The sequence below is a fragment of the Molothrus ater genome, chromosome 15, assembly GCF_012460135.2.
Source record: "Molothrus ater isolate BHLD 08-10-18 breed brown headed cowbird chromosome 15, BPBGC_Mater_1.1, whole genome shotgun sequence".
NCBI lineage: Eukaryota > Metazoa > Chordata > Aves > Passeriformes > Icteridae > Molothrus > Molothrus ater.
The window spans coordinates 3,468,926-4,487,060 of record NC_050492.2 but is presented as its reverse complement, the minus strand read 5'-3'; the positions used below and the strand labels follow the sequence as shown (position 1 = coordinate 4,487,060).

The 1,018,135-nt window shown below is 42.5% G+C and overlaps 17 protein-coding genes across 23 annotated transcripts; 7 read left to right on the top strand and 10 right to left on the bottom strand.

Annotated features, from left to right (window-relative positions):
• Positions 1-44,091: 44,091 nt before the first annotated feature.
• On the bottom strand, positions 44,092-66,994 carry PANK3 (pantothenate kinase 3). Of its 2 annotated transcripts, none has more exons than XM_036391418.2 (7): positions 66,571-66,994; positions 57,503-57,855; positions 56,441-56,694; positions 56,158-56,334; positions 54,100-54,223; positions 51,727-51,852; positions 44,092-50,416 (listed from the first exon to the last, which is right to left on the bottom strand). In XM_036391418.2, exons 1-7 carry the CDS (start codon positions 66,596-66,598, stop codon positions 50,366-50,368), a joined length of 1,113 nt encoding a protein of 370 aa, XP_036247311.1. In that variant the 5' UTR covers positions 66,599-66,994; the 3' UTR covers positions 44,092-50,365. The 2 variants fall into 2 exon arrangements, with proteins under 2 accessions (XP_036247311.1, XP_054372370.1); XM_054516395.1 differs by lacking the exon at positions 66,571-66,994 and adding an exon at positions 66,476-66,515.
• Positions 66,995-74,275: 7,281 nt separating this feature from the next.
• Positions 74,276-564,871, bottom strand: SLIT3 (slit guidance ligand 3). The gene is made up of 36 exons (XM_036391775.2): positions 564,181-564,871; positions 542,642-542,713; positions 540,035-540,106; positions 519,469-519,540; positions 319,614-319,685; positions 294,068-294,139; positions 272,773-272,844; positions 268,070-268,233; positions 253,007-253,148; positions 237,826-237,900; positions 232,603-232,674; positions 223,313-223,384; positions 211,341-211,484; positions 208,385-208,548; positions 194,587-194,737; positions 193,433-193,507; positions 185,658-185,801; positions 183,086-183,229; positions 177,898-178,061; positions 175,287-175,419; positions 166,445-166,513; positions 165,317-165,388; positions 165,064-165,135; positions 159,639-159,710; positions 155,011-155,174; positions 149,915-150,039; positions 133,876-133,973; positions 127,293-127,432; positions 113,703-113,796; positions 108,149-108,286; positions 101,771-102,011; positions 99,638-99,768; positions 84,934-85,088; positions 82,305-82,590; positions 79,997-80,205; positions 74,276-77,571 (listed from the first exon to the last, which is right to left on the bottom strand). Exons 1-36 carry the CDS (start codon positions 564,363-564,365, stop codon positions 77,330-77,332), a joined length of 4,569 nt encoding a protein of 1,522 aa, XP_036247668.1. The 5' UTR covers positions 564,366-564,871; the 3' UTR covers positions 74,276-77,329.
• A 57,578-nt stretch (positions 564,872-622,449) lies between these two features.
• On the top strand, positions 622,450-642,560 carry SPDL1 (spindle apparatus coiled-coil protein 1). Its single transcript, XM_036391950.1, is given in 14 exon segments — positions 622,450-622,752; positions 623,820-623,867; positions 625,559-625,737; positions 627,743-627,919; positions 628,219-628,326; positions 628,329-628,412; positions 628,706-628,855; positions 629,455-629,553; positions 630,361-630,471; positions 632,898-633,038; positions 634,533-634,642; positions 635,179-635,366; positions 636,572-636,917; positions 641,736-642,560. Coding segments are annotated over 12 exon segments (1,821 nt in total). The 5' UTR covers positions 622,450-622,752; positions 623,820-623,867; positions 625,559-625,578; the 3' UTR covers positions 641,884-642,560.
• A 5,425-nt stretch (positions 642,561-647,985) lies between these two features.
• DOCK2 (dedicator of cytokinesis 2) lies at positions 647,986-808,482 on the top strand. The gene is given in 53 exon segments (XM_036391885.1): positions 647,986-648,013; positions 654,069-654,152; positions 656,891-656,931; positions 658,556-658,611; positions 658,757-658,853; positions 659,898-660,046; positions 661,695-661,830; positions 663,165-663,319; positions 663,937-664,018; positions 664,523-664,658; positions 665,169-665,244; positions 666,181-666,257; positions 666,577-666,702; positions 667,848-667,972; positions 670,410-670,508; positions 671,922-671,994; positions 672,074-672,177; positions 674,308-674,491; positions 674,593-674,690; positions 675,668-675,757; positions 675,990-676,090; positions 678,522-678,656; positions 680,869-680,977; positions 687,297-687,367; positions 687,650-687,756; positions 702,514-702,662; positions 709,157-709,249; positions 746,762-746,860; positions 747,955-748,049; positions 762,194-762,272; positions 770,728-770,828; positions 770,927-770,985; positions 772,252-772,400; positions 777,609-777,694; positions 781,723-781,879; positions 783,022-783,062; positions 785,022-785,112; positions 786,157-786,276; positions 787,889-787,978; positions 789,197-789,301; positions 790,125-790,266; positions 792,544-792,625; positions 794,810-794,894; positions 796,393-796,479; positions 796,830-797,006; positions 797,531-797,614; positions 799,624-799,761; positions 801,162-801,289; positions 802,836-803,016; positions 804,306-804,426; positions 805,417-805,515; positions 805,518-805,558; positions 807,714-808,482. Coding segments are annotated over 53 exon segments (5,493 nt in total). The 3' UTR covers positions 807,789-808,482.
• INSYN2B (inhibitory synaptic factor family member 2B) lies at positions 715,113-745,262 on the bottom strand. 3 transcript variants are annotated; one of them, XM_036391599.2, is made up of 4 exons: positions 745,025-745,261; positions 723,128-725,251; positions 720,386-720,460; positions 715,113-716,966 (listed from the first exon to the last, which is right to left on the bottom strand). In XM_036391599.2, the coding sequence occupies exons 2-4, from the start codon at positions 724,486-724,488 to the stop codon at positions 716,780-716,782; spliced, it is 1,623 nt and encodes a 540-aa protein (XP_036247492.1). In that variant the 5' UTR covers positions 724,489-725,251; positions 745,025-745,261; the 3' UTR covers positions 715,113-716,779. The 3 variants fall into 3 exon arrangements, with proteins under 3 accessions (XP_036247492.1, XP_036247493.1, XP_036247494.1); XM_036391600.2 differs by having other exon boundaries at positions 745,044-745,261; XM_036391601.2 differs by having other exon boundaries at positions 716,875-716,961; positions 745,025-745,262.
• Positions 808,483-818,650: 10,168 nt separating the features above from the next.
• FOXI1 (forkhead box I1) lies at positions 818,651-820,818 on the top strand. 2 transcript variants are annotated; one of them, XM_036391826.1, is made up of 2 exons: positions 818,651-819,224; positions 820,234-820,818. In XM_036391826.1, the coding sequence occupies exons 1-2, from the start codon at positions 818,651-818,653 to the stop codon at positions 820,785-820,787; spliced, it is 1,128 nt and encodes a 375-aa protein (XP_036247719.1). In that variant the 3' UTR covers positions 820,788-820,818. The 2 variants fall into 2 exon arrangements, with proteins under 2 accessions (XP_036247719.1, XP_036247721.1); XM_036391828.1 differs by having other exon boundaries at positions 818,651-819,259; positions 820,554-820,818.
• A 70,844-nt stretch (positions 820,819-891,662) lies between these two features.
• LCP2 (lymphocyte cytosolic protein 2) lies at positions 891,663-918,739 on the bottom strand. Its single transcript, XM_036391715.1, is given in 22 exon segments — positions 891,663-892,087; positions 892,755-892,910; positions 893,908-893,991; positions 894,800-894,903; positions 895,981-896,030; positions 898,395-898,515; positions 899,521-899,533; positions 900,178-900,208; positions 901,204-901,308; positions 901,413-901,432; positions 901,517-901,542; positions 902,312-902,395; positions 902,736-902,805; positions 903,671-903,771; positions 904,489-904,641; positions 904,644-904,692; positions 905,906-905,940; positions 906,977-907,008; positions 907,862-907,927; positions 913,285-913,331; positions 915,857-915,919; positions 918,421-918,739. Coding segments are annotated over 22 exon segments (1,611 nt in total). The 5' UTR covers positions 918,499-918,739; the 3' UTR covers positions 891,663-891,964.
• Positions 918,740-926,036: 7,297 nt separating this feature from the next.
• On the top strand, positions 926,037-932,388 carry DND1 (DND microRNA-mediated repression inhibitor 1). The gene is made up of 5 exons (XM_054516482.1): positions 926,037-926,048; positions 929,769-929,886; positions 930,741-931,202; positions 931,772-932,169; positions 932,377-932,388. Exons 1-5 carry the CDS (start codon positions 926,037-926,039, stop codon positions 932,386-932,388), a joined length of 1,002 nt encoding a protein of 333 aa, XP_054372457.1.
• Positions 932,389-934,473: 2,085 nt separating this feature from the next.
• On the bottom strand, positions 934,474-936,859 carry WDR55 (WD repeat domain 55). The gene is made up of 8 exons (XM_036391658.1): positions 936,832-936,859; positions 936,612-936,763; positions 936,423-936,523; positions 936,258-936,345; positions 935,924-936,103; positions 935,720-935,819; positions 935,451-935,620; positions 934,474-935,076 (listed from the first exon to the last, which is right to left on the bottom strand). Exons 1-8 carry the CDS (start codon positions 936,850-936,852, stop codon positions 934,752-934,754), a joined length of 1,137 nt encoding a protein of 378 aa, XP_036247551.1. The 5' UTR covers positions 936,853-936,859; the 3' UTR covers positions 934,474-934,751.
• Positions 936,860-937,660: 801 nt separating this feature from the next.
• IK (IK cytokine) lies at positions 937,661-946,159 on the bottom strand. The gene is made up of 20 exons (XM_054516463.1): positions 946,080-946,159; positions 945,399-945,465; positions 945,118-945,210; positions 944,657-944,716; positions 943,975-944,142; positions 943,778-943,892; positions 943,513-943,583; positions 943,357-943,403; positions 942,969-943,132; positions 942,742-942,850; positions 942,290-942,329; positions 941,683-941,908; positions 941,350-941,368; positions 940,801-940,878; positions 940,482-940,563; positions 939,896-939,953; positions 939,441-939,529; positions 938,639-938,747; positions 938,014-938,048; positions 937,661-937,890 (listed from the first exon to the last, which is right to left on the bottom strand). Exons 1-20 carry the CDS (start codon positions 946,093-946,095, stop codon positions 937,863-937,865), a joined length of 1,674 nt encoding a protein of 557 aa, XP_054372438.1. The 5' UTR covers positions 946,096-946,159; the 3' UTR covers positions 937,661-937,862.
• Positions 946,160-946,282: 123 nt separating this feature from the next.
• On the top strand, positions 946,283-947,337 carry NDUFA2 (NADH:ubiquinone oxidoreductase subunit A2). Of its 2 annotated transcripts, none has more exons than XM_036391989.2 (3): positions 946,283-946,418; positions 946,525-946,626; positions 947,141-947,337. In XM_036391989.2, exons 1-3 carry the CDS (start codon positions 946,315-946,317, stop codon positions 947,187-947,189), a joined length of 255 nt encoding a protein of 84 aa, XP_036247882.1. In that variant the 5' UTR covers positions 946,283-946,314; the 3' UTR covers positions 947,190-947,337. The 2 variants fall into 2 exon arrangements, with proteins under 2 accessions (XP_036247882.1, XP_036247881.1); XM_036391988.1 differs by having other exon boundaries at positions 946,525-946,631.
• TMCO6 (transmembrane and coiled-coil domains 6) lies at positions 947,258-954,658 on the bottom strand. 2 transcript variants are annotated; one of them, XM_036391987.1, is made up of 12 exons: positions 954,580-954,658; positions 953,602-953,726; positions 953,271-953,380; positions 952,992-953,175; positions 951,909-952,013; positions 951,190-951,275; positions 950,542-950,658; positions 949,778-949,889; positions 949,525-949,690; positions 949,345-949,439; positions 948,405-948,572; positions 947,258-947,773 (listed from the first exon to the last, which is right to left on the bottom strand). In XM_036391987.1, exons 1-12 carry the CDS (start codon positions 954,656-954,658, stop codon positions 947,615-947,617), a joined length of 1,506 nt encoding a protein of 501 aa, XP_036247880.1. In that variant the 3' UTR covers positions 947,258-947,614. The 2 variants fall into 2 exon arrangements, with proteins under 2 accessions (XP_036247880.1, XP_054372469.1); XM_054516494.1 differs by lacking the exon at positions 953,271-953,380 and having other exon boundaries at positions 954,580-954,653.
• A 2,821-nt stretch (positions 954,659-957,479) lies between these two features.
• CD14 (CD14 molecule) lies at positions 957,480-961,497 on the top strand. The gene is given in 4 exon segments (XM_036391799.2): positions 957,480-957,522; positions 958,980-959,219; positions 959,222-959,460; positions 959,462-961,497. Coding segments are annotated over 4 exon segments (1,386 nt in total). The 5' UTR covers positions 957,480-957,509; the 3' UTR covers positions 960,356-961,497.
• A 6,406-nt stretch (positions 961,498-967,903) lies between these two features.
• Positions 967,904-969,695, bottom strand: LOC118692271 (probable UDP-sugar transporter protein SLC35A4). Its single transcript, XM_036391981.2, has one exon. The coding sequence runs from the start codon at positions 969,691-969,693 to the stop codon at positions 968,746-968,748; it is 948 nt and encodes a 315-aa protein (XP_036247874.1). The 5' UTR covers positions 969,694-969,695; the 3' UTR covers positions 967,904-968,745.
• A 70-nt stretch (positions 969,696-969,765) lies between these two features.
• On the bottom strand, positions 969,766-970,849 carry SLC35A4 (solute carrier family 35 member A4). The gene is made up of 3 exons (XM_036391983.2): positions 970,821-970,849; positions 970,576-970,674; positions 969,766-970,412 (listed from the first exon to the last, which is right to left on the bottom strand). Exons 1-3 carry the CDS (start codon positions 970,833-970,835, stop codon positions 970,215-970,217), a joined length of 312 nt encoding a protein of 103 aa, XP_036247876.1. The 5' UTR covers positions 970,836-970,849; the 3' UTR covers positions 969,766-970,214.
• A 5,012-nt stretch (positions 970,850-975,861) lies between these two features.
• Positions 975,862-982,407, bottom strand: STING1 (stimulator of interferon response cGAMP interactor 1). The gene is made up of 7 exons (XM_036391754.2): positions 982,255-982,407; positions 981,718-982,035; positions 980,951-981,128; positions 980,019-980,127; positions 979,623-979,861; positions 977,690-977,876; positions 975,862-976,316 (listed from the first exon to the last, which is right to left on the bottom strand). Exons 2-7 carry the CDS (start codon positions 981,954-981,956, stop codon positions 976,123-976,125), a joined length of 1,146 nt encoding a protein of 381 aa, XP_036247647.1. The 5' UTR covers positions 981,957-982,035; positions 982,255-982,407; the 3' UTR covers positions 975,862-976,122.
• Positions 982,408-990,149: 7,742 nt separating this feature from the next.
• On the top strand, positions 990,150-1,015,909 carry UBE2D2 (ubiquitin conjugating enzyme E2 D2). Its single transcript, XM_036391495.2, has 7 exons — positions 990,150-990,497; positions 999,164-999,227; positions 1,002,752-1,002,783; positions 1,002,874-1,002,951; positions 1,003,040-1,003,145; positions 1,012,619-1,012,712; positions 1,014,252-1,015,909. The coding sequence occupies exons 1-7, from the start codon at positions 990,474-990,476 to the stop codon at positions 1,014,295-1,014,297; spliced, it is 444 nt and encodes a 147-aa protein (XP_036247388.1). The 5' UTR covers positions 990,150-990,473; the 3' UTR covers positions 1,014,298-1,015,909.
• Positions 1,015,910-1,018,135: the final 2,226 nt, after the last annotated feature.

Genomic DNA, 1,018,135 nt, shown 5'->3' with positions numbered 1-1,018,135 from the left:
ACTGAACAACCATCAACAGGTACAGAGTGGCATGTAGGCTGGTCTCAGAAGAACATATCAAAAGTTTAAATTTATTTCACTAGAGGTTAACTTTAAATCCCTAGTAATTTTATATCTGCTGGATTGTCAGGCATTACAGTTCAATAGGGCAGATGGAAGGGTGGGATGCTGTTAATTTACAGAGGTTGAAAGATAATTCAGACTCTGTGAACAACTCCAGGAAGCCAGACCAGGCTCTAAATTTCTGTAGAACAACTTTGTGCAGGGTTTAGGTTCTTAAGAGTTTGGAGCCTAAAACACAGCAGGGAAAATAAGAACTTGAATGAAATGGATAGGCAAAAAATTTTAATTAAAATAAGAATTCTTATAGATGAAGAAATCTTCTTTTTCCCAATCTCATTTAGGAATATTATACCCTAATGAAGTTATAATTTATGGGTGTGTTTCATTATCACTAGCTTTCTGTATAATAACCAAATGCAAAATTTGCACAGACCTATGATTTATTTTTGTGCAATTGCTTCCTAAATGGGCAATTTGTATGGCACAATGAAAAAGATGTTTGATATTGGCACTGGGTGACACAATACTAAAGAAATTAGGGTAGTGTGATATATGGCATTAGCCTTGATTACCTAAGAAAATGCTTTTTGCCAGACCCACCCAAAGCCATATAAAAAGTACACACCCTGCTCTGATTCAATTTGCAGCTATGTGCTTGGATTAGGAAGACAGAATGTATCATTTAAATCTGGGGATAACATCAGCAGACTGCTCCCATCCCATAGAAATGAAGTGCTCCAACCAGAGCCTGCAGTTTCTCTTTCCCATCCATTTTCCTTTGGGCATTTCCCATGAGATGACAGTGCATAACACCAGCTAAAATGCTCATTTTCTCCCTTTTTAACAACAAACTACCATCAATCTCCCTAGTTTTGTGTGGGTTACCAGCCATGGAAAGACCCTCATAAAATCTTAGGGGTGAACCCCTTCAGTCCAACACAGCATTGAGTGAGGAATTTCTGAAGGCTCTCCAGGAAGGAATCACATTCCTCCTTTTTGATCATTTTATATATCCTATAGGAAAACAAAGACAGGGAATCCAGGCATCTGCCTCTCACTAGAGGAGGTCCAGCCCACACACGAGGCTTCCATGCTGGAGTAAAAGGTGTTTGCAATAAGGATGTCTCATTTTCAGAAGCTGACATTTGGGTTTTTCACAGCCTGTCAAACCCTCCACATCCAGCTGCCTGGCTGATGATTTGTGGGGCTGCTGCTGGAGGTTCCCAAGCTGGAGGGAGAGACAAGAAAAGGTTTCCTGCTCACCTGGGTTCCCAGGTTTCTGCTCACCTTTTCAGTTCCCAGCTCTGCAGCTCTCCAAGGAGCACAATAACATCACCAGAGCCTCAAAGCTTCTGCCATTGTTTGGGACTGACACCTGGAAAATGGGATCATTCTACCCAAATGATCCTTGTTGCTTGAGTTCCTGTTTTCTGGACCTACCTAACCTCACTGATGGCTCTCCAGAACTTTTCTGAGGGGTTTCCTTCCAAGCCTTGGCCAAACCCCTGACTGTAGTCAGCTCATGCAGGGATTCTGCCCACAGCAGCTCCAAACCACTCACATTCCACCTCCCTCAAATGTGGTGAAACCATTCCTAGAGAGGGTCCTTTTAAACAACTTCACAAAGTACTGCATGACCAAAGTGAATTGTTTTCAGAAATGAGCCTGCTGTGCTGAATCCCCCACTCATGCTTTACCAAAACTCCGCAGAACCCCAAGTCACCAAAGCTGTTTCAGACACTCACTGTGCCAAGCAATGGGGTCACTTCCCATTACAGCCAAGCTCCCTGCATATTTTAATTCCTGTAAATGTAAGGAAAATACTCACTGGAATATTTCCATTACATTTACAAGAGATCACCTCACTTCTTTCTTCCCCTCTCTCCTTTTACCACCTCCCTCAACACTTTCCATGAATCAAAGCTGAGTGACATTTCACTGCTAACTTTCTCCTGGTAAGATCCCAGAGTAATTGTTTTCTGTTTTCTTCTCTGATCATCTTGAGTTAACACAGGAGATCAAGGAACCTAACTGCAGCTGTGACTATACTAGGAGGCATCAAGAAAGATATTTCTATGGAAACAAGTTGTTCAGAGAGAAGCCAAATGATTAATTAACAAGTTAGACCAATTGGGAGGAAAAATGCAGAATAAAATATAGGCAATACATTGAGACAGTTAAAAGAGGGGGATGTTAAAGGTGGTGGGGAATAACTGTCAGTTAGAAAGAAATTAATGAGCTCACTAGAAAAGGATTTAAAATTGAAAAGAATTAAATTAAATTAAGGGGAAAAAATAGGTTTGCAAAACCAAAAATTCCCAACAAGGAACTCCATTGGTTGAAAAGTATTTTTCCAGGGGCAAAGACTGAAACTTTATAATCTGTGATGCAAGAGACGTTGGACAAACTGCACATACTTGTATTTCAGGGGGAAAGATGTATGAGCAGAAACAGTGTCACTATTTGTCCTCTCTTGTGACAAGAGTAAGCTGAATAAAGTCTTTAACCTTTTTTAAAAAGAGGAAAATAATATTGTTAAATACAGACTCTTGGATATGCTGAAATGCTGTTGAGGTGAAGTCAAAACTTAAACCCACCATATTATAGAAGTGGCATTTGTTACCACTCTGGTCTTCCTGTCAGAAAGCAGCTGTGTGAGAATAGAAGTAGGGGAAAATAAGCACATTCAGTGCCCCCTGAAATTAACAATAGTTGTTTTTTCTTTTCCTGAAAGTCAAGATAAAATGGTTTGGGTCCAAATAATTCAAAAAGCTCTTGGATTACAGGAAGCCCATTCTCTTGGTTTGTCCCTCTGCAGTCATTCAAAACCATTTAGACCTGATTTTCCAGGCTTCACCATCAAAATCTTAAAACATGATAAAAAACTTCCAAATGGTTTTCATGTTATTTTCTCCATCTCCCAATGAACTTTGCTTGGCTGCTTGCACTGGGACATTCCAGTGAAACCTGCAGCAGATAAAGCATTATCCCATTTCCAAGCTTACTTTCACAGAGCTGAACTCTAGAAAATGCTGCTATGTATCCTAAAAGGATCAGGTCATCATTAATTCTAATTTTTATATCTTCCTTTCTAAGCCCAGCCTTCCATTATAAGGTCACAACAACACAAAATGGTTTTAGGAATTACCTGTACCCTACCCTCCCTTACCTCTTCTGGAAATTCCTGCAAAATAAAGCCCAGGGAGAATTCCCCTTCTAATACCAGAAAACAACTGAGATTCAAAGAAAAGCCCTTTTTAAAATGGAAATGTAAAATGTCCTGGTTATTCCTGTATCCCTAAGAAGTCAGTGCCTTTATATGGCTGTTTACCTGCTCCTATGATAATCACAATGCTGTTATGAAAGGAAATATTGTGGAATTGTTGCTCCTGGAAAACAACACAATGTTGCCTCAGCCAGCAGGTGTCAATTGATTTGATCTTTCCTCCTTTAAGTTCTGATGCTTCCATTAAAATTGTGTAATCTGTTTCTCATTAGAGCAGGTCAAATCTCAAGCTTTTGCCTTCTGTTGTTAAAAGTTAAGCATTTTTTAGAGAGGAAAACACTATGCTATCCTGATGAATTCCAGGGATTTTCTCAGGAACTTTTAGGGTTAGACTAAACAAATTGAATTCTTTCAGAACTATTGAAGTTCTTAAATGGGGAATGGGGCACCCAGAGCAGAATCACAGCTCTGAGCCCCTGCCAGCCACAAACACGAGCAGAGTAAGCACTTTGATTTTCTCATCACTGAACTACTTCTATCTCAAGAGCCACTTTAAAGCAAAGGTGACCTTGAAGGCAGAGCCACGGACACTTCTGAAGTCTCTAGATGAAAGTTTGAGCTGCAGAGCCTTGGCCAGGGCTCTGGAGGAGCAGAGCAGAATCTGTGCTCCAACCAGACCTGCCTAAGGAGGGAAAGCCCTGATCAACAGTGCAGCCTTGGAGGCTTCTTTCAGCTCTTTCTTCCAAAATCTAGTCCATGCTTTGGATAAATAGAACTGGATTGAAAGCATTCTGCAAAAAAAGTTCAAGTTAAAGTCAACATCTGACTGCCCAAGCTGAAAAAAACCAGTTCTGCCTAGGTTGCAGAAAAAATAAAATGTTGCTTGTAATCTCTTACATTTCCTACTCCCAGTATTTTCACTAAAGGGTTTTGTCATCTCTGTTATTAAGATGCATTTCTAGAATCATAACAGAACTTGTGCTTGGTTTATTTACACTCCAGCAAGAGCAGGCTCTTCATAGAGGAATGAATAAGCTCCTGAAATGGTCCTGAGGAGGCTTTTAGATTGCACCTGCTTATATTTGGACCAGAGATATTTGGGAATAGATGACTCTTACCTCTGTGCACCACACACAGAAGCACTGTCAGTAATGCTGGTTTTTTTAATCAAAGTAACATCATTTCAGACATGATAAAATGGTTTTTTCAAGCAAAGCAGTCCAGCTGGAATCTGCTACTCTCCAGAGTAAATTTTTGAGACTAATGCTCCTTAGAAGGAAGCTCTTGAGGGTTTCATGTGAGGAACAAATCCAAAAGAGTGAGTCCCCACCTAACCAGCACGTGTCCCAGGCATCAGTGAACACAGTGTCCTGCCTTGGACAGTGGAGGTCATTGCCAAAGACATCACATGATATGGGAGAGCCAGACAAACACAGGGGAGTAGGCAGAAAATCACAAAATGTCTGGAGTTCCTCTACACAATATGTGTGGAACTGTATGGAAAAGAAAAGTATCTTCTTTCAACTGCTCCCACACACAGATTTGGATTCACAGAGCCTTGTTCCACAGCCCTCTGCCTGCTGGTGGTGACCTGGATGGGAGTTCCACCAGCCCTCACTGCTGCTGTCCAACAGGGATATTTTACATGGAGGGAGAAATCTGGGAGAGAAGCAGCTCACCTCTGTCTCAGCCCTGAGACACAACCTGCAGTCACTGATGTCCTCTGTCTCCTGGAGGGGTTCTGCAGGCTGGGCACACCTGGGGAGCTCATTCCTGCTCAGAGGGATTGTCAGTTCAGCAGCTCACAGAGAACAAACTCACCAGGACATTTTCAGCTGTTTAAATAAATAAACCCAGACTGCACTCTATGTCTTAGCAGGCATGAATGGGTGATCCATTCTAAAAACAACACTTGAGAAATAAAACTCTTTCCATACAATAACCAACAGGAACCACTTCTGTGCTGCTGTGTCCCTCTGAGCAGGTGTAAAGTTGTTCACAAACCCACACTGAGCTGTTCCCTTCTCCAGCCTTGGCACAAACAGGAGCCCTCCCCTGGTGCAGCCCCACCATTTCACCAGGGTTTGAGTTTGGTTTGCAGGGAAACGGTGTCACAGAGAGAAATTCCTCAAGAAACTGCAGCGTGTGCCGTCCCTGGCTGAGAGGGTGATGTGACACAGAGAGGGACAGCTCAGCCCTCCCCTGGAGATGAGACACTGCTGTGACACTGCTGTGGACCAAGACTGAGTGAGATGGCATCTGTATCCAAACCTGCATCCTCTTTCAGTCATGGCTCTTGAAAAACAGTGGTTTCTTGCCTGACCAGAAAAGCAGAACACTTCCTTGTGCTTACCTTTCTTCCTATCTTCATTATATCTCAGCAAAGTGGTGGGACAGGGGATTCTTCAAAGGCCCAGAGGATGCTCATTCCAGCAACAAATCAAAGCAGCTGGACAGGTCCATTTTTTGCCTATCAGCCTAATTTTAGCAGATTGATTTTGCACATGAAAACACAGTTTCTGTTTCTAAAAATATGAGTTAACAGCTCAGGAAGCAGCAACAGGCAAGTGGCATCTCAGAGCAAAGACTGTCCTGAGTTTATCTGTGCCTGCAGTCGGATCTGCAAATCCCCTGAGAACAGGTTTGCTTGTGAGTGTTTCCAAGAAATCCTTGCTTTTGAGCTAAATAGGTGCCAGAGCAATAAAGAAATTTGAATATCAGAGCTTGGGTCCTGAGTTATTACCAGTGGTGTGGCATTGCCATCAGTGTGAGCAATGGGAGGCAAGGGAACATGAAGGGTTTTATTATCAAAGAGCAATGCATGGTGACTCGTGTATAAGAAGCACTAGAATGTATAAACTATGGAAATTTTGGCAATTTATTGGTGAAATTGAATTATAGAATAGGAAAAACTGAAAGGTAATCAGGATTTTGATAAAATAATGATTAAAAAGATGTAACAAATACTGGCTTGAGTGCTCCACAGTTTGGCCACGGTCACATCCTTGCTTCATTATTTGCAAAGCCATAATTTTGTCCAGATGAATAATTGGGGACCAAAAAATCTTACCTACAGTTTTGCTCTTTGTTATGAGCTACAAATACCACAGTGACCCTGTCCAGTTTGCATCCCCCATAAGCTGAAGCTATTTGCAAAGATATTTGTCAAGCATTAACCAATCTGTTTCCAGGAATGTGACAATGACAGAGAAAGAAAAAGTAATGGTGGTCAATTTGAGCCAAATAAATGATTTTATGATACACTTGATCTTTTCTGGCTCAAATTTATCATCATCAAATAATTCCTTGAAATCTTTGAGACCCTCCCAGAAAACACCTCTGTTCTATTTCTGTGGGTTTTTTATATGTGCTCATTTCTATGACACGTGCTTAAGTTTTTCATTTGAATCACTAATGTTAGGCCAGTGGTAAACTTCTGAAAATGCAATTGTTGTTTGGGAGAAATAACAGCCAAAAGATTTTGATAAATAGCCTCAACAGATTCCATAAATATATGTATCATTTTCATCTGAAAAGCAGCAGAGCTCATATCTGGATCTCAGAGAAACTGAGACTCATTTTGGCTTTTCACTCTGGCACTTTAAATGAGAAGATGTCAAAGGGAACAAGAATAAAGCAACCAATGAGGAGGGAAAAAAAAAAAAAAAAGGAAACTGCAGATCAGTATCTGTAAGGCAAAGTGTAAAATTGCAGTAGCAACTTTCAAATCCATTTTCTGAGTGTACAAAACCTGCTGTCTAGTCAGGGAGCTACAGAGGAGCTCTCCTTGCAGCCCTTCCATGGTTTGTGACCAGAGCCAAGGAACAGGTCAATATTCTGAGTGCTTTAAAAATAATTTCCTTTGCAGCAGATCTAAAAAGTGGAAATACCTTGGAAAGATGACAGTGTTGCTTTAATCATGTATCTCATTTTTACAATAGCCCTGGAATTGATGTCAAATCAATTTAAAGGCAACATAAAAGCAGATTCATATGCTATAGTAGGCTTAGCCTCCTTAATAGACTACAGTGTATCTCAGCAATGTCTGGGAGCTTTTTTTATTCTCTGCATGATAATTGTTTACTGAAAGATGAGAATAAAGTTGACCTATAAAACCAGCTTTTAAAATATTTTAGGAGGATATTAGAGCTCTGGAGATAAATATTTAACATAATAAATAGACAACGTCCAGCTCACTTGTCTATCACAAGAATTGATTTCCCCTCTTTCCAGCACCCACCTATACTGACCTAAAATGCTCTGCCTACTGAAGTCTTTCAGTATTTTCTTCTTAGTATTATACTGAGGAGAAAATACTGAAAGACTTCAGTCATGGCTGGATGGAAAATTCACTCCCCCTTCCTAAAATTTAGGTCTCTAAATACACAGATGGGCACCAAGCAGGGGAGACAATACCATCTCTACTATCAAGAGAGCCTAACCAGCTCAGAGTGGGATGGGATGCTGGCACAGATTTCCTGTCCTCCAGGTCCCAGAAAGCATTTCTGCTTCCACACCCAGCTGTCCCAGCTGCTGGGAACCAGGGCATGGCCAAGCCCCAGGTGGGGCAGCACCTCCTGTCCCAGGCATGGCCGTGCTGGAGCAGAGCACGGGACTGACTGCAGGCACCGAGCAGCGCTGCCCTCCCTGCTCAGGGCTTCAGGGGGGCTTCCAGCAGGCTCTGTGATGGTAAAAAGGATGAAATGTGTGCCATGGGTGCAGAGTGTCTCTCGTCAGAGCCTGACTTGTGTACATAACTGGTGCTGACCTCCCCTGTCCCCAGCGAGGCACTCCTCGAGCCAGGGATCTGTCGGGCGTCACCAGGCCGCTCATTTGACGCACTATTTTTAAATAACTCACAAATATTTAAACAACATTTCTGTCAGCATTGCATGTTTAGAAGACGTCCAGGAATGTCAAGAGTACCCGAGCTGGCTGGCCCACTTTGAGCAGAGCCCAGCAGCAGTGCTGAGCTGAGGAGTGGCCTGCAGCTCACACCGTGCACAGCCCTGGCAAGCGGCGCAGAGCTTTCAGCACCCCCGAGAGAGGGCTCTGTGAAACAGGCTGGGAATGCACTGTGGGACTGCCTCAGACACCCAGCCCTGGGGCTGGCTTACTTGTGATTTCATTTGGGGGATAACAAAGAGCCCAGAGGCATTGCTGAAGACATCAATACCCAATTTTTGGTCCTTTCATCTCTGTGACGTCTCTCGACTGCTCACAGATCCTCTCCTGGAGGAGATGGGCAGCACCATTCTGCTAACAAAGCTTTGCTGGTTCTGAGAGAGACCAACTTCACTTCAGATTTCAGCAGCACTCGGTCCTTGCCTAGGACTGGAGCAAAGCTTGGTGCCAGTCTACCTGTGAAGGGAGGCTGCATCCATTCTCACGTGTGTCCAGGCACAACACAACCCTTTATGGAGCCAAACAATTTTTCCTTGGAATGCTTGGCTGTGTAGGTTTTTAGAGGACATGGAGCTGACAGTCTGGAGAATAACTGAGCCAGTGCTCCTGTCACCCAGCAGTGTGAAGACAAAAGTCAGTTGGATTTTAGCCCTAATTTAATGCACATTTAGGATACATGGCTTGTATTTTCCATAACATCACCACTATCAGGTGATGGGTATAAAGGCATCCACCATCCAGGCAATACTGCAAACCAATTTAATAATCAATTTCTGCTTGAAAAAGGAGCAAGACCAGTAAAGCTTGGTTTTAAGCCCTGAAAGCCTTTGTGTTGGTTTTACCGCTGTTATATCTGGCTATAACAGACTTTCAGAACTCAACAGAAGAGTATTTCACACATTCTGAATTTGAAGAAGATTGCTGCTAAGATGTTCAAAATAGAAACACGGACACTGAAGCACCCAAACCAATAAAACCTGTTCATAAAAGCACTTCACATCAAAAGACATTGATGTGCTTTGGCTCACTTGAGATTTCAGCAGCACTCAGTCCTTGCCTAAGACTGGAGAAAGCATCATGCCAGTAGGTTATTAGGGGACATGGAGCTGACAAATTTGTTGTCATCTTATTGCAGGGGTTCCATACTGTCGTCTCCCATCACAAAAGTTTCACACCTTCTTGACATTTCTCATGGGCAGCTCCTCAGAGCACTGACTCTTTCCTCTTCACAAAGCAGCCACTGACTCCAGTTCCCTTCTCAAGGCCACTCCACTCTTTTATAGCACTCTTCTGCTCATTGGTTACAGCTGTGGCCTGTTAAAGTCAGGCCTGCTCCTAATCTTTGCTAATTGGCCCAGCTGCAACTCCTTAGGGGTGATTACTTTTTTGCACTAGCTTTAATTTTCTTATAGTCTATCCCCCCACACGAATTTGCATTCCCTGTGTAAAAGGCTTTAGAAGGACCAAGAAAAAAAGCACGTTTTCCTGTCAATATTAGAATGCCAGCACATGTAAACACCTGTGAGTTGTGCCCTGCAGAAAAGCAATTTCTCACTTTCTGAAAAACATCTTCATCTAATATTTTGCATACTACAAGGCCATCTCAGTAAGATCGAAATCTCTTTTGCAGAGAAGACACCATCCCTGTGTCTGTCACCAGCAGAGAAGTGAAAGGACTCCAAACACCCTTCCCAACACATTGCCAATACATACAAAGTAGGAACCCAGACCTCAGCCAGGCCAGAGGCTGGATGTGCCCTTTTCTGTTGGTGTAAACCCTCCAGAAATGCATGGGTAGGTGTGTGCTGCAGTTCATGTGTTGCTAAGTTTAGGGACATTTACCTTTGCCCACAAAGCACTGCCACATATTTCTGTGACAGGAGGCTTTGCCTTGTCTCCCCACATTCAAGAATAACTATTGCTGTCAGGTTCCAGCTGGACACAGGAATGCTGTGCAGTTTCTGCTGTGGCATTCACACAGTCCTTACCTCTGATAATGGAGAGTGAGGGAGTGCCTGGGCTGACAGGACCTGATGGATTGGTTTACATCAGCATCACTCACTCAACTGCACTGTAACTTTTTGCAGTTCTTCTAAAGGAGGCGTATAGAAAAAGAAAATATTCATACACAGCATCTTTGCTCCTCTCCACAGATGCCCCACTTCATCTTTAAGAAATAAAAAGAGCAAAAGGGAAACAAAACAAAAAGGAAAGGACACTGCTCTGTTGCAACATCAGGCCAATGTAAGCAGTGACAGCACCCACATGAAATATTTTACCATTAATGGCTCCAATAGAAATCTTTCTGAATGATCTATGGAAGCTCTGTAATCAGAAATAGTCCAAGCTTTGCTCAGGCCCATTTCAAAATCATGGTTCTCTGATGAGAGGGGAGTTGCCCTCACATGTACCATCAAATTTAGAAATCCATTTAAGTCCTTTTGATGTTATTTGAATGATCACTTCTGAAAGGTTATAAAACAAAATGCAGCTAAGCCATATTTGTTTTTTCTGCAAGGTTTGGAAAGTGTAAACACTTAAATCATCAACAAAGTGCATATCATTCATATTCACCATACCTTTTAAAAGCATACTTAGCATACCGCTGAGAAAGATTACTCTGCTGACAAAAATCAAGTGTCTGGATTAATTTAAAGGAGTGCATTTCACAATCCATTATTCCAGAATAAGAGAACAAGGAACTGCTCAGTTAAATTAAATTGTGAGTTACTCTGGAACAAATTAAAGGAAATTAATCTCTGCACTGTGTCTAGTCCAGACGTGTAATTCGGGGCTGATGCCATTAAAAGCCAAATGGTCTAGCTGAGTTTCATAAAGACTGAATAATTTTACAACTAATATTTGTTTGCACTCTTGCACAACATGAGAAGCAGCAGGATTTGTGGCTTGTAAGATGAGCTGGCAGTTTCAGGCCAGTGCTCTTCAAGGACTTTTTGAAGGACAGCAGGTGTGGGAAAGCAGCCTGGGAATGGTGGGGCAGAATAAAGAGGTCAGCAAAGAGAGAGGATGCTCCTGGCTCCCACCATGGCATGTTTGAACAGCAGGGCCTCCCCAGGACACTTTGGTGGCCACCAGGGCGGGATTTGGTCCATGAGGGTCAGTTCAAGGGCTCTGTGTCAAACCCTGCCAGCCCCAGCTGCTTCAGGGGGCCCTTCTGGGCTGCAAGGGGTTTGCTCTCTGAGAAAAGGATTTTATCTGACAACCTCAGAGCTCACATGCAGACAAAGTCCAGCTCAGCAGAACAGAGGATCTCCTGAGGAGACTCTAAAAACAACAGAGTGAATGAAGAAACTTAATAGAAGAGTGTAATAAAGGGTAACAATCAGTTTTAGCTTTGCACGTGTTACCCAAGCCCACTTCTCTAAGTGTACTTTCACTCTTTTCCTTCTCTCCTTCCCCCCCACACACAATCTTTAAATAACCATTTACTATCAACTGTCTCCTTCATTTTCACTTTACATTTTCAGTTTCTTTTCCTTTTCTTTTCTCCCCTCCCCTCCATCTTTAAATAACCATTTATTATCAACTGCCTCCTTCATTTTCACTTTAAATTTTCAGTTTCTTTTCTCCCTGGCTTTGTATAGATATATTTAATCTGAACTTTTCATAGCAGAAGAAAGAGTAGTTTGAAAAACAATGTTCCAATGGGATGAAAACCCCTTTATAACCAGTTAGCCTTAAAAAGTAAATCAGAATATTATCCTCATATACCTGACAGCATTCCAGGGAAAGCATGAGCATATTTAATTTACATTAATTGCCCCAGCTAGGTCATTTAGGCACTGGTGGCTGTGGCCAGCGGAGGAGCCAGCTGAGCACTGAGAACCTGAAATGTTTAGTGCCCTGGAAGGTTTAATGGCAGAGCAGGACTTCAGTCAGTGTGAAGCATTTCAGAAATCTCATTGTTCCAGGTGGGGCAGACACTGGAGGGAGAGTGAAGCTGTGTCTTAGGGCTGGAGCTGCAAGGAGACCTGCAGAGAGGCAGCAGTGCTGCTCAGGCTTCTCACCTGCAGTCTGAGGTTGTGTAACTCAGAAATGCATTGCCTGCAGGCTGCTGTGCTGGGCCTGGCTCCTCTGAGCACAGGAGTAGCTGTGAGTCAGCCCCGCAGCCCCACAGCCATGCAGGGGCAGCCACAAGCTGGGACCTGAAGCTGGTTCAGCAAACAGGACAAGAGGATTTCATCTCTGGCAGCAACAGCTCGTTCCTGTCTTGTGCCCAGCCTGATGTGGTTATCCCTGGTTGGTAAATCCTCAGCTTGGGAGTTATTATCTCCATAAATTCTGATTTCCAATGTGCTGTACTTCCCCATAGCAGAGGAGGCATTTTGGTGCCCCAGGTTCTACCTGCACACTCCAGAAAGGACCACAATACAAGGGAAAGTGTTCCTCTGAAGAGCTCTGCTGTCCCCAGCTTTACAGGGGAGGAATCTTCACCACCTTCTCAAAGCAGTGAGAAGCACACTGCAAATCTTCACCTCCTTCTCAAAGCAGTGAGAAGCACACTGCAAATCTTCACCTCCTTCTCAAAGCAGTGAGAAGCACACTGCAAATCTTCACCTCCTTCTCAAAGCAGTGAGAAGCACACTGCAAATCTTCACCTCCTTCTCAAAGCAGTGAGAAGCACACTGCAAATCTTCACCTCCTTCTCAGAGCAGTGGTGGCTAAAGGGGGCTAAGTCAGACTGGTGGCAAACACACAGGCATTTCCTTTGCTTGCCAAGTATCCCCAACATTACTTGGGAGGAATGCCATAGGCTGGAGCAGAGTTAGGTTTGGAAGGAACAAGGTACATATCAGCTACATGGGCAAGGTGACAAGTCAAGTTTGCATTCCCTGTGTAAAATGCTTTAGAAGGACCAAGAAAAAAGCACATTTCACTGTCAATATTAGGATGCCAGCACACATAAACACCTGTGAGTTGTGCCCTGCAGAAAAGCAATTTCTCACTTTCTGAAAAACATCCTGACCTGCTATTTTGCATACTACAAGGCCATCTCAGTAAGATCGAAATCTCTTTTGCAGAGAAGACACCATCCCTGTGTCTGTCACCGGCAGAGAAGTGAAAGGACTCCAAACACCCTTCCCAACACGCTGCCACTACAAACAAAGTAGGAGCCAGACCTCAGCCAGGCCAGGGGTTGGATGTGCCCTTTTCTGTGGGTCTAAACCTACAGAAGGTAAAGTGAGAGAGGAGATTTGCACAAGGTCATACAGCAGGGGAATTAATGGGCAAATCCAAATTACAACAGCCCTTCCAGGACCTCACCCTTCAGGCCAGCCACACACTGTCTCTGCTGAAATCAGGAAAAATGAGCATGGGAAAGAATTTCCATCATCTTAGTGTGATTAATCCCACTGTGCTGTAACTGCTGAAATACCAACCATTTGTTTTTATACATTTGGCAAAACACTTTCCCTTTTATTGCCTCGGTCAAATCAGCCCAATTTTTCAGGCTGATTGGGCATTTGGCAGTAATGCACCTCAATGCCTGTGCTGCTGCAGGATGGCCAAAGCCTGGCACGGGGAGATTGATAGCCCTGAGCCCCAGGTAAGGCTGCTCTATTTCCCTGCAGACTGATTAGCACTGTCTATTCCAGCCATTTAAGTGTTTTTTCAAAGAACACATTTGAAGAGCTGAAATGGATACACACTGTCAGCTCCTGGCAGTTTAAGTGCAAACAGCTGCCCTGAAAGCTCTGTGCAGCACCACAAAGAGATGAGCCTCTATGAAAGCTAGTCAATCAAAGGAGATAAATCTTTGTGTCAGTTCCAATTATTGAGATACTCCAGTTAACTCAGAGAATCACAGACATTAGACTGGCTTTAAATGCCCACGTGGTTGAGACTGTACCATTGCTCCTGGGAGGCAATTTCACTGTCTGACAGATCAAGAGGCTTTTCTCAGCTAGTTAATTCCAATTAAGTTTTTTCCTCTCAATTTCATCCTACTATCCATTATCCTCAGTCAGCTACCCTTCACAATTCCTCTCCGCCGTGCTGCTCGTGCCAAGACTTCTGGAAATAGTGACATTATTACAAGTACCTAGTGATGACACCCATGAGGCCTCCCACTGCCTGCCAGGCCTTGGAAAAAAGATGGTTTCTGTCTTAAAGAGCTTTTTCCCAGCTTCTACAGCCTTTAAATAAAGCTCTACACTTTAATTTAGGTATGTCAGTAACTAAAAGTGTGCTTTGCCTCTTGCCCTCTGATAAACTTTGTTTCTCCTGGCTGCCCTGACTTCAGGTAGCAATCAGAGTGTAGAGGAGATGTGTTTCCATGGTGTAACCCTAGGAAAGAGCTGCTGCTGCAGAATTACCTCCTGGTATTTTTCTAGAAGTCCACAAGCACCGGTGTCCTGGAAGATGTTGTGAGAATAGATAACAAAACACAAAATATTACACTGCTGACACATGAGCTTTATATAAAGCAAAATTAAAGTAAATAATTCCTTTCCTTCCTCCTCCAAAAAGTAATGGGAATGGCTGTGCCCTTCAAAGTGGATGGGACTCATCAGTGGCTTGTCTCTGATATCAAAAGAGGCTGCTCACACAGCACAGCTCCCCTTCCTCAGCCACACTCAGGAAGACAAATGGAATTAAAAAATCTGTAAACATATTCTTCCAGCTCAGGAAGGTCAAGGGGTTTGCAAGTTTATTTCAAGAGACAAGAGGAATTTAGCCCTTTATTGAACACAGCATCAAAGGCTGGTGAGCTCCTCTGAGGAGCAGGTCCCTCACCCCAGGGCAGGGCTGCCAGGGGTGAGAAGTGTGCATGGCCAGGGCAGGCTGGAGCTCCAGCCCAGATTTACACCAGTGTAAAGGAAAGCACTCCCCAGCCCAGTATTTACATTATTCAGGCCAAGGAAAAAATGTAGTGGCAGCTGTGAACAGCCCTGGTAGGAGGACCTTCATGCAGGGGTTTCATTTGTTGTTGCAGCTGACTCTCTGCATCTCCTTTATCTTTTTTCTTTCCCCCCCTCCTTTCAGAGATGGTTGACCTTAAATGCAAAAGGATAACGTGGGTCAGGAGGAGTGTTTATTATGTATGAGTTATTTTCTTTCATGTTAGCAAAATCCTTTTGTAGAAGTTGGCAGAAGTCCCTGTTACAGCTAAATTTTGGACCCATGGGTGATCTGGAATTCAAGATTATTTATGTCTCAGTATAAAAAAAGCAGCGGAAAGGAAGCAAATTCAAAGAAAATAATCAGAGCATAGCTGAAGTCTGTAGCTTTACTTGTTTCAAGCATTCAAGTGCTTGAATGCTTGAAACACTGATGTTGGGTGACTGTTTCAGTGGTTTCAGGCTTGTGTGTAGAAGCTGGAGCATGTGTAGGAATTACCCACCACTATTTCAGTGTTGTTTCACAAGGCAAGGAGCACGAAGCACTCACAGATTCCAAGAGCTGACTTGCCCAGCAGAGCTCTGGGTACAGGTGTGCTGACATTACCTGCAGCTCCTTTCAGCTCCTTGCACTGCAGGTACAGAGAGGAAGAGCAGGAGGGGAGCAGGTGCTGCTGCTGCTGGCACTGCTGTCCCCTGTCCCCAGGCATGGCTCTCACTGGGCTGGGTGACAGGAAGCCAGACCCTGCTCTCTGGGTCCTCAGCAAATCTCCCCTGGCTCCAGGGAGCTGTTTGCCCTGTAAAAAGGAACTGCCAAGAGTGAACCAGAGCTGAAGCTCATCCCTGGTCTGCCAGGGCTCTCCAGGCTGGGGTCATTGCAGGGAAGATCATTCCTGAAGGGTGGGGCTGGAAAGAACATTTTTAGGAAAGGGTTATTTTTGTGCGCTCATTCCCAGAATGGTCCCAGGGTAAATCCACACTGGCTGTTTTTCCAAGCCTCATTTACTCCTAATCAACATTCACACAAAACTGAGGCAAAAGTTCTTCAAATACTCAGAAAGCAGCTTTGCTCCTTGACCATGCTGTTTCACAGCCATCTTCCAGCAAAGGCAAAGAGAAAACCACAGCTGCTCCTCATACAAACATGCACAAGAGAAAACTCTCCAAACCTTGAACCATCAGAGTCAGGGGCAGGAAAAGCTCTGCCCACACTTCTCCTTTGCTCTCTGCAGACAGACAGACAGACACCATTCCTTGATCCCACAGCCCACCCCTCCTGTGCTGTTCATTTCCAGGAGTATCCACAGAGCTCAGGGAAGGAGAGAAGCGGTGCCAAAGGCTCTCTCAAGCCCTCTGGCTGTGGGACAGGGAGGGAACCACCCTGCAGCCCCTGCAGAGCTGTCATGGCCAGGCTCCAGATGCAGCTCCTTGCTGGTGCAAATCAAAAGCTGACACACCTAAGGGCGAGGGGACAGCAAAAGAGTGAGAAAACCCCAAAAGTGAAAGGAAACTTGGGCCCCTGCATGTGTCTGTGCCCACAGGTTGCTCCTGCAGGATGAAAGCAGCACCCCCAGCCCCTCCAAACTGTGCCCAGCAGCCAGGGCTGGCTGCTCCTGCTCAGGCCGAGGTGGAACAGACCTGTGTGAGCTTTGGAGAGCACATTGGAATGCACAGTTTGAGGTGTTCTCCCCCCAGAGCACAGCAGCCATTCAATGGGTGCATGTTTAATGCTCTGGAGCAGCAGGGGGAGCTCAGTGAGTGATTCAGGTGTCTGTGGACGCCAGAGCCTGCAGGTACAGCTGGGGTGACATTTTCAGAGCTATCTACACTTCTTAGGCTCTTCAAGCTCCATTGAAACTCGCTTGAGGTGAATTTGAATGGAACATAGGCCCCCAGATCTCTTTTGTATTTTAGGTTAGCTTCTATCCTTAAATTTTGCAATAAATAACAAACAGACACTGCTTGGAAAGTTGGGAGCAGAGCAGGAGTTTGGATAGCATAATCATGGGCATAAATGAGCAAAATTCCTTTGAATATTGAAAGTTTATTTAATGAGGTGCTCAAGGTCACACAGCAAATCAATGGGCAGAACTGAAGCACAGCCCTGAGGGCATAAAACCTGCAATCAGATACAGGAGTAACTGAGTGATTGCACAGACTCAGAAGCAGCATCACATCAACTCAACATCTGGCTAGGAAGGGGCTTGGGGAGCCTCAGTGATTTGCTGAAGGGGAGAGAGAGTCAAGAGCAGGGCTGGCATTAGGTTTGAGCAGCTAACATCACACAGGCAGCCTGGCACAGGGAAGTCTGCTGCCATTTAAACTCCATTAAAATTCTCATTTTAGTGCCTTAGTTTTCAGTATACCCACTGCTGGAAACATGAGGAGTTCTCCACTTTAAGGACACATCTTGCTGGCTGTTGGCACTGTGTTGGGTGAGCCTGAGGTGAGAGACACCCAGTGGCTTGGCTCTGGCACCTGGCATGGCACTGCTGTCCCAGAGAGAACCTGTCCCTGGGCTGCTGAGCCTCCCCCCAGCTGCTGGCCCAGCAGCACCTCCACCAGCCCTCCCAGGCAACCACTTGCTTCTCCTTTCAGCTGTCAAAATTCTATTTATTCTAGTGCAGCATTTCCTGTTTCCTAATTTGGATGGTTCCCTCAGTCATTTTTCCACTCAAATGCTTCAGCATTTTTTTGCAAACATCTAAACAGGAAGAGACCTGACCTCTCCTCCCTGAACATGGTGTGCTCCCTGCTCCTGGCAGCAGCAGATCCCTCCTGTGCCAGCTGCTGTGGACACTCCAGGGCAGGCTGAGGGTGGATCCCATACTTGGGCTGCACTCAGGGCTTGCCTTGAAAGGCTCAGCAGTTCTGGGATCCCAGACTTGGCTCCTGTTCACACCCTGCTGGCCCCCAGTGCAGCTCCCTGCCTGTGCAGGGGGATGCCAGGCTCTGGTCATCCCCAAAAAGGAACAGTGCCCATTGACTCACAGGGTTTGATGGTGAGCCAGACACCTCAGGCAGGCACTGGGCAGCTCCTCCCTGTGCCCTTTCCTTGGGACAGGATGGCTGGAGGGGTTTTCCTCCTTGGGGCACTGCAAGAGCGTCGGGGGTAGCACGGTCGGGACAGCGGGACACGAGAGATCTCTGCAGCCAGGTCAGGAACTTGGGGTTTATTGCAAAGGGCCAAGTGCAGGGCCCTGCTGGGAGCTGCCAGGCACAGCTGGAGCAGGACTGAGAGAAGAGAGGGGGAGAGAGGAGGAGAGGGTGAGAGAGTAAAAGGGTAAGAGAGTAAAAGGCAAGAAGCAAGAGAGTGAAGTTCCCATTACAATACAATAAATCTTCTGTGTTGAATATTCTGATTCTCACTAACCAATCTAGTACAAGATACAAATCCTATAGCATTTGCATACAGCCTAAAAGAATCACCACATTACCATCCTGTGTTACATTTTAAACCCTAAAAACTCCTCTTTGGGCCCCTTCTGCCAAGCTGTAGGGTCTGCTCTGACCCTTGGGCCTGTCTGCAAGCAGAGGGTCTTGTTTCATCAATCTTCAGCTGGCCACACCATTGTTTTCCAGTTGTTCAGTAACTGAGGGATCTCAAAGCTTGCTTGCATTTCAATCTCACTTATAGTTTCCATATTCTCAAAATCTTTTGCCAGGCAATCATATTTGTAAGGCTTTCCTGTTTCATCTTCCCCAACAGGGCATCCCTCATCACTGCCCCTCAAATGGAAAATGCAGCCCCTGGGGCAGAGCCATCCCAATCCCCACCTCCAGCTGCTTCCAGGGAGGAATTTCTCTTTCCCTGAGCTGGACAAGCTCTACACCCCAGGATCTGGGTCTGTGCTTGCCCTCCCTTGCCATTGGGATGCTGGAGGCTGCAGGTGCATCCAGCCCAGCCCCACTGCAGGACCCAGGGACATTTGGGGTGCTGGGATGGGGCCCCAGGGCACTGCCAGGCTCCAGCTCCTCTCCTTGGGAGAGCAGTGCTGCTCTCAGCAGGGCTCTCACCACGGGGTTTGGACAGACAGACTGCCTGATGCTGAGTGGGGCAGGCCCAGAGCAGGGGGGAGCTTCTTTCCTCACTGCTGGCAGGGCAGAGCCCCCTGGCACTGGCACATCCCAGCTCTGGGGCACTGCACCCAGCCCTGGCAGCCTGTGCTGCATTCCCAACCAACAGGGGACTGGGATAAAGGGGGAAAAGTCAGCTCTGCCTTCAGGAGGTGGAGAAGCCAATGCTCTTCATTTCCAGGAGTATCCACAGAGCTCAGGGAAGGAGAGAAGCGGTGCCAAAGGCTCTCTCAAGCCCTCTGGCTGTGGGACAGGGAGGGAACCACCCTGCAGCCCCTGCGGAGCCCCCTGCCCTGGGCTCTGCCTGCAGGGCTGTCATGGCCAGGCTCCAGATGCAGCTCCTTGCTGGTGCAAATCAAAAGCTGACACACCTGAGGGTGAGGGGACAGCAAAAGAGTGAGAAACCCCAACAAGTGAAAGGAAACTTGGGCCCCTGCATGTGTCTGTGCCCACAGACTGCTCCTTGGGCAGCTGCCTGCCTGCACACCCTTATCTGCACCCTCCTCCAGAAGCCCTCAGTGTCTGGAAATCACATTCAGTGCATGCACTGGGACATATTTCACATACTAGTGTGGGGCCTTGCAGCAGTTTGGTCATGCTGCAGAATTAAGCTGAGATTGGTGATAACTGCAGAAAATTAGATTTATGTTAATTTTTTTAACGTTGGAGGTTTTTCTCTCAAAAATTTGCTGTTCCAAATCCCAGCTCTGTCCTCCAGCAGTGAATCTGAAATGCCACCCTCCTGTGCCACAGGAAGGAGCACTCTGGGGTGTCCTTGGGGCTTGGGCAGGCGGCCTCACCTGGCACTGGCTGCTTGGAGCAGGAGTGTCACAGACATCTTTTATGAAAAACCTTTTCTTTAGGATTTTTCCTCCTGAGAAGCTGAGAGGCCTCAGGAACAAAATGTAACCAATGGTTATCTGCTGCTGTGGAATGCAACAGGTAGATCTTTGATTAGCCCATGTTACTTGTTTCTAATTAATGGCCAATCACAGTCAGCTGCTTGGACAGAGAGCTGAGCCACAAGCCTTTGTTATCATTCTTTCTTTTTCTATTCTTAGCCAGCCTTCTGAGGAAATCCTTTCTTCTATTCTTTTAGTATACTTTTAATATAATATATATAATAAAATAATAAATCAGCCTTCTGAAACATGGAGTCAGATCCTCATCTCCTCCCTCATCCTCAGCCCCCTGTGAACACGGTCACACAGGAGCCAGGCTGTGGCTGTGTTTTTATGGAATGCTGTGAGGCTGCACCCCTTCCCCGGAGCTGGAACTGGGCTCCAGCACCCAGCACAGCAAATCCTTCTTCTCCCAGCTCTGCTCAAGCACCTTCTGCAGGGGCATGGGAATGGCTGTGCTCAGCTCTCTAAGGAAAGAGCAGCACATGGAGCATTTCAGGAGGCTCCTGATCCTGAGGCACAGTCACTGTCAGAATTCAGCACATCCCTCTGGCTGTCCTGGATTTCAGGACCCCTGCCAGGGGGCTCAGAGACCCTGGCACAGAGCCTAGGATGCCCCTGTGGTTTTGATTATGACCCATGGAGCAAACTACCAACCTTAGATGAAGATCAGCAAGTCATGACAGTTTAAGTAGAATAATAGTGAATTTATCACAGGGTGAAAAATAGATTTTTGGGGTTTTTTAGAATGGGGGTTCAGGGGGCAAGATGGAGGAATCTGGGTGTGTCCAGCCTTTCTCCTTCTTCTTCTTGGCCTCCATCTTCTGCTGTGATGTTGGCACTTTTAGATTGGTTTAGAGTAGAAGCTCACTGTCTAATATAGGTGATAGGTATTGGAAAGGAATTGTAAATATTGTACAGGTAGTTTTTAGTATAAGAAGATAACACTGCCCCAGGGCAGGCAGAGTGCCTCTGACTGTCTTGCTGAACGGACAGGAGAAAGAATTTTATAGATAAGGAACAGTAAACAACCTTGAGACCGAGAACTGAAGAGTTCTGACTCCTTCTTCAAGCACTGGGCTGGGAAAAGAGACTTTCTGACACATCTGGGGGTCACTGTGAGCAGCAGAGAGCTGAGAAGTCACTCCCTGTGGCTGAGCAGGATTGGGAGATATCCTGGGCTGGTGCCAAGGCAGGGGCAAAGGCAATCCCAGAGAAAGGAAAGCTATGCTGTGTTAGTGGTGAGGAAGATTCATGTGCTGAGCATTAACAGCAGCAGCACTGGCCCATCCATCCTGTCTGTGGCAGGGAGCTCACCCTGCTGGGTGCTGGGCAGCACAGGGGCTGCCCCAGCTCCATTCACAGCTCTCCAGGTGCAGGGTACAGGCACACACAGAGCACAGCCCTGCTCCCCTCACTCTGTGTGCCCAGGGAGCTGCAGGGGAGCACAGCATCCCTGCCCTGCTCTCTCTGATCTCAGCAGCAGAGAGAGCACAAGGAAAGCATCCCTCTGTACATCCCTGGCTGTGTTTGTTAATCTCAGACTGGGAAAGCTGTGCTTGATTTTGGTGGCAAATGAAAGCCACAAGGATGCCATCATTAATTCAACAGCCACACTTCACCCCAGAGCTGCAGTGGGTGGGGTGGCCTCCCCAGTCTGGGTCTGTTCATAAACCACTTCAAACAGGAGGCTTTAAATGCTGGCACTGCTTTAGTACTCAGCAAATGCTTCTCACTCTTATACACCCCCAGTCTTTTAATAATATAGCAAGTTTGTTACAGAGCTGTACCAAGTGCAGAAGGTGACAGAAGGTGACTTGCCTGTCCCATCACCAGCCTGCCCAAAGCTGACCACACACACATTCTACCCCTGCTCAGCACAATGCTCCGTGGAAAAACACCCTCAATTAATGCTGCCTATTAAAGGGAGCCCATTAAGGATTCAGCTTGGATGGGAGAGGAAGTGCAGGGTCCAGCAGGGTTTCCTGTGTGCTATAAACAGCCACTGGATGCTTTAGGCAGAGGTCAGCCCCAGGCAGCTGCACAGGGCTGGCCTCCTTTGCCTTGTGCTGCTGGAGTGACAAAACCTGTCCCCATTAGAGCAAGAAAGAGCTCTGGGACACAGAGAGAGCTCCTGCTGCAGCACCTCATGTTAGTCACAGTCTGACATCTGCTGCAGGGGGAGCAGGGCCACTGATCCCTGCCAGGGCAGGGGTCCCACCAGGGTCACCCCCCTGGGCTGGCACCCTGGGAACCTCTGCAGTCACCTGTTGGTCTCTCAGGCTTTGCTGAGTGGCACATGAAACCTAGAAACGTTTCCAAAAATGCTCTAGAAGACAAAAAGAGACACAAAAAGATGCTGTTTGTGTGCTTTGGTCCAGCAAAGGGACTTTGGGGAGCAGTTTTTGGTGGGGGTCCCCAGCACAAGTGGCACTCCTGGTGCCTGCAAACCCAAGCCCACTGTGACATCTAGTGGCAAGTTACCCCAGAGCCCAGGAAAGCTGTGTGTGACAGGCCCTTCCCAGAGCTCCAGGACAGCCAGCCCAGACAGCTTTGCTTTGTCACAGGCTCCTGAGGTGCCTCTGTAGCCCTAAACCTGTATTTCTGTGTGACACTGAGAGCTGCATGCCTGTGTGAGTAGGTGTGAGAGTGTGACAGCTCCTTGCTCAGGCTGAGTGTGCAGGTGACAGGGATCATGTTTGGTGAGCTTGGGCCATTTGTGACATGAATTTTAACCTGTGTCCCCCAGCAGTGACCAGTGCTGGTGTTTGACCAGCTCAGAGGGCCTTGCCAACACTTTCCAGAAGCCAGGGGCACACAGATCAGAGAGGTGGAGCAGCAGACAGGGCACCCTGCTCCCTTCCTGCACACTCACCTCCACCTCCTCCCCGTCCTTTGGCGAGGTTTATTTAATATTTCACCCTTTTTTGCAGACTCTGCTCAATTTCCTGCACCACCATCAGTGACATATTCCATATGAGCTAAATAATGATACAGAAATTAAATCAATAGGCTTTTCCTAACAAGTAGAAAGGCCCCATCATGCACATCAGGGCAGCATGAGTCAGGGATGTCATCTGATTACTGGGCTGCTTTGTGAAAGAAGGGACAAACAGATACCAAATATGGGGAGTAAAACTGAGAAAAAAGGTCACATTTCAAGAAGATCCTCATTCCTTGAGAGAGCTCAGAGCTGGGCAGCAAAGTGGGAAGCTGCTGTGCAGCACACGAGCAGCAGCCTCTGCACACAAGCCCCCACCACAGACCTGCCCCCACAAACTCCCTGCTCTGGAGGATGATGGAAACAGCAGCAAAATCTGCAGGGTCAGAGCCCTGGGAAGTGAAACCAGGGTGGGCAGCACCAGCCCTGCCTCAGGGGCTTCAGGTGTCTGAGCAGGCTGAGACCCACGAGTGCTGCCAGGCTCCAGAGGATGTCAGGCACCACAGCAAAACCTCCCAGCCACCAGCCCCTCTGCTTTGTATCTGCCTTTCATAAAGCTTTGTTTAATGCACAGAATGGATTCTATATGATTTATTCACCAGAGAAGCCAAGTTCCCTTCCCACACAAGCATTCCTTCCGCCAGCTCCAGCTCCTGCCTTTTCCCAGGAGCACTGAGGGAAGCAGGATGGGGTGGAGGAGGGCTGGGAACAGCAGGCAGTGTGTGTGCTCAGCCCCCTGCTGCACAAGGCTTGCTGGACCAGTTTTTGGCAGGTGTCAGATTTTTTGGAAATCCAGATTTTTGGCAGATGTCAGATAACCCTGGAAGTGTGAACCCTGGAAATGGTGAACTTCAGAAGCAGAAACAGCATATTTATCCCAAAAAGAACAGCAACCCATACAAAAACACTCCCACAAACAGCTGCCCATTTCTTAACAGCTGCTGCTGTTGAGAAATAGGGATCACAGGGCTGGTGCTGGGGACAGGGGGGACCTTGCTGCCAGCCAGAAGTGCTGACCCCAGCAGCTTCCTCAGCACTGCACAGCCCCCCTGGGCACTGCTGGACCTGGCTGCTCCCACCCTGCTGCCCCCCTCGGGCTGGGCTCCATGCCTGGTGCTCCTGCTGGCTCTGTCCCCGGGGAATGAGCCCACAGATGGATGGTGGATGGTGGCTGCTCCCTGCCCAGCACCCCCCTGGCACAGCAGCCATGGGGTCCCTTCCCACAGTGGTGACTGCAGCAGCACTCCAGGGCAGAAAGCTCCTATGGGGAGCACCTGGCCACACAACCCATTCCTGTCTCACGACTCTCAGCTTATGTTAACAATTTATTCATTTCCAAAACACAAGTAATTTTCTACCTTAAAAAAATTACACCTCTACTGCTGCCTGGGACCTGTGTGAAGCAGCAGATGGATGCTCAGGCCTGGCCTGAAATGCAGCAAACTGATTTGTGTTTGTCCCCAGCTCTCGTGCTCGGCACATTGCCAGGGTGACGCAGAGCAACGAGGAATAAATTGACTCAAAACTTGGCCAGAGAGCATCAGCAAACAGAGGGTTGAAAACTCAGCTTGATTTATTTTATAGAGAGGCAAAGGACAAGAAATGCAGCACTATTCCCAGTTGTGGTCCTGGCAGACAGATCCATGTGAGAGCAGAGCTGCTGGTGAGGCTGGGCAGCCCCAGCAGGGTCTGTCTGACAGGGGAGCATTGCTGGGAAGGAGCATGACACTAATTCCCTTTTTGAAAACGTTCACTGCCACCCTTGCCTCCCCTGCCCAGAGAATACAAAGTGTTTTACATGAAGCAATAAAGCAAAGGCCACGTTCTGACACGCAGATGCTCAATACCCTCCTACAGAGCTGTTTGAGTTGCTGTAGGATTTTTTGGGCATTACAAACAAGCCTTTGGCAAAGGCAGGAGCTGGGGCTGGCCCAGTTGATGGCCAGAGAAATGCCAGGACTGCCCAGCTTCTGCTGTCAGGGAGCTCCAGCCCTGGCAAAGGGATGTGGCACAGCAGGAATGGGGCAAGAGAGGATCTGAGGATTGAGGCAGCTGAGACAGAAACACCCTGGGGACACGGGAGGGACGTGGGAGCAGAGCTGAGCACCGAGGCCTGGAGCAGCAGCAGTGTCCCCCTGCAGCCCCAGGGTGACAGCACACACTGCTGCAGGCTCAGGCACCCGCCCCAAAGGTCCCCTCTCGCCTTCCTTCCTCCCAGAAAACAGAACAACAAAAAACCAAACAGATCCTTTCTGCTTTGCAGGAAAAGTGCATGATTGCTCAGGGTGACCTCCTCTGATGCTGGAGGCCTGACATGCTGTCCCCACAGTGAGTGTCCCTGCTGCTGCTGTGTCCCCAGCCCTGCCACCCCACTTGGTCCCTATGGGGAAGCCATTCCCTGCCCTGGCTGTGCTCACAGCACAGGGATGAGCCTCCCTGGGAGCACTGAGGGTCCTGGTGCTCCCTGGGGGTGGCAGCAGGATGGGTGGCTGGTCCCCTCCAGAGGACAAACCTTTGCCAGGCAGGGACCTTGTGCCACTCTGCCTCTCTGCAGGGACATCTGTGCTGTGCCCCCTGCATTCAGGACTTGCAGATGCTGAAGTGTTAGATCTCAAAATTCCTAGGAACTAAATTTTTTTTCTTTTAAATTCTAAACAAAATATATAATGGAAAAAACTGTCTGTTTTCTGTAAAGTGAGCCCAAATAAAAGCAGCACATCCCAGCAGGGAACAGCCAGACCCACACCTTTGCCATTCCCTCCAGAGTTCCTGCCTTGTTTTCTGGTTTGATTGCTGGTTTAAAAACCTTACAGAAATAGAGTAACCGAGGAAAGAAAACAATCCTCTCCTACCTTCCATGGGGAGAGGCAGCTGCAGTGGGTCCCTGCCCTGTGCAGGAGTAAATCCCGTGTCCCTGCTCAGCAAGCCCTGCCTGGGGCAGCTGAGCTGCAAGCCCATCTGCTCGGCTTTAAGCAGGACAGCCGAGATCCCACCCAGGACGGGGTGGAGAATCCTCCCTGGGAAAGAGCAGCTCGGTCACAGCTCCCAGAGCCGCTCCTGCATCCTGCCGGGGCTCTGGCACGGCCCTGCCTCCTCTGCCCCTCGGGATCCTGCAGAGCCTCTCCCCCTGCCAGCCCAGCCTGCCACAGGGACCCTGCTGGCAGTGCCCGGGCTGTGGGGGGCATGGGTGCCACCAAGGAATGCTGGCAGGATGAGTACAGGATGCACAGGGTTGGAATCTGTGCAGGATGGAGGGGATGGAGCACACAGAGGCACTCGATGGAGGGGATGGAGCACACAGAGGCACTGGAGGCAGGGATGGAGCTCACAGAGGCACTCGATGGAGGGGATGGAGCACACAGAGCCACTGGAGGCAGGGATGGAGCACACAGAGGCACTCGGGGCAGGGATGGAGCACACAGAGGCACTCGATGGAGGGGATGGAGCACACAGAGGCAGGGATGGAGCTCACAGAGGCACTCGGGGCAGGGATGGAGCACACAGAGGCACTGAGGCAGGGATGGAGCTCACAGAGGCACTCGGGGCAGGGATGGAGCACACAGAGGCACTGAGGCAGGGATGGAGCTCACAGAGGCACTCGGGGCAGGGATGGAGCACACAGAGGCAGGGATGGAGCTCACAGAGGCACTCGGGGCAGGGATGGAGCACACAGAGGCAGGGATGGAGCACACAGAGGCACTCGGGGCAGGGATGGAGCACACAGAGGCACTCGAGGCACTGCAGTTACATCAGTGAGGAACCCTCGAGGAACTGGAGCAGGGCCCAGCAGGGTGAGCTCAGTGCAAAGCCCACTGCTGAGTGCTCCACTGCAGGCACCCCCCTGACACTGCTCCAGCTCTGCCAGAGGCGATGGGAAAAACATGTTACATCCATCCATGTTACATCCACTGCTTTTGCACCAAAGTCCTTTAGGCTGAATCCCTTTGGCACAGCAAAGGTAATTTTCCTTAAAACAAAGTCTCTGTGGAGTTAATTCTGCCTGGAGCAGAGGCAGATGAGCATGGTTTGAGTTTCCCTTGCAGTGAGCAGTCCCTGGGTGCAGGGAAGGCAGCACCCACCTTCACGCCAGCTCAGAGAGTGCTCTATGCCTTGGAGCTCCTGGGGCTGGGGACAGGCTACTGCTGTGGCTGGGCTTTAAGGTGTTATTGCCCATCACAGGCATTTATTCAGCCCTGCATGAATTCCCTTTTTGTCTGTGGCTGAAGTGCCCAGCAGCAGCAGCTCCCACAGCCCAGCCCTGGCTCCCACTGCCACGGCTCTCACAGGGGCCACAGCTCACACAGGGGACACCTGCATTTACATTGCAGGGCAGAGATGGAGAGAGCAGATAAGGTACAACAGCAGAGACACAGCTGTCATTGCTGCCAGAGCACTGCTGGGCCCTGCTCTGTGTTTTCAGCACTCACAGCACACAAAGGATGCCTGAGAGGTGCTCATTGCTGATTCACCCTGTGAGGCCACACAGCCTCACACCAGCTAACAGGGTTAAGCACTAATGAAGCAAAATATAAGATATTCCAAGTGTTAATGCCTATAACACATATGATTCAAACTGAAATTTGCTACCACTGGTGAGGTTTCTGGTTGGAACTGGCTTCTGTGTCACTGGAGGGGGCACATTCAGGTCCTGGTCACTCTGACCAGGGTGTGGTTAGGATAGTCACATCCCTTAAGGAGGTACATGAGAACAGAAATTAGCTTTTGATGCCTCCTGCAATGGGATTTCTGAAGGAATAGGCTTTCCTGACTTCCTTTCCCAGAGGATTTGGACACACAAGGCTCACACAGGGCACCCTCAGCAAAGGGGCCCAGCTGAGTGGGGTGGCAGTACCTGGAGAAGCCGGCACTCTGCAGGACTCTGCATCACCATACCTAGCACAGAAATTGAGTAGGAAAGACAAAAAAATTCCTCTTCAAAAGAGGAGCACGAAGCCCTGGAGTGTTCCAAGTTCACCATGAACACAAATCTGAGGAGACCTGGCACTGCTGGCTCACTGGGGCAGTGCAGCAGGACAGGGGGACAGCAGGACAGGGGGACAGCAGTGCAGCAGGACAGGGGGACAGCAGGACAGGGGGACAGCAGTGCAGCAGGACAGGGGGACAGCAGGACAGGGGGACAGCAGTGCAGCAGTGTAGCAGGGCAGCAGGACAGCAGGGCAGCAGGGCAGCAGGACAGGGGGACAGCAGTGCAGCAGGACAGGAGGACAGCAGTGCAGCAGGACAGGGGGACAGCAGTGCAGCAGGACAGGGGGACAGCAGTGCAGCAGGGCAGCAGGGCAGCAGCAGTGCTGGGCTGATGAGCTGTCTGTCTGTCTGTCCTTGCAGCCAGCCCCTCTGTGGCTCTGTGCCTCGTGTGACGCCGCTCCCCAGGGCCCGCCTGACCCCGGCTTCCTTCCCAGCCTCTCTGAACTCCAGGCCTCTCCGAGCAGCAGCACCAGGGTATTTTTAGCCTGTTTACAAAGACACAGCAGGACATTTGTGTGCAGCCTGCAGGGAGGGAGCACAAGCCATGCAGGCAGCTGGGCAGCAGTGTGGAGGGGGCAAAGGATGGCTTCAGAGATGGGGAGAGAACCAGAAGGAGCACCAGGAAAACATCACCATTTTGCCTTTCCTTTGATTAGCATTTGATAAATTTCCTTTATAAAAAATTTACTAAATTTTAAAACCCTTCTTCTAGGGCTCCTTCCAGTGCTGAGAGTTTCAGCACCCACCCAAGTGGCAGCCCAGTGCAGAAGCACCACAGGCTCTGCTGCTTCCTGTGTCATTGTTGGTCACCACGTGGCCAGAAGGAATCCCAGGGATCCACCAGCTGATCTGTTATGCAGTCTCCAGTGGAAGCATTATCCACTGCAGCAATTTCTTTCCTGAACTGTGGTGTTTGAGCTGAGGACAGCAGTCCAGGAGCAATGGCATCAGTTGTCAAAAAAGCAGCCAACCTTTGCCAGCTCCTCCAGGAAGCCACCTGGATTTGGTGCACACAGCTCACATCAGCATTTGGGGTGTCCTGGCACCTCACAGAACATGTGGCAAACCAAGAAGCAGCTGTGTTACAGCTCCTGCACCTGGTGCAGGGTGGCAAATGCCACCCACAGCTCTGTCCTTTCTACTTATAAAAATATGTCCACGCTGCTTTCTCACAGCTCAAAGGGCTCCCTGATGCTGCTGAGCCTTCTCCACACCATCTGGAGAGAAGAGCTGCAATCTGAGCTCTGGCTGCTGTTTTGCAGAAGAAAGAGAGCAGAAGTTGAGACTCAGCTCCTCAGTAATGGCCATGCCTGACACTCCTCCTGACCAGCACATCCCCTACCAGCATGTGATGAAACCCCCTCTGCCTGCAGGGGATTCTAGTGCTGCTCTGCTGGAATGGGCTCCACAATGCCAGCAGTGACTGGGTTTGTGCTGCTCTTCAGCCCAGCTCAAAAGCCCAGGGGCATGACCAGCACACTCAAATTAAATCTAGGATTTTCAAAGTGGTTCGAGGACCTTGGAGGCACAAAAATCCTAGCTCTTGTACACAAAAGGAATTCCCAACATCCTGTTCCCCCACGGAAAGTCCCCAGTTAATCTGACAGCCTCTTTGCTCCATCCTGGTTGTGAACTGAGACAACCTCAGCCCAAAGGGTAACTTGGCTCTTGCTTTGACAGAGGAACAGGGATGTTTACAATAACAATCCAGCCCCTTGGCACCTCTGAAAGGTCTGCTTATAACAAGAGAAGAGCTTGTGGGCTCGGGGAAAAGAGAAATACCTTTACTCATTTTGAGCTCTCTCTCAGGGATGAGGACAGGGACACCCACCTGGCCAGAATCAAAATGCTACAAGAAAACCTCCTGTCTCTGTGAGATGAACACAGGCCCCAGGAGGAAAGATTTATACACAGCCCACTGAGCTGCTTGATAGAAAAAGAACCTAGAAAGCCATTTTCAGTGACTGGAGCAGTTATTGCTCCTGCCCTGGTGGGGATGCTGCCAGATCCCTGCTGGGCACCCTGCACCCCAGAGCAGGAGCAGCCCTGTGTGCAGTGCTCACCACGGGGTCCCTGCACAGCCCCTCACCTGCCCCCCAGCCCATCTCCATCCCCACACAGCCCCAGGGTCTGCTCTGCTCTCCTCTGCACCTGCTAATGCACAGCTGGAGAGCTGGGGGTGCAAGGCTTGGGGAAGGGTGGCTGGAAACTGAGGAGGATTATTTCTGACACCCTAGAAAGGCTTCCTGAAAAACCACACAGGTTCAAGCTCACAAGTTTCTGTAAGCACCAAAAATGAAGGTTTAAAAGTGGCTCAGGTCACTTTTGGGCACTGCAGTTGCTGGCACTGGGTGGCTGACTGACACTGTCCTGTTTTAAAGTGTCTACAAAACTCCAGCCAAACAAAAAGGATAAAATGAAATTCTGTAGAAATCTGAGTATTTCCAGCTCTGAGTACAAATCATCAGCTCAAAATACCCACGTGGTCCCAGCAGTGAAAGAGCAGCCTGGGCAAAGGCAGCTCTGTGGTGCGACAGAAAATGCAGCAGCGTTAAAGGAGGGCCAAACAAGTAAAGGTATTTTACCTCCTTGCTCAATGCCTGAATGACACCAGTGTGGGGTTACAGCTGCCCTTGGACTGACCTGCAAGGCGTTTTTCCCTGGCTGTTCTCCAGAAGCCATCCCAGGCCCAGCTGCTGGAGCCCCCGGGGTGGTCGCTGAGGCATCTCCTGAGCTGGGGCCTCGGCCCTGCCATCCTCATCCTCAGCACGGCCCTGGCACTGCAGGCACAGCTCAGGACCAAGGCAAACCCACCCTCTCAGCTCCTGCCTCTCGAGGAGCAGCCTGCAGGTGACTGCTGCCCGTGGCTGTGGCAGGAGCAGGAGGGGCAGCAGCCCCCAGCAGGTCCCAGCACGGAGCACAGCCCTGCCGAGGCTCAGCTCCCACCTCCTGTAAACACAGCTGTTCCTCCCACAGGCAGGATAAATAAGGAGCTGAGGAGAGAGGCCATGCACATCCCGGGAGCTCTGCACTGCTGCATTCCCAAGCCCTGTGTCAGCTGTCTGCACACAGCTCCTCATCACACAGGGGGGCAATGCTTGGGCTTGGGGTTTTTATTTTGGTTCATTTTGAACAGAGCAGCACAGTCTAGAAGCAGAATAGGATGCTTCTCCTGTGTTAGGGGATTTACCTGAGTGATTTTTTGTGCAGACACCATTCTGTTCGAAAAGGACTTGGATTAAACATTCTCCAAAGACAAACTCCACTCCAAAGGCCCTTCTTTCCTGTGCTGTCCACTCTCTAAGCAGCAATGGGGTATAAAAAATCCTCTGCCACTTTTCTGTTCAGCTACATGCCTGGAAATAATGCCCACACAAGTATGTTCTTCCCAGCACATACAACCATTAATTTAGGTTTCCTCCCCATTTGGGATGTGAGAATGAAACATCTTTACAGTGCGAGTGTGTATGTACAAAAAGCAAATACCAGTACATCTTTACAGTGCGAGTGTGTATGTACAAAAAGCAAATACCAGTACATCTTTACAGTGCAAGTGTGTATGTACAAAAAGCAAATCCCTGGCTCCTAGCTCAGCACTGGTGAAGCTGCTTGGCAAAACCAGTGCTGGAAAAGAGCAGGAATCAGTGGGGAGGTGACTGGGATGGCAGGTGGCTGCAGGTGGCAGCTGCTGTTACATGTCACACAGCACCGCTCCTAGTGCTGCAGCAGGTTTGGGTCAGTGTCTCACAGGAATGGTTCCAGTGGGGTTTGCTGAGGGGAGTTCAGCACACAGCAGAGGACACAAGCTGCTGCAGCACACACATCACTGCCACACACATGTCCCTGACACACACATCAGTGACATACATGTCCTGACACAAGCTGCTGCAGCACACACATCACTGCCACCCTGCTGTCACTGCCACACACATGTCCCTGACACACACATCAGTGACATACATGTCCTGACACACACACATCACTGCCACACTGCTGTCACTGCAACACACATCAGTGACACACACATCACATCACTGACATACATGTCCTGACACACACACATCACTGACACATACACATCATTGACACACTGCTGTCACTGCCACACTGCTGTCCCTGACACACACATCCCTGCCACACACACACGTCTCTGACACACACACATATCACTGACACACACACACACACGTCCCTGACACACACACATATCACTGACACACACACACACACACACACACGTCCCTGACACACAGCTGTCCCTGACACACACACACGTCCCTGACACACAGCTGTCCCTGACACACACATATCACTGACACACACACATATCACTGACACACACACACATCCCTGACACACACACATCACTGACACACACACATATCACTGACACACACACACAGCTGTCCCTGACACACACATCCCTGCCACACACACACGTCTCTGACACACACACATATCACTGACACACACACACACACACATCCCTGACACACACATATCACTGACACACACACACATCCCTGACACACACATATCACTGACACACACACACATGTCCCTGACACACACATGTCCCTGACACACACATATCACTGACACACACACATATCACTGACACACACACACATGTCCCTGACACACACATGTCCCTGACACACTGCTGTCCCTGACACACACACACCAATGCCACACTCACCACTGGCCCAGCTGGTTGATCAGCAGCCCCCAGAGCTGCATGGATGCTCCTCACCGAGCACACCCTGCACCCAGGAGAGCTCTGAGAGCACCCTGGGAGTCCCTACAGCTGATTCCTTGTGCTGGGGACTGATGCTGCAAGCCTGCATCCTGATTAAGATAACTTAATTAATGTCTCCCAGAGGAGGGAAACCCAGGGCTGACAGGCACAGTGGCTGCTCTGAGCTGGGAGCTGCAGCACTGAGCATCCCCTGCTCAGAGCCCTGGGGGACAGGAGCCCTCCTCAGAGACCTGCAGAGCACACCTGGTACCTCTCAGCCACACGTGATGCATTTCAGACAACAAACTGGCATGTGGGACTGGTTTTTTTCTGTAACACCTGGAGTTAGTATCAGGATGAGGAGAAAGCATTAAGGATATGTTCCATTACAGAAAGTTCTCTGGGTTTGGAAAATGCCATGCCCAGCTCTCCCTGCAGGAGTGCCCAGGCCATGCAAGCAGCCATTCCCCACCCCTCCTTGGCTGGTCCCTTGGGAATGCTCAGGGCAGGAATTGTCCTGCACAGGGTGACACATCCATGGCCACATCCAGGATGCATCACAGGGAACTACACTTCCACAAGGATGAGACTTAACATGACATTTAGGTTTGAAAAATTATATAAATGTCCTCCTGAGCTCCAATGGCAGACACACAAATGGAAGAGGCTGTTTTCCACCCCAGTGAGCCACATGGGGGGACATGGGAACAAGCTGAACCCCAAAAGGGCAAAGCAGAGCTCCTTGGCAGGGCCATGGCAGCTGGGGACATCTCACAGCCTTTGGACATGGCTGCTGCTCAGGGGAGAGAAAAGCACCAGGAGAAGCTGGGATTGAGACAGCAAAGTAACAATATTATGCTAATTTTTGTTCATTTTGGGACACTAAATGCTTAATCCCTTTAGTGTCACCTCCCACTGTAGTTATGCTGACAGAACCCAGGGCATTTTGGTTCTAAAAGCAGTGAAATGCATTCTGTGCCTCCTGCAGGGCTCTGCTGTGAGCCTGGCCCCAGGGCAGTGCAGGGCCCCTTGTGCTGATGAGAAAAGGGCAGGAAGGAGCCACCAGAGGCTCAGGGGCCAGGGCTGACCTGCCTCCTCCCTGGCAGCTTTTCTCCAGCCTCTGCTCTCCCCTGGGCGCTGGGCACGAGCCCCTGCCTGTCCCAGCTGGCACCTTCCATGTGGGGACAGCAAGGGTGAGCTCCAGGACTGGAGCCTCTCAGAGCACAAATTCTTCATTTCACTTTTTACCTGATGAGCCCAGTGAGTCTGTGGCCATCACCTACAACTTCATGGAGCTATCACAGCTGTAAAGAAGCAAATCTGTTTCATGGAGCCAAAAAAAATCAATGTACAGTCAGGCTGCTCATAGAAAGGAGTTAAAGCACCTCCTGTTGTTTCCCAGCCATGGCCCTTAAACATGAGGAGTGCTAAAAATAAAGCTGTGCTAGCAAAGAGCTCCACATTCCTAGAGGCTTCTCACACTCACATCTCCGCCCTGGGACTCCTGTGAGGCCCAAAACATTTCCCCAAGCATCAGGCCATTTCAAGATGAAGCAAACATCCTCCCTCAGCAGATGTGTTTCAGTAATGTTGGCATTTTTAATTCTCCAGAATGGTAAAACAACATACTCAAAAAAGAAAAAAAGAAAAAAAACCTAGCAACTGGTCATTAGGGTTCCTGCAAAAATCATCTGAATATGTCCATAGCATTAAAGGCCAAAAAACAACTGGGTTTATGCACAATTTAGCATTTCCCTTGTGGAGAACTCAAGTGTTTGGGCATCTGGATTTCATCTGCACCTGAAGAGACCGTGGGTGTGATGCTTTAAGTGCTGGCTGCAGCTGGTGACCATGTGTTTGGACACTGCCACTCTCTCTCAGGAAGATTTAAAGGAGTCTGTGATCATGTGCATACTGTTAAAAAAAGATAAAGAACAACCTTAACAGCTAAGCTTGAACTCGAGTCATTCTTTTGCCCAAAAAGACATCTTTATTAGCTAGCACAGAGGAGTATTTATTCAGAGTAAAATAAAAATGGATGGGTTGAAGATAAGCAGCTTATCAGTGAGCCAAAGCCTCTGGCAGCACTCATGGCACACTGTTAGAGCCAGCCCAGGGGTGCCCTGTGCTTCTGCCATGGCAGAATGTGCTGAAAGGCTGGGGGAAAAGGCATTTCTGATTTTTCTGTACATGCAGAATTTGGCCATTTCAACTGCTAGAAACCAACAAGAGGGATTTCCTTCCCCTCTAGTCATCATTTCCCAGGAGAGGCCATGCCAAGGGAGAGGTTTCCCTGGCAGAGGGAGGCTGTCACTGCTCAGATATCCCCAGTTAATGCCCTCAGAGCAAACCTGCTGACTGCTGTCCAAAACCCCAGCTACAGCCACACAGCAGTAACAGCAGCCCAGGTCTCATCCCCAGCCACATTCCTCTGTTACAAATAACACAGAGATCACTTTTCCCCTGCTCCAAAGGAGTTTTCAACCAAGACTTTAAGGTTATTTATACAAGGCAGGACAAGCAGCACTGTGAGACTGCAGACAGGTACCTTGGTCATCATTCTCTTGGGCAAGTCCTCTGTCCCTTGTGAGGGACCAGCCTCCCACTGTCTCACAGGGACTGGCACTTCCCACCCCCTGGGCAGGCTCTGGGTGGTGGGACAGGGCTGGGGAACTGCTCCATGTGTCACAGAATCCCAGAATCACTGGGCTGGAGGAGACCTCCAAGATCATGGAGTCCAACCCAGCCCAAACACCTCAACTCAACCCTGGCACCCAGTGCCACATCCAGGCTTTGTTAAACACACCCAGGGATGGGGACTCCACCACCTCCCTGGGCAGCCATTTATCAATGACAATCATTTATCAAACCAACTTTATCACTCTTTCTGTAAAAAACTTTTTCCCAATCTCCAACCTGAATTTCCCTTGGTGCAGCTCGAGGCTGTGTGCTCTGGTTGTGTCAGTGCTGCTGCAGAAAGAGCCCAGCCCCAGCTGAGCACAGGCACCTTTCAGGAGCTGTGAGAGTGATGGGGGCAGCCCTGAGTCTCCTTTCCTCCAGGCTAATCCTGTTTTGGATGCATTGCTGCCCAGAACCCCAGAGCAGAGCGTGGCAGCAGCAGCAGAGGGGCTGCAGGAGCTGTGGTACCTCCCAGGGTCCTGGCAGGGCAGGCTGGGGCAGTGTCACACAGGTCCTGGCAGGGCAGTGCTCACACAGGTCCTGGCAGGGCAGTGCTCACACAGGTCCTGGCAGGGCAGTGTCACACAGGGTCCTGGCAGGGCAGGCTGGGGCAGTGTCACACAGGTCCTGGCAGGGCAGTGCTCACACAGGTCCTGGCAGGGCAGTGCTCACACAGGTCCTGGCAGGGCAGGCTGGGGCAGTGTCACACAGGGTCCTGGCAGGGCAGTGCTCACACAGGTCCTGGCAGGGCAGGCTGGGGCAGTGTCACACAGGTCCTGGCAGGGCAGTGTCACACAGGTCCTGGCAGGGCAGTGCTCACACAGGTCCTGGCAGGGCAGGCTGGGGCAGTGCTCACACAGGTCCTGGCAGGGCAGTGCTCACACAGGTCCTGGCAGGGCAGTGTCACACAGGTCCTGGCAGGGCAGTGTCACACAGGTCCTGGCAGGGCAGGCTGGGGCAGTGTCACACAGGTCCTGGCAGGGCAGGCCGGGGCAGTGCTCACATGCAGCCACTGCTCCCCTTGCTCCCAATCAAGCACAGGCTCCTTGCTGACAAGGGTGAGACCTGCAGGGCTCAGGGACTCCCAGGGTACCCAGGGCTCAGGGAGAGAGCCAAGGGGTACCCAGGGCTGCAGCCACTGCCCTCCAGTTTGGTACCTGAGCAGGGAGCAGCTCCCAGCAGGGACCTGCTGTAGCTTTAGCCTAAGGAACACAGCCTGGAGCAGCAGCTGGAAGAATGGAGCCCTGAACAAACCCAAGCCAGGGCTGATAAAATGAGGGGTGGGCTCGGCCTGACTGGGTGAGAAGCCCTTGCCAAGGCTCATCTGCCTGGCCCAGGATGAGCTCCCAGAGCTGAGCTGCAGGCAGCAAACACTCAGCTGCTCCTGAAACCCTGCTTCCCCCTTCCTTCACTCAGGAAAGTTTACATTACATGTTCCAGGAACATGCAGAACCTGGAAATAGTGCAGCTATTTGTAGTTTATACAAAAAGAGTGTCATTTAATACCTTTAAAAATTGTGGAAATCGATGATGATCCTATCATGGAACACTCTGCAGCCAAGGTCCTCATTTATGGACACCTGGTTGCTCATCAATCCTGATTTTTACATTAGCTTGTTATTCTGACACCCTTAAGCTATGGATTTCCTTTTAAATGATAACTGCCACATAGCCTTGCTCATTTAAAATTTTGGTCTTCCATAATTGTTCCCTGGAACATATGAAACTTCCACACCAGGAGAACAGCAGACAGCCTTCCAATAAGGCTGGGAGCCTGTGCCAGCACAGGGATTTTCAGGCTATTTTAAGCATTTACAAGTTGTCTCAAGCCTTAAACGATAAAAACATCGAGTAGTGAGAGTGCACTGAACTCAATATTTTGCTGTTTGAGGCAGCCTAGTGGGAACGTGCTAGAGCAAACATTTGAATGTAAGCACCAGCTGGAGGCTCTTCCTCCAGCCCTGCCACCAGGAGCTGGTGTGAGAACAGAAGCCCTGGCCCTGAGCAGGAGCTGCTGCCCTAGAAGGAAAGGGATCAGCTCTGGGAGGTGCTGGGGGAGCTCAGCCACATCAGTGACAGCAACGGGCTGAAGGTGGCAATAGACGACTTAGAAGGAGCTTGTGGGAGCAGCTTAGAGCCTTAAGGGAGATTCTGTAAGGCTCGGGCATGAATGGAAACTTGTTGGAGCAGGTTGATTCATCACCCTGCCAAGGGCAGGTTTGTGGGGAGGGGAGGTGCCCAGGCTCACAAAGCCCAGCACATCTCTGCTCCCTTCACACACATCCTGCAGGCTCACAGGGCTTTGCTGGGTTACCAAAGCCCAAATCTCCTCTGCTCCCTTCACACACATCCTGCAGGCTCACAGGGCTTTGCTGGGTTACCAAAGCCCAGCACATCTGTGCTCTCCTTACACACATCCAGCAGGCTCACAGGGGCACCTTGGCACAAAGAACTCCCTGTGTGTGACAGAAGCACAGCTGGCCCAGGCACAGGGGGCACCCAGGGGTGTTTGGTGCCAGCAGGACCAGCTGGCCCAGGTGCACAGCACACCTGTGTGTCACAGACATGTTTTATGAAAAATCCTTTCCTTAGGATCTTTTCTCCTGAGAAGCTGAGAGGCCTCAGAAATGAAATCTAAACAAGAATTACCTGCTGCTGTGGAATGCAACAGCTGCTTTGATTGGTCTCGTGGTTGTTTTTAATTAATGGCCAATCACAATCCAGCTGTCTCACACTGTCTGGCCAGTCACAAGATTTTATTATGATTTCTCTTTGTTAGATATTTTATAATATATATTCTCTTTATGATATCTCTTTATTATGATTCCATTCCTTTCTATTGCTTGCTAGCCTTCTGATGAAATCCTTTCTTCTATTCTTTTAGTTTTAATATAGCATAATATATCTATCAATATCTTTCTTTTGATATAATACATATAATAAAATAATAGATCAGCCTTCTGAAACATGGAGTCAAGATTCCCATCTCTCCCCTCCTCCTGGGACCCCTGTGAACAGAACCACACCCGTGTGCCCAGCCTGGCTCTGAGGGCACCATGGGGGCTGCTGAGAGGGGCTCTGGGCTCCAGCAGGGCCAGATCTGAGCTCAGAGCCCTGGTGAGCACTGGCACCTGTGTCCTGCCAAGCCAGAAATGCAGAGCTGCAGGCACTCAGGAGCAGCTGCAGCCAGCAATGGCAAACTGCTGCAGTGCTCACCAGCCCCAGAGCAGCAGCTCTGCCCTTCAGCAAGGGCTGGTGACACACTGGGGAGAGGCTGTGCCCTGCAGAGCTGCTCCACCAAGGCACGAGGGAGGCACCTGACAAACAAACCCCAGCACCTGTTTAATGAAAAGGGATGGTAAAATAATATTTTAAGAACGAAGGCGTGTTTTCCAGTAATCTACACAAATACTATCCATAGCCAAATAGCAGGGAAGAGTCCACAGCTGAAGGAGTGATTTTATTTTTAAAATAAGATGCACTCAGTTTCCCATGAAATCCTCTGAAAGGAAAACATTGTGCAAAAAACCCCAACACACTTCAGTGTTCAGAGTCTCAGAACCGTACAGTTAGAAGCATACACGAGGCTAAAAATTGGCAGCCCAAGAGGATCACGCCTCTGAAGACAGAGAAGCAGGAGCCAAGCAGCACATTGTTAGAGACTGAAAGAGATCCTCCCTCTGAATGAAATTCTGCTCTTGGAGGCGTGGGAGCTGGAGAGGACAGGACAGCAGTCTCCTGTTTCTTCAGGGAACAGAGGCATCTGAATGAAATCATGAATGATACTCTGAATGAGAATCATATTTCAAACAAACATGTAAGTGACAAGTGTTATTTCAACATGTCTAGCTTTGTATCTGCTGAAAGGGCTGTTAGGAAATCTCTCTAAAAATGCTGGAATTTTTTTTTACTCCAGCAGCACTTGCCATCAGCGTGAGCTGCAGCAACTGGGAGGGAGGCTCCAAGTGTGATGTTTATCTCAGTATTTTGTTGACACACTCTGATTCAAAAAAATATGTTCCAATAATTACAGTGACTAGAGATTAGAGATGTGTTAATTAAATATTGTGAGGAGTGACCCAAAGCCTTGCTGTGCCATCAAATTGCATTGTAACACGTTTTTGAGGTTAAACAGCACATCCTAGACACAAGAGCCCACAAAGTGTGAGACCCACCTTTGCCTCTCATGAGCAAATGTGGTGTTGAAGGAAATGCCTGAGCCAGATGCACCTTCCAGCAGCCAGGCTCAGCTTTCCCTGAGCTGTGTGCACTGGGCTGTGCAGGGCTGGCTGCCAGCAGGAGCAGCAGCACAGGTCACCCCTGCTCACACGGCCCAGGGGCTGCCCCAGCCTGCCCCAAAAGAGCCCCAAGGTGTTGCTAGGTCCTTCATGAGCAGGGACGGTGCAGGTGGGAAAGGCTCCCCAGGGCCAGTGCAAGGGGCAGCCCCTCTGTGCCCTCAGCTGCTCTGGGCACACCCCAGGGATGCCCCAATCCCCAGTGTCCTGGGAAATGCTCCCAGATCAAGCCCAGAGTACCCAGAGAACTGTCTAGCTTGGATAAAACTTAGCAAAAAGATTTTAAAATAACCTTAGAATGGTCCTGAGAGAGGTTCAGTTCTTCAGTGGCTTCTGCCTTTCAGCAAAGCCCACCTGGAACAAACCAGAGGTGCAGAATTCAGCATTAACTTACAGGTGATCTCTGAGGTGGGGGTCAAGGCAAATTGGGGTTCCCTTGCTCCAGAAGAGCCACAACAACCCCTGCAAGTGCAGCAAGGGAGGTGCCAGTTTTCAGGCACAACTCTAGACCTGGGGCTGCAGCTGTGACTCCTTTTGCAAACACATTGCTTGGATTAACACAGTCCTGCTTATCAAGAAACGTTGAGTATTTTTCCTGCACAAGATATTTAATAATTCTCCATGAAAGTTACAGGGACATTTGTGGAGGAGCTGGTGACTCAAAGGGACCCCCACAAGCAGGAGCTGCAGGTGACCCAGCCTGGGTTCAGTTTAAGTCAGCATCACACATTTGCAGGCCCATGTCCCCAGTATGGGTCACTACCTGCAAAGGTGATGAAAACTCTCAAAGCAAAAGCGAGAAAACTCTAGGAGAGCTGGGGGGATTATTAGGAGTCATGTATGTTTACTGGGCTGGTTAAACAACCCCCCAGTTTTGATGTGAGAGTTTGCTTTCAAAAATGTGTTTTGGTCAAAGCTTAAATGCCTCTAGTGGCTGGCACATGAAATTAATAATGGAGATGATGGTAAGGAGATGCAGACTTGGAAAAAGGCACCTAAGTGTACCAGGAAGGGGGATTTTGGTCTCACACAAAGCATCCTGGGTTGCAGGGGATCACTGTATATTTTTAACATCTATGGTTAGATTTCTTCTAGCAGATGTGCTAGAGCTGTATTAGAAATACATAGCTGTTGTCATCTTATTGCAAAGTTTCATACCTTCTCAGGGATTTCTCATGGGCAGCTCCTTATAGCACTGACCCCTTCACAGCACAGCCAACAAACTCCATCTCTCTCCTCTCCCAGCTAACCCACTCTTCTTCTTATTGGCCACAGCTGTGGCCTGTTAAGGGCAGGCCTGTTCCTAATCTTTGGTGATCAGTGCAGCTGCAACTCCTCAGGTGTGAGATTACCTTCTGCACTATCTTTATTTTCATACATTCTATCCCTCCACACAGAGCAGATGTGCTAGAGCTAAATTAGAAATACATGTGGATTATCTCTGAATAGAAATACTCTGGATTATCAAGTCCAACCACTGACTCAGCACTGCCAAGCCCATCACTGAACCATGTCCCCAAGTGCCACAAAACCATATGGGGGGAGCTTCCAGTGTCACTGTCCTGGGCTACAGGCAGGAGGGGACTCCCACCTACCCAGACAGGTCCCAGATAAAATATGGGGGAAATCATGGCTCTGGGGCAGAGCCTGTAGTGCCCCAGGGGGAAAATGAGCAGTTATTTTCGTGTCAAGATTAATCTTGGGTTTGTTAGTTGTTGCAGAGGAAATGGACACGGAGCTGAAGTGCAGCCAGAGCCAGTGAACTGTCACCAGTCAGGCTAAAGTAAATACCCCATTAATGTCTGGGGCTGGAACATGCTGTGGGGTGTTCTGTAACCATATCCGTGAGCTCCGGGAGCCTCCTGCATCCTGCAATGTGTGCCTAAAGCTCCTCTCTTGGTCTGGCAGCTGAGCTGTTTGCATTGGCATCTCTGTCCCTCTTCAAGGTCCCAGTGTGAGAAGAAAAGCAGCTGAAAATGGAGAACTTGAAATCACACCCCTCTTATGAGATCCCCAGAGGTCCCATTCTCACCCTTCAGAGCAAAGAGCAGCAGTACTTGGTGTGAAAGATGCTTATACCATCTCTAACACATTCCTGCTGGGAGCTGGAACACATTTATTACAACTGCCCTGTAGCAGGACTGAGGATCTGTTTGTCTGAAGGTTTTTTCTCACTGTCCTTCTCCTATGTTGTCTGTTTTCCTGTGGTAGCAGAATCAAACCCTAATCCTCAAAGGATATGAGAACTTCAGGACCAAAGTGTTCTCCTGTCTCATGCAGGTCTGTTTGAGCTGACAAACACCCTAAAAATACCAGAAACAGCTGGGGTGTTTACCCAGAGATAAACAGATGAATTGGGAAAAGCTGAGAGCAGCCCCAGCTGTCAGCAACACCTCATGCAGAGGCTGCAAAGGATCAGCTGGTCCCTTCTATAAGCAGAAGGTCTCAGGCTCTTGGAATTTCCACCTTTCCTGATGTTGCCTCAGCCTAAAACAGCACCTGTGGCCCTGCCTGTGGGCTTGGGAAAGGCAGTGGTGGAAAGTGCTGGTTTCCAGAGGATGGGCAATGTCTTCATAAGCAGCTGCCATTAAATACCCAGAAATGGCCAGAAAAGAGATCAGTTTGTCAGGTGCTGCACACTTGCAATTCCCTGGTATCAGCTTATAAAACATGTGGAGGTTCCAGTGTTGGTCTGGGTTGTACTTTCCCCCCTTACCTTCTGTGCTCTGCTCCCAGGTGTTTGTGCACCCCAGCAGCTCAGCAATGTGCATTTCTTGGAGGGCAAATCCTTCCCTGAAGTTTCTGCTTGACCAGGGGACAAAGGAGAAACAGCAACTGGGTGGAAAGCAGGGAGGGAGGCATCCAGGGGGAGTCCAGAGCAGCAGCACTGCCCACACCCTGTGCAGCTCTCCAGCAGGGACCTGAGAAGAGATGCCTTTCCCTCAAATTACTGCTCTAAACCCTTGTGCACCCTACAAGGGAATTGTCCCTGGAAGTTTTATTGTCTGCTATCAATGCTATCAGTAACTGTCCACAAACCAGCCCAAAGCCTGGGATATGGAAAGTGCATGAACAGATTTCGTTAGAGGCAGCTCAGTGATTTACATATCTGGACACATCTGGGTTATGAAAGACTCCACCTTTGATCCATTTAACACAGCCCCTGCAGGGAAGTGAGCACACACATCAGTCAGGGATTGCACAGGCTCTCCAGGCACCCACAAATCTGTGGATTTTGGTTAACACATGCCTGCTCCCTCCAGCACAGCAGAGTCAACCCTGGCACTCCTGACACTTCTGTACTGTACCCCAAAATGGCACAAAGAGGATATATTTATAGAACACCTGTAGACACACAGGCCTTTAGAGCAGGGGGTTCCAGTCCAGGATTTAAAGGCCAACTTAATTTTTAATCTGCATTTCTAAAAATAGGGAAGTTACAAGTATTAAATTAGAGGTTTTCATTTTTTGAGTCCAGCAAAAATTCAAATACAGCTGGCTTGAGTAATCTTACAGTAAGAAGAAGTCACTTGTTTCATACAAACTTTAAAAAAAAATCAATCAGATCACCAGCTAAGAAGTAAATGAAGCTTAAAGTTATTCCTGTCCCCTCAGCTTGCACATGGGCTGCACCAGAAGCAGTTAAGGACCCCAGATGAAATGCAGACCAGCTTCCACTGCAATTCCCTCCACAAGGCAAACTGAACAAATCAGAACTCCCTAAACTTGTAAAGAATTTGTGTTCCCCTAAAAAACATCCCTGTGGTGCAGAGCTCATTGGAGACACAACACAGGAAGGACTTTTCATTTCTGGTGGTTTAGAGCAAATCTTTGTGGTTTGGATGGCTAAAACATTTGCAGAGAAGCCTGAAGGACCATGTCTGCCACAGCAAGCTTGTCTCAAGCTGCAGTGCCAGGATGCTGCTCTGGCTCACACTCCCCTCCTCTCAGCTTCCTGCCCACTGGGACCCAGTTAGGACAACTTCAGGATGACAGAATTTGGCATTTCAAAACATAAGCAAAGGGCAATTCCAAGAGAGGGGTGATTTATATATGCAGTCTGCACTTGGCACATGAAGGTTTTATTCAGTAAAACGTGACACTGAGCTCCCCATGCCTGTGCAGGGAGCAGCAGGTGCTCCCAGCTGGATTTGGAAGGGAAAGCTTTGAATGCTTCTAGAGCACACTTCACTCTTCAACACTGCAAACCAGGCACATCCAGTGTTTCTGAAAACTGCACCTGAATCCAAGAGCTGTGAATGATCAGCTTATGAGAGGAAGAAAAGAGCAGGAAACCACAGCAGTCACAGATATTCTGCCACAACCCCCAGTATCAAATGTAGAAATTTACAATGCCAAAAGAAAAGAACACACCCAGAAATCCCTCCCACAAAACCCACAAATGCAGGCCAACAATGAACAATCTCAAATTATTTATTAGGAAAAGACAAAGTACTGTTTCAACATTCGTACAGAACAAATGGCAATAAAACCAGGAAAATAAACTGTAAAAAGTAGGCCCATGACAGAGGAGTTGGTTTATGACAAAGCAAATGAAATCCAAACTTCACTCATGCAAACAAGCAGTAAAGAATTATTTACAGTTTTGATGGGATGAATTACAGCATTGTCCATATTTGGGCCCAAATCAAATTACTCAGTGACATATTAAAGGGATCTAATCTGTACATTCAATAATGAGAATCTATAAAAAGAAAAATAATTTAAACAATTTACAAGAGCTGTATTACAGATGGCATAAAGGCATCATTTACAAGAGCTGTTTAACAGGTGACACAAAGGTATTCATGAGTAATTTATGATGAAAAATTTGTAGCACATATTTTTACATCACATCTTCAGTGTCTGAACAGTAAACAAGAAAGCAGAGACATACCATGAGTGCAATGTAATAGAATAAGGCAACTTAACCAAATGGCTCTTCAGAGAACTTCCATCCTACCAGGGTTTACAAGTTACAAATTTGCCTCTCTGCTTTGCTAACTAAAACAAATACTTGAAGACAGCATCTGGTGATTACAAGGCCTGCATATGATGAGACAATAAATGGAAAATTAAATGTTTGTTTGGTAAAATGCCAAAACTCAAGAATGTAAAAGTGCAGGTTATCTAAAGCCCTCTATACCCTAACACAAACACATTAATTTTCACGTTCTAGGTGCTGTAATTTAATGTCTCAAAATACTAATTCACTAGTCTTTCATAATGCACAATCTGAAACTAATACACCTCCTCCCAAAGCTTGTATTTACAATTTCTTAAACTGATGCCAGAAATTTAAATTGTGAAATGTCAGCAATTTATAGCAAAGGTTAGCAACCAGCACTCTATATTCCAGTTCAGTTTATAGGCAACACTAATTAGCACATTTAGATTTTAAAATTACTTTAAACGGGTATTTCTGACTTTTCAACAGCTTTCCTAAACACTTTCAGTAGTGGCTGACATTCTTGGAAGTTTTAGCAGAGAACAAATGCCAATTGTGTTCTACTTGACACAAATTTGTGCAAAGAGCTACAGTAACAAAACAAGATGAAGATTAACATGGAAATGCAGCTATGAAAACCCATCTGTCTCCTGATGTGCCACGGGCCTCACATAAAGCAGCACAGGAAGCCACACCTGCCAATGACTTGCCACATTAACACACACAGTCCACACAGTCAAAAAAAAAACCAAACCCAAAAGGGAAACTCAAAATAAGGCCAAAGAGTATTGGCAAATGATAAAATTTAAGTCTGTCAAAAAGACCAGGCCATAAATATTTTATTTACAATTTCTATTTAGAATCTTTATTTTCAACAAATGATTTAGCACCAGCAGGAATATGCAAAGTAGCATTACTGTGTTCCCCAGGCAGAAGACCTTGAGGCCAAATCTTGCTCATTAGTTTAAAAGAATGATTTACTGAAGTAACTACACAGTGAGCAGGATTTGACACTCAGTTATGCAAACTGAGATTGCTCAAACATATTCCATTAGCACATTAATAATTACAGACATATTACAGCATCATCTGAGATGTTTTCAAAAGTGTGTTTTTAAGAATACTTAATATGCTTTCCATGTGTGATGCAAATGAAACTAATAAAACAGGCTTCTTTGCAGACTTTTGTTAACTTAGAGAATTACTAATTTTACCACAGTTGACAAAATACTGGTGATGTATTTTGGAATACATCAGTAAAACTTTAAAGAACTTTGAGCAGGAATTATTTTTCTACACTGTATTTTTTTAATCTCCCATGGTCATGTCTGAGGACTGAATTCTCCCATTTTATTCACAGTGATTGTGAAACCCACCAGCTGTGACTGTGCATTAATGGGAAGTGAAAGAATTACCACACCCAAACAGAAACTGTGTGTCCCCAGCTCTGCACTGGGACCTACAGGCCTTGCTCAAACACTTCCAACCTGACCCACAGATGTTTGTTCACTTTTTAACCTCAGCAAAGCTCTGTTACATATTATATGGTTTTTAAGTCTACATAAAAAGATGTAGATAAGAAAAAAAGAAGTGACAAAGGAAAGAATTAGTCTTGCTCTAACTAGAACTGACCAGAACTAGCTCCACAGAACCACACTGACCTCCACCTCTGCTCTGAAGTCACTTCCTCAGGATTACAGTGGTATCCAGAATGTCCACAATGAAAGTGATATTTAAAAACAAGTTGACTGCAAATTTATTCATTAATGAAAATTATTGACTTGATGTGAAAGACACCATCTAATCTTTATCTAGCAGAGATCTACTCTAGATAAAAGACCCTTTAATTAGTTCCAAATGTTAAAACCCCATTGCTATTTTGAAATACTTAGAAATGATAAGTTATTTCAATAGATCTGGAAGCAGGTGTTTCTTGAAAATCTGTATTGGGTCTTGGTCTTTGTCTCTACAAAGAGTATTACAGCCCTCACAGGCACCTTGCATCTACACCAACTCAAGGGCAAGCAGGAATGTCACAGTAGCACTGAAGGAGCAGATGATCCATCAGGAGAAGGCAGAGCTTTTGATTATACAGCTGAGGCTTTTGATTATACAGTGGGGCAAGGTGGGTGGTTTCTCTTCTTTCCATCCTGGAACTCTCAGTTATGAGCACCTGTTGGCAGAACCACACAAGTGCTTGAGGGAGTTAAACATCTTCAAAAGGCAGGGCAGACACCTGAACACACTTTGGAACTCTTGAGCAAACTAAGACACAGAGTGCATCACTGCAGCTTCTCTCTGAACTCCTAAATGTATCAAGACTTTACTAAAAAGAATGAAAAATTGTTTGTATTTAAACCTCTGCTCAGTTCAGTAAAGAACACTGAGGATGTTTTAATTCCAGCCTGTTAAATATTCAAGATGTATTGTAAGAGTTCCCCTTTCATTCAAACTGCAATTACCCAAGTAGACTCAGAAAGGTCAAAGTGGTTATGTTTAATAGCTTGGAATAACTTCACCTAAGATTGAACTTCTCTACCCAGAAATAAACAGCACTTATCTCATTATAAACTTGCATGATTTTTAGGGAGATAATGATACAATGAAACTGTGCATAATACTTGAAAGGACCAAGCTGGAGGGATAAGACCAAGAAATGCAAAATCCTTACCCCAAGACTAAGGGCTACAGGGATAGGAAGCCAGAAACCTGATGATTTTTTCCTGGTATCTCCTGCTACACTGGATTAAAGGGATCATCTCCACGGCCAATAAAATTACCTGCCATTTCTCTGGTAAGTATATTGGTTAGGAAACCTCATGGAAAAAGTCCCAGTACCATAAAATTGGCATTATATGAAGAACTCAAAAGGCACTGACATGGCTGACTGAGCTGCAAATGATTACACATTCAAAATGGGTCTTACAATTTACTTTCAAGAACTATCACAGAACTTTCCTCTAGAAAGTGGTTCCACTTGAGAAGACCACAGTAATCCTGAGAAAACTCCACATTTTCTCTACTGTAGTACATCACACTGAATCAATTCACCCTAAAGCTGCTTCAGCCAATTAGCTCTGAGGAAAAGAAATGGCAAGGGTGAAAGTAAAAACAGACTCTAGCAGGAAAAAGCAACTTACTTCAGTGACTCATATAAAAGAGACAAGCATATTCAACCTGTTTACAAGAGAATTTAGAAGAAAAGACATTAAGGCTTATCTTGCAACTATTTGTGATGCCTATCATTTCTCCTGGTGGTACAGTCAATCTTTGGAGACTCTAGTAACAAGTTCTAAGCTGACAGAAAATGAGATGAAACCCAAAGATGTGGCTTAAACACAGGACCCCTGGGCTTTACAGCAGGGCTTGACAACTGCTGTGGTTGCTCTTGTAATGAAGTAACAATTGTGCTGATAAAATTAGCAACAGAAAGCCAATTTTTTTAGAAGCTCAAGGGAAATAAAACAGAGGTAGGGCATACTTTTTGATTCTCACAGTAGTTTCTATACAGTACAGCTATTCAAGAATTACTCCATTTGCTTATTTTGTAACTCTGTACAGTTTACTTTAAAAAATGTATGTTAGGTGACATCAACTTCAATTGGTTTAATGAACTATGGGTATTAGGTAATCATCTTCTATATGTGCTTTTGGTTAAATATACAAGTAGCTTCTAACTACTGCTTCAAGAGGACTGAGTATCACAAATGAAGGAGCAATAAACATGGACTAAAGGAACTGTTTCTAATGGAGCTGTAGTATGTCTCCTGAAGCACCCTTTGCAAGTAAAATATGCAGTTAGTTTGCAAAATTTTCAGCAGGCTGCCAGAACATTCAGAAAATTAAGTTTATACACAGTTTTATAACCAAATAAAGGTTACTTTTGATAGTCAATCCTAACTCAAAAGAACAGTTTACAGCATGTATAAAGACATTCTAGAAAAACTGTATTCACTTATTTTCTGAAGTGCTCTGATTTAGCATTAGATCAGCTGAACTGTAAGTGTAATTTTTAGTTGTTTATGTCTATAGTGAAACATCAAAGCAAGCACAATGGAAATGTAGTACAGGTACCAGGAAAAGCAACAATAAATGGAACTGCATCTGTGATTAGCATTGCACTTAATGAGTTGCCTACTCTAAGGTACTGTACTCTTAAAGGACCACAGAGAATTTTAAAAGCAAAAACCTGTGATGTTAGTTTGGGGCTGTGAATTTTGAGAAAGAGAAGAGTGAAAATAGCACAGGGGTTTCTAACACAAGGGGGATGTATCTGTAAATACAACACAGCCATGCTGTGGAATACTCGAGCAATCAGTTTTAAAAACCTTAAACCCCAAGATATGAACGTGTTTGGGTCTGGCTGCTCCTCATGCACTTACAGGAAATAAATTTAACAGGAAAATATCACAAAATTGGGTAGCTTTAGTCCACAAAAAGTCATATAGCTACTGACTGTATAATAGTCCTGTAAGTTTAAGATCTCATGCCCTGGCTTCAGGACTGAAGTTACTGTAATAATCACAACTGTAAATTTTAGAAATCTGCAGAAAACCCCAAAAACCAGTTCCAGAGTATGGATTTTATCCCAAGGCCACAATTTGATGAATGGTTCCATATTGCAAGTGCATTAAATATTGGTCCATTTGCTGCTGCAATACAAACTCTGATGTCCTCAACTTCCCAAAACAAACTTCCAAATTCAAAAGTAACCTTTCAACTTCAACATCTGCTTGAATTCTGATCAACTCTTACAAAATTACAGGGAAATCACAACTTCAAATCACTCAGATGGGGCAAAAACTTTTCCAAACCTCTACAGAAATAAGCCAAAGCATCAGAATTATGAGGTCCCATAATTAGTTTATTTTATAAGGATTTAGGGTACCTTTACAAATGATGATTCATGATGGCAGAATTTATGAGGCCAAAAAAACAAACACAAAAAGTAATCCAGAAGGCATTTTGGAAGTCATGTCCTCAAAAAGAAAAAAAAATTTAAAAAATCTTCCTCCCAAAACCTGCCTTTATTAATCACTGAACTCGTTTCTAAATCCAATCAAAGACAGAGGAATCTTCCCAAAATACCAGCTGAAGCTTCCAATAAATTAAGGTATCTTCATGAAACCTTCAAAATATCAACTGCTTAATCTGCTGCTTTGGCTGATTCTCTGTGTTTCTGTTCTTCCCACTGGAAATTAAAGAACTAATATTACACATAAAAATAAAATAATTATTATGTTTACTGTGGGAAGCAATTGTCTACAGTTTCCTCATCTTGTCAATAGTACCTGGCTGTCTTTTGTTTTCTGTAAGTACACATAAAATTGTGCTCATAATAACAGTATAACTAATGAAAATAATTTTTTAGTCATCAATTCTATATATAAACTGATGGGCCTAAACCTGCAATATTTGCATCCTGAGCACTTAAGGGTTTGGCATTCCTTCTTCTGGAATTTCTGGGAAGTTGTTTTCAGAGGATGTATTGCATATTAGAAGTTCACTACTGGCTACACATACCAAAGAACATAAACTATAGCCACAAACAGTTCACTTGCCAATGCCCAGCAGAGTGAAACCCCGTTCCTTACAACAGCAATACTCAGTAGCTTCATCACTTCTTAAAAAGAGTTACAGAAAATCAGCTATTTTCGTCTCCCCTCCCCAGATTTAGTTCCCATCGACATAAACAAGTGTCATTCAGGTGGAAAATAGTTCAGTGTAGTGACATCTGGGATCTCAACTGAAATTTGGCAGCCCAAGCAGAGCACCAACAGCTCCAAAGTATCCCTGTAAAAAAAAGAAAAATCAACTTTAGGTAGGGTATTAAATTCTGCAGTAATCACATTTTAGTGACAACAATTATCTGATGGATCAATGCTACAGAAAGAACATGATACACTTTTAATATATAATGTTTCACAGTAATTAAGGCTTTGTGAAACAAACATTTTATCCTTCTTATCTAGCTTGACTTTAGGAGGTTTCCTGCCTCACCATACACTGCAGGATCACTGGGACAGGTATCAGTGACTCCTAAAGCATGGCAATCAGGTTTGGCTTTTTCTTCCTAGAGAAGCTGCATCTTTTGCTTACTGAAACATCTTCAATTATTCCTAAAGTAAAAGTGAAAAATTCCTCCAATTATATCCTTACATCACACTTTTGGACTGTCTATCTACCTGCATGCAAAGAACAACGTTCTCATGTTGAATTATTTTTCCCCTGTGGACTGAAATCTTCCCCCTCCCTATAACTAAGCAGTATTCAAGTGTTTAGAATATACACTTGACCAAATGTGAGTTTAAAATTTACCCAAGAAAAATCTGAAGAGGGCAGAACTAACAAGGAACCATTCCACTGCTACTGTGGCCATCAGAACAGACTGTCAGTCTTGGGATAAGCAATAAAGGAAAAGAGTTGTGAAAATCAACTGAAGGGAATAGATGGAATGCTGTCATATTTTCAGACCAAGAAACTGAGGACAAAAATTCCCAACCCACTGCCCAGAAGCTGCAAGTCAGCAACTGTTGCACCTGTGACTAATACTGATTGCTCGTATTTTAACCAAACCAGGTCAAAGCTCTCAATACTGCATACTGAGACAGCAGAAGCTGCCCAAAAGCAGGTTATTCTCAAAGCAAAAGATCACTACAACAGCTCTGAGGGGTCTGTTGTGGAATGAAAACAGGCCTTGTCAAAGCAGTCTTGACTTTCAAGACATTGCTCAAGCTCAGCTGAGAACAATGCAAGTGTTTCAGAGGGCCAAGCTTTACATTTCTGCACTCTTTGGAACACAATACTTACTGTTGTTTCCACCCAAACCCAAGGAAGACTGCTGACCCTTAGCACAGAGTTTAACATTTTGCTGTCCCTCTCCAGAGATCCACAGCATGAACTGAGAAACCCCAAAGTGACTGAACTACTTCCCTGGCAGAAAACTGTTCCCAGAGAACCAATTCAGCAAGACAAACCTCCTGTTATTTCTAATATTTACTGAGCACTTGGTGCCTCAGGATATCACACATGAGAGCCACTCAGTAGAGGCCTTTCTGATTTATGGTGAAACAGTACACACAGATAAATGAGCCACAGCATACCTCATGTTCTAGGAACAAGGCCTTCAGCTGACCTTTTGACCAGTAATCCAGTGCATATGCAAGAAGCTTCATTGACAAAGTATTCACACGCAAAAAGTTGCCAACAAACACAACTCTGTTTATTTTCTAAAAAAAAAAAAAGAAAAACAGCAAAGGATTAAGTCTTTTCACTGTTTAACACGGCTTTGAAAATTAAGCTATGAAAGAGAAGACTGTCTTAAGCAAGGAAAAAACCACAGAAAAACCAAACAACCCACAATTAAAGCATGGTTCCAAAATTTAAAACATGGCATACTTGGGGAGAAGGAAAAATGGTGCAACCCTTGAGAATTAAAGGACTTAATTTACAGACAAGTAGCATTTGTGTTTCAAATTAAGTGAGCATTTTCAGCAATTACACCAAAGAAAGAAGCCAGCTAAGAAAGAAATGAAATGAAAGATACTTCTGTTTGGTAGAGAAGACTCAATGCCTTCATAGCCCTGTACAATGCTGCTTGATCCATATGCAACAAGGCAGCACTGTAAAGAAGCCGAAGGCAGTAAGACATGACAGATGTTCCTTTCATCTCCAGCCCTCACTATACCTCAAGCCTGGCATCACACTAAGAGCACTTGAATATTACCAGTGAGCTGTGAATTTTAATCCAGTCAAATGTAAAAAAGTGAAAATCACTTAATATTCCTCATTAACTGCAGTAAATCCAGCAGTAAGTGAAAACATTAAACACTGGTTTAACGACCCGAGAGAAAGAGCCAAAGAAAATGTAATTGTGTTAGTCCTTAGCACAGTGCTTTAAAAAGCACTTAATTGCAGTAAATAAATGGTCATTTCTAAGTTATTACAATAACTAATATGACAATTCAACCTGTAGTCCAATGAACCATATGCAACTGTTTTTTAACCATCTTGATTAGTTCCCACTGAAGACATGTTGACACATAGTTAAGACACAAAAGCGTAATTCTGCTCTGCTGCAAGAAATCAAAATAATTACATTTATTTCATCTTTAGACATCAGTTCAAGGAACTACTTTGTGTATCCCCATTTGCTATTTCTTAAGGTTTGTAATTCTGTGACATAGCTGGAATTAGACCAAAACCCACTCAGAATAAAGGTAGTTTGTGCAGTTTACAAGTTCTGATTTGTCCTCATTTACTCCCACCCTTAAATAGAAATTGCATAATTTGCTTAAGACATGTGGAATGTACTTTCCACTTCATCTTCATTTTAACTCTTTTGTTATTTAGCTTTGCCACAAAGCAAAAAGCCCAAATTAACACTCACAAAATTACCTTCCTTCTCCAAGACAGACACGAGAGAAAGATAATGAAACGGAGGGAGAAGTTACAATATTAAAACCAGAAAATATAATTAATCTGGCTTCGAAGCAAAAGGAGGACTACTGCAGCTAACAGGGCTGTTGATACTTCTGAGACAATCACATGCAAAGATTTGCAGTAGAAGTCTAAATTCAGTTACCCAGGGTCTTCTCCAAGAAAGCTATTACTAAACCTCATTTTATCCCAAGTTTGTTGTTAATGAAGGAAGAAATCCCTGCTGCTCAGACTCTCATGTCTTCTATGCCTAAAGTCAGTATTCTTCCACAGCTTTTTGGCTATCCACACTAATACTGAACCAATTCTGGTTCTTTTTTGAACTTTGAGAAACAGAAGATGGCAGGAAACCTTCTCTGTACCAACCAGCAAGATGAGAGGTGCCAAAGCAATTTTAAAGTCTCAAGAGCTAGAAAAAATTAAAAATAATGTTTATCTAGAAACAAGGCTTTGATCAGAGGATAATTTCAGCTTGGAGAAACTGCTGGAGGCCATCATTATGCACTGCTTAAAGCAGGACTTTCAGCAGCTTACATGCTGCAGTTGCTCAAGCCGTGTATTTTGAAAGCTCCAAGCAGAGTTTGTCTCTGAGTCCATGTCTCAGGGCTGGATGCATTCCCTGGGTGATCCTGCCTTGGCAGGGGAGCTGGACTACATCATCTCCAGGAGTCCTCTGCAACCCCAGCTGCTCTGTGGTTAAAGCACTAGGAATTGCTTCAGAATATTTTGACTGTCTCTGGAGAAGTGGGACAAGGATGTCTTTGCCAAAGGGGAGGGTACCTGACGAGGAGCTTTGTTAAAGAATGCAGCCCAAAACCTGCAGGTAAGCGCAGGATTTTCTGTGTTGTGATGAAGGACCTGAAGTCCCCTTGCTAAAGCAGAGTGATTGTAGGCCCAGCTCGAAGCTACTACATGCATTTCCTCATTTCATTTGAGAATGTATTAAAAGGTTTAAAATTATACACCATTTTAGCAGTCATTTCATGTGAAGACAAATAACAGAGCTGTAGACAGATCATTTCCTGGTCAGGTTTTACCTCATTTACTGCACACATCCGGGCAATAGAGCCAATGTTATTGGTGATGGTGACCAGTATGGCTCTAGCAAGATCTTCTTTACTGACAGACTCCCTCTTCTCTTTGTAGATCATATTCCCAAAACTACAACAGGAGAAATGGCCATGAGTTACAAAGTGATTCATGTGCATTTGAAATAATTTCAAAATGGATGTTTTCATGCTGTAACAAAACCTGTGTCTCATGTTTTCTCTTTGAGGAACTTGCTTTTTAAGTTTGTATTAAATACAGCAATTTCACACTACAGCTCTATTTATTCCTTCACAGGAATCAGTAAATTGTGTTACAATAACAGCCCCCCAGCAAATTATTTTTGTTCAGATTGCTGACTTCCATGAAGAACCACCTACAGTAAAACAATTTTATTCTTCACAGAAGACTACTCTGCAAATCTAGTCACTGTAAATTATGTCACTGCTTGATGGGTAAATCCTCCACTTCTCATGCTTGCTTCCTCACAAACACCTATACAATCTTTTATTCTCAAACTAGAAGAAAACTATGAATTGAACAATTTTATGATGGAACACAACCCTCTGAAACAAAATGAACAGAGACAGAATGCAATTTAGGTTGCAGAAATGAAGTGTTCTGGATCAGAAGGGCACTTCCCTTACCATGCCCAGCACAAAAGAAAAGACAAGAATTCATAGCTACGTGTGATATTTTACCAGCAAAGACTCTGAGCCAGATCTAAGTCAGTTTGGAGAGCAAGAATCCTGATTATTGTAGAGCTCAAAAAGCCATTAAAAGCTCTTAAGGATCTTAAAAAGCAAATGAGAACAGAAAGTACCAACATAAAGCAAGGTAAAACGTTATTGACTGAAGAGTAAAGTTCACACATATTAAAACCTCTCAGCACATGGGCTCTCAAGAGGCCTGGACTCAGGTGGCTGGAGAGGGAGAACAATTAAGTTGCCATGAATTATGATTCCCTATGGAATAACAGCAAAGATTTAATGAACACTCTTATGTACATATTAGTTTCGCTTGCAGAGTTTATTTTTCTTATCTTTTGTAAGGGCAGTGAAGCTGTAATATCATTGATGATATTCCCCAATGGAAATAATGTGTGCAGCTGTGACAAAAGTCCTCTGCTGATGACAATGACATTCTCATGGTGCAAACTGTTTGTGTTCAACAGCCCTCTTCAGTGAGAAAAGTAGTTAAAACATTACATCAGGTGTCTGTTGTGACAACCACATTTCCAAAAAAAATTAGGAATTGCTCCACTGTAAGAGCAACATAAAAGCCATCTCCCACTCACCTTCCCTCTAGACAATGGCTCTACTAAAAGACTCTAGGTAATATAAAAAGAAATTTGCACTTTTTCCCCTCTCTTCTACTGATTTTGACTGGGACAAAATTAATTTTCTTCCTAGTAGCTGTGTGCTGGTTTTAGCTGGGAGAGTTAATTCTCTTCATTGTAGCTACCATGGAGCTGTGTTTTGGACTTGTGCTGGAAACTGTTGATAACACAGGGATGTTTTTGTTATGCTGAGCAGTCAAGGCCTTTTCTGCTCCTCACTGCACCCCACCAGTGAGCACAATGGGGGTGCACAAAGAGTGGGGAGGAGACCATTCTGTTCTGTTCCATTTCTGTCCTGTTCAACACTCCTTATCTAACACACCAGTTTTATTTTTTTCCTCTCAGTTCTCTCCCCCATCTCACTGGAGGGAGTGCCTGAGTGGCTGTGTGGTGTTTAAATACCTGCTGGGTTACAGCACACCACCTCTGCACTCTGTTCCTGCTATCACCTCGTGTTCCCTCTGACTCACACAAAGCTGTGCATGAAATACCTCAGGAGGTTTCTTCAATATTGACCTAGCAGGCACCTGCACTTGCACATGGCTTTAAACCAGCAGGAAAGCTGAGGATACATACTTTTAGGATAAAAATGTAACTTGACCACAATAAAACCATGCAGAAAAGCAGTTCTTTCTGCATGAATAGTTTAAGCCTTGCTTTTGAAGCTCCACAAACCAAGAGAAGAATCCACAAAGAGACTCCTGCTTACCTGGATGCTACAGCCCATCCTGGTAAACCAAATCTTTCATAGTCTCCTCCATAAATGTCCCGAACCAGCTTGTCAGCATGTGTGCTGTCTCCTTTGGATGCCATCTCCAGAGCTTCTTCAAAACTTTCACAGCCTGTCAACAAACTGCATAAGCCAAGGAAGGTCCCTCCACCTAGACTAAGGACAGAGAAAACCATTGCTTTTAAACAGCATTTCCTCTCATTAAAGATCCCTGTGTCATTGCCCCATGAGGTAAGAACCCCAACATAGGTTTTTAAATTACCTTGTTCCAGTTACTCTTTTATAGTTGTCTTTGGAATGGACTGATAAAATACTGACTCCTGAACCAATGTTAACAACCAGCAATGGGTATGGATCATCCAGGTTAAAAGGCATCTTTTGGCATCTCTCGGGATCTGAGGCATTTTCAAAATAATAGCACTCTGCCTGGCCATTGAAGCTGACAGAGTCTATGTACAATAAGCCTTTGACAAGGCAGTCAAGCTCATCCAGTTTGTGCAGCTGGAGGTTTCCAATCTGTGTTAAGAAAGAAAAAAAGACTGTGGCAACATGTTCTAACATTGCACAAATGTGCTACAAATTTAGGACTATATTTGTACTGCCCAACTTTAAGAAGCTATCTCACGTGACTAATTCAGGAATTTCAATGCCAACAAAGAATTCAGACCTAATTCTTAATACAAAAATTTAAACTAGCAAGTTAATCTGAGTGTAAATCCAGATCTCAGACCTGAATCAAGAAGAGAGACGCAGTATAAGTATCTGCTTCAGTAAGCTCAAAGATCACTTTTGAATACTAAGACATGACTCCACTGAAAAATTAACAATATTTTTCATCAATTTAAATCAATAAAAAGGTCATCAAATACCCTAGAGGCCCCACTGAGTGTCATCTTGGTGGAACTCATATCTGAAAATCTGTTCAAGGTTTGTTGGGTTCCTCCCCCACCTCACAAGTCAAAACAGTAATTTCTAAGCTATCAGCATATAAAAAGCTCAATGGCATTGTACTAACTATCCTTGCAACTTCATTAACACTCCAAGGATCACAGGAAAACCACAGGTCAGAAATTCTGCAGGGCTTAAGGCTCTCTACAGTTCTGCATCTGATATTTAAGCTGCTGTTCTCTCATAAAGCACAAAGACAACTAACTGGTGCTGTGGATTCCAGGAAGGCTGGAACTCCTCACCATACTAAAATTAGTATTAAAATATATTAGAGCTCTCCAGTTTTTCAAACTACAGGTTATTTTCACAGGTTATTTTCAAACTACAGGTTATTTTAACCCATCAGCTTCAGGCAGAGGCAGGGCAGGCTACCTACTGTGCGAAAATCTTCCTCGAACTTGTAGGCGCCACCGCCGGTGGCACAGAGCACCGTGTGTAGTGTTGAGAAGTTTTTGTTTCTTCCCATTTGGATAAAGGTAGGCAAATCATGAGTTGGGAACCGAATAAAGTGCAAGTTTCCTCTTCGAGCAAAAATGGTTAAGTCTTTCAGCTCCAGGTGGACGTCCCGAATGCCAGTGGATCCGTAGGCGACGTTGGAGGTCAGGTATTTGCGGATGCTCTTCAGGCTTTCCACCTCCTCCTGCTCCTCCTCTGCAGTGATGTCAATAGGTTCAAAATAGGCCAGTTTGACCAAGGTTCCCCCAATGTCCATGCCAAACCATGGGAAAGCTGTGAAGATACAAGAATGAGCCATTAGGTTTGTGGAAGAGCAAAAGCCACACATGGAGTTTAAGATTAACCCGGGTTGTACTTTTCAACAAGACAGACATTAAGAAGAAAGGAAAAAGGAACAGGAAAAAGACCTTTTTTCCTCACAGGAAAAAAGAACTAGTGCTCATTTCAATTACCTGACCTTAAATATCTCTCTGGCTTCATGTAAAAATAGAAAAACGAACAATGCTACACATTTAAATGCTATAAGGTGCTCAGAAAGCTCAACTAAAAACTCCTCAAACTATACCCTATCTTTCAGACCAATTCATAAACAAAATTCAACCACTTTTTTTTTAATTGAGAATAAAGGATTAAAATAACCTTCACTTCTAAAATAACAGCTCTGACGTAGTTCAGCACAATACTGCAATGCACACTTGAAGAAAGCAGGTTACACATTACAGCTGACAACAGGGGCAGCCCAGGTACTCCTCCTCTACCAGTCCCTCACATAATGTGGTTGTTGAGAGGAAATTTATTTGCATGCACTTTAAAACTTGACACAGTTAAGATGCCTAATTTCTATCTCTTGAAGTCAAAGGGATGACAAAACGTCCTATTAAAAAGTGCAAGCAAAGAGAAAATTAATATTACTGAATTTAGGTTCCATGTTTTGGTTTCTTTCCTTTTTTTTTGGTGCCTTGGCTAGGAAGGGGGAATTTCTGTACTACAAATTAACAGCACTAAACTACAAGTGCTTTGCCTTTATCCCTTATGTGGGATGACTGCAGTTCCTAAAACGGATTTTGTTTATGACATGTATGACCAAAGTTTGAACATGCCTGTATCAATAAATATTCCTAACTAAGTGCAGTGAAACAGATACTTAGAAACCCTACAGCAAAAAGACAACATCTTCAACTGAGAGCTTTCCCACTGTCATTTCCCAGAAACAGTTTAAAAAAGATCCTGGATATCCAGCTGGGAAGATCATATTCTATTTCCTAACTGATACTGTAACTCACTCAGTTTTGCCTCCTCTTTTTATCTCTTCAGATGTAATTTATATCTGACAGAAGCATGAAACTCAGGAACAAAACCAGAAAGATGTTAATATGCTTATCATGAGCAAGATGCAATTACACTGTATTTACATTACCAGTGGGATCTATGCTTGAGAAGAATGACCTACCAAAATATTGTAGTGTATTTAGGCAAGGCTGGCTGTCTGTCCATTTATTTATTGAGTGCTAAACTTAAGAAGGAAATGAGACTTCAACTTTCAGAAATGGGCATCAAGAGAATATTGTCAGATATTAACTAAAAAAAAATCAGTTGGTTATCTTACCTTGATAAACTAAATTTAAATACAAAGGTAAATTCTGTGAGGAAAATGTAGTTTGAAGTAGAAATGAAGAAGTTTTATAAACCTGCTTATCTTTTCTATAAAGCTGAGGACTAAGCATAAGACTGAGCATAGAGACACACATGAATAGAGTCTGTGACTGCATGCCAGCCTTCTTCACCCTGAGACTCTGGACAAAAGAAAATCTGTCATCTTACTGTTTGACCACAATTAGCTGAGGATTTATTAAGGGACCTCACCAAGTTTCAACCCCTTGCAATAAACAGTGCCACAAGAAGAAAACTGAAGAAGGGCACTTGATTCACCCAGCAGACCAGAAAGTGCCTGGAGGAGTCAATCCAACCCATGCAGAATTTAACTAGGACACCCCAAGCCAAGCACTACCTGGATTCCACCTAGTGAATAACTGAGATCTTGTTCTCCAAAACAGGAAAGAGGGGGGAACAGCTGGAAGTTCATGTGATGAGTTTAAGGATGATTTGGTGCAAGTCATGCCTGTTTGTCAGAAGATCCACTCCATCCCATGCTAAATGATCCAAAAAGCTTTTGCAAATACAGCATTAGTCATGCCTCTCTAAGTCCTAAGGTTTAAGGATCTTGTACACCAAGTAAAAACAAGAACAGCTGAACTGTACATTTATTCCATAATTTAAATGAGAATACATTTTATGCTGAAAAATGGGATCATGCTGTACAAGATCAGTTTTCTGGGTTAACTGAGTGATCTTAACAGCCATTTACAGACTTTGAAACTGAAGAAATAGGTCAGCTTCCACCCGTGGCAAACCCCAGGACGTTTTACATTTTTCTATTGAAAATTTGTGAAGATTTGGCTGGCAATACATTGCTCAAGTTTCATTTGCAAGGTGGAGGAGTTCTGACAAGCAACTGGGCCCACGTACTGTTAACTTAGTCCTTATAGCAGCAAGAAGGTGTTACACAAGGATTCCTGTGCATGCAAGCCACTCTTGATTGATTTCTGTGGATTTTATTACAGGTGCAGCCAGGAGAATGAAAGCCATTTTGGTTTCCAAACACAGGAGGGGATCTACATACACACAAATGGCAAGGGCACAATCAGTTGGGACTGCAAGGATACAAGATTTATCTATGCCTGAGCTGTCTTTAAATAATAGAAATACACTGATTCTACTGAATTTGAATGTAACTGTACATGGAAACTGTACATGGACACAACATGGAAACCTCATGAACCTTCCTCTTACTGCTGCAGGTTTGCTTAGGGTAGATCTTGGCTCAGCATCCATCATATCTGGATGCAGGGATACATAAATGACTCTACAAAAGGTATTTTTATACTTATATTTGTGGGTCAGGCTTCTCTGAGAGATTTAAGAACAGAATGGCAGCAGCAAAACTTTTAGAAAAAAATATCCCCAGCCATCAGCTTGATCCTTTCAGCAGTCACAGTTACAGAAGCATGTCAAGATGAGGCCAATGCCAATCACACAACCTTTTTTTTCAAGCTTACAGGTCTGCAGATACTAGGTTTGAAGACTTGCACAACTGTAACCATCATTCCACAGCTTCAATCCATGAGGAGAGTCAATTCCCCTGCACTAAAGCTGGACTTTTTTTCCACAGCTCTGTGGGGATTAGATAATTAAAAGATTTTTTTAGCTCTTCCTCTTGACTGTTACTCCCAGGAATATTCCACAAAAAGTGATGCACAGCTCAGAGATATTCCTTGCTGAGAATTTAACTGCTATTCACAGAACAAATCCAGGGCCCAACTTTTCAAAGTTCACCTCCTCTCTGCAGTGGTCAGTCACAATTTGAAAAAAGGAAAGGTAAGAATCCAGCTTTTTATTTAACAAGCCCAACTGCTTGCATAAACTATATAAAATTCTTTCACCCATTTTGCTTTTAGGAAGTCAGGCCAGGCTCTACTTAAGAATACACAAAATACAGATCCATACTATCCAAGAAGAGACAGATATATGAAGTAGAACACTAACTGGGAAGTCAAAACCCATAAGGTGTTTAATGTGATACTTCACACCAAATTTAACTATCTTCAGGACACCAAGTGGAATACCAAAACATACAACCTCCTTAATTACAAATCCAGATTTGCTTTCACTCCCCAGCTCTGCCAGGAGCCACTCTGGTCCCTACCTAGACACAGCAACCAGAAGCCCTTGCAATAAAGCAACAGATTGCTCAGTACATGCTGTGAAGACAGCTCTGAGGGACAACCTGCTCAGAACTAAAAAAACCCATGATCTTTAAAAGGATTCCCTAGAGCTGCTTCCTGCAATTAGAAAAGTACTTCCCGCAAGGGAAGAGTGCTGTGGTCATGTAATGATGGAGCAGTTGTGCTGAGTAAGAAAACCCATGCTGGTGTGGCTGCTGCTTGTTATTTAAACCTTAATCATCTTTAGAGATAGCACAGGGAAGCCTCATTCTCTTGTGTCTGCACTTCTCAAGTTCGTGCTGTACACAGTCACTGGCAGCAGTCTTAAGGTTACTTATATCTTATCATATAAGGTCTTTATATGCCAAATGAAATAATTACAGTGCATGTCTTCTTTGTGCCAATGCAAGCACAAAGGCTGAAGTGTTTTCCTTCTTCATGGGTTTTTCAAGGGACCTTTGAAGCTTTCCACCCAGACCATACACTTGTATTCTGATTTGTACTCCCATTCTGGATCCAAAGCTGCAGGAAGTACACACTCAAAGACTTGACTACACCCCCCTTATTCAGTCAAGCCTAAGATTCCTCAGTTTAATGTTCTATTTGTATTTTGCTTTTAAACACCTTTAATACTTCACTTTCCCTGTAAGATAAAGTAACACTCTGGGTGAATCCTGTATAAATTTAACAAGAACCAACCTTCAAAGAAGAGTAGCTAACTCCTAATTCAAGCTGGGAGCTTGACACCATGGGGAAAAAAAATTCACAGCTGTCAGTGACAGCAAAGAACAGCCTACCACATCTTGTGTCATCTCTGTAAGAAAGCTTATGCATTATTAAGAAATGAGACTGTTGCACTCCAAGTACAAACACAGCTTGGGGAACAGCTGCCAAAGGGTGCCGAAGTTCATGATAATGTACAGCCTTAAAATACAACAAAGGAAAATGATCATGAAATCCACAAAAACTTAAACTTACTCCTGCCAGCACTGCAATAGTTCTTTATGGAAGTGAAGTAAACAGTATCATCAGTTCTGATGCCCAAAACTTATCTAATTCAGCCTAGTACGTAGCCTTTGGTACCAAAACTAACCTTGATCCCATTCTTATCTGAATACTGACAAGGCAAACAACTTTTTAAAAGTTCTACTGAACTATTACACAGTTAGTGTTTATAAACACAAACTAAATGCATTTTGCAGAGTCTCCAAATACATTTTCTTATGTGTATGTGCATCCATTCTTATACTTCCAGCATTTCCCTACATCAGTAAGCAGCAAAGTACAACCTGATGGCAAATTTTAAATCAGCTGGGTGCCTAAGGCAGCTAATGTGAGCTATGAGACAAGCTAAGAGAAAACACACCAAAGCTTGCTGAACTGTGAAATTAAATTAAATTAACCTGAGGGCTGGGCAGCAAAATGCCTTTGCTGTGCCCATGAACACCAATCTACATGGCCTATGAGCCTCTACAGAGCAAAACTGCACTTAAGTGTCCTTAGTCCTTGAGACACTGGAGACTTTCTCTCCTTAACAAGTTGTGTAACAGGTTTTTGGTTCAAATATCCCAAGTCCAGCTCAAAATACATTTGGGCTGGACAGAATTAACATGCAAATTAAATGTATCTGACACACCCTGGCACATCCTCCCATTTTCCTTGTGGGAAAACTCCATCACGCTCTGCAAACTCCCACTCAGGCAGCTCTGATCACGCTGCAGAACAGCCCCGTTCACAGTGGGAGGACAGGTGCTAATGGGCAATTACTGGAACTGCTCTTCATGGGCTCTATCGCTGCTACAAGTGGGTACCACATAAAGCTTAATACAAGACAAAATATCGCTGCTTTCAGCTTCTCCCTCCTTGCTCATTCTGGTAATTTTGTTGACATTTCAGCAGCCATCTCTTTGGGGATAGGTGTTATTATGGTGAGATACAGAATGCAGAGGCATAATTTAACACTTAAAGATGCACTGTGTATAACACTTTTAGTATACACTGTTCCTGGCAGTATTAACCCATTATTAGAAATACATTTTTCTACTGCATTCAAATGAGAGCCTCTAACATCTGCTATGGGCTAATAATCAGCTTTCAAGGACCAATAAGAAAATGCTAGGATACTAAAAAACTATGCAGCAAATTCCATGGGAAAAGAATCCATCTATTTATACAGGATTCTCCATCAGTCCAAATGGATTTTTCATCAATTTTACTACACTAATCCTCCACGTGTCCATAATTACATGCTTCCATAGAACCACACTGGAGAAAATAAACTTGAAATTTTCATCTTTCCTTTATATTGATGCAGGATTTTGCAAATCTCTGCAATATACATTCATATATTAGCGTGTCTCAACTCGCCTCAAGGGAAATACAGGCATTTGTTGTCAAACTCTTTTCAATAAACAATCCAAAGGAACAAACTGCAAAAAGTAACACACACAGAGTGTATCAAGTACTGGAAGTCTCTGCCTTTCCTCCAGCACTGGGTCACACTCAGGGCCAAGGGGAAGGGCTCCAGCTCCCCTGGAGAGCACAGCACGCTGGCCCAGTGCTCTGCCTGCCCCCGCCAATGTGCACGGCTCTCTGAATGAGCTCCTGCTCCCTTCCCTTTGGGCAGATCCCACACAGCAGCAGCTCTGCAACACTTGCTGCTCTCACATTTGTCATCTCAACCCACAAATAACCTTTGGAAATCTCCTTGAAAATTGCCAGCCCTTCTTCCCCATGGGCATTTCCTCAGAAGAGCTATCACGCAACTGCTGCTTGGAAGGTTCCTCTGGAGGTCATCTGCTCTGACCTCTCTTACACCAGCAGGAAAACTGCCAACAACCAGATGAGGTCAGCTACAGCTTTGTCCCGTCAACACTTTGAGCCTCAGAAGTTTTTCAAGAATCCTCCAAGAATGGAGACTCCATAACCTCTCCGGCTCCCACTGCTACATTGACTTTAGTAAAAGGTTTTCCTGATCTGAGTTTCTCTTATCTTCCTTTAAAATGCTTGACTCCTCTCATCATCGGCACATGAGATTTAAATGGCCCTTTACTAGCCTCTTTCAAAACAGCCCATCTCAGAAGCTGTGTTCCATAAATTCTGCTGTGTTTCTCACAGCTTTTACTCCATCAAATTAGTGACAGCACCGATCAGGTGAAGATCTGGAAGGGAGGGCCACACAAGCATGTGCAGGCAGGGTACCCACATCAGGAACTCTGAACTGGTTTGGTCTTTCCATTTTACCCTCACCTCTCTCATGCCAACCACTGCATTCAGGCCTTCCTTCCTGATGCTAAACATCACAGACAAAGTACAGGTAGACTAAAGCAATCTGCTCAATTCTACCCTGCAGGTTCTTAAGTTAAGTAACAATTATCCATTTTCCCCAGGACCACATCTGGCTCCATCACAGATGATTAGGTACTCACTTGGTCTGAGGAATGAACACCCAACAATTGTGCTCAAAAGTGTCTACAAGTGCCTTAGCCAAATGATTTGTAAACAGCCTATAAGTGGTATTGTGAGCCCAACTCAGCTTTCATGTCCATGTGAGCATTTAAGCCAAACTGAAAGCAGTATTTGGGTACCAGAGACCCTGAACAACAATTTCCACCTTCAGGGCTTCTGTAGACCTGGTCCTCTTCAAACATTCAACTGCTCTCTCAGTGTGACTAACCATGAGCAGAAATCTGCAGACTGAGTCTAAAGTTCACTGCCTAAGAAACTCTGTGCTATTATCTTTTAAAAAGCCACCAGCTCCAAAGCGTGTTCAAGAGTCAAGAAGAAATAAACAACGTAGTTTGACACTGTATCCTGCCCCTCCTACGTATGTAGTTCCAACTGTTTCTAATTCCCATCATGAAAACAACATCAAAGTTCAAATTCAAGACCTGGAAGAGTGTAACTACAACTGCAGCATATTTGAGCAGTTAAAATTTCTTGGTAGCATTTGCACTGTTATTTAACCACGAGGCTTAAATCCACCACTACAGAAAACAAAGGCTTTGAGGTCCAGCAGAGACAGTCCTGAAATTAGCAGGTTTCTACAGCAGGAGCAGCCATAGTCTCCCCATTCTAATTCTCAAACCACTATAACATTTTGCAGCCAGATACTGCTGTCTTGATGAGATTTCTTAATATTATACCGGGGAAAACAATGTTGCCTGAACTTTACTCTTCATAAACATTATTACAGTCAATTCAGCAATTTCCACACACTGGCACTAACAAGAGGGGATGGCTACTTGTGTGCTACAAGATAGATATTTAGGGTTTCCCCACCAGACCACAGGAAACAACCTACTTTCAAAGCCTTTTTAGTTATTTCTACAGCTATGCTAATACTTCCTGTGTTAAATATGTGTTTGGTGATTTTCTTCTTCTTGGGCTGCTCAAAAAATAAATTTAAGACCTCACCTTCCAATATCCTGTCTTGGTTGTATGCTGCTCATTAGCCAGTCACGCTGTATGAACCACACGAGGCCTAGAAATTTGGGACTAGGCACTTTCTCTACAGTAACTCATCCTGAAAGTAAGTCCTTAAGTGTGATGCCAAAGAAAAAGATGCTAAACCCAGTGGAGCAAAACCTGCATCCCTTTCAGCTAAGGCACACCTGTATGAGCTTGACAGGTGTGTTGCCTTGCACAGCTGTGCATCTGTTACACTGAGAGCACATCAATTGCATACAGATCAACCATATTCAACCCAAATCTCTCTTTCCAAGACGTAGCTGTAATCTTAAGACGTTTTGTTTATATTCACCTGAGCCTGAATCATGTTCACACTCTCCAAAACAAACGTGGCACTCCAGAATAACACATAGCAAGAAATATTATTACAGCTGTGATTATTAAAGGGGAGAATTCAGAATTTTAGTAAAAGAGTTATATCCAAATATTAGTAAACAGTCTAAAAAGAATTAAAATTGATTAAAAAATCAAAACTGTAGCAACAGCAGCCACCTGCGCAGATGCTCAGCACAGCGGTTAAGTGGTTCATCAAAAAGAGCACCCATCCCCAAGAAACTGATTATATGACTTTCTATTCTAGTCCTTCCGAAGCCAGCACTGAGGATCACCTGAACCCCGACACCTCGCTCAGAGGGACGCACAGGAGCGAGACGCGTCTCTGCGGGCATCTCCCGGCTCCATGGATGGGCACCGCCCGCCGCGCGGCCCCGCGCCCCCTCCCCCGGCCCGGCCTTACACGGCTTCTTGGCATCCTTGATCTTCATGGCGCTGCGGCGGCGGCCCGGCTCGCTGCCGGCCGGGGCGGGTCTCCTGCCGCTCGCCTGATGGGGCGGGCAGCGGCGGCGGCGGCTCCGCGGGGCCGGGCCTCGCTCTCCTGATGCTCCTCGCCCGCCGGGCGCCCGCCTCCCGGGGAGCGGCGCTGGCCGCGCCCGCCGCTACGCCCGCGGCCCGGGCAGGGGCCGCTCCAGCGGCGGCATCGGCGCTCGGGCTGGGGCGGGGAGACGGGGCGGGGCGGCCGCGCTCCGCTCGCGAGGCGCCGAGTGGAGGGAGCCGAGCGGCAGCCGCGGGACGGGCCCCGGGCGGGGGAGCGCGGCGAGACTCCGCTCGGCCGCTCCGTGCAGGAGCGCGGCCCCGGCGCTGCCCCGCGGAACCCCGGCGGACACGGGCCCGGCCGGCACAAGATGGCGGCGGCGCCGGAGCCGCGGCCGCGCACACAAAGGGGCCGGGGCGGCTCCGCGCCCGCCCCGCCGCTGCCGCAGCGCTGCCCCCGCCCGGCGCGGGGCGCGCCGGGAGCCGCAGTCCGGCCGCGCCTACAGCTCCCGGCGGTCCCCGCGCCCTCACAGCAGGGCCCGGGGCCAATGGCCTCGCCTGGGCCGCGGGCACTGGGACACGGGCTCTGACAGGGCACGGGCAGCGGGCACTGACAGGGCACGGGCAGCGGGACACGGGCACTGACAGGGCACGGGCAGCGGGACACGGGCAGCGGGACACAGGCAGCGGGCACTGACAGGGCACGGGCAGCGGGACACGGGCAGCGGGACACGGGCAGCGGGACACAGGCAGCGGGCACTGACAGGGCACGGGCACTGACAGGGCACGGGCAGCGGGACACGGGCACTGACAGGGCACGGGCACTGACAGGGCACGGGCCCCGCGCCGCTCTGACACCCTCAGTCGCAGCCGGGCCCCGGTGTTCGCGCTCTGCGGGTTGCCAGAGCCACGCGAATGTTGTGAAGTGAACGGGCAGTTGGCGTTCGCTTTCATTTCCCCTCGCTCGGACTGAAGTGCTCTCACAATTAAGCACCGGAGCAGTTTGGGAAGTGGCTTCTTTCCTGTGCCTGGACTCCAATGATGGCACCAGTAACTTTATTTCCCTGGAAACTTTGCCTCACCTGCTGCAGCAGGCTGATGTTTAATCACACTATCAGGTGGAAAGCAGCTCTGAGATCACTGAGTCCAGCCTAGCACCGAACACCGCTGTGTTACCTAGAGCAGAGCACCGAGTGCCGTGTCCAGTCTTCCCTTAAACACCTTCAGGGACAGTGACTCCACCACCTCCTTGGACAGCCCATTATAATATCTAATCACCCTTTCTGTGGAGAAATTCCTCCTGATACCCAACCTTCCCTGGTCGAGGTTGAGGTCGTTCCTCCTCCTGTCCCTGTTCCCTGGAGCGCAGCCCGACCCCCCGGCTGTCCCCTCCTGTCAGGAGCTGGGCAGAGCCACAAGGTTCCCCCAGTCCCCCTTTTCTCCAGGCTGAGCCCCTTCCCAACTCCCTCAGCTGCTCCTGCTGCTCCGGACCCATCCCCAGCTCCATTCCCTTCTCTAAACTCGCTCCAGCCCCTCCATGTCCTTCCTGAACTGAGGTGCCCAGTGCCCAGCACAGGGACAGTCACTGCCCTGGTCCTGTTGGTCACACTGATCCTGGCACAGGCCAGCGTGTCACTGGGCACTGCCGGTGGCACAACACGGTGAGGTCTCCCACCGACTGCTCACAACCCTGGGTTTCCAGCCAGGATCATAATGGGCTTTTTCCACTTTCTCCCCTCTCCTTTGTGAGAGAGTGCTCTGTAATTATAGATCAGTTACCGTGACCCAGGATGAACCTAAAAGCTCTGGTCTGGGAGGAGGATTTGGGCATAATCTCTGTCTTGGAAACTGAAGTTTCTTTGTGTCTGGAGTTTAGCTTTGGCAAAAGTTTCTTTTGAAATAACTGTTCACAAACCAAAGACTGAATGCTCAGCTTCCTGGGCATGAGGTTTACTCAGAAACCTGTTGTGTAAGAACAGGAGCCTTGTCTTTTCACCCTCCATTCCCCCACTGCTCCTAAACATGTAAAACCTGTCATATATTTCTTGTTCATTTTAAAACAGAATCTTTCATTAAAAAGCCAAAATTTTCTTGTGGATACCCTTTCCCATTTATCATGTTTCCTTTCTGAAATATCTGTACTTGGAAAACTTACTCTGAAGTCTTCTAAGTGTTCTTTTTTCATCCTTTAAAGGAAGTTCAGGGTGTATTAGCAAGGCTGCAGAACTTCTCTCTTTCTGTAAGTGACGTGTAATTGTGGAAATTCCTGTGTGTTACTCTTAAAGGGAGGAAATTTTGGTGTGGTTTTGTGGTTTCTCACTGCAATGTAGTTTACTATTGAAACATTAAATCCAACCATTTACATACATGTTAGGGAATACAAGATTTAGCTGCTACCTGGAAGTTAACTTGCTCATAAATATACAGAGTGATTGAAAAAGAGTCTTTAATTTCCTGCCTGTCACCAGACTGTGCAGTGTGGAATGTTTGGTGTAAAATGAGCTATCTGGTGTCTTGCAGACATCTCTGGTGGGGATGTGGAAAACAGATCTGCAGGGAGATTTTTTATTACCTTAATTCTGAGGCATTTTTTTCCCAGCACTGACACTGGCTGTTTCCTACATACCTTCTAACTCTAGAGGAAATGAAATACCATCCCTGGGAAGTGCTGTTAATAAATATATACATGCAGAAAAATAAGAAAAACCAGAGTGTACAGCCTGACAGCTGGCTGATTCCTGCTGTCTTGAAACAGGCAGAGAAGTTCCTGACCCAGCTTTCACTGAGGAAATGATAACTCTCCCTTTCCAGCAATGCAGATTCACTGACTGCTTTCCCAGCCTTGGACTCTATCAGGGACAAAAAAGCATATTTTGTGCATTTAGGAGCAAGTTCTGAATTTTTTATACACTGGATGCCCACTTTACCTATTGTGTCAAGCAAACCCTCTTAACTCATCTCCCCATGTGAAAAATGGGAACAGATAAAGGCTCTGTGATAATGAATGAGCTAAGGGCTGTTCAGTTAAAAACAAGGTCAGCAAATCTGAAGTTTCAGTTTCTTCACAATAAGCTAAAATAAGATAAACTAAGGTGTAACTGTGGTCACAAGGGTTTTCAGCATGAAGAAGAGACGAGAATGTTGACTCTATGATCAGAAGGCTTGATTTATTATTTTATGATATATGTTACATTAAGACTATACTAAAAAGTAATAGAAAGGAAAGGTTTCTTGAGAAGCTAGCTAAGCTAAGAATAGAAAAGAATGAATAACAAAGATCTGTGTCTCAGACAGAGCAAGAGCCAGCTCTGCTATGAGTGGTCAAGAAATCCAAACATCCACAGGAGACCAATTATGGGTCTACCTGTTGCATTCTACAGCAGCAGATAACCATTGTTTACTTTGGTTACTGAAACTGCAGCCTCTCACAAGGAAAAATCCTAAGAAAGGATTTTTCATGAAAGATGTCTGCGACAATAAGGATTTTATCTGAATGTTACAGCTAAGACAGAATATGTGAAATAAAACCCCAAAAAATGAAACTGAGATCAATGCTCAGCTATCTTTAGTCCATCTCAGATCTGAGGTTTAGATCAAACTGGAAATTTAACACAGGTCTGAGAGAGGCTCAGAATGTTCACTAATTTTCAGAGCAATTGATTTATTAGTTATGAGCATTTTTAGATTGGAGTTATTTGTATGTCAGTCAACACATTGCTTGGAAAAGCCCCTAAGTAAGAATAAATAAATCTGAAGGTGAATATATGATCAGCTATATAAATAAAAATGTGTGTATATATATTTAAAAATTATATATGTACATATTATATATGTATGTATATATTTTATATATATATATATATATATACACACACATACTTAACTACTAAAGTACTATGCAGTATCTTTGGGTAATGAAACCAGATGAGAGGATTCTATATGAATGATATACCTGAAGGCAAGGACTTTTTAAAAAATCTGTTATTACTGGGGTGAAATGAAAATTGTTTCATTGCTATATAAGAATTTCATTTATTTATTGGTGTGACCAACTTAGTCTGTGTCTTGGTCCCATAAATTGTACTTTGGTGTTTACCTCAACATAGCAAATATATTTAGAAAATATAAGAAAAATATTAAATCTCCCTCCCCCCCAACAGTTCAATGAGTGCTTTACCAGGAGAAACTAGGGAAGGTTAAGAGATGCAAAATATGCTGGTGTGTAATTAAGGAAGTGTAAGCTGCTTTATAAAAACTGCCTGTTGTGCCTGCTCTTATCACATGCTAGGTGAAAGCCTGATCTTATCTCGTGTGCTGCAAAGTCCCCACCTAAATTACCTTGTGGTATTTGGTTCCTGTAACCTTGCTCTGCAAGAAGTGTCAAAGGCTGAGCTGAGGCTTTTGCCTGTCGAGGTTTAACCCCAGTCAGCAGTCAAACCCCTCCCAGCCACTCCCTCACTGCCCTGTCAGCAGCATTGGGAAGAGAACTGGAAGGGTAAAAGGGAGAGAACTCTTGGAATGTGTTCAGTTGGGAAAGTAAAAGGTGTGCATGCAAGAAAAGCAAAGCAAGGAAGGAATTCACTGCTTCCAATGGGTGGGTGGGTGTTCAGCCATCTCCAGGGGACCAGGGCTCCATCACATGGGAAGGTGAGCACCTCTGAACATCTCCCCTTCCTCCAGCACAGGAGCTGGTTGAATGCTGCTGCTGGAAGATTAGCTGGAGGGCTGGACCACTCAAAATGGCCTGATTCCTGTCAGTTTTGAGCTATCCCCTGAACACTCATTTACCTGCTTTCCTCCCTCCCACACCTCAGAGGCAGGATGTGCACTTTTCCTCCCCAGACAAGACACAGCCTCGTAAAAGGTTACTTTTACAGAAAAGGAGTGATCCCTGTGCCATGGGAACAAACCTCATAGACAATTCAGAGAAGGCACTGTCATCCCCAGAGTGCCTTGAGCATCACTGTACTTTGAAAGCTCAGGAGCCCTGGGAAAGGAGAAGGTCAAGAGATCACACATGAACAAGACACAAAGCTGTGCAAGTCTCACAGCCAGCTCTGTTTGGGACTGCAGGGTGCCCCCTGCACCACGGGCAAGTGAAGGTGCTCACACTGACAGCTACTGCTTGTACTGCCTGCATGCTCTGTTCCATGCCCCAGGAGTTTCTTGCTGCCTGCAGGGCTCTCAGAGTGTGAGGGTGCTTGGAGGAGCAGCTGTGCTTTCTTCAGAGGCCAGAGGTGTCACAGGCTGTGGGGTGTGTGCCTGCCAGCTTGGACACCCTGCAGGGTAACAAACTCTGCAGGCACACAGTGCTTTTACCTCAGTGTGTGTGAGCAAACAGCAGCAGAATTGGGGTAGAAACAGCAAAATCAGTTGTTATTCCATAAGGTGCTAAGATGGAAATAATCAACATCAACAGCAGCTGTGTGACACTGACTTCAGACCTCTGGGCACAGGCTGTCCCATATGCCAGCACATGGAGCCCTTGTCCTGCTGCCAGGGATGGTGCTGAAGAAGTGTTGGAGCCCCCCAGGTCTCACATGCTCTCCTGGGGCTCAGCAGGGCTGTCCTGCTGGCAGTTCATGCACTTTCCTGGGGTATAGCCATGATGATCCATGCCATGGTGAGGGGACAGCAGGGACAGCTGTCATCACAGCTGAACAATGCTAGAGGTTGATGGCTCAGGATCAATAGAAGCCGAGAAGTTCTTATTTAAAACTTCCCAGAAAATCTGTGTATCACATATACATGTCCTCCTGTGATGAGCAGCTGAGAACTCTGGGCTTGTCCGGTTTGGAGGGAGGGAGGCTGAGGGGTGACCTCATTGCACTCTGCACTCTCTTTCCTGTGAGGACACATGGAGAGGGAAGTGCTGAGCTTTTCTCCCCAGGATCCAGACAGCAGGCATGGGAAGGACTCAGTGCTGCACCGGGGAGGTTTATACAGAACATCAGGGAGCATTTTTTGTGGAAAGCCTAGAACAGGCTTCTTGGAGAGGCAGTCATACCCCAGGCCTGGCAGTGCTTAACGCATTTGGACACTGCCTTCAACAACGGGCGGTGACTCCGTCAGCCCTGAGTTGCTCAGATAGCTATTATGGGTCCCTTTCCACTGAAATATTCCGTCCCACCCCATCCCGTCCTGTTCCATTCCATTCCGTCCCATTCCCGTCCCATCCCATTCCCGTCCCGTCCCCCCGGAGCGGCACGGGCCGCCCTATGGCGCCACCTTCTGGCGGACCCCGCTCACCTCCGCTGTCCTGGAAAGCTGCGGGGCCCGTTCTGTGTAATATCTGGAAAACTTCAGGAAACATCCTAAAGCGCACACAGAACGGTACCGGACTGGCACCCAGCGTGACATCTCCGCTGGGCCTTAAACCAAGGCATCGGGAGTGCCTGGGGCTCGGCAGAGCTGAGCCAACTCCGCCTGTCCTGCCCGCTGAACCGCGGGGCTGCCTGCAGTGAGCTGGAGCAGAAACTGGGAGGTAACTCCTAAAAGAGGTCACAGAGACCAGAAGTGACAGAGACCTAAGAGAACCCAAACCCTGCAGCCACCCACCGTGCAAGCAGCAGCTCCATCCAACCATTCCCCACCGAATGGAGAGCACAAAGATAAAGGAAGGTGGGACAGACAGCTTCCAGCACTGTTTGCCTCGTACCACGGCTGGTAAACAGTACCTGGTCAGTGCAAGCAGAAGCACAAACAGGAGCTTTGCATCCTCAGGCTGCAGTTCCTTGAGCTCAGCAACCTCCAAGCTGCATAGCCATGAGCAATGCAAATAAACTGTTGAACAGAGCAGCCTCTACCCAGCCATTTTTGAACACTTCCCTGCTAGCTTTTTTAGTGGGCTCAGCTGGGTTTGCTTTAGGTGAAAATGCTGCCATCTGCTACAATTATGTAATTAACCTTCATAGTTCAGACTTAATGATGCTCATTAAGGTTGAGTGTTTTTATTGGCTAACTGCTGCCACCAGTTTTGCATGGAACTGCAAAGGCAACTCTTAGGAGCCATAGTTTGAAGCATAATTAGCAATATGTGAGTGTTGCACAGGGGCATGGGTGAGGGAAGGCAGAGGACTAGGTGGGAGCTTTATTTTATTCTATGCTAAGGCTGGAATGCAATGAACAGCAGAAGTCTGTTGCTGCTAGGGTCACTAATATTAAATAATCATCTACAGCAGTGTGGCAGCATATATGGAGTGCATGTGTGTCAGGAAATCACAAGATCCCTTCCATCCACAGTTGGCTGTGACTTCCATTTCCTCAGCCCTACCTCCTCCAGCTCCATTCCCAGTATTTCTTCATTTATTCTAACAGTAATTAATGAGTGTGATTTTGCTGCAGGTCTTTATCAAACAGTTAAAAAATGTACCAAATAAAGATTTTAATTAAGGAAAATGCCCAGGATAAAAAACTATGTGACTTAATTTGCCTGTGCATGTAAGACTCCTAAAATACTAGGCTGTGATGCCATAAAAATTGGTAACTAGTGTAAATACCACCTTTAACTACAGCTCTTCTTTGACATTGTCCAAGTGGAAGGTCTGTAGTTCCCCCATCATTTCCTGTGCACACTGAAGGTTGGACTCAATACCTCAAATACACAGAGAAATAATCTGCATCACAAGGTGTTACAATCTTCCATAACCCAACAATTTATTTAAACTTACATCACAATGAGAATCTAATAATAAAATACATCAGTTCACACGAGTCTGCATTGCCATTTTTAAAGGGTAAGCATCTTTCTTCACTTTATATTAAAATTTTCTGGAGGTAAAAACTACTGCATTGTACCCACAGTTCTTGAAATCGATTGTAACATTAGGCAGGTTACAAAGGAACTTTCAGAGCTAATTACACTTCAGTTAACCACACATTTTTGGCACATCTGAATGCTTTTTTAATTTTCTTAAAATAATTCTATAGCAAGTCAGAGAATCATGGACATAAAGCATCACTCTCCAGTGGCAGGTGCTGCCTAAAAGCATACAAAAATTGCATCATTTGGTTACAAAATAGATATTTTCTTAGTTCTTTATCCTGACCCTTAACACCGAAGTGCCGTGACAGAAGAGGGCCAAGAACAGGGCCGGCCTTGCTGAGTTGTTGCTGGTCCCTTTGCTGCAAGGCTTGGCTTAAGTAAATCCCAGAGTGATGTGTTAACAAGATGTTGATGGCTTTTGCCTTGCCAGGCCTTTGCTTTCAGAGCAGGTGTGAGGCCACCCGCGAATGTCACCCTGTTTGTCACCGCGCTGCTGCTCAGGCGACAGAGCGGGCACAGCTTTGGACAGGTTCAAGAGGGGCCGTGTTCCTGCAGGCCTGGGCAGTCCAGAGTGGCTACAACAAATCTGAGCCACTGCCAGGCTGGATTTCTTCTGCCTGACACCACAGCAGCTGCTTCTTCAGGAATTCAAATGTTTTTAAGCAGGAATGAATCATTAATGGTAGTAGTGTGCTGGGCACGTATTTGTACAAGTGTTTGCAGACACTCACATGAATTTTTAAAACATGTGGGTTGTGGTTTAGGTGATTTTTGTCGTACATCACAAACCCCAGCTGCTATGAGCTGCTGATGTTATGTAAAAATAAAAAGCAGTCCACAGTACTTGCAACCAGGGTTAGTTTTTCCCTGGCTTTTGAGCTGTACTGTATCAATCAGAGTCTGGCACATTAAGTAGTGATTGTTTTATGTGTCACTGATTGTCAGCTCCATGTACTGATATTTATTTTGATGATTTTTTTGAGATGCCTGTTAAATTGGTTATGTCCCTTCTGCTCACATTGTTCTGGTCATAAGAGAGAAATATGAATGAACTGCTGCAGTTAAGGAGAGACTGACATAGCAGAAGCACAACAAGCATCTTACAGCTTTCTGGCTGTATTATAGCTAGATGGTCCTCTCTGCTTTAGTGGGAAATAAACCCTGTCATGGCAGGGTTGCATTCTTCCAAAGCCCAAATCAAAGCTGTCCCATTTTCTTGATTCAACTTTCCTACTCATCCTTTGCTGACTCCCCTGATCTGAAAGCCTTTTGGTGAGACCAGTGAGCATTCCCAGAAGGACTTTATGGCTGCTAGGAAGCATCTCTGACTACTTTCCTCAGAGACAGAGAACTTAAAGAAAGGATCATAATACTTACTCCATTAGAGAAAGAAAGAAACTATACAGGTAATAGAACAGTTCTTGATGGGCAGGTTTGAAACTTACAGTAAGAGAAAATTCAAGGTATCCATGGTGCTCTTTGCATGTATGTCCTGACCCTGAAAGGCAGCCCTGACAAAAAACCCTTCAAAAATCAAACTCACTCCCAGAGTCAATTTTTTCCATCCACATCCACACTGAGAATTCATCCCTGCATTGATTTCCAATTCCTACTCAGCAGTTGCTCTGAACACAGCTCAGGTGAGTGGGGGTCCTTGGGGAGGCACGAGTGCAGGTGGAGGAGCTTTGGTGAGCAGGTCAGGCTGCACTGGGCAGAGCTGTGACACCTCTCCCTGCAGGACAGGTGCCAGCTGAACACCTTCACATGGATTTAGTGCAACTTCTGCTCGCCTGGAGAGCCGTGGGGAGGCAGGCAGCTGCTCAGAGCCAGCGTGAGGCTGAGCAGCAGCCACGGCCCAGCTCACACCCTGGCTCAAGTGACAGTGGCAGTAAAAGCTGATAGGTTGCAGGTGCCTTCTGGCACCTGCGGTATTTTCATGCTCTTTACAACCTTTGCAAGTTAAAGTGTCAAGGTGTGATAAACTATGTAGCAGTGCATTCCTTACATTTCATATACAAAAAAGGGCTCAAGACTGGGAGCAAGAAGGCACAAACTTGGGAAATAACATAGCTGAGGAGTTTACACAAAAGTACTATGTCATTTATTAGGCATCACTTAGCACTTATTTCACATTTTTGCCCCCAAATTACCCAAAGCAACATAAATTTCTCCACTTCCTTTCCCTTTGCACCCTTCTTTTGGATAAAGCTGCCTGTGCTCTATAGATACAGTTGCCGCAGAATATAACATGAACACAGATAAATACAACATACACAGCAAAAAATGTATTATTATAGTATTACAATAGTCAAATAATGTAATTAGCCTCAAGCTATGGCAGTGCCTGTGTGCTCCAGGGAACCAGTTCATGGACAGCAAGCGGGGCCACTGTACAGGAGCAATGTTGGCAGTGTTGGGAAGAGAAGGGGCTGAGGAGGCTCTTCAGGTGCCTGGATGCAGTCAGTCACGGGGATCTGCTCACCTGGAACTCCCAGCCAGGGCCTTGGAGCTTTCTTCAGCCCAAATCAGTCTGGCAGTGGGTCCTTGGAACACCTTTACGTCTGTTCATTGTGCATACGCATAAAGTCACCCCACATTTCTCCTGTTAGGCTATGTTTTCTTTATATATATAATTTTTTTTTTTAACCTTTTAGCTTTTGAAATTTTTTTTCTTACAACTGTTAAAAAAGTTTCATGGTAAAAATAGCTCACTATATGATACATATACCCAAAGTGGTGCGATACTTTATATAATAAAAGATGAAAATAGTCACTTTCCATAATAAAAATAAGTTCTATTTTTTGCTTATTTTACAATATACTTAATAATTCTTTTCTTCTTCTTCACTCTGCAAGTAAACAGGTCCCGTTTCCATAACGCTTCTGAGTCGATTAAAGTGGCGAGAGACCCAAGGATGGCTTACGAGCACTTTGAGCAGCCGCACTCCACGTGTCTCTCCAGTTCCTCCGTGAAGGTGGAGCCATCCAGGCACTGGAAGAAGTATTTCCTCCTCTTGCTGCGCAGGGGCACGCAGCAGTGCCCGCTGCCGCCGCAGCCCCCGCGGCACTCCAGCCGCGGCACCTTGGAGGCCGTGGCGCACGAGGTGTAGCCCTGCTGCTTGCGCACCACCTCCCGGATGACGTCTCCTTGGCACAGGCTCTCTGCTGGGACAACAGGGGGGGGCAAGGAGTCAGAAATGGGGTAACTCTTCTGGTTGTGGTAATGTGGTAACTTGTCTGGCCACAGGGAGCAACACACAGCTTTCCCCAGGTATTGTGCTGGGGAAGCCTGTGAGAAGATCAGAGAGAAGAATGATCATTCTTATCCTCACTTGCTGCACCTGGTGTTGTGAACATGTGGAATGTGTTATGGAGATTTGTTTACCAAAGGGTGGTTTCTTAATTGGCCAATGGTGATGCTGATAGATTGAAGGACCAATTGGGTCCACCTGTGTCATGACTGTCTGTAAGGACCACTTGTGCAGCACTTCCCAAATGATGTCTCCTTGGCACAGGTTCTCTGCTGGGACAACAGGGGTGGCAAGGAATCAGAAAGGTGGTGACTTGTGGCAGCAGCTCTCTGGTCACAGGGAGCAACACACAGCTTTCCCCAGGTATTGTCCTGGGGAAGGCTGTGAGAAGATCAGAGAGAAGAATGAAAATTCTTATCTTCATATGCTGCACCTGCTGTTGTGGACATGTGGAATGTGTTATGGAGATCTGTTTACCAAAGGGTGATTTGGTAAACAAATCTTTCTTAATTGGCCAATGGCGATGGTGTTTTAATTAAAGGACCAATTGGGTCCACCTGTGTCGTGACTGTCTGTAAGGGAGATGGGTTTCTCAGCAAGTATAGTATACTAAAGAGATGGATCAGCCTTCTGAGAATCGTGGAGTCAATGCTAATTACTATCCATTGACATGCATAATAACTAGCATTGACTCCATGATTCACTCAATGCTAATTATTATTATGTCATAGCTGGGGACACCCAGCTACGACAGTAACTATTTTGCTAGATGTTATAGATACATATTATAATATTGGCTTTTTGCAAATATTGAAATGGATTTTATATGTGTAGTGTTAAAGTAACTTCGTTAAAGAGTTTTTATTTCTGTTGTTAATTAAGCTTAGTGAAATAGCTGATATAAGTGTGCTTGTGTTAAAATGCCTGCTTGGGTGGGATAACACCCAATGAACACAGGATGAGCACACCTGTACAGATCTGCCAGCTGTCAGCACTCACTGGCTGAAGGCAGTGTAAGCCAGGGCCCAAAAACTGGAGGTGATATGAATGGACTAAAATCACAACCAGGGAGTTTGCTTGCTCTAAAAAGGAGGATCCAAGGAGGAGCCAGGCTAAACAATTCTTGGAACATGTAAACTAGTTGGGAAAAGTTTACTTTGTCTATGAATATGCTGATGTAAGGGAAAAGGTGTTTAAGGGGTATCCCCGCAGATAACAGTGTGCTCTTAGCTGACTGCCAAGCTGCACCTGGCTGTAGCAGCCTTTGCTCTATGGTCCTTGTCTCCTATTGTCCTTTATTAAACTTTTAAGATGTTCACAGGAGAGTGAATGTGTTTTTCACACTGGGTATTCCCCACACATCAGTGAGCAGCCCTGGGTTCATGATGTGATTCAAGACAAACAGATGGAATGAGAAGAACCTTAATCTTTTACTGCTTTGTACCTGCCACCAAAACAGAGCATGTCTACACAAATGTGTAATATCCTGTGCAAGGCCAGGGCCAAGCAGGCCTGCTGGCTTTGATCAGCAGCCTGGAAGTGTTTTAATGAGTGCTGAGTGTTGAGTCCTGCAACACTCCTGCAAAATAAGAATTAGTTTTACCATGTCTGCTTCTCTGGAGCAAAGGTCAGCCTGTGCTTTGTGACGCTAGTGGTCTGGGATACCTGAAAGTGTCTGTGCTGTTCTGCAGTCCCTGTGCAGCAGCCAGATACATTTTGGTGATGGACATGTGTAAAATTTGGAAAGTCTGTGGTTCATGCACAGGAAAGGGACAATGGAAATAAAAATAATATAATCCAGCTCCTTCCTTCTGGACAAGAACAAAAAAAGGCAGAAAGAATGCAGTTAAAACTCAGTGAGTTTCCAGGGAGTCTTTTCAGGTCAGGCAGAAGAGTTGGGCCTCTGCCCTCGTAGGAAAGTCCAGCATGATCTGTGGGATTCCCCTGGAAACCTGCCCAAGCTGAAGGAGGAGAATCTTTCATGCCACTTCAGGTGAGTGGTTCCTCCTTGCAAGACCTCCCTTCCCAGCAGTGCAAATCCCTGCTTGCTGAGGGTAAACCTCACAACAAGCTCTTTAAACATCCACCCAAATCCTGGGAGCAGCAAAGGATTCAGGAGACAGAGAATAAAACATGTTCACTCCATGTACCCATTTCTCTATGTGATAGCAGCTGCCTACTGTTATATGACTCTGTTCTCCTTGTACTGCTCTGCAGAGGCTGGCTTAACTTAATCTTCTATTTGCCATTCCTCCCCACGTCGGAGTGGCAGGGAAGAGAGGAGTAAAGCCGGTGTAAATGAGGTGTAAAGCAGGAATGCAGCAGCACAAGCCTACCTCTGTCACAGAGCTCTCCGCTGTAGCCCGGGTCACATTCACAGTAGGGCTCCCCGTGCTCCGAGACCTTGCACTGCCCGTGGCTGCATTTCAAAGTCCTGCAGGGGTTTGAGGAATTGTTCTTCTTGTCACAGTAGAGGCCCGTGTAGCCCTCCATGCACTTACAGGTGTAAGCAGCACCAGCAGCCGTGCACTTGCCATGCAGACACCTGGAGAAACAGAAGCATTTAGAGCTGGTCTTTGCTGGATGTGAAAGTTCCTTTTCCCAGAAATGTTTGATTTTAGCATTTCTGCCCATTTAATTCCAGGATACTAATCCAAAAACAGCAGCTCAGTGTCAAACACTCTGGAGAAAACCATGTGGGTTTTCAGTGAATACTGGATAACATTCAGAGAATACATTTAGAATTTGTGAACCTAGAGTAGAAAACATTCAGCTCTTCATGAGCACAGACCAAGGCTTGGCACCCACATGAGACAGCTCACATTTACAGCAGCAGCACGTGCAACTAAGTGCCAACAATCAAGCTGCATGCCCAGGCTTCCTGAGCAGAGTTGCTGCACAAATAATATCAGGTGATGAAAACCAGTGTGATAAATGAAGGTGCTGGTGGCAAAGCTATGCACAGACTTATCAGCAGGCAGCTGTACTTGAGGGTTCCCTGGCTCCTGGGGTTTGCAGCGAGCTTTGGCATTTCCAGGGAACACCACAGGGTGGGGTGGTGATCCTGAGCAAGTTCTCTGACACTGTCCCCACTTCTGGCACAGGGGCAGACTTGGCACGGCTGAGAACAGCGAGGAAAGCAACTCTTTCCAGCCAAGGAAAAACTTTGGCATAACCTAACTTGATATAAGCCCATGTCTCTTTTATTTCTATTTTCTTTCTAGTACTTCAAAATTATTCCCTGTTTATGTTGAATTTTTGTACATTTAATTTTTAAGCTTTGAACTAAAAAGGACAGATTACATGTGAGCTCCAGACATGCAAAATACTGTAATGAAGGGAGTCACAGTCTGTAGAGAGCAGTGTTTTCTGCCCTACAAACCTAATCTTTACAGGTGCATTTCCTCAGTGAGGTTAGCCTCTGTGTGTTGGAGCAGACACCTCCCAGCAGGGCTCCACACTCCCCTGGATACACTGGGCAGGGCTTTAGGGAGCCAGCTCCAAAAGGCTGAACTGATTTAGGAAAGGTGAGACAGTGTGTGAGCATTAAAAATACACACAGCTACTTCCCTTAGCAAGGGACTGTGTTCATAATTGCCTCATCCTCCCTAGACTATGAGAGAAACAATCCCTCATCATGTAAACATCTGGAACTCCCTTATTTTCCTCTGTCCAACCACAACAGCTTTGTGTTGACATTAGAAATTCAAGGAAACATTTGGGTCTTCATACCTTTGGTTTGTAAACTGTCAGGTGCTTTTCAACACCTCCAGACTTCAGTACTTTGCAGAATTAGAACCAGAAGCAAGTTTCAAATGGTACCTTTGCCACGTTAAATCTCTGAGAGTGATTATTCACTGCATCAATTTACCTGTCAAAAGTATGTGCTCGTGAAAAGCGCCTTCCAAGACAGCAACTGAAGGAACTTCTAAAACAAAAGTACTTCCATCTGCTTATGAAACAACACTGAAATATGCAGCCTGCTGCTCTGCACGAGACTGTTTCCTGTGTATTGGCCATAAGAAAGCTATTCATCCTGTGTTTCTGATGGAGATGTGGTTATTGAGCCTTTGAACTGCAAATACTTTACACTCATGCTCCCTTCACATGCAACACCACGCTATCCTTTAAACTTGCACTTTAAAGAGCTGTTTCAAAGTGTAATATTTAAGTCAGCTATTTGGGAAATTTAAAACTGCTCACACTGGAGTGCGTAATGGTCTTCAGGGAGTAAGTTTGAAGACTGGGCTCAGTGCTGCAGGGAGAAAACCCCTGAAATGTGTACCTCTCCCTCACAGGCTGCTCTGCTCTGGATCCGTGCAGGCTCTCGCCTCCTGGGGTTAAGCCATGCCCATTAACAGGAGGTTTTGTATTTTAATGTGTCGAGTCACAGCTGAAGGTGTGACCTGCAGCATTAACAGCCTGAGCTCCTGCAGGACCACGAGCTCCTTTGGTGAGTCAGCAACGTCTGAACAAGAAGTGGAAATTGAGAGCTGCCACAAATGCAGACTCACAACTGTCAATAACCTCGTGTGGGGACCCAGCACCTCCAAAACCAGTCAGATGTGGTTTTGCAAGATGAAATGTGAAATATGCCTTAGCTGTAAAACTTTTGCTCTCCAGTCAGCATTGGTTTGAGCTTACTTGTGGTTAAGACATGGATCTCCAATTTCCTGGTCACACAGAGGGCCCGTCCAGCCGGGGTGACATTCACAAATCACACTCGTTTTCTCCAGGGAGCGGCAGATCCCGTGCTTGCAGATGTTACAGGATTTGCAGCCAGGAAGGACTCCCAGGGACTGCTGGGGTAAATCCTTGAAATCCTGCAGCTCGTTGTTGATCCTGACATCGTGAATGCAGCCATGAAAACCATTTGGTGTCTTGTCTGCACCCTGGCGCAGGGATGATAATCCAGTAGAGGTTGGGATCCCTTCAGATAAAAGGAAAAAGGGAAGGTTCAATTACAGTTACAATTATAAATTATGATGGTAATTTATATAATTTTCTATATATAATATAATAGATAAAATAATATATATAATATATAAAATAATATAAATTATATCTATTTATATATAATTATACTTGTAATTTATATATAATGTACATTTTATATATTTATAAATTATATAAATTATAAGTTATAATTGCTAAAGCTTCTTTTGTCACAGCCCCTTAAAATCTTTGAATAACTAATTTGCATAGGACCTTTGTAAGGTAGCACAATCTCACTGTCCTCATTCTGGAAATGGAAAGGAAAAAAAAATAAACTCACTTGCCCATTCTTCTGTAAGAGGTACATGACACAAAAAAAAAAAAAAAGAAGAAGAAGAAAAACCAAACTATTTTTTTTGCCTGGTGGCTATGTGTTCCTATCCTAGATAATGTTCCTTCTCTCTACAGTTTAATAGCAATTATTCTTCTGAAAGGTTTGAGAATGCCTTCATTTGTCAGCAGGTAGCATCCACCTCTGGGATGCAACAAGACAGTTTGGCTTTACTGGGTCACAGTGTTAAGAGAGGGAGTGCTAAGAGTGCATCCCCTGGATATTAGTGCAGGAGAGCTCTAAAGACAGGGAACAGCACTTCAAGGGCCAGGCCAAGGCTTTGTGGTGAGCCCCTCCTATCTTGTTCAAGTGCTTGGAAGAGTTCACATGGTTGGTTCACCAGCAGGTTCCTTGGGATGTTGTTTTGTGCCTTCCCCACTGATGCCAGCTTGGATGTACAGCTGCATTAGCACAGGCAAGTGCTTCCTTTTTCAGCCATGTGAGGCCTCTGAACTCACTGTCTGTAAGCAATGCCACTGTTAAAGGTGCTCCTAAAACAAATCCAGCACCTGTTTCACTGTGTGTTAGGAGGAAAGTTGCTAGAACAGGTGATGTGGTCGTGAGATGGACAAAACTCTGGGCAGCTGAAGGTTCAGGTCTGTGTTAACCTTACTGTAGGTCAGGAACAATTGCTCTGGGGTAATTTAGGCAGCTACTTTAGCTAAACCACCTGCAGAGGAAGGGCAGCTGGCTCCATGGGAGGGCTGCACACAAAGAGGTGGCACATGAAGAACAGGAAGGGTTTAGAAAGAAGCAAAAAGAATTTTAATAGGCAACAGCAAAAGTCTTTACTGAGGCCATGGATCCTGGTATCCAACAGACCTTCATTCCAGACTTCAAGTTTTTCCTGAGAATTTTTAGGTACCTTTGGAGAATTAGTATTGATCCACAATGCTCATCCATTAGCAAAACTTTTTCCACAGGATTAGTTCCCAAGTCCCCTGTGTATAAACTGCTGCAGGATTGTGCTGTGCTAAAGGGAGAAATTGAGATGGCCTCTGCACCAGCAGATTATCTTTGATGCACAATGCTCTTTAATAGCCTGTGACATTCTTAATAGGAGCCAATTATAAAAGTTCAGCTCTGTACAAAGCAAGATCAGCCAGTTTTCTGTTTTACAAGGGCAATATTCAGGGTTCTTTTAAAAAAGTGTTATTAAAGAAAATTATTTAGAAAAGCCTTGACCAGCACCAACTGAATTTGGTAAGAGTTTCTACTATTGGCTTCAATTATCTCATTAGAAAAGGCTCAAAGACTTCCTATTACCATTCTGCTGACTTTTGTATTTGAAATAGGCTGACTAAAAATTCAAGAACTCCGTGTCACTGAGAGAGAGATTTCAACATTCAGTCCAGAATAGAACTATAGGGGGTTCTGGCAAAAACAATCCATTGGGCAGAGACCAGCCTTTGTTCTGTCTCTTGTAACCAGACACCTAATCAGTGGTATAGTCATTATTCTGGGCATTGTTCCCCATCCCATTTGGCCTTTTCCCTCCAGATTCAGTACTTAATGGGAAAAAAATTTCTTAACTGAGGTTTGGGCAATTCTAATATCTGTCTAAATCTGTGGCTTCAGTTTCCAATGAGAAGACTATTAACCAAGGTGTTCTTAGCTTGTGTGTTAATATGCTTTTGAATCACACACCTTTTTCCCCACAATTTTTAGACCTCTCTAATAAAACTTCCAGCAGAAATACTGCTCAGTTATGGTATATTTAAACCTACTGACTATTGATTTGCTTTTTTGCCATGCCAATTTGTGATACTCCTACTGATACTTCCACTTCAGCCACCACAGCTTGGTGCCAGCCAGTTCTGGGAGCTGCTGAAACACCAAGCAGGCTGTTCCTGTGGGGGCTGTGTGAGAGCTCTCTCCACAGGATGGAAGACGATTTACTTCTGAGAAAGCATGTTAAAACTTCAATTCTAGAACAACTCACAGTACCTCCAATGTAGAGGGGTGTGTTGAGGCTGACAGAAGACTGCTTCTGGAGCTTTCCCAGACTCTTGGGAGCCCCCTTGTCCACCACCAGGTTCAGAGTTTGATTCAGCATCACGAGTTCCACACTATGAAACTGCCCATCATTTATTGTTTCCACACTAAAAAGTAAGAGAAAAAGAAAATAATTAGAAGATGAACAAGGAGCAGCCTCTGCCTCAGTGACATCCTGTGTCCCTGTGGTAGCACAGCTCTGGGGTGCTCTGGAGCTTTCAATCAGGGCGTTCTCAGCATTTCCTCCAGCAGGGAGGCACACATGGACCCTCAGCTGATCCTGGGCAGGCAGCACTGACACATGTGCAATGCTTCAGAGGCCAGCTAATCAGGAGAGCAGCCACTCCAGTTGCTTTTTCCAGGCAGAAAAGCAAGAGTGTAGCTACAAGATACACTGGCTTTGGGGACAAAACTACCACAAAATCCCATTCTGAGCTCTCAGCCACAGCTTGCTGCCCTCTGTCACACTGCTTGGTGCTCATGCTGCAGGCTGGATCCTGAAATAATTTCTTCTCCAGTGGGTAGTTTAAACTCAAATGATCTCACAGGGGTCAGGAGAGATTGCAGTTTGGGGTGAGACAGCAGCGGCCTCTGAAACCAGCATCTCCTCACAGCACAAGTGTCTTGGAACTGTGTACCAAGGAATAAGGACAGACTGAGGTTCTCAAAGCCAGAGAAGGAATTCAGGAAGTTTTGGCTTATAAATGACCACTGTGCTTTGTTCAATATCAGACAATCCCACCTGAACACAAGGTGTTCTACTCCTTTAGGGAAACATTAAGGTGTAGATTGAAGCTTGAGGATAAAACAGCAGGAGTTGTTGGGTGGTGGGGCAGGGAGCAGGCAGCCATCTGAGCAGATAAGATGGTAAAGTAGTGTGTATTTATTGCTTTGTTTTTAGCACTGAGTTTTCAGATGCATGAAGCCTGCAGCAAGCTCCTAGTCTGCACCTCACACAATCTTCACCTTCATCTCCTGTTCACTCCCCCAGCCATTAAAAGGTGCAGTGATAGAATTCCATTTGCATCATGCTATCATATTTTTATTTTCAGGGCAGCTTCAGCTCTCTACCCTTAGTGCTGCATGGTGAAATTCCCTAAAACAACCCCAGGGTTTCATGCACTCCTGCAGGCAGGCAGGGGCAAGGGTGGGATTACCTGCTCTTGAGCAAAGAGAGTTTCCAATCAGGGTGGTAGTTAGATCTGATGGGATTTTCCCACTGCTGTAGCTGTAATTAAAAGGCACAGTATCTCATGTGCACTCAGATGCACACAGGAACACAGTAAGAATGTGATAACAGGAGTGGTTGTTCTGGAATCAGCCTGTGGGCTCTGAGAATTGCCCACATGCACAGATGCCCTTTCCCAGATTCCTCCCTTCAGGCTGGGGCTGCTGTTATGTGTGGATAATGACAGAACACACCAGCTTTGGGCATCCTGAGACACTGCTTGGACAACAGCCTGGATTGGGGATTGCTGCACATGTGGTGCACACCACAGCACAGCATCAAAGTTTGGGCTTCTGCTCATTCCAAAGGCCCAGCATCCTTTCACAGGAGGTTAAAAATTCACAGGTCAGGCTCTTTCAGGTGATCTGTAAATTTGCAAGGTCAATGTCTCTGAGCTATTTACCCACACTTTCTTCACAGGCAGTGGAGAGGAAGAGACACACTCATCTCTGAGGGTGAATCACCTTTTAGATGTGACCAGCTCTCAGCCTAGATGACATGCTGCCCATCCTTAGTGCCCAGCCCTGCAGAGCTGATGTGTAAGGCTATTGCAGCAAGGAAATAGGGCCTCAACTTCACAAACAAATTACATGCCTTGGAGATTACTGGAATTCAGCTGTTGCTGGAAGAAGTTTCATTTTTATAGTGTTTTATGGTAGACCTGACACAAGCAATTGTACTTGAGCAATGTCAGGCAGCCAGTCAGCACTGCAGGCATTTCTGGGAATGTGCTGGTGGAGAAGAGCACACTGGAGCTGATGTGCCTCTGCAGTGCTGCTCTGCTCTCCCCACAGGTTTTTGGGATGAATCACCAACACACAGGCCTTCAAAAGTTCATGTAAGGTTACACAGGTCATAAGGTAACAGAGATCAGTGAATGAGCACCTTTACAGTGTAGCTTTACATAAATAAGAGATAGTTCTGCCACAGAAAGGTTCCCAGGAAAGCTCTGCTGGCTCAATCACACATTCCTGACCTGCTTTACATAAATGAGATGGTCCTGCCACAGAAAGGTTCCCAGGAAAGCTCTGCTGGCACAATCACTCATTCCTGACCTGAAGGGAAGCCCTGGGCTGTGGCTGCTGCCCATGGGCAAGATGGTGACAGAGCCCTGGGGAGAACTCAAGAACCTGGATCTGATGCTACAGTTCAAAGTGTTTTAAAGAAAACACATAAAGGCTTGACAGTGAACAAAAATGCAGATCCAGCTGGTCCAGCAGACACTCTGGGTCAGAGCTGTTATAGCAGGGCCCTGGCAGGGGCAGTGGGTTGTGTGGGGCAGGATAAGAGGCAGAGGATGTGCTGGACTCCCTGCCCAAGGGGCTGAGCCTGTGGCTCTGGGAAGGGCAGGACTGTCCCCACTGCACCCCAGGGCACTGCAGCAACTCAAGTGAGTTTGGAAACAGCTGCTCTGAACTTTGTGTTTGGATACTCAGGAATTCTGCTAAGTGTCTGCTGCGTTACAAGGAGCAGCTGTGCTACAGCAAGGCCGACTGGGTGATCCCTCTGTGCTCCCTGCTTATCTCAGTGCTCTCTGCAGTCAGTGCCTGAGTCCCGGGGGGAAGCACTTGGACTTCAGCTGGAAGGTGTGAGATAAATGGAAATGCACATGTGTAATTGTTAGTCTGTGCAGAAGTGCCAGTGAAAGGGAGAAGTGGAGCCAAACCCCACGGGCTGTGAGAGCTGAGCACTGTGGAGGTGGGATGGATGGCTGCAGGATAGGGAGCCCTTCCCCAGCAGGATCAATAGCTGAAGCCAGCACACAAACCCCATGGTTATCTGCAGAAGGCCAAGCTACGGCCATTTGTCAGAGGACAACATTATCACATCTGGCAGGACTGGCTCTTCCCAGAGCCAGGATTTCACAGGCATTCATCACCTACTCTCCACAGGGTGTGCTTTGTCCAGATTATGCCTTGACTAGCAGGCAAACAAAAATCTGTGAGTCCTGGGGATGGAAGCAGCCACCCCACATGGTGCTCATGCCTTTCAGCATACCCAGTGCTGGTACTTTTTGTTGGAAAGGGAGTGAGAGGTCCCAGTCTACAGGAATACGTGGATGAGCATTACTCTGTTCTGATTCCTTCACTTTTTAACCCGGAATTAAAATAATCTTTGCCTGAACTTGGAGAAACAAAGTAACTCACAGCCATCACCCAACACTGCAGTTTTGTAAAGCAGATAAAGTTAGAACAGGCAAAGCACTCATTTGCTGTTTGAGAAGACACAGAGATATGATAGAGAAGCTGAACGTGGACAGGCAGGATGACAGGAAATCCCCAGCCGGCAGATCCTCGTGTGAGAGAGAGCACGCACTCACTGCCGTGCTGACGGAAAGGCATTCAGACGCCTTGGGGTTCTGAGATGGAGACAACCGCGGGGGAGAGACCAGTGGTGAGAGAAAAGCGGCACGAACTCTCCTCAGAGCCTCTTGAGCAGCCCAGCCGGGCCTTTAGGAGCCCCGGCAATCGTCGGAGACAGCTGGAGACAGTGGCTTGGCCGGGGATGAAGGGCGGCGGCCGCAGCGCCGAGCAGCGCACGCTGCGCTCTGCGCCAGCCCCGCCGCTCCCGTTAAAGGGTCCCGTTAAAACCCCCCGTGAATTCCCTATTCCCTGAAATAGGGCATCAGGTGCTCCCACAGGGCTCTTCCTTCTGGAGCTGCCCGCGGGATGGAGGTACCCGCCTCCAGTCAGTCGGGATTGATGGAGCTCTTCGGGCAAACCCCGCTCCGAGCGCGGCGGGGGCAGGCCGGGAATGCCGGGATGGGAGCCGGGACTGCGGGATATGGGCAGGGAAAGCGGGATGGGAGCTGGGACTGCGGGATATGGGCAGGGAAAACGGGATGGGAGCCCCGACTGCGGGATATGGGCAGGGAGTGCGGGGTGAGAGCGGGGAATGCGGGATACAGACCAGGAGTGCGGATACGAGCAAGGAAAGAGGGATGAGAGCGGGGAAGGCGGGCCGGGAATGCGGGGTGATAGGAGAGAAAACGGGATGAGAGCTGGGAATGTGGGATACGGGCCGGGAACAGGACGAGAACCGGGAATGCGGGATGAGAGTCAGGAATGCGGGATTCTGGCCGGGAATTCAGGGTGAGAGCCGAAATGCGGGATGAGAGCCGGGAATAAGGGATGAGAGTCAGGAATGCGGGATACTGGCCGGGAATTCAGGGTGAGAGCCGAAGTGCGGGATAAGAGCCGGGAATGCGGGATACTGGAATTCAGGGTGAGAGCCGGGAATGCGGGTTACTGGCTGGGAATGCAGGAAGAGAGCCGGAATGCGGGACGAGAGCCGGGAGCGCGGTGCAGCGGCGCGGACGGGCAGCAGAGGGCGCCGTGGCACCGTGAGCCGAGCGGGGACAGCGCCGGCCCCGCTCCCCGGCCTGATCCCGGCCCCGCTCCCTGCTCCTGATCCCGCTCCCGGGCCTGGTCCCGGCCCCGCTCCCTGCTCCTGATCCCGGCCCCGGGCCTGATCCCGGCCCCGCTCCCTGCTCCTGATCCCGGCCCCGCTCCCTGCTCCTGATCCCGCTCCCGGGCCTGGTCCCGGCCCCGCTCCCTGCTCCTGATCCCGCTCCCGGGCCTGATCCCACTCCCGGCTCCCGCTCCCTGCTCCCGGGCCTGATCCCAGCCCCGCTCCCTGCTCCTGATCCCGCTCCCGGCTCCCGCTCCAGCTCCCGGCCCCGCTCCGCGTCCCGGTTAAACCAAGGGACGAGCACAACGAGGGACAGCCTTGAAAGGTGCGGCAGGAAGAGCCCCAGGGCCGTGCCGCCGCCCCAGTGCCCTTCCCCCGGTGCTGACAAACCGTGTGCCGCTCCTAAGATCTTTGCAAGCCCTCAATACAGTCAGGGAATTTTAGCTGACTTCCAGCCGCAGCACTTTGTGCCACTGCATTGGATATTGTATAGCTTTGTATAAATTCTTGTTGAAAAAAAGTGAGGAATTATGATTAAAGAGTAAACACTTAAAGTGTAAGCAAGAATTTCCAGGAATTTAATAATTAAACTTACTGAAAAGTAAGCAGCAAAGGGAATAAAAAGTTTGCCAGGACACAAAGTGATTGCTCAGGAGCCAGGCACTGCTGCTCGGGGCTGTGGTTGGCACCTGGTCAGGCATTCATTCCCCCACTCTGCTCAGTCTCTGGAGCATCCCTCCACTCTCTCTTCTCCATCACACTCCTCTTTTCACAGCCCACCTCACATGCCTTGCACAGTCCAGCACATTGCTCTCACTGAGATTACCCTCACAGAGCTGCACATGGGACCTGGTCAAATTTGGCCAAAAAAGAGGAAAATGCTGGGATGTGAGGAGAGCTCAGCTTCCAAAGCCCTGGACCCAGCACCTTCTATTCCCTTGGAGCTTCCCTCACAGGGAAGGGAGGCCACTAGAGAGGGTTCTATGGAAGAGAAATTAAAATTTGCTGTGGGGGGAAGCTGCTCCAGCAAGGTGAGCCAGGGGAGCCACTGCACAGGGCACCGCACACAGTGCACATGGCCTCTCCTAGGAGCTCAGGCTCCAGGACACAAAGAACTGAAGGGAAAGGGATGTGTATTAAACATAAAACCTCAGGGAATATATGAAAGAACTGATTTCTACTCTCATTTTTCAGCTATTTCTCTTCTCCCTCATATATTTTCTTTCCCCTGTACTCCAGCCCCAAGCACACACAGATGTTTCAAGCACTGACTCCCCTTGCTCTAACACCCATGAGAGATTTAGAGCTGAGCCACTATAAATATGCCAGTGAGCAGAAATGCATTAAAGGATTAAAGCATTCAGTTGGAACCTGTAAAATTTGGGCTTTGGGGTCAGATTTTTTTTCACTGTCTAGTAATACACCATCATTGTAGACAGCAGAGAACAGCAGGGCAGAGGAGTCAAAACCAAAAATAGCTTTAAGTATCACAGCAAACCATGTCACTGAGGAGATATATAACCATCAATTATGCAAATGAGAACATTAATTCATTAGCTACAGTCTCCAGATTTTCCTGACCTCTGTCTTAATGGGGACACGCCTCATTTGACACACAAAACAAAGGAAACACAAGGATGGCAAGAGAGGGGATTGAAGGCCATGGGGAACACTGAACATAGATAATCTTTGAGAACATTTTAAGTAGAAGGGAATAAACAACAATACGTGTCCAAAAGAGCTTAAGGAGCTTACAACACCAGAAAAGAGGTACCAAAATCAAAAACTCAAGGTGAGAGCTGCAGGGAACTGCGCTGAGATGTCAGACATTTGGGAGCTGTGAAACTCACACTGTGCTGGGCTGACTGTGGGTATCAGCAGTGATGGGTTTTCACCTTTCCAAGCTACACTTACCTCCTACCCTTAGTTCCAGCTATAATCAGTCCTTGGCCTAAAATAGATTTAAACTTCTCCATGGCAACAAAGGCAAAATCATAATTGGAGTGGTGTTTGTGCTACCTCCACAATAACACATCACTTCAAGCACTATCATCTTCAGGAGCTGAATAAAAACCACATGTTGAGAAAAAAGTATGAAAAATGCTAATGAAACACAGGACTGGGGAAATAAGAGGTGAAAGGAATATTAAAGCACTCAAGTTCACTTTCAGCTTGAAATACACTCTTTTGTTATGTTCAATCCTGTCTTACATGACTTGAGTGTTAGGTCTGTTAGGCTGAGAGTACTCAACATTAAGAGTTTTTTCCTTGATACCTCCATTTGAATTTGCTTGGTTTTATACCTTTTCTCCTACTTACAACTTTGTAGACCACCCAAATAAACCATCTTTCTCTTCCTGGTGTTTACAGCCCTTGAACACTGGCAGCTGATTACCATATCTCCCTTAATGATCGTTTGGCCAGGCTATGCATATCTAATTTCCAGCCATAATTCAATTCCTGCAGCACCCCTGCCAGCAGTGAAAGTCATTGTGTTACAGACCTTCTAAGGGAAAGGCAAGGACCTTTTTTACACCCCTGCAACATGCAATTAACACAATCCTGATACTTTTCCCTAGATGATTCATGAAAGGGTCAGACACCCAGCCAGGGCAAGCATCGCTTGTTTGCAGTGAGTTCTCACAGACCTGGGTGATGTTCCACAGCTCCCTCCAGTCCCACTGCTGGGAGCAGAAATTGGTGGGAGCAGGAGCTGCTGTCTCCTGCACTCACACCAGCAGAGCTGGACACCTCATTCTGCTGAGAATCTGTTAAAGCAAGTGCCATGGCAGTAAAAGCAGCTGGAATGCACTCCTCAAGTCCACGGCCTCTCCTGAGTGACAGATGAGAGCGTTGCTCCCTGCCCACCCTCTCCACCAGGATGCCTTGGCTCCTCACTGTGGTGTCACGAGCTGCCGTGTCCTGCTGTCCTCACAGTGACAAGCATCAGACAAAATAACAAACCCACAAAATACAGAGTGCAAAAAAAGAATCAGAGATTCTGCAGTGCTGTTGGGTCGGTGTGAAATCTGGTGACCTTATGAAAATGACACTGCAAAAAGCAGGGGAGAAGGCAGGCACTGGCACAGCAGCAGAGTGGTAGCAGCCTGAGTGCCACATCCTCCCCTGCACTGTGTGGGTACAGCTGAGTGTCACACACCAGGACAGGCTGTGACACAGCCCCTGGCCCCACCAGGGCTTGGAACAGAGCAGGGTGCATGGGGTCACCTTCTAGGAAAACAGCTCTGCCAGTCAGGTGGTTATCAAATCACAGGTTCTGATGAGAAAATCCACCAGGTGCCTTCTCAGAGTTGTTACACCAGGCAATACTTGGCACCATCTATCCCCTTTTCAGCTCTGGAAAATATGCAGGTATCTGCCTGTTAGCAGCAGGGAGCAGGGCCTCTACAGAATACAATTAACAGGGCATCCAGCCAGATTGACAGAGAATGATGGGCTTTACCTGAAATTGGAGGCTAAACCCCAAGAAAAAAGAAGAGTCATGTCTATTTAGAAATTGTTATAGCAACATACCTATAGCTGGATCCTCTCCTTCACAGAAATGACCAAACCCATCACGTTTGACAGCCACCAGAGCAGCTGCCATGCCCACCTTTCCCCCCAGCACTGGGGCATGTGCTGAGCTGTGGGTGCCATTCCATACTGGGAAGAAGCACTGGAATAACCAGGCACAGACCCCTCCTGCCCCTCTACCAGCTCCCTCAGCTCCAGGTCTGCGTGTGCTGCTTCCAACAGAGGCTGCCTCGACTGCATCAGAGCCAGCTCAGCACTTGGGATGGATGGGACATGAATCTATCACACATGGCACACATCTAAACTTTGTGTTACTCATCATGTTCACAAGAAATTTACAGGCAGGAAAAAATAAACATATTAGCTTGCTACATGTTATTGTAAGGCAAAAACCCTCACAATTCAAGACATGAGCCAGTCATAAGTGCACAGGAAGTTTATAAAGTCATTTTGACTATGATTAGGTTTATTCCATCACTGTCTGTTATGCAAACACTTCATCCTTCCTCTGATGCAATCACAATTAGCCAACTTTGGCAATGTACTACTGGACCAATGACCTATGGTATAGCAGGAAAACGCCTTTAAAACATATTTGCAACCTTTCTCCAGCCTGGCCTCTGCTGACAGGGGATGCCTGGGTGCAGCTCAGACCCACAGCTCCAGATTTTGGCCCCTGAATAATGTGCCCTGGGACTCAGAGAAGGTAACTTTTATTTTTGTCATTACCCAGAACAAGTGGCTTTAGATGACCCATTCCTAACCATACCTGGTACCACAGACAGACCAGCACTGGCTCACTTTGTGAAAGGTTTTGCTTTCTTCTGGTGAAAAGGTCACTCTGAAACACCCTACACATGTGTGAGACATGAACTGAGGGTCTGCAGCTTCTGGGTACTTGGACACTGAACTGAAGGGAATGAGCTGGGTTCTCACAGGGGGAGGAGATGAGAAACTGTCATTCTGCAAGAGATACTGGACAGATTTACAAAGAAAATAATTAATTCAGCTTAACAAGATTTTGCCTGCTAAGTCCTTCAGCAGTCTGAAGGACAAAACTTTACCCTTCCTAAGCTTCAGCTTAGCAGGAAAAAGGAAAAAAGTTTCCATATTTCATGAAAGCAAATATTGGATTCTGAATCTAATGATAAATGTTAAATGATATTTTAAGGTCTTGACCTTACATTTTCACTGTCCTACTGCAAAAAAACCCAGGAAAAACTAGGGAAATGCAATGTTTGTGGCTTGACAAGTACTCACACACTTGCCATTTTTTTCTTATTTAAGTATTCCAGAGCCCTTTATAAAGTAAAAAAATAACTCAGCTGTCCTTTGCCTTGGCTCATGCAAGATGTCCAAGTACATTCAAATTTTACAATTTTTCTTATGCAGGTCAGACACTACTGCCAGTTTCTTTCATTATATTTGATACAGAATCCCTAAGGGGTACCTGAAAAAATAAGAGTGTGTGATAGAATAAAATGAATTGCAAATATTCAGAATTATAAAGAGCTCAGTGATGCCTCACAGAAATGACTGAAAAACAGTCCATTAGAGCCCATCCAGAGTATCAAACAGGCATCCCACCAGGGATGGGCACAGCATGGGCTGCAGACTGTGAAGGTGTTAGGAAGAACAGGAGCAGTCATGCAGTGCACTCTGCAAAGACACTTTTTACCAAAAACTGAGTTTGACAAGCTCTAATAATGATCCTAAGAATAATTAATGGTCTCACTCCTCGAGCACATTCCTCCCCAGAAGGCAGAGAATTAATGGTGAAGCCTCCCAGGCTTTTCTGCAGATAAGCAACTCCAGCTAAAGAGACAAGGGCACAAAATCCCTCTCTGTGGAAAGTGTGGATGTTCCACCACCAAAGCAACTGTTCAACTTCAGCACCAGCAGAAACTTGAGTAGAGGACCACAGTTCTTGGGGAGCAGCACATCCCTCCAGCAGTGGCCTGGCCAGGGACAGTGCTGGACACTGGGTTCCAGCAGCTGCCAGGCTCCAGAGCCACGGGCAGAGCCTGAGGGAGTGGAAGGACACGGGAGTTTGCAGATGCCACCAGCATAAAGAACCCTGTGCTGTTCCACAGCCTGGAGGGACAGGGGAGCAGGAACCTCACCCTGCAGAGACCTGCAGCACATCTCTGAAACACCTTTTCTGTTATTCATTCTCGACTTTTCAGTGTGCACAGGGAACCAGATTTAATTTGTCGTCTTGCAGTCATCACATGTGAAACAGATACTGCAGGAATGTAAGCTCCTTTATTTCAGGCCTTTTGCTTTAATCACAGGAACATCCATCTATGCTGTGTAAGAGTCAGCCAGACCATGAGAACTGCATGATACCATCTACAAGGAATATTTTTAATGATGTAGCATTTTGGAAAGCAGATTATGCAAGGATACTTTTAAAAGGAATTAAAATGTAATTTGGGTGTAGTCTCTACAGAAAGACAATTATAATTCATTCTTATCTTTCCCTAACTGCCTCCTTTTTCACTGCTGTCAGGAATCTTGCATGAAAACATATGACTTTACACCAACAACGCCTGCATCTTGCTCTTCACCAGATATAACAGTCTGTGTGCAACATGGCAATCTGGGAACTCTGGAGGGAATTACATCAGCAGTTTGTGTCAAAGTTCTGTTTTCCATTTGTATTAGGAAGGATTATTTCAGCATCCAAATCAATATGACTGTGTGGCAGCATAAAATCTATTGGAGAAAAGTTTACAAGTAAGGTCTTATCTCTGGCTCAAGGAACAGATGTGGGAAAAAAGACTGAAAATAGGGAGTTCTCCCTATAGAATACAGTTAAATGGATAGCAGTGTCATTGGCTGAATGCTGGAACTATGGAATTAACTGCTCTTTGTTAATTCAAACTTTTAACAATTGGATTGTGGTAGTAAGCAAAAGCAGCATGTTCCTTACCAGTTGGCATCTTTAAATTAAGGTACAGCATCTGTGTAAAAGATATACTTCATTTCTAGAACTCACTGTTGGAGTGGCACCAAGCACTGTCATGGCATGGAAGAGTAACTCTGAGCAGTGCAGAAACCAGGAGGGCAATAAAGCATTCAGAAAAAGATTCCTATTCTCATTTGTCCATTAAATAGAATAAAAGAAACAATAACTTGGAATCCTGTTTCAAAAATGGATCTCTTACTCTGATGTCCAGAAAACCATTTTTCTGCAGCTCACAAGTGACAGGTTCCAGTAAAAGATGAGTCAGATTTTCTTTTAAAGGGTGAGTTCTGTCATTGCATTATATTATATTACTGCATTAACTTGTATTTCTCTCTAACTTGATGAAAAATGACAGGGAATTTTAGGTAGTCATTTCCACTGGACATGTGCTGACCTTTACCTGACTAGAATGAAAGAAGCCCAATGTCAACTTTAACCTTTCTATCCCAACTACCACAGGGACAAACACATGTTAAGCAAACCTGAATGTACAGCCAATTATCTTGGGCTTTTCCAGACTGACTTTGTGAAGCAGTTCTGGTTCAATCTGCTCAGAGGAGTGACTAAAACACAGGAACAGGTTCCCTGTGGTAGCCAGGGGCACCCTGCCTTCCCAAAGGAGTTCAAAATCTCTTTCCTGGCAGTCCCCTCCTGTGGCACATCCCTGCCCTGCAATGCCCTCAGCAGCAGAGCCAGGCTCAGAGCTCACAGCCAGCTGAGAGCACCCCCTGTGCCTGCTGCAAACCTTCCCCCAGCTTTGTGGAATACCATGGAAAAATACCACCAAGTGTGACTGACTCACTGCTGGCTTCCCAAACAACAGCTTTTATCTCATCCCTACAGGATATCACCTGTAGTAGCCAAGTTCTTTGCTAATTTTACTGTTTGTAAGTACTATTAATAAATCTTATCATGGAGACACTGATGAGGAATTACAGATCATGTGGTTGGCCAATGACTTCCCACATCCCATCCTGGGAGTACCTGAAATAGCCAGCAAAGCATCTCAGTTACAGCCCAGGACCAGGTCAGGGACAGATTTCCTGCAGCTGTAGCTGGCACAGCTCCCACCAGGCAGCATTTTAAGGCCTCCTCCTCTTCTGGCAGACTCTTCTGGGGAAAAACCAAGGGCCAAAGCCCTGCTCATCTAGTCCAAAAAGTGGACTGCTTTGGAGGGGAGCAGAACGTGATATTGACTGTGAAAATTAATCTCAGTCTTTCAACAGAGCTTTGCAAAGGCAAACAATCCACTTTTGCTGAGATTGAAACTGAAATGAGGCATCAAAACAAGACAGCAGGGACAAAGCAACAGGGAAGGCAAACTGTTTTAGCAATGGTGAGGTCAGGATATTGCAGGTTCTCCTGGCAACCTTGTTTTTAATGACAAATGAAAATGGTAGAAGTTGAAGAAAGGAATTTCCCAAATTCTTCAGGTTGTGATACAATGCATCACACTGAACCAGCCATTCATTTCATCAAAATGCAGATGAGGAGAAAATGCAAATAAAAGTCGAGATAAACTCATGGGAATCAGGTCCAGGTATAAGTAGATTTTAATTTCCCTTGAGAAAGCCTCTAAACAATCCAGAAGGTATTAGTGACACAACTTAGAAATGATGGCCAACGCCTGGATAATGGAAATAATTGACCATTGTCCAAGCTAAAAGGAAATGGAGGATTTTCTGTTATTTTGTGTTTTCCTGTCAAAACTCTGTGCCAAGCTGGAAGTCATGTGTTAGGCCAAACAGAGCACATGCCTTAGCTAAAAGTCAAACAGAGAGGTCAAACCTGATCCACTTATGCCTTCTACCCTTAAATCCTATGTTTGCAAGGGGACAAGCAGGTTTTCCTGTTCCTCCTTCAGCCTTTAAAGAAAACAAGACTTTTAATCTATTTAGAGGCCCTTTCTGACATTCTTTAGCTGCAGTTTTTCTCAATCAACCTAATCTTTTCCCATCGAGCTCCATGCTAATCCCATTTTGCTCCACTCCTTAAACTAATAAAAGATTAGAGTGACATTTCAGAAAGGGCACCGTATTAAGCAGCTTCTTTCCCATCTCAGCAGACCAGGGTGCACAAAATGCAGTGAACAGGCCATTAATCTCATGGTAATGAGGTGTCAGTGTGAATGGAGCCCTCCTCCCTGATCCCTGGGAAGGGTGGGGACAAGGAGGACACAGCACCCACCCAGAGGGCAGCAGACCTAAGGAGTGTTGTTTGTGTGCTGGTGGCAGCAGATCCTGTCCCCACTGTGCCATGGTGACCATGGCCAGCAAACATCCACATGGACCGTGTCACCCCTGACACAAACCCAGCTTTGCCTCCGTTCTAATTAGCAGCACTAAACTGTTTATCAGCCCCAGCTTTGCTCTCACAGCTGATCAATTAGGATCAGCTGCCACACACAGAGATGTTTTTCACACCTATCCATCCAGCTGGTGAAAACCATGGGCAAACTACTTCCTTCATTCCTACAGGGGACAAGCCAGTGCTCTTCCTGGCAGCATGTCTGCATTGGTATTATCCACTTTGCTTTAATACAGAAAGAATGTTTTCATTTTCTTAAAAATGTCACCATTTCCCTAAAGAAAAGTGCCTGGGAGGCTCAAATGTTAGCAAGTGCCGAGAAAACTTTCTGAGAGAAGTCTGAGGTGGGTGATGCATGGTGACATCCATGCTGTCCCCTGCTCTCCCCACAGCGTGAGCTGGGCTGGGAATTGCAGCTCTGCTGCACACACAGTGCCAGGAGCCTCTGCTCAGCCCAAAATGCACTGTGTGGTCAGCACTGCATCTGTGCTCAGAGCAAACTGGAGCAACAGGGCTTGAAAATAACAACCAGGGGAGAGGGATGCTGAAGGAACCGTGGAGGAAAAGGGCAGCACATCTACAGAAATGTCTCTATGCATGGATTTCACTTGTGCATTTGCTTTTCTTTCTTGTGAATAGTGAATTAAACCTGTGGATTTCATATCCTCAAAAGCCAAGTGTATGAAAGTCCAAACTATTCCACAAATTACTTTTGTAATTTGTTCCTTTTTGTGGTTGTGTAGGTACTACTAATACAGGCAAGAATTGCCTTAAAAATATTCACCCCATAGAAGAGTTCAACCCTCCTCCTTCTACTTGAGGCAGTCTAACCCTGCAGTTGCACACCCACTGTTCTGTCTTGGTACAGTCACTTAATGCTAGACATCAGCAAAGAAACTGATTAATTGGAACTATTTCAAGGACAAAATTCACCAGAAGCTGAAACCTTACAGTAGATTAGAAAATGCATTTTTCTACAATTACAGGAGGACACAGCATCCTGGTATTGCCAATAAATGTCAATTTTTACCCATGCAGCCTCCAGCTAAGTCTTCATTCTGACTTTCTCATCTAATTACATGCATAAAAGAGATACCTTGAAGTAAAATAAAAGGTTTTTCTCCAATGTACACTGCTTAGAAAAATCCTACCTCTCCTCCACCAGTTTTGGAAGTCAACTGTCTTGGCAGAGCTTAGCCTCTTACCTGTATACTGTGGTGGGTGGGGAGCTCAGGGTGTCATAGATGAGCCTCACATGTCCTTGGTACAGCTCCAGAGCCAAAGGATCATTGTCTCCTTTGTACAGTAAGATGCCATTGTCCTTGTCCGTGGCTACCTGTGAAACATTCATAACCACGTGAGGATGCTTGAGAATGATTAATAAAAGGAATAAACCTGTATTTAAAATCAAACCAAAATCATACGTGCAATTCAAATATGCTTTAATACATCATATATGTGAGCAGCAATGCGAGCAAGAGCCAGGAGGCACAGAAAGCTCTTGGTGCCCTTGGGTGGGCTCACACACAAAGGTCAACTTCCCATTTCACATGAGAACCAGTTTCCAGTTGTCTTCTGAACCTTGGACTGGTATCAAAATCCCAGGCCTCCTGTCTGCTGAAAAGAAAAATATTGTCCCGAGAGGCCATTCAGAGCAGCCTGCTTTAAGAAGCACTGAACAGCAAGCTGTACAGGATGAAACACAGTGCTGTAGGAAGAATCACTAGGAAGACACAGAGCACTCCTCAATCATCCCTGGCTGTGTTGCCAGTCTGGGAATTGGAGTCTGGAGGGATTCTGGAGGCAGCATGTGTGCCCACAAAGGGACACTGGTGCCTCAGTCACCACATTTCACTGATTTTACACCACACAAGTGGCTCACAATTTTTTCCAGGACTTCAGCCACCAGGCCTGGTTCCATCAGCATGGGATACAGGCATGTTACAGGCTAAATGTCAAAATGCATGGATTTCACTTGTACATTTGCTTTTCTTTCTTGTGACTAGGGCATTAAACCTGTGGATTTCATATCCTCAAAAGCCAAGTGTCTGAAGGTCAAACTGTTCTACAGCTTACCTTCGTCATTTGTGCTTTTTTGTGGTTGTGTAGTTCCTAATGATACAGACAAGAGATTCCTTAAAAACATTCACCCCACAGAAGAGTTCACCCCTCCTCCTTCTATTTGAGGCAGTCTGACCCTGCAGTTGCATATTTGCCACTGTTAAGTCACAACTGACACAGAGACAGACAGAAGTAGCAGAAGCACTCTGTCCTTACTGAAACTGCTTCTTTTATACACTGCTCTGATACAGGTGGGCCTGATTGGTCATTTAATCAATACATTTCACCTGACTGGTTAATTAACAAGACACCCATTTGTAAACAATCTTATGAGAAAAACAAGAAAACAGATATTAGAAAAACACCACCTGCAGGTTGTTTTAATAATTGGCTATCATTGTTTATCTCCAGCTCCCTAAAGTCTCCTGGGCTGATTCTGGGGAAACTTATCTAGCTTTCTCTCTCTCTGGCCAGGCTGTCATTATCCAACACATTCACTCTTCTGTCTTGGTACAGTCGCTTAATGCTAGATGTCAACAAAGAAACTGATTAATTGGAACAATTACAAGGAGAAAATTCACCAGAAACTGAAACTTTACAGTTGTGGGTTTCTCTGGGTCTGGATTGAAGGCACTTGAGACAGTAGTTCATGTTCAGACCCAGGTGTTTATTATTTCTTATCAGAAAAACAGTCCCACTACTGTGAGTTTGGCAGCTTTTCATTAGAAGGCACAAAATGGCCAACAATCTCTTGTTACAAGGTCTTTTAACACTAAACTATCCAATTAAGAGCTGACACCTGGATTATTTTCCCTTTTAACCCAATAACTGATCCCAAAGAGCCCCCAGTGTGGACTTTTCTGCCCAATTACAAAATGCCACCCAAACCCATGGAGAAGAAGCATGAAGAAGAAACCCAGGATGACACCCTGTGCCCTCCATCTTGCTTCCATCCACAGCATACTAGAAATCCCAAAACCTAAATTTCTCACCAAGTGATCCACCTACACTACTCCCTATAATCTATTTCACACTTTTGTGGATTCCAGTCTATCTTGAAGTCTGGGAAACTTTCTCCATGGATGAGGGTCAAAGTCAGTGCTGCCCTCGGGGTCAGGGCACCCCAGAGCAGGCAGAGAAATATTCCCAGTTCCCTGAGTTTCCACAAGAGCAGATTAGAAAATGCATTTTCCTCCAATTACAGGAGGACACAGCATCACCAACAAACATCACTTTCCCCCCGTGCAGCCTCCAGCTAAGCCTTTACTGCGACAAACCTGCAGGGAGATGTTGGCCTGGGGGCGGATTTTGGCAGGGGGCAGCTCCACGTAGGAGTCCTTGCCCACGAAGTTGACGGTGATGAGCTTCTCGCAGCGCTGCCCCGCGAAGCCGGCCAGGCAGCGGCACACGGGCTCGTGCTGCGCCACCACGCACTGCGCGCCGTGCTGGCACTCGTAATTGTCACACGGACTCGTCTGCAGCAGCACCATGGGCGGCGGCGTCTCGCAGAACAGGCCACTGCAAAGGGAGGGAAAATTCAGCCTCAGTCACCGGCACTTTATTGGTTTTGTGTCAGGTGCTGCTGATGCCTTGGCGTGGTTGCCTAAAACAGAGGCTGGACAGAATTAAGAGAATAAAAGCAGAAGGTTCTTAATAAATACTCGTGTTGCGTTGTGATTTTGGGGTTTAGCTCAGAACCTTGGGTCCCTCCCTCCTGATAATTCCCTGCCAGGTGTGTCAGTCACCTCTCCTTTCCCCTCCCAGCACTGTCTGTCAGTCCTGGCATTCCAGAAGGGCCTCGAGTGATTGGCAGATCCAAAGGATGCCCTCTACCCCTGGGGGGCATTGGGCCATCCAGGTGTCCTTTGTCCATTATGACCTCTTCTGTGTACCTGCTTGGTGCCTCCCTGCCCCTTCCCTGCCCCTCTCCCCGGGGTTCAAAGGAGCAGCAGCCACGGGCTCAGGGAGCTCTGTTGGAGCTGGTGCTGCATTCAGAGGCCTGAGGGCCAGAATAAAGCTCTGGATCCAAAGCCTCCATCAGAACCGACTCCTTTCCTTCACCATCGCCTTAAAGCTTCTCTGCCAGAGGGAAACCCCAGGAGCAGCCCCTGTTATGGGGGGAGCTCCATCCTGCAGCCACCAGAGCTCCTGCAGGCCTGGACTTGTCCCCACGTGCCCAGCTGCAGCACCCAGGCAGCCCAAAGTGTCTGTGGGTGAAACACCACACACCCAGCCAGCCAAAAATGTCTGTGGGTGAAACACCACACACCCAGCCAGCCAAGGGTGTCTGTGGGGTGAAACACCACACACCAAGCCAGGCAAAAGTGTCTGTGGGATGAAACACCACACATCCAGCCAGCCAAAGGTGTCTGTGGGATGAAACACCACACACCCAGCCAGCCAAAAGTGTCTGTGGGGTGAAACACCACACACCCAGCCAGCCAAAGGTGTCTGTGGGTGAAACACCACACACCCAGCCAGCCAAAGGTGTCTGTGGGTGAAACACCACAGTGCTGCTGTTTGGTTCAGCACCAAGGGCCAGACAAGCTCAGGCACGTCCCATCTGCAATATTGGTAACATTCCAATAGACTCACTTTTACTCTCTTAATCTTGTCTAGCCTCTGTTTTATGTGGCCACTCTGAGAGGAATAGAGGGTTTGTCTTTACAAACCAGCTCTGGGTCTGCTGGTGGATGAAACCAGCACTGGGAGATGAAAGAAACAATGGAAGGATTCCACTGATTGATGTATGGAAAAAGATATTTGCTTTTACAAATAAACTTTAGGTTTGCTGATAAATGAAATTAGACATTGAAAGATGAAAGAAACAATGCGGAAGAAAAACCCCTAAATTCTGTAAGAATTAAAAATTAAAAGGGAGGGTTATACATCAGAGGGAAATCTTTGGTATCAGACATTCTGGGAAGTCTGAACTTCTCAAGTACCTCAGCCAATGGGGAAAGAGAGCAGGGAAATGCAGCTGAGAAATTGGGATAAATGGAGGCTGCATCCTCCAAAAATTGGAGAGACCCCAGGGGAATGCCCCCATGGCCTCTCCCTTTATTCAAATAAAGTCAAAGGACTCCTCTGTCTCCTTTTTGGACATAAACCTCTGGTGTTTGTGGATTAATTTTCCTAACAAACTCCAAGGCATCAGTTCTGGTGACCCAGGTGGGATGATGGTCACGAGTTTTTCAGGTAATTGTGAGTTTGGTCCATTTACATCTCCAGGGTTAATTCTCCAATTACATTTTCAGGTAATGAAGTCATTTACTCCAAGTTATTCCCCCCAATTCACTGTTGTTTACATCTCTGGGCCTGAGACAGTGAGGTGTCCTTGAGTTCCAGGCCTAGAGAGGAATTGTTTTATCTCAATGAAACGGGAGAACAGCAGCTGACAGGCCATGGAGTTTCAGAGCTATACACTAAAGCAGTGCAGGATCTGAAAAATAGAAAAGCTGAAATCCTAGGGCATCACTGCCCTTCTGCTTTGGAGCAGTGGCTCTGAGGTCCAGGCACCTGCTGTGTGCCTGCTGTGAAAGGAGCCCAGCTGAGTGCTGGCAGGAATCCTGAGCTGGGTGTGAACAAGGCAGTGCAGACACTGAGAGCAGCCTGAAGTGCCCTTTGCTCTGGTTCTACAGCTCTGCAAGGCACTGCAGCCTGGCTGTGCCCTGCAGAGCTTCCCAGTGAGGCCTGTGAGCCATTCAAACCCAAACCTGAGACCTCCCCATCCTACATCTGTGATTTGAGTCTACTCTGCAAACAAGGGAATCCCTTTCCAGAGGTACCAGCAGAACAGAGCACTGCTAACCCAGCCTGTGAGCTCCATTCTACCTAATGCCCATTGTTTTGTTTTGTCTTTGGCAGCAAGTAGGAAACAGAAGGAAAATCAGTGCATATAATTTTAATGTTTTGGAAGTTAAAAATAATCATAATAAAAAAATCCATATGACCCACAACAGCCTCCACTAACAGAAAGCAAATGTTGGAAGAAGCCAGAGTGTCTGTGCTTAGTGCTGCTCTGAAAGATTCCCAAAGCTCCTGGTATGGCTCCTGCACACCCTTGCTTGTTGTGAACCCCCCCTGGTGTGTGGCTTTACCAGGGCAGCTCTCCTGATACTGGCACCTAGAACTTACATTAGTGACAGCTCTGTCAAGGCCCTTTCCTTTATAATTTTAAACATTTTTTATAAGTATATATTTAGAAATAATTAATAAGATTTATTTCTCAAGCAGTGGAATGTGGAACACAGCCTGACTTCCTTCCATAGCTTGGCCAAGTCCATTCTGCCTGGTACAATCTCATTTATTTAAATAATCACTGTGAGTTCCTTGCAGGAGCCTGTCCCAGTGGAGAGCTCAGAAGCATCTGCAGCACAGAGGAGCAGTGCTTCCATCAGGCTCTGCAGATAATGTGTGCTTCCCCACCAGAGCAGCATTTATCAGGCAGCACTTCTGTGAGGCTGATTGCTGGAGGGAAGCTCAGAGAACTCGGGGTTTATTCAGCAGGGCTCACAAATTCTCTAAAATGTTTTCATCTGCAGGGGGCAAATGAGTGCTATTTTGGGAAGAAAACACTGAAAACTTTTCAGGAGGAAAGCAGATTCTGCAGCTGGGAGAAGTTGGTGAGTGCTAGGGAAAGGTGCTGCAAGGAGCACAGCTACACCTGAGCAGTGAATGGGAAGTGATGAAATAGGAGAGTGAGCGTGTGCATGGTGGCACTATTGATTTTTGGGGCTGTCATGAGAGCCTCACTGTGCATGAGGCCCTACCTACACTGCTCAGAATTACCCAATGCCATTTGTTCAGCTGTGTGAGGATGGAAGTTTTAACATCTTTTTAATGTGTGGCTTTGACACACAGTGTAGTGACAACCATAAAATCATTACAGGTCTGTGCTTTTATTACAACAGCATAAGCTCTGGATAATTGGGAGGGCACTCTGCAAACTCACTGCTGGGAAATGATTCCTGATACTCTGCCAAAAAACTTTATTAATCATCATCTTAGGTCTCCTAGTTACCTTTGTTGGGCCACCCCTCGTGTTTTCTCCGTTTTCATCAACACTTGCAGCCTTCAAACACGTGCACAGTTATCTCCTTGTCACACGTCCCCGTGCCCAAGGCAGCTGTGAGGACAGGGGAGTCTGCAACCCTGAACATCAGAAGGCTGAGCTCTGTCAATCACCATATTTGCATTTGTAATCTTAACAGGAAAAAAGCCCAAACCTCAGAACCCCCTTCAGAGCAGCAGGCCTTTAAACTACAAAAGGCTTGAGTCATGGGAAGAATAATGAGATCATATTTTGTTAGCAGAATTTTAATCCTGCAATCAAACAAGATCAGGGACTGTTCTGCATGGAGAACACATGGGGCTCCATCTTGCTGTCTGCCTTGGCAGAGGGAGTGTAGTAGTGCTCAGTGTCAGGTTTTCCTCCCCAAAGACCCTTGTCTTCCTTGCATCTTGCACGGGAAATTTAAGGAAGTGGCATGGACTAGTGAAAAAAGAAAGCCAACAGGAGAACTGAAGTTAATCCTGGCTGTGCTGTTGACAGGCAGTGGAGTTACTTTGCTTGCCCATGGTTGCCTGGGGCTGTGAAGTGCTGTTTAAGCTGGTAGTTGAGTTTTGGAGCTTAGTGTAGAAAGATTCCTCCTCTACTTGGAGGACTGTTAGTGGAATGAGAGCCCCTCATCTGATCAAGAGAGGAGACTGGACTGCTCCAGGTCCTGCTCTTGATGCCCCTGGTGTGAGACCAGACAACCTGGGGCACTGCCTAAATTGCCAGTAGAGCTCTTTGGTACATGGGAAGGGACCAGACCAACCTCCCACCTACCCCTGCTGCTCCACCCAGCTGTGTCAACTCAGAACATCTCTGACCAACACTGTGACTCTGCTTTCCCAGAAAAAAACCCTCACATTCATCACTGCCTAGTGCTTACAGGCCTTAAAAATCAGAGGACCTGCAGCAAAAGTCTCCCAGTCAGCCCCATGTGATGACAGGCTGGAGTTAGCCTTGACTCCAGATGTGGCTTTGCAATCCCATTTCTCAGCTCTAACAATTGGATAACACTGAGGATTTACATCCCACAGTCACGTTAGCCTCACCAGTCACCAATCTGCAGGATCCCTAAGGCCATCAAATGGACTGGAGCAGAGAGTGAAACATGGAGAGAATTTTGAAATTCAGAGGATATCTGATAGCTTGTAAATAACAAGCCTGATTCTGTGAAACCATGGGCTGACATCATGTTGTATATCAATGCCTGTTCAGGGAAGGCTGTCTGCTTTGCAACAGAAACCTGTGTTGGGAGGGAAGGGAAAAAACCCCAAACCAGCAAGGATGAAAGCAAGAAGAATGAAAACAGTTGCAGATACAAAGCAGAGAAGATGATTTATAAGTGTTCATGCAATTTCTGCTTTGTCAAGACTGATCATTTCAGGTACTTCTTCTTTGTCTCATGTGTGTATTTCAAACACAGAAAAGGTTTAGCTGGAAGGAAGCCAGTATACAGCCCCAGGCAATGATTAGTGAATCCATTTGGAGGAGCACACTTATCTTTGACAGACAGAGATTTCCAGGAGTCAGATATATTGGCAGCTGTCAGAATGAGAGGCTGGAAATTTACAGCCTGAATCATACTGAGCTTGTCCAAGAGACACAGAGACACTGCCACAAAATCTTCAGACTCACGTTTTCCTTGCAGCCAGTTGGGAGGGTTCATAAACACAATTTTATTCTCCTTTGCTCACTCTGCACATGCAGGGTTTATCTCCATATAACTTAGGTGAGTGTGTTAGGTGGTGTGCTTAGTGTGTGAGCAGGGATGGCTGGGGCAGGCACACTCACACAGCACTGCCCCAAAATCGCTGCTTTCCAAGCAAAAATATCCAGTTAACTTGTTAAAGCCTCCTTTTAAGCAGGGACAGGCACCTGTTCACAGGGGGATGCCAGATCAGGGCTGGGAGAGGATGATGAGGATGTCAGATCAGTGGTGGGTTAGAGGATGATGGGGATGTCAGATCAGGGCTGGGTTAGGGGCTGATGGGGATGGGGATGGGACATCAGGGCTGGGTTAGGGGCTGATGGGGATGTCAGGGATGGGTTAGAGGATGATGGGGATGTCAGATCAGGGCTGGGTTAGAGGATGATGGGGATGTCAGATCAGGGCTGGGTTAGACGCTGATGAGGGTATCAGATCAGGCTGGGTTAGGGGCTGATGGGGATGGGAGATCAGTGCAGGGTTAGAGGCTGATGAGGATGTCAGATCAGTGCTTTTAGAGGCTGATGGGGATGTCAGATCAGTGCAGGGTTAGAGGATGATCGGGATGGGAGATCAGGGCTGGGTTAGAGGCTGCTGGGGATGTCAGATCAGTGCTGTTAGAGGCTGCTGGGGATGTCAGATCAGTGCAGGGTTAGAGGATGATGGGGATGGGAGATCAGGGCTGGGTTAGAGGATGGTGGGGATGTCAGATCAGGGCTGGGTTAGGGGCTGATGGGGATGGGAGATCAGTGCAGGGTTAGAGGCTGATGGGGATGTCAGATCAGTGCTGTTAGAGGCTGCTGGGGATGTCAGATCAGTGCTGTTAGAGGCTGCTGGGGATGTCAGATCAGTGCTGTTCGAGGCTGGTGAGGATGGGGGTGAGCCCTGCCGTACCTGAAGCCCTGCGGGCACACGCAGGTGTAGCCATTGACCGCGTCCACGCAGGCGGCTCCGTGCCGGCACTTGTGGCCCACGCAGTCATCATCATCCACTTCACAGTGCTTGCCGCTGTAGCCCGGCAGGCACTCGCATCTGAAAGGCAGAAAATCCCTGTTAATGGCTCCTTTCACACCGGCAGCTCGCTCAGGCAGCCCAGCACCTGGTGGATGTGGGGTGGGGACATGTTTGCAATTATTGCTGGCAGCATCAAGCACAGCTCCTGCCCAGGTCCCTCCTGGCTGGCTGCATTTGAGGTTCTGCAACCTGCTGAAATTCCAGTCTAGCAAAGCACCACCATCCCACAGCTTCTCCTCAGCTGAGTCTGTGAGAGGGGTGTTCACCCTCCAGAGTCCCAGCTGTGCTAAAGGTGACAATCCCCTCCCTGACCCTACAGAGTAAGGGGCAATATTCTGCAAGGGCAGTGCCTCTGATGCCCCACAGTATGATTTTGCCAGTGCTGCACACTGCTGGGTAATTGAGCTTGGTCCTGTACACAGGAAGGGTCCACCTTCCAAAACAGTCTGTAAACAAGCCATAAACCTCAGCAAATTCAGAGAGAAAGACCAAGTTTTGAGACCACCACCTGCTTTCCATTCATTGGCAAAATTCATTTCCATTCAAAACGCTGCTGCAGCAGTGGAAAGTTGTCTGTGCAGCACGTCCTTTGCCATGGTGACACTGCACCTTCTGCTGTGGGGTGACACTGTGGGATGGAGCACAGTGGGATGTACCCAGACCTGCAGACGTTGCCTGTTGCTTTTATTTTATACAATTTTCAAGTCTGCTATACGAAGGCTGCATCAGCATTTCTATTTATAAGTCTTGCAGAAGTGTATAACCTGACAATAGAAAATGCATCCCAAAGTCTCTGACTTGGATCAGATCTTTTGGGATTGCTGAGCAGCCTTTTTTTGAATCTATACTGTAGGCAATGTTTAGTCATGAACACTCTTTAGTCCATAAAACACATTTTAGTCCTCCCAGCTGGATGTTGCACATCTGGAAAACAAAAGGCATACCACTTCAAGCAAATCAGGGGAAAAGCTGCAGAGAATTTCAGCACTAAAAGAGAGGTTTGTGCTCTTGCTAGAGCCTGTGGTTGGACCCAACGTGCTAGTCACTGAGAGCTGGAAGAGGAGAGACATTATAAAGCTGAGGATGTGGCATCAGGAGAGAGGCTACTGCTCCATCAATCTGTTCAGCTGGCCTCCTCCTCCTCCTCCTCCCTGCCAGCAGCCTGGTTGGGTAAATGCAGGGGAACCTTGTGGAAAACCTCTTCAGAGGAACTGGACACGCAGGAGTGATGAGGAAACACCACTTCCACTTCCCAGGCAGCATCCTTGTGCTGGCTGCTGTCCCCAGTGACAGCAGGTGGCTCCTGGCTGCTCCCAGGGCTGAGCTGGGTGACTCTGCAGGATCAACAGTGTCACCTGTGAGTGCCAGTGGCCAGGAGAGGCTGCAGGGTGACAGCAGCCACCCCACTCAGGGGTCACTCACAGAGAATGTGAGCTCCAGGCCCTTGCAGAGCATGGCCTGACTGCCTGAAGGAGGAAATGGGGCACAGCCTGTTCTGTCCCTGGGCAGGGGTAGGGGCATGCAGAACCCTCCCTCCCTGCAGGACAGCCCCACCACCACCTGGCAGCCACAGGAGGGTCCATCTCCCACCTCTGCACGTGTGCATTGCTATTTTACACCTTGCTGCCTCAGGGAATACTGTGGTTAACATAATGGAGATGACAAATCAGAGCAAAGAGCAAAAAACAAGAGGTGTTCCTGCCCCAAACCCTAAGAAATGGGCAGCATTTTCTGGCAGCATTGCAGACACACCTGCAAGGAAATAGTGTCAATCAAAAGACTTTGTGAGGGGAACTGGCAGCATTTAATCCTGTTGTTTTTTATTGATCCCTGCAGTCCTAATATAAAGTGATGTAATAATGAACAATGTGCAGTTCCTTATTCAGGGCTGCCATGCATCACTTTTATGATGTGTATTGGCTATCTCAGTAATGACAGAACCGCCACTTTTCTCTGCAGGGCTGCATTAAATCAGCATTTTAAGCTGTCAGGTAATAATTCCAAGCTTTAGAATAATAAAGTATATTTATATCATGCTCCAACATCAATACAGTGAATGGAAAAACATGCTCCTTTCTTGAAGTTATTTTTTGGAAGTAATTTCATTGTGTTAAAGGCTGGTTTTTTTTGTTGTTGTTGTTTTGCTTTCTGGCATATAGAAAGCTACTCTTCTTCTGTACAGTAACAGCATACTAAAGATGTGGAGGGAGGGAGGGAGGAAAGCCACCTGCATATTTAACTCCAAAAGCAAAGAGCTCTGTGCAGCCAAAGACACACTGAAATATCCAGTTAGCTTCCAAGCTTGGCTTTAGAAGCATGGAATTCCTTTTGGGTCAGTCTCCTCTGAGCTCTTGGTGTGTCACATCTAAGCTGAAGCTACCAAAAAATGCCTGCCTGAAGTCCAGGAGGGGAGAAATTCAGCCCCATGAGTTCCTCATCTGGACTCCTCCTAGAAACCCAGGGTCTGTGCCATCAGGGAATGAGGCTTGGTAATTCCATCCTTATCCCACAATCCCACACATGCCAGCAAGGGACTGAGGGTCAGTCAGTAACATCTGATGTTAAGAAGTAAAGAAGGTGGCAAAGAAACCTTCATGTTCTGATCCTGGCAAGAGAGTATTTTACACAATTAGATATCTCATTTCCCAGTGACCATCTGACACCACTACAGTTGAAATCTTGTTTTCTCCTACAGCCTTGTAGTGATGGCAACATTCCCAGTATCACAGAGAGCCTAAAACATGTCCAGTGGTATTTAAATTGTTGGCCAATCTGAGGGGATTTGCATCTGCATGCGCTCAATGTCTGTTGTATTCAAGCAGTGAATCACAGCTTCTATGGCAGGGCCAGAATGGAATTTCCCTCCCCACCTCAATAAATAACTTGGCTTCCTATTTTTTTTTTCCCCTGTCTTTGTCATCTTTTCTTCCCTCTGCAGGGCTGCAGACCGACCAGAGCTGACAGTCAGGCTCTGTGCCCTGGGCATCTGAGCAGGACAGACAGACTGGTGTGTCCTGCTCACATGCCCAGGGCACTCCTGCCGTTGACACTCTCTGCCTCTGAAGCAGACAGACAGACAGACAGACAGGAGCCAGACTCCTCCTGCAGGAGCCTCATCCTGCACCACAGGAGCTCAGGGGATCAGCTCCAGCACAGGAGCACAGGCTGCTGGTTTCAAAGCCCCAGCAGCATCCAGACATCACTGCACAACTGCTGAGGGCTCATTTCTGAATGGTCTGGTGCCACCAAAGTATGAAAGAAATAGCAATGCTTGGACACCTCTACATTCCAGGCTCCTTCACTTCTCAAGTTTGGCTGCTAGGAAGCAAATGGGACAGAAGGAGTAAAGAATAATGGATTTTTCTGTATTGTTCTGTGACCGTGTTCACAGGGGTCTGAGGAGGAGGGAAGAGATGAGGATCTGACTCCATGTTTCAGAAGGCTTGATTTATTATTTTATGATATATATTATATTAAAACTATACTAAAAGAATAGAAGAAAGGATTTCATCAGAAGGCTGGCTAAGAATAGAAAAAGAAAGAATCAATAACAAAAGCTTATGTCTGGGACAGAGAGTCCGAGCCAGCTGACTGTGGTTGGGCATTAATTAGAAACAACCACATGAGACCAATCCCAGATGCACCTGTTGCATTCCACAGCAGCAGATAACCATTGGTTACATTTTGTTCCTGAGGCCTCTCAGCTTCTCAGGAGGAAAAATCCTAAGGAAAGGATTTTTCATAAAAGATGTCTGTGACAGTGTTCTATGAATAGTGGGAAGAATAACACAACAAAGAGTAGCAAAAAATACTTAAAAGCAGTTATTTAGCTCCCCTCAAGGGCTAGTGGCCCTACTGTGAAGAACACTTTTCTAGCAAGCTTGTGAGAAAATGTATCTTGTTTACTCAAATTGTTTGGGTGCAGGTATGACAATGCTTCCAGAAATGGGAAAACCATTCAGGGCCACAGCTGCCTGCACCCCTTCATGCTCTAAAAGAAAGCAGTTTGAGTCACTAGCCTTCACCTCAAAACATGATGTAGCTACTGAATTAACCAAAGGTGCTGGATTAACCAAATGACGGATTAATTGGGAATGAATCCTGGAAAGAACATCAGGGACTATTTATGCACTGGCACACACCTCCTTGTCTGGTGCCTACCCATCAGTTCAGGAACCATCCTCATCATTTAATAGCTTCATCTTCTTCAAGATTTGGAAACATTTCTGTCTGGAGGCTTTTCACCCAAAAGAAAGGCTGGTGTTGTACTGCCTGTCTAGCAGAGAGTCAGCTGCCCTTGAGATAGCCACCCTCTCTAAGATTTTGGTTCCTTTCCTTCTAACTCTCCTGACATGTCCTGTGTGTCAGTTCACACTGTTCTGACATGCTGGCTGCTTCACAGGACACAATGTGACCCCACAGCTGGAAGTTGCCAGGAGGAACAAAGCCTGTCACCTTCCCTGTCCTGGGAGAGGACAGAGCCCCAGGAGGGGATCAGTGAGCACCCAGGGCTGCACTGTGAGCACACCTCAGGGAAGGTGCAGACAGCAGCTCACTCTGCACTGAACTCTCCTGCATTTGTCTCCAGAGATCTTTTCCTGAGAAGGATTTCACAGAGCTGGACTTTCCAGCTGACTGTCTCTGTTTGCTAAATTGCTCTCCACACAAGCCATGAACACTGTGCACCTCTCCAAGTCCCCAGGCCCAAAGCTCCTGGTGCTTTGCTGCCACCCAGAACACAAGGCTTTCTCTCACCCCTGTGACACAGCCAGTGTCATTCCCAACAGGAAAATGCAAACACAGACATCACCAAAGCCCAGATGAGCCAAGCAAGGCCAATGGGAAAGGCAGCTCCTGAGCTGGAGCCACCCAGCTCTGGATCTGTTCAGGCTCCTGTTACACTGTTTGAATTTATAAGTGCCCTAAGGATCACACAAGGAAGCTGTCTTTGGTTTGTGATGTAGGATAAGGTGCTTTGCAGTGACTGTTCCATAAATTCTCCTATTGCCATGCTCTATTCCAGGATAATTCCTCTGCTCTGGGGGTACATCCATTATTTTCAGTAAACCACAGAAAGCTAGAAAAAGTATGTATGGATGGATTAAAGTTAAAATGTGGCACAGACAAATGAAATGTATATAGTCTTGCATTATTTGTGTTAATTTTGGAGATTTTTGCTCCCCACTCATTGCCAGTACAACCCCAGTCAAGCCAATGGATGAAAGTGCCCTCTGTGCAGAGACCAAGAGAAGTATGTATGTATGGATTAAAGTTAAAATATGGCACAGACAAATGAAATGTATATAGCCTCGCATAATTTGTGTTAATTTTGGAGATTTTTTCTCCCCACTCATTGCCAGTACAACCCCAGTGAAGCCAATGGATGAAAGTGCCCTCTGTGCAGAGACCAGCACACACACACACACTCTCTTACCTGGTTCCTTTGTCCAGGGGAACACATTTGGACTCATGCTGGCAGGGATTTAGATCAGGAACACAGTGGTTAATCACCTCATCACACAGTTCACCTGAGGCAAAGGAAAAGCAAAAAAGCTGTGACACAGCTTGAACAATGTTGAACACCCATGATGTCCAGGGGTGGCCAATCTCCCCAAGTGGAGACAGCTCAGTAGTTCAGCAGGAAGTGACAAAATTGCTTGTTGAGGGCATGTGAGACTTCATTAAATCAGCTCCTTTGACCTACAGTGACCACACCGTTCCTGTCACAGGGGTTTGAAAGCTTGATATAAAAGCACTGAGGTATGAACTCCACTTGGAGACAGACAAGGGATCAAATGGGCAGCTCCTGACCCAGAACCTCTTATTTCAAAGCAAGAAAGTGACACAAAAGTGAAGTTGCTCATTAGACCCCAACATTTTCACACGGGCACATATTTCAGCCATGGTTAATACACTGCCAAAGAAGCTGATTGGACATCATTCTGGGAAAGAACAACAACCCACAAACCCTCCCCCCAAAACCTCTGTGACTCTCCATAATAGGAACCAGCTTTAGGACTGCATGCAATTATAAAACATTCACTATTTATAAGAGAAGTACTAGCTCTATTGTGCTCACAGGAGATGATGTCTTTTCAGAAAAAAATCTACCTCATGTAAGCCCAGCTCAGCTGTTTCTAGGTCTGGTGTATAACATGCCATGAACCTCCCTGGATTTGTATAAGTTTTAATAATTAATAGCTGTAGAACATTCAAGCCGTGATAGTTTATTTAAATACAATCCTTCTCTGAGTTCTAAATTATTAGGTCACACTTCAGTACCCCAGGCTTTGAGATCCAGCCAAAGACCACAGAGATCTTTGCCTTCCCTAGAATCACACAGAAACCTATCCCACACCTCCCAAAGCCTTGCAGGGAAAGCAAAGGTCAGGTAATCTCAGCATGGAACCCCCCAAAATCTACAGTCCCAAAGCCCCCCTGTGCAGCTCCACCAGAGGAGCACATCTGCAGGGTTTCAAGGGTACACATATTTTCTGTCCCTGTAAATGCTACACACCATTACATAAGGAACAGGCCATGGGAATGCTGGAGAAAAAGGATAATGTGGGAGGCACTGGTGGGCTGGCATTGTTCTGGAAGGTTTTCATGGAGCTGCAGCTCCACCTGTCCTGGGAGAAATGCCATTTTCAAAAATCCTTACATTTCTCTACACTCTAGTGGTTACAGAGAAACACTTGAAAACACAAGCCAAGCAAACCACAAAGATCAAAATTCAGATGGAAAATGCAAATCAGAACCATCCATCTTTTATCAGTTCTGTGATCTGGTGAGCTGGCTGAGAGCACAGTTTTGAGGATTATTCTGGTAGGCTGATAGGTGTGGTTTGTTAACTCCCCCAGGTGCTACTGCTCTGTCAGGTTATTCCTCCCACTTGTGGAAGCACAAGTGTCCACACATCTTGTGTCCAGTACAAGACACACAGCTCTTGATATGACTCTTCCTCTTAGAATGGAAGTATAATATGTGTTTGCCAAAACTACTCAATTGTTTTTCTGTGTTTCAAACATGAACGTGTCCTAAATCTGCTTTTGAGAGCTGTCTAATGTAAATGAGAGCAGGAACACAACCCATGGGAGGGGGCACTGCCAGCACAAACCCCATCCTCGTGGGCCATACAAACCCTCCTGGCTTTTTTACAAACCCTCCTGGCTTGGTGCTGGGCTGGCACTGCCAGGGGAGTCTGCCATGGCATCCTGCAGTTTAATGTGCACAGAAGTTACAGGACAGGCAATTCCACCTGGAGCCAAGGGATCCCAGGCAGCCACCACTGTTAAAGGCTACTGCCACAGACACATTTTCTGAAAAATCCTTTCCTTAGGATTTTTCCTCCTGAGAAGCTGAGAGGCCTCAGGAACAAAATGTAACCAATGGTTATCTGCTGCTGTGGAATGCAACAGGGGCACCTGGGATTGGGCTCATGTGGTTGTTTCTAATTAAAGGCCAATCACAGTCAGCTGGCTCAGACTCTCTATCCAAGACACAAGCTCTTGTTATCATTTCATTTCTTTTCTATTCTTAGCCAGCCTTCTGATGAAATCCTTTCTTCTATTCTTTTAGTATAGCTTTTATATAATATATATCATAAAATAATAAATCAAGCCTTCTGAAACATGGAGTCAGATCCTCATCTCTTCCCTCATCCTCAGACCCCTGTGAACATGGTCACAGGCTACCAAATCTTTTTACAGCCCTGGACAAACCCTGTGCAAATATAATGAAAATATCCAGCTGAGGAAAGGGAATGTGCCAAAGAAACTGAATACTGGAGATCCATGGGAACCAGGGAACAGATCTGGGCTTGGGGTTGGCCACTGCACTTTGCTGCTCCTCAAAAGCAATGAGAGATGTTCAGTTCCTGTAGCTGTGAACACTGCTGACACCTTCTGAGGTGGCAGAACTGGGACAGGTCTGTTTACTGCCATCCATCCCCAAGCCCACAGGCCACCAACCCTCCCAAAATCTAACAAAGGCACTCCCTCAGACCTGAACATCAGCAGGTCACACCTTGCTACAAAGCTTGGAGAGCTGCCAGTTTGTCATCTTGGTATTCCCCATGTCCCTCGTGTGCTATGGATCTCATGGGAAAAAAAAACATCAAAAAAATTAACTGGCTGGTGACATGAAAAGAGCTCAAATGAGCTAAAGCTGGAAATAATTTTGGAAGGCCATCTAAGAACTGAAGAGAGTGTGGATAGATGCCTTCAACTGCCCTTTCACTAAAAATGGTCAATACATACTTTTGAAGTTTCTATTTTTTCTTTTGTTTTGTTTTGAAGCAAAGGAAACAGGCCCTAAAAAAATATGAACAGTATAAAAACTCTCAAAGGAAACCATAATTCTTCTTAAAGTATTCTTCTGAACAGTCATGGCAAGTGCTTAGAGATCCAGTAAAAATCTCCCCAAATGTCAAATATTATGACTCACTGTGTCATTCTGAAGACACCACTATCAAAATGTAGGAGAATTCTAGGCTAGGTACCAAACACAGCATCCAAAAAAATGATATTTTTCATGCAAAACTTGGAACATTTAAGGATCCTTCTTGTTATTTTTCCCATCTATCACTCATTAGGGAGCTCACTTGGGAACGCCTTGCAACTAGAGCAGCCTCATCTCAGGAAGAAATACCTCTTGGTCATTATTTCAGGCTCCACCAATGTTCAGTAGATGCTGCAGAAAGCATGCCAGGGAAATAAAACACTTTTTGAAAAGCAAAGCCCAAGGCACCAGCTACACAATGTCTTTCTCATATTTTATTCACTCAGAAAATTATCTGGGCCAAAAAATCTGCCCTCAGACCTGAGAGCTCAATATTCATTGGTTGCTTTAATGTCAGTATCAGAGGAAAAATGTGATCCTCTTTTTTTTTTTTTTTTTTTTGGAGTGTCACAGGGCTGCTTCTCTGTGCAGCAATTAAAGGTCTAGTCCAAATTTCTCACTGGATAGTTATGTGAACCTAAAAACAGACTGGACATTCATCTTAGGCCAACTCCTAGCAGCACTGCTTCTCTTTGTGAAGGATATTTGATCCTGCTAAAACAAGAGAGAACTTCAGTGTAATGCTTTCTCAAGTGTAGAAAACCATCCAACCTCCCCATTTTCCTCTCTCTACATGTTCTCAAATCCCAGCTCCAGTTTGGGTTTCTGAAGTGCTTCTATAAAACCGAGAGGAAAACCACAGCTACATTTATTTTATAATCAGTTGAACATCCTTTTTAATCCCAAATAATGCTTTTGTTCCATCAAGGCACACTTATTCTCTTTAATCAAAGCTGAAGAGAATCGGTAACATTCAGCAGATGCTGGACAGATGAAGAGAGAGGGAGCAGTCTGATATACCACAAATTATTGCAGTTTTCAGATTAGAACCAAGTTATAGTGACAGGTGGAACTTCAACAGGTGGATCTCCTTTGCTGCTAACTCATGAAAAAAAAAAAAAAAAAAAGGGAAAAAATAGAGAGAAAAAAAAATCCCTGAAAAATAGCCAAGGAATTCTGCTCCTTCAAAACCACCTCTCTTGTCACCTTTACTGACATTGTCTTAAAGAAACACTGCTTTTTTTTTTTTTTTTTTTTGCCTCTTGCAACATTTTCCTGGCCTTATTTTTCAACAGAATCATGAATTTCATGGGGCTTTCCACAGGGCTCATTGCTTATGAAGAGCTGCCAAGAAACACGCTCAGGCTTTTCTGAGCCTTCCCCACGTCTCAGAGCGAAGCCAAAACAACAATAGGGCAATAAAGATGACTTTTACACACAGTTTAATAATCATCTATCTTTTTTCCGTTCTGTACTGTCATGAGAGCTATTTATTTCATGCCCCATTAGACTTTTAAAACCAGGATCCAAGCTCCACTATTCCTCCCTAATCAGTAAAAGAGAAGCTGGATGCAGTAAAAGTATTTTACTTATTTATCTTTAAGTGAAACTGCAGTTCTGAAAAGACAATGTACAGCACCAATTTGCAACCAATGAGTTCAACGATTTTTCTTTTGTTCCATGTGTCAGTTGGGTGATACTTTGTTGTAATATACTGACAAAACAACACAGAAAATATCCCCATCCTTAATGCAAGAGAAGCTTTAGTAGGCCTGCAGGACTGGCAGTAAATATGCTGCTGAGAATTTCACAATATGACTTGAGAAAAGAAACGTGCTTATGGTGAGGGAAGGATGGAGAAAGCCTGGCCTGCATCCACAGCAGGGAAACTTTTCCAGGCTGCACAGGGTGAGTGCTTAAATGGTGTGGGGCAACATTCTGAACTCTGCCACGTAAGTCTGAGTGGAACTCGTCTCCTTGCTGCTAATAAAAACCACTGTGCTGTTCTCCTCATAGGAGATTACTCATTTTATATCTAATAAATTGTATTGGAAGAAATGTTTGCTGTTGTTTTGTTTTCCCCTTCTCTCTGTTCAGGCATTAAAAAGAAGTCAGTGCCAATTGGAAGTTTCAGAACGCTGAACCTAAAAATGGTTGGGTGGAACAGACAGGGTGTTCCTCCAAGGAAGTAATTCAGTAAGGAATGTTGTTGATTTTTGATGAAAATGATTTGAGGCACATCTAAGTAAATAATAATAATAAAAAAAATACTTCCAAACTATTTCAACTTGCAATGAAAAAATGAGAAACTCTGTGAAAATCCTTTAGGAGCAAATGCTATTATGTTAGCTACAAAAACATAAAAGAAATCACCTGAAATGCACTGTAGCAGAGTAAATTCTGCATGATCACTGAAGTTTGCTCTTGCTTGACAAGCACTGCCCACAGTATTTAGCAGGCAAAGAGTTACTTTATGCTTTTTATCCTGTCTTAATTGTTAAAAACTCCCAAGTTTTCACTTACCAGGTTTTGACCTGCTAAGTGGGAACCCTTAAGTTTGATTCCACGCTGGGATTCCCATAGTGGTTTTTTTTTTTTCAGATTTCAGGAGCAATTCTCCCTAAGCTTAAGGTTCAACAAAGGGAGCATGGGTAAAACCAGATCTGGGCAGGGAAATAATGATCCTTTCAGTGTTTCAGAATCTCCAAGAAGGAATGTGTTCTATGCACTGCTGAAGTATGAAAAACCATATTCAACATGCCAAGTTGCACACAATGCAGTGTGTGAAACATGAACTGAACTAGACAATTTCCAGTGCCCCTTCAAGGTGGTGACCTGCCTAAAGCACTGTTCCTCAGAACCACAGTGTCTGGGAAAGATCTTCTTTTGCTGGACACCCTAAGTTTTTGAGCTGTATTTATTCATATGGATGGAATCATTTGAGGATCAGTTCAGCCATCCACACAATCTAGTGCAGCAGGTGACACCTGAGATGCCACACATTATCTGAGATGCTCCTCCTGGGCCGGCAGAGAGGACACCCTGTGGATTCCTGCTGGTCTGAGCAGGGAATGGGGCTGGAGCCTGTTAAAAATGCTTTGGCTCCAGCACTCCTTGCTCCTGACTCTGCTCCCTGCTCCAGAACTCCCATGGGATACTGCAGCAGTGTGCCCAGTCCTTCATGGACTCCTCCAAGGTGGCTCCTTCCCTCAGGCTGCAGCTCTCCCAGAACTGCTCCTGCACAGCACACAGTTCTTCAGGAGCTGCCTGATTTCCTTGTTTCCCACTGTGTTTCTTGACAGACTGGATTTAATGACTCTCAGACCCCATTTGAGGATGAATTCACTCTGCTCATCCTACAGGACAGCAGTAGCTGACATTCCACTTTCTTGCAGACATGCTGTGTCCTGCTGAACAAGGAGGAATTCTCTGGTATATTTTATTGCACAAACAAGACATTTTACATTTGGGAGAGGGCAGTTTGACCAGAGAAGATGCTGGAGCACTCCAGCACAGCAGGACACCCACACTGAGGCTGAAGACAGGCTGCAGCCCTGCCAGCTGCTGTGCTATTTCCTCCCAGAGGGTCAGATAAGAGTCCAATCTGATAGCAATGACATGTGGTTCTCTCTTCATAAAACAGGGCTGGGAATGGGCTTAGGGCTCTTGAACAAAGCCCAAACCTTCCAGGTCTTCCAGCACTTGTCATTCCCAGTTACACAACTGGGAAATGTGGGTGCCTTTTTGTGTTTCATGCGGAAAGGGAGTACACTTCACATCTGCCAAGTAACTAAAACTGAGAGACTTCCATGTAAGGCAGAACTCCTTCAAACAAAAAGGAAGAAAACACACTAAACTCTGACCACAATTTTCTCTGTCTTGAGGAAATTATGGCTGAAGTTCCAAAATTTAAAAGGAGTTGATAGCTAAGTACTTGTTTGTTTAAGCCTTCAGCATTTATTAGGCAGCCCAGATCCCTGTGGAGCCACAAGCTGAACCATACCACCTCAAACCTCCTTGCTCCTGGAGCAAAAATTTGGGGGGAAAAAGCAGCTTCAGTGCCATGACCCCCCTCAGCCTGCCCAGGGGTGGCTTGGGGACAGAGCCACACCTGTCACAGCAGCCAGCCATGGAGGGCTCCAGGACACAGGGACAGACACGAGCCCCACTCAGCTGCAGCTGTCTGCCTGCATTGGTGCTGCTCCCTGCAGCTGTCTGCCTGCACTGGAGCAGCTCCCTGCAGCTGTCTGCCTGCACTGGTGCTGCTCTCCCCTGCAGCTGTCTGCCTGCACTGGTGCAGCTCTCTGCAGCTGTCTGCCTGCACTGGTGCTGCTCTCCTGCAGCTGTCTGCCTGCACTGGTAGCAGCTCCCTGCAGCTGTCTGCCTGCATTGGTGTGCTCTCCCTGCAGCTGTCTGCCTGCACATGGTGCTGCTCCCTGCAGCTGTCTGCCTGCACTGGTGCTGCTCTCCCTGCAGCTGTCTGCCTGCACTGGTGCTGCTCTCCCTGCAGCTGTCTGCCTGCAATGGAGCAGCCCTCTGCAGCTGTCTGCCTGCACTGGTGCTGCTCTCCCTGCAGCTGTCTGCTGCACTGGTGCTGCTCTCCCTGCAGCTGTCTGCTGCACTGGTGCAGCTCCCTGCAGCTGTCTGCCTGCACTGGTGCAGCTCCCTGCAGCTGTCTGCCTGCACTGGTGCTGCTCTCCCTGCAGCTGTCTGCCTGCACTGGTGCTGCTCTCCCTGCAGCTGTCTGCCTGCACTGGAGCAGTCCCTGCAGCTGTCTGCTGCACTGGTGCTGCTCTCCCTGCAGCTGTGTGCCTGGCACTGGTGCTGCTCCCAGCAGCTGTCTGCCTGCACTGGTGCTGGGCTTTGGCCAGACAGAGTCACCACAGACAGTGGGACACTCCAGGAAAAGGGCCCCTAATCACTAACAGGGACTGTTAGAGCTCAGAACTCTCAGATACCATCTACAGGACACCACAGGGTCCCCTAAGGTAAAACAGATCTTAGCCTTCTCTTCCAAATACATCAAACCAGAAATAGTTCCTAGCTTTATTTTATTACTATTTATTTTGAGAGTGATTTTTTTTTTCAGTGATACAAACTGCTTGCAGCTTTTTCCCATGGAAGCAAACTATTTTAAAGCACTTGCTCCTGCCCTCTGTCTGCCATGGGTTACTGGGTATTTTAGTAAAGACCTATTTTCAGTAGTGGAAGCCACTAATAATTTTTTTTTTTAGGTTTCAGAACAAAGAAGTGAGGGCATTGTTGAGGCTTTTTAGGATCTTTGGCAAATAGGAATATATTTCCTGGTTTTTTTTTTTGTTTTTTTTTTTTTGGTGTGTAAGTGCTACATATTTCTGCTTCTGCTAAAATCAGACAGGAGGAGGAAAAGTCACAGCAAACAACAAAACCAAATAAAGCAGCAGGCAAAACACCAAAGCATTGGAAGCACTCAGGGCATGTTTGGTGCAGCCCAATTGTTCCTCTGTGCATGTTTGGACCCCTCTTCATGCAGAGGCACAGAGGGCAGAGAGGCTGAGGACAGATCTCTTTGGAGGGATGAGATTCTGTGCTTGAGGACTATGCTAGGAGTATGAGCAAAGCAGTGATGGGCTGAAGGAGATCTGTAACAGAAGTGAACAGGGAAAGGAAGGGAAGGGAAAACTCTCTGAATTTTGCCCCACATTCCTACACCACAAAGCTGAAGGGAAAACACAATATTTGTATCAATGGCTGGAGACAGACCATGCTACAGCCAAAAGGGCAGAGATGAGGAAAACACAAAAAGGGCAAGAACCAGGGTGACTGATCTAATGCACATCCTTCTCTTTTGATGTCCCTATGGATGTTTCTTTTTGAAGGGAAGGAGATCCTGCAGAACTGCAAGGAGGAGCTGTAAACCACCCAAGTCCCAGCAGGTAAAACAGCCCCAGACTCCTCAGAGCTGGCTGGGTTTGGGTACATGATTGTCCTGGAGGAATTACATGTTTATAATTCAGCTTCAGGATTAAAATAACCAGTGGGCCAGAGGAAAAATAAGACATCAGCAGACAATTAAAGCCATCAGGATCTGCTACACAGCACCAGGATTGGTTTGGTTATTTAAATACAGGCAACAAATATTTAAAATATTGATTTTAAGAATGGTGGGGAAACCTGGTGATGATGGGTTCAGGTTTGAAGCTTTTTTAAGGCATTCAGCTGTTTCCCTCCTCTCAGTCTTTTTTAACTTGCATTTACTACTTCATGGAATCCATTTGTAATTCTATATTGTTTTAAAGTTAATAGATGGAAAAGAACTAGGAAGGAGGTTTTTGTGTGAGCGTGGGCTGCTTTTTGGTGTGTTTTTTTTTATTTTTTTAAATGAAAGTGAAATGGGGCTGGAGTGTGGGAAATTCCTTCCTCAGCAGTCACTTAACAAATTGGCCATTTTTCATCTACTCTGAGTCGGGGGAAAGACTGTCAAAGAATGTTAAAAGAAAACACTGCAAAATCTTATTAATTGAAGAAAGATTTTTGGCCTTCATTTTTCCAACCAATGAAAGCAAAATTCATGCATCATAATTTGGGATATTGTTCCCTAAAAAGGCTATAACAAGTAAAACCAGGCAGACAGCAGATAGAGCAGGAACACACTAAGGTATGGAAAAAACCAAAGCCTGGATACTGTGACTCTGTCAATAGTCAAAAATTTCAACACATTCATTTTTAATTTGTATTTCATTTAGGAACATAAGATTTATTATCATGATTTAACCATTACTCAACTAAGCCAAGGGGGACCCCAACTATTTCTTACAGAACAACAGACAGACACACTCTTGGATCTTCTTCCCTGCATTCAGACTGTTTTCTGTATTACAGCATCCATTTGTTCTATAAATGCAGAATTTACTGAAGCATCACTGCACTGTTACCAGCATTGTGGCATCCAAGAGCACAGGGGTGATGAGGGATTCAGGCTCCCTGCTTGGCAGGGGAGAAAAGCAGGAATCTGAGTAACTGAGCTGGGCACCTCTAAGCTCAGGTTACTGCAAACATCCCAGGCTGTCAGGGCAGAAACAGCTCCAGTGCCAGACAGACCACTCCTGACTGAACATGGGGGTTAACTACAGCTGAGAAATCCCATTTGTACATAGAACCACAACTCTTGCATAATCACACTGATAAAAATGGACAGTCTGGATTTGTTCAGCCACAAAACCCAGCCAGTCAACCTTCCAAAGAAATTTCTGTTTTCCATACAAGCGTTGATGAGGAAAAAAAAGCAAATAAAAACTCACTCTGTCTGCCTACTACTTGTTAACAACAGAACTAAGGATAATATTTGGGTACAACATAAAGAGATATCACCTACATTTTCTGTCCTGCTAGATACAGCCTGGCTGTGGATGTTTGTGCCCTTTGAGAGCTCACTGTCCCCCAGACTACTTCAGAGGAAAACTCCTTCCCTGGACTGTACACCCTGCCTTTCTTTGCCCAAAGAAATAGATCCAATCCATACACCTGGCAAAGCTGGAGCACACAGAGTTTGGTAGCTCAACATTTAGCACCAGAGAGAGGCAGGTACCTCAAAACACAGTTCTGAGCACAGGAATAAGCACTCCTGACCCCTGGAGTGAACTGCTTTCTCTGTGAACTCTTGGCCTTCATACTCTCCCATACTGAACTCATCTGCACCTACCTTTTTTTGTTGTCTTTAATAGATACTGCCATAGCAGTGTCAGATATTCCTTCAAAAAGGAATATTCCTGCCATAGCAGTGTCAGATATTCTTTCAGTATAGGACCTTCAAAAAGGTTCATCTCAAGAGAATATACCTAGAGATGCCCTGGGTGTCACAGGAGACTTGAGTCAAACTCTTTGGCCAGCAGCTCCCTCTCTTTCAGGTCAGACACACAAACCATTCCAAAGTGTGCTGTCATGACTTCCCTCTGTGCTTCCATGGCATTTCCTACACTTTTGTTCAGTCAGCTGAGCAATTTCACATGATTCCCCATTTCTTGTTTGGATTCAACTCATAAGGACCCCCAAAACCATTGCTCAGGTTAGCTTGGCTTGTGTGTGCTTTTGTTTGGCTGATGGCTTCAACTCTTCCAGCCATTTTATGCTGCTCCCTGTCCTGCTCTGAGGCCAGGGGCAGCTCTGAGGGACATTTCAGCCCAGCCAGCTGCACTACAGTCAGTCCTGCCAGGTGACTGAGCAGGTTTGATGAAATATCCCTCTCCAAAATGGAGGTAAAGCAGGTTAAGGCAATATTGGTATCACAGTTCACCAAACTCTTCCTATTTTAGGCAACATGAACTATTGTAACCCTTCATATTCTAATTTAAGCAACACCTATTTTTGCAACCTTTTCCACCTATGATTCATATTGTATTTTCTGGAAGTATTTCCTTATTTTCTTCAAGAATTAATTTTTTTTTTCAATTGCAACCAAGCTTATTGCCTGCACTATGATAGCACATTTTCTGTGGCTGTATATTACCCACATGGCAACATTGAGCTCTGGTATTTGACAAACTCCTGCTAATCAGCAGAGGCACAGCACAGACAACATTCAGATTAAAAAAAACCCACAAAAACAAAAAACAAAAAAACCAAAACAAAAAACAAAGCCAAAAATCAACAAAACAAAACCCACTGGAAGTTGAGTAAAAATTTTTCTAAAGTATCACATGAGTTCCCTAGCCATTATCCAGATGGCCATTGGAGAAGAAATCCCAATCTAGCTCTGTCCTACCTTGATTGTCTGGGAAAAAAAAAAAAAAAGATTCTGCAATAATCCTGTGGAGAGGAAAGTGCATTTACATATATGCTGGATTCAGTTCCTTACTGGATATGTCTTTCCTTGGCTGGTCAAATCCATTTCCTGTTGTAAATGTAAAGACTCTGCCTCCTTGCATTGAGTTCTGCTAGAAACCACCCAAGAGTAACTGACATAAATAGTGCACAAGTAAGCACAATGGGCTCAACATCCTACAAGCAAAACTCTTTACTCTGCTAAGCTGAATTTTTTTTTAGGTTTTGGCAGAAATATCATTTTAGAGACCCAATAAATGTACATTTGAGTCATAAGGCTTTTCTCAGCTGAAGATTTACCATGGGCCTCCTTTGTATCAGCCACAAAAGTATTTTAAGAGTTTGGAAATTCTAGAAGCTTTCCTCCTGCCTCACTCAGCCACTCAAGCTTGATCCTCATTAAATCCCCTGACATGTAATATATTCCAGCATACAAGAAGCCCTTCATTGCTTCTCCAAGCTCAGGAGGCAATAACCCCGTTTCAAAGGCTGCAGCAGGAACTCCTGCAGGTGTTTCCTCACCCTCCATGCTGAGCCAGGAGGGCTGGGCTGTGTCAATGAGTCCATGCAATGCTCCAGAAGGCCTTGAGCAAAACCATTTTTAGATTCCACTTAGGAGAGTCTCTGCTCTCTGTCTTAGGTTGGAAATGGGTGGGTGTATTCTATTCCTATTGTGGAGCATTCTCTCCTGTTCATGGGGCAGATTTTTCTTTCTCTCTCCCCCAGCCAATCCTCCCTGCAGGAGATCTCTGCTGTCCATGGCCACTGAGTGTCCCTGCAGGGCTGATCCAATTCCATCATCCCATGGGGAGATGCTCCGCCCAGGGGAGGAGCCAAGCATTCCTACCTGGATCCAATCTGAGCTTTGGGACAGCACAGCAGCCTTTGCCCAGTGCATTGCCAGAGGAGCAGCTTCTGCTGCCCTGCATTGCCAGAGGAAGCCCAGGCCCATCTCCAGCAGCCCTGGAGCTGCAGAGGAAAACTCCCCCCTTGTGCAGGATCCCTGCTCCAGCAGAGCCACAGCTGGCACTGCAGGAGGGCTGAGCCCCCATGGGATGGGGCTGTGCCACCCCCCTGATACACAGGGGACAGGGCCTGCTCTCACTCTGGCAATGTTGTTTTGTATTACTGCATTTTTAAAAAAAATTTCTTCCCTAGTAAAGAACTGTTATTCCTGCTCCTGTATCTTTGCCTGAGAGCCCCTTAATTTCAAAATTATAATAGTTTGGAGGGAGTGGGTTTACATTTTCCATTTCAGGAGAGGCTCCTGCCTTCCTGAGCAGACACCTGGCTTTTCAAACCCAGACACTCTTGCAGAAGGTTTAGGAGGGAATTTATCTGCAATGCAAGACATTTCTGACTCCATTTCATCCCATTTCTGACTCCATCTCCAAGCCCTGTGACCACAGACCCAGCAGCTGCCCCTGCTCCCTGACCAGGCTCACACTGGAGACAACACCTGAGCCTGCAGCCTCTTACAGAGCCTGTGCTCACCCACCTGTAAAATGGAGATCAGGAATTTAGCAGGCTCACAGTATTTAACACATGCAGAGCCCTGAGACCTCAAGCCAAGGTGAGTATCAGGCTCAGCTCAGTACTGAAAATGTGCACGCTGAAGTAGACACTTCTCTGATCCCTTAAATACTGTTTTTTAATGTATTTTACAATGAGGCATCAGTCTTTTGTCTCAGAAAAGTGGCCATGTTTGTGAGCACATATATTGCAATATTAGTAACATTAACATTTTTTCCAGGAAGAGATTCAGATTGTTCAGAAGGGGACTAGATTTTCAATTAATTATATGCTCATGCACTAAATAAACATTATTTAGTTTGGACCCTTCCCTTCAGGCACTCCTCATGGATTCTTGTTCTGTGTTTCTTACCTGTGTAATTAGGAGGGCAGAGACACACATAGTTGTTGATCCCATCCACACATGTAGAGTTATTCTCACAGTCATTATCTTCACAGTCATCTGGGTTTATTTCACACCTCTCCCCCTCATACCCAAGAGGACAAGAGCAGCTTTGGAGAAAGAAAAACAAAAAAAAAATGTTAGCATGGATCTAAAGGGACAGGAGGTTTGAGGTATAAAACTGAAATTAAAACATAAAAGTCAGTTGGAGCCAAATTCACTGCTGCTGTGAGGCATAGAGCAATTTAACCCCAAGTGTTTGGTGAAAGATGCAGTCTGATGGCTCCTGGGGTCATGTAATTATTTACAGGAGACAAAACTCATCCTCAGGAGCCAGCCTCTGCCATGCTCCCTTTGCTGCTTTATTGGGAACTCTGACCCTTAGCTGGAGTAAGCAACTCCAGGGCAGGAGAGTAAACATTCATCACAATACTCAAATCCTTGGCCTCTCTGTTGATGTTTTTGTGAGAATGTGGACATCTGCCTGCTGAGGACTGCACAGTCCCAGGACAGCTTGGCAGCTCTCAGATACCTCAGCCTCTTCAAAGAACAGCAGCTTGAGTTGAGTTTACAGACATGAGCATTTTCTTCTCATTACTGCTTTGTCACTTGTCCAAATAAGAAATGTTTGGGAATGATTGCTTTTACAAGTGCTGTAAGATTTCAGCTCCCTCAATATCTATTTGGAGAAGAGCTGATGATGCCCAGATAATTCAACTAAAACACAGAGCATGGCACAGCCAGTAATGGCTCTGTGAGGATGTGGACACTAGTGAAGAATAATTGCACTAGACATTTTATCTCACAGGAGTGTGATGTATGGTCCCTAGAGGGAAGATAGAAAACTAAATGGCTGAAGAATGGCTTGATTTTTTTTTTTCAATCTCCATTTCCTCTCTACATCTAGAAGCTACAGTTACAAACAGAACCTTTATATTTTAAACTATCTGTAAGTAATGAAGAGGTGGAGGGCAGAGTTTCCAAAAGGAGAGTCTAAAAACAGGAGTTAAGTGCTCCAGTAATATCAGGGGCTTCTGAGAAGCCAGCAATGATATGTGAAATGTCAATTTTGAAGTGCCAGCATTGCTGTTCAGTAGTCACAGAAAGGGCTGTTTGGAGCCCCAGTCCAAACTACACATTCACTCTGCTGTTCATTTCCTTTCTTATGCAGGCTCTGGTGGCAGAAAAGAAACTGAGCAAATAAAAAGCACTGCTGATTGATGAGGATGAAAACCAGAAAGCACTACAGCAGTCACACTAATTGCCATGCACTGCTTTTGGAAACCAGGAGGATTTCCAAGGCAGACGTGGCTGCAGGGTGCTGTTTCCAGCTCTGACAGGCAAAGAGAGCCTGAGGTGGTTATCCTGCTTTATGCAGGAGATGGGGGAAGCCCTGGGGAAAAAGGAGCTCTTCAGGATCCATGAAAAAAGCTGAAGGATTTTCCCTTCCCTTCCTGCTGTGTGCCACAGCCTGAGCAGAGTGCAGAGTCCCAAGGGAGGGATGGCACAAAGCTCTGCATCCACCTCAGGAGTCCCAGGCTGGATCATCAGGGCTGGGTTAGATTCCTCATGATGTGCAATCTCAGAAAGGAGTCATAAAGAGGAGGAAAAATGGGAAGGGAATGTGTCTTGAGCCACCACAACAGGAAGATCTCCCAGATGGGTACAGAAGAGGGACACTGGTCACATTCAGAGTTATCTTCATTCTGCAGGGACCATCCACAGGTTATGAGGGTTAGAAAACCTTCACCATGAATAACCAAAACCAAACTGCTCCAGTAAATTCAATTTAGGGCACAATAAATCAATAAGGAATATTTTCTTTTCCTGTCTCAAGCTCATTATTGCTAATAAAACATGTCCTCTTGCTGACCCAGAGCCAGAGGATCACAGGAGGCAGAAAGAAGAGCTGGCACACCATCTTTTGTGGCAATGCAAGTGTCAGGGAGGGGGTTAAAGATATCTAATTAAATACAGTGATACATTCATCATGTCTTGATTTTTGATTACAAAACCCCATTTTCAGGGGTTTGTAACTCGGTCATACAAATATGCTCCAGGCTGCAACTTGGAAGACAAGGTCTCAGTTTGGGAACAGAAATTTGTCTCCATGTAAAGAAAAGCAACAAGAGTGGCTTTGTGCTGGTGATTTTTTATGTGAATATAACACCATTTTCCTTGCACAAAAGGATTGGGACAGCTTGGGTGTATGCAATTAAAAATGACATTATTAAACACTATCACAGTAATGGTTCACAGTGGAGATACCATTAGTAACAATTCATTTGGGATTGTTCACATAAATTGCTCAGTATTAGGACACATTCCATACTCAGGGAAATGTCAGAATAATTGATGACATTTGGCTACTGGTCCTTATGTAGTATAGGGAGTCTTTACATTATTGCTTACGTACAGTTCTTTATTTTGATTTGCATTCAAATGTCCCAGATATGAGGCCTGAAATGAAAAGATAAAACATACAACTTGGGACCTGGATTGAACCACATGTTGAAAGAATTGCAGTTTGGGACTGTTTGTATGTACTATCCAAAAAAAAGCTAAGAAGAATAATGAAGTCTGCTGAGTGACTGGAAGGTCATCAAACTTGGGTTCCAGCTGACCGAGGGAGAAAATGAATTCCAGAGACAATGATGAAAACTTTGCAGTGACTCAGTAGTGAAGCAGTGTGAGACAGCATTTCATTTGCATGTTGGAAACAATGGAGCCATGCAGGAAACAACTGTGTTTTAATAAAAGTCCAAATTCCCTATTCCTCCTGTTCAGGAATTGATGTTGTGTTTTCCTATAAAGAATTACATAACATCCCATTATCCTCATGAAGTTTCAAAGGAACACAAATGGCAACACTTTGGGGTAAACTTTTGGACCCAAAGCATTTTGTAAGTTTTTTTTCAAGCTGGCAATTTTTAAATTTTGCTGTACTAGATTTTTTTAATAAACTCTAATGAAACAATTTAGCATCTGTTTATTAAAATAGATATCCATACAGTGTGTCAAGTTTCAAAAACGCTTTTAAATAGATATAGTAAATTCTTTCAGGAATATTACATGGTAAAGATGCCTTTTATGTCTAGATCCCAATGGAGTAGCCTGAAAGTCTGGAAGTGCAATGTTTTTCCTTGAACTAGGCAGAATTAACACTAGGCAGTTAATCAGTTCCAGGATTTTACATTTATGAGGGCACTTACAGTTTGTGGAAAATGCTAAAAAAAGCGATCTGGGAACCGGAGGGGGTTTTATATGGAGAAAAGTTAAAATAACCCAGAGCCTTTGTGTCCCAGCACCGCAGGTTAGCAGGGATCAGCTGCTGCCTGTGACAGCTCTGCTCCTGACAAAGCCTCTCCTCCACATGTGCTGAACCACCAGGACATATCTCACTGGCCATCTCTCTCATCAGCCTTAAAAAGTGACTTTTTGGGCAACCTTCTGTCACATCAAGCACAGATTAGATTAGAATCAGCAATTCAAAGGGAGGAAGAATGTCACCATCATATTTTCTGAAAAATCCCCTTGCCCAGGATTCTCCTCCTGGGTAGCTGAGAAGCCTCAGAGAAAAGGGAAAACAATATTATCTCATTTGCTTCTCCTGTGTTTTGCTGCTTTGGAATGTGGTTTGGAGATTGTTTATCCAACAGGTGGCTGTTTGATTGGCTTCTTGTGAATTGTTTTAACTTAATGACCAATCACAGTCAGGCTGTGTTGGGAATCTGGAAGGAGTCACGAGTTTTTCATTATTTTCTTTTAGCCCTCTGTCTGTATCCATTCTCTATTCTTTAGTGTAGTTTTAGTATAGCATTCTTTAATATAATATGATAACATAAAATAATAAATTAGCCTTCTAAGAACATGGAGTCAGATTCATAATTTCCTTCCAACAATGGGGACCCCAGAAAATACCACAAAAGAACTTCACATTTCCACTCCTCTGAGCCACACCATGTCACCTATCTATTCCTCAACACAGAGGTCACCCCTACTTGAAGGAAGAGAATATGAAAATGACTCAGGATTGAAAAAGTGCAAGCGTAAAAGAGGAGGGAGTAACTGCAGCTGAACCTTTGCCCTTGGCTGTCCCACCAGGATCTGCCATTCCAGCGAACCTGAGTACCTCAGCCCCTGCTGCTGACAGCCCTTGTGGGCACCAGGCACAGTGGGGGTGCTGGGCTGGAATCTCAGTCATAACTAAGAGCTTCCTGTCTTTGGGGGGAACATCAGCACCTTAGCATTATTTCAAATGGTAATTTTCTTGTCTAAGGCCACAGAAACTTGAGAGTTAAAACAGCTTGGCATTTCACAGGGAGAGAACTTTGGCTTAAGTTTCCTTTTTACAAGAGTAAAGATTTGACAAGTTTGGCAGCAGGGCTTGTGTATGAATATATTTCCCTAGGGAAGAGAATATACAGAAGATATAATTTCTTTTACAGGCCACACAACAAAAAAAAATCCAAGGAGGCCTCTCATGAAAATGTTTCTGACATCCGCTTCCTCACAGCACATAACACAGGGCAGTGTTTTCCCATCCTGGTGAACACAATTTATATGCACATAACTCTGACTGCTGCCATCCACTGGAGAGATTTCCCACCAAAAAACCCCAACCAACCAAGTTCAATCCTGAAAGGTTTCTGTATCTTCCTTGTCACTGACTGCTCCATCTCCACACCACATTTCCTGAAGCCATGCTAAAGCTCCACAGCCCTGCCGAGCCACAGAGCTTATGGACTGACTGAATTAAAAACAAGGAGAAAATGGAGCAATGCACATGCTGAACATTCAATTTCATGCAGCAGGGTTTTGATGAGATATGGTTTTATGTGTCTTTTATTAGACCAACTGAAACTATATAAATAACTATAAAAAGCAGAATCCTTCCCTATAAAGCCTCGAATGTTGTTCAGCAACAAAACTACCCCTGCAGTTTTATAAAGGATCTCAAAAACAATGCTCATTTGGAACTGAGGCAAAGCCTCAGAAATTGTAAAATTCATTCAATTCAGGAGAGAAATGCAGAAGTAGCTCTCAATTCAGGTCATTCAAAACTCTTTATCTGCTGCCACAGAACGAAACAAAAATGCTAAAGAAAAACCCGATCCAAAATATATGAGGAAGGCTCTCATTCTAGTATTATGGATATTATAAAATGTTTTACTACTGCATTTTTAGTATCAGCTATATTTTTGAAAAATGGGTACTGAGTGACAAACTCCAGATATTCTAATGTGGTGCAGTTTTACATTGGCATAAGCTGGAAAAAGCTATTTACATGAGTGACCAGAAAGGAAAATGGACTGAAGTCCACCAGACCATTAAGCAGAAACTGAACGTGAACTTTTACTCCAAAATTTGCTGGACCTGTTAAAATCTGAATCAAGAGGAGGTAGATCAGACCAGAGGAGTGGTTTCACCAGAATCTATGGAGTCTGCTGAGCAGCAGGACCACCTGGACACACTGTGACCTGCTGAGCCTCCCCCTCCTCTCCCAACACCATCACCCTGCTGACACATCTTGGCTCAGGAGACTCCTCTGCCCTGCTCAGGGGCTGCCACAGGTGCTCCAGGCGAGCCTTGAGCTGCCCCTGATGGAGATGGGGCCATGCCTGCTCCTGTTCTCCATGCTGGAAACTCCTGCTGCTGTTCATTACAGAGCCTACAGTGTCTCTTCACCCCCATCCACCTGTGCTTTTCCACTGTAACATCAGCAGTGTCCTCTCTCCTGTCATGTGCTGCATCTGCTTCTGGAAGCAAGGAATTCATGAGGGTGGGCACAGAGAGAAGCACTGGGGCATTTCTTCTGTTTACTGCTTCTTCTTTTGCAAGAAACAGCACAAACATGGAGGAGCAAATCTATGAGAATTCTAGAAGCTCTTTTTAAAAAAAGAAACTTTCTATCAATTTGAATGACAACGAATGACCAAAGCCTCAAACTTGTATTTTCTTAGCTGTGAAGTAGTGCCTGCAGCAGTGCAGATCTCCCATCTCCTATCTCATTAAAATTTCTGGACTTCTCTCAGAGCATCCCCACCTATGCTACATTTTTGTAATATGGGCAAACTGAAATCCACAACATCCAGCTGCAGAGGTTATTCTCTTGCAGGCACAATGCTTAAGATGTGGCAATCTCCCCGTGCTTTTTAATTGTTTCTTTAAAGCCTGTTTGTCTGCAAGATTCTTCAGTATGAAAACATTTTGGATCTGGCTGTCAAGCAACAGATGCTCCCTTTACAAATACAAAAACAGCTTAGATGTGAGCCTGAAATGCCCCAAGGAAAATTAGGATACAGATAACACAATGCAGAACATAGAGACTGCTCAAAAGCTCTTAAATGTATATTGCATTATGAGGAAATAAGGAGGCCTGTTTCACAGGAAATGATGTGTCACACCAAGGAAACCAAAGCAATAGTTTAGTATGGCAAATGGAAATGCCACATGCAGCAGTTTCTATAAAGGAGCCATTACAGTTCATTAATGCAAAGCAGAAACACATTAAATTTTATCATCTCATTTTAAATGAACTTTGTGCTACTACCTGAATCCATCTTTATTTGCTTCTGTGAGGTGGCAGGTCCCTCCATTCTGACATGGATTCTGAATGCAGGAATTAATGGGCACACTGCAGTCTCGACCCTATTTGGGAAAATTCAAAAGAAACAATGTTAGTAAGGCTCATGTTATCAGTGTCTCTTGTTCCTTCACTCTGCTTGTGGCACCATGTACAAGAGGTCTGTGGTCTTCAGACCCACAACATCCCTTAATGTTCTTTATTGATGATCAGATTTATTCATGACTTCAGTGAGAATTTGCCAGGGCTGGTGGGCATCTCAGTATTACTCAGGTTCAAGACTGTAATGAACTCTTTCACTGGAGTGTTTTAAGGAAACAGCTGGTTTCACCATCATTCCAACACACTTTAATGTTAGTTACAATGAAGAGAATGACTCAGGACCAAAGGTAAGCAGAAGGCCACACACAGTGAGCACAAGCCCACATGGAGTCAGCACTCACCAAGTGCACTCACCAGGCTCTCAGTTAAACCCTGCAGCAGCACAGGCTGCTCGTTACCAGAGTCAGAACCACAGGGGAGAGGCCCTTTGTGTGCTCAGAGCTGAGCTTGAATTTCTGCACACAACACACCAAGAGTTCATCATTGACTCTGTTCCCTTCTTTAAGATTTCCCTAGAATACACCTCAGTTCTGACTGAACCTCACCAGCCTGAGACACCTCCACTGCTACTGACTTTTTACTGACCCTTCAAGGCATAAACATATTTCTCTGTTCATTATATTCTGCTGATAAGGACAAGCTATTTGTAAAACTGGCAAATACATTCAAGAGCTTGGTTTTGCTTTTCAGTTGCTGACACAGTGGGGTGGAGTAAAGCCACCCAAAAGCCTCAATACTCAAAGGATCTGAGCAATCACAAGAAGTTCAAGAGATCACTCTGCTCTTCCTGCTGAAGGTCCTGCTAGCAGTGGACCTCTGCCAGCTCATCTGCTGGAAAGCTGGTAGATTACTTCAGACAAGAGGAGAAAAATATCTTTGGAGATACAAGAATTCAGTTCAAGTAGCTGATTTTTTGTCTTAATTTGTCTCTAGAATGCTTATCTTGAAATTGGTGCATTTTTAAGCCTAACCAAGGCATACAAAACCCAAAACAGCTTAGCATAAAAACCCCAAAACAGCTTATGAGTGTGAACTTTAGTAAAGGGTTCAATTGATCTGGTCTGTCCACTGCTGGTGCTTGGCTCTTGCTCACACATCCTATGGGTCAGTCCTCCAAATACCACTGAAATCTTCAGTACTTTGCAGCAGGCAGGACATGTGGCCATCATGTGAAGAGCAGAGAAGTCATTGTGAAGTAGTGAGGCACACTGATTATCACAGAATCACTAGGCTGGAAAAGAGCTACAGGATGGAACCCAGCCTTTGGCTGATCCCACCGTGACAAGAAGACCAGAGCACCAAGTGCCACACCCAGCTGTTTTTGGAGCACCTCCAGAGATCATCACTCCATCCCCTGCCTAGGCAGCTCATTCCAGTGCTAGCAACCATCTTAGTGAAGAAGTTTTTTCCCGATAATCCAACCTGAACCTTCCCTGGCACAGCTTGAGGCCATTTCCTCTTGTCCCATTGCCAGCTGCCAGGGAGCAGAGCCTGACCCCCATCCGGCTGCACCCTCCTGTCAGGGACTTGTGGAGAGTGAACAGGTCTCCCCTGAGCCTCCTTTTCTCCAGATTGAGCTCTCTCAGCCACTCCTTGGGACTGTCCAGACCCTTCCCCAGCTCTGTTCCCTTCTCTGGACAAGCTCCAGCCCCTCAATGTCTTGCAGTGATGGTGGCCAGAGCTAGACACAGCACTTGAGGTGTGGCCTCACCAGTGCTGAGTACAGGGGGACAATCTATTTCTGGTACAAGCCACTTGCCCACCTGGGCACACGGGGTCATGTTCAGCCTCTGGAGACCAGCAGCTCCTGGTTCTTTCTTGCCTGGCAGCTTTCCAGGCCCTCTGCCCTCAGCCTGGAGCTGCAGGGCTTGTTGCGCCCCAAGGACAGGCCCCAGCACTTGACCTTATTGAGCCTCATAATGTTGGCCTCCAGCAATATGTAGATACATACATATATTATACATTTTATATTATAATTTCATCCAACACCACAGAGGAGTTTTGTTAACAAAGCTGTATTTCCTGAGGCTCTGTCTCCAGTATTCCCCAGAGTGAGGAGACGCAGCTTTGCATTTTCAAATTCCTGCAAATACAAGAGGGACAGACTTCTCCACGGCTGTATCAGGAGAGAAACACTTCCAAAGGCCACCAGAGAGCCTGGCCAGGGTGGCTGGCAGTGAGTTCATCCCCCAAAGGCCTGGCCAGGGTGGCTGGCAGTGAGTTCATCCTCCAAAGGCCTGGCCAGGGTGGCTGGCAGTGAGCTCATCCCCGCACAGCAGTGCCGGCAGCACGCACGGCGCTCGCCCAAGGCCTGGCACAGAGGCTCTCTGCTCCATCCGTGCCCCGTGTGCCAAGCAGCCTGTCCTCCTCCATCTGAGATCCCAAATGTCTCAGGCAGGGATTGGGACAGAGCTGAGGGAAGCTCCTGCAGGTTTTATTTTGGCACCATGTGGCCCGCGGCGCTTTGCGGATGCGACCGTGGAACGGTGACACTGATCACCCTGCTCCAGCACTGCCATCCCTCCTCCATCTGTGCCCTGAGCCCTGGCTGTTCACTGGGGTGTTGTGAGATCCCCAGGACGAGGTGAGAGATGAGAATCTGACTCCAAGTTGTCAGAAGGCTGATTTATTATCCTATCCTATGAAATTATATACTAAAACAATACTAAAGAAAGAGAAAGGATACTTCAGAAAGCTAAACAAGAATGATACTGAAAGCTCCTGACTGACTCCTCAGAGTCTGACACAGCTGATGGTGATTGGTCATTAATTAAAAACAATTTGCATGGAACCAATCAAAGATGCACCTGTTGGTAAACGATTTCCAGACCACATTCCAAGCAATCAGATAATTATTGTTTTCATTCTTTTCTGAGGCTTCTCAGCTTCCCAGGAGAAGAAATCCTGGCAAAGGGATTTTTCAGAAAATATCATAGTGACAGTTCACCACCTTCTTGTAGTGAAGCTGGAAGCTTCACTTTTATACTTTTCCTGTGTCCCTGGAGCTACTTCTATTTCATGCAAACTCTTCACCCCTGTATCATTAAAATATTAAACCCTTGGCAGCCAAGTGGAGCAAGCAGCAAAGCATCTGTTTTTCTGAAGGTTTTTGTCACAGCTGAAACCATGTAAAACAGGCCCATCACTTCCACTATAATTACTCAGATTAATTTGAATGTTCTTGTAAAAATTTAATAAAGATAAATGTTAAAATGAGAGCAAGGCCCCTTCAGTCTCTTGCACTGGCACATGAAGTTTTGCATGACAAATTCTGCTCTCATTTCTGTACTGAACATGGCTGAATGATTGGCTTTTTGGGCCTCAGGCAGCATGGAAACCCATTAGAATGTGCTGCTAAACCAGACAATTGCAACAATGGGTTGCTGTGTGACTTTAAGAAAATTAGAGTCTTTCTGACTCAGTTTACTCATTGTAATAAATGGGCAAACAACATTTAATCCTTCTCTGAGGATTATTTTCTCAGAGCTGACTTTATCAATGGCAAGCCCACAAAAGAAGCACAACTTCTCTAACAAGGAAGACTTTGGAAAACAAGGAACTCTGAGAGGAGAGAAGCTACAGAAAATAGTGGTACTAATAAATCTACAGCAAAGCAAGGCCATTTCATTTCTGTATGAGACTGTCACTACCCAGAAGAGCCTAAAGACATTCTAGAAACATCTTTCAAATGAATAACGCAATTCTCCAGTCTCAATTTACTGTAAGACTTCTTACTGGAAAAATGGAATTGCTGTCAAGCATCACTAAAATTAATTTATCTGCGAGTTGGGAAATACTCCTTGAGTTATATTGCCTGGAAATAACTATTGTTACAAAGGAGAATATTGTCTATTTGCTTCAAGACTAAAGAGCCTTTTAATGAGGTCTGAAGCAGAAATAGAGGTGCAGACTTGTTTCAAGGACAGGCAAGAAGATAGAACTGTCTCAGCAATTCACAGAAAGAGGATGAAGGTCCCTCTGTGTGCAATATTTTACTTCTAGAGCTTTTTTAGGATACAATAAATTTTTGTCTAGTCTGATAGGAAGGCATCAGCTCCAAAACACTTTTATATATTTTCTCTAATTTTCTGTAGGAGTGGAAAGGTTTAGGCATTGAAACAGGAAATTTCTGCAACTTATTAGAAGATGTATCTCAGATTCCAGCTGTCTTTTTGAACCTCAAGTACCTCAGCTGGTCCAGACTTAATCTGGGCTGCTCCAGCTCCACGTTTCAGAGAATGAGAACAGAACTAGTCACCATACCTAGAAAGAATCATTTTTTTGTTTGAAATTACCCATACTGGGCATTGCTGTATCTACAAGCTGTTCCTCAGCACTGCTGTGCCAAATTCCAGTTTTTACAAGGATCCAATACTGGGAACATTATATCATGATCAATAAAACACCCAATAACAAGTAGCAAAACCTAATAAGAACCCTCAGCAGGAAGAACAAGGGATAATAGAGTAAAAAAAGCACTCATTTGCCTTGACACTGTTTCAACCACTGCAATATTTTTTTCAATTAATTTCAATTTTTCAATTTTTCCAATTTTTTCAATTATCAGCATTGTCTGCGTAGACCAAGAGTTTCATTCACACCCACGTGGCAGAGGTTTGAACTCTCTCCATCCCAATGTGATCCTTCTCCTGTTTTATCAACAGCAGGGCACAGATAAGGGGTGGAAACACCACCACAGCACAGGCAGAAGGTGGAAAGCTCCTGGTGTATAAAAGTATCACTGCTGACTGCAGGAGAAACACGACCCAGGCAGCCAGGGAGACACCTGCAGACAGGCAGGAATCTGCCCAGCCTCACTGGTTTGTGAACAGGGAGACCTCATTGCAGCTAATTACAGCCCTGTTCAATGACTACAGTGTTTCACAGCATGCTGGAAAAATGAGCTCTACAACAGAAATACCAAAGTTTATTCGACTTGTTAACAACATACAATGTGCTCATAATAAATTTTAGTTAGATGGTATATGTGGAGAACAGATGGTAGCATTCATGTGTTTAGCAAAAATACTAAATGAAGACAAATATAGTTGATAGAGACTTTAAATTAAGAACCAGGAAATTTTCATAAACAACTTAATTATCAAGGTCTAAATACAGCTAAAGCTTTTAGGGAAAACAGACAAAATTACATCTACAAAGACACTGAATTGCACACTCTGTCCTTTACATTCCTAATTGTGGGAGTGATGCATCCACATCCAAGTCTCAGTCTCACAAACATTTAAACACTTGTCTTATGGGTTTCCTGGTCAGAAGTTAATAAGAAACCATTACATTAAAGGAAAAGGCTTAGTAAATCTTCCACTTCATGACAGGCTGGAAGGAAAATGCACAGGAAGATAACAGAGAAGAACACTGTGTTTGTTCCATGAGCATCCCCAGGAATGTTATTCCAGCCTACGAGTATCTGCCAGCTTTAACATTTCAACCTCCTAATCCTGGGAAATGGAGAATAAATGGACACTTGCAGCCACTTTGCTGAGCTGTGCTCTGCTCCCACAGTGTGGCAAGGATTTTATCATTTTCTGTATTATTCTGATCGAGGTTGATGCACACACCTGAGTGTTGCTATACCTGGATATGCCAGTGGGACTTCTCCTTAAATTCAGACCTGCAAGGTCCCACAGCAGAGGGAAGGGACAAATGTGGTGTGCAACAGTGATTTCCTGAGGCTTTGTATGAAAAAAATGATGGGCAACAGGTAAGGAGAGGGGGAAAAATCCAGAAGCAGTAGAAGATACAGGCACTCAGCACAGAGAGAGAATTCAGTCTGAACTTCTGAATGCAGCTTTTTCCTTTGAGTTTTACTTCTTTCATGCTTAGTAAAGTAAGAACTGTGATCAAAGGTTTTCCTGAAGGTGTGCCATGCAGCTATCCAATAAGGTATAAACTGATGCTAATTTTGACCTAATAGCATGTTTTACCAGTGACTTCTTTCACCACTTTTCCCTCTGCCAAAAATAGTCAAAATTGGAGGATAAATTGAAATTTTCCAGGGCATGAAGGCAATGTGATGTCTCATGAAGAAAGTTTTATCACATAAACTTCAGTTCCACTAGAAAATTAAGCTGGGAAAAAAGAATGAGGCATTCAGCAGTTTTCCCTGTAATAAACACATTCAGCAGCAATAAATACAAAGAAGAAACAAGAAGAATTTTGCATAATTGACCAAGGGAACACGATACCATAAATTCAGCCTCACAGCCAACATGCTAAGTTACAAGTTTGGTAGGAAAACTTCTCTCAAGTTCTATTCATGGTTGTATATTTCAGAGACTTTCAAGGCAGGGAAACCCAGTATTTGCTATAATGGGATCATAAAAAGAAGTTTTACATGAACTGCAAGGCTGACAGCAGTTATGGAAGCAAGCAGGGCATGTGGTGCTAACTGCAGCATGAGGGACTTGATGGATCCCTGCAAACACAGCCTGGGGAAGGGAATGCTACCAAATAATTAGAAATGTTGTAAACTGTGTGAAGAATGGGACTAACTTCCAAATATAAAATTGACTTAAATTCTATTAAAAGAAGGGCTAAACAGCACAGCATTGGGAAGGAGTGTTACTTTAGCAGTGAGTTTCAAATATCATTTGAAACTGATACTCAGATGCAGATATCTGATATTCAGATCCATGCAGACAGCTGACACCCTGCTATCCACACCCAGCAGTGGGAAGCTCTTCAGCAGATCCAGGTGAAACTCTTTTCCTTGTTTATGCTCTTTCTGGCCATGGACACAGTGGCTAAGCCTCAGTCTGGAAAAGATGCATCTGATGCTCACTGGCAAGGTCAAACAAGCAGAGGAGCTGGCAGGGCCTGCGTTAGATCCATCTGCTCAGGCATATATACAAATTATTTGGCAAGGCATGGGAAATATCACAGCAATTTTGGATCAGACTGCTTTCAGATTGCCAGGTGGAAGTTGAGAGATTTTGATCATCTGTTGTTCACAAAAATCTTGGGACTCCTCCTTCTGAGCACAGCCCTTGCTACAGAGACCCACACCTCGGGGATGCATCCCCACTCACACTGGGGATGGATTAATTCTTTCTCTTCAGTCTCCCATCCCAATGGGGTAATAAAAATGTGCCTTCTGAGGACTGCTGTTCAGAAGCCAATTGATTTAACATGAAATAACAATTTATTTCATCCACCTCTAGTTTGGAATAAAAGTTTTTTAATAGAAATCTGAGTTTACCTAGAACAATCTGAATTATTTTTTCACTTCAGCATCTCTGTTTATTCAGGTGTACTTACACTGACACATCCATACTACAACAGAGTTGCCTGCTGCTCATAAACATGAAAAATACTATTTGCTAAATGGCACAGAAGGCAGGCTATGAAAAGAGACCCTGATATTTTTCTTGTGCTGCCCCTCCCATCTTTCAGCTGATTTAGCTCCCCCTGCAAACTTTCTCAGTGTTACTATCAGAAGTAAAAATACACACAATATTTAAAACCCATTATAAAGTTACATCCTATGCCAGTCTAGCTTCATCTGGCATCTGATTAAACAATAATTGGCCATGGCAGCAGCACTTCTTAGTGACTTCCTTGTCCTTGTTAATAAATCACAATTGTCAATTTATAGCAAATTAGGCAAACTCTGCTCTCTTAAGCCTCATTTTATTTCAATCAGAAAGATTTATGACCCTCCAGGGTATAACACACCTTCCATTACCTCTCCAGCTAGTAATCAAGAATATGCCTGTCAAAGTCAAAGTGCAAGGATTCATCATATTATTTTTTAAAAACTCTGGTTCTTTTCCTATGAGCATGGCATTTAATTCTCTGTGGACATTTGAGGTTTATTTTGTAATTATATTAATTACCATGCAAATCCTGATTGCCCTTCCAAACCTCTCCTTACATGAGCACTTTGGGTTTCAATGGTCTTTTAGGCTTTTAATCAATGACAGGAGATATGTCATTAATCCATCAGCAGTCAATTCACACAGCACATGTCTGAAATGAGTCCAGAGGTGCCAAACTGGATGGGACAGGTGCTCTAGAGCTTCCAAGGTTACAACTGACTGATCCATACCATTGTGTGAACATTCTGGGAGATGCAGAAGGAAATTAGGGACACTGAAAACAGTTAATTTTGCTGAGGGTTGATTCTATACATAAAATACAACCCAATATATTTGATGTAACTCCAACACTGAATACTTCCTATGTAGTCTCTAATTAAACCAGTTCATGAATGAGAACAGTGTTTTTAGTACCTTCAAAATATTTAAGTGCCTATTTATTTTCAAGTACATTTTGCAGTGACAATAAAACTTTTCCTTTCAGGCTATCCAAAGTCAGTGCCTCTTTTTCAATGTGAACTCTGTAGAGTAAGTTATAAAGACTGGACATTTGTATAGATAGCAAAAATACTATCAATGATATGATTTAAGAAATAGAAATAACATAATTGTTGTATTTTAGATTAACTATGCCTAATACTTAAGCTACTGAACAGCCTGCCTGGAGAGGAGCACACATTACAAACAGAACCCCAATGAAGCCTAACATGAGGCAGAGATTATGTGATTAAAAAATCTCTCCAAAAAGCTCACTGGGTGTCTGAAATAAATAGAGCTGAGGATGCTGGAAGAGCCCCAGTCCCTTGGAAGAACCTTCTGCTGGCACATCCCTGTTTGTTAAGGATGCAGGCATTTGGTTTGCAACTGATGAAAGGTCTCCCACTGAAATACACACAATTTCAGCAGAAATGTCAGTGTAATCTGTTTTGCTTGTGGAAGATCTGCAAAGCTTCCCCTGCAAGGTTTCCCATCTCAGAGACACCAGCAATCCTTTGTGAAATCCATCTGATAGTGGGCTGGACTGGCAGGTTCAGTGATTTCAGAATCAAATGTGCACATGAATTTTGCAGACTTCTAAACAAGTGAAGCATGCCCCCCGTGTGAGGCAAGAGCACAATAGTTATTTCAGAGGTTCTCAGCAGGATGAGGAGGGGACCCCAGGGACCAGGGGGGTCAGAGAGCTTTGGTCCAACCTTACCTGCAATGTTTATGCATTTACCCCAAACACTAATCTAATCCCAATCTAATTCCCAAATGAGTCTGGCATTAGATCATTTCTATTAACAGGAGGGGCTTTAGTCTTCTTTTCATCTTAGCCTGCTTATAGCAACTTCATCAATTCCATCATCTCCAAAGGAAAGGAGAAAATAAGGCAATCAACCTCCCAGGACAATCTCTGCTCATGTTCTTGGACAACAAAAGAAACCCAAAAGCCATTTCATGGAGTGCACTCAGAGCCAAGAAAGCCTCAAGGATAACAGATGACAGAAAATCACAAGGGAATTTACAATAAGGATTTTCAGCTGTGGCCAACTATTTCAACTGGTTCAATCATGCAGAAATGGTGGGATGCAGAAAATTAAGATCTGGTTAAACAGAACTTGATTAAGCAGAGTTATAGGAACCAGCAATCACCTGAAAGGCAGAAAAACCACAGAGGAAGAAAGAATTTTATTTCGTGTAACAGGACCAGGCAAACATAAGAACAAGAGCCTGAAATTCAGACTAAATGCCAATAAAAACTTTTCCTTTACCCTGGGAAAAGAAAGATTGGACGTCTGGTCACTCATTTAGAACTAGACCAGGAAAACAGTAGTAAAACCACAGTGAGGGAGAATAATCCCCACTGACAAGAGAATGAATGTGTCAGTGCCCACCTGTGGGTGCAGCTCCCATCCCTGCACTGCTCAAACACAGGGAATGCCTGAAGCTGCTCAACATCTGCTTTCTTGCTGGCCCAACAAAAATCAAAATACTTCTTCAGAGCTGGCTTTATTGTTAGGAGCCCTCATTAGGGCCTGCCACACTACATGAGCGGGTTTTTACAGGGCCTGTGGTGGGTGTGCTCCTGCCTCGATGCCTTCAGCCAGCAACTGGGGCAGTAATCCCTCACTAAGCCTCTCATTTTATGCTCTTCTACATGTAAATCTCTGTTTTCTTTACACCTACTACAACAGAAAGGGCAAAAAGCAGGTAACACAAGTCTGACTGCTGCGTGGTAAATTTTACAGAAAAAGCATGTGGAAGAAAATATTGTGATTTCTGCATTTTTTCTGCCCTAGGAGCTCTATATGAAATTATAATCACTTGCTGCTTACGCTGGTGTTTGCCCTAAAAATCCACACATAAATACAGATCTACTCATTTTATGTGGCCACCCATTACCTCTCATCCCTGAAGGCCTTCTCTTTTATGTAACTACGAGTGGAAAATACTTCTTTGACACTCATTAATAGGCATTTTCAGTATGGCTATCAAACAATCAAACAAAAATAAAACACCGCAGATCACATAAACACACACTCCAGGAGAATTTATTAAAATGAAAGCTCAAGGCAGAACCACCTCACACAAACAGCATTTTGCTGCACTGATTTCTTCTACACCAAATCTTGGCATGGAGCTGACACTGCAGTGCCTGTGCCCTGACCCTGGGAGAGAAGGGTGGAGCAACACGTGGAGGCAGAGAGAGGAGTTTGCTCTCCTGGATCCTGTGGGTGAGGCCAGGCTGCTTAGAGTCCCTTCCAATTCCTTCTCCCTTTGCAGCTCCAGCTTGGGGATTTATTTATTGCTGAGGGATGCACATGGGGTGTTGCAATGTGCACACAAGGGTCAGGCCATAGTGTGCACCAGCCAGCCTGCTTCTAAGTTTGTTAGCAAAGCCTCAAGAATTCATCAAGACTACTGAAACAGAAATTGTGCTAAATTAAGAAAGAAGAGGGTGACAAACCAAATGCCAAGACCACAAGAACTGGATAACAGAGGACTGTGAAACACCTGGACTGTAACCAGTCATTACTCTGAGAAATGCAGGCAGAAAACGAGTGAACAAGACAAAGGCACCAATCAACAAGTGTGCACTTAGCAGTTTGTAGAATCTATAAATATGTGTGTAATGTAAACAATGAATAGCTTCTGCTTAATCATATTAGTCAGTTCCTCAGGAGTCCTAAATTTCCCACAATAATGGGGACCCAAGTGTGTGTTAATAGAGCCAAGGAAACAAAAGCACAGAGCTACATCTGCCCACAGGATCAGCCTGACCAACCAGGCACAGCAAAAGCCAAACTCTGCACTGGGTTACAGCCACTCAACCCCACCCAAGCCAGCATCACTGAGAACTTGCCCTGTTGGAACAGATGAGCAAACACCCCCACAGCCACGCTGAGCTCTGGGCTGAATCCTCTCCCCAGGCTGTCCCTGCTGCAGGGCTCTCACAGATTATTGGTGTAAGGCTGCAAAAGCTCTCTGCAGTGAAGTGCAAATTTATCTAAAATAATAAAAGTGCAAATTTATCTAAATAAATTTATTATTATATATTATTAATATATATTATATAATATTAACATATAATATAATTATATAATACTATACATTTATAATATATAACATATTACATACTTAATATAATATATTAATATATAATATAATATGATAATTATAATATATTAATATTATATATTATATATTATTTATTTATTTATATAAATAAATAAATAAATAAATAAATAACCCCTGCTCCAAGCACAGCAGGGCCAGTGCACCCCAGGAGCCAGGGGCACAGCCAGGGCAGCACCTGTGGCATGGGGACAGTGCTGAGAAAATCTCCTGTCAGCCTCATGCTCAGCAGCCAAAGCTCCTGCTCAGCTGCACTGACCCCCTCAAGGGCTGGCACTGAATTTTTATCAATGCACAACATGGGATTTGTGTGAATGCCCCATTTCCCAGAGACATCCTGCTCTGGGACCCTCCACTTCTAAACTTGTTTCCAGGGACAAAAACCAGGCGTGGGGGGTGTGGGGAGGGGGAAGAGCCAGATTCCTAGCAGAAATTTGGAGCCAGCTTCCTCACTAAATATCATTCTGGCTTCACTGTAATGCCTCCCACCACAAGAGTCTGGCTGCAAAGAATGCTGTCTCTCCAAAGCCCAAGAGCTTTACCCAGGATTTTTCCAATTGTATCTGTCATTCTGGATGATTGGTGAAATTGCCTCAAGACACCACAGGTCTGCAGGAAAAGTCAGGACACTGGCTGAACTCAACAGGGAGGTGAAGAGATTTGGATAAAATTTAGAGCAACTCTAGCACAGACATGCATCAGCATCTGGTGCCTGGAGTGAGGGATGTGCGCTGTGCCAATTTTACCCATCTTCACTTTCCATTTCAGACAGCTTTCAGTGACAGCAGGACCCAGAGGTGACAAACATCTGCATTCCAGCAGCTCTGGCTCCTTTACCTGAGCAATCAGAGGACATTCCTAGGCAGGCACTGCACTTCCTATTCTGGCTTGGCAATGTTCTTTCATTTCAGGCAAAACAAAAATGTATGTTAGACTATTTCCCCAGTTCTACAAGTAATTCTATTTGAAAGTAAGCAAATTATTCTTTATTTGTTGCTACTGCAATTTTAAGAAAAAGAAAGTATAAAAGACAAAAATCAGCCAAAAAACCCCAAAAGGGCATATTCAGAGTAAAGCAATGACAAAATACATGGAGTGTTGGTTTCAGTCACTTTAGTTTTTGCTACAGTTATTCAAGTGAAGTTTTTTCCAATAGCTTATTGATTGCAAGCTTGATTAATCTCTTGAATTCCAACACCCATGGACTCAGTTTTGCAGTATCAGTGGGAATACTTACAAGCCACAGACTCTACAGAATCAATGAACTGGTGGGTTCCTGTTATCTGTTTCCCAGCCCCAGCTGCACTCACACTCACTGCCTTTTGCAGGTGGCCAGCAGCATTTCCAGCAGGAGAAATCTCCATCTCTCCACTTACAATCAGACTTTACAATCTAAACCACACATATTATTTAAATCATCATTCAAAGAATGCTATGGAGAAGAGAAAAAACCCCAACCCACTGGAAAATGACCCCTATGCCTGTGTTTAATATGAAAACATGAGTTTAATAACATGGAGAACCAGCTCCTGCCAGCACTGCTGGCACCCTGGAGCTCCTGCCAGATGCTGGAGGTGCCAAGAAAGCCTCCCTGGGGCTTTCTCCCAAAGTACAGCCACAACAGCACTGTGTCAGCCATGGTTTATCTCCAACAAGCACTTTGATCACCCATTTTAAGGCAAGAGCAGCAGCAGAGATCATTATCAGCTCAGCCTTGCCCCTCGCAGCTCAGGTGGTCCATGACTTATCTCACTTTGAGTTTACCCAAACCATCAAGGGCAGCACTGAAATTGCTAAAAGCCCCACAAAGTATACATTCAATAGCCAAAACCCCTCTGTGAGCATGAAAAGTAAGAGATGGAACTGCCATCAGTGTGACAGCAAAAACCAGACCACAAGCTTGGAGAATGCAGATAACTGGGGGAGTGTCCTGATCCATCAGGCCCCACTCTGGCAGCTGGTAACTGAGGGGACTTTCTGTGTTTTTCTGAAGGCTGGCATGAGCACAGGAACCCCAGAAAGCCTCTTGTAATGCCTGCCCCTTCGCAGGGAACATTACGAAGCCGTCAGCTTAAATTTGGGAAAAGGGTGGGTTTTTCACTTTATTGATGCACTCTTCCACAGAGGATTTTTTTAAAATCTACATCAAACAAGGAAAAACAAATGCTGAGAGGGCAGATTTAGGGCAATTTATCAAGGTCTGGGAAATAGCTTCCAGATGGATGGAGCTGTTTGGTGCTGGCTGGTGAGAAGGAAGCAAGGTATTGTTATTGAATTAGCATGAATCTCTGGTGGAGAACTGCGTGGTAGATAGAGTGCTCCTTTCATATGGTTTGCATTTGGACCTGTCATATTTCATTTTTATTCAAAAACCTGTGGTAAAGACACACAGTTCATTTTTTGCTTATTCAATTTCCACCAATTCTCCCTGAACTGTTAGCCAGTATTTTTAAACCCTGCTCCCAGTGCCATGCCCAGTCTGTTTGCTCTTTGCCACACTTGGCTGGCAGCTTGGAGCTTACAAGCTCACAGTGGTTTTGGGTTTTGCATTCACACACTGATGTCACCTAAGAGTGTGTGAGAGAGGAGAAAAGCTGGATGCTCTGTGAGATGTTTAAACTGAGCCACATCAAGTGTTTACCAAAACCCCTCCAAGGAAAACGACGCATCCTGGGTTTCATGCACACTACAATGTGCTGATAAACTGGAGGCTTAATCTGGATTTTTCTTTTTAATTAATCTTCCCTTCATAAACATGTCTTTTAGCAATATAAATGCATCTATACCAGTAACTTGTTATCTAATCTATCCCAGTGAATAAGGGATACTGCAAAAAAACCAAAAACAACCAGCAAACAAAAGTCTGAGGGCCAAAAAGAGAAGGCAAACTCATAACACATTTTTACTTAGAATAACCTGGATGGCTGCTCCATGATACATGTCTTAAAGAGTAAGGTACATGCAAAGACTTATGTGTTCACCTGCTAGTTCTGAAATAATTTGCTTTTCAAGTTCCCATCTGAAGAATTCAACGTAATTTATGGTAAAAATGAAATTAAAATGACTATTTTCTTATTGACCTGAGGAGATAAATAAATTGTTATCAAGTAGTTTCAGGTAAACAGATTTTGGACAATATGGTCCTTTAAATCCTAGAAAAGTTTCTGGTATGCCACTGGGTAGAAAGATTTCTAATGACAGAAAATCTCCAATGCTTTTTCAATTATTTAGGAGAACTGTTATTTTTCTTGAGTAGGGCACTGGGGTGAAATAGAAGAAATAAGCTTTATATTTTCTCTTTCCCAATATTTCAGGGATCTGTCAATTACCCTGGGATGCATCCCAGGAAAACAGAGAAGGGAAAAGGTGATATCATCAGAACCAATTAATTCCTAAATCCTACCTGAAATGTAACACACAGATACTTGTGCTGACTTCCCACATGAATGTCTGGTTTTGCCCTCCTTTTTCCCCTATAATTCTTATTACTTTGTGTTTTAGGAGCATCTGTTTCAACTGACCAGGACTGTAAGAAGTATCCAAAGAGGACAATAATAAAATCCCAATCTGCAGGATGCAGCCTATGCTGGCCATAGCACCTGAAACCCCCCAGGCTGTGAATAGATCATATTTCTTACTCATTTATTACTTAGTCCTTCAGCTACTGACTCCTGAGCTGGATTTCCAGCTACATCAGCTCTGGGACAGTGCCCTGGTGTCCTGAAGCTCTCACAGTGAACAAGGGGAGTTATCCATCACTGCTGAAGAAACTGCTTTACTCAGTGACCCTTTCCCCATTTCCCATTGTGTTATCAGGAAGCCCAGAATGGGAATCCACAGGATTCATATATGCAGATCCCTCTGTGGACTTTAGTGCTCTGAATTCAGAGACAGCAGATTTAGGGGTTGTGTCTGGTCAGGGGTCACCCTTCTGCTCATCAGTCTGTGGAAGGTGGGTGTAAATTACCAGGTGTCAACATTCTGTCACCATGGACCAACCTGGCCCTGAATTGTCACCTGAACTGCCTTTCCTTTGTCTGGCAGCCTGTGAAATGGTGATCTGGTTGCTGGCAGAAAACAAGAAACTAAAAGGAGGATAAAACCAACTTGGCATTTTATATGGATATCTACATCCCAGAATCAGAGAATGCCCATGGCTAGAAGGGACCTCTGGAGGTTCTACAGCCCAACCACCCTGCTCAAAACAGGAGCACCCACAGCAAACTTCTCAGGATGGTCTGTGCAGTCACAGCACAAAGCAAAGCCCTTCCAATTGCACAGGATGAAATTTGTGGCAGGGCACAGCTGAAAAGTCACACACAACCTGCTTGAGCAAGGAACCTTGGGCCCAGTGCTTGTAAAATCAGCTCCTCACAGGACAACCACTAAAGAACCACAAGTGATGGGGAGCAGCTCCTTGCTCCTCATGTAGTTCACTGGAGCCATACCTTGAACCCAAAAGGGCAGGTGCACTGGTAGAGCTCCACGGGGTCACTGCTGCACGTCCCATTGTTCTTGCAGGGGCTGGAGAGGCAGGGGTTGCACTTGGACACCACACTGAGATCCACGGGCTCTGCAGAGGCAAACACAGAGTTAGGGACGGGGTCTCTGGTGTGGAGATGACCCCAAGGTGGGAAAGTCCCTTTCTCCCAGCCCTGAGACCAAAGAAGAAGGCAGAATTCCTTGGCTCTGGTTCTCAAGGTTGTTTATTTGCTCTTATCTAATACATTGTCTGTCTGACCTACTGAGGTCCTGTCCAGCAGGTCAGTTTGAGGCACTCTGACCTGCCCTCAGGGTGGTATTGTCTTTTTATGCTAAAAACCACGTGTATTTTATCTACAATAATTTTCCAATACCTATCACCTATGTTAGACAGTCTGTCTCTACTCTAAACCAATCCAAAAGTGCCAACATCACAGCAGAAGATGGAGGACAAGAAGGAGAAAGACAGAACATGCCCAGATTCCTCCATCTTGCCTCTTGAATCATTCTAAATCCCCAAAATTCTACTTTTTCACCCTGTGGTAAATTCACTATCATTCTACTCAAACCCTTGTGGCTTGTAACTCCTCACACAAAGTTGGTAATTGTTTCCAAGGGCTAAATCAAAGGTACAGGTGTTTCTGACTCTGTGCCAAGGTCTCTGAGGCCCCTGCCAGGGTCTCGAGTCCTCCAGGGCAGCCAGAGGAACGTCCTGGGTCCCAACATGTTAGCAGAGAGCTGGATTGCAGAATTAACACCCCTCATGCACACACAAACACTTTCCCCCAAGCACTGGCACAAATGCACATGCTGCAGGTGCACTGCACAACACCAGGGGATTCCCAGGGATCAGAGAGGCTTTAAGTGCTTAAATCAAGTGCTAGGCAAGTCTCAATGATGCTCATATTCTCCTGAAGATGCAAACATATGCTCTGAAAAAAGCATGTTGGGATCCTCCAGGGAGTGGGTTATATATATATATGGCTTTCAGCAATTTTTCCTCTTCTCAGTTCTGGAAATCCTGCAACAGCAGCCCCAGGGAACTGTAACCTGACATTTCTATGGCTGATAACAAGAATGAAAGTGCAGATGCAACAACATAAATAAAAACCATGTACAAGACAGATTTAGTTAGAGGCTTATGGGAATATTTAGGTGCAAAGTGCTCTACCATCCTTAATTTAACATTAGAGTTTGAAACTTATTTTCTTCCCTTTCTGCCCAGAAGAAGGATCAACACTGACCTATCTCATCAAAGTGCAATACAGGCAAATATGCAAATATGTAAATGTATGCAAGTAAATAACAAGGCCATATTTAAACCATGTAAAAAACCTCCTATTTGTAGCAGAAATCTTCCAGAGAAGTAGTGAAGTTTGTAGGTGAGCAGGAAGATAAACACAGACTAAAACAACACTAATTACATTTGGGGTCCCAAGTCAATCAATACTTTATGGTTGAGACTTTGCAGAAAGCTAATTTAGGCAGTTATATTCACAGTTAAAACATGGTGATTTTTTAAATGGCTACATTTCAAATAATAATAAGTATTAACTCATTGGCTTTTATATGTAAAAAAATGAAACCTAGCACTTTAAAGTGGCTTAAATTATATCAGGCAGTAAAGACCCTAAAGTAATTTTATTTCATTTTCAAGGAAATACCTTTAAAAGTAATTTAAAATTGGTCTTGTACTAATCAAAAGTGGGCATAGAGCTTTTGTTACTGCATGATAAATGGTAGGAGTAAATTGTGAAACATCCTGAAAGTGAAGAAAAGAAGCTTAAATTTGATGTTCAAGAGAAGATGGAGCTCCAGAGTCACCAGAACTAGGGATGAAAAAATCCCTTCTAGCCAGGGATTTGCTTTGAATTGTCCTGCATGAGTTATGAATGTTCACTTTGAATGCTTGCAGAGCACCAGCAGGGGTAAGAACATGGCAGAAGTGGGGGCTGAAGGGTCTCAGGTGGCAGCACTGGGCTGTGTCCGGGTCCTGTAGTGATGGTGGTGCCACCAGGGACTGACTGGGAGTGCACAGGCAGCACTGAGGGAAAAATACACAGGAAGAAAAAAATCTAAAAATAAATGAAGGACTGTTGTCATCCTATTTTATGTCCAAACACAAAGCCATACGTGTTTTTACCTTGGAAGAGGAAATCACACCTAAATTCCTGGCACTGACAGGGGCTGGAACGTGACATACCTGAGTTACACTTATCTTCATGGTAACATAAACAAAGAATAAACAAAGGTGGCTCCTCTGAGAGCTCATGAGACAGGCAGCAGTGTTGCTCTTTTAGATTTAGAGGTCAGTAAGCCAGAATTTGTTCTACTATTTATTTCATAATACGTGTACATTTTCCATTTATTTCTACGGCATAGATCAAAGCTAATCAATGTAGGAGCTAATAAGAACAGTGTTAGTTCCTAGCAGTTAAGTAGTTCATTACTTTGCCCTTGTGGATTTGATTTATAAATCCATACAGCAAAATGCCCTCAGCCCAGCACATTCCTTTCCTCCACTGCATAGCTGGGAGGGCAAGTTAATAAAAAGCAGAGCTGAGTTTGCATGACTTGCACATAACACACTTTTATTTCCTTGGCTCTGCTGATACATAACCTCCTGCTCAGGCACGGGCTAAAAACATATTTTTAACAAGAAAAAGTTCAACTACTTTTTACATTATTTACTAATGTAAAAGTTCCCGGAGGTCACAGAGGACATCTGAGCACGACCTTGCTGCAGCAGCTCAAGGTGCCCAGCCCAGCATGGGCCAACCCTTGGTGGGCACCCAGGGTTTTGGGGGTCAGGGCTCAGCACACCCTGAAATGGGAACAGGGGGCAGTGAGACTGCCAGACCATGCCCTGGCTTTCAAAATATTTGTATTTTCATGAGCAAAGGTGAGTTTGTCAAGAGGCTTAGATCTTCTTGAACTTTCCTGCCACTTGTCCAGACCATCAACTGTTTCTGCTTGTGCAAACACCAACTCCAAATCAACACATTATTTTCTCCTTTTCTGTTCAGATAAAGCAAGCTAGGGGGACTTTTGGGATATTAGAAAGAACATGAGCTTTCTAGTGGACCAATCTAATATTTACATAGAAAGCATACAACTACATCTAATATCCTGGATCACAGATGTACTGATCTCTTGCCTAAGAGTTGCTTGTTTACTTCAGAGAGAAAATGAGCATAACTCTTGATATATCACAGGTTCAGAATGAAGAAGACAGCCAGTCTCTTTCTGGTTTAATTTTCAGATCCTGTGTAGTATACAAAATCAATTATTTTCTTTGGTTCACTTCATGGGAGCAAGTGCATTATTTGCTATTTTTAGTACTTATATTTCTACTTCACATTTGAGACACTATTGTAAAGTCTCTGGTTTGATACTTATGGTCAGAGTTCTGATAGTTTTGAGACTGACATTTCAAAGTAATTAAATTATAAGGTTACAGTTATTAAAGATACATTTGAAAGGACATAAAATTCCACTCAGCCTTGGGAACCTGTGTTTTAAACTCACCCCAACACCACCATTTGTTTGTTCAGCAGTTTAATTCCAGCACCTATAAAATCACCCTGCCAAGCAGTGCTGTAAATGGGCATGGTACTCTGAGAGACATAAAAACAGGCTTTATGCCCTCATTTCCATTTCTAAGAGAGGCTACTGATACATCTTTTCCGCTATAAATATAGATCCATCTTCAAGTTCCTGCTGGTAAGCAAAGCAAAACTCTGAAACTCTTTTTTTAAGAGAACATGCAGATATGTCTTAATCTCCACCACTCACTAATGAGCTACTTATTTAATCCACAGAAAAGTGGATAATCTGAGTGCCCTCTAAAGCAGTACACTCCTGCCACTGAGCACCCCGAATTGTTCAGAGCTGCCCCCCAACCCTCTCCTGAACAAATGCACACTGAATTCAAACATGACACATTTTCTGTAATCTACAGCTTCTGAATCACCACTGATTGGAACGGTTTGCAGATCTGCAGATGAAAATGTACTTTTGGGTAAATATTTGCTTTAAGAATTCTCTGTACATTTTCAAGTAAATGTACATAATAACTACAGTGCTCTATGTTTTTATATTACCTCTTATTTTCCCAATTTTTTGGGGGGTAAGTCACAGGCCAAAAAAATTATTTGTTCCAACAAGTTCTAACAACACCCTATATGCTAATGTGCCATTACATAACCTGGGGTGAGCATCAGGAACACTCACTGCTCTCAGGCTCCTTGCTTCTCCTGCCTTAGTGGAGAGTGGAGTGCTTCTCCTCTCCTTGGTGGAGCAGCTAACTGCACTTTGGGGAAGAACACAAGAAAACACAACTGTCAGAACCCAGGACATTCCTCTGACTGCCCTGGAAGACTTGAGAGCCTGGCATGGAGTCAAAAACACCTGTGCCTTTGATTTTAGCCCATGGAAACAATTAGCCACTTTGTGTGAAGATTTACAAGCCACAAGGGTTTGAGTAGAATGATAGTTAATTTGTCACAGGGTGAAAAAGTAGAATTTTGGAGTTTTAGAATGGGGGCTCAAGAGGCAAGATGGAGGGGTCTGGACATGTCCTGTCCTTCTTCTCCTTCTTATTGTCCTCCATCTTCTGCTCTGATGGTGACACTTCTGGATTGGTTTAGAGTAGAGACAGACTGTCTAACATAGGTGATAGGTACTTGGAAATTATTGTAGATAAAGTACACGTGGTTCTTAGTATAAAAAGTTAACACCACCCCAAGGATGGTCAGTGTGCTCCAACCCGAGCTGCTGGACAGACCTCAGCAGGTCAGAGGAAGAATGTGATGGATAAGAGCAAATAAACAACCTTGAAAAGCAGAACTGATGAATCTCAACTTCTTCTTTGGTTGTGGGGCTGGGAGAAAAACACTTTCTAACACCTCAGGAGCCATTTCAGCGACAGAAACCCCAGACACAACTTGGAAGGAGCACGACATTCCGGAAAACAAACCCCAACCCCAACTCCCCCGCAAAACCAAGGGTGCAAGAGCACAGCCCAGTGGGCAGAGCCTTGGGCAGAGGTGCCAGCTCCTACCTTTGCACTGGAAGTGGTGCGTGGGCGTGGTGAGCAGCAGCCTGTCCACCATGGCCTCGGGGCCGCGGCAGCGCGCGATGCCCGGCTCCTTGTAGCCCGCCTTGACCCACTCGGAGAGCCAGCGCAGGTGGCAGTCGCAGTGCAGGGGGTTGGTGCCCAGAGCCCTCGAGGTGCACAACAATTAGCACAGGTTATTTGGCAGGGAAAGACAGCAAACAGCTCTGATCTCAGCGAGGCACGGTTTATTCTACATTTCTATGTTATTGTTTCCCAACGAGGAAAAGATCTGTTGAGTATTCAGGAAGGATTTTAGATTTCATCTCCTGCTCTTCCCCTTTCTTCCCATCATTAGTTAGGGAAATTATATAAACACCTAAGAAGAAATCCCTTTTTCAAACAATTGTGCTTGAGCAATGTCACCAGACATATTGCTTTCATCAAATTCATCACATTGATTCCCTTTAATTCTCTGTCCTTCCTGAGCGTATTCTAACCCTGAATTGGGTAATTTAGTTTGGGTCTGATGACTCACATTAATGACTCCTCACCAGATGAAACACATATGCAGAAGATACCTCCATTTTCCAAACTACAACCCAGTGCCTGCTAAGTTTATTTATGACTTTGAAAACACATTTGCTGCTTGACCCATCATTTGAGTTAGGTCAAACAGTTGTAGAAGATGCATTTATATAGCAAAATTATAATTCTCAGAATTTTTTCCTTTATTAGTGGATATCTATCCAAAAGAAAATCAACCTTTTTACCTTAAATTTAGGTGCTACCTTGACTAATTTGTACTTCTCTTTCTCTTAAAGAAAGTGTCTTTTTAGGCAATCGGTCAATTACAAATAAAGTTTACACTTCAGAAAAATCAATTTGAAGCCAACTAATTGTTTAAAATGTGAAGAGATGCATGTTGAAAGTCTGTATTTATTTTGCTTAAAGTCAATGTAAGACTTCAGCTGTACAACACCTGAATTGACATGAAAGGAAAATAAGCAAAATAAAGAATAGCACAAGGAAGAGATACTAAAGAAACAAATTATTCAAATAGGTTTTTAGACTTTAAAATTTCTGCATATGCTATAAACTATTTTTAAGATGGCACTGTAAACTCAAGCTTCTTTCAAATAAAAACATATCAGGCAGGATATTAAGATAGAAACCTCAGTAAATTTGTTGATACATTTCTATTGGAGTGACTAATGAACCCACTGTGCCCTAGACAGATTCATAATGAGAGTTCATGGGTTCAAACCCTGTCTGGGGCTCATTCATCAAAATTAAATGTGTACTGCAGCTCAGCATTAAAAAATACCCATCCACTCCTCCTGTAAATCCATTGCTTACAATGGAAAAAAAACTACTGGGTTGACTTTTTGACCCTGGAACTGTGATCAACTGGCTCAGTTGTCCAAGGTCAAACAAAATGCAGCAGTGAAAGCTGAGAAATTTTTAGTGTTGAGAAACTTCCATATATAAAATGTGAGTAGGAGGACAAAGGAAAGCTTGTTACCGTGTTAATTAATATTTATAAACTATGTTAGAAATAAAGCTGCTCTACAGTCACAAAAAATGATTACTAATAACATTGTTGATAACTTCAGAAATGTATCCTTCCACACTTCTTTTTGTGGTTTGTGCTTTGTTTGGGGGTTTTTGCCTTTTATTTTTTTGTTTGGTTTGGTTTGGCTTGGGTTATTTTTTTGATTTTTAAAAAAAAATTATTTCTAGGAACCAGAGATAATTCTTGTATTTTCATTCATGAGTTCTAACATACTTTCTCAATTTCTCTGCCTATTATAGCAAAATATTTCCAGAAGGTAAAAATATCTTCTGCTGTAAGGAAATACCACCAGAAGCATTTTCAAAATGTTGGGCAGATATTTCTGTTCAGACACTTATTTTGTTTAGAGGCAACTCTGAATAAAGTCAATTAAAATAACTCTATCCATGACAATGCTGAAAAAAAGAGGAGGGGACAATTTATTTTTATAGGCAGTTAATAAAAATTTGAGTAAAGAGAAGATAATTCAGCAGGATTAGAAATCTGAGCTGTTTATGGGAAATATTTTGGAAATACCTGCTGTACTCAACATCATCCATTGCTGAGGGTTTGTGCAATCCCTGGGGTGCCACAGGGTCAGTTTGTGTGAGCAGTGCTTGGGACACTCACCAGTGAAGGGTGAGGACAGCAACTGCAGGACCTGACCTAACTGGGAAGGTCCCAGCTCCATCCCAGCAGATTTTGGGCTCTCTTAAAGTAATATTATACCCAATCCTACAGCAGTGCTGTAGCATTCTTATCATTGCCCTGGATTAAAAATGTCAGTAGAGTCATGGCTTAAATAGACAATTATGTGATTCAACTAAATAAAGTAATAAAGAGTAAACAAAAGCAGTGTACAGCACATACAAACCTACCTCAAAATTCAGTGAGCTAAAGCTGCATAGTTTGTTATGATATTTCCATTACAGCGAGATGATGTTCATGACATAAAGGAAATGTGGTGAAAATGTTCCTGTAGGCTTTAAACAGCTATGGAGAAAGTGATTGGACCATCTGGATTTCACTTTTGTTCTTCCAATTACAGACCAACTCAAAACTGTTGCAAAAGACTGACTAAAATCCATAGTTTTGTCTATGCTATACAAAAATCTCTCTGCAATTCTAAAAGCCAGTTTGATGTCCCCCTTGTCCTGCCACAGGAGGCTTGGGCTGAGCATCCTTTCCACACCCTGGCACTCAGCTCTGCCCTGCCACAACACCAATCCACCCTCAGCCACATACCATGCACAATTAGGACAAATTTTTGTTCTCCCATGCTTTAAGAATTTGAGGATAGCAAGTCCTTGTATGATTTTCAAACTGACCCCAAGTGCCTGCTTTCTCCTTGAAGATCAGTGTATCAGGAGGGGCTCAAAATGCATTTATTTTCAATTATTATGACTCTGTGGTTTTGAGTAAGCACAGCTTTTTCAGGCATGTGAGGAAAAAATTAATTGTGGTTCCTAAAAGTTTCAGGATCCTCTTTAAGAAACTGGAGAGCACAATTGCACTGTAAAATTCAACTGCTCAACTGTGCAAATTACACCCCAGACAGGTCTTATTTATTTTATGGATCCTATTTATTACTGTTCATTTGGGCTTTGTGTATTTTACATTTCTGGCAGCACATACATCTAAACAGAAAAGAGTGCAGAGATTGTATTGGGCCAAAGGGGATTTTATCACTCCCTAAGGTGAACAGTTTACCCAGGAAAATTGGATCTCCACTTCATTTAATGTAAACCCTGAGGGAAATTCAAACAAATGGAACATGCTATGTTTATTCCTGGAGTTCTGAAAGTACCCCCAGCAGCCAGATTCCCAGTATGGAAGGTGTCACTGCACTCCCAAAAGCAGGAACAGGGCTTCAGCTCAGCCAGAATTTCAATCCCAAACACACAAAAAGACTGGACTAAACTGGGAACAGGAAAAACAAATGTGCAAAACCAATGATACTGAGGTGTAAGCTGGAAACAGAGAAGATTATTTCATTATTTCTCTGCTCAAGTTGCCCAAGCTGCTATCATGATTTCTGTGCCTATCTGAGATATTTTTATTTTTTACTGTCCATAGAGGAACAGAGACAGAAAGCTGCCAGGGATGTATCTGCTACCCAGGAAATACTTCAATACAATCTGAATCTGGTGTTCAGGGAAGTGTTCTGGAGGGCATGGTAAAGGTTAAAAAGAAACAATAAATAGATATAAACCTATGTTAAATGCACACATATCTGCTTGTGTTTACATCAGCATCAGGGCAGAAAACATCTGTATCAGCCTGTGCAACCACTCACTTCACAGAGGGACCAACACATGCTCAGCCCTCTGATTAACTGAGGGCAGTCATCAAGAAACTTGCTGCACAAAATTGCTTTTCCTACATCAATTATCTAATAGTGTGAAGTATCACATGCTATCTCAGTGAAAAAGCATTTTCTGGTCACTCAAGTTTAGTTTGGAGCCATTGCAGCTCTTTGTCTGCTCTTTCATCAACTAAACTGCATTTGAAAGTCTCCTGGCCCTCTACCAGTGTAATAGTAATTTCCTCAACAAGCTGAAATGCCTAATAATTTTGCAAACTATGGAATGAAGCATTAATGCTGTGAAATGACCAATTTCCATGTGATTAAATATATAAGTCTGTAGTAGTGATTCATCAACAAGGCCATATACTGACAACATTCCAGCATGCAAAACATATGACACTTATTAAGCAAAGAATTCACATTTGCTTAATATTTGCTCTTTGTGGGAGGTTTCCTGCCTCACTCTTAAACCATAATATGCTCTGCATTTCACATTGACAATGCTGAAAGAAAACCTTAAACACAAAGTCCACAGCAGAGAAAACTGTCACACTTGCTCATTTGGTTTTCCTTAAGAAAATATTTTCATAACTAATAACAACAGGTCCTAGAAATTTTTATTTCCTTTGAACAGATGCACTATGAATATCCAGAGCACATTACGAAAAGTGAGCAGGAAAACCAAAAAAGCTATACAATCCTAGCAATATGTGCTGTTTTACAAATCTGAAACCATCAATCCCAGAGATTCAGCCAGGCAGAAGTACTTACAGATGGGACAGGGACACCAGGTCATTGAAAGATCCCTCAGGAACACTGGAAATGTCATTTCCATGGAGTGTCCTAGAAGGGGGAGAAGCAGGAAGGTATCAAGCCACAGTATTTTGTCTGGCCCCTGCAACTGAAGTAATGGATGCTTCAAAAGAGTATTTAATTTTGATTCTTTGAGAGTTTCTGTGAGTTTCACAACTCGTGAACTTCCATGGTTTATCACTCCTGCCTCGAGGTGTTGGCATTTAAAACAATGATGCAATCAGAAGAGTTGGTGAGTGCTGCTGTAAATTAAAAAGGTGACATACCATTTATGCCATTAAAAGTGTATTGATGACAAGTGGACCCTCACATCCAGACCTGAGTTCTCTTACAGAATCCCATTAGCCAGAAGCACAGCAAAAACAGAGCAGGGGAAATAAGAATTGTGAAAGTTAAATTAACTATTGACTTCAGAGAGATCCTAGGAGAGAGAGCAAGAGTCCCTGAGGGTAAATACAGCCACACTTTCCTATTCTTACAGTAAAAACCACCTCTCTGTGCTACCAAGGAAAGCACCTGAAATCAGTTGTTTTAGGACATTATTCACCCTGTGCAAAGAAATTATAATTTTAAGCAGCATTTTCAGGACCCTTGAAAGGAGTGAAAGGGTTTCTCCACTGTTTCCAGGACAATTTAAGCACCCACTTTATTTCTTCTATGAGAAAAGACCCACATTTGTGCATGGGTTACATAGAGAAGCATAGATGGGAATTCCTGTCAGTGCTCCAGACATGGCAGAGGAGGGTGGAAAACAGAATGCTGCCGTGTGGTTTGGAGCAGCTCTTGCCCTTGAGTCATTTGTTTTCTAACTTACCTGGTGATTTGCTGACACAGCAATCACAGTTTTTACTTCTGTGAGTGTACCTATTGTTGAAACATTGGGTTTAAAACAATCCAAATCTCAACCCATGGAAACAGACAACTGCCCTAAGTGAAAAAAAAGCATCTGTTTTTTGCAACCTTTCTTCCCTAACACCACTTTCAGCTGCACCAGGATGTACACAATGCCCCTCCAACATCCTGATTCTGAAATTTTCCTTTAAGCCTTCCTTGGTTTTGACTATTAATAATAACTTGCCATATATAAGGGTGTATCTCCAAGAAATGAATCTGCACAGGAACAGGAAGGATATGAGCTCCCACACAGTAACTCCAGATAAAACACACTCACTAATTCTGTACAGAATGACCAACTGAGTGAGACAAACCCACAGCTATTCAACAAGGAGTATTTTGGTGGTGTGAGGAGACCTAGTCAACCACTTGTCATCAAAATGGTCAATGAAATGAACACATTTAAATAAGCAGCTGCTCATAATGAGCTTATTGCTGATCTTTTAAACTGCAAGACAATTCTCTGTAAACAGACATACTAATCTTCAGATTGTATCAGGCCCATTTATCCTGTGAAGGAGTACATTTTCTCTTCTAGGTGTATTGGAAACATCCAAGAGAAGCTGAAGAATGACATAGCCATTTATCTGTAAGAAGTTAAACCCATCAAATAAAACCCTTAGAAGGATTTGCTTTATTACACGTCCCAAACACTGAGGTGTTTCATGGATGCAAGTGCCTGCATTTTAATAAAAAAATCATGTCAGCAACATCATCACTCCTACAACTAAAATGAAATGACAAATGCTAAACCCCCCCTTAAAACTCACAATAATAAATAGTGGCAAGAGAATTCAACAGTGCAACAAAATCTTTCCTCTTGGATCAACATCAGGAACACATTTTTGTACCAAATCTCCTTACAATCAAATGGTCAAATAAATCCTTTCACATCAGGACATTTAAAGCACACACTGATGTCTGTATTCTCCCTCAAAAGCACAACTTCTAGGGATCCTCTTGTCTGAGCTCCAGTAAACAGCAAGGGTTTGGATTTAAGGTGATGTGGATCTCCTCTGGAGGACACAGTAACAGAACACTTGAGAATTCTTGAAACCAAAACTTCCTTCAACACAGAATCTCACTAACTTATTCCTTTGTCTTCAGGGAAGGAAATTAATTCAACAAATCCTTTTGGGCTGGGGTTTCCTGGTTGTTTTTCTTTCATGGACCCTTCCCACGTCCTGCCTGCCAGCCCATTGTCCCCAGCCCTGGGCTCCTGCAGACACAAGGGGGATGTGTTTTTGGGAAGACAGAAATGTGAGCTCTCAGAGCCACATCCCATCAGGGGCAAACACCCACAGGGAGCCCCCAGGGTGCCAAAGCCTGCAGGAGCCAGCACAGCTCGGATGGCAGGGAAAGCCACAGTGCCACTGCTCCACGCTCACATCAGCAGAGCTTCTACAAACTGACTGCATAAATACAAGGAATCATTCTCTGATAAAAGAAAAAAAAAAAAAAAACACCCACAAAAAACAAAACACCAAAAAACCCTCCATAAAAACCAGCCAGATGCTTCTGTTGGGTCAAATCAGTGCAGCACCCAACAGTGAAAGTGTATTGCAAAAACTTTGTGCCCAAAGATTACTGGTGACAGCTTTATCATCACACATACTAGTGTTTGTCTGAGCTTTGAACTGCAGGAAATATCCATCAGCTTTCAGTAAAACTGGAGTATCTCTTAATAGAATATTCAATAGGTCATTTTACCCCTTTTGCCCCTAACTATAACATGGACAATTATTTAGTGACCTTAGGAATTATTTTGATTTTTGGACTTTGCCTCTAACTAAGTAACATATGTGATTACCCAATGATCTTTAAAATAATCTGTTCAGGTCATTCAGAGAGCTCTAATACTTCTAATTTGTCTCAATCTCAGCTTCCTTAATCTGTTTATATTTGGTTTCTAAGAAGACAAGCTTTGGACAAATTAACTGAAAAACCAATCCACAACTTTTCACTGTAACAGCTTTGGCTCAAAAACCTACTTCTGCTTATTAAAAAAAATTCTCCAGACTTTATGTCCTGTGCTCCCCTGCCCCTTTGGCTGCTGTTATGGATAAACCATGGGAAGGCTGAGATTAAAGACCTGATTTTGTAAACACTGATAGATATTAAGGCTTAAACATAAACATGTTGACTCTGCAGTTTTCTCACTTGGGCTTGTGCTGAAAAATCTAAGAAAGGGAGTTCAGAATGAAATATCTGTCAAAGACCAAGTGCATCATACAGCTATGATTATTCTGATTTTCAAAACACTTTTTTACTGTATTTACTATAGAGGCAAAAATACAGAAAACAAAGGAATTTGGAAAACTTTCATGAGAAGGGTCTGCTACCTCCAAAGGCATGCACAGCCAAAAGTAATAAGATCCCTATATTGTTTTTATTAAAAAAAAAAAAAAGTGAAAATTGTTTTGCTGATGTTTTCTCTTTTAAGTTCCCCTGAGAGTATGGATAATAAAAAACTGACAGTAACAGATTTCCTATTGTCTCTTGGAAACCATTTTCTCTTTGGAGAATTGATTTTTAGTAGCAACAGTGATGACACGTGGCAAAAGTTGTAGCTGATACCAGAGTTTTGTGGGCCATAATAAATCAAATCAATCTGGAGGCTTCCAAATGCAGGGAGCAGAGGCAGAGATTCCCATTTCACTGCTCTGTGCAAGGCAGTGGGGGGTTTCTCCCTTGAAGGAGGAAGATACTTTTTGATTAGCAGATCATTTAAAAATGCCAAAAAACAACAGTTGTCATTAAAATACTGCCCTCTGTTCCTGCCCATATGTGGCCTGCAAGAACAGAAGTGAAAAGACAAATTGTGGCTATTGGAAAGAGGGAGGCATGGTTTATCCCCACTGTAATTCAGGGTAGAGAGCCCCTCAGCAGCTTTAATCAAGCTAGCTTGCATCTCAGGAGCAGGCCAGAAGACAGCTCCATATGGAATAATTTATTTGGCCATGAAACAGAATATATTAATCTGTGGCTGAATTTCAGGATTCATGTAACAGCTCAAATGTGACCATCCCAGTGTGCTAGAAATCAGGATCCCAAGCCAAACTTAAAGCAACAAATCCAAATCACGAATCTTTCTTGGTTTTGCTAATGAAAAGTGGGAATCCAAAGCTGTCTTGTAATTTGGGAGGCTGAAACTGAGATATCTGTTTTACCATTGAAACCACAGTTTATTGCTTATTGCTTCCACAGTCCCAGTACTGCCCATGTTGACACTTTGATTCCACATTTATAGAAACAGTACACAACAACCACTGCTCTTTAAATTAACACAAACTTCTGCATCTGAACATCACCTATTTTTTTTTTTAATGGAAAATATCAATGTGAAGTTTCAAAGCACTCAGAACGATCTTCAGCTCGTCTGTCCTGAGCTTTGAGTGTTCAGAACTCTTTCTCCTTTGGCACACTGAACCAATTCACACAGACAAGCTATTTAATGTATCCCCTTGGGCTACTGTGCAAGTCTTGGTGACCCACTCGTGTCTCTGGGCCACGGGAAGGTTCCTTCTCCACCTTCCTGACAGCTGCACGTGGGGCCAGGTGTCCACAGAACCAACCCAGGTTTGTTTCTGATCAGGCAGTGGATATGAGACAGAGGCAGGAGCCAGTCCTGCAGATGCCTGAGGAAAGCTGGGAGAGGCTCTTGCAGTGAGGAACAGGCCCACAGCCCACACTCTGAGACAATGAGGGGATGAATTTCACAAGAGATTGTAAACAAATGGTTTAATCCACAAAGCTGCTGAAAGCAGCTACACTGGAAAGAAAGGAGGAGTGCAGAAAAGGACCTCCCAAGAAATAAACCACACATGGATATCTCTGAGCAGGCCCCCAGTCAATATGAGGTGTAATTTTATTCACAACTTAAGGACATTTGAGACAGGCATCTCAGCAATACTGGTGCCCAGCCACTGGCCTGATTTATTCACTGATTTAGTGTGGGAGCTTCTAACTTCCCTTCAGATCACATTCTAGCTTGCCTGTATCAATCTGAATAAATGGAAAATATTCTGAAAATGCACAGAAGTTTTCCATAAAGACACTTTTGCTGAAGCATCCAATGGAAACTCACACTCTATAACCAAATGCATACAGACTAAGGAAAAGTCTTCTCCTGTGGAGCACCCAGACATTGCTCAGGCAGCAGAAACAGATTCTGTGAAGTTTTTTGCAGATTGTTCCTCTGATGCAGGAACTATCACCTGTATTTGTGACAGTCCTGCACCAGAGCTTTCAGAGAAAAGCTCCATCATGTAAATAAACCCTGAAGGAAATTCAGACAAATGAATTTGCACTCCTCCTGCAAATACGTAATCGCGTCTTTAGCGCTCACCTGCTCTGGCCTCTATGGGACAAATTCCACCAGAGCAGAAATACACTGACACCAATGATGTGAAAATTCATTCCCCCCTGCCCATTGCAGCCTCCCTGCCCCGGCTGCAGCCTGCAGAGCTGCACTGGAGGATTCACTTACAGCACTCGCAGCGAGCGGAGCCCGGTGAAGGCGTGGACAGGGATGCACCGGAGCCTGTTGTAACTCAGGATGCTGCAGAGGGGAGAGCAGAGTCACAACTCTGGCCTGGCTTTGGTTATTTCACTGCTAATTCAACCACAGATAGGCATGGAGAGACACATGCTTAAGCAACAAGGGATGCACTAATTGCTCAACAGCTTAGATGGTGTTGGAAAAGCAATTAAAGCTGTTAGCAAAACTTTGGGCTACTTACAGCGTCGATAACTGAGTCATGTTGCTGAAGGTGTGATTGGCCAAGACACTGATGCTGTTGTTGCTCAAATCACTGAAGAAACACACAGAGAAAATATCATTTACATGTATGAATTAATCTTTAAAAAGATTACATAATATCTGCACAGCAAAATGCTTGGAAGCAATTGAAAAGTCGCATATTATCAACCAGTGTATTTTCTGACCAACTTTGAATAAACTCTTAAGGAAAAGCATATCAGACTCTCTTAAAAAGCCTCAGACTGAGAAACATGAAAGCATCTTTCCAGCATACAGCATTCAATGAAAAGAACAAATGAATAAATGATACAAGCACTACTGAATGTTTACTGTTCCAACTTGCTTTGCAATGCATTCAAGGCACCCCACTTCCAAATACTTATCATATTGACAGCTACTAGAACAAAATTTCATTTTTCATTTAAAAAAGTCTTTTAGACTCAACCAGAACATTTTGTTTTTCTATTGATCTCCCTTGAAAAGCAAAATTAGAGATGTTTCTAAATAAAAAATACCCTTAAAGCAAAGCATTCCAGTTTTTCATCCATGTTGTTTTTGTCTGAGGTTGCCCAGCCCATTGGACTGGAGTATCTGCACAGCTGATTCCAACAGCATTTGAAAATTCCTGATAAATAGTTCAGGCAGGGAATGTCACTCCTGTGTATTTCAGGGAGCAATTTACAGAATGAAGCCTAGCTGTGTCTCTATCTGCATGACTGTTCACAGAAGAAACAGCTATGCAAATTGTCATTGCCTTAGCATTGTAAATACTGCCTCATCTAGCACAAATGAATGTGCCTCCTCTGCTAATGACCTTTACAGATAAATCTGCCAAGTGAAACTGCAGCAGTCTGTGTGAGAGTTTTGTCCTCTTGGGGTCCTGCAGAGCAAGGGGCTTCTCAGGCACCTCACTCTTTATGAACATTTACTGGCAGCAGTGTCCACCGTGAAATTCTTTCCAAATTCAAATTACAGAAGGTTTTGGGGTTTGGTGTTGGTTTTTTTTCCCCACACCCCACTCCAAATACCAATTATTTATGTTCCACCAACAGCACAGTGCAGAAAGAGTCATGCAATTTCCCTGACATTGAAAGCACGTGTTTCTTACATCAGTGTCAGGTGTCTGAAGGCAGAGAGCCCCTTCGGCACAGCAGGCAGATGGTTTCCTTCCAAGTATCTGAAAAAAGTCACATTTGACAATTACACAAACACATTAAGGAGAACTCACGTTACTCAATCTGCACCACGAATGAGGACAATATAAAGTCAGTCACTAATGAAATTATCTTTGATTCATTGCTTTGAAACTCCAACAGCTTTTACTTTATAAATGAATTACCCCACATACAAAGCACAACAGCAGCTTATTGACTTACTTTATTTGTTTTAAAACTTGGAAGTGCATAAAGGATCTCTGGCCTACAGCAAATAGAAATGACCACTTAGTTCTTCTGTGACAGCAGCTGAAGAAGGGGAGAAAAACTGCATGGCCTGTGCCCTGAACTTGGAGTTACCTTTCCCAAGTGTCTCCAACAGTGCTGACTGCTCCCTGACCCTGCCATTTGTCCTGAGCATCAAAGGTCCCTGTGCAGCCAGAATGGGAAGAGGAGCTGCACTCCCAGAGCTCTGTGCTGCAAAAGGTCCCACTAATTCCAGCATCAACACAAACATCCACAAGTTTGATGGCACATCCACAACATGGCACATCCACCACAGCAATACACCCTCCTCACCTCTCCTTTTCACAGCAGGGACAGGAGGAAAATCTGGTATAAATTAAAGACCAAAGACCAAGCTCTCTTGGAACAGAGGTTCCTCCTATGTGCACTAAATATATTTAACAACATATCTTGTGTTTCCAGTGTGGACATTGTTTGAGACACCACTGAACCTATTTCTATGCAGATACAGGCATGGTAGGGCCTTTGGGGATAATCCTAAATCCTCATACAGGCAAATAGAGCCTCCATTTTGCCCTTTTTCTCCACTTGAGAACCATGATCAGTGAGTTACTCATTAAAAACTCTTGAAAAAACACAAACATTTTAAAAGGCTTGCCTAGAAGAGAGCGTGGGTACTCCAGTCTGCACAGCTGACTGTGGCAGCAATGGGATGTGGGCATTTCTCTGTTTATCACAATAAAACAGAGACAGAGCTGGAGGTTTTGTTCCTTAACCTTGGCTTTTAGGTACCCATGGAAGATACCAAAGTAATAAAGCTCCAATGCAAAGTGACTACTGTGGTGCCATGGCAGTGCCAAGATGTTTCTCCAAACATCTTCCAGAATCAACATCTGCCTGGGAAACCAACCCATCCTTCTCAGAGAGCTCCGTGGAGGAGGAATGCATTCCTCCCTCCACAGGTGGGATGAAAGAGAAAATGATATTTCCCTTCCTTACATGATGCTGCAGGGATATTTCCTGAGGCAGACAATGCAATTGATATGGAATGTTTTGAAACATAATCAAGTGTAGCCAGGAAATGCAGCCCACAGACACCAGAACACTTCATGTGCTGCCTCTGCTGCTGAAAACAGAATCTGATAATCATGTTAAGAATTTTTATTCCACACATACAATTTCCTTGTCTTTGGCAACAGGCCTCCTTATTCTGCACTTACTATAGCAAACAGCAATAATAATAGATTAGCCTGGTGCTCTATGTTCCCTTGCAACATTAACTTAACAGCATAGAGATACTTGTGTAAACTAAATCCAAGAATATTTTCCCACAAACTTTATTTTTACATAATTCAAAAAATAAAATCCATAAAATAACCCAGAATTTCTTACATAATATATTTTATAGCTGGTATTATTCCCTCCCCATCTTTTTTTTTCAGCTTAATGACCTCTCAACATTTTCTGCTGCTTCAAATCTCTTTTTGTACTGAACTCCAGCTGAACTGCTCCAGCCAGGCTCACAGTTATCCCTTCTGCCTGTGCACAGGATCCCATCCTGGCAGAGTTCCCCTGGAGCATGCACTGCAGCTCACCTCACTCCTCTCCAGGGTTAGGCTGGACACTGTGGGAATACCAGCTTCTGACTTTTTAACCAAAGGAAATTACTTTCTCAATTAAAAAACTCTGCTGAACTAATTAATCTCTCCCTGCCAGTGATCATGAGCACTGAGAGAGTTGCACAGCCAGCAGAGCAGGGAAAGTGTCTCAGCAGCCAGAGGACAGGATGGCTGTGCCACACTTACACCTCCCATGGAAATCCACATTTTCCACAACTGGAAAGCCACTTGCTTTATTTTGGCTGAATCTGTCATAAATTATTGTGAAAATGGAGTTCCTGGGTAATTTCCCACTATAAACTGGAGATTCTCAGTATTTAGACATGCATGGCACACTTCTTACAGGGCAAACCACATCTCTTTCCCCCAGCCATGGTCTGCTGTGGATGCAGAAGGATGCTGGGAGTCTGTGCCTTCCCCTTCATCCCAGAAAATCACAACTCTCAAACCCATGCAAGAGGGCAGGTTAGGGCTCTAGTCTTTATTCCAAATGTAAAATTCTAAGGATTTCTAAAGGAAATCAAAAGCAGGTCATGTATTATGTATTTGGAAGTTATATATGATTTTCCTTTAGGAAAGGAGACTCTTGCAATATGTTGAATTCTTCAAGAATATATTTTCAGGATATTCTCTAGTTGATCTCAATATGAAACAGCCTGCAATTTAAACAAACTCATGGTAGTGAGCCAAAGTTTTTTCCTCCTCATCTGCTTGCTGGGGCAATCAAAAGTCAAGGGTGCACATTTTAATTCAGTGCTTCATGACTCAGACTAACCCAGACATGCAGACCCCTGGAGTTAAACTCCTACAGAAGATCTGCTTTGAATAGCTCTGGATTTGCTCTGCAGCAATTTGATGGTTATATAAATGTGCTAGCAAAAAACTGCAATACTCATACCAGTGGTACATTTTCTGAACAAACACAATTTAACTCTGAAAAAGCACTGATAACACACTTTTCATGCATCCATAAGAACAATTCACCACTGCTAAACCTCTCACCCCATTACACAAAACGTGGCAGCATTTTCCAAGCTGAAGGCATTCATTCTGAAAGCACATTTAAGAGCAGGGAATTTGAAATAACCAAGGCTTTCAGGGCAGAAGAGCTTGCCAAGAATCAGGAGGAGCTGGGATGCTGAATATGAGGAAAACAACTGCAGCAGGGGAGGTGCCTCTGGCAGAGCTGGGGGTGCAGGGCACCCCCTCCCCACCTTGCTGGGCTCAGGGGGCTGCAGGCTGGACAGAGTGAATAAAGGAATTATTCCTGAGGGCAAATGGGCAGAGACACAAAACTTTGTGTATTTATGAATGCATCTATATAAATAAAAAAACAGAGATGAAGCTCCAGATGCTCTGCCAAAAAGCCCCTCAAAATAGCCATAAAAGACTCAATGTGGAAGGAAGATTAAATTTTTAATTCTTTCCAGTCTTTAGCCGAAGGAATATCATGTCCATGGTGTCTGGTATGCAAAGAAATTCTGGTATGAATGAAGAAAAATACGTGTCTAATTTTAATTCTGGGAATCAAGTTATTAATATACAGAGTCAAGACTGAGTGTCAGTTGCCTTAAAATAGACACTGACTGCTATCCAAAACAACCTCATTTGCTTCCTAAGGTCTCTAGGCTCTATTTAAATATCAGATTGGAGGTTTTTGGTGTTTACCCTGTGAATGCTGCTGAGAATCCTCAAGTCTCAATAATGACTTGTAACCAACAAGCAATTGCCAGAGCAAAAATTGAAAAAGAACCAAACCAGAAAATGCCAAAATATGTGTTCAGCTCTCAAAGAAAGCCACCACCTTCCTACCTGGCCAGGTTTCTTCTACAGCATGGCCAGGAGGGCTGGCACTGTGGGACAGGGCTGCAGCAGCCCCAGGGCTCATCCAGCATCCTCCACACACACCAACATTGCACATAAAACATTTAAAACTATGCATAAAAAGCTGCTCTTTTTTCCAACTTGTCTATTTTTGTACTGAAACCACTTGGGTTGGAGGTGATATAACCAGCCCAAGGTGCCAGAGCGTCGTGTAACAACTTGAATCACTTGGAATCCTTTTTGAACTGAGGTGTCTATTCAGCCATGAAGTCAAACTTGCAGTGGCAATCCATGCTAAGAGGAGAAACTGGAGAGAGAAATCAGTTCTCAGGCAGTAATTGAAAAGGCACAAAACCTTTCCTTTCAATATTCCACAAAGAATGTTACATTACAAAACCCAAGATACTTGGCAATTTTATGTAGCTCTAAAATTAAGTTACGCTCCAAAACTATTCATGTCCATACCCACTATCCTAAAATTTTGAGTCAAATTTCATTTCCTAATGATGGTGGTCTAAAAAAGAATTGGACTGGGAAAGACGAAACATCCACAAACAAGAATTTTAAGAGCTTCAATTAGAGTTTTTTGAGAGGAAACAAAAACTAAGTGTGGATCTAGGTTCAAATATGGATCTTGGACTATCATAAGCTTTGGCAAATTTGGACTCTGGGTTTTGCTGTATTTGTACATCAGAGCACAACCTTCATGTCTGACACACAAACATGGCTGTGTTTGAGAGAAAGTTAAACTTTAGTCTCTGCAAGTGCCAATGTCACCTTTCTGATATGGACCCAAACTTTACCAGTAACTGAACATGTTATTTGATAATATTGATATTATTTACTTATTCTAAACTATCAGGTTTGAAATGCAGATTAATTCCTCTATTTCATGAGGAAATAGAAGGAAACTGAAGAAAGACTATTCTAGAGGTAGTAAATGGACTGAAATTTTACATTTTGTTTCTTTCATTGTCATTGGGAAAGAAAAGGTTGTAGGGAGAGGAGAAGTGTCCTGAAGGTTTTGTTTTGATTCTTATTACTTTTTCTTTTAGTTACTGTTAATAAATTTCTCTTTATACCCTTTTAAAGTTTTGAGCCTGCTTTGTCTTTCTCCTAATCCTACCTCACAGCAGAAAATAAGCAAGTGCACTAGTGATTAACCAACATGAACCCACCACACATTTGTAACTAAAATATCCTCCACAGAACTCTCCTTTCTCTCAATGGCAGAATACCCCTCTGCAGAAAATGAGCAGGACCACATAAACCTTATTGTTTCTCTCCTTAATTATCAAAGGCAAAGCCCCTGATGCCTGTGCTGGGGGTCATTGTGTAAAACAGTGTGAATTGCCAGACAAGCAAGAGAATGTGCATTTGCAAGCAGATGATTTTCATCAAATATCTCACTCCAGAGTTCCCCTTTGATCAAGCTGAAAGTGGTGCTAAACTGTTAGAATATTCCACAGCTATCCAAACTGCTGTGGGCATATTTGAGGCATCGATCAGCACAGCCCAGGTAAAAGCCACTGGTTTTAGTCACAAGTCAAAGGAAATCACAAGTGCCTTGGAAGTTGGAAAAAATGGGTTGGGATTGGTGGTAAATACCTCCAAGTAAATATGATAACTGATAACATGAACCTACCAGGCAGAACAAGGAACAGCAAGAGGAGAGAGAAGGTTTGTGAGGAGAGAAAGAGAAATGGCAAAAGTAATGCAAATATTAGCCTGCATTGATATAAATGGAAGGGGAAATAATCCCTAACAGTGATGAATGAGTGCAGGTTTTTCTAACAATCCCACCAGTGCTATCCTATAGCTCAGTGTCATGATAACATTTGGAGTCTAGAGATGACATGATTGGTACATATTTATTCTAAAACACACCACACTCATTATGCTACAGCTTGTGCACACCGTCCACATAATTGCCTCCAATGATTTTCCCCAGTGCAAAATGTTATTTGCTGTAGATCCATAAAAGCAGCTGGATGCTGTCAGATAAGACTTTATTAGAAATAGACTATACTTTTGTGAATAAAAGGAAAAAAATCTAGTGTTCACACACTGAGGTAATACATAAAAGGAGAAAGAGCATGGGAAACTAAGTTCAAACAGATTTAGGGGAAAAAAGCAGAATTAAAGGAAAGCCTAAAACACTAAGCAGCAGCAAGGCTGAGTTCCAAACTAGCTCATTGCATGAACATTTTACTTCTGAACATCTGGAGCAGAAAACTGAACATGCTCAAAAAAACCCAAGGTTTCTCTTCAGGGCAAACAAATAGTGGGAAAAAATGTAGGCAGTATGTAAATATACAGTGGAGGAATATACAGTGAAGGAATTTGCAAGAAACAACATAATATTTTCCTATTCCCAAGAAGCTGGAAGGGAGCTTGCCCATGATGACAGGGTTTTCTGAAGGAAAAGCTGGGAAATAGAAATTTCTTGCATCATCATTCCTCTAAAAAGCACTGAGTGATCTTTTCAACTGTGTTCTAGATGGAAGCCTTCCCTGCCAAGGTAATCCCTGCTCCCAAGGGTGGCACAAACCAAACACAGGGATGTCTCCTATCATTCCAAGCTCTAAATGTGAAGGAGATAATGGTTTTCACATGTCTTGTCTAAATATACATTGGAACAGAAACTCAGAATGAGCACTGAAAGGAGTGAGCCTGTGTCTCCTGTCCACCCTGCAATAAAACTTTGCTGGGGATCTTCTCTGCTGAGTGTACAGTGAAATTTGACCCAGAAAGGGCAACATTTCCCCTGTGTGCCTGTGCAAGAGGTATGCTTATTTTTGCACAGTGCTATTTAATACCTGTTACAAGGAAAGGATTCCCCCTTTAAGACTATTTTAAGACCTCTAAGAGAATTTAAAGAAATTTATGAGAAGGCTACATTCAGCCACAAGAGAGCTGTTTAGGCAGACACCTGACAGCTCTTTTTCTTAAACCATGTTGCACAAAAGCACTGCAGTTTAATAAAAAGCTCTGCAACCAATGTGCCTGGCAGATGAATACATCAGCAATGGAAGGTTATAAATGTCAGACTGGTGCATTCATAAAAACTGCACTGAAATGCTCCTGTGCATCCCGTCCCTGCTCAGGCCCTCTGCAGGGAGGGAGCTGTGGGACACAGGGACAGGAGTCCTGCATGGCCTTGGCACCTCCTTGGCACCTGAAACTCTGGCCTTGGGCAACTGAACAAGGTAAATCTCTTCCACCCTGTGCCCAGGAAGCTTTTGGGTTCCCTCTGCCAGGTTCCAGCTGTCCTCAAGATGACACAAGAGGCTGGGTCCCACTGGAGATGCTGCTTATCACAGCAACAATTGAAATTCTCAAACACAGAACAATAAAAAATGTGTAACTTCACACTGGTAACCTGTAACCTGCATGAGGAAGCAGGTTATGGGCAATATCTCTGTCTCAATCTGGAAGCAGAAGAAAGGCAAGCAAGACTGATTATTTTTTATTTACTTACTTCATTCTTGTCACAGTTTCCACAAACACATGAAATTTCATGCCTCAGTACCTGCAACCCATCTTTTGGTTTAGAAACAAATAAGGAGCTCAGTTTATGTTAGTTGAGAGGAGAATGAGATCAGGATTGAATTTTGAGACAGCTGGGACAGATTCAAAGGTTATATTTGCAGAATATGAAATATTCAGAGCTAGGCAGTCCATGGCTGTCTGTGTTCTGCTGACACATTTTGGATGGAAAGCAGAAAGCTGAACTAGAGCTCTGCACAGCCAAGAGGCTCCTACTGAAGAAGACAGTCACGTAAACTCCTATGAACTCAGACTGCTCACTTCCAGGCTATTGCCTCATTTGCCAAGAAATGGTTAAGAAATATAGCAGTTTTTAAGAATGTGAGATTAAATTTACTCTTTTTGTGAAAGCTATGTCATCAGGGTATCAGATAGTATCAGCAGAACTCAATATGCAAAATTTAAACATAAAAATTCCTCAGTGTGGCAGTGGAAATCAAAGTAACATCTGTGATACCTTACTGCTGGTAAGTTACATTTGAATGCAATGAAACCTGAACAAAAGCAGAGCAGAGATGACCTTGCAGACTTCTTAACACTGATGGCAATATATAAAGGAATCCAGGCCAGGAATTGCCTTTCAGTTCAATTCAATTCACCATTAACCACGCCCTGGTCAACAGTGCTGCAAGGATGCAGCATTAATGCAAAGTTTCCATGCTGAGTTACCCCAGGCACTTCCAGTACCCTCATTCACCCCCATTGTATTTGTATTTGTCCACAGCACTGGTAAAAACAGTGTGAGCCCCATTCTCCCCCCGTGAAGCGAGTAAAAATAATAGTAGGTACTAGAAAATAGCACAACCAGATTTTAGTTCATTATAAAATTCATCAAACATACCAACCAACTCAAGCAATTATTTTCACATAGAAATGTTGATGAGATTGTAACAAGTTTCAGTAATGACTCACCTGGGATAGATTTGAATAAGGGCCTAAAGGGGAAAAGCTCAGTATTTCTACTGCCAACTGCTTAAGCCAAGCAGTTCCACCAGGATATTTTCTTTCCATGGAAAGAAAATCCACTATAAATTCCTACTGAAGCGTGGATGAAAAGACAACTAGAAAGATGGTTCTAAACTAGGATGAATTTACTTTGCAATATAATCTAATTATCTGTTATTTTAGCCATTTCATGAGGTTTGGAGAAAAGAATTCCTTGTTTCCACCACCAGCTTCCTTTTTTTCCTTTTTTTAATCTCCTCAGAGGATAATTAGCTCACAGCTGCGTAACTCAGGAACATATTTTCATCATCCCTTCAAACTGCCTGTTGCGAGCTTGGGCTCTCACAGAAGCACTACAGGATTATTTGATACTAATAAATGCACTTGTTCCTACACCCAGAATTAATGGGTACAAGGACAGATAAACTCTGTTCCCATCACAAAGCGATTTATTCAGTCAAGGGACAAATAAGAATAATGGTCAGAACATACGGGGAGCACCAGAGCACAGATGACTAAAGTCAAAGGCAAACCCCCCAGGGACCCACAAAGCCTCACTAGGATGCAGTTTGATGAACTTCTCGAGAGAGGGGGTAGGTAAAAGGTAACTTACAGCTCAGTCACATCCTTGGGAATCCCCTTGGGCAGCATCCGCAGCCCTTTGTTGCTGCAGCGAACCACGGAGTCCACGCAGGTGCACTGGGAAGGACAAGGAGGGGAAAGCAGGCAGCTGCTCTCATCATTACCTGCACAGGGACAGAGGCAGGGTGTGAGGAAATCAGCACTGCAGCCCAAGGCCCCCACTCTGAGGGTAACTGGTGACAAGGACCAGGGAGGGGCAGCCTGAATCCAGGGTAACCATCACAGCATTTCACACGAGATCCAACTCTTTGGATCACCCTGCCCTCATGCAAGCTCTTTAGGAAACATAAACAGATCATAAACCGAATAGACATACTTTAAAACATTATTTAATATATATATTTTTTTTCCTAAGGAGAAGCTACTTTGTAATTCTGCAAATGATAGTGCAATCCAATGTATGAATCCCAAGTCCTCCTCCCAGCAGCTGAAATGGAGAGCTTGACCAGCACATTGCCCTTAAATTAATCTAGAGACATAATATTCACTATCTACTCTCCTTTTGGAAGACTTTTTTACAATTCAGCTTTTAGATTTTTTTTTTTTTTACTTTTCATTTTACACTAGATCCAGTGCTTTGGGTCACCCTCCCCTCATGCAAGCTCTTTAGGCAACGTAAACAGATCATAAACTGAATAGAAATATTTTAAAATATTATTTAATATTTTAAATTTTTTTTTTTCCTAAGGAGAATCTACTTTGTAATTCTGCAAATGATAGTGCAATCCAATGTATGAGTCCCAAGTCCTCCCCCCACCAGCTGAAATGGAGAGCTTGACCAGCACATTGCCCTTAAATTAATCTAGAGAGATAATATTCACTATCTACTCTCCTTTTGGAAGACTTTTTTAAAAGGTCTTCAGCTGTTAGATGTTTATTTTTTACTTTTCAAAGTCAGCCTGGCACTTTGTTTATGATCTGAATTGTAAAGCCTCATTGTTTTCAACAATGATAACCAGGCAAACAACAAACTGAAGCAGCACACTTTCAACTGCTGGCAATCCATCTGTGCACACTTAAAAATATCAACTTTCTCCAAAAATGGTTTCAAAGGTCCATAAACAGCAGATTAAATCTTGTAATTGAAGAACAATAGGGTTTCTGCAGTAGAAAGCAACGCTTTGAAGCTCAGAACATTAAAGCATGGATTTTCCCCAAAAGCAACAGGCTTTGCAAAACATAAGGCACATGCCTGCTGCAGGATCACATGGATGTGAAAGGAAACACTTATGGCACATTCTGGGGATGACAGGGAGGGGAAGCACAAAACTGTGTGTGAGCACAGGCAGCCCGAGCTGAGACCCAGAGCTCCCAGCCTGCTCTTTCCTCCTAACTGATGCAAGGACTAATTGAGACAGATCTGGTTCTTTCTTCTCTCTGCTGGAAGCACCCATGAGCATTGAGATTAAAGAAAAAGACTGGAAGTCCTGGTAGAAGATAACAGAATTACCCCTGACTGTATGGGTAGGAATCATTTGCATTCAGAGGGCTGGGGAGGCACCACCAGACTACAGAAGAACAGAGAAGATTTTTTTTTTTCTTTTCTTCCCCACTGAGTTTAATGACTGGAAACAAAATTCAAAGTCCTTCATAAACCTGCAGAAAGAGCATGTTTTTTCAGCATATTTAATTTTCCCCTGTGTTTCACACCCTGCCACCACCTACTTTCCATTTGCCTCAGCTCCAAGTTACTGCCTGACAGAGAAAGCTCCCAACTGTGGAATGACATTTTGTGCACCAGGATTCTTCTTTTCTCCCAAGTGTGGAATGTCAGTCTGTGGACGAGGATTCTGGTTGGTTTTGGGGCTTTTTTCTCTCAAATTAAAAGTGAATTATTCTTTTATGACTAAAATTGGGTCTCTTGAGCTGTGAGCTCAAGAACCTGGACCTGTTGCCAGATTGCTTGACTAGGACAGGAATTAATTTTTACTCTAAGTAGGGAACTTCTATCACTCTTATTGTCTCTTTAGAGGTATGACTAACTGCACCTCCAGCCTCTCTGGTCTCAACAAGCTGCAAGTCAAGTTACCAGGGCATTCATCAAGCAACATTCTCCTGACTAGTTTCTCTAAAGTCTGCTTGACCAGAAGACAAAAATTACCTGGAGAATGAAAGAAATCTCAGAGTATTTTCTTTTAAAACCACATAGACCCAACAAAGCATGAAGCATAACTGAGTCATTTCAAATAATGTCTAAGGTTCTTTTTTATTTCCCTGTATGCACCTTTAACTGGTGACCTTGAACAGTATCCAAATCTAAGAGACTTTCCAAGCAAGCCAAGACTCCCACTGGTTTCAGAGTGTTAACTCAGAGTAAGGAAGGCCCAGGATTACACCAGGATTAGACAAAGCAGGGCACTTGTCTACAATAAATTAATATAATTATTAAATTTAGGTGTAGATAGCAGAAATTCAGAAACAGGAAATCAAGAATAAAAATATATATAGAGAACAGTGATCTTCAGCTCTAGGTAGTTGCCTTTTCCACCCCCAAATCAAAATGTTTCCTGTGCAGCACTGCTTGGTAGGGAGGAGCCTTCTCAACATTAATACAAGTGCCAAAACAAACTGGACTTTCTTACCATCACAGGTGAAGTCCTGGACATCTACATCTTGGATTGGAATATCCTTCAAGAAAAAGGGCTTCAAGCAGCGTGGATTTCCACTGACAATTCTCTTCTTCCTCAGCCATTTCCCCAGCCAGGCCAAATGGCAGTTACAATTAAAGGAATTAGCCAGCAAATTACTGAAAGGGAACAAAACACGATTCCATTACACATGAACATACAGAAATACTGAAATAACCACAGAAAGATGAGGGGCTCCAAGTCCAGGCTCTTTCCTGTGTTCTTGTGAGATCCCTCCTCCATCCTGCAGATCTGGAAAGTTCCATGCAGGTTTTATATTAGGGCTGGATTATAATTAAAATATATATAGTTATGCATATATAAACATATGTTTATAAACCAAAGTGCTTAGAATTATTATTTAAACATACTTACATCACTCCCAGGGCTGGGTTTATTGTGGAATTCAACCCAAGCTACAGCTCACACCCAAATCTAAACTCACCTCACAAACTACACCCATGTGTGCATGCATGATCTTCACCATGACCATGTACCTGCCCCTGCACTCCCCTCTGTCCCACACAAACCAGAGCCAGGAGGGAGCCACTGGCAAGTGAATTTGGGGTTCCTATTGAAACAGCAAGGAAAGTGCTATACATGTACCTATATACATATATACATATATACATATATACATATATACATATATACATATATACATATATACATACATACATATATACAGATATAAAGCAGCTCTGTCATCTTGAGCCACTTATGAAGATTTCTCAGGTCTGGGTACCTGTAGGGAAAAGCATCTGTTCTGCTGCCTTGTAAACTTTGTGGGGTCTGCTTCAAATCTTGCTCCAGCTCCTGAAGTATCTTCCATGCAGAGCTGCAGCCCAGGCATGGTGCTGTGGTGTGCAGCCCCCAAAGCAATCATCTGACACCTCCAAGACAGGGATGGAGCCTGAACAGAGCCTGGCTCAGCAGCTCCTTCCTAACTCAAGTTCAGCTGAAGGAAAGAGGCTGAGCTCCCTGGTAGAAAGGGAGAGCTGTTTATGCTGTGTACAGAGAGAGGGAGCATCAACAGCCTCAGTCACAAAGAAGAATGAGCTGTCAGGGCCTGTGCATGCAAAATGAAGTCTCTAACCTAATATTGATGGAATATTCACATCATGTATGAATGTGCCCAAGAGTTACTATTTTGGTAGCACAGAAAGAAATATGATAATGAAATTTCTTTAAATCATAGCATATCTTTTAAGACACAAAATTTGAAGGCAAGAAACAGGCACTTCAACTGCAGGTGTAGTAGCTGAAGTAGTTTTTAAGTCTTCACTTACAAGATGCTTTCACAAACCTAAATATGCAGTCAAAATCACATTCGGACTTCAGCCAAACAATTCCTTCAGAAAACAATAGTACTGAAGACAAAAACATGTGGTACAATTGAGGTGGGGCAGTTAGAAAGCAAACCCAAAGCAACTCCTAAATTCTGTAGGTTCTAGGCCAAAATCACACAGCCACAATATGATTTACAGCTGCTCTCAGCACTGCAGCACAGCCTACTTCAATCACTGCTCTGCCCTGGAGCTCTGGGGTTAATCCCATGTGGATTTAACACAGGCTTATGGACCTTGTGGAGAAAGGAGAACTGGGGAGAGCAGAAAACTCAGCATAATGTTATAAAAACACACCACCTGCTTCACACTTGGACTCAAACGCTGCAGAAAGGTGAGAAACCCAACAGGTTACACAAGAGCTTTCATACAGAAGGTGCAAAAAAGCACTGAAAGCAACACTCTAATTCTAGCTGCTCTCCTTCTGAATTGTTTTCCATTTTCTTTAATCCATAATGGGACCACATGCAGGATGCTTTGTATATTTTCCACCCTGATAGACTTTGGCATGAGCAGAGTGCCTGAACCAAATGTCTGAACCACTGAGAGAGGCAGTGCTTCAAAGGCCATTTGTTCCACTGGTGGGAGAGAGTGAGATCATGTTCACAGAGCTGCTTCCATCACACAAATCCTCAGAACTGAATAATCTGCCACTGGGAACAAACAGCAGGTGTGTATAATCAGGTTTCTGGAAAACCAGCAGCTCTGAGGGTAAAGGACATTTTGCACATCTAGAGAGCATCTTACCAAGACTCATCAAAAACTTTCAGAAACTTTCCATCTACAAAGTGCTCCATATAAAAAAATAGTAACTATCCCTGTCTAGAGAGGAGAGATTGTTTTGACTTAATGTAACTATCCACAAAGCCTCCTTTTCTTCTTGGCAAACACGGGTTAAAGTACGATGTAAAATTTTTAGACTCTTAGTTTAGAAGTTGGATTATGCTTTTTCTCGGGAAGTAAGAAAGAAATAGGTTGTTACAGATAAAATTAACAAATAAACAAATCTCCCATTTAGAAATTCAAATCACTCCAGGCAGAAAAGGAACAAATTTATCTTGTCAGTAATTCCACATGATCTTCTGCCACCTTAGCAACTTTTAGATTTTTATCCTTTTCCAACTGCAGAGCAGGGATTTTTAGCTTTAATGCAGCTAATTTAATTTTTAGCTTTAATTCACACATGTCCCCACATACATGCTCTTTCCATGGCAAGGCTGTGATGCAACTTTTGATAGAAATGCAAGATGAAGTCCCTCCTTAAACTATCACATGGATAAAGAGATTTCCTACTTGACTTGAAATGGAATTGAAAGTCTGGAAAGGCTAATTGTATGTCAAAGCTTTACTGAGGAAACTGAATATTCAAGTGGAGTTCTCAAATCAGAAACAGTAATGTTGGGCAGAAAAATTGATGTGAAAACTCATCAGTAATAATCAGAGTTCCCACACATACAGTAGTGATTTGCCCACTCAGACAGAAACACAGCAATCAAACTTTTAGCAGAGATTTTGTGCTAACATGAAATTCAGAAGTGTTTACTCAAGGACATAGACATATTTTAAAAATCAAGGGGAAATAGAAGTCTTGAGAAATGAAATATGTATATCCTACTGCAAGTGCCTCTTCAAAATTACAAAGAAGTCATAGAATATTAACTATTTAAATGGATTCTAGTGACCTGTTAGAAAAACATGCTGGAACACATCTGGATGTTTTTGAAATTAGATTGAAAATATATTCTGGAATTCAGGTTAAGTTTATACAAGAATAGTTTTATGTCATTCTGGCATTATGCAGTCATGCAGTTATTTTAATAATAATCCATGGAAAAGCAGTTCTGCTTGCAAATATCTCCCTTGACTGTGCAAGGACTAAAAGACATGACTGAATTTTCTGTGGGAAGAACTGCTAGGGCACTTCAAATTAAGATACCACAGTGCCTAGTTTGACCAACAACAAAATAAAAATTGCAACTTTTTCTACCAAATAGGAGTTATTCTCTATTGAAAATCATTAGATAGGGTATTATTTTCAGAGCTGTCCATGTTTTGAGAATATCAACGAGACTGACTCCCAAAGGGTAAGAACAAAAGGAACAATGTTCTTTAGTGCTGCAAATATGCCAATATAAAACTGGAAGTGGAACATTGCATGAATTTTTGTCTCCCATTGATAGATGTAAAAGTAGAGGCACTACAGTACCCCATTAGCTCCCAAAGTGTGGGCTCAGCAGGGAAAACAGTCACACCATCTAACTTCAGTGGTGTTTGTCATCCAATAAATCCACCTACAGCAGAGTGCTGCCATGAAATGAACAAAGCTGAATTCTGCATTTGTATGGCAAAAATCACCATGGCCTCAACCCAGGGTCTAAAGAAGTCAAAACCACACCTTTTCTGCCTCTAGATCAAACACAGAATGGAAATGTGTCAAAAAACAAACTCTTCCACCAATACACAGCTAGGAACAACAGGATTATAAATCAGTGCCAAAGACATGCATTCCAATTAGCAGCAGCTTTAATTGCTCTTGCTAGAAAGTGCAGCAATCTTTTCCCACAGATGAAAAAAGAAAATGGGCTATTTTCTAACAAAATATGACAAGGACAATTCTATGAAAGCAAGGTAGGGGCTTCACAGACTGACTCAGAGAATCCCTGCCCAAAGGGAGCCACAGAGGGAAGCACAGAGAGAGCAGAGGAGCAGCAGGCACTGCCTGCAGCACAGGGACAACAGCAGCTTTCAGCAAGTGCCACTTGCTTTGACCAGAGACTTGAAAACAGTCAATAAAAATAATCTGCTTGTGTTTTTCCTCTTTGTCCATCAATTTTGAGGAGATTCTTGGGACTACACAATGTAAAAGGAAAGAAAATTCTGTGTTCCTTATGCTGCATGGAGCTAATGCCAAAACGATAACTGATTTGTTGGTGAAAAGTTGCCACAGCAAAGGGAAAGTGTCAGCAACAAAACAGCTGAGATTCAACACCTCCTTCTTTGCCCAAACATGATGAAGAATGTTTTCCAATCCTGAAATGCAATAGGATTGAGAGTTTATTTTGACTGGACAATTAGGCTGTATTTTCAGGACAGACAATTTCCATTAACAGCAACACCAGGGTCCCCTCTCACAGTTGGAAAGAAAAGGCAGAATTTCTTTCCATATTTATCAGTCTGTACTTTATTAAAATGGACACACTAGAAAAGCATTTTAAAGTATTTAAGAAGCATGAGAAATATTTCAAAGAATGACTGAGAAGTGTAAGAGAATTAAAATAAAGCTTAGATTGGGATTTTCAAATTCACATTCAGTAAGACTTGACTATTTTGTCTTCTTCAGATGCTCTGAAAATCTAAGAATCAGCTAGTAGACTTCTGATGTTTAACTAATGTAACTGAAATCCAAGAAAGCTGTTCTTACAAAATCAGACTCTACTGACACTAAAGCAGCTTCAGGGAGCTGAGTGTGTGTTAAGCTACACTCCTTGAATCTGCAGAAATTGTTTTACATGTTTTACACCTTCTCCTGCACATTGCACTGGGCTGTGACACAGCAAAACAAAGTCATCCTGCCTGAGGCTGGCAACCTCCAAGTGTTTTCAGCCACTCCAGCTGAAATTATTCAATTAAAAAAAAAAAAAATCACACCTTGCATCCTCCAAACCTGTGATTTCAGTAGGATGGAGTTTTCTTTCCCTAGATAATGTTTTCCATATAAACTGAAATATTGTCTTTTTTGAAAGGAAAGCATAGAAGAACATCACCATGCCATGTTCATCCCACAAAAAACCACTTACATTGTGGACAGAGAGACCAGAGTGCTGAAGGCTCCAGGGGTGATGGTGCTGATGTGATTGTCATACAGAGACAGGAGCCTCACTGAGCTCAGGCCAGCAAAGGTGTCGTTGTTGATACAGCTGATGGAGTTGCTCCTCAGCATCCTACAAGGATTAAAAACAGGGAATTAGGAACCACTGGATAATAATGCAGGATGGGAGGTGCTTTACCAAGGGCATCAAGAGATGCTTTGGAAATCATTCTGGTTTTATTGATTGCTGAAGTAGAACACAGCTAGAGGAGGGTTAGATTCACATAAACATGGTCTTGTGAATTTAAAATGCAACTCTTCCACTCAACATTAGAGGCTGATGGGAGCTGCACATCTGAAAGCAATATGCAATTAAAATTATTACTAGTGACAAACCTGAAAAAAACCTAAAGGCTCAATTTAATAAATATCTGAGAGTAGGCTGAGATGTATTTCAGAGATCATTTGAGAAAGACTGCCAGAAGTGTGTGACAATAACAATACTGGCTGCATTACTTCTGCTCCTGTCCTGGATGTTTTTTGTATTCCACACAGCAAAAGTACAGAAGAAAACAGAATCCTCATCAAAAATCAAGGAATATTGTAGGAAAGATTTCCAGACCTGGCACAAGCTCAGGAATGTCATTATCATCATTAATTTTGAAGACAAAACCCAGTAATCATTCTATAAAATGGTCTTTGCTTGGTGCTTGTATCAGATGAATCAGTGCTGTGTTTTGGAAGATGCATCTCTCTGAGTTGTTATGGTAACAATGAACTCGACAATAAAGACCAATTAATCTGAAAGACTGGAGTGTCTTGTTTCACTCCATTGCAAAAAAGGCTCATGTGTATTTGTTACACTGCAAGCCAATCAATATCTGGGTCTGTAAACATCACTGCACTGTTGTGATATTCCTACTTGGGTGAAAAATCACTCAGTAATAAAAGCACACTGCCAAAGACCCACAGCATGCACGCAGCTCCTGCTGCTGTTGCAGTGAATTGATGCTCCAAACTGAGGAGGGTTAACCCCTGGGTATCCAACCCCTGGGTATCCAACTCATGCAGTGAACAATAGAAATTCAGACTCCCTCAGGAGTTTGAATTTCAATCTCAGATTGGTATCAGCCAGCTGGGCATTGAAACGCTGCATCAATGCTACCTGAAAATCACCAGAGAGAGTTTAGATGTGGCTGGGAAACCATTGGCAGCATCATCACAGCCATTGCCTGTTTGAACACTGTCCTGCTTTTGCATCACTGCTCTCTGTGCAGTTACCAGCAGGGGCATCACGGTCTCTGTCATTTTGGGACTGCAGCTGGGGTGAAACTGTGTCAGGAGAGACCCACAGGGCACAGAGAAACACCTTTGCCAGGTCAGGAGCACCAGCTCTAAAATGAACAAGCAGTAAATGGGAGAATAAGGCCCTTAGCAGCAGCAGGAAACCTTTCTCCTGCCCTGTATGGAATGTATCAGGCAGCAGAAGTGCAGGATGGGATAATCTGAATGCCAATATATCCTGTACAGTGATTTCTTGCATTGCAGGAACATACAGCCTTTTAAAAGCTGGACCATGACCCTGAAAAATGCAGCCCCTTTGCAAAAGATTACTATTTTAAAGCTGAAAGAAATTCAATTAATGGATAGCAATATGTGTCCCTCAAGCCAAACCCTTTGGTTTCATATCATGGTTCACCATGCACTGTGTGCCCTTCCTGAAAGAACACTTAGACTCACAAATCCTCATATCATGCTGTGTATATTTAGACTGCTTTATCAGCTGGGGGAAATGTAGGTCAGGTCAGCAGGATAGCTTGAATGTTAAGCATCTTTTTATTAAAAAATGCTGAATTTTGTTTAGGAGCACTGCCACAGGCTGCTTTACAGTATAAAAATTAATTTAATATCTATGGGCAGTATTTTCAAATCCCTTAGTAAAGTGCATACATTAAATTGAAGAACAGATGGCTGTAACCACAAAAAATGTTAATGGAACAGCAAAAGTTCCATATTTGTCATCACAGAACAAAGTCCTTGAAAGGAAACTTGAGTTTCTTTTTACACTTGAGTAAGGACTGTACTAATTGTGTCATGATAGCTTCCAACATAAGTAGTATTTTTTTGCTAATGAAATTGCAGATTTTAATTGTATTTTGATTCCTTGAGTCTATTTCTTGACAGCCCTACCTAGTCAAGTGCTTTCTTTCTACAGCACAGCTCCAATTTGGGTGGAGGAACAGTGGGAGGATGGACAAAGTGATAGGAAACATGTTCCTGAATATCTTGTTTCCAGAGGAAATAACAAAATAATAAAAGCATTAAACGACTGGAAGTGCACAAATTTGACACATGACAGGTTCCCCCATCATGTCAGTGCTGTGAAAATCTGTCCATTTTACAGAAATAGCTCATAAATCTCAAACCAGAGATAGATTGAAAGCCTCAAGGCCGAGCAGCAGCACTGGCTGTGTAATTACAGATATTTTAGCAGCAGGCACTGCTGAGCCTGAGCACTCCCACCCTGCCCAGGGAGGAGCACAGACAGGGCTCTCACTTACAGGGTCTTCAGCCCCGTGAGGCCCCTGAACATCCTGCCATGCACGGCCTCCAGCTGGTTCTCCGTCAGGATCAGCTCCTGCACGCCCGCGGCGCCGTCGAACGCGCCCTCCCGGATCTCCTTGATCTTGTTGTTGCTCAGATTTCTGGAAGGACACACCCAGTGACAGTAAGAAAATCAGGAGTGTTTTATTCCAAATATCACACTGGAGGGAGGGAGATAGGAAGAATTTGTTTGTTTTAGTGGCTGTCTAGAGAGAGCTATCCATCCAGCAAGGAGAGCATCCAGAAATTTAAAGGAATTCCTACTGTTCTTACAAATAGCTCCCTTGCACTCATCAGAACCACAATTATTTCAGCCAAATCAAGATCATTTAAATTAATTCAGTTACCAGATTTTAATACCTCATGTAGTTGTTTCTTATCCATGTCTCTGGAAACAGTAAGTGGGAGTTTCCAGCATCTGATTCATGTCCATGAAGTTATGGACAATGCTTGGGTGTGGGTGCTCATCTGGCAAGAGTCAGTTAATGCTACTGCCATTGAAATGGTGACACAAATTGAAATATGGACCACTTTTAGTCACTGTACCATGTATCTGATACCAACTTTAGTATGTGCACTTAAATAAAAAAACATCACTCAAATGAAACAAGTAACACTTAATTGTCAATTCACAGCCACTGCAATACACAGCATTATTTTCTAAATGTTTACTCTGCCTATACAGTCACAAGATGTTTGCTTATAGATCCATATAAGAAAACTTTGATCTACAAAGTCAAATGAAGTTCTCCTGAAATGCAAAATTAATCTTTTGAATATTTCATATTTGTGAAAACCCCCATGAACAGACAATTTCTGAATGATAAAAGTGCCATCATGCATAAAAATAAATGGCATTTAATTATTTAAAGCATTTATATAGAAGGCCTTAAGCACATTAAAACTTTGAGCCTGAGTCCTTCAAATATCTCCCATGATGTCCTGTATAGATTATGATGAATAATTCTATTTGTTGAGGTCTATGACAGGAAACACTGGTCTTTGTTTTACTATCTACAACAAAAAGGAGAAAGTACAAGATATATTCTTGCTCCCAAGAAGATGCTAAATTCCAACACCATTACTCATGCAGAATACCACATTATTCCAGAGATGATCCCAGTACAGACACAGCATGAGTAATAGTTTCAAAATCCAATTCCAGGTGATATAAAACAAATGACAAGGTATCAGATTAACACCTGGGCTACCCTGCTCAGAAGAGCTGGCAACTTTACTGGGATAAAAGTTGACAGAAGACATGGAAAGAGGACAGCTTGGCCTCAGATAGAAATAATGTGGGTCTTGCTCTTTTCAGAAGTCATCACTTAATAAAATAAAATAAAAAAAAGAGCCTTGGAAATATGTTTCATGTGGGAAACTGGAGTACACTGGTTTATGTCTGCTGAACAACTGTCAGAGAGTGGGGCCTACAGCATGTGGCCCATCACCTCTTGTGCTTTCTTGTGATCAGAAAGAATAGGAGCATGCCAGCAATCAGCCAAAAATAACATAAAAACATCTAGAAATACTTACAGGCAGATTTCTCTTTCCAGAAGTTTAGTGCTTTGTGCTAAGGCTCACATGAAGAGTTTATGTTCAGTGTCAAAGCAAGTCAAGGGAGGATATTCTGACATATGCATTTAATTTTGGGGCTCAGCTATTTCTTCAGTGGAAATGTTTATAGCTCAGCATCTCTTCTGAATGCTGGCATAAATAAATGCTCCCAAAGATGCCCCTCCTGGTAAAGATCATGCCATGATGCATATTTGCACAGAATAAGTAAGTAAATGTTTGTGGTGGGAAGGGAGGGTGAGTTGCTAAAATTGACAAAGACTTTGCAGATTGCAAACTGACCTACAGTTGTAGCTGTAAAGTTTTATTAGTTACTTTTTGCCATATAAAAGATATTTAGGTACATATATTAAAACATGGGGGTAATTTTAATGGTCTATTAGATACTGAAGGCAGAAAAGAGCAAATATTGGAGACAAAAGCTGGGCACCATTTGCAAAGGAATTGGCACTTTATACATGTGCTAACATCTGAATTTTAATTGCTGCCAAAGGACTTCTGCAGATAGGCAACTCTGCTCATTTGAGTTAATAATGCCTGATCTTTTCAGCAAGACAGAATTACCCATAAATATGCCAGCAGCCTCAGAAGAAGCCAATTATAAATACCTTTCCCATGCAAAAGATTTGAAAATCCAACATTATGCTGAAATCAAAGTTGCAAGGCAGAGAAAGGAGAAGCTCTGCAGTAATAAATAGGTTATGCTACAGTCCTGCAATCCTGCCTGAAGTACTGTCAAAGCAGATGTTCTGCCAACCTGGATTTTGTTATTTGTCTTCCTGAGTTGGAGTTTCCCATATCAGAATGCAACAAAAAAAAAAAAGTGGTAGATGACAACATTCAGTCACCAAAAGGAAAAAAAAAAAGTTTCCTCCTAAAGTCTGAACAGCTAGAATAATAAACATGAAGAATTACATACTTTTCAATCTAAGAGTTACCAGGAAAAATAATCAGCTGGTATAAAGCTTAAAAAATGAAAGCACTGTAACCTTTTGCCTGGTCTGCAACTCTGAGACCTCTAACTCCATCCTTCCCAGCTCTAAAAGATTCTTTTATATGTGATCATCACACTTGACAAGGAATTTTTTTATCAGAAAAAAACCTACTGAAATTTTATAGCAAACTCCCACTACAGAAAAGCCCCATCCTCTTGCAACACTGAGCTCCTACCAGGAATTCTTCTTGAAATACTGAAAGACAGTGGAAAAGAAACTGAGTGTTGAGACTCCTATGCCCTCTGGCAGGACCCAAATGGGAGCCAGCCTGACCTCAGCCTGGTAACTCCTGCAGGCTTTTTCCATAAGGACTTCCTGATTTACCCTGGTGATAACATTTAATCCTATTTCCAGACTTTTATTTTGGGCAGGAGGTCAAAATAAATTTTCAGAAAGCCTGGGTCTGCTTTATGGGGGGCTGTGAATAGGAAATGAAGAGCTCAAGAAGCTATCAAGGTGACATTGTTCACACAGCTCACTTTTCAGTCACATTTTATTCACTTTATGGCTGAAGTTTATAATAATATTATTTCTGTTGATCTCATAACTTCAAGAGCAAGCTGGATTCTATTCAGAATTAACAGAAGCATCCACCCTGCTGTACCTGCTGGGGCCATGTCAGCATTGCAGCTCCCCAGTGCTGAGTTACTGACACCCCTTCCCATCTGGAAAACCCCTGAGAGAGATCTGCAGCCTCAAAAGATCTGCTTGGTCTCACCTCCAGCCCTGCACAAAACCAGCCTGTTCTGAGGGGGGTTTCCCTAGAATATCTCTGTCTGCTGGAGATGTGCTTGGAATCCTTAAGCACATGTGAGCAGGAAAATCCCAGCGCTGCTGCATTCCTCTGGAGGATGCTGAGGGGGGTTTACAGCCTTTACCAAGAGTGTGGGTTTGATGGTGTGAGCTGTTCTCAGGAGCTGCATGGCACTGAAAGCCTGAAATGCTACACACAGACAGTGAATTGCACCCTGTGACAGCCCTGCACTCATCCAGCAGAGCAGACTGATGGCCTTGCTGTAAAAACCACACTGAGCCCAAATGGCACGAAGCACAACACAGCCCCATTTCCAGAAAATAAAGTCTGGTTCTGTGTAACAAATGACTGCAACCTCATTTGCCATGGCAAAATTCATGCTTAGGGGAGGGAACAACAGGTAACAGCTGTTTCCAAGGGCACAAACTACTTCTGCCTCCCCAAGAAACCTGATATCCTGGTTTTGAAGCTGACTCCTAGTCCACAAACTTTATCATGATTCAATTTTATTTCACATATAAAATGTTCAGATCCTGGTCTGACACTCCATACAGTTCAATCTAGCAGGAATACTTACAGCCAAATTAAGCCTCCAAAGGCAATTACATGCTGGAGGTGGGTTGGCAGTACCAGCTATTGGCAAGACAGCCTGACATTTCTTATAATAAAAACCATATTATATGTTCACTTCATAACTTTGGCAAGGCTTAACTGAATGAACTGTTAGATGACCCTTTCAGGTTTTGAGGTAAACATTTTTCATTAGTCTTGTTCTCAAGAGAAGAGGTCAGTCCCCTTTCTCCCCCGCAGTGCATCAAGTATGGCAGTTCACCTCTCTATTTTGAATGTGAGCTCATTGCTGAATTTTTTCCCCTGCAGAAACAGCAGCTGGGACCTCAGTGGGAATGGCCACTGATTTCCTGTAGGCACAAGGCAGTGGGCAAGCTCCAGAGATGGCATCTGGGGGCTCCAGCCTCTGCCTGTGGGTCAGTGTCCCATTTCAGCAAGTCTTTCAGGGTCTCTCTGTGCTCCCTGAGTCAGATATCTGGGGGGCTTTGGACATTGAACCTGTCATGGCCAGGGAGCCCCTGCAGGCTCCCACTGCCATGGGAGTCCCCAGGCACTGGAAGGTTTTTTCTCTAATTAACAGCTGAGGCATTGCCAGGGAGTGGTGGGGCTCCCAGTGCTTGATTCATGCTGATTTTGGTGGCTGCTGCAGGAAATTAACTGCTGCCTTCCACAGAAGTCAAAACTTCACCTCTGTGAATGGGGATGCCTCCCCTCTCCCTGTCTGACATGAGACCCTGATGTGTTGAGTGAGATCTCCCACTGGAAACATAATTCCCTGTTGTTTCTGCATTGGAAGCATAATTCCCTGTGAGCAGCAGCAGCTTCCAGCTGCCATGGCTGGAGGGCAGCAGCTCCTGAAGCCCTTTTAGGACCTCCCTTAAAAAAGTCCTGGAGCTGCTCCCACTCCTAAAGAGCTCAGAAATGCATCCTTGTGTTTCTGCTGCACTCCAGGCAGATCCAAAGTGCTCTTTGCTAACCACTGCAAAATACCAGCAGCACAGTCCTTGGAGCCTGAAGTTGGTGGGATGGGGATGGGACTTCAGCCTTCAGAGCCTTCAGCTTTCCCTTTGCACAGGCAAGATCAGGTAAGGCCATGCAGTAAAAACACGATAAAAGCAAAACAGGGGTCACTGCAGAACCCAGTAAATTACTTCTGGACTGGATGAGACCTGTCTAGAAGAATCTATACCAATCTTTTCATTCTACTGTAAAAAGCATTAAGCATAAAGAAAATTAAAATTTAGGTTGTGAAAACCACACTGTGTATATGGGATTTTGCAGCTAATTATTGAAGTTGATTATTTTTTTAAAGGCACATTCAGATATGTTAACCTTTTAAAAACCAGCAGGGTAATCTTAGCTATTTAATTCCTAAGTAAAATGTGGCATCACATTGCATTATGTATCTCTGACCTTTCCTTTTTTATATCAAGAATTCAATTTTGTTTTGCATTAAAATGTATTAAATCCTAGGCTGACAAGTCATACAATGAGGTTCAGTTTAGGAGGACTATGTGCAGACAAATTACAGCACAAGAGCTAATTGCATATTAGAAGTGGGGTTGTTGCAAAGGTGGTCTGACACTTCCCCTTTTTCCCCATCATTTTGACTCTCTCTGGAATTTTGCTGGAGCTTTACCAGCCACAGTGTAACCATGACTCTCTGAAATGAAGTTTATTTTCCAAGTTCCTTGGCATGGATCTGTCACAACTCCTAAACTCAAGTGAAAGACAACCAGAGGAAAAGCATTCAAATACCCTTCAGATATCCATATTACAGATATTCAGATGCATTTTGGAAAAAAAGAGTATTTCAGAGAAAAAATAAAGGAAAAAAAATTATATTATTTTGGCTAATGCCCTGCCACTGCAAAGCTCTGAGCTGTTTTCTTAAGCCTAGGAGGCAATTCAATTTCCAGACAGATTCCTCCACCTGCTGTTTGCCTTTAACACTTAAGCAGACAAGGAATATATGATGAGACAGAGTCAATACTGTCAATCAAATAATAGTTAGGTTTCTGGTCCCCTGTACACACTCAAAAGTGGCGATTGGATCAATGTTCTTCCTCTTTGATTCAGCAGCAATCCCATCTGAGGCACTGCCCACATTTCCCTCCTTGCTGGGGACTTTCATTAGCAGAAGGATTTGGCCTAGTAAAGGCCAAATAATAACTTGGGTGTTTGTTTGCTTGTTTCTTCCTGGTAACCCCTTTTATTTTTTTTCACAAAATGGAAGAAACAGGAAAAAAAAGTCTAATCTGGCTTTTTAGGTATCAGGCCACTGAATAAAGTTGTGGTTGAAATGTTGGTGTCCTCATATGAAAAACCACTGTTTTCAGAAAATCCCTTTAATTAAAATGGAGAAACTTCTTTAGAGCATCAGGCAGAACAAAAGAAACAAAGATTTCATTAAGAGCCTCTGCTTGGAGGCTGCCACTAAACCCCAGCAAGAGACCCTGTGCAGGGTGCAGATTCCTTTTGCCATGAGTTTGACCTCCTCTGATCTCAGCAGCCACCAAGGACAGATAAAAGAATCTTTGGTTTCACAAGAAACAACTCTTAAAAATCCCCCACAATGGTTTCATGCTGGATTTATGCCCAAAATACAGCCCTTGTCGAGGCATCCTTCCCTCTGAGGGATCAATGAGGACAGGAGGGACAGCACTGTACTTCCCTACTGTAACATTTAAATAAAAACAAATTATTCCAATTTTCAAAACATAAATCCTGAAGGTTTGATGAGGACAGATGCTTTCCAGTTTGTGTATACTCTTATATAGCATGCATTTTTCATTCCTGTTTACTATCTACTTGCACAGGGAACAGAGCACTTAACAATGTCAACATCATTTTCTGAGTGTACTGTAGCTACAAATTATTGATCATTCATAAAACATGAGGCAAATGTTTGTGATTAGTTCCCCAAGCCTGATGGGCTGTACTCACACAGATACAGCCCCACCCCAAGCCTGCAGTGCTGCATCTGAAACTCCTGCAGAATTAAAAAGAATCCCACTACAGTTGCCTCCAAAGCCCCTGAGATCTCACAGGGACTCAAATGGCCAGGAAGCTCCAGATGGCAGAAACCACGTGAAACAAATGCAGAACAAATTGCCTGGGTTGGTTGGGTTACCTAAATTAGCTTGATCCAGACAATAAAACCTTACTAAAAGCAAACAGTTAAATGAGACATTAGCAATGGGTCCATAGGGTTAAAACTTTAAATAACTTCAGAAGGATCCATTTTGAAGACTATCAGCAGGTATCTGACATATTATTCTCTTTCCAAAACACTGCTTTTATTAAATATATACAATGCACTGTGCCAGAACTGTCAGCAGAATTATACAGCAATATTTGAATGACTGATCTATATGTTTGCTAATTTATTCTCCTCTCTAAACCAATAATGATCACCAGAAGCTGCCATTGTCCATATCTTGTAATATGATTTTCCTTTGACTATCTGAAACAACCACACCACAGCTGGAGGCACACAATACATTTGAGAGACAAAACCAAAATGCTAAATGTCATAATCATCTCCAACAATAAGCATACAGTGGAATAAACTCTGGGACAGAATTTCTGTCAGTCTCTGAGTGAAAGACTAGGACATGTAGCCTTAAAAGCCCACTGAAATGTCAGCCTAGGGGTCTTCATCTGTCAGTGTGGTTAAACTGTGCCTGTCCATCCAACAGGGAACTCCTTCAGTTTCGTTAAACTCACATCAAAAAAGTGATTTCTACTACTGCACTACATAAATACAAAAACACATCCCTCCCTCCTTCCTTCCAATCCAAGGCTGCCTTTATGGTAACAAGAAACTCAGACTTACATTTTCCTGAGGTTGGGCAATTTCTTGAAGAGTCCAACAGCTTCCAAAACAGAAATATCATTGTCATTGAGACGCCTGAGAGGAGCAAACAGAGAGATATTTAATGCTTCCCAGATGTCTGTAAATACATCCCTGTGACATTCAGGGCTGCCACACAGAGAACCATGACCTTTGTTAAGCAAGGCACTCCCCGCCATCTCCCCCAGACTCCTACAGGTAAAAGAGTTTAGCTTTGAAGGAAAAAGGACATAGAGGAGTATCTACAGTGAAAGCTTAGGATGCCCTAAAGCATGTAATGCCAAAGGACAGTGTCAGAGCCCCTTCATCTCCCAGTGCATGGGAAGAGGAATTATTGAGCTAAGCCACTGCACACAAACCCCCTGTGTGTGACTGAACCTCTGTGGTGCACTCTGCTACACCAGGCACGCAACTGGAGATGGGGCCACGTAACCAAAAGGGTTCTGATTTCAGCTCCTTTTCTATAAAAGTCTGCTGATCTTCAAAATGAATGTGAAGGCCACTGTCTTGGCAGACTTGGGATGTAAAATTCGTTCTCTGATTGCACATAGCTCCATTTTGCAATGCAGAGTCTTTGCTGCATTTCTGGATATCTCTCATATTTTTTCTTGACTTCAGATCAATAATTTTTATCAGGTTTTAAATAGAATAAGTACAATAAATACAACACTAATTCAAAAAAGAAAATTCTGTTCGAATGGGCTACTAATGCAAGAAGAGAACCAGAATCTTCAGTTGCTAAGCAATAAAAATGTTTTCTCATACTCAAATGTCTTGAGGTTACATTAATTTAATAAGACCTGCTCCACCCAAGTAGCAGGCAATGCTGAGATGCAATGAGCTCCCAATCATAGATTCACTCAAATGGTTAAAAACACTTCTTCAATAAAAATGGCCAGGTGCAAAGGCAGAGGACTCCAAAGTAGGCTGGACAGGAAGGACACAGCTTGGGCCTGGCCAGCATTGGAGAAGGACACAGGGCTGGTGCTAAGAAAATGAAATAAAAATAGCTTTCCCATTTTCATACAGGGATAAAAGCAGGAGGTGCCTTTAACCATCTGAGTCGCTTTTACAGCCTTTAAAAATTAGGAAAACCAACAAGTGAGGCTGCAGAGCCGTGTCAGAGGCACACTCACAGGTCAGTGGTGTACTCGGGGAGGTGGGTGGGCAGCCGGGTGAGTTTCTGGTTGGAGCAGTCCACCACTGTCCCCTCACAGCGACACTTCTCGGGACACACAAGGTCCATGAAGCACTTCCCAGTGAATTTACTTCTGTAATCCTCTGAGCCTGCAATAAAAGGAAAATATATTCCAGCAAACAGTTGTTGAGAACTGCAGTGACCAGAGGTACCATGGAATCCATCCTCAGCACTGCCTCCTGTCATCCCCCAGCTCCTGCACACAGTTCTAACACTTGCCAAGGACTTGTGCTCAGCAATTTTTAAAATTACTCCCAAGACTTGTCCCTGGTTTTTCACTCTCCCCTTAACAGAATAATTCCTTGTCTAACAAGCCTACCTGTTAAGGTATTTTCCAGCAAAGTCACTTTTTTCCCATCTGGAATTTAGTCCAGCAACAAGGAAAAGGCATCTCATGAAAGAATTCAAATGACAAAAGACTTTTAAAGATACCATTTGAAAGTCCCAAATGTTCAGACCTCAGCTATTAGAGCTGTTTTTCAGAGCAATCTTTTATTAGACAACCTTGTCAACTTTCCAATAATTAGATATCTTTATTAACTATGTTAAACAAACAGCAAAGGAAAGTAATAGCAGTTTAAATCATTTTCATTTTAATTAAGGAATGGGTAGAGCATACTTAGTGAGAAGCACTCCCTGATGTACCATTACACTGTGATTGCCAGACCTCTTTGACTGGGTTTTTGACCCATTCTAATGAAATGCTTTTCCAATTAGGCTCAGTGAACTAATCTGTCCTTTTCAGGTTTGGTTTTTCTCGTTTAATAGCAGCAGGTTGGAAACTCGATCTCAGTGTTTCAAGGAACCTGGAGGATTAATAAATGTGTGTGTAAGCAAAGTGCTGCCAAACCCCCACCATGCAATTCCTGCCCACTCACTTCGTATTTCATAATGGAAGCACCAGAACCATTGCAGGAGCCCTGTGCAAGGCCCAGGGATTGTAATTACCAAGAAGCATTTTTCAAGGTTTCCAAATTTTTAAAAGTCAATTACAAGGCTTTCTCAGAGAGAGGAACTGAACAAATGTTTTAAGAACCCAAAAACATCAACAAAAACTTAAGCCCAACCTGAAATTTGCTTATGGAGCCTTGCTGACATTCATCACCTGCTTCCCCTTCCTGACTGATAAATACACCAGTGCCCAGTTTATGACCATGTACTATTTTCTGAGAGAAAAATGACATTTCCTAAATCCACTATTATTTTAATTTATGTTATGCATTATGTCCACAGGGTGATGCACTGAAAAAAAGCAATTCTAGAGGCAATCCAACACTCCGATCCCACAGACACACTTTGGTTTAGTTTTGTAATTCCAAGTTGGATTATGGGAACATTGACGTACAGATTTGTACCTTGCTACTTCAGTGGTGCTAAATTCTTTACTAGTTTTTGTGCTTATTATAAATTATACATCTAAAGTGCAACTTCCCTGACAGAACAGCACTTAAAGTATTAGGACCAGTGGGCATTTTAAAGCATTATAAAAATACAGTCTAACAGTTTACCCACACCATTATCATTTAAACACTTATCCTTTTAAAAAAAATCGAACATTTTATTTCCAGTCCTAGACATTCCAAGCTGGGTAGCCAGAATGTTTAGTTGTTTATGATTCCTTAGAAACAATACCAAAGACAAACAGTTATCAGAACCGGAGTTTATTAAAATTGCTACAATTACAGTACACATTGAATAACCCACCAACAATCAGTGATCAGAAAGTGTCTTGGAAATCTCCAACTTAACCCTTGAAGAAGCACTACTAAGTTTCCTAGTAAAAGCTTTTGTTGAAAAAAATAATCACAAACAATGTAAAAAGTTTCATAGGGTAAACATTTATTAAGCAAAATTTTTAGTCTGCTGATGGATACAAGATTCACCTTCCTATAGGGAAAAGGGATGGGAGAGTGGAATTCCTTATGAAGGAGAAAAAGCAGTGTATAACACTGGAGGGTGAAAAATACATGTTTGGTTTTCTCTCAAGCTTTCTGGCTGAACAAATACAGAATTTTATCACACTTTGACTTCTTTGACGTGGCACCCATCCTCCTGCTGGTGAGGCACACAACCTTCCACACTGCAGCAGCTCTCAGAAGCTGATGCTGCCTGGGCATCTGTACCACCACTGAAACAGGGGAAAGGCCTCAGCTCAGCAGGAGAGGAAGGGAGCAAACATGAAGGTGAACATCACCTTCACACTTTTTGTTCCTTCTCTCCCTTTCTATTTTTTTTTTCATTTTTCTTTTTGAGTTTAAACAAGAGTTACTCAGGTAATCACTGAGTCAAAAGTAATCAACACCCTGTATGTGCTCAGCCAGTACTCAGCCATCTCTTAGCCTGAGAGACAGCAGGAATCACCTGCCAAAGACTTGATAAAATTTACTGTTTGACCTGAGCCTTGAGATCACTTGGACAGGTGGCTGCTCTATTAAGATATTCCCATCTGGGATAGCAATGTGAAATGCAGCCATCTGCTTGCAGAGCTGTTTAAGCACATATATCCATTCCTCCTGACTGCCAGGCTCTGAGAGAACACAACAGGACTCAGGAAACACAGCTCACCACCACAGGCATGGAATACTCCTTGTGCACTATAAAATCATCCGTGGAAAGCCACAGAAAAGAGATGCAGGACAGAACATGACCCAACAGTCCCTAGCAACTCCCCAAATGAGGAAGAATTAAAGCTTGCTGTAAAACAAGTAGCCAAGGCAACAGCAAGGCCCGTGTGTAACTGAGGGCAGTTGTAGTTATTTGATTTGTTAGTTACTCTGATAACATTTTTATTTCACAACCAATGTGACACTTCTATCAGGTACTGTGATTTCTTCTTATCATAAAACAAACACACCATGGCATTCTACAGAACAGCAGCACTGAGATAAAGAAACACCACATTTCCAAGTGCTCAAACATTCTGTGTGCCTTTCTGATACCCACATGGAGAATCAGGCAACAGAGAGAAATACCTTTTTGTTCTACTCTTCTTTTAAAGCGTTGTTTAGAAAACCTGATTTCAGTTTTAAAAACTTAGCCTTGTCCAAAGGACTTAAAAGGAGTTCTGGAGGATCTGTTCTGCTACAAATCAGGCTGTCTCAAAAGTGACCTGACCCATTCATTCCAGAAAATGATCCAGCTGCCTCAAATTTGGCACCAAAAGTATGACCATTGAGATCAGATTGTCTAAAACTCGAATGAAAGACCCAGGAATCTCAAAAGTTCTTCATACAGCCACGAGATCACAATTCTCATAGGGAATAAAAAAGAAGTGCATTTTTTGGTCATAATTTCACATTGCTATTGTTAATTTTTATCAGTAACTACAGATAAAATCTAAGAATCCTGCATGTCCTTCTTTTGACAGCTCCACAATAGAGATGTGACAAATTTGCAAGACAAGGAAATATTTCAATGTAAGAAAACTTCTGTATGAGACTCTCAAAGTCCTTTATGAATAGGTGTCATTATCTCTGTATAGGGGGGAGTTACGCAGAACTATTTTGAAGATCTTTTCTAAGCTGTCCAAGCTAAAATGGCCCATTTGGCTTTGCTGACTCAGCTTTGCCCTCTGGAATTATTGGATAGTGATGCTCCCAAACAGGCCATGTTAGCCATGTCATTTTCAAGTGAAGAAAACAATGCTTTGCAGACTCTTATGAAGGGGTTTTTTGCATTATATTTGTTCACAATGCAATGCCAACACATTAAGAGCAGGTCCAAAGTTACACTGAGTGGCAGGTGTCTCGTTGCAGAAATGGCATCCAAAGTGTACCTCAAGCAGAGGGATTCACTGGACAGTTCAAACAGACAGATGCAGCTTACATTATGCACAAGGTAAGGAGACAAAAGTGGTTTTTAATCTCTGTAGGTATAGCTGGAATCACCCTTGAACATTATCAACCAGCGGAACGCCTGACTCCTTCATTGTGAGAGCAGTTAAACAGATTAATTACTTAGAAATACTTAGAAATGCAGTAATTCTAATGACTTAGAAATGGTTATTCTGCATGCAAGCCCTGTGGAAAGTCTGTGCAAACATCTCTGTGGCTCCCTGGGAGCCTGGTTAGCAACACTCCACCAGTTCCACTGTGCCGAGAGGGAAAGGGAATGGGAATCTCTCACCTTTTGATGCTTCTGCCCCAGCAGAAGTATCCAGGCATGCCATGCTGCAGGGAGTATGCAGCCTTCCATGGTGCTTGACAGAACCATGTTCCATTTGTATTGTTCTACCACATGGTTAGATCAAGCACAAAGGAAAACCCCATGGACAGCCAGAGTCAGAGTTAGGCAGCGCCAGAGAGAGAGGAGCGTTCAGAGGAAGCAGCATGGAGAAGCACAAGCTGAAGGTTCACGGAGAGCTGCTCTCCACTCCACCCATGCAAAAAGGTGCTGGATACAAGAGGTCATCCTTTATGCTACTGCAGGAACACCCTGGAGCACAATTGGGGTTAGTGAACACGAACAGAGCCCGGGCGAGTTCAGAGACAGAGCTGGCACGACAGAAAACACGACCAGAGGAGTGCTCACTGCTCCTTCCAGAGAGCACCTGCAGCTCCCACAACACACTGAGTGCCCAATCTGCCCTGCTTTTTATTACTTACTCTCTCCTGGTGTCTCCTTTCAGTAAAAATGCCATTTAGGTTTGCTGCATTTATTTAAATGCAACTGTAGAAATACCGCAGCCCATGCTAATAACAGCAGATTCTGAGCTGATGGCCAAGCTCTGGCCTTAAATGCTCCCCGAGTGCCCTTTGAGCCTGATTTCAGCTCCCAGAGGCCCCTCATGCTGGTGGCACTTACACTGACGATCTGGAATTGCCACTGCTTTTCTTTTCTTCTTTTTTTGGTTTCCTCTGCACTTTCCAGCAGAGTAGAACACACATGTTACTGCAGACACAGACAGCATTTTGTTATTCTGTCTCTGAGCACATTTGTTGGGTTTTGTACATCACTCTCTGATGGAAGCTGAGCGTTCTCTATTTCTGACATCCTGAATTATTTCAAACAGCTTTGCTCTTGTAACTCATTCCTGCAACCCTGACATATAAAGCAGAACATTCAGTTCAGGTTTGACTGCTCCCACTGGAATAAAGCTCTCCCTGGCTCCACTGTCTGCAGAGCTGTGCCAGTGGACAATGATTTTGAAAGTCACATCTCAAATGCTTACAGGACTTCCAGATGAGAGAGAGAGAGGCTGTCCTCTGCAACTGCTCAGAGTTCTGCTGGACTTCAGGGAAGGTCAGTGCTGGTGCTTTTAAATACAAATCACTTTCCTTAGTAAGGGGTTTGCCCAAAGAACAAAGTCAGCACCAAGCAGATTATTCATTACCGACATGGAGAACAAGGCAAGTGCTTGAGCAGAGATGACAGATAATACAGCAGGGGTCTGTGCTTCCCCACTTTGCCATGACCCAGCTCTGCTGTGCAGAAAAGCCATCACTGAGTTACTTGGGAACTTCAGGAAATAAATCAGCACAGTGTTAACTTAGCCACTCCACACTGTGGGTTTGGTTCAGCAAGGAAAGTAAGGTAATTTGATTTTTCAGTCTAAGAAATAAACTGACATAAACTGAAGCAGTTTTTTAGGGGAACCTAACACAAATCTCCAATCTTCACAAGCTGCCAAACTAGCCAGAGTCTGAATTGATAAAAACATTAGATTATTAATTTTCTTCTGTGACTCATGCAATGTGGCACAAAACCACATTAATTTTCTCACCCGATTAATTCAAAATATGCATAACCCTGGAATCCACACCTCATTTACTTAGAAATTATATCTATAACTAGCATTCCTGCCAATAATTTTGTATGGCTCCAGTGAAGAAGGATGTAGAATCCTATATCCTTATTCCTACACTGCTTTAATAAAGCAGAAATACTGGCCTGGGCTCTTCAAACAAATGAATCCACAGTACTCTGTTAAACAATGACAAGTAACAGTTCATATCTTCCAAAGACTTTTATATTATACACAGATTTACAGTATTAAGTGGGATATCTGTAATAAACTCAGTCATTTCAGTGTCAATGAACTCTTTCAGTCCTACTAGAATCAAATGCAGTCTGAGCTCTGCAAACACCCTCCTGAGAAACCTCATGAGAATATTCTGAACAAGTCTCTATTCCTTTGCTGCACTAATTAAACACCACTTACAATAACTGCCTAAACTAATCATCAACTGCGATGAATGAGAGGTACCAGCACACAAAGAAATCTGTTAAAATCCTAATTTATGTCCCTAGAATACAGGAGAGCAGAAATACCAGGAAAGCACACTATTTTATAAATTACATTTAAATAAATTCCATAAGCCTTTTGGATGTACATAAGATCATCCTGCATAAATGTCTGCAAAAAAGAAGTTGAAAAGTGAAATACATCTCCAGCTATGTGCCAGCTTCCATGAAAACCCCTCCCTTTAGATACTTTACACACAAGCAGCATTGTTTGGTTTGCTCTTGGTGTTCATTCACTTCTTGTAATCCACATTCTGTTGATCAGTCACCGAACCTGCAGTTTGTAAAGAATTTATACACAGGACCCTATTTTTAACTGTCCCATCAGGCTGCAACACCCAGGGGAGCTGCAGTCTCACAACAGTCAGATGAAATATTTGCTGTCCAGCTGCAGCACCAACACCCTTGCACTGGTTTTTAGCTGATGAGTTCTTTTCATGGCAGCACCTCCCCAGTTATTTTCTGTATCCCACTCAAGTGACCACCACACACACAAAAAGTGCTGCCTTGGCATCCCTGGTGATGCTCAGCTTAACCTCAGCACATGGAATGGCAATGTCAGAGGAGAGCAAACTTTGTCCCAGTGTAATTTCTGAGGTTAAAAGAGCCATCAATCACTCAGCTTTCTGACATGGCTCATTGTCACAGACACATTTTATGAAAAATCCTTTCCTTAGGATTTTCCTCCTGAGAAGCTGAGAGGCCTCAGAAATGATATGTAAGCAATGGTTATCTGCTGCTGTGGAATGCAACAGGTGCATCTGTGATTGGTCTCATGTGGTTGTTTTTAATTAATGGCCAATCACAGTCCAGCTGTCTCAGACTCTCTGGTCAGTCACAAGATTTTATTATCATTCCATTTTCCTTTCCTTTCCTTGCTAACCTTCTGATGAAATTCTTTTTCTCTATTCTTTTAGTATAGTCTTACGAAATAATTTTCTTTTAATATAATATATATCATAAAACAATAAATCAGCCTTCTGAAACATGGAGTCAAGATTCCTGTCTCTTCCCTCATCCTGGGACCCCTGTGAACACCACCACAATTAATTAAGAGGACAATTCAGATCTCAAGGGAGGAATCTGCACAGCCCTGCACTCTGCCTACATGGGGAATCCAGGATAACTGTGATATTTGGATACCTGTGGATGCATCTGTGACTCAAGAGTCATCCCTCTCTCTTCCCAGTGCCTCCACTGTAATTGCAAATAAGGATGGTGGGTAACAAAGCTGTTCAGATATTTTGCTTTTTTGAAGACTACTTCAACTCAAAAATAAAATGAGGCAGAGCCTAAAATAAACTTCCTAACTGAAACACGTCAGTTCACTTTCTTATTAAGAACCAGACTCTCTGCCAAACAGACCCACCTGGTTTATGTGAAGCTTGTGCTTCCTTGAGTGAAATGTTTTCCATTCTTTCCCCCACTGCAGAGCCAGAACCCTTCCCCATCGTGCTCTGCACAGGCTAATGGAGCCTCAGAGTAACTGACTCAAATTTCAACACAAAGATCTGAACTGCTGTCAAAGATGCACAGAAAAGGGAGTTCTATAATCAGTACAGTCAAATCAATTTAACAACAGCAACACTTGCACAGTACAAGGGAACCCAGCTCCATTACTATTAGTCATAGCAGTTGTGTTGTGTTCTCTAATGACTTCAGCTTCAGGAAGAATCCATGCAAACCAAAGCCCAAATATACTCAGTTTCAGTGTACCATGAAAAATTCATATTCCTAATTACAAGTTCAGTGTAGCATCTAATCTGCAGGTGATTTACTGGTGTTAAACAACCTTCCATTCAGATAAGAATAATTCTTATGCACCACAAACATATCTTCAGTTTTGGTATATTCAGAGGGTTTCTGAAGGTAGTTCTGCTGAGTCTTTGTGTCTTTCAGGGAGAAAAAAAGGATACAACACACAGAATTTAACTGAATAAAACCAAAACATACAAAAAACCCCCAAACCAAACCAAACCAAACCATAGAGAAATCTGAATGCAGTTTCTCAAATCATAACCAGTGTTTTCTATCCCTTTCCCTCACAGCAGTGCAAAGACATGGTGAGAAAAGTGCTGGAGCTTGGCCTCAGACGAGATTTCCCCCCAACATGAGCAGTTCTGGAGCATCCAGGGCAAACCCAGAGGCTCTCAGGGCTTGGGGCTTGCTCAGGAGCTGCTGGAGCCCCAAAATCCTGGCCAGGATCATCACAGCCCCAAAAATATGTCCCTGCAGCACTGCAACAAGGCAGTGGAGCAGGTGGAGACCTGTGCTTTCCCTCAAGCAGAAAGTGCTGAGGGCAGGAGCATGAGCCCATGGTCTGTAAATGACTATTTACTTATTAAAAATGAAAGGAATTTGCAAAGTTGTCATCAGAGTGATGGGCAAATTACAGGAACAACTGCAGAGTGTTTCAATCAGATAAATTATGTAAGATCTGAGTTAAATTCACCTGCCTTTCATGACTTTTAAACACTGGTAGAGGAATAGCAACGCATTGCAGCTTTCAGTTTGAGAGCTCAAGACTCTTAAATGTGTTTACACATCACTAGGAGCAGAGCAGGGGATAACCCAAGGAGTCCAAGGGACAATAATGTGTGAATGGCCACAGACAAAGAGTCCTGACATGCAGCCTGTGCTCCCCTGACTCCAGCCATGGCAGTTCTGTGCTTCTAAATGTGCAACAACGCAGAGAAGAGAGGAGGAGATTTGAGGTGATTACAAGAAACAGCAAGTCTGTTCCAAAGCAGACAGGTAACCTGAGGAAGGTGAGTGTGTGTGTGAAGACAGAGACGGGAAAAGAACATAAAGAATTAGGAGAAAAGCTGCAATTAGTGAGGTTTCATCAAATGCTTTGAAAATTATGAGTGAACAAAAAGCAGCTACATTGCCATGCAATAATTGTGAAAAATGACACTAGCCCTAAATATGCCATTTTTGGACCCAAATGTACCCCAAAAGGCTGCCTTTGCTTTGGGTTGGGTTAAGAAGAAGTAGTGTCCAAAAAGGAGAGAATAATGCTGACAGATGGTTCATTTTCCTCCTCCTGCTCTCCCCTGTCCTTTTGATTGTATAGCACTGTCTGGAACTGAAGCAACTAATTAAAGGCAGTTAGACACAATGTATGCAGGAGGAAGCAATGAGACAGGCTCACTTCAGAGTATTTCCAATAGCAATCTTCTTGATAAAAGTCTTATTTCTAAGAATTAGAAGATAAAGAGCTTTTGTGATGTGATGTTTGTAGAAACACATTGCTTTGATCATTATCAGAGATAGTTTGTGTCAGTACAGCAGGTGGAACTTTCATCGCTTTTGAAATGCACAATATACTGAAAAATGCAAACATATCACAGGGAGAAATAGATATACAGCTGAATGCAAAGGCAATTCTTTCCAAAAGCTATTTCATACACAGTGTCACACAGCAATCAAGGAACCTGCCAAGTCTTGAAGTGACAATAAGCTACCACAGAGACAACACAATCTGCTCATGGATTCATTTCCCTTACTCCTAAAGCCCAGTGCTGCCTTAGAAAACAAAACTGCTCTGTAGTGAACTTAATCAAATGCTTCTGGGCAGGATATTTGTGCTGATCTTTTCCCCCCTTATTCACATTAAGAATGGGAGCCTCCAGTGACCTCAGGCTGCCAAGCACCATTGGATCCTTAGGTGGTCAGAGTGGGCAGATGTAGCCAAAAAGAAAACGATCATCAGAATTTCACTGTTGCCACTAAAAATGACAGTATTTCCCTTTTCTAAACAGAAGAGAGGGAGAATTAGACACAGCCTGTACTTATGATTTTTCTTTCAAGAAAACATCTCTGATTTTTTAGTCTAAGATTGTATAGCTGTGGGGACACAGTTGGGCAAGGGGGAGATTTGTTATTATTGTGGTGCATTGCATCAAATGGAAAGCTAAAAAATCACAGAAAATACTATCTATTGCAATCTGAAGTTTAAACATATTTGATGGTATATTCAAAAGCTTTGCCTGTCTCACAGCCCTGGGCAAAAATATGTCCTGTTCCCTGCTGTTCCTTCATTTCATGCTATAATGCTTCCAATTCTCTTTTTAAAAAGAATTATGTACATTATCTACCTGTTGCACAGAAGCTCCTTCCTATGGCCACTCATAACCTTTGCAGATGTTGCTCCATTGTCATCAGTAAAAGCTCGAGTCATTAGGTTCTGTGGGGAAATAGCATCTGCAAAAAGTGCCTCAATTGAAAGAACTGGTCGATTGAGAAAAGAAAGTGAGTACTTCAGGCAGGATGCTATTGAACCTATATAGTGGGGACCTGCAATGAAAACTGAAGGAAAGAGTGTGCAGAATGAAGTTTTGTAGATCTGTCTTCACAGTTTCATTTAATTATCAAATACAGTTCTACTTAGCCCATCTGCTTCTGTGTCCTCTTGACATTTCCTTCTTGATGCTCCTCTGCCACTTCAGACTGATGAAACTTCAAACATCTCAGCTTTTCTCCCCTGTTCCTGCTAACCACTCCTCTCTTCTGTTCTTAGAGAAAAAGCACTTCCCTTTCTTCCCTTAATTTACTGAACAGTCACATTTTTTCTTTCTCATAAAAGGTCCTTTCTGACAGTTCCCTTTATGATCACAGAATCATGGCATAGTTTGGGTTGGAAGGGACCTTAAAGATCATCCAGTCCCACCCCCTGTCATGGGCAGGGATACCTTCCACCATCCCAGGCTGCTCCAAGCCCCATCCAGCCTGGCCTGGGACACTGCCAGGGATCCAGGGGCAGCCACAGCCCAAATCCAAATCAACCATCTTACAGTTTAAAGCCATTCCCCCTTTCCTGTCACTACGTGCCCTTGTCAAAAGGAATGTGGAGGACACACAGACTTCAGGACAACCTCAGAATTTTATGACTTTAAAAACTGTCCTTTCCCTGATTTTAAAGTATTAAGCTCTCCTAGGCTTAACTACTCCTGGGTGCAATCCTGACACTGCTTGAGTAGCTCTGCTCCCACAGAGCCCAAACTTTCTGTGCATCCTCATCTCTTCTCAAATGTAAAAGACTGTGTGAGGATAAAACCCCTCACATTCCCTGTGTTTTCCCCTCAAAAAACGACTTTCTGACCATTGACACATACTAGATATATTACATAAACTACATGAAATAGAAGGATCCTGAAAAAAGAACCATTTGAGAAAGAAATGAACATTTACAAAAGAATTTAAATGGAAAATTGTTTTCTCATACACTGAGCAGGAGATGTAAAAACTAGAACAGAGAATTCCAAAGACAGCGAGGACATTGACAAGTTACTAAGCCTTGCCATCCCAGTGGGATTGTGTCATCCCTGGATGACACAAAGCACTGCCCAATGCTCTAAAAGAAGATTCATACCTCATGGACATTTCTGCAGAGAGACGTGCTGTGTTAGATCCTGGGATGAAACATATTCCTCAAAATGAAAACATGGAAAATTCCTGCTAAATGCCAAGCTTGAAGCAGCCATGATTCAAAGGGACAAGTTGAGCAGAACAGGTGCCAAGGATGTCTGTTCCCTGGATTGATTTACAAGCTAAGATTTTCTAAACCATTAGATGTTCCCTGTCTCGTGAGCAGACAGCAAGTCGAGTTCAATGTATCTCATCACCATCTGGAAACTCTACAGGCAAGGATCTCTTCTCTATTGAGCTTTTGAACAGCATTAGTTTTCATCCAGCTGAAATCTTTGTTCTGAAGCTGCTCAATCCCTGCTCTCCTCCTTCATAAGTCAGGTTTATGCTTTTTCCATGTGGTTTTGATATAGATGTAGAGCTGGAGACCCAGGGAAAAACAGCCTAATGCCTCACGGAAAGGACCCCCAAGAAAAGAACTCACACAAAATATTATTCTCAGCATCAGCAGGTACTGAGTTCTGCACTTCTTAGCTATGACCTCTCCTAAATGGTGTCAGCTGGTGTTTGCCTTCTCCAATCTCCTGTACCTTTGCTCAAAGCATGCATGCACACACATAACATTAATTCCTCTAGCCCATTAATAAAAGCAGAAGAAAATAACAATGGCAAATTGGGTACAGGTTTATACAGATCTGTTTCTGCAGGCTGCTTTCCTGACTAAGTTATATTTATGCATTTTCATTTCCAGTTTATTTAAATATGAATATTACTGGCTAATTGCACTGTTACTATGATGGACACAATCCAAAAAACCTAGATAAAATATGTCATAATTTCAGGCCTGATTATAAATGTTGTGACTTGAGTCACAAGGGATTGAAGACCTTAACAAGCCTGCCCAAGAGAAGCTGACTGCAAATGAAGTTATCTTTATTTTCTTTCCCCCATAAAGGGAAGGTTTAGCTCGGCATGTTGCTCACAGTGATGCACAAAGCACAACGGCTTGTTTTGGGCTGCTGCCACTCAGCTTCATGCTGCATCCCCATCTACAGCCATTCATCTTTTACCACCAGGAACACAATTAATCATGTTGCTTTTCAGAGGAAAAAAAGAAAAATCATAGTAATTTTCATAGAAAACACCGCAAGGTACTCCATCAATAACAGTCATTTTTCTCCTCAGTACACACTAATAGATTTGCTTACCAAAACCTGCTTGTCTTTACAGTATACAAAAATGCAGTAATCCAAAATAGATATCACCAATATAACCAGTAGGAAAAACACATGAAGAAGCAGTCATTGCTTAGTTGTGCTGTGTAAGGCAAGAAATATTCTTTTACTGACAGCTGAACCATAAATAAAGAACAGATAGGATTAAGAAAAAGCTGTTTATGTTACTTTGGAGGTTAATTTCAGGTGGAAACATTTTTCTGTTTCATTCACAACACAAAACCTTTGCCTAAATTATTATGCACTTTTTGATTCAAAGCTTGCTGAAACCAAAAATCTTACCAACTCTGATGGCAATTTTACTGGAGTTAGCGTTTGTTGCTTATGGATGCAAGGAAAATGAATGTATGAAAGCACGTGCATTGATGTCATTCCCTCACCCCAGATTCACTCCCATCCCAGATCAGAAATGCTCACTGCCAGTTGTACAAAAACCTCTCATACTGTTCCCAGCCTTTTAGATATGAGAACTAAACTTGAGCTCAGCTCTCATTAGGTCAGTAAGAGCTCTGCTTGAATACAACTGACAATCCTGTCAAAATATAACATTTCCCATATAGATGCATATATATAGTCATTGTTTTGCTTAAATATTTCATAATTTAGTATCTTTTTACGAATTTATGTCACAAGCTTTTATCTTTTTTTTTGTTTTTAAGAGAAGACAGCTATAGACTGCTTTTTTTTTCTTTTCCTTTTTTTTTTTTTAATCCATAAGGTAATTGCCTTTCTGTCGAACTAACCGAATTTGCCCAAATTCAATTTCCAAAGCTGCTCCCTAATATCCATTACAGCAAACACTGTGGGGCAGATTGGATTAGCGGGCTCTCTGGACCCGCTCCTCCCCGCACGGGGAGCGCAGCAGAGCCAGGATAAATGAATTATTACCTGAGCAGCGGAACTTCTTGCTCTTGATCTGGCTGATGCGTTTGTTGGCAAGGCGACGGGGATTGCTGCAGCGCGCGCCGCTCGTCTCGATGGGATTGTCCTGCAGGTAATCAGCCAGCCACTTCAGATGGCAGTCGCACACAAATGGGTTCTGAGCTAAATGGCTGCGAGAAGGATGGCATGTTTAATCACCACTGACCTGGGACACCCTGCTCCTGCATTGTTGTTTTTTGTTGTTGTTGTTGTTTTTGTTTTTTTCCCACTGAAGCTGAAGAGTGGAGTAATTGAATCAGCTCTTGGAAAAAAAAAACACCCCAGGCCTGGTGGAAGCTGCACAGAGCCGCTCGTGAATGGCAGAATTCCGCGAGTGCTCATGTCTTCAGCAAGTCCTCCTTGCAGAGGAAACAAAAATTAAGACAGCAAAGCCCCCTTTAAGGGACACAGACCTGCTGCTGTCTCCCAAATGGGAGAATTCTGTGAGTGCAGCAAGTCCTCCGCAAAGGAAACAAAAATTAAGACAAGCAAAACCTTTAAAGGACACAGACCTGCTGCTGTCACCCAAATGGGAGAATTCTGCGAGCGCTCACATCTTCAGCAAGTCCTCCTTGCAGAGGAAACAAAAATTAAGACAGCAAATCTCCCTTTAAAGGACAAGACCTGCTGCTGTCTCCCAGGTCCCACAGTCTCTCCTGAGAGCTTGATGTGCTGCCTCTTGAGAGAAATGCACCTTACCTGAAGATCATTTTGTATCCTGGTTTAAAAAAATTTGATCAGCAAGCTCAAAATATGAATTAGTAAAGCACCTTGGATCTTTGGGCAAAGGCAAAGCTATTTTCTATCCTGGTTTAAAAGAAATTTTATCAGCAAGCTCAAAATGTGAATTAGTAAAGCACCCTGGGTCTTTGGGCAAAGGCAGAAGTGGTCCAGAATCTTTTCACAAGAATGAAATTAATATTTGCACACACTCATCATTTCTAACAGTACTTCCTTCATATGTATTTTTTCCTGAAGCAAAAGGTTTTAATTTAAAGACTGAAATGTTTAGGCAAGGTACAACTGCACTTTAACCTTTACCAAAATTTGCTTAACTTGTTTCCTATGAAATTGGAAATAGGTATCATAGCATTGATTTTAGCTGGGCATTTAGACTTTGGTAACAGAAATCTGCTGGAGCATCTCAGAGAGAAAGTGTTTTTCTGCTGCTGTTCTGATTTATTTTGCTTGACAAAGCTGAGCACTGTATCAGAAGAGTGTGCCAGGTCTTTCCCAGAGCCAGGCTCTAATCTCAGTTCAGCTAACTTGCATCAGTCCCTCTGACCTCCAAGGGAGCAGGACTCAGCTCTCCAATAACTGCAAAGACAGGTTAAGAAAAGACAGATGTTTCAATTTGGTTTGGACAGAGGTATAAAGTTATAGCCTCACAAGAACTCTCTCCCTCTGTTGCTGTTTTCCACTTGTAGAAACTTCTTTTCTGTTTGCAGTTATATTTACGAACTGCCACTGAACAAAATAGGTGTAAAATGCAACAGGGCAATGGCTGCTCAGGACTGGGAAGGGAGAGCCCACAGAGCAGAAAGGGCCTGAAGAAACTCAAGATTCCTGCTGCAGTAGAGCCATTCCTGCTGTGAAAGGTCCAAAGAATCACATAGAGACAGAATTTGGGTCTGGTTTTGCAGCTCTAGAAAAGTACAGAAGATGGCAATCACTTGGAGTATTAAAAATGGGAAAATTAATCAAAACTTTGTGACAAGGTCTCTTGGTGTGAAGCAACAAGTCCATTCTAAGCAAGAGCCACCAGCAGAACCCTATGGAAACCAACGGGAGATGTTCACACCTTAGGGCCATAAACATTAAAACACTACAAAAGCCTATTGTTTAACCTGACAAACCTTACATACCTCGGTGAAAGAGCCCTCTCTGCAGCCCCAGTTCATGTGTGCACATACACAGCAGGCTGCAGCAGCAGAAGGCATGGTGGAGCAGCAGGGACAGAACTGGGGGTGCTGGATATGATTATTCCAATGCCTTAATGGTTTGCAGCAATACATACTGGCCAAATATCTGTTGGAAATTCAGGTTATGTTTGTGGCTGCCTGAGGACATGGCAGAAACTCTGCTGTGAGAAATCCTTGCTGTCAGTTCATTTGTATATCATTTAAAATATTTCTACAACTAATTCAGCCAATGCATTCCCAGTATTAAAATATATAAATGTGCATTTGCATACAAAAATCGCAGTACTATAGTGTGTGTGTGCAGAGATACTGCAGTATGTGTGTGTGTGTATATATATATATATATATACACACACTCATAGATATTTTAATACTGGAATATCAGGCTGCCAACTCCAGCTCTGAAGGAGTACTATTTACCTTATTATCTTATTACTCACAGCTTTAGGATGAGACCTTTTTCTACAAAATATTGAATCATTTCTGTATTTTTGCTTCTGGTGCCTATACTAATGCCTCCAAATTCAAAATTGTTGAGTGGATTTTCTTAATGGATCAAATAATACAACATATCATTCCCCTTAAGTGGAATGTCAGCTGAAATGTGGTTACAGAAGTCACGAACTGCACAGCAGGACTCAGACCCAGGCAGGAGAGATGCCAACTCATTGGCTCATTAAAAACTGCTAGGCAATGATCCTAATAGAAAATGCTGTTCATATCTTATCCAGAGTCAAATGCACACATTATCTCCCCAACAAACAGCCTGAGCTTCACACAGCCCTGACATTTCTGTCACTAAGGGCAGGCTGTGTCGATCCTGCCCTCACTGAACTGATGCAACACTTCTTCTTCTTCTTGCTCCTTTTCTCTCACTGAGGAAAGGAGGGGCTGCTACATGGATGTCTCTTCCAAATTGTCTTAATGTCAGATGAAAAGACAGGCAACATTTTAGGTGGGGAAAGAGAGAGCTGTCATTTGTGCTCTGGCTGCATACTCACAGAGTCTGGATCGATCGCAGAGGTGCAAAGAGCCCCTTGCTGATGGTCTGCAGTTTGTTGTCATAAAGAGATAACAGTTTGAGATTATGCAGACCTTGGAACGTGTTTACCCTCAGGCAGTTGATCTTGTTGGCATTGAGAAGCCTGGAAACAGAGAAAAGGTTTAGAATTCATTAATCTTGTAATAATCAAATAAAGATAGACTGGACCGCAGGGTTAAATCTAAAAAAAAAAAAAAAAAAAAAATTAACCTAGCCATCAAAGCTAAACCACATGTAAAGGCTTCATTTGCCTGTTACATTTCAAAGGTGAAAAACTGACAGTGGACAAGAGTGCTCTCAAAGCTGGGGAACATACAGACATATAACAGTGCTAGCCATCTTAAAATACTTAAAAGCTGGGGGGCTGTGGGGGGTTGTATGCTTAGCCTTGTCCCAATTTACTCAAAATTCTACACAAATATTTAAGGAAGCCTTCAGCTTAATATAGGAATAAAAATTACTCCCCACCTTGCTACTCCATGCACACACAGCCCACAGTGAGAAGAACCCTTATTTTTCAATTTTCTCTATCAGCAGCTGTCTTAAGTCTAACTGAAATTCTGGGAGTTTGAAATCTTTTGATAAGGAGTGTAGGGTTAATTTGGTAAGGGAAGATTGAAAAGATGTTTCTCCTGAGAGACAGAAAGAGGGAAGTGTAAGGCCTGGGCTAAAACTCAAAAAGGAAAACCCAGTTCACACCCAAGGACAGCCAGGCAGGGGCCCAGGCTGCCACAGGAGCTGTGTCCTCAGTCCCTGTCCTTGGAGGCTTTCAAAGTGACATCATATAAAGCCCTGAGCAACCTGCTCTGACTGATAAGATGGCTCTGCTTGAAGCAAAGGTTCCCCAGACTATTGCCAAGTGATCACTCAAGGTCCCTTCCAGCCTCTACTGTCCCACAGTTCTATGAATTTCAGGTACACCAGAGTCCTGTGCAGGTGTGGAAAAGCAGCACAAAGGCAATTTAAATACTATTTTTAAAAAAACCATATATTTTACAATTACAGAGCTACCAGCTGGTGGAACTAATCAGTTCAGCAAGAAAATCTTGGACAGTACTTGTGCAAGTTTTTTAGCTCATCCATGCAGAGTTCTGCCCCATGTCATAAGTAGATACAAACCCAACAACAAGCTGCATCTCCTGCTGAGACAATCAAACACAAGAACACTTAATTTGTCACTGTCATCTGCATAGGTGGTATCCTGCACTTAGAAGGGAAATAGGCAGGAAATTACCTATTTACTTAGCAAAGCCAAAATCCACATATTTTGACTACTACCAAGAACTACTGAGAAAAATGGTAAACTGCAAACAACAGTATATGATGTTAACTCAGTTCTCTGAGCTCAAAATTCTTCCCTTGTCAATGAATTTAAAGGACTAAATATTGCATCAATGTGGCTCTCTGTGAGGCAGAACACTAATGCAGAACAGAAGACAAATAGGCAAAAAGGAAAATATATCCTCTATTTCTCAGCAAGGAAATGCATCATTTTAAGGACACCTGTAACAGCAGCACAGGGAGCTTCCATTCTCAACAAACTGCACAGACACCACTAAAGAGAAGAGAACAGCTACTCAGGAAGAAATACAAGCTTGCTAGTGGCATGTGATGCTTTTCTTTTCTCCAAAAAGTAATTCAGAAAATGCTTCCTCTGCCTTTACACTCCTGAAACCTTTGGAACATCACAAGCTCATTACAGTTCTCTGCTCCCACTGTTGCTTTGGCAGAGCCATTGCTGCAGCCAAAAGTGACAGTGTTTGTGACACACAGGCAGCCTTGGGCAGCATGGGGAGCTCCAGGAGAGCAGGAATGCTTTGGAATGAGAGGGCTCCAAAGGAAAACTCCCCTTCCCAGCCTACAGGAAAGTCAGTATCAATTTACCCCAATTTCCTCCTTTATATGTTGTGGAAAATGAAGTTTGACATTAGTTAAGACAAAATCCCATAGAAGGCAATGATGGATAAATGAGGTTACATTTTTGCATGAACTAATAGCTAAAACAATTTTATGAAATCATAAGCAGCACTAGTATGACCCCTCTGGAATCTGTATTTCCATGACACCTAATCCACACTCCTGCTGGCTCCCCCAAAAGTAAAAGGGTAATTTTCCCATTGGGCCACAGGAACAGCTCCTCCTCCTTCACTCCAGCAGCAAATGCCATCTCCTCCTGCTGCTTCTGACAGAATTTGTAAACCAAAGCGAAGCAACCTCGTCCTCTCGGATCTCACACATCATGCATTTCTCTTTCCAGCTCATAGAGAATCTCATCCATAAAGAATGGCCTAGCAAGGCAGTAGGATGCAGAACCAGGTACAGAATTTTGAACAGTATCCCTAGACATGCTCTTAGGCATTACAAATCCTTTGGTTTCTATCCCCTGTCCTTTTGCACTGGTGCCACCGTGATTTCAGGGAATGCACACCTGGTTTGGCTGTTCCTGTCTCATGACAAAAGTCATCATCTAACTCACAGTAAGTAGGAGGGAAATGACCCAGGAACAAAACTGAAAACAAGTGTGTACTTCCATTTATTTTCCTAGGTGCTAATTTTTTTCCAGTGCTATAGTAATGGTTTGTGTGGCAAGCAGTATTTGTAACAAGGTATAAAGCAAAAATGAAAGCAGTCTCAGCAAGAAGGGAATTTACAACTGAACTACAATTGTATTTCCACATGTGGGTAACCAGGATGTCTTCTTGAGATGCCTCAGAAGTGCACAGCAGAGCTGCTCTGGGCAGATGCTGCTCCCTCCTGTGCAAAGATCAGGCACAAAGTCTACATTACTGATCCATCCCTCTGAAAAATCCCTCTGAGCAAAACTGATCTGCAACTGCAGTGAATACACTGGATCCAGATTCATTCTCCCATTGGTTTCAACAAAAAATGAATAAACCCCAGGCTGGAAAATAGAATTTACAATGTGACGAGGTTCCTGGCATGAATTTTTGATGACTATGTTCATAATGATATAATCTGTGATGTTTATTTAGAGCCAAACACTGAAAATGAGAGCAACTGATCTCATTGTACAGTCACAAGTACAGAGGCACACGCTCTTCTTCAAGCACCAGAGTCATTTGGAGCAGAAAAGTGCATGTGCAGACTGTTTAGAAGGGGGAATTCAGGTCCTAAAGAGCTTTTCTGAGGTGACAACACCTATGCTGTGTATCACAGAGAGTCTGCTCAGCAGGAATACAGGTGTGGCCATAGGAGGTGGATGGTGAGATACATCAGTGACTTATTTCTGCTCTGAATCAGTGAGAAACTGGGGGGAGAAAAGAAACTGAGGAAGCAGAAGACATTATCCCTAAACATCTTTCCCTCCTACTTACTGTGATAATGACTTTTGGCCAGAATCATTCAGGTTCATATTCCTTTCAAAATTCTCAGTTATTTTAAAATATCTGCTATGAATATTCCCCTCTATAAATCTCAGTACTTTATTTAATCTTTCTTCATTATCCCAGCTCCACTAATGGCATCTAATTTTTAATTAAGTATACAAGACAGGCCTCACATGGAGTTAAAAGTGGTTTTAAGATGTTTTTTAAACTAACACAAAGGCAGATGAGAAAAGCATATTCCAGGGAGCAGAATCTTCCTTGAACACTGCACCAGGCCATAAAACATACTAAAGGTTCCTTTATTGGACTTACACCAAGAGAAGGAACAACATTAAAAGTGGAGTTCTATTTTAGCAGGAATTACCCAGTATTTATTTTTGCAGCAATTCATGGTGAAAGTAAATTCCACTAATTCTCCTATTTTGTTATCAGCTTGATTGGATGAGATTTACACACGGCCTCCAGATGTGGGGCACCATTCAAAAGGAGGTTAAATATTCAAGTAGAAATAAAACCGCCTGCTACCCAGAGGGATGATGGATTATTAACTCAAGTCTCCATTTTCATCCCTCTGGATATGTAAAAAACATGAAGAAACCTCTCACAAGCCTTGGACCACCACAGTTTGAGGGAGAATGGTTAAAAACCTTGTGGTTTGCACACCATTGGAACAACGAGCTGAGCAGTGCACTATTACAATTCCATGAACCCATTTCCTGAAAAAAGTGGATTTGTCCACACACATTGAAATAATAACGTGTTTCAGCTAAGCCCTTGAAATGAATGTGCACTGAATTGGCTCTGTAATTGTATCAGCTGCTCATAAGCACCATCTGCATAATTAAGATGGTCCCATAATTGAATTATATGCCCAAGCACAGCTTCAAGTGATTAACATTTAAATAACATTCTGAACTCCAAACCCAAAATGACTGAAAAAATTGTTTTTTAAGAGCAGTTGGGAATGTTTATATGGCTTTTACCCTTAGCCATGTTTGTATTTTTATCTCAGTGAGGTCAAGTAATCAAACGATGAGGAAATAACCACAAAACTGGGAGAATCAACAGCAGCCTGACAACCTTACACGTGCCAGGGACTGCAGGCTGGCCTCTGGTGCTCCAGGACAGAGCAGGAACCACCCTAAATACACAGTGAGCCTAAAGGAAAGTGTCAGGGAGAAAAGCTGCACCAAGGCACTGAAAAGCTTCTCTTCCTTTTTCACCAGCTTTGTGTTTTGACAGCAACGACAACACGATGAGAATGAAAATGTTTGGCATCCCATGAACTGGCTGGCACATCCCACATGCCAGACTCCACTGGGGAAAATGAGAATTCACCAGAAAAAAACAGATGTAAGAGGCACAGGAGACTTGTAAGGGAGAGGAGAACTGGGTAACAGTTTTGCCTGGCTAACAGCAGAATACAAATTGAACAGGCATGACCTTTATAGAATATCAATAGTTGCAGGCTTCACCTACATTCAGAGGCACTACAAGGCAGCAAAGAAAGAATTCTCAGCAGAAAGCTTTCCTTAGAATATATTATATCTGTTACAAGAAGTTAAAAAAATTAGCATGTATTTTTCAGAATTTTCTCTTGAAATTTACAGGGAATCAAGTGTCATCCTTGATTTAACACAATTTTTCACAGGAGAACAGCTGAAGTGTCAATACAGCAATATCCAGTCAAGCACTTGGTCATCCCAGCAGCCAATGATGAGCAACAACTAAAGACAGAATTGTGTGTGCCCCTGCCTAGTTATTGGCAAAATAACTATATTAAGTTTCAGGAACATTTTAAGATTGCCTGGACTGTCAGGGAGCATTTTGATTGTCTCTCACTGTGTCGAGATATTTAAACATCTACTGAAATTTACATTTGCTAATGTGATGACTGACCACTGAAGAGTCTGTCAGTGCTTCAGCTGATAATAACCAGCATGAAATCATCATCACGCCTGCTTAACCAGCTTCAAGTGCTTCTCCATGTTCAGGAAACTGGATGATGGTGATGATAAATTTATTCACAGTAAATTAGAATGGAAAAGTCACAAGCTGATAATGAGTCAAGAAGGAAGCACAGAGCACAGTCTGACAGTGTTGTTTTGGTGGGAATTTAGAAAGGGATTTCAGGAATTCCTTTTCTAAACCAAAAATCTCCAGCTCTGGTTGAACACCACCCACAAAACAATCCTGTGGTACTTCTGTTACTACCTGGAGAATTATAAACACATGTTGTCACAGCACCCAGACTTGTGCTATTTGAAATTCAACAGTTTCTAACTTATGCCTGCAGGTAAGATCACAGCTGATTCGAGATAACCACATGATAATTCAGATGCACAATGGAACAAATACATTTTCACAGCTTTCAGGGCTGGGGTTGTGTGCAATAACAACGAGGAGAGCTGCTGTCAGGAGAGCCCACTCAGAGCACCAGAGGCTGCTGCTCACACTGACACAGGGATGAGCAGTGCTTTGGGAGGCTGCATGCAGCCAGGCCACACCAGTGACACAGGAAAGGCAGATGCTGCTGCTGCACTCTGTCATTAGTGCTTGCCTGTAATTGCATTTCTGAGTCTGGCAGATGCTGCTTCCTCACTTTTAACAGCAGCTATTGAGTTTAGTAACGTTATCACAATAGCAACCTAAATGCAGAAATCTGAAGGAAAAAAAAGCTTGAGGCAAATGGCTGGAAAGCAATTTTAAAGCTATTAAACAGGTCTGTGCAGAGAGCATTGTGTGCTGGACTGGAAGGATGAGGGTGGCATAGTCTCTACGCTGTAGCCAGAAATATTTTGAGTGATCAAGAGAAAAGCTCATTCGCCATTTTGTTAAGAATTTAGATTCACAGATCCCAGAAATGACATAGGCTGCATAGAACCTCCAGGTCATCTGGTCTGAAACCCACTCAAAGCATGACTCATTCATGCACAGTTAATGCAATTCACCAGATCACAGGGTAATTCAGAATTCCAGGAAGCTCCAGTGGTTGCTTGTCCTGACAGGCTGCCAAAAGAGGATGAGCTACAAGGTCAGATTGGGTTTTATCCAGTCTGGATAAAGTCTGGTCTTTTAAACCTTGTAGGGACAGAGGATGCACAGATTTCTGGGCAGCCTGCTCCAGCTACCTGACATCATTGTGAAAAATGTTTTCCCCATACATCAGTCACAAGGACTCTTTTTATTACTGTCTGTTGTCTGTTCTCCATGGGAAAAATTGAGAACTCCACAGAATAAGATTTTATACATCACTTAAAGCCCAGATCACTATGGGGAAGAGGAGAGACTGCCGTGCTATTAAAGACTTGTAAATGGAAAACTGCACTTTCTTTATTCTGACATTTCTGTACTGTTTACATAGCTGGTTAATATATTTATGTATACAACAGTGCAATGTATACAATGCCAAATACTGGAATTGATGTACATTCTGTTGTTTTTAAATACTCTGTATGGTTTGTACATCACAGCATTCTCTTTGAGATTCTATCAAGCCCCAAAAGTACACAATAAATAATTGGTAGATTCTGCTTTAAGCTCTTCAGTACTGGCTTTCAGTTTAGAATTACAAATCAACACAAGCACTTCAAACTTGGCAAATCCATCATGAAGATACTTTTCAAGCAACCTCATCAGAAAAGAGCTGGGGATACCACGTATCTGCCTTATTCATCACAGAAAAAAACAGCATAAAAATCAAGTTACAAAAAAAAAAAAAGAATCACTCAACCCAAAATTTGACCAGCTGAATTTTGGGAAGACTGATGATAGGAGTTTCTGCAAGTACACACATGACTTGTCACTTCATACAAGTCTATTTTAGGGTCAGCTGAAGTTGTAAATATTATATCTAGTTCCAATTTTAACCAAGGTTAGATGACTGATAATTTGTCACCACTTTTGACATCACTTTATCTGTCAATATGTCAAACTCCAGGCACCAATAGGATTTTTGGTCCTTTCCAACTGCAGCTTGAGTTTTCCCCAATGACCAGATATTAGGTGAGGGAGGAGAAGGCTGTCAGCTTCTGGCTTCGTTTTTTGAGAGAGAAACACAACAAACCTCTGATTTTAATATATGTGTACCACAGGAGTAGATCTCCTGATGTTTAGCAACACCAAAACAGAGCCCACCGTGGGGATTTTCCTTGCTCAGTAAAACACGGGGATCACGAGCAGAAGATTTAGGATCAACACTCCTGAGTGCTTGTATGATTAGGAACTATGCAAAGTAAATTTCCTCAAGGAAAGGGATTTATTGAAAACTGATACTTGCCAGACGTTTGAAAAATGAGACTTCATCCCTCATATTATTCTGCTCTGCAGCCTCTTTAAAGAGCAGAGATTTGATGGTAGCTCCTTGTTCCAGGAAGCAAAGCGCCGCAATGCGCACGCTGTAACAAAAGGCTCCCAGAATGTTGGTTTTCATCTGGCTGCAGGGAGGGAAGTGTGCTACTTAAAATATGACAAATATCACAAACTCGGTGCCCATGGTGGTGCCTTGTGAAGGCTGGCCTAGAACAGAGACTAGACAGAGCTAAAGGATAAAGTTGGGATTTATTAAGAGGCCTCAATGGATCCACCTTGGGCAGCACAAGCCACAATGGCCACAAAAAATGGGCAACAGTTCCTGGGATCTCACACTTTTATAAGTTCTGCTCCATTTGCATATTGAAGTTAATTGTCCAATTACAGCTTAGCCCATGAACTCCAATCCTTCTTGTTTTCTCTCTTCAGTTTACCATTTATACTCTTGGGCCTGAGCTTTGGATCAGTTGTCCTTGGTCCCCAGCTGGAGAAGGAATTGTTTTGTCTCCTTGCTCTGTGAAGAGCTCACCATCCCCTGATATGAAGCCCAGACCCACACGCTAAAGCAGAACAGAATCAGGAAGACATAAAAGCTAAACCTGAGGCATCAGTGGCTGCTGCTGGGTTTATCTGTCCCAGGGCTGCCCCAAGGGAAGGAGCTGCAGGCTTGGGCTGAGCCCCCCTTGCAGTGAAAGGCAGCACCTTGGCAAGCTCCTGTGAGAGCCTGCCCACATTCCAGGGGGACTCAAGGACACGTGAGCAGGACATTTAAATGTCTTCCGCCTTCTAGAAAGCCCAAGGTCAGTTGAAGGTCTCCTGGACTAACCATCCTCAGCTAATGGTTACTTGAAAACTTCCACCTTAAGCTGAAGCCTTTGTCATTCTTTTGGTAAACAATTAAATTAATCAAACGCTGTTTCACAGCTTGGACGCATCCCCCAATAAAATGAAAGTTTCCATTCACTGTATTAAAAAAACCCACAAAAGCTAAAAAAACAGATATCCCTTTCTGGAAAACAACATAGATCTCTCAAACCCAAATTGACCTAAAATTCCCAGAAGACACTTGATACAGCCTGCTGAAAAGAAGAATGTGTGAGGATAGGGTACAGTAGCTACAAAGCTTTCTATCATCCTCTCCTCTGGCACCTTCAGACAGGATAAGGAAAACTCCATGGTCCAAGAAAAGCTTCTGCTCCACAGAACAGATGTGTAGCTGGACTTGAAGAATGATTTTTGCTGCTCTGTTGGTTACCATTGCATGCTTAAGAAACACATAAGATTTGTGAAATCAGCAATTTAACAAAACTCCAATTGCAATTATTTTTGTGGGTAATGTTAACTACTTAAGGTGGTTACTTATAATGAAAACTTCAGAAACAACATTTTGAATTAAACCCAAAGGGTTTAAAAAAAGCCCAGCAAAACCACACCCTAATCCCTCAAGAAAAATCCTCCAAACCCTTATTATCTAACCATGCCTAGTTATTTTCTTGCCAAATATAATATAATACTGGCTTACCACCTCTGCCTTATAGGGCAGAAATGTGGAAATGCTGATGCCAGCCAGATGGTCTAAAACTTGTTCTGAATTCATTTCCCCTCCACCAAAGTCAAACAGGACACTTGAGGATGTGGCCATGCCTGAGATGAGAACTCCTCTATGGAGCTCCTGACACCAGTGGTGGTGTCTGAAGCTGCCACGCCCTTACAGAGAGGAATTCAGCCAAAATACAGAATAATCCTGGCCTATATTGTGACAGTATATTTAAACTGAAGAATAATTACATGTCTGATAAACTTTGATGAGTTATATCCAAAACAATTAATAACAATATTATCTGTTCTGAAATTTCACAGTAATTATTTCTTCCTTTTAAATAATATATTTTATTTCTAAACAATAGTTTTTCCTTCTAAATAATACAGTACCCACAAGGACTCCCCTTTTCTCATTGTGTCCTGCTTTATCATAAAGCCAGTACATTTTCTAAACTGCTCCTGCTCCAACTCAGGAAATCAGACAGGCTAGCAGGATACCTTAATCAGAGTGCTCTTATCAGAGTGTCTCCAGACTAATAAGAAGAAATCCAATCTAGTGCCCACGGAACACTAAATTAGATCTAATCATAGGGCACTCTTCCAATTCTTCAACAGCAGGTCTAAGACCAACAAATGACATTTATTTTTTTTTTTTAGTAGCCATTAAAATACTACAAGCAATCCCAGAGCAGCTGCTTCAAAGCCACAATCCAAAAAGCTGCAGACATTTGTTTGCATTTAAAATATGATCATTCAATGCTCTCTTTGCCAAAGGATACTTTACATACAAACACTCTCAAGAAGACCCTGGAAGGCTCCAGGGTCATGGTATTTTGGGAATCCCAAAATTCCCAACTGTTTGGGAATACCTAAAACAGGGCAACTTGCATTGTCTCAGCTTGAGAATGCTTAAATAGTTGAAGCAAAACACCTTTCAGCAGTTCCCTGGCACACAGATTTCGTTTCCTTAATAACAAGGCATCACATGAGCCAATTCTGACTAAAAACCATTATATCTTGTGTTAAATATGCAATTCACTGAAGGCCTGCTCTACATGCACTCTAGGACTGTTCTATAAAGGAGTTAAAAATTGCTTAATGCCTTATGCAGAAGTTCTAGACCCATATTTTTATGGGACATGATGATCCATGTGTTGAGTGATTTTCTTATTTATATTTTCCTCCTGGGAAGGATTCTATCTGTAAAGTGTCCTGGATGAGACAGAACAAGCCTTGAAGAGTACCTCTTCAAAGCTGCAACTGTAAAATATTTGGGTTGGGGAGGATGGTTTTAAATCTCAGATTTTTTAAAATACAGGGTTTTTTTCTCAAAGTTGGATGAGTCCCAGCTCCTCTGCACTTTCATAATTATTGTCCTCACACCTGGCAAACCATCCCCAAAATTTCTCTGACTGCCCAGGCAGGGAAACACTGAAGTGCCAGAAAACTTGTGAGGTTTGGGGCAGGAGAGAGGAAAGGAGCTGCCAGAAAAAGGGTGAGGATCAAGTGATGGCAGCTCCCCACTGCCCCAGCCCAGGGACTGTCACAGCCAAACCAGAGGGGCTCCTGCTTGCCCTGCTCTGGTCCATGTCTGCAATTAAGGCCTTATGGATAAATTACACATCTGATTGGTCCCCTTCACTCAGCATAGAGAGGCATTTCAGTGACTTCATTTTACTGGTTTGGCTTTGCTCATGAATGCTGATGCAAATCTAAGCTTACTTTGATATCCCATGTAAGGGCAGCAGAGGCTGCAGTCACAGTGACACATCCAATGGCAACGAAAATCATGGGGAAATTCATTGCTGGCTACATCAGGATTGTCAGAAAGGCTTCAAGTGACAAGTCTAAAAGCTACTTCATATTCTATATTAAATGTGATTTACTGTTTGGAGTGGAGTGCTGTATGTGACATAAACCAGAATTTACTCACTTTTGATACATCATCTTTATTTTTGGAGTGTATCATCCATGATGGTAATCAGAAATTAGGAATACTCTAAACTCACTTCCCTGCTGCTCCCTCTACTGACTGGCTGATGATTCCCTTCCCTTTGAAGGAGGTACTGCTTCCCAATGTGATCATGGAGACCAAGTGAGTGAAATTTGCAATCTCACATTTGGCTTGGGAAATCTTTTCTTCTCCGTTAATACATAATGAATATCTCTCTATATACCTTACCCTGATCATGCAGGTTCAATCACACATGGCATAAAATACTTTAAATAACAATATATTGTAAAATCATTTCTCTTGCAGCTAAGCCCCATCTGACATCACAAGAATGTGGAACTGAGCACGGGTTGCAGCAATCAGAGCTCTCCTGTTACCCTTTCCCTTGCCCCAGCAGGTTCTTGCAGCACAGAAGCCCTCAAGGATCCAGACATTGAACCACAAGTGCTAAATGTGTAAAAACAATCAGATGGCATCCCCACCCACGCATCAGCCAGTGACCAAATTTCCTTTCTTGGACAGAATCTCTCATTTCCTCCCCACACTTAAATCCTCCGTGTCTATTATCCATTATACACACTCTGCTATAAAACTGTTGACACCTTCCTTTTTTAGTTTTTTCAGCCCTTGCCTCCCTCTTGCCTGACACAGAAACAACAGACTAGCACATCCCAGAGAGTTTTCAGTGGAAAAAGTGGTTCTATTAATGTCAGAAGCTGAAAGAACAGTAAATCCAGCTAGTCAGTAAAATAAAGAAGAGGAAGGGATCATACTCACAGCAGCTGCAGAGACACAAGATCATCAAAAAGGCCCTGGGGAATCTCCGTGATCTTGTTTCCATAGAGCACTCTGAAAGATTCAGGAAGACAAAATAAATCTTAAATAACAGCCCAGTTTAGTGTCCTCCCACATCTCTGCATTATCATCTTTATTGATCATGGTGCACCATGCCCAGGATCTGTGGGCATTTCATTTAACCACTGATCTCATTTTCCTTTCAGAGAGCACATGGCATTAAACGAGTCGTTATGATTCAGGCTTCGTCTGGTGTTGGAAGGCATTTTTAATGTAGAAACTGGACATCATCCAAAAACTGTATCTGAAATATTTTTCATTCTGTTAAAGGATTTTTTTTTCCATCCTCTTTAGAAATATTTTAGCCACTGAAAGGCACATTGTCTGATGTAAAAACCTAGAATTCTGCTCAGTAATACTGAATTTAAAAGCCAGAGAGCACAAGCTGGTTGTCGATAAAATTTCATATAACTGAGTCTCTTAAGATACAGTAATTGGCATGAAATGTGACACAGGCATCATTGGATAAAATATTATGGCTTCACCAGCTGCTGTTACCATTTCAATGAACTAATATAAAGAGATTTATCCTGAACTGGAAATAGACATATATTTCAGGAGCTCAAAAATAATTTAGGTATAGCTTAGTTATAAAAATCAGTAAATCTTTAATAACAAAAATGAGAGTCACTGTGTATATTTAATCAACCATAAATATATGACCTGATATCCATGATTCAGTTTTAACATTAAAAATATTTCATTTTTTTTTAATGGAGCAATGCACATATATTATCCTTAGATATTGAACGAAGGGGGAAGAGAGACAGAACCCCCATTATGCTGAGATGTGTTACCCAGTGATCAGAGCAAAATCATGTATGACAGGAACACCAGAAATTCAATCATGGCTGAAGTATGAGCTTATGTCATTTCTGCAGGTTGGTATCATTTGTAAAAACCAGAGAGTGGCTGAGGAGCTTCTGTGAGTCCTGGTGAAAGGGAAGATGATGAGGCTCCCTCTGACAACATTTTTCCTTACCTAAACCTTTTAAACTGGGGAAAAAACAGGATTTATGTAATTTCTGTGCTCTACAAAGGACATGGCAAATGGGTATAAACCAGAAAATGCCAAAACTCTGCTGCTTATATGTCACTAAATTTGTTGATTCCCTCACTTTTTAATGCTGGCAATGAATCAAAAGACCATGTGAAGCTTGGATGTTGGCTGAAATCCTGGCTTACCCTGCCTGACAACATTTGAAATATTAGGGAGAGCTGAACATGCTGAAAACCAAACTCTTAGCACAGCAGACAATTTCCAATACCCCCTGGCCTTCCCAGAGCATCACCACTTCAGTTTGCTCTTCATCAGTCACTGGGAGTCCCTCAGCCCTGTGGGAGCCTTCCCAGAGCAGCTCATTTCTGAGCTAAACACAGCAACACCATTTAAATACCAAACCAACTGAAACCCAAACTGAAGTGCTACTCAAGAAACTCAGGGTCATCCAGCATTTTATTTTCTCTAAACAAATGCAACAATTTCTCTATCTAGTACAGAGTCAGGAGGTGTTTGTAATGTGCTGCTCCCATTAGTGTTTCTTGTGAGCAATGAATGCTTCCAAATTTTTCTGACTGTTTCTTAACTTTAGCTTCAGAAAACACACACAATTTCCTATTTCAACAAAATGTAATGCAATACATGAAGATATTTATAATCCATCCAAAGCTGGACAGAAATGGTGGCTGAACTTGGAGAGGTTTAACAGGATCATTTAGACAGAACATCAAGTCCCTGGATTTCACTGGGCTCTAAACCAGCATGTGAAAGGCTGGCTCATAGCTTTCCTTCTGCACAAAGATGTGGCACCTGTATTAGCAAGCAGAAGCAAAACCTCTGCAAATAAAATATTTGTAAAAGGTTAAAACATCAATGCCCACAGAACCCAGCACCTCTTCACCTCCCAGTCTTCCTGAAAAGCCTTTCTTTAGCTTTCTTTAGCTTTAGTAGTGTGTCATCTGTACACCGAGTTTAGACTGCAAACTCTGGGATGTCAGAGAAACATCTTCCTCAGTTTTGTCAAGGAGCAGGATCATCAGAGCTCATCAATAATGCACAGCACAACTGCAAAGAGGAATTGAGAGCTAAGTTTTACAAAATGCCCATGGAAAGTAAGGGCACTCCAGCCTAAGGGTTATTCTGGCTGTAGAGGTAAAACAAAACCTTAGAGAAATATCACCACTCGTGTCCTATGGCACTACTGAGGAGAAATATCAAAATAAGACCCTCAAGCAATTTTTTTTTTAATTTGAGAAGCAAAAGGTTATAATGCAGTGTGCTACTGAACTTTAAACTTTGGATGTGTTTATACAACTTCTTTATTATTTTGAGCAAAACAGATCAAAGTAGCTTATCAAATAAAGCAAAGCTCTGATTTTTAGAAGCCACAAAAAGGAAAATAAGCCTTTTCCAAACTAATTTGGCTTATGTGCATGTGGCACATTAGCATTCAAACAGATTAGCAGCTAAACAAAAGTCAGTATGAGAGCTCAGGCACTTGTCTCTAATTCATATTCATGCTCAGCAGTGCACAGAGCCAAATGAGCTGATGCCATGTCTGCCTGCCATGCCTGGGCAGCACAGGGAGGGAGCTCTGCCCTGCACTGCAGCTCCTCAGCGCAGCTCTCACTGCCCTTTGCTGCAGGGGAAAGCACAGAAAACCTGCTTTGCTCAGAGCTCTGTGTCTGTGTCAGCCAGGAGAGCGCAGTCCCAGCAAGGAGCATCACTGGGCTCTGCCCCAGCTGCTGCCCTGGGCAGCCACAGGGACCCTCCTGTCCTGTCCTGTCCTCCTGTCCTCCTGCATCACTGCCCCTCTCCCTGCTCTGCACCCAGGCTCTGCAGCAGCTCTGGGGGCAAAGGAACCAAACAAACACCCCTGACAAAAATAAACAAGCACAAACAAACAAATAAACAAAAGAAAAGAAAAAAAATGAACCCAAACACCCAAAAAACCCCTACAAAACAAAACAGAAAAAAACCCCCAATCAACAACAAAAACACGCAAAAAAACCCCAAACGAGCAAAAGAAAACGAGCAAAACAAAAAAACCCCATACACCCCAAAAAAAAATAGAAAAACCCCCAACCAACCACAAAAAACCAAAAAACAAACAAAACAAAAAAAACCCCAAACACCCCTGCAAAAAAAAAACCAAAATTAAAAAAAACCCCAACTAACCACAAAAAACCCCCAAAAACCAAACCAAACATAAAAAAAACCTCAAACACCCCCAAAAACCTCACAAAACAAAACCAAAAAACCAACAAACTGACAACAAAAAAAAACCCCATAAAACAAACACCCCCAAAAAACTCACAAAACGAAACCAAAAAACAACCAACCACCAAAAAACCCCCCAAAAAGTAAAAAAAAACAAACAAGAAAAGCCTCTCAAAAAACCAAAACCAAAGCAAACAAAAACCACCAAACCAAACAAAAAAACCCAACAACCACACCAAATAAAAACAACCAAACACCAACTTTAAAGGGCAATATAGCAGGGAACATGACCAATTCAATTCAAGAGCTTCATTTAAATCTCCAGTGCTTTTTCCAGCAGAGGTAAATTTTAGGAGATTTGCCCTTTGTCATTTAAAGTTCTAAAAGTGGTGTTCACTTGCTTCCCCACACGTGTTGCAGGACATGCAGGTGTCCTGGCTCATGTGCAAGCTTGGCACAGGAACACAACTCTTCTATCCCAAAGCACCTGAAATTTTAGACACAAAGCATTTTTTTTTTTAATTAAAAACACACTAGCAAAGTTAACATGTAATAAAAATAAAAGTACTTCAGTAATTGCTGCCAATAGACAGTGAATCAGTGAATTAGAACATTAATTAGAACACCAAAAAATTGCTAAGTTTTTTTTGTGTGGGCTCCTGATTCTTCATTGGCTCCTCATCTTTAGGAGAGTAAGTCAGCCACAGGGTCTGACAAATACCACAGCACATAAAGCACAAACCCCTGGCAGCACTGCAAGCTCTGGAAATCCCTGGGAGCAGCACCCTAAAGAGTCATTATGGATCTGCAACAAGAAGTTATACAAATATAAAACAGTCACAAATGAGGCATTGTGTTTCTTTAGGCTGATTCTGGCATCATATTTTAATAATCCCCTAACGATGTATCTATCCCAAGACATGTTAGATATTAAATTTCCAATTAAATAATTAATTGTTACTACTAAGCTTCAAGTTTTGCTGTTTAACCCATGATATTCTAAAATAAAGATTAAACAGTGAAAATAGTCACTGCATAGATTGCTCTGCACTTCTGGGACACACCACACACAAAGAAAGCACAGGAAGCACCCATAGCACAAATATGTTGGGTGAGAATATAATCAATGATGGGCCAAACCTTCAGCAGAAGGGTCCTAAAACATGACATTTACACTGATTCTTCACAGTCTCTACCCATTCTGATCTCTTGCACCATTTTAAAAAGAGGGAATTTGCACTGACTTTACCAATACGTGGCCTTTCAGATGCGCTCAAGTTTAACACGCCACCTTCGAAGGGTGTGAAACAGCAATTGCTGTGTTCTTTATTTTATGTCTCTGCTCCTCAGCTTCCTTACTTGCAAATGGAGTTGCAATTTATCTGCTTCATTAAGTCAGATCACAGAATACAGAGATTTTTCCCTTGAAGGTGACACAGAGTTTTTTGAGGTATGAAAGCCTAGCACAGAATCCCTTACTTTAGACCATATGGTTTCCAGCTAAGTGTTCCTTTATTTTGGCTGGGCTGAAACATTCTTACTGAAGTGTCAAATTGTGACTTTATGCAATGTCTTTTTCAGTCCTCAGAATTCTTTTAACTTTCCTTCAGACTGTGAAAACAATTCTTGCTAGGAAGAATTATATTTCCCAAGCTATGTACAATGGCACAGGCTCAACACGAATTCAGGTTTTCAGAAGAGGACAAATTGATAGGGATAAAAACAGCAATAAATTTCTAATATCTAAAAAAAACTTAGACTTGTAATTTTTTTCCCCCCTGCACTATTTCATATTTCTTCAGAACAAGCTAAGCTAAATAAATCACAGTAAAACTATCCAAAGCAATTTGTTACCTTAAAATAAGTTTGCCAGCTATTGCAATAGACAGTGTTTTATTGCAGATTTCAAATCACCATGAATGACACCCCATACATCATCACCCAGCAGATGATGGTCTAAATGGGACTGCTATGTCAAAACCTAAGCTGTCTCTTGTCTTTGTGCCCAGGCTGATCTAAGCTTTAAAAGTGTTCACTAGCTTAATTCATTATATGAACAAAACCAAAGGAATTCTCCCTCTGCAATAGTCTAAAACTTATTCATGCAGTTTAACACCCTGAAGGCTTAGGCTGTTTTGTCATATCCCATAAAATGTCCCCAGACAGTCTGGATATGGCCTTCCAAACCTACATTTGTGGGACATTCGCTGACCCCAGGAATTACATTTATCTTTGATACTATTAACAATAACCAAACGCTGATACAATTCTCTCACTGATACCAGACAGATTCTGAGTTGATTACATGGAAAATAAATTTACTTTAGAAAGTGTGTGCAGCAATCTTGAAACATGGAGCTATTGCTATTGTCCCCCATGCCAGAGCATTATTAACCACTGCTGTTATTAACCATCAACCACTCCTGCTCCTGCAGAGGCCCTGCTAACCCTGGAACACAAACACCAGGTACTGCAAACAGAGTGTTTCTCAAACTTTTCCTTCAAATTCAGGTAATACATTCCTTTTCAACCAACCAATTTTGCCACACTGCTCAATGCAAGGGTACTTTTTGCTCTCATACTTATATGAAGGAGCTATTGCATGGCAAGACTAATTCTTCCAGCACAAGAAGAAGAAAAGGAAAAGCCAGGGAACTCCAGGAAAAAGTTCTTAAAGCATAATGATTCCAGTTCCTTATCCTGTAACAACCAGGACAAAAAGAAGAAGTTATGTGCATCCCCAAATGTTTCTAAGTAGAAATTTCTTGATCCAAAGAAAAACATGAATAGAGAACAAAATCCATTGAAAAATGGGCATTGAGAAAATAACTTATTTCTTCCTGCATGTGGGGAATGGAGAAGTCTTGACTACCCTACAGGGACAAACTTGCCTTTTTTGCTAAATGCAGAGAAAACCCAAGGTAGAAATGGTTCCTTTTAAGTATAATCATTTTGTGTCCTGTTTGACTCCTATAGGGGAATTTCTTATTAGAGAAAATATATAGATTTACAATAAAAACTTATGACCTACTAGCACATGGATCACTTAGCACTTTTAAAAGATTTAAGTTTTAGACCTTTTAGAGGAAACAGCTTCTGTTATAAACATTCCCATGTTTCAAAACTGCACTGCACTTTTTTTTTTCTACCATCTCAACACAGGTACAACAGGCAGAGTGCTCTGAGAAGCATTTTTGCCTGGAAACACCAAGCCAAGCTGAGTTCAGGAGAAAGCAGAGCAGAACGCAGGGATCTAAATCCAGGCCTGCATTAGGCAGGCAGACTAACAAGGTTGGCTGCCTTCCAGAGGAGCACTCTGGCTCCCCAGAGCCACAGGGAGCACTGTGATTGCATGCAAGCAGGGAGCAGAGGGAGGAGCACAAAGTGGGCATAAAAACAGACAAAAAAAGCACAAGGATATTAGGCTGTACAGCAGCACTCCATTATTAATGGAAACCAAGTTGCTTATTCTCATTTGTGCATGAATCCTTTCTCCTCCTTTCTTCTGGTTGGAACTGACTGGCTGCAAGTCCAGCTGCTCTGTGCAGAGAGTGAACCTCAATGATGTCTCATTGAAATGTAAGCACCAATCCCACCTGAGTGAGGAGCAGGAACAGAAAGAGCTGCTCCTCCCATGCAGAGCTGTGCTCCTCCAGGGCACCCAGCTGAGTGAAGTTACTGGGGCCTTGGGCACCCACAAGACTGAGCTGCTAGGAGGGAACACACTGGTAAGCCACTGTCCCACTCCATTCCTGCCTCCTTGTTCTTTCCCCTTTGGCAGTGGCATTGGGAGGGCTGGCAAATCCAGGGTGTCCTCACCTGGGGAAGCTTTCTTCAGAGAAACCCAGATTCTGCTGACCAGCATTTCATCTTGAAATGATACACAGGGCTCAGAAACTGAAATAACTACAGAGAGGAACCTGCCAGGTCTGAGTGACAGCTCATGAATGATGAGGGAACTAACCATGGCTTGGCAACTAAAGGGAAAACATTTTTAAGACCTACCTGCAATGAACAGCAAGGGCAAAACCTTTCAAAAGAAAGTAAAAACACAGCTGATCACTGACCCTAGAGGAGGAGGCTGATAATTTCAAGACTGAAGTTGATACTGTCCTAGAAACAAGGCTGCCAAGGAGAGGAGAAAATGTTTTACAGCTTTGTGTGTCTGTGGTGGAAGGAAACTTAGGCAGAGGGAAGACTTGGAGGCAGTTCCCTTGCTACAGCCTTTGCTGTGCTGCACCTCATCTCCCTGCCACAGCCTACAGGCATTAACTAAAGCACTGTTTCACCCACTTGGATATGAACATATTCAATCATCATTTACTTAAAATATTGCCCTGGATGACTGGGCAGAGAATGCATAGTCATGTCACTTGCTTCTGTCTGCAAGTCAAAACACCATAAACTCCTGCCCAGTTTATATTCTCATTTCCTCTCTGTCCACTCTGATGTGTTTTGTCCCACACTCCTGAGGCCTCCTGGGGGTATCTGAATTAACTGTGCTAAAGCTGAATAAATTCTGCCTTGGGAAGTCAAGCCCAGTGGAAATGTCCAGCCCATCCAGCTCACTCCAAGCAGGAGCTGTGCCAGGACCAGGAAGCTGCAGCACTGCAGCATCAGCAGTAGTTTCATACCAAGCCAGAGCTGTAGCCCTCAGTAAATGTCACTCTCCTGCTGAATTGCTTCCAGACAGCAGAGAGGGATTTGACCATTTCCACAGCATGTGGAATAACACTGCCTGAACTATTTAACAAACACCAGCAACACTTAATATATATTTCTGGCATTCTCCCAGCTGGATTCAGGGCACAAAAAAGGGCCAATCCTTCTGCATTCTGGCTCAGAGGTTTACTGCAACATGGAAGTTTAGTACTTAATAACTTTCTGATATTCTTCTAGCCAAAAAATTATTCAGTTTCTCAGAATTATCCAGTATTCAGAAAATAAATTTATGTCAACTTGTAGAAATAAACTACAGATTTTAGAAACCAAGCTGGGTTATATGAATGTTAATGAGATAATTGTTTCCATACTGTTTTTAAAATTAACACAGGTAAATATCATTCTAGTTGTGCTCTCCTCTTCTCAACGTTTCTACTACTCTATTCTAGTTTATCCTCAATATTCAGCTTCTGATCTTGCTCTTTTTGCCCATTAAAAGCTCAACTGTTTTAATAGTGCTGTGGGTACCTAGGCTGAAACACAGCTGCATGTAAATTCAGCTTGGTGCTAAATCATTTTCTGTGCTCTATAAAGAGAAACAAATGGCTGTCAGGAGATTCTACCTTCCTTTTATCTCCTGTATGAAATAATATCTTAGTCCCCTTCCAGCTTAATAAAGCAGTAACTACAGCTAAGGTATATAAACATTTTCTTATGATTAGGTCCTTTCCTAGCTAGCTTGAAGAAAAAAAAGACAAACCAAAACCCACCACCACAAAAAAACTCCCAATACTAAAACAAAAACCAATCAAACAAAACCCCACACCACAAAAAAAAAAAACCAAAACAAAAAACCAAAACCAACCAAACAAACAAAAAAACCCAAAAAAACCCCAAAAGCAAATAAACCAGAAAACTCCAAAGAAAGTGTAATTTCTTTACTACAGAAGAAAAATCCAGTATGGAAATATTTCCCCAACTCTCCCCTGCCTGACAGCCCCAGTCATGCCTAAGGTGAGGTTTTGGTGAGCCATGAGCAGTGTGGGGGCATGGAGCAGCCTGCAGGTGCACGGGTACAGAAGACTGAATCATGTTTGAAGTGATTTGAAGTGCAGAACTCAGCAGCCTTATGAGAGACTTGTAGACAGTCCTCCTTTCTGAACTTCATTTTTCATTTACAAAATTTTTCATTTACAAAAGATCAGATGCTTCACACAAGCTGGCAGTTGCACACAGAAACATATGTTCCCCCAGACAGCACATTATCATTTTTATTCCTCTTACATGCAAGCTCTCCCCAAATGCCCATTCAGTTCTATTTTCTACTTACAATGAAATGAGAGATTTCAAGCCTTTGAATGCATCAGGTGCAATGTCAGTTATTTGATTCTTGCTGATGTCTCTGTGAAAAGAAAGATTTTAAAAAATGTTAGTAAACAGGAATTGAATGAAAATATTTTAGCTGTATTGGAAGAACACACTTGATATAAAAACAGAAATAATAGATCATATTATCTCAGAGAAATGATGAAGGATGTAAGGGCAGAGATAGGCAGAATAACAGGCCACAGCCTCAATAGAGAACACTCTTCTTAATAAGTGCTTTGATTTTATGGATGTTAAAAAAGTTTTTATGAAGAACAACAGTGGCACTGATGAAACCATCCCAAAGCCATTGATACTGGAGATGGCACTGCAAATGACAAAGCACAAAGGTGTCTGAACCCTGCAGGGCAGGCATGGAAGGGCGGCTTGGTAAGAGCAGAGCGGATGATGCAGAGTGCACAGCCCCTGATCCCAGAGCAGGGAGCTCAGCTGCTCTCTGGGGTCTGGGCTTTAGTGGCCTAGAAAAAACAAGCGGCACAAAATCCACTCAGCACTGATCTGGTGAAGATCAGACACTGGAGGAAGCCTTCAAGCAGCTGAGTGGGAATTGTGGAGCTCTGGAGGCAGCAGCACTGGGGGGACCCCAGCCCACTGCAGACCCTGCCAGGGAGCCCAGCCAGACCCACCCTTTGGCTGGGCTGTGAGTGGGACTCAGTCAGGAGGGCCTGCTGGATTTTTAAAGTAAAGTGAGCTCCTGGTTTGGAAAACACTCTTCAATTTGAATCATAACCAGCCAAGAACACAAGGATAAATGCAGACTGTGCCACAGTAACTTTACACAAGGAGCCCAATTTACTACACTTGGCACCCAGGTGCTCAGAGCTGGGTGCCCCATTGTGACTGTCACTGTCACCCAGACCTTCTGTCCATCAGCTCAACCAGGTGGGAGCTGGGACTCAACCTTCAGCCACCTCACTGCCCTCCCTGATGGCTGATATCAGCTTGTACCAGCAGTGTCCAATCTCTTCACTGATAGCTGCAGCAATGCAGTATTTCCTGCACATCTTCACTGGGATTTCCACTGGGGCACGTGCTATGGATCCAAGTAGCCTCTAAATAAAACATCACTTGAATGAGAACTTACTAATCAGAAAATTAAGAGGTTTTCCATTCTCTACATTTTTGAGCTACAAATTATGTTGGATAAATTTTAATGAGGTCCTCAAACTCTTTTCAAATCTAGGCATGTTAAGTGGGATTTTTTTGTTTGTTTTTTTGGTAACTTTTCTAAGGTTTGATTCTTTTTTAAAGCTCATAAAGAATTGCTCTGCAATCTACTGATGTTTTCTGCTACAACATCCTGCCTAGCAGGACAGGATTCATGGAATGTTTCGGTTTTGCAGCTCAACTTACAGCAACCAAACTTGGCACCTTGAAAGTAGGAACATTTGTTTTTGTTTTTATACAGGTTTTTGTGAAACTTGTTTAGACTGACTGCTGCTTTTTATCTAGTAAGCAGAAGTGGATCAGTCCTATCTATTTATTGAGGAATATTAAATATTGAGGAATCTTAAATATTGAGGAATGTTAAATATTGAGGAATTTAAATCTGCCAAAATCACTGGAAAAGGCGAGTTTGCTGAACAACAAGAAGCATCTGAGAAGGGGCATCTAGCTTTTGATTGAAGCATTTCAGCAGTGTTTTAGTGAGCTGCTGCAGCTCAGCATTCCCACCCTCCCTCTCTCCCTTGGCTGGACCCTAAGGAGTGTGTGAGTGATGGTGCCTGAGCGACAGAAACGCCACGCTGGGCTCACTTCATGCAGCTGCACTACAATCAGCATTAGAAGATAATTAGACACATTATTTCCTTTCCATTAGAGCCCAAGTTCCACTGCTGTCAGATTAGGAGATTCCATCTCCTTCTGACTTGACTGAGAGAAAGGGATTCAATTTTGTCCTGGCATTTCTGTTCCCTGTGTTTGGCCTGCTTTGGTGAGATTGTCCTATTCTGTCTTTCATTTACATCAAGACAGACAGAGGCTTTTCTAAGCTGCACAACCAGGACAATTTAGATGACAGAAGGCTCATTCTCTTAGTTTAGGCTATCTCAGAATCACTCAGGGGAAGTGTGCCTCTTCAACTGGAAATGTAATAAAATTATCAGGATTGCACTCAGGCAGGGATGATATCAGTCACCTCACACTCCCTCCCTGCACCTCTGACAGCATGATAGAAACCTCTGAAAAGGTTGTTGCACACACCTTGGAGGGTGGCTGTGCTCAGTCACCAGCTGGGGACATAAATTGGTTTTGACTTTGCACCAGCACAGAAAGGATACCCTGCAAGATGCTGAGTAACACATGACTGTATGGCTTAAATGTCTTCACTGTAAAAGGTTTTGAAACAAAACAGATTTATTTTTAGATGCAGCCAAATGCAAGACTATTAATAGCATTGGTTGAATACTCTCTTGTTGACTAACATTATTAAAAACAGATTACTTGATTATCTCCAACACATGAAATGGACTGTTCTCATTTGACAAGAGTACTCAGCAAAATCCATGTTATACACAGTTTAGTTTGTGGAAGCTGCTTAAAAATGTCACAACTCCACAGAGCTACTGGCAAGCCTGTGAAATCTCAATGTGTTTTCTGCTAAAATGTGGTAAAATTAGTCTGACAACATGAAATGCCACTACAAGCATCAGAGCTAGAGAGGTGCAACCACAACCTTCAAAGTTATTCCATATACTTGGCTCTTACTGTTGCTCTACAAACTTGTTAGTTAAAAGCCTCAGAAGAGCAGAGACAGGAAATGTGGGCAATTCTGATTAAATCCAAGACAAAATAGGTTTCAGCTCCTTTACTAAACCTAATCACCAAAATAACTCTCACATCCTGGAAGCTGTTGAAGAGATAATTCTGAACAGCAAAATGCAGCTATATACAAGTATAGGACTTGAATTAATATACATTTTTTGCAATCATCTTGACCTAATAATATCAAGTCATATCAAGATTATGTTGGACAAGTGGATCTAATTTAATAATTAGTCTCAGTTATCCAATTAGCTAAGGAAAGGAAACTTCATTATCTTGCAGGAAATACTCAGTAAAGAATCAAAATACAGAGAGTACAGAGTTGCAAATGAGGACTATTATCACTAACATTTTTGCATATTTTTTCACCTGAAGGAGAAAAATACAATACAATTTACAGGATTATGCTAAAACCCTAATGATATAAAATATTATAATAGTACTTAATGGTTACAATAACAACAAGTATATTAATGTTCTGCATTTCTACCCCCAGTAGGGCATCCATTAATTAAATTGAAAATCTTCCTGCTATGGCATTGTTCATTGAAATCCAAGTGACAGAAATGAAGAAAGGCTAACAAAACTTCAGTGATACTGAACTTATCCTTCCTCTAAAGGTAAAGGATGGATGATTCTTTTGTTTGAGGATATAGTCTTTTCACCAAAGTAATTTTTTTGTGTTAACAGGACTGAGAATCTTGAAAAGATGGTGTCAATAATCTCTTTAAATACTGAAACAAATGTCCTCAACAAAACCATGTGTAACAGAACTGTTGCTCAATCCAGGGCCTCACTGTCCAGCAGGAAATAAACTTTAACAAGCAAACAGGTAGAAAACAAATGGCAAAACATCAGGTTTGTTATGGGGCATTCTGCAGCCCAAATACCTGTCCCAAGTTCTCCCACAAGACCCTGTCATGCCAACTAAGCTTTGGCACAGATCATCTGCCACAATAACTTATTATTTCATGATGAGCTCAGATCTCAATGAGTATGCCAATTATATCCCAAAAAGCTGTTAGCACCACTTGCTAATGGAATTCTGCTGCAGAATTCTAACATTAATAATTTCACATAGCAAGTGCTATGTTGGATAGGGCAGCTATCTACATTAAAGAGTATTTTTTGGTCAACTCCCATAAAACTACACTTCACCCATCAATGAAATATGAAAAGACAGTAAAACATCACAAAAATCTAAAATTAGTCATACCTTAGAAAGAACTATGTAGTGATTTTAATAATAAAAAAGTTACAATTTAGGTCACTGAAAAGGGATCCATCATTATTCACTGAAATTACCATCTTACTATCCAATACAGCACTTCTTTAAAAATACATACAGCTATATTGGAAGTGAGACAGAAGAATAGAGACCATCTAAGATTGATGATTTGACCTGTTAAATATTCAGATCCATATTTACAGCTCTTCAGCTCAAGGAACTTGTTAAACTAGGACTGGAAAACACAGCAATTTTGCTCTTAAATCTATGTGTGGTGCAAGCTGACTTCAGTTTCCCAAAGCTATCTGATAATCCAGTGCCTTCTCTGAAATGAGCTGACAGTGCCTTAATTCCAGCATTGTTCACATCAGAGGAGAGCTGCAAAGGCACTTTTCCAGCAGCATTAGCACTCATCTACAAAGCCTGAATGACTTCTGGAAGTTACTGCTCCAGTGGCAGCAGCAATATCTCCATTTCTGAGGGCAAGCAGGGCTAGCTTGCTTTACCACGATCTGTATCATCGTGGAGCTGTCACATCATCTCTCACATATCAGTCAAAAATGAAAGAAAAACCTGACTGGAGGAATGCCCCGTGTTATCTGCATGACAGCACTGCTACACATCAGGATTATTACTTTTTTAATCCAGAGTGAAAACAAAAGGAGTAATAAAAGGAAGAATTATCTGGATATCTCCTAGTGATTAAGCGACAGAGAAAACAAGCTGCAGCAGGTTTCTTTGTTTTCTTGTAAACAGTCAAAGCATTTCAACATCAGCACATCAAAGGCACTGCAAAACCTCCTCCCTGCTCTGAGAGAACTGGCTCCTGCTCCGGCTGGGGTCACCACCCTGGCGTGCTGCAAACAGGGAGAGACGGATGAGAGGAGAAACAGAACTCCAAATCTATTCCGGGGAAGCAGGTTTGAAGTCTGAGCAGACTAACAACTAATTAAATCACTTCGTTTATAATAGGAAGTGAAATTAAGCATTATTAAGGATTTCATGCACCGTTGGGCATCCTGAACCAAATTCCATTGTTGCTTATGCTCTGAAGAGATGATTTGTGCAATCCCCAGTGATTTCAACATAGAATTGCCAAGATGTTTCTCAAATGAAGATACTGAACTTGAAGCTAGAAGATTCATGATTGCTCTTGCATGTTGGTCTTATTAAAACTTACATTCTTTCAGCTTCTTGTACTGGGTGAAAGCTCCAGGGGGAATGATTTTGATGAGGTTTTGCTCCAAACGTCTGAAAACAAACAAAGCAATATACATGTTAACTACACAGCTACAGGACAGGAATCACATTAATTATGACAGCACAGTTTATATAAAAATAAAGCAATTTTACAGGGTCTTATGCAAAACATGTTTTTATTTTGAAGTCCACTAAATAGGAAAAAATACTGAGAAAATGACTTAGAAAAATAAAATAATCTCTCTGATTGCTAAATTGGTCTAGAAAAAATGCCACAAGCTAAGGAAACTGGACTTTTAAGGCTCATGGAATTAATAAATAATAGTAGGCACATTTTAAAGTTAAGGTAGAAAATAGAAAATACAGATGCTTTCCTTGACCAGCTGTTGTAAATAGAATGTAACTGTTTAAACTGACAGCTAGGCTAGGCTGTGACAGCTTAGTAAACAGATTAATAACACAACCAGACCAATTCAGGAGCAACAACCTGGGAACATGCTAGAAACCAAAGTGAATTCGCTGCTAGGTGGATTCATATTTTTAAGAGGGTAGGGAGCATTTTATGTTATAAGGGTAAAAAAAGAGAACTGCATCTTCCTATTCCAACTACCAAATACTTAAGTTTTTCTAAAATATGGTCCAGAGTACATAAAAAGTCTGCTGTTTTTATTTCTAGTATTTGACTTGAAAGAAGTATTCTTTATGAAGTACCATAAATGCATGTATCACTAACATAAAATGTAAGCAGCTTTAAGACACCGCCTACAGAAACCACTGAGATTAATTTCTGTTCTTTCCCCACAGTACTTTCAAGTATTTGTCAGCAAGTTCCCTGAATTCCTGCTAAAAGGAATGGCTTCTCCTCAGATGAACTTCAAATATTCATCTCCATTAGAAATGTAAAAGTGGATCCTCAAAAAACAAATTCCACTCACCATAGTAGCTAAATTTCTACTGAGCTGGGACTGAGACCAAAATGTGGTTTCACCTTGCTCTTATTTATTATTGAAATGTTGTGTCTTTTTTTTTTCCCTGAAGTGTCCTAATAAGTTTAAATAGTAAAAAATCTGTGGTTGAAAATGGCTTAGAATTGAAATACAAAAACATATTGGAATGATGGAATGAGGCACTCCAGTCATTTCAAGTTGCTGCAGCAATGCAGATGGGAGAAAAAAACCTTTAAAACCAGGAATGACAATAAAGTGAAATGGGAGAAGGGAGAAGTAAATCAAGGTTTGCACAGTACTAGGGTACAGTAGAGAGAAAATGTGTAAGCTCTCTATCCCTCTGGTGATCTGTGCTTTCATAAGCAAAAGAAAAGAATCCCCTTGAAAATAAGATAATTTGCCAGCTCATTTATACTCTAAGAAGCTATTTAAGTACAAATATTTTGATATTTGCACAGTCAGCTTGTACAGCCAATGTGCTCACCCTCTTTTATATCTGTAGCCATCTATTTTTTAAAGGTTGTGATCAGAGTTAATTCTATTCCTCGTTTTGTGATCTGAATTAGTGTCTGAGATTTCCCTTCCAGTTGGTCTAAATATAACACATTTCATTTCTGGCAAGTCCACAGTGAAATGCAAATTGCTGTGAGCTCCAGCACGCCACTATTGTTGGGTGTTTGTCACCAGAATTAGCAGCACACACTCTTCCCATAAAGGCTTTTTGTCAGCTTGCCAGCCGGGTGTTCAACTCCTCCCAAGTGTTTCTGTGCAGGCACTTCTAGGAACAAAAGAGGGTCATGCCTGCCCGATTTCCTGGCCCTGGGGATGGAAACTGGGGGCTCAGCCATCCTGCACACCAGGGCAGCACGCAGCCCCTACAGGGAAACCCAAACACAGGGCTGGGGGGAACGTGGGGCTCTTCACCAGCAAAATTCCCAGGCAATTTTAGTGACTCAAGGGTGGAAATGCACACAGAGTTTTCACCCCAGAGAGGGTGAAAAAAATATCCAAAATTGGAATAGTTAGCCACAGGTCCCACGTAATAATAAAAAAAAAAAAGAAATAAAAAAAAAGAAAATAAATAAATAAAAAAGAAAATAAAAATAAATTTCTAGGAAAAGTGGAGAGGAAGACAGAAACAGGAGTTATTTGAGAGTTGCATTCTGAAGCTACCTAATGAACTCTTCACCCTTTCCTACAAAATCTGCAGCAGATGGCCTGTACAGAAATAGATGGACAAGGCTCTTGTCATCTGCTGCTGCATTCCCACCACAGCACCTGACATTGCTTTATTCCACCAAACCCTCTGCAAATGAAGGACTCAAGAATCTCATGGCACGTTCTGCTCAGTGCACTGCATCTTGCAGATGGCACCAGAGCAGCACCACGGGCCCCCATCAGGGTGTGTGGGCAGGTGGGCTCCAGCCTGGGCACAAAGCAGGGCACCAAGTCCAGGGCTGCATTAAATAAGCTGTGCCTTAACAGAATGAAGTTCTGACCTGACTTCTATTTATTTTTTACACAAATGGATGTTACAGAATGGCAGACCTAGCCTGAAAAACACAATGCAGTTTCACAAGTAAAATGACAGGAAACACCTTGTTTGGGTTAATACTTTACTCATTCACCTCATTTAGCTCATACATGACATGTTGAGGACAGCAGACAATTAAAAATCTCAAGACATTCCAGGTTCTGCCAGGAGGGGAGCTGGAAATTTCAGGGAGATGAAGGCCTAATTAGAAACTCTACAATGGGAAACTGCTAGAGATGCCATCTTTGAAATAAAGTGAAAAACAGTATTCTTACCTAATATTGGCTTTTTTGCCCCAAAAAGTGTGAAAGTGTAAATTTTACAGCCACATTTTATTTCTGAGAAGAATACCTAGGTTACCTAGAACATGACCTTTGGAAAACTGTGCTTTTTATGGTGCATCCCTATACTATGGAGTGCTGTCATACACTACAAAACCATCTATGCTAGTGCAAAGCAACATCTGGGAGTTCATTTTTGGGGGGTATTAGCAGAATATATATAAAATAATTTTACATTTGAGAAATCTGTACAGGACACACAGTTCTAAAAAGCTAAATTTTGATAATTTAAATGACTACCTCCCCTCCCATTAAAGGTTTCTTACAACTCAATAAAATTTTTCTTGATTCTCCTGTGATATTTCATATTCAGATCTATTTAAGAGACTTGCCAAGAAGAATTCCCAAAACTGATAAAGGGAACTGGTCCTGTTCAAGCTCCCAGAGGTTTCTGTTGCTCCTCTGTTGCCCCTGTGGCTGTGCTGAGTGCTGAGATGAAGTGAGGCACATCTCCCCCTCCCCACACACAGCAATGCTCTGTCTGCCTCTCCCAGCTTTATTTTAGAGGCTTTGACAACAACATCAAAGGACAGGAACAATTTCCTTTCTCTTCTCTAATATATCATCAGAGATTGGAAAGTATGAGGGCCCACTGGATTCAGATCCATTTTTTCTTGTAATAACATGATGCTAGACAGGATAAAGTCCTCCTTCTTCCTACATTTGTTTTAAATGACTTTGCAGCAATGAGAGCAAAAAGTAAACACATCAGAGAAAAAACCAGAACAAAACAAACCCGGGGAAACCATGCAGTTAAAGATGAAAAACTATCCCAGGGTAAAGAACAAGCACTCAAATTCCCATGCTAATCCATCTCAAAGTTCACTGAGGTGCAAATCTTTTCATCACCTCCTCCTGTGGTGCCTGCATTGCTCACGCCCAGGATGGCAAAACACAAAAGGATAAAAAACTCTGCCTAACGGGGACTTAGCAGAGCCAGCTCACACTCAGGAGTGATGAAGCCATTCGTCTTGAAGAGTGATTCCCCCTGCAGAGCTGGGGAGACAGACGTATTAATTTGGGCTTTAACTATCTCCCTTTCATTGAGGGAAAGAAAGAATTTGTTATTTGGGTCTCTAATGGAGCAGTTTGCTAGCAATTTTCCCATTTCAAACACTGTCTCAGCTGCTAATGTGCAATGTTTTGTCAAGCTTACCTACCCATAACATAGACAAATCACCACCTTGGAGAAAAAGAGAGGGAGGGAAGCATCAGTACTGATAATTCTCAGCTGTCAGATGAATAGAGCCTACAAATGAGACAGGCACGCTCTATTAACAGTGCCAGGAGCTGTGTCACCAGTGTCCCTGGGCATGGGGCAGGCACTGGGGCCCTGCTGGGACACAGAGGGGATGAGCCAGGTTCCTCCTGGGCTCTGCTGGGCTGCCATGGCTCAGCCTGCCAGGACCAAACAGCCCCGAGCCAAAGCCACCTCCAAGGGAGGGAAACACACCTGTGGCACTGGCAGGACACACAGCCTGTGTGAAGAGTGCTGGGAAGGGCAAAATCCTTGTTTTCCTCCTCCCTGTAAGCAGGGGTTTGCAGGGAACTGGGTGGGGAAGGAAGGAGCATTGACATCCACCATGGTGACATGTGATGGTGTTCACGGGGCTCTGAGGATGAGGGAAGAGATGAGAATGTTGACTCAGTGTTTCAGAAGGCTTGATTTGTTATTTTATGATATATATTATATTAAAACTATACTAAAAGAATAGAAGAAAGGATTTCATCAGAAGGCTGGCTAAGAATAGAAAAGCAAGAATGATAACAGAAGCTGGGACAGAGAGTCTGAGCCAGCTGACTGTGATTGGCCATTAATTAGAAACAACCACATGAGCCCAATCCCAGATGCACCTGTTGCATTCCACAGCAGCAGATAACCATTGTTTACATTTTGTTCCTGAGGCCTCTCAGCTTCTCAGGAGGAAAAATCCTAAGGAAAGGATTTTTCATAAAAGATGTCTGTGACGTGACAGAAGCCAGGGATGGGGAGAACAGTTTGGGTTAGGAAGGAGGAAATTTCTAGGGAACACAACAATCAAGCCAGGGACTGAAGCAACTGGATTATAAAAAGCTACTAGGACCATTATTCCAACATTTATCTGATAATTTAGGCTCTCATATCTTACTGTGCATTTTAGTCTCTGATGAGGAAAAGTCTACAGGTGTATTTTTAGTATTGAAGGTGAATAAATCATACTAAATAAATCACCATCATACATGGTCTTCTTACTGCAGATATGAGCTGGATCTGACCCCTGCCCTGACACCTTTCTTTGCCTCTTTGTCTGACACACAATCTTTACTCCTAGCATACACAGCAGGTTTGGGTGTCTCCACTGAATATTTACCCAGGACAGCCCTGGATGGGAGGGAAGGGAGGAATCCTGCCCTGCAGTCACAGTCAGGACTTGTAGCTCATCCAGCAGCACAACCTGAAACAGCCACAGTGCAGCAGGGCCCAAACCTGCAGTCCTGCTGCTTCAGAAAGTGCTCATGGCCTGACATCCCAGGGAACAGCTTTTTGTGCCTCTCAACCCTCAGCTTTTTGTGCCTCTCAAACCTCAGCTTTTTGTGCCTCAATCCTCAGTCCCCAGGGGAAAAAAAAAAAAAAAGAAAAAAGAAAAAAGAAAGTTTTCTAGAAAACAAAGTGCTTTGGGATGGCAGGACATGGAGGATTTTGGAGGATTTTAGATGTCTGTGCTTACTGCTTGTTTTAACAGTTGAAGCCTTCACCCTGCAGCCCAGCCAGACTCTACCACCACTATAAAACCCCTAAACAAATTGGGTCCTCCAAGACTTTTATACTGCTGCCTTTCATCACAGCACCTGAATGACTCCCAAATAAAATTAATAATACACATTATAAATGCTTCTTATGGAATCTGCCTTAGGAAATGGAGAGCTGAGAGCCAGTAAAGCCTCCACCTGCATTAATAAAGGTGACAACTGGAGTTTCCCTTCATATTCCCTTTGCTGTTGATGTTCAGGTCTAGCTGTCGAGCTCCTGCTGTAGTTTTAGACAGGGCTGCTTCCTAACAACTCACCCCAGGGCAGATCTTCAAAAGACAAAATCCCATCCACAGTGAAGTGACTTGTCAACATAAATCTACCTAGGAAGTTACATAGGTAATTCTGCTCACCAAAAGATATCTTTCAGAATGAAAACAGATGTTTTGATATGTTCCTGATACCATGGTGTTATTCTAAAAGCAGTGCTGGTGACATTGGATCTTCTGACACACTGTAGTGAATTTAGTTTCAGCTGTGTAGCTGAGCAGTTGATCAGGCATCTCTGGTAACTGCTGAATTTGTGATGGCAGCCACATTAGAAATCCATCCCCTCTGTTGTAGCACGTTAATTTTGCATTAAATATAGCACAGACAATCAGGACACCAGAGAAATCCACAGACTGGTATTTCACAGAACATCTTTTGACAAAACACCAACGTCTCTCTAACCACATTAACACCAGATGAAGCATTGTTCTGCCAAACCTCAAACCTTCTCCCTCTACCACTGTGACACTCCATATTTGTGGTGGGAAATTTTGGCCCTTCTCATCAGAATGTACACAGCTCATCATTGTAATGTCCCTGCCAGTCTCATTCATATATTTTCCTTTCTTTATCCCTGGCTGAGGGTGCAGGCTCCCCCTGAGCTGCTCCCACACCTGCAGGAATGCTGCTGGGTTGTGCCCAGATGTCCAAGTCCAGGTGAGCTCCCCTGAGCCATCACCTGTGAGGGTGTTCAGGGTAAATCAGAAGCTGTTTTGGGGATAGAATACAAAATAATGCTCTGAGTCTATACTAGACAGAGGCATTTCTGGATGATTCTAGACTAGACAGGCAACTTCCCATCTCAGCTGACTTTACTGGGGCATGTGGACTTGGGATCAGGGTTTGCAGGAAGAATTTCCCCTCTGTGCAGGACAGTGGCTGTGAACACAAACACAGGAAGCAGAGTCCTTAGGCTGGAGAGATCTGGCAGTTTCCAGGTCCCTGCTGGTAATTCCATCCCTCATTGAAGCAGCCCATGAGTTCAGTGTTGGTGTTTCTGAGCTGGGTTCAGAGTTGGTGTTTCTGAGCTGGGTTCAGTGTTGGTGTTTCTGAGCTGGGTTCAGAGTTGGTGTTTCTGAGCTGGGTGCAGTGTTGGTGTTTCTGAGCTGGGCTCAGAGTTGGTGTTTCTGAGCTGAGTTCAGTGTTGGTGTTTCTGACATGGGTGCAGTGTTGGTGTTTCTGAGATGGTTTCAGTGTTGGTGTTTCTGAGCTGGGTTCAGAGTTGGTGTTTCTGACATGGGTTCAGTGTTGGTGTTTCTGAGCTGAGTTCAGAGTTGGTGTTTCTGAGATGGGCTCAGTGTTGGTGTTTCTGAGCTGGGTTCAGTGTTGGTGTTTCTGAGCTGGGTTCAGTGTTGGTGTTTCTGAGCTGGGTGCAGTGTTGGTGTTTCTGAGCTGGGTTCAGAGTTGGTGTTTCTGACATGGGTTCAGTGTTGGTGTTTCTGAGCTGGGTTCAGTGTTGGTGTTTCTGAGCTGGGTTCAGTGTTGGTGTTTCTGAGCTGGGTGCAGTGTTGGTGTTTCTGACATGGGTTCAGTGTTGGTGTTTCTGAGCTGGGTTCAGTGTTGGTGTTTCTGAGCTGGGTGCAGTGTTGGTGTTTCTGAGCTGGGTTCAGTGTTGGTGTTTCTGAGCTGGGTTCAGTGTTGGTGTTTCTGAGCTGGGTGCAGTGTTGGTGTTTCTGACATGGGTTCAGTGTTGGTGTTTCTGAGATGGGTGCAGTGTTGGTGTTTCTGACATGGGTTCAGTGTTGGTGTTTCTGAGATGGGCTCAGTGTTGGTGTTTCTGACATGGGTGCAGTGTTGGTGTTTCTGAGCTGGGTTCAGTGTTGGTGTTTCTGAGATGGGTTCAGAGTTGGTGTTTCTGAGCTGGGTTCAGAGTTGGTGTTTCTGACATGGGTGCAGTGTTGGTGTTTCTGAGCTGGGTTCAGTGTTGGTGTTTCTGAGATGGGCTCAGTGTTGGTGTTTCTGAGATGCTGTGGGGTAGTGACCAGCAGGGACATGGATCCCATACCTGGCACCCAGGGACTGCAGCTCAGACCCAGGGATTTGGGTTCAGAAGGCTCCCAAGAGACCATCCCCAGGGTGCTGCACTGTTCTGGTATTCACTTCCAGCCCAGCATCTGCTCTGAGCACTTTTCACTGATATTTTTTTGGAATTCTTTTTAGGGGGGCTGTTTTGAGGTTGGTTTTGTTATTCTGAAGGGAGACAGAGTTTCTCTAGCACCTGTGTGAAAGCAATCATTCACCAATGGTTGAACCTGATAAATATAAACCTGTAGGATAGTTTTTAACAAGCCAGACCCAGAATATCTGCTGCACTGAGAAGCTCTGTGAGGTCCCAGACAGACTAAGCCCTGAACACATCACATTGCTGTTTAATTACTGGTTGAGGAGGTCAATCCTGACCACCCTCTATTGACTTCCAATTATTTCAAGAAACTTCCAGCCCTGATCACTCCCCAGGTTTTCTCACAATGCTCAGGGATCTGAGAATTTCAAGCCGATTTGCATTTTTTTTGTCAAGTTGTAACACAAAACTATTCTTTTAGTGAAAATGGAAGTAAGCTGACAGAAAAAACCAAAAAGTTATTTTTTAATCTCTAATCTAACTTACTGTTAGGAGCTGTGTACATTCTGTACATCTGTTTTTACTGCACATTTACAATACTGACAAGGAAAAGGCAGAACACCAGAAATTAGCAGGAAAATTAAGTAGCTGTTTGGTAGTTGAAATTCTGCCACCTGTAATATTTTCTCAACAGATTCTGTTATTTGACAATAGACATTCCTCAAATCCTTTCTTATTTTCACAGTCTTTTTAAGCAAAATAAACAGAACATGTGTTAGCCAAAAGACAATTTGTATTTCAAACAGTAAAAAATCTGATTAGTATATTTTATGTCAAAGCTGTGATTTTATGCTTTCTATTTTATTTTCTGTGATTGCTTTTCCTCTTCATAATCAGCTTTAAGAATGTATATGCTCGTTATATATTGCAATCTCTGTTTTGCTTGGCAACACAGGAGCTTTGTGTTGAAATTTGTATTAGATAAAATATATATGCCTTTTTGGTTATACCACTCATTTTTATTAGTAATTATCAATTTGTGTTTATACTGGACTGAAGTGATATCTCTGGGAAAAAGAGACTAGACATACACATACAAACCCAAAAAATCCTAAACCAAACTAAAAACCAAAACAATCTCAAATCTACAAACCTTTTAAGTTTAATCCTACACAGCTTGCCTGAGTAAATTAACCTGAACATAACTTTTTTTCTAAAAGAAATTTCCCAGTTATAAAAAAGCAGTGAAGAAGGTAAAAATTGATATGGCTGAAATAAAAATTACCATATGTATGAAACCTAGAAATTTATCAAAACAAGCCCACCTTCCTGTGCCTGCAGATGACATTAGTTACACAACTTCAGAAAGAAAAGTAAAGATGTAAGAAATAAATCTGCCTTGATCTTGCAGCAGAAACTCCCTGCTGTTTCTGCTTGTTTCTAAAACTGTGAAATGCAGCTTTCTGTTTTCCTTAATTTGTCTCAGCACCGAAAACACTTTTATTCTTAAAATTTTCCATGTATTTTTATTTTCTTCACTGACTATCAATCTAAAATATTTATTATTTCTTTATTATTTTTGTGTTTTGAGTTCAACAAAAAATTTTCTACATCTTTTTGGCCTGACAAAATAAACTTCTGTGGAATGCAAGACACAGTTTGACTGGTGAGATCCAGAACAATGTAGTCAGGTTAGACATGAGAAGCTGTCCAGAGCCAATTTACAGCAGTGAATGAAAATCATATTACAGGATTCAACTACAGGAGCCAACCTGGTTCCCCAGGCAGAGAACTTGCCACCAGAGGCAATTATGGAGCATTTACTGCAAGTTCAAAAATACTCTGCTGGCTTCAGCTGCACTATTTACTGGAAGCCTGGGAAAATTATTATAATTTTCTTTCAGGAGGAAGAACAATGTTAAATTAAAAATTGTCATTCCTTTTTCCATGAAGTTTATAGTTTCTTTACATTTATATTCCTGATAAAACTTCTTGCCTTTATGAAACTGAGAACTTCAAAGCCAATTGTTAATAAACATGAAAATGCTGTCGTGTAGTTAATTTATAATTCATATAACAAAAAAATATTCTTATTACAATGAATAGTTACTGGTGCTCAATCTTTCTATAATAGCTTTTCTGACTTCATTCTAGTTGGAGGAAAATTAATTTTGAATACACCAGTAACTTAAACACCCAGAAATTGTTCATCACCCTCTTCAAATCACAAAAGCTTCCTAAAGATTCCCTGCTAAGCCCTAGCTGGCCTGAAATGCACATTCCTGCAGGTATTGAAGAACAGAGAAGGCGATTTCTTCCAGAGACAATTCCTGAAACAACAAACACAGCAAACCTGTCTGCCTCCAGGTCTGCAACACTGCCCAGCACACTGGGACCCTCAGGACATTAAATTTGTCAGGAAACCATTCATTAAAGGTAGAACAAGTAGAACATTACATTACAAAGTGATCATCTTGCAGAAAATTAGGTTTGTGCTCATTTTGCCAGAACCAGGAGAAAACCAACATTTCATTTTTCCTGTGCTCCAACTCTAGAATTTTTCTTAAGAGTGAAATTCTGCACCAAAATCACGTGCTACTTATACCTACAAAAACATCAGCCACCCGTTCAGCTATCAGAAGTGGAAATGCTAAACTAAACCCATGTAGAACAAGTGACTAAAACTAACCTTAGGCCAAGCCTAGGAGCTGGTGGAAGGGCTTCCATGCCTGTTGCTGTGCCCAGCTGCCAGAGGAAGCTGTGGTTATTATCTCAGCAAACAGGGTGCCTAAACTGCACCATTCCTTCAGGGACTGGCAGCCTCTTTGCTGTCTGGAGCAATTGCATCAGCATTTAAACAAATGGTTTGTGATTGTTTTTGAGTCAGGTACATCCTACCCAGCTTAATCTTGGCTCGTTCAATTCTATTTCTCTTCATCTCACCAGACACAGGGTATGGTACAGGTAAATGACAATGGTGAAGCAAACTTGATGTGAACAGATCTCAGATCTGTTTCAGGATTTAAGGATATACTTTACATTCTGGAGTTTGATTTTTAAGTCTGCAGATGACTGAGACTTGGCTTTTCAGAGTAATTAACACTGCACAGCACAAAGTGTTCAAAGCACAGTGCCTGTTGACTTTTGCTGCAGCTGGGAGTCCTCAACACTGCTGAATGTCTCAGCTGAATCAGCCAGAGCTGAGATTACATCACCAGTGACCACCCAAGGAAAGCTTGTGCAAGTCACTTGCCCAGAATCAATTAATAAAACCACTGGCAAGAAGAGGCACAACCCAATTCTCTGAAGAGCATTCATGAGATTATCTTCCCCACAGTCCCCATTTTACAGTTTTCCTGTTTCTGCAACAAGTGAAGAGACCCTATCTATACACACAGGCTCCCTCCCTACACATACCTGATGCATCCCTAGGCAACAAGAAATTAATCCAAGCTGTCAACAGCAGCATGAGACTGTGCTGCTGTTGAAGTGAATACCACCACAAATATACACAAAAGCTTCAAATGACAACTGCAGCTACAAATATTAACTTTGGTATTTTCTAGCATTTTCCAGTTTATTTCTTTTTACTTTAAGAAAACCCCAAACATTTAATTCAGTGGCCTCAAACCCAAAAGCTGAAATTACTGATTCCATCACAAGGAAACTCGAGTGCAACAGAAGTGTGAGTCCCAGATCCCTGTAGTGCTCTCTAACTGGAATAGCAGCAGTGCAAACAGGAGCTCCCTGTGTAGTTTAAGAGTTAATCTGTGCCTAGACAGTCCCTAATGCCCAGGGACAGACACTCAAATTGTTGTTGGGTTTCCCAAGTACATGGTGAGGAGGCAGGAAGGCTCTCCAAGGTAAATGTGCTCCATCTGTCCCTGTGTCCCTCTGTCCTGCCCCAGTGTCCCAGCTCTCCTGCCACCCTACACAGCTGCTGTCCACTGGCACCAATCTCAGGCCTTTTCACCAAATACTCCCCACTTTCTCAGACTCACAGCACTTTGCTCACCCTGTCTCGATTTCCTTTGTTCCCAATTCTTCTCCTCGTGTGTTTGGTTGTTTCCTCATTTCAGTTCACCCTTCTTTTCCCATCACTTTCTGTACTGGGCTCAGCTTGTTTACATTCTCTCAAGCATCCCAACCACAATCCAGCCTCCAGATTTATCAAATAATTAATTCCCTCTTTTCAGGAAGATCCTTCAGAGAAGCAGCACCCAGTGCCAGTGGTTGCTGCTCCAGCATCTGCCTCCAGGCATGAGCACTCCCTGGCAGCAGGAGGGGGCTGTGTGCTGCCTCTGGGGAGCTGTGCCCTGCTTTCACTCTGCAAAGTCTTGTACCAACTGTTAGCAAACACAAAGGCACAAGTGGAAGTCCCTGCACCACTGTTTTAAGGTGTACAACATCCTCAGACAAGACCTGCCCAGAATTCACATCCTAAAACACAGCCTTGCTTGCAGTTATAAATAAAATATGAGTGCATCAGTCTGAGGCAGACAAACAGCATGAAAACTTCCTTCTAAAGCAGGGGCAGAGGAAGAGTGTTGTGAGGTGGGAAAAGATCAAGAGGGGGTTACTGCTCCTGCCCATGACTGGCAGGCATCAAACAAACGTGGCAGGCAGCTCGTGAAAGCAAATTCTGTTTGAAACCCTACAGCCAGGGCTGGCAGTGCCCTCACCCCCTGTGCCCACATCTGCACAGGCAGGAAAGCTGTCCTTGGGCTGAGTGATGCCAGGGAATCACTAATGACTGAGAAAGGATCTATGCAGCCCATGTCCTGAGCCCAGAGCAGCCCAAGCCATGTGGTTCCAGGGCTCTGCTCTCCCCTGGCTCTGTGGGCTGAGCTGTCATTCTGTTTGACAGGCACTGGCTGCAGGGTTTTGATCGAGTCTGAGCAGAAAAACAGATTCTCTGGAGGCTTTGTCTCCTCTCTGTTGGTCATCCCTCCTTCCCTACACCTCTCCAGCATCAAGCCCATTCTGCACTCACACCGTGTTCCCTATTTACCTTGCATGCATTTTCTCTCACCCTTTCTAAATAACTGCAAGCTCTCCTTTTACTGTAGATGCTGTCCCAATATAGGGAATGACTGTTTTGTTCATGTTCCAGCAAACCACCACACATGCATTTCAGTATTTCTTTCCATTAAATGCCTCCAGGTGCTTAATGACTTTTGTTTTCACCCAAGTAGTCATGCAAAACTTTTCTGTTTATTCTCATGTGCTTCTCTATGGCACAAACTCTTCATTTCTCCTCTGAAAAGCAAAACAGAACCACTTTGTAAGCAGAGACTCTTTTGTAACACTCAGCACACAGTCTGCATTCCTCAGCTTCAATTTCTCATAACTCATTTTTCCTCAGTCAATTTGGCTGCTGCTGTCAGCTCCCACCTAAACAAGAAGCTTCATAAAAAACCAAATTGCATTCTCTACATTCTTGCTACCTATTTTATGAAATTATGAAAAATCAAGTCTGGGGTACAGATTTCTAGCTTTCCTAAATTGCTTACTTAGTAGCAAACATTCTTGCAATGAAGTCCTTCACCTCGAGGAGTAATAGAGTAACACAACAGACTTCTAATTCATATGCAGGAGAGGGAAAATTAGCACCACATGATGCTTGTTTGATGTCCCATGACAAGTGAGTTTCCTGGTTTGTGATGGGTTTTTATCAACAAAACAGTCTTAGGACTTTTTGGCAGCTTTGTCAGAGAAGGTTCTGCCTACCCATGCTAATGAAGAAAGGTAGGAAGGCTGAATAAAAGATCTTTAATTAATACTGAAACAGAGTGAAATGTAGGTCACCTTTAATAACTGTGTTAGAGCAACAGCTGTGTGTTTCATTTTTGTAGAACAGTTTGTAAGTCAAGTGTTCTTACCAGAGCAATTTGGCTTACAAGAGAATACTGAGTTAGGGGGAAATACAAGAACAAGTTGAATTCAATGTTCCTTGGGGTTCTTATGCCCAGAGCATTAGAAGGACACACAGACAATGAGAGGGCTGGAGCCCCTCTGCTACTGAGAAAGGCTGGGAGAGCTGGGGGGAAGAGAAGGCTCTGGGAAAACCTTAAAACCTTTTCCTAAAGGGGCTCCAGGAGAGCTGGAGAGGGACTTTGGACAAGGGCCTGGAGTGACAGGACAAGGGGGAATGACTTAAAACTGACAGAGGGCAGGGTTGGATGGGATATTGGGAAGAGATTCTTCCCTCTGAGGGTGGTGAGGCCCTGGCACAGGCTGCCCAGAGAAATTGTTGCTGTCCCATCCCTGGAAGTGTCCAAGGCCAGGTTGGAAGGAATTTGGAGCAACTTGGGATAGTGGAAGATGTCCCTGCCCAAATCTGGTAGGATTGCTTCCAACCCAGAACACTCCACAATCTTACAAATTTATGCTTTATCATGGTAAATTTTGCTGTGTACCAGTATTTCTACAGCAACAAAAAGTGGATAAGTCCAGTGAACATGCAAATATTTGAATTTATACTGTGTAGACTGTAAAAACTGGCTGGATGTCAGAAAACTCAGTATGAAAAGAACCTAAATAGGAATTGATCTGCATTCCCTGTGGACTAACCACAAGTAAAATGGTTTAATGTAAAAGTATTTCAGGCCCACAGTAGTATGAAGTCATGGACACAGAAATAGTTGGTTCCAATTCCTAGCGGTAGTAAAGTCAAACAAGTCAATAAAACAAGCATCTGATTCCACAACACAAGGCACAAAACTGTTAAAGAGCTAGAAATAACAATGTGGAAGACAAGATACAGAAGGTAAAATCAGCAGAGACAATGTGCTCTGATGTTCTAATTCATTATAAATGCATCCTGCCAAGCTAAAAAGATGCCCCTCCATCTCATGGGGAAATCACTGACTAGAAATAAGAAAGGACTGTGTATTTTCATTTACTGACTATAGAACTGCAATTCTGGGTTTGTGAAATGTAAACACAATCTGAACTTAAGGCCCCAAGAACTTTACCTTGCTTTCAGGTAGGACAGTACCAAACTATCTTAATTTACATTTAAAAATGGTTTGAGCCCTTAGATCAAAAGAACAAACCAGAGAGGACAACTACTGACAACTGACTTGAGAACAAGCTGACAACTACTTAAAACAGCTTTTAAAACATACCCCTTTCTTCCACGCAGGAGGCCGTGACATGGGATAAAAAAGGAGAGAAATGGAAAAGATTTGTGCATGAGACTGGCACTTACATTTCCCAGATGTCCTCGGGGAGGTTGGCTGGGATCTCTGTCAGGCCCCTGCCCCTGCAGTCCACCACGTTGTTGCTGCAGGTGCAGGCAGAGGGGCAGGAGACGGAGCTGGCGCTGCACGACGGCGGCTCGGACTGGGGGCCTGCACACAAGGAACACATTCCATGCTTTAAAAAATGGTTGTGAGGCTTTAACAACAAAATGCTATGGGTTTTGCAGATCCTCTTACTATACAGAGTAATAATTTATTTGCAGGTGAATATAATATCCTACAAATCAACTGCAGAGAAAACATGCAAAGTGTTATTCCTCTCAGCCTCCACTCTATCAATCTCTTCCCCTCATGAACACTTCCTTCATGCTCACCCATATCAGTTCATTCAAAGATTTTTAAATTAAGCTTTAGAATCAAGTAGCATTTCCAAATTTCCAAAAGTTCTCTTTCTCCAGAAGTTTCCATTACACAAACTCTTCTTGAGTACTTTTACATACTGAGAGAAGACTCTCATCAGAGACAACTTATGTTTTTGAAATAAGGAAACCTTTTGAAATAAGGAAACCTGTTATGGTGTGAAGACTGGGAATATGAAGCCAGCTTTTTTTCAAGATAAGACAAGGCAGTTAATGGAAACATAAAAAGAATTTAGAAAAACATAAGTTCAAACTTTCAAACTCTTGCTTAAGCTAGACACAAAGACACAAAGCTACACACAGAGCAGAGGTGTAGCATGAGGACATTGCTCTATACAATTTCTAGTCAATTCATTAGATTCAGGCTTAATTAAGTGTCATTACATTTTTTTGAAACTGTAGCAATTATGTCATTTTACTCAAATGGTTATGATTCCTACATTTAAAGTTTTGATATATGCATACATTTAGCCATAGATAAAATGGGTTTGCTATGCTAATTGAGGTTATCAAGATGTAGCAGTTATTGGTTTATTTATAGTGAGTCATATTTCCAAAGTACATGGAACACAAGAAGCCTCAAGTATCTTTATGTTGAGATACAGATGGCTAAATGTGAAGGTTTGTAAGGCTGGTAAGAAGTGACAAAAATCGTAAAAGATTGGCCCTTTGGGTGGAAAATTAAACACATCATAGCTGTCAAAACACAAATACATACAAGAATGTGGAAATACTATTCACAAAGCTGTTCATTCTTGGGGTTTTTTATCTTTGAAAAGACCCATGATGGATACTTTAATGTATTCTAACTACAGGTGACAAAAAGTTTAAAAAAAGAAAAAAAATATTTGCACCAACTCGTAATTCACCGTTCATTAGGACAATTAGAGATTTTATAAAAACACAACATTCCTATAAATTTCCTCTCTTGATTTATGCCTCCATACTTGCTTGGCTTAGCTCCTAACTCTGCACAGCAGCGTCAGCTTGTACAGAAAGCTACACATGTCCCTGCTTCCACAACCTGGTAAGCAGCACAGAACAGTCAACATCCCAAAGAGATTCCAGTGGCATCTCTCAGGGTCACTATTTTCAAAGGCAGACAGAGTTTGAAAGGACATCAGCTGAAAACTTCTGCAGGTGACGTTACACATGCAGAGGGAGCCCTCCTGGAAAGCAAAACACAATTACTGTGAAATCATTCCTTCCATTAGAAAGGTGTTGAACTCTGATGGGAATTAAGGAAACTCAGACAAATTGAAATTAAGTTCCAGCATGCTGTCATCCTCTTTAAATATTATTTTGTAACCAGGGATGACAGAACTGCCTTATATTCAAATATAATGTTGAGTTTCAGGATAAGATCACCATTTCAGTTGTGGGCAAAATATTGCCAAATTCGAATACTGGGTTGGAAATATTTTTATTGGTTGATCACCTGACTTTCTGTCAGGACACCAGAATGAAACTCTGGGTTTCATAGCACTGAGTTTTAAACATAGATGAACAAATTAACATTGATGTTATTTAGAGCTCTGACTGGCTTCATTTTGGCAGTCCAGACCTCAGAGCTCCAATCCAGGCATCCAGAAGTTAGACTTTAAGAGGTAGTGACCATGTGAAAATAAATGGACCTCACAGGAAATTTGTGCACGGGCAGGGGTCAAATACATTCTGTATGAGAGTGGGCAGCTGCTTCCACCATGAGATGATCCTAATGACCCTCTCTCTCTACTAAAATACCCTCTCATTTAAAGTCTACTCTCCAGCCACCTTGACAGCTGCAGGTAAGGAGTTTTCATCATATTTCCATCATGAGTCTTTCATCTCATGGCAGAGACCATTTTAGTGTCACCCTGAAGAATCATCTGGGCTAAAAACTACTGTAAAAATAATTCAATAATGTAATAAAAATCTAAATCCATATGCATATGGTCCAAAGAAACAAATTCATATTTATCAAGCAACCTGAACTTTGATTTTTTCCAGTTTCAAAATCTTTTTATTGGCTTAACACATGATCATGCATTTAACAAGAAGTTAAGTGGTAGCTATTTGAACTAAAGAGGAAAAACCAGTGCCACTAATTAAACATGTACATGTATAACAGGCAGGACAAGCAGCTCTCTTGGGTTTGTTTTCTGGCCATAGAAATGCAGGGCACACATACCACCACTGTCAATTATTAGAATTGCTGCAAAATTAACAGAAATCTGCACAACAGCACTGCCAGCTTTGTCTTTCATGGAGTCTAAGGTTTCTGGAGCACTTTAATTGTGACTACTCCCAAAAGTAGCTTATTGCCTCAAAATGCACACAGCCCTCTGCTGTGTCTGTGTAAGCACAAGAGGTTTTTTCTCAGCCCTGATCACCCACATTTTACACTTTCTCTTTGTCTGCCTACCCTCTGGTACAACGGCCAAAGCAAAATGAAGGATGAGTGACTGCAAACGAGCTACTGCAAGCTTTTAGAGACAGGGAGAAATTATCAAATTTGCAAGAAACTTCAGAGCAATCCTTGCTCTCTGGGAGATAAAGAGTTGGCAACGAGGTCAAATCTTCCACACAACCATTGACATCTCCATCTCTGGTGTGCTTTCTGCAGAGGCTTTGTAGCAGGGGAAAAGCTGCATTTTGCACAGCTATAACACCACAACATACCACTGTGGGTTGGAGAAGCAGTAGCACACCCACTTTCTGTTAGGGCACAGCCTCACAAAGCTGATGGAGTGCCAGGGGGAGCTCTAAGAGTGCTGCTGACACCTCTGCAGCTGAACCAGCAGCAGGAGGGTCAGTGGAGCTCAGGCCAGCTCCTCCCCAGCTGGGGTGGTGCAGCACTGCAGAGTGCCAGGGAAGGCAGGGCATGCAAGGGAGGGCTGGATAAAGCAGTCTGAAAAGGAGAAAATACAGAAATAGGTCTTTGTGGAACGAAAAGCAGGTAGCAGCAGTAGAATCAAAGAACCATTAAAGCTGGAGAAGTCCTCCAAGAGCACTGGGTCCAGCCAGCAGCACAGCACTGCCAGGTCCACCTCTACACCACATCCTCGAAGCACAACAAGCACATTTCTATCTTCTTCATAAGCAAAAGTAGGTCTAGACTGTAAGTTTCTGAGATTTTTAATGATAAAAAGACTTTGTGTATAAATTGCTATTATCCTGATGAAATGCTTTTGCTTATGTTTATCCTTTGCAAAGAACAAAATACTGTATTGCACATTCACACTCAACAGGCATCCAGCACATATTCCATCAGCTCTCACACAAAAAAAATCATCTGTTCAGGTGAATGTTTCTTGAATGACATTAGAAACAGAATTTCAAATCTGATTTGGATTTAATGGCCTCACTTCAACGAGGATCCATGGTTTGCAGATCTATAGAATTAAAGCACAAAAATCCAAGGCAGTTCAATCAGTTTGATGTTTGTGTCATTGTGGAGAACTGTTTAAAAAAAGACTGGTCAAGAAAACAAGTCTAATAGGCTATGGAATATAAAGTTACTAAAATTTGGCTATGACTTTCATAGGTTTGCAGAGTATAAGCATACAGATAATCAAGGGTCCTGATGCAACACAGCCTCTAAAGAAGTGTATCTGAAACCTAAAAATGGATTTTCCGTTTGCTGCTAATACTTTTTCAAAAGAAAAGACACAGGAAAGGCAGAAATATTTCAAGATTTCTCTTTGTGTCCTTCACAAGTGCAGTAAACTCCTCACAGCATGGCTACAGCAAAAGGAAATGGCCACAGACAAATCAGCTACATTTACATTATTCCCTTCTGAAGTTGTTTTCACAATCTGTCATCTTGCCATTGCAGATTTTTTTATAATACACAACAGCTCTAGTTCTCCACCACGTTAATTATATTTTTCTCAGAGATAAAAATCATCAACTCAATCATACATTTTGCTAAAAGAAAAACACTAACAAAGTGTGGAAGCCAGGGTAGGAGCATGATTAACAAAAATTACTATGCTTTTTTTACCTGATGCGGTGGAATAACAGTGTCAATAATTATGGCAGTTAATATCTGGCACCACCTCAATTTACAGCCTCAGACTTTGGGTTAGGGGAAAAGAGAAGGGAGACTTAGGACCCAGAAGTTTACAGAGAAATCAAATGCTTTTTTCAAGCAAGTCCCTCATTGGCCTCTTTTAAAAGCAGCAAACAGACTAATATTACAATTAGAATAGAATTGTTATGGTGTAGAAATGAACAGTTTAAATGTCACAGGCATCTAAAATAAATTTTGCAATTACTAAATAAACGAAATAATCTCATTTGCACTGACACCCAATTACAGCACACTAAGCAGTGTGTTTTATTACCTCCTCACCTATCCAATCACCTCTGCAGCAGCTCCTTTCCACCAGTAAAATGTTAGTTATTTGTAAAACATGTCAATGGATTTTAAGATAAATCTGACAGGACTTCCTGGTTAAAAACCTGTGCTGACTTTACATCATTTGAAGTAGATCAGACACGAAATTATTGATCAATAAACAAAACACTACAAGTATTGCAGATCCAAGGATATAGTATGACCTTTTTGGGTGTAATTAAATAACCCATTGGAAGCTCTGACCATGCTGGGATATCTGAAATCAATTCCTACTGCATGAGCCATAGTTTGCACTAGATTGCCAGTGATATGAACTAATTTATTCCACACCACCTAAAGCAGATGCTGCTCCTGATTGATGTCTGCATCCCAGTTTAAAGGGACATCTGAGCACAGAGTCCTGCAGAGAGAGATGGGCAAGGGAACCTCAACTGACCATATGCAAAATTAACATTCCTTATTGAGGGCAAAGATTCCTCTAATGGACAGAATTTGTACGAATTTGTTTATCCCACACAAACGTGCAGCAAATGGTTTAAGCAAATATTTCCATCTATGGCTGTTCAACATTTATTTGCTGAGCACAGCTTTAAGATTTATGATTAGTGACTTAAGCCCCTAATTGATGTTATTAGCATTGAGTTCATGGTATGCAAAAAGTTGCCAGTCATGAATGTTCATGATTTGATTCAAGTTGTCTGCTTTGCTGAACATTCCCAAAGAGTACATTTATCTGTTTAAAATTCATGGCACATAGGCACAACAGTTCTGTAAGGCACAAGTCAACACTAATCAGTTTACAAATAAATATCAAGGAATAAAACTGGAAATAACCAACCACACTGAAAGGAAGGTCTGGCTTAATGAATGAAGCCCACTTTATTCTACAAAATCCTACTTAGTTTCACAATCTATCAGTAAAGTAACACCACTGAAAATCAGACCTTACTTCACACTGCCTTATCCTAAAGCACTAATATTGCAATTATTTAATTAACAATAATAGCACCACAATTATATGGAATAAGAAAAGTAAATTAAGAAAAATGAAAAAAGTAGAACAAAGAAGCAGCCTCAACCATAACAACAGAGGCTGAACAGGTGAATTTGTTATTCTGAAGAATGAATAGAACAGAACCTGTGAGACAACTGAAGTCTATAAAACTATGACAAAAGTGTTTTTCTCTCAGGGAAATTAATTCCACCTAAGCCTTCCAAAGGAGGGGTTGAAAATATCTCTTATGCCCTGTGCCCACTCTGAGCCTTTTTTTCAAGGTCTTTCTTCAACCCTGTCAACACAGGCATGTTCACCTTAAAGCAGGTAAAATTTACTTTCTAACTACTGCACCATAAGGAAGGCTGCCAGTGTGAATTTGGTTCTCTGGCTTTGGACACTGCCTGCTCTTCCAAAGACTAAAAAAATTCTAAAAGAAGGTCTTAAAAGATGTAGTGCTCCTGCAGCTCAAATGGTGCCATGCACAGTCATCTCATTAATGCCAGCTCCACAATTTGTATCAGCACTCCTGAAGGTGCACATGAAGTGACATTTAAATATAGGTCCAGAAATAATACAGTGAACTTATAAATATATTCAAGCATAAAAATGAAGAGGACCATAAATTATTTAAGTGAAAGGATGCCACCTGCACAAGGTTAAAAGATAGATAATGGCCATGATCAATGGTGAGCCAGTGAAGGGAGTTCAGTTCCAAACAGGTGATCCATCCTGGACTGCTCCAGGATGAAGTTTGATGAAGTTATGGAAGGAACAGAAATAGTTTAAGCCTACTCAGTCCTTGGGCTTTGAATTACTGCTGTTTGAAAAGGAGTTTTAAACACTACATGATTTTGTTTGCTTGCATGTTTGTCTTTGCTTCTGCCCCCCACTCTGCATCCTGTCTGTCTCTGCCTTGGCACTGAAGCTGCTCTCTTCAGGAGGAGGAGGAGGAGGAGGAGGAGGGTGGGATTCTCTGCAGCCAGAGGCATTACAGATTGACACAGCCATTCAGAGATGGCAGACACAGTGGGACATGTCTCCTGATAATGACATCCAAGGGCTCCAGTCTGGTCATGAGCTTCCCCACGGACAGATCTGGAGGGAGGAAATGCTTTTTTCCAGGTCAGTGGGCAAGAACTGAAGAATGAGTCACAATCCCCTTCCCTGGGCTGCCTTGGGATTCCACAGAGCAGATTCTTTGGCATTTGGAACATGCTAAGGAAGGCAGGGAAAATAAAGACATTTCCTGGGACAGGCTGAGGTTGCTGCCTCTGGTCTTTTGCAAGAGGCCCCTGGTACATTCAATCTCTTTAAGGTGTCTGGAAATTATAGAATAAAATTCTTACAGATCTTCAGAGCTAAACATGTTAGCCTGCCATTCCAAGGGGTAAATTCAACAATCCAGGAGATCCCTTCAGTTTGGCTACAGGTGCTGGTGCCCAGCTCGGCCAGGGAAGCTGCTGTGGGAAGAGCCAGGGCAGTTCTGGCTGCTTCCATTGGGCTCCACAGCTGAGCCTGCCCCTGCAGCTCCTGGTGCCCATGTCACACCTGAGACAGGACAGAGAGGTGCCAGGCAGCAGGGAGAGAGGGAAAAGCTGTGAGGAACAGCCCTGGGAGCAGCCAAGCCAGAGAATGAGACAGCAAAGAAGGTGCTGGAGCAGATCCTGGTTTCACCTCAGTGCTGTGAGGAGGGGGAGTGTGAGCAGCCAACCCACCACAGGTGCAATGCCACTACATAACATCACTCATTTCACTGTCAATAAAGCAGAAATTCACACAAACCTGGTGGTGACTCTATGCAACTTTGCATTTGCCCACCATTAATTTCTAGAATTATTTTATAAGCAGCTCTATGCTTGCTTTCATTACTCTTATTAATTGTGAATTGATAAATGAGTTGCCAATCAGCTACATGAATTAAATAGAAAAAGCCTACAGATTTCATGCACAGGCTCCTCCACATACTCAAAGCCAACCCTGCTGCTCTGTATTTACCATGACTGCTCTCTGTGAAACAGCTCCCAGCACAGCTGTGGTACTGCCATGAAGCACTTTTTCCCTGTACCAAAATACTACCAACATAACTACTCAAAAAACAAACCACCAGCTTTGGACATTAACATAAAAGCTAATCATGTTATTATTTTTACAGCAACAGTTCAAAAGCTCAGTGGCTGAATAATTACACCCCAACCTGCCATCATTAAATAAGCATTAATGGGCTATACATACTGCTCTGGGGAAAAGGGAGTTCCAGAAAAAAGGGCTAATTATACTGAAAGGTAAGACATCATTTTCAGTAATAAAACTAAATTTACTGTAATTAAAAGCCAATTTTCAGCTTTGGTCTTTAAAGAAATATTAAGTGCTGTAATAAATACATATTTATCCTTCTGATTCACAAGATGGTCCCCCAAATGAAAAACACCATATGTGGCATCTTACATGCTAAGCAAATCAAGAAATTCCTACAGTATGAAACACCATCACTGCTAGTGCTAGAGTAAATTTAGATTTGTGATAAGAAACTTCATGGAAACTGAAAACAAACAAACTGATAAATTGTGATTAGTATCTCTCCAAATTTCCTATACAATTTCATTTGAAGAGCAACTAACAAATGCACAGTACTGAAATGTTTCTTCAGACTAAATGTTAATATATAAAGTTTGTGGCAGCAAATTGTAACAGGAGGTAAAAATTTTATCAGTGTTCCACAAAAATTTCTCAAGATCAAATTTAAACAGCAATTTTGACCAAAAGGCTTTAAAAGTCTTTAAATCCTTCCTAGACTCCATTGTAAGAGCACTGACAGGGTCAGTGGATGGTCACAAAAAGCAAGAGCAGTGAGAAAAGAGCTGCCACCATCTAAGGTGACTCAAAGGTCACTCTTTTGGGAAGGGGTCACAGTTAGATGAAGTGGTTAAGGTCCCTTCTAAAAGCAATAAAACAGCTGTACAATGAGGAAGCCCCACAAGGCAGAGAGTGACCATTCAAACACACACACAAAGGCCTCCTCCTCCTCCTCCTCCTCCCGGATTGCTTATCCTGCTCTTTAAAAACGAGGCCACTGGCAGCTCACCTGCATCAACAGGGATGGGCTGCAGGGATAGGAACCCTCCTGGTGCACTGCCCTGCACCGGGAAAACCTGCATCCCCAGGGAAACCTGCATCCCCAGGGAAACCTGCATCCCCAGGGAAACCTGCATCCATGCAAAACCTGCATCCCAGCACAACCTGCATCCCAGCACAACCTGCATCCCCAGGGAAACCTGCATCCCCAGGGAAACCTGCATCCCCAGGGAAACCTGCACCCAGCACAACCTGCATCCCCAGGGAAACCTGCATCCCCAGGGAAACCTGCATCCATGCAAAACCTGCACCCAGCAGAACCTGCATCCCCAGGCACAACCTGCATCCCCAGGGAAACCTGCATCCCAGGCAAACCTGCATCCATGCAAAACCTGCACCCAGCACAACCTGCATGCCCAGGCAAACCTGCATCCCAGGGAAACCTGATCCCCAGGGAAACCTGCATGCCCAGGGATACCTGCATGCCCAGGGAAACCTGATCCCCAGGGAAACCTGCATGCCAGCACAACCTGCACCCCCAGGAAAACCTGCATCCCCACCAAAAACTGCATCCCAGCACCACCTGCATCCCTAGCACAACCTGCACTCCCAGCACAACCTGCATCCCCAGGGAAACCTGCATCCCCACCAAAAACTGCATCCCAGCACAACGTGCATCCATACAAAACCTGCACCCAGCACAACCTGCATCCCCAGCAAAACCTGCACCCAGCACAACCTGCATCCCCAGGAAAACCTGCATCCACAGAAAAACCTGCATCCCTGCAAAACCTGCAGCCCTGCAAAACCTGCAGCCCCAGCAGAACCTGCCTCCCCACAAATCCTGCATCCCTCCAAAAAGTCCCTGCCCCAGTTCAGCTTCCAGGAGCCCCAATCTCCTGTGCTGGCAGTGCCTCCTGTGCCACTGCTGCCTGTGCACACACAGACTGCAGAGTGTTTTAACCAGGAGCACATGGGAGGAGTTCCTATCCCCACACACTTTTCCTTTGGCATCTCCCAAATGCTCTCAGGAGATGCCAAAGATGCTAAGCCTGAGGAGTGCTATTTTATTTTATTAGCTACTCATTGTTGGTTGTCTCCTCAGCAACATGCTATGGAGTTATCAGGAAGTGGAGCAAGACAATCTCCTGGTTCTGTGGTCTGGCCAGAGTCACAGCTATGTTTGAAGACTGTTTGACCTCACCCAAACAAATAAATCTGCTTCCTTATTAGGGCTTCCAGTCTGTATGAAGCAGCAGGAAGCTAACAAATTTTATTATACCTTTTATTATACTTCAGCTGCAGTCTCACCACACGAATCAGAAAATCTAGATCTTTAACTGAGATTTGGGTCAATCCAGTGTTTTCTCAAAATCAGTATCAGTTTACTTAGCCAGAAAACACTTGGCTATGGGAGTAATTTCTCTCAAGTCAATTTCAGATTGAAATTTAAGTTATTTAGTCCAAAATATGCATCTTGATTTTCTTCACATACTTTGAGGCTCTCAGAATGGGAATTAAGGATCAAGAATTGAAGAAAATGGTTTCTAAGAGAAAACATTGTATGGATCCACGTTCCTTCTCCTACAATGCATGCTTCATTATTAAAGAAAACTATTTTAGAAAAGTACAACACTAGAAATATCAGTCTCTAGTCCAGCCTAAGACATCTTAGCCAATCTTCATACTCCCCACCATCAAGCTACTGGCCAAAATGAGAACTAATCTGGCAGCTGAAGTATGTGACAGATCACAGTACAAGACACAGTGCTTCTGTTTAGATGCACAGATATTCTCACATATATACTCAAGGAAACCAGAACAATTCATCACTGCAAAAAAAATTCCAAATGGGGTCAGTGGCTTCTGCACAAAAAACCAAGGTGTGCTGGTGTCATAACTTCATGATCCCACTGCTTTACAGCTGTTGCAGGTGAGAAAACACATTTTAACTGGACATAACCGGTCAATACATAAGCTAATTTCTTCTCCAATAAGTAAGGAGCAGGTAGAAGAAAAATCAAAGAGCCATAATAAAACTTATATGAGAGGAAAATGAAATAAAATTACTATCATGAGGAGGTCAGAGGAGGACAAGAGACAGACAAATAGGCAGAGAGAGAGAGAGGATGTGTTAGAGAGACACAGACAGAGAAGGAGAAGCCAGTCCAACAGTGAAACATCTGAGCACAGGAAGGAAGCTGGGTTTGATCCAGGCAAATATGAGAAAGCCCTAAGAGGTACTGAGCATAAGCCAGCACCCCCAGATGCTTCTCTGCTACTTAAGGGAATATAACAATAAACATCTTCCCAAGACCTGAATACAGGTAGTATTTCAAGTGACACTGTCTTTGCTTACTGCACTGATTTTTCGTCACAGCAGCATGGCAGTGAATGGGAGAGTTAAAATACATCATGCTACCTATGTAAAATACACCCTGCCAACCACATGATTTGCATTTCACATGGATCGCATGATGCATGTGAAATAAACCCCTTATCCTTGTGAAATACACCCCTTATCCATGTGAAATACATCCTGCATCCATGTGAAATACACCCTGGTATCCATGTGAAATACACCCTGGTATCCATGCGAAATACACCCTGGTATCCATGCGAAATACACCCTGCTATCCATGTAAAGTACACCCTGCTATCCATGTGAAATACACCCCTTATCCATGTGAAATACACTCTATTATCCATGTGAAATACAGCCCTTATCCAAGTGAAATACACCTTGGTATCCATGTGAAATACATCCTCTATCCCTGAGAAATACAGCCCTTATCCATGTGAAATACACCCTGGTATCCATGTGAAATACACTCCTTATCCAGGTGAAACACAGCCCTTATCCAAGTGAAATACACTCTACTATCCATGTGAAATACACCCCTTCTCCACATGAAATACACCCTTTATCCATGTAAAATACACCCCCTACCCACGTGAAATACACCCCCTACCAGGTGAAATACAGCCCTTCTCCAGGTGAAATACAGCCTGCTACCTTTGTGCAGCACATCACCAAGGGGCTCATCCTCTGGTGCCACAGCATTTCCCCTTCCTCCCATTCCACCTTTTAGGAGCCTGTCACCAAAGGCATCCCAGAGCTGCAGACCCAACTGTGCAGGAGAAGAGGCTGTTTGGAGATTTCTCCAGGAACAGATGGCCCTGAAGGCAGAGGCCCAGGAAGGCTGCTCTGGCCGAGGTGGCTCTGGAGGTGACATTCCCCTGCAGGGAGGGGACAGCTTGCAGAAGGAGCCAGCCTGGTGGGTGACAGGAGTGCCAGCAGCACTTGGCACTCTCCCTGATGGTGAGGAGCCACCTAGTCCCAGCCCCACTCTGTCCCTGAACTTTCCCCTTCTCCTCAGTAACACAAACCCAACCAGACATATTTCCAAGCCCATCTCCAGGCAACTGTGCACTGCTGAATCCTGCACCTTCACCTCCAGCTCTGAGCCAAATGCTCAAACAGGAGAAACCTGGAATAGCTTCTCCACTGCTCTCAGGTGACCTACATGCACCATTTGAATCAGATTTTTAATAATTTTTAATTATTACAAAGAATGCTTTATATCATTATCATTTACATTACATATTTATATAATTATATAAACATAATATATATTATAAATATAATATCTAAAATATATATATTATATTATATATTTTTTCTTGAAAGACTGACACCCAGGTTACACAGGTGTGACTCAGTTTACCTTGATATATCTGCACATAACTCTGATTTCAGCAACACTATCTGGAGAGATTTTGTTCCTAATGCAAACACCATGGTGCAGGACACGTCCACAGAGAATCCAGCAACTTTGGTTCTATTTATGGCACTTTTCTATCATTGTTTCAGTTCTTCTTTTCCCACTTGGCATGTAGCATTCAAAATCTATTTCCAAAGAAACATTTCTCATGAAATTATAAAGCATCACTATTTTTGCATAGGATTCAAAGAACAAAGAGGAGTCTGTTTTCCACTGTTGTGTTTCTTCTTTCCCCAAATTATGAATCTACTCTTTCTCCTCTGAAGCATCCAGCAGCACCAGTTTTAAACTGGAATGCTCAGATGGAGCCCATTTCACAGAGAAGGAAAAGCTGAGGGTTTTTTGGCTGCTGTGATATTCCCACTGCCATAAAACCACAAGTGCTTGATGTCCTGAACCTGTACTTCAACAGAGCAGTTCACCACTTTGAATTTCAGCTCCTCCTAACTGGAAGGGATGCCAAGGTGGCTCTCCCTGCCAGCTTGAGGCTGGTTACAGCAATTCACAAAACCTTAACTTCTACAAAATTCCATTGCAGAGGGACAAGTTCAGTTCGCTCTTCACCGCCTGTCCTGGTTTGACTTCATATTCACACATTAACAAATTATGCTGTAAAATCAGATTTAAGAGCTGTAATGGGGAGAAGGGAAGATTTATATCCTCTTTAAACTAGCTGTCCATGTAGGTTTTTATCGAACTAGCATGTACTGAGTTCTCAGCTAAATCCACCAGCACTAAAATGAGCTCTCCAAATGAATTTCTTTTTCAGTACATTTCATTTCATTTCCCAAATGAGAGTTACAGGGATACAGTTGATGGACTGTCTCACTAAAAATTTCTTTGCTTGAATTTTCACAATTTTGTATTTTTTACAAAAGCAGGCAGATCCTGAGAGAATGCCTATATCCTCTTGGTCCAACAGGGAACTGCTAAAAACCTCGTCACTTTTGGAAGTCTCAGTCTGCACAGACAACCCCATTTAAATGAGTTCTGTTCACATTACATTTCTCATTCAGCAATTATTATCTCTTCTCCTGACTTAAACAACTCATTTTCCTCCACTTCACTGTATCATAAATCCAAATAGCTGAACTCATGCTCCATCTGAAACTTCATTTCACAAGAGGAAAGGGAAAAAAAAGCTGTGGTTGCCTCTTTGGTAAAATCAGCTTCTGCTAATAGCTTCATTCATTTATCCATTTGTTTTATCCTTCCTCTCCCAAGACTGTTACATTTCTAAACTTTTCCTTTAGTTAAACTTTTGATATAACTTATCAGATATTCTGCCTATCATCTCCACTACAGTGTAGAATCTGCCCAGCACTCTGAAATATCTGAAATGTCATGTCCACTATGCACAACTTCATTTTCCACGTGCCCATAACACTTCAGCACACCTTTGGGCAGGGCATTAATTAATTAATTGATGCTTGAGTGGGGTCAAACCTTTCTTCTTTCTCTAAATGCAACCATTTCTCTTAGTCACATGTAAATGGAATAACAGAAAAAAGGCATTCCTAAAACACTTCTGGCATGAGCAGCTCTACTGTATTTCCATCAGCCAATACCTGTACCCATAGGATAAAGCTTTGGGGCTCCCAGGCTGTGAGAGACAAGGAATAAAACAGCACAAGACTCACAATCACTGTTTAGACTCACATCATCTCCATCACAAGCCCTCTGTATCACCACTGGGGCTGCAAAACCACCTCCAAACTTATGTCTGGTACATTTTTTTTTTCCACAGCATACACACTGCCATGCTGCTCCTCCACCACATCCTTCCTTTCAACCCAACTCAGAGATTTCTTTTTCCACTTTTTGCCGTTTTTTTCTTTTGTTCTTTTTCTTCTCCTTTTAGGAAAATGTATTTCAATCCTGCAAGAACCAAGTGCAGTTCCAGAGACTTGATGAATAGGCCCAACATACAGACACATGATTTGTGAGTATCATCAGCCCCATTTATCAGTGTGGAAACTTGTACAACAGCAAAGTGCATCGGCTCCCTGAGAATCCCTGTTTCAGTCCCTGGGATAAAATCTGCTCCTCACGTTCTAAAGTCCAATCATTTGTCAACAGACTCAGATTTGCATTTTCTATTTCCTGTCCTTTGTATTCCAGTCAGCTGTAGAGCTCTTCCCTTGAGAAATACCAAATTATCCACACATAATTGATTTCTTATGTTGATATCATTGGCAATGTTAAAGCAGAAGAAGTAATTTGAGAACTAAAATGTTAACTGGAATCCAATAATTCTCACAAAGCTGCAAAAAACCAACAATTTGATCTCCTCCCATACAGTTTAGCAACAACAAAACCAAACAGGATTGCTGTGTTTGCGTTCGAACGCGACACGGCCATTTTCCACGCCGCATTTTTTTATGGCAACATAAAACCAGAGATAGATAAAGGAGACATGAAATAGATACGAGATAAAGGAGGATTGGCAGCATTACCAGAACAGACAAAGTCCTTCTTCTGCACCTCTGCCACGAGGAAGCCGCGCAGGCCGACGGGCGCCAGGCAGAAGGTGAACTGGCCGATGGTGCGGCGCTGGCGCAGCCAGTCCGACAGCCAGGCCAGGTGGCAGTCACAGTGCAGGAAGTTGGAGTGCAGCCGCCTGCAAAACACAGCAAACACACAGTTACTGGGGTTGTCTGAACAAAACGCACAGCAAACCCACAGTTACTGGGGTTGTCTGAACAAAACACCCAGCAAACCCACAGTTACTGGGGTTTTCTGAACAAAACCGACACAGCAAACACACAGTTACTGGGGTTGTCTGAACAAAACGCACAGCAAACCCACAGTTACTGGGGTTGTCTGAACAAAACACCCAGCAAACCCACAGTTACTGGGGTTGTCTGAACAAAACACCCAGCAAACCCACAGTTACTGGGGTTTTCTGAGCAAAACCCGCAAAGGGAGCCATCAACTGCCAGCCTGCCCCGCTCTCTGCTGCCATTTCAGTGGGATCACCCCAGGTTCTTGTTTACAGATGAGTCAGGGCTTGGCTGTCCTCAATATTATATAAAGGTCAGATATAAGTTTGTGCTGTTATTTGTAATTTTTTCCAAAAATTCAGTTTATTGGTGATCCACCTACAGCTCGCCATTCTAGAGACAAAAATATGCAGAATTTAAGATTGTTCCACGTAATCGCTTTGTGTGTGATTTCACATCAGAAAGAGCTGCATCAATGTGATATCTCTGAGTGAATTCAAAGAAGGGCTTGTCTAAACATGAGGACCAGGCTCAAGAACAGGATGATGAGTGATCCTCCTCTCTTCTCAATCCTTTGAGAAGAGGTGGAGAGAGAGAACCTCTGCACATTAGCTGCAATGGTTGGAGCATGGTGCTAATAACACCAGGGTTCTATGATCCCTGTATGGGCCATCCACTGAAGACTTGGACTTGGTGACTCTTATAGATCCCTTCCAACTCAGAATATTCTGGGGAAAGACAGGCAAAACAAAACTTCAGAGGCTATTGATACCATTTCTGTTCCTGTGTTGCCTGTACAAGTCCATCAATGCTCTTTTTCCTGTAGTAATTTAACACAAGTATAAAGGATCTAGACAAGAATTTTCAGCTCATGAAAGACCCACTCATGTGCAGCTCCCTGCCAGGACTTGCAGAACCATCATCACATCTGCAAAATGATGATGGGTTCAGGGAACAAATCTGGTCATTTAAATAGCCACCAAACTTTAGGTCAAAACAAAAGTCCGGGACATGAATTATTTCATTCCTTTAATGACTCATGCATTTGGAGTGTTGCACCAAATGAAATCATGAACCAGATTAAAAATCCTGTCAGAAATGGTTAGACACAGCATTATTCACTAATATTACAGGCACACAATTGGTGTGCACCAGATTTAGCCTTGTCCATGCTCCAAAGAAATGAACTGTCTGTCTGTGAGCTGTCCCTACAGCACAGCAGCAGCTCAGCCCTGCAGTGGCACCCAAGCTGACAGTTCCCAGATTTGTATGTCTGGGGTGGACAGCCACAATAAAGGAAAAGGAAAAAAAAAAACCCACAAATCTGGAGCTGGGAGTTTATCCTGTAGAGATGGAAAGCACTAATCTCCTGGGAGTACTGTAAAATGTAATTGTTCTACAAGGATCACTAGAAGACCTTGAGTTTAGAGATTGTAAAGCTCTTTAATTGAAGCTGCAGCAAGTTAGATTTCTAGTAAAATGTTCAGCTGTTATGAACCATTAATTTGCCTTTTTGTTGAAGAACAAATAAATACATAAATATCGTCTAGCCAGAAATCATCCTAAGTCAGAATTTGTTGTAACCTAAGAGAGTCAGTGTCTCATTTAAGCCCTCAGAGTCTCATCCTTCCCACCACATCAATCAACAATGATATTCAGGATCTGCTTCCTTCTGGAACTGAGCTCATCCCATGCCATTCCCTGCACCCCCTGCATGCAGGCATGAGTGAGAAAAGCACTATTTCACACAAAGGGTTAGGGTTAGGCAGTTCTCCAGTTTTGTGAGCTGGTTTTTCCCCTCAATAAATTGATTTATCTGGGTTTTGGGGGTTCCTGTTTCAGTAGTGCAAACCACCAGCTCCCTGCCTCAGCAGAGCCCTCCTTGTCTTTTGGCACAGCTACTCCACTTGGAGAGGAGATCATTTAGAGACCCCATCTTAACAAAGCAGCCTATCAGAATATATTTTTGATAATTATACTAATAAATACAGCCTCAAGAAGACTTTTCACAGTACTTCAAAAATAGTATAAACCAATTCCCTGAGAACACTGAAGTGCTTTCACACATTTTCAGTTTACCCTTAAATAAAAGAAATGAAAAGAAATAATGTAATTATCTGTGTCAGCAGTAATTCACAGATGCAGAGACAACAGGACACTTACCATTAAGCAAATAGGTAGAGGGAACATGCTTTATCATAAATAAAGCTGTTTCAAGCAAAGGAAAGCAGATCAATAAAAACTAATTCCTGTCACTTCCAATCAAGGCTAAAAATCAATGAAACTTAAGAACAGAAGAGACAGTTAGCTAAAAAATCTTAGCACAGAAGAGCTGATTTTAGCAAAGAATTCTTCAAATGCTTCAAAACTTCCTGGCATTTTACTCTTTTTCTTCTTTCCCCTGAGTGCTCATGTTGAGCGGGATGATTTCTGGCTAGATTATATTTTCTTCTCTGTTCTACCATAGGCAGATTGTTTTGAGAGCCATGAAGAAAAGCTGTTTATTCACAGAACCATCAGAGCACACTAGCTGCAGCAGCATCCCCAAATCTCCTGCTAATGGATCTCACCAGAGTGTAAAGGAGACACAAAGGAAAACACTGTCCACGCTGCACTGGGCCTCAGCTGACTGGAAAAAGGGCTCATCCCTACTCAAGGAACATTTAGAGCAGGCATTCCTCACAAAAAACTTCCAAAAAAAGCACATCTAAGTGGCAGGTTATTTGAGAAGGTGGACACACTGATGACCATTTTTAAAGGAAACAGTGAAGTCACCAAACTGTGAGGAGCATCACTCATTATACATTCCAACAAGAAACTTGAGAGAATATTACCATCTTCCCCAAAGAGCATCTTTATACAAATTCCTACATTGCCCTGCTAGGGGTGCTGTGTGTTATCTGTCAGTCTTTGGAGACTGGAACCTGTCATTTGATATTGATGAAACTGACTTTACAGAACATCAGGTGAATGAATACAAATGCAAGTTTGCCTAAGTTGCCCTTTTATCTATAGTCCCAAAATTAAATTTCCAGCAAATCCTTTTAGAGTGGGGCAGCATTCATGTTCTATAAAACGTGTCTCTCAGAATTCAATAGAAAAGCTTCCCTTTATAAATCCTATTTATGACTTCTTCCTTTTTTTTCTTTTCTTTTTCCCCCCCCTTAATTACAGCAGAGGGGGATTAGTCAGTGTAAGTCTCCAGGGAGCTATATACAAAGCCATCTCTGAAATTAAACTAAAGGGAAAATGGCAGAAGACACTGAAGGCACAGAGCTCTGCTAACAGACAAGAGTGGCTAATCTGGAAAAGCCAGGCAAATTTTCTGAATAAGAAAAGGCAAAATTCCAGGAACCTTAACTCTACACCTTTATCTTCTTTAGCCATTCTCTTCTAAAAGACAAATATCTCATTTCCATTTAATTACTTACATTAAGATCTAATAATGTCATCATTTGATGAAGAATGCAAATTCAAGTCAGAGGTTATCTTACAGAGATTGACATAAGTAAGAGCCATTTTTCTTCAGTTCTGTTAATTTATTTAATATGATTTTACACATGCATGCATAGCATCCCTGAAGTATTGTATTTTTTCAGTGGCACAGAAAATTTTCAGGCTAGCTACTATTTCCCTTTCTTTGCCTCTAGAATTAAATACATCTTGGATGAGTTTGAGATTCTGGAGGAAAAACAGGGGTGCTTTGTTTAGACGTGACTTTTCCTGAAGCTGTGTATTCCCTAAAGGAATCGAAAGAAATAATTTACTTAAGGAAATGGTTTTGGTAGGCTATGGCTAAATTATACAAATGCTTAGTCTAATTTCACAGTCTTTGTATTTTGATCTACTAAACAACAGAGCTTTTCCAGTGCAATGGCATGCAGCTCAAAAACAAATGGATTTGATATAAGAGAAGCTTTTATATAAAAAAATCCATCAGAATAAGTGACATTTTGTTTCAGAAAGTATCTGGAAAGATGCTTTTTTCATCTTCTTTAAAAATGCCTTGTTTCAGAAATTAACATTCTGAATTTGAAAAGAATTAATGGGATTTAAACACAGGATATTAACAAAATTCAATAATTTGATCCATCTGAGCAGTTTTTACGATCGCACTGATGCTCCAGCTTGGAACACATTTCACATTATGGCTTTTCCCATGGGGGAAAAAAAAAGCCAACTTATTCTCTGGGTAAATTCAAAGTCTTGATAAAACTGACTGTTACTTAATGCTGGGCAGATCCAGAACAGAGGCTCACGGGGCTCTGTGGGCACCAGCCCCTTCACAGCCCTGCCTGGGCTCCCCAGACCTACAGCCACCCAGCCCCTGGGGCAGCCTGAGGGACTGATAAATGAGATTATCACAGATGACAAGTAGCCAAAAAGTTGGTTTACAGCATCAGGATTGCATTATAAAATGAGAAGATCCTACTCACAGAGTCCTGATCTTTGGCATGTGGTTGAAGCTGGTAACAGGAATGTGGGTGATGTTGTTGTTGTTGAGGGTACTGTTAGGAGAGAAAAAAAAAGAGAAAAAAATAGGTTGATCAATAATTTGCATGTCCTCACCAACACATCATTTACAGAAACAACCTGTGAAAATTCTTGGCAAGCAGCAAGGCACACTCCCTGATAGCTGTGACAATTTGGGACATACCATGAAAGATGCTGCTCAGGGAAAGCAACCAACAGCAGCATCAGGATGGCTGGAGGTCACTGTTTGCCATGTCTGGGTAAAAAGGGGTACAGAAAATGAGTTTTTATCAACTACTGGAAGACATCCAGACCCGTCTGTCCAGCTGCCACTTTGAAAACCTGGTGCAGCCTGAGTGTGTGGCATTCACATTCTCTGAAAAAAACCCCTCGCCCAGGATTGTCTCCTGGGAAGCTGAGAAGCCTCAGAGAAAAGGAAAACAATTCTTATCTCATTTGCTTCTCCTATGTTGTGCTGATGTGGAATGTGTTTGGAGATTGTTTATCCAACAGGTGGCTGTTTGATTGGTTTCATGTGAATTGTTTTAACTTAATGACCAATCATGGTCAGGCTGTGTCAGGAATCTGGAAGGAGTCACGAGTTTTTCATTATTATCTTTTTAGCATTCTGTAAGTATCCTTTCTGTATTCTTTAGTATAGTCAGTATAGTATTTTTTAATATAATATAGTATCATAAAATAATAAATTAGCCTTCTGAGAACATGGAGTCAAATTCATCATTCCTGCCTTCACTGGGGCATTTCCCAGCAAATACAATGTGAGTAGGGGGACAACACACTTGGGCACAGCATTTAAAGGCAGTTTGAAGGATTTGGATGGACTGTGACCAAAAGAGAGCTGTTGGCTCTCCCAGGCTTGTTAGCAAAGCCTGCTGACATGGACAGACAGCCCCCATTGCTCCTCAGAAACACCCAGATGGATGGGCTCCCAATCCTCCCCTTCCTCAGGAAAAAATAGATGGAGAGTGGAGCAGCCTGTAATAAAGCATGTCCTGACCCAGGCACAGAAGGATTGCTGCTGCTCTGTCAAAGCTGAGCCTAAAGAGAAAATCTGGGCTGCTGGAGGGACCCCCTTAGAGCTTCTCAGGAAGAATGAACTGAGATTACCATCAGCTGAGTGTGCTGCTCCCATTTGTGTAGCTCCTAATTATATCAATGACTCTCCAGCAAATTAGAAGCTATAAAGTTTATCAAGATAGCACAGGAAATGGAAAGCACTTCCACAGGGCATAATTGCCATGCTGCAAGAGCACCAAATCTGCAAATGTAGTTTGTCATGAGAATGGACAGGGCTGGTGTCACTCAGTGTTCCAGCGTGGCCAGTCCTGCCCCTGCCTGTTTGAAACATGCAGCAGGGCAGGGAGCAGCCTCTACTTTCTACAAGGGGCACAAAATTCCACAGGGCCACTCTGGCAGAAGACAGTGCTTTTGTGTGCTTATGTATGTGCTGAAGAATACATAAATACATACCTGCTGAAGCAGGAACAGCACCTCATCCTTCCCTGAACTACTCAGCTATTCCAATGTCATGTATTTGTATAGGACATTTAATCAAAAGCTCTAGAAAAGTCTTCCAGGAGTTCACTCTCTTTCTTGGTCATCTGCCAATTCAAAAACCATTTTTACAATTCTGCCTAGAAATCCCTTTGCAGAGCCATCTTCTAAAACATCAGCAGATTACAGCTAATTAAGATTTTACCCTATTAAGACTGGGTTTTGGGTACACAGGAAGACACACACCCAGACGTTGGCAAAGCCAGGAGGTTGCAGGGTACCCTGGCCCTGCACAGGCACACTCAGGAGCAGGGTGGGAGCAGCTCTGGCAGCTTGTTTTGCTGCTGCTGCTGTGCTGCATGCTGGCAGGACAGCACCCAAGTAGTCTCCAGAGCTGGTGTTCCAGCAGAGTGCTGCACCAGATGGATGCACTGGCAATCTGGAGCCAGCTTGGGGGCTGACATACCCATGACAGCAAACTGCACCAACAGAGCAGTCACCCTTCCTTTCTAAATCTGTGAGCAGAGAGAGTTACGTCAGTAAAAGCAGAGTTTTGGAAATCTGGAATGTGCATGTGAGGTCTGCTGCCAGAGATCTGTATCAGTCAAGTCACACACGTTCACACACCAGGCTGATAAGAGCTGTCAGTCTTAGCACATGATAACTCAGAGCATAACATGTAGTATTCATTCCAGATCCTCTGGAAAACTCAAAGATGTTAAAAGTTGGACAAGGAACACACAGCCAGTATTGGGACCGATGAGTGTACAAACCACTGGGTTTGTGGATTCAGGTTCTCAATGCCCAAGGACTCAAAGGCAGCCTACTAAAAATGTAAAGGGCAAGATGAAGAGGGAGACACTGTCAGCTCTGGGAGCTGCCAGCTGTGCCTGCCAGCCTGCAGGGCTCTGCTGTGCTGGGGCACCCTGAGCAGCAGTGGTAGGGCTGCAAGCCCTGCCTCAATCCCTGCTAAGGTCACAGGGACAGCTCACATCCCACTGGGGCAGATGGTCGGGAGCAAAGTGAACCTCTCTGTCATACAATGCTAGTGCTCCATTACCTTATTTACCCAGTGATGGAACCAAAGTCTTTTATGGTCAATGAGCCAAAAAGAAGCCTGAACAACAATTTCAGAAAGGGAACAAACCCAGTGAGAGTGCATGAATAAATACATCAACACACCCACCCTTCAGTATCTGTATGTGTTTGCTCTTTACATGTTGGGAAGTTCAAACAGGGCTCAGAAATGGAGTTTATAATTGCATCACCATTTTTTTTTCCCTGTAAACATAAAAATATAATTCTGAGACAACCCTGTGCTTTTGCTGCTTGTTACTTTAAAATGAGTTACGCACTGGGATGGAAGATTTTAGGTATGCAGTGATAAATAAAAGCCACATGTGAAGTCAGCTCACAAACATTAAATCACAGACGTAGCTGATGTCTGAATCAGTCACATATGGCACTACAGGAGTCAATGGGGGCCATAGGAATTCAAGAGAGATTTTCCTATTGATTTCTAAAGGATGCAGATTGGATTCAGGCAGAGCAGGCTGTGACAGGGAGCTTCCCTCTGCACTGAGGGCAGAGAACACATCCCTGTCCCTCAGTGCAATTCATCTGCATGCAGAAAGGTCACCTGTTATGACTTGATGATTCAAAAATATTTTACAGGTCCTTAAAATATTTCTATTCAACAGACTAAGCATTATTCCAATCACACAGCATTTCTGCTCACAAGACAATGAGAGTGGCTCAGGTTTTGCAAAGGTTTCAGATACTTGCTTATTTTCAAATAAGCAAAGGTTCCCCATAGTTCATTGACAAATATATAGCCCTCCTTCTAAGAATCCTAGATCAGCACTGAATTAATATTCTCTTTACACACAAATTTCAGGGATAACTCTAGCAGACAGCTACTGCATAGATAACTTAGTAGAATACTATTTCATTGGTATTTAAATGTTAACCATAATGAAGGCAATAAAACATCTATGATAACAGCAATTATTTAGGAACAGAGGAGGACAAACACTGCAAAGGGCACTAATTGCCAGTGAACTGTCTGCACCACAGCCCAGCTGGAGCTGCAGGGATTGGACCCTGCTGCTCTGGCTGCACAGCTCTCAGCTCCCAGGCAGTGAAACTCTGGCATGGGAACGTGTTCAGGTAGAGATGTGCTCTAGGGACATCCTGCAAGGCTTTCCAGCATGCACATCATTCCTTCCCAGCAATGATTTTTTTAATCACCCCCTGGCAGGGGTGAACACACAATACAAGCAGCATTTTTAGTACATGAAGGGAAAAAATAAATGATTCTCCAGTTGTCTGCTGGCTGCTCCAAGGTCCCAGCCTCAGATTGATCCACCCAAAATTCAAATCCATAGAAAGAGATTTGCAAATACCAGGAAGCTGTGAGAAATACGAATTCCAGAATCTTCTGACTCCTCCAACATCATAAGGGGACACATATTCTGCTGAGTGGTCCTCAGCCCCTTCCACCTCCCACCTCTTCCAGACCCCAACACGTCCCTTGACAAAGCACTGTCCTCTCATTCAGAAGTCCTCTCCCTGTAAACTGTTCACACCCAAAATGCTGACTCAGGAAACTGGGGTTACAGACAATGTTATTTATGCCAGCCAACTTCCCACCTTGGGCTCTGATCCTTGTCACATCTTGCAGGGTAAGCAGAAGCAGACTGCAGCAGCCCTAAGGATCCTCCAAGGACTACTTGGAAGATGCAGAAGGTGAGCTCAGCAGTCTCTGAGGTGGCACAGCCTCCACCACTGAGAGCTGTCAGAGTCCCACTGACTCCAATTTACAGCCCCAGAGGAGCTGCTCTCCCATCTCCCTGCTCTGCCAAACTGGCTACAGGCACTCCTGGAGCTGCCTCCCTCCTTCTGAAATGTAAAGCTGATTTATGGCCCCTACTAATCTGAATTTTCCTAAAGGACAGAGTGCTCAGTCTGCAATCCTGTCATGATTTGAAAACAATTACTTATCTCCTTCCTCAAACTTCTGGTGCAATTTTAATTCCATGCAGTTGCATTTTTTTCTCTTCTGACTTGCTCCAAATTCATGAACACCACTGCAGTTCCCTGACACAGAGCTGGTAATTCCAGACTCAATGTAAATACATTAAAATCTCTAGCCTGCAGAAATGACTGTCTTGTCTGTGGTTTTTTTCAATAATATTTATGCATTATCCTTTACACCTTTCTCCACCTTGCATAGGACTGATTAGAGTCAGAAGAAAACAATACTCCTAATTCTAGAATAAATCACACAACTTTTATGGCAGAGGCCTTGAGAAAAAAGGAAAATACTTAAATTTTCTACCCTACTAATAGTTCAAGTATTTTATTTTAAATACTCAGAATCTCTAAGCACCTTTCAGGTCCCTTGCATAAATTCAGAGAGCAGAAATCCCAGCCTGTCAGGTGAAGATTCAATCTCAATTCTGTATATCACAGATCACACAAAGAATTTGCTTCCCTTACTTAGAATTCAATTAATATAATTAAGAGCATATAATAAACAACAGAATGCCTGTCAACTATTTCATCTGAAATCAGATTTTTTCATGACAACATGTCCACGTGCTCTAATCTGGTTTAGTACCAAAAGGATCTCCTCTGACAGAAAATGTTACCCTACACAACAGAAATATCTGAAACATTAACTATTTAGTAAAAAGTGACTGTCCTAATGTTTTCCAGTCACACTTAAGCAGGAAAATGCACAGGAGGGTTGTGGTTTTTTTGTTTAACACACAGCACTGATGACAATACCACCTGCTACATCCCAGCTTAAAAAAAATTCCGGTATCCTAGTTGATCATTGACAAAAGGGAAAAAAACCCCAACAATGCAGGTGTCCATTTTTCTAAGTTCAAGGCATTTTCAGAATGTGCATCAGTCCAGTGCAATAGCCACAGTGATGCTTCCTTCTTGTTTCAATCGGAACTGATTCAAGTGAAGGGGCAGGGGAGAACCTGTTGGATGCTGCCCTTTGCTACTTGTCAAAACAGGGACTGCTTTCCTTCCCATTCCACATCTGCAGCTGATTAGCAAAACAGCCAATCAAACTGAGACATTTTAATTCAAACTCAATTCCAATTGGGAAAACACTTTTCCCCAAGGCTTGATAAGCATCTCCCATGGTTACTAGAGGCCTGCTGTGCTGGCCATTCAGGGTTTGATCCACACCAGGCTGCTTTTGTGTCACATTTGGCTGACCATGAGACACCACAGCATTTGCAAAATTCTCACTTAGAAAGAAATATTCAGATCCATTTACTAGCTCCTTGGGCAATTCCAGTGGTGTCTTAAAAGGGTTGGGTCCATCTCATCTGTGAGAAATCCTGTAAATGGAGGAAGAGCTCTGCAAAGGCATCATCTCATGTACTAGATTATTGCTGGTTTTGAGTGCATTTTATGTTTGAGCAGTGCAGATTTTTTACAGGTTTCTAACACAGGATTTATATCAGGAATCCTACAAACTCCAGCCCTTCTTTGGCAGCACAGGCTTACATGTGTCTGTGGGCTTCACTCTAAGTCAAACAACGATGTTCAGCTCCTTTTCCCACTCAAAACTCTCTCAACACATTGTGGAAAGGTGGTGCTGGGTTACTCCCTCTGTGATAAACCTGGGTTTTGAAAGTGAGACACTGAAAGGGAGTGGCTGGTGGGGCTGAGCTGTGCCAGGCCCTGCAGCACTGGGAGCACTAACAGCCAACATTTCCTTCTGTCTCCTCCAATTACCCCCCTGCTCTGTCACGGGGTGCTCCTGGCTGGGTGTGTAATCCCCCTGTTGTGTGCCCATAACACCATGTAATTGGGCCTAATGCAAGATTATTATCCATGTGCATGCAATGGATGCTAGGAATGGTGTGTCTGCAGCTGGGAATGTTCCCAGGAGTGAATTACTGTCATACTCCCAGATCACTGCCATGGCTCCCAGCTCCTATCCCCAGTGCAACTATACATCCACTAAATGAGACCAGGAAATTCATTCAGACTTAACCAAGGCATCTCCAAGCATAATTAAGCCTCTCGTGCTAATAGTTTTTTTGATAATGTTACATCTACTCAGAAGTGGGTGAAGTGAGGCAAAAAGGAGAAAAAAAAATAAACATAAAAAGCTGAACAGCTCAACATAAGTTGCCAGTGGAGCTCAGAAGACAGCACTACTCTGTCCCTGCCAGTGCCAGAAGCATGACTTATCCAAGACCCCAAAGCTTTGGGGGCTGTCTGTGTGTGTAGTATTGGTAAATAAAAGTGAAGAAATCTTTTTTTCCTAGTGCAAATGTGGAGTCAATCAGTTGAGCCTGTGCAAGATTAGACATCACCATCAGTATTTATGCAGATAAAAGGAGGATCTCAGGGTCTGTCTGAAATGCAGAGATGAAACATGAATTTGGGAGCTGACCAGCAGCATAATTTAGCACTAGCAGTACCATTACCTTAGACCTCTGTGTTAGCAGTTTCACATCACTTACTTTTAAAGCTCCATTCAACTACATAAAATGTCACTGCAAAGGAAAAAGACATCCTCTGTTCCTTGTATGCACTCAGGCAGGGGGTGAGCAAAGCAGTAACAGGTTTACATTTCAGAAAGAGGGATTTTCATTAGATGCAGGGAGAATGTTTCTTACAATAAGAACAGGAAAAATAGAGAAAAGAGCTGTTACAGAGTTTGCAGCCATCGGGAGGGAAGCCTGAAATCAAATTGTAAATGAATCCCTGTCAGTAATGGCATTGGATGGGCCTGCCCCAGAGAGGGACAGGGGATGACAACTTCTGACCCCCTCCAGCCCTGATATAGCACCCAATAAAACTAACAGCAACAATTCCAAAAAGTGAATCTAAATCTGTATTTAGTGATAAACACAAGACTTGAGTTTCATCCACTGCCATAATTAATGCTTGTAATTAACTTTCAGATTGCAGGGCAAAAGGAGCTGTATTTCCAATATCTGTAAAGAGCTATTTTTCACACAGGTCAGGAGGAATTTGTATTAAATTAAATATTTACTGTTTCTTATGGCCTCTGATGAAAAAGCAAAGTGGCTTTAGCACTCCATCCCTCAGCACTGAGTGCAGCCACCCTCGACTTTCAAGGTTTGCTTGTTGGCAATGCCCAAAACTCAACTGCATCTCCTCTGAGCTGTGGTGAGCCCCGAGTGCCTCTTGTACTCAATTCCTTGATCTCACCACAGACTGTTTAAGTTAAAGCCCACAACTACCATGTGGGCAGATAATGAAAGCAACTGATGCTGCACTGATTAATCTGTTCCTCAGCACTGTTAGGAAACATAATGATCTCACAAGGGGCCTCATTCACTGCCACAGAGCAGCAGAGCTTTGAGCTGACACCTCAAATTAGCAGCACAAGCAATAACAGCTGGGGGTTTGTCTCAATATTTGTACCCAACTCTAAAATGAGTTGGCACCAGAAAAGTGCTATTTTTAAACACAACGTTAGCCCAGGCAAATAATGGTCTAAATAGTGTCCAGGTGACATGAAGAAGCCCCTGAAATAAAAATAACTGGTTGCCAATTTGTGGTTTCTGTTCTAGTATTAGTCTTTTGACAATGTGTTCACAAATGTTCTCATCACAGCAACGTGAGAGGCTCCAGCATCATTAACTTGGGAAGCTGACATCAGAAATATGAACATCTCAAAGATAGAGAGGAAAGAAAATCTTTGTTTTAGAAATATATGGAAAAAAATAAAGTAAATAAGCTTAGCACAGAATTATATACAAAACTGCCGACAGTGTTTACTGCTACAATTGCCTGGTTTTTCCCATTCTGTGGCTAATTTTAATTTGCATATAACTGTCAGATTTTAGCTATTTAAGTTTATTATAAAGGCCAGATGTTTAAGGCAGATTTTTTTTTTCTCCTTGAAAGAGTGAGACTACTTTCAAAACCATCAGGCTTTAGGGAAACAGAGTTTTTATAATAACAGATTCTTTGTTTAACATGCCTGTTTTGTCACCTGGCAAGAAGCAGGATGCTCACACTTGCCCACAGTGATAACTTTAGGGCATATTAACTTAAGTCCTGTAATTACTGCATTAATTCTCCCTGGAGTCTGGCTGTGCCTTGGCTGGAGTCTCTGGGATGGGCGAGCTCAGGAGCTGAGGTTAAGAGCAAGGGACAGGGGAAAAGAGGACTTGCAGCAGGAAAATGTTGGGCAAGTTATCCAGCTAAAGAGATTGGCACTGGGAATCAGTGGAAATGGGCAACAGGACAGGAAAAAACCAAGCATGAGCAAAATTAAGGATTTTGGTAACATATTGCCAAACCTTTCTGGTGTTACCTTTAGCCATGAATTTATAGAAAAATTATAGATAATTATAGATCATTTATAGATATTTTTAGATATGCACATACATATAATTATGCCTGAATTTATTTACTTATACCAACAGCCAAATAAATAAAATATTCCAGAACAAGATAAAGCAGAGAACAGGATAAGGTAAAATAAAACATAATAAAGTTTATACAGAGAAAGTGGGTACAAATTTAATTGTGTACTTTGTTAGATGGTAAATCAAGAATGCCATTCATGTGGTCTGACATGAAATGTCTTATGGCTTCCCCTAGAGGAAGTTGCTCTTTCTGTGCACTGAAAGACATTGCTATTTTCCCACACAATCAAATCACCTCTATCAGCTGTACAAAATACATATACCAGTTGCATCTCCCAATTCTTTCTAACATCTATGCCTAGTGAGAGTTGGAAAAGCTTTTTAGAGAAGTTTCAATCAGCTTTTCAATCTTACATGGCACTTTAATTCTAGGCAGAAAATACAAATTCCATTCAGCCTGAATTAAAATATAAAAGCAGTGGTGCAAAGACAAGAGAATGCAGGCTGAAATTATTCTGCCACTGCTTTATTTTTGAATGAAGGATTCTCCAATGAGTTTTTCTTCTAAACTCAAAAATTGCAAATGAAACATTGGCTTTCCTTTTTATTTTTGAATCAAGAAATTTTCTCAGGTCTTTGCCCAAAGGCTACACAATTTTCAGTACACTGTATTGGGAATGCCTGCTGTGGCTCTAAGTCCCAATTACACCCACAATTTTGATTTGGACTAAAAGAAATAAAAGTATTTATGTGAACACTGAGTAAATCTTTTGCATCATTAGGGTGGTTTTGATGTTTCTCTGTGGTACCAAATTTCAGGGCTGATATTATTGCCTAAAACCACTGGGAATGACTCCAATTGTTATAATACACAGCCCAATGTCTGCTGAAGTCAGAGCAAATCCCATTGCTGATTTCAGCAGGGAGTGAATCTAGTCCCTGCAATCCATTTATTTAGGCACAGATTTTCACAGGAGCCACCAAAATCAAATTGCATTCCCTTTAAACTCCCCTAAATTTTGTTTCGTAGATTCATTTGAAAAGCTCTTGTTAAATGAATTAATACAATCTTACAATACAATTATTTCACTTTAATATAAATTCATTGTTAAGTAGAGTTGGTTTTGGGGTTTTTTAGGTTATACAGAGATACCAAGCATGGCTCTTGGTGTCCCCAACTGCATGCATGTCAGGAACTGTGGTTTATGGATTCTGTGCTGCTCCTGACAAAATCAATGGAAACGGTATTGGGTTCTCAATGCACACAGAGGTCTGAAAGCCTACCACAGTGAATTTATGGAAAAGATGAAAAAGAATCAACAACATGAAGTCAAATTATACAAACCTTATATTTGTTGCATCAGCTCCTCAGCAAAATAAAGCAGTTTCTCAGGTCCCTGCCTAAAGACTTCTTTCAGGTTAGTCCTTTCTGGAGCTGAAACAGCTTTATAAACACAATCCAATTCAAACTAACACAGTTCAACTCCAAAATTTGAAAGGAGCAAGCAACTTTGATCATTTGTTCAGGCTGATTGCTTGTAATGATGGAGATTTCCAAGGTAAAAGGTTTCAGCATTCAGTCAGCTGAGTGTTACTGTTTCCTTACAGCACTTCACCAAAAGACATTCTAAAGAAATTGATTAACATTGGATCAGAAAGGAACGGTATCGTTCTTCAAAGCTGTGTTTTAATTTGTCCTGTCCTGAGTACACTGAAGCCTTATTGCTACAACTTTATGGTAAAAAAATTCTATTCCATTCTCTATTCTTACAGCCTTCCCCCCACAATGAACATCAGTTCCATGCTCGTCTGAGTAACACACCACCAACAGAAAAGCCATTCTGAGGGGCAGACAGAAATCAGTTGCCTTTTCTGAGGCAGGGAAAATGATAAAAATGTTGTTCTGCATCCACTGTGGGTGCTCTGTGGCCATGCTCAGTCTCCCTGGGATGGTGACTGTGGCAGCCCATGAACACCTCAGTGCCGCAATGCGGCAGCGCCTGCAGGGCTGCGGGACCCGCGCTGCCCCCTGGGAACAAAGAGGGACGAGCCACCAGCCCCACAGTGACATGGCACTGCTGGCAGCTCAGCCAAATGTAAAAGGGTCTACCAACACCTTCTAAGAGGTGGCAATGGGAATCCACAGAGCAGGGACTGCCAGAATCCCTGGGTTCAATTTTCTCCCAACAGCAGAACTAGCGGGTCCTGCAGGCAAAATAATGCCCCTTAATGCTCTGGCCAGAGCCCACTCTGATCTCAGTGCCTCAGCTGCCCCTCAGCTCCCAATGCCATTGGCACTCCCACTGGGAGAGAGCCGCAGGAAGAGATCTTCCATAGCTCCAGCGAGAGGACAATGGCCATGGTGCGGCAAAGAACCTCAAAGGCAGTTCCTGGCTTTGGACAGCAGAGGAAGGAAACCAAGACAATCTTTTAAAGAGAGAACACTTCACCTTAACTGCCAAAATTGTCTCCCCAAAGTGCAAGAGACTGAGAAGGTATTTGTGGAATAATTTTATACTCTAACGGTATGTCATGCAGCTATCTGCAATTCATCCATGCTGGAAATTAAGGCTAAAATACAGGCTAGCATAAATCCACATGAATGAAATAGGGAATGTGTGATACATGCATTCTGTGAATTTAAACTTGCATGTATGGGCAGTTGTTAAGGAAAAGTTACATTTTTAGAGGAAAGAAATGCTATGGAAGAACAAAGACTACATGTAGTTTCTAGACAAGGACAATTACGTTTCTTGGTAAAGCTGGAAAGGGATCTGCTTTCCATCAGGATTTTATTTTAATAAGGCATTAGACAGTGCTTGTGTGTATCACACAAGAAAAAGGTCAATATGTTTAAAAATGCCTATCTTTCCAATTTTTACATTTCTCCCAAACTCCACCTACCCATGAGAAGCAGCAATATCTGCTTATACCCATGCAATACAGGTAAGAAACCATCACAATCTGAACAGAAAATACTCACAGTGTTTCATTTGCCTCCAGTCCACAGAGAAAAAGCACAAAATAAAATATACACAGAAAAAATTGGATGCACCCATGATCTATTCAGGAATATTCTACAAGCGCAAGCTGTAGCTAAAGAAAAGGAGTCTATTGTTCTCCACACATGACCATTTATCTGCATGCACCCAAAATAAGATATACCTGCCATCGTGGAGGGTCTGTTTCGGCTGGAGTGGCTCACCTGGCTCCTAACGCCCTTCCCGCGGACGGGAAGACGGGATGTCTCACAGACAGAGACGGACCCAACCCTTTTAAGACACCACTGGAATTGCCCAAGGAGCCAGTAGGAAGCGTGGGTGCTGCGGGGTGGGCTCCCCCTCCCCAGAGCCCGCCCAGCCTGCAGCCGCCTCCTGCACCAGCGGGGGCTCCTGGCGGCCTCCAAGGCGGCGTCGCAGAGGTGCTGCATTGCGGCAATCCATCGATCCCCGTCCTGCAATGGGGGCCAAAACCAGCGATGTGCCCCACACTCCCTTCTCCAGCAAAGCCCTGCTGCTCTCAGACGCAACCCAACGGAGACCTTGCCCAGTCTGTGCTGCTTCACCCCTCCAGCACAGCCATCAGCCTGGCTTGCACTGTGTTCTCATCTCTTTACCCTCAAATAGAGCCCACTCCAAGTGATAGTCTGGTGCTTATGGACCAAGAAGCCTCACCCCACCCAACACTGAGAAGACAAGGGGGATAAAAGCAATTTTAAAAAGTCAACAGCACAACTGAACGTCGTTTCCATCAATGGCTTTATGTAGCCATTGATGCTTTTTCAACTGGCCAAGCTATTTTCTCTAAAACAATCCAGCAACATGGTACATCATAACAAAGGTTTCTGGATGGTCTTATAGCATTTCTAGATTTGTTTCTTAAGGATGTGCAGATGTCCCAAGCATGGCCATCCATCGCTCGTAAAGATTAAATCCAATGCATTGAGATTATTCACCTCAAAGTAAAAATGTAATGGACATTTTCTAAATGCAAAGAAATGTAATGCTGCTTCAAAAATATTGAACCAGTTAACAAGAAATGGCTTCATTTATGATAACTTAATAAACATAGAAATAGTGATTATTTGTCTTCCTATGACTTTGACATTATTTTTTACTTCTGTCCTAAAAGCAGCTCTTAAATTTTCTTTATTCCTATGCCCAGGACTAGATAAGCTACATAAATGAAATCTAACTTATATTTATCTTATTTCTACCTTTTAAGTTTTAAAAATTATTTTTCTTCATTTAACCTTAATTTTAAAATGCTTTCATCATCAAATATACACACATATATACCTACATTGCATGCATAACCTTTTGAACAGCAAGAAAAAAGACACTATTTGATCTTTAGATCAAAAGCAGGTTTTACCAATGCATTTTTTTTCAGCTGCAGATATAGTTATCTACTTCACTTCCAAGAAGTTCCAAGCTATCTACGTATTACTGATTTGATTTCTAATTTACTACAGACACAATATTATTGTCCTAGCTAAAAATACTGGATAATGCCAGTAATATGTAATGCATAGTACCCTGGTCCCTGCAGCTACAGTTTAAGGTAAAATATCTGACATCTTGCTTCAATTGGGAGCTCAACAATCCTTGTATTCAGAGCTACCATAACAGTTTTACTCTCTCTTTCCAGGCTTCTGAGTCCTCCCTTGAACAAAGACTGGCTACAGCTCAGAGCCTTTGTCTCTGCTGTACTTAGCACAGCAGAGGGACAAAAGCAACCTCTGAAAAAGACAAACCATCTACCCCCCTACTGGTCACAACAATGCCTTTAGCTGCACACAATAAAAAAGAAGGGAAACAGTTATGTGTTTTGAAATGTTTTTGCATTGATCATTTTTTGCTGTTGTGACTGAGCCCGGAGGAAGCAGGAGTTCCCACACACACCACCAGCTCCAGACCCTGGTGTCGCAGGAGGGCTGAGGACATCCCGGGATGTTGGACAGTGATATCACAGGAACTTGTGGTGCACACACATGCAGCCTCCCCCCAGCCAGAGGCTGCATTGGTGCCAACAGAACCACATCCATCTCCTGGAGCATCGTCATCCTGCTGCCTTGGGGAGTCACAGAAACAATGAACTGCAAAGTACGGCATAAAATGACTGCTCATCCACCTTGAGCTCGTCATGCTCCCTCAGAAGTGTGTCATCGCCTCAACTTTATCAGCAAGGAGTTTCATTCCATCCTAGCCTTCAGCTCAGCTCTTGGTAAAGGTGTTGAGCTGCACATCAGCATGAAACACACAGCTGAGTGTCCTCTGGATTAAGTCGTTCACATTCATTTGACTTTCAACAGTCAAAATGCTTGTTCTACATCTTTTGCATTACTGACGAAGAAACTGTATTAGTCAAAGGGGAGGGAGGGCAGGTCACAAGATGAGCAGAGCATGCAAATGAAACAATTAATATCACAGGAGAAAAGGTGTGCCAGAAATCTCTGTATCTCCTGGAGTTTTGACTTTGGAATCTCTCGGAGCAGTGACTGCAGCACCATGCTTAAATGACACAACCCATAAAACTGGGCTCCCTCAAAAGCAAACTGGTCAGTGATTCATGAAACTAATAATTCTAACCTGCCACTGCTCTTATCTTGGTAAGTTCTGCAGCCTGTACGGCTCCAGGCTATTCTTAAAGGGAAAAAACCCTCCAACCTAATGGGGCAGGGAAGGAGAATGAGCACAGCATTCAACTACTACATATGCTCCAGGAAGGGAAAAATCCATCTTTCTAAATATGTAACATAATTAGGCATCCGGACCAAGGGCTGATAGAAATGTTCATCAATTTGCAAGGACATGCCTGAAATACGGCAGGATTAGCAAAATCATTGATCAATGAATTTATGCAAATATATTCTCCCCATAAAGAGAGAGTTACATTACATCTGTAACAGGCATCAGTGATTTTCAGAGACCCTCTCTTAGCCACTCTTATTTTGTCTCGGCTGGTCTTTGATATAAAGCCTGTCACCATGGTGCCATCTGGACAGTGTTCCTTTCACCATGCTGTACTTCCAACCTCCCATTTGTAATCTGCTGTACAACAGGGGTTATCTCAGATTTCATTTCCACATCTTGAGCAGGGACACCAGATCTCCCACGGACATGCATCAGCAAATAAAAACATTTCTTATCAAGCAACCACGTATGCAGCCCATCTTCCCTCCATCAACTCGTCAGGCTGATTATGCATCTCCTTTCCCTAGGGTGCACTGGGGGGGCACTCCACTTTCTACAAGTTCACCCAAAAAAGGCATTTCTGCAGTTAATCTTATCTCCGACTATTTATGTAACTGAAACCTTGTTGTACCCACAGCCAGGTTCTCCGGGAGCCTCTCTCCTTCCCTTGCAGACAGCAATACAGGAGGCAGGACAAATGGGAAGAGAAGAAACTAAGGGACAGTCTAACAAATAACAGGGTGAAGAGAAGGGGAAATTCCCATCTGTCTACTGGTACCTCTGTACTCTGGGCACACAATTTCTCTATTGCCAAACCAACTGTTGACTTCCTCAGGCATAACTTGATTGATTGTCTGTGAGACAAGCTCAACATAGAAAACTGTGGATACTCCTAGAAATGCCAAACTCCTTGTTTTTCACCTGATTTCACCAAGCAGGTGCATACTTCAATTAACTGCCAATGGTTACTCCCTTTCATTACTTTTTATTACACATATCATTTTTCCATACTGACCGATGAAATAACTAAAGATTTTAAATTGCTTTTATTAATTTACATACATTTGAGCTAATACACATCCTTGGGTAAAAAAACAACCCCAAACAAACCAACAACAACAACAAAAAAAAACCAAAACCAAAAAACCCTAAAATCCAAACCACAAAAAACATAAATCAAAAACTGCAATAATTTAAATTTCACTGTACTGAAGTGTAAGTAAACTAGTTATGCACATCATTTGACAAAGAATTCTCATTTTCATTATTGTATTTAGGCATTTTGGTATCAGTTATAGGAACGTGATTTACAGAGTTTAAATTTGATCCTGATTGCCTCCACCGATCGTAATTTGCAGCAAAATAGAGGAGGAAATCACATTTGTGTGGCATTTTCAGGCTTTCATTAAGCAGTGACATCTCATATATTTAGAATTATGTCATGACTTTCGCTCCCTGTCTCTCCAGGTTGTGAAAGCAAATAAAAATCTTCTATCTAGTTAAGACATGCCCAGAATAGCATTTTGCAAATAAGTAAAACTGACTACATAACTGAGCGTTCAGCATACAGAGGCAACCCTAGGAACAATTAAACCCTGGCTGTGGCACAAAATATTGATTCATGTTCAGAAAAGTTCTTAAAAGTTTGCTATGACAAAAGGCAGTGTGCATTATAATCACACTCACGACATCTCTATTAGGAATTGCACAGACTAAACCTTTTATCAAAGAATCGTTTATAACAGGAACATACTGAATCCAAACAAGGACGGCTGGAATAATCCAAATTTTTACCCACTGTTCAAATGGTTGCAAAGCCTGGATGTGGCAGACAATGCACAGAGCTGGGGCTGCAGGCCAGGCTGGTGTGACAGACCGGCTGTGTCCCACCCAACACGGCTCGGGGCTGAGTTGGAGCTCAACAACATCGGCACAGCCCTTACAGCTCAGTGGTTTTGTGGGTTTGCCATGGAGCAGGAAGAAAAGTGTAGCAGAAATATTTGGAAAGAAAAGGTTCTGCATACAAGACAGAAGGATTTCAATTTCTCTCATTACTTTAAGATTTTAGGAAAGGAAAGATGGTGTAAGTTTATTTACCTTTATTACATTTTGCAATCAGAAGAAATTATCTTTTTAATATAATACATTTAGGGCTCATTTGGAACTGAAGTCACAAATATTTGGATGACTATACTTGCACTTTTTCATCATTACTTGTGGATTAATTGGCACGATGTTTCACACTAAGGGACCCAAAGTGGACTGGTGGATCCCTGAGCGCGTGTGGCTACGGGCTCAACGGCAGTCAGTTCTCATTCATTCCAAAAACAGGTGAAACTCAGGAGGGAGGATTTCAAACTCAGCCATATGATATGAAAGACCTACAATTAATGTGGCTAACACAAACAAACCCCCAAATCATTCTGTACTAGCTCTGTACAGCAAGAACTCATGTGACTTCTTTAACAGAATACTACCCACAGACCTCCTAGGATTAGCTCTTGGTATGATAAAATCTTATGCAACAGACAGAATGTGTTCAAGCTCTGGACCCTCTGGCTATCATTATAAAGCAGGAGAAAAACAGCTTTTACAATATAAAAAAAAAAAAAAGGAAACACTCCACCTAAGTTGTCAACAATGACTTGTAATTCTTTCTGTGCTGTCCACACAATACAACTCCCATGCCACCGCACAGTTTTCCCGTTATCCCAGAGAGACAAAACAATGACAAATAAATTAATGGGCTTTTTGCTAAACTGAGTTCTGTTTCTTACTGAGAAAAATGCTTCAGCCCTCCCAGTTTAATGACAATAGTATGCTCAGGCAGTTTATCCAGTTTGAGCTTGTTGAACTATCTTAAAATCAATTTCTTTTATTCATGTGTCCTAAGAGACTGGAAGCGAAATTCTGAACCCTAGACATGTTTTATCTCATATCCCTAATAATTTTGGGCATTTGGAAATAAAACCATGGACTAATTTCTAGACTACAAAGTATATGAACAGCATATTGTCACACCACAAGGGATAATGGCTGATCATTTTGAAGACTACACTGGGTTTTTCATTTGGTCTTGAGGTTTTTTTTAATATCCTTTAATCATACTTTCAGCTACAGTAACAGATATTTCTCAATAATACTGTTATTGCCAGATATTGCCACAGGACCTGAGTAAAAATTAAGCAGAGCAGAGACCTTCTCCTTCTAAAAAAACTTTAATTAGCAAAGGTTTCCCACCAATTTTCTTCAACATTTCTGTGCATTTCTACGCTAACAAGTCATAAGACAGTTAATACCTTTTGCCACTCATTTAGGAACACATGACCATTTTCCACACATGACCATTTTATCACTGTTTCAGTTGTTGCACACACTTTTCTGCATCTTGGAATGCAAGACCAAACCTATTGAAATATGCTTTACAAAAAGGGGGACACAGGAATTATGTCAACAAGAAAAAATTCCTATTTTATCAACAGATATAAACCAAATCCTTCATGAGAATCTGTTCAGAAAATCTGAGATGAGAATGAAAAAGCCAGCCCCAGCACAGAACTACCAGGACAGGATGTTTAAGTCCATCAGTTCTGCAGGTCATTTCTCAGACATCATTTTCAACTTGCTGCACGGGCAAAGACAATCAAGAGAAGGCACCAAAGCGCTTTATACTCAACATTTTTGCATCTTTTAACCCAAAACTCAGCATCAGCAGTAGTACTCAGCACCTGCTTTAGGGTCTAGGTAGGTGAGGCCATAAAACCAGTGACACTTTTTGTGTCACGGGGACACAGAGGCTCCTAAGGACAGAGGTGACCAAGAGCGCGAAGGCGTTGGCAGCCGCATTCCGTGCCCTGGGCTGCTCCCAGCTGCAGCTGAAGTTCCCAGCTCCCTGCACCACGCCAAGTTCTCAACTTGGGCACAAATTTCAGCCTGGTTTTCAGCTCTGCCTCTGTGCTGTTAGTTGGTATGGGAGGATATTTATAACGCAAAACAAAAAAACGAGAATAGTATTGAAAACAACTTGTTGGTGAGAAGAAATAAGCCACGCGGGTCACGGCGTGCTCTGCATTTTGAAGGATAACCGCACAAAAATTCCTTTCTTTCTATTAAAGAGCTACTGAATCACCAAGCTCCTTGAAGTCATGTTTTTTGAGGAGCTCAAGGTGAATGAAACGTGCAATCCAGAAACCAACATGTTTCTAAAGAAAGTATTCTTAGTTTGTTTTTTGAGCACGGCTCTGCCCCGAGTTATAGACAAAATTTAGAATTCTGTACTCAGGCCGTGTGTGAGGAGAAAAGTACAGGAATGGAAACACTGATTTTCAAAAAATCACAAGATTTCAATAAAATAAAGAAGAAATACATTATTTGGTACTCTGGCAAACTGTTCAAAGAGATAATTGGATTTATTTTTGCAAGAATCATTGAATATTTTCTACATACCGCATTATATGTTAAAATATATCTGCATAAAATGCACAGTGGGTCTGAAAGGTTGAAATTTGGTTTCATTTGTTAATGTTCTTTGATGGGTCAGATTGTTGTAAATTTTAACATTTATGACTGTTTTACAACTAAAGATATTATATCCTCTGGGGCATTTAGCAAATTTATTTTGATAGAATAAATTCTCAGACTTTCTTTGAAGATAAACATGGGAAAAAATTCAGATTATGTTGGAAGTATAAAACACACATTTTGTGACTGCAAGAAAAATAAGCTTAGAAATAGATACTATCAATGTGTTTTCTCATCTTTTAGAATTAATATAGATTATTTTTCCTGTAGCAGTGTATCTGTGCTGAAAATTAAAAATGCACTAAATAACTGATTATGATCTATTTTATATATCCTCATTGCCTCATCTTTTCCCACCCATAAATAACTAGCATAGAAGTAACCAACTGAAAACAGAGAGGTAAATAAACTAATTCAGCATTTACTAGAATGTGGGGAGAAGGAATGCATTCCTAGCAAGTTCTGCAGAGCCTGCAGAACTCAGTATATTGCAAAAAAGGGCTCCATTTATTGTCCAGCCTATTTAGTGAGAGTTATAGCACAGTCTGCTGTCAGGGGAGGACTGATTCACTCTCTGCAGATACAGACAATCAGTTCATCAAAAGGAAAAAAAAAAAAAAAGCCAATTTTAGAGGAGTTCCATTTTTATCCTTTCTTCTTTTCTTTCACCACACAGTAGACTTTTCAAGCTGACAGACAAGTAAAATTTTATAGTGGTAACACATTACTTTTCCTGAAAAGTGCTATTACTATAGAATTCAAACAATACTGTTGATAACATAAGTTGCCAGGTAAGAAACTCTGCAGAAACCTTCTGCTAGCTCAATATGAACAACACATACTATCTGATCCACATCAGGGTCCCAGCCTGGGGGACAGAGGGGCCGTGACAGACACGGCCACCACCAGGTCCCTCAGACAGCTGAGCTTGTGCTGACACAGAGGGCAGAGCTCCTTGGAGCATCAGTCTGAGCTGGACCCAGCCCTTGGGGACAGCCCTGTGCATCACCAGAGCGTTCAGACCCCGTGGAGTGGCACAGGGCTGCCCATCCAGCCCCGCTGCTCTGCCTCCTCTCGGGACATGTCGTGACTCTGCTGAGTCTCCAGATGCCAGCAGTGTCTGAGGCAGGTGCTTATTTCATCCACCTACCATTTGCTGTTTCATCCCATGTAATTTAAGGGCAAGCTCTGCAGCAGCCAGGCAGGCCTTCCCTACTGTAGGAAGGTGTGCACTGGGTCAGGGCTGCTCTCACATTAACTCACGGTGGATGAGGAGGGTTTGAATTTTGGAGAGGTCGCGTGTCCTTCCTGCCCCCCTCCATTTCAGCTCAGAATTATGTGCTTTCATGAGTACTGACACTCAGCTTTGCAGGATTAACTTTGGGGTGACAGGGAAAGCTTTACAGCAGTTCATATTGTGAAAACCTATTCTAGAAAAGGTCTTTAAGTGAACAAGTTACAATAAGTAATAAGCGAATTATCTGCACAGATACCAAGTTCAGGATAATATTGGATTTACATTACAATGACAGCGCTCTAAATCTAATGTGCTGCGTCTCTGGTAGAGTCAGCTTTCACTGTCAAAATCTTTTATTCAGTATGTCTGCAGCTTTAACAGCCTATGTGTAAAGTTTGTGGTACATGAAGAGCACAACGTGGTGTTATTTCAGCCCTCAGAGAAGGATCCTCCCCAAAAGCCAATGACTGCACTGAACAAGCCTGCCAAGCGCCCGTCTCTCCTCCCTCTTACACACCAAACACCTTTGAAACAGCTTTTGTCTAGGGCAGCGGTCCCCGATCTCGCAATATTGCTGCCCATGAATCTCGCAATATTGCTGTTCCCCATCCTGTGCTCGCCATCAGGGCAGGATTCTGGCTGCAGATCACACGCCGGACACGCCGGGAATGCTGCTGAACCCATCTGCTCCAGGCAGCAGCCAGGGCAGCGATCTCCGCGCTCCTCAGAGCGCCCACGGCGCCTATTGTGGTTTAATTAGCAGCGCTGCCGGCCCGGGGAAGGCTGAGATTGCACCTGCTGAGGTGGGCAGCGAGGCTGCAGAGCCCCCAGCCCCGGCAGCACTGCAGCACACAGCGCTGTGGGGACAGCCACCCCCCACCGCCCCGGCACCAAGTCCACTCACAGGATCTCCAGGTCGCGCAGCGCTCGGAAGGCTCCATCTTCGATGCAGCTGATCTGGTTGTTGTCCAGTTGCCTGCAGAAAGGAAGGGAGAGGATGAAGGCTGGCTCGGAGCGCCAGGTTGGGGCTTCCCTGTCAGCGAGGTGTCCCTCCACCCCCTCGCAGCGCCTGCTCAGCTGCCACGCTGCTCGGGGCTGCTCGCGGCTGTCTGACAGCGCTGCACGCTCCCGCACACTGAAGCCTGTCAGGTCTCAGTAAATATTAATTGCGTCTTTTTTTTTTTTTTTTTCCTTTTTTTTTTTTTTTTTTTAAGGCAGAAGGGAGTAATTTCATTACATTAGGGCATCCAATCCATTATGAGCTTTTACCGTCATGTCACTGAAACAATTTCATTAAGCTAAAGGCCTGTAAATCATTGGAGGTCACTGGGCTGCCCTCCGTGACCTCACAGAATGCCGTTTTTTCTTTTACTGGAAGTTGGAGTCCTCTGTCCTGACAGTACTAAATCTTCAGGCTTTATCTACCCAAGAGCTGTGAGAGTGCATAGGGAATATACCAATTCCAAATTAGACTCAACTAATCTAATTTTATAGTCTTTTTATTATTCTAAGCACCAAATGTCTGTGGTGGTTCGATGCCTCTCTGCATTGTTACTGGTCCCATCTGGTAGCCCTTTCTATTGAAAGATTTCTGACTAAATACAGATTCTGTCTAACTGCATCAGGGAGAGCAATCCAGTGACAAAAAGCATTATACACATGTACACTTAAAACACTATTTTGCTTCAAAACATGTAATTTAATATTTGGGTGGCGGAGTTCTCTCATTTGTCTCCCTGTATGCGCATGATTTAAATGTATTTTGCAATACATGTGGATGCAGCAAGACAGCTACATCTGTCTCCTCTCCTTAAAAGAATTAAAGTTGTAATTTAAAATTCAGTGATTACATTTTCTGACATCTGATCCCTTAAATTTTACACTTAAAGAAATAAAATCACGTATCCAGTCACATGCAAGTAAAATATCTGCATTTCATGAAAAAATAGATGCAAGCTCCTGACTATCTGTTACTGCCCTTTGCACAGCATAAACTTTGGATTTTATGAGGCAGAGACCTTTTGTACTATGTGGGTAAAGTATCTTGAATAAAGATACAAAGATTATGCTGTAGTTTCTGATTTTTATGAAATACATATATATATATATATGCAACTATAGGAAATATTTAACACCCACGTATAGTATGGTTGTATAGTTTGATCAACTACTTTCCAATTATTCCCTGCATCTAATTTTTGGTCTAAATAGACATTTGCAGCTATTTTCTTATTATACAACAATGAAGCACAAACAGAGCAAATACAATCTCTATGAGCCCCTCTAAATACTGAGTTTGATCTGCTAACATTGAGCATCCTGGACATGTACATCTTTGACAACCACAGGACACTCACCCTTTGTGATGGAGTTTGTATCAATGAACATGGTATTTTTTATGAGTTAAAGTACAGGAAAACCCACTCACACTCTGAGGTCTACTAAAAACCTTAGGAACCATAAAGCCCCAACTATGATTTCTTATAGCATTTGCTAACTTTGGAGAACTTTGTGAATTTGGCAAAACTTCAGCAATGTCTCCAATACTGGCAGACAGTGGGATGCACAAACCTCCAAAAGGGATTTTTCTGTGTGTAGGAGTTCATGCACAGCATATATACGTATCTGGATAAATGTATATATACATATTTATGTTCTCTGTTTCTCTGACCATCTGCGAAAGATCCTAAAATCTCTCTGTTTCTGACTGCTGAGAAGACTTGTCCTGATATCACTGTTTAATTGACAAAAATTTGTGGCTCCAGCTGAAGGGATGGTGCATTTTGGAGAGGAATAAACTTCAAATGAGTTAAATACAGTGCTTTCTGCATGATTAACAGCTTTACACTTAGCTTTATTAAGCAGAAGGTTGGCAGATATTAACATGATGAGGTGAATGGAGCCTCAACTTGAGAATCACCTCTCCCTCTCCTTCTACGGGAAGTACTAGATATTGCATGATTTTTATTGGAGTTATACTATGATATTGATTTTTCTGCCAAATGCACTAAAATAAGCAAATAAACCCCACAGTGTGCTACTCTCAAAGCCTTCTGATTAAAGGGATTCCTTGGTGGGTATTGTATTTTTAAAAAAACTGCAACTCTCATAGATTGATTTTTGCTGAAAAAGCGTAATGACCATTTTAATCATATTTCCACAGGTCCAGTCATGCCACTGCCAACAACCAGGTTTAGTCTGTGTGATCGATGCACAGGATCACAGCAAAGGAAACCTCTCCATGCTCAGAAGACACACAGTTAAGCAGGGTTATCAGTAAATAGGGAACATATTCATTAGTGATACACCCTGATTCTCTGGCCCATAACCAATTCTTCACAGTCTCTGGGGTGAAACTCATGTGTTTAATGCTCCTTTGTCACAGAGCTCCTGTCTCCTGGTATCTATCACCCCAACACATTTGCATCTGCATTGAAACATGAGAATTTCTTCTCAAAGGAAGAGAACTGCTAGTTGTCTTAAAATTAGGTTTTAAGACCCTCTGACTCCCTATTTATTTCTCTGTGTGTAAAGATGGAAATCCTATTTCTGTGCATCTGTACAGCACCCTGGTGAGCCGTTCAGTCAAGACTAGAAATTTGAGAGTTTAGATCTAAATGTCTTCCTTGCACAACAAAGTGATAAGTTTAAAGCCTTGGGAAAAGTTTAAGGGAAGTCCTACAGAAAGCCAAGGTGTCCAGCACATCTTTTTGTGTTTATGAAGACAAAACAAAGCCCCTGTGATGTGAACTAGCAGCCAGCTCACACACTCAGTGTGGGCAGGCTGTGCACGTGGCTCCTCCAGGGGCCAAAGAGACATCCCTAACATTTGTTGAGAAGAACATCTTACTTGGATAAAATTAACCATATGCAGAGAAGGTAAAATTTCAACTTAAAAATAGCCCAATATTTCAGAGCAGGTGGAACCTACATTTCCCTGAGGAACATTGTGACCCATCTCCCATCTCTCCATCCTGAACAGAGCACTCAGAGCACACGTCAGCTTCCTGAGACACACCTCAGCTGCTCCAGGCTTCAGGGGAATTTCTAAAAATGGTCTTGGGCTGCAGAAGCCTTGGTTCAGGTTTAAATGGCACCTCTATTTGTCAGCACTCATAGCCTTTCTAGAAAATCTTTTCCTTGAGATTGCAAATGGGTTGTTATGCACGTAGTGGTGCAACATGCTGGTGCTAAAAGGTCAGACAACACAAACTCAGATTTAAGAGGCAATTTTTAAAATACATGGGCAAAATCACTTTCCATACCTGCATTTACTCTGCCTTTTGAAGGAATGCAGCACTGGGCTCAGACTTTATCTAAACCCACCAAGTGATTTGACTGCATCTGACCAAAAAATGTCCTCACAGAGAAACACCGAGCTGCTGAAGGATGAATGAAACCACAGTAACTGAGCTGTGTGACACTTCCAAATTTTGCTGAGTTACAAGAGATCTAACTTTGATTTTGGCTGGAGTGTTTGGGTGAAATGCTGAATCTCTCATGCATCAGACACAAAGCAGTGAAGCTGAGCAGACCCAGATCCCAGAGCTGGGCTGGGCGATGCTGTCAGAGCAGGGCAGCCGAGATCCCAGCTGGGACAGCCAGCAGCTCCCCTGGGATTGAATCATCCGCCCTGACCCCAGCCCGGAGGCTGCAGGGATCCCAGAGCTCCGTGACACGCAATTAGCAACCAGACAATGCCGGCAGAGAACGACAGCAACACCAGAGACCTCCGAGAGCACAGCAAAGCACTCGAGCAAGGAAAATATTGAATGGGCAAATGGGATTTAGGTGGAGTGTGACACAGACAAATGCTTATAAACAATCCAAGAATTTCTAAAAGTCTCTGGAGGAAAAGACATCTTTCATGTGGCAGAGCTGTAATACATAAAGCCATATGTATTACTGCAATTTGGCTCTAATGTGGACTCAAAAACTACTCTCAGTTTTTATTGAAAAGCAGGAAAATTGTGTGAGTACATTATATGCAACTGATGGATAAAACTTAAAATTGATGTTTTAAAAAAAAAAAAAAACCTTAGACACAAATCACCTTTCTAAGAAATGAGAAATAACACTGCATCCTAACAGATTTATATCACAGGAGAATCTATGGCTTGGCTAAAATGCCACTTTAAATGTTTAAAACACTTTTTCCCTGACAGTGTAACTCTGGCTTATCCATTTAGACTGGTGCGTTCTCTATCATAAATAGGAGTTAAATTTCAAATACTATTTAGAAGGAACAGGGTTTTACAAGGTTGATATTCTTTTGCATTTGAAATAATCCTTTAAATACCAAGCCTTGAAGGTTTTGCTCACAACAATAAGGAATATTTCATTTTCAAATGCATTTAAGAGATAAAAATCCCCAGCACCAAAGCTGACAAAATTTTTTCATGTAACTAGCTTTAAGATTTTTTTTTTTAAATAACAGCAATATTCTAAAACATAAAAGAATTGAATTCATGCAGGGTGAAATTTACCAAAACTGAAATAATCTATTTTTTATTAACATTAAAAAATTTCTGTTTAAAACCCTGCATTTGTATTACTAGCAAGATTTCTTCACAGCCCACCAACTATATAAGAGATTTCAGCATTTTTTCTGCAATTTGCCACACTCACATTCACAAAGAAGAGGCCCTTCAAGCATCAACATTTAACAATAATGGACTTTATAACCACTGTTTTGTACTTTATTCAGTAAGGGATTTTTTTCCCATTTTCAAACACTACCAAGGCCACTGCAGAGCTCAAGTAATAATCTATTTTTTAATTATACTGTGACAGTAGTTAAATTACTATAACCTCTTTCTATATTTTGCCCAAAATCTAGTTAAATATTTAAATAAAAGCAAATATTAAAGACTAATGTAATATATACTGTTCAAATTTCTTTCTCATATTTCACATTTAGCATAAAAAAGCAGTGTTATAATAGTTGCATATTTAAGGTTTACTGTTACTGATATAAAACTACTGTTAAAGCTTGTATCTACACTTGCAGATAAAAAATGGGCAGGTGGTATTTCCTCAATGAGGAAAGATTTGCATTTTTAACCAGGTATATCCATGTTAAGGAATTATATCACTAAAATATTTCAAGGAATTTCAATTGGGATTTCACAGGAGGTAAATGCACAGTAAATTATTACAGAATCATTTTTAGAAAGAAATAATTTTGCTAATTTTATCTCCAAAAGAACCCCTGTTTGGACAACATTTTCCCCTTCCATTTCCTTTTTCATTTTGTTTCTAACGCAGATTTGCTGGTTCTATGTCATCCCTTTCCTGTAAAGTTTGCACTCTAGTATTTAAGTTCTTCTATAACCTGTAAGAATCAGAAAGACAGTCTATAACATTTATTGCCCCTACGTGACTTCAAGAATATTAAAATATCTGAGGAAAGTGACACCAACACATCTATTTAAAATTTCTCACATGCCAAACTAAAGTCCTTATCCTTGTAATAATTGATGAGGAAGCCCCAATAAATGGGGAAAGATGGTGCTTTGAGGTAATTTTAAATTCAATTAAATTGAAAAAATGTGAAGTTCTCTCAAAGTAGCTTTTAATGCATTTTTTCCCCATTTAATTTTTACTCTTTATTTATTCTTCACTGAAGTCACTCTATAGGAGCTTGCTTATATTAGAAAATATAAAAGATTGATACAGCTGTTGTGATCAAGCTGCAATCTCACTCTGAGATTTTTACAAGTGTTTCAAAATTCCCATTTTTTTTTTGGTTCCCAAGGATGCAGTTTTGCCAAAAGCTGTGGTTGAGGCTTTGTGCAGAAACAGCTCATCTGCCTGAGATAATTGGGCAGACTCATTTTCTCTGTCTTCAGTTTTCATACCCAACCTCTGCTGCCACATTGTTAAATTCAAGGAGGGAGGAATATCTGATTTGAAGGGGAAGAATTGCTTATGAATAATTATCCTGCAGACTATTCAACATTACTAAGTATTTACTCACAAATCAAAATGCTGCTGTCACAAAATAACCAAAATATCAGCCTAAAGCAAAACTTGAGTGACAAACAAACATGGAGACTCCTCCTGCTACAAGGACAAATATCCACAAACACAAGATTTCCTTTCAATATCAGGTGCTTTAGAACATTTTTTTCTTTTTTTAACTCTCTCTGGTTGCTGATGTAACAAATAGTGCATACCAAGCACAGAAATGGCTGTCTCCATAGCAATTGGGGCAGGTTTTGCTGTTTCCCTAGTTACTCTTGACTGATAACCATCTGTTGTTCTCCTCTGCCACAGCCCCAAAGGGGAAAAGGGGAAGAAAAGACAAAGATAAAATGGGTGTTTGAGAAAATGAAAGTTACTTACTGTGGTGTTTTTTTACAGTTTTAGAAGGTTTGCACTTACTTAAATTATTTATTGTTATGTTGACAAGTGTCAAACACCAGATGTAAAGGAAAGTTCTAGTTCAGAATGTTACTAACCAGTGACCTTATTGATCAGAAATCATACCAGGGAATCAGATTAGGAATATTAATAGGAAATCATATCATTAGGGACAGTATTATGAAACTGGAAAATTTGAAAGCCAGGCATAGAAGAAATACGCAGTTGTTAGAAGGAAATAAAGAGCAGACATTAGTCATGTGCAAAGAGCACATGGAGGAGGTGCAGGTGCTTCCATGCACGCAGCTGCTGCAGGTGGAGTAGGAACTGTGCATTGCACCCTGAGCTCTGCTCCTCTGGGGCTGTGACTCCAGCCCAGCCTGAGCCCCCTGCTCCTCTCGGGTGTTTCTGGCACGGGGAGGCTGCAGCTGCGCGAGCCCCATCCTGAGCCCAGGACTGCAGCACCGCTGAAACTCACCCAGAATCTGTGCCCTGTGAGCAAGGCCAGGGCTTACACAGGCTCCTGCACCATCGTGGCATCACTTCTGTGGAGCTAACAGCACAGAAATCCCATTCATTCCCAAGGCAAAACAAACAAACCCCACAGGGGAGCTGGTACCGCCCATCAGTGCAGCAGCATCTGTAGCCATGATATTTTCTGAAAAATCCTTTCCTTAGGATTTTTACTCCTGAGAAGCTGAGAGGCCTCAGGAACAACATGTAACCAATGGTTATCTGCTGCTGTGGAATGCAACAGGTGCATCTGGGATTGGTCTCATGTGGTTGTTTCTAATTAATGCCAATCACAGCTGGCTCGGACTCTCTGTCTGAGACACAAGCTTTTGTTATCATTCTTGCTTTTCTATTCTTAGCCAGCCTTCTGATGAAATCCTTTCTTTTATTCTATTCTTTTAGTATAGTTTTAATATAATATATATCATAAAATAATAAATCAAGCCTTCTGAAACATGGAGTCAGATCCTCATCTCTTCCCTCATCCTCAGACCCCTGCAAACACGGTCACAAGCGTCAGCTGGGATTGGGGTTTTCTCCTTGAAATCATTCTGTGCTGTAACAGATTCATTACAGAACCAAAACTTTTTTAAAAAGACCCAAAATGCTCCATCCCTTCCAATTAAAAAGTGTATCAGTTGCCAAAGACAAACAAAAATTGGCATGTAAAATGGGCTCAGCAGGACAGAGGGCTGCAAGAAGCTCTCCAGTGTGACACAACAAGGCAGGGCTGGTGCTCTCTGGCTCCTGGCTGCAGAGCTAGACAGATGTTCTGGACATGGGTGACATCCCTGCTGCCCTGGGGACACCACTGCAGGTGGAGCTGCCCCTGAGCCCAGCCCACGCCAGTGGCACTGAGCTCACTGTGAGATGGTTTAACAGGGACACCGAGCAAAAAGCCTGGGAATTCTGGAGGTGCTCCTTGCTGCCACATTTTTATGTTTAAAAACCTACAAAACTCAGGTTTGAGAGGAAAATGAAGGCTCTCCTGCCTTTGAGAAGATTGGACTTGACCAGGAAACATGAAAATGCTGTGGGGCACAGAGGCTGTGGCAGAGCAGGGAAGGTGAACATGCCCAGGGCAAGTGCCTGGTTTTTACATGGTTAGGGGGATGACAGAGCAAAAGGAAATCTGGACATTCAATCTCCAGACATCTGTCCCCTCTGAAATCCCATATCACATTAGATTAATGCTATCACCTGCAGTCATACAATGACTTGGGATATGTTCCTCTAGCTCTCAGGACTAAAATTAGCAGGAAGTAATACCAAACCACTAAATATTGGGAGTATATGGCAGAGTGTCTGCCTTGCTGCATAGTTGGTAAATTTGGGCAAAAAAGTTGATTTTTTTTTTTTTTTTGTTTGTTTGTTTTGGTAACTTTTTTCCTTTTGTAATTAGAAAATCAATACTAAAACCTTGTGGACACTATCCAATTAACATCTTACAGTTATAAATGGTAGTTTCTTAGTATAATACACCAATAAGTTTTCAGTCAAAGCCTGTTTTATGAGACTGTTTTTAAAAAAAAAAACAAAAATGACCAATTAAAGCTGGAGAAGGAATCACAGTTCTAAATATCTCCACATCCCATTTTGGACTGGGGGACTTTTCTCAACATGGTCCTGCTCAGTTCCTCAACCAACTCCCACAGCCACTGGAGAACAGTTAACAAATCACGTATTTCAAGATGCTGCATTCATTTTAAATCATCCTGATAGGGATTTCCAGCACTGACCATGCTTAACACAGGCTCAGAAGCTTTTCTAAGGGCTTCCAAATCAGGCCATTTCATCTTTAACACAGCTGTGGGCTTCTATGAACCACACAGATGAATATAAGTGGCATCTCCAGATAAAAACAGGGTTGGAGGGTGTGCTTCCAGGATTTTGCTTTGTTTTACCCTTTTTCTTCTATACTGATCAGACAACAGCAGCTTGATTTTGAAACATGGAATTTATCCCCTTCTAGTAATTTTTGTTGTAAAATCAGCCACTGACAAACTCACCAACAAAAAAAATAAATGTTTTGAATTACTTTAAGACAAAGAGGCATTAGGCTTAGTTACAGTTCTGTGTTGTTCACTGATGACCTGCCTGGGTATTATCAGAGATTTTGTTTTTAACACAAAAATGCTTCTAATGACATGCAGCTGCAAATCCTGACTCCTAACCCTTTTTCTCTGCTTTGCTGGTTGATTTCTCAGGCCAGCTGAGGAAGAATAGCAGCCACAAGTACCTCACATAACCAGAGCCCAGTTGCCCTCTTACTGATACAAAACAGGGCTGGCAATAGCTGTAAAAACCATTGAAATTTGTTTTCCAGTGGCTGATTCAATGCATATGCAAAGCCCTGATCCTGTGATTTTACGTCTTTATATTTGTCATTTCTTAGCATGACATCCCATTTTGCAAGTCAGAGCTGTGGCTGACTTGTAACCAGTTCTAGATAAGATTATGGGTGAGTTTAGATGAATTGGTGCTAAGGGTGGGAGAGACACACTGGAATTCAGCCTGAACCTTTACAGCACTTACATCAAACTTCATTCTCACTACTCAAGGCAATGAATTCAAGTTTCCCATCCAGGGTCCTACTGGAATAACTTTTACAGTCTGACTGTATACCCTGTATACCTCATTGCCCCAGTTTTGCTTGTTCTGCATGATTTCAAACAAATAAATTAACACAATACGTGCTTTGGGTTGCTGCATTACCTGCTTATGTTACAAAAACTGTAATTAAAGGGTGAAATCTTGCTGTGGGCTTTTATATGCTGATTTATATTTCTACTAATCTTATAAAAATAGCACTCTGCACTTTTTCTGAGCACTCTGTGTGCTTATATAAGTAATTTAGGTAGCTACATATACAGGTACTTATATATGAGTAAGCAAATAACACTTCCCTTAGTCTAGGCTAAGAAGAGTGGCAAAGGGTTGCTATAAGCTCTAAAATCTGCTATTCTGTCATATACAAGTACTGAGCAGGCCAGCCTGCAGCTGATTCTTCATTATCTCCATTCCTGAGGTCCACTGATAAATATGGAGTGTTTGTTGGGCAGTGGGACATGAACTTGAAGACCTATTCTTCTTCCCTGAGTAGCTGTCCATATCCAAATTAATTACCCCATGACATATTTCTGAAGTTGTCACACCAGCTCTGCCTCTGTGACTTGTGTTCCCCTCTGCCACCGCAGTCCTTTGTCTACACCAGGTCTAGAACACTTCCCAAACTCTGTGAAACAACTGCACCTAGCAAATTAAGGCCTAAAACATTTAAAAAGAACTAACTAGAACAAGAAGTATTTGGAAAGACAACCCGTTTATAGAACAAAAAAGAGGAAATCTTTAAGAAAAGTAAAACAAAACCCAAAAAATACTGTAGGAACCAAAATAAGTAAGTTACCTGATAGATTAAATGGGAATCAAACCCAATGTTCTTCTTGGTTATCTAGGCACCTAATAATTACATCAGTTTTTAAATACTTTGGAAAGCGCTCTGGAATTAACAGCAAACTGGATCACAGTTGACAAAAAAAAAGCCATTTTGCTTTCCTGTTTTCAAGGCAGCCAAATTCACATAATCTGTGAATGTTTGTCACCCGAGGTAAGGACAGCAATCCACCCTGCAGATTGTTGTTTACAAGCACTTTGCAACAAATGTTCCATTTGAACACCCATATGAACCATAAGCACCCAATATGTTTGGATGGCTGCATTCAGTTTTTGTTAGCAGATCTGCAGCTTCCCAAACAATGTTTTACCAAATCAATGTGGCACTGCCACGTCCCCTTCAGAAACATGGCATGGAGCATATGTGACAGCTCTGTGCATCTTCACCAGGGAGTTCCTTTCCACCTACATGTAACCATAGGTCTGCTTCTTTTGATTCATAAAAACAAATGCATCCATCTATTTTTTGGCTTTTATGGGATGGCTGTAGCATTTGAGTTCCCCACCATTTTTAATATATTTATTCCTTCTCCTCAGAGCTGTCAGCAGCACTGTGAGGTTTTACAAAATTTTAGGAACTGAACTCATCTCTTCCACTTCAACTAACCTACAGATTTCCAAATTAAAATGTTCTTCTCTATCCTTGGGACAGGTATAATACTAATATAAAACATGGAGCAATGACATCATAGAAATTGATACGTTTTGTTGATTGCAATCTGTTTTTATGTGTTTTACCCCCTATCTAATAGATAACCAGTGATAACCTTAATGAAATAATACCCTCACAATAACCAATAGCTTTCACATCAGAATACATGGGCTTTTACTTTTTTTGAATAAACAAAAAAACCAGGAGATGCTGCAGTAAGGTAGAAAAATCACAAAGAAAGGCTTCATAAAACCAAGCCTGCTCCCCCAGAACAATGCCTGGGAAAGTTTATTTGAATTTCTCTCTGACCAGACTGTCAGCATCCACATGCAGGAGAGAAAATTTACATCCAAAGGGCTGAACACAGTGCAGGAGGTCATTACTGATGGTATTGCCACAAAGTACCTTTACAGAGATGCAGGTAAAGGATGTAGAACAGCACTGGTGCTTTACTGGGCTTGAAAGGAAAAGTCATCAAATCCCTACTGGTATATCCTCACATGAGCTGAATTCTTGGGGAGAGCTGAAAAGCAGGCTGCAGGTACTGAGGCCTTCCAGCTTTCCCTGTGGATTGCCAGTCTCCTGCAGGGATAAACTGCTGGGCAAGGAAAAACTCAACCTGGGAGCTGAAACATCACAGAGCAGAGACCCCAGCACCAAGGGACAACCATAATCTCCAAAACAACACACAGTGCAAGAGCAGGAGGACAGGTCACCTCCAAAGGGATTTATTCCTTCTTGCAGGAGATTTGAGCGACTTAAAACTCTGTACTTTATCTCTAAATGCAGGACTTGTAATGAATCTAAGTGTGAAAGAATTATTTCATCAAAAACTGGTAAAAACAGCATCCCAAGATAACTGCATGCCCAATTTAAAAAGAAAAATATGGATAGAAGATGGCTTGCTGTTAGACATAAGGTTAGTATCATTAAATAATTTTTGCACTTCTGATATCAACAGAAAATACCATACAGGTAGGTTTATGTACAGAATTTCCTAGAAGCTACAGACTTCAGTATTTTTCTCTGTAAATTTCCCTTTTAATTTTTTTTAAGAAAAGTATTTCCTTTTAAAATCATTAAAACAACCACCAAGTAATCCTAGACATTGTGATTTCTTAAATATAAATGCTTACATTCTGAAATGTTCATTCACATTTACTCACTAGTCACTGAATAAGGATTCTAGAAGCCTTACAAACTTGAAGCCACTATCAAAGAATCTTCAAAATTAACTTATTCAGATGAATTTCAAATTTCCTTGCTAGGTGGTTTATATTTTATGGGTATTTTTCCCTGACATTAGTCCATAAATTAATTCATAAAGAGACATCTGCTTCCTCTGCCAGTGTTGTTGTGGCAAAAAGGAGCCTCATGCAAGAAAACTTGGACTCCCAGGTAGGAGCAGGCAGCAAGTTTGGATCACAAGATCACACCAGTTACCTCACCTGACCCTTTAGACAAAACCTCAAAAGCCTAATTCATACTGAGACGTGGCAGCACTGAAATAAAACAGCCAGAAAAAAGCCCTGCCCCATTTTTTTTCTTTTTTACAATCAAAGCAACAATTTTTTTTTTTTTTTGTAAGTAGGTAAAGAGGATACCTGAACAATTGGCTTCACAGGACATTTCTCCCATCCTTCTCAGTCCCTGTCCTGAGAGCTCTGCCTGTTGCCCAACTTATTGAGAAGGGCTGGCTGCTCCCCCCCGCCTTGCCTGATCATTTACCCTTAATTATGTCTTCAGCTGCTCCTCAGAAGGGAGAGCTCCACATCTCTGAAAAGCAGTGAGAGCTGCAGGCAGAGAGCTAAAACCAAACGAAAAATCCACCCCCACCAACAACCCCCTGCCCAAATGGTTCAGATAATTGTGAGTCCCTCTTACTCAGTGAATTATTTCAGGCAAACCACTTGACCTCTTTGCAGCAGTCATCTTCCCTCTTAGACTGGGTTTAAAAGCAGGACCTAATCAATAGCTGTTGCTGCATATGACCTGAGTTTAAGCATATAAATTAAATACTAAATAAGGTAGGTTCAAGGGTGAAACTCACATACAAGGCTACTGAAGGGTCACACAAAAAAAAAGCAGAAAAAAGTCAATCTCATTTCTAAAGGTAATTTTCACAGCAGAAAGCTCCATTTCCCACCCCATGGCACAAAATGCCATTTTTAATGCGTATGAGAGAGCCCTGTTCTGCTGCCCTGAGAGGCAGGCTGGGTGCTTTCTGCTGGGCTCGTGGAAATGCAGCAAGAACTGCTTATGGGCATCTTAATGTGAATCATTTGCCTTAAGATTTCTTGTGCACCACATCACAGTTTTATACAGCCCATTATCTCTTCAAATGAGTTAAATTCTAGGGTTGGGAGGTTTGGTTTTGGGTTGGGGCTTTTCTGAGGGTTTTTTTTTTTTTTGAAAAGCACCACTCTATGTTCTAGCATTAAGGTATCATGACTGCCTTATAAGCAACTTGTGATTGACAGGATATTGATGCAGAATTTATATCGGGAAATAATATTGATTGTTCATTCATGAAACTCTGCTGTTCCTTCAAATAAACAATTCCAAACCCCTTGTTTTCCCTAGTCAAACAAGAGAAAGGAAGAAGAATCCTAAGTGTGAAAATGCACCTTGGACAAGCTGTGTATGCACATTACCACAGTGCTACTGTGCTGCTCAATGAGTTGGAAAAATAACTCCAAAAGAGCTTTAAAAAAACCCACAAAAGACTGGAGCAGAGGTTACTTCCTCATGAAGATGGAATTCTCTCATTTGTTTCTTTGACATTTATGGGACTACCAAAGGGTAAACAAAAGCAAAATTAGATCCCACAGGCCTTTGGTAGGGAAAAAAGAGTGGAGGGAAATGATATTCAGCAGCAGAAATCAGCTGTACAAATGAGACCATCATCTCACAGCCTTTTCCACTGCTGCTGCCTCCACTCCCCCTGTGTCATCTGGTCTTAAACAAAAGGGGTTTTATTCTTGCCTACCTCAAAGCTATTATACTAAAGCCATTCTCAGATTTGCACCTAGATAATCAACTTTATTTCTATTAATCTCATGGCAGATCTCTAAGTGCCTGAGAATTCCCTCTGTGCTTTACTCAGATTTAGATCCTTATTTTATACAGGAAGAAAACACTGCAGATGAAAGCAAAAACACTGGTGGTTTTTTTGAATAAAATGAAGATCCTCAATAGGATTTTCTTAATATCCATGCAGGATTTACATGACCTGAGCTTCTTTTGAGGACAGTTTTAAGTGATGCAGCAACTGAGCTGTTTAAAAGGACTGTGTAACATCCCTGGCTGTACAAACACAGTGAGCATATGTTCATATAAAAACAATTTGTGATGAAAAAACTCTACACTACAGTTAGACCATGACAGTTTAATATTTTTCTTTCAAGGCATATCAATTTTGTATTGAATTGAATTGCAGGTGGCTTTGTTTTTCTACACTTCATCTCATGGAGCCACCCAACTGCAGGATAGCAAAGTCATGGAGCAGACTGAATCACTGAATGAGAAATGTAATCATTCCCTTCTGGGCTCTAAATGTGGCAAGAAGCTGCACAGAAATGTTTGAAATAGGCAGCTCTGCTCTCACACAGAAAGCTGCAGCTGAGGTGAGGGCTTGGGTCAAGAAAAAAGCTTCAGCTGAGGTGAGAGTTGGGGTCAAAATCAGGGGGACTCCATCTCATTTTGTGGTCAAGGAAGAGTGGTGCAGGAAATCTGCTCCCCCAATCAATTACTGAAATTAATTTTTGAGCCTAAGTTATTGCCTTCTGGGAAAACTAGGGTCCATTTACTCACCTGTTTTGCATAGTGTTTGCACCACTTATTTTAAATGGTTAGATTTAAAAGAATAATTGTGTTACCTGGAGAAAGTGATGCAGTATGAATTAAGAACTCAAGAGGTTTTATTCATACAATCACACAATGGCTTGGGTTGGAAGGGACCATAAAGATCACTGAGATCCATCTCCCCTGCCATGGGCAGGGACCCCTTGAAGAGCACAGCAAATCAGGCACATTGTTACCTCTTCACAAAGCCAACTATCAGAACTGAATCCCAGTGAAACAGAAAAACAACTGGAGACCCCAGACACGCAGTGTCTCTGCCTTGAAAGGCAAGCAGCAAGTGGCTCTTGAGAACAGCTGCTGAGCAGGAGATCAGCACTGCTGCAGACCATCTCCTTTGGGAACCCCCATGGGCACAGAACTGGAGCTGCCAGGCATTCCCAGCACCGCCTGGCACCTCCAGGCTCTGCCCAAACCCACCCCAAACTCCTTTTCCTCTCCAGTAACAGAAATTTGTCACGCTGACCAAAGAGCTGAAGCCAAGCACTGGGGGAGAGAAAAGAAGAGAAAAAAAAAAAAAAAAAAAAGACAACTCAAGCTGTGGTTTTAACTTTGTCCAGCTGGGAAGGTCAAGTGGAAAAGGCAAACTTAGTTCTGCTGGTGGACAGTATTTACAACCCCTCTTTGTCCATGCAGTCTGCACTAAAATGATATTGCTGGGCTGTTTTGGCTAGAGACTGCACATGCTGACCCCTCTGTGGCCAGCACAGCACCAGAATAATTTCATACAAAAGGTTTGCATTAAATGTAATGAAGCAAATGACAAAATCAATAAACCTGGAATGGTGTGGCTATCATAAAAATGATGTAAATTCAGAGTTCACTCTGGTTATGAAGCTATTTATATTCATAATTAAAACCAGTACTATCTCTTTTTTTAGAATAAAACTTCCTTTTGACAATCATAGATGAATACTACAGGAAATCTTCGACAAATGTATTCAAAATTAAGGCATGGCATAAAGACAGCATAAATTACACAAAGATAAACTGTAGGCATAGGTTAGCCTAAACACGTACGTAATAAAGAAAATTTGATTTTCATACTTTTTCAACTGATGTCACATCCCATTTTAATCAAGTTTTATATCAAAAGGACAGTAAGGATACCACATAGCCTGTTTTTAAATCAAGGTATTTTCTGGAGTTTGTTTCTGTCAGAGAGACTCTTGTAAGTCTATTAAAACAGAAAAGAGCCAAATCTGCTATTCATTACTCTTCATACAAAGGCAGTGCTGCAGCAATGGGTGCTGCATCAAAATGTATCTGTGCTTCATTAGGATAAAAGAATAACGAGCCCAGAAAGCAGCAAGCAGAGCTCAGTGCAATAAGTCCGCAGATAAGTAATCTCTGGAAAGAGCAATAGTCACCCAGACTTTTTGTAGCAGATTTCAAACCCCACATAATGGGTCCCATTCAAGACTAGGGATGAGGTTTTCTTTTATCAAACTCTGGACCTGGAGCTTGTGATCTTGTTTAAAAAATTGCACCAATGTCCCACTTAGGTCAGTGAGTTATATACAATTTAAACTTCCAGACTCCCATATTTTACCTAATGGAAGAGAGATTGTAAAAGTGACCACCGAGCCTGAGGTTCTGACACACAAAGGCTGGACCTTCTCAGTCTCCTGAAAAATCCTTTGGATTTTTCCAAGGGATCCAAAGGATTCCCATCCCTGTGCCAGTTGTGCCCTGTTCCTGGTGGGACACAGCAGATCCATGTCACTCCTCAAACCCCACTGATGACCACAACAGCTCATTGCTGATGGCTGCAGGAGGAGCCCCTCTCAGGCTGGACAAGGCGATAAATTATGCAGGACACAAAGCATAGGGAAGATCAGAACAGAATTTGAAGTAGATGGAAAAGATTACTTAGGCCTGTGTGGGATACTTCATCTTTCTTGTCATCAGCATGAGGAGTTTACTGTATAAACAATTAAAGCGCAGGCTTTCAATAATGCTTGAAATACATTTCCAGAAAAGGAGAAAACAATTGGTATTGATGTTGTCATACTTCTACAAGAAATATGAAAAAAAAATCTGTGGTTTGCCCAAAAATTAATACTAAAACCAATATATACTGCAGTGGATATCCAGGATACAGAATTGGGTAAATCAGAATTATGAATAACCTTATTATGGAGGTAGTCAGCTCTGATTAGCTCAGAAAAATGAAAATTTAAAAAATATTAAATGCCACCAAACATACACCCTCCACTACTACATTGGCTTATGTACTTCTATTTTATAAGTGGAACACACTTAAGAGATATTTCAGCTTTTTATTTATCTGACATTTTACTCAGGGGGAAGCAACCTTTATAGTGAGGAAATCTGTTCCTCAGGAGTGATGGTTGAGCTTTTAATAAGTTGTCAGTGACAGATCCCTTGTGGCCAGTTGAGCCCACAACTGCAGACATCCATGAAAACAAACACTTCCTGAAATGCAAGTGGACAAGAGAGCAGAGCAGACATCCACCCTACTTATTGCAGATGTTTTCATTTATAAAATAGAAAAAAATAAATCAGTGGTGCATTTCCAATCTGTGCAATCAATCTCACATGAAGCCCAAGTCATAGTTTAGCACATTTAACAGATTTAAGATGGTGCTGTGCTGGTTTGTCCACCTGGTGTTTCATTTATTAGCAAGGGACAAGAGAAAGGGGATTACATAAACCCAAATGTGTTTAAAAAATACAAGTAGGGACTGATGACACAACCAAATATGGCCCAGGTTTAAACCCTTCACGGGATGGTTGTGGGGTTAGCAGTGTTTATCAGGTGTGCTGCAGCCTTTGCAGGGTGTCAGTGTGCACATTCTGCTCCCTGAGGCACATGGGACCATCCAGGCTGCTGGGGAACAATGCAAACATAATAATGCATTATTATTGCATAAACAATAATGCAAACAGCAGCATTCCCATTAACAGCTCCTGTCCTAAAGCACAGCAAGGGTCCTGCAGGCTGGGCCAAACCCTCCAGAGGACCATGTGAACCACAGGATCACAGAGTCACAGCACAGTTTGGGTGGGAAGGGATAAAAGTTCATCTGATTCCACCCCTGCCATGGCAGGGACACCTTCCACCAGTCCCAGGCTGCTCCAAGCCCCATCCAGCCTGGCCTTGGACAATTCCAGGGATCCAGGGGCAGCCACAGCTGCTCTGGGCACCTGTGCCAGGCCTCACCACCCTCACAGGGAACAATCTCTTCCTAATATCCAACCTAAACCTGCTCTCTGCCATTTAATGCCAGTCCCCATTGTCCTATCACTTCATGCCCTTCTAAAACACTCCCTGAAAACTGACAGAACCCTAATGCCAAGCATTTACAAAAATAAACTATCAAGACTGAAACTGGCTCACTCACTAGCAACATCACTGCTGAGCTGGTATCTCTTAGCATCAGTGCACATTGCAAAAATCCTATGAAACTTTCTCCTCAAGAAGGTAATTCTGAATAATGACTATTCCTTATGATGTCAAAAGAGACACACAGAAGTTTCAGGGTTGTAAAAACACTTAAAGCCCCAGTATTTTATGGGAATTCCAATAAACTGCCTGAGAGCACCATCATTCAGCACAGCTACTCAGAAGACACTGCCTCTATGCAGCATATCCTAGAAAAATGCAGAATTAGCTTTTTATTCCAGACCCCTTGCTCACCCTCAGCCATCCTGCACAAAACTCTTCTGCAAGAGAAGGGACCCAAGGGCAGGACAAAGGTAGGGCACAGACCCTGTGCTCAGGGTCCTGTGCTCCCACAGACCATCAGGAAGATGCTGATGATGAACACATCATCTCTCCAATGCAGCACAGAGAGGAAAAAGCCTCTGCTGATTCACTGGAGGCAGAGAAAAAACTGTGATCAAAGAATGCAGTTTCTGAATTAAACTTTAGGTTTTCATCTCCATGTTCCTAACAGGCTTTCCCTTGGCTGTGGCTGCAGAAGCTGTGACATTCCTGATGGAAGCAGAGTGAGAAGGAAAGGGACAAAACCGCCACAATTCATTTATTAGCAAGGGACAAGAAAAAGGGGATTACATAAACACAAATGTGTTTAAAAAGTACAAGTAGGGACTGATAACACTACCAAATATGGCCCAGGTTTGAACCCTTCATGGGATGGTTTTGGGGTGAGCAGTGTTGGTCAGTGTTATCCTCCCTCCACCCTCCTGCCTGCCCAAAGCCAGCCTGCACATTATTTCAGCTTTCTTGTTTTTTTCTCTTATTGTTACTGTAAGACAGACAAGGGAAGCTATTTAAAAAGATAAGGGCAGGTAGATTTTAGAGACTAGTGCTTTCAAACAGAATAGAATAGAATAGAATAGAATAGAATAGAATAGAATAGAATAGAATAGAATAGAATAGAATAGAATAGAATAGAATAGAATAGAATAAGACAGGCCAAGGGTTACTGTACACCCAGTGACCTCAGTCAGGGAAACAGCAGAAGGAGCCCCTGCAGGGCTGGGCCATGACTCTCAAGAGAGCAATAAAGCAACCAGTGTCACCCCTCTGTGTCACCTGACGTGCTGGCCCTGTGTGTGTGGCTGAGGATGTCAAGAGAGAAGCATTTGTCTCACAAAATGTCCTCTGAGTGCTTGGTTGGTCCTGCCCATCTCACCTTAACTGTGGTGCAGGGAACATGTGTGTGCATTCCAATCAATCATATCCTTTTAATGAGTTAATTGTGAAATATATGCTTCTTGCATTTCTTATAAGGGCTGGAACAGATGGCAAAAGCTCAAACTAATGTATTCATAAAATTAACTGACGCTGTAGGTGGTGTTTCTCCATAGAAGGTGGTAAGTTGGGAACTTGTTATTTTATTGTTATAATAATGCTGCATGACAATGACATTTCTAGGAAAGCAAATGTGATGGCCACAGAGATGTCTCTTGAATTCATTATGGTCACTATCACAATGAAGACCAATTACAGGAGATAGAAAGGAATACACTGTTGGAATACATTGAGTGCAGGGTGAATTTATGGACAAGGAGGAGGAAAATTATTTACGAATTTATACAGTTGAAGTAATGTGATCTTTTTGCCCCCTAAAGAGTGCAAAAGGCTTGTCTCCAATGAGTATTCAAAATAGCTCTTTCCATGCCTCTGACCTGTTTAGCCAGCTCTTTGTCAAAACAACCTGAAATCTGTTCCATAATAGAAATGTATCCTTTCCTTAAATTTTCATGTGTTCCTATTTAAAATATACTGAGCTTTTAATGCACACCATCAAATACAGATCCATATTGTTCAAGTTTTCATCTCCATGTTCCTAACAAGCTTTCCCTTGGCTGTGGCTGCAGCAGCTGTGACATTCCTGATGGAAACAGAGCAAGCAGGAAAGGGACAAAACCCCCACAATTCCTCACAATAGTATTCCTATTTAAAATATACTGAGCTGTTAATGCACACTATCAAATATAGATACATATTGTTCAGCCCATTGGGAGACACAAAAGCAAATATATAACCCAACACATGATAATCAATTCTCCTCTAGGCATTTCTTTGCTTTTATTTGACGCCAACCACTGGCTTCAGAAGGCTCATTCCAGATTTCACACCAAAAGAATGGAAAATCTGGCCAACTGTTTATCTTCTTCCTTTAGTTTTATTTTACTGCAAACAGCAAGAGAAACACTGAATGCTGTACACAAATGTCAAGAAACTACAGCCAGGAATTTCAGAGGGCTCTGGATAATAGCTTCCCTGGAGAACCCAGACTAAAGGAGTTATGTTTTGTAGTGTAACATTTCATTAAGACCTACTGCATATTTATGCATGGCAAATAACTCACAATCACTTGCTTTCTTCTAGTGAAATGGCTACACACAAATCGACCATTATTTCCTTTATTCATTAGTTTATTCATTAGTTTAACTTGACAGGTATGTTTAATTTTTCCTATGGCTGAATGGCAGAAGCTACAAATATACTCTGCAAAGCTGGCTGTGATGGTTAAAAAAATTACATTGGAACATTTTAATATTTTGTGTAGGTGAATGCAAAATACCTCTCAATGTAAAGAGCAAGTTCAGCTTTTTCCAAAACCTGAATGTGCACTCAAGATGTTTAATTTTTGTAAAAGTTCTGTAGATTGATGCTAATAGTAGATGCATGCAGAAAAAGTAACAGAATCTTCCAGGAAAAGCCATTTAACAAATAAGGAACTGAAACTAATAGGTACAACAATATTTTACAGTACTCACAGAGCTCTGATTTTCCAGACTGCAGAGGTAATTTAATCACTAGGAAAATAAATGTGTACTGACTTGCAGAAGTGTTAAACGTTATATATGTGCTGATGTATTTCTGCATTTTTAAAAACATAAATCTAAATGCTTCATTTCTTCCTCCACAAGAACCTTTAGGGCTATCAAGGAGGATATTACCCACAATTTGCTAAGTGGCCCCAGGATGCAGGGAATGTCCCTTGCAGGTCCAGTGATAGGAGCTGTTATCTCAGGTGAGGTTGAGAAGTGTTCAGGCAGAAAAGCAATGAGCCTGTATTATCATGACACATAAACCTGTTGACTTTTTTTTTTCTTCCCTGAATCCCAGTGCTACAGAACCTTACAGCCAAAGCCTGGGAGAGACCAAAGGCAGGAGCTGAATATGGATGGAAGCGAATTCCAGTGAATCAAGAACAAGGAAGTGCAGGAACCCCTGACAGAAAAAGCAGTGCCTGTGCTGTTCTGTGTGGCTCTAGCTCTGAGTGGTGCTCACACAGGGTGGCTCCCCCTCTGCCCTGCTGCTCTGGCATTCTGCCATGGATTCCTGGTTTCCATTCCTTGGCTGGGAAATGTTTGTAGACTCATTGAATGGTTTGGGCTGGAAAGGACCATAAAGATTGTCTTATTGCACCCCTGCCATGGCAGGGACAACTTCCACTGTCCCAGGCTGCTCCAAGCCCCATCCAGCCTAGCCTGGGACACCTCCAGGGATGCAGGGGCAGCCACAGCTGCTCTGGGCACCCTGTGCCAGGGCCTGCCCACCCTGCCAGGCAGGGATTTCTTCCTAACATCAAGCTCTGTATATCCCTGTACTGAGATCCTGGCTGCCCTCAGTGAGGTGGGCTGAGCAACTGCAGGAATGCCTGAGCAGAGGAACACTCACTCCCCTGCATGCCAGGATGTGACAGGAGCAGGGGAAACGTGCAGAAATCCAAGAAGCAGCTCTATATATTTTTATGATGGAAGGCCATGGCTGACAGCGCTGAGTTAGCCCAAAGCTCAATGAGACCCAAACCCATAGACTTTAATTCTTGAAATAAATGTGCTTACTTGGGGCTAGATTCCTGCAAGAAACATTTCCTGTTCTCTGAGTAATAAGTAACAGAAATTGAATACAGGTGTGCTCTGCAGACTGGCCCTCTCTTGCCCTCTCCTGTTCGGCTCTCAGGGCCACTGAGCAGAGTTCATGCATCCACTCCACAATGTGTTCAAAGTGTCAGTTTATGCCAAATTCCCAAATAAATTCACTACTGGTAATGGACATTATGTGCTCATGAAACTTTCTAAAAGCTGTATAATTATTTCTACATTTCAGTTAGAAACAGGCTCACTATTTGTGAGCAGGTTCTTTGATTTCTGTACTCAAACAGCAGAAAGCACTTCATACGAAAATAATTCCCACAACGAAACATCCCCCACGTAGGAGTTTGAAAAACTCCAGCCTCTGCTTTGGCTTTGTCTTGTGCAAAAACACTGGCCTCCCTGACATTTAAAATTCTTCAGCACAGCCCTAATCCAAGCCCATTTTCCTGGGCTCACTCTTCTGCTAAGAGAATGATAAAAGATAGAAAGCTTTTACTGTTTAAAAAGAAAGACACAGTGAAAACATCTTGGAACAATGCTTTTTATAACATTTACACCCTCCTATCATTTTAACAAATTTTTAGAAGACTTTTTTTCCTGTTAAAGCCAGCTCTGCAGCCCTGGTGCTTGGGGGACATCACCAAAAACTCTCTGCTTCACATTTGCAACAGCACCTTCCCCTTTGAAAGAAGATTTTTTTAACACCAGTCTGCTCCAGCTGGACACAACCTGTGCCTCTGTGTCCCTCCCTGCCATGGCCATGCTGGGACAGGGTAATTCCCACAGGGTTTCCAAAGGGCACCCACTGTAATTTATACTGAGCCCCAGGCTGCCTGTTTCAGAGCTGGAGTCCAAAAGGAATTCATGCCCTGCCTCAGTCCAATGCATCAACTCTGCATTTTGTCCTGAGGGAAGCTTTCCAAGCTGCTGTTAAAGACAGCATTAATCTGGAGACTTTCATCTGGTTTAGCACTCACTGTGTCCCTATTATGGTATCTCCAGGGTTATTATTTTTGCCATGATATTGGGACACTTTTGGAAGAACCTGGAAGAATCTCAGGCCCTGTTAAAGGTCAAGCCATGAAAATAGAGACCATTCCATGCCAGCCTTTCCCTATACAAATTCTAAATATAAAATGGAAAGGGCTGGGGAGTATGTGACAGTTTGTAGCTTTATTTCTTGTGCCCCAGAGCCTCCAAGCTCCCTCACAAACACACTTTATAAAGAGGAAGAACACTGAGACAGCACAATAAATCTGCAAAGTGATAACCATAGAAACAGCCCACCCTGCTGCTGTGCCATCAGCACCTTTGGGTCACAGTCAGCAGGCAGGTGCTGGCACCCCAAGGCACAGGCACTGAACACCCTGCTCACTGCCATGGGACCCAGAGGGGAGAGACCTGGCTGCCAAACGCAGGCTGGAAATGGGAATCAGCATGTTGGAGCTCACTGCTTAAAGAGCTTGAACTATTGACTTGCATCACACCCTTACAGCTATTGCTGGAGAAATTTTAATGTATTTCCAGCAGCAAGGCTGGCTCGAGATTGTGCCATGCTTTTCACAGCAAGTCACAATCCACTCGTCTGTGTCTGGAAGCAACAGTGCCATGGACCACCCTGGGCACAGAGTTGTACACTTCCTATCAAGAGAGGATGTCTGATGTGAGTGAAAGGTCTGCTTCTCCTGCTATTTATCTAAATAACCAGGACTTGTGGCTCACAACAGCAATCTGTTAGAGCACCAAGCTTTGTGCTCCCGCTGAGCTGGAGGCTGGACTGGATGACCACTCCAAACCAGAATTATTTTATGACTCTGTGATAACTTCAGTGCTCATAGAAGTCAGAAATTGGAGCTACAGGGAAGTACTTCTGATACTGTGTCTTTTACAGTAAAACAGTTGATACTGCCTAACTTGACAGATACAATTTTTCGTAGAAGCTTGAAATCCCAACATTTATACAGTTCCTGTAAGCACTCCAGCCACTCATCCCTTGGTACCAGCTCATGGAAGAGAGAAACCCTGCATCCTTCTGCACTGAGAGTGGGTCCATAAATCAAAACACCTGCTCTGGTTGCAACAGCTTGGCAGAGGTGACCTAAACTCTCAATGCAAACTCTGTTATTGAAATGAAGTCAGACAACAACAGTGAATTCCAGCTGGGAAAGCTTGGTTTTCTGAAACAAAATACCATCTATTGTTCCTACAGATCACACAATGCAAGTAAAACTCATGATAACAGGATTAAAGGGAAAGATCATGGAGTCCAACTCCTGGCCCTTCTCAGGATGCCCCAGGGATCGCTTCATGTACCTGAGACCATTTCATTGGGCAAGATTTGAAAACAGAACTATGTTGCAAGAGTGTTTGCAGAAGAGGGCTTCTTTTCAGATCACCTTTAGCTGTTCCTTCCGCTCAACTTTTAAAATCCCCACCATTTATGCAGTGCTTGCAATATTTAACACGGTGGGGATCAGTTTTCAGCGACTGCTGTGGTAACACAGTGCCAACCCTCATGGCTCTGAAACGCTCCTGAGGGTGCCTGCAGGCTGTCCCAGGAAATCCTGAACCTGCTGAGCCCGGGGCTGTTGTTTGCTCAGCTCACCCTGTGCTGACTCCAACAAAGCCAAGGGTGGGGTACAGTGTGCGTGTGCACAAAAAAGGGGTTTCTGTTACATAACGGGTGAGAGCTTCCAGCAGCTCTGGAAATTCAGAGCTCAAAGTCTTTACACACATTTCAGGCTACCTTACAGCAAAAGGCTAGGACAGACCGGCTTCATTAGCACAAAAACCACAGCCCTGTCTTCTCTCTTAAAAGGCTTTTATAAATTAGTTTAATTTTAAATACAAGCTGTCAAAGCCTGTGCAGTTAACTGCTCCCATTATTTCTTTCATTTTCTGATATTTGTGCTCAACCACCATGCCTGAGCACCACAGTTTGTCGTTTATTTCTGACAGAAGTGATGGGACAGAAAACTTAAACTAAGCGAAACACTTCAACTCCATCCCCAAAATCTACCAGTAACTTTCCCAATGCACATCTTGCTCTAGGACAGTCCTGCAGGAAGAGGGTGAAGCCTTTGAGTCTGTTCTTTTTCCTCAGCTCAAAACCTCCCCAGGTGTGTTCACAGGCATGAGGACCAAAGCAGCCTGGGAATCCCCTGACAAAACCCTGCAGGGTCCCTTTGGGGCTGCACAGAGCTGGACATGAGGTACCCAAACTGAGAGTAACAAGAGGAGAAAGGTTTTCACCACAAATATTAATGAAGTTGTCACTTACAAGTTCTTCACATCAATGATTCCTCGAAAGGCCTTTCTAGGGATTCCTTTTATCTGGTTTTCACTCAGGTCTCTGAATAAGAGAACAGAAAAAAAAAATACATTGTGTTAACAAAGAGAACACATTTCTCAAATCTGCATCAGCTAATGGAACCTCCACATGCTTGGGAAAGGAGATGTTGCTGGATTTGTTACACCACACAGTGTTTTTAATTTTGTTTCTCTCCTCCAGAGGTCTGTGGAATGAGCTGAAATGACTCTCCAACCAAAACCTCCAGAATTCCTGATACAAATGACAGAACTTCGAGCAAACATCATTCAAATGTGATGGTGATGCTGGCACAATGCCATGATTCATTGTCAGAGTACCTGCAGCCAAATCTCATGCCTTGGAATCACAACCCTGTAGTGTAAATGTAATTTTCTCAGCATGCTTCTATTTGTTTACAGACTGCAAAAATACTTGGCTACCCCTGCTCAGATTACAACTTCTTATTTGAAGTTAATATTCAGGAAAAAACATGACAATCATTCTCTTGTGAGCCTTTTAAATTTAAACTGAAAAGATCTTAATCTATTGCATTAAAATTCCACTGCATTATGTATCAATGGGAAAAACGGAATTTTTAACCTTGTTTAAAAACCACCAACAAAAAACTAAACAACCAACAAGCAATTCAAAAAGTCTTTCTAGTACTTAAAGCACATTAAAAATGGTTAGATCTGCATTGTGAGTGCAGGTAACATTTTCCTGTTTCCCAGCCTGCATTTGAGTGCTTTTCCCCTTGATGAACTATAAGTAGCTCCAGGTTCACAGTCCTCTAGCAGTGCAGTGGAGGTGGGAGGAAAGCATCAGGGATGGGTGGGAAATGGACATGAAACCAGCAAGCTGGGATGTTTTCATGCTGAGGAAAAACAGCATTTACCCTGATTTTCCTGTGGGTGCCCCATCAGCACAGAGAAGGGGGAGAGGTTTCAGTCTGGTTTAAAGGACAAAGGATGGGGCAAGACAGGAATGGAGGAGGAAAAAAGGAAGGCAGAGAAGTGGGAAAGAAAAATGTAAAAAAGAAGCAAATGGAGGAAAGGGAAGGCTCAGTGATGAGTAAAGGACAAATAAAGGTGATCCTGAGGAGAAATGCACAGTGCCTTGTTTAGGGTGAGTGTCCCAAGGCTCTACGGTGCAGTCAACACACAATGCTACACTGCCCCATGTCCAGAGAGAGACTCTGGCTCTGTAAGGATGATTAGGAGGGGCTGGCAGCCTCTGTACTCACCCCCAGACACCCTCTTCTGTAAGTACATTTAGTGTTCAGCAAGCTCCTTTCTAGCCTCCACCAAATTGGTTTTATCAAATGAGAGGCCAGAAATCAGAGCCTGTCACAAAAGCCCACATTGACATTGCGGGTCAAGACGTGTCACACGGGGCTTTCTTCTGCTTTCCATCAGGCAGATAAGGAAAAAAGGGGACTATGTCCTTGTCACGAGACTAATTCAATTCCTACCAGTCATGCAGTCTACACCAAATTCTCAAAGTAGCCACAATTGTCCATTCAGAGGAGCGCAAACAAAAATGTGCTGCTGGATACAAGTCTCTTTTTCAAGTCAGATTAAAATTCTTTGTGACCTTCACAATTTGTTTAACACTGATCCACACTCTGACCCCGCCTTCACCTTCCCTTTATTTTCCCAGCAACAAAATATTAGTTCTTTAAAGACAGACCTTCAACCCAGACAAATGATCAGGGAGCTGGGACAGAGAAGAGACAAAGTACAGAGCATTTCAGACCCAGAAGGAGGAAGTTTTAAGCTGTCACTTTGGTGTGACACTGAGGCACAGCAGAGCTGTGGTAAAAGTGTGACAAAATGGCTTAGCAAGGCAAAAATTAGTAAGATCTGAAAGGAAGACATACAAAAAGCAGAACAAAAAGGGCTTGGAAAAGTGGAATTGTGTGGTCAAATAAAGCCACACTTAATCCACCATCTCAAGTTGCATTTGTCTGGTATTTTATTGTGCATTTCCAGTCATGCGTAAAAGTAAATCAGGTTTTCAAGTGATATTTCATAACATTGTTGTGTTCTACAAGAGCTAATTTATATATTTGATCTCTGCTTTGTCTTTATGCTCAACTTTTAACCTGCAGCCAGGCAGAACCAGGGGACTGCAGGAAGTTCATCTGTTTTCTATGAAAACCTATTATTTTTATTCTCTATAAGGCTCTCTTTCCTAGCTAACAAACCTGCCTCTTTCAATCCCCTGGATCGTGGACCGATTCCATAAATCTGAGCCTGAGTGGCATTAGTGACACAGCATGGAAGAAAAGTCACCAATGTTTCTTTTTCTGCCTTCTCACAATTATAATCACCCTATTTTGAGATGGTCAAGAGGAGAGTTTCTCTCTGCTTCCTGACATTGTGCCACAGTTTTCGTTAAGCGTGTTTAATAAGCAAGCAAACCTCAACCAGGCTCAGCCTGTGCACTTCACAAAATTTGCTCTGAGGCAGCAGAAGGCTGTAACAAGAAACTTGTCTGCTGAGTTTATCTTCAAGTTCCAGCTTTTTATTCCCAGCTTCTCGTGGCAGACATGATGGGAAGCTTACAGCAATGGTATGCAAAATAAATATTAGTTATTAATAGTAACTGTAGAAAACCAGATAAATTAATGTGAGGCCAAAGCAAAAACCTAAAAAGCAGATGGAAAAATATGGCAGTAATCAAGAAAAATAAACATGAAACCTGGGGGGAAAAAAAGGTGATGATTACTAATAGATTTCCTATTTCTTAGACAGAAGTTTCAAGCCCCCTATTTCTGTAATGGAAGGCAAGTCCAGTGCCTGGGGGGATCATGACGGGAAAGGGGAAATCTGAAAAATTTCAGACTTAGGGAATAATAAACTTCCCAATGCCCTCACCCTAAGAGGCAGTGTTAGAGAGCTGAAATCACTGGACCTGAGGACAAACCAGAATGTGCCAGTGCATCAGCAGCACCCTCCTTGCAAGAGTCCCTGTTGTGCTGGGAGAAAGTACCCAACAGAACCAGAACATGCTCATCTGCATCCTGGTCAAACAGATGAGCTGAGCTAAGCAGGCATTTCTAGATTGAACTGTCCTTGTTTTGATATCAATTGTTTGATAAATACAGGCAGGTTCTGTGCAGTTTGACCTGGCACAGGGCGCACCCAGCCTGCAGCCAGCCCCAGCTTGGTGCACTGCAGTGGTGGGGACAGGCAGCAGAACCCAGAGGAACTCAGGGAGAACAGCAGAACACTCATCCAACAGCTTCCACAGTAAAAAAAACCCCAGAGGAAACAGCATCCTCATTTCTGAGCTGGGGGAATGGAGCCACAGAGATGTTAAAGAGCTTGGGCTGGCATTTTGCACAGGGGAGAGAGGCAGGAGCTGACAAACCCAGCAGCTGTGGCTCACAGCTCATGTTAGCCCAACCCAGACTCCTGCAAGAGTTGGCACAAGCCAATATCTTTCTTAGATTTTATTTTAATTTAGCTAAAATGCTTTGGACACAGATGAACTCCCTCTGCAAGTCTAATATTGTTTTCTTGATCTTCCAATGTGAATTGTAAGTGCCTCACTGATAAAAGGATTGGAAAGGGGAAAAAAAAACCCATCCAAAAGTGCTGACGTTTCCTAAGTGCCTCTGCAGTCTTTGCTGTAGTGCTGGTTTCAGCTTCTGCTCTAAAGCTGCCTATTGCATCCTGAGTGGGAATTCAGCTATCTAACAGAGCAACAGAATACATTAAGACATTTTTATTATTATTATTTTGCCGGTAAGAGAACATAAATCACTTAATTGGAACACAGACCCTACGAACATCCACAGAATGAATCTTCATTTGGACTACAGATCTAAAACATTAAAACAACTACTTAAATACAACTTGCAAAATTAAAAAGGTGCAGAAAATAACATATATTATATGAAAATCAAAAAATCAGCAGGGATGGCATTATGCTCAGCTTTTCTTCCTTTTCAAACAAAAAAACCACCACACCCTTTGATGATTTACCAGTTATTTTCTCAACCTTTTTTAACACAGAGATTGGCAAATTAAAAAGCCTATTTTTTTACAACTTCCCGAAAAACAGCTTGATTAAGAAGTATTTAATGTGGTTGAACACTAATCTTTAATTATTTCCCCCACTCAAATGGGCTGGGAGATCACCATGCAGTGTTATCCAATAAAGAACTCAGCTTGCCTTTAATGTCTAAAGAGTTTAATGCAAAGACTTAAAGAACAAGTCACCCAGAGCAAATTCTGCACAGCCAAACCTGTATCTTCCCCAGTATTTTATTGTATGCTGATTCCACAGTAAAACTGCAAACTCACAGAATTAATTATTAACACATGGAACCAATGGTTTACTTAAAATGAAGGGAAAATCCAGCCTAACAAACCTGATTCCTTTCTTCAGGAGCATTTCAGTTTATCCACAACTTAATTGCATCTTGGAATAAGTCAGGGGAGCTCACACACAGCTCTCTGCAGCAGCTGGTACAAAACCATAAGACAAACACTGGTTCCTTTGACGGGATATGGGACTTGAGTGCAAAATAAAACTGTTTCCTATCCTCTCTTGTTGCCAGAATAATACTGGAAAGTTAATATTGTTCACCTGCTCTGAAAAACAGAACTAATGAAAGATACTACTCCTGATTTTAAGAAAGGGCCAGCTGCCACCCATGCCAAGAAATTAGCACTGTGCCCAACAGCTTTGCTCTGGCTACTGAATGTGCAGCTGAGAGAAATGAGAATTAATTCATCCCTCCTGGTAGCTTGTTTACATTCTTTTACAAATTAAGATTCCTGGATTTAAAACATTTCAGTCAATGCACTGATTAAAATTAAATAAAATAAAACCTTCTTGAGGTTTTTGTGCACTTTTAAAGTTTAATGACTACTCTTCTATCTAACTTTTCTTTACAACTGGACTAAAACTAGACTGAACTACTCCACTAAAGGTCACATACTTAACACAATCTGGTCACTGCAATTTGTCTCATTAGAATTAGTTTTAATTCGTACAGCATGTTACACATAAACTCTATCCTGCAATGTTTTACTGAATTAAGTAGAACAATTAAGGAGTTAAAGAATAACAGATGGGGAAAATTAGAGAGTACAATCCAAAGATAATAGGTATCTCTAAGTAACATGTAATAAAAGATAAGCAAGTCAATAAAGTGAGGAATTATACAAGTCAGCTTTGTCATAGAACAAAAGTTGAGGGAAGAGAACTCCTACACTCAGAGAAGAGACAGGGTAGGGGGACCAGTGCTATCTACAGAAAGAGTCTGCAAGAGAAAATGAGGTAGAAAGACCAAGAAAATCCACAGGGGGAAAAAGGAGTTTAATTGTATCTGTAAAAATTCCAGCACAGAATATTGTGCATTTCATTTACAGCAAGGAACAAAAGGATTTTTCCTGCTCTGCCAAAATGATATGGTCGCTTTTAAATTTTTTTTAAATTAAAACTAATATTTAGCATTTTCAACAACTAAATATTATTCTTACCTAGGAGATAGTGTCCTAGTGTTTCCAAAACTGTTCAGAATTAAGAGTTTTTCCTGTTCTACAGTCAGATTAAAAAATAACTGAATTAACAGTTAAGGACAATTCAGAAACTTTGAGTCTCTTAAATATGGAAGTTAAATTCAAGATATTTATCATCTTCCAGGTGGGAAATGCATTGCCCAAATCAGGTCCCTCCACCAGCAATTAGAACAAGCTGTGGCAAGTCTGACACTCATCAGCACCTGTGCCCTGGATGCAGGAATGGCTTCTCCCTCTCAGCAGGGTCAGTGTAAAAATGGTATTTACTGTAAAGCAGCACTTGTAGCTCTCTGTCTGAAGGAAAAATGGAAAAGTGTTGTTGCTGATGGGCTACAAGGCAAGAGCTTAACAACAGCAGTGTTGTAAAGCATTACTCTGTGGAAACTTGGCATCGCTGCTGATTTTCTAAAAGGGAAAAAAATCCCTTCCTCCTACAAGTGCAGGAAAGTAAAGAGGGTGACAGGCGCGTGAGCTCCGCAAAACAGAGCAGGTCCTGCAGCTGCTGCGCGCCCTGAACAAGGTGACTGTGTTTGACCAAATACAATACAGCTGCCCCTCGGCTCCTGCTCTGGGAGGCTGCAGGGGAAACACAGGTTTGGTTTTGTCTGGTTTGTTTTGAGGAGGGAATTTAGCTCCAAAACTCCAATTAGAGCAGCGCTCAGTGCTTTCACACAGTCACGCACTGCTGCACAAGCCCTGTGCTAAGCCTGCAGAAGATAAACACCACGATTTCTCTGTTGATCCAGTTGCACTGGGAAGTGATAGATGTTAATTCTGTACTTCTGGGTTTCAGCACTTGCCCGCAGCCCCATTACCCCAGTCACACACACCTTCATTGTGAGAGCAGGACGCTGAGCAGAGCCAGAGCCTCAACATTTGGGAGAGGTGCTCACTAAGGAGTCAGAGGAAAAAGATCTCAGCAGAAGATGATTATTTTATCATCATCTTCCACCTTCTCCAAGCAAAAATTTAAAACCATCGGTTAATAAGGATCCTTCAAGGGATCCAAGCCGCGTGGAGTTGTGCAGTTTCATGACTTCTGTCCTGACACAACCACAGGGATCACACAGCGCACGCTGAAGTCTTTTTAAATGTTTAAAAGAACAGAGAATACTCATTTGTGATTACCTAATTCTTCATTAGAGGTTTTTAAAATTCTTGGTGCTTAAAAAAACAAACAAACAAACAAAAAACCAAACAACCAAACCCCACCTTGTTTCACTGAGACACAGTGCAACATTTGTCTATTGATGCACCCTACAAATCGAAAAAAATCTATTAGAATATCTCTGAGAAGATGAGCAAATATTTTTATATCATTTTAAATAAACTATAAAACTTATCAATGCCAATGTCCAGTCAAAGGCAACATTTGTCTTTATGACTTTTATAGTTCTCCCTCCTCCTGCCATTTCCAAAAAGCTCAGTAAATAGTGATCAGACAGCATTTAGGAGACTCTTATTTTAAAACCACCCATCTTGAGACTGATGGCAAGCTTTCATTTTAGGAAGCAGCATCTGTTTTGTCTTTTGGAACATACACACAAAAGTAAAATCTTTCCTCAAAGTATTTACACTCAGTTTTGGGTATGTCAGGGAGTAGGAACTGGAAAGTAACAGCCAGTGGACTCAGAGGAAACTCTTGAGGAGAAGCAGCCCACTAGAAATAGGATAGGGTTGTGACTAATAAATGACAAGATGTCTTTGTTAGCAGCATTTCATGTAGGGTTTTAGGGCTTTAGAAAATGTATCAATATAATTAATCCTTGCTTTTGATCAGGGAGACAAAGGAACACAAAGAGAGGCAGCATGGGACTCCAGGTGCTCCAGGGAGTGTGGGAAGAGACAGAAAAACCCTTCCCAGTCAGCCCCACAGATCAGGCATTTCACCCTGTGCCATCCATCCACTGAACCCTCCCGTGTGTGGGGAGGGTGCCCTGCCAGCAGAGACAGCTCTGGCACCACTGGGATGCATTTGGACAGGAAAACCTTTCCTCTGGAATTCTGCTGCCCCACTGGACCTCTGACAAAACAGAGGCTCCCAGGGTGATGATGCTCCCACACGACTCCAAGCCCTCCAACTGCACTGGAAGTGAGATTGGAACACAGAGGCACTCCTGTGATTTAGTGGGGCCACCACACACCTCAGACAGGGGGGACTGAAGACCTGACATCAGAAGAAAGGAATGATTCTCCCCACCATTTTCTATTTTTTTCAATATTTTCTTGCTGCTAAACCAATGTGAATTCAAAAGCTCTTTCACTGCTTGTTAGTTTTAATACTTTCTAAAATAGAAATGCAGCTGTATGGAGGTACCTTTATTTTAAGCTAATTTTAAAAAGCACTGGTTTTATACTGTTGACCTGTTTGGGGGTTTACACTTCTGTCTGTTGAACCATCCTGGAAAGAAATCCTATGCATTTGCAAATTCTAAACATCAGTAGGCAACATCACCCTCCTCTGATCTCCCCACAGAGACAGGAACCTCCACAGCCCTGCCTGGCCACCAAACAAAAAGATATTGCAGTTCATTGGTCATATATTTTTTAAATTATGATGAGTTTTTAGTTTAGAAGATAAACGTGAAATCATAAAGAATAAAACATGCACTGTCTTTGGAAAACTGATCAGCATCTGCAAGACTCTCTTTTGACTGATCTGTCTGAACCTTGTTAATGATGAATATTTTTATACTAAAGATTTTTTTTGCACTTTACTAATATATTAAAAGAAAAAATCCCCTGCCAGTTAATATTTTGGTGTACCTAAGCATCAGATTGTACAATGAAAACAATAATCACAATAGTATTTATTTAATTCAGGCTGCGATCCTGTACTTTAGCTAAGAAAATAAGATCTTTCCTGGGATTAAGTAGCAATTACATGTGTAAAGATCTAGGATTTATTTTTTTACCAGGTTCTCCTGAAAAAGGCTAATTATACAATTTGTTTGTATGATCACTGCAGACATTCCTGTGGCAATATAAAAGTAATAAAAATTACAGAGAATCTGTGGATGGTAAAACCAACTTGAATTTCCATCCATTCCAGTGAGGTAGAAATGAGTTGCAAAGTATTTGAATGCACTGCAGTGAGAAAAACAACATTGTTTATAGCTCAGGCCCAGGTATCAGAGGGCCTTTATTCTATTCTGTGGTAAAAAGTGCACCTGTGCAAGAGGGGCACACTGGTACTGGAGCTGTAAACAAAGTTTTAAAAATAAATTATAATATTTATATTTATATATAAATATATAAAAATATTTATATTTATATATAAATATATACATCAATGTATATTTTATATATTTATATATATATTATATTTATATATCAATATTTTTATATTTATATATATTATATGTAAATATATAAATATTTATATATAAATATATATATCAGCAGCAATATCCATCCTGCTGATATTCAGCAGACTGCAGGAACAGGTACAGAAGCCCAAGAGAAAAGACAGAGGAGTTCCATGCACCTTCTCACTTTTTTCTAATATTTTAGCTTCTCTTTTTGTTCCTCAGCTTCACCTTTATGTATCTTCCCTGCTATGGATGGTTTAGCCCCGAGAGTCCCAGTGAAGCACTGCAGATGTTAGGGGATCCACTTCAGGCTGGTTTGTAGCCACAACTCATTTTTCTGTGTGGATGTGACATCTAGATTTATTAGACCAAGATGTAATACCGCAGAGTGGGGATGTATCTGGAGTGGGGATGTTCACGTGTTGAGGTAACAGCAGCTCTCTGTTTTTTGGGAGGATCCACAAGGCCAGCAGCTCTTCAGATCACTCTGAGCATTACAGCTGCATGACACCACACCCTTACAAACCTCATCCTCCTGCTCTATCCACACCAAAAAAGGTTCACTGAAACATAACCAATAACTTCTTCTTTTCAATGATTATTCACATAGGTAAAGCACCTTCAGAATCCCACTCCATGCACAGAAGTTTATCATTCAATATTGCCATGCTTTAGAAAAAGGCATTTAAATAGAATGTAGGTAGAGAAAATAAAACTAAGTAGAGAAAATAAAACTCAAGTATAGTAGTAGAAGAAACATGCTAATGTGACACAAACCTAAAACAAAATTAGCTTTTAGCTAAAGTGCACATAAAGTGGTGAATTCTTCCAAAAGAGAAGTTAAACTCACAATCATTCTGCTCAGCTTACTGAGGGTTTTATCTGAGTGTTTCAGTAAATCAACTCCCAAAGACCTAAACCTTTACTGAAAACAGCTAAAATCCAGACAATTCACAAGAATTACCAGTGTTCCCAGGACTTCATTGCCACTTTCAAACCACTCTGGCCTGAGCAGGTTACAAACTGAATTAATTTCCTTGAATCCACCCAAATGCTGCACAACAAAATCCTCCAGAGTCTACTTTGAAAACGCTCATTTTTAATCCTCAAACACCCAAAAATACTCATAGGGAGACCTGGGTGTGCAGCTCTCCAAGGTGTTTGTGGTGTTTTTTTGAGCTTTATTCCCGAAGCTGAGGAGGGAACAAGGGCACTCCTGATTCATCAGCAGCTGCCTCCTTACAGAGCCCACACGAGTTCATCTGCATAAAGCCACTTCCAGAAATGAACTTGGCTTTCCCCTGACTCCCTGTCAAGCACTGCTAAATTTCAGATTGACAATGTCAGCACACAAAATTGAATTAAATGTAAAAGAGCTGACCAGGGAAGAGGGAGGAGTGGCTCCTGCACAACAGACTCCAGTGTGTCCACGCTTTGCTGTTTCATTGTTGAGGCACTCTCAAATCAAAGAACATCAAATTCCAGCATGATTTGATTTCATCACTGCTGGGAATGATGATGACTTTCTCCAAAGTCCAACACAGTTATGTGAGGAGAAAATATGCCTGACAGTAAAACTTGACTTATTACCCCAAAAGTTTTTTCAATTTATGACATCTCCTTAGCAAGCTTTTGAAAAAAACAATTAGCTAAAAGGGTGTCATGGGTCATATGAAAAAGCAGTCTTATCTTATCAGAAGAGGAAATTTAACTTCATTATAAGACTTGGAAAGTTTACATCCTGATATTATTCACATCATTACTTCCAGATGTCATGTGGAAAACCAACAATCAAGAGACAGAAACTAAGAGTCGGTCAAAAAATACACAAGAATATTTTCATCCCAGCTCCATACACAAAGGTTTCTTGTTTGGTTCCAGAAAGGAATTCATAATGGAACCTGTTTTTATCCCAGTTCAGATGCAATCACTCTTCCTTTCTTTGAACGTTAAATTTGTGGAAAGACAACTTTAAATACCAGGGAACTGTGGCTAACACAGAAAGTGGTTTTCTTGCTAAACTTATCCCACTCTGTTAAGTTTATACAATTATGATATAGATTATATACAACTATAACACATATGGTTCCAATGCTCTTTCTAGCTTGCACTCTTTGTTCAGTCTTTCTGAATCATAGAATGATGTAAAGGAAAAAACGAAAAAACAAACACTAAATGCTAGAGCTGGGATGCATTACCAACACTTTACCAAGGACAGTAACAGTACAGAAGTAGTTTTACATATATTAAATATGTTCAACTGTCAGCTGTAACCTACATGTGCTTTGATTAGCAATATTAAATAAGAGTCTACATTTATTTCTTCATGGATGAAGAGCATTTGGAAGTATTAGACACACCATTCATTTGTCTTCTTCAGAAGGTTCTATATAATCAGAAAAATATAATCTAAACCAAACCAAGTATTTTCAGTAAATGTTGAACTGGAAGACAATTCACTCCAAGACAAAGGAGATTATTCCTTCAGCTTGTCCCTAGTGCCTGGTAATTAGAAGCATTTTAACCAGGTCAAAATCCCACCTTACAGGACAATGTCAATGTCCTCTTCCTACAATAGCCCACAAGTTTTACTACTGATTATTTTAATAAATTTTGTACATTATTCCATACGCTACCTCCCTGTGGGTTTACATTCTGATTTTGTCACTTCCATGGCAGTGTCTGTCTCACAGCAAATAATCCCCTCACTGAAATTTCTGACCTCTGGTTATGGTCAGGGGATGCTCAGCAGTCACTGCAGGCTCAGCAAGGACCAGAGTCCAGCCCACATGTGGGAGATTTTAAAGAGGAGAGAAAGCCCAAATCAACATTTTCTAACTCCCTCAGCTGTAACTCAGCTCCTTTAATCCCCAAGAGGAGGGAGCCCCGTGCCCTTGAGTAAAGAAGGAAGGCAGGAACTGAGGGCTCTAGCACACAACCACTGCCTCTGGACCAGAAATATCAGTGTTTTCAGCAATGTCATGGTTCCCCTGGCTAAAGAGATGGAAGCATATTTACACAGAACAAGTTCTAAACTGACTGAACAAATTATTAATAATGAATTAATATTTTCTTGTCCTTTCAAGCATCTTTGGTTATTAAAGTGAAGCTTTCCTTAAAGCCGCAGGATTAAAAAGCACAGTTTTAACTTTATTGCACTGAAACTTGATAATGTAGATAAAAAGTAGGATGAAGTGGAAGCTGTGGATTGCAACAGTACCTGAGGAAACTTCCTTCCTTCAAAGACCATCTGCATGTTATAGAAATACACCAGTACCACAGGGAGAGCAGAGTTTGCTTATCAGGGCACAATGGTGAGTGAATCTGGGAGTGGTGACTGCATCTCCAGCAGGAGTAGGACCCCACAGTGGCCAAAGTTCACGCACTCATGGAGAAACCTCTCTCTCAGCTCTGTCTGTGGGGACAGAGCTCGTGGGGATGGGAAAGGCTGAAGGACAGCTGTGCTTTATGCTGAAACATGCAATGCACCAGGACTAATGGCCAACACAATGTAAAGGCAGTTTTTAAAATGTCCTTGTAGGGCTCCTATGACTCTTCACCATCACTGATAAACCCTGACATGGCGAGTTTGTCACGTGTGCCCCTTCTCTGGCACCACTGTAACACTTCAGGCAACCGGGAGAACACCCATTTGACTGTGTTCAGTCCTAATCCAGAAGAAAGGATTTCCAATGTGTCTGTAGGAATGAAGTCACAGAAGCCAAACTGACCCAAGGTTTTTTGTTTGCTGTCTTTTTTTTCTACCTTGATAAACAAATCCTGCCCAGGCTGCTTAGCAGATCCCTGCCCTGGGGGTTTCTGTGCATCTAAGACTCCAACACTGCAAGCATCTTTGCTAAGGTAGCATAAAATTTCAGAGCACATAGTTAATGTTCAAATGGCAGAGTATATTGATTCGCTGCCCATCCCCTAGTATCTTAAGTTTACCCAGAAGACTATTTTATTTAATTAACTTGGTGCTTTATTAATATAAATATTCCACTATTGATCATAAGAGAAGCTGACGCATGTTTGAGTCAGACATACATCAGATCCATTTAATGGAGCTCCACTTAGAAGAGTAGTTGGCTCTAAATCAAGGTAAATGGCAGCAAGTGCTCCTTTGGGATGACAGGGTTTAGCTGAATCTATAACATTTTTACGGAGCTAGTTTTCTTAAAAGCAGAAAACGTATGGAAATTAGAAATGAAAATGGTCTCTCCTTGCACGTATCAATTAAGCATGTCAATACCTTAATTAAATTGCTCAACTTAATGAGATTTATACCAATGAATATGTTTTATAGTTATAATAGCTTTTTTGGCTACTGTTCAAGATGTCAAATAAATTGTGAAAAGAGGATTAAAAAAAGTAGTAATTGACATTCTGAACTGAAGCCAGTATTTTTTCTCCTCATTTTTTCCCTTCATTCATGTGATTTTGGAGAACATATAAATAAAGTAATGAACCCTGTAATAGCTTTGCTTTTAAAAATGCCTTTCTTTTCCAGTTCTAATCCTTCTTATCAAGTTCTCTAAGTAGCACACCATTTGAATTAAGAAGCACTTCAGCCTAAATGATTATAGGGTTTTTCCCCTTTGAGGCTCACTACCATGTCTTTCCTCCAAGCAAAAACAAAGAAAAACTTTTCTCTCCAGACATGCAGTTACTACAAAGACTTCTTGTCAGACTAGGGCAGCATAAATGCCTGGAAGCACAAGGATCTTACACCACAAGCAATGGGGACTTCTACTCCCATCCTGGACTGCTTCCAATCTTGTATCCCCCTTCTCTGGGATAAAAAATAAAAAATAAAAAAAAAACCACTGGATGCTGCATTTCCTGGCATAATTCCTGCCTCCATCCTAAATGTATTCTGCAACCTTGACAAAGCCATCAGCTGTGTCAGAGACACAGTTCTACAGTAAATGAGACTTTGGATTTCCTTGTGGGTCCCTTCCAGCTCAGGATATTCTGGGACAAGGATTTATATGTAAGAAATGCCTGACTTTCATGTAAAAATGAAATACCTTCTCAAGTGGGAAGTGTTGCAAAAGTGCCTTCCCTGAAATTGCTGCAGACACACCCAGCAGGTGTGTGAAGGTGAGCAAACACAAACACAAAGCACCACAAACAAACTAAGGAGAAAGTTCTGCTAATGTGTGATTCTCTCTCATTGCCTGGTAAAAAATACAGAAAAACTGAAGATAAAAACCATCCCAGGGGAGCTTCAACCACAAAACATCTAAGTAAAACAAGAGCATTTGTTATTCCTTCACCTTTCCTCTCAGCTGAACAATCTATTGAATTTTATTTGAAAAGTAATATCCAGCTCAAGCCTTTGCATAATTTAAATTTCAGGTTGCTATTTAAGTGAAGAGATTCTGCCTGTAAATACTACAAAAAAGTATTTATTTTAGTTATTCTATGAACTGCACCAGGTTTTGTAAGACCTTTAACTAAACTATAATTAAAACCAAATACAAGTTGACAGTGATCCTTCAGAACCAAGAAATGGAGCAGCTATGTGCTTTTTCATGTCTTATTTCTGGTCAGTAAGAGATAAACCTTGTGTTTTGACTTTATTTCTTATCCTTATTAAATGTTTTCTCTGTAAAGCCAACCTAATTTTTCTCCTTGATCAAAACATTAAATCGATTTCTTTAGCTGAATTCCATGCCAGCATCTCTGACAGTGAAGGATAAACTCCTTGATATAAAGGAGTTTGTTAGATTAAAAAAAAAAAAACAAAAACAACCTTAAGAACAAGTGCTGAAATGTCAGGAAAGAAGAAGAAGAAATTTTACCAGCCTCATCCTACCTCTCCCCATTATTTTTACAAATATCTAAGACATGAACTGATTTTTCAGCTAACACAAGCAGAATTTGCTGTATTTATGGCAATGATTTTCATGTACTGAAGTACTATTATTTAAATAAAATAGAAGGTAACTTCTGATTTGATTCTGGTACCCACTGTTTCTCCACATAGGTGAACTACTGCTTTCTGTTGGAAGGGATCATTTCACTTAGAGTATTTGGTTACAGCCTGAAAATTCCAGCTGACCATGCCAGTGGAGCTTTCCACCCCTTTATTGCAGTAGTGGGTAGGCTGGGCTAAAGAACTACCAAACACTAATTCATTGCATATTGCTAAATTTATAACTAATAAACTACACTTCAGGAACAAATTACCCATTCCAGCCAGCTGATGCCCTGAAAAAGGTTATAAACCAAAAAAGTCAAAGCTTTCCCACTTGGTCTGTCTGCTGTGACCTCTCCAGAGCAGAGTCTCTTCTTTGCAGAGAGTGTGGATGTGGGCTTGTTTTCTTCTCTCAACATTCAGAACTGCATTTCCCCCCCGTTTTTCTGCATTGACATTAAACTGGTTTGTTACCTCACAGTACCTTCTCAGAATTTCTCCCCTTTCTCTTTAATGCCTAAATTTTCATTCTCACATTCATTTGTGAAATTGCAGATGAAAAATTAATATTTTTATTTAAATAAAAAATATTAAACTTTTACTTTTGATATCATTTAACACTAAATATTTCATATAAAAATTGCTGACAGGTGTGACATCTCAATACATCACTATTAGAGACAGCAGTATCTACAGGATAACTTTAAACCTTAGTTTTCCTAGAGAATGTCAGAATCCATGAAGCAAAGAAACTGTATAACAAATTGCTGGGTTATATGTAATTTCTTAAAAGGCTTTTATTTTCCAAGTTTTTCATCCACTGAAAATGAAAAGCAGGACTAGTTTCAGCTCAGACAGTAATGCAAAGCAAAGCTGAAGCCCTCACAACTGCTTGAGTGTTCCACACTTATGAATGATGGGAGGATTAGATTGGTTAGGAGATAATCAATTTAATTTTTCTTCTTGGTACTTATTCTATACCAGGTACACAACTTTGTTATAAAATGTGCTGTGGTCTTCCTGGAAAAGGATGAATAGAGACGTTCACAGATTTAAAGAAAAGAATTTAATCAAAAGACTTGATGCAGAACCAAAGCAACAGTCATTCTTAACAGGGAAGTGATATTAGGCTATTTAAACGTTTGACTGATTAGAGCCAATCACTTGAGAAAAAGATTGGTTTTTCCTCAGTGTTAATGAGACTGAAGTTTTGCGTATCTGACTCCAAATCACAGAAACTACAGAATCAAGCTGGAACACCCTAATGAGCAGATTTTCTCATTACTGAAGAAGTTTCTCAGGAATTTTTTCTTTTTAATAAATAAATTTAAAAAAAAAGTTACAGGATTCTTTTGACAATTCAAATGGAATCATGAAACCCAGCTGCCTGGATGCTCTCTTATGTTAAGCAGTATCTGAAGGGCAGCATTTCTGAGAATGACAAGCTGCAGAAAACCCAGCTATGGTGTAGAACCTGCAGAAGTGTCAGAAAATATTTTCTAGAGAAGCTTCTCCAGATTTTGGTGCTTTACAGTACTTCACATTGCAATTGAAGGCATCAGCTATATATTTAATTTTTTAAAAACCCCAAAACCCACAATAAACCCCAAAATTAATCCTCACACAGGAGCCTCCCTGGCTGTCCCTGGGCTCCTGGAGCACCATTGCTCACACCACGCCCCAACTGCTGCAGTGACCTTCAAATTAGAGCCTCAGAATGCAACACTTCCATTTTATAAACAGAAAACACTCTTCATTTACTTTAAACCAAGGCTTGCAACACAATCCAAAAGAAATAACTGTCTTTCAAATAAAACAGAACTACTGCTTAAGTTAGTTGTTGCTTTAAGTTTTACAAGATAAAGAGGTACTTTTCACTTAAATGTCATATTATTATTAAAAACGCACATGTCAAGAGCAAATAATTAGGGAATATCTATTTTGTGAATATATTGAAAGGAGAAAAGATGTTTCTTCAAATCTAAGTATGCAATTATGCAGAAAATACAGTAAAAAACTGATTTTTAGCAGGTCATGCTAAAACTTATACTTAAGTAGTGTTCAGGTAGGCTAAAAGAGAAAATACATTACAAATATTGTCTAAAACTAATAAAATAATATTAATGTGAAACTAATACTAGATATTTTACCTTTAATGAAATCAGCTAAGATTAAGTGAGCCAAGAATGCATACAGCCAATGTCTGCTGGATAAGGGATTGATTACTGCTTGGTATTACTGGAAAAAAGCAGAGTACCCAGTGTGCTCCACCTTCCTGGAAGGTCTGGTGAGACAAAAAATCAGAGTTTCTCTGTGTACAAACCAGGTACACGACTTTGTTATAAACTTTGCTGTGGTCTTCCTGGAAAAGGATGAACAGAGATGCTCAGAGATTTAAAGAAAAGAATTTATGGTAACAACTCTTGCCTACCAGCGCCAAAGTGAATCCATTCTGCCTCACACTCCAACACCAGCACAGCACAGCTAAACCTGGGGAGCATTTCTTATTTTCCACTTTGAATAGGAAATTTTAGCACTTGATCCAGAGGCAGAAGTGCCAGCCTAGAAGTACTCAGCTTGCATTAGAGCATTATAAATCAGGGGACGTTTTTTTGCAACATATATTAAAGGAGTTACAAAATACTGAACAGATACATAAAGTAGTTACTAGAGTGTTCTCTACAGAAACTTGTTTATGAGTAGAAAAGGGTTCTTTAGACACCTTCAGCAGGCTCAAATTTGGAAAGATTCAGCTAAGAGAGAAAGACCTAAACAAATTGCACCTAACTTAAAGCAAGGCCTTTGTAGGCGCCACGCTCTGGTTGAGTGGAGAAGAAGAGGTCACCATTTGCCTTTTGTTCCTGTCTCCTCACCCTTCCATCCATGGATCTCCTCAGTGACCCCTCACTAAAGCAGGTGAGCTTGTCCTAGGGCAAGGCTGGCTCCACACTGCGCTCAGGGCACCCCAAACCCCACGGAGATGCTGCTCCACAGGGTCCCAGCTCTGCCACGGCACAATCCAACAACAGCTGCCTGGGAGCAGAGCCCGTCCACCAGCAATGCTCCAAAGCCTCCCAGAAAAGAAGAAATGAACCTTCTGACTCAAGAAAAGGGGTTTTTTGGTGGCAGCCACTGGAGAACAGACCACGGGTGAAGTTTGCTGCTTGCTTGGTGGCAGCTTCTCTTTTCTCTTCTCTGTTGTTTTGAAAGGGAAAATGTGAGTCTGTAGGGGTTCCAAATTGCTTTTTCAGCTTGGTACAATGACAAAGGTTGGCAAGCTTCATTTCCAAAGGCAAACTTTCTTTTCCCAAGGAAATTATATGTTTTTCAGGTGAGTTTACATTTAAAAATAAGATTTATCCAATATGACCTTTAAAACCTCCATCCTTCTGCCAACATTGCCACGGCTCAGTGGTCAACTTTTATTGTTTTTATTTTCAACCTATTCTAGTAAGAAAACAATGTACTTTCTAAAGCCTGAATGCCTGCTATCTTTATGGTTTTCATTTGCTGACAATGCCAATTGTTTGGGTCTTCTAGTGATATATCAAAAATTCGTTATTTCATAAACAACTTGCATAACAAGGATGGAAAGAAGGGCAAGAAAAATCAGTGGTTTAAGATGAACTTGATAGAATTATGCAATTTATTAGTATTTTAGGCTAAACAAATTTTTGCTGAGCTATTTTCACTAGGCAAATAACATCCAAGTGCAGACAGGAGAGACAAACAATTGATAAAATCACTCAAATGTGAAACTCATAACTTCATTTGTTCTTCATAATTCAAGATCAGCTTACAGTCTCATACTTAAGTTAGGTACTTCTTTATATCCTTTCAAGGAAGATGAGACTGAAGTATTATCCAGAGAATATTCTTTGATGTATATGCAGTTATACATATTTTTATTAAGCTGTTGTTAAATAAGTGAAATTTCACGTTCTGGAACATAATGAAAATGTTTGATTCTATGGGAAATCAACAAGAACAAAAACACCCATGCCCTACAAACATACAAAATCTCTCACATTAATAATAAATTAATTTGGAATAGGGAAGAAAATCCAGAGAATTAAAAATTGTCTCAGGTCAAATCCAACTATAATGACAAAGGAGTGCAATATTCTGTTCTCAGTGACCACTACCATAAATTGAACGTCTGCAGCTCAGAATATGATTTAGGTTTTTTCTTTTGTGCTTTCATCATATATAAGCCAGCCTGATTATTGCTGATACTGTGTTTAACTTGGGACTTCTCATTATCTGAAACTAAAGAACATCACAGGGATGGGGAAGTCATGGAATTAGGAAGCTGATTTCATTTTCTTCTGACGTTCTCTAGGGCTCTAACCAGTCTCAAGTCCCACCAAAGAGCAACAATAACTGTGAGAGCCACAAGGTTGATTTCCTCAGTCCCATCCCACACACACAGACAATATCTGTGTACTCCCCTCTGTCTCCTTTCCCTGTTTCCACCTCCTGCACACTTTATATTTCAGTTGAGTTCCTCCTTGGCACCTTCCCTTGAATTCCTGCTCATCCGGGGGGACTGGCTGAGCCTGGCGATGTCCCTGCCTATGGCAGAAGGTTTGAACTACAGGATCTTTAAGTTCCCTTCCAACACAAATCATTCTGTGATTGTTGATCCTTCAACACTTGTGCTTCTGGTACAATGAATGTCACCCAGAGCCAGTTAGAAACTCTACAAATAAATGGAGTTTAAAACATTTTCATGTAAGGGCGCTCTGGAAATATTTTGTTGTACTTGGTAATACATCTTTCTGACAGCCCTCAACTGAACTCATATGTGAGTAGGCAAACAGAGTTTGTCCTCGTTTCTGTAGAGAATTAGAAACTCTGTCTTCTGTTTTCCAAAGAGAGGAGGCAGAAAAGGGAGAGAAGGAAGAAGGGAAACAAAAAAAGCACAACTCCAACACATTGTAAACTAAAAATATTTCCAAAGCAGTGCCACTGTTCTAAGTGTCACTAACTGCTTCCTTTTATCCTCCTGGAACCAGGAATGCAGGGACAGCACTGTGGGACAGCCCAGCCCAGCATGGAGCTCTCATCTGTGTATTATGCATCATTTGCTGTGCTGGGCTCAAGGCATTACTGCTGCCCTTCATTACTGCTAATGGAATCCCAAGGTCAACGACCAGTCATAAATGTCCATTCTAAATAAAATGTATTGAAGACACCCTCCCCAATGTCTTTTACAAAGGTTCCTGGTCAGACCAGGAGTGTCAAATACCCAGTTGACCTTTCAAGATAAAAAACATTATCAGCTGCATGGATTTAGATTTTAATCTGTCTCAGTTAAGCACACCCACCGAGATTAGATATTTCCTGTGGGCTGTTCACAGTTTGTGACATGTTTTATCAATATTCATTTTCTCTCCCCCCTGCTCACATGGCTTCTCCCACGTGGTGGTCTCATATCATGCATATGCATGAGGTCTGTGGTGGGAGTACTGGTATTGTAAGAGTGCTCTAACACTCCTTGGCGTTTTGTTTTAAAAAATATATCCTTTGTATATTTAGTTTGCATGTCTGTCCCTTCTCACACAGAGCAGCTGTAAATCATTAAGGAAAACCCCAAACCCCTCACTGGGCAGGATAATAATGATAAAATTCACAGATAAAAAAGAAAAAAAAAAACCAACAATGTGACAGAGAAAGTAAAAAAACCCCAACCTAATCAACCTAAAAACCACAGACAAAAACATGTAGAATTTTCTATGCTCTGACCATAGGATAAAGATACTTCTGATATATTTCAATTGCATAGAGATTTATAACTTCCCTTAAAACATTTGTTATAGTACAGGGATTTACAACTTTCCAAACAAGACTGAAATGCTTTATTTATATTGCATCTTTGCAGATCTCTTTTTAGTTTGGGTTTTTTCCCCTCCAGTTAAGAGGCACTGCTTTTGACAGCAGATGTAATCTTCTAGATGTACTAGAAGATGTAAATAGTAAATTCTAAAAATGTTTTGAAAATGCTGTTAAATGTTCCATTGGATGGAAACAAGTTAACAACACAGCACAAAAGTGTTTTACCTTCACTAAATAAGTTTTACAGAGCAAGCATTTCAGTCATACTGTACATGCACCTGTCTGTTTAGATCAAAAGGGTTAATTTTATATGGGTTTGTTGGAGCACATTGTTTGTTTCAAAGGAGCTACACTAGCCAGATGCCAAGATGATACAATAAACAGCCATGCCAAATCTAATGAATTAAGAAAAAGAGAACCACATGAAGAAATTTTCACATGAAATCAGGTAATGAGAGAAAAGATGAGGATACATTGAAATAAGAAGAAAAAGTCTAATATTCAAATTGTAGAAAGGTTCTGAACTTGAAGACTGATATATAACTGCCTTACATCACACCTGCATGTTTTACTCTAGTAAGTAAAAAATTATTCATTTTAACATAGAAGCACTGGAACTTCAAATAAATCCATACACTAGTAAATCCTGCCGAGAAAGGATTCATTTTCTGTTGAGGGATCAAAATAAACAACAAGATTAATTAAAATTTTATCATACCATTTCTTAGAACAAAATTTTGCATTTAACTACACCGCTGTGTTGTTAAGGCTTGCATCAAACAGGCCGACAGAGGCTTCTTGAAGACTGGCAAGGAAAAAATGCTGAAAAGGGATGATGGGCTCATTACAGATGCTAATGCAGTTTAATGACCAATTAGATTTCTTTTTTAAACAAGGTAAAAGCAGTGGAGGAGTCCAGCTGTGCTGCTAACAGAAGCCAAAGGCACTGCAAGGCGCTGGGAGTGTTGTGATGTGCGTTATTAACCCAGTGCCAGATAAGCCTCTACCCAGAACAGCATGAATGGCTCAGAAAACTCCCTGCTCTTTCAGTTTGAGCCACCTGAAGCTATTTGCATTTTCAATTCCTTTTCATGCAGATTAGTTAGAGGGTGGTAAAACCCCAATAGCCAGTGGAACAATATATCCTGGATATATTGCAGGGAGCAGCAATGTGAATTCTTTCAGAAATTTTCAGCACAGCCGTGCTTCTCTTCACATGCTGAATGTCACACCCAGGTGTTCTCCTGGCTTGGGCTGGAGCAATTCCAGCTTTCTGGAACCAGCAGCCCTGTTGCTACTGCAGCCATGCTGAAGGGGACCATGGCTGGCACTGCAGGGAGTAGTGCTGAGCAAAGCCCTCAGCAGCAGGACAAACGACACCACCAACACAGAACCTCCTGCTGACACACAAGATACCCCCAGAGCACCAGAACTCAGTAACAGGAGCCCTGCAGGGTGTGGTAAAGCATTATCAGGTATGATAGGAGTATTAAAATGCAGGTCAGGATTGGATCAGCTTGGTGACACTGGCTCCCACATCTTCCCCTCCACCTGTAACACACCTGCATGTGTGGTTATAAATAAATATCCTATTAATCCCTGCTAGATTGCACTTATAAACTGGATATATTTCAAATGCTTCACACACCCCATTTGATCACTTAGTGGCAGAAGCTCTAAAACACAGCTATGACACTCAAACACAAAACAGCTACATTTCACAAAGATGCAACCATTATTTAGGAAAATTAATAATTTTGCAGGTCTAAGCCTACACTTATGAGTATTTATATGCAGAATCACAGAAGCATTTAGGTTGGAAAAGACTTCAGAGACCATCAAGTCCAAGCTTTGAGTGATCACCAGTCAACCAGATCATGGCACTGAGTGCCACATCCAGCCAGTTCTTGAACACTTATTACTGGAGAATATTTTTTAAATCAAGAATATTCATCCCACATTATTTTAAGGTTTCAGAATAAATATAACACCATCTGTGAAAAAAATTCAGTTCTAATATACTGGAACCCCTGAGTTATCCAGAATTTAGATTCCTGAACCATACGTGCTGTGATCAGGTTTCATGCATATGAAAAATTCAGGTTTTTTAAGATTTCATATTTTTAATAGTAAGCAACTAAAATAATATGGGTTAGAAGGATATCTGTGGTTATAATGAAACAAATATGTGTTTCTGTTTGTCTTATACACTATACAGATACACCCAAAATACTTTTAAAATGCATATGCCTTTTTTTAACTTTCAAGCTTAGAAATAAAATAAAATATATTTATTTGCCTGAAGGAAGTTTCTTTTCCACAGAGTGGTTGATGTCTCAGCCTTCAACATTGTTGCAGAAAGCCCTGTGAAGTTCAGCAGTGGTTGCACAGTGCTGCAGTTGGAAGAAAGAATCCCTTCTCTGTATTTAAGTGAATGTAGAAATCTCTCGTGGAAAGCAGACAGCTCAGCATTAATCCCGTGGTGTCTATTGCAAAAACTGTTTTAAAAGCCAATATAAGTCTGTATGAAGTTACTCTGTTAAAGATCACACAACTAACAAGATCCTATCCTAATAAATTCCTGTCACAAATGTCAGCCACTGATCCTGTAAAATGTTACCTGGATTTCTGCAAGGGAGGCAGCCAAACCACCAACACACCATGCAGAAATCACTGCACTGAAATACCTTCTGGATCTGCTGTTTTAGCACCACACTGATAAAAAAGTACATCAGCTGTTGGTTTGATAGCAGATGGAAGAGAATAAAAAGTAAACTGCAGCACACACAAAGGGAAAAAAGTTATCTTGCCAAGGAGTGGGTGATATCTAAATTCAATACAGTAATAAAGGGTACTTGTGTAGTAAGCAGGCAAATCCCTAGTAAGTATAACAAATGAATCCTGACACCAGTCCATTTAATACACTCTCTCCCACAGCTCTTTATGAATGTTCCTTCCACTAAAGCTCCATTGAGCCAATCTACTTCAATATTACCTTGTATTGAAACTACTGCACTCAGCTCTGTCTCCCAGATAATTCTTAGGAGCTGGGCACTTTGTTCATCTGCCTCTTTGCTACCAAGGAATAAACCAGAAAACATTGTTAAAAGCTGATCCTGGAAATATTAAGGTTTCAGCATAATCAAAACTATACATGTAGTGTTTGAGAAGGCTGGCTGGGGCTGTTATGAAGGGAAATACAGACACAGCTTGCAGATCAAAGGTGTTTGAGAAAATGCATTAACCTGCTTTAAAAAATGAAAGGGTAAAATTCCTAAAATAAATGGCTACTTCTCCCTTGCAAAAGGAGATGTGTTATATAGCAGCTGCCTTACAAAGAACTCTACTGCTGTAGAAACAGCCCCCTTGCACAAACCATGTTCCTTACCCATCCTGTGCCCCACAACCTTTCTGCTCCCAGAACGTGGAGAAACCCCTGAATGCAAATGAGATGAATAGAACAAAATGACCTCAGGTTCAAATCCTATAAAATACCTCTAAGCTAGGTTTTTACAAGCTCTTCTTTGAGATATGTTTAATTAAAATAAAAGCATGATATATGCTGCTGTGCAGCGCCTTTCTGATAACCAGAGTGGCTAAGAAATAACGACATAAAAGTTCCCCTTAAGACAGTTATTTTAGAAAGGCACACAGATTTCTGCATCTGCTGCTCGTGGGCCATTTATCATATGCCTACTAATTTTTCCAGTGCTTCAAGCATGTTTCAGGAGGAGTTTATGGAAAAAAAAGAAAGATAGGGCTTTTTTCTTCTAATCTCTGCTTCACTTGAAAACTGAAAGAAAGTATTTTTCATGATATCTTTTTGTTCTGAGGAAAATTTAAAGGGAAAAGACCTCGAGCCTGCTGGACTTGAACTGATGTTCAGTGTGTTTTCACTGAGAAAATGCACATTTCTTATGTGCTTGTTGTGAGTTTGCCAGAACATGACAAATATTTATTTTTTGCAGAGAATCAGTATATGCCACATCAGACATACCAGTCCCTCTCTGCTCTGGATAATCTCCAAAGCTGTGACAATACAAAGCACATGAGAAAGCAGAAGGATCCTCAGCCTCCTTGTGGTGATAGCAAACTACTTCACTGCCTGGACCCAAAACAATTTCAAGACAGCTTTTAAAATCTTTCTTATTGAGAAGAAAATGGAAGATGGAAGATGGATTATGTTACCTGTGTAAACCCTTATGGAGATGCCATTTTTGCCGACAAAAAATAAATTGAAAGCCAAGTAATTTTCATCTAAACCCTTCAATTTACTGAGAGTCTGCTGTGGCTCTGGTGGATGGGATGGGAAGAGAGCAGAGCCACAGTCAGTGCAAACCAGCAGATTTTTCGCCAGGAGGGTTTGCAGGCCACAAGGCTCTGCTCCATCTTCTCTCCCTGCAGCATATTTTCAAATCCTAACTTGGCCTGACCTTTCTAAATTCTGCACTCACTGGAGGGGAGAGTTTATTCCTTGCTGCCACCAGATTATTGCAGTCTCCTTATCTCCAGCATGCCTTCAGGAACTCAGGCTGCAAACAGCAGTCCCTCCTCAAACCCTGCCAGAAGAATTGCCTTTGGAGATGATTGTGGACTGCCAGCCCTTAGGCACAGCTTTCCAAGGCAGGGTGAGCCCTGACCCTGCCAGCCCTGGCCACTCCAGCACTGTCTCGGGTCTCTGCTGCTCACAGTGACCCCCAGATGTGTCAGAAAGTCTCTTTTCCCAGCCCAGTGCTCGAAGAAGGAGTCAGAGCTCTTCAGTTCTCAGTCTCAAGGTTGTTTATTGTTCCTTATCTATAAAATTTTTTCTCCTTTCCAGCTGTGGTCCGTTTAGCAAGACAGTCCAGGCACTCTGCCTGCCCCCAGGGCAGGTTATTTCTTTATACTAAAAACTACCTGTACAATGTTTACAATTCCTTTCCAATACCTATCACCTATGTTAGACAGTGAGCTTCTACTCTAAACCAATCTAAAAGTGCCACCATCACAGCAGAAGATGGAGGCCAAGAAGAAGAAGGAGAAAGGCTGGACATGCCCAGATTCCTCCATCTTGCCTCCTGAACCCCCATTCTAAAAACCCCAAAAATCTATTTTTCACCCCGTGATAAATTCACCATCATTCTACTTAATTTGTCATGGCTTGTAGATCTTCATCTAAGGCTGGTGATTTGCTCCATGAGTCATAATCAAAACCACAGGTGTCTTGAGCTCTGTGCCACCACAGGCACCTTGGGCTCTGTGCCAGGGTCTCTGAGCCCCCAGGCAGGGTGTTGGCTGCTCAGGACAGCCAGAGGGATGTGCTGGGTTCTGGCACAGCACCGCTCCCAGGGCTGTCACCCCCTCGGGCAGTAACTCCTGCAGAGGTGCCAGCTGGAGGTGTGACAGCCTCCACAGCAGTGCCCCACATCCGCACAGGGATGTTTGTCCAGAGCACTGCCTGCCACCCCTACGAGAGATCACTGCAAGGGCAAAGGTCTGGGGAGCTCACACAAACTTCACAACTGCATGGGTACACACAGCAAAGCCAGCACTGCCCAGTGCCAAATTCAGCACCAAGAATCCTTCCCCTGGGCTCTGTCAAGGCTTCCACCTCGCTGTGTGACAGTTCTGACCTCCAGGAATTCGACAGGAGCCCTGCACCTGGCTGGGGGACAGGGAAGCAGTGATTCCTGCAGTGATTACAGTGTGGTAGAAGGACAAAGGGTGAGTTTGGTTCTCCCACCAGCAGCATCACTGCTCACCAGTGCAGTCCCATAGAGATTAGGGCCCACTGGAACAGCCCAGCTGGCTCTGCCCCCTGAAATGAGCCAACATTGCCCTCATTTATACAGGGTAAGGTAATGGTGCTGATTGAGGCAACAGACACATTCCAGCTCAACCACTGGACCTGAGTCCAGGCATCTGGAAACCAACACTGAGGTGAAGAGTAAGCAAAGGTCACAGAAAATTGCTACAAAATTGGGATTTTTTTTTACAGAAATCTTAGGTAATCAGCAGCAGTTATACAGCTGGTGCCTGTCTGAACACAGAACAGCCATTCTTGAACTGTCAGGCCAAGCTTCCCTCTCTTCATCAAGGCAATAAAGCAAGAAAAATGTTTAGAGGAGGGCTCTTTAGAAAACAAGCAACCTATGGAGTAGGAGGTATGAATGACCCCTGATTAACAGCGGGGTGCTACAGTCAGAACACGACCTTGATATTTTTCTACCTAAAATCAGCACTGAAAGGTGAAAAAACAAGCAAGTGTAAAGAGAGAATCAAAATACCACTAAGTATCTTTGCACTGATAGACAATCACCAGATAAAGCCATCTCAGTCATAGGAGAGTTTGGAAGGAACCTCATGTGGATCTCCCTTCCCAAAGCAGGGCCAGCTAGAATGGGGTCCTCAATTTCCAAATTGCTTCATTTTCTGTACTCCAATTTGTGCCCATTGCATTGGGCACCACTGAGAACAGCCTGAGCCCCTCATCACTACCCCACCCACCTGGGGTATTCACAGACAGTGATAAAAACTCCCTCAGGGCTGCTGCCCTCCAGGATGAAAAGCCCCAGCTCTCAGCTTCTCCTCTAAAGTCAGACCTGAAGTTCCTCCTCTTCGTGGCCCTTTGCTGGACTCTCTTCAGTAAGTCCATGTCTCTCTTTTCTTTCCTTTTTTTTTTTTTTGGAGTTATATTCTTAGTAATTTGATTTTTTTTTCTTCCACCACTTCTGTTGGAGACAAGTCTTGATCTCCAGCTATGTCAGTGCCCTACTAAAAAGGCTTTGGAAAATCACTCACCTCCTGAAAAATTATAAAACTTATATGCTGTAAATATAAATATACATCTATACATCGATAAAAATTACAGAATAGCTTTATGACATCAATTATCTCAAAAAAATGATGTCTTCAAAGGTGCCAAGTATCCTTAAGGAAATAATGGCTCCTAACACAGGTTCTGTGATACTGTTGGTCTTCAAGGCTGGCAGGTTATTGATATAAATTACATGCAATTAGCCTTATTAAAGCCTATAGTACAATAATACTGCTGTATGAAGGAACTCCCTATGTTAATTAGCACTCCAGTTATAACCCATTCTTTTGCAGATTTCCTGGTCTGATACAGCCACTGGACTCTGCACAGCTCACATCTCACAGGAAGACAAGAATCTGCCACAGACACATGAAAACAGACACACTGGTTTTATGTCAGCTCCTTTCTGCTCCAAGGCACAACATGTGGGTTAGACAGGATGCAGACCATTCCAGCATGATTAAGTTGGGTTTTAAGCACCTTCCACGTGCAATGAGATCTGAGAGGAGCCAGGAATGTATGGAAGAAAATTTTAGATTTAATGGACAATGTGTGTACACATTATCAGAAATTAGGATACAGAAAGATTTTTCCTGAGGAAAGGAATGCTGTCTCTCCCTCCTACATTTTGACAAATGAGGATCATTAGCTAGCAAGAAATCAAGAGAAACCTCTGTTGTTCCAATTATTTTCTTTGCTCCCATGGGTATGACAGCTTCACACAGAACATTCCCAACAGAGCAGTAAGTTTTCCATTCCCCCATACCTAAACATTTCACTATTTCCAAGATCACATGTGAGCTTACTTGCAAGTAACCTGTGCCTTTTTATGGTTATTGATAACAAATGTAAAGACCTGAATGACAAAGCTTGGGTTCAAAGACCAGGTGAACACCACCTTTCCTGTCTTTTCCATTTACCCTCCAATTCTTCCCTCTCAAACAGGAGAAGCAGCCTTTGAGCCAAAGGAGGAGGACTTGCCTTCTGTAAGACAGCTTGGAAAGCAGGCAATGAGCATCAGAAATTGTCTCCTGTTGGAGTGGGTTCAAAACCTGCCACTCCCTGACAGAACAGGGAGTCCCCAACAGCAACGAGTGGCTCTGCTGGCAGAGCCCTTTGGCCTCCCTGTTGAAGCTGTGCCATTGACAGGAAGAAAATTAAACCTAGAAAGTCAGAAATAGAAAGTAGCCGGTAAAAAGAGTTGCCTGGAGGAAGGAAAAGTTGAGTTGTCAGTCCTTGCTGTAAAGCTATTTATACACTTTACCCAGTGACATGCATGTGAATGTGATCTCCTGGAGCAGGGAGGAGAGGTGATCTCACAGGCACTGGGTTTAGCCCTCATCTTCCCAGCACCAGGAGAATGATTGCACACCACTGACTCCAGAGATGAATTGCTTCTGATTCATGCCTGTGTGAAGCCAGAGTAAACCACTTAATTAGATTAACAGATCTAATAAGCAGGGAGCTGTGTAAAGATCTTAAAGCTCCAGCTTCCCCCCTGAGGGACATCCTTCACACACCTACCCAAAGAGCTCTGGGGTTTTGTTACCATAATAGCAAACAAAATCTCCAAAAGATGCACCCAAACTGCCCCAGCAATAACCTTTCTAGAGGTCTTAAAATCCTTTGGCCTCTATATTCAGGGGTAAAAAGTAAAAACACGCAGACAATTACATGCATTAAAACATCAGATGGGTTTCACTGTAGGTGAAATACATAGTCCATTCCTTTAAATTAAACTAAAAGACATTTCATTCCCCTCCTTTGCCTGCTCCCTCACCCTCTCATCTGTAGGATGGGGCATGCTGCTTTTTCCTTAAGAAGCACACCAGATTTCCTGTCTTAAACACACTCTATAATTAACAACCAGCAAATAATGAGTACCCAGGATATATAAGTCTATTAGAGTGCTGGCAGTGCTAAAGACTCATGCTGTTTCACTGTGAGCTCCACTTGAAGAGGTGATTTATGGAGGACATTTTTTCATTAAGTAATAGCAAATGGTTTCCACCCTCGCAGTACCCAGCAATCTTCAGGGAACAGCACAGTGATATTGAGTCCCTTTCTGGAGAGGAACATTTCAAGGACTTTGGCTGGAACATAAAATGACAATCATTTACTCAAGGTCAGGAAAAAATAAGGGGAAATACAACCAGAGGTTAAGCATAAGGTGCTCAATTGCATAAGATCTGTCAGTTAGAGAAATAATACAGTTGCTGAGAAACTACCAGCAGCTCTAACCATACCCTTGCAGAAATAAAGAGGGCCATATTGTCGCCACGTGTTTCAAAATACCATTGCTATTGCTACTTCTGTAGTTGTTACCCCTAAAGAGCTAAGCTCTTATTCCCCTTAATTACTCTAAATACTTCTACCTTGAGTAAATCATAGACAAAGCTCCACTCTGAAGTGACACAGCCCTGAGCACTGCCTGGGTGCCAGCTAATACCACACAATATTGGGACCTAATCACTTTAATCACCAGCTTCCCTCTACCCTAGGAGTAACCACACAGAAGAACAACAACATACAATTACATTGGCACTCCTGCTACTGCACATCCACTTCCTCTGCAGCCCTCCAGGGCTATTTGCTATGAGACTGAAGAGGGATTTCTTCAGTGTACAGACATGCAAAAATCAAAACCTCATAATTATAATACTTTGTCTTCCAGGGAACTAATGTAAGGCATTTAAATATTGTAATAATATTAAAATAAACTTTGCAACTTTCATGGGTATTTTTTTTCACACATCATGAATGCTGGCACTGAATTCCCAGTGGCAGCAAACCAAAGTACTGACAGAGCCAGGAAAAGTCCACTGGACTCTTGGCTCCCCAAGATCCAACACTGATTTTCTGAAATGTTTTCTCCCCCTTGTAATAATTAAAAACTATTGCCTATTTTGAAATAACTCAGGAGTCCAACTCAGTACACACAGCTACTAACACAGCCTAATCTTCTGCCATGCCAAGAAGAGACCTGTTCCCACAAGACAGAAATACCAGGCAAAAAAAAAAAATCACCTCCATATACTAAATTTATTCAACAACTCTTTTGTGTTAAAACAAAATGAGATTTTTTTTCTGATGAAACATTGCATTCTTACAGGAAAGTACAACATGACAGAAAATCTTAAGTCCCAATGTAATTCAAGGAGTGAGCTGAACACTGGTAAAGTAGTTTATTTCAAACACCCACCTGAGCCCGAAAGAACCTCCCTGCCTGTAATATCCCTGAGCCCAGGAATGAAGGCAGCATGAGGTAACAGCAACACACAGAAACACAATTCCATGGCTGTTCCCTGGCCAAGGCCATGGCTCCCCCCCAGTGCTCACTGCAAACACCAAGGTACAGATCCACCCCACTCCTGAAAGCACCATCAGCTAGAGCACACAATTGCATCTCAACACACACAGCACTTGCTACGTGCTCAATTTTCCATTTAAATTGACTCTGTAATAGCCTGAAGATGAGAGGAAAGCAAGAACAGAGCCAAATAATTTGTTCAGTCATCATGACTTTACTACTTCTCTTAATTCCTTTCTTTAGTACCTCATGTAATGGGGGAGATTTTTCAAGAGCTGCAGCTCCACTCAAGAACAAAAAGCTGTTTCCTCAGAGTTCAAATGAGCATGAATGCTAAGTTATCATAAAAAAGGAGCCTTGCTTTCTGAGCTCAGTGGAGCCCCATATCTGCTCTCAGGTTGAGAGATGAGCAGCAGCCCCTGGGACTCTGAACCCCACCGTGGGCAGGGCTGCCTGGGCAGGATGGATATTGCAGTTTTGTGGCTGTTCTGATCCCAAGAGCTCTTCAGGCAGCTCCACACACTGAGTGTCCCCCCTGCCTTCTGGAGATGAGAACATCTCCCCCTCCTGTCACTGCCACAAACAGGGTTTGCTGTTGAAATCCAACAGGCCCCAGTCGTACCAAACACTTAGAGGGTTATTATAAATCTCACATGGCAAAACATGCTTTCCATAATGCCTCTGTGAAAACACTCTCAGACTCCTCAGAAAATCTTAATCTGTCGCTCTTGAAAACACAAAAACTGCTGTGTGTGCTCCCTTGGGGAAAAAAAAGATTGTAATTATCTTCTGCTCATTTTACCACTTGAAAGCAGCCATGTTTTCAAAAACCCAGTGGATTTTTGAATTCTCCAGGAGCCAGAAGATGTGCAAGGGATTAATTTTATTTTCTTAACAGCACTGGGCCTCCTAAGGTCACATGTTTCAATGTGCTTTCACACAAGTGCCCTCCCAGAGCAGCATCAACAACCAGATAAAACCACACTGCAGCAACACACACACACACACACACACACACACACACACAGGTAACACAAAACAGTATCTCATAAACAACTCCTCAATTATTAACTAAAAGTTCTTAATTTAATGAATCTTAATTTAGTGGGGTTTAATGCCACCTCACTTTTCTGTCATCTCTTCACTCATGATGTTTTCTAGAAATTTAATTTGTCACAATGTGTACTTTTCCATGAATGGCAAGGGATACATTTTGGCTATCAAGCAATGAATAGACCTTCTACCTGCCCAAATTTCTCCTTGACACTGCAAAAAGCTCATGTTAAGAGACATTTGGCAGCTTGCTAAAGAAAAAAATATGTATTTTTAAAGATATAAAAACTGTCCTGCGAAATAATCAGTTTTCAAAAGTAATTCTTTCAGTTTTAATACATCTGTTAACATCCTGCCCTTCACAATAATTCCTATTACCTAAAACAGTTTGTGCTGCTTAGAAAATCCCTCAAAAAGAAGCAAAAAATAGTAGTTAGTACAACTACACACATTTATTTCATGGGAATCCATTCAGTACTCCTAATATCCCTTACACAGTACAATGAAAGATACAAGCAAGAGTTCAGAGCCTGCATGCTTGTCTTGCTCAGAACTGGATTCTATTCATCTTAATTACTTTAATTCATGACATTTAAAGCTGAAGTGTAGATTAGAGTGAAAGCTCAAATGTTTCAGCAGCCCTGCATTGTAATGCTGTCCTTGGGTTTTAAAAAGGAAGGAAGGATTTGGAGAATTCACTTTTAGTCTGAGTTTTCAAATACCCCTGAAGCCTGGATTTCATCCTGCCAGAAGAGTATGCAAGACTCATTTCACTTACCCAAACAGGGACATTCTGGCTTACAAAAGACAAAGCATTTCAAGATGAACATTTCCATTTAGTATAACACAAATACTATTTGTATTATTTAGCATAAATACTGTAACTAGGAGCCGAGTTAGTAAGTGAAATCTGTTAATTTAATTATTAAAAAATGCAGCTCAACTAAAGTCTGGTGGAAAGTATATTTCCATTGAGTTCCAATACACAGTCTGTATTCCAACACCCACAGCTTCAGAATTTTCCTAATATTAGGAAATATTTCCTAATATTTAGCAATATGTAAAGGGCAGAAGGGGACACAGAACATCATTTTGCAAGTGCCACATAATTCTTCAAAGCTATCACTCCCTTTCCCTCAACTAATGTTAAAGGTGAAAAGAGCAAAATCATCCATTATTGAGGGCTCGGTTCAGCATTTCTGCAATTTTAAGTACTTTTATGTGATACAAGTGCATGCAGGAAAGTTGGGTTTGTCTCCATTTATGCTGATAAATAAACATTTCAGGTTTTTTCCTTGCTTGTTTGATCGGGATATATCTCTAGCCAGTGTGACTTGTTGAGAAATCACTAAACTATATTTGAATATTCCCTCAGGATGTAGCAGGAGGACTGCAGGTCCCTTCAGAGTGGCTCACTTGCCCTGGGCAGTTGGGACAAGTGATTTAGGGTTTGCTCAGCCAAAGGGATGCTGGATGTGACACTCCCTGCAGCAGTGCCCAGCCACTTGGCCTAAAAGGAAGAACTTGGCTGAAAAATTCTCCTGAAGTTGAATTGTGAAGGATTTTCAACTGCCTGAGTAACTCTGGTGAGTGCAAAGGCCCTGTGGTGGTTTACTGGCATTTGTTGACACAACTGTACAGTGTAAGTGCTGGACCTGATCCAGGGCAGCTCTGCTTCACTGACAGCATCAGCTTCCAAAGTGAACATCCCCCAGCCCACAGAAATCTTCTTCCAGACAGCTGAAAGATCAACATGACTACAGGTAACTGATATATTTAACAGAAAGTGAAGTTAGCATCAAATTATAAAATAATTGTATTATTTAGCAGCTACATGAATGACCCATTCTGCTGCAATGATCTATTCAGTTTTTAGGTAGAGCTTCTGAACAAATAAATAATATAGATAATGCTACCTAAATTGAGGACTCTGCTCAAGCAGAAGATACTGGAAGTACTAAATTTAATATGTACCAGGTAAACAGACCTCAGTACTATTTGGGAGAGATTGGATTTGTCAGGAAGGGAATCCAGCTCAGCTTGGAGCAACTTTGGGCTGAGATACTCACATTTCAGAGAAATGGAAAGACAGAGAATAACAGGTGCCAGCAGGAGCGTGGCAAAGAAAATCAGAAATTCTGTCACAGAGCCAAGAAACAACATTGGAAATGTCACCATTTCCTGTTGTCTCTTTTTTCACTATTCACAGGAGTATTTACTGACCTGAGAAAGATGAGTACAAGCAGGGAGTTTAGATGCAGCATCAAAAGAAAGCTGTGGATCAAGCACTGAGTGTCCCAGTGACTGATGCAAACACTGCATTTCAGCTACAAGAAACCAAGAGATTGGCCACAGAGAAAGGCTGAAGATAGGAGATTTTCCTCAGAACAAAACTGGCTTACAAAAGTGACAAAAAATGATTTTATTACTGTAATGGAACTACCTCAATATCCAGCAGGGGCTACACCTGATCACCTGCACTGCATGTCCAGGATGCTTAACAAGAGAGAGAAAATAGATAATGTGAGTGCCAGACATTTAGCTGGAGGTACAGGAAAGGGTTGGTAAACTTGGAAAGATTTGAACTGACCCTGAACAAGGGACAGCAGAACAAATGGTATCATTACACACAGTAAAACATGATCTGCAGCCTGGCAGCGCCTGCATTAAAGCCTCAAATTGTTACAGTGAGAAAATCAAATAAATATGAGTATAATAATTTGGTTTATCATCTTAAAATCCACTGTGGCTTGGCCATTAACTACCAGTGGTCACATTATTTACTGGTGTTGCTTTGCCTATTTGTCATGAATAATAGCATTTCTTTTGGTTCATTTCCTCTCTGCTGCCTTTGGGAAGGGACACAATATAACTACTTAATAGTTTATGTCATTCTTTAAAAAATTGTTTATAGTTTAAGAACTAAAATCATGGTATTTAATCTATGCTGGATGCTGAAACATTATTCTCACTATACATACAGTTTAAAATTATTTTAAATTAAACTTCTTGGCATAAAAAATACAACCTAATGTCTCAAAGAAGTCTTAGTCTTGATCAAATCTATTAGTCTTGATCAAATCTATCAAATTTTGTTTGTTAGTTAAACCAAAACAGTGATGTGCCTTAAAGTACTTAAGAGCTTCTGGGATTTTCAAGTTCTTCAGATGTTCCAAAGGCCTGTGTTGTGCAGAAAAATTGCCACAAAACAGATAAACAGACTGGAAATGCCATTGACACCTCACAATCAATATATTTTCTCTTTCAAAAATAGCCCTAAAGTCCCTCATGGAAAACGAAATTATGGAACGACTAAATTCAGTCCTTAGGTAGAAAGAAAAAGTTTTATGAAAATGAAACTGCTGAGACATCAAAAAGTATTAAGTAAAATTTTCAGTAATAAGAGGTTATTTGATTAACTTCTTTGATTTCAGCATTTCAAGTTGAAAGTCTTTACTCCTCAGAGCTGTTTTGATTCCATACAAACAGTAAATTGTTCAGTTTCCCCTGAACTTCATTTTCTTCTACCACTCTAACTTCCACCTCATTGGGGTAGATTTTCCAGCAGCACAGTCTGGTTCAAAGGTTCAGCCCTGCAGGTATTTAATACAAGAGCCACCCTATTAAGGCAGATGAAAATTGTACATATCCACCAGATTTTATGGCAAAGCTGCTTTAAGATCTGCAAAAAGGGAATGAAAGCAGTTTTAAACCATCCTTTAAACCTTCCCCATGCCCCTGGCTGAGGGTGGGCAGCCTCAGAGGAGGCCCTTACTTTGAAATTTAGGAAAGATAATTATGAAATTACTTCATTATGAATTCAAAGAAGAAAAAGAGGTAAAAGAAACCATCAAGGATTTCAAATGCACACAATTATACTCATTTTAGACAAGAATAAGCTGAAGAAAAAGTTCCAGGAAAACAGGTAATTTTGCAGTGGTAAATACTGCAGTGATGTTATCCTGGGGACCTGTGCAGTTGAGAGGCACATCAGAAAGGACCTGCTCACTAAATCCTAAAAAGCCTTTTTCACACATTTCCAGACTGATCACACACCATAACAACAGCTGCTGTCCAGCTTGCCTATTTAATAGCTTTTTAAATTAAAATTTTTAAAAAAGGCTGATTTCTAATGGAAATGGAAGTTCCTCGTGGAGATGGAAAATTTATCCAGAAGTAGAGAGGAAATGAACTGAGAGCTAAGTGTTGAAATTCTGCAGCAGTATCCACTAGGGATGACCACCTCTTCCTTGCAGAGTCCTGGACATAAAGGGAATTCAGATTTCCTGATGTTTGGGGAGCAGGAAACTACAGTGGCTCCAATAAATAAAATCCATCAAGCACATGTTTGAACAAAAGCACTCCTGAAAACACTGCTCCCTTCATAAGCATAAGGCAACACTTTGTGTTTCCAAGCAGAACTGATATTTCCTATTGGCAAAAACACTGCAGTAGGCATTTAAGTAATTTTTTAAAGCATTTTCAAAGGGGGTGTTTTTTAAAAAGTTACTTTCTAAAAAGTCAAAGGTGTTATCTGTTCATATTTAAATTACAACTGAGTCAAAATAAATTCAGAAGAATATAAAGACTAAAGGATAGTAAGAGCTTATTCTGTTTCTAATTATGTTTTGTGATATAGCTAAAACTTAATTCACCAGATGATGCAAATCACACTTATAATCAAGGAGCTCCTTTAAACAGAAGGATAATCCTTAGCATTTGGCAAAAGATTAGAACAAAATTAATTGTCTCTATCATCTACAAAGATTGACAATATAAATATGTGGATCAGTGGATCAATGCAGACTTCACAGTGAAAATCCTTATAAAAAGGCAGGTGCATCCACATGGATTTTTTTTTTATTTCTATCTAAAAAGAAATCTGAGTATTAATCATTTTACCTTTCTCCTGCTCTAGTAGATAATTTCAAAGTTTTCTTTTATAATTTTAAAAGGAAAAAAATACCATTTTTCATTACATTGAACGTACTGAAATGGAAGCAGTGCACAAACAAGGAAAAAAAGGAAAACTATCTTATTTTCATGTCACTGGAGTAAGGTTGATCCAAAATGCTTTGAAGATTGCTTTGCAATGCTTTTGCCAACTTAAAAAGCATCATTGCTTTAAGAAATAACTCGTGCTGCACATGGGGGGAATGCAATGTGCATTCATGTGGGCCTGGTGCAGCTCTTCAGGGCTGGAAGATACTGAGAGTAACTGGAAAGAAAAGAACTGCTTTATAAAAAGTTTCTCTAAACTTCAAATCAAACATAAATAAATGACAAATCAGAAGGACAAGAAGAGAATGTGGGCCACTGTTCCTTTCAAACAGCATCCAAAAGAGATGTGCTACTCGTAGCCCATAATTTCAACATGAATATTAATGTATGTTTTGAGAAACATAAAAAAAAATCCCCAAAACAAATCGAAAATAGCTCCAAAACGACAGATTTTTATCCCTACCTACTAGAATAGGAAAACTTACAAAAAAATATAAAAAGCATTTATGTAAGCCTTAAATAACAAGCTCTCCCCATATTATCTGGTGAAAACAATAAAAATCCATCACATTATAGACAATACTGCTGAAGTCTTAATTTTGCAGCAGCCAGGAAGGACTCTGAGCATCCTGCCTGCAGCAGTTTGCTGCTGTTCTCAACTGGAAGTTAGACACCAAGGGGAAAAAAGTCACATTTTTTTCATTTGCAGCCTCACTGCAGATAGAATCACCAACACCCAGCCAGGCTCATAATCCTAAAGAGCTCAAATGCCATTTTTAAATGCTTAATAGAATTTGTAGGAAGTTATACAGCCCTTTAATTGCTCTGCATTATGACTACCCAGTATTTTTGTTAGACAGACTGGAGCCTAAAGGTGTGAATCAGAAGATGCACTACTCATATTGCAAATTAAATCAGCCCTAGAATGAAGCTTGAGAATTTCAGCAGAAATTAACTTTTAGAGCAAAGTTTGTGAGTAAATTTAATTAACTTCACATATGGACCAGTACAAGCACCTAACCCAGCCCAGCAGCAGCTAAAATATTGCACAAAATAATGGCAGCATGGTCACATCCTCATACAAATATTTTAACATCAACCCCTACTGCTGAAAAGCTGAACTTAGGAAAACTGAGCACAGGAATCATGAAGATGTGATCTTATACTTTAAAACTTAACTTCTTTTTTATGTTGCCTTGGAGAAAAAACATACCACCTTTGCCTTAGTTTAATCCTGCACTAATAATGACCATATATGTCCCCCATAAATACTGTATATATTTGTATACTGTGCATATTTATATTTATGAATATATTTATATATCACAAATACATAGCAACAATTTACAACATATATCATGAAACACAAAAGTGCCATCCGCTAATGTAAAAAATTAATACTACAGTAGCAGGGCAAGAAATTATTATCTCTATTTCAAACAGAAAATATTCAGTTTTGAGATGAAAAATGGTCATTCTAGAGATATAAAAGTTGAGTACAGGTGTAAAAATACCTGGAAGTCTGAGACCTCGTGGATAGTGTGGTTGCTTTGATTCACTCTTGAATTTATATCTACCTATGCTAACCTTCTCAATTTCAATGAAGAAAGAATTCTACTTCAAGTTTTCCTCCCGTGAAATAAGAGACTTGCAGAACTGAATTACAACCCCTTGAAAACAGAGATTTAATAGAACCATCAAAGAGCACAGCTGCACTATTGGATACCACTCTAATTAATATTACATAATCCATACAACACATGTGATCAATTTCGAGGTCCCAGGCGGTTCTTAAATGAATGAATGCAATTTGTAAGCTCTGATCTGTCACTTCCACTTAGAGCAGAAGTGTCTACATTTCATATTACATTGTAATGCATGCTGTAAGCCTGTATCAGAACTCCAATTACTCATATCATGATCAAGTTCCACGGACATAATTAGGAAATGGGGAAGCCAGGACCCATAAAACCGCGAGATGATGGCAGAGGAAAAGTAGGGAGAGAAGTAGGAAAAAAGTTACCAAAGGGTCAAGTGTAACCTGCTTGGAAAGGCTGCAGTGATTGTCCATTGGCTGGCACTGGGAGGAGGAATTTCCCCAAATCTGCTTTACTTTAGGGTTATTTTGCATGAAGTGGAAAAGTGAGCAGTTTAAGCTGTATACTTTAAAGGAAAATTAGGTGCTGAATCTGGGAAAACTTCAACAGAAATCTTTCTGCAAGTCTTATTTCCTATGCCTATTCCATTACAGTTAAAAGGAAGTACAGCTTCAATCCCTTAGCAAGTCATCCAGCAAAAAGAAATCTGTACACATTCAGTGCTGATTGTCTTTGATCAGGGAAGGGACTTGCCATGCTAAAGCACAAGCAAGAGCTGCAGTTTTCACAGCAAATTCCATGAATTTCTAGATTTGAACTACTGAACTATAGCCCCCTTTAGAAAGACTGAAAGGTTACACTTAGTTAAGCTCAAAACCTGTGTCCACAGCAAAAACCGGAACAGAAAATGAAATAGATCTGAGATCTTCCTAATAGATTTAACATCTCATTTAGAAAATGTCGGCAGGAGCACTCCATTTTAGCAAACTTTTTGATTAAACAACAAAAAAAATGCTGAAGCGCTTTTACTTCAAAATTTTCCAAATAAATCTATAGAACGAAATATTTGGAAATGTACAAATTCCACAGACAAGACAGCTAACAAGCCATTAGTGGTAGTGAATCAAATCCAAACGCTTCCACCAAGGAAATCCAAGACAATTATTTTTTTTCCACAGCCAGGCTTCACATCCAAGTGACATCGTGTATAACTAAAGCTGGTGACAGCGCAGGTCTGGGAAGGAAAGCTCTGGGCTGGCAGCCTTTGCTCCAATGCACTCAAAGCCACCTCATTCACAGCCATTAACCTTTTTTTTTTCTCCTCACAGAGTATAATACTTACTTCATAAGATGCTGAAACAATTAATGTAATTTTAAAACATCATCTAGTACTGCCTACGGAATGGCAAATCTTTTCCAGAACGAAAATAAATCAGATGTAATGTTTTAGAGTAAATACATGCATGAAAAAAGATACTATAATTACACTCACTAAATATGGCTCCAGATAATTATTATGCCGGCTTTCATTGAAAGAAAAAAAAAAAGAAGAAATGAAAGAAGGGAAGAAAACCATTTTAGGAAGGGGAGGGGAAAGCCAGGGCAGTGACGTTAGCAATGTTCCATTATGTCCTTATTTAATTCTATGGCAAAGTTCCCATTGACTTCAATGCGAGTACGATTTGGCAGGAGAGAGACAAGCAGAACGAAATAGTTTCAAAGCAATTTTAATGCACTGTTTTCCTTTCTCAACTCTGACAAACTAATTTCCTTTTTTTTTTTCCTCTCCCTACTCTTTTCTTTATTGTTGTTGATGCAGTTGTTGTACTCCAATAGAAAGTAGCTCTTCAGCAGCTTCGGAAATGCTGTACATAGAAAACACACCAAGGCCCATCATGCGTGGAAGATGATAATAATCAAACTAGAACTGCATTTAGTGACAGAGTAGTTAGTGTGAGTGAAGTGCAAGGCTGGAAATTGAAATCTGCACAGCCTGACTGGTTAATAACAACCATCACTCAGTGTTTATACCAATCCAAATCAGAGCGAAAGAAGCGAGAGACAAAGGAGAAGAAAATGCAAGTGAAAAGCCATGGGGTTGGGAAATATTGAACCTGCTGTGAACTTACTGAAGTGATTGTTAATCAGTCTAATGTTTTTTCAGAGAAAAGGCATAGCATCACACAAACTATTACATATAAAATGAACTGCAACCTTTCAAATACAGAAATACTTGGGAATATTTCGTCACTGCAGAAAATGCTCATCAGCTCCTATAGCAATGCAGACGGCAACAGGCAGCATTTACGAGAGAAGAGCCAGATAAATGCACTACCCTGAATTATTTATTAGAAAAATCCGTTTCAAGGACGCAGAGGATTTCCACGCCGGTGTGACAGATTTTGAACACTTTGTGTTATTGTGTGTAATGAGTCGCTTCCCCCGCGGCCGTGCGGGGAGCGCCGTGCCCAGCGCCGGCGCCTCGCTCGTTCCGCTGGGCTCTGCTGCACAGCTAATCCTTTCACAATGGCCCTAATCCAGTTAGCGGCCAGCGATGGTGAAATGTCAGCCTAATTGGATAACAGCCTGCCATTCTGGGATTATTCCATTAGGGCAGCAGGCCCCGCTCGAGGGGACGCCCAGCAGCGCTGCGGGGCCCTCGGCCGCTCCCTGCCCCTCTCCTCAGGGCGGCCGCACACTGACACCAGCGGCCTCTCCCGAATTGAAGCCATCTTTGGGAAAATATTCATTTGCACTACGTTTTTAGTTACTAGAAGCTAAGTAACTTTCCAGCTTTGGGGTACTGCAGAATGGATCTGCTCTGTCGCCTCACGGGCACTCCCCATCTCCCCCCTTCCCTCCTTGGTGTCCCCTCAGCCGCAGTGCCAGGTGGGCTGGGAGCAGGATGACAACAGGGCCACCCCAGCAAGTGGCGGCTTGGAGTGGGGACCTGGGGACACTGGCAGAGTTGCTGACAAAGCCTTTGTGTCCTGCTTCCCTCACATCCCTGCGGAGCCAGGGAAGCACTCAGCCTGCTGAGGACAGGAGAGGGACACAGTCCCACCTCCAGCTCACGTCCTGCTCCAGGCCCCTTGAGCCTCCCACCAGCTCTGCCCGCAGCTCAGCCGTGGGACTGATGGAAAACACCGCTTGAATCGAGCAGAAAATGTACAATGCATGTTCACATGAACAATAAAACAGCCGGCGCGATTTCTGTGGCTGTCACCAAACGCTGCCCACACTCTAACAGGACATGCCCTGCCTCACATCCCTGTGCCACAGGTACCCCTCAGGTGATGGAGCATGGGGACCCACAGCGTGGACCAACAGTGACACCTGGGGGAGAGAGAGGCGGGATGAGCACAGCTCCCTCCCCCTCCTCAGGTACCCGGCATGGCTGAGCCCTCACCTGGGGCCAAACCCTCACCCACGCCTGGGCCTTCCACCCGCACGGAGACATCACTGCTTCAACTCTAACCTCTGGCAATCCACTTACTGCCAGTGGAGCTGAGCCTGGAGTGACATTGATTTGCTGTGAGGAGCCAGTGCAGTCATCATTTCATATCCAAAACAAGAAAAGCACACAGATATTTATGTTCTTATTGATGGTAATGCAAATTTTACTCCAGGTGGAAGATTCCTCTCACAAAAACATTTCTATTCCCCTAAGAGAAAATAAGAGGCCATGAGAGGGACTATAGTATTATTCGAAGAATCATTTTGGGCTAAAACCCCACATTTTAGAAGCAAAGAATGAGGATTTTTTTAAGGTGTTTTATGCAGATACATACATATTTAAAACTCCCTGTGAAAAACTCTGTAGCTTGTCTTCACTACAGACTGAAACTGAATGATGCACTCAAAAAAAGAATCAATGACCTCCCACGCTTTCTTCTTACCCTCCTCCCAGTCTGCACCAGCTTCACAACTCCCACACTTGACTTCTTGCCTCCCTTCTGAACTACCTGCCTCCCTGACCACAGTGTCACTATTTATTTATTTGTTCTTATCTCCAGGGCAAAGGGCTGGTGGGGGCTCCTGCCTGCACTCGGTTACCCACAGACATTTTCCTCTGCTGTGATGGAGGAAGCAAAGCCCCTTCAGCAGGAGATGAGAATCTCCACAGCCTCCTGTGTGCCCAGGGCTGCTGTGGGTGTGTGGCTGGGCACCTGTGGGGCAGGAGCAGCTCCTGCAGCCTGGCACAGCACGGAGACAAGAGATTAAACCAGCACTTCCAGAGAGTCACTGCAAATTCTCTGCTCTCTTTCCTAATGGGAAAGTTGACTTCTCTGAAAATAAAGTCTGCATCTTGAACAACTATTTCAGTGTTCCAAGGAACTGCAGGGGTACCTGTGAGAACACAGTGTCCTCTCAAATGTTTATCCTGAGTTACTATAAATTTGATCAACAAAAATCACAGCGAATTGCTCAGTGCTGTAAGTTAACTTGACAACAGCAGTTTTCCTCTCTGACTCCATTTGTTGTCCATAGCTCAGAGCTGTGTTTTTTGAGGGGGGTTGCATAAAGCTTCTTCTTGGTTTTGGTTTTTTTTTCTGTTTACAAGTCCATACCAAACAACTCCCAGAAGCCATTACTTTTATCACCTTGAAGTCTTCTGGAGAATACTTTTGTACAAGCATTTGAAAAAAAGCAGCTCATTACAATCCTGTAACAGGTTGTATTTTTTTTTCCCCTCTAACACCCATTTCCTCTCCCTTATATGACTATTTTGCTGTTTCTTTTGTTTTGCAACTCCAGATCACTGATTTCTAGACAAACTCATGGGGCTGTCACTGCAGGGCAGCTGATGCTGCATTGACAGCAGAAGGGATTTGAGCAGAGCATCCGCCCAAGACCAACCAGAGCTCCAGGCAGTGCTGCAGCTCTTCCCCCTCACAGCCACGTGGGCAGAGGGGAGGTGAGAGCCTGACCACAGGGGATTACAGCTCTCAGGGCTTGGGGTGGGATCAAACAGGAGCAAAAGGGGCACCAAGAGGACACTGCTCATAGATGGATGCTCAGTCCAGTAGGAAGCACCTGCCAGGTTGTAGGTTGTGCTCTCAAGGCCATAGCACCAATGTGCAAAAGCCTCCTGAAGAGCATTTTCCTGTTGTAAGACTGCCTCTTCCACATAGCTCAAGTTTGGAAACAGGAATAGAGGTGGGTGGGGGATGTCCCAGACAGAATCAGTGATTCTATTTTGCATGAAGCAATGATAGGAAGGAAACTTCAATCACTAATAAGACAATTGACTCTTTCCAAAGCATGACTCAAAAACTTGAATTACTAAACACATTTCATGTAGTCAGAACTGAGGAGACAGAACAAAGAAATCTACTAGAACAAATGGATTGATACACCTGTAGGAGCCACAAATTTCAGATCTCATGTCATCTTAGGAAAAGGGTATGTCTAAGTGACCACGTGAGTAAAAATCCAAGTGGTCACACTCAAAACCAGCACCTAACGCACAGACAAGTGAGCAGACAGCATTGCTGCGCTCTACAGCAGCACTTCTCCTGCACTGCAGGCATGAAATCCTGCTGCAGGCATGAAATCCTGCTGCAGGCATGCCAACAGTGCACAGTCACCCAGCTGAGCCAAAACTGAGTCCTTCCTGATGGCAACAACCCTAAGGGCTTGCCTGGGCATTAGGACATTCCCCACACGAGTGCAAACAGGGGATGCAGTCAAAAAATCAGAACAAAAGAAGACAGGAAGTATTTATGCCATGATAAGGGCTGTGAGAATATGTGAATGAAATGCTCAGGCTGAGTGGAACAACATCTGACAGATAATCTGAAAAACTTTCTGACTAAATAAGGAAAGGAGTGAGCAACTCTGTATAATAACTAGGACTGGAAATTCCAAGCACTATTAAAATGTATCCACTCCCTGCAAGCTCAGAGTGTAGTTTTACAAAACTGCTTATTAAAAATATTTCCTTTAATCATATGTACAAGAGCTCATAAAATGAGAGGAGTGTGGCACAAACTTAGTGATTCAAGACCACAAATCATAAAAGGTTGTACTTTTTTGCACAGTTACATGCAAAATTTACAGCTCTTAAAACAGCCACGTGACTTTTTAGTCATTCACACTCAGGATGCATTAGGACTGCACTAACTCACTAGGCTGATGTGATCCAATTATTAGGGAGTCCCAGAAAGCTGGGAACAACTGAAAGTCCTGAAAGTTTTCATCATTATTAATAAATGATCCAAGAGCTATTGCATTATTAAAACTAGGAAGAATCATGAAATAAGTAAATAGCACCTTAATTATCAAATATTCAATCACTAAATTCATAACCAGTGGAAAAGAAAGCTTTCTGCAGGCATGGATTACTTGTCCATAGGAATACACAAACTTTGTGGCCTTTTGAAAATTTATATTTGTTATATAGATCTGCATATTAAAAAAAGTTAACGAAGTAGAAGAACTCCCAGATCTTATAACTGATGAGAATATAAGGTGTGCCCTTAAAATGGTCACCCAGCTCTCAGCAGGTTTTAAGGTGCTCTGGGGCAGGGTCCTGTGTGTCTGGAGCAGGAGGCAGGAGATTTAAACTCTTGCTCAGGTACACCATGGGAGCTACAAATCCAAAGGAAGCAGATTCCTGGGCAGACCTGTGGCCTCCTGGGTGGCCTTACCTCTGTTGTATCAGCATCAGGGGACATCACAGCTCAGGGAACAGTGATCCAGGAGAGGAGGACAGGCAGCTCACACAGATGTGTGGCTCCACTGGTGCACAGGGCTTGTCTGAACCCTCACACTTTGTGATTTAATGGGATCAATTTTCACATGCTTCCACACACTTCGAAATTTAATTGGTTGTGAAATATGCTGAAGAGTTCAAAAGTGTTCTTTGATATAAATAGAACCGTTCATTGTAAAAGATGTTGGCAGCGTTGCATTTTATTTTTATACAAAACATTGGAAATGGTCTCTACCAAATTTCCATGAAGATGGATCACAGGTTTAACAGGATAGAGTGGATGAGGGGAAAACCAAGATTCAGGAGAGGGCAGAGCCTGATAGAGCTGAAGATAAAAAGAGAGACCTCATTTTTCTTTCCATCCTGAACATTACAGCTGTAACAGCTTTATTACTACAGCTTTATGTATGTTTACATTTTTTTGCTGATTGTTGGCATTACAGCCACATCTGGTATCATTTTTCTTAACTTGCCTTATTACCATTTGTAACATGTTTGCCCCCACTCCCTGAGCCTCTCAAGGATCAATCTTGCCTTGCCATTCCACCCTGTCTTGCCCTCCTACCTCTCCTCTAAGTGCCAGACTTTCTAAAACCTTCTTTATAAAGGTAGTCAGAACATGAACAAATCTTTTTCATCCCCATTTCTTTTTTTTTTTTTCTTCCTTTTAAATAAGGAAGAATGCAACGAGCAGGGCTGATTTGCACCCTGCCTGTTTGGCTGTGCTAGCACTGCTCTCATACCCTAATTCCAGCTCCCACTCTGATCTGCTGGCCAAACAACATATTTAATTATATCATGCTGGTGGTACCAGGCCCAGAGAACTGCTCTGCTGGCAGAGTTTTCCTAAACTGACCCTGTGGCCAGGATTCAGCTTCCAATAAATCTCAGGCTACACAGTGCAAATTTATCACCTGGGAGAAACCCCCTCCTTCATTCAGCACTGAGTTATGGGGGACCATGAAATTTCATTTCATCAAAGTAAAACTAGAGCCCCTCCTGTCCTCCTTCCAGTTTCCTAGCTTCAAGTAATTAACAACCTGTGACATTTGCACATTTTCACACTAATTGAGAACATAAAAAATACATTTTTATCTTAAGCACTGTTTTAAAAACTGAGGGATTACTGCTGCTATTAATGAAAAACAAAACTCCAGACTTTTTTTAGGATTGGGGGAATCAAATTTTTCATTAAAATTCAGTTATTGAGAAAAAAAAATTATGTAAGGCATCTCATTTAATCAGAAAATACTTGTTTCACACTAGCATTTATACATGAACCTGAAATAAAAACTTAGAGAGCAAAAGAAAAGTTACATAACCACCAAAGGAATGATCATTCACAGAGCATGGGGAGAGCTCTTAGCAAGACAGCAAAACATCTAAATTTAAAAAATGTTACTCTTTTGTCATCTTTATAGAAATCTGAAAGATAATGATTTTTTTAAAGGAAAAAGATACCTTGGTTAAAGCCATTATTTTGTAAAAAAACCCTACTACTCTCTAGCAAGACTACAGAAAATGAGAACTTTCTTCCTAGGTGGTTTTGGTGCTCTCCAAAGAGACCTGGCCCTTTGGGGTGGGTTTGTAACTGTTGGAGAAGATTTGATTTGGTGGTAATGGGTGAAATCACAGCAGCAGCACACAAAATCAATATATCCCATCACAAACTGAAGTGTCTGTATCAGAGGGGAGTTTGGAGCTGTGGCAGAGGGGAAGGGCTCCCTGGCAGAAGGAGCCTGTTCCAAAATCATTCTGGTACAAAGATGTGCCCCAGAGGGAGCAGCTGCTGAGCCCACAGAGCTTTTCAAGGCCTGACTCCACTGCCAGCCACCCCCAGCAGCTGCCCATCACAGAAAATGTACTGTATGGACTGCCAGGACATTAAGAAACAAACCCTCACTATTATTGCACTTGTTTCTAGTTATTCTCAGTGATTGAAGAATAAATAACTCCTCTAGGGGCAGTGAAAAACGCAGGTGTGGTTCTTTACATGGATTTGCTAAAAATGGGTATCTTTGAGGGAGTTTTGAAACATGGAGAGAAACCACCCAGGGAAGCCACAGCATCTCCTCACATCCAGGTCACACCATGTCTGCATTTTGGTAATTCCCCTGCAGGAAATTGCAAAGGGAGAGATCCTTTCAGCATGGATTTGTTGGCGTTTAATCCCATTTGGAGTGCGCTACACGAAGGTTTAACCCTGCCACTCTTATTTACTCCTGCCACTTAGAGGCACTCAAGGTCTTTGAAAAGGCACCTCAGAACAGGCAGGTGGGTTTTATTCTGTGGACTCCTTGAACATCTTCAGTTCCCTGCTCCTTTCCTTGCCCCTTCCACCCAAGCAGCACTGAAATGGGTGCAGGCTCAGCCTGTTGGTCCTGCACTGCTTTGAAGCCACCTTAACTCTGGCTGTGCTCATTTCCCCCTAGGGCATTTTGCCAGGAAATTGAATATTCAGAGGTCTCTTGTATGGATTCTGGACTTGAATATAATATGTAGGATTATAGATAGAAATGGAGTACATGTTACATATAATACATGTTATATCCTTGTTAAAATGATTAAAGCCCAAGCAGAAGCCTTGCATGAACAACTATTTCACAGAGCCTCCAAAAACTTTCAATGAAGAAACCACTTTCAGTGGTTCTTTCTAGAACAAAACTAATTTAGTTTAAGAGTTTTAAGAGCCTTTTTCTCCAAAATGTATTTTTTCTTTTCTAACTTTTAATAAATGTTGTTTACATGCAGAAATGAGAAATCACTGGCTGTTCTACAAGAAAGTAATTATTTCAAATTAGGATAAATGCATGCTGTATGCATATAGAGACTGTATTTTCATTTCTCCTTTCTGTCCTGTACCTGTGTAGCTGTAAACCTAGAGACCAATCAATTCTCACAAAATTAATTATTTTTTTAAATAGCACACAAAAACACCTATACTGGAAACTCAAGTGCAGATTTTTTTCACCTCTTTTTTGTATGTGGTATGGCTGGCTCCATATACCACACAGTGGACACTGCAGTCCACTGTTGAAGCTGGAGCAGGATGCTAAGGCCATATATAGATGAAATATATGCCTTTATATATATATGGTATGTATGTACCTACATACATTTGCAAGAAATACATTCCATTTTTCAGTCTTCAAGTTTATGGTTTTCCCATTACAGAAGAGAGCTAATAGCAATTTTTAAAAAATTACTATAATTAACTGTGCTTTAGAGAAGTATTGGATCTTCAGAGCCTAAATTACTCTAGAGTTTTAATTAATTTTGTTAGACACTTTAGTCCTCTTTCTACTTTTCTAAATTTCACCACACAAAACTGATATGAAATCTGATTATCAAACAAGATGTAATTTCTGTGACAGTTTAAAGACAAAAGTGACTCAAGGTTTCTGGACAGATAAAATATTATTCATTACACTAATTAGCTAATTCAACTAATTGGTTGAAAGGAAAATAATTTGTCTGACCTGCACAAGGGGCTGTGTCCTCCAAAGCAGATTTTCCACCAGTTCCTCTAAAGATACCAAACTTAGGTGCTTTAGGAACTCCCATGAGGGCTCTCTTTGCAGCTCCACCCAAGGAGGCACAGCTGTGCATGGTTGTGTGGAGCTGCTCTGGCCCATTTCAACCTCACCCAACAAGGACCAGGTGCCCCAAACACCTGGCCAGGCCAGCAGCCCCATCCAACACTGACACCCCAGCTCTGCTCCGTTTGAAACTTCAAAAACATCTCAGCTTAAACTGACATGGTTTCAGGAGGCAGAAATTAATAAAAAAGTTAAAAGTTTGGAAATATCTGAGGAAATAGGAAGAGAGGTACTTCCCCCCCTTCCCTATCTTTTCCTCTCCACAACTAAAACGCACTGCACTTTGAAAATTCACATGAGACAATCCAAGGATTCATCAAGAGAACTGCAGTGAGCATACACACTGGTAAAAAAAAATACTAAAGAGGAGGAGGAGGACAGGAGAGCTTTCTCTCTGAGTGTTTCATGTCCCCTGCCCCAGCAGCACTACAGCTGAACACAATCCATGTATCACAGGGTGAAAATGGGCATAGTTCCACACATTGCAAATTTATTTTGGGTTTTAACCTTGTAATTAAAATAAAAATGAAGAGTTACACAAAAAATAAAACAAACCTGCAAAGACACTTCTCATGCAGTCCAGTTAGGAAATCCAGAAAGCTGCTGTGGCTCAGACTGACTGTGCCAACCCTCCAAAAGGCAACAGGTGTTGTAAATAAAAAACACTTGGCCTCAGCTCCACATGCCTTGATTATTTATTCTGATTTTCTGAATTAGTGTCTGGAGTTGGACAGATAAAGGACTGGGACAGCAGACAATATAACTGGCTGGTGGTAATGACAGCTGTTACCCATATGCTGACAGAAGGAGGACTTTATTTCTAGCAACTAGGATCAAAAATGTGTTTTTCTGAGAGTACCTAAGGATGGATAGGTGAGCTTTAATATAGGGAACTTCTGAGAGTTCCCATGGCAAAATGAGACCTAGATGTTAAATGAGATACTGCACATATTTTCAAGAGGAATGTAAAGTTTCTCTTTTTTTGTTTTTGGGGGGAATCATTCCTCTTATCGACTAAATGCTTTAAATATTTTAATATTCATGCACCAAGGGGAATATGAATATTTTCCTGACACAGTCCAAAGCAATCACACAACCTAAATAGCAGGCCAAGTCTGGAAGGCATATTGAGCATGTTCTCTGCTGATGATATCATAAAGGTTCCCACAATGGGAAACACATGGCACCGATTCCTCTCATTCCCCAACCTGTACGCATGAAAATTCATTCAGCTCTAATCACTGCAGTGACAGGAATCAAAAGACATCATGACCTAAAATTGAGAAAATAACAAACAGGAGGTGCCTGAATTTCACACACTAATCCCATGTTTAGATAAAATTGGGGTGCCTGAATTTCCCATACTAACCCTGTATTGAGATACACATATTTTATCAAAGACCCAGGTGTATTCTCAAGTGATGAATAGTTTTAGTCTGAAATTCAGCTTAACATTTTGAGTTCACTCCTGATAAAAAATGTAAGGTGTGATTTGGAGTTGTTTATTACCAAGTGTGTCTCGGAAGGGATGACATTAAAGCAAACCCCCTTCTCCAATATAAACATACACATGTTCACTGAAATACTGAAAAATCTGGCAAAAGCATTCCATAAAAGTGCAGTTACCAGATGGAAGTGCTATTGTAGCTGCTGCAGCTCCATGGAAGCACTTCATCATCACACTGAGAAAAGCTGCCTCTTCCCTGGGAGCTGCAGGGCTCTCTCCTTTGTCTTGTGCAGGCTGCTCACCCTGAGGAGCCATTCATCCTGTCCTCTGCTGCTCACACTCTGCAGCTCCTCTGCCTGCACATCCATCCCTGCCTGAGCATCCATTCCTGCACACCCATCCCCGCCTGCACATCCATCCCTGCACATCCATCCCTGCACACCCATCCCTGCACACCCATCCCTGCCTGCACACCCATCCCTGCACATCCATCCCTGCCTGCACACCCATCCCTGCCTGCACACCCATCCCTGCCTGCACATCCATCCCTGCACACCTATCCCTGCCTGAGCATCCATCCCTGCACATCCATCCCTGCACACCCATCCCTGCACATCCCTGCCTGCACACCCATCCCTGCCTGCACATCCATCCCTGCCTGCACATCCATCCCTGCACATCCATCCCTGTCTGCACATCCATCCCTGCACATCCATCCCTGTCTACACATCCATCCCTGCACATCCATCCTTGCACACCCATCCCTGTCTGCACATCCATCCCTGCCTGCACATCCATCCATGCCTGCACATCCATCCCTGCACATCCATCTGTGCACAACCATCCCTGCACATCCACCTCTGCCTGCACACCCATCCCTGCACACCCATCCCTGTCTCCACAGCCACCCTGCACACCCACCTCTGCCAGAGGCCAGGCAACTCTGGTGCCAGGAGGAACCCAGCAGAGATGGAGATGGACACATTCAAAATGGCAGAGAATGAATTTCCGACTCCAACCTTTCTGTACCAAGGGCTTGTTACATCTTGGTTTTTTAGAAAAGCTTACTCAGAAAAAGCCACCAGTGTCTGTGAGATGCAGAATTAGGGAATATGGGGTGGGGGGAAATGTCTGCAGCCAAAAATTGTTCGAAAACTACTTCCATGAATGTGGGCAGAGAATAAAATCCTATCTTCTCTTCCTGCAAAGAGAAACCACACATCTCTCAGAAAACTTTTTTAAATAATTTCGTTTTGTCTCTGCAGTTTACAAAATCCCTCCACTTCAGGCCAAATTTTTTACTATTTTGACAAGACACTTCCACAGGCATCTTGTCCAAGTTGAGAAGCAAATTCTCATGACATCTTATTTAGAGTGAGAAAACAAGGACTGCACCTTAACAGATATTTTACTTATTGATTTTCAGAAAGAAATTCCTACTTTATTTCCAAGGAAGTCAGAATATTGTTATTTTCACTTTATATATATGAGCAGAAACACAGACAGATAAAATGAGTTAATGAGGAGAAATGCAGTAAAGAATAGACATGAGATAAAACCCAAGAATTCAGACTACTGGTTCTGGTGCTGTCCCCAGAGAAAACACAGCAGCTTCTTACAGAGAGAAGAGAGGAATAAACACCATTGGGGGAAAATAAAGCAAGCCTTCATATTACACACTGATTTATCAAACCTTTCTTTAGCAAAGAAAAAGAAAAGATAGATGAAAGTTTTCCTTGAGATTGAACTACAACTGCTTCGAGTGTATAAACTACTGTCATATGATATATCAGAATGTATAATTCTAAATAAAAACTCACTTGATACTTTTAGACAAAATGCAAGCCAAGCACAGGAAAATCACAGAGCTACTGTTCTGGTAGCTCAGAACAGTAAGTCATTTTACAAGTGCCATTCCATCTCATCTCCCCACATGTCCCTTCCACACAATGGCCAGGTGAGAATTCAGCCCCTTTCCTGAGTGCTGAACAAGCTCTGCAGACACACAGTCTGGCACAAAATAATGGGTTTTTCTTCAGTGACTATTATCATCCTGACCAGTAACATTTTTTCTTCACAGCCACAAAGACTCAGCACAAGAAGGGACTGACAGAACCACCCAGCACAGGGAGCTGAGCTGCAGAGCCAGCAGACTGCAGAGGAAGAGCTGCTATCTGCAGCAAGAAAAATCAAACAAGTGATCTCATGAAAACCTTCAAAACACCCTCGGATCACTCAGAAACCTCTGAGATATGCATCAAACCTGGATTTTTTACTAATTTGAATGCATGTGCATGGATTCACGTTGCTCCATCTGGCAGGCTTCTCTCAAAGGGTTTGGAGGAACAGGGAAGCACCTGTGGGTCCAGAGAGGCACAGGGGGATCTCACCTCTGCCTTCAAGTGTTTGGCTCTAGCCAGAGCTGTAAAGACACTTAGATCCAAATGCACACATAGAAAATAACCCCAGCGTGTTTTTATATAGATACATTTGAAAAGCTGCCTTTAGAAAAGAAATTTAACAACTTTTTTCCCAAAAGCTTGGTTTAAAAAAAAAAACCAACCCAATCTCTTTGCTCTTGTTTGCTGTTAAGCAATACACAAAGAAAAGAAGTATACAAGTTTCCTTGAAGTATTTTAACAACCACTCTTTACCTTTGTTTTTCTTCTGTGGTTTACGTATAGTTTCCCATAAAAAAATAAATTACTGTGAGACAAATGCTCCCCTTCCTATCTGGAAGCACAGCAAGAGGATGCTGTGGTGCTCTCCTGGCTGTGCCCCACGCTGGAAGCTGCAGCTCCAAGAGTGTTATCACTATAGTTACAGCATTTATCCCAACAAGGAGCTTCCTCATGGGCAAATCAGAGTGCTGCGTAAATAATAAATTCTGGAGACTTCATCTTCTGCAGACACAGTGATTTATGACCTGTTTTCATGCCTTTCACTTTAGAAACTTGGCATGTGGTTTTACATAACCTGAGGTTTTTTCAGGACTCTGTTAACCCTTGCTTTGGCTGCTACTACCTTGCAAATAAAGCATAATTCAAGGCTTTCTGCTGTGAGTAGTCATAGAAAATTGAGTCAAATATACACCCTAAAAGCCACTAAAAAGCATCTAACAGGAAAATAAAAACACCAGCTCAGAGAATTTTCCTGTTCTACAGCTGTGTTTTATAAGATGAGGTAGTTTTGAGAATTTTATCTTAATAAGAAAGACCAAGGTATTTCTTTAGTTCCTAAATATACAAGAAAGATAAACAGCACACACACCATTTCTCCTTTTAGCAGACAGTTTCACAGAATAAAAAAGGAAGTCCAGCCTGTGGATGTAAACCCAAAACTGCAGGTATCATAGCTGTGACACAGGAGGCATCCAGGGCTTCAGCCAGGACAGCATGAAGTGACCCTGGATGCTCTTCCTGAGCCACCTGGCACCACTTCCTAATGCACAGAGACAGAATATCTGCTCCATTTCTCTTTAAAATCTCTTTATGACATGGCCCTGGTTAGCCATTGATCAGGAAAGCGTTTGAAAACCCCCTTTTTTATATAATAGCTACTTATCAAAATTGCCCAGTAATTTTAGCAATTTTAGCCATGTGGAGGTATTGTAGGAAGCTCAGCTCTATCTGGCATAAGTGTTTCCTTTTTCTAGTTAGAGACAAAACCCAAATAACCCCAAGGCAAGAGAGTTTTTTAATCATTAATTAAATTATTTTGTTTTCTAGTGAATGACCACCCCCCCAAAAAAATCCCATCTGAAAAATATTTCAAACAAAAGTAATTTATCAGGTACATAAGATTTTCCTTCCTGTATGTGATGCTTAAGAAGACACACAGGCTAAACTTTGAACTCCTTCAGTATCAAGAGTGAAATTTGCTTGTTATTGATCAAGCTGAGACGACAAATGTATGATATGAAATAAAAATGAGGCTTCTACTTTGTCACAAACTCTTCACTGATCATAAATTACAAATTTTAAGGAAAATTAATGAGGCACTAGTCAATACAGCAATCAAAAGACACAAAAGAGATCTCCAGGTTGTTTCCCTGACACATTTCAAATGTGAGCAGAATTGTTTTGAAAATTCTCAACCTAAAGTTCTAAACATGGCCACATTTGTTCATTTCATCCAGCACAATTAAAATTTAGGTGAGGAAGTCCCACAAGGAAACACAACCATAGCTAAAACCTTCCACTGGACACCCTTGTGCTGAATGAAACCTTTGGAGGTTCTGCAGGTGCAAGAGCAGGTTGGATGAAATGAGCCCTTCATGACCTGCTCCTCATGAAACACAAGCACTTCAGGCACTGGTAGAGACCTGCATCAAAGCAAAGCAGACCAAAAGTGTGTCCCAGGTATCTTGGGAGGATATAATTGTCTGCTTAAAAATAACCCAGGCCAGACACAGAAAAGATTCCACAGTCACAAGCCTATGATCCATAACAGCAGAGGAAACTGCAGGGTCAGGATCGAGGAAAGGCTGGTTGAGATGCAAACATCCCTCGTGGTACCATGCTGGCAGCTCAGCATACGTTGATATATCTGAGCATTATACAAAATAATCAGATTTCAATGTCAACATATTCAGTCTAAAATGTTCCAATCAATCCCAATTCCAAGATGTCTTTCCATCATGCTGGAATGCAATAGAATTAAACCAATGCTTTATTTCCTTAATGGCTTGTCTAGATTTCATTTTGGGTTTACTTAGCATGGGAAGTCACACAGTTTACAGTCACCATAATAACTTCCCATGGCAAATTAAAGGGTTGTTTCAAGACATGTTTACACCTTGACATTCACATTATCTGTTGGGAGCATGCTTGATGAAACTGTCACAGAAAAAGAATCAGAAGCAAAGTATTTCTTTAAGGATTCAATTAATGTATTTCTATGAAAGATTGCCTTTTATATTACATTTGGTCCTTTTAATACTGTGAGTACTGTATAGGCAATAGTTTCCATTCTGTAACCCTTAATATTAAATTAATATTTGTTTAGTAAAATGCCTTAGAGGTGTAAGAATTCTCAAGTTTATAGTTCAAGCCAGCAGTCTAAAGAAAGAGTAGAACTGCAGAATAGTAGTTAGTAAATTACTTAACTAGCACAATTTTAATCCCATGTCTGGCCTATTGCTCTCATGACAGTCATCAGTGGGTGTAACAGAAGGAAAATAAAATTCCAATTGAACACTTTTCACCATAAACTTTTAAATTAAACCAAGATTTTTAAATGGATATTTTCTGTCCTCCTCTTAAATTTGCTGACATCTTTAACCATGACTGGCACTTTCCAAAACAACAGTAATGATTTTAGAAATATAGGGATGCAGTGTTATTTCTGTATGCTTTAGAGCTACCTGATTGATCAAAAGTGTCTCTATCACTATGCTATAGAACATTCCATAAACAATTAACTGCATTTAGCATTGTCACAGATAAAAAAATTAATTTGATGGGAACAATTTGCAAGGAGTTAAGAGACTGAATCAGACAAATGATTATAACCAACAGTAACAGGAGACAAACAAGACAAATTCTCTTAAAATGGTTCACTACATTAGTAAGTGAATGATCATTTGCTGATGGCAAAAACCCAACTGCTTAGTAATCACAACTCTGTTTGGAACTGCAGCCTATTCTCAGAATGTTTCCAGATAGTTCTTCTGTCAGAAAAGAGTAAAAAACCACCTTAGTAATATGGACAAGTTCTTTATATACCAAGAAAAATGAGCAGGGCACTATTCTAGGTGGTTAGTTCCAAACATCAAAGCAAAGTCAAGCTGATGGAAATGTAAATCTGGAAAAACCCAGTCACAGATTCACTGAGATGGGCCACAGAGTGAAAGGGCCAAAAGAGATGCAGGACAAGGGGATGCACAAGCCCTGGAATTACTGCCCAGTTTCTGGCTCCAGGAAAGGATAGCAGAACATGTCAGTGTGACCAACCAAACATCACACTCAAAGCATGGCTTTCCTCCTCCTGGAAACGCCATCTCGACATTCCTGGGATAAAATTCTGGCTGACACCTTCAGAAAAGAAGTTCTTCTTTAGAGAGAGCTAAAAGCAGCCCTATTAGACTAAGGGGAGGATTAAAGACTGTCCATAGGAAGGACTAACCTCAGAGATGTCAATGTAACTGGAGGGAAGGAAATACCCTGGAATCACCAGCTGGAAGCATTGTGACTAGGATTTTTAAAAGATGAATGGATATTGATTCCCTCAGAGTCCTGAGGAAACAGTTACTTTTGAAAATTATAGAGGAATTTGAACTGGTAAATAAAAATCTGGAGCAGAAGCCACAGAAACAGAGATGTAAAACCAGTCTGAGCTGAAGCACCTGGCACCAACAGTGGCCACAGCCAATATCAGAGGAGTGGACAAACAGGGCACACATGATCCAGCTAACACACATCTGCCAGCAACAAACACATCAAATGAACAGTCCATTGCCATCAACGCTGCATTTAATTAGATTTGAGAATAAAAAGGAATTAACTGAAACAATGTGGAATATTTGGAAAGAAGTCCAAAGAGAAAGCTCTCATGAAGGCACCCGAACATTCCCTGTTTGAGTCTTTTCCTTGCTCTTACTTCGTTTTCTGCAATCCTAAAAACAGGCAGTGAAGATCAGTATGTGTGAAGTACAGCTAAAATTTGCTTTAAAACCCACTAAAAACCTACAAGCTGGAATCATTGTTCATTTAAAGGTGGATTTTCAGTTTATTTGTATCCAGTTACTAACCACAGAACCATACCAAAACCAAAGGGAAATGGCAGGAGCCTTGGCTTTGAAGCATCCATGGCAACATGCAACAGCTGAAGCTGTGCCAAAGGTGTAACGTTGCTTGGATAATTAATTCTGCTTGCCACACAGCCAAAATGAATTACCATCTATTCAGCCAGTGCAGAATATTTTCCTCTTCCTTTTTTGCACTGGTACAAATCATAAATTTATTTCCAAGGGGATCCAGATGAAAACTCTCAGCATTTCTGTAGGCAAAATAAACCACGATGTATGTTCTTCTTGGCAAAGTCACCATTCAAGAGGTGCCTGGAGATATTCTATACTGATTATGAGATATTATTGTGAGGTTTTATTATCCTTTTAAACAATAAAACAAGAAAAGAAACCAACATAAAAGCAAGCAGCTCTGTGCCAGATGTAAGAATTTAATGCTATCCATTCCTGACTAGTGTTTGGAACATGTGCTTCAAATATGGAACTTTTCTAAGTCTCCCCAGGTGAGCAGTTGATCTTATCTTGCAATTTCTGCCTCTTTTCAAACACTGCACAGCCCAATCTAGCAGCTAAATGATCCTAAGAATGTCACAGCTAAATAAAGGGGTTTTTTACTTTAACACCATCTTCCCCAAGTAAACATTACACTCCAAAGGAAAATTTCCTTGCAATATCAATGCAGAATTTTAGAAGGGAACAAGGGAGCATGGAACACTTTGGGATTTGTGCTCCCCCCACCTCTTTCATATTTAACAGATCTTTCCTACAAGCCTTCTTGCAGTTAGCCTAAAGTCTCCACTCACTCTGAAAATCCTAGAATTTAAAAATAATTTTTGGTCATGTATGGTGCAAAAAGTTTTTGAAGGCGCAGTAGAACGGTCAATCCAAAAGACTGAGACCAAGCTCCTCTTCTTCCACAGCCCTGAATACAATTCTTGCACACATCTAGTTCTAAAACAGTTGGTTTGAAATTCCTGAGGGAGACAGTAAAAACCTCCATTGCTCTTATGGTGACTTTAACATAAATAAAATCATATGCAAATTAAAGAAAAAAGAGCATTTCCAGGAAAAGCTTTGCAGATGGACAATGTCTTATTAGATTCTCTTGACTAAGGGAAGGGAATCATGAGGGAAGCTTCAAAAGCATCCATAAAAAAAGAAGTTATTTTAGAATCTCACCTTTTCATTTGCTTTGAAGGGGACTTGATGGAGACAGAAAAATGACAGTAATATCTAGATGAACAAGTAGAAAAATCAGCTTGAACTTGTGATAAATAAATTATTAAGATGTTTGTTCTCCTCAGCTGACATCTGTAAAGGCTTAACTGATAAAAGGAGTATTTAGCTCACTTCAGAGACAGTTGCAGTATCTTCCTACTACATTCTATTTTCCAACTGGATCTTATTTACAGTAGAATTATTAAATAGCTATTATAACAGAAAGCAAGTATTTTTGATTGTCTTAACTCAATGTCTTTCAGTGAAGTGATAACTTGCTCAGATTTTGTACATGAACCTACAATGTCACTGCCAAGAAAAGACACAAATGGGCCTCCACCACTTGTCAAGGACTGTACACAAAAATGCATTTGCCTGATTTTCTGTCAATTTAGTTGTTGACAACTTGCTAAACAAGGAAGAACAACACTACAATAATAGCTGACAGATGCTGTTTCCACTAACTTTCAAATTCCGTAAACCTCTCCAAAATCACATGCAGAAAGTGATCTCCTTGTGTCGACGTGTGACTGCAGGCAGAGATGTTCTGACACCACGGCCTAGCAGCTCACATGGGATATTTCTGCATTATCAAAATGCACACAAGCCACAAATGGCAGGAAAACACTCAGCAGAACTGCTTGACTTTCCACTTACAAAACAAACTATTGCAAAGTGGCACCTGTACAAAGTTTCTAAATCTAAATGTAGAATATTAGCTCAGGGTTAAAAGACACTCGAGCCTCTTCCATTTTCTGGCACCTGCTTATGAAGAAGGCTGGGCCATCCCCTTGTCATTCTGTGCTGGTTTGGAGTTTCTTCATGATGAGTTTTTTGTTATCTATGGGGTAGAAATATTAGAACAAAGAATAATAGAATATTCTTCTACTGTTGAAGAACACCTAACCTGACCAATAGGTCTGAAACATTGGTGTTGATTTTGTATAAAATGAAATGTTTTGTCTATTTGTTTCAATTACATAAATGCTCTGTGACAAAAATCATGCTCTTCATAATCAATGCCATTTGCACAAGCTTCTTGGCAAAACCTACTAAGTTTTCCTTTAGCAAAGATTTTTTTCACTACTGACATGCTCTACCCTTGGAATTGATGCAGTGGTTGATTTTCCACTGTTTATTAGGAAGCCATAAGCAAGAATGGATCCTGGACTGTCCACCCAAGCTCACAGCTTGTCAATGTAATTTCTTTCTAATAAATCACAAGAATTCAGTACAGAGAGATAAGATTAATCTCAACTACCTAAATGCTGGGCACTCAGTAAATACCAATTTTTGGCATCTTAAACAAAAGAAATAGAAAAAAACAACACACACACATATTTTAAAACACATCTTTAACTTTGAGGAATTTCCTGGTTTGAGAGTGCAGGTCTGTGAAGATCTTAACACTCTAACAGAGAAAGAGAAGATACCAGACTGACTAAACCAAACTTAGGATGGCCAGGGAGCTGAACTGCCCTGAGGAGGCTCTGCTTGAATGCAGCCCATCATTTCCCTGCACCTCACCCACTGACCTGACCTTTCCTTCCACATTCCCAGCACATGTAAAATCTCAGGAGTACACAAAACTCACAGTCAGGGACAGGCAGTTGTGCCCCAGCGTGGTGGTGGTGAAAAATCCTGTAGGAAACACACAGCATCGATGATCAAGTATTCATTAAAAAACAGCTGACTTGTACATAGATGTTCTCTGCTGAACATAAATGAGGATGTGGGTTAGCAAAAAAAAGTAAAAATGTACTGGAAATATGTACAAATCTGACTGTTACTGTTATTCCCCACTGAAAATCACAGTTTGAATATTTTCTCATCCCATCCATTATTATTTAAGTGGCAAACAAAAAAGTCAAATGAGAAATCACAGAAATGGAAATATTTTTCCTTGTTTACTCTTCTCACATTGATACTAGAAGCACATATATCACTGCTTTGTCTTTCCTTTTTGGAATATCCAAAATCCTTCCTTATGAGGAATTGTTAATCACAGCCCAAAGTTAAACAAGGTTTATAGGTAATGCAGTTCCTTTGGGAAGGCAGGAAATAGGGAATTTTATTTGATTCCTGGTATTCAGAGGTGGTGCTCAGGCTACAGCAGAAAATACCTGTGAGCTTTCCTAAACAAGGAGTTAATAAAAAAAGCCTGCAAGGCTTCATGCTCTCGAGCTGCTCCCCAGAACCCTTTTGAAGAGTAACACTTAGCACCTGATCTGCTCCCTGTGGCCCTGCTGGTGGCTGATGAGAGACCCTGAAGGATATTGTGGATATTGTGGATATTGTGGATATTGTGGATATTGTGGATATCGTGGATATTGTGGTCCCCCAGTCACTTCAATCACTGCTGCCTTTCCCCAGGCAGTGACTGAACAGCCTGACTGCTGTAGGCAGGCACAGAGTCATTTTTAAACATTATATCATGAGGATGGGGGGAGATTAGGGACTGGTGCCCTAAGAAGTATGTGGATTTCAGTCCCTGACTTGTTTCACTTCAGATCAGTGAGGAAAGAACAAATAAAATTGCTTTAGGATTGGTTTCTCAGCCCCAGTACTGACAGCATGTGCTGCCCACAACCAAGCACATCAGTTATTAAAAACAACTAGTTTATAGGGGGATTTTTAATTCTTGAGACATTAAACACCTGAGAGATGTTTTGAGAAGACAAAGAGGCAGAGCAGAAGCTAACCTATGTAAAGAAGGCTGACCTAGGACTTTCAGGTTTTCTGGCCTACTGGAAGGAACAGGTGGATGAATTACACAAATAATCTATGTCTCTATTTCCTTCTATCCATCTCTACTGCCTATATTCAGCTTTATGAAAAACATAGAGTACAGTTTAAATTATTAATTTTCTTTTCAGTTCCGTCTAACATCCGTTTCAGTTCATTGACCTGTATCACTCATTGATTAAACTAATGTATTATCTACAATATTATGTATTATTAACTATTTGTGGTCTCTTAAAACATTTCCATGACAACATATCACAATAACATACATTTTCCAGCCTAGAAAATTATTTATTCCTTTTCATATCGTTCTCAGAAAAAGTAAATTAAATGTAGATTGCTCTAGTGCTGTAGCAGTAGACAGATTAGCAACTGATACTCTAATCCTGCTCTCCCCCAAATAATTTGCAACTCTCTCAAGCCCTGTATTCCCCCTGCCATAGGTATTATTAATCAAAATTTTCTGCCACATTGACATTCACTAGTAAAAAATGCAAAATCTCTGAGGATATAAAATGCTCTCAACTTTCACTAATTCCAAAAGAAAGGCAAGAGGCATTTCATACACAGACTAAATAAAAGGCTTTTTTTGAGTCACAATAAATATAGAACTGCACTGAACCACTGCCAGGAAAAACTGCAAACTCTGCCCTCCTCACCTAACTCAAATGTCTCGTACCTCCAGGGAAGGGAATTCCTGCCAACACCATAATCTGTGTTTTCTGCAAAGTCATCACTGAATCTAATGTGTAGGACTGCAACAGATTACAGAAGAAATGAGAACATCATTAGCACAGCTATAAAAAAATGGAGAAATTATGTGGGGTGATGCACTCTGGTGAAAACATTAAAGTGAACTTGAATAGCTTGAAAAATACAGTTGATGTCTGCAGTTTAACCTACTCTGCCTTTCCTTTCTTATTTTAAAAAAGCCACAACATTTTATCCCCCTAAACAGAGCTTTATGTTAGTTAAACATTGGCATGGCCTTTAGGAAAAGTGAGCAGGAGCTGAGGATATTTTGCTGTAATGAGACAGGGAAGGAAGGACTGGGGCACTGCAGGGCTGACACTTTCCAGTGCAACCTGTGAGCCCTTCACTAAATAAATACTTGGGGCTTTTTTTCTTGTTCTTTCAGGTGTTAATCTTGATAAACTTAAATTTCTTTGCAACTCTTAAAGAAAAACAATCCAGAAGCTGGTGGGGCTTTTAGAAAAGCTTAACTCATTCATTTTCTGATACCCTTCCTCATGCAGCAACTCTGGCAATGTGAAATTAATGCCATCCTACCTCTCCAAAATCATCTCCTGTTGGGCTCTTTGGAGTTTTGTTTAAAAAAGAAAGAGAAAAAAATTAAACTTTTTTTTCCAAGTGTTAAGTCATGACTGAAAAATTTTAATCTCTGAAATGACAGAACAGATCATCTGAGCTTCCAGCAGCTGTGACTATGGAGCTTGGCATCCCAGAGCCTTTGGAAATGCAATACTGGAGCAGCTCGCTCACATGAGATTTTCTTTTTAACAACACAGTCTAAGATGGAAATAATGTTTCTGACCCCCCAAGCCTTCCAGGAAAGCAGGCACTCTGAGGGGCTGTGCTGGAGATGAAAGCCTGGCTGCATCCCCGGCTGCATCCCGGCCAACCTGCGCCATCCCGGCAGGTGCAGCTGTGTTGATCTGGTGCCCTCTGCTGATCAGTGCCTCGGCCCACCAGGAGCCACAGCTGGGCCCTCTCCACAGCTGCTCGGAGCCCAGAGCATGCACTGGTGTCCTCTGCAAGGACTCTGCAGGTCCCATGGGTGTGCCCACAGAGCTGCACATGCTGCACCCATGGTGGGACAGCAGGGACAGACCCTGCGGTGCCACCACCGCTCCTCACTTGCAGATGCTGCTGAGCACAAGATTAAAGCAGCAAGGAGAAAAACCCCTTGTAAATAAGTATATGAGATGCATATAGCTGGTAGATAAAACCAACATCCTGCCCTCCCCTTCCTTTTTGCAGCTTCCACCCACCCAGTTCCCATCCTGGGACAGAGCAGTGCCAGCCTCCGGCAGCTGCCTTGGGAAGAACACCCTGAGTTCCTCTGGCACTGCCCTTCCTTCCACTAAACAGGGTAAGTACTTTGCTGTGCTAATGTGGTTTGACAGCAGAAGAAAGGGCTGGGGCTCCTTCCCTGTGAGGAACAGGAGGGAAACTCCCTGCAGGACAGCTCTGCAGGCTGCTGGGACAGGTGTCAGGGCAGGGCTCACAGCTCTGTGAGATGAAATCTGCACTTGTCACTCACAGCCACTGCTGGCACCCAGGGTGTGCATTCAACACAACAAACCCCAAAAGCCATAAACCAATGTATTTTCAAGTTCTTACTCTGCCTAAGTATTCTAATGAGTATTCTATCTCCCAAGGTTAAGGAGATAGAATACTCCTATTCTATCAAAAGGAATCAAAATGCAAACTAATATTTACAGTACTAATTTGGCAACTTCGGAGCTCATGATTTGCCATGACTGAGCTCTCATTCTCAAGAACAAAAGGTTCCATTGCAGAAAAGGTTCCTGATTGCCCTGACAATAAATATTTTTTTAAAATATATTTTATTCTATATGTCCAGTTTATCAAATGGAAAAACAAGCCAATTAGACTCCACAAATAATAGTTTTGACCCTGACACAGTTAAATGTTGAAATTATTTCCTCAAGGGCTTCAAATACTATAAATTGAATCCATATATCATTGAGGTTGGAGGCTGTGAATGACTCCATGGTCAAAAATTAAAACCTCTCCTTTAAAATTAGGTTATCACAACAAATAATCATATTTATTATCCTTTAGTACTTGTCTTCAGGCACTGTGGAATTTGAATTACATCTGTGCTTCACACAGATTTGAGTCTAAGAATACATGTGTAAAATGAACATCTTTTTCTAACTCTCAGATTAGGGATTCAACATCTTGGTTGTGGTCAATAAAAGTATTCTATGTGAATCTTTTGTGTTAGCAGTTATAAAAGAAATCCAACTTGTCTTGACTATTGACAGTAGTGAAAAGTAAGATTCAAATACATTTTGAGGTTGCTTCTGTAACTAGAAGTTTCAATATGCAAGATTACTGTAAAACTATCTGTGATTCACAGCAAATATACAATTTTCTATTAGAAACCTCACTCTGAACAAAACACAATATTTACCTACCTACACTGCCCAAAAATATTGACAGTGGGTGGAATTTCACAGATAATGAGTTGCCTTGCTGTGCCAAGGAGAACAAAACCCTTGTAAATAAGTGTATAAGATGCACATACCTGGTAGATAAAACCACGGCCCTGCTCTCCCCTTCCTTTTTCCAGCTTCCACCCACAGGACACCACAGCTCTTGAGGGATGTTTGGTTCAGATGTAGAAATGCCTCCATCAAACAATCCCAACACAACTCCCAGCATTGGGGCATTTGTTTTCTGCTGGATAAACGCCACCCCCTTCCATCCAGCAAGGCCAGGAGCTCAGCCCAGCACCCCTGGGACATCAGCACTGGAGAAGGGACCAGGCACAGCTCGGGCTCAGCACATCTGAACCCCTTCTGTGAGTCAGTGGCCACACACTTCCAGCCCATCCATCACACATTTTGGGGAAAGCTGGGCCCAAGGTGCCATCATTCAAGTGTAATTTGATATTTTTGCCACCCAGTTTGTTGAAGAAAGGCTCTGGGATAAATGAAAGGTAAAATCCTTGGAAAAATAAACTCAAGTCTGTAAAATATTAGCTGATGTTTTCATAACTTTTGCAGCAACTATAGTTTCTGATAGATCAAGTGTGACTGTACAAAGCTGCCTGGAGAAGTCAGAGTGACAGAGATGGACACATTACACCTTTCCCTATAATGCAGATATCACATGCTCCAAACTTGCTGAAAGTAACTACTTTGGTTATAATTTATATTTTATACACTCGAAGGTGAACCACAATGGGAAACTTAATATCAGGGTTTTCAGCTGTGTTATTTCAGGGAAGTTTATTCACTCCTGTAGCTGTGAAGGTATGAAACAAATGGATGTTGTTCCCACATTAAAGCAAATAAAAGCATCTTTTTCATAGTAGTGACTGAAAGGCAGAGTTACAGCTGAAATATTTCTCAGGAAGTTCTCAGAGAGCACAGGTTCACTGTTCACTATATATTCACTGCAGAAATAATGTACTATCTGCAGCAACAACACTAAGTTATATGCCATTTGTGTTTACTTATCTCCTTGCCATAAATCACATTTTCTTGCACCAAGAGAGTGTTTATTGTCTGCCTGCCTTGCACTGTTGCTATAGCTTCATCTTTTCCTTCCCTTCCTGAGTTGGTATTTACACTCTGCACTGCTTCCCATGATTGCCATAAATGTAGAACACATTTTTAACAAAAATAATTTAAATCAAAGAAAAATTCAGTCAAGAAAACGAAGACCTTCTGGATGGACAAGAACATTTGCAATAACCAGGTCAGTCTCTCTCTATCTTCAAAATTCACAGCTCCTTTTTCCATCCCAGGTGTCCAGAGAGCTCTTCAGCTTGCAAGGAGCTCAAGGCAGGTACGACAAGGTTTGAAGAAGTTTTTGCATTCAGCCATCATTGTAAACAGAGGTAATTGTGTTCTTTAGTTACTGAAAAGATCCACAAACCATTATTCTACAACTTAAATAGAATTTAACATGGTTTCACATCATCTTCTACTCATTACACCCTGATGAAGCTGAAGGAACCTCCAAAGAAGCCCAGCTCTAGAGTTATGATCTTGCTCAGATCTTTAAGATTTATTTCCACCTTTAGACATAGAAATCAAAATGTTAAAACCCCTTCATTTGTAACATACCCAGGATACAGCAAATATAAACTTTGAAAGAAAATGCTCATAAAGATATGCAAAATATTTTACCATTCCAGTACTCACAGTTTAGCCCATGAACTCTAATTTCTGACCAGCCTGAAGAATGATTTATTGCAATTTAAACAGTTCCACTAACTTAAAAATTCAGACTAGCACAGCCCAAAAGTGTGTCTTACAGAGAAAAACTGGCACCGGTGACATCTGTCAGATGTCACTGATGACAGATACGACATCCAGCACCAGGCAGCCATCAGCCCTCCCCAGCTTCTGCTCCTCCCTAGGCAGGGAAAACCAGAAAGCAGAAACCACTTGGCTCTCTTCTCCTGCTACACAATCACTCAAGTCAACTTGATGCTAAGATGACATTCTAGATGATTAAAATACACTGAAAATGACATTTTTTAGCCCTCCATAGTATTTGTAGGGTACACCAGGAATGCTGAGTCACTCACGATTTTTTCCCTCTTAAAAAACCCCCACATGTTACCCAGTTAATTCCAGAAAACCAAGCCAGGGAGCTGAACAAAGTCTGCTTGAAGATCTTAATATTTTAGGCAATTTTACCTGGCTTCTTTTGTCTTAAAAGAATCTGAGAAAGGAAAAAAAAAAAAAGAAACAAAAAAAACTCTGTTTTTTCTACTAGAAATAAGTTTCAATTTTGTCTGGATAATAAGAATTTATAGTGTTGTTGAAAGGCCCTGGAGACAGTCCTGGAGACTGAAGTAATTTATTTACTCATGCAAGAAGCACAAACCATACGAGCACCTGCCCCAGGAGCCCAGTTAAAATCCTCTTGGACCTGACCTGGAGAGACACCCTGCAGAGGTGAAACAGGGTGCTGTGCTTCCCCTTCCACTGGGGATATTTGTTTTCCCTTTCTTTCATCTCTTTAAATTTTATTTTTATTCTATTTTTTTTAAGAAACAGAGTGCGTGAAAAGTTTTCCATCCAGCAGCAGTTCAGAGAATTCTTCACAAATGTGATTTGAAATTCTGCCTGCTTTGAATCAGACCCCCCTGAGGTCACTGATGTGGATTTAGGTCTTTGTTACTAAGCAAACAGCTAAGCTTGGAACCTTCAAAAAAGTGAGGGAAAAATAGGATATGAATGCACACAGACAGCAAATGCAGAAATAACAGCCACATTCAGGAGAATAGGAGTTACTGTCTGGATTTATGGAGTGTGATGTACTAATGTGTAAAATGAAGCAGACAATCTAATGACTCAGAGTGCTAAAAAGGAGGGAAAATATAAATCCACAGAAGTCACAAGATAGACTTTCAAGATTAATGGGGATAAGCCAAACATTCCAGATGTTCTAGTGCTGGGTTCTTGTCTCTATGCTACAAAAAATCACCTTTCCCAAGGAAAAAACACCATTTGTCTTTCAATCTGCACTTCTGTCCCCATTACCACTCATGAATAGTCAATTCTCATCTATCTGCTTTTTCTTCCACTTAAAATCAAAATGAAAGAGCAAATGTCCTTTGTATAGAAAACATTTTAATAATTGTCTCTGAAGACAAAGTACTATAGAGGCATCCATAATATGTCATTTATCAAGATGAAGCAAAACTAATTTTTTTCCATAACTGCTGTTTAAATTATACAAAAATACTGGTATCAGTTCTAAAGCTGCCACTGCCACCATTTTTCTTCTGCTGTAACACCATATTAGCACAGCTAAGTACATACCCTATTTACTGGACAAAATTTACTGTTCTAATTACTGGACCTGTCACAGCTAGTGGAAAATAAGAGTTATTGGGTTTTGCTCTGAAGAGGAAAGCTGCTCAACAACAAGGTAACAGTGGGATACAAGAGAGACCAGAAATCTGATGAGTCTGTAACTTGCTGTTACTATGGAAACCAGAGATTATAACAAAATATTCCCATTTTAATTGCTATCCCTAGAGGACTGCCATCCCTAAATTGATCCTATTTTTAAATTCAAGATTTTTTAAATTTACTAATCCTACACCAGTCACAAAAAGTCACCTTAAAAGTCTCAGAAGAGCCACATTTTTTCACATGTCCCCAACACTAGGACTGAGTGGGAAATACCAAGCAGCACAGCTCCACTTCAATTGTTGCAAACCCATCATTCTCTTCACCAAGAGCTGGACTCCAGCATCTTAACATGCAAAATTCTGAGTTTCAGTGCTCAAAAACATAGGGCTGTCCTCTGTGTTAATACTAGGAACCCAAACTCTCAGAAGAACACGCTGTATTAGCTGTATCTATGTTTTCTAAAGCCTTTTTTTGGCAAGGGCAGAATAACACAGGAATGTGCAATCGGTCTGCAAGGTGGTTGAGCCCCCACACCTCAGCAGCATTTGTAAAGCAAAAGTGTTCAGAACATGAACTGAGCACAGGACACAACAACCTGCAAGATTAAAAGGGAAGGAACTTCAGCACTGAGTTTCAAGAGCTGCCTGCTTAGACTGGAATTTCTGGAAAGTGTGAAAATAAGGTCTTAATCACTGTCAGGACTATGCTTTTACTTCAGACAGAAATCTAAGAATTCTTTTGAATGGCCTGCACTATCCCTTCTAATTCAGCCTCTAAAATTCTCTGCGGCAAATCTGAAATTCCTCCCTGTCATGTTTGGTCCTTTGGTAATAGGAGAAAAAAAAAGATCAAGTAAAAACTCAGAAGCTGAAGTAAGTTACATGGAAAGGGTTTTTATAGAAAGCCCATGGTAAACAGGCTTCTGTAGGAAGCAAGATCTCAGAAGTGCCTTGAATGTCACAGACACGGGGCTGTGGAGAGCAGGGCTGGAGGAGCCTGACTGGTGCCAGAGACACCCTCGGCACAGGAGCCCTGAAGGGACACCAGCCCTTGAATTAAGTGACTTAAACTGCAGACAAACCTTTAAGGAAAGGGCTTCATTTATTTTTTTTCCCCTTTTGTAGTGTATTTCTAACTGTGCAGTGGGCAGGCAGCTTTGCTCCTTGCTCTATTTTACTGACTCTTCCTTCATCAGGCAGAGCAAGAAGAGAGCTCTCGGCGTGACCTGCCACCACATTCCTTGGGAGCAAGAGCTTTCAGCAGGCCCAGGGAGTGATTTATAATCTCAGCATGTTTGGGGGCTGCCCCAGGGTGAGGAGAGCTTTTCCTAACAAATTGCAGAGGACTGAAGGGCTTTGGCAAAGCTGCTGTGTCAGGGCAGTGGTGTGGCACCTCCAGAGCAGTGGCAGCCACTGGCACACCAGCAGCAGCCTTTGGACGGGGAGCATTGTGATTTTGTAGCTATTTATGCATGTGGTTACCACATTTGAAGCTCAGCTTCCCACACAGTGATCACTCACTGCTACACAGAGTCCCACGCCAGCTTCTCCCATCCCTGCCTGCCCCAGTGGGATGGAATCCGGTGAGGATGTGGAGCCAAGAATGTGCAAACAGTGTGCCTGACTCTGCTTCCCATCCCTGATTTCAGCTGAGATGCTGAGAGACAAACATGCTCTGAATCCAGGCCCATAACAAATATTTTGCAAGTACATCGTTGTTCTCCATTAAAGAAAACCCCAATTTCATTTTTAAAAACCTGAAAACGCAAAATCCTGAACTGTGTTTTTCAGTGGAGCAGTTAAGAAGAAGTTTAATAAGTTAGCTTCCAAATAAAATAAAGAAACCAGCCTTTATTAAATTATATGGAAGGGGGTCAGAGATTAAAAATCCTCTGTCTCTCATTATTAGACTTGAGATGACAGATTCATTCCAGAGCACAGAAGGAAATATATTATCCCAAAACAGGATATGAAGTTCAGTCCCAGTAGATTAGTCTCTGTTAAGTAAATTTATTGTCTGATCTTTTAACTCTGCACCAAACTGCTACCCAAGATTCTGTTCCCAAACAGTATTAAAGCCCCTTTTCTTCTGTTCCTTTCCCTTCCCTTTACAGCCCTCCCCCCAGAGCTCCCCAAAATCCAGCTTCTGGTCTTGTTCCCATCAGGGCTCTCTCTGATGGTGCATGAACCTCACAGAAAAACAAGAAGGGAAGGGAGGAGGAGGGAAAGGACTGACACCCTCTAATAAAAGCAGGCTGTGCTCTGGAGTGCTGGGCAGGGGAGAAAAGCAGGATAAATGCTTCCCTTGGTTCAGAGAGCAGCAGCAGCAGGCCTGGGGTGCCTCTGCTGTGTATCTGTGTGTGTGTGTGCCTGGTAACCGCTCTGTAATTTGGGTACAGGCATTGAGGGAAACCTTCAAAAGAGCCCTGCTCGCACTGGTACGTTCTGGGAAGAATTAAATGTACTGTGTGAGGTTAGAAATCACATCAAACAAAGAGCAACTCTATCCCTGCTCTGTTTACCACGGCAGAAGCAATCTTCCATACAATGATACATTTCTACTACGCTGTTTAGTCTGACTTTAGACTCCATGAAAATATTTGCAAAGACAGGGATTCCTAAAAAATTCCAGGAGAAAAAGGCACTTTCCTTCATCCCTCCCTTTCATTCCCTTCATTGCATTAAATTTAATTGTATAATTTAATTGCATGAAAGAGCCACATTGTGACAAAACCAAAATAACAAGAAGTTATTTCTGAGTGCTGCAGTTACAAATGTTTCTGTATGGGCTCTGTGATGCTTCTGTCACCTGGGAGGACAAATATTTCACAAAGATCATAGGTACAACATGCCATACCCCTACTGCTTGATTCCCTCTGTTAGACTGCTTGTGTTTTCTTCCCCGAACAGTGAATTATAAAAATATTCCTATCAGGTACTTGAGCTCAGCACTCTGCCTGTTTCCATGCAGAAGAGCTGTGATGTACCATCTTTATGCATGGAAAAATTGCAGACAGCTTGGTCTCACCAACAGAGTGTGCTGTCAGTTCGTTATTAGATTGAGGGCAACACCATTAACAGAGAATTTTTATTATTATTATTTTATCTGGTGATCTATTGCAATTACCCCATTTTATAATAAGATGTTTAAATAGCTATCTCCACTTAAAACAATTGATTTTCACAGCATCTGCTGCAAAATGCTGTTCTTGGCTCTGTCCTGCCTGGCTGATGATGCACAGTGCTGAGCTGCACAACTGTTTCTGTGCAAACCCAGCTCTTATTTACTTTGGGGGTTTCTGTTTCTCTTTAGACTCTGCGTGGGGAAGGCATGGGAATCACAAACAACACATTTGGCAACTCTTCACATCACTGATGGTTAAAACAACCAGTCCCAGCCACAAAAGCACCCTTGTGTAGACTATTTTCTCCTCAAATTGAATAATTCTAAGATGGTTACTTGCTCAACTTGCACCCTACCATTTCAGCTCATTGTACTTTCACCGTGTACAACATGCATATATTTATTACTGAAATTTATTTCTAAAGCAATCACTGTGGAACAAGTCCAGGATAAAAGATACTTGAGAAAAGAATCCTGCTCTACTTTCTGTACACCTTTGGTTCTGCTTTAATCCAGAACTTCTTTTAATATTTAAAGAGCTCTTGAATAGATTTGATGCTATTGCAGTGACAAAGTGTTCCTGAGATTCATTTTCAGTGAACTCTTAACACCACAGTCCAGCAAAAAAATAAGCTCTGTACTCTTCTCATTGCACTTGAATGCAAACAAGACACACATAAAACAAACCCTGAAGGTCTCCAGCCAGAAGCCTGCATAACCCATTATCCTTATATTCCAACTCCCCTTTCCTTGGAAATTCATTCTTCAAGCAGTCACACATTTGTAAGTAACCAAAAATACATTTGTTTCTATTGATGTGAGGCACTCAGCAAGTGGCTTCCCCCTGCTCTGTGTGTTCACCACGGCTTTGAGAGCAGCTCCCAGTCATCTGCTGAAAGAGTCAGAGGGGCTACAAAGGAAACTGATCCACCAGACATCTGTACCTTGCTCCCAATGTGACACACAGGAGACACTGACATCTGCACAGAAATATTTATGGGCACCCTCAGCAAAGGCTCTCACACGCTGGGAGAGCTCCAGCGTGATCAGCTGAGCCGCTGCACCCAGATCCTCTTAGCACAGCTCTAATTGCCTCTGATAAACCTTTGCTCAGTGGAAGAGGCCACACAGGCTCCACCCCAAGAAATTCATGGCTCTATCCAAGGAAATTCATCCAGAGAACTAAAGGAATTGAATACATCCACTGTTAATGTAAACGAGATGACATTAACAGAAATTTAAAGCAAGATACACAACAGGGATTTCTGGGGAAAGCACGCTATGGGCAGGCTCTGTCCCTGTCCAGATGTATCCAACAGCACCACACAGTTTGCCCAGCTAGGAAAAACATCTGAAATCCTTCTTTTTGCCAGTTTAAAGAGGATTACTAATGCTCACCTACAAAATTATATAAAAGGAAAACACAAATGAGGACAGCAGTCCTCATGCTTGCCTGACCCCCTCTGTACCTCCCAGAACCAAGTCCCCCAGTCCTATTTCATGTCAGAACCTATGAAACAAATCATCATTTCCATTAAATGCAAGCAAATGAAATTAATCTTTCACTGAATTATAAATATTTGCTGAAACTGATCATTTAATGCAAGGACTCTCCAATTACCAGGGCAGGAGAACAAACACTGATGCTATGTAAGTAAAAATTCAGACGCACAACATTCTGTATTAAACACTGACCAATCATTCACTCCTGCAGGATAAACAGTGCATGATCACTGATACTTTTATGCTCTATTAAACTGTATTCTCCAATGAGCATTGCACCACGGTTCAGAGGTGGCCAGAAACATTAACATCCAAACTATGGAATGCTTCAGTCTAACCAAGCTGAAAGGTCTCCCTCCTGGGACTGGCTGCTTTCAGAGGTGATATTGATATCAGCAGTGTCAATGCTATCACTGAACCTCACTGCTGGAGTAACTCCCAGCTCTTGGAGCCATCTGAACACCACTAAACTCAAATTGTATTTTCTGCACAACTGTCGCCATCACCCCCAGCAAAAATGAACAGAAGTAAACAAGACAAACCCCCATCAACCAAACCAAACCAAACCAAACCAAACCAAACCAAACCAAACCAAACCAGTCCAATGAAATTTCATTTTAAATCACTAATTCTACCCTTTTATTTGACAAAACTTGATTTTACTGCCTATTGTACCAGACTGCAACATACTGAATAACAAAATATTGTACAAGTGCAATTAGGGCAAAAGCATTCAAGGTGACTCATTAACACAGGAATGTGGCCTGAGTATGACAAATTCTCACATCTCTCCATTTAATCCCACTGGAAATGATGAGTGTACAAGCAAAGAAAGAAATTCTTCAGTTATTTGCCTGCAGTTATTTGCCTCCCTGCACAATTACTCACAGAATTAGGTACCTGCAGGAATTCCAAGTGGCTGCTGTGACACAAGGAGCGTGGTGTGAGGTTCACAGCCTGCACAGGGTCAGAGATGCCATTCCAGTGCTGTAATTCCAGAGCAGTGCTCCTGCCTGTGCATTCCTTACCCTGACTCAGGCAGAGCAGATAACCATCGGGCACTGGACTCCTTCTTTAAACAACATCTCCCAAAACAGATGGAGACAGCTTATGGAAAAAGTGAAAGATGGATTGGAAGCCTACTCCAAAAAAAAAAAAAAAGTTATCATCCTACTAGGTTTGGATTAAAAAGTTGTATTTCATAATGAAAGCCAAATGCACTGAGCAGGCAAGACAGTAATCCTGCCTGAGAAGGATTGCTTTGGAAATCAGTTTCTGAGTTCAGAAATTAATTAGTTCAGAAACTAATTGAAATCCCAGCACATTACAAACCCAGATTGACTGGCCATTTCTGTTTCTCTCCAAAAGAAAATGTGTCATTTCAGGAGGGTCACAACAAAGCCAGCAAAGGAAAATGTAAGGAAATCTCTTCATATGATAAAAATGGAGTGACTAATGTGGATGACTCAGTTTAATTGCATGACTTTCAACTAAGTGTATTCACAGGGACAGAAATAACACTAAATTAAAAGGAATATCTGGGAAAAATTATTTTGGATCAGTAAAATACTTATGCCAGAAAAAATGTCTGGGTTTCCAGAGCAGTATCTTGTTCCCAACTGCATCCAGAACCAGCAGAAATTGGGTTTGTGTCTCCTCCCACTCATCACCCAGGGCAATGCAGGATGGAAGGGAAGCCTGGACTGTCCCTTGTGTAAAACAAGGCCAGCTCCAAGGTCACATGTGGCTGCTGATGGCTTTATCCTGTGTGGTCTTCAAACCCTCTGCGGATGGAGACTGCACAGTCTGGACACTCTGGGGTCCACAGCTCACCTGCCTGAAGATTATTCTGGTTTTGTAGTGAAATTCAGAAGCTGATTTTTCACATACCATCCAACAGTATTTATTACGCTCTGCTACTCACGGAGCTTTGCTGTTATCTGTCTTCTGTAGAGGAGAAGAAAAGCAGCTCATGTGAGTCTTCAGGTGCCAGATCTGAAGCAATTTGGGATGGAGAACAGTTGGTGGAGCAATAAGAGCTCAATTAGCACTAATTTGGGTCTACTTAACCTCTTCATATGGTTAAATAAGGAATAGAAACCCCAGATCTGTTATCTCTGGCCATCCCCGAGAACATGAAAAAGAAATATCCATCATGTAGCCAAGAGATTTCAGTGCCATCAGGAATGGCAGAATTCCCTGGTGCATTCCAGATCCTTCTCAGTCATTCAGAAACACACACAATTCTACACCAAGACCAAGAAGGAGGAAAGGGAAGAAATCACCTATCATTCTATGAAATTCAGGAGTATGTGGTTATTGCCATAATATTATGCATTTATTTATAATTTTATTTAATAAAAATCACTTATGTATTTATATATAATAAGTACTATTAAACTGCATTTCAGTTTTCTTTCAAATTCTTTTGAGATGCTAAAATGTCTGATATTATTCAACTGAATTAGGAAGCAGCTCTATTTTTCCCCTCTTAATAGCTACCAAAACTTGGAAACACTCACCATTTCAGAATGAATAATTAAAATAATTTGAATGCAGCAACATGCTAGAAATCCACAACCATAAACTCACAATCCTCATAGCTATCACATTTGGCTGTGTGTACTGAAATGTAAAATAATGAAATTGTGAATGAGATCATAAATTCAGTAACAAGTATAATTGCTAGTCTTACAGAAAACTATTAAAGTGGTAGGTTGATGTTCTTGTCATTCCCTTTCTGCATTAAGCTAAAGAAAGAAAAAATAAAATGCAATCAATGTAATGATTTTTGCAACAAGCATCTAATTGATTTTTCTGCCACTACTATAATTTACAAATAGTCCTGTAGTAATTGTTTGGTTTAACTGGATATATCAAACAAGTCTTCTGATAGTGATATTAATTATGACACATTTTACCCATAGAGAAATTATTTAAAGACAAACAATGAATTCCATAAATGAAACACATCTTACAATAAAAAACTAACACACACTAATAATACAATAGGAAAACAATGCCTGTTAGTCTATTCTAATTTTTCATGTCACTCTCATCTCAGTGGAATTTCAGGGAACATCAGCAAGAAGTACAAATCAAGCAGTTTACAGGTCAGCACACCTTCAGGAAACACACTTGCAGGTTTCAAACATTATTTTCCTTTTTAATGCAAGCATGCATAATCTGTGGCTCTCCATCCATTTTATTGCTCTTCCAAGAAAAGCCAAAGGATTGCACCATCATTCATTCCTTCCTTCCTTCCTTTCTTCCTTCCTTCCTGGGAAATTTGCACGAGCAGTTGGGGCAGCCCTTGCCTGCACCCAGCTCTGTAGGACACACGGAGTAGAGGTGACAAATACATAAAACCCCGAAAGCTGCCAGTTCCTGGGGTCACTGCTTCCAGAGCAGCCCTGTCCCCATCAGCTGTGCTGCTCCATAGACCTCCCACAGCCAAGGCACTCCTGAGGGAACAGCTTGGTCCTCCCACCAGCACTGGCCATTTTCTGAAGGAGATCTTTTGTGCCCTGAGCCCGAAAAGGAGCAATGCTCACGAACAATGGAAATTCATCAGTGACTGAAATACAGATCTTCAGAGAGACTTGGACCACCACCACATGAAGGAATTATTTTTCTTAACAGACTGAGAATTATTTATTAATTCTGAGCTGAAGCAATGAAATTTTAAGTCTTCACGCAGGAAAGTACTGGTGTCTGGTTTCTCTCAATATTTATTTAGTGAGGTTATTGCCACCACTGAAAGCAAAAAATGATACATTTCTGTTGGTTTTACCTCCTTTCTCTAGCACCTGGTGGTCTGGGACACAACATGGGCAATGCACCCTCTAATCAGCAGGGATGTCAAAATGTTGGGGGCCACCTGTTAATTAGGAACATTTATCATTTCAGAGCTCTAGATCTCTCCCTGCTGGAGCCCCTCTGGAAGGATAATCAAGCTTGCTCCTGATAACTGCAATGTTCTGCAAGGAAAGGACAGATGGTGTCTTTTCCATCAGAATCAGAAGCTGGTGATTATTTAGTTCTGCTCATTCTGGATTTCAAACCCCTCCATTGCTACCTCTCTGCTAGGATCTGAAGACACTTGAGTCAGGTGCTCACACTGTGGCTGGAGCAGGTGTATACATTCAAAAGAAAGATTTAAACAGACACTTTTGCTCCAGAAATTCTTGAAATGGTGCGAGTGAGGTGTTTATGCTCCCATAAGTAAGAAGTTAAAAAACCAGACCCCGGTATTTGATGCTGACCTGTAGAACAACCAAGGAACTGCCTGCAAGTCCAACCAATTTTAATTACATGAGCAGACTTGCTATCTGAGCTGGCCTCAGCCTTGAGTTATATCATCCATTATGTCAAGAACATCAACATCTTTCTAGTTTCACATTTCTCAACTTTCCAATTCAGCCAGCAACATGAAAGAACATTGAATTTACCAAACAACTGGGGCAATCCCAAGGAAAAATGATGACTCCGAGCTGCAGGCTAACCTCAGAGATCAGTTTTGTTTGTTTACCTTCAATGCATCTAAGATGCTTCTCATGATACTTGGCTATAAACAAATAACATTTCCAATTGCATTATGTTTATACCCAAACCTTGACCCCTTGTAGCCCATAATAATTACAGTGCCCTATGATCATTACAGAACTGCAATAATCATAGACTGCATCTTAACTTCTCCAAAGGGTAAGAAATTATCATCCTAGTATAGACCACATTTGTGGAAAACACTTGAGAGAAAACACATCCAGCTCTAGTTCCACGAGTTTTTTTTTTTTTTAAAATAACCCTGGGGTTTTGTATCCCAGATCCATTCCTTGAATATATAAATACATAAATACACTGGCAATGGCTGCACACACAGCCAACCCAGGGCAACACTGAGCCAAATGCTGCACCAGCAGCAATGCCACAGAATATGAAATCACTGTCAGAATGACTCTCATGGTTCAAATGACCCCTTTTTTTATTTAATTCCCAACCACATTTTATTTTTCCTTCAGGAAAAAACATGTAATTTTTAAAATATATTCTTGAAAGAAACCATTCTGGCAAACCACAGCTTTCCTTACTCAGTTCTGTAAAACCCAAGCATTGAAGATCACACCTTTTTTCAGACAGTGAGACAGATATAAAAATGCAAGAAAAGAATAAAAATTGTTTGTGAAAACAGCTCCACTTCTCCCAGGGAAAACCCTTCCAACACATTTGCCAGTCTACTTACACAGGATAGGAATGAAATCTTCAGCTGGTGCAGAGAAAAACATTTTGTGAGATTATTCTGCACAAAAATGCCTTCAGAGATTATTGAACAGAGGAAGGCAAAGAATTGTCCCTGAACCCACTTTGAGATCCAACCTTTGGTTGCTTTGGCAGCCTGGTGACCGAGAGCAACTGAGACAAAAAGTTCTGAACTTTACAGCAACAGCCAAGTGTGCTACAGCCAGTGCTCACTCTAAATGCTATTGAGACATCCTCGAGAAAACTACATGGATTCTGCGATGTGGGAAACACCTGATAGAAAACACAGCCAGCTCTGACTCCACAAGTATTTTTAAAAAAGAACCCTGGGGTTTTGTATTCCAGGTCCACAAGCAATGGCTACGCACAGCGCCAACCAAATTTGTCCAAATTTGGACATTCTAACAATTTTTACTGACTATTTCTTCCCAATAAGAACACACAATTTCCCTCTTTTTAGAAAACATGCCTCATCAATACAAAGAATTTATTTTGGCAAACATGGAGTTTAAGCAAAAGTTTTTCCTTTTGCACAGGAATAACTAACTTGGTTCCTTAATCAGTTCACTGGAAAGTGAGTGTTAGTGACTGACTGCAGCAGCTGACAAGGGAAATACAGCAAACAGGCCCATCAATAGAGGACAATCAATACAATTACATTTTCCCAATATTTTCTTGCAAATGTAACACAGAAGGGAAGGAAATTTTGTTGTTAAGAAGAGGCTTGCTGAAATACTTATTGAACCAACAACTGTTCTTGTTTACTAAGCTAAATGACTCTTTCACGTATGTTCTAACAAAGTCTAGCTGCATGCTAATTACACCTATCTGGTTTGCATTACCCAGTTAGCATTTCTTCCATGCACATCAGCAGAGCTGGCCTTTGTTAATTCATAATACTTCACCCACAAATATTAGCAATCCCATCAAAAACCCCTATTGAAACTATCTGACATTTACCATTTCACTGCTCACTGAATGTCTGAGCGTCTTCATCTCCTCTGCCTGATAAACAGCCAACTCAGCAGAGTCTGGACATGCTCACAGCAGCTGCAGTGCTGAGAAGATGCCCTCCAGCAACACTCTGGGGTCCCCATTCCCTTTGATAGCAGCATGGCACCACAAGTTATCCCACCAAAGATCAACTTATTGTATTTATATAGTCTTTCCCTTTTCAAGCCAAAGTTAAATGAAGTTGAAGGCAGCATCTACAGGACAACCCGTAGTCACAGCCTTAAAGGATTAGAAGAAGCCATTGTTTTCATGTCAGACATGTTTTTATAATACAGACCCTGTCTGTTCTTGTTATTTCATTTTCATCATCACACCAGCTTTTCAGCAGTCAGCCGACCCTTTCCAACACCACAGTTTTAAAGGCTCATAAACATTATCTTTATTATATTAAGAGAGATTCAAAAATTGTAAAACAGATGTGAAGTTGCTGCTGCCAAGAGCCTACACAGTCTGATTCAATAGGATGTGGGTGCTGTAATGTGCTCAAGAAAAGTCATTCTAAAACTCTGAGTTCAACTTGCCGAACAATCATTTTCATCTAGGAAAACAAAAGCTTAAAATAACTAAGAACTCCCATCTGCACAGGACTAAGAGTGATCCAATGACCTGACTGTAGACCCTGCACAAAGATGCTTCCATTGACAGGATCTGCAGACAAAGGAGTGATGAAAAAACAAGGATGGATTTTTGTCTTTGCTCCTAAGGAAGTTGTGTAATGGAACAGCATCTATCAGATGTCTCTGGGTGAAGGGAGAACACACAAATCCCACCATTCACTGTGTGTAGCAGCTACAAGCTGGCCAAGTTTTCCCTTCATCCCACTGGCAGGCTTGTGGGGGCTAAAATTCCTGCCAGCCCTGAGCCCCCTAAAGCAGATCAGCTTTTCTGATCCGGGTGCTGCTGACATTTCCCTGCCTCCCTCCCTGGGCTCTGCAGAAGCTCCTTCCTTCCTGGAGCACTCATGGCTTTTTCTGCTCATCATTTGGAGCCAAGTCAATGCTTTTCCCACAGCACAGAATTGATCCACGGGGCATCAGGATTTCTTTTTCCATGTCCTCTCAGCAGCCAGTAGCTTTCTATTTGTAATTTCTCATGCAAATTCCCTGTGTGGTGATATCTGCAGGAGCTTTTCTGCATGTGTCTCTTGGAATTAACCACATTCACCTGCAGGTGGTCGGCTTAACTTCTGAAACAGTTGAGAACTTTTATATAAAAAAATACAGGGTAGTCTCAAGAAGCAGGCTTTCCCCAGATAACAAAAAGACTGGTCTTGGTTATTGGGTTGGGGAATTTTATTTTTCAAGACAATCCTGTGCATCTTCTAGTTTATGTTCACAGACAGGGAACATTTTCAGTGGGTGTCCAGGAGGACAGATGGTCTGTGCTCTGTGGAGCACCCTCCAGACACTCTGTGACACCAAAGGCAGCTTTCATTTCTTATTTAAAACCAAAGGAGGCAGCAACATAAAATCCTGATATAACAAACTCACTGTGCAAGTAGGGATGTGCCTGAAGCAAAATTTCCTGATTTCCCTGAAAACATGCATTTTGCTCTTTGGACTGAATCCATCACTTTTTCTGTTGGCTCTGCCCCCTCAGGGCCATGCACCATTCAGCTGAATAACTGTAAGGTTCTCACTTGCAGACAAGTAGGAAGGAGTTTAATGAATCACAACATTTTGTTCATATTTTGCTTGGAGGAAGCATTTTCCACATTTTCTCCCTCTTAGTGGAGTTCAGAGAAATTCCACCCAAACTCGGTATAACTGCTTTATTGAGACCAAAAGTTCACTGTCAGATCCCTGGGTTTCCCTACCAACCAAAACGAAAGAGAAAAGGGGGCAGGGAAAAGAAATGTTTCTGTGGAGTGGATTAACTAATGAGCTTGCTGAGGCTCACTCAGATTCCTCCAGAGGCCTATGAAGAGCAAGGCTGTGAATGGTGCTCGTGCTCATGGACAGCCACAGCTCACATGCTCTGGAATGCTCTTTCACCTATTAAAAAACCCCTTTGAAATCCCTCCTCAGCGATTCAGGATTCCCTGGCACTCCAAATCCCACTGCTCTTCAATGACAAAGAGGGAGATTCATGGGAGAAAAGAGCAGCAAGTTGTAGCCCCACATTTCTCTTCACGGGGAAAAGCAAGGCACAATTCTTCCCAAGAATATTTCTGGGTTTCACATTGTCTGAACCTCAGAGAAGGAAAACACAATTCTTATCATTTGCTGTGCCTGGGTTTGTGCAAAAGTAGAATGCAACATGGAGATTGCTTACCCACAGTGATGGAGTTTTGTTTCCTTGGCCTGTCAGGGCCAGGTGTGTGTGGGGACAGTCACGAGATTCAGGGCAGTGTGAGCAGTGGTGTGCAGGGTTAAATGCTTGGCAGATTCACTTTCGATGTAATGTAATATAGAATAAAGTAATTAATTAGCCCTCTGATAAGATGGAGTCAGATGCATCATTCACTCTCTCCCCTCGTTGGGGTTGCCTGCAAATTCAATAGTGAGTGACACAGCTCTTGCCAGTTGCTTTTGTCACCCCAAGCAAAGGTTGGCAAACCAGAAATGCAAGCCTGGTTCCTCACAGTTGTTGCTTTGAGTCCTGCATTGCTCCTCCTTAGTTCAAAGAGGGGCAGGGGGAGAGCTGGCATTTTGAGCCCCCCAAATGGCTATTTGAGGTAAACATGACCAGTGAGGAGCAAAACTCCTGTTTGACTGCTAAATTGGGAACTGGATTATGGAAATAACTTCACAAAACAACAGAATCACTTCAACAGTAAGAGGTCCCTTATCGTGGCTCCAAGGAGTTGGAGAAAAGCTAAATGTGGCACAAATTCCCTGAAGAACTGTGCTAACCCTACTGAAACAGAATGGAAAGGATGCAGAGACATGTATGGCTTAGACATATACCTTTCCATAAAGACATGTATTCACTTATTTTACTTCTTTCAAAATTTAATTAAAAGTTCAGAAATGTGGAGCTTTAAACAGAGGAAATTAGCTCGAAGGCATGTTCATTTGTCATATAAAAGGGTCTTTCATTAATCCCTAATTAAATATTTCTCCACACTTAAACCAATTAGACATACAAATAAAAATGAAAACACAAATATTTTCCATGGAAATGCTATATGCAGCTCAAAGAAAAAAAAAAGGGTCCAGTTTTAATTCTCCTTTTTTCCTTCACTAATGCCTTTCCATCCAGGCAACAGCTCCTGAATACCCTGATGAACAATTTACTCCCCACTTCCAAACGACATTAAAAATAAACCAAGGAGGTATTTGCTACCTCAAAAATGGCTCTTCCTTCCAAAATTACTGATATATTTTCAGAAAAAGAAAGGACTATGATAGATGTATGTGAAAAAAAATATAAAACCAAAGCTCAAGATGGGTGGAACAAAAGCTGCTGATGTTTACACATAATTTCTATATTACTTTTTTTTTTTAACAGTGAAAATAATGAACCTAAGAGAAGTAGAGAAGCTTCCAGGAAATTTGTGTCATTAGCAATTTTTTTAAGCTTTTTTAAATAAAAACACAGTAGGAGCAAAGTGCATTCACCAGCAAAAGAAGATTAAAATGCCAACCCTTCTTTCACATTTTTCCATCTTGTTTTTACCTCAATAGATCAAACAAACTACATTAAAAGCATTATGAAGTTACCCAACAAACAAAATGCATGAAAAAACATGTTACAAAGAAACATATTTTATACTTAGAGAATAGCTTAGCATATGAGTGGGGTAAAGGAAAATTTCTGCAATAAATTTGATGCAAAGAAAATTCACAAGTATAAACCAGTTTCATATTATAAAAATAATGAGATTAACAGACATCTCCAGCATGAGGGTCATCTCTGGACTTCTTTTCATGCTTGTGGATTGGGTTTTTTTTTCCCCCTTTACAAAACTTTTGTCTTGAACTTGAAATTCATGACATGGATTTTATTAATTGGCAAAGCAATCTATGGCTGCTGCTCCCCCCATTCTCGTGTCAGGACCACAGGCAGTTGTGCTGGCATGGAGCACCTGGTGTCACAGGGCACTCAAGGGTATCAGGCCTCTTGTGTCACCCTCTAAAATCAGCTAAAAGTAACTATGTTTTATAGGAAAATACAATTTTTGATTCTTCTTTTTAAGGAAATATTTTTAATTTAAATACAAAGCTGAACTCATCAGGAACTGGAAGTGTAAATTTGTTCTGGTTTTAATTGCAAATTACATTGCTCACTTCCTTCATCTGCCCATAAAAGAAAATCCACGTTCAGAAACACAGGTTTCCTAGTCTGTCCCTCCTGAAATTTTCCCAACTTCAAAAGGAGTTGCAAACAGCAGAGAAAAGTAAAATTACTGCTCCTCTCTGTGCAGGGACACAGGGCAGAGCAGCAGATACCTGTGAGCAACCAGGACTGGCCATGATTGCATGTATTAACAAGCCAGAATCAACTCAACCTTTTTTTTTTAAATTGTAGCATTTAAAAGCGAAATCACATGTGGCTGTAAAGAAAACCAAGCCTTTGGTACAGTTCTGTCCTTATTCTGGCCAGCTGAGAAGCCTGTTTCTGTTCCAGCTCCTTCTGTGCTCTCAGGCTCTTCTAGAGATGGGCAGAATCTCACACCAGAGGAGGTGGCAGGGCAAGCTGGGCTTCCACAGAAATCCAATCAAAACCCATCCACAGCACGACACAAGCAGCATTTCCCCCACCAGGCAGGGGAACAGCAGTTTTATGAAATGATGTACCAGCCTGCCCAGCCATCCTGCACACACAGCTCTGCATCACAGCTGGGGGAATTATCCCCCTCTTCCTGCACTCATCTCCCTCCCCATTCTCATTTTTCCTGTATCACATTTTTATTCATTTCCCCATGGATGTGCAACATCTCTCATGGGTGCCTCGTCCCCAGCTGCTGTCACATCAGCCCCAGCTCACAGGGGCTGAGCTCCCCCGGCCCCTCTGCAGAGTCCTGTTACAGGAAACCCTTCCTGGCACTGCTGGTGCTGGGTGATGCTGACTGACAGCAATGACAGCTCTTGGCAGAGTTTGGCACACATGGCCATGCAACAAAAGCAGAGGGAGACTGGGGAAGCACAGCAGCAATCAGTATTTAGACATGAGTTATCAGATAATTCTATTTCCTGCGTTAGGGAGAATGTAGGGGTGTGTCCTGCAAGCCGGCTTTAGCTAGCAGGCACCATCTCTTACTTAAATTTAAACCTTTTGAAAGGTCCTTGTAATGTAACCAGAGATTGCACCAGAGGTTCAAGCCAGACAAGGCTTCTTCTGGATATTTTTTAATGATTTCTGGCATTGCTGTGCCATTGCTAGCAACAGCAAGCCCAGAAATAGAAGCATCTAAGTAGATACAGGAATAAAGCAGAAATATTGCAAAGGATGATAAAACACAATAGTAATGGGAGCCTTCCATGGAAACTGGAAAACATCACAGCAGGAGTCAGGGCAGAGCCACATCCAAGGGTGCTGATGCCTTGGAGTGGCCACCTAGAACAAAGGTTAGACAATAAGAGAATAAAAGCAGGTATTTATTGAAGGCCTTCAGTAGATACACTTCAAGCAGTCAAAAGCCTTCAAGAGAGCCTACACCCAGGATGGATAATGGTCACAAGTTCTTCAGGCATTTCTAGTTTGGTCCATTTACATCGCAGGGGTTCATCCTCCAATTACAGCTTCAGGTAATGAACCCATATTCCTCCAGTTTGCTCCCCCAAATTCGCTTTTGTTAATACTTTTTGGGGCCTGAGGCAGTAGGGTGTCCTTGAATCTCAGGCCTGGAGGGATTGTTTCATCTGATCAAAATGTGAAGACGGTTATGTCTTTGTAACACTCTATATGGAATTTATTATGATACCCTAAGCAGTACAGGATTTGAAACATAAAAAGCTCAAATCCTAAGGCATCAGTGTGACCACAGCAGATCTGCAGAGCTGGGCAGGGAACCCTCAAAGAGAGGAGCATCAATCAGCTCCCCCTGAGCAGAGTGTGGCACCTGGGGAAGGGTCAGCCCCAGAGCTGCTCTGCAGCACTGACCACAGCAGCCTCAAATACAGTGGCCTTGCAGGGACAGTAAGAATGTGCCTTAGTGGGTTTTTTGTTTAACTTCAGAAGCAGAAACTGCAGGAAGGTAAGAAAAAGAGCACCTTGAATTCTCAAAAAGGAGTTCAAAGAGGCAGTTGACACACAAAGTCCACAGTGGGCAGCACAGAAACTATTTAAAGACACTGCACTGAAGGTTCAAGAAAATATCAGAAACAACTTCAGAAGGACCAAGAGAAAGCCACTGCTTTGGTTAATGACCCCAAGGAAAGAAAACATTTTACAAAGAGCATCAAAAGATGCAAATGGCATAGGAAGGACTGCAAAGCCCAACAGGTGAAGTGCAGAAGCACAGCTAGGTGGAGATAAATAAACCCCACAAAACCCACACTTGCAAAAGAACTCACAGAAATTCTCAAAAGCAGTGAAATACTCATCAAAAGCAGAAAGCCTAAAGGACCACACGCTAATCAAAGCATACAAGTGGCATTCAAAGATAACACCAGAACAAAACCAGAAAAAACTTCCATTTTCACCTCAGGACACCTCTGCAAAGGGAAGAAACAGCCTCCACATTGGAATGATGAGGTGTGGCTCTGAATAAAACCCCAGCAGAGCTGCCCAAATACTGAGAGGAGATTCAGGGAAAAACATGACTCAAGAATTCATTCTCACTTGCTCAGAATTCTGTGTCACCTCGCTGTGTCCCCACTGTGACTGTGGGGACAGAGCCAGCAGTGCAAGTCCAAATTCACACACAGTGCACAAACTCCATGAAAGCTCAGCCCAGCTCAGACCTTCTGGTGCAAACAGGGCTCCCATCTGCCATCCTCTGATGCCCTTAGCAGTGCCTTCCCACTACATTTAAAGGCAAATGGGAGGAGGGACGTCCACTCAAAGCGATGGCTAAAGAAGGAGATTCACCAAGCCAGCAAGCAGGGCAGTGTTTCATAGAGAACACATCAGCCATGCACAGAAAATGGTAGGACTGGCAAAGAATATGATTTGGTAGCCAAGTTTACATTATTTTTTAATCTGTGTTCCTCAGTTGCATCTGAAAATCCTGCCCAGGGAGAACATGAAATACAGAAACAGAGGTGAAGCTGAAAGATTCTGAGAAGAAGAAACTAAAAATTTTGGTGACAAAATGCTCAACCAAATGAAGATTTTAAGTTGAAAGGAAGGATATTTAGCTTGACAATGCTTGAGATACTTAGAACAACTGGAACTGATGAGAATTAACTGAAAAGAATTTGTTGAATTTTATACCTGACTTCAGAAAAAGGTTCTCAAAAAACCTTTAACAATTAGTTACAAGCTGACTCAACAGATAATTTGTCATACTAAAAAAAAAACCCAAAACCCAAGAAACCAAACTTCCTTTTTACACAGAGAAGTTGACCTCAGTCAACCCAATCCAGCTGGCTGGATGTTGACTGACAATATGATTTGAATGACATATTCCTGCAGGTTTTGGTACCCAGAATTGCCAAATTATTCTATTTCCAAAATAACACAACTAATACTTGAGTTTCACTGCCCAAAACTGAAAAGTAAAATGACGACACAGAAATATTTTACTGCTGTGAACGAGGACTGTGAGTTTTGGAAGCATTTCCTCTCCTGTATAAAGCAGCCTGGCATGTTTTCCCTTCCCTGCAAGTCATTTTTTTCCAAGCCATACATGTAACAGGGGTGACACCATTTCTCTGTGGACACCCTCACAGCAGCCAGAGATTCAGGTGCCAATCAATCAGCAACTCACCTTACAAGCCAATGTGTACAAAAACCTTAGCACAGGAAAATGCACAGCTGCCAAGCAGCCACGAGATACATGAGAACCGTGTGTGCCACTCATTCCTCCTTTCTTTTGCAATTTCGTTCCCTGAGTTGTGTGAATTGCATCAAAAGAAGTGCCAAGAAACCTTACCCGCCTTTTAGGCAAAGAACATGGAAAAATAATAACACAAATATAATTTTTCTACAGAAATTATTAAATGCCCAAATCACAATCCAGCATTTTCCACAGATCATCTTGAAACCATTTCATCATTCCAAAGCAAGAGTGTAATCTTTGTGCCACTTGCAAAGATTTAGGAAATGTTAGGAGAGAACATTTGTTTGATTTCCATTCCAGGGGGACTTACACCACCTCTGTCTGCTCAGTGCACACCAATTTGCACATTAACATACAGTGACTACAGAGAAAGCAAGCAAAACTGAAAAGCTGCCTGGATTCTTTTCCTGCTCTCATGTTTTGCTGCTGAGAAAATTGCTGGGTCTGGCTTTGGGCCTGGCAATGGTCTGTCAAATTAATCAAAGCAACAACAAAGGTGCTGGAGTTGAGCAACACCAACAGGGCAACCCCTAAGGCCTCCTGCCAGCTACAACAGGAGCAAATATGAAGAGTTAATATCCCAGGAATATGCCAAGTTTGCCCCCAGTGAAGAGCCAATACCTTGCCAGCCCCAGCCCTGCCATCTCCATTGCAGTCATCACATCACGTGCCTGGGGAGATTTCTCAGTCAAAAAACCACAGCAGCCTCTAACCACTCCTGGCTCTAACAAAACAGCATAAGGACTGACTCCTTTTTGCACTGAAAATTTCCCTTTTTCTCATTTGTTTCTTTCTTTCACACAATATCTATAACATGCTACTTTGAGCACAGCCTTGGTATTAAGGCTGTCACCAATAAGACATCTAATTATGGCCTGTAACAACCTTTCATTGAGACCATGTCTATAAAAAATACAATTTTTTACTCAGTAACTAATACAACAGAAGAAAAAACCAAAACTATTTGTGTTCTTCCCAGTGGTATTAAGCCTCCTAGCTGATATTTTTAGCTTTTGCAGTTATAGCACAGGAACACTTAGCTAGGGTAACATTAATATTTGCTTTGAGACATTTAAAAGATATTCTCATTACTTTTCTAGTAGGAATACAAACATCATAAAGAACTATGAGACAAAAATATTTATTATGTTATGCAGTCGCTGGTGCAGAAACATGACCAATAATGCAAGAACAGCAAAGATCAATCTCTTTCCCTACAACACTTAATCATTCCAGTTTCAGGAAGTGCCCTAATCATAATCCATATAAGGCTGTAGGAATACAAAAGTGAGATTAGAAAGGATGTCTACAAACTAGTTTTACATTTTGGTCAAAAATAGGCTGAGATATCTGCCATAAAAACAGTAACCATCAATTAGATTTACCACAAATGTCAAACATATGTTTAAGCCAAACCAAATCCTATCTCAACTGCGTTAAAACTCTGAGCAAACCAGTCCAATTTCATGTAAAACTTCATTCACACAACTTGTGATGCTTGCCTGAAGGAGCTCTGTAAATGAGTAAGAACAGTTTATAGCAAGTTAATGGGAAGCACAGCAAATTCTCCCAATCCCAGCTTTCAAGGCTGTCTCCACAGAGGGGCTTTAAAACTCTGTGTTTTCTCAGGCAGAAGCTGGTGTGCTGGTGCTCTGGGGCTGGCAGGGCTTTTGCACTGGGTCATTTGACAGAAATGCAGCAGAGCTCATGAGGAGCAGCTCTGGCAATCCAGAACACAAAGTGGGTTCATACTCAAGACTTGTTGGTGCTGTTAAAGCCACTCACACGCCACGGCTGGCAGCCCAAGCACAGCCAAATTTTACCGGTGCTTTTTTACTCTCTGTGGAAAAGTGAAGTATGCAGGTGATGTGTTATCCCAACCTAAAGCTACTGCAAAAATGGCTGACAAAACACATAAGCACTTTAATGAGTTTTTTAAGATAAAAGTTTGAAAGTTGCAAGTCCTCAGCATCAGCTGCTCATTTTTCTTCTTTTAGGAAGCATTAGAAATATTTGGTTTCCATACCATTCCCACTGCAAACCAACTATTTTCTCAGTGCCAAATCCAACATTCCTCGCAGCTTTTGAGGATTAAGTCACTTTTACTCTTTATCCCACACATGAAAAATATACCCAAAATTAGCATAGCAAGCCAAGAAATCAATATTTTAGATAAAGCCTTATAAATGATGTACAGAAAAAATAAAGTGCAAAGTAGAGTTCAATAATATATTAAAATTACATGTAAACGTTCTGATAATTGCACATTCATGCTTAACAAAACATTTCTCCTAGATACTCTTCCAACCCCATCTTGGAAACAGTTGTGGTCTAAGAATCCCTAAAGTCCCACAAATGGGGACTTGGCTTTGTGTATTGTTTATGAAAGATAATAATAGTAGGCTAATTGTTCAGCAGTATCAAACACAGAATAGAAAATATTTTAGTTAGAACTCTAAGAAAAGGTCCTATTCTTGATTTTATACCACATTTTCACCAGTTTTTTCATCCTGGCCACTTGTAAGCATTTGTGTTTTCAAGGTTCTTACATCCATTAGAGCTTTAAAGCTTCTTCTCTTCCAAATGAAAGCTTTATTCATAGGTAATGCTTTGATGCTAGGGACTAGAATTTTATGGAAGTTACTTCAGTGAGATTAGAATTAACATCACTGGATGGCTTTTAGCAGTAGTTATCCTTTTCTGCCCTAGTGCAGAGAGAGCTGTGGCTGAAGCTGATGGAGCTGATCCCTGTCCCACAGCAGGATGGATTTGGGATCGCAGGGACACAGTCCCTCAGCACTTGGGAGCTCCTGGTTGGGTTCTGTCCTTTCTTTCTTCCTTCTGGGGCCAAGAATGGGAGATGAGCTGTCTCTGCTGCATACCTGGCAAGCTAAAGGGAATTCTGTCTGAAGCCAAGGCATGGGGCTGTGGTAACATGGTGACATCTGCCTGAGCTGTGGGACTGGTCACACCAGGAGCTCTGACTCTGCTTTTGTCACTCAGCATCACAGACACTTTCTCTGGTTTTACTCATAGTTACAACTTCATATTGAACTATGAGACTGTTTCAACCACCACAAGCCTATGAGGCTAACAAGGGATTCTGCAGTTCTAATGGGTGGTTAAAGTGATTATCAGGGTACCAGCCATGTCTTGCAGCTCATCACCTCTGGCTTACTATTAAAAAGCTACAATAAATATTAATAAATTAAAGGAAAAAAAACCCTCAAAACATATTGATTCAGAGGGACCATCTGTTGCTAATAATTCTTAAATTCAAATACCTCACCTGGTGTTTTGCTGTTATTATTCTAAAGCCCAAACCCCAGCAGCAAACACGAACTACATTTCACATAAACAGCCTTTGCCAGCTGAAGGCCTCAAGAACAGGCTGCACAGGAGATAATTAAACAGATACTGCCAGAAAGATACTGCAGATGATACTGCCAGGAAAAAACCACCCTGGCAGCTGGAAGACACCTCTGCTTCAGCTGGGATATGTAAAGGAGCTGATGAGCAAGGTGCACTCCCTGCTGTGACAGTGTGATCATCAGGGATCCACAGCACAGTCACTGCTCAGCTGTGCCCATCACTGCCACTCTGGGAGGGCTGACTTCCAAACAAATCACACACAAATCCTGTTTCTCTTTTATCTGAGCAGGAGAAGCTGCTGGCCTTTCCCACCACCAAACTGAGCAACCTGCTCAGAAATGGGAAGGAAAAACCCCAGTGTTTGACAGAGGAGCACGTGGGGGAACAGCTTAAGCCAATTGCTGACCTTTGCCTGCTGTGGGTGAGGGATAACACATTTTCACTGCAACAACTGTCTGATGCATGAGCACACTGCTCAGCTCCAAGCCACTTGTGTGCTGCCAGAGTCAATTCATGTTCCACGTGCTGCTCCAGCACTGGGAGAAGACAGGCTTGAAATGTTCCAGATGAAACAAAGCCTTCTTGTACAGAGAGAGTTTGATGTGAGCATCGGGGAAAGGGAGAAAGCAACACCCTTCCTCATAAATCAGGGAACCTAACTTTTGGAAATTGCCTCTGCTTTATCAGGGATTACCAGCTCCACAGAGTTGCTGCCACATGCTCAATGAGTCACTGATCTTTTGAATAAGGCAAAGGACCTATTGGAAGCAGGAAAAGAAAGGAAGAGGCAATTTAGTTTGATTTTTCTCTCTCTACACTCATGCCGAAATCCTTTATTATTGCTGATGAGATTGATTAATAATGACCAGCTAGGACAGCTGAAGAGCACTAGGTCTTTATCATGATCACTGTTGTCAAAGAAATTACCAACAAATGAAAGTGAGATTCTTATCTTCCAAATGTGTTTGCATCTGATCACTGGAAAGACTAACACTGTACAAACAATCAGATGAACAGAGGCCACTACACAGCATTGATGGGATGGACAAAAACTAACCTACCATCAACTATAAACTTTCAGTCCTCACACCTCAGAAAAAGGGAGGAAAGGCATTAAAACTGCCTTGTCCAGAAGTGATAAAGAGGCTGCAGGAGGTTGTCTGGCCATGGGCAAAGGCACAGCATGGAATCCTTGTCCAGTGTTACCAGCACAGCCCAGGTGGCTTAGATGTTTTACAGGTCAAAGGAGGTAGAAAACAATGAGGCAGAAAATGGAAGGGTCACAGCACAGGGAATAATACTTAGATTCTCAAAAATTAACAAAGAAGAGCAAACCAGCTGATGGAACAGTCTTGGGGCACTGCTACACACAACTGCTCTGTCTGCAGGGGCTGAGGGTGGGCACAAGGACAGGGCAGCCACCCCAGCCTGGCCTTACTCAGGCATGGCCACAGGGGCATCCACATCCTGGGGAGGGGGCTGGACAGACATTTCCAGAGCCTGGGGAGGGGGCTGGACAGACATTTCCATACCCTGGGCAGGGGGCTGGACAGACATTTCCACACTCTGAGCATGGGGCTGGACAGACATTTCCACATCCTGAGCATGGGGCTGGACAGACATTTCCACACCCTGGCCATGGGGCTGGACAGACATTTCCACACCCTGGCCATGGGGCTGGACAGACATTTCCACACCCTGGCCATGGGGCTGGACAGACATTTCCACACCCTGGCCATGGGGCTGGACAGACATTTCCACACCCTGGGCAGGGGGCTGGACAGACATTTCCATACCCTGGCCATGGGGCTGGACAGACATTTCCACACCCTGGGCAGGGGGCTGGACAGACATTTCCACACTCTGAGCATGGGGCTGGACAGACATTTCCACACCCTGGCCATGGGGTTGGGTGGCCCAAACATTGCTGGCCCAAGGTGTTCTACTGCCTGTGAGCCACTGCACACAAAGGCAGCTCCATAAAGCAGCACCTGCCCATTGACTCACAGGGAATATTCTGGCATTTAACTGGTTTAATGGTCTAAAAGCAAAGCTGTTGCCTGCCATCACTGCCATTTCAGACACCCTGTTCTGGAGTCATTCAAGGCAGTAGATGTAGTCCTTTCTAGAAACTTCACAGTGCATATCCTTGTTTAAGACTGAAAGGTTAATTTGGTTGCCAGAACTTCTGCATTTAAAAAATCTAAAAATAATCACTTTTTTTCCCCTCAGCAGCAATGCTCTGAGATGACTCAAAAACTGCATTAGGAAAAAAGTGCATTGCTCATGAAGTAACTACCATTGCCTGAATGTGTTCTGTAGGTGCATCCATTAAAACATCCAGACTCCCCTGGCTGAGGCAACAGTCTTGGAGGATATTTAGAAAAATATTTCCCTGAAGGCACAGGTGCAAATAGCCAAAACAAAGGGCTGCAACCTACAGATTTAATAAATACAAAGCCACAGAAAAGGAGACTTCATTCATCCTATTTTTTCTGTTGATTTTACAAAGGAGAATAAATAAAAAAAAAAACCCTTCCAATATTTAAGTATCAAATTCTGAATCATCCAGAAAATGAACAGCAATTTACAGGATAAATTTATAAGCCACACAGATATTCTCATTTGCATCAAGTAAAGTGAGGGCTGCTTTTGCTAATATGGATTCCTCTCATTATTTCTATTTCCTCTCAGCATTTTCTTTTCCCCATCTCGCTCAATGAAATTTTACATACTGAAAACTTCTAAACTGATTTTTAATCCAAAAGAATATGAATCTTTAAAGTTGATGTGAGATGCAAACTGCTCACCTACTCCCATAAGTGGAAGAAGAAGGAAACAAACACTCATCACTTAGAGAAATAACACTCCTTTAGCATTAATTATTTACTATTGGCAGTCTAGGAGCCTTGCAGTGAAAGGTGTTCTTAATTACTGACTAGACAATGAAATACTCTTGTTGACAAGAATAAGATCCAATACTTCCCATTAGATATTTGTGCTTCAATGTTAAATATAGATGGGGTTTTTTTACAGGAATACATATTTTTTACAGGAATATATATACAGGACTATATATATTCTTTGCTGATATTTTTTGGGGTTTTCTTTTGGTTTTGCACTTTTTCCCCTCCTTTTTTTCCCCGTCTCTATTCTAGACTTTTTTTAATTTGCTACTTTGGTTTGGGGGTTCTGCTTTGGCTCTGCAGTGTCCCTTGTTTGCTCATTGGCCCCAGCCTTGTCAGGGCTCCTGGGGGCTTTAGAGCAGCCCTATGACCCCTTCCTGCCCCAGACCTGTGTGGCCCTGATTTTTTAAGATTTTCTAAGCCTTCTGATGTTTGCATTCGTGTAACGAACTTTCTCACACACTTTCTGTAAATAACTTCTTGTTTTGCATTCTTTTATAGAAGAAGAGAAATTTGATGGACTGTTGGTTGGTCCGGTGTCATTGGAGAGGTGGCATTTTCACCCTCCAATCCACCGTCACTTTTGGAAATCTATAAATGTTAAAATCAAAAAATAAACTTCCCTTTTTACCTTGAAAACAGCAGCGTGTCCACGTCGTGTTGTCTTGTGTCCTACAGTGACAGAGCTGTGCACTCTGCTGGGCAGGGCTCACCCCTTCCCAGGGAGGGCAAACTCTGCTCTTCCCCTTCTCTTTCCTACTTAATGAGAACCCTCCACTCACCGCCCCCACACAAGCTGCCCTCCTCATTAATTCCTTGGCATCCCAGCTCTGCCTCTCCCAGCAGATTTCATGCTGAAGAAGGAAGCAGTAGCAGCCCTACACCTCACGTAGGCCAGGGGGAACTGAGTTCTTCTCTCCATTTGATGCCTCCTTGGTCACGTGGACTTAAATCCAGGGCATTTATAATTTAGGAAACCTGGAATCTGGGGTTGCTACACAAAGCTCAGCGTTCTACTGTGCAAGGCTGGTGAGTGAACCAGAAACACAAAGAAACCTCAAAGTCACAAGATCCCTAGAATGTCTTTATTTCTTGTTGTTTCTGGAGGAAGCATGACTTGTTGGACTATTTTTGGTTCATCTTTTCTGTGCCATGGACACCCGCTAAGGCACAACAAGCTCGGTGGGTTGACAGGCCCCTGAGTGAAAATGCTGACACTGATTTATGAGGCAGCAAGGCCTGCAAAGAGTCAGAGTGTCCCCTTGTGAATTTTTAAGCCATGGAAAATATAATTATAAGGAATATATGTTAGTAGGAAACTGTGGTCTGATGGCTGAATTACTGCTTTTACTACAGCATGGTACCAGAGCACATCATCATATGTTACAATTTCAGCTAGAGAATCAAAGACATGTGACAAGTCTTATTTATACATTCTAATTATGCAATTAATAATCTTGATAGAACTGTTTTAGCAATCACAGCAGATATTTGCTCTTTGCACACCAGGGGACCACACAGAGAAATCTGCAATCCTGTAGGAAGCAGAAAACACCTTTCCCCTCTATAAGGAAAATACAGGGATGTGTGTTGAGACCATCTCGTGTGGTCTGTGCAGGAGGTGGCTGCAGTAAAAACAACACAGCAGCCTCACATCCCCTCACAGCCAATGGCCACCTGAGCCCCAGGGGAAATGCCTGGTGCTCCTCAGCAGCTCTGTGCCAGGGCTTCCAGTTACTGCCTATAAAACATGAATATACAAAAAGGCAGCATCTTCTATTTTTAAATGTTGCTTGAAGCTTGTTTTGAACATTAATGGGAGAACACACTGAGCTCAGTAAGCAGAAAGGGCAATTTTAACTCTACTGCCTATGAAAATCAGCTGCTGACTGGAGTTATTTGATAGGCAAGCAACCACTTTGTGCCCAGCTGAAAACAAATGTTGACACAGCAATGAAACTTTACCTGTGGATTACACAAATATAACCTCCAGCACAGAAGATATAAAGCTCAAAGTAATCTGACCTTAGCAAAGGTCAGCAGGTAATAACCTCACACTGGAATGAGGAGAGCTGCAGCTGGAGGCCAAGACAGCAACAGGTAACCATGAAAAGAAGAGCCATAACAAAACCTGAGTATTCTTTCAGTAAAAAGTTAATTAAACCAACATCAGCTACACAAGAGAAAGGTACAGGCAGCTGAAAATTCCTTTCTGCAGGTTATTTTTAAGCTCAAAGTATCTGCAAAGTGCACTTAACCAAGCAGTGGCACCTGATTCAAATTTGCTTTAAAATATTTTCTCTTTCTATAAAGGTCAGCAGCAGAATAACAAAAGCTAATCCTGGCAGCTGGATTCTCCAGAGGCTTTGCAACTCACAGGTAGCAAGCAGGGTGCAGTCACTTATGTGCATGTGATCCTCAGATCTCCACGTGCTGTACTGATAGAGCCCATCAAAGTGTTATTTTAGGTGCACTGCCAGATTGCACAGGGATATTAAGATAATTCTGTTTAGTGAAATGACATGAAATTATCTAAATAATTATACAGTCTTCCATTGATTCTAAATTGATAGGTCCTGAAATTTCCAACCACTGAAACAATTTGGTTGACCAAAGGACACTCCAGGTAGTAATTTTGCAGCATCCTAATTTAATGTAGAGTCAAAATGAACAGGCAGAAGAGGAGACTGGAGGCAAGTGCCAGCTAATCACTAATTTAAGAAGAGCAAAATCACAAGGAACCACACCAAAATCAGAAAAGCATGTTCATATGTGTACTGCAGTAGAAATTGTCCTACTATAGATCAGTTACATTTTATGATTGGAAGTAATTTCAGATGCTATACAGTTTTAAATATCATATTTTTTTTAAGTGTGTTTCAAGTAGCATAACGACTGATTAAATGCATATAAGGATCTCAGAGAAGAGAAATACCAGCTTTCCAATAATGAATAAAAACTAAAGAGATCCAATTCAGACAGATTCTGATTAAAAACTTGCTAAAGGTATAAAAAGTACGACTATATCTGTTTTGATAGATTTCAAAGAAACTGTACAGTAGTAGCAGAGGGGCAAAAAGATGAAAAAGATGCAACAGATATTCCCCTGAGACTGAAGGCCATGGGAGAAATGTGGAAATAATTACACTGGAGTTCAGTGAGTTCCCACTCTGAAGCTTTCCCTTAAATCAGGTGGGAACCAGAGGAAATGTCAGCACTGAAAAGGCAGGGGAAGAGACTTTACAACACCAATAAAATCACAGAAAGATCACCTGCCATAGGTGTCATTCAAAGAGCAGCTCTGACTCAGAATGACAAATACCTTGGCATATTTTTTGTTTTTCACTACCTCAGGATAAGCTTCACATGTTACTCTACCCAGCTGCTTTTAGCTCTTTGAAACGAGCACAACATTTTTGCATTGACAACTCCAGAGCTCCAGTGACTTCAGCAGGAACAACCAGAAGGTGACACAGGCAAAGACAATATTTAGAAGCAATTCAAAGGAGAAAAGGAAATACATCCTGAAATCTTGGTATTTAATTGGGATTAACATGAATCAGGATTAAGACATGTCTTGACCTAATACAGTGAAAACCTGCTGGCATGGTGTCTATGGAATTCAGTCTTACCACAAAATAAAGAAATGTATTTGAAGTAGCCAAGAAGTCCATTACTCAAGGTGACCTTGCTGTTACAGTGTGTTTTAATTTCTGAAAAGCTTTTTGCACAGTCCTTCACCAAAGACACTTGCATAGACTAGGCAGTCACAGGATGAAAGGAAAGGGTCTCTGTGTGCATTAATAATATTAAAAAGTGAGGCTCAGAAGCTGGGAATAAATGGGCAGCTCCCCACTGATGGGGGTGCAGGGCACTGGTGCTGATCAGCATGTCCATGGAATGAAGGGACAAGGTTGGTGGATGATTCAGATTTTTTTCAAGGTTGTAAAATCCATTTAATTGCTCAGGGCAGCAGGAAGCCTCCCCATACAGAGGGACTATGATAAAGTGGAAAGTGCCTTTATCAATGTTGAGAAGCTCTGTGTGACATGACTCCAAAGCTAAGATAACAACAAGAAAGCTCAAGAAATATGGAATGTTCTCTGAACAAGGACAGAGCCAGCTGTGGACAGTGGATGCACTGAGATTGCATGAAATACTAAGCAGAAAGCAAGAATTATTTTTTACTGCTTCTCACATGTGGAGAATCAGAATACATCACCTAAAATCACCAGTGCATCTAAACAAAAAAAAAAAAAAAAATTTGATAAAGCATAGTAGCATAAAACTTCTTGCTAGAAGACCCCGTGAAGATAAAATTTAAAACAAACAAAAAAAACAAAACAAACAACAACAACAACAACAACTTGTTCTCAAGACCAGGATGCAAATATCTGTGCATAAAAACCGACACAGATGGAATCAAAACCCAAACCAGGCAAAACCAATGAAACTTGCAGCTCTTATTAGTGTTGGGAACCCCTGCAGTATCGTGTCTGTGGGTGCCAGCAGAGCCCCAGGCAGGTGTAACCAGAGCTCCTGTGCCCCATCCTGACACACCAAACACCTCTGGTCTGACCAGTTGGACAGTGCTCGCTGCTCTGCTGGCTCAGTACAGCCCTACCCACACAAATCACCCCTGGCAGCAGTATTTGAACAGGATCAATTCAGCAAAACAAAATAAAGTTCAAATCACTTGCTGATTACTGCATACTTTGAATGATAATTAAGGTTAATACTTCAAAGTCAGCACTCAAAACAGATTTTCTGAGTGTGGATAAGTGTGTTTTGAATGGTTTATTCTTTGAAAGAGCTGGTCTTGAGATGCCATAATGGCTTTATTAACAAACCAAAATACATGAAGAGTTAACCAAGCTAGCAACTTTTCTGCCTATATTTTGTATGTAACTCAAAGTAGGGACAAATCTCTCTGATTTTTCTTGCTTGCACATCACCTACACAGTGAATCTACAAGCAGAAGAACTTCAGCAGGGGGAACTTCAAATGCAAATTTTTTTTTTTTTTTTTCCACAGTGGAATGAGTTATCCTAAATATTCTGAAGCTGAATAAAACCCAGCTTCAAGGTTGAACTATGAACCAAAGGAGACTCACTTCCAGCTGAAGGTCACATGGGGCAGATGTTGTTACACCTGGGAAGCTCCCATAAATCTCATCATGTGGAAGAAAAGGAAAATAAATTATTTTCCAATCACTTTTTATTACAGCAGCATTCTGATCTCTTGGATCTGAGGTGCAAAGCTATCCATCGTCACTGTAGCTTAAAAATTGCAAATTACACACCAGGACTGCGAGCAGCTAAAGATAAAAAGAGAGACCAAGATGATATAAAGGATAATATATCACAGGGGAAAAGCAAGGCAGACCAAAGGCAGGCAGGAGGAAGGCATTGGAGGGACTTGTGAGGGAACAGCCCTGCCCAGGTCAGTGGGACAGGAAGGGCTTCGGCACCTTGAGCTCATCGGGAGCCACCCCAAGGGCTGATGAAGGGGCAGATGTGGAGGAGCAGCAGGGAAGGGCTCTGCAGGTGTTCACAGGGAGCTCTGGCCCTTGCCAGGGCAAGGGCAGTGTGGGAGGGGGGAACTTGTTTAAAAACTCCAGAACTGAGGGCAACTCAGTCTTGTTTCACAAGCCAAGTGGGTGATGGATTGCACCCTCACGACAAACAGCTTCTGCAGCACACACGTCCAGGGACTGCACCTCCTGTCACAGCAGACAAATTGTCACACCCCAGAGGCTGCAGGCTGACAGTGACCTCTGCAGCAGCATCCTGAGGGACACCAGAGAGCCAAACCGTGGTCCTCAACCCAGGAAAAGGGAATGATGTGCAAAGTAAACATGGAAATATGGATCCAAATCAGTGCTTATTCATATGAATGTAAATAAAAGGCTGAATTTAAGAATGATACACACACATGGTCAGGTTTAAGGATGTCACAGACACAGCACCCAGGTCTTGTTTACTCTTTTTTTTTTAATTTGGTAATGCAGACAGTCTATAAATCCTGAACATGGAAAGAGCACTGCAGGCTCTTTCCAGAAGTAGGTAGGTAGCCTCCAAAACAATTTTTAACATATTTTTAGATATTTGTCTTTTTAATCTGTAGCTGAAGGATATTCTCACATACAGAATCAAAGCAGAACACAGTTTATTATACCTTCCTACAGCTTGCAGGACTCGAGGATAGAGGTCTCTTTGGTTTCATAATTAAAACTGAAAGATGAACCCTTTCTTTCTGGAGTCTCAAATCCCAGCTCCAATTTCAAACCATTTACCTTGATGTTTATTAAAATCTCAACATGTCCAAAGTATAGAATTACTCAACACTCAGCAGCTGCTTGACCTCTCTCATTTAATCTCCTCCCTAGGTGAATACCCAAATTGAATTAAATGTTTACTAAATACATGACTCAGGGTGGAAACCTACGCCAGGTCTGAGCTTTTTGCTACGAGGGATGTTGCTGGTGACCAGCAAAGAAGGAATTTGGTTTTCTCTACACCAACAGGCAGGTCTGTGGTAAGAAATATAAAGCTGCCAAATTTATGGCAGAACAAGCAGAAAGAAAAATACTTCTAAGAAGCTTAACAGATTCTCTTGGAATGCATTTAACTACAATACTTCTATGCTTTATTTTGACTTTATATTAGCACTCTTTAGTGCAGAAACACCTACAACTTCAATAGCAAACCTTCCAGAATGTACCAGCATCTGTATTTAGCCTGCTCCTATTACAGTAGCTCTGCCCAGCTCCAGGTCTTTGACACAGTTACTCATCCAATTAAATCTCAAGACTTCTGCTACAGCTTCTCTGATTTTCTTTTAACCTTTGAAATGAAGAAATACCAGCTCTGTGAGCTTGTGATTCTTGAGTTCACCAGCCAATTTGCTTCATTTAATCTAAATCTGCACCTTTAAACAGAAAACACCAGAGGTGATCTCAGCCATGCTTCCTTCCCACACATGAAACCAGCTCATGGAGATGAAAGCAACACAAAGAGTTATTTTCCACTGACAAAGTCCCCATAGCATATTTGTTATAGAGCAAAATTTAAGACAGAAGAGCTTCCTTTTGGTTTAATTTGCTTTGCTGTTTGCAGGATCACCTGCTACGTGCTGTGCTCAGGAAGGGTTGGGCTGTGCACGTTATCATTTTTTATTTATTTTATCAATGGAAATGTGTTACTCCACTCACATTTTTTTTCTCAGAGTGGCACTTGAAATAGAAGTGCAAACACTCACAGCTATCCTACCATAGCCTTATTCATTCCTCAGTTGCTATTAAAAAGGAACCAGTAGCTACATCAAAAACAGGCAGAAAGTAATCTGATAGCACAGAAGCAGACCAAAATACTGCCCTGCTTGCATCTCCTCTGGCAGGTAACAGTGATCCACATGCTGCCATGTATTAAGTCCCTTATTCTCTGTAGAGGCCAACAGCTATTCTCAAATAAAACCATGGCACTACCCAAATTTCACCCTCAAAACAAATTAAACAACTGTTCCGTCCTTTGGTTTTTGAGCATTTCCCACTCATGACTCCAAAAGCCATACTCACAGCTTTTAGCCAAGTTAACAGGCACAATTCCTTTCCCCAAAGCAAATTACAAGCTGGGTTGTACTCAAAGGTAGATCTATTTATAATATTGACAACAGCCATGACAAAAAAAGTAGAATAGAAAATACTAGAATATAATCAAATACATTCACTCTAACTAAATCAAGTTTAACTGAAAGAGGACCATTGACTTCAGAGATTTTATATGACAGCACCTCCCAGCCAAATATTAAGCATCCATTTCTTACACAGCACCCCAAAATTCTTTAAGAAAGAAAATTCACATCTCCAGTCAGAGACCTGCTGAGCTCTTCTGTGCTCCTGCTGCAGCACATTATCTATTGATTAAATTTAAATTAACACAGCAATGCCATTTGCCTGACATTTAACTTGCCAAGGAAGTTACATGGCACATGAATTTTGAAATAAGATTAGAAGATAATAAATCAAGCTAACAAAAAGTCCAGTAAAACGTGGGCAAGAAGAAAAATCTTGAAATCATTATACAGAAGTGCAGATGTTAAAATGCTTATATTAGATGAGGAAAAGCTAAACACATTGGCAATTCTAATAAACAAAACAGACTTAATTCACAGAATTAGGAGTCATTTACTGGAAGCATCCAGTAAAGATATCAGAGCATCTTTATAATCCAGACCTCAGCTCATTTATTAAAATGATCCAAACATGAATAAAAGGACTTCTCCACTACAAAATGGGGGAAGAAAGAAGAATTTATGTACTCTTTTTCTAGCTATATTATTTATTGAACTTCTGTTTCACTATCAAGCTTCTGGGTGCATGAGCAAGCACAAGCACTGAGGAAAACCCAACTGGCTTCCAAAATTTTTAAGCCATGGGGATTCTGGTACAGGGTGCTGCTCTGCTAGCCCTGGCAAGGCTTCTGTTCCTGTGACCTTGCAAAGTAGAGAAAAACCCACCCTCTCAGTCTCCCTGCATCTGGAAAACAAAATATTTAAATCTGAGGCATAGCTGGTCATGAACTTGAAAGAAACCAGGATTTTTATATGTAAAGTTGAACAAACACATCTGTATTAGTTAATATCAAACGTTGATAAGTTTGTCAAAATGGTGCAATACATAATACAACACTGAATTTCAGCTGCTTTCATTTCAGAGGACACAGAAATTTAATGCCTGGGGAATAACCAGGCTCAGAAACTGAGACACCAAACCCCTGTGCATCAATGAGTAATTTATCTTAGCATAAGCCACTGCAATAGGAACTCTGTGTTTAACATGTTATTGTGATACCCAAAGGAAGCAATAATGCACAGAAAGAGAATTCAGCAGTGTAAACTGGGCTGATGGTGTGGTCAGTCCCAGCAGAGCTCACCCAGGAGGTGCAAACACAGCTGTTCTCCTCCCAGGCTGCATCCAAGGAACAGCTTCTGCAAAACCAGCTCCCTGTCCACCTCCCTCAGCCTCTGCAAAGGTAAAACCTGGCAAAGCAAAACCTGCTGGCAGTGGGGAGGGACACAGAGCACACCCAGGGCTGGCCAGAAACAAGGAACACAGGGCAGTGATGCCATCCCTGACCTCAGGCTCCTCGCAGTGCAGGGACAACAGGACCAGGTCCCCACAGGGACCAGACTGAGCAGCAAACCTGTCCCAGACATTGTCTGACCAGAGCAGAAGAGCAGGGCTCACTGTGGTGTGAGAGTGAGCCCAGAGCTCACAGCCAGCCCAGCACCCCACAGCCACCAAGAGCCTGACAGGAGACATCCAGCACCAGTCAAACAGCAATCCATGTTCACAGCAAAAACAAAATGACCACCAGATCTCCCTCCTCTTCTGCAGCCACAGCAAACCTAAGAACACACTGCAACTCACAAGGCAACATTATCTAAGCTGTCTGCAAAAGACATTAGGTACCAAAGCTGAAATACATCTCCATTTGAAGCAGTGACTAACTAAGCATATGCTAGATTATCCCACAATGCCTAAAACAGAGCAACAGACAGGGAGGCTTTAAACTTGCTAAATCCTCTGCTTTTTTCATCATAAATTATGCTCCAGGACACAGGCTGTTATAAATTGCCATTACCAACAGTCACTTTTCAAGCTGTAACTTTTAAATCTAGTGGAGAATGGGCAAGAAGAAATCTCACATACTTCAAACTAAAGTACACATCCGAGATAAGCCCACAAACCATTGCAGATTTGTACAAGCCTTCTAGCAGTTTTCTGAAGTATGTTTAAGAATAACAAGGCTGAGACTGAAGTGTGAGCCAGAGGAAAAGCAAGCAACAGCACTTCAAGTTTCCTTTTCAAGACAAGCAGCAGACACAGTAGTAAAAGGCACCCTGTGAGCTAAGAGATAAACAAGTCCAGCCTGGGTCTGGAGCAGGAGGGCTATCTGAGGTCAGCAGCACTGGGAAGGCCCAGGGCTGCCCAAATGACACTGGCATTTGTCTAAGCAGGAATCCTCACCCAAGTCTGGTACAAACTTGTCACTGCCAAGGAGCAGAACAGCCCCAGGGGCCATGCCTGGCTCTGGCTGCAAACACATCATCTGTTACTGGTGACTGCACTAAACAACACTGGGGATACATTTCCCAAGCTGGAGGAATAGCAGGAAAGCTTTACAAAGAAAACAGAGCTTTTAAGGCTTGTGCTACTTGGGATATTTAACAGCCCTTCCATCTGGCCCTGCTTCACTTTCCATGCAGGCTCCATTTCCCCCTGAGCACACGTGCAGGCCTGGCCACTGCTCCTCTCCAGGCACTCAGAGCCTCCTCCAGCACCAGCTGGGGCAGAAACTGCTGCTGGGCAAGGGAGCACACAGCTGAACCTAAAAATCCACGTGGAATTAACGTGAGGTGAACTCATCATTAAGGGATAAAGAACATTTTTTGTCACGGGGAGCAGGTGACACAACACAGACATAACGCGTACCTTGATCACTCAATGAATTTCTACATGAACATCCTTTCTACTTCTGTAATCCTATAGCCTGAAGGCCTCTGGGGACAGCCCCCTGCCCTTGAAAGTACCTGTGGCATAGGAAATAATATTTCTGTGTAAAAAACAGCACAGAAATGCTGTCCATCTAAACAGACCACAGATAGACTGGTCCAAAATGACATCTTAAGTTGAATTTTTTCTCTCAGGCTGGCCACACACAGATGGGATCAGGAAGAGACAAAAGTAGAGCAAAAAAAGATAGAATAAAGTCTCAATTGGAACAAAGTCAAAGATTAGAAGAAGCTATGAAGAACTATCATACACAAAGTGGTACGAAGATCAGAGTCACAAAGCTAACAACAAAATTTCAACAGAGAGTGGCATGGCACCAAAGTGTTAGCAATCATGAAATAATTACAAAGTAAATTACTCCAACAAATTGCCAAGTGCAAATTAAAAGCTATCAATGCATTAAATCTGTACACACTGTAAATAAGATGTTAGAAATTACTAGCTTTTAATTAAATTTATTCTGTAAATTTAATAAAATTCTACTCCAACAAAATCCCCACCTCTGCAAACAGGGCTGCTGGCTGCAATTCTGCAGCTCTGTTTAGCAGTGCATATCATAACAGACCCAGCACCTTTGCCAAGCCCAAGTCAAGCTGCTTTAAAGCAAATAGAACCATTTTCAACTGCAGGAAACCCAGGAAGAGTTAAAATTCACATGCCTCACTGTTAGACCACCCAGTGTTATACAACGCCCTAGTTTTGGGAAATGCTTGTAAAAAATCCCATCAGCATGAACACAGAGAAGGCAGCAAACAAGTCTTTATGAATTCATTCTGATGGCAACAGATCAGAACTGCTTTTCCCAGGTTTGCACCAAGGCAAGGACATTCCAGCAGCCCATGGCTGGCAAGGGCCATGGGCACCACTCAGGCTCACACCCTGCCCGTTGCTTCAGCTCTGCTTCCACACAACATAAACTTTTTGTTCCAGAAATCTTTAACAACCACAGAATGACCTGCTCCCTCCTAAAAAAACCCCTAAAGTCACTGAAAACAGGATCTACTCAAGTTCCCTAAAATGGGATGTATTGTATTAAGGATTTTTCCACCTGGGTATCCTCCACAGCTGAGGGAAAAAATTAGAAATTAAAAGAAGAATAATTAGAATTAAAAGATTAGAAGATTGGAAATTAAGTGCTGGCCCAGGATGTGAATTGAGGTGCACAGGTAATGAACCATGACCAAAGATGCCACATCAAATTCCTGTCCTGCACAGCTCCAGCTGTGGGGATGATCCCGGGGACTGCTCCATGGGCACCATGTCAGGGCAGTGCCACAGAGGATGAGGATGGGGCAGGACATGAGCACGGGGTGCAGAGTCTGAGCAGGCAGAGGGAGGGGAATAACTTGTTCACAAACATGCTTCCCATGTCTGTAGCAGCCCTGGTGTTTGGAGCTTGTGCAATGCAGCAGGAGTTCAATGGTACTTGATACCCACATCTGGACACATCATTATTGCTATGGCAGATTACAAATACATTTTCCAATCAACACACCAAGAACATGACTGCACTTTATGCTCAAATGCTCCATATGAAAGCATATATTGCAAAACCCAGCGAAAACATGATGGTTAAAATACAACACCTAAATATTTAGGTTGTTGCATAAGTGCAAACACATACAGTGGATTAAACAGGGAATTCAGAGGCAGCTGGAGATTCCTGGAGGCATATCTAGGTACATCAAAGCTCAACTGCTTGCTATTTACTCATTTCAACTCCTGTGCTCTACAGTGTTGGCTCCATGGCACATGTTGGAGCTGTTTGCTTTTTAACAGTTCTAATGAACCAGGTTGATTCATCCAGGGCAGGAAGAGAACCCACAGCCAGACTGCTCCAAGACCTGCTGGGTACAGACAGCCACTCCAGAGCAAGCCTTGGTGGCTGATGGCTAAAAACCTCAATTTCAGGAGTTGTGAATTCACATGAAATTGATGGCTTTCATTCTCATAAAGATTCTAGGAGTGGTTGCTTTTTACAAGGAAAAGCTGAACACTGAACTGTATCATGAAAAACTAAAAGGAATGAGAAATAAAGGAAAAACACATTTTATTTTCAGTGCTTGACAAGCCAATTTTATGTCAGTTTGATGAAATGGTAATTTTTCATTTTTAAAATGAGTGCTTGTACACGAAGTGCTAGGAGATTCTGCAGCTGTTTTTCCTATTATTCTCCTTGAGATTCAAAATTCAGCTCCCTGCCATTGCAATCCAAAGGCATTTTGGTCATGAGCTCTCTGCTCCATCCACTGTGGCCACAGGGGTTCCAGAGGTGGCTGCCCTGTGGCTCAGGGAACACCAAGCACCAGGAGCAGTTCCAGAGCCCTCCCTGGGTCTGAGAGGGGAAATCTTGCAACACACCAGGCTGGCAAGAGGAGAACTTTCCAAACAAGTGAACACACAAAGACCTAATCAAGGCATGAAGGATTGAATTTCAAGAGGTGCCCTGCAGTAGCCTGGCTGCTGAGAAGCTTTGCTGACAGCCACTGACTCAGAGGGGATCTTGTTTGTTCTGCATGGAGCCCAAAATCACAATTCTGTTCTAAACATCTGGAGCTCCATGTTAAGGCTGCTTTCCAAGCACACTGGGAGAGGCAGCACAGAAAACTTGCTGAACAGCAGGCTCCCGGTGCAACACGAGCAAGAACACACTGGGATTGCTCCTGAAAGGATTTTCGGGGTCACACCTGACCCCTGCTCCTCTGGACCCTCCTTTGCTTTGGGGTTTTGTCACATCTAAGTGCAGGGAATTTCCAATCAACACATCAAGAACACAACTGCACTTCATGCTCAAATGCTGGCAGCTGCTCCACCCCCCACACAGCCACCCCCATCCCATCCCATCTCCATCCCCATCCCATCCCATCCCATCTCCATCCCCATCCCATCCCCATCTCCATCCCCATCCCATCCCTGTCTCCATCTTCATTCCCATCCCATCCCATCCCATCCCCATCCCATCCCTGTCTCCATCTTCATTCCCATCCCATCCCATCCCCATCTTCATTCCCATCCCATCCCATTTCCCATCCCATCCCATCCCATCCCATTTCCCATCCCCATCCTCATTCCAATTCCCATCCACCCCAATTCCCATCCACCCCAATTCCCATCCATCCCAATTCCCATCCCTTTGCACCCCACAGTGCAGAGCCCAGCTCCTCCCTCAGCCAGCTGCAGCAGGGGAATGTCCCAGCCCTCACTTTCTCACAAGTGTTCAGAGCACAATGGCACAATTCTGACTAAAATAACCCTGCAAGTTCAACACTTTTCCAAACTGCGTTCTAATATCAATATTATTATAAAAGTAGAAAGTAAAAAAGTAAATATTCAGCATTTGTTTAAATGGCTATCCACATAAGAAGAAAAGTTTCCATTGTTGTCAGAAGGAATTTTGATTAAAGGAATAAAACCCTTAGTGGAGAAAATTTCTAATGATTTTCAATAATTAAATATGTTTTAAAGTCTGAAAGTTGTTTGTTTGTTTTAATGGACAAAAGGCTTTAAAAAGTTTAATTTATGACCTTTAATGAAAGCTACTAAATGAAAAAATTACCCTCTCATAATAACAAATATGAATAGTGATGCTGAAAAATATTTGTACTTCTAATGTGAAAAACATATTTTTGAAAATTGTGTGGCACAAGCGGGCCCAAGGGCCACCTGCAAAAAATGGAGAACAGATTTTCCCAGTAGTTCCCTGGACCAAACATTGGATTTGGGAGTTTAGTTCCTTCTTAATACCAGTAATTTTAATTTCTATTTATAAATTCAATAGGCATCCATGGGAAAAAAATAAATTCTTACACAAATGCCAGCAGCCATTCCTGACCCAGACAGGTTAGAACACTGAAACATGGGGATGTACTTCAGAGTGAGGGAAGATCTCTCTTCACCACTGCCAAGACTTTCCATAAGAGATCGAGGAGAAAAAATGAAATGCAGACATTTTTTACTATGCATTTAAGACCTCCTGGTCTTTCCAAGTTAAGTGGAGTTTAATATTTTCCCTGGACTGCCAAGTAACTTGTGTGAGAAAACCACATGCACTTTGACATAACAAGCAGCCTCTGCTCGAGATCCCTGCTCCAAGAAAGAATTACACACCTCACCCACGGGCAGGGTGGTCTGTCACATTAATGCTGAAGCCTTTTTGGCAGGGCAGAGAGCATGGACGAGTGCCTGGTGCAGATAAAAATAAGTAAAAATAAAGAGAATTCTGCAGCACTTCCAGCACTTCATAGCCCAAGGCTAAAAACATTAAAAAGCTCCTCCCAAATAAACCACCCTCATCTTTTCTGTGTGCAAATCCTCCTCTCACCCTATTGAGTATCTCAAAAATGAAACATCTTTATGAAGCTACATAAACCTGAATGAATGCCGAACTCAAGATATTATTTTTGAATGTAAAGAGAATATGCAAAGCTTTAAAAAGCCATCCAGCTGTGGAACATATCCCAAAGTGATGCAGGGTGGGATCCTGGCTCAGCTGCCTCGCCCTGGCAGAGGCTCTGTTGGGAAGCTGCTCCCTTTGGCTCTCCTGGAGGCTGTTGGGTGCTGCAGATCCCCTGTGCAGGTGCTGCTGGGTCTCTGGGCTCTGTCCCTGCTGGTAGCACCCAGCTCTGGTGGGCACAGACACAGCAATCCCTGCTGTTATAGATGCTTATTATAAAATTGGCTTTTCTCAAATATTAAAATGGATTTTATATGTGTGGTGTTAAAGTAACTTTGTCATAAATATACAGTTTTTATTTCTGTTGTGAATCAAGCATAATGAAATAGCTGATATAAGTGTGCTTGTGTTAAAATGCCTGCTTGGATGGGATAACACCCACTGAACACAGGACACCTGCTACAGATCTGCCAACCATCAGCACTCCCTGTGTGAAGGCAGTGATAATAAAGAAGGCAGTGATGATAAAGAAGGACTGAAACCACAAACAAGGAATGCACATGCTCTAAAAATGTGGACCCAAGGAGGAGCCATGCTAAATAATTCTTGGAACATGTAAACTACTTTGGGGAAAAGTTTACTATGCATAAGGTCTATGAATATGCAACAGGCTGATGTGATGGAAAAGGTGTTTAAGGGATATCCCCAAGGTTAACAGTGTGCTCTTAGCTGAGTGCCAATATGCACCTGGCTGTTACAACCTTTGCTCTATGGTCCTTGTCTCCTATTGCCCTTTATTAAACTTTTTAAAGGTTCACAGGAGAGTGAATGTGTTTTTCACACCTGCTCTCCACACATCCCAGCAAACCCCAGCACCCTGCCTGCTCTGCTGCAGCTCTGCCAGCCCCACAGGCCGGCTGAACTCAGCTTCACACAGCTACTTCTTCCCTGAAATAAATGGATACTAGATAACTGGATACTCTGCTTAAAAAAAAAAAACACAACCCAACTTGTTCTCTTAAAGATAAAATTAACACAAAATCTATCAACCCTAAGTGATGACATAATTGAGGATACAGGGGCTGGGATCCAGCTGGGGCCTACAATGTCAGGCTGCCTCAGAGAGAAATTGCTGTTTACAGACTCTCAATTATAAGTTGTGCAATTTGGATTTAAGGTTGTTTCAACCAAAGTGTGGTTGTTTGTGTGTCTGTATCCCACCACAGAAACCAGGTAAACCCATCCAGCAAATGACTACAGCTCCTGTGTGGATTTCCCACATGGCACAAGAGCAAAAGTGCTGCTGTAAAAAAGGCTGATTTTCTGTAAAACACTGCTTCCAGTTCCTGTCCCACACTGCTCAGGGAAGGGCAGACTTGCACAAAGAGAGAAAGCTGGAAAACAGGTTGTTGTTGCATAAGAGAAAACTAAAATATCGTGGCCTGGCTGAGCAACCAGGGTTACATGAATTCAACAGCCATTCACACTCAATCTTAAAGCAGAGGCTTTAAGATCAGAACATCTATCCTAAATTCTGTGGAATGATTAAAGGAAAATTACAAGGGGAAAGAGGAGAAGAAATAATTTCAAAGCCCACAGAAGGAGGGAGCCCAGTCTAACACACTGCTCTGGGAGCCACAGCCACACCAGCCCTGCCCAACATTGCTTTTCTCTATCATCTCATGGTGCTCAACCTCTTGCAATTTTCCCTTGCTCTGAACACTCACTTTTCCAGTCTCCTGCCATGGATTTACAGGGATGCAATAATCCACAGCATTACCTGAATGATGAGAAAATTCCTCACAGAAAACTAAATCTTTTTACACTTTTACACTTCCAGGCAACCAAATCAGAAAGTTTGAGTATCTTCCAGTCATTTACATCTCTTCACTCAGACTCAACACTTACTTCTGGCATTCTTCAGTCCAGAGCATATAAAATTACATATTCTAATGCATCATTCACAAGTGCTGATTGGAGGAGGAAGAAGCAGCCAGGCAATCATTTTCTGGGATACAAAACAGTTATGCTTTTGCAAGCATCAGTGGCTGTTCACTGGCACTTTTACAAGTAATGGAAAGACACATAAGATTTTAATTAATCACATTCTTCTTACAGCTAAGAAGAAAGTACATTCTACCCTACTGCACACAAACTTCTAGAATTTCCTAAAATATCCTCCAACATCACAGCAGTTAACTTTTATCAGACTTGTGGCCTTATTGATCAAATAAAAAAGTTGTAGTTTCCATTTCAAATGTTCCATCACAATTATTACATTCTGATGTAAATCCTCATTTATATATGTATATGCAATTAAGGTTGCTGCATATATACTATTAATATTATATTCATATAGTCATACAATTATAATAGGACTGGGAGAAAGGAAATTAAAACTTTTATCATTCTGTCTCACAAGTGATTTAAGAATCTCATGGAAATCTCCACAGTTTGTAAAATCCTACTGAGCACTGAAATTTCCTCAAGTACTCCAGGAAATAAGCAGTCCAAGTGAGTGCTCCACACTCCTTCATCAGAAAAAAAAAACTTCACAGTAAGATTTTCTCCCTTCATATATTTTTCCTTCTCATTCTGTTCAAACCCCAATACCAACAAGGGATCAGAAGAGAAATCTGTATCAGCTTGGTTATAATTTTATCAGCATTTCCAATGGGAGCACTTCTGTGCCACACATATATTCCCATCCATGCAAAGCCAGAGCTTGTTGTTCAGCTAAATTCCTGGCTATTCTGCATTTAACTTTTTCTGGCAGGGAGCCTCTGCCATGGCCACAAGCTATGAAAATAAGCAGAGCTCCAAAGCCAACAAGCAGGTGTGTGTTTCAGCTGCTGCCTGGCTGTGGTAAACACACACAGCTCACAGCTGCTTTCATGCTGCTTGGACTTGGGGCATCCCTTACCAAGGATCAACATCCTCCAAGGGACAGAGACATCTCAGCTGCTTCTGCACACGCTCCTGGAACACAACACCGTCACCACTCACTCCACATGCCAGCGCTCATATTGAATTTTTCTGTTCTATTTCTGCACGAGAGCTCTATAGAAATGCCTGACCCCACAAACCTGCTTGGTGAAAACAGGATTCATGCCACAGAGCCCCTTCTGCTGTCTGTTTTTACCAGTATTGATGCATTGAAGATCAGTTAATTATATTTACAGCAGTATCAATGCATTCTGGGTTTCTCCAAGTGCATGAGTTCAGGGGGATGGAGCATCACAGCCTAACCCAAACAAGGGATACAGCAGCAAAGATTCTGCACTGAATTCTGACTACATTTCACAGCACCTAGTTTTAGTAAAGAAAACAGATACAACCCTTCTCCTAGTGTGTGAATACTGTTTATAAAATCCACTCCTTTTTGTGCTTCTAAGAAAACCTCTTCAGATTTAGTTTAATTTCTAAAAATAGGGCAATTTTAACTTTCTGCAATAGAAACAATAATAAAATTATTCTGCAGAGATGAATTATTTGCTGTGCCTAGAATTTCTCCACAGAGACTAAAAATATTATGTTCCTGGTTCACCAGAGAAAAAGACAATAAAATACCCTGAAATCATCTGAAATCATTTATGAGAATGGTTTGCTGAAGCTCCTGTGAAGACAGCAAACATGAAGATGAAATAAATCAGAAGCAAGGAAAGCCTCCCTTTTAAAATACAATTTATGAAATAACAACAATAGCTGGTATCCAAATTCCAGGCTGGGGACATAAGTAGGAATAAAATTGAGTTGTTTAAAGCTGGCCTCTGGCAGTGGCAGTGTAGGTTCAGTGCTGCTGAGAACCCTCAATACTCATTTATGTCAACAGGCATTAGCAGCTCTCAGGGCAGGATTTAGTGCTTTCACTCCTGGCCTCTGCCAGCCAAACATCAAGGGCAGGGTGTCACAGCCTGAGAGCATCTCCAGAAATCACACACAGCTCTGAGAGCATCTCCAGAAATCACACAGAGCTCTCAGTGCATCTCCAGAAATCACACACAGCTCTGAGAGCACCTCCAGAAATCACACACAGCTCTGAGAGCATCTCCAGAAATCACACACACAGCTCTGAGAGCATCTCCAGAAATCACACACAGCTCTGAGAGCATCTCCAGAAATCACACACAGCTCTGAGAGCACCTCCAGAAATCACAGACAGCTCTGAGAGCATCTCCAGAAATCACACACACAGCTCTGAGAGCATCTCCAGAAATCACACACACAGCCTGAGTGCACCTCCAGAAATCACATACAGCTCTGAGAGCATCTCCAGAAATCACACACAGCCTGAGTGCACCTCCAGAAATCACACACAGCTCTGAGAGCATCTCCAGAAATCACACACAGCTCTCAGTGCATCTCCAGAAATCACACACAGCTCTGAGAGCACCTCCAGAAATCACACACACAGCTCTCAGTGCATCTCCAGAAATCACACACAGCTCTGAGAGCATCTCCAGAAATCACACACAGCTCTGAGAGCATCTCCAGAAATCACACACACAGCTCTGAGAGCATCTCCAGAAATCACACACAGCTCTGAGAGCACCTCCAGAAATCACACTCAGCTCTGAGAGCACCTCCAGAAATCACACACACAGCTCTCAGTGCATCTCCAGAAATCACACACACAGCTCTGAGAGCATCTCCAGAAATCACACACAGCTCTGAGAGCATCTCCAGAAATCACACACACAGCTCTGAGAGCATCTCCAGAAATCACACACACAGCCTGAGTGCATCTCCAGAAATCACACACAGCTCTGAGAGCATCTCCAGAAATCACACACACAGCTCTGAGAGCATCTCCAGAAATCACACACACAGCTCTGAGAGCATCTCCAGAAATCACACACTCAGCTCTGATGTGCAGCTCTAGAGAGCTTGGCTCTTTGAAAAAACAAAACAAACAAACAAAGAAACAAACAAAAGCCTCTGAAGCACAAATTTGGGCTGTGCACTGTCCTGCCCCAGCTCTGGCAGTGCTGAGCTAAGGCAAGTAGGTGAAAAATCCCCATAATGCACAGTCAAACTGAAAATATTTCTTTAGCGAGGAGGAAAAAGAAAAGCTAAAAAGAACTGGGTGGGCTTTCCCAGCTTCAAATGCAGTTGTTTCCCAGATTCTGATGCTCCAAGTGCCAGCCAGAACTTGAAACTATTCCTCAGCTATGTGTCCAGGGCCTTTGTGAGACCTTGCCTAGGTCACCACAACCAAATTTCTCAGCATAACAGAGATCAAAGTGCTTTATGCAATCTGCTTCTGCTCCCTTTGTGCTCCAATGATTTAAGGATGGCAGTCTCAGCTGCTCTCAAAAATTCCATGCAGTTCAGGGCAACTTTAGACTCTATGAAAGTAAGAAAAACCCCTAAAAAAATAACAAATCGTGTCTGAAGAGTCTGTAACATAAAAAGAAATTAAAGAAATTAAAAAAAGAAAAAAAAATAAACCATCAACCCTTGGCTGAAGACCCGAAGGAAGCAACAGTTTTTAATTATGCAAGGGAAAACAAATCTCTTTTTTTATGGAAAGTTCAACTCCAGTCAACTAAAAAGTGTGAAATCAAATGTCAGTCAAGCAAAAGAGAATGTAGTGCAATGACTTCAATCCTCATTTCATAAAGAAAATGTAAATACAGAGCATTTGATTTCTCAATAGAGGTATGTTCTTTTTATTCAAAAGGAATTTCTCTTTCAAGCAGCAATTAAAGATACAATAGGTTATAACTCAATCCTTGGTTATGTTTTGTTTTCTTGAAGCATCATGGGATATTTTGGCATGAGCAGGTTTTTCTTGGTTATTTCCCCAAATTCAGGTTCCTTTTAAAGAGAGTTTTTGTCATTCAAAGTAAATTCAGTTTATTATTGAATAATACTGGCTTTTTTTACTACCACTTGAAGCACAGCTAAAGAGTACTCAGAAAGAGCAAAAATTGCAGCTCTGGATTGTTAAAGTTCACATAAGCCTGGAGAGGGCCAGGGGCCACACACTCTGAGGCTCAAGATGGACATTTTAGTCCAAGCAGTCTTGTCACTGCTTATTTTTCTGTCTCTGAGATCATACTGAGAGGATGATGAAGCAAAGTTATCCCCACTGCAACATGAAATACAGCATGAGCTGCTTCAGTAGCACCCAGAGCAGCCAGGCAGGATCTGATATCTGCAGTGTGTGTGCTGCTCACACCCAAACCCCACAGTGTCAAGAACAGCATCCTCCCTAAAGTGCCATTTACAGACACCAGAGAAATTCAGAACCTTCAGGGTCATCCATCCAAGAGCTGTCAGCATCTTCTCCTCTGAGCAGACACTCTTGATGAGTTGTCTCTGCTGTGTTTATCAGGTGGGTGGAGAAGGGACACCCTGGATCCCACAGGCTTTGCCCCTTTTGCCTCCCAGACCCCCAGCGCCACTTCCAGCAGACCCAGAGGCACAGCAGCTGATCTGAGGCTGCTGATCTGAGGCTGCCCCCACACCTGGGGGGCAGAGGGGCTCTCTGGAGAGCTGAACCCCTCCTGGATGAGCCCTTGGCACGTGGCAGGAGAGGGACAGGGCTGTGCCAGGAATCCCAGCCTGGTGCATCCCCACAGCTGCCTGCAAAAATATCTTCTGTGACTTCCATCCTCTGGCACTTATTACTGTTATTGTGGTGTACAAAATCAAATAAATCTCCTGTAAGATCCTAGCAAAGGACTGGAGCTGTTTAGCAGAGCAGGCTGCTGCTCACTGGCCCCACAATCTGCATTATTTGCAGTTGCTTTTCTCTGAAAATTAACCACACTAACAGTGAAAATGCTCAACAGCAAATTGGTGTCCCAGCTGAATCATTACAAACACCCAGTGTTGTGATCAGAAGTCAGATGGTTCTCAAGGGTTAAATGACTTTATTATTCCACTCTATAGAGCAAAAGATGGGAGACAGCAAAGGAGCAGTGGAAGAGTTGGTTAATCTGAGTAAAGCCTCAGTAAGGAGCTGGAAAATCCATACATCCCCAAATGTGTACAAAGCAAACCAGCAATAGATTACAATGGTTCTCTGACAGCATTTCTATCAGACACAGACACCCAGGAGGAAAAGCAAAGCCCCATCTGCCTCAGCCATGTGTCTCCTCGAGTGGCCAGGAACCCTTGCCTCAGGTATTGTCCTGCAAGCAAGAAAAATATGGAACTTTCCTATCTCTGTGCTAAAGGTTAAATATAAACTACTGTGATTAACAGCCCCTGGCAAAGAGAACAGAACCAGCAAGCAAACATTTAGAAGGTAATAAATAGACATAAAGACCTAGAAATACTTGAACAGCATATGACCTATTACATCACCTATCAAAGACAGGCAACTGAATACCGAAAGAGAACAGCAAGGAGGTCAACTTAGACACATTTCAGTTGTTGAATACCCAAAGCAATGCTTTGGCTGTAAGCACAGTCCAAACACACTGTTCTAGGGACAATATTTAAAAAAAATAATCTTCAGATTTACTAGCCATGGATTGTGAAATGCTGGAAATTATGGACAGAGTTGATAAGGGGCACCACACAATATTTTGAAGATGACAATGCTATTCCCAGCTGTTTTTCGTTTTTGCAGAGCAAGCTAAAACCTTCAGCAGAAATGATTGCACATTTCCCCAAAGGCTGCTAGAAGGAGCTGGCTTGCCCATATAATACATTCTCCTGCAGCTCTCTTGGCCTGAAGCAGCTGGACCTGTGAAGCCAAAAGCCCTGAGCTCCTCCAGCAGTGCCAGCTGTTGTGGTGTGATGTCGTGGTTTGCCTCAGACACCCCAGGTTCCTCCCTGATAATTCCCTGCCAGGTGTGTCAGTCATCCCTCCTTTCCCCTCCCTGACCCCTCCCCGCACTGTCTGTCTGTCAGTCCTGGCATTCCAGAAGGGCACTGAGTGATTGGCAGAGTTCAAAGATGCCCCACTCCTGAGGAAACACTGGGCCATCCAAGTGTCCTTTGTCCCTTTGTCCCTCCCCTCCTGTCCCTGCTTGGTGCCTCCCTGCCCCTTCCCTGCCCCTCTCCCCAGGTTCAAAGGAGCAGCAGCCACGGGCTCAGGGAGTTCTGTTGGAGCTGGTGCTGCATTCAGAGGCCTGAGGGCCAGAATAAAGCTCTGGATCCAAACCCTCCATCAGAACCAACTCCTTTCCTTCACCATCGCCTTAAAGCTTCTCCAACAGAGGGAAACCTGAGCTCCTGCATGCCTGGACTTGTCTCCAAGTGCCCAGGTGTAACATCCAGCTGTGGGAACCCAGCACATCCCTCTGGCTGGCCAGGAGTGCCAGGACCCCTGCCAGGGGGCTCAGAAGCCCTGGCACTGAGCCCAAAACACCTGTGGGTTTGATTATGACCTAGGGAGCAAATTACCAACCTTAGATGAAGATCTGCAAGCCACAACAGTTTAGGTAGAATAATAGTGAAGTTATCATGGGGTGGAAAAGTAGATTTTGGGGTTTCTGGAATGGGGGTTCAGGAGGCAAGATGGAGGAACTGGGCATGTCCAGCCTTTCTCCTTCTTCTTCTTGGCCTCCATCTTCTGCTGTGATGTTGGCACTTTTAGATTGGTTTAGAGTAGAAGCTCACTGTCTAACACAGGTGATAGGTATTGGAAGGAATTGTAAACATTGTACAGGTAGTTTTAGTATAAAGACATAACCCTGCCCTGGGGGCAGGCAGAGTGCCTGGAACTGTCCTGCTGGACAAACCTCAGCAGGGCAGGAGAAATAATTTTATAGATAAGGAACAATAAACAACCTTGAGACCAAGAAATGAAGAGCTCTGACTCCTTCTTCAAGCGCCACGTTGGAAAAGAGACTTTTGAACTTTTCTCAGGGTCAGTCTGATAAGCCAGAGATCCTGACATCCAGCCAGCAAAAGGTGTCTCTGAGGTGAAATCACCACACACCCAGCTAGCCAAAGGTCTCTCACAGTTGCCACTTTTTGGTCAAGCAGCAAAGCCAGACAAGCTCAGGCACGTCCTGTCTGGTTACATTGGTAACATTCCAATAGCCAGCCCCTCATGAGGAGCAAGCACCCCATCAGTCACTAACAGTGCACACATCCTGCCCTCCTCACCCCAGCCAGGCTCATCCTCACACTGAATCCAGAGCATGAAGCCAGGGAATCCCCACCCCAGCACCAGCTTTTCTCTTGGCCTTGAAGCTTAGCTGAGCCTCTGAAGGATCTCCCCATGCTCACACATCTCTGGTGAGTTTGTCTGAGCAAAGCTCTCGGGTGGTTTGCACTGGGCAGCTCCTGGCCAAAGGCTGATCAAACTGTGTTTGATTTCTCCTGTGGCTGGTGCTCAGCTACCAGGAGCCTGGTCCCTCTGCTCACCCCCCCAGGGCCTGGGCAGGCAGGTGACAGTGACAAAAATGGAACACGCTCAGGTCCTCTTATTGGACAGGTCACCTCTCCCCGAGTTTGAAACTCTGCCAGATTCAAAAGAAATGTACAGAACCCAGTCCTGTTTTTGAGAGAGTTTCTGCATTTTTGGCAGAAATATTCCAACCTGCCTTTCTGCGTATGTGACAGAGTTTCCTAACTAGGCCACTCATTTTAATATGTTTTCACATAACTAACACTAACCAGAAATTATGTAAAGCTCAGCTCTTCTGAATGCATGTAACATCAAAAAATGTGTCAGGTATCTCAACAACAATCTGTTAGGAATAGCAGAATCTATATATAGTTTAATATCTCCTGAGCTCAGATGCATATTAGCAGCCTGTTTTAGCTGTAACTACCACAGGATTTATCATACTGTCATCAAACTTTGCCCACTCTTTACATATTTGGAATTGTGTCTGTTATCTGATCTGATATTTAGGGAACACTGGATTTTATACACAGTGTACATTTCATCACACTCAACAATTAATGCAAGCTGCTGTGGTATTCCCTATCTCAAAGCTAAAATTCTAAAGAGCAAAACGTTACTCAGAAATGAATACTAACTTGGACTGTTTTCACAGGACAACACTGAATAAATCTTGGAGCTGATTTACAGAGACAGCCCTACCACACAGCTCCTATCAAAAACAAGCAAAACATAAGTCTGGTTTGGTCCACACTGTTTATATTAATTTCCAGTTTGCATCACAAAAATAGATGATCTGTAATCATGGCCTGTCAGCTTGGTTCAACAAAATGAGTATTTCTTTTAGCTTGTGTATACCTCCACCATCTCTGTATATTGGTTTAATAAAACAGTAGTTAATCTGCCTTCTGTCTCAAAATAATACACCCAAATTTCAGTTATGCTTAATTTTAGTATCTATACGGATGATGAATGACTGAAATATTTACAAGTTTCAAAATAAATTTCAACTGCAAGAAAAGAAAAATACTTTGTGTGATGCTGCTCACACTGCCACAGTCTGTGTTTGTGTAGACACACTTTAGTCCATGCAGCCTCCTCTGCCTTGGCACAGGATTCATGAAAAATTCATGAAATTAATGAAAAATTTCCTGCACACTGAGACAGGAGAGGGATGTTTAGGGCAGAGCATGACTGGGACTGAGCTCCCAGGGATTTCTTCATCTGTGGTCCAGCTGGAAGAGCCCTCCCCTGCTCCTCCCTCTGCCAGGGAAGAGGTCTCTAAGGGATGCACAGAGCCTCAAAAAATGCATTGGATTAAAAAACTCAAAAGACCCCACAAAACTTATGATCTCAATATGTTACCTCTTATTATCTTATCTTATTAAAGGATAAAAAGTGAAAAGTGTGATGGCTCTGCTCATCTTCAGGAATTATCTTACAGAAAAATACATTAAGAAGGAATTGAAACTTTTACCTGTTTGTTCTGGTTTGATATTTAATTCATAGTTGAAAGAGCTGTTTCTCTGAACTTCAGGAAAGAGTAAAGATCTGCTTTTATGAAAATAAAAACCAAATACCTACATTTTTACCCTCTCTCACTAAGATCCTCTGAAACAGGCACCACAGTCACATCCCTCATGCAAAGCTCAACAGTAACACAGCCAAGCATAAGGAAGCTGCTTCCTTTTATGCCAGGATTTACCAGGATAAACCTTTTCTACCAGGATTTACCCTACCAAACCATAAACTAACTTTTTCAAACTGTTTTCAAACTGGTACCACCCAACCCTCTCACATCCCATCCCAGGTGAGAGTGAGCAGTACTCAGGATGGACCTATGGAATTATTGCAAGAAGCACAGGAGAAACAAGTCCCAGTAAAGTTCTCAGCCAGAAACCAGCCCTAACAATCTCTAACAATCTCCCCTCTTGCTGGACTCCCTCCAGCACCCCTGTCTGGGACTGCTGAGCCCAGCCCTGCTCACAGAGGGCCAGGTCCCCTCCCCAGCCCAGGGTGATGCTGCACCTGTGGCAGCCCTGTCCCAAGGGCACAGTTTAATGTTTTGTGGCCATCCCATGCCCCAGGCCCTTCTGTGCCAGGCTGCTCCCCAGCAGGGCATGTCCTGGTGCAGGGCAGGGCTCCTCCCCAGGAGCAGGAACCTGCTGAGCTCCATTAACACTCTGGTCTTTTTCTCTAGGCTGGGGTCCCTCTAAACGGTAGCAAAACCATCTGATGGATCAACAACCCCCTTGAATTTAAATTCTGGATCTGGATGCTGAAGCAAAGTTAGCTGAACAAACTGAGGGGAAGTTCTGGATTCACTAAGTTGAAGTGAATCTGTAGCCTGCAGTTCAGCATATTTCCCTTCCACACTACCAGAACGTCTTTCACAGAAATCAAAGATTTCCTTAAACTGAAATTCACTCATACAAGCACTCCCACACCACAGTGTAATCACTAGAACAAGATTTTGCTGAGAAGCTTCCCTTCAGCTCTTCCATCTGGGATTTTTGTTTAACATTTTCCAGTTGTCTGCAGAAGGAATATCTGTTATAGACACAGAAGAACTACATCTAGCAACACCCAGTTATTTAATTAACAGACTTCTGCTTTGCAGGGAAAGAGGTTAATCTAGATAGCATTTGTTTTATGGCTGGCTACAGTCTGCTCTATGCAGAACACGACTATCAGACACATATTCCTATTCCCCAATTAAGCTCCATGAACTACCTACTCCTTTAAAAAACAAGCAACTTAAAATTTTACCCCTCCAGTCTTGATTTTCCCTCCCCCTCACTCCTTCTCTGTCGCTAGTATCTGTTAAAGCTGTCAAATATTCCCTTTCCTGATGCTTCCTAACTTCACAAACTCCTACTGCCTCATCTCCAGCCACTCCCCTTGCTTTCACAGACATGCATTGCTGTACACAGATTTTAAGCTCTCAGTTTGTGCATGGATGATTTGCAGAAAAGCTTCCCCCTTTGCACCTGTGTCCTAAAGGTTCTGCATTTCCCCACCTGGAAGTTTTCCTCATTACACAAAGGTGCAGCACAGCAACACTGCAGCTCAACCAAAATTCAGGAATGGGATTTTGGGCAGCCCAAATCCCACTCCACAGCAGAAAATATCCTATTTAATAAGCCACATTAAAAAAAAAAATCTCCTTCAATTGATCCATTAGTGACAGCCAGCTCACCAAATCACACTGCAATACAGTACAACAAGCAGCAGGAGAAAACCACTCTGCTAGAATGCAGCTGTCTTTTCAAAAATACTATTTGCTATGAAGTTCCTTCTCTTTTTTTCACACTGTCTTGTGTGGTTGCATAAAATCTTTCTGTGAAACTGAATCTAACACTCCTTCCATCCGCCTGTTAATTAAGGAAAAACAGAAAATGTGGAAAGATTGCATTATGTTAAAGCAGAATGTGCCAGTTGTGTAAGAGCCTTTGGAGAATTTCCAACTCTATTGAAACTTCCCCCTTCAGAGGAATGGGGGGGAAAAAGGGGGTCAGGAAAGGCCTAAATTACCTTTCTGATTATGGAAAGGCTTTACACAATTCACATCACACACTGAAAAAAAAAATCCTCAGAAGCTGAGCAAGGTTTCACAGGAGCCTGAAGCACTGTGAATTCATGAAAAATGAATTTAATCGTCAAAGCTGAGACCAGGAAGAACTGTTCTACATAACAAAAAAGTTCTTAGCTACATTATTAAATCATTGCTTAAAAGATCAATTTATTTCAAAGGGTTGACTCCCTGCATTAGAAGTTATCAAAGACACATGATCTAAAAAGAGTCTTTATCAAGCACAGTGCCTGCCTGCTGTAGCTGCTTTTGTGTTACAAGTGCAATGCTTACAAACATTTTATGTATTTGTGGTCTTATTTTTATCTAAATGTAGTCATAAGATGGCTGCAAAGCCTGTCATAGACAGAAAATGGCAGGACTGATAATATTGACAGATGACTCACCTAACTATTATAATAAAAATTATTATACATTTAAAAATGCTGATATTTCTTTAAACTTTTGATATAAAGCATTGGATTCCATTTGGCCCCCCTTCGAAGCCAAAAACTGTAACCTGAAGCACACAAAATAAGCTTCACATACCCAACAGCTTTAATCAAAATACACTCTTCAAAGGTTTCCCATCAGTTCCAGAAGACCAACAGCAAACACAGAGGCAGGGCTGGAAGGCAGAAATCACTCCTGCCCTTACAGCAACAGCTTCTCCCACACAGGGAAGGAAGCCTGGGCTGTATTTGCCACGGGTTCTGCTCGTGTAGGAAGGAGAATAATTAAAGACTGAAGCCAATTCCTACCCCAGTTCTCAGCAAGCACCTAGAAAAAACCAAAGAATTAGAAGATGCAAGAGATTTGCTTCTCAGTGCCACACTCCTCTCCCTCCACTTCTCATGTTCTCCTGACAACAGGTCAAATTAAAAAAAAATTAAAAAGGAGCCAAATTTAAACAATTATATACAACAGGAGGAAAAAATAAAGGAGACACACAAGGAAAGGATTATTCCCTCCTCCTCTCCTCTGACTGAACTACATAAGAGTAATGTAGAAAGTTGGCCTATGGATGCTGTTTTTATGTAATCTACATGACTAGGAAATGCAACTTTAATTTCTAAGATCATACGGCCTCACAGTACCTACCATGTTTTCTGACTCAGCTTTAAAAGACATCACTCAACAGGATTTATGTCTCTCCAGTATCCTCTGTCCATTTGAAGGCACATCTTGCTGCTAAGACACCCAGTGATGGATTCCCCATCAGCTGGATGCCCAGCTCCTTTCACATCCCATCACCTGTACTTGCCTCTGCTCAGAAGATGGAATTTTGAGAGACTATTTGTGCAATACTCTGATAGAAATCTTTATGATAAGGCTTTGGACTTATAAATAGCAGAGGACCCCCCTTGGTGCTTTGCTAACTGTGCCATTGCTTCCCAGTAACCATGGGAAACCAGATAAAATCTGAACCCATTCATCAAGATAGAAAATACTCCTCCTGTCAGTTCGGGAGGTTGTGCTTGTAGTATCTAAGCCGGTGAACAGAAGGTCATTTCCTACTGTTCCAATGTTACATCATTTATTACATCAGCCCAGAGCAAGCAGAGAAGAAAAACAGTCAGCCATCCAAAATAATAACAGTGATCATAAAAAATAAATCTCTTTCTCCTCCTGTTTAGGGAACACTGGCATTTCTGAAACAGAATCACAAGTGTTTGTCATGACAAGCCCTTAACTCTGTGCTGTCTCACAGGCAGTAACTATGAAGATGAAGTTTACAATACAGTACAATGTGCAATAATCTGTTTTTAAAATAGAGCAGGCTCACAGTAGCAGCTCTAGCTTGATAAAATTAGCCTTAGCAATTTGGAGATGTGTGCACAAACCTGTTTTGTTTGGTGATTTGACTTCCTAATGATCAGCTACAAGGGAAATGCCTGGAATGCAGCACTCACAGCAGACTGCAGAACTTTTACAAAAGGTGGGTTTAGTTGCAATATAAACCCTCAATTCAGTGTACAAAGACTGCACACAACAGTGTGTTACCATCTAGCCATTTACAAAGAAATTTTCTCCTAAGTTTGGGCTAAACATCATCATCTCCTTCTCCAAGCCTGTTTCTCCTGGTTGTCTCGTAGCTCCTCTGAACTGGGAAGCTCCAATACAGGCTGCCTTTATTTTAACATCTGCTGTCAAAGTTTGCTAGCCATAATAACTGCAGTCATGCTCCAAGAGGAACAGGGAAAGGGAAAATAGAGGCTCACTCCCCATCCTCAGTTTGCCACCCCTAAGGAATCCATTGCTTGGATAAGCTGCTGCAGCCAGGGCAGTGCCTGCTGTTGTGACATACCAGGCATAAGCTGGAAACTAAAATAAACAGGGGGACTATAAAAATTTCCAGTTAAACATACAAAGTGCTGGAATGCTTCAAGACCCACATCTTCACTGCTCAGTGGCTGAAGGTAACCAGGGATATTTTCTGCAGGACTGGCTTTCAGTATCCAGGTATTGAGATGTACTTTCAGGAAGAAGAAAAGCTTCTGTCTCCCATCACAGTGTTTAATTCACAAATGCTGATGGAACAACCATTCAGTGTTAGGCATAAACCTTGTTTCAAGAAAAAATATGTCTTTGTTCAATATAACTTCAGTTTTTAACTGCAAATAACAACACTTAAAATTTATGCATCACCACATTTAGTCCAAGTAAACAATTCACCCTGAATTAAGCAGTTCTTGAATCACAGGAGACCATTCCACAGCCTAAATCTTCTGCAAGTTTCTGTGTGGAATTGGAGACAAATCTGCTTGTATGTGATAAATTTTTCATCATATATATCAACTTTTTGGAAATACTGGGAGACAGAGCAGAGGAATTAGTTTGCAAGACACAGCTGTGTGGCTGATTGTGTAATATGCCCCTAATAATATTTAGACAAAAGTTTATATATTTGCATGATAGTTTACTGTATACCTGTTACAGACAATAAGTCTGGTCAAGAAGAAAAGCAATCCAAGTAAAATCACTGTGCTTGTTGCTATTATTGATGTCATGGTGTGATGGGAAGACAAAACCATACCAGCCACTGCCAAAATGCATAAAACCACACCAAGGTAACTGGGCCATTAGTACTTGCTGAATTTTTCTCCTTCATGGTCAAGATTTACCCAAATGCTTCAGTCAAGACTAAAAAAATCACTTGAAAGCAGCATTTCCATTGACAGATGAGATCCTACAGTAGCAAGCATCATTCCTACATGAGTACACTGGAGCTATGCAGTTAGAAAAACAAACAGTGCAGAGTTGTAGTTTATACAAAGAGCTGAGCTTTTTAAGTGTTTAACTAGGAAATAATTAAAACTAGCAATTTTTTCCTCCAGAGGGGAGTATCAGCCTTATCTGTGGGCTCAGCAGGGTTTTTCTCTTTATTTGCTGCTTGTCAGAGTTACAAACTTTCAGTAGGAACTGGACCAGTCCTGGTAATTTAGTAGGAGATAGAGATCTGTGAAGCCAGATGGTAGCTCACATTCTAACAGCTACAAATTGCTAAATTGGCACAGGAAAAACAGATAGTTATCAATTCATTATGATTATTCCAGGTCTCCCATTCCTTCTCTACTTGTTTCTTAACTCTTTAAGCCAGCCCAGACAGACATTTTAGGCCAGAGTTGGTAATTTCCATGCTCCAGGTAGGGCCAGGGGCAGCGATGAAGGAGGGATGGTTGCTGCAGACAATCTGAGCATGTGCCTGGTTTGTGTTCAGGGGATATTCACTCCTTTCTGCTACAACTTCACTCTATAAATGTAAACCTTTTATCCATCATAAATCTTAACAACCTAACAAAGTCTCTACTTCACCAACCTTTCTTTTTCTACTACCCTAAAAACTTCCAGGTTCTTAAAATGTTCATGTTTCACCATCCAAAGCCCAAATATAAAAATTGATGCCACCACCACCACTAACAAAACCTCCCATTGTTCCATCTGAGTCACTGCTAGGCTGAAAAACATATTTGCTGAAATTTGACCAACTTTGATGACCTTTTCCAGCAATCAATAAACAAGATAGAAGGAAAAGGTGCTTTGCTTTACCTTTCAGAAGTGTATCAACTTAATTTGGCCAGCACAGCTTGCAAAAAGCTGTTTTAGTTTCAAGGGCTCAGACTTGTTGCCCAGACTGGACATTTCTGTGCAGTGTCTGCTTTAGTCTTTTTAAATGCTCAACTGCACAGGACAAGCTCAGAGGAGGAAATGAATTCACAACAGGAGATCCTCTGGTTGATTAACTTCACCCTCAGTGGTGGATGTCAGTCATGTTAATTGGAATCAATACACAGCAGTTAAGGGGGCACAGGGATAATCAGGCAGGGCAGGGACTGGCCCATCAGTTCTTAAAATAAGCGATCTGTTAACAACTTACAGTGGCATGTGACAAACCTTCCCTGCAAAGGAATGCAAGGCATCTCTAAAATTCCAATTTAACACACAAATAAAGTTAATTTGGCAACACTTATCTTGCAATCTAGCAATAAAGGAAACAGCCATTACAAATTAAATCAATGCTAAACTGATCAAAGTAGAAAAATGAGAAATTAGGCTTCCAGAAAAGCTTATAGGAAATCCCTGATCCGAGTTGTACACAGAATAAAAAGAGAAGCTGGAGTCTTAAAATCTGAACATGGATAATTTTAATTATACCAGGCTGCAATTTTATTGTACACCTAAGGCTGAAATTCAATGCACAGTTTCAAAAGCAGAAATATGTCAGAAGATGAAAAAATGAATAAAACCTGAAGGTTTTTCCTACTCTTCAGATGAGAAATCACTTGAGAAACCCATTAAAAGAGTCACATCCTAAGCATCTCTGGCATCTGCAGTTTAGCACCAGGCTTCCCCAATCCCTCTGCAACCCAGCCTTGCCCTGGTCTGCAGGGCAGACACCTCTCTGTGCTCTGCTGTGTGCAGAAAACCCTCTGGAAGGGATCCCACCAAAGAATTCCTGTAGAAAAACACACTCCTGTCCACCACACCGTTCATTATCCTTCCCCAACCCCTCACCTGGCACGGGCACAGGGTGTGACACACCTGGAGTGTGACACGCCTGGAGTGTGACACGCCTGGAGTGTGACACGCCTGATGTGTGACACGCCTGGAGTGTGACACGCCTGGAGTGTGACACGCCTGGAGTGTGACACGCCTGATGTGTGACACGCCTGGAGTGTGACACGCCTGGAGTGTGACACGCCTGGAGTGTGACACGCCTGGAGTGTGACACGCCTGGAGTGTGACACGCCTGATGTGTGACACGCCTGATGTGTGACACGCCTGATGTGTGACACGCCTGATGTGTGACACGCCTGGAGTGTGACACGCCTGATGTGTGACACGCCTGGAGTGTGACACGCCTGATGTGTGACACGCCTGATGTGTGACACGCCTGGAGTGTGACACGCCTGGAGTGTGACACGCCTGATGTGTGACACGCCTGATGTGTGACACGCCTGGAGTGTGACACGCCTGATGTGTGACACGCCTGGAGTGTGACACGCCTGGAGTGTGACACACCTGATGTGTGACACGCCTGGAGTGTGACACGCCTGGAGTGTGACACGCCTGATGTGTGACACGCCTGGAGTGTGACACGCTCGATGTGTGACACGCCTGATGTGTGACACGCCTGATGTGTGACACGCCTGGAGTGTGACACGCCTGATGTGTGACACGCCTGATGTGTGACACGCCTGGAGTGTGACACACCTGATGTGTGACACGCCTGGAGTGTGACACGCCTGATGTGTGACACGCCTGATGTGTGACACGCCCGATGTGTGACACGCCCGATGTGTGACACGCCTGGAGTGTGACACGCCTGGAGTGTGACACACCTGATGTGTGACACGCCTGATGTGTGACACGCCTGGAGTGTGACACGCCTGGAGTGTGACACGCCTGATGTGTGACACGCCTGGAGTGTGATACGCCTGGAGTGTGACACGCCTGATGTGTGACACGCCTGGAGTGTGACACGCCTGATGTGTGACACGCCTGGAGTGTGACACGCCTGGAGTGTGACACGCCTGGAGTGTGACACGCCCGATGTGTGACACGCCTGGAGTGTGACACGCCTGGAGTGTGACACGCCTGGAGTGTGACACCTGTGTCAGCCCCTGCTGCATCACCTCACACGGGGAGTGGGAAACTCATTTCACCGCAGCAGCAGGACAAGTAACACACAAATGCTGCACAAAAAGGAACAAATTAACCTTTGTTCAAAGGCCTCTATATCTTTGCTCCTTCAGGGGGTGAAAGGAATGCCAGATGTTTCATTGCAACATCTTCATACTCTCAACTACAGAAAATACCTCCAAGACAGTATCAGGTTGTTTTACTAGTTATTACAAAGGAATAAAGTCATATTTAACAGATTTATGAAATCTAGAGCCATCTACATATTACCATTCTCCCCATTAAATTTACCCCAGCCTAACCAATTAAGTGCACAGATTAAGATCACAAATCTCTCCTCCTCAGACCTGCCCATGGACTTTGTGGAGTCTGGTTAAACACCTCAAGGTGGGAGGCTTTCCCTTGGCCTCCTCAGTCATTAGAAAGTGTAACAAGAGTGAAGAAAAGAAAGGCATCCTCTTTTTTACTGTCATTACCAACTGATGGTCCCTTCTGCAAATAGAGACATTTGAGAGTGTTCAGCTGTCAAAAGAGAGCTTGAGTGACCAAGAAGCAATGATTTCCCCTTTAGAATCACAGCACTGCCTCCTGATTTTCTACCATCTGCCAGTGCTCAAACACCAGCTCCACACCAAGCAGGCCAGCCCTGCTGTTGTAGATGGCAGTGTCATTCCATCCACTCAGATATGATGGGAAAGGGAGACATTCAGTCTGCTAAGGCAGGGAAAGGGGCTTTTTCCAGCTGCCAAGCTCAAAGCCATGTGCACAGTGCAAGGAGACCTTGTTTCAAGGCAATTACAAAGAAAGATGCCTGGTTTTACCACACCTTGAGAGCTCTGAAATCATAACTCACTGGGGTTACACATCCTGGTGTCATCTGTTCCTCTGAAACCATGTACCAGACCAGCAGCCTTAGGAGATCAACTCAGAGTGTGTGGAAGGCATTCCCACCAAATATTGGACTATTTAGGGTTATCAAGGCATTTCTTACAAGTGATCTTTCATCACCACCTGATGCAAAGCTGCTGCTTTTGTCTGCTGCTGTTGCGGTGTCCAGCTTTTATTGAAGCATACTGTTTGCCTAATTTAGGGTGGTTTTCTGAAATTGGTTCTACCTTGAGTAAGAATGTGTACATGGAGTGTGGCAGAGCTCACACAGGCCCAACACCCTTCAGGAATTACACCACATCTTCCTCAGAGAAAGCTCCCAGGCCTCATGTCAAGCTGCTGAGTGCTCTGGCCAGAACAACCAACTGCATGATCCAGTGAAAGTCTGTGCTACCTCTTGACTTTCAGCTTCTTTGTATACAAAAACACTAAAATTACCACACACAACCAAATACATTTTGAAGTCGATGATCTTCAAAAGAAATGTTGTACTTAATGCATGTCTTATAAAAAAGGATCTGTCCACACAACAGCCATATCTGATTGCAAACCAGGCATTACAGCTTTGTGATTCTTTGGGCATTTAGTTAATTTTATCCACATTCCCACATCAACTATCTCAACAACAGACAGAATCATCACTTGCCAAGGGAGGACTCAGATGTCAACCCAAGGGACTTGCCTACACAGGCTCTATAATAGCACTGAATGTTCAGGGTAGGATATAACAATGCTAACTGCATTTCATCACCTCACTGCAGTCTTCAACTCTCAGCAAACAAAGCAGAGAGTTGGGCACTTCTCACAATTACTGTTAAGTGTTGGGGCAGCTGGTATGATATTTTCACTGGTTAAATGAAATATAAATGAAGATGCATTGGCTTCAGCAAATACTTTGCTTTCAGACAAAATTCATATGGGAGAGTTTTAACATTCACACTACTTATGCTATCCTTTTATTTAATAACTGTTTTCATCAACTAATGGAAGTGATCTGGCAAGGTACAGCAGCCAGGCTGATACTTTTAGCACTGTGCTTGAAAAGAGCAGCAAAATTATCCTTTTCTCGTAGAGAAATCCAATTTATTTTGCTGTGTTTGCCCAACTGAGTTGAAATCCTTGAGCATTTCACTGTAACAGGACCACATGTGAAGCACCCCACTGCCCCCTACACGCTCCCTTTATCCCAGGGATGAGCACAGCAAAGCAGAAACCGAGCCCAGCATGAAATCACCCAGTGGATGCTCTATGGCAGCTTGCTGAGATCCCTGCAGCAGCTGGGGGATCCTGGATGGTGCTCTCTGTGCTGCTAAGAGTCAAATGCCTTCACTTGGAAACATCTGCCAGCCCCTCTGCTTGCTGGGGGCCACACTCGGCTCTCCCAGCTGCAGAACCCACTGAATTCCCATCTATACCTGCAGTGCAGCCCTGCTGGCCATCCCATGCTGCTTGCTGATAAATCCTGGCACAGAGTGATGCTTGCTCACTTCCAAAGGGCACCCACTGCAAATACAAGGCAATCCAACTAAATACAAACTGGGAAAGTCAACAGTATCTGCAGGAGTCCCAGTTAAATCACCAGTGTTAGATCTGCAGCAATCCAAGCATCACATCAACCAAAGAAATACGTAAAATAATCTTTTTTCAATGGTTTTACATTAATGGTTTCTAACAATATCAATGCAACTAGGAATAAAGAAGAGACCAAGGAAGTCATCTGGACACAGCACTGCAGTACAAAAGAGCTGAATGTCAAATTCAATAGCTTCAGAAATAGCAAGTTAGAGGTATGATGGAATTCCAGCCAGCTTCTGAAGCAAGGAACTTCTCTTCTAAACCAAATCAAGACTAGGGGAATGTTCTGGGATTTCAGTCCTCAACTTGGAATACTTTCTTAAAAGTACACACAGGTAAAGCCAAAAATGAAACCTAATATTTGTATGCTATGAGACACTTTTTTATTATTATTTTTTTACTTGAGCTATTGAAAAGCTATGGCAATTAAATTCTAAAAGAAATATTTGAACTGAAGGGATATTTGTCAACGTACAGAAAACAGTAGGGATTGCTGTTTCACCATCCCAAACTGTGTCTCATTTTGTTATGGCAGCTGTATCATACCTAGACTTTTATATCTAAATCTTAGAGCTATTTCTATGCTTGGCTTCATTAACTGGAAAGGATTAATAGAAAGCATTTTGGTATTGCTGCATGTTTTCTGCACACTGAAGAGCAGCTGCTTCTAACTAAAGAGTGGAAGTGCTCAGAAACATCTTGGCATGGGTCTGAGCCTGCCTGGGTCAGCACCAGGGCTTCGACCACCTGGAGAGATGTGAGGATATTTGGGGGAAGCAGTGCCAGGGCTCCTTTGGGCTGGAAGGCTGAGAATTAGCTGTCCTTACTGGCTGAAAACATTTAAATTACCTTGGGAACGGTTAAATGCCTCTATAATTGATGGATGAAACCTGTTTCTCCCAAGGCAAGGGGCATTTGCACCTCTGGCCTGTAATTGCATTGATGTTTGGTTCATCAGCAATCACACAAAAGCAGTTAACTGTGGAATTCCTAAACTCAAAAAGAAAAAAAAACAGAAAAGCTGGAACAGCAGCAGATTAGACGAGACAGGTTTCCTATTAAGAGAATCCACACAGTATGAGCAGTCACGAAGGTAAAGTAAATTAGGGAATGTAAAGTAAAATATTTAAACATTTAGTTAAAAATTGGCAAAGTTATTGGAAGCCATTTCACATCCACAAAAGGCTGTAATCATGACCAAGGGCAGACTCTCCTAGCATACCTGAGCATGGTATTTCCTGGAATAACATGAGGGGGGACTGGTGCAGCATCATGTGAACAAACTGCAGATGGGAGCCAGCCCAATGCTGCTGCTGTTAAACACTCTGCTGCTTCTTCAGGGGTTCCACCTTACAGAAGATGGCATTGAATTCAAATTGAGCAACTTGAAAAAGGGAACACCGTGATTGCTCATCCATAAAATAAACACAGGATTGAGGTATGAAGCTGAAAGGAACATGAGCCTTCTCTTCAGAGCAGTTGACTCAGGGCTTACTTGAGAATTTTGGAGTCTTTTCCCAATTTACTTGCTTTAAACAAAAACCATATTTTTATTGAACACATGTGGTACTCCATTCTTCACTGGAGTGTCTAAATATTATCTTAATAAAAGCAATACAACTAAACCCAAATATGATTTTTGTGTTGCTTCTGAAATATATAACAAATCATCTGAAGTATGAAGAGCTGCAAATTACAGGATTATCTGGGATTTAAGTGTATACAATTTACATTCTGACAGATTACAGTGAATCAGCATTACAAAGATCACGTCCTAAACTGGTTTTTTAAACATTTCTTTTATCTCAGCTTTAGTATGTCAGCTGTATGTTTTAGAAACAAAGTTAATCAATCAGCAGCGAAGAATTCTCAGGATTTCAGGGCTTGTCTGTTGCCTGTTCATTAAATCCCATCCTTCATTCTTCTTTGGGGATTACAAAATTTCTCTGAATTAGTTTTGCCTCACCCTATCCTGACTGAAAGTAAACAGAAACAACATGAAGTGCCAGCCCAGGCTACAACAGGCTCAGCCACAGTCCATGAGGATCAGGCTTCCTACTCCACTATCAGCATTACAAACCAGGATTTGCAGAAAGGAAATGCAAGGGACAGTGGCCTGAAGAGAAAAAACACATTGAGAAATTCACTCTGGCAGGGAGGTAACAGGAGTTAAACAAAGCCTGCAGAAAAGAACCAAGTACCTCAAAGCAAAAGTCAAACACGATGCTCTAGCAGGGAGTCCAGCAGGAAGGAACGAGGAGGAGCAGTGATGCTGTGCAGGACAGCCCCAGAGAGTGCCTGGCCACCCATCTGCAGGATAACCCCAGAGAGTGCCTGGCCACCCCTCTGCAGGATAACCCCAGAGAGTGCCTGGCCACCCCTCTGCAGGACAGCCCCAGAGAGTGCCTGGCCACCCCTCTGCAGGACAGCCCCAGAGAGTGCCTGGCCACCCCTCTGCAGGAGAACCCCAGAGGGTACCTGGCCACCCCTCTGCAGGATAACCCCAGAGAGTGCCTGGCCACCCCTCTGCAGGACAGCCCCAGAGGGTGCCTGGCCACCCCTCTGCAGGAGAACCCCAGAGAGTGCCTGGCCACCCCTCTGCAGGATAACCCCAGAGGGTGCCTGGCCACCCCTCTGCAGGACAGCAGCTCCCAGCTGGCCTCTCCGTGCTCAGCAAGGCTCCAGCACACCCTCTGAGCCCTCAGATCCCACAGGGTGAGGACTGGATCAGCCACCCCACCCCACACCCAGAGATGTTCTACAGACACCGCCAGGGCTGGGGGTGTCGAGCAATACCTGGAATGAGGGAGGGAGAGAAGCCACGGCCTGGAAATGCAGGCTGGAGAACTGTCAGGCAGAAGGGAATCCTGTGCATGTGGCAAATCCAGCTCCTACATGCTTTTGGTCTGACAAATCCTAGCTTAGACACTGTTTTATGTGCTGTGGATTAGTAAATCAGACAAATGCTTGCCCTATGACAATGAGATCCAGTGTTGTTATCTCTAAATATTCTCCAGTCAGCCTGAAATAACATGCACAGGGGTTGTGCCCCTTTAACATGCTCATTTACCCTGTAAAAGATGGATTGATGGCAAAAATTTATCTAGAGCATCCCAGCAATACTGCTGAAAGATGTTTAACTCCAATGCTAGGGTTCGAATATCCCTCAGAGCCATGACATTAATGTCATGTAGAAGCTGCCTGGCCCAAACCACAGTAATTACATTTTGTGCTTAAAGGGGGAACTGAAAGAGAAGAATGGTGCTGTCAGGTAACTGACACCCTCATCATCCAGTCTAAAGCAGATGCTCCTTCCTTTCCTAGATGCAAAGGCCTGAGAGAAGGGTAGAAAACCATAATATTTTTCTGTGCGGGTCTAGTAGTCACAGAATTCCTGATGCACATCATGATTTTATTGGCTACAGCCCAACTTTGTGTCTCTACCTGGTTCTTCGTGACAATGTGGAACTAAATACCAGATTTTACTCACTGTCTACTCTCATTTTTGTACTCTTCTCTCACCAATTTAACAAGGTAAAAAGCAGGGCAGAGCAGGCAGAGCTGGTCACAAAACAATAATGTTCTGAAACCACAGCAGAGGAAATGTCCAGCTCAGACAAAGTGTAAGTGTCATTAAAGCAGCACAAAGAGCTGTGTTACCACTTTGAGTCAGTGTGTGAATCTTAAAAGCACAGAAATTTGTCTGACAAATATAGAATACATACTCTCAAATGACTAGCTAATTTGGCCAACTAAATAGAGATAACACTCAACAGCTGAATTCATGCACATGCCAAATCTTCTAAGAGTGGCACCCACTGCAGAGGTGGCTGTGCACTGGAAAAAACATTAAAGCACTGTCACATCCAAGAGCCCACTGACAAAGCAGCTTGTGAAATCCAGTGCTTTGAGGCTTTAAATAACTTTTATATCAAGCTGAAGCATTCTAAATCAAACAAGTGTTGGGTTTTCTTGGTGGAGACCAGGGGCTATCTTGGTTTTTGTTTTGTTTTTTCTTTTTTAATGAGCCTACATTTCTATTCAAGCACTTCATATATTTCTCATTCTTTAAATATACTCACAGTATATTTGCTTAAGAGTAACAAGCACTTGATTTGCAAAGATCACCAGTGTCAGATGCAAGGATGAGGAGACAATGGAACTTTGCATGGGGCTGAGCCTTACAACTCCCTGGAGTTCTTGAAATAGTTTTCTTGTTCCTACAATCACTTTCCTGGGGCAAGCAGGGGGTGGAATTTCTCGTGCCACTGCAGTCTTTCATTATTGATAACTTTAGGGGAAGGGTTCTTTCCGCTCCACTCGGTGCCCAGCCCTATTTCCCAGCACCTCAGCACAATCCCCTTGCAGCCACCCTGGATACACAGAGCGTGCAAGGACTGGTTGGGGCAGGGCACTGCAAGTTCCCTGTGATGTCTTGCCCTGTAAATCTGGATCCCTGTCAGGGTTTAAACCTGTGAAATGCAGTGGGAATTCAAACAATGATTCAGTTATGGGAGCAGGTGCTTGTTCAACTTGCTGAATGTTCATCCTGCTGTTAACAGCTTACACATTTATACTACAGTGCATGAAACAGTCGAGTCCTAGAAAGAGTATAAGGTGTTAACAACCACTACAAAATATTTCTGTAAGGGTACATTTCCTCCATTTCCCATCAACATAAATTCTGACAACAAAACCCAATATTAATCCATGCATTCATTCATTTTCAGCATCTGCTTTTAATTTACACATTAATAGAAGGCTACATTCATTATTCAGTTTTTCTTATTAGTGATTGAATCAATATTTCTGCCCCTTTGCTAGTGTCAGTTCATTAGTTTTCTGAAGCTGATTAAGTTTATTCTGCTGCTTCAAAAGGAGCCCATATTCTATTTACACAAACAAACAGCACAGAACATGCTGCTTCACAGACACTTCATGGCACATCTGCATCTCCTTAAGGGGGATCACTTCTTCATTAGCAGCAGTTCCCCTCTCACAGGCTGAGCCAAGGCTAATCCACAAGGAACCACACCAGCCTGGTGGGTACTCAGCACACTCATGTAACCAAAGACCATTTAATTAATTGGCAAAACCACACAATGCCCATGGCAATGCAATGGTTAGTATTCTGTCACCCCAAATTAGTTTTTCTACCCCTTTACAGAAATGAACTCTACACTTATGACTTGGTCCAAATTCTCCATAGTTACAAAGTCTTTGGTAACACCAAACACCACAAACTGTGGAGCAAATCCCAAAGAGCAGCACTTAATAATCTTCAACTCTATTGTCAAAAGCCAGTGCAGCTGTTTTTGCAGGCAGAAAGCAGCTTCTCACTGAGGGGCACACAGAGCTCTGCTGACATGTTTCATGGACCACAGAAATTTTTAGGCTACCCCTAAAGTTCCTCTGCAGTTCTAGGAGTTAGGAAAGAAGCTGAAGTACAAATTCATGATGATGGAACAGTTGAGTACCTGATCCCTTTGGAAATTATTCACAGCAGATATACTGTCCTTTTCCCCTGCCAGAGATCAGAGCTCTGACAGCACAAATTCTCATGTGAGCACTCCATAATCCCTTCCACTGCACAGACACTGGGCTTGGCCCAGTCCTCTTCACTGCCTGACTTCACAGCAGGGAACACCCACACAAAGTGCTGCCTCTGCCCAGCCCGGTGTGGAAAAAAGAACTTGAAATATCTTAATCAGGATGGCTGAATTTTGAGGGGAAACTGTATTAGAAGGGCAGGACCAACAGCTGGCATGGCATGCAGACATTTTTTCCTTTCATCACAAGGTCTGCTATCAGGACATGGCAGAGAAAGCAATCAGAGGCACACTGCAATGCATCTGGGAACACAGTGCTGGACTGAGATTATTCACTCATCTCCTGCAAGACACATTCTCAACTGGCACTGCATTTTCAGGATTTCTCAGAGTTTGCTCTGGTGGGTTTTGGTTTGGGGATTTTGTTGTTGATGTTTTTTTAAAAATGAAAGTTTAGATGAATTAATGTAGTTATCAAGCAAATAGTGTAAATGATGAACAATATTCTTCAGTAACTTTGAAAACTGAGAAATATGTGAAAGTCAGTTTACACAAACAACAGCTTCTGTAGCTGCATAAAGGGAGGCAAACAGCTGACAAAAACACATCACTTCTGTGCTTTCAAATAATCTGTTTTGACAGAGTCACAGCAGAGCACATACATTAGTGATTTCTCATTTGTATCAGCCTCACTGGTGGAGAATCCAAATTTCCCAACTAAAGCAAACCACATGTGTGTTTTACCACTTCCTGGCTTTTGGAAAAGCCCAAGTCCACCTATGATTCCCAGCTCATGAACCAGCTTCACTGTTTCCTTTGGAAGATGACAGGAATCCACTAATGATGTTAATGACTACAGAGTTTTCAAAACTGAGACAATTACTTCTTTCAGTCTCTAAACAGGTAATCAGTTGTGACCAACTTTTCTCAATTTGCTAACAATCAGTAAGTCTTAACTAAACATTTAAAAGCATAAGGACTTCATTTAAAAGTTTAAGTAGAATCAGTATAAAACTTAAATGACACCATCTGTTCTTAGCAGACCACATTCTTTAAGTGTTGGAAGTAGAACAGGGCCATATAGCTCATCAAAAAATAGCAAACTGCATGCTAAAATTAAGACATTTCCTTGAGATTCAACTCTAGAAATATTCTGAGGCACCTTCTTAATTATTATCTGAGGCACCTCCATAATTATTATCTACTAGCAAAAGGCAACGTGTTCATTCATTTAGGGTTTATTACATAAGCCACTGAAGGGCACAGGAAAAAAAATCCCACTGGGATTATAGAGTGAGAAAAAGAACTATAAAAATGATGTACAGTAACAAGAAAACACGCTTTAATTTGTTCTGTAAAATCAGAAAATGTGTACAAGGATTTAAGTGTATGAAAGTATAGATGGTGTTTTAATAAACTACAGAGAAAAGAAACAATAAAACTAAGTTTTACTCTGAAAGTCAGCACTATTAAATTGGTAACTTGAACATAATTATATTCAAGTTGCAGGAAAAAAAGGCATTTTTAAAAAAATATTGAACAGCTGACATTATCCTCCATGCTGCTGCAACAAGGGGCAAAGGAGTTCTTCACAAAATGGAGGCACATTACAGCACCAAGCACAGGAAGATGGATACACTAAAAATGAAAGTTGGGCACGTCTGTACTACAACTGCAATACAAAAACATGTGGCCTGTTCTATAACATTGCAATTTGGTGTTTTGAAAAATAGCCCTGTATAAACCACAGGGCAAATAAACTGCAGCGTGTGCCCCACATGAAGAGTCAGGAGCTTGCCTTCCCCTCTGTGATGGGGGAACCTCACAGGCACACACCACAAACCATTCTGCTTCTCCCCATGAAGGTTCCACTCAAATGGAGATGGAAGTTGAAGTTCTAGCAGCAGCTGCAGCCTTGTTGTTTGCTCTCTAGTCAGACCAGCCCTTCCACTACCCAAAACACTTGCAGCAGAGTACCTGAATTCCTTTTCCTTCAAAGTATTTGTTTTGTTATTTACCAGCTTTGTTCAAGCATGGTTTGGAGGGGGTGAAATCCCAAACATTCTCTGCTAGAAGTTTGTTAGAATGGCTGCCAAGCAGGGAATTTAAACCCATCCTCCCTCACCTGAAATCATCCCAGTCCACACCTGAACTCAGGAGAATGTGCAGCCCAGGAGAACCAGCAATGTCCTTCTCAAAAACACAACCCCCTGTGCTGTTCTTTCTGTGTTTTAGTGAGACTTTCTGAACAAAGCAAACCCTGTAAATCACAATTTAGAAGGCAGGGGTGAGCAGGGTGAAGGTCCAACACTCCCACTGGAGCACCAAAGCATTCCAGGGTAGTTTGGGGTGACAGCAGGGGCAGGGGGCTGCAGGTGCAGCCCAGTTCTGGCAGCTCAGGAGACAAGTCACTTTATAAACCTTTGCTCCCACTCTGTCATCTGCACAATTTGTACAAAAGCATTTCCAGTGCAGTGAAAGGATCCACACCACCCAGCTACAGCAACTGCTCTTTCTGCATAAATGGAAAGTGACCTGCAGACACGTCTGCACCCTAGAAATGCCTTGGTTTAGATTTATGAACCTGCCTTCCCCACTCCACTGCACTCACACATAAAAAGCTTTCCAAGAGCACAAAGACACAAAGTAAATTAACAGTACAAATGTTTGTGCTATAAGTGTGTAGTTAATATTACAGTTTTAATCCAGACTCAGCCACATCACAGTTTGCAAAGCTTTGGGTTTTTCCAAGTTAAGCCTTCTGAGTTTTCACTATATGCTCATGCTGGAAAACCTCCCATACCAAAATTATGGAGAACACAAAATAGACTTGAGTCTATTTTAAATCACTGTCACATCTATGGTCATAAGGATCTACACACTTCAAATGCACCAAGCCCAGCGCTCAATATCCTGATATCCTCAATATTCCAATGACCAGCACACCATATCCCCCTGACAGCACTATCCTGAGGCAGATCAGGGAATTTGGAATAGGAATTACAAGCATCAGATCCCCACCCAACCAGATCTTCAGACTACAAAAAGTCAGGAGGAAAGTATTCTCAGAAAATCTGCAGACCCCACAAATTGGCACCAGTGTTTGAGAGCCCAGTCCCACCCCAGAGAGCAAGGCTGCATTTCCACACACAGAAACAGAGCAGGAACAGAGGGGCAGGGATCAGCTCCTCCATGACTGAGATCACCCCATTTCCTGCTCTCACAACTCACCTATGAAACATCAATTTACTCCCCTCTCCAACAAATATCCTCCTTGTAACCTCAGACTTTTCTTTTCCACTGGACAGGAAAGGAGTCCCTGCTTAGTTACTCTGTTTTCTACACAACAGGATAATCCATTACTAGCTCTTAGTAACCATCATACCAAGAGAAAACATTACCTGTTCCACTTTTGAAATACTTTTGATTTATCTTCAGTCCATTAGGTAAAAATTAAGTCATTTAACCTCTGCCTGATTTGTCAGTCTGTACCCTACAGGCTTTGGGACTGAAATTCCACCAGGTAGTTTGGTTTGTTGGCTTCAATTCCAGTAAATCTGAAGATACCAACTGCTATTGAAGAATATTATATTCTCATTCAGAAGTGGACAAGAAGCATTTCACAGTCATTATATCATTTTCAATGCTGGTACACTTACATTCTTTATAGATGACATTATTGATTTTCCCTTTTGTTTTATAGAAACAAAGACATTTATGTTACCACCACTTCATTTGTAAAAAAACTATAAATGAGACACAAGTGAGATGCATTGCCTGGAAACTGCTAATATGAGAATCAAAGCATGCTGAAATACCTGAATACAATTTTTTAGCTACGATTGTAATTAGCTGTGCTTAAATCATAGTAATGAACCAATAGAGTAGTTCTCATGCAGAGGAAGTCAAAGGAAATCCATTACAAAGCTAATTAAATGACAGTCTTTAAGAAGAATAATGTTTTTTTCTCCCTATTAGGTCACAAAGTAGTGAACTGTGTGCTTGGAACATTTCTGCCAGCAAGGCTGGGAAGCACCACTCCCCTGTGCCTGTAAATCCACAATAAATTGGCTTTAAGAGAACCTTTTACTTCAACAAGAGACAGGAAAGAAATTTGTTCTATTTCATGTGTGGACTAAATAATACAGAATAAAAATAAGAGGGGTGTCATTATTATTATAAAGACAAGGCCCAAAGCACTGGGTCAATGAGACAGGAGGCAGCCCTGTCCCTGCTCTTCCCCCAGCCCCAGTGGCCCCTCACACCACCCTGCCAGCCTCAAGGAAAACTTCAGGAAAGAAAACAACCGCCAGTTGTTCATAATTTAACCATATTAACTTTACTGAAGCCTATAATGAATTATTTGAGTAATGACTTGTAATTGACCCAACAGATAAAGATTTATGGAAGATTCAACAAGGGAAGCAGAAGCAAATATCTGAGCAAAATTCCACTGCCATTTTTTTGGATGGGGGTGGGGGAAAGCAGAAGGAAAAAAAGGAAAAGATGCCTAGGAGGGAAACACAGCTCCTCACACATTGGTTCCAGCAAGGAGCAGAATGATGAATGACTGTGCTGTGCTGAAAGGGCACATGACAAGAATATATTGTTCTCACCTGTGGACCTCTACTTCTCTCAGATTTTAATGAATCATGGTCCTTTCAGTCCACTTGCAAGTCTCAGCTCTTTGCTCTCTGTACAAGACTAACATTTCTGTTCCCAGCATTTGTAGAACTGCTGTTGACTGAAGAATTTATGACTCAGCCCAGCTGACAGCATGCTGGAAACAGAAGAGATTTAGTCTGTCTTTCTCTACATTCCCAACAACATCTCATTTTTACTCAGGAAATATTCATCATTTTGGAAAATGTTCCCCCTGTTCCTTTAGCTGCAGCATGGCTAAGGAGTCAAAGAATAAAACTGTGCTACACATATAAAAACATACACTTACTGAGAGATTTTATTTAAAACTTTCATTATAACCATAGTCACAGCATGAAAAGTAAGTTCAGTGCACCATCACCAATGCAAAAATTCAATTTCAGGGTGCAATAAACACTTTACATGTCTCTCCTTTAAACTGAGTTTAACAGACACATCTTTCTGTATCTGTCCAAGTCCTGACATCTAAAGGGTATTGTTAATGTCTCACCATCCCACTGCACTTGATAAATAAGGACTGTCAACCCAAAAAGCTACCCAGAGGTGTTTCACCACCCTCCAAGGTTAATTAAAGAGTAAACGGTGTAAAGTAAAACTTGGGGTCTTTGAAAAGCTTTTCTTTAGTTTTTATAAAAGAAGAATATGGCAACTACTGTATCTTGATGCAGCAAAACCATGAAGTTTTTATTTTAAAATCTGTGCAGAGATAGGCAGTCAATTCTGTGCTTTTCCCAGCAGCCAATCCCTGCCCCCAGGTAAATCCCTGTACTGCAGTGGAAAAGCCTTGCAGCATTTGGAGCATTCAAGGTTTGGTTTTTGCTGCCAGGGGTCACCATTTCCATCACACCAAGGGCAGAGACTGCAGGTAAGGTTGGTGTGAGCCAAGAGATGCTCCACACTGAGCTACTGATGGAGGAAAGTAAATAATGGCACAGGAGCAATTATAAGTAATAGATTTTTGCCCATGACCACACAGTTAAACTGAATCCCAGGGCAAAGTCTTGTATTGATTAAAGTGGCTTCCTTTCTATTTTAAGGCTCATGACTAAAATAATACCTCTTTTACAATCATAATGGAAGGCATAACTAGAATTTCCTAGTGGAAGCCTGACATTTTCCATGATAAAACACTGCTTTTATGAGGTTAAAACTTCATTAAACCTAAAAGTTTAGACTCAGACTTAGAAATTAAGCTTTAGACCAAAAAAAAAAAAAATCAGACTGAAAAATTTTAGTTTGAGAACACAGCACATCCAATTATGATGCAGGTGCTAACGTGCAACTTGAAGTGATTCTTAGACTGCAGCTTTAACTTTTTGAACACAAAATAAAGATTAAATCACCAAATGAGTCATCTTTCCTCTCATCTGGAAACAACACAGTCACTTAATTAAAAGTGTGTGTGGTGGTGGGGGGTCTCCAAGCATTATACTCCCAGTTTTATGGGTTTTTATTTTAAAGCTAGAGCCATTTGTTTAATTCTAACTGAGGTTTTGGGGCAGGGAGTGGGGGATGCAATAGAAAGGCCAAGCTCTCAGTAATGGGGGTTTTAAAATACTGGCATCACTTAGGAAAGGAGATTTCCAAAAACTTTACAGACAACTAGAATTACTCACAGTCAGAACTGCCCTTTGCACTGATCCCTCAGCCAGAGGTGATTTCAGTGCCTGCTCCTCATCTAAGACCAATAAATCCTCAGAGGAAAACCTACATGGAGCAGCTTTCAAGCCACAGGTCCCTCATACAAAATGTTTGTGCTCTCACACTGTGGATTCTCAGGAGATAACAATGATCAGTATTAGATAATTCTACATAAATACTGCTGTAATTTTCTACTTTATTTTTATGCCCCAAAGGCCCTAACTCAGCATTACAGAGGGTAGCAATGCTAACAGCCTTGCATCCTTCAAAGGGACAAAAAACCTTAGAGCACAGGTGAGTGACAGAAAATCTTTGGCTAAACATACCTGGAAAGAAAAGGAAAACATGTGATGGTGAAAAACCTTCTCCACAAAAGACTTTCCACAAAAGTGTGCTTGCACTACAGTCATGGCCTAGATTCCCATCAATCATCCTATAACTCATGTTTGACTTGCTCTTGAACCATAAATCCAGGATGGCTCTTTAGTTCCAAAGCCCTGTAACAAAATCTGACAATCCTCCTTTCTGATTTTTCAATTTTAAATAATATTTACAAACACTTATACCTACCCTAGCTTAAAAACGGATGGATTTTGAATTCAAACCATACTAAATATTTGCTGTCACCAAAATAATGCCATTCAAAGACTTTATATGTCAGTTCACACATTAAATGTATAATATATTTTTATGCTGCTACTGACCCCTTAAATCAATAATCTGAATTTAAGTCGACTGGAATCACTGCTTTGTCTGTTTGACACTTCTGGCATCTGGAATAGCTTTAGCAATTGCAAAATAAACCACAGGGCAAAAACTATCAGAAGCAAGACCATGCTCAAGATGAATATATCACTTAAACACATTTAAAGGCAGGATCAGGTATCAGATTTTATTCTTAACTGAGATTTATCTCCCTTTTTCTTTCCAGCATGCTTGCAGCAGCACATGAAACTACTTTGATTCAAATCAGACAGTCTGATAATTCCAAGGCAGTGTTTTTAATTCCTCTTACATAATTAAATTCCAAAAACTGAAATAGAATTACATATTCCATTTTCTATGTCCTAGAATTTCTTAGCACTCCTATGCACCAAAAGGAAATGTGACAGGATATCACTCACTTCTTCCATTGAAAAATTTCTTAGAGAATGAGGAAACTCAAAATTACTGTGTTCTTAATTAATCTTAATATAGATTGTAGAATTAAAAGTTACATTTTGAAAATACTGACCTCACCCTGAAATAAAGCTCATGTGATCACACAGCCACCTACAAGAGCCACCGTATTTCCAATTTATAAAATGCTTTTAAACACAGCAAAGCTTTTCCTATTCTGACCAACCAGCACCTCAGTCCTGTACATCAGCTCCACTCTGTCAGAGCCTAAATCCTCTGCAGCATCACTGAGACTGGCCTGGGCTGAGATGGAACTCTGTCACCAGTAAAGCTAATGAAGCTGTCCCCAAAAAGGAACAACCCCAAAAAGCCAGGAACTCACCCAGGTACAAAGCCATTCCAGAGCTTTTCCAGATATTTAATCACTGAAGCCACTGACTGCACTTTTACTGCAGAACAGTGCTATTTGGGGAAAAAAAAGAAAAAAAGAAAAAAAAAAGAAAAAATAATTTTAAAAATTAAAAAATTACATCTATCTATCAATCTGGTATTTCAAGGGATTTTTTTTGAGAACTCAAAAAAATTTTGAGAGTCTCAAAAGTAATTATATATGCCTTCCTAGCATAACTTGGAAACACTTCTTTATACTCAACCTCATAAAACTCTTTTCATGTTACTAAACCTGAATAACTGCTCTGTTCTGAAACCACAGGGTTACAGCTCACTACAAAGCATTTCAGAAACTGAATGGTATGAACTTAAAAATATCCTGACCTTTGTATTCTGTTGAGTTGAAAAATTAGTGCTTTTCTTGTGGACCTCTCCACATTGCACGGTGTGTTGAAAGGGCTGGTGCTTTGGTCTGGTTAACCAAAGGTGAGCAGCTGCTTCTCTGGGACTGAAATCTCCTTTTTTGAGTTCCACCAAACCAAAGCCATGGCTCCAAAGCACATTCCCATTTCCAACATGTGCAAAGGAAGAATTATTTCTCTGCTATCCCCACCTGTGCCTGACAAGGGGCTGTGTTTGTTTCCTTGAGCTGTTTTTTTCTGTCACGTGGAGGGAAGAACTGGGAGCAGCCAGCAGAAACCAGGATTGCTCATGTCCCTGGCCTGGGCACGTTCTGGTTCTGCTGGAACCTTCTGGAGAAAGCACTGAGCCTTCTGCAGGCAAAGATGGCACAGCAAGAGATCAACCTGGAGCTGGACACCACCAAAATCCTGAAAGGACCATCTAGATCCTTCCCAACACCCCTGCCATAGTGTGGAAATGTTCTGCTGGAGCTGATGAACAGCAAAGGTTTAAGGACAAGAACAAACTCCATGGCATTTGAGGAGAGGCAGGAGGTCACTGCCACAGCTGCTGAAGAAAAAGATCCACTCAGCCAGGAATGAGTCGTGACAAGAGGAAAATGCCTTGGTCTCAAAGTTAAATGGAGCTCTGGAAATAAGATTCCAAGGTATATTACTGGTTATGCCAGTGGATTTTTCTGTGACCTTTATGTCATTTAAGCCCAAGTACTCAGCTCTCCTGATGGAGTGCCAAAAAGAGTAGTTTGAAAAGAGTAGAGGGTAACTCTGGAGATATGAAACCTGGCCTGCTGTTCTTCATTTCTGTAAACTGAAGGACATTCACCTCCAGTATCTTCTGTCTTCCATTCTTGGAAACACCACTGCTGTGAAGTTGAACTGGTTATGTTTGCTACAACCACTTAGGTGTCTCAATGAAGCTGCTAAACATGCTCCTTGAATATCAAAAGTAACCATGAATTAAACCAAAATTTTTAAAAAATCTGCTTTTAACAGTGAACCTGGATAATATTTGCTATGCTCAGCAAATGTTATTAATAGCAAATATTATTAAATTATGAATAGCAAATATTATTAAATTATGAATAGCAAATATTATTACATATGCTCAGCTTCAGAGGGAGGTTTGTGCCACGGTGAAGCACCGGTGATGTGAGTGACAATGCCACCCCTGCTAACTGTGACACAGCACAGAAAGGTTTCACATTTGTTACCACCACAGGGCACAGCAGGCCAGGATCTCCCCCAGCAGGGAAGTTCCAGGATGGCACCAGCAGGGCCATGCCCAGCCCCAGGTGAGCAGGACACCAGGGCTCCCAGCCCTTCCTGGAGGGAGAGCACACCGAGCTGCAGGAGCTGCTCGTGGACAGGCTGCACATCGTAAATTCTTTCACCCTGGTGGAAATTCCTACTGCTGTGTGGCCCAGAGAATGAATATGATCCCCTTTCAAAGGCCCTTCTTCAGAGTTTCCAGCTCTGGCTTTTTCCTACCTTCTCTCCCCGCTTTCCTGAGCTTTGCAGAGCTGCAGGACTGGAGGATGGGGTGGGGGTAAAAAGGGAAGGAGCTCTCCCAGAGCAGGGCATTCCACACATTGCTGGGGTAATGGTGCTGAGGTTTGTGTTTGGGTTTAATTCCCTTCCACCCCATTTCAAATATCAATTCTTAGCTATATTCCTGCCGAAAACTTGCAATGTTTCATTGTCAATTCCCTCAACTCCCATTTCTCTGAGCACCAAAGAGAAAAACCCTAACAGGCTGGGTTTAGTCACAGCTTTAACATTTTGTGAATTCCTTCAGCTGTGTAATGCAAACCTAATATTTTATAAACAGCTTGGGAGAGAGTTCTCAGGTAGTAAAAACCACAGAGTGAATTTTGACTTCTTTCTGCCCTCCCACCACCATTTTCCCCTTGTTCTCTCTGTTAGGAGGGTCATTAGTCATTTAAAAGACCTGTAGGTCCATTATTACCTTCAGACCCCATTTGTGCAGCAGAGATGATGCCAAAGTGATTTTAGGAACAAAACCCCAGAGCAGATGAGGAGCACTGAGCACACCCTCAGGTCTGTGTCCTACAAACCCTGGGCCTGATTTCAACCTGTTAAACAGCTAATCTTTTGAAACCTAAGATGCTGCTTCATGAATCTCTATGCTCTGATTTTTTTTCCCCTTCTAAGAGAATCTTCTTACACTCAAAGGTTGAGGATGTTATATTAGTTCCTCTGAAGACTTAGTAATAGGCTTTGAAAATCTTGGGTGTTAAAAATTTATTCCCTTTTGTGGGGTTTGTGATCCCTGGTAAGGAACAGCATCTTTGTCCTCTGTTCATAAGCACAAAATTTGGATTGCACTAACAAACTGTCTCTGAAACATTACAAAGGAATTGTATCAGAAATAAGGTACTAACCAAACAAAAACCTGAATCACCCCAAACCTCCATCCAATGTCCATCACCATCTCAAAAGAATAAAATTGTGTTTAAAACCACCAAAAAGTTTAAGCTTTCAAAAGACCACTGCTCTAATAAAGAAGTTTTCTTACTTAGATCTTTGAAAATACTAATTTCAAATTAAGTCTGCTGATATTTTTCTACTAATATATTCAAATGCCACAGAAGATACCTCTGCAGTCTTATTAATTTGACCCATACACTGAGATACAATGAAACCCAAAGATGTGTTTCTCTTCAGTTAATTACTGTTTGCCACTAAATTGCTTTTGAGCTGAAAAAGTGCTCAGAGGTTAAAAAGGCATTAAAAGGTCACACTTTGCCTTGAAGTTAAAAAGAAAACAAAAAATAACCCCCCACTCATTGTGCTATGAAATGCCCTCGCTCCATCCCAGATACCAGACACTTTTATCTCAGCCAGGCAGTGAGAAAACGGATATTTTCTGTTGGATCAAGGTGCAGCAAGGCACAAAACATTTCAGAGGGCTCAATCTTCACCCTGTTCATGTCCCTGGCCCCTGCTGGCTGCAGCCTGTGCCTCCTTCTCCCAGGGACAGTGCTGGGGGCATTTGCAGCCACCACCACCCACTTGCTCCTTTCCTGACACCAAAAATCCCCAGCTCTGTGCTGACTTGCTAATTGCCAGAGGGCAATGGCAGCCAAAGGTTTCACACTCCAACCACAAAGAATTTCAGGCCACATTCAAACTGCAAAGGGTCAGCCAGGTGCTGTCCCATACAAGCAAATTTTCTGGTTCTGAACTTTACCTTCTGCTCTCAAGCCCTCTCCAGGGATATTGTTTCTTTTTGACTCATTAAAAAAAACACCAATGGGAGGCAGAGAAAATAATACAAGCCAACAGAGCCATGTTAAAACAATGAGATTATTCTTATCGATACACAATAAATGTAAGCCAGGAAACCATAAATTCTTAATAAAAGTTTACTATGTGCCCTCAAATTCTTTTACAAAGTCAGCAAGAAACATGTATTAATCTAGAAAGACACTTTTCTCCTACAGGATATTTTTAAGGTAGGTAAGAAGTTTTCTGGCAGGTCTATTTATTACTTGGAGAATGAACTTCCTGACAGTGAATAACACATATAAGCTCAAAGCTGACAATAGTAAACAAATATTCTCTGCTTGCATCCAAAAGGAATTAGAAGTTCATTTGCACAGGGCAGACTGACCTTCAGTACTGACATTTTCAGTGAAGAGTTGCTATAAAGCCTGTGCATACATGTGTGTATAGATATAACTATGTGCACAGCCTGTGTGCATGCTTGAGAGTATTTCAGTATTTGTAGAGTCTGTACAGTCACCCCTGGGCTGTCACTCTGCCAGCAGGACAGAATTACAGAAATTCTGGAGGTGGTGGGGTTGGAATGGCAGAGTGTCCATTGACAGGGCCCATGGTGCTCCCTGCTGAGGGACGGTCAGAGCTTCATTTGCAGGATTAAAGCAATAACATCAGCATCAAAAGGGAAGACTGAATTCTAATATTTTTAGTCTGATTTGCCCCCAGTTTTGCCTGAAGATAAAATATTGAAGGGGTGTAGGTTCTTCTAACTATATGAGTTTAGCAATGATGTAATACAGGCAAATTTCATTTTGGAATTGTGGCTACAACAAAAACCAAAGAGCTTTGGAAGAGGAAGCAGATGACACTGCAGTTCAAATCACTCATTCAATTTAGGAAAAGCCCTTGATGAGTTGGCCTGTGGCTGCAGAGGGATGAAGCTCCTGTGCCACATTGGCTGAGGCTGCTGCTGGTGCCAGGAGGGGCTGGGGCTGAGCTCCACATGAAGCTGCATCCCAGGCAAAGCAACCCACAGGAAATTGTCCTTGTGATCTCCTGCTCTTCAAAGCCCTGGCCCCTCAACTCTGTTTACTGGTTCAAAGTTTAATTATCCACCTCCGTGCCCTCCACCCGTGCACAGCAGGGAAGGCAAAACACTGTCAGGATGACATGGAAATGTCACAGGCTGCTGCAGAACTCGGCACTGCCTGCTGGAGCCTCCTCCCTCCTGCAGGAGCACATTCCTCAGCTGTTCCAAGGGTTCTGTGCACCCCTCCAGCCCAGGCACAAACCCCTCAGCTTCAATCCATCAAAACCAGAATGCCAACTGAGTATGCAGCAACATGATGTCATGCCAAAAAGAGACACTGGGAGCTTACAGAAGTTGTGTAAGGCCAGCAAAAAAAATTATACAGATGAATTTGGGTATAGAGCACAATAATCTAATAGCACAAATGTATTTTAGTGCATAAAAATATATAAAACTATTGGAAAAAGCCCTCAAGTACAGTCCTAAAAGATTTTTTCAAGGTCTGTGAAAGTCACATAATTGAACTGAATGCCACAGATGAGAAATGTGTTCAAATCTATGGAGAAATTAAAAAGCAGCAGTAAAATAATTAAATTTAGTAAAAGTTTTAAAAGATATTTCCAGTATGAAAATGGTGAAAAAGGTGAAAGAAAGAAACCTACGGATTCAAGCTCCATAAAATTAGTCCATGGAAATGTAATTACTACTTTGATGGCACCACCTCAGATTAATAAAAAATGAAGAGCATGTCCCATATCTTATCAGCTGCTATTTTTAGGATTTTGATCGATCTGTAGACAATTACCCAGAACAAAGATAATGACAACTCCAAACTAAGCCCATATTTATGCAGCAATAAACCCAAATTTCCAGGTCAAGACTGACAGAATTATTGCTGAGAGTTCATTCAGTGTAAAACTGCACAGGGGATACCAGGGCTGCTGCAGCAGCTTCTCTGCAGAGATGTTTCCCTCTCCTACATCCATCATCTATCTTTGAGAAAAACCACTCAGAGATGACTGCAGAAGTAATTTGCAGAGCTAGGTGTGTAACAGCAGAGTTTAATTTAGTGCTGAGCCTTGCTACTGAGAGGAAAGCCACTGCTGTCTAGTTGATCCAGTCGAGAGAGGAAATGAAACCAATGAATTGCAGATCTCTCAGAGGCACTGCTGCACCCTCTGGCATCCACCCTCGATCAGATCCCACCTTTAGAACACTTATGCACACCATCATTCAGGCAAAAATGGGGTTTTTTTCAGAAATCTACTTGAAGTCTAATACCTAAGTCCTCTATTCAGGGAGCTCAGCCAATTCTTTGCACAAATGACAAACAGAAAATGAGCAGGGAAGGAAAATTCCTGAACAGCTGCCTGTGTACCTATCAAGTGACAGATCCAGAAAGCCTCTTCTCCCCAAAAACAAGTACAATAAGAGATTTTGGGACACCAAATAAGCTCAGGATGTGAGGGAAGCTGCTCAGCCTGCTGCTCCAAGGGGGGATGGATCTGCACCCACAGAGTGAACAGGTTGGCTCCCAAAGAGGAAAAGGGAACAAAGCTTTGGTTCACATGCAGCAGCACTCACATGGCTTCTCTTCCCATTTCTCCTTCTGGTGGCTTCCCATGTTAAGATTAAAGACTGTTCAAATGTTTTACTTCAGGATTTAATTTTAACAGAAGTGATTTCTGATTGGCCAGCGTGGCTCCCATTAAACAAAAACATGTAAAAATCACAAACTTTTTTTTTTTTAATTATTACTTTCTAGATGGCATTTTGAAGGTTTATCAATTATATAAACCCTCAGGAGTAACATAAAAAAATCAAAATAGAGAAAACTCATACTTTTGAATGCAAAGGGAGGCAAGCAGGAGTTTTACAAACTGATATCCCAGAAAGGCTGCATTTTTCCCTTAAAGAGCACACCTGTGCTATTGCTCTGCTGTGGAAGAGCAATTTGGTACAGAAAAGGTCAAAAGCAAGCCTGATGAGCATGCAAACACTGGAGGTAAAGCAGAAAGCAATTTGCCACCTCCAGGGCTGTAGATGTTCTAAATTTATAGCATACTTTGTCATCAATACAGCCTGGAATAAAGACCAGACACCAGAGTGAGTCAGTGCAGGGAACATTCTTTCCTTACACATTTCTAATTTATAATCTAAACTTGGCACCTGAGAAAAAAACTTGCTACTGCCCAGGGAAAGCAGAAAAAAGAGACTGAAAGATATTATGAAGTATAACTTATGATTTCACTTAATCACCACTAAATTTACACTTGCCAGCGTCTGAGCACATTTACATATTTTTAAGTAACATGTTATAAAGATAACTGCTTTGCAAAAGATCTGCCATGCAACGTCTGGCTACCTTCTCACTGCTTTTTTGGAAAGAGAGAACTGTTTTACAGCACCACTTTATTTAGTCCAGCTATCAAAAACTGCTATGGCAGTCCTACAATTTAAAACTTGCCAACCTTAAACACAACCTTGGTATGATTTCAAGAAGCTTAAGAAATTGTGAAATTACAAAAGGAGCATCTGCATTACAGAGAAGTTTTTAAAAAAAGAAACAAACTTTCAGCAGCAAAAGCTCTCTAGAACAATCCATCAGCTCTATTAATAATTGAATAAACCTACTAACATATTGATAAAACAGGAAAACATCAGGGTAATAAAGGGACCAACAGAAGTAGCACTTGGGCATGGAACCAGCCACCTGCACTGCACACACATCCCCAGCCTGAAATGCAATCCTAGGCTCCACTCTACCAGGATATTTCCCTTTTGTTCCAATATAAACCCACAGGCTTTTGCCAGCAGGAAGTTCAGAGTCCTTCTGCAGGAATCCCACAGAAACCAGGGAGCCTCATAACCCCCAGGCTGTGCCCAGGCTCCTGGTTCATTTCTAAAGAGCACAGTGCCAAAGAGCTGGTCATTTTTAAGGCTACTATTCCTCCGTTTCACAGCAAATAAATCTTCCTGGAGTACACAGCTGTGAAAACAAAAATACATCTGATACAAGAATGACATTTCTGGAAGTGTCATTCCTCTCCCACTATGCCACCTACCAAAAACCAGAGAGGAAGGTTTCTGTGATGGACTCAGTGGTTTGGCACTTGCTTACATCTGTTTTTCCAGGCAGAAAACCCATCATGCCCATCTCACTCCTAGCAGCAGTTCTTTCCAAATGCAGGCAGCAGTTTGGACAGGGCACAGTGGCTGCTGGATTTTGCTTTTTTCAGCTGTAGCTGTCAGCATCCAGCTGTGCCCTCTGAGCACAGGGACCTCCCCTCCTGCAGGGGATGTGGCTCCAGGTCTGTTTGGGATGGGGGTGCTCAGGTCACACCCATCAGAAACATTCCATGGGCTTTTGGTGGCTGGTTTAGCTCTGCCAGGTGTGAACAGGGGAAGGGAGATGGGGAGAAGGCAGAGCTGAGCCCTGTGCTCAGCCCTGGGAGCAGGACAGGACAGGCACTGCAGAGGCTTCACAGCACCCCGGGCTCTGGCTGAACCATGGCAGGACAGACTCCAGAACCTGTCACACATCCTGTTTCTCCAAGATACTGTTCCAAAAATAACACCAGTCCCACTACAGAATCTATATGACTAACTATATAACCTATATAACCAACTACATAACCTGTATAACGAAGTACACAACCTATATAACATCTATAACTAACTATATGATGTGTATATCTAACTATATAACTTATAGAACAAACTATATAACTATATAACTATATAACAAACTATATAACCTATAGAACCCACATAAATAACTATATAATCTATAGAACCTATATAACTAACTACATAACATATATAACTAGCTATAGAACCTATATAATTAACTGTATAACTAGCTATAGAACCCATATAACTAACTGTATAACCAGCTATAGAACCCATATAACTAACTGTATAACTAGCTATAGAACCCATATAACTAACTGTATAACTAGCTATAGAACCTATATAACTAACTGTATAACTAGCTATAGAACCTATAGAACCTATATAACTACAGAACCTATATAACTAACTATAGAACCTATATAATTATCTATATAACTAGCTATATAACCCATATAACTAACTGTATAACTAGCTATAGAACCTATATAACTATAGAAGCTATAGAACCTATATAACTATAGAACCTATATAACTAACTATAGAACCTATATAATTAACTATATAACTAGCTATATAACTCATATAACTAACTACATAACCTATACAACCAACTATATAACCTATATAACTGTATAACTAGCTATATAACCTATATAACTGTATAACTAGCTATATAACCCATATAACTAACTGCATAACTAGCTATATAACCTATTGAACCTATATAACTATAGAACCTATATAACTAACTATAGAACCTATATAATTAACTATATAACTAGCTATATAACCCATATAACTAACTGTATAACTAACTATATAACCTATATAACTATATAACCTATAGAACCCATATAACTTACTATATAGCCAACATAACTAACTATATTGCCTATATAACTAACTACATAACCATGCAAGGTGCCTAATTCAGTCATTATACATGATGCCTCCAATTCCCACCATTCACTTTGCAGGCTTTAGCATCCAATTTGTTAAATGACTGTTCTATACAGAAGAGTTTTGCTGCAGCACCAGACACACAGTGAGGGGAGAAATACACAATATATAAGAGGTTTAAAAATACACAATATATAAGAGGTTTTTACAATTATTTTCATTTCCAAGGAAACTCAGATAAAAGAAATAATTCAAAATATTTATAGTAACTTTAACACTTAAACTTCAATATTAGCTTATTAACTTCAAAACTAAGTACTGCTAACTAATTTTTATTTATTTATTCATGCTTCACATCAAGGTCAAGTTGGATGGGCCTCTGAGCAATCTGTTCTAGTGAGTTGCATCCCTGTCCATTAAACTAGAAAACCTTTAAGGTCCCTTCCAATCCAAACCATTCACTTATTCACACAACTTCATTTTTTAAATCTTTTTTAAAGCTGCATAGGCTATACTTCCATTAATCTTCAAGCATTTATTAAGTTAATTCATTTTGGACTAAGAATATTTTGCATCAAGTTTTCAATTTCACAGATAAACACAAACATCTGTTTTCATTGTAATTAGTTCATTTAAAAGGGACAGAATTTTTACTAAGCTGTATTTCACAATAAAGTTGCCAAAAAAGTCTGGTCTACAAACTTTTTGTTATCCTAAATAAACCAGCAATTAAGCAAGTAAGCTGCTGTCTGCAACAACAAACAGCTGCAGTAGGTATTTTATAAATAAAGTTGCCCAGGGAGGTGGTGGAATTCCATCCTTGGAGATGCTCAAAATCTGTTTGGACACAACTTCAGGCAGGTTGGATTGGCTCTCCCTGCCAGCTCCATCTGGGCTGATTCTCAGCTGCTGGATTTCCTCAGTGCTGTCTGCCTCCCCATTCTTCCATATAACAATATCATTTTTGCCCCCTGCAATAGCATTGAGGATGTGGAGAAAACACACATGTCTTTTCCCTAATTTTATACTAAAAAAGAGCAGTTTTGAAAAGTGAATTCAAACCTTCAATGCTCTTTCAATCTGCAAAGAGAAACTGAAGAGAACATTAAGAAAAAGAAGGAAGGGCATAGAAGGAGCAGAGAACTACTCTCCAAAAAAAAAAAAACCCCACAAAACCAATTCCAGCTGCTAGGAAACATGATGTGTATCAGAAATTTGTGCTAGCACAAATCTCAAAGTTCTGTTATTTTCAAGCATTCCTCTTCTGTTCCTGCTGGAGAAGCTCCCTGAGCTACCATGGCAATATGTCCCTCAGAAAATGGAGATTTTTTGTCAGTAGAACCACACTGGGTGTGTCCAAACAGGATGCTTCATCTTTCTCAAAGCACAGGCCCACACAAGAAATGATCCAGAAGTACACTTGGAAAATACTTTGTCTTCCTTTCTTGCTCTTAGCATATTAAGGCAACGTAAGGCTGGGAAAAATCAATATTCAATCCTACCACTGGTTTGATTAAACAAAATAAAATTACAAATAATTTTTAAATAAATTATAAAATAAACAAAAACAAAACAACAACAACAACAAACCCAAAACAACTTAGAACACCCTAGAGATAATTTCCTCCAGAGAGAGGGAATGGATCTCAGAACATTGAGATGCCTAATGCTGTGTAACCCAAAGTGAATATTGCAGTGATCATCCTCACCACTGCAGCAATGGAAACCCTCTGGAAAGTGGGAAAAAGAAGATCCTTGACCATGGAAGAGCCTTGGAACTGCAGGCACTGTTGAATACAAAGCAGTCTATGTGTAACATACAATTCTGTTGTTTAAAATATTCCTCACAGACACCTGTGCTGCACTGCTTGAAGACAGATGTTGGCAAATCCATAACTCAAAGTCTGATCTCTGTTTTCTCAATAAAAAAGTGAAGATAAGCATTGGGAAAGACTGGCAGTTCAGATAAGATTTGCCCTTTAATTTATTCCAGTAAAGGTCTTAACATGACTATGAATTAAAAAAAAAAATGACTAATTTAATTTATTTCAGAAGTTGGCCCTTCAACTTGATTTCAGAACCTATGAGCTAAGAAACTATTACTTCATTCCAGGAGGATTTAGGTCCAAACCTTTCTTAAATTCCCTTTTAAAGGGAGTATCTCAGCATAGGAAATTCTGTAACTGAATTCTCAGCTGAAGGATTCACTTCAGGAGGCAAAAATGGAGTGCTGAATGTTGGGCTGGACAACTCAGGCTCCAGAGCCTTGTGAAGCAAAAGAGAGAAAATGGGAAAAAAACAAACCTCTCCACACCTTTCAATGCTATGCTCTCATTAAGAGTTTGGGATTTTCACAATAACATATTGGATCTTTTTTCTTCTTTATTCCCTACAAGCTACATAAGCATCACTGCTTAAATGTTTGCTACATGATGAGCATGAAATGCAGTGATTACAGATAATTTCTTTTTTGCATTAGTAGCAAGAAAGATGTCAGGAATCTTTCACTGGAAGATATTTTTCACTTCCTACTCTGTACATTTGCTTGCTATGAAATTTCTGGGAGGAAATCCGAGCGTTACCACATCCGGGGATGCATATGTATCTGATGTTGTTTAGGAGAATATAGTATTCATCTCCTGCCAGAGCTAAAGATCTCATGGCATATTTAAGGGAAACATCCAATTGCATTTAAAAAATGGCTAGAACATAGAGCACGAGTTTATTCCACCAAATTATACCCTTGTTGTGCCAGAAATAGTCTTCTCCTCTAACTACCCTTGCTTGGTGAGTGAGAAGGCAGGGAACAAACGCTCGACGTCTGCAGCCCTTTGTGCACGTGTGGTTTGTGCTCACAGGGAGCTGGTTCCCTGCCTGACCACCTGGAACAGGCACTGCAAACAAACCAGTGTGCCCCAGATGCACAGAGATGCAAAGCTCTGATTAAGGCACTGACAGGATGACTGGCTCCTGGCACTCTTGAAAAGAGCAATATGGCAATTCTACAGCCAAACTCTCCCAACTGAGCCCTTAGGGGAACTCCAACCATCCCAAAATACCGCTGCTAAAACAGGCAGGGAGATTATTTCACCAGACTGGGAGTCATCTTTGTCCTGTCCTAAGCATCTCCAACAGCTCCAGGAGCACATTGAAGAGCTCATGGCACAATGATGGAAGAACAGGAGGCCTGTAACAGCACCTTGGGGGTGCCCTGCACACACCTGCATCACTCCCTCAGACACTGATGCCAAATACTGAAACAGTCATTTACGAAAATCAGTAATTTCTTTTCTCCCTAAACCTAGCTGCATAATTTATCCACCTTCATTTGTGCAACTTGAGAGTCACCATTCCCTCACAGTACAACCAACAGGGGTGCAAGGTGTACAGGGAGGAATTCATATCCAAAGCAGCAGCTCCAAATCCTTCAGGATGTTTCTCAGCACTCACTATAGATGTTTCTAAAAGCACTGTGTTGATGCCTGAGCATTGCTCACAGCCACGAGATTGAGAGCATTGCTTTATTTCCTCAATGAGGACTTCACACCACCGGTGAAATAACCAGAGCACAAAGTTATAAACAGCACAACTGGTCATGGATTACAGCACCAAGTAACAAACTGGTGGTTTTATGTTATAAAGCACTGGGGGGAAAAAAGAGTTCTTACAAAAAACATCTGTCTCCTTCCTTACAATAAACAAAACCCCTTTACAAAAGCCTGAGTTGCACAATGATTACACAAACTGAGGAATCATTTTATCAAAAGCAGGACAACAAAATCCTCAAAGAATCCTCTCTTGTAGGAAAACAAGCAAGGAGATTCCAAATTTTTTGCATACCCTGCACAAACTGTTTGCTTAAGCCAACAGTGGCCCCAGCAATGCTCAGCAGAAGGGAGGCTGCCCTCCATGGGATCTGTCCCCTCCTGTTATCCCAGCACGGATTTCCAGGGACACACCTCCCTTCCCACACCTGGGACATGCTGACAGACACAAGCTGCATTCTTTGTCTGTGCCTACACTGAAATATTGCACGTTTTTTAAATAGACCTTGCAACAGGAGCAGCCCAGCAGGCCCAGTGATGGAGTCACAGCTGAGTCATGGCAGGAGACAATCTCCAATATCTCCAATTTCAAGCATCAGGGGAAAGAGTTAATGAAAAATCAAGAGACTTTTGCTGATCCACTGTCTTTTCCTCCTAGAGTTGAAAAACCCCCAAAAAACCCCGTTTTTTTAAATAGCCATTATTTTAACAAACCACACATTTCTGAGTGCCCCGCTCCAGTTCACCTTTTGTTGCATTCTGCCAAAAGGTTTTTTTATGGAAGTAAAATGCAATATCCACATTACTTACTAAAGGATTAAGCTATTGTCTCTCCTTCTTTTTTTTTTTTTCTTTTTTTTAAATATATTTTCACTGGGGAGTGAAGAACTAGCCAGTCCACTGGCATGGATTTGAGGTTGGAGTTCATAGGGGTTTCTTTGGTTAGGCTTTTTAGTGGGATTTTGTTTGTTCATTTCAACAGGATTAAATGCATTTTGAGCAAGATTTCCATGTATTTGTAAGATTGAATTTCCACATTACTTGATTTACAATTTTCAGGCTCCAATGAGTCTTAATAATTGTCCTTTTTGTGGTACAGCTGAATTGTTGGAGGACTTAAGTGCCCTACACACATTCCATTGGGATATGTCTGACATTCAGCATCAGTAAAGATAAAATTCAGGCACTAATGTGTTTCACAGATACTCTCTCATATCACATGGTGCTGTCACCTCACAAAAACACGAGATAAGTATAAATAAAATGTCCACTCTTTTCAAAGTCAAAAATCCTCCGGCACACAGCTAAAAGAGAAATTACATGCTTGCAACTGAACTTAGTAAAAGGGGGAAAAAAAGGGGAAGTTACACTCTAAAATTATCCCATATCTCACAAAACTTTCTGCTTCTCCTAAAGCTTGCTCTTTCCAAAAAATCCATTAATTTAACAGATTTTTTTCGTCATATGCAGCAATTTTTATATGTAGATTGCACATATTCATTCTTCTGAAGCAACTCAGAAGACTTATGAAGCGACTCAGCAAGAATGTGCATCAGAATAGCAGTTTATATGCAAGTATCTCAACTGGAAAGACATAAATTGTGCTTAGAAAGTGAAAGACTAGAAAATATTTCCTTCAGGGATCACCCCTGCAGCCGTGCATGTCAAAAGTCCTCATTAACAGCTGGGTGCAGACACCAGAATACCACAGAATAACACAATTTAAATTAAATAACAGTTGTGAAAGAAAAAGAATGTTTATTTCGTAGCTTTTTCAATATTAGATTCCTATTTGGCATCCAAAAAGTCTTTGCATGCTTTCACACCTAGAACTGGAGCAGGTATTTGGGACTCCATCCTGTGTGTGCAGAGCTCAACTCGAGGGGACCTTTCCACTTTCAAAAAAACTTGGCAAGCATGAAACTAAAATATGCTTATTTGATAAGAGGTACTATACACTGAGGAATTCACACATGTGTGAAATACAGACTGGAGCTGGCTGAACCACAACATGCACTGATGAACCTTCTGCCAAATTTTATTTACCAAGAGCTTGCTAGATTGCCTTGGCAATGACATTTGGCTAAACAGGATTCTGACATTGAGGGCCAAATTTGACAGCCATTAAATTGCAAAACAAATCAGCTAATAGAAATCAGATAGGGTTAGATTTATCCCAGAGACACTTCTACAAACATTTGATTTCAGTTAGTGATACGTTGGTTTACTCCAGTTAGACACAAATCTCATACCATTTACATAAATTTTCTTCTGAAAAAACAGATCTGTCTTTTAGGCACTGAAGTTGAAAAGATGCCTTCAACAAGTGGGGGAGTTTTTGGCACAGGTCTCTGCTGAAAAACACATTGGTACAATTTTCTACTGACTAATTAGTGGCGTGTCCTATTTGCCAATTGATTTATGGCTTCTGATTAGGCTGCCTGGGGAATGCATTACAAAGCAGCATCCTCTCTGAAGTTGTTTTATTTTGGGCAAGCCTGCTACCCAGTTCCAGATACAGAGGTCCTCTTAAATAGAATGTAAAATGAAGGCTGTCTTAAGTATAAATTTGTGTACAATCGAGTTCTATTACACACTTTGATTACACAAATGGAGGTCTTACCCCACAATTTTCCCTGCTCAACACAGACTGCCTATTTTATGCTCCTAACGTGGTTATTATTGCAACCACTGAAATTAAAACAAGACTGCCTTGCATTCAGGGTAGTATTTTTGGGAGCTTCTTTTCTTCACACACAAACACATATTCCTTTTTTTTGATAAGTAATCTTTGCAAAATGGCACCACCTGGGTAATGTTTTCCTGTCCACTTTTGCAAATAAACCAGAGTTCCCAGAGATTCCCCTGAAATTCTGATTATTCTAGTGAGATCTTGGTTATCATCAGATCTTGGGATGAACAAGACAAATCTTAGAGTTCAAAGCACACACAAACATTCCATTAACACAACAAGCCAGGAGCATCGGGCATCAAGTGCCACTGAATATATTAACATCTGCAAGCAAACAACTTCTCCCAGTATCAATCATAAAGGAAAAATGAGAAGTGCAGAAACATTTTAAAAAAGGAAGAAAGCATCCTCTGACTGTATAATCCTCATGAGGTTTCCAGGGCACAGAATGCAGGATAACAGCATTCCTCCCATACCAATCCCTTGCTTGAAGAAATCAGGCCTGGAATCAGTTTCTGAAACTCATTTAGCAGACCTGTTTTTCCCAAAGTTGAGAGACTAAAATCCAAAGAAATCTGCACATGTGAAAAACAATGGATGCTCCTAATTAATCAATCACTCCCCCAAAAAAAGTTTTAACATCTCCCTATTTCAGAAGTAATTTTTAAGCTTTTGTAGATGTTAAAATATGATAATTTCACGTGCATGATACTAAAGGATCTTAGATGTAATGAACTGTTAAAGGGTTTATAGAAGTTTAGCTGGAAAAGAATTATTGTGCACAAATAAAAGTTAATGTGCATCTCAGAAATTTCAATTCTGAAACATTACATTTTGCCCAAATCTGTGCAATGTGATTTTGTCAGTCACAGAGGAAAAGCACAGTGGCCACCCATATTATACCCAAACACAGGGGAAGCTACATTGTAAAACTTTATGTCAGAAGAAAATTTAGAAAAGGACTTAAATATCTCAAAATTCAATTCTGTTTGAATATAAACAAAACCTGCATATTTTGAGATCCACCAAAATCCCAATGAACCAAAAAATTAGAATACAAGTACATGTAGATGAGAAAAACCTCCAAAAAGCAACACCATTTGAAAGCAAACAACCCTGCAAATAGCACATAGCTGATGGGAATGTCAAAACATGGGCAAGTGGTGATACTGAAGCAATGTCTATCAACATTCCTTCCTGGAGCAAAAAATGTTGGTGAAATAAAGCCCATTTCACAGGGTACACGTTGCCAAATCTGACAAAAGTGGTCTCGCAGTGCTTGTCCATCCCTTCATAGCAGCCATGTACAGAACTATCTGTAATCTGAGCTGCACTGCTCTCCACATTGCTAAATATTCTCTGCTGACAAAAACATTCTTTTCCAAAGTGAAAAGCTGCTTGTCATGTTTGGGAAGAGCTCTGGTGTGCAGGGTGCTGTAATTGTGTGCATTCCAGGGGGGCTGCAGGTCATGCTTGGCTGCAGATGCAGCTGTGCAGCAATGCATGCTGGAGCTGCAGAGGCACGAACCAACACATTTATTCATTTGGGGTTAAAGGCTGTAAACGAACAAAGCATTGGTCACCCAAGCCTCTGCTGATTACTCTGTAATTAACAGTGCCTGCCATTGAGAGGGTACAAACTCACCTCAGGAAAACAAGCTTTAATTCACCTGATAGATGTGAGATTTGTTAAGTGTGATTGAGCTCAAACTGACACAAATCATGTTGGTTTCTACACAGTCATCCACACATTACTCTTTTCAATCCAGATTGTTCATTGATGATGTTCTTGCTTCACCCTGGCTGAGGGCTGATCCTTCCATGAAGCTTAGCTAACAGCACTTGCACTTCCATGCATCTCTAAGAATCTCCATTTCTTCCCATATAAAACACACAGTTTCAAGCTTTATAAAACAGAATAATTTGATACTTTGTTAAATATTAATTCAAATAGACGATATGTTGCCTTTTATCCTAAACATTTTTGAATGTCCCTAAGATTTTGTTCCTTAAAATGTACTTTATTTAACTGGCAAGCACTGCTGCAAGCAGAGCCTGGGAAGCTGCTGCTCTTGTTTCTTTTTTTGCTGTGCTCTCTCACTACACCTGGGAGCCTCTCTCCCTGCACCATCCCCTCAGATGGAGCCAAAGACTCAGGGAACTGCAGCCTTTGGCACAAGCTGATCAGTCATCAAATAAACCTGCAGGAAACCTTTCTCCTGCTGCTCAAAGAATGACCCAAAATTTCAAGGATCTAAGCCCTGAGCTTCCCTTCCAGGGCATGCAGATTTCCATCTGTGCTGTGCACAGGATGACTCCACAAGTGTTTCATGCACAAATAAACCAGAGCTATGTTTTGGAGGGAGTTTTATATCACCAGGTGTCAAACTCCCTGGTAGAAAAGGTGGTGCAACCCACAGGTCAATGTATTTTCCTTGAAATGTAAAAAACATTTGCCAGTGGACGCTGTTTTGTTGAAGAGGTTGTGATGCAAGCTAAAAGAAACAGGAGAGGAGGATATTCACTGTAACTTGTCAAATCACACAGAACATACGGACCTGTGGGCACAGAGCCAACCCTGGAGCCACTCAGGCCACCACATCCAAAGCTTTGAGCTGGCAAAGCCAACATGGAGAAACTTACCTGACCCAAAATCAGAGGAAATTCTTCACAGAAGGATCCACAAAGGGCCCAAATAAAGAACTAATACCAATTTGGGGCTAACTTCCTAGGGTTTAGCAAAAAACATTTTATTCTCACACACTCATTGCTGAACACTGATTTTCTGTAAAACAGCATCATTTTACCTAACATGACAGGAACACTGAAATTCATTTTTCTCCCTCAGTCCTTGTGCTAATGACACATTTATCCTAAACAGGAATTAACCATCCTGTTCTTTTGGATTGGCTTTAAAAAACAAGGCAGTCACATCACACCTCACCAGATCTGAGCTTTCCCACTGCCCCATCACTGATGACATCCACAATGGTGCCTCTCACCACGGCATCTGTGAATACCTTAAATATATCACTAGCAGATCCAAAGAAAGGTGCAATATCTGCAAAAGCAGATGGTGTAATAGGCCTGGCCAGTTGGATAAAAGCCCAGGTTTTCATACCTTAAAATCAATTGAAAGCTTGAGTAAAATGAATCCAACAGCTCTCTGAATACGTCCAGATTTGCACTTCAGCATAGTTTTTGCATGAGCAACCTCTTTTTAAAGAGTCTGGAGCAGTGCTTACCAAGAGAAATGGAGAAAGCATGTTGCCATGTAATGAAAGTAAAACCTGAATCTAGAATACAAACTGATGACTGGAATACAGCACATAAAAATAATGAGAAATTGAAAAGAGAGAGACAATGAGGCAAACAGCTTCAAAGGATAAAATATTCCCCCAAAATCTCATAGTTATATCCATGGCAGAGAGCATTCATCAAAGGAACTCTCCCATGGCATGCTACTTGTCCTCCTACAACCTGAAATTTGGATTTGTATGTTTTCTTCCACCACTTCACACTCAAAAGCCTCAAAGGAGCATCCAAAGTAAACAGAGACCACATGAGAAAACCCTCATGACCCCAAATGTTATAATGGACTTTAATGTTCACCTTTTGAGCTGTAAGCCTACAGCAGGGGCCCTTAGGGTATATCAGTGCTCCAATATTTCCAGCAGGAAGAGCCTCTCAAAAGCATGAAAGAACATAACAGAAACTGGATTTTTTTAATGATTTGCCTTAACATTTGCAGTGGGACTGCTATCTACAGTTAGCTATTTCAACAAAAACACCTGCTTGCTTGAGCAAAAAGGGACTCTGGGATGTGTTGATATAAACAGATTAAATCAAAGAAGACTCCTTTAAATCCTTGATTTCCTCAGAAAGAAACTTAATCTTCCATTTGATCAGAAAGACATAAATGTAAAACTCATATACTAAAAGGCTGCTACAAAATTTACACAGGAACAGAAATTTGTAGCACCCAGAGGCAAACATTTAACATTCAACAGTCAAAGGGAGGAATTCAGTATGATTAAATGTTCAACATTACTACTCACTATCAACACTTATTTACCTACACTCACACCATGGCTAAAGCCAATCTCATGCCTGAGGCTTCCCTTGCTCAGCTGGGAGAGAAGTGAGAGTTTTTTCCTCCTATTGAACCCCAGTTAGAACTAACTAAAAAAGAAAATTCTTTCCTATTAGTTGAGCTTAATATAATTATTTTTAATTACTATTATTTCTTCTTAATTATTATAGGTCAGCCACAACATGTGGCAGGGTAAGGAGGAGTACAAATCTCTGCCTTGAGACCACATGGGTGACAATTTGGTTTTTCATCAGAGTAACTTTACTGCATAAAGAGAATGGTAATTGATTCTGAATAATGTTCTCTGCTTGTAAAATAGAACTGGGCTTTTCACTCTAATTCTTTCTGTAACTGAAGACAGAAGCTCGAGGAGGGTGCAGCATTTTTGGCCTCTCAGGTCCTACAAACTGGTGCTCTGCAGGTCTCTGCCTACTTGGCAACAGCTCCCCTGTCACGATCAGTAAAACATCGAGGAGCTGCAGCAGCTTTGGCTTCAGTGAAGTGGGATCCAGGTGAATTGGAGAGCTTGGAATATACAGAAATTGAAATAAAGGTGCTTAAACAGCACCTCAGGGTCTCAGGCACCATAAAACTACAAAGCATTCAGCCACTGAATGCTGTCTCTTGGGAGATTATATTTCTTATGCAAGACTAGATTTATTCTGATTTTTTATCTCCTGGAATCCTCTAGCTGAGCTTTTAAAAAGCCAGCTTGAAAGATGTATTCTCTTCGGCACAGAAAGATGTCCTCTGAATCCCATTCCCATATTTTGATACTCCCTTCAGTTGTCAAATACTTCAAACATTTGCAAGCTAAAACCTTGATGTTTTTAAATAACACAATTTTATCCATCCAAAATAAAAACCGCTTGAGCAAAAAGTATCACTGCTTGGTTTTGCAGCTAATGTTTCTTTATAACATCATTTCAACTTAGATTTCCTTCTTCAGTGCAGCATTCTTAAATTTCTGAAACTTAAGGAACCATAAAAATGCATAATAAGAAGAAAAATACATGTTGCATTCAACAAAAATACTTTGGAAATCGGATATTTGAAAGATACCAAATTAAATTAGCTGATGGTCTCAGTGCTCTAAAGAAAAAGTACAAGACTTCTTGGAGTGGTGGCAAAAAAGGAGATAGGGAGCCCTGCAGTCTATTTTTTAACCAATTTGATGTATGTTCACATGCAATTTACCAACCCAAATACCAAAAAAGGCCACATTATTTGGTTCACACAAGTTATTTCCTAGCAAAAACAACAACCAAAAAAGAGATGACATATTACACTGGAAATTTCTGAGCTGATTTAAAATTGAAAAAGGGAAGCAAATACTCAGCTGTGGCCAGACCCTCTCACAAGAGCTCTGTCCCTTCCTTGCTGTGCTCCTGCACACTTGGCAATTCCTCTCCATTTCCCCTTTGGTTTCCTTTGCCTTTCCTGCCCTCCTCACCCACCTCTCTCTGCACTCCTGCATTAATTATTTTGTGCCTGCAATCCTTGGCTCTGCCTCTGCACTGCTGCATATTCACACCTACAGGGGACTGAGCACTTTGAAATCAGCCCCAAGTCAGGCCAAAATGTTTAACCTACAAATTCTTGATGTTAGAACAACATATATTAAGCATTTCTTCAAAATCCTTCTGCCCAAAGGCAATTTTTTTTCAGTCAAAGCAACTTCAGTTGGGATTTTCACCTACTGTTGAAAGATTTCTATCAGTCTGAACCTATCTAAATAACCTTTTTTTTAATTAAAGAACCATCACTGCTAAAGCAGTATCTATAATCTTTTCAGATTTGTAATTGAATTCATTAAGAAACCTGTCACAAAGAAAACAAACCCACATATTGCAAAAAATATTTCTTTTTAAATCACTGGAAATGCTTAAAGTACAACTTTCTGGCAGAACCTTACTTCAATATTACCCTCAGAGTTGAGATACTCTGTGCACAGATGTCCTACATGATAATAACCACCCAAAGCTGTGCTATGTCAATTAAGTAAGGGCTCTGCCATAATGTCATTATCTCTCTTGAGTGCCACAGCCCCACTGTGAGAAGCTTTTAGCATCTTTCATTCATTCTTGCAGCATTAATTAATTTCTGACCCAGAAAGGCTATGATCCTTTCAAACCAAAGCCAAGATTTTGTAACTGTATGGGTACTTTTCCTTTAAAACAAAGTATAACCATTGTATCTCTAGAACAGACTTAATTTTCTGCCTTTCAAGGCACTGAATTGCCACATTTTCAAGATACTGGTTTTCAAGAGTCCTTCCCACTCTACACCAAGCTCTGCATCAAGGGCAGACAGCAGCTCCAGGAAATGTAATTACTGAACAGCCTTGTATATTTTGTAACTTGAACTGGAGAGCTCTATTCTTCTCAATTCCCCCTAATCAATCTTTAGCACAAGAAACCTTCTCCTTGGAGCCACCAGAAAAAAAAAAAAAAAAAAAGGTCCCTTATTAAAAGACCACACAACAGAAAGGAAAAAGGACATAAGTTTTGGGTTTGTTTATTTTAAATAAATTGCAGGAATCTGTAATCCCTTCCAGGAGATTCAAATCAGTTTGGTAAACATATGCCATTTCCCTGCTAGCCAGTATTTCTGTCATCATTTACCTTCTGCTTTAACTTCAAAAGGTAGGCCATGCTTTGTTCCTCAAGGAACAGGCACACCTGGATAACAAAATAAACTGAACACGTGACAATTGTCTTCCCAGCAATGTGACCCCAAAAGACATGAAACTTCAGCTTAAATATATTAATTTGTTGCTAAGAAAGGATTGACCAGTTGGTCCCTACTACTGGTAAGAGCATGATAATGCCCCAGGTGTGTGACACTCGCAGATGCAGCTGCAGGCACTCAGTGTTTGTCCCTGTTTACACAAGTTATTATTTACACAACTCCACTGCAGGAGTTGTGCAGTCACTGCAATGCTCTGATCAACAAACTTGCTGTGCAACTCATAGGAAATCTGCCTGAAAATTCCCACCTCAACAGAAACTTTTTTCCTTGGTCTTAGCACGGTTTTTAGTTCTGCAGAATTCCAGCAGCCACAGAAAACATCCTTAACATCAGAAGAGGAGCTGGGAAGGCTTCACACCCACAAGCACCTCAGTGACTTCACAAATTCATCAATATCCAAACATGCCTTCCATGAGGCTGAAATTCAATTTACAGTGCAGCTCTTCATGAACACACAGTGCCATCCTCCCTTCCCAGATTTTCCCCCAATTTCACCCAACCTGTGGAAACCCAGGGCACTGGGAATATTTCTGTGTCTCCTCTGGGGTGCCCTGACCCCCAGGGCAGCACTGACTTTGACCCTCATCCATGGAGAAAGTTCCTCAGACTTCAAGATAGACTGGAATCCACAAAAGTGTGAAATAGATTATAGAGAGTAGTGTAGGTGGATCACTTGGTGAGAAATTTAGATTTTTAGTATGCTGTGGATGGAAGCAAGATGGAGGGCACAGGGTGTCATCCTGGGCTTCTTCTTCCTTCTTCTCCATGGGTTTGGGTGACATTTTGTAATTGGGCAGAAAAATCTGCATTGAGGGCTCTTTGAGATCCCTTTTATTGGGTTAAAAGGGAAAATAATCCAGGTGTCAGTTCTTAATTGGACATTTTAGTCTTAAAAGACCTTGGACCAAGAGATTGTTGCCATTTTGTGCCTTCTAATGAAAAGCTGCCAAACTCACAGTAGTGGGACTGTTTTATTGATAAGAAATAATAAACACCTGAGTCTGAACATGAACTACTGTCTCAAGTGCCTTCAATCCAGACCCAGAGAAGCCCACAAGTGGTACCCCCACACCAACCCATGAACCAAGCCATGCAAGCCCCCCTCTCCCAGCAGCTCTGAAACCACCCCATGCTCCTGCTGGGTTCTCCCTGCCACAGCCACCCCAGCATGGTCAGCATACCCATCCACTGCCTCTGGAAAACTTAAAAAGGTAGGCCATGCTTTGTTCCTCAATCAACAGGCACACCTGGATAACAAAATAAACTGAACACAACACAACTGTCTTCCTAGCAATGTGACCACAAAAGACATGAAACTTCAGCTTAAATATATTAATTTTTGCTAAGAAAGGATTGACCTGTTGGTCCCTACTGAACATCTCTCCTCACACCCAGCATCCCAAGCACCTCCTGGTGTTCTGTGTCCCACAGAAAGTTAATTTTAAATGAACTTTAATGAGCAAAGTGAAAAGGCTTCGTGGTCCTGCACCCAGTGTCAGCCATGGAGGTCACCTGCAGGCTCTGAGGAAATCCATCAATCACGTTACAAATTAACCCTGCCATGCCCACAATGTCCTCTGCTTTTGCTGTCCCTCTGTGCTCCAGGTTATTCTCTAACTTGCCAAAGCCTAATGACAACAGACCTGACACAAGTGCTTCCCAGGCTTCTCACTTCTGAGTGCAACAGTCCTTCCAAAAGAGTAAAAGAGCTTGAGTCTACAAAAAAAGGCTTGAAGAACACTCTATTTTGTACACTGCAAAGAGCAACATTTGGACATAATATGGTAGTCTTTTTAAACTACATTTGGACAAAGTACTCCATGACATGACACAGTTTTTTTTTAATAGGCAATATGTTAGATCCCAGAACACTTCATTTTCTCTGACATTCACAGAGAAAAAGAAAAAGCTGTTAATTCTACAGCAGCACTTAAAAAAAGAAACAAAAACTAAAACAAAACCAAACCCAGCTCTGGTGTTTTGTCTCAGATGACCATAATTAGAATGCTTTGAACAGAAGAGATTGTGTGCTAAAATCTTCTCTAAAGCAAAAGAACACTGAAAAGGGACTAAAATGCTTCAGCTGTTCTCCAAATTGCAGGTACTGCTTCCAATATTCTCCAGCAGCTACAGCTCTGCTATGGAGCATCTTATACTAATGATGAGTTGACTGACAAGCAAATAAAGCTGATGATTCTGTAGATGAATCAATCAAATTGTCACCAACTAACAGCTGGGTGGTTGATTAGAACAACAGCTCAGTCCTTGTTTGTCTCTTTCACTCTGCAATGGCACCTTGGGACCATAACTGTTCATCCTGGAACTGAGCTGTTCCCTCCTGAACATCACTTTCAGAATTCCCCAGACACTGCTCCAAAAAACCAAATCATCTTTTTTGCATGATTACAGATGAGTGTAGTTCAAAGTCTGCATCAGAGTCCAAGGCATCTCAAAAGTGCAAAACATCACCCAGAAAAACAAAGACAGCTAATTAGGTGTCAGAAAAGCTTATCTGACAAGATTATGATCCTCCTTTAAAATGGCTCCAGGTAGAACCAGAGGACATCATGTGTACTGATCTCCAGATACACTTCACAGCTTAATTCTAGCTCCAGTATTTAATTGGGAGTTAATACTGCAATGCAAAGTGCAACATAATAACAAAGACTAAGTTTTAATTTTCTGAGAGATTTTTCAGAGATTACACAGCACAAAAATTGTACTGAACACAACATATAATGTTATAAGTGCTTAGACTTAACTTCTGGTGATCTGCTTGTATTTTAACATATTTATAGGAAATGAACTTTTTTCTTTCCTATGCTGTGAGCCAATGCAAATGCATTTTACACAGTTGTACCCTGCCCTAATTCCACTGCAGGGACACCCTGGAATATTCCTCCTCCTTGGAGTGCTCCTTGCAGGGGCACATCCAGGCTTCCCAACAGGAGCAATCCTCCGGGAACTGACTGCTCCATTCTGCCATACCAGTCCCTGCTTCCAGTGGTTTTAGCTGATGTATTTACCATTTTGTCCAATGCTTCATCCAAATTTTCATCCCTGAAAAGGCAATTTAGAATAAATGGTGTTCTTTAGCAGGGGGGAAGGGAGTGTTGGTGTGGAATGATTCTCCTTTAATATCTGCTTACAGATCCAGATACACCACGAAAGCTGCTGGAGAACAGTAGCATTAATAAAAGGCTGGTTTCCATGGAGAACAAAAAAGGTCAGATCATAATTTATTGAAAAGAGTTCAACTCCATCAGTTAAGACTGCACACTTTTGAAAATAATTTAAGAATGGCCCCTGTGCCAATTGCTTACATGGCTTATGATCTGCAGCTTGAAGGCAACATCTCGGGTGAAAGCTCTCATGAAAATACATTTCTGCTGCAAATGAGAAGTTGATGGGAAGATAAAGCAGGTGAAAGAGCTGCAGGAAAGAGAGCTGCATGTCATGCACTCGTGGGGTGAGGTGTGCACAGAGAATTTAATTTCTGTAATTAAATGTCAGGCTACATAAAGCAAGAATATAATTAGTTCAGCATAATTTAGTGCCATTCAGATGGAACTGGAGCCTTGTGTACTCACCAAACAATTTGTACTAAAACAACACAAGCTGTTCAAACAAATTGACATTTTTAATTCCTACTCTTAACAGACCTTTATTATCAGTTTTTGAGAGAAGATGTTTATTACGAATACAAAATCTTTCAAAATAGTTTGGAAGGATGAGACTAGAAAATGCCAAAGCCATCTATCACAAAATAATCGATTCAAAATAACACTGCAATAGTGTGCATTCTCTTGTTAGAAACATCTTAAAAGAAGTAAAACTATAGGAAAAAAAAGGCAAATAAAATTCTGAACTTGATAAATTAATAATTTAATCAAGTTACCCAAAACCCTCTGCAATGTGAAGAGATCTGGACACTGAAAAGGAGAAAATATAAGGGAAATCTGCTGGTCTTGATATTGTTCAAGACACCCCCCTTCTTCCATTGTGAAAACACTCTTTATGCCAAGCCACTCAAGAACTGAACTTTTTAAATATCCAAGATTAATTATTTCATACCAACACTTTAATTAATAGGAAATATTTCTATAAAGACCCTTGTGCTCAGAGAAGATGCATTAAATACCAGTAGTCCTGAATTTAATCCATATCTGAAATTCTTACTCAAGGAAAAAAACTTCATGGGATAAAGCCAAGAAATAAACAAACCAAACCAAACCAACCACACCTCTAAAGAAATCAAAATTTTGTTAACTAATGCAAAATGCTATCTAATTAGCAGTTTCCTAGCTTTAACTTTACTCATTACTGGATCAGTTTATGTTCCAAAATTGCATTGATGCTGCTTTCAAAAAAAAAAAAAAATCCCCATCATCTTCATCCCAGTCAAAGCAAGTAATTGTGCATTTTATGCATTTATTGCTAATTATATTTGGAATGTGAATCATGTTGCTCCCTAGCCTTAATCTCATTTAAGAAAAGATTAACCTCTCTTGACTTTTCACCGCAGAATCAACTCCTGAGAATGCACACAGGACACTCACACATCCCCTCAAAGCTTCCTGCACATTCCCAATTACTCTCTGCATCAGAATACACAGTCTGTTTACAAAGGAGAATTTCTGCATTTCATGAAGTTCTAATTAGAAAACACTGAAGGGTGTGTCAGAACAGTCCCTTTCTGTACAAGACAGAAAACATTTTGATTCTGGACACAAATTACTGCAGCTCCACAGCACTGGAAGCTGCATAAAGACCCTCATAGCTGAAATTCTAGGGTAAAACCTGGCCAAAACATTAAAATAATGAAACACACCTACAGCAAATGAGCAGTGCTGACAGTGAACATGACTTAGCTGGATCAAGCAGAGCACTGTTCCCCTGCAGAATGATGTTCCCAAAGGAGTCTTTGGAAATTAAGCTTCCTATCTGACCAATACTCAGCCCCATATATATTCACGTAGCTGGAATAACCCACAAAGGTTCTTATGCTTCCCACTTCAAGACTGAGTTCATTTTTATTTTTAAATATCTACATGGGGGCAGGGTGTGAAGGAGTGTTGATAGCTTGAAACTGGTTACACAAGCATACTAATAAAGGGAAGGAATTCTTGCAGCAAAGAGTTCATGCACAGATGCCACAGCCTTGAATTTACAGGAAACCCACAGTCATCAAAGAGGAGTGGCACAGAGAGGCAGAATGTGAGATGGTGCAGCACGGGTGACACAGGCACTCTGTATTTGAGGAAGGAACGAGTAAACCATGGCTGTGAAATCCTGCCAGCAGCTTCCTCCTCAGCCAGACACACTTCCAGGGCAGGACAGAGCTCTGCTCCACCTGTGCCTCGCATGGACGCTAAACACCAGGGCTGGGCAGAAAGAATTGTAAACCAAGCTCAGAGCTGAGCAGAGCGAGGGGATTAAGATGTATCCTTTAGCTCCAAAGTGGCTTTGTGACAAGCAGGGCAAGGCACAGCAAAACACACAGTCTAAGGTAACCAGTTGTGTTCTGGACCCTCTCCCTGCCAAATACTTTCTTAAGCTAATATTGATACTTTAACCACAGCTCAAATTCTCTGACTGAAGTAAATATGCCTTTATAGTGGATTGCTTTTTCTGGACTTTTGCCACTCCAGACATTATCCTTCCTTAATGACAGAAATGGGACTGGCCCTTGTCGAGGAACTGCTTAAGAACACACATTCTGCTTTTTCTTTTTGTGAGCACAGAGTATGGAAAGCATTAACTTGTTGAACTATACACAGCAAATATGCCTTTAAAAATTAAACATTTTAGCTTCTTTTGGTACATTTAATTCTCATCCCCAGGTATTTTCTCAAGTATTATTCTCACATGCCCTTGAATTTAGACCTCATTTCATCTCTGCAGAGCTCCCAAGCAGCAGATCTTGTCAGACAGTGATTTGATTGGTCACACTACAGTGGGTGAGATGGATTATGGCCCTGATCCTGCAGCACCAAGTGAAACGAGACGTTTCCTGCACATTATGGAACTATACATCAGCACTGAGCACAGCTCTGGGCAGCCTCCAGGAACAGGCCCCAGGATTCCTTCAGCCTCTCACTTCTCAACTTGAGCACTTCCCTAAAAAATTATTACAAATAAAACCTGATTAGCTTAACTCTAAATATAAAGATTCAGTGTTTGTTTTTGTTTTGTTGCTGGGGTATTTTTATCTCACCACAGCTCTTTTTCCATGGACAAGAGTCTGTCAGCTTCGCTAACTGGACACAAACCATGATGCCAATGCAGTAATTGAATCTCCAATAATTCAGTCTAAGAAAGATACAACCACTGGTCCTCTGAGGTGACATCCTAACAATGCATCAGCAGAGAGAGTCAGAGATCATGGCTGCAATGAGTCCTGGTGATGCCAAACCCATCACCACAGCTGTCAGTAAAACCTCACAGCACCAATTATCTGCAGTAGCTGTTATTACATATTAGCATTACAAAGCCTATGAGTCAATAACCATGTTTCCTTCAGAAACAGCACTAAATACTCCACTCTTAATTTTTTCAGTAGATAGAAGTTAGGAGTCGATTGTTATTTCTTTAAAGACAATTTTTAACGTCATGTTTCAAAAATTCCCTTAGTATGTTTTTATTATTAAAAACTGGTTACCAAATATCAGAAACAGTTCCCATGAAAGTCACTAAAAATGAGCAGAGCCTTGAAGAGCAGAAATTAAATTTGCATGGGAGAAAAGCTCTTCTTCCAAATCTGCCATGCCTCTAAGACACACAGGCAACACTGCTCATTTTAATCACTCAATGTTTATATTTTCTCCTCTGGACAGGGCCTTGCTGTGAGTCTGTAATACCTGGCAAGAAAACAAACCATGCCCAACAAATGCAGAGTTTTAGAGAGAGCAGGGAGGTCTCCCCCCCGTCAGCATTTCCCTGTCCCTGTGTTTGAACAGGTTTGCACAGCTTTAGGTAGCTGAGCTTCAGTTAATTGCTGAAGGGAACCAATGCCCACATGCACAAAGTTCACAGTGTTCTCAAGATTTACTTGCAAACAGTCACAAACACTGAATTTCCATTCATTTTAAAACTCCATCAACATTCAGGCTCCTCATGGAGGATTATGTAGCTCCTTGAGGAGGAAGGAGAATAAAGACAAAACTCTGGAATCCATACGAACTCTTCTCACAGCTCATAGCTATTTTCCCAATTTTGCATTGGATATTTAAAGAACCAACCAATGCACAGATTTTGAGAAGTGTTCTTCAACTGCAGCATCCACAACTACAACAGGGAAGATTAAAAAGTCACAAACCCTTAGAAGATCCATGCAGAAAGTGGCTTCATTAAAAGAGAGTGAGGTAGAGATGAGTTTCTGTTCTTGGATTTGGGTTTTGAGGGAGGTTCTTTTGATTTATACTGGTCTTCTATTTTTTTTTTAATTTATTTGAATGGAAGGTTGCAAAAACAATTGTATAACACAAGTCACCAGCCACTTCTGTTCCTGTTTCTGATGACTAAGAGTAGCCTTTTGCAAATCACTATAATTTCAAAAAGAATAGGAACGAAACAAAACATCTCCTCCATGCATCTCTTTCCCCCAAACCTTTTATTGCTTTCTACTTTTCCACACATAGCCAGAAGTGCAAAAACCTCAAAGTGTGTTTTTTTGTTCATTTGGTTAGAATTTAAATTTCCAAGATATCAAATGACAGCACGGCATTCATAGTCCTCTGAGGAAAGAAAATGCAGGTTTTTTTATTGAAGCCACTCATACAGGGCATACAGAATATCATTCCTCACAGCAAGCAGCTGAAAGCACAGCAATTTCTTAAATTCAAGTCTTGTCCTGCACATCAGGTGCCAGAACTTCCACTCCAGGGGGAAAAGTGCCATTATCCAACCTGCTGCTGGAAGAAAGCACCACCTTCTGTGTACCCGAACTTACAAAGCCCTGGGACGGATTTCTAGTTCTCACTGCCTGAAAAAAGTTGGTCTTCATCTAAAGACTGAAATAAGAATTAAATGGCCATTAATAGCATAGGGGAAAAAAAAAAAAGTGGTTGCCCACAAGAGGAACTAAGACAAAATTCTTCATTTTCAGAAAAGTTTAAATAAAGATTGTACAGAAGACCAAAGTAGGATCAAAGTGTTATCAAATGGTTCTATGTGTGAAAAGAAAAAAAAAAAAAAACCAAAACAAACCAGCCAACAATTAGGCTTCAATGGAATCACAAATCTATTTACAAACAAAAGCTGACTTCAGATAATGGCTTGTTAACCAGCCTGACCTATCTCCTAAATGCAAGAGTTAATTTCCTATTTAGAGCCATGAGCTCATTAGCTCATTTCCAAGGCAACTTTCCCTCACCCCTAACCCACACATCAGCTCATCTTGGAATTACTGCCACATTTTGAATTTCAGTAACTTATACCAGTAACTTATACAAAAGGAAGATTTTTCATTACAGTTGAACTGACTCTGCAGAATCTTTTGGTATATCTCAGAATTGATATTATTACTGATGAAACTGAATCCTGTAACAATTGTGACTATAGGCAGAAAGACAGGTAGCTTCATATGTTGATATGTTGATAAATATTTAGAAATGCAAAAATTTGCTCTGTGCTATTTGTGACACATATCTGGCTTTACAATTCAGATCTGTCAGATATCACAGATGTGGCTTTGGAAACAACACAAAACCCTCACCAAGCAAAAATGTCAATAAAATGCAGCCTCAATAAATATATAAATAGACAAGTTGCCTGATAACAGTAAACAAAGTTTGCTGGAGCAGTCAGATATTATTTTTCTTTGTGCTTAACCCAAGGAGGTTTTATACATCAGTGCTGCAGGTGTCATATCACTCACCAACAAATGTAAATTGAATGCAATCAACTCAAGTGGTTTCCATTTCAGCTCCTGTAAGGTTATACAGAAAGGCCCCAATCTTCTTAATGGGGTTTGCCCAGCTCTGGGTGTCACATCAGGACAGCAAACAAAAAAGGGAATTTCACTCACCAAAAAAAACAAATAATAGGAACAGGAAGAAATAAAAGCCCAGAGGAACCAGCTGGTTTATTACAGCAAATTCTGTGATAAACAGTGACCTCCCAACTTTGCTTATACTCCAAAATTCACTGATATAACTGTGCTTGCCTAAATACCACCAGTTAATGCAAGTTTTAAAGATTGCAAAGAGCCTTCACACTTAAAGGCATCAAAACCACATGAGTTTATAACTCTGCTACTGGAAACAAACAAGCCAAGCACCATTTCCCCTGCCTGCCCCTCATCCTCTCCATGCAGTCCCTGCTGTGTGCAGGGATCTGCAAAGCCCCAGCAGCACCAGGCACTGAGCTCCTGCTCAGGGAGTGAGAGCTGGGCAATGCCCTCACCTGGGCATCCCCAGGGCACCCAACATGCAGCAGGAACAGCCTCCCATGGCTCAGGGAGAGGTGGGACTGTGCAAAGGACAGCATCCCCTCTTTCATGCTCTTTATTAGCACTAATTATCCAGACTGAAACGAAGAAGCTTCATCTCACTTAACTATTATTTCACAAACTTCTTTCAACTACTTTTCTGTTACCTAATAAATCTTTGAGAGCTAAGATCTGTTGCATCCCCAGTATCTCCACTCTATATTCTGTTATTTCCTCCTGTGTCTGGAGCAGGATTTCTGGAGTGCCTGTGCTCTGTGGCTTTGATCATCTCAGAGCATTTTCTGACCCCCTCATGCAGCTGCCCCGTGGGATCAAACAGGTCCCTGCAGTTATTACCTGGCCTTAGGCAGCCAAAAGTATCAGCTCTGACTTGGTGGGTTTGATGCCTCAAGTTTTAGCTTTTATATTTTCAGATTCTGTTCTGTTTTAGTGTGTGGGTCTGGGCTTCACATCAGGGCATGGTGAGCTCTGTGCACAGAGCAGGGAGACAAAACAATTCCTGCTCCAGCTGGGCACCAAGGACAAATGATCCAAATCTCAGCCCCAGAGCACAAACACCGTGGGCTGGAGAGAGAAAAACAAGCAGGGTGGGACTGCAGGGGCTGAAGCTGGAATGGGACAATGAACTGCAAGATGCAAATGGAGCAAATGGAGCAGAACTGATCCAAGGAGAGACCCCGGGAGCGCTCGTGCATTTTGGGGCCATTTTGGTTCATCTTGGGTGCAGCCCTGGCTGGGCTCTTGTGCTGCCCAAGGTGGATCCATGGAGGCCTTTTAATAAATCCCTGCTTTATTCTTTAGCTCTGTCCAGCCTCTGTTCCAGGTCAGCCTTCCATCAGGTCCAGCCACCCCTTTCCAGCAGTTCTGCCATGACTGAGCCCTTGTGAAGACTCCTAAACACCAAAGCCAGGCTTCAGGAGCTCCTTTCCTCCTCAAAAACCAAAGCCAGGCTTCAGGAGCTCCTTTCCTCCTCAAAAACCAAAGCCAGGCTTCAGGAGCTCCTTTCCTCCTCAAAAACCAAAGCCAGGCTTCAGGAGCTCCTCCCCTCCTAAGCACCAAGAGGAGGCACAAACACATCCTGTCCTCAGGCACAAAAATAAACATTTACCTTCCAAATAAACACTGCTACTTTATTTGGGAAACTTTTATGAAGTCAAAAGGTGACAGAAGTAGCAGCTTTTTTACAGGAAAGGGAGATACACTAAATTAAAAGCTTTTAAGAATAATTTCGGCAAAACAAACTGACTTTTTTTTCTACTTAATAATCAACAGAAGTCTGTGAATCCTTGGACAAAATACTTATGTATTAATCAGACTAAATACTTATGTATTAATACGTATGATTAATCAGAGCCTTTCATCCAAAGGTTACAATTCCCATTAATTTGCTGTGAGCTGCTAAATTAATTGTATTGAAATGAAGCAGTTTTTCAGTTAGAAGTTGTTGATCTGTAGACTAAAGTAAGGTGGACATTTACAGGGAAGGTTTTTAACATACTTTATACTTCAAGAGAATGAAAACTACATAGAATATTTATTCTTCTAAATTCTCAGATAGTTAATATGGACAAATTGAGCAGCTGGCTTCCTGCCTAAATAAATACAAGAAAATTGTTTGGGTTATTTGGCTAACTGGATTTTAAAAAGCCCAGAAGAAAAACACACATGGGTTTCCAAAAGCAACTATTCTGAATATTTACATTACAAGGCTCTGCATCCCTGCTCACCTCGAGGAATGGCCATTAACTTGCCACCCTTCTCCACCTGAACCAGCCTGGCTTCCACCACTTTGCACCAACCCCAGCCTTGGAGCAGCAGCTGCTTCTCTGTACAGCTGAGTTTGTTCATCGCTGAACAGGAGCAGCACAGGCAAGAGTTCCCTGCCCCAGGCACCTGCAGCAGTGTTTTGGGACTGTGCTTGTACTCCACACTTCCCCTTTTAATTGCAGCAGGAAAATCGTCTGACAGCTCTTACAGGGGCAGATGGGCTAAGGGAGGGTCACTGATAAGGGGCAGGGACAAAATTATCTTATCTCTCCCCCTGATAACTCTGCAAACTAGGGAGAAGCTGCAGAAATGGGCTTTCAAGTCTGTCTGCCTTTTTAGGATGAGAAAAAACCCCCAAACAGCTGTACACTCTTTTCTATTTAAAGACTGACTGAAGCTTTCTGCATCACAAGTTCACTAATAGCAAAAATCCACTCTGAAGTGAAGCTGATGAGCAGGCCTCCTGCTAAAATGCCTAAGCATAAGTCAGAGATGTAATCTCATCTCCTTTTTAAGTTTATATTTACTTTTCTATTTCTCTGCATAATCTCTTTTTGCAGCAAGCTAAGAGGGTTATTTTTAACATACAGACTGTATCTAAAAATGCAGTGATTACCTTCTATCAGATGAAATTACAATTTAAAAAATAAATGGGGAAAAAAATCTTGCATCACTTGTATATAGAACCTGTTTGATACAGATCTATAAATAGTCTGTAAATTTCATAAAATAGACAAGGGAAAATAAATTTACATTAAGGTATACGAAGGAAAATGTTAGGCTTATCTGGCCTTATATTACTTACAAATGAAGCAGCAAAGTAAAATTTGCACACTCCCTAACCCAGAAGAGAGATGCCATGGTAACTACACCTGTGGTTCTGCATTGCTATGGTACAGCCATTTTACATTTCATATCAAGAGTCCAAACTAACATCAGAACACAAATAGTAAATAAATATTACAACCAAGTCAAAGTTAGGCTAAGCAACACTCACAATGGAAATAGCAGAGATAACACTTATACACCCAGCTGTAAGAACAGATAAATTTCTTATTTCTGAAAGACACAAACTCTTACAGCTTACACCTTAACAGGCAGAACAGGCTCCATGGGAGAACAGCTCTTTTTTTTATCACCTAAATATTTTCCCATTTTCACATTTATATTGGAGAACATTTCCAAAAGCAACTTAGGCTTAAACCATTAATCAATATTCTAACACTTCTAACACTATAGAAGTAATTCTTCATTTTAGTGTTGCAGTTTTAAAAAAGATGCTAAAGTTAATTTAAATTTCTAAAGCCGTAGAGGTCAATGCTTTGATCAGCCTGCTAAAACAAATGCACATCTATTTATGATTTTGAAAAGATCAATGTTTAATGTTCTTGCAAGGCTCCAGGAGAACTTGCACCTCCAGGAAGGCTGACAGCTCCAGGCAGTCTCCACTGAGCAGCCACCACCTCATTCCACTCTCAGGTTGTGGAGCTGAAGGAATACCATGTACCACTGTGTATTCAGAGGAAAATCCTACCCCTAAACCCTGCAACCACCAAGAGGAGGCAGAACTGAGATGGAAATGCTCTCCAAATGCTCCCTAATCACCTGCATGGAGTCACCCCACAACCCCCACCCAGCAAGGGAGGCTCTACACAAAAGCCACCTCTCCTCCTCCCTGCCACTCACCTCCAAACTCCTCATGTGCTCCCAAAGATTAACCAGTATTTCAAGTCAACTTATCTCTGATTTTACACCTACTGACAATTTTCTCATCTGCCACAACAGTTCTGCTTGGCAGGATTTCCCAGTGCAGACTGAGGAACAGCATCACACAGCTCATTCCCATCACCCAAACAGACTGGAATGGACAAAGAAAACCATGCTTACAGAACTCTAATTTCACACAACATTTACTGAGACACATAGGCTTGTGAGACAATCTTGCTAGCAAGTCAAATGAGGAAAAAAAACCCCAAAACCAAACCAAACAAAGTTACAAGGAATTGACAAACTCAATCATTTTACGCAAAGGTGGCCAAAAGATTGCCACAGCTTGAAATGAAGATCTTGATTCACCTTGGCTTAGCTCAGGAAAAGCAGAGATGGCCGAGCTGTGGAGTACATTTTCTGCTTACAAGACATTTAGTGAATACAAGTAATAATCTGAATGCAAGACTAAACCCATAAAGTGCAGTCCACCACTAGACCCAGCGTAGTTGATGTTAATGCTCAACATCGAACAAAAATTCAAATCTACTCCTCAAAAAATGTCCACCTGGATTAGTACAGCCTGGTTCTCTTCCTGTGGCCCAAATATCACTCAGAAAACATCCTTGTGAATTAAACACTACATTCAATTATGTCTCATGGCTACAGAAGCAGCAGACTCTTCTCTCAATCCAACATTCACAGTCCCTACTCTCAGGAGATTTTTTTTTAATCACCAGAGAGAGAGAATTCTGCTCAGAATTTCCTGGGACACCTTAGAGCCATCTGAGTGCTAAATTCTCCTCCTGATTTGTCTGTCAAAGCCATCCCCAGAATTTTTATGAAACACCTTAGTAAAGCTCCATCTGCTTTGTGGCAACACAGCAGAACTTCACCAGAAGCACTGTAGCTAAGAATCATTTAGGCTCTAAATCTGCATGTCTACCAGCTCACCTTAATTCAGAATAAAATCACTGGAAATGCACACGACTGACTTGCAGCTCATGATATAAAAGTCTGGGCAAATGCTTTTAGATACCACCCACACACAGAACCCAATTTGTCCATTATCACCATCTCTCCCCCTTCCTGCTGGTTGTTACTTGGAGAGCAGCTCTCACCTGGCATCTTCAGGGACTTTATTTCAGAAGATATACAGAAAACCTGCACAGAAATCCAAATAGGGATGTGAGGTGCAAAGCAAAACCCAGCAACAAATCAGCCCCAAGGAAATCAAGATGAGGTTGGAAGACCTCGTTTTTATTATTTAAATAAATAAGTGTTTAAAAAGTAAATCTAGTGCATCCTGTTTACAAGAACACAATTCCCTGACCAAGGGGTTGATTTGCCCTGTAAAAATCATCCACTGTCCCAATTGTGGAGCTTTTTTCCCATGGTCACTCAACAGCCCTGCTCCAGCAGCCTCAGAATGGAAGCTGACTCTGGCCTCTCTTTTTAATGTCCTTTTTTTCTCTTTAGCACGGTTATCCTGCAGGAGAGGGGAGGAATCTCTCTCATTTAGCCACACACTGCTTCTGTTCTCAGAGAATATCCTCAAAGCTGCACAAACAAAGTATTTCCCAGGATTTGCAGCAACTGCTATTGAAAATTAATTACCTTTACCAAGTTTGATATGGAGGTAGGTCATGAACTGCATCATTCAGCTCTATACATTTTCAGAATTGATTAAAAACTGTGGCTGTTTGGGATCAGTTTGCCATCAACCAGCAGGGTTTGCAGGAGGAGTCTGGAGGACAGTGAGAGCTCAGAGCTGAGCAATGGGGAGGTGCTGCAGGGTGCAGCTACAAATACAGCAAGGTGCATACAGGGGAGAGAGACTGCACTGAAAAAGAAGCAGATTTTTCTTACTTTGAAGGGGTACACTATCTGTTTTCTATAGGTCTGGTTCTGAGCCCAGCAAGGAGTTCCTTGCTAAATTGCATTCAAGGTACAATTTATAGTCTCTCTCTGAATTCCAGTTACTCTTTCCCATTCTCCCTTTAGAAACTTTTCATGATTTTCAAGCCATGTATTTTCACATCAAATACCTCCTTGAGCATACCTTTTCCTCCAGCAACTGAACCTCAGCACTCTCAGTGCTTGGAAGGCACATTAGTCTGGAAATTATCCTGACTTGAACAAGGCAGCAAACAGGAACAAGATGGATGGTTTGCTATCAGAACAACATGATCTGAGCTCTGACAACACAAACCTTGCCCATCAGGAGCTCAGACAGCTCCTTGCAGATAAGTTTCTGGAACATTAACTTCTACACTTCAGAATGTTGACTGCCAGGAGCCAGACCACACAGATCACAGTTGGACAGAGCTTTCTAACTGTGCTCAGCTTTGACAGAGACAATAACTTACCATATTTATGCAATTGTGATTTGGTTTGTGCTGTTAAACAGTTGCCAAACACAAGCCTGCTACACTCATCCTCCCTAATACCTTCAGGAATCCCAAGAACCAAGTCATCTTCAAAACATGCATGAATACCTCCCATATGGAGATCTTCAAAGACAGAAGATTCCTCACCAGATTCTCTGCACAACTTTCAGCAGTTGTACATTTCCTTTTCGCATCTTGAGCTGATGACAGGGAACAAGATGCCAGTTTTTCCAGGCACAGGAACACACTGCACAGCACTCTCACACCATTCATGAGGTTGTTACAGACCTAACTCTTCTTCCTATGTGAGATCAAAACATTTCACACGCAGCACTACATGAAAACAACATAATTAAAAACATACTTCAAAGTGACTGCGTCGATCATGATGGTATTCATGCACTCACACTGCAAATCTCTTCTACAGAGCTGGGCATTTTTAGGCTTTCATCTTGTTTTAAGAATGCTGAAAACTTTGAGAAATTCCTATATGTTTCTAGGTAGCTCTGTTACCTCTCCATCCTTTGAGGTTTGTCCCACAATTCATCCCCAAATTTACCAAGAGCAGCAGGAACATTTTCTCACTGATTGCACTGGAATATGTCCAGCACTGCAGTTTTGCCCTGCCTCAGCCTCTGTCTCGAGGATTATGTGCCCAGAGGTTCTTGTGGTGACTTCTTAATCCCTGAGCTAAGAGGTTGAGATTTCCTCAGAACTACCTTTGAGGCCCTGCAGGTCCCTCTGTGCAAACAGAGTCCACATTTCATACCTGTTCCTCCCTCCATTTCATCCCCAAATGTGCCAAGAGCACCAGTAATATTTTGTCACTGGTTGCACTGGAACACACCCAGCACTACAGCATTGTCCCACATTTCATACCTGTTCCTCCCTCCCCTTCACCCCCAAATTTACCAAGAGCAGCAGGAACATTTTCTCACTGATTGCATGGAGTATGCCCAGCACTGCAGTGTAGCCCTGCCTCAGCCTCTGTCTCCAGGATTATGTGCCCAGAGGTTCTTGTGGTGACCTCTTAATCCCTGAGCTAAGAGGCTGAGATTTCCTCAGAGCTGCCTTTGAGGCCCTGCATGTCCCTCTGTGCAAACAGAGTCCTCAGTGGAGCCACTGGTGACAGCACAGGACAGACACACACTTTGTGCTTATCCATTCCATTTATCCTTTGGGAATCAAACACACCTAAAGCCCAAAGTCTCAGGCCAAACCAGACTCAGATGTTCACCTCAGTGAACAGCTTTCTTTCTAGGAAAAACCTGGCTACTACTTCTAGACTTGGTTTAGCTAGTGCTGAGTGAATGAATTCTCATTTAGGAAATTGAAATTTTTTAGGAAACAACCCATCAATCTCAAGCACTAACAAGAGCCTACTCTACTGCTGACATTCAACCTGACCTTGCAGAGAAATGTATCAAAATCAACCCTGATTCACACTGGATACTTTATATGTACTACTTACACCTTCTTAGGTTTGGGTTTTAAGGCAACTCAAATCAGTGTTACCACCATGAAGACTTAGAATGCTGTCCTCCATCCATATAAACTCTCAGCAGGTCAGCAAACAGTCCCACATTTACATCTGGGGCCGAGGCAGACACAATCCCAAGCTTCCACAGCAGATATTAAGCTCTGTGCCATGGGTGATGCCTCTGGTTCCCTCTGCTGCAGAGGAGTGGGGGAAGGACAGCTCTGTGTGGAAAAGAGCTCTCCCTCTGGCACAGGGGCCTGCAAAGCTCTGCTCATTTGCAGTATTATTTTTGAAACACTAACCTGTAAGTGTTCTGCATTTACTGAAGAAGTAGGCTGGATGGATTAATTCAAACAATCAAACTAATACAGTAAAATATAATTTCTGACATGTAAATTGCAGGGACTCGTTTTTAGGGTAAGTTTTCTGTAACTTAAAAGAATGTGGAGTTGTATTTACTGAAAGTTGCAACGTGTAAGGAAATGAAAAATCAGAGAGATCAACTGTAAATGTCATTAGTATTGTGAGGGAACAAGAAATAAATAAAAACCCAGACATCAGCAAATAAATTGGAGCACCATGTAAGGTTGACACATGGGCTCCTTGGAGTGCTGCAGAGATGGGGTGAGCACAAAATGGAAGGATGTCACTGTAGGGCATGGAACAACACAGAGCTCTACTGCTCCTCCCAAGGTAAAAAAAGGACATTTAATTTTCTGACTCCGACATTTACAGATTTCCAAAGGTGACAGTGGATTGGAGGGTGACAGTGCCACCTCTCCAATGACACTGGACAAACCAACAGTCAACCAAGTTTCTCCTCCTCCATAAAAGAATTCAAAACAATAAGTTATTTACATCAAGTGTGTGAGAAAGTTCGTTACAAGAATGTAAACATCAGAAGGCTTAGAAAATCTCAAAAAATCAGGGTGCCAAAAGGGTTTGCCTGTGGTCAGCACCACCTGTCTCAGGTGGCACAAGCTCCACTCTCTGGCCCAAGAGCTGCTCCAAGAGCCCTGGCCCTGTGGTTTGGGGAGCAACCACAGAAGGGCAAAACAAAACAGCTCTGTTTACTCACCTGAGGTGAATGAATAAAGAGGTTTGTCTTGGAAAGCTGCAAGGAAACTCCTGCTTGAGTGCCCTCACAAATCACACTCAGCAGGTCTGACCAATACAGCAGGCATTTACAACAGCTTGCCTCACACCAGAAGAAATTCAATGGATTTTAGTGTACTGAGAGTACTTTCAGTTGTCCACTTTGCTTTTGGCTCCAATTAGTGTCCTTTCCAAATATATTGTTGTTATTTGTTTAAAAAAGGGTAAAATACTTTTTCATACTCCCTCAATATGCCACATGATACCTTTGCATTTAAGGTACAGAAAAATCAGCTTTAAGTCATTTTGGGATCAGTAATAGATAAACACTCTTGATGTAGGTAAATTCTATAAGAAAAAAAAAAAGTGCAATTTATGAGAAGATTTTTTAATCCAAAGGAAAAGACTCTGATCAAGTGAATAGCTATTAACTTTTCAGATTTCCTCAACACCTTCAATATTTGAATGCACTTGGTCCAGCCCTTCTCTGTCCTCAGGATGTCCATGTCAGCAGAATTGAAATGATGGCACATTTGACACCCAACAAAATCATCTGCTTCTTTGTTAGGTTGTTTTTCTTTTTCCCCACTTATATTTCCCCTCCCTTTCTTCTCTAAACAAAGTATGGCAACAATTTGATAGCCCTGCAGTGTTTTGCCCTCCTGAACCCTGGCAATGACCCAGAGGATTTGCTCTCTGCTGCTAATCACAAGTCTGGCTGTGGCCATTTCCCATGACATAGCTGAAATTCTCCACAAGTGGCCCTCTCAGCCTCACCACCCAGACCAGACTGAAACCATTTCAACCATTTTCTGCCTCCTGGCTGCCATTCCCTGGCCACCATTCCCTGGAGCCATTCCCTGGCCACCTCTGGGCTTCCAGGCCTGCCCACCGGCAGCAGTAGCAGGTGCTCTTATCTGACACGCACTTTAAAAGGAAACCAAACTTAAATGTGAGAAATACGCCCTGCACGTAGTGAAATGGCATTTTTAAATATTTATCTCAAGCTCATAAACTCAAGGCCTGTTTCTGTTCCAGCCTGGCTGCTGTTCCATCACACATTCTCTTCAGTGGTTCATAAAAATGGCTCCAATTTATTTTATTCCTTTCTATTAATATCAGGAACCATTTTGTCAGGAGCCATAACTCAATTTCTGATCTCCGTCCTTCTATTATGCCACAAAAATTGGGCATTGTAAGTGTTGAAGAAAATTGCAACAAAATTACTGAGACCACTCGCTCAGATTTCACCATTTCAAGTTCATTGTGTTTAACCAAAAAATTCCATCACTTTTCAAGGCAAGGTACAGCTGAACCCTTTGTGTCCCTTCTCTATACCAAGAGACTATTTAATCACTGATTTACAACTGCTGAAAAAACATCACTACTTCAGGAACAGGAGCGATCACAATGCAGTCTTTTTAGAATTTACTTATTCTGTAATGGCTTCAGACAGTTCAAGTAGTGTCTGATTTTCCCAATATTCCCATTAAAACCCAAACCCAGCCATTTTTAAATCTACAAAAGCTTTCATTCAAAAATTCCCAAGTATCTCAAGAGCTGGCTATTTATATAATACAACAATAATACAACAAGCTGAAGGTAAAGAGCAGCATTACTGTAACACTTTTATGGAATATATAATAGTATGCACATTGGTAATTATTTGGGCTGCTGCATTACATGCTGTTTTTATTAAGCACTGCATTTCCTTGAAAAACAGTCCCAATGTCCACACTAAGAAATGGTTTCCAAGAGCAACTCGGCAGCAGCACAACAAATGCAAGAGCAGGGATGGAAAAAAGTACCCACCAAGAGGGTGAGTGAAATGTACGTGCATGTGGAACAACCAGCACACAAAGATGTTTGGCTACCTACAATAAAATAAATCACCAGCTCTTAACACCAGTGCTGTCTAACAGTAAACTAACCCCCACAAAGTTACTTAATTCAGAATGCCACCCAATCCTCAAGAATCCAAGCTGTTTAAATAATACCCTTAATTCAACAACTGAAAATCCAATCAGGACACCAAGTCTTGCCCACCACATTCCACAATTCCTTGCCCTTATCAGGTAATTTTTTTGCCTTATTATGTAGTAATTAATATTTTCTAAAAGGACTTTACAAAAAATCAGTTCACATACTCAGCTTATGGTCACTGGAGCAATGTTCTTCCATGCAGGATTTTTATTCCCTAACACAGTTGGAAATGCTGAGCAGAACAATGTCAGATTTCCAGGAGAAGGACTCTGCACACACCTGAGCAAGTTCAGTGCAAAGAGACACAACCAGAACCACCAGAAATGCAGAATTTAAGCCCCAGCTGCTTTCCTGACTCTCTGTAACTTGGTATATATATATAAACTTGGTATATATATATATATATCCATATATCTGTGGTCCATAGAACATGGACTCTGCTGTGCAAAGGCAACAACATAGGACAAAGCTGTATTTTTATTTTTTTTAATTGTCTGATTTTAGGGTTTTTTTTGGTTGGGTGGGGTTTGTTTCAACAGTCAGCAGAAGTTCAAAAGGACTGCATTTCTTCCCAGGGGTTTATAATGATGGCCTCTGCTGCCAGTCCTGATTTCAGGCACTCCAGCAATGTGGGCTTGCAGAGCTGCAGGGGATGGGCAGGCCTGGCCCAGCCCAGGGATAACTCACCCTGACCACTGCAGGGTCAGGATCTGGATCAGGAATCCTCACCCAGCTCCTCTGGCCTTGACTTAGCCTGAGAAAACCCAAAGTGCCACAGCAGAACACAACAACTGCCACAAAATCCTCCTCCAGGCTGGCAGATGCCAGTTCTGGCGCCTCTCTCAGTACATGGATCACTCTTCTGTCCTCTAGTATTTTTACAAGTGAAATAAATGCTACCAAGTTTTTCCCACCTACACAAAATTCTGCAAAAAAAGAGCCATAAGTCCCATAAAAATCTCTAAATGTGTTTTAGCAAGGGATGATAGTTGACAATAAGCAAAAAACCCCACATTATCCATCCTTTCATTCAAATACTCAGGTGCCTTGGGGTAATTCAAAGGAATAAGAGCACTGCACATTATCTGTAATTTCTACATTTTCTCTTAGGAATTATAAAGTGCATAACCCTATGAAATGCTAATCAATAATGTGCTAGTCTCAATAAAGCATCATCATTACATGGTAAAGAGTGCGATGTATGGACTCAAGAGAAGTTATTGTGTAAAGCGTGTACTCAATTATTTGCAACCCCTTCAGAATGACAAAGTAGAGAATAATTTAACAATTAAGCAATTAAAGATAATTATGCTAACTGGAATTATTAAAGATGCAGGGCTATGAGGTGATGTCTGTCTTTAGTCTGTGAAAATATAAAATGAGGAACAACTAAATAATATTATATGGTTCTAATCAACTAATAAACTGAATTTGTCTTATCTTACAAAAATAAAATTAAATCAGAAAAACATTTTAAAGATCTCATTTTTTCTTCACAAATAAATCCTCCTGGAATTGAAGTACTTGTCTCATCCACACATTTAACAGTTACTTCACATATTACCTGTCCCTGGCATGGCAGTCTCCACAGCATAAATCATTTCTTTGGCCAACTAGCCAAGAACTCCAAACTAATTAATCTGCATAACACAAATGTGAGATTTTGGAATTTTTGTTTTAATATTTTGTATACAGATGGCAGCCAGAAAAACTCACAAAAAATGCTTTTTGGGGGGAAAAAACTCACTAGTTGAAAAAACCCTTTTGATTTACACATTTAAGTAACAGTTTGCAATTCAGTAACTTAATTAAACAAGTCAAGTTGAGCCTTCCTGAAGACACTTTTAAGAAGTCCTTCCCTTCAGTGTCAGAGGGAAGTATCTCCAGCATTATCATGCAAGAAATGGTGTTGTATCTCCTTAGCTGGAGCTTCACCACAAGCTGCAAAATCATGAAATGATTGGTTGGGCCCATTTGAATCTTCACACACAAACCCCATTTGTGACATGGGCATAGTGCTGCAGCAGCTTAAAACATGCCTGAAATTCAGCATAACCCAGTGGACATTCAGACATCATTTCCTTTTAACCACTTTTTTAAAAGTAGTTGGGATTTTTCTGTAATTTAAATAGATTGCTGATGTTGTAGTAACATTACCTTAGAGACTGTTTGGAAATAAATTCGAAAATTAAATCAAGATCATCAGATTAAGATGAGAAAGAGAACCAACCTTTTCTTGTAGCTGCAACCTGAAACTAAGTTAATAACATTTAAATTCAAAAGCTATGTTCTCAGATAATGGGAGGTTGAGCCCAAGGTGCTCTTCTGTCAGATTTTACCACTGGATGTGAACACAGAGCAGCCAGTCCTGAAATCCCTCCTCCTGTAGGAAACCTGGATCCTCCATCCATGCCAAGTCCACTTTAAACAGGATCTTGGGAAGGAAAACCCCAAGAACAGGATCTCCACTATCCTCCCTTTTTCCTTTTTATCCCGTTTTCAAACAGAAACTCTTTGCCTGTGTTACACAATGACCACAGCACAGCCACTCTGGTTTTACAGGCTGGTTCCAAGCAAAGCAGAAACCAGACACATTCACAAAAGGGATAAAGAGAATAAGTTCCTCCCACAATAAGATGCAAGAAAATAAAATGCAAAAACACTGAGCAGCAAGGCACATCCTACCTCTGAAAGGGCACCAAGTCAGCATTAAAAGTGGATTCAAACAGCACAATTTAGGGTGGGACACAGCTAAAATTTACTTTCCTCAGCAGCAGTTCAACAATTCTGGCTCCTGATGACTTTCCAGGGTTGTGGGGGTCGAAAACCAACATCTCATACTCTAACATCCTGATGATGAGCACAGCCTTGCACCTCTTATGCACAGGCTCTTCCAGCACCCACAAAATCCTGTCTACTACATTTCATCTTTCATTCTGAATAGAAGAAGAACAAAAAAAGAAAAACTCCACAGTCTGGTATCCCATCCACAGTACCTGCCAAACCTTGAACCAGCTAAAAGCTTCCAAGCTTCCTTGCATTATATACTGCAAATAACATATTTAACCACAAAATACCTCAGTTTGTAGGGGACCTCTGTGGTCATATGGTTCATCTTCCCACTCAGAACACAGCCAGTTAAATGCTGATGAGGTTAATGTGCTCCATTCTTTCTTATATTGTATTGTATCTATATTCTTATATTTCTGGCAAGACAACCAGAAAAATCTCCTTCTACAGGAGAAAGAAACAAATGGGTTGGCTACCACAATGCTAAATATGAAAACCTTAAAAAGCAGGCACATTAGTGGGGAAAAGAACTCCTGACAACCCAGTGACTGCTGATCCAAGACAAGCCACTGACTATTTCTACAACTAATCCCCCCAACCTGTGCAGATGAAGTCAGTTGTAGAAATTTACTTAAATAAAAACTTAAATGAAGTACCTAAGCACTGCATAATTTAAAAAGTGCAGTTTAAAGTTACACAGAAGCATTGTCACTGGCCATTCAGCACAGCAGCATCCCCAGCAGCCCTCTGAATATTCACTGGGAGCTGCCAGAGCTTGTTTCTTTATGAATATTGGACATTTTCATACATAAAAATTGCTTCCCCTCAGTTTTTAACTCTGTTAATCTTTCAGGTCACCGTACACAAGGGAGAGGCCAGAGAGCAGCTCACTCTGGAATTCCTCCTGCCAGTCTGACTCTCAAACACTGGGGCACGCACACAGAAATGCCTTAGAAACCCTCTGCTAACTGAACTCCCTCCTCATTTTCAGGGCAAGGCTACAGAGCCAAGCCAGAGTGACAAAGCCTCACTTTTCCATATTCCATGGCATGCTGAATGTGCCCTAAAGGAAGAGGGGAATCCTTTTCCCCTTTTCATTTCATTCTTCAGAAAGCATTGACCCTCTCCAGTGAATTTAGAGAGGTGAAAAAAACAGACTGGTAATAAAGAAGTCTCAGCTTTTAAAGGTATATCATTTACACTTTCCATAGAGCTGTATTTATTTACAAACCTTAAGTACAAAGTGAAAAACAGTCTAGCTGATATTTTTGCCAAGTTTGACACCCGACACATGGCCTGTTGTAAGCCACAGCTATCCACAGGCCAGCCCAGCAACTGGCCCTTTGTTCGTGTGCTTATTTAAACACAATGAAATGGCTTTACCTCATTAAAGAGGAGCTGGAATAAGCTCCAGCTGCATGAGAGTGAGGTGGTCCTCATTTTTAAAAACCAGCAATGCCATTTGGGAAAAATAGAGTAACAAGCAGTGAAGAAAAATAATTCCCTTCAAGCAATTGAAATGCCAGTTTTGAAGATAAAATAGTGCAAAACCCGAGGCCAGTAAAAAGAAACATTGTTTTCCTTTGAAGTTCACCACCAACTGGGGCAAGTGGCATGTTGCATTCAACAGGCTTATGGGAAATTTGTTTTCTGTCCTGTCAGGAAAAAATACCATGGTCCCTCTGGAGCCTGTAATTACTGATGCATGTAAATTACACTTTATCAAAATACTCCACAAATGTTGCCTTGGAAGTCCAAAGTGAGCAGCCCACCTGGGCAATGTCTGCTCCTGTCAGAGCAGGGACACTCTGGATCCCAGCTGAGCGTTTCCCATCCCACGGCAAGCAGCAGAACGGCCTCACTGAGACCCCGGCTCACACTGGGATCGTGTGCCATCGTGTCCTCCCCACAAACCCAGCCAAGGACACAGATTTAGGGTTTTACTGCAGCCAGCCCAGGGGCAGGCAGTGTCCCAGGGTGGTGTTTGCAGTGCAGCCCTTCCTACAGCAGGAGCCAAGGAAGGGAAGGTGTTTAAGAGAAAAACCTCCTGCAGACAGCAAGTTCTGGGATCAAATAACACCAAGGCACTGCAAAGGCTGCCACTCCTGCAGGAAATGTCCCAGTAACAAACCTAGCACAAAATACCATCAGCTCTGCTCCCAGTGAGGGGTTCTAAGGTATGGGGTTAATCAAGGAGTCACTGGGAGAAAGTAGAGCAGGGTAGTACAAACTCAAGGTGAAAAAAGCAAAAAATCCATCCAGTGCTTTTGAAGATACAGTCACTTGGTGCATATGCTTGTTGTAGAGAAATCAGTTTGGGGCTCAGAGACTGTCCCAGGGCACTCAGCCCTCTTCAGGCCCAGAAAGGACAGTGGGGCAGGGCTGACTGATTTTTCATTTTTCATCTGATTCTGATGATTATCAGAACTTGCAGGCAGGTCTGTTCCTGTGGCTATGTGGTAGGACACAGGATTATTCTCTCAGCAAAAGAAACTAACTGTACAAGCATAATATTTGGTTTCATATCGGATGCTTTTCTTGTCAGCATTTTTCCCCTCACAGTTCACTGAGCACTGATGTTGTACCATGCATGGAAACCATTCAAAACATTAAACTTAACATTCCTTCATAGATCAATAGGAATGGACTAAATTCATATCAGCTGTTTCCTGAAGAAAACATTTCATAGATGTCTTTAGCAACACTCCATCAGGGAGTTTAACAGAGCAAAGCAAAGGGCAGGTACTTAATTTCAAATATGCTTGAGTCAATTTTCTCACTAGTATTTGCATTTTCATTGTAGAAAATCTCAACATTCAACAATGGCAATTATGGTATATTTGAATAATCTCACTAAGTTCCAAAGTATTATATAGGGGAAACATTAAAAATCAGCTCATGGACTTTGTATAACACATGGTGCTGTGACCTTTTGTTTCCAGTGTGTCACACTGAGTGAAAAAAGAAAAGCAGTTCAAAGGCCCACCTTGTACAACATCCTTGCCTTAGCCATGAGAGCAAGATGATGATAAACCACCCCTGCCAATTTACTCTCATAGCACTGTAACATTTAATGACTTGCACGGGTTATTTTAATTTTGTTTCATGAATATTTTCTGCCCTTGTAAGTTTTACAGTGCAGTCTGCTCTGGGGACGTGGAGCTGTGTCAGGCTCCAGATCAAATCCCCTGGTTCAGCTCCTGACCCTTCAGCCAGGCACACACACGCCCCAGGCTACAATCCCACAGCTCTCCCAACTGCAGGGACTGGAATCAAAATGAAATCCTGGAGCATTTATGACTGTATTTCAAAAGCAAACCCAGTGCATTTAAAAGTAATAGCAGCTTTCATTTTCAGGACCTTTAAGTGTCTGAAATACTTTAAACAGGCATGGCCTGTTACCCCTGTGAAACACATGGAAAAGCTCCAGAAAGCCTCACTTAAGCTTCCCGTTGTACACACTGCAGATTTCAAGAAGAAAACCAAATGATAATTAAAACAAGGAAGTATTTGGCCTTGCATCATTTTACCCACCAAACCCTTAACTGATGGGGCACTCTGACTGGGCAATAAATCTCTGTAGGTAAATCAGGGTTCTGCTGCCACGGAACAACCAGGAGAACTGAAGCCAGAAAACTGCTGATGGGAAATGGCCTTTTCTTTTTAAAGACACTGATGAAAATCAAGATTTCCCATGTAGCACTTGTAATTTAACACTCATTAGTATCTCTGCACCAGTGATCATGCCCCCTACTTCCACTACGCACACACACTAAAAGAAATTCTCATTATCTGCAACATATTTCCAAACTATTTGAAAGGACTTTTCCAAGAGGATGAATGTAAACTCCTCTTTGGCCTCAGGATGACAGTCTATTATGGAAAGCAGCAGAAATATTTACATTATCATTATGATATTTTTCCTGTTGCGTAGATGAGATGTCTGCACTTCAGGTCATCAGTTCAATCTGTTCCTTCATTTGCTTTGTGTGAGGGAACTGCCTCAGTGTGAAAATAATGCCAAATGCATTCTAATCTCTGTTCACCAGAAGGAAAAGACAATCATATTCACCCTGCATTGTCTCCTAGTTGCAGTAATGACAATTTACAAGTGAATTTCCCACTGCTCATTCGAACCATGGACCAGCCTCCAGCAGCTCTGAACACTCAGGAAAACACTTTTCAGCTTTTTCAGAGCATAGCCAAAGGGGAAGGGCAAAAAAAAAAATAAAATTCACATAACAACTAATTGATTCAAAGGAAGTTTTCAAACAAGAAAAGCAATATCCATACAGCAATATGGATATTGTACTTACTGAGTGCAAGTACACTGTGATGTGCTGGCATTTGCTGACTAGCTCTAATGGCAAGGCCAAAAAAAGCCACATTAACAAAGCAAATGCAGTAAATCTGAGCCTGACAAACTCAGAGCTGCTCAGACTACCAGGGTTATCCAGTTTCCGGAAAAGAAACTGCCTATAAACCATCAGGTCAGAGTCCCCCAGTAACAACATACCTGTGATACAACCTAATTTATCTCCAGCTGCAAACCCACAGCCACTCAATCCTGTGTCAGGCTCAAAAGCAGCCCCTGAGTGCCACAGACAAATCCACCCTGCAGGGGCCACCAACCCTGCCACCACCAGAAATCAGACCCCAGGAACCAGAACCCAGCACTGAAGGCAGCTACAGAACTTGGACTGCTGCTCACAGAAGCAAAAAAAAAAAAAAAAAAAAGCCCAAATTCTGAAGACTAATGTAAAGCAGCAAGCCAATAATGCCCACCCACAAGTGCTGTGTTTTGAGACATAACAGCTCAGTCATGTGGAAGCCCTGGTAACCAGAAGCTGTCACAGTTTTTCCCCCATTTAAACTCATCACTCTGAAGACAGAAGCTGGAGGCAGTTAATAAGGACACATTTCAGAGCTGGCAGAGCACACAGAGCCACCCCCAGAACCTTCATCATGGGCAGCTCTCCAGGGGCTGATTGACCATGGAGCCCCCATCCAGCTGCCCTTGCTGCGACTCACACAAACCACAGCAGATTCTGCAGAGGTTCAGAAAAGCCTGATTTTGCTAAGCACCTCCAGGATCTTCTCAAAAAGAATGAACTCTGATGGGAATTGATGTCTAAATGTGAGCACACACTGAATTTTTCAGTATTCCTTGTTTGATACTAAGAATAAGGCAAATTTTAAGAAGCATCAGAAACTACTTACAAGGGCTCTGTTGATGCAAAATCATGGACTGGACTTAGTGAGCTCACAGGGCTGCTCTTGGTGTGAGCATTTTGCAGTTCAGGATTGCTTTGAGCAGCTTACAGTACATTAACAGTATTTTTAATGTTCTATCTCCAAGCCATGTGATTTGAAACTTGAATATATCTGAGAGTGCTTTAAAAACCCCAGCATTCAGGAAAATGGACACCCAGCAGCATGGCTAAGGCTAGTAAATAATTATCAAATAATTAAATGGCAAATTGATCCCACTATTTTGGAGCCTCCTGATTTCTTGAGTTGAATATCAATGAAAAGATTTCACCCTTCAAAATTTATTCTCATAGCACTGTAGCATTTAATGCAAAGGAAATAATAGCAAAGGAAAAAACATTGGAAATGCAAGGCAGTAGTTACCCAGCTAACAGAGTAAAACAACTTATTTCCAAAGCAGACTTATGCTTAATCTGCATGTGTGGCATTTCTTCTGGAAATGTATAATCCTTTGCCACAAACTCCCTTAAATAGCTTTGTAATAAGATGACCTGATCACAAAGTTGGCAACAGAAGCCTCCCTGGAAGGGAGACGCCACTAAAACCCAGCAGTAATTTTCACAAAAACACCCTTTCCTCCCCAGTGGTGCCTGTTTCCCTTAAGAGGGGAAACAAGACATCTGCACACTATCATTTCAAAGAATCAATTTCACACAGGGGAAAAAAAGCAGCACTGAGGAGGAAGCCTTCTGGCTTTCCAAAATGTTTTCCCTTGTTTTCTTCTCTCAAAATAATAATAACTTTAAAATGTTTTATACTTTTAATTATTTTTTTGCACTAATTTAGACAGAAGATCCTTAGATCTTCAAAGAAAATTGGTGTGCACTTATATTAAAACCAAAGAGGTTAAATACATTATTTACAAGCAGAGACCAAAAGAAGATGTACAATGACTTCAGCTTGATAAATGGTGTAAATGTAATCCAGCTATCTACAAGCCCCTGACCTAATGCACATCTTCCCCAAGCCAGAAATGCACCCCAGAGACCAGCAAACACTTACTGTAATTATTTACTGTTTTCTGAAAAGAGCTGCTGTGATCTATACACAGTAAAACTACAATTATTGGATGTGGATGAAACCACAAAAACACCCTGTTACAAACCCGTGCTCTTTTGTCATGGCAACACCCAAACTCCTGCAACAATTGAATTGTCAGGATCCTGCTTTAATGGGAAATGATAATGGAGCAATCTGGGAGAGCTTTCTTTCTAGAAAGAGAACAAACAGAGGAATAAAGAGGACACTAAGAAAATGCATGATCTGGTTGCTTTTCCAAGCACAGCTTCTAATGACACCCACAAGATGAAAGAGGCTGAGTTTGAGCAGGAGCTGTGGTTTGGTGCTCTGAGCTCCCTGAGGATGGGGCTGCACAGGAGGGGTCACAGTGACACCTGTCAGAGGACTCCCAGCAGCAAACCCTGGCAAAATCCCAGCCATGTGCAGCAAGCCCCTGGCTGCAATAAACATCTGAGCTACACAGGCACCAGAGGAAAGCAAACACTGGGAAAATGTGACACACACTGCACTCATCCAGCACCAGGCAGGAGGCACAGACTCACCTGGACACTGCAGCACAGCAGTGTCCCTCAGGGAAGGGGACAATACCTCATATCTACATCATATTTACAGCTTCTTAACTAGAGCACTGACTAAACAGATCCAGCTGCTCCTACCAGGAATCATCCAAGGAAAGTACTTGCCCAAAATCAAATACACTGCACACACACTGATATCATAAGGAAGTGACCAAGTCAAGGAAAGAGATGGCAAATAGCAATTTCTAAAAATAAAACACTGCCCTGCTGTGGTTTCACTGTCAGTGAAGTTAATATCCCTGAGTCAGGTCTGCTTTGCCTGAGACAGACACTGCTCAGGCATCTCTCCCTGCTCTCATCTCACCCCTCAAGCCTCTCATGTTGTTTTCTCTCCCTGCCCAGTTGAGAGGAGCAGTGACAGAGCAGCTTTGGGCACCAGTGTCCTGCCAGGGTCAGCCCAGCACACAGCCTCAGCCATTCTGGGATTCTGCTCAAACTGAACGTTGCCTCTTTTTAAGGCTACTCACAGAATTTGTGTTGTGTGCTGCAACACAACTCACTGTTTTATCCATCTATCAATCAACTTTCAAAATATTCCTCTAGACAAGAAATAAGCATCCCACTGATCCAGCTCTGACAGATCTCACAGTGCTGCAAATACTTTCACCATGTTAACAGCAAGAAATTCATTACTGAATGGCTGCTCCTGATACTGAGAGAAAATGCCATTTGATTAAAACAAATAACTTGTCTATAATGTTTCCATGCTACTTAAGCCTACTTTAGAAATAACTGTAAATGAAGATGATAAAACACTGGGACATGATGAGTAGAAAATTTAAACACAAAGGTATTGGGCATGCTCTGCCATGGACCCAAAATGTCCCAGTTCAGGATCACAGGGCTCTGCTCCCAAACTAAAACACTCATTTTTGGAATAAAATCTAGATTCTGATAGTACTCAAAAAGTAAAAAAAATCATTTCAGAGTCTAATGGATGCTTCCATATCTGCTATTTTGGTGTCAGATTTCAGGATCTAAATTTCCAGAGCCTGGTTTGCCCAGTCAAGAGACAACTAAGGCAGTTCATTAAAAGTAAATAGACCCAACAAATGGTCCATGGCTATAAATTTGGTAGAGGCATTAATTCTCACTGCAAGACTTGAGTTTAGAGCCCTTCTAAGAGGTTTTTTTTCACACACACAAAGGAGCTTTACCATGACTACTTAGCAGCTAGCCTGAGGTATAGAGGCTTCAACAATGAAAGAAATATATTCTTACATGACAGGGAGTTTGTGGGAAAATGAGCTTGTTTCCCCCTTTTGTTTTCAAAGATAATTAAGTATCTTATGGACCCCTAGAATACTTGTTTTTTACTGAAAAGCAGATGCACTAAAATCATTTTATACACCAGCTTTGCACACAAAGGAAACAGGATTCCAGCAGGCACAAATCTTTGCTTACAACCATTGTGGATAAATTTCAGAAGTTGTTTTGGATATAAGAAAATAATTGACTTAGAATCAAAACCTAGTTTCATAGCTGTTAAATTACATGCTTCATTTTATTATACTTTTTCTGTTCATTTCATCACCTGTATTAAAAAGACCTGTTCCTTTATGGATAGATATTAGCAGGTATCTGAAACTATTTAAAAAATTATCTTTCATGCTTTTATTTCTCAAGTCATTAAAAATGTCTTTTCCTTGATTCAGTTTTCTCATTAAAAGTGCCTGCATTTTGAATTATTAGGTAATTATCCCAGATAAAACAGTTGAGAAGCTTTAAAACCTAGGCAGTGAAGGCAACAGAGCAATGAGAAACATTTTCACTAGAGAATCCAATCAAGGGCTCATTCACCATCCAACTTAAACTTAAAACCCTTATCTAAACCAAAGCAAACAAAATCCATGAGTCTCAAAGCCACTCTTTCTAGAAGAAAAGGCTCAAAGCCTTATGAGAAACTCACTTTGTGGGACGCCTCACATTCCATTTTAGGTTTATTTCACTATATATATTCCTACTGGTAATATCAACCAGATGTGACAACGAAGCCCAACCAGCCCTGTAAAAGATTCAAGGATATCCTGAAGCTCAGAATTTAGGAGAGGCTTGGAGAAAAAAGCCAAAGGTACCTGGAGTTGAAGTGAGGGTTGAGGTTATAATCTGAGAACTATTCTGAATTCAATTTCAGTAGTTATCAGGAAGGGGATTGCAGGGGGAATGCACTGTGCATGACCTGGTGACACTCACAGGGACATCAGGGACAGCAGCACTGCTGTCCCAAGCCATGTGCAGCACGAGAGCTCCCAGGTTTGTCCTGCAGCTTTTCAAGCACATCATCAACATGAAACCAGGTCCTACATTGTGACTGCCAGCACCAGCAGGGCTGAAGAGATTCTGCTGATACCAACCAACAGAAACAAAGCTGGCTCCTCCAGTAAAGCCCCAGGTTTCAGCCTGGCTGGTAGAACACACAGAAAATCCTCTCAGTTGCTTTTTCAGCCTTTAACTACTCCTGAAACATTAACAGGTCTTCCCTGAAACCCCCCAGCACACAAAATTCCTGCATATTTAAGCAGCTCAGTCACTCCATCTCCACCAAATTTTAGCCATGATAATAAATATGCTCAATTTTCACACTCTCACCAAACTTAGAATGTCATCTTTCTATTTAGCTTTATCTTAGAAAAAAGTCTTGCTCCTACTTTCATTAACAAAGCCATGGACTCTTACATTCACTGCATGCCTGCTGGAGAGGGCAGCTTCAGAATCACAGAATTCATCTCTATTTCCTCCATGGACAAGACTAGGAGCTCTTCAGTCCAATGAATAAACCCAAATCTTACAATTTGGACATACTGCACTGAAATATTTAGTTCTTGGAAATTTTGTCTTGTTTGAGCTGTAGCAAGCTTACACAATTAAAATACTCGAGTTTTGGACTTTGTATTTTATGAGGATTATAATTATTAAGAAGAAAATAATAGAGTAATGTCGGAGTAACCCAGACTCAAGAGCTGGAAAATATGGCAGCAGAAGTACTATAGCTATACCATGGAAAATTAAAATTAAGACCAGCCTTATCTACACTTTTTAATGTTCATTTAAATTCACTGCTCGTAAATTCCACAGAATCTACCTCACCCCTGCATCAGCCTGTCTTATAGATTTTTGTTTCACTGCTTTTATGCCCTTTCATCACTTTCTCAGCTCTGCTTTCTTCTGGAGAGGCTGGGTGAGAGCAGCTGCAGGGAGGAATGCAGCACCACTGCCCCTGCACTCAGGAGCTGAGAGCAGAGGGGCACTGCTGCATTCAGACAAGGCAGAGCAGAAGCAAGAAACAACAGCTCTGAATCTGCCAGCAGTGGGACCAAGACAGCAACAGGAAACAATAGAGAGCAACCATATATATATGCATGGGTGTATTTTTATAAATTCTGGTAGGAAGCAAATTTTTCATTCTTCTCCCATGACGGAAAAACACGCAACCAAACTACCCTTGGAACTGTAACAGTTCACTTGAGCTAAGATTTATTTGCTTATAATACACACTGTATTTATATAACACTTGTATCTTCAAAAGAAAAAGCAAGTTTCTTCTGACAAACAGAGTTAAAGTGATCTATCTAATGCACTGCTCAACAGTAAGCAAGACTGAAAGGATGTCAGTGAATAAAGACAAATGTTCCAACAGCACCCGTTGGGAGGCATTACAGAGCACAGCTTTCAGATTAATCACTCCATTCTACGGAACTTTATTACAATCTTTATATTCTAAAAGCAAAATTATTGCCCTTGCTGTTAAGGGCTATAATGTATCATGATTACATGACCTACTGAAAAACACACTCTGAGATACTGAACAGCCTCAGCTACTTGGGCTTCAGGTCTTTCTGCAAGGACAGATGCACCTAAGTTATCAACACACAACATTCCACTGAAACCACAAATTACCAGGGAGCTCCTCTCCTGACATCCAGGTACAATGAGACCACTCACAGAGCAATTTTCAACATGTTAAACTGGAATTTGTAGAGATCCAGGTAAACTCTGTAAAAGCTTTTCTCTGGAAAGCGTCATCTTATCCTTAGACAACCAGCCCACATAAAGCAACTCTTCAAACAAATAAATACAACTGGCACCTTCCAGAGACCAGATTAAGGTATCTGCAACTATGTCCCAGCTCACACTTTGTACTCAAGTGGAGTTTCAAGATGTAAAATTTCAAAACCATGCAAAGAACATTAGGAAATGCAACCAAATTGTTCACCTCAAGCAGATCCATTCAGCAGACACATCCTAGTGAATTCAAAAGCCATGACAAAGCTTGCAAAACAAGTCCAACCAAGATTTTTCCAAGCAGATTTTAAGACTAAAACACATCTATAGCTTATATTTTTTAATTATTTTTTTTTTACATCTGCAGAATAATGGCAGTGACTGTGTACAGTTTTTCATGAGCAAGTTTGGGCAACACCAGAAGTTCATTAGAGAATTTCTCCAAAATGTCAATATTACTTGTAGCACAGCACTTTTCAGCTTGCCTCTTTTAAACACAAACCAAGATCCTACTTCTTTAAAGTCATCTGATTCCAAAATTAATCTGCACTATCACCATGTGGTTTGTATTTCCATGGGAAGAAAAATTTACTGTCTAAATGGTTTGGTTGCACATTGATGAATTAAAACAATTATAAAAACCCCACATGAATGGAGAACTTTTTCAGCCACCCTGTAATAACTTCACAATTTCACAAACCAAATCTTAGGAGCTGATTTTCCATAAAGTCAAGCATTAAAAGATCAGTTTTACCAAATTTCACAAAGCCAGTGTGGATCATGAGTTTAACTTTGGCAGGATCCAGAAAATTATTTCAAACAGTTTTTGAGTACTCCCTTGAAAAGGCAGGTGACTCTTGATAGTAACTTCACAGGCACCTGCTCATCCATTTTATTTTTATGCACTCATCCAGTTATTGTTCTACCACCACCCTCTCCCCTCCTCCCACCAAAAACAAATAATGCCAAGTTCATTATATCCTTCTCTTGCTGTTGACGTGGGCCTTGATGCCATCTAAACATTTTATAACACAGTTTTTATATTTCAAATCTAAAAAATATTTACTTTTCCATAATTTCTCCTCTTCCTGCCTGACAAGGCACCAGCCATAACTTTGCTGGTCTATCTGGCAAAGCTTTGACTCACTTGGAAAGATAATTTTCCAAACTAAAGAATTTGTAGCCACCTCCATTATTTTAAAATAAGTATAAGCACTTGTTTTTAAAATGAAATAAGTATATGCACTTTGTGGACATCTAGTCTGAACCAGATATGTGAACCTGACACTTTCCATGGTTTCTGTAGCTCTACAGAGAGGGTTCAAAATAAGTCACCTTGACGTCATCCTGGTGAATAGATGAGGAACACAAAAATCCTGTGGTTTCTCTTCCCTCTGATATTTATGCTCTACCAAATTACAACTACACACAAGCAAACATAACACATCCCCTAAAAAACCCTTACTAAGTGGCAGTTTAATATCACAGAAATTAAACCTCTCGCCGCAGTCAGAACACAAACATGTGAATCTGCACAATAAGGAACAGAAAATAGAAACACACCACAGAAAAGTAAATCAGGTTATACTTACAGCCTAGTTAGCTTCTGTGTGTTCTGGAAAAGCAGCTCTGGAAGAACTTGCAATTTATTCTTGTTCAGACGCCTAAACAGTTATAATCAGAATAAAAAAAATAGATTAGATCATCTTCCAATTGAAGAAATTTATTCTATTATGTATAAATATATGAAGCTCCCATTGTATTAAACCTCTTTCTATGAATTTGCCATTGGATGCCTTGTGCATTTTATTCATACTGCAGCCAAACTGTGTCACTTGTAGAGCACCTGCCCACATGCACGAGGTGGGGAGTCAAGGACAGGCACCACAAAGTTTTAATATGGATGAGTACAAAAACATAACTTTTAAATTCTCCTCTAAATGCCTACTGAGAATCATACACTCTGCTTCAGGAACAGCTACTGGCAGGAATCTGGATTTTCATTCTTCTTCAAAAAGTGTGGCACAGTACATTCAGTAACTTGACCAACCAAGATTATTCCCAGATTAGCTATTATTTCTGTAGTATACATAATTGCTTTTTGAAAAGAATTTTCTTGAAACTTCACTTGGAAAACCTGAGCACTGTTGTAGAAAATATGAACATATGGGTAACCAGATGACTACATGGTGATTTGAAATAGAATATTAATCCTGAAGATTCTTCCAGGAACATTTTAGAGAACAGATTAGTGTGTATACATTAGTCCCTTTTACTCACTCACTATACAAGTTTTTACTCTGGTGACAACTTGCCAGTTTTTAGCAAATAACCATTCCAAGATATTCCAGCCCTGTAACTATAAAAAGCATGTGCCTCCTCTCCATAAAATGTGTGACAGCCCTGCAAAATCTGCAAGCACTTCTGCTTGTAAGACACAATCCTGTTCTTCAGTTCTTTTTCAATGAAAACACTCACCTGCTCTCGCAGTCCTAATGAATGCTATTTGCATAAGGAGTTGACCTGAGCTAATTACAAACAACCCCACTGCATAAAGGGGAAGCTGAGCTGCTCTCTAAATTCATATATGAGCTTTGTGCCCCCTTTGTTCCCAGTCCTTCCAGGTTAACTTTGACAGCAGATCTATTTCTGCTGAAGTTTTGATCTCCAAAGACTCCTGGAACTTTTATAAACCCACTGCTGCTTAGCAGCCCATATCTGCTTTCCACTTCTCTTGCATGCTGAGTAATTTCACTATCAGAATTCAAGAATTTTTGGAATTGAAAGGCCTTCCTGAGATCAAACTAACGTTGTGGGGTTTCATATGGCAGAGTTTTCACATGGCCACCATATGAACGTGTCTTGTGAGACAAAGGGGTGATGGAGGAGAGGGGAATTTCAACTTCTCTTTCTGACACCTAGAACAGATCAAAGGCTGCATCTGCAGGCTCACAGAGCCTGAGCACTGTGCATTACACACACCACATGAGAACCAGTATTTGTACCTGCTGAAGTTACATCCTGCAGCTTCTACCAACTACTCAATGACATTTTTGAGATAAATGGACAAAACAGCAAATAAACTTTTAAAGAATATGAGAGATGCTAGTTTTGCATCTGAGAAAATACATGGGAAGATTTGAAACTGGATTCCCTTACATGACATTTCACAATTTCATACCTAAGTAAACAATCTTAGTTAATTCAAGGTTGATGGCAATGTGCTACTTAGCCCTCATCAGAGTCACTGCTTTGGTTAATCATGTTTATCTTTTAGAACAACAGGATGAAATATAATGAAAAAAAAAAACTTATTCGGGGCTTAGCACTCCTTATCCTTCCTCCTTCACCAAGGCCACCACTAGTCATTGAGACACACTGAACAAAATCAACATATTTATCATCCAAAACGTGAGAGTGCCAGTGAAACACATCTCTTACACACAGTGTCAAATGCTTATTCCTGAGTCTGATTATCATTGCAGATCTCACAATGTACACATAATTATGCACTGTCAACCCAAAGTCATCTGACTCATCTCAAAGCAACATCCCAGGAATATGTTTTAAGGTTATTCTTTTCTCTACTTGCAAGGATTTCACAAATGCTGAGCTTATGCTTATTGTTCTAAGCCAAAGAAGCTAATCAAAATCAGATTAAATTTCTAGAGCAGGAGGTTTCACACCAACAAGCACACACAAAAATATATGTAGTAACGAGAAATTGTATTTCCAGGTTAGCAAATGTTTCACTGAGAATTGAACCATTTACAACTTCCAGTGACACAAACAACCCAGAGGGGGAAAAGAGCCTAACATCAGGGGTTTTCTCTAATTTACTATCAAATTAATCCAGAAGATTGATCATTTTATGTTATTTTCTATTATTTATATGGGCCAACTCTCTCCTAACTGTGACAGCAAAAGGACCAAGTTCTCAGCTGCCCTTTTTAACTCTCCTAAACATTTTAATATCTCAACCTGAAGTTCCCTCCATGCTTTCTTTCAAACATTATATGAAGCAACATCCATGCAAGGACCCTTGCAGAGCTTACACTGTGATTACACTATTAGCTTACACTATTCATTAGCACTAAACATTTTGTATGGGTCTAAATGTACTTAATATCTTTAATATGATATTGTAATAAATGAAATGCTTTTTAGACTGCAGCAGAAAGGAAACTAAACTTGTATATCAAGGCCAAGAACTCAATGATATTCTGCCTTTAACTTATGTAAACTGGATTTTCAAACTCCCCCAGCACTGCTGGGCAGTGCTCCTGCACAGATTCCATCCTCCAGAAGCTTCAGGTGAGCTTTATTTCTGCCACAAACCAGAGTTTGCAGCTCTCTAATGAAAGGTTATGTTACTAATTGATAATGAAGCAAATTCATGTAACACCAAATAACACCAAACACTTGAAGACAAGTGTCTATCCCTGTCTTGTTTCAAACTACGGGACTCTCCAAACCTTCCACCACTTCCTAAGATTTATTTCAAGTTTAAACTTCCTCCAAAAGTCATTTCATTCATAGTTTAATTCTCAGGGGAGCTGTGGGAATGAACAGGGAGTTGTTTCTGTTGAACATCACCTACTGCATTATAACTTCTACTGCAATACCTACTGAAATATAAGACTAGATCACCTCATAGAAACTTAGACATACTTGATGTAGGATACATTTAACATGCTCCTATTTATTATGTGCCAGAAAGCCACCAATAGCCTAGGAAAAAAATCCCAATTACACCTCTTATTTCTCCTCCTGGGCTTGGGAGAATGGCCATCAAGAAAGTCCTCAATACAGAAGTATCAAAGTACCAGACAGGATGTTTTTAAATTCCAAAGAAAGAGACACAGGCATGTTTAAAGATTATTTAATGCAAAGACCAAATGTTCTGAATGGCCATTTGTAAGCACTGTTTCCTCTGGTTTGACAAAGAGGTGCCAAACACGGATGAAATGCAGAGAAGATTCCTAACACATCATTTGACAAGGACTGGGGTTTATCCTCACTTCTCAGTATCAGTTCTAGGACAGAGAGGGAAAATTCCAGTGCAAGGTGGAGCAAACCTTGGGAATGCCAGCACAGGGATGGAGCTGTGCCCCAGCAGAGGTGCAAAGCACACCTGGGCACACTGAGGGTCTGTAGGGCTGCAGCCCCTCTCCAAACCCAATGATCCTCAGAGAGGAACAGAAATGCCCCTGCAATCACCACCCCATTACTGCATGAATCTAAATCCTGTCCAGTTTTAATCACAGCACTACTTTTGTGTCACAGACACATTTCATGAAAAATCCTTTCCTTAGGATTTTTCCTCCTGAGAAGCTGAGAGGCCTCAGGTACAAAATGTAACCAATGGTTATCTGCTGCTGTGGATGCAACAGGTGCATCTGGGATTGGGCTCATGGGGTTGTTTCTAATTAATGGCCAATCACAGTCAGCTGGCTCAGACACTCTGTCAGACACAAGCTTTGTTATCATTCCTTCTTTTTCTATTCTTTGCTAGCTTTCTGATTAAATCCTTTCTTCTATTCTTTTAGTATAGTTTTAATCTAATATATATCATAAAATAATAAATCAAGCCTTCTGAAACATGGAGTCAGATCCTCGTCTCTTCCCTCATCCTAAAACCCCTGTAAACACCATCTGATCACACTTTTGATTTTGTAACAAGTATCTTGAAATGGTGAGGCCATAGAACAGTGAAGTAAAAACAGCCTGCAAAAATTTCATAAACAAAATGAGCCAGAATTTTCTAAAATGATTCTGTGGATGCTGTTCCTGGGACTGTGCTTTATTAACAAATAGAGATATTCCTGATTTTAAGTTAGTGACTTAAAATAGAAACAACATCAGGTCATACCTGGGAAATGAATTTAAATCCAAGCCAGTTTTGCAGCTGTAACTGCCAACATCAGGGAAGAATGTCGGATCAGCTTTGTGAATCTGAACAGTAAACTACAATTAAAAAAATATCATTATCAAACTAAATTCCTGGGACTGTTCAGACTAGGAATGCCACCTGGGATGCAGCACAAAAAGAAACCCTTGGAACTGAGCTCTCTGGGCTCCTCAGGCTGGGAGCACAGCAGCCCTGCAGGCAGGACCATCCACAGCACCCAGGCATACCCAGGGCAGGGAGGAACCTGGGGCACAGAGCCAGCAAGGATCTGCTCCACATTACGTGACCTGGGATTGCTGGATGGGAAAGCAGCTGCTCAGCCTCCAGTGTATCCCAAACTGGATGCTTTACAGCTCATAAGACCTGCAAAGTATTCGGGGAATTTGGAGCACTGGGCAGGATGATGCATAATCATGGAGTGCCTCAAACAGATTGGCTCCAGTGCTGGATCAGAGGCAGCTCTGGATGTGCACAGCATGGAGCCCAGACTAATAAACCTCCTGGAAGCTGAAGAACTGTGCAGAGAGGCTCTCCAGGAGTCATATCAGCTCTGGCAATACCTGCATTGAGTCAAATTTATTAACTCTGATTAGACACATGCTGGCTGTGCAGTCAACAATCCCCACACACTGCAGCTCCCTCAATCTTCCAGGCTCCTTTAACCACTGCTGGGCACAGGAAATGGAACTTGGCATGTTCTGTTTTGTTAGTGTGCTCCTCAGGACGCCAAAAGTGACCCAACAGAGCTGACCAGGCACCAAAAGTGCACACCAAGTCCTCGATGGGCAAGCCAAGGGTGCCCAGGAGCCATCCATCCCCTCCATGGAGCCCATCCATCCATCCCCTCCATGGAGCCCATCCATCCATCCCCTCCATGGAGCCCATCCATCCATCCCCTCCATGGAGCCCATCCATCCATCCTCTCCATGGAGCCCATCCATCCATCCCCTCCATGGAGCCCATCCATCCATCCATCCCATGGAGCCCATCCATCCATCCCCTCCATGGAGCCCATCCATCCATCCCCTCCATGGAGCCCATCCATCCATCCCCTCCATGGAGCCCATCCATCCATCCCCTCCATGGAGCCCATCCATCCATCCCCTCCATGGAGCCCATCCATCCATCCCCTCCATGGAGCCCATCCATCCCCTCCATGGAGCCCACCACAGCAGGACTCTGCTCTCTCACTGGGCTCAGAGCCACTCTGGTTCTGCTGGAACATATTTAGGGAGCTGTAAAGGATAAAAGCTAAAAGCCCATACTTCTGTCTGCAGGAATTCGGTGCAAAAGTCAAATATTGCTACTTCTGAAATTATTATGTATCACTGGCACATTCTGAATAATGGCTGCTTATTAATTCTTAACACTGGATGTTGATTTCTCACATAAAATTAGTACATAAATGTCTGTACTTCACAGCTTTATCCCGTTACAAGCTGCAGTTTCTTTCTTTGTAACTCAAATGACCTAAAATGCAGACTTATAGAATTTGTGACCTTTCTAAGTCCATCCATACAATGCTGCCCTCTGGTCTCTTCTGTTTTATTTAGAGCAGCCCCACACAGCATCAAACACTGTTCCAACACTTCCTCTCACCTCCCCAAACCATTTTGCTCACATATATAAACAAGTGCCAGGTTCTCCCCTGCTGCCCACCTGGGGGTTCCTGTGTCCTGAAGGCAAAGGGGGAGAGGGAAACAACCTCGGTGTCAATCACAGAATATCAAGGGCCCTTAAAAAAACAATGGAGAAGTTATTAACTGTGAAATTCCCGCCTTCCTGGCTCCAACCAGGCTAATCATATTCCTTCCTCTGTCTGAAGCTGGGATGGGAGAGAAACTTAACTATTAAGATTCCCTTGATTATTAAAATCACAGAGTGAAAAACAACCATTGAAGCCTGGAAAGAAACAATGCTACCCGACTGGAGGAAGATTGAAGATGTTTATCAGAATCGTTCTCTGAAACAAACGGAGCAAAAGACCTACACTTTTTAATATTAATTCTATTTTTGCTTTATTCCTTTTCTTCTGGATAACTTTTGGGTGAGTAAAAAACCTTCAGTATTGGTAGAAAAAATTTCAATTTGTTCTCAAGGCAGAGGGCATCTTTTCCTGGAGGAGAAACTTTCTGTGGGGACTGATTTGAGCTGCATCCCTCATGCTCACACCACTGGAAGGGTCACATCCAGTTCTGGTTCTGTTGTCTCACAGAGCTCCACTCACAATAAGAGCAAAGAGGAGCTAAATTTAATCTCTACTGAAGACACGATCAGCATAGATGGAAAAGAACAAAATGCATATGGAAGCGGAACGAGAACATTGCTCAACTTGCAGCTATTTTCATCTTTTTGCAAGAAGAATCTAAACCAGATTCTTTGCTACTGCACAAGAAGACATTCCAAGAATCCTGCAGTGTTCCACCCCTCACAGGCAGAACCTCCTTTCCCTCTCAGGGCTAATACCACCAGAGCAAGGCTTTAGAAGGTTCAGAAGAATTTCAGGGCTCAGAAATCCAATAAACAGGGAAAAGGAACATCCAAAATATCATATTTATGTATTTCTTATACAATTAGTTTGGATAATAAGAAAAAGCTTCAGTGCAATCACAACCCTTGACTTCTCACTCATAAATATCCAAGGTGTACAAGGAGAGGGTCTGAGAAGCAACATTAACAGATCACACCAAATATAATTGTAGATTATACAATTTGAGATATTTTTGAGATACTTTGAGATATACTGAGATACTTTTGAGATATTTTGAGACAGAGTATTATCAGCTTCATGCTTTGTTCTCACAGCTTCAGGACATTTTTACTCTGAGTAAGAAACAATCAGAGAAAACCCAAACCCCCTTTTCTGCAAAGTTTCAGTGAGCTGATGCTCACTCACTCCACAAGAAATTTCCTCCTTCAAAGTTCCTTCAAGACACCTTGCCTGCTTCCCATGAACTATGGAATCAACATGAAAGCCCAAAGTAAAAGTAATTCAAGTATCATTTATTCAAACTGGGCAAACTGTGCAGTTTTCCAATGCAATTTGATTTCTCATTATGCCACTGACTCTGTTTGAAAATTTTGAATACCATAACATGAGTTACCTCAGGCAAACTGCAAATATTCAGGGCCTGAGCAGAAATCACCACATTTACATGGCTATGGAGGAAAAAAGCAAAGGACCTGGCTCTGCTAGATAATCTCATAGCAAAAATCTCTTCTGCACATCTTTGTTTTTCATTTACAATGTATGGCAGTATTATACTAACATTAGTGAACACATTCCACCCAGAAGTTTAAGCTGATACACAGGCTCTGACTTAAACCTGACAGTTTTATTATTGTCTCCAAATAGAGCAATTACCTGGTTTCAACCCCACAAATGTGTGATACCCATCAGCCTCCAAATCCTGTCTGCCTTTCTACTGAGCATTGCCAGCTTTGACCCAGATCAAAGCACTTCATATTTTTCATGAAGTAAGGAGCTCTCAGTTCCTTTCCACAGAGGTTCAACAACTTTCAAGTTTAACATCGATATTCACACTGCTGCCTATTACACAATTCATTCTCCAACAGAAAAATAAAAACTACAGTGGTTTTACATTTTTTAATGGGTGGCTTTAAAGGAGCAGTCCTGCTACTTCAGCCTTTAATGTCCAGAAATTATCCAAATAACTTTGGGTTCACTCCCCAGCTCGGCCATTTATTTTATTTCGCACTCCACACATCTGGGTCTCCCCTTTGGCACTAGGCAAGGTCCCTTTTTCTCCCTTTGTTGTCAAGAGCTCTGTGGTTCTATCATCCTTGGAGATGTGGCTCAGGGAACAGGATGCATTTAAAAGAGTTCCTACAAGTTACTTTAAGGAAGAAGTGGTTACATCACAAGCTTGGGCAGAACTAATAAGCAATAAAAATGACTTAATGCATAAAAGACTGAAATAGAAAGACAGGAGTTACTGAACTCCAAGGAGTAACTAAGTTTTTCTTTGGAAGCACTGGCTTGGGAAGCAGGAACAGGAGCGCAGCCAACTGCCTGCAATGGTTTCACCAGAAAATCCTATTAGAGTCAAGAAATCCGTGTGATCATTAATGTAACTCCTCCTTTGCTCCATATCACTTCCTCTTGGGTAAGGAAAAACAGTCAAGATGCAGCACCCAGTAAAAAAAGTCAACCTTATCCATTACTTTCTGTCATCACCTCTTTATATTACTGCCCTAGGAAATAAAGCCAGACGATCTATAATGGAATTTCAATAAGGGCACTCTGAGGAAGCCCAGAACAACCATATTACAGGATTATGGTGTGGGATAAATGAACTTCTTCATCCACATGATGTGTTATTTCAGAAGCTTTTACAAAAAACCTGGGAGAGATACCACTGCAAGTTGCTAAGGGACCATTTTTTGAAGGAAAACTGTTTATAATAGTTATAACTTGGAGATCCCTTATAACAAACTTAGCAGGCTGGGTGGTCCTGGTTCACATTTTCAAAGCTGTCACAAGTAATAACCTTTATTACCAGCTTCTCATTAGACTGAGAAAGATTACCTCCCCTCCTCAGAAGTGCAGAGTACGTGTCTGCATTTCAGCAGCACAGGAACTGTGGCTCTCTAACACTTCATAGCTTTCAATATTAGAATCCATCTTTTCTTTTTTTTCTTTCCTAAGTATCTCCTCATATGAAAAAATCTGACATTAGGATGGAGGACAGAACTGCACAGATGGTCTCTGGCTAGGAGCAAACTACTAACACTGGCAAAGGAAGCAGCAGGAAAAGGTTTAAATTTCAACTTTTCCCAAAGCCAACGTGAAGAAACAAAAACATCCTAGCTGCATTCTTGTGATCATCAAAAATGCAATCAATGTCCTAAAGTGATACAGAGATGGAGAGAAACCTTGGTATCAACCTAAGTGAAGATGAGAATAAAGACATGTGTCAGAATGTTTATCAATGACAACAGCAAGAAAATCCTTCAAATGCAGAAGAGGCAAGCAGAGGTGCATGCCCAGTCTCTTAACACATGAGCAAGTTTGCACAACTCCTGAGTTACAAACATGCACTACAGTAGCTTGTATCTGTCTGCAGAAGACTTTAATGTACAAAAATTAACAATTTCTTTCAACTATCATTCAAAGAAGCCAAAAAAAAGCTTGATCCATAAACCCTCAAGCAGAGATGGTCTCTGCTGAAGTTGCTTCTCAGTTTCTGACAAGTTTTAGAAAGTTCTCCTATTTCAAATCAGAAAAACTTAGGAACTCTCACTGTGTAACTTCAAAACACTCATATAGCATGATAGAAACAGGGTTACTTTTTCATTACTCCACTGACTATTGTGAAAAGAACAGGAACATAATGCAAGAAACATAATCTGCTGGAGTACCCCTAAATGCCCATAACTTTTAATATTTCATCAATTTTTGTAAAAACAGTTACATAGACATGACTAAACCATTTTTAACACCAGTGAGTAATCTCTCCAGGTCAGGGCTGAAAGCCTATGAAGAAAGGAAAAAAAAAAATTTTAGCATTCACATCTCCAAGCCATGCTTTCCCTACTGACAAGCCTTAAAAGTTTATATTATTTCTAGAAGTCAGAAATTGCTGTGAAAACTTCTAGGTACGACTCTTATTGTCATTTCTAGCAGAAGGAACAGAACCCTGTTCCTGTTTGAATAAGGCAGCCCCAGCCCTGCTCCCCACACCATCCATATATAGTAAGGAATGCTCAGGGCACTGTGGTGCTCCTTCTCCCAGGGATCTGTGCCAAGCAGAACCAGGGGAAAAGGAAGATGTGCAGGATCATCTGTCTCAAACTGGATGTTTTAAAAAGGCTCCATCCTCCCCAGCCAATGGAAAGCAATGAGGAAATGATGAAGTGGCACCAAGAGCACACTGCACACTTGAGTGCAATGAGACAACCAAAATCCAATACCAATAAGATATTGCCCTACTCAAAGAGAGCAAACAGAAACAGCTCCCAGCTGCTCTGTCAGCACTGGAATTATCTGTCACAACTTCCTTGACTGAGGAAGCCACAAGGGTAACCAGGCACAAAACCCACCTTGCCTACAAGCTGAGAGCTCTGAGTTCTGTGATAATTCCTCTGATCCACTTCTGCTTTCCCAGAAGGTTTTCAAATGCAGGGCTCAGCTGTTCTGAGGTGTTTCAGCAGCCAGCAGCTCCCATTTCTCTCCTGTATTCCTGACACACTACAGGACATCTATTCCACTCAGTCACCAAATACAAGCATGAAAATTGCACGTGGAACATCCACAACACCTGCATGAGCCCTAAAAGCCTCTCTTTTTATTGGGAACGTCATACTAGAACACCTTGACACAAGCAGAAAGATCCAGAGAAGAGATGATCTCAAGGAACTGAGATTATGACACTAACATGAAGTTAATTTTAGCACACATGGATTAGTTTGTTCTGTTCCATGTGGAAGGAAGGTGCAGCTTGAGGGGAGCTCCAGTTGAACAGACACAGCTAAAATGGACTTGTGCCACAAAAAAAGCAAAGTCAAGACTGCACTGATCTGCCCCATGGCAGAGAGACTTCAAGACCTACACATTCATGTATTCTCCAAGAACAAAAGGAGGTTAAGTGCTTTGAATTCATCATGTTTCACTCAGGAGCAGGATTATTAAAGGATTGCTGTGCTCCCTAGCATGAAATTCAGCCAACTCTTATGGTATTTCTGGGACAGCAAGCAGCATAATCCCTCTAATATGAGGAAGCTCAAAGAAGCAAAACCCTTTTGATGAAATTATTTAAGCTAAATAAAGTTCACCCAAATAATTCCAGACCACTGATGCAGCAGTTCTTACCCAACAGTAACACAGACACTTAAGCATTTCCTACAGATCTGGAAGAAATGACTGCTAAATCCTGAAGTGTTTTGCTTAAACAAATACCCTCATAAATCTTCAGCAAGTACAAAAAAACCTGCTAAAATCAAACAAACAAGGCACAGAAAATAATAATTTTAAAAGCTCTGAAGCAATGTCCAGGGCTGATCAGCTTTTCCAAGTGAGTTCTGGCTCAGGGCAGTGGAAGTGTCCTTGTCCCCCTTGCTCTGTCACCACTGCTTTAGGAAACTCAGGATTCCTGCGGTTACAGAACCTCTTGTCTGCATAAATGAGACCCAAATTTGTTTTTCCATGAGTTCTTGTGGGTCAGTGACCTATTACAAAAACGTTTTTGATGAAACCAGGTTCATTTCTTTCCATGTTGTTAAAATAAACCTGGTTGTTTTGTGGCCCTGCTCAGAGGTACTAATGCAAACCAAACCCTCTCACTGAAGCATTGCATCCTGCTCCTGCCTCCTGCCCTCAGCCTCCCCTGAACTTTTCCTGTGTTTGGATTCCTCCTGTGCTGGCCTATTGACAGAGCTGCTAATGGCTTCCCTTGGAAAAGAGGGGCCAATTTTTAATTTTCTTTTTTTTTTTTTTTTTAATAATGTTTGCAAAAGAAATAAAAGGTTTGCTCTTGGACCAGCCATAACCAAGAGCTTGGCTGTCCAGCAATGGCTGAGTAATGTGTAACTGTGTAATTATGTGCTACAGGCAGAGCAAGCCATGAAATTTGATGGTATTAGTGCCCTCTAGGAGCCCACAGGACATAAATACAGTAACCAGGAACTACCATTTTTCCAACTGCACATACCCTATTAGGAAATATCACCTCCACATAGGTTCAAATAAGTGGTTTCCTAAAATTATTTCATTCTCTGAATAGTCCCCAAAGGGTAAGGAAGCGACAGCTGCTGTATCATTTTAAAATTTATTTCACAAGAGTCCCCTGGCAATAAACACTGGAATGGGGTTCTTGGACAAAACCCACGGACAAGAAAGAGTGGCAGGGATTCATCTTGGAACTAATTTATAACTAACACAGGCTGAACTTTTTTTTGGTGTTATTTTGGTGTGGTTTTTTGGTTGGTTGGTTTTGGGGTTTTTTTTGTTTTGCTAAATAAAGATGGTCCAGCAGAAACCCAAAGCTGCAGGTAGTGCACAAAGCATCAGCTCATCAAGGTTCTCTGGTGCCTTCTTCACCTGTTCTTTCCATTTTACCTCCAGATTGTGTGGACCAGCCCTACCCCTTGCAAGGCATTCATTAATTGTAGGGTGAGGAGGATGAATTTTGAGTATTTCAGAATATCTGTGCCCTTCACATCAAGCACAATTGCAATAGAAGTGTCTGGGGTGCAGGAACCCACATCATCACACAGCTGACACACCTGGAGCGAGTTTTGCCAGGCTGACTGGGGGATTGATTTCCTCAATTCATCTGCGCTTTCTTTTTCTGTCCTGAAACTCCAAGTGCAGCAAATGCAGAATTTTTTTGGCAAATTGATAGCTTGCCATAATTTCAACAATGTCATAGGAAAAGGAAAAGGCAATTTTTAGGTTTTTCTTACTGGATGGTAAGAGATACAAAATATTTTCAAGCACATAACCTGTATTCACACCACACCAGCTCTCCTGTGCAGAAAGTACTGGCATTTCAAAAAGACAGATATTTCAATGCTTGCAGTAATGCCTGATTAATTTCAATAAAAACTAAAGTTATGAGCTTTAATATAAGAAAAAAAAACCCAACATCAATATCTAAGCCACAGATGCCTCTCATTTGAGGTGCCACCCTGCTCAGGGCACACCACACAGCTGAGCATTGCTCTTTTCCAAGTACCCAGCACCCACAGAATGACCAAGTCTGCCTCCAAAAAAAGCCCCAGATACATTTTTATCATGTTTCAGCTTTTCCTTACACTTCTGTAAGTAATGTTGTTCCCAGTGACGCTTCTAAAAATCAGCTGACCTTTTCACATTGTGGTTTAAAACTATTGAAGTACTTAGAATAAACCAGAGCCAGCTTTATTAAGACACTGAACAGGACAGTGGTTTCTGTACAAGCAAAACACAGACTGGGGGCATCTGAGAATGACCCAGGTTTTGCTTCCAGAAATCATTTCAAGCTTTTTTTTTTTTGTTTTGTTTCACCACAGTCTTACTCCATGAGTGATCTATACTTACACTTGAACCACTGTGTCTCCCAAAAAATAAACAAGTTCTACCTGCAAGCCCCTATTGGCAGGAGAAAGTAAACACTAATTAATCTTGAGATACTGAGGCATGGACATTACAGAAGTGTCTCTGTGTGAATGTAGACCACTTGGTTATTCTGCTGCACATTTATATTACACAGTATTCAGTTTGAACAGAATTCATATGATTGGAGTTTAAGTAAAAAAAAATTAAAAATCAAATTTTTATTTGTTTTTTCTAAAAAAACAACATCAATTCTCTAGTTTCAAGGTTCTGGTTACCTCAGCCCTGTGGTAGATCTTTTGAAGAAAATTCAGAGTTGCTAGGTATAATTCCTGACAAAACTGGTGGCTACAGATACGAAATCAACAAAATTCAAATAGAAATTCACGAATTTCAGACTATAAAAACGTTAAGACAGTCTTAAAGCTTTAAGTGTGCTTCATTTTGGGATGTGTGCTTACTGCTCACAGTATATAAAAAATTATTTATTATTCCTGGTCACTACCACTGTACTACAGCCAAAATAAGGGAACACTTTCTTCTGAAAAACTAATATAAATGATAGAATACTTGATTCCCCATATGAACTGGGATGAACTAGGCCTTACTCAAGTATTTTCTCCCATCCTGAACTATTGTGAGAATCTTGACTCTATATGGAAATGTATGTACCAGACATCTTGCAACATTCCCTTGCAGAACAAAATGACTTTTTGTACTAATAGCTGCAAATTCCCCTCCTGCCCCAGTTTTATATTGATTGCATCTCTGAAGTGTGGGAACAGCAAAAAGAGAGCTCCTTTAAACAAAAGAGAATCATCATCCCTGACCATATCTGACACATCACTCACACAATGGACTGACATTTCTCTCAATTACTGGCACTTAAAGAGTGTAAGAAAAATCCATCTCAGTGAAATCTTCCAGAGCAGCCAGTGCAAGTATTGGCAGATAAGGGAAGCATGTGGGCCATACACTGGGAACATTTATTTTGGCTGTTTGAGCCAGGAGCAGCACATAATGCCGAATTAAAAGCAATACCCATTTAATTAACTTCCTTCTTCCTTCCAAGAATTAACAAAGGTGAGACTGGATGCAATACCTGCATTCCTCCCCTGTGGCTGGCTGAAGTGCACTGCTCACCTTCCATCTGCCAAGATCTATTTTACTATTTTATCCTTCTTCCCCCATACAGATCCACAACAGCTCCTCTGTCCTCACTCCTGGCTTTGTCCTGAGTGATTCTAAAGGTAAAGTATCAACCACACAGCTCAGCAATCCAACATCTGCATCTTGCATAGCAGTTTCCATCATATCTCATGAATAAAATTTGTATTTGTTTTATCTTCTTGTTGTAATTCACATTCCTCAGGGAAGCTGCTGATTTTGCCTGGGTTTTGTTAAGCAAGTCTTGTAAGAAACAGGAATTCCTTACTGGTGACTTCCTCTAAAGTCAGATATCCAGTGTGAGCTCCTGCAGGGGTGAAGGGCAGCTGGGAAGCCATAAAATTCCTCTGCTCCAGGCATGATGAAACATGATTTATTTTAAAATTTGATTTGGGATTGCCAAAGCACCTCGGGCCTCTCCAGGGAAAGGGCAACACATCCCTGAGATTGAAGAGGTGGTCAGCTGGTTCAGCAGGGGCAGAGTTAGATTTGGGGAAGAGAGGCAGTTCAGTTTCTTGCAACAGGTGAAAATCAGCAAATCTCCATTTCTGGGGCTGACTTCCAGCCCGGCCAGCCCCACACCCCATTTCCCATTTCCAGCAGCGCCAATGTGCAGGGCAAGCATGGATCACCCTCCTCTCCCTCCCTGCCAGCCTCCCACCTCTCCCAGCTGGTGTCTCAGCTGCCTGGGGTTGGTGCCTTCCTTTGAGCAGCCTGATTTGGGCACTCTGCAGGAAGGGTGAGTGAACACCCCCAGGGTACACCTGAGAGGGCATCCAGGGGATCAGGCACCACCAGCCTCCCCCCAGAGCAGCACCAAACTGGGCAACTCTGGGCAATAATAACATGGGGAAGGAACTTGTGAACATGGAAGCTGCTCCATGAGGGTGCTGCTGCTACTCTATTGCTACCAGGGGCAGAAAACAGCAGATGAAGTAGTGATGATGACATGGCTCACCCTTAAGCAGTAAAAAGTGCATTAGAGCCCCTGGAAACTGCAGAGCCACACTCCAAATTCACACAATTCTTGAACAAAGTAGTCAGACTCTACCCATGCAAGTTAAAACAATTCGTCTCCCCAAATAAACTCATTAATTTACCATGTATTTTTCAGAGATGATGTCGGAAATGGAAGCCCTGAACAAACCCCAGACTTAAGAGTAAAAATGAAGGGAAGGGACTCAAATAATACTGTAAAAATTCTGCAGCACCAAATGCTCCATGACTGTCCCACCAGCATCCAGGAATAAACCCAGTAGCACCCTGTCAGATACTCCCACCCAAAACATTCTGGCTCCTCATGTTGGACTTCTCACAATGTAAACAGTCACACTCATTTGAAAAGCAATGTTAAATTTGCTTGGGAATGCAAGGTAAGAGAGATTGCTGTGTCAGATATTGGTTACAGGACTCTTTTTTTTTTATGACTGGAGTAATTTCTCAGAGGATGTGGAAGGAAAGTTCTGAACAAAATTAATTAAATATTAACCAATATCAATAAATATTACTTAAATTTGCAGGTATCAACCAATGCAATAAAGAGTTTTATAGTGCTTAGCTCACGGCTTCAGGCAGCACAAGAGCGAAGTGCTAATCTGTCCTTCTAACCAGGGGACCAGGACACACCTCCAGGTGCCACAACCTGAATTTCAGTGTTTATTCTTTGCCAGCTCCCACAAGGAGTGGCTCAGTTTCCAAGTGGTCTCTGATGGAAACAGTTCTCCCCCATTTACAAGAGATGGCACCACTGACCCCCAGACTGTGACCTGGGATCAGGCACCTCAGGGTTGTTTTTCCCCCATGAAGGCAGCTCCTGCAGCAGTAGGAAAGTGCAGCTCAGGTTATGACATATCCCACACCCAGTTCCTTGGGATGCTGCTGTCTTTGGGGGAAAAGCAGAGAAATCCATGAAATCCATCACTCCAGTGAGCAGAGACACCTGCAGCAGCCCCTGGGCAGGCTGGCAGCACACCTGGTACTAAACCAACCCACCTGTGGTAGCTGGAGCAGCAAGAGGGAAACACACAATTGACAAAACCAATAAAATACCCAGTCACAGCTCTAAATCCCCTTTAGGGTGCCTTTGTTCTCCTGCATTTCCAGATCAGCAATTTATGAGCACAGATTTCCAATGGGATGTGTTCCCCACCATACCACAGCAAAATGGGGACTGAAAAGAAGCAAGAATTTTTTTCTGCAAGGTTACATTTGACCTGTGTGACATCTTCACAGCTCCTTGTGGCCTCTGAAATGTGTAGTGCATGCAGCTCCAGCAGGAACACCCAAACTGCTCAGCCTTGTGTAAACACCAGGGTCTGCTCCACGCTGCCAAGGATTGCCTTTGTTTACAGCAGCAAAGAGCTGCCCAAAGCTTTTATTTCTTCCCCAGCTACTCTGAAGCACCTACCAATCTCTCCACTCAGCATGGTAATTGTGGAAGATGCTTTTTGTATTACATGATTTATTTAAAGCGTGTCCAATCTCAATTTATGATATCCAGATTGTGAAGCACCACATAACAATTTATTCTTTTCCTTAGCATCTTTGGTCACTAATAGCAATTTTACAGTACACTGTGCCAAATAAATATACTTTAATACCCCAATCAAGCATTTGGGAAACTGCTTACCAAGACTCAATGCACAGTAGCATCACTGCAGTTAAAACTCAAACCTAATTTCCATTTTGACCTGTATCTTCACACACACCAAACCAAAACCATACCAGGGTTAAAATCTGGATTCTAGCTTTTTTGCTGTTTTCCTAGAGCTAATTATTTTTCCCAACTTTGAGAAGATTTGATTTGGCCATGCTTATACATTTTTCCCCCCTCCCCTAAACAACAAAAACACAGTTTTAGTGTTTTCAGATGTTGAGATCTTTTATGCTTGCTAAAGACACTAATTTGAGTAGAAAGAAGCAGCCATCAGCCAAAGTCCATTCTTTTGAAGATTACAGAGCTACGTGACAATTTCTGGCAGTTGGCCGTGGAAAAGTCAGGATCTGTTGGTGTCTTATATCCTGCCTCATTTTTCACAGAAATGTGTGACATACATCTGGCTCTGGAAGAAATGTCAGTTCATCTTTCAGGCCCACCAATTCGCCTCTTGATCCTCCTGGCACGTGAAATTTCATCATCGTTTATCTTAAAATCCTACACTGTGTTAATAGCAAAGCATAAAAGTGAAATGCTAAAATCCAAAATAGGGGTCAGCTACCTCACCACTAATCTTTATGTTCTGGAATAAAGCTCTACAACCTTGCTGTAATAAAAGCACTGGAAACATTTTGGCTTTTCCACTGTGGTGACTACCACTGGTCTTTCTCAGGATTCTGGATCTTAGCATTCAGCAGAACTTACACTGAATTTTGGGTTAGAGTCCTTCATTTCCCAAGTGCTGAGTACAAACATGCCAAAAAAAGAAGTGGTTTCTACCTTCCACTTCCACAATGCTTCATTTCTCAGCTTTCTGCTGTCACTCAAAGATACCTTGCATGATGCTCTTTCTTCAACTGATATGGCCAAATTTTATTGAACTAATATTCAATTCTGACCATATCCTCCTTTATTTGCATTTTAAGCATTAATGTCCCACCAAAAAGAAAAATTAGAGTAAATCCAAATAACAGGAGGGCCACCCCCATGGCATATTTGGCAGCAGTGGGTATCAGCTCTAAAGACATTTTATTTAAAGTTTACTTTACAGGACATGTCAAACAAAATTTTGCCTACTTGCTCAGATAATAAGGATGGAAGTGCTTCAATGTCCAAACAAGTGAAAGTAAAATGAGCTCCAATATTCACCTGAGTCTAAGCCCTTTGGAAGCCTACCACGAGGAGAGGAGTGGAACATACTTCCCTTGTTACTTTGAATGAAAACCTTCATATGTGGTATTTTGCCAGGAATAGAAATTACTCCTGTTCTTTAAAGTTTGACCCAGTACAGCTGCTTGGTTTAAAAATAAGTTAATGATTACTTTTGCATCCACTTCAATAGATCAAAAAAGAACATTATTCCAAAAATCGAAGCAATGTAAGTGATTTTTATTTGTTATTTGAAAGAAATTAAATGGAAAGAAGCCAGGTTTTTTTAAAATGCAACCAACATACTTTCTTCATTAACATTTTGCAATGTTTGACAATACTTAATAAAATAGCTTTAATATTACCTAAAATGTTGCAATTTAGCCTTTGTGAGTTACGCCAAACTTTCCACAGTCCATTCTCCAAAGCCTACTCACAGCAAAAAACCCAGATTTATAGTTTTGCCCTAAAAATGATTTAAGCTAAAATACCAAAAATTTGCAACTTTCCAGACCTCCCTTTCATACTACATTAATTTAGGAAATATTTTAATGACAGGCAATCCTAAAAGAGAAGCAGAGATGCAGTATGGTGAACAGGCCAAGTCAAGAGCTGAGACTTTCAAACATCACAGACTTAAAGAGACACTATTAAAGGTATCATATTTCCTGCCTTCTGCTTTCACAATGTATATTGTTCTTATTTGCTGGCAGAGCAGGCTCTGCAGAAACACACAGATGACACTTGAGTTTTGTTTCTGGCCACCAATAGCCAGCCTTTCTCCTGGAAGCTTTTCAAAACTCTTTCAAAATTTAACCACCTGAACCTTTATCTAAATATAGGTATGAGAAAGATTTATATATGTATACACATGTATATAAAATGAGCTCAAAAATAGAACTTGGTGGTGAGGATACTGACTCTTCACGATGATATATAATGTGAAAAAACTATTCTACATTGTCAGGCTATGTTTAATTTTAGAAAATTAAGCTGGGGTTGTTTTTTTTTTTTCCTGAAATAAATCAGCCATGGCATAACTCTGCACCTGAAAGTACTTTCTAATTGAATATAGGTGGAAATCTGTTAGAATTTAAAACTCATCTCCCTTATTGCCATAGATGGAGCTTTCTGATTCATGACAAAAGTACTGGGTAAATTAATTTTAAATGTTCAGCACATTCATCAAACTCCAATGCAAACCTAATCCTGAGATCATCTGAAACAGCTTTAGCACAGCATTAGCTCAATACTCCAGACTTCTCTTGGATAATTGCTGGTGGGCACTTAACTCTTGAAAGCTGCTTTAGAAAATATCAATGGGAAAATAACAAGTCCTGCAAGAAATGCCTTGCAGATAACAGTTACTAATCAAGCATAAAAAGCCTGCATTCCAAACCAGCTTGTGATATTGTTCTGGTCACCTACCTCTAACAAAGAATAATTCTCCAAGGTATTTCAGTTTTACAGAGATTTTGTTCTGCTCCCACCATAAACAGACAGAATTAATGATATGAAAAGGAGCACACCCAGCTAAGAGCAGAAATTGTGTGCAGAATTCACTTTGTCCTTTTTAATATTTAAATTTATACTCCTGCAGGGCCAGGAGTTTCCTATAAACTAATTCCAGATTAAGAGACAGCTTATACTCGCCTTCTCCAAAAAAGAAAAGAAATTAACTTAATTGCTATCAAAAGCAGAGGAAATCTACAATCCATCCTCCACTAAGTCTTCCTTGCTACCCTGGAATCCACTGCTATCACTGGCATTATCCTACTTCAGAGGAAAGGAAGCAAATCAGAAAACTAAATACAAAGGCAGTTTTAGAAATACTGTGCTTCTCAAAGGAGCAAATTTAAATTTCCATCAGCATAGACATACATAAAATACAAAAATATACAATAATATTAGATTATTGTTAAAAAAAAATTCCTTCCCCCACATATCAATTTAAAGACTTGCTCAGATAATGTCCTTCTGGTAATGTTATTTCACTTCCAGTTCTATTTTCTTGGCAGTCACTCTACATTTAATTTCAAGTATTAGCTATCATGTAATGTAAATTCAGCTGTCTTTAAGAGTATATTTTAATTTAGGGTGGTACTCATCTCTTTCTTTCTTAAAGAAAGTTAATTTTATTATCATTATATATTATGGATGACCATTAAGAGTGAGGTAGAAATGTGCAGCTTTTCCATAGGGATAAATACAGATACTTACAGCCTTTCAAGTTGTTTCAGGTCCTGAAAAGCTCCACGTTCTATCACACTGATCTGATTTTCTTCCAAGTGTCTGCAATTCCAGAAATACCAGTTAATTTTAACAAAACAGAAAAGCATCCCCACTTCTCTTCAAACATTATCAAAATGCTTTTCACCCAAGTATCAATACCAGTTTTAATTGCAGATTATTAAAATAATCAGGGCGGGGGAGCACTGTTTCTCTTGGTCACTAACAGGAAATTGATTCCAAATTTTCCTCCTGACCTCCACATTTGGTAAATATTTTTGTTCCTAAACCTCTGTAACCACATTTTGCTCAGAAAGGTGCTGGTCTGGAAGCTGGTGCTTACATCCCTGGGACATTCCTCATCTTTCTGGGATATTTGTGTGCCATAATGGGGGTAACTGATTTCCACAGCCCACAACAGGAACCCACTCCATGGCAATGTGGTTTTTTGTCCAGACTCTGCCCTGCACTGAGTTCAGGCTTGCTCTGGAGTAAATCCTCTGGAAGTGCTCCCAAGTGGTTCCACTCTCAGGAACAGCAGCTGTGAGCCAACTCTGCAGCCCCACTGTGCAAAATCTGTGCAAAACCACCTGGGACAGGTCCAGCCTTCCACTGGGGCTGATCCTGCTTTTCTCTCCACCTGACACCAACACTGGGACAAGTGACAAGCAAAGGAGACTGATTTCTCTCTGATTTGCAGTGTGTAGGGGATGGCTGCCATTCAGAAATGCCAAAATTTCTGCCACAGCAGAAATGCTCTTGACAGGTGAAGTGGAAGCCAAGGAGGAGAGATTGCAACAGTCCCATCTGAGGTGACCTTGTCCCTCCCTCCAGCACACAAACATCCCTGCTTCTGTGAGAGCACTAAACACCTCTGAACACTCTGTGTAAACACCTCTGAACAGTCTGGGCCCAGGGAAAACCACAATTCCTTCCTGTTCAATTCAGTCCTCTGAGGATGCTCAGAGCTTTGGACTGGACAGGAGCTGAGGGCACAGACAGCAAGAGAGGATGGCACAGGTAACACCAAGGAGATGAAAACATAAAACTACAAAACTCCAGCATGTGAACAACAGAGTCATGCTGCTTAAAGGACAGGGAGGAAAACTGCATGAGGAAAAGGGGAAAGGATGAAGCTGGAGGGGATGAAAGGGAGAAGGTTTTCTCCTTTCCATCCATTTTGAATGTGTGGTGTTTGCTTGAGACTGGAGGGGTTTTTTTCTGCTGTACAGGGCTGTGAGTTTCCAGGTGACTTTGCTCCTAGTCCTTATTCTGATGTGTGCAAACAGAATTATGGTACCTTTCTAGGAACATTGGGACAGGCTGCAGATTTCTGTATTCCCACTGTACCCCCCAGCAAACAGTGCAGGGAGGAAAAAAAAGGAAAAATAGGGGTTTAGTGCCAGAATTATGAAGAGATCATAAGAGAAACCAAAGAAAAGTTAAGGAAAATCTGAAGGATGCTTTATTCCAGTGACTTCTGTGGCAGACACCACACTACTCAAAGTCTGAGCAAATGAATTACATAGATCTGGAATGAGCACAGGACAAAGGCACCAAAAAAGCTCTAAAGATTGCAATTGTACATTTTGGTTATTCCTGAAGGCATAAAAGACTGCAGCAGCATTAAGCAATGTCTGACACTATGAAAACTCAATCAAACTGAAACAACTACTGCCATTAATATAGTATAGAACATGTATTTTAATAGACTCTCAAAATGGTATTGACAGCTGGGATGGGAGCCAAGGAAATCTAAACAATTCCTCTGCTAGAGATGAGAGAAACACCACAAAAACAAAAAGTCTTCCCACAGATATGAGGTGTTTCCTTAGTATTTGACAATTTGTTCATAAGTATTAAGGTAGCAGGAGCTAAGACTCACCTTTTCCTCAGCAGGACTTAAATATTACTTTAATTATTACTAAAGAACTCTAACAGTTCTTTAGTTCCAGCTTTAGGGGTTTGTTTTAGAAGATACTCAGAGGAAAAAATTTCATCACTAACTCAGTAGTGCTGTTTGAGGTTCATTTAGAGAACCCAGGAATGACAAAGTCTGCAGCCTGATCCTCAATACCTATCTACAGGTATGGTTAGCTCTTGACAGATACTGAGCTCATGAGACAGCACAAGCTGAAATCTTTGTATTCATGACTGTATACTAGACCAAAAAACCTCACCAGTCTTGTTGTGTTCAAGTTCTACAGCTATTCTTGATCAGCTTCTGCTTAGTACTATGCAAAGTGCTGTTAAAGGGGCTGTACCTCACAGTGGCCAAAATCTGAAAGTCCCATTTGCTAGTGTCTCAATAGAAGAGATTTCTGCATGAGTGATTGCAAAGCAGACCAAAATCTTTAGCACATGACTTATTCAAAGCTAGTAAGCAACAACTCAAAAGCAACTCCAGTCACTTTAGTATAGAACTAAAATTTACTGTTTCACATAACAAACTGTTCAGGTTGCCTGGTTTAAAAGAATACCAACAACTGAATAATGTACCAAAATTACTGGAATTTGATCCCTGGAATTCAGGAATTCTAAGTACTAGCACCCTAAAATAGTCTCACAAAAACCAGACAAGTTTTGTGTTGTACTCACAAGACACGAAGATTCTTCAGCCCCGTGAAGTCTGTCTTTGTGATTCTTGTGATGTTATTTTTTTCTAGATCCCTGCAGAGGAAAAAGAAAGCAGCATTCAGATACCATACCTGACACCCAAAATCCCATTAGCAGAAAGTATCTGCAGCACCGGAGTGCCCAAAAGCTGCTCAGACTGTACAAACAAACATTAAAAGCATCAAAATCTCAAATAGCAAGTTATCAATCCCGATGCATTTTGCCGCCTCCTCCTCCTCTAAGTTGTTCTTGCAGATTAAATTTCCCCTAAAAATGGGTTTCTCCCATTTTCAGTTCTAGTGTCAGTGCTCAGTATATGTTTCTTTCCCCCTGAGACTATAATTCTGTAAGAGGCTGTGTATATCCAAGACCCAATTAATACAAAACAGCTGAAACAAGTGCACAGGGCCCCAAAATTATTATTCTAAAGCCAAGTGATTCCAACCTGCTGTGGAAACTTTGACCACACAGAGCCTGAAAAGAGGACAACTTAGCTCAGTGACTCTTTGTGTGCTCCTACCCAGCTGACTGGAACTCTCCCTGGTGCCACAAGACCTGGTTTGCCATTTTCTCTCCTCTAGACCTGCCTCTGCCAAGAACCCCTGAAGTCCTGCCAGTTGAGCATGTCCTGTTACTTGGCTGTAGATATTCCATGGGTTTCAGTCCTGTCCACACTGTTCTCCCTGACCTAGTGCTATCCAACAGGGACAAGACAAACAGCTGGTCTTCCTTTCTGGTCTTCATGCCATCAAAAATACGGCACGTAGACACAAAATGTATAATATGTTTGGCATAACTTTTTCGAACATTTGACATCAATCTTTCTATGAGTCTAACACACAAGCAAGACCTTAACTTGGTTGGAGCAGTATGTAATGCACTAGAGCACAGAAATAAGTGTTGAAGAATATTGGAATCTACTTCTAATGGTTATAGACAGACATCAAAATAATACTAATAAAATGCTTAAGTCATAAAATGGATTATAAACAGATTCCACAAACTATAGGCCTTAGTTCATGTCTCTTAGCACGAGACATTTCTGTAATTCAAAAAACAGTCTCCTGTCAGGAAAGTAAGGAAAAAGACAAGGAAATTAGGGGGAAAAAGTCCCTATGTTTCAGCTCTATGATCAAGACAGCCTGTACCCCTACTTGAATTTGTCAGCTGTATTTTAAAAGGCTCACTGAAGAAAAGAAACCACCAAGCCTGTACAGACACTTTCACTGCCTGTACCAGCCATTCTCTTGCATTTGTCTTCATCCTCTCAATTGACTCATGCTTTTCCCCAAGAATACCTTTGAATCACTGCCTGCATCTTTCAGATTTTCCAGCCTAATTTCCTCTTTTGTTCTCAGTTCAGTTCTTCTACCCTGGTGCATCATTAACTACTCACTGGTGTGCCAGTGAGCTGATTGCAAGGATCGCTGGAAAGAATTACGTCTGGAGTAAGCAGCGCGTAAATAGCTGGTGTTTGAGTCGCACGTTGCTCCCCATCTGCTTTTCATGGCATTCCATCACAAGCTTTCCCTTTATCTCAGAGAAGCTCCAGCAAAACACAGCATTCAGCTGCTTGGAATCCCCCAAGGCAGAGAGGAGCCAGCCAAGGGACATGGAGCAACACGGTGTCCATGGCCCTGTTTTTTGTGTATTTTGGTAAGACTTGATCCCAGCACAGCTTTACTTGGCTTCAATGCAGGCAGAACCATCACTCCTGCCATGCACACAGCAACCTCCCCACCACACCCAGCCTGAGACAGCAGTCCCACACACCAGCACAATTCCCCAGGAACACTCAGCATTCTTCCCCTGGTGAAATCTGCAGCCCTCTGCTCTGAAAGATTTCAACATTCCTTGATCCACACATATCTCGAGATCGCTTTTTCCTCTGCTCCTGCAGATTGGCACAGTCTATCCTGTATACACAGTATCAATCATCCTATTAATCACTTACAGAGTTTAGTGTCTAAGTGAAAGGTTTCCATTTCTGTTATTCCAATTACTTGCACCATGCCCTAACCTTAAGAGAAACATTCCTCATGAAGTTCACTCTGCTCAAACCATAACTGCAGCCTCTGTCTGTTTTAAAAAACAGTGTTTACCTTCTGAACATTTGCTTTTTCCAGCGTGCTCTGCCTCAAGGCTTATCTGCCATTTGAAGAAAAACAGACTGAAACTGTGATGAACTATGTAAAATTTCCTCCTCCTGTTCACAGTAGGTCTAACACTGCTGCAAAGCAGCAGATTGCCACAGGTTACCCCATTAGTCAATTAAACTTTGTGACTCTGAAGTTACTGAACTAATGCAGACATTAGTGGTTTACAGCTGGTATTTGTGGGCAACATAATATTTTATGTTTCCTTTATAAAGTTTGGCAGCTGATTATGGGCTCGCTAGTGGGTTTCAACTACAAAGAGCTAAACCTTAACATGTAATCTTGGTTGGCTTTCAAACACATCAGTGTTCAAAAGGACTCTTGGAACCAAACAGATTTCTTGGAAAAGAAATCATCTGGGTCTAAGATATGAAGAAAATAATACCATGCAGGCAAATTTATTTACATTTCACTTCAACACTTATCTATGTCCAGATGAAATAATTCTACGTAATATTCTTATTATGCAGAATTCCTGCATTTTGGGTCATATGTGGGGCCAAGAAGATCTTGAATCCTACTCAACACATCTCTCCCACAGCACCAGCTACTACTCTTGGTTATTTCACATTCAAATAAGATAGTCTAATCAATTAACAACATCTAAAAAAACTTGATTAAGGAATACAGGTCTCTTCTGGAGTGTCACCAGCAAAGCTGATTATCACTCCATTAAAAAGAAATCAGAAATGACAGCTATACCAGCTTTGGTAAAGCTCTTGACATTAGGTCTGCCTTGTCAATTTATTAATTTATTTTAGCATAATTTGTAGAATAAAGCATGCTAAGAACAGTGCAGCTACAGTGGTAGCTTTAAGAAAACAGACGTGGAAGGAATTATTTCAGTGAGACTAGAAACATGAATTGGACTAGAATGGTACAAGACATCATGAAAGTGAGTTCAGATGAGCTATTAAGGGAGCTTTACTCATAAACATGTCCTGCTATGTTCTAATAACAATTTAATTCAACACATATTTTGTAGATGCTGAAGACTGAGTCACACAACATACACACTTATTACAAACAGGGATGCTTGGAGCAACTGGAGCAAATCCTGCTTCATTGCAATAATTCCTCTGAATTGCTTCATCCTTCATTCTTCTCTAAAGACAATCAGTGAATTTAAGACAGACTTTTCAATGTCTTAAAGCACTAGCATTCCCAGGAGTGCACAGATTTCCTCTGCTACATTACTTAAATTTCAGTTGATAATTACTCTGCTCAGCCACTCAACTCTTCCAAAACATCCGGATGCTGTCTCAGCCCCCATCCTCTTCCTTGGACTGGACGAAGCTCCTGCCTGGAGAAGTAAATCCACTTGTCTCCTCACACTTTGTGCCTCAGCCTTCCAGGCTCTCCAGCCTTGGCAGTCGCAGCCGCTCATCCCGGACAGCCTGGAGCCTCCTCCCCTCCCTGGTGCACAGAGTCAGGGCTGATCTGACACCCCATCACCCCACAAGGAGCAGAGCAGCTCTTACAGAAGAGCCAATAACAACAGCAATCAGATGCTGAAGTCTTGCACAATCTTCAGCTCAGTAACTCTGTAGGTGTGTAGAGATAAAATACCTTGTACAACATTCAAATCCTTTTATATACAAGGATGAAGAAATCCAAAGCAACACTGCCAGACTACAGCAAGTTCCTATTCTAGTCAGATGTTAATCTGCTACCATCTGAACCCTCTCTCTATTATAACATCCAAGATATTTGGATAATAAAGTTTGGGCTCTCATCGTAGTGGTGAGTCTTAAACATACCCAGATCAATCCCTGACTTAATTCCTCAACATCTTCAAGATTATGGGTTTGGGGTCCTTTAATCATTTCAGAGCTCTGGTTGCCCAGTTGTGCTTCCCAGGCACAGAGAAGCCAAATTGCTGAGTCTTTCTAAAGCACAAACCAGTTCTCTCCCTACAGCTCTGTAATGGTTTGGTTCTGCAGCCTCTGATACACGGGCACAAAACACACTCACTCTGATGTTCTTTCTGCAAATGCTGTGCTTGCTTTAAGACAAGGCTCTATTCTGTGCTTTAAAAAAATACAACAGTATTTTTTTCTGATCTGAAAAACTACCAGACTTCAGGCCTAATGCTGTTTCCTTTTGGTCAGAAAATAAATTGCCTAAACTTAGCTCCTTTTCTAGAAGGAACACAGTTGTTGCACTTGGTTAAAGCCATTTATTGTCAATAACTGCTCAAAAAGAATAAATTTGCCTCTATTTCAGAGAATTCTCAGGTGCCCATCTGGCAAATAGTGACATTCCTAACAATAAAACTGAAGATCCTTGATGCCCAATAATTTCATGGCAGTAGCTGATTTAGCATTTCAGTGACAAGCACAAGTCCTAGATGGGCAATATTTTGAAAAATATTTATTGTCTAATTAATATTATTTGTCTTTAACCTAAGACAACATTAGACAAAATGAAAAACCCATGGAAAACAAAAATAACCTGCCATCTAAGGAGAAGGAGCACCAGACTTTATTGCAGTCCTCAGATATTTCTTCATTTACATCAATAAAGAATTCAATAAGGGCAGTAGGGAAACTGTATTTAAGGAAAAATGAACTGCCATACACTTCAAAAACCAGCTCTTACCCAAGTTAAACAGCACTAGGATTCTTTCCTGTCCAGCTGCTTCCTAAGTAAGGTAAATGTTCATTTCTAGTCACAGAACCTCAAACACAAAGCTGAGTTTCTGTTCCTGCTACGTTTTCAAAGTGGTTACCACGCACCAGTTCAAAGCAGGGACAAACAAATCAGCCCAGAACCCAACACTCTGAAAGGAATCTGGATTCAACCAACACCCCACACACAATCTACAGGGAAGATGAATTTCTCTTCACCTCATTTTTTTTGTATTTTTCAAGAAGGAATGCATAAAACTTGTGTGTCTCAGAACAAAGTTAGGAATTAATAAAAACCTCTCTTGTTCTCCCTAAAAACAGGTCAGGATCCAACCCACCATCTAGAATTCCCATCCAAACAAACCTCACCTGGGACACAATTCATGCAACTTCCAAATGTTCATGAAGAACAGAAGAAAAATAATTTCCCAAGAAACACAAGAGCACCTGTTTTGAAGTGCCAGCACACATCCTGTGCTAGGATTAATCTGTACCACATTCCAAAGGGTTTATTTTAAATGGCAAATGAACATTGAAAACACGGGAGCCAAAATCCAAGTGATAATGAATTAATCCAGATCCCTGGATCTAAGGAGTTGCTGATGTTTTTCATTAGCCCAATTCCTCCAAGTAACTCAAGCAGCCCTCGCTCCTGAGAAAAAAAGGTTTTTTTTCTGTGCCACTGCATTGCTGAAGGACTTGGTCAGCCCAAAGCATCCCGAGTGGCAGCTGAGTCAGCCCCTGCAAGTTTTTCTGTGCTTTGTTTTCCCCATCCCCAGTCACCAGCCCAGCTAAGAGCACCTGAGCTGAACAAACCTGCATTTTTCACCCTTGACCTGGCTATCTCTTGCACTCCAGAAACTTAAAGCCATGAGGAAAACCTTGATTTTTAGGAAAGCTAAAAGCTGGAGGAAGAGCTGGAGGTTGAGTAAAGCCTCCCTTCTTTAGGAGTGCTTTAGTTCTTGGTTTGGGATCATGTTAAAACCAGGACCAGGAAAGGGACAAAAATGCACTCCCATGTGTGAATGCACCTACAGAGCAGATTCAAGCTGCCCTTTCCAGTCATCACACACCCAGTGTCTGTTTTATTATTTTAACCATTTTCCAGGATTTCTGCTGTGCAGCTAATTTTCTTTAATGGGTATGAACTGCCACCAGCCTCTCAACCTTAAATGACCATAATTCCCAACAGAAAGCACTTGGCAATTCTCTCTTTTGCCTTCAATCCAAGAACTTCAAAGTTCCTGTGATAAACTACTCAATTATAACACCATCCCAAAGCCCTCTGGCAGCACAATCTGCATATCTTCAGATTGAACATATTTTCATCTCCAGTTTTGCAATGCAGGAAATGAATTCCTGGGACTGGGTTTTATGAAATACACAAATTCCACTAGTTTCCAAATCACATGGGCAAGTATGAACATCACTTCTAAGGAAAGACAAAAACTTCAAAATCATATTCAGCCGAGGTAAATCCATTTTTTAAAAAAATAGTACATTTCATCTCTATAAGATTTGTTATTTTTTCTTCTAATCAGCTGACTTTGCAAAGGAGCATGAGAATTTATTTTTATTTCTACTGAGCTCTAGAAAGACTGGCACGCTCTGAACCTTTCACATCATTTAGTTCAATAGAAGAAAAATATTGAAAGCCCTCCACCCGAGAGGGAATAAACCCATGCAACCAGCCCAGGTGGGGCAGGGCACGAGCAGCAAGATGCTTTGCAGCAAAGTCTCCTGGAGCCCCACTGTGCCCCAAAACTCCAGCAGTGGCCCTTGGAGCAGCAAAGGCCACCTCAACCACAGACAGAGGGGTTGAGAATTTGGAATAATTCACTGCTGTGTGTCCTGTGGGTTTTTGACAGCCCATCTAAAATCCTGGGCCAGTGCAGGCTCTCAGGACAGGAAAGAGACTCTCAGGAATCTGTCTGGTGAAGTTTGAACAGAGGCTGAGACACCTGGGTTTGTTGAATGAAATTAAAGAGGGGGAGATCCTACTGCAAACTATAACCAGCAGCTTGGAGACTGCAGACCCCCTTCCCTGATCTGCACAGGTGGAGAAACAGTAAGAGAGAAAAAACAAGCCCTGCTACAGCCACCAGCGCTTCCCAAATATTCTGCACAGTTTCAGCAACAAGAACTGCACAGATCCACACAGCAACACTGGGATCCAGCAATGTGGGATACACCTTGTACAAGAGTAACAACCAACCCACTACTCACCATTTCTGAATTTCTGCTGTAGTTGTTGGATACCACGTGTGTGACCCTGGATAGTTTCAGTCCTCAGGAAAATTTAAATAGCAATTAAACTGCCACACAATAGTTGGAGTGTGCGAATCCCATGCTGCAGTCCATTGTAGGTTTGTAACACACCTACAACAGCAGCTTTTAATTCAAAAAAGATTGGGTGCTCTGTTCTGATTAGAGAAGGCTTTCAGGTATGAGTCAGACTGTTTTCTTTCTGCCTGAACAATGAGAAAAACGGACCTTGGAAGTTAAGTGCCCTAATTTTGTGAATAAGCTGTCCATTCTTACACCCATGACAGCAGTGCTTGGTTAATAACACACATTAAGTGTCCAAATGATCTGGAACTGCTTGCAGACAACACACTTCTGCCCTCATCCTTATAAAAATAAGAAAAAAAAAATATTTGGCAAACTACAAATGTTAAGAAATATCCAGGAGAAAAAAAAAATCTTCACTTTTTGCAACTTGTGCAGTTGAATTCCAGGCTGAATTCCCCACAGCAGACCGCAGTGGAAGTCACACCAAGGCCCACAGAAAGCAGCATAATGGATTGAGTAATTCAAGTACTCTGCTTCTTCCAAGGAAATACATGTTTGTCTCAGCCTGCAGGAATTCCTGTCTAATAATTAGAGTGTACAGGTTTCATTACCCACATAAAGGAATGGTTATGCTGACAGCATAATGTTTAACAGTGCATTTTACACTCCTGTGTCCTTCACCTCTGTCCCCAGAGTCTGAACTTGCTCTTGATGTGCTCCAGATCTGCTCTGGCAGTGTCACCTGTGCCCTGCTGAAAGACACAGACACTGCGGAAGAATGAGAGGCTGAGGCTGTCCTGGCCCTTCCTTGAGTGCCAGGGCACACCTGGGCTGAAGAGGCACCTGGAGATGGAGCTCCAGCACAGGAGGGAGAGGACAAACACACCCAGGGGTGCAGGAACACTGCCCAAACCTCCAGTGATGGTCTGAGCAAAGTCAGAGCTCATCTGGAGCTCAAGCTGGCAAGGGTCACCAAGAAAAGCTCCCAGCAGTGCATCAGCTGTAAAATAATTCACAGAATGACTGGGTTGGAAGAGACCTCCAAAATCATCGAGTCCAGCCCATGCCCTAACACCTCAACTAAAATAATAAAATAAGAAACAAGGTGTGATGGTTCAGTGACAGACTGAGGCGCTCAGAGCCTTCACCAGCACAGCCTCCCATGTTCTGGTGGCCAAGGAGGAGAGGAACAGCCAGGAGGGGCAGGGGATCAAGTCAAACATCCCTTGAGAGCTCCTGGCCAAGGCTGCAGGAAGACAGGACACAGCTGCTGGGGCACAGATCAGGCTGGTACAGCCCAGCCTTGCCCTGACACCTCCAACACTGGCAAAGGTCACCTCTGCCTTGGAAAGGTGAAAAAGCACAAAATGGCAAAGGACAGGCTGCTCAGCAGCAGCCCCAGTTTGGTACTGGAAAAGTCACTGAAAACACTACAGGAGGCAATTTCTGCTTTTCCAGACCCAGACAGACATTTTGTGTCTGAATTCCATGTTCTGGATGGAATGTTCTGAATTCTATGTGAATTCCACGTTCTGCTTTGAGCAGAGCCTGAGCCAGGAGACCTCATGAAATCCCTTCTGACCTTAGTGATTGCATGAGTCTGCATTTTCTGCAGAGGAAAAGGTAAAACAAGTATTTGTTGTCTTTTGTTTCAGGGTGAATTCAGGAATGGCAGAAAACTTTAAATATGAAGCATAAAAAATAGAAAATGCTTTAAAATACAGCTGCCACAGAAACATGGTTTAATATCAAGACAGGGTGTGCACATCATAAAGAGCAGCGAGTACAGTTCTGTGCCACATTAGCTCAAGCATCATTTCAATTCATACTAAAAATTAAACCCCAAGGTTAACAACTGCACACACAAAAGGTCACTTCTTCACTTCTTTTCAATTCTTGATGTTGTTTAGCCATTCCTACTAAACTCCTCCAACTGCAGCTCTTCTTCCCTGTCCAGCAGGACCAGCTGGTTGCAGGGATTTCAGGTGGCCAGCCCAGCCCAGGGCTGCTCCAAAGCTCAGGCAGAAATCAGAGCAGCTCAAGCATTCTCTGGGCCATATTTTCACTCAGCCACCACATGGACAACCCCATCAGGATATCAACAGAGATGTGCTTCAGTGTTTGACACTTCTGGACTCATCTGGGCAAAAAGCATTGCTGCAAACTTCAGCAAAACACACTTTGCTTTAAGTTTGTGTTTCACTTAATTGTGGTGTGTGACTGAATAGGTTACAGTGAAGAAACTGCAGTGTTTGGGTGCTCTCCACTAATGCAGACAAACTGATATTTCAGACTTGCAATATTTCACACCTGCTCCTCACTGCTGTAAATCCTTGATAACTTGGGAAGACATCTCACGAACAAACAAATTATTTTAGTGAATCCTGGCATGAAAATCAAGCCTTGATTTCATCACCCTGCTCACTTTCAGACATGCACAGACTAGAAACCCTTCCCAGATCTTTTCCTGGAAAGGCAAGAGAGATCTCTGTTTATGTTTGGGGTTTTTCTTTTTGTTGCTGTTCAGGGCTTTGGGTTTTTAATGTGAAAAGCATCCAGTTTCACCAACTCTATTCATTCCTAGCACCAGCACACGGAGTGTAACATGTCTGCAGAGGCCACTGAGGAGCAGAGGAAGCCAAAATGTTGCAATAAAATGTGTAGGACAGTTTTAATATGTAAAATGAATTTTGAAGGAAGGGTTGTATTGACTTGATGTTAGCAACCAGATGTTGCAACCAGTTTACAAGCAATTTTCTTCACTCTTGAGTGGATTCCCACCTTCCTTGTCCCCCATCCTCATCCCACTTTTGGTTTTTTGCATGCTGCAGTAAAGCTGAATTGCTTTCACAGTGTTTGCTAAATGAACACAAAACTCAAGTTTTCCTAAAGCCTTTGCACAGAAATCCGATGTTTCAAGTTACTGTAACTCCTTGTGCTTATAAAACCACTTTGTACTGACCCTGCTGCATCCATGAGGGCTATGGAAGAACCAGCTTGGAAATTATCTATTCTATAAAATGAAGTTAATATTAACTGGGATTAACTGGGAACAATCCATTTTCATCTTCTAAAAAAACTTCCTAAGCCATTAGCTAAAAACTTTCCAGAGAGGGAAAAAATGAAAATAAAACCACAACCAATGCTAAACTAACCCCCAAAAAATCCATAAAACCCTTCTGACTGCTCCTTATCTTCTCCTGCCTTTTCACATGTTATCTATTAAAACTCAAAGCTCCAAAGGATCATTGGGCTGTTTCCTACACTTTCACATTCTTATCTGGGTAATTTATATCCAGATGTGTGTTTTCATCTCTCTCAAGAGCCAGCCTTTCCCTTAGGGCCTTATTTCTCAGTATCTATTTCCACTTCTGGAAAACAAGTTCTCTTTGCTCAAGAATTTCCCTTCCATCATTTTTATTTTTCCACCTCTTTTTTCTGGTCTCCAGCAAACCTCCCTGCTGCATTTACCTAGGCCTTTCTGAAATGCACAATTGCCTCACAGTGAGCTCTCCCTTGTGCCCAGCTGTGCTCTCCAAACCCCACCTCCAACCAGCTCCACCACTTCAAGAGGATGAGACTGCCAGGGCCTCTTCTCACCACTCCACAACAATTTCACACAAGCTTGTGACCCAGAGGCTCCCACATTGCTCAGTGATGCTGTAACCACTCCTGCCCACCCCAAAGAAAGGTGTTTCATCCAGGTTTGGCCAAAATCAGCATTTCAAAAAAACCTTCCTAATATAATGCCTCCCCAGTCTAAACAAAACCATCACACGGACCAAAGACCACAAAACTGGAGAAAATCCCTAATTTAAGTTCCCACTAAAGTCCAGGCAAAACGTGCTCCAGGACAAACAGGAAGGCACAAGACACAAACTGGACTCATCATCTCCTTGCTGGAATTTCTCAGAGTCAGATTTAAACAACACAACTGCTTTAATTAAACATTGCTGTCTCCATGGCTGTGGACAAGCAGTGCATACATATGCAGGATTACTTTAATGGGCTGGATGTCCTCTGGTCACATCTGCTATGTGAACTTTCTATGCTACACACTCTGTCCTAAACCAGAGAGAATGGGCAAACTGCTGTTTGCTGTTTCCTTATTGGGAGAGCAGGAAAAAAGCATTAATGTAAAGTTAAATTATATTCTTACATAGGGAATGGGTAACAATGCAGGATTTCTTTGTTCTTTCACCTTGAATAAGACAGCACATCCCAAGGAAGGCAATATAAAATTCTAAGGAAGAGTCTTGCATTATTGGATAAGCCCTTTGTAATCTTTAAAGGAAAACTGAAGTTAGGAATTGGAATATTTTCTATTTTGGGACAAATTATTTGTGGAAAAAAATTTTCCAAGTAAAGTCAAATTTTTTCATTAGTTTGATATCCTGTAACATACGACCCTGCTAACACCAAAACCCCTCTTAGGCAGACAGACAACCAAGTACTACTTCAACTTAAAAAGCTGCTAAAATATTTGAAGTGCTCAATATTGCCCAGTGCACACCCAGAGAAAATGTCAGAGATGACAATTCAATAGGACAGTTTTGCTAAACTGCCTTAAAATATTTGGTTTTACTCTGAGCTGAGAAAGTGAGGAAGGCTCACAACTCATGGTATCCTTTGAAACTTTCAGGATTATTTATTAGGTACACCAGAAATAGCTCACAGTCTATTAACACTTGTATTCTGCACCAGTTAATTATCACACTCTTACCTGCCACAGCAGAAGAAGACCCACAGAAAAAGCCCAAGGATTCAGGAATAGTCCCCTAACTATTAGCATGCACCTTGCTTCTGCTATCAAAATGTTATATTCCTAATAGTTAAATGCTTATCTTTTAACACATTTCACAAGAAAGTTGATTTCCACACTCTATTCTGTGCCTCTCTCCCCACAGTGAAATAGCCAACCTTGACAGAACCCAGCTCTTGAATAAAGCTTGGAGACACACATTAAAAGCTGCATTTGATTGTGCTGTGATTTTGGAGATCAGAACCTCAGCTCCACTAATATGAAATTTATTACCATTTCTGTTATCATGCCTAGGAGCACCCTTACAACAGCTCAAGATTCCGTCACACTGTGCAAACAAAGATTTCCCAAGGGATTTTCTGCAAAGAAAAAAGGAGCAAAGGGAAGAAACAGAACTGGTGAGTACAGCAGGCACTGCCCTCAATCCAACACAGCCTAACTTGCACTCTGTATTTTCAACTGATAGAATTCAAATTACAGTAAATTTTAAGTTTTGTAAAACAAACTGTTGGCTTTGGGGGGTTTTGGGTTGTTTTTCTTTGTTGATATTTTTGGGGGTTTCTTTGGGTTGTTGATGTTTTTGTTGTTGGTTTTTTTTGTTTGGGGTTTTTGTTGGTTTTGGGGGGGGTGTTTGGTTTTATTGGTGGTTTTTTGTTTGGTTTTTTTTTTGTTTTGGTTTTTTTTGTTGTTGTTGTTGTTTTGTTTTGGGTTTTTTTTAAACAAGGTCTGTTCCTCTCAAGAAACAGCATCAGAATGGAATGAAAAGAAGAATTAATCTATCAGAAATGGAGTTCAGCACCATCCTCCGCCCACATTTTCTGCAAGAACCTCGACAGGCTGTTAAAAATGGGTTACTGATCCCCAAACCATTGGCCTCCAGAGCAGCCTGTCCTCCCCTTCCATGGAGCCCTGGCTGAAACAGAATCACCAATCTGTGCCTCTCTAAAAGCAAAGGTGCAGAGAAAACATCCTGAGAAACTGCAGGAGCTCCTGTGTCCTGTGCTGTGGGTGACTGCAGGGATGCAGAGACAGCACAGTGCCACCACTGTGTCCCCACACCACTAAAGAGGGGCAGTTAATTCCCAAATCCAACATTAATTCCAATTAATTCCCAAATCCAACATGAATATAAATTAATTCCCAAATCCAACATTAATTCCAATTAATTCCCAAATCCAACATGAATATAAATTAATTCCCAAATCCAACACTGCTGCCCCAAACCACACTGACCAGAGCAGCCAGTGAGGCACCACCAGGGACAAATATCTATATATTATATAGATATTATAATATAATTTATATAATAATATCTATATATTATATAGATATTAATATAATTATATAATATCTATATATTATATAGATATTATAATATAATTTATATAATCTACTATATATTTTTGTGTCCCTAGGTCCTCAGTGCTGCTGCACTCCAGCAGCATTTACAGGTGTTTGAGAGCTCTATCAGTGCCCTGGTGCTAATTCCACCAGGCTGATCCCTCTCCAGGCAGCTGAAGCAGGAATAAAGGCAGGCACAGCATCCCACAGGACTCTCCTGAGGAGTCCCTTAGACAGAAAGTTAAGAATAATTTCTGCAGCTGTTGAGGAAAACAGGTAAAAATGAACTGCTGAGAACATCAATTCCATAATCTACTTAGAAGAAAATTTCAGATAGATTTTGAAGGCTGGTCAATGGAAAGTCAAGACAAGATCAGCCTTAAAACTGAATTTTCTGCCTCATTTTAACCATACTCATGTTTACTGTAAATCCTCCCTTGACCAGTGAACAGCAAAGGAAATTTGAAGCAATGGCTACAGTCTCATTTCTACCTGAGAGACAAAATTAGGGTCTTAGAAAAAGAAGTAGATCACAAATAGAAAGGTAAAAATCTAATTAAAAGCTCCAGAAATCTATCAATCATAAGATTAAAATCATCTATTGCAGCCATCAAACAGATGGTGTAAAAGCAAAACACAAAAATTTATTCTGACAGAGACAACTGACAGACCAGATTCAGTTGCAGGGGGGAAAAAAAAAGCTGAAAATAACTGGCAGAGGTAAGAATCAATCTCTTAAATTCTCTTTTCTGTGGAGATGGCCTTCAACTCCATCTCAAACTTACTGAGTGCAGAGCACAGAGCTGCTCCCCTATCCTTGATGTGTTTAATGCCATTAGACAAACTGTCAGTTGCTTACAAGGCCATTGGCTGATGGGAAGAAGCAGTTCTTGCTATTGACAAGATCCATTCAAGATCTTAAATGATGATATGTCTGACTAGAAAACACTGAAAGCAGACTTGGAAATAAAGCATTACAGATCTCTGGAGAAAAGACTTGAAAAATACTGAAAACAGAGCCTGGGCCATATTGCAACCCAAACATGACTGGAACCCAGCCTTTTCTTACCCTAAATATGATTTACACAGCAAACAAAAAAGTAGAATTGATATTGCTTTGATATTGGCAAAGTGTTGGTGAACATAAGAGGGATGGGAGTCACCAGAGCAGTCATAGATCAAAATCCACACTGGGTCATGCCAAAGCAATGAGAATAAAGAATCGATGAGAACTTCTGGAAGCTCCCTGTGACCCCAGAGCAGAAAGGAGCCAAGGACAGGAGACATTTCCACCAGCCTGACCCTCAGACCTCACAAGAGGACAGGGCATAAAACTGTTATAAACTATTATAAAACCATATATAAAACCATGATAACATTTTCTGAGCACCACTGCCCCATCTACAGCCCTCTAACAGGATGGACAGACAGACAATGCCCTGAAGGAACCTCTGCCCCACGTCTCTTGCAGTCAGCCCTTCTCCATCATGTTGCCAACATCATTCTTGGAAAAGCTTTGCCCTTTGAGGTTCACTTTGGCTTTGCTCCCCAAACTTATGTTCCTTCCTCACCCAAAGTGAGAAACTTCTGCGTCTCCTCCTCCCTGTTTTGTCCTGCAGGATGGACAATAAGCCCAAGAGGAAAAGAGAAGCCCTTCAGAGAGCTGTGGGACCCCAAGATGTGTGAGGGGATTCCCACAGCTGCTCCACACTGTGGAAATCCTGCAACACAAACTTCATCGAGGCTTTGGGGAAAATCATGCTTCAAGTCATTTGGGCTGTTGGCTCCTGGGAGGGAACCCATCCTGATTTCACAAACTCACTTCTTTACATGAAATCACTGAAATTACTCACTGAATATCCTGATTAGAGCCAAGTTCTTTGTCCCTATATCATTATCCCCAAACATCTTGTGAGATTTCTGTGAGACAATCATTTTTCTCTGCTCTGTGGAGGTTGAGGAATAGCCTAAATACCCTTGAAAACACAGACAACAAATATACAACAAATACAGTCAATGTCCATGCAGGAAAAGCTACTTTTGTTTCAAACATGGCTGGAAATGTGTGTACCCTGGCAGTGACATGGCAAAAGATGACAGGTAGGTCTCACTGTAAAGGTCAAATGACAGTGTAAAACACAAGGAGTTTTATACAACTACAGTGCCAATAAAAGAGTGTCGGGATTTACTTTTTTTATTGGCCTCACATCCCCACAGGTAAGCTGCACCTGTAGTTTTGGCTACATGCTTCCCCAAACCTATACAGTGCACAAATTCCAGGGATATAAAAACAATATCATCATCTGCATTTCAGGACTTCCTAAAAGACAACAGCTGCTCTTCAGAGGGGCAATTTTCCTTTGGCCTAATTCCTTTGCATGAATCAATACCCAGCTGTAAAAGTAAGAATATGAATAAAAGTAAATAGTCTCAGAGAAGCTCATTAAAAAGTCCTGCAGGAAGTAGCCTGGTCTCTTTCATCTCAAAATCTAATCCAAATTTGTGCAAATAAATACAGGCAACATGACAATGGCCACTGCTTGCTTCTGCAGCTACCAATTTACAACAGCTAATTCCATCCTCCTTCCTGCTCCCATCACTTCAAAACCATGTCACAAATTTAATAGCACCAGGCTGATCCTACCCAGGTTTGTGCCAACATCCACTCAAGCACTGCTAGTCAGAGTTACATTAGGAAAAGGGAATTATCCCCATAAAATCAGAGAATTCAGTGGAGTTTTCCCAGGATCAGTCTCTCCAAGAGCAAGTTTTCCAAGTTCAAGCCATGTACATCCACTTACTGACACATGACCTAGGGAAAAAAATATCTGAGAAATGCTCCATGCAAGGTTTTGGAGACAATTACTACAAACAAATGAGTGGTAATCCCCAGTGGGAAGAACTCTAGAAAAGCAGAATGTCATTGTAAGAGTCACATAATTATATTTGCATGTGTTTAACATCTCCTTCTGCAGGAATATGGAAGCATTCAAGACAGGAGCTTAGATTTAATTTGGAGACAGAATTGAGGAAGTTGAAGACTTATTACAAGCCAGAGCAGCTTCAGCAGCTCTGTGCACCTAGGCCAAAACCACCATAATAATATATTTGTGTAACAGAAACCCCAGACCACATGAAAACTCAGGAGTAAGCAGATGACTAAGCTTCTAAATTGCACCTAAATGTGGACACACTCAATTTAGCTGCTCAGACAAAGCACAGAACAGATTAGTCCTGCAAGCTTTATCAATTTAGCAAGGTAAAGAATCCTTCAAATGAAAGGCAAAACAAAGCAATGACTAACACAGGAGAGCTATCAATTAAACAAGAGCCTAAGCCACCAAACAAACTCATCAAGAACTCAAACATGGTTCAATTCCCCAAATAAGCTTTTATACATGTGTAATGTGCTGCTAACAGGGAGATAAGCAGACATGAATGGGAGGAAGTTCACAAAGGCTCATGCTTCACATTCAAACTGGAGGCAGACACTGACCCAGAGGACTCCTGAGCACTTTCCCAGTATCACTGGTTCCTTTCAGAGCCCAAAAACTCAACTCAGCTATCAGGCTTTGATCTGCTCACTGCATTTATGCATCATCTCAAACTGAATGTGGCTATCAGCTTTACTAAGTGTTATAAAGAGCCACATGTATAATTTACATATATAGAACACATTTCCACTGAAGGAAATTTTATAGATAATCACATCTGAGAAGTGAAGCACCACTAAGGAAACCCTGATTATGAGAGTTTGATGGAGCAATCCTAAGGAACATTTCAGAAAGGTAAAATATTTGGGATTCTCATGGATGTGTTTACATATCCCTAAATTTTCTTTCTTTATTAGGTCAAATGTCTTATCAGTTGCCCAGCTAAAATATAAGAATCACTGTGCCCACTCTAGGAGTTGTCTAATAAATTACCATTTTTTCTCCAAAACACAAAAACCCTGTCCACTTCTATTTTTGGTGAGGTGCTAAGCTGCTCCAAGTGTGGGAGGGATCAGTGAATACTAACAACAACCACAAGGGCAGCTCTGCCATCCTGCTCAAGGACCCCCGTGCAGCACCACATTCTGCAATATGAGGAAATATTGTAAATATGGAAGATGATGCCTATCCTGAGCATTCCTTCTCCAGAAAAAGCAGAATTGGAAGTTGCTCCTGGAAGTGACAAGGATTTGCTTCAGCACTTATTTTCTCCAGACTGAGTAATTTCACTGTGCAGCAGGACAGTTTTCACCTCTTTTTAGTTCTTCCTGAGAGGTGAGCCAAAGCTTCCATCTCAACCACACAATTAGAAGGCCATCATAGAATGTAATCACAAGGTAAAAACTGCAGCACAAACCTAACACTGCTTGCTATATTTGCAAAGTTACTATTAAAGATCAGTCTGTGTAAAAATTAAAACCAGAAGTATGGGATTGTTTTATAACTCTGTTTCTGTGATCACTGTTAATCTGTGTATTTCCTTCAAGGTAGAAATCACAGGTACAAAACCTACAGACCTTCAAAGCGTTCAGGAAAAAAAAAAAGAAATCAAGTATGCATCTCATTTCTCATGAAGAATCAGTAATCAAAGCTAGTTCATTTAATAGAACCTCTCAATAAGAAATTATTTTCCCCCTAAAGATATTTCCCATTGTTTCCTTAATGTCATATTTTCAGTTTTCCTGGGTTTCATATTAACACAAATTTGAATAATATTTAACTTGGCTCCATTAGCCCAAACAATCTGTAACATTTGTCCAAACATAACTCTAAAAGCTCTGTGGCAAAATATTTTAAGTGGTGCCATTAGATCTTTTACTAATTAAAGCAAAAAGTTTCCAACTTGAACAGGTATGTGGAATTTTTAGCTCAGGAGAATGCAGAGAGAAATAAATGCCTTTCCAGAGCATAACAGTTTAAAAAGGCACTTCGTGTGTGGCCATCAAGAAACTTGCTAAAATTATTCTCTCAACATATAAACATTTCCCCGAGATTAAAAATATTTTTGTGATTTCAGATATGACCAATTTGGTCTTATTTACATGCTAAACATACGAGTAAGAAGATTACACATCAACCCACTGTTATGTCATAAACAGTTACAGGTTGCTGTGGACCACAGGGCAGATACTCTGATATATCCTGTGGCTGACTGATGTTTCACCCATGAGCAGAATTTACACTCAGAGTCTTTTTCTCTCTGCTGCTTACATCAGAAAGCCCAAGCTGGTGCAATTAGTAGGAATCTAGATTTGAAGAAACTGATACAAGCTTTAAAACAGTTGTAATGAAGATGTTGGTGAACTCTACAAAAGCAGTGAGAGGCTCACAATGGACTGACAGAAATGAAAACTGAAAACAGTATTTAAAATACAGATTAAAGTGTTACCACATTACCTTCTGTATCCTATTTCCACAAGGTTTCAGCCACTGAATAATCCAACAATACGCTATTTATATATGTAAAAAAACCCCAAACAAACCATCCAACACAGCTACATTTCACATTTATCAGTGGTGGTATCTCTGAGGTTAAATGTTCAAACTGAATATTGTGAAATCGCTACTATTGTTCTTTTCACAGCCATTAATCTAAAATTTAAATCTGTAAATAACACCAAAAAGAACAAGACCAAGACAACGATTATGCTCTCCTTCATTCTTTTTAACACTTAACCTGCCAAGGCCAAGAGCCTTCTTCTTCTGGCTCAGCTTCCTGCAGCAGGCAGGGGAAGTTCACATCTCTGATGTTCATTCTCACAAATGAAATCCAGTAACAACATGAATTCAGCCCCCCTGAAACTCCAGCTACAACAAATTACCATTTATGAAATGGCTCTCAGGTGGCCAACTAACCTTGTGCTTGTGAATCACTTCAACCTGCAATTTCAAAATTTCATTCTAGCCTTTAACTCTTTAAGCCATTCACACGCCTCACCAGCGAAGCACACAAACCACCCATGTTATCACACATTCTTGGCATGCTCCCCTGGTACTGGCTTGTTGTGGGGTTTGTTGTTCCAGATTTAGGGTTTTTTGGCTCTCAAATGCCAGGTTGCTACCCACCAATTTTAGAGTACACAGTTTCAGGCACAGAAGTTAAGGTTTCTCTAGCACGGACATCTGAAAGCTATTGCTCACACAGCTGAGGTTAAAGGAGGGCTGATACGGCCACAAAACATTAAAGGTTGTAGAATAGTGTAGTAAGAAAGCTCCATATTGCTATCATTTAAGAGCTCTCAGCACTATAAAATGCATTTAGAAACAGCCAAGCATTCTATAAAATTTCATTCTGGGACAGAACTTAGCCTTTAGGAGTGCTCTTTGCACACAAACTTTGTTTGCTTAGTAACCTCATCCAGCTTTCTTCCTCGGAGGAAAAACTGCCTGAGAATTTGAAGTTTCCCCAAGTCTATGACCCAGAAGGAAATAAAACAGGAAGTCAGGCCATACAATCTACAGCATTTGCTTACAAGTTCAAAAACATTTTAAGTCAGGGGCTAACCCACAGGAGGTGCAGCCGAGTGCGCTCTCCTGGGGTCACCCCGGAGCGCAGCGCGCTGCGCAGCCCGGCCGGGCTCTGATTACCGTTCCTCCCGGGACGTGGCCCTTTAACACTGCCCTCTGGATGTGTCCCTTTAACATTCCCCCCCATAGACATGTCCCTTGAATACCCCTCTCCCTGGACATGTCCCCTTAACATTCCCCCCTGGAATGAACGTGTGCGTCCCTTTAACATTCACTCCCGGATGCGTCCCTTTAACATCCCCCCCATAGACGCGTCCCTTTAACATCCCCCCCATAGACATGTCCCTTTAACATCCCCCCTGAATTCGTCCCTTTAACATTCCCCCCATAGACATGTCCCTTTAACACCCCTCTCTGGACGTGTCCCTCTAACCTTTCCCCCATGGACATGTCCCTTTAACATTCGCCCCCAGATATGTCCCTTTAACATTCCCCCCATAGACATGTCCCTTCAACATTCCCCCCTGAATTCGTCCCTTTAACATTCCCCCCATAGACATGTCCCTTTAACATTCCCCCCATAGACATGTCCCTTTAACACCCCTCCCTGGACGTGTCCCTCTAACCTTTCCCCCATGGACATGTCCCTTTAACATCCCTCCCTAGATGTGTCCCTCTAACATCCCCCCCCCCCCCCCCCGCAATGAACGTGTCCCTCCAACACACCCCCCGGCATGAACGTGTCCCTTTAACACCCCTGCCTGGACGTGACCCTTGAACATTCCCCCCCATGGACATGTCCCTTGAACATTCCCCCCTGGACTGTCCCTCTGACATTCCCCCCCATAGACGTGTCCCTCTAACATTTTCCCCCATGGCCGTGTCCCTCTAACACCCCTCCATGGATGTGTCCCTCTAACATTCCCCCCCCAGGGACATGTCCCTCTAACATTTTCCCCCATGGCCGTGTCCCTCTAATACCCCTCCATGGCCGTGTCCCTCTAACATTCCCCCCCCATGGACATGTCCCTCTAACACCCCTCCATGGACACGTCCCTCTAACATTTTCCCCCCGGCCGTGTCCCTGTCTCGCACCGGGCACTCTCTGAGCTGTGCCATCTGCTATGCATTAAGGCACGTCAGAGACGCCGTCCCCTGCACCGAGCGAGTGCCAGAACTCTATCAGAGAACTCAACTTTGCTTTCAGCTTTCTCCCTAGGAACTCACTGAGCGAGTAAAAACAGTCAGCTAAAAAAACTCCCGAGAACTTTCAGTACGGGGGATTCGCTACGAACACATTCATTATTCTCCGTGCTCCCCACAGCGTTACGTTGCTATCATAAACCCTGAGGCAGATTAAAAATTGAATACCCCGCTTCCCCGCAGCAGCTTAAAACAGAAATTAGAGGCTGTTTAATGTGACTTCTCCGTTTGAATTAGTTTATGGAAGCAGCCGGTTTTCCATGGTGATGAAATCACCATGCTGAGAAAGTAAGGAGAAACTGCTACCAGCCGCCAGGTGAAAACATCCAGATTTCTAATTGCATATTAAATTGGTGTTTGCACTGACAGCGATTACAGCCGGGAGCACTCCAGGTACAGCTCCGAACTCCATTTCAAGCAAGTCACTGCAAAACCCGATCAGGCGGCAGCTGAAAGTTCCCGAGAAACTCTGAACCCGATCGTTTGTACAAAGGCACAGCGGCAGGAGCGCTGCAAGTCCCGAAAAGCTCCTCCCCTTCCCTCCTGAAAACATTAATCCGTGTTGGATTGCTGAAACTCCTGTTACCGAGTGCTCTGCACTGATAGGCAGGTGTTGGGAAACTCGTCCCAGGTGTTGCTACAAGTGCTCGAGAAGCCCTTAACGGTTTTTACTTACAGTCTCTCCGCATTCCTGGGAATATCCCTCGGCACAGTTTTGAGTCCCAGTCCATGACAATCCACGTTGGAAGCAATACACGTACACTTATGCGGGCATCCTCCAACAGGCATCCAACTCACGGAGCTCCAAAAGCTCAGGATCGTTCCAAGGCACAGAAACGCACTTCTCCCACCAGACAACATGGTTCTCGATGGCTTCAGTGGGTATAAAAGTGAGCGAGAGCAGCCGGCCCCTAAAGATGAAATGCCTCTAAGAAAAAAGGGAAAAGAAAACAAGAGGCTCTTAGTACAGCCCAAGGGAACCCACCACTGCCATCATCGCCGGAGCACCAGCAAAGCTTCAAAGGCGCCCGAGAAGGTCACGTTAGGTGGAAGAAGGTGGGGAATTGCCTTTCGGGCTCAGGTTTCTTTCTGTTATCTACGAACGGTACCAGAAGGCAGATAGTTTAACAGAGCTCGAGCCAGATGCGTCTTCAGATGAAAGAGAACCCGGGAGCAGAGGCAAACACACACAAAACATCCATCAGGAGCGGCGGCAACCTCCAAAACAGCCTCCTCCGCTCTGCACCGCCCCACCTGGGCCGGGCAGGTAACCCGCGGAGGGGACGGCCGGGGCTTCGCAGCGACCCCTCCGCCGCGGGCCCGCCCCCGCCGCGGGCTGTGTCGGGGCCGTGCGGGGCTGTGCTGAGCCGTGCGGGGCTGTGCTGAGCCGTGCCGGGCTGTGCTGTAGCTGTGCCGTGCCGAGCCGTGCCGGAGCAGCGCTGCCGCCGCTGCCGAGCGCGGAGCGGGGATGGAGCGGGGCGCGCCCCCCCCGCCGCGCCATTGGCCGCCGCGCCTGACGTCACCGCCCGCCCGGCCCGGGCCCGCCGGCCGCGAGTTCGGGACCCGCGGGGACCGGGACAGGGACCGGCAAAGGGGCCGGGACAGCGCGGAGCGGGGCCGGCCGGGCACAGCGCGGAGGGCACCCGGCGGCGCCTCGCAGCCCCTTCTCCCCTTCCCCGCCCGGCGCCGCGGCGGGGGGACGCGGCTCCCGGAGCGGGGACCAGCCCCCCCCGGCCCCTGGTTCGGGTTTCGGGAAGGAATGTGCGGGCAGGAGCACGGGAACGGGCGCGCAGCGGCTCCGCGCTGCCCCTGCGGCCGGGGAGGCTGCGCCGCCTTTTGTTGCCCGCGTTCGCTCTCGCCGAGTACCCCCTGGCGGCGGCTGCTCGGCCGGGGACACCGGGACTGCACTCCCCGCACGCTGCCGGGGACATGGGGACACCGGGAGACCCGGGCTGTGCTCCCCGCACACCGCTCCGGGGACACGGGGACAGCGGGGCGCTGCACGCCACACAGCGGTCCGGGACACCCGGGCTGTACTTCTCGTCACTGCGCCGGGGACACGGGGACACCCGGGCTCTGCTCCCCGCACACCGGCACCGTCCCTGTCCCACCCGGGCTGTGCTCCCCGCACACCGGCACCGTCCCTGTCCCACCCGGGCTGTGCTCCCCGCACACCGGCACCGTCCCCGTCCCACCCGGGCTGTGCTCCCCGCACACCGGCACCGTCCCCGTCCCACCCCGGGCTGTGCTCCCCGCACACCGGCACCGTCCCTGTCCCGCTCCGGGGACACGGGGACACCCGCGCTGTGCTCCCCGCACACCGGCACCGTCCCTGTCCCGCCCCAGCCCGAGCGCCTCCCGTCCCGCCGCTCCGCTGGGGTCACTGCTGGGCTTCGAGCACCGAAGTTCAGCACCAAAAGTCGAAACTTGGAAAAATTTGCTTCATAAGACAAAAGCAGGGTCATTCTGATTTGGTGTGGTTTAAGACTCAGATGTTTTACCTAAAGAGGGCCAAAAAAGACAGCACGCCCCCAAAGTCCTAGAGCACTGGGAAAATGGCAAGTCCTGCCACAAGGTATTTTTTTTTAAGGTAAGTTTTGGCCCCTCAGCAGGTAGGGTTGCCCTGTAGTACACCATACACACTGTGACCTACTGACCCAAAATAAAGCTGGTGGCTGCACATCATAAACGTCTGCCTGTTTCAATAAGCCTTCTTTCTTATTTCACAGACTTAAAAATAGTTCAAAAGACAGGTTTATGACTAACTTACTTGGGAACACAGATAATCTGTTCTTTATCTGCATCTTTATCCACAAACTTGTGGTGCATGTCTATGGAGTCTAGGCTCTGATCCTGTGGGTAAGGAAGTTCTCAACAAGGATCATGGCCAGCATTACCACAAAACCCTCACAACGCTCCAAAGATTTGACATTGCTAAGTTACATTAGGACTTGCATCTCAGGTTGTGCCCAAAACGTGCTCTCATCCTTTTTTCTACAAAAATTAAGTATTTTAAGTGAAGGGCTTGTAGGAAAACCACTGTAAGATGTTCACCACAAGTTATGGATATGGCCTTCCTGTTTGCAGTAGCACATCCTAAATAACCTGTTCATTTCCAGCAATGTTTTCTTCATGTTTCAATTATTGAAGTTTGGAATTACCTAAGGCATTCCTGCCCTCCTGGATAGCTATTTTTGCTCAAACCAGTGAATTGTTCCCCTTCACAGCCAGCAAAGCAGCTACTTGTCTACTGCCTTCTGTAACAAGCAAACATTTGACACTCAAGTGTTTCTTTGTGAAGGCAAATTTGTCAAAGAGCACAAGCAAGACCACAAGTTAACCTTCAACTCTCCTGGCCTTTGTCTGAAAAAACAAGGAAGTTGTTTTTCTCATATAAAAGTGAATTATTTGCATGTAAAACTGTATTTGTTTATAGAAACCACCTTAATCAAGCCTTGAGATTGAACCCCTTACATAAGAACCGAAAGCTCAGTGCAGTGGCCCTTATACAGCAATATCCAGTCTGTGAGCTCAGTGGCAAGTGACACAAGGTTGGAAAATGCCCAGAGGGACTCAGCTGTCACCCCTTGAGCTTTTTGCTGCTTCAGAAGATATTAGAAAACACTATCCCCACATCCATCCCAAATCCACAGAAACAAAAAGCTTGGGAAGGCGCGCATCACCCTGCCTGGATTCCCAAATTAACTTCTCCCTTCCCCGATCAAAAGGCAGAGGGCAATGACTCTGACCAGCAGTGTGAGCAGAAGAAAGGGGCAAAGCCCCAGAGCCCTGTCAAGCCTCACAGTGCCCAAAGCTGCAGAGATAACCAGGGGGGCCAGAGCCGTGTCCCTCTCCTTTTCCCTCTCCAGAGCCGAGGCACAGCCAGCTCCAGGCATGTCACCAACACTCAGCACTATCTATTCTGAGGCCAGCACCCTCTGTCAAGTGTGAGCCTACAAGAGATCAGCTCTTGAACAAGGAACAGCTGGTTCAGACCAGGCAAGACAGAAATTACACTGCTTAGGAAGACAAAGTGCTCGCAAAGCTCTGAAGTCTCCTGTGCACAGAATGACGGTGTACGCCCTTAGCTCATTCTGACAGTGAAAATACTTTTGTTGGAACCTGACTTCCCTTGGCAGCCAGGCCATCATTCCAAGGAAAGGCTCTTTTCCTGTTCTAGTTCACTAGCAATCATCTTCCCAGCCCTGAAGACAGCCCTAAGGAGAGACACACACCCCTCGCCTCAGGATGGGGGCACAGGAGCAGTTGGATGCTCAGTAAATAAGATTATAGGTAATGCAGATATCATAGCAAAAAACAATATCCCTAAAGCCTCTTCAACACTGTCATCCAAAGCAGCTGACATATTCCATGCTTCAGTGGTAATTCCTCACAATAAAATTTCCCTGAAAGACAAGTGAACCTGATTAAATGGCAGAAAAACAGATGAGCCAAAAGCCAAGCCTATCCTTGAAACATATTTAATTTTTATAAAAGCTGAGAGGCACATTCTCCTGCATGCCAGTTAAAACAGCTCTTAAAGGGAGATGGCCACATCATCTCAGGACACACCACAGTGGAGCAGGGTGTTAACTCTGTTGGTTTTCCTTCACACACATCCCATGGCTCCTGGCTCGCAGCAATTGCCACAGGCTGGCAAACAAGTCACTCTTCATTCTCTTTCTAGAGGTCAGCACAGCATGTGTAACACAAAACTGCACAAAGCTACAAAAGATTGGATAATTTGAATAAAGTGTTTCTTCCTAATATAAATACAAATTTAGGCAAGTTATTTTTAGGAGCCATCTAAAGCTGGACAGCTTTTATCTGTACTATTTCCTTGAGTATTAGACACTACCGACATTTCCATATATGTAAAACCCTTACAACAAACAAGATTACTATCAAAGGTGTGCTGTCTGCTCAGCAGGGATTTAAATCTTGCCTGCTGCTTCTGCAATAAGAAATATACTACAAAGAAATATAGTTTCTCTTAGTAAATTAGTAGTTCACTACTTAGAACATCTTTAAAAACTGACTAATACATAAGTGTTTGTTTTCAAGTAAGGAAAAAAAAATAGCTTTGTTTTTTTCCCCTTAGCATGGGATGACATTTACTAAGCAGATGTTCAGAGTATATCCATATTCAAGCAGTGCTGCCACCTAAGTTCTTCTGTAGCTGCCTTCTCTTGAGAACCCACCATCAACATTTCCTTGGAATAGCACCCTCCATACCAGCCTAGGAAAGCTGAGTTCTGGAGCAGGGTGGGCAGAACCAGACAGAACCATCACAGAGGGGAAAAAAAAAAAAAGAAAAACCAAAATAGAAATCTGGACAATTTCGAGCTTCCAACACATTCTTTGTGAAACATGCAAGCACAAGTGTTTACAGTTAATTTCAAGATAAATGACATGGTGTGTCATACATAACGTCACCCTGTCCCTTGTTGGGGACTTCCTGGGCAGTCGTGCACAGGCACACACTGTGCAGCAAGTGTGGCTTGTCTGAGAAGCTCAGGGCTCGCTGCACTGGTGCTGTGCATGTGGCCTGCACATGTGCAGGACAGCTGATGGCTCCCAAATGCTCATTTTTTAGCATGCACAATAGTCAGTTGTCTAGAGGCCTAATGGGAACTGGTCAGCTGGATGAAGTCCTGAAATCTCAAAGTTTCTGGGCAAGAAGAGGCATTAAAGAAATCCAAGCATGTGGCACTCTGGTTGAAGAGCAAAAGAGCATCAGTGCTGCAGAACTACCTGCACAGCAGAGCAACCAGGAGGGTGGAGAGGAAATGACTAATTTTGATCACTTCAAAGGAATCAAGCCTTGAATCTTAGCACAAGTCACAGGGCTCTCCAAACAGCTCAAAGAGGAGCTCTCAATCACATCAGACCCATCACTTGGTGCTTCCTCACATGACCAGCCTGATGCGTCCATCTCCCACCCCGCCTGATTTTAAATCCCCCGATGAAAGCGCCGCGGCAGCAGCGACAAACAGCGAGTTCAATAAAGTCTGCGGGCACATTGCCTAAAAAGGACACAAAGCAAAGCCTCGGGCACGCTGTCCAGGCCGAGGAAGTGGAGCTGGATTTCCCAGGAGCCGGGAGCGGGCTGGGCTCGGTGCGCGCTGTGCCCCGGCGCCGCCCGGGATGCGCCGCCGCCGCTGCCTCGGGGTCGCGGTGCCCTCTCGCGGCCGCAGCGCTGTCCCCGAGCCATCCTCGCTCTTGGGAGCCGAGAAAACAGCGACTCGTTCCCTTGGTTAAGGGTGGGTTAAGCCAAGCAAATAATGCTTGCACCCCTGCCTCCGTTTTTAAATATTGTGCCCATTGAAATAAGCATGTGCTGCTCTCAGAATACTGTAAAATGAAAGCAGTCATCGGATCCAAGACACTACTAAAGGTTACTGCTTCCTCGGAAATAGAGGAAATGTAATCTCTGAAATATATCTGAAATATATATTTAATATATATTATATTAAATACATTTAATATATAATGTGTAATATATTATGTATAATATACATAATATATATTACATATATATTACATATATATTACATATATATTACATATATATTACATATATTACATATATATTACATATATATTACATATTACATATATAATATATATTACATATATAATATATATAACATATATAATATATAAGATCTATATAATATTAAATATATTTAAACATATTGATTTAAATATATTTAATGTAATATATTATATTAAATATAATCGGGAATATATCAAATATAACCTCTGAAAGCGATTACAAAGTCCAGCCAAGGAAAGAAGCTTTATGGGCCCTTCAAACAGGTTCAAATATCAGCAACCTGTGCTAGGAAAGGTGAGTTCTTGGAGCAGGGTGGGCAGAACCAGACAGAACCATCACAGCAGCTGCTTGGGGAGAGGTAAGGGGGGAAAAAAAAAACCAAACACTGAAATAGAAATCTGGACAATTTTGAGCTCCAACACATTCTTCGTGAAACACGCAAGCACAAGTGTTTAATTCAAGTTAAATTTCAAGCTGAATTCAAGTTAATTTCAAGTTAAATTACATGGCGCACATGGATAAATTACATGAATGCATTCCCACTGGGAGACGTGGGAAGGGGGAAGATGACTCCATGGCAGAAGGGTTCTGCCTCTTTGTTCCCTGGCACACCTGGGATTCACCACGTAGGACACAAAAAGCATGGTAACTTTAGGCAACAAAGAATTTAAACGGGATTCCTTCCACTTAAAACAGAGCTCTCATGCACAGAAATTATGTAAGACATCATGAATGAAACTTAAGCCACCTATTTTCTCTCTTGCTTACATTCAGAGACTGAATTGCAATTGTCCTTGAAATTTGGAATTAGTTTATTCTGTCAGTTTAATTCTCATAATGGATGGTATTGAATTCACTTGCTCCTTAATATAGTTTCTAATCTGCTATTGCTTCAGTAGTCAGTAGGAAGTACCAGAAAGCCAACACTGAGATGGGATCATGCACTTTCACAGCTGCTGAAAATGTTTTAAATGTGTTAAAGAATTTTAAATTACAGCTTATGAAGTAAACAAAAAGTAGTTCCACTAAAAGCTCAGTAAATTGAATTAGGTTTTTCTGTATTAGATTTGTATCCTATATCAGAAACAAGCCTTCCACATTATATCCCCTCTGCTGCTCACCCTGCCATATATTCCATCAGCTCTAGAGCATTAACTATTGAGTTACCTGTCTTATGCACACACAACCTGCTACAGCTTTTCTTGCTTCATGCTCAGCATTTGAGTAAATAAATTACAAAAAGGATGAAAGGACAGGAAGCAAAAGCCTATTATTATTTGCTTTTACCACAGAAAAGCCTCCTAATAAATGAGCATTTTCTTCTTAAACCTGCAATCCATAAGAGCATAGCTTGCATGAGCAGGCAATACTCGAGACATTTTGTTCTGTTTACAGGGAGTATAATAATCCTGCAAGGAAGTACTAAATTAGTTGGGAACTCTAAATAATTTCAATACTTATGAAACATATAAAAGGGCAAGGAGGTCACAGCATGGCATCCTTTCAGGCTTGAGGGTGTTACTTTGGATACAGAACATTGCAGGCTTGGCAATGCTTACAGGAGAGAGTGGAGAGTCAAAGTGTAGAACCCATGACCTTCACTACCACATCAAGGAGTGTTTCCTTGGCTTCAGCTTCTTCTGTCTCAGCTAAAAATTATCACTAAGCAATTTTGAGAGATTCTGCACCAGAGGACATTTAGAGTTTGTTTTGTTTTTCTAATTCAAGGCATAGTTCATTATTCAAGGCAATAATTCATTATTCATGGCTGTCTACACCAGCAGTTGTTAAAACTCCTAAACAGTTAGAGAGGCACAAATCATGGCTAGAAATTTAAATGCAGGCTGCTTGCTCCACCACTGAAGTGTGTTAAATGCAGAAGTTTTCAAAGCTGCAGGCCCAGAAGCGAACAAGAGCTAACAACTCCAAGCTTTGAATAAAGACTATCAGCTTTATAACCTAAACACTTAAAGTTTTAAATATTTGACTTCTTCCTCTGTTTGGAACCCAAATCAAAAAGATGGGGCAGGATTTACCCTAAATAAGGCCTTTTCACATGGAAAAAGTGTTTATTACCTTGCATTGTCTTAGAGGACAAAACTAAGCTGCAAAATTTGGCATCTTTGGAGAACACAAAGCACTCAAAACTGTTATAAATCACATGTGTATTGTGATTGAATGTTATTAGCACTTGCACTTAGAGCAGTGCCACTGCCACGGGTGTGAAATGTTCCATTACCTCACCCTGGATGCTTCACATGACCAGTGTGTCAAGCAGAACTGTCTGCTTTTGAAGCATAAGTGCCTTCCTAGAATGTTTGCTTCAAAAGGTGCAGCAAGAGAAGTTAAAATGTCATTTAGCCTGTGCTGGCATCTGGGGTGTGGGTCTTCACCTACTCACAACAGAGTGGTTTCCTACCATTGACTCGAAAAGTTCAATAACGTCAGAAGTTAAAAAATATCTTCAGTGCAAAGCTAAGGCAGCTAAATCCCCATTTTGCCAACACACTCACATTAAAAATTCTTCTGAGCACAGAGAGGAAATATCTAGTGCTTAGAGCAGGAACCAGAAAACCTGGATTTTGTTTTTGTGTTACTTAGGGGCTATGACCTTGGCAAGTCAGCCTTCTGGCCCCCATTTAGTAGTTTGTAAAGATTTATAATACACACCAGGTTATAGAGCAGGCTGAGCTTTTCAAAGCATGTTTCAAGAATTATTTTTTCTGTCTAAGTTAAAATCTACATTAAATATAAAGAACTAAAAGTATTTTGTAAATATGCAATGTTTTATTAATGTGAACATTTTGTGGTCTTTGACAGTAGAAATTTTTTTTTCCCTTATGGATGTCTTTAATGGATATGGTAATTGAAAGCAAAGTACTGTAAAAAATTCCAACTTTTGCCTGTAAGTGCTTACATATGTATGTACATTGATGTGGAAGGCTGTAGAACAGTATTTTTAACAGTGCTCTTCAATATCTGCTCTGCCTGCTGTATGCAAGGCATGGAACACCACAGAACGAAGGATCCGAGAGCATTTTATGGAATTTTCCACTTCAAAAGATTTGCATATCTAGTTAATTCATTTTGTAGATTTCTGCATGTTTGGGCTTTCTAATTTCACATCCCCAACCCCCAAGGGGAAAAAAAGGACAAGAAATTTCCCAATGAAACCAAAACCATCAGGGCAATACTGTGACCAGCCACAGAGCAGAAAGGATTTGGCTGGTCTCTGGGCTGCACAGCCTTCCTCACATCATTAATTCCAAGGCAATGCTTGGAAATAAACTCCATAATGGTTATTCTAAGGCACTGGAATTGAAGAGTTCAAGCTCAATCTTGCACTTGCTATAGAAAATTCGTAAAACCCATTGGAATGAGAGCAGTCTGTATTCAATGTGGTTCCTAATTGGAAACCAGATACTGTTGGTTTAATGAGGTTGATGGGCACAAAAGATTCCAAAGTGCTACTTCCAATCTTGTTTCTACTCTCAGGCACAAAAACACTGATCTGCTGAGTCTTTTGAAGTATTAAGAGAGTTTAAACATGTTTAAAGTACAAATGAAAGCCTTAAATGCTAACATTCCTTGTTAAAAAGATCAGCAAATAATGTGCTGGGCCTTGAAATAAAACTTCCTTGTGATCATTGTTGTCTTGTTTTCAAGAGAAATTGTTTAGAAACGTTGGGATTAAAAGGGCAACTATGTTTCCTTTAATGAACATACAAAATACAGAAGCAAAAGAACAGAATTAGAAAATAAAGCTTCTCTTGCTGGTGGCAAGCAGTAGGCCTGATTTCAAACACAGTTTAATTTTATGACACCATTCACTGTCACTGTGGAAGAAATAGGAGAAAAATCCTGAAATTATGTAACTTGATATGTGAACTCTCAGGATTCCATAACCTAATTGCTTTTCTATCATTTTCTCTTCAAGAAGTACTGAAGCATTTTATGATTCACCCTCAGCACCCCTCTTCACAGAGAATACAATTTACAAAAGAAAAGGCCTTATGCTATTAACCTTTTACTTCTTGAAAAAGGTCTCTGAATGTCAAAGTGCCAATTTACCCTATAGTGACTCTAAAACCTGGCTTCATAACCACAATGATTTCTAAGCTTGAGGTTTTATGCCTTAGAAACACTCTATACCACTAAAATTATTCTAATGCTGTTGTAGATTACTATCTCATCATGAATAGTCTAAAAAATTTAACTTTATTATTCCCTTTCTTTAAAATGTCTTTTACTAGAACTTGTACCTTCTTTACTGTCTGTCAAATACAATCATTTACCCTTAAGCATGGAGAAAATCAAAATTCACATCACAGATGGAATTCTTTTCCAAGATGCTGCGCAGAAAACATATTTCAGGTTTCAATACAACAGCTAAATACCTGGCAGCAGCCTTTTTCCTCCATAACTACTGTCAAACAATTATTTAGACCTTCCAATAATTTTTTTCACTTGCATCATTAATCTGATCTTTTAATGTCTCCTCTTTCTCATTTTAGCTTGGCCAGTGGAATTGTGGTGCCACCCTGCAGGATGCTCTGCCCTTGCCTCCCACGCCACCCCCAACAGTTCTGTGTTTCAGGGAGCACAGCTCAGCACTGAGCCTTTTGCCTTTTTCCTAATCTAGACATGAAACTTGAGATAATTTTAGCAAGGAGGGAATAGAAAAGTGGATCTTGATTTGAAGGCTTTTGTGGACAACTTCCCATAACTGCCCCTGAAGTCCTTCAAATCAAGATCCAATTTTATATTACCCTCCTTACTCCAATTCTCTGGAGTTTCAAGGCAGGCTGGGATGGGACACAGCTCCCAGGTCGGGGCTGTTTGTGCTGTGACAGCTTTGCCTTCATTCTGCACCAGCTGGTGAACACAAAATACCAGCTGGGCCACTTGGGATTAGTATTTAACCCTCTTGAAATACATGGAACAGGAGACAGTAACCAAGAGAGTGACTAAACAAGCATTAAGCAGTTGAAGATTTGAAGGAACAAAATCCAAAATGTATGACCACAAAAAGGAAGCAATAGAGTTATTCTGTCACTGGACATTACAATAAACTAAGAAAGTGGAAAGTAATTGCTGTAGGAAGCCTGGATTCCTGGTCACTCTTGATCAGTTTGAATTTAGAATGAATATTTCTCCACCATTTTATTGTCATACAACAGCTCCCTTGTGCCAAAATGTAAGCAGTAATTCCAGAAATAGGACAGAATTTGTCTTTCGTAAACAGGCAACCTGGAACAGGTTCAAGTGCATCAAGTGCAAATTTATGTGGTTAGTGGGAAATTTTCTGGCAATCTAATTATTGAGGTAGCATTTTTAGAGCCTAAAACAGCCAGGAGACAGATTTAGAAAATGTCAGACAAAGGCTTTGAAGTTTCAATTGTAAGTCTAAACTGTTCACTTCTCCATTTCACACAAACAAGATTTTTTTTTTTTTGACCCAGGATTTTGAATTGGAAATCTTTCCAGTGTAATTAGGCAGAATAAATATGCAGGGCAAGGCAAAGGGCAGCTCCTAGAACAGAAAAGGCTGTTGGGTTTGATTTGAGATTTTTTTTTTAAAATAAGAACATATCCAGTGGGAATATAGTCAAATATTTTGACTACAGTTAACAACATCACTGCTTACTGACACCTTCAGTCCCTTCCTCAGGACATAAATTACTGCCCAAGTGTAAAAGGCCAACAACTCTGGCTGGTTCCATGTTATGGCATAAACTTCCATTATTCAAACTCAACACTAGCTTCACTTCTCTCTCACATGTAATTTTCCAGTGTTCAGCTATCAGCTCCTGAAGTTTACAAAATACATCCTGAATTCAGAATTACACTTGAGGCTAGACACATTCCAGTCTGGTGGGTATTGTGGCAGTAGCTCTGTCTCAATGCAGCTTTTAGGCCAGCCAGCTTGAGCCATTGCTATCACAAACCTTTCTGCAGAGCCTGGCATCAGGAATTAATACCATCACCTTTTAGAGATGTCAAATTTACCATGTCCACATAAAGACAACAGGAAGTGTGCCTTTGTACTTGGTGTGTTTTGAGACAGCACTCAGCCAAATTAGACTGCAAGGTTTCCTTCCAGGTGCTCACCTTGATCCTCTCTGCTATTCCTTATTTTGCTGACGTTTCACAAAGACATTCCCAGCAATGCCAGAGCATCTCTGTGCCCTCACTGACCAAATTCTTGGTCAATCTGCTCCTGCAGCTGGGTCACCCCTGCTGTCACTGCCACCCTTTTGGAATTTCAAGCCCTTTCTTGCTCCAAGGTCAGGGTGAATAAAACTCAGGAGATGTTGTTTTTAAAGTCTCACTCTGAAGTTTATTATCCATATCTATTACAAACCCATGAGATGTGAGCTCTCTCTAACAAGTCAGGAAAGTGAGCTACAATGGTGTCTGTTCAAGGCTATCTAAGTCCCAATTACCCAATAAACAGTTCACATCTGTATTATTTATGCTTTTAACCCAATTATGATCACCCAAAACACACAACACAGACATCCTTCATCCTAGTTAGAGAAAACCACCCAGATTCATGAAGAAGAAGGTAGAAGGTGCAAAAACCAACTAACCCACACCTAAAATTCTCCATCTTGGCTCTCATACATCACCATATACTAAAACCCCAAATCTAAGTGTTTTCACCCTGTAAGATCACACTTCTGACCAACTCCACACCCATAATCCCAGTGCATTAATCAATTCTGCAAGTCTTCTCCACAGCCCCAGGTCAAATGCAGAGTTCTCTTATGGGTCTGTGCCTTTCAGCACAGAAAGTTTAAAATCCTCAGCACCCAGGGTTCCAACACCACCCCTGCTCCCCAGGCTGGGTATTCAAAGCAGGAGATGCAGCCCAGGGAGGCAGGGGCTCAGTTCTCCCTGCTGACCTTGGTTAGTGCCTGACCAGAACCAGCTGCCCCTGAATTCTGGTGCCAATGCCTTGTTCCAGCCCCTGTTCCTGTGATTTGATTGATGTTATGAAAAAAGCATTGCTGGAGACTGGACTGAGGAGGGAAAAAGGTTTCTGAAAACTCAAATGAAAGGCATATTTAGTAACATTTTAGGGAGATGTATGCTGATTGTAATGCCCTGCTCTACTTCTTTTTTTTTTTTTTTGCTTAGACAATATTAAATCTCTCAAAAAAAAGCAAAGTATTTCTGTACCAAAGTCACACAGGGAAGAAGAGGTAATTTGAATACCCAGAGCAAGGGGCTTTCTGTGTACATTCAACCCTCCAAACATGAACTAAAACCACAGTATTTGAAATCAAGTTTCATGAAGCTACCCATGCTGACACCACACACTGCTGCCCAAAGTCATCCTTTCACACCTGACCATCAGTTTCCCTCAGCTTTCCATCATGGTGCTCTTGGGAGTTCTTGTTATCTGACCTCCAGCCCAGGCTTTAGGTGCTGTAACATCTGGAATTTTCACACTCACTGCAACACACTCAGAGAAGTTACTGGGAGTGATGACCCACAACGTAACAGGGAGCCACAGGGAATTTCCAGCATCAGTAAGGGCTGGAGCTCTGGACCAACCTGGAATTCCTTCAGTAGGCTCAGGACAGCCATCTGGAGCTGCTGCTGAGCTCCAAGACATGAGCAAGGCTGAATTCAATGCAATTAGAGCTGAAATTTTCACCTCTGAAAGAAACTTCTCTGCCTTCTATGCTGCTGCAGAACTAAATACCAGGTAGTTCATTATGCTCCAACTGCACAGAACGTTCTGTCAAGATAAAAGATGGAAAACTCAGAAACGAAAACTCAGCTTTATGTATCATCTTTATGTACAAATACTAAAGAGGAATCATCTAAACAGCAAGTGCAAGAGAGATCATGGCTAAGCTCAGGAGGTACCACAGACTCAGTTTTCTTTTTACCATCCTGATCATCATCTCCCAAAGAAAGAAGGAACTGGAAGAATCCTCCCCTTAAGCCTGGGCAACACTACCAAGACTAAATTCAATGTTTGAAAGCACTATTCAACCATCTTATTGCTGCCTCAAAAAGCTTTGTGGAAAGAGATCTTTAACTGTGCAAAATAAACTCTGAAATCACTCATCTAAATATGTACATATTAGAATTATAGGGATTTTTCTTCCTCAATCCTTCAGTTCTGTGATTAAACACCAGGAGAAGATTTGTTCTTCCTGCTGAAGTTTATTACACATAAAGCCTCATTTAAAATCCTTAAGTACCCTGGCAATAACAGAGCTATTCCAAGAAATGACAGGGAATGGTTTTAGAGAGCAGCAGAGTTACAAAATGCAGACTGAGAAGAAATGCAACCACGATGAAATATGTTAAGCTGTATACTTTGGGCATTACTTGTGTATACAGACACAGAAATACCCAGATTTTCTAGTAGGCCTCTTGACCCATTCCATAGAATTATTGCCAAAATCTTTAAGTGTTCTGGATCTGCTTAATGCAAATATTTTGGTTGTAATTATTGATTACTTCACTCTTTCTTCAGATCTTGGAGACATATTTTGCTTTAAATTCTTTAAAATTAAGAACTATAACATCTGTAAGACTACCTTTATTCAGACTGCAAATACTTTCAGGAACAAAAAAATAGTTCATAAAAATCACAAGAAAGTTTGTGGCTTTCTGGGGATCTTTCTTTTTAGTGGCAATATTTTGTTTTATTTTTTAACTATTAAAGCTGTATTTTACTTTGTTAAAGTTCCATTATCATAATTTTACTACCAGTTCAACATTCATCTGTCAAATTGAATGCATTGCTACAAATTGCTTTTCAGATAATGGATACCTAAAGCTTTCCTTGAACAAGATATTCAAAGTGCATTGCATCCAAATTACCTGCTTTGTAACTGTGTCAGCTTGGAAAATTTTAGGATCAAACTAATAAGTACCTGTATGGGCACATTATTTATCTTTACACACAAAAAGAATAAATCTTGAACCATTACTCATCTGAAAGTGGTTTCCAAGATTGCAGCACAATCACTTCAGGGTGCTCCTGAACTGCAGAGGAAGCTCAGCCCACTTAAAGCACTAAGCAATAAATTCTGCAGAGTTATTTCAGCACCCATCTGGATTGGCTTTTGATGCCTTCCTGGGTGAAAAATGTCATTTTCACTGCCTATTGTTTAACTACGTCTTAGAAATATTATTTCTTTTATATATTCCCTGTAAAAGCAAAGCCTTCAGACACAAAGTAAAAATAAAAACAATGCATCACTTATGAGAATAAAAATCAATACCTTAAATAGATCTTTGCACACTTTCCACCAAGTTATTTTCATCCAATATGGAGGGGAAAAATGCAGAAATTGCAACTTGTTCCTGAATTTATGCACTCACTGCCCTGACAATGATCATTTTCACCTACTTTATTGTGTTCAGTACAGCATGTCTGTGATCAGTGCTCCTCACATTAATACAAAAGAAATTTAAGATTATTTTTCTTGACCAAAATATTCAGGAAACTATATAGAGTAAATGGAAACATGCAATTTAGCCTTTAAAGGTTTATGGAAGGAATGACAAAGGTCACTAGTAGTGAACAACCATCCCTTTTCACAGATCTTTACTAATCGATCACAGGTTGTCAACAAGACTCACTGAACTTCGAAAAAGATAGGAATTGAAAGAGATTTTGAAAAATTTTCTCCAATAGCTACTCTCACCACCACAGAGGGCCCTCCCAGCTCAGGGTTGTTCTTCCCTTTGGAGCATTTTGATGAGCACAAAGTCCAGGAATGAACTCAGCATTTGATATGCTGCCAACAGCAGTTCTCTGCCTACATTTGCTATTTTTTTAGTCTCATGCCACAAACCTCCTTAAGACTCAGTTCCCTGTAGCTGACTCTCCATTCTGAATTTAGAAATTCCAAGGTTAGGCAGAGCTGGGAGCTTTCAGTCCTTGTGCCCCATTCTCAGTGTGAGCACACACCCAAATCCCACCTGCCTGAACGTGGAGCCCCTGAGCCCCTGCACAAACAGCAGCACAAACTCCTCAGCTGCATGTCAGGAATTCAGATTTTACAGATGCACTCTGCACCAGGATAGTTCCAGGAATTAGCTGTAGCTGCTCAGTGTGCTGCAAGAGAGGTGAACTCCTTTCCACATGTGACTGAGGATTCCCTGCCTCAATGCAGGGTAGGATTGGTGCTGCTGTGTGCATCCTTGTCACAGACATCTTTTATGAGAAATCCTTTCCTTAGGATTTTTCTCCTGAGAAGCTGAGAGGCCTCAGGTACAAAATGTAACCAATGGTTATCTGCTGCTGTGGAATGCAACAGGTGCATCTGGGATTGGGCTCATGCTGGTTGTTTCTCATTAATGGCCAATCACAGCCAGCTGGCTCAGACTCTCTATCCAAGACACAAGCTTTGTTATCATTCCTTTTTCTATTCTTAGCCAGCCTTCTGATGAAATCCTTTCTTCTATTCTTTTAGTATAGTTTTAATACAATACATATCATAAAATAATAAATCAGCCTTCTGAAACATGGAGTCAGATCCTCATCTCCTCCCTCATCCTCAGACCCCTGTGAACACGGTCACAGCCTCTTCAGGCTGCTCCCAGGACAATGTCACAGCTCCAGGTGAAATGCAGGATTGGTGCTGCTGTGTGGAGCCTCTCTGGAGCTTCAGCTGCTCCCAGGACAATGTCACAGCTCCAGCAGCCCCAGCTGTGGGACTGATGTCTCCTCACCTCCCTCCAGCCTCTCCTTGAGGCGCTGCACGTGGTACAACAGCACAGAGCTCTTCCACAGCCCCACAGGAGCTCATGTTCAGGGGACAGCTGCTACAGAAAGATCCTAATTCCTTGTATATAAACACTGCTTAAGCTAAAATAACCTATCCTGATCACAGCTGCACAACAGCCAGAAGAGAAGCCTTTCACTTCTCACCTGAGCAGCACTGCAGTAAGATGAGACCCAAGAAACAGAGGGCAAGCAAATTTCTGTATTTTTTCCCTCCTCATACTGGATGGAAATAACTTGGTGGAAAGTGTGAAAAGATCTAGTTAAGATATTGATTTTTATTCTCATAGGTGATGCATTGTTTTTATTTTTACATTGTGTCTGAGGGCTTTCCTTTTACAGGGAATATGTGCCTCAAGGTGACTGAGCAGAAGAGCAAAATGCAGGATGACAAATCCTTTAACAGTGATGCAGAAGGACAAATTCAAGGAACACACAGCAGTTCTCTGGTCCAACACCCATGGAAAGAAAATCTATTTGACAAGGAAAGACCCTCAGAACAGCACAGTTCTCACAGTACAAGAACAAAACAGCCACTGAAAGGCTCAGCTTCAGCAGCTAAATCCTGCCCCAGGTAAAATTAATTGATTATATTACAAGAAACCACATCTTCTGTAATAGCAACCCCACCAAAACCAAATAATGACAATGACATTCTGAGTGAGAACATTTGTATGGTTCAATATTGCCATGAGGTAACTGCTTTTGGCAGAAAAAAACCCCAACCTGTTATGGAAAGGTGATTTCTTTCAAAATACTCAATTCAAACTAGACCAGATGCATGCTTTGCTTTCATTATTCACACACATCTTTCAGCTGAGGGTCTGGTGTCTTCAGATGTATTGACCCACCCCATAGGAAAAACTTGTCTGGAGAAGGGGCCAGGTGTTAGTAGACTTTCATTGAATGGCACTGAATTTGCAGAATAGGTGTTGGAAATTTCAAACTAAAACCAGAACTCTCTTGTGATTACTTTAGTCCACTTTTTCTCCTTTCTTCATATAGAAATTAAGACATTTCTATATGAATCTTAAACTGAACCAAGTAATGAGAGGCGAGTCCTGCTTCTCTGCTCTCCTGGTGTACAAGGCTGCCCATACTGATTCTGGCCACCAGCAATTGGATCTGTTCATTATCTGTTAATAAACCCTGTTACATGCAGGGCGTGGCCAGGGCCTGTCAGCCTATCTTCATGGACTTCCTGACTTGACAATTTTTACCTCCAATATCAAATTGGAATTTTTTGTAGTCACAAGCAAGTATTTGTCATAATAAAAGCACAATTTCTGATAAGAGTTAAATACCTATATGAAATCTCAAATAATTGTTATTAACAATGCCACAAACACAGCAGAAAGACTGGGAAATATTCCAGCAACACCTTCACTGGACCAGACAGGAAACACTCACCAGCAGGATGAACGAGGTCCACACACTGACTGTGGAGAGGACAGACCTGTTAGAATATTTTGAGTTTCCTTTTGAAGCCAGTTGTTAAGTCACTAAGGTATCCAGCCTCACCCCCTAAACCAGCCACTTCCAAAGCAGTCAGCAAAAGTAATCTCTAAATAGGAACTATGTTTGTGTGGTCTTGGGGTTTGTTATTAAACAGAAATAAGGAAGGAAAAATGGACTTATCTTTCACATGTCTTAGCCTTAAACTACTTCCAAAGTCAAAGATAACTAAGTGAAATTGTAAACATGATACACTTAGGAGATAATGCAGAATTCTTATTTTGGGAAAAAACCCCAACAATAAAACCTCCTACAACAATGCTCATTCTATTCTCATTTTTTCTTGTTAACAAATAATAACCCTTGTGTTACTGAAAAAAAATTATTCATTAATGATGCTTTTGAAAAAAGCACAAGGTAAAACTGTGCTAAGTGTTCCTTAAAAATATCTGTCTTCCTTCCTTCCTGCACTGCAAAACTCTCAGTGTGCTTATCAAATTTCAGGATGAATGATAACACTCTATGCAATCTAAAGATTTAATAGAATCACTGCTGGTTTTTATGGAGACACACTGCATGTGGAATTACTTGTTACATGAACTCTTAAAATGACTCCTAAAGCTACACTTCAAAGTTGAAATAGAGTGAAATTTCAACTTCACATTAAAACCAGTAGGATTACCATAGACTGAAAAATGCTGGTAAAATCCATACTACCACATCCCCTTGCAGGATATGCACCAACTTCAATAAAGTTACAATGGTTTAAGATTTAAGGAGATTCTAATTAATGACTAGAATAAATAGCTTGTTGGCTTTGGTTTTTTTTAGTGTCTAGTAACACCTAAACAAGCAATGAGTGATGGATGCTCCCATCAGAAATGTTTATACAGTAGTCTGGGCATGAGAAATTATCCCAGCAGATTGCAGAGGGAAGTGACAGCAAGAGCTATTGCCTCAAGTGTCATTCAGCTCCTGCAGGTGACATTGTAAATCAGTGTCTCCAAGTGTTCCATCCAAGCAAGGCTGCTCCAGCCATGAAAGCAGCTGCAGAAATAAATGCCAGAGGTGGTGGAACAGTGGGGACTGCAGGTGGTGACAGTGTCCCAAATGTGATCGTGGAAGGGACACTGAAAACTTCAGTTCCATTTGTTGATCGTAGGTGTTGTAGTCAAGTAGAAAAACTGTAAAGAAAGGAAAGAAAGGCTTCATAAAATCAAGGCTGCTCTGTTAAAATCAGCTGCTGGCCTTGTCAGGCTGGCCCTTTGCAAGGTCTCATGTGAAAGCAATCCTGGTGTGAGCACTTCATTAGCATAACAATCTATTCCTGGGTGAAAAACAACCAGCACCTACATAAAATGTTTTTACACCGTTAGAAAAATGAAAACTATCTCTCACAAGCAACTTTTCCTGCAGGTACACACCAGGGGTTTGAGTGACCAATGAACACAGAATAACAAATTGTTAATAAGCAATAAGGAATTGACAAGAAAGCTATTAACCAACTGCACTCACACACAAAGTCTGTAAAACTGCATAAGAAAGGAGTTATGTGAATAAAGAAGGGCTTTTTTTCCACCATGAAAAAATAGAGTCCCGTGTGATTTATTCCTATAATAGGCCTTTTTAAAGGTGTGATGGAGGCAAGACTACTCTTTTCTGAAAACTTGTTTGTAGCTACATATTATATAGCTAATATGTAGCTACATATCTTTTGAGGAAAAATAATTACACAGTTTACCCACCTGCCATAAGCAGGGAACCCAGCACTGCTGATTTCAGACCCCTGATCCCAACACCACCCCATTGTTGCTGGTTTGGCACTGCTGGCTTTGTTCTGCACAGGTGAACATTGGTTTGTGCCTGCGCCTCACTCAGGGCTGGCACTGCCCCACCAGAGCACCCACTCTGTGCCTGCTTGGAAGGAAGGGGTGAAATTCATCTCTTACCCAGCAAATGTGAATTTGCTGCTATGCAAGCACATCCCTACACCCACTGCACACAGAGCTGGTGCTGGTGCCACAGGCAGGTGAGGGGCACACACAGGTGAGGTCACCTGGGAGGGTCCCCAGGACAAGGTGAGAGATGAGAATTGACTCCAAGCTCTCAGAAGGCTGATATTTTATATATTATATTAATTCTATTATATCATATCCATCCTATCCGTCCCATCTATCATATCATATTATATTAAAAGAAAATTATATACTGAAACTATACTAAAGAAAGAGAAAGGAGACATCAGAAGGAGACAAGAATGATAATAAAAACCCATGACTGACCAGAGAGCCCAACACAGCTGGACCATGACTGGTCATTAAGTAAAAACAATTTACATGGAACTAATCAAAGATGCACCCATTGGTAAAGCAACCTCCAAACCACATTCCAAGCAATCAGATAATCATTGCTTACATTTCTTTTCTGAGGCTTCTCAGGAGAAAAATCCTGGCAAAGGGATTTTTCAGAAAGCATCATGGTGACACACAGGTGAGGCTGCCCTTGTCACTTGGCTCAAACCATTCTGTTCCCATTCCCAGCTGCTGCAGCTGCCCGGGTCAGGCTGCCCTCACTCCTCATCCCTCTGACAGATCTGCAGGAGTTCCCAGCTGAGGAACTTCCCAGAGCAGATGAGCAGCCTGGCAGGATGGCTCCTGCTCACTGGGGAGCACGAGTTCCCTCATTTTTCATGTGGAATGAAACCACACACAGGCAGTGGGGAAATGTGAATTGGTAACAGACAGTCACTAATTCAGACACTGTAGGTAGCATGAGGGATCTGTAGCTCCTCCAAGCACCTCTACTCTCCTTTCTCCACATATTTTGGTCAATGACCCAAAATAATCCAACACAGACAGCTGAGCATCTCCTGCACCAAATGTTTACAGTGCATGCAATTGATAAGTTTTCTTTTTAACTCTTTCAGCATTTACATTCCAATATAACTGGCCAATCTACTCCTGCCTCCACAACCAGGGGATAAATCTAAGATACCTCACATTCTTGTCAGCTTCAGCACTCAGGGAAAGCAGCAAAGTTCTCAGATCATTACATTCCTCTAATTACTGATGGATGTGTTACTGGTACATCTTAGGTAAAGAAAAAAAAAAAAAGTCATTTGTTTCTTTCAAGCTCCCTTTTCTTTCTGAGGAATGCCCAGAAGAGCCAGCTGGCACTCACAAACTCTCACTGCTTATTGCAAGACAAATGTTTACTTCCTTTATGAAGTGCTAAAGTAGCACATCACTGACAGTTTAATACCAGGACCAAAGGCAATTTCCTGCAGAAATCAAAAAAGTAACCTTGATTAAAACAATCAAGAACCAATTTTGAGACACTGAGTTATCAGCTGAAACAAGAAAGACTAAAACTGAGCTCAAATTTACTCTCTTCTATGGTAGCATCCTAGATTTCACTGAACAGGAAAATAAAGTTTGTTCACTAATTGTTTGTGAGTTTAGTGCATTGCTGCTAAATAACACTCAGTGCTGATTCAGAGGTTGGGGTGGTGGGGCTTTTCTAACACCATGTTGTGAAAAATCAATCAATCCATTTCACATCCTGATAGATGTAGGACTTCCTTGTGTTTCTTAAGTCATGAATACTCATCACCTAGTGCTGCAAATCTTCCTATTGCCCTATTGCTTACTGTCATTGTCAGCCTCATTTTGAGAGCACTTTTATCCAGTTTTGAGCTCATCAACTGCTACACTAAACCTGATATAGGAAATTTGTGTTCCATGGGGATGGGGAAAAAAAAAACCTACAGAAACAAATCCTAACAAAATCCATCCAACCAAAAAGGGACAATTTTGGTAAGACATGAACAAGAACAGGGTTCTAGCAAGGCACACCCAGCTTATCTATGGTCTCTCAGAACTGATGCACACACACTGCAGCCCATTTTCCCCAACTCTGTACCAGAACTAGAAGAAGCTTAGATCCAAAGGTAGCTGTAAAACAGCCCAGTTTGAAAATTTATTATCTTGGAAAACGCATAAAATCAAAGACAGCAAAGAAGAAAGCACCCCAAAATATTAAACCCTGAAAGTATTCACACTCACTATTTCTTCTGTGGTTTTTTGACAGTTTAACAGTTTCTGAGAAACTTTGATCCCTTGCCAATTGCTTCCTTTTCCCTGGATCCAGGGCAGCTTGTGCAACCATTTCCTTGGTCTTCCAACACCTCCCTTTTCCTAACTTCCTTTACCTTTTTACTTTGAGGCTCACTTTGGGATATGGAAACCCTGTAAATCCATATTTATGCTTCTGCTCTTGCTCTGTAGCAGTATTTAGCCATCTTTTCAAGATTAAGTCCATTCTTTGCTACATTTCACATTTTGAAATGTGCTAATAAATGAAACAAAGGCAACTGAAAATATTATTCCTTGCACTTGTTATTCCAAGTTGCCATTGTAACTAAAACTAAAATTCTTCTTGAGTTTCTATAAACTGATAGAAGCAAAACAAAGTAACAGATTCAGGGTGCTTGGTTGTTCAGGTTTCATAAATAAAAAACTGAAAGGATGCCCAGGGAGCTCAAGACAGTAAGGGCTGCATTAAACTTTTTTCTCAGGTGATCTTAAACCAGAAATAATTTTGTTCTACTCAATAGAGACGCTGAGAGTCAGGAATTCAGAGCTGACAGGATTATTTTTATGTTTACACTTCTAGTCTATCTCAGATAATTACAACATCAGAGGAAAAATCCACCAGGGAGAGTTGAAAGCTTCAAAACAGATTTTTTTTTTCTGTAAATGGTGATTTATCTGTGTAGACTGAATCACAGCTACTTCACAGAAACGTGGCCAAGGTTGGCACTTGTGTCTCAGCCAAAACCAAACAGTAACACAGGGCTGGCAGCAAAATTGAGGGTCAGTGGCTGACACACTGTGAGGGCTGTGGCAAACACAACCTAACAGAGAAAACATGTTGGTCTAAACTGAAAATAATGTCCAAAGATGGGAAACATCCATCCTTCCAAAAGGCATCTGAGCAGGATCACAAGGACATGGACAATGGCCTCAGAATTCAGGAGGAAGAGAAGAAAACTCATCTAAATCCTCAAACAGAGAAAAGAAAAAAAGGGAAAAAAGGAAAAAATTAGGGAAAAATCCACAGGGAGGGGGGAGAGGAAAAAAGAAAGAGGAAACAGGGAAAAAAAAGGCAAAAAAAAAAAAAGAGAAAAAAAGAAAAAAAGAAAAATAATTGAATATAGGGTAACTTGCTAAGTAACAAACATGTAAATAGGTGAACTTTGTTTACACTTGAGGGTGTGGGCTAATCAGCAACCAATAAATTGATTTCTAAGCACTTCTTCCTGTGCCCTTAGGACATGAGCTAAACCAGGCTGAAAAGAACTTTAAAGATCTAATTAACTTATTAGCTTGAAGTAAAAAAAATAAAAAGTCTCTTCCTCATCACAAACAGCTGGAGAAGCCACAACAAAGCAAGTGTGGATGTTCTTCAGAACTCTAGAAATCCTGTCAGAGGGAAAAGCTGCCAGGGAAGCAGAGACTCACTCAGAACCCAGTGTCACACTCAGTGGTGACAATTCACCCCTCAGGGATGGCAGGTAAATTACAGAACACTGAGAAACACCTACTGCACATCCTTTAGGAAGAATATGTGGAATTGAGCTTCAAAAACACAAAAACTCTGCCAACTACAAGAAGTGAGATTTCTTGCAATACCATTTCATTCAGAGTATTTTTAGAGATAAAGAAGTTGTAAGATAGGGGAGAATCTACTAAGATTCAGCCTGGGCATCACAGTCTACAAGCTACCAAGGCACAAAATATCTTTGAGAAACTCACCTGGGATAGGAATTCCTATGGATTCTTTATCTATAAAAACTTAAAGGTTTTGTCCTTGTGCAATTAAGCCAACAGCCCCAAAACTCCCCTGGCTCCCTCTTGCTCCACTAACACAATATCTTTCTTTAGGAGCTCCACGTATCTCCAATATTATTTAGGCAGTAATTATTTTTATTTTCATTCAAACAATTATATGCAATCAAACATAATTCATAAGCATGCTGCTGGCAGTATCTGGAATTAATGAAAACAATACAAAAATGCAAAACTAACCAGATAGCCTGGATGAATATGGGGGCTATTAAGAAATGATGAGCCCAGATTCCTGCAAACAATTAATCAGGAACTCAGGCAAAATGAGGGAACAATAGTTAGGGGCAGCAGTGGATCACAAACCCTGAGATAATACTCTTGAGAGAGCAGTGAGGGAAGCAGCTTATTGCTGGAACACACTCACCACCCTGACCTGCACACAGTGCAGCCAAGCCCATGGGAGAAATGAGAACCACCCCAAAGAGGAGAACAAGCACCAAAACATGACTTGGACAACACTCACTGAGTGGGAGTGGAGCCTAAGGGGAGGCAAACCTGAGCACACAAGGGGGGAACAGATAAACACAGCAGGGCTTGCACCAGGAGAGATGAGAAGAGCTCCTCTCTGCCTGGTGGATGATCAGCACTGCACCAGGAGTTCCCTTCTGCCACCACAGTGACAGATGCTTGACTCGTGTTAAGGAACATCAGGCCAATTATGGGTAGAGAAATACCATTTCCAGTAGCTGTTTGTCACTAGGGAACAGCATTCAGGCTCACAGTGAGCACCTCTGGAGGGGTTCAGGAATAGAAAATCAGAAAAAGGAACAGTATCATTTTATTATTCAAATTATTATTAGTTTTAAGATCATGACACAACATCCTAACTGGCAGCTATTAGATATATATATACACATATATGTATACATATATATACACACACACTCTACACACACACCTTTAGGGTTCTGGTTTGGAGTTTGTTTGGGCTTTTTGCTTTGGATATTTAGATGATTTTTTTATCAGTACAGCATAAGGGCACATTCATTTAATTTAGATTTTTTTTCATAGATATTTCAGTTTGAAAGTTGAAGACCACAAGCTTCAAGAATTTACAGTGATACCACTATGGATTCAGTAGAAATAACCTCTTAATCACTTTTATTTCAACCCTTATTTAAAATACTGATTTGCCTCTCCTGATAACACTTCTTCATTTATTATTAATGTGTAATAAGTCTTCAATAATTCCTTACTTGTCTGGATTGAGCAGACAGATTATACAATCAAAGAGAAAATGATAAAAATGGGCCAGTATTTGAAGTGGCCATATATTTTTAAGAATTTTTTTGTGTTTGCATTTCAAGGTCAAAGTCCTACTTAAACTTTGAGAGGCAGGAGGTGGGAGCAGACCTCCCAAGTGGCACTGTACACTTAGAGCCCACTGAAAAAGGGGAATAGAAGTTGGATAAAACAAAGTCCAAAACCACAGCTGCCCCATGTAGATTTTACCTATGTGTTATACAAACCAATTTTGTGTTTTCCTGGCCCAGCTTCAAAGTTATTTTTCATCTTTGGAGGATAAGAGGACCTTAGAGAAGGAGTTGGTTCTTCTTGGGGTATTGTTAAACACTGGAATTATGGGAGATGAAAAAATATCTGTTGTCTCTTAAGCAGAGCCTGGTTTTGCCATCAGAAATGCTGAGTTTGGGTATTCTTTAGGAATATTTTACATTGCCATGCTCATCTCACAAAGTTTCTTAGAGACCACTGATGTCTGTTATGATCTCAGTGAAGTCTGAGACTGAAGTTTGATATGGAATTGTGGCTCTCCATTTGTTCGAAGCTTTAAGGCTCAGAACTTGAGGGAATATTTCCAAAGCTTTGGCACTGCCCAGAGCCAAAATCTCCTCTCCAAAACAAGAGAATGAGTAAAACCTTTGGGTAATAAACACAGTGACACTGATGTATTTTTTAATAACCCAAACACTTCATTTAGTACTTTGTTGGGCCTGACAATGAAATTGCCAGCTACTTATTCACACAGTGCACCAAATCCCAAGATAAAGGCTTCTGTTAATACTCTGAAACTTCTGTACTACATTTTATAATCCATTCACTGCACTAACAAGTAGCTTGCCAAATAGAAATACTCAAAACCAGAAGATTATTGCCACCTCAGCTGGAATGACACTCTGCCCATCATGCTTGTGAGGAGGCTCACACAAACCACAGCTATCCTGACATGGCAGCATGAAAGCATCAACTCCAGCCTTCAAGAGGGGGGGAAAAAACTGGAAGGGGATCCATATCAGAGAAGACCTCAAAAAAACCCTGCCAATCTCTATAAAATCACTTCAGTGCTTGCATCGTTTATAGAGCTTACATATTTAATAAGAACTTATAATAGCCCTAGAATAATCACTTTTAATAAACACCTATTAAAATGAAATTGGAATTAATAACAATAATGAAGCATTGCAAAAACTTCTCACATAACAGGTGGTAAAAAGAAATGAAGAAGTTTTCTTCTCTGTGCCTGTAACTTGGCACACACCAGTTAGAGCTGAGGATGGTTTCAAAGAAACACCTTCACCTCCATCCAGGTGAATATTCTGAACTCCCAATTTGCACAGCAGCAGAGTTATGTATGAAATAAAGCAGCAAGAGCCATGAAACCTCGGCACAAGAGGCTCCAAAGTGCATCTGAGCCTCCTTCAAGAGGCAGCACCTCCCGTGCAGCTCAGGGAGGGATCAGGGTCTGGCAGAGTCCTGCCTTAGAGAATGGCCAGAAAGTTAAATTTATCCCCTTTGTTTTCCTTTCCCAAAGATAAGCTTCATTTGCAGCTTCCAGCCATTTAACCCTTCAGTGTTTTCCATACTCACAGGTCTATGTTGATTAAATTTAATTTAAGTGCTGCCTTGACTATTTCACACTGTTTCACCTCAGTTGAGGCACAGAAATTTGCCATAGTTCAGGTCTTCCAATCATCACAGCTACATTTCATAAAAGCCTTTTTCCTTTCTATTTGTCTTAAGTGTATTATAAAATTGAATGGGGCAAGCACACATGCACTGAACTATTTGACTTAAGGACAATTTAAAAGAGAGATGAAAATTAGATAATAATGCTTTTTCTGTTGCACAATGTAAGATTAAATGGTTTGTCACTTTCTACTTCAATAAAGTGAATGATTTAAAATAATGCTACCACATCAATATTCAGTGGAGTACTAAATTGGCTTTTCAAAATATTGCTCACATATTTACAAAAACCATAAAAGCTCATAATTCTCCCTGTTCTGTTTGCTGTTACATTCCATCCATTAAGTCCCTGAGACATCCATTCCACAGCAAGGCAGAGCTGATGTCATTCATACACTGCCATTTTTCTAAAAGGAATTTGGTTCCTGCATAGCCAGTGTGTCAGCTCTCATAAAGGCAATTACACCACACCACAGAAGAGCTGGCAGACATGTCTTTTTTGAAAGTTACCAAGGATTTACCTTTCTATTTGGGAAATTTTACTTAACTTGATAATACAGAAAGATTAACTCCCTCTGGACAAGTTGATACCTTGGCTGATCTGTTTAAAGGTTTACCTGTAGCAGCCACAGCTCCACAGGGATCAGCAGCACTGCTGGTTCCATTTGTACCTGAAAAATCACAATTCCTGACCCCCAAAAAGAAACATTTCATGCTTTTCTTGACCTCCAAGTTATCTCAAAGTAATTTCCTAACCTACCTACCCTCTCTGTTGCAGTAGAGTCACAGCCTCCATGCCTCTGTATTTACTGGCAATTTTATATCCTGAAGGTGAAATGAACTCCAACCTCAGAATCCACATCCACTGAGCCTTCAGCTTCAGTAAAAGTGCTGATAACCATTTAAATTGCTTAAAGCATTTGTTCACTTTGTTCTCATGCTCTAAGATGGATCAAACTTTGATTTAAACATACAAAAATCAGTAAAGTGCCTTTTGTGAAGGCTGCATCCTCAAAGTCACAGTTGTGAAGAACCCCAGCATAAAGAGATCAGTGAAATCTAGGATCTTCTCAACTTCCCAACATTATTTTAAATCAATCCAAGTGTTTTGGTGTTTCACCTGCCCCATGTTCTAGGCAAGAATGTGCCTGGTTACCTGCAGTGTGACTGGTTTAAATACACTTTCACAAAAACAACCAAAGAGAAAGTTCAGCTCTCAGTGCCCCTGCCCAGATCCTGCTAGCTGTTCAATTCTCTGCTGTGTTCAATTCTCAGTTGTGTTTGTTTTAGAATCTGCTCGAGTTCATTCTTCAATTTTCATTTTCAGTTCTCTCATACTGTATTTTTCTTTCTGACATTTTTGTTATTTTATTAACTGCTATGCATTAAAGTGACAGACTGCAAGAAAACAAATGGACACCAAGATGAAGCACAGCCAAAATTCTGGAACACTGGTGAGATTGTTGAAGGTGATGAAGGAAGAGAGAATTGCAAATGACTCTTCTGCAGAGGAGCATAGCCAGGGCTCAGTGCAGGAGTCCAAGGACACTGCCCAGAGCCATCAGCAGCACACTCCTTGGAGGATCATCTGGTCAGATCCTGCCATGCAATGGGAGTTGCCAGCACTGCAATCATCACTAGAGTGCATGTGGCAGACAGCTCCTAAATGCTGTCTTCAAATTGACTTGTGCATATTTTTGTCTGAGTGAGAAAATTTCAGAAAAAATATTTTCATAGACCATACATTAAAATTATCTTTTCTATTTTACCCAATTGCTTGAACTCTGGAGCTGCTGGGATTCAGTTTCTTGTTCCTTTCAATATGAAAACTAAGTTTAATAACAGTTCATAAATTATACTGTTAGTTACAGAGGAGAATGTTCTGTGATAGCATTTTCAAGCTCCAGATCACACCAACTAAACCTTAAAAGCTTCTGGATCAACACCATTTTTCACAGAAATAAAATCTATGGGGTTTTTTTAGACATGAAGACATTGCAAAAGCTAAACCAAGTTCCTCTGTTAAATGTTGTGTAGAAGCCTAAAAGCAGAGGGGGCAGATGGAGCTGGTGTCCAGGCTGGGAGGGGGATCAGGGCAGGGACAGCCTGACCAGGGAAGTGATGCAAAAGCTCAGCTGTGTCTCCTGTCCCTCCCATTGTGATGTTCCAGTTATGTGGGTACAATGGAAGCAGGCCATGAACTCCATTGCAGCTGCAGCGAGCATCAGAGAGGCCCTGCACTGTCACTCTGCACATTGATCCATGTGCAAACGAAAAAGGGCCATCCTGGCACTGCACTGAAAGCTCTGCACCTCAGTCAGTGGCACACCTGGGTGTAAGAGCTGAAATGAGGGATGTGGGACTCCAGGGGCTCTCCAAAATGCAGTTTATTCTATTCAAGGTGTTCCAGCAGTCAGGGTGTGGGTGACAGAGCCTGTGCCTACAGCTGTCAGCTCCAGCTGCAGGCAGGCCTGGAGACCCTTTGGGTTTGGTTACAATGCATTATAGACTTTTCTTTTGGTACATTACATTATATACTTTTGTTACATTACATTATATACTTTTCTGCTTAGCATCTCAATACAGTAGAACCAATCTATACCTTAACTTTTACCTATAGCCTATCATAACTACTATAATTACCATATTCATGTTACTGTTCTTCAATCACTATAAGTTAGTACATTATAGTTTAAGGTAGAAATTGTTTTTCAGTTTTTTTGCAGTGGAAAATTCTGAGACCTTTTTTCTACTTGCAACTTTGCTGCCTTGTTTGCCTGTGCTCTCTTTTTGCTTGGTAAAAACATCTTCTTGTTTGGGGTGGGTTTATCCCTTGCTCTAAGCCATAAAATCCCTTCTAACTAACACACCCTTTGCCTCCTTGGTTATCCAGTGAGACTGGCTCAGCAATTCTTTTCTTCTATATCAAAACTTGCTTCCTATCTGTTCCTTCTTCAGATTCTACATTCAAAAATCTTTCTGCTAAGCATCCATATCTGTGAGATTTTCTTGTCAAGTTTTCATCCTTCCCAATACAGGGGACAAGAGGACATCCAGGAGCCCACTTGGTGCATGGGATAAGTCATGTAAATGCTTTGATTTTTCTGAGTAAGGTCTCTCAACATGAGCTGCAATATTCAGCTACTGTAAACAGCAGGAAAGGCTGATAACAAAGTGCCCAGAAGTCACAGCACTGGGGCCAAATGGATCCATGTCTGTTTTTTGAGTTAATGGGCATTTATTTCATCATGGTCATTCCAAGAATCAGTGAAGGAATTTCTGACTTCTGAGAATTAGCTTTCATGTCAACTTTCCAGTGTAAAATTATTACAAGTAAATTATCTATTTAGCTCAGAATTAGCTGCAAAAAGCATAGTTATCCAGTAATATCATGAACTATAATGTCCCCTAGACTTGCTATGAATTATTTATGGACCCCTTGCTAAGAGGGGTAGAAGGGGAGGGCATTAAAATCACTAAGTCCCATGGAGTTACAAGCAGCCATGGTTTCTCCTGTCTGTTTGACCTGACCTCTCCAAACTTCCTCAGCCCAAGCTCAAATTCCAGCAGTTAAAAGCCCCATCTTGATTGTTGTTAGAGAGTTTTACTGTGTGATTAAAACCCTCCTCTCCTGCAGCATTCCTGATCAACAAGCTATAAATGACCATCCTAAGGAGGATTTCTGCAGCTTATTCCCATACTTGCAGTTCTCAGAAACTGGAAAGACCTTGGAGAAGTGACCTGGGGGGGTTAGGGGACTAAAGGAGGACCCTGTGTCATGATCCATCCTGAGGGTCACACCTTCAGTGTTTATGTGCAGTTTTGTTCCCTTTGACTTTGCAGCTGAATGGATGTGTCCTCCTCTCCCCAAGGCTCTGACTCAGAAAAAACCACTCAAAATACATTTGACAATTCAACACATTGCCATCCAACTCCTTGAAAGCTACACACAACCTCTGAAACCCATGTATTAAAGACAAAGATAATAACCACTGCTGTCATTCTATTTATCTAAAAATAAATCTATTTCTTGTAGAAAGTGATAAGCATTGATAATAACTGAAAAACAAACAAACTCTTCCTAGAGAACACACCATTTCTGCATTACTGATTTTTTTTTCCACACTAGTGTTTTTCATCAGCCCATGTTCTTATCTGCAGCATCTATCCCAGGGTAACTGATGTTTGTAGGAAAGGAAGTCTCTATCAGTACTTGCACAGAGGTTCAATACACACAACCTTTATCTTGGTAATAGCACAGGAGAGAAAAGGAGAACATTTTGCTCAGTCAATATCTCCTACAATAATTTGATAACGGGGGCCAGGCCCAAGCTTATTGTGCTTCCAAACAAGATAGGCAATAAAAAATGAAGGGCACTGGAGGCAGGGACTGTTCCCTAACACTTGAGCAAATGAATTCTGCACATTAGTATTCTGGCAGGGCTGCAGCTGATGGATCCACACAAGAGATGACATTTTGCTATCTGCTAAACCAACTGAAGTGATGGCTGTTGTACATTTTGCAGGACTAGGAGCTCATAAGAAACAACTGCAAATAACACTTGAAAAATCCACGTCATGTGTGCAGTTCTGAACTCTGCACCAGAGCTGGCACACTTCCCAAGCTATGTTCATGGCTAAAGAAGGGCTAATGGAATGGAAGTGTGATGGCATTCTTGGGGCTCTCCTATGCAGGAGTTGGACTTTGCAGTTCCCAGTGTGTCCCTTCCAACTCAGGATATTCTGTAATTACACTATTCATTTAAGAGATGAAATATTTTCCTACTCTGCTGTGTACTTCCCTCAGCTGCAGAACAGCAGCCACAAAGGCTGCAGACACCAAAATGTTTTAAGCCCATTGTGTCTGTCTTGTACTTTTATTATATCAGTGCAAAGTGACAGAAGCAGCAGCAAAGAGCATTAGAAGAGATGGCACTTTATCATTCCTGTGAGAGGAAGTGATTTTCACTGCTTCTTTCCCCCACATCATGTAATGCCCACCCCATTTCTACCTCTAAAAGGATTTTTTACCATTTTTTGATCAGGGTTAGGTGGGACAAACTCCTCAAAGTATATTTTAACACTTTGTTAACAGACTTGCTATGTATTTGATCTATCTTAAATGCTCAATAGAGATTAAAAAGGTGGGGATTTAAGAAAAAAATCTCATGCTCAGATCAGTCAACAACCAATTCTCATGTAAAAAGCACCTACCAGAGCCAGTGTGGTGATTTCAAACTCTGTGATATCATCTGTCTAGGTTTTCTTATGCTTAATACTTCTGAAAAAAACACATCTTCTGAAAAATTATTCTTATTTTAAAGATGCCTATCACACCCAAAGTAGAAACCTTGTAGCTCTCTTTCCATAGTTAAGCATTACATTTATAGATGGATGAATACAGCTGAGCATCAAGAACCTGCAACAGAGCAGCTTTAAAATAAAATTAAATTGAGGAGAACCTCTGAATTCTAATAAATTTGGTGACAGCAGCAATTCAAAATGAGTCTTCCATATCAAAACCTGATAGCACCCTCTACCACTATTAGTTTCATCAGAAACTGATAATTCCCAAGAAATGAATAAGGCAACAGCCAGCACATGGAAGAATTCAGTTCTGGGAATGTGCCTGGCAAATGGGCCTGGTCAGTTGTTGGCCATTTTTAGGTGAACTGCCATAAAAGCCCACTCTAGCCAGGAGTCCTACACAGATTAAAGCAAAAGAAAACAGGTGGATTATCAATCTCTCTCATTATCATCAGTGGATAAGTCTTTGGACTGCTCTCTGTTACCAGAGTCTCACAATTACTCCAAGTGATCACCTTCCCTGAAAGCACAGCCCAGCCTGTTGCATCTTGCAGTGCAGCTGACTAATCCTGCTCCTACTCAAGGAGAGTCAGTTACAGGAGTGGTAAATCAAATACATTTCTGTTTGCTTTTCATTAGTTTTCAGAGATTTGCATTAATTAAGTTACTGATTATCAGAATGAACAAGACTCCCTAAGGCTAAGATTTTACATGAGTCATCTCACTTTCAACTGAGGGAGCCAAAACCTGCAGTGCCCACATATTGTTCCATAGGAAGATAATGGAATCTGGCATCTGATGCCACCCTTCTCTTTATAGTTACATCACACTATTGTATTTCCCTCAACACAGCAGAAATCAAAAAAAGGCAATCTTTGTTTATAGTTTCAAACCACTTCTGATAAAGTCCTGAACCAGAAAGCTCTTTTACTTTTATTTTTGGCAGTGAGGAGTGGTGGGAGGGTGGGGATGGAATGTCACACTGAAAAGCTTTGCTCAAGGTACATCCACAGGTTGCTTGATCCATCCTTGGGGCCCTTTTCTGGAGCAGCCCTTCCTGTTGATCTCAACCCTTCTGTGGGTACAATACCTCCCAGAAGGCAAGGCTGCCTCCCTCACATCCCCTCAGGGCTCTACTCTTGGAGTGAAGTGTCCTAACTGAGCATTTGAGATCAGTTTAGTTTAGGGAGAGAGGCACCCTGGCAGCAAATACACAAGTGAGTATAAAACTAGGCAGGATCACAATTTCCCTCCTGTGCAGGAAAAAACAGCTCATTTAAGTAGGGATTTCTGGTACATACACAGGATTTTTGGTACATACACATCTTTTGCAAAGATGGAAATTCCTGGTGCTGTAATTCATAGCATATTGTACAGATACTATGGAAAGCAAGACAATAAATCATGAGTTTTTCCCAGGTAAAAACTTCTTTCAAAAAGAAGTAACCTAAGGAGCCATACACCTAAATTAGCTAAACAGCCTGTTTTCCTTAAACCTGTATCTCCCCAAGAAGCAAAACAGGTGAGAACACCTTAGACAGTCCTCTCAAGAGCATGAATGAGCAGTGGCTTAAACATTACCATGATAACAGATATGTAGGATAAAAGGCAAAACTCTCCTCCCCTCCCTCAACACTGCTGGCCCCAGGGGAAACTATCAATTCTGCAAATCCCTCAAACCAACGAGGTGACAAAACCCTACCAGACACCTACAGCCAGTAAAAAATGAACTGCAAGGGTCTCATGGCTGATGGTCACGGAGCAGTCACATGCTACTCACCAGCCTCCAAGAGCTGACATGCTGCAGCCACACTTGTTGGAATACAAGCTAAAGAACTGTTCAGAGCATTTGAGAACTTTAAATGAACCCTTTGCACAGGGTTTCTTTAATTCCAGCAACTAAACCCACATCAGTCATGTTACATTACTGCACGAGGAATGTACAGAGAGGAGCCAGGCTCCTGGGATTTTCTGGTCTTCATGTTTGCAATTAGTATTCTCTCTGAGATTCAATTCTTTTTACAATCCCTTGGTGCTCAAAACTGGAAAAGTCGTTTTCACTTGAACTACACATCCTACAGAAAACAACAGGGTAAGTTCCAGGGTGTTCATTTGGCAAACTAAGGTTACAACACCTCTCAGGCACCAAGTGACAGCATCACATCTTTCTGTGGAGAAGAGAGACCATCATGGTGAAATGACTCATCTTCCTTGATTTGCTTTGCAATGGTCTTGTGATAACCCTTATATCTGTAGCAGTTAAACTAGGGGTTATTTCTCTGGTTTCACATTATTTGTACCTTGTACATTATAGACATTTATAAAAACATGAACTTGTACTAATGGGGAGTGCCTTAGCAAGCCCTTCAAGGACTAGAATTGCACTGTCAAATCATGTACAGCTCAAAGCAGAGACTTAGGAGCTCACCCACCCTGACACCCTGGATCTCAGTGCCTTCTACCCTGAGGTGATGATGGCAAAGTGGCAGCACCTTCTGCTGTAGCCTGAGCCAGAACAGGGCTCCAGAGCTCTGGAGAGAATTCCCCTGTGCTTGAAGGCTGTGAAGCACAAAGCAGCCAAGCCCATGCAGACTGGGGCTCAGCCTTGCTGGCCCTGGGGAGGGGATTGCTCACTGCTCACCCCCTCCTCCACCATTTCTCCAGGCACCTGCATTGTCCTGGACAGCCTCACATGACCCCACACCTTTTCTAGAAGTTCTTTCTTTTCACGTGACCCAACACTCCTACAAGATACAGGTAAGAAGCCACACGCTCAACAGGTCACAAACTCTGATTTTCAAGCAAATTATTTGTAATATACAGTAAGAAAACCTCTGTCCTCCAAGTACTCCACAAAGCCAAATGCTGGCTCATGGCTAGACAAGACAGGAAAATTATAATCCCAGCCCAAATGAGAACCTTGAATTTTCCCCAATATGTGAGCAACTCATGTATTAAAGCCTTTCAAGAATGCAAACTGGGAAGAGAAACAATCACCTCATCAGTTCAATTTCATATCTTCTGTTTTATTTTAAGGCTTACTAGTAAGGGCTTTCATGTATCTGGGGAACTTCATTTTGTTTAACTTTCCAGTCTTAACGTTTGTTTAATAGATACTATTTGTAAACTTATAGTGTTTCTATATCCAAACTCTATTTGTGTTTGTTTCTCCAGCATTTTTCCTCCCTCCTGTGTTTATTTCTCTACTGACACATCAAGGGAGGGCTTGCTTTTGGCACACACTCTTGCCAAAACAAATTGTTTTATGTACTATTTCCTTTCATCAGAACTTCAACATATTAACAACTTAGGATATTGCATATAAGTCTATATCAGGATTTTTAAAAATGATGGGAGGAAGAACAGGACACATGTTGAGGCAAGAAAGATTAAAGGAAAATATTTCTCTGAATTAAAGCCCTCTTAACAGCACGGTTGAAACTACGCCCTAAGTTTTGTTTTGTCATTAGACAAGTTCAGCCCTTGATGAAACCATGTTTAGAAGTAATTTGGGATCAATCTTCCTTTCCTGGAAACAATCAACAGAAAGTTAAACTCAGAAGACTTTCTCTTTTTGTTGGGGGAGTGAGACAGTGAGGTGGCAGCTAGGTAAAAAATAAAAATAAATAGAAGGGTAGAACTAAGATAATTAGCTATTAACTGTCTCAAATTTGCCTATGAAATGGGAAGTAAAACTTATGGCAGCTGAAGGTATATTACATAATTTTGTTCCAAGTCAAAGCCCTCCTCAGAGCCAGTTAAACATGTACATTAATTTCTATGATTTTCCACATACAGATTTACAGATGTTGGCTAGAATAAAGAAAATAAGCACATTCATAATTGAGATCTAATATAGTACATTGAGTAATCTCTACTATCCCATTTAGATCACACTTGGCAAAAATAGCTTTGATAATGGATAACTGTCTAACACATTTTCTTGTGGATCCTGATCTGAGACACTGATTTGTTCAAAATTCTGTTCATAGTCAAAAAGTTCTGTAAAGATGACAAACTCTGTGTCACTTAGATTAATTTGAAAGACATATTTCTCCATTAGCAATGCCATGTCAAATAAGCTGTGACAGCACTGATTTATCATGGGACTCAGAAGATTATCATGCATTCAAGCAGGCAGAATCTGTCCTCACAGTTACTGGCTTTCATCTCCAGTAACCCCAAAGGCATTCACTGGGCACTATGAGCCAGGTGATGCCAAGATACAGGTAAGAAGCCACACACTCAACAGGCCACAAACCCTGACTTTCAAGCAAATTATTAGTAATATAAAGTAAGAAAACCTCTGTCCTCCAAGTACTCCATGAAGCCAAACGCTGGCTCATGGCTAGACAATAAAGGAACAGCTGTCAGAGAAACAGCTACAGAGAATTGGGGAGTTTGTGTGTGACAAGTGTACTGAGCAGCACAAGAACCTTGTACATTATAGACATTTATAAAAAGATGAATTCTTATTTCACCAATCTACCCTTGGAGACAAAGTCACAGCACCTCGGTCACATCACAGCCTTAGACACGTGTGTGCTAAGGTACATACTTTAATAAGACATGCAGCACAACATTCACTGCCACAGTGGTTGGGGCTGGGGACATCCTGCACTGTTGGGAGTTTTAGGAGGCCCACTCAGGGGCACAGGCCCCTGGACATGAACCCTGGCCCTTTTCCCTATGAAACACAACTCAGCATCCCAGATTGCTGATGTCAGTTTAGTACAGCTCTACAATAAATAACTTGTTGTGATGTTAATACAATTCATTCTATCCTCTTATATGATCTTTTTTCTTTTTATCTTCATTTTTCTCCACCCTACTATGTCTAGTCTAGCTCACCAGGCTCATCCTTTTTTGTGCCACTGCCCTGCCCATGGCATTCCTTCTGTGCATGGTCAAGGCTTCAGTCTCATGAAACCCAGCCAGTACCTACCAACTCTGATGAAAAGATCATTCCACAGACACACAAAGGCAAATGGCTTTGGACCCCCCACTAACATTAAAGAAAAACCAAGGAAGGAAAATTCAGGAGTTGGCAGAGCTAATTACATTTTCATAAGATGGATAAGATCTTAAAAATTCGTAAGCATTGGAACACTACTGTATTATGTGTTTGAGACCTCAGTCACACTTGCTATGATTAAAGAGTTCTGTGAAGAAAACAAAAACAACAAAAAAAGAGAGACAAAACCCACTCAGCCCCCTAAAGGATCAGGAGACATCTGCCAGTCAGGGCATCTGGCATGGAAAAAACATTTTCATCTTGCCTGGATTTTGATTAAGCAAGATAAAGCTTCAAAAGCACAAGTAGTGTTATCTATTGGACCTTGTCTTAAAACAAAGCTTTAGATGCAACCCTGTTGTCTCCAGATTGGCTTTTGCCTGCTACACAACAATTGTTCCAGTCCCATGGGAGTTGATGACATTAAAACAATATCAGAAAGCAAGGACGCACTGAAAAACAGAAAAGCAGAACTTGAAAAGATGTTTAACATTTCTGGCAACAGTTACAGGTGCTGTAGCTTTTTGATTTGGGGAGCTGGCAAATAAAGTTTGTTGAACATGAGAGCAGAACAATACCTGATTTCCCAGGTACTCTGACATTTTCCTTGAACGTTACACCTCAATGAAAGGAGCCAGTTGTGAAATTTAGCAGAGAAGCACAGAATGAGGGTCAAGCATAGTGATAATTGGTGGTGCACCACCACTAATTACTTAAACAACATGAATGTATATCAAGAATTCCTAGTAACAGCTACTGCTTTACTATCCCACACAAATACCCCAGAGGAACAGGGAGAAATAACACAGGTGTTCTATTTCTTCCCATTTGTCTGCTCTAAGCCCTTCTCCATGACCACAATGCTTGCAGATGAGCCAGCTGTAGATACAGCTGAACATTTTGACTTGGTTCAAACTGCTTGATCAGGTCTCACACTTTAATTTTGCTATGCCAGCTTTTCAGTAACTTAGCATACTACTGAGCATTGCTTTCAGAACCTGGAAGAGGTGACTTTTGCTGGAGGATAGTACCATGACTTCACTGCTGGAAGAAAAGCTTTCATTGTTCAAGTTACTGGCACAATTTCATAGAGGTGCAGGCACAAGATAAGCTCTCAGCAGAATTTTCATTCAGGCACACATCCATATCTTTATCTGTCTTTGTCTAAGCTATTGCACTTTGTCTGTGATTCACTTTTCAGCTCTTGGAGTTTGGATTGCTTGAAAAGAATTCACCCCATTAAGGATTCAAACAGTTGAAAGCTCCTATGTGAAAAGATTTCAACCCTTTAAGATCAACACCAGATCTGCATCAGACTCAATTATACTGGAAATAGTGTGGTGAACTGCCAAGAACAGAGAGCCAGTCCTCTTGGGTAAAAATTTGGATTTCTGTATCCTGAGAAAAAGTGCTTAATGAGTCTAGAATGCAGATTCACATGAACTGGTGAATCTAAGTGGTAGAGGAACAACAGAATAATAACTCTGTTTGGCTACCCTGTGGAGCAGTAGCAGGGCCAGCCTGGGTAACAATCTCCTGTTTAGGTAAGTTTGCTCTAGTGCAGGAAATTGGGCTGGTCCTGAAGCAGACACCATGACAGAAAGCAGAGCCAGTGGAACAATGCTGGGAGAGTTTTATGTCAGCAGCTACAAAGGAGCAACAATTTTCTTTGAGCTCAGAAGTTTTAATCTACCAATAAAGAAGAAAATCAACACTTGAAAGTTTTATTCCAGTAACAAAAAGTGATTGGGACACACTAGCTAAGGTCTGCCACAGATACCCTGGCAAACCACTCACACTGACTTAGAGGAGATGTAAATCAACCAAATTTAACTGTTTACTGAAGTACACAGACTTAGTAGAAGAATCAGGCTATAGAAAGAGGTCTGCTCTTCTATCAGTAAGAGCCAAACTTCCAGAACAAATGCAAGACTCAGGATTTACTAACATCCTAATAGCATTATCAGTACAGAAGCATTATCCCCAACAAAGCTTCAGGTTAAATTTGACAGCAACAAATGTAGATTCCAAGTGTTTCCAGCTATCAAACTACAGTGAAATCCCCATCTTGGAGTGTGGGAAAGCTGATAGAAGATACAGGATTCTGAGTGAACTAATTTCCTTAATGACAATTGATAAGTTGATTGATTTAATAAAACAGCATATCATCAGAAAGGAAAATATCAGTACAAAAATCAAGCATGTAAAAATAATTCCTCTTTTTATGATTTTCAGATTCCTTTTCATTCTGCACAGACAGCTGCTTGAGTCCCAGCCCCTCCTTGTACACAAGGGAGCACATGTGAATTACACCTGTGCTGTGAGCCTGCCCTTTACCCATGGGGAGAAAGAGTAAGAATGAAAGAGCATTCATTTCCCTTCCTTCCACCACTCATCCCAGGGATCCACCTAAAAGAAGCTGCTTTTCTCTTTGGGGTTCAGCCATCAGAGCTCTTTTGACAAGTGTTTACCAACTCCTGAAAGGAAAATCAGGCTGTCCATGTTTATCTTGCTTCTCTTGCCTAGAACACATTCTTGGGGGCTGCAAAAAAGCCACTCAACAAATAGGATGGCAGCGTGCAGCAGTTTGAGCACTGGTATTCAAGCACAGCTGGAGTGGCACTCAGTGCAATGCCTACTGGTGCAATTTGGCTTTTGTGAGGGCCCTTCTCTGCATCTGGCCAGATGAAACATTGAGCAACTCCACTATGTAAAGACAAATTCAACACAAGTTCAAGACTTGCTCTTACTTTGCTTAACCCATTAAACAGGACATTCCAAATGATCAGTATCCAAATCAAACAGCCAGTTTGCAGCATCACCCCAGAGAGCCCAGCACACGTCCTGAAAACCAGACAGTGACCCAAGGCACAAAACCCTCATAACAGGTTTGAAGCCTGATAATTCAAGCCATAAACACATGCTGCAGCAATGAAGTCACTACTCCAGCTGTCCAAAACAGAAATATAACTGTATCCTTCAGGAGGGACCAGATGACAACATCAAGCTAAAGTAACTCTTCATTTCAAACAGTAAAAACTCACAAACATACAACAATAAAATTCACTTATTTTATCCAAATTCTAAATCTTTGGTTTCCAGCTCAAGTCCAGGTGCTTTGTTTAGGTACATTCATGTGGTATTTTATTGCTTGACCTTGATCATTCAGAACCCTATTTTGCTGCCAGGAGCAGATGCTGCAGAGATCAGGCCCTGGAACCCACTGCTTCTGCACCCAGGATGTACCAAAGGATCTCACTGCAGCCAACAGCCAAGGACAGGACAGCAGTGCCTTTCCACAGTAAAAAAATCAGTATATAGGTAGTGAGGACCATTTAATCATCAACACAAACTCCAGAATTCACAGCCCACCAGAGAGCCATTAAAGGAAAAAGAATCACTCTATTTCCTTTTGAGACTACTCCCAGAGGTTAGAAAGTTGTAACAAAGCCCAGAGAAGATTATTGGTCCATACCACAAGTGGCAGGCTTCTTGATATGTTTCCATCAAGGCTAACTTTAATAGAGCTCTTCCTCTCCAGCTTTAGCACAGGTATTGCTCCAGTAAACAACCCCAATTTGCAATGTTGCCTTTTCATTGCAAAATACATCTATATAAGGGGTTGGAAAAGAAACATGGCTTCCCTATCCATTACAGAAACTGCAAACACTGCAACAGGTTCTATGTGCATCTGGTGAAATGTGCAATATTTAATAACTACTTGATGCTGTATCCATGTGACAACCATTACAAGATTATATTGTTTAGATGTGAGCAATATAAATTTGTGCAAGTATTTGCATTTCACTTCTAACAGTTTTGATGGCCAAATTGGTGAGCAAATATACTCAAAACAGGTCAAATCCTCAACACAAAAAGCTATAATTTGTAAGCAACAGCTCTAACAGAACTGTTTAAAAGCTGCATTTGTTTTCCAAGATATTTTCCAGCTGGCAAGAGGAGTTACCACAACCTTCCCCGGCATCAATACTGGCAGAGCCAAACAACACATCCAAGTCCTGCCACTGTTTAGAAAGGACAGAAAATGTTAGATGCTGTCAGGACCCCAAAGGTCCCATCCATGTACACTAACAGACACTCAGTTAAGCAACTTTTACTGCAATTAACCTTGACATTTAGAAAATTTAGGTTGTTCAGGATTTTGGGAATGTCTGCTCTTCAGTGCAGACATGTACAGCTTTAGTGGCAGCTGTACATCCTCTCTACTCTTGTAAATCTTAGTTACAGGACTCTCCTGCTTCCCTGAGGAAACTTTAATGAAGTTTTTTATAAAGGCAGCATTCTGCAACAAAAGCTTTTCCAAACACAGGAGAACTTTTAGCCCTAACTTGACAGGTAAACTTACCTGTCTTTATCAGGAATCTTAAAGCCTACATATTGACAGTCAAAATGGACTTATTGCACACTAAAAAAAATTAAAATCAAGCCTTATAGGGCAAAGTAATTGGAAATTGATCAGTAGATAGAGTGTGAATAAAGTAACTGATTCAAGATTAAACTTCTGCTTGCTTGCTCCTATTATAATAAAATCAATATCTCAGTCTGAGGATATATCCCAAGTCTTCTTGTAAAGTCATGCTCCAGTTGCTAAGATTAATTATGTATATCCAAACAACAAATGAGTTGTACAGCACTCAGGAAGATTAATTAGTTACAAGCAGAACTTTTTACCTCCACAGAACTTAGAACAGAAATAGTTTGAGCTATTTGGTGCCTGAATGTGGCAGACAGCTCATTTCCTAAATGAAAGAGCATTTTCAGCTGTTAGTGAAGTAGATACAAGAAAAAAATTAAAGTTAAGTTACATTTCAGCTTCCAAAGGAGTCAAAGGGCCTTCAGCACAAATGTTGGAGCAGCATCATTTCTCAATGTAAGTACCAGAGAGCTTTCCAGTGGAAACAAGCTATAATCCATATTGTCCAGGAAAGATCTGTGAATCAGTGAAATCCTTATCTAGCACTATTTGACAATAGCTGTGAGGCAGATTACTAAAGGCAACATTTTCCAGATGAAACAGTCCTCTAATTAGAAATAAAGCACTTTTTTCTTCCTTTTTCAGCAAAGACTGCTGTGAGGCAAAACAATAGAAATGGCACCATCTGCTAATAATCCAATTAGAGAATTTCAAAGCACCAGCTAAAAAAGCTAGCTGGTAGGGATTTATTCTTCTAAACATATTTCTCAATTACACCACATGGACATCCACATGCTTTCTAATTACACTGGATTTGGAAACTGCAAGAGTTCACAGGATCAAGGAGAAATCATATCATGGATAATGCAAAATATGACCTTTTCCCAGTTGTACTTGTCTGCCCTTGTGACAGAACTTCAGCACTTTCTTATATTCCCCCACAATAGGTGTTAGTCAAACATGTCTCAGACATGACTTTTCACAGAATATTCTCCAGAATGACCTAGGATATGCCCTCTCTTCCCACTTGGTTTATGGCCAGAATAATCAAGAGATGCCAAAGAAACAGTAACTGTGACTAAACATTCTGAAATGCTGTATTTAGGCAGCAGTTGCTGCCTATCATTCAGGATTATTTGCCCAGAGATGGAAATTCAGCTAACACTGTTTAGGTGGGACAGGTTTACCAGTGGCAAACCTCTCACTGTTTCTAGGCAATAACAAATAACCCAAAGCCCAACCACAACTAATATTTGAATATGTCTTCAGAACATACTGACAGGTTCAGTAAAGCAGCTGAAAATTCCACATGAAATCCAATGAATCCAGGCAGACGAGAACTTCTTCCAAGCTGCAAAGTTTTGAATCCAAAGGTGAATTTATGGCAAAAAGAGATCTGTCAAATGTAGCATTTGCCAAGAAACGCTTCAACATCAGCTAAGGTGTAAATCATATGTCCACCATAACTGCACTAGGCCCACATGTTTTTCTTCCACTTCCCCATCTCCAGATTAACTTCCAGACAAAAGCACAAAATATTATCAAAAGTCTGAGCTAACAAGCTTAACATGGTTTTACTGGGCCTTCAGAGGAGCAAAGCACTAAACATTGTACTGAGGGCCAAAACGTCACTGAACAGCAGCTCTTGGAGAAACTGAAGGTTCCAGATGGGATTATGGGTGCACAGGGAATGTCCAAATGCCCAAATCTGTGAGGACAGCAGAAAAACCTTACAGCATTTGTGCTCCTACCCCAAGAACAAACTCATTTCTGTTGTTCAGTAGCAAAAGAAGCCTCTGTGGAGTGATTAATCCCCCAATACTGCCCACTACACAGAGCCCACGAAAAATACTGATTTCTTCTTCCTGTCTCTAGTGCTCCTGCAGTGAGGTGGAGCACAACTTGCTGATAGACTTTAAAAAGTTCAGAATTTTATCACAGCAGGTCTCTTGCTGCTTTTTAACCCCCTCGAGTGCATGCAATGAGACCACTCACGTGTTTGAACTTGTGTGGATCTTCCCAACTCATCCCTAAACTGGTTCCTTGACAGCAGCAGCACAAAGATCAATGCAAGATAAAATGTGAACTGACCTGAATTTCATCAACTCCTTGTCTGATAATGTAACTCCACTGACGAACATACAACAAAAATATTCTGCAATTACACCCAGAGATTCCCAAATTCCTCATAAATGCAGTAATTCAGTCACAACCTCAAGCAATCTGTTGATCTAATGAGCAACCCCTTTGCCAATACACAAGGTCATAATGCAATTTCAGGATCAAGAGCCATCTCCACAGCATGTCACCAAGGTCACATTTGATGGACAGCTATCATTTCTGTTTATAGCATGCAGTTGAAAGAAAAATATCTTTCTGAGCAGTTCCATTTCAGCTTTATTCATTTTATTTGCTGAGAAAATGAAATGGTGCCACAGCACAACATTTTAATGCAATTCATCTATTCAATGATAAGCAAATGGGTATTCCACGAAATGTGATCTCATAACACTTAATTCAGGATTTGACTGCTGGTGTTCACACTAAGCTATATAAATAAGGAAAAGCACAGCACACACAGATTTCAGACAAAAATATACCTCAACTGGAAGAATAAGAACAAAACAAGCCACCTGCAGCACAAAGCCACTGGATATTTAATATGGTTTCTTCAGCCCTGTTTGCATATTTCATATTGAAAAATAAGTTGGGGGTTTTTTTAATGAGGTATGTCAATGCTTAATGAAAAGATCCATTTCACAAGTGTTTTACTTCCATATTTAGTAACTAGAGACACATCCCTTTCTGCAGGACAAACAAACAATCTCAGGCAGAAGACAGCTGAGCTGCTGTGCTTCAGTTGGTGATTATTCCCATGTTGACTGGCAAACCCATGCACTTCATTTGTGAAAGTCACTGGTACTGAGTGAGCCCTTCAAACAGACTGGGATACAAACCCCAGTTTCCATTCAGCATCCCTCATTTTACAGCTCTTGAGAAGTAGAAGTTTCATTTCCCACCTTTAGTACCTACATTCAACAAAGTGCTGTACTGAAAACTGGAGCGGACAGACTGTCAGGATAAACTGATCCCTAATACTTCAGAATTGCATAAATACAAATATCATGCTTACACATCCAGCAACACTACTGAAGAGAGCTCCAGCCTGTGCATAAGCACAGCTGACCATTAACTTTTGGTAACACAACATGCTGCAGTAAAAACACACAGCAACAAGCTACTAGAAGTATTCAGAAGCAGGTTTGCTAACACAGGCTCTGTAGTTGGTGTTAGCAGAATGTTTGCCAGCTTGGTGCTAAAGTTAATCCAGATTTACACATGCATTTTGCTCATTCCAAGTTGTTGGAACCCTGGATGCTGAGAATTTGAGACTTCCTGTGTTGAAAGGCACAGACCCTCAAGAGTACACTGCATTTGACCTGAAGCCATGGAGAAGGCTTCCAAAATTGAATGAGATTGTGGATGTGTAGTTTAAATAGAAGTGTATAATATCACATGGTGGAAAACAGAGTTTAATTTTTAGAATATAGTAATATATACAAGGCTAAGATGGAGGTTTTAGGCTGGTGGCTGGTCCTTCTTCAAGGGCTTGAGTGTAATTTTGTAATTGGACAGAGAAGTCCACATTGTGGGACACAAGTGATTAGTTATTGGATTAGAAGTAAAAATAATTTAGGTACCATTTCTTAATTGGATAATTTTTCCTTAAAATACCTTGTATAGATAGATATGGGGTTATTTTGTAGCTTGTTAGTGAAATGCTGTAGAACTCACAGCTGGTAAGACTGGGATATAGATAAGAAATAATAAACAGCTGAGTCTGAACACTAAATACCATCTCTTTCAATCCCAACCCTGACAGAAGTAGAAAAAGAAGATAAAGAATCAGCACCAAGTCATGTCCCAAATGCCTACAAAATAAAGTATATCTTCATTATTCCAAACAGCTTTGAGAACTGTTTCAGAGAGTTTCCTTACTTCTAAAAGTGTACCAAATGATGAACAGTAACTTAAATACACATTTTCCTCCCATTCATTCTCCACTATAATCTAATAGTTAACAATCTGAACGCCTTTCCCTGACAAGGCTGCTATATTAAACACCTTTTGGGTCCTTCTGCTCTTCTATCCTCAAGAACAAAACCATGTTTCTAATGAAGCTAAAATCCAGCTGCTTTCCATTTTGTACTTTTTAACCTGCTTTACTCACCTGCAAATCCAGAAGCAAGATGACTACATGCAGAGACAGAGGAGGAGGCAGCTCTAAGAGAAAACACAAGCTCTCTGCTGGATATTAGCTGCCCATAATGGGCTAAAAAAATATTTAAAAAAAAACTCAAACAAGGAATTGTCTGGCAGCCATCTTCCATCAGGATGTGAGTGTGCTAAAGGCTGAGATCTTCAGGAGTCCTGAGGAGAGGCAGGTGCTCAATATGTAACTGTCTCAAACACTTGGTTTGTTTGAAGATGTCAGCCAAGAAGATTAAACCCAATGTGCTCCAATTCATTTTAATTCATATTCTGTTGGAAGGAGCAATAATTGCATCAACTTTTGCCAGTTTTCTGCCTAAAACTTTAGCTCATTTTGTTCTACTCCCCTGAAGGAAAAGCAGGAATAAGTAGCTATCATTACAAAGGTGTGTAAGGAGTCAGCACAAGTGCTCTCCCATCAAGGGAAACTGGTGATAAACAACTGACTCAGGGGATCAGGCTTCCTGCTCCGCCCAGCACGTGAAAAGTTTGCCTAAGGAAAAGCCTTAATTTGGGCTTGCTTCCTCAAACTGGGAAGCAACTGCCAAAAGTGCTTCTGCTAGACATTAAAAAAAAATAAATTACTTTATGTAAGTGACCTAAGATCACAGCAGCTGCTAAGTTTAAGGTAGGGCCTAAGTACTACCCAAGAATGAGATAATGTGTGTTATTCTTCTGGTTGGCAGTGTAGTGTACCTGTGCAATACAAGAGGAGAGAAGTGAGAACAACCTACCCAACACCAACTTCATGCAAGTATTGCAGTGGAAGTGTAGATGATCCCATCCTCTCACTATAGGAAACAAAGCAATGCTCAGCAGAGCTGAGATCTGATCTCTGTATTTCCAGAGGCATCCATCTCCCACTGTTCAAGCCAGCTCTAAGCAGAGTGATTTTTCTAGTTCAGGTTTCTAATTTAATGAACTAGAGCTAAAATCTTTGCTAACTTCATATATACAACACAATGTTCACAGATTTTCTTTTATTAAAGCCTCACATTTTGTGCTGAAAAGTTTCTGAATTTATGCTTCATTATACTTTTCATTAATCACCCAGCTAATTAGCAGCAGTAGAAAACCTTGAAACCATAAGAATACACTGAATTAAGAGTAAGCACAAGACAGAAAAGCATAATCTAATATTCATATAGATCATATATAGTGATATGGTTGAATTCAGAAAGCTCAGATTTGGTTGTCCATCCTCCAGCATTATGGCAATAGCTGTGAGATATAACTCAAGATCCAATGCAAAAGCATCTGAAACACTAAATAAATCCTTAGAATGAATTTTTCTTTTAGAAACTTCAGTATAAAGAACTTTTTTGGAGTGTCTATTCCTTCAGGCCCCAAACTTCTTGCAGATACTGAGTATCAATATATTTCAAATGGAACAGCAGAGCAGAGATCCAGATAGGAAATGCATGGAGTTCCCAAAAGGGCTTTAATTCTCAAATTCAGATGTTGAAAAACCTGTAGTCAAAGCTAAAAAGGGAATAGGCTCTAACTAGATCAGGCATTACAATACTCCAAGATCACAATGTCTGGAGAGTGAATTGCTTAAGCAAATTCATCTTGCCAACTGTACAGAACCTACACTTCAAGAGTTAAAAATCTCAATGTTCAAATCTGCTAAGTGTGTAAAAAGCAGCCTCAGCAGAAGACATTAGGTAATGAGTGTCTGCTGGAATTAATTACAGGACTTGCACACTTTTCCCCCCCAGAAGTGATGGGAGTTTTCTGATGAGCAGCTTCCAGGCTGGGCACTGGAACAGCCAAATGAATCATCTCTTCCCCTAAACCTGGCAATTGATGACTCTTCTTTTACATCAGGCTTTAATTAGTTTTTGCTTTCAAAGCCAGTGCACAGCACAGCATTCACTGCCACAGAAACCCAAAGAAGCAATGAGGACTTCAATTCCTAATTTCAGCAGCTGTCACAGCCTGGTACAAATAAGTCTTTTTTAGATGTCCCTCCTGCAAGCATCCTTACACACCAATAAAGTCACAATATCAGAGGTACCTTTACTTTTTGTATAATAATAGCTTCTGGGAATAGCCTTCATGGTAAATCCAAATCAAACCTGTTTCAGTCTAACTTTTGTCACAAGGCTATGATACTGCATGAAACAACATCTTGGGATCAAACAAATCTCTAAAAAACAAAACCAGCTGCAGTTAAAGTTCACAAGAGATGGATACTAAAGGCCCAGCTTATATCCATAAGGATTAAAGCTTTACATCTTCAATTTTGATAACCTTGCCTTTTAATTAATTATGCAACTAAAAAAATAATACTTTGCATTACTGAACAGACCTCAAGGCAACAGAAAGGCTTTAACTCCTGTGAAAGTCAGCTTTAATATCCAATTCCCTTTGTAAGATAACAGCAAAAAGCAGCAATTGTTTGTGTTATACAAGATCTATTTTTTCTTTCTTCTCCCTCCTCTTTTTCCTACATTTTTGCATCTCCAAGGCAGATCAGAAAAGATCAGATTAGTGTGTGAAAATGTTTTGGAACAAGGGAATGGCAGATAAACTATTGTCTGATTACACATGTGAACCCTGAGCATAAAACAAAGCATTACTCAGCTCACCTAAAATATTTACATATCACAACTCTCAAAACCTCCGAGCTGCTATTGCTGAAGCCTGAATTCACTTAAAACATCATTAGAATATAAAATCCCAGGGAAAAATTTCTAATAACTTTATGTGGTATATAATTATTCACAGTGGGGGAAAAAACCTACCTGCCCTGTATTGTGATTTAGAGTTGATTAAATGATTTGTGGGAAACGATACAGCAGTTAAGTAAAGCTCAGAAAGATGTGATAAGAAAAATAAAACATTATCTTCATAATCAGTCATTCAACCAGCAAGGAATTGTTCCAGTTACACAGAACGTGACCCTGTATCATGATTAAAGCTAATCATGGTTAGTGGTAAATTAAATTAAGTCACTGAGGAGCTACAGAAATCTCTCACTAAAATTGTTGAAGGGGCAACCAGGAAGGAACAGGAAAGAGCCAACACAATGGCCAAGCCCTTCAGCTGCAGCACTACTGAAAGTTGACTGAGAAATTAAAGATACAATTGAATTGATACAAGAAAAGAGACAGTACCAGCTCTGATCCACCCTGCCAGATTTCCTTAGCAGAGGAGGAAAACATTTTCACAGCACAAGGGACAAACATGGCCTTCAGCTTGAGGTCCAAGCCATGCTGAACTTCAGTTATTTGAGGAAAGCACACCTGTCTCACCATCTTGGACAGATGATGTATTGGGCAGCAAAAATGGCACATTCAATGCTTCCTTCATGATTCAGCAGCATCTAAACTGCAGTAAGACTTCAGCTAGAAATCCTTTTGTAGGAGTTAACAGGATTTTTTTACACATCTTTTTGAAAAGAAACCTGATTAAACTTCATTCATGTTAGTGGTCTCTCCATGAAAAATTATTAGAAGAATTTCCTTCTAAGTTATTGAAAACTGAGTAGCACAGAAGTACACAGGCAGAGCAGTCTTACCCCACTCAAGCCTGAATAATAAAACACAATAAATTGAAGTCTAAATGCAAAGCACAAACCTGTTATAAAAACACCTTATCTAAATAATTCCCCAAATACAACAAATACCAAGGTATTAGAAGGGACTGCAACTGGAACTAAACATCATTAATGCAAACCTCACAATCGGCAGAATCCATGCTAATGATAAAATAAAAAGTTTGGATGAAACACTGAAGTCCAGTGGAACTTGTATTCTAATTTGAGATTACTCAGAAGAAATGGGCACAGGAAGGCCCAGCTGAGCAGGCAGCCTTCCTGTAGGAATCCATTCCACTCTCTCCTAACCAAGTTCCCTGCATTGGACACATCAGATCCTAGAACAGGTCTCTGCTGTTTCACCAGTCAAAATACCTTGCCTGCTGTTGTTAAGCTTAATCCATAAGCCTTCTTCATAACCCCTTTGAATATCAAGCCATGTCTATGAGAAGCCAAGAGCAGTAATTGCCAACATTTATCACACTATCAAAGAAAATCTGACCTTTTCACTTGGACAGAGACAGTGTCATCCCATGGTTCATTACTTAAATCAGCAATGCTTTTTAAAATTTCCATTTTCAGAAGTATTTCTGAAGTCCTATTACTCATCTAAACATGATAATTTAAACAAAAGCCAGATCCCAGCTGCTCAAATCAGCACACACAATTTAAACCAGATCCTGAGACTACAAAGGCATTCTGCATACCACAGGAAAGAAGAGGCTTATTGTAATTTTAATATTACTACTCTTTGATAGAATCAGTGTGAAAAAATCTGTTAACAATTAAAATATAAAGAGCATTTGACCTCAAATGCCTACCAGAAGTTAACTGTGTTCTCATTGCTGTGATCATGAATAAACAGTTATTTAATGAAGACATGCATAAGTGTCCTAATGTGTAGTTCAGGGTTTAGATGCATATTTAGTATGGGAATATTTCTGCTAAAGATCAAATAGCCAAAAGCTTTTCACTGTGCTGCTTAGCCACCCTTGAAAAGGCACCTCCAGTGCTCAGTTTTGGGCATGTGAGAAAGGCTGCAGTGCCTGGCACAGCACTATTGCCATACTTAGGGTTTGCCAAGACTATTGACAAGTTCAACAATTAGCTTCAAAACACATCAATATGTGAGTTTTTTTAATTTGGTACTAACCAAGATTAAAATATAACAAAAGCAACAAGCAACTATTTTAAAAGCTATAAAAACATAAGGAAATAAAGTGGAAATTAACCTTTTGATAGTATTATTGCCCAGCTACCCAGAGTACACCATCATTTATAAAGAGTATGGGAGAACCCAGGTAAATCCCTACATTCTCACTTCATTTTTCTATTACACCCATTTATTTATTTATTCAATAGTTTGAACTATTCTCTCACCTTACTCATCATTAGTGAGAATCTAACAAGAGCTGCTTCCCTTCACACTGAATTAATTAGCAGAAAGTGGCACCCCAGCAATTTATCTTAAGCCACTCTATGATGGGGCAGACTCAGTCCACCAAAAAGTGGCCCTGAGTGCTGAACAATGTCGTTATTTTGCTGCTCTCCTAATTCTGAGTCAATTCTTAGAAGCAATATTTTAAGAAGAGTGTTTTAGTGCTCAAAACCATTCACGTTTCTCCTTAATTTAAGGAAACATCTACAAACCATTGCTGCTAAGATTTTCTGTGAGAATTTACTCAAATTCACACTGGCATTTTTTAGTTAACATTACCCAAGTTAAGACTTAAACAAGAATATGTGTGTAACTTGATATTTTAGCAAGATGGGAAGAGAGGGCTAAGTTTGCTCAAGAGGTACATTTAAACCTAAAAACTTCAGGTGAATCCACCCAAGTCTGAGCAGATTACCCAGGCTGAGTTTGGCTAAAGCAAGACTTTGCAAAGTTTGACACACTGCTTCTCACCAAATGCCACAGTGAGTTCCCTGACTGGGAAGCTTTTTGAAGCACTTATTTTAGGCTATTCAATAGCACAATTTGTCTGTGCAAACAGATAAATTCTGTTGGTAAGTACCAAAATCATAGACACAAAGCAGGAAATACGGTTCCAGGCCATCTTCACTGAGGCATTTTGTGAGATCTTGCACTTGAGATGAAACAGCTTTGTATTTTGAGATACAGCATGAATATTTAACAATGAAAGAAAAGCCAATTGTGTTTAGAATTAAAACTAGGCTCTAAGCTGTTGATCTGCCAGGAAAGCTATTAATTAGTATAATTACATAGAAAACAAATCTGGGATTCTCAATGCCAGAATATTTTACCATGCTAAGCAAATAGAGCAAGGACCATATTTAAGTGATTAGACCCTTCTGTTTCATCTCTCCAAATTGCCACATTTTACTCAATCATCTTCACTTCACTGCTTTTATTTTTCATTTTGCATTCAAAAATAAGGGGAAAACAATTAGACTAAGGAAAAAAAATATCCAAACAACCACAAAAAGGCTGGGGGTTCTTTGGTTTTTAACAAACATTTTCCAGAAGGTTTAGAAAAATCTATCTGCTTTGTGGTGAGACTTAGCAGGGCAGGTCATTTTAGCCCAGCAGTCCCAGAATGAGAGTGGCCAGTGCTGTGGGCAAAGATGCAGCTGGAGACTGGCAGGGAATGAGGCAGCTGAAGATAAAACTGGTGCCTACAAGCCTGAAAACTCCCTGAAAGCCATCAAACTCTACATCTGCTACTTCTTTACAGAAGCAGATATCAATACTGTTAATTTAGTCAGCTTCTAAAACAGCAGCTTGCACATGATTTAGGTGGTCTCATTACAGATTATACAGCTCTACAACCAGAGCAGAACTGCTTAGCCCAGAGAGGATCAGCAAAGTTCCCTCAAGAATAAAAAACATCCCCCAGGTTTAGCTAAATAAAGGGTTGGAGTTCACCCTTTAAGGGGAATGGAGTAGGACAGGGTTTAGGGTGAAATCTAAAACCAAGAGTTTTGATAAAACAAAAAATCATTGTTAAAAGCAGTCTTAAAAATGGAAAGCCTGGAACAGAGACAGAGCTAAACTACTGCAATTCAATTCATTACTCTCTTATCACAACTTATGATAAATACACTCAACAACAGAATAATACCTCAAAAACACATCAGCAGCTAAGTATTCTACAGGTTAACCTTTTAATTTCCATACAGCAACAGACCCGCAACCAGTGAAAACATAACTGATAATTTTGCATGTATTTCTGTATAAGACTGTTTCTAGAGGATCTAAATTAAGCTATAAATGTGATCCCCATTATTAATAAAACCAGTGTTATAAGCAACATTAGACACAGATAATAATTTTAGCCTGAACATTCCATAACACCATCTTCTAGTAAAAGCTGACCTGAAAGGTAAAATACACTTTTTAAGCCATTAAATATTTTTGCAGCGAACTACAGCTCTTTTAACTTCAAACATTTTGCTTTTCTTTTTTGCTTTGAATTCTTTACTGTTCTAAGCATTAAATATATATATATATATATATATATCAATAACTAGTAGTTTTAAAGCCAAATAATAGATTAAAAAAAAAATCGAGGGAATACAGGGTTATAAGAGCTCCAACAGTCATACCATCCCATATTTCAAAATGCTGCTTAAGAAAAGCTAAACCAAGAAAAGGGCTGCAGCTTAACATATTTCACATAAACAAATATTACATATTTTAATAAAAGAGATAGCAAAAAAAGCCAAAAAACTATCTTACTTTTCAGAGTCACCGACACAGCACACCCAAACTATCACAGTTTTAGGGGCAATCATGGTCTTTTATAGCAGGCCTGAAACGAGCTCCAGGTGAAAGCTATTGATGGTGAATTAGTTAATGATGACCTTCAGCTGGCAAAGCTGATTAAACTTTTTTTTTTTTTTTTTAACTCAATTTGATTAGAAATTGGCAGTGGCTGTGCTAAAGTTATCATCCAGAATGTAGCTGTAAAGTTACCATCCAGAATGATGATCTGGATGAAATTTAATTCGATTAAAATTCAAGGCAATCCCTTTGTCCAACTGTTTAGCGAGAAGGGACGGGGGAAAAGTGCAACCATGACAATTAATTTGAACAATCTCTTCGCTCCAAAGGAAATGCGTTAATTGATGAGAGGATTATTTTCTCGTTAATATTTACAGCCTTGGATTCCTCGGGCTCGGCTCCCGGGCCGGGAAGCGGCAGCGGGAGCCGCAATGGCGCGGAACGGCCGCCAGGGGGCGCCAGAGACCGCGGAGCGCCGGCATCGCCTCGGCACTGCCGGGAATAAAAACCTGGGATAAAAACCTGGGATAAAAACCTGGGATAAAAACCTGCGGCAAAGGGAACTCCGGGTGTGTCACTGACTGACAAAAATCAAATACCAATGCAAGTTTTATGATAACATCAGGGAAGTTAAAATTTGATGCATCTTTAATATTTTCCAAATACCCAGGGTTAAAGTTAGAATTTCAAGATGTTGCTAAAAATAAAATAACAATGCAAGTTTTATGATAACCTCAGGGAGCTGATTTTTTTTGTTGGTTCGTATCTGGTAGCTCAAGTGATCAGTCAATCCCAGAACACAGGGATGGGACATAAAAACTCTGCACATAAACTGCAGCAATTTATAAGGCATTTCAGAGAATGGAAGTTTTTTGGGTTAGTTCATGGTTGTGCAATTAGAAGTGGTGGTGCCTATGTGAATATTTTTATATCACAAAATGTGGGGTTTAAGTATTAATTTGCCAGAGGAGAGCAGCATTTAAACACTGAATTAGCTATATATCAGTGGAACAAATTGAATGTGAACTTGTGTCAAGTAAACTCAAACTATAAGGAAAAAAGGAGTGTGGGTTCTGACCCATGGTTGTGGTAATATTGGATATTTGCATTTATTCTGGGTGTGAAATTCAAGTGGCTGAGATACTGCTAAAAGAAAAGTTAAAATAACTTTGAGTCACCCTACACTCCAGCTTCTATTGCATCTGGATTTGGCAACCTTGTTCTGGGATTGAATTTAACATACTTGAGTGTTACCAGATACGAACCAACAAAAAAATCAGCTCCCTGAGGTTATCATAAAACTTGCATTGTTATTTTGTTTTTAGCAACATCTCACAATTGTGACTTTAACCCTGGGTATTTGGAAAATACTAAAGATACATCAAATTTTACCCTTTCTTGTAAGAATATATTGCACACTGAAGAGAGTATATTTTCATAACTGGGTTCCTTGATTACATAAATCCAGGAAGATCATTGTGAAGCTCCTGCCCCATTCAAACAAGCAGAAAAAACGTGACCAATCTAAATAAAAGTAATGGAAAGGTTTCATGAGAATTTGTGTTGGTAACTCTCATACATACTTGATAGATTTTGCAGTGATCACACGTGGCCACAGAAGGCTATTTAAGAGAAAAATCCTAAGTAAAGATGTGTTTTGCTCTCACTGAAACAGTGAGATGGAGTGATTTGGATGAGGTCAGTGTCTAATAGTTTAGAGAGGATTAGAAACAGTCACTGGCCCTCAATCTGTTGCTGTAATTACTGAGCTACTCGAGTTCCTCACAGAACAACTCAGGTATTGGTATTGGTACCAGAACAACTCAGGTATTGGTATAACTGCTCCTGGTATTCGTGGTAATTATTTAGAACATATCAATATTCTGGTTTCTGCTTCATGGAAGGTGACAGTGTCCCATCTCAAAAAAAACCCCGGAACATCTTCATATTTATCTGCTGAAAAATCTGGAGAGAGTTGAACCTGGGTTTTTAGCAAATAACATGGCTTTAAGTTGTGCAGCTTTAAGTGTTCTTAAATAATGAAGAGCAAGAACATGTACAAACAAACAAACAAACCAACCACACTCTCCTGCTCCAGTAAGTTTTTATTGAGGTGAAGCCTGCTCAGCTGTGCCAGTGAGGGGCAGCAATCAGCACTTCTCTGCAGACTCCGTGGGGCCTTTGGTGTCTCAGTTAGTGAAACATTTCTCAGCTCATATGTTACCCTGAGCAATTAGCAGGGAAAGACCAAGAGGGCTTTCAAAACTCATCGGTTTTATGCAGATAAAATCAACAAGCCTCCCACCGACAGGTTTACTTGTTGCAATTAATCCCTTACTTATGTGGAATCCTTGCCTGCTGGTAGAGAGGACTCACAAACCATGGGTTTCCATTTTACACAGGGTCAGCAGCACACAGTTTAATTAAGACTGTTGATACAAAATGTCAATAAACAAAAGTATACAAACTCCACACTTAGAAAACATCTATGCTTCAGTAGCTACTGGATTTGTATAATCTCTAAAGGGCAGTGGGGTTGGAAGCAGGGGGAAAGTTCCTAACAGTAAATGAATGGTTACAGTAGCAAGCTAGGGACTGAAATATAACCTAAGCTGAAAAGAAACATGAAAAGTGACAGTCCTGTCATGGATAAGGAGGACTAAAGTATTTGTTTCCATAAAGCCATATTTACCACAGCCACTGGACATAATGACCTTGTCATTCTATGTTCTTACAGCCTCTTAAAGGGAATCCCAGTTTCAAAGCCAAGGAATGCTGGGGCACATCAGAATTAGATATTGTGACACCAGGGAAGGCTCCTGCAGCGCTCTGCCAAGGTGGTCCCTCTCCCTGACAGACTGCTAACAGCTTGGTGGAAACCTCTGCCTGTGTTTTCTATTCACAAGCTGTAGATATGCTCTGTAAAACTGTCCCTGTGATTGCCATTTCAGCAAGGGGAAGACAACAGGTCTGAAGATAATGGATTATTTAAATCATGAATTAGTTACTTGTAGGGGAACGGAATATAAGAAAATAAGGATGGTGTAGAAAGTAATCTTATGCCTAAGGAGTTGCAGCTGGGCCAATTATCAAAGATTAGGAACAGGCCAGACCTTAACAGGCCACAGCTGTAAGCCAATGAGCAGAAGATGCTATAAAAGAGTGGTTGGGAAAGGAACTGGAGTCAGTGGCTGCTTTGTGAAGAAGAAAGAGTCAGTGCTCTGAGGAGCTGCCCAGGAGAAACACCAAGAAGGTTTGGAACTTTTGTGATAAGGAGACAACAGTTACTTTGCATCTAAGCTCCCAACTCTGCTTTAAAGCATAAATAGAAAATCTAAGCTGAGAAAAATATTATGGAGTTGGCTAAAATATTTCATGTATTAAATATCAGCTATTATATATGACTGTGGAACCAAAGTGGGGGAAGTAGCAGCTATTTTAACTCTTAGGATTTAGCAGGCTATGAGGATGGAGTAACCATGCTAATACTTAGAGTTTACAACTTATTTAATTTTTTCCTGAGATGTACTCACTCCCTGTCAGTGGAGTTATGTAGAGTTCTTAATTAAGTCACTGTTATCCTTATTTTAAAACAAGGGGGTTTAGCTGTGGGTATTTGCAGTGGTTAATCACACAGTGAATGCAGCAGAATCAGGATTAGAAGAGGATTGTCTCATTTCCTGTCCCTCCTTTAATCAACTTGGTATTCTTGCCTGTCTAGACCATTCTGTATTTAATTTTTAATCCTATTTCTATTGACAGAAGCTAGACTTCCATTTTGATAGGAAAGTAGAAGTAGTGTAATTTTGATAGTAAGAATGTTTTATTGGCTCTGTCAATCTCCTGTGAACTCTGTTTATTTTCCAAGCCCCTTTTTTCTTAGGGCATCTATTTCTGTTCCAGTTCCTCCAAATAGGATTTTTATCCTTGCACCTACTTACAGCCTGTTGCTTGAGTTTAACCTTTTAACCATTACTTGATGTTTCACTAAAAGCAGAATTTGCTATCATGTTTATATGCAGTGGCTTTGATTAGGGACGTCGCATCAAGTAGAATAGTAAGTACAAAAATATATTCATCTTACAGAACAAATAAAAAAATTAATCACTGATTAAAAGGTAAAATTTACTAAGGTTATCTTTTGGGGCAAAAAAAAAAAAACCAAAAAGAAAACCTAACAAAAATTTAGACACGTGTGCTTGGATTCCTAAATAGCTATGGTGAAACACTCCTGCTGATGGATGTTGGTCTTTGTGGGTATCACTCAGGCCTTCAGTGCTTAGGAAATCTGTGAATAGCGGAAACTTGAGCACTATAAAATCCCTCCCTGGTACGGAAGTGAGGATGAGTAGAAACCAGAGCAAGCTTGAGAGAAAAGCAGGAGGATGCGGACAGCCGTGCTACAAGCGCTTAACCTGCGGCACGGGAATGAGGGACAGGCTGGGCTGAGCAGGCGGGAGGTGCCGTCCGTGCCCTCAGGAGGGGGGGAGCTGAGGATCGGCACGAGGAACCGGAGGTGTGACAGCAAACAGCGGTTTGGGCACCCACCGATAGAAAAGTTATGGAATTCGTAACCATCGAGTGCTGATGCCTATGCTGAAACGCATAAATAGAGTGTAAAGTTCTGCTGGTCGGTTAGCCAGCCTTTCGCGCTGCCACTAAGCTCCTACTTCGGGCGAACTCGAATAAAACATAGAAATCGCTCTCCTCGGTGTGCGATTTGGCTCCCGCGGTCGGGACAACGTTGTATTTAACACCAATAACCGGGACGGCCACGACCCTGCGGCAGCGCTGAGACAGAATCACCGTGAGCGCCCCGGGAGCCGCCCTCACGGGGCCCCTCCCGGCCGCCCTGCGCGGGAGGCGGGGCCGGAGCGGGCGGGGCGGATCTCGCGAGACTTGGGCGGCGCCGCGGAGCCCGGTTTGAACGGCAGCAACGGCGGGTGCGGGGAGAGGGCAGCGAGCGAGGGTGGGCAGTGAAGGGGAGCGGGGTTTGCTCTCTCTGGGGCTGCTGCCGTGCCCGCCGCCGTTCCCTGCAGCCGGCGGGGCCGTTGGCTGCCTCACAGCCCGCGGAGGAGCGAGGCGAGCCCGTTTGGGCCATACCGGGTGTGGGGGTCTGGCCCCGGCAGGAGGGGACAGCGGGGACATGGCGCTGGTGACACACAGCACTGCCAGAGCCGGCTCTGTGTGGCCCAACGATGAGGCTGTTGTGTGATGTTTGTTGTTCTCTGTAGTACCGGCCCTCCCAAGAGCCTGTTTGTGGAAGGTGATCGGCTCCGGAAAGCTTTCAGCCTGAGCGTGCAGCGTGGTGGGTGCAGGTACGAGCTTGTGTAAGTAACTGGGTGCATGTGGGAATGACTGGGCTAAGGGAGATAAACCACCCTGGAGACTCTGTGCTCCTGATCACAAAATGCACTTTTGATAGGATCAGAGCTCAGGCAGCTGTTAAGTGTGGCCTTGGGGAGTAGGAGTTTAACTAGAGAAGTGTGCTAGAGTGGGAGAAGAAAGCTGGCCTACCAACAGACTGCCTTTTATCTCCTACCTTGTTACTTTTATTAAGGAGACTTTGAATGGTTGAATAATCGAGGTGTATAGAATCTCTCATTAAATGTTTGAAGATACTTAGCCAGAAGCGAGTAACTCTTGTAACTCAATAGAATAAATGAAGACTGATGTCTGTTGTTTCCTTCCTCCTGCCTACTCACCTTGCTCCCCATTCAATTGATCTTAAAACGTTATTTTCAGAGTAATTTACTTAGCCTCATGTATAATATTAAATTGCTGGCAATTATTTCAGTGTACAGCTTCTCGAACAAAACTACCTGGACTTGTTTGATTCATCCAGAATTGACAAGGAAAAATTGAGGTTGGCTGTGCTCCAAAAGGCATACTTGCTATTTCCCCTAATAGTCAGCAGGAATGTGTGAATAAGAAAGCTATTTTTCTTTTCCTCCATACTTCAACTGTAAAATTAAGAAAAAACCCATACTTTTTTTTTCTCTTGTCTATCAAATAATTTATTAGGAGCTCAAAGTTCTTGTATGTGAAACTGGAAGAGAAATGCAAAAGAGATTAAGTAGTAGGAGAGAGTGAGACAAAAATCCCCCCCTTAAAAATTACAGGTGTGCCAGAAGAAGGTGACCTTAGCCAAATTGCAGAGCATCCATCCTTTGGCAGCATTGCCTGACCTGACTGTTGCTAAACTGTCTGACAGCTGCCTCACTGAGATTTGAATAAGATTTGCATTTATGTGGGGGCTTAGCTTGTGATCTGCATGTTCATGAGGCAGCCAGCAGGGTTAAGCCTCTTCTGAAAAGGGACTGCTCTCAAGGGCTGTGCTGGCAGCTCAGGCTCATCCAGACTAGACAACTTTTTTCCTTTAAAGGTGGGGTGGAAGAATAAGGTCAAGAACTACTTCAATGGGCTTCTGGAGGTGAGTTAAACACGTTGTTCATTTAAGTTAGTAAACTAGGAACTGCCATGTGGCTGTGTTGCCTCTATGCTATTGCCTGATCAGAAAATAAAGCTATTTTTAAAGTTCTGGTTTTGTAAGTGAACAATAGTTCATTCATCCTCTTTACCAGTGGAAATACTTGGTAGAAGTTGCTGCCTATGTTCTTGTATTGCTACACCTTGCCTTAAACACTTAATAATTAATTTCTATGTAGTGTCCCTGTATTAGTATAATACTGATGAGTCTCAGTATGCAAAGTTCCTGTGTTTCCCTGGCATATTTTAGTATAAATGTAGAACTAGAATTTGAGGCTTAGAGGTGAAAACCGAGGTTTCAAAGCCTGGCTGGATAAAGTCTCTTTGTATGTATTAAACCTGGATAGCAACAAGTGAGGGGAAAATGCAAAAATCAGAATGTGATCATTTCCATCTTGTGCCTTGAAAAGGAGTTGGCACAGTAATGGTACAATTACTTCTGCATGTTAATTAAATTCTTTTCTATTATAGAAGCTGAGTAACTCCCCTAGGAGTTATTCATGTTGACTAAAAGTTAGCAAAGAAAAGAAGTGAAGGATGGCTATTACAACATTCATGAGAATGATGGGTGTGCCAGTAAGAAATGACAACAAATAAATTGCTTCTGTGAGAGCAAAAAGCAGGAGTCAGGTATTCAATACAGAAGTACTTTAATTCTAAAATTATATAAAAGTTATGGGCCCTGGCTTTGAAAAATCAACTGCAAGATTTTTTTTTTTTTGTCTCCCTCTGTTATTTCCTCCTCTTGGCATATGTTGTTCAGAAGCCCAAGTTACTTAGCATTTTCTGTCTTAATAGGATTTTTTTGCAGCAGGCTGATTTAGCAGATTTGGGAGCAAGCAGTCATATGAGCTTATGGTGTTAATTTGACTTTTTATTTTTATAAATACTTGGTTTGTTGGATTTACTTTGACTAACTTTTTTGCAAAATTCACCTTCTGTCTTTCATTATACAGTTAGAAAAGGATGAAATTTCTGAAATGTGACAAGGAGATGATTATTTACCAACAGATAAACTAATTTTTGAAGGACTCCATTAAGCACTTAAATAAATGCAAAGCCCTGTGTTAAACTCCATATATTTTACAGGGCTGCTATTTTTGACTCTTCCCTTGCTTACCTGTTATCTGTTTCTCCATCCCACATAATGTTATTAGGAGTACACTGTCCTGCTAAGGCAGCTGCCTACTCCAATCTTAAGTGTTATTTGTGTACACAAGAAATGCTGGACTTAGTGGGGCTTGGTTTGTAATACAGAGAAAATAGTGTCAGCCAAGTGCATAGAAGTGTTTTCCTAAGGTTATTTAATTGTCTTGTACTTGGCAAGAGAGCTCTATCCTAAATTAACTCTGGTTGTGCTGCACAGAGAAAGGCTGGGTGCACAGGAGTGCTCTTGCCTGCATGTTAGATATAATCAAAAGTAAGGCAGTAACCAAGTTTATGAAGAGATAACTATTTCAGTTATTTTACTGTTCACAGGTCTGCTTGTGAGCTTTTTTTGTGTCTTGTATTGCAACAATATATGGTTCTGTCCTGGTTAAGAAAGGAAATCCAATAACTTCTTTCAGATAACTACTCTTATCTATAAAACATATTTACTGCAATATATTTTTAAGGTTTTTTTTTTCTTTGCAGTGTTGAATAAAAAAAGAAAAATGGAGGCAGAGACCATTTTAAGTCTTAAACAGCAACTCAAGGAGGCAGAGAATGAGCGAAGAAAGGCAGCACAATATGGTTTGCATTTACTGGAGTCCCAAAGTGAGATTCAGAACCAGCTGGATCAAACACGCTGTGAATTGACTGAGAAAACTGAGGTGATGACTGCCTTTTCTTCTCAGAGTTCAAAACCAGAACTTTGTTTTATTTTAACTGTTTTCTGCAAGGCACAGGTGTTTTCATGCCTTTGAGCATCTAGATTAATTTTAATAAAGCTCTAAGTAGTTGTAAGAGAGGGCTTTTTTCTCAGCTGTAAGACATTGAGTGTAATTGTATCTAACTGGGAGAGGGTTTCATAGCTAATTATGCATCAAGTGTTCAGTATCATGTAGGACTAATTGCCTTTAATGTAAAATGAGTGCTAAATGCTAAAGTAAATTTCCTTCAGAGCATGCTTTTCCTCTGTCTAGCAATCCATTTATGTATGCTCTCTCAGTCAACCTTATATCACTTAAAAGCTGTGCAAAGAATGCTAGCAGCAAGACTGTAAAATTGATTTCTTCTCTAGTAAAGGTTTCAAATTTTCCAAATACCCAGAGGTTCTGAGCTTTTTAGCACATTCCTTTGCAGCTCAGGAAAAGGAGTAGCATAGTGCTAAGTTATGGAGGTATTATTTAGTTTTCTTTTTAGTAATTGGTTGGGAAAATCTCTTCCACTTTTCATCAAGGCTTTAATGGCCATCTTTGTGTTCAGCCAGCTGTCATTTCAGATAAATTATTTATCTTCAATTAGTCTCTTTCTGGTTGTGCATCCATCCCTTCTCCTGGGATAGAGCTGAAGGGTTTGTTTTGTTGCAGCACCTAGCTGTTCTGAATGGACAGAATTTTGTATTCTGGTCAGTTCACCATTAGTGAGCTTTGTGTGAGAGGCAGCTGAAGGCACAGGTTCCAAGGCAGCCAGGGCAGGATGATCCTTTCCTGCTGACCTGCACACAGGGCAGGTACTGAGCTGCTCCCAGAGGTTGTGACCCTGTGTGGGAGGCTGGAGCCACCTTCTGAGCCTGGCTGGGAACCTGGATTCCAGGGCTGGAGGGTAGGAATTGTGGGCCTTCATACAGTAGAATAACACTTTGTGGGAGCTGTGCTTACCCAAGAGGTTCTTCAGAGCTTTTGAATCTCTCTGGCTCTCCTCTGTGCATTCTGAGTGCAGTAATTCAAGGCAGTTGCTGTGAACACAAGTGTGGGTTCTACCAGCAGGCACAAAGGCCTCTCAGGAAGCTCTGTGTGCTCTTCTGTAGCAGTGTGCAGGCAAGGTCTTGCTGGGGTTTTGTTGTTCTTGGCTCTGGCCAAGCAGTGCACTCCCAAACCTGTCCTGTGGCCAGTCTTTATCTTTGTGTTCAAGCTTCTGCCCTGAGAGCTAAGCCTGTCCTTGATAAGCTGTGTCTAGGCCACAGAGGTCACTTTGATACCTGACAGCTTTCAGTTTTTTATTTAATTCTGTTTTGTGTCTCAAGAGTTAGGTTATTTTGAAAAGGAAATAAAAATCTGCATGTTTAGATTAATTTGACTTCCTTTTTACCTTTTTTGCTTTCAAGATTTTCTTTTCCTTAGTTGCTGGCCGAATGGAAGAGTAAAATGAAGCTGCCCTTTGTAATTAGCAAACGTGCAATCAAGCGTAGATAAAAGCTGTTTAAAAAATTATTCTTCAGTCTGGAAGAGTTGATGGGATTTATTATGAAACAGACAATGTAGCTGTCTTAAAAAAACTATTGAACTCAGCTGTTCTGCTTGATGGACTGGAGTAATTTTGAACATAATTGGGTTCTGTAGTGGTAGAAAGGACATACAAACTCTGGCTAAATCTATGGCCCTTGCAGAAAAGATACTCACATGTTTCATGTTGGGTGCAAAGAAATACAGAGTTTCCATGGAGAAGAGACTATTTCACAATCAAATCATAAACACAGCATTTATAAATCATAACATTTTAGAGCAGTTATTTTAATTTTTTTATAACATGGATATTACAACTCTCTAATTGGCACTCCCAACAAAAGACCAAATGAGTTACAAGTATCTTGGTTCTGAGCCTGTGCTTTTTCATAAATGCTTAGGGAACAGTGTACAATTACATCTAGATTTATTAGTGTGTCATTTCTTTCAGAAATTTGAGCAAGAGAAATACACACTTCAGAGAGAAATTGAACTCAAGAATCGAATGTTGGAAAGCTTGAATTTTGAGTGTGAGTCCCTTAAGCAACAGCAAAATGTGCAACTGGATAAACAGAAAGAGCAGCTTGACAGAGCCTATGGACAAGAAATCAGTGATCTTAAAAACAAGGTTTGATAATTAAAATATAGCTAAAAAGTTGTTAATACCATTTTAGATACTGTTTTCTTAACTTGTAAGTGCACTCTTAACTACCAAAAGAAATCATAAATAGTGTATAGTAGCTTGTTTGGTTGGTTTTTAAAAAAATCTGTGTAGTCACTTTTGAATGAGATTAAATTTCAATGCTTATTTTTAAAAGCTACTCTTGTGTTTCCAAGCCATTTTCTGTAATTGGAGCAGTCAGAAGTATTGTGCTTTTCAAGAATTTACCATGGAATGATGCTATTTAGTGCTCAACTGTTTTTAAGTTGGAGAACCTGAAAGCAGAACTGGATGAAACCCGACTCTCAGAGAAACAACTGAGACAAAAAGTGGAGCATCAGAAGGAAATCATTGCTGCCAAATCAGAGAACTGCACATGATGTCTGAGCGTGTCCATGAGACCATGTCTTCAGAAATGCTCAGCCTGCAGATCGAGCTCACTGAGCTCCAGAGTCAGAAGGTGTGTGAGGAGCTCTGCATTTGCAGTGTAGCCTAGTAGAAGATGAAATCCTGCCCTCTTGCTCATTTCATTTTTAGGTGTGCTGTCCATAGTGCCACGTTAGGGGTGACTTTTATTCAGACAATGTGCACAGCAAAAAATGACAGCCTTAATAGCTAGGCTTTAATACCTTCTTCAAGATAATATTTTGTATCAAAACTAATTACTACTAACAAATGGCTTTGGTTTACTTAGACCTGCTTGTCTTCAGTTGTTTTAACTATTTTTAGTGTCATGCTTTTTTGGTTGTTTAGGCCAGTGATGAAGAGAAGCTGAACGAGCTGCAGTGCAGTAAGGAGCAGTTAGAGCTGGTGAACAGCAACTTACGGAACCAGCTGGAGCGGCTGCAGGGGGACAAAGAAGAGAGGGAAAAAGAAGTTGTCTTTTACTGCAATGCATTAGAGGTATTCTCTTAATTGTTATTCATGGGGTAGATAATCCCAAATTGCACAAGGTGTGTTGTGGTTTTTGGTGGAGGGGGAGACGTGAGGGAGAGGGAAAAGAGAAGGATAATGGTCGTGTCTGGTGCTGCCTGCTGGTAAAAGCTCTCTGTTGGCCTTGTTTTGTGGCAGCTCTGAAAGGAGAGCCTTTGCATGGCACTGTTCTGCCTCTTGGGGACCTTCTCACAGGTCACTGGCAGAATTCTCCTTTTTATTTCCAGTTCCTGCTGAATGCTTTGGAGAATCTTGTACTGGGAAGTAGAGCATTTGTCACAGATGAACACAGGGAGAGTGATCTAAATATCATTAATCCAGCTGACAAACATCAAAGCTTACCCTTAAAGGCTTTTAGTTGTGCTCTTTTCCTGAAGAACAAGTGGAATATTAAGTGTTTTAGTGAAATTAATTTTTCTCTGTTACTAGAACTGTATGTTAAGGATTTCAGTACAATATAATCTCTGCTAAAGTATAGGAAATGAAAAAGAGGTAAAGCTATCTGATTAAATTTGTGTATGCAGTACATCAGATGCTTAAATGACTAATATCCTCTTTCTTTAATCTAGAAAGCTCATGAGGCTAATCAGGAGCTTCAGGTTCAGCTGGATCATGCAGTGCAACAGTCTTTGGACCCTACAAGTAAAGGCAATTCTCTCTTTGCTGAGGTACAACTGTGCAACAGATGCCTGAGAAGTATTTTCAGTTTTCTTTCTTGTATTGTATTGAAAATATGGGAGTATCTGCACCTGATCTGGCCAGCATGTAGCTCTATTCCTCAAATATGACTTCAGTGTTGATCTGACATGTGGAAAACCATTTGATGCTCTTTCTGTAGATAAGGAATTTTTAAATTTAATGGAATCACTTCAAGTTATCTGACTATCAAGTTAAAAGTTGTGACTGAGGGTTCATCATGGTTCTGTCTGCAGCTCTTGATTTGAAGTTTTGTTCAGCTGATAAATCCACCTTTAATGGCAGCATGTGAAATATTAACAGTTGCTGCTAAAAGCTGCCTTACACGCTTCCTGAAAATGTCTGGATGTTGGAGCTTTTGGGAGGGTTTTGGAATTAGCTTTTGAGTAAGAGTTAAATGCATAGGGAGCATTATGTCTCATGGCAGCATCCAGGGGATGGGTGAAGAAACAGTTCAGATCATTTTAAACTGTTCTGTTGCCAGTGGACAAAACCATTCTACAGCAACACTGAAGCATATGGAATGTTACTTTATTTTGATATCAAAAGAACAAAAGAAAAATCTGTTGCATTTCACTGGTTGGGTTTCAGTGGCACTGTCTATTCACTTGTATCACAGGGCTAAGAGAGTAGCCTGTATTTACAAGTACTGCTGCTGGAAAAGCAGTGTTTGCAGACTGAGCACCAATTGCTAGGCAGCAGGTCCTGATCCAATTCCTCATCCAAGTGACAGCAGGTGTTGTGATTTCCCAGTAATAATTGTTCACAATGTTCTGTAGGTGGAGGACCGTAGGGCAGAAATGGAACGACAGCTGATCAGTGTGAAAGTAAAATATCAGTCCCTACAAAAACAGCATGCATTCACTAGAGAACAATTGCAAAGAATGAAGGTAGGATGATTCCTGTAATACTCCAGGGTGTCCTTGGGTCGGATAAGGCACTGCTTTAATGCACAGGCCAGGGGATTTGTTATCTCTAAAATACGGTGCAGTAGTCTGGGAGGGGGAAATGGGAGAAAAAACAAGTGAGATGATGTTGTGCTGTTTGACTGCTATGGTCCAACAGCATCCACCTTACAGTGAGGGCACCATGTTTGCTCACTTTGGCAGTAGTTGTTTAATGGATAAATGTAAAACACAGCTCCTGTCAGTCAAACTAGCATTCAGTTTGTCTTGGTAATTGTATTTTCTTTTCTTGTCCAATCCTTGTACTACATGAATCAAGTATTTGTACTTTAACTGTGGTTGCTAGGATTGGGAGCAAAGAAAAAGACAGGCTTTTACCACCATCACACTGTAGGGGTTTGGGTTTTTCTACCTCTGTGTTGCTTCTTGTCTTTGTCCATATTTTTTCTCCTTCTTTTCTCTATTTTTGGTGTAAGAATAAGTCCTAACTTTGATAACTCTAAGTTAAATAGGATGGGAGCCTGGTGGTTAATATTGAGGACTAGTTAGCAGAAGCTGATTTACAAGATAATGTCAGGGGGATGCTGCAGAGCTGCCAACTCTTTTCATGTTGGTCTCAAGATTTTTCTAATGCTAAAGTGGATCCTTTAATTTTGATCAACTGCTTGGTCATGCAGTTTGAGGAGAGTGCTTAAACATCAAGGGTGACTATGATGAGTTGCACTGAAGGTTTGTATTAGCTAGATTTTGTGGAGTAGGTTGAAAATAGTTTAAACAGTGGTCTTAAAGGAGAAGAAAAACCCTACTGATCCAGCAAAGATATTTGAATGAGGACAGTCATTGGGTAGGACCAGTTGCTTTGGAAATTTTCTTTGTGATACGGGGTGAGTCAGTCATTGAATGGTGTAAGAAACACACCTAATACTAAAGTACCAAAAATGGAGGTAAACTGGTATTCCTGTACTAGTACTTCATGTTCTTATTTGGAATTCTTTCTTTCTATTTTTTTTCCTGCTGGTACAGGAGATGAGTGGTTTGTTAGGACAGCTGTTTTGCTTAAGCTGCTGTCTTTAAATCCCTGTTAGCATCCTCTGTGTGTTGTGCTGCACTGAGATGCTGCCAGTTAAAGCTCAATCTGAGTTTAGCTGATCTCTCCACTCAAAGCTGCTTACCCCACAGGAGAGGTAACTGCTGTTGCATCTTTAGTTAAGAATCTCACTTTGTGGTAATTACTGGTAAATCCTGAGGAGCTGGCTCCTGAACAGAATGTACACAGCACTCCTGGGAAAGCTTTTCCACCTCTAGTGTATTTTTCTAGTCCAGAGCATCCTTTCCAGTTTCTTTAAGTTCCTTGTTATGTAGATCAGCTGCAATTTGCATTTCTGACAGTTAGCAGGAGGGCTTTTAAGGGAAAAGGGAAAAAGGTTGGGTGTCTGTGCTTGGGAGCTGTGAGGATTGTTTTAGGCAGCCAGTGAGGTGGAGTTTCCAATTTTGCCTCCCTTACATCCTGTGGAAGCTCTGAGGAGATGATTGAATCTTTCATTAGCTCTAATTTGTGCACAGAATCATCAATACCCTTTAGCTGACATAAGAGATTCTGTAGGGTAAATGCTCTTCTTGCTTTCTCTCTGTAATCTCATTTTTTTTACTTGATCCTTTCCCTCTGATTTCTCCCAGTGTTACCTTATCCATACTGACTAGATTGATAAAAATGTCTCAGTTTTCCCTAACACCTTGTCAAGTCTTTCATTTATTCTGTTTCTTGTTTAAATGTCTGATGTATCACCTGTAACTAAATGTATTAAGATCCTTGTGCTTCAATATTATTAACCCCAACTGAAATATTGCTGTAAATGTAAGATTTTTTTAACTTCTCCTTTATAATGACAGAGGGTGTTATTTTGCCTCAAAGGAGGTATTCCATTGGAGAAGCAGAAAAAGCTGAAATTCTTGGGTTAATATTGTGGAAGGCAAACATGGTGGTGTTATAACTGAAAAAAGTGGGGGGGTTAAGCTTGTGGGTTTTCCTAAGTGAGTTCTCAGCATGCATTTCAGCTCTGACAAGTCAGCCTGGACTGAGACTGGCCTCTGGCTGGCTTGGTGCTGATGGTGGCTGTGGAATGCTCTGTGTGCCCTTGGCAGGGTGTGTGTGCTCTCCTCAGCCAGTAGAGAGGTGAGTGGGACAGCCCAGGGCTGCACTGCTCACTGAGAGCTCAGCTGCCCTCTGCCTTGGGGTGTCTGTGCTGATAATTGCTGGGATTGTGTCACAGAGACTGACTGCAAACACCCAGTGCCCTTCTATGTTCAGGTTTAGAGTTACAAGGCTAGAGGAACCAATGTTGTGTGAAAGGCTAGGATTTTCAGTCACTAATCCCAGTGCTTGTTGTAAATAGTTTTTTCCTCTTTTCCAGCTGCAGATGGCCACACTGCTGCAGCTGAAAGGCTCCCAGGCAGAATTTGATCAGCTGGAACGCTTACAGTCCATGTTAGAGCAAAAGAATGGTGAAATAGAAGATCTTCTTATGAAAGTGAGGCAGCTAGAAAAATTTAAGGTATGTGGTTTTTAATTAAGTGGAAAATTATAAGTGGAAGTTAAAACATGAAAACAAGAAGAGTTATGAAAACTATCTGAAGCCCATGCTCAGGTTGAAGAAGGTATCCAAAAGCTGACTCATATCTTTATTTGACCTGAATTGTATTTTGCAGCTGGAGAAGATTAGACTCCTCAAGTGTAGAGAAGCAGAAAATTATGCCCCACTCAACACCTGGGTTGAAGAAACAATTTTTGTCCTGTGTGAAGCACCTTGATATCGTTTATAGTTACTTGGTCAGAGCTCACTGAGCTGTGCCATCCAATTTTTCCCTGAGAAGGTGCAGTCATTTGGCACTTGTACTGTGTGTGCTTAGGCTTTAGTCTTTAGTGCCTCAGCTCTATTGAATTTCCTGGATTTTTATTTTCTTCATGTGGCTCAACTTTGCAGCTAAAGCATGCTCTTTTCTAGTGAAACTCGAGTGCTTAATTATCCTTGTGAAGCAGTTTTTTCAGTCTTCTTATGCAGCTTGAAAACATCTTGTCAGTATTTAGAAAAGTGAAAAAACACATGAGGATTTCTGTGTACACAGTGTAATACTACTGATGTTTGTGTGTTTCCAGAGTGCAAAACTGGAGCCTTTCTTAATTCTGGCATGTTTCTGGACTTGTTTGGCCCTTTCTTATCAGAGCTTTGAATGCAAACTGAGGTGTATTTGCTTGTGCAGTAGGACTGTGCTTTCCAGGATAGCCTCCTGTATTCTGCATTTAACCCAATAATCTGGTGTGAAGCCAGGCTTAACCCATTTCAGCAATAATTGAAGAAGCCTGATTGTTTTACCAGTTTTGTCATGTTTAAACTTGATCTGTACTTAATTTCTGTCTATAGGCCATAAATAAGTAGTGTTGGCAAATGGAATGATTGATTCCAATAACCACCAAAAGTATCTGTAGGCTGGTGAGTGCCAGAGGCCTGGGAGGTCTCTGGGACAGGATTAAATTTGAGTACTGCTTGTTCAGAAAAAAACACCAAACAAAAACCCCAGTGTCATGTGTTCTAAAACCTTTACTATGAACCAACTTCCTCATCTGGAATGTGTAATTGATTTTGAGATTTTGACTGTTGATGGGCATGGCTGATATTCCTCTGGGGTCCAGCTGATGACCCTAGAAATAAATGCTGAGAAAAATTCCCTGTGGGTTAACTAAATACCCTGCATTTTCAAGTAAAAAGCAAGAAAGCTGTTCTGCAGTGCTGCTTGCAAACCTTCTAGAGTTGAAATAACTCATTTTTTTCCTGTTTTCAGTGAATGAGAGAGAGCTGTCAGTTTTAGTGCTATTTGACATTTGTAACAAATGAGAAGGTACTCAGAGCAGCTGAGTTTTGTCATCTGTGTTTAAATCCCTCTATGATGAGGCTTTACCATCAAAATGCATAGAAAATGTCTCCTAAGAACTAAGCTGATGTGCTTCTGAAAGGTCACTGCCTGACAAGCTGACACTTGTTCTTTATCAGAGTTTATATGAGAATATGGAGGAGTCCAGACCTGCTAATGGAGCAAAAGGAAGTGACTCTGAAAATGGTTACTATGCAGATTTACTGCAAATTAAACTTGACAACTCAAAGTAAGTGATTCCAGCCTGAGGTTGTAGCAGGGTTATCTTCTAGGTACTTGTTTTCATCCTCCCTTTTTTGTTACTGTTGTGTGTTGCTGCACATACCCATGTGCAGATGGGTTTTGTTCCTAGTGCATTTTCTAATGCTGTGGAACCAACCTGACTTTGTTATAGGACTAAGAGTTGTTTTTTGTAGTTTTATTTATGTTTTAAAAGATAACAGCAGAAATACTGCTTATGATTATTGCTTTCTTCCAGAAATGTTGTTAGTACTCGTAGATACAGGGCAGTTGAGACCTTGAATAAATTAAAAGTTAATCTCATACAGTTTCCTTATTCTTTAGGCTATGTATGTTTATTTCTCTTATAAAAAATGAGATAGTAACCCTCAGAAGGTTTTATAGGACAAAAAAGCTTGATTTTTTTCCTACTAATGTACAAATACCAATTTAGGATGAAGTTCAGGGTTTAGTTGTTGCTTTACTAAAAAAAAAACCCAAACCAATCCAAGTGTGACTCATTTTATAATTTTCCTCCCATCCCAGCAAGGAAACTGAAACACTGAAAAATGAGCTATCCCTGCAGAGAATGAAAGCTCTGTATGAGAGCCAGAGGGTCCTGGAATTTGAAAGGAAGCTCTTCACAAATGAGAGGCATTTGCAAGCTTGTCAGAGTGAGAATATGAACCTGCGGGTTATGCTGGATGAGCTGAAAATGAAATATGAACCTGAAGGTAACAAATTCTTTTCTATCAGGGAAAATATAAATTTCTGATTTTCTCAGCCTTTAGAAATGGAAAAATGGAATGACATTAAATGGGAAGACGTTGTTTTAGTTCCAGAATTGAATGCTTAAATAGTTGCTGACTTTCTGAAATGACCTGATCCAAAATCTGCTGAGCTGAAGTAGAAAAGTCCCTGCCTTGCTCAAGACCTCACTTGAATGTGTGAACACTGACTAGAGGAGACCAAAGAATGCAGGTTTATAGTTAAAAATGGCAGTTCAGGGGCTTCATAGAGCACAGGTAGATAACCAGACTCGAGTGGGTGGGATCCAGTCTCAGGTGTTTCCCATAGTAGCAGCAGTGACTTTGTGGTGATGAGAAGCCTCGGCTCTCTGGGTATAGGCAGCTGATGGGAACTTTGGAATGAGGTGCAAAGCATTTACAGGAAAATAGTGTAGCAGCTCAAGTTAATATGGATTAAATTTTGACTAGAGAGACCCACCTGACAAACAGCTGATACCTGAGTATGGGCAAAGCAAGGGAGCTGTGGAGGAAAAGGATTCTATTTAAACTGAGAGCAAATTTAGGTGAGATGTTAGGATGAAACTTCCCTGTGAGGGTGGTGCTGAGGGTGCCCAGAGCAGCTGTGGCTGCCCCATCCCTGGCAGTGTCCCAGGCCAGGCTGGGTGGGCTTGGAGCAGCCTGGGATGGTGGAAGGTGTCGCTGCTATGGCAGGGGCTGGGAATGAGATGGGCTTTAAGATCCCTTCCAACTTAAACAATTCTGGGATTCCATGAACGGGGAACCAGATAGGAAAGTTGTTTTTGTCCACACCCAGAGGATTTACCTTTAAAATGTGATTTGTGGAAGCTTACCTCAGCAACCTGCAGGTCAGAGCATTTAATTTAAAGCCTTGGTGAAAAGACAGAGTGGATGAGGAGAAAGATGTTGTCTCTTTTTCAAGCTAACTTCTGCTGGGATGATCAGATTATATGAAGAAATGTTCTTTTAAGGGTATTAAAATTGTCTATTAAATTACAGATATAAATATATATAGATATAAATATATATAAATATATCTAATTATAAGTTGTCTATTAAGAATTATTCGAAGCTCTTTAGTAATGGGAAATATTCTTTTGTGAACGTGTTGGGGAACAAGTAATCTCCAGCTTCTCTTTTGTAGAAAATGTATATTCCATTTTTTCCTTTAGAATTACTTAAAGGTTCTAAAATTAAAAAGAAGAGGGAGAGAATTCCAGTGAATGCAACTTGTGACTACTTTGACAGCAAAAATACTCCAGTGAAAGAAACTGCTCTCACTCAATTGCCAAGTAAGGAAGGAAAAAAGATGACTACCAAAAACCTGGAGCAAAGTGATGCTTCTCCAAAAAAACAGCCTGTCCAAGCATCCCCTCTGCACACAGCTCTCCAGGCAATACGAAACATTGTTGAGCCTGAAAAAGAAAGAAAAAGAGTTAAAATTCAAGATGAGAATCACGTCACCTTTACTTCGAGTAGCAGAAGTGGAAACAATTCCTCAGCTCCAGCTGTCCCCAGGTCAGTGTCAGCTTCTGTCTCTGCTCAAGGCCCTCAGCACAGAGCTGCATCTCTTTTCTTTGGCTGCATGAACTGTGCTCTGCACTGCTTGATCTATTTGCTCAGTGTTGCATGCAGTGTCATTCCTCAGCTCCGCCTGCCCACGCTCAGCCTCTCACTCCCTTTTAGAAGGACTAAAACACTGACTAATAAAAGACTCTCAAAACAGTCTCTGAAGTAACTTTCCTGTTGAAGACATTTGAGGTGTGCAGGTAGCATGACAGCTCACTTGGTTTGCTCCAGCATCAGGAGCTTTGTGTTCTTGGTGCCCTCAGAACTGCCCCACAGCTGTGTTACAGCTCAAGGTAGTAAAGGCAGCTGGAGTCATGCTCCAGTTTCATACCTATTTTCAGCCCCCAGCAACTTCCAGATTTAGCTAAAAGCCTAGAAATTATTTAAGTAATTCTTCACCTGAATTGTGTTTACTTTCATTGTACATGATAATAGAGAACTAATGAGCTGTCTGTGTTGTCAGACAAATGCATGGTCTGGATGCACAATAGCTGGAAACACAACTGCCAAATTGAGATTTTTCTCCTGAACTGAGAATTGAAGTTACTTTTTGCTAGATGGTAAAGTAACTGAGAACAGTCATTATCTCCAGCTTCTTTATTCTGGTGAAAACAATACTGACTTTGATTTTCTACTTTCTCAACTAATGCTTTTTGTATTCTCTTCATACTCTTTGTAAACACATACTTGAGTGTTTGGGGGTAGAAAAAAAGTCTAGGCTAGTCCAGAGGTTTTGGACTTGCAACTTGCTAATATCTGTGGAAGAAACAGCCAATGTTAATGGCATTCAGGGTAATTGGATTGGTGCTTTGACTCCTGGATCAATTCCTCAAGGTTGCATGGATGTAATTAACAGTTTTCAAGTAGCCAAACACTGCAGTGGTCTCAAACTGTGGAGAGAATACGGTAGAAACAGCAGTTCTAGCAATTGTGTTAAAATGTGGGATTGTTAGTGAGGAGGGAAGATCAGGAAGGTCAGATATGCATGAAAAAGTGGAAAGATTAGGATAATTTAGTGATGGTATTGGGTTTTGATAATGTCCTCTGCACATAAAGGAACAGGCAGAATGTAACCTGATATGAAAAGTTTAACTTCTTTCTATTGCTTTGGGGAATAGAAGATCTAATGTCTGCTTACAGGAAACTGTTGGAAATAGTTTATGGGAACTGAAGGGGGAACCTACTGGAGAGAGGGTGAGGAGTGGAAGTTATTTATGGAGTTGATGCTGGAAAGCAGAGAGAGTAGAAAAAATGGAAGAGGAAGGTGAAACCATAGTTCAGAGGGAGGTTTCTAATCTTGTATCCATTGCTGTTGGTTCAAATAAGGAACAAAAGATGGAAAATATTAGAAAAATAAAAACCACAAACACAATTAAGCGGCCACAAAACTTTGTATAAGCTGTTATGCTTTTTTTGGTGATAGTATGAACCTGTAAAAGGCAAATCCAGGCAGAAAGTTCTGTTTGTTTCTGATTATGTTAATGAACCCCAGGTCATGATATTAAGCTAACATTAAGGATTTATTTACTCCTGATCTGCTATGATGTGCTATAAAATAGGAAGCTATGATGAAGTCTGAGTATTTGAGAAGCTGCATTTCTAAACACTGAAAGAATCTCTGGACTGTTCTGTGATGGATGTGGCTGAACCTTGGGCACAGAAAATATTGGCAAATTGATCAGGAGTGGGGACCTGAACAGGGAGAGTTTGTGGGAGGAAAAAAATAAGGGTGGATAATTGTCAGTGTTTGACCTTGTGTCAACTAAAATGTGATGCTGCAGCTGAAAAGGCTGTTGTGGTCTCTGAGGGTAGGTTTTGTGCCTGGAATAGTTTTTGTGCAGTAATTAGTGGAGCTCTGACATTGAACCATGAATTGTGAGAGAACAGAGCCACTTAAGCTGTGAAAGGGCTGCAAACTTAATTTCTAGAAAGTGGGGTTGACTTTGTCATCTCAGCCCAGGAGGCAATGAGGAAGTGGTCAGAAGTGATCTGGGTGTGCTTGTGGAGGTGACAAAGTCCCTTGTGTGAAGAGATTTCCTTGCTGAGGAGGTTTAAGCAGGTACAGCTGGATAATGTCAGCCAACAGCTGTGTGTGCAGGGCACCTCTGTGTCCTTCCAGAGGGCTCCAGCCAGCACTGGAGTAGCTCATTAGGGGATGGCACTGATCAGGTTCTGATAGGAGTGTTGAGACTACAGATTTAAATATTCAGGTGGTGATTATTACTTCTCAGTCAATGCCTACTGGAATTCTGGCAATGCAAAGGTTATGTGCAGTGATACCTCTCGTTTGGCCAACTAACTGGTCAATAAAAAGATACATTTCTCTATTGAAGTGCTTTTCTTCCCTTCTTAAACTGAAATAGCCAACTCTAGTCCTTGCTGCACAATTTATATTGCATTGAGATTTGAGGTTGTTTGCCTGAGTTTGATCTGAAGAAGAGTTTGGATGTCAAAGAGCTTATTTGCTCCCCTAAATTATTTAGTTGGATTATATACACCAAATCTACTTCACTTGGGCTTTGAACAATTGCCTGTGGCCATTTGGCTCAGCAGAGGATCTGGATACACCAATAATGCTCTTTGGGTTTTTGGCACAGCCCTCAGCCTTGGGAAGTAAAGCTCCACCTGATGAGACAAGTTCATCTTATTTAAATAGGTAGAAGGAGCCCCAGTTAGATCTGGTTTGGAGTCTGTAGAGTCCAAGCTTGAATCATGTCATAATTTCACCAGCATTTGCTTGAAGGATTTAACCATTGTCTGTTCTCTCTGATCCATTCCCTGTACTGACACCTGATGAGCCAGGACAGGGCTCTGAGAGCTGTGGGGTGAACCTCAGCTTGCTGCACATCAGCTGCTCCTCCCTCTCTTCCATAGGACAAATGAGAGCATTGGATGGGTAAAATTTGTGGGTAAAGGTGACAGAGGTCATGGGCAAGCCAGACCTGGGCAAGATTAACTCCCTGCCAGTTAAAGATAGTGGGGCACTGAGAAAGAAAGGAGGAAAACTGCCCCAACCCTTCTCAGGCTCAGCTTCACTCCCTTGGTCCTGGCCTCTGTCTGCTCCCCAAGAGGCACAGGGTGAGTATGGTTGCCAGAGTTGTTACATTACAGGCTAAGATAATTACATTATACTATAAAAAGGCAATATTGTGTCTAAATCCACTGTGCTGCTTTGGGAGGTAACTTAAGTGAATGTGGTTTTTATTTGTTCTTCTGGTTTGAGTTCTTTCTGCTTGTTTATAGGGATTCTGTTGGCAATTTTGGCCACTGGTGTCGTGGTTTTGGTGGCCTTGGGCAGGAGTTGGTTAGGGCAGAAGAGTGGGAGGGACTAATGAAGGGCATCTACCATAGGAGCAGGTTCATGGACAGACACTCTCCATCCCCACCTGCAGCTGCTGGGGTGTGCACACCACATGATGATGATGATGATGGCTGCTGAGAACACATTTCTTTCCTCCCTGAACAATTCCTTGTAGCTGTAACCACAGGAGGATTTGTCCAACTCAAAGTGAAGGTGACTGTGGGCAGGAGGTGCTCAGCCCTCAGAGTTACAGATGTGGCTTTAATGCAGAGCACATGGTGGAGCAAGCCCTGATCTAGAGGAGGTGCCCAGCAGAGCCTGGTTTTGTCCAGCCTGTTGAGACAGTGCTTATAGGGATTAACATGAACAGGCCCTGCAGTGCATCAGACTTTGACAGCAGTCTGAATCTGTAGCTGAATTTCCCCAAATTTTTTTTGTTACAGTTCCTTTCATAGTCCTCACGTTCAGCTGCACCTTTCTGAATTGCAAATAAGTTTCTGGCAACTGAGAAGCAGCTATTTGTTTTGGGAAAAACATCACTGAAAGCAGCTGCCCATGGTGTGGGTTGCTCACTGAGGGCTCCTGAGACCACTAAAAATCCACAAGGTCACCAGAGAATTGCTTTAATGTATGTGCTGATAAACAAGTGTAGAGTGTGTTGTTATATAAAGTGATGTTTAATTTGGAACTTCATTTTCCATAATTTCTGTCTTTTGTGAAAACAATCATGTGTAACAGTCAATGGGCTGTGGGTAGTTTGGTTGGGTGAAATATCACTATTCATCAATTGTTCTAATGGCATGTTTACATGTTCATTAAGTTAAAACCAAGATTTAGGCATCTGAGCACAATCTGATGTTTTGAGTTCAAAATTATCTTTTTAACAGCAATGAGACAGTTTTATCTCCATTTACATTCCTAGCAGGATTAAGACATGTCAGCAGAGAAATTATATCATTTAGGGCCTGAAAATAAATCTTCCCCAAACTGAAGATATTCAAGCACTAAGCTGAAGGCCAGAGTAGTGTAGAATGAGGTTGAAAGGAACATATTATTTTAAGGATAGGTTTTTGGTGGTGTAGAAGCAAGGAGCTTGATTTCATCCCATTTGTATGATGTTGCTCAGACTTTTCACCTGGAGTTGTGGTTTTGGGGACTGGGTCTCCTTTCTGTGCATGACACAGTCACTGCTGTTTCTGAAGGCTGATCTCAGCCTCTTCACCTATTCAATAACCCTTCTTACAAACATGTCAGCAGCTGAGGTGTGGGGGGAAGCTTTAAGTGATGAAATGTGATATAAAAATGCTTTGGTTTAGTCTCATTTTCTTCTTAAACCATGCTTACTCTGTCTCTGTATACGGATGGTCTTGTTTGCCAGCTGGCTTGTTGATTTTGCCTAAAATTCTTATTTTAGTCCTGGTTTATATTAACTAAATATGTATTTAGAATGGTTGCTTTGCCTATAGGTTAACAGCTGAATCCAGATTTGAAACTACAGAAGAAGATAAGAGAGAAACTAAAATCTCAACAGAGAAGAAAACCCAGAAGAAAAAACATTCCACATTGTATGTATCTTCTAAGGCAAGTTGTGAAACTCAGTGTGCTCAGCAGTGAGTCACTGCTGCAGGGACCCTGGCCACTCTGGGTGCTCTGCAGCAGGAGCTGCTCTGGGAACTCTCTCTCAACAGTGCACAGGTTGCTCACTTCACTATTGATCTGCCTGCTCTTATGGGGGTGTCATTGCAGGGCAGAGCTGCACTTCTGGTGCCTTCCTGAGGGCACCTCAGGTGTTCCCTGCACTTGACCTGAGGCGTGGCCTGTTCTCCACTCTTGGCAGTCTCCAAACACATTCCTTGCTTGCTTGAGGCACAGGGCTCTTGTGGAGGAGAGGTTCTGGCTAACAGGTTTTATTAGATGGTAAGACAGACTAGACAGGGTTGATGGAGAACTCAACTAAGTGATGTGCTCCTAAATTTCTTCCATTTTCCAGATTCAGAATTCCTAAAATTTTTCATCCTAATGTATTACTTTTCAGCTTTAAGGCTGACCTATTTACAAAAGTGCACGTGAATCACTCCATGTGTTTTGTTGGTCAGTGTTTGATATTCTATGTATTCTTGTATTTGTACTGTTAATTAAAATAAAGATTTATTTCTTTCTTTATAAAATGTAGCCTGTATTGTATTTGAGAAGAAACATGAATCCATTTTTTAAATGAAGGTGATGTCTTTTGTAGAACTTTTTGTTAAAAAAGAAGTACCTCTCAATAAATGATAAGAATGTATAATGCAGGTGCTGTGTGTCATGTTTTTAGGAGACAGTTCTGTAACTTCCTGAAGCTCATGAAGAAAAATTATGAGGAGACCTTTTAAGTTAGGTATTTGTATGAAGTTGGATTACTCCATTTGGGTCATGGTACTATACTTTGAGCTCCATCTGGTGAATGGATTAGCCAGTCTCTAAGTAAAAGACTCAGTAATTAAGGTGGAAATTCTTTAAGAATTTTTCTTTTTAATCCATCATGGAAATAAATACGTTTGGGAGCAATCTTGCAACCCCCTGGTTTGTTTCCAGTTCTGCCAGGTCTGAAGTGGTGCTGGGATTTTGTTAACTCTGGTTGTGCATGTGGGTGGCTTTAGCTCATCAGTCACTTACCTCAGCAAAAACTGAATTCTGATCACAGAGAGGTGACTAAAAAGTGACTTTAATGACCCCATCTTCTCCCTTTCCAGGCAGCTCCATCTCATTATCAGAGCATTTCTGCACAGTTCTGTTTAGGCACAGCCCAGTGGCTGCTGCCTCTGTTGAACAAAATAATCAAATCTGTGTGTCATGGAATCAGATGGTGTCACTTCACTGATGTAAGGTATTTGCTATGTAGCTGAGTTTTTCAGTCTTGTTAATGAAGCTACATAAACAGAATATCTTCTTGTTAACTTTTACCTCAGGTATTATTACTGACAGCAAATGTGTAACCATGAAATAGTTCTTGCTCTTCTTGACTTTGATACGTGAACTTAAATGATGTCATGTTGAAGAAATCCTGGTTTTTATGCTACAAAATGTTAGAAAAATCCTTTTTTATGCAAATGATGAAAATTACATTTGTTTACTGTCACTACTGTGAGACACCAATAGCCTAAAACACCTGAGGTACATGATTGTTCTACTTAGAGGAAAACCTGTGCTAAGCTGACATTGGATAATGTTTGAATGGCAGTTCTGAGCTGTAGACTGGCTACTAAGACAGTTAATTATATCTTATGTTAATTGTGTGTTGAATTATGTTATAGTTAACTTTATGTTGACCTATTTGGCATGTCGCATTTCTAAATTTTTTTCTAGGTTGAAATAACTAATTTCTGTGACAAACAAAACTGGGATGTCATTTCAACAAACAAATGAAGCTGATTAGGATTATCTCATTACCCCCAGGGGCTGCTTTACAGTCTGTGCTGCTGGAGCCCACTTGGAGTGTGCAGCCTTTACCATCTCATGCAACAGATTTGTGTTTGCACATCCTCCTGCAGGAGGGCAGCTGGGGGATGTGTCTGGGGCCCAGGCTTGGGGTTTGCTGTGACACACCTGAGGTACTGTGCATGGGAGTTCTTGCTGTATTTTCTTAGTTTGTTCTGGTTTGTCTCACCAGTTGCTTTTCTGCACCTGTGTTCACAGATCTTTGCATAGAATAGAGTTTAAAGGCAGTTAAATGCAACTTCAGTGTTCTGCTCAAATTCTTTCTAATGGAAATTAGCTTAGCTAGAAAATGGGTAGTTAGCTACTCATCATGTTACAAGGTCTTGTTTTCTGGAACTGATAGCAATATTGAAGGAAGCAAGCACTGTCTCTCTTCTGCTTGTCCCCAGTCCCCAAAAAGCAAGGTAAGTTTTTCTTGTGAACTTCCTCCACAGAGAGTTTAATCTTTCAGGGAAACAAGGAATTTTCTATTTTCCTTAGAAAACTTTCTGTCCTGAAAAAGATTTAAGGAAGAATTGGTGAGGTATTTGAGGGTGATGACTCTGCCCACTGTTTTCTGTGGAATATCAGTGAGGAAATAATTGCACAAATAAACCAACTTGGAATAAAAACCTCCATAGACAAAGGGTGTAACTATTGCCCACCTTCATTCCTTAGACCTGTGCTGAGGTCTGTTCCCTGCTGTAAGAAGAGGATTTTGGGGTTACTGTGTCCTTTGCTCTGATGCACTTTGCTCCTGCAGCTAAGGAAGAATTTGGCTCCCCAATCCATTCATTAGGAGTCAGAGGCAGGAGTTTTGCAGACACAGCCAGACAAGGTGGGAGCTGAGTGAGATGCAGTGGCAGTGGGTTCCAGTGGCTGAGGGCTGCAAAAGCCTCATGATGGAAATCTGCCCAGGAGGAGGTTCCAGCAGCTGAGCTGAGCTGAGACCTGAGTGGGGAAGGGGATGGCAGTGGGAGGCAGCAGTTCCTGTGGGAGGTTTGGCCTTTAAGTTGACTTTTGGAGTGAATCCAGAGGGTACAAGAAGGGATGTGAGCTCTGGCCAGAGCCCAGTCCTGCAGAATCCCACCAGGCCATCAGAAAAGTGTTGCAAATTGGATCCCAGTTTGCAGGTGAAATGTCTTTATTTTAGATCATTTACTTTCAAAAGAAAATAGTATTAACTAGGTATATTAGAGAAGCAGCTTTATAAATGAGTGCTGGAAAGGAGCAGTTTTCCTCTGGGCTGTTGCTTTACAGGGAAACACAGTAAGAGAGAGCAAGGCAGAACAAGAAAATAAAAACAAGGCAACCTTTAGGCCAAGTAGTGAATGGGAAGAAGGGATTTGCTTCAACAGGGATTGGGAGGAGTGAGGAAGATAATTGCCACTTGTTAGGAAGTTACTGCCCCACCCAGAATAAACTACAAGAAATCATTCAGCCTCAAGATCTGTTTTTGACAGAATAACAATATAAAATGGATTTTCCAGGCACAGAAAAGATTAAGAACTTTTAGCTGAAGCTTGTTGTCTGTAAATGGAGATCATTGGAGCTGCTGGAAATTTAGCTGACTTTAGTAAATGTAACATGACTTTGAATGTTATTTTAGGGGAGAGTAAAGAGCTAAATCCGTTTCTAAGCTAGTATGGTTAAGATTAGACCAATTCAAGCAAATCTGTGGTAAAGGTTAAAGTGATTTTCCTGTAGAAATATATATCAGAATTCCACATGCAAGGAGAGAGACTGGCAGTCTGTGCTCCATGTGATTGCTAGCTAAAATCAAGAAATAAGATGTTGTATCAAAACTCAGGAGATGGTTATCAAAAATCAGGAGATGGATGTACCATGGCAGTGTTAAACAGTTTGGATAAACAGTGCTTGCTAAACTGCAGTGGAATATCCAGAGGACAGGATTGTCAACTGAATTTATTGTACTAAGCAGAAGATAAACAAACAGTAAATCTTGCAAGGATTTCATTTGAGGTTTATTAACTCTAAACTATGAGTGAAGCACAGACTTTGTGCTTTAAGGTGACATAGTGCCTTCCATTCGGTATATTGTTCTTAATTCATGTTCTAAAAGGCTTGGCTTGGTCTTTTGCACATCCAAGATGTCCTCACCAAGCTGGCTCCCACAGCAGCCTATGGAAATATACTAAAAATTGCTTTTGGCAGTTTTTGATTGACAATGAGTGTTTAAGAAAGCACTGCTTTGTTTAGAGAAGAGTCTCCTGCTTCTTCCTCCAAACATAAAATGATAGAAATTTAAAAGAATGGGTGTGGTTTGAAACGTGGCTTTGTCTTCATTTCGTTCTGGAGAGGTGATATGGAAAGTTCAAATCCAAGTTTGAGGGCAGGTAAGAAGAGCAGAGTTTTTCAGAGGTAGCATCCTCTGAAGTCAAATCTTTCCAGCCTGGTGTGGCTCTGGTGTCCAGCACTGATCTAAGCCGTGGTCAGAGATGGTCACTGCAGCCAACCTGAAGACATCCAAGATGTCCTCTCCCAAGCTGGCTCCCACAGCCGCCTATGGAAATATACTAAAAATTGCTTTTGGCAGTTTTTGATTGACAATAAGTCTTTAAGAAGAGCAGAGTTTTTAAGAGGTAGCATCCTCTGAAGTCAAACCCTTCCAGCCTGGTGCTGGTCTGGTGTCCAGCAGCCAACCTGAGGTCCGGGGTGGTGCCACACGGTCCTGGCGTGGTTTGGTCCTTTTGTGCTTTGTGTTCACAGCTCAGCTGCCACCCTGCAAGAGAAGCAGCCGGGCTGGGATTCCCCTCCCCCATGACAGGGCAGGGTATCAGAGCTGAGAAAAGAGGAAGGAAGCTCGGAGAGGCAGCGGATCTCACCGAGCCCTCGCCGCCGCCTGCTCGTCCCGGGGCCGCGGCGCTTCCGGGGCCTGCGTGGTCACCCCGAGCTCTGCACCCCCAGAAAGGGCTCTCGGGGTGCCCATCCCTGGCAGCCCCTGGGATCCACTGCCATGGCAAGGTGGCACAGGACAGAGAAGAGTGGCGTGGGTAAGTAGCTCAGGGAGCTGCCATTTGAGCATTGTCTTGGTGTCTTCCGAGCAGGATGTGGGCAGGTGTTTCTCTGCCCTGATGGGTTAGCACTGTCCCCTTCACCAGCAGGGAGTAGCTGAAAGGATCAAATTTGTACAAAGTTTTGATCCATCAAACAGAATGAAGGACACTAGAGTCAGCTTTCCACTTTGACAGCAATGCAGCTTTTCCCACCTTGGTGTGTTAGAAGTTGATAATAATTAATGTGCTGTACAATGTGCAGCAGCCAGAAGTTATGGGGAACAAATGTAGGGGACGGGGAATCCTACAGCTGCTTCTGCAAAATTGTCACTTATGGTCAGTGCTACAGAAAAAAAATCTGTGTCTGAGTTTGTAAATTGTGCTTTTTGGAAGGAAAATAATCTTAAAAAATTATGTTAATTTGTATGAAGGATGGAATTGCTGTTTTAAAAAAGCCTTAAGTAGGAATCAAAGCTAAAGTGCTTGAAAGATGCATGCTACTACTTAGTTGTTAACCTTCTAAATGCTTCTAAAAGAATTTTTTTTTATTTTAAGCAGGATATAGTTTTTTGTGATATGCATCAAAAGCCCAACTGGCTTCATGAAATAAAATGTAACACCAAGAAATTAACAAGAAGAAAATAATGTGGTGTTCAATGTCCATGTCCAGCAGTAGCAGAACTGCAAAATGGAAGTAGCCTGTTCTGGTGGTAGTTTACATTACAAAATAAAAGGTGTCAATTTTCTGTTTCAATTTTACACATAGTAGAAAGCATATAATTTTTGCACTTGTAGTAGTCTCTGTGGTATTTGAAAGGTACAGCAAACCTCACACAATAAAAAACCACCTTGTGAAATACAATCTTTCAAAAACTAATGACAGTCCAGCAATGTTTGTTTTCATGTCCAGAACTACAATTTACTCTAGAAAGGGCCACTGGGAAGAACTGGCACTGCAGCCCTGCTGCTCTTTCCCTTCCCCTCTGTAGCTCCCCGGCTGCTCTCCCTGTGAGCAGAGCTGGGTGTAAGAGACAATCTGAGCACCTGCAGTGGGTGAGAATGCTGCCCCTTGCTGGTCCCAAGTCCGTGTCCTGGGCTAAAGAAAGGTTTTCCATTCAACACTTTCTAAGGCTCTTTAAATTTGTATGCAAACATCACAGTTGTAGTGGTGTCTGTGGTTTAGTGTGTCACAAATCAAAATAAACAACAATCAAATGGATTTCCCAACAATATTAGAATAGCGATGGAAGTGGGCATACATGTGGCTTATGGTAGGTTTTCTTCAGTTAGAGCATTCTGTCTCTGTTTTTGCACAATGGCTAGAATTTAATAGATGAGTATAAACTCAACAACCTTTAGCTTATACCCAGAAGTTACTTTTCTTAGCCAAACTATTGGCTCACAGTTTATTTTGCTCTGTCTTGGAAACCAAATGTATTTCATTATAAATGTTGGTGAGAAAAAATGAGAGACTCTTGCACTCAGAATAATTAAAACAATCAAAGAAACCCAAACAAGCATGTACCACCATCACTGGCTGTCCTGTCCCAGAAATTATATTCTTAGAAATTTATATTCTTTAATTTATATTCTTAGAAATTGTCAGGAAAATAGTGTGGTTGCCAAATTTCAAGTAAATGAAACTCATGGAATAGTGAGACCTGAACAAGGGCTATTGAAAACTATGGTCACAAATGAAGAAGGTTTTGGATTTACAGTCTGTTGTAAGTATGCCTCCTGTGTCTGAGGGAAATAAAAATGGGCAAACTGAGTCTTCTGAGTCATAAATTCTGTGAAAGTTGATGAGCTTTTTGGAATAGTTCACATCAGAAGCTTTTGAACATATAGGGTGATTTTGTCTTCTGTGTTTTCGAAAATCTTTGTGTTTAAGTCTCTGATTACAAACCTCACGTTAAATTTTCGAGTCTCTTTTTAGAAGTGTGCCTGATGCCTTCAGTTTTTGCTGATGAGCAGAGTTTCAGTTTGAGAATATCGAGCCCATCATGCTCTGGATGAGCAGAGCTCACTGCAGGGTTGATCTGGAAGGTCTCACCATCCCTTGGTCATGGTAAATTGCAGCCTCTCGTGCCCACTTTTGTGCTTTACTTAACTAAAAATGGAGCAGTCCAGGTAGCAAGTACTCAGCTTTGTACTAGGAAAATGCAATCCTGATTTTACACATGAAACCTGCTCTTAGGCTTGCAGCATTCCCAGCATAAATTTCTGTTAGTCCTACGGACAGGACAGGATGGAATAGCTGGGGCAGGCTGGTGGCTTTGAGTGGCAGTTCCCCGATGGAAAATCTTTGCCATCTGCTCAGACTTTGAGCAAAGTTACAAACTGGTGAAACGTTGGCATTCTTCAACTCAAGAATCAGATTTACTCCTTTTCTGCTGAATCTGAAAATGAATGTTTCTCCTTTTGAAGCAAAATTATGGGAAAGAGTGGGTGACTTCTTTGAAGGTATAGAAAAGCACCTGCTCAGCCTGAGTACACAGGGCTGAGACTGGCTTTTCTGATTTCTTCTGATGAAATCCTCTGGAATTATTCTACATCTCTGAAATCTGAATAGATTGAGGTGTAAGGGAGCAGAGCTTTGTTCAGGGCAGGTTTCCTCCATGAAATGCACTCTCTGAACCCAACAAACTGTTCCAGCTCCTTAGGAAACAGCAAAAGCTGAAGAAATAATATTTTTATCCATGGTCCTTCATGAAAAGGAAAAATCACAGCTAAATACCCTGTTCTTCATGAAGAGTTCTAAGAAAAAATGGCTGTGCTGCAATTCCATCTGAGAAGGTGAAGAGTCAGAGACAATATCTCTATATGACTAGTTTGGTATGTTAGAGTTTCCTGGTTCTTGTAATCCATCCTGGTTTTATCATGTTTAAGAAGGAAAATAAGTAGCTCAGGTCAGCTAAAACCTCCATCAGGCCCCATGGGTCAGCAGGGAAGGAAATCTGTATTCAGTTGTTTTCTCTCATTACCTGGGAACTGCAGAGTTACCCTTTGAGCATGATTTGCAATAAATTAATCAGCTTCTAACCCCCTCAGAGCTTTAGGACAAGTTGCTGACCTGTCTTAAAGCTGTGTCCATGTTCTGGACATTAAGGCACACTTGCTGTGTGAGGTTTTAGGGGAACATCCTTAACATGGAATACTGGAACACATTTTTTCCAGGTTTCTTCCAGAAGTGAAGAAATCCTGTTAGGACTGTGTAATATTCTCACCTGGGGTTTATCTGTCTCCTTGCTGAATAATTTCACCCTGTTCTCATGGGAAGAAAATGGTAACTGAACACTAAGAACTGTTCTTTTATGGATATTTCACTACTCATAAAAGTGGAGCTGCATACTTAAAAAATAAATCAGGGTGCTTGCTGAGCCTATTAATTAGCAATTGTTTGAATGTGCAGAACACATCATGAGTTACTGCATCAGAATCATACCAAATTGTCCTTCTGTTGTGGTAAAGTGAAATTAGGAGCTGGTTCTGCAATACCTTAGAAATATTTTTTTCAAATTCTGTATAAGAGTGGAAAAGTAGCCAAGGAAAACAATTTGTAACGTGGCTTGTGACAGAAAGGTGAGTCTCAAAATGAAACAGTGTAATGTTTTATTTTTTTATTAAGGTCGGGACAGAGACTGCAGGATGAAAATAAATGTCTTCAGTGTTGCAGGTTGTGGGATTTTCCTCACTTACCATTCCCATCTTGCAGTAGCTTACAGGTTAATCATGTAAATGGCAAAAATATGGGGCTTTAACTCTGAGTAAATGTAGTTTCTTGAGGAAGAGGTTCTGTTACCTGTGATACTGTGACTCTTCTAGAGTGTTTTGTGTGTGAAAACTCCCTAACAAGGTCCCCAGTATGAGGGAGTTTTGTTGTTTGTTTTTTTTTCTGCTGGCCATTTTCTAATTTGAGGAGGACATATAATTTAAATTAGGGCAGGTTAACTGTTTTCTGTCTCCACAGCCATGTGTACAGGAGTGCACTCACATTTATCTGGTGAGGAGAACGGGTATCAGACCCAGCAGCTCTGGCTGCAGTAGATGGGGAGGTGTTCAATGGAAACAGAGGGATTTCCCTCAGTTTTTCCTGCTGAGATGGACACTGGTAGATGTCTTTGGGTGTGAGGCTGGCACAAAACCCCCAGAAGTGCTGAGGGTGTTTGCAGCAGGTTGTGTTTGGCTGGGCAGGAAAGGATCCTTTGGGCACTTCTCAAGGACACGATGGGAACTGCTCCCACCCCGAGGGACCATTCAAGGCCACCTGGGCTGGGACAGGGCAGTTTGGAAGGCTGGCTCTGTCAGCACTCTGAGCTGCATTTCCCCCTGCTCTCTGAGGAATATTGGTGTTGTGGTGTGCTGGCCTTCAGCTCTGCTTCCCAGGGAGCTCAGAATCCCAGGGGTTTGCACAGGGCTGTTTGTTGACTGAACTGTGTGTGTGCCATCAAATCACCACAGAGGTTATGGTGAGCTCTGGAGATGGTTTCCCTTCTTTGCTCATTCAGGGGAAAATCTTACAACTGTATTGTCAGTGAACTGTAAAGCCCCTGTTTAGAAACACTGCTTGTGTTCCTAAAAATTGGAGTTTCTGGGCATTCTCTGTGCCATCCTGCTCCCCCCAGAGAATGCTCAGAAACTCCAATTTTTAGGAATCCTGAGCACCTGTGTGCAGATCCACTGCTGCTGGGGACACCTCAGCCTGGGCTGGGGAGGACAGCTGCCACCCAGATCTCTCCCTGTAATCCTAATGCCATGACTTCAGCAGCTCCTGAGGTCACCAATTGCTGTTGGGATTTGGAGTGAATGCTGACTCATTTTGTATTTATGGTTGAGATGCAGGATGCCAGGGGGAGGAGGACTAGGAGAGGTCTTCAGAGTGATTTGAAAGGGCTTTTATTTCTACTCACTGAAGAGTTTATTTTTAAAAAAAACCAACAACCTGTTGTGAGTATCCCACCAAAAAATCTTGAATTCCTCATGGGGATTTTCATATACTGTTTTTGAAGAGAATAATGAGTTAAATGTTTGTGCACACAACAGCTCTGAGGACCTTGTCAGAGGGTGGAGGAAAGGGAGCCCTGCTTTTGGCTGGTGAGCTCTGAGGTGACACAAATAGTTTGTAAGGGAAATTACATCATTTACACCTAACAGAAAACATAATAACTGGATAGAATAGTCAAACTTTTATTCACAGTTAAAAACTGAAAGAAAAGCAGGTGTGATGATCAAGTTGTTTGGTGCTGTAGATAAGATGGATGTAGCTGCTGGTGTTGGGTTATTTGTTACATTTTTGTGCAAAGTGGTTTGGGATGTGGTTTATCATGAAATGTGTAGCTAGGTCTATAGCCCAAAACTTTGTACAGGGATTTTTTAAACTCATCCTACCAAACAATCCAAGGTCTACAGCAAGATATCTCTTGTTAAGTTTCCACTTACTCATTTAGAAATCTCTAAGCTGATACAGCCACTTCCTTTGCCAGCTTGTTACTGCACCTTTCAATACATCAGAGCTATTAATGAAGTCTTAGGAGAGCAAAACTGAAATGCAGTGTAAATAAATGACTCAGTCATTTGCATCTGTATTTTGAGACAGCTACAACTAAGTAGAGCAGTGCATATTTTGAAATCTTAAGTATTTACTGGTCAACAGCAGTCTTGATCTCCATGGACTTTTCAGGGAAATGTATCCTGAAATTCCATAACAGCTTTGCAGGGTTGTTTGCCACCTTCCCCTCCTGGAAAAAAGACCAGTCAGAATAGAATGACACATGCAGTACACCACGTGCACTCAATTTTGTGTTGGGCTAAGGCAGCTCTGAGGAACTGTTTTCAACATCCTTTTGAATAAATGGCTGAATCTGAGCAGCCAAGTCTCACTTCAAAGTTATACTTCCTTTATTTCTCCCCATATGTTGAATGATTCAAGCCTTGCTCTCCTCTCTCAGGAGAAGGAGCTGCTGGGAACTTCTTTATGTCAAAAAACCCAAGAATTTATTCTTGGTTCAGTAAGCCTCCTCAATCTGAAATTCCTTCTAATTTCTGTTCCAGAAAGATAACAAATAAAATGATGGCAAAAGAAACAAGACACATAATTTATGGAATACTTGTAAAGTGAAGAGGATTAATCTATTTAGCTCTACACTCCCACTTCAGGCATTTTCCTGGAAGGCAATTTATTTTGAGACTTTAATAATTTAAGTAGAATAAGTAAAATGTTTAAATAAAATGTATCATTATACATGTTGGACTAGCAAAGATGAATATTCTGCTTTAGAAACCTGGAGAGGGGAGCAAAAGGAATGCAGGAAGATGCTGAAGGCAAACTTTGCCTTATATATGCCTTATATATATATTTGCTTTCCCTCATCCAAAATCCTTCAGGTTTGGCTGCTGGGGGCACTGGTGGGCTCTGCTGCCCAACACCTTTCTTGCACCCTGGGCTTACCTTCAGCAGCTGTTCCCACCTGCACACCTGAACTGGGGTTTCAGGTATTTGTATTTCAGTTTCCCTCTGTGACTGCAGCTTCAATCATCTCTCCTGCTCTAATGCTCTTGTAGGAGTTTTTTACCAAGCCTGTGAAGAAAAAATCTTACAGAGGCATGGTTACCATAGGAGCCCACATCCTGTAGCCCTGGAACATAACTGGTGAAGAGCTCATTTTCTTGAGTTCTCTCTGAAATGCTGGTGCTTCTTAACCACATGTAGATAAGTTTCTGATTAGAACATTTTCAAAATCCACTGCTCCTGTGTTCCTTTCAGAGTCATACAGAGAATACAGAAAATTATGAACCTTGGTTCTGTTTCCATATGAAACACAGCTTCATGTTAAATTAAAGCATCTAAACCCAGGAAAGAATTCAGTAAATTCAGTTTTCACAGGCATCTCTGTGACCTTTCCTACCAGTGCAGCAATAAATTTCTATAAACTGTGTGCTTAAATCCTTGAGCCAGTAGATAAACAATTCCCCAGCACTGTGCCTGTGTATTTATCAAAGACCTGCATCTAAACAGGGCTCCTAAATCAGCTTTGCAGAGCAGTGCTGATCAATAGCTGGTGTCCCCGTGCTTGCTGAGTTTTCTGGGGGGTTCTTTTGTTTGATTTTTGCTTTCAGCACTGGCCCCTTTCACCACCTGTCCATTCTCATGAGGAAAGAGATTATTTAATGCTGACAAATGGAGCTTCTTGATAGAATTATAGTTCTGTTTGTCTAGCCTGGTGTATTGATCCCAGTATCCAAACCTTAATAACCACGTGTGGATTTCAGTTTCACTGTGCTCTGTGGCTGTATTGAAAAACGTTGTTTTCATCTTTAATTTTCCAGCTATATACAATTTCAAAGGCACAGGGGTACCACAGCTGTCTCTACAGATTGGTGATGTGGTGCATATCCTGGAATCCTGTGAAGGTAAGTCACATTTTCAGTCTCTTTGTGCATAACATAATCCTTTCACCACACAGCAGTTCCCTGTATTATATTACATCAGTAGCTTTCTAATGCCCTTATTTTTTGTGGTGTGTTGTATTTTGAGGAAGAACCTAATCTTTTCTGAAGAGCCAAAATTAGACATATTACAGTAGATGTGGTTTTTAGGGATGCCTTTAGCAAATGAGGAAGTCATCAAGGTGAATGTAGAGTTTGTGTAGTTTCTGCCAGCTTGTGATACACCTCAGGGGAGTTGCATTAAATTTGATTTAAGATTTAAAGGAGTACAGTTTTAGCCTCTAAACTAAATATTTGTTGCTAGGAGATAATGAGCACCCTCATCATCCTGTTGTATAATGAGGAAACCCAGTTAAAGAAATCTGAGTGTCAGCATGACAGAAACAGTTCTGAAAGCCATCCAAAATATTGAATGTGTTAAGCAGCAGAAGTCCAAGTCAAGCTGTGCATGCTGGACAGTCAATACCTTCCAATCCCACTGATTCTCTGTAAGTCTGACAGATCTGCTGAGGTGCCATTAGTAAAATGAGAACCTCATAATAAAAGCAAGAAGAGTGGAGTTTTTATTACTAACTCAGCAGTCAGGTACCTGCAAATGGCACTGCAAGAGTGATTTATTTTGGATTTGACCACATCAAGAGTTTTTTTAAAAATTACGAATTGCTTGAAGCTTTGAAAAATACATTGTAAAATGATCTTCTTGAACCCACTTCTGTTGATAGAACCTGTGTTTTACTGACTGCAGTCATGTTAGAGAGATGGCTGCAAGGCACAGTGGCAGAGGCAGCTCAGTGCTGAGACACCTGGTGTGTTTTGGGCATGAGGCTGCAAAGACTTGGGGCTGTTTGAACCCAGCCTGTTCCACCCCACAGAGCTCTAGGTTGCTTTGTCCAGAAAGAACAAAGGATTTGAGGGAGGAGCACCTTAAAAACCATGTTTACAAAGTACTGGAGCACAAAAACATAATTGTTTCTCTTCTGTTTGTAAGATCAATTCAATATCTTTAAGCATCAGTGAAAACATTGGTGTCACTCAGAAGTCAACAAAGTCACAATGGTGTCCCCTCCTAAAAAAAGTAATTCTTCAAGCCTCTATTCTAAACATTTTGGCCAAGAACAAAACACACACGCAAACCAGAAACCTTCTCATCCCTGTGTTGTGTGTTAGTTGCAGAAATAGCATTTCAGGCTTTGGATTCCTGGGGTCCTTTTGTTGTCAGCCAGCCTAGTGAGTGGAGTGCTGATCTTATTGGAATTATTTTTTATCTAAAAGTCTTTTCTGAACCCCCTGCCCTTGGTATGCTCTGTCATGCCTTGCTTTATGAAATGTGTTTGTCAATGGGAATCCTTCTCAGTGTGTGAGTGAAGTTCATTTTTTATCAGATATCTTTAAAATATGCTGCCTGCTGCAGCTGGCGAGTAACCAACAGTGACAGGATTCTTCCTGTGCTCCTTTTATGTCCTGTTTAGTTGGTTTTGCATGCACAAAATTTATGCACAGAACACATATGTGCTGTCACAGTAAATGAGATGAAACCAATTTACACACTTGGTTGTAAATTGAGTCTATGTGCAAATAATTCAGTTTTAGCAGTAAGATGGAATTTTATTGTTGATAAAACACTGAGGGAAAATAATCCCACTGCAGAACAACCTAAAAAATCTGTCCTGAGTCTTTGAGGTAAGCCATCATCCTGTGACTTTTAGCATTGCCTTTCTGACTGTGCTGTTTGGCATTTGGGATTTATTTTTATTCCTTTATGCTTTGCTTGCATGGCTGCAATACCTGTGAGAGAAAGGGTGATAGCAAAGAGATCATATCTGCTCATGAAATTACAATTAGAAAATGTCTGATTTGGTCACAAATTCTTTCTGTGGATGAAAAATGTAGTATTCAACACAGTTCAACATTGTTGCTGTGCAGGTGATTTTTCATGATGAGGTGTATGCACAGTGGGTATGGCCCCTGATCTTATTTAGTAAGGCTGAACTCTGCTTTTTGTGTTTTTTGTAGTTAGTTTATTGGGGCTGAACTGTGAAATAGCTGGAAGAAAGCCTGAATGAATTCTTAACATGCCCCTGCTGCAGTTCTGCCCTCCTGCCTTCCAGAAGGGTTTTCTGGTCACCAGTGCAGCATGAGCCCAATAATGGCCCTGAGGTTTCATGACATTCCAATTTGCATTTACACCAAGAAGCTGCTTATTATGGTTGTGTCCAAAAGCCATCGTTTCTCATGGCACAAAAATGACTTAATCTGATCACATTGAAGGAAATTGGATCTGTAACAACTATGTGCTGCACTGGATTAATACTGGGCCTGGAATAGTCAGAGCTTCATGGGCTCCCCAGGACCATGGGGGTCATGACTAATATAGGTATTTAAGGGTGTGCACATATCACTTCCAAAACAAATATCTTATTCTACCTTTTAATGTGAGCATGGGGTGCTAAACTCTGTGTACAATTATCTGTACTTAATGTGCAAGGCTTCAAAGCAGACAATACAATCATATTTGATAATATGCAAGTCATGTTTAATATAATCCCTGCTCTCACTTGAAGCTCTGTATGTTTGAAGCAACTACTAATTTTTACAAATACCATGCTAGTATTTTTTATGTGAAATAAACCCTGTGACTTTATTGTGTGCTTTGTAATAATGCATGGGTTTTTGTCACACTAAGTCATTTTTCTTCTTTTTAGATTGGTACAGGGGTTACCTAGTGAGGTACAAAGGAGCAGAGGTAAGATCACGTTGTCCTTTCCTGTGAGACTGTTCTGAAGGGCAGCCCATGGAGTGGGTTTTTAAAATTTCTGCCTAGTCCTGATCTCTCTGTTCTGATCCCTCAAGTCAGCTCTTCACACTCTCTCCTTTCAAGATGAGTTAAATGATCAGCATTCATCCAGGACAATGTTAGTAAATAGAAGTGAGGGCTGGGAAAAGCAAATCAATGAAGAAGAAATGACTGCGCCTTCAGGTTAACAACTGTTGAAGCCACCATTTCAATTGAATTTTGACTCAATTTGCTGCTAGATGCACTTGTTTCTGTACTTTTTCCAAGGATTCTTTAGGTTACAAACAGTATAAACAACTTGTATGAGGCTTAAGCTCTTAAATATCTCTTATGTACAAAAATCATATTAGTTTCTTTTAAAGTCAGTACTCTCAGACCTGAAAATGGAAAGTTCCACAGAGGAAAAGTTTTTACCTTGGGTATGATGACTCCTGGGTCAAGTAGCAAGAAAATTACTTCTAGTTTCAACTGCACTTTTCTAGAAGAAAAGCATTTTTGTTTGTAACTTCTTCTTGGTATTGGATTTTCTAGGGACCAGCAATGCAAATGTATTAAAGCACTACACCTGTGTTTTAATTACTTTGACATTTCTTGTGACTGAAAATGTTATAATCATTTATTCTACATAACATCACTATTTTTATCAATTAAAATTTAGCCTAAAAATAAGAAGGGAAAATATTTACCGGAACTAACCACTTCCTTTTAACTAATTCTTGATTTATTCCTAATATTGCTAAAGGGCTTCAAGATCATCATGCTTAACATGCTTTAAAAAGTATTATTAATTTCATGTACTAAGATATCACTAAAATTACCATTACTGGGCCCCTCTTCTTTTACTTTGCTTCTTCATGGACTTTTTTGAACTTTAATCTTAATGAAAAAGAAGTGGAAGTGATAAGACAATTGTGTTTTGATTAAGATCCAGTGCTTAAAAGAAAATGGTTATAAAAGCTGCAATCTGATTCAGAGAAAGGCATTGTAAAGTAGCACATATGGTATTGAATTATTGTGGTACTTGAGGCACCATATGTGAGTTATTGAATAGAGAATCCAGGAAGGATCTAGTGAATTACCAAGGTGAGATTTGCCAGTTCAGGGGAGGATTCTCATGGACAGAGGGACTGTCAAACTTTCTTTTAAATGACTTAAAACATTTCAGCTTTTGTAGAGCAAGGACAGTCACATTAGAACTTCTGGTCTGGTGCCCAGTTGTTTTCTACAGAGGTGAATTAAAATAGATATGAGATGATGCACAGACACAATGTTTCTTTACAGAATTTAGATTGTATTTAATTAAATTGTATTTAATTAAATTTTATTTAATTTAACTGTTTTCTGGGATGGAAAATGGTGTTACTTAGGAAGAAAGATGCCTATGCACTCTACATTTGAAGAGAAATTAAAAACTTCAATAATTTGTCTGTCAAATAGAAATCATCCATCTGCACAGAAAGCTAAATAACCAGGAGCTAGTTTGGGTATTACAGTTTGTATTCACAGCCATGGTTGTTACCTAAATGTTTTTGGAGAATAAGTGTGGATTTATAATTTTTTTCTCCATCATCAGGGAATATTTCCTAAATCCTTCATCCACATCAAGGAAGCTGCTGCTGAAAAGAAAAGGTAATGAATATAACTGTTTTATTCCATTATTGAGCTTGTCTGCTGAAGAATGAGTTTTAAGACATTTCTGTACCTCACCCACAGTGAGTTTAAGATACACCCATGAAAGCAGACACTCTTTGTGATCTTTCCTTCTCTTTCCTAGACATACAGAAAATGTCATACCTGCTGAGATTCCCTTAGTCCAAGAAGTTACCACTACTCTCTGGGAATGGGGAAGCATCTGGAAGCAGCTCTATGTGGTAGGACCCTTTACATGCTCTTTGCTACCTCTTAGTCCTATTAATGCACACTGGGGCCTTGTTCAAATTAATGTCTCTTCCTACATTCAGGGCAGGGTCTGGGTGGGTTAAAGAAATTGTTTTCTCACCACTAAGATTTTCTTCAGTGGCTTTAAATGCCTAGTGGCTTTAAATCCAGCCTTGGGCTGGATCATGCTGAAGGTCTCTCCCAGCCTGGATGTTCCTGTGGTTCTGTAAAGGGAAAGCTGACATTGCTGGGGAGTGCTTGTAACTTCATGCCTATCTGTATCCTGTGCATGATAAATCCTTCATAACTTTGATTTGTAGCATTGAAATGTTCCCTGGTAGGAGAATAAAAGATAACTGGGATGAATTTGAAAAAGATTCATGGTGCTCTTGCACTGCTAGAACAGAAGTTGTTCAAGGGTTACTGGGTGCAAGTAGCCATTAACATTGGCAATTTCAAGAATTGTGCCAACTGTTCCAGGACCCCAGCCACTGGATTTTTCTTTATTTCTGTTGGGGCAAAGGGATCTTGAATGTGCTGTAGTTTTCTGAAAAATGCCACTTTTTAGTCTTCTTGATTAAGTCAGCAATGAAAATCCTACTTTATTTTCATTGAATGACACTGGAGCTGCTTTAGTCATTTCTGTGTATTTTCTCATTTATCTCTTAAATGCATTAATACCACCCACAAATGTTGTTGTTCCCATCAGTATCTCATGCAGAAGTTGATAGTTTTTGTAATGTTTTCTCTTAATAAGAATTTGTTCAAGTTTTAAAACAACACAATGCAATAAACAACACAATAAAACACAAATAACATAATTCCCTATCACATTAAACATAATTTCATGTTATTTCTTCAAGATCATGTGGGATATTCTGTCCTTAAGAATTTGTGGGATGAGACATCATTATTTTGCCTACTTCTTGTTCCTGCTATCATTTAGCACCAAATATGACATGTAACCTTTAGTTGTCAAGCCCAGTGTTTCAGTTCAACTTGAAGCCTGAACCTCACTGATGTTTTTTCTCTCTCAGACAAACAAGAAAGCCAGGTTCCAGCAGGTGCAGTCCATGATGTGTGACTTGATGGAGTGGCGGTCGCAGCTTCTGTCTGGGACTTTGCCAAAAGATGAACTCAAAGAACTCAAGCAGAAAGTCACATCCAAAATTGACTATGGTAACAAGTAAGTGGCCTGCACTACTTCTGGGAAGCATGATTTAGTTTAAAGCACAGCACCAAAGAGATGATGATGAAGTTTTCATGTTTACAGGCTGGAATTAAAAAGCGTGGTTCATACAGAATCTTCCTTTTCAGGCCTCTCCCTGTAACTCCTGTGCTGATAGTGGATACCATGATGAGGCTTTTCATAGCAAAATGCTTTTTCGAAATATTGATTTGTTTCTTCATTATAAATACATGAGCCTGTGGATTGAGAAGATTTGAGGTTAGATAACCAGTGTCTATGTACATATATCACCAGCATACTCAGGGTCCAAAACTTGTCCATCTGTCACAAACATGGCCTATGTGCAGTAAGTGACCCTCAAAAGTGATGCTGGCAAACTGCTCTAAGTGTGCAAACACACCCACACCCAATTCACCAGGGAATTTCCAGGCAGACCTCTGGTTCTGGTAATAGAAGGGAAACTACCAGGGACAGAATAATTACTTGACAAAGTGTCTTGTCTGCTCCTCGCAAATAAAAAGTCACTGCAACACAACGTGCTTTTTAGCAAAACTTCTGGGGTTGTGTGAGGTTAATGGTCTCCCACCATCTGATGAGGTGTGGGGAGAGAGAGCTTGGTAAGAAAATCTTCACAGTACTGTTTTTACAGACATTAGAATCTGTTACAAACTGTGATTTGCTGTTTTAAGTGACTGTGGTTGTTGTGGCCTGAAGGCCTCTGTGCAGCTGAAGGTCTACAATTACCTGTGGCTGCACATAAAATGACCACAAGGTGTTATGAAATTCTTAACTTGTTCACTGTGATCTGGATGCAAATTGGTAATTATTGTATTCATACAGAGCACACTATGAAGTACACATATCCTACTGCACTGTGTGGAGCTGAATGCTCACTCAAAACCAGAATCCACTTTGAAGTTCTCCAATCAAAGAAGCCCAGCTGTGATTAAGACAACATTAAAATTCATTCGCTTTCAGATTTCTGTTTTGTCAGTCTTACATTCTTTCTGTATTATGAGACAGTGCTTCCTTTGGAAGAGTAAGGGTGAAGGGGGTGTTTAAAATTATTTGGATTGCAAGCTGGAAAGTGTTTGTAAGCTCCTGAAAGAGCGGGGTTGAGTTGTGTGGTGTGAAGGAACTTGCCAAACTGTGGAGAAGGAGTAAAGGGGAAATGATAGCAGGGGCTGAGGGGAAAATGAGGGAAATTGTGTGAGAGGGAAAAAGAGTTCCAGGAAAAAAGGTATGATTTGTATGAGAGCAGGGCAGAAGAGAGCAGAGTTAAGTATTGGGACAGAAAGGGTGAGGGAGCAACATAAAATCAGAAGGTAACAGGAAGATCCTAAATATCTTGATTATAAATGTTGAGTGTTTAAAGCTATGAAGACTGCTAGAAGTCATTGAACAGAGTGGATCTATTTTATGTGAGAGGCATTTCAATGCTTTGGTGACATTTCTAAAAATTTCTAAATATTGGACAGCAGCTTAAAAAATCATGGGGTATAGTTAAATTTTTCTTCATTAAATATTGTCGCATGTATTTAAATTTTGGTTTAAATCTTTAAGTGTCTCCTTGTTTGTTGCATTTCTAAGCTTTCTTTATTTGGAAGGAAATAACCCTACCATTATGCCTTTTGTATTTTCACAGAGTACTTGAGCTCGACCTGATAGTTAGAGATGAGGATGGAAATATCTTGGATCCGGATAAAACCAGTGTTATCAGCCTGTTTCATGCACATGAAGAAGCAACCAATAAAATCACTGAGAGAATTAAGGAGGAAATGGTAGGAATGGCTGGCTAAACTTGATGCTTCCTTTGCTAAAATCCAAACAAAAACTCATCTAAGTGTTGAAGGGTGGAGCCATAAAATTTGGTGGAAACTTTTTCCTCTGACTTAAGAGTAGATCCACAGTCTTGTGTTATAAATATGGCTAAGCCTCAAATTGAATTGCATTTGTGCGGTGGGGTGTGCTCAAAGCTCATGTCTAAAGCTGGTTCTAAATCCATTCTTGAATTCCTACATTGAAATATGTCTCCACTCCATCCCTGGACTACTCAATAGTCTGAATTGCACAGGGAATAACAGACACTTGGAACTCAGGCTGCAAAGCAGCAGTGTCTGCAACTTGTTTTCACAAGCTCTTGTGAAAGAGAAGCACTGGTTGCTGCTTGCTAGTTAATCTGATAGAGCTGAAGAATTTAAGCTCACTGAAGAGGAACTAGAGTGAATTCAGCATAATCTTCTGGACACCAGAAGTTCATGTGCCAAAGCAAAGCTGACAAGTGCATGAATTAAATCTTTTTAAATGCAAAGCAGGTGACTACACTTCCTTGACCTTTTGCAATATTAAACCTCTGCAAGGATTTGTAAGCCTCTTTGGTTCTTTTCTCCATTTATGAGAAAGTGAACTGTAAAAAAGCAAGTAAATCACTAAAGAGAAAATAGTTGGTTTGTCATGACACTTCAATAACACCCATGACAAATCACTGGAAAGCACCTTGTAATTAACTGACAATATAAGGCAAATGAAACTTGGGAGTCTGTGATAGACTGTGGTGACTTATTTTTAAAATAGAGACAAACAATGGGTTCAAAAGTGTTAAGAAGCTGCTTCTTGATGGTTAAGATGGGAGGTTAGAAGAATTCTGGAGCCTATTTTTGAGTCAGTGAACCTGCTCAGCTGCGTCCTGATCTCAGCATGTTATTTGTCTCCTCTTCAAAGAGACTGGCTTCCTTTTGCTGCTGCTCTAGCACAATGCAGCCCCTCTGTGATGTGGATCATAGGCCTTCTGCTACAGCCTACTGTGTTCAAAAATAAATTCCTTCAGGCTTGTAGGCTTGTCTCTGTGCTGACATCTTGATACTTGCCATTTTCTTTAAGAGTGGGGGGAATATTTCCCCCTTTACATCATTGCCTACTGGCTGAAGAGCTGGCCTAAGACATGGGAGTCATAGAATAGCTCAAGGTGGAAGAGAATTATGGTAATTACTGAGTCCAACTCCCTGCCCTCCTTTTCAATTTTAACTATTACATATACCTATTGTAAAACTGCTTGTAGCATAGCAGCATTTTAATTCCTGGATTATTATTAACTGATTTTCCTCCTCCTGATTAGTCAAAGGACCAGCCAGATTATGCATCATACTCCCGACTGTCTTCATCCCCCACCCACAGCCTGTATGTGTTTGTGAGGAATTTTGTCTGCAGAATTGGAGAGGATGCAGAGCTCTTTATGTCCCTATACGACCCCCAGAAGTCAACAATTATAAGGTAAAACTTTCCCCTCTGACTGCAGAAGAGTAGCAAATGGAACTGGCCAAAACGAACTAACATAATTGCGAATGTGCCGTAATGAGATAATAATGCAAGGAATATGTAAATAAAAGAAATTAAACCAAAAGCAAAGCAAAGCGTGGACAGATCTTGTTGCTGTCTGCTGCTAAAGAATTTTAAGGTTCCAAATATTTTCATAGGTAATTCCTGGATCAAACATTTCAGTAGTTTGGAAAAGCCTGAGCCCATTTCAAGTTTTAGAGATTGTTCTAGATGGGAAATATTGTGGTGTTTGAAGTAGAGTGCTGGAGGGGGAGGAGTGGAAAAATAATTAAATTTATAAATTTCTGGGTAGATTAAGATTCTGTTGAGTATTCTCATCAAACAGACTATGACAATGGTAAAGTTGCCTCAAAAAAAAGGTATCCATCTGTGTTATGTTCAAGTTACTCTTTTAATACTTACTGTTGGTACTTGTATAGTGTTTTTCTTGTCTTTTTAGTCTGGTCTTAGATTTGAATCATCACCACAGACTGTCTGTTATGCAACTTTTGTACTGTGTAAAGGAAGAATTTTTAAATCCCTTGACAGTGAGGTATTTATCTTCCAAACAGTGAGAACTACTTGGTGAGATGGGGGAGTCGAGGCTTTCCAAAGGAAATTGATATGCTCAACAATCTTAAAGTGGTGTTCACAGTAAGTGTTTTCCAGTTTGCTTCCCTTTGTATTTGCAAATGAAATTCTCTTCTCTGTGGTCACTGTCAGAGCTCATAAAGAGTGATCAAGATGAAGAAGGAAGCAGAGGTAATCCCAGAAACAGAGCAAGGTGACAAGTCACTAAGTTCTTCAGGGCAGTGACAATGCTTCAGTGGCCTTTCTTCAGATCACTTTTGCTGCCTCATGAATTCCTTGATGGCTTGACTTATTCAGTTCTATCTGCTATATCTCTTGATTGTTATTATTCCATTTCTCTTCCCTTATATTTTTTCAAACCGTAAACTGTCAGTTTTTTCATCCTTTTGATGTGCTCAGACTTTTTAATTTGTTGAGTTTTTGGGGGTTTGTTTGGTTTGAGGGTCTTTTGTTTTCTTTTTCCCCAGTGATTGCTAAGATTCAGTTTATTGCTGCAGGCCCTGTTTCAATTTCACAACTTGCTTTTTACCCAAGTAACACCATGGTTCTTTTTTGTTTGTATCTTAGGATCTTGGAAATAAAGACCTTAGCAGAGACAAAATTTATTTAATTTGCCAGATAGTGCGAGTGGGCACGATGGACCTGAGGGACAGTAACTCCAAGAAATACACACAAGGGCTCCGGCGGCCCTTCGGCGTGGCAGGTACTGCTGTCTCCTGTGCCATGGCTGAACCAGAGTATCAGTGATTTTTGCAGCCCTGGACTATTAAAATCTCTACCAAGACATGCCAGAATACCCATCAGTTCTATCCATTGGTTTCTGTACTTTTTGAAGTCTGTAAAGACTGCGTTGACGTTTTAGTTCAAGTCCAAAATCCACTTTTGAATTTCACTTCCTAATTATTCCTAGAGTGTCAAGCTGTTGGAGTGAAAGCACAAAACCATTTTAGTGACAGATTCCCTTGCAGATGAAATAAAGTCAGTGGTTATGTCCCCAAGGCTCTGATACTTGTATTCCTAAGTTAGTCTGAGTTCTCCCTCTCTCTCCACAGCAGCATATTTGTAGTGTGGACTCTGCAAAATGCTCTGCCCCACAAACCCAGCCCTGCTGCTGAAAAATCCACACTTACCTTGAGGCACAATGTTCAGAGATAAGAGAAGCTATTCTGAAATGCTCTTCTGTGTTCTGATGAATTTTCTTTTATTCTTCTAGTCATGGATATTACAGATATCATAAAAGGAAAATCTGAAAGTGATGAAGAGAAGCAGCATTTCATTCCCTTTCATCCGTAAGAGTGTCATAGATATCTTTTTTATATGTGAAAGAAAACATTTATTTATCTATCTCTGTTCCTGTAACAATCTGTGAAATGGTTAAAGAATAAGAAAGTTTTCCTTTAACAATTTTATGTTGTAATAGTGTTAATTATTTAGGTATGAGTTTAAATGACATTTAAGGCTTGCAGAGGTACCAGAGCACATTAAATTAATAATTCCATGAATGTGCTCCTTCAGACAACTGGTACCATGTCTGATTTCACAAACCCAAGTCAAATAGTTACATGTGAGATTTACAAGCAGGTATAACTACTATTTTATGAGCTTGGTTCTGTTTAGAAGTTAGAAAAAATCTAAAAACTAAAAACTGTTTCCTTTCAAAAGTAATAGAATTATCATATACTATCTTCAAAGAAATTCCAGAGCAGCTGCCTAAAAATGTCATGCTCACAGATCAAATGCAGAGATACCAGTGGAAATACTGGAAATAACTCTGTGTGCCCTACATAGCACTCCTGCTATGTACTATGGAGGGTAAATTTAATTCTGAAAGACTCAGGTATGACACACTGGTTTATTTCTTCACTTGTTTCTAATTTGAGAATTTGTTTCTAAATTCAAAAGTAGCTGATAAAAATTCCAAGTTCATTTATGTGGCTGTTTGTCAGGGAGAGTGGACTGAGCTGGAGCGGCACACTGGTGAGTGCACTCCCATTGTCCCTGTCACAAAACACCATTCTTGGTGGCTGCCTGAATCCTTCTCACTTCAGTGTACACACAACTGAGTGTGAGCGGGCTGCAACTTGAGTGAGAGATAATAAAAATACCCAAAATATCACAATCAGGCAGTACTGCAAAGACTGAGGCTGTTAGTCTCTTATGTTCTAAATAATGTCTGATATATTTAGCATTCAATTCCTGAGCAGACATTACTGTTTCTCTTGCAGGGTAGTGGCAGAGAATGACTTTTTGCACAGTCTCCTAAGCAAAATCACTGCATCAAAAGGAGACAGTGGTGGACAAGGTAAAGTACATTTTTTTTTTTTTAAGTTATATGGTATTTTTGTGAAACTTCATTTTATGTTGTAGGTGGAGTACCACTTTGGAGGTAGGTCAGCTTTGAAGCCGGAATTGAGGAACCATGAGTTTGTTAAAGAATCTTAGGGGATATCTGAATTAGAAGTGACAATTTTGCATTATAGGGTTTTACTTTCACCTCCAGGAAGTGGGAAAGCAAATTCTTATCCATGTTTTTGTGGGTAGAAGATGCAATCATCTAAAGACAGATTTTTCTTTTTTTCCTACCAAAAATGAAATTTTTTTTTTTTGTTTGCACTTCGTAGGTCTGTGGGTAACAGTGAAAATGCTGGTTGGAGACGTGATTCAGACTAGAAAGGATTACCCACACCTTGTAGACAGAACCACGGTTGTTGCTCGAAAGTTGGGATTCCCTGAAATAATCATGCCAGGTAGGAGGTGCTTTGTTCTCTGATAGGAAGGGATTTCTTCTCATTCCCTATGTTAACAAGCATCAGCTGCTGCCTTACTGATTTCTGTAATGGCTAACTCAGAGGATCTTTAGAATTCACTCATGGTAAGTTTTGTTCCCATATTATTTCACTATTATATAAAATAGTGAAATCCTTGGGAAGTAGTTCCTAATACTTAAACAGGAAAAATAAAATCCAGACAGTGAGGGATAAACCTATCTCCTTGTACATAACTTGTAGATTATGGTGGATGTCACTTGAATTTTAAATGAACCTTGTTTGTATTGAAAGTTATTGCTGTGCTTTAATAACAACAAACAAAACAATGTGAAATATCTTGATTTCATTTGTATGTATGACAAGATATTTTCCAGTCAAAATCACTCACTGTCTGCTGGGCTCCTTTTTAAAAAACAAACTACAAAAACCTCCCTCATCCCAACTCGAGTAAAATCTTGATCCTTTTAAAAGTCATATGAATTCATTCAGAGGAGAGAATTAAAATATGAAGCTCCCTCCAGAGAGAGCTGGATATCTGGGGGAAATTCCTGAAGAGAATTAATGGTAAAGCTTCGTCCTCCTCTGACTGCAGAAGAGTAGCAAATGGAACTGGCCAAAATGAACTAACATAATTGCCAGTGTGCTGTAATTATATAATAATGCAAGGAATATGTAAATAGAAGGAATGAAACCAAAAGCAAAGCGAAGCGTGGACAGGTCTTGTTGCTGTCTGCTACTAAAGAATTCTAAGTTTCCAAATATTTTCATAGGTAATTCCTGGATTGAACATTTCAGTAGTTTGGAAAAGCCTGAGCTCATTTCAAATTTTAGAGATTGTTCTAGATAGGCAATATTGTGGTTTAGTTTTAAAGTTTGCCACCTCACCAGCAGGTGTCGGGGCAGGATGAGAATTGCATCGAGTCACTCCGAGCTCCCATTTGCTTCTCCTCACATCCTAGTTTTGCCTTAGTAGAGATAAAGAACTGAAAAATTAAGTTCAGATGGAAAAGAATATAATTTTTACCTGTTTCACAGCTAACAGTGAGGTACTCGTGTGCAGTTCAGCTGATCCTATGCTCTCAGAGCATTTTAATTGCTTTTTAACCTTTCAATTTCTCTTTTAGGAGACATAAGAAATGACATATATATTACATTGTTGTATGGAGATTTTGATAAATACAACAAAACAACTCAGAGAAATGTGGAAGTGATAATGTGTGTCTGTGATGAAGAAGGAAAAGTGTTGCCAGTAAGTTTTTCTTTTTTTCTGCAATGAGGGGCATAGAAACCTGAGCTGAATTTTTGATGTAAGGCTTAACTTACACATTTAATAAAGCACCACTATTCAAAAACTCAATTTCCTTGTGTCATCCTGTGACATCTTGTGATAAATAAGCTTTATGATTTTTAAAAAATTAAAATCTATTAAAGCCCTCTAAAAGTCTTGCATAAAAATGTAACAAGGAATAACATTGAATGACCTATTTTAGCTGTGCCAAGGAACAAGTGCTGATTCTGACAATTACTGCATTCTTACTCTAGGGTTTTTCTTGAGGAAATTCCCAGAGGAATGCAATTTGCACACTGAAATGTTAGAAGTACCATTTCTGCTACATAACAAATGCTTGATTTGTGCCAGGAAGTCTGTGTCACTGCCACTGAATTAAGTACATGGCAAAGAATGATATTAGTGACAACAATTACTATGCAACATAAATATTTACAGTGTCTTTTTGCTTGTCTGTTCCCATTTTGTAGATCCTTTGTCTTTTCCTTAGGGTTTATCACCAGTTTGGTATTCAGGGGGATTTTTGACCTGTCATTTTCTGAGTTTATAGTGTTGGGATCACGAGGGTGAAATCATAAAGACATTCTTGTGATAAAATAAAGATGGTGTAGAACACTGTGGTTCATGACTTGTTTATGAACTGCAGCTAACTGCTTAAAATGTAAGCTGAAAGCTTGAATAGAGAAAATTCTAATCCCACATAATGTTGAAGGTCCACACAACAAACTGTAGCCCTGATTACAAACCACTGCCTATACCTATGACAGCACCTGACCATGACTTGCATGCACAGAAGTTAACTCTAGTCTGTATTCTGTCTAATTACATATAAACAAAAATACTCCTTAGAGAAATAAACCTATTACCATGCATTAATCTTGCATTCCAATTTATGCATGCTCAGTTCTGCAGATACAGAATTTCTGCAAATCTTAGGAGAAAGAGAATTTGTCTCATTGTTTTTGAGATGAAATGTCATGAAAGATGAAAATGCTTTCTGTGGGTAATATGTCTTAATGGATATATTTAAGCAACAATTTTGAGGAGGTAATTGAAATGCTGTTGAATGCAAGTAATAGCAAAAGTGACTGGTTTTTCCTTTTAGCCTGTAAATATACCTCAAACCAACAGACTTTCAAACCCATGAATTTATATCTATATTTCTCATAACAGGAATATATTTACCACACAGGAGACTGGTTGGTTCTGTTCAGGTATCAAACTAGCTCCAGTTGCAGAGCTAGCCCTTGATTTACTGTTACAGGGAACAGGACTTTTGCTCCAAGTGAATGTCACGGAGGTGACAAACAAGTAGGTGCATAAACCTAGAAAAATCTCTGCTCAGGCAGATGAGACATTGCTTTCTGCAGTTAAATCCCTCTGACTGTACAAATAATCTTCAGGTACCATCTTCCCACCCTTCTGGCCACAGGGGATCCTGGTGTTTGAAGCAGACTTTTAAGGTTCACTGGATTATCAGCAGGATTATTGCACCTTTGCAGCAGTCAATTCAGCCTGGCCTGGATTAGTTGAATTTTAGCCTTCAGTAGAGAATTTAATATTTGCTTCCTTCAGGGACTTTGGTTTCATGCCTGGCAGGTACCAGGATCTTGGTGCCTCCCTGTCCAGCAGTAACTTTTACTCTGCATGTACAGCCCAGCTGCAGTCAGCCAGAGCAGACAGATGCAGGCCAAGTCTTCACAGACTCAATTAGGAAAACTACAAGTTTTGAAGCTGATCAAAGCTTTCACTTGGCTCTGTCCTAGTTCAGATAGTCTTTAAAGAATGGGAAATTCTAATTGTTTATTGTTGTTACCTCTACAACATCCAGTTTGGAAGTCACCTCTAGTGGCCTAGAACTTCTGAGACTGTGCCAGAAGAAAGTATTTTAAAATAAATGGAGAAATAAACAGAATAATGAAGTGAGATTTAAATTTTTTTTCCTTTTGTATTATTTCTACTAATTGAGATGTTGGTTACTTAAATTCATCAGATGGAGAAATGAAGTCAATTTTTTTTTATATTCTTCACGCGTCTCCTAGAGCCGTCTGTGTGTGATCCCTGTAAAATGCAATTACACTGTCTGTACCCACAGATTGTGGTAAATGTTTATTTCCATTGTGTTCAGAGGCCTGGAAAATGCAGTGTCTTCATGTTAGTGCTTCCCCTCTGTCGGTGCTGTCACCTTTATTTAACTTTGGATGATCCATACCCAAATCAAACCCGCCGTGAGGGGAGGCCGCGTCCCAGGGCCGGGGTGGAACGCCCAGCTCGGGATTCTGAGGGGAGGCTCTCTGGGGACTTTTTGGTTTTGCTCAAGTTAATTAACCCAAAACTGCTCCAAAATGTACCCAGGTGAGCGAGGCACTAAGCAGTGTTTGTTCCCTCCTTTTGTAAGAATGCTGTGTGCCTGGGAGCAGGGGACAAACCCGTGAGCGAGTACAGATCCGTTGTTTACTACCAGGTCAAGCAGCCACGGTGGATGGAGACACTGAAGGTATGGCGTGGAAACTTCCCCCTTTATTTTTTCATTTCTTAATGCCTCACACAGAAAAGTGGCACAGCATCAGCTTCCTCTAAAAACCATCTTGTGCCTGACTGCAGCTGAAGCATGAAGCCTTAGTCATACATCAGTTATTAGAGACACATGGTCACTGAGGCTTGAAATTTGGCCTAGAAAGTGATGTGTAGGTTTTGTTCAGCAAAACAAAGGAGATCATCTTTGATAACCTTATGTCCTAACAGGGCTCATCAAAAATGAAATACTGCATTTTTTCTATTTTGGTGAAACAATAGAGATGAGGAGCTTCAATTAAAAAACAAACAAGACCGAACCAAAACCCAAATGAAAACACCAATCCACTCTTCTGATTTCAAAAAGAAAAAACTATCTTGTTTCTCTTTAGAGACACACTAATAATTACCTAATCAAGCTTCAATGTCCATGATTGGAATATGCCCAGAAGCTGCCAGAAACTGTTCTTACAAACTGTGACAGGCTTGCATGCTTTTTTTAAGACAAAAGAGCCATGTCTGACAAGCTTGCAATTATTACCTTAAGGTGTATTACCTGTGGTGGTGAAGGACAGGGAGGGAATGGAAGTATGATTTCAAACAGAAGCTTATTTATTGTTTTGAAAACATTGACCCATTCTTTTTATTGCTTATTGTATTAGCTCCTTTTTAAAATTATTCCACAATTGAATCTTGTGCACAGGATCACTAACAGCAGATCCTGTTGAAAAGCATTGTTAATATTAAGGCATCATTCAGTAAGATTTGTGAAGGGAAGTTGTGAATGCACACAAAGGTGTTCAAGTCCTTAAATTTTTAGAACTAGGAACTTGATAATATGAAAAATTGTGCTTTCCCTTACACACCTGGCCTTTTTTGTTGCATGTTTGACCCAAAGTATGCTGCTTTAAGAATAAAGCAAGTTCCACTTGCAAGTTCCTGTGATTCTCCTCGAGGCTTTATGCTAAATTTAATCACTAAAATATAATCAATTTATTTTGCTGGAATTTTCATACCCTTTTCAGCTGTTTAATAAATTGGTTGTCAATTTCTGTATCAGAAATGCAGGATTTGCATAGTGCAGAGGTGTTTAATTTTCTGTGGTTAAAAGGGTGAGCAGTAGGACTGCACTGTGATTGTTTCTAGCACCTGTGTGCGTTAACTCTGTGTTCTGTGCTTCATTTCTTTGCTGGTGCCAGACTTAGAGCCATGTCTAACAGATCATTTCTTACCAGCCCTGACTTTGCTACTGTGATCCGGCTCAACATTTTGAAATGGTTTTTGAAAGGCACTATAGAAAGAGAAGAAGTGGGGCTTATTTATTCTAAAATGGGGGCTCATTACATGTGAAACCACCCCCCATAACTCTCCTCGCTATTTTCTGATTTTACCAAAGGTAGCAGTCCCCATTGAGGACATGCAGAGGATCCATCTACGCTTCATGTTCAGGCACAGGTCGACTCAGGAGTGTAAGTAGGGAATTCTTACTTTAGTGAATTTTAATTCATTGATGGATGGGTAGTCAACCCAAAGTCTTTTGCTTTGCAGCTAAAGATAAGGGAGAGAAGAATTTTGCAATGGCCTACGTAAGGCTAATGAAGGAGGATGGAACAACTCTCCATGATGGCATCCATGATTTGGTAGTCCTAAAGGTATGGGCTCAGATTTCTCTCTTTCATTCACAAGATATCTTTTCTCACACTGTTGCCTTTGACTGCATTGTGTATTTGCTTAGTGTTAGATTGATTTTATTATTCTATCAAAGATGATACTGTGTTTTCCATCTGAACAAAATGGTGTACCCTGTTCCATTGCCAGTAAATATTGCTCTCAATTTTAATGACAAAAAGGTGTTATCCAAGCACAGTGAGAGGTGATTTCTTTTTACTGGTATTTGTGCTTTTGGCCTTCTGTAGCATAGAGAAAGTTGTGCTGCAGCTCTGTAGTTGGGTGGGTACCATTCCTCTTGCTGGACATAGGAAGTGTTTGATCCACTTGAAATCTTTATCTCATGAATAATCTGGGAATGCAGCCTTAGGAAAATGCTTGTTTTAAACTGCTGTGTAGTTCCTCAGGTACAATATTGAAAGTTTCAGCAATTTGGTTTTGGGTGTGAAGAAAATCTTTAGCTGGCCCTAGCTAGAAACAGCATCTTTAACTTTGTGAAGGAAACAGGGAACAGATGTTTTTACTTTTGTTTTATTTGCCCTCTTGGAAAATGGTGTCTAGCAGGAACTAAGAACCAGAAATCACTTCCAGTACAAAGGACACTTAAGTTATTTCTCAGCACTCTTCTCAGTAAACAAGTTTGCTGTATCATTAATACCAAGTCAGATGCATGCAACTAAATCAAGTTGCTTAGGCAAGCCAAAGAGATTAATGGCAGCCTATAGTTATTTATCTTCTCTTCATTGAAACTATAATTTAAAATATTGAGACTAGAAGGAAAATTGTGGACTGTGTGGTTAATGTTGGTTGTGAAATTCCACCTAATTCATTTCTGCATCAGCTCAGTAATTTTTTTGAAGTGACAGCATGGATGAGAAATGCTAAATGGAGTTGACCTACTTTATGGTTGTGAGAAACAGACAGATTTTCTGACATATGCTTGCCTATTCTAGTATTAAAAACAGTAATTGTCAGCTGTAAGTGTTTAAAGCAGTCATACACCTGGCCTTTCAGAATAAGTAATTTGAAAACTGCTAAGTTTAAACTGTCTTTAGGCATTGGATCTTTTTGAGAGACTTTTGGATCAAAACTTCATCTTTTTCGCTTTGTCTGTCTGACTTGTCCGAAAAGAAGGAAGTCAAGAGTTTATTTTGCTTCCAGAAATTTGGGAAGTAATTATTTGGCAAGCCTGATACAATCATAGATGTTGCTCTGCTGTATGTTTTGCTGTATAAAGGTTTTGCTTCTTGTCTGTCTAGGTCTTTTACAGTCAATTCTTAGCCTTCCCTCTTTGATACAAAGTAGAAACTGCACCTCTGCAGTCACTGAACCGGATAAAACTGCAAAACCTGAAAATGTCTTTCTAGATCATGGTGTTTGCAGCTCCTTGTTCATCCACATTTGTAGAATAAAGGTCTGCAATTGAGTCATATCTGTCACAGTGTTGTAGCTTTAAGTGACATCATCATCAGGGAAATTTTCTGGAGTTTTGTTAAAGAAACACTGTGTTCTTTAAACAGTGAGGGGCATAATTTCTATTGTCCTTGTCTAAAACTTCTTTCCTGCCTGGGGATTCCTAAGATAAGACCCAGAAAATCTATGGGGTTGTGGCACAGAAGTTGATGGAAGAGAGGAGGGAAAAATCTCTGTTGTCTCTCTGGTTTTGTACTGTTCATTCTACTGAAAAGCACACAATATTCTATGTCATTTAGTTACTGCAGCATACTCTCTGGTTTAAAATATAGTCTTAATATGCCCTGATCTTTTATGTTCAAGGTCCAGGTTTGAAGTTAGAATGAGGATACCAAAATAATACTGCTATTCTTTCCTTACTCAGTCCTGCTTTCTGCTTTTAACTTGTGTGCAGACAATATAATCATGTTGTCTATATCCTGTGTACAGACTTCAAGGTGATGCTCAGTATTCTGCAGTGTTCCACACCCACTGACATTTCAATGAGAGATTGGCTCTTGCGTTTACTCTGCATGGGGTGTCACCCCTCAAAGTCCCTTCTTGCCCCTCATTTTCATTTACTTCTCTAGTACAAAACTACAAAATAGTAATTTTAAATCCAGTGGTGTGAAATATGTAATGAATGGTGTGTTGTTTTTCAGGGTGACAGTAAAAAAATGGAGGATGCTGGTACTTATTTGGCATTGCCTTCTACACGTCTGCACACAGAAAACAAAGGAGCAACCTTGGTCAGGAGCTCAAGCATTGTTGGGGGGCTTTCAGTCAGCTCAAGAGATTCATTTTACATTTCAACTCTTGTTTGTTCTACAAAGTTAACTCAGAATGGTATGTACCTTCTAAACAGCTGGGAGTTTAGAAAGAAAACCTTTGCACAAATTGGTAAATCAGATGTTAAGTTTAATGTCTGTCCGTTCATTTTCCATTAGTGGGCTTGCTGGGTCTCCTGAAGTGGCGCATGAAGCCAGAGCTGCTCCAGGAGAACCTGGAAAAGCTGAAGATTGTGGATGGAGAGGAAGTAGTGAAGGTAAATCCTTAAATCCTTATTTTTATAATAGTTATTCTTCAGGCCCCTTCATGCATAATGCCTTTGTTAGCTTGCAAAGGACATGAGCCAAGCTCTTCTTTAGAGGGGGCAAGAAGGCCAACACCTGGGCAGGATCCTTCCGAGGGCTGGCCAGCTTTGCTCCTACTTTTTAATTTCAGATCTCTGCTATTGCCTGTGATTGGGCTGGGAGAATTCCAGGATTATTACTAGAAGATGAAGATAGTAATGATAAAATATTTTCCACAATCTCTAGTCATCTGTTTCCTTTTGTCTATCTGAAGTATCACAAACAATTCCTACTGCTTTCTCTGCAGTTCTTAATATTAATTTGCATGTCGTTATTAAATCCAAGAAGTGTTATGTACCCCACAGAACACTTTCTTAACTTAATGAGTATATCAATAAAAGTTGTTAGTATTTTGGAAAATAGCATATACTATTACCTTTGTGCCTTTAAGCATAAGCATTAGATGTCTCTGGAGAGAAGGAATAAGAATTCAATAAACAAAAAGGAAGAAAGAGGAGTGGATTTTTTTAACAAAGCTTCGTGTCCCAAGTCACTGAGATACTTTTCTTTGATTTAGTGCAGAATTTGAATTAGACCACAGAAGCAGGAAAAGTCTTTTTCATCAACATGTATATTGAAATTAGCAACCACTAATCTGTGTCACTAAGGAATGTAGTTTTAACAAGCTTTGCCATTTATATAATATTTTTATCTTTTCCATAAGCTTTGAGCTAAGAATGTATTATTGATTGCTTGTGTCTGAGGATGCAGGTTTTTAAAACTAAAGCAACTAGAGCCTAAACCCTTGGAAATGTTTTCTCAATTTAAGTGATGCTTCAGTGAAGGTAATAAAAGTCTAACTTGAGGGAAACCAGGTCTGGTATCAGAAAATTTTCCTGTGAGGTTTTCAAGTTGAATTGTTATCAGTTTGTCTTTTCATGTTCTGTAGTTTCTCCAGGATACATTGGATGCCCTGTTTAACATCATGATGGAACATTCCCACAGTAATGAGTATGACATCCTTGTCTTTGATGCACTGGTAAGAATCAGCACCAACGAATTTATTTGTCAAAGTAAAGAACCTTAGAATTTTGAACAAACTATCAAGTTTTGCAGTTCAGAGAATTAAAGTCTCTACAGAACAGAGGAATATTACTCATTGACTGAAAATCAAATTTCTTTAAAAACTTAAATAGTAAATTACCAGAAATATTTTCAGAAAGTGAATATTTAAGTTTGCAATGTGACTCAATGTGTCTCTGTCTGTTTAGATCTATATCATAGGGCTCATTGCAGACCGTAAGTTTCAGCACTTTAACACTGTTTTGGAAGCATATATCCAGCAGCACTTTAGTGCAACCTTGGCATACAAGTAAGTTTGTTTTCTCTTCTTTCTCCTTTTTCCTTTCTCCACCATCATGTAAAGAAATAAATCCTGCTTGTGCCTTTTCTGATGTAATTTATGGTGACTGTTGTTTGATGCTGCTGTTTGCTTATCTGCCTCTGAGACATATTTGATTATAAGTGGAATTAATGAACACATAGCAAATGATTTGGGGTTAAATGATGCTATGTGCTATTTGTTTTCTGTCACCTGGATTTTGCTGTGTCTGAGCATTTCACTTGTATCCTGTCAAATTTATCAAAAGGTGCTTTGCTGTGAAGCCTCTCCATTTGTATCCCTGCCCTTAAGTAGAAATGCCTCAGGTGAGGACTTGAGGCTCTCCTTAGCTCATTTACATAGGTTTCCATTTTTTTTTTCACATCAAGCAAACTCAAGAAAAAAGAATTGTTTGGGAGCTGTCAAGTCTTTGTATGCATTTTAGTCTGATGTTGTGTCAGGAGGGGTTCAGTGCAGTGAACTGGAATTTTGGTATTTGTTACATGTCCTGCTGTGAAATGGAGTTTTAGTATTTGTTACATGGTCACGCCAATGGATGAACTCGTTGTGGATTTTTTATTTATTTATTGGTTTTCAACTTTTGGAGCTTCTACACAACACCCAGATAGGAAGACATGGAAAAGAGTAAAAACTGTGCACAAGTGTTATACACCAAATTTAACCTGGATTCCTACTTTATTTAGAATAGGCTTTTGCAGATGATGGTAGGATAAAATGACTGAATTATGAAGGAAGGTAACATCTTCAGCTGGTGCAAATCTCTGGGATGTGCTCTAAGAGGATGGATGTGGGTTTTTAATCTACCTGATGTCTCGTTCTGGCAGCTTAATGGAGTGGCAGATTGAAGCAGAACTTTAATTTGGAATATGAATAGTACAGAGAAGACCTGAACTGGAGGTTTGGAATAGCTGGGGCTATCTTCTAGTGTCTGTGTTGAATTTCAGTTCTAACTCAACACTAAATGTCACAAAAATCATGCACTAGACTATGAGTTTCCTAAAGCTGAAAGGCAGCAGTGCAAAATCAGCCCTTTCTCACACTTCAGTAAAGCTGAAGTGGGCTCAGAAAGCTCAAGCACCAACTATGTGCCTTCTTCAATCCTCTCTCACTCCATCAGTAATAAGCACACGTCATTTAGTGCTTTACAGTACTGTGAAAGAAGAAAAGGAAGGGTACAGAACCTCTCAGGACAGCCTTACTTGCATAAAATATTTCTAAGACTTATCTAGCTGGGAGTATCTGATGACTTAATCAATGTGGTCAGGGTAAATAACAATGTTCATGATTGTTCCCCACATCACGTGTTTTCTTGGCACTATTGATTCAATGCACATCCACATGGAGGATTTACTCTGGTTCCAGAATCATTTATGAAATAAACAAGTGTATGTGTGGCCTAACTCCTAACTAGGAGGGAAATGCTGTGTCCCAGACATATTACAGCCGTGTTATGATATGGTTGATTGGCCAAACTGCTACCTACTTATTCAGTTCCTGTTGAGTCATCCTTTCTCCTGGATTTTAGAGAGCTCTGAGAGGGCTTAACATGCACTGCCCCTACATACAAGTTGGATCAATATTGTTCCAACTCAGAGAAGCTGTAAAAAGGAGCAAATGAAAACGCACAATGGATGTCATGCCCAGGAGGCTGAGAGGCTGAAAGCATTTTGGTTCTGAAATGTGAGTTAGCCTGGGGATGTGTATTAGTTACACAGAGAGCTGGCTGTTGGCTTGGTTTGTTTAGGGCAGGGGACAGCAGGTCTCCATTTTTGTAGAGACATAGGAAAAAAACCCCAACCACTCTTATCTTAGTTCTTATGGCTGCATTAAGATCAAAATTGCATCATTAGTATTGCTTTAATCACCTAGAATGATTCTATAACTACAAATTAAGGGACTTAGTTTTAGATTAACTTCTGCTCTTTTGTAGCCAGCTGTGTCTTTAGCAAAAAGTTGCTTTTAGATAGAGAGTAAGGAAGTGGTTAAATAAAATAAATAATTTAAGCAGATGTTGCTGTGTACTGCTTTATTTACATGTAATATTTACATGCTGTTAATTAGAGCATGCAGTGGTGTTTAATCACTGCTCAGGGGAGGTAGGCAGAAGGAATATTTTCTGATACCTTGTGCATGTGTATTACAAACCTCTGTAAAGGTGTTTCCAGGATTGTGTAAAGTCATGCTGCTCTCCTGGGATTTCAGATTTTTCTCTTGCTTGTGCAGCTAAGAATTTGTTCCTCCATTTATACTGACAGAATTTGTGCAGCATAAATCCACAAATACACTCAGTCTGTTTTCCTGTATGTGCTTGACCAAGCACGAACATATATTTAGAGTTGCCAAAGAAGGTAATTAAAAAATAATAATGAAAATTATTTTTAAAAATGTTTTTAAACTTCAGGAAATTAATGAGTGTTCTGAAGACATACTTGGATACTTCCAGCCGAGGGGAGCAATGTGAACCTATCCTCCGAACTCTGAAAGCACTGGAATATGTTTTCAAGTTCATTGTTAGATCAAGGACATTATTTTCCCAGTAAGTACTCATATATTGCCATTTAATTAGCTGTCTAATATCAGATATAGGAGACCTGAAAAAAGTTGGTTGTAGAACAGAGCTGGTTTTTTATTTTTACAAATAAAACTGGAAACTGCTTTAAAATATAAATAATGCTGATGTTTTGTAGAGGGAATATTCAAAAATCTGCTTTCTGATTCTCAGTGTAAGTTCCAGAGATATATTTAGTTATAGCAGCAGGTTTCAAAAGGTGATTATTCTTTGTGTCAGGTGGCTTGGCCTAAGACCAGTGCATGGCCAAACACCTCAACAGATGGCTGGAGGCTGGAGACTTGTCCTTGAGAACACTGTGTTCAGCCCCTCAGACTGTGCACAGAGCAGTGTCATTGCAGCAGCCATGGTCACTCTGAATTTAGAGTTTTGGGCCTCCTCTTGAGGAGTTTACAGGGAGGACTCCGTGACTGGGTGTGTGTAGCTCAGGCAAACTGAGGTGTAGTGTTTACAAGTGGTGTTCAGGTTTAGGGGAAAGCTGGAGGGGAGAGTGGAGGAAATGAAAAGTGGAAGGAGAAAAATTACACACTGCTAACTGTACTCTCCTCTGATAACACAGACCCATTTCCTCAGTTGCTTTCTACTTCACCTTTCTTCATTTACCCTGATCTGGTTTGCCCCTCCAGCTTGTTCTGATTTCCCTTTGCTCTGTGGCTGAAGGAGGGCAGGGGCAGAGGTCAGACTCAGACTCAGACCTGCAGGGAGAGGGATTGGTTGGGTGTTGTGTTTGTGGCTGCCATTCACCAGAGCAGGAAGGTTCTGTTCCAGCTGTCTTCTGCTCAGTGGGTACTCTAATACAATTTTGCTCTGATATTCCACTGTCCATTAAAAAAATAAATCCATGTCGATTTATAATTTTTTTTTAAATTACGTTTACTCACTGGATTATGATGTTTTGGTTGAAGTACCAGATTCAGAGAGGGAATTTGCTGCTATGGATAGTACCTTAGAAATATTACTGTCTCAATGAACTTACTGCTTTCAGATGGATACAGGTCAACAAAGTGTAAACCTATATAAGGAGGAGATGGTGCTCAGGAGAACAGAATACAACTTTATCTTATATTTTTGTCATGGGTGTCATGGCAGAAGGGTATATTAGAGTTTTGGAGAAGGAAGCATTGTGTAGAGGATTATGGAAAATTTCTTGTCTGGCTGAAGGTCAGAAAGCAGATGGGGTTTGTCTCAGTGAGAACTTTAGTCCTCATTTTAATCCCTCATGTTGTCTTGCAGCTTAAAGTCTTCATTGGACAATCTGTCATAAAGTAGGTTATTGCAATGTGTTGCACATTCAGGTGGTCAACTACACATTATCTACTCCTACTTACTAGAGGTCTGAAACTCTAAATTCACTGGACAATTATTTTTATTGTAGGCAGTCTTGCATTTCAAATTGAAAAGAAAATCAAATGACACTGCAATACATAACTTTAAAAAGAGATTTTTCTCTTCTGATGGAGCAGAAGAGGTAACACTCAGCTCACAGTTTTCTACTCCCATTTCAGAATTCTCTTGTCATCTTGCTTTTTTCTTAGCTTGTTTTTCTTTAACTCTTGACAGCTGTTTCACATAACTAATTTCACATGTCACCAGTGTTTTTACTTTTTATGTAGGCAGTGTTTAGTACTAAGAGCCAGTATGAACAATACAGGAGAGATAATCTGAGGGATTCAAACTTTAGAACAGGGAATGGAGAAATAATGGAGTGAGCTCAATTTAAATGCACTTTTAAACTTTTAAGTGTCAAGTAGAGACTTTTTTCAAAAAGCAGACTGGTTAATGGGGCCAGTAAAAATAGCTCTTGGAAAAAGTGGCAACAGCAGCAGAAGATAGAAATTGTCATAATTTGTGAAAAATATCTTGGAGTAGCTCAGTTGTAGTGGGGAAAAAAACAATTTTTTTTTTTTGCATATAAGTTACTTTGAAAATAAAATGATTTATATAAGCTGCAATCTGGGAGGTGTCATGGTTTAGAGGCTTTTAAAACAATTGAAAGTGTTTATTGTAGTGTTCAAACTGAAGAATTCCCACATGATACAGTGAATAGCAGTTATAACCCCTTGGGGAAATATCTATGTACATAATACTGGATATGCTTCTGAAATATATATTTAATGTTAAAGCTGTTGCATTTGGGAGAATGAAACCTGAAAGGATAACCTAATGCATCTCTCAACAGATTATATGAAGGCAAAGAACAAACAGAATTTGAAGAATCAATGAGGAGACTCTTTGAATCCATCAACAACCTGATGAAAAGCCAGCATAAAACTGCCATTTTGTTGCAGGTTGGTGTATTCTTGGAAACCATTTGGATTTGGTTTTCTATAAGGTTTTTGTACATGGGCTTTTTATTTTTGTTCTTTTCAAATCAAGGACAAGACACTCAGGAAATGTATCCAATATGTCTTTTTGTAATTTCCCTCTGTTGGAAGAGCAGGTTATCTGATAAATTGGAGCCTAGTTTGAAAAGGTCAGGACAAGATACATTTACAGAAATTCTGTGAATGTAGGCAAGGAAAGAACCAAGGCACAGATGTTGGAATATTTCAAGCAATCAAACGACATGAAGCCTCCTGGGACCTGAATGTTTAATTCTTGAGTTTCTCCAGATAATGCTAAACAGGGATTTCACCATCTTAGTTGGGAAAATAAATTTTATTGTCTCAATCTTTGGGAGTTACAGTGTTAAAAAAGAAATTTTTTTTGCCATTCATGTCAATCAGTTATTCTAACACTTCAGAATCTAAGGTTTTAAAGAAAATGAGGGAAAAAATGAGTTATTAACATCACTAATATCAAATAATTTGCAGTTCTATATTAAGATGAAAAACTATCAAGATTTCCTGTAAAATGTAGAAGATTTATTAGACAGCTGCAATATTGATGCTTCATACATTCTTTATTAAAAACTCATTGTATGCATTGGGATTGAATTTTCCACTGGTTTTGTGGTTTGATTCCTTTTGATGACTTAGATTAGAAGTGGAAATCCATGAAAAACCTGTGTTGAATAAAGGCTCAGGTGGCTGATGATGAGAGGTGGTGAGATTTGTTCAGCTGACATTTTGCATGGAGTGTTTAATGTGCAACTGCAAAAGAGATGAAAAAGTAAATACCAAGTTAATTATATAATACCATGGTTACAGTAATATTCTAATGCATTTAAAAATCAATCAGATTCTCTGTTACTTGATAACTCTGTAGAAGCTTTCCTGGGAATAGTTTATACATTTGAATACTGCATCAGAAACAGGAGAATCTTCTGAAGGAAAAAAAGCATCTTTAAAGCAATAATGAAAGAGTTTATATAATGGTTGCTCTTATGGTACTTGAACTAATTAAGAGCTCTTGGAGGATTTGGTGCTCTTTGGGGAGCGTGTCACATCCCTGCATTCTGCCCTGCCTGATCTCAGAGGGCTCTGTGGGATTGTCCTAACCCTAACCCTAACCCTAACCCTGGGTCTCCTCTGATGAGCAGGACACTTTCTTCTTGAGAGTGACAAGAAAGGCTCACAGAAAACTTCTTAACAATTTCTGGGTGTGCAAGGGGCAGTGGTGCCCCTGAAAGGCTGCTGGGAGTGTTTCAGAGCAGGTTGTAGTATCAGTGGCACCACAGCAGTGCATGGACTGAGGAGTGTGGCTGTGCCTACCCTCATTTCCCTCTTCCCATGTTTAATCCCAGCTCCCAGTGTTGTACCTGACTGGCAAACATTCATGGCACCTTGGCTGGTATTCTCAGAAACACCAGAACCTTAAAAACAGAGCTGAGCATCTCTGAGGAGGACTAAAGGAAAGAAATCTACACTAATTTTAAAGAGCACATTAGTGTGTCTCATAAACAGACTAGTTATTAAACAGTCATGCTTTGATCAATACCATACTGAAAATCAACATTTTTGATTTCTAATGAGTGCCATCAGTTGTGCAAAATGGGTCCTATTTATTCATAACCCTGAAGCACTGGTGGGCTTTTGGGTCTCTAAATCTTCATAAGGTACTGAAGTTTTTCTTTTTAGCAGAACTTTTCATGGCAGATGTGAAATACTGGTTTATAGCATAACTTTGCTCTTGTTCCAAATACTAATGGTTCATACAGCTGTGTCTCTGAGAGAAGCCTACAAAGAGACTGCTTTACATACAGTAAATAAAAACTACTGTATCAATGTTACAAACTTCTGATAGGAGAGGCATGGAATGAGCAGTGTCCAGCTGCTCAGTAGCTGAGTGCTGGCTGCTGGAAATCAATTTAATGGGGTCAAAAAATATAAAATTAACACTCCTTCCCATTTGATCATGAACTCCATAGGCAGCCCCAGCTTTCCCAGGGAACAGTATTTCTGTGCCTGCTTGGAAGACACTTCAGTGCTGACACTTGAGACTCCTGCTCTGGTAGGTGGATGCAGGCCAGAAAATGGAGATAATTTCTGCTGAGAGGGAGGAGAAAGTAGTAGAAAGAAATCCATAAATCTGCCTCTGCCGAAATCCAACACTGATTTCCCTTGGGGAATGTGAGATGACAGTGATGGATGTTGTAGTAGTACAAATTAACTTTGCAGGGTAAGGGACAGGTGGTTATTCAGTGATTCTACAGACACATGGGACTCCATGGATGTTACAGTTTGTGTACCTAGAGAGGGAAGTTCTGAGAGTTTGTTGGAAAAATACAGGAACAATCAGGATATTAAAACTAGCTTAAATCTGTCACACTTGGAATTATCATTGATAAGTGGAACATAGATTGGTAGGATCAATTCAATTTGTTAAAGTAGATTATGGTCTCAAGATATCAGAGAAGAAAGTTTTAGGAGCCCGGAAGGAAGTTAAATTGGGTTTTTCAGGATATTGAAACTTGAACTAGTATGCAGAGGCTTTGAATATGAATTTTTAACTCTTATTTCATCCTTGTTTGTCCACATGCCTATTGGGTTTAACCGTAGGTGATTTAAAGAATTATTTTAAAACCTGAAGTTTCATTGTCTCTAGTATTTTTTTTTTTCAATTTGGAACTCAGTATTTTAGCCAGTAGTAATTTCCCAGTTGTTTTTACTGATAGAATCACATTCAGACTTGTGTGGAAAATTAATTCACTCAGGAAAGGATTTTTTATAAAATAATGTGTTATAGGAACAGCCTCATCTGTGCCAGAAGCACTTTATTGTTTCAATTTAACTTTATCTACTGAGTGATATCTTACTTCCTGATCTGTTAAATGCTGTATACGTTTACAAAAAGTTAAAAATCTCTTTTCAGTCCTTGTTCTAAAGCTGACTGAAGTGGATTAAGGCTTTGACTTAGTGTAGTGCCTGAGTTTTGGGAAGGGCAGATATCTGGTTCTGTTTTGAGTACTGTTTATATAAGCTTTGAACAGCTTAATTTATTGTTGGCAAAATGAATATGTACATATTAATCCACGTTAACCTTTTTTAAAAAAAACTTCTGGAGTTGGTCAAGTTATCTTTTTTGTTTAAAGATGCAGACAGAATGCTTCTCAGCTTCAGTATTGTATGAAGTAAATTAGGATTATCATTTGAATATTCCTACTGTGCTGATGTTTAAGAGCAGCCATCTGAGCTGCAGGGTGGCCTGGGTGCAGGTCCTGCCATGGTGCTGTGTGAGGCTGGCCCTTGGGGTGGAGGTTGGGGTGGTTTAATTTTGCCAGTACAAGAGTCAAGGTGCAGATGGATCCTTAAAAGGATTCCTCCTTTTAAGAGTTTTTTTTCCAGATTTTTCTTGTAATTATTTTTAAAAATTAATCATAATTACACTGTCCTTACAGTGGTAGGGCTTTCTAGGCACTAGATATAAACCTTTCTTCAATTTCTTTTGGCAGGGATACTGTTACAGCTTGGTTGCATTTATCAGTTGCTCTTCTGTAGCCATCACTGGTGACTTTTGTAGATTTTAGAGAGTTTTTTGTTTTTTCATGAAGACTGTACTTCTTGGGGAGACAATCCTTGAAATCTGGAAACCTGGAAATCAGTCTCCAGAAACTGCAAAGAATTTGGTGAAGGAATAGGGGAGGTATCAGTACCTTCTATCCTTTGCCTGAGCACTCAGGGAAAAAAAACATCATTTTTAGAGGAAGTGTTTTGTGTCTGTTTAAATCAGTCTCTATCTCTGTGAATAAAACTGAATGAATGATTTTTAAATTTCAGACTATATGTTTTTTAGATTGTCCTACTGTTGAATTCTGATTTGTAATCTGAGTGTGCCCTTTCATTGACCAGCTTGTGCTCTCAACCTTAATTTACAAATCAAGCCCCTGCTCCTTTCCCAACTGTTCTGTTCCCCAGCTGACACTCCACGTTTGACCTACAGATGGTCCTGTCTGCTGCAAATGTCAGCTCTCCCCAGCTCGCTCCTAGGCACTGATTTGAGAAAACACAACTCCCTGTGCTGTGTGTGCTTTCAGAAACCTTAGATGACATGTTCTCAAGGTCACTGAAACATAGAAATTGTCTGTGGCATTGAAAAATATGAAAAATAATGGAATATGAAGCTGCTGTCTTTCTCTCATTCTTCCCTACACAATTTTGACCCACCCTACTGCTGCAGCAGATACTAAGGACTTTATGCAGCTCAGGACATTTTTCTTATGAGAATAAGCCTAGAAAGGTTCTGATAGTGATGCTTTGCTTGTGGTGCACAAAGGGGGATGGCACAGTAACTTCTTAAAGTTGCCTTGATAGCAAGTAAAATTAGATTAAGAAACAGAGCACCAGTGATTTCTTCGAATGTACTTTTTATCTCATGGGCACTGGAATTTCATGAATATGTATAATGTAATGCTGCAAAAAGAGGGCAGCTAAAAATAAGCTTGGTCAGGAGTAAAGGTTAAAATAAATTTAACTGTACATTGTATATGTAAGAAATAATTTTCTGCACTGCTGTGGGTTTATCTGTATCCTGCTTAAAAAACTAATCTCTTAAGGTTTGAAGAATGCAGAACATCTTGTACTGCTGACTAGGAGATTTTCATGACTTCATTAAGGGCAGTGCTCAATTGTGTCCATAGTGCATCATTTGAAGCAATTATTGCAAATGAAACTTAGGAGTCCAAAATAGTGCAGAGGATATACTCATTATTGTACTTCAGCTGGAACTGTGGATCTGCAGAGAGGTTGCATCTTTACCCTTCCCTCCTATGCAAGAACAGGGAATATGTGATAGTCAGACAGCACAATAGTCCAGGTGTCAGTGAAGTACTGCTTGAAATATTTTGTAGCCACTGGTGGCTCTATCTTTTATCAAACATCCTTTACAGTACCTGTGAACTGCTCTAAAATGAAATTCAGATGCTGCTGTGCAGTCTCTTCATGCAGTATCTCCTGCTTGAATTAAAGCTGGAGGCAGTTCCCAGCCCAACACAGGTGTTTGTTTGGGTGCTTTAAATAGCCCAGGGATTCCCTAAGATCAGTAGAAGGTAAAATCTCTTTGTTGAAGCTGCAACAGGTTTTAAACACTCCTTTGACCTTTCTAGGTCTGTGTATGAGTATGGGATGAGATCTGCAGGAGAATGACTATATCTGAAGGTATCATAAACCAGCATTGAGTCTCTTTGAAGTACTGTATTCACTCGTGCTGCAGACTAAGCTCTCTTTTTCAATCAAGACATAATTTTTTGGTTGTTTTCTTTTTTAATTGGCTACTGCAATGGAAGCTCATACAAACAAAGTTATGGCTTTCTTCTGTTTAAAAGGTCTAAAAGAGAGCCAAAGAGCTGTGCTCTAATTGTCTTTATTCTAAGCCCCCTACTCTCAAGAAAGAGACTGAGTTTTTAACAGGGAACTTGCTGTGTACAGGTAAAAGAAATATTGAACCTAGGTAGGCTTCTATCAGATAGATCAGTACTAGAAGGCTTCACATCACTGTAATTTAGTTTTTAGCAAGATGTTAGTAGGAGTTTACACCCTAAAGCTGCACAGTGAAGTAAAGTACTGCAAGTTAGTTTTTATGCACATTAGCCATAAGTGTTAGTGGGGATTTTGAGCCTGAAATTGCTTGCTGAAGTTTTCTTGTCCATGTAAGAAGAGTAACTTGTCTCTTAGCCTTGTCAGGGTAGGGTTTGATTATCCCACTATGCTGTCAAAACAGGAACTGATAGGAGGATATAAACCACCCCACAGCTTGGCTGCAGATGGTTGGGCAGGGACATGACCACCCCTTTTCATCTGTTCTGGAAGGGTGGCATCGGGGTGGTGGGTGACTGCTACCCCAACTTCTGCCTCCTGCATGGCACATTTCTGGCATGGAATTGGTACAGCTTCTGCTGTGATCAGTGCTTGGTTTACTTATTTGCATCATAGTGACACTTTTAGTGGTCTGCAAGGAGATAATCTACAAAGCCTGCACCCCCTCTGCTTGGGTTGGTCTAACTCTCACAAAGAGAGTCAGATCCACTTGGAACTATGGCAGTTAAGTTCCTCTGTATATCCTCAGCATATGCAGCTCTGTGGTGAAGTTTATTCAAGTGTGATGTAAAATTTCAGTCTGGGGAAAGAAGTCCAAGTTTATCAGTTTGTTTTGTGTCTCAGTGGTGTGCTCTGTGCTGTTCATGTGCATGTATAAACACACAGGATTAACATGATCTGTCTGTCAACACAGGTTGCTGCCTTGAAGTACATCCCATCAGTTCTTCATGATGTTGAAATGGTTTTTGATGCCAAGTTACTGAGGTGAGTCACTCTTGAACATTTCCTAGATGTCAGCAATTAATTCTTGCAGATCAGTTTAGTTCCACAAAGCTACACCAGTTCCTACTGATCAAGACACTGGTGGGTCCCTGGATATGTTTGTTACTGGTCTCTTGTCAATATTTGTGAGATATAAATAAATATAAGTCTTAAAAAGTGATAAATGTTTAGAAATATGTGATCTTCTGCTCTTTCTCTCTGTCCTTATTAACACCTGATGAATTCATCTGTATGGTATTTATGGCATTTTTCCTTTTCATGCAGCCAACTACTATATGAATTTTACACTTGCATTCCACCAGTGAAACTACAGAAGCAGAAAGTGCAGTCCATGAAGGAAATCGTACGCAGCAACCTTTTTAAAAAACAAGGTAAATACAAAATGCCTCTGAGGCTTCAAATAAATGTGTGAAAATTTTCAGTGACCTACATGTTGTGCAATTCACATTTGAAATGGAGTGAAACAAATAGTGAAAGAGTGTGAATGCCAGGAGCCTGGGGTCTGGAGGGGATTCAGCTCTTTGCACAGGATGGCAAGAGCAAAGTGTGACTGCTGGTCTAGAGCAAGGAACAGGTGGGGCTCAGAGGAACACTTTTGTGTGGTTTTCTTATGTTATAGTGGTTAGGTGGGTGAGCTATGTACCCTGTCAACTCATTTGAAGGTCTATAATGGAATAGGAACAGGAAGTGAAACCTGTGAACACAGATGTTCAATAAGGCCTCTGCCTGTGAAGAGGGCAAAAAAATATCTGTGCTGTGGTACACTGAGCTGCAATGCAGCATTTCCACTTACAGGAGTTACAATGCTTCTCAGCCTCTACCAGAACTTAGTGTCTTTCTCATCTCTGAGGAGTGTTAATGATACTGAAATGCCCTTATCACCATTGTGCTCAGTTTTCCTTCATATTATCACAAGAAATGAATTTTTGCTGAAGAAATCCTATCAGAATAGCCAAGTTTTACATTATTAGTTTCAGCTCAGTGTCAAGTGTTCTGACTCCTCTCCTGTGGAGTGGATGGCTGCTTCTCTCTCTGCACCTTTTTGCTGTGTAGATAACCTTCAGAACCTGAAAGGCACACAGACTCCTCAGATGAGTTCCAATTTTTGACAGCTTAGAGATAATGATTCCAGGAACCTGACAGTACAATAGTGGGTTGCAAATAGTGCTGTGTTTGAGTAGATTGAGAAAGGATTGCTTTGCTCACCTCATTCTGAGTTGCCAGGAGAGTGATGCAGTTCTAACTAGCCAGGACAGATAAAAATTACACTTTATTTTCAGACCTGTGTTGTATTCCATTGAGACTGAACTGTATATTGTAAGCTTTAACAATAACTCGCTGTGTCTGCTGTGTTTTAAGACCATTGTAGATTTCCTGGGGAAAAAAGTCAAGAAAATAATGTAGGTGGTTTTAATGTTTAGATTAAATTAAGTAATATTTTAACCTATCTTTATGTTAATAGTTTCATGGTCAACAGCTGTGATTTTTTTAACTATGTGTAAATTCACATTTGCTTTGAATTGGTGAAACACAGGTAGCTGCAGCTTAGGTATCTCCATACACTGATCCAAACTATTAAGAGCAGATTCTAATTAATTTTCAAACAGCTCTAGTCCTGCATTCCCAGTTTGCTCTGGTAGTTGACTGTATTTCTGTTTTACAAGCAGAGTCTGATGCATCATTGCAGTATGAGGTGCCTTTACTGCTGCTGCTTCTAAAATCAGAAGTGCCAGACTCAGTTTTATCTGTGTTGCTTGTGGTGAGCAGAATTTAGACCAGAAGGAGAAATACCCTCTCACAAGAGTGAAAGACTCTTGGGTACAAATAAGGCATTCTCCTGAACTCTTGATCTTGCTAGAGTTCAGTCAGCTACCCTGTGTTTAATACTGAGAAATTAGGTGTAAGCTATAAACTTTTTTTTTGTTCAATAGTTTTTTCGTTAAAGAAGCTCAGTTGTTACTGGTTCACAGATCAGGAGTGATGGTCAGGACAGCAGATCCCAGGCTTGTATAATAAGGAATAAACCCTAATAAATATTCAGAAGGAAAACATTTGAGCATACAACAACCGTGTGCTTCACAGATCTATTCACTAGTGTTCATCCTACAGCTCCTTTCTTCTACCCCTCTGTGTGTTCCAGAAGAGAAAAGAGTGAGGTTTGGATTCCCAAGAATCTTTCATTATAGTCTGCTTAGTGTGGTGCTTGTTTCATGTGTTTAACAGGCCCTTCCTTTAGCTGAGGTCTGTTAATGCAAAGTACTCTCTAAAGCTTTTACTACTGCAGATAAATAATAATAATAGATTGCTGGTTGCTTGTAAATGCAGCTTGTCTGATGTCTTGAAATAAATAGCTGGTCTGTCGTGGGATATGTCTACCTCAAGATGCATTGTGAATTCTAAAAAGAGGACACGGTTTTGTTTCTGTATTTTTTAGGTAATAATGAATAAGAAATTTTCCTAGGAGGATTTCTAATTCTGGGGACCTTTTATAAAACCAATAAATGGTGGGTTTTACAAAATGCTGACCAGATAATTAATACATTTTAATTTTTCCCCGACAGGTAGTTAGTGGATTCATTTAGTCTTAAATTTGTAGATCAAAAAAAAATGTATTGCCCAAAAGCTCTCCACCATTTTTTGCTAACATCAGACACTTGACAGCAGAACCAAGCAGCTGAGAGCATGAAGGCAGCAAATCACACTGGATTGATTTGCCAGCCCTGCTGGTTCACCTATATCCTGCATATCTGGGTATTGTGATCCAAACTTGCATTAGTAATTGGCAGCTAAAGTGTATCCACAAAATAATATGTAAAAATTAACTGCTTGTTTATGTGCTTGTGGGGATGACATGTGCAAGGTCTACCTTAAAATGTTTATACTGTGATACTTAATATAGTAATACTTGGTATATAATTATATAATAATACTTAGTTGTGCTCCCTTTAGAGGAATCTGGAGAAATTGATTGATTTTTTTTAATGTATTAGATTAAAACAAGAGAAGTCCTCTGAAGAAGCATTTGCCCAAAATAGAGAAATCAAGTTGCTGTCATTTAAGATAAAACTAAAATATACCCTGTTTGTTTTAGCTTAATCGTGACATATTGTTTTATCAATATCATGACTTATGTTATTATAGTACTAACAAGAGAATATTTTTGCTAACTAGAAAATATTCATTTAAACATTTTGCACGTCAGTAGTTTGATGAAGTGTCAGAATAAAACAGCTCCTTGCTGGTAATGTAGGATTTAGAATTGTCATTATTTCAGAATTTAAAATGCCTGAAACCAACAACTTTGCTTTTTTATTTTATTTTTTTCTTACTGAAGTGGCAGGCACACGGTTAGACCATCCTTAGTGCAACCTGATCAGGGCCAAATAGACTCTTGCAAATATATTTTCCTTTTCCTAAGACCATTCCATGAAGCTGCCATTCCTCTAACACAGAATGGCCAGCTGACAATGCTCCTATTGCCTCAGTGATATACATTCAAGTATCCTTTAGGGTATTTAATACTGGAGTTTTTCTGTTTAGTAGTGATCTTTACACCTTTCCTTTCACCCAACTGCCCCTAAATTACTAATAGCAGAAAATTATCCTTTAAATAATTACAGGGGGTTTATTTAGTCTAAATGCTATTTTTGATTATTTGCATTTATGTTTTGTTTTCAACCTTAACATTGTAATTACCACAGGGGTAATATAGTATATTTAGGGCAATATAGTATATATACTATATGTTTATATATCTTTTCTCTTTCTCTCTCTACATATATATATATATATATATATATATATATATATATATATATATATATATATATATATATATATATATATCCTATATATAATATCATAGTCCACATCATGTTTAAGTGCAGGCGCTGAAGAATGTGAAAAGGCCAATACACAATTAAGTATCTATATCATTATGTAATATAAAATTTAATATTATTAGATCTATTATTATATAATATATATCATAGTGGTATGGAAACATTTCTGTACTGTGCTGTTGTAATACTGCACACAGTAAATAGCAAACAAATCTCTTTTCATTTACATTGCTGTGGCTTAAAAGAGAAGATTCTAAAGGTGCTTTTTTGCTGTACATTAAATACAATTGATTTTCAAATTAATTGGGTAGAGAACCAAGTGTGTGTGGGGTGTAGACACCGCCTGATTCATTACGGCACTCAATGAGCTGGAAGGTCATTAACAAGAATGAAAGCACATGTAGGCTATCTCAGAACAGGATGCAGCATGATAATTAAGGTAAGATTGCCAACAGTATCATTAACTAAAGTTCACATTTATCTAGAACAGGTAGTATTTTTTTCTGCCATGAGTACGGAATATATTTAACTACACTGCTAATTACAGTGAAGTCTATTAATTTGGTATGTTTCAGATTATCCATTTTTTTCCCCAGACTTTAGTCTCTTTCCAGGTAGTTCATTGCAGTTGTTCAATTAATTTACATCCATTCCCAGAGGTGTTATTTTTATAATTCAATTGGATTGCATATACTGACATTTCTATTCTTTGACCCATTGATATTCACAGCATTTTCTAAAGAAGCAGACTTGTGAAAACATGGGAAAGTGTTTTAGAAAAAAATTTTAAAAGTCAGTGAAATTTGCCTTTATTAAATAAGTCACACATGACCCTGAAGTTGGAAACCTTGAGGGTAAACTGAATTTATTGCTAGGTATTCCCAGGCATTCAAAATTTCCACTGTAGACCCATGGAGTGCTTTCATCAGATAGGAAATGGTCCCGTGCACCTCTGCTGTAATTGATCTTCAAAGGCCTTGCAGCACTAAAGCATTTTTAGAAGCCTTTAAATTACATTGCCATTTTTTGTAGAGGCATTGATTTCTTGTTCCCACTCTGCTACTATAACACAGCTTGGAGAGGTTATGGGGGTGCAGGTGTTTGAGGGGCTGAGTGCAGGATGATGGATGCTTTCCACTGCTTGGGCACTTTCACCGTGGCATTTAGGAATGTTCTAACAGGATGTGGGAGCAGACTTTTATACAGTTTTGCCTTTAGAAAATATTAAGTCGTTTTTGGTCAGAGGGCAAAGGATCTGCTTAATTTTTGACACTTTGCTTTTAGATTACTTGATATTTTGTTATTTTAAAATGTCAAAGTGACAGAAATGGTTGCCTTGTCTCATATAAATACCTCTAATGGGATTTTAGAGTCTCTTTTATGATGTAAGAAACTGTCTCCTGTCATATCTGTCACTCTGTTTAGTAGGATGTAATGGATTATTCTCTCCCTGTTGTGAAGAGAATTTGTTAGAGTCATTTAATTTCTATGTAAAACTACTTTTCCGGAATTACTGTTTCATTTGTTTATTTTTAGGAAACTTCCTGCCAAAATTCTCCCACCATCTTTCTGTTTCTGAGAAAATAACAAATGAAGATATAGCTGTTCATAAATCACATGGAGTTTTTATTGTAGTTAGTGTTGCTGAGTTTACACTATTCAGAGCTAGATGTTTATTCTAAGCTGGGCCTGGAATATTTACTGACATTGTATCGAATGCAGGGAGCCTCCGACGCAGGGAATGATTGGCATCTGACTCCATGATTCAGAAAGTTGAACAATTGCTTTATTAAAACCATACTAGATTACACTAATACTACATTATAATTATACTAAAGAGATACTGTATGATAAGAATACTAAAGAAAACCCCTGAGTGTCGGAGAGAGCCAGGACACAGCTTTGAGTGATTGGCTAATCACTCAAAACCATTTTCACCTGTGTCTAATTAAGTAAATGGCTCTCTGTAAACAATCTCTATAACACATTCCACATCTGCAAAAACAACAGCAGCAGTGAATAGAGATAAGAGTGTTTTCTCTTCTTCTCTGAGGTTCTCACTGCCTTTCCCAGGAAAAATCCTTGGAAACTTGTGCCTGCTGCTCTCTGTGAAGAGAGCTGAGGCCTTAACATTATGCTGGAGCTTGTAAATGAATAGCCTTGAGAGAACTGGTTTTAATTGGTGAGAAATGAATATAAAGGGCTTCAACACACGATGAAATGTGTATGTTTGATAGTGGTGCTTTGGACATTGCATTCCCTCCTGGTCCAGCCCTGCAGATGGGTTTGTTCTGCAGCAGAGCTGAGATCACCCCAAAGCGCAGGAGCTCTAAGTAGGGCACACAGATGGTCACTGGCAGGGTGGGAATTGGGTTTGTCTTGGCTGGAAATGCAGGCCCTGTGCTTGCTGTGGCTCCAGACACGGCTGCTGCATGTTCAGCATATGCAAACCACTTGCTGATTTTGGAAGAACAGCAGCAACAGACATATGTTAGCACCAGGGGTTAATTTGCCAGATGCCAGAAGAAATGCTGAGACTGGAGCAATTTTTTTCCTTACTGAAGAACTCTTTCTATTCTTTTACTGTTTAAACATGAGAAGTACTTGCACACACCCCTAACCACACTGATTTCCTAACACTCTTGTACGTTACTGAGTTTTACCTGTGAAACATTTGGTTTCATTTCACAAATTGAATATTGTTGCTAGTTTGGGTTGATATAGTGTAGCATTTTTACCTTCAGGATTGTTAAGAGAAGGTGTTTAAAAAAAGGCATAAGTAGGAGTAATTTCTGGCTAAGCATCTTTCAGTTTAATTATTTGGTCGGGATTGAGTTACGGATATTGATTTTTACTGTTATGATCTTAAAATCTGGTTCCTACTGACAGAGTTCCTAAGCCTAAATTTTTGGGGTTTTGTGGGGGTTTTCTCTGATTTTTTTCCCCTTCCCTGTGTTCAACAAAAATTTGAAACATTTTTAAAATACTTGAATTTGGAGATTGTTCATGCATGTGACTCTGCTGTTTTTAGCTACTGGGAAAAATGGAAATTAGTCACTGATCAAATATTCCTTTAAAAAGGTTCTGTATAGAAACGCAGTCTATCCTGTAGATTCAGTCTTGAATTTTGCATTTAGCTTATTTATTTATTGGGGCATTTTTAAGGCATACATTACCTCTAAAACATCACTTCAAGTCCTATATTTCAGGCATTCATCTTTTGCCAGTTCTATTGCTGCAATGATTTGATACAGATGAAATATGGCATAAACATATCTGCAGGTATTTATCTGCATACATTTGTGATGAATATATGTGGATTAAAGCCATTACTTTTGTTTATGGATGAGTAGGAGACCTACTTGATATTGCAACTGATAACTTTTTGTTAGACTTGACCCATTATGGCATTTTTGTAGTTACATTTTTTTAAATTCTGTTGTATGGAGGGAAATCAAGTTAGGTGAACTAGTTTTAACAATGAACTTCGAAATGTATGTGTAAAACATGATTTACAATTACATCAAATAGAAAGAGATATCAAAAGCATATTAAAGCACTTGATAATGACACACATTACAGATGTCAGTAAAATGAAATGAGGAAATGTGAAAATTCACAGAATCATAGGATGGCCTGGGTTGGAAGGGACCTAAAGGATGTGGATGTGCTGACAAGGCTGTGTCTGCCTGGCAGCCTGCAATGCCTGCAAGCTGGAAAAGGCACCGAGCGCTGGAATGCTCTCTTGGCTAGAGCAGGGCTGTGCTGCAAATTCTGGCTGCCCTGGAGTGCCTGGCACTGCTCAGCCCTCATAAGGGGGACCCTTGAACACACACCTGGAAGCTGGCAGGTGCAGACCAGTGCAGCTGCTCCTGGGGTCAGTGCTGTGCTCTGGGTACAGGACCTGCTCTGTGTCCTGCCTCACCTGCTGACTCTGAGCTGCCAGCAGCTGCTGAGTGCTGGCCTCAGGCTCCTGTGTTTCAACTCCCTTCATGTTCCTATTAGAGTCCAGGGCACAAAGAGAATTTGCATCTTGCAGTGCTGTCAGAATCTGTAGGTGACCTGCTGTGGTATTTTCAGGGTCCCCAGGACAAAGCAGGAAATGATTGAATCTGACTCCATGTTCTTAGAAGGTTAATTTATTATCCTATCCTATCCTATCCTATCCTATCCTATCCTATCCTATTCTAGAATAGAGAAAGGATCCTTACAGAAAACTCGTGACTCTCCAGAGCCCCAACACAGCTGGACAGTGATTGTTTATCCAACATGTGAATTGTTTTTACTTAATGACCAATCTCCAACCACATTCCAAAGCAGCAAAACACAGGAGAAGCAAATCAGATAATTATTGTTTTCATTTTTCTCTGAGGCTTCTCAGATTTGCAGGAGAAGAAATCCTGGTGAATGGAATTTTCAGAAAATATGATAGTGACAACCTGTGGTACCTTCCTTTCTGTGGCTCTTATCTAAGCTGTGAAATTTAAATTAAGATTCAGCAATGAATGAAAAGTATACCATTTTAAAATCATTACTCTTGGGCTCCTCAGTAAACCAAAGAGTTAAATTGCAAATTACAAAGAGGGAAGACTTTTAACAGGAAGATTGCTGCAGTTGTGAACAGATGTCCTTTGTGAAGAAGCACAATGCTTTAATTGAGTACTGGCTGCCATCAGAAGTCTCACCTCATTGAAAGAATGTTGTTCACTGGCTTTATTTTTAAGGCTTTGTTCTAAATCTGTATTCAGATGACACCTATGTCCTTATTAAATTGGCATGCCAGTTTTTAAGTGGGCATGAAGCCATCCTAACAGATGGATATGACTACAGGCATGCCAGGGAATCAAGAGAAGTGTTTCCTAAGGGAGACAAAAGCGGTGTTAAATCTTTATTACCATTTTGGCTGCATGTATGAGGCAGTCAGGAATGAAACCCGTCTGTGATCTTTGCTGAAGGAGACCCAAATGTCTTTTTTAATGACATGATAGCATTAATGACTTAAGAGTTTGAATTTCATTTACCTGGTACGTAAGAAATCATTAGGTATCTTCCAAAGGGAATAAGGTGAATAGAAGGGTTAAAAAATCCAGCTTAAACCCAAAATAGAAAACACATAACTCCTTAATCTTGGACAACAATGGATCTACCTGTCCTTATGCAGGAAGGTGCTGCCAGGGAACCTCTCCAAGAAGTGGGTTGGAATTTGGGATTGATGAATATGCATAACACTAAATCTTTTGACAGACCTTGATGAAGAAAATGCAAGATGCTCAAACTGTATGTTGATGTTTTATGTGTTCTAATAAAAGTTGGGACAGCTAGAATAAAAACAGTCAGAACAGTTGGGATTTTTCATGTTTTTGAACAATTAAGAATAGATTGTTGGCAATGTTCTTACATTATTTATCAAGCAGAAAAGAAAGCAGCTAGTATTTAAATAGGCATCTTCCCCTCTCTATGTCTCTCCCTTGTCTGTCTTGAGCTTTCCTGGGGCATGGAAGGAGGTGTGAGAATGTGAATTGCTTCATCACAGACTTAGAGATTTGTTTAGGTTGGAAAAGACCCTTAAGAGTGAGTCCAACTACACCTAATCCTGCCAAGGCTGCACTAAACCATGTCCCCACATCCACCCATCTTTTAAATCTCCCCAGGGATGGTGACTCCATCGGTGCCCTGGGCAGCCTGGGCCAGGACTGGACACCCCCTGAGGCAGTTTCTGCTACTCAAGAGAGCAACTCAGGGAGTTGTAGAGGAGGAAGGTCCCCCTGATCCTCCTTTTCTCCAGGCTGAGCCCCCCAGCTCCCCCAGCCCCTTCCCAGCTCTGTTCCTTTCTCCTGCCTGGCTCCAGCCCCTCGGTGCCTTTCTTGCTGAGAGCCCCAGGACTGGACAGAGCCCTCAAGGTGTGCCCAGAGCAGTGCCCAGCACAGGGACAGTCCCTGCCCTGCTCCTGCTGCCACACCCTGGCTGGGACAGGCCAGGTGCCCTTGGTCTCTGGCCCACCTGGGCACACCTGGGCTCATGTTCAGGTGTCCCCAGCACGCCAGTGTGCTGGCACTTCCCCTGCTGGCCTTGGGCCATCCATCCAGCCTGGCCAGGTCCCTCTGCAGAGCCCTCCTGCCCAGCTCAGTGCCATCTGCAGCCTTGCTGAGGGTGCATCCAGTGATGAGCCTAAAACATCAACTACAACATAAAGTTTTCTTTTAGATATTTTTTCAATTGCAGTCTTCCACCATTTTCTAAATTTTTTTTCTCCTTTTCCCAGGCCAGTGAATTACTGATGTTAAACAAGCACTTGGCTCATTTTCCTTATGTAACTTGTGCAATGATACCTTAGTATTAGAATCAGAAATTTATATACTGGTTCAATAAACTTTTCTTTGTCCCAAGATAGTACAAGAATTTCATATTTTATATGATGTCCTAGTGAAATAGTTTTAGCTGGTTTTTCAAAGTTACAAGGAAGCAACTACAGGTTTATATTTCCTTTAGTCCACCTGCAGGCTTGGGCTGAGGTCAGGTCTACCTTGCTACAAATACTGGGTTTTTTCCATTTTTGGAAATGGATTTTGATTCAATGTGTTTTTCAGAATATCTTGAAGTTCATCCTCATATGGGATGATTTTAACTGGTAGGGGTCTTCTAAAACCTAATTAGTTTTTCCTTTTCTTCTATTTATCAATAGTGTCCTAGAATTACATTACAAAATTAAGTAATTCTCCTGTATAATCAACAAGCTGAGTTTAGCTTGCAGCCAGTCAAAAAATATAGACATAAAGCATTAATATTAACCAAACTAATTAACACAAAAAATGAGGTTTCTTACTAAAATCTATTGATTCTTTTCATATTAGTATTATTGGAAAGTTTGACCTTTTTTAAAAGGAAATAATATAGCTAAGAAGAGTTAAACAACCTTTGAATTTCCATGTAGCTTGACACTTCAACATTGTTCACATCTGAAAATACCCTGTAAATAATTGATCAGCTGTATATGTTAAGTCCTTTTAGGAGATTCTGTACATATCAAATATGGATCCAATTTAATTTATATTGCCAAGGACAACTGGGATTACTGAAGCTTGGAGAGCAATTAGCTCTAAAAACTGGAGGAAACCAATTGTACCTTCTGCCTCAGCTGTTCCCTCAGTACAATAAGAAAATTGGGTCTATGCAAGAAGCCCTGCCTTTTTCATGTTTAAAGAATATGGAATGGCTCTATATGGGAGACAAATTATGTAAAAGATTTGATTCTTTCACCAAAATATGTGTTGTGGGGGTTTTAAATGAGTTATAGACAGCAGCAGGCATTTTGCATTCTGGTAGGAAGCTTTAAGTGACCTCTGAAGGCTGGTGTGGAGGAGTTTTAAATTCAATATAGTTTGCTCCCCCTCCTCTTTAAAGTGTTTGGTGCAACTTGTTACGATCTCCTCTATGCTTCCTGATTATTGATCAAATGGGCATCCCTGGCATGTGAAGTCAGGTGTAATTTGGTGATTAATATACCCATAACACTAACCTTCAATCCTAGGGATTTATTTTCTATATGAGGACACATTAAAATGTACTTTAGAAGGCAGGATTCCTCTTGCCAATGACTTTTCTCAATTTAGTCTCTTACTTTGCTTTTGAAATAAAGCTCATTAGGTATAGGTTTTATTATCCAGTTGCTCCTGGTAACTTTGAAAGCTACCCCAAAGGAATTTTTGTATTTGCTAACTGTCAGACAGTTCAAAGGGACATCTAATAGCTTAAAATTGAGCTGGATATAATTTTGAAGGAGTGAGTGCAATAAGTATGTTTATCCTGGCAGATGTGAGACTGGAACGTGCAAAGAACCTTCCATCTTCCTTGTGAGAGGTGAAAAGTGGCTGAGATGTCACATAATGTGATGTGACTTTGAACTTTGCTGTTATGAGCAGCCTGTTAGCACAGCACTGCCTACTGATACCTTTTGAAGAGTAAGTGTTTTCAAGCCTTATTTTTAAGAATGGTTTTTAAGTTATGGGAAAGAGTTGCCAGCTGAATTTCTCACATGCTGCTGATTTGGAATCTGTATTTCTACATGTCATTGCAGATTAGTTAAAGGTTGAATGTGTTTGTCTAAATATGTTCATCTTCATGTTGAATTAGTTGTAGCTGTTACTGTGTCTGTTACAGATGGTTAGAGTAAGTTCTGAATCCTTATTCAAAGTGTCATTTATACAGAGCAGGTTGAGAGCAGAGAACTTGTGGTACCAAGTGTTGCCATGAGTAGAACTCTGCTGTAACTGCAGAGTTCAGGTAGGGAGAGGAATGCAGGTGTGTTTTAGTGCCAAGAGTTTGCTTGGTGTATGGCATCCACAATGCTATAGAGAAATGTGGGGTTTAGCTGGTGCTGAATCATTCCTTCAGCATATCCTGCACACACTCAGAGAATCTGGAAAGGAACACAGGGATGGAGCAGAGTGGAGACCAGAAAAGAGAAATTTTACTCTATGTGTATTTCCATACAGGTTAAATGTATGTGAAACAGTTTTTATGCCTCACTACAGATACTGTGCAAGTTCTAGGGATTAAAATGACGAGAAATGGGTTTCACCTATCTGTCTTTGGAGTAATGAGTTTGATATCATCTCTTCTGATATAGAACACCTTGATGTTTGAGTCCATGGATAAAAAAATGACAAGCCCCAAAAATGTCATCATTTATGTTTACAGGCATATGTGTAACTTTGTTCCTAACTTTCTGACAGTCTCTGTCCATTTTGCAGAGATTCAGGATCTCCTGGAAATTTCTTTTGTGTTGTGGCACTTACTTGCTACCCGTGTCTTCTCTGTTCAGTTCTGGAGTTTTCATTATAGTTTCTTTGTATAAACTATATATAAACTATATATAAACTATATCTATAGTTTATATATAGTTTATATATTCTTTATATGTAACTTATATATATATATATATCTTTATATATAGTTTCTTCTTATATGTAGTTTCTTTACAAGCTGGTCATTTGCAGTGCACCAAGCTCCTGCTGCACTACCTCTGATTAGCAGTTTTGGCAATCAAGGATCCTAGAATAGTTGAAGAATACTTAGAAAGAATCTGGGAATGTGTCCAGTCCAGCCCCCAGCTCAGCATGAGGTCAGCTCTGAGGTCAGAGCAGGTTGTTCCAGGACAGACTGTGCAACCTGTTAGTTCTGCTGCTTGCCTGTCCATGGGAGGGAGAGGCTTTTCCTTACATCCAGCCTGAGCTGCTTGCTTGGCTTGTGATTCCATTTTTCTACTTCATCTGATCCACTTTAAAATCTGTTAAACCTGTACTGAGTCTTCAGTAAGACTCCTACACTTACAGTCCTTCTGCTAAGCACCATTAAATGGAACTTAGTTAGCAGTAAGTGCTATATCCAAAATATCCAAAATATAGCTTAAATGTTTTTGGAGTGGTCAGAATCTGAATGAATAAATTCTGAACTGATCATACTGGGAACACTTTCCTCCCTGGATAGCCTTAGACTGTTGAAGGACAGTTTCTACAGATAACAGTGAAAACAGAACTTAAGTTTGTTTGCTAGCTTTTTCAATAGTGAGCTAATAATCTCTTTTATAACTTGCACTTATTTGTTGACTGAATGTATAAACCCTTTATTTAAATGGTCCTATCACATTTCAGCAAGTTTTTAGGTATTGCAACTTTTTTTGTTGCTAATGATGTTTCTTTGATTTAGTTTTGGCTTCAGCTAATAGCGTGCATTTGTTGGAGTCACAATTAGAAGTGGTTCATATGAGCAAATCAAGAAAGTGTTTGCTAGGTATTGAGTTACATCTCAATTTCAGAAAACTGATAGCATTTGCTGTCTGCAGCTGGTGACCACAAAGCTGCCAGTCCTGACTTCTGGAGGTTCTCTGTGTCCATGAGCACAAACCCACCCAGAAGTCCTTCAGGAGGGCTGGAATCCCCTGCTGCTGGGCTCCACTCTGTGCTCTGTGACAGCAGCTCTTTGGTTTCTGCTGCAGAGGGGAGTCTGTGGCCTGCAGGAAGTGCAGGCAGCATGTCTGTGCAGAATTGGGCACAAAAAGGAACTGAGGCTCTGTGAAATTCATTTTTATGCTGCTGTTGAAACAGGTCTTGTGTTGATATGTGTTCTTTAAGTGCTGTCTCACTGGTGAGTTTGCAATTTAGTTATTGGGCTAGATTTGTCTTGTAGCTTGCAATAAGTGTTATAGAAATAGTTACCAAGAGCAGAGATACTTTCTGAGGCAAGAAATGATGCTGCTCTTCAGACATGATTAAAAGCTCTTGGCTTCATGTAGCTTGGAGCTGTTACTTCAAATAAGAATAATCTGCAGAGACTGCTTCTGTTGCCTCATCTGCAAAATTCAGGCAGTTATCATCTACTTTCCATTCCTTTCCCTCTTTCCCTCTCTCTTTTTCTTTCTCCCTTCTCTCTCTCTTTGTCTCTTTTCTTCCTTCTCTCACCCTTCTGTCTTCCTGTACTGATACCCTTATTCTGGGGGGATTCTGAGCCCCTGGCTTGTTTTAAATCACGTTAGATAAAGTTTCACCATGTCCCACCCCGCACTTGTTTATCACTGTGAGTCCAGGTGCTCTAAATCATTCTTTAAAAAGGTACTTTTTTTTTTTTTCTTCCTGGATAGATATTGGTCTCATTCAAGTTATTTCAAATGTGTGTATTTTGTACTCCTGACATTTTCTCTAAGCACCTCTCTCTTAAAAAGTCAATGTGGATGTGACATTGGAGTGTAACTTCATATTTGTGTCAGCTTCCTTAAATTTAAATGAAGATGAATGTATGCACAGCTCTCACTATCTCAGGCTTGATAGGCCTTTTATTAGAGTCTTTTCTTTGTCTACATTCTTATATGTGCCTTCAGAAGAAACATTTCAAAAATTATGCACATAGTTCTGCTGTTTGAGTCTTATTTTCAGAAATAAGTTAATAAATACAGTAATTTTCTTACATTAAAATCCTCCATTACTAAAACAATTCATTTCAAGATGCTTTGTATGTAAGTGAGTAATTTGTCCCCAAATGTTCAGCGCTCAGAATTTAACTGAAGAGAATTATTTTTATCAGGAACTTTTGGCTTTGATGTATGAAAATACTGTTGACTTGTGAAAATACCACACAAGTTTGGAATATTCCCAAGGCACGATTGGAAAATCAACAATTCCATGTTGGGACTGTGGCTGTTAAAGCATATTGTGTTCCACTGTTTGGGAGAGGGTTGCTTTGCACATATTATTTCATTTATACTTGTAGTTTAGACAATTTGCTTTCTTTCAGAATGCAGGGACATTCTGCTTCCTGTGATTACAAAAGAGCTGAGAGAATTACTGGAACAGAAGGAGGATCAGCAGCTCCAGGTGCAGGAGAGGAAGTACTGTGTAGAATTACTTAATAGCATCCTGGAGGTTCTGAGCTGTCAAGACCCTGTAAGTATTGATGATAATGTAGAGCCCAAGTCTGTAGAAAGCCTGAGCTGATAGGAAGTAAATTATTGATGATGATTAATCTCTTTCAAATATTTAGCACAAGTCAGTGGCAAATTGAACTTTTCTCCTATTTTTCATAAACTCAACCCAAAAGGCAGTTGAGGTATTGAAGATGAATACTGACTTCTGAGTAACCTCATTCAGCTGAAGATGTCTCTGCTCACTGCAGGGGCTTGGACTGCATGACCTTGTAAGGTCCCTTTCAACCACAACTTCTCAATTATTCTGTAATTATTTTAACTATACAGAATAAATTTCAAATTTCATCTTGCTCCTTTTGTAAAAGCCCCTGTAGTTTCTGAAACAATGCTTTTCAGTGTACCAATGTTGTCGGGTGTGGTTTCTGCTTCAGCAAAGTGTGGATAGAACAGATTACTCTTTACCATATTTCATTTGGAGACTGTAGTTTCTTTATCAGATTTCTGACATTTTGGAACACTGAAATTTTCATCTGGGTGGTCCTTTTTTTTCCTCATTTGGAAGAATTTTGAATTGACTTCTTATTCTCTCACTTTTTAATGAGCAGTAGTTTATTCAATGAAACTTCTCAATAATTTGAGGAATTTATTCTGAGAAAACATCATAATTAATTGCTTTAAGAAAGCTGTAATTACCTTAACCTGTGAATATGTGCTGATTTTTCCTCAGCTGTAGTTTTCTGATACATGTGTTCAAACTTTGCAGACTTTGGATTAAGGCAAGCTGTCATTTGAGGAGTTTTTCACTGTGGCTCCCTGGATCATTTCCTAGTAAATGAAATCATTACAGCATATATCTTAATTTCATAAAAATCTTTGATACTGCTGAGGCTTTTCAGTTTGCACAGGGCAATATTTCCATGTGTATTATGAGCTATTTGCCTCATTGGTTTAGACTTAAGCAGTTCAGGAGGGATTGATCCAAGGGGATACAAAAGAAATATTGGAACATTTAAATTTGAAATGTAATTCTTAAGATAAATGGTGAAAGCATGATAGGGCAAAAATTGAAGCTATCATCTCATAAGGCTATAATGCAAAGTAACCAGTTTTGTTACCCTTTAAAGGGTAAAATACAGTTGTAAAGCAAGATGGAGTAATTCTTTCTCTGTGTGTACCACTTCAATGAAGTTTATATTTGAATTTAACAGTTGCTGTCCATAGCAGCAGTTGCTGACATGTAAAAGACTCATTAAAGCCTACTGAAAATATGGTTTTGTAGCTCATCTTTGTGTGAGTGAGAACATTATGCAGAACAGCAGAATTGCTGCGAATTTAAAACACATACATTAAAAAATTTATATTGAAATTTGTTCAACAGAGGTGGCATTTCTGCAATAGTTTCTTTCAAGGCAAGTAGACTGGAGATTCTCTGTGAGATGTTTGGGTCTCCATTATCTACAGATTGTGCTTGCAGTGAATACTGATGCATTTCTGATAGAAGAAGAAAAGCCCCTGGGGGTAAGTTTAAGTCCAGCAGTGGTATCAGAACATGCTGAGCCCTCTACAGGCATCATATTCCATAGAAACATTGTAGAATAGTTGGGATATCAACAAAAGAACCAGATGCTTCTGTTGCAGAAAGTCCATACCCTGGCCTGCCTCTGGCAATACAACTGCTGGTTGGAGAAAATATGGATTTTAGAATATATTAATCACGTGTCATTAACTGTAACATTGGGCTTTGTAACCACAACAGCAAATGTGTAGCTTTTTCCTTCCTTGAGAGAGGAATCCATGGATTATTAGCTTATTTTTTTAACCAAATGCTGATCCTGCTTCAGTACTGAAAATCTTCTATTAAGATGACTTCTCTGAAGGAGGAAAAAGGAGCAAGGGAAGGGAACACAGCAGCATCCAAGGATCACACAGTCATTTCTCTCTAAGAGCCACTACAGATTTCTCTGGAGTGTAACACACATGTTTATTCTCCAGCTAAAGTGAGAACTCTTGTTTCAAGGCTGTGTTTGCCTTGCAGCAGAAAGTACTTTGTAACCTGTAGGCAAATGAAAGAGTTCACATATGGCTAAATTATTGTTTGGCAGTGTCCTTCAGGATGCCTTCATTCACTGTGATCTAGATACAGACAGTTGCTTTGGGAATTAACCAAATTGTTTCAGCTGGGATTACACTTGAACCCTAAGATGAAGGCAGTTTTCTATTCAACAATTCATTCCCTACCATTTCTTAACCTCCTTCTAAGAAAATGGATGGTTTGACCTGCTGGAGGAGAAAGCTCCAGCCTTTAGTAGCAGAATCATGTTACAATATTAATAACACCAATGTCTTGTCCTTATTTCTTCTGTTTTTTCTATCTCAGTAGAGAAACCTTGTTTCTAGACTAGTATTCAAAACTTTTTGGAAACTTAACTTTGATATTTTTGCATTGCATTTGTTCTGTGAAAGTCACCAGAAATAGAAGGCACACAAAGGACAGGGAAGAAAAAACAGCAGTAGTTGTTCTGTTTCATGTGGTGAAAATTTATACTGTGAGGTGATCTTTGAAGTAGTTACTGAATTTTTGAAGAGTGTGTTTTCTTTGTCAAAGGAAAGGGTATTTTGATATTACCAGCTCTGCTCTACTGTTGTGCCTCACATTGTTTAGCAAGTGGGAACATGGGAATCATCAGATCCTTGTGTTCAAATCCTGTTTTCTTCAGCTGCTGCCTCACTGCTGGGTTCTGCAGGTAGCCAGCATGTTGTTAAAATCTCTGGTTTGTGTTGGTTTTGTATGTTGGTTTTTATGACTAGACAGTCACTGTTGGGTATCTCAGTGAGATGCCTAGGTTTGATTTTAAGATTCCTCTCCAGCAAACAACTTTTGGACATAAATGGCATTGTTTTGATTTAATCATGTCTGAAATTAGCTTCATAGCTTGAGATTATGCTTCAAGCACCTGTGAAATGCAGTTAAACATCAGAACTTCAAGTAAGTCATTGATGAAGGTCATGGTGAAATCAGTGATTTTTTGTTTCTGTTTTAATTAAAACCACTTCCCTTTTCCCTCTTTACAACACTTTGTTTCATGCAGTCTGGCAGTCCTCCATGAGGTGACTTTGCCTCTAATCTGATATATATGCTATTTTTTAATATTTCCTGAATCAGAACAATTTTTTATTTATAGTGCTTACAAAATTAAATGTAATGGTAAATGCCTTCTCTTGGAATCTACAGTGAAATCTTGGTTGACTATAAGTGCAAGAGAGATGAAGAATTTTTTCCTGTTCTGTGCATTGTCAGTAATTGGTTGCAGTTGCATTTTAAGCTGTTTAGCAAACAAGCCTGGAAGCATTTTAGAATTGTAAAGAATTTTTTAAGCATTTCCCTAACTTATGGCAGATCTTAAGGCTTTAGCAAAAGAGAATTTCAAAGGAATATTGTCAGGAATTCTGCATGTTCTTTCAGGGCCAATTACCTTAAGGTTTTCTGCAGAGACTTTTCAGCCAGAACAATGCAGGATTATGAGTTATGGTTTTAAAAAGAAATTGTTATCCTTTTATATGTGCCTTTATTTGTGTGTGTGTCAAAGAAGGAATACAAGTTACAGAACTGGGTGCACCAGAGAGTGAGCACACAGGATCTGGCTGGTGCAGAGCTCATTTCCTCTGTGGCTGCCCACAGAGTGCCATGGTTTAGATTTGTGACCAGAACAGTGTTGATCATGCAGCAATGAAATTTTAGTTATTCCTGAACAGTGCACAGTGCCAAGGCCTCCTGTGTTTCTCACAGAGCCCCACTCTGGGGAGGAGGGCAGAGCTGGGTGAGAGTTTGGGAGGGCACAGAGCAGGGACAGCTGCAATGAATAGACAGAAGTGTTTCCCAGTGGGTATCTCAAGTACAGGTTGTGAAATTGAATTCCCACACAGACATTCAGTGAGTCCCTGTTTGCCACTGTCCAAATAAATGAACACTCAGAATCTGAAGTGCAGGGTTGACTCTGGAAAAACAGAATTTCTTTTCCTGTCCCAGTCCTGTAGTAGTTTAAATAGAAGAAAAAAGTAAATCAAACACTGTCTGCTTTTACCCTGCACAGATATTTTTGAAAGAAGGTGAAATTTTGTTTGGTTTGGATTTTCTATTAACTAATCTGTGTACCAAGCTGTGCCATCCAGCCCAAGATGGAACCTGAAGGTGTTTGAGCTCTGTGAGAACACTCCCTCCTGCTGACCTGAGCTCTGGTTCTTCCATGCCTTGGAACAACAGGGAAAACAAACATTTTTGATCACCACATTTAATTAAATGGAATAATACAATTAATGTTTTCCAAGGGAACATTTATATGTGATACAAGTTGTTAATTTAGCTCCTAAAAAAATCTTATGCTTAATCAGTGGACTGAAGCCAAATGATGGTGGGTTTTCCCATGTAATCCTTGTGAAGAGAAGTATGATCTGAAAAAGCACATGTTGCAGTTGGTTGTTAGACTATCTTCTTCTGAAGCTAGAAGCTGTAAGATAAAAGATGAAATCTTGTGTATTGACAGTGTGTGAAAATTTTTGTTAATTTCTCAATGAATGCCTAATTATTTCTTAGATCATCAAGAAGAAAGGAAGTCTCTGTTTCATAGAGAAACCATTTTATTTCATTTTATTTCATTTGCTAATGTTTCTCGGAAAATTCAAAGGTCTAGCAGAAAATAACCTTTTGTGTGCTTGAGCATATGTAATAGTCTTTCCAGGAAGACTATTGCTACTTGTGAATTAAGAATAGAGCTCATCTTTAATGATGGAGTCAGGGCTAAATGTTAAAACTCATTATGCAATGTTCTGAACTGTTACTAATTATGGTATAGCACACATACTGAAATGTGAAAGTGAACTTGCATTATATGAGCCCTCATCTTTGAATTTAAAAAAATGGGAAACTAATGAACAAATTAGATCCCTCTGCTAAGTGCTCCTACATAGTTTATCAGTCTTGGCTGTTGATGATATTTTTTTAAATTATAGTGCTACACAATGTTATAAGAACAGCAAATGTGTCTTCAGTGCAGCCACTCTCAAGCATAGTTGTGTTATAAACATTGGACTGTACCAGAGAAAGTGAAATTTTAAAGAAGGAAACACCAAACACAAATTATTCTGTGACTACATTTTTCATTTATAGAATATAACAGCTTCTGAAATGCTGTGACAGGCGAGGAGATCACTTCAGCTTGTGTGTGTCATTGTCAAATGCAGGCACAGAGTTTGTGGTGATTGGGATGGGGCTGGCCCAGCCCCATCCCCATGGGCACAGCTGTGAGCAGCAGGTGAGCAGCACTGCCAGCAATGAGCCATGGAGTGCCCAGGGGCACTGAGCAACCACCAAAGGGAGCAGAGGGCACACAGGGGCAGGGCATCAACAGGAGGGGATACAAGGTTGGGCTGAAGAACAAGAAGGGCAGATACCTGAAGCCTTCTGAGGTGATCTGATGTTATTCTGTGTGAGTTGAAGCTTTCTGAAACTGCATGGGGACACTCTGTGTATTGTGGCCATCTCAGCTGTGACATGTGCTGCAACAGTCAAAGGATACAGGAGCACTAAATGGTAATAGTGGATAAATTGCCAGGTGTGAGGAAGGTCCCTGTTTTGAGGTGTGTGGCTGATCCAGAGCACTCAGAATAGGAGAAAGAAAAAGAAGACAATTTGGCTGACTCAGAGGGAAAACAGAACCTGAAGCAGTTTTTCCTGGTATAGTACTGGGGCTCAGCTGCCTGAAACATTATTAAGAGCTCACCATGGCTCCTGTGATTGTGGTGTTCTTTCCATGCTGTATCTGACATTAAATAAGGGTCTTGGTGTAAGCTAAATATCCTTTTCTACCAGAAATTTGCTAAGGCTTTTTCTTTCTTGTTGCATGCTTTTTTCCCAAGTTGTCTAGTGATCAGAGTAAAGTCAGTAAAACTGGTGAACAGAATGTCATTCCCATTTGCTTAGGACTTTAGAATAAATAATCAAACCTCCTTCAGCCTACAAGAGCAGAACTGGGGCAAACTGTGTGCAGTTTGTGCCCTCCCAGAGCAGCTCAGGTAAATGAAGATAATGAAGACAACTTTCTCCTTTAATAACTCCATATTTGTGACTGCCAGCTAAGAACGTTCCTGAGCTCCAGCCTGCCCTGAGAGCACTGACAGACGTGGGGAGCTGTGAGAGAATTTGCTTTAAGGTAACTGTACCAGGATTAAGTCACAGACTGCTCAGTTAGGGGGAGAACAGGAGTCCTTCAAGTGAGAGATGGGAAGTGACTGAAACAAAAGACAGCTGTGAAGTAGATTGGTCTGAAATTGGACACAAGTATTCCACTGAAATTGCTGGAATTAAGGAGCAGTGTGAGCAAGAAGAATTAGTGTTGCTCTTTCAATAGGGCTGCTATATTGTACAAGTTGAACTGTCAAAATGGAAAGAATTGGTTTCTTCTTACTTTTCAAAGAGATATGATTTTAATATCAAAACTCTGATTTTTTCATTTGCAGGCTTCAACTTATCACCACATTCAAGAAATAATGGTGCAGCTACTACGCACAGTGAACAGAACTGTTATTACCATGGGACGAGATCCACTAATTGTGAGTAATAGTCTAATGCATTTTCAATGCTTTGAAACTCATTTTATAGTTATCCTGGAAAAAATGCAAATATAGCATTTGTGAATTATTGAAAAAATATAGCATATTGTGAATATATTTGTGAATATATTATTAAGTTCCTTGTGAATTATTTTTTTAATTTAAAAAGTCACAAGCTTTACTTTTCTTTTTCATTCAGCTGTGACATTGTAGTCGCAGTCTTTTGAAGTGTAGTTGAAAGATTTGAGCATTCTTTAAGAGAACAAATGAGAAATAGAAAGTTAGTTGATATTTGCAAAAAAGAAGAAAGTTTTGCAAACCTGCATAAAGGATATGGTATAAGACATTGAAAGAGTATTTCTACAAATCTAAAGTGAAATGGTATTAGCAAAACTGAAAAGAAGTATTTGGGCATGTGCTGGCACTAAACACTCACCTGAGATTTTTTTTGTGAACGTTCCATGATTTTAGGGTTATATTTGAGAACAGATTCTGCAAGTTATTCACATTTAAGTACACATCTCCTGAGCACTCCTCTGGATTTAGGCTATTTGTGAGAATGCAAGGAATTCATAGGGAATGTGGAGCTTGCCCTTCAGACTGTTCACTTATGGGAAGATGCTTTTTAATGGTTTGTCTTTGGAGATTTATTTTATTCCACAAAATCATAGCATCATTTACTTGATGATTTTTGGCCACAAGAGATACATAGTGTGCCTTTTAAAATGTCCTGTGTTTCCCTGGTTGCTTCTATTGGAAAATAACAGTTTTAGATCATTACCTGCCAGAGCATGTGTGCCTCCTAATGATTAGGCTCCTAATAATTGAGGAGACTAATTGATTCCTCAGAGGAAATATTTGCCAATGGGTGCTTTGAACTCCTGGTGGTACATCAGCAGGTTTGAGACATCTCTGTAGCTGTTTATCTGAGCTCTGTAGCTGTTTATCTGAACTCCAGGTTGTTCTTGTTCATGTGGAACCCTCGGGCACATCCATGGGCACAACAGGAAATGGTTTGAAACAGAGACCAGTGACCCTTACAGCTCTCTGGAGAGTTGGAGAATGTTTTCTGTACAAGGAAAGCATGATATGAGTGTTGTGCATGACCTAACCAGTCTGTGAAGGAGTACTTCTGGATACCATAAACAGCACATGAAAAAGCAAAATGAACCTGTTTTAATCCTGCCTAAAAGATCCATTAGGAAACCAGTAGGAAACAAGCTGGTTACAGTAAATTGAAATGGCTTTGTTTCTTTTTTCCCCCTTCCATTTACTGTAATTTCTTCAGCTGTTTTAACCTGAAAAGAACAAATTCAGTGTGAATTTTGAAATGTCGTTCCCTTTCTTCTAATTATGCTCATGAGCACCTCTGGATATGTGTGTATTGGGCATTTTAGAGGTTTTTCGAAGGGGTATTCTAATAAATTGCTACATTTTCTATAGCTGAAGCAACACTTAACAAAATAGCCTTTCACATGCAAATAAATTGTTTTTAACGAGCAAAAGTCTTTTGTATTCAGAAAGAACTGGCAAAAGAAGCTTTTACTATGCTCTATGTGCTACTTTAGTTCACCAAGTTAATTTTCAGGTTTGCTTTAACATTTTTGAGAGGGTCAATCTTACTGTGAAATCCTGAGTGCTTGATCTTTTCAAAATTAAGCAGCTAGTCAAGAATTATGTCCTGAAGAATGCTTAGATGAGCTCAAGTTGCTGAAATTGGGGGGAATTCTGCAAGGACAGTGGGATATGTGGAGTTTCTGCAGCTGGACTGTGTAGCTGAAGTTTTACAGGTACAAGTGACATTTCAAATGGGGACAAATCTATCACTTCCAGGAGGACAGGAGGTTATTCTTTAGGTTTTAAATCTGTTACTGTGTTTGTGAACATTGCAAGTGGTTTTATTAACTTCTGCAGTGTCATTTACTATAACTTGAAAATGCTGTGTAAGTAATACAAACACTGATAAGAACAATGGTTACAATTTACAAGACCTGCAATTCCTTACAAGTTTAAATGCCTTGCACCTGACAGATAACTGGATTTGGTTTACCTGAGGGCTTTCTTGCTTTCTGACAGGGATAAGCAGGTTAATTTTCATATTCAGGCGTTCTTTTCACAATCTTCTAGCTTGTTGGCAGAGATGTGGGTTTACAGTTGCCTGGATCTTTTTGTGCTGTGATGCCAGTTAAAGGGAAAGGGAGGTTCTGCCTTGGGCTTAGCTGGTAAGTGCCTGCTGGGAGCTGTGTTAGTGTAATTACTGAGAAGAGTCAGGCTCAGAAAGAAATAATCTCCCCAGGAGAGGGAGGTGATGGTGGAAAGGTAATTTGGCTCTCTGCAGCTACTGCAGGGAAGACTTAGTTAAATGCCATTCTTGCCTTCACTGTGGTGTTTTAGCAGCTGAAGGCTTTAACAGCTGCTTGGTTGTTTTCACTCTTAAAACCCCACAAAACCTTGACTGTTTGTAGTTGTAGAAGTGCTTCTACACTTCCATGGAGAGGGACAAGTTTATTGTCTGAAACCAGCTATTCAAGCTTTACCTTGAATAATATTTCATGAGACTTAGACTTGTAGATAAAGGTCATTGTCATGCAGTGAAGCCCTCCTACAGGAATTATAGAAGTCTGATTCATAAACCATGTAGAATACAGAAATACTTGTTTTCAGTCTTGGCCTGGTTAGGTAAATAGAAATATCATAAATCCACCATATGCACCTGAAAGGTTTCCTTTAGTACTTCCTAACTTGATTTTTCTCACCATATCAGTTTAACATGATGAAGTCAGTGTAGCTATGCTACACAGTGATGTTTTTAGAAAGAATTCATACATAATATTGTACAAATAAAACTTTACCCAGAAGGAATCTGTGAACTCTGTTAAACAGAGCTACTCTAGAGAAGAAACGATCACAGAAACTATTTGCAGAGGCTGCCATGGTTGGAGAATTTGACCAAATATACTCATGGTCTAGCTAAAAGCTACAGCTTTTTTGTTTGGTATTCAAATTGACATCCTTGCTCTACCTGGAAATGCTGCACAATGATTCCACGACATGCCTGTTAGTTTTCCATTCCTTTTTCTTTTCTGAAAGAACAATTGTTCCCTTCCTTTGTAATCTAAATGTTGTTTATTATTAATTGACTCCTGAAACCTAATAAAAATATCTCATTTTATTGCAAAAGATAACATCACATTTAAAGGGCCTAGAAATATACAAAACATACATCAGAGATCACGTGCCATTAGGAAGATGTTGTGTGTCTATGCTGGCAGGATTATTTTAGTGCACAGTACCATCAGAAGCCCTACATGAACTGCTGTTACAGGAGACAAATCAGTCTTTTATTCATACATTTTTAATTTTTAGAGAAGGTTAGTTTAACTCCCTAAAACAACAATTTCAAATACAATAATTTTGGAATATACTGCATTCTGTGCAATGTTTTATATAAATGTTATATATATATATATATATATATATATTTTATATATATATGTATTATATATATATGTTTCATATATATTATATATCATTTAAATATATATTTCTCAGAAACTCACAATATTTTTGTAATCAAGTGCTATCAAGTAGCTGTGGTTTGGGTTTTTTGGTAGGATTTTTGACAACTTATGGGGGGCTTGTGTATTTTTTTTTTTAATTTTATTTAGGAATATGTTTGTATTTCTAACATTTCTTTCCGGCTCTGGGAGCTGTTTTTAGGGATTTTGCTGTAATTTTGTAAACCAGACAAGTTTTTTGTAGCTAGTACTTTTATCTTCCAATCCTCACACTATAAATTGTGTAGTGTGTATCTGGTACTTATTTATTTCCTATAGGAATTAATAATTAGTTAATAAAATATTTTTAAATATTTTTAAACAATTAATTGTTTTAAAATATTTCAAATATTTTGAAACAATTAAATTTTTAAATATTTTAAATAATAAAAACCCCAGTGCTTTCCTATCATATTTTCATATAGCCAAGATTCTCCTGTTATGGGTTACAAAGCTTTAAATCTAATTATCTTATGTTGCTAAGATATGCACATTTGAAAATCTAAACAAAACAGCATCAAAGCAGCATTACCCTGTTCCTGCATCCACCACTGACACCTCCTCTCCACCTTTTAGTGGGACAAAAAAACCTTTTGTTCCAATGTTCTCTCTCATGTTTGATGTAGAAAACCTTTTGAGTGTCAACCACTGTGGGGATGGCTGGGGGTAAAAACTCCTTGCAGCCTTCTTGAAGGAAAGCACTGAAATTCCATATATCTCTCCAGAAAACAGATGCCTTGGGGGGGTGAGTTGGGAAACTGGGAAGGCTGAGAGAGAAGTGGATTTTCCTGCAGGGCTGAGGTTGGGCTGGCCTGGAAACCCCCCGAGCTTCCCTGCGGCCCTGGAGGCACAGGTCACAAACAGAATTTCACATCCACACCTGCATGGTCCAGACTTTACTGACTGAGAGAGAAATCAAAAACCACCAACTCAGGAATCTGGAAAACAAAAGCTAATTGTGACTGGGAGGTTAAGGATTAAAGATTGGTTATGGTTCTGAATCTCACCAAGCTCAGACGTTAAAATATGAAACCTGTAAGCACTTAAATCAGAGCATTTCAGATTCAGCACTTAAATCAGAGTATTTCAGATTTACCACTTAAATCAGAGCATTTCAGATTCAGCACTTAGATCAGAGTATTTCAGATTTACCACTTAAATCAGAGCATTTCAGATTCAGCACTTAGATCAGTGTATTTCAGATTCAGCACTTAAATCAGTGTATTTCAGATAGCACTTAAATCAGAGTATTTCAGATTCAGCACTTAAATCAGAGTATTTCAGATTTACCAGTTAAATCAGAGCATTTCAGATTCAGCACTTATATCAGTGTATTTCAGATTTAGCACTTAGATCAGTGTATTTCAGATTTAGCACTTAGATCAGAGTATTTCAGATTCAGCACTTACATCAGTGTATTTCAGATTCAGCACTTAAATCAGTGTATTTCAGATTTTTATGAGTATTGATGTTTCTTCAGGTCATAAGAAAGACTTAGAGCCTTACTTGTAACTTCCTTTGGTTGGACTTTGTTAAACTAAAAAGAGTGTTTCTGTTTTGCATAGTTCTCCTGACCCCAGGAATTGATTGGTGCTATGTGGTGAACCAAAGGGGTGTGGTTTGTTTAAATTAAATGATCTGGATCCTTTGAAAATAAATTGAAAGCATCATATGCATTATGTGGGCAAACCCAAAGTCAGATAGCTTTAAATGAGTGCTTTTTGGGTTTGTCAACAGAAAGAAAGGCAAAAGGATGGCTTTTGTATCATAAATTAGTAAAAATGGCTTCAATACAGAAAAAAAACTTGCTGGTTTTATTTGTGTTAGAGCTCTTGGTGTTGTTTATTATTATACTTTACCACAGGGGGTATTGGTCTTAAAGTATTATTTTAATGCACAAAAATAATTTATACACTAATAAATCCTTCACTGCATCAATTATAAATACTAAAGCAACAAAGGAATGCTGTTGGCACAGCAGCACAAGCAGAGCTTGAGTGTAACACAGTGATGTGTTCTGATGGAGTCATTTAATTCTTACCTTTTTTATAGCCACAACCTATTATTGAAGAGCTTTTCTGTCTCACTAAAGGCATCTAAAGACATTAGTAAAAAATAATTTCCTTCTGAAAAGCCTCTAAAACAACAACAGTTTTGTTCCTGTCATTTCTGTACCTACTGAAATTAACATGGAAATGGTTTTTAAGTGTCAGTCCTTTTGAATTTTGATAAAATAAGCCATGGCATAGTGCAAATTTTCTTCTTAAAGATTCATTTTATAAAGAAATTAGCTCCTCCAGACAAAGTTTTTCTGTGCAAAATTCTTTTTAATGTATTTTCAAATGTGTAATTAACCCTAGGAATTCAAGGAACACAGAAGTGTACAAAAAGTGTACAGACATTTAAAACTAACATTGCACAATTAATACAGGATTACTTAGAAAAATAAGATGCAGGGATTAATCTATGAATACCCTGAACCAGGGCCACTTCTAAGAAAAGGTCTGCAGTACATTCCACTCAACTTGCTTTGGAAAACCTTTTCCCCCCTGCCCCCATATGAAAGGTTTTACTCATGTTTTCATGAGTAAAATAATGGGATCACCAGTCATAGATTGGGTTCCATTGGCACACCCTGTGCTAATGGTACCTTGAGTAGTTTTGGAGGAAAGAAGTAGCTGCATTGACATTTGATAAAATCATTTCAGCATATATATATATATATATATATTTTGTGCAATACAGATCAGTTCACTAAATATTATTTTCATGTCCCATTTTTTTATCATATATTAATTTACATCTTAAGGCAAAAAAAATCTTGGGATATTTTGGTACAGCAATACAGGTCTTAAATGGATAGATTGGGCAAATGATTCAGTAAAACAGTAGCCAAAATAGTAATTCCTCTTTTTCCACCAATTGGGTGATGACATCTGAGGGGTCCTGTCCAGTTTTAGGCTTCCAGGTGTATGAAAGACATCAACTCACACCACAGGATGGCTGTGGCTGCAGCATGGGAGAGAGGCAATGAAAATTGGGTTTGTTCAGTCTTTTAGAAGTGAAGATGTAGGAGAGAGGTCTCATTATCCATGTAGCTCTTCTTGCAGATGTGCTTGGACAAAACAAGATGTGATGGACACAATCAGAATGGAGGAAATTCAGATTAGGTGTTAGGAAAACCTGGAACAGCCTTCCCCAAGGAGCTGAGGATTCTTGTCCTTGGAGATACACACAGCTCCAATTCACTGAACTGGACCTTGCTTGAGCAGAGGTGTAAGACAAGAGCTACTGGGATATTCTCTGGTTTTACAACTCCCCGGTTCTTTTCAGAGAAGTCCATTAAATGACTTCTAAATGGTGGCTTTTTATAACAAACAAAGAAAAGGACAGAGTTAAAACTTAACCTGAAATTCTTTTGTTTGTTGTTTAATATTAGATGACAGCAACAAAAATATTTCATTGGGGATGTGAAATAATTATAATTATCTCCTCTGAGGAGAGATTTGTTTGAACAATTTAGGTTTCCCTGAATTTGTTCTTGATAATGTTGTTTGTTCAAAGCTTGATGAAGATTTTTCCTTTTAGTCAATGTTACTTATAAATGGATATAAAGGCTGGGTGACATTCTTAGCTTTGTCTACCATTGCTTTTTAAAGTAGAGATTTGAACCTTGTTTGAACCTTATTTTTGGAAAGTTGAAAAAAATGTCTTTACAAAGCATATGAAAGTGTCCTTGGAAAAAAAAGAGAACTTCCTTTTCAAAGAATCCATTTCTTTTCTTGAAAATAGTGTCTTCATGCACCTTTGTTCAGTGAGCTAATTTAATTAAATTCAATTATTTGGATTTTTCAGGTACTCTAATTAACCATTCTTAACCTTTGTGATTTGATAATAGCACATTTTCAGGTGTGTGCTCTCAAGCTCTCTCTGCTTTAGTATCTTTTGAAATGTAAAAGGATGCATGAGGAAGTCAAATCCACCAGAAGCATTTTCTTTTCACCTTTTTTGTCTTTCTCCTTAACTCCTTTTTCTCGGGAGCTGGAGGATCAGGTGGTGGCTTCTGAGGTGAAGCTGAAGCTGCATTTTGCTCTGCATTGTCCAGTGTTTTCAAAATCTGATGAAATCTTCCTTCTTGTTGTCTGAAGTCATATTCTACACTATGGAAAAAAATTAGAGACCTATGCTAGTAAGTGAGAAATTCCCCCTTTAAAGAACCTGTCAAAGGCTGCTTCCCTCATCAGAATAATTGGTGTTATTCAGTGGTACAGCCTGGGGTAAACACAAGGGGTTAAGGGGTTGCTCCTTTGAAAATAAGTTCACCTCTTTTTATTTTTTTCTTTGAGTGAAAAATGTTACTTTAAGTGAGTTAAGAATTCCAACATTGTGCCCAAAGCAACGGGACAAAAATGAAAATGTACCAGGATAACCTTTCAATACATTTCTTTCAAAGGTCAGATTTTGATCCCATAATCTAAGTCATGTGCTTGTAATTAAAAACTCTCACATGCTTAACTTTGTTAAATGTGAATGTCTCCCACTAGGACACAGGCTAGGAACAAAAATATATGAAATTAAACAGTATGTAAGTCTTTGAGATAAGTGGTGTTACTTAAGAGGAAAGTAGAACTCATTTCCTCAATTGAAAGCCCTAATTATTATTGATGTCAAACAAGAGCCAAGATGTTAATTAGATAAGAGCAGATGAGTGCATTGAAATAAATGCAAGGTTCAAAAGTGTCAGTGTGGACAGGGTTTAAGCAGTATTGTGTGCATTTTCCTTATTTCAATCATCTCTTCTGGGCAGGAGAGTGAGTTGTATCAGCTGTGTCTGCTGTGAAGGCTTTAGGGGAGACTGCAAAGGTTGTATTTGCCATGATGGGAAGAAAAGAGCATTATTTAAGGGAGTTGGGATGTCACTTCAAGGCCCTGAAGCTGATTTTGGCACAGATCAGAAGACATTAGTAAATGTGCGAGTTTTTAAAAACTTTTAATTTTCTTTTTATATAAAATCCATAAACATCATTAAATAGTATGTTGAAATTAAGTAGGAGATTGTTTCCCTTAATTCATGTGCCTTGGGGTTTTTCATGAAATAATATCACTCAACGGGTTAAAAGAAAGCTGGAGGAAAATTTTCATTTAGAAAAGAGTAGAAGGAATCTCTTGAACAAGAAGCAATGCATAATAAGTATAAAAAAAAGCAGAAAGAAGTGATATTAAATCAGTGCCTCTTGCATTTTATCAGCTTATTATGAAAACTGTAAATTAATACCTTTCAATATTCAGAGACCAAGGGTGCTGAAGAATGAAATGTTGGTTTTATAGAACATGTAAGGATAGCATCTGCTCATGTGCCTTTTCTCCACCCTTCTTCAGAGTTTTTAATTTCATCTTGGAGATATCATCTCCAGAGGCAAGAGGTCAATTCAGTCTTCATTTAATACTGCCCATGATAACTGGTTTGGGTTGCTACTTACATTTGCTTATTACAATACAAACATTTCTATTACACAACCTGGATGGAAAATCCCAAGCCTGGAATCCCTGCTGGGTAGTTAATAAAGGCAAATTTACAGTCACTGTTAGGCTGAAAAGCTCTTTATGACTTCAGTGATCAGTGTAATCCACAGGGGAAATTCTGTGAGATTCATGCATTGTTTGACTGAGGGATTGTGTGATAAAGATAGTTCAGTGACAGCAACCCAGCACTCTGCATGTGCAGGGCTTGCAGCAGTGAGGAGTGAGGCTCTTTAGGAGCAGGAAAACTGGGGGCAAGATAAAAACTTGATTTTAATCACAGCTGTGATGCTGTCTTAGGGGGAAATACTTGCATGGACATTTCAGGCCACGTAAAACACAGGAACTGCACGTGTTTGTCTGGAGCAAACACTGATAACAATTGCTTCTATCAGAATATTGTCTAATGAACTTCAAATATTAGTCACAAAGAATGTTTTTTCATAACCACATCCTGTGGAACACCTCTGTAAATCAAAAACTATTGTTTCTTTACTATTTCCTCTTTGTCTCTTAAAAGTAGGAACTTTAGATCACCTGTGTTCTGCACATGTTCTATTAATCATTGCAGTGTGAGCCTCCAGGCACCATTACTGCTGCAAACTACCTGGTAAATCAAAAAGGGTCCTGAGGTTTTTTTTTTCTTACTTCCTCTGTTCTTTCCTTTGAATGATGGTGCTTGTTGTTCAAGATCTATCCTGCACTGAAACCATGTAAACTTAAAGACAAAGGGTGTTTTTGCAAGAGAGAAGGCATCCTGTGGTCAAGGGAGGTCTGTATATAAATTCTGGGGAGTGACCTGCTCATGTCTAGCCCATAAAATACACAGAGATTGTTTGTTCAGAGACCATGATCAAGTAAAGGAAACATCTTTTTTCTTTTTTTGATGGGTACAGTCTGTGCTCTTGGATAATCATGTAACTTCCCAGGGTATCCAGGGGGCTGTGAAGAAGACCTCCAGCTTTGTCTCAGAGGAGTTGTGGTGTCTAATTTGTGACATGTTAATTACTTGGAAATGTCATTACCAGAGGTTTAGGACATCAGTATGGGATTGAGCTGCATATTGAACAATAGGTTCCAGTGCTGTGTCTAGTTCATTAAGCTCTTTACTAAATTTGCTTCTTGCAGTACATGAAGTGAGAAAAACACTTCCATGTGAGTATTTTCTATTGTTTCCATTAAAAAATTAAAGTTATAGTGATTACAAACTCTTGAAGATAATGCCATGTTCTTTGAAATGAAGGAAAAGCTTTCAGCCTCAAAGAGAAATTCTCTTACTCTTTATTTTTGTAAATGTAATCAAGTAACCCAAGGTGTGGGGTTTCTGCCTTGTAGCAGAGCTTGCAGACGTTGGATAATGTCTTTATAAATTCCCCTGCTGAGTGGACAAGGTACATGTGCAGCACAAGCAAGACTTTGTACCTGCTGGCTTTGGGGTTGATATCTGGACAGCTGAAGGCTCTCAGAGTGTGTTTGTACAGACACAGCACTTGAAACATGTGCAGCTCCCAGAACACTGCCCTGAAAAGCTTTCTGGCCATAAGAGTTTAGCATGAACTGCACTTTAAATCTGAAGTAGCCTACACTCAAATTATGCTTTCTGATATTGATAACAACTGAGGTGAAAATGTGGGAATGTTGGCTCTGTTTTGCAGGTTAGCATGAACTGTAGCTGTAGCCCACTGGCATTCAGAGAACTGAGAGTTTATCTTTTCCAAGCTCTAAAATTATTACAGAAACCCTAGCTTTAAAAATGTACCACATAAAGGAATTCCATCATCAGAAAGGGCATCACAGGTCTTCAAAGCATGCCAGTAATAACACTGTGAAACTTTAGAGGGAAGTTTCTGTTTGAATTCTCCCAAGTCCAGTCCCCCTTTCCTTTCAGCAACACCACTGTGAATTGTCTTCAACTTAAAAGCAAGCACCTCATACAAACCACTTGGTCTTTTCTTAAAAACTGGGTTAGTCACAGTGAGACATGTGACAGGTGTGAGCAAAGCAGTGTTTTGTGCAGCTGGGGGTGTGCAGGCAGGACAGGACTGGGGGAGCAGGGTACCTGTAGATGATGCACGCCGTGTTCTGGCAGGTGCTGCAGTTGTTGAGGTCCTGCCCAGTGTGGTAGAAGTTCCTCCTGGAACAGACAGCAGTTCATGAGATGTGGACTTACAGACACAATAACAGAGCTCTGAGTCCTTTATGAACAAAAGCCATTCTGCTCACCATTTCTGTTAGCTCTACTAAAAATTCTAGTACCAAATTCTAAGCTGGAAGGTTTCTTTAAAAACACACAAACCCTGTGAGCCTTGTCCTGACCTCTCCCACCTCATGCTGTTAAGAGTTCTGGTTGTTGGTTCTGGTATGAATACTTGTTATGAAAACACTTAGACATGAGACTGCTTCTAACACACTTTCAAGTATTTGAAAATCCATGCAATTTGCTGAATCAGCCTGATCTCTGTCCTTATGCTTTCCAGTCTTCCCTTTTCATGTTTCCTTATTTGAGTATAACCAAGTCATATTTTTACTGCTGATAAGTTACAAATTTGTAGTGTTGAGAAAAAAAGAAAGGTGAGTTTTCATGCTTAACACCAACTAGAGCTGAAATACTTTTGTGATGGAGAGAACTGTGTTAGAAACAGGTTGAGATTGGTGGCTCATTACATCTGAAGAAATTGTAACACTTATATTTAACAAGTTTTATTTGAACTGGAGGAGATCAGTTGGTACCAAAATAATTTTCTGATATTTTGGGGAGAAATGGTGGTTCTTCATGAGCGTTGTTGTGCTATCAATGAAATTGCTTGGAATATTCAGTGTTACTGTGAGGTGAATCTGGCAAGGTGGATTGAAGCTTCTCATTGAATCTCAAAGAGGCATTTCAAAATATTTGACAATTTTTTTTCTTTTCAACCACTTTTTTTCTTTTCTGTTTCAGTAGTAACTGAACAGAAATGGATTATAAATATTGCTGGATAATCTGATCATGCTTCACTGCAAATTTGTCTTTGCTATGGGCTCATTCACAAACATAATTGAAATGTAGGTTCTCCCCTAGAGAGCTGCATGCAGGGGAGAAGGAGTGGCTGTCCCTTTCTGTCCCTTCCTGTGGAACCACAGTCAGGTGGTGTCTGGATGAAGACTACAAGAGAGAAATGACTGCTGAGCCTTGAGATACACTTGGATCTCTTGCCTCTTACCTGAATTTTCGGTTTGGAGTGTTGTAAACATTTTTTGCATTTTTGCTCTTAGTCTGTCTACGTGGATTTTGTCTCTTGTGTTTAGGTTGCTACAAATTTGGTGCTAGAAAATCATATGGAACAAGCCTCTGAGAGAGGGTAGCTGGAGCTGAATTTTATGGGGAAAATGTTAGATAGAACAAGAATTTATGTGGGCACAGTGGAAGCTAAGGAAAGTATTTCCATGCTAACAGCCAGATGGACATTACCAGTTGCTGTTTCCAGATAAAGAAGATAATATGTATGGACTAAAATCACATGCTAACCTGATTTATATTGTTTGAATTTTTTTTAATGAGTGTAAATTCTTATTTGAATTTTGAGTTGGAATGTTATTCAACAGAAATACAAGTTAACTTCAATTCCAAGCTAAAATATTTGGGAAAAGAAAGAATTCTTCAAAACAGATTTTGTTCTCTTTTTTTCCTTCAGAAGTTGTAAGACAATTGGAGTATATAAAGCTGTGGCCTCTGTTAGTTCTCTCCTGAGAGCTCTGCCCACATGGGACCAAGGGCAGACCCTGATGCTGGTGGTGTGAGCACAGCAGTGTCGTGCTCTGGGCTCTTTCTGCAGCTGCACCTGCACAAAACCCTCAGTGCAGCCTCCTTATTGTAGTGTCTACACAGTTGTGGAAATGTGGAATATTACCTGATGTGGTCATTATTGTGACCAGTAAATACAGCTGATACACAGGATCCAGTTATAGAATTAAGAGGGCAGTTTTGCATGCATAAGTGATTTATCTACACGCATGAGATGCCTGTGCTAAAGACCAAATTTATGGTAGCATAATCTCTTCATGTTCTTTTTTCTTTAAAAAGTGAAATGGAACCTTTATTCCCTTGATTTGTTTCTGAGTTTTTCAAAGATATGTTGTTTAAAGGATATACTACTTTACAGCAAAACAGAACTTTAAAGTGTGTCCTAGATGCAATTACTAAAAGAGATGCTTTTGATAGCTTGGAAAGCTCTATTAGGATATTCTGAAACCTGTTTCAAGCATAAATATATTTAAAATTCTATTTTAACTTTGTCCTGTCTTTAGGTGTTAGTTGCATTTATGGTATTATTATTATTTATAATGCATAATAATGCATGAATACTGCTTGTTGCCCTTGGCACAGTCTGTGTCACCATAGTGACAATAAATACAGGGGTTTTACATTGTATGGGAGGGAGAAGGGAGCCACTGTGAAACCTGAGAGTCTGAAGTGAGTTCTTGCTGACAGCCTTCACATGCTCTGTCCTTAGCTCTCAGTCTGGCACTCCTTGTGGGTTTGACCTTGCCATGCTTTGAACACCCGTAAATCCAAATAAAAAAGGGAATTGTTAAGCTGGGTCTTGTACTGGATTTTGTAAAGGCAGTGTCAGCTAAAGCCAAGCTATAAAGGGACTTTCTTCTCTGCTAGGCCCAAACATCACAAAAAGGATGTAAGATACATTTTTGCAAACTCATCTTTAAATATCAGAAGAGCTGTGTTTTTCAGTAGCAAAGGTTAAAAGAATGCTAACATCTATCTTTACACTTCTGATGAATTACTAATATGAAAAATGAACCATACCCTTCGCTGAGGGCTCTGGATTTTTCCAGGTCTTGGATTACATTCAAAAGGACTTTAATCTTCTCCTGGTTGGACTGCAAGGATTCCTCTACAGACTGCAGCCTGCCTTGTAGGGCACAGAGTTCTCCATGTGCCAAGTGAATTTGATTGATTTCATTAATCTCTCTGCTGCTTTGTGGGTTTATTTCATTCCTTGGCGGATAAGACGTTGTGTGAAATCCTTCTGCACAGCTGTTACACTGGGAAACATCTGACTGGGTGGAATTGCTCTGGATTTCAGTGGTACATGGATTTGATGCGTTGCTGCTGGGCACTGACACTGGTGGGTGATCATCACTTGGGAGTGTCACACAGCTGGAACCTGGCTTGTGCTCTCCTGCCTGGTGACAGTCTCTGAGGAAACAAGGAGATGAGCTGTGCTTGGATGGGGGTGACAGTGGAGTAGCTTCCTTGCTGCTGGCATCTCTGCTGGCTACAGGCAGCTCAGAATTGCTTTTCTGCTCTTCAGGAGCAGCAGAGTGGGGGTTACATTCACTGCAGTTCCCAGAGTTGCTCAGGCAAGGCTCTGCTCTGTCAGAATCAGATGACAGTGTGCTGTTTTCATGACTTTCGTGGCTGTTGATGACAGTAGAAGAATGCAGTGAATTACTTGAAGCTGTGGTTGTGTCTGGTGCATCCAGGGGAACGTTTCTGTCCTGTGGGAAACTCACATGAATGTATTCAGGCACCTGTGTGGACGCAGTTGTCTTGTCTGGCTCTGAGAAATCCCCAGAGTACCTCGGTCCATTGCTTTGTGCTTTTGATGATCTCTGACCCAAGCCCACCTCACTATTCCTGCATCCATCCTCCAAGTGATGACTTATCCTCAAGTAGCAGAGCTCTGAGGACAGAATGTCTGGTTCACAAAGGTTGCCATTTACCTGGATAGAGTTTGCAGGTTCTGCTGGCATTTCTGTCAGTGATTTGCTTACTGTCAGCTTTTTCCTTTTAAAAACAGGGAAGTGTTTCCTGAGGCTGGGAGAAGTTTGTATGGCAATATTCCGAAGCCCCTTGTGAGCCCTTGGAAAAGTTGGAGACTGAGTTAGCAAAAAATTGTGATCCCTACATATTTCTGTTTTGCCAGTAGTGAGTGCTGTGTGTGGGGCAGGATCCAGCTCTGCCTTGCTGCTGTCACCATCGTCCTTGAAGCGCACCTGCTGGGATTTGCTCCTGCGGTGCTGGGGGTGCCTCAGAAAATCTGCTGAGTCCAGACTGTTCCTTTTCAGGAGCACTGGTCTCATTTTCATGTTTTGCTGGGCCATTGAATCACAATTTAAAGTCTGTAAGTAACGTGTTTCTTTACGACCCATTTCATTTGACATTTGACCTGTATGTTAATATTGTTCCTAAGATACAAATTAACACCTTACTCCTGGAGCTTAGCATCCTTCTCCTTGTTATTATGTATATTTTCAACTGGCATGTTCTCTTTAGGGATCCTCTTTCAAATTTAATTGCTGATTAGACCAAAACTAAGATAAATTAAATATAAAATTTAAGGAAATATTTCTTGTAGCTTGGGAATGCAGAAATCCTTTTACCTGCAGCTAACATGGTCTTTGTATTACAAAATTGCAACAGGCTGTTTCAGTGAGCTAATTTAAAGGTAAGGTTGAGTCTATGGCTTTCCTGGAGGCTCTCATTTGACAGCAGCTCTCCATTAGGGATCCAGCTCTTTTTTTTCTGATGAACCAGTCACATGTGTTTTATTTGCATGTTGTCTAAACAAGCATAATAACTTCTGGGGGCATTTTCATTTCTGATGCATAGTTGTACTGATGGAATATATCCATTAATACCAAACTGAATTGCTTTCTTTAGGGATAGTTTTTCTTCCTCAGCCATCTTTTTAATGTCCTGTTGAAACTAATCTTCCCAAAGAGGTAAGGAAAATGTCACCACTTATGACCAGGGCAAAATACAGCATCCAGAGGGATTCAGTGAGAAAAGTTACTGATGTGTAGTTGTTAGTGCCATTCTTGCAAACACAAGGCAGATCATGTCCAAGGGGTTGCCTCAGCTCTGTAAACAGGACAGAGGTCCAGGCTGAATAAGCAGAAAGGGCAGAAGAGCAGAAAGTGTTTCCTGAAAATAAAAAGACAAGAGTTGTAGCTAAGCACAGTGGCAAATGGTGATTTCCTGCTGCTGTCTCCTAGGCACTTTGCATCATCTCTGCTTCTGAAACTTTGGCAATGAGATACAGAAACTGAAAAATGGTTTACAATTCGCAAGTGGCTTAAGTTTTTTTCATATGAAATACAATGCTCAAAAAATGTGTATATATATATGTGCGTGTATATATATATGTGCGTGTGTGTGTGTGTATATATATATAGATACAAAATATCATAATGCTGAATCTTGTCCAAAATGCAGATCTTAAAACTTAAGAAGTTAGATTTGAAAATGGCTGTTAAATCCTGTTATGGATGAAATATCCAAAACTGAACAATATAAATGTGAGTTCTAAATTTGGAGGAAAGTTGAGGTTTAAACAAAAGTCAATTTTTTTTTGAAGTTATTATTTTCAAGTGTTCAGATTTCAGTACAAGATTGCAGCAAAATTCCCAGTACAGTGGTAGTTTACTATTAATCCTGTTCCCTGATAATTCACTGGTCATTTCATTAGCCTTACTACTTCCATTAGCTCAGAATCTTTTATTTAATCATTGCACAGATTTTACCATATTTAATTTACAAGAATTGAGGAGATGGGTGCAGTGGGAAAGATCTTGTTGTAGAATATAGCAAACTGTTATGCAGCATCATGTAAAATTCAGGCTCTGTAATATAATTTAAGCAAAGTAATAATATGATATTACTCTATTACAAAGTTTTAGAAGAAAATGAGTGTTGGATTATTTCACTGCAGAGAGAAATGTCACATAAAACATTGAGAAAATAAATATGTGCATTAATACCAAATTTTACTTTTGTGATATTCATGAAGCCATGGGAATCTCTGTGCTGACTGTGCACTGGAAACAGGAATCACAGTAAACAAGTCCAACAGTTTCTGCAAACACCATTCCAGTGCCAAGCTCTGAGTTCTCATTTCACCCACTAATTACCAGAGACTTTTAATGGTTCTGTTTGAGAATTTATCCAAATATTGCAGCAGCATTCTCCCCGTCACAGCTGCTGTGCTCCAGGCAGATGGACTACTTTAAAAGTTATACTTGCCCAATTAAATTGCAAAAGAAGCTTTAGAAAGCTAATCCTTTGTGTTTTAAATAAAAGTAAAAAGCCCTTAAGGGTTTTATGAGAGCTCTCCTTGGGCTGTAGAGGCATTTGAGCTACATTCTTGCATTCTTAATTTGAAAATTTCTATTTTAACTCTGTTGATTTTTAGCTACTTTGTCATCCAATACTCTGGGTTTACTATGAATTGTAATGAACATTTTGGTGCTGTTGTTTATATTAAAGCTGAAAGGAAAAAAAAACATATAGCTAGGAATGTTCAAATATTTGGATTGAAAACCCAGACTGGTGAATTTCAATGAGTTATAGGTGTCTGCTCTTGAGTTAACAAGTCAGTTCAACATTGCCAATTACTAAGTTTAAATAACATTTTTCCTTGCCCAGCATCTAATTCTTTATTCTTTCCTGACACAGCAATTTAAAGTTCTTGTTTTGCTCATTATTTGACATTGACTGAAATAGGAAAAATCCTAAGGATCCATTTCATAGAAGTGCTTTCAATGTATTAATTTAACTTATTTCACTCATAAAGAAAAGATTAATTCAGTTTTAAATTAATGGCTGGTAGTAATACTAACAGTTTCAGTAGAAGAAATTTACTGGGGTTTAATGTTCCATGGCTCCAGCTCTGCAGCCTCTTCCTTGTTCCTTGGCTGCTCTGCTCCATGAACTCCCTGGGTTTTTCCAGTCCCTCCATTCCCTGTTGGATAAGTGCCCCATGAGGTGCTGGATGTTATTTTTAAAATGTGCACATTTCATGCTCCTCTTTTCAATGTTTTGAGTATGTGAATCTGATTGATGTTACTTTTTCTTTTTTTGTTTGGCTTGGCTGGTACTGTGAAAGGAAATCTTGACTTTTCAGGTCTCTGCATGCTTTGCACACACAATTCTTAGTGGTGGTAGTTCCTCTGCAGTGTAAACTTATCCTTGCTCCACTGAAATTGTATCCCAGGGTGTAACCAGTGAACCCCCTAAAAACCACTCAGGTACAAAGCCTGCCCCTCCAAACAGCAATAAAGCTGCTTTTCCAGTCTGGGGATTGTGAGTTTGACTTCTCAGAAATGCACACACAGCTTAATCAGACTGCCAGGCAGGGGAAGTTTGACAAAACATAGATATTTTTCTATATAATTTTTCTTCCATCTTTCCAGCATCTGCCTTCCCAGTTTCTTCAACAGAGTCAAATGTGGTTTTTGGTTCATATTTCAGTTTAATGGCTGACACTGTGGGTAGAGAAGTGCAGTGGTAAGGATAAATGGAGATTACAAGAATTGCATGGAGTGAAAAACCATGCAGCAACAGACAGTGGGGATTTTGGAAGAGTGCAGATGTGTGAGAGTGGTGGTTCTGGGGGTTTTCTGCAGGTTATGGCAAAAGTTACTTATTTCACATGGTTTTCAAACTTCCAGCTGCAGTTGGAAACCTTATGTTTTCATTTGACAAGTTGGTTCAAAAAATAAATGTTTTTCTCACAGTAAAAGTGTGCTGTGTATTTTAGAATTTTGATTTTCCCTTATGCATGTTTTAAAAACAATATTTCTTGAAACTTAATGTTTGAACAGAACCTTTTCAAGAAATAAACTAGGAAAAGCTTGTGGGGGCTTTCAACAGGAGGATGATTACTCTAATTTGCCTTCCACTTTTGAGCATCCACACTTTAAATTTCCCAACTCAGTCTATGGCAGTGGATTGGAACAAGGTGATTTTTAAGGTGCTGTCCAACATAAACTGTTCTGATTCTGTGACAGGTGACAGATGTAATAGCTGTAAGATAATTTATTCTGACTGGACAGTTTTCTGTCATGTCTGATTTGTGGTTTGTCCTGTAGAAAACAGATTTCTCATGGTGCACATTTGATGGACATTTTCAGTTTAGAGAGGCAGCTTGCTGTATTTAATTATGGTTTGTGCTTTCTAGGTGGGAGATTCTCAGATTCTAAGAAATTTGTGTGACTCTCACTTTCCCTTCATGTTGCAAATCTTTCCAGGGTTCCTAAACTGTTGCTGGGATCAGAGGCTGCATGTGGGGGCTGTTGTGAACTCTGCAAACAGCCTGGCCACTGCAGAGCTCTCCTTCTATGCAGGTTCAATTTTCAAAACAAAAAAATAGTATCTGAAATGCACCATTTTTAGTTAACAACTCTGAATTAAGGCTTTAATTGTGTTGGTTTGGATGTTGCTTTTGTTCCACTTCATTTTCTGTCTCCATCAGAAACTCCAGCAATAGCTGTTGGCCAAGCTGCTTAATTCAGTCATAACTCTTCTTTGCATATAAGTCCTGTTGGGTTTTTTTCCTCAAAATAATGAGAGATGGTGAGGATAAGTTTAGATATGCTTCTGAAATCCCTGGAGACTGCAGTGAAACATACATCACCAGCCTAGCACAGAGAGCTTGAGATGGATTTGAAACCATTGGAATTGGATGATGTTGAAAATTACCTCTTTTTCCTGTCCTCCTTTCTTGCAGAGGGAAATGGATGGAAATGTGCTCAGAGTTCCAGAGGAACTGCATGCAAGGAGGCCTCTGAAGGGAATATTTTCAGATGAAAATGGGTGACAGATGCAGAGCCTATAAAGTAGAAACAGGCCCCCAGAAGTGCAAATTTGCAGCTTATTGTGATACACAGGAAAAGCTGGCAGGGAACAAGAGAGATGAAACTGCTGAGAGAGATTTTTAAATGGCCTCTGTGTACAGGGGCCTGTTGTTGATCACAACAAGGAGTCTTATTGCTTTGGGTCCCACAGAATGAAGCACAAAGCTATTTATGAAAGTAAATGTGTTTATGATAAGAGATGGAGTAATTTGTGGAATATAGTTTTGTACCTGGAGTTTTCTCCAGTGCACAGCTTGTCTAGTGTAACATTCTTCTATTTCTTGCTCTCATTGGGCAGTACACAGAATATCTGTTTCTGTTGGTGTGCATGGCCACAGAGGAGCTCTCTGGATGTCCCTGAGTGTGTTCAGTTTTCCCCTACAGCAGTGGTTTGGTAATGCTGAAGGAACTTTTCTTGAGCAAAAAGGACTGAAGAAGGCAAGAACTTTTTATAAATCCTTCTGGTGGGTTTTGTAAGCCACCTCCAGGTGGGATCAAGGTGACAGGAGAGAATCGAACAGAGATAAGGAATACAGGGCAGGATGGAAGCTTCTGTCCTCAGAACGGGAACATTTCAGTAATAGAAGAGATTACAGGATTTTGTCTCTGACTAATTTTACAGCAAGATCTGGAAATTACTTCAGGTTGGTGAGACTGGGTAGAGAAGATGCTGTGGTACTTACTGCAGCAGAAAATGGACTTAGCTAAGCAAGTTCTAGGGATGAAAATTGAGTGTGGTTTGCCTATGATTTGATTGAGATGATGCAATGCCATTGCACATGAAGTGCTGAAGATGCACTAAGAGATAAAACCATGATGATCTTATTTCAGAAATAACTTTCAGAACCATGGTACTTGAAATTCCTTTATTCTACTTTAATAAAAATAAAAGTTCTTTTCCTCTGAAAAGATGATAGATTCCATTTGCTCTGTCAGAAAAAAAATCTTCATGGATTAGAAAACATTTTTATCTCAGTATTTCTTCTGGAGCATATGCTGGAAATTGTTCATGCAAGGTTTAGTGTCAGGAGGTAAGATACAACTCTTTATTCACTTTAGAGGGAAGCATTTCAGTTGCATATTTATATAGAGACACAAGCTGGATTTTTTTCAGTGTTAGTTTGCAAAGATGAGCGTACTTAAAACTGAGAAATTTCTCTTGAAGAACTGCTTGAATGCCTACAGGGAGAGGGAAGTTATCCAATGTGACAGGCTGGTGAGCTGGAAAGTATCCAAATAGCTGGTTCACAGCACAAAACTTCAGAGCTCTTCCTTGTAGAAATCTTATCAGTTGAAAAAATATTGCTAAGTACTTGATGTTGGTATCAAAGTGTGCACGCATTTTACACTTTCGATTATTGCAGGTTTTAATTCAGGCTTTATAAAATGTTACCAGAGCTGTATGAAGATCTGTAGGTAACTTGTGCAAGGCAGGTTGGCACCCTGTGCTGCCCTGCAGGCCTCAGCACTTGGTTAGAGACAGATTAGTTCATAAAAATGAACTAATTTTAGTTCATAAAAATGAACTAAGACCTTTTGAACTTTCTCTTTGGTTGTCAATTATATTGACTATGCCTGTTAAACCAGAAAAACTTACTATTTTTCCCCAAGTAGCAAACATAAAAGCTGCATTTTCATGGTTCCTGTGTGACAGGTCGCCACTGCCCAGCACTTTTCCCTTTCTCCTGTTGAGACACTGCTACAAGAAACAACATTTAAAACCAGTATAAACTGCTTGCTAAAGACTGTGACTTCTACACTGGACTTGTTCTCATCATTACAGCATTTATTTAATTCTAAAAAACAAGTTTTAAGTGTATTTTCTGCAGCCCCTTAGCTTTCAGTTGGTTTCTGGGGTTTTTTTCCAATGGATTTATCACTTCAGATCAAGAATGACATGGCAAAGCTGCATCCAAGAGTATTTAGCAGTCTGCTGTGCTGCAGCTGTGTGGGATGCCTTGTAAGCACTGGGTGTTCAGTGATGATTCTTTAGGATCTCCAGAACTTTTTTTGCCACTTCAGTAAGTGGGAGTTTCAGTAAATGTAAGGAGTCAACTGTTACTCTCACTTGTGTCACAAGAGAAGAAACCTTATTGTATTTGCTGGAAGGCAGGAATGATGTATCTGACTCTGTGGAAACCCAGGGCACTGGGAATTTTTCTCAGTCTGCTCTGGGGTGCCCTGACCCCCAGGGCAGCACTGACTCTGACCCTCATCATGGAGAAAGTTTCCCAGATTCAAGATAGACCTGGAATCCACAAAAGTGTGAAATAGATTATAGAGATTAGTGTAGGTGTATCACTTGGTGAGAAATTTAGGTTTTGGGATTTTTAGTAGGTTGTGGATGGCAGCAAGATGGAGGGCACAGGGTGTGTTCCTGGGTTTCTTCTTCATGCTTCTTCTTCCTTCTTCTCCATGGGTTTGGGTGGCATTTTGTAATTGGGCAGAAAAGTCCACATTGGGGGCTCTTTGGGATCAGTTATTGGGTTAAAAGGGAAAATAATCCAGGTGTCAGCTCTTAATTGGACATTTTAGTCTTAAAAGACCTTGTACCAAGAGATTGTTGCCATTTTGTGCCTTCTAATGAAAAGCTGCCAAACTCACAGTAGTGGGACTGTTTTTCTGATAAGAAATAATAAACACCTGAGTCCGAACATGTAACTACTGTCTCAAGTGCCTTCAATCCAGACCCAGAGAAACCCACAAGTGGTACCCACGTGTGACTCCATGTTCTCAGAAGGCTAATTTATTACTTTATAATACCATATTATGTTAAAGAATACTATACAATACTAAAGAATACAGCAAGGATACTTACTGACTGCTAAAAAGATAATAATGAAAACTTGTGACTCTCTCCAGAGTCTCAACACAGCTTGGCCCTGATTGGCCAATGAGTCAAAACAAGTCACACCAGAATCCAATGGAACAATCACCTGTGGGTAAACAATCCCCAAACACATTCCACACAGGAGAAGAAAATGAGATAAGAATTATTTTCCTTTTTCTCTGAGGCCTCTCAGCTTCCCAGGAGGAAATCCTGGGCGAAGGAATTTTTTTCAGAGAATGTGAATGCTACAGAACCATGCCAAGCCCTCAATGAAATCCACTCTCCCATGGCGTCTGTTCCCTGTGGAAGCACTGGAACCTGGGTGGGAACATTGTGCCAGCTCTCATCGTGGTAACAGGGCTGGAATTTAAAATTGCATCCTGAGGTTTTTTTACCTGTGCTCCTCCAGAGCATCAGGAATGTGAATAACTGGATATTTTATCCTCCAGAGATGTGTTTTGTGTACTCAGCTGAATGCACCTGGCTGTGCCTCTTCCCAGATGTCGGTTTTGAAAAATATTTTTTGTGTGGGGGAATTGAATTAGGGCATCTCAGGCTGGGTTAGCAGGCACTGGCTGGCAGTAAGGGCAGGAGAGACTGGAATTGTGCTTATTGGCTTTGGCAGGGTGTCTGCAGAGGCTGGCACTTCCCACAGGCTCCCAAATTCTGGCACAAAAAGCTACAGGTGGAGGAGAAATGGAGATTGGGACAGAAGGAGCTGGGGACTCCTCTGGGAAAATCTCTGCTCAGTGATGGCCACGGCTGTTTTCAGTGTCAGAGGAAGATTCCTCAGGCTGTGTCACCCTGCAGTGCAGTCTGCTCAGCCAGGCTGATGCCTTGGCACATCTCCTTTGGAATGTTGGCAAAATGGAGCTGTGCTATGATTGGCAATAAGGTTGGTAGTTCAGGTTCTTGTGTGGGTTCTGTTTCATTCCATCCTAAACCTGTCAGGAGCCAGAATTATCCATTCTGGAGGGGGATTAGTGAGGAGTAGAGCAAGAGAGAAACCTCTGTTTATTTTGAGTCTCTGCTATAAGTAATTTTACATCAAAGTATACCAGCCTGCTGATGTTGGAGAGTTCAGTCACATGTCTTTTGAGGGGTTACAATCAAATGGAGGAGAACTGCATGATAAATCTTTCAATGTTTGTTCTCTTCTTCTGACTTTGCGGTTGCAAATTTTAGTTCTATTTCGTATCATCAATAGTGAAGGCATTAAGGAAAGTCACAGTTCAGATTTGTAAGTGTTACAAGTATTTGGTAAGAACACAACTCTTGGTTTCATGACTGTCTATTTAACAACTCAGTAGAGCTTCATGTTGCAATAGAATAATGAGAAGGGACAGCACAGGTATGTTTTACTTGTGTCTGTTCTCTTATGCAGCACTTCTCTTTAAATCCATGAGAAAGGTTTATTCTCTTTTATGAGCATTGTAAGGGTGGTTTTTAGAGTTTTAAGTCTGCCTCACCAACTTATCCATAATTCTCTGTGACTTTATTCTGTCAATTTATACACTTCTGCCCTGTATATTTAAAGAGTCTGCAGCTTAATGCTGTTTGAGAGGTGCTCAGATTGTTATTATGCAGGGCAGGTGCCTTTACTTTTGAATTGTAGCATCATTATTGCCTGACTACCTTTTCTGAAGGTGGAGAGAACTTGCTTTTGAAAAGCCTTGCTTTTTGTGAGGAGAGGATTTGAAAGAATCCCACTTCAGTTAATTATTTATAGCCTGAAAAATAATGTAGCCTTCCAATTGCTCTCCAAGCTTGGCACCACTCCCCACGTAAGGAGCACCAGGAAAATGAAAGTTTCTCTGCAGCTCATGCTTTGACAGAGACACCCATGCTAAGTTACAGCATTATTGCCATGTGCAGCATTATTTTATGTTATTAAAATATTTATGGCTAGATACTGGTTTTTCATCAAAGCAATAGAATAAAAATTCAGTCAAAACTTGTCCCACTGGGGTAAGACAAACAACTGGCTAATTTGTTCTTCACACTTTATTTGAATAATATTCTTTTATTTTTACTTTTTTTGGTGGTTACTGCTGGCTTGGGGCAGATTATGAAAGCTAAAATTGTCTCAGTACTAACAGGTGCTGAGGAATGCTGGAAGATGGAACATTCAAAAAAATGACTAGCAACTTTTTCTCCTGGTATTGAAAAGAAAATGTGTGTTTCTTCTTTATCCAAAGCTTGTATAGTTTCTCATGAAGCTGGAAACAGTCTGAGTTACAAAGGGACCAGACACTTGGCTGGAAATCAAATGCCCCTGATGACTGAAGGGATTAGGTGGCATGTTAAAAAACCCTTAAAACTAAAAGAATAAATTTATAGGTTTTTTATAACTTTGTAACTAATTGTTTCTCTCTAATCAGCACCTAATCTTGACAATATTTGTTATTTCTCAATATCCAATAAATATTAATGTAAATAATGTCTTAAATCTCTAAACTCTCCATGTGGAGATTCTGCAGTTTGAGGTTATTTTTGGAGAAGCCACAACACCCCCAGTTAAGGGCTGAGATTCAGTAGCTGGGGGTCTTTGGCAGCAGAACAGAACTCCTACAGAAACAGAGGATGAAGGAAATTCTGTGAAACTGTGGGGTCTTAGGAGGAGGAACAGTGCATGGAGTGAGACAATACTTGTATTTGAAAGGAATTCAGAAAAAGTGAGATGCTGACACTTTCTTTGCTGTTGAGATGGGAAGAGTGATCAGGTACCACACTACAGTATCCCACAGATATATTTCTGTCCTGCTGGGAACATTTAGAATCATGGATCTTGTGTCTGCTCTGTCCTGGAACGTGGCCAAACAGCAAAGGTGCAATGGTGGTTTACGAAAATAAATCACAAAGTGTAGATAAACATTTCACTCTCCTGTTGGGAAAGGTGATGCTTCACCTTGTGGGGTTTCTAAGATGGCACCACAGAGGGAGGGAGGTGACCCTCTGGTGACCTCCTGATGGTCACTAAGGGAAGATGAACATCTCTGGACACTCCAAGGGCTCTGAACCTTGCTGGAGAAATGAACAGCTTCTCTGGGCAGCACAAGCTCATGTCCCAGTGATGTCAAGGGCAAAACAAAAGCCTGTTTGTTTCCCTGCCTTTGCAATTTCAGGTATTTCTCAATACCTCATAACTGATTTTATATCTTGGACAAATTCAAATTTTATTTTTAGCTTACAAAGTTATATTTAGATAGTCAGAGAAGTTAATAATTGATGATTTGTCTAATAAATCTGCAGTGTCCTGAGCTGTGTGACACCTGCTTGTCACTCAGGGTTGGCGTTTTTGTTATTCAGTCTTTATGAGGCTGGCAGTTTGAAGAAGTCCAGAAGTTCTATTTGGGAACTGCAATAAGCCTGAACTAAAAGGCTGCATGGAAATAAGTACCTTCAAGAAATTTTTGTATGCTCAAATTAGTTTTCCACCAGTGTGGGCAATTAATTTCAAAGAAGAAGACAGGAGATATGCAGCATTCTGTAGAAATTAACAGCAACTTCAGTTCCTCATGTGTTTTGAAATATGTGAAGTCTTTTGAAAGTACTATGTAAGTTAATTGCATAAGCAGATGAATATTTGCTTAAAGTCACTTTCCCTGTACTTTCTGATCCTCTAAGAATGCAGAATGGCCCAAGTAATTGAGTATTTTACATGATTGTATCTCTCTAGTTGGAGAAGACAAGAGCAGTCTCTGAAGTAGTTACATAATATGGAATATGGCCTGCCCTGTCTCAAGAACAAAGATGACCTTTCTTCTTTTTTGTATCCCTGGGATGGTCTCCCAGGGCCTGTTAGTGAAATATCAGCAATTTTATAAAAGTTACTTCCTTCCTTCATTATTCCATGTGAGCACTGTGCTGCCTTAATGGCCCTGCAATGAGGTTATTTTCAGAAAACTGTGGTGTTTTTTATTTTAAAGAATAATTTTAATGTAAAAGGTCTCCTTGGGAATAGCTTCAGGTTTAATTTGGGTAAGTAGCAGTGTGATTGAAGCAAAATACTGCAATGCAAACCTGTATTATTAAGAAGGCAAGTAAAACATGAAGCACGTGGGTGTGGTTGTGTCTCACTTCAGACATGACTGGACATGCAGTTTTTCCAATGTTTTCCAAAAGAAGTGTAACAAGAAACCAAATGAGTACCTTACAACAAAGCTGAGCCAGGCAGACAACCCAGAAGCTGTTAGAGAGGCTTGGGTTAGGGTTATTATATAATGTGTTAGCTGCATAAAATGAGGTGTGTGTTTCAGGTTTTGGTTGGTTGATTTGTCTTGTAAAAATAAAAATGAAGAACCGAAAACAACAACAAAACCAAACTAACAACTAAACACCTTAAAAAATGCTAGAACCCACAGAAATGTTGCCATGTATAATCTGTCAAGATTGCTTTGTTATTCCCCTAAATCCAGAAAAAGAGTTATGAGGCAGGAATGTCTAACTGGCAGCCTGAGGGCATGTGTATCCTTGTATAATAGGAATCGACCTCATCCAATGGGAACACCTTTCCTTTTTAAAAACAATAAGTTTCATGTGTTGATAGAGATGTTTGTAATCCTGGTGTCACTTGTTTTGTGAAGAGCTTCCAGAAAATCCCAGCATTCTCAGAGCTATTTCTGTTGCAATAATTAAGATTTTGTTAACAGCCTAACAAGGTTTATTTTGATGCCCTTTGCATGTCCCTAAGGTGCCCCACAGGTTTGCACATCAGGCTGATTCCCTGTTAGCCTGTCTGGGAACACTGGGGTGCCCAAACCTCTGGGGCCACCACTGATGCAGGAAATCATCTGAACAAGGGCTACCTTTGGCTTTTTCCACCTGCTGCCAGCTGCCAGCCCATGCCCACATCCTGCACATTTCCATTCCCAGTTTCTTTGCCACCAAAGAACCTGCTCCCCACACACTGCTGTGAAATCCTGGATGGTGCTCTTCAACTCAGCAGAGTGTAAATTCCTTTTTCTTTCTTCTCCCAAATCCCTGGGACCACATTACTGCTTTCCTGTTTTCATGCTTGGATTCTCTGTTCTTGCAGAGCATCTGTGCCTTGAGCTCACAACTTGCTAGGGCCGACCTAATGTCCTGGAACTCTCTAATTGCAGCACAGGCAGAATTCTGGGATCATCTGGAAGGGTTCAAGGAGCTCCACTACTGCTCCTGTATTCCAAAGCCCTCCTTCTCTACTGCCTTATTCATTCAGAATCAACTTATGAACAATATTAGTTCTCCTCTTATTCGGTTGTAACTTTTTTTTAATATATATAATTTTAAATATTTTTAATTATTGTAATTATTTGCTAAATATTACTAAAATATTTTAATGTTTGTTGTATTTAATAGTCTTGGAGGTCAAGACCTTGTACCAAGAGAAGATCAAATAAAAGACACTTTTTCCTTATGTGACTACAGTGCCATTTCAAAAAAGACAAATGGCCTTGATCTAGTAGAAAATGCTTTATTTTAATATTTTCTAAATATAGGAAATACATCTTTATTTTAAGGGAAATATTTAAGACAATAATACTCTCCATTATGGAATTCCTGCCACTGAGCTCTGCAGTCTAGGAAATCTTGTTTTAAGATTCAAAATATTAGCAACTTCCTTCAAAACAAAAACAGAGCAGAACAAGTTGCTTTTTTTTTTTTTCTTCTTAATGAACATGCCTTGAAAACTGATAATAATCGAAATGTAAAATTTGATTCCAGTCCCTCCAGCTTCCCAGACTCTTGCCTTAATATGATAATGTTGCAGGCATAGTTTGGAGAGTCCTTGACCAGGAACCACACAATAGATCACAAGATGCAGGTCTAGGAAGCTGTAAAGGAACATCCAGCTCAATGCCTTTATGTTAACTAATATGGGAGAAGAATTTGTTTATAAAACATACCATAATGATGTTTTCAAGATATATCTCCTAAAATATCTTGGAAGTTCTTTGGGCTGTGGGATGGCACAGCATCCACCAATGCTGGTTCTGTTCCTCAGCTCTCTAGAGCTAAAAGGACAGAAAATACCCTGCCTCCCAACAGGTCCTTGGGTGGCACTTCAGGGGAGGACTAGAACAAAGATGACACTGCCAACCAAGATCCAAGAGGATGTTCTGAACAGCTTCAGTAGCACAGTCCTGAGGCTGCTCTTAAACCCAACAGCACTAATATGGAAAATACAGTGGAGGTGTGGGTTGTAATGCTTCTAATCATCACCTTTTCCCTGTGTGTGTTGTTAGATATGTACTGATGCTCCCACACACTCTGTATTGCAGTGACTAATCATAAAAATAAGAGACTATAAGACTGCTCAGGTGATGCAAACTCTGAATACCAGAGGCATAACAGATTATATTTCTCTGGCAGTCTCATTGATCAAGTTTGCTTTTATATGCATGGCATTCTGCTTTTTGTTTGTTTCCTGCTAGAATTGCAATTCCCTAACATGTATCTACACTCATGATTTCTGTTTGCCCTGTCCAGGAGAAGGTGTTGGTACCCTGTCTCCTTAGCAAGGCAATCTATTCGAATGAAATCCTAGCTTAGAGATGAGGAAAAATAAATCTCTGCAGAGAGCCTTGAATGTTTTGGCAGTACAGCAGCACAAAGAAAGGGTCCTTTTGGCACACAGTCATCATCCTCAGGAGTTCAGATGGTCAGATGATGTGGCACCACAAAATATTTTCATAATCATATGAAAATGGGTCCATAATCATTTGGAAAATAGTTGAAAACTGTTTGAAGCCCAGTTTGTGTTTGGGAAGACCTGTTGTAGCACAGTGCTCTTTCATCAATACTCACCCATTTTTCTGAGGATGGTTTATGTTTGGGGTTTTTTGGGGGGAGCAAGTTTTAATTTCAGAATAAGGATATTTTTTTGTCTCAGGGATTTAATGCCTGGGGAGAAGAGGGGCTGACTTTTACCATCCTGGCACATTTTCCAAACAGCCAAGAACAGGAGTTTATCTTGTCCTATGGTGGTTTTAGGATTCAGAGGCTCCTGGATTGCAGTGACTGAGCAACCAAGGGACAGTCACACCCCTGATGGAGCCTAAGCCAGGGCACTCTGGAATTCTTTACCTTTTATGGGCTTTTAACTGGTTTGTCTTTTTCTCATTAAAAAAAAAAAAAGGAAGAAAAAACAAGAACTAAAATAATCCCTGATTTAGTTATTCAAAGAAATTTCAACTCTCATCTTCATTCTACTTGTATTGTAAGTATTTAATGAATCCAGCCCTTGGGCTGGTGCTAAGTTATTAAAGGAATATTCTTTATTCCTTACTCTGCCAGAGCCCAGGGATGTGTTAGAGTCTCTCAAAAATACAGATTAGCATATGCACAAATAATTGATGCAGACAATGCAATTTGGGAAATTTCTATCTGTATCTTATTAGAGCATCAAGATTCCCTGTTTATGTTACATTATCATTGAAATTCAACCAACTGGGCCATGTGACATCCCTTGAGGAGAGCCACACCTGAGAGAATGCATAATTGGCTATAGGCTGTGGATTGTGTCCCTTACCAGGACATTCTGTAATTTTTGGAGGTTTATTCTTTCATCTTTATACATGTGTTTCCACAGGGTTTTCTTTCATGGAGAATTCCCTATGCTTTCCATTAAGCAACCTGCCCAAGATTCTGTGTGAAAAGCTCTCTTTAGAAAGATTTGGGGTTTTGCTATGAATTTTTTGGTTTTGCCCATTTCTCTGCTAACCAGGCTCCAAGATTTTTTGCAAGCTTAAAAGTGGAGCCCACTATTACAAAACAATTAAAAAACTTAATAAAAGCCCCTACTGGATGTCATCTAAATATGAAAAATATTTCAGATGCAAATTAAAACTGTTCCAACAGTTGCTAGTTGCTATTAATCAATCCTAAACAAACACTGTGGGTAGACTGGTAACTGCAATGGATGTAATTAGTTAGAAAATTATTTTTATTGGGCCCTATTCTCTCCATAGGATAAATTTAAAAGAAGGAAGTTTCTGCAGTGAAATGACTTTCAACAGTTTTAAGCAGAACTATTATGATAAAGTTTTGTTTTAGCCATTCACAAATATATTTTATTAGTCTCATCTCTGATCAAGTAGTTGAAATCTAATTTAATTTTTCTGTCTTCAGTAAGTGCAGCTGAAAAAGAACAAAATCAAATAGAGTGGTATAGTTCTGGGAATACAGGAGGTGGCTCTGTTTTAAGGAAGTGAATCATCATCCAAGGCATTAGTCTTCACATTGTGTAAATTTAAAGAACATGGCTTAGCAATAAAAGCTGCTACTGCACTTTGAGGAGCTTGGATTGCTCAGTTCTGCTCTTTTTGACCCCAGGGTTGCTCTCCCTTGCTCTTTTCTGCTCTGCAGTCTCCTGTTGCAGCCCTGGCTCGGTTGGTTCCTGCTGTTATTTATTGCACCTCAGGGCAGGGAACGCTTCCCCCAGCCCCTCTGTCACCTCCTGCAAGTTCCCAAGCTGGTTTCCAGTCCTTTCAAATAGAAGAGATTGGCCAATCTTTGTACAGTAAATAAACCATGGGTGCTATTTGTAACCTGATTCCTTGCCTGTTCTTAGTGTGCAGTTCCAGTGTTTCTCATCATCTCTAACTGGGAATGAGTGCACTGGGACACTGGGCAGCACCAGCCATGCTCTGCCAATCTGCTTTAGTGGCCCCAGGGCAGTGCAGCAGCACTGGGATAAGAAATCAGGGAAATGAGCAGCCTGAGAGCCCCAGGACACTGCAGTGTCTCAGTGCACGTCCCATGGACCAGGGCAGGAAGGTCCTTCTGGCCTGGGGGACCGGGCTCAGGTGATTGTGGGGAGGCAATCACTGCGATGCAGAGGAGGAGGAGGGAAAAGCTGCACGGATCCCTGCAGGCAAAGGATGGGAGATTTCATCTGCTGGAGCAGAGCTGAGGTCAGGAGTGTGGCAGCAGTGCTTAGTGAGGAGGTGAAACTGATCCTTTTTCTTGTCTTTGATAACTGGGCTCTGAACTAGTTCACTTTCCAAGCAGTGATTGCTCATTCCAGATCACAGCACCATAGAAGAATCACAGAATATTCTGGGTTGGAAGGGACTCACAGGGATCATTGAGTTCAACCCTTTAGGGAATGGCCCATACAGGTATTAAACCCACAACCTGGGCATTATTAGCACCATGCTCTGACCAGCTGAACTCAACTCAGTGCTTTCTGACCTCACTGATTATTGTTATTCATAATTTATTGGTAAATATGCTTTGAAGATGAAAATAAAGGTAATATTACAGGAAAAGTTAATACCACAGGAAAAGTAGTAAATTACACAACTGTGTTTGAACACAGACTTCAGCAGAAGTTAAATCAATTACAGTGGCGTGTTCATATCAACCAGAGACAGTAGCAGAAATTCTGGCGTGGATTTATGACACAAAACCAGCCAAACTACAAAACCCAGCAGCAGAAAAAACATTGCAGAGAATGAAAAATTTTCTTTTTTGGAATATTGCTGGAAAAATCAGTACAATGTTAAAAAAAAAAAAAAACCTGTAAAAAAAAACCCACACAAGTGTGGCAAAGTGCATACTCCATGAAAATCAAGCTATTTTTATGTCCTAACATGAACTATTATTTATTGCTTTTATCTATGCATGGTCTTGAATGAAATAATACTGAAATTGTTGTGTTTGTCTAACTTGTAACAAATCTTAAAATTGCACAGAGCAGCTGCAGTTACTCTCTCCTTGTGCTACAAAATTGTTCTGTATTATTCTACCTGGTAGTCTGCTGCTTTTGTAGTTGTGCATCCTTTTAGCTAAATCCTGTGACTGTAAAGGAAATGGTAGGACAAGCTAAAAGAGCCCAGCATGTTGTCTGTCAGAAATCCAAGGCTGTCAGTGAGATGCTGGAGCAGGATGCTGTTCAGTCAGCTAAAAAACACAAGGAGACAGAACCAATGAAAGGAAAACTGGAGAATGAAAATCTCAGACCCACCAAGAGTCGATGAATGTTGCTGTAAGTGAATTATCAGCACCATGTGTTCATTGGCAGGCTCCAGGTCTGTATGGATTGGGAGCTATTCCCCATTTCACACGTGATGGATGCTCAGGGTTGTTGCATAGCAGCCTGTCCTAATGTTTATGTATTTGTGCCTTTCCAGCTCCAAACACTACATTTTAGGACTGCACATGCATTGGCAGGGACACCTATTTCTGGGGAGAAACAGAACTACTGCATTAGCAATTCACTTGAAATTCTGCTTATTTTTCCTTTCAGACTGCTATTGTTTAGTATTTGCATAATATGATCAAGATGTTTGTCTCAACCTCTACATATGCCACAGTTCCCAAAGCTTAATGGGGTTTTCTGAGGAACTGTAGCTTCAAGCTACTGTGGTTCTTTGTGGCATCACTGAGCATCTTCCATACTTGTTTTCGTGTTGCTCTTTAGCTCATGACAAGGAACAGCTGAGATGACTCAATGATTCTCTGAAGACAGTATTTTTGGAGATACTCTCAATAGCAGACTTATGGTACAACATAAATATTGATGATTTTTAACACTTGATTTAAATAGGTGATTGGTTAGTTTTTCTTTGATCACACTCAAGATGACATATTTCTCACTTTTCTTCCAGAAAGGTGTTTGTACTTATTTCTCACAAAAAAAAAAAAAAAACCAACCCAACCAAAACAGAACTCTTTGGCCCAATGAAATTCTTGGTCATTCTCTTTATGTGTGTTATTTTTACAATTACTCTTTCTAAAATGCAATGAAGTTTGAAACTTCTGGCTTATCCTAAAAGGGAGTTCAGAATTAAATCTAATCTATGATTGCTGCAAACACCACAAGAATGCTGGGTTGTTTGATTCAGTTTCTTTGCCCCATACAGAAAGCCATGTGTTAATCAAACATGAACTATCATTAGTGTGGGGTCACAGGTTGTGAGGATGCTGCAGATCCCCCTTTGCTCCCCCTGCTTGTGAGGGTGAGCAAAATGAGCCTGTCCATGTGGTTTTGTGTTTACACTCAGGCTCTGTGCTGGTAAAGTGCTCTATTAATGAGGGTAAATGCTACTTAAGTGCCTACATTAAATAAATATCCCCCTGAGTCCTTCCAGAAGTGCATCTGCATGAGGATTGCCTACCCTGCAGCCACTGAAATCCTTCTACTAGATTAGATCAAAATGTAGCCTCATTCCATGTTATTTCTGTTGTTTTCCCAGTGCTTTTGCCTCATCCTTGTGCTGCTGCTCTATTTGAAGTTACTACGGCAACCTGTCACCATCTGCTATTATAAAGTGTGCTGGGCTTAGTTGCTAGGTGTTGAAGTTTGTCATCTTACTCATATGATCCTGATGTTCCTCAGCTGTTTCTTTTCCTGTACATGTTGCATCCACAGCTAATCTGCACTTTTTCAGCAATGCAAGAGATTCCACAGCTTCCTGCTTGACCTTAGGAAGCCCTGTTTGTTTTACAGAATAAGTCTGCAATTCTTTTTGGTGTACTTGGTGTATACTCGAGTAAAACAACATCTCTTTCACCTTACCCACTACTTTGCAGTGTTTATACTAAAGACAGCACTTTATTTCATTTATATACGGTATTAATTATGGGGGGGGGGGTTAAGTGGACAGAGAATTTGAATGTTTCCTGGACATTTTCTCCTCTGTTTCATTTTCATCTGACACCTATTTACTCATGTTCCTGCTCCTTACAGCAGTGCAGCGTTCATACTATCAATTACCCTATTTCTTTACACATTTTTTTAAAGTCTGACAAGAAATTGTATCATTTTAAAAATAGAATTCAGTGCTGTTTCTGTTTTGGATTCTTTTGTGCTCATAAGGAAATTAATGTATTGAAGTTGGGAAATATTTCATTAGAGGTCTTTACAGTCATGCAGAATTGTTTCTGGGGTTTTTTTCTGTTCATATTGTCTCAGCATTAAAGTGTTTACTTTGATACATTTATTTTTTATACATTTGACCTAGTTCTAATCAATGTTTTCTGCTGTAATTCACTGGCTAAATCCTAACAAGCTTGAGCACAGCTGAAATTATTTGCTAGGATTCTACCTGAACTTCACCTTGTCTGCCACAACCTTTTCTATCCTATTCTATTCTAACCTATTCTAATTGTTCAATCCCTATGAACAACATTTGACTTAATGAAATCAGCTTTTTAATAGACTCTTGCATGATTCTGAGTTTCTTCTGCCTGTCCTGTGAGCACACAGGCTGTGGCCAGGCACAAGAGCTGGTTTTGTGCAGAACTTACTGTTCACAGGCAGTTCGTGCTCTTTGCACACTCCAGTAAGAGACACTTAAACCCCAGAGGAGAATTTCAGCGAATGCAGAGAGGAGTTTGCAGCTTTGATCAGAGCTGTGGAGAGCCCTGAGTTACCCTTCAGTCCTGCCAGGGAGAGTGGCAGTGCTGGGGTGCAGGGGCACTTCAGAGACCTGAGGCTGCCTCTGAGAAGTGAATATTCATTGCTGCCATTTGGGGGTTAGGAGGGAGGGGCAACCTTTAAACCTATAAAGATGTAGCAGATGATTTCTGATAGTTGAGATTGCTGGCAAGAAAATGATTAAAGATCAAACAGTATTTGTATTTCCCTGCTTTACAGCTAAATGGAAAGGATGGAGGAAGTTTTTGCAGCAAACCATCTTTACTGACACATTTTTTATTATCATTCAGTCCAACTGATGTGGATTTGACAGGTTTGATGTGAGGTCCTGGCTAGCAAGATGTGATCTTTCCTTATGGCTCTTTTCAAGGCATATCATCTGTTAAATTTAAAATCCCCATACCCAGTCACTAAGGCATTTGTGCTGTACCACAATCACAGACATAGCTAGACACATTTTTTGAAGTTGGTTTTAACAAAAGAAAGAACCTTCTTAAAGTCTTTTTGCCCTTAAGCATCATAATACATCCATGCAATGCTTGCTGCTTATTTCAAGCAGTGATTATTTAACTTGAGTCACATTCAGTGGTGAATGTGTAATTACTAAAAATATGAGCTGCTGCTTTTCGTGTCAATTCTCTAACTTCTGCTGGTAATCTTTTTTCAAAATCAAGATATGAGAAGAAAACCCCCACACAATTTCAGTACCAAATCCTTTGCAAGTCATTATTCCTTTCAGCTATGCATTTAACACCACAGCAAAGATTTTTCTGCTCCAGAACTGTAAAAGTGAAGTACTACTGCAGGAAATCCAGCATTTCTTTTAGAAGAGCATCAGTACCCGAGAACACACGATTTCTTACCTGAAAGCTTTTGGTTTACCTGCAGAAAATGAGTCTTCTTAGCCTTAAAAAGTAGGCAAGGCTCTCACTAGCACTAAGGTTACTCCACAAGAAGGTACGAGAGGTCCTTTAGGTTGTAATTTCACTCTTTGTATGCAAGAGGTGCGCTGGGTCTGCTCGCGTAGGAATAAATAAATAAAGCCCAGCAGCTCGGAGCGGAGAGCAGCTCGTGGAGGGAAGCACAAGACCTCTAGTGGTGACAGGCAGAGCTGAGCAGGGACTGCTCCTGCTCTGGAATGGGGACAAAATGGTTGGGTGCCACTCTGGTGTGGGGACACAGCGAGCCCGAGCGGCACCGAGCGGCACCGGCGCTGGGCAGCCCCGGGCCAGGGCAATGAAAGGATTCGATTCAGGGACATCTAGGAAATGATTCTGCCTGCTCAGCAATTCTGTTATGAAAATAAAATCAAAGCACTGAAAGCAGGCTTGGTTTTAAGCCAAGAATTAAAACTTCAGCAAATTAAAAGGAATCAGTGAGGAGGAATCATCGCAGTCTTAAAGGAATAGTGCAAATTATTAAACTCACTATTGTTGCTTGGGAAAGAAATGTCTTTGTGACTTTCAGTAACTTACACTGAAAAGTCAGTATAAAACTCAGGGCTGGAAATCATGTTGTGTCTTTCAGCATTTTGACTTTAGGAATTGAGAAAGACTAAATTCTTCTTTTTGAGGAAGTTTGAAAGAAGTTTTAAGATGTCAAGGTCATAATGTTCTATAGAGGTTTGAGAGTTCTCTAATAGCTGTTTTAACACCTGCAGAATGTGAAAAATGGCATTTCTTGCACTATTTCTTCCTTGCACTATTTCTTCCTTGTGCTATTTCTTTCTTGCACTATTTCTTCCTGTGAATAATAGAATTATTTAAAAATATTTTGATTCTAACATATTTTCTTCCCATGAATTCCTAACAGAAGCAATTTTGTTTTTATAATGAAATCAAAGCATGAAAAGCAGGCTTGGTTTTAAGCCAAGAACTAAAACTTCAGCAAATTAAAAGGAATCAGTGAGGAGGAAGCTTCACAGTCTTAAAGGAAAAGTGTGAATTATTAAACTCACTATTGTTGCTTGGGAAGAAATGTCTTTGTGACTTCCAGTAACTTACATGATTTCCAGCCCTGAGTTTTCACTGTATCTTTCAGCATTTTGACTTTAGGAATTGAGACAGACTAAATATTTCCTTTTGAGGAAGTTTGAAAGAAGTTTTGAGATGTCAAGGTCATAATGTTCTATAGAGGTTTGAGAGTTCTCTAATAGCTGTTTAAACACCTGCAGAATGTGAAAAATGGCATTTCTTGCACTATTTCTTCCTGTGAATAATAGAATTATATAAAATTTTTGATTCTAACATATTTTCTTCCCATGAATTCCTAATAGAAGAATCCTAGGGGACATCACATGCCTTTTAGGAGTCTTAAGGTGATAGTGAGTTGTACTTTATATAAGAGGTTTGTTTGTCACAATGTGGTGTCTCATTAATGATGCAGCTTTCTCACGAGAGCCTGTCCCTTGCCAAGGCAGCTTCTGAATAATCCTTTTGCAGTTTGTTTCTTTCATCTGGGCTGGCAAAAGCTTGAATATTATTTCTTTTTACATACATAAAGGGATTTTTCAGGCATTTCACATGCTTCAACTTTAGAAAGAGTACAGTCCAATATCTTCAGTAATCCAGATGTGTTGATTCTGCCTGCTTTGCTTTCAGAGTCACTTTGTGGCGTGCATGACAGCGATCCTGAACCAGATGAATGATCAGCATTATTCAGTGTACATTGAAACTTTCCAGACAAATTCTGAACTAGTGGTGAGTACTATGTGGTCACAGAGTTGGTAGTTACAGCATTTGATTTCCTATTAAAAGATCTGTAGTTTTTTTTGGAGTTTCTTGTCTGACTCTTCCTAGAATGAGTTCTGTTGCTGTACATTTTTTGCCTCTGTATTATTGCACTACCTCCCTCTTCTAATGGTGGCACTGGACAAACAACACTGTAATCAGACATTTGGAAGGAAACAATTTTCTCTCTTGAGAAATTTGTCACCTATCACTGAGGTGGTGATATAATGATCCAGAATAAGTAATGGGATCTTTGTGCTGTACTCTTTTGAGAAGGGGGAAAAGAAAAAGAATAAACTCACAACAAAACAACAGCAAAACTTATCCTCAACTATTTGAACATTCCCTCCACACTTCACACCCAGTGATCCATTTCCATTTTCACAATTGAGTCTACTCATGCAAATAACATTGTAAGTTAAATGCAACAAATGCCCTATTCTTGTAGTGCATCCTTTTATTGCAATTTTTTCTGCCATAAGTTAATGGTACCAGACGGTTTCCATAGTCTTATGTGTGTCCTTTCACATTGCTGTTCTAGCTGTCAGGTAAGTCAGGGTAGTGGCAGAGGTTTGGATTCTATTTACTGTTAGTCCAGGGAGGCAATATCTGCACTTGTCAAGAACTGATCACTTTCCTTCCTTCCTTAAAGTCAGATTGGTGCCATAACTGAAATTTTAAATATGGACTAAATGGAGTAAAAAATGAAAAAATCCTGTATTTTTCAAGCCTATTCATTCTTATGCATAGACTAATTCATAAAAAATATCAAATTTTACTCAGAAGTACTACAACTTTTTCTTCCCATTCATTTACGCCTTCTATTTTCTGAAGAGCCCTGTATGATGACTTTAATGTAATGGCTTTTAGCTTCCACTTGGAATCTGAGACTGCTGTTCTACAGGACTTTGGCTCCAATCTCAGCTTTACTGAGATATCACCAGGAGTTCTCTTGACTTCATTGAGAGCAAAATGGAACTCCCCATCTTGGCTCCTTAATCCCACAGAAACACTTCCAAGTGTGTGTTCCACTGCCCCAGCCTGACTGCATTTTGTTGTTCCAGGACTTCTTGATGGAAACATTCATAATGTTCAAAGATCTCATTGGGAAGAACGTGTACCCCTCAGACTGGATGGCCATGAGCATGGTGCAGAACAGGTAAGGAGGGAGGAGCACAGAGCTCCTGCTCTCTGTGACTCCTCTCACACCCTGCAAAACATTTTCAGTGCAGTCTAGGATTAATCATTCCAGTCTGAGGAATGCCAAGAAGGTCATCTGAAACAATTCATTAAATAGCTTCTTGTCTGTGCTTTAAGTCCACTTAAAATGGAAAGGGAAAATTACCTACATTTTTAATCTATTTGGATGTTACCTTTACTGCTGAACTTATTCTGGCTTCTTGTTTTCAAAGAAACAATTTGAGTTTAGATGCTGGATTGTGTTATGAAGTGAATACATTTTTTAAGCAAGATTTCTGTTGGCAGTCACCTGTGCTATCTTTATTTTGGTTTTGTAGAGATGGTGGTGACACTGTTTTCTAGAAGTTGCAGAGAGACAGGTCTAAGAGTTGAATGTCAAAATTGTAAAGGTTTGAATGAACTTAGACCACAGATGCTGTTTATCGAATGTCACAGTTACACAATTCTTCCACTTATATAAAAAGAGAGGACTGAGAATACTCAATAAAGTTGGTCATCTCCTGCAAGTGCTCAGTCTTGAGGAAAAGATTTGTCAATAAAATTTACAGTTTTGTGATATCAGATTTTGATATTGGATACATTTTAATCTAGGATTTGAATGGAATTATGTTAAATTGAAGTTTTGTTGGGGCTCTTTTTACATTCTGTGATTCAAAAGTGAAGATCATGTTCCAGATGGTTCCAGTCAGGTGCCCAAACCTCTCTTTGTCACTCATGGGCCTTAATGACCATGCAGAGGGATCCCTAACCCGTCCTCTGAGGTGGGCAGGTACAGATCTGCTGGTGGATGTGTAAATCCAGGTAATATTTTGTACATTACAGGAGTTTCATCCCTCTTGGCTTTTTTGTCTGAGCCAGTCTTTGGCCTCTCAGGTAAACTCTTGACTCCTTGCACATTCTTATGTTGCTGCTGTTGTGATTGTAATTAGTTTTGATGTAGCAAGGGTTACTCTAAAAAAGAAGTTTAGTACTAAACTGCCTACAATCATCTGGCACATGTCAGCACATCAAACATTTAATATGTAAAACTGGTTCTCTTACCTAGAAAATGCTGTTGACACCTGCATTGTGCATATCCACAAGTATAGGATTGTTTTATTCTGTGGAGGTGGGAAGTGCCTGTCCTTGGTCAAAGAATGTCTTTGGGACTTGGGGTTTCACCTGGTGGTGTCTGCATTGTGTCACGTCCTGACAGGAAAAATTGCTTTGAGGGACTGTATTTGTGTTCATGTGCCTCCTAATGACTCTGAACTCTCTGGACAAGTTGTTCCAGGCAGGTTTTGTGCTCTAAGCTTTATCCTGTGTGAAGAAATAAGTCAGCATTAAAAAAATATTGTTTAGAAGCTATTTAATAGTTCTCTTGTAAACACATTGCTTACCTAAAATGATTTGGCACTGTTTATGCTCCTTTATTATGTTGCTGTTCTCTGGAATGCATAAGGAAATGAGTTATTGATCTTACTTTATGTCTTAATTTTATGTTATATCAACAACTGAGAGGGAGGATTTTTATCAGTCTTTATAGAATTTATAGAATTTTGGGGGTTTTTTTTCTTTGTTTGGGTTTTGGGGTGGTTTTTTTGTTTTTTTTGGTTTTTTTTGAGGGAATGGTTGTTCTACAAAATAAATTGAAGACTAATTTAGTTTTCTAGATTTGTCTTGTTAACATTGTTTACCACAGACCAGAGGAGTAGCTGAGAAAGAGTCACAGGAGATCAGGCTTAGGTCTCTTATAATAACACCGAGAGAAGAAAAGACAATTAAAACCCCAACAAACCAAACACAAAAAATACCAGCATAGTGCAAGCATTGCATTCTCTATTCCCCTGTCATGAACAGGAGGTCCATGCAGGCTTTTTACTACATGAGAAGGTGTTTTGCCTCGAGTCTCCCCTTTCTGCATTTGCAAAGGGCCTGGTAGGGCTGTGGGGCACATCTGTGCTGTCACCTGGGCAGTGGCAGGGTGCAGCTGGTGGCACTTGTGTCCTCAGGGAGTGCAGCACGGCCTGGCAGCCCCCCTCCATGATCCTGTGTGTTTTGTGGCTTGCAAGGAAAGTGGGAATTGGAGGAGTTTTGCTGTAGGAGGGACTGCAGCACAGAGATGTGAAATCTGTACACTTACAGACAACAGAGCAGAGGGAAGAGCATCACCAGCACTGCAGGTCTGGTCCTGTTTGCTGAGCAAGACAATTCCTGTTTTATGGAAGTAAAAACAGGCAGTGTCTGAATGATATCAGGGAGATTTCAGCTAAAAGTTTGATGTCTGGCATAGATGGGGGCACAGAATGAGAGGATGACTTCTTACAGGGTCCAGAGGAAGGGAGAATGGACACATTCTTGTCCAGGAGAAATTGTGGTGGGGGAATTGGAAGAATTGGAGTAGAAACTCAACTGACTAAACTTGCTGATCCAGCTTTGTCTGTGTCAGGATGGAATGATTTAAATCAAATTACTTTAAATCACTGTGATAAACAAAGTGCTCTTTGCTTCCCAAGCATGCTCAGCCCAAAGCACTTCTGAGGGAGGCACAGGCTGTGTGTGACAGGCAGTATTCAATGAGCAACGGAGAATTAAAATGGGGAAAGAAATAATGAAATCATTAAATACCTTTTCTTTTTCCTGTTTCCTCCCCCTTCCACTAACAGCAAGATGGAAAGAACACTTTTTTATGGCATGCTAGGTAGGGCAGAACACTTTGGGAAACAGTAACATCATCATTGAGGTCATGAGGATATAATATCTGAGTTGTTTTTGTGATCCTCCATGGTGGATTTAATTAACTTTTGTTCTAATTAAAGTTGCTTACTGTGTTCTTCTTATTAGTTACTACTGCTTGTATGTGCACTTTATTCCACTCATGACACTTAGATATTGGCTATTAACTTATTAAAAGCAGTAATTCCTAAGTACATGGCATTTGTGGGGAAATGCTTGGCTGGTTTAGGCAATACCATACAGTCTGTTTATCTTCCAGCTGTTCATAATTTTAATTTAGAGAGATATAATTTCTCCCAGGAAATTCATGTACTTTATTGTCAACATGAAGTGCATGGGGAGTGAGATTTGCTGAGTAAAAGGAACAGTTAGGAGGGTTAGCAACTACAGGGAAAGTGTTCACATCCCTTCCCTTGTCCTCTGGGCTTTGAAATGGTAATTCCTCACAGGGAGTCTGAAAGAATTTGATCTTATCATAATTAGTGCCTAGGATCAGTTTGGTTGGTGTCAGGTCTGCAGTGGCTTAGTGAGCACTTTGATTGTTTGCATGTACATTTGGGTTGGTTTTTGAGCCTTGCCCACATTATTTTAAGGTATTTAGAAATAAATGGATACAGGGTTTCACCAGCACATTTCAAGGTCAGAGCCTACTCTCTGAAAAAAGTCCTGCAAGATAACACTGAAGAATATTTTCTAACACCAGTAGTTTGGCTTTTTCTAAAATATGTTTTCATTACCTGTGTATCTGAGTGTTTTCAGACATCTGTCAGAGTCAAGTCTTCCCCAGTGCTTTTTAAGTCTAACTTGAAAGGTTTAGCACTGCAGGTATTTGGCAAAAGAGCTGGAATTGTTGTCAATTTTCTTTCATTATAGATACTAAAAATAGCTGCTTTCTTGCTGATGAACTGCTTTGGAGCAGCCTCCAGACGTGGCTCTCATGGAGCTCCCCCTTGGAGCACTGGTATTAATGCAGGCAAAGCTCCCTGTGCCTCCCCATCAGTGTCACCTGCAGCCCCAGGCACGCAGCATCCTCAGCCTGCCAGGGCTGGGCTCTCTCAGCTATCTGCTCCTGGCCAGGCAGAAATTCCTCCCTGGTGCCCAGAGAGGGACTGCTGGGACCTCTGCTCAAGAGAGGACACCAGGGATTCCAGGCCTGGTTTTGCTGAGTTTTTTGTGTTTTTCTTTTCATAGATGACCAGAGAATGGCTCTGTGGCTCCTGAAAAACTTGTTTTCCACTTATGTATGCATGATCCTGGACACAACCTTGGAATAAGTGTTCAAGGCCAGGTTAGACAGGGCTTGGAGCAACCTGCCTCAAGGAAAGGTGTCCCTGTCATGGCAGGGGGTGGAATGAAATGAGCTTTAAGGCCCCTCCAACCCAAACCAACCTGGGATTCAATGAACTCAAGCTGAAAGGGAGAAAACCCTCAAATTAATTAAAATATTTGACCTGCTTCTCAGTCTTCCATTTATCTGTTGGTGGGAATAAAACTTATATTTTTAAAAAACAAACAAACAACTTATACCAACCCCCAAATGAATAGTTTAGGTTAGTTTTACCCTGGAAGCTGATTCATTTATGTATCTAAGGTTGGATGACAGTGTTATGGTTTATTTTGTGCAAATAAGGCAGAATTTAGAAGGCTGATCTGCTGCATACAAGTAACTCTTTTCTTTGATCTTGTTTTTCTCTGCAACTTTTGACTGATTTAAACATTTTCTTATAGAAATGCTGTTGTTTTTAGAAGGGCTTGAATTTTCAGGGGAGCAGAATACATTTATACACAGGCTTATGGCATATTGCAGAACTTTGTAATTTTAATGTATGAAAAAATATTTTGAGCAACAAGCATAAATGTCTAACAAAAATAGAAAAGGGTAAACAACATGTGCAAAGGGTATTATAACATGTGCAAACAAATGTTACTGTATAGTCATTGATTTAATTGTGTACAGTGATAGGATGTGTCCTTGGACAGTTTGGCTTTGTTATGAGACTAAAAATGTCCTTGTTGAAATGCAGTTTACCTGTTAATATAAAGTTCCTTTCAGAGGGAAATTTATTTTTGTTGTTGTTTCCTATGCTGAGGTATTTGGTACATAATGCCTCAGTGTTCTCAAATTTGTGTCTCCTGTCCATTTGTCATGGTTTGACACTGGCACAATGCCAGTGCCCCCATGAAAATATATTCTCCCTAGTGTCTGCTGTGAGATGTGATCAGAAATAGAGCAAAGCAGGCTCCACTTTAGGAATAAAGGAAAGAACTTTATTAACTTACAATATGAAAAAAAGAAAATACAGAACTCAGAATGAAAACCTTCCAAAAACATTCCTCCTCCTCCCCCCCAATTTCCACCACCACATGAAATAGAACCTTAGATTCTCAATCCAGTTCCCACCCCTCAGATAATTGACTCTCAGTCCATCACCACCCTTCACATAATCAACTCTCAGTTCATCAAGGAGAGAGGAGTCCCTCTTGTGCCATGGGCTTCCCCAGGAAACACAGGTGAGCCCTCGTGTGTTCCCATGCCACTCGTGGCACCGCCCAGAGATCCTTTGCCATCGTGACCTCTTCCTTCCATGCCCAGGGCTCACCACTGCACATGCACCAGGGCTGCTTCTAGGGTTCCCCTTTTAAGGATGCTTTGCTCAGTTCCAAACAAAAGCAACAGTCTCTCACTTTCAGGACACCTGTCCCTCCCAGATTCACCCCCTGGGGCTGAGGGGTCTCAAGATCAGAGATCTTTGTCAAACCATGACACCATTAAATCCAGCTTCTTCTGTTTCCTCACTGTCTTTGTCAGTCTCTACAAAAGTCAATGTCTGTAATCAGGGAAATGACATTAAACAGTCCTGGGGCAGGGGTGATGCAGGTGAGAGCAGAGGCAGTAGTTTTGCTTTCCCTGTGGGCTGTGCTTTGCTCCCATGGAGAATTTCCCTTCCAGCTGGGGCTGATCCCTCTGTGCTCTGCTGGCAGCTCCCAGCCTGGCACAGAGTCACTGCCACCTGCCTGTGCCAATGTCACCCTGCCTTGCCATCACCTGCATGCTCCTAGCACAAAGATGCTTATTCTGCACCAGCTCTGTGTGTTGCTGGTTGTTCTCTGTGCCCTGGAATTATCTGCTTACCAGGTATTCAACACTTCATTACGTGCTGCTGCAGCAGATCCTCTGCTCAGCAAGGGCGGCACCTGCCCGTGGTGGTCATGGAACAGAGTGGGTGCCTGGTGGGTCTAACTGCAGTCATTTATTTAATCTTTCATCTGAATGCAGAGAGAAAACGGGCAGGGAGATGTCCCATTCCCCCTCCCAGTGCAGAGTGTCTCATCTTTCCTGATATCAGCTGCTGGGATGCTCACACCCCCAGACTAAGAGCTCTCTGAGCTAAAAGAAAAGTCCTCAGTGGAGAGAATAACTCAACACAAAAAAAACCCCAAAAACCAGAAAAAACCCAATCAACCAAACAAAAAAAGCTATCTCTATATTATATAATAATATATAATCATTATATATTATATAATAATATATAGTAATGATTATATATACATAACATATAATATATATTTTATATATATTTTTTTTAATACATATATATCTTGGTTATTTGATGTTCTCAGGAAGTCAGTGAAATAAATTGTTACTTTCCTAGATACAGCTTCCACTTGCAGATAGAAACCCCTAACCCCTTTGCTATGTGGCCTGTTACAAAAGAATTTCAAGTACTTTAATTTTAATAAAACATCTGGGGATTAAGACAACGAAGAGTATTTTGCCCTCTGTAGAATATATGTGCAAATGAGTAAAAGACATTGAAGAGATTACCCACACAAACTGTTCTTTGTCACTACAGAAAAGACTAAAAATTCAATACTCATAATTTTCATTAGTTGTAAGTGCAATTGAGCAATCCTCAATCTGTGTTCCCCATTCTGAGTAACTTTGACCAGAATTCATCTAATTAGAGATTTTCAGGAAATAAAATATATGCAATTTCCTTGTATTTAACATTATTTTGAAGAGTTAATTTTCTTTTTTTTTTACCAGAAGCATCACAAGATAACCCTGCTGGTGTATTATGCATTTGCTGCATAATCATCTCTTTTAAAATTCATAGTCTGCTGGTTCAATGCAACAAAAATCAGTGGAAAAACTGAGAAGTAATTTTGCAATATCAACTCAAACTTCTTTCAAAAGTGAAGGCTGTGGGTGTTAATTACTGTGTGACATCCTGACACAACCATGTTAAGACATTGCATTCATCTTTAAGAACAGGGTTTCAGCTTTGTGTCTGATTCCTGTTCTTGATTAGCACTAAAGACAGCATGTGATTGTTAATTTTTTCATTAATTCAGAATATTTCTACTATGCAAAAAATTGTCTGGAATGCACAGAAAAGCAGAGGAGACAGAAGTGAGAAGGAAGTCACAATATAAGCAAAATTAGTGAAAGTAGTGAAGTACTGAGAGCTCTCAAGCTGATTTACTTCTAGCCCATTCTGGCAGCTCCTTGTACACTTCACTTTCAAGCCATGAAGTTCCTTAAAGCATTCAAAACATCCCATTTCCAGAAGTTTGGCATAAAATGTGCACCTAATATGCAGACTTGAAAATCTATTTTGGCTCCTAAATGAGAGCTACACAGTGTTTAAAGCAAGTTTTGGGTAGATGCTGAAGGAAAAGCCATATACAAAGAGCCTGTTGAAGGCCCTCACATGGAAACTTGGCTTTTCTGGCACAAAACCACTGCACACTCATGACTTCCTCTGGGAGTTCATTGTGCTGCTGTCAGAGTAACTCTGACACATTACAGCATGCAGTATTCTGGATGCTTGGCATAGCTGTTTAATACACCTTTCCAAATAATGCTAATAAGGAAAAGCACGATGTATAATTGAGACAAGCCCCAATATTATCATTGAGACAGGAGCAGCTGGGGCACAGCCATTTTGAAGCTGTTGCTGTCTGACCATGTTGTTTAGTTACACTCTGGGTGTACATTGGAAAAGAATTTAGGAATATGGCAGTTGCTCTAGCATTAGAATTCAATATGAATGATTCAAGAAATTATTCTTCAGTCTGTAGTGAAGCTGAGTTGACACAAGGGAGAAATATGATGAAATTATTCTCCTTTCTTTGAGCCACTGGCCATATTTTTTCTTGGAAGTGGATTTCTTCCCAAGTGTTGCCATTATTGTGCTCTTCATAATTAGGTTTCATGTAGCCACAAGTTTTTAAATGTTCTTTCTATCCTGCATTATCCTTCATTTCTAAATCAACGATTGCTAAGTTATTAGGAGATCATTCTGCTGTTGCTTTGTGAGGATTTTTGTTATTCCACCTGTAGTACCTGTGTGGTTTATTCTCTCCTGTCACACTGATTGCTTGTCTGGTCTCTCTTCAGTGTATTTTGTACCTCCCAGATTTAGTTAATTGTTGCCATTCACTGTTCCAGTCCTTGACAATGACCAGCATAGGGGTTTGACCCACACTGAATCTTCTCATTCTGTAATGTGCCTTCTTCTGCACACAGCAAGGAAGAGAAAAGGTGACAGAAGCCCACGGGAGAATCATTTGACTTCAGCTGCTTTTCCCTGGTGTTTCCCTTATGTTAAAATACCCATCAGGTGTCTTCTGCATGACATTTTAGGAGGATGATAGTAAGAAGTTGATATAAATTATGGATGAATATTATTTTCCTCTGCTATTCCCTGCTCCACATCTCACAGAACTGGCATAATGGCCAAACTTTTTCTATCCAAATTCAGGAAAGATCTTTAAAATAATAGTCAGTACATCCTCCAGGGTTTGCAAGAGCTTCCCTCATATTCCTTATCTGTTCAGGTAGAGGATTCACTGATGAAAATCCTGAATGATCAGTTTTGGGGATTAAAAAACACTGAAGTTAGTATAACTCCTGGCTTGAATTTTGGACCAAACTCTCTGAAGGAAAAGCACTTTGGGTTTGTGGGAAGAAGTTCTGAATTTTAAAAACTATCCGTGCCTTCACTGGCTTTCAGGTGTGACTGAAAAAACCCCATTGCCATCATTTCAAATTTTTCTTCGAAAAAGTTTTCACAACACAGGAAATAGGCTCTTTTGAACTTTCTTTTTCTGTGTCTGATTATCCAGTAGAAGTTTGTACTTGATTCATTTTTTGCACCTGTCATTCCATCAGTGCAGTCACAGTGAGGAGCCACAGCAAGCAGGAGCTGGAGCTGATGCTCATAAATTCCTGAGTGAATTCATTCAGCCTCCACCTCAGGATCTGGGTTACTCAGCTCAGAGCTTCCACATTTTAGAGGCATGTGAACCTGAAAAGACATTGAAGAGCATCTCACTGCTTTAAAAGAATTCTTCTGAAGAGTCTGAGGAAAGGGCTGTTCATTATTTTGGAAATGTTTCTGTGCTGGATCTGATTTATGCACCTTTCCCAAAGTGATGTTGTGGACCCAGAAATGTTCTTTCTTTGGAAAAAGGTGCAGAAAAAGGCCAGATTTTGCAAAGTCACCTAAGAACAGTCAATGCGAATTTAAGGTTTTGTTTGTTTGGGGTTTTTGGAGAGTTGGTTTGTTTGTTTATTTGTTTATTTATTTGTTTGTTTTATTAAATCCTCTCTTTTTTATGTTGCAAAAAGCTGATGTAACAATTCTAACTAGCTTGCTAAAAATACCTTGGGGTTGCAGGTCTGAATTTTAGGTTTATTACCTATTTACACTTCAAAAGCAAGGACAACATGCAGACTTATTTTACTGTTAGACAAAATCATCATCTTCTGAGGAACAGCCTTGAAATCCTATTTTGATTGATATGTTGCTTATGAATACAGAATTCTTTCCTTGGACCATCTAAATCCCCCTGTTTTATTTTGAGGGAGAATCAGCTTAAAATCAAATTTTGATCTTAGAGTGACATGAATTTTCAGCTTTTTCTATCTTAAATTATTTCTCTGTGTTACTTAAGGTACTGTTCTCCCGTGTTTAGAACAAACACCTAAGTGTGTGAAACTGGCTACAACTGCACAGGTTTCTATTCTTTGGGTTCTCTTTCCAGCGAAAAGTTTTAACAAATATCTCTGACAATACAATAAAGTAAAGCAGAAGCAGCAGGAAATTCAGAGAGAGAGAGGAAACAGGAGCAGTTGAACCATGACAATTTTGTTGCTGTCCTAAGCCAAAACCCTGCATTTTTATTCCCAGATTTAGCCCAGAGACTTTGGACTTTGAAGATCTTCCATAAATCTTCAGGCCCAAGAGTTTTATATGAGCTGTACATTAGAAGCATCAATCCTCATAAACTCAGGAAATATCATTGAAGTTATTGTGGGTAAAGGGATTTCAGCACTTTTAGATCACAATTATTTAAACTGATGAGAAATTAATTCTATTGTGACTGTAGAAAATTTATCGTTTCATTAAAATTAATTGAAAATGTGAGTTTAATTTATGTCTTTAAAACTTAGCGTTTGAAATTATATTTTCTCCTTCTTTCATCAAAATCTCACACTATTTTACAAGTACCTGTTTGTTTCCATGCTTGTGGCTACTGAATTAATGCCCCTTTTTGGTGAAAGTGGAGACTGAGGCAGGACAGTGAAATCATTGAGGCATTGGCAGGAGGCAGGAATAGCATTCAAACCTTCTGCCTAAGTGACTCCCAGTGACAGGAATAGATCCACCCTTTAGGCAAAACACAAATGAATGAAATTATTTGCAACTTGACAGCCTGGAAATATTGCATGCTCCCTGAAAATGTGTCCTTCCTGTCTGTCAGATAAAAATATTTGTGAGAGTGAAAGGGATATTTACAGAAGACAGCCTACATATAATGATATTGTATAGAAACCAGTAAATATTTTTAATATTTTCCATGATTTCTACTTGACATTAAATACCTCAGTATTTCTTAGGTGTCCTTGAGGTTTATCTACATGTCTAAAAGAAAAACCTAATAAAGCTCTTCACAAAAATTTTTATTATACCCAGTAATATGTCCATGCTAGGAAATAGATTTCCACTAATAAATTTAATGTGTGTTTAAGGTATGATTATTTCTACTCTATCTTTCACGATATTTCTGTTTAAAGAGTAAAGTACTGAAAAATGTGGGATTTTTTTTTTATTGCAAGAGAAGTTATTAGCACCAGATTATACCAGAGTCTGACTAAACTGGATATTTAGGTGATGTGTTTTGCCATGGTGTTGGAGCAGTGTGGAAATGTAGAGAATTTAGGAATTAAAAAAGCCTCAGAAATGGAAGATACCCCTCCTGCTCCAGCCAAAAACTCTGAGTGAAGGGAAATGCTCTCCCTGAGCAGCTGGAGCTCAAGAACTTGCTTATGTGAGTTGGCAAGAAATAAACTTTGTAAATCCAAGGGTCTATAGCAATACAGAGCCACAGAAAACTGAACACTGAAAAGGCCTTGACCTAAAATTCCTGTTCAGAAGAAGAATAATGATGATGATGAAACAGAATAACCTGTCTTGATTCTGCCAAGATGTGTGGCGTTTTGTGCTGCCTAAAATAAATTACTCTTCTAGAATCATCTTTTTTTGCAGCATCTTAAACTGTTAGTGTCAAGTATCAGGCAGCTTGGAGGAGATAAATGTCCCCAGGTGAGTGGAGCTTTAGGGAAGAATGTGTTTATTTGCTTGTGGGCAGTGTGGGACACTATGGCAGTCATATTTTCTGAAAAATCCCCTTACCCAGGATTGTCTCCTGGGAAGCTGAGAAGCCTCAGAGATAAAGGAAAACAATAATTATCGCATTTGCTTCTCCTGTGTTTTGCTGCTTTGGAACGTGTTTGGAGATTGTTTCCCCACAGGTGATTGTTTCATTGGTTTCTGCTGTGAATTATTTTGACTCTTTGGCCAATCAGGGCCAAGCTGTGCTGGGACTCTGGAAAGAGTCAGAGTTTTCATTATTATCTTGTTAGCCTTCTGTAAGTATCCTTTCTGTATTCTTTGGGAGAGTTTAGTTTAGTATCTTTAATATAATATAGTATCATAAAATACTAAATTAGCATTCTGAGAACATGGATTCAGATTCATTCCTTCTTCCATCTGGGGGCAACCCAAATCCAACAGGACAGCTCCCAGCAGGAATCCCATTTAGGAGTTGGTCACATAAAGGTGGCAGAGCTTGGGAGGTGGCACTGTGGGCACAGGGCAGCCCTGTGAGTGAGCACAAGATGTTCAGCAGAGCAGTGACAGCCTGCAAGGGCAGCCCTGGGCAAAATTAGATTTCTGGAACTGGAGGAGATTTGATGCCACTTGGCTTGTCACAAATCAGCCCCTTAATTCAGCTGGCAAGATTAGCTGAGCCAGTCTGGAGGATGGATCAGAGGATGCCCTGGACCTCTGGACCTGCCCTGGATGGGGAGGAAGCTCAGCTGAGTGTGTGGGGTGATGTGGGGGTGACACAGCACCACCAGAAATCTGCTCCCTCCCCCTGCCACTGCTCCTGCAGTGTCCCTCTGGTCACCTTTACAAAAAGGACTTGGCAGGATGTGAGAAACTGCATAATTACTGAATTTCCTTGGTCCCATCAGCAATACAGGAGAATGCTAAACAGATGGAAAGAAATTCTTCTGTAGGCTTTCACAAAGAACATTTTCCTCCTGGAGAACCTCACCCCAAGAGAGGATCTCACTCTAGCCACTCACTGCTCTAATGAAGCAGGGAGCTCCTGTGTTGCTCAGTGGTTATGTGGGATTCCCTGTTGTAAGCTTGCCGAAAGCTGAACTTTTGCTTTACCTCCCTCATTAAGAAACTGAACTTAGACCTTCTAATTTATCTCTTTTTTTGTGATGAGACTACAACTCCTTTCCCTGTTTCTCCAGTGGCTCACAGAGGGCTGCCAGGGGAGCAGAGTAACAGCAGAGCTTGTTTGCTGTGTTCTACCAGCCCCCAGTGACCAATGGCATTTAATGGTGTTCCCTTCAGTTTAGTCTTTGATGGGTCTGCTCACTTCTGAGCCAGTGTAAAATCCAGGCATTTGCAGCACCCTGTACCAATGAGCTGCAGAGTTTACGCAGAACCTGGGTTTATTTTGGATGCACACCCTGGTTGTGTTCAGGGCTCTTGATGCTTCTCTGTGAGCTCTCAGTCTCTCATCTCCACGTTACTTTGGATTTTATAAATCCTGTCAGCTCCCTCCTGTGTCACACTGCCCCTGACTGAGGGTCATTTCTGTGTCACAATTATTTGCATGTTTTCTTCTCTGTTCTTTCTTTTTCTATTTGTTTATCCTTTTGAGATAGGACACCAAAAACACCACAGAGAGCCCAGCACAAGGACACAGCATTCCTTGGACAGGAACCCATGGATAGCCTGTGGTTTCTTAATCTTTTGCTGATAATCCTAATTATTGAATTATAGCTTTCTCTGATGTTGCTAATCACTGAAATGATGGGGATTTCTGGGCCTGGCTGTTGTAATATTAGACTTTTTCGTGACTGGGAGTATCTAGTTGACAGCCAATCATTATATTTGAACAGTTAGGATTGGTTTTCCCTTGTGTTCACTGTTCTGTTTGCCCTTACAGTGTTTTCCATAGAAATATTTCCACTTATTAGCATTAAAAAATTGCCTATGAAACAGAGGCAAATGATCACTTTCAGTCAATTTCCAATTTTGAAAACAACTGAATTATTAAAATAAACTTTATAAATATTTAAAGATACAATTGATTTTTGTTTTACAAATGTCCCGTGCTGGGAAGTCAGAAATTAGTTTTACAAAAATGATTTAATCATGCTGCATTAATCAAGAGCTTAAATAGGTGCTGCTTTTCAGGCTGGAGGGGTAATGTTCATGCTCTTACTCTTGGAAGATGTAACTGTGTAGTATTTTGAGTGTGTATTTTCACTGTTTGGAATGGTTTTATAATCCACCTGGGGAGGAAGGTGGGCAGAGGTGTTGTCCTGCCCTCCCCAGCTGTAAGAGAACTGAGAAGCTGCACTTTATTTCTTTGAGGTGCAGCTCCTAAGCAATGATGTGAGCACAGGAGCTGTTTCAGCTGTCAGACCCCGAGAGGAGGTGATGCCACCCTTGTGAGGCACCTGGGTTTGGCACAAGGTGACACTGGATTGGAAAGAATTGCTCTGTTTTCTCAGGAGTGCAGCAGAGTGTGCAGCAGGGGAAACAAAATTCTATTGTCTGACTTTTCCAGCAGAGGTGGAGAAAGCTTTTTGACAATTGTGTAATCATTTAATGGGCAACACTTTAAATCCTGTGCCACTGTCCAGATTGTCACCTGCTGTGCTCGTGTGTGGTGCTTCCAGTGTGTCCAGTGCCAAATGTGCTGCCACCAGTACCACACACAGTGGGTATGGATTGCCAGAGGTTACATTCATTTATCTGTATCACTGCTTTTTTGGTTTTTTAGAGTCTTCTTGAGAGCCATCAACAAATTTGCAGAGACAATGAACCAGAAATTTTTGGAGAACATGAATTTTGAAGTCCAAGTAAGTATTTGGGGTTTTTAGCTGAGCCAAAGCAGAGTGTGCACATCTCCAGAGCTCTTCCTGGTGCTGTGCCAGTATCAGTTTCAGACTGATATTTACAGTTTCAGACAGGCTGTGGATTTGGGTGGGGCAGGATTGGACCATCTTCCATGACATCAGAGCTGGGCTTTGATTATTTATGATAAGGCACCCAACCAGGGTATTTTCTTCTGTAACTCTGCTCAGGACTGGCAAGGAGAAAACTCTTCTTTTTCTTAGTTAGCCAAGTGAATTCAGAAAGTCAATCTCAGATGTAACACATGGAGTCTTTACAATGTCAGTGCTATGGATGTGGGACAGAAAGAGCTTAACTTTGCTGATTCCTAGAGTATTTAGCACTTAGAATTTATTTTTGACTTCTAGTCTTCTCTGACAAGTCTATCTTCACCTATTTGTTTGTATTAGTTCTTTCTGCAATCATTATTAATTAGGGTTAGTTGGGTTTTTTTGTTTGTTCAATATCATTCTGTGCAAGTGAATTCTTTCACTATACATTTTACCATGTTTGGCTTCCTTTAGATAAAAATGAAAACATCTATAGTTTTCACATTCATTAAATTGGTATTAAAATGCAAATACACTTTTAGATTGAGGATTTGTCACTAAGTGCTGTGTGATCATGGTGTGTGAAGTTATTCTGTTTCACCCTTTATGTAAAGTTCAGAACTTTATATTTCATGGTTCATCTCACAGCTTTCAATCTGTTTTAAATGATTCCACTTGTGCTAACAACTGTTTGGGAATTGGTCTCTTGGTCCTCAACACAAAACCCCTTGGACCCAAAGAGCTGCAGAGGAGCCACAGAAGTGGTTATACAGGAAGAGTTGGAAAGACAGTACTGAAAAGAAAGGTAAAAGATTCACACTCAGTTACAGTTACATTTCCAAGTAGGAAATGTAGAGGTTTTCCCTGCTTTATTTAATTAAAAATGTTTTACCTTCAAAAGGTGTGATTATAGAAATGTAGATATGTATGATATTAATGATGATTTTTGAATCACAACGAAAGATGTTTCTTCCAACAAACTTAAAATACATTTTTTTCGTAAATAGCCCTGTTGGAAACTCTCAGGCCCTTGACATATTTGTGATATAATCTGTCCTGGGCTCTATCAGTTTATTAACAAGCAGTTTATAACCTATTGTTTCTGTAGTACTTGATCAATTTTACTGCATGATGTGTCAGTAATTTTTAAAAGCAGATAACAAAGGACTGAAGGACATCACCAAGTGCAGAGTACCAAAATCACACAGACAATAAAGACTGGATCTGTCAAAGCTTTATTAAGGTGTACACTTTTTTCAAAGTGAAAGCAGCAGTTTGATCTGGAGCCTTTATTTCAGCTCTTTCCTGTGGCAATTCTGTGCCTCCCAAAGTGTTATCAAACAACCAGGGATGTTGTGGTTCAACACTGCACCTTGTAGTTCAAGGGGATGCATGAATGCTCTTTTATTCATGACTTGTCAAATATCTGGAGGCTCTGAGGAAGGTAAACAATGTTATAATAAATAAGTGGTGCCCTGTAAAGAATTGTAATACTCTTCATGAGAGACTTTAAAGTACAAATCAAGGTGTTACCTTCCTTTTCTTTCATGAATAAAAGCTCTGTAAATCTTCTAAGAGTTCCTAAATATACTTATTCAAAAAGTTGCTACTGGACTAAAAAAGGTCTGAATAGTGCAAAGCACATGGTCTAATATCCTTAATTATAAATTTAAATTTGATTTCCACAGTATTTTTTTTATTAATACATCTTGGCTGTAAGCAAACCTGAGCAGTGCTTAACTCAAAGTAAATGAGACACTAATGTACTTTATAAAATAGTTCACCTTACAGTACAGCTACTATGTAGCTGTATTTCTGTTTTAATTGACATTCCTATAAAAAATAGAAACAAAGAAACTTGCTTTCTCTATTTTGATAGAAACTTTGGAAGAATGTAACTTTGATGTTTGTTAAGAGATCCCCATCTCAGGCAGTCCCACACATCCCAACCCTCAGGTGGGTTTGGGGCAGGACCCTGAGCCCACTGCAGGAGGAGCTGAGTGGGCTGGGGAGAATGGAGCTGCAAATCAGTCAGAGTGTTATTTAAAATAAAAATATGCTTTGTTTACACCTTTGTAAACAAGTGAATGCTTTTACTGTTTGCAGGATGGTGTTCTCAGATCAGATTATTAAGAGTTGGAGCAAAGTCTTAATTAAAAGGAAAATTTGCAAAGCTGTTTAAAGCACAGGGAAACAGATCTGAGGACTTTCACTTGGCTGGGTGGTTGCATGGCAATAAATAGTAGTCAACCAAAGCAAACAAAGCAAGTCAGCTGTGAAGCAGTTGAGCATCTAAGAAGTGTGATTTAAATCCAGAGAGATGCAAAGAAGAAAATTTTTGCTACTCTAGGTGAGCTTGTTAAATGGAGGGAAAAAAAAAGGTTCCTGGCCTCTTTCTTGTTTGCAAAGTAAATTGCTTTTTTCATTTATTATGTGATTCAGATAGGAGGGAAAAAGGTGTTACCATTTAGGGACTGGGAAAGGATGTGCTCTGTCTGATCAAAGTGGGTCCAGTCCTTCAGTTTAGAGCTCAGCATTGCCTTAAAGCCAGAGGTTCAGTGCTGAGGCTGTTGGATAGAGAGAACAATCCCAAAGCCCTGCCTAGCACAGCAGTGAAGGGCTGTTAAATTTCCTGCCTCAGCACAGTTATCCCTCAGATCCACCCTCCCATTTTGGCAGGGAGCCCTTCCCCAACCCCAGAGCTCTGACGCTGAGGTTGTCATTGCACTGGGCAGGCAGCAAGGGCCACAATGGGCCTTTGGCTTGGGGATCTTTGGGTTTGGAGGTAAAAAAATCAGCTGATATCTGAGGGTTTTGTGCCTGCTGGGTGGGGGGTGATTCTCCTTGGTTTGGGTTTTTTTCTGGGTTTGCACACAGAGTGCACAAGGAGGGGATTCAGTACATCAGTGGCACTCAGAGGTTGTGTCCTACAGAGATTCTCCAGTGTCAGCATGCAGCAAAACCTAACACAACAAAGCCAGGTCTGCCTGGAGGGCTTCTGTTATGGAATATTTACTGTTGTGCTGATAAAACAAAGCTGTTAGCTCTAGAGGAAATCATTTTACAGGAGAGAATAGAGTGAAATTTCATTAAGTGATTGACCAAAAATAAACCATGAAGTAGGAGTGAAGGAGAGCTCCCAATATTCATGGTGCCTACAGTACAAACAGGGACAGAGTCTTGCATAATGCATGACTCTGCATTCTTCAGTACTGAACATAAACTGGAACATGAGGATTTAATGGACAGAAATCTGGAGTTTCAGCAGGAATTATTGGAGTAGGTAAAAGCCCTCAATATTTAGCAGTTTCTATTCTATTCATGTCCCTGGATTTGAAACAAGTTATTTTCTTGTATTTATGTTAGCTATAAAGAGGTTATGTTAAATATTGAAACAGGTTATCTAGAAAGGCAGGGAATATTTTCTCAGTCCAGGATTCTGAGGAATTAATTCAGCTGATGACCTGTCTGAAGCATTTTAGCAGCTCCTGCCTTCACAGCTGGAGCAGCTGAACTGGCAAGTGTCCCTCCAGGTACAGAAGAGCTTGTAAGAGCTTGTAAGGACAAGTCTGAAGGCTTGCAACTGTGGAAAGTATTCTAGCTTAAGACCCTGTTTTCATGTCTTGGTTTGAAAAGACTGGTGTCTGTAAAGGAAGGCAGGAGCCTCCCTTGAAATGGAAAATGTAACCCCCCCTCCTTCACAATTGCTGTAATTTTGAAATTAAGGGGCTCTCAGGCAAAGATATAGGATCGGGAATAACAGTTCTTTATTAGGGAAGAAAATAAAAAATAAAATAAACAATGCAGTAATAGAAACTACCAGGGTCAGACCATGCCCTGTCCCCTGTGTGTCAGGGGGTGGCACAGCCCCATCCCATGGGGGCTCAGCCCTCCTGCAGTGCCAGCTGTGGCTCTGCTCGAGCAGGGATCCTGCACAAGGGGGGAGTTTTCCTCTGCAGCTCCAGGGCTGCTGGAGATGGGCCTGGGCTCCCTCTGGCCATGCAGGGCAGCAGAAGCTGCTCCTCTGGCAATGCCCTGGGCAAAGGCTGCTGTGCTGTGCCAGGCTCACATTGGATCCAGGTAGGAATGCTTGGCTCCTCCCCTGGGCGCAGCATCTCCCCATGGGATGCTGGATTGGATCAGCCCTGCAGGGACACTCAGTGGCCATGGACAGAAGAGATCTCCTGCAGGGAGGATTGGCTGGGGGAGAGATCAAGAACAAACTGCCCATGGACAGCAGAGAACTGCCCCACCCCTAACAGATAGGAATAGAATCCACACCCCCATTTCCAACCTAAGACAATTCAGGATGACCCTATGGAGAGAATAGAAGGAGATATATTGATTGCATACAGGAAAAAAAGGCAAGCAGTTCTGAGGTTAGACTTTCCCCTGAAGACCATGACACTCAATGTCTTATTGCTCATTTGACTTCATTGTTGCATTTCATGTCTACAAAAAGTCTGATCAGTGTGATTGCAAATTGCTTATTTTTCTCTTTTCCATCTTTTTGTTTGTTTGCTCCCAATATTATTATAATATTCCCCAGGATTCTCTTAGTTGATTGCAGAGCTGTCTCAGGCAGTGCCTGCACACTGGTGCCCCCAGCCAGAACCACATTATGCAGTTTTATGAGGATTTGTTGTGGGCTGCCTTTGATGTTTCCTTTCCTCTGGAGATGGGGAGTGCTGGTGGTGTAGGGCTCATTATTGGCTTCTCCTGGGAAAGACAAAGGAAATTCCGCCATTGGCATAACATCCAGTCTTAAAAGATGTTGGAATGTTGGGATTTCTGCTGGTTTGTATCAAGTAACAGCTCTTCAGGGATTTGCCAGTTTCAAATGTGAAGATTGGACACATGTCCAGACCACTGCTTTGCAGCTGGGCATTTGCAGGGCAGCAGAACAGCTACACCATCAAAAGGTGTAAATTCTGGATTTAGGGTGCAGGAGTTGAGATGGGCTCTTCAGAAAGGGCTCAACAAAGAAACAAAAATCTTAAAAATTGTGGAATATATTTTTGAAAAAGTGTTCTCTGAAGGTCACCCTGGTGTCTTTGTTTTAATTGTAACAAAAACTGTGTGATTTTCTGAACTTAAGCAACACATTCATGGTGTCCTCAACAGCTGTCTGAGAGGATGCCATCTGTGGTAAATAGGACAATTCCAGGACATTTTTGTTTCTGCTGGCAGCTGATGTCATTGCAAGGTGTTCCCCTGTCCAGGACAGAGCATTTTCACTCTGCTGTCCCTGTCACCTCCTGGCTCCAGCACCTTTTGTCACTGACATATTTTCTGAAAAATCCCTTTGCCAGGATTTTTCTCCTGAGGAGCTGAGAGGCCTCAGAAACGAAATGTAAACAATGATTATCTGATTGCTTGGAATGGGGTTTGGAGGTTGCTTTACCAACAGGTGCATCTTTGATTGGTTCCATGTGGATTGTTTTTACTTGATGACCAATCATGGTCCAGATGTGTCAGACTCTCTGGTCAGTTACAAGATTTTATTATTTGTTCTTTGCTAGCCTTCTGATGTCTCTTTTCTCTTTCTTTAGTATAGTTTTACTATATAATTTTCTTTTAATATAATATCATATCATATCATAATAAATTAGCCTTGTGAGAACTTGGAGTCAAGATTCTCATCTCTTCCCTCATCCTGGGGACTCTCAGACACCATCACAACCTTTGGTTTGGAGTCTTGCCCTGCCCAGGAGGGGTTTCCATACAGGAGGGAACACACCTGCCCTGTGACCATCCCACCCTTGGTGCCACTGGATTCCTGGGTGGCTTTTGAGCCATTCCCTTGGGAATGTTCCTGCTTGGAGATGGCAGGGCCTGACACCCTGGGGCAGAGCAGGGTGACCAAACCCAACCCATTTTGTTGTGCTCGCACATCTGCTGTAGAGCCTCTGCTCTGGAAATGCAGTTATTGATTCCTGCTCCTCCCTCCCTCCCTCCCTCAGCACTACATTCACAGGGCATTAGAAAGGATTGCAATTCTATGTCCGTGCTGGTAGAGTGATTGTAATTCATATATTAATCACCTATGCTACAGAATTCTATTATAAAAGGCATAATCCAAAATCTAACGTCAGTCTGATTTCAAAGAAAATGCTTATTTTTGTGTTTTCCTACCCTTCTTGCATGAGCTATGCTCCATTAATAACTCAGCAGTAATGAAATGTATTTCAACAAACACAATTCACAAACAGAATTGTGCAGCTTATTTTTTATATTAAAATCTTTTAGAAACCCCAAGATCAAAACCCTCAGAGTATTACAAATACACAGGAGAAAAATGCACACTGCAAAAATCTATGTATGACAGTGACAGACATTGCAGAAACAGTGCAGGGGTTAATAGGGAATGAAACCATTGGGAAATTTAGCTAGAGTTAACTATACTGGAAATATGAAAGTGTTATATTTTTATATGTTATATATCATACTCTGCATTTGAAAATTATCAAATTACAGAGTTTGAAGTTCATATTTGATCCTTCCACCAGCAAATATCAGCTTTCAGAGGTGTGTGAAGGAGGAGGCTGCAGCCTTTACTCTGCATGATTTTTTAGGATAACTAACAAATCTCTTCTTCGTGAGATGGCTGGAAATTTCCTGCTAAATTAATTCCACCTTTTCCAATTCGACAGATGTCCAAAACACCTTGGAATGTTATTATGGGGTTAAGAGAAAACAAAACGTGTCTCATAAGAATAATTTTGGCATTTTAGAAATCTGTTTCCATATTGTTTTACTTCAGAGAGAGACTACTTTATCTCATAGAGTTTTAAAGTTAGTTTTGGTGCTTAAATCCTGTGAGCCTGTAATTTGAGTATGCAATTGAAAGGAAAAGGAATCCATTTTTCAGCCATTTTGGGGTACTCTGGGGATGGAAGGAAAAGTTTTATATAAATAAGGAGATTGAGTCTGTGGGGTGTGCCTCTGACAAAGGTGACACTGACTTGGAGCCATTGAATGAAATAAGAGGCCATTTGGGAATAAGCCTTCATTTTCAGCCCCACAATCTAGAACAATTTGAGGAATTTTCCATTTCACTGCTATAATTGACAGATACAGAGTGTGCTCCCTGCACATCAACAAACACAACTTCTCAAGGGGCTGAGAACTCCACACAGGCCAAAATAACCTCTTAAAATATTTGGTGAGAGAGTAAAACAGGCCTTTAAGGAAATAAACAACATTTGTGCTGCTGAGCCAGGCTGTGCATTGGCTGCAGGGCTGGGCTGGTGTGTGCAGGGCAGCAGCTCTGCTGGGCACAGCCTCCAAGGGAGGGAGAAATCCACAGCAGAATCATCCTCAAATTAGAGAGGACACCTGAGAATTTTATTTATTATGGGAAATGTCTGTGGTTCTGGGTGTGGGATCTGGTTTTCCTGGTTATTTGCACACCGGAGTTTTCCAGGCTACAAAGGGTAGAGGCCACTAAAGTTTTTGATGGAATATTTTGTTTTCAGGCTGTTTGTGTGGGTTCCCAACCCAGGCTTGTATTGCACCACACAAAATGAAGATCTCTGTCCCGTGTTTTGTTCCATCCTTTGAACCACCACTGAATACATTCCCCATTGCCTTTTGCTCTCTCACTGAGCCCTACTGCTGCTTTTAGCTACAGCTGCATTTTTAAGTGTTTAAATCTGCTGCTGACTGCCTAAAGCCTCTGAAAATTGTATTTCCTTCCTTAAATTTGGGTTTCCTAGGGAAGTTTCTATTTTCCCTTTCTAGTGTGAGAAGTGCTTGTTTTTAATTGTCTGTAGAACAAATAGTTTGCTTTCAGGAATGAAGGGTTGTGCACTGTAAGCACAGAGACTTTTTGTCTACTTCAAGTACAGACTCAGTACTATCAGCTGTTATTTAGGGATGTATTTTGTCCTTCTTTCATGTGGAGAGCTCTTCACAAATTACACTGGAATTTCATAGAAATGGTAGTTGAATTAGATCTGAAAAGGAGGCAGGAGATGCCTTTTGAAGTGGTGCTCAAATGCAGTGTAACCACATAGGTGCCTTAGCTCCAGTTTGCCAAGCTCCACCAGCATGTAACATGTTCCTCCAGTCCTGCTTTGGTTCAGGGTTTAATGTTGTTGGCCAATGAATATCATTTGAATCTTTTTTTTAGCAATATTTATTCAGCTGCTCTGTTATTAAGAGCAAATGTGCAGTAGTGGTTATTAAAATTCATCTTTCTTGCTTTTCTGCTAATTGCATAGTACTAATGATGTACATCTCTGCATAATATAAAAATATCATATTGCTTGCATCGTTTGGTTTCATAAATTATTCTGCATTATGCATCATTTAATATTATTCCTGCTTTCCTCAAAATTATTATCATTTCCTTATATTCAATTTACAGCTGTGGAACAACTATTTTCATTTGGCTGTGGCTTTTATTACCCAAGATTCACTACAGCTAGAAAACTTTTCCCATGCAAAATACAACAAAATCCAGAACAAGTAAGTAAAATATATCCTTTAGCTTATATCTCTAATTTTCTGGTAAAATGGTAAAAAAGTTAATGATAAAAATGCCTTTCATATTCCTTTTCTCCCAGATATGGAGATATGAGACGTTTAATTGGCTTTGCTATCCGTGACATGTGGTACAAACTTGGTGAGTAGCAAACTGAGCTTCACTGCAACTGAATCTGTCACATGATGTTTTTTCCATTGAAAAATATCTGACATGAAGTGCTTTTGTAAATATTTCTGCTATTTGAACTTAAAATATGTTTTCACTCCTCTGATTAAGCTTGGAGCCAACATGAGATACAGTTGGACCACTGCCAGGTTTGTATTTAAAAGAGAACTCAAAAGCTTCTCTCAGATTTCAAGCATGACTAAAATCAGACATCAGAACCTTATTTTGCAGGATTGAAACTGGATGAATTTTCCCTGAGAGGGTTCCTTCTCAGCCCGAACCTATGATTCTGTCAATTAAGAGACTCAGATGTGGAATCTGCTCGGATTAAAATTCCAAAATAGTTTTTACATTGGTCATCCAGTCAGGTTCTGCTGCTCCTCCTTTGAGAGTTTCTCATTAACTCCTTTGGGATCATTTGTTATTAACTGAACTTAGGTAGAACATTCATTTTATCTGGCAAAATTTTGGTGGGGCATTCGCACTGAAAATTCACATGGCACACACAGGGGAGGAATATCAGACTCAGGCACTCCTTAGTGTGGAACAAGTCTCACCTGTGTTTTTGAGAAGGTTTTTGTCTCCTCACAAGGTTCAGGCAGCATTGACACTCTCACAGCTCCTGGGTTTGCTGCTCTGCTCCATTTACCAGGGCAGAGTTTGAGCCATGCCTGGGGCCTGGCTGAGCTCTGCACATTTGGGTGTTTGTTACAGCTGATTTAACCCAGATAATTCAGTGTGGGGTTGACAGCTGAGTTCTGTGGATGGTGTTCCTGTTACTGCTGCTGATTTTGGGGCATTGGTTGGTTTGATTCATGGCTGCAATGTCTAATTTTATTGTAAAAGCCAGTAATGGTTTTCTCCTTTACAGAAAGGTTACTCCATGTGACATTACCGTGTCCTGCTGGTAGATTTGGGAGGTTTTTAGGGTAACCTATTACCTTCTAGTCTAAATATTTATAAGGATGTGTTAAAAACTTAAAAAATTGAGTTCTTCCCTGAAAATATCAACTCCTCTGGCATTCCTGCTTATTCCTGACACTGCATTCTGGCACCCTAGAAGGAGACAATGTCCATTCACATGCCCCCAAGCTTTTGAGAAGAAATGAAGTGACTGAGTTGTAAGACTTGACCAACACAGATGGATTCAACACTACTTTAAATGATTGCAGCTCCTAGATGTCTTCCTAAAAATATCCAGTTTGCTCTTTAGATATTCAATTTTTGGTTTTGTTTCAGGCCAGAATAAAATTTGCTTTATTCCGGGGATGGTGGGGCCCATCTTGGAAATGACTCTTATTCCAGAAGTCGAGCTACGAAAAGCCACGATCCCAATTTTCTTTGACATGATGCTGTGTGAATATCAGAGAACAGGAGAATTCAAAAAGGTAATTACAAATGCTCTGTGTGAAAATGCATTTAAATGTCATGTACTCAGTATTTCTGGTACATGTTTGGCAAGTGAACTTTTCTGACTACACAAAGTGAAATCTCAAATATTGAGAACCAAAGAAAAAGCAAGTGCGGGATCTCCAGAGTGACTTAGCTTGACTTAGGCAAAACTTGTTGCATTAACAGCAAGAAATAGATGGAATAGCAAAGAGATCCAGGGAGATTTCAGGATCTTAATCCAGATTTTCAGGATTTTACTGGAAAAGGTTCTGAGCAGCAAGACTCACATTGAAGTCAGGCCTTCATTAAGTAGGGGATAGAATTAAATGACCTCTAGAGATCTCTATAATCTAAATATTTCCTTATACCTCCTCCTTGTGACATAGATATTGGTAAGCCAGAACTTCCAGGTTTTAATATCTGACAGGAGTAGCAGCGAATAGTTAATTATATGTTATCAAATTTATCAGGAAACTGTACCTTTTTAAATGTTTATTGTGAGGAAAAAAAAATCACTGTGGAGAACTGAAATTCCTGGAGTGTTTTTGGCAGTCATTTTGAAAAGGAAAAAGGATTTCTAAGTCACCGCAATGAAATATTTTTGACTGATGGAATAGAACTGGGGATGGTGGGGCAGGGCACTGGGGATTCTAATCTAAATTTCCTGCCACTGCTTGCTGTGTCTGCCTGGGCAGTGGAATATCCATCCCTGTCTGACATCTCCATTCTCCTCGAGCTCTTTGGGCATGGAATCACCTTGTTCTGTGTTTGCACACTGCCTCCCACAGTAAATTATAAATTGCATATTCAGCTCTGCAGTTACACAAATAATTAATTCAGAGCAATCTGTGTAAGGGAAAATGACAAACAAAAAGGCATCATTTTAGACACATGTAAATATAAATATCTCATATACCCAGCTATGTTTAATACTTTAAATCGTTTGGGGCATTTCTGTGTCAATGAAGTGTGGAACAAATGAGCAGATGGAATTTCCATTTTGGTCTGTATTCCACAGTGCAAAGCTTTTGGTTCAAGGCCAAGATTAAAAACCACTTTGTTTCTGTGCATCTGTTCCCTCTGTGTCCTGATAGTCCTATATTTGCCTTCTTAAAAGTGTTTTCCTGCTCATGGCTTATACCTCATCTCCTGGGAGAGACACAGAGATCTGTGCAGCCCAGGAATCCTGAAAAGCCATCACTCATCTGCCTGATGAACAGCAGCCGCAGCCTGGGAGCCTGGCAGAGAGAGGCCAGGCCCTCCAGTGCCCACTGAATCACTGCTCCTGCCATAAAAAGAAGTTTCAGGTGGTATTTGACAGTGCCAAGGAACAAGGACATTGGGTTTATTGCAGCTTAAGGAAAAGGGGGAGTTTTTATCAGATGGTGCAAAAACTATTTCATAATTGAGCAGCTGAGTCTCATTGGGCTCTAATGTTCTGCTTTAGGAATTGTGATCATTTCCTCATAAAGAATCATGGGGTTTATCCTCTCCTTTGCTATGGATGAGGTAATTAAGATAAAAAACTTGTCTCTGTAAGTTAGCCATTCTGGTAAGTTTTTTAAAATAAGTATTTTAAAGGAAAGGCACATTAAGTTCTATGTTTTAAAATGATTACCACCTTAATTTAAAGGAGCAAGTAAGTAATAAGAATGGATAGTTACTGGGTGCACAAACACATAAATTCCAGGTTTTAGTAGTGGGCAATTTTCATTTGCAAATTGACATTTAGTAGTAGAAAGGATATTTTTTTTAAAGGTTCAGTATAAAATTTTGAGAATGACAACATGTTATTTCAAGAGTGCCTGGGGCACTCAGGAGCCCAGAATGACATTCATTTAAAAGACAATTTTGTGGAACTTTAAAAATAAATAATTTATTTCTAATCTAATCTTCTCTAATGAGAGAAGAGGGGGAACAGCACAAGCAGAAACATCTTTATGAGCTGAGCCTGTACCAGCACAGGAACCAGAGCTTGCCTGGTACTCCCAACAAGATTTAATAACCATTCCCAAAAATCCTGTCTGTGTTAACATCCCTGGTGCTGTGCTGGGACAGGGCTCTCTTCTGGGGGCACAGGGAGTGTGCTGGGGCTGGGGACTGTGTCCTGCTCTGTGCACACAACATACAGGCAGTAAAGACATAAAGTCACTTAAATTTATCCAGCAAGAATTTTATTTGATTTAGCTATTTCTAGGAAATCATCTAATCCCGGAGAAAACAAAATTCCACCTGTGCTTTTCTCAAGAATTAATTGCTCTACAAATCTATTTAATGGCTTGGAATCTGTATGTAGGTGTAGGACACAGTAAGACATTTTCTTGCAATCCTTTCTTCTACTTTGCTCATGTATTTTCCATTCAGCCAGAGCAGTGTTACATAAGCTCGTAATTTTAACTCTAATTGAAGATGTAGAGAGGGAGCCATTAATATCTCCTAATTTTAGCTATGGAGGCTCTGCCTATCATGAGCTCGGAGAGCTGGGAATCTTGGAAAGCCAATTTATTCATCTCTCAGTGTCTGTGGATAGACTCAGTCCTCTAAATGTATTCCTTTCTCCTTCAAATAAAAAGAGAAGCTCATTGCTTATGTGAGACAAGCTCATTGCTCATGTGTTAAAAAAGTCCCATCCTCCAAATGCTGATAAGCCACCTTTCCTTTCCTTGAAAGATCAGGTTGTGCATTTTATTGAGACTTCCCAAAGGGAGACACATCATCAAGAGACCCTGTCCTGCTTCTTCTAACTGTGATCTGAGCCAGGAGTTAGAAAATGCTTGCTTAAAGAAACAAATAAACAAACAAAAGAGGAAAATTAGCTCTTTGCAGAGTAAATGAAAATATCATTTAGATAAACATGGATTTGAGTTACATTGAGGATTTAACTTGGCTTAGGAAAGATTAATTCATCTGTGTTTATATTTTTGCTCAAATAAATCATTCTGTTTGTGTTTAGCATTTTCAGTTTAGTATCTCTCGTGGGTTCTGCCAACTGCTGGAGCCATCTGGGGAAGTTTTCTGTGTTTGCTTTCCTTGCTGGCTGCTGTGGGACCGTGTCAGAAATCAGTGCTGGCTGCTGCTGTGTGCTCAGGTTTCCAGGCTCGTTGTTAGAGGACAAACATTGACTCCAGGGCAGTGTCCTCATGTTCTGAGCTCCCACAGGGGACTCAGAGGGTGACTGAGGTGTCCTCTCTGGCACAGGACATTCACCTGCTGGAAATTTCTTTCTCTCAGCTCTCAAAATCTTGTTATGTGTAAGGTTTCAGAGGGATGTGAGATCAGCAGCAGGGCTGAGTTTGTACAGCCTGGTGCTTCACAGAGATCCATGGACATCTTCTCCAAGGGGAGATTCCCTGGATCTATTAGAGAAGCAGGAGGGATTAAAGCTAAATTGGTGCCAGTGACAATTAGGCACACTCAGTTTAAGTGAGAGGAGAAAGACACTTTCCAGAGCTTAATGTTGGCACAGAAACTTTAAAACCTTATTCTATAATTCTGCCAACTTTTTCATTTGGTCCAAGCAACTGATGTTCTCACTTCTTGCAGGTTGTTGAGAAACTGCAGGAAAGATGCTTAGGAAGAGTTTTTTTGTTCAGATCCAGAAATGTGAAATTATTGCCTCTTTGAGAAGTAATCAATTCTCTACCTGCTGAATAAGTACTAGGAAGGATTTAAGAGCTGGATTTAACTGGTGCTTGACCTGCACTATATTCACAAGATTTGTCTTACTGCAGTAAGCCCGCAGAAAATGGCTGGATTGGATGTTTTTGCTCAATATTTCCTTGTCCTGAAACTGCCATGCACCTGTGTTACCCACATTAAATACTAATACACATCCTGCTTGTGCATAAAAATTAACTCAGAGCCCTTTAAACTTCTATTTCAACCAGGATGAGACAGAGAAACTTTATTATTTTTCTGTTAAGCTATTTTTCAATGATAGCTCTTTATTCTCTAATATCAGTATAGAATGTACTGTTCAACAGGCAGTCTTTCATTTGTATTCTAATTACAGAGAAAGAATTAATATTAGAGCAGCAAAACCTGCAGGTAACAAAGTGGTGGAATTGGCTCCTTCCTCCCTGCCCCTTTCCAGAGCAGAGGGTACCTGCACTGCCACTGCTCTGAGCCGCAGTTTTGCTCTTGGTGTGAGCACTGGAGAAGTTTGGCTGCTCCAGATGCTGTTTCAAAGCTCCTTCAAAGAAGCAGAAGCCACTTCAGTTCCTGTCTCAGGAGCAGTTTTGCAGGATCAGGGTGGCCAATAGATCTGGGTTGGACACTGGAGGAAAGAAGGGAAAGTTTGGCCTTTGTTTCTTGAAAAATGATGAATCATTTTTCTGGGTGGAGAGTTTGAATCATGACCTACTTGAAGGAAGTACATCTAGTAACATATTTTCCTTTAGAATGTCATGTTCTTTAAAAGTGAAGAAATTCTAAAAACACATCTGAAGAGATGCATGACCTGCCTCGTGCTCTAAGAGGAAGGACTGTTTCCCTCTGTGTAGCCCTGGCTTGATTTCTTCAGCTCAGAGCTGAATGTTTTGATGAGGATATATTGAAATAAGGTAAAAATAAGGTAAAATATTTTGCATTGCAGTTATCTGAAATACTACAGTAATTCTTTATACCACGAGAGGCTTCCAGTTCTCTGATGGGATGATCTGGATCCCAGCCTGCCAAAGCTCTCAATTACACAGAAACACTCCAGGGAGAAACAGAATTATTCATGTACTGACAATTGTGTGAAATTTTGTATCAAAGAAGAACGTGAAAACTTGCTGCAGCATTAGCACAGTAATGAATTCTGTCATTTTTACGGTGGTTTTAATAATTAGATCTATGTAAAGCAACTGAGCTTTATTTCAATGTAGGTCTCCACTAATGCTCACTGTGTGCCTCTTGATGTGTTAATGACTTGTCAAGAACCCTGAGGTAGATCTTTCCTGCCTTCTGAGCAGGATGCAGCTGTTTGCATGAGGACAAGACTGTCTGTAGCTGCCACAGACTGACCTTGGTGCCCAGTGCGGGGGAAACTTGTGAAAATCTGTGTCCAGGCCTTCAGCCATGCCAAAAGCCCAGGCCAGAATATGTCCAAGCATTTAACCTTTGGGAATATGAGACATAATTATACAAAGGTACATTTTTGATGCCACATTGAAGTGTATTGACCTCTGAATAGCTGCTCAGTGTTTTTCTTTCTTTATTAGTTTGAAAATGAAATCATTTTGAAGCTGGATCATGAGGTGGAAGGAGGACGAGGGGATGAGCACTACATGCAGTTGTTTGAGTCCATGTAAGTAGTGCATGAGAATAAATAGAACAAATGCCTTGAGGACATGTTTCTATCTTATTGTTCCCAGTTCTCAGGTTGGTAACCTTACCTAAAATAGAATCTTAGCAACTTTTTTCATGAAGGGACTGGAAATACCATAATGCTTCACTACACCCTGGTTTGCATTACAGTTTTGCTCATTGAAATTATTTTCCTGGCTGCTTTTCATTGTTTTGTGCTTCAACTAAATTATGAAGAAGTTATACCTAACCTGCATTTTTACATGTCTAGGTTGGAATCCAAGAGATTATTCAGACAAGGCTGAATTTAAATAAGGCTTTGTGATGTTGTGTGCATGTTTGACTTGCTCAAAGCCTGCTACCCTGTATGGGTTGTATTTCTGGGTGGGGGTAGCAGTCTTTGCAAAGTCACATCTCTCATCAGATGAACCATGAAAGCTTTGGGTACACACACAGGGGACATAAAGAATCATTTATTCTGTTTCTTTTTGCAGCAGCTTTTATCAAATTTGAATGTTGCTGTCTAGTTTCCTTCAGGATTCCCCTTAGGGTAAACAACCCCAGTATTTCAGTTTATCATATGTTTTCTGGACTATCCTACAATTCTCCATCTAGTTTGAAATACTACAGTGCCTTAAAGCTGGAGAGAGTGTTCAAACTGAGACTTTATCTATGCAAAAAGCTAAGCTTGCCTCAGATCTTGTGTATGTGACACTTTGAAGTTCACTCTTTCTGAGCTGTGGAACATAATTTGCTTACCTTGTTTGCTCTTTGCTCTTTATTCCAGAGCTTTTCTTGGAAAGTGGCACTATCCAGTTAAACCCCATCTTTCAGCAGAGCAGTCAAGGAGTGCCATCAAACACAGCACAGAGCTTTTGATCTCCAGCCTTTGCAAGGCCCCCTTCTTGCTCTGACATATCTGCCTTTTCCCCTTGCTACTGCCCCACTTTCCAGAAGGCCTCAAGTTCAAAGTTTCCACATTTCTAAAGATGACAATTCATCTTATCTCCAGATTTTGTTGAATGACTCCTGCAGATGGAGTATTGGAGCAGAGGCTGGTGACCTGCCTGTGGTAGGACCTGTTCTCTCAGGTGGTTTGGTTTAAGTCCTCCTCCATTCACACCTTTCAAAGCAGGGATTTCAAGCCTCTTTTCCAACTGGAGTGAGACCCACTTAAATTTGCCTCCACATTTATTCATTTGGTCATTTTTTCATCAACTGATCTCCTGTATCTGTCTGCATCCCTGCACAGCTCCAGTGTCACCTGAAGGCAGATTTTAACAGCACTCAGTGACTGCTGTGCTGCTCACTCCTCACCTCTGCAACCAACATCTGCCCACGCTGCTGGTTGCTGGGAACTTCCCCATGCCCATAAATAATATTATTATTTATTATAATCATAAACTAAATAGGTTCAGCAGAAGTTTAATTAGTCACTGCCCTGCATTTGTCCCTAGACCTAAATGTGGGTGAGGTCCATGGGGGTTGTGACCTGTCCTAGGCAGTGTCCCAGGGAAGCTGGGGTGATGTGGGCCAGGTGAGAGGTTGTTCTCAGCAGGCAGAGTAGACAAGGCTGCCCTGCCTGGGAAATGCAGGAGAATCAGTGCACAAGTTGTGCCAAGCCACTTGTCCTCAGGCTCAGAAAATGAGTTCTGGCATGTTTTAGTTCCCAACACAGGCACAACAGGAAATGGCACTTGGCAGATTTCCAGTTCCCCATCATTGCAGTGGCCCATGCTATGCAGTTGTTTTTCTCGAGCTTTATTGCAAATATTTTTTTTATTTAGAATTTTCTATTTTTTTCAAGCTCTGTTTAAAAATTCAAAGGTTTCTTCCTCCCTCCTGGGGGGAAAAAAAATCTTCTGAAGTTTTGTGATCCTTTTTTTTGGGATTATTGTATAAAGCTGAGCAATACAACTTTTTGAACCTTCCCTCAAGAGACAGGCATTCTTCACTCCTGTTCCTTTTGTAGTTCTTTATGTGGACTCTGGTTCACCTTTCTTTAGTGACTGGAGTTATGTACTTCGTGCTGGGTGAGACCCAGCAATAGCTTGTGGTTTATGTCAATGTTTTTCAGCTTGTACTGGGAAGAAATGTGATGTCTTGGAGCCTCATGCTCATTGTGCAGTCAGGGAACGTTCACAGCTCTGCCTTGTTTGCTGTTACTCCCAGGGAACCCGTGGCAGAAATCCATAATAGTCACTTGAATGGTGGCTGTACCTTCCTTCATTAGTGACTCACACTGTTTCTGATACTTGTAGATGTAAAACACCACTATTTTTCTGTGTAATATTCCAGTCTCCTGTGTTTCTGAGGCTTTCTTACTTTCTTTCCCCCAAACATCTTTTAATGTGCTCCAACCTTTCTGTCAGTTGTCAGCTCTTGGCCCCTTTAGTGTTTCCATTCCATTTGCAGTGTATTTTATAAGCCAAGTGTCAGTTATTGATTTAAATATTTCAATTTCAGACCAGTCAGACAAGAGCAATTGGAGTATTCTGGTTTTATCTGCTGGCTTCTGTCCCTCCTATCTTACACAACATAAATGTTCTTTCAGACATCCATGTACACATTCCCTCTGTCAGGACAGTGACTCCACTGGAGCTGCACAATCCAAGGAATAAACTTTAGATGCTGCCTTTACTTTGCTTGAGTTGGAACTTTATTCCTGGGTATTCTGCAGAGGTTCCATTCTAGGCCAGAGCTTTGAGGATTTCTTTGCAATTGAAGTCAATATGAATATGTATTTTCTGGAAAAGGTTGAAATAATTATGAGGAATAAAAAAAATGTTTTGCTATTAATTAAAGGAGTATTCTTAGTAATTAGAATTCAAAAAAATATTGTGCCTAAAGATTACTAACATTTTTTTTATGTGGGTGTCTGGAAAACAATGATGTAGAGCTGCATTAATAATTGAGCACTAAGAGGTCAGAACATTCCCAGCTACCAACACAAAGCAGGACTGCCTTGGAAAAAGTTAACTGCATCTCTGCCTGATCCTGTGCTTGTATCTATAATTATATAAGTGAAAATACATGTATGTGTGTGTGTGTGTATATATATATATATATATATATATAAATAATATATTAAAAATGCAGTTTGTCAGAGAGGATCCCAATGGAAAACCAGAATGTTAAGTAGAGGAAACAAAAGAAAAGCAATGAAATAAATAATTTCTCTTAAGCAAAGAAAGAAAATACTCCTTAACGAGATGTAGGTAATCACTTAATGACATTTAAACAGTTAAATGTTGAAAACAAAACTCTGACATTAAAGTGAACTCTCTACTCCTAAATAATTTCAGCACTTTTTAGAACCAGTGTATGCTAATGTTTGTTAATGTAAATTGAAACTGATGATGCCAAATATAAAATTCCCTTTCTTGTATTTTTATCAGAAGAGATCAAGCTGCTCTTCTCAATCTGCAGAAAGTTGATTGGTTTTGCTTATTTCTCAAAGTGAAATTACTCTGGTGATGTCTTTTTTTGAGCTAAAATTGTAATTTTTGTTTATTTGACTTCTACTCATGTGTCAGCACAAGGAGAAGGAAAACATTTTTGCATTTTTTGCTGAGGAAAGGAAGGTGCTGCTATTACTTATTTATATGCTTTATATATAAATATATAAAAATATATTTATATATTTTATATTGGTTATGTTATTATTTATATTTATATAATATATGTTATATTTGAATATTATATATATTTTATATAAATATAATATATATATATATTGCCATTATTACTTATTGCAATAGTGTGAAATTCCAGAGACTTGAGTTTGTGATAGCACAGATGCAGAGCTCTCTGTCCAGAAGCTCTGGTTGCACCCTTGAGTTCAAAGTCATATTCAGACAGGAAAAGTAAATGTTTCTTTTATTTTTTTCCATTTGATTTATATGCCTTTTTGTCTTCTGAATGTCTAAATTACCACTCACAGAGAGAATTTCCAGCGCATTCTGCAGTTGATTTAGGCCTAATCCAGTACTTGCCTTTAGAATTGTGCCAATATTTCCGTATTTGCAGCCTTACAGAGTGTGCCAAGCAGCACCCTGGCATTTGCAGCCTGGTGGAAAGCTTTGTGAGCCTGGTGAGGGGGCTCCTGGAGAGGCTGCTGGATTATCGCGCCGTGATGAGCGACGAGAGCAAGGACAACCGCATGAGCTGCACTGTCAACCTGCTGGTACGGCCTCTGCTGCTTCTGGAGAGCCCAGGAGAGCCCCCTGGGGAGGGACTGCACCAGAGCCCGCTTACTGAACAGGAGGGGAAATCTTCCTGGGGGCAGCAGTGGGTGACAATGTTCTTAGTGGTTTAAACTCTCCAGCGAGAGAGTTTTACATCTCCTTGCACGGATAAATGCGTGAGTCTGAAAGCAGCATTCACCCGTGTGCTTTGTGGGCTTTATCCACTCTGATTCTGTGGATAAACAGGGAAGTTTGCTGCTCACATGCCCATTGACAGGCTTGATGGGACAGTGGCTTCTTGGCAGAGTTGAGCTGTGATGAGGAGCTGACCCAGTTGCTGCTTCAGCATCTCCATAGTTACAGTTCTCAAAGGCGGGCAGGAAACCTGCAAGGCACTTTTGCAGCTGGGTGCCAAGAGGTTTGAGGCTCTGATCTTGTCCTAGGCCACTCTGTCTTCTTTCCTATTCCTATTTTGTAATGAGGATATTGCATAGAGAGATTCTTCCTCCAGGATATTCCTAAAGCTGAGGAGGAACCTCTGCCACCTTTGACATATGACACTCACGCTCTTTGTTCCTCAATAATCACTGTGCAATGGGGTGGCCATTTCTGCAGCTCTTCAAGAGACCATTCTTGTCATACATTTTGCACAGCCTCAGCAACTTGCATTCCTGCAAACATGTTATGGTGACAAAAAATGAGCTTTATTCCTGGAACTGGCCCCTTTAGAGGTATTTGCACAACAGTGCTCCATAACTACAGTGCTAAACCTCTGCTTCAACACATACCAGCCTCCACCAAGGAGCATGGAGCATGTGGTTTATTCTGTTAATGCATTTGGATAACCATATTTTCCTCTTCTCCAATAGAAAAACCTTCAGTAATAATCCCATTATGAACTAGGAAAATTATATGTATGTATAAAACCATACATATAACTAATAAAAATATTAATTGAAGAAGTAGTTCCAGGTTTAAACTTCAGATAGTCTGTAAATAATCTACTTTTCATACTATCTATGCTTTCTAACTACCAAGGAAAGCAAAACCTCAGTCTGTGTGTGTGTGTGTATATATACATATATGTATATCATTTTATTAAAGGACATTAAGAGGTAACTTTAAATATTTGTGTCCCTAGAATTTCTACAAGAACATTAACCGTGAAGAGATGTACATCAGGTATGGCAACCATTCTATTGGATCTATTTTGGAGAGGGCAGTTAATATTGTGAGTTTTGGTTTTATCATTGTGCTTGGATTTTTGTCACCTAAATGACTCTATGACACCCCAGCCTCATCTGCATTCCCACTCTGTTGTTAATTTAGCCTTCTGCAACTGGGAATCTGTGCTATGTATCCAGCAGCAGCATTTTTTTTTCCACAAGAATTAACTTTTAATTGATCAAAACACTCAACATTCATTGTCTATTGTTTAAAATTAAGAAAGTGCAGATAGATTTGAGTCTTGAGGGAGAATGTATCACACATTTAGTATGGCAGAAAAAACATTCTGGTTTTGTAGAATGGCCCAATCTGCTGAGTCTTCTTCATTATGCAACACTCCATGGGCAGGGTTACAGCTGAGACATTTTCTGTGGGAACTGCAAATTCCTGCAGGTGTGGCATGGCCTCTTGTTAGCTCCAATTTTAAATTCCTGCAGGTGTGGCATGGCCTCTTGTTAGCTCCAATTTTAAATTCCTGCAGGTGTGGCATGGCCTCTTGTTAGCTCCAATTTTAAATTCCTGCAGGTGTGGCATGGCCTCTTGTTAGCTCCAATTTTAAATTCCTGCAGGTGTGGCATGGCCTCTTGTTAGCTCCAATTTTGAATTCCTGCAGGTGTGGCATGGCCTCTTGCTGTCTCCAAGAGTACTGCACGTGGGCTGCAGCAGATCTTTCTTGCTGCTTCTAAAGCTCCCTGTTTCCTGCCTGTCCTCTCCTGCAAAATCTGCAGAAGAAAGCCCAGAGTCCCAGCTGAAATGAGCCCTGGAGGTGATTCAGAGCTCACCCTGGAGCTGAGCCAGAGCGGCCAGGGGAGCAACACTCCCTCAGCTGTCATTGCTCAGGGTGATGCCTTGTGCAGGCTGACCTGAAACAGAGACTAGACAGAGCTGAAGAATAAAGTAGGGATTTATTAAGAGGCCTCACCTCGGGCAGCACAACCCAAAATGGCCACAAAATGGATGACAGGTCCTGGGGTCTCACAATTTATCAGTTCTGGTCCATTTGCACGTCGGAGTTAATTATCAAACTACAGCTCCAGCCCATGCAGTCCCATCCTTTTTGTTTTTCTCTCTTCAGTCCACGTTGTTTATGCTCTTGGGCCTGAGATCTGGACTGGCTCTCCTTGGGTCCCTGGCTAGAGCAGGAATTGTTTTGTCTCCCTACTCTGTGCAGAGAGCTCACCATCCCCTCATATGAAGCCCAGACTTACACACTAAAGCAGAACAGAATCTGAAAAATATAAAAGCTAAAACCTGAGGAATCAAGGGGGAAACTTTCTGTTGGGCTGGCAACTGGGAATGGGAGTGCCTTGAACTGCCACAGGAAGATGTCAGAGCTCCTGTGTCTCAAAACTCCTCGTGGGAGTTAGAGGGAGGGATGCAGTTTTCTCCCTGGCTCCTGTAGATGCAGGTTGAGCTCCATGATGGGCAGTGGCCGTCCAGCAATGCTGCCACAGGAGAAATTCAACTTAGAACTGCTCTTCTGCTCCCAACACCTCCAGGGACTGCTTTGCCTTTCTGGGCTGGTATTTTCCACTTTCTGCTTTCTCCTGTGATGTGCTGTGGTTGCATCTGTGCACGTGAAGAAGGTGTGCCTGCAAGGGTGCCCTGAGGAGCCCTGCAGGAATCTTGGCTTTGGAGGCTCTCCCAGGCCCTGGGAGCAGCCATCCCTCCTCCCTGGGGAGGAGCTGAGCACAGCTCACAGGAGAGGACAGCTCCTTCTGCTCCTTTCCTGCACGGAGGTTCAGCACACAGAAAGATCACAGCAGAGTGCGAACAGAGCCCTTTCAGCGTCCTTGGAGAGTCCTTGGGGAGTCAGTGTGACATCCATGGGGTTTCTGTTATCTGGAACATTCTGACACTCAGTATTCCACCCATGCCAAGCTCCAGTCTAATCCTTGCTCTCTCCTCTATCAGGTATTTGTACAAATTGCGAGATCTTCATTTAGATTGTGAGAATTACACAGAAGCAGCATACACCCTTCTACTCCATACGTGGCTCCTGAAGGTTAGATTTTCTAAACTCGATATATAATTAAGCTTTTGCAGTATTCAATTTGATATTCTAAAGTGAATATCTTAATCTCTGAGTTATTTTCCACCGGGGTATTCAAGTTTCTAGTTAGAAATACTGCATTAGTTCATATAAAATTAATTGTTGAAATTATATTTTCAGTAGGTGATTAAAAGCCATATATTGCTGAAACTAAATATGGTAGAAAAAATAGTTTTCCTTTACAGTGAGAACATTGTGTACAAATGTAACTTTCATTTTGGTAATTTTTTACTATCCTAAACATAACAGTTATGAAAATTAAACATAGTTCCAGCTATCACAAGAGGACATCTAACTTTTAATTTTAAATAATATGGATTACATAAGCAAGTTATGTTGGCTTTATTTTGTAGCTGTAATTAATTATCTTTCACTATAACTATTGTTCATTACCTAGGTAATGAACAGTATCAATTAAAATGGTCAATAAGATCAATTTCCATTACAAGGGGACATTCCAAATTTAAATGTTCCTAGGCAAAAATCTGATATTTCTTATAGAATTTACTTTAGTGCAGAACTATATAAATTTGTGCTATTTTGCTTAAACTTAATTTTGATTTTTTTATGATTGTACAAATACAAGATATATTGTCTGTATTGGTATGGACAAAGAACAGTATATGAAATATTTTAATACAAAAAATCTAAATCAAGTCGGTCAGGATGATACCATTGGGAAAAAAAAGAGGAACTAATTTTCTCATGTAGTTTTTCATATAAAATTCGTAAGTGGGGCAAGGATGGGCAGGTATAGCATTCTAAAATATGTTTTAAATATTCTGTCTAGTGCTGGTTATCACACAAAATACAGTGCTTACCTGAAGAGGCAGTGAATGCAATCCCTGTGCCTTTCCCAGTTTGTCTGTGGATGGGTAAAAAAGACTTGGGAAGAAAACACTTGGAAGAGCCCAGGGGACCAGACCTCGTGGGAGGGGGACCTTTGATGTGAAACACTGAACTTGAAAATTCTTTTTGCTGTGTTCTCCTTCTCAGTGGTCGGATGAGCAGTGTGCACCCCAAGTCATGTCAACAGAGTTCCAGTGCTCCCAGACCTACAGACACCTGAAAGAGAATCTGTATGAAAAGATCATAGAATACTTTGACAAAGGAAAGGTAAGTCTGGAGAGTTCTTCCCCTCCAAACCTCTCTGCTGTGCTACTCTGAACAGTTGTGTTTAATGTGTATAAAATATTTGTGAGGAAAAGCTTCTTTGAAATGTGGGTCAAGTAGAAATTGTGTCCTGGAGGCTTATTGCCAGAGATATCTGTTCCGTAGGAATATGTTCTTTCCATGACCTCATCACAGAGAAAGGGCTAATGTCTCAGCACATTGTCACAAACATCTCTGTCAGGCACCAACAAAATACAATAAAAAATGTTGAATCTACTTCCCCTTACAAAGAAAAGAGCATGGGCTACACAGATTCCATTTCTAAACCACTCAGCCCTTATCTCAAAAAATCCAGATAGTTCAAAATAGACATATTTGTTTCAGAGAGGACAGAGAATTGTATCCTAAACTTAAAATGTAGTAGATTGATGCTCAGTACCACGGTTTAGTTCAATTTAAGACAAAAAAAGTTGTTAATAAAATTACCTGTCAGTGCAGTGGCTTTAGAGCTGAGAATTTTGGAAATAAAGCAAGGCACTAGAAAGCAGGAAGAAATTCTGCAGTGCCAGATAATTAATCCCATGACCCAATATGACCTTTAAGTCATTATGTCTTGTTCAGCTGCAGCCAAAGGTAGGAAGGGGGAAGGCAATTCATTTCTGCTTCTGCAAAAGAAGCCCTTCCTATAATTCACAAGGTAGAACGTTTCAGCTTCAGCCTCCCAGGTTTCCTGTTGGCATCTGCAGCAGCTGCACTGCAGCAGTGCCCACCCCCTGTCCCAGGAGAACCAAAGCCTCCAATTCCTGATCTGCAGCACCCAGCTCAGCCCAGGCCAGGGTACCTGGCCAAGGAACACCTGGCAGCAGGTGACAATGGCCTGGTGTGTCACTGGCAGTGTCCTCTCAGCAGCAGCAGAGAGCTCTGCTCGGGGCCCCCTTTGTCTCTTCTCTTCTGAGCAGGTGAGGAGACAGAATTTGAGAAATATCCCCATGAGAGGGAGTTTGTTCCTGCTTTAAGGCGACTTTTGTGAAGTGTCCACAGCAGATGAGAAAAGCAGTCCTGGTGTTCCAGTGTCAGTCACTGTCACAGGCAGCTGTAAAGTTGTATGGACAGAAAAGCTGCTACTCTGGGCAAGTGGAAATTTAACACCTGTAGTTATTTAGCTGTCCTAGACAAGGCTCCCTGGATTATGGATGCTGCAGGATATTCTGTTAAATGGAGTGTGTTTTAAGTACAGGCAGGTGTCAGTCCCCTCATAAACTGCTCTGTGCTTGGGGTATGTTCTGAATGTTATCACCTCAGTGATTTACTCTTTTGTTTTTTTCTTTAATGTATCTGAAAGGTTAGATGATTTTTTTTTTAAATGTTACTCTAATAATAAAGTAGGTTTACTTATTCCTTCCTGTAATGAATCATAAAACACTTTTATTTTTTAACATTAATCTGCTTTCCTTAAGTTTGTGATTGCCTTGAGTCTTCCACTCTAAATGTGCAGTTAATAAATGAGTGCACTTTAAAGACAGCATAATCAATAAAAGTGCAGTTAACCTCTGATGTGTTGAAAACTTGTTTGTTGGTACAGGATTTACTTTTCAAATGTGTGGTTGCATTGCAGATGTGGGAAGAAGCCATATCTTTATGCAAGGAACTTGCAGAGCAATATGAAAAGGAGGTTTTTGACTATGAACTTCTAAGTCAAAACTTGGTAAGATTGTATACAGATCTTCAAATTATTGCAGTCACAGAAATTAGTGTTTTTCAGCTGTCAAACAACAGAGCTGCCTAGGAGCTTGTGGTCTAAAATGGATTTTTAATTCATTTGTTGAAGAGTTCCTGTTTCACTGTAGCAATCCAGCGGTAAAGTAAAGGTTCATAAGTAACTGCTGGGTAAAGTTGCATGAACATCTGTTTATTGAGGTATTCTGAAATGTCTGTAGATGAAATAAACATGTTCTCACCTAGGGAAATTTAAAGGCCATATTTTGAAGCCTCTGTACTGCCCCAGGGTAGAAAGAACACCTGGATGAACTTTTTTCCCTAAATTTTTCCTTAAATTTTAGCAGCTTGGATCTTGACAAGCCTGAATAATTCTGTCCTAATCAGGACTATGGAGGTATTACAGCACAAGGAATTAGAACTAGATCCAAAGGATAGAAGGAGAATTTTAAAGGAAAATAAAATATTCAGTTACTTGTTTTCATTAAAACTGAATGAATCCAAAAAGGATCCCACCCCCCCCCCCCCCCCCCGCCCCCAAAACCTTTTTATTCTACTCCCAATATTTCATGTTTGTATGATTTTTAACAGTTGTTTAGGGCACATTCAATGGATATCCCCGAATCTTCCTCAAAAAAAAAAGTGGGAATGATGTTGAATGGTGCTGTGTATAAAGAAAGCTTCTTTTGCTCTGTGGTTATCATGATTTAAAAGACATTTTTGCCAATTTAAGTTGCAGTGCTGGGTTCTCACAGACATAACACCTAAATGACATTTGATATTTTATGGAAGAACTTGTTCTAAGTCCTTTACATGGTGTGTGCCCTTAAAATGAGCCTAGAGTAAAAACTGGAGTTGATCCCACACCTCAGGAAACATTTGAAGCAGGGAGTTTTTCCAAATGTCTTATTTCAGTAATGTTATCATTGACCAGGGATCACTTTGGTGTTTGCTTTTCTCCTAAGTTAAGGGTAAGCCAATTCTGAGGTCAAATATTAAAGCTGAAGCCATACCAAATTTGCTGTGTATTATATTTGCATATAAATGTAAACAGTGCTTAATGTCCCCCTGCAGCCTCCTGTGTGAAAACTGATTATTGCTGTAGCTCATCAGCTGCTAGCTGCTAGCTCTTGCGTGTGTAGCAGAGGTTAAAAATGCATAGATAAAACCCCCAAACACAAGTAATTACAGTTGGTTTTGCTTTCAGGTCCAGCAAGCAAAGTTCTATGAAAACATCATGAAAATTCTGAGGCCTAAACCAGATTATTTTGCTGTTGGATATTATGGCCAAGGATTCCCAACATTTCTAAGGGTAAACTTGATTAAATTTTACTTTGTCATCTATTTTGTTTTCCTGTTTTCCTCATTATTAATGTCCAGATTCCTTATTTGACCTCTAATATGCTTTGAGCTGAAATGTTCAACACCAATTGTCTTGTACTGCTTTATGTTTTTTCCTGAATGGCAAAAAAATTCCTACTTTAGGACAATTGTAGTAAGTTTGAACTGGTTTTATTCAAATATGCCGAATTTACTCTCTTTTCTTTACTTTCCCTTTGTTTTGACTACCATGAGGGAAATCCAGGCTCCAAAGGGTCTGGTCTTTCAAAGAAACCTGATGAACTTGGGAAGTGGTGCACAACTGGATTGTCTTTTAAAAGGTCATTGTTTTAACCACAGTAGCGCATGAGTTCAGAGCATAAAAACAACCTAAATATTTGATATTGAAACTATTTAGTAGTTTCTTACTACTAAAAGCCTCTCTTACATAGAACAATTAATCAGGAGTCTTTCTTCACACTTGGAAAGCAATGAGAGGCCCTGCTACCCAAGTTTAAAGGTCAAAGCTGCCTTGAAAACATTGGGAAAACAGTGAAATGATAGGCTGGTGTTAAACCAATGTTATTGTATCTGAATAATCAATCTTTGAGTCCAGAGTCTCTGGAGAGTCAGTGCTGCTTTCCAGCCCCTGGTCAAAATGGTGTTTGGCTTTAGAGCTGGTTGATACTCAGAAACCAGAAACCCCCATTCCAACAGCTGGCTACTGCTGTGCCTTTGTGTGGATTGCCATGAAACTGCAGCTTCTGCCTCAGCCCCACCCTGGCCAGGCAGTCACTCCCTCCTCATTCCTGCAGAACAAAGTGTTCATCTACCGTGGCAAGGAGTACGAGAGGAGGGAGGATTTCCAGGCCCAGCTGATGAGCCAGTTCCCTAGTGCTGAGAAGATGAACACCACTGCTGCACCTGGAGAGGATGTCAGGAACTCTCCTGGTCAATGTATCCTTGGACATGTGGGACATTGAGAGGGAAGGAGGGTTGGGAGCCTTGTTGTTAGCATGAGTTTGTCCGTGTGTCTAAGTTTGGAAAGACAAGTGTCTGCTAAGGAAGGCAGGAGCCTCCCCTGACATGGAAAATGTAAACCCCACCCTCCACCTCCAAATTGCTATAAATTTGAAATCAAAGGGGGCTCTCAGGCAAAGATATGGAAGCAGGAAATAACAGTTCTTTAATAGGGAAGAAAATAAAAAGATAAAATAAACAATGCAGTAAACTAAAACAGCACTGACAGAGTCAGAACCCAGCCTGACACCCTGTGGGTCAGGGTGCTGGCAGCAGAACCATTGGAATTGTGACTCAGCCCTCCTGCAGTGCCAGGGCTGGTTCTGCTGGAGCAGGGATCCTGGAGAAAGGTGCAGTCTCTTCCTCTGAAGATCCAGTGGAAGGGGCAGCAGCTGTTCCTCTGGGAGAAGCCTCTGGTGTTCCAGAATCTCCAGATTATATCCAGGCAGGAATGCTTGGCTCCTCCCTCTGGGCTCATATCTCCCAGTGGGATGCTGTAGTTCTTATCAGCCATGCAGGGACATTCAATGGCTGTTATCAGCAGATGTGTCCACAGAGGGACGAGTGGGTGTGGAAGAGATAAGGAAAACTGCTCAATGAACAGAAGACAGCTACCACACAGATGGCAAATAGGATACAATTTGCTTGGCAATCCAGGACACCGTGTGAAACAATGATTTCCTGAAGAGGTTGAAAGATTACGGACATGGCAGCTCAGTTTGCACTTTTGCCTGCACGTCCTCCATGTCTTTTCTGGTTTGTTCCTAAGAGAGTTCCTGATTTTCTGGCAATTCTAAGGAGTCTGTCTCTTTCATTCGTCATAGAAACATTTAGGCTGGAAAAAACCTTTAAGGTTGAGTCCAGCCATAAACCTTGTTCACCCATGTTCCCAAGTGCCACATCTACATGTTTTTTAAACCCCCCCAGGGATGGTGACTCAACCCCTTCCCTGGGAAGCCTGTGCTAGGGCTTGACAGCCTTTCAGGGAAGAAAATTCATTGTAGCTCATACATGGTTTAGCTTTATTTTCTTCAAATGGCAAAACCAGTGTCACACACTTGAAGAGACCGAGTTTAAAGCAGCAAATTTTCTGTTACCTCACATTATAGTTGTTGTGTCTTGATGTTTAATTCATGTCTTCTTTGAGCACTGCTCTGAGTGGCACCACACTTCAGTGTCACCTCCATTTCTTGGCAACATGTCCCAGGTCCCTCAGAAATTTTCTCAGGAAAATTAACTTACAAACCTTGTTAAACAGCTTCTAGAATGGCCTCAATTTTTCTTTGTTACAATAACTCTGATTATCTTTTTCTTCTGATTTGAGTCATTACTGACTGAGCAGGTATGAGATCACCTCATTGTATGCTGATTTTCCTTTATTAATTTTCAAGGTAATGTGGTAACACTTCACATACTCTCTTGTGTCTGTTCTGATGGAACTTTCTGGAGGAAAAATGGGAATACTTTCTTTTCACACTGTTGGGACTAAAGTGGGAGTATTACAGGCTTGTCTAAAATAGCACATCAAGCTTGAAAGCCAGGCTCTCCCAAGTCTGTCTTATCTCTTAACTAATTAATTTTTTTTTTTTTTGGAGAACACATGTTTAAATCCTTAAGGTAGAATTTGCTCATTTATTTGCAAGGAGCAGGAGACAGGAACTACTGCACTTATGCAAAAGGATGTAACCAGAGGGCATGAGTTTCAAACATACTGAAATATGTAAGGATGTGATATATTTACTTACAAATACAGGATTCAGATTTTTAAAACAACACTTCTATAGAAAAAGGAAATCTCAAGTAAAAGGGCTATTCAGTTACAGATTTCAAAATAAAATGTTAACCATCATGACTTTATGCATGCCTAAAGCTACACAGTGAAACTGTTAACATCAGATATGGTTGATGTTATTTTTGTAAGTTGCCTGAGCTTAAAAATTTAATGAATGAGTCAGTGTGATAAATTCAGCTGCAGATATTCAAGCTCAGGAAATAATAAAAATATGCAGTTTAGAATTAATATGTATTCACTGGCTACTACTGGCAGATTTCTCCTTTTTTGGCCAAGGAAACTCCAGAAATGAAACCCTGAACACTTCAGATTTTTCATCAGAAAATGTCTTTTTTATTATTACTAATTTTTTTATTTCTCCTGCAGCCTACAGTATTTCATACTAATAGTTAATAACATGCCCTTAACTTTCACACTTTCAGATATCCAATGTTTTACAGTGCAGCCAGTCCTGGAGGAGCAGCCTAGATTCAAAAATAAGGCAGTGCCTGATCAAATAATAAAGTAAGTGAATTTCTGTAGTAGACAATATAATGAAAATCAGTCCATATTCCTAAATTGACAACCATTGTTTTGTGAAGTCAGTCATTTGCCAATGAATCCTGGAGGTTTTTTTGTCTTAACTTACTGAGTTATGTATTCAAAGAATCAGAGAAGAGTTTGTGAGGGGAGGGACCTTCAGAGTCCAACCCCCAGGGACACTGCTCAGAGCTCCATCCAACCCATCCTGGATATTCCCCAGGAACTCCATGGAAGAGCTTGTACCCATGTACCACTGAAGAAATAACTCCTGGAGGCAGGGCAGGGAGGTGGAATCTGTGCTTTGGGCCAAAGTTATTGAGATTTCAACACAGCTTCTCAGACAAGGACTGGGGAGAGGGCTCTTGGAAGTGCCTGGCAGTGTGAGAGTGGTTGAATGAAGGCTCTTGAATGAAAGAATCTTGTTATATCTTGTCTGAATACCCAGTGGCAAAATGGTTTCTGCTGGTCCAATGGAATATGGGGTTTGTAAAGGAATAAAGGAAATTAATTGAGCAAAGTGTTTTGAGAACAGACTGGCCAAGAGCTGCTTCCAAACCAGTTGTGCCCTTGGTCTGCAGCCCTCTCTATGGAATCTTTACTGAAGTAGCAACTGATTCAGAATAGAAAAATAAGAATCACCTCCCCACATACACCAAAGTAAATAAAGCAGATCCAAGCACAGGTCTGGTGTGATAGGATTTTAAAATAAACAAAGACAGACCAAAAAACAACCCAACCCAAAAAGCCACAAAAAAATTGTGGCTCTAATTTCAACTACTGATTCATTTTAAAATCAGTAACTGAAAGGCACATTATAAATGTGGTCCTGTTGGAGGTGTAGAGCCTGCCACACTTCAAACTGCTTCAGTTTATGTAGCAAAGTGTTCCTTGTAAAGTACAATCTCTGCTCATAGGGGAGATTTTGTAATGGTTTGTCTCAGCTGCAGAATTCAACCAAATTGCTGATTACATCTGGGCTCAAAGATTTACTTTTATGAGTTTACTTTATTGGGCATTTAATTGTTTATTACATTAGGTGTTGACAATGCATTTATTCTCTCAAAGAGCTTCAATATATTCCTTTCAGCTGGAACTGCATAAAGGGATCTGACTCAGTGTGGCAATATTTCCAGTTACATTTCTTTTCTGATGAAGAAAATCCTAGCAGTTTGGATCAGAAATCATAGTTTCCTATGAACCAGCATACCATGGTTTGCTTAACTCAGATGTTTGGGGCTGCTCTATTTGTTTTTCTGGGCTTTCAAAACAAGGTTCAGTTTTACTGGAAGAGACCTCTGAGTTTGTGTTTTTTTCTGCAAAATTATTTTTACTTAACAAGGGTCTAAATTTAAATCATCTTTAAAAGAAATACTAAAAACTCAAAGCAGAGATTTTTCTCTGGAAAGCAAAATATTTAGCAGCAGCAAAAAACTCTGCAGTGCCAGTGCTAAAAGCCAAGTGGTTGCAAGTTTAGTGGAAAGATGTGCTCACAATGATGGAGAATGAAACATTAGCTGAATAGAACAGAATTTAACATGGATAACATGAATTTAACATGAATTTTACATGAATTTGCAAAGGATTCTTTACATCAGTGTACCCCTCTACAAGCACTTATATACATTCTATTATCTATCTCACAAAATTGTTATTAATAGCTTCAGTTGTTGAATTTGTTGAATGTTGATCAGCATTGAGAGCAGGATTGTTGGACAAGATTAAATTGCTTTTTCATGTGCCATGTTCCACTCCAGGTGAAAATACCTGCTCTGCTCAGTCAGTTCTTTTGAATGAAAGAGACTCCTTTCATAAACCAGGATAAAGCTGGCAAGCAGAGCGTGTGCCACAGCAAGATAGGAGAGGAAAAATCTCTTCTAGTCCTCCTGTAGATTTGAACATTAATCTGGAAGTTCTGGAATTTTTATACCTGGGAAATACACCCAGTAACAAGCTGAAGCTTAATACTCATAAAATACTGTGTGTTGACTCTGATTTATAGATAAAGTAGTTGCCTTCTGAGTTTCCAGTAAAGTCCTTTTTTTCCGAGCAGTAAATTTACTTTTAATTAAAAACTCAACTACTCAAAATGAAATATTTCTCTGTGATAAAAAGATCCATTAATTTCTGGTTTCTGAGCTTTACAATAGTAATTTTTAAATCTTTCAGCTTTTATAAGTCAAACAACGTGCAGAGGTTCCACTATTCAAGACCAGTCAGAAGAGGATCTGTTGACCCTGAAAATGAATTTGCTGTAAGTAAATTAACTACAAGGTGATGGATGTAGTTCTGGTAACTGAATTTTGATCCTAGCTCCTTTCTTAGGCTCAGATTACTCATTATAGACACCTTAAGATCTGGTTCAAAAAACCCAAATGCAAGACTTCTCTGTTTCAGCACTACACCTGTACTTAATTATGCATCACTGTTCCAGTTGCAGGTAAACATTGTGCAGTTAAACACATTCAACATGTTTGTGTTAAGCAGGAACATTTTCTGGTACAGATTTCCATTAGGAAACAAGGAGACATGTAAATAAATAACAAATGCTTTGCTGCTTGTAGTTTGCAACACTTCCATCAGCTGCCTGGCTGGCAATGAGGTGAGTGCTGTCTGCTTTCATGGGTTCTGTGAAATCTCACCTCATCAGACAACTGCCTATGTCATTTTTACTCCCATGCCTGGTGGTGGAATGCTGAGGAATGGCCTTCACTCTTCAAATATTCTAAGAAATCTACACCACCATAAATTACTTTTCAGTGTTAAGCATAAAAATGTGGTGTCTGTATTTTTATTTTACAGGTATCTAGTATTTTATGGTTTGTTTTGAAAAGCATCCCATCCAGGCCTTATGGCTAAAGCTGTGCTCTTGGCATACTGCTGGGAAAAGCCATTTCTTTCCAAAATGTACAATTTCTGTTATGTGTGTGCTGATTAGCAGGGTCAACACTTTCATGTAAGAGCTTCCTACCTGCTGTTAAATCAACACCTCAGACACAAACTCTACTCTACTACATCCCAGAATGTGCTGTCAGTACTCAGCAGCACCTTGGCTTCCTTTGCAAACTAGAGAGTTTGGGGCCCATTTATGAAAATACCTTGAAATGGTTTTACAAGAGCTAAATTGTTGATGTTTTCATTCCTGAGGACAATAGATAAGGTGCATGTTTCCTTCAAAGACGTGGAAACTGGGACAGTTGGAGTGTCTTCATTCCATCTATTGTGGTATTTCTCCATGAGCTGATTCTGAAATTAGGAGCAGCAGGGTCAATGAAAAAGTGGCTATTCCAAATACCAACAGCCAGTCTTGTTCAGAAAAGAAAAATGAGAGGAACAAAAAAAAAGGGTCAGAATTCTGGCAAGTTGTTATAGGGCTATTACTGCTTTTAATTGCAGAAATACCTTTTGAATGTGGAAGGAGGAAATATAATCTGGGTAGAGGCAATAGCAGGTAGTTTAAAGACAGCCATTCCATCTGTAATGGCAAAAATAGGGACACAGACTAAAAGATTCAAAGGTAATTTTCTTTTTCCCCTGCTCTGTGCAGGCTTTGTGCCTGAAGATGACCTAATCTGAATCAGGAAAACCATTTGTTCAATCACTGTGCTAGATTCAGTTTGCAGTGCCTTTTTATTCAAAAAATATGCATATGTTTTCCATCTACCTCCATTTCCCTTTGACATCTCAGAAGGCAGAAAAGATGAAAGTTTCAATCCTGAAGTATCATTTTCTCCTGCTATGTCTTTTAATAGTCTATGTGGATTGAGAGGACCTCCTTTGTCACAGCCTACAAACTCCCGGGAATCCTGCGCTGGTTCGAGGTGGTCTCCATTTCCCACGTGAGTATTGATGTCCTCAGGGTCTGCCCAACCTGCAGCTGTTCAGCCCTCATGTGCAAACCAGTCTGCAAAATTATCAACAAGGCCACAGTTACTTCTTTTTATACATTCAAAACATTATTTACATTATTATTTACAAAATATTATTTACATTTATTATTTACATTTAATCTTTCTACTGCTCAACACAGGATCAATATATCTTATGCCTGATTTATAGGTTCAGAATTGAACAAGTCTGTGTGGGTTTGCTGAATTGCAAAATTGTTGTTCATGTACATGAGTTTTATAAAACCAAAACAACCTGTTTATATCTGTATGAACCTTAGAAGTCTTTTGTTTCTTTACAGTGCACAATTAGTCCTTTAGAGAATGCTATTGAGACTATGTCCACGACAAATGAAAAGATTTTGATGATGATTAACCAGTACCAGAGTGATGAGAACCTCCCTATTAATCCACTTTCCATGCTTCTGAATGGAATTGTTGATCCAGCTGTTATGGGTGGCTTTGCTAAATATGAGAAGGTAGGAGCTTTGGAGTCACTGCAAAGAACATTTTCAGGTGCACCACTTCATAATCCTCCCACATCCTTGTTCAAGTGGCAGTGCAGTGGGGATGGGGAACAGGAAAGCCATCATTCCATCAGTTAAAGGATCCTCCTATCCTCCTTTCCTGGTCACCTCTATCTTTGAAGTCAACCCAGAATAACTGAGCTTATCAGTTGATGCAAAGCATGATAACTCCAAATCTGTGCCTTTTTAGTTTCACTGTAAACTTAATAAAAGAAACAATAATTGGGTTTCATAATAAGGGTCACAAAGTCAGAAGTGCTGGATAAAGGCCAAATACATCTTTTTTAAAAGTGCACCTCAGTTCCCAGCTGATAGAGGGAGAAATTATCACCAGCAGCATCTGGCTGAGGACCATGCATGTTCCTCCCCTCTTTGATGACCAATATTATGATCACCAGCTGGGCTCTGTGGATTAATGCTTGATTTCTTTACATGTCAAAATGATGGACTGTATTTATTTTTTTTTTTTGTCTAAGGCTTTCTTTACAGAAGAATATATCAGACACCATCCAGAGGATACAGAGAAGCTGAACAGACTCAAAGATCTCATTGCTTGGCAGGTAATTTCTCACTGACAGCCACCACTAAGGCTTCACCAGGGTTCCTTTGTTCCATTCCTGCCTAGCAGGAGAACACAGCATTGAGCTGATTGTGTCATTTCCACTTCTTTTTAACCCTTGAAAGGTATTTGTAGAACACATAATCTGGAATGGATTATCAGAAGCCACATATAGCAGGCCACATTTATAGTTAAAAGGACCAGGATTTCCTGCTTGGGTTGTATTCCTGAAGACAAAACTGAGAGCATGACAAAAATCATAATGATTTCATGAATTTCTGGGGCTGGCAAATATCAGAAACTCTCTTGGGAAACAACTCTTTCCTAGAGTATTTGTTTTTTGGTTTGTTTGTTTTATTTTTTTGGGTTTGTTTTATTTTATTGGTTTGGGTTTTTTGTCCACTAGAAACATTAATGGAGTATTTTCTGCTCTCAGGAATTATTTTCATGCTCAGTGACCCTTCAAGATTGCAGCTATGTGTCTTCTGTGTGGTAAATACCATGGAAGACTATAAGTAAACATTTCTATCTGTATCTCCAAAGAACTGAATATTCTCCCTATACCAGCAGCACTGAGGTTATTTGGCTTTGCTATTTATTTTTTTATATACTGTGTATGTAAAATAAGACAACCAGCCTGCAGAACCCTTTTGTCCTCAAGGAGGAAAATGCACCTATGGAAGGTGGTAGCAGAAAAAACTCTATTTTTGCTGAGATTCAAGGGAAAATGGCTCTTTCTGTTGACCTGATAATGATAATGAAGCAGAAAAAAACATGACCTCAGAAATTATCCATTCTATTTCCATTAACCAAATAGAAATCATTGCTATCAATAGATAGATAGATAGATAGATAGATAGATAGATAGATAGATAGATAGATAGATAGATAGATAGATAGATAGAGGGATGGTAAGTTCATCTGGGATTTTACTATTAGAAAAGAATAGCTCAAGGTCTTTCTCCTCATGTTCCATGTCTCATTTTTTGTACTTACTAAAAACATCCCTGGAAACATCCAAGGTCAGGCTGGCTCTGAGCAACCTGATGGAATTGTCCCTGTCTATGGCAAGGGGTTGGACTGGATAACATTTAAAGGTCCCTTCCAACCCAAACTATTCAATGATTCTATGAGTCTGTCTCTCTTTCATAGATGAGAAGCAGCACAAATTTACTGTTCCTTCCTCTCCCAGCCTTGAAATGAATCTTACAAATAGCTTCAGTGGAATTGTTTGTACTATTTTCTTAATGTTTTTTAAGTTTCTTCCTGTTTCACTTTGATTCATCCCAGTTTGGTTATTATTTGAGTTGTACCTTTACAGTTTCTCCTATGTGATTGCCCATCACAGCTCTGTGTGTGGTTGTTTTCTGGCCATCAGAATCACTCCATTAATTCTGTGGGGTTGACTGACCACAATGTCACCTGGCATTAGGAAAAAATGGGTAATTTCTACCTATCCCTCCAAATCCCTCTAAGGAGGACAAACAGATCTCTCAGTAACAGAGAGGCTTTAATACCACAATTTTAAAAGTTATTTTGGAATTGCACTTCATAAAATACGATCAACATGATGAGTGGATCAATGTTCACAGTATTTACTGAGTCAGAACACAAAAAGTGAGCATGGAATCTAAGTGGATTTTACAAAAAATCCCAGATATTAATGCAAAAGAGTTAAAAGCTGAAATAAAGCAGTTAGAAAAGGTTAGTGGCAGCAGGGGAGCTAAAAGTATTTTTGCACCAATCTCATAACATTAAAATATATGGAAGAGAGAAAACAGCCTCTGTGAAGCAACCAACATTCTTCAGAAATTTACTGGGAAAACCCATTTTCCATGAGCCTTTTCCATCTTGTATCTGCTGCTCCAAGCTGACATCAGTGGGCAAATCCACCTGCCAGTCATAGGAAGAGTTTTGCAGTTGATTTTCTAGATAATTTAAACACAGCCAGAGAGGTTGTGGGACACAAATGAAAAGTCTCACCTTTTTTCTTCTTTTGTTCCTCCTAAGATACCTTTCCTTGGGGCTGGAATTAAAATTCATGAAAGAAGAGTTTCTGATAATCTTCGTCCTTTCCATGACCGGATGGAGGAATGTTTCATGCACTTGAAAGTTAAAGTGGAAAAACAATATGGAGCCAGAGAATTGGTATTACTCTCCTTTTAACCTCTACCCAATTTCTCTTTATTTAACACACATCTTCTTCTAAACAAAAACATGCTATTTTGTTTTGCTTATGGGTTTTCTTGTGATATAAAAATAGTAGGATCTGAGTTGTATCATGCAAGAGCTGATTCAATTCTCTGACACATCAAATATTCCTCATTCTGGGAGATTTTTAGTATATTTTATTACAAATTAAAATTGCAAGTCTTTTCAGCCTTATTGAGGAAGTAAAAGCAAGTTCTTATGTTTGTTCTCTTTGTCATTTTTCTTAGTGGTTTAGGGCTTTGATCTGCAATTGATGTCTCCCTGTGCCAGCCACTTCCAGCTGTGTTGTGAAGTAAAACCTGTCATGTGTATAATACTATAAATATTAGTTGAGAACAAACTGAAATGTCTGGCAACTGAAGGATAACTCCTGAACACAAACTCCCCAGATAATTCTTGAATAAAATAAAAACACTATCTGAGTTGTGCAGAGTAGCAAGAATGACATTGCCTGGTTTTTGTGATTAAATGCCTGTTGCTTTGGAAATTATTTTATATTTTTGCTTTCAGCATTGGTGATTTTATAATAGAATGTTATAAGGTGAAAAGTAGCAAATTTCTAATTTAAATTTTGGATATGTGCTGTATTATATACCTGTATGATGAAAATTCTATATATCTATCTGAATATGGCTTTTATTTTGCAATAATAGAGGCTGTAATTGCAATAAGTTACTTGAAATTGTGTAATATTATAATTATTAATTATATATATATAATATTATATTATTACACTGTATTATGTATCCTATATAATGTATACTATATTATATGGTATATAGTATATAATATACTATAATGCAATAATATATAATGCATTGTATATTATAATGCAATAATCATATTATAATATATATTTACATCTAATATATTATAATGTAATGATATTATTATAATAATACATTATTATATAATTATATTTCTATGATCATGTATTATTATAAACATATTCTTGCAATAATAATTGCAAAAACAGAGGCTGTAATCCACAATCAGAAATCTTGCTGCTTGCTTGAACCCTCCAGCACTTATAAAACCCAACCTATTTAAAATTTTGCAGAGAATGAACTTTGTGAATTGAGTTTGGGAGGGTTTGGGCAGGTTTGGTTTAAAAAACCCAACCTTTTTAAATTTTGCAGAGCATGTATTTTGTGAATTGAGCTGGGGAGGTTTGAAGAGGACGAACTCATCCAGACCCAGGATAAATCACAGTCATTAATGGGAGCAGACAACTCCTGTAACGCCGGGTGTTAAACACCTGCACAGTGGTCAGGCCTGGTGTGAGGAGGATGAATTAAGAGGAGTTTGACAGGATGTGCTTCTCTTTCCCCCTGTAGCCAGAGTTTGATGACAAGAGGGTGGGGCGGCCGAGGTCGATGCTCAAGTCCTACCGCCAGTTGTCCTTCATCTCCATGTGCTCCATCAGCTCTGACTGCAGCACTCCCAGAAAACCTGCCTCAGAAAGGTTGGTTAGAAATACACTTGGTTATAAAGAATTCTTCTTTTTCAGTCCTGTTTTTTAATCAGTTTTATGAGATGAAGCAAAAAGATTTTAGAAAAGGAATGAAAATCACCAGCAGCCTTTTTAGACTATACCAACATTATTTTTAACTGTAGCTATCACTTCCTCCATGCTGAAAACTACAGCGTTTGAATCTTAGTAGACAAAATATGTTCAACTCTCATTAAAAAAAAAGTGGTATTTCATTTTCAGAAAATAAGTATTTTAAAAATTAAATTAATTTCCAAACACTTACCAAGATCTGTGGTTTTTTACAAGTTTCTTTTTAAACAGCTTTTAACTTAATTAGCATCTTTTTGTTTGTAATAATTGCTCCTTTCATATCTACATTTTTCAAACTTGAAAAGGAGGTGGAAGATTTTAGTAAAATCTGTAGCAATGTAAAATGCTTTGCCTGATGGAAAACAAAGAAACTTTTAAATTTGAGAGAACAATTATAGGTATAGCTTTTCATCCACAAATTGTTTAGTTCACTTTATAAATTATCTTTCAGGCACACAAAACTTCCTCCCAAACAAGGTACATATAAAACTGAACCTGTTGAGCAGTGTTTGATTATTTTTTAAACATCTGATCTCCCTTTCTGAGTAGTTCACGTTGAAGAAGTCCAGTGGTGTATGACCCTAGTGTGGAAGGGTTGTTTTTTAAGACAGCCCTTGTTCTTCTTGGAGATTCCTGAGGCTGCTCCTGCTGCCCTCCAGAAGGGTGGAGCAGACCAACATCATTTGGGTGCTGCAGCTCACCAGGACACCTCTGACACAACCAGACAAGGCATCCTGCACCTGCTTTTTGTTCTTAGGATGCTAATTTGTTTCTAGAAAGCACAGGTCAACAGAGTGACCACAGTTCTTGATTTATCAATTTTTATGTTGTAACATAAGTTCAGTCCCATGCTCCAAAGGTTGAGAAGGGAGTAAAGCCAGCACCAATTTTATGGGCTTTTTTTTTTAATGAGAAGTAGCCCAATTTTTAAACTGTAAAAATTAAAGGAAGGGAGAAGGTGGAAGAGGGGTTAATCTCTGAGTGTGTGCATTCTTGTCCAATATGGTGAAATAAATAGGAGAATGCATTTAAAACATGGCAACAGACAGCACTACTCTGTTCCACTTAGGTCATTGCACACCAGAACAGCCTGCCTCACTTTCAGCACCACCATCACCACACATCAACTTGCCATGTGAGCTCTGCTCTGGTTAGTTAAGCTGATGCACAAATCTATGAACAGGGATTTGAGCTCATTTTAATATTTTACGTTCTTCACTACATTTTAAGATGGTGTCACACTGCCTGAAGGCATCTTATTTGTATCTCCAGTTGCCAGCTGCTGAAGCACATCAGATACTTTTTGCCAGCAGCTTGCAAGGCTGCCTAGAAAGTAGAAGGAAAGAATGACCTGCATTTATATTTCATGGGGAAATGACATCAGAATACCAGCAGCTTTTAAAATATCACTAAGGAACTTGTACTTTTCTTTCTTTTGCTCCTGCAGCTTTGATCTGGAAGCAGTGCTACCAAAGCAAGGAAAAGCTGAAGCAGAGGAGACTGCTCCTCAAAATAATCCTCATCCTGAAGTCAAGATGAGAAGGTCCAAAAAAAGAACAAAAAGAAGCAGTGTGGTGTTTGCTGATGAGAAGACAGCAGCTGATATTTCTATCTCTGACATGAAATGTGTATGTTACTGATTTAGTGTTTTATAATCCATGAAAAAGAGGACATTACCTCTTTCCTTAGAAAAAGGAAAATATATCCCAGAGAACTCCAGCTGTCATAAAGGGAAGGATGCAGGATGCAGAGATGAACTGCCCTGTCATGAATGAAACATGCAAGATGCTGTGGAGAAAACAAATCAATGAGAAAATCAGATCATCCCTCCTGGCTTCTGGCGACAGATAGCAGAGCTCTGAGGCTCTGGCAGATTCTGGTTAGCTGAAAAAGGAGCACTGGGTGGGGAGGGTTAAGCTGCTTTCCTGTGGAGAGGCAATTGACTGTGCTGACATTCCACGGCAGCTCCTCCAGTCAGGGCTGTTTCAGAAGTGATGAGCCCTGGACGTTTTGTACCTTGTTATGGAACATGCAGCTGTTAGGAAACTGCAAGATTGCAAACCCTGCTCCTTCAATGGTGCCAGACTGAAGTTTGGAAGCACTGCATAGATCATCCAAGGGCTTTTATTGCCCTGCTGGATCATTGCAGTCACTTTTGTCACTTCCACTGGGCTTTTTTTATACACAGAGTTTAATCCTCAGGAGAATTTGATTTTAGTGTATGTCCTCTAGATACACAAGCCTCATCTAAATTAAAAAGCCAGGCAGTAACAGATTGTTGAAATACATGGAAGGAACATAAATAATTAGATCAAAAATGTTTGAAGGAATCATCAAAGGTAAAATGAATGGAGTAGAAAGGCAAGGCTGTTTGGAGAAGCACAGAGAAACTCATGGATGATTATGACTGTCTTACACTGCATGTCCTTGTGCAAAAGAGAGATAAAGCACAGTCATCCTTTGAGAAGCTCTGATAGACAAAACCAAGTAACACCTTTGGCTTTTGATGAAATTAGATAACACATACACCAAACTGTGGGGATCCCACTGTGTATTGAGTTAGAGGATTTTCTTCTGCTTCAAAAAAGCAGTGACAAAGCTTTGCAGCAGCCAAGCTGGGCATGTTAATGCAATAGGAATTAAAATGAAATGTTTTCAAAACTTCGTTTTATTTTGCAGATCACACCCAGAGTTGTCTGATGGTATTATGCCAAAAATAGGGTAGGAATTCAGATTTCAGGTCACAGATTACTTCTGTAACTTTTTTAGAATTCTTTTTTTTCTAAGTAGAATGAGAAGTTTTTATCTAACTATAAATTATCTGCAAAATTGTTGCATATTTTTAGATTGTACTTCATATGATACATGAACCAAAGTCTCAGTCCATCCTTAATGCTGGGGCTTTTTTATCTAACAGCTGTCAAGGAAATATGAGTTCATGAGTGACACCAACCTCTCAGAACATGTGGTGGCACCTCAGAAAACTTCTGTCCTCAAGCAGATGAGCACTGTCAGTCGTTCTATGCCAACCATCCCAGGTAAAGTGCTTACCCCAGGGTGAGAATTCTGAACTTTATTAGGATGGTAGGAAAACAGAAATGAAGGGTTTGTTCCAAACAGGGCTGGTAGCTCTCTCCACCCTTCTGAAATCCACTGGGACAAAGATTATAATTGAAGAGTGTTCTGTGCATGTGAGGCTGTACTGCTCCAAATGCTGGGTAACACCACAGCACCTTGTGCCAAAATGCAAATTCTGTTACTCCTGGAGCTCTGAATTTCACTTCCTTGTGCAGTGTGAGCATTCCTGCTGCCTAGAAAGAGGCAAGATTTATTCAGCTTCCCTGCTCTGTAGGGCCTCAGGAGCACAAACAAGGGCTCACAGCCAAGGGCAGTGTGTGAAACTGGGAGAAATGCTCTGTGCTGTGCTCTGGGGGATGAATATCCCCAGAGCTTGCCCCATAACAGGATTTCAACTTCTGGTTTTGAAGGCAGAGAGGAATCCCATAGATTGCCTCACCAGGGAGGCAGGGGAAGCAAGATAACCCAGCTGCCCCCAGACAGAAGGGTGAAAGAAAAGGGAGAGTGTGACTGAAGCTGGAGCTCATCTCTAGGCTGGGGCACAGAGAGAAAACAGGCCCAGTTTCAGTCTCTTTTACCCCCTTGCTCCACAGCACATCCCATTTCTTAGCCTGCGTTTCATCTATCCCTCTCACTGCCCCTCTCTTTCCAGATGCTGTAACAGATGTTTAGCACATCAGCCTGCCATGGCCCACTTCTTTGGCATGTGTTTATCTATTTTTAATTCTTTGGCCAGATTGGTTCTTCTTTTTCACTGTTCAGTTTCAATGTAATGAAGTTTATGATTTCCCTATTATTTAATTTTTATTCTTGGGTTATAGTGGATTAAAAATGTCTCCATTTTTTCTAGTCATTGCACTACTTCCCAATTTTGAATTCTGCTTTGTCTTACAGTCTGACTCTCCTTTTTTGGTTTTGTTTTGTGTAACCAATATTGTTTCCATCCTAAGGATTAACTCTGTCTGTCAGCACTGTGGCATCTGATGAAACAATTGCCTCACACAGGCTGAGCCAGCCAGTGTTCCCTTCCACCTCAGATGGGGACAAGAAAACCTTAAAAGAAAGAAAGTGAACCAGTTATTTAAAACAATGGTAGGTCCTATGTGTTTGTGGGGGGAAAAGGGGAAGGGTTACATGTTCAAAAATTCTGTGCTATGAAAATTAAGTATTTGAGACAAATAGGCTCATAAGGCAAACCCTGCCTTTCTTTCTTGATGCTTTTGTCAGAGGGAGGGGTGGAAGCTCAATGTGGAGGCAAAGCTGGCTGGGGCAGCACTTCCAGTGGGAGAGATGCAGGGATGGAGGACTGGGAGGATGGAGAGATGGAGGATGGGAAGAATGGAGGGATGGAGGGGTACAGGGATTCAGGGATGGAGGGCTGGAAGGATGCAGGGATGAAGGACTGGAAGGATGCAGGACTGGAAGGATGTAGGACTGAAGGATGCAGGGCTGGAAGGATGCAGGGCTGGAAGGATGCAGGACTGGAAGGATGCATGACTGGAAGGATGCAGGGATGGAAGGGTGCAGGGATGCAGGGATGCAGGGATGAAGGACTGGAAGGATGTAGGACTGAAGGATGCAGGGATGGAAGGATGCAGGACTGAAGGATGCAGGACTGAAGGATACAGGACTGAAGGATGCAGAGATGAAGGGATGGAAGGATGCAGGGATGCAGGGATGGAAGGATGCAGGGATGCAGGACTGAAGGATGCAGGGATGGAGGGATGGAAGGATGCAGGGATGCAGGACTGAAGGATGCAGGGGTGCAGGACTGAAGGATGCAGGGATGCAGGACTGAAGGATGCAGGACTGAAGGATGCAGGACTGAAGGATGCAGGACTGAAGGATGCAGGGTGCAGGACTGAAGGATGCAGGACTGAAGGATGCAGGGATGCAGGGCTGAAGGATGTAGGACTGAAGGATGCAGGGATGGAGGGATGGAAGGATGCAGGACTGAAGGATGCAGGGATGGAAGGATACAGGACTGGAAGGATGCAGGGGTGCAGGACTGAAGGATGCAGGACTGAAGGATGCAGGGGTGCAGGACTGAAGGATGCAGGGGTGCAGGACTGAAGGATGCAGGGATGGAAGGATGCAGGGATGGAAGGATGCAGGACTGAAGGATGCAGGGGTGCCCCTGCGTGTGCAGCTCCGCTCCCGCCCCGCCAGGGGGCGCGGGCCGCCCGCCGAGAGCGGAGCCGCAGGGCGGGAGGGGAGCGGCGGCGCCCGGCGGGGCCGGGATGGGAGCGCCGGGCCCCGAGCGAGCGGCGGGGATGCTGTGGGGAGATGATGGGTGCGAAGGGGAAATCGGCTGCTGCTGGAGCCGTCACTCTGGCTTAGAGCCGGCTGCCTTCCATTAAAGTGCGGAACGTTTCGCTGATGTCTGAAATTTCCACAAAATTAAAACTATTTCATTTAGCATAGTGTTTGACAGGAAAAAAAAAAAAAAATTAAAAAAAAAAAAGAAAACGAGAAAAGAAAACGAGAAAGTAATATCCAGATCAGCTTTTCAGACACAGAATGTGAAAGTTTTCCTACTTTGAAGGTAATGGGAGGGTGACATTTAATGCAGATATGGGTAGCTACCAACATAAGTATTCTGAAATATTTACGTGCCAGCTTTTCTGATCTTTCAATGCAAAGGGTTTGTTGTTTTGGTTTCTTTTTTCCTAGGTAACAGGGTTTCATTTGTATTCATTACTTTCTGCAGTGTTTTGGGGTTTTCTTAAAAAAAAAAAAGGATTATGCCTTCAGGGACCACATAGTAACATTTAGGAGAACCTTCAGTTAAATGTGTTCATAATCACATTTTTTCTGGTAGGAACAAGAATAACCTATTAATGTGAAGTCTGTAGTATTTCATTATATGCAATTTATCACACATTTGCTCATTTCAGACCCAGGAGCTGCAGCTTTTCAGCACTATCTCGTCCACTCATATTTAAATTTAAATAGCATATAAAAGACAGAGGATTGAATGTTGTCTCTTACATGGCAGAAAAAGGACTAACTACAGATAAAAATCCACTTGTGAAGTGCTTCATAACATGTTTGGAATCATGTGCATGGGTTTAAATACATGTTTAAGGTTTTGCAGAATAGAGAAATTAATTCAAAATATGCAGGATTTGGTCAGTGTCTTTTTTCTCTAGCTACAGTTTAAAGGCACAAGTAATTAATACACTTAGTACTGAATCCAGCACAGAATCAATTTTAACATATGAAATCTGTTTTGGTGTTTTTTCAGCGCATTTCCAGAGTTCTGGAAGATGGAAAGCAGTCTGTGGAGCAGCATTTCAAGCCCTCACCAACAGATCTGTGATCAATTTTTACAAGACTACTTCTCAACTGAAAACAATTCTATCTACACACAAATATTCTGTTTTAGAGCACCATCTACTCTAAAGAAAGGCACTGATGGAGAACATGAACAGCACCTCCCATGGGCTCTGCTAAGTCACTTGTGATAGAGATACAGGAATAACATTTGAGGGAAACACTGCAGGATGTGTCCCCTGGGATGTGGGACAGACACCTCTGGCTGTACAGGTCAAAGGGAGCTGGGTGTTCCCTGGGCCAGAGCTTGCTCTGAGCAGTGACACGTGTGTCCAGGCCAGCAGCAAGGCTCACTGTGTCAGGCAGCTCAGGGCTGCTCTTGCCAAACAGCAGAGTTTGGGTTTTCTGGAGCTTGTACAGACATCCAGATACCCTTAAATCTTTGCTGGCACTGTAGCCAAGGCAACAGATGGCTCAGCACAAAATAGCCACTGACAATTTACTGTGTGGCTGTAGCTGGATTTACAGCCACAGATCCCTCTGCTGCTCCCAGCACTCTGCTCTGTACCTCAATCTTCCCTGGATGGTTCTGTGGCTGTCACTGCCTGAGCTGTTTTCAGAGCAGCAGCTTTGAAAACATGGAAAAGTTTATTTACACATGTGCAAATTACCCTTACATCCAGCAGCATGATGAACAAAAGCTACATTTCCTGCTGTTCAATAAAATGTTACAAATCTGTTTTATTTGCCCTGACCCTTTCTCCCTGACATCTCCAGGAATCATTGTATGAAAGGTAGTATTTTTTTACTGACAGAATTCTACAAGCCCAAGTTTGCTGGGTTCAGATTGATTTTCTGAGTCTTCCCTCGAGGTGATGCCTCACTGGTATGGGGCTCCACAGCACTGCAGGTCAGCACCTCAGAGTCTTTAGAACCTGGCAGCTCTTTCTCTAAGTGTGTTCTCCAGATAGAGGAGGGTCTAAAGGTGAATAATTGATTTCCTTCACTCATCCTTTACATCTCAGACACTGACAGAGGTTTATAGTAAGTAAATAAAATATGTTCATGTACAGTGTTGTGGATGAGGGGACTGGCCTTGTTGCCATTTTTACGGATTTGGGAAAGATGAAGAGGTTAAAGTTATTTCTTGCTGTAGAGTTCAATTTATGGAAAGACATCTGCAGTTTGTTTAAACCTAAGTTTTTCTATCAACACTTTAACAAACAGTGTGAGTAAATTAGTTTTATGAATTTAGGCTCTCTTTGCAAGTTGTCAGAGTGAAGCTGTTTTCTGTAGGAGTAGTTACTGATTGTTTTCTGTGAGAGGTTTGGAATATTTGCCACTGGAATTAATGCTGCACCTTCACCAGAATAACCAGACAGCAAAACAGAATGGGCCCAGGTTTAACACTAACTACAGTGTTGGCATGAATTCTGATAGAATTTGGGTTTAATTTTGTTTCATTTGCTTTTCAATGAAACTTGATAACGCTTCTGAAGAGGCACAGAGGAAGAAAGCTTTCCATGAAAAAAGTCTTCTGTTTAATAGAGAAGGTTATCTGTGAGTGGAGAAAGTGAAAGGTTGAAGGGTGCACATTTAACATCTTGCAAACCTGGGGCAAAGGAGGGAGGGTGTCAAAGCTGTCCTTCAATATTATCTGCAGGTACCCTGAATATAGCACAAAATAAACAAGTATTTTAAAAGAAAAGATTTGGTTCTAGTGGAAATGAGTAAGAAAATTATTATTTAGGAACTGTTTATTCTTTGTAAAAATACTGTTAAAGGTTACCTTTTATTTATTGTATCTTGCAGAGATGTTTTCAGGGGAGTGGAAAAATTGAGTTTTACCTCTAGCTGTTATTATAAATTGTTATTGAAATACTGTGACTCAAAACAAAGAAGTAGCAAGAATGGAAGTGAAGAAAGTGCCCAGAAACAAATACCAGGAAGGAGGGAGCACAGTGTCCAAAGGAAGTTTGGTATTGGGTGTTAAGACAGTGGTTCAAGATTCCTGCTTTTGTTTTGCTCAGGTTTTAGTAGTTTTTGGGGAAGGGTTTAGGTTCACATTTAGTTTACTAAATATCAATGATAATTTTTTTCATTGTCCCCCACATTCTTCTCTCATTGTCAGCCCAAGTTCCAAGCCTGAAATCATGTCCATCAACCCTGAGCAGAAAAGCAAAATTACTAAGAAAAAATAGCTGCCAAGAATAGGGCATTCATAGAACTGGACTTTTAAGGATGTTTGGACAACAAGCTCCAGCTTTTCACAAGTTTCCAGAAACTGTGGATACTGACATTTAGTCCAAACAAACAACAGAGCATGAAGGACAATTGATGCCCTGGGACAATAAAGTGCCAGCATGGCAACATCTGTTTAAAAATGTGAATTAGCACTGGATGCTGCCATGTGTGTCATGAGCTCAACAGGCCTTTAGTTCATGTATGCAGAGGTGGGAGACAGAACCTGTATTTGAGATTCTTTGAGGTGAAACACAGAGGGCAGAATTTCCTCCAGGACAGGGTGAGGCTTTGGCTGCTGTGGAGAGAATTAGTGCAGCAGGAATGGCTCCAGCTCTGGAACGGCTTCAGGAACCCCACCACGTTCTCATGTGCTTTTCTGTAGCAGTTATTTCCCCTCTCTGTGACATTTCCTGTTGTCTGGCTGGTGGCAGTCTGGTTTGCTATCACATGGCACTGAGATAAGGATGGGGCTGTGGGAGCTGTAATTAATGAGCTGTTGGAAGGGCAGGGAAGCTGCACATGCAGCTGAATTTGATGAGCTGACCTGCACTGAGCTGTTTCACTGCAATGACCTGAGATGCATTCAAGCTGCACATTGCAGTTCAGTTTAGGCAGAAATCTCATTTTTACCCTGACACAGGTACCTGGGTGTCTCTGTGGACTGTAAAACATGTTAGAGGTGTTGCCCAGCCCCAGGAGCCACTGTGTCAGTGCAGCACAAGGTCTGCACAGCAAATGTTGGCATTTACCCATATCAGGGTACTCAGGAGTATCCTCACCTGACCTGGGTATCCAGCCTGCCCTTGTTTGTGCCATGAAATCGTACCAAGTTCTTATGAAATTATGACTTAAATATTCATTCTGGGGGGGAATTAATGCCCTTAAAATCTCATTTAAAATTAGCTGGTGTGAGCTATAGGAAAATGGTCAGAGTCTAAGTCAATAAGGATCAAGTTTCTGAGGAGGAAGGAGAGTTTTATTAAAGATTTTACAGACCTTAGGAACATATTGTTCTGGAACTTGAATGTGTGATAGTCCTGTGTACCTGCCTGACATTGAACTTTTATCTCTATCACACACTGCCTGTAACCTTCTTTATTAGACAGTAGAAATTGTGGGTGAGGAGAATCATGGCACAGTTTAAATTGGAAAAGACCTTAAAGATCAACAATTTCCAGTCCCCAGGGGGGTCCTGGTGCCACACTGGTTATTCTGTGAGGACTCCACTGACACACTGGACATCATTGGATCTCTGCTTTCATTTGTTCCACCCTGACCATGGGATGAAGGCACTGTTAGAAAGAAGAGGTGTTAAATGAGTTTTTAAAATAGCATGATAGGAAAGAGAAAGTGGTTTTATTTTTTATTAAATCTGTTTAAAGGCACCCAACCATATAATTCTCTTGCTCACTTCCTCTGCTATTTTCAAGGATTTTGGCTAGAGTATCATAAAAATACAAGAAGATCCTTTCTTTTTTTTTTTTTTTTTTTTTTTTTTGTTCTAGCTTCAGAACAAAACTATTCAAATGATGGAGAATTTATCCCAGAGACTGGTTCCATATAAGCCCATGTCAATGGGAATCATCCAGAACTAGGGCATTTGGTTTAAAACCAAAGTACAGGTCAATTCTCCAGAGTGAAGGAAGATAAAAGGAATAACTTAACCAAACACAGCATTTTTCTCATTTAGAAATCAAGAGAAATCAGTGAATTTAAAGCCAACTTCTGTTTTGCAGCACTCTTTTTTTTAAAAAAAGGGTGAGGTTTCCAAGGAAGGAAGAAAATGAAACAGTTTAAGGATTCTTTCCCTCAATATTTTTTTGGATGAAGAGATGTCCATCTTTTTAGACGCATCTCTCTATTTTTTTTAGGAATATGGAAGCCTCCATGAGAAAAAGCTTGCAGCCATCTCCTATGCCAGGTGGCCTTGGAGAAATCCCTGCACAGAATTTACATTTCCCTGCCAGAACTCAGTTCCTACTTGCTCTTAGGCATTCAAGGTCCTTCTGAGGGGGAGCATTGAGCAACACTCCAGGGCTGCCCTCAGCTGTAAGGACTTCAGCACTGGCAGTGTTTACTGCTCTGGGGTGAGGAGAGGACTTGGTCTTTATTGACTCTGTGTAATTGTCTGTTCTGATTTGCTCTTATGATGCAGAGGGTGCTAAAGATTAACACTGTAAATGAAGAATTGCTCTGCAAACAAACCTCGGGTAGGCCACGGATTTCATAAACTTTTAAATGTTAGATAAATTTAATCATGGCTTTAAAGCGAGGGCACTTTGATCTGATTGGGTTTTGCAAGAATTATCATTTTTCAATGCAGTTTTTTGTCTTTCAGGATAGCTGACAGCTTCTGTGTGCCATGAGGGATCTTTCCTGTGGCTGAGCCTGTGATGAGACAGCCCCTGTGAGTGTCTGAGCTGGAACAGAGTGTCTGTGATAATGATTTTTTCATGTGTATTAATGCATCCTGCAGCCCCAGATGCCCCATTCTGTGTGGGGGTATTCAAGCTGCATTTAGTACCAGGTTCATGTGGCAGGCATGACTGATCTCTCATCCTCAGTTAACCCTTGAGAGGCCTTGCCAGTGCTTGGATCAGTTCAGCTCACGGCAGGTGGCTGCTGAAGGTGTCACCATGGCTTTAAATGGTGACTGATTCAAAAGGCACAGCACAGGTGATGGGCATCAGAAAACAATCATTTAAGGGATCTGTGCCCTGGTAAAAAAGCATCCAGAAAATACTTATGTAGGTGAGGTAGCAGGAATCTTGTACTGTTGTTACTAGAAAAAGTCTAAACAACTCTCCATGTTCAACAGATATTTTGAGGGAAGGCTTCCTGTGGAATGTTTATTTACATGTTTTTAGATATAAAGAACCAGCCTTGGGTAAAGTAGCTTTAGATGCAGACCTTTTAACCTTGTATTTTGTATGGTATTTTATTGTACACTAAAGTATGCTATGACTGGATGCCTGGATTCTACAAATAATGAGGAATCCAAAATCCTTCAGCTGCTGTGACACACACAGTAGCACTAGTGCACAGTCTCTGAATTCAAAGAGTCTTTCTTTACAGCTGCATTTGGTCTAATTTCACAAGACAGGAAAAGATGAATAGTGGAAATCAGGGTGGGGAAACAGAAAAGAAAAAAAAAAGAAAAAAAAAAAAGGAAACTAACCTAAAACAAAGACATCTCTAAATCCACCAGAATTTCCACGGAGAATTCCAAAGCAAATGAAGGACTCTAATAGGAAGAGATTTAAACTGTTTCCACACGGAACGGGTTATTTTTATAGATCCAGGTGAGCCTGGCAGCAGCAGCAGGACAGGAGGCTCCCAGGGCAGCCGTGCGCTCCCAGGCAGTGTCACCGGGGGGCGATAGGATGTCGCGATACCCTGCCCGTGTCGCGCTGGCCCTGCTGGGCACGGGGATGATCCTGGGATCGCCGGGATTACCGGAGCCCTAAATCACTGCTCACAGGTCAGGTTATCTCAGCTTCCAGCACTCCGAACCCGGCTGCAATAAACCGGCCCGGAGTTCATCTGCGCCCGGGCGTGGCTGCAGAGAGGCTCCCGGCGCTTGCACAGATTCGCGTTCCAGCTTTTATTTCTAATCATTCCCCCCCAAGTGTTCGTGTAGTGCATGTAATAAAGGGTGTAGAACACTGAAAGAAACCTTTGTTCCTTAAAAAAAAAGGAAGTGATGTTTTCTGAAAAATTCTGTGGTTTTAAAATATCTGTTCAATGAAATCTCCAATTGAATGGTGGAGAGGGAGGAGCTGATTCATCCTCACCAGCAAACACCTTGATGTTGAAATGTGACTGAAACAAAAGCAGTGGCATGTTGCTTTACTTTCTATAGAAAAGAAAGAAAAGCATGTTACTTTCTCTTTCTATAAATCATTGAAATGAATGAATTCATTTCATGGAAATGCACAAGAATTTAACTCTGAAGGGTGGGTTTTGGAAGTGTGTACAGATTAATTTCTTTGGTCCCCGTGTTGATGTTCATACAAGACCTCATTTAATTTTAGCACCACTGGTTTCTCATATAAACACACATTTAGTGGTGAGAGTAGGAGCAGATGATCTGAAAGAGGGAGCCCTGTTGGGTTTTGCACAGAATTATCCTTTTTCAATGTAGGTTTTTTGTTTTCCAGGATAGCTACAGCTTCTGTGTGCCATGAGGGCTGTCAAGGTATGATTGATTGAAGGGTCTGTATCTGTACTAATTTCCTATAACTGGGAGGGACACCTCGCATTCTACCATGAGAAGGATTTGTCACAGAGTGATTCTGCCCCTCTGTGGCAGATGTGACCATGTCTGTGTCCCTCAGCACAGCAGATCCCATGGCAAACCCCATCCACAGCATTCCAGCCAAAGGGAAGCCATGGATTCCTTGCCTGCCTGTGGCCTGTCACAACTGACACTACACGAGTCAGGGGACACCTAATCCCCTCTACCATATTTATTATATGTTAGGAGATGTAGAAGGCCTTTCTGGAGGTAGGAGTTATGACTGCTTTTATTATCATCATTCTCATGTCAGAGAGCAGCTATGAGCCCTTACAAGGTTTCACAACCTTCTAAAGACCCCGTTCTAAAGTTGCTTCAAAAATCCACAGTGATTTTGGTCTGGAAGGCTTGAAAAGTCTAAGGGCATTCTAGCATTTCAGCACTTATGGCACAGATCCAAATGATATTGCCTTTTCATTAATTTAATGTTCAACCTGCCTTTCTAGAAATAAAGCTCAGTTCCCTCGGTTTGCAGTGCTGTATTTTAAATTTCTTCTTCTTTTGTAATGTCCTTGAGATGACATTGCTTTGCTGCCACAGCCTGTTCCTTCTCATGATGTGGCTTATTTTGTGGATATGCTGGGCAGATGATTAGTGGAATAAGACATGAAGACTTCTAAAAGTAATCTACTGGACAACTGCGAACATAGGGAATTTTTCACTGTGTGAAAATGTCTTATTGATGGATACTGACCTGTTTCTGAATTCAGGGTGTGAATTGTTTCAAACAAGGTGAGTTGCTTGGTATATTGACTTACATGCGGACCCTTTTCTTTTAAAAGCAATTTTTCCCTCTTCTTTGTGACCATAGGAATTGTTTGTATGAACTGTGTGCTGGTGTGTGCACACTTCTCCCCAGTCACTATGGAGTACAAGTGGAAATGTTGAGTTATCTGAGTTTAAATGAAATTAATCTGAACCTTTCTTACCCCAAGATTTCAGATATTTTCTTTTATAGAAGGGTAGTCAGTGTGAGGAAATACTGCTGTTGGCTGGAGTAGAGGGGTACATGGAGCTGACCTGAAAAACTTATGGAAAACAATGGGCTCAGCCTCAACCCTGCAGATTTTGGAGCTTCACTCAAGAAATTGAGAGGAGCAAATATTTGTATAACACAAGAGTTGTCAGCAGTCTTTGGTTTGACAACAATCTGTGGTTGACCAGGCTTCCAGCTGGTAGAGACATCACCCAGAGACATCATCCAGTGCAGGACTGGATTGCAGTAAAAAGACATATTAAAAATGTGATGCATCCTGCCTAGTCAGACCTTTCTGACCCAATGCATTTGGAAAGAATGATTATTAAACTTTCTCCAGCAGCAGCCTCCAATTTATTTGCAGAGATTTTAATCCCTAATCAAGATCTGTTAGTGTAGCTTGGTCAGCATGCCACATCTTTCCAGACCCTTTATATGAAAGCCTCACCAGTTTTCCTTCTTTTTTCTCTCCACTTCTGGGATTGCTGCCTTCTTCCAGCCCTGCCAAAAGCAAGACTCTCAGTGGTGAAGACCCCAGGACAATATTCCTGGTTAGACTCAATTTCCTTCAGTTCTGACTCAGCCACCGCAGCTTGAGCAGAGCTGATTCTCTCCTTGCTGCCTCCTTGCCTGCAAAGGAGCATCTGCAGCAGAGGAGCTGCCCAGGAGCGTGTGCTGCAGTGCCCCTGCAGCAGCAAGGTGTGCCCAGAGTACTCACAAAGTGCCTTTTCCTGGCACTGTTTACAGCCTGCTCTGAGTGAATCAGGCCCAGCCAGCTGAAGGCAAATGCTGCTGATGGGATTGTGTCCTGTGCCAGCTCAGCCATGCCAGGGAGGGATCAGACTTTGTCCCCCTTTCACAGCTCCGTGGGCAGCAGCCCAGAGGTGTCTCTGCACCTCCCTGCTGTAAAAGCAGCATTTGCCATCCTCAGCCCAGTGCCTGCTTTTCTGTGGGAGCTCAGGAGGGAGAGCTGGCAGGGCTGGGCATCCCCTGGCACAGCACAGCTCGGGCTCACCCTGCTCCATGCCCTGCACAGAACTTCACTGCAGTCCTTGGCACAGGAAATCTCACACACCAGCCGGGCTGCAGCACTAATGCTTTTGCCCTTTGTAAAGCCTGGGCTTTTTTCAAAGCCTGTATTCACTCAGCACCCACTTGAGTGTATTTTTATTTTAACTATGCATGCAGTGCACCTCAGGGAATAAGTATTTAAATGTCACTCATCAAAGTCCATGATGCAGTTAGTTGAATTTTTACTTCTTGGAATAAATTTACAAGTTTTTCTTGTTTTCAAGGGGTTTTTTTGGCAAAAAATCTAATTTATTGTGCAGGTCAAAATGTATTATGTTTACTTTTCTCACTATATTCTGGCTCTTTAGTTAATTGTAAATGTGGTTTTACTTGTGTTTCTTAAAAGTTTTATTCTATTGACTCTTCTGTAAATGAAGGAGGGTTATTAACAATATTTGTACCAATATTTGCAGAAATACACATATAATTTTAAAATACATCTATATGTTAGAAAGTTAACTAGGAAACTGTAGGGGATGTTGCTCAAATACCATTTTGCATGTTTGTAACTCAGATTCTTATGGTGAAAAAGATTATTGCAGATTAGTTGCTTGAGGAGGGAGGCACTCACATTATGAGCTCCTGAAAAATAATTCTTTTTCTTTCTTTTTTTTGTCCAAGTCACCTTTTGCACAGCAGTTGTCACTTAGAAAATAAGCCAGTCCCACCACGTTCCACTTAACTGTTGACTATTTTATGTGTGTCTCTGAACAGGTTATTTAGCATTTACATATTCTGAGCTCTCAGCCATTCAAATTAAAATAACAGCTTGTTTGTTGTGGTAGAAATGATTTTCTGTGCAGTGAAAGCATGGATTTTTAAAGCAACAGCTGCTTCTGAGCTGGCAGATTGGCTTGCTTTGTCATTCTGTACTCAGTATTTCAGCAGCATTCCCAGTGGAATTTTTTTTCATATCTTTCAAAGCACCAGTATGGACATGACATTAGTGAATCACTAATTCTTAGGGAGTGGGGAGTCTGGGTGATTGTGCTACAGCACAAAGGGTTAAGGTGAATGTGTGACAAAGCAAAGGGCCTTTGGGACAGCCAGGAATTCAAAACCATGGGTCAAAACTGTCATTTCTGCAGAAATTATAGGAGAAGAGCTATCTGGAAAGCCCTGCCATACCATGATCTTCTTTAATTGCACACGTGTTAAGGCTGAGGCAAGTTTTAAATGATGTGTGTGTTTAATCACAAGAAAAAGATGCAGTTATAACTGTGAAGGGAACTGCAGCTCTGCCCTAGCTCCAGTGCAGGGCTCATGCAGTGAAGAGCTGCCATCCTGAGACAGGGGTGCTGAGACTGCAGCTCTGCTCTCTCCTCCTTCAAACGTGCAGGGTGCCATGCAAAGCACTGAGGATTTGTCCAAATCATAAATGAGCTAGAGGTTTTTCCTTATTACTTAATTTTAAGGAATCAGCTCTTGTCTGTACAGATACAGATGAAGTTATTGGAACTTGGGTAGAAAGAGCTGTGCTGAGCGCTGTTGCTGCTTTCCTGTTTGGAAGTTGTGCTGAGAGGTTTTATGAGTTCTCTGCACCAATCCTGCAGCAAAGAGGAAGCAACACATAATGATTTCCCATCTCAGTTCACCAATTTAAGCTCTAAAGAAAGGTTTGATTATTAAGCTTGAAATTTTTTCCTCACAAGATTAATCCTTACTTTAGGGAGTTAATTCCATTTATATCAGTAAGATTACTCACGTGAGTAACTAGCCACAGAATTTGCCTGTAGTACTGTGATTGCCTAGGGGGAAGTACAAGCAAGTCTGCAATTAAAGTTACAAAAGGAAAAGGTTTGACCTTTTCTTTTCTTTTTTCTTTTCTTCTTCTTTTTTTTTTTTAAGTATATATCTCTACTGTTTCATTGACTAGTTACAATGGCTTTTGCATTCTGAGGTGTTACTAACAGCAGCACAAAATGGCTTTTCTTTAATAAGAAAAAAATAGGAAATGATAAAGCTTCACTGTGAAAGGTAGAAAGAGGAGGATCTCTGAGTTTTAACTTCAAGAAGCCCTAGGCTTTCTTCATGTACATCACATTAGTGGAAAATTCCTTCATTCATTTAAGAAGATAAACAGTTGTAACTTTCACGTTTGGTTGATGTGACATCATTGACTGAGTGGGACTGCCAGCATTCCAAAAAGGATATCGTCCTCATCTGCAGCCACTCAGGGCTGCGGGGCGGAGCCTGCAGCCCGGGCTGAGACATTTACAGGTGCATAAGTACCTAGGGAAGGGCACAGGTGATGCACCTGTCCCGGGAAAGGAGCACTAGCACAGGGGTGTCACAGCTCAGCAGCTGCCTGGCTCAGAGCATGAGCTTCTTCGAGCCCCCATCGCACTCCCCTCCCCGCTGCAGCCCACAGTTCCCCAACATCGGCCAGGAGCCTCCGGAGATGAACATCTACTACGAGAACTTCTTCCACCCACAGAACGTCCCCAGCCCCCAGAGGCCAAGCACCTTTGAGACAGCAGATTACAGCAGCACTCCCAATCCTTACCTCTGGCTGAATGGACCTTCCATCACCCCCCCACCGTACCTGCCAGGATCCAACACCGGCCCCTTCATCCCGCAGTCGTACGGGATGCAGAGGCAGCTCCTGCCCAACGTGCACGGCTTGGGAGGAACTGACCTTGGCTGGCTTCCCCTCCCGTCCCAAGAGGAGCTCATGAAGTTGGTGAGACCTCCTTACTCCTACTCTGCCCTCATTGCCATGGCCATCCACGGGGCACCTGACAAGAGGCTGACTCTGAGCCAGATCTACCAGTACGTGGCTGACAACTTCCCATTCTACAACAAAAGCAAAGCTGGCTGGCAGAATTCCATCCGGCACAACTTGTCTCTCAATGACTGCTTCAAGAAGGTGCCTCGAGATGAAGATGATCCAGGTATAGCCCTCTCCCCCTTTTCCCCCACCTCTCATTAAACTTGAAGAATTTTAAAATACTTAGTGTGCTGTAACGAGACACAGTAGCCCAGATACAGGACATAGACACAGCAGCACTTTGTTTTCAAAAGACTGAACTAGAAAGCAGCTGTGCACAGGTGAGGTGTGAATCGGTGCTGCTGTGAGATCTCTGCAGGGAAGGGAATTCTGTCCTGCCCTGGGTCCTCCTGAGAAAGGATCAATGAGCTGAGCATGAGACTCAGCACACACAGGAACATTTAACTGGGCAAGGTACACTCAAGACCCATTTAGTGTAATGCACGACTTGTGTCAAACTTAACTGGGAATTCAAGGGAAGGGGATTTGTCAAAGAAATCCAATGGCTTTGGGGAGTCAGTATTAATTCTCAAGAGGAGAGCAGGGTGCTTTTATTTTGTTTTTTCAATTAGTGTTTTCCTTGCAATGACACCTCTGCCATTACCAACCCCTTGGCTGGTAGGCTGTCAGATATTCCTTCATTCATTGTTTCCTATCAATAGCTGTTAAGAACCATGGAGAACATTAAAAACTCATTGAAAGTATTCTGCAGTAGAAGGCCAGAAGTCTAGTTCTATCTTGTTAGAAACTGATGCTATCCCACTGGATCTGGAGTGGGATCCCAGTGTGGGATTTGATTACTCTCTGCCATAAATTCAAAGAGCAGCTCTATACTGAAAACCTCCTTCCCCCACCAAGAAAACAAAACAAAAGCCCTCCCAGTGACTCCACTTGTATTTTTTGCCTGTGTGAAGAGTCAGGACTAAGGGGTAGAACCCAGAACTTTAAACCTTTTTTCTGAATTCAACAGACTGGTACTTTTGAGTGACTAAAAATCCATGTGTATTGCTCATGCAATTGTTCTGTTTCTGGGAAATGAGAGAAGCACTGTAAAGTCCTAAATGACTGTTGTTTTTTTATTTGTTTGTGTGCTTATTTTTAAACTAAAAGTGTGGGTTTGTTTCCTTGGACAGGAAAAGGGAATTACTGGACTCTGGACCCAAACTGTGAGAAGATGTTTGACAATGGAAACTTTCGCAGGAAGCGGAAGAGAAAGTCTGACATTGAGGCCAGTGCTGCTGCTCTTGCGTCGGAGAAATCCGAGGACAGTACCCTGAGTGGCAGCCCCAAAGCTGCAGAGCATCAGGATGTCTTGGAAAACTCATCACCTGGGGCTGACAATTCACCTGAGAAAGGATCTCCTCCCCCCACCTCCAGCAGCCCGTGCCTCAGTAATTTCCTCTCCAGCATGACTGCCTACGTCCACGGATCCAGCTCGGGGAGCCGCTCGGGGCCCGTGGGACTCAGCTCTGAACCCATTGACAAAATGGGGCAGAACATGGTAGGCTTCAATTCCTACTCCCCACTCTCCAGTATTCCCAGCCATGGTGTGGGAGACTGGTCCAATTCCATGCCTTCCAGTCACCTTGGCCACAGCAACTCGGTGCTCAACCAGTTTAACACCCATTTTTACAGCAGCCTCAGCACAAACAACACCCTGTACTCCAGGGAAGGGACAGAGGTTTAAATGAAGGATTCTAGGACATTAAAGGATAGTTATTTATGAGAGGAAATGATCCATAGGCAGGTGATTAGCATTAGCCTCTTGTCTCTAGGGCCAAACTGCATCTTCCTCCTGACAGCCACAAACTTGTTACCCATTATACTGAAATCACAAAGACTCCACGTTCAGCAGCTGCATGGGGAAAATCAGGGATCCCAAGAGGAGGAATAGTTAAAAGGTCTCCTTAGACACTGCTTGTACTGCTGCCAACCAGGCTCCTCTACAGAAGTCCTTGAGAAGTTCCAGTTTGCCTTGGGCAGGAGGCTCTTTCTGGCGTGGCATTAACATTGCTGTGCTTTTTAAAGTGATAACAGAAATGTGGTGGTACCTTTAAATATCCTGTCTTCAGGTATAGGCTGCCTCTACTAAATGTCCAAAGCTCTCTTGAACACTGCAGGATCCATAATAAAAACCACTGCATAGTGAGTAACAACCAACACTTGAATGGTGAGCGCTGCCTTGGGCTTTCTCTCCTGCCAGTGCAGACCTTGTCTAAAGCTTGACCCCCTTCCAGTCTCAGGGGGAATGTGGCTGTGCAGCAAACTGACAGCATCATGGACACAACAGGAATTTTGAAGCTGCAGGGAAGCATAACAAAATACACTGGAATTGTCTTCTGCTGTTGGATCTTTGTGTTTTCAATTCTAATCACAGGGTCAATTTTATTCCTTACACATGTAAATCTAGCCACATAAGGGAAACAGGATCTGTCCTGAATATATAAACATATATGTTTAAGACATGTTTTTTTCTAAGAAGAAAACACATTTGTTATATCTTAACTTTCTATGTGAATTATTTTTACTGAATAAAGGATTTGAATACTGGGGTGGGAGGTGAGGGAAGAAGAAAAGGGAGGTAAGAAGTTTAACTGTCTCTGAATTTCAGTTTCAAAGGCTGGATCTTTCAGATTATCAACTGCAGATATTGTAAAAAGTCTCTGTACTGTATTTTTTCATTTTGTAAAAGTCCATGTTGTTCGTCTGTGTGTAAATACTAGAAATAATTCTTATTTTTCCTACACTCTACTGTAGCAACAAACATTTCAAAATATAGATGAAGTTTTTTAAACCAAGACTTGACTGAGTTCCACATTCATATACAGTAATATCTCAAAATGGATAAGTAACCCCAGAAGCATTTTTAATAAAGCATTTGTATACAAGAGTGTGTACTTGTGTTTGTTTGTACTGCACTATTCAAGCCTTTAAAAGTCCCCTTACCTGTGTGACTTGAGCAATTCCTGTGAGGAAGAGCAGACTAATGGTAGCAGAAGGTCAGATGCTGAGATGACATGTCCAGGCCATCAGCATTTGCATGCCTGGCAAATATAACTGGCTGCTATTATGCAAAATACTATCACTGAATAAAAATCACCCTTGGGGTTTCCCTGCTGGAGTAAAGTGGTGCCAATCATTTAAATTTCAGAAAGCAGACTGTTTTTACCTGTCAATTAGCCAGTATGACTGCATTTTTCCTGCAGTCTTATTTATTATTGAATTTCTTTTATGTTTCAAGTTTTCCACTGTCAAGGTTGCTTTGATTTTTTCCTAGTTTTAGATCCACTATAATAAATTGCCACTTGGGAGTTGAAGCCTACCTACACTACTAACACCTTTGCTCAATAAAAGAAGAAAATGCCCTTCTGGTGGTGTCCTTGTGCCATCACTGCAAGCTTCACTCAAATCAGGCACGTGCTGAGGCCTGAGTTGTAACTCCTGCCCTCAAAATCTTCCAACCCTTGCAGAATCTCAGCCTGCTGGGTGGGCTGCAAGATTTGTCATGTTTAAACTGAGAAATGTTTAAACTGCTCATGTTAAAACCGAGAAATGTCTTCAGTCTCTGTGCTTATGCCTTGGGTTCAGCAGACATGCCACAAATTGCCAAGAAATAGAGCTCCTGTAGAATATATGGTCCACAAACTCAGAGGAATTGTATTCTTTAGGGCGGAAATGGAAAATGTTCCATTATGAACTTAAGAGAACAAAAGTGTGGGGGGGGGGGGAAGGTGGAAAATAAAATAAGAAGAATGACATTGCTAAGTGACAGCAGAGAGTAAAAAGCAACTCCTTTGTCACTCAGCACTTTGTTTGACTCTCCTACTGCCCAATCCCAGATAATAACAGGAACTCCACAGAGGTGTGCACAAAAACAAGCTTGTGCCTCAGTGCTTCCCAGATGCTGTCGACCCAATACCACGTTTGGCTTCTGCATGCTAAGCAAGTGCTGCCAAAATTCCAGCTCACAGACAAAGGTTTCTTCTCCAGTGTCCTCCCTGAACAGCAAGGAATTGGTTCCCCTGCAGCCACCAAGCTGGCTTGGCACCTCAGCTCACCTGGTGGAGCTGCTCCTCAAGGAGGAGTGCAAAGATGATTGCATGCATTGTAATCCTATTTCTCCTCCAAACAGAACTACTTTGTAATGAAACAAATCTTTGTCTGTATTTTGTGTTTTTCAGAGAGAACTGGTTTAGGTAAGCAGCCATGTCAATGCATTCCTGGAGCTCCTGCACATCACTGAAGCAGCTGCAGGAAAACTTAGCAGCTATTCTGGTATGAGCAGCAGCACTGCTCTGTCACAGGTAGTGCTCCCCTTCCTGAATTTGACCAATATGATCAGTGTTACAGTTTTGGATGGAAGAGCATCTGGGTTTTAGGGGTTTTTGACTATTATTTTGTTTGTTTGTATTTAAGTATGCAATTAAAGAAACCACTAATGTTGGATCCACAATTAAAATATATTTAAAATATCACTGATATTTATGGACCTAAGTGTGATTAATAAACATGTTTGCTAAACTGCTCAAGAAGAGAGTCTAGGCTCCAAGAACTCTGAATAGTTTTCCCTGTTAAGATTCTTGATTGATTATTTCATTCTTAGAGTGTGTTTTATGTTGAGATACAGCTGTCTTCACATACCACTGTGTTTCATGACTCTGCAATTATTTGTCCCTGGTTTAAATGTTAACCCTTACAGGCTGCTCCTATCTCCCCACAAACACATCCAGCCCTAAAGTGCCAGAGTAGGTTACTACTTGCTTTCCTTCTGTACCACAGGAGAACTGCAAATATTAAAATCTTTCACGGGCAGGCAGTGTGTCTTGACTAATGATTAATGAGTAACAAGTTCCTACGTAAGTCTGAGGTATATTGCTGCTGAATCCCTGGGGCAGCTTCACTGTCACTGATCCCATTAGAAACACTTTCCCTGGGCTCTTACTCCCCAGTTTCTCCCATCTGTGTCCTGGCTCTGCAGCCCTGGAGTCTGTGACTCTTCAGCCCTGGCTCTAGTGCCAGGGAGAGGACAGATTTGGGCTTCACAGCACAGGTCTGGGCACACAGATCCCTTGTGCACTGCCAGGGTTGTTCCACCTCATTGTGGGATCAGCTGCAAGCCTGCAGTCCTGCAGTAACAGGTTCTGTTTAGCTGATTTCCTTTGTGCCCCAGCAGTCCTGTTGGAGCCCTATCTACAATTCAAGACATTTAAGCCACAAGGTTTTAAGATTTGGGTTTAACTGCAAGATTCTGAATGCCTGAGCTTCAGATGATCAGAGCTTAAATGTTACAAATGCCATCTTTGAACCAGCTCTCATCAGATGATAAACTGATGAGAGCTGGTACAAAGATGACACCAAGAGGTGTGGTACAGGTATCCCCTGAACAGGAAAATCACATTTCAGACCTCACAGTATTTACTTCTCCCATAAACAGCAGTGGGGACTTTGCCAGATTGACTCTGAATTACAATGCACTAACTTTCTCTCATGAGGGGATACTTTATGAAACTCTTCACTGTTTTGTGGTGTCAATAGTTCCTTTGTTGCTTCATGTGAAAGCATCCTCAGGGGAGGAAAACAAGGAACTTCTTCCCAGTAGGTTTGCCAATTCCTAACACTTCCAGTTTGTAGCACTTTGCAGCAATCCTTACAACTCTTTCTTAAGGATTTTAGAAAGAGCTGCCCTGGACCTGTGAGATTGTTTTCCTAAGTACCACACCTCTGGATCTGTGAGCTATGAACCAGAAGCCTGCTGTACACTTGGAACCTGTAGCTTTCCCTGCTTTAAGTGCTGACAGCTGCAAACTGTGCTGCTGTAGTCCTGGAGGTATTGCTGTTAAATATACCTCAGCTGGTGCTTGCCATGGGCTGGAAACCTGCAGAGCTGCCATGCCCTGGACAGAAAGACACTTCAGTTTTTCTCATTTATGCTGCAAGTCTAGTTCTAAGGGGGTAAAGACTGTGATCTATCAAAACAACCCTTCCTAAGTGCATTTGCCCAATATCCTGCCTGCTGATATTCTGTGCAAATTCATTTTCAGAATACCTCTCTAAAATGAATTTTTACATGTCATGTGTTAGCTAAATTGCAACGCAAATTGTGCTTTACCTCAGCATGGTATTGATTCTTTTTAAATCCTAAAAGCATTCCTCTGCTAAAGATTTGCACAAAGTGGCTTTACCCTTGTGCAGCATATGATATCCTTTGCTCTTTAAGAAGGAAGTTGAGGCAACTCTAAAAGTAGCCATTCCAGTCTTCTAAAAAGTGCTTTCACTATGTGACAGCCAGCAGTATTCTTCATGTTAGGCATATTTTGATTCTGTAACTGCCCTGAACTACTCCAGCTCCTCTCATTCAATCCTTTGCAGCTGCAGATCTGTCCTGCTGCCCCCTCGTTACCAGTGATGAGTTCCACTAATTAGTTCCCCTTGCTTCTGTTCCTCTGGCAGATTCCAGAAGGTAAGTGAGGTAGGCAGGCAGTAACAGGTGTTAGCATCAAACTCTGCATGAGGAGCTGTCAGAAGCTCTGCTGTAACTCCATGACACATCAGGAGAGCTTTTGCCAGGTTTGAAATTGTGTGTGGGTGAGCTATGACAGCTGGATCAGTAACACACTTCATCCCTGCAGAGCCCCCAGCTGCAGGAGCAACCTGCCCATAGCGAAATGCTGATACTTTCATGGCAGCACAACACAGAGAAACTGATTGTGCCTTGCCCAGTACCTGAATGATGGAAGCTTCCAGGCACCACATGGAAAATTGACCTGTGTCATCAGGGAAACATTTTTATACATCCTGCACACAGGCTCATCAGGGCCTCAGAACTTCCCTGGAGTCAGGATGTCCCACAAAGCAGTGGAGGTTATTTGGGCTGCAGCACAATGACAGGCACAAAGCTGCTCAATTTATCCCCTCTGTTGCCTTTACAGAGCTGTAGATCTGTATGGAGAAGTCTCAGCAGCACAGCACAGCAGGGTAATAATACAGCTCAGTAGCTATTTGATGCTGCTCTTTGTACAATGTGTTCTGACATGAGCAGCTTATTGTTTGCTAGTTCATGACAAGAGCTTTGTGTATGCAAACTTGCATGCAAATCAGGCATAATTTATTATGCTTCTCTCCAATGAGAGTGGAAGGAGAAAAACCACTGTTTAACTTCAGCAATGCATTTTCCTATGAATAGGGCAGCTATTAAATGATTTATGGAAGGAATGTTAAGAATGCAAGAAGTTCAGAGAAGGTGGAGGGATATCTTTTTCCCTTGTCAGCTGGGAATATGGCTATTTAATGCAGATGAAGCCATCATCTAACTTGACTTTAACTGTTGTGCTCATATGATGTACCTGCACTTCACTGCATCACAAGCAGGGAGATCTCTAATTAGTCTTACTGTTACTTAAAACACCCAAACCAGTTTAACACAGTTCTTGCACAGAAGAATAAATGATCAGGGGGTTGATATTTATTCACTCTTGTTGTCTGTTGCTTTGTAGGGGTCCCCTGGGCTGGCCACAGCTGTGAACAGCCTTGTTTAGCTCAGGTGGGAGGAATTCTCCTGGACCTGCCCCTTAATTTTGCCAGACTGGAGATACCATTTGGCATGCTCAGACTTCTTTAACCCCATGAACTTGCAAGATGATTTCCCCTTCTGCAGTGAAATAGGTAACATTTTCACAGAGGTGAGAATTTTAGATTTTTTTCTAATGATATTACACATTTTAATAGGAAATATCTTAACGAAAAATTCTACCCAGACGACTTAATATTAATAAGCTGGCCTTATCACATATCTTCAATTTAAATTGAGTAGACATACTTTAATGAGTGGTACAGGTACCATAAAATGGATATTATTTTTCATTTAATTTTATTGGATTTATTTCTGTGCAGTCCATCAGGCAGACAATGCAAGCATGCATGATAAAAGAGACATAAATATCCTCATGTGGATTAAATACTACTTAGAACTATGGTGAACAAACATGTATCCTGCATGCAAAGGCAAGCATTGAAAACTATTGGTTCCTGGGATGCTACGTGATCCTTACTAATTCCTATTGAATATTTAATCTCTCTCCATAACAGGAAATTCTAGAGCACCATTTATCTGACGCTTTTCTTGCCACCTACAGAAAGGTTGCTGGGGTGTTACAGGGTCAGTCCTGTGTGCTGTAAAATCACAGGTTCTCAGAATTTGCACACTTAGGCCATTGTTCTTCCCTTGGCACTGAAGCCTCTCCCATTCATGCACCACAGCAGAGAGCACCCAGAGCTGTGCTTTGCACTGAGGCTGTTTCATCATTTGTGCCACTGACATGTGGCTCCTTAGTGATCAGGCAATGGTCACTTCTTATTTGGTCTAAGCATTAAATTTCATTGATCCCAGATTTGTACTGAGGAAAAATGCAAAGCTTACAGAAGCTGAACATTTTCCCAGGATCACAAAGTCATCTCCTGTTCTGTTTGGAAATGGTAAATTTGAATTAACTCTGGCTAGTTATAAGCAAGAATGTTTCTACATTTGGATTTATCTCACCTTGTCTCCATGCACCTTCAGTAGACATGTGCCAAAAAGTGTGATGTGCTCTGCAAGATACGTGCATGCAGAGCAGTCACTGTTTTCCTGTTATGTGTATCCTTCAAGATCTTTATGTGTATCTTCAAGATCTGTTATGTGTTTATGTGTATCCTTCAAGATCTGTTATGAGTATCTTCAAGATCCATTTTGATAGAAAATAGATGCAGCCAAAAAACCTATAATTGCCTCCCCTCAAGTAAGGATAAGACAAAGTAAGTCACCTGCAGGTTTGTTTGTAATATGCTTTTTCTAGTTTTCATATAGTGTGTCGTTTAAAGCAAATATTGTAAATTCAATTGATTTTTTGATGTTAGCATTAATTCAAATATTGTAACTTTATGCAATTTTTGAAGACAGTATTTATGCAAATAAATATGCAAAGAGGCCAGGTCTTTTATCCCCTGGCAAGTTAGTAAGGTAGCCCTTAAAGGCTGAAAGTCCTCAGACCACTGCCAATCAGGACATTTTTTCCCCTCTATCAAAGTATTTAACATTCCTAGCCTTGCACAGAAGGGAAAAAATAAGGTCATAGCTGTGGAATAATCTGTTGATCATAACTGATAATATGAAAATGAAGCAGTCAAGCAGGCTGTGGATAGCACAGGTCACGTCTACTTACACAAAAGCAAAGTTAGAAGTGCAGTGATAGAAACGTGAACATTCTGGAACATGAATGAAAGAGAAGCCACCAGTTGTGGTTGGATTAATCCTTTAATGCTGCTGGTATTTCCTTGTTGCCATGTGGGACAGGTGATGGCTGGAGTGTCCTGTTATCCCAAACACAGGGAGAGTAACACCAACAAATGGGACACAGAAAGGGCTGACCAAACCCTGCAGGGTGGACAGCAGACAAAAACTCTGCAACTTGAGAATTTTCCAATTTTAGGGGGTTTCCACACAAGTGAAAGCAGAAGCATTAACTGCCTCCTGCAAATTTTGAACTTCAGTGTCACAGTGGTTTCTGCACAACTGTGAGAGCTCCTGGGGGTATCATTGTCCTTATCTATGTGATAAACAGTGAAGCTGTCTGCTTAATCACACATTTTTACTATGTATTTCTTGAGATTATTAATCTGCTAACTAGTTTGAGTTTGCAGATTATATTTGTAAAGGAAATTTCATCTGAAATTTATTTTAAAAGATTTATGTTAGATTTCAGTGGACAGTTGTATGGACAAAACACACAGGACTGTGTACTATGTGCAAATAATTCTGGAGGTATGCACAGGCCGGATTTATATAATATCAGCTAAATCAAGAGCTAACATTTAAATACTCCTGAAGTTCTGTGAAAATTAAATTTTAAGCCCTGCTCTATTGCCTCAAAATTGTGCTTGTTGAATTTAATGCTTTTCCAGTAAGGAAGAAACAACAAGCCAAAGCAAAAAGCAAGGGTGGTCTGTATTTTATCCTGAATGCACTGACTGCTTCACATACTCCTGTAATAAGCTGGAGGGTTTAATGGCAGGAGCAGTACTCTGTGGAGCAAGCATGCAACTGAACAGACAGGGACTGGGAAATCACTCTGGAACTGCTTAAACTGAAATTGCCACCAAGGTTTCTGTCACAAACCTTCATCTATGGTCTCACATAATTTCAGACTAATTCTGTATTTGGGTAACTGCTCTATGGGACACTTTCATCACATCTTCCAAGAGAAAAAAAATATGGAAATTTCAAGCAGTTCCAAATCACCAAAAGTTTTAAAAATAAGTGTGTGTTAGGAGAAGGGAGATGGGCTTTGTTTTATAAATTTCAATGGTGCTTCTTGCTCACTATTTTTTCCACAGTCCAACTGACACTGAATCAGGGTTCACACCTGAAATGAGAGCAGTGAGCACTCAAGATTCACTCTGACCCCTGGGTCTTTGCAAGCTTTAAGCACACACTGCAGATGCACACTGGGGCTGGAAAGGAGACACAGGCACTTTGGACCTGACAGTTATTTTACAAGAATGGGATAATTACATTGAAAGAACAGAGAAAATGAGCCCTGCACAAATTAACAATTAAAATTAAATTCACGTGTAATTAAACACAAACAAGGGAACAGCCCAGTTTTAAAGGTTGCTTATAAAACTGCATCAAAGTTCGTGTAAAGGGCCTGAATTTACTGCTTTTGCCAATTGCTGGTAATTAACTCTCAGTGTAGCTAAAGCTGCATTACAATTTTAAAGTCAATGTATCTGCTTGTGTCCCACAGTGAAATAATGACATCCACTTCTGCTGGTCAGAGTTTCTGCAGGGCTCCAGAGCCTGGGGAGCTGCAGTGTTTCACTGACTGCATTTGTTGTAGGTTAAACTCAGGTGGAGAATGTCTGCTCCTGCTGCAATCATTCAAATGGCACTCAGCTGTGTCTCCAGATGCATGGAAGCCATTGTCATAACTACAGCACCTAAAGCACCCTCTGATCAATAATATGATTCCTCTACTTCCACCCTTGAAAAGAAAATAAGATTCTCCTTCTTTAAATTACTCTTTAAAAGGAAACTGTACCTGAAAATCAGTTTTTCATCACAGGGTTCTTGAACTACTTTTTGCTCACACTTACAGCATAGGAGAAATTTGTCTGATACTGCAAAATGACCTCCTGAAAAATCTGCCAGAAGTTCCAGGTTTTCAGCTGCTTTTTCCAGTTATTTAATTTTGAAACACTGAAAAAGCCACTATTCACTTTTGAAATCTATCATCAGTCTGTACTTTCCTGCCAGGAGAGAGTGGGAAAAGATATCATGAGACCATAACAGCCATTTCCTGTGCTCTCACAATGCCCTGACCACAACAGAAGAGAGGATTTATGTATCCTATGTGTCTTGCCCAAGTTTAAAAGCTTATGGATTCTGTCTGAAACAACAAGCAAGCAAATGCCAGTAACTCAGGGGAAGATTGAATCCATTTTCCACATACAGTGAAAAACACAAAGGCCATTTAATAAAGCCCAACAGTCAGGTCTTTTGCCCATGCACACAAGCTTTTCCTTAGCATCTTACTAAATTATTTGTTTGCTTGTTTTCCAGGGGAACCTGCCTGGCTGTAACAGAAGGGGACTGAAGCTAGAGGTGTTCTGAACATGGCAGCACAGCTCAATTAAGGTAAAGAAATCCACAGAAGTCCATTTGCCTGGTAAAGCTGCAGTGGGGACAATTAATCTCTCACAGCAATTATAGTTACAGGAATTGGCTCTACAAACCTGGGGCTCTGTCTGCTTTATGCTTACATTTGAACACTGCTAATATGTGACAGAGAATAATTCTGTGTGTATTAAATGCAGACTGATGTTTTCCTTTGTGCCCAATGTATGTTTGGCTTCCAAAGGAAGGAAAATGCATTATAAAACTGTCTTCATTATGCTTTCCTGTAAATTGTCAGCTTCCTGAAAATCTTGCATGTACTTGCATTTAGCTCATTTGGAAACTGAGGTTTGGGATGAATGGACACATCTGAGGTGAGGCAGTAAGTTGGTGTTACAAATGAGTGTTTGAGATAACTTTTAAAAAAATCTGGCAAGGGTATGAGCAGAAGTCAGATTTGTCCCTTTAAAGAGACTTTAAAATCCCTTCCCCTTTATCCTGCATAGCAGGGTTACCATGACAGCTGACAGTCACAGAGAGGACAAGGACACAGCACACCTGGGTTATTGTCAGCTTGGTTAGAAATTGTAACTCAGTGCAGTTCCCTGTCCTGCAATCAAAGGTAGTGGTGGAAACACCATCATCCCTCTTTGCCCTGCACCCCATACCCTGTGCATGTGATTATATCTTACAGCTTGTAATTATCTCCTTGGTGCAGCCCCCAAGGAACAATAAGCTCTCCTTACCTTCCTGCAGAAAGGAGTTGACACACATGGCCACTGAACAGACCTAGTTCAGCTGAATTGTTGTGGCTCTTTAAAGAATTACAATAGCAGGATTTGATGATAAAAATATGTGTGTATTATGTATATTTCATCCTCATTATCCAGATTTTTGGACTCAGCAGGAGCTGTCTTCTCTTTAACTTCATGCATCTGTCATTATTTGGGCAGAAAACACTCTCAGAATGGACCAAAATTTTAAGACCCCTGATCATTCTGCAGTTTCTTCTGATTAGTGCTGGTAACCAGGTGCACCCTACACCTGCCATGATATAAAAGGTGATCTTTACAAGAAATATAACTCTTAATTCAGCATGCATCACCTAGTAAGGTAAACCCAGACAAGCTACATGGAATAGCTAAGCCCTGTTAGGACATTACTCACATGTTCATGATGCACATTTATAAAGAGGTTGGTGACACAAATGTAAATGCATTTCCCATTGTCTGAGGCATTTAGTTTGTGACTGCACTCTGTTACCCTGTGAGTACCAGCAAGTGATGACACTGTAAATGCAAACAAAATAACCTTATATACCACTTCAGACATAGCACATGAAACCTAAGAATCCAAGCATAAAAAGATAGGATCATGCATATTAATGGTCTCAGAATGTTGAAATTACAGTGAAGCATGCAGAACTACACAGTATACATTATTTTCATTTTAAAAACCTCTTTCTAAATCTGTAAAGTTGAGTTCTGAAATAGTTTGTCTGTTCAGATTCTTTTCATCAGTTTAATATTGACTGAACCACCAAAAAACATTCTGAAGTTAGTACTTGTTGTGTTCAGTTTTACTTTGTTTCCTTGTTTCTCCAGAAGGCATATTTGAATTGAAATTATTTTGAGGATTAAAACTTCTGACTTACTCAGAATAGTGTGCAAAGAAGCACCTGATATCCCAATCCCATATATCCTGGTCATGGAAAGGGAACATGTATGGAAAGAGGTTTCATGGTGTCCAAAAACATGAACAGAGGAGCAAACTCTTTTACACCTATCAAATATTTTAGATATTCTGTTTCAAGTGTGATGTGACAGTTCTGAAATCACCTCATAAATCCTGAGCAGTTTGAGACAGTGTGGAGCAGGAGCAGTAGAATACAGCAGTAGCTGGTCTCTGTGGTGGTAAATTCTGACTCTAGAAGGGAAAACAAGGGGAAGAAATATGTGTTAATAGAAATTTATATAGAGAGATTTTCTGGGAAAAGACATGACCCAGTAATGTAAAGAATAGAGAAAAACAGAAATACTTGTTTTCATAAAACCATCAGAAAAATGTCTTGTTCAATATACTGTAGGGATATATGTAATAAGGAATTAACTAGAAAATCATAGGAAAAAAGTATTATTTTAATAATTTTCATTTGCATCTTGTTGAAAAATAGCCTGGTTTTTCTTTTAATTGCTTATATTATGTTAAACAGTACCCACAAGAAATGTCAGCGCTGTTGAAAAGCAACCCATAAAGTTTTACTCTAATGTCACACATGGGTAAATGATTGGTAAATCAGTTAAAAAATAGGCAAAAGTGAGATCAGAATCCAACTCAAACAACAATTTTTGGGGGGGAGGGGGAATCATAGATCTATGTTTATAATATTTAACAATAAAATTTACAGCCCTGTTATCTGCCAGTTATGCAAAAACAAACACTTGTGCAGGAGGAGTGTGCCATGTGTTTATACATAAACAAATGGCCTAATCCTGCCCTAGGGCACTGCAGTGCTGGAGCACACACAGCGTGGGCTGAGAGAAACCAGCCAGGCCAGGAGAGAGCTGATTTGTCCCAAGCACCTAAAGGGAATGCAAGGTGAAGTTCAGGCACAGCTCGAGTTCAATCTAGGAGCAGACAGCTGGCTGGGCACAGAGCAGAGCCCAGGAGCCAGGACAGCAGAGCTGTGAGCCTGCCCAAGGCAGGACAGCAGAGCTGTGAGCCTGCCCAAGCCAGGACAGCAGAGCTGTGAGCCTGCCCAAGGCAGGACAGCAGAGCTGTGAGCCTGCCCAAGGCAGGACAGCAGAGCTGTGAGCCTGCCCAAGCCAGGACAGCAGAGCTGTGAGCCTGCCCAAGGCAGGACAGCAGAGCTGTGAGCCTGCCCAAGCCAGGACAGCAGAGCTCTGAGCCTGCCCAAGGCAGGACAGCAGAGCTCTGAGCCTGCCCAAGGCAGGACAGCAGACCTGTGAGCCTGCCCAAGGCAGGACAGCAGAGCTGTGAGCCTGCCCAAGGCAGGACAGGAGAGCTCTGAGCCTGTCCAAGCCAGGACAGCAGAGCTCTGAGCTTGCCCCAAGCCAGGACAGCAGAGCTCTGAGCCTGCCCCAAGCTATGGCAGCTCTGTCTCAGGAGGGCTCCATGGCACCTGCACAGCCCCCAGCCAGTGTCGTAGTGCAGGACATTGGCTCTGTGCACCTTCCCCTGCTGTCACTGCTGTGGCAGGGACTTTTTGTGTCACATTCCAGCACTGAGGGGAGCTCACTCATCACGCATGCTACTCTGATCCAGGCAATTCTGTCTCTGGGATCTCCCATAAAATAGAAAGAGGCATAGGTCATACAAGATTCTGTGTTACTGATAGTCCTCTGGAAAGTTGTTTCATGTCATTCATTTAATTTGGAACATAAATTATACTCTGCATACTATCCTCAAGCTGCATTTTTCAACATAATAGATAATTCTTCCAGTTTCCTTTTCTGGTCATATCTAGTGAGTCTGATAATGAAATATAAATTAAATATTTACTTGCTGTCATGCTGCTTTTCTTTTCTCATCTGGTACAGAGGAAACTGAGTCCAGTGAGTGTAATTGTTCTCTGAAAGCCTGACAAAGTGTCAGCAGTCTGAATTTGCCTTCACTAGAGAGCAGGCTGTCTCTGAGATGAATTTGGAGATTTGGGGTTGGTCAGGTGACAGTTTTGCTATACAAGAAGCTGTAAGGGGACAAGGCAACAGTAGAGAACTAGGAAGTTGCATCCTTCCTGCAGAGCAAATCCACAGATTTGCTTCCTGTGCTGATCAAAGAGGCTGATGGCCTTACCCTGCACACAGGAGGAGGCAGCCAGTAATCCTCATAAAGATTATATCAGAAGCTTTTGCTGCAGGGTGTAGAAAACTTAGATTAAAACCCCATCTTGATTGTGAAAATTAGCCCTTGGTAGAAGTTATCAGACAGGCCAAGGTAATCTAGGCCTTAATCAAAACAGTAGTCCGTTGCATTAAGGCACGTCAAAGATTATTTTCAGTGCTATAAAAAGTGACTCATTTGGGTCATTATGTATCTAAGATATGTTGTGCCCATGCAACAAGGTACACTATAAGTTTGCTATAAAAAAAAGACACAATTTTATTATGTGGCAGAACTCGATGCATTTTTTTGGTTGGGTTTGGGAGGGCTTTTTAGTGGTGGTCTTTTCACCTCACGTCATTGCCATCTTTAATGTGGCAACATAATGGAGACACCATCTTTAGCTCTAAAAGCTTTTTTTCAGCTAGTACCAGAAAGGAACTTTACCTAAAACCAGGACTAAAGAGGACAAATGGGTCACTAATTGTGCAAAAAATTTCATGAAGCTCAGTGTCTAAGGCAGTGGCTCTACTTTAAATGAGGTCACAATGGCAGTTCCATATTGGGGAATTTAGTGAAAAGACAAAGTGGTTTTTTTGTTGTGATATTGTTTGGAGGACTGATTTTTCTGCTCTTGTTCAGCATGAATGGTTTTTTAGTGGGTTGACTTCTTCATGGCAAATCAAAACTGGCCCAATGTGTGCCAAATTTCCCAAAGTATTGATGACTCCTCTCCAGTTAGTTTTAACCCAGTCAGTCTTTGGAACCCCATGTCCTCTACCACCAGTTACAGAAGGGCACAGAGGGACAGACCTAAAGCTACAGTCCATAGGAGTTTTATTTAGAAAAATTCCAGGTAGAGTATAATTCTAAGAACACAGAAATGGCAGAGATGTTGACAATTGTAAAACATCTGGGATTTTTCTAATACATTGTTCAATTTAGGTAGGGCAGAAACAGCTCTGTTTCTCTCTGCAAATGCTTGACTTTTGTGGAGGAATGCTGAAGGAAGACATTCATTTAAATTATAAATCAATCAGTATTTCAGGAAAGGATAGTGTGACTTCAAAATGTTTAGACCTAAGCAACAGATGGTGAGGCTGCTGCAGATCAGGTGTCACAAGAGAAATCACTGGCTGATGACTTCCTCCTGTCCTTTTCACTGATTTGCCTGAACCCCAAGTGTCTTGCTGTTTTTAACTCCCATTTCTTCCAATCTTCCAGCCTTCAAACTTCAGTTTTTAACCCATGGTTTTAATGTTTCTACTGATATTGTCAGTCAATAAACAAAACACAGTTGTCTCCCGAAAAAAGGAGATTCCTCACTTGCCATTCCAAAGATTTAAAAGTAAATTGCTTCCCCCTGAAGCTAAGCAGATACTTGGAAGACAATTCTGCATCAAAAAACTGGAATTGAAAGCTGGAATTAAGCTTATCACAGTCTCTTCTTTCTGTCCTTTCTAAATATCACTTTAGAAATATATCCTGAGAGTTGTTACAGACAGATGCCACCTCTAATCTTCTTTTGGCCAGATTACTAAAATATAAGCTCTTCTTCTTTCTGCCATGAATAGGGACAACTTATGGGAGCTCAAACACTGACTGCCTCAGTAATGAGTTTGGATAATTTACAGAGCAGTAGAGTAAGGACAATAAAATACTAAAACAGTATTTTAACAAAAGGCTCTTAGATTGGCATCAAGTTTTAAATAGGTATGTTCTGCTCCATACTTTTAAAACAAGACAAAACATAAAATTAAATAATGTAGGGAAGATAGGGGAGCTAGATAACTGTTGAAAAGCAAGTGGTAATGTGGTGGACTGGGATAGCAAGCAAAGGACACAGGATGAAGTGTATAACTTCAAGTGCTGCCTACTTAGGAACTGAAATAGGCAGTTAAACCTGTAATACCCATATAAGGATTTGTACTGAGTGTGTCATGTAATGAAAAGCAATACTTTCATTAATGTTTCCTCATTATGAACATTTTTAATCTGTCATTCATACATACTGTACACTTAGTCATTGTCTGCTAGTTATTGTAAACAGCAAAACCTTAGCTGGCTTTAAATTAAAATTGCTTCCTAATTACTGTTTATTGCACGGGAACAAAATGCTACATTTTATGTTATTCTCAACAGGACCTCTAAAGCTCAGTTGGAGATAAGCAGTAAACACAGAAGCATTGTCATAAATCACATTTTTGCATATAATTACAATATGCCTGTAAAAGTGAAATTTCAGCTATTCCCCTGTTACCAACCAGCTCTGGTCTAGGAATTGATTCAGCTTCCACTGCAGAGTCGCCACACACCATTTGCTTCAGCAGCTCAGATTTCCTTCATTTCCATACCATGAACAATTCACACCATTTTACAGATTAAGTCTGCCTATATTTTCCTGCATTTGACATTATGTGACGAAGAAAGTCCAGTCCCTCCCTTCTCACCTAGATCACACTTCCTGCCCTTCATAATGTCCTTTCTGGAAAAACTCCCTTTTCCAGTAGGATCCCTGTATTCATTTTTAATCTGTTTGTTCTCCACTCAGTATTTCTACTCCAGCAAGCTGGATTACAGCTGCTGAGTTAGTGAATTTTATTTGCATGAAGCCAAAATGATGAGGCTGTGCTAAAGAACGCCAGTGTAACAAAACTAGTGGATGTTTATTTATGAAATTGGAATTTGTGTATTTATGAATGGACATGTGTCTATTTATGAAACTGACAACTATGTGAAAAAGACTTGATCATCTTGAAAAAGGTTCTCTTTTCTAAAGCCTACCAGTCTAGTCTGTGTTTTTGTGATCAAAAACTTAGAAATTCTTTTCTTAGGTCAAATATGAGAAACTAAAAAGAGCAACCTAGGTTGTACTAAGATGAATCATTAATTTTATAAAACCTGACACAGCTCATTCTAAGTTATGACAGAAAGTGGATGAAGCACTGCATAGGCTGGAATGTACATACTTTTCTCCTCTTTTTTAAGTGAGAAAGAAATAAGAAACCTGTAAAAGTCAGCCAGCTAAACAGAATTCCAAGAAAAACCCTTCAACCATGCTAGTAAATATGTATCTTTCAAATAGCAATAAACTTCGGGGTGAAAGCCACACTTAACCTGAATTTGTCAGGAAAAAAAAGCCGTGCCAAATCAGTCTAACAGCCTTCCCTTGGCAGGGCAGCATTGCCACAAGAGCGACAGGGCCAGGACGGGGCTGGGGCACCGCAGGGGCCGGGAGGAACTTCGGCGGCTGGGGTGGGAATGAAGGAGGACAGGTAATGCCGGGCACTGCAAAGAGAGGCTGAACCCTCAGAACAAATAACCTCTCATATATATGTGTAAAATAGGAGTAACAAACACCTCGAAGAAATTTGCAGGAAGGTTCTGGTATCTCTGTCACGTAGCTTTAAAGCAAAGTCAGACCAAGGGCCGGCCGAGACCCTGAGCTGTGTCTCCCCTTTCCCGGTCGGTGTGTCCCTTTCTCGGTCGGTGTGTGTCCCCATTCCCGGTGTGTGTCCCCTTTCCCGGTGTGTGTCCCCTTTCCCGGTGTGTCTCCCCTTTCCCGGTGTGTGTCCCCATTCCCGGTGTGTGTCCCCTGCCGCCGCCGGAGCTCTGAGAGCCCCCCGAGGAGCCGCAGCCCCCACAGCCGCCATGGGCCCGGCCCTGCCCTCAGCGCGGCCGCTGAGCCCCCACAGCGCTGCCGCCTTCCCGCCCGTTCCGGCCCCGAGCTGCGGCGGTGCCCGGGCCCTCAGTGTCCCCAGTGTCCCCGCTGTCCCTCATCCTGTGTCCGGGAGCTGGACGGAGCAGCCCCAGCCTGTGCCGAGGTACAGACCCGGCCCTGCCCCTCCGCAGCTCCCGGGCGCTCCCTTTGCGCACAGACAATGGCTCGCTGAGGGAACGCGGCTGTTCTGGCTGCAGGGGAAGGAAAGGATGGCTGTGCCGCTGGGCAGGTGATGAGCAGCACAACACTGGGCAGATTTTTCTAGATATGCCCAAGCTGCTTCTGCCTTGCCCTGCTGCTCCTTCAGGGCCGCTATTTCCCCGCAGGTGGGGAGTGCTGTCCCCGCTCCCCTCACAAACCCAAGGGGTCAATTCCAGCCCCAGCCGAGCCCTCAGCTCTTCCCCTGCACCGGGCACTTCACGTTATAGATTTGTACTCTTTTAACATTATTCCATTCCTACAAAATTAATGAAACGTTTGAATTATGCACTGTTCAGTTTTAGCGAACAAGAGTGAGCAAAACTGGGGCTTTACTCTGAGGGAGTTTACGTGGAGTCGAGTTGTACTTTTCAGGTGCAGAATTTAATGTTCTTTTTAAACAAAAGCATAGCTAATCTTGGCTTTTTAGAGTTTGACTGCGTCTCTCTGCTTTTCAGAGCTCCTGTGTGAATTTAGATCACAAATCTTGGTACAAAACAGCTTCACAGGCTGCAGTGACGGCTCTCAAACGTGAGAAACCAGAAGTAATTGAAACTGAAATTCATTACCCAAACCATTGTTTTATTAGAATCTCAGTACTCTCAGTCTGCACGAGCCAGATAGTTTGAAAACTAAACAAGCAAAAACTAAACCAAACAAGCAAAAATTCAAATCAAGACAAACAAAACCCAAACCAACCAACCAATCAAAACCAAAGCAAAAAAAACCCTCACAAACAGGCAACAAGAATTCCTCATAGTTTACAGCCTTGTCACCCACAGCACTGTGCTAAGGGTAAGATAGCAGAGAGAGTTCAGCATCTTATAATATGGGAAAATAAATCTTGAGGCATATTTCCCTCTCTTGTATCTTATGCTGTTTCAATATTAATTACTAGCAAGCAAAGAAGTCATTATTTCAGCTATATTGTTAGATCTTAATATACCTACTAAAAAGGCATAACAATGCACTAGACATTTTCATTTTGATGCAAGAAGGCAAAGGGACATCTTTTGAAATGCCACACTCCCATAAGGTAAAGCAGTTTGTTACATTGGAAGGATCATGTCAGTGTCCTTGAAAGGGCAGTGCTGCAGACCATTTCCTGCTGAGGAAAAGAGCAGCAAGTTCCAGGGTGTTCCTCTGTCTTACACTGCTCTGAGATATGGTGTCTAACATAAATTAAGTACTTCAGCCTCCTTTTTCATTGCCAGGGCCAGTCTCTTGAGAGTCTGGAAGGATGATTGTCTGGATTAAAAAAAAAAAAAAAAAACAGCTTACATTCTGTTTAGCTTTTGTAAAACTTTGGATTGCAAATGAGGAGATGATGTTGCAGCCCTGGAAGTCTGCTCTATTTCATTTCAGAAACTGTTAAACGAGAGCATTTCAAACATTTTTGAAATGAGATGCAGTTTCTGAGCTCCAGGCTTAGTTATTTCACAAACTCTTTCCCTTCTGTGAAGTCTTAAAGCTAATCAAGCTTGGAGAAGCCTTGAGAATTGAAACTTCTGTGGCAATCCGCAGAACTGAAGAATTCAGATATGGCTGTATTTATCCATTTCTTTTCCTCTACAGCCACCCTTTGTATTCAGATAGGCATAAAATTCATGTATTGTGCCCATAAGCAGTGACAGGTGCTTTAATACAAGACTGAGGGTACAAATGTAGTATTTCATATAGTGATAAACTACTGCAAGTGTGATTTAATCTCAGTTTTGATGGGGTATTCAGGGAAATGGGGTTTTATGATGTATTTAATAAGTTTTTTTCCTCTAATAGTGAGGCTTAGATTTTTGAATTGAGGAGGCAGGTTTCCTGAAATATTTATGTGTAGATGTTGTGCCCACATTTGTTTCTCAGCATGAATGCAGCAGCATTTTCACTGCTGGTAGCCAAAAGGATTTCTTGATTTCCTGCCTGTACTGGGGTGCTAAACAGAATTCCAGATCAGAGTCTTTATGTATGACAACTCCCAGAGAACAAATCTGAGCTTCAGTTTTCATCTGTCTGTCCAGAAAAATAGAAAATCATAGAAAATATGTACATTTCAAGTAGGTAAAGTGTGTGGGAGCTATTCTTGATGGTTTTTCTCCATTTTTTTCAATCATTGTCACATCTTCCTTGCCCTAAGAGAACATAATTTCCAGCAATCCATTTCATCCACCTCTCCCTTTATAATTTCTTCCCTTCTCCTTTTCTCTCCCTTGTGATAAAAACAGGTATAGCCACACTCTAAAAGCAACCCAGCAAGCAGAGAACAAACTCTTGAGACCAAAACTTAGAAACTGGGCTTTGTAAGTTATGAAAGAATAATAATACAGTTTCATGATTGTGATGGAGTAATTATTGGGAAAGAGTGATAAAAGGAAAAAAAGGACTGAAACATCACCTAGAAAACAAAAAGCTGTAATAATTTGGTTTGAAAAGGAGTTTTTGTGTGTAAGAATTAAGATCTGCTGCAGAATTCTTTCAGAATTAGTTTCAGTTATCAGGGTGGTATCTTGGTTACTGGCATTCTTTGAATTCTTCAGTGGCTGTGAAATGCTGAGGCCTTATGAAGGAAGAGCATAGAGAAAGAGGAGCCACAGGAGATGAGCACACTTTCCCAATTTCCCAAATTAAATGTTGCAGGTGTGCACATTGCTGGTTTCCAGCTCTGAGATGTGTTGCTCACTGAAGGAGCACAATGGGTGTTTATGGAGATGCAGTGGGGCATTCAGGGGTGTAGCAAATCCCCTCGGGCTGGGGCTGTGCTGCATCCAGCAGCCCCCTGAGCCTGCTCCTCGTGCCCACTCCTGCTGCTCTGGGACTGCTTCTCATGGCATTGCCTTGGCTACAACTTCTTTATGCTTTAAAGTTTAGCCAAAAAATAAGCAGAAGATATTTCTAAGCCTACGTAAAAAGTGCTGTGCTTGGAGAGGCAGCAGTGATTCACTTCATATTTTCAACTAATTTAGCTATTTAAAAATCCATGTCTAACTCCAGTCTTGGTTCAGAGAATGGAGGATATTCAGTGTGAAGCAGAGTCCTGCTAATACAGGGTGCAAATCCCTTTTGTCTGCTCTTTCTATATAAAATACCTGTCTAATTTATATTAAGCTGGGGGTCCATCCAGCTCAGGATCCTGCCTCCAGCAGTGGCCAGCAGGGCAAGGAAGAGCAGAAAGTCAGCAGTCTCCATAGAGATCCCAAAGGACTCTACATTCAGTATGCAAAACTAAACTCCTTCTAATAGCCCTGCATAAAACTGAACCAGTACGTGCTTAGCTGACTCCAGTTAGTGGTAATGCAAATATTGATAGAATTCAAAACTCCAGTCTTCTGGTATTAGCAGATTCATCTGATTAAATGAATCATAAATCATCTCGTGTTACTCCTAACAGTAACACATTTAGTATTTGCATATGCTGTGAATGAAAGTTGTCAAAGACATGCAAAGTAGAGCTTGAGAAATTGAGTTTCTAAATAAATAGAGATCGTGAATTAGAAAAGGCAATATACACTTGGTCTTTGCTGAACCTAAAATGCATTTACACATTTCCCTGTTTAGCTCCCCCCATAAAAAACCTCTTGGGAAAACCTTTTAGGACAGTTCATGGAGAACTCCAAATATCACATTTCCTCAGTCCTCACAACAAAGATGTATCACTTATGAGATCTACTCCTCAAGCTATACACATTGTAAACTGAATAAATAACTCTATAATCTGTAAGAGATCACAAATGCCACTGTGGTCTTAAAAGGGATCTTGTCTAATCTTTTTTTTTATTTTCATAGATAAATACTATATTCTATGGTTTATCATTTTGAGATGGTTCAAAAAAATTCAGTCACAGAGAATTCCAGTGAGAGATAACAGCCTAAATGCCCAAAAATACCACTCTACACAACTAAAGTTTTATATCCTCCTGTGCTATTTGTAATTTGGAAGCCTCTGTAATGTGTTCATATTGGAATCTAGTCCTAGGAACAGAATCTTTAAATTTTGATTACTTGAAAAGTGCCTTGAGCTGTTCTTAGGGAGGAAAGCAGAACAATGGAAGATTTGGAAATTTCTGTCAATTGATAGTAAGGCTATAAAGAGGAGATAAAAAGAGGGAAATAAGTAAGGATGGACTTCCCAAAGACACTGAGTGTGTAGTCAGAGCAGTCCTGAGAAAGGAGCTGTGGTCTCGTGCTCCCAGGTGAATGCATCTCTACCTTTTCCTTCTATAAGTAGCAGGCTGCACTAGATCTTTATCAAGGAGACTGAACAGAGCTCTGCAAGAACACAGGCTCTGTGGATTCTTCAGCTGTGTAAAATTGTAACAGGATTCTGGTATTTTGCCAATCAGCAGCTCATCTAAAACCTGTGTCTAGAGGGAGCCATGCGTGTTTGCAGTCTCAGCTTGGAGTGGGGCTGGCTGCTGATTCTATCACTCCTGGCACATTCCAGCAGGTTTAGTGTGCTCTGAGGCAGGAGCACAGCAACAGGCACAAGCCACTTCAGGTGATGGTCTCTCTTCTTGTGTAATTCACAAAGTTCTTGCTAAGGTCCCTGGAGGAAACTGAGAGATGCAGAGAGATAAATACACCTTTTCTCAGAGCTCAGTAATTAAGACAAAATTTGCAGATTTGCTTGTCTAAGTTTTAAGGATGCAGCAGGAAAAAATTGTAGGAGATCAGGACACATGTGGGAACCCAGAAGGGTCCAGTGGCTTTGACATTGCAGAGAAATCTAAAAATTTGAATTTTGCTCCCTGATTTAGTAGATTATTTTCTTTCAGGGGGCCACTTCATGCCTCTGTTTTCTCACACTAATGTGTTAGTGCTGGGCATTCTGTTCACTGTTTTCTTCTATCACGACAGTTTCCTGATATTTTTAGTGGATTGTGCTACAATACATACAAAATAAATTAAGAGATGCAGAATCAGGCCCAGCCTTTGGGCACCAAAGTGTAAAGTCAGATTGTTTGAACTTCTGGGTGCACATTCTTAGGAATTAGGTTTCAGGATGAATGAAGCTATTCATCTTTCACAGCCTTTAAGACTCTGCTTACCTATGGAACTTTCCAGTATCCTCTGAGACTAGCAGGCTGCTGTTGATTAAGATGGAGTAATTTTTTTTTTTTTTGTAAATAGAGCATATGTTTTTTTACTGCATGCTAAATATTGCTATGGTTAAGTTGAAATGAGGAACAGGCATGCTGCACCATATTGTTATTTGCTGTGAAGTGATTTAACAAATGTTTGAACAGCTGTGCTGAGTAGGCCCTGTTGATATAAGTAGTGCAGTCATGAGAGCTGCTGTTTTGGTTGTTTACAGTGGAAAAGGATCAATCAAATCATTGTCTGCTGGGGTAAAGGACTCTAGATGAATGTAATAGAAAGTTAAGGTAATTCATTATAAAGTCTGTCAAATCCAGCTTTGCATGTGGTGAGTTTTAGCAACGATGCACATTTCTGATCTTCCAGAAAGGGTGATTGTGTTTTGGCTACTTCAACAATCAAGGACAATTGCCTTGGCAAAGAGTCAGGACAGTTGCTGGTCTTTATATGACTTAACAAAACTTTTTCAGTTCCAGAAATGAACAGTCTCTGAACCACATTTCTAGGTGGACCAACAAAGTGCCTGCCACCCAGATTGATGATTTGTAGCAGGAAACCAAAGCTTCTGTGGCCAGCACCCCATGCACTACCCTCAGCTTGCCAGTTTTTCAGTACTGAGGTAGTGAAAGAAATATCATCTCTATACAGTCATGAGAGGTATTAAATGAACAGCTGGCATTCCTGGCATACCACAAACTCACCAAACAGGAAAAGAAAATCAGGGTAGAATATTTTAATGGGTTTTACTCCTAAAAATGGAAACCAGTTATCCAGATTACAAAGACCCCACTTGAACTTTCTGCCTGTGGTCTGACTTCTGATAAGAATTAATTTGTGAGGACAGATTTGACAGTGGGCAGTCACTGTGACTGTGGGCAGCCTCTCACACTGGAGCTTGGGTTTTCACCTTCCAGCAAAATGCACCAAATGAAGACCCTGAATTTTAGCATGGTGGTAAAACTTTTTGGAAGTTTGAATGCAAATTTTGGTTGCAGAATTGATCCTCTCTGAGTATCTGATTGCCAGGTCTCAGGTTTGCTGGAAAAGGTTTAGTGGTGGCAAGCACAGTGAATTGTTCAGAGGGCACACTTGTGGTCTGGGAACCTGGAAGTCCTGGAGGGTGTGTAGGGACAGTGGCAGTGCAGTGACTCCACCCTTGTCCCTCTAGTGTGTTCCACCCTCCTGCTTTCCTTCTTTCAGTGCAGTGTACTGCACTGCCCAGGCCTCTGGGCACTTCCTTGGGCTTTTTATAAGGGAGAAAACATGTAAGGGAACATAAAAAGGACTTTCTTATACTGAGGGGAATTGCAAACTGAGATATGCTTATTGCCATCTGACCTTCCAGGAGATCAGTCCTTTCCAGGAGCATTCAGAGTGACTGAGGTGCCTTTATTGCAAGGAATGCTGTGTGCCAATAAAACATTCAGTAAAGTTTATATTGCTGCTGCTGTAACTGAGACATTCTATTGAAATAAAATAGCACTCCTTTTATGAGTGCACACTGTAATGTGAGTTCTCAACCAAAAGGAAGAGTTAAACTGGAATTTATTTTTTCTGAAGGATAAAAGCTGCCAGATTCTGTGCTGATAGCTGCAGGTAGCTGAGTACTGGAGAGTAACCTCAGTCACTGGCTATGGGTGCAGAGGTGTTGTGCTGCAGCTCCATTACATGCATTGTGTCTTCATAGTTACTCTGCTTTGCAGAATAATTCATTCTTTGAATTTATTGTGTTTATCATGGCAGCTCTGAGAGACATAATCAAGACATCCCCAAGTCTACTGCCATCAAGGCAAGGCCTTGGTGCATCTCAGGGTGGGCTTGAATTCAGCCAGTGAGGAAGCTTGTGCTGCATAACTCCTATCAGTGTCCCCCACTGGGCTAGTTAAAAGTGTCTGTGAGCTCTTCTGTTCCTCTTTTTTGTATTCTAAATAAATTCCAAACTGGAAACATAGTGAGATTTGACTTAATGGTTTTGACCACTAGTTTAACACACTTTCCATCTGTGTTAAAGATTTCTGTACTTTTAGTTTTGCTAGTACAGCCTTTTCTATTTCATTTTTTCTTTCTTTTCAATTAATAGTTGGTCTTCCTAATGAGCCACAAAATTTTTCACCTTGACAATCAGGGTAGAAGTCAGTAATATCAAGGTAAGTGGTGATGTACATGTCTGGATGAACATTAATGGTACCAATTTCAATAATGCTTTCACTGTTAGATAAAAGCTGGCCTGAAGATAATGAATCTGCCTTCAGGAAAAGCTAAGACATAATAGACTGGGAAGAGCATTTGTCCTAATTATGATAATTATGTTAATTAAGGCTTTAAATAATAAGAGGGTGGCACTTTATATATTTAATATTTCAGTTAGCTGTGAACATTAAGGAAAATGAGACATCTCAGAGATCCAGATTTACTCCAGCATTTCATAAAAGCAATGCTAAGAAGCTTCCTGGACAAAGCAGCAGTGTGAAGAAATAAGGTGTTGCTGGGCTGTTCCATGTTCCTCTCTCACAAACACAGAGTGTTCAGCCAGGCCTTAGATCTGCAGGTAGAGCACTGCAGCCTCTTTGGAGTAGCTGAGGACCTGACCCACAAAGCCCCTGGAGACTTTTACTTCCACTGCTTCAGCTGTCTCAGCTGCTTTCTGTCCAGTGGTGTGATCTGAGGCTTATTGTACTGAATCTCCCTGGCAGGATTAGAGCAACCTCAAGGCTATTTCCTTCAAAATCAGTCTATGAAGAGAGCTTTCTTTGCAGTGAAATGTCATCTTTATGAATTCAGAAAGTCATAATCCCCTATGACTCTTTATACCCACATGTGCCTCAGTATCCAGGAAATTACTGTTTTTCCTGTTCCATTCATAGTAATTATATTTGCTTAGCTCCTTCTGCATGTTTTCCAAAACTTTGTTATCAAACCAAGCTAAAGAATCTTCACATCCACATTGTTTGCCCATGCAGGACATGTCCTGTCCTGGTGCCATTGGTGCCATGTTTCCAGTTAGGCTGGGTCAGCTCTTTAGCAGACAGGCAGCAACTTGCATTGCTTTTTCTTGTCTGCAAATGTATTTCATGTTGCTCCTCTCTGGAGACAAATCAGTTTGGGTCAGGCTCTTTTCTTAGTGGAGACAGGAGGAATTGCAGACTGCAGTTTGTGCAGGCTCTCAGCTGGCTTTGGGCTGGGTGTTTCAGCACTCAGCAGTGCAGCTGCACAGCAAACAGCTGGGATCTGCTTTTAGATCCACCACCAAGAGTGCCTGTGGTGGTCTGGACTCTTCTAGTCGAGCTGCAGTTCCTGTAACATGCATAAAAATTCCTTGCCAAAAATTTCCAGAAAGGGAGCTGAAGCTCCAGCAAACAAGGCTCGGATGCAGGATCAGCTGTGGGAAAGCAGGAAGGAATGTTTGTGCAGGGACTGAGCAGCTGCACAGCTTTGATGGTAGCAGAGAATGCCACTGCTGTCATTCTGGACCCATCCTGCAACCTTCAGCCACCACTGATGCTTGACATCTCTGGGCACCAACTGCTGCCTGATTCCCTGGCACATTCCTCCCCAAGTGAGCCCTGCAGTTCCCCTCAGAGGGCTTCTCCATCCCAGGCAGCTGCTCTCTATCTATCTGTCTATCTTAGTCTCTAATCTGGGCTATAAAGCAGGCCCATTTTCCAGGCAGTGTTTACTGAAAACACAGGAGCGTGCCTGGCTCCCTCGGCCATCCCTCCTCCTGCCCTCCCACTCCTGGCAGGCTCTGGAGGTCAGGCTGCTGCAGGACTCTCCTGCTGCCTGTGGGAGAGCGTGCAGTGAAATCAGCAGCCCGTGAGCCCATTAACCCTGACAGCTTTGCAGTGCCTTCCTCTGGGGTTAAGGGAGTTCATTATGCTCACAGCCAGTCAAGGTGGTTGACAGTAAAGCAAACAGTGATTGAAATCTTCATTAGAGAGAAAACCGGAGTGCTAAAGTGAAGATTTGGGATAGGAGAAACATCAAGGCTTTCAGTGAGATCAGTAATTTTAAAATGAATTTTCTAAAGAAGCAGAGAAGAGATAATGAAAAGGGTCAAAAACAAATAATAAGGGATAATTATGAGGTTGGTGTCATTCACAAATGGCACTGGAGAGTCAGTAAGAAGAAACTGGAACCTGCTGTAGTGCTTAAATTAGGAAATACTAAAGTCTTTAATGAAAAAATACATTTGAAATGCTAACTTCCTTTAATTTAGTGCTGTAGATTAATTCTGACTAAGACCCGTGTATTCAGTTGTTATGCTCCTATTTCTGTAGATATGCACTAACTTTTGGGAAGGAGAAACCATCTGGAGCTGCATCTTTGTCCCTGTTTCCTGACATGTGAGATTGTGACAAGATAATTAGGGCCTCTGCTTGAATAAAGTATTTCTAGATTTCTTTGCAGCTGCTTCTGAACTAATCTACCCATTCATATCTACCTTGAAAAGATGACTTGCCTTACTCTAGGAATGAGAGGAGCTGAATTCTTTGTCTTGCCCTTACTGCATAATTTTTTAATATTTTTCTTTTTTTACCTTGGACTTAAAGGCAATAGCAGGAAGTGAGCTGGGTGATATTTTTCCCTGATAACAGCTCATTTTCTTGCCTGGTGTTGTCTCTAAAACTCCACAGGCTGTTGAAACAGTGTTGGAATGGGGCAATAGTGAGCTTGTAGGATGCAGACTGAGCATTGATGTTTTAAAAGAGAGACTTTTAGGAGCCTTCCCCACTCTTGTTAAAGCCAGGACACATCCCTGCATGTCCATGGAAGCAAGATAAGATTTCAAGTCCCATCTTGTGTCCTACACATTTTCCAGTGTGTCCGGAAATTTCAGTTATCTCCACTCACGGCTGGAGATCAGGAGGGCAGTTTGAATTTTTAGTCAAATGAGCCAAATAAACCTCTATCTTCTCTAGATATATGTTTATACAGTAATTAACCCAACTTTCAAGCTCACAAACTAGTTCTATGTCTCTTTAAATATTTGTCCTTGGGGTTAGGAGCAGTGATCTCCAGGGAAGATGAAGAGTCAGCAGAGGGGTCGGTCTCTGAGCCAGAATGGCCAGGAGCTCCTCCATGGTCCCACATGAATGCCAAGGCTCTTTTGCACTACAGCCCCATCTGATGTCTGCAGTTTTCACATCCTTGGACACTAGCAGAATATTTTTGCACATGGTAGTGTGTTTGTATTTCCTACCCATTTTCATTTCTGGGTAAACAACAAGGGGAAAACACCTTTTCCTCTCAGTTTTTTGATTTTTGTTTGGGGTGGTTTTTTGGTGGGATTTTCTTGTTTGTTTGTTTGTTTGTTTGTTTGGTTTGGTTTTTTTTTTTGGTTTTTTAGCAGTTTAGGACAAGGAAGAACTCTTGTTCAAAAATTAATCTTAAAAGGAAAAATCTGATTATCTATTTTGTTCTGGTTGTTAGCAAAAGGCTCAGAGGAATCCTGGCTACAGTGAAAGTTGGTATGAAACTCCAGAATGTGGCCCTTTTAGTAGAGAGTAACTAGAATAATTAAATATTGATGAAAAATTATATCAGAAGAACTAAGAATCCTGTTTTTATGTAATTATCTATTAAAAAGGAGATATTTCAAAGTAATATTGAGAAAAGGTACAATTTTAAAATGTAATTACCTACAAAACAAGATCAGTGATCTGGAAAGAAACTAGTTTTGCTTAACTAGAAAGCAGTTGCCAAGAGGTTTATTCCATGAATTAAATTTTATGGATTCTGTATTAAAAACTTCAACAATGTAGCTGAACAATTTGTTCCTGTCTTGACGGGAGCTATGATAATAAATGCCAAGAGGTTGGATGTGTAGGTTTTCATCCTCACTAGGGGTCTTCATTAATTAAAAACTTTTGGCAGCCATTCCTTCCTTTCTGTTTGAATTGTTTTTAGTAAAATGAAAGGGTAACATTTCACTTGAAGAACAAAAGAAATTTATTTCACTCTTATTACTGAAATGATCTTAAGCAGAATGTTGGGAGGAAATTCATTTAACTTTCCTGTCAACCTTGATGATGTTTGCTTCTCCTGCTGGTCTTTTCTATTTCCTCTTTCTCTGATTTACAGCATAATGAACTAATAGAGTCAGAACTGCATCTTACTTTAGGCAGAAGAAATAATTGGGCAAGCAAAGCTACAAAGTGCCTGACACCTCTGAAAATCAATTAACTCATTAAATGGTCCAGAGTTTGGGTATTTTGATTTGTTACAATTGAACATTTGCATGTAATGTCTATGGAAACCTTGGGAATGAAAACATATATATTATAAATTATATTATTTGTACCCAATCTAATATTTATGAAATATAGAATATATGTAGTTTGGCTTTTTGTTGCATTCAAGTTCAGGGGTATTTATGGATTTGCTGTGCTCTTTAAAGCAGTTACCTTCCACTTCTCTGTTTCTCATTCTAGTGGAGCAGGATCACAGGGTTTGCCTGGGCTGGAGGATGATGAATACACTACTGCAGGCTGCTGACAGAAATTGAATACAAATTGGGAAATTAGGTGTTACAAGGCATTGCAAACATTAAATATTTTGGTTTTTTCTCTTTAGAGATCGCTGCATGTTGTGAAACCTTCCTGACACATGAAGGCCTTTTGAAGCTGAGGTGGCCTGAGTGCTGCTGGCTCAGAGCAGGGCTGGCCAAGGGGCCTTCTCTGAAATCCCTTCTTCACACAGGAAGAGAAACATTTGCTCATCTGATGGTGCACCTGAAACAAAGTTGCATGGTCTGTTGAGATTTATTAGTGTCGGTAAGTGAGGACGAGTTTAACGATTTTTCATTTCAATTTCTTTGAGTTATGCATATAGGGTTGAGGATGCTCAGAGCCTTTTCTATATGCATTTTATTGTCCAGTTTTTGTTTTCTCCTGAGATGTTCATTAGTTCGATTTCAAGCTTTCAGATAATCTCCAAGGAGAGAGTGAGTTTATTTCAGAGGAATGAAAAAGACAGAAGAATTTGCTTTATATCTTTGCTGCCCAAAATCACACTTAAAAGATCTAACTGTGAAAAATGCAGGTAATACACTCTCTGCTGTGTTAGTCAGAGGTAAAAGATGAAAGATAAGCCTGCTGGCAACCAGAACTCTATTTCAGCTGCTTCTCAAGAGTGTTACAGGCAAGTCTACAAAGACATTTCATCATATCACTGATAAAGATTAGGCTGTATTGAACTGATCTGCAAACATGCAAACAGACTAAACTTGTGTGTGCATTATGCCTGTGTGTGCATCTGAATTTATGGGCAAGTGGAAGGACAGCTTTTCAAGAGCTTTGTAGTAAAGTAAGAGAAGTTCATTGCTTATTAACTGCTTTCCAATTGTTCTTTTCTTTTGGCTCTGTTTAGCATTTTTAGTGCATGGAAATTCTAGCTCAGCAGTACAGCCATGTCATGACAGAGTAGCAAAGAGCATTTCCAGCTTTAAGGGCTAAGGCTTTATAAAGGTGAGGGGATAAAAGGAGTTTACAGCAACTGTGCTTGATTTCCTTTTCACTGTCACTGCCTTCTGGAAGCTGTTTTGTTCTGGCTGCTGATTAACTTCTTCAGTAGTTATTTGAAATTCAGCAAACAAGGACTGTTTCTGAAGCTGAAAACAATTATCAATAATATAGGACTGGAGCATTTGAACAGCAGCTCCCATCTCCAAGAGCACACATTTAATCCTCGTCAATGTTTTTAATATTAGAAACATGGTGACTTCCCACAGGTTGTTGATACTACCTTGGATGTAAATCTCCTTCCTAAATTGTGGATGTGTTTTGACAAAGTTTCTCTTTGATAGGACAGACTCCAAATTTCTCCAAGTTTCACAGGACAGAAAAGTAAGATCATAAGGAAACAGGATACAGCAGGGCAATAAATGAGTGGTTTGCCAAGAAAATATACATAAAGTTTTAAAGGCTGAAAATAGCACATTCTCCTTTTTCCCTTCCTGAGACCCTTGTGAAGGATCCTATTCACGATGCCATTTAGTCTGTGACTGTTGGTGAAGTCTGTGCCTTCATCACCAAGAATAACCAAGATGTTGGGCTAGTTTTAATTAAATATATGTGGCAGGTAATGAAGTATAGGATAATTGGGATGCTGTTTGTCAGGCAGAATTGAGTAAATCTGACAACACCCAACTAAGCTTTGTATAGGAATGTAAATCCTGTTGTCTGCATGGGTGATTTGTGGAAGGAAGAACCCTGGTACAAAAGGGACATCTGGATGGTGCCTTTACCATGAGCTCAGGAGGGGTTGGTTTTTCCAGCCTCCTGCAAAGGTCCCATCTCTGCACCAAATTCAACTACTAGGTCTTTATTCAAAAATATTAGTGGAACAAATAATAGCTGAGTTCCACTCTTGAAGTCAGATCTGAGATGCTAAATATGTCTGTCAGAACCTTCCTGGAAGAATGGAAATTTACAGTAAATGCAGCACTGAAAGCAGAAGTATTATTCTCTATTATAGTTCTGCACAGCTCAGCAGATAAAGCAGATACTTTGTGCAAGCCTGGCAGCAGAGATAGACTGTCTCAGAGGCATTTTATTAATTTTTCAAGAGTATAAATCAAGACAATTTCATGTTGAATAAAGTATTAAATACTTTTTGCTCTCATTTCCGGACTCTCAGTAATCATTAAGGAGACAGTAAAAGGACTGCAAGGGAATTAGCTTTTTGACCCAGTATTCACCAACAGTAGATTCTGCTAACAGTGGGAATAGTCTTAATGAGAAGTTTGCAAGTGAAAGATTTATATACTTTCATTATAGGGAGATTTTTTGAGATTTTTAACTTTGTGGCCTGAATGGAAGTTTTGAGGCAATTACTAAGAAAATCTTAAGAGGGACTATGGTGCAGGAGGAGATATCCTGCCTTGGGAAAAAGGAGATGTGATTAACTTCCAGGTCCTGCTGCTGAGATTCTGCTGAATGGCAAATGGTCTTGCACTTCCATGCATTTCACAGGATCCCTTCTCCTCCTGTCAGGTCAGTGGAGAGGAGATAAGCAGCAGCCTTTCAGAGTTGAGACAGGAGGCAGATGGAAATGTAGGTTATCATATAGATTCAACACATTCTAACTCCTCTTCATAGTTCCTCAATTCCAGACTACTGAGTCTTCAGAGCACACATTTGCTGTACAATAGTTGGATTTGTTACCTTGCTGTGGGTGCCAGCAGGAAATAATCTGTTTAGCTTGATCCCTGATCAGTCTTTGTGTGGGAAAAGTAGGAAAGGGAAGGTAAAAAGGGGATAATACTCTGCTGCTGTTCTGCAGTGTGCCTCTGGCAGGGGCCTAATCCCAAGGGTCAAAAGCTGAGAACATCAAGCAACTTTAAGCTAACAAAATAAATGCTTGGCAGTCCTTCTCCATGAGGTGCCAGATACCTCAAGATTTAACACTTTTCTGCATAATCTTGTCCCATCCACCACTGAGTGAAAATGTCCCATTCTGGAAAAATTCTCAGTTCTGCTTCAGCAGGGGCTTCTCCTTGTCCTGGCCAGTGGGAGGAACAACAGGGTTTATTTTCTTGAGCAGGTGCCCATGGAGCCATGCCCCATATGCTGTGTTACCTCAATGTTGATCATGTTTCCTATGGGAATATTCCTGTGAGAATTGTGGTAAGGCCAGACATGTGCCACTTAGAAATGGACAAATTGATCTTCAATGAGGGATTTTTTTTTTAAATCTACTACAGTAATACTGGTTTTCAAAGGTAAAATATATTCTGTTGAAGAATCTTCAGTCTACTTCACTGAAATTCCAAGCTGTGTCCATTTTACAAGACCTACCTCATAGCAGTGCTTTCTTTATCAGGGTACTCTGTTAACATTGCCAACATGGGCTCAATAAGGTAATAGAAAATTAATTTCATTCAGATTTAAAAAGCCATGAAATCAAAAGGTAAGTTTTATAAAGGCCACATTGCCACTGAGTCCTGGGAAAATGGCTGCATCTGCTTGACCTGATGGGAAATGGGAAATGTAGGACTTTCTCCTGAGACTTAGCACAGTGCATTGGGCTTCCTGAATTTGAAGGATACTGCAAGAGAAAATGCAGGAAATGACAGGAACCGAATCAAGGACGTGACTAAATCACTTCAACCAACATTCCTCTTTCATGTTAGAGCAAAACAATGTTGCAGCCTGACTTATAATAAATTGCTGCTTAATAAGGCCACAAGTAAGTCATCTCTTTTCAGCTAATTCCTGTTCAGCTTCCCCAGCTATAAAACCCTTATTAAAGAAGCTTTAGCAGCTGTACTGTTCTCTGAGGCATGAAAAATCTTGATTAAAGCCACTATACTGGAGTCAATGAAGCTTAAACCTTGATATAGTGGGACACAGGGAGGGCCCAAGCCAGCTTTATGCTCCCCATGTCCTGCTGGCCAACCCACAGTGGACTGCTTGTTTTTGAGTCTGCACAGCAGCTTGCCAGACCTCCTGCCTGTCAGATAAGCATCGAGTTATCTGTGCCTCTGCAAGGTTAAGAGCAGCCAGCAGAAAGCTGTGGTCACCAAAGAAAAGATATTTAAGCAACTTGGAGGCTGAGCCTCTGGCATTCCTGCTTTTGACAAAGAGGAGTTTTTGGGGGAAAAGATTGTGGCTTTTACACTTCAGGTGTTGGGTTTGAGGAGTACAATTGAGCTGGTAGTGCAGTTTTCTTAATAGCTCTAAGGAAAGCTGTGCCTCACAGCGTTATTTAAATCACCACACGACTGTACCTTCATTAATAGTGTTAATGTGTGGGGATTAGTGATTGATACAAGTCAATTATATTAATAAGTCAGGTTCTGCTCTAAATAATATCATGTGACTGCAAGGAATGAAACCTAGCACAGAATTGGAATGGTGGCTACAGATACAATGGTACTGCAGTCACAGAATTAACATTGAATCAATCAGTTTTGATTCCTGCATTTTTAATATTAATATTTTTTCAGTTTATTCTGGCTATGATGTAAATTACTTTGAATTAGGTCTGAAAAGTAGAGAAACAGCTTTATGTAGAAAATGATTTTTGGTTTTGTTCAGTTTTGTTTTTCAGTCCTTGCAACAAATGAAATATATTTAATTAGTTTTACATTTGTTTTCATTTTATATTTGCCCCAGAGAGTATTATAAAATATACTCCCCCAGGTAATGAACTGCTGAAATATTCTGATGATAAGTCTATAAAAGACATTTTGATTTCTTAATTGGTAAATGAAAAATTTTCTCATAAAGTTTAAAAAGCTCCAGAAAGATCGAGATTATACTGCAAGAGATTTCATCTGTAAACTAAGCTGGAACCTCCAACTCATCAGTTGCTATTGTAAAATATCTTAGTAAGAAAAGAAGGGATGGTAGCTGGACCAAGGCCACCTGAGCAAAACACTGATTGGGAGATTGCAGTTATAGAATCAAGAATCGTGTAAAACCATTTTTTATGATTAATGAAGATTGGTTAATGAGTAACTGGCAAAGAACAGATCGCACCTCTCTATCTGGTTATTTAGGTGTCATTGGCTTTAGTGATATCACAGAGCTATTGTGTTCTATTTGGATAACCTTGTCTGATACACTAAAAATCACTGTTTTTACAAGTTTGCTTCTTTTTGAGTTAAAGCAGAAAGGCTGAGTCATTGCTCTTAACCCATCTGCACACAGGCAGCCTCTGAAGTCCATGTTTGGGGAAAGGCTCAAAAAAGTAAGAATGTATGGTTCTGTGGGTGCAAATGGCAGAAATTCAGGCCTTTGGTGTCATCCTGTGCATAAAAAAATAACTCTATCTATGTTCTAATTGCAAAGTGAGAGATGTTTCAATTTGTTTTCTTGGGGTTATGGTATAGGAGGTTCAAGGCACTATTGCTTTTAAATGTCACTCAGAAGTTGGGTGTTACTGCTGAGGCAACGTCGAAGAGTGGTATTACAGAAGTAAAGACTGAGGATAGATTCTGTTGGCTAGAATAGATTTATTTGTTCCCTGTGTGTAAAATATATCTTCTGTGCTCACAGGCTCACGAACATGTATCATGGTAGGTCATTAAATACATCACAGATCATTTTACTTTGCTTTTTCCATTTCATCTTTTTTCTTTGTAGTTCTGCTGTTTCCTCTCTGTCAACAGTTGGTATCTATTTAGGTGAGAAAAAGAGGTTATTGCTTCAAAAAATGTTATTCTTAATCCTTTTCCACTAGTATAGTTGAGCTTTTTAGCTAACAATTTAGGCAAATAATAACAGGTTTTTTGGTGATCTGATTTGAAAGAATTTCTTTAGTACAGTAAACCATGAACAGCTTGGTTTCTGTAGGAAATGAGACAAAATAAGTTTAACAATTGTTAAGGAATTGGTTTCTAGCTATTCTAACTATTTTCTTGTGCTAGAGACCACAGGAACTAAAAAGAAAAAGATCGATATTCTGTCAAAATCAATCAGGGATATTTTCTTTGCAGTCAGACAAATCATAAAAGATTCATGTCAAAAGGAGAAGTAAAACAAAATAATTCTTATTCTAAGGGTTCCAACTGTTACTATCTTTCATATTATAAATACAGTTCATAATAAACTCACACCTTTAGGGTGAACCTGCAGGACAGAGGAAAACTAAAAAATAACTTGAAGAATAATGAACTTGTAGATTGCACACAAATTCAGGGAAACACCAAGCTGCATTTGTCTAATTCTTACTAGGAAACACCAGTTTCATGCTGAAAAATGCAGTGTCTGCTGGAGAGATATAGACCAAGCACATAATTAACAAGCACTGCATTTTCCATCTGTCAGGAGCTCTATTGCCAAGGTGTCCAAACTGAGGAAGTGAAATTTGTGCAGGTGCTGTAGGAAGCGCAGTGTTCCCTCTGGCCCTGCCCTGTCCCGTGCTGTTCTGGGACTGCCCACTGCCCTTTTGCAACCCAGGATATTCTCTGCTACTGTACTCGAGTGGGCAAAGACCAAATTGGGAATAAATGTGAATAAAACTACTCCCAAGTAGGCCAGAGTAAAACTAATTTACCTGTTATAATTATAATTTGCATTAAATTCATTCCAAAGACTAATGAAGACATGCAATCAAATGATTTCTCTTGGGACTGCTTTAAGGGAGCAATTTGAAAGCAAAGCTTAGAGGGGCAAAAAAAGAAGTTATACCTAATTCAAGACACTAAAATACTCTGTATTATAGAGATTTTGGTGGTACTTTGTTGTTTGCAGTCTAGTATGTGCAAACCCCCCACCAAGGACTGCCTTTCCCCTCCTTTGTTATGCTCAACTGTTAACAGTAATTGTCCATAATTCTGCAGCACAATTGATTTGGTCACCAAGCAGGTACATCCTTCTGTGTAAGCTGGAGTGTAAATAATAGAAATAAGAGGATGATTACAGTCATCATCGATGTCTCCACTGCATTTAATCGACCTCAGGGATTTTTTCCATCACAGGAGATAAAGTAACTATATGTGAATAGTGGGTTATTTGATCAGTGAAGTGGTTTTTAAATAGCCTGTACTTGATTACTCACTCAGCCTTGGATTGGTGCTTCCACAGCTGCATGAACTGCACTTCTCTGGTTTATTCTTTATGCTTGGAAACCTGGTCAAAGCCTTGAATGTGGGGATATGACAATGCAAATGTTGTGATTATTGTCTGCAATAATGCAGCTTTGCTGTAGAGGATAAATGATTAATTAATGCTGGATTAAGACCCATTGCCTCACTGAAACAGTGCCGTCCTCCCTTGCAGAGAGATCCCCACAAGCAGAGTGCCATGTGCTACATGGCACAAATTAGTAGTGAAACAAAGTTTCTGGAGCTTTCAGGTCCCATATTGAGCTGTGAGCAGTTTCTCTCAGGGCAATGTGCGCAGGTTCTCAAGGGAGAAAGTTGCCTCAAAAGAACCATTAGTAACAAACTCATAAACTAGGGGTGAGGAGAAGAAAAGGCCTGTTTGAGGGCTAATTCTGTCTCTGGTAGGCTCTGCTCTTAGACCCCTTCCATGTTACCCTACAACAAAATGAAAAGTGACTGTGCTAGAGCCTGTGAAGGGCACTTATGGCACGAGGAATTCCCTGGTGCCTTACAGGCACTCAGCACACACTGGGAGTGCTGGAGGTAGCTGTAAATGGCAGGAATCAGTTGTGTTAAGCTGATGTTGCTCTTTCTCTGTTCTGAGAAAATGAGCAGCTGCACCAGTACTGCATTCTTATTTCTCAAAAGCATCCAAGCACGAGGAACACAGTGTTTGTGCTCTTTGCCACAAGTGGAATTCTGAATGAGGAGCCACATGGATGTTTTCAGATTTTAATTGACTCCACAGCAGGCATCCAGGCTTAGAGCAGAAATCCACCACTGCAAGGAAACCAAATGCTTTAGGGGATCCTACATTGTGTACAGGGTTAACAGGGAAGCAGGGAAGCCTTATTTATGTGGAGTACAGGAATTACCAAAGCTGAAGAAATACTGTTTTCTTTCAATGATTAATATGCTCAGTAGAAGTGTAGCATTTGCTGCCAGCTTTCATTAGCAAATCAATGGAAAACAAACCCGTGTGGTAGGGAGTGTGTCTGGGAACAGCTTAAACAGGACTGAGCTGCTTTAGATTTCAGCTGTTTTCTTTAGCACAACAGTGTAGAGCACTTTCTTGTTTATAGGATAAACACAGGGGATTGAAGTGATCTGTGTAGCACACAGGAGAGGTTGCCAACCCATAACATTCTGCAGAATGCAAAAATTCCATAGCTGCTCCCTTGGGAGTCATAGGCTACAATCTTCTTGCATGTTGGTTTCAGTGTAAATAGCAGTTAAATCATCAGGACAGACAACCTGCCAGGAAAACTTTGAATAAAGTATTAGTTCATTTTCCTTCTTTCATAACACAGGTTCAGCAGACTCAGAGCTCAGCCAGCTATTGGTTCAGAAGTGGCATTTCACACCAAATTAATATAAGCAATGCATAAAAGTAAGCCTGTAAATGTGTGCTTTTTTAGCTCACTCACAACAAAGAAGACTGAAATACGATAGATAACTTTATTTTTAACTTTATTTTCACTTGAGAGTGATCACACAAAGAGATCTCAGACTGGACATGAGTTTGATCTGTTACAAGAATTTCACTGAATCAGCCTCAGGATGTGCAGTGATTGGAGTATTGCTTTCATCGTTTCCAGTTGCTCGAGGCTTTTTTTATTTTTTATGTAGAAATTTGATTCTTTTTAACAAATGAGCAGAGACTATTCTAAGCACTAATGTGGCTGTCCTTCAGACAGATACAAAACCTTAGGAGATAAGGCAGCCATCCCTGCAGTTACAGATTTAGGACAAGGATGTCTTTGGGAGTCCAAGATATTTGTTCTAAAGCCAAGTAGTCTAAGCTGAATGACAGTACTGAGAAATAAGCTGTACCTTCAGCTGTATCTGTGAGCTGTGCTGAAACCAGAGAAACCTTCCCTGTAAATGTTAGATAGGAGACCAGTCCATGTGCCCTGCCATTTCCATAAAATCAGCCTCTCCCAATTATCTTCTCTGCAAAGTACAAAATCCCTCCAGACAGAAGAGAGTAAGATAGATCCCAACAGCTTAGAATAGAGTAAACCTAGATTTCACAAAGGCTAAGCTAACATGCATCAAATAATGTTTCTATATATCAAATAGATGCAATTAGATTTGCAGTTTTCCTGCACAGGATTTTGGTGTTTAATACAGACTTGGTGCTTATATGGCTGACATGGTCACGCACTGAAGAGAACTTTCTATTTCTGAGAACAGAACCTGGTCTTCAGTCACAACTCACTGTAACTATCTTCACCATGCAAATGTGGTTATTTGCTAATGATCACACATCTCTCTGTATGTACTTGCATCACACTTTTCACACTTGTGCTCTCTCTATAGAGATTACTCTGTCTCTGTCTTGTGTGAGTCATAGACTCAGCTATATCCAGAGTGTGCTGTGCAGATTGATGCACTCAGCAGGTGTGGCAAAGGACAGGGCAGTTCAAGTAAAAGGAAATTGAAATGTATTTTCAAAGAGAATGTACAAATAGCTTAGTGTTTGATTGCCAGGGTGGTGATTAATTGCAAACTGTGAGATAAGAACATACAGGACAAATAACAGTGGTAGCAGTTTGTTGTATCGTGAAGTAGATTCACCTCTGGTTTGAGCTTGCTTTTGGTGGTATGAACTAGAAAGCAGGGACTCTGGCAGTGTAAAGATAAGCAAAAGCCTGATTTCCCTCTCTGTGGTGAATTCTGGGGGCTGGAAAGGTGCACTCAGAGGACACCGACCCCATGGACTGGGATTTTCTGGCACTTTGTGAGGACTCCTATCAGATATGATGGTGAAAATTAAAATATGGCCTGCCCACACAATCACACAGCTCATACCCATGATGCCTTAAGTTTTAGCTTTCATATTTCCAGATTCTGTACTGCATTAATATATAACTCTGAACTTCGTATAAAGTGTTAGCAAGTTCTCCTCACAGTTCAGTCAGACAAAACAATCCTTTTCCAACCCCAGAACCAAGGACACCACCGCAGCTTCAGCCCAAGAAGTGCAAACAACGGGGAATTGAGGAGAGCAGTCTGGGAGGATGGGACTGCATGACCTGGAGCTGTAATTGGACAATTAACCCCAATATTTAAATGGACCAAAACTTACAGAACTGTGAAAATTCGTGACCCATCATCCATCTTGGGTGTAGCCACAGCTGGGCTCTTGCACTGCCCAAGGTGCAACCTTTGAAGGCCTTTTAATAAATTCCTACTTTATTCCTTCAGCACTGCCTAGCCTCTGTTCTAGGAAGCCTCTCAAGGCATCACCCATGCTCAGGATGATCCTAGTCATTTATTTGTACTTGCTTGTGCTAGAAAGCTCATCTTGGCCTCCATATACATTCTGAGCTCAGAAAATATGCAGTGACTGTATTTAAACCCTGAACTCAGATCCCAGCAGTGTGATCTGCAGAATCTGGAGGTGCAGTGTGTCATCAGAATGTGTCCAGCTTATACTTGAGCTAGGTGAAGGAGCAAAAGAATTTTGGAGCTTTTATCTCTTTCCCTTGTATTTATAAAATCAATGTATGCTTTGGTACAACTTGCAGTTCCAGCTAGAAGCTGTAAAAGTTGCTGTGTTCCAGATCATAAATTGGGGTGAGATGGCAGTGCTGTGTGATGAGGCTTGCACAATACCCATGCAGCTTATATCTGACTTAAGGTTTTGCTATTAATTCCTCACTTTCATGAACACAAAATTAACCTCCTGTTCTTTGTACTCCTCTGAAGAACACATCCTGTTACATGACACAAGCAGGAATCTTTTTCTAGACAGAATAAAATTCCTTGAGGTTTAATTCAGTGAAAATCATCTCTGACATGGTTGTGCATTTCCCCATTACCTAGTGCCTCACACCGCTGGAAAATGAAATGAGTCCTGGCCTGAACGTTCCTGCTGTTATCTAACTCCCACTGTACTTCGTGTCAATTATTAACATCAATGATGATAGAAATCTTAACACATGTTAAGAAACAGGACTCCTACAGAATTTTTGTTAATCTGTATTATTTTGCCCTATGATCTTTCTTTCAGAGCCTACTTTTCTCCATCTCCTTTTCCAATGCTCTCCCAATTGGAGTGTTTTGGGCTGACATATTCCTTTCAGTATTTGGAGGACAGAGTGCAAAAACCATTGATTATCTCTTTTACACTCGAGCCTGAGATCTTTTTCATCATATAGAAGCATTCTGAGTTAATTTTATCCAATAATACCAAGAAGACTTTAACAGAAGCCAGTAGGCATCACTAAGCTACTTAGCTGAGCTTTCAGATCAGAATACATATGTATATATATATATATATATATATATATATATATATATATATATATACATAAAGGAAGTCATATCTGCCTTAAGTGTGGAAAACTTTATTTTGCTATTGTTGCTGGCTTACTTAATGCTTTTCAGTGAAGATCCCTTGACTTTTTCTCAAGGTAATAAATAATGCAGTGTAAAACCTGCTAACTGCCAGGAAAGGGAAGAAGCCAGTCATGTAGAATTTGGGGTTGGGAGCAGGAGGGGGCAGATGGATGGAGAGTCCAGGCACTTGGATTAAAGCATGAAAACAAGGGGCTGGTTTGGTTTTGCTCTACCTCCAGTGCAGGTTTGGGGCAGCACATACTGAGGAGAAGGAGCTTTGTGTTCTGCAGCTGGGAAGGCTGAGCGTGTCTCCAGTCAGGAAACAGTGACCTCACTACAGCATGTGTGTTGGGGATGGAGGGAAAGATGGGGATGGAGGGAAATATGACTGAGCTGTACCTTTCTGCCATTTCTTTCCAGAGGATACAGTTTTAAGCTTTGCCACCTGGCAAGTGGCAAAACAAAAGATGGTTACATGCTGAATCTGACTCAGGAGGAGTTTGGGGAGTGAGAGGAGTGTAGGACTAAGCTCACAGTGTGCAGCTTCTCAACAGGATAAGTGATGACAGTGCTTGGTACTGAGTAATGCCACTCTCATGGTTTTTCACTGCCATAACCTAGCTGCACATATGCAAATGGCACAATTTTTCATCCTTTGTGTAACTGAATAATGCTGTGTACATGGGGCAATGAAACACAGAGATCAGCTGAACCTTTTCCAGCTGAAATTTCCCCATGTGCACGGAGTCATATCAAAAGAGTTGTTCTGGTGTTGCAGGTCTGAGTTAGGGATTTATTCTAAAGAGTCACAGTCTGTCACTTTTTCTCTTTTCCTTTCTCAACTAGATAAAAAAGCTGTGAGAACTAATGCATAGATGGGAGTGTGCTCATCCTTCCCTGCAAGGAAACTGATCCCTGAATCAGAATCTGAGAGGAGCTAGCTAAATGTCAACAAGGCTGTTGATATCTGCACAGTCCATACATTACAAGAAGCAGGAGCATTAAACAGTACCAGAATGAATCAGTGATCCAGGCATGTGGAAGGGCTACCTATACATTCCCAGAATTGTAGAGCCCACTTGTGTAGGTCAGTCATGAAAATATTGTTCCTTTTTTAAGTCAGGTGTCTTTTATCTTTTTTCAGCTTAGGGTGATTCATTCTTAAAGCTTTTTAGTATTCACTTTATTTCTCATCAAATCACTCATTAAATGTGTGGAAACCTTATAAAATAAAGAGTGTCTAATTGGATTATTATTTGAAATTCAGAAGTTTTACAACAGCTTTCCCCAACAAACTTTAGGAGAGCAGGACAAATTCCTACTTAGAGAAGAAGCAGTGATAGATTCTGATATGAAATGAGCCTGCAAAAACAGTCTGGTGAACTAGGAACAGGAGAAAGGAACGTGTTATTGCACTTTCCTGTGTGTTAATTGTGTTAGCTGCTGAACTGCACCACATGCACTAGATATAGAATGTCTTTCACCTTGAGTCCTTGCTCGAATTCTGTGTTTTCTCAAGCTCTCTGTGTGTCAAGACAGCTGGAATTGGTATCCAGCCTCACCGAGCTCCTCGGCCAAGGACTGGATGAAGCGTTCCCTGTTTAGGCTGCTGTGCATTGCCAGATGCTGTGGATGTTGTGTTGTTTCACAGGGTGTTATTTCATGTTCTCAGGGAGAGGAAAGATTGACTGCTAGATGTGAGCACGAGACCAATGAGTGTGGAGTCAGCTCCTCTTCCCCTGTAGCCCTGCTTATCTCTCCCAAATCACAACTCACACGTTGTGTGTGGCAGGATTGAGGCTGGCAGGGCAGCAAGCCCAGCTCACCCCGGGGTGGGGATGCACACAGGAGCAGGCACTGCTCTCTGGGAGGGGTTTAGCACTTGCTCAGCTCCTGCTGAACCAGCACTGCAGGGGTTTGATGCCATCTCAATGTCCCCCATCAGGGGTGGCTTGGTCAGCCTATAGATAATTCCCTGCAGGGCCAAAACACACCGTGCTGAGCACAAATAACCTGGGAAGATTTGATACATTTGGGATGGGTGTCATGTATAATATCCTGACTATATGAAAAATGTTGCAGATTATTCCATTGTGCAATCACTGGGCACTTGACTGATGACAGGAGTCAAATGCTTTCTCAGAAACAAACCCAAAAATAACAACAGAAAACCACTGCATAAAATCAGGAAGGAAATAATTTTTATTTTGTGATGTACTACATTTGGGTGGTAGAAGGGTGTTAAGTAGCAGTAGTTATAGAAATGCTGTTAGAAATTTTCTCCTTACTACACAGGATTTATGATGAAATTAATCACAGCAATTTAAGGAATAATTCAAGTAAGGATTCTTCTGGAATGAGAGAAGTTTTGTTTTGGAAAATTCAATTGGGTAAAGAAATTCTCCTAAATACATGACATGCTATGGGTTATATAGTGATATACCAGTATCAAAGCACTTAAGAAACAGGACTCCTACAGAATCTTTGTTAATATCTATTATTAGAGATAATAATATGGTTTATATGATAATATGATATGGGTAATATGATAATATGATAATAACTATGGGTTATATAGTGATATACCAGTATCAAAGCACTTAGCTGACCTTGAACATTACTGAGGGAATTACAGCAGAGGCACTACTTTAGTGAGCTGAAGAGTATCCTGTTAAGATAGATGGTATTAGGTTTCCATATAGTTTTATAGCTGTGGTACCAGTTAGTAGTAACATGGTGGATATTATCACCACTCTAAAATGAGGTATGGGAGATACAATCTTGTTTGTCTTGGCCTCCTGCACAGTGATGGCAGAATCTGAGCCTGGACCTGCATTTCCTTCTCCAAGCCTTCCAAATACCTGCTACCATTGCCATCCCTAAGTCATCAGTGCTCAAAAAAGCACATGTGGTGACATGATGAATTTCCAATAGAAATACTTGAAGAATACTTGAAGAAATGTTAAAGACAGTGACAGGGATTGTTCACCTGGAATGCAGTTATTATCTTTGCTCAGGCAAGATTTACATGGGAACAGGCAGAGAGAATTTTTACTAAAATGGTCAAGGAACTGGGAGATTTTTTCATAGAATGAAAGACAGAAACACATTTAATTAAACAAAACAGAAGCAGTGTAAGAGCTAACTGATAATTGATACAAGAATCAGAGGACATAAATTGGTGAAGAATAGATCTGCATTGGAATCTTTATATAAGGAGAGAGGGAAAAAAAGTCTTCTATGATGAAACACTGCTTTTATGGAAGGAGAAAATGATGTAGTGCCATGAAAGTCAACCATATTCAGTTACTCATGGGATCACCTTGTAGTCAGTGTTCCTTTAATCCTTAATTTCTCTGTTCCTTGGAAAGCATGAACAGAGTTATTACCAGTCACAGGCTCAAATGTCTTTATCACAGAGCTTGGCTGTTCCTTGCCCTACACACAATGCCACCACAGTTTTGAACTGACAGCTCACAGCTGGGATTGGTTAAGCAAGAACTGGCCTGGAAACTGCAGTGCTGCATCAGCTGCTTCTGCAATCCCTGTGGTGCTACATGAACAGCAGCAATGGACAGGTGAGCAAATGGCCCTGTCATAGACTTACCTTCTTTTTTGCCTAATTTTTCTATAATTAAAGTTTATAACAACATTAATTCCATGCTCTCATTAGAGCCTGCTCTTATGCCAAGGCATTATTCCCTTTATAAGGTGAATTTTCAAATACCATGCTGCCCTCTTGAGGGTATGTAACACACTTGGGGGCTTTTATGTAGTTACTGGAGAGAAAATAACATTTTAATGAAAATTTGTTTCTTATGGAAATAAACAGCTTAGACATGAGCATTTCAAAGCCATCTTCATGTTTTGGATGTTCCAAAAGGAATTGGCCATGCAAATCCTTGCAAATGACTTAATTACTTAACCCTAACTCCACAAAAGATTTAGAGGCTCATGTACAGAAGAGCCAATGGCTGGGAGTAGAAACAGAGTTGCTTACTTACAAACACTGTTCTGTTTAGATATGAGCAGAGCTTTAAATTGCAGAATGGGAAGAATCCTGTTTCCAGTTTTGCTCTGGTATTGACCAGCTGTCTTGCATGACACAGTCATGGTCCTTCTGCTGCAGAGTGGTGAGTACACAGTGACTGATCCAACCTGTACTGCAGAGCTCTGCCTGCCTCGTGATTTCTCCCATCTGCAGAGTCTCATTTGAAATGTTTGCTTTAAGAGAACTAAATGTGTCTGTGTTGGCAAGGTAGGAATGCAGGTGGTTAGAACAAGTGCTGTGAAGGACATGCAAAGTATAAGCACAGAGGAGGGAGACACTGACAGAAATTGCCTCTGATAGTTGGGCAGGGAGGTAACATCAAAAAGGAAAGTTACTGGAGTGGCTGTGTGCAAGAGTCCCTCTTAAATGGATTGTTTAGCATGGGACCAGATGGACAGTGGTGGGAATACAGCTAGGTGAAGTAGGTTGCCTAATTGCTCATTTTTTATTCATTGTTCTGGGAATCAGTTTAAAGTACAGTGTGTTCATCAGAGACAAACAGACTGGAACAAAAGAAAAAGGAGCTGGTTAGGCCTCATGTGGTGGTGTGCCACTGTAAGGCTTGGATTGACAGGATATGAGAAGACATTTTAGCCATCTGTCCTCTCTCCTTCTGCTCCCCATGCCTGTGCTATTCCAAGGGGATCCTAGAGAAGCAGAGGTGTGCTGGGAGTGGTTTCTGGTACTGGAAAGTTTAACAGAGCTTCTACTGCCTGCACCAGAGACAAAGGTTTCCATTTTCTCGTATAGTTTTAGAATATTTGCTGCCTGTCCTCAAGGGTCTGTTTCAAGCCCCAGCTGTGCAGTCAGGAGTGGCTCCAGAGCCAGTGGCTGGCAAAGCAAGAACTTAACTGAGTCCAACATTTTCCTTTCCCTAATGCAGAATAGCTTTACCTTGTTCCTTAAGGCCATGTGACTCTTCAGCAGCTTTCCTACCTTTCAACTTTTGCTCACTTGGTTGGAAAGACCTTTTCACTTGTGTTGTTTCAAACTCTTAGAGACCTGCAAATTGAAAATATTAATATATGTCCTTGTGCCTTAGGATATTGGTGCATAATTATAGTAAAATAAATACTGAATAGAGAATTGTGTTCAGCTGCTGCATATCTCTCCTGTGATGTTGCTCTCATTTATTCCCTCTTTAAAGGTCTGTTTACTAGAGAGAGGAGTAATAAATAAAAAGAATCACAGAATACTATATGTTGGAAAAGACCTCCAAAATGACTGAGTCCAGCCATTAAGCCAGCACTGCCAAGGCCACCACTAAATCATGTTCCCAAGTGCCACATCCATGTGTCTGCTACATCCCTCCATTAAAGGGACTCCAGCACTGCCTGGGGCAGCCTGTGCCAGGGCTCAACAGCCCTTTCCATGAAGAAATAAGCAAAATTTCTGTGGGGACTCTCAGAACTAGGGACATGATGACAGCTGGTAACAACCAGGCATTTTTAGAAGTATCTGCTCTTTATTTTATACCTCAGGGGCAGCTCAGTTCTCCAGGGATTTCTCTGGGGCAATGTATGCACAGACATGTTGATGTGTGACTTTGTAAGCCAAGTGCACTCTTGCTGGAATTTTTCTATAATCTGTGGAGCAGTGTAGAGCAGTGCTTTTCAGATTTTCTGTGGACACCAAGGGAAAACTTGCTCAGACACCTCATATGCAAAAGCTGTTGTAGAGGTGCTGTTGAGATCCAGACACTTTTCATATGAGCTTTATTGGTTTTCAGAAGTTCATACAAAGTTCCTGGTGTTCCTTTTTTGACAAATTAACGTGAAATGGGAGCATTGCTCATGCACACTGAATTTCAATATCTGCTGATATCCTGGTGGATATATATGAGCCTAAGCACATATTTAGGAGGAGCTGTAGAGTATCTGTTTCTTTGTGTGCTACATTTCAGCTCTTCTATTCCAACCTCCCCTGTGTCTTATTTCCCTGAGTGTGTTGCAGTCTTAAGACAGGAAAGCTCAATTTTTTGTGTGCAATAGGACAATGCATCAGTAAACAAAAGCAGCAGCTGTGAACTCAGCATCTGCAAACTGAGCTATTTTACTTATTATCATTCTTTTTAAACTGCAATTACACAAAACATTCAGCTTAATGACTTGGGCCATTCATTTTGCTTGAAGCCATATGACCCTGAACTCCAGCACTGTCTGATTTCAGGCTAAACAAGGTTGGTCTGGGTTGGTACCAAACTGTGAAGAAGCAGGAAATGACCTTCAGTAACAACACTTAGTGCTGAACAACTTTTGTTCAGAGTGGGCACATGGGCAGTGTCAGGACACTCCTTTTCCTGTGCTAACACTGAACAAGATGGAAGGCAAAATGTTATTATCCAATAAAGTTCTCACTAAAGTACAATTGAATCAAAAACTTGTATGTTCACACTTGGACAACAGAGTGAGGATCTAAAATCTCTTTCTATGCTTGCAGTTTTATACCTAAACTAGAGAAACCTATCAGAATAGGAATCAAATAATATGCAGTACTGCTGCATTATTAACTAGTAACCAGTTGTTTCTGTCACAGAATATGATAAGAGTAAACAAAAAGAGATTTCATTTTAACAGAGCCAAATATGTTTTTGCAGAAATGTTATATAGTGATTTTGTAAAAGCAAATTTCTAGTTTTCAGTGCTAGCTCTGCAAAGATGTAAAATGTGATGTGACTTGAGCAGATTATCTGGGCTTGTCACATATTTGGGTGATCTAATTGGTAGAAATGTCTGTAGACATTGTAGGCTTGAAAGCAGCCAGTATTGCATTACTGAAACTTCTCATGCAACTGTTTCTATGGCTTTGTTTAAGATAAGATTTTTTTGCTGGTACAATAATCCTTAGATAAGCCTAATTAAGTAATAGTAATAGTAAGTTATACAATTTGTCATCTCAGTTTGTTTTTCTTGGCAATGGAGCATTTTGTTTACTTGTTCTTGTTCTCTTACTGCATATTCAGTGCTTCTGAAGTGGCACAACTCTGACCCTTTCAGATATCAGACACAGAGCTAAGTTCTGTTGGTTTAGACATAGACCTGGAACCCCAACTTTTGAAGCAGCTGAGGCAAAAATGAGAAAAGACAGTGTACATAGCAAATAACAGGTGCTGGATGCTCTCCCTTAAGTTCTCATGGGCACCTTTCTAGTGGAAGTTCCTGAGGACCTTAATCACAGGCAAAAGGTAGGAAAAAACTGAAGACATTTGCACAATCCAAGAAAGTCTGTCTTGGAAAGGACTTTCTGTCTATGGAGGTAATTAAAGTAGTTACTGAGATCTTGAAGACAGAACTTGCTCTATGACTTCCTACTCATCCCTGCTGCACTGAGGCATGAGAGCAGTAGTGAGCTTCCATATAATAAATATTCTATACATGTGTAATGCTGAGAAATTTGAAAGTGATAGTTTATTCTGAAATTACTAAAAATTGTACTTCCCTGTCCATCAGATCTTGCTGATGTGCACCTTCAGTTATAACTTCTTACTTGAGGTGGAGGAGGATTAAAGGAACATTGCTACAAATGATACCCCCTGACACTGCTCAGCTAAGGACTGAGGAGCTGGGCTCATTTTCCATTGCATCATTTCTAGTCAGGTCCCAGATGGTGACACATGAGCAGAGACCCCCTTGTCAGTACAGAGGGGTTGGAATCTCTGCAGCCTGGAGTGTCAGGATTACACTGAGTTCAGTTAAACTGAGAGGCTGCAAGCCTAGAAATTAATGTGTGTGTGAGAGGATCATAGTCCCAATTTAAGCACTCTGAAGACAGTTTGAAATGGAAAATGTGTTGAGTGTAAAAAGAGTATTAGCAAAACTTGACAAAACAGGTTATTCAGGCTGCAGAGTTTTTTCTCTTTCCTTCTAATTTATACATAAAATTTTTCCTCTGTGATTGTCAGCCTCAGCTCAAGTGTCCTGAAGGACATATATTGATCTTTATGTTAACAAATATGGATGCTCATCTAACCATAATTTAAGTAGACATTTGCAGTCATATAGTTAACCCACCATACAACTTGACACACTCATTATTTAGACAAAATGGATTTTACTTACACATCAGATGATGAGTTAAAAGCTTTCTGCAGTATCAAGTTGTTCAAACTTTATTATAAGTAAGATTAGAACTAAAATTTTAAATTCAGGGAGGTGTTTTAACAGCAAGGGGGATTTCTCTTTAAAAATGTGTTTCAAATATTAATCATGATGAAACATCATCTGTATGTGACCTTCAGAAGGTTATGATGAAGAAAAGACTTTTAGGCTGTTTTGGTAACAAGAGTATCACCAACAATGGCAAAACAGGACAGACTGAACTTATAAACATTACATCAGCCCTGTGCTAGAGATAGCATGTTTACTAAACTTCTCAAAATGAGCTGAGACCACGAGTCATCTCATTGTGATCAGCACTAGGGCTATTTCCTGCTAAGACTGGCTAACAGACTGGTATATTACTGCTTGCCCAAAATATTAAACTTACAAAGTGAAGCTGTCTTTATTTTGTGTAAATAAGTACAAGTGTTCTCTCCTGTAAGGACAAAAGGGTTGCCAGCAAATACAAGTACTGGAAAATACCAGCATGCTAATGAAAAGGACATTTGAAGTTCATCTGTTTTTAAGGAAATCTTATTATCACATTGACATATGAAAAAATTATACCTTTTAGTTTTTCCAAACAGCTATGTTTATGTTTTTAATTCAGCAAAACTGGTCTTTGATATTTAAATTTGTTCTCCTATGCCACAGGATGTTTAACTTTCAGAAGTTCAAAATGCACTTGACTTAATACTCTATGAAATGGGATAGAAATGTGCTCAGGTTTTGCTGTGCTCTTCATTGTCTTCTCAGAGATCAGTTCATGTTTTGGCATTTTCCAAGTCCACTGAATTGGGAGGGCTGGGGTAAAAAAATAGTGGAGAAATAAATGTGTAAAATTAAGTCATAGCACTTGACTGCATTTCCAGAAGGGGAAAAAGTTGAATTGTTGAATAGTATTTTTGGAAAAAATTCAAAGTATTAAAATATTCCATAGCTATTTAGACTCATTTTCACAGGACACCTCTGTGGTAACACAAGTGACATTTTGAATGTGCCTTTCCCTTGCTAAGCCTTCTTAGCAAAACCAAATGTCATTTGTTGTCTCAAAAGCTAAAGACATATTTCACATGTCAGATGTACAAAGATGCTACTGAACAAAATTACAGGCAAGACATTTAAATTCTGCTGCTGCTGGAATTTCTGTCATCTCTCTTTCTGATGCAGTGCACAGCAGCTCTCTGTGGTGACAGCAGAACTGGTTCCATTATGCTGCAAAGTAAATTAATGCTTTGTGTGAAGACTCAGGTCAAAATAAAAATAGTTGATGGCTTGTTGGGTACAGAAGTGACGCTGCTGTGTGATTAGAAAGTACTGCAGCATATAAGTGGAAACCTGAACACATTTATTTTCAAATTTCAATTGTGTCATTTTTGAAACTATTTCTTTTTAGGATCAGCATTATTAGCATTTCTTGGGTTACAAGAGACCCCCTTCTGCCCAAAGAGCAGATCACCTTTTCTAGTGGTGTATGCTGAACTTGTTAAATATTATAATTAATTTCAAATAAAGAAATGGGTCATATTATTTATCTGCAACATTAAAATTTTTATGACTTTCAAAGAAAATCATGTCTAGTTTTGCATGACTTAATCCTTGACAGTTATCAGTATTTTGTCTGTCTTAGGGGCTGCAAATTCATCCAAAGATTTTATCCAAATTTATCCAAAGTATTTCAAAGATAAATATCTTTGAAAGACAGATGAGCCAAAAGCAAGAGAGGTTACCTTTATATCCCACAGCAGAACTCTTCAGCACTTTTGGAAATGTCACTCATATTTAGGAAGTTTTCAAAGTAAATTTAAAGTGTTGTAAGCAGAATCTTGCCTTCCCTAGGACTCTGTGAGTCAGTTTTGATTTCAGTATCTACTTGAGAAAAATCATTAAAGAAAATACATTTGCCAAAATTACTTAGAAGAAAGACAAGCTAAATTCAGAGGTTTGAATTTGCACTTAAATCCAGGTATGTGGATGGCTCTCCTTGAGTTTAAATTAGAGGAGAGCAGTATTTAGTCATGACCTGTTGTTATGGATTCTGGAAATGTTGAGCAATTATATTTTTGTCTCCAATTCTGATATGGCTGTGGCAAATGGAGGCAGGTGCTGTTTGTGTGCAATCCCAGCAATTCAAATCTGCCTGCACTAACTTCCCTTGGATAGCAGTGAAACAAAGGGATTCATACAGAAGAAACATTTCCCTCCTGTTCCTTTACTTCCTAGTTGCTACAAACACTTCACTTAAGAAAAGTAAATAGTTTGAATTGTATAGCCTTATAAAATGCCTTTTAGAGCATTCTATTGCCAAAATCTTGTTCAGCAAATGTTGTCAAGTTCTCAAGAAAGTTGCTTGGCATAATGAAAATGGGACACTTGTTTCCTCAAGGGTACATTTTCTGTATCTATGGGATTTATTTACTTGCAATGAAGAGAAATCACAATGGTCTTCCATGTTTCTAAACATCAATTAATTATTTGAATTCCCTTGTGTATGTACAAAGTAATATTTCTCACAAAAAGCAAACAATACAAATAAAAAACCATAAACAACAAAACCAAACAAAAAAAGCCCTTTCCCATTAAAAGAATGGGAAAATAGCAACATCATCCTTTCCCCCCTGCAACTAAGAGTCATTAACAAGCAGAAATACAGGAATATTGCCCTGGGTTTGTAGCCCAACTCCTTTGTGTGTTACTCTGATCCAGGTTAGCACAAAGGACTATACAGCCATAAAGCTTTGAAATTGTTCCACATCAATATTGCAATTAAGATTGTACTTATCTGGCTGCTGATACGATTTGAAATCTGTTCTTCTTCTGTTAAGCTCAAAGAAATAATGCAATATTCCTGTGGTAAATCTGTTCTGGAGAAAGACTTCACAATTTCAGTCACAAAGTTAAATATTTGTGGCATCAAAACCAGCATTGCTGACTCTGAAAAAAAAGGACATCTCTCTTCTGCAGACGTTGACAATTTGTCCAAAATTAAGCAAAAAATATATATTGTGTGTTGCTTCCAAAGGCACCAGCATGTGATCTCCACACTGTTCTCACAGTGCACACCTTTAATTAGTCACAGATACAATGCTAGCTTGAATGGCAGTCCTTACAATATTCATTTATTTAATTAAATTTTATATTTAATGCAATATATTTATATTGCAAATCTTATCATAGACTAAATCCATTTTTCTGCTGCTAGATTTGCATTTAATTCAGGATTTGAATCATGCTCAACCTCATTGTTCCAAGTAATGGAATTTACTAGAATGGACCCACACAATACTGCACGTAATGAAAACAGGAGAATCAGAGAGCTGAATTGCAAAGCCAAAAATGGAAGAAAATAAGACTGGCAGTTTTGCATGACTCTGTTTTGGAAGGCCAATGTGTTCCCAAGGCCTTCTTTTCAAAAATTGCCACTGACCTTTCCCACAGTGCTGAGCAGGTCTGTTGCAATTTCTTATTAATAAGAAGAAGTAAAAAAAAACCCATGGTGTGTACATTTACAGAACTGGTGTCAAACTCCTTCAGGAATTGAAAAATAAATTAAAATCTTCCATTCTCAGAACTGTTGTGGCTTCCTTTTCAGATTTCCTACACTAAGATGAGGCAGACTGTCCCAGAATTTACATTCAGTTACACTCAGTGCTTTCAAAAACCCCTCTCACATAATTACCACTCTAATAATCCTTCACCTGCCACCTCAGTTTCTTCATGTGAGAGATTTTTGCCATTTGATGTTACGAACGGCTTCATAAAGTAGGAAGAGGAGGAAAAAAAATCTTTAAAAATCATCTAGAAATTGATTCTTTCACTTAGTGAAAAAAAGATACTAAAAAATGAATTTAATGATCTTTTAAGGTGTTCTTAAACCAAGAGGATGTAATTTAAGAACAAATTAAATAGCAAGCAGATATTTTCCTGCAACTAAAAATTACCTTCTTATTTCCAGGTACGTGATTTAAGGTTGAAGAGCATTTTCCAACTATTTGTCTTGTTCATTACTGCAACACAAATGTAAGTAAAAACAACTTAATTACATGTATTTTTTCATACATTAGAAATTATCTATTAGATAGAACACAATATGTGCAATAACTTAAAAATAATGTTTATTAGTAATTCCTTATTCTACCCCCAAATGCCATAGTGGTCTTGTTATATCCCAGAATTACAAGTACTGATAAAATTATTTTCTTGCTCCGCCTTCCCAACTTTCCCACAATAATCTTATTGTTTAATGCACTACTTGGAATAAAAAATATTAAGACTACTTTGCATTATGAATATTTACCCTTGAAAATCATTCATATGAAATCATTCCATTTTAAAAGCCACTTAAAATTAACCTTCCTGACTTGTACTCCAAAGTCCTACCCACGATTCTGGTTGAAATAAGGTCCCCACAGAGGCAGCCAGTAACCCCCACTGAAATCCCACCTGATCACCTGTGTCACTGCATGATGCTATCCCAAGAAACGAGGCTTTCTCAGTGAGCTTAGTGGGTCTTTGCTCTGGGATTTATAAAATGCAATAAAAAATGACAAAAAACACAAATGCAAATATATTTTAAAATATAATATTAGCATTGTCAACACGAAAGACTTTATTTACTGCACAGAGGAGAAAATATTCAGAATAGTGTAGTTTGTTTCGGGGAATGCATGAAAAAGTTTCAACAACTAACACACAGTGTTTCTTTGCAAAATAGCCCCGTGCATGATGCTGAAGTGAAATGGGTTTTGCTCATTCTTGTAAAAGAAGGTCATTACCTGCTATTGTGACTGCTCCTTTTGGATTACCTGTCTCTGTCTCAGCACAAGTCAAACAATAAATAAAGGCAGTCTGTTAATATAGATTAGAGGTTAAACTGTTATTTATTGTCACCTTTTATGGAGAGATTCCATGAAGGTTGTTATTGACCTTCCCTGCCTCCAGACTGAGAGTCAGGTATTTATCCCAGGCAATCCATTTGCAATGAAAAAAAATTACAGTCTTCCTGAGGAGGCACAGGTAGCAACTGAGCTGCAGTGATAAATCCTGATGAGTGAGAGCTCCCCAACTGAAATACATCACAAATTCACATCAGGTTATGTCTCTGAGCATATGAGATGAAGAAATAGCTGAGAAACAACAGAAACCCCCCTGCAATTTTTGAAGTCTTTTTCTAAACATCTTCTGGGATTTGATAGAGTTGAGCATGAGAAAAGTATACAGCACATTTTCATTCCTTTGACTTTATGTCGTACAGAGAGTTATAAAGTATACTACAGCAACAACAAAATTAGCATTCTCTTTCATGTGTTCCTTGAAATTGAAATGGTTGAAGAAAAATCAATGTAACAGCCACCCACTTGCTGTCCCTTAATCACATTACCAGCCTCCCCTTATAGTGGTGTGTGATGGTACTTCTGCAGAGCACCCTGGATCAGAACACACCTCAGAGATCAGCCTGCAAAGGTTGCTGTAACCTTGGAGCCATGGAAAACTTCCTGAGTGCACAGTATGGAAGGTTCCTGCTACAGTGAATAGAAATTCCTTATGTGAACATCCCAAATTGTGAGGATGTCAGAAATCCAGAGTAAGCCCCCTAATGCCATAATGCTGAGAATAGAGAAGAGAGAAAGCAAAAGAAGATCTCATAAATATTTTCTTTTCTCTTTTATGAAGCAGGCACAGTCTTCTGCTTCCTCACCCAGTCTGTCTTACAGGCTGAGCCCTATGAAATTGTGATTATTTGAAAAGATTTAAATGCCACTTCCTCCAATTTTGCCTTGTTGTCACCACCTGTGACCACACCACAAGGTTACAGCAGAAGGAAACGAACCATATTGACATTTGAAGAAGAAATTACATCCATCCAAGACATGGCTTTTTTTCCTATCCCAGCTTGTCAAAGTGTTGGCAGAGTAGGCAGCAAAGAAATCTTATGGGATCCAGGTGGCTAAATCCTGGTGATATTTCATCACCACAGCAAAGTCAGAGTGGGGAAGGGAGAGCTCTGCTGCCAGGTGTGTTAGAGCTGTGGCAGAGGCTGTGGAAAAGAAACTGTCTGACACTGCTTCTGCATTGTCATTGCATAGGGTCACACCACTGCCTGGTCCTAAACAATTTGCTCACACTGACACAGGCAAGAGGACAGTTGTTGAATTATTGCATCTTCCTCGTTTCAATAGCAAAATGGTTAGAAAAATTCCAATATTTTAAATGCTTGAAGAAGTAAGGTCATGATTTGTTTTCCAGCTGATATCTGGACAAGTATCTCTGAATTCTGCTGTATGTAACTACTGAAGATCTGCTCTGGTTAGTTTAAAATATTCATTTATTCTTCAGAGCAAACCCCAAATTCTCAAATTCATTAAATAAGACAGAAAAGTCCTCATGAAGTGCTTCCTTACAGAAACCATAGGAAAACTAGCCAGGAAGCATCATAAGAAAAGGAAGAAATTGTAGCAGAAAAATAAAGTAACCACATTTTCCAGAAACTTCTGAAGTTTGAGGAATAAATTTTTCCCCATGAGGGTGGGGAGGACCTGGCTCAGGTTGCCCAGAGAAGCTGTGGAGCTGTGGCTGTCCCTGGATCCCTGGAACTGCCCAAGGCCAGGTTGGACAGGACTTGGAGCAGCCTGGGATGGTGGAAGGTGTCCCTGCCCATGGCAGGGATATGGAACAAGATGATCTTTAAGGTCCCTTCCAACCCAAACCATTCTGTGATTCACTCTAAGTTCTCAGGAGAGTGTTAATCTGGAAAAAAATACAGTCAGTGGCCTAGGTCTGATTGGACTAGCCACAATCCTGGAGATAATATAAGGTGGGGGAAATGTGAGATAAGACTTCAGCTCCTCAGCAGCATTTTGCTGGTATGTTCCTGCTAACAACCCTGCTCCACCTCAAAGTTTCTTAAGGTCAATGATGTTGCTCTCCTTGCAGGACACACTCCAATTTGGAAAAAATGTCCACACATTGGTTTGAGTAGTCACCAATTTTTGAGACAAAGTGTTTTGTTTGCATATGGGTTGTTATGAAATGTGCATTGCTTTTCATTGTTCTAACTGTTTGCTTGGGAAATCTGTCATTTTAATGACCAAAGATTTTCTTTTTCACTTCCTAGTCTTGGAAAAGACCAAAATCTCACTGCTTGCACAGCTATCCTCATGAAAGTGTTGGAGTGAATGCAGTCCAGTGAACACTTAAACAATCTGGTCCAAAGTGCTTCCATTTACTGGTGATACCATGAAGGCTCAGACAAACCAATAGAAGCACTGGAACTGCTAATTGTTAATAATCAGATGTTACTCAGATTTGATTCCTTCTGAAAGCAATTGAATGGCTTGTTCCTAGGCCTATTAACCTAGTTGTCCTTCACATCATGAATTGTGCACTGTCCAAAAATGTTAACTATGTGACAGGTGTACAGAGCTCTATTTAAAGTGACTTTATGTCACTTCCCAGCTGCTGTATCCCATAGCCCCAGGGTTACCTGTGACAGACTCATTAATCGGGCAGCTCTACAGAAACAAGGTGGGAATGCTCCAGTGACTCACAATTGAGCTTCACCTTAGACTGAAGTGCTTTAGTAGGTGGAAATTTAGATTTTTTTCTGCATCAGCTGTAATATTTTACTTGCTCATTTTCATGTTGCCTATTTGCAGCCAAGTAAAATCAAATTTAGGGAGCTTTTAAACCAAAATTTGAACTTATGTATTCAAAGACCTCTAGAGGTGTGCTATACAGAATATTAAAGATGCTTTGTTGCTGCCAATTCTGCTTCCCAGCAGCAAGGAAAGAGGGATTTAATCAAACAAGAGTGCCTGGGCTAAGTGGTAAATCATGCAATACTTTTGAAAAGTGAGCAATGCCAGCATAGTTAGGCACAGCAGTCTCTACACCCAAAGCATTTAAAATGTATTTTATTACACCAGCAGTTGCCAATAAATCCTTGCTAATGTGATCAGTGTTAATGAACAATGACATGAAAGTTGCTTCTGGCAGTTTTTTTCAAAAAGTGACCGAGGCCAGGCTGCCCAGTAATGTTCAACAGCTTTTGTGTCAGACAAACTGATAAGAAAAAGGTAATAAAACAACTTTATATGAATCATTTTGGTCAAGTATTTTGACCTTCTTATTTTGGAATGACTGCATACATATATTTGTGAATTTTTATGTGATACTTTTATTTTTCAGGTACAGTAATCAAAACCAAACTTGTAACAGCTAAAAGATAACCTTCCTGAGAGTAGACCAAAGAGTAGCTTATAAAACACTAAATATCAGAGAACTGATGAATTTTTTCTTCACCAAATGTTGACTTGCAAGAGAGGTTAGGATTTGTTACGTGTACACAATGCACATTCCCCTGATGAGATATGATGATTAAAGTAAGTCAGAGTCAGGATTTTACACTTCCAGATTCCTCTCTTTGTGATTCTTTAGCAACATTTCTTACACATTTCCACTGCAAGTTCTTGCTAGAGGAGAAAGCTATAAAAAACAGGCACTGAAGCAATATAACCTAGGTGTCATAAAAAGCTTGGGCAGTAAAATGTTATAATTTCTCCAGAAAATAAATTCTATCATGACTTTCAGTGGAGCCCCATTGCTTCCTTTAAATGCTAAGGTGGGGTCAGGGTGAGAACAGAGCAGCAACACCAAAATGATGCTAAAGTTCAATGATCAGTTGTTGGTATCACCAAGATACCAAAGACCCCAAGTTATGATCAGATGATAAGGTGTAAAAGCCACTTCTGTAAATTTCTGAGGGATATGTACCAGACCAAAGTCATTATTAAAGCAGAGCCCTTTCATTCTGTGATCTTATTCCCTCTGATTTCTTTCTTCCTTCCTTGATTTTAGAGCCACACACAGATTTTTACTCTTCTGTAGCTGAAATAACACTGTGCTTTAACCCTTCAAGGCCAAAATTTTGGCTGCATTCAAATCTTCACTAAGAAAAATTCTGTACTTCTGACTGAATAACATTCTTGTGCTCTCATGGATTTAGTTCAGAGACAGCTCCTCAGGATCCCTCTAGGTCTCTTCCTGAGACACAGTAACCTCTGCAGTTCTGTTACAAAAACCTGCAGTTTCATTACAACAGGGAGCCTGACCAGCAGTGAACAGTTTCTTTTGTAGCTGCTCATTTTTCTTATCATCTCCATAGCAAGAGTGTCAATTCAAAGCAAGTATCTTAGAGGAATATTAATTCAAATGAAAATTACAGGAAGGGTTTTGTGAATAAAATATTGAGAGAAGTACACTCAGAAAAGGTGAATATTTACACAGGTAAAGAAGTTTTCAATTTCATAGATTTAGATTTCAATTTCCTTATTTAGGGCTATCTCTTACAATTGTCAGCAACAAAAAACCTGCACTGTTATACATAAATTGGCAATTGATGTCAGAGCATTTCCACTTTACTTAATTTTGGTAGACCTCATTTAAATTTGGAAAGAAATTTATAGTGATTTACATGTCCCAGATATATTAAGCATGTCAAAAATATATTAAGCAGTATTAAGCTTTAAGAAATAATCCTGCTTTATTTCGTTCCTTCTGAGGATTGTGCAGAGGAATAGTGGGAATGGATTAGGAAATTGGTGTAATACCTGTCAAGTAATGTTATCTGTGAATGTGCATAAATTCTCCAGAGTTAAACCAACTGTTCTATATCAAATTCCTCAGGTTCCTGAGGAAGGTAGGTACAAAAATAACCTATTAAATTAGCTTGTAAAACTCCACTTTCAATGGGCCATTTTTATTTTCTTGCTGTGTACAGAGCCTAATCTGGTGCTTTGTAAATGTGTTGTTTCTGTGCTGCAGGGATATTTCTGCACCTTCAGTGGGAGCCAAGCAGAAAAGGGGGTGACTTTGGCCAGGTAATTTCAGTCCTTGCAGCCACATCAGAGTGCCTGCATCTCATCATGTTTGGGGTGCACTGCTCCCCATCCACTGCTTTGGGGTGTGCTCTCAGCAAAGCTGACTGCCCCTGTCAGGGAGTTCATGCCTGCTGCTGCTGCTCAGGGTTGGAACTAAGTAAACTAATTTTGGGAAGCAAGTCTTGCCTGGCTGCAAAATACAGCAAACAGAGCACCCTTTTATTTAAATATTTTGCCACGCTTCCAGAAAGGACATCTGAGATGTCAGGGGAGAAAGCCTCAAAATGTAAGTTTATAAAAGTCCAGGAAATTATCTTGTCTGCTGCTGAGGGGCAGCTAAAGCATCTGCTGGGCTGGAATAGGGTATTTTGATTGCAAACACTAATATAATATGCAATTCTACACAGCCTAAAATCCAGACAGTCTGGATTTTAGGCTGTGATGAGGGTAGAAGGTACAGTGTGTAAATATTAATTAGCTCTAGATTTGAAACTGAAGAAAAAGTTTTCATTTAACCTCTTATTGATGTCAGCTGTGTGGTGCCTCCAGCAGAAAACACCTTCTGTGAGTTTACTGGTGTCAGCACAGAGCTGTGATAGGCACAGAAAGCAGAGGGGCAGCTGGAGTGGCAAACATGCCTTACCTTGTACCTGGTGGTGTCTGGAGTTTGTTTCTCACCCTGCTGGAGGGATCACAGGTCCATCATGTGCAGGGAAACAGGGAGGTGAGGACACTGAAAAGGTGCTTGGATTGGTAAGGCAAATACACTGTTATTAACTGTCAGCTGTTATTAACTCTTGACAGCCACATTGCACTTTCTAAAATTCACACCTGGTGCCGTTTCTTGTCCAGGCAGTTGGAAAATGTTAGGACTGACTTCCTTCATTTACTACTCAATCCAGCTCCTGTGTTATTTGTGGGAAGGGGAAGCACCTCCCATTTCTTTGTGCTGTGATGCTGTTCCAGTGTGTCTGCAGCATCAGTCTGATAACCAAATCCTTCCCATGATTTATCTGGCTCCCAAACTTGTTGAAAAATGAGCACAATAAAAAAGGGTTGTGAAATATTTCTCTGGTAAATGTCACTGTTAATATATCAGAATGCACAGAAATGGGGAGTATGTATAACTATAGACATTTTGCTGCATTTAAATGTGCCTAATTTGTCATAAAATTATTCCTCTGTGGTTCCAAAGAGATCTACTAATGTCATAAGAGATTTCACCCATTCAGAGTTTAAAGAGAAATTATCAACTGTCAGACCTATTCCTGGAACTGTCTTCCAAATTCTCATTTTTCTCTTTTTGAGGAATTTTGGGTTACTTTTTCTCATGCAGTTTCATTGCAATTTAAAATTATTTTTATTAGATAAAAAATGAAAGCAATGGCATATATGTAAAATTTATCTGAACACAACAGACCCTGAAAAGAAGCATAATTTTGGCATTAATTTCTGTTGACTTTCTTAGCAATCAACCAAGTTTAGTGAAGCAACAGGGAAAAGGGCCTGATTCCCAATTTTAAAAACATAGAACCATAGAATTGTTAAGGAAGGAAAAATTTCTAAGATCATCAAGGTAAACCATTGCCCTAGAACTGCCAAGCCACCACTAAACTGTGTCCCCAAGTGCCACATCTACATGTCTGTTAAATCCCTCCAAGGACAGTGACAGGTCTTAGTCTTTGAGGCTAAGTAGCTGCCACAAAATGATCACAGCTAGTAACTATTAACTTCTATTAGTCATAGCTATTTCAGAGCAGTCTTGCTCCTAGATGGAAAACTGTTAAATTCCAGTTGAAATAACTGATTTCACACATTCTCCCTTCTGCTAAAAGAATCTGAACACGCTCCAGAATTTCAGTTTGCTTATTTGATTTAGAACACAAAGCAACTTTTTCATGTCTGCACATGCAGCATGGCAGCTCATCCAGGTGCACACTTGGTGGGTTTTGTGCAGACAGAGTCAGGACATGCAGACTTGAGGTTTCCCACAAGAAAAATGCACAGGCAGGAGTTGAAGACCAGTGAACTTCAGTAAGAGGAGGCCCTGCCCTCTCAGCTGTAACTGTCAGCAGCAGAAGGGAAAAGTCTTCCTTTGGAGTTGTTTGGCTATGCCTGAATCCCCTGCTGAGGGTGGCACTGGGAGGGACAATCACTGCCAGTGCAGAATGGGAGTGCCTGGATTGCCTCCCCCTGCCACAGCTTCACCGGGGATCACAGCATCCCTGCCTGGGCAGATAACACAATGGGCTTTCTAGGCAGTGGCATCAATTTTCTGCCATCTCTTAGGTATTTTTCATTCTCACATTTGGGCTGAATCACCAGCCTTTTAGGGCAAGCATGTTCTGCTTTCTGCTTCCTTTGCCGAGCACGCTTTGATTGTGGGAACAGGGGCACCTAGTGGCTTCTCTCTTGCTGCTCTCCAGCTCCATCTTGCAGAGACTGCAATACTGAGAGTGTGTTAGGTGGAATTTGTGACACAGTTGTATTTATGGAATATGAACACTGTTGCAAGAGTGACATCTTTATTTATTAAATACAGAATTTGCAAAAAATCCTCAGTTACAGGGAAATGCCCATTCAAACAGCCGAGACAGGAATTGCTTCAGGATGTTTGTTGTGCCTCCTCCTGGCCATGCCACGAGTTAATCACAAAGAAATCTTCTGATAAAGCAACAAAAGTAATCAAATCTGTGATTGCAAAATGATAATGCCATTTCCCTGAGTAGAATTAAATTCTTTTGTTCAGTTCTCATTTCTGTACCTCTAATGTTTTTAGGGCATTTCATGTAGTAATGTATGCAAGCTGGCAAATGAAAAATAGTGTGGATAATTACAATAGAGGCAGCTAATAGAAGCTGTAATGTCTACATTGTGCCTCTGACCATTACATTGGATGGTATTAAATTCATTTAAATGAAGAAGGGCTAACTTGCAGTGTAGCAAATTATAAACTTGACTTACTGCCATTAGCACACTCCCTTATTTCTCTCTGCAGTATTTCAGGCACTATGTTACTGCTATAAAAATCTATGAAGATAAAAGAGCAGTGGTGAAATATCTGTAAAAACAGAGCTGTTAAGCAATGACATCTCAGTCAAAAGGGCTCAGCACTTTCCAAAAGACAAACTGGATTCACTTTCTTAGGATCTAGAGACAATTTCACAACTCCTTGCTTTATAAACTTACTTTCTCTGTGTGGATGAACAAAATCTTTTTAAATGGCAACTGGTGAGAAAGGTTGAAGAGAGGCAGATGTGAGTGTCCATGAGAACCAGAAGCAGACACAGTTCTTTGGCTCTAGACAGCTGCTTTTGAACAGGTAAAGGTTCAGAATTGCTGTCAAACCCTGTGTCATTTCAATGGCTTATGTTGAGCTGGGAAAATATTTGATAGCATCAGAAATCACTTCTCTTGTGAAATCCAGAAAGCATGAGGAATTTCTAGATGCTTCTTGAAAATCTTCCAGTCAGCTCATGAATGTATCTGAATTTCACTTTAGAAAACACTGCAAGATCAGTTGTGCCTCCAAATTCCAGTGGCTCGGAGCTTGCATGCCAAACCTTCACCAGTAGCTCTCCCTTTCCATGATATTTGGACTATGAAGAAAGCAAAACATATTTGTGAATCTCCCCAAGTTCCACTAAAAATAGCATTCATGATTAATTGTTCAAATTATCCCACCAGAATCTAATTGATATTTACTGTTTCTCTTTTAAGAAACTCCACACCTATTTACCTGACTTGACTAAAACATTAAGCAGCACAAGTGTTATATAGGAATGAGATGCAGGAACTAGACCTTTTTTGCATAAAAGACATTTATACTGACTAAGCAGCTTCAGCACACAATTCCATCTGAATTAGCATTAGATGAGCACTTGTCTTCAGTTATTGAATATTCCAGTCTTTAACAGGCCATATAATTACCTTGAACATTACATTTCAGAACCACTTTAAAGCTATAGTTCAGAACCTATTACACATATTTTATATACATATTACTACACATAAAAAAACTTTCCAGATCACCAAGTGAACACCTTCCAGACTATCTACAAAGCATAAGCTTATGCTATTTATTGTTTAAAAATAATTACATTTCTTCTGTGAAAGGCTGCAGTGGTTTTCATTCTGTAGGTGCAACTTTTTGGTTTTAATATTTTCTTAATGGGGTATTATTAAAACAGTCTCAGAAAATTGTATTATGTGTTATATCATGTAACATTGTGTGCTACATAATTTCTTGAAGTTTTCTGGCTGAAAACACAAGCAAAGAGGTTTCACCTATTAGAGTCTAACATTATACTTCATATATATTATCACATTATACTTCACCTATTAATTATAGCAGGTTGCACCTATTATACTATGGCATAAATATACTATGCTACCATATTTATGGCATATAATATATGCCACAAATACATATTTTAACTCAAGGTTTACTCTTCCTATTTCATGAGCATGTTTTAAGGCAAGGCCATTTGCTTACCACTCTTTTCTACCTACCACTCTTTGCCTGTACTACTTGGACTGTAACTTTTAAAGACAAAGTCTGGCTTTTGCTTGTACCATGATCTGGTCAGGCTTTTCTTGGCCTTCAGCATTTAGCAGTTTTCATCACTTTAAATTTGACATCTGCTCCAGAGCTTATGAAATACATTATTTTATCAGAACTTACTGTCATTTGCCAAGGTTGAATTGTATTTTGTGTGTGTTGGTTTGGTTTCTATTTGACTTTCCTTGGAAGGAAATCTGGATTAAAAATTTTTATACCTCAGCGATGGTAAAAAATCAGTTTCTCTTTTGTCAAAGCTTTTCATGTGAAAGTTTAATAGCATGCATTGAAACTTTAAACACTCGTCTTAGACCCACTAGGGAATTTTTTATGAAAGCTAAAGCCTTCACAGTAACAGCAAATGGTAATACTTTCAGTAAAACTTTATAAGGCTCTTGGGGATATGGTTTAAGGATGATTATGGTGGTAGATGGCAGGATTAGATGAACCTGAAGGTCTCTTTCAACCTTGGTGATTCTGTGATTTCCTTATGTCTCATCTGTTACTGCAGTGGCAGAAATATGACTTCCTTAAAAGACAGACTCTCTAAATGTTGATTAAGCTGTTCACTAAAATGTTATTTTGTAGTCAATACATTTATTTCTACTTCCCAGTAGAACACTTTCTTTAAAACATCTTTGTAACCACAAGATACAACACAAGATCATGGTTTCTCTCTTCCTAGTTCATCTCTTACTACACAAGAAAATAATTTTGTATATCCTTTGTTTTCAGACTCTTCTGGCCAGTGGTTATGTATTTAACTGCTGTATTTTGTCTGAAGTCATGCTGAGGGTAATTTTACTGCAGAGGTGAGGAAGGCAGTGCTGTAGAGGGATCTGCCTGTTTTAGCTGCCTGCAGAGCTTGCTCATCCTCATCATAATCCTAATTCTGCATCCTGAAATCTATTTCTAGTGTTCCTGATCTTTTCCCCTCCTTAGAGAACTGGTTTGGTATTAATTCTGTCTTTATCAGGGATTCATAAAAGTGTCTGAACTGCCACAAGTGAATGTGTTCTCTGAAAACCCCTGGGTGCAGAGGGGTTTTGTGTTTAAAGTACCACCCATGGCCAGACCAGCCAGTGATTAAAGAACTTCATCTCTGGGTACCTTTGCACATAAACCTGTGGGTTTACTTCAGGCAAAGAGCAGACTGCAGCTCATAAACTGAAACACTGATGTGAAACTGCAGCAACACCTACGAGAATGCTCCTTACAGAGGTATAACTTAATAATTTAAACCGGTAATTTCAGTGTTTCAGTTTGAAATATTGCCTTATAAAGAAAATCCAGAAAGTGTTTCTGTTCCAAGTAAATTCAGGTGTAGAAATTAAATATCTCTTACTCTCTTTTAAAAAAAAATGCTGCATACAGTCAATCTCCTGCACTGTTGGTCACCCTGCTGGTTAATATCTCACATTGTTGAAGATTATTTTCAGAAAGGCCCTGCCTTTAAGAACCATTCTATTTGGTTTGTCCAATTAGTTCTGGCAACTCAGTTTATTGTACATATTTTGAATCTAATTTTTCTGGTCATTACAATAACCTATTTTTCCTTATACAGAGAAATTTAAGTGCAATGGAAATGCTTATTTATACAATGTCAAAAACCATCCAAATGTAAAAATTAAACTGACAGAAATAGGGTTTATCAGTTGAAGCATTCTGCTTTGCAGGTTAGTGAAGGAAATAACTGCTCCTTCTACTGACACAAATATTTTCAGGACCTTGCTAGGATATCATTTTGCTTTTTTTGTATCTATATTTATATAAACTTTTGTAGGTTCTTTTGTATTTGGGGAATATATAAAACCACCTTGTATGTTCTTTTGTACACAGCTCCATTTTTGTTCTACCAGCAAAATCAGCAGCTTCAGCTGGACTTTTTCCTTAGAAGCCACAGAAAGGGCACAGTTAACTTGCTTGCACTGGGGTGCTGGCAAGAGGTTGTAAACTGCAAGGCTGTAGTACAGGAATTAGTGCATGTGTGAAGGGTTTCCTGCTCTGCATTTCTCATCTCCAGAAAGCCCCACAATGTTTGCAGCATACCATATTTTCTCTTTGAATCACAGTTTAATTGTGCCATACCAGAAAATGCTGCTCTGAGTTCCAATTCAGTCATGAACCAATACATTTACAATCCTTTGTTTTAAAGAAGAAATAGCATGAAAGCACATCCCAAGCACACCCTGTCCATCTGTTCTCTACTGCACATCCAAGTAATTCCACTCTCCTCTGAGGTGCTGGTTATTCCTTCTCCTCTGGTGCCAAAAAGCAAGTTCCAAATACAGATGAATGCTGAGCAGCAGGAAAAGTGGTTCCAGTAAATTAAAGAAAAGCGCTGACAGCCATTCCCCTCTTTGGTGTCCCTGGCTTTAAGTACTACAGCACAGACTGGGCAAGAAATGAGCAGCTCCCAAGCCCAGGTCGTTAGTTAGCAGATTTTGTTGATTCCAACTCCAGTCAGGTATGTGCTTCTGAGGGCAGTGGTCATTGCTAAATTAACACTGAGCATGGTCTAAATGGATAAATCTGTCTAGCAAAGTGCCTCTCTTGGCTTCCTTCAGTTCAGGTTCACTATTAAGCTTTGCTCAAACAGTATAACTTACTTGACTCCATGTGAACTTGACTTGATGACCAAAAGGAACTGACTGTTTATAAATGAGTTGCTGCACGTGCAATAAGCTCTCCACAGGCAGAGCCTCAAAGGCCAGCAGGAAATTCATTCCCCATCCACCACCCCCTGCTTACACCTCGGTCCTCCCTTCTCCATTTCTTCAGCTCTTGCAGCATTTGCAATTACTTTTTACAACCCACTCATAAAATTTTGACTGCCCCGGGACTCTTGCAACCCACTGACCTCTGATGTGCTGGGAGAGGGACACACCACGGGGCTTTCCTTGCTGAGAGAAGCCCTGGGACTGCTCCTGGTGGGTCTGCAGGGTGGGACCAGCCCAGCCTGGCTGTGCTCACTGCTGGGGAAAGGGCTCCTGCTGCCTGAGAGAGCTCCAGACCAGCTTGGCCAGGGCTTGGAGCAACCTGGGCCACTGGAAGGTGTTCCTGCCCATGGCACGGGGGGCAGAACCAGGTTACCTCTATGGTGCTTTCCAACATAAACCATACTTCAGCTCATTTTGGAGTTTTGGGGGACTGGCTCCTGTGCAGGGCAGTGACCCACAGGAGCCCAAAGGAGCTGTGCCCTCCCTGAGACCTTTTTGGGGAGCGCTCAAAGGGGGACACACTGCCCCAGAGCTGAGCACCCTCTGCCTCATGTCATTGCACCCCTTCTGAAAACACACCCCTTCGAGGGTGAAATAACCCTCCTCCCCTTTTCTCTCCTTTTTTTAGGGTTGAAACAGCTTTCCAGTGACTGTCACACACTTCAGCTTGCCCAAAGGTGTCCTGATGTGTGAGGAGAGACGGGCAGGAGGAATGGGGGAAGAACAAACCCAGGGATCTGGTATTTAATCTCAGCTCTGTTACTGACCAGCAGACAGTGCCAAAAGAGTGTTTTAGAATCTCTTAAAAAACCTCAGATCATCAGATCATAGTGTGGCCAGGGGAAGATGCATTACCATAGACAGTCAACACTTTTTTGTGTGTACTTCAGATTTTCCTTCCATAAGTTGATGTCAGAAACCAATTGCAATGCCTTTTTAGATCTCTCAGAAAGTTTTCAGTTTAAAAAGTACAGGAATATGTTTGAGGAATGCTTCATCACCATTACTCATACTCTTACTCACTGTTAGTAATTCCACCTTGAACTCCTGAAAAAATTCTGAAACGCTGTCCCTAAAGAAAGTAAAATAAACAAAATCCAAGCTTTTGATTCTTTCTCAGAAGAATTAAAACCATTTGAGCTCTTGGACTCTACTTTCAAATAAGACTAATGAAACTAATGTCTAGTTGTTATATTTTAAAAGTTACTGTATATTTTATACTTACTAATCCTGAATAATTTGGAGTTGTCTTTTTAGAAGCCTCAGCCATGACTGATGGACTCAACATAAAGCCACTGACTGAAGGGAGAAGAGACTCAGATAACGAATCTATGTTAAATGTATGTTAATATTTTTGGTCATCCTTCTTAATGTGCTGAGATTTTCTGCAAAAGGAACATTATTTATTAATCACCCATTTTAGGATTTCTGAATGATAAGTAGAGCGCTTATAACTAGGCCAGAAATTGTGCTATGTACACTTCTCTTTGAAATTTTTCATAAGGAAAAAATTCCTTAAGAGGGATGTAGTACACATTTGAAATTTCAAATTATACTTCATTTCAAATGGTTAATAGTCTTAATTGTGTCTAGATTTTGATTGGTTTTTCATTAAATGTTAAAGGCAGGTAATATTATTTCTAAAGTAGACAAGCAGATATTGATTATAAACTAATTACAAATGCTTTTGGGCATGTTTGGCAGGCTCGTTAACACAGCGTTAATGGTGACCAGGTGTGTTGGTCACGTTAATGTCACTGCAGCTCCATCTTGTGGCTGAATGATTATTCTCGATTAATTTTTGATTCTGTAAGAAAAGCTTGGTCAAAAACAAACATGAAAAATGATGAGGAGAGGAATTCATAAACATGATTAATTTCTCTGTGGTTGTTTCTATAAGAAAAATATGACAGGAAAAAAACCCAGCCCTGAGTGTTTAGTGCTTGCCTTCCATAGCTGTAATTTGCCATGTCTAAGAGGATAATTATAAACTGGGGGAAGTTTTAGTAAAATATTATTTAAGAAAATTAAAGAAAAAATGTCAGGAGTATTATGATTATCTGTATCAATGAGTTTATGAATCATATATACCCTGCAGTCATGTTTTGTTCCTATTTCATGCAGGTGATCAAAAATTCTGATGGACAGTTTAACCTTGAGGCTGCAATCAAAAATGTTGACACAATGTCCAATGAGTTGAAGAAAATAAATGGTAATTCTGACTTCACCATCCATTTAAACACAAACTGTGTAAGACATTCTTCTAAGAGTGTGCAGTGGCAATGGCCTGGTTCTCTGTGTCAGACAACTGGGTTTTAATGTAATGAAGCAATAGCTTTGCTCTTGTGTTTTGAAAAATTAATGGAACAGCAGTTAGAAAGGAATAGAATCATGTTAGTTAACCATGGCAAACGCCTGCTAGGTGATCAGTCATTCCTTTCTAGGAACACTCAGAGCCTTCTAATGCAAATATTGCTGACATGCTGACACCAACTGAATTGCACCATCTTGAGGCAAGTGGAACAGGCAACCCTGAGTGAGTTGATAGATGAACACCAAAACAATGCTGTCTGTAGATTACCACTCACTGTCATTCAATAAACACCATGCTGATACACTGCCCTTTGTATTTCAGTGGAAAGCCAGCTACTGCTTTGTGACCTGATTTTGAATTTCAACCATCCTGTGAAGGCCAAAGATTTAAGAGAAGCTGAAGAAAAGACTTGGAGTTTGACTGATTAAGTAACATCCATTTTCATGTATTGTCTTCTATTAACACTGCTGAAGTTGCTACTTCTTCTTTCTTCTTTCTTCTTCTTCTTCTTCTTTCTTCATCTTCTTCCTTTTAACTAAGTTTGAACTGTACAAGGATAGCATGGTTTCCTGCAGGTAGACTATTTTTTATGTTAAGCTAAACATGTGGAATGGAAAAAATACCTAGGTTATTGGTTCTGAGAGTGGTTTTTTTCGACCCACGTTTCCCAAATCAAGCCCACTAGGGCTGGAAAGACTGATGTAATGAATTAAAAAGGTCAGGAAACTGGGCATGAAGTTTCTCACATGGTTTTCTCCTTTTAAACAAAAATGTGTTGGAGCAGTAGCAAAGATTTGAAATTTACTTCAAGTCACTGTCTCTTGTCTCAGTTGTGCCTGGGGAAACAGGATAAGAAACTGCCAGTGAAGGAGGAACTGCAGTTTGTGTCTTGAGCTTCCTTCCTCGTCTTAAAAATGTTGCTGAGGAAGGGGTCAAAGAGCAGATTACTTCTGGAAAACCAAAAATGCTTTCCATTCTAGTTTCTGTAATGATTCTAATGCAACTAGCTACAAGAATAGGGAGGAGTTTGTGGTTTCACTGCTCTGTCCTGAAATCTTCTTGGCCCAACATTTATACAGCTAATTTCATGTAGTTCATTACAATTCATATTCAATCATACTTTACTTGTGGACATGCTTGGATGTTGAGATGTAGCTTTATTCTTACACCAAATATATTTCTCTGTATAATCAAATAGAGATTTATTCTACTAAAAAAAAAATATGCCGAGTTAGAATTTGTTATGCTGGTTTATGTTTTATTTCTCTTTCACTGGTGAGATGATTTAAAATCAATAAAACACAATTCCATCCATAGGAGGTGTTTCTGGGTTGTCAGATTTTTCAAGGCAGGGCAATGGAATAGGATTACATTCACAAGAGACAGTGTGATATGGGGGATGTTGTTCTTAAATTTAACAGTTTTTGAAAAAGACAGATTAGAACTGACTTTTCTTTCACCAGATTAGTAGTACATTTTTAAAAATACTGGGCTAGAAGCAGCTTTTTTCAGCTGAAGGATTTCTTTAATTTTATTTTTCACCTTTATTTTTTGACTCATAGTTGCATGGAAATGAACTTTGCTATCTTTGAATTCCAGCTCTTACCTAAACATCTTAGAAAGGAACACTTACAAAACATATCTCTATAAGGAAAACTGTTTGTGAAATCTGATTATGTTATCTAGGAACTTTACAGATTCTATGAAGGTATTTTCTACCTTGAATTTTGGTTCCAGTGTTTTAACTGATATAGACACCATGGCTTTAAAGGAGAAAAAGTGTGACAAAAGTCATAATTGTCAAACCAAGGTGTTGTCAGACCACAAGGGAATTTGAAACCCAAGGCAAATAGTTGGATAAATGCCACTTAACAAAGGGGCTTCAGTGTTCCTCAGCTACAACTTATATTTTTGAATTGTGTGTCCCTTTTTTTTCTTTAAAAAATACAGTAAAACAGAAAGCAGTTGAGCAAGAGGAACTAAGTTTGGCCTGACTGTGTGTGCTTTCTAAGAGATCTGGGGGGTTCTGCCACGTAAGGGTCACATGATGATAATTTTGTTGATGTGTAAAAATGCAGTCACTTGATTCAGTCAGAAAGACACAGCTGAAGAGAGATGTGTGTGGAGAAAATCTTCTTTCTGAGTGAGGCTAGGGAATTGTAGGAAATACAAAATTCCAATTGTGGGCTGAGGCAGGGGATCCCCAGTGCTGTGACAGAGAGGATGTGCTCTGTGGCTGTGGTGTTTTCCTGGAAATGTGGGAACAAGCAGTTCACACTGAATAACCCAGACACAGATCCTGACAGGAATCTGCATTTCCAGGGCTGGAGGGTTTTTGGTGCCACTGAAACCTGTGTGTCTTTCAGATCTGAGCTGATATTTTCATAGAATTGAGCAGAGTTAGATTTATTGAGGAGAAAATTGGCTTTTATTTTGTCCACTCCCCAGCTTTGACAATGTTTGGGTCTACTCTATATCACTCCAAATAATAAAATTGCTGCTGCAATTCTGATCCAAAAAGAGAGCTCCTATGAGAGCAGAGGCTTGTATGGCCATTTATTTATGGTTCATCACATTTGGTGTGGAAATAATTTCAAGAGAATATACATATCTTGGAAGATAAGAAATTCTCATGTGCTGTATAATTAATGGACACTTTGTAGGAAAATTATATTTATAGAGTACTGTATTTAAGGCATAATTTAAAAATAACATAGTCCTTTTTCTTTGAAACTGTGAATTTTAATGACTTCATTACTTTAGTTTGCTGAAAAGGGAAATATCTTGAAGTTTATAAACTTCAGGAGGCTTCAGTACTATAGGGGATCTTCTCTAAAGTTTCATTTAAATATGTCCTGCAGCATATTTTAACATGCACTGGTTTCTTGAGCCTCTGTCTTTTCCATCAATCAGAAGAAGGGGTGTTCTTTGGAAGTGGTCAATGATATCTGCTACAGAAGAAAATTCCTGTGGGATGGAAAAAATGAGAAGGCTAAGGCCAAAATGTCAGAATTATTAGCAACCAGTAGAAACAAAAGGTTTATTTAAAATTCTATATATTTATCAATATTATAAATATATATATAGGGTCCAGATCAACTGTTCTCATTCCTGCCATGATCTGTAGCTCAGTAACTCTGTGTACAAGCTGTTACAATGTTGTATAATTAATTTATGCAGTCTTCATCTGTTTAACACATGCTGTTGCCACTGTGCTTGGTGTACTTGAGAGTTGAGAGGTGGCTGATCAGTTCAGGGCTTCTGTCTGGATCAGAACTGCCAGGAATGTGCTGAGCAAACCCACAGTCCTGCAGGCTGGGGCTGAGCCATCAGCCTGGGAGCAAAGCTGGAGCTTGGTAGGTATGGATTAGCTCTCAGCTCTGCATTTCCCTTATCTGGTATCTCAGTGGGAAACAAACATTCCCTGACCAGGTACGTGGATTTCTAATGGCTGTGCTGCAAGGCCACCCCTTCATTCCCTGAGTGCAAACAGCATAACCTGATTGTGCTTCCAGCAATAACAATATTCTCTGAGACAAGAGGCAGAATTCCAGCCAGAACAGTCACCTGGCACTGAGGAATGAGGCAGGAGATGCCTTGAAATGAAGAGAAGTAGTTGAAAAACACATGGTACCTCTTTTCCTTTCAAGCCGGTTCCTAACAAGTACAGGTGCTCCTGCTCCTGGTAGCGGATCTGGATGTTGTACACTTTGTCTCTGTACAGCACCATCAGGACATAGGGGTGAGTCACTGTTTTTCTTGAGCTGTCTCTCACCAGGAATGTTCCATCCTGAAACAGGAAAAAATGACAGATGACAAAGAGCAGACACTCCTGGGTTTGATCAGTGTAACACCTTTCACTAGAGCACTTGTTCTTCTAAGTGTTTCTTCTTTGTGAAATCTCTTTCCTTTCTGCTAAGAGACACTGCACCATTAAAGCATTTAGGTCTTTTGACAAATCTATTGTCTTTCAGTTTGCTACTTCAAACTCTCCTCTCTGTTACAAAAGCAGATTCTAAAGGAAGGTAGGAATGGTTTGTATGAGGGAGAGATTCCATTAAAGGAGGAAGTGAAATATCAGAGACCAAACCTCACGTCACTTTAACCAAAAGAGAAGTTCATTTCCACTAAGTGCCAATCACGTTTCCTACATGATGGATTTATAGACAGCTTAAAAGAATGGCATTGTCTGTGTAATTTAGGTAAAGGCAGTGATACTCTATCACTCTCTCTGCTTTTCCTAATTTCAGATCTATTTTGACAATTCTTCCATTGAAATCCCTTTCTTAAAGGCACTGAATGGGACCTTATAAATTGGACTTTAGTACAAGTGACTGGAATGGTGCACATGCCATCTTCAGCCCATGGCAAGTGCTGTGAGGCAGCACAGGGTAACCACAACTCCCACAGCAATAATTCTATTTTTCTTTATTATATTAAAGATTAGATATTAAATACATATTAAATATTAAATATTTAATCTATTTAATATATTAATCTCTAAAATATATTTATCTATTAAATTATTTTAATAATATATTATTTTAATAAAGATATAATTAAACATTTCTTTTAAAATTATTTCTTTTTAAATTAAATTAATTTATTTAAACTATAATAAATATTTATTGTATTTTAAATGTATTTATTTATATTTTATATCTTTAATATTAAATGTTAATTTTTCTATATTTGATTTATTTCCGCATGTACAGATGAGCCTCGTTTGAAGCTGTAGTTCGTTTTGCTGGGCTCTGTGGCTCAGGCAGGGGTGGGATTTGCAGTACCTTGTTTATCCTGCGCAGCGCTGCCTCTGCCTCGGGCCGGCTGACAAAAGCCACGTACCACTCATCCTTCAGAGAGCCCTGGGGCTGGGACAGGACAAGGACAAGGACAAGGACAAGGTCAGCTGCCAGGGAATGGCAACATGCAAATAAGTGGAGGGAAATTGCGGTGTGAGGGATATGTGGGCCTGTGTGCAGAACCACTGTGTGTCACAGATCATGCTGCTCTGTATTGTGCTATGGAAAGTGCTGCTAAATTGTTTTAAATTACTTGCTCACTTTGATAAATTTGAAAATATTACAGTTATAGACATTATGCCCCTGCAGGTAAGCTAAGAAAACAGATATTTCCAAACACTTTCAGTAAAAGATTTCTTTTATGTTCTTTTTATGTTCTCTTTTGTCTACCTGGACACTAGGCACAAGGGCATCCTTTGCCTTGTCTGTCTTTTTTTTAGCTATCATCTGAGACAACAATGCAGACTTCCTGTGAATGCACTCTTTATGATTGCCCAGCAGTGTTATCACTATGAGTGGTTTGCTCTAAACTTGTTTTATTTAAGGAAATGTGAAGCACAATTGCACTTAAAGGAGTGAGTCCTTTACTCATCAAAGTTTTCTGGAAGGAGAACTGAAAGTTTGATGCTGCTTGAAGGCAGTTGTGCAAAACAAGTAATCCAGAAAACAAGTATTTTTCTTATTTTGCTCTTTTGGGGTTCAACTATTGTTGTTTTTCTTGATGAGCACAAAATAAGGCACTACAGTTTGACACAGAAAAGGAAACTGAAAGCACTCAGTAGTGTCCTGACAGTGACTGGAAAAACAACTTTGAAAGGTGTTGTCTCTCAAAACCAGAAAACTTGCTGCCTTTACAGTTATGGTTCATGTTTTGTACCTCATCTTGCTCTGTGTTTGCCTGGTGAACAGTCTGTCTGCTGGGAATTGGCAGTGGAGGTCTCATGTCAGCTGGGCCTCTGGAAGGAGATCTGCTGTTGCTGCCTTCAGAGATACAAAAGTAGAAAAAACAATGTTAAAACCAGGAAAATCATTTCACCTGTGCACCCAGAGTGTAGGATCTTGATTTTATGAAGCATAAAGTACTTGTATCACCCTGGTGTAAATAAAAATCATGTGAACAGTGCAAATTACCAAACACCCAGTGCAAACAACTAAATAACTGTTTAGTGCAATACAACACCCTGGTACTGAGACATCTAGAAATTATTTGAAATCAGATTTAGGCTTCTCTATGAGAACCAGGTTCTTTACATAAGTCCATCCTTGGTGCACAGGGAATTCAACTGAGCTCTTATGGTTCAGATTTCCATAAAAACAAATGAACTTGAAATAGAGGTGACATTTTATCAGTTTCTGTACCACAGTTACTCACTTGAGAGCATCTTGGTTTCTTTAGAGACAGAGGTAACATTGTCTCTTTTCAATCCTTGCCTTCTCAGCAATTAGAAAGTAAAAATGTCACTGTAGGATATTGACAGCTTTTACCATGTGAAAAAAAATTACTTGTAAAGCAATTGAGTTTTCTTTATTTTTTCTTTATTTTATCTTTATTATTATTGTTATTATTATTATCTTTTTCTTTATTTTCTTTATTTTTCTCTAAGTTTTCTTTATTTTTTTTACATTTTTTACATTTATTTTCTTTATTTTTATCTAAGTTTTATTTATTTTTTTCTTTTTTTTTTTCCTTACAAGATAAATATGGAGTGTATTTCACATGAAAAGCATTTGCTAACCTTTTTAGGGAGTATTAGCATACCACAGTGATTTGCATAGCTCAGCTCTCAGTACTGTACAGAAAAGAATGGTTTTATGAGGTTTTGACACTGGTTGAACGAGGCAGGAAGCCCAAACTTCATGGGGGAAAAAAAGCCCAGTCTTTGATTCAGACTAAGTAAGATACACAAGATGCCTCTCAGGAACTTGATAGTTTTCTGTTCCCAGTCCAAGCAGAAACATCCAAACTAAAAAAAACTTTTATATTGACTGGACTGAAACTATCTTTCAACTTTCATGCACTTAAAAAAGAAAAACAATGTAAGGATGTAGGATACAAACCTGGATGGAAGCGTGGCGGTAGAGAGCCAGTTGCAGACAGGTTTCTAGCACTGTTAAAAAAAAAAAAGAGTAGTCAGTATAAATACAACATTTCTCTACAACATTTCTGTGCTCTGATCACCTGATCTGGATTTTGTGCCTGTTTTGCAGAATGTGAGAGCCCCTAGAGAGCTGTCCAGGGTAAGGAGAGCCTTCTCTTTTCTTCTTTTTCTTTTTCTTTCCTTCTTTTTGTGTCAGTGGATCCACCTTTAAGTTTACCTGGAGCTCAGAATGTGGCAATAAGGTAATCAGTAAAGGCCACAGAGACTTCTGCAGCAGGATCAATGCAGGAGGGCATTGAGCTTGAGGAGTTTCCACAGGGAATGGCTCTGTCCTTCCCCAGAGCAGCAAGCACAGGGAGCAGCTCTCCACACCTTTCTCGCTGCGGGGTTCCACTTACAGAGTTATTATTCTTGCAGCTTCTGTAACATTGTTGATAAAAATGCAGCTTCATGTTTATGTTGCAAGCTGGGAAGGGCCAGCAACATCAGGGACTGGGGCATCTCCCACATGAGGAAAGGTGGAGGGAGCTGGAAGCTGAGAAGGCTCAGGAGGGACCTTTTAAAGCACATAATTATCTGAAGGGAGAGCCAGGCTCTTTTCACCTGTCACAAGACCAGAGGTTCCTCTGAACATCAGGAAACATTTTTTAACGTGAGGGCAAGCAAGCGCTGGAGCAGGTTGCCGAGAGTGTTGTGGAATCTCTCTTTTTCCTTGGACACATTCAGATGCTATCTGGATGTGGTACCAGGCAGCCTGTTCAAGGTGACCTTGCCTGGGTAGGGGGTTGGACCAGAAGACATCCAGAGATCTCTGCTAACCTCAACCAACATCCAAAACTTCTGAAAATGGAGTCCCACTCTTCAATTTCTGGGGCTTTTTTTGTTTCTTCACCTAATTGAGAACAAATTGCCTGCACTCCTTTCCTTTACTCTTCATATTTCTCTTCTGCTTAAATGAGCTGTTAAAAAGGCTCTGAGATAAATATGCTAATTTTGTTTGCACAACAAAAACACCCTATCATGACTTGATTTATGGGAGAGAATCAGTCAGCCCGGGGGCCTCTGCTACAGCAAAATTTGGCAATGCTTTTTGAGTATAAGCAGAAGTGTTCATCATAGGAATAGTTCAATTTGCATATGACCTTGCTATTGCTACTGCAGTATTTGTTTTGGTGTCAGCAGTTCCAGAGAATGATGGTAAATGTGATGAATTCATCAAAGGGCCATTAAAAAAATACAGATATTAGAAAATGTGCATCAGACATGGACTCAAGGAGCCCACTCTAAGTCATCAAAGTCTAAGTCTGTTGCATGGTACATCAGAAATCAAAATTTAATTAGGGGCTATTCTGTCTAGCAAGTGAAGGCATAACAGTCAAATATTTGTAAGTTGAAGTTGGGAAAAAATTGCAGCAAGATTCACAATTTTAAATAGAAATTATCAACCATTCCAGTAAGATTTAGTAAAAAGGACATGAAATTCTTTCTGATTCAACTCCAGACAACCGAGTTTGTGGAGTTTTTTAGTTTTGAAGTGTGAGGAGTTGCAGCTCTAACACTTAAGGGATCCTAGAGTGTGCAGGACCCCTTTGTCCTGAATCCTGCCTAGTTTTGTAGGAGATGATCCCCTCCCAAAAGGACCAGTCATTCTTATGGATCCTGCAAGCAATGGGAGAGCTATGGGTGTCTCAAGAATGGAAGCCTTGTACAGTGTAGGGTCTTGATTGCTTTAGAATTTAGCTTTTCTATTTTTCAGATCCTGCACTGCTTTAGTGTATAGCTCTGAAACTCCATGGCCTGTCAGCTGCTGTTCTCCCGTTTTATTGAGATAAAACAATTCCTCTCTAGGCCTGGAACTCAAGGACACCTCACTGTCTCAGGCCCCAGAGATGTAAACAGCAGTGAATTGAGGGGGATAACTTGGAGTAAATGACTTCATTACCTGAAGCTGTAATTGGAGGATTAACCCCTGAGATGTAAGTGGACCAAACTTCAAATTGTCTGAAAAACTCATGACCACTGTCCATCCTGGGTGTAGCCCCTCAGAGGCTTTTGACTGTACCTATTGAAGGCCTTCAATAAATACCTGCTTTTACTCTCTTTACCTTGTCTAGCCTCTGTTCTAGGTGGCCACTCCAAGGCATCAGTTTAAAAAACTTCCTTGCCATAAAACAGAGAGATTCATGTTTTTTTCTTGGTTGCCTGATGTACACTCTCTGCTCCACTGATACAGAGCTTCAATTCTATAAAGGATTCTCCTGGATAGCAGGAACAGCACTAATTAGCATTTTGTAGAGGCAAGGGCACAGGCTCAGTAATGAACTACCAAGAGGCTGAGATTCAAAAGAAATGACCCATAATGGTGAAACAAACCTTTCTGCAGCAGGAATGCTGTTGGATCCTGGCTTAGGTGGAGGCTTGATGGATTTGGGTGGGAATGCATTGGAGCTGTATGGGGGCAAAGACAGCTGTGGCACTGGTCTTTGCTGGGCAGCTGTGGAGAGGAAGAGAAGGAAACTTAAATCTCACATGAGATATTCTTAAATGAAGTAGAATGAAGAAATTCTGTCACCTTACTGCTGTTTAATTAGATAAATATAATGCAATAAACAGTCCTTAATATGTTAGTTACAGACTGGAAACTCATATGGTCAGCTGAGAACTTAAAAGTAGGTATTAAAATTAAAAATAAACTGGAACTGGCTTGAGCAACATTTACATTTTCTGGGTTCTGTTTTGGATAAGCCACAATTCAGGTACCTTAACTGCAGAAGGTGGTACATGTTTTCTGTCATGTTGCCTCTAAATAGCAGAGTTGATATCACCTTTTTCAACATCATTCTGAGATTTCTCCCAGCATGAAATAAAACATTTTCTTTCTGCAGTGTCCTTAGACCTGAACTAGCAGGAGTGGAACAGGTTAACTGTGCTCTGCACAGCTTAAATAACCTTATTCTTTATGGAGGCTTAGGGCAGTGATAATTCATAGAGACTTGGCCAAATGTCCTGCTTCTGTTATGGAGTCACTTTACCAACTCAATTTCAGAAATCAGCATTCTGCAGTAGTTTAAAAGCACTGGTGGTACATGGAAGAAGTTCTGTTCATAAAAGCAACTAACATTGCACAGAGCCTGGTGCCAGCAGGGTTTGCTGAAGACTAGGAGACACCAGGTTTCTGTTTCCAGCTGTTTGATGCTGTGTGCAGAACACAAATCTCTCTAATGCGATGTATTTCAAAATAAGAAATCCTGCTGGCTGCTAACTGGCTGACTGAAGGAAGCTATTAGCTATTGATTTCCTGGGGTTTGTGGCTTTGATATGTAAATCTGCATCAGGCACTTTAAAATAATTCTACTCTACTGCCTATCAAGGTACCACCTGACTTCAGAAATGGCTCTAAGGAAACAACTGAAGTAATTTCCTTTTTACCTTTTTTTTTTTTTTTTTTAGAACTAAGACAAAGATTTCAAGTTTGAAAAATCTCTGTAGAAATACTTACTGTCTTCTTCATCCTGGGGAGCCAAAAAGAAAAATAAATGAGCAACATATTATAGCACAGTTCTTAGGAATGTTTTACAAGACAAAATCTGGACATTGGTGAATTTTGAGTATACAGGGGTTCTAATATCTACATCACTTCCCTCTAAAATGTTGGGAGTTTTGTCTTCATGCAACACCAAATAATTTTTTAAGTTTTTAAAGCTTTAAATTCGTAAACAAGATGTGTGGCAGATGTCCCATAACTCATCTTGACATAAAATAGTCAGAAACTCTCAGGAGATATAAACTTTCCTTAATCCTTCAAGTAAGCATAGACTCTCAGAGTTATCTGAAAGTGAAACTTTTAGTTCAGCTTAGGCTGAAAAAGTCTCCAGAAGCCCAAATCTTTTTTAAGCAAAACTACTTCTGCCCTGTCATTGAAGAAATTGTGGCCTTATTCTTTCTGTTATCCAAGATAAAGTTCTCAAGGAACAAACTGAGCTTGACACAGAAGAACTGTTCAAAAACACCCCATGTGCCATGAAAGATCCATGAGTATTCCTTACAATTTATAAAAGAAACAAGTTTCTCTTTTCCAGCATTATTACTTTATACAGGTATTTAATTTTACTGTAACCCCTATATTTTTAAATATATGCTTTGAGACTACACTTACTTCATTTTTCTTGTGTGGTGGCCAACTGTGCCTGAAAGGAAAACAAAACACTCATCATAGGTGGAATAATATTCATTACTTCATGTGCATTAGGCAATATTTTCAACTAGAACATGAATTTATTGCAAATTTTAAAGACCAATGGATGCAGAAACATTTTTTCCTCATAATAATATCTAAAGTTCTAATTTTCAGCCATAATCTAATGCATTATTCTAGTTCTTAGCCCATCTTGATTTTATCAACAAGGAAAATGTCTGATTAATTGATTGTAAGATTAGAGCTTAAAACAAGCTTGTACAATGATGAAACATTAGTCTTCAAGTCTTGAACTCATTTATAATATTTGACAACACTGCTGGAGCACATCATAAGGATATCAGGCTTTGTTTCTCTGATCAATTCTTGTAGCTGGTTAGCAGATCTCAATTATTTCTTCTCTTGTTTGAAGTACAGTCAGTGCTCAGCCCCCAGGTGGCCTAGAAAATGCTGGGGAATGATGCAGTTCTGCTAGAAAATCTTGGGGAATGATGCAGTTCTGCTAGAAAATGCTGGGGAATGATGCAGTTCTGCTAGAAAATGCTGGGGAATGATGCAGCTCTGCTAGAAAATGCTGCTGGCTGTTAAGAAGGAGTTCTGCAGGCTAATAAAATCAATGGGATAAAAGTGCAGCTTTCTTTTCTAACACCCTAAAACAAGAGCAATAGAACTCATGTAAGAATGTTCCCTGGAGCAAGAACTTCCTCTACTGGAAAAAACGTGGATCATCTGTATCTTTGTACAACTGGGGAGTGAGTCATGCCCCATGTAATGGCCCTTCCAGATATGATTGGAGAGAGTTTTTCTGCATTCACACCTTTTTGCAGCTTCAAGCACATCCTGTGCATATTTATGAACCAAGACTTTGGTAGCCACAGACCCTGCTGTCATGCAGTACCAGTAAATCAGACCATCCTGTGTTGCTTGTCCATATTTTTGTTAAATTTCATTTCTCCTTTATTGAATTTTAGTGAAATGAGCACTTACTTTCCAGGGCTTTGCTTCCTTAGAGGGGGTGGGTTGCCTCTTTCATATCTCTCACTTGATGGGACAGGAGGTTTTGGCATCATTGCTAACTGCTCTCCCAGGGATCTAAAACAGGAGTGAGATGATGAAATAAAGGCAAAAAGCTCTTATTAAGAAATAACTGGGGAATACTGGCAATGAGAGGATCATTTGCAGAGGACAAATCTTACCTTAACTGTGAAACCAGAGGCTGAAAAACAACAAGGAATAGTTAAGAGAACGTGTAAGTGTGTCAAAATAGGCAAAAACTATCAATAATCACCAAAAAAAATACCTTTTCAGGAATGACTGGCTTCTTCCCTGAAAATAGCAAAAACTTACATTTAGAAAAAATGGAAGTTAATTAATTAAAATTCCTATGAAATAATTGAGTTTTGAATAAAATTGAAAGTTAATCTTACTGGTTGAAGAACTCATATCCTGAGATGTAAGCCAGAAAAATATTTTGGCTTTGCAAGTGATGGTAAAATTGCAATCTCTCTTATTGAAGGGAAATTTAAACATTTTCAACATGGCACGTGTCACAATCACACTATCTAAGGTGCAGCTTTGAACTACTGAATACTTTCTTGCCATTATATAACAGATAAGAGTTTAGATAATAAATAAAATTGTAGAGTCATATCTGTAGATGCTTTTTATAATGTGGTTTTCAGGTCTGAAGGAAATGCCATTTTTTTCTATGTCTTATTAATTCTCAGCCCTCTTTTAAGTCTGTTGCCACATTACCTACAGCAGTGTATGCAGAGTTTCATTGCCTTTGTATGCAAAGGTGATTTCCTCCTTTAACCTACTAAATATTCCCTTGTTCAATCACTTAGGTGTGCATCAAACCTTTATTGCACAGGGCTCTCATAATGTTTTCTGTTCACCTGTCTGACCCAGGGTTGCTGTTTTCTACATGAAATTTCTCTCCCATTTTGTAAGCCCTGCTCACACCATTTACTCATAAACAGATTACTTTGATTACATTTGGTTGAGCCTTGTTCTTTTGCATTAATTATATATAAACTGATGATTTTCAGTAATTAAAGCAACCCCAGTGATATTAATGTGAGCAAATACTGACCTGATCCTGGGCTTTCTCTTTCGTATGGGGGAGCAAGGCGATCCAGAGAGGGTTTGGTGCTTCTGTCTATAGAAGGAGCTGGGGCTAAAAACAACAACTGTGTGAGATCATTTGCTGGTATAGGTCAATATATCTTTATTTTGCATAGATTAGAATTGGTGTTACTTCTAAAAACAACAGACTCCTGTATGAGTAAAATTGTATGAGTACAGTTGTACAGACACTTGTTCTTAAAACAACAATTCAGACTCCTGTATGAGTAAAATTGTATGAGTACAGTTGTACAGACACTTGTTCTTAAAACAACAATTCAGACTCCTGTATGAGTAGCAGAAGAGAGTGGAACTGAGGGAAAAGAGGAAGAAGAGGAGTGCTGCACAGTCTCTGGGAAAAGCTTTACAAAGGGAACTCCAGCTGTACTCACGTTTCAAAAGCTTCATGTTTCTGTCTCTACTCAAGTCGTTGTTGCTTGGTGGAGGAGGGAAAGCTGGCAGCTAAAACAGATATTTCACAAGTGGTTAAAATGTGTCTTCACCTTTCTATTTGGAGTGTATTAACCCCACCACACTCATCTGCCAGTCTTGTGTGGCACAGCACAAGGAGCAGGTTTCTGCTCACTGCAGGAAGGACAGGAGCCAGGGACCCTCTTGAAACATGACCAAAATCATTGATTTTTGTTGGGTGCAGAATTGCCTCCATCTGTGTGCCTCCCAACACTCCAGTGGGATGTCTCCTCTGGAAGGGGAGGTCTATTGTCAAAGGAAAGGAACAGGAGCTCCAGCAACCCTGCTGTATCTCTGTGACACTGCATCAGTCCCTCCATCACATCCTAAACCTTTACTTGTGGAAACATTGGTAGGTTTAGTGTACATCTGTTCTGGCAAACACTGAACCTATAGGGCCAGCTGTCAACAGCACAAGAACTTTCAGTTTTGAAGTATTCACAGCAGAAAAAAAAAGGAATCAAATCTTGGTCATCAGTGTTCTGATTACACAGTCTCTTACACTTTTATGTGGTCCTAATTCAATTGGGCAAGTGTTAGAAGTATAGCTTGGAAAAACATAACCTTGTTTTCAAAACAGAGGCATCCCTTAAAAATATATAATTTCTGTGGGAGAGGCATTCACAAGTAGGTGTATATCTCCAGTGTAAGATCAGTGAAGGAATGTAAAATAATTAAATCTATTTCTCCCATGAAATGGAATTGTTCTTTGAACAATGGCCACCTTGTAACAGAGTTCAAATCTGTTTTGATGGCTTCCTCTTCAGAGACTAGGTGAATAAAAATGGCCCTACTCTTGGACTCCTAAGAAGGTCCTGGGATAGGAAATAGGTGAGATATTAAGACAGGAACATACAGTAGCACTTCTTCCCCCAAATGAGGCTGGGCCAGGTCTCTGGGGTGGTACTGGAGGCTGATGTGGAGGCTGATGTGCTGATCTGGTTGTTGTAGGTCTGTCTAAAGAAAACAAAAATCCCAAATTAAACAACTACACAGAGCTTGGTTATTTAATAGTCAATCTTCATGACAAAGAGCCCCTACAAGAACCTGGCTACTGAAGTTAATAAATCATCAATACATTACTGTAGGATTTGCCTGGATGTAGCTTTAGGATCAGTGGGTTGTGTTGGGAGTTCCAGGCTGCTCTGTCCCTGTGGGGGTAACTCCCCTGCCAGGCTCTGGGCCACAGGATTTATTTCATTCCCTGCAGGACAGTGTGTGAAACACCAGCCAATCTGAATGGCAGCTTTGTTCTCCTGAATGGACTCCACACCTCCAGGCTGCTGAGGATTCAGACACAAAACAGAAATGACAGGCAGGGACAGCTGATTGTTCTTTTCCCAAATTTCACTAAAGTGTTTTTGCCATTGTTGTGACAACCTGCTCTGTCCAAGGCTGCACTGCTAAAGCTACTGCAGCCTGTACATGTGTGTGACTTCATACAGGTTCAGATCAAAGGCCAAATAATGCACACATCACACAAAACTAATCTTTATTCCAACAGAGCTTGTCCAAAGAAAAAATGTAACTTTAAAAGTCACAGATTTTGTGTCACTAAATCTTGCTTATGAACTACTCTGTTACCTTTTAGGAAAAACCTTCTATACTCCATTATCAACCACCTAAAATGTGGTGGTAAAATCTTATTAATAGCACTTAATTCCTAGTAATTACCTATATAATCTGTGCTGCTTGGAAGTGACTTGGCAGGAAATATGACACTGTGATGTGCTTCTTCATTATTGGATGGAGGTGGCTCATAGCCATCACTGTCATGTTCTGCTTCCTCAGGCTCCTCTGTTGGTGATTCATAGTCAGCCTCATCTCCTTTTCCTGGTCTTCATCAGGGCTTTCATAGTCGTCATCATCATCATCATCCTGGCAAATGAGCATAAAAAGTGGATGCTGGAAGAGAACACCAAACCCTGCAGAGCAGTTCCTGGTGGCCTTTCACTGTGGTATTTTTCACTCTGGAAAATACCAAACTTTTACAAACCAGTTTGAGGGGAAAAATCTGTTGAAATAATACAGAGAAAGGAAGAAACTTTCCACTGATGCATTACTGGAGCTTAAGAAAGAAACAAATGTCATGTGATGACAGTGAGTGCTGTGGGAGATCAAAATAAGGTGCAAGTTTGCTGAAAGGCATGAAGAGTTTTAGGGAACAGCCAAGGCACCAGCAAACAAGCCAGTGTTCCCAGGAACACAATGGGCAGCAGTTGATGCTGCTGATATTCATTCTTGCTTTCTAACATCTCCTCTGCAGCATGCAACCCAACTTGTGAAAATTATTCATAAAAACTGAGGTCTTTGATTTGAGTCTTGGTGTCCTCCTGACCCAAACCAGCCTTGTTTGCAGGACCTCATAAGGTGATAGTGTGGTCATTGCACATCTGTGCAATCTGCCATGGCTTGAGAGAAAAAGAAACCTCCATTTGTCACTGGTGCCACAGCTGGAATTTCCAGAGTCTTCTGCACTGGCACAGAGCCCATGTGCTCTGTAGGTGGTTACTTTTATCTCCTGTGCTCCCAGAATAGCAGCAAATCTCCTGTGAACTTAGTAACAAGTGCCTTCTAAAAATGCCTCTCTCTCTTATTTTTGGAGAAAAGCCATTAGCCTCAGAGATCTTCATAAGCTCAGCCTGTGCATCAGCATCTGGGGTGGGTGTTTCACCTAAACACTTGTTGAGGCATTTCCTATGCCAAAAGGCAGAAGGAACTTCTGCAGGCTAAATGGCTTTTTAAAAAAAAATACTGTTCAACAGGTTGGCTCTAGAGAATAAAATTGCAAGAATTTGCCACTGAATAACACAGCAACCTCTAGGCACCTCTTTTAAGAGCTTGAAACAGGCATGTAAAACTCAGCTGTGGTTCAGTGGGGACCTGGTTGTAGGCTGGGAGCTACAGGAAGGCAACAGGAAGGCAATTCTGAATTTCTGGGGAGAACCTTTTCTCAGTGAGGAAATCTGTATGCAGCCACTCCCATCATTCCTGCTCCTGCTTTTCCTCCCCCAGCTCTGCTGCCCAAGCAGCCAGGGCAGGAACAGAGAGCCCCCCTGAGCCAGGGGGGTTTCTTCACCCAAATACTCACAAATGAAGACCAGCCACCGTCATCCTGAGCGTACCCTGTGTGAAGAACACAACCACACAATTCTGAGCATGGACCCTTTGTCAGAGATGTAACAACTTGACAGAAAATGTGGGAGAGGTTTTACAGTGACTTCTGTGAACCAGAGAGAAGTTTGATAAGGGAATAATAAGAATTTCCTACCAAGGTCACTGACACAGAAAACAAGAAAGAAAGAAGGAGAAATAAGAGAAACCTGCAACTGCCTGTTCCAATGAGCACTTTGTCTGTCTCTCATGACCAGTGAGTAAAGTGTAAACTTATGAGATTTGTAAGAATGTATAAATAGCATGCATGCTAGAATAAAAGCAGGCCTGAAGCCTTCTGAAAATGGAGTGTTGCTTTGTATTGTGACCATCAGAAGTATGACAAGAAAGAACCCAACAAATGCCAGGTGAGTTCTGGACCTCAGTGCTGTGCCACAGGCAGGAGCTGTTCTTTCAGAGGCAGGCTGGCACTGATGAGGGCACATCCTGATTAAAACCAAGATAAAGCTGCCCTGCTGTGACACAGTCTGGGTGCTGGCATTTCAAGTTTGTTCCACTTCCAATTTAAATTATATCATTTGAAAGAAAATGCTTTCAGAATGAGCCTAGACTTCTTATCTCCTTGTTTAAGACTATTTTAGCTTTCATAAAAGAAGGGTTTGGGTTTTTTTAAACCTCAGCTTCCCTCTCTAATACAGTGCTGCTAGGAGGAAAGGCAGGGGGTGGAGATGTTGGAACAGAAATATATAAACACTGATTCAATTTATTGGGTTAAATAAAGACATTTTGACTATTCTGAGGTAAAACTCTCTGGTCTTGCCTTCCTTCACCATCTTTTCTCTTTAAAAACACTTTTTCTTACTAATTGCCCTGCATCTACGCTTTTCATTTGTTAAAGTTCTTTATACTCCTGTATTTTCATTTATTGTTTTGGATTTTTGGTTCCTAACCCTGCTCCCCTCTGTTGACTCTGCTCTGCAAGTATTGAGCTAACATTTTAATATTTTTAAACCCTTTTTGTTGTTTGAGTCTGCCAGTATTCACTTACCTGTGTTTTCTGGAGATTTTTGTGTTTGGGCCCTGTAAAAAAGACACAAAAATTAAATTCTTTCTATTAAATGTTTGATGCTTCTATTGCAAATAAAGGCAATAGTTAACTGTCACAGTAGAAAGAAGTTTACATAGATGAGTTGAACTCTGCCCAAAATGCCAAAAATACATTAGCTGATATTTAAATAGAGGATCCTATAAAATCTAATCTGTTTCAAGAAGAATTGAAGTCAGAGAAGTCAGGTTTGAAGCAAGGGGACCCAGTAAATACATTTACCACTCCTGAAAACAGAAACTTCAAAGTCAAGCCCATAAATGTAAGGTTAAATAAGGTTTTTATGGGTTTCAGTTCTAGTTTTGGATTCTAGTGAATGGAAATGTGTAAAATCATGTTATCAGCTGATGCAAAACCATGTTTTGTAGAGTAGATTTGGTTTTCTTTGAGTAGGGTCATAAATTGTTCTTTTCTCTTAGAATGTTCTTGCAATTTTTGCTCTTCTTCTATTGTGAATTTTATATTCAGTGACAAATATTAAGAATTCAAGAGTATAGTGATGTATAGATCTGTGGAATGCATTAATGATGATTTATTAATAATATATGCCTAGGCTTCATGGCCTTCTTAAGGGCTATGTGCTCAGGTGGAAAATTGCAGGAAATGTGCAAATGTTACCTGGTTCTGGACATGGCAGAAGTGCCTGGGGTGTTCATGGGCTCAGCATTTGGTATTTGATATCAGATAGCAGTAATGAAACAGAGCTTTATTATATAGAATTTCCAGGCTGCACTTCTGATCAGGCATTATTGATCAAATGAAAACCAGTCCAGAAAAGATCTAAAGATCTGAAAGCTTTGAAGAAGAAAGCTGAGATGTCTTACTCACCATTTTGGAAGGAAAGAGAGCCTCCCTTCATTTTTGTTTATTTCTTGGCTTAATTTACTTACAATTCTATTGGAAAGAAGAACAAAAATAGTTTTAAAAAAAACCCTTGAAACCTATCACTTGTCAAAGCACATAAATTATTTTCTTCACCATTATCCCTCAGTATTTGCTAAATTTAATCTGGTAACTCATTATTATTATTTACTATGTGATAAAACACGGAATTTACCATCTTGTTGCTAAGTTCTTCTACAGCATATCCAACTACAAACTAGACTGTTTTTCCCTTGGTAAAACCTCATGTTGTTGGATTGTGTTTGAAAATAAACATTAAATCCAGCAAGCCTTAGGATCTTTGGGTGTTGTACACATCACTCTGCTTCAGATAATGGCCATGGCATTTGTGTGATTTTGTATGGAAAAAGCAAATAATGCTTCAGGAAAACAGAGCTTATGGCTGCAAAACCAGGGATTAAATGTTCCCTAAAACTCTTCTCTATTCTTTTTCTGTTCCTTCCTCTGCAACCAAACAATCCCCCCAGCAGAGAAGGGGAAAGGCTGATCTAATTCCATATTTTAATATATTTTATGTCATGGCAGAAATATTAATGGAATATCAAAAGGCTATAATTTTATGCCTGGAGAGATCTTTCCAAGTGGAGGACAGTCAGTACTGAGATTCACAGGGTTAATTCTACTGAGACCAGAATTCTGCTCTGCTACTGATGAAGTTTGCCTCTATGAATATTTTGTTTCAAAGAAAGCTTGGAATGAGCCATGATCTGATTCTGAATTGTCATTATTTCTTATTGAGGAACATCCAGCTTCAGTGTTTTTAATTTGCTGCAGGGGACAAGGAAGTTGCTGTGTGAAGAATAAATTCCATGTGAGACATCCTGGGGTGAGCAGTGCCCTGCACACATCAGTGCTTTGGTCAAAAAGTGAGTTATGGAATTTGTCTGTGGCTCATTCCCTGCTGTAGAAGAGGCAGAGGATCTTTCAGAATGTCAGGGTTTTTTCAGCTAAAGAAGTAAAATGAAGTTCTCTGGTTTTGGAGCTAATAATTCTTAGAGTTCAGACTTCCCTGGGTGTGAATGAGACCTGAGTGTTTGGAAGCTTTCTGGACTAAACCTGGGCTGGCTGCTATGAGCATTTACACCAACTGGTTTTTGAGGAAAAACTGAGAGGAAGAAGTTGATCATCTTATCTTGCTGCCAAAAAATTAATCATATCATGCTTAAAATACAGTGCCTAACCTTTACTTCTAGTTTATTTGAAATGCTTCAAACCAATAGCTCAGAGGGTTTATTAGAAGAAAGCAAATTCTAGGAAGGTCAGGCTTTACAAGCAACGTTCTCAGGGAAGATTGGTGCACTGAGCAGCTGAGCCTGTCACCCTGTGAGGAAGGAAGTACCAAAACCACACTGCTCTCTGAGCTGTGGGAGTGGATGATAGGAGAGGATAAGGCAACAGCCCTTGCAGAAAATGTTACTCAGACTTCTCATTCTCTTTCTACCTCCTCCACCAGTTGCTAAACTTAAAACTGGCAGGAAGTTGAAATTTTTGAAAAAAACCCTCACAACCAGCCCCCAAAGCAGGACTCCAAAACTGGCTTTAATTCACTCAACTGCAGATACTGCTCACATGAGTAGAATCCATTCTCCATGTATTGGGACAAAGGGCTGAAGATGGGTAAGAGAGGTGGAATACAAATCCCTCTGGGGCCAGGAGGCTGCACAGTTGCATACTGAGCACTGCCAAAAGCATGGCTGGTGATCCAAGTCCTTGGTTTGGTTTTTGGGAAGACTCTGCTGGGCAGGTGCAATGCTGTGTTACTGACCTCAAAACAGACTGAGCACCAGTTCTGTTCTAAACCTTGCCACAACTTTTAGACCCCAGCTGAGAGCATGTGTGCACATGCACTGACATCTTTTACCTTTTTAATAGAGAAAGTGCAGATTTCTCAATCTTTATGTTTGCACTTTTGCTCTTCTGAAAGTAGGATGACTTTCAGACTGTGCCACGTTTGCAGGCTCTGGCTGTGTCACACTGAGCTGGCAGAGGCCAGGAGTGCAGCCATGAGCTTTGTGCTGATGGAAATTTCTGGAGTGCTGTGGGATACACTTTGGAGTGCTGTGATGCCTTAAGATTTTTCCACAAGCCTGGAAATTCCAAATCTCAGCTTTGCCATGAACCTGCCACTGGAACAGCCAGAGGGATCAACAGCATCTTGAAAATTTGGAATCCTTTTTTCTCAAAATAGTAAACAATAGGATTGACAGACTAAATCCAGTGTTTATATCATGGTTCAGGTGTCAACAAACCACCAGTGTTGTTTTTAATGAAATCTTTGCTTTTTCTGTTTATGAATTCTGACCACAGTAAATAAGGCACATAATGTTGAATGTGCTTTAAAATATTTTGCAAGACTCACATTTGTTCTCCACAAATATAAAACTTCATGACCTTCTCTGACTGGCAGCAGTGCTAAGGAACAATAGGAAAACTCTGTTTTTCTTTTAAGCTGTAAATTGGCCTCTTGCTTCATTAGATTTATAATCAAAATGGTCAGTGTCTGCTCTGTGTAAAATCCACCAAATCCCTTCCCAGTCTCACCAGTGTTTCTCTTTCAGGACTGCTGTTTGTGAGGATTCAGGTGTGTATCTAAACATAGTGGTATTTATTAAAATTAACTTTTTTAGCAAAGTTTTCCAGAAAGAGTTCAGCCCTTTCAGTAGAGAGTGCTAAAGATTTTAAGAAGTATTTTCATTTTCAAAATAGTGCTTAAATTTGTGGGTTTTTTGGTTTTTATAAAGAAGCCAGAAGTTTTCTGAAGACGTGCACTGGTAACAAGGCTGGTAGAAATAAAATTTCAAAATAATAATTCATTAGTAATAACAGAAGGTTGTAGAGTTTTACAATTAGATTCAGGAAATGACCTGTCATACCTTGTAATGACACCTGTGACCTACTTTTGATTCCTGAAAAGTCACAGAATCACCCCTAAATAATGACACAGTTCTATTCAAACCCTGAGCACCTTTAGCAAGCCCACACACCCAGCTCAGGAGCCCTGTGCAGATGCAGTCTGGGCTTTGCAAACCTTGTGTGATTCCAGGTGCTGGCTCCACGTGGGTCACAATATTCCTGCTGAATTTACTGAGGAACAATCTCTGTTGTTAATTTATCCTTTATTCCTTTGGTCACCGGCCAAGGCTGTAACACCTGCTGTTTCTATCGAGCTTTTTGCAGGGCATGCTCAGGTTTTAGCTATTAAGTATCAGGTAGTGTAACTATAATCTGCTAATGCCTCTTTCAGCTTGTAGAAGAACTCTTGCTACAAGCAGTTGAGGTTTGCATTATGATACAAAAGAAAAGTGTGAACGTGTTGTAGCAGAAATCACCACTTTGTGTTTCAATGAGGGTGTGGAGGTTCTGAAGTAAAGAAATTAATGTTTAAAAAAATTGCAGATTCTTCTGCCCTCTAATTCTCTCCTGGAGGGTTGTTTGGGTTTAAGTGGATTTTTGGTTTAATGTTGTTGTTGGGGTTGTTTTTTTGGTAGTTGGTTGGTTGATTGTTTTTAGTGAGAACCAGTTCTCTTCCCTCAGTAAAGCTCTAAATTCTTGTTTTAAACAGTGCCGTTACATGGAGGACCTTTCTGCATGTATAATCACCATATTCCAGTGATTATTTTGCTTGTTTGTAAGTATGAAAAAGTTCCAGATCTTTCCTTCAGATTGAAATATCTACTTATTTATTCAGTTCCTCAAGCTGTGCACCAAGCTTCACTCTCTCAAAGCTCTTGATTTCAAAATCTCTTCTTGTTGAGAAATCCAAAAGATCTGAGAGAAAAGGCTTTTCAGTTTCTGCTGGGCTGTAACATGTGAGAAACCCAGAAAACCTCCCTAAAAAGGGCTGTTCACTTTTTCCTGGGTGGGAAAATCCAACTTTGAGGTACCAATAGGTTTGATGAGGAGATAGGAGCAAATCCACATGGTTAAATTTCATTTTAATGATTCACCTATGGCATGAATCATTAAAATGAATCTCTGGTATGTCTGAGTTTATTAGACCATCCACTGACTACTTTTCTCTCACAAATTTGAAAGGAAACCACCAGAAATTCTCAATTTTAAAAGCTCAGACAATGAGAACGAGAGGTAATTCTGCCAAAGGACTGCCAAGGTAGGACAAATGATCAGAGAATTACAAGTTCTACACTATGGTTAGATGAGTCTGTCACAGGCAGTCTGATCTATCATCAACACTGTTAAATGTTTCTTTTAATTAAAAGTGAGTTCAGAAATTCTGAGACATCAGAGCATCTTCTTTAAATAATATTTGGATCTCCTTACTAACATATTGTACACCACCAACCCCTATTATCAGGATATTTATTGTGTGAAAATAGGGATGTGATTTTAAGAAATATGTCCCATCCAAGGAAATTTCAAATTCAGTCCTTCATATCTGATCTGAACAAGGGTGTCCTGCTGGGTTCAGCTCTTCCCAGCAGCTCACCCATGAACACAAAATTTTTCAATATTCTTGTCCTCCCCAAAACACCTTCCACAAGTTCTGATGCAAGTGAAAAGGCAAAGCAATTTGTATCTTGAGTAGCAAAATCAAGATATCCGTGAAGGAAGGGAGTCTGGCACTGGGAAATGAGCAACAATGACACAGCTGTGTCTTTGAATTCCTTTTTTTCTCCCTCCTTTGTTTGAAGAACTCCATGTGTCTCATGGTTAGAAACCTTCTAACCTCCAGCTTAAATAGGTAGCAGAGAACTCATAGCAAAATAAAATCCTTCATTTTTCGCCATGAAATGTTAGAAGAAGCAAATTTCTCCTACTCAGTATTGACTTAATTGGATTATTTTTCTTCATTAAGTAACTTCTATGAAATGATGGAAGCTGTTGAGATGAATTGGAAACTTTTTCAAGCCTAAATCTACAGAGGCTGAGAAAGCTACTGAACATTGAATCACATGGTCCAGACTGATTTCTCTTGAACACCCACCTAAAGCACATGAAAATAATTTCAAATCCTCAGCTGTTGTGGACATAACTGACTTTTTTTCCCCTTTAAGTTAAAGTCAACAGTTAAGCAATGAACAGTTAAGTCATACTTCAAAGGTAATACTTGCATGAAAGTTTGACCTTTGTGGAGCTGCTGTCAGTCAAAGGATTTATGCACAAGTTCTTTTGAACATCCCCCAGACTGTTTCCTTGTATCATTTTGCTTGAGCAGTCATGACAACACTCATTTTATTTTGGAATATTCTTCTTTTTCTCTCAGTGCACTCCAATAAACAAGTCTCTAACCAATCACTCACAAATCATTTGCCTGATATTTCCTATGAGACTTCAGTGCAAAACAGCTAAAATAATTTTTAACAATAAAATAGTTTGACTTTACTTACGGCACTCTGAGCTTTGGGAATTTCTGAATATCATTTTCAGACATGTTCTGGAAAGGAAACACATGGGATATGTGACGAAATTGTCCATGGAACACCCAGTGACTGATCCAAGTCAGTCATACACATATATTCAAAATGTGGCATGAATTCATGTGGTATTTATGTGACTTCAGAAGCCAGGTATATTGAATTCCTTCCTGTCTGCACAGTGAAATTAGGCAAGATTGTGCACAACTGCAAAATTTCAGGGGAGAACTGCAGATTTTAAAATACAGAACCTTTGGCTGGAGTGTTGTTCTAAGAACCTTATCTGTAACAGAGTACATGAAGAATCCCATGTTCTAGGGGACACAGAGCTAGAAAACTCCTTGGACTTAAGAGCAGCCTTGGCAGCCTAAAAAATCCTTCCAGAAGAGATGGGGTAGGATGTTTGTTCCTCCTCAGCCATAACACAGCCCCTGGGCTGAGGTTCCTCTGACTGAGATGTGCTCTCTGGAAACCTTTGTTTGTCTGGAAACCTTCCCTGATGCTCCTGAAGTCATCCCTTCTCTTCCTCCAGCATGTGCAAGTCCACACTTGGGACAGATTCAGGCATTATGGAGAGTTTGGGTTTTGTTGATTTAGTGGTTTGTTTAGTTAATCACAAGCTTCATGAATTCTCTTTGGAACAGGGATGATAGTCTGGTTCTTTTTGTCTTTTTTACTGGTAGCAGTAATAGGTTTCTAATTAGACATTGGTTCACAAGGCTGTCAGTGTCAGAGGACAGAACAAATCCTATCTGTGTTTTTCCACACTATTTTGCCTCTGGGAGGAGTGAAACACAGGTTAAATGTGCTGCTTTTATGGAAATGTACTGCAGTAGTTCCTGAAGAATCATATTTTTTCTAAAGACTTTTTAAGCTTCTCTCTGGAGTTCTATTTTGGTGATAAACCTGACAAATATTAGAGGTATAACCTCTTTTACAAGCACCACATTTCTGATTTAAATAATAGAGAATTTTATTAGAATAAGTTACATGGAACCCCCTTGGTTTTATTCCCACTGCATCTCAATAGGGCTTTCCTTGTGGTAGCCAGAAAGGTGATTCTGAAATTAGGATGTTATTCTGATTAATTTTAGAGCATTTTTACACCAGGTTTATCATGTAGATCTGACAACAGCAACAAACCCAGCAGACACTCAGCCTGAGCAGCTGCTTCTGTGCAAATGTAATTTGGCCATTTCCAGCTACTCCCAAAATGCAAGAAGATGTTTCTTAGGAAGATCATTCATAGAGAGAAGCAATTTTTTTTTTCCAAATTGCTTTGTACTCTGGAATATTTTACTGGACATCTTTCTCTGTTTAACAAGTGAACCTTTTCCTTTTTTTCCATCATACAATGGCCAAGTAATTCAAAAGCTTTAAAAGAGTCTGAGCAGAGGTGAGCAGCTGCTTGGCTTGCTCAGTAGAAAACATCCTGAAAATCTGCTGGGATGCCTCTGAAGAGCTCCTGCACCCTGAGCTAATTTCAGAAACACTCTGGAAACAATAGAAAATCACAAAAATCCCTTAGAAATCATACAGTTATTGCACTTTCTATTTGCACCTCACAAAATGTCATTGTGCTTCCAGAGGCACAAGTCCCACTCCAGCCACAGATCCTCAGTGCTTGAGGGTCTCTGAGGAGATCTCCTGGGGGCTGGGAGGATAAATCCCATCTGAATAATGCTGACTGCACCCTCCAGAAGCAGGGAGGGGTCAAATTCTGTTCCTACAACAGGGCCTTGAAAAATTGTATGTTTTGTTTCAGTGAAATATGAAAAAACTGAATATTACAACAAGTAAATGAAAAATACAAAACTTTAGAAGAGGTACGCAGAGATCTCCCCACTATGACTAATTAAATAGAACAAAATTACTACTTCTGGGGAAATAAAAAGGCTAATATTTGAAAATTAAAGTAAAAAGCAGTAATGCTAAAAGCTCCTACACATCTTCATGGATGTGTATTTAAGACCTGGAAACAGCTGTTGTGTCAGTGGAAGTTATCAGCTTTTTTTTCTAAAATTAAGCCAAGCCTGGAACAATGTTGATTTAAACCCACTGGGATTTCACTTACTAGTTTTGATGTTCTTAAATTTTATTGCTTTTGTGTATTGCTACAAAAGAAATCTAATTTTATCTATAGAGGAATGAAGCAGTTATTCCAATGAAAGGCAAATCATTCTAAGCAGGGCTGTGTCTTTAGTATGAGAGGATAATAAATAAATGTGGGTTTTCTGTAGTTAATATTTGAAAACAAGAACTTTCTACATTCAAGAATTCAAGACAAGATTATTGGTTTAGAACTTCCCAGTCAGTTTAAAAAAATACTAAAAAATATTCATATTGAACAAGATGCTTGGGCTCCCAGCATTCCATATTGAAAGCAAGTTGTCTGGCTGATTTTAGCAAAAGCATTTACCTCCCATATTTATACCTCAGTAACCACCTGGGAGGTGCCTCTCCATCTGCCAGTGCAAAATAAGGAGGAGTCAGAAACATCACTTGGTTGGAATTTTGCAGGAAGGAATTTTACAGCTCCACTTACCAAAAACCTTTGTCCATTTATGCTGTGCTTCCTCACGACTTTCTCACAGTCCTTGTACTTTAGCTGCTGATGAGAAGATGATTATTGCACCCTTAACTATAAGAATCAAATAAGACACTTAAACATATGTCTGGCTTTGAGTAGATGGTTTCAAGATACTTTTTTGTATGCTATGGCCTGCCTAAATGGCTCATTTTGTCCCAAAACCATGGATTTTTATGACAGACATCCTTCAGTGAACTTAAAAGTTTTCATCCATTTAGGGACACATTGTTCCTCACATTTACAAACCACCTCATTTGCCTGGCCCAAAGAAATACCTGAAAAAATGGATTATTGTGGTACTGACTGGGATGAGCAGATGCAGAAGTAGAGCAAAAACCCTGTTACCCAGGAATAATAAAGCTGACTGATCCCAGTCACAGAATTCATTGTTGTGATGAAAAAGCTTTCACTTCTGCATGGAAATCTCACTTGTTAATCCTGGAAATTGTCTACAATATTTGTAAAGCTTTCCCACAGTATTATGATTTCCAGTAGCCTTTAGGACAAGGACATGAGCTATTCAGAAGCTGCTCATGTACAGGTTGACCACAAAGCAAGAACATGACTTTTAAACATTTCCAACAGTTTTCCTAAGTTTGGTTTTGGGGGGGTTTTCGGGGGGGTATTTTGTTTGTTGGTTTCTGTTGTTGTTGTTGTTTTTTGGAGTTTTTTATTTTGGGGTTTTTCTTGTTGTTTTGGTTTTGGGGTATTTTTTAATTAAAACAGTAATAGCATAATGTAAGAACACAATTATATTTTTGATCTGTTTCAAGTTGGTCAGGTCCATATCAGAAGGAGCCCAAAGAGCAGGCAGACAAAGTGACCTTTGGAGGCTTCGAGACAAAAGAATGACTTTTATTCTGTCTGAAACTTCTGTCAGTGGAAGTTCTGCAGACACATGACCCCGTGCTGCTGGGATAGCTCCCCAAAAGCAGAGAAATTGCGGAGTTTTATGTCCTTTGGAGTCCTATCCAATTTTCATTTTAAGGTGTAACATTGTAACTTGCTGTACGGACCCTGGAAACAACCCGACAGCAGAGAGGATAATTTTAGGGGCCACCTTCAGTTATTCACATGAAGAAACAGACCTAACTCTGGTAAATATTTCAGGATACAGATTAAAACTTTTGTGCAGGCTGAGGACTTAAACCTGTAAATAATTTCTTTCCTACAGTGAATGCTATTGTGATTTTACCAGCACAAGTGTGTATGCAGAGGGAAGCAACACATCACTGTGATCGACAACTAATCTCAGTCTTGAAATAATTGATAAAAAAATGCAGTTTAGCTATTAAAAATAAACCTTGGGCTATCCCAAATATGAACATCTTTGCTTTTTCTAAACAAAAAAAAAAAAAAATCAGAAATTATTTGAAAATTTGGTTCATTCATTCTCGGAGTTTATCTCAGAGAAAATATCTCTGAGTTTGTATATATCTCTGAGTATATAATATTCTCTGAGTTTATCTCAGGGATAAGATCTGGTCACTTGTGACAGGTCCCCAGAGCTGGCTGACTTGGGCTGACATTCTTATCTTACCCAGATTTTTTAGATTACTTAAACAACTGTTGCCCTGATTTAGCTCCCCAGGAGTGGAATGCCATTATCTCCATTCTGGAGAGTGTCTTGATGACTAGAAGGGAGGCACTACAGATAAATGTGCATTCAGTTATGGTAGAACTTACAGTTTTATCACTGTTCAGAATATTATTATCAGATCTTTCAGAAAGCTGTTTTTTCCTTCCTAATTTCTTGGAAATGATGGTCCAACTTCCCTCTGCACCACTGTTGTAATGTTTTTCGTACTTGTCTGAAGTTACCTGTTGATAATGATCTCATCTGTTCCATCTCCAGTTTTTGGTTTCACTTTCCTGTGCCACTAACTCCCGCACCCTAAAATTAGGGGCTTGTAAGTAGTTGGCAGTTTCACTTCCCTGGAGATTTGCTAGACCCAGATTCTATGTTTGATCTGCTCATCTTTATTAAGTAGTTCTGCATTCTACTATCAAACTTGCTTCAAGTACCCAGATTAGACTCTCACAGAGTTATAGGAAAAAAAATAAACTTCACATTATTTCAAAATTAAGGCCGAGGTGTGCCAAGTTTTACAAATCTAGACATGGATGTGATTAACAAAGACATTCAGAGGCTCATTTGTTACACCCAGCAATTTGGGAAAAAATATCACTTCTGAAAATCATTGAAGATGAAACAGAAAACTGGTAATCTTCACACCTTAGTGCCTTCCACAGCTGTTAACCTGTGTTACACCAACAAGCATTGTAGCAACCTGTTTATTTTCTCTAACCAAACCACGAGTTTCCCTTATAGCCAATTTAAAAACCCCTTTCAAGATTCATTTTCGCTGACCACTTGAGCTCAGCTCCTCCTTTGACAGCGGTTTTGCTTTTAGTTCTGCAGCGAGCTTTGCCTATTATAAAACACCTGAATTTAGCCCAACCAATGTTCCAGCAGTTTGCTCCTCCATCAGATGAAGACAAAACAGAGCCAAACTCACCGTCCTGAAATATTCTGCTAAGTCATCTGGGTCCCAGGTGAGCACGTCGGAGCGGTAGGGGAGGTTCCGCAGGTCCATGCTTGGTTTTCTCCCCAGAGCACTCAGGAGTGTTCACAGCCCTGCTGCCAATGCCACAGCCATGGATTCCCTCTCTGTGGCCACTCCAAGGAATTCTTTGCCCAACCTCCAGCTGGTTCTGTCAAGGAACTGTTCTGGTCAATTGAAATTATGCTGTGAGTTGGTTCCAGAGAGACACAGCTTCCTCTGGTACAAAATGGTCTCTTCTCTGAGAGGTTTCAGCTAGTCAGCCTCACCACTTCCTTTCTCTGAGTATAAATAAGTAAACAAGGAAGCACAGCAGAGGCTTGAAAATGCTCTGCCTGCTACATAGAAGTAAAAACCTCTGGACCCTAATTGCTTTTAATTGCATACATAGATATTTATGTATTTAATTATATTATACATGCATTAAAATATTGTCATGTTATCTGCATAGGTGTGGGTTACTCTTCTGGTAAGCCCCCCCACAAAGAAGAAAATGTTCACTTAAGAGAAACTGCTTTAATTTACCTCAGTACCTGAAATATCCTTCTTTGCACAATTAAAGGTTATTGTCAGAGCTGTACATAATGAGGAACGAATGAATTAATGATGGAATTACAGTCAGCCTTCAAATAAAAAAATCACTCTGTGAAACTACAAAAACCATATAAGTTTAGATGAAAAATTATTATCTTGCCATTGTATCAATAGTTCATTCTTTGGCTACTTCTTATGAGGCTTTTTGTATCTGAAAATGAATGCACAAAACCATATTATTACCACAGGAACATGATAGACTTTCATGTGTCCTGCACAGCCAATTCAGGCACCCTCCTATCAGCAGGTGCCTTTGCTGAGATTACATTGAGTAATTCCAGGTGTGTCCTTTTTTTAACAGACACACTTTTTTTGTCCATTCTCCCTTTTCTTGTTGTGGAGCCTCTTCCAAAGCTGTGCTGCTGTGAATCCTTGGGCTCACTCCTCCATTAGACTGCACTAAAGTTGGCAATTCCTGAGCTTCCTGGGCTGGGAAGAATAGGGGCACAGTTCTGAAGCACTGGGAAGGAAATTTCCTCTTCTTTTTATGGAGAAATGAAATGCATCCCTCTTGTCCCCAGTCACTGAGGGCCTCCTAACCTCGTGTCTGCAATCTGCAGGTGTTGGAGTGCATGTATTGAGATCAACCAGTGCATGTATTTGAGATCAAACCTACAAGTTTGCACAGTAAGAGCTTTCCTTTTGAAATTCAGAGTCTGATTTAGAGTAGCTTTGTTTTTTATGGAGAAATTCTGGTAAATGATGGCAGCATGGTATTTAAAACTCCCTGAAATTAAACTGCTGTCAGAGGTGTTCTAAGCAGAATATCAAATACATGCTACAACTGTGTTTTCTGGGTTCTTAGTTGAAATTACCTATGGGAATCATCTGAGGCATGTCCTGACAATATCACAGAAATAGGTCTGGGGATGAAATAGGACTGAATGAACTGGTGCCAAAGAAAGGAGAAGTTGCTTTGCTGGTGCATTGTGAACAGTGGTAAAGGGGAGGTTACAGATCTCCACCTCAGACATCCCATCACAGCCCCTGATTTCACAGGGAAACAAGCAGGGAGACAGGAAGAAGCCTGTGTTACATTTCTAATTGTTTATTCTAAGATATGTTTCACTACCTTCTAATCTGGTTTCTATCCCAAACCCAGTGTAGCAGATCTAATTGCAATTGTGTTCCTCCTTATTTGTACTAATGTGAAACTAATTAGTCTGGTCAAAATTTATGCTGGTGGTGTAATAGGAGAATTTCAGCATCATTTATTCTGATGCTGAGAAAGAAGGAATTCAGTTACCTCTGAAATGGATCTCCCAGGCTCAGAGCAGCTAACACAGAAATTCTAACACATGGATCTATAATTATTTGCTTGCATCCTGTCAGTGGCACTGAGTACATCACAGCTATGTGCAGATTTCATGCATTTCTTGCAAAACCCAGCTGCACACGAACTTGAGCTCTGTCTTTCTTTAAAACTTCTTTTGTAACATCATAAGCACACCAGATGTGGTGCCCCAGTAAGGCTTGCTGAGGAAACACCACTTTGTATATTCTATATTTGAATTTTCAGATGTACTACAGCAGTTGGCAATCTCATGAGATGGATTTAAGCTCTTTTAGATTTTTAAAAGCTAAGGAACACTGACTTTACAGCTATTATTGAGACTTTTTTCCTTCTTTTTAAAGAACAAGGTGTTTCACAGGTATTTTATAGCCTGCAGTGACACAACCTTCACACAAAAAAGTGTCTCCTCAGTAACAGCTGCCAATGGTAAGTTCTTTCTGATGCAGTGATGGTGTGGTGATTGATGTTTGAAAATGTGAGACTCAAACCATCCTAGGCAACAGGGGGGGGAAATTCACACTGCCAACATTCTGCTGCCTTCAAAGAGCAGCAACATTTTCCATTTTCTCTCACCTCTCTCTGGTGGTCTTCTGTCCCTGTTTTAAGTGGAGTCAAGGGCTTTGAACCACTTTCAGAAGGGTTTATTTTTCTAGAGTAACTCAGGTTAGGTGTCCATATCCTTTTAGAGCCAAACAAAACAAAGTTCAAACCTTGGAAGAATTTTGTCTTCATGTTCATCTCACTCCCAAAGCAAAGCGGATCTTTATGAAGTGGTTTTCTTTTGTCCTGCCCAAATTTGTTTTTATGAGACTGGGGTCTCATCAAAATTTGTTTTTATGAGACTGGGGTAGATTCTTCCTTTTACCCTGGAAATGTTTAGCCTAGACAGCCTAGAGCTGCCCTTTTAACATGACATGCCCAATTCCAGGCTGAATGACCTACCTGTAACTGTGAGAGCCTGCAATGTCAGCATTCATTTGGTGCTTTGCTGAGGCCAGACCGAAGGGAAGGAGAGGTTTTGGATGTGTGGTGGACAAACCTCTGATCATAAGAACAGCCCTGGGGCTGAGGGGGTTCAGATATTTTCTGAAATTTCAGATATTTTCATCACCCACCTCGGGAGGATGAGCACAACAAGCTGCCCTTTGCTTAGCTCTGGGTTCAGAGCAGATAAGGGAGATAAGAGAAGCAGACCCTGTGAGGTGGGATAATGCTTTTTACCACCTCAGTGTCCTCCCTTACACACCTGGCTCAGGTGTGAGTTAAACTCCCCTGGGGAAAGTATCAGGATATTCACACCAAGGCCAATTTGAAAAAGCAATTTGTAGGAATGGAACTTTGAGGCTTCCTCCCCAGCCTGGTGACTGCCAGGGAAAGAGATGGACCCTGAATATGAGACTTTAATGGGAACAGCAGCTGAGGTAAATGCTAACCAACCTACCTGCCTCTGCAAGGTATGGCTTGAATAAAACTCTGTCTGAGACACTGGCTTTAAATCCAAGTTCACATAAAGCAAACAAAAAAAAAAAAAAAAAAAAAGTGTTCTCTATAGGAACTCAATCCTCAGCAAAGATTTTCCTGGAGGAAAAAAAATATGTATACTTGAAGAAGTATCTTTTCCCTTGCCAGTGAATTGTGTTCCTCTGAGCAGGTGTCAAGATGGAGTTTAGGCAATTCCAAAAGGCCTGAAATCCTAAAATACAACCACTGTGGTGTGCAGCTGGACTCTATTCAGAAACCAAAGAGAATCAAATATCTACTAAAGTCCTGTAAAAAATTAGGCAAATGCTTAGATATATTCTAGCAAGAGCAGTTTGCTCAGGAACATGTTTTACTCCACTCTGTTGGGTCATAAGTGACATAATGTGTCTGGTTTGTCCAGAAATGTGGTGAACAAATGCAGAGAACACTTAGGAGACCTCAACAGAACTGTCTGCTCAGGAAAGACTGAAAAAAATGCTTGCTAAGCTTGAGAAAGGGAAGTTGGAGATGAGGGAAGGAAAAAAAAGGAGATAAACTTTGTGACAGCTAGCAGTCAGCTGTTCTCATGAGCTGTGAAGGGCTCTGCTAGCCAGAAAAGCTGCTGCAAGATTCAGAAGGAGGAATTGGGGACTGAAGAACTCTCCTCCAGTACTTGGGCTGCTCAGTGCAGCTCAGTTCACAGGGTCAGCTGTCCTGTGACACAGAGGGGGCCAAAAGGACACCTGGAAATGTTCTGGTTTGGACATGACCCTCCTGAGCTAACAGTGCCTTCAGGTACAGGGCTCTGCCAGTGAGCACACTGAGCTCACCAGTTTGATGGAGACTTTGGAGCCTAAGTAAAGATGAAGCATGTTAAAAACACACCCTTTTGTTACCATGATATTTTATGAAAAACACTTTCACCAGGATTTCTTCTCCTGGGAAGAACAGAAGCCTCAGCTTCTCCATGTTTTGCTCCTCTGGAATGTGATCTGGAGAATTGTTTACCCAGCATGTGAATCGTTTTTAATTAATGACCAATCCCAGTCCAGCTGTGTCAGATTCTCTGAGACAGCTAAAGATACGATGATTATTTTAATCAAATGAACTATTGACACCCATAAGCAGCTCTGACACTGTTTCTAAGTGATCTTTTATTTAGTCAGGCAGTTGTTTTCTAACCTAAGCAAAGCTACTTTGTAGCTTCATTCTATAGAAACTTGCAGAGTTTATACTGTAAACTGGTTGCCAACGTGGGATTTTGGTCATTTTTGCAGTTGCAATGTTCCTGTCCATACACAAATTCAGAACTGGATTCTGATCCAACAGATTTCCAATTCTCTAAATATTTCAATAGCTTGCTGACCCGTAAGCAAAGCACTTGTGATTTTGCAATGCTGTGAAAAATAAAAAAAGTTTCTACAGCTTTTCCACTAACATATACTCATTTCAGACCTTCTCAGGAAAAGATTTTGTCAGTCCTGAAAGTTTTCAAGAGTAAATTTCACAGACCAGAAAATACACAGGTGACTCTGAGAAAAAAAGCTGCTGCTAGCCAACATCATCTTGGGTATAGTTTTGGTTTTAATGTTAGTTTTGTTTTCAATCTTTATGTTCCTCTCTATGACTGGCTTAGAGTTTCCAAGGAGCTGAACTGTTGAACATCCCATGCTGTTCAACTTTTCATTGTTATGTTCAAAATAACATGAATAAGAGGCTTTTTTTTTTCTATAAAGAAGCATTTTTGCATATATTTTGCATCTATTTTAAACTGTACACATGTATTGTACTATAAGTGGATGGAAGACAATTATTTTTATCCCCTGGCTCATGATGAAGGAGGGCCAGCACAGGCCAGAAGTCCTTGTGCATTGGAGCAGTCCTGATCTGTCAGGGCTCTTCTCTGAGATGTGGATCAAAGTGGCAGCAGAGTAGGATCTCACCTTGATCAGAGAATGCACCTTCCCATCCACGTATTGAATACCTGCAACCACTGTTTTCCAGACAAATGGCAGAGGGTTCAAATGGATAAAAATATATTAATGTTTTTCTCTTTCATCTCCATCCAACGAAGAAAATTTGAGATTGTGTAGGAGAGAAGATTCAGTCTCATTTTGCCATCTAGTGGCAACACCTTGGCTTGCTGAGATGCATCCCGGAAAAGCGAGCTGACATGAGCTAGAGGTGGGAATGAGTTCCTAATTCTTTGAAAAAATCAGTCATTTTTCTACTCCAAATACTAAGAAGCCTAGTTACATTTTATAGCAGCACTGCACAAATAGCCACGTTGCTAAAGTGAGTTTCCATTTGCAGGTACGTGGGTGAGCAGAGCCTATTTCAGCAGCCCACTGTGTTTAATCATTTTATGAACCTGGATCACTAGGAATTTTTTTCCTTGTGGATATGATTCATTAACTTCCCTTTCTACTTGCTCTTGGATTTTTATCAAGACAGTGGTATAGCCAAGCAGTTTATCTTTAGAAATACAAAGGACAGCTCAAGGCAGACTGGCTGGACAAGCCACTTCTTCCTTCTTAAGGAGGAAACCAAAAACTTTTAAACTTTTTAAAAATCATTACAATTTTGTATTCAATTTATAGGTTTTTTTATATGATTTTCTGTGCATGTCTGTATTTCAAGATTTATAAGTAAGTAATATTATAAGTATTTTTTTATAAGTAATTACTTATAAGTATTTTTTTTTCCTTTTTCCACAGTTTTGTGAGATACTGGTCATTATCTGGACCTGCAAGATCCTATGGTGCTGCTTATGGAATAAGTGAGTATAGCCTGGCAAGTGGCAATGCTCTGGAGGGTTGGAATTGTTCTTTGGGGTCTGGAACAGTGGGGCTGCATCCCTGTGCCAGAAATGCTGAGCTGCCACAGCAGAAGTAAGCAGAGTTCTGGTTAATGGACCCACAGGGGAGCATTAGAGATGAAATGACACTGAATGACTAGTGTTTGTAGATAAAAATATGCAGGGTCTATCTTAGATCTGCTTAGAAGCAGTGGAAAGCAGAGATGTGGCCACTGAGGTTGTTATCTATAGTAATGCAACTATATAAAAGCACAGGAATAGCAAATAAGAAAATGTGTAAGAAAGAAAGTGGAGGGAAGGATAAGAGAGGAAAGATCTCATCACCTGTGGATCCAATAACTAGACTTGATTGAAGAGACTTGATTGTTGCAATTTTGGTGTCTGGTGGTCTGAGTGATGCTCACAATCTTGATCCATCCGGGTGGGGGAAAGCCCAAGGAACACCGGGGTCAGTGGGTAAATGCACATTTGGGTTTAGATGGAACATACGGGTACCTCCCCTGGGGAGGGGAATTTTACACTGTCCGAAGAGTCTTTGGTGGTTTATAACCCCTTTTAAGGCATGAGCCTGCCTCTCACTTCAGCAAAGTTAAGCCAGTTATGCCCCTCGGAAAGGATAAAAGCCTTCAGCCCCAAGTGGGTGAATGTTCCTCACCCTTCCTTGCGGGCAGGGGCGGACATTGGCACGAAAACAAACACCACGGTCTGTCTGACCTTCTCCTAACCTGGCCCAAAGCCCAGAGCCTCCGGGGGTGGGTGTGCACCTCCTCTGGCTCATGCAGGTCAGGTTTCACCACCACGGCCCCAAAAAGTCTGGTCCTCACCCCGGGCCGGCACAGCAGAGCACGGGGTGCCTCCACAACAGAACCAAGAACTAAGAACCGCTCAGAATCTCACACAGGTGCACTTCATAACGCAGTGGAGATTTGGGCCAATGAAGGCTCTCCTTGGCATCAGACATTGTTTGAAGGATTTCTTTCAGTAGATGTTTCTGATCCCCCCAAAATTTGCCTTTGTTAGGAGGCATTGGAACAAGCAGCACGAAGCCTTCCAGCTCTGCAAGTACGAATAGGTTCAAACCCGGACGTTGTTATCTGAGGTCTAATTACACTGATGATTGGACTAGGTGGTCTTGAATGACTCTTCCAACCTTGACTCTTCTGTTATGAGAGTTTGGTGGTGCTGCCGTACCTCTTACAGCAACTCCTCGCGTACAGGTGGACAAGCGTAGGACAGAGAGGCAAAGCAGGGCAGGCAGAGCAAGGCCAGACCCCCGCGGGTGCTGCCGGGGGTCCATCCGGGGAGGGGCGGCGCGGTGCGGGGGGCGGTGCTGCCTCCCTTCCTCCCCCGGCCCGACCGCAGAGCGGCCAGAACGGCGGGAAAGGCGCGGGCAGGAGCGGCTGGATGGACGAGAAGGTGAGCGCTGTCGGGGCTGCGGGGAGCGCCCCTGAGGGCACGGCTCAGCTCGGCGGGGACCTGAGCCCCGGGCCCCGGCTGGGAGCTGGTCCGGGCCCCGGCTGGGAGCGCAGGCAGGGCCGGTCCCGACCCCGGCCCCGGCCCCGGCCGCAGCCCCAGCGCGGAGCCGCCGCGCCCGGGGTCAGCCCCGCTAGCACCGGGGGGTGCGAGCAGAGCCGGTCCTGCCTCTCCACACAGCCCGGGCGCCCTCGGGCCGCTTCCCGGAGTTGGGATCCACGGCGGGGCCGGGCCACGAGGCTCCGAGGAGGGAATGCGGCTGGGTTTTATCCCGCTCTGAGCACGTGTTCCCCCAGTGGGCATTCCCACCCTCGTCCGAAGTTGGTTTTTAGTCTTCATAAAAGATGAAATCCCTTGGAGGTGGAGAGGTGCCATCACCTCGTGGCATTCACGTTAGGTGGTGATCTTTTATCGCTTTTTATCGCTTTTTATCACTATTTATCACTATTTGCTGGTGATCTTTTATCGCTATCCTTTCCCGTAGAGGTGTCCGATAAGGGCCATTGACCAGTTCCTAATGCTGATAAAAAAGGTCGAAACGGATGTTTCAATTAGTATAAATCACTTGTTACTGAGTTTATTTTGTTTGCTAGGACATCCATGGTACTTAGTGCTCTGTCCCCAGGACAGCTCCTACCCCGATGGGTTTGGAGGATCGGGATCCGGCCCTGCCCACCTGCCGACCCCGTGCACAGGGACAGACAGAAATGGGTTTAATTGCAGAGAGATTACCCTGCACTGATAATTCTACTGCTCTGAGGACCGTGAAGGATTAAATAGCACTTGTTTTGGCTGGTGCATTTGACGGCATAGCGTCCAATTTTAGAAATTTGTGGAGATAAGATTTCCCAGGAGCCTGGGAGGTGGTGGAATGCATTATGAGGTTTAAATTCGTTTTTGTTGTGCCAGTATGCATTACCCACTTAAGCTGTGGATACATTATATCTCCACCAAAACTTCCCTTTCATTTTTTGTGTCAGTATTGGAAGCCGAGTAAATAAATTTTCCCCTTTTTGGTTGAAACTTGTGCTTCATATATTATGGTTATATTTTCCTCTGCCAAATTCATGTTAATAGGCTGAGCTCCTAGATTCGTACAATTAACAATACTAATTGTACAAATTTAGGAGAATAATTAGCACTGCTAATTATTCATTAGCAGTAGTCATCGAAATGCTTTCAGGCTTAAGCATGGTTACAGCCATTAGCACAGTGACCATTACAGATGCAGAAAGTGAAGTTTTCCATCCGGTGAGTCAGGTTGGGTGATTTATGTGCTCAGTCTGGTTCATTCTGGTGCTGATTCCTTCTGTGAGGAGAATAAGAACTCCTTCACTGGAAAACTTGATTTTCAGTGGAGACATGCTGGCATAATTTCCAGTCTCATTGTCTGAAAAAGTGAAAGAATACAAGTCTCGTCGGGGTTTTCCCGGATAGGTTATTATCCCGTTAAAAACAGGGAAAAGCCACGGTGCACTTTTTGGAGACACTGCTATCCATAGATTCCCAAGTGAGTGTGCCCCGAGGCTTAGTTAGTCTCAGGCATTGTTCTGTGCTACTTTTACCGTAACACTTTGTCCTGATTGTAAAGCTGTCAGACGATCCCCTTGAATGGAAGCTGGAGCACCTCATTCAGGGTTTGCATAAAATGCACACTGAGACCACAGCGATTATTTACCCTGAGTATGTCCCTCAGCCTGGTGTAGCTTCGGGCTGTTTATTTCAATGGGCCATCAGCCCATTCTGTGCCTCCATTTGACTGGGGTAATATGGGCTAAGGAAAACCCATTGAATTCTGCCTTTTTGGCCCATTGTACCGACTTACATGGAAAGTGTGAGCTTGTTTCACTGCTCAGACTAGAGATAAAAGTCCCTTTTCCCGTTCAGAAGATCTCTGTTCTGTCTCCTGGAAGTCCCCATGCTGTTCAGCTAAGCAGTGAAGATGTTCAGGAACACATAATCACAGAATGATTCTATGCAGGTGCTTTTATTGAAGAGCTCTGGGTGTCAGGGGCACAGATCCAAATCTGACTCTGACATGGGTTCGGGATGAACACGTTTTTATACCTTTATTGTTATATAACTACATATTAACAATTAAACTTATATTGTTCTATTGTATACATTGATTTCATCCAAGCATGGATTTTGTAGTTTCTATCAAACCCCCCAAACATCATTTCTCATTATTCTTGTTATGATTAAACAATGATTATGTCCAATTACCTAACAATCATATAATTTATCATAGTCATTAAATGCTTATACAGGTGCAGCCTGACATTTTCCCAGGGCCTACCAGGCCTATCCTTCCTTTCTAACTCCCTTGAATGTTCCAGGATTTTAGAAACATTTTATCCCTATACTATCAAAAGTACCCTTGGTCAGGGCCAGTTTGAAGCAAGTTACATTTAGGTGCCATGCTGGTAAAAACTCCATCCTGCTGTGACAGGATCGTGGGGTGTACTGCTCCTGTTGGAAATTACACAGATTTTACATTTTCTTGCTAACTTTAGTCAGGGTTTCTTTCACCTTTGCCCCGGGGGAGGACAATTGCAATTTTTGGAATTCTTGAAAATAACACTTGATTATATAATTCTTTCCATCTCTGTTTTCTCGATGGACGAGCTGTAGATCCTAGTTCTTGGGAATGGTCAATTAGTCTGACATTGCACGTAGAATTCTTGGTATCACCACGAAAATTACTCCATCCCACATCTCACCCATATTACAGAGTTATAGGATGGAGTGAATTTCGTGGTGATACCAGAAATGCATGCAATTAGTATTCCACAGGTGGGGATTTCCTCATGTTCTAAAATCTCAGTAGCACTCCTGAACAATTGTTCATTAAAGGCTGTGTCTTTTCTAATTTCATCTCGTTTTGTAACAAGGCCAAGGATTTGGCCAGTCTTCAGGAGGTGCAGTTAATTTTCCAATCTGTGCAGTTTCAGGAGCACTTGGAGCCTACATAAGCATTAGCTGAAGTTTTTCCTCCAACTTTTGTTTTCCTTTTTGTCCTCCTGTAACTGTCTCTGCAGCTGTTCTATTTTCAAGGACAGTAATAATAATTCAGCTGCTTTCCAGTGCAGTGGTCAGTTCTTGTTTCTCTTTAATATTATCTCTTCTGTGCTGGCAGGCAACCTTCCACTAGCCCAGGTTTCTTCAAGCCCCATCCAACCTGGCCTTGAACACTTCCAGGGATGGGGCAGCCACAGCTTCCCTGGGCAACCTCTGCCTGTGCCTCACCACCTTCACAGGGATGATTTTCTTCCCTGTATTCAATGTAACCCAGTGTCTTTCTCTTTAAAGCTGTTGTGATGTAATGGGTCACCTTGACTCTGTGCTCCAGCTCCCTCTTGCAGCAACAGGCAGCTGCTGCCTGTGTTTTGGCTTTGCAAGCCCTTGCAGAGCTGTAGGAAACTGTAGTTCGGGCTCTAACAGAGTTGCTGGACTTTGTGTCAGGTGGAGCAGGCTTGGACAGTCCTTGGGATGGGAGCATTGGGAGGCTCCTCAGGTTCCCTGAGAGCAGAGGGGTTCATTTGCCCCTCTGTGTGCTGGCCAGCAATGGATCCTGTGGTTCCCTCATGGGGTTGGGATGCTCCCAGCTGGGAGGCTGAAAGCTCTCTGCTCACAAATCACCACCACCATCTCCTCCTTCAGACATGGACCAATGGAATCAACGAGGCCAGCAAGATGGCCCTGCTCGCCTGGGAGAAGGAGACAGGAATTGAGCTGGTGCAAATCAACGGGCAGAGGCGCTACGGGGGACCCCCGCCAGGTACAGCAGAGTGGGGCCCAGGAGGGGACTCACCCTTGATAAAAATAGGTTAGAAACTGCTGTAAAATAGTTGATAATTGTTAAGCATGTACCATAGCTGGTTATGGTAAAAGGGCTTAAAAGGGTGGTTATATGAAATTACACCGAAGTAAAGTGCACCTCTCCCCAAGCGACACCAGCCAGCCCCGACAGAACTGTAATGGGCCAATCAAGTGCCTTAGACCTTCATGCAAATGAAGGATCCCAACAGAAACCAATCCAAAGGGATAAAAAACAGGATAAAAAGGGGCATCTGACCCAGGGAAGGTGGGTGGCCTCAGTGGGAAGGAGGGTGCCGCTGTACCTGTGTCATGGACACATTTTATGAAAAATCCTTTCCTTAGGATTTTTCCTCCTGAGAAGCTGAGAGGCCTCAGGTACAAAATGTAACCAATGGTTATCTGCTGCTGTGGAATGCAACAGGTGCATCTGGGATTGGGCTCATGTGGTTGTTTCTCATTAATGGCCAATCACAGTCAGCTGGCTCAGACTCTCTGTCCAAGACACAAGCTTTTGTTATCATTCCTTCTTTTTCTATTCTTAGCCAGTCTTCTGATGAAATCCTTTCTTCTATTCTTTTAGTATAGTTTTAATATAATATATATCATAAAATAATAAATCAAGCCTTCTGAAACATGGAGTCAGATCCTCGTCTCTTCCCTCATCCTAAGACCCCTGTGAACATTGTCACATACCTGGAACATTAGGACATCACTGGTGCTGCAGCATCCTCGAGGGAACGCTCCCCCTTTCATTTTTATTACAACAAATGCTGAAATCACCGTTTTTACAGCCGTGTCCCCGTGTCCCCGCAGGCTGGGTGGGCGGCCCGCCGCCGGCCGGCACCGAGGTGTACATCGCCAGGCTGCCGCAGGACATCTACGAGGACACGCTGATCCCGCTGTTCGGGAGCGTGGGCCGGCTCTACGAGTTCCGCCTGATGATGACCTTCAGCGGGCTGAACCGCGGCTTCGCCTACGCCCGCTACGCGTCCCGGCAGGACGCGCGCAGCGCCATCGCCGCCTTCCACCGCTTCCAGCTGCGCCGCGGCCGCGCCATCGTCGTCTGCTGGAGCACGCAGAAGCGCGAGCTGCTCGTCAGCGGCCTGGGCGCCTGGGTGAGCCAGCAGGAGCTGGAGGCCACGCTGCAGAGGGTCACCGAGGGGATCTGTAGTGTCACCCTGCACGCCAGCCCCTCCCAGACACAGGCCAGGCTCGCTGTGCTGAAGTACAGGTCGCACGAGGCTGCTGCCCTGGCCAAGAAAGCTCTGATGGAAGGTGAGTGGTGCTGAGGTATGCTGCTTGGGCTGGGCTTCCTGCCTCCAGACTTGGCTGCAAGGTGACTTCAGCCTTGAGACACCCTTTGCTCTCTCCCTGTATTCTGTGGGATGCCAGCTGCCCATGGTGCAGTTGTTTTCCAGCAGTCCTACTAGTGGTGGGGTGAAGGGGCTGCTCAGAGCAGGGGCATCACCAGTTCAGGGCACCCAGAACAATAACCAAGTCATTAAACCTTTCCAGTGGAGCTGCCCAACACCTCAGTGTCCCTTAAACACTCCTGATGGAGCTGCTCAATCCCTCTGAGCCCTGTCCCATGACTGCAATGCCCTCATGGGACACACTTCCCATACATCCAACCAGGACCTCCAAAGTCTTGGTTTGTACCCATTCCTGCCCCAGCTGAGGAGCATTTGACTTTGATACCTGTTCACCTTGGCCCTAAAATCATGCTGCCCCTAAAATCCTGGAGAGGGATGGGATGGGATGGGATGGGATGGGATGGGATGGGATGGGATGGGAGGATGGGATGGGATGGGATGGAGGGTAGGTGAGCATCTTCTGTCTCCTAGGGAACCTGAGGCTCGGGGAAGCAAAGATGAGGGTGGACTGGCTGGATCCCCAACTGAAGCAGAAGCTGCAGCTGTGTGAGGAGGAGCCACCATCCAGCTGGGTGCAGGGAGGTGAGAGCCCAGCAGTGCCCCTGCCTCTGTCACTGCAGAACGTGCTGGACTGCCTGAACACGCTGTGCTGGAAGCATCACCTGAGGACACCCCTGATCATGACCAAGTGTGTCCAGATGAACCCCAACGGGTGGCAGCGGTTCTGGTACCAGGTGGCCATCCCGGGGTCCCACGTGCCCATCAGTGGCTTCACGTGGATCTCACTAGACAGGCAGGGCCAGAGCGAGCACGAGAAGGCCAAGGTGGTGGCAGCCCTGCACGTTCTGCGAGTGTTGGCCGAGTCCTTGGTGAGTCCTTGCACAGCCAGCTCCCTGCCTTTCCCAAAGGGTCCCCTGGGAGGGTGGGGCTGTGGCACTTCTGGGAGGGAGCCAGGCTGGCTGGCACGGCTGAACACTGTCAGCTCTGAGCTGAGGATTTCTGATTGGAAGCACAGGATGCAAGAGGAGGGGGGTTGAGGCTGAGGGCAGAGCCTGACCCTTCTCTCTCCCCTGCAGGGTGCCAGCTGAAGTAGCAGCTGCTCTGCCACAGCCACGACTGAGCCCCAGCCCTGCTGGGCTCCCAGCCCTGTTCCAGCTTCCTTGGAGTTGTTTGCATCAGTTTTGAGAGCTGGCTCTGGAGGATAAGGGCTGCTGTCCTGTTCCACAGCAGCCACCCTGTCCTCGGGCAGCCCTCGAGTTGGTTCTAGTTTTGGGTTGTTGGTTTTCCTGTTGCCCAGTTTGGTTCTGTTAAGCTGGTTGGTGTGGTGTTGGAGAGCAGATCCTGGAGAAGCAGCAGCAGCTCTTGGAGGGGCTGTGCCAGCACTGGATGCCAGTGTGATGGAGGGAATTCCTCCACTGGCATTCCTGGCTCCTGAGGAGCAGCCTCAGGGGAGGACAAGGCCACACACAGAGAGTGTCCCAGGGGTCACAGCTGTCCTGTTGGCTGGTGGAGCTGCTGTGTGGGGAGAGGAGTGCCTGAAACCTGTTTGCATAGTGAGGAAGCAGCTGTGGAGTTGGCAGCTGTCCATGAATGATTCCTCAGCAGTGGCATGTCTGGCCACACATGTGTTGTTCTTTTGGGATTAAAGAGTTCTGGAGAGCACTAGCTGGGTCAGGTCATCTTTTCCTCTGCATCCTCAGCTCCCTGCCTGTCCAGTGCATCTCAGTGCTCTCCCCACACACCAGGAAAGGCAGGGGAAGGGACAGGGTGGGATGTGGAGCCTTCAGAGCCTGGTGGGCCCATTGTGTGGGAAGCAGCATTCCCTAACACCTTGATCTTTGGTGTCTTCTACTCACTGGGCTCTTTCTCACCAGCTTTTGATACCCCTCAGGCTCCTCCAAGTGCCTCCTGATGTCCTCCCATGTCTTTTGGTGGTTCTCTGGGATATCTGGTAGCACCTTGTGGGGGTTTTTCCTTTTGTTTTTCTCTGTATTAGGGAATTTTCCCATTTTTGTTGCTAAGGAGCAATAACCATTCCAAGGGAGGGTCCTGCCTTCCTTAGCAGACACCTGTCTTAAAAACCAGGACACCCCTTTATGCTCTCCAGAGCACTTTCAGGTGTCTCAGCTTTGTTGATTGCCCACCTTCAGCCCCAGGAGTGAAGCCCTGGGCCAGCAGTGCCTGGGGCTGCAGCTGGTGCTCCAAGGGCTCCCAGGCAGTGCTGGGAATCCAGTGGGGGATGTGAGCTACAGCCAGGAGTAGAAATGCTGGAACTGCACCAGATCCTCCCCATTCCCCAGCAGGTGCAGGCCATGTCTGATGCTGTTCCAGGCCCTGCTGCCCACTCTGCCCCTCCCCAGGGAGGGATCCCTGTCCCTCTCCCTGTCCCTGCTCATGGCACTCTGTGACCCACCAAGTCTCTGGCAGCACCCAAGTCCCATCCCTCTTCTTTTGGAGATCCCCAGGATCCTCCAAGAGTCTTGGGGTGCACTCTCTAGGTTCTTTCTTGCACTCCCAGGAGTCCTTGCCTCATGAGGATGAACCATCAGCACAAGGCGTTGGGAAGTGAAAGGCACTGAGTTTATTTCTAACAGAGACAAAGTCTTAATTAATTAACAAAAGGGTAATTGACCTGCTAGGACAGCAGGGCAGGAAAGTGATGAACCTATCAGGACCCCATGTCACCCCCTCACACCTCCTGAGAACTGCCCTGCCTCCCCCCCCATCCCAAAACCCAAAGGACCCCCAAATTCACCAGCAAACCCCAGCATTATGCCCCTTCCAGCACTGCATCCCCCACCAGAGCCCCCAGCCCTGTCTCCCCATATCTCAGCACCCCCCTCGCCCACCAGGGATGTTCAATCACAGCCCCTTCCCCCATCACCCCTTCAGCAGGAGCCCTCAGCCATGTCCCGCCATCCCTCCACTGCCCACACCAGGGACCCACCAGTGGCCCGGTCAGTGACCAGAGCCCCCCAGCCCTGTCCCCCCATGCATCAGAGTCCCCTCTCATCCACAGAGCCCCCCAGCCCTGTTCCTCACCTCACAGCCCCTCCTCGTCCCTCACGGACCGTTCCCAGTCCCTCCGGCAGGACCCTCAGCCGCCTACCCCCAGCCTGTTCCCCCATCCCAGGGCCACCCCCGGTCCTCCCGCGGCGCCCCCTGCCCCCCATAACCGCTGTACCCTGCGGGCCCCCCGCCCGCTCCGACACGCGCTGCCCCTTTAAGACCGCGCCTACAGCCCAGCTTGAGTGGCAGCCCTAGGAGCCAATCAGAACGCCAGCGTCCTGCCCACCGACTGTGGTAATATTGCAATGAGGCCACGCCCCGCAGGCGGGCACTCCCAAGGGCTGCGGCTCTGATTGGCCGCGACCCACGAGGAGGACGCAGAGAGCCCCGCCCCCGCGCCAGGCGGGGCGGCAGCGCGGAGGGGGCGGCGCCTGAGCCCCGCTCAGTCGCTGTCGCTGTCGCCGCTGTCACCGCCCTCCGCCGCCGCCTCCGGCTCGGCCTCGTCCCGCAGGTCGGCGAAGAAATCCTCCCCGCTGCCCAGCGCCTTGCTGCTGAGGGCGCGCAGCGGCCCGCCCTTCTTCTTCTTCCGCCGGTAATCATCGACCACCATGGAGCCGAGCGCCGACACGTCCCAGAACTTCACCTTCTGGTCGTGGCCGCTGCTGGCCAGGAGCTTCCCGTCCGCGGCCACGGCCAGCTGCTCGATGGGCTCGCCCAGGTGCTGCCCCACGCAGCCCAGCACGCGGTTCGGCAGCACGTTCACCGCCCTGGGCACGGCACGGGGCACTGAGGGCCCTGCAGCGCCCGGGACGCCGCCTGCCCTCCTGTCCTGTGAGCTGGGCAAGGCTGATCCCGTCCCACACCCTCCTCGTTCCACCCCGGCCCATCCCACATCTCCCCTTCCACATCCCATCCCATCCCACGCCATCCCACCCTCCACAATTCCCTGTCACCCCCTCCCCATCCCACCCCACCTCATCTCCAGCCCACTCTTCTCCCCATCCTATCCCACCACGCTCCCCTCCCTCTCCCATCTCACACCCCACAATCCCTCCGGATCCCACACCCTTCCATCCCATCGCTCTCTATTCCCCCTCACCCCATCCCACAGCTCCCCATCCCTCCCCAGCGCAGCGCTGACCTGATGACTCCGTCCAGGGACCCCACGCACACGATGCTGTCCGTGATGGGCACCATGCAGTCAATGGTCTCTGCCCTGAGCGCAAAGCGGTCGCTGGCGGCCCCGAAGCCGTCCCAGTTGAAGAGGTAGATGGTGCCTTCACTGGAGCCACACGCCACCTTCCTCCCCCTCTAGGCACGAGGGAGGGCAGTGAGGCAGAGGCAGAGCAAAAAACGGGGCAAGGACAGGGGGCTGTGGGATCCTGCTCCACGCTGTGGAGCGGAGCCAACCTTCATCAGCACCACAGAGGTCAGGTCGCCGTTCTGCGGCTCCGAGAGCAGCTCAAAGCGCCGTCTCTTCACGTTATAGACACCCAGAGTGCCATCGCCACTGTGGGACGTGGAAGGGACACGCTGTGAGCACGGGACATGGCACAGGGCGCTCCAGCCACGAATGGACACGGCAAGCCCGACCCCACGAAGCCCCTGCGGTACCTGGCTGTCAGTAGGATCTTCCCGTTGCCATCCACAGCCATGGCGCTGATGTACTCCTCCTGCTGCCGTGCCTCCAGGATGGCGCTGCCCCTGCGCAGGTCCCACACCTTCACTGCCCCGCCGTCGTCACCCGTGGCAAAGATGTGGTTGTCGATGGGCAGCACGCAGTTGAGAGCTGCTCTGCAGAGACCCCGGCCCACGGTCACGGCTCCCGGAGCAGCGCTGCGGGCTCTCCCTACGGCCCAGGGCTGCGTGGCCGTGCCGCGGGACGGAAGGGGACAAGGGGACAATGCCCCACCGTTGAGCCCAGAATGAGCCGCCTGCATGGACTTACTCGTGGGCCTTGGGGAAGCGCGTTTCCAGCCGTCCCTCCTCCGCTGTCAGAATGTGGATGGACTTATCCTTGGACACAGTGAAAAGCTCTGGAGAGCCGCGTTAGTGCCCCCCGCCCGGCGTCCCCCGGTGCCACCCGGTGCCACCCCACGTCCCCCGCACTCACTCTGCCCGTCCTGGGAGAACGCCGCGTCCCGGCACGACTTGAGGTGATGTCCCGAGGACCAGAGCTGCCGGTTCTCCCCCTCGGTGCAGGAATACGAGTACCTGCCGGCACGGGAGTGCTCGCCGGGACCCGCGGGCGGCCGGGGAGCCCCGCTCAGTGTGTCCCAGAGGCGGGACCCCTTGTACTCACAGGTACACATCGCCGTCCACGTCCCCCGCGGCCAGCAGCGGCCGCGCCGGGTGCAGCGCGATGGCGTTGGCCGTGGCCTCCAGACAGATGTCCTCGGGGGTGTCCCGCACCCGCGGCTCCCGCGCCGCCGGCTCCGGCGACTCCTGGGGCTCCTGGGGACAGCGGGGCCGTGGGACCGGGCCCGGGGGCTCCGGGCTCCCGCAGCCCCACGCGTGCTCACCTCCTCCATGGCGGCCGCCATAGCTCCCTGCTCATTTGCATGGTCACGCCTTCCATCATTTACATATACCCCGCCCCTCTGTTTACATGGCACCGCCCGCCCGCGCCTCTCCGGCGCTGCGGGGCCGGCCCGGCTGCGGGATGGCAGCGCCTCGGGGCTCCAGCCTACGGGCGCCCCCGGCCCCATTTCACCAGGCTGCTCCCCGCCCGCCTCCTGTGTTGCTGTTCTTCAGCGCTTCGCCATTGGGAGGTCCACAAGCTCCTTAATTCGCAGCACAGGCTCCCTAATTCGCACCGTCATCTCTTTCTGATCCCAGGAGAGGGGGCAGCCAAGGACCAGGCGCCACTTCGGCCCCTTGCAGGGTCTGGGGGCTGTAGGCCCCCCCTAGAGACCCCAGCCCAGCCAGGGCCCACCAGCAGCACCCCTGCCCGAGGGGCCATCCCAGCTCCCTGCTGGCCCTGCCCTGAGGGAACGAGCCTTGCCTGGCGCCAGCCCCATCTTACCCTTTGCCACGCTTAGAGCAGCTTGCACAGCCTCTGCTTCAGGTCATTGCTCTTGCTGTACCCAAGATCAGGGTCCCATTTCTTCCTCCCACCCTGAGGTACATAATGCTCAGCTGGGATTACTGCCCTCAAATTTGTTAATTTTATACAGGGATGCTGCCCCCAGCCCAAAAAGCTCCCACAATAAATACACTGAGCAACGGTTTGCCCTGTCAGCCCCAACAGTGCCTGGTAAGTAGAAGAGTCCTAGCACCCCTGCTGCTCCAAAGGAGGCCAAAATGTGCCCAGGCCCCTCCTCTCTGCACACACAAGCAGATGCTCACACATAAATTTAATGAGGTTTTATTAAGGCTACAACATTTACACAGCACAGGCTCTACAGCAAAGAACAGAGGGAGGGAAGAGCCCTCAGCCCTCCCCAGGAGAGAGTGGACGGTGTGTGGAGCAAGGACAGCACACCAGCAGGCTCCAGGAAGGCAGCTCCCAGTAGGCCAGGATTCCAGGAGAGGGAGGAAGAAACAGGAGAAATCAGTACTTGGGACGTTTCACCTCAACCCTGGAAGAGAGAGAGGGGCAGGAGAGTGGTGAGGATGCAGGGCAGGCAGCTCCACCCCCCCACCTCCAGAGCTCAGCACTGTCATCCACACTGTCACACCACAGAAGGGACCACTGTACTTACCCATCAGCCTCCAACTTCTTCCTTTTCTCGATGATCTGCAGAGAAAGCACAAAGTCCTGTTACCCTCAGGGCATCTGGCTGCTCACAGCTAGCAGAGGGGCTGGAGGGTGCCAGATACACCTGGGGACAGCTGCAGCCAGGCCAGAGCGAGCTGAGGTGAGCTAATAGGCTGGAGAAGCTTGGCCTGTTTGCCCTTTGCTCCTTTCTGGCCACCACAGATCATTTATTCTCACCTTCCCCAGCCCATCCCATACTGCTCACCCTGCCAGGACAACCCTCCAGCTCTGCCAGCTGGCAAACAGGGAGCCACTAAACATTTCCTGTCCCCTACAATCCCCTATGGATGGCTCCAAACTGATGGTTTTGGGCACATTCCTCTGCTGCACAGCCCAGAGCAAAAAGCCCCATTCTGGGGCTGCTCCCAGGACAAGGGTCTCAAACAGAGCTCCAGCCACCTCTGCAATACTGAAGCCCTGAGCATTTGGCTGATGCTCTGGCAAGGAGCAAACTCAGCTGGTAGGAGCCAGCCCTGGTGCTCACACGCCCACTGGCCATGCCAGGACAGCGAGGACAGGGCTGGGTGGCAGCTCCTGGCACAGCGGCCCCAGCCCAGCCGGGCACTCACGGCGCTGATCTTCTTCCACTGCCGGTCCAGCTCCGCCTTGTCGTTGGTCTCCTTGAAGCGGCGCGTCTTGCGCCCCTCTGACATCTTGATGCCGTACTGGAAGGCTGCCCTGGAGAGGGAGCAAGACATGGCTCAGCACTCACAGGGCATCCTTGGCCTGCCACAGGAAGGGACACATCTCCCCAGCCACGAGCACATGCTCCAGAGCTGGCCTGAGCCCCCGAAGGCAGCGCCTGGGCCAGAGTCTGTCACAGACACATTTAATGAAAAATCCTTTCCTTAGGATTTTTTCTCCTCAGAAGCTGAGAGGCCTCAGGAACAAAATGTAACCAATGGTTATCTGCTGCTGTGGAATGCAACAGGTGCATCTGGGATTGGCCTCATGTGGTTGTTTCTAATTAATGGCCAATCGCAGCCAGCTGGCTCAGACTCTGTCCGAGACACAAGCCTTTGTTATAATTTCATTCCTTTTCTATTCTTAGCCAGCCTTCTGATTAAATCCTTTCTTCTATTCCTTTAGTATAGTTTTAATATAATATATATCATAAAATAATAAATCAAGCCCTCTGAAACATGGAGTCAGATCCTCATCTCTTCCCTAATCCTAAACCCCTGTGGACACAGTCACCTGAGTCCTCAAGAGTGACACTAAAAGCAAACCAGGCCCAGGACCCACAGCTCCTCCTCAGGTTCTCACAAGGGAGCCCCCAGCTTGCTTTAAGCTGCCCCAGCACCCAGGCTTGGCCAGCATGGCCATCCCACCCAGAACCCTCACTTGGCCCCTCCTGAGGGCTGCACTCACTTGGGCAGAGCCTCTTTGTTGTTCATGTACTCGCTGTACTCCTCCTGCGTGTCAAAGTCCCAGCGGCCCAGAGGCCCCTTCTTGTTACCCTGCAGGGAGAGAACGGCTCAGAGCAGCTCCTCAGTTGCTGGGAGGGCTTCTCACAGAGCCCTGCACACCCAGCCACGAGGCTCCATCTCCCACCAGCCCCAGATCAAGGGCCTTGGCTCCAGATCCCCTCCCCAAGAAGTTCCAGACAGATTTTGTGGAAGTCAGAATGAGTAGCATGCCTGTCAACACCTCTGGGTCAAGTGCCAGTGACACCTGTTTGCTCCCCAACACAACAGGGAGCAGATCAGCAAACCCCAAAGCTCACTCAGCACCCAGCTCCAGTGCTGCTTATTCCCCATGGGATCCTCTCAGCTGGCATTGGTGCCTACTTTGCTGGCTGCTCCTCAAGGCTGGTGCCAACATACCTGATCCATTTTGCTGTAGTCCACCTCCTCATCACTGTCCACAGCCATATCATCCATTCTGGAGAGAAAAAGCAAGGGAAGGGTTCAGAGTGGGTTCATGAGATGGATCAGGACCTTGGAGCTGGTGGGAATCGTGTCTCATGGCCTCAGACCAAACACACTCAGCTCCTGGACCAGAGGGAAGTGGCCCCAGCTGCAAGCCCTGCAGGTGACCTGTACCACAAGGCATCCAAGGTTGGAAATGCTTCCAGGATGACTCTGCAGGCTGAAAGATGTTCCTCTCCCACTGAGGGAGGCCACAGCTTCACAACCACATGGATTAACTGGGAATCCAGCAGATTCCCAGCTACCTCAGCCTGCCCCTGGCTCTGAGGGGCAGCAGGCTCCAGGCAGCCACCCACAGCAGAGAGCAGCTAAGAAAACCCAAGGGCTTGGGATGGTTTTCCCAGTCAGCTGCTGCCACAGACAAGGCCAGGCCTGCTCCCCAACAAGCAGTGGGGTTGATGTTCAAGTTCTTACTGCCAGAGAACAGCAGCAGCCCCTCAGCACAGCCTGCTCCCACCCCCAGCTCCCCACTGCTCCTTACGTGGCAGGGTAGCACTCAGCATAGCTGTTGGACATGCCAAAGAAGTCTCCCAGCTGCTTCTTGTCTTCTGGCTTCTTCAAAGTGCCAGCAGTTAAGGAAAGCACCACATGAGCTGAGCCTTACAGCTGCAGGCTGGGCACAGCCAGCTGAAAACCCCCTCCTGCCCCAACACAACCAAACCGGGGAGAGCTTTTGTTTGGTGTGGGAGAAGCATTTCCCTGCTACCAGGTGAGGCAGGACAGCCCCCAGATGTGCCTGTGCCTGCAAGGGCAGCCCAGCCCCACAGCCAGTCAGGCTGGCACAGACACAAAAGGATATGCCTCTGTTCCCTCCCAGCCAGCAGCTCCAGCAAACTTCTCATTGATGGACTTGATGAGCTCCTTGGCTGAGCCAGGTCCTGGGGTAGAGAAAGCAGCAGGTTACATTTGGGGAGGAGAACAGCTCACTGCACAACACTGGGGCTGGGCAGATCCCTTTGGGACACAGTAACAGGCAGAATAAGCTGCCTCACATTAGGTACAAGAGGAGCAAACCAGTTTGGCACTGATGGGATGGGCTGATCCCAGGAGCCCTGGAATCTTACAACAGTTTGTGTTGGAAGGGATCTTGAAGCCTGTCTTGTTCCAACTCCTTGCCATGGCAGGGACACCTTCCACTATCCCAGGGTGCTCCAAGTCCCTGTCCAACCTGGCCTGGACACTTACAGGGATGGGGAAGCCACAGCTTCTCTGGGCAACCTCTGCCAGGGCCTCCCCAGGCTCATAGGGAAGAATTCCTTCCTAATATCTAATCTACATCTCTCCTCTTTTAGCTCAAAACCATTCCCCCTTGTCCCATCCCTCTCGGATACCCACACCACTTGACTCACCTTTGTCAATGTCTGTGGGCTGCAAAGAAGAGGGAGAGACAGTGTCAATGACACAGAGCTGAACCACAAACCCAGCAGGCTGGTGCCAGTGCTGCCTCGCTTGCTGAGGGACAGGACAGGCATCCAGCCACCCAGCAAGCTCTGGGGACATGCAGAGCTCAGCAGGAGCTGACACTGGCACGTGCAGGGGCACAACCAGAGATACCCAAAGCCCCCCAGTGCTCGTGAAGGACTGTCCCACCTGAGATCTGCCCTTTGTGGGACATCTCAGGTGGGACAGCCCCACAAAGGGCACACCTCAGGTGGGACAGTCCTTCATGAGCAGAGACTCACCTCATCATCAGCCTTGGGCTTCTCAAAGTAGCTGTGCCTCTTCTTCTCCTCCTCACGCTCGCGGTCCCTCTCCCTGTCCCTCTCGCGCTCCCGGTCCCGGTCCCGCTCTCGCTCCCGGTCTCGCTCCCGGTCCCGGTCCCGCTCTCTCTCCCGGTACCTCTCCCGTTCCTTGTCCCGTGGCATCTTGGCAGTGGAGGGAACATAATCCCCAATGTCTTCAAAGATGCTACAAGTGGAAAAGAGCCTGGAGTTACATGTGCTGCAGGAAGAGGCCATAACCACCTCCTTGTCACCTGGAGCACACAGGACCAGCACCAACAGCTAAGGACACCAGATATGGAAGTGGTTTCCACATCTGTCAGAGGTATCACTGCACATCTGCTCCCTTCTGCTGCAGGACCTGAGTTGGATGGTCCAGGGCAACAGTGAGCCCTCACCTGCCTCAAGTCTGAAATCCAAACCAGAGCTTGCCTCCAGCCCTGTCCTACAAACTGTAGGTCCAGCAGCTCCAAACTCAGCCCTCTCTAAATGTGGGGGGTGGGCCAAAAAGCCATTCCCTAAGGGACAGAGCTGTGACCCCATAGCCAGAGAGCAGAGAGGCACTTACTTCATATCAGCTTCAGGAGGCTTCTTCTCATCCAGCTTCCCTGCAAGGACACAAGAGCACTGAGAAGCACATCATCCACTCTGCCCCCTGTGCTGCCCCCTGTCCCTGTCCAGGTTCCAAGCTGCAGGAATGGCAAGCCTGGAGGATGTCACCTCATACCCAGCCCCCCCAGGAAGCCACTGTGTCCCCCCCAAGAGGGGGCATTTCCCCAAGGAACTGGGCCTTCATCAGGAAGAGCAGAGCACGACAAGGTACCCTCCCTCACAGCTCTCATTTCCCAGCAGCCTGTCCAATGTGCTCCTGCCTTCAGGACTCAGCACTCAGAAAATCACTGTTCTCCAAGCCCACTGTCTCATGGCACAGGGGAAAACCACAAACCAGAACACATCCTCTTCCCTTGGGATATGCTCCAAGCACTAAAATCCTATTACTTGGTTCCTTTCACCTCCTACCTTTGTCTTTCTTCTTGAGCTTCTTGTTGCGGGTGCCTTGTCTGAGATAGGAGAGGATCTGCGTGAGCTTGCTGATGACGATGTCGTTGGTGGTCAGCGTGGTCTGAGCCTGAAAGGGAAATCCATGAGGAAGCATCCCGCTCCCTTGACAGGAAACCCCTCCCAGAACAACCTGCTCTGGCCAGCTCAGAGCAGTGAGGTGGAGCAGGGGCAGCCCAGCTGGGTACCTCCATGGTGGGGCAGTCGGCCTTGCTGCGGATCAGCGTGGTGGGGATGTCGGTGTCGGCGTATTCATCATCCAGATCCACCACGTAGGCCATCCTGCCCGGCAGGAACAGCTCGTTCCGCTCGTACGTCTTGTTCTTGAACAGGATGCGGTAAATGTTGCGGCCTGGGCAGAAGGAAAAGTGTGGGAAAGCAGAGGATAAGGCCAAAGTGAACCATCTTTAGTTTATCAGCAATATGAGATCACGTCCTAAGTACACACTTCCTTCAGTCCTCAAATTCAGGAATCTCCCCCTCCAATGGTTTTCATTCCTACATTCACCCTCCAGGATTTCTCCAGCATTCACAGCACAGACAAGGTGGGGAACAGCCACATCAACACAGTCTTACCCAGCCGGGTCTTAAATTCAATTTTGTTCTCAGGATCTTCATCTTTCCTAAACAGAAACAGAAACCAGAAGTATTAGAGCCAAGTGAATGGCTCCTCTGCATCCTCCTCTCTGGCAAGCAGCTGCACTCAGGAATGCCAAATACTCAATCACTCACTTAGTTTCTTTCTGGGGCTTCTCCATCATTTCCTCCTCTTCCTTCTCCTTGCTGGCAATCTCAGCTCGTACCTAGATGCAGAGCAAATCCACACATTACAGCCCAACCCATGCCACTGCTGCCCTTCTGTGAGCCCCATCAGATCCCCAGCCCTGCAGCAACCCTTCCCAGGAAGGGAAATCCACACTGCCAGGACCAAGTGGTAACACCCAGCCTGTGTGTCTGAGAGACAGGCCAAGAGCAGCACTGTGATATCTGCACTCACCTTCTGCAACAGGGCAAAGTCCAGACCCTTCACCAAGTGAGTGTGCTCCATGTCACCACCCAAGAACTTGGACTCCTGGATCAACTGTCTCCTCTTCTCTGCAGCAGATTTATCCCTGTGCAATGAGAGCAGAGGCAGGTGAGGGCCAGCCCCCCCAGCCCAGCCTGGCCAGCCAGCCCCCAGCACAGCCCACGTACGCCTCGGCCGTGGGCCCCACAGCCCTGTAGTTGGCCGTGGTGCTGATCAGCTCTGTCTCCTCGTAGTCCTTGTTCACTCCATCCCTCCTCTCCTTGGCTCGGTCCCGGTACTTCTCGGCCAGCTCCCTCTCGCGCTCGATCTCCTGCTGCCGCAGCTTGGCGTAGTAACTGCGGGTGGGACACAGCTCAGGGTTAACAGTGACCTGCTCGTGTCCTTGGGGTCAGCTAACAGCCCTGAGGCCTCACACACACCCACTCTGCTCCCAGTCCCTCCCCAGAAATGCACTACAGCACCATGGGACACAACAGGCCTGGAGGAAACTGCTGTACTGAGGAGCTCTGTCCTCCCTTCCAAAGGGAAGGGGTCCAGTGCAGTCCTGCTGTGCAGACGTGTCCCAAAGCACACAGGGAGCAGTGCAAGGTCCCACCACTGCCCTGCTCTCCCAGACAGCCACAGGGCCTCTCCTGCTTCTTCTGAACGTGAAGCTTCAGCCCCATCCTACTGCTGCCCATCCACAGCTGTTCCCATAAGCAGTGACAGTTCCTCAGCCTGAACTCTTCTCCAAAGCTTTTGAATAATCCATTCAAGGCCCTCTTTGGGAGCACAAGAGACCAGAACTGCTTCCACTGGCAGGACATGATGCATAATGACAAGTCCTGCTGCCTCTCTTTCCCCATTTACCTTTTCTTCTTCCTCCTGCGAGCAGCTGGATCTTCATCCTCGTTGTACTCCCGGGGCATCCTGGAAAAGGGTGAAAAAACACATGTACAGAGCCACATGGGTGACAGATGAACAGAACAGTCCCTCAGAACAGCACAGCACTGAGGTGCTCTGGGATGGAACAGAACAGTTTTTCACCCTTAATTTCCCCCTAATTCTACACTGGCAGCAGGGAGAGGAAGGGAAAAGACTGATTTTCCCTGAACCAAACCTGCCTCCTGCACAAAGTGTCTTAACAGCCACGAAGCCTCGCTCTTTCTTTACAGCAGCCCTGACCCACCTGCTTCCCCCCTTCCCACACTCACTGGCAAAAGACCCAGTAGATATTTCCCTGCAGAGTGCAGGGGAGAGGGTCAGCTGGGCCCAGAGCCCCAGAGGGAAAGGGATTGTCCCATGGACCTGTGAAACAGAGCCCTACTCACTCATGGTGGCGAGATTTGGAGGGTGGCGCAGATGTTGGCGCAGCCCGCGGGGTCATGAGAAGCTTCCTGAAGTCTTCATTGGTCAGCTTGGACCTGCAAGGGAGGGAAGGAACAAAAACCATCACTCCCAAAGAGCTCTGGAGGAGGAGCAGGTCCTGTGTGACCAACATGGGCACCAGGTACCCGTGGAGAGGGCCCAAAGGCTGGAGTGCACCAGTGACTTCCATGGGAACTGCCCTGGGGTCCCTCAGTGCAGCCCAGGGCCCCAGGGCTGTACTCACTGGTGGAAGGAGTGCGAGTCGTCCACATCGTGGCCCTCGGGGGCCAGGGGGTTGGAGAACGGCTCATCTGGGGACAGGAGAGAGAGAGCTCAGGCACTGCCTGCACAGCTTCACACCCTCCCAGGAGCCACGAAGGGAGCGGTGTCCGTCTGTGGCTCCGAGCTGGATCCCAGCCCGAGCTCACCCGGGCCGGCCTGCACAGGACACGGGGGTCCCGGTGCCACTGCCAGCCCCGCAGCCCCGCGGCTCTGTGCCTTCTAGGGGGTGTCCCAGGGCCCCCCCGAGGGTGTCCCGTCCCCCGCACCCCGGGACTGCCCCTGCATCCTCTCCAGGGCCCGAAACACCGTTCGGCCCCACTCCCGGGGCGCCCCGGTGCCAATCCCCGTGCTGAGGCCCATCCCCGCCGCACCCCCGCCTAGCTCCTCACCCTGGGCTGCCCAAGGGTCCCGCGGGGTCCCTGCCCGGCCCCGCGGGATGTGGCCGCAGCCCGTCCCCCCGCAGAGCCGCCCCTCGCACCGGCCCGGGGATCCCGGGCGCAGGCTGGGCCTACACTGCCCCCCACCGGGCCGCTGCCGCCCGCCCTGCCACAAGCACCGCGACAGCCCCGCGCGAGCCAAGTGAGCCAAGTGTCGGGGGTGTCCGGGAATGCCCCGTGTGCCGTGTCCCTGTCCCCGAACTCACTGTCGCGGTCCGGCATCGCTGCGCTCCCAGCTCCGCTGCGCGACCCTTCCGCTCTGCGCGGCCCTCCCAGCGCACCCCGCGGCCGCCGCTCCCATTGGTGGGTGTGATCACAGCGAGCGCTCCCATTGGCGGGTGTGATCACAGCGAGCGCTCCCATTGGTGGACGTGCCGCAGCGGGCACTGCGATTGGCGGAGGCGCCGCGATCCCGCCCCCGCTGTTGTCCGGGCAGGGAAGATGGCGGCGGCCGCTGTGAAGAGCATCGGGGGCAGGCTGGGCCTGGGGCTGAGGGAGCTCCGCATCCACCTGTGCCAGCGCTCCCCCAGCAGCCGCGGCGTCAGGTCAGCGCGGGGATGGGCCGGGCCGGGGCCGGGGGCGCTCCTCCAGGGGAGCGAGACACCCCCGGGCTGAGCCAGAGAGACCCGCCGCTCCTCCTTCCCTCCGCAGGGAATTCATCGAGCAGCACTACGTGACCCTGAAGAAGGCAAATCCCGACTTCCCCATCCTGATCCGCGAGTGCTCCGGTATCCAGCCCAAGCTCTGGGCTCGGTACGGTGAGTAGGGGGTGCCCGCCGGGAAACACCACCGGATTATCAGGGCATGGTTGGGGCTGGAAGGGACCTCAGGGACCGTCAGTATTTATGACTCGTTAAGCACAGGTTTCCCAGTGTGAGCACACAGACCAGGGGAGTCTCATGTGTCTGGGTGGGACTGGCAGGGAAATGGAGTCCGGGGTTAGCCCAGGTTGGGGCAGCTGTAGGAAGAGTTTTTAGGCTGCTTTCCTGAGGAGAGCACCTTGCTGGGACGAGGCTGAAGGCCACAGGGTTGCTCTTGGATGTGTGTCTGCCCAGGCAGAGCTAACAAAAGGAGACTGGGAAAGGTGTTGAGCTGCCTTGAGTTCTTTCCAAGAGAACAGAGGAGAATAAGAAGGTGGAAATGATAACTTGGGCATGTGGAAGAACACTGGGATGTGGTGATGGGAGCCTGGGCTGTGACATCAGTGCCTTGCAGCAGGAAAGGATGCACACACCTGCCCCCTCTCAGTCTGCCTGTTTTCCCACAGAGTTTGGGAAGGAGAAGAGCATCCCACTGAGCAACCTGAGTGTGGATGAAGTGGGGAAGGCCCTGGAGAGCGTCGTGAAAGGCCATGCATGACAACAGACAGGAAGTACACACCTGCTGGAGACTCGACTGATTATCTTTAATGTCAAAGATGTATCTTTAATTTATCAATTCATAAACACAATGTGCTTACCTTGAGCTTGGTGGTGGCTGAGAGCCCAAGGAATGGCTGATGCAGCCCTTCAGCCCTCCCTGGCACAGGAGAATCTGCCTGGGCTGCAGCTCAGCTCCGCCCCTGCTCCAGGCTCTGGGGGACACCAGGCTGGTGCTTACTGGGTGGTGACAAGAACCAGCCCCCCATGCAGCCAGCACTGGGCACATCAGAACCCTGAACATCCCTTGGGAAGCTGGGCACTGGGGTGAGCAGTTTATTCCTCCCCTGGCACTTCAGAGGAGGTAAGAGAGAGGGTGAGGCCTAGGAGGAGGCAGCCAGTGTGGCCTGGCAGGCACTGAGGGCTCCTGGGGGCTGCCTGACCATGTCCAGCAGTGCCTGTGCCCGCTCCTGCAGCTCTGGAGTGCTCTGGTGCTGCTCCAGGGCCTGGTGCCCACCTTGCCTGGTGAACTCAGCAGCAGCCTGTGTGAGAGGAGAGGGTGAGAGCTGGCTGGGTGCTGCAGCTGATCACCTCTGCCCAAGCCACCACATCCCAGGGCTGAAGGAATTCCCCAGAGCCCTCCCAGAGCTGCATTCCCAATCCAGGTAAACCCCACCATGCTGGTGGTTGGCTGGGAAGGACTTTAAAAGCCCCTCTCATTCCCACCCCCTGCTATGGGCAGGGACACCTTCCACCAAGTGCTCCAGACCTCATCCAGCCTGGCCTTGGACATCGTGGGATGGGCATCCAGCTGCTCTGGGCACCCTGAGCCAGGGCCTGCCCACCTCACAGAGAATTCATTCCTGTGAGCTGCAGCAAGTGGAGCAACCTCAGCAGGAGCAAAAGAAAACTTGGGGTAGAAACAACCTGCCCCAACAGCAGTCCTTGCCAATAAGAAAGGAACTCTGCAGACACAAGAAGGGCTTCCACCCACCCTGTGCATAACAGTGTCCCTTTGGGCAGGGGCCTGGCTACTGGGGGGTGGAGGGCAGTGTGGCAGTCACTGAGGGCACTGTGACTCAGATTATGACAATAATCCCCCTCCACAACAACAACAACCCCCAGAGTAATCATTTCCCATCCCCTCTACAATCCTGCCCCCTGAGCTCTCACCTCTGGGCAGTGCAGGAAGAGGAGGTGCAGCAGCTCCAGGCACTGCCCCACGGCCTCAGGGTCAGGCAGTGTGAGCAGGGGCAGGAGCTGGGCCAGGAGGGGCTGCTGGAGCAGCTGCTGGCACTGGAACTGTCCCTTCTCTGCCACGTTGCACAGCACAGTCAGGACCTGTGGGAGGGACAGGAGGGAGCAGTGAATGCTCCATGGGCACATTCCTGACAGGCTTGGGAGGGCTCCCAACCACTCTCCATGCCATGGAGGTGTGCAGTGGTTTGGGTTAGAAGGGACCTTAAAGCTCACCCAGCCCAACCCCTGCCATGGCCAGGAACACCTTCCACCATCCCAGGCTGCTCCAAGCCCCATCCCTTCTCTGGGCAACCTGTGCCAGGGCCTCACCACTCTAACAGCAAAGAGTTCTTCCAATGTCCCATCTAACCCTGCCCTCTCAGGGTGAAACCATTCCTAGTTTTGTCACTCATGCCCTTGCCTGAAGTCCCTCTCCACCTTTCTTTCTTGTCCTGCCAGGTGCTTGCCCACAGCCAAGTGCCCACCAAACCACTGGATTTGGGAAGCCTTCTCCACACCCACCCCAAGGCACTGTTCATCCCCATGCCAGGCAGACCCAGCCTCGCCACCCACTCCTGCCAGAGTCCCCAATCTCCTAAAGCTTTGGGGCCTTCCAAAGCAAAGGCAGGAGCCTTCCCAGACCTGCTCTGAGGTGGCCCCAAGCTAACACCTCCCTTGGGACCACCCTTATGCTGGGACAAGGCTCTGCCAAGGGCACACCCAGCTGGAGTGGCTCCAGGGGAGGTGGAGACCTCCTGCCAAGCTGTCACTGCTGCCCCATCCACCCCCCAGCTCCAGCACTGGCAGGGTGGGATTCATGTTCCTGACACTCCAGCGCTCCCCCAGCATTGCCAATGCCTGGGGCAAGGTTTACCAGCACTGTGCCCATCTGGGAACACGTCAGGAGCTGCAGCAGGGCTGGCAGCAGGTCCAGGGACAGAAGTGCGGAGCAGCAGGAGGGATCATCCGCTGGGTGGGCACAGAAGGAACAGGTGAACAAAACCAGGGCGGTGCCAGCAGTGCCCAGCTGTGCCAGCAGCTGTGGGACACTGACCTGTGAGGTTGTTGAGCAGCCACAGGCACTCGTGGATGAGGAAGGGGTGCTGCTGCAGGAAGCACTGCAGGATGAGGAACAGGGCGATGAGCAGCCGTCTGTCCAGGCCCTGGCAGTCTGTCTGTGCCAGCAGGTTACTGAGACACCGCAGCACGGGGCACACCAGCTGTGACACAGGGACACAGCAGGGCTTTAGCTGAGCAGTGTCCCCACAGCCAGGCTGAGAACAGCCAGCCCCCTGCCCACCTCTCACCAGCTCCAGGCCCTCGGGAGCCTCCTGGGGGATTTGGGCAGCCAGGTCGAGCAGGAGCGAGGTGAGCGCAGGCACGGCCCCCAGGGCCAGCAACAGCTCATTGTCCTTGTGCCTGCACAGGGAGGGACAGTGCAGTGCCTTGGAGCTTGGAGAGGGGAGACTGCCACATCCCCTCACCAAACAGCAGGGCCTGGGAATTCAGAGTGCTCTCCTGAACCACCACAGGGCTTATTTCATGTTGGAACAGTGACTTATTGCACATTGGAATAGCAGGTTTTTTCCTGAGTTTATGAGAAAATTTAAAAGCCCATAAAAAACAGATTCACTGGAATTATCTGTGTGGGTCTGGGAACAGCCCTGACCCTTGAGCATCATTCCCTACTCATTCCCTGGCTCCAGTGGCAGGCAGGGATTGCTGGCACAGCCCAGATGGGTGGCCCTGGGCCAGCCCCACAGTGTGAGGATTCAGGGAGCTTGCCTTGGGAAGGGTGGGGGACAACTCCAGGCATGGGAAAGCAATCTGGGGGCATTTCAGAGGACTAGACACAGCCTCCTCAGGTTCATCCCCCTTTACCACCCTGTAAAAGAGCTCAGTGATCCTGCAAACAGCTCAGACAGGAGAGCTGGGACACCCAGGCTGGCTGGGGAATTCTTTCCCAAGGGAAAAGGGGAGGCAGTCCAGATCCCCTCACAGGACCATGAGCCTTCATGCCTCGGTTTGCCTGCCCCCAGGGAACTCAAAATGAGGAGAAAACTGCATTTACCTACAAATGATGTAGTGGAGACACCAGGCAAACTCCACAGCTGCTCCCGTGGCAGCCTTGAGGCCAGAGCAGACCAGCTGGAGCATGTGCTGGGGGAGAGCAGAGTCCAGGACCAGCCTGGGGACAGAGAGCAGAGTTAATGGAGGCACAGGCTGGAGCACAGGCAGGACACCAACAGGGAGACACAAACCCTGAGCAGGGAGCTGCTGTAGCCATCCTGGGGGCCACAGGATCAAAGCACACACCTGGAAGGGACTCTGAGCCAAGGGCTGTGGCCTTGGGCCCTCCCTGTCCATGGCAGGGCTGGGGACACTCAGGACACTCTGATTGGGGTCACATTTTTGGCACTGGGGGCTGTCAAGTTGATCTTTTCCTTTGCAAGAGGAACAGAGCCAGAATTCCCTGCAAGCCTTCCCTGCTCCATGCTGGCCTTTACTGAAATACCAGAGCTGTCTGCTCAGATGAGGCTGAGGGAAAGGAGCCAAGCCCTGCTCCCTGATCTGCATCAAAACTTGCACAGTTCTGGCAGGATTGTGCCCTGAACTATGACTGTCACTGGGGTGGGGAAGGCCTCGTGTCCCCAGCACACAAATACCACTGGAGGCCCCAGGGCCTGTCCTGGTGCAGGGTGCAGAGGCTCAGACTCACGGGATGATGTCTGTGGGTGCTTCCTTGGCTTGGAGGAGCTGTGAGAGGACATAGCCCACACCTTCCAGCACTGCCTCGTGAGGGGACTGCAACAAAGAGAACAGAGCTGATCCCTCCTGGCAGAGCTGATCCCCCCCTCTGGCAGAGCTGATCCCCCCCCCCTCTGGCAGAGCTGATCCCCCCCCCCTCTGGCAGAGCCGATCCCTCCTGGCAGAGCTGATCCCCCCACTCTGGCAGAGCCAGGGCCCCAGGGTGCCAGCCAAACCCAGCTGAGTGGCACAGCCCTGCTGTGCTTGGAGAAGAGAGGGCACACAGAGGACCAGGAGGGACACAGGAACCTGTGGCCACACCAGAGCTGAGCTGTTCCCCTCCCCACATTCACTGGGCTTAGCCCAAATGCAGCTTAAGTCCTGGTTTGAGCATCTGGACCTGCAAACCACAGCCCTGCTGGACCCAGGCCAGGCAGAGGGGACAGGGCTCCCCGTGCTACAGACTGTACCAGGCAGCCACTGGATGAGGGGATTCAGCTGGAGAAGAGCCCAAGGTGCTGAGCTGAGCCCTGAGAATGAGCACAGGGAGCCCACAAGTGACCCTCAGGCTGGTGGGAACAGCTCCCTGCAGTTTCCCCAGAGCTGGAAGGAGGGCTGGTAACTCAGGGCTGTCAGCCAGAAAAGTCTCTCCAGGGCACAGCAGAAACGTGGCTGAGCTGTTTCACCCACCTGGATGCAGGATGCCAGCACTGGAATAATGCCCTGAGGCAGCAGCTGCTTCCTCACAGCCTCACTTTCTACTACGAGGTTCCCCAGTGTGTACAAACACAGCTCCTGCAAGGACACAGCAGAGCAGGAGGTGACCCCTGGGCAGGCAGCAGAGCCCCAGGCCCCACACACTGGCCTGAGCAGGGCAGGAGCTGCCCTTGCAGGGCCAAACACAGATGGATGCTGCTGCACTCTCCAGCCACCCCCTTCCCAGCTCCATCACCTCCAGTTCATTCTTCTTCTGTCTGGCTGAAGCTGGGATCTGATCACTCCCACTGTGGAGGTTTTTCAGGATGACATTTCCCCGGCTCTCCTGGAGCCTGCCTTTGTGCTGCACTCAAATGGGATCAGCAGTGGGGTCACTGCCCACCTCCCTCCTGAGCTCTGAGCCTGTCTGCTTCCCCATGGAGCAGCTGGAAAACACCTGGCCAACCCACAGCTACTGCAGCTGTTTGCTCCTTCCCAGATCAAGCTGCACAGAGTGGAACCACAGGCACTCTATCTACTCTTATCCTTTCTTTCTTTTCCTTATATATTTTCTTAAGTGATATCTTTGTACTTCTATATTGTGTCATTTCTACAGATAACAACCAAAATGGTTACATACCTCCTTTCTATTGCAAATTGTTCTAGAATAAACCTACCATAGATATAGATAAATATAGATATATACATACACATATATAGATATATATACATATATGCATATATATGTATATATATACACACATATACACATATATGTATATACATACACATATATGTACATAAACATGGGTCACTCAGTGTGGTTCCACTCTAATCCAACCCAAGGGATCTGTGATAAACAAGAACAACAACAACTACCCCAGCTCAGGGCAGGTTGTAACACCTGGGCACTGGGAACAGTCCTGCTCTGAGGGTGAGGCTGTGATGCCAAAAGATTTTTGCTTCCAGAGGGCCCCTCCTGAGCAGCTCCCACATGAGTCACGTGTGACCAGCAGAGACCAACACCAAGCACCCCAAAGGATTCCCAGGTGGGAATGGATCTCCCATGGACCTCACCGTGAGCTCCAGGCTGTGTCCCGACAGGTAGGTGAGCAGGTAGGAGGTGACAGGCAGGCACGCCTCGGCCACAGCAGGGACACTGGAGTGGGACAGCTCGTGCAGACAGCGCGCAGCCTCCAGCTGCAGCTCAGCCAGGCTGCTGGTGAAGAGCCCCGTGAGCGTCCGGATGCTGCCGTCCAACCTGGGGACACAAAGGCTGCTGTCACCTCCCAGCTCAGCCACCCAAGCACAGGGACACGGGGCCCAGGACCCTGTAGCACAGCAGGCCTGGCTGACCTGACAAACTTCTGCTGAGTGTCCTCATTCTGCAGAGCCCAGCGGAGGCGGCTGAGCCATCGCCTCCTGTCCTCCGAACCCCTCTGCACACCCCTGAGCAGCTCCAGAACCTGCCCAGGGAATTCAGAGGTGGCTGAGCTTCCAGCACTGCCAGCATTAAGACTGCACCCCGTAAATCCTTGAGGCAAAGGAGCCCAGGGCATAAAGATGGGCACAAGGAGCCTTAACTGTGCCTGGCAGTGAACCAGAACCATTCCCAAACCCAGCCCTGCCTAGCCTCCTTCACATGCTGAGTCTGGGGAAGAGCATGTGAGAAAGTCAGGTTCTTCACCTCATCCTCTGAGAGCGGGTCTGGCACGACATCTGCTCCATCCTGTGTCCCCTCCTGGGCGGCGCTGTCCTCCCGCAGGAGCCGCTTGCTGACCAGCTGCTCCTGCCGCCGGGCCCTGCGGAGAGCTGCAGGGCACCAGGGCCCCAGTCACACCTGCCCGGGCAGGACACTCCTCCCAGCCCCCCAGGGGCATCACTCCTCCCTTAATCCCGGGAGGAGCCGCCCATTCCTCCCTGTGCAAGCCTGGAAGGGATGCATGGGCAGGGCTGCACTTGGAGCTGGGCTGAGGGTCAGGCACACAAAGTGTGAAGGCACCTCTGGGATAAGGGGCAGGAACACGGGGCCAGCTGGAGGGACCTGAGGCTGGATTTCACACAGGATCAGAAAATCATTAAAGTTGGAAAAGACGGGCAGGATCATCAACTCCAGCCTTCAGCTGAACACCACCATGGCCACTAAGCCATGCCCTAACTGCCCCATCTACTTGTTTTTGGAAAACACCTCCAGGAACGGCGACTCCACCTGTTCCAATGCCTGACCACCCTTCTGATGAAGAAATTTTCCTTAATATCCAACCTGAACCTCCCCAGCCCAGCCTGAGGCCGTTCCTCTCCTCCTGTCCCTGTTCCCTGGGAGCAGGACCGACCTCCCCTCCTGTCCCCTCCTGTCAGGAGTTCTGCAGAGCCACAAGGTCCCCCCTGAGCCTCCTTTGCTCCAGGCTGAGGCCTTGGAAAACCCAAACAGTGGGGGGATGTGGGAGAAACGGGGAAATTCGTGGCAGAAACGGGGAATTCGTGGCAGAAACCCCAAGGGTTAAAGCCTGAAGCTGTAAAACGCTTCCCTGGGCGGGCAGCGGCGCCGCTCACCCCGCGCATCCCGCGGGGCGGGGATGGGGAGGGCAAGGGCTGAGCTGGGGGTCCCTCCCACTGCCGGGGGACCCCGCACACCCCCGGCAGTGCCCGCAGTGCCCGGCCGGACCTGCCTCTCGCTCCCGCCGCCGCACCCGCAGCTCCTCCGCGCTGTGCCCGCCGCGCCGGGCCCGCCGCCGGCCCCACATGGCGGAGCGGGAGGAGGAGCAGCGGGAGGAGGAAGAGGAGGAGGAAAAGGCCGTCCTGGGGCGGTCTCGGGGCGGGGAAAACAAGCTCCCGGCCCTCCTTCGCTAGTGGAGCGGCCAGCCCGCTCCGGGCATGGGCGGCTGTGCCCCGCAGGGACGGGACGGGTGCTGGTTGTTCTGAGGACAAAAAAAGCCCCCAAAGGTTCACCAGAAATGCGGAACAAGGCGGGTCCCTGCCCAGGGACCGAGGGCCAGGGCAGTTCCCCAGCGAGGTTTTCGGGAATTTGCGGCTGGAGGGCAGAAATTGAAGGTGCCAGCCCCGGGCAGAGCTGGGGGCTCGTCTGAAGGGGCCGGGAGGGGAGCTCAGAGAGCGGCTGGGACTTTTCCATCATCACTCAGCAGCAGTTTCATGGAATTCCAGGCCCTTTTGGGTAGCAAGAGACCTTAAAGATCATCCAGTTCCAACCCCTCCACCATGGGCAGGTGTGACAGTGTTCACAGGGGTCTGAGGATGAGGGAGGAGATGAGGATCTGGCTCCGTGTTTCAGAAGGCTTGATTTATTATTTTATGATATATATTACATTAAAACTATACTAAAAGAATAGAAGAAAGGCTGGCTAAGAATAGAAAAAGAAGGAATGATAACAAAGGCTTGTGTCTTGGACAGAGAGTCTGAGCCAGCTGACTGTGATTGGCCATTAATGAGAAACAACCACATGAGCCCAATCCCAGATGCACCTGTTGCATTCCACAGCAGCAGATAACCATTGGTTACATTTTGTTCCTGAGGCCTCTCAGCTTCTCAGGAGGAAAAATCCTAAGGAAAGAATTTTTCAGAAAATATCATGGCTACAGGCAGGGACAACTTCCACAGTCCCAGCTTGCTCTAAGTCCTGTCCAGCCTGGCCTTGGACGATTCAGGGACAGCCACAGCTGCTCTGGGCACCCTGAGCCAGGGGCTCCCCACCTTCACAGGAAGGAATTCCTTCCCAATATCCCATCCATCCCTGCCCTCTGGCGGTGGGAGCCATTCCCTGTGTCCTGTCACTCCAGGCTCTTATCCCAAATCCCTCTCCTGGAGCCCCTTTAGGCCCTGGCAGGGGCTCTGAGGTCTCCCCTGAAGCTCCTCCAGGTGAAGAGCCCCATCTCCCAGCCTGTCTACACAGCAGATGCTGTGCCCAGCCCTTGGAGCATTTCTGTGCTCTCCCTGGACTTGCTGCAGCAGCTCCATGTCCTTCTTGTGCTGAGGAATTCCATGTAACCCAAGGATGCAGGAGAGGAATCATGGAATTGCTGAGCAGCTCTGCACAAGAGTCCCAGAGATCAAGGGACCCAGCCCAGCTGCAGTGCCACATTACCCACAGCAAACTGGGAGTTGCGTTGTCCAGCCCTGCAGTTTCATTGTTGGAACCCTGGGTGCTGAGGATTTTAAACTTTCTGTGCTGAAAGGCACAGACCCATAAGAGAACTCTGCATTTCACCTGGGGCTGTGGAGAAGGCTTCCAAAATTGATTAATAGCACTGGGATTACGGGTGTGTAGTTGGTTAGAAGTGTGATCTTACAGGGTGAAAACACTTAGATTTGGGGTTTTCGTATATGGTGATGTATGGGAGCCAAGATGGAGAATTTTGGGTGTGGGTTAGTTGTCTCTTTTGAACCTCCTTCCTTCTTCATGAATCTGGGTGGTTTTCTCTAATTGGATGAAGGACGTCCTCATTGTGGGTTTTGGGTGATCATAACTGGGCTAAAAGCATAACTAATATAGATGTCAGCTGTTTATTGGGTAATTGGGACTTAAATAGCCTTGAACAGACACCATTGTAGCTCACTTTCTCAACTTGTAGAGAGAGCTCCCATCTCATGAGTTTGTAATAGACAATAAACTTCAGAGTGAGACTTTAAAAACAACATCTTCTGAGTTTTATTCACCCTGACCTTGGAGCAAGAGAGAGCCTGAAATTCCAACATTTCATTACTTTTCTGAAGCCCTTTCTGAATCCAACATAGGCAGAGAAATCTCTGGGAAAGAAAAAAATCCTGACAGATCATAGAATCACAGAACCTTTTAGGCTGGAAAAGATCTCCAAGATCATCAAGTCCAAGCTTTGATCACCACCTTGTCAGCCAGACCAGAGCACTTCTGATGAAATCCTTTCTTCTATTCTTTAGTGTAGTTTTAATATATCATTTTCTTTTAATATAATAACTATCATAAAATAATAAATCAGTCTTCTGAAACATGGAGTCAAGATTCTCATCTCTTCCCTCGTCCTGGGACCCCAGGTCACACTGAGGCACAGCAACACCAGAGCATCTGGAAGGGCCGGTCCCGAAGATGCATCTGGGGAACCTTGGCCACGCTCTGTTCCCTCCCCCTTCCTAGGAAAGCCAGCGGCGCTGGCGCTCCGGCCGCAGGGAAGCCAAGCAGAAGCGCCTCGGGTGGCTCTGTCCTGCCAGAGGCCCCTGCGGGAGCGAGGGCTGTGCCCGGGAGCGGGGCTCGAAGGGTCTGCCAGCCCCGGCCCGGGCAGCGGCACACAGCTGGAGCACACAGCTGGAGCACACAGCTGGAGCACACAGCTGGAGCAGCGAGGGCTCCCCCGGCGGGGCCGGGCAGCAGCAGCGGTGCCGGACGGGGCTGAGCTGAGCCGAGCTGAGCCGAGCCGGGCGCTCGGAGCCTTTGGCAGCTCCGCGCGGGGTTTGGCAGCGGCTGGAGGAAGGAGCGGAGCAAGGAAGCGCTGGGGTGTGAGCTGGCCGTGAGTCACCGCACAGACACACGGACACACAAACCCAGCCCGAGGGGCGCTCGCTGCAGGTGCGGGCACAGCGGCGGGGCCCGGCGGTGCGGCCCCGGGATGGCACGGACAGGTAGGGACAGCTCCGGCCTGGGGGGCTCTGGGATGGGGCCAAGGAAAGCTGTGCCTGGTCCGGGCTGGTGGTGCCAGCGACAGAACTGCTCGGAGCAGGAGGCTGGGCTGGGGACCCCCCAAACCCCCCTTTGAGCTGAGTCAGCACATGTTCAGGAGCCTTTAATCTTTGCTTGCTGCTTCTTTTGCAAGATCTGGCAATCAGAGATCAGACTGTGTCGGCTGACCAGCGCCTGGTGCTGGCAGGAATGTGTTCACACCTTCAGGGGTCATTTTCTAGCACCCCTCTGGGGGCTGGGGATGAATCAAATCGCTGGGTGAGGAAGGAGAAAACATGAAGCCGTCTGTTGCAATTTCCTGCCCCAGATTACAGAGGAACAAACAGAGCTGGGGCTCTCTCTGGTCACACTGATACATCTGGCTTAATTGTCTGTAACTTCGCATTTCTAGTTCCTGCAGGCGTTTCCTGCTCGTTCTGGAGTGGGAGCCTGCAGCAAGGCAGGGCAGGCAGAGCCTCGGGAGGCTCCCGGGGCGGGCAGGGTGGCACAGGTGGCACAGGATGGCACAGGTGGCACAGGTGGCACCGGTACATTCCTGGGTGTTTGGCTGCTGCCCGAGCGCTGTCCCAGCCGTGGCTCAGCGGCCAGGCGGGTGCAGGAGGGACGAGGGCAGTGCCCTGTCCCCGAGGGGTGGCTCTGCAGGGCTCAGCCTGCCCCAGCCACCCCTCCAGCCTGGGTCTGTAAGAGCTGAAATGAGGTATGTGGGACTCCAGGTGGCTCTTCAAAATGCAGTTTATTCTATTCAAGATGTTCCAGCAGTCCAGGGTTGTGGGTGACAGAGCCTGTGCCTACAGCGGTCAGCTCCAGCTGCAGGCAGGCCTGGAGGCCCTTTGGTTTTGGTTACAATGCATTATAGACTTTTCTTTTGTTACATTACATTATATACTTTTCTGCTTAGCATCTCAATACAGTAGAACCAATCTATACCTTAACTTTTACCTGTAGCTTATCATAACTACTATAATTGCCATATTCATGTTACTATTCTCCAATCACTAAAAGTCAGTACATTACAGTTGAAGCTAGAAGTTGTTTCTCAGTTTTCTTGCAGTGGAAAGTTCTGAGACCTTTTTTCTACTTGCAACATTTGCTGACTTGTTTGCCTGTGCTATTTTTCTGCTTGGTAAAAACATCTTCTTGTTTGAGGTGAGTTTATCTTTTGCTCTAAGCCATAAAAACCCCTTCTAACTAACACACCCTTTGCCTCCTTGGTTATCCAGTAAGACTGGCTCAACAATTCCTTTCTTCTATATCAAAACTTGCTTCCATCTCTATTCCTTCATCAGATTCTGCATTTAAAAATCTTTCTGCTAAGCACACGTATCTGTGAGACTTTCTTGTCAAACTTTCATCCTTCCCAACATGGGTCAGAGTGCTCCCCTCACTGTTTCTCCTCCAGTTTTTAGGTTGCTCACCATGAGTGTGGCTGTGCTGCTGCTCCTGCTGCTGGGGCTGGGGGTGCAGGTGGCTGCACAGGGCAGGAGGAACAGATGTTTCTTCAACCGCACCCAGGAGTTCTGTGTGTGCTACAACCTGTCTGAGGAGACGGCTGGGAGCATCATCCAGTGCCTGCCAGCGACTGTGGTGGAGTTTTGGGGTGGAGATCTGGAGAAATACACAGCCTTCCCCATTGGAGACCTGGAGACTCCATCATTGACACTCTGGGCTCCCTTATCATCCAGAAAATCATTATTGGGAATGTCCTGGTGCCTGAGGTGCTCCTGGCCCGTGTGCTGAGATTCTTCTCCTACACCCACGTGCAGGAGCTGGCCTTTGACAGCTGCATTTTCCAGGGCACGGGTGACTGGAGTGACATGGACGGGCAGGACTTGCCCATCCTGTCCCTGAGCTTCCACAACGTGACCTCTGCTCCTCTGACAGGGCCATGAGCCGGCCTTCTCCAGCCTGGGCAGGTGGCTGGGGACCCTGCAGGAGCTGGCTGTCACCGGCTCCCGTGTCACCGGCCTGCCCTGTGCCATCGGGAGGCTGCTCAGAGCCCTGCACTCCCTGGACCTGGCACACAACAGCCTCGGGGATGGGAGCCTGGCCCCTGCCTTCTGCCAGGGAGCTTTCCCTCAGCTCCAGCAGCTGAGTCTGCACCACAACAACCTCAGCTCCTACCATGGTGTGTGTGAGGGCGTGGGGCTGCTGCCACAGCTCCAGCACCTGGATCTCAGCCACAACGAGCTCAGGGCAGACCCATCCTCCTCCTGCCAGTGGCCACCATCCCTCCAGCACTTCAACCTGTCCAACACTGGCTTGGATGAAGTGCCAGCCCCGCTGCCTCCCCACCTCCAGGTGCTGGACATGAGCCACAACCACCTCCACGCTGTCGACATCTCCCTCAGCTCCTTGAGGAAACTCTTCCTGAACCAAAACCTGCTGCAGGCCGTGCCCTCCCTCAGGAATTACCCCATGCTGGACACCCTCCACCTGGACAACAACTCCATTTCAGAGCTGCCCAGGGCTGAGGTGAAGCTCCTGGGGCGCCTGCAGGACGTGGCTGTGGCTGGGAACCCCTTCAGCTGCTCCTGCTCCGGGGCCGGGGGGCTGCAGGCGCTGGCAGCCACGGGGCACCTGGGCCAGGCCTGGCCTGGGGACTACAGGTGCCACTCCCCAGAGCAGTACCAGGGCTGGCAGGTGGCACAGGTGCCCGTGTCCGTGCTGCACTGTGACCCTGCCGCCGTGGCGGCCCCGCTCTGCGTGGCCCTGGCCCTGCTGGCTGGGGCTGGGGCCGTGTGGGTGGCCAGGAGCAGGTCCTGCCACAGAGCCTGAGGGGCACCGGGACCCTGCACAGCAGTGCTGCCCCACAGGGGCTCCTGGGCACCCCACAGTGCCCTGTTCTGCTCTTGCTGTGCCCACAGGGGCTCCTGAGCACCCCACAGTGCCCTGTTCTGCTCTTGCTGTGCCCACAGGGGCTCCCCAGGGAGCAGGGCTGTCCACAGGGCTTTCCTCCATCATAGCAGAGAGCCCCTGAATAATGGGGAATAATGAGCATTGACTCCATGATTGACTCCATGACTCCAAAATCACTTTATTCTACTGTATTATACTACACCAATAAGAAAAAACCTATTGCCCTTGAAGACAATCTGATATAGCTTTGACCTAATCAATCAATCAATCAATCCAATCACCAGTGGTCAATTAAGGATTCACCCTTTGGTAAACAATCTCCATAACACATTCCACACGTGCACAACAACAGGTGCAGCGAGTGGAGGCAGGAATTGTTTCTCATTCTTTTCTCAGAGCTTTCTCACAGCTTCCCAGGAAAATCCTGAGAGAGCTGTGTCTGTCTCTGTTCAGAGAATGTGTCTGTCTCTGTTCAGAGAATGAGTCTGTCCATGTTCAGAGAGCTGTGTCTGTCCCTGTTCAGAGGATGTGTGATTAGCACATGCCTGTGCCCAGCAGGTCCTGGGGCACCCCTCACATCCAGCCCTGTGCCATCTCCCACTGGGGATGTCCCTGTGGCCAAGTGCAGCTCCCCAAGCCCTGCTGTCCCTGCCATGTCACCTGCCCTGGACAAGCTCAGCTCCATCAGATCCCACTGGCAGCACTCAGATGTCCCCAGCCTTGCTGGGCTCTGCTGGTGCCCCCCCAGAGCCCCCCACACCTTTCAGCCCCTCCAGTCCAGGCATCCTTGGAGCCTCCATGGGCCCTGGGCTGATCCTCCCTCTCCTCACCCTGGATGTCAGGTTTGGCAGAATGCTGCTTGCCTGCTCTTGTGCCTAAGGGTAAAACAAAAAACCCATGAAAAACAGGAAAATTACTAAATTAAACACCCTGCACACAAATGCTAATGGGCTGGAGCAGCTTCTTACACCTCGACCTGAGGCACTGGCAGATGGGTCCAAGTGGGACCTTGAGGAAGTGCAACCAGAAACTTTTTAAGTGATTAAAAAAAATTTAATTTGTTCTGGGTTATTCAGAGAATCTCTCATAGTAAGGAGGAAATGGATTATTGGGATGCAGGACTGGGGAATATTCAATGAAAGGGGTGGGTGAGGAAGGGACAGGCTGGGAAAATGGGGATGGGGGAGAATCATAGAATCACAGGGCAGTTTCAGTTGAAAGGAACCTTAAAGCTCATCTCATTCCACCCCTGCCATGGCAGGGACACCTTCCACCATCCCAGGCTGCTCCAAGCCCTGTCCAGCCTGGCCTTGGGCACTGCCAGGGATCCAGGGGCAGCCACAGCTGCTCTGGGCACCCTGTCCACCCTCCCAGGGAGGAATTCCTTCCCAGTATCCCATCCATCCCTGTCCCCTGGCAGTGTGAAGCCATTCCCCCTGTCCTGTCACTCTGTGTCCTGGGGCTGGTGGTGGCCAGTGCTCACCTGGCCAGCCCTGCTCCTCTCCCCCAGGGCCTGTCCTGCCTCTGCGTTCAACTCTGTGCCTGGGTGTTCCCTGTGTCCCTCCCTGTCTCTGTTTGGGCACAGGTACACCTGACCTGAGGGCAAACACAGCCTGGGCTGCCTGGGGGTGGGGGAAGCACCAAGGCAGGAGCTGGGGAGCTGCAGAACAGGGCAGGGGGGCAGGAGTGGATCAGGAGGGACTGGGGGTGTGCCCTGCCCGGGTGGAGGGGCTGTGGGGCTGTGCCAGCAGCCCTGGGCAGCCCCAGGGAGGATGGGCAGTGCCCTGGGCTGTGGGAGGGGGCCTGGGGGCTCAGGGTGTTGGGGAAGGCTCTGCTGGTGTTAACCAGGGTGTACAAGAGAGTGTCCCTGCACCTGGGGAGTGCTGGCCTGGCTGGACATGGAACAGGGAGCAGCAGCTGCTGCTGATGGATGAGGAAGGAGAAATCAGGACTCAGTCCCTGGAGCAAGGTGTCTCCAGGCTGCTCTGGCTCTGCCCACATCCATCAATAATGCAGGAGAACCAAATCCCCAGGTAACACCATCCCTGCCCTGGCAGACAGCAGCTCAGGGGCACTGCTGCCACACTGCCCATGGAGCAGGTGAGTGCTGTGCTGGGGGACAGCCCAGCTTGGCTTGCAGGGACCTGCCAGGGCTCTCCTCCAGCTCCTGCTGCTGCTGAGTGCGTGGCTCCTTCCCCTCTGTGCCTGCAGGCTGAGCAGGACGTCAGCGTGCGAGCAGCCCTGGGACTGCAGCAGGCAGCAGGTAGAGCTCAGGGCACCCCAGAGCCCTCACCTGGACACCAGGGAACAAGGGACAGGCCGGCACCACAGCTGTGCTGGCACTGGGACACCAGGGAACAAGGGACAGGCCGGCACCACAGCTGTGCTGGCACTGGGACCAAGCTGGTGTGCGCAGTGCTGACAGGGACAGGGTGTCCTCCCCATCCTGGTGGCTCTGAGGGCTCAGGAGGCCTCAGGAATGAGGTGAAGCCCTGGGATGTGAGAGGGGAAGCCCTGGGATGTGGAAGGGGAAGCCCTGAGATGTGGGAGCTGAAGCCCTGGGATGTGAGAGCTGAAGCCCTGGGATGTGGCTCCAGGTGCAGGGGGTGCAGGACAGGGCTGGGATGGGGCGGTGACCCTGCACACCATGGCACCCCATGGCACCCCATGGCACCCCATGGCACACTCGGTGTTTGCAGGGCCAGGAGAAGGCTGGGTGGATGGCAGCAAGGACCCCCTACAGCTCCTCCTGGCTGGGAAGGAGCCCCAGGTGAGAGCTGCAGGCAGGGACAGCCAGGGCACGAGGGTCCCTGGGGGACCAGGAGGGAGCAGGGCTCTGTGCCACCCCCTGGGACACCCCTGATGGGAGCTGAGGTCCTGGGCTGACCCTGCCCTACACCCTATGGGCCCCTCCCTTGTAGGGACTCCTGGGGGTTCCCAGAGGGCCAGGGAGGGGAGGGAGTCTCTCCTCAGCCCTGCCCGTGCCAGGCCCTCTGTGCCACCCCTGCCATCTCCTCCCAGCGTGCCCAGTCCCTCCTCTGCCCTGCCCTGGTCATGCTGGGGCAGGGGAAAGCTGAACATTATCCCCCACCTTGCACAGCAGAGCTCCCTGACTGTCGATGGGGTTTTCCACATGGATGCAGGACAGGTACCCTGAGCCCCAAGTCCTTCCCTGTACCCCAACCCCAGCCACATGGGCCAGGGACATCTGCACCATGCTGGCCATGCCATGCTGTGCCATGCTGTGCCATGCTGGCCATGCCATGCTGTGCCATGCTGTGCCATGCTGGCCATGCCATGGCTGTGCCATGCTGGATGTGTCTCTCCTACAGGAGAAGGTCCTGGAGCTGGCAAGGCCCCAGCTGGCCCTGGTTCCCCTTGGCTACAGCGTGTCCCTGCTGCTGTGGGACCCCCATGGCCCTGGGACACAGCTGCCCTTCCAGAGTGTCATCTGGCAGGTGAGGGCACAGGGGACAGTTGACAGGGAGAGGGGACAGCACAACCGTGCAGTGCTGGGCTCCTGGATCACCCAGCAGACCCCAGTCCCACCGGGGCAGGGCTGAGACCCAGCCATGGGTCTGGGAACCAGCAGCTCCCAGCTTGTCCACAGGTGATTGACACCGTCTTCCAAGAGCTGGAGGCCTTGGGGGATGACACTCAGAGCCTGCAGATGGTCAGCCTGGTGCAGGTAGGGCAGGAGCAGGGCAGGATGGCCTGGCATGAGGGTCCCATTCCCTCTCTGCTGCTGCCCAGACCCTGCTGTGCCAAGAGCACATCTTGCCCCGTGCTGGCATCCAGTCCCCTCATCCAGAGGGTGACCAGGGATTGGGGACCTTTGGATCCCAGGTGTTCTCACCTCTTTCCAGGACTTCCCATGGAGCACCTCCTGGGCTCCAGCAGCATGGTGGGACCAGGATTACCCTCTAACCCCTTCCTGCTCCCACCACAGCTGGGCTGTCTGGGCCAGTCACTGCTCCAGTGTGGCCTTGACTGGCACAGGAGTGATGCCAGCTCCTGCCCTTTGGCCCTGGGATGCTGCCAGGGGTCTGATAAGCTCCACACAGGGCTCGGGCGTTCCCAGGGCCCTGCCCTTCCCTGGTGCCAGGGCTGGGAAAGCTGGGAGTTGCCCCAAAATGAGCCTTTCTCAACCCTCACCTGTGCATAGCCACAAGCACTGCAGGCCCCTGGTGAGTGTGGGATGCCAGCAGCTCCCTTTTCCTGCCCCCTGCCTGATGCAGCCCCCTCATTCCAGGTCAGCACCCAGAACAAAGCCTGGGACCTGCTCCATCCTGACGGCCGAGCCCTGCAGGTGGTGGATGTGGCACCCCTGGGCCTGTAGGTACCTGATGCCCCAGGGCTGAGCATGGCTCCTGGGGGCTGGCACCCCCCCATCAGGGTGGGCTGGGCAGGGAGCAGGGTGCCCAGCCTCAGCATGGCCAGGGGTGTTCCTCAGAGAGAGCAGGGCGTGGGTGTGACCCTCCCTGCTTGGTCCTGTCTCCCTCTGCTTCCAGGATGGTGGAGGAGGTGACAGAAGTGGCTGTGTCCAATGCCCAGGCTGCCATCAGCGCCTATGCCAGGGGGCTGGGTGCCCTCCCAGCCCTGTTCCAGGGGTGTGCTCAGCATTCCCTCACAGACAGGCACTCAGCTGTGCAGGGGTGAGGGATTTGGCCCAGATCCCACAGGTTGGGAAGGGCTGGGCCATGGGGTGCTGGGGCTGGCTCTGCTGCAGCCCCAGTCCCACACCAGCCCCTCTCTCCCCAGGGCTGGCAGCCTCTTCACTCTCACCGTGGAGCGGGAGCTGGGGGGTGGCAGGCGCCAGCGCTCGGCCCTCAGGATCCTGCTGTCCCCAGGGGCCAGCGGGCCCTGCCCCAGGCTGTACGTGCAGGGCTGAGCTCTGCTCCCCCTCCAGCACTCCCTGTGCCTGCTGAGGGCCAGGGAATTCCATCCCTGTGGGTGAAGCAGGAGGGACACCCCAGTGGGAGCCAAGGGGGTGTCACTGCTCCCTGGGGACATGGGCTTGGGGATATGTGGGGCCACCCCATGCTTGGGTCCCTGCCTGGCACAGTAAGAGCCAGCCCTCTCCTGGGTGTCTCTCCCCACGTGCAGGGAACCTGGAGCTGTCTGCCTGCCCTGGATCGTGGAGCGGCTGCTGGAGGGGAACAGCCTGACCTTCCTGCTGCTGTGTGTGTCACTGCCAGGTAGCCCCTGGGACTGGGACACATTCTGGATGTCCCCTCCCTGAGGATTCCCCCCATCCTGCCCCACACCTGGCACTCAGTCCCTGCTGCTGCCCAGGGAGGGGACACCTGCAGTCACTGGAAGCTGGACACAGCTCCGCTCATCTCCATCACACCCCCGTGCTGGGGGTCCCCATGGCCCCTGCCCAGAGCTTGCTGTTCTCCCAGACACCTCCAGAGAGGAGATCCTGGGAGCTCTGGGACTGGCTGAGAGGGTGAAGCAGCTGGCCAAGACCATCTCTGCCACACTCTGGGACCCCGAGGAGGAGATTGCGGCGCGCCGGAGGGAGATCCAAGGGCTGCGCATGGAGCTGCTGGCTGGGCCTGGCCACCCTGAGCAGAGGAGAGCTGTGGCCCAGCTGAGGAGAGCACTGAGGGAGCTGCAGGTGGGGAATGCCCCTGGATCCACGGGACTGGCATGGAACTCGTTCCCTGGGCTGGGTAAGGTGCAGGCTCCTGACCCATCCTGGTGTCAAGGCCCTTGTCCAGCACTGAGGGCAGGGCTAAAGCTGCCACGGGGGTGAGATGAGCCACACCAGACCTGGAGGACTGAAACATCCCAGTAAGTTCCCCTTTTTCAGGTGCTGAAGAGTCAAAGGTGGGAGAAAAAGCAGGCCAAGGTGCTTGGGACAAGTGAGATGCACCAGCCCAGCGCCGAGGTGGGCAGAGATCAGGCCAGGCCCCCTCAGCCAGGGACAGTCAGGTGCAGGAAAAGCCCTGAATCCCAGCTGTGTCTCTGTAATATCTCCTTCTCTGACAGGAGCAGGTTTCTGCAGGGAATGCAGCTCCAGGCCAGCAGCCTGGGACCCAGACACCCCTGGAGCCAGCAGAGCCGGAGGGTGGGGCCAGGCGCGCATCCCGCAAATGGGTGGAGGACATGTGGGCACAGAGCATGGCTGTACACGGTGGGAAAGGCCTCACTCTCCATCTGAACATCCTTCTTCAGTCCCCCATGTCACACTCATCCTCCTCCCCTGGCCCCACACTGCAGGACGGGCTGACAGCAGAAGCCAGGGAGGGGACAGCCGAGCTCTGGCCAGTGCAGGGCAGGGGCTGCTGGAGGAGCCATCCCAGAGCAAAGTGTCACAGCCACGGCCCGGGTGTGACAGCGTGAGTGGGAGCCCACAGGGTTCCTGTGCAGGGCCAGCTCTGCTGCCAGCACTGGCTCCTGGTGTCACCTGAGCCCGCTGTGCTCTCCTGCAGGCAGGGAGCGAGTGCCAGCCCGCTGTGCTCTCCTGCAGGCAGGGAGCCAGTGCCAGCCATGCCCATCCCTGGAGGTGCAGCACGCCCTGGCCAGGGCGCAGCGGCAGCGGCTGCGGGCTCAGCACTGCCGGCAGCTGCAGCGAGAGCTCAGGGCCGGCTCTGTGCCAGCCCGGGAGCACAGCAGGGAGGTGAGCACAGGCAGAGCCCAGCACTGCGAGCTCCTGCCTCTCCTCCCCTGGCACTGTCACCAAGTGCAGCCCAAGGAAGCAGGGACACCCCGGAGGTGCCCTGGCCGTGTCCCTGTCCCCACAGTGGGACACAGAGCGCTGGCAGCGGGAGGTGACCGCGCTGGGCCTGAGCCTGGAGGCAGCACTGCGGGAGCGGGAGGCGGCCGAGTGGGAGCTGGAGGCCCTGCTCCTCAACCACCGCCAGGAGATGCGGGGCTGCAGACAGCACCTGCTGCAGGTGGGCAGGCAGGGCTGGGGACACCTCTCCTGGCTGTGCAGGGCTGTGCCAGACCGCCCCGGGCATCTGCAGGTGCTCCGGGACCAGCAGCGCCTGGCGGAGGAGCAGCGGGCGGCCCTGGAGCGCCGGCACCGGGAGCTGCTGCAGGAGGCGCTGCGGGAACTCGCCGAGCACAACCAGCGCCTGCGGGACACCCCACGGGCAGGCATGGCCGGTGCCACCTCACAGACCCCCTGAGCCACGGGCGTGGGGACAGCTGGCCTGGCAGCACTGGGTCCCTGCTCCGAGCCACCAGCCATGCCAGGAGACTGGGCAGCCCCAGGCACAGGAGTTATCCCAGACCTCTGGCTGTGTTCCCGAGGGAAAGCCTGCTCTGTGCTGGGAACCTGCCTGTGGGAGGGAGCACAGCTCAGCCTGCTGGGAGGGCTGCCAGCCCCAGAATAAAGTGGGTGCCCCTCAGCTGTGAATGTTGTCAGGCTCAGACACACCCTGGTCCCCAAACCTGTCCCAGGGGCACAGCCACCATCCCTCAGGGCAGGCAGACACAGGACAGACACACAGATGCTGTTGAACCGCAGCTTTAATACCCTGGGTGGCCTCTGCCTGCCAGAAACTTGGTACAAAGTTGGGGGGCAGCCCCCTTTTGGGGAGCAGGTGAAGGTTCCCACATGCCCCAGTCCCTGGCTGCTCTGCAGAGACACTGTGCCCAGGAAGGGGAAATGAGGCCTGAGGACAGCAGGGCTCCAGGCAGGGCTAGCCTGGAAAACCGTGGAGGTGGGAGAGGCCCAGGGAAGCAGCACCAGGAATGGCAGGGATCAAGCAGCATCCATGGGAGCTGAAACAGCACCAGTCCCATGCTGGGCTGGCAGGAGGTACAGCCAGGGTATTCCCAGGCCACTGTGGTGTGGGGAAGCAGCTTGAGGACAAGGGACACAGAGTCCCAGAATCATTTATGTGGGAAAAGACCTCTGGGATCATGGAGTCAAACCTGTAACCCAACATCACCCTGTCACCTACACCATGGCTTTAAGTGCCCAGTCCTGAAACACCTCCAGTGATGGTGACTGCACCACCTCACTGGGCAGCCCCTTCCAATGTTTCATCACCCCTTCTGTGAAGAAATCACCCCTAAGGTCCAACCTGAACCTCCCATGGCACATCTTGAGACTATGAGACATGCACAAGGGGTTCAGGACCCCCCAAAGACTGGGCATGCCTGATCCCATGGGAGCCCCATGGTACAGAGCCTGGCTGGACTGGAGCAGGGCAGCTTCCCTGTGGAAGCAGGGACAGGGTGCTCTCCCCTCAGCATTCCTTGAGGGATCCTTGGTGCCGTGCACCAGGAATGATTCCAGCCCTGAGGAAGGGCTGGGGCTGCCCAGACACGTGGGAGGAAGGCAGTGACTATGTGACTCCATAGTACAGGTGCACAGCCAGGCCAATGCACGCCACGGCCACGAAGAAGAGGAGAGTGAGCTGCAGGTTGAAGAGGGCAACAGAGAGGAGAGCATTGACCAGGATGGAGCAGGAGATGATGAAGAGCCTGGTGATGTTGCTGCTGTGCTTCATCACCACGGACATGATGAGACCATTCAGAGCCTGGCTGAGCACGACCAGCAGCACCCACGGGGAGAAGCCCTCCAGGAACCCGCCCTCCATACCAGTCCACACGGAGCCCATCAGGTTGAGCAGCACCCCAAAGAAGTACAGGAACATGTTCTGGAGGCCGAGGGGCAGCTCCTGGCTTTTCAGGATGGCTTCGGTGTAGACGGCAGAGAGGCCGGAGATGAGGCAGTACACAGAGAGCAGCAGCAGCCCCACGGGGGTGACGTGCAGGCGCGTCCCTGGGGGGTCCCCGTGTCCCCGCAGCCCCCCGCAGCTGTAGGTGACACCGGCAGCCAGCAGCAGCAGCAGGGCCAGCCAGCGGCGCAGGCCCAGGCGCCGCCGCAGCAGGAGGCTGTAGAGCAGCGCCGTGCTGACGATCTTCAGGTTACTGAGCACCTGGAAGGTGCTGGGGTCCATGAAGAGCTGCATGTGCACCACCAGGTTGTTGTTGGCAGCGTAGAGCAGGGCGGAGAGGGCGAAGGGCGCGGCGTGACGCCAGGACAGCGCCGCCGGCAGCGGCTCCCGCGGCCCCGGCAGCAGGGACAGCACCGACAGCAGCAGCTTGGTCAGCTCCACCAGCACCACCACGGACGTGGAACTGAAGGGGATGGCCCCGTCCACCTTGCACAGGGTCAGGAGGGGGGCGTGGGAGCCGTAGATGGCCACAGAGAGCAGCAGCATCAGTGCCCACAGCCCCCTGTGGAGCAGCCTGTTGGCAGAGCCAGCAGCGTTCCCAAACATCCCCATCGCGGGTGAGAGCCAGGGAGTGAGCTGCTGTCAGCAGAGAGGCCACACAGACTCTCACCCTGCAACACGGAAGAGACCAAATACCAAGAATTTAATGAGCCTGATTCAAGCAGGATGTTCCCTGCAACACTGGTGATGCAGCAGGTGAGCAGGGTGTTGTCTCTGGTTAGGAGGAGAACTACAAGCCTTCCTGAGAAGCCACACAAAGCACATTGCCAGGGCACACAGGTGAGTGGGCACAGCATTCCCTCAGTCCACAGGGACAGGTAAGGGGAAAAGGCAGCTGGCAGCCCCTCAGTGCTCTCAAGCTGCTGTGGGTTAGTGCAGTGATCACTGCTGCCATGATGCCCAACAAACACCCATCACCAGCCCCCTGATGTGTGGCAGTGGTGTGGTGAAAAACCCTTTTCCAGGGAAAAGAAGGGTGCAGGTTATGTGCCTCCCAGAGCCCTAGGGTGCTCTGTGCCTGCTACCTAAGGAGCACGGTTCCTGCAGTCCCGCTGCCTCCGGGCTCCTCCTCGCTAGTCTCGACCTTTTTTCAGTGAATTCACATAGTCCCGAATCGTCTTCTCAACGTTGGGCACGGCATAGTTCTGGGCGGCGTAAATCCCGGTGCAGGTGCCAGCCACGAAGCCCAGGACGGCGGAGAAGCGGAGCTTGGCCACCAGGTATCCCGCCAGGAAACCTTTGAGAAAGGGCGATGCCAGCAGCGATCCGTCCTGAGGGGAGAGCGCAGTGAGGCACCGGGCAGGATCGGGGAGGGGGCGACACAGGACATGCCCGAGGGGTGAGCTGTGGGTTGTTTTTACCCTGGGATTTACTTTTCCCCCCACCAGTCCCTCTCAGAGGGGGCGGCGGGCCCGCCCTCAGTCCGCACGTTACCTGCCCCACGCCGGCCTGCACCTCGTCCTCCACCCTGCGCTGAAGGCTCTCCAGCTGCCCCTTCAGGAAGGCGAGGTCCTTCAGCTTAGGCAGCGAGTCCTGCGGGAAACACGGAGGTGATTGCCGCCCTCCGTCCCGCGGGAGGAACCGCGGCCTCCCCGCGGCCTCCCCGCGGCCTCCCCGCGGCCTCCCCGCGGCCTCCCCGCGGCCCCGGCGGCCCCTCAGCCCCGACCCTGCGCGCTCACCTTATCGTCCGCCATCTTGGCGCCGCCGCCGCCCGCCGCTGATTGGCTGGAGGGGAGGCACGTGACACATCCGCCGCTGATTGGTTGTTATGGGGTCAGCGACTCCTCCCGCGCGCCCCTTCCCTCCACGGAGGCGGCACCCGGCGCTGATTGGTCGGAGCGGAGTCACGTGGCAGCCCCCCGCTCCCTCACGCCGCCTGGCCGGCGCCATCTTGGGGGGGGCGGTGTTGGCTCTTGAGGCGCGGCCCGGTCTCGGTGCGGTACCGGCCCCACACCGGCCCCGCCGGGCACCGGCACCTCCGGGCTAGGCTGACAGGGCTCATGGCCGCCCCTCAGCGCCGTCAGGGCTCCAGGACCCAGCCACCGTGTCGCCCTTGGGGGCAGCATGGATGGGGATCCCAAGCTCTGCAGTTTCCCTGGGCTGTTCCTCTGTGAGGAGTCTGGTCCAGTCCCAGGCTTGGCCAGTGGTTTATGTCTAAAGCTCTGCAACTGAGCCTTTTTCTGACTTTGTCCTTCGGGATTAAGGAGGGCAACACAAAAATATTTCTACAAATAAAATATTTAAATTAATGATTGTAAGGATTGCACTAAAAAAATCTTATTCAGAATTCTTTACAGTGTAGGTAGCTCTAGCTACTAGAGGAGTGCAATATTTTTGAAGCAATATTGATAGTAAATTATATTTTGGTAGTAAAGTGATTACTGAACAGACATTGATGCTTTTCACCAATCTCAGTGCCTGTGGGAGTCCCTCTGATGGGCACTCCTCAGCTCCAGGGAGGAATTTCCACATACCCTCCCAGAAATAACAGAATAAGGAAAGAACAAAAATGACTTTGGAATTCTTTTCCAACCCAGACGATTCTGTGATCATCCAATCCAACCAACAACGCAGCCCTGCCAAATCCAAAAAATCATTAAAAAGCTGCCAGCTCCCATGAGCCACACCCAGAGGTGTTTGGAGCACTTCAGGATCAGTGACTCCAGCACGGCCTGGGCACCCTGTCACCCTGCTCCACCACCTTTCAGTGAAGAACTTCTCAATATCCAGTCCCTGGCACCCTGGCACAGTGCTCAACTGTCACTATAGGACATGAAACAACACGAGCGCACACAGCGCTGCTCTCAAGGTGAAGAAAAGGGAAGTTTATTTTCTGACTCCAACATTTATAGTTTTCCAAAAGTGACAGTGGATTGGAGGGTGACAGTGCCACCTCTCCAATGACACTGGACAAACCAACAGTCCATCAAATTTCTCCTCCTCCGTAAAAGAATTCAAAACAATAAGTTATTTACAGGAAGTGTGTGAGAAAGTTCGTAACAAGAATGTAAACATCAGAAGGCTTAGAAAATCTTAAAAAATCAGGGTGACACTCGAGCCTCTCAGTGAAGAACTTCTCCTCAAATATCCAGTCCCTGGCACAGTGCTCGACCCTTTCAGTGAAGAACTTCTGCTCAATATCCAGTTCCTGACACAACCTGGGGCTGTTGCACCTCTGGTGTGAGCCCAGAGCCCCACAGAGCTGTGCTGGGGCCACGCTCCAGCTGACACAGCTGCTGAAGGTACGAGTGAAACCTCGGCTGCAGCACTTCCAGCTTGGAAAACAGGCCCTGCAGAACCGCAGGCACGACTGAGCAACTGTGGGGAATGTTGGTTTCAGGGGCTTGGCACAATTTAATTAAAGCCTGTGGTGCTGGGGGTTATGTGTGTGATACTCTCGTGGGTGCTACGCCAGCACGGAGGCAGCTCCGTGAAGCCTTCTGGGCTGTGAGGCTGCTGCTCTCCAAGTTAATTTAGATACATTCCCAGTGTATGTTACACTGCTCCCCCTGAGCACTGGGAAAAGGAAAGGAAGGGACTTGGGAGGCAGTGGCAGGTGCAGCCCAAAGAAGAAGCATTAATATTGTTATTAATATTAATAGCCAGTTTAAATCCAACCATTGCTGAAGGCTGAGCTGCTGTTTCCTTGCTTTGCAGGATTCCAAACTTTACCCAGAGGCAGGTGTGGATTTCGTGAACCTGACATTTTCCTCAGCCACTTCAAACCAGCTGCTTTTCAAGCAGGATTTTTACTTCGTGAAAGGATGAAAATAAATGAAATGAAATGAAAGGATGAAATAAAATAAAACAAAATAAAATAAAATCTATATGAGTGAATGCAAGGGCCTTTCTTGGAACACAGTCACAATACTTGAAAAATGCCACTTAGTGCAAGGCTGACTTAGAAAATTTGGGTGTTGGTAAAAAACATGTGAGGGCAGTAGAGCCCTGTGATCAGTCACTGCTGTCACCTCCAGAGAGGTGAACCCATGGCCATCCTCACCAGCTGCAGGACAACATGGCAGAGAGGAGGTTTATATTGGCTGCTGAGAGGGAATTGTTCCCTGTGAGGGTGGTGAGGCCCTGGCACAGGGTGCTCAGAGAAGCTGTGGCTGCCCCTGCATCCCTGGAAGTGTCCCAGGCCAGGCTGGATGGGGCTTGGAGCAGCCTGGGATGGTGGAAGGTGTCCTTGCCATGGCAGGGGTGGAATGAAATGATCCCTTCCAACCCAACCCATTCTGGGATCCTTTGAAAATGAGTTTTTCTAGGTGGTGGTGGGAGCTGAGCACCTGCCCTCAGAGGGCCTGTGAGGGAGCTCAGCTCTCAGCGCCCCCAGGTCACACACTAAGGCTCTGTGCTGTGTGGGGCAGCACGGATGGGTCACTGCTGCTGGCTCCTGGGATTTCTGGTGGGAAACCAGCTGGGATGCGAGGGAGGGCTGGGAGAAGCCCTGTCCCTGCTGTGTCTAAGCTGAGCCTGGCCCCAGCCCTGGCTGGAGGGAGGATGCAGCCATTCTGTGCCTTGCTCAGCAGGATCCTGGCTGTGAACCTCCCTCCCTGCTGCACCTGGGACCTGCTGGACTGTGGTGGCCCCTGGAGCCACTCAGCTCCCCTTACTGAGGTGTGGTGGCACTGCTGCTCCCCATGGACCAGGATGGGTCTGTCTCCAAGCTGAGAGCCCTGAGTCTGAGTCAGACCTGCTGTGGGATGCTGTGATTAGCACTAAAACTGAGCTATTTGTGCTGTTGGAGAACTCAAGGGGAAACTGGTTATCCTGTGTTTGCCAGCTTAGCAGCAAGCTGCCACTTCTGAGGTTTGATTTTCCTGCCTCTGATCCAGCCCTGCCTCCAGTTCCTGCTGCCAGCAAAGGCTTTCACCTTGGCCCTGGCTGTGCCCTTGAGCTGAGCCTTTGGCTGGCAGCACGGCTGCTGCTGGAACAAGGTTGTGCTGTCAGATTTCCTCTGGGCTTGTGCCTGCCTTTCAACCTGTCCCCTTCTAATATGGCCTGAGCTTATCAGCATCTCCAGCCCAGCCTGGCTGCAGTGATGGGCGAGATAAGAAGCTTCCATGTGAGGAGGGAGCAGGGCATCAAGGAGCACACGGAGCTGTGCCCCACAAGGAGGGGTTTGAAGGTGTGAACCCTGGGGGGCTGCAGTGGCTTTGCTGCTCACTCAGCTGCTGCTGGCTGTTCCCATGTTGTGACCCTGACACATTTCCCTTGCATCTCAGCAGGTGCCCACAGCACCTCTGTGCCCTTGGGAACGCTGCTCAGGTGACCAGGACCCATGTCCTGCCCACACCCCAGGGCCAGACCCCCAGTCAGCTCCTTGCCCTCTACCAGGTCCCTCACCCGCTGTCCTCCCTGTCCAGTCAGTCCAGCACCAGGCACTTGGCACATCCTGGAGGCCTCACCAAAGATTTCTGATACCTCTGCAAACCAGCTGCCTCTGTGCAGTGGCCTTTGCCGTCCCAACCCTCCCTTCACAGCCCTTTCATCTGTCGTTTTTGCCATTTTTGCACAGATGCAGTACCCAGAGATTAGGCTGCAGATTAAGGTTTTACTGCATCCTGAAATGGGTTCCAATTCCAGTCCCAGCAGGACCAACATGCAGCCAAATCTCTCCTGAAAGCTCACTGGGCTGGAGCTGGGGAGAGATCTCCCACCATGTTCTCCCCCATACATGAAAAGTGGAGTCCTACATATACAGCCCAGGTGAGGCGCCTGGAATTCTGTGTCAAGTTCTGGGCCCCTCTCAACAAGAAAGACATTGAGGGGCTGCAGCATGTCCAGAGAATGGAGCTGGGAAAAGGTCTGGAGCACAAGATGAGGAGCAGCTGAGGGGGGGCTCAGCCTGGAGAAAAGGAGGCTGAGGTAGCACCATTTCCCTCTCTACAACTCCTTAACAGCCAGGTGGGGCTCTGCTCCCAGAAAACAAGGCACAGCACCAGAGGAAAAGGCCTCAAACTGCCCCAGGGGAGGTTCAGTTTGCACATCAGGAAGAATTTATTCACTGAAAACGTTGTCAGGCTTTGGAATGGGCTGTGCAGGACAGTCCCTGTCCCCTGGAAATACTAAAAAACACATGGATGTGGCAGCTGGGGACACAGGGTTAGTGGTGGCCTTGGCAGTGCTGGGTTAATGGCTGGATTTGATGACCTTGGATGGCCTTTCCAGCCTTGGTGATTCCAGGGTTCTGTGATTCCAAAGGAGCTGGGCAGCCCAGGGCAGGAGCAAGGCTGTTGTGTCAGCTCCAGCCTGTGCCTGCCCAGCATCTCCCCATCCTGGGTGAGCCTGCTCTGCCACCAACACTTTTGGTCAGGCTGGAGGCTCCCCTGCAAGTCCTGCACAGGCTCCCTGTGCCTGCAGAACTGCCCCATCAGTCTGGCCACGGGGGCTGGCTGTGTTTGTCCCAGCACACACAGGCACACTTGTGGCTGGCATTTCCAAAGCCCCATCCAACACCACAGAATCGTGGAATATCCTGGGCTGGAAGGGACCCACAAGGATCATCCAGGCCATCTCCTGGCCCTGCAAAGACACCCCACAATCCCACCCTGTCCCTGACAGCATCACCCAAGTGCTCCTGGAGCTCTGGCAGCATTAGAGCCATGACCATTCCCTGTTCAGTGCCCAACCACCATCTGAGGGACAAACCTTTTCCCATCCCACATGGGGCAGACTGCACATTGTGTCCAAAATTTAGGATACTGCAACTTGTCCCAGAGAGAAAAGTGCTTTATATGACACAAATTAAAACAGATAAAAAAACAATACACCCACAGAAGAACATCAGAGCTGTACATAACAAAGAAAATGGGAAGCATGTCACAGGGCTGTGGGCTGAGTCAGCTGCTCCAGTAACCGTGGTGCACAGGAGGTTTGGATGGGAGCTGGGGGTTGCAGCCATGGGTAGCACGTGCTCCAGGAGGAAGGGGGCTGGGGAAGGATGAGCCAAGCCCCCAGGGGCAGTGAGGGGCTGTGTCAGAAGCCATCAGTGCGCAGGGGCTGGGGCAGGTCTGACACACTGATCTGCAGGTTGAGCTCTGATGAGTCCAGGGCCGTGGATGGGCTGGGCGGGGGGCTCTGGTCCAGCACAGCAATCTCCTCATGGTGCTCCTGCCGCAAGTGCCACACGATCTCTCTGGACAAAAAGTGGGTCCCTGCTTCTTCTGGCTCTGGAACAGAAGAAAGACAAACCTTCCTTTGCTGGTTGTCCTGAGGCAGAGCTCTGGGCAGGGAGCAAAGTCTCTGTGAGATGCTCCCAAATATGCATTATTTCCTGCACAGGCAAAATACAGCTTTTACTTCCCACTTTGTGCCTGGCAGAGGGGAAAAGTTCAAACACAAAGTGAGGGGAGGAGTGTAAAATTACAGGCACTATGTGCTGGATTCCTGGTAGTGCTTGTGATGGGAACTGCCTTGCTGCATGGAAATGCTTCTCCCCATCAGGGAGAGTTTCCTCTGAAAAAAACGACATTCATTAAAGCAAGATGCTGATTTCATCTGGTGGAGAGGAGATGGGAGATGAAAAGATGATGGGAATGAGGAAAAGCCTCGCTCCCTCCCATCCCCTGTCAGCAGGAATGGCACCGAGCCAGCACACACTCATCCCTCTGCTGGGGAGGGCGTGACAGCCCCAGCAACTTCTTCCAGGAACACCAACAGTGAGGGGAGCGGCTGCTTGCCCTGGATCCTGCTGCTATACTCAATGCTTGCAGCAGGCAGCTTGTCTCAGGTCCCCTTGGGGGCTTCAGCTGGGACAACCAGTGCTGCCACCACCTTCCCTGCTCCTCAGAGCCACAGCAAGAAGTCCTTAGAATTATGGAATCATGGAATACCCTGAGCTGGAAGAGATCCACAAGGATCATCCAGTCCAACTCCTGGCCCTGCACAGACCCCATGTCCCAGAGTTTGTTCAAACACTCCTGGAGCTCTGGCAGTCCTGGGGCTGGGACCATTCCCTGGGGAGCCTGGTCAGTGCCTGACTACCCTCTAGGGGAAGAACCTTTTCCTGATATCCACACTAAATCCCCCTGGCACAGTTCCAGCTGTTCCCTTGGGTCCTGTCCTTGGTCCCAGGGAGAAGAGATTGGAGCTGCCCCTCAGGAGGAGCTGCAGCCTCCAGTGAGGTCTGACCTCAGTGTCCTGTGCTCCAGCTGGACAGGCCAAGTGCCCTCAGCAGCTCCTCATGTGGCCCCTCTGGGCCCTTCACCACCCCCATGTCCCTCTTTTGGACACTCCCTAACAGCTTTAGATCTTTCTCATATCGTGGTGCCCAGACCTGCCCCAGGGCTCAAGGTGAGGCTGCCCCAGCCCAGAGCAGAGTGGGACAATGCCCTCCCTCACCCAGCCAGGGATGCCATGCTCAATGACATTCCTGTTTCATGGGGGAATGTAGCCCCTCCCTTCCTCCCATGGTGGCAGGGGCCACCATGGCCCCCTGGCTGGGGACATCAGCTGAGCCCTGCACAGACACTGATCCAGGTCACTCGGGGCTACAAGAGCACAGGACAGTCCTGGGCACCCCAGCCCCTTTCCCCTCACTCACCCTCGTAGGCAATGAGCCTGTATGTATCTGCACACTCCTTGGAGCCTCTCAGGATCTCCTCCAAGGTCCTGTAGAAAAGCTTGGCCTGCTCCAGGCGCTCCTCCCGGCTGAAGGCAGCACACTCATCCTGGGACATGGCATACAGGGTCTGCAGTGGGGTGGCATATTCCACAGCACAGTGCCAGAGCTGCAGGGGTGGGAGGACAAGACATGGGGACAGGAGGACTGGCAAAGGGCTGCTGGGAGACCCTGGCACTGGGCACAGCACTCAGGACCTCTCAGCTCCTTGGCCTGCCTTGCACTGGGAACACTGGGACAGGGATACTGGGTCTGGCCCCAGTGTTCCCCTGTGCAGAGCAGGAAAGAGCAGCTGGCCTGACAGGTCCAGGTGTCCCCTCTGCCAGGTGGGCTCAGGGAGCTGCCTTTGCCTATGGCAGGCAGCCACTGGCTTGTCAGTGCTCCCAAGAGCAGCCTGGAGGGTGATCTTCCCCATGGAATCTGGTCCCCTAGGGAGACATCCCTTCCCTGTGATCACACCCTCTTAGTGGCTTTCTGCTATACAAAGGAAAGTGGAGGGACAGCACCAATCTTTGCTCTCTGTGACCAGTGACAGACCCAGGGAATGGCTGGAGCTGTGTCAGGGCAGGGTTAGGCTGGATTTCAGGAAAAGGTTTTTTCCCCCAGAGGGTACAGGGGGGCACTGAACAGGGAATGGTCCCAGCCCCAAAGCTGCCAGACCTCCAGGAGCTCTTGGACAATGCTCCCAGGCACAGGTGGGGATTGTTGGGGTGTCTGTGCAGGCCCAGGCATTGGATTTGATAATCTTTGTTGGTCTCTTCCAACCCAGCATAATTTGTGATTCCATTATTCTAAGTCTGAGCATCCTAACAGAGAGCTGGAGGGCAGAGCATAAACACTGAAAAGGTGGAGGCACATCTGGAAGGAGGCTGAGCAAAGAATCCCAGAGAAATCTGATAAAGCCATAAACATGCCAAGGAGGAGTGGTGTTCCCAGTAAATCTTACACTGGGTAAACTGGAAAGTTTAATGGAGTGAATTAGAAGGAAGAGGGATGTGATCCCAGGTGAATGCAGAGAAGCAGGAAGTTCTCAGCCTTGGCAGGCAGTTACTGCCCTGGGGCAGGTGCCTTCCGTGGGCCCTGCTCACTGTGAGGGAATGGGCAGGAAGCTGAGGGGCAAATATTACTGGAGCTCCCAGGGAGCAGAGTGACTCAGCAGGAGCCTGGCAGAAGGAACACAGCATCAGGGTGTGCAGCACAGCAGGAAAAACCCGTGGCTGACTGTGCTTCCCTCAGGAGCAGGGCACAGAGGCTCGGTGTCCCTGCAGACTGGGCTTTAAAAACTGCAGCTCAGAGCTCAGCCTCTGCCAAAGGGCAAAGCAGGGCACCCAGGTGAGGAGCAGAGCTCTGCCAATGCCTCCATGCACAGCACCAGGGTGTTCCCTCCTCCAGGGGGAAGGGACAGGGGCCAGTCTGCCCTGAGATGTGGGAGGAGATGAATGCAATGTGAGCTGGAGAGATTTAGGGCTCACCAGCCTAGAAAAGGGTGACTGGGGGAAAGGAGAGAGTCAAATAATGACTCACACAGACATCTTGGAGCACCTCTTCACCACACAAGGAAACATTCATCCTATGGGAAGTGATGCTCTGTAGCCCACATCTGCTTTTTTCTGCTCAGTTTTCTCCTGTTTTCTGGACTTCACTCAGCTCCAGGAGGGTTAAGCCAGCCCCACCATCCCTGCAGCTGAGCCTGGGGGGAGGCAGCCAGCAGGAGGGGGTACAGGAATGGGATCTTTCCATCTCATGGAAGCCTGGAAGTATCTAAGAGGAGAGGTGACAGTCTCCTGTCCTTAGGGCCACTTCTGGGGCCAACAAAGCTTTTGGGATGATGCTCCCAATGCTGCTATCAGCATACCTGGTTTTCTTCATCTGTGATTGCATAGAGGCTGTGTTTGTAGACCCTCTTTTTGATGCCAGCTCGGGCCAGGGTGGTTTCAGTGAGGTCTGTCACATATTGGATCTTGCTATCAGCTTTCTCCAGGTCATCGTAGATATCACAGCTCAGAGGGACCAAGATGTGGAGCTTCCAGGTCTTCCTGCACGCTGGCAGGTTGGGATTGGCTCTGCTGAATTCCTCCATGGACTTTTTCATCCCTGGTGGAAGAGAGCATCAGGCAGAGGTGCCTGGTGTGAGTACAGCTGCATTCTGCCTTGCTCCCCATTTCCCTGCTAACACTGTAAAAGTGGGAGGATTGTTATTAGGAGCTATTTCTATCTGTGGGCATGGGAATGCAGGGAAACAGCTACGTACGTGGCAGGACTATTTTTAGGTACCCAACATAAAAGGACCAGGCAAGCCCATGAGCAACGTTCTGCTTGGACCTCTCGGACATCTCAGACATCTCCACTGCTGAGGGCTTCTGTGGAGGGAAGGACACACAGACCAGGTGATGACAGCTGCCACCTGGGCCCTTCTGCAACAGTCAGTTCTCCACAGAATTGGAGAACTCCAAAGAGATCTGGAGAGTGAACAACCCCACCAGCCCTTTCCCCCACCATGCAGGGCAGAGCCCCCACAGCCCCCACAGAGGAGGGAACTGGGGCTGGAGTGAGCCAGGCATTTCCCTGGCTGCACCTTCCACTGGGATCCTGTGTCCCACTGCAACTTGTGCATCTGCCCTGTGCTTCCAGCATGGGAGAGGAGACACCCCAGTGCCTGAGGGTGGGATTCCCAATGGCCTCTGCCAGCTCTGTGTGTGCATTTGGCTGGAGATGGGTGTGCTGTCCCACAGGCACCTGATAGAGGCACCTTCTGCAGCCTGTGTGACCCTTCCAGCACTGCTGGGGCACAGCAGAGCCCTCCCACTGCTGCAGAGGCACCTGGGGCTTGGCTCTGCTCCCACACCACACTGAGAATTGAGAACACACAGACTCTGCTTTTCCCTCAAGCACCAGCTTGACTGGCAGATGTAAGATACCCCTGTTTTTTGTGCCTTGCCATCCCCTGGGATGGTTGTGCTCATTAGGAGGCAGCCTTGCCCTCCTAATGCCAACACTCCTGGCAGCACAGGGCCAGGGAGATCAGCTCTGCAGGGCTGAGCTGAGAGTGCTCCTCCTGCCAGGCTGACTCTGGATGGGCTGAACATGCAGAGGCCATGCAGAGCTGGCTACTTGCCCCCATGGCTGCTCAGGGCTGAAGGGTTCCCCAGGCAGCCAGCCAGGCTGGGGGTGTGGGAACCTTACCCGGAGCCCCAGAGCAAGGATGAGGAGCTGGCACAGACTGGCCAGGATGAGGTGGAGGCCAAGTTGCTGCCCATCACCAAAGAGAGCCACGTAGGCTGAGCCACAGACGAGCAGCATGGGCCCGTGCCAGTGTGGGGGGAAGCAGGAGCTCAGGGCCCTCCAGAAGCTGCCATGGTGCCTGGGTGGGAGGGGGAGACAGGAGTCAGGCTGGTGGCCACCTACCCACCCTCAGCAGCCATGGCTGGGGCTGCTCCCATCTCCTGGGGGCCACCAACCTTCCAGAGCACTACAGAGTTGTGTGGGACCTTGCCCACCACACCCCAGTGCCCCCAGGCAGGAGAGGGTTTGGGTGTCTTGGAGCACCCGTGGGACTCAGAGGGAGCAGGTGGAATGTCACCTTGGACAGCAAAGGGAGACAACAGCCCCCTGCCCTCCAGCACTGGGTGCTGGGGAAAGGCTGGAGGACAAGGTCTGTTCCCCAGGGAAAGGGCACAAGGAGAGGAGAGGAGAGGAGAGGAGAGGAGAGGAGAGGAGAGATCCATGGACAACTGGGAGAACTGGGCAGGTGGGAAAGGGAGCAAGGGATGAGAGGGACAGGAGGCTGACAGAGGGCAGCATGTGCTGCTGGGCACAGCACATCATTGCCACGGAGGGCACGTGTGGGCACAGAGACCAGGAGCAAACCCCACCACATCCCGAGGGTGCAATGCCCTGTCCAGGGTGGTCCCAGGAGCGCCGCAGGCAGGCAGCCAGCCCCGCTGGCTCACCTGGAGTCCAGGTGGAAGATCTCCTCGGCCAGGTAGCAGGCGCCCTTCAGCAGCTCCCCGGTCTGCAGGGTGGCGAAGTGGAAGGCGAGGCTGCGGGCGGTGGGCACGAGGGGCTGCCCGGCCAGGAGCAGAGCCCCGGCACAGAGCCCCAGCAGCACGAACCCGGCGCGCTGCGCCCGCCCGCCGCGGGCCCGCGGGATCAGCGGGGCACAGCGCGGCCGCCGCGGCTCCCGGGCCATGTGCGGCGGCCAGGGGGGTCAGCAGCAGCTTGTCCCCGGCTCCCAGAGCAGCAGCTCGTCCTCAGCACCCGCGGCAGCACTGTGGGAGCGGATAAGAGCAGATCAGGGATGCGGGCGCCCAGCGCTCACTGAGCATCCCAAAGCGCGCAACTCTTTGGGGAGGCTGCCCTGCGCTTCCCGCCTTAGGGCTGTCCCCTGTGCCCAGAGGGGCTCGGCAGGACACGGCCTGCCTGGTCACCCCGCTCCCAGACGGTGCCAGCCCGCCCTGCTCCGCAGCCACTGCTCTGGCCGCACTCACCGGCGCAGTTTCCAGCCGCCAGCCGCGGGATTCCTGCGCTGCGGCTCCCGAGCTCTGCGCTCCCGCCTGGGCAGCTGGGGCTTCTTCCAGAGGCTGCTGCGGACACACAGCCGGAGTCTCTGCCACGGACGGGCTTCTGGAGCGCGGGTGGAGCTGCACAGAAAAGCGCGCAGAAAAGTGAAAATGAAAGAAGCTCTGGCAGCAGCGGGCAGCCTGTAGAGTGCCAGAGCTCTCCCACACAGGGCATCCATGAGATATCTCAACCTGCAGGAATTACAGGCACTGGTGGCCGTACCAAGTTTCGATATCCATGAGCTTGCACATCCTGGAAAGCCCCAAGGCTGCCAGGACATGGTCTGAGGGGAACTGGAATGAGGAAGGAAACCAGAATTTATTGAGATCTCATCTTCAAGGGCAGATTTCAGATTGCATTGATTCAGCTCAGCAGATTGCCAGGGGCAAAACAGACTCGACTTCTGTCTAGCAGAAGGTGACTCACAGAGTCCTGGATGCTCCCACCCCACATATTTCCAGGAGATGCCAGGCTGGGAAGCAGTGCCCAAGAGTGCTGGCAACACAGCAGGGGCTTCCTGCAGCCAGGCTCTTGGTGGCCAGTGAGGTCCTCAAGACTTCCAGTTCCTTGTTCCAAGCAGTGGAGAGGTATTTCCATCCTGGAAGAACATGGATTAGGGGACACATACACAAGCCCATAGGAGCAGGTGGGATGCACTCAAGGATGCTGATGGAGATGGATGATGCCCTGGCAAGGTTCCTTTCTGATGTCTTTGGAATGTTGTAGCAATCAGGAGGTTCCTGGAGAGTGGGACAAGGAAATCTCACACCCAGCTTTGAGGAGGTGAACTACAGCCTGCTCAATGCTCTGACCCTGGAAAGTGATGGAACAAATCCTCCCAGAAATCCCTGCCAAACACCTGAAGGATGGGACAGGAACAGCCATCAGGGATTTGACATCACATCTGAAGGACCCAACTACCTGGAATGGCAAGAAAACTGGCTGTAGGGATGAGGGGAGAACTTTCACTTCAGCAAAGCCCTCAGCATGGTCACCCATGGCCTCTGTGGAGCCATAGTAGGTAGATACAGGCTGGGAAAGGGAGTGACAGTCCAGAACACACTCAGGGTCCCATTGCTTTCTGGCCAGGAATGCCCCTGGGTTCCAGGAGACCCTGACAGTCCCACAGACCCACATTGCCAGGGTCTCTGGAGGCTGTCACAGGCTTACAGCACAAGGACCTTGATTCAGACATGCCCACGGTTCACATTTAATGAAAATCATAGAATTAAAGAATTATTTAGGTTGGAAGAGACCCTTGAGACCAGCAAGTCCAACTATTTCCCCAGAACTGCCAAGTCCACCACTAACCCATGTCCCCAAGTCTTTTAAATCCCTCCAGGGATGGAGACTCCACCATTGCCCTGGGCAGCCTGGGCCAGTGCTTGACAGCCCTTTTGGGTGAAGAAATTTTCACAGCATAAAGTTTCTCTAGTAGTGCTGGCTTGAGGCCATTTCTCTTTGTCTTGTCCTTTGTTCCCTGGGAGCAGAGCCCACCCCCCACCTGGCTGCACCCTCCTGTCAGGGAGCTGTGGAGAGAGAAGGTCCCCCCGAGTCCCCTTTTCTGCAGGCTGAGCCCCCCAAGCTCCCTCAGCTGCTTCTCCTCAGACCTGTGCTCTGCTGCCCTTCTGTGGACACAGCTCCAGCTTCCTCAAACCCAGAGAGGGGGAGGAAGGGCTGGCAGGGAGCTGCTTGTTTGGGTGGTACCTTAGAAACCCCAGCAAACCATTTGGCCAATGTCCCAGCCCTGGGAGGGCCTGTGGGTACAGCCAACATGGTGTTTGCTCCATCACCACAAAGGCTGGCTAAAGCATCAAGTGAACCTCTTCCTTCTCCAGCGCTGGGATAAAGCTTGTCCCTTTCCAGCCAGGCTTCACTGACCTGCTCTGCTTGGCTCTTCAGTGTGGTGGATGGGCTGCCTGGCTCCCCAGCCATCTTCTTGCAGGTCCCCAAGCAGTTGGTAGCTCTCCTGCCCTCAAAGCCTGGCCTGGCTTTCAGTTCTACCCTCAGCACACCAACACCTGCAGTATTTCTGTCTCACTTCTGTTCAGAGCAGAGCTGTGGTTCCGGTCCAAGAGGTGAGTCTAAACTCCAGGAATGAGCTGTCAAAGAATTTTGGAACCATGAAATGGTTGGGGTGGAAATGGACCTTAAAGTTCATCTCATTTCCAACACGTGCCATGAGCAAGGACAACTTTCCATAGATCAGCTTGCTCCAAGCCCCATCCAACCTGGCCTTGGACACTTCCAGGGATGGGGCAGCCACAGCTTCTCTGGGCAGCCCGTGCCAGGGCCTCACCACCTTCACAGGGAAGAATTTCTTCCCAATATCCCATCCAACACTGATCTCTGGCAGTAGGAAGTAATTTCCCCTTGTGCTGTCACTCCAGGCCCTTCTCCAAAGTCTCCGCTTGGAGCCCATTCAGGCACTGGCAGGGGCTCTGAGCTCTCCCTGGAGCCTTCTCTTCTCCAGGCTGAGCACTCCCAGCTCTCCCAGCCTGGCTCCAGAGCCGAGGGGCCCCAGCCCTCAAAACATCTCTGTGGCCTCCTGTGGACACCTGGAACATGTGAGCTTGCCTGGGAACAGAGAGCCCAGTGCCACCCAGTGCCTCTGCACAGCCAACGAGAAGTGGCAGGATTGAAACTGCCCCCATTGTCCTCCCTGGCCTTCCTCTGGCCAACAATTTGCTTTTCCACATCGTGTCTTGGTTGACATTCTCTCTGTCCCTGTTTGCTGTTATTCTCTCAAGCACAGGGAACAAGAAGTCACAGATGATGCTGGAAGATTTTAGATGCATAAAAAACCCCACAAGGCACCTCTGTGGACCAGCACCATGGTACCCTCAACCAGGCTGGTGCTGACACCTGTGTGAGGCAGAGTGGGGCACAGAAATCAACTCTGTCCACAGCAACCCACACACACTGCAGACCTTGCTGAGATCAGGAGAACCAAGGAGTCCTGGAATATCCTGGGCTGGAAGGGACCCACAAGGACCATCCAGTCCAACTCCTGGCCCTGCACAGACACCCCAACAATCCCATCCCATCCCTGAGAGCGTTGTCCAAACACTCCTGGAGCTCTGGCAGCCCTGGGGCTGGGACCATTCCCTGGGGAGCCTGGCCAGTGTTCCACCACCCTCTGGGGAAGAACCTTTTCCTGATATCCACACTAAATCCCCCTAACACTGGTCCAGCCATTACCCTGAGTGCTGTCCCTGGTCCCAGGGAGCAGAGATCGGAGCTGTAGCCCCTGGGGAGGTCTGACCTCAGTGTCCTGTGCTCCAGCTGGAGAGGCCAAGTGCCCTCAGCTGCTCCTGGGGACCCTTCACCATACTCGTGTCCCTCTTTGGATGCTGTTTCTCATATTGTGGTGCCCAGACCTGCCCCCAGTAGAGGCTGGATACCTGTGGCATGTCCCCAGCCAAAAGGCAGGCCAGGAGCAGGGTGTTCTCCCTGGCACCCCCTGGGTGAAGGGCTGTGAGCAGGCAGCAGCAGCAGTGTGACAGAGCTGGCTCTGCTGCAGGATGGGCATGGCAGCAGCACTTCCTTCCTTTAATTCCCTTGTTTTCCATTGTCTGGGGAAGCAGGTAGAGCTGCTGGCTTCATGCTGAGGGCAGGCTGCCCAGTGACAGCTTTCCCTGGGGATACCTGCAGGGATGGGGTTCCAGTGCCAGGCTGGTGTCAAAAGTGGCTTTGGTCCCTTGACTAAAAGTGCTGCAGTCGGTGTTTTTAGTGCTGCAGTTGCACCAGCAGTGTCCCTCAGAGGTCCCAAGTGACAGGGCTGCTTTACTGACACAAAATAGCAAAAATAAAGTGCTCTGCAATATTCTGTGTGGCCTTGGGCTGTGTGAACCAGGCCAGACTTTCTGGTGCAGTGAGGAGCCACCGTGTGCTGCAGGAGATCTGGTAGCAGCAGAAGAAGCTTCTGAAGTTTCCTGGACCTCCTAAGCATCCATTGTTTCTCATTCATTGAGCCAAGCACTTCCACAGAATCATGGAGTGTCCTGAATTGGAAGGGACCCACAAAGATGATCAAGCCCAACTCCTGACAGCCCCAGGAATCCCACCCAGTGTCTGAGAGCATTGTCCAAATGCTCGTTGGACAACCTTCTTGTCCCAGCATTCAGCTGTGGGACAAAGGAGGGGGCAGCCAAGGGGGCCAGGGAGGATTTGGGAATTTCCCCCTTGGCCTCCAGATTCTGCAGGACCCTGACCTTGGCTCACAGAGCTCACATAGGGATGTGCTGCCTTCCCAGGGATGTGCTGCCTTTCCCAGGGATGTGCTGCCTTCCCAGGGATGTGCTGCCTTTGCCTTCCCAGGGATGTGCAGCCTTTTCCAGGGATGTGCAGCCTTTCCCAGGGATGTACTGCCTTCCCAGGGATGTGCTGCCTTTCCCAGGGATGTGCTGCCTTTGCCTTCCCAGGGATGTGCAGCCTTTCCCAGGGATGTGCTGCCTTTCCCAGGGATGTGCTGCCTTTGCCTTCCCAGGGATGTGCTGCCTTTCCCAGGGATGTGCTGCCTTTGCCTTCCCAGGGATGTGCAGCCTTCCCAGGGATGTGCAGCCTTTCCCAGGGATGTGCTGCCTTTCCCAGGGATGTACTGCCTTCCCAGGGATGTGCTGCCTTTGCCTTCCCAGGGATGTGCTGCCTTTCCCAGGGATGTGCAGCCTTCCCAGGGATGTGCTGCCTTTCCCAGGGATGTGCTGCCTTTGCCTTCCCAGGGATGTGCAGCCTTTCCCAGGGATGTGCTGCCTTTCCCAGGGATGTGCTGCCTTTGCCTTCCCAGGGATGTGCTGCCTTTCCCAGGGATGTGCTGCCTTTGCCTTCCCAGGGATGTGCAGCCTTCCCAGGGATGTGCAGCCTTTCCCAGGGATGTGCTGCCTTTCCCAGGGATGTGCAGCCTTCCCAGGGATGTGCTGCCTTCCCAGGGATGTGCTGCCTTTCCCAGGGATGTGCTGCCTTTGCCTTCCCAGGGATGTGCAGCCTTTTCCAGGGATGTGCAGCCTTTCCCAGGGATGTGCCCAGCCTGGGAGCTGCTTTGCCTCAGCCTGACCCCAGCCTGGAGCCCTCAGCAATGATGAGTTTCAAGTCCTGGTGGCAGAATGGAGCCTCCCTCCATCCCTGCTGCTCTGAGTGCTGCACACCCCTCACCCACTGAGGTTCTGCCTTCTTTTGGAGCACCAGAACCTTCCCAGGAGAAAGAGAGTTTGAATTTAATAGATGTCAGTGGACCAATCTGTGATTTCTGTCAGCTGCCAGCACTTGCAGGGTCCTGTGGCACTGATTCCCCACTTACATATTGGGTGGAAAAAACATTTTTACTCATTTTGGAGCTGTCACAGGCTGGCATTGGAACAGGATGAGCCTCCAGTCCCTTCCAACCCAAACCATTCCATGATTCCATGACTGGGATGGTACTGCTGGCCAAAGCACCTTTGGGACAGAGGCTGCTCCTGGTCCTTTTTCTCTGGGAGTTTTCACTTTTCTTTGAATCTTGTCCAACATTGGAAGTTTCTCCTTTTCTAGTTGTGTCTCTCCTCCTTTAGAGTGACTTTTTTGCACCCTCTAACCAAGGCCTCATAAGTTATCAAAGCCTGGAATAACTAGATTTAACCAGCTTGGCTGGGAAGTTTCTATTCCATTAAATCCTTGTACCTTTCCCTAAGCCCTTCAGGAGTTTTTTCCCCTAATACAGAACTGCAACTTGACCCTGCAGAGCCTATGAGAGGGATTTGGTGAAGGAAAGGCACATAGAGACAGGAGCCACCTGAGGACAAGGCAGAGCTCAGAGAACTCCTGCAGTGATGCTTGGGTGTTTGGGAGCAGGAGATGTTGGCATGGGATGGTGCTGGCAGGTGCAGACAGCAGATCCCTCAGCAGCTCCCTTTGGAGCTCAGGCACAGCAGTGTCCCCAGGATAGGGACAGTCACACCCACAGGGGCTGCAGGAGCAGCTCTGGCCCTGGGAGACAGAAGAGAGGAAGCTGCAGGTGGAAACTCCTCAAATGCTGTGAGGGGGGCTGTGAAAAGCTGGGGCTGCCCCTGGATCCCTGGCAGTGTCCCAGGCCAGGCTGGGCAGGGCTGGGAGCACCCTGGGACAGAGGAAGGTGTCCCTGCCCCAGGCAGGGGGTGGGACTGGGATGATCTTTAGGATCTCATCCAATCCAAGCCAGTCTGAGACTCTGAGATTCTGTGAAATGCCATTCCTGGACGTCTTGGCTGTTACCTTGTGAAAAACCATGATGAAAATGACTTTCCTGCTTCCATATCTTATCTGGTGGAGCAGTTTGCATCCAGCTGGCAGCAAACAGCAGGTCTTCATTATCCCTGGTATCAGAACCACAACCAAACCCCTTTTCTATCTCCTCCTGGGGACAGAATCCAACACTTCCCCTGTGAATGCTAGAAAAAGGTTACTTTCATCTTGGCTGACTTGGAAAACTGCCTCAGAAACAGGAAAAGGTTCCAGAGATGTTCCCAAGGGGTGAGAAGCCTGTTGTGCCCTGGAACACGGCCCCAGCCACGATGTTTGCCCAGCCAGGTGTGAGCCAGGGGCTGTGCTGCCCTCAGGGACCACAGGAGCATCTCCCATAAAAGGAATCTGGGATTCACTTCCAGTGATGGGGATGAGGCATTGGCTGGGCCATAAAGAAAGGAAAGCAGAAAATGCTGGAAGAAAAGCATGTTTACCCCAACCCAGTATTGGCTTTAGGAGCCAGGACTGCTTGGGATTAGTGTTTGAGCCTTCCCAGTGCTGTGGCCAGGATGAAGGGTGTGTTGCCTTGTCATCAGATCAATGAGCTGTGCTGGCTTGTCTGGAATTTGGCAATCAAGGAATGCCCAAAATGAAAAGGAAAGAAAGAAAAGCGAAAGAAAAGAACAAGAAGCCACAAAATGAACCAAAGTAATTGAAAAAAACAAAAAAACAAAAAACAAAAAAAAACCCCAAAAACCCCCAACCAAACAAAAAACAACCAAACCCACCCAGAGAGCCATTTTTATGAATTTTTGGTTTATTTTCTCTGTAACAAATGTGGAGGGAGAAGAAATTAATTCAAAATACACCCTGTGTTACAGCCTCCAGAAATGCTCAAGTCTCACAGAAGGCTGGCAGCAAAGTCAGCATGAGAACAGCACACCATGGCCCAGAGGCAGCCCCAGGGACCCTCAACCCCACCTGGGCACAGGAAGGAGCAGGGACAGTGTCACCAGCGGTGTTTCAGTGCCATTTAACGTGAGTTGTGCTTCCCAGGGCCACCCAAGGCCCACAAGCTCCATCAGGACAAGCCAATCACGGCTGCGGCCCCTCAAGTGCTCCAAGAGGGCTCTGCCTGCCCCAAGTGCGCTCCCGGCCTGCCCAGGACAGGGCCTGGGCGCCTCCGCGCTGGGGCCGGGCGGCTCCACAAGGGGCAGGAGGTGGAGAACTCGGGCCGGGGGGAGCTCAGGCCAGTCCTGCCCTCCCGAACCCGTCCGGTCCCCTCAGGCCGGTCCCGTCCCCTCAGTCTCGGGGCCGGCTCGGCCGGGACTTTTTCCCGTCCCGTCTTCTCGCGAGAGAACGTGCTGTGGCGTCACGCGCCGCGGCTGCCGCCTCGCGCGCGCGCGCTCTCACGCCGCTGCCGTATCCTTCCGCGCGCTCCCCCTCCCCCTTCTGGAGAGTTCTGCACGGCGGCCGGCACGACAAATAGTCCCCGCAGCGCCTCGCCCTCTCCTCCCCCTCCCGCTCCTCCTCCTCCTCCCGCCGCTCCTGTCCTGGCCTCTCCCTTCCTTCCCCTCCCCGCCACGGCGGTGTCTCCGCCCCGGGAACCGGAGCGGTGCCCGGGGGCAGCGGCGGCGGCGGCGTGGCGGAGTGATCCGCTGCGGACGGCGCGGAGGCAGCGCATAAAGCGGCGGCGGCGGAGGGAACGGAGGAGCTGCGGCAGCGCTGAGCCCGCGGCCGCCATCGCCCGACACCGGCCAGGCCCCGGCCCCGCCGCCCCGGGGGGCCCCGGTCCCCTCCCGCCCCTCCGCTCGCTTCGTCCCTCCCCGTCCCCTCCCCGCGCAGCCGCCACCTCCGCGCTCCTCCTCCTCCCCCCCTCCCCTCGCAAATAGTCCCGCGGGCCGCCCCCTCCCTCCGCCCGCGCCCCTCCTGCCGCCGCCTCGCGCACACAATGGCGCTGAAGAGAATCCACAAGGTAAGGGCCGAGCCGGCCCGGCCCCGCACGGCCCCGCTCCCCCCGGCCCGTTCGCCTTATATAACCCGGCCCGGCCCCGGGCCTGTAGTGGGGGGGGCGGGCAGGCCGAGCCGGGCCGGGCCCGCCCGGGTTCCCTCCCGCGGGGCTCGGGCCGGGCGGCAGCGCTGGGGCCGCTCCCGGGGGCCGCGGCCGCTTTGTTCGAGGGGGGCCTGGCCGGGCCTGCCCGCGGGGCTCACCGCGGCCGGGCCCCTCTGGAGCAACGTGGCCCCCGAGCCGGGACCGCGAGGGGGCGCCGGCGGCGGGGCCGGGCCGGAGGTGGCGGCGGCCCCGGCAGCTGCTGCGGCTCCGCGGGGGCCCGGCCCGGCCCGGCCCGGCCGGAGGAAGGCGCCCCGAGGAGCGCAGCGTGGCCCGCGCTGGAAGTTCCGGCGTGGCTCGTCTCGGAGCCCCGTGGCCAAGGGCTCCTCTGCCTCCTTCAGCAGCGACAAGGATCGCGGTGTCGGGCAGCTGAGCGCACTAAACCTGTCATACAGCAGTGTGGTTTGTTCTTTTAATGGAGCCAGCGCTGTTCTACAGCCTGAGTCATCCCGCAGGCTGGTAGGGAGAGCTGCGAGCTTGCCTTCTCCTGGAGCGGGAGCTGCGCCGTGCTCCGTGTCCTGGCTTTTTGGAAAAACACTGCTGCCCAGTCCATTGCCGTCTTAGGACAATGTTTGCTTGATCCATGACTGTCTTTTACCAGGAAAAAACCCTCGACGGTAATTGCAGTCCACTTGTATTACCTTGGTGACTCAGGCAGGGAGTTTTTATCCTTTTCCCTGCAAAACGTGTAGCTGTCAGTTTGGAGTCTGTACAAGGTTCAGGTGTAGCAAACAGCCCTTCCATAGTGTTTCTCCTCTTGATCACGATGTAAATTATTTTTTACCTAGAACCAGCTGTAAACCCACCACCTCATAGCTCACTCTGTAGCCCTGTTTAGTTTTGTGTGTAGTGTTGGGTCTGTGTTAACATTTCTGCTTTGGTTGTAGGTTACCTTGAGGCTTTGTGAAGCTTCATGTGTCCTACTGATCAGGTTAAAGCTCAGGTGGAGAAGAAAATGGAAGAGAGCTTGAAGCCTTGCTTATGCTTGTGGAATAGGTAGCCCTGGGAAGGGAGGTGTTTGGAGTGTGATTTTAGACTGTTGGATTTTCCAGCTGTGGATCTGGTAGTGAGTTACATAAAGAAACTGTGTTCCAGCTGAGTCTTGCTTCTCTGCAAGTGTTCTGTCCCTTACTTTAGTGGTCCTCAGGGCATTGTGGAAACTCTTCCACGGTGTTTGTGTGCCCACAGGTGCTTTGGAAGAGCTCTTACTCCTCAGCAGTGGGTTCATAGGCCTGGGGGACAGCAGTGGATGCTAAATAGGGTAAATGTGGCTGTGGGGGGGCTGGACACACATAGTGCAGGGCTGTTGTGGGGAGGTGAATCTTGGGTGAGGTAAATCAGGAAAGCTGCTTGGTTGTGGTTCAGTGCATGCTGAGGGTCGGGAGTCAACATTGTGAGAGCACTTGCATTTCCAGGCTGGTTTGTGACAGCAGAAAAGCTGGATGTGTGGAGTCTTTGTTAACGTTGGGTGCTTGTGGACTGACTCCTCATGCTGCTTTTCAACATAAAGAACCCTGAGAGATAATGGGGACTGTGTAGGGCTGTGAGAGTCTTCAAAGCCTTGGGAAGTAGCAAGACCATCACCAAAGCAGTTTTGTGTGAGCTCTGCAAAGAGAGTTTCAGTGGAGTGAGTGTGGTGGCTGTGGAGGAGAGGGAGATGCTGGGGCTGGAGGCAGCATTTCCACTAAACAGCGTATGGGGAGGGAAATCAATCTGCCTGTTGTAGCAGCCCAGATGCTTTGGAAGTTGGATGGGCGTGAAGCTACAGGCTGAAGGAGCCCTCGGAGCTGCTGTGGGTGTTTCGGTGTAAGTGCTTCGGTAATCATGGCTGGCTGTTTACGCTCTCTCGGGCTATTTTAAACCTCCTGCAGAGTGCTCCTATCATCATCTCGGGCTTGTTGTGGTCTCTGGGAGGGTGCAGTGGCCGTCTCTGTCAGGATAACGAGGGGACAGCCAGGTTCTGACCTTTGCTGCTGCAGCTTGTGGCAGGAGCAGAAGCCTGCAGAATGTGGATTGAGTAGGAATAATCCCAGTGGACTCGAGCACAGAGACACGATGGCAGAGAAAACTGCTGCTTTGGCTGTTTTATAAGGGTGTTATCAGTCATGGTATATCAGTGTGCACGGCCCAGTCTGGCCACTGGCTCTTGCTCTTGGCAGTTGGGGTTTTTACTGAGCCACAAAGGCTTTCTAGGAGATTTTTGTCAAAATTTTTATGTCCTCGGATAACACAGGGCTGAGAACTTGGAAAGGAGAAAATCCCAAGAGTGAAGGTTTGATACAGTGTTACCTGAAATGGCCTCTTGTATGTTGAACTCGGCTGCGAGGGGGCAGAACAAGCAGCGAGCCCGTGTTGTTGCTGGCCTGTGAGGCAGCCCAGGAACCTGCAGGGTCTGTCCCAGTCTGTCACTGGTGGCACAGTTGCTCTGGGGATTGTGCAGAGGCTCGAGCTGGGGTAACATGTGTGCACACAGCAGCAGCTGTTCTCTAAGCAGATGCTCCTAAAGAGCTCAGGCTGGGTGAGACCTGCTCTCAGATTGCTGCCTGTGTTACTCACCACAGTATTTCGGGCACTGAGGCTCCAAATTCTTGTTTGGGTGCTTTTATTGGATCATGGGTCTGAAACTTGAAATCTTTCCTTGTGACAAGTGTAAGCAATACTGCCAGGGTGAGTCCTTCCTGCCCAGTAATTGAATTGGTATTTTTATATATATGTAAAAATGGTCTATTTTATTCCAGATGTATTTTATAAGAAAAGCAGTGTGAAGCAATCCAAGGGCAGGATGGGAGGGATGTACAGGAGGGCCTTCCATTTTAAGGTTTAAGCCAAAACCTTTTGGATTCAGCCCCATCCCCATCTGTGTTGCTGATCTTTAGGGAATGCAATACCTCTAAGTGGATAACTAGGGCACCGTTTGGAGTTCTTTGAATGGAAAGCAAGGAAAAGGTTAGCTCATTGTCTTGCAGGGTTCCCCTGTGTGATGGGCGGGTGAGGGGTGAGGGGGAAGGGAAAGCAGCAGCTGTGCTCGAGCCCTGCTCAAGTAAAACACTTTCTGTAGCAGAGGAATTGGGGATTACTACTGCTTATAATGTACAGGCACAAAAACCAGCGAGCTAAACTGAATTCCATAGTGCTGTTCCTGTGTAGCTGTGGAAGAGAGGGGTAGTCCTTGCTGTAGTCCTGCAGTCCAGAGATGCTTGGGCATCACTTGTGCCCAGAGGAGCAGTGGGATGTGTGGGGACAAGGGTGCAGAGCAGCCTTGGTGGTCAGAGTTGTGTTTGTGCTACCTGTGCTGAGCAGAGCTGGTGTTATTTCTGTGCTGCCAGTTCTGTACAGCAGCCAGTGGGAGCAACTGGGTTCTTCCGCTGGGCCTCTCGCTGAGTGCGTGGAGCTGCCAGCACAGCCCATCTGTGTTGGAGAGCTTGTGTACAGAGAATGCTGCTGCAGCTTCTGTTAGCTAGAGAGGTGTTTTGATACTCACATTCTACACCAGGAGGAAGTTACACATTGCTTTGGTCTTCTTCCTGTTCAGGCTTTGGAAAAAAAAAATAAAAAAGAAAGGTGATAGTTACATCAGAGCTTGTTTATAGCATGTACTTTGGCTGTAGCTGTGTTTCATGATTTCTCATGCTGCTCACTTGCCTTCTGACTTTTGCAGAGTCTTGTGAAGAGTCAGAGTTGGGGGATCTGAGCAGCTTCAAGCATTGCAAAAGCAGTTTTTGTCAATAGGATTAAAATGCTTCTGTGAATTGTAGTGGCAGATGCTCTGGAATGACAGCCCTGTGGGTGGGAGAGCACCTGTGGACACTGTAGGGAACTGTTGGTCTGACCTTGGTGCACGTGGGTGGCACTGCCTCCTGCCCAGTGCTGCTGGGCAGGTGAGGAACAGAGCTGGGGGAAATGCCTCTGGTACAGCTCTGGCACCTGGCAGGGAGATGCTGCTGGCCCAGGGAAGGGGCATGGCTCTTCCCACCCTGCTGGCCCTGCACAGGGATCTGGCAGCTCCTCTGTGCCATGGTCCTGAGGTGAGGCAGGGTGTGATCAATTCGACTTTGGCCCTCATTCCCCATTGCTTTACTCTGTTGGGAGCTGGGAACAATTCATGGCTAAAGTGGCTACGAGTTCCTTTTTGGTTACATAAGTCAGGATTTTGTAACCTCTCCCTACACTGCCTGTTGCTGAAGGGTTCAGGGGCTTCAGGCAAATAAACTTGCTAAAGGCAAATGAAAAGCTTATTTCACTTACAAGCAGCAACCTGAGGCAGAAATTAGGTTTATAATCAAGCTAATGTGGTCTCTCAGTAAAGTACAATGTGAAAGCAGCTCAGACTGGAGCAGAGTGGAAAGCCCGTGGAGTTCAAGCTAAGAGGACTTTGGATAATCCAGAGGAATACATATAGTGTGTTGGAGTGGATTTGAGGAGCTCTGCTGTATCCCAGGGCTTAGAAAAATTGCTGGAGCTGGCTTGTAAAAAAAAAAAAAAAAAAGCTGGCTCTTTACTTGCCTGATTGGCTTCTTGATGTTGCCAGTTATGTTGGTTATTCTTACTGAAGGCTGTATTAGCATTAAATTAATCCTTAAAACTAGTCTTATCTTTTGGCCAGAGCAGGTTTTACCAGGAGTGTGTTAGGCTGGGGAGGGATTTGTTGTCTAGAGGAGTAAATTGGAACTTCACTAACAAATGTCTTTGGAGTTGATAATTATAACTTGAAACGTGTGCAGGGTTAAACTTATAAGACTTAAACCATTTGTGTTTGAGTTTTTTGAAAGCTTTTTGTGCAGTTGGTGGATGCCTGCATTGAGGTATGTTCTAAAGGCACTGTACCACTCCTGGAAGCAGAACAGGAGCAGGGTAGGGCTGAGGGTGTGTGGGGCTGAGCAGGGCTGGTGCTGCTGCTTTACCTGTGAGCCTCGAGGCCTCGTGGCAGCTGGTGCCTGTCATGACTTGGGAAGCACAGCTGGGGGATCTGTGGTAAAAGCACATTCCATCTTCCTTAAAATGCTTTCCTGGAACCTCTTAGTGGGGATTGGTTTGTTGGGAACTTAAGATCATGATTAAATTGGGTTTTGGAGCCTAAATGTCAGTTTCTTGTGAGATTTTTGTAGCTTTTAGGGTATCTCCTGTGTGGATTTAATGGTAGTAGTTTTGTTCAGCTTGGCCTTTAGGCAGGACACCTTGAACCTTGCTTTGTGATGTTCTTCCACTTCCTCATTTTTGCTAAGGGACTCATTAAGAGTTGTGAGATGGGTCAGGTTAATGGTAGGATCCACAGCAGTGGCCCCAGCCCCAGGGATATTTTCCTTAGGGGAGATGACAGAAACTTAAAGTTCTGTAAGATGCCTTCAGCTGGAAAGCCAGCTCAGGGTGAGGCAGCCCTGGGAGCTGAGTAACTCAGACTGGAACTTGATCTAAAGGCTGCTTGTAAATTCCTGAAGCAAAACCTGCATGTACTTAAGGATCAAAAACTGTCTGGAGTGGAAACTGCTATGGCTTTCTTCAGGTTTTGGCTTTCTATCAGTGTGGTCAAGGTCAGTCTTTCTCATGGACCAGCAGGACTTCCTGGATCACAGGAAAAAACAGTGGGCTTGGCAACTTGGGATCCAGTACCTCAGGTTGTAGATGATACCAGCCTGTAACTGAATCCTCCATGTGTTATGAGTTCCAGTTTTATGGAACTCCAGGGTCATTTGTTCTGAGTCACAGAAACCAGCTGGTTCTCAGAGTCCCTCAGCAGCAGCTGGAAGCCAGGACCTTGCTGGGTCTGGTGTCATGCTCCTGATACCTCAGGAGCTGCACAGGAGCCTGCAGAAGGCAGAGCAGCCTCTGGCACAGGTGCCTGGCTCTGTGCAGCAGCTGGGGATGCTCCTCTCTGTGCTACCAGTCATGAGCTGCTCCCTTCCTGCTCCTGAACTTGGCTCTGCAGGTGTACAGGGAGTCTTAGAGCAGCTGGAAGGCCTTGGCAGGGCGTGTTAAAGGGCTGATCTGTGCCCTGCCAGGAAATCCAGGGCTGTGTTTGCCTCTCCTGTAGGCAGAAGCAGCTGGTGCCTGCACTCCAGAAGAGTCTTGAGGGGTAAAGGGGAGGAGCTGAACTCGTTCTCCAAGCTGTTCTACAAAATTTGGGAAGTTTTGTGCTGCAGGGGCTTGTATTGAGAGTTGGTGCAATACTCTAAGCAGAAGGAACTTACACACTGGTTTTTACATAAACCTTTTAATCTGTGATGTTTCACTCCATGAATTTATGGAGCAGAACCTAAAATGCCACCTTGTCACTGAGACAAGTGGTACAAGTGGTTGTTGTAAGTCATCACTTTCTACTGAGATAATACTCAGGGCTTCAGAAAACTCAGAAATCTCTCTGGAACTGAGTGTGTAGAGAATGAAATAGTATTTTGATGAGAAACTGCTACCACCTGACCTTCACTGCTGCCTCTGTGGCCTTGGGGATTTACCTTGTGGTCCCTCTTATGTGCAGTTTGAAGTGGTTGGTGCATTTGGGCAGCAGGGTGTAGGGGGAGTGTCAGGGCAGCTCTGGAGCTGTGTATTCTGCTAACTGGTAAAATGTGTGCCCAAGCTCATGTTTGTAACTATTTCCCTTTTATAGCAGGGAAGGTGCATGTTGTGTGTTCATAAATATCCATGGTAGGTTGTGGTCATGCATGGAAAACATGGGTTCTTACAGCTGTACCTTCTGGGTCATGTGGATGTGTAGTATTGGTGCATAAAATGGGATGAGAAGTGGTAAGGAGTATTTTTTTTTAATTGTGTATTTTGGGTTTTGAATACGATGGCATTAAATATTTTTTTCCAGAAAATCAGAGTCCAGTATTGTTTGGAAGTGGACTGTACTCCATACAACTTTAGAAAGAGTAGGTACATTGCTGTCATTGCTCTTTTAAAATTTTCCTGCCTGTTGTGTGTGGACTCAGTTCATTCTTGGTGGCCATGACTGGACAGCCCCTGAGGAAGGTGTGTGTAGGTTTCTGCACGTTCCTGTGCTGCCCTGGTGGTTCAGGGTGCTGGAACCACTCCAAAGGGCTTTGTGTCTTTGGAGGACACTTGGTGAGGCTCTCTCCCCCTCCAGGAGGGAGAAGGCTCTTCAGCAGGTGCTGCGTGCTCAGTGTCTGTTCCTGTCCATGTCCATACTGAACACCAAGTGGAAAAAGCCCAGCAGGAGCACTAGAAAAGCTTCCATAGTCTGGTTCAAGTCAAGGAGGCTTCCAGCAGGGCTCTTTAGAAGCTGGACGCTGCTGAGGGCAACCCCCAAACTTGTGTCAGGAGCTGTGAGGTTTTCTGGGGCTCTGCATCTGGAGGGGGAACTCCAGAGATTCAGGTGTTTGATGTGAGGCAACATTTGTGTCTTGTGGGTTTGGTTAGTGGTGGCCTCCCAGTTCCTGGGAAGTAGAAGCTGGAACTCCCAGAGATCATCTGTTCAAAAGCTTAATCACTGCCTGTAAATAACAAAAGGCCATTAAATGGCAAATTTTCTTCCATTCCTGCAATCAGCTTGTCTTAATCATTGTACTTATGTATTTTGTCTGCCAAAAGCCTGGTATGGAGACTCCAGTTTGGACTGTTCTGAGAGGTGAAAAGCTGAACACAAAAGGACCAGGGACAGCATGGGAGTGTTTCCTGAGCACTAGATAATAGTTGTAATCCTTATCTGGTGTGTGTTCAGCTTTCTAGACTGAGTTCACAGAGAAAAATGGTGATATGTTCAGGCCTATCATGCAAAGCAGGTCAGTGACTGAGCCAGAAATGGAGCAGGTAAAGTTTGACTTCAAAGTCTTACTCTGTTTGCACTTTCCACCAAACATCCACTTCCTGAGCAAATGGCTGGTGTGAATTACTGGTAACAGTAACTCTCTGAACTGTGCTGAAATTTTGCTTCAAACTGAAGCAAAAGAATATAGTTCAGCTGTACTGTGAGTTACTCACCCTGTTCAGACTCATAATAGGATTTCTTCAGAGGAGAATTTGACTGACACAGGCACTGAAAAGTGGGGGATTTCAGTGAGGTGTGTGGGCATGGCAGGCCTTGTGTTTTATTCCACTCCAGCCACGGTCACTGATGTGTACGTGTGGAGGTGAAACAGCCCCAGGGTATGGGAGCTGTGTGTGCTGCAGGCTGGCTGTGGAGGTGATAAACTGGATCACTGGAGCTGGAGCAGCACTGCCACTGTTACAGCTGAGGGAATAAAATAAGGCTGATACTGAGAGTTGTTGGCTTGAGGCCATCTTATCTCTCAGTGACCCAGGGCTGGTGGAAGATGCAGTACCTTGGTCATGGTTTGGGCCAGTGCAGGCAGAGCTGGCAGCCCCTATGACCTGGGGATTGCTGTGGCTTAGGGCTCTGGAGCTGGACAGGTCACTGAGGCCTCTGCCAGCTGTGTCTCCTGGGTTTAAGATGCAACTTGACTTTTCAGAGTCCTGGTTATTAGTTCTGTGGTGCTGCCAGAGTGCCCCTAGCAGCCTTTGAGCAATGACATGGTTGTTTTTGAAATGAAGTGAAACAAACTCTTCCTGTTTTTTAGGAGTTGAACGACCTGGCACGTGATCCTCCAGCACAGTGTTCAGCAGGGCCTGTCGGGGATGACAGTGAGTATCTGCTCTCAGCAAGCACCTGCCCTCTGCCATGTTTTTCCTTTTCCTTCTGAAATGGGATGTCCAGTTCCTCAGCAAGGAGAATCCTTCTGTTTCTTTTAGAGTACTAGATAATATTCTACCTCCTGATCTTAAATTTGCTGCTCTTCTCTATCTCTTACATCTTCCTTGTGTGCCAGTGGTGTTATTCCCACTCTATTGATTGGGCAACTCAATGCACATCTTAAATTACACCTTTTCAATTAACTGTTCTGGAATTCTCCTGGGGAATGGTGTTAGGAAACCTCAGGAGATCTGTGGTCAAACCAACAAGCAGCTGCCCGCAGCCTTCTGAACTCAGATATCTAAACTATACCTGGTGTCTGAAAACTGGGCTCAAATCAGCATGCCCTGCCAGGTCCTGTGTAAGGGACAGCCTCAGACAATCTTCTTGGCCTTGCTGTTCAGGTCTGTTCACCTGGGGTGTGACTGGGAGTTGTTGCTCTGTTCTGTGCTCACATTCTTTTCTGTAGCAGCTCTGACAGTGGAAAAGGCTCCTAGAGAGCCCTTGGCAGCTGTGACTGCAGTCCCCCTAAACAGCACACACTGAATTCCCTGTGCAGTGTGGTCTGACAAGTGATGTCAGCAAAGCATCCGTGCTCCTGAGAGAGGGGACAGGGAAGCAGGGAAACCCTCCTTCTCTGTGCTGAGAGCTCTCAGGTATCCTTTCTAAAATGAAAAAACGATGCCAAGATCTTTCTGAATTATTTCTGAGCTACTCAGCAGTGCTGAAGTGTGCAGAAAGTTACACATTCCTGTAGAAATGTAGGGCTACATTTAAAAAAAAAGCACTTGAAACCTGAGGGTGAAAATACCGAAATTAGTGGGAATGTTCCTGTTCAGCAGCTCTTTCAAATGAGTGGAAGCCCAGCTTGGTTTTGAGGGTGTTTAGCAGTAGTTACTTCACAACCTATTTCTGCTTTCCAAACAGTATTTCAAAGAGGTTTGTAGTTTCATAGACAAGAAATTACTAAGATGGGGAGCCAGTCAGAGGCTTTTATTTCCTTAAATTAGAAAGTGTGATTTGTGCCATGATAAACCACTTAGTGTTTTCCAAAGCCTTATCAAAGGTGATGACGATTGTCTGGCAGAGGAGGTGGTAACTGAAGTTGGTGAAGGCTGAGAATGGAAAGTTACTCCTGATACAGAAAGCTTTAAAGTACTATTCAGTTCTCCTGGTGCCACCTTTCTGAAAGACCTCTAATGAAAGCCTTTTGTTCTTGAGAGCCACAATTTGGATGTGTGTAAGTGGATAGCAGTGGCAGCAAGAGAAAGGTGCCTTCTCCCAGGTCTCTGTGCTCCAGGTCTGCTGCAGCTGCCTTGTCAGAACGACATTTCCCAGAGTTCAGGACATGCTGTGCTTGCAGAGTGCTCTCCTGTGGCTGTTCCAGCTGATACAAACTGTCCCCAGCTGGAAGCTTCTCATCCCTGGGCTTCATGGACCTCACAAAGTGAAGGGCTGTTCTGCCTTGTGAACTATAGGAATGGGATTTTCTTGGCAATGTAGTTTGAGCTTTCTTCCACCCACCTCTGGCCTGTGTTTTGGAAATGTGCTGGGGACTGGATGATGTTGGTGTGCTTCCAGTGGCTTAGCCTTTTCCAACATGTACCTGTGCTTACCTACTGAAAGCCAACAGCCTCTGCCTCTGTAAACACCTCTGTTTGGCTGATTGCAAAGGAAAGAATCAGTTGGAATAAGTTCTGCATGACAAATCCATCTCTGCATTCACCAGACTTGTCCTGGATGTTACCAGGATTTAAAGCTTAGGTTAAACAAGCAGCCAGGTCTGGGGTGGGCATTGAGTGGGAAGAAACACAAACCTCCCTTCTAGCTTTCCAAAAGTTGAGATTGCCTGTGGATATGTTTTTATTTCTGGGGTTTTGTTGGGTTTAAGAAAATAGTTTGTTGAGGTTCTCTTTTCAGTGGTGACTCTGCAGAGCAACCACAGTGAATCTCATCAGGATCTGTGAGATTTTTACTGGTTTTGTTTGGATTGGCTGCAATCTCCTGTGGGATTTCTGCTGCCCCTTTGTCCTCTCCTCCATGTTTCTCCCTGTCCTGCTGCAGGTGACAGGGAGCTCCTGGGAAACTGAACCCCTTGAAGATGGGTGAATGCTATATGTGAGCTGCTGTCTTGGTTTCCTAATTCTTCATTGGATGCAGAGTTTCTCAAAGCCAGGCTCCTGAGAGAGTGAATATTTAAGTAGTGAAATCCTCTCTCTCTGTTAGAGCTGAGAACTCTAAGCTCAGGTATCCTTTTTAAAAGGAAAAAATGAGCTGCTAAGGTCTTTCTGAATCATTTCTGAGCTACTCAGCAGTGCTGAAGTGTATAGAAAGTTACACATTCCTGTAGAAATGTAGGAGTAGATTAAAACAAACCTGTTCCAACCCAACAGTCTTCTCCCCTGGCCTTGCAGAGCTACTCCCACTCTGCTTTTTTCCTCCTTCCTTGTATGAGATCATTCTGAGCTGTAGTGCCTGTACCATGTGTAATTAAAAGCTGCTTGTGCTAGATGAGAACAGGTAGTACCACTCCTGCTTTTGGCAGTCCTGACAGCTGGGGGCACCAGGTGCCAGTGAGGCACAGCCCCTTCCACGTGGCTTCAGCTCCTCTCTTGGAGACTTCCTTCTTTCCTGCCATCATCTACAACTCCCCAGTTCTGAAGGTGCTGTGAAGGTGACATCTGTGCTGAGGGAAGCTTCCATAGTCTTAATTCACAAATAATTTCCTTGGCTGGTGCTCTTTGCACTGAAGCCTGTGGAGACACAGGAACCCTGAGAGCTCCCCAGTGTGCCTCCCATAGATTTATCAGCTTTGACTGTTTTCCTTTCCAGCACAGCAACATTCTTCACAGATCCTCTGTGTTACCAGGTGAAAGTTCTCTTGGGCAGATGCACACAAGTGAGGATTAACCTGAAGTGTGTCCTGGCACATCCTGCTCCAAGTATGGGGCAGACTATCATTCCTGCATTTTCTTAGGACAGTTCTTTCTGCTGCTTTAGTGGAATCTTGAGGCCTCTGTGGAGATGATGCTTCAATGTTGTGAGGACAGCACTGGTTTGGTTCACACAGAGCCTGGATTTCTCTTCCATGTGTCACAGGTCTGAGTAGGAGAGCAGTTGTGAGTTCATCCTGGAGCTTTGCTGTAGCTGGCTTGAAGAGGGCAGTCATGGGTGCTGATTCATTAGAAATTGCAAAGTATAAACTCACAATTTTGAGCCTGAAAAATTGTAGATTTTTATTGTCATGGGATTTTTGCAGGACATGTGTGTAGTACCAAAGCAATCCTGGAGTGAGGACTGCAGAGTATGGAGTGCTTCACTCTGTCTCTCTTTAATTCCTTGGCTCACTTCCCTGCAGCCTTTCACAAGGCTTTGTTTTTAAAATAGACTTTTCTTTTCTGTGCTGCTTTGTCTGGAAGAAAGTAGATCATTACTTGAGCTTCTCCAAACTGAAGTAAATCTCTCTCTTTTTCAGTGTTCCATTGGCAAGCTACAATAATGGGACCAGTAAGTATGAGAGAATTGATGTTCATGGCTTTTTTGACTGGTGGTCTTGTAGGAACTCCTCAAGCTGCAATGATTCTTTTTCATTAACAGAATGACAGTCCCTATCAAGGTGGAGTATTTTTCTTGACAATTCACTTCCCGACAGATTATCCCTTCAAACCACCTAAGGTGAGTGGCTTCTGCCATAAATCTGTCCTTTCCCATGTGGTGTGATGCATATTTGTGAGCCTACACTGAAATTTTCCTTCTTCTGCAGGTTGCATTTACAACAAGAATCTATCATCCAAATATTAACAGTAATGGCAGCATTTGTCTTGATATTCTACGGTCACAGTGGTCCCCAGCACTAACTATTTCAAAAGGTACCTCCAATGCTTATTTCATTTTACTCTGCTAAAAGGAAGTACTGATTTGGGATGTAAAAACTGCTGCATTCCTGCTGGAATCCACCATTTCTGTGGGCACTGCTTCTGTCCTGTGACTCTCCATGGAGCTTGCAGCCAATTCCTGAGCATGGCATGCTCAGGACACCCAGCCTCCCTGTGGCCATGGGGAGACTCCTCAGCTTTGCCAGTGGATCAGATAAGTTTTACTACACTGAGTACATACTCCTGCCACCTCACCTCAGAACACTTCAGCTAAAATATAAAATAAAACCTAGTGTGTGACAGTGGAAGATTTTAATGTTCAAGATATGTCCAGAGTAAAATATGTAAGGGAGCAGCTGTGGCTTTAAAAAAAACAGTGAAGTTGCTAATTATTTGTCATATTAAAAAGAATTTCTCTTTCAAGGGAGCATCAGAACTCCATGTTGGTAATTTTTTAACAGAACTTCCAGGGTGGACTAGTGAAACATGGTTAAAACTTGCCTAGCTTGAACAATCCAAAATAATTAGCTAATAGCATCTTGGTCCCTGTGAACTGTGTTAGCTTGTGGGGCGCTGGAATTTAGCCTTTGCCTGGTAAAGCAGTATTTATATTTAATATAAATAGGAGGCTTTAAACATCTAGAAAGGAGACACAGGCTGGATTTTTTTTTTTGGTTATTGAAACTGTAGATTTACAAACTGTAGATCAAGCTTGTAGGTGTAGCCATGGCTGTTGAGGAATATTTGGAGTCTACCCTGTGCATGATCATGTCTTGACTCTTCTGTTCTGCAGCTACACTGTCCTTGTAATCAAATGCTGCAGTTGTCACATTGATTACATTGTCCTTCACAGTGTCCCTGCTCTCCTGTTGCCTGTCCTTCTCTCCAGCTACATGTGATGTTCCCAGGCACTTTCTGGTTCAGACAGGTGATCCTGGTACATCCCTTGGACATCAGCACTGTCTGCCTTTCCCTGAACCCACAGAAGTTCCCACCTTCTCTGGCCACCTAAAGGCATTTGCAGAAGCAGATGGAAAGCCAAACCAGTATCTCCTTGTCTCTTGTCAGAAGTGAATCTGCTTGGGCACAAGGCTCAAAGTCTTGAAAGAACTGAAAAAATGGTGTCAATGAAGAAAAAATGATTGTCAGGTTGCTGCAGTTTCCTTACAAGTACTCTCAGTCAGTACTGGCTGCTCTCAGAAGCACCAAATTAGCCCCAAGCACTGATGTCTGGTCTGGTTTGATTTAATTGCTGCTTAACTGGAGAAAATGCTGTATTGTTTTAGGGAATCTGAAGTGACCAGATGGGTGGTGGGGTGATAGACAGCATGATTGAAAATACTGGAAGATAGATTGGAATTAGGACAATTGGGAGAAGATGGGGCAAGAATTTAAGAGGCTGCTCCAGGCTGTCAGCTTTAATCACTCAGAAAATACATCCTAGTGTTAATTTTACTGCCCAAATACATTTGCAATATGCTTTAACATTTCAATCTCCCTCTGTCTTCTGCTTTGAACTCTTTTTTTTTTTCTTATCCTTTTCAAACTATATCCTTGTGGCTCAGCTGGAATAAGCCATGGGATCAGGGTGGCTGTTCCTGTGCCCCTGCCCCTTCCAGTGCCCCTCTCCCTCCCTCCTGGGTTTAGGGGGCTCTGAGTGCTGATCATTTCTCACTGCTGCACCCAGCACAACAACCACACTGCTCTAACCTGGGAGAAAATCTTCTCCCAGCTCCCTTGGGCTGCATTTACTGAAGGAATTAAAACAACAAAGCCAATTCCTAGGGGTGGCTTTATAGGAGTACTTGCCTCATAATCACAGGGATGTGCTGTCAAAAGGCAGACTTCAGAAGCAGAGAGCTGATACTTAGGAGAACTGTTCCCATCTTGAACAAATGGAGATAAAGTCCACAAAGGCAATTTGGGTCTTTTGGGGTTGAAATCTTGTGTTCAGTCAGATTAGAGTGTGTTGTGACGGACTTCAGGGATGTTTCAGCTTTCTAGTAACTGATCAGCCTTATCAAAGAATGAATGTGTTGTTAGCAGGAAAAATTGTTGGATTTAGGTAATTTGAGGTGAATAATAAGACTTAGAACATTCAACATTAAGCTCATACCTCTTCCAAAGCATCAATTTATTATTTGTAGTGTAGATTTCTGAGAGCATTTCCCAAATTGTGCCACTCTTTAAATTGGATGCTACTGGGAGCAAGCTGTTTAAATTTAAAATCTGTAAGCAGAGAGTGCAGCTATGAAAAAATGTACTTCCTACTGATTGAGACATCTGGGAAGAGTAGAAACAGTCTTTGTAGGAAAGAGCTTATCATATACAGCTTCCTCCTGAGGCAGCTGGGAGGCAGCACTGTCAGCAGCTCACTGGTAATGTGTGCTACATGAAGATGTTTTTCACCTTAACCTGCAAGGAGAGAGGGGAAGGGGTGTGCACTGACTTGCTGTGGGTTAAAAGTGCCACTTTCTGGTGGAAAGACTGAAAAATCATAGCAGTGCTACTTAATCATTCCAGTTCAGTGGTAAAGGTTGGGGTCTTGGCTCCTCACACTCTAGAGCCAGCCCTCTGTAAGCAATTTAATAAAAATTGTGGTTATGATGGAAGTGATTGGCATTTTGGGGTTTTGTTCTGTCCCTCCTACAGTTTTGTTAAAACTTGGGAGAACAGCAGTGACTGTCTCAGTACAACAGCCACCTTGCTTATATTAGTAATTCTGAACTCAATGTTCCCTCAAGAATGCATACTGGAGAATAAATAACCTCAAAATATCTTCTTAACCACACCATGGTGGGTAATTTGAACTCCAATGCTCAAGCAGAATGTGTAGGCTTAAATTAAAAACATTATCTCCAAGTCTGCATAAATAAGAATCCCTATTGCCTGAAACAGGAGAATATGAAGTGCTTTAACATTATTACAGCTATTCTCAGCCATTTTGGGGGGAAACACTCTTTCTCTTGAATTTGGCAAGTGACTGTGCAAGAGTTAATCCTGAACTAAAGCACTTGTGCAGTAAAGGTTGGACTAATCTGCAGTCTCATCCCTATGTTCTGTAACAAAACTTCTGCCCATGTTTTGTAAGGAATAAATCATGGAGCCTTTGTGAGTGTGCTGAGGGTCCTGCAGTGAGAAACCTCACCCTCATTCATGCAGGACTTCAGCTCCCACTGTCCAGACCTCCATGCCTGGTGCAGTGAGGATTTCTGTGATGTTGCTCTTCATGAATCACTTCACTAAGACTTGTTGGAAGTAATAGCACTGAGAGATTGAACTGGACATGCACAGTGTCATTTTCAAAATCAGGAGTTGGGTTCTGGTTATCTTGGCTTTTAGTTTGCCCATTGTAGCTTTACCCACATAACTGGGGGTGGCTTTGTCACAGAGCATGGGTCAATCTCCAGCTGTGCTGAGTGAGGGTTCTGAGGGAAATGCCCACTTTTATGTGCAGCCACTTGTGCAGCTTATGAGCCACTTGTGCAGCTTCCCAGGAGCTGTCCTTGCTCCAGAGAGGGCTGTGCTAGGAGGAGTGGTGCCAGCAGGGCTGTGATCCTGTCCCTCTGTTGGTGCTGCTGAAGCTGTGCCTGGAGCATTGTCCAGGGTGGATGTAATGGAGAGAGCCCAGTGAGGGGCCAGGATTGCCATGGAGGGACTGGAGCATCTCCCCTTGTGAGGACAGGCTGAGAGCTGGGACTGCTCAGCCTGGAGAAGAGCTTCAGGGGGATCTTACCAGTGTCTGGAAATACTTGAAGGGAGGATGTGGAGATGACAGAGCCAGACTCTTCTCAGTGGTGCCCAGTGACAGGACAAGAGACAGTGGGCACAAGCTGAAGCACAGGAAGGTCTCTGAACAGCAGGAAACATTTGAAGTTGTAGTTTTACTGTGAGGATGCTGAGCACCAGCACAGCTTGCCTTGGGAGGCTGTGGGCTGTCCCACCTCAGAGATACTGCAAAGCCCCTGGACATTGTCATGGACAGCCTGTCTTAGGTGGCTCTGCTTGAGACAAGATGGTCTCCAGAGGTCCCTTCCAGCCTCAACCAGTCTGGGATGCACTGGGCAATGCTTAACTTTTCTTCTTTTGTCACCAGAAATTGTTGAACTGACTTAGCAGGAATGCAAGTTGCTTTAAAGGCAGAAGTTTAAGCTGCTCAGATTTAAACATACACTTCCTGTAAAGCTGGGGAAGATGGCTGGAGGAGCTGGAAATGCGGTTGTGGTTAACAAATAGGGTTTAACTCAAGCAGAGGCCAGAGTTCCTTTCATTTATTTGGCTGCATCTTGCCTGTTCATAGTCAGGAGCCAGGCATTTGAACCTGTTGCTCAGTGGTGTTTCCAGTGCTGAATGCTGCAAGCTTAACATCTGTCAGTACTGATAAAGCTTTAACAACTACCCATCTCAAGTTTCAAGGGTTTGGGGCCTGAAACTCAAAAACAGTGATTGTATAGGAGAATATTCCCCAAAATGAGGAAAAAACCTGACTCCTGTAAGGAGCAGAGATGGAAGTAGCAGTGAACCTTGATGTGGAGGCTGCCAGGCAGGACAGCTGGATAAACCCTTCAGAATGGAATGAAGAATTCCTCAGCAGCCTGGCATGTCCAGAGCTCCCATTTGTGCTGGCAGAGGTGTCTCCCAGCCTACCAGGCTCAGTCAAACCTGTGCTGACAAATGGTTACTTTTCCACTCAGAAACTGGGCTGGGCCAGGAGCACAGCACTGTCTGCCAGAGCCCATGGCCTGCTCTCCAGGAGGGGACAAATCACTTTGCTTGGAAAGCCCTGGCACAGTGTTTGTCATTCCCCAGGACAGAGCAGGTGGGATGCACTGCTGCCTTTGCTGTGAACTCACGATGGCCAGGGACTGATGCTTCCCTGCTTTATCCAACTGCTCTCTGGCGTGACTCCAGCAGGCTGCAGAGCTGAGTGTCATCTGCTGTCCTGACAGCCTGGCATGCAGAGCAACCATCTCAGCACCTTCTTGGTGCTGTAACAAACACTTTGTTGGTGCAGTGTCTGTGCCTGCTTAGAGATGGACCTTTACTCCTAGATGGATTCTAAATTGGTTCCTTTTGGAGGGCAGTAACTGCACCAACCAGCAGTTGGATCAGAACACACCAGCTGTTTCTTCTGGGGAGCTCATTACTTTGGAAATAGAAGTGCCATTTATCTCCCTCCTGTGAATTCAGCTGGAGATTCCATGGCTCCTCAGCTGCTTTTCCTCACTCTGAAATGCCCCATGGATGAGTGCTTTACTGGAGCAAGTTTGTTTGGAATTCCAGCTAGACTTAAGCAGCAGGATGTGTAGTGGTTGGTGCCCTGTGTCAGGGGAGTGGCTGGAGTGGTGGGTGTTGGACCTGTCAGGCTTTGCAGACCAGGTCAGTGATTTGGGGTTTGTGTTTTGGAAGATGAGGATCAGCTGCTTTTTATGAATGTCTTCACCTCCTGAGTTCCAGGAGCTTTAACACACCTAGATTGGGATGTTCCAGTAGCCAGATGGGCTTTAAATTGTGTTCTGCCCTGCTCATTTGCCTATTGCTGGAAGGACCTGTGGAGAGCTGACACCATGGACTGTCCTGAGTAATGGCTGAGCTGTTGATAGCAGAGGAAACCCAGCCATGAAATTTACCTGTGGGATTTGCATCCACATCTGCTCAGTGTGAGGTGGGACAGAGCCAGGGAGGTGCAGATGCCCATGGAGGGTGGTGAGCTGACCTTGGTGGTGAGAGCACAGCAGGGCAGCTGCTGAGCTGGACTGTGCAGGGGGGAACTGGAGCTGCTCTTGTTGACACACTGTCACTGTGACGATTTTCTGCACAGAGGAGCTGCCTGGAGAAACATTGCCTATGAATTTCAGCGTTACATGCTTTATAAAGGAAAGTCTTGCAGAGGGAACCTGGATCTCAGTTGTGCAGTGTTACACTGGTGGGCTTGTTTTGCATGGTACTCAAGCAGTCTGAAGTGTTCAGTGATCATTGTGCCTGGTGAGAATGCATTTCTGTCATTGCTCTGTGGGGAAGCTGAGCCCATTTTCTAGAAGCACTTTGTTAGCAGCCCTTCTGCTTGATGAGTTTGGTTCTCCCAGCTCCTTGGTGTTGAGGAGTCTGTGCCAGTCCATGGCAGCAGGAAGAATAAATTCTCTCTGTTGTCTGCAGAGATAGATGGGGAGTGTAGTTGAAGGGTTGGAGGTCAGTAGCCTGCCTGGTTGGTGAAATAAAACAAAGCAAAACCAATTTCCAAGTGAAAAGAAGCTTGAAAGTGACAGTGGTTTAAGTTGCTTAGTGGCTGGACAGCTCTGACAGCTAAGAGTTATGAGAAATAATTCTGTACAGAGTTATTTCAAGGGATGAATCCCTTGAGTCAATGGCAAGTAAAATTTATTTTGCTATTACTGAGAAGAATCCAGACTTGAATTCAGAGAGTGCACACTTGAGGTACCTCCCTGCCAGGAGGGACTTGAAGGGATTCTGCCAAGCTGATCATGCTTTGCCCATGGCCATGCAGGATGTTCAGGTGTGAGGTGTCACTTACCTGCCTCGTGTAATTATTCAGCCTCATTCTGTGGTTCCACAATTCTTGGGGAATGCTCTTTTTACTGTCTGCTAGTAATGTTGTAGTCATTTGACTAGAAAATGTCAATGCTTTGCTGTGGAATTCATTGCACTAATACTTGATTGCAGAGGGAGGAGGCCTGGTGAGTCTCTTATTCTATGGTGTTGGTTTAACTCATTATCTGATGCATCAAAGAGCTCTGGTACACAGCTGACATCTGTAAGGATTGCTTCCCCTTTCCCCTTGCACTAGAAAATTTGAGGTGGTGCCTTTTCCAAGGGATTTTTCTGTATGTTGTTCTAAAACACGTGCATGTGCAGTGTTCTAGTGGAAAGCCTTGGGAGAAACTTGCAGAATTGATTTTGGACAAATAGCTGGGTTCAGCAGGATATTGAAATTAAACCAGTTGAGTTAAAAATGCTGTTTTTGCTGTGGCTGTACAGATAAAAGGGGAATGATGTGAAGTCACCAGCAAGAGTGAGTGTAATGAGAATAATTTGCAATAATGAAGACTTAGAAAAATAAATCAAAGCAGCTGAATGTGGCAGTCCAGCTTGAAGCCAAATAATTGTGTCCATTTTTATTCAGTGTTTTTGGGGTGATACTGCAAAGTGAACTGCTGGGTGTTAGAAGGGGTGTGAGGGTGGGCAGAGAGCAGTGCACAGACCTGCAGTGTGGTTCTGCTGATGAAGGCTGAGCCACTGTGTGTTCAAAAAAGTCCTTGGGGTTTTAAAGGACTGTGATGAGATAAAACTGGAGGGAGTAGTTACAACCAGAAAACTTTTGATTGGATTTCCTGTGTCTTCTGGTGAGGGCAGGGGACAGATTAGAGCTGCCTTGCTCATCCTACAGCTGAAGAAACAGAAACTTCAGTGACCAGAGCAGTGGAGTCTGACAGAAAGAAATGAGCTACAGGAAAATGACTGGAGAAACAGCTGTTTTCAAACTGCACTGACTGAGCAGTGTGAGGGGGCAGAGGTGTTCCCATTGAAAACTAACATGGCCTTGACTTGATTTAGTAAAGGGAGGAAAAGAGCTGGTGCTGGACCTGTGCTACAGGTGCTCAGTGTGCTGCCTTGCTGAGGGACAGCAGGACAGCAGCAGTGGCTTCTGCAGAGCTCCTGCACTCTCTGAGCTGAGAGGGAGCTCAGTAAATGGGCCCTGTGTCAGCTGATGGTGGAGAATCATGAAGCTCTTCACTCTCACAAGTGCACTGTGACAAACTGGGGAAAGGGAGAAGAGGTTTGCTCCTTTTTCTAGAAGAAGAAATATGTTCTCCCAAACCAAGACTGGTTTATTGTCAAACTTGGTTTAGAAGCTTTGAACTGGGAATTGATAATTCCTTAGTGAAGGGTCTACAGAAACAGGTGGGAAAACTGAACCAAGTGGCTTTGTGGGGTCTTGGTGCTCACAATGCTGAGCAACTTGTGCAGTTCAGACCTAAGGGAAGCTTTCACTCTTGTCCCACTTGAAAAAAAGCTGAGTATCAGACTTGTTTCCATCTTCTCTCTGGAGTGTGGTGAGGCCCTGGCACAGGGTGCCCAGAGCAGCTGTGTTGCCCCATCCCTGGAAGTGTCCAAGGCCAGGTTAGGCAGAGCTTGGAGCAACCTGGGCTAGTGGGAGGTGTCCCTGCCCATGGCAGAGGGGTGGAATGAGATGGACTTTGAAGGGCCTTCCAACCCAAGCCATTCTGTGATCTCTTTTGTGGCCCTCCTTTAACCTATCTTAAAGCCTTTGTTGTTTTTATGGGCTGCATGCTGTTTCCTTTCATTTTTCATAGATAGCTCTGCCTCCTGCAAGTGATGGGAATTGGAGCAGATTTGTGTTTAGTGTCTTCAAACTCCTCACTCTTGTCATCTGCACCTTGCCTGGAGGCTGCACTGTGACAACTGCTTTGCTGCAATTGGTGATGGGACATATGGAGTGGCACTGTTTGATCCAAACAGGCTGAGAGAAGGGAATGTTTGGCATTTTCAGGAGTGGGGCAAGATGTCCCTGCCATGCCTGGTGTAGTGTTGTCCCAATATGTTTGCTTAGAACTTCCTCCCTTCTCCTGTGCAGTGAGTGTAGGAATGTCCATGTGCTATCTGTGGCTTTGCAGCAGTGTCCTGGCTCCTTGTATGGATGAGGGTTGTCACTCTGCCTTCTGGGATACATCCACTCTGTATTTAGAGTGAAACACTCACATTCTGGGGCTCTGTGATCCATGGAAGTGCAAGGAGCTGGGCATTCTTGGGTCATTTTGGATGCTCTTCTACACTAAATCCATCTCAGCTTTCTTTATGCTTAGAAAATAATTAAGCCTTTCAATTCACTGCAAGAGCAGCTTATTTTTAAACTTTAAATTTTAAAAGATATTCAGGGCCAGGTTGGATGGGGCTTGGAGCAACCTGTGCCCATGGCAGGGGTTTGAACAAGATGAGCTTCAAGGTCCCTCCCATCCCAAACCATTCTGTGATTCTTAAGTAGCTGTGAACAGCCCTTGCTTCCTTCATTTCAGCTGGACTACTCTGCTGTTTGACTTTTGATTAATGCTTCTCCAAGTCATGCAACAGTGAGGTGGCTGCTTTAGGGAACAGTTGAATTTCAGGTGCAAAAGCAAGGATGTTTTCCCAGAGAACTCTCAGGTACCAGGCTCAGGCAGAACACTTCTGCCTTGTGGTTTAAGGCTGCTGCTGGCTAGACCTGTCCAGGAGGTTACTCACTGTGATACTGTGCCTGTGAAAAGTTGTGTAGTTCACTGGTAAAAGGAGTGTATTCAAAATCACTCAGCTGAGTTACCTGGGATTGGTGCTCCCACCAAACTTAAATAAATGCTGCTGATGCTGCTGGCTGGAGGAAGGTGCATGGGCTGACTGGTGCAGGTGTTCTCAGCTGTCCTGGAACTAATTCAGTGTCTCTTTTCTCTCCTTAGTACTTTTGTCCATCTGTTCTCTGTTGTGTGATCCCAATCCAGATGATCCTTTAGTGCCTGAGATTGCACGGATCTACAAAACAGATAGAGAAAAGTGAGTATGGAAACCAAAACCCATGGGATTTCACAGGGCAGCATCCACACTTACACACTGAAGGGGAACTGGGACAAACTGCTTCTTGGAAAAGAGTGAGAGTGAAAAAAGGCACATCACAGCTCTGTGGTCTTCTTAGAGATTTTTGTTGTTTTTTTTTTTTTTTCCTGGGATCTTTACCACCATCTGAGCTGCTTTAATCCCATGTAACCACCAGAGGGAGAGCAAGTTTCTCCAACGGGAGAATATTCAATGGCAGCTCTGGGTCTGGAGTCATCCAAAGAAATAACAAACTCCCTGCTTTACCTTCACTCTACAACACAAGGGAAGAACCAGTGGTGTAGAAGTGGGGCAGGAGGACTCTCCAGCAAGCACAGAGAAATTTCAGTGCTAACAAGCACTTTAACAGTTGAGTGTTGTAAACACTTCTATCTCACTATTCCCTTCCAGACCTGATCAGGGAAGGGAAAATAGTCCACAGATTTGCTTCTTCTACTGCACACTTGAGGAGCTGTGCTAGAGAAGTTTATGCATCCTGGTTTTGAGAGCTGCAAGACCAGCAGCACATTTGGATACACAATCAGCAATGATTATCTGCACGTTTAAGTGTGCAGAAATCCTTCCTGTCTTTTACAAAAACAGGGAAGTAAATTTTGGGTTTAAACAGAAGGATTGCTCCTTGGGTAATCTCTGAGCAGTGATATGAAGGAGAGAGTTAGTTAGGAGTGGATTGTCAGATTGTTTAAGCTAAAGAACATTGTCTACAGACTAAATTCCAACACCAAACCAACTTGGTGTACATAACTGTAGGGAATTTCAGGCTGTGTCTTACTCTGCAAATTCTGTGGAACATGAACAACTTGCCTTCTGTTGTCAAAAAGAAGCTTTTAGCAGTGCAGTTAATCACACAAGTGCTTTGTTTACACAAGTATCCTCAGCTTCCTCTGGCTGTAAAGAGTATTTGGCTGCAAAAGCTACAGATTTCTTGGGAATTTAATATATTGTGCCTTTAGAATAAAAAGATTCTGATGGACAAATCATTGTCTCCTGACAGCCATCAAAATAGCCAAATGTGTAGGAAGAAATGAGGCTGTTGGGGTTTAGCAGATGAGTTGATGGCAGGTACTGGGCTTAACTTTGCAGGGAAGCAGGAGATGGGGGAACATGTTAATCCGTTTTCCACAATGACCAAGTGAAACCCTACAGTAAGAGTTTCCCCAGGGACACAGCAGATGGGGCTGGGGGAGGCACAGATAAAGCCTTCCTGAAAATCCTTTCCCTTCAGCCCTGCTGTGGCTCCAGTTTGTGTCTCCAATCACAAAGATCTCACATTCCTGTTGTAAATACCACCAGGAACTTCTTTTCCATGAAGCACTGTGGGCTTTCTTGTTTCCCTTGTTTGCTTAATGTTTAATTTTGCTCTTCAGTTTTACAAACTGATGATAGCACTGTGATTTCATGCCATGTGTAGACTAGAGTGGTGGAGCTGAAATACTGTGCAGATGCCATGTTAAATAAATCCTCTTTTTATACATACAGGTACAACAGAATAGCTCGGGAATGGACTCAGAAGTATGCGATGTAATTAAAGAAATTATTGGATAACCTCTACAAATAAAGATAGGGGAACTCTGAAAGAGAAAGTCCTTTTGATTTCCATTTGACTGCTTTCTATGAGCCCACGCCTCATCTTCCCCTGTGCACATGTTTACCTGATACAGCAGTGCTGCGTGTTGTACATACTTGGAACAACAAACTAGAAATACTGTATTTCCCCGTACCAACATTGACTCCTAGCAGAGAAGTGTGTGTGTGAAAAGCTGGTTCTTCAGTCATAACTTTGTGAGCCTAAAAGCATTCCTTGCTGAGTTAAATTGGGAAATCAAATGGGAATGGGGAGAGTTCTGGTGGGTTTCAGATTTTCTAGGGACAGTGTTGCTGATCCGTGAAGGATTTTAAGTGGAATCCTTTTAAACTCATAACAGTTATGAAAAGCAAGGTGAAGAACTTGAAGCTGTTTCTGTATTCATTTTATTCTGAAGGACCTACACCTTAGGTAAATGTTATGACCAATGAGAAACTGTACCCACATCCTGTGTTTAAGGTCTAAGTTTAACCGGTCACCATTTAAATGGATTGGAGCTATTAGTGCATCAAGTGATGTTGATTTGTTTCAACTCTCTCCCTCCCTTCATACTTTTTTTGGTTTGTATGTGGTTTCTCAGTTAATACCTAGCTAATAGCTCTTATTTTTCTTAAGTTTTTTAACTGCTTAGGTCTTTCTGGATGTAAGGGTAAAAAAACAAAAATCCATATGACAGAAAACTTGTGTGTATTTAAAGACCCAACTGCTCCCCTGGAGCTTGTACGTTCAAGAATGAATTAATCTGTGTAATAAACTGATTACTACAGTCATTACATATAACTTTGTGTGAATAGGCTTTTAATTTTCAGAGCAGTTTGTTACAGGCTTAAACTAACAGTGGATTTCTCTAAAAAAAAAACTTTTTGGGCTGAAGTCGTGAAGCAGTTTGGTTTGCATCACACAAGGCACCTGAAGAGGCAAACAGGAGCTTGAGCACTTAGATGAAATCAGGATGTGTAGTGTGCCAGGAACTTGACTGTTAAACCAAATAAGCAGTTTACTAAATGCGAATCAGAGTGACATTTTACAAAGCCTGATGGTATTACTCCCACTTGCATGGGACCTAACACAATGCATATGTACTGTAGGTAAGTGAAACCTTATGTAACTAAAAAAATGGATGTAAAAGGGTAAAAAAAGAAAAAAACCTACCAAACACATCAGCACAAACTTTCATAAAATGTAGCTTTTACATAATTACTTTGCACTAAACATTTGCAAATGTTCATACAGTTTTAAATTGTACTTGTATGTGTCTTTTTTTTTCTTTTTTTTTTTTTTTTTTTGGAACAAAGTCTTCACTTGAATCTAGTGAAAAAAATGTAGTTTGAAACTTTTCTTTGTATACAAGTGTATTTGCCAGCATCGTTGGTGTGACAGTAGGTGAGTCTGCAAGTTTATCTCCTCTTAGTAGAATTGTAACCCAAGCCATCGGGCAGGAGAGGCTGGAGCCGCTGGCTCTCCAGCCACAGGGTCTGTCCCAGCCATTCCCAAATGCATCTTGACACTCTTGCACAAACGAGGAATAAATGTCCACTGCTTTTGGTCTAAATCTGTTCCTCTTGTCTCATCTCTCTGGTGCTGGGCAGGTGTGAGCCCTCCTGCAGGGAGCTGTGTCCCTCTGCTGCTCTGGAGAAGGAAGGGAGCACGTGGCCACTGTCCTGCCTGAGGGACACTGTAGGGTCACAGGGGAAGGGGAGAGATTGCAGGGCTGCAAGCTCAGCTTGGGTCACCTGGAACTCGTGTTACCCACAGGGTGTCTGGGAAGCAGCCTGTGACCCTGGATAACACCTGTGGCATCCAGACTGGAGTGTAAGTCGGTGGCTGCTGGTGTGGCTGGGGTTGGTGGCAGCCTGGATCCATGGCCTTGCCTCTCCTGACCTGTTGTGCTCCTGCTGGACTCCCCAGTTCACCTTGGCCATGGTGGAGTTGCCCTCCTGTGATTTTCCTTGGGCTCACTGAGAAGTGCAGGGAAGGGGCTGCACTGACTGTGAACAGTCTGGGGGGATTCTCTCTAACTGCTTTGCTACTGAGCCACCCAAGAATGATTTTTGTGGCAGATCTGGCTGCCTTTGGAAATTGGCAGTCATTGGAAGAGATCAGAGACCGTATGGGAGTGGAGACAGAGAGGAGGCAGCAGTGACAGCTGAGGGAGCTGAGGAGGAGGATGGTTTCTCTTTCTGGTGGGCCAGGAGCCATGAACATGAGGTGACAGGACATGAACAAACCACTCATGCCCTGAAACAATCCTGAACCTGTAACAGCTTCAGCTTGGAGGATGCATTAACACATCTGCTCATGTTGGGATGAGCTCATTTGCAGTGAGGTGTTTAAACAGTCCTGACCTTTTTGCTGATGGCATGACCACAGTTGTGGTGCACTGAAAGCAGGTCTGCTGATGTTTGAGATGGGAGGATGTGCTCTGCATGCCTCCTGTGGGTTGGCCATTTGTTGTACTGTGAGCTAGATGCAGGAGCCTTTAGCATTTAACTGCAAACCTGACCCAGCTTAGCTATTTTTGGGACTAGAATCTTGCTCCTTGGAAGCTGTGCATTGAGTTTGTTGTAATGTCAAACAGCACATGAGGCCAGGGGCTGTGGTCACTACCTTTCTAGGAATCCTGAGCTTGTCATGTCATCAACCTTTTCCATCCCTGTGCAGTTTTTTACCTTGATTTAGTAATTTAAGTTGTCTGATTCCCTTTGCTTGGCTTTCTTTGTGTTGGCCTTCTGTGGATGTGGATTGTTCATGCAATTCCCTTTTTCCCTGTCATGTGCTAAGTGTGTTTTATTTAAAGATAGTGCTGGGCTGCTTAGAACCCCCAGGTCTGGCAGCAAAGCTGGAACACTGTGCCTGGATGCATTCCTTGTGCTCATCAGTGCCTGTCCAGTGCTCAGAGTGACCCAGAGCAGGAATGTCATCCCTGTGTTCTGGAACCTCTCTTGGCTCAGCACTGAGCAGCCACTTGTCAGTGTGCAGAACTGGCTTAAACATTCTCAACCTCCAAGGACCTGCAGAGTGGGATGGAGCTGATCCTGGGAAGTGCTGGAGACCTGATTGCTGTGCTTCAAACATCCAGCTTGTCCTGTGGTGGGATGTGCTGCTGCATTTCTGTCACAGCTTTTGGGCAAGGCAAGAGAGAATTTTTAATTCAGTTATTACCATCTTATCCCAATGCTTCCAACTGAGCTGCATCCAAAAGTATCCTCAGACTCTTCTGTTCAGTCTGCATCCATCAGATGATGTGGGAAAACCAGCAGGGCTAACTTGGGTGTGATCTTGTGTCCTTAGCAGGTGTAGCAGACTGTTCACTGTCCCATGCCTCTGAAGGTCTGGTCCCTGCTGTTTGGCAGCTGTGCCTGCAGACAGCAATGCCTGGCTCTGGTTTTTACAGTCTTGGTCATCTTCAGCAGCAAAACATCTCTGGAGCTGCTCGTGTTCCCAGTTCTGATGTGCAGGAGAAGATGAGGATCCCGAGGGGAGCTGTGCCCAGTGACAGGGGCATTTCTTGGTGCCTGAGCAGCTCTTTGTTGGGGGAGCAAGGCAGGAGCCTCTGGGGCTGTGGGAGGTGGAGAAACTGCTCCCAGTAGTGAATGTGTCACCTTGCTCTAAAGAACCAGGACAACAAACCACCTCTGAATGTGCTCAGCACTCCCATTCCAGGTGGAGGAGCCCTTGGCTAAGGCTCCAGGCATGCCAGTGCATCCAGGCAGAGTTTGGAAGTCACCTCTTGGAGAAAAGAAGCCTGGAGGTGTATCTGAGTGGCAGGAAGGCTGTC

Excerpts from the sequence above, each read along its gene's own strand:
- PANK3 (XM_054516395.1), bottom strand. The coding sequence starts at position 66,515 with ATGGAGCCGGGAGATGCCCGCAGAGACGCGTCTCGCTCCT. Across the intron at positions 57,856-66,475 it reads CAGAGACGCGTCTCGCTCCT|CTTTCCCATGGTTTGGCATG; the intron begins GTGCGTCCCTCT and ends GTATCTTCACAG. Across the intron at positions 50,417-51,726 it reads CCTTGTTCCTAGAACATGAG|GGATACTTTGGAGCTGTTGG; the intron begins GTATGCTGTGGC and ends TTTTTTTTACAG.
- SLIT3 (XM_036391775.2), bottom strand. The coding sequence starts at position 564,365 with ATGTTGTCTGGTGGGAGAAGTGCGTTTCTGTGCCTTGGAACGATCCTG. Across the intron at positions 166,514-175,286 it reads CCCAAGGATGTGACTGAGCT|ATACTTGGAAGGAAACCATC; the intron begins GTAAGTTACCTT and ends GACTTTTTTCAG. Across the intron at positions 80,206-82,304 it reads GATCCATGTCTTAACCACAA|GTGTCTGCATGGCAAGTGCA; the intron begins GTAAGCTCAAAC and ends CTGTTTCTCCAG.
- INSYN2B (XM_036391599.2), bottom strand. The coding sequence starts at position 724,488 with ATGTCAAATGAAATGGGTCGTAAAGAAACACGTTACTTACAGACTTTA. Across the intron at positions 720,461-723,127 it reads TCCAGAGCCCTCAGCGAAGG|GAGGAACTTCTACCACACTG; the intron begins GTATGGTTCATT and ends TGTCTGTTCCAG. Across the intron at positions 716,967-720,385 it reads ACGGCGTGCATCATCTACAG|TGTAGAATATGACTTCAGAC; the intron begins GTACCCTGCTCC and ends TTTTTTCCATAG.
- FOXI1 (XM_036391826.1), top strand. The coding sequence starts at position 818,651 with ATGAGCTTCTTCGAGCCCCCATCGCACTCCCCTCCCCGCTGCAGCCCA. Across the intron at positions 819,225-820,233 it reads TCGAGATGAAGATGATCCAG|GAAAAGGGAATTACTGGACT; the intron begins GTATAGCCCTCT and ends TTCCTTGGACAG.
- DND1 (XM_054516482.1), top strand. Across the intron at positions 929,887-930,740 it reads CTACGGGGGACCCCCGCCAG|GCTGGGTGGGCGGCCCGCCG; the intron begins GTACAGCAGAGT and ends GTGTCCCCGCAG. Across the intron at positions 931,203-931,771 it reads CAAGAAAGCTCTGATGGAAG|GGAACCTGAGGCTCGGGGAA; the intron begins GTGAGTGGTGCT and ends TCTGTCTCCTAG.
- WDR55 (XM_036391658.1), bottom strand. The coding sequence starts at position 936,852 with ATGGCGGCCGCCATGGAGGAG. Across the intron at positions 936,524-936,611 it reads GTGGACGGCGATGTGTACCT|GTACTCGTATTCCTGCACCG; the intron begins GTGAGTACAAGG and ends CCGTGCCGGCAG. Across the intron at positions 935,820-935,923 it reads AAGATCCTACTGACAGCCAG|TGGCGATGGCACTCTGGGTG; the intron begins GTACCGCAGGGG and ends CACGTCCCACAG.
- IK (XM_054516463.1), bottom strand. Across the intron at positions 945,211-945,398 it reads GACTCGCACTCCTTCCACCA|GTCCAAGCTGACCAATGAAG; the intron begins GTGAGTACAGCC and ends CCTCCCTTGCAG. Across the intron at positions 939,954-940,481 it reads GCTGAGTGCTACCCTGCCAC|AATGGATGATATGGCTGTGG; the intron begins GTAAGGAGCAGT and ends TTTTCTCTCCAG.
- NDUFA2 (XM_036391988.1), top strand. The coding sequence starts at position 946,315 with ATGGCGGCGGCCGCTGTGAAGAGCATCGGGGGCAGGCTGGGCCTGGGG. Across the intron at positions 946,419-946,524 it reads CCCAGCAGCCGCGGCGTCAG|GGAATTCATCGAGCAGCACT; the intron begins GTCAGCGCGGGG and ends TTCCCTCCGCAG. Across the intron at positions 946,632-947,140 it reads CAAGCTCTGGGCTCGGTACG|AGTTTGGGAAGGAGAAGAGC; the intron begins GTGAGTAGGGGG and ends GTTTTCCCACAG.
- TMCO6 (XM_036391987.1), bottom strand. The coding sequence starts at position 954,658 with ATGTGGGGCCGGCGGCGGGCCCGGCGCGGCGGGCACAGCGCGGAGGAG. Across the intron at positions 949,890-950,541 it reads CTCCACTACATCATTTGTAG|GCACAAGGACAATGAGCTGT; the intron begins GTAAATGCAGTT and ends CTCCCTGTGCAG. Across the intron at positions 948,573-949,344 it reads CCCAGATGGGCACAGTGCTG|GTCCTGACTGTGCTGTGCAA; the intron begins GTAAACCTTGCC and ends TCCCTCCCACAG.
- LOC118692271 (XM_036391981.2), bottom strand. The coding sequence starts at position 969,693 with ATGGGGATGTTTGGGAACGCTGCTGGCTCTGCCAACAGGCTGCTCCAC.
- SLC35A4 (XM_036391983.2), bottom strand. Across the intron at positions 970,413-970,575 it reads TGCAGGCCGGCGTGGGGCAG|GACGGATCGCTGCTGGCATC; the intron begins GTAACGTGCGGA and ends CTCTCCCCTCAG.
- STING1 (XM_036391754.2), bottom strand. The coding sequence starts at position 981,956 with ATGGCCCGGGAGCCGCGGCGGCCGCGCTGTGCCCCGCTGATCCCGCGG. Across the intron at positions 981,129-981,717 it reads ATCTTCCACCTGGACTCCAG|GCACCATGGCAGCTTCTGGA; the intron begins GTGAGCCAGCGG and ends CCTCCCACCCAG. Across the intron at positions 976,317-977,689 it reads CAGGCTCATTGCCTACGAGG|AGCCAGAAGAAGCAGGGACC; the intron begins GTGAGTGAGGGG and ends CTTCTGTTCCAG.
- UBE2D2 (XM_036391495.2), top strand. The coding sequence starts at position 990,474 with ATGGCGCTGAAGAGAATCCACAAG. Across the intron at positions 1,002,784-1,002,873 it reads AAGCTACAATAATGGGACCA|AATGACAGTCCCTATCAAGG; the intron begins GTAAGTATGAGA and ends TTTCATTAACAG. Across the intron at positions 1,012,713-1,014,251 it reads TACAAAACAGATAGAGAAAA|GTACAACAGAATAGCTCGGG; the intron begins GTGAGTATGGAA and ends TTATACATACAG.